Source organism: Microcaecilia unicolor, chromosome 8 (genome assembly GCF_901765095.1).
Source record: "Microcaecilia unicolor chromosome 8, aMicUni1.1, whole genome shotgun sequence".
Classification (NCBI taxonomy): domain Eukaryota; kingdom Metazoa; phylum Chordata; class Amphibia; order Gymnophiona; family Siphonopidae; genus Microcaecilia; species Microcaecilia unicolor.
In genome coordinates this window covers 187,178,998-188,262,666 of record NC_044038.1, presented here as the reverse complement: position 1 = coordinate 188,262,666, position 1,083,669 = coordinate 187,178,998, and the positions used below count along the sequence as shown (strand labels likewise).

The following is a 1,083,669-nucleotide window of genomic DNA, read 5'->3' as shown; positions in this document are numbered from 1 at the left end:
CAACCGCGGCCTTCTGTTCCCCCATATGAATTTCATTATAGACCTCTGCAATTTCTTAATAAGTGGTCCCAGAACCGCTATAGGCAATGATTGAAATAAAAATAACAAACGGGGCAACACATTCATCTTGATCACTGCCATCCACCCCCACCACGACAACCACAAGCCTTTCCATCTTATCATATCATTCCTAATCTGCTCAGAAATGTGTCCGTAGTTAAGCTTGAATAGCCTATTTAAGATCCTGGGTATCTGTATCCCTAGTTAACAGATTTGGTGTGGTACCCATTTAAACTCATACCTTTCTCTCACCTCTCGCACCTCCTCCTCACTCAAGGATATATCCAACAATTCACTTTTGTCCATATTTACCTGCAAGCCCGCATATTTCCCAAATTCTCCCAAATTCCCCTGAATCACTACGAGGGTCCTCTCCGGGTCTTCCACATATATCAACATATCATCTGCAAATAAAGCAATACGATGCTCCCTTCTCCCAATCCTAATCCCCCGCACCCCTGGATGATCGTGGATCAATTCCGCCAATTTTCTCTATAAGCAAAGCAAAAAGGAGCAGCAAAAGTGGACATCCCTGTCTGGTCCCTCTACCTATAGTGAAGAAGGGAGAATAACTCCCATGAATGTTTATACAAGCTCTTGACCTCTTGTACAAAGCTTCCAGCCAAATACTAAAATTTCCCCCTAGCCCCATTCTTTCCAACACTGCCCTCATGAACCCCCAATTTACCCTATCAAAGGCCTTTTCCACGTCCATGGCCAGTAGGGCTATTCCCGGTCTAGAGCTTTGAGCCTCCCACACTAGGTGAAGCATTCTTCTAATATTATCTCCCACTTGTCTCCCTGGAATAAATCCCAATTGATCTGTGTGTATCAACTTGGGCAACAGCCTACCCAGTCTATTCGCCAATATCTTAGCTAAGATTTTTACATCCACATTCAGCAGGGAAATGGGTCTGTAAGACCCACGCATAGTTGGGTCTTTACCCGGCTTAGGCAAGACCGTCACCCCCGCCTCTAACATTGATCTCGGGAGTTCCCGCCCCTCCAGTACTCCATTTCCCACCCTAAGCAATAAGGGGCTAAGTAAACTCTCAAAATATTTGTAGAACCGGGCTGGAAAACCATCCAACCCAGGGGCTTTACCATTAGGCAACTTTTTAATAACCCCTTGCAGCTCTCCTAATCTGATTGGTTCCCCCATCCTTTGACTGCTGGCCTCACTCAATTTATGAAATGGAATCTGATCCAGATATCTTGCCAAACTCTCCTTCGACTCCCCCTCTGTAGCTGCATATAATTCTTGGTAATATTTTAAGAAGCACCCTTCAATGTCTGAATCTGAATATACCCACCCTCCCCTCTCCTTTATTTTCTGTATCAAGGATCTCCCCCTCCTAGCTCTCAGGCAACGGGCCAATATAGCACTTGATTTATTCGCAAACTCAAAATACTGCTGTTTGAGTCTCATTCTCATATATTCAACCTCTGCCATCTGGGCCTGATCTAACTCCCCCCTGACTCTCTTAAGCTCAGCCCATATCCAGGGGGAGGGATTTCTTTGGTGTGCCTTCTCCAAACTGTTCAGGCTTGTATGCAGATTCAGCAACCACTGACCCCTCTCTCTTTTCTTCTGGGCTCCCCACTTAATCAAGACCCCCCCACACCACCGCCTTCAATGCATCCCACAACACCCCATCACCTACCTCTCCTGTATCATTAATTCTGCAGAATTCTTGCACCGTCCACTGTATCTCCTCCCTCACCCTCTCATCTCCCAATAAAGATTCATTAAGTTTTCAAAAACTATTCCTCTTCTTGTGTCCCAATCCCTTTACTTGTATCCAAACTGGAGCATGGTCTGCAATTTGAATGGGCTCTATCTCCGCCACCTCTACCATCTGCGCACTATTGTGGTGAACCCACAACCCATCTATCCTGGTGTAAGAACATGCCACATGGGAGTAAAAAGTGTAGCCCCGTTGCACTCCATGTAGCATCCTCCTGCAGTCCACCAATTCCATCTGTCTCAAGAATTTGTGTAGTGCCCTTCTCCCAGGACCCGTCTGATGCCCCCCTCCCCCAGAATGATCTAATTGGCCATCTGGGGCAATATTAAAATCTCTGCCTACGATCACCTGCCCTAAAATTCCTTGAATCTCCTGCCATAAAGTACAGTAAAATCCCCGTTGCCCTACATTAGGGGCATAAATATTTACCAATGTAATCTCCTTTCCCTGTAACAATCCCCTAATGGCTACACATCTCCCTGTTGTGTCCTTAAATTCATTAGTAATGACCAACCCACATTTCTGCCCTATAAGAATGGCCACGCCTCCCATCCTCTTCCCCCCTCGCTCTGATGCACCACCACCTCCCTATAAGATTTGCCTCTTAACAAATGTGTATCCCTCAGTCTCAAGGGTGTCTCTTGCAAGAAGGTCACATCACATCCCACTTCTGCCTATACAATTCCTTCATCACTCTACTTCTTTTCCCTTGATTATTAAGTCCATTCACATTCCAAGATCCCACCCCCAGGGTCTCCTCTTCCCCCTCCCCCTCCCATAAATCCTCCCCTCATTCTCTTGCCTATTCCCCCCTTCCCCTTATCCCCATCCCTCCCCTCCCCCCTCCCGCTGATCCTGTTGGAACCGATCAGCCCAATAAAAGGAACTTCCTTTTCCCCCCAAGGCCCCCATGCACCCCCAAGCCCCCAGACATCCCACGTGCACACCCCCATCCACATATAGCCATTACTCCACCCATCCTTACCTCCCCCCCTTTTACCACACAATCAGACACCAGCTCCCTTATACCACCAATCCCACCCTCTCCTCCCTATACCTAATGACCCATTGGAATCCCCCTCCCCCACCTACCCTAATCCTCCCCCCACTCCGTATAATTCCCACATAGGATCTTCTCGTCCCAAAACATCGCAAATATTCATTATCTTTGCAGTTTCAATATTCACATCTCTGCTCCCGCGCCCTCTGATTATCAGGGAGCACTCTTGTCTACCTTCTTCCCACGTCCTGCCACCACCTGCGAAGCTGAATCCATTCTTGGTTGCACCACTGACTGTGCCAGCTGCTCCTGGGCTGGAACTCCCGCACAGCCCAGTGCTCTTAAAGCTTCCCACGCTTCCTCAGGCGTCTTTACCTTCCTCGATTTTCCCTCCACCATGAGCCACATTGCAAAGGGGAAAAGCCATCTGTACCGAATCCCCTTAGCTTGCATGAATCCTGTAACTTCCCTCAAAGATCTGCGTTTTTGCAGCGTAACTCCAGCCAAGTCTTGGTACACTCCAATGTTATAGTTTTTCCATTGAATCACCTTCTGTTATCTTGCTTTTGACAAGATCTTTTCTTTAGTAGGGAAATCCAGAAAACAAGCAATTATGTCTCTCAGGGCAGAGTTCCGCTGCGGCCCCGCACTGCGATGTCCTCCTGCACACTCCCCTCTTCCACACTCAAAATATATTGGCACAGTTCTTTAATCACTGCCTCACAGTTATTAAAAATGGCCAGCTCCAGAACTCCTTTAAACCGCAGATTGTTGTGGCGCGATCTATTTTCCAGATCCGCCACTTGTTCCTTTAACTGCTGAATCTCTATTGCTTCCACCTACTTCTTTGCCTGTTTGTTTTTCTTTTCTGCTTGGACCATTCCATCTTCTCCTCCACTTCTTCCACATGAGACCCCAGATCTCTGATGTCCGCCCGGATCTCTCTGAGGGAGATTTTAATATCTCTTCGGACGCCCTCTATTTCTGACTTCAATTCCTTGAACCATCCTACTACCTCCGCTTTCATGATGTCTTCAGTACTCTCCGGGACCTCCTTCTGGGGTTCCCCCTCTGAATCAGAGGGGGTAGCCTCCATTCTGTCAGTTCTTTGACTTGGTCTCGCCGCCTCCAGCTGCACTTTTCCCGTCTGTTCCGTCGTATACCGGAATCTTTCCAAATTCTTTTTTGGTGGCATCCTGCAGAGCTCTTATCCTCCTCCTTGCTTACTCAACAGTCCAATTTGTCTTTGGAGTTCAACCCTCTTATTATTCACCCCCACAGATCTGCATCACAAAACTTCCCTCTCAGATAATGACTTCCTATCCTCGTTTTTATATCTTCCTTCTTCCAGCACTACCCTGAGGCAACACCAAATGGTGCCATCTCAGTAGCCCAGCTACTCGTAGCAGACATCCATCCCAGCCAAAGACTCCTTGCTGCTATGCTCACTGCCCGGCCTCGCGACTGCACTTATTTTCTGTGAAGCTCTTCACTGGCTGTACTCCTGCTTCCTCTTCCCTTCAATTCTGTCTCTCCCTCCAGTACCACTAAATACTACTTCCAGAAATCTCCAGGCTGTTGACCCCCTCACCTTATCCTCTAGTATCTCTGATCTCCTCCCTTCCATCATGTCCTCCGAATCTGTTGACAAAGCTGTCTCCACTTACAATGCCACTCTCTCCTCTGCTCTAGACACCCTTGCACCATCCATCTCCCGTCCCACAAGGCGTACCAATCCCCAGCCCTGGCTGACCCCTTGCACCTGATACCTTCACTCCTGCGCCCGTTCAGCTGAACGCCTCTGGAGGAAATCTCGCACCCATACTGATTTCATTCACTTCAAATTCATGCTATCCTCCTTCCAATCCTCCCTATTCCTCGCCAAACAGGACTATTACACCCAATTGACTAATTCCCTCAGCTCTAATCCTCGTCATCTCTTCGCCACCCTCAACTCCCTCCTCAAAGTGCCCTCTGCTCCCACCCCCCTCACTCTCTCCTCAATCTCTGTCCGACTACTTCCGTGACAAGGTCCAGAAGATCAACCTCAAATTCACCACCAAACTTTCTCCTCCTCTTCATCCTATAACCCACTCTCTCAACCAACCAACCCAGGCCTTCTCCTCTTTTCCTGGTATCACCGAAGAGGAAACCGCCCATCTCCTCTCCTCCTCGAAATCCACCACCTGTTCCTCAGACCCCATCCCCACCAACCTACTTAGCACCATCGCTCCTACTATCACCCCCACCATCTGTCATATCCTCAACCTCTCTCTCTCCACTGCAACTGTCCCGGACACCTTCAAGCATGCTGTGGTCACACCACTCCTCAAAAAACCATCTCTTGACCCTACCTGTCCCTCCAACTACTGCCCCATTTCCCTCCTACCCTTCCTCTCCAAGATACTTGAACGTGCTGTTCACAGCCGCTGCATTGATTTTCTCTCCTCTCATGCCATCCTCGATCCGCTTCAATCCGGCTTTCGCCCCCTACACTCGACAGAAATGGCACTATCTAAAGTCTGCAATGACTGTTCCTCGCCAAATCCAAAGGTCACTACTCCATCCTCATCCTCCTCGACCTATCCGCCGCTTTTGACACTGTCAATCACAACCTACTTCTTGACACACTGTCCTCCTTTGGGTTCCAGGGCTCTGTCCTCTCCTGGTTCTCCTCTTATCTCTCCCATCGTACCTTCAGAGTACACTCTCATGGTTCGTCCTCCTCCCCTATCCCGCTCTCTGTTGGAGTTCCTCAGGGATCTGTCCTTGGGCCCCTCCTCTTTTCAATCTACACCTCTTCCTTAGGCTCCCTGATCTCATCTCATGGTTTCCACTATCATCTTTATGCTGATGACACCCAGCTGTATCTCTCCACACCAGACATCACTGTGGAAACCCAGGCCAAAATATCGGCCTGCTTATCCGACATTGCTGCCTGGATGTCCAATCGCCACCTGAAACTGAACATGGCCAAGACTGAACTTATTGTTTTCCCACCCAAACCCACTTCTCCTCTCCCTTCACTCTCTATCTCAGTTGATAACACCCTCATCATCCCCGTCTCATCTGCCCGCAACCTCAGTGTCATCTTCGACTCCTCCCTCTCCTTCTCTGCGCATATCCAGCAGATAGCCAAGACCTGTCGCTTCTTCCTCTACAACATTAGCAAAATTTGCCCCTTCCTCTCTGAGCACACCACCCGAACTCTCATCCACTCTCTCATTACCTCTCGCCTTGACTACTGCAACCTACTTCTCACCGGCCTCCCACTTAGCCACCTATCCCCCCTTCAGTCCATTCAGAACTCTGCCGCATGTCTTATCTTCCGCCTTGACCAATATACTCATATCACCCCTCTCCTCAAGTCACTTCACTGGCTTCCGATCAGATACCGCATACAGTTCAAGCTTCTCCTACTAACCTACAAATGCACTCGATCTGCAGCCCCTCCTTACCTCTCTACCCTCATCTCCCCTTACGTCCCTACCCGTAACCTCCGCTCTCAAGACAAATCCCTCCTTTCAGTACCCTTCGCAACCACCGCCAACTCTAGGCTCCGCCCTTTCTGCCTCACCTCACCCCATGCTTGGAACAAACTCCCTGAGCCCATACGCCAGGCCCCCTCCATACTCATCTTCAAATCATTGCTCAAAGCCCACCTCTTCAATGTCGCTTTCGGCACCTAATCACAACACCTCTACTCAGGAAACCTAGACTACCCCAACTTGACATTTCGTCCTTTAGATTGTAAGCTCTTCTGAGCAGGGACCATCCTTAGTTATTAATTTGTACAGCGCTGCGTAACCCTAGTAGCGCTCTAGAAATGTTAAGTAGTAGTACCTCTGCGGCCACTTCACTGCCGGTATGACAATCCACTACCCTCCACCACGCTCCGTCAAACTACCTCGCTGCCGTCCGCTTCCTGCATCTGCACTCTCTATCTCATGCACAGCTTACTTGTGGTCCCCAGTGTGGGGGAGGGAAAATCCACTGCGGCCACCCTCAGCGGCTCACACCGACCTGTCCAGTCCTCATCCGCCTCTCAGCACCCGCCCTAGCTGCTGGTGTGATTTTCACTCCGCGTGATGCAGGGGCGTATCTGGAATCCGGCGGTAGGTAGGGGCCAGAGCCAAAGAGGGGGGGCACATTTTTGCCTCCCTCCCCCCGCCGCCGCCTCTCTCCACCCCCCCCCCCCCCGCAGTCAACCCTCCCCCGCTGCTTACCTTTGCTGGCGGGGGGCCCCAACCCCCGCCAGCCGAGGTCCGACCCGCAGTCTTCATATTTCGTCTTCCTTCGACTCCTCCGTGGCCATGCTGTAAGTAACACTGCTGATTCATTGAATCCAGTTCGGAGTCTGACGTCGCTCGGGGCTCTGCGGAGCTCACTCCATCGCGGCCATCTTAACCCGCGGCTCCACAGCAAGTCTTCCATTACCGTTTTCATCTCCACCACCTCCCGCAGGAGGGCATTCCACATATCCACCACCCTCTCCGTGGAAAAATACTTCTTGACATTAGTCCTGAGTCTGTCCCCCTTCAACCTCAATTCATATCCTCTAGTTCTACCGCCTTCCCGTCTCTGAAAAAGGTTCATATGCATATTAATACCTTTTAAATATTTGAACGTCTGTATCATGTCACCCCTCTTTCTCCTTTCCTCCAAGGTATACATGTTCAGGTCATCAAGTCTCTCCTTGTACGGTTTGCAACGCAAATCCCATACCATTTTTGTAGCTTTTCTTTGCACCGCTTCCAGTCTTTTTACATCTTTAGCAAGATATGGCCTCCAAAACTGAACACAATACTCCAAGTGGGGCCTCACCAATGACTTGCAGAGGGGCATCAACACCTCCTTTCTTCTGCTGGTTATATCCCTTTCTATGCAACCTAGCATCCTTCTGGCCATGGCCGCCACCTTGTCACATTGTTTCTTAACCTTCAGATCCTTGGACACCAACACCCCAAGGTCTCGCTCCTGAGTCGAGCTTACTAATCTCGCCCCTCTTATCCGGTTTCTCTCTTTTGGGTTTCTGCACTTCTTGGCATTAAATTTTAACTTACCAATTATCAGTCCAGGGAACTACCTATCTCATATACCTGTGTTGTATTATCAATATAAAATACACAGAATCTCAATATATACTGCTTCTCCTTAATCCCTTATTATCATTATATTGAGTGGAAAAATTGAATCCCATGAAACTTCATTGTGCTTAAAAACTGTGGTTTATTTATCTTAGCAAGAAACTGTCTTAATGGTACAATAATACATGTTAGTTTATACAATACTAGTTGAACTCAATCCTACCAACAATCAACTCTGAAGTGCAATGGGCCCTTCACGTGATATTCATTAAATAACATAATAAAGGAATCAATCATGCATAAGACTCACACAGCACTTAGTAATTCATATACAATTAAAGCCACTTAGTCCTCTTATAAAGTTTAGGCTCAGGTGCTCCATAGCAAAGCCATGCTACTTCTGAAATAGCTTAATCTACCAAAAGGGGACCGATGTGTCCGGGATAGACCCTCTCGGGTGAATGTTCAACTCACTCTTGACCATCAAGCATAAATGCAGATCGAAAAGACGAACATCACTAATTCAATATATAAACTGCTCCCCTGTCTTTCTTCATGATTTCTCGTGAAAAATCAAAGTAGAAATCCATTCAAGTCAATCCAGGACTTCCAAAGATTGGACTGATTAGCCCGTGAAGTATTCATCCATGACACACAACAGAGTACATAAGTATTGCCATACTGGGAAAGACCAAAGGTCCATCAAGCCCAGCATTCTGTTTCCCACAGCCAATCCAGGTCACAAATACCTGGCAAGATCCCAAAAAAGAACAAAACATTTTATACTGCTTACCCCAGAAATAGTGGATTTTCCCCAGGTCTATTTAATAATGGTCTATGAACTTTTTCTTTAGGAAGCCGTCCGAACCTTTTTTAAACTCCGCTAAGCTAACCGCCTAGTATGCGTCCTTGACTGTGGCCGAGTTTTGCTATAAAGCTTTCTCAAAAGGCACGCAGTGTCATTCCCTACAAACATACACAAATGAGATCACATTGCATTATAATAAGCACCATTTCATGGGTCAATTCATGAGGAGATTAGAGAGTAGATGGGAACAAGCTGTATGTGTGAGAAAGTTGGTGAGTGAAGTGTGAAGTAAATATCACAGAGTAGGGTAAAGTGAAAGAAAAGACCCCCCCCCCCCCCCCCCCCCCCCCCCCCCACACACACACACAAAAATAGACCTGAGCATGAGATCAGCAAAAGGGGCACTGGGAAGAAAATGGAGAGTGTAAATGAAGGACTAAGATAGGGAGTGGGTGAAATATAGAGGAGGGGACATAGGAAGTTTTGTTGAAGGGGTGAGAGTGAGAGATGGAAAGGGAATGGGGACTTGATATACTGATGGTCTGTGGTTTTTGCAACTACATTCAAAGTGGTTTACCTAGTATATATAGGTACTTATTTGTACCTGAGGAAATGGAGGGTTAAGTGATTTGCCCAGTGTCATAAGGAGTTGCAGTGGGAATTAAACCCAGTTTTCCAGGACCAAAGTCTGCTGCACTAACCAGTAGGCTACTCCTCCACTCTGGTAGGTGAGTGAAAAGAAAAAAGGAAACAAGGCTGAAAACCAGGAAAATGCGTGGTAAAATACATATCTGAATAGAGAGGCAGAGAAGAGACATGGAGAAAAAGATCAATCAATCAATTAATACAATTCCTATGCACCACATAAATCCCCAAACAGGGTCTGGAGCACTTTACAACGCATAAGATATACAGACAACTCACAATAGCCCATTATCGTAGTACAATAATTTAAACAATTTCCTGATACAAAGCTGAGAATCCTGGAGTGAAAAGTTTTAAGCTTCTTACGAAAGCAGAAATAGTTGATTTCTGTTCTAATAATAGTTGAAAGTGCATTCCAAAAGGAAACATCAATAGCAGAGACATGTAGAGGAGGAATGGAAAATGACATAAGAAATGGAAAAGAACCTAGAAGACTGCCAAGACAAATGGAAAACAGAGACTTGGACTAATCCAGTTACAGAAATAAGATGACTAGACAACAAAGGTAGAAAATAAAAGCATCATTTTTGATTTTTTAGGGAGTGAAAGCCAGGGCATATGGAGTATGATCTCAGTCTCTCACATTTACTGCTAACGTTTGTTGCAAAACTTGCATTGTGCCAAAGAAAGCTTCCCTCTGGCATTCCTAAGATGTAGCATGTATAGGCAGCCTATCCAGGAGGTGTGTTGGATGTTCTAGGGCCTGGTGTAATATTTGTAGTGTTGCCATTTCACACTTAGGGTTGTTTCCATTTTAATTGTGGGAGTTAGTGCTATTTTGGGCATGGTAGGTTCCAAGTGTCTTTTTTTGCAGGGTTTTGTGTTACTTTGCAAAGTGTTTCAAGTGGAAGATGAGTGTGTTCCCAAGATCACACTACAGTTTTTATATATATTTCTGTATGCTGAATTATAAAGACATCCTATATAATAATTCTCACCTCCAACGTTCTGACTTGCTGCCTGGGACCGTGGCTGATTCCGAGTTGGTCTGCTAGGCTCCGTATATCAGGCTGACATCACCATAGCCATTATGATGTCAACTTCAGAACCCGGGGGAAAAAACATGCCTCACAGCTGATCCATGTCCAGAGGAGGGTCACTGGACATGGGTGACTGGAGGAGGGGCAGGGGAGAGAGGAGGGTCACTGGACATGGGTGGCTGCAGTGGGCGCAGGGGGAGAGGAGGGTCACTGGACATGGGTGGCTGCAGTGGGCACAGGGGGAGAGGAGGGTCGCTGGACATGGGTGGCTGCAGGGGGAGAGGAGGGTCGCTGGACATGGGTGGCTGCAGGGGAGCCGAGGAAAACCTTGCTAGCGCCCGTTTCATTTTTGTCAGAAACGGGCCTTTTCTACTAGTTACAAATAAAGAAGAGATCCCCACATACATTTAAAAAAATATATTTTTATGGATTATCAGAAGGTGGGCTACTCCAATTTTCTCCTATGTATGCAAACAAATGCACACATAGATCACCGCACCAGTTATCCTCATCGGTCCCTTTTTTCAACCATACTCTATATAAAAAATGTTTCTCTTACAAATACATTTTAAGTAACAGTGTCCATCATTTGTGCAAAATCTTCAATAAGTACTTGTCTTAAGCAGATGAAATCTTCAACTTCAGCTACATATAGATTCAATAACTTTTATTCATTGGGGAGCCGTGTTGCACAGAAACTATTCCACTATTCTGCATAGCACCACCATTTCTTAATACGTTTCGCCATCCTGGCTGCATCCGGGAATAATTAATTTTTCTTTAATCAGTTGATCGGCACACTGGGAGTGGCACCAAAAGGCACCCCCTTCCACCCCTTCCTTTCTTCCTGTGAGAGGCAATGACTCGGAGCACTGTCTACCACACCTGTGATCTGAGAGGTCATATGTGAGGCAAGGGAATGCAAGCATTTGTCCATCAGCTAAGGTAAAATTATGTATCATACCTGATAATTTTCTTTCCATTAATCATAGCAGATCAATCCATAGACTGGTGGGTTGTGTCCATCTACCAGCAGGTGGAGATAGAGAGCAATCTTTTGCCTCTCTATATGTGGTCATGTGCTACCAGGAAATACTCAGTATAGTCAATATCAAAGCTCCGTCCGCAGGAATCACCAAACATAGAGAATTACACCCACAAAGGGACACTCTGCCACCCAACCACCGCCGCAGCGGGGGGGGGGCACCCACACCCGCCGACGCAGTGGGAACTGGCATGTCCTGCTACCGCAACCGCAGGAGGAGCTGGCTTAACCCATCACCGTCAAAGCGAGAGGGAAACAAAGCTACCCTACTACCGCACGAAGTGGGAGGGAGCATTGGCATAATTTAGTTATGAATCCAACCACTGTCGAAACAGGGGGAAAGAAGCAGCAGCTCACTGTAACACAAAGTCGTCCCAACTCCAGGGAAATCCAAGTGGAAGAACTTGAACTCGAAGTCCTCCTGAACAGGAACTGAAGTCTAAACTTGAACCTGAAATATAACTGAACTAGAACAAACAGTACAGATATCTGGGAGGGACTATGGATTGATTTGCTATGATTAATGGAAAGAAAATGATCAGGTATGATACATAATTTTACGTTCCATATCATCAAGCAGATCAATCCATAGACTGGTGGGATGTACCCAAGCAGTACTCACCCAGGGCGGGACATGGAAATCCCAGAACGAAACATTGAAGCTCCAAACTGGGCCTCGGCCCGTGCTGCCATGTCCAAGCAATAATGCTGTGAGAAGGTATGAGCTGACGCCCAAGTCGCCGATCTGCAAATCTCCTCCAAGGAAACGGACCTGGACTCTGCCATCGAAGCCGCCTGTGCTCTAGTAGAATGAGCCTTCAGCTGGATAGGCGGCACCTTCCCTGCGGCCACATAAGCCACCGCAATCGTTTCCTTGACCCAACGTGCCACGGTAGGTTTAGATGCCTGCAGACCCCTACGGGGGCCCGCGAACACGAACAGGTGATCCGACTTCTGGAAATCGTTGGTCACTTCCAAGTATCTGCTGATAACTCATCTAACATCCAGGCATCTGAGAGCACTATACTTCTCTGGATAATCCTCCCTACGGAAGGAGGGTAGACATAGCTGCTGATTCACATGGAAGCGAGAAACAATCTTGGGCAGTGTTTTTAGTTACCCCTCTCTAGACTCCCGCAGGACCCTTGCCCACGGAGGTGGAGAGAGGGTTTCAGAAGGCTCATAATAAGTCTCTTAAATATGACCTCTGTTTTCTGGCTCCTAATTTCCAAGGACATCCTAGGGCATCTATTCTCCCACATGATGTACTAGAGTTTAAAAGATAGTCTATTTAGGTGATATAAGGTGTGAAATGAAACAGAGAAATTAACACAGAGACTAGAGAATAGTGAGATAGAATTTTACTTGTGTGTCTATGAAACAGTTTAAAGAGAAGAGATTGAAACAGAGACTGGAGCAGGTTAGTGAAAGAAATAGTCTTTTATTCTCACCCAAATCAGGACTTCAAGTTGGTACAGACATCAGACAGATTCTGGGTTCAACCGGCCAGAGCTTCGCCGTTGTCCAAGGCAAGTTGGGGAGGGACTCCAACGATAGCTCTGATGCACAGTTCTTATATAGTATTTGGTCCCCATACAAGTCTATGGAGAGGGATTTTTTTATCTTAACCACAGGTCAGGTGTCCACCTGTTTCTTAATCTTTTTCCTGTCTTGTAAATAACTCCTAATATGGTCAACTCCTAATATGGACTGTTCCTAATCTTGTGCAACCATCTCTTCTAAGATGAAGAGATCAGTTCCATATCTTGTGACTCTGGCTGCCATTTTACCTGTATCAGCCTCCATGTTCTGAACCAAACTTTTTAGGATTTTAGCCATTAATTCTTTGTTTTTGGCTTTTGTACTGCTTTTGAATGTCACACTAAATTCTAATAAGGCTTATCAAGCAGCCCTGCTTCTGCAGGTGCTCAGCAACAAGGCCATCATCAGATTTTTAGGCCTAGTCAGTGCTTTTCAGCAGTTTAAGCTATATAACTCGGCCCACCACTATTCCAGTGGATGGGTCTCAAGCTGGGACACATATTAACTTGCTGGAAAAGCAAGTCCTTGCTCAGCCAGTCATAGATTTTTAAACCTAGCTGGTATTTTTACAGCCTGAGTCCTAAAATCTGGCCTTCCACCCTTCCGGTGGGCATCCAGTGAGGGCCTCTTGCTGTACTATAATTATACAGCAGGAAGGAAGGCACTGGGCGAATAGACACTCCTGCCTCTGTGAACCGCAGGAACGGCTCTCTACACGAGAGCGCCTGGAGCTCGGAAACCCTCCTGGCTGAAGTGATTGCCACCAAAAAGACCGCTTTCAACATCAGGTCCTTCAGAGACAGCCACGATAATGGCTCAAAGGGCGGCTTCTGCAAGGCCCGCAGCACCAGATTGAGATTCCACGTAGGCACTATCGAGTGAAGAGGAGGGCGTAGGTGATTAACCCCTTTGAGAAAACGCACCACATCTGGCTGAGAAGCCAGGGAAGCACCCTTCAGGCGACTCCTGAAACAAGCTAGAGCCACTACCTGGACCTTAAGAGAGCTGAGCGGCAGGCCTTTCTCCAGACCTTCTTGCAGGAACGCCAACACTGAAGCAATTGGCGCCGTGAAGGGCGACAGGGATCCTGCCTCGCACCATGATACAAAGGTACGCCATACCCTGGCGTACATAGTAGAAGTAGAGCGCTTCCGTGCTCTCAGCATAGTGGCAATGACCTTGTCCGAGAAGCCCTTCTTCTTCAGCCGCTTCCGCTCAAGAGCCAGGCTGTAAGACCAAAGGGGGAGGGATCCTCCATCACCATGGGACCCTGATGTAAGAGGCCCCGCTCTGCTGGAAGCCGCAGAGGACTGTCTACGGAAAGCCGGATCAGGTCCGCATACCAAGGGCGTTGGGCCAGTCTGGACCCACCAGGACCACCCAGCCTGGGTGTTTCGCCACCCAGCCGAGAATTCTGCCCAGCATAGGCCAAGGTGGGAACACGTAGAGAAGCTCCTGTACCGGCCACTGCTGGAGAAGAGCATCGACACCCAGAGATCGAGGGTCCCGTCCTCTGCTGAAGAACCGCGGCACTTGGCAATTGGCCGAGGTCGCCATCAGATCCAAGGTTGGCATGCCCCAGCGCTTCGTGATCTCCAAGAACACCCGAGCAGACAGTTGCCACTCTCCAGGATCCAAAGTATGGCGACTGAGAAAGTCCGCCTCGACATTCAGGACTCCCACAATGTGAGCCGCCGACAGCTGGTCCAGATTCGCCTCTGCCCATGCATAACTTCGGGGGCGCTCCTGGTACCTCTCTGGCGATTGACATAGGCCACGGCCGTGGCATTGTCTGACAGGATTCGAACTGGCCTCAGTATCAGTACCTGAAGAAATGCTTGAAGCGCCAACTGAATGGCCCGAAGTTCCAAGAGGTTGATGTACCACTTCGCCTCTGCCGGCGACCATATCCCCTGTTCTTCCCAGGCAGTGGGCTCCCCAGCCCGTCAAGCAGGCGTCCGTAGTAACAACAATCCACTCCGGGGACGTGAGAGGCATACCAGTTGACAACTTGTCTGACATCAGCCACCAACTTAGCACCCTTCTCACCGCCGGGTCCAGGGGAAGGCGAACTGCGTAATCCTCCGAAACCGGAGTCCAGCACCGCAGAAGAGAGTGTTGTAGTGGCCTCATATGGGCCCTGGCCCAGGGCACTACTTCCATCGTGGCCGTCATGGAGCCCAACAGTTGCACATAATCCCAAGCCCGAGGAGCTGAGGAGGCTAGAAACCGGCCCACCTGGGCCTGAAGCTTGAGGCTCCGGTTGTCCGGCAGGAACACTGCCCACTTGGGTGTCGAACCGAACACCCAGATACTCCAGGGACTGAGTCGGGCGCAGCTGACTTTTCTCCCGGTTGATAATCCATCCCAGGGAGCTCAGAAGAGCAATGACCCTGTCTGTCGCTCTCCCACACTCCGCAAAGGAGGGAGCTCGAATCAGCCAGTCGTCCAGGTAGGGATGGACTTGCACTCCTTCCTTGCGGAGATAAGCCGCAATGACCACCATCACTTTGGAGAAGATCAGCGGAGCCGTAGCCAACCTGAACGGGAGGGCTCTGAACTGGAAGTGCCGGCCCAGCACTGCAAAGCGCAGGAAGCGCTGATGAGGCGGCCAGATGGGAATGTGCAGATAAGCTTCCTTGATGTCCAAGGATGCCAGGCATTCTCCCTCTTGTACCGCAGCAATCACGGAGTGGAGAGTCTCCATACGGAAATGCCGTATTCGCAAGGCCCGATTGACTCCCTTGAGGTCGAGAATAGGCCGAGAAGAGCCTCCTTTCTTTGGCACCACAAAGGAAATGGAGTAACATCCTGTGCCACGCTGCTCTACAGGCACTGGGACCACCGCCCCAAGGCGGAGCAAGTTGTCCAGAGTCTGCTGAACTGCTGCCACTTTGAGGGGAGACTTGCAGGGAGAGTTCACGAACCCGTCTCTCAGGGGCCGGCAGAACTCCAACTTGTAGCCGTCTCTGATGACTTCTAGAACCCAAGCGTCTGAAGTTACCCTGGTCCACTCGCCCAGAAAAGAGGACAGCCTTCCTCCTATCTGCTCTGGGCCATGGACCAGGGCCCCATCATTGGGTACGAGACCCTGGGGGAGGACCGGAGGAAGAACTTCCTGAGCGGCGGTCTCTGCAAAAGGAATGCTGCTTCGGGGAGAACCTCTGCTTGAAGGAGGAGGAGGAGCCTGACTTGCCCGGGCGATACCGACGGGCTTCTTGAAAACGGCCCTTAGAGGAACCAGGGCGAGCACTGCTGGCCCTTGCCTTGACCTCCGGCAACCTCTTGCCTTTAGAACTGCCAAGATCGGAGGAAGTGACGTCATCATCAATGGTGGTCGCTTAGAAAACGAGCTCCGGTTCCCTCTATCTTTTAAGAGGCTTTTTCTCCCATCAAAGAGCACGGAGACCAGTGAAATAGCAGCATTAGTGTCGGGGAACTACCTACCGAGTTCGCGATTGTGAAATTGAAAGATGAATTGCCAATCTAATATCTCGCAGTTCGGTTTTTCAGCGTCGGCCGCGGACCGCATGATGCAACCTATGTCAGAGGCCCCGCAGCTCACTCAGCGGTCGGAGAGTTCATCTCTGAAAGATTTGTTTGGCATGAACGATGGACCTATGCCGATGGAGATAATGCTGCTCAATGAGCTTAAAGAAGGACTCCAGGAGATTAAAGTAGACTTAAAAGCGGTCCGGGCTGACTTGACCTCTCTAGGCGCCGACCTGCGTGGCGAGATTCGGGAGTTGGGAGGACGTATTGAGGAGGTCGAAAATCGGATGGAAGAACAAGTAGAAGGAATTTCTGCACTAGACACACACTTCACAGCAACGCAAACCGAACTCCAGCAGCTCACCGAAAAGCTTGAGGATCTTGAAAATCGCAGTCGGCGACGAAACTTGAGATTTCGGGGACTGCCTGAAGTGCCAAATTATCAGGACTGTGAGGCCACCATTCAGCAACTGGTCACAGCGCTGCTTGATGAGGCGGGAACACAGATTGCCACGGATGAAATAAAGTTGGAACGGGCCTATAGAACACTGGGCCCCACAAGAAATAATCTCCCAAAGGATATAATCGCCTGTTTCCAGGACTTTAAGATCAAAGAACAAGTGATTCAAGCGGCACGAAAAATTTCCAACTTCAAATGGGATTCCTATCCCATTGAGATCTATCAAGATCTAGCCTCTGCTACTCTGAAACGTAGAGCAGCATTGAAACCTGTCACCTTAAAGCTGCGAGAACTGGGGATCAAGTATTGCTGGAGATATCCATTTGCCCTAGTGTTTTACTATGAAGGCCGAATGCACCAAGTGAAAACAATAGAAGAAGTAAGGAAGATTTTGCCAGATGGACTAGAGCGGGCATCGGCATCAACTACACTCACCCCCAGAAAATCCATCTCAGCAGAGTGCCCTAGATGGCAACACGTGGAGAAGGGCCATAAGCGGCTCCAGAGACAGCAATCTGACGGCCGCTTAACATGACTTAATTTCTGTGCTCATTCTATCAGGTTTCTATATTAATACTTTGATTATTTCAAATTTATTATGCTTAAACAGCTTAAATTAGAACTGTTTATTGTTAAATTCATAGTTTTGTTATGATGGGAACATTTATCATACGATCATGGAGGGAGCATGGAGAAAGTTTCACTTCCTCTTTTTTGTAACCTCTCTATAATAGCTATAGTGAGAATTTTGATATTACAGGAGGGTAGGGGGGAATGACGGTTAGAAACTCTATAGGTCATAATGTCTGTTGTCAAATTATTGTCTCGCAGTTGAGAGGGTTGGAGGAGCACCCTGGAATCTTGCTTCTCACAAAGAGAGGGTTTCTGGGGCCCTCGGATAAAAGATATTGCCATAACTCTATAGTATGTCTAGTGTAAATTTGGTAAGCTTTAATGTAAGAGGTCTCAATACACCCATGAAGCGTCAATTGCTCTTTAAAGAGCTGGAGCGTCTTAATATAGATATAGCTTTTACCCAAGAGACACACTTGAAGCCAGCATATGAACATCTTTGTAAACATCGTAAATATCCTTATCAATATTTTGCCTCTAAGAGAGATGGCACTAAAGCTAGAGGGGTTCTAATTGCCCTGAATGATTCCCAACCGTGGAAGATAGATAAAGTTATTAGAGATGTGGAGGGGCGTTATTTACTATTATGCGTCTCTCTGGGGAAAGCGCAATACACGCTACTTAACATTTACGGCCCCAACGCAGACCATGGAGCTTTCTTCCGCCAACTGGACCAGGTGATATTGAGACATAAAGTAGGCTCATTGCTATTAGGTGGGGACTTCAACTTAACCCTTAATCCAATCTTAGATAACTCCACCAAAAAAGTGATATATGCAAAGCAGGATCGTGCACAGTTCAATGCGTTCCTGGTGAGATGGCAGCTAGTGGATTTTTGGCGACAGGCAAACCCACGTGGAAGGAAATATTATTATTATTTATTGCATTTGTATCCCACATTATCCCACCTATTTGCAGGCTCAATGTGGCTTACAAAGTTTTGTTATGACATTGTCATTACAGAATATCAGATACAGTTAGTAGTGTGTAGAGATTAAGTAGGGAAGAAAGAGGAAGTGATTAGGCGGGTGATAGTAGAAGTGGATTTTCCTAACTGGTTGGGTTGGGAAAGTGAATTAGTGAAGCTGTTGGCTCTCGTTGTAGGCCTTGTTGAAGAAGTATGTCTTCAGAGATTTGCGAAAGTTATTTGTTTCGACAATTGATTTCAGGTCTGTGGGTAGAGCATTCCATATCTGCATGCTCGTGTAGGAGAAGGTAGTGGCATGCATCAGCTTGTATTTTAGTCCTTTACAGCTGGGGAAGTTCAAATTGAGAAATTTACGAAATATACTTATTTCTCCCAAGTTCATCAATCTTTCTCGCGAATTGACTATTGGGTGGGAGAGATAGACCTTGGACACGAAATCCTGGAGCATCATATTGCTAGCCGCACGTGGTCTGATCATAGTCCTGTGATCCTAAAAATAAACCTTTCGGTCTGGCAGAGAGACTGACCTGAATGGAGACTCGATGACTCTCTTTTGTCTGAGTTACCATACATCTTTCAATTTGAAACTCATATTAAAGAATATATTCAATTTAATGACACTAATGAAGTATCCCTGAGCGTTCTATGGGAAGGGTTGAAAGCAGTATTACGAGGCCATTTTATAGCCTTGAAAGCACATATCCAGAGGGAGCATAAAAAACAAGAAGATGCCCTAAGGAAAAAATTGTTAGAAACGGAGCGTAAGCTCTACGGTAAAGCCCCACCACACCCTCCCATGTTGTTACATGGGAGGGTGTGGTGGGGCTTAGCGAGAAGGCCATAGCGAGAAGGTTGCTAGGCTGTATAGAGAGAGGTGTGATCAGCAGAAGAAAGGAAGTGTTGATGCCCCTATACAAAGTCGTTGGTGAGGCCCCACCTGGAGTATTGTGTTCAGTTTTGGAGGCCGTACCTTGCGAAGGATGTTAAAAAAATGGAAGCGGTGCAAAGAAAAGCTATGAGAATGGTATGGGAATTGCGTTCCAAGACGTATGAAGAGAGACTTGCTGACCTGAACATGTATACCCTGGAGGAAAGGAGGAACAGGGGTGATATGATACAGACGTTCAAATATTTGAAAGGTATTAATCCGCAAACAAATCTTTTCCGGAGATGGGAAGGCGGTAGAACGAGAGGACATGAAATGAGATTGAAGGGGGGCAGACTCAGGAAAGATGTCAGGAAGTATTTTTTCACAGAGAGGGTGGTGGATGCTTGGAATGCCCTCCCGCGGGAGGTGGTGGAGATGAAAACGGTAATGGAATTCAAACATGCGTGGGATATACATAAAGGAATCCTGTGCAGAAGGAATGGATCCTCAGAAGCTTAGCCGAAATTGGGTGGCGGAGCAGGTGGGGGGAAGAGGGGTTGGTGGTTGGGAGGCGAGGATAGTGGAGGGCAGACTTATACGGTCTGTGCCAGAGCCGGTGATGGGAGGCGGGACTGGTGGTTGGGAGGCGGGGAATCCTGCTGGGCAAACTTATATGGTCTGTGCCCTGAAAAGACAGGTACAAATCAAGGTAAGGTATACACATATGAATTTATCTTGTTGGGCAGACTGGATGGACCATGCAGGTCTTTTTCTGCCGTCATCTACTATGTTACTATGTTACAATTGCACACCTTACAACAGGAGCTATATGAGTTACAGCTGGCAGATCTCGTCGAACAGTTACAACGAGTTAGGCAATGCCACTTTGAATTTGGTAATAAGTCCAGTAAGCTCTTAGCACATAAATTCAAAAAACAGGCCTTACGTAACCATATTTTGAATCTACAAAAGGAAGATGGGGAAATAACTTCAAGCCCCTCACAAATTCAGCGCAGGTTCCAGCAATACTATGAAAAACTTTATACACCTGATGTTGATCCTTCGGAGGCGGATCTTCTTGAATATTTAAATAACATTGAGCTGCCAGCACTGACTGCTGGGGCTCAAACCCAGCTATCGCGTCCTATAGACCTGGAAGAAGTAACCCAGGCGATCCATTCTTTTTTTTTTAATTTTTGGAAGAATTTATTGAGCATTGATAAATGTACAAACATCAGCAAGAGCCACAGGACAAAATCAGTACATAAAACTATCAACATTTCTCCACAGCCCAAAGAAAATGGTTGGTGACAAATGTCAACAAAAACTGTATAACAATCCGTATCTTCCACTTTTTCAACAGTTTTAGGAATATCCCCTCTACCCTTGCCCACTAAACCCTCCCTTCCCTCCTCATACCCCCCACTCCCCCTAAGCAATCGTAACCCCACTAACCTAATCATCCCCCCAAGCCCCTACCCCACCGAGTCCTCCCCACCTTGCCTTTTAACAAGAACAATTCTTCAGGAAGGGCTCCCACAAGATCTCCCACTTCGCCACAGTATGACTTTGCTCAGAACGAAGTCTCTCCTGCTCACAGATGTACCACAGCTTGTTCAACCAACACGCTTTTGAGGGAACTTCTGGGGACTTCCAATATGCTGCTAATACCACTCACGCCGCCAACATGGCCTGCCTGGTCAATAACCCCTGTAATTTGGTAAGACCCAGTGGTTTTTTGGAAAAAAGAAAATATTCCGGAGACCATTTAACAGGCCTCCGAAACCAATATTGTAGTCTATATTGAATAGATTTCCAATATGCCCTAGCCTTTGGGCAGGACCACCAAATGTGACCCATAGTTCCTTTCTGGCCACATCCACGCCAACACAAAGGAGATACATTTGAAAACATGTGGCACAACCTCGCAGGTGTCAAGTACCATCTATAAAGCATTTTCAGCACATTTTCCTGGAAGGGAACAGCTATCGATACCCTCGCCCAACCATTCTCCCAGACCGACCAATCGGCTTTGTCAAAGGTAACCCCTAGTTCTTGATGCCAACGCTCTCTATGAAGTAGGCTAGGGCGAAGTTGCTGACTCAAGTAAGAATAAAGGCAGGTAATGAGACCCAGGCGATCCATTCTTTGCCCGTGGGTAAGGCTCCAGGACCCGACGGGTTTACTAACAAATTCTATAAGGTCTTTGCGAGGATCTTGAGCCCCCTCCTAGTTCGTTTATTCAACTCTTTTAGCACAGATTGGATGATCCTGCACACATGGAATTTGGCCTCTATCACGGTATTGCTGAAACCAGGCAAAAAAAAACCTGCATTGCGGATCCTATCGTCCTATCTCACTGTTGGGTGGTGATTACAAAATTTTTACTAGGATTCTAGCCACTCGCCTGCAAAGATATTTACCTACACTGATCCATGAAGACCAAGCCGGGTTTATCAGCGGCCGGCAGCCTACGGATAATATCAGACAAGCGTTACATCTCATCTATCATGCTACATTGGCTAATATCCCTTTGAGCTTGCTTTCTCTAGACGTGGAGAAAGCGTTTGATCACGTCCACTGGCCATTTATGTTTGCAGTGATAGAGAAATGTGGTATTGTAGGACAGTTTCTTTCTTGGCTGCATCTTATCTATACACAGCCCAGGGCCGTAGTAAAGGTCAACGGTAATAGCTCCCCCTCGTTTCCTCTATACAGGGGCACGAGACAGGGCTGTGCCTTGTCACCACACCTTTTTGCGTTAACGGTGGAGCCTTTAGCTTGCGCAATACGATCACATCCGAATATTAGAGGTCTTGAGGTTCAGGGTATGCAATCCCGGGCTCTGCTATATGCAGATGATATCTTATTAACACTAGTCCAGAAATCTCTTTTCAGGCCCTGTTTTCTATATTGCAACAATATGAGCAGGTCTCGGGCTTTCGCATCAATACAGAAAAATCCGAGGCCCTAAACGTTGGCTTCCCCGCAGAACAGATGCTACAACTCAAGTCCACATATCCCTTTAAGTGGGTGGAAGGCTCTATCCGCTATTTGGGCATTAACCTCACATCAGATTTCAATAGATTATATGATGCTAACTTTCCAGGGAAAATGAGAGAGCTTTTTGTAGAGTTGGAGCGTTGGGAAGGCTTGACTGTTTCCTGGTTGGGACGCATGAGCGCGGTCAAGATGATAATCTTACCTAAACTCTTGTATCTTTTTATGAATCTTCCCATCTCCATACCAGATCTGTTCTTTCGGACTCTGAGACGAAAGGTTTTCTCCTATATCTGGAAAAATAAACCACCTCGAGTGCGGGCGCAGGTGATGCTCCAGAGATGTGAACATGGCGGGATGGGGGTTCCCTCTTTTATAGATTATTACCACGCAGCTCACCTTCATTTCCTAGCGGAGTGGTGTAGTGGCATGACCAAGACTTGGAAAACAATGGAGGGCTTAGAGCTCGCCCCATACCCATTAAGGGCTATTCCCTGGCTGCCAGATCAATTGTTAAGGGGCTTAATTCGCAGGGCCCCTCCTCTTCTCCGCTGGCCCCTGTCGATATGGAGGACTATTCAGAAGAGGCTTTTCCCAAAACGGAACTATTATCTGCAAACGTACCTTCGCTTTGCCCCACATTTTGCCCCGGGAAGGGTGGATCCTTGTTTTCGTCATTGGGAAACCTTGGGATTATGCACCTTAGGTCAGGTTTGGGAGGAGGGTGAACATATCTCATTCCAGGACAATAGGGAGGAATATGGTCTTCCGCCTGGTCATGTTTTTCAATTCCATCAGGTGACAAATCTGATCACAAGGCAGGCTAAAAGTGACTTATCTCTGGCTGAGACGCCCATGGAGAGGGCACTAGTGGGTGGTGCAGGCAGAGGAAATATCTCCAGAATATATCAAGCCCTTTTAGCTTCTCGGAAACCTGTTACCTACTACTTGGCTAAATGGGAATCTGCCATAGATATTTCCCTTACCTATGAGCAATGGGAAATCATGTTTAAATCTCTACTTAAGGTCTCAATATCTAGTAGTATGATGGAGAATGGCCATAAAATTCTATACCAATGGTATTACACGCCTAAAAGATTGTCTAAGATGTTCCCTGGACAGTCCGCTCTATGTTGGCAAGGCTGTGGCCTGGAGGGAGATATGAGTCATATATGGTGGTTTTGCCCGCAGGCCCAGTCTTTTTAGAAATCTGTTATACAGTTAATGTTTCTTCTGTCTGAAACTCGCTATCCACTCCGGATGGAATATTGCTTGTTACATGCTAAACCTCGAGGGGTGAAAGCTGCAGCACACTAGCTTTCTGCTTCAGTTTTTGTGGCGGGTAAGCTGGTGTTGGCCGGTGCCTGGAAACAGCCAACCGCCCCGGGATTGAGACAAGTCTTACAGAAACTGGACTATATCCACTTAATGTCTAAGCTGACAGCACTTCGCACTGGCAATATCATATCATATCATCGTATATGGGAACCTTTTGCTTCAATAAACGAGACATTTTAACATCTATTCTCTTTAGGGGGATATGGTTGGGGGGGGGAAGGAGGGGATAAAGGGATATATGGCTCTATGCCTTGAGTTTGGGCCTTGTTTATTGTTCAGGTGTCAGGGTTGACGGATAGGATTTGGATCAGCATTCTAGGGACGGGGGTTGGAGGAAGGGAGGGAGGGAAAGTGGAGGGGATAAAAAAATAAAAATGAATTGACGGCAATGAGCCGGCTTGATGATTCTTGCGTAAGTCTAGTAGCGCTATAGAAATGTTTAATAGTAGTAGTAGTAGTATGTAATCTAAATTGTGCTTATTTGTGAAATGTTTACAACTGTTGTATTAATCATGTTGTCAATAATAATAAAAAGATTTCTAAAAAAAAAAAAAAAGAACTGCCGAGATCCGTCACAATCTTGTCCAGCTCATCCCCGAAGAGCAGCTTGCCCTTAAAAGGTAACTTGGCTAAGCGGGATTTGGAGGCATGGTCAGCTGACCAATGCTTAAGCCATAGCCAACGACAGGCAGAGACTGTCTGAGACATACCTTTAGCCGAGGCTCTCAAAACATCATACAGCAAGTCTGCCAAGTAAGCCAAGCCCGACTCCAGGACCGGCCAATCCGCCCTCAAGGAAGGATCCGAGGGGGAGGCCCGCTGCACCACCGTCAGGCATGCCCTGGCCACATAGGAGCCGCAAACCGAGGCCTGCAAACTCAAGGCGGCCGCTTCAAAGGCTAACTTTAAGGCCGCTTCCAATTTCCTGTCCTGTGAATCCTTAAGGGCAGAGCCACCTTCCACCGGCAAAGCCGTCTTTTTGTCACAGCAGTGATTAGAGAGTCCACTGCCGGCCAGCGCAAGGCCTCCTGTTCACCCTCTGGCAGAGGGTACAGACGAGTCATGGCCCTGGCTACCTTGAGGCTCGCCTCAGGAGAATCCCATTGAGCCGAAATTAGAGTTTTCATGGTTTCATGGATGTGGAAGGTCCTGGAAGGGCGCTTGGTTCCTAACATAATAGCGGAACCCACCGAGGCTGAAGGAGGGCCTTCCTCCGGAGAGGAAATACTCAAAATGGTCATAGCCTGAACTAACAGGTTAGGCAATTCCTCTGAGCAAAAAAGCCGCGCTGCAGAGGGGTCATCTCCCCCATCAGGGCGAGGATCAGCCTCCTCCAAAGAATCCCCAAGAAACCTTTGGGAGAACTCAGGAACGCTGCCCTCATCTACATCAGAGGAGACAGAGTCCCCCAAGACCTGAAGATCCACCCAGGGGCGCTTGATCAGGGAAGCCTCTTCCCCCGTATCTGAAAGGGGAGCAGGAGCAGCGTTTTGCAGTTGAAAGGCCTGATGCAGCAACAAAATAAACTCGGGAGAGAAACCCCCCCTGTTTGTGCACCTCTGCAACCTGGGCCACAGCCCTAGAGGAACTCTCAACCTCCACTCCATAGAGCGGGGGAGAGGCACGCTGCGCATGTAAGATGGCATCTGGCGCGTCACTCCGCAAAGGAGCCACACGGGAAGCATGGCGCTTAAACTTCGCCATCTTCTTACCGCCGCCCAACTCAGAGGCGGCCATACCAGAGGCCGTCCAAGCTGCATGGGCGGCCGACGTCAGAAGGGCGGACATCGGGGGATGGGCGCCTAAGGTGGGAAAGGCCGCGGACGCCCCAGCGGAGGAAAAACCGGCTAAATCAGCAAAGTCCAGAAGGGCACCCAAAAAGGGCTTCTCTGCCTCCGATCCCCGTGCCTCCCCACTAGCCGCACGATCGCAGTCCGGGGAGCGCTTTTTCGCGCCCTTACCATCCGACGCCATGATCCACGAGGGAAACGTTCGGGGAACCCCCTGCCTGCTAGGAAAAGGTAAAATTACCTGCTTCTTGCTCCGAGCTGCAACGAATTGGTGTCCCAGTGAGCAGCTGCAAGTAAAATCTTTTCTGCTTCAAGATTGTTAAGCCTTTTTTTTTTTAACGGAGCCAGCGGGAGGGGGGAGAAAAGGAGGAACCTGGCACCACCAGGTTTGCACTTGCTCACGAAGAGTCCTCAACCCCAGGTACTCAACAAAGCCTAAGTAAATAGGCATGGAGACCAAGCCACAGCTGCTGCGTGTGACCACACACCTGCTAGATAGAGAGAATACTGAGGATTTCCTGGTAGCACATGACCACATATAGAGAGACAAAAGATTGCTCTCTATCTCCACCTGCTGGTACATGGTCACAATCCACCAGTCTATGGATTGATCTGCTGGATGATATGGAAGTGCTAATTAGCTTTTAAAGGAGATGAGAGGAGTTTGAGGCAGAGATGAGTAAATGTGAGAGCAGCCTGAAGAATTGGAGAAAGAAACATCAGTTATTACCTGTGAGACTGTTTCAATCATTTTTATTGATAAGCAGCAAGTCAGACACCATTTCAATCTGGTCACTTCACAAAAACATCATGTCAAACTTGTTCAAATAATACAGTCAGCAAGTCATTGTAATTTTCTTTTAGTCCCATTTTCCAGCCCACCAACTTGTCCCATTGCAGCTTATTCCTATTACAGTAAAGTATACTATTCCTATGTCAAACTCCCTATCCCACCCGCCCCCTCCCGATCTACCCCATCCCCTAGTTCCTTTTTCCTTTTCCTTTAAAAAAAAAAAAATACAGTCACTCCACCAGTGGTTAGTTTAACAGTTATCTATTCAGAAGGCGACTCCGCGCTGCTGGCGTTAAAATGTCCAAAAACAAACTCCAGCAGTTAATCCAACTCTCTCCCCTTTCTGAAGAAAAATGTTTTGTTTTATGTTCATCCTCTCCATCCGAATTAAGTGAATCATTCGCAGTCTCCACCCCTGCAGAGTAGGGTATCTGTTTGTAATCCATTCAGCCAGGATGCATTGTTTTGCTGTTATAATAGATTTTTCCACAAAGGCCTTCATACCTTTTGGGCTATGCTGTGGTATTGAATAACGGCCCAGCAACAGCCGGGCATCATTTTGCCAGCTCACCTGCCACAAAGCTGACACTTGGGCCATTAGGCTTTTCCAGAAATTTCCAGTTCCTTTGCACAACCACAACATATGGCCCAGTGTTGCTCCCTCTGCCCCGCATTTCGGGCACTCACCCCAAGGGGACACTCCCATATGGAATGCCCTCCTTGGCACTACATATATCCTCAAGGCAATTTTATATTGTATATCCCATTGCGCTGTGTAGACTGAGCACCGCCGGATAGATAAAATGTGTTCTCTGAGTTGATCTGGTGATACCGCTAATAATAAATCGTTCTCCCAGCTTTCTGCCAGTCGTTTATAGTCCATTTCGGAGGCCATGTCCTTTATGTGACGGTGATGGTGAGCTAGTGGCACTTTCGTTTGTGCTTCCAGGGAATAGGCTGATGATGATTCTTCTTGCACATCTTCAGTTAAGTCTGTCCACGGTAAAGTTTGAAGATAATGTTTCAGTTGCATAAAGTGGAATTCATCTTTTGAGGGAATTGCGTACTCTGCTACCAGTTCTTGAAACGTTTTAAGTTTCCCTTCCACAGTCAATACTTGTAATAGGTATGTTATCCCTTTTTGTTTTCATCTAGCAAAAGCTGGATAAATGCATCCCGGCTGGAATTCTGAATTGTTGACTATGGACAAAAATGGCGTCACTTTGGGGGAGAAATGGTGTAATCGACATATCCATCTCCACGTCGCTTTTGCTGAACTCATTATCCCTCTGATTTTCAAAGTTTTCAGGATCTCCCCTCCTCCAGTGTGCAAGCAATTACTGAAATGTGTCTGCGGTAGGAGCTGCAATTCTAAGTCCGTGTTGGAGTAATGAGATGTCTGACAGAACCAGTCACGTATGTGGCGCATGCTACTTGCCACTGTTATACTCTTTACACTGATCAACCCCATTCCACCCTATTCGGTTGGGGTATACATAGCTTGTAATGCTATACGCGCTGTTCTCCCACTCCAAAGGAAGCGCCTCAACATTTTATTCAGTCTTCGTTCATCCTTATTCTTCATAAACAAAGGTAGTAATTGGAATACATATAACCATTTTGGTACTATGAACATATTATACATTGCTATGTTTCCCCATAGATTGAATGGAAGAGACTCCCACCCCTGCAATTTCTGTTTAGTGTCTTTCAGTAGTTGGCGGATGTTAATTGTATATAATTGATTCAATGCTGCAGGTATTAACACTCCCAGGTACTTCAACACCCCATCTGCAGTTCTGCAGTTGGAAATGGGAGCCCAGAGACTTCACGCGGAGTGAGGTCGGACGTGATCAAAAGGGCCTGGGATTTATCCAAATTTAAGGTAAACCCCACCACTTGCCCATACACATCTAACATTTCTAATAGCGGATTGAGGGAACTCCTAATGTCTGAAACTATTACCAGCAGGTCATCTGCAAAGGCCAATGTTTTAAGGTGATGTCCTGCTACTATGTCCTCCTTCACTGCCTCTGCTTGATTTATGTGGTGCAACAGTGGTTCTAATGAAAGGACAAACAGCAGGGGGGGACAGTGGACAACCTTGTCGTGTGCCACGCTCTATATTAAATTCCACACTTATAATCCCATTGGCTATTATGGCTGCTCTAGGGTGATTATACAACGCCTTCACTGCTTTCTGAAACCATTCACCAAATCCCATATGTTCTAAAGTTTGAAAGAGGAAATCCCAGTTAACTCTGTCGAATGCTTTATCAGCATCCAAACTTAATAACACAGCTGGGCCTCCTTCTTCTTGACAGCTGGCCATAGCCACTAGCGCTTTCCTAACATTCCAGGAGGAGGACCTATTCCGAACAAAACCCACTTGATCTGGCCCTAGTAGCCGAGGTAGAACTGCCAAGATCTGCGTTCTGCAAAGATCTTTGTTATCAAGTTCGTATCCATGTTTAATAATGAAATAGGTCTATAAGACTCGGCCTTCTCTTTTGGTTTATTGGGTTTCGGAATAAGTGTGATTGTGGATGTATTAGCATATTGGGGAAAGGCTCCTCTCTCTATAACCTCCTCGAAGTATTCCAACAAAGCGCCTTTGGCCTTCAATGGTAACAACTTAAAGTATTCTCCTGAGTAACCATCCGGTCCTGGCGCTGAGTGAAGTTTTAATTTATTCACAGCCACCTGCAACTCTTTTATTGTCAGCAGGTCATTCAGGGCCTGCATCTCGTTCTCAGTTAATTTAGGAAGCTTAGCCTGTGTCAGGTATTGCTCTATGACTTGTGGGTTTCCTAAATGCTCTCTGGTGTACAAGTGGGCAAAATGCGTGGCTAGTATTTGTGCAATTTTAGCGGGCTTATTTGTAATCATCCCTTGGCCATCCTTTAACACGTCTATTGCCCTTGGGCCATCCCCAGTCTTTATTATTCGGGCCAATAACCGCCCTGGCCGGTTGCCATATCGTTCCAATTTATATTTTCTATACCACTGGGTATGCGTTTCCTTTTCATGCAATAAAGTACTAAGGGACACCTGCGTGGCTTTTAGAGTCTCGAGTGTCATTGCAGATGGATGCTGAGCGTGAGCCCGCCTTGCTTTTTGCAATTGTGCTTCTAACGTTAATACACTGGCAGCTGCTCACTTTTTCTTAAGGGTAACATATGCAATAATATCTCCCCGCAGTACTGCTTTGGAGGCTGACCATTATAAAGACGCTTGTTCCTCATGCTGTATATTATATATGGCGTATTCCTCCCACTTCTCGGAGAGGTACTTCCGGAAGTGGAGGTCCTTATATAAGTAAGCTGGGAACCGCCATCTCTTCCCTCCTTTCCCTTCAACATTTATTTCCAAGTCTAACCACACTGGAGTGTGGTCCGATATCTCCTCTGGTCCTATCATTACCCTGTGCACTCTATAGAACAAGTTTCGTGCTATTAAAGTATAATCTAATCTAGCCTGGGTCCCATGGGCTCTGGACCGATGTGTGAAGTCTTTCTCTGATGGGTGAAGCGCCCTCCAGGCATCTACCAAATCTAAGGTCTGTATCAGGTTCAGCAAAGTGTCCTCCCTATAACCTCGGTAATGTTGTGAAGTGGGGCTAGTGCAATCCAATACTGGGTCCATGATTAAATTTAGATCCCCCACCAGTAGCAGCGGGAGGTCTCCGTGCTGATGACATAATTGGAGTAATTTTTTATAAAACTCTGGGTCCCGCTTATTCGGCCCATATACCACTAACAGGTTCATTTCTAACCCTTAAAGCCACAGTTTTACCATCAAATAATGCCCTCCCTGGTCTCTGGCTAGTAATGTAGCTTTATAAAATAGGCCTTTTTTAAATAAGATTACCACTCCTCCCTTCCGGCCTTGAGAAGGACTAGCAAGGACCTCACCTACCCATGCTCTTTTAAGTTTGTTGTGCTCTACATCGGATAGGCGGGTTTCTTGTAAGCAGGCAATATCGGCACCATGCCTGCGGAGCGCTGTCAAAATCTTTGCTCGCTTGATCGGGGAGGTTATCCCACCCACATTCCACGTAATTATTCACATGGACATATCTGAGATTCTGGGTGTTTAAATGTCATGCCTAATTTCCTGTACTGCGTATAAGTAAGTTCAGATACAGTTTTTCCCTGTAGCAGCCACCTATTAATATAGTTCTTTATACAGTGCCAACCAATGCCTTCCCAAACAGTCCAGTTACCGTACACTAGTGGAATTACACATGTTTTGCTACTAACCCCTCTCCCCCTCCCCTCCCTCTCCTTCCACATCCCTCCTTCCCCTTTGCCTCCATTGTACCCTGTAGCATCTTCCCAGGCCACACGGCCTACGAAAAAGCGAGAACCACGATCTCCCGCTATGAGACCCCCACCCCCAAACAGCCTCACATTATACATTCCCTCAGCAAGAAATCACTTAAAGCTCTATCTCATTCACTTACAGTCCCCTTCAAACTATGTATTCAGGAACCTTCTAATGCTTTTCGGGCTTCTTCTACTGAGGTGTAGGTGTGCCATCTGGCTTGCAGAAATAAACGCAGTTTGGCAGGATACTGTAGCGCGAATTTGATCTTTTTCTCTATCAGAGTAGTACATAAAGGGTGAAACCTCTTGCGTTGTTCTTGCACAGCCATTGTATAATCCTGAAAAATCAATATATTTCGGCCACCATACTTCAGCGAATCTCTTCGCAACTTGAAACCTTGTAAAATCTCGATCTTATGCTTATAGTTAAGAATTTTCGCCAAGACTTCCCGTGGCCTGGCATTCGCTTCTGGTCATCTCCCCACGCGGTGACCGCGCTCTATAACCAGGGATCCAGCAGAATCTGTGAGGGCCAATTCCTTGGCTAGCCAATTCTCCAGCCAAGATTCTAAATTACGTTCTGGTAACTGTTCCGGCAACCCTACTATACGTACATTATTCCTTCTGGAACGGCTTTCCAGATCTTCCAGCTTTTCCCCTTGCTCTTTCAATTGGCTCTTTAAGCTTTGGATATCTGGGCCATACTCCCGGGCTTCATCTTCAAGCGCCGACATTCTGGTCTCCAAATCGCCTGTTCTAATCCCCATTCCGTCTAGCGCCGTCTGAAAATTATCCAGCTTCTCATGCAGTGCGGACCACTTCGGATCCCAGGCTTGCTCAATCGCGGTAGTCAGCTGAATCAGTTGCTGGTCCGAAAAGCTGGCAGGCATCACCGCGGCAGCTTGGTCGTCCACCATTTTCCCGTCCTGATTTTTAATTTTTCCTTTTTTGTTATTCTTTGCGCCATTTCCACTGGCGATTTAATATATTTGTCCATAGGCACTTTACCCGCTATACTAGTGAGATTAAAGCCTCCGACGATGGTGAAAATAGCTGTTTAAGGGGTGAGGATCCCAGAGCCAGAGCACCATGCGTCTTGCTCAGCTCATAGTGCCACGTGGTCCCCCTACCTGTTAGACTATAACCAGACCCTAAACTTCTTTCATGGTGTGAAGTGAGATAAGAAGGGAACAAGAATGTGTGTAATTAGGAAAACAGAAAAAAGAGAAACTTTATGTACCTTTTTTTTAATGCTAGACAATGACAGATTGCAGAGCCAGTTAGAACTGGTGTTCTTGTATCCATTCTGTGTCCAAGTATCTTTATTAACTTTGAAAAGTACAAAGTACAAAAAAAATGTGTACAACAGAATACTCAAATAAAGAACTCAATGAGACCAAGCAGTACAAAGAAAAACAATTTGTTAGGTGAATTGCTGGATGTGAAAATAAAGAAAGTCATCACCTTTCAAGTACAGTATCTAGAAAATATCAGAAACATATATCAAAGCTGTTAAGTACGTACTAGACCATACTTTAAGTGCCAATGGAGAAAGATCTTTCTTATCTATTACTGAGACTTCAAATTGATGAAGTTGCAATACAGATTGCCACCAGAAATTAATATTTAAAAGAGAGTTATCTTTCCAATTGGATAGTACAAATTTTACAGCAACTGCTAATAAAATGTTGAGCAATTTAGAGTCATGTTTATCCAGAGAGGTGTCCAATGCCAGAGAACCAAAAATAATAATTTTCCAGGGGATTGGTTGTTGAATATGTCAAATTTTGAAAATAATGTTCCATGTCTTTTTCCAAAAGGCATGAGTGAGACTGCATTCAAAAAGAAGATGTTTCAGAGTTCCAGGATATGTCTTACATGACCAACAGAGATTTGGAGGTAGTAGACCTGCACCTGCTATTTTTTGTGGAGTTCAGATGGTTTTGTGATGCAAAAAGAAAAGCGACTGGATCATGTTAGCTGAGGTTACAGGTCGTCCAAGAAGTTTCCAGAAGTCTTTCCATTGTTCTGATGTTAGTTTGTGTTCCAGGTCTAGTTCCCATGAGTGCATGAGACCAGATTTTGAAGATGATTCTTTTGATCTCAAAAATTTGTATATATTAGAGGTCATATGACCAGTACTAAATAGTTTCTCATCAAAGGAAATTATAGTTGGTTGTAGTGAAGAAAGTGTCTTAGTATTTTAATTTCTGGTAAGGCAATGCTGCAATTGCAACCATCGAAAAAACTGATTAAAGGGTAATAGATATTTACTCTGCAATAAAGAAAACGAATGCAGTGTTCTGTTGGATAATAATTGATATATATAATATATGCCTTTTGTATATCATAAAGGCCATGAAAAGGTGCAAACTATACATATTTCTAGTTTTTATTATAAGCTATTTTGCTTTTCTTGAGCTGGGAGCAGAACTGGAATTGCAAGACAGCATTTTTTCTGGTAACTACTTTCTAAGGCTGTAGAAATTTGTAGTTCGACATTTTGGCCTGTGCTAACTTGTGATAAGTTGCTGGTCAACAGCTAAAAGCCAGAGACTCCTATGACTAAGGACGCCTGCTGTATCCAGATAAACAACAGAAGGAGAAGTGGGTGTGGGTAAAACTATAGCCTTAGCAAGAGGGTGGAGGGGGCTAGTATGATGACTGTGCATACCAAGGACATAGGTCAACCTATATCAAATGAAAACGTATGCTTATGTGCATGGGAGGCCCTAACTGTCACATCCGTCGCTCCCTCCGGCTGCTCCTCTGCGGGAGGCGGGAGCCGGTGTCCATTGCGGCGAGGGCCGGCCTTCTTGAGGCCACGGCGGAGAGCCGGGGCTCGCCGTGGTGATGGCCGCCCAGTCCGGGGCCGAGGCCGTAGGCCGGCGATTGCGGCTAACGGGACCTCGATCGCTGGCTATGAGGTCCGTGCTTGCGCCAGCAGGGAGAATGGCGCCGAGACGCGATGGCCGGCATCTCCTCCACTTTCGGGCGCGGGAACCCAAAGCTCCGCCTCAGAGGAGATAGATTGGGAGGCCGATGCTGTAGTCCCGCCTGGGAGGTCGGACAGAACCAATCAGAAGGATTTCATCAGTAACCGGGTTCCGATTGGCCGGCCATGTCGGCTGGAGCTGGGCGGTTTGAATGCTGACAGTATTTAAGGAGCGGGCCTGAGACAGGACATTGCTTCAGGTTCTGTTTCCCGAGGCCAGTCTCCATGTGTTCTAGTTTCCAGTTTGTTTTCCTTGCTCTCCTGGTTTTGACCTTTGCATAGTTCCTGGACTTCTCTGCTAGCCGCCTGCCTTGACCTATTGCCTGTTTCGATTACGCTGTGAGCTGCCTGCCCTCTTGACTCCTGGTTCCAGTATTGGGTCAGTTCGTCAACCCCGCGGTTCCGAAAGTCCCGTTGGCCGCCCGCAGCTGGGGGCTCAACCCTCGGTGAACGGCGGTCGCCGCAGGTGAAGACTTGGGGTTGCACGGCTGTCCTCTGAGGTCCTTTGGGGCCTTGCGGGACCTAAGGACTCACCTTCCTTTCAGACAAGACACTAACTGCCAATATAATAAGGGAATAAATTATAGCATTTGATGGAACATGTTGGAACATGATTCGTCATAACAGGAAACAAAATATTCTGGAAAGATGCATATTCATTAGGTAGGAAGGGTAATTATAATTAAGATAATGAAGAAAGGAAGAAAAAGTATTTAAGAGGAAACAGAACTACTACTATTACTACTACTTAACATTTCTAGAGCGCTACCAGGGTTACGCAGCGCTGTACAATTTAACAAAGAGAGACAGTCCCTGCTCAAGAGCTTACAATCTAATAGACAAGTGAACGGTCGGTCCGATAGGGGCAGTCAAATTGGGGCAGTCTGGATTCACTGAACGGTAAGGGTTAGGTGCCGAACGCAGCATTGAAGAGGTGGGCTTTAAGCAAAGACTTGAAGACGGGCAGGGAGGGGGCTTGGCGTAAGGGTTCAGGAAGGTTGTTCCAAGCATAGGGTGAGGAACTGAGGATGGCGAGCCTCAATGTGCCTACACTAGCAGCTGGACATATTGACAGCACCTAGGGAAAACTCTGTTTAAATTTGCTACATATTATAGGGAGTTTGTTACTATTTCAATAATTACTGATTGGCTTCTTTGACAATTTGAATAAATATTTATGTCTAATACTTATTTAGTAGCCAGAGTTTTTTCTTGCCTGGAGTTCTGCCTGGGAGAGTAAAGATTTACTCGAGGGTCCAAACCCCCCAGACCTCCAGAAGACAACTCCTGTCTCTGAGGAACAGAAAAGGAATGCACTTTGTTATACCAAGTTAACTAGAATATATATGATTTATTGATTTTAATAATGGGATTACCCCAATTTATGGAGTGTAATGAGTTCTCACTAGGGGTTTCCATATATTTATCTAGTTCAATCAAGCGTTTATGAGATGAATCAATAACAGAATGATCTTGTAAGTGTTTCGGTATACAGAGAGGAATATGTTGTGGATGTAAGAATTGAGACCACAGTTCTTTTTCAATTATCAACCATATAGGTTCATAATTGGAATGCATAGCAATCCAATAACATGCTTGTTGTGTTATGAACGCTTTGAGATATGTCTAGAAATCTGGAAAAGCAACACCAGCATGTTGTTTAGGATTTTTTAATATTTTCAAACCAATTTTTGGGAATTTGGAAGACCACAAAAATTGTGATAGAAGTTTATCTATTTGTTGATAAACAGTTCGGGGGAAAAAACTGGAATCATACTTAAAATAAAAGTTGATTTTTGAAATTACTACCATTTTTATAGACTCCAATCTTCCCCACCAGGAATGGTGCAATGGACTCCATGAAAGAAGTAATTCTTTGACTATTGCAAGAATTTTCTTTGAATTAGATGTCATAGTAGATTCAAGATCTGGTAAGAAAGCCACTAGATGACCAAACAAAATCAAAATGTGAGCTTCAGAAGGGTGCACGTTAGACCTGTTTGGCATCATCTTTTCAGGAGATTGTATATCACATTTCTTCCTTTTTTTCTCCCGAGGAAGAAGACGTTAGTTTCCTGTTTGTGAGACTTGCTTGCAGACATGTTTAGCAGTAAATCTTTGAGCAGTAGTGTAAACAATTGTGCCAAAGACACCAGTAAATACTTGATTTTAACGAGGCCTAGGAGGGAGCTCCAAGTCTACACATCCATCTAGTCCAAGGTACTCTAGCGCCCCCCTTGTATCCATTCTGAGCTGAGAGAAAAATGTATATAAGATCTGGGAAGACTTGGTTGGGGAGCACTGACTCTCATCGCTGTTGGGGAATCAGCAGCTTTGATAAGTGTCTTTCTCAACTGGATTTACTCTTTTGTTGTGTAACCCTATTACCCTGCTTTACCTTTGCTCCACAAATAGTTATTTTTGGTTTTTCTAATTTTGTAAGAGTAAAACAAAGTGAGATCTTTTCTTTTGTGACCCAGACTAACCAGGTTATTGGTTGGGGTAAGTGTGCTGGGGAGAACTGCAGAGGTTCTGACCCAATTCTAATCCTGACTTGGTACAGCCCCCTTGCTCTATAGCTCTTATATGCTCCCTTGTAGAATAGTGCTTATAGTGCACTTCTGTACATAAGTGCCAGTTAAGGTAATGTAGAGTGACTTATCCAAGTGGCAGTGGGTTTTGAACCATGGCTTTTCCCTGGTTCTCAGCCTGTTGCTCTAACCTTTAGGTACTGCTAACACAGATAAATAGCAAACATGTTTTGTAGTTTAAAAATCTAATCTAAAATAACACTTTTAACCTGCTTAATCCCAATCAGATCCAAAGCAGTTTACAAAAAGAGTCTATAGCTTACATACAAGTCAAAAATAGCAAGAGAGATCAACACAGATCATTAAATATCCAAAAAGTTGTGGTCCTCAAAAAGAAAAGTTTTCAGATCCCTTCAAAATTGTTTAACGGGACAGAGTCAGCATGGTTTCAGTAAAGGGAAGTCTTGTCTCACCAATCTGCTTCATGTGGATAAAGGTGAGCTGGTTGATGTGGTGTATCTAGATTTTCAGAATGATTTAGACAAAGTTCCTCATGAGAGGCTCCTGAGAAAATTAAGGAGTCATGGGATAGGAGGCTATTAGGCATATTTTCAAAGCACTTAGCCTTCCAAAGTTCCATAGAAACCTATGGAACTTTGGAAGGCTAAGTGCTTTGAAAATATGCCTAAATGTCTTTCTGTGGATTAGGAATTGGTTCTTGGAGAGAAAACAGAAGGTAGGGTTAAATGGCCATTTCTCTCAATGGAGGAGGGTGAATAGTGGAGTGCCTCAGGGATCTGTACTGGTGTCGGTGATATTTAACATATTTATAAATGGTCTGGAACTTGGAACGAAGAGTGAAGTGATTAAATTAGCAGATGACACAAAACTATTCAAGGTTGTTAAAACACATGCGGACTATGAAAAATTGCAGGAAGACCTTAGGAAACTGGAAGACTGGGCATCTAAATGTCAGATGAAATTTAATTTGGACAAATGCACAGTGATGCACATTGGGAAGAATAGTCCGAATCATGGTTACCTGATGCTAGGATCCAACTTGGGGGTCAGCACCCAAGAAAAAGATCTAGGTGTTGTTGTAGAGAATACGCCGAAATCTTCTGCCCAGTGTGCGGCAGTGGCCAAAAATCAAACAGGATGCTAGGAATGATTATGAAAGGGAAGATAAATAAGACTGAGAATACTATAATGCCTCTGTACCATTTCATGGTGTGGCCTCATCTTGAGTATTGCATTCAGCTCTGGTCACCATATTTAAAAAAAGATATAGGGCAAGTAGAAAAGAGCGACCTAAATGATAAAGGGGATGGAACTCCTCTCATATGAGGAAAGGCTAAATAGGTTTGGGCTCTTCAGCTTGGAAAAGAGACGGCTGAGGGGAGATATGATTGAGGTCTACAAGATCCTGAGTGTTGTAGAACGAGTATAAATGAATCAATTTTTTTACTCTTTTAAAAAGTACAAAGACTAGGAGACACTCAATGAAGTTACATGGAAACACAGCAATAGGATCAGCAATGGCTCCGGATGTAGTAAATTTATATGTAGCAGACTTTGAAGAACATTCTTGAAAGACCATCAGTATGAAAAGGAAGTAGCTTTCTATAGAAGGTACATTGATGATGTGTTCCTCCTATGGAGAGGCATCGAAGAGAGACTTTTTGAATTTTACAATTGACTCAATACTTGTGACCCAAATTTACATTTTAAAATACAGTTTGATCATTTCCAAATATCTTTTTTGGACAAACTCATTATAAGAACAGATTACCATTTTATCCCCAAGATACACAGAAAACCCAGGGACAAAAATATTTATTTACATTTCAATAGTTTTCATAACCGTAGTTTGAAGAACAATTTACCATACTCTCAATTCATCGGTTTATATCATTTACTTACTTTGAAGATTTTGAGCTACAGGCCCAGTCCCTAATACAACACTTCAGAAATAGAGGCTATCCCGAAGATTGCATCAAAAAAGGACTGAAGAAGGCAGAAGCTCAAGATGGACAAGTACTGTTAGCAAGACAGGATGTCCGGTGTAAACCAGATATTGCATGTACACTGCGCTTTTCATAGTATTCCAAAGAATTTCACCAAGTCATCTTGAGGAATTGGCACATATTGGAAACCCATTCTTGTTTTAAGGACATTAAACCAGTTATAGCTTATTCGAGAAGCAAAATCTCACACAGAATCTAGTACACGCCGATGCCAGCCACAGCTTGGTAAAATGGGCCTTTAACCATCCATTGCCCCAGGTACAAATACAGATTGTGAGCCCACTAGGGACAGAAAAAGTACCTGCATATAATATATGTAAACCACTTTGATTGTACCCACAGAAAGGCAGTATATCAAATCCATGACCCTTAAATTTGAGACTATCATACACCACATACCCTGTCTTAGGAGTTCATTACTGTCATGGTATGCACAGAAATAATCCATTTGGAGAAATTGCCCCAAGACCAACAGGAAATGCTGGATTGGGGGGGGGAGGGGGCTACTGCTATCTGGAAGCCTGATAGGAAACTATTATAAAGAATAAAATTACTGTAATGGAAGTGAATTTTAAAGATTGTTTTTCATCTCTGTCTTGACCGACCAGTGCACTTGGGGTCTGTATTGTTGATTAGAAGTAATTCTGTTTAAAAATGATTGTTTATTGTTTAACTTTGATTATGTGAAAATAAGTTGGAATGCAGAAGATAAGACACAGCTCTAATTAATTTGGTATGTGAAGGGGAGGATGGCACTTGTTTTCCAGGCCCAGCTTGGCCACCTGGACTTGGAGAGCATGTGACCACATTCCTACAGTATGGCTTGTTTACCTAAACAGAGAAGCATTCTGTAGTTTCCCTAGCTCTGAACATGAGTTCTGAGCCTAATAAAAAGGGGAGTTTCTTTCAGTGAAATCAGGAGCTCATCTGTGAGTTACTGCGCAGAGGACTTGTTCCTGGTCTAAAAAGCTCCTAGCTTTTGCTGTAACGGCCCCCCCCAGCTGATGTTAAGCGCCTGGATGATGTAAGGACCAGTGATGATTGTTTGTTTGTATATTGTATATATTGCTTCCTTTCCTGGTCTAAGAACTCTTATCATTATTACTTAGATGTAGAGACCAGTGATGTAATGATTGTTTATATATAGCTAATCATTGTGTTTATATAGCTAATCATTGTATATACCTTAATCATTGTAGAATTTAGCACCTCTAATAAAGGTTTCATTTATCTAATACGAATCCAAAAGAATCCATGGTTAATTATTGAGTAGTCTGTGTCAGTGAGACAGGCTGTAAATCCATAGTAGTACAATTACGAAACACATAGATAAACATGGTTTAATGGGACAGAGTCAGCATGGATTCAGTCAAGGGAAGTCTTGCCTCACTAATTTGCTTCATTTCTTTGAAGGCAAGACATGTTGATAAAGATGAGCCAGTTGATGTAGTGTATCTAAATTTTCAGAAAGCTTTTGACAAAGTTCTTCGTGAGAAAATTAAAAAGTCATGGGATAGGAGGCAATGTTCTGTTGTGAACAGAAAACAGAGGGTAGGGTTAAATAGCCATTTTTCTCAGTGGAGGATGGTGAATAGTGGAGTGCTGCTGGGATCTGAACTAGGACCTGTGCTGTTTAACATATTTGTAAATGATTTGGAAGTCAGAATGACAATCGAGTTGATTAAATTTGCAGATGACATAAAACTATTCAAAATTGTTAAAACACATAGGGAACTTGGGGGGGGGGGGGGCTCTGGACTCCCAATGTTTGTATATTCAGAGCACCCCTCTGGATAATGAAACAAGAGTTATCTGTAAGATTTATTTAATCCCCCCCTAATTATTTTATGTGCTGTTTTCAATTCTTGCTAACTAGATCAGGCTGCAGGGTGGCTTTTTGAAATTGTGCAAGGACAGCTATGTGACCCCTACACTCCTACTGACTAGACTGGATCCAAAAACATACACATTTAGTGTGATTTGTTGGGCTAGCAATGGGAAAATGGGAAGTGACCTTTTTACTGAGACAGATGTGTGTGGGTCAGAGATGGTTATACAAGATCTTGGGGAGGGAGATGTGTCACAAGAATGGAACAAAAACCTGTTTTTTTCTGTATTTTTGCTGACCAATGTTAAGGTCATGTCTAGGGCAAGATACTGTACAAGACAGCTTAAGAATTTATTGATTATGAACTTTGTTACAAGCTTTTAGAAGATAAGTACATGCATATAGAATGGTCCAATGTAATTAAGATAAATTTAATGGATATTTAGATTTATATTAATCTTTGGGTCAAGAGTTCCTGTGTTTCATACAGTTTGAAACCACATTATATCTAGATAAGTGAAAAGGGGAAGTTGGGAACAATCTGCTAGCTCAACCACAAGGTCAGCTAGTACATATATTTTGGATATGTGATACAAACAAATAGCATGGGGAAATAGGCATGGAATTTGTGACAGAACGTATAGTGGGAGAGAAGATTCTAGTAGGTGAATGAAGATAGCATGGCTTTGTGACTCAGACTCAGGTGGAGTGGCGTAACTGCTATTCTAAGAAATAGGGTATAAACTGATAATTGATAGGATAAAAGTCAGATGTGTTGGATTAGGAAAGTACATGATAGGTTAGTGGGATGTGCTAAGATGATAATTAGTTTCCTGCTTATTGTATAACATGTACTAAACCAAACTGTATAAAAATTAAAGAAATCTATGTTTGGGGGGGCTTCTTTGTTCCCAAGGCAGTGAACTGGCTTGGAGACAAGTTGGTCTCTCTAATCATTTCTTTTCTGTATCTCAGACTTGCTATAAGCCTTTGCTTGAGCTACTATTTACTTGCTTCCAGAATAAACTTTTCTTTTTATTTCATTTCTGAGTAAGTATTATTTGTTTTATTAGTGTAAGAAACAAACCCAAGAACATGGGTGTTCTAGCAGTAATCAGTTGGGGGTTGGCTAAAGGGGGACCATTATCTAATGTGTGATAATTGTAAGCAGACCCCAACACGGACTGTGAAAAATTTAAGGACGACCTTAGGAAATTGGAAGACTGGGCATCCAAATAGCAGATGAAATGTAATGTGGACAAATGCAAAGTGATGCACATTGGGAATAATCCGAATCATAGTTGCCTGATGCTAAGGTACACCTTGGGGTCAGCACCCAAGAAAAAGATTTAGATGTCATTGTAGACAATAAGCTGAAATCTTCTACCCACAGTGTGGCAGTGGTCAAAAAAGCAAACAGGATGCTAGGAATTATTAGGCAACACCCCCTACAAACTGCACTATCAACCTCAGTTACCATTCACAGACACAACACATGCAATACACACAGAGAGCACACAACAGAGATATAAACCTCTACAGACATGGAGAGGGTTTGGAAAGAATATCATGTGCCATGCTCTACATTCTTTCCCCACTTATTAGATACTAATATAAAAGGTGTATGCCTGTGACTACATGTCTATATCATGATTCAAAGGAAACTTTCAAAGTGTATTGCAAATAAGTATACATAAGTTATTATTACCAATGATAGGAGCCATTCATTGCTGATTATGATACATGAATCTTAACTCATTCACAAATAGTTATCTTCTTCCTCCTCATGAGCTAGTGCCTCAATGTCATGTGTGATGTCATTAATTATCTTGTTGAAGGATTCTGATTCAGAGTGGAGAGACCAATTGTCATAGCTGCGCACAGCAGAGGCGGATGTACTGCTCATACTTCTCTTTATCCTTCCAAAACTATCTGTCAGGATTCCACCTTCCTGGATACCAATGCTCTCCAGAAAGCTCTCAAAGTAGCCAATGTCCTGATCAGGAATGAAAGGTCTCATACCTAAAGGAACATAAATTACAGCTATAAAATAATCAAACTAACAGAACAATGTAACAATTACTTATAACAATTTATAGTACTTATTAAAAGGGCTGCCAATTACATGACTCAGAGATATACCAAAATAGGACTTAGGAACATGACAGCAGGGTGCTTAGGGCCATGATAGGGGGTTCACCATACAGAAACCTCGCTTGCACTACGACAGCTATGTAACCTGAATGAAAGGTGGTATATAAAATATATCAGTAAATTAAACTAAACAATAGTTAATGATAGCACTTCACAACATACTGCAAACCATTAGCTTCTGTGATATAGGCGGAATATCAAATAATTTGACAGAATTTTTGCCCATATGAATGTCATCTATAGACCTTCAACACAGAGGTAGAAGCTGGAAAAGATCTGGTTCTAGATATCCATAGGTTGGGAATGAAAGGGAAGGTGCTATTGCCAAGAGATTTCAACCTGCCAGATTGAAATGTCTTATCTGTAGAATCAAAAAGAAGCAGAGAATTTTTGGATGCCTTTCAAAAATATCCATTAAATTTATCTTAATTACATTGGACCATTCTATATGCATGTACTTATCTTCTAAAAGCTTGTAACAAAGTTCACAATCAATAAATTCTTAAGCTGTCTTGTACAGTATCTTGCCCTAGACATGACCTTAACATTGGTCAGCAAAAATACAGAAAAAAACAGGTTTTTGTTCCATTCTTGTGACACATCTCCCTCCCCAAGATCTTGTATAACCATCTCTGACCCACACACATCTGCTCAGAAAAATGATGATGGGGTCTTCTCAAGAGAGAAGGGGTGATGCTGGATCTAATGTTCACAAATGGAGAAAATATGTCTAACATCCGGGTAAGTGATCATCTCACTCTATGGTTTGCTATGAGATATGAGAAGAGAAAACCTGAACATGTTTACCATAGAAGAAGGAAGAATATGGGAGATACAGGGGCTCATATTTGAAACAGAAAAAAGTCTAAAAAGCAGTACAAAATGGCAGATTTTTTAAAACCAAAACATCCATTTTAAAAACCCATTTTAAAGACATTTTTCTATGCAGCTTGTCTGCAGTGCGTCCAAATCACAAGGGGGCATGTTGAGGGCAGGTGTTGGCTTGCCATAATGGAACACAGCAAATATGTCCAGGGCTAATGTCCTGTCACAAAAAGGTGCCCTAAATGATCAGATGACCACTGGAGAGATTAAGGCATGACCCCCCCCCCCTTATTCCTTCATGGTCACTGACCCTTCCCCTCCCCTCAAATATGTGAAAGAAACAGTACATACCAGCCTCCATGACAGTTTCAGATATTATGACCAGTCCTATTAGAGTAGGAAGCAGGTCCCTGGAGTAGGTCAGTGTATTGCTCTATAGAGAAGGGGGCCCAGGGTCATATCATATTCTAATTGTTATACTGGTGGTGGAAAGTGTGAGCCCTCCAAAAGTCACAAAATCCTACTGTATCCACATATAGGTGATACCTGCAGACAAAAGGGATATTTTGTGGTGTACAGTTGGATGCAGTAGGCTTTTGGTGGATTTTGGAGGGCTCCCCATACAATATAAGGGGGTAATAGTGAGATGTGCACCTGGGATCTTTTATGTGAAGTCCACTGCAGCGCCCCCTAGGGTGCTCCACTGCTCTGCTGGGATGTCTGTGTAGCCAGTCTACTAAGAATGTTGCCCCCCCCCCCCCCCCCAGATGACTTGTTTTTGTGCATTTTCCATTGGCTGCTTTTTGTTTTTTCAAAAAATGTTCACAAAGGAAAATTGCACTGAGCACAAAATGTCTAGGCAATGGCCATTTTCGAAACAACATTTTTCTGGTTTGAAAATCACTATGTTTACCACTTGATTTTGGATGTTTTCAGCAAAACATCCAAAATCGGATATAGACATCATATCAAAAATGCCCCTCATAAGTACATAAGCATTGCCATACTGGGATAGGCCAAAGGTCCACCAGGTCCAGTATCCTGTTCCACAAGTGGCCAATCTACATTGAAAATACCTAGCATAGGGTTGGGAACCTCAGTCCTTGAGGACCACAGCCCAGTTGAGGTTTTAGCATTTTCCCCAATGAATATGCTCGAGATCTATTTGCATGCAATGGAGGCAGTGCATGTAAATAGATCTCATATATATTCATTGAGAAAATCCTCGAGGGCCGAGGTTGCCCACCCCTGACCTAGCAGGATCCCAAAAGAGTACAGATTTCATGCTGCTTATCCCTGGAATAAGCAGTGGATTTTCCCAAATCCACTTTAATAACGGTTTATAGATTTTTCTTTTAGAAACTTGCGCAAACCTTTTTTTAAACCCCGCTACACTAACCACTTTTTCCACATTCTCTGTCAATGAGCAAGCGATTCACGTCTACCCATTCCATTCCACTCATGATTTTATAGATCTCTATCATATCTCCGCTCACCCATATGTTCTCTAAGCTGAGCAGCCCTAGTCTTTTTAGCCTTTCTTCATAAGGAAGTCATCCCATCACCTTTATTATTTTTGTTACCCTTCTCTGTACTTCTTCTAATTCTGCTATATCTTTTTTGAGATGCAGAGATCAGAATTGCACCCAATATTCAAGGTGCAGATGCATCATGGAATAATACAAATCCATTTTAATATTTTCTGTTTGTTCTCCACTTTTCCTTTAAAAAAATATTTTTTTATTTTAAGCAATTTAACAATTTTACAAGAAAACTCTTGATCTGAAAGATGAATATTAATTAGAGAGAAACCTTAATTACATTAAAGGAAATAAAACAGGAATAAAAGAAAAACATAATCCTCTTCATATTTTTAACACAATAAAGATAAGGAAATCAATAAAGTGATAATTCTATCTCAAGTCCACAAAAGCAAGGCACAATATAAAAGAAATAAGCCAATACAAGGAGAAACAAGCAGAAAGACAATACCAAGCTAAGATAAATACTTCTACGGAGTAGAAGTTGTTGGCGTTGGCACTGGTGGAGGAGGAGTAGACACCAGCTTAGAGTCCAAGAAAGTCACTGAGGGGTCCTTTTACTAAGCTATAGGAAAAAGGGCCCTGTGGTAGTGGCAGGGGCCCTTTTTACCACAGCGGTAAAAAGCCCTTAAAAAATAATGGCCATGTGGTATGATTATTCTTATCGCGTGGCCATGTGGGGTGGAGCACTTACCACCACACATATGGATGCAGCTTTAGGAAAGATTGACGCATCCATTGGGTTTGTCTGGAAATATCAGGAAACACTCTAACCTTATGATTCAAAAATACTTCTAGTCTATGATGAAAAAACAACCTCAAAATCCAATCTCGGTCTGGTTGTAAAACAAAGTCCCCAATCAAAGTAGCTGTCTGCATTTCAATAGTTTTATCTTCTATCATCTGTTCAGACCCCTCCACTATTGGTTGTTCAGAAAATTTCTTAGCATAAGGTAACAAATAATATATTCTGGACACCGGGGGTAAGATTGTTCTGGTATTTTCAAAATCTCAGCAAGATACCTTTTAAAAATAATAAGAGGGGGGGCATTAGCTTGCAATTTAGTCAAATTAATAAAACACAGCATTTTCAATCTCTGCTGATTTTCCGAGTTTTCAATTTTCCTCTGCAACTACAAATTTTCTTTAATTAAAGTGGACTGCCCCTCTTTAAGTTTCCCAGTCTCAGACTTAGATGAACATTCAAATAATTCCAAAAACATTGTGCTTTAAGTTCAATATCAGCACCTTTGCCAGGTAGGGATTAGGTTTGAGTGACTAAGGTTGAGATCTTCTTAGAAAATTAACTCTATAAACTCACCAGAGCATCCTGTGTCAAATCCAAAGTTATCACAGCAGGCTTTGCAGGTAGTAGGGACTTACTGAACAATCCTTTCTGGACACACTCACTGCTCTGCTCCTATACCTCTGCTGTGGCATTTGAAACACCGACAGAAACTTGAGCCGCACTCTTTTGTGCTGCTGGGCTCGGCGATTGTTTGCTGTGGTCTGCCCCTGCACCTAGAACTAATAGACCCTCCTCAGAGCTCACAGATCCGGGAATAACCCAGAGCAAAATTGCTGGCATCATTGAAGGATTCCACGTTTCAGGGCTGAAGGAGATGTCTACTTCAAGCGGGGAGGAGTGAGTGGTTTACCCCCCCACTTCCCCCCCCCCCCCCCCCCCCAACACAGCAAAGATGTCAGTCCTAAAGTCATGCTTGGGACCGTAAACTCTGTGTTTCCCCCTTCGCTTAGGCACAAGATAGCAAGAAATCCAAAGAAAAACAGCAAAAAAAAAAAAAAAGGTTAAGGTGGGAGAGGATCAACAAGAGATGCTTCCTACTCCGACATTATCTTGCATCTTCCATTCCTTTGCTAATACGTTCTAACATTCTATAATAATTTCTAACATTCTATTTGCTTTCTTAGTCATTGCTGCACACTGAGCAGAGGATTTCAACATGTCATCAGTGGATATCAGTGACAACGACTCCTGATGTGGAATCTTGTATCATGTAGCTATAGTTTGGGTTCCTCTTCTCTACCTGCATCACTTTGCACTTGCCTACATTAAATTTCTTCTGTTATTTTGATACCCAGTCACCCAGTCTTATAAGCTCCTCTTACAATTTCTCACAGTTCTCTTTTAATTGAATAATATTGTGTCATCAGCAATTTGATCACCTCACTTGTTATTCTTGTTTGCAGGCCATTTATAAGTATGTTGCAAAACAAAGGACCCAGGACAGAACCCCACTACTTACTCTTCTCCATTGAGAATATTGACCATTTTACCCTACTCTCTGTTTCCTATCTGTGGCCTCCAGGGTTCTTGGGTAATCTGCATCTTTTACTCTAGCTCTGAGTTGATGTAAATATTGAGTGCTAGGAGAAGAGTACAAAATCCTGCTATATTTTAGCGCTTTTATTTACACTGCGAACAATTTTTTATTTAACATTTTGCATGCCTACTGTGCTACCCTTTAGTGCAGTGGTTTTTCTGCTAATTTTTCTATGCTAACATTTCTTGCTGCATTGACAGCAATATTAGTGTAGGAAAATCAGATGTAAACCATCTTGCCCAAGGATAGCACAGTTTACTGCCTAGGGGCCATAGTGATAAAGCTGAAACCTTTGCCATATTGTTCCTTTATTAACTACTCAAAACGTGTTCTGTGATGGTATTAAAAGAAGAAAACATGGGGAGGAGAAAAAACAAACCTCATGGACATTTGACAACAACATAACAAGAGTGAGGCAAAAGAAGGAACGAGGATTCCAGAAAGTCAATATAGAATCTTTAATCTAGTTAGCAAATCTACCGGATTCTCCCGCAGGCACTACACTCAGCATTTCTTTATCATTCACAGCTATGAGTGGCAGTTGAGAGCATACTAATATATACAGGACTATATTGCACCAACATACAATCCAGGGTTTTGACCCTGAAGCAGGCACACACTCCGAAACATGGTCATGTCGGGTCCTTGATGTGTTGGATCTGCTGACTAGATTAAAGGTCCTATATTGACGTTTTGAAATCCTCGGTCATTCTTTTTCCTTACTCTTCTTGTGTTGCTGTGATGGTATTAGCACATAGCTCCAAAGTATCAAATGAAGCTCAGCATAAACACAGATAAAGAATGAAGGCAAGAATAGAAATCAAAGTAAAATTTAGTGTCTCAATACAAAAATAGATAATTTACCTAAAAAAAGGAATTTTCTCTTGTCCCCATAGAGCCGCAATAGATCCCTGCAATATTCTTGAACTGATACTCCCAACCGGTACTCTCGAAGCAACAGGGCAAACTGCTGGATCTCCTGAGCGTTGAGCTTGTTCCTTAGCTGTTGATTGCAGGCAAAGAAAGATCAAGTATTGGAAATTACAGCAGCCACACACCAGGGATATATTTAACAACTCATAGCCACACAACTGTAGATCATACAATCAAATTTCATCCAAACATACCCAAGATCCCTCTGTTGAACATATCCTGAAACATTTCCAGGCCAGATATGGACTCCGTCTACAAACTCTATCCAGATTCACAATGACTTCTGTTATATATTTCTCTAACTGCTTCCTGTTTTTCCAGGAAACTCTAGTATGATACAATAGATTCAGAATACAAATTAAACACTCTAATGCACTCATTTTCAAAGCAGATAGACGTCTCAAAATGCCCCCAAAAATGTCCATCTGTCAAAAATGTCCGAATAGCTATTGAGGAACACCCAAACAGAAAACATCCAAGTGTGCTAGGCATCTTAAATAGGACATCTTCTGAAAATGAGTGTTCCGGGAGGGCATGTCGGAGGTGTGCTGAGGGCAGCCTTATGATTTGGACATCTTCACATGATAATGGATAGCTGGACAATGTCTAGGGCAGGAAATGAAAATGTCCAGCCCTAGACCTGATATACAAGTGACTAAATCAAGCTATGACTTGTCTTATTTGACCCATTTGTGCTGATGCTGGAGAGTGGAGAGGTGGATCTAGTTGCTGTGTGATGGAGAATGGAGAGTTGAATAGTGGTTGGTTTGCTATTTTTGTATGTCCTAGTGTGAAACATTTGTATCCCACATCTCCTGCCCTGCCTGTTCTGTTTGTTTCTCCCTGAACTTGTTGCCCACACCTGCCTGCCCCTTACCACACCCATCCCTTGCTGTACCACCCCTTCTTCCTTTTGTGTGTCTTTCCCCTACCAGCCCCTCACTGCCCCCAACCTAGTACACCTCCCATTGTAGCTCCTTACCTGCCTCTGCTGTGTTTCTCATTTTCCCTTTGTGCAATCCCAGTTTGTCAGTGTGCTGATTGAGTGTGTCACTACATGATGTTGATTCCTACAGTTGTTGGTGGCATTCACAGTAGTGTTACTGGGCTACATCTGTGGTGGTGGGAAACCTGCACAAGAAGCATGGATGTGCTGAATGATTGTGTTATAAGTGCATTGCTGGATGAGGCTGAGCGTCTGGAAGGGAGGGCTAGGAAGAGATATCCCTACCAAAGAATATTCAAGCCAAGGATCTAGTTCATGGAGCTTAGTGATCAGGAGTGCATTAACAGGTTCCATTTTGATAGGGCTGCCATTCAGCACCTGTGTCAGCAGCTAGAACCCCCTCTTCAGGCCAGGACACGCAGAAACAATACTGTGTCAGTGCACCTTAAGATCACAGCCTCCCTTGCCTTTCTTGGTACTGGAAGCTTTCAGTCTGTCCTGGCAGTCACTGCAGGCATCATCCAGTCTCCTATCTTACTGTGTCTATCCCAGTTTCTAGATGCCTTCCTCTGATTACATGGCCCTTCCCAGTATAATTCAGTAGATCCAGGACACCATGAGCTGGTTCTACAACATAGGCTCTTTTCCGCGGTCAAACAGATAATAGACTGCACCCATGTGGCCTTAGACCCCCCCAAGAGGCCACCTATAGGAACAGGAAAGCATTTTACTCAATTAAAATGCATGTGGTGTGTAATGCACAAGGGGAGATAGTAGATGTCTGTGCATGTTAACTAGGGTCCTGCAATGATTCCTACATTCTGCGCCACTCAGAAATCTACCAGCAGTTTGACTGAGGGGAAATCACTGGTGACTGGTTACTAGGCAAGCAGGACTGTGATTCCCTCCCCTTCTATTCCCTTCCCCAAAGGTATCCACAGTTGCTCCCACCACCCAGCAGCCCTCTGCCCCAGACCCTATCCCTTACTCCAAGCTGATGAAACACACCCATGTACTGGGACTGGGAGACTGGGTGTCTAAATGGCAGATGACGTTTAATGTGAGCAAGTGCAAAGTGATGCATGTGGGAAAGAGGAACCCGAATTATAGCTACGTCATGCAAGGTTCCACATTAGGCGTCACGGACCAAGAAAGGGATCTAGGTGTCGTCGTTGATGATACGTTGAAACCTTCTGCTAAGTGTGCTGCTGCGGCTAAGAAAGCAAATAGAATGTTAGGTATTATTAGGAAAGGAATGGAAAACAAAAATGCCTTTGTATCGCTCCATGGTGTGACCGCACCTCGAATATTGTGTTCAATTCTGGTCGCCGCAACTCAAAAAAGATATAGTGGAATTAGAAAAGGTGCAGAGAAGGGCGACAAAAATGATAAAGGGGATAGGACAACTTCCCTATGAGTAAAGGCTGAAGTGGCTAGGGCTCTTTAGCTTGGAGAAGAGACGGTTGAGGGGAGATATGATAGAGGTCTATAAAATAATGAGTGGAGTGGAAAGGGTAGAGTTGAATCTTTTGTTTACTTTTTCCAAAAATACTAGGACTAGGGGGCATGCGATGAAGCTACAAAGTAGTAAATTTAATACATATTGGAGAAAATGTTTCTTCACTCAACGTGTAATTAAACTCTGGAATTTGTTGCCAGAGAATGTGGTAAAGTCGGTTAGCTTAGTGGGGTTTCAGAAGGGTCTGGACGGCTTCCTAAAGGAAAAGTCCATAGACCATTATTAAATTGACTTGGGGAAAATCCACTGCTTATTTCTGGGATAAGCAGCATAAAAGGTATTGAGTTTTCTGGGATCTTGCCAGGTATTTGTTACCTGGATTGGCCACTGTTAGAAACAGGATGCTGGACTTTGGTCTGTCCCAGTGTGGCAATACTTATGTACTTATGTAATTCAATCTGGCCTTTTGAACTGTTGCTCACTGCATTCAAAAATAGCCCTCCTATGTGATTTGATTTCCCTTCATCAATTTGATATTTATTGCCTTTTGGAGACGTGGCTCTGAGATGGGGAGGAATCATACTTATATCAATGTTTACCTTTCTTCACTACTCTTCAACATTTTCATTAGTCCTTTGACAACATTACTACAAGATCATAATATCTGCTTTTACATCTACGCTGATGACATTTTGTTGATCTATCCAGTATCTCCCCTGGTTAAGAATCTATCTCCACTTCATGATGCTGTACAATTGTTCTCAGTTTGGTTATCAGTGTATCGACTTGTCCTTAATCCTGCCAAGTCCACTGCTGGATTTCAGGATTTGTATTTAAACCCAGAGATCCACTCTCACTCTTTAATCTATCTATCACCCCGGTAGATTCTTTTTGCTACCTGGGCATTACTCTGGATTCCAGATTGGCCTTTGATATTCAGATTTTTCAAATTGTAAAAAAAGTTTTTTTCTGGCTCCGTAGGCTACGCTCTATCCACATCTTCTGGATTTTGCTTCATTATATACTCTAATTCATGCCTTCATTATTTCCTGCCTTGATTACTGTAATACAGTTTATGCTGGTCTGCCATAATCTCAACTTCACCGCTTACAAACTTTACAAAACTCAGCTGTTTGTTTAATACTTAATGGTAAGTGATTTGACTTTGTCACTCCCCTCATGGTTCAGGTTCATTGGCTTCCTGTGACATTTTGCATACAATTTAAAATTCTTATTCTTACTCACAAGACACTATATCTTGGTACTCTGTACTATCTAGCGTCTTCCATTGTTCCTTATACCCCTTCCCGGACTCTGCGATCTCTGGATGCCAAATGATTAGTACTTCCCTCCCCTAGGCAAGCCCATTATGAGTTAACTCGAACCTCCAGATTCTTTTTCTTGGCCCCTTCCCTTTGAAATAGCTTACCTGCTAATCTGAGAACTGAGTTTTCCTTACCTAAATTTAAGGCAAAACTTGCCTTTTTCTTTTCAACAGCTTTCGGATTAGGTTCCAGCCTGTGAGTTTGAGACATAGCCCTCCCCCTCTGCTCTTTCCTAACTCCCCTCCTTCCCCTTCCTCCTTTGTTTCTTGTCTTGGTTTACGTGTTATTGTAGATTGTATGATTGGTTCTTTCCTATTTTAAATGGAATTTTTTTCTTAAATTTGTGTTGACTCAATTTTAATTTTTATTGTAAACTGCTTTGACTTTCTTTTAACTAAAGCTGTATATCAAGCCTCTAAATAAACATAAACATACTCATTCATTGCTCCAGAAGATGGTTGTTATGGAGCTGCTATGTTGTTGTTACTCACTTTGGCCTCTCAGGTGCTCCCTCATGCAGTGTATCATTGCCCTGTCCTCTCTCCTGATCTACCTGTAATGGTGCCTGAGCATCTCGAGGTCGTGGTGTATGCTGAAATGTCTGCAAAACACAAGTTTGAGGAGATAGGGTTCAGGTGGTGGCTGTTTTTAGCTTGGCAGACCTGGTTTCCATATGACATGTTTTGCTATGCTCCTCAGAAGGCCTGGGATAGTTAAGGCAGCTGGTTTGGGGCTTGCTGGTGGGGGTGGGGGGGGGGGGTGCAGTCACTGCATGCCCAGAAGTCCTGCTTGCCATTAGGTGGGCATGGGATTGTAGTTGACTTGGAGCAGTTTCTGAGTGACATCTGTACATTGGAAGGGAGGTGGTGATGCACACCTGGTCAAGGCATATGGGACTTGAGGTTTCAGGGTCTGCATTTGTGGGCTGCTGTGTAGGCATGGAGCAGCAGGCCTGAGATTATGTAGTGGGGTCTCTGAGATGTGGAGCCCCTCATTGTCAACCTTGCATGCTGGAATGGGGGACAGGTTCTGGCCTTTCCTGCAAATGTGGCCCATGGGGACAGAGAAGGGGGGCTGATGGCCTTCCCAGTAACTCACAATCTGCATGTGACCTTGCTAGTGTATGTGCTTGAACATGGCTGATATTGGGCTCATAGCAGCCCTGCATGTCACTCATCTTTCAAGGTCCTCCTGATCGTGCTCCAGACCCTCATGGAAACATTATGTGGAGACAGCCTGTGGTGTTGCTGAAATAGATCCCTACGGTGCCTGAAGTACAGCAGGTCTAGCATTCTGCTCTCCTCTGCAGAGAAATTGGGCTCTTGCCTCGTAGACATTTTGCAGTATGAGGGGATGCCCTTTCACATGCACAGGAACATAGATGTTTTACATATGGAAATGTTCACCCCTCCTGTGATGTCCTGCTAGTGCAGGACCATTTCTGCATTTTTGTCATTTTCGCTAGGTCATTTTCCAACAGGAAAAAGAACTATCTATAAATGTCTATGTCAGTGCATCCTAAATTTGGACGTTTTGGGGGACAATTTTGGAACACATGAAAACACTCTTTGTCTATATCCATTATCAGGCCATTTTATAAGGACATTTTGAGATGGATGGATGTTTTCTTTTTCACTTAGGCGTCCTTTCAAAAATGCCCCTCCATGTCTAGCATTAAGTACATTTCACTGTGATAAAGGAGTGGGAGTAGAAGCTTGACTAATGAAGATTTTTTTATTTGAGATGAGATAATCCATACCATCACCATGTAGTCCTGCAATTGTTCCAGCCCCACACTGCTTTGGTCACTTTCACTATAAGTGGTCACCACACTACGGCACGACTCTTGGAATGAGGGCGAAGACTTTCCACTATAATAAGCTTCAAATGTATCATGGGAATCCAAACTAAACAAAACAAAACAAGGAAGCACATTAGATGTTATACTTATTTGGCATCCTTAACCAAAGTGCCTGATAAAGAGAGAGAGATAGTGATGGCAGCAGAGCATAATAGAAAAAGAGAAACATAAGATGAAAGTCAGAGCAGACATTTCTGAAGAGATGGGTGGTGGTCGAGTATGCAAAACTGAAAGAATTTCAGAGCATCTTAAATGAAACAAACTAACCTAATCTAAAGTGTAGCACTGAGGAGCACAAGGCACTAATAAGACCAGAGAGAAACCAAATCATGAATATATTTGCATCCTAATGTGAGGTGTTTATAAACTTACTGTTTTTTAACTGCGAGACAATGGCAAGTAAGATCACATTCATTCATTTATTTCGATTAGTTAATCATCACTAAAAACATCTCAAAGTGATTTCCAAATTTCAATAAAACTACAAAATCACCAATCAGGTTCCTGCACTAACCTTGAACTCTAACCCCTCTAAAACTCTATATACAGCCCCCTACAAATTATCTCCCATGTATAAATCAACAACTGAGTCTTCTCATGTAATAATCTGAAACCAGATCTTCCCCTAAACTGCCTAGAATATGAGATAGTGCGGTCTACAGACTGTGTGCTAAATAAATAAATAATCTTTCCCAGAAATGCTAATCTCCACAACCAAGATTTTACCAACTTGTGAAAACTGAAGTAATTGCTCTCCAGCCCAATCTCATCTAGCAGCTTTTTCCACCGTCAGACCCTGTACCAAAAGTATTCTTTTCCTAGTCTTCTGTAGCTAGATCATTTTTGGTGAAGATCACAACCTATGTGATAAACTAGGGAGCCAAAGAATAGAAAGTCTTTAAAATGTATAAATCCCCCTCTATAACCCAGATACCCAATGCAGCTCTCATAATATTGGGGTAGCATAATCTCTCATCTACAACCCTCCCAACAACTGTGCTGTGGTATTTTGTAACAATTGCAAATGTGCCACATATTTCTTAGAAACCTCTATCAACAAAGTATTATCATAGTCTAGCCTTGGTGAAATCACATGTTGAACCAGTAACTGTAATTTCTTCCTGCTCAAAAAATTCTGCACTTGACAAATAATGCGAAGATGAAAAAACACTAGTTGAACCACTTTTGAAAAATATATACCTTAGCTTTTAATATGGTTCCTCACAGGAGGCTCATGAATAAACTGTGCAGGCTGAAGTTAGGACCCAAAGTAATGAACTGGATTGAAAACTAGTTGACTGACAGACAACAAAACCTGCTTGGAGGAAAGGAAGGTGAGTAGTGGAGTGCCTCAGGGATCACTAGTACTGGGGCTGATTCTATTTAATATATTTGTGAGTGATATTGCTGAAGGGTTAAAAGGAAAATTTTGCCTTTTTGTGGATGACACAAAGATTACCAACAGAGTGGACACCATAGAGGGAATAGAAAACATGAGAAGGGATCTACAAAAATTAGCAGCATGGTCTAAGGTCTGGCAGTCAAAATTTAGCATGAAGAAGTACAGAATGATGTACTTGGGATACAGAAATCCAAAGATATATGAGATAGGTATAATTCAGAAATACTTTAGGGTGATATTGATTGAAGATCTCAAGATTGTGAAACATTGTGACAAGGTGTTGGCTGTAGCCAGAAGGATGCTAGTCCACATAGAGAGAGGTTTAACAAGTAGAAGAAAGGGAGATGTTAATGCCCCTGTAAAAGTTATTGGTGAGGCCCCACTTGAAGCATTATGTTCAGTTTTGGAGGCTGTATCTCACTAAGGACATAAAGACTTGAAGTGGTTCAGAGAAAAGGAACAAAAATGGTATGTGATTTGCACCAAAAGACGTATGAGAACAGACTTGAGGACCTGAATTTGTATACCCCAGAAGAAAGGAGGGATACAGACATATAAATATTTGAAAGGTATTAATATACAAATAAATCTTTTTCAGAGATGGGGAAGCGGTAGAACTAGAGGGCATGAATTAAGGTTGCAAGGGGTGGGGGTCAACTTAGGAATAATGTCAGGAAGTACTTTTTCACCGAGAGGGTGATGGATGCCTGGAATGCCCTCCCATAGGAAGTGGTGAAGACAAAAACAGTAGCAGAATTCAAGAATGCATGAGATAAACACAAAGGATTCCTATATGGAATATAGTAGTTGGGAAGTAAGGATACTACCAGGCAGACTTCTAAAGTCTGTGTCCTAATTACAGCTAGACGGATTTGGTTGGGCTGGGGTGGACTTTGACGGCAATTATAGTAGTTGAAAATTAAAAGCAAGAGCCGGGCAGACTTCTACCACCTGTGCCCTGAAAATGGCAAGGACAGATCAAGATCAAGCATGCATATGTTATATCACATCATATCATATGCTATGAGTTTATCTTGTTGTACAGACCAGATGAACTATGCAGATCTTTATCTGCTGTCATCTATTATGTTACTATCCAATCAGATACCCAAATTACAGACAACAGGTTTCAAAGGAATCTGAATATCTCTTAAAGAATTTGTAAACTTAGCTGCAGCCTCCCTCTCAACTCGGGCATTCGGCACACACTCAGACGTATCAACCCCCGCCCCCTTCAATACCACACTACAAGCCGTATCTTCGATAGAATTGGATTTATTTTGGCCGCAGCCAGGAACATCAAAATTGTTACAACTTAAACAAATTACATTACATCTTTTAATAATCATTATGCCAGCATGCATTTCTACCCGGGTACACAGCTTCTACACGTAGTTGCATATTCTGGGCCACAGGCCAAGCTGTACCAAGCCCCTGTGGCCCCCTGTGTTGTTTTCCAAGCACCCGACGTCACTTGGTGTCTCCCGTTGAAGGAGGCACCTACCACATTTACAAAATGATGTTCTAGGCCTCCCTGCTGCTGAAGCCAGGAGACAAGCTGTATACATGTTGTTGCCCGTTGAAGGAGGCACCTACCACATTTACAAAATGACGTTCTAGGCCTCCCGGCCGCCAAAGCCAGGAGACAAGCTGTATACACGTTGTTTCCTTATAACAAGGCTGCTCACATGCAAGCCTACCATTTGCATCAACTTGATAACTTTCCATACAACTCTTTCTGCAGCAGTAGTTACCCCAAACTTGTAACTGTTATGTGTCAAGCTGCTGTGTACTCATTGCTGGCTGTGCGTAAACATTGTAGTCTAACGCCTCGCTGCGACAAATCTTGCCTCTCAAGTGGGTGGGCGTTGCTCTTCTCCTGCCTCTAAATTCAAAAGGACTTCCTGTGCAGTTCGAATTCCTCTCTCCTCCTCCCTTGCTCCTCCCCTTCTTTCCTGCCCCCTCCCCTTGCTACCCCTTGTTTCCCTCCCACTACTACTTCTGCTCTCTAGCTGGCCCTCCCTGTACCCTCCCCCACACTTCTGTCTTCGCTGGCCTTCAGCCCGGTTGTGGTTGGCCCCCCTTTAATGGGTGTGCCTGGTTCTTTCCCAATCAGAGCACTTAAGATTTCTCTACAATCATCTGCAGCCATCAAGCTATCATATTTCAGATCTTCCATTCAGTGAGTCCTAGCTGGTAGCATTATCTGATTATCATCTGCAAACAGATGATATTGAAACCCTGGGCTATATAGTTCTCTAAAAAAGAGTGCTAAAAAATATTTGAAAACACGGCAGGATACAGGCCTGAGCCCTGTGGAATCCTATGTGACATGACCCACTCATCTGAAACCTGTACCCAGACTAATTGCTTCCTCTCATCCAGAAGAGAGAAATCACCCACCAAAAAAACCCCAACAACCCAAAAAAAACCCCAAACCCCAACCTATCAATGATGGACCACATCAAATGCTGCAGAGAGATCTAGAAATATAATCACCACATTCAACTCATCACCAGTCCAACAATATACATATCCATAGAGACAAGAAACAAGGGTTCCATGCTACAGTGTTTTCTAAAACCTATGCATTATGATTTGTTCATTAAGAATATCCTCCAACTGCTGTTCAACAATTTTCTCTGTTTCCCTATAAAAGCAACATATTTTGATTCCTGCTCATCTGTGAACAAAATCCTTTAATATTTTCCTTCAAAAACTGTTGCTTTAGGACTTTTAAATTGGTGAGTTATCTTTTATTATTTTCTGTCTCTACTTATGTGGAAATCAAGGATCAACAAGCTGTAGCTGATGCTTTTCTATTGGACTAATTTAGGACCCTGTTTACAAAATTGTGCTAAGGGCGTGCTAGTGTTTTTAGCATGCGCTAAACATTAGTTCAAGTTAAATGCTAAAGACACCCATATATTCCTATGGGTGTCTCTAGCATTTAGCGCGTGCTAATTTTAGTGCACACTGAAAACGCTAGTGCACCTTAATAAACAGCGCCCTTACTGTATCTCATCAAAGCGTGAGCCCTTATTTCCACATATCCAAGTGGACTAATATGGCAATCACAATTTTCTGTTTGTACTTAGAGACTGAAGAGGAGATTTTACCAAGTTGTGATTCAGTGCTTCTTTTGTTTGTATTAAGTGAATGCTCCTGCCTTCTTATATCCCACATACCAATCCTATCTCTTCTTTTTCTTATTTTTCATCAACAAGTAGAAGTGAGTCAGACATACAAGTGGGTGATGTTTTTGCATTTCACTGGGCTAGATCAATCCTCCTAGAGCACAGACCTGGAAATAAAGTGCAGAGCATGTACAACCCTTCCCACAAGCAGGTCTCCTCAGCACTTCAGTTTTGTGTTTTTTCTCTCTCTCTCTCTCTCTGAAGAATGGACATCAAAACAAAGCTATTCCATTTTTGATAAGGTTTTACCTCTGTGCATTTTTCTGACACAATTTTTTGCTGTTCCATAAAGAAAATTAACTTTTCCAAATATTTTGTTATTTTTAATTTGGGGATGTGCTCATTCGACATGTCCCAGATGAAGTCAAAGTCTACATATTGCTCACAGTGTGGGAGAAAGATCCAGAAATTCATCAGCTACTCCAAATATTTGATTTGTCTAAACTCCAATCACAACCAAGCTAACTGGAAGTATTATGGTTATCTGTCTCTATGAGCCCCATAAAACTGGCTGGACCATCTTGATAACTGTTAGAAAGGAATACAGAGAAGAGGTCACATGGTGCCATGCAGCAGACAGAAGGCTGATTGCTCTGCTCTCAGCCTAACCAATAATAACTAGTGATTTTATCAGCAATTTTGCACTTGCCCTCCTCGCTCAAACAACTTGTAAAGGGACGAGAAAAGAGAAAGACAAAGAGTTGGCTAGGAGCTCCCATGATGGTAGGAAGATCTGCGCCTCCATATCTAATAGCGGGATCTGAGTGGGCAATGCCAATACATGAATGGGCTGTACCGCACCGGCAGCCACAAGCATGGCTTTGTAAACGGAGGTTTGCTAGATACCACTTTAAAGAAGCGTATATTTCACAAGTAGATTTTATTTTGCACCATAGTTTTTTTAGTCCTTTTTTCTATTGCTATTTTCCTGTTAAGTTATAAAGGCTAAGGGCCCCTTTTACAAAGCGTCTACACAGTTAGTGCATGCTAATTTTTAGCACACACTAAAAACGCTAGTGTACCTTTGTAAAAGACCCCCTAAATGAGCAGTGTCTATATATTTTGGGCATCGCTGCTTGCTGTTCCTAACGTGGATGTTAATAATTGCTCCACTTACATTTTTATAAAATATCACGTCATTTTGGTGGGAAGATCAGATGTTTGTCACACTACTATATTGGTATGTGCCTCTTAAGTATTTTTTCCTCACTGTCTCTGTTAAAAAAAAATTGTTAAGTTGCTTCTTGCTTGCCAATGTTGTATGACCAAGGCATGTTGCTCTGAATGGACTACAGTAATTACTATGTAAGTTTTCTTGCACATTTGCAGTTTTGATCTATAGTTCTTTGATAGGACTAAGTCTTTTTTTCATTCACACATCTATTCTAATGTGTCTGTTGCTACATGGTGATAACTTACATAGCAACAGTAAATAACGGCAGATAAAGACCTGTACGGTCCATCCAGTCTGCCCAACAAGATAAACTCATTTTACATGGTATGTGATACTTTATATGTATACCCGAGTTTGATTTGTCCTTGCCATTCTCAGGGCGCAGACCGTAGAAGTCTGCCCAGCACTCTTCTTCTACTAAAAGTTCTGAAGCTAATGTCAAAGCCCCTTAAAATTTACACTCAAGCTCATCCATATCTATTCAGCCATGATCAGGGCGTGGACCACAGATGTCTGCCCAGCACCGGTTTTGCTTCCCAATTACCGATGTTGCCACCCAATCTCCGCTAAGATTCCATGGATCCATTCCTTCTAAACAGGATTCCTTTGTGTTTATCCCACGCATGTTTGAATTCCATTACTGTTTTCATCTCCACCACCTCCCGCGAGAGGACTTTCCAGGTATCCAAAATACTTCCTGACATTACTCCTGAGTCTGCCCCCCTTCAACCTCACTTCATGTCCTTTAGTTCTATCGCCTTCTCGTCTCTGGAAAAGGTTTGTTTGAGGATTAATACCTTTCAAATATTTGAACATCTGTATCATGTCACCCATTTCTCATTTCCTCCAAGGTATACATGTTCACATAGGCGCCGACTCCGTGGGTGCTGTGGGTGCTCGAGCACCCCCAATATTTCATCCACCGGAAGTTCTTTCACCCACTGGAAGTTCGTTCCCTCCCTCCCTCCTCCCTTCGAGTTCCAGGCCCCCTCCCTCCGAATTTTAAAAGTCATCTATTTTACCTCATTGGGGTTAGGGCGGCAGCAGCGGTAAAAAGCATGCAGGCTCTGCTCGGTGTTTAGTTCAGTTTTCCCTTCTCTCTCTCTCAGCTCTGGTCCCGCCCTCATTTCCTGTTTCCGCAAGGGCGGGGCCAGAGCTGAGAGAGAGAGAAGGGAAAACTGAACTAAGCACCGGGCCGAGCCTGCATGCTTTTTACCGCTGCTGCTGCTGCTGCCGCCCTAACCCCGACGAGGTAAGACAGATGACTTTTAAAATTTGGAGGAAGGGGGCCTGGAACTCAAAGGGAGGGAGGGAGGGGGGACCCTGGAACTCAGAGGGACCCTGGAACTTAGAGGGAGGGACCCTGGAACTGGGAGGGACTGGAACTGGGAGGGAGGGAGGGGGTCCTGGAACTCAGAGGGAGGTGGAGGGGGGGCAAGGGAGGGGGAGGAGGACGAGATGGAGGGGGAGGGGGAATGCACCATCTGTAAAAAAATAATTCAGCACCCCCAATCATTTTGAAAAGTTGGCTCCTATGCATGTTCAGGTTTGCAACACAAATCCCATACCATTTTTGTAGCTTTTCTTTGCACTGCTTCCAGTCTTTTTACATCTTTAGCAAGATTCAGCCTCCAAAACTGAACACAACACTCCAAATGGGGCCTCACCAACGACTTGTAGAAGGGCATCAACACCTCCTTTCTTCTGCTGGTTATTCCCCTCTCTATGTAGCCTAGCATCCTTCTGACCATGGCCGTTGCCTTGTCACATTGTTTCTTCACCTTCAGATCCTCAGACACCAACACCTAAAGGTCTCTCTCCTGAGTCGAGCTTACTAATCTCTCCCCTCCTATTCGGTATCTCTTGTTTGGGTTTCTGCACCCCAAATGCATCACTACTACTACTACTACTACTATTATTTAGCACTTATACAGTGGTGGAAATAAGTATTTGATCCCTTGCTGATTTTGTAAGTTTGCCCACTGACAAAGACATGAGCAGCCCATAATTGAAGGGTAGGTTATTGGTAACAGTGAGAGATAGCACATCACAAATTAAATCCAGAAAATCACATTGTGGAAAGTATATGAATTTATTTGCATTCTGCAGAGGGAAATAAGTATTTAATCCCTCTGGCAAACAAGACCTAATACTTGGTGGCAAAACCCTTGTTGGCAAGCACAGCGGTCAGACGTCTTCTGTAGTTGATGATGAGGTTTGCACACATGTCAGGAGGAATTTTGGTCCACTCCTCTTTGCAGATCATCTCTAAATCATTAAGAGTTCTGGGCTGTCGCTTGGCAACTCGCAGCTTCAGCTCCCTCCATAAGTTTTCAATGGGATTAAGGTCTGGTGACTGGCTAGGCCACTCCATGACCCTAATGTGCTTCTTCCTGAGCCACTCCTTTGTTGCCTTGGCTGTATGTTTTGGGTCATTGTCGTGCTGGAAGACCCAGCCACGACCCATTTTTAAGGCCCTGGCGGAGGGAAGGAGGTTGTCACTCAGAATTGTACGGTACATGGCCCCATCCATTCTCCCATTGATGCGGTGAAGTAGTCCTGTGCCCTTAGCAGAGAAACACCCCCAAAACATAACATTTCCACCTCCATGCTTGACAGTGGGGACGGTGTTCTTTGGGTCATAGGCAGCATTTCTCTTCCTCCAAACACGGCGAGTTGAGTTCATGCCAAAGAGCTCAATTTTTGTCTCATCTGACCACAGCACCTTCTCCCAATCACTCTCGGCATCATCCAGGTGTTCACTGGCAAACTTCAGACGGGCCGTCACATGTGCCTTCCGGAGCAGGGGGACCTTGCGGGCACTGCAGGATTGCAATCCGTTATGTCGTAATGTGTTACCAATGGTTTTCGTGGTGACAGTGGTCCCAGCTGCCTTGAGATCATTGACAAGTTCCCCCCTTGTAGTTGTAGGCTGATTTCTAACCTTCCTCATGATCAAGGATACCCCACGAGGTGAGATTTTGCATGGAGCCCCAGATCTTTGTCGATTGACAGTCATTTTGTACTTCTTCCATTTTCTTACTATGGCACCAACAGTTGTCTCCTTCTCGCCCAGCGTCTTACTGATGGTTTTGTAGCCCATTCCAGCCTTGTGCAGGTGTATGATCTTGTCCCTGACATCCTTAGACAGCTCCTTGCTCTTGGCCATTTTGTAGAGGTTAGAGTCTGACTGATTCACTGAGTCTGTGGACAGGTGTCTTTCATACAGGTGACCATTGCCGACAGCTGTCTGTCATGCAGGTAACGAGTTGATTTGGAGCATCTACCTGGTCTGTAGGGGCCAGATCTCTTACTGGTTGGTGGGGGATCAAATACTTATTTCCCTCTGCAGAATGCAAATAAATTCATATACTTTCCACAATGTGATTTTCCGGATTTAATTTGTGATGTGCTATCTCTCACTGTTACCAATAACCTACCCTTCAATTATGGGCTGCTCATGTCTTTGTCAGTGGGCAAACTTACAAAATCAGCAAGGGATCAAATACTTATTTCCACCACTGTATAGTGCTACAAAGCGTACGCAGCACTGCATAAACATAGAAGAAAGACAGTCCCTGCTCAAAGAGCTTACACTCTGCTCTTCTTGGCATTAAATTTTAACTATACATACAAATAAAGGTACTCCCTTTTACTATATCAATGATTCTTTAATCCTACATATGTGATTAACATCAATACATTACAAACATTTCCTAACTTACTACTACTACTACTACTACTATTTAGCATTTCTATAGCGCTACAAGGCATACGCAGCGCTGCACAAACATAGAAGAAAGACAGTCCCTGCTCAAAGAGCTTACAATCTAATAGACAAAAAATAAATAAAGTAAGCAAATCAAATCAATTAATGTGAATGGGAAGGAAGAGAGGAGGGTAGGTGTAGGCGAGTGGTTACGAGTCAAAATCAATGTTAAAGAGGTGGGCTTTCAGTCTAGATTTAAAGGTGGCCAAGGATGGGGCAAGACGTAGGGGCTCAGGAAGTTTATTCCAGGCGTAGGGTGCAGCGAGACAGAAGGTGTGAAGTCTGGAGTTGGCAGTAGTGGAGAAGGGAACAGATAAGAAGGATTTATCCATGGAGCGGAGTGCACGGGAAGGGGTGTAGGGATGGACGAGTGTGGAGAGATACTGGGGAGCAGCAGAGTGAGTACATTTATAGGTTAGTAGAAGAAGTTTGAACAGGATGCGAAAACAGATAGGGAGCCAGTGAAGGGTCTTGAGGAGAGGGGTAGTATGAGTAAAGCGACCCTGGCAGAAGATGAGACGGGCAGCAGAGTTTTGAACTGACTGGAGAGGGGAGAGGTGACTAAGTGGGAGGCCAGCAAGAAGCAGATTGCAGTAGTCTAAACGAGAGGTGACAAGGGTGTGGATGAGGGTTTTGGTAGAGTGCTCGGAAAGAAAGGGGCGGATTTTAAGGATATTGTAAAGAAAGAAACGACAGGTCTTGGCAATCTGCTGGATATGAGCAGAGAAGGAGAGAGAAGAGTCAAAGATGACCCCAAGGTTTCGAGCTGAGGAGACAGGGAGAATGAGAGAGCCATCAACAGAAATAGAAAACGGGGGGAGCGGGGAGGTGGGTTTGGGGGGGAAAATGAGAAGCTCGGTTTTGGTCATATTTAATTTCAGGTGGCGTTGAGACATCCAGACAGCAATGTCAGACAAGCACGCTGAAACTTTGGTTTGGATGCAAGGTGAGATATCAGGGGTAGAAAGGTAGATTTGGGAGTCATCAGCATAGAGATGGTAGGAAAAGCCATGGGATGAGATTAATGAACCAAGGGAAGAAGTGTAGATAGAAAAGAGGAGGGGACCAAGAACAGAACCCTGAGGTACGCCGACAGGCAGAGGGATAGAAGTAGAAGAGGATCCACCAGAGTGAACACTAAAGGTGCGGAGGGAGAGGTAGGAAGAGAACCAGGAAAGGACAGAGCCCTGGAATCCAAGTGAGGACAGGATATCCAGAAGTATGCTGTGATCGACAGTGTCAAAAGCAGCGGAAAGATCAAGAAGAATGAGGATGGAATATTGACCTCTGGATTTAGCCAGTAATAGGTCATTGGAGACTTTAGTAAGCGCAGTTTCGGTTGAGTGGAGAGGGCGAGAACCAGATTGTAGTGGGTCAAGAATAGCATGTGAGGAAAGAAAATCAAGGCAGCGGCGGTGAACAGCACGCTCAAGTACGCTCAAGTACTTCAAAGGAACTCACTCATTCATGCCTTTCACTTCGCCATTCATCCAATAGCCTTTATACATCATATGGTATACATATATATGAATGTCTTTTATATTAAATGTATACTGAACACATTCCCTGTGTGCCAGGTATTTCTCACAGTCCAATTTGTTGACCAAAAGATTAGTTTCCTTCTGTTGACATCTTAACATTTAGTCAATTTTGGCAATTTTGGCAACATGATCGTGTGTTGAAAATAAATCAATTGTTTGTAAGATCCCAAGATAGGCCAATTTAAATGGCTCCACGCAGCTTGAAGAGTGCTTCCATTTGAACCATTTGGAAATGCACCCTCTAATTTCACTTTAGCTCAACTGGCTCCTCAATGCAAGACCACATTTCGTGTTGTCCTTCTTCAGGAGGAGCAACTCCCGTGGCCTATAACAACAAAATATACAAATACTACTCCAGCTAAAGGCACCATTATAGCTACTCATTTTCACCAATTAATAATCAACTTTTTCATATCGTATATGGCTGCTTACCTTTGGGAATAAACATCCAAAGAGGGAGCCACTGTCAACCGTCCCTGAGAGAGGGAAGACTATAAACCATCCCCCCACTTCTGAAGTATAAATAATCTAGTCAATTGAGCTCATCTGACTGCACCTTATTGAATTATACCCATTCCACCTCAAGATTCAAACCCCTAGGGACTACCGTATTCCACTTAAACATAAAGCGTTGTTCCATGGAGAACAACCGCGCAGTGACGTCACCACCCCGTCCAGACGATGCAATATACAACCCCTTCACTAATGCATGTTGCTTTATTGTGTAAGAAATATTTCTTGGTAGTCCCTGGTATCAAGACATAATCAGTAAATACAGAGAACTTACAATAAACACATTTCCCGCATGGAGAGTGATACCCATTTTCTTCATAGGTCTTGGATCTCTTTAAACGCTCACCTAAATTAGCCTTGCAGGAATATGCTACTTTGTGGTGCTAACAATTGCCCTTGTTTGTTGCCATGTAAGTAAAGTTTGTATTTGTAATACTGAATTGATTCAACTGTTCGAGCATGAAGCCGACTATTAAGGGTGGCCTGTACAGCCAACAAGTGCGCCTTTTGTTGAAGATTGGGCCAACGCCCAAATCTTCTACGCGCTTCCTGAACCTGCTGGTCTAAGCGAAGAATTTCTTTATCTCTAGCCTTCTTTTTGAAGCTCGTGTATGCTATTATAGTTCCTCTAAGAACCGCCTTAGCGGCTTCCTAGTATGGCACCGGGTCCCCCCGGTGAACTGCATTAGTGACCTGATAATCTGTCCACTGGCACATTAAATATTCCCAAAATTCATTATCCCCATATTGCCACCTGGGTGCCTGGCCTTCACCTGAACCCACTGTATGTAAACACCAAATTAACGCATGGTCCGAAACACTGTAAGGGCCTATACCTGTGTCATGAACTGTGGTAAACAGAGCCCTAGATATTAACCAATAATCAATTCTGGACTGAGATGCGTGAGCCCTGGAGAGATGAGTGTAATGTCTATCCTGTGGTGTGAAGTCCGCCATATATCTACCAACTCTACTACTACTACTAACTAACATTTCTAAAGCGCTACTAGGGTTACACAGCGCTGTACAATTTAAACATAGAAGGACAGTCCCTGCTCAAAGAGCTTACAATCTAAAAGACAAGAGAACAATCTAAAGACAAGTGTACAATCTAGAGGACGAGTGAACAGTTAATCTGATAGGGTGGATAGATTGGGGCATTCTATATTTCTCAAGCGGTTAGGCGCCGAAGGCAGCATTGAAGAGGTGAGTTTTAAGCAGAGATTTGAAGATGGGTAGGGAGGGGGCATGGCGTATGGGTAAAGGAAGATTGTTCCAGGCATAGGGTGAGGCAAGGCAGAATGAGCGGAGCCTGGAGTTGGCAGTGGTGGAGAAGGGTACTGAGAGAAGGGCTTTGTCCTGTGAGCGGAGGTTACGGGCGGGAACATAGGGGGAGATGAGGGTGGAGAGGTAGTGAGGAGCCGCAGACTGAGTGCATTTTTGTAGGTAAGGAGGAGGAGCTTGAATTGTATGCGATATCTGATCGGAAGCCAATGAAGTGATTTGAGGAGAGGGGTGATATGAGTATATTGGTTCTGGTGGAATATAAGACGTGCGGCAGCATTCTGAACGGATTGAAGGGGGGATAGATGGCTGAGTGGGAGGCTGGTGAAGAGTAAATTGCAGTAATCAAGGCGAGAGGTAATGAGAGCGTGGACGAGAGTTCTGGTGGTGTGCTCAGAGAGGAAAGGGTGAATTTTGCTGATGTTGAAGAAGCGACAGGTCTTGGCAGTCTGTTGGATATGCGCAGAGAAGGAGAGGGAGGAGTCGAAGATGACTCCGAGGTTGCGGGCAGATGGGACGGGGAGGATGAGGGTGTTATCAACTGAGATAGAGAGTGGAGGAAGAGGAGGTTTAGGAGGAAAGAAGAGGAGCTCGGTCTTGGACATGTTCAGCTTCAGGTGGCGGTTAGACATCCATGCCGCAATGTCGGATAAACAGGCTGATACCTTGGCCTGGGTCTCCGCGGTGATGTCAGGTGTGGAGAGGTATAGCTGGATGTCATCAGCATAAAGATGATACTGAAAACCATGAGACGAGATCAGCGAGCCCAGGGAAGAGGTGTAGATTGAGAAAAGAAGGGGTCCAAGGACAGATCCCTGGGGAACTCCAACAGATAGTGGGATGGGAGTGGAGGAAGATCCATGGGAGTGTACCCTGAAGGTGCAGTGGGAGAGATAAGAGGAGAACCAAGAGAGGACAGGGCCTTGGAACCCAAAAGAGGACAGCGTGGCAAGAAGTAAATCATGATTGACAGTGTAAAATGCGGCGGAAAGATCGAGGAGGATGAGGATGGAGTAGTGACCTCTGGATTTGGCCAGGAGCAGGTCATTGCAAACTTTAGAGAGTGCCGTTTCTGTCGAGTGCAGAGGGCGAAAACCGGATTGAAGTGGATCGAGGATGGCATGAGAGGAGAGAAAATCAAGGCAGCGGCTGTGAACGGCGCGCTCAAGTATTTTGGAGATGAAGGGTAAAAGAGAGATGGGGCGGTAGTTGGAGGGGCAGGTAGGGTCAAGTGAAGGTTTTTTGAGGAGAGGTGTGACAACGGCGTGCTTGAAGGTGTCAGGGACAGTTGCAGTGGAGAGAGAGAGGTTGAGGATGCGACAGATGGAGGGGGTGACAGTATGGGAGATGGTGTTGAGTAGGTTGGTGGGGATGGGATCAGAGGAACAGGTGGTGCATTTCGAGGAAGAAAGAAGGCGGGAAGTTTCATCCTCGGTGATCTCAGGAAAAGAGGAGAAAGAGGCCTGGGTAGGTTGGTTGAGGGAGAGGGTTAAAGGGTGAAGAGGAGGTGGTGGCTTGGTCGTGAACTCAAGGTTGATCTTTTGCACTTTGTCGCGGAAATAGTCGGCCAGTGATTGAGGAGAGAGAGAAGGGGGAGTAGGAGCGGGGGGCACTTTTAGGAGGGAGTTAAGGGTGGTGAAGAGACGACGAGGGTTGGAGCTGAGAGAATTGGTCAATTGGGTGTAATAGTCCTGTTTTGCACGGAATAGGGAGGAGTGGAGGGAGGATAGCATGAATTTGTAGTGGAGGAAGTCTGAAAGGGTACGAGATTTCCTCCAGAGGCGCTCAGCGGATCGGGTGCAAGAGCGAAGGTAACGGATGCAAGGACGTGATGGAGAGGAGGCGATTAGAGATAGTAGATGATAAGGTGGAGGGGTCAATAGCCTGGAGGTTCCTGGAGGTGGTGGTTAAAGTTGGACGGGGTGGGGGGGGGGTGAAGAAGTGTGAATGTGATCAGGTGATGATCGGAGAGAAGAAGAGCTGAGACGTGGAAATTGGAGGGTGAGCCGGAGGAGGAGAGGACGAGGTCAAGACAATGGCCGTCACGGTGAGTAGGGGTGGTGGAGCACAGCTGGAGGTTGAAGGAGGATGTTAGGGTGAGGAACTTAGAAGCATGGGGGTCGGATAGGTCATCAGCATGTACGTTAAAGTCTCCGAGAATGAGGGACGGAGATGAAGGGTCAAGAAAGACGGAGAGCCAAGCATCAAAGTCGGTGAGGAAGGAAGGGAAGGATTTATCAGGGGGACGGTAAATGACTGCCACTCTGAGTGGTAGCGGGTAGAATAGCCGGATGGAATGGGCTTCAAAGGATGAGAAGCAGTGAGACTGCGGTAGGTGGAGGGGTTGGAAACTACAGGAGAGTGAGAGTAGTAGCCCAATGCCTCCGCCGCGAGATGAAGACCCCCTCTTGGCCCTGTGTCCCACAGATGTATCCAAGACCAAATTGTGAACCACATTAAAGTCCCCATCCATGACCACGGGAATATCGTGATGTTTGGTTATGGTGTGGCTCAGCGCCCTAAAAAATACCTTGTCATATACGTTAGGAGCGTAAACATTAGCCAAAAGCAATACTTGCTTATTAATTGTTACCTTGGCTATAATATATCTGCCATCCTTCGCTTTCCTGGTACTTGCACATCTAATGTTTTCCTGAAAAGCATCGTCACACCTGCTTTGTGTTCTATTGCTGGAGCTTCTAATAATTGACCTACCCACCATTTTTTAAATTTACTATGTTCCACAGAGGATAAATGTTTCTTGCAGAAACACCACATCTGCTTTCTGACGGTTCAGGATTTGTAACACTTTTTGCCTTTTAATGGGAGAGGTCACTCCATTTACATTCCAAGTGATAAACTTAAGGGGTCTCAAACTGAATTCTATAAATATTATAAAGAATCCCCTGCTTATCTTGAATAGGGGAGGATCGCCCCAGCCTATGATCCCCCCCACACAATTTGGCAAAGAAAACAGATGGGGATCAGAAGCCCCCGGAAGCGCACTCCAAAAAACATTCCCCCAGATCTCACCCCAATGGGAACACAAAGTCGGAAAAATTCCCCCCATCCCCACTACCAATATTCTCCCCATAACAACCAACAACCTATCATCATATATTCCTGTAAGTACTCCCTCCCCCCCTTCTCCCATTTCCCGGTAGCCTACCTAAAGGCCTAACCATATCCATACCTCTTGCATTAGGTATGGATTATCTATCAAGGTCACTCAACAGCGCTCCTGCCCCCCGAGCCCCCCAAAACCATCCAACATTAGAAACTTTCAATTTTTCCCCAGCCATCCACATCCCCCCTCCCCTCAATAATAACCGAGAAAGAGGGGGGGAAGCCCTATTTCTATACCAGTAAATAATACTGCTCAAAGTTACCCCTTATAGGTAGCATTATATGTGTCCATTTTGTTATCTCTCTCCAAATGTATCCATTCCTGACACAACAGCTAATTACATGTTCTATCTGTAACAAGGTCAACATTGGTATAAAAATGTGATCAATAGGGAAACACCTTAGGAGAGAGGGGGGATGAGGAAAAAAAAGGTGTTTCCTATACCATCAGATATGTTAATCAAAGTTACCCCTTATAGACAAACATCAGAAATGTCCATCCTGTTATCCATTTCCAAATATATCCCTTCTTAACACATCAGATGAATAACTGTTCTACTTATAACACGGTCAACATTTGTATAAAAATACAATCAGCAAAGAAACATATTAGGGGAAAGGGAGAGAGAGAAAGAAAAGAAAAAGAGAAAGAAGGGGGGGGGGGGAGGGAAGTCAGCGTATCTCCTGCAACATTAAGTCTGTAAATCAGGTTACCCCACCTAAAGAGTTGTGTAAAGATCTATCATATTATCCCTCTTTAAATTTACCCAGATTTAACTAACCAGGTACGTAAATAACTAATATGCATCACAGTCAACCAGCCTCACAGAGACACATCCTAATACCAGTCAGTGATGAATTTCAAGTCTGTAAGCAATATTCCCGTTGTCAAAAAGTCAGTTTCCATTGAGAGATTTCTTTGTACATCCATGCATTGCAGAACACTTTTGGCAAATCAAAAATATTTCCATGTGCACTTATGATGTCTGTTCAAGCCTGTTACCTCCTGGCTAGAAGTCCTGAAATTTAGGCAGAAGGAGAGCTCTAGCTCCTCTGAAAAGTTGCCAACAACTGCAACAGCGCACCTGTTCAACTTTTTAATTTGTGAACAAGGAATAAGTATATTCTGTTAATTATATACCTCTACTCTTTCCTTTCTCCATTACCCTGATGGGTTCTGCACTGGGAGCGGCAGTTGTTTTAAAAAGGCCTGTGCTTTTTCTGGTGTGTCAAAGAGATTCACCTTGCCTTCAATGAATACTTTTAACCGCGCTGGGTACAATAGGGCAAACTGAATCTGTCGCTGGTGTAATTCTTTACAAATGGGCACATAAGCCTTCCTCAACAACGACACCCTCGAGGAAAAATCCTGGAAATAGCACAGTTTTATTTTCATATGTGAGCGGGCCCCTGGTTCTTATGGCACACGGTATATCAGTCTTATATAAAACACACACATATATATGTATTTTTTTGTATCTATCCTCAGATTGCATTTGGGGAGGGATGGGTGGGGGTGGGAGGATTTGAGGAGTTTTTTTTTGTTTGAAAATTTAAATAAAAAGACAATTCTTGGTTGTAACGATAATAATAAAGACACAAGAACTACATCATCAGGAAAGAAGTAGGGGGAAACTGAGAGGTATTAGATTAGGGTAGCAAGAGTACTAAGAAAAATATTAGAGAGGAAGGAGGCCAAGATAGAACCCTGAGAAATGCCACAGGATAAGGGATGTAGAACAGAGTTTGAAGAAGGCAATGCCAAGGGATGGTACAAGCATAGCCAGAAAGAAAAGAGGAGAACCGATGAAGAATACATCTAAAGATGTTGTAACACATTGACACGGCTAAGTTATTTTTCACAATTTTTGAAACTGTTTGCTTTATTTGTTTTGATTGAACATTTTGGCACCATTTGTGTGCACTGATGATTATATTTTAGAGCCTGGTTTTCTAAGCTGTGCTAAAAGTGCGCTAGCATTTTTAGCCTGCACTAACGCTAAAGACACCCATAGGAATATATGAGTGTCTCTAGTGCTTTGCGCATGCTAAAAACACTAGCACACTTTAGTAAACAGGGCCCTTAGAGTCTTCTCCTGAAATGATAAGGGGAAGTATATTGTAGTCCAAAATTATTTTGTGAAAGTTTATTTATATTATGTTTGATTTTTGGGTGCTTTTTTTGGTTGTCAAGATTTATACCTGAAGTTTGATCAAGTTTGTTTTGTGCCTTTATAAAATAGGCATATAACAGGAGCCTTTCTCAGTATTTCATCCAGGTGCCCTACTATGAAATTAACCCCTTAGTCAGATCTTTTCATGTGCTGTGCTAGTCTCAAATCCCAAATGTATTGCTTCTGCAATGTTCCACTATCTTGTCATCCCAATGAACTGGAGACCTGAATTCAGTTCAGTGCTATGGTTATGTCACAAAGCCAGCCATATCCTTAACTATCTTCTAGTCATTTTCTGAAATAAGCTGGAAGTTTAGAGGAACTCAGAAAGATTGTTTGAAATGAAAGGAAGCATGCTTACAATGAACTACAACAGCTGAAATCTGCATCATAGCCAAATGTCAAGACAGTATGATTGCTATCACCTGAAAAAAAAATATTAATGAGGTCAACTTTCAAAGCAATTGATGTAAATAAAAAGCATTTTAACTGCATGACTTGGCTATCTAAACATTGCCCTCTTTAAATGTAGCTAAAATTGTCTATCTTTGTTCTTCAATATGTGCATTTTGAGATGTATTGAGAGCAGATATTTAGGGAGGAAAAGTGGATGAGTAGATGGGATATTCTAATCTTTGCAGGTACTTTTCCAGCAAGCTTTTACCTGCATAAAAATCAGGTGCAGATAGTCATGGCAAGTCTCAAAAGAAATATGTGTGCTTACTTTTACTCTCAGAATTGATTGAAAGCCAGTGGGTATTGCTGTCCTTGTCCCAATGCAGGCCATTTGACAATTAACACATATAAATTAATTCACTCTCCATTTTCAGTTATATTATTTATTCAAATAACTCAAATTATGCTCTACCATTCATTTTGTGACTTGGTAATGCTACTTATCCTTGGCCCCAGATCCACCTATCTATTTGACAACCAAAATATGTAATGGTAATAAAACTCACTCCTGCAGAGCCAGGGGCGTTCTGGAGTGGAAGTGTAATGATAACCTGCTCGATCCACGCACTCAATGGTTTGGTCACCATAGATGATCTGAAAAACTTGACATATGAAAGCACACGTTTCCTCGGCTGCATCCTACATTTGAAAAACGAAAATTAGCCATGGAAGCACTATATAAAAGAAAAAAGGGAGAGCACTGGCAATCAGAAAACATGAGGGAGAAATGCCAGTAACTCCACAGTGCAAGGCAGTTAAAGCATCGTGGACCAGGAGAGATAAAATCTCAGGGCTTAAGCTGAAGTGAACAAATGGGAGAGGGAAATGGGCCTTTCTGAGGTTTTTGCAACTACATTCAAAGCGGTTTACATATATTCAGGTACTGGGAAATAAAGGACATGAGTGCAGCTGGAGGAAGTCTGTGTTTCTTTGAATGCTGGTTGCTAAATTAGATGCGAGATCAATTACTCAAAACTTCCACAAACTGAAAATGCACTCAATATGAATAATGTTATCAAAGGAAAAATGACCTCACAGAGTTCCTAGATCAACATGATCTAATACAGCTAAAACGGACTTCAATTTGGTCCTCTGTTCATCATTGGCCACAAAAACCTTTGATCTAAAGACTGGTAGCTAATTGTTAGGAAGGCATGTAGAAGTCAGCAAGAGCTTGTTTCATAAATAACCCCGCCACTTAGACCCTGAAGCAGTGGCACGAAACGCTGGCCATCGTTGGCTAGTGGTGAGGGGGAGAAGAAACCTGCTCCAGTACTAGAGATTACAACGTGCCGGTAGTGTCCTACGATTGAAAGTTAAGTTTTCTTTCAGGAAACAGACAACTAATAAAAATAAACACATCAAACCCCCCCACAGAACCATACCGCTCAATCCAACTAGGATACATCAATGCAAGATCAGCAGTAAGCAACTCAGTAGATATACTAGACTGGATTACAACAGATAATTTAGACCTTCTACTCATCACAGAAACCTGGTTCCACAGCCCTACTGACCCCGCCATCCTAGAGACTTGCCCACCAGAATACAAAATCACCCACTGGACAAGAAATGGAAAAAGAGGGGGCGAAATAGCCATAATTTACAAACCCGAGTTCACTATCACAACCACAGGTGAATCCACCTCACCACAACTTGAAATTGCCTCGACTAGAATCAATCATCCAAACCTACAAGGACACCTCAACGCAATCCTATTCTACAGGCCACCAGGAAAATGGCAAGACTCCCAAACGCAACTCATGGACTTCATCTCAAACACATGTGTCTCTGCCTCAAACATCCTTATAATAGGAGACATCAACCTACACCTTGAAGACGACACCTCAACAGGCACACGAGAATGCAAAGAATTCTTAAAACTCTGGGATCTACATGCACCTAACACTCAACCAACACACACAAAAGGACACACCCTAGACATCATTACACACAAATTCGACCCAGACTCAACCATCCTACTTACCGACACAAGATGGACACCTACACTATGGTCAGACCACCACAAAGCACATGTCTCCCTCTACTGGCGAAAAACACACATAAATGCAATCAACAAACTTGAGTGAACAACATACACCACGAGAGGAAAAATAGACCTCACAATATTCTGGTAACAGGTCTACCAGAACGAATGGTCAACAAATGCTGACACCATCCAATTCCTCCTAGAATGAGACGATATATGCACAACAACAATAGACAAAATTGCCCCAATCCAAACCAGAACATCACATAGGAAAAAATCAAATCCATGGTTCACTGAAGAGCTGAAAAAAACTTAAAACACAAGTCAGGAAACTAGAACGCGCATGGAACAAAAAGAAAGATGAACAAACACTAAATGCCTGGAAACTACTTCGGAGGAAATACAAATATACCATAAAACAGACTAAAAGACTACATTACAAAACAATGATAGGACCAAACTACAAAGACACTCACAAACTCTTCTACCTCGTGAATAAACTGTTAGACACCACACCAGTTACAAACAACAGCAAAGACATACCAGATGTCGACAACCTTGCGAAATACTTCAAGGAGAAAATTATACAATTACGACTTAAAATACCCGCCAGCCCTATTGAATACACCACACTTCTAGACTGTCTAGACCCAGAAGACGGAATATACCCAGCAGACAGAACCTGGACCGAATTCGAATTACTATCAGAAGACCTCATCTCTGAAACACTTAAAAGATTTGCCAAATCCCACTGCAAACTAGATATATGCCCAAACAACCTCATGAAATCAGCTCCCCAACAATTCATAATAGACCTAACGAACCACGTAAACTTCATGTTACAAAACGGACTTTTCCCAAAGGAAAAATTCTACTCACCCCAATACCTAAAGATACAAAGAAAAGCGCAAGCGAAATAACCAATTACAGACCAGTAGCATCTATACCACTAATAACCAAAATAACTGAAGGGATGGTAACAAAACAACTCACAAACTGTCTAAACAAGTTCTCAATACTGCATGACGCCCAATCAGGATTCCGGTCGAACCACAGCACAGAAACAGTATTAATTACCCTAATGACTAAATTTAAACAAATGATTGCAACCGGCAACAATACTCCTCCTACAATTTGACATGTCAAGTGCCTTTGATATGGTTGACCACGGAATCCTATTACACATACTTGAATATTTTGGCATCGGAGGAAATGTCCTAAACTGGTTCAAGGGGTTCCTAACCCTGCGCTCATATCAAGTCACATCAAATTCAACTACGTCTGCTACATGGACACCTGAATGTGGCGTACCGCAAGGATCACCCCTCTCACCAACTATTTTCAACCTAATGATGATCCCCTTGGCAAAACTCCTATCAAACCATAATCTTAACACATACATATACGCTGATGATGTAACAATATACATCCCTTTCAAACAAGACATTAAGGAAATCTTCAGTGAAATCAACCAAAGTCTACACATCGATTGAAACTAAACGCAGAAAAAACTCAATGCCTGATACTCACCTCCCAATACAACACGAATGAATTTACCGCTATAAACACACCAAAAATAAACCTTCCAATCTCAGAAACTTTAAAAATCCTTGGAGTCACTATTGACCGCCACCTAACACTCGAAACTCATGCAAACAACACAACCAAAAAGATGTTCTACTGCATGTGGAAACTGAAAAGAATAAGACCATTCTTCCCAAGATCCGTCTTCCGCAGCCTAGTGCAATCCCTTGTACTCAGCCATCTGGATTACTGTAACTCACTATACGCAGGTTGTAAAGAGCAAATACTGAGGAAACTTCAAACAGCCCAGAACACAGCAGCCAGACTCATCTTCGGAAAACCAAAATACGAAAGTGCAAAACCCTTACGAGAGAAGCTACACTGGCTCCCACTCAAGGAATGCATTACTTTTAAAGTATGCACACTAGTCCACAAAATCATTCACGGTGAAGCCCCAGCCTACATGTGTGACTTAATAGACCTACCACCCAGAAACGCTAAAAGATCATCCCGAACTTTCCTCAACCTCCACTTCCCTAATTGCAAAGGCATAAAATACAAAGCGCTGCACGCATCAACCTTCTCTTATATGAGCACGCAATTCTGGAATACACTACCACGCAACCTGAAAACAATCTACAAACTGACCAACTTCCGCAAATTATTGAAGACTCATCTCTTTGATAAAATTTATTGAAAGGATCAAAACACACAAAGTCCACACACACTGTCAGTAATGCATCAATACACTCTCTTGGAATTTTCATCCCCCTTTAATATTACCACATTTATAGCTTTACTTACAGAAAAATGTTATACCGAATGATCTCCTACTATTGTTTTGTTGCCCTATCAGTTTCCAGTTGTCCCTTTCCATTGTTCCATTGTTCTTTTCCCTCAACGATACTCTGATTTTGTCTTCGCATAACTCCTCACAATGTAATCCATAACCGAGTTGTAACAAATTGTATTTCCATCATTTACAATGTATTGTAAGCCACACTGAACCCGCAAATAGGTGGGAAAATGTGGGATACAAATGCAATAAATAAATAAATAAATAAATAAATAAGTTTGTAGTATTGAGTGTAGCCTGTGTCATTTAAAATCTAGATGGATGCAATGAGAATATTAACACCATTGCAATAAGAGCGATTTCGACAATTAGCTACCCGTCTTTAGATCAAAGGTTTTTGTGGCCAATGATGAACAGAGGACCAAATTGAAGTCTGTTTTAGCTCTATTAGATCATGTTGATCTAGGAGCTCTGTGAGGCCATTTTTCCTTTGATAACATTATTCATATTGAGTGCATTTTCAGTTTGTGGAAGTTTTGAGTAATTGATCTTGCGATTGAGCACTTCAACACCCTATATTTTGTGCTAAATTAGACGCACATATTCAGTGCCAGCCACTATCCAGGTACTATTCGTGTACTTGGCAGCCTGCTGGGAATCACCCAGATACCATCAATATTCAGCAGCAGTACCTGGAGAGCTACCTGGTTAACCTTTTGCTGTCCTAAGTTAACCAGTTAGTTATCTTGGTACCACCAATGAATATTTAATGCCTGGCTTGCCCTAGTACAAACCAGATAGTGCCTTGGCACTCTGCCCAAATATTCAGCAGCACTATCTGGGTATGTGCTTCTAAAAATCCAGGTTTGGTTCAATCATCACAATTTAATCAGGCAGCTCCTGCCTGGTTAAATTGCTTTGAATATCGATACCCAAGTATTTACAGTCCAAAATAGAATATAAGCTATAAGGAAAATCAAAAGGGTAAAGTTGCTTGAAGTCCCAAAATACAACTCTCCATACTTTAAGGAGATATTATAATTTCTCTTGTTCTGGTTATTTATATCACTATCCAAAACTCCTTCAGAATATACTTGCTAGATGGACATATAAAAAACTGGTAATTTGTTCTCCTTTCCAAAAGAGTGAAGTGGGGAAAGGTTTCAGTACTACAAAACAACCCCTTGACTGTGAAATTAGGATGCACCAAAGTACCCAGTTTCTTTCACCTCAGTTCTGGGACTCTCAGGTATGGAGTTTTGTTGGTCCAACTCACCTCACTGAGGAAAACTACTGTCTGCTCCTTAAGCCTCCAGATTCCTCTGAGTCTCATCCACTTCCCCTCTCTCTAACTGCTTTACTTTAGCAGTATCGTTGGGTTCAAGCCAAGCCAGCTTAGGAACAGCAATAGTTCCTGCAGTTCTCTGACCTAGCTAGCCATTAGGATGGCGTTGGGGTTCTGCCTCTTTTGTTTTCCCAGACTCCACAAGAAGATGCCTAGTCCCTAGATACAGGGCCATTTATCCTTCTCTCCAAAAGTAAGGAAGGAGACACCCTTTGCTCAGTAACTTGCAGGCTGGTCCAACCTCCATGACTTTGCATTACAGGCATGTCAGAATGTTTCTGCATTTAGTCGTAGAAAGCACATAGTGGTGTTCCTCCTATGTTACTGGGGCAAGTAGCAATTTCTTTCATTACATTGACATGAGGCATTAACCGCCAGGATTGAGACTATTGATCATGAAACACCAGTTACTCACCAAAGGACAGTTTACACCATAGCGAGGCCACTTGCATGAGGACAAAGGTGCTAAGAACATACTCTGTATAGTATGGGAAAGCACTGTAGAGATATGGATGTATATAACAGAATGAGTGTTTTCTAAGTTTACTCACTCTGTTCTCCACAGCCAGAATGATCAAGTTGCAGTAAGCTTCTGGACTTGGCTCTTGGGGATCCAGTGGGTTGCTGCCTGTGTGCCTTCTTTCCCAGCTCCCATATGTCTTGCCTCTCTCCCAGCTTCCACTGAAAGCCTGTCTCCTTTCCCAGCTTCCTCCAGTTTTTACTGTCTGCCTTCTTTCCCAGCTACCGCTGTATGTCTGCCTGCGCTCCCAACTGCCAAAAGCCTTCCCTCCTCGTCTCTTTTCCCAGCTGCCACCATTCTGCTTCCTTTCTAGGCTTCCTCCTCCCTTCTGCCTGGTATCCAGTCCAGCCCGGGCCATTTTCCAATCTAAGCTGCAAATTGTGTGACGACGCTCCATGGTGCCCCCTTGCTGCTTTGGTTCCATGTTGTTACCCATCTGAGCCTTCTCAGCTATCACTTCTGTAGACTTCTGTTCTAGAATTCCCTTCAGATTAATATCTAAATTGCCACCTGCAGGAACTGGGTCTACTCCAAGACCTGAAATGAAAAATCTCAATCAGCACGACAGCAACATAGGAAAGATACAACAATAAAAATTATTGCAGTTCCTGAGGGAAAGTGTTCTTATCACTGTAATAAATGTTCTGTGTTTCATTCAGATTTATATATTCATTTTTGAGTATTGTATTATAGGACCCTATATTCAAAGCTGCTTATGTGATCAGCAGCAATGTTGGCCACAGACATGGCATTATACAAAATCAATCTGCAGTGACTATATGAATACTGTATGCACTGGCATTTATCCATAGAAAAAAGAGGAAGGGTTGGGATGGGTCAGGGCCAGCACAAAAATTATCTGGGGAGTGACAACATTCAGCCACTTTCTGGACACCATGTATAAATTAAGTTAGGCCAGCAAAATAACTTATATGTTGAAGTGGCGCCTGGTAACTACTTACATGTATATTCAGCAGAGCTACTTAAAAGTATATCACTGCTGTAAATCAAGTGCCACCACTGGCTTTTACTTCATCCAATGTCTGCTGCCACTGAATAAAGGGCCCATAGTTCTTAAATCACATTGTACTTTTTGTAAAAACCCAAAGTCTAAATAAAAGTTATTGCTGAGAGTTATTTTATTTAATCTTTGTTAATTGTTTTAGTTATGTATGCTGACTTAGAACCCACCTAGATTTGAAGATAGGGGGAATGACAAGGATATTAGTGTACCCTGCTCTTCCTCTATCTCAAACATATGCGTGGACTTTTTCCCATTCCAGGGCCTTCAGCTGTATTGCCTACTCACTCTGGAATGCTATACCTACTGAACTCCATCTTAAACCATCAGTGAAGGTATTCAAGTCTGCCCTTAAAACCTGTTTTTTCCTCAGAGGTGTTTTCCTGATGGTTGCCATAGCTCTTCAACTTCTCTTCCCTTGCCCAAGCAGCATTGAGCTCTCTTATGTTTTCAGTTATGCATGATGGTTCTTCACGGTTTACTTTGACATCCTATTTTGTTTTTGTTACTGGCTTATATCTTTATGGATTGTACACTGCCATTATATTATGGCAGTATATCAAGTATCATATGAAGAAAGAAAGAGGTAGCAAAACAGTACCAAAAAGGAGAAACTGACAAAGAAAGAAATAGATGAAAAGGCAAACAGAGTATTTCTCCTAGGACAAGCAGGATGCATTGGCCACATAAAGATGGTGTTATCCGACAGCTCACATTGGATACATATGCTCTCCAATAGCCCAGAGATTTTTTTTGTTAGATCCCTTTGAGCATATGCAGTAGGTATCCCTGCTGGGCGAGTTGGGGCAACCCCATTTCTTGCCTCAGTCTTTTCTATTTGCCCTCCCAGGTAGATGGATCTTCCTGCTTTCCTACATTTTTTATTTTAATTTGCTTTCTTGTGTTATTTTATATTCTTTATTTTCTCTGTATTCCCACAAGCAGCAGCCCTATGGGGAATTTTGCCCTCTGAATGGTCAGCAGAGACCTAGCTCACCAGCCACATAGATCTGAAGAGTCTCTCTTCAGGCACTGAGCCCTCAGACCAGCCCTTCCCTACTTGGGAAGGTAGGGATATAACTTCATACCTTCTGAGGTCTTTCCCCCACTAAAGCCCATGACAGGCAGCTGGCTATGCTGACCTCCTGTGTGGCGTTGCAAGCAATGCTCCACTCTGAGACATCCCTCACTGGGCTCTCACTGAGCATCTATAGCCTACAACGTGGAGCTCCACAGTGCACTGAGAAGCAGAGTGCCTTGCTGTGCCTCCAGACACCTGAAGTCACAGATTACTGGGTTTTTTCCCGCAAAAGTCCTCAGAGGGACTGCAGGGTGCAGACAGTGCTGACCGACAGCTTCTCTCAGCACCGAGGACATACCTTATAAAGTACTTGCAGATCTCTAAAATATGACATGAAAGGTCTCAAGGACCTGGGAACAGGAGTGATGCTAATCAGGCTGATGTCATCTGAGCCAAGTATAGCACCAACATTGAACACTGTCATTATATGAAGAAAGAAAGAAAGAAAGAGCAAAACATCAAATAGGAGAAACTGAGAAAGAAAGAAAGATAAAAAGACAGAGCGTGGTGGAGGAGTGGCCTAGTGGTTAGGGTGGTGGACTCTGGTCCTGAGGAACTGAGTTAGATTCCCACTTCAGGCACAGGCAGCTCCTTGTGACTCTGGGCAAGTCACTTAACTCTCCATTGCCCCAGGTACAAATAAGTACCTTTAAGCCGCATTGAGCCTGCCATGAGTGGGAAAGCGCGGGGTACAAATGTGAAAAAAAAAAAAAAAAGAAGATGGCGACATGAATGGACGCGAGGTTCAGCGCTCCGGCGGACCTGGACAGCTGAACGCCAGTCTTCCTACGAACAGCATGGGAAAGCGAAAGGGGAAAGCTAAAACTCTTACCTCCCCGAGTTTGGCAGGGAATCCCGCTGTACGCCAGGCAGTCTTGGAGTCTTACGGTGTGAGGATCCTCGGAGAGAGACGGCTCGACTCTACAGGGTCCGCTATTGCTGACGCGGACCGCAGCATTGAGAGAGCTTCGCTCAGCCCTCCTCCGAATACATAGTAACATAGTTAAACATAGTAGATGACGGCAGAAAAAGACCTGCATGGTCCATCCAGTCTGCCCAACAAGATAACTCATATTTGCTGCTTTTTGTGTATACCCTACTTTGATTTGTACCTATGCTCTTCAGGGCACAGACCGTATAAGTCTGCCCCGCACTATCCTTGCCTCCCAACCACCAGCAGCCCCTCTGCGTCCAGGAGCAAGCTTGAATATGACGGAGGCACAGGAGACAGGAGCGATTGGTGGTGTTCCACCCCTGCTAGCTGTGCTGGGAGAGCCTGTCATATCCTCAACTCCAACCAACTCTACAACGGAGGAAGTACCTTCCTCATCTTTGGTTTGTGTAGCTACTCCTGAAGGTACCCGTGGATTTGTTCGACCGGCTGCTGTAACGCTTGAAGCGCTCTGGGACGCAATTCAAGGTATTCACAGTTCTTTACAATCTATTTCCAAGTCCCTTGGTGGTGAAATAACTGATTTAAAAGAAAAGCATAAAAATATGGCTGAAAAAGTCCAGGGAACTATTGAAAAGGTTTCGACTTTAGAAGGAGAGGTTTCTAAATCTTTGAATACTACAGCCACTTTAATCAAGGAGAGAGAAATTTTTGCTCGTAAGAGAATCAAAGCCGAAGGAATAACCTGAGGTTTATAAACTTTCCAAGATCCCCTTTGATTGCTCCTTTGGATATGCTGAGGAAGTATTTCTTAGAAGTATTGGAGATCCCAGCGGCAGGTCTCCCACCGGTCGCTAGGGCCCAGTATATACAGTGGTGGAAATAAGTATTTGATCCCTTGCTGATTTTGTAAGTTTGCCCACTGACAAAGACATGAGCAGCCCATAATTGAAGGGTAGGTTATTGGTAACAGTGAGAGATAGCACATCACAAATTAAATCCGGAAAATCACATTGTGGAAAGTATATGAATTTATTTGCATTCTGCAGAGGGAAATAAGTATTTAATCCCTCTGGCAAACAAGACCTAATACTTGGTGGCAAAACCCTTGTTGGCAAGCACAGCGGTCAGACGTCTTCTGTAGTTGATGATGAGGTTTGCACACATGTCAGGAGGAATTTTGGTCCACTCCTCTTTGCAGATCATCTCTAAATCATTAAGAGTTCTGGGCTGTCGCTTGGCAACTCGCAGCTTCAGCTCCCTCCATAAGTTTTCAATGGGATTAAGGTATGGTGACTGGCTAGGCCACTCCATGACCCTAATGTGCTTCTTCCTGAGCCACTCCTTTGTTGCCTTGGCTGTATGTTTTGGGTCATTGTCATGCTGGAAGACCCAGCCACGACCCATTTTTAAGGCCCTGGCGGAGGGAAGGAGGTTGTCACTCAGAATTGTACGGTACATGGCCCCATCCATTCTCCCATTGATGCGGTGAAGTAGTCCTGTGCCCTTAGCAGAGAAACACCCCCAAAACATAACATTTCCACCTCCATGCTTGACAGTGGGGACGGTGTTCTTTGGGTCATAGGCAGCATTTCTCTTCCTCCAAACACGGCGAGTTGAGTTCATGCCAAAGAGCTCAATTTTTGTCTCATCTGACCACAGCACCTTCTCCCAATCACTCTCGGCATCATCCAGGTGTTCACTGGCAAACTTCAGACGGGCCGTCACATGTGCCTTCTGGAGCAGGGGGACCTTGCGGGCACTGCAGGATTGCAATCCGTTATGTCGTAATGTGTTACCAATGGTTTTCGTGGTGACAGTGGTCCCAGCTGCCTTGAGATCATTGACAAGTTCCCCCCTTGTAGTTGTAGGCTGATTTCTAACCTTCCTCATGATCAAGGATACCCCACGAGGTGAGATTTTGCGTGGAGCCCCAGATCTTTGTCGATTGACAGTCATTTTGTACTTCTTCCATTTTCTTACTATGGCACCAACAGTTGTCTCCTTCTCGCCCAGCGTCTTACTGATGGTTTTGTAGCCCATTCCAGCCTTGTGCAGGTGTATGATCTTGTCCCTGACATCCTTAGACAGCTCCTTGCTCTTGGCCATTTTGTAGAGGTTAGAGTCTGACTGATTCACTGAGTCTGTGGACAGGTGTCTTTCATACAGGTGACCATTGCCGACAGCTGTCTGTCATGTAGGTAACGAGTTGATTTGGAGCATCTACCTGGTCTGTAGGGGCCAGATCTCTTACTGGTTGGTGGGGGATCAAATACTTATTTCCCTCTGCAGAATGCAAATAAATTCATATACTTTCCACAATGTGATTTTCCGGATTTAATTTGTGATGTGCTATCTCTCACTGTTACCAATAACCTACCCTTCAATTATGGGCTGCTCATGTCTTTGTCAGTGGGCAAACTTACAAAATCAGCAAGGGATCAAATACTTATTTCCACCACTGTAACTGGAATTAATTATCAATCTGGACAACCTCGGGTTGCACCGGGCCTTGATTTGACCCATTTTCTTGAGAGCTCCCTGGAGATAGTGACTGAAAGGACAACACTACTAGTAACTTTCGCTTTAGAAATGGATAGAAACAATATTTTTCGGACCTATTACCGCCATATTAATATAGAATTTATGGGATCAAGAGTTCAGATTTTCCCAGATTTGGCTAGAGACACCCAGAAGAAAAGAAGAGAGTTCTTGTCTTACAAGACTAGAGCTCTCAAACTTGGCGCTGTTTTTCAACTAAAATATCCATGCAGATGCTTGGTATCTCTAAATGAAAATAATTATGTTCTTTTTGAACCCTTAAAATTGTTACAGTTTATTGAGGCACAAGAAAGTGTGGAAAAACCAGTAATTGCTTCCCAGTGAATAAATGCTGTTATGTAGGCTCTTGAGACTATGTTCCCTCTCAAACTTTCATTTGTAATAATTTACCTTCTCATTTTTACCTAGTACTTAGGTCTTTGGTAGATTGTGGACAAAATGTTAGGAGAAGTATTTCCTTTAAAATTATAAGTTGATTTATTATGTTTCTTGTAATTTCCACTACATTTATGTTGATATGTAAATGTAAAAATGATATAAATAAACTATTAAAAAAAAAGAAAAGACAGAGTGTTTTAATATTAATAGTTAATGAGTAAAGGTATGTACCTGTTTTTAGAACAAGAAGATGGAGAGCATCATCTCGCATATAGGAAGCAGCAGCAATTTCATGAGTTGGAATTCGAAGGATAAGCTCCTCATTGTCTCTCCAAGTAAGGAGGAGGCAGCGAGCTGAGAGGCTCAAAATGCTTTCCTGCTCCAGTGTAGTCTTCAATGGCAGCTCCTTCAGCTGCTGCAGAGAAACATTAAAACAAAGTGATAGCTGGTAGGCATCTGGGCTACACTGAAGAAGATATGGAGCTTTATTTATTGTGAAAAAGTGTTAACGTGAGAAAGCAAGAATCGCACTGCTTTCCTTCATACTTAGGAATACAACAACAAGCCTCCTCGTCTGTTTCTGTTGGAAATGTTGACTATTAAAGTGTAATAATGAGTCAGGTGCTACGTCAGATATTATGGTGGTGGTGGTCAGTAACCTTGTCCAAATTTGTCAGGGTTGTAAGATTTCCATTCTTACCCTGGCAGTATCCAGCAGCTGTAACATCTCATCCCGACTGGAGGGGTTCAGTGAAGATATCACCCAGGTCAAATGCCCTAGAAACTAAACAGAAAATAACTTTTCCAGTAACTTTTAAAAAACTTGGGCCACTGCCTCATAGGATAGTCAAAGTTTAACATTTGTGAATTCAGGAAGATATTGGGTAGAAGTGAGCAGAGGACAGGTTGACATTATAGCACACTTCTCTTCTCTCCTTTGAATGATCGTATACAATAGCATTAGTGAATGTTGGTGATAACAAGAATAAGCAAGTGCCACTTGCTAAATATATAATACATGTGGGGTCATTCATATCATGATGCCAATTATAAATTTGAAAAATGCACCTATTTTATAGAAGTAATACCTACATATTCAGTGGCGTACCAAGTGAGGGGCTTGGGGCCATGGCCCTAGGCTACAGTTTTGGGGTGTGTATGTGTGTGGGGGGGGGGGGGGGGGGGGGGGGGGGGGGGGGGGGGGGAAAGCTCAGCTGCCATGAAGCTGTATAGAATTTCATTCTGTTTGAAAGCATTGTTTTTTTCTAGCTCTTGCTGCTTACCTCTGCAATCCAGAGGCACCTCAGGGGTGGCTCTCTAATGCTGATGTCATGGGTAGGAGGAAGGGGGGAGGGGGGAGAAGAAGCCTTGCTGGAGTTAGAGCCATTTAATAAAAGCATTCATGGTGTAAGGCTGGATGGAGAGTGACTGCTGTGGACTCAATGCCAGATGCTCCTCTCCCACATTTGCATTTAGGTAGCTGCATGTTTTGTAAAGCAGATTTTCCTCATTATCAAATAGAAGCAGGCAACAGGGTAGGCACAAACATGGCTGAGAAAAGGAGGTATTTGCTGTGGTGCAAGTGGAAGGAAAAGAAGAAGACAGGAGGTGCACACTGGTGCAGGAAGAAGTGGACTAGTGCAGAAAGTTTGGGTGGAAGACTGCACTGCTGATAACCTGTCTGCAAGTAAATTGGATTCAGAATGGGAGAGAAGGGGATTTGAGGAGTGGAGAGGGGGCAGGGAACTGTTCATGAATACCGGGGAAAGGGAATGCCATAGTTCACAGCCCTCAGTAGAGGGGGAGGGGGAAATAGTCCTGCAGCCTGCTAAGGGCAGAAGGTCCCTGGAAGAGGAGTTTGGGTACTGGTGCTGAGAAGAGGTAGAGAGAGAGGGGTGTTTAGTAGAGAAATGGTATTGGTCACTGGGGGGGGGGGAGGGGAAGGGAGAGAGTGGTTTAAGGGGAGAACTAGTGCTGGGTTGTGAGAGGGAAATGGGTTCAGGGGAGAACTGATGCTGGATGTCAAGAGAGTGAGAGAGGGGGTTTAGGAGAGTGTTTCTCAACCCAGTCCTCAGGGCACACCCAGCCAGTCAGGTTTTCATGATATCCACAGCAAGTATGCTTGAGATGGATTTACAAACCAAACAAATCTAAATCTATCTCAAGCATAACGATTGTGGATATCTTGAAAATCTGACTGTTTGGGTGTGCCCAATGACTGGATTGAAAACCACTTGTTTATGGGAAGAAATGTGCTCGGTAGGATGGGGAGGTAGGGGTTCTGGTGTACGTTGGGGGAAAGGGAAAGTGGGAGGGAGCATTGGCACTGAGAAAAACATGGGCGAAAATGGCTGAAATTGGAAAGAGAGAGAGCATGAGAGCACTGACACTCAGAAAAAAATGGAGGGGGAGAGGAAATGGCGGAAGGTAAGAGAGAGAGCGAGTGCATTGGAACTCATAAAAATATGGGGGGAAATGGCAGAAGATGGGAAAAAAGAGTATGAGCGAGTGCTGGCACTAAGAAAAAAATAGGAAAAATGGCAGAAGGCAGAAAGAGAGAGGCATTCAGAAAAATGTATGGGGAGGGAAGGAATGGCATAAGGTGGTGGAGAGATAGAGAGAAAGCACTGGCGCTCAAAAATCACAGGGGAAAATTGGAGAAGGTGGAAAGAGAGAGATGGGGCAAAGTTGTGCATGTGGGTAGTTATATTGTAACCCAGTGGCGTAGCCAGACTTGACATTTTGGGTGGGCCCAGAGTTAATATGGGTGGGCACTATGTATATAGGTATGAGTAGTGTTTCTTGGGATACTACAAAATAAGGCCTTAGAATGCACTTGATGATGGATTTCTAAGTAGTCTCCCCCTAACAGCTGCATCAGCGTAAACCACATACTGTACATAACAGAAAAAACAATTTTTTAAAATATAATTACATTTTCCCATATCTTAAAATTGACCAGACATAAGTCTACTACAGTGGCAAACCTCTCAACACACAACAGGATCTTGCAATATAAATACACAGGAAAGATGTATTCAAATTCTGGTAGCACCTCAATAATAGCAATACAAAATCCCTTAACTGTCAGGTACTTTGTGAAGTAACACTAAATCCTGCAAAGAAACTTCTTAGAGCCTATGTTGCAAATCTCAACACCAATTCTGAACACGAATACCAATAACAGTACTTTTATAAATGCAGCAGTGCATATACATAACAGCAATACACTTCCCATTGGAAAAGTCAGACTCATACAACCCGACTCAACCTACATGCCAGCAGAATCTCTCACCTTGGTCACATGCAGAGCACATACCAACTCTCATCAATTACAGAATAGAGGACCAAACATTAGCAATTGTCCTGTAGACTGGCTGTCCCGTTCCGGGCCCTTACCTGGCGCCCCGCGAATCGGAGCGGGGGGCTGGGGCGTCCGGGGAGCACGGACCGACGGGGGAAGGTTGCCCCGAGGATCGCCGCGACGGCTGGTTGCCCCGAGGCCGGCGACCCAGGGGAACTAGCGCCGGCCTCGGGGAGAAGGATCCGCCGGACACGATGGCGGCGCCGGCGTCAGCGTCCTCCTCGCTGTGGCAGGACCAGCGAGGAGGCTCCGCCCACTTGCGCCGGATTGGCGCATCGTCAGAGGAACTCCGCCCACTGGACAGAGGGACCAATCCGGTCCCCGTTACCGGCTGGGGCAGAGAGGATTGGCCCAGCGGTCCCCCAGCCAAAACAAGCGGGGGATTTAAACGGAAGCACGGAGGGGAACCGATGCTTCCGTTTCCTTGTTCGAAGCCCTCGAGCTAGCGGTTTCCAAGACGGTGTTCGTGCCTCGTGTCTGCCAGCCGTCCTGCTAGCTCCTTCCAAGACTGTGTTTTGTCCTCAAGGCTGCTAGCCGTCCTGCTAGCCATTTCCAAGACTGTGTTTTGTCCTCAAGGCTGCTAGCCGTCCTGCTAGCCATTTCCAAGACTGTGTTTTGTCCTCAAGGCTGCTAGCCGTCCTGCTAGCCATTTCCAAGACTGTGTTTTGTCCTCAAGGCTGCTAGCCGTCCTGCTAGCCATTTCCACGACTGTGTTTTGTTCTCACGTCTGCTAGCCGTCCTGCTAGCTATTTCCAAGACTGTGTTTGGTCTCAAGTCTGCTAGCCGTCCTGCTAGCTATTTCCAGGACTGCGTTTGTTCCTGTTGTCTGCGAACCGTCCGGTAAGCCACGTTGCCAAAGACTCAGTACCCACAGCCAGCCAGGCCAGCCGTCACCCCGTGGTTCCAGCAGTCCTGCTGGCCGCCCGCAGCTGAGGGCTCAACCCTCGGTGAACGGCGGTCACCGCAGGTGAAGATTCGGGGTGCGCGGTTAATTCCTGGGCCTCATAGAGCTCGGGAGAACTCGAGAGCTCACCTCCACCCGAGTGACCTCAGGGCCGCGACAGAAAACGGAAGCCATGAGCTCACCGACGCACCCTGATCTACGGGACCTGGCTAAGATTCTCCAGCAGCAACAGGAACAGCTGAATGCCCTGTCGGGGGCTCTCCAGAATGTATGTTCGCAACTATCCACGCTTCAGGTACAGAACCAGGCCGCTGCGGCCCAAGAGGCCGCAGCCGCTCCCCGTATGGGAGGGTTCCGCGTGGGACCTCGGTTCCCTGAGCCGGCACGATACGATGGGAACCCGGGAGGTTGTCGAGGGTTTCTCCATCAGTGTAATCTGGCCTTCCGGATGCAACCGGAGGCTTTTGCTTCGGATCAAAGCAAGGTATGTTATATTATGGGCCTTTGTGAAGATAAGGCACGGGATTGGGTGGTCCCTCTGGACGAACAACATGATCCCATTTTGGAGGATTATAACGAATTTCAGCGCCGGTTCCGGATGGTGTTTGACATTCCGGGAAGACCCTCCTCTGTGGCATCGGAGCTGCTCCGAATTCATCAGGCAGAGGGCACTGTTGCCGACTATGCCATCCGGTTCCGGACCTTAGCCGCAGAGCTGCGTTGGGGTCCGGAGTCCTTGACAGCCATCTTTATGGAGGGATTACACGAACGGATCAAAGATGAATTAGCCGGACGGGAGATTCCCGGATCCTTGGATGCCCTCATTTCACTCTGTATCCGGGTGGACACTCGGTTCCAGGAGCGAGCCAGGGACCGGGCGGAGCGTCAGAAGTGGGTACGAGGGTCCTCCAAGACGAGCAAAGGACCGGCTCCTCGTCAGGTGAACCGGGAAGCTACGGAGCCCGGAGAGGAGCCCATGGTAATGGGCCGGCAACGGCTGACTCCCGCCGAAAGACAGCAACGACAGTCTAAGGGACTGTGCTTCTATTGTGGGCAGGCGGGGCACTTCCTCCGGACGTGTTCCATCCGGCCGGGAAATGCGTTCCCCAAGGCACCCTGAGGGGAGGGCTCTTGGGGCACTCCGCTCCCCTACCAGACTCCTTGCTCATCTTACCAGTGACCTTACAGTGGCAGGAGGCCACGGTCCAGACCCGAGCCCTGGTGGACTCGGGGTCGGGGGGAAATTTTATTGGACTCGAACTGCTACAGCAAATGGGCTGGCCCACGCTCCCCCGGAAACCTATGCTCCGGATAACTTCTATCCAGGGAACTACCCTTCCTCAGCCGGTCACTGAAGTTACTCCTATGTTGGGTCTGCAAGTGGGGGAGGGTCATCGGGAGGAGGCTGAATTCTTGGTATTATCTCGGACCATCCACCCGGTGGTTCTGGGATTGCCATGGTTACGATACCACAACCCGGTTATTGACTGGACCGGGAGAAAGATTCAAGCGTGGGGCAATTCCTGTCAAGAGACTTGTTGTAAGGGTCGGGCTGGCAGCTGTCCGGCCTTAAATATGTTGCCCGAGGAAGGACCAAGTGAACTGGGCTCCCTGCCTAGGGACTATAGAGATTTTTCTGATGTGTTTAGTCCCAAGGAGGCGGAGGTATTACCCCCGCACAGGTCTTTTGACTGTGCTATTAATCTAAAGACAGATACGGTTCCTCCACGGGGCCGCCCGTACAAACTGTCTCGAGGAGAGGTCAAGGCTATGCGAGAGTATATCCAGGAGAATCTACGGAAAGGGTTCATTCAGCCGTCTACTTCCCCAGCCGGGGCGGGGTTCTTTTTTGTTACCAAGAAGGATGGAAGCCTGAGACCCTGTATTGACTATCGGGGATTAAATGCCATCACCGTGAAGGATCGGTTCCCATTACCACTCATTCCCGAGCTCCTGGACAGACTGCAAGGAGCCCAGATCTTCACGAAGTTAGATTTGCGAGGAGCCTACAATCTAGTACGAATCCGGGCAGGGGATGAATGGAAGACGGCCTTCAATACCCATGAGGGGCATTTTGAATATCGGGTAATGCCATTCGGTCTATGTAATGCCCCTGCGGTGTTTCAACGGCTTATCAATTGTGTATTAGAAGACTTACTCAATTCCACAGTGATTGTATATCTGGACGACATCTTAATTTACTCTAAGGACCCCAAGGAGCACCCGGGCCATGTACGCGCAGTGCTGGACCGCCTACGGCAAGCCCATCTATTTGCAAAGCTGAGTAAGTGCGCCTTCCATCAGCAGTCTTTACCCTTTTTGGGTCATATCTTGCTTCCAGGGGGGTTACGGATGGAACCAGACAAGCTCCAAGCCATTCGAGAGTGGCCTCAGCCGAAGAGCCTGAAGGCCTTACAACGATTCCTGGGCTTCGCCAATTATTATCGTCAATTTATTCCCCAGTATTCTCGCTTGACAACCCCGCTGACGGCGCTCACCCGGAAGGACGCCAGGGTCCGGGATTGGCCGCCAGAAGCGCAAACGGCTTTTCGTCAGATCAAGGAGGCCTTTGAGTCCGCGTCTATTCTGCTGATTCCCGACCCAGAGAAGCCTTTCATGGTAGAGGTGGACGCATCCGCTCTAGGGGCCGGCGCGGTCATTTCTCAGATCAACCCCGAAGGTCGGCGCCAACCATGCTCCTTCTTTTCACGTAAATTCTCGCCTGCCGAGCGAAATTATACGGTTGGGGATAGGGAACTCTTGGCCCTGAAATTAGCACTGCAAGAATGGAGACATTTACTGGAAGGAGCGGAACACCGGTTCACGGTCATCACTGATCATAAGAACCTCCTATACCTCCAAGAGGCCCAGCGACTGAATCCCCGACAGGCCCGGTGGTCATTATTCTTTGCTAGGTTCCATTTTCAACTAGTGTTCCGGGCGGCCTCCCACAATACCCCGGCAGATGCACTCTCCCGGGCCTTTGAAGTACCAGAAGAGACGAAGGAGACTCATCCTATGTTAGATCCTGCGTGTCTCAGTGCAGCCACCGGGGAGGTTGCCCAAGTCCCGAGATTCGTGGCGGCCACGGATCGGAAAAGGGTTATGCAATGGGGACACTCGTCTAAGTGGTCCGGGCACTTTGGGTATCATAAGACACTCCGGTTCATCGCGAGACAGTATCGATGGCCACAGATGAGACAGGATATTCTCCAATTTGTTACCTCGTGCCCGGTATGTGCCCGAACCAAGCCAGTAGGAGGAACCCCCGTGGGAGACCTACAACCTATGCCCATACCGACCAGCCCCTGGTCGGAGATATCCATGGACTTTATCACTGATTTACCTCGTTCCCAGGGCCATACTGTGATCTGGGTAGTGATAGATCGGTTCTCGAAAATGGCTCATTTTGTTCCCTTCACTACCATTCCGACGGCCGCCTCGTTAGCTCAAGCATTCATTCATCACATCTTTCGACTACATGGACTGCCCACTCGGATCATCAGTGACCGGGGGCCCCAATTTACCTCCCGCTTTTGGAGAGCTTTATGTAAGGCCTTGGGGGTGGAGAATCATTTTTCATCCGCTTACCATCCTCAAACCAATGGCATGGTTGAGAGGATAAACCAAACTCTGAAAGGGTTTTTAAGAGCCTTTGTCAACCAACGACAGGATAACTGGGCTTCCCTACTTGCATGGGCAGAATTTGCTTATAACCAGAGTGACCACTCATCCTCAGGACAGTCCCCGTTCTTCTTGGTATATGGCCGACATCCACGGCTTCCAGGGCCGTTCCCGACTACCGCCATAATCCCGGCTGGGGACCAAGTTATAGCCGACCTACAAGAGGTCTGGAGGATGACTAGGGAGCAATTACAGGAGACCGCGACCAAGGTCAAGCGATTTGCTGACCGCCATTGGCGGCCCGCCCCCGTGCTCCAACCAGGACAGAAAGTATGGCTAAGCACGAAACATCTGAGACTCCGAGGATCTTCTCGAAGACTGGGACAGCGATACGTGGGACCCTATGCCATCCAGGAGCGAATTGGGGCAGTAACATATCGACTGCGGTTACCTGCCACTCTACGAGTACATAATGCCTTTCATATCTCGCTACTGAAGAGGTTTCGAGAATCCAGGTGGCACCCGCCGCCAGCCCTGGAGAAGGATCTCCAGGTGGCGCCGGACCCGGAGTTTGAGGTAGAAGAGATCCTCGATTCCAAGTGGCGGCAGGGAAGACTGTATTATTTACTATCCTGGAAATCGTTTGGTCCCGAAGATAATTCCTGGGAGCTCGTGTCTAATGTTCATGCTCCAGAACTGGTCAAAGCCTTCCACGCCCAATATCCGTCCAAACCCGGTCCCCGGAGGAGGGGGTCTTCCGGGGAGGGTACTGTCCCGTTCCGGGCCCTTACCTGGCGCCCCGCGAATCGGAGCGGGGGGCTGGGGCGTCCGGGGAGCACGGACCGACGGGGGAAGGTTGCCCCGAGGATCGCCGCGACGGCTGGTTGCCCCGAGGCCGGCGACCCAGGGGAACTAGCGCCGGCCTCGGGGAGAAGGATCCGCCGGACACGATGGCGGCGCCGGCGTCAGCGTCCTCCTCGCTGTGGCAGGACCAGCGAGGAGGCTCCGCCCACTTGCGCCGGATTGGCGCATCGTCAGAGGAACTCCGCCCACTGGACAGAGGGACCAATCCGGTCCCCGTTACCGGCTGGGGCAGAGAGGATTGGCCCAGCGGTCCCCCAGCCAAAACAAGCGGGGGATTTAAACGGAAGCACGGAGGGGAACCGATGCTTCCGTTTCCTTGTTCGAAGCCCTCGAGCTAGCGGTTTCCAAGACGGTGTTCGTGCCTCGTGTCTGCCAGCCGTCCTGCTAGCTCCTTCCAAGACTGTGTTTTGTCCTCAAGGCTGCTAGCCGTCCTGCTAGCCATTTCCAAGACTGTGTTTTGTCCTCAAGGCTGCTAGCCGTCCTGCTAGCCATTTCCAAGACTGTGTTTTGTCCTCAAGGCTGCTAGCCGTCCTGCTAGCCATTTCCAAGACTGTGTTTTGTCCTCAAGGCTGCTAGCCGTCCTGCTAGCCATTTCCACGACTGTGTTTTGTTCTCACGTCTGCTAGCCGTCCTGCTAGCTATTTCCAAGACTGTGTTTGGTCTCAAGTCTGCTAGCCGTCCTGCTAGCTATTTCCAGGACTGCGTTTGTTCCTGTTGTCTGCGAACCGTCCGGTAAGCCACGTTGCCAAAGACTCAGTACCCACAGCCAGCCAGGCCAGCCGTCACCCCGTGGTTCCAGCAGTCCTGCTGGCCGCCCGCAGCTGAGGGCTCAACCCTCGGTGAACGGCGGTCGCCGCAGGTGAAGATTCGGGGTGCGCGGTTAATTCCTGGGCCTCATAGAGCTCGGGAGAACTCGAGAGCTCACCTCCACCCGAGTGACCTCAGGGCCGCGACACTGGCATCAGTCCATCCCTGCCCTTCAGCCTGGCATTGGCTTTTCCCTTCCCTTCCCTACCCCACCCCACCATCCATCTCCATAGCCCAGCATCAGCCCTTCCTACCTTACCCTCTTCCCCATTTTTCCCCGTAGCACTGTATCAGCCTTTCCCAATCATTCATCCCATAGATAAGCCCTACCATAACCCCCCACCCCGCCCTTTAGCCTAGCATCAGCCTTGTCCTACCCACTACCCATCCTCCCACGGTCTGGGATCTCTTCCCCCAACCATGAAGGACACCAGCATTAAATATAAGACTTTTTTTTAATGTCCTGGGCACTGCAGAGCCCACCTCCACCCAGAAACCTGCCTATATTAAATTTAAAACATTTTTTTTTTAAATTTGTAACCTGGGCCCTGCAGAGAACAACCCCCCAAACTCATCAACATGAAAAATATACAACCTTTTTTAGATTGCAACCTGAGCATTATAACAAATTTATTGTTGGTGGGCTTCTGGGTGGGGGTGGGCTCTTCTCTGCCTAGTGAAAAAGGTATATGAAAATTATTAAATATGCCTTTTTTTTTTTACCTAGGCAGTGAAGAGCACACCCCCACCCACCATTACATTGTACAGGATGTTAAAATTAAAAAAAATATATTTGTTTTACCTGGCCTGGGCAGCTGGGCTTTGGTGGTGGTGGAAGATAGTGGAGCAGACTCAGAGCGCAATAATTGTGCTGTTGCTCCATGTGTTTTGTTGTGGGGCCACGGGGGAGTGCTGCTGAGGCAGGGCAGACCGGCAGAGTGGAGGAACAGGAACCGCAACCAGGACCGCGACGCGACGATAGCCGGCACAGACTCCCCTCCCATGCAGCACTGCGGTGCCGTTGCGCATGAGGGAGGGGAGGAGCAGAGCTCAGGGAGTGAGGTGAGCGACAGAGTAGCGGCGCCAGCGTCTAACAATACAATGGCTGCAGCCGCTGCACTAAAAACAAAATTAGGCAGAGGAGGACCGGACAGCTGCCGGCTGCCTGGGTGGGCCTGAGCTGAGATTGGGCGGGCCTGGGCCCACCCAGGCCCACCCGTAGCTACGCCCCTGTTGTAACCACTGAGACTCCATGATTGTGCAGAAGTGTTGTATTAGGGACCACTGATGTCCATGGTGGTGTTCTGGGAGCAGGAGTGTTGCGCTGGGAGTCACTAAGTTCCCTAGTGTGGTTATTGATTGTGGAAGTGTTGTGTTACGTGGAGGGGCATAATCGAACGCGAACGCCCATCTCCATGGGCGTCTATGTTCGAAAACGGGTATGTGAAGAGGCGGGACAGACCGTATTATCGAAAAAGATGGGCGTCCATCTTTCGTTTCAAAAATACGGTTTGGACGGACCAAATGCCATGGATTTGGTTCCTTCTGAGATGGGCGTTTTATTTTTTTTTTGCGATAATGGAAACTAAAAACGCCCAACTCAGAAACGTCCCAATCCAAGCCATTTGGTCGTGGGAGGGACAAATGTACAACACTACCATCGCTCTTAGGGGTGAAGGGGGCAACTACATGTGGGTACAGTGGGTTTTAGAGGCCTCCCATTTACCACCACAAGTGTTACGGGTGGGGGGGATGGGCCTGGGTCTGCCTGCCTGAAGTGCACTGCAGTACCCAATAAAAGTGCTCCAGGGACAGGACTTGTTGCTGCTGTATAACCTTGGCACAGCAGTTGACACCTGAAGATTAATCTCGCTGAAAACGTCCTTTATTTGGCGTAGCTAGGGTAGTTGACACCCGGGGCCGGTCATTTTTTAACACCCCCCCCCCAAATCCAGTACTAGGCATACCGAGAATACAAAACACTCAGGACCTATATATAGAGCAATCATACCATACCATAAGCAGTAATTTGTACGAGTCACACAAGGAAAAGGAAAGCATCTTAAACACTACAGTGAACACTAGAACATCAATTCACCTATTGTAAAACGAAAACAGACAGATTAGTACAGATCGTCGATCCTGCACAGTCAATGCCAACTGAAAGCCATGTCTTTTCACAAACACAGATACACCCTAATCCACTATAGAATAAGTAGTAATAAACTTTCTAGTTAGACAAAAATTAAACTGAACCCCCGATGCCAGACTCTGCATACAATGCAACACCACAGAAACAGAAAATGTCCCCTAGTACTGTGCAAAATATAAAGACAGCAGATGTAAATTTGAAAAAACTAACAAATACCAATCACCACTTTACAAATTAACAAATAGAAATAAAACAAATACAGAAAATAAAATACCATTTTATTGGACTAATACATTTAGCTTCCGGAGGCCAAAATCTCCTTCCTCAGGTCAATACAGTATAGTGCTGTTACAGTATCCTATCCTGACCTGAGGAAGGGGGTTTTGTTCTCCGAAAGTTAAGTCAAAATGTATTAAAATTAGTCCAATAAAAAGATTACCTTATTTACATGTTAAAGCAAATAAAAATATGTATTTTATTTACAGTTTGTTGTCTCTGGTTTCTGCTTTCCTCATCTTCTTTTCACAGTCTTCCTTCCATCCAGCATCTGTCTTCGCTCTCTCTCTGCCCCTGCCATCCAGTGTCTGCCCTCTCTCTCCCTTCCATCCACATCTGCCCTCTATTTCTGCCCCTTCCATCCACCATCTGCCCCAGTCTGCCATCTCTCTCTCCCCCTTCCATCCACATCTGCCCTCTATCTCTCCCCCTTCCACCCACCATCTGCCCTTTCTCTCTGCCCCTTCAATCCTTCTGCCCTCCCTCACACTCCCCCCTTCCATCCAGGGTCTGTCCCCTCTCTCTCTGCCCCCCAGTTCCAGCCCCCTTATTCCACCTGCCCCTAGTTCCAGCCCCCAGCCCTTTTCTTCCATTAGTCCCGAGCTTCAGCCCCCAGCCACTTCTCTCTGTCCCCTTTTCAGCCCCCAGTTCCAGCCCCCTTCATCCACTACATGCCTTGCGTCCCCCCTTTTCAGCCCCAGACCCATTCTCCCACCTGCCCCAGGCATGGACCCATTTTCCCTCCTGTCCCTTGTCAGACCCCAGTTCCAGCTTCAGACCCCTTCTCCCATCTGAACACTCCCCTCTGAGCACCTCCACCCCTCCCCAATCCCCTTCTTCCCTCTGAGCTCCCCTACCCTCCCTCCCCAATCCCCTTCTCCTCTCTGAACACCCCTCTGGGCTCCCCCACCCCTTCCCAATCCCCTTCTCCCCTTTGAACACCCCTCTGGGCTCCCCCACCCCTTCCCGCTCCCCCTCTCCCATCTGACCCCCCCCGACCCGGTCCCGTCCCCGTCCCCCCTCTTGGAGAGCCGACAGAGCCCTCGTCTCCTGCCATCACCCTTCGTTTTTGTTTTTGATCCATTGCAGCGACGCGGGCAGCGCTTTGCGTCTGCCCTGCGTGTGCTGTGGAGGGAGAGGGTCGCTTTGCTGGCGTCGGGCCTTCCCTCATTGTGTCCCGTCCTCTTCTGAGGTAACTTCCCATTTCCTCGAGGGCGGGACACAGCGAGGGAGGGCCCAGCGCTAGCAAGGTGGTTTTCTCTCTTCGCAGCGTGCATGCGGGGCGGACGCGGGGTGCTGCCTGCGTCGCTGCAATGGATTGAAAAAAAAGGCGAGGGGTGAAGGCAGGAGATGAGGGCTGTCCGGAGCACCCCCCCACCCACTGACACCCGGGGCGGACCGCCCCCACCACCCCGCCCTTCCTACGCCACTGGCGTTCTTAGAGGATCTGACCAAGTAGTATACAGATCCCATGTCCTCTGGTGTTGGGCCAAACGCCCCTTGCTCAGTGCAGTGAGTTTGGACATCAGTTGAATATAGTTCAATTTTTCCAGGCCTGCTGAGATGTCTGGCAGGTGGGGTTTTTTCCATGATGCCGCTAATACCAGCTTACCCGCTACAAACATCTGTGTAGCAAACTGATGTATATATCGTTGAACCTCCTGTGGTCTAAAGTGTAGGAGACAATATTCCAATTTCATCTGATATTTCACAGCAGTCACTGAGCATACAAAATCCACAATGCGTCCCCAGTACCGGCGTGCATGTTCGCACGACCACCATATGTGATACATGTCACCTTCATTTCCACATGCCCGCCAGCACTGCGCAGAGCTTGTTCTAAACATCTTAGCCAATCGGGTAGGGGTGTGGTACCAGCTGTATAACATCTTATGTCCATTTTCTACCAGTGCGCTGGATATCGACACTCTAAGCAAGGATTTAAAAGCTCTTGCCCATTGTCCAGGATCATATGTAGTCCCCATTGCTAGTTCCCATTTATGCGTGTAATATTCTGCTGGGTATTGCCGGGATAGAAGGGCCTTATATATCCTACAGATACCCCCTCTGCCTCCACCACTTGTCATTCCCTTCTCCAATTGTGTCTCAGTAAGTTTAAGTTCCTCCCCTGCTGTGTGCTTAATGAAATCCTGTACTTGGTAGTATTAGAATGCCTGTAACGGGGACAGCCCATGCTCCCCACAAAGTTTTGAAAATGAAGGGAGTGCACCTTCTTCGCTCATTTGCCCTTGTTCGCACAATCCCATTTCTTCCCATTCTTTGTACACGGTATCTGGGCTTCCTGTGCCGAACTGGGAGGCGAATCTAAGATATGTATGCTTAAAATAGGTGCGCTCCGGGAAAAATTGGTCCCTAATCTTATACCAGCTCGCCAGTGGCCATTGAATAAGGTGTGGACTTCTTTTTATTAATTCTCTCAGTGTGTTTTGGCAGCCACGGTATGGCCCTAAGTGGATATGGTTCCAGCCAGCTCTGTTCTATATCCACCCATATTTTCTCCGATTTCTGGAGCCAGATTGCTAATATCCGCAAGTGGGCCACACAATAGTATCCTTGAAATGAGGGGACCCCCATCCCTCCCCTGTCTCGGAATTGATACATTGTCTCCCGGTTTACCCTTAGTGGCCTTTTCTTCCAAATAAATGAGAATACTCTGCCTTGCAGACCTCGGAAGAAGGTATCTGGTATTTCAATTGGCAAAGCCATGAATAAGTATAACAGCTTCGGGAGAACTATCATCTTAATAGCATTAATTCTGCCCATCCAGGATAATGTTAAGCCTTCCCACCGTTCTAGCTCTTTAAAGAGTTCTCGTGTTTTAGGAGGGAAGTTATATTCAAATATATCTGCCACCCATCGAGTTATGTTAACTCCCAGATACCTGATATACCTTTTAGCCCATCTATAAGGGAATTGTTTTCTCAGGGTTTCTAATGTAGTATGAGATAGATTTATATCTAATGCCTCGGACTTGTTAAAGTTAACCTTAAAGCCCGATAGTGACCCATATGTTTGAATTTCTTCTCCCAGGACCAGGAAAGCTGACAAAGGATCTTTTAAGGTGAGCAGGATGCCATCTGCAAAGAGGAGTATCTTGGTCTCAATGCCTCCCCCTCTAAGGCCCTTAATTCTCGGGTTTGCTCTGATTCTGGCTGCCAAAGGTTCCATCACCAGAGCAAACAGCAGAGGCGACAATGCGCAACCCTGCCGTGTTCCTCTGTGTAAAAAGAAGGGCTGAGTCAGTGTCCCATTAACTCTCACTGCTGCAGTCGGGGTCTTATAAATAAGACGTAGCCATTCCACGTATCGCCCCCGATACCCGCCTTTTCCAACACTGCAAGGAGGAATGGCCAATGGACCCGATCAAATGCCTTCTCTGCGTCCAGAGACAATATGCAGAGTGGCGATTAGAGTATCTGAGCCCCTTGAATTACTTGTAATGTTCTCCGTATGTTGTCAAATGTCTGGCGTTCATGGACAAAGCCTGCTTGGTCTTCATGTATTAACTGTGGGAGGAAGGTTTGTAGCCTAGTAGCCATAATTTTTGAAAAGGTCTTATAGTCTACTCCCAGCAATGAGAAAGGTCTATAAGAGCCACACTGCTGGGGGTCCTTGCCCGGCTTGAGCAGAACCGTGATTGTGGCCAGGTTCCAAGTAGGTGGCAGTCCCGTAGTCTCATTCAATGAGTTAAAAACCCTTAGCAACAAAGGAGCTAGCAACCCTCCAAAGATTTTATAAAATTTATTTGTAAACCCATCGGGCCCTGGGGCTTTATTCAAGGCCATACCCTTGATCGTCTGCTCTACCTCTTCCAGTGTGATTGGTTCCCCTAATTTCTGGTCAGCCACTTCAGGGAGTCTCGGGAGGTCTATATCCCTTAAATAGGTCGCTATCTCCTCATCACTGCAGCCTCCTTCAATATTATATAAGGTTTTATAGTATTCTCTAAAAGTTGATTCGAGGAAGTCTGAATCTGAGTGCACTACTCCCCCTTCATCTTTAAGTCCACCTATCATATTCCTACTATTATACTGCGCTAATTTATGAGCTAAGAGTCTACTAGGCTTGTTGCCAAACTCAAAGTGTACCTGACGCGCACTCTGTAGTTTTTCTGCTATGTCTGCTAACTCTAGCTCATGAAGCTGAGTGCAAAGTTCATGAACCTGCCCTCTTGAGTGCCAAGGGATTCTGAGCCTTCTCCTCTTGGAGTAGCTTCTCAGAGTGTGCTAATTTTTGGCGCAGTTCCTTTAGCGCTTCTCTCCTTCCACCTCCTAGACCTCAAAGCTATCAATTGGCCTCAGATTTGAAGCCCTCCCATAGCACTGTTGGAGAGTCCTCCTCATTGTCATTAATTTGAATGCATTCCTTAATATACTGTAAGTTACATTAGCTGGATCCATTAACAAGGCGTCATCTAGACGCCACTGCCGCCGAATTCTATTGGAGCTTAATCCTTTGAGTTGAACCAGCATCGGGGCATGATCTGACCAGGTGCGGGGGAGGATGGCATGTTCCCCCACTGCCCCCAGCATGGAGGTGTTCCCTAGCCACATATTGATTCTGAAGGAAGACTGGTGCACCGTAGAAAAATATATATATGCCCGCTGAGTGGGGTTGGCCCTACACCAATAGTCTATAAGTTGCCAGCATGTCACAAACTCATGGAATTGTTTCCTATCATGTTTAGCATGGAGTGGAGGAGTGGCCTAGTGGTTAGGGTGGTGGACTTTGGTCCTGGGGAACTGAGGAACTGAGTTCGATTCCCACTTCAGGCACAGGCAGCTCCTTGTGACTCTGGGCAAGTCACTTAACCCTCCATTGCCCCATGTAAGCCGCATTGAGCCTGCCATGAGTGGGAAAGCGCGGGGTACAAATGTGACAAAAATAAATAAGCACCTTTACTCACAGTTAATTGCAGATCAGAAGTTGTGCCCCACTGGCAACGAGTCTCACTGGTACTGCGATTAGCAGTAGGTCCGAGCTGGCAGAATGGTGTACAATGCCCTATTTCAGCAACATTCAAGGTAAGAACTAAGTGCTGTAACATGGCTAACACATGAACGGGATCTAAAAGTGTCTTACACAATGGCCACTACCTCATGGACTACCGGAAACAAAACAGGGCACACTCTGACAAGCAGAGGGAAAAGCACCATGGGAGTAGAGCCTACCAACTACCAACATCGTGAGCATTTAACACAAGCTAGTGGAATCACGGAGCCCAATACCCTACACCCACCACAATGCATTGCTGATGTGACTCTGCAGTGCCCTTAACAGAAAAGGTGTCACACTCACCCGAAACCCACATCAGAACCAGGGAAAGGCTGTCAGAGGATAGAACACATTCTGCTGTCATGGAGGTGGGTACGGCATTTGAGGCTGGCATACAGGCTGGGAAAAAAGTTTGTAAAGTGGGTTTTTTTTGGTGGGAGGGGGTTAGTGACCACTGGAGGAGTCAGAGGAGGTGATCCCCGATTCCCTCCGGTGGTCATCTGGTCAGTTGGGACACTTTTTTGGGACTTGGACCTGAAAAAAAAAGGGTCCAAATAAAGCGGACCAAATTCTCGTCAAAAACGCCCTTCTTGTTTTGATTATCAGCTAAAGACGCCCATCTCTCCTCGGCCGATAACCATGCCCCAGTCCCGCCTTCACCACGCCTCCGACATGCCCCCGTGATCTTTGTTCATCTCTGTGACGGACTGCAGTTGAGGATGCCAAAAATCGGGTTTCAATTATACCGATTTGGGCGCCCATGGGAAACGGACGCTCATCTCCTGATTTGGGTCGAAATATGGGCGTCTTTCTCTTTCGAAAATAAGCTGGATAGTATTTTCAAAGCACTTAGACTTACAAAATTGCATAGAGCCTAAGGAACTTTTTATGTCTAAATCTTTTTAAATGAGCCCTATAATAACTTAATAAATGACAGCAGATGGTCCATCCAGTCTGTCCAACAAGACAGACAGAACTATACCTGTCACAGTGCTGGGCAGACTTCTACGGTCTGCGCCCTGAGAATGGCAAGGACAAATCAAACTCGGGTATATATAAAGTATCGCATACCATGCATAATGAGTTTATCTTGTTGAGTAGACTGGATGGACTGTACAGGTCCTTATTTGTTGTCATTTACTATGTTACTATATCAACAGCCATGAGGTCATTTAAGTTATGTTTTGTTTCCATCCTTTTTCTATATCCTCTTTGTTTATCCCAACTATTTTGAAATCCATCTCTGCAACCTCAATTTATGTCCTCTAGTTCTGCCAGTTTGCCATCTCTGAAAAATGATTAGTTTGTATAATAATTCCTTATAAGCATTTAAACATCTGTATCATAAGTATCTCCCCTATCCCTCCAGGGCAGGGGTTCTCAACCCAGTCCTTGGGACACACCTAGCCCACTCATGTTTTCAAGATACCCACAATGAATATGCATGAGAGGGAGATCTTGAAAACATGACTAGCTAGGATATAGAAAGAGGATGGAAACAAATGGTGTTTTATATTGAATAAATGTGCCCTTGATTTGATTATTTTAATTGCAGAAACTTCTAAAAACAAGAGTAGAGTTCTTAAAGAAGAATGTGATAGTAAATTGCAAAAACTGAAAATGATTTACATTTTGATTTGGTTCTAAATGATGTAAATTGCAAATTAGATATCTTTAAAAAAAGATATCCAATATTATAAAAAATAGTAAGATTTTTTAAGAGATGAAGCTGACTATAGGAAGGGATCCATCTACCCATACAATAAAGCAAGACCATACCGTATACCCAAAGTAGAAAAGGTTTCTGTACCACAAACAAAGCAAACACTCAGAACATTGAATTAGCACCCTGCAAACAGAGCAGAAAGCGACTCTGATAAATATACCTCACTGCTCAATAGCCCGGCCCCACCAGCCCTCTCTCCACCAGTCAATACACAGTAGGCTTTTTTAGACCTTATGTGGGAGAGACAAACATGGCAGTTGTCATGACTATCTTATCATCAAGGACAATGTTGGACACAAGAACCACCTCACACCAGAGGGAGAAGCAGAGGCCAAAGGAGAGGCAAATTCTTTCAGAGGCCGAAACTACAAACTTACAGGGGACAGAGAATGGAGAGTTGGAAATAGACATTCCCATTTTCAACCTTTCTGACCATGTTCTTGCAGATACAGAAAATTCTGTCTTGCAAAAGGGTCTTTCTTTTGTACTAACGGCTGGCAACAATCCGTTCCAAACTCAAGTTGATCTGTTCAAATTCATTAGGAAGCTCCAGATTACAGAATGTTTTTCCAAATCAGCCCTTCATATTGATACCTCTGTTAAACATCCATCTACCCAGATTCCATCAGGACCACCTAATCCTTTGATCCAAGCTTTTAATGCATGTATTCTCAAGGATTTGGGAACCAATGAGAAATGCAAAAAAATGTGTTTTTTTCAATCTAAGCAAGAATGAATCTACTGCAGTTACATCATTGGCACATAACTTCAACATTGTAATTAAACCAGCAGACAAAGGCGGGTGTATTGTTATACTCAACAGAGAGGACTACATTCAAGAAATACAGTCTCAGCTCAATGATCGTAGATATTATATTCCTTTACCATCAGATCCAGGACCAGCATCATAGATTTCTCCTTTCAGACAGGATATTTAACATACAAAGACAATTTTTGCAGGTTCTCCATCCTACAATATTTTCAGTTTTATATATATATATATAAAACTGAAAATTCATCAATCACTCACGAAGCCACCTGGGAGACCAATTATTTCTGCCAATGGATCAGTTTTGGAACCTCTGTCCATTTTTGTTGATTTGTTTTTGAGACCATACATACCACTCATTCTGTCTTATATCAGAGACTCTTCCCATATGATTCAACTACTTCAAGAACTCAGGTGTGACCTAAACAATACCCTCTTGGTCACTTGACTTAGAAACTCTTTATACTATACCAATGTTCCTCAATTAGACGCTCTCACTATAGTTGAAGAAACACTCAGAGGAAGAGAAACCTATAGAGTATACCTAATCATCTTATTCTTACTCTAGCCAGTATTGCTGTTACCAACAATTATTTTAGTTTTCAGGGAATTTTTTTTTCAGCAAGTCAAGGGAACCACAATGGGGGTTTCCATGGCCTCTGACTTGGCAAATCTTTATGTGGCACATTTTGAAAAACTTTACCTAATTTACCATTCATTTAAAGACTACATTCTATTGTTTAGACATTATATTGATGATATGTTTATCATATGGAAACGGGATGTATCCACAATAGAAGAATTCTTTGAATGGTTAAATCAGAGAGACATCAATTTAAAATTTAAAATGAATTATGGTCATAAACTGATTCCTTTTGGATTTAATGATCATTAAAGACACTAATGCTTTTAAGATCACATTATACAGAAAAACTACAGACTGTTGTAATGCTCTCTTACATTATAAAAGTTACCATCAGAGATCCCTCAAATCCAACCTTTCCTTAAGTCAATTTTTAAGAATAAGAAGAATATGCACAGAAGATGAATTTAATTGACAAGCCAGAATTATGAGAACAAGATTTGAAAGGAGAGGCTTCCCAGCTAAACAGATTACATCAAGGTAAAATATAGCTAGCTCCAAAGATCGAACGGACCTCCTCAAACCAAAAGAAGACAAACCAGGACCAGATTTCATTTGTACTCTGAAATTTTCACATCTATCGGGCCAAATTCAGAGGACCATCAGACGATATTGGCACATTCTTGAAAATCATGAATGTTTCAAAGAAGAAAAACTAATTGTGGCGTATTCTGGAGACAGAAATCTATGAGAAAAATTAGTTCTTTACACTCTTCCCACACTTCCAGACCCTAAGGGCCCCGTTTACTAAGCCGCGCTAGAGGTGCATTAGTGCTTTTAGCACATGCTAACCATTAGCACACGCTGTGTAGGAGCCCACAATATTCCTATGAGCGCCTACACAGTTAGCGCACGCTAATTTTGTGCATGTGCTAAAAATACTAGCACACCTTAGTAAATAGGGCCCTAACATTGATATGCATCCTTTTGGTCATTATAAATGTGGCAAGAGCAGCGTGTGCAAACATGCAAAGGAAATCACCTCTTTTGTCCATCCACGAACCAATAGAGAATATACCTTCTCACATAACTGCAATAGCACCTACATCATTTATATTATTATTTGTCCATGTAATTTATTATACATTGGAAAGACTCAAATAATGATTAAAATAAGGATTAGAGAACATTGCAGCAATGTTAACTGCAATCATGAATCAGCCCCACTTGTATCACATTGGCTGGAAGCTAAACACACAGTTGAAGACCTCAAGTTTTTTGTATTTAAGACCTTCAAGACAAATTGGAGAACAGACTTGGACAGAATTTTACTTCAAGAAGAAGAACGACTCATCTTTACTTTCCAAACAGTATCTCCTCTGGGTTTAAATCTTGAAATTGACTACACACCCTTTCTATAAATCATAGATACAGACTCCCATACACGATACATACACAGTCTTCTGCAATAAATTAACATTATCATTTTTTAAAGAAGTCTTTCAGGAACAGAATATTATTTTGACTGATCTCCAGTTTTGTTCAATGATTTTTTAGTCCTTTCATTGAACAGCTCTGGCATTGAAATTTATGTTATATCCCTGCTTATTTCACATTTCCAGAATTAATGTATACAACTACATATAGATAACCTTTAAGTTATAAATTCTTACATACTTCATATGGATTGTGATATGATAGCATAACCTTGTAAATTTCCTTTTCTTTTCATTTATTGGTCTTCCCTTATGTTATTTATTTTTTACTTTTTTATTACTTTATTTCCTTATTATATTTTCTATTTTTCATTATGCAAATATACATACCTTTGTATTGTTGGATCATTGGTATATGTTTTTTATGTAGAGCTGTTTTTTCCCACACTTCTGATGACTTCTTTTTATACTGCTTTCTCTTTTCCTCCCCCTTTTTACTTTTGTTTTCATGTATCTATATCCTTTTTGATTGTTTCCTCTTTTATTTTTTGATATATAGACTTTTTAGTCTTTCACTACCCTTTGGTTGGTTTCTCCTTTCTATTTTTACGTTGCCCTTATCCTCATGCACTATGCATGCACATGCAGCGTCCTGGCTAATTTTTTGGTGCCTTTTCTCTCTTTTAAACTCCGGTTCCTTAGTGCTGCAGATTTTATAATTTATATTTTATTTTTTGCATTGCTGTGTTCGTGAATCTTACGTAGACTCCTAGTTCTTTTGGAATTGCGTCTTTTTCAAGGTAAGAAGATTTTTTGTACTGTTTTGGTGTACTATTTTCCTTTTTACCAACCTTTTTATTTTCTGCCTGTTCGTTACCCTCTCGGTCCTCCTGCACTGCATTTTCTCATGTTCCTCCATATTGCTATGCTATATACTTGTTCACTACGGTTTATTTGGTAATCCATTTCACTAGCTTATTGGCTCATAATGAGCCCAATATACCCATAACAATTTATGATTATTATAAGTATGTTGCACCTCTCAATGAACTTTCATCTTCATATTACACTTTTGATATTCCACCAATGTTTTGTGGTTATTCCCTCATATTTACACCTAACTAAATTAAAACAGATTCATAAAGGCATCTCCTCTGGATGAACATTGTGCCCTACTTTCAGAGATGTAATCTTGTATCTCTTTTGTTATCTCTTATATATTTTCATCAACATATGCTGACATATGCACAAGCACTTTGACCATCACAGTTTAATTTTATGCCTTTGTGCATCTCTTCATAGAGACAGTATTTCCAGTGATTATATTTGACTATACTCTTTTAAGACAGATATGTTTTTTTCTGCAACTGTATGGTTTTCTCTGTCAGGCTTTCAAGCCAGAAACTAGGCTCGTGAGCCCTTGGGCCACTGCCGTGGAGCAGCAATGGCAGGCAAAACCACCCCACACCAGAGACAAGGCAGAACTCTGACAGCTAGGACTCACAGACAGACAGTACTACACAAAGCAGGAAATGGACAAGCTAAAGGACAGGAACTGAAAGCTGCCACGCAGCCACTGAAACGGGGTACAAATACTGACAGACAAGAGACAGGACTGAAAGCTGCAGAGCAGCCACTAAAACAGGGTACAAATACTGACAGAGAAGAGACAGGACTGAAAGCTGCAGAGCAGCCACTAAGCAAGAGACACAGACAAACAGAAATTAGACAAGGAATACAGACCAGAAACAAGACTAGGGAAATAAGCAAATAAACCTAAGCTAAACAACACACAGATAACTAGAAACAGACAAGGAACTAAACAAGAAACCAGACTAGGCAGAAATGCAACAAAGCACCAACAAACCAGGGACCTTAGATGATGCAAAGCCAACATAGAAGTTTCCAGGTGGTTAATAAACCCATCAGCAGCTGAAACTCAGCTGCAGAAATCATGAGGCAGCTATGGGTGAGGCTAGCTGCCAAACTTCAAACCAAGTCTGGAGGGCTGGAATATCTGGACCGGACCGGAAAGAAAGTCTGGAAAGTCTATGGCAGCCACCAGTACTGGCCACCAGAGGGCGAGAGGAACACAAACCAAGACACAGGCAGAAAGCATAGTGAAGCACAGAGAGGCTTAACACACACAGGTGCAATATAGTGGAGTAATCAGAGCCATGCTGGAAGCAGCCAGCACACAGAGACAGAGACAGAGCTAACTCAGGAAGAACAGACAGAAGCCAGCTCAGAAGCTGACCGCTGGAAATAAGGTGAGTCTGAGAGGGGTCATGACCACAATCATGACATTCTCACACTTTTCCTGGTCTTTTAAATATTTCAAATATTTCAACTATTTTATTTGGTATTTTCAATATGTTTTGTCCTTTATTGTCTGGTATTTTCAATATATTTTTAACATTTTGTCCTTTATTCTATATTTCAACATGGAGTTTATCATGTTTTATTCACTTTCTATAATATTTTATGAGATTATATTATTTAATTGCATTATCACTATGTATTTATACATTTTTATATATGTCTTTTTATACATTTTTATATATGTTAGATGTTCAGTCTTTTAGCTTTAAATGTATGCTCATTATTGTTTTTAGATCCCTGATGTAGGCTCCTTTGCCAAAACACAGTGCTGTGTTGGGTCTCTTGAAGAATAAAAGTTAAATCAATCGTCCTATTGTTTTTCCTACTGAAGAGCCCTGCTGGTTATACTACTCCTGTCTCTCAATAATCTAACCAAGAAATTAATAATGTCTGCAAAAGAGAATCGAATATTTCATCAAAATATTTATTGATCTACTAGATTTATTTATATACTGCCTTGCTGTGGTACAATCAAAGCAGTTTACATATTGCATTCAGGCGCTTTTTCTGTTCCTAGTTGGTGCACAATCTAAGTTTTCAGTTAAGCTGTCATAAAATAAAAAAAAATTTTCATTCATGATGACAATTATTTGTAACAGAAAGTTGAAAATCTATCCCTACTCTAAAATAGCAGAATGAGTCAACCGGCATAATCCGTGTATCAAACAAAATCAAATCTACTGTAGTTTGGCATGTATGCCCTGTTAATCAGCATGCAGTAGTTTGTTTTCTTTCTTTCTTTCTTTCTTTCTTTCTTTCTTTCTTTCTTTCTTTCTTTCTTTCTTTCTTTCTTTCTTCCTCAATATAAAAGAAAAATAACCAATAGGACAAAGCAATCCCTAACCATCCATATATGCTTTTACAAAATAAATGATCTTCAGTAATTTTTTTAATTTGTGAAAATCTGTGCAAAGTCTTAAATAGCCTAGCAAACAATTCCACAGACAAGCCCCAGCTATAGAAAAATGCATGGTTTTATGTATAGACAAATGACAAACAGAGGTTTGTTGTTGTTTCATTACCACAGAATGTAATTCTCGTTGTGGTTCATACATGCGTAAAGAATCCACAAAATATTATAGAACCTTGGCATATATACATTGATGTATTGAAGCCAACATCTTGTATTGCATACAAAATCTGACTGTTAACTAATGCAAACATTTCAAAGTGGAAGAAACATGCTCAATCCTCTTCTCCCCCCCCCCCCCCAATCAAATGTGCTGCTGCATTCTGAACAATCTGTAATGCTTGAATTTTAGTCTTGTTCTGACCTAAATAGAGTGAATTACAAAAAAATCCAATCACAAAAGTACCAGATGTTGAAATACTACGTATATGAAAATCATATGCTGGTATCATTCCCTTTAACCTACTCAATATTCATAATTGAAAAAAGTAGTAGAAATGACATAACCTATATGTGCTTGCATATTCAATTCACAATCCAACATCACAACCAAATTTAAAATGACAGACCTCATGTGTACATCCATACCTTGATGTGTAAAACTGTAGGTAATTAAGAGTCAAGATTTTTTTCCAACATACATAAATTCAGTCTTCAAAAAATTCACTGACAAATCATGAGATTGCATCCAAGTTGAAATAGCATCCATATAAACACTAAACATTTCTTTCAATCTCTCAGAATTCTCCGGTATTGGAAAGAAAAACTGAATATCATCGGCATACATCCGAAATGACAAATTCAGCTGTTGGGAAAACTTTTCCCAAGGATGACATATACGTTAAAAATCAATGCAGAGAGGTTGAGCCCTGGGGAATGCAATGATTGATCATATAACCCTGAGACAATGAATTATCAGATTTCACCAAACAAGTTATTTTCTGAAAATACGATGCAAACCATTGCAGCACCCGGCTTCCAATTCCAAATTAGCCAGGAAGCTGCTGAGTTTAGGTATGTCTGCAGTGGGGGGAGCTCCAAGATCATCTAGGTCCACAAAATAGAAATGTAATATGCCATCCACTTTTATATGGGCCATCACATCATGGTCTTGAATGACTGTAGCTAAAGGACTTAGAAAGATATTAAATACAGTGGTGGAAATAAGTATTTGATCCCTTGCTGATTTTGTAAGTTTGCCCACTGACAAAGACATGAGCAGCCCATAATTGAAGGGTAGGTTATTGGTAACAGTGAGAGATAGCACATCACAAATTAAATCCGGAAAATCACATTGTGGAAAGTATATGAATTTATTTGCATTCTGCAGAGGGAAATAAGTATTTAATCCCTCTGGCAAACAAGACCTAATACTTGGTGGCAAAACCCTTGTTGGCAAGCACAGCGGTCAGACGTCTTCTGTAGTTGATGATGAGGTTTGCACACATGTCAGGAGGAATTTTGGTCCACTCCTCTTTGCAGATCATCTCTAAATCATTAAGAGTTCTGGGCTGTCGCTTGGCAACTCGCAGCTTCAGCTCCCTCCATAAGTTTTCAATGGGATTAAGGTCTGGTGACTGGCTAGGCCACTCCATGACCCTAATGTGCTTCTTCCTGAGCCACTCCTTTGTTGCCTTGGCTGTATGTTTTGGGTCATTGTCGTGCTGGAAGACCCAGCCACGACCCATTTTTAAGGCCCTGGCGGAGGGAAGGAGGTTGTCACTCAGAATTGTACGGTACATGGCCCCATCCATTCTCCCATTGATGCGGTGAAGTAGTCCTGTGCCCTTAGCAGAGAAACACCCCCAAAACATAACATTTCCACCTCCATGCTTGACAGTGGGGACGGTGTTCTTTGGGTCATAGGCAGCATTTCTCTTCCTCCAAACACGGCGAGTTGAGTTCATGCCAAAGAGCTCAATTTTTGTCTCATCTGACCACAGCACCTTCTCCCAATCACTCTCGGCATCATCCAGGTGTTCACTGGCAAACTTCAGACGGGCCGTCACATGTGCCTTCCGGAGCAGGGGGACCTTGCGGGCACTGCAGGATTGCAATCCGTTATGTCGTAATGTGTTACCAATGGTTTTCGTGGTGACAGTGGTCCCAGCTGCCTTGAGATCATTGACAAGTTCCCCCCTTGTAGTTGTAGGCTGATTTCTAACCTTCCTCATGATCAAGGATACCCCACGAGGTGAGATTTTGCGTGGAGCCCCAGATCTTTGTCGATTGACAGTCATTTTGTACTTCTTCCATTTTCTTACTATGGCACCAACAGTTGTCTCCTTCTCGCCCAGCGTCTTACTGATGGTTTTGTAGCCCATTCCAGCCTTGTGCAGGTGTATGATCTTGTCCCTGACATCCTTAGACAGCTCCTTGCTCTTGGCCATTTTGTAGAGGTTAGAGTCCGACTGATTCACTGAGTCTGTGGACAGGTGTCTTTCATACAGGTGACCATTGCCGACAGCTGTCTGTCATGCAGGTAACGAGTTGATTTGGAGCATCTACCTGGTCTGTAGGGGCCAGATCTCTTACTGGTTGGTGGGGGATCAAATACTTATTTCCCTCTGCAGAATGCAAATAAATTCATATACTTTCCACAATGTGATTTTCCGGATTTAATTTGTGATGTGCTATCTCTCACTGTTACCAATAACCTACCCTTCAATTATGGGCTGCTCATGTCTTTGTCAGTGGGCAAACTTACAAAATCAGCAAGGGATCAAATACTTATTTCCACCACTGTAACAGGAGAGACAAAATGGATTATTATTATTATTAGCATTTGTATGGCGCTACCAGACGCACGTAGCGCTGAACACCTGATACAAAGAGACAGTCCCTGCTCAAAAGAGCTTACAATCTAAATAATACAGACAGACAAGACTGTTACGGGTGAGGGAAGTAATGGGTGAGAAGGGAGGAAGGGACAAGGGGAGGGCAATTGTGGCTAGGAGCTAAAAGCAGCAGTGAAAAGGTGGGTTTTCAGCATAGATTTGAAAACAGGTAGAGATGGAGCTAGACGTATAGGTCCAGGAAGTCTATCCAAGGCATAAGGTGCCGCGAGAGAAAAGGAGCGAAGCCTGGAGTTAGCAGTGGAGGAGAAGGAGGACGACAAGAGAGACTTGTCCAGTGAGCGGAGTTCCCTGGGGAACCCTACAGTTCAGCGACTGAAGGTTTGAAGTTTCACCTGCTATTGAAATTTTAAAGAAATGATTTACAAGGAACGAATGAAACCAGGTAAGTACTGTCCCTGCTAGCCAATGCCAATGTTACTCTTATTAATCGCTATTTCCCCTAAAATAAGGGTTCAATACAATGTACAGATAAGAATAATCCTAATAGAATATTTATATAATGAACATAATAATAACTAATAACATCTTCCAAATAAGTACTGTATGCTTTCAATTGCTTTCAAAAACTTAAATAATTTGCTTCCACTCTAATAAGTCTCTTTTAGTCTTTATATTAAAAGCTCTTGATCAATAAGATCAAATGCTGATAATAAATGTGAAGAAACAGCCAGGGTAACTAATCCTTTGTCTAATTTGCATGGACTTTACTCAGTAAAGATACCAGCACAGATTCCGTGCTATGATTCAAAGGAAACCCTGACTGCCATGCATGAAGAACCAGGACTTGTTCTATATATGCAGATAGTTTATGTTCAATTATCTTTTCTGGCAATTTTGACAAAAAACACAAGTTAGATACTGGCAGTAATGAGCTGGAATAGTAGGGTCAAGAGAAAGCTTCTTAATATTAGCTGTACAACAGTAGTTTTCCAGATCTGAGGAACCTCCCCTTTTGTTAGGCTATTTTTTTTTATAGGAATGAGGGCAAGAGGAAGTAAACCATGAACTGGAAACTTTAGCCATGCAGAAGGTATCAAATCAAATAAACAAGTGGTTAGATTAAAAAAAACCCAGTGTCTTTGGGAGTGAACATAAAGTAGGAATTTGAAAAGTTGACCAGGACTTCTGCCATAGTTGGACAGTGTATACCCCCACATCGCTCTCTAGATCTATCCTAATGGAAGAAAGCAATGACTGGACCTTAGAACTAAAATATTGAACTAGGGTATCAGCAGCTAGCACCTGGCTGTCACACTGTTTTGCCACCTTGTGATTCTCAGACACAATCACCCTGAGGTGCACATGAGGCATATTTTCAAAGCACTTTGGAAGGCTAAGTTCCATAGGTTTCTATGGAACTTTGGGAGGCTAAGTGCTTTGAAAATGAGCCTGATACAGACATACAGCTCTTGTGAATTTCTTTCTTTCTTTTTTTTTTTAATACATATTTTTTATGTATTAAATCCACAATACAATTATACTTAACATGTACCTTATATTTATAATAGTATAATTTGTACTCCGTGTGTGTATATATATATATACACACACACACACACACACACACATGTAAGTAAAAAGAAGATAAGAGGACTTCCAGAGCAGGACAAATCTTCTCTGGTAAGTTATTTGCTGGGAAATTGTAAATAGGTTATCTCAGTGTCTTTATTTTTAAGATACTCTACTTATTTAGCAAAGGCAGTTTAGAGCTTTAGCTGTAGTTTTGCAGCACAGCTTAGTTTCCATTGTATAAAACCATTTTCCATGTAGTTTTAAAACTTTAAAACTTGAACTTTCTGCCACAGCCTACAACATTAAGATAGTAAAAGGTATTTCGGTTGTGATTAACTATTATTCATTTATGATTCGTTAACAGCAAACACACAAGCTTTCAGTTTGCAGCCTGACATTTCACCCTAATCGCATCACTATTTGTGTTATGAAAACTATATTGTTATTGATATGTTTACTGTACTAAACGTATTTATCAGCATGACACTAGGAGTACATTATTTCTCCATGCTGATTAAATGACACTACAACTATCTTTCGCATACTTGTCAATGAGTGTGATGGAGATATAAGTGTTAGTGCTATTGGTTGCATTGAAGAAGTATCATAATTCCAGTATCTTAATGAACAGTTTACCACTTTTCTCTACATGAAACTCCTTTTGTGATTCAGTGTAGTGATCATGTCGATATCAATCTCTATTGATTCTAAACTGTCTACACTGGGATCACGTTAGAAGGTTGTAATATGTGAGCTAACTACATTACTACTCTAACACGATATGCTATTGCTAATGCAGTCTACTAATTGTACTTATAATATTATTTGTCTATTGTGCACATAAAGATAGCCTTTGGAAGGCACATCAGGGTCTAGTTTAGTCTTAATTCCCACCCACCCCTAGCACAACTTGTCATTTATAGCCAGTTATTCTAATTAGAATAACATGAGAGGAGTCCTCTTACAGGGTTTTAATTACATTTAATTACTTTCTACGAAGAAAATGCTAAATAAATCACACAATATACCATATAAGCTAAAGGCTTTATTATATTAGACTAATATCCTTAGTACCTGTCACCTGGATAGGATCTTAGATAGTGCTGGGGAGGAGATGGCTGTCTTAGTACATGTGGGTAGCAATGACACAGGAAAATGTGGGAGGGAGGTTCTGGAAGCCAAATTTAGGCTCTTATGTAGAAAGCTGAAATCCAGATCCTCCAGGGTAGCATTTTCAGAAATGGTTCCCATTCCATGTGCAGGACCCAAGAGGCAGGCAGAGCTCTGAAGTCTCAATGTGTGGTTGAGATGATGGTCCAGGGATGAGGGATTTAGATTTGTTAGGAACTGGTCAACATTCTGGGAAGGGGGAGACTGTTTTGAAGGGATTTACTCTACTTTAACTGGGATGGAACGGAGCAGGCGGACTGGAGAATATGGGATAGTAAAAGGTGAAAGATAATGTGGTAGACCAATGCGGTGGGATCTGAAGGTAAGAACCAATAGCTTGAACAGTATACGTTGAGGAATCAGAAGCCAATGATATGTTGTAGTACCAGTATAACGTGATCAAAACGACACACATGATATATGAATGGTCATCTGGTCATTTAGGGCACCTTTTTATGCCTTATTCGTTATAAAAACAGCCTAGCTATCTTAGTTTTAGTTTTTTTTTCCATTATGGCTGAAAAACGTCTGTCTTAGGAACTCCCCAATCCCGCCCTTAACGCGTCCCTGACATACCCCCTTGAGATTTGGATGCACTGCAGTCAAACTGCATAGAAAAATGTCTGCAAAATAGGATATGAAAACACTGATATGGACATTTTTGTGAGAAAAAAATGTCCAAATGCTGCTTTATGTCACTTTTTAGATGTTTTTCTCTTTCGAAAATGAACCCCATTGTAACTTTGTAAATCTAAGTGCTTTGAAAATACACCTGCATGTCAGCTTGTGCATATCCTACTGCTTTAGCCCAGTTATCAAGTGCTGTATTCAGCATGAGATTATAGTCACCTTCCATTAAGAGATCTCCTGTCACCTGTTTGATTAGTAAATCAGAAATGTTGTCAAAGAAGGGGCCTTGTTTGTCACTAGGAGCGTATGGAGGGGCATAATCGAATGGGGCACCCAAAGTTTCATGAGGGCGTCCTCGCAGGATGGCCCCGCGAAGGGGCAGGGAAACCCGTATTATCGAAACAAGATGGGCATCCATCTTTAATTTTGATAATACGGTCGGGGACGCCCAAATCTCAACATTTAGGTTGACCTTAGAGATGGTTGTCCCCGGTTTTCGGCCATAATAGAAACGGAGAACGCCCATCTCAAAAATGACCAAATCCAAGCCCTTTGGTCATGGGAGGAGCCAGAATTCATAATGCACTACTGGTCCCCCTCACATGCCAGGACACCAACCAGGCACCCTAGGGGGCACTGCAGTGGACTTCACAAATTGCTCCCAGGTGCATAGCTCCCTTACCTTGGGTGCTGAGCTCCCCCAAAATCCACTCCCCACAACTGTACACCACTACCATAGCCCTAAGGGGTGAAGGGGGTCACTTAGATGTGGGTACAGTGGGTTTCAGGTGGGTTTTGGAGGGCTCACATTTATCACCACAAGTGTAACAGGTAGGGGGGATGGGCCTGGGTCCGCCTGGCTGAAGTGCACTGCACCCACTAAAACTGCTCCAGGGACCTGCATACTGTTGTCATGGAGCTGGGTATGACATTTGAGGCTGGCAAAAAAAAAAATGTAAGTTTTTTTTTTAGGGTGGGAGGCAGTTGGTGACCACTGGGGGAGTAAGGGGAGGTCATCCCCGATTCCCCCTGGTGGTAATCTGGTCAGTTCGGGCACCTTTTCACGGCTTGGTTGCTAGAAAAAATGGAACAAGTAAAGTCGGCCAAGTGCTCATCAGGGACGCCCTTCTTTTTTCCATTATCGGCTGAGGACGCCCATCTCTTAATCATGCCCCAGTCCTGCTTTCGCTAAGGTGCTGAGACACCCCCATGAACTTTGGTTGTCCCCGTGACGGGAAGCAGTTGAGGACGCCCAAAATCGGCTTTCGATTATGCCGATTTGGGTGACCCTGAGAGAAGGACTCCCATCTCTCTATTTATGTCGGAAGATGAGCGCCCTTCTCTTTCGAAAATAAGCCTGATATTGTAAGAAAAGTATAATGATTATTGAAAGATAGGGTTATCAGCAAGTATCACCCGCCTCCATCCCAAACTATTTTATGAATCTGTTGTGGTAAAGAGTTAGATAACCATATGCCCACTCCTTCTGTCTTGGAGCAAGTCTTATTAGAGCTTAAAATGATGTTATAGCTTTTGTGACTTAAAAGATGCTCAGGTTTAGCTATGAAGTGGGTCTCTTGTATAAATACCACTTCTACCTTAAGTAGCAAAGTTTTTCTAAATAATAAATTTCATTTGGAGGGCAAATTCAGGCCTTTCACATTGTGGGACATTAACTTAATAGTTTGTGATAGAATATTATCACTGAAGATACAAAAAAAAAAACCCCAAAACAAATTAATATAATGTTGCACTGGTTGCTTAAATGGTGCATACATAATTTTCCCATATTGATAATTCCCTCTCAAGTTACCTTTTTCCTGTATATCCTCCCTCCCCTCCCCCCAGATTCTATATGCTGGTATGGTGCCATAACCAGATACTGTCTGGGGAAGTAAGCCCCACATCTCTCAAACTCATTCTGATAAAAGACCAATGCAAAAGGATATTGCCACTTATAGCGAATGCCTCTTTCCCAAAGTTGCTGGGTAAAACCACATTCACTCCAACGTTTAAGTGTTGTATCTGCTAGGTCTTGGTAGAGCTCCAAAAATGTGTCCATTTTATCTGTTGTTGCACTTGTGCCTTTAGAAGAACTGCTTCCTTGATTTTATAGTTTGAGAAACAGGCAACAATGTCTTTTAGTCTATTAAGCCTGCCCTGTCCCAAAGTGCGGTGGGCTTGTACAATTTGTATATCCTTCTCTGTGTGCTGAGTATCTGAAAGTAAAGCACATGATATGTTTTTTGGCCCATCACCTCACAGTCTAGACACTCAGCTGTCTCTGGGATTCCATGAATCCTGAAGTTGCAGCATCTACTAAGGTAGAGAATGACAGGGGGACAAAGCTTGTCCCTGTCCCCGTGGGCTCTGTCCCCATCCCCATCCCCATCCCCACAGGCTCTATCCTCATCTGCAGAAGCCTTGAACACTTATGATTTTATATTTAAATCTTTTTATTAAAGTATAAAAAGGAACAATATTCTGTGCAACTGTTGTCTCTAAATCACAAATAGAAAGCAAAAATAACAATGAGCAGCTAGAATAGACCCCCTCCAACAACCTCTACTCTTATATCCATCCCAAAGTCCCTCCTCTCCCATCCACACCCCATCTCTCAGTTTCCTTCCTTAATGTTTTACTTACCTGGGGGCTTTGTTTACTCATCCTCAATGATCCTAGTTTAAAGCTGTCTTCAGGCCTCTTGCCATCAGGTCCTACCTTACCATCAACCTTGACTCCCAACATCCTTAGACACTCTGACCCCTCTTACGTTCTCCCCCCCATCCCTACTTTTACCTTCACTTCCTTTTCCACATAGTCATGTAGCAGGACTTGAGGGTCAAGGAGATAATCTGGGGGATATACAGGAACCGAGTGTAAGGGTCTCCGGTAGGTATCACTTCTTGATGCTTGCTTCTGGCTAGATTTAGGAAAAACCAGTCGCCGAATTGGAGAAGCAAAGCCCTAGAAATAAAAATAAGACAGCAACAGACCTAGCTGAAAAAACAATGTCTTTTTTTTGGGGGGGGGGGGGGGGGGAGAGCTGAAATTCCACTCCTTTTGGATCCCAGCTCAGGCTGGAATCTGGCACTGTAATCATAACTACTTATGGAATTTATTCCCCTCTTTTATTTCTCCTTTCAACTTACAGCAACAGTCCTCTGCCAGGGGCTGTGCACCACGGCTCCTTCCACAGCACACCAATCATGAGAACTATATCATTCAGTTGTTCTGGAAGTGCAAACTGATGCACAGATTTTGGAATCTATTGCTTCTTTACTTTAGGAAGAGGCAGAGTCAGGCAGTCGCTCAGAGCATCAGAATTTGGAGGTGGCAAAGGACAGGGCCGCCTGGGTGGAGCAGCAGGCTAGCGAGAATCCCCCAACCCTCATCAACTGAAGAGAGAACTGAGAGCCAGGTGGTGTGGTGGAAATCTATACTGCACGTCCTCACTGCTTCTCTTCCTCCTCCTCCTTAAGAGTGGCACTGAGAGCACATTCAAAATGTGTGGTCATAGGATGTCCATCTCATGGATTGTGAGAGTCACTTCAGGAGGTGCTGGCCATGCAGCCATGTGTTTTAAAAATGATCACTGAGCCGGTCTTAATGAAGTAGGGGGAGAATAGCGAGGACCTGCAAGGAAGGCAAATGCAAGTGAGGTTTTGTGGTGTGGGGTGAAGCAGTGCAGGCAATGGGTTAGAGAGGATCACCAGGTTGATATGCCTAGGGTGTCCAGTGTCCTTGTTCCAGCTTTGGGAAGAGGGTAATGTTATTTTGTTTTATCCAAAGTAGAACTGTATGAATCTTTTAAAATAAAAATTTGGTAGAAGTTCAGTGCAATGCTTTCCATACATTAAAAAATTTGATAATTTTCCAAATTTGTATCTGGTCGAACAATCTGTTGGATTTCCAAATGCTGTGTGTTCTATCATTATATAGCATTCTTTTTTATTTATTTATTTATTTTTTATTGTAAACCACAGAGATCCTTATTTGCTAGGTGATGTGGAGGGGCATAATCGAACGGCGCTGGCCATCTATATGGGCGGCCATCTATATGGTCGGCGCTGCAAAGAGCAGTCCCGAATTGTATTATCAAAAAAGATGGCCGACCATCTTTCGTTTCGATAATACGGTTGGGGCCGGCCAAATGTCAGAGATGGCTGGGTTTGAGATGGCTGGCATCGGTTTTCGCCGATAATGGAAACCGATGCCAGCCATCTCAAACCCAGCCAAATCCAAGGCATTTGGTCATGGGAGGGACCAGCATTTGTAGTGCACTGGTCCCCCTGACATGCCAGGACACCAACCGGGCACCCTAGGGGGCACTGCAGTGGACTTCAAAAATTGCTCCCAGGTGCATACCTTCCTTACCGTGTGTGCTGAGCCCCCCAAATCCCCCCAAAACCCACTCCCCACAACTCTACACCATTACCCTTATGGGTGAAGGGGGGCACCTACATGTGGGTACAGTGGGTTTGGGGGGGGGAGTTGGAGGGCTCCCATTTACCACCACAAGTGTAACAGGTAGGGGGGGATGGGCCTGGGTCCACCTGCCTGAAGTGCACTGCACCCACAAAAAACTGCTCCAGGGACCTGCATACTGCTGTCAGGAGCTGGGTATGACATTTGAGGCTGGCAAAAAAGGTTTTTTTTTTTTGGGTGGGAGGGGGTTGGTGACCACTGGGGGAGTAAGGGGAGGTGATCCCAATTCCCTCTGGTGGTCATCTGGTCAATTGGGGCACTTTTTTGAGGCTTGGTCCTAAAAATAAATGGACCAAGTGAAGCCAGCCAAATGCTCGTCCGAGCCGGCCTTTTTTCCATTATCGGCTGAAGCCAGCCATGCATTAACAACGCCCCCGTCCCGCCTTCCATACCCTGCGGAAACGCCCCCTTTAACTTTGGCTGGCTCTGCGACGGAAAGCAGTTGGAGCCGGCCAAAACTGGCTTTCGATTATACTGATTTCGCCAACTTCAAGAGATGGCTGGCCATCTTCCGATTTGTGTCGGAAGATGGCCGGCGATCTCCTTCGAAAATAAGCAGGATAGCAAATTTTAATAAACAATGTTTGGTTTTTAAGGTATGGCATGATCTGTTATCAGTTACCTCTTGCCTAGGGGTACAGGAGGCAGCTTAGTTTCTAGTTTGTGGATAATGAAGGGGGGAGGGAGGGACTTTTTAAAATCACATGAAAAAGTTGATGATGCTTTGCTGAAATGTCTTCGTATATGATTTTGTTACAACTATGTTGGATTTGTAACTCAGCACCAGTGTTGTTTGAACTGTCATCAATAAAAATTGTGGAAACTAAACAATAAACAATGTTTCAAACTCATTTCTGAAGGAAAATTGACTGTTTCTCAGTACTGCTAAAAGTATGTGCAGGGCTTCACAAAGCAAAGTTTTAAACGTTCCTGGGAGTGTGCTTGGACAGAATCAGAAAATAACATGTGTAGAATGTATTTTCAAATCTATACAGTTTATTTTCCTTTAAAATTCTACCTGTGTAAAAAAGCATGGAGATATGAATATGGAAAAGGGTAATAAATCATGCAAATTGATAAGCCTAGAAGGGATTTTGGGACTCATCCCTTAGGAGTAGTTTAACAATTACCTTTTGATGAATTTATTAAGATATGGGGTGGGGGATGGTGGGAGAGATGTGGAGTGGAGACATCTTGTAGGGGCTGGGAGCACCTGTGCAACTTATATCTGGAGAGATGAACTGAGTGAAAAAGGGGAAAGAGAGATTGGGTGGTTTATCCTATTGTGTGTTCAAAACAGGGACATAGCCAGACTTGACATTTGGGGGGGGGGGGCAGAGTTAACAAGGGGGGAGCATTGGGCATATAGGTGTGAGTATTTTTTAGTATACTCCTATATAATGCCTTAGCATGAATTTTATGATGGATTTCTAAGTTAACAGTCTGCTCTGCATCAACACAAACCACATTCACACTTATGGAAACTTTGGAAACAAACATTTTTAAATATCTTACTTCAGTCAATAACAGAACACAGGCAAACCCTCATTAATTACAGAATAAAGGACCAAAAATTAGAAAAGGAAAGAAAAATCACATTCTCTATAAGTAGTACAGCACAGGAGAAATAAAAATAAAAATGCATTCTCTACTGTAGGAAGCAAAATGCAAGCTTACTTTTCCCCCCAAAATAAAACCCACAAATAAATTATCTGGATACCCATGAAATGTTAAAAATTTGTGGGACCAGTGTCTCAAGCCACAGTGTTTAAATATATTCTGCAAAGATGCGCCATGTTCATTAGGTGGGTATTTACCGAATAGCAATGTCAACATAGTAGTGTAAATGGACACATACTCATCATCTATACGTTCATATTCCAAACATTTACACCTGTTACAAAAATAAAGCACCTCTTGTACAACCAGGCCCATCAATCTGAATGCAAGTAAATCAGGGGAAGGGTGGGGGAACACAACTCAGCCAATCAACATTACCCCACACCCCTTAGCACTAACACTAAAACATGCATATAGGGAAATAGATAAAATCCGGATACCCCAGATCCAGTCTATATCACCTTAAATCAGGCTTCAATAAAGAATCAGGCTTTTAACCAGTCAGCCACATCCTCGGATCTCTATAGTAGTAATTAGTTCTAAATCATAATCATTGTGTTATTTGGAGGGGCTAGTTATAGGTACTCCCTGTATTCATGCAGAGATGTTTTCATATAGTAAGGAGCCACCAAAGCAGACATCATGTTATTAGAATCAGGTGCTCAATAATCAGATTTACTATTTATAGGTACAATTTATTTTAAAAACATTAATTAGGTTGAAAGCTGGGAGCATTTGACGTTTTTTTTTCTCTGCACGTACATCCAAAGAAAAAGATGATAATGGGAATTTACTCCTTTTGTTTTGTGGAATGCAGTGGTATATTATAAAAATGCATTTTTTTATTACTACTATTTCATAGAGAGGTATTAAATAAGGAGGAAGGGCTTCCTACATGCAGAAGTGCTGCCCAGAGGCAGTCTAAATGTGCCAACATTGCCCAGTTCAGCACACTGTTAGCTGTCAAGTTCATACAAAGTTAATTATGTTCAATGGAAAATAAATCTGTTGGATCAGGCTACTTGCTATGTGAATATTCCATCACTGTTTCATTATTTCTGCAAAGTATTACATATTATGGGCATTTGCTTTAAACATTTGATTGTTTTAATTCATTTATCCAGATCTTACATTGCTTTTTAAACCTAAAGACAAATCCAAGGGTGGTTGAACAATTAGGTATAAACTGTGTTGTTCTGACTTTACTTGTTATGGACTGCTTTGAGTCCTACTGATCTGTACATCTGCTGTCTAGAATTTTGGAAGATGGAAATGAGAAAATAAAAATTAAGTTTTGGATGTACTCTATAGAAGTTGTTGTTTACTTTTGCAACGTGTGTGTATGGATGACCTGGTGTGTGTATGTGATAAATAACTGTCTATACATATGGCTATGATTTCTGAACATATAGAATCATTAAAGGACAGACTTTCAAATGCCCAGTTGAGTATGTTTCAACAATTTTTATTGATGATGCGACAAAACAAACAGCCAACAAGCTCCAGATACAACATCGTCTGAATGAGAGCAGGATAATAATCACATCAACAGCATTTTAACACTTTCCTTCCCACCCTGCCCAATCCCATAACCCATCTCTCCCTCGGGTATTTAAACGTCTAAATCTATTTATTAAAGTAGCAATACATGACACATATAAAATCACCTTTCAAAACGATCATATGATCTGACAACAAAAAACTCACATTTCAGTGTAGCTATGCATATCATGCAATATTTGTAGATTTTTCAACAGTTCAGTTAAGGGCCTTGTTTCTTATAGCCTCCCATCTCCCAACCAAACCGGTTTTGTTAATGATAAGAGTTAAACAACATCATTGCCGTATAACATATACAGATTCAAGTCTCAAAGACACTCAGCAACCTAATACCAATATAAGATTATTTGTTATCATATCTTGCAGAATTTCTTCTTCAGGGAGACGCTCCCACCAATCTACATTCCAGCAGTAAGAGCTCATGAAGCTTATTTCGCCAATGCCAGAAATCTAGCGGGTGATCACTAGTCCAAGCACTCAAAATGAGTCATTTGCCTAAGAGACCAGCCTTGCAAACTAGAAGCTGAGCTTCTTTACTCTGCAGAGCAAAACGTTTGTATTTAACAAGAAGAACCCCAAGAGGGATGCACAGGATTGGCATACCCAAAAGCCCTTCCAAAAAATGAAATAAAGCTAGCCAAAACTTACAAACTGTTGGACATTCCCAGAGAGAGTGAAAGAAAGTGCTCACCTGCCCTCTACATTTGGAGCACAAAGGCTCCTCCACACTCCCCATCTTGAAAATTTGGGCCTTCATGATATACGCTCTGGGTAGAATACGATATTGGCAGTTTGCCATTATCTTTATGGGGAAGGATAAATTTAATACAAACGGTAGTGTTCCCTAGATGGTTATACGTGCTACAGATGTTGCCCCTCCGCTTACGTCAGAAGGATTTGAAGAGGATTGCTAAGGCCTTTAGCCGTTTCTGTTGGGCAGGGAGAAAACCTAGATTGAGGGCTGCCTATATTGTGGGGGGATGGCGACAAGGAGGATTAGGAATACCAAACATATCCCTGTACAATCAAGCCTGATTAGTCAGACATATAGGAGATTGGATATGCCAAACGAGCGAATATACGCCGATTGAACTGGAACAGGAATACTTCTCCCCATATGATCCCATTACACTGCTGCACCAGAGGCAGGGCCAGCTCCCATCATATCTTAAGAAATGCACATTATTACAACCTTTAAGGGAAGCGTGGAGGATGCTAGTAAAAAACAAAGGAGGGGAACCTTCGGTATCAGGTTTACTAGCTATTAGAGGGAAATTGGGCTTTGGCCCGGGTCAGGACAACTTAGTGTTCCTTAGGTGGGAAGGACTCGGAATCACAAGGATAGAGCACCTGTTGGGTAGGGAAGGGTATCTTATAAAATTTGAGGAGTTACAAACTAAGCTTGGGACAGCTTGGGGGGACCGATTCGCATATACCCAACTTAAACATTACATCTTCTTGTCTTTAAATCAAGCAGCACTGAAGGTGAAACTAGAACACAAAATACGTGCATTCTTCCAAGACTTGGAGGTTACAGGAAGTTCAGTGTCGATCCTTTATAAAACCCTAGTGAAAAAGTCTACCCCCCAAAACTTCCAAGTTATCATACAGAACTGGGAAAAAGAATCTGGGGGGCGATTAACGGATTGGGACATCATGGCAACATTAAGGAATATCCCATCTCTCACTGTCGATGAAAGGCTGTGAGAATGTGGATATAGGGTGGTAACAAGGGCATACATGTCAGGACAACAGCTAGCTCATATAGGTCCCAGATGGGAGAAAGGCTGTGTTAAATGCAATCAAACACCCCATACTTTGTATCATGCTTTCTGGGGATGCCCAGGTGTGCATGCCTTTTGGGGGAGAATTCGGGGTTACATGAATACAACCCTGGGGAACACAGTAGTTGGGACCTGGGATCATTTTATACTAGATACGCAGACAGCATTTAACACACAGGCTATAGGAGCTAGGCTTTGGTGCCGTAAATTATGTCTAGTAGCTCGAAAAACTATACTACAGAGCTGGGTGTCTCCAGACCCACCTGCATATTGGCAGTGGAGAAACCAGATTCATTTATTAGCCACGTGGGAAGCTAGAGAGGTGAAAGGGTCCCCGAAAAGGAAAAAGGATTTCTTGCAAATCTGGAATCCGTATATAGACAGTTTAAGCCCTCGTGGGCGCAGCTTACGCCTTAACCTGCTGTAATACCAATGAGCTCGATGGAGGAGTCCCTGAGCCCGGTCTCGAGCGGCAGAGGATAGAGGCTCCTTGGGGGGGGGGGACCCACCTGGATATAAGAACCAAAGTCCAGGGGGGGGGAGTGGAGAACGCGGGGGGAAAGTGGGGGGAAGGGGAAGGGAGGAGGGAAGGGGATAAAATGCTAAAAATTTGATGGCATATGTTATGATATTTATTTGATTGCATTATGATGTGAAAAGTTTGAATATGTTGTTATTTGTCTCCAATAAAAATATTGAAACATAGAATACAATACTGGCAAGCACATAGATCCGCATTAACAGACAACGAAGGAATAGCAGCTGACAGCTGATTGGAGTCAACCGCCAACTCTGAGCAACCTAAGTCCAAGGGCCCAATGGTTTCTAATATCATCTTTATTCTTACGGGGAGCCAAGAGTGTAAGTGCTTTATATAGTCCAGAAACCGAAAGACGGTCCCCCGGGATGAAATGAAAGAAGGCTCTGAGACGTCGACTATGTTAGGCTCAGAAAAGAGACAACAAGCAAACTGGAGGCAGGTTGGGCTTTATGATGAAAATTTCTTTAGTGGGTGTTCCATTAATGAGTATGTACAAAAGAAGAATAATTAAAATAAGGTAGATTGTCCACAAGAAAAGTGTAAAATGGTTACAAAAATAAACAGTTTAATTAGGTTAACAAAGCTGAGTCTCCTTCGAACAGCCTTTCCACTTCAAATTCCAATGTGATGCTCTCTCATTCTCTAATCTGCAAAAAATGAGCCGTACTCCTGTCCAGATGATGGTGCCTCTCTTGCTGTTCTCTCTTCTTTTTGCTGTTCTGTAGCCCTTTTCTCTTCAATAAGATGGTGTATAAATTGGGGCAAAGGTTAAGACCTGCAGTTCTCCTAAGCTCTCAGTAGGTGGCAACAGAGTTTCTAGAAGGGTGAAGTAACAAGCAATATAGTGGAAAACAGATATAAAATGGTATTACACTGGTACTACATTATTATTTAGAATGTTTGGAAAGGGTAATGAAATGTTGGCAGGAATGTGGGCAGCCAGAACCTTTCCTCTGTATATAGTGGGATTGTTATCAAATTCAAAGATTTTGGGAAGGAGTATTTAAAATTCTCAGTTTAATGTTATGGAAAGAGATCTTGATGTGTAAAGTGGCTGCCTTACTTAACAGTAGCCAGCAAATGCCAGTGAGGAGGAAGTGAAATTGTTAACTATGGGGGTTATGTATTTATTTAAAATCTTTATAAACCTTTTTTGGGGTGTACCCAGTCAAGATGGTGTACATATAAAACAAGCAATGACAATCAGAATAAAGATTTCATACAGTCAGACAGCAATATCAAAGACTGAAAGGAAGCAATTAAATAGGTGGAAACAAAAACTGATTTAGTTCTTTTCTATAAGTCAATAAAGGAAGTTTTAAAACATCAGGTAACTTATTCTACCATTCAGCTGCCACCACCCTAAACACTTTCCTCACCAGGCTTCCTTTTTATAACAAATTACACTAACAAATTACTTTGTAATGAGTGCAAAAGGTGATTTGGAGTGTACTTACATACTCAATCATACAGTAGAGTAGAAGTTTGTTTTTTAACACTTCAAAAGTCAGTATGTACTAATAATTTTAAAGCACATTGTTCTCTGATTGGCAACTAGTGCAGACCCTATAATAAAGGTAACACACTATCATTCCTTCCATTACCTACTAAATATCTAGATAACATGTTCTGCAAAAGCTGAAGTTTGTTGAATAATTTATCAGACATACTAATATACAATCCATTACAGGAGTTAACAATTATACATTGATCTACTATTCTAAATAAATCCAGTTCTAGAAACAGACACAATTTTTTTATTGCACTCAATTTAGAATATACATGATGGGTTACTTTAGCAATTTGTTGCTCAACCAACATCATCTTCCTTCAGAATTATTCCTACTTTAAGGGAAGATATGTGTTTTATCTCCTACCTTCATCTACCAGATTAGTTATGGCAGAAGTTGGAAACAACCAGCACCTCCTTTACTAGAGGAATTTCAAATGAAATAGAAGCATGTGTATGTGATGTCTAAACTTACAGTCTTGAGACACCATAAGATGGAAACATTTCAAAAGGTGTGGCATTTATTCACTGGACTGGAAAGCGAGGAGTAATGGTTCCGTTGTAAATTATGTTAAATCTAATTGATATAAGGAGCCCTTTGACAAATTTCAAGCCCAAGACAGCTCTTTTGATATACTGTCCTATATAATAATTCTCACCTCCAACAGGATGTGCTTGGGACCGTGCCTGCCGGAAGTGGTCTGCTAGGCAGGCACACACTGACCTCAGTGACATCAGTGACAGACAATTTGGCAAAGCAAAACAATCTAAGTGCTGGCCATTAGGACACAGGGTTGATAGGAGAGTTTTAAAAGACTGAAGGAACCGAAAGTGTTAAATGGGGGGAGGGGGGGAGTTCTGAACAACTGAAAGACATGAACATTTGGGAAAGGAAAACAATCTGAATGCTGGCCATTAGGACACAGGGTAGATAGGAGAGTTTTAAAAGACTGAAGGAAACGAAAGTGTTAAACTGGAGAAGGGGGGGGGGGGGGAGTTGTGAATGACTGAAAGACATGCAAATTTGGGACAGGAAAACAATCTCAATGCTGGCCATTACCACACAGGGTACATAGGAGAGTTTTAAAAGACTGAAGGAACCAAACGTGTTCGGGGGGGGGGGGGGGCAAGTTCTGAATGAATGAAAGAAATGAAAATTTACGAGAGGAACACAATCTGAATGCCGGGCATTTGTACACAGGGTAGATAGGACACTTTTTAAAAAAAATGAAGGACGTGAAAGTATTACATCTTGGGGGAGGGGTGAGGAGGAAAGCGGTGGGGTATCCGGATACTGGGCGTTAGGGCCATGGGGGTACATAGACTTTTGAAAGCCTTAAGGAACCCAAAGTGTGGGAAGGAGGAGGAAAAGGAGGGGAGGGAACTGGGTGAGGGGCATTAGGAACAGGGGAGGGGGCCCTGTCACACTCTCTCATTCTCACACACACACTGTCACACAGACAGTCTCACTCTGTCACACACCCGCACATTCACTCTGGCTCTCTCTCAAACATACACACTCCCAGGAAAACCTTGCTAGCGCCCGTTTCATTCGTTCCAGAAACGGGCCTTTTTTACTAGTTATAGCATATTGTTAGGCTAAATTGGGGAGGGGATAGTTTTAATTGGCATAATTATTTTTAATTGATATATTTTAATTGGCCTTTTTAAATTGTATAGGCAGAAAGGTGCTATGATTTATTTTTAAGTCTCTTTCTGATGGAAATTACCAGTCATGGTTGATTGTTTAAGCTCTGGAGCAGAGAAGCACATATTTTTTCTGGGAATATGCGGAGAACATGTCAGGTTGACCCAGATAAAATGCTTGTGCAGAAGTCAATGCACCTGCATGAAAGGCCACAGGCAGGACATCCCACCATAAGAAGAATCGTCAGTGCCTTTCCTTAAAATTAAAAAACAAAAGTTGTTTTTCTATACTGCACTGGCCAGCATGACGTGTATGTTCTAGTATATAAACAAGAACCATATATAAGGAAGTGGGGTACGACTGGTGGAGTGAGTGGGGAGGGGTAGCCAGGTTAAAGAACCAGCTTGTCTCGATGTCCCAACTCACCATACAATTTGGGATATTTGTACCCTGGTTTGGTCCCTGACCCAGTTTTGGTTTCTTTTATAGGATGGGAGGAGGGGTATACTTGTATGTTACACATGGAAAGCATTTATGATATGTATTTGATCTTGTGTTCTTGTTTATCTGGAAGTGTATTGCTTTACCTTTGAATAAATAAACATGGGAGGGGAAAAAAAGAACCAGCTTCGGAAGCTGAAAGCCGGAATGAAGGGCAGCCCATGATATCTGATCCCTTGCTTTGTATTTGGCTCCCTCCCCCCCCCCCCCAAATCCTCTGTCCATAAACCTCCACACCTCCCATTCTACATCCCTACCTGCTTGTCTACTGTCTCTTGTTGTTGCTCTGTTTGATCAGTTCCAGTTTGTCACTGTGCTGTGTGCTATTGCTGGTAGAGTGAATGTTTTGTGCTGCTGCTGTGTATGTGAGTACTGTTTGCTGATGCAGGAAAAGTGAGTGCTGTGTGCTGCAGCTGTGCATGTAAGGACTGTTTTCTGGTTCTGGGAGAGTGTGTGCTGGTGCTGGGTCTCAATAGGTGCAGTAGGTGGAGGTGTGCACAATGGTGTTACTAGGGCTAATGGATTGCACCTGTGGTAGTGGGACACCTGCACGTCAATCATGGATGCACTAAATGCTATTGTGGCTGATGCTTTGCTGGATGTAGATGAGAATTTTGAGGGGAGGCCCAGGAGGAGATATCCCTATCTGAGAGTATTTAGGCCCAGGACCTGCTTCCTGGACTTCACTGATCAGCAATGCTTTACTAGGTATCTCTTTGATAGGGCTGCCATTCAGCACCTCGGTGACCAGCTACAACCCCTCCTCCAGGCAAAATTGCCAGAATAATCCAGTGCCAGTGCACCTTAAGGTCACAGCCTCCCTGGCCTTTCTTGCCACCAGCACTTTTCAGTCAGTACTAGCAGTCAATACAGGCCTCACTCAGCCCGCCATCTCCCTAGTTCCTTAATGCCTCTGTCATCCACACCTCACGGTATATTACCTCCCCTACTACCGCCCAGGCCCTCTAGAACAACATGGCTCAGTTCTACGCCATAGATCACATCCCCTGTCATAGGCCTCATTGGCTACATACACATCGCATTCAGACCGCTCCCCCCTCCCCCTATAGAAATAGAAAATCATATCGCTCCATGTACATGTAGATCAAGTGTGATGCCCAGGGGGAGACTGTGGATGTGTGTGCTCAGTACTTGGGGTCTACATACTCCAGCACTCAGGAATCTACTGCAGGTTTCACCGAGGGGAGATCGCCAGTGACTGGCTCCTAGATAAGCAGTACAGGGATTCCTAACCCTCATACCCACTCCCTCTGCTAATGTCACAACATTCATCCCTCAAGATGCCTCCAGAATCCACACCCCTACCCCAAACTCCACATGGTTCCCATACCAGCCAATACACACCCATGTCTGTGATTCTAGTTTCCCTCTCAGGCTACCCCCTGCAAACCTGGCTCATGACTCCCATTGTCCACCTCCAAAATGAGGCAGAGGAGCAATACAACAAGATCCATAAGAATCATCGAATGGGCCTTTGCCCTTTGGCCAGCTGAAAAATAGATTTAGATGTCTAGACTGTTCTAGAGGGGTAGCTTTTCTATAACCTAGAAAAAGTTGCCAAGATCTTCATGGCTTGCTGCATGCTGTACAACTTGGCACAGCAAAGAAGATAGCCCATGCCAGAGGACACACAGCAGTAGCCAGACCAAGAGGATGATGACTCCCACCTCCTCCCGCCTACAGAGCTGACCAGGGATCATACCTGCTGGGGATCCGTGCCAGGCAAGCACTCATAAAGAGAAATATTTAGTACAGTCAAGTGCAGTATTTATTTGGGCTCACCATATGTTTTATATCTACCACCCCATCCCCTCCCTTCCCCAACACATACACCCCCTTCCCCACACATACACCCTCCTCCCTCCCCCGCAAACACCACTATAGCATGGAAATTAGGTGCCTCACAGCACTCCCCCTCCCCATCCCTTCTGGGGGCCACCTCTCCCATCCCTCCCTCTAGCTACTGGGGATGGTCCTGGCCTTGCAGGTGTGAACAGAGTGTCAGGGTCCTCCCCTGTGGGGCTCCCACTGCCTTCAGAGTTGTCAGTATATGCTACCTTTGCTGCTCCTTGGAAATCTAGCTATCTGGTTGGCATTGTGGCTGATCTGCTGCTGGGCCCAGCACCCAGCAATATCCTTTTGTGGATTAGGAATTGGTTATTGGACAGAAAATGGCCATTTTTCTCAATGAAGGAGGGTGAATAGTGGAATGTCGCAGGGACCAGTGCTATAATAAATGATCTGGAAATTGAAATGACAAGTGAGGTGATTAAATTTGCAGATGACACAAAACTATTCAAAGTTGTTAAAACACATGCATAGTAACATATAGTAACATAGTAAATGATGGCAGATAAAGACCAGTACGGTCCATCCAGTCTGGCCAACAAGATAAACTCATTTTACATAGTATGTGATACTTTATATGTATACCCGAGTTTGATTTGTCCCTGCCTTTCTCAGGGCACAGACCGTAAAAGTCTGCCCAGCACTATTCCTGTACTAAAGGTTCTGAAGCTAACGTTGAAGCCCCTTAAAATTTACACTCCAACCCATCCATATCTATTCAGCCATGATCAAGGCGCAGACCGTAGAAGTCCGCCCAGCACTGGTTTTACTCTCCAATTACCGGCGTCACCACACAATCTCCGCTAAGATTCTATAGTTCCATTCCTTCTAAACAGGATTCCTTTGTGTTTATCCCATTCATGTTTGAATTCCATTACCGTTTTCATCTTCACCACCTCCCACGGGAGGGCATTCCACGTATCTACCACCCTTTCTGTGAAAAAATAATTCCTGACATTACTCCTGAGTCTACCCCCCTTCAACCTCAATTCATGTCCTCTAGTTCTACCACATTTCCGTCTCCGGAAAAGGTTCGTTTGCAGATTAATACCTTTCAAATATTTGAACATCTGTATCATGTCGCCCCTGTTTCTCCTTTCCTCCAAGGTACACATGTTCAGGTTAGCAAGTGTCTCCTCATACAGTTTGCAATGCAAATCCCATACCATTTTTGTAGCTTTTCTTTGCACTGCTTCCAGTCTTTTTACATCTTTATCAAGATATGGCCTCCAAAACTGAACACAATACTCCAAGTGGGACCTCACCAATGACTTGTAGAAGGGCATCAACACCTCCGTTCTTCTGCTGGTTATACCCCTCTCTATGCAGCCTAGCATCCTTCTGGCCACGGCTGTTGCCTTGTCACAATGTTTCTTCACCTTCAGATCCTCGGACACTAACACCCCAAGGTCTCTCTCTTGAGTCGAGCTTACTAATCTCTCCCTTCCTATTCGGCATCTCTCTTTTGGGTTTCTGCACCTTAAATGCATCACTCTGCACTTCTTGGCATTAAATTTTAACTCTAGCTATTTGGGTGCTAAATCACTATAAACTGGTATACAATACGTACTAGTATGTTTCACTATTACTACCAGTATTCCTAATGTATCACATCAAGAAGCTTTTAGTATTCTATTTTTTTGTTATTTTTATATTGCAGTGCTCAGTATGTGTGGCTGTGCCTTATACCATTGATTACGGTAACTGCTGACAGCGCACCAACTTCAAACATTACCGCACTGGGCCTGCCTATCCTCCTTAGTTCATAGTCAAATCACTTCAGTTCTTAATGTAATAATACACTGATACAAACATTAAGGAAATAAATCTGCTTCAGGATATCTGTTAGCAAAGTCCACCACTGTCAATATATATCTTTTCCCAGCCCGGCTAGGGGCAGCTTGAGGCCCCACTATCCACAGCTATTCTCTCAAAGGGCTCACTGATAATGGGTAATGGTTTCAGAGGTGCCCGGGAGTGATCTTGGGTCTTACCCACTCTTTGGCACGTATCACAGGTTCGACAATAGTCAGCTACGGCTCGAGATACTCCTGGCCAATAGAAGTTCTGGGTCAATCTAGTGCATGTGCCTGTTACCCCCTGATGTTCTGCTTGTGGAATCATAAACATAACTTGGATACAGTATGTAGTATACTTACATCACTGAGGATTGAGGCTTGGCTGTTGTAGGTTATGACGAGTCTCTCCCATGCCCTTCTCTGGCCTGGTAGGCCAAAGTAGCATTTCTTCTTGCGTTGAAACACCTGGCAAGCAGTTTGGAGTCTTGGAAGAAGAAATTGGGCATACTCCTCTTAGAAGCCATTGCTGGAAATGTCCCCACAGATATAACATTGTGATATCATGATGTTTTTACATGCCAACGTCAAATCAGCGCTGATCAGTTTCTATATAGTGCAAGGAAATGTAGGTGTATTCTGTATACAGTATGGAAATTTAAGCGTGGAACGCTTATTGCGTGGAACAGGCAGGCATAGAATTTTAGGCACATAGGTGGAGAAACCATAGACTGCGTGTAGATTTAGTCAAAGGCACGGCACTAGGTGTCAGGTTTTCAAGGCAGAAACTAGGTTCGTGAGCCCTTGGGCCACTGCCGTGGAGCAGCAGTGGCAGGCAAAACCACCCCACACCAGAGACAAGGCAGCACTCTGACAGGAACAGCTAGACTTCACCTGCACTTGACCGCCGTTCCTCAGGAGTTGAACCCCTGAGTGCAGGCGGCCGGCAGGACTTACCGGACCGGGCAGGAACTGAATACCAACTAGGCTGAACAGAGACTGAGGGTCAGAGGGGAAAGGAATATAAAGGACAGGAACTGAAAGCTGACAAGCAGCCACTGAAACAGGGTACAAACACTGACAGAAAAGAGACAGGACTGAAAGCTACAGAGCAGCCACTAAGCCAGAACACAGACAGAAAAGAGTCAGGACTGAAAGCTGCCATGCAGCCACTAAGAAAGAAACACAGACAAACAGAAACTAGACCAGGGATACAGACCAGAAACAAGACTAGGAAATAAGCAATAAACCTAAGCTAAACTACACACAGACTAACCAGAACCGGACAAGAAACTCAAACAGGAAACCAGACTAGGCAGAAGTGCAACAAAGCACCAACAAACCAGGGACCTTAGACGATGCAAAGGCAAACACAGAAGTTTCCAGGTGATTAATAAAGCCCATCAGCTGCTGAAGTTCAGCTGCAGGAATCACAAGGCAGCTACGGGTGCTGTTCAGGCACAAACAAGAGAAGCAAGTCTGGAAGCCCGGAAGATCCGGACCGGACTGGGCTGGTCTGGAATGTGTGACAGTTCATAGCAGCCACCGGTTCTGGCCACCAGGGGGTGAGGTGAGCACAGACAAGGAAATGATTACGAACGTGACACTAGGCATATTCTAACTTTAGGCGCTGTTTATAGAATTTGATTAGGAGATATTATTTTACTGTGTGGATTTTTCCGGCATCATGTATAGAATCTAGCCCAAAATGTACTGAATTAGTCTAATAAAAAGGCATCAACATATATATTTTTTAAATGTATTAACCTTTAAACTGGACTAACAGTGCTATAATACTACTTCACCCTAAATTAAAAATAAAATTATTTTCTTTACTTTTGTTGTCTGGCCATTTTGTTTTTTTCTGATTATGTAGGTCCCAATCTCTAGTTACTGCTTTCATGTCCTCAATCTCTGGTTACTGCTTTCTTGTCTTCTCCTAGCTTTCTTTCTAGGGTCTTCTGTTCATTTATTATTCTTCTCTCTCCTCCTGTCTTCTTCCCTTCCTCTACTACATCCATCTCTGACACTGATCCTTTTCTTTCAGCTTCTATTTTTCAGCCTCTGTCCATTCAGGTTTCATTCATTCTTACTATCCAGTCTTCAACCTCACTTTTTCACTGTATCTACCTACAACTTTCCATATCTTTTCTTTACCGCCCTCCCATTCCCCTTCCTCTTATTCCCAAGTCTTTCATTTACTCTTCCATTCTCTCCCCCTGCCAATCAGCATTGCCCCATCTCTCTCTTCTCCTCCCCAGCATTACTCCGTCTCTTTCTCTTCTCCCTCATCCAACATTACCCTATCTATCTCTATCTCTCTCTCTGCCTCTTCTCCTCCATCTAGCATTACCCCGTCTCTCTCTGTCTTTTCTCCTCCATCCAGCATTACCCTCTCTCTCTCTCTTTCTCTCACTCACTCTCTCTGTCTCTTGTCCTCCATCCAGCATTACCCCATCTCTCTCTTCTCCTTCCTCCAGCAATATCCCATCTCTCTTTCTCTTCTCCTCCATCCAGCATTACCTTGTCTTTCTCTGCATCTCTTCTCACCCATCTAGCATTGCCATGTCTCTCTCTCTTGTACCTATCTAGCATTAACCCATCTCTCCCATCCAGCACTACCCTCTAAAGCATGGCTGTAAGGGGGTGTGAGAGGTTTAAGAGCCAGGCAAATGAGTTTTACTATTTACATTTTATGGGTTTGGTAACTATGGGGAGATGTGCAGTGAGGAGATCTGTTATAAGGTTCCTGGTTGGCTATTTGAGGCCCTAGGGGAAGCTGGGAGCTTGAGAGGTATGTGAGGCAAGCCAGAGGGGCAGTGTGGAAGGCAGCCTATAGGAGCCAGGGCCTGGTAAAGGGCACAAATTTTAACCAATCAGGAGGCAGGAGGTGGGGCAGCCCAGGGAAGAACTGGGAGAGAGAAGCAAGAAGCAAGGGAGAACAACCCCAAGCTTGTGGGAGGCTGTCGGCTGGGGCAGAGTGCGCTAGCCCTGACTGCATGCTGGCAGAGAGAGCAAACCCGGGCAGGAGAGGTGACTGGTAGACTGAAGGCAGGGAGAAGACCTGAGGAGTAAGGAGGCTGCAGGTCAAAAAAAGGCAAGCCAGCACAGAGGAGCTGCATGCTGTTGAGAGCACAAGCCTGAACAGAGGAGACAATAGCTGGAGGCTGAGAGAGGTGAGCCTGAACAGGAGAAAGAAAGCTGAACTGTGAGTAACCTGAGAGAATGAGAGCTTCAAGCAAATCTGGGGAAGTTTAGGGCACTGCAGGCAAGCAGAGGGAAGGAGGGATTCTGGAGCAAACTGGGACAAGCTGAGCTGCAGCAAGGCAGACAAGCTGGGAAAAGTTGCAATAGAATCCACAACAAAGACTAGCCCAGATGGCGAGCAAGGCAAAGGAGCCAGTGGGACTGTGCTGAGAAGCAGTGTCATGTTGGGCAGATCTACCATGGGAGAAGTGCAGGGCTTAGCTAGGTGTAATATTGCCCATGAGGTCTGTGCAGTGCTGAGGAGAGCAGGGCCAGCAAGAAGCTGGAAGAGAGTGGCATGGCTGGGGGCCCCACATCCCTGAAGAGTTCAGTCTACTACGTGTGAGTCCAGCCATGTATGCCCTGGTCCAGAGAGTGTGAAGCTGGTGTTGTGAGAGTTTGCTCGGTAAAGGGGAGTCCTGCCCTGAAGAGGAAACCGCCCCACCCAAGCCGTATGTCCAGACCCCTAGAAAGCCTGCATTAAAGTGTGTCCCAGTTGAAGCACCTACTCTAGTTCTAAAACCTGCCACTGCGCATGCCTCCTACCAGGTGCCCACCTCTGGGAGATCCTGCCTACCTCCCTGACAGTAGGTAGTAGGGGGTATAGTACATGTGGGAAAGAGAACCTGGAAGAGAATCTAAGGAAAATGGGGTGGGGAAATAAATAGGAAACTCCCCTGCTTATCTTTTTCTTTAAGTAGTTAGCTTTCACGGCCCTTGGCCAAAGAAATCACTGATTGAGGTTACAGTGCACTCATCAGAGACAGGGAGTGAGGGTTTTCTCTTTTTGTGTTTTTTTAAGTCAGGTTAGTAGGTACTCTGGAGTTCCTGAACTGGGGATCTGATGCCGATGCTTGAGGACTTCAAAGGTTCCCACTGCAAGATAGTGACGATGCTAGCGAAGATTTGCTATCGGTAATATCTTTGTATGCACACTAAGTCTAATAATAGAAGTCTCAGGCCTGAGCACACTGACTATCTCTATATACACACCTTAGGGTACTCACTCAACTAGGTTTGAATCACGTTAAGGTGAAAGAGTTTCTTTTTTCTTTTTTTGAAATACTATGTAAGGGTGTATTTGGGTATTTGATCTTGTTGCTGAGGTTTGTAGTCCTTGAGGTGGAGGGGCTGAGCTATAAGATATTTTGAGTTAAGTTTGAAATTGTTGAAATGCTAATTGCTGCCAAGTTGGACATCTTATTGCCATTATAATTTTTATTGCAAAGTACCATTCTGCTGCATTATCATCCTACCTCAACGAATGGTACTCAGTTACTGAAACATACTTGAACGCTACCATTTTTTTTCAATTACTATTAAAAGTTAAAAGATACGAAACAGAGAATAGGGTTAAATGGGCAGTATTCTTAATTGAGAAGAGTAGATAGTGGGGTTCCTCAGGGATCTGTGCTGGGACCACTGCTTTTTAACATATTTATAAATGATCTAGAGATGGGAGTAACTAGTGAGGTAATTAAATTTGCTGACGACATAAAGTTATTCAAAGTTGTTGGGCATCTAAATGGCACATGATGTTTAATATGAGCAAGTGCAAAGTGATGCATGTGGGAAAGAGGAACCTGAATTATAGTTATGTAATGCAAGGTTCCACATTAGGAGTCGCCAACCAGGAAAGGGATTTAGGCATCATCGTTGATGATACATTGAAAACCTCTGCTCAGTGTGCGACGGCTGCTAAGAAAGCAAATAGAATGTTAGGTATTATTAGGAAAGGAATGGAAAACAAAAATGAGGATGTTATAATGCCTTTGTATGACTCCATGGTGCAACTGCAACTCAAATATTGTGTTCAATTCTGGTTATCGCATCTCAAAAAAGATATAGTGGAATAAGATAAGGTACAGAGAAGGGTGACAAAAATGATAAAAATGATGGGACAAATTCCCTATGAGGAAAGGCTAAAGTGACCAGGGCTCTTCAGCTTGGAGAAAAGACGGCTGAGGGGAGATATGATAGAGGTCTATAAAATAATGAGTGGAGTGGAATGGGTAGACGTGAAGTGTTTGTTTCCAAAAATACTAGGACTAGGGGACACACAATGAAGCTACAAAGTAGTAAATTTAAAACAAATCAGATAAAATATTTCTTCGCACAATGTGTAATTAAACTCTGGAATTCGTTGCCAGAGAATGTAGTAAAAGTGGTTAGCTTAGCGGGGTTTAAAAAAAGCTTTGGATATCTTCCTAAAAGAAAAGTCCACAAGCCATGGACTTGGGGAAAATCCACTGCTTATTTCTAGAATAAGCAGCATAAAATGTATTGTACTGTTTTGGGATCTTGCCAGATACTTGTGACCTGGATTGGCCACTCTTGGAAACAGGATGCTGGGCTTGATGGACCTTCGATTTGTTCCAGTATGGCAATAATTATGTATTTATGCACTTATTATTATTATTATTCTTTAATAAAATATTTACTCATTTTTCTTGTCAAATCTCCTTTGTGGAAACCCCATAACCCGTGACCTTTTTCTGCTGAATTATTTACAAGTGTAATTCCACACTCCACCATTAGGAGGTTTATTAAACCTGTACTCTCTCTCTCTCTCTCTCTCTCTCTCTCTCTCTCTGACTTCTCCCACATGCAATATTACCCTGTTTTTTTTCTCTCTCTCTCTCTCTCTCTCACCCCATGCAGCATTACCCTGTTCTTTTCTCTCTCTCTCTCTTTATCTCTGTCACTTCTCCACCATGCAGGATTAGCCCATTCTTTCTCTATCTTTTCTCATCCCATGCAACATTACCCTGTTTTCTCTTTCTCTCACTTCTCCCCCATTCAGCATTAGCCTATTCTCTCTCTCTTTCTCTCTCTCTCTCTCCTCACCCCATGCAACATTACTCTGTTCTCTATCTCTTCTCACTCCATACAGCATTAGCCTGTTCTCTCTCTCTCTCTCCTCGCCCTGTGCATTAGCCTGTTCTCTGTCTCTCTCCTCACCCCATGCAGCATTAGCCTATTCTCTCTCTCTCCCTCCCTCCCTCTTCTCACCCCATGCAGCATTAACCTGTTCTCTCTCTATCTCTTCTCACCCCATGCAACATTACCCTATTCTCTCTCTAGCTCTTTTTACCTCATGCAACATTACCCTGTTTTCTCTCTCTCTTCTCACTCCATACAGCATTAGCCTGTTCTCTCTCTCTTCTCACCCCATGCAACATTACTCTGTTCTCTCTTTCTCTCTCTTCTAACTTCATGCAGCATTACTCTGTTCTCTCTCTCTCTCTCTTTCTCTCCTCACCCCGTGCATTAGCCTGTTCTCTGTCTCTCTCCTCACCCCATGCAGCATTAGCCTGTTCTCTCTCTTCCTCTTCTCACTCCATACAGCATTAGCCTATTCTCTCTCTCTCCCTCCCTCCCTCCCTCCCTCCCTCTCTCTTCTCACCCCATGCAGCATTAGCCTGTTCTCTCTCTACCTCTTCTCACCCCATGCAACATTACCCTATTCTCTCTCTATCTCTTTTTACCTCATGCAACATTACCCTGTTCTCTCTCTGTCTCTTTTCACTCCATACAGCATTAGCCTGTTCTCTCTCTCTTCTCACCCCATGCAACATTACTCTGTTCTCTCTTTCTCTCTCTTCTAACTCCATGCAACATTACTCTGTTCTCTCTCTCTCTCTCCTCACCCCGTGCAGCATTAGCTTGTTCTCTGTCTCTCTCCTCACCCCATGCAGCATTAGCCTATTCTTTCTCTCTCCCTCCCTCCCTCCCTCTCTCTTCTCACCCCATGCAGCATTAGCCTGTTCTCTCTCTACCTCTTCTCACCCCATGCAGCATTAGTCTGTTCTCTCTCTATCTCTCTTTCTCTCCTCACCCCGTGCATTAGCCTGTTCTCTGTCTCTCTCCTCACCCCATGCAGCATTAGCCTGTTCTCTCTCTTCCTCTTCTCACTCCATACAGCATTAGCCTATTCTCTCTCTCTCCCTCCCTCCCTCCCTCCCTCTCTCTTCTCACCCCATGCAGCATTAGCCTGTTCTCTCTCTACCTCTTCTCACCCCATGCAACATTACCCTATTCTCTCTCTATCTCTTTTTACCTCATGCAACATTACCCTGTTCTCTCTCTGTCTCTTTTCACTCCATACAGCATTAGCCTGTTCTCTCTCTCTTCTCACCCCATGCAACATTACTCTGTTCTCTCTCTCTCTCTCCTCACCCCGTGCAGCATTAGCTTGTTCTCTGTCTCTCTCCTCACCCCATGCAGCATTAGCCTATTCTTTCTCTCTCCCTCCCTCCCTCCCTCTCTCTTCTCACCCCATGCAGCATTAGCCTGTTCTCTCTCTACCTCTTCTCACCCCATGCAGCATTAGTCTGTTCTCTCTCTATCTCTCTTTCTCTCCTCACCCCGTGCATTAGCCTGTTCTCTGTCTCTCTCCTCACCCCATGCAGCATTAGCCTGTTCTCTCTCTTCCTCTTCTCACTCCATACAGCATTAGCCTATTCTCTCTCTCTCCCTCCCTCCCTCCCTCCCTCTCTCTTCTCACCCCATGCAGCATTAGCCTGTTCTCTCTCTACCTCTTCTCACCCCATGCAACATTACCCTGTTCTCTCTCTGTCTCTTTTCACTCCATACAGCATTAGCCTGTTCTCTCTCTCTTCTCACCCCATGCAACATTACTCTGTTCTCTCTCTCTCTCTCCTCACCCCGTGCAGCATTAGCTTGTTCTCTGTCTCTCTCCTCACCCCATGCAGCATTAGCCTATTCTTTCTCTTTTTTCTCACCCTTCTTACCCCATACAGCATTACCTTGATCTCTCTCTCTCTCTTTTCCTACCCCATGCAGCAGTACCCTGTTTTCTCTCTCGCTTCTCCCCATGTGGCATTATCCCATTCTCTCTCTGTCTCTTCTCACCCCATGCAACATTACCTTGTTCTCTCTCTCTCTCTGTCACTTCTCTCCCATGCAACATTATCTGTTCTCTGTCACTTCTCCTCACACAGTACTACCCCATTCTGTCTCTTTTCCCCCATTCAGCATTAGCCCGCTTTCTCTCTCTTCTCATCCCATGTAGCATTTACCTCCATTCTCTCTCTCTTTCTCTCCCATCCAGTACTACCCTGTTCTCTGCCTGTTCTCCTTTCTCTCTCTCTCCCTCTGCTCCTTCTCTCCCCTATCCAGCATCTTTTGCTTTCTCTCGCTCCATGCTTTCTACTCCCCCTTGATCCCCCTCTTACCACCTTCCCTAGATGGGACAAGCTAGAAGTCAGTGATAAAATCAATGTAAAGACAAGTGGGACCAGTTTCCTGTGCACACTGTTGCTAGTTCTGCTGGTCATTCCCCTTCAATGCAGGAAGTTTACATCAGAGAGGATGTGACCATAGAGCTAGCGGTGGCGCACCCAGGAAACTGGTTCCGTGTGCCATCACATTGATTTTGCTGCTGCTGATGACTCGGGAGGACAGTGGAATCTGCATCAGTGGCAGTAAGAGGGAAGGAAACTAAGGAAGGTCACAGTTGGGCTAGGAAGGCTTAGCCTCCTCACACCTCTTATACCAGCTGCCTATGACTTCCTCCCAGGCCCTCTCAGCAGCAGGCTGCTCCGCGGCAGGTTGGACGGCAGCTGGTGGATGACCTTTGTGTTTAAAAGGTTCATAATTGAGATCAACACATCTTACATGACTTGCATAGTGGTGCAGCTGGCTATTGGTAGACAGGGACAGGGACAGGGACAGCTGGGGGCTATTGGTTGTTATCTGGGGTACATCTATGATCAGTGGCACCAATGAAATGAGATAGCAGGGAACCCCAGAGCCATTGATATGATAGCTGTTGTCCTCTAAGAGGGTTGTCTCTCTACCAGCACGCAAAATCGGTCCTGGCCCTGCTGGAGGGTCCTGAATGAACAAACACTGGCTGAAAGATAGTATACTACTGCACTGTTGCAGGGAGGAGGATATTGTTACAGCTCTTGTCAGGGATGTGGGTGTGTGTGTGTTGCCATGCCTATGCGGCCTACAGCTGACTGGGAGATGGCAAGAGACCCTGTCATCCTTCTGGCCATGCTGGGACCCCCATGAGAAAGACAGTTTACATACTGCAAGATAGGAAACCTAGCTTTGGGGGCATCTATCTGTGGTGTAATGATGCTAGCTGGTTTGGGTCCCTCACTGATGCCAGTGGCTGCACATCACCGCATGACTCATGGACATGCTCTTGGGAGGACTGGGGTGGGTGGGGGGGAAAGAGTATGCATAGATGGTATTTCCTAAGGAAGGGTTTGTGTCCCACAAGGGCCCCCTGCTTTGGCTCTGAGGGATGTTTCACGGGGCAGCATACCTAACTTCGGACCTCACTGTGGTATATATTATGGTGTGGGCTCTAGGGCATGAAAGGCCATCCATTCGGGTGGCAACTTGTGCTCCTACAGCCCTCTGTGATCAGTGTATTCTCCTGTTTGAACACTCCTTTGTTAGGTATGTGTGTGGCATAGGGGTTAGGGCTTTGGGCTATCAATCCAGGGGGTGTGGGTTTGGTTCCCACTGTGGTAGTTTTTGTGTACTTTTTTAATTACCCTGCCATAGCTGCTGCAATGTGCTAGGTAGCTGTGTGTGACATGGTGGCCACTATTCTATTGGTCACAGTTGGGAGTTTCCTTCCTTCCCCCTCCCCCTTCCTTTTCATGTCATGTCATAGGTTTGGGGTTGGCTACAACACATTCTAGTGGATATGGTGGTTGTGGGCACATTGTAATGAGGGTAGCTGCATACTCAGGCTTTGATCCAGGACAGAACTGTTATAGGGGTGCAATGTCAGGGATACTTATGTTGGGCCCTGAGGCACTTCCTCATGCACTGGATGAGGCCTGGGTCTTCCTGCTGTATGCACCTGTACTGGTGCTTGAGCACCTCAAGGTCACGGTGGAAGCCAAATCCTCTGCAAAACACAAGTTGGTGAAGCAGGGTTCAGGTGAGGGGGCTTCTTGGCTTCACATACATATTTTTTTAAATGATGTGCAATGCTCCTCACATAGTTTGTGTCAGATGGCAATAGCCAGATTTGGGGGGAGGGGGGCTGGGGGTATGCAGTATACAGGCACAAGTGCTGTGTGAGCTGCAGTGGCAATAGGGACAGAGGATGGCATGGTGCCCTTTCTGTGGAACATGTGCATTGTTGCTGGGAGGTGGGGATGAACACGGGGTAAAACAGGTATGCATTTGGGTGGCTGCATGTACTTTTGTGAGCTGCTGCCAACATTGCCATCAGTATATAGGTGTTAGGCAGCATGCTGGGGCTGGGGGAAATGTTATGGAGTCAAGAAATGTGCAGCCCCCTCATTTCTGCATTTAATGGTTTGTAGAGGGGACCCCATGGGTACTGGGGAACATGTTCTGGGTTGTTCTGCAGATGTGGGCCATAGGGAAAGGAGATGGGACGTGATATACCGTCTTTCTGTGGTTACAATGAAAGCAGTTTACATATTATATACAAGTACTTATTTTGTACCTGAGAAAATGGAGGGTTAGGTGACTCGCCCAAAGTTTCAAGGGACTGCAGTGGGAATTGAACCCAGTTCCCCAGGTTCTTAGGCTGCTGTGCTAACCACTAGGCTACTCCTCCACTCAGAGGGGAGGTGGGGGGGGGGGGGGGGCTGATGGTCTTCTTTCAGAACTTACTGTATCTGACCCTGCCTGTTTATGGTGCTTGCACATGCCTGGTGATGTGATCCTTGGGGGTACTGCTTCACACTCACCTTTCCAGGCTGCTCCTGATAGATTTCCATACCCTCATTGAGATATTGTGTGGTGGCAGGTGGTAGTGGTGGCACTTAAATATTTCTCGGGCACAGGAGGAGCAGGAGCTCAGACTCCTCCATAGAGAAATTGGTCTCTCTGTGCACTGACATTGCTGTTCACAATGAGGAACATCTTTCCATGTGCAGAGGTGTATATGCACATTTTGCACATGGACGGAACGTCCTGCCATTGCCATGGATGTTTTCTCTGTGCAGGAATTACTACCGCCATTCCATGATTTCCATAGTGTATTTCCGATTTGCAGAGACATTTATCTTAAAATGCCTCTAATGCTTGCAGTGCGTCTTTTTATTAAACATTTTTAAAATGTAATTTTAAATATCAAAAAAGTTTATTTACCCTTTCCATTATGGACTTAGGTTTTTTGCGTGTTTTCAGATAAAAGTTTTTTTTTCCCATTTGAAAGTCATATAAAAAATGCCCCTCTTAATGATTAAAAGCATTTTTTTCTCATTCAAAATTAATTATTCACCACATATCCATTCAGAATATACGTACTCCGTAAAAACACTGAACAAGAATGCAGATATTTTCAATCATGAGGCCACACATAAAATCAGCAGACCAGGCTAGGCTGAATTCTGCTTGCTGAGTGTCCAGGCTCACACACAGCTAGTTTCAGGTGATATGGATACAGTTGAAAGGCTGTTGCAATAGAAACAGCAATTTATAGCCATTATTGATATTTTCATTCTTTGAAAATCACCAAACCTCTAGGCTCTTAAAAATAATGGAAGGCTCAAAAGTAGCTAGCATTGAACCTTTTAACATGGCTGAGCCTGCTGGCACTAAGGGGGTTAAATCAGGGTGGATGATTAAAAGAACTGGGGAGGTAGGATTAGTTGTAAGAAAGAGCAGTCAGCAGGGAGAATGTAGATTGGTGGTGGGGGAGTAGTAGGTGGATTGATTGGGGGGGGGGGGTCTTGAGCACAAGAGATTTTCTGGAGTGCTTTTGCTTTTTGTGAGGGTAGGTGAGGAGGGAAAGGTGTTGTTGGTTCTTCTGAGAATTTTTTTGTCCCTCTCAGCCCTTCCCTTTTATGGGTTCTGGTGGTGGGATGGTGGTGGGAAGTTTGCTTTAGGGAGAATTTAGGTTTTGAGTGGTTGGTCGCAGCTGGGCAGGAAAAAAGGGATGATATCTGAGACTGTGGATTATGTGTCTAGCAAAAGAGGGACTTTAACAAGTTCAAGTGAGTCTCTGCCTTGAGTGGATTGCAAGTTTGTGCACTGAAGTATCACAGGCCCCTTGTTACATAAGATGTGATGGGGTTGACATTCAAAAGATTTTAAAATTAAAAAATTTGGTAATTCAAAAGATTTTGTCAGGGTAACTTTTGCTTTTTCCTGAATAAATCTTAAAATCTGAATTTCATTTGCTGCCTTGCCCACTAGTTAACTTTAGTCTGTCCAAATTATTTTGCCAGCCAAAAGTGAAATATGAGGCATGCCAGGGGTTCATTAAAACTTTAACTGGATAGCAATGATATTCAGTGCTCTGTAGTTAAACCTAACCAGTTAAGTCTAGTCAAGAAAATAGCTATCTTAAAGGGAATTTCTTGCTATCTTGCAGTGATTTCTTTTTTGGTGGGCATCCGATAAACATATCTGAAATAATTTTTATTTTCAGACACACGCCAAGTGGCATTTGACGCATGTAGGTCATTACTGCATGGTAACTGTGTGAGACTTTACTGCTAGATCAATAGCTGGCAGCAAGGTCTCAGACCCAAAATGGACATGTGGCAATTTTCATTTTGCCGCACGTACATTTTCAGCAAAAATGTTAAAAAAACATTTTTTACAGGTGCGCTGAAAAATGATTCTGCGCATGCCCAAAACACATATCTACACTCCCACAGGCCATTTTTCAGCATGCCTTTGTAAAAGGGCCCCTAAGTTAACTGGGTAAAGATATTACACCAACTTATTTTTTTTATTTATTTTTTTATATTTTCACAGATTAATCAAGAATACTCTTGATAAAGAAAAGATATAAAATAAGAATATTAACATCATATTGTTCAATTATACAAGAAGTAAATAATCTTCTTTCCGATCTCTAGCCCACAAACAAGAGGGATACCAAGGTACAATTTCAGGAAACTAATTTCACTTAGATAAGTAAAGGAAATAGAAGAGAGACCATTCATATAATACTACGGAGTAGATGACGATATTGTTACTGGTTGTGTAGCCCTTGAATCTAAAAAGAGGTTAAATGTGTTGGATCATAAAATACATATTTAACCGAATTTACTTTCAATACACACAAGGAAAGGTCAGCCAAAACAGACCACCCATTTGCAAAACCCTAGGGCGAAGCTTAAGAAAAAGTTGATGCCGCTTTTGGGTTGTTCTAGCAACATCAGGAAACATTCTGATCTTATAGTTCATGAAAAGTTCTTCCCTGTGTCGGAAAAATTGCTTTAATATCCAATCTCGATCAGGTTGTAAAACAAATGTTAGAGTTGCTGGTTTAATACTTAGCTCATCTTCTTCAATCAATTGTGTGAGATTTAGAGTATCAAAGGAAACGTGAGCTCCTTCCACAATAGGTTGATTTGTATCTTTCTTTTTATATGGTAGCAAATAATATATCTTCGAAGTTAGTGGATATGCTTGTTCAGGAATCTACAGTATCTCATGCAAATATTTTTTAAAGGTGATAAGAGGAGCTATTGATGGTATTTTAGGAAAATTTATCAAATGTAGAATATTAGCTCTCTGTTTGTTTTCCACATTTTCAATTTTATATTGCAACACTTTTTCTTTTATAAGGCTCATATGAACTTGTTGAAGATTATCTATTTTGCCCATATTAGATTCAATATTTTTTTCAACAGTTACAACTTTTCTTTCCAACATAGCTATTTTTTCTAAAGGAGCCTTAGCACATTGGCTCACAGTAATCAGTGTTTGTAAAAAAAAGAAGTTTCCAAGCCCAATAAGCTTCCCATATGGTATCAAGGGTGATTTTTTTGAGGCATCTCAGGCAAATAAAACTTACTAAGAGATGCAATTTCTGTCTCCTTTCCTTCCGAGGGCTGTCCTTCTCCTGCTGCCTTGGAGTTAAACAAAACGCTGGCTCCTGCCAGTACCTCCACCTCCTGGATGGAAAAAGCTGGCGCTCCTAACCCACGGCCTGCCCCCGCAGAAGGAAGCGTACCCGGAGCGTCATCGCATGGGGCCTCCAGTGCACATCGCGGATCTAGCGCCGGCATAGGCGGTGGACTCCGAAGGTCGGGGCTAAGCGAGATGTCAGTCTCAGGCTGGAGGAGCGGGTCACCTACTACCGCGCCTCCCAGCAGAGAGAAATCTTGCCCCAAAGAGCGTCCAGTTGCAGTGAAGCGGTCCATCGGTCCAACCTTATTTATTTTTTATTTTAAAAAAATTATAGGCCACACAGCCTAAGGGAATTGTTTACTAAAGCTTAACTAGAGTTATCTGCAGCACGGCCCATTTTATTCCTATGGGTCCTGCTGCAGATAACTCAAGCTAAGCTTTAGTAAACAACCCCCTAAGATTCTTGGCAGTGTACACAATAACAAATGTAAAATAAAAATATATAAATTATATAAAACTAAGCTAAATACATAATCAATAAAGCTAAAATAAATAATCAATAAACAACCATACATGAAACAAACTGGGCCTCATATCATACTATAAAATTCTGTGCATGGTACTTTATCTCAAACATAACATTAAGCTAAACCTCCATAGGCCTGTCTAAACAAAAAGGTCTTTAAGGACTTTTTAAAGCATTCATGACGTTTTTGACAGCATTCCACAGCTTTGGTCCTGCAATATAAAAACTGAGGACCTATATTCATCAAGTTTCACAGTATGAAAAGAAGTACATCTAGAAGAGTTTTAGCAACTGATGTCAAAGGCCTACTGTAGATGACAACTCCTATGGGCTTTATCTCATTTGCTGCACGGGAATCACTAATGCATCTTTGTAAAAGAAGCCCTAAGTTAGTCATTATTGATTGCTGGAATATTATTATTTAAAACTTTAAATATTAAAGATATAATTTTACATTTGATCCTTCATTCCACAGGAATCGGGGGAAATGTGATCACATTTAGAACAACCAACAATTAAATGGGCACATGCATTTTGTGCATTTTTTAAGGCCTTTAAAATTTGTACTGGAAACCCAAGAAACAATCTATTACAATAAAGTGTAAAATTCTGAACCACAGTTCTACAATTAAATGGTAACAGATCATCATGCAATCTAACAAATCTTAATTTATTAAAATTTATCTGTACAACTTTGCAAAGATGAGGTCTTATAAACAGAGAGAAATCCAACAATACATCTAAGTTCTGAATTTTTAATGTCATTAATTACACATAAGAATAAGAACAGCTATACTGGATCATACCAATGGTCCATCTAGCCCAATATCCTGCTGTTGAATGAAAATCAGATAACACTAATGTCTGAGTTTTAGCTATATTTAAATGTAAACAATTTGCTTTCATCCATGAATTGATCTCAAGCAAAACATTTTAAATTTGATAGCTTCTATAACTTTTTTGATCAAGAAAAAGAATTGAATATTGTCTGCATAAATTTTAAATTGAAGAAGCAATTTGCAGAGAGTACACAAAAATACTAAAGAGTATAGCAGAAAGAGATGATCCTTGTGGTACCCTATAAGGGGCATTAAACCAAGAACTCTGCAAACCATTTACCACTGAAAGTTTATATGAATCCAAAAAAGAACTAACATAGTAGAACATGATGGTCGATCTAGTCTGCTCAGTGCAAGTTACGTTCTTGTCATGACCAATATTGGCACCACAAATAGTTCAGTCACACAATCATGGAAGAGTGGTTTTATAATTTTGGTTGCAGCTTAGCCATGTTTATTGCCAATTAAACCAGCAATCCAACAATGTTGCAAACTGACATTTTACTCACTGTCAACTTTAAAGCGCAAGTACTTACATGTAGCAGGTGTTTTCCGAGGACAGTTTTCTTTTGCAAAAGGAAGTACCTAAAATAGAATCCCCACCCTTCCTCCCCTGGTGGAATAGGCTCGACCTCATGGTCCTTCAGAAGGGCTGAGAGTTCCTCTGCAAGTACCTGCCTGTGCTGAGAGCTGAACAAATGAGCTCTCGGTGGGCAATTTGGAGGTTTGAGATACCAATTGAGGCCGTATCTGATATGGACTATTTGAAGAATTCACCAGACGGAGGTTATAAGAGGCCACCTTTCATGAAAAAATGTTAACTTTCCTCCGACCGGCAAGTTGTCTGGGATGGACACTTTTACTGCAGCTATACTCTGCTGGAGCCAGCCAAAAGCTTGACTCTTGCTTTGCCTGGTGAACAGCAGGGGCCTTAGGCACACATTGTTGACGTGAACAAGCACGCTGGGGTTGAGCCTGAGTAGGCTGGCGATCCAAAGGGTTGTACCTATCTAGGACAGTAATAGGCTTGCCAAAAGTCCTCCTAACTGAGGAGACTGATACAGAAGGTGCCTGGCAGGAGAGAGAAGAGGTGGTATCAGTGTGTTTTTTAATTTGGTCTGCGACCTCCTCAACCTTCTCTCCAAAAAGATTATCTCCCTTGCATGAGGCATCCACCAACCTCTGTTGAACAGAATGTTCCAACTCAGAAACACGCAGCCAAGAGAGTCTGCGCTTTGCTACACTTTGAGCAAGAATCCTGGATGCCACATCAAAAAGTGTCGTAAGTGCCCTTGGCCAAGAACTTTCAATACAATACTTTCAATTTCTGCTGCTTGACCAGCTAACAAACTGACTCGGCCTGCTCTAGAGGGAGCGTCTCAGCCAGGTCAGAAAACTTGCACACCTAATTTCACGAGTGGATTCGGGAAATGAGCATCGAAGCCTGGTACATCTTCCTCCCAAAAGAATCCAGGGTTCTAGCTTCTCTGCCTGAGGGTGCTGAGGCATAGTCCCTGGAACTCCTGGCTCTTTTGAGAGCGGATTCCACCACCATGCAATTGTGAGGCAACTGAGGCCTATCAAAACCAGGTGCACTGTGGATCTGATACTTGGTGTCAATCTTCTTGGGCATGATAGGGACTGACAGTGGGGACTCCCAGTTCCTGATGAGGACTTCTTGAGTACCTCATGGAGAGGGGCAGTCACAGCCTCCTTAAGAGGAGATGTGTAGTCCAGGACCACGAGAATCTTGGCCTTGGTCTCATCCTCCACCTCCAAAGGAAATGGAATGGAAAAGTATCTTGGATCCTCCTAAGAATCCCATGAGTGCTCCTCTTCAGTGTCAGACAATACTTCGAGTGTCAGGACCGAACCTGCTTCAACATGGAGGAACCACATCCTCAAGAGTGGTGTCAAAGTCGGCTCCCACCTCGACTCCAGCGAAGCTTCCTCCACTGACATTGAGGGAGTGCCGGCTTGGGTGGCAGTAGACACCGGGACCATACCACAGGCTGAGGGCCAAGCAGGGCTGCAACGGGAGGCAGGGTAGGCACAAGCACCCCCGATGCACGCCATTGCATGAGGCCATCCAGCAGCTCGGGGAGCAAGGCCCGGATGTGCTCATCGAGGGCCGACTGCAGGCGCAGGTTGCAGAACTGCCAGGGTCAATACAGGAGCAGGGTCTTGGCTGCTGGGAGACTGATGCTTTGGCACCTCCTGTCTGGAGGGGAGTGGTCCTCCCAGTGCTGATGCTTCTCGGGTGCCGAATTTTTCGACATCCCGGAGCTCCTGGCACCATGCATGGAGGACGACTGATGACTATACTTCTTGGCCTTCTACTGAAGTGTGTCACTGAGGCTGGTCCGTGCCGACGAGGATGACGTTGAATCCACACGTCACCTCGGGATCAGGTCCAACGATGGATGGTCCCAGGTGCCCTGTACAGCAGGAGGCCTCAGGGCAGGTGGAGACCCACTCAATGCTTCACTGCTCCCAGTGTCTAAGGGTCTAGCAGCAGCCATGCTTACCGACACTGCCGATGCCGGTTCAAAAAATCCTCTCTCGAGCCTCTTCGGAAACCTGGATCCTCTTCTTCATGCGAAGACAGAGAACACAGTTACTGAGGCTATGCTCGGGCCCAAGATACTGTAGACACCAAGAATGTGCGTCTTTCCCAAAGATTGTCTGATTGCACCGGGTACAGCGCTTGAAGCCACTGGGAACCTTAGTGGACATGGAAGAAAAAACTTTCTCGGCTAAATTAAATGAAGTGATGGTGCCTAAAAAAAGAGGCAAGGCATGGCAAAAAGGAAAATTCCCGGCCGAAATCAATACCTAAAAGCGGCCTGATGATGACGGAAAATAAAAGGAAACTTAAACCCAGGCAAAAATCAATAAAACTTAAAGGAAAAATAAAAGGACGGAGGTTCCACAACATGAATACAATAAAGGAAGAAAAAATAAATGAAAAATAGCTGAAAGGCACAAAAATGCTCTCTAGGACCGAGCAATGTGAGGAGATGGTAAAACAAAACACGCTCTCACCTCACCATGGTAGAAAAAGAACTGAGACCGCGTTCTTGTGACGGGTGGGAAGACACTTGCGCATGCGTGGTGGAGCATGTCTTGTGCTCCTTTGCTTTCTTTCACAAGTCTGCCCTTCCCCTGTCCCTCCCTCCACCACTTTTCCCCATAGAAGGGGATCTTCAGCAAAGGGGAAGAAAATGCTATGCTGAAAGAGAGCAATTAATAAACCCTAATAAATATAAATTGCCTGACTGTCTATGGGAAAAAAAAGATAAGTGAATCAGGCCCTCAGGTCTCCCTTCATCTGGCATACCACTAATCATTAAAGAGGATAGATTTCAATAAACATTAAAAAAGATGATCATCCATGACAGTAAACGTTCTTCATGACACAGTTCACACTTGCATCACACTAAAGGTCAGATTTACAAAAGGAGTCTTTGCTGATAAGAAAAATTAGAATGCTTTTATGATTCACTTATATCCTGATATTGACATCTTTTGCTCATGTTGTTCTGATCTGAGGACGAAGGATCTGGGCTTTAAAAGGTAATCATAGATAGCATTTTATTTTCCTTTTTTCTTTTATTTAATTTTTATTTATTACCTCTAAAGCGGATTAAGATGGTACCACACTATAGAGAACCATAAAAATAAAGGCTAGTCCTATGTAGCTCCACAAAACAGTTTTTCTTTCTTAAAAAAGGACACATTTAATATATTTCCTTACTTACTTTCTTTCTTTTTTTAGATTCATACTCCATGTCCTGCTTCCTCCTGCTCTGTTCCTGTTCTGCTACTCTCCCTCCTGATGCCCTTCCTATTCACCACAGCCTTTGTTTTTTTTTTTTGCTGTATAGGAAACTCCACCAAAGGCCAGCCCAGGACTGATGTAAAATAACTGTTTGTGTCCCTCTGGAGAATAACTAGCTGAATGGTTGAAAAAGCAGACTGCGTTCCCAGTCAAGTTATAAGAATTAAAGCTGACTGAACCATCCTATAGAGTTCAAAAAGGGATGAGTGCTTAAGCTAGGAGTTTATATTCAATGGGTAAGTGTATACAAACACTTAACTTTAAGTGATTTAAGCAAAAGCTCCTAAGGCTAAGTTACAGCGCTTAAGTTAGGAGCCCAGCTCTGAGAAATAGTTTTGAGCTTCCGACTTCATTCCTTTGCATTGGTTTCCCTTTTTTAAAGCACTTACATTTATAAATTTTGTAATTCAAGACACTTAAACTTAGGCACTCAAATTCAGCAAAATTTTTAAAAGGCTTAGCACTTTACACTTAAAGTTAGTACATAAACCTTTGGAAACTGGCCTAATAGTATATAGGTCAAAGTACTGACATTGTATTCCCAGCCATAAAATAGCTATAGCCATCTTAGACTGATGAGGGTGAGTGTTGGGGTAGTGAGACTAGTACAATGGGTAGAACATAAGATGGGAAAACACTGGGTTAGACCTTACTGAGGCAGGACTTTAAACATCCAATTGGCAGAGCACTATCAGTACTTTCCCTTCCTAACTCTTTCATACCCTATTTTTGCCATGGGTACTATTACCTGCAATGAAGCGGGGAGTGGAGGTGTAATACATCAGTGGGCTGGAAAACAGGGATCAAATCCCACTGACCCTCTTTGTGATCTTGGACAAATCATTTAACCTTCCAATGCCTCAAGTAAAAAATCAGGGTCCAGTGCAACTATCTTGTGTTAGAGCTGTGTGCTAAAAGCTCAGTGCAATGCAATAATTTTACTCCCCAATGCTCTAAGGGGCCCTTTAACTAAGCAGTGGTAAATCCACCATGGACTTACCATGTGCCAAACAGCAACTATCGCAGAAGCCTGGTGGTAGTTCCCACCTCCAATGCGCCCCATTTCCAGCACTATAAAAATATTTTCTATTTTTGTTGTGCTGATGTTTGCCCAGCGGTAATTGGGCAGTTAGTGCAGGAGCTCTTACCGCCAATTCAAAGGGAAGTAAGTTCTCTGCCCTGAGATGGCGTAAGTGCTTCTCCCTGAAATGGCTGTGCTGTAAGTGGTTCACTGCACGGCCATTTCTTTAAAAAAAAAATGGAGACAGTTTTTTAACCTGCTGCGGTAAAAGGGGCCTCAGCGTGCATCAAAAATACACACTGATGCTAGAGCAGGACCCTTTTTACCGCAGCTTAGTAAAAGGATCCCTAAGCAAATAGCATGCAAATAGGCTGAGTGCAAAAAATGTGAGCTAACATGGAAGAATGTATCGGATGCATGCACTGGTGGCACCTATAACTTGCACACAAAAAGGTTGTATTGGCAGTTGACGTATTGCAAGTTATAATAATCGAGGAGGCTGTATTCCCAGATTCAAAACCTTTCCTTAAGACACTTGGGCCTAGTCTTCCCTAGAATAGGTACAGAACCGTGAACAAACTTCTAGATACCACCTTGGTTACCACAACTAATACAGACATCCCAACTGCAGACAATCTTGCTAAATACTTCAATGAAAAAATTGTAAACCTATGTAACACACTACCTCAGGACAACACCGATATCGAAAACTTCATAAATGGCCTGGACCCAATCCCCGGTGAATACCCAGTGGACCGAACCTGGTCAAACTTCGCTCCCCTCACCACCGAAACAGTTACCCAGGCGATTAATAGGTTCTCCAATACTCATTGTAAATTGGATACCTGCCCCAACTACCTGATAAAATCTGCCCCCCATCGCTTCATAGTAGACCTCACATCCCACTAGAACACACCAAGTGAAATCACCGACCCTCTTCAACCTAATGATGACCCCACTAGCCAGGTCCTTATCCAACCATGGCCTCAACCCTTTCATCTACGCAGATGATGTCACAATATACATTCCTTATAAACATGATCTGACCGAAATCTCCAATGAAATTAAGCTCAGTTTAAACATCATGGACTCATAGGCAAATACATTTCAACTAAAACTGAACACAGAAAAAACACACTGTCTCATCCTCTCATCCCAATACAATACAAACAAACTCACAAGCATAAACACCCCAGATTACACCCTTCCTATCTCAGACAGCCTGAAAATTCTCAGCGTTACAATCGACCGTAACCCCACTCTAGACAACCAAGCGAAAAAAGAAGATGTTCCACTCAATGTGGAAACTCAAACGCGTGAAATCTTTCTTCCCAAGGGATACATTTCGCAACTTGATACAATCAATGGTACTAAGCCATGCAGACTACTGCAACAGAATCTATGCGGGATGTAAAGAACAAATCATAAAGAAACTTCAGACCGCCCAAAACACGGCAGCCAGGCTTATATTTGGAAAAACGCGATTCGAAAGTGCCAAACCCCTCCGAGAAAAAATTGCATTGGCTCCCAATCAAAGAATGAATTGCTTTCAAAATCTGCACCCTGATTCATAAAATTATCTACGGCGAAGCCCCGGGGTACATGACAATCCTCATAGAGCTACCAACCAGAAACACAAGTTCAGCATGAACATACCTAAATCTCCACTACCCAAACTGCAAAGGACTTAAATACAAATCAACTTATGCATCCAGCTTTTCCTACATAAGAACACAACTATGGAACGCATTACTAAAAGCCGTGAAAACAATGTATGACCATCTAAACTTCTGGAAATCACTAAAAACCAACCTGTTCAAAAAGGCATACCCCACCAACCCAACTTAAATGCCTGAACCCTGCAACACAATCGTAACAAAGAAAGTAATGGACCTAACACAACTCTTCCTCCCTACAATCCCCTACTGTGTCTGTTATACATGAACCTTATTCTACCACTACATCACTTTGTAATTGTTCATACCAGAATTGGCGAACGCCATAGGGTACTATGTAAGCCACATTGAGCCTGCAAATAGGTGGGAAAATGTTGGATACAAATGTAATAAATAAATAAACCCACTGTAAGTGGAAAAATCTGGCATGTCTCTGGGAAAGGAGTGTACCACCACCTTTAGTACCTGCCTGGAAGGGAAGGTATCAGTCCTCAAGGGAGGGGGAGTTTGGATCAAGCCCAGTTCCCCTGATTAAATGTACCATGGAGCCAAAGAGAGGCCGGGAGGGGAGGGGCTGCTTAGTGCCTCTGGGGAAAGCTGAGGAGAGAAAGGGGAAGGGGCAGTCTGAACTTAGGAGAGCTAGGTGCACACCAGCTTGAACAAATGGAGCTTGTGGAGGTAGGAGAAGAGTTCCCAGAGTAGTATGGAAAAAGTTTTACCTTAGAAATATATTTTAATAGTAGGTTAGAATTTAGTAAGTATGACCACTTTCTGAATGTGTATTACCTCACTGTTTAAAGAACAGAGTGACCAAAGTGTTGGGTGACCTAGAGGGGCATAATCGAACGTCGCTGGCAATCTATTTTGGCGGTGGCGCAACAGCTGGCCGGAACCGTATTATCGGCCATCTTTTTTTCCGATAATATGGTTTAGCCCAGCCAAATGCCAGAGTTCGCCGGGTTTGAGATCGCCGGTTTTGTTTTTCAGCGATAATGGAAAAAAATGCCTGCAATCTCAAACCCGGTGAAATCCAAGGCATTTGGTCGTGGGAGGAGCCAGCATTTGTAGTGCACTGGTCCCCCTGACATGCCAGGACACCAACCGGGCACCCTAGGAGGCACTTCTAAAAATTTGTAAAAAATACCAAAAAAGCTCCCAGGTGCATAGCTCCCTTACCTTGGGTGCTGAGCCCCCCAAATCCCCCCCAAACCTACTCCCCACAACTCTACACCATTACCATAGCCCTTATGGGTGAAGGGGGGCGCCTACATGTGGGTACAGTGGGTTTTGGGGGGGTTTGGAGGGGTTAACATTTACCACCATAAGTGTAACAGGTGGGGGGGGGGGGGATGGACCTGGGTCTGCCTGCCTGAAGTGCACTGTACCCATTAAAAACTGCTCCAGGGACTTGCATACTGCTGTCAGGGAGCTGGGTATGACATTTGAGGCTGGCATACAGGCTGGTAAAAAAAGGTTTTGATTTGTATTTTTTTTTAGTGTGGGAGGGGGCTGGTGACCACTGAGGGACTATGGGGAGGTCATCTGGTGAGTTGGGGCTCCTTTTTGAGGCTTGGTCGTGAAAATAAAAGGACCAAGTAAACCCGGCGAAATACTGATGAACGCCGCTATTTTTTCCCATTATCCGCGAAAGCCGGCCATCTGGTAGCCACGCCCATGCCCGCCCACATCCCGCCTTCGCTACGCCGCCGACACGCCCCCTTGAACGTTCGTCGGCGAGGTGACAGGAAAGCGGCTATGCTGTCAAAAAAGCCGTTTTCGATTATACCGCTTTTGAGAGATCGCCGGCCATCTCCCGATTTATGTCGGGAAATGGCCGGCGATCACTTTCGAAAATAAGCCTGCTAGGCACCTTTACGAATGGAAAAACATTGTATGTCATTTGTATCTTTACTTAGGGAGCAATTTATGATTCCAGTATATAATGTGTAATCCGATAGTCAAGGGGTGAAAGAGTATCACAAAGGCTATAAATTATGTGGTATATAGTCATTACTAAACTAACCTATGCTCCTGTAATGATGAATCTTTCTTTTATGTATCCCTTTCATCCCTTTGTGTTCAAGATGCCAAATTCCCTATATAGGGAGCTGGCCTTTTTCCAGAATTTAGAACATATCTTGTCTGCCATTAAGACTTTTTTTATGTTCTCATATATCGATATATCAATAAACAACTGTTAAATTGCGCACAGGCTAGTGTTTTTTATTTACAGATCTACAGTAGAAGAAATTAAAATTTTAACAGAGTAAACTATAGCTCTAGGTCAGCAACTGGGATTCACAGAGACTGTTCCTGGACTTTATAGCCCGGCTGATGGTGTCAGATTAGTCAAAATACCTGAAAAGTGAGAGGTGGGCTACCAGTACAGATTTCTCAGCTGTGCCTTAGAAACAGTGTTTTATAATAATACAGAAGTAAATGAACTGCTATAACTAGGAACTGAAATTTTGCCATTAGAGGGAAATTTAAACCCCTCCTGCATTTTTTTTTTTTGCATGAAACATTTTTCTGGACAATTATGATGGTAGCAGTGACTGTGCTTAGAGTAGAACTTCCTGATAGGAACTCTCGTTTCTTTTTGGGTTTCCCTCTTTTGAGCCTCGGGATGATGGGGTATGAAAGTTGTGCTGTGTTTTTTCCCCCAAAGGCTTATCAAATCAAATCAATTCTTGTATACCGCTTATATCCCCCTTTCCCAGGTTCAGTGCAGTTTACATTCCAGGTGAGACAAAAGCCGATAATGTTAGTGTGAGGTATGAGAACAATTAGAGACCAGTGATGTAATGCATGCGACCAAAAACATTATAGGAAAGAATAATGGATGATTCTAGGAGGTAGGAGTCAATGGATTGTTATGAAGCAGTCTTTGGGAAGAGAAAGGTTTTTAACCTCTTTCTAAAGCTAAGGTAGCTGTTTTCTGTTCTGATGGCAATAGGTAGAGAAGTCCATATTTTAACTCCAAGTACAAGAAATAGCGAGCTGAAAATCTTCTGATTTTGAATTGTCTTTTGAAATGGTGATGCTAGCATCAGTTGTTCTTTCAGTCTGTTAGACTGGACCAAATGTAGTGAAGTGGTCTTAGCCAGCAGTTCAGAGGTGAAACCCTGTAAAATTTGAAAAGCTAAACAAGCAGCTTTGAACCTGTCTCTTTCTGCTATGGGAAGCCAGTGCAGTTTGTTAATATGAGTTGAAACACTACTATATCTATTCAATCTGTATATTAGTCTAGCAGCTGTATTCTGTATGATTTATGTTTTTTCTGATATTGACATTTAATACCAAGAAATAGAACGTTACAGCAATCCAAGTGAGATAGGACTAACATTTGGACTAGTAGTGCAAAGGATTTTTGGTCGAAGAATGATCTGACTAGACATAGCTGTCTCATTTTGAATAGTGTTTTCTTCCATAGCTGGTTAATATGGGAAGAGAAGGTGAGTGAAGAATCAAACAAGACCCCTAGTACTCTGGTTTTAGACTTGCCTGTAAAGCTTTGACCACTGGACAAAGATATTGATGATGGGACCTCAACTCCCTGATTTTGGAACCACAGGACCTTGGGTTTTTTATGCATTCAATTTCAGTTTATTGTTCAGAGCCCAGATGCTAACAGCAGTCATGCCATTCACTATAGACTGAATTGTGTCTTTGTTTGATACTGTCACTGGTAAGAGAAGCAGGATGCCATCCACGTAGGATAATAGTAGTTCATTAAGATCCAGTTGTATTGAGAACAGGATAGGTAAGAAGGGAGATCCCTGCGGGACCCCGCAGTTAGGAGATCAGTAGTTAGAAAGTTGGTTGTTTTGCTTGACAGAATATTTTCAAATTCACTGAACCATTTGATCACAGTTCCTGTTATTCCTATCTGATTCAGGTGTTCGAGTAACAATGTGTGGTCAACTGCATCGAATGCCGCCGATATATTGAATTGGAAAATAATTACTTGGTCACCTTTGCATAGGTGTTGTTTGACATATGTAGTTAGATTGGGGCGTGCTGGTAAAATTTTAACAACGGGCTCTCTCTCCGGACATAGCCGGCCCTGAAATTTGGGGGGAGGGGGGGGAATACATGCCTCTCTCTCCCCTCCCTTGTGCGGGCACACTAGGCATAACTTTGCCAAGCCCCACCAGCCAATAAATGGACTGCCACCATTCTCTGCTGCTTGTTTCTGGCTCTGAGCAGCATGATGGAACCTTCTTGCGCTTGCATGAAAAGTCCCAGCCTGATGCTCAGAGTCAGAAACAAGGAGCAGGGAGCAGCAGCAGTCTATTTACTTGGCTGGTGGGGCCAGCATCACTGCCAGCAAAGTAAAAGAGAATTCAGGAGGGGGCCCAAAGCCTACATTTTGGGAGTCAGTTGTTAGAACAGCCATGGGTAGGCCTACTTTAACAACCGGCTCCCAAAATTCTTAAAAACTTAACAAACGGCTCTCGCGAGCCTGTGAGAGCCCGCTCCAGCACACCACTGAGTTAGAACTAACAGCAATGATTCCATACTATATGACGATCTGAAGCCAAATTGTGACCAGTGTAATATAGAAAATGCTTCCAGATATAAAGAAAGTTGTTTACTAATGTAGGTTTCTAATATTTTAGTAAAAACAGGTATGCTTGCCACTGGCCAGTATTTTGCAGGCGACGTTACATCTAGCCCAGATCCCTTCAGTAGTGGAGAAAAGTTTTGCCCATATCAGGAGGAAGAGAGACAGTTTTTAACAGCTCATTGAGATCATCGAGTAACCAGTTTATTGCTTCCATAGGGATGGATTTGAGTAGGTATTTTGGGCATTGATTCAGGGAGCAGTTGGCTCAGGAGCATTCCAACAGCAGTGATCTTACATCCTCTACTGTTAATGGTTGAAAAGATTCCCAGTTTTGGTCCATTTTGAGTCCTTGGATTGTAGGATCTCCGGTGATTGAGGCTGAACTATGGGTTGGACTATTTTCCTCTGTTGGAGTAGCTTTAGATAGTTCAGATCTAATCTTGTTTACATTTCTCAAAAAGAAAAGAAAGGTTGAACTGTAAGACAAAAACTCATTTATATTAGCATTGTTGTACAACTCTTGCGCTTTATATCAAAGTGTACATCTCAACATTTTGCACTTTATATCGTTTTCAGTGCAGCTGCATAGTTTTACACCAAATTTTAAAGTTAAAACATATTTATATTTTTAACTGTTTTAACATTTTAAAGTACAAAAACATTTATTTATTACATCTTGTGCAATAAAAATATTGTTAAACATTATTCTATCGTCTTTTTCTTCTGAATTCCCTATGTGGTGTTATCTTATAGGGAAACCCATAGTCCATGACATATTTCTACACAAAAGTTGTAATACCACCTTGCACCACTAGGGCATCCACAATATGCAAAGTACATGGTTATGTTTTGTGAATTTTTTATTATTTGTAGACTCCCGAAACACAGCTGTGTCAAGCCATACTGAACAATTAATAAGATCTCCAGCCATTTTCATCGCCTCCATTGTGGTTTCTTCTTCCCCAGCTCCATCTCTGGAACGCCCTTCTTCTTACCACTCTTAAAATAGCTGGTTAGTGCTGAAGGGCTGCTGAATATTTGTAGCCAGCCACTGAGCTCTATTTATGTGGGTAGGAGCCTCTCCTGCCCACTTAAATTGCTTTGAGTATTGGCTCCTACGTGTGTGCATGTAAGTGCTCATCTTGACTCTGCTCTGCCTATTCTCTGTGGTTGGGAATGCCTATGCATGTATTATTTTAAAGTAACTGTTATGACTTCTCTGCACCTATTTTTACATGTATATACCTCAGGTCATTTATATAAAAGCATGTAAAATTATCTATACGCTCAAGTTCCACATGAAATGAATCCTCTTCTATTACAGGAGATAAGACCATTTCCTCTCCTTGGCCTCACTGGACAAAAGATGGGATTTCCTTTCCTGACTCTCTTGAAGCTCCCTTTACTCCTTCACTCAGCACTCAACTCTCTAGAAATACTAGCAGTCAATATATCCCCTGACTGGCATGTTCTATTTTGCTACACACAGAAAGGGTGCACTTACAAATAGAACATACTATATACTCCTTACCCCAACTCAGATCTTTGCACACACAATAGACTTATTAGTAGGGAATCTAAAGGATCCCTACAAATGTACTAAAATGTTTTTATTTTAATCAACTCTTACTTCCTCTCACCTAAATTTCTTCAGTGATATCATAATACTTTCACAAAGGTTTCCATGGTAATGACTTATGATGTCACCTAATATAGCATTACTTGCAGCACTATTTATATGCATCTTGGATACATTGGGGCAGAGAAAACTCTGTTGCCTGTAGCCAACAAGACAGATACATGCACACACCCACATGAATTGAAGACACTTTGTATTAAAAACAATTTTATTTTCCAACAAAATTAAAAATATACAAATGTTTGTGGTATACCAAAATTATTATATAGAATCTCTTCCCTCACTTTTTGTCATAGGAGCCAACTTTTCAAAATTATAGGAGGTGCTATACCCAACAGAAATTACCTTTCCCTGGACAGTCAAGGAGTTTGTGATGCTGAATGTATCTATATTGCTCATGGTAATACTTATTTGCAGGCCTGGATTTAGGAACTGGCAACAAAGTCAACTGCCTAAGGTGCCATATGTAAAAAGCCCCAAGTACTGAGTCTAAAAGGGAACCTTCTCCCACTTTAGGGCTATCCAGCAGTGACATTTCAAAGAGGCATCACTATGAGATTCTGGCCTAACACCCCCATCCCCGTTTTCCAGTACTCCAGGGGTCCTTAGCTTGACTCTTCAAGGTTCAATGAAGGATCCCAGCCCTCATCCTCTCATTCCGCCTAGTGCCGCCCAAGTTTTAAATCAGGCTCTGCTTATCCACCTATGATACAGAATAGAACAAAATGGAAGAGTAAAGACAATCTCTCAAAAACTGTTCCAGAAGAGCCTCATATGAGAGACAGCATCAATTTGATGCCCAGCTGGAGCCTCGGATAAAGGAGCAAATCAGAGAGCAATTTTCAAAGCTTGTTCCATGGGTAAACAGCTGTTTAGCCTCTGCTGAAAACTTCCCTTCCCCTCTGTAGGTAAAAGGGGCAGAGGGAGGCTGGATCAAGTTAACCATATGCATGAATTTCATTTTTTAATCTGCAGGTAGATTCAGCTGCAAACATTGTTCCTGCTGAAAATCAATTACAAAGTTTTTATAGGGACTACATATAGGGAAGAAGTGGGAAATTACAGATCAGAAAGAGGCATATTTTCAAAGCACTTAGCCTTCCAAAGTTCCATAGGTTTCTATGGAACTTTGGAGGCTAAGTGCTTTGAAAATAAGCCTCTAAGTCTCACGTTGATGGTAGGAAAAATAATGGAGTCACTGCTGAAAGAAAGGATAGTTAACTTTCAAAATGCTAATGAGTTACAGGACCCAAGGCAACATGGCTTTTCCAAAGGAAAATCCTGTCAAACGAATCTTATTGACTTCTTTGACTGGGTGACCAAAGAACTGGATGAAGGACGTGCGCTAAATGTAATCTACTTGGATTTTAGCAAAGCCTTTGATAAGGTCCTCCACAGAAGACTCTTGAATAAGCTGAAAGGGTTGAACGTAGGATCGAAAGTGGTGAACTAGATAAGAAACTGGTTGACCGATAGGTGGCAGAGGGTGGTAGTAAATGGAATCCGCTCGCAGGAAAGGAAGGTGTCCGTGCTGGGGCCTATTTTATTTAATATATTTGTGGGAGATATTGCTGAAGGGTTGGAAGGAAAGGTTTGCCTTTTTGCAGATGACACGAAAATAGCCAATAGACCGCATACCCTGGAGGGAGTAGAAATGATGAGAAGGGATCTCCGAACTTTAGAAGAATGGTTGAGGGTCTGGCAGTTAAAATTTAATAAGAAACTCTAACTCAGCAGCACAAATGCTGCTTACAAAAATCAATTAATACTCCCGCTGCCACCCAAACAGCCAAGCAAGCCACGCATCAAAAAGTAGAGAAAAAAAGCCTCAGTAACACCACCCAGCCAGCCCAAGAATTCAGACTATAAGACATGGGCCTGGCGCACCATCATATGGCTCAAGAAAAACTCCACTCCGTAATGCTCCTTAATGTATCAAGGTATATGCTGAAAACAGATCCCAAAAACACCGATAAGGTGTCAAACGTGTATGTGTTTATAGAACACAGAATATAGTTCCAATCAATTCCTTTCAGTTCAATTACATACAGTATGCATCAATTCAATGCTAATCAACAGTCGCGGTGAGACAGCCACAGAGCGCTTAGCTTCAATTTCTTCTATTTCATCCAATTGCTGTAATGTTCCGCTGTCCTTAACATCACCAGCCAGTCAACTCAACACGGAGTCCCCATTTTGCATCAGCTGCATCAGGGGTTTCGATCCTGTGTCCGGTCCGCTGTATCGCAAAACCAAGCAGGTAACTGACAAAAAGACGCCAACACAACTACTTAAATAGATTAAGCACCTCCCACTCGAATTGAAACAGCCAATCTGCGATGATCACTGGCTATACCGTCACTCAATCAATGTCAAAAGAATGCCGACCATTCCACCCGAACATTCAATCCATCCAGTTCTACTGAATTGAAATAAAATATCCACTTCTGTTCTAGTTGACGTAACACACGACCCATGTCTCCTCTCCTCTGTGAAGATCGTAATTGTTCCAATACAGTGCAAAGTAAATTGTGAAACTGATGATTCTTGGTCTCACAGTGAATCACTAAGGGGGCCTCCCGCTTCTGGTGCTTGAGGCAGGAACGATGCTCCATCAATCTTGCTTTTAAACTTCTCGTGGTCTGACCAATATAAAGTAAATCACAGGGGCATTTAATTAAATACACTACCCCTGCCAATTCACAGGTCGTGTTGGATTTCAGAATGCATTTCTTTCCTGTTGTGGGGTGAATTAAATCACTGCCTTCCTTCATGATGTGACACACCGAACAGTGGCCACATTTCTTGTGGCTACCCACATCTGTACGCACTCTCCTCGGGGACCAAACATCACCCAAATTAAAACCTCTCTGATAGGAAAAAAGAATTGTCGCTCTCTCACGCCTTATAGTCTGAATTCTTGGGCTGGATGGGTGGCGTTACCGAGGCTTTTTTTCTCCACTTTTTGATGCGTGGCTTGCTGGCTGGTTGGGTGGCACCAGGAGTATTAATTGATTTTTGTATTCAGCTTTTGTGCTGCTGGGTTAGAGTTTCTTATCTAATTTAAAAGCTTGAGTCGATTATTAGTTACAATTTAATGCCAAGAAGTGTAGAGTGATGCACTTGGGGTGCAGAAACCCAAAAGAGAGATACTGGATAGGAAGGGAGATATTAGTAAGCTCAACTCAGGAGAGAGACCTTGGGGTGTTGGTGTCCAAGGATCTGAAGGTGAAGAAACAATGTGACAAGGCAACGGCTGTGGCCAGAAGGATGCTAGGCTGCATAGAGAGGGGTATAACCAGCAGAAGAAAGCAGGTGTTGATGCCCCTCTACAGTTACTGGTGAGCCCCACTTGGAGTATTGTGTTCAGTTTTGGAGGCCGTATCTTGCTAAAGATGTAAAATGACTGGAAACAGTGTAAAGAAGAGCTACAAAAATGGTATGGGATTTGCATTGCAGACCGTACGAGGATAGATTTGCCGACCTGAACATGTGTACCTTGGAGGAAAGGAGAAACAGGGGTGACGTGATACAGATGTTCAAATATTTGAAAGGTATTAATCCGCAAACAAACCTTTTCCAGAGATGGTAAGGTGGTAGAACTAGAGGACATGAATTGAGGTTGAAGGGGGGCAGACTCAGGAGTAATGTCAGGAAGTATTTTTTCACAGAGTGGGTGGTGGATACATGGAATGGTCTCCCGCGGGAGGTGGTGGAGATGAAAACGGTAATGGAATTCAAAATTGTGTGGGATAAACACAAAGGGAATCCTGTTTAGAAGGAATGGATCCACAGAATCTTAGCGTAGATTGTGTGGCGACGCAGGTAATTGGGAAGCAAAACTGGTTCTAGGAAGACTTCTATGGTCTACGCCCTGATCGTGACTGAATAGATGTAGATGGGCTTGAGTGTAAATTTTAAGGGGCTTTGACGTTAGCTTCAGAACTTTTAGTACAAGAAGAATGCTGGGCAGACTTCTATGGCCTGTGCCCTGAGAATGGCAAGGACAAATCAAACTTAGGTATACTTATAAAGTATCGCATACCATGTAAAATGAGTTTATCTTGTAAGGCAGACTGGATGGACCATACAGGTCTTTATCTGCCGTCATCTACTATGTTACTATGACTAATGTAACCAAGATGCAGCCAGACTCTTCATTACAAATGGAAATCATGTGCAGGGATTCCATTGAAAATGAGTTTATAGTTATGCAGGTACACTGGACTGCAAGCTGCTTGTGAAATTTCAAAATTGCCTCAATAATACGTGGCACTGCGTATGAGGGAGCATATCATTCATCAGTTAGACCCTATATGAGGGATTTGCACCAGGTTATAAGTGCCCTTGTGGAGCAAAAGCAGCTCCAGGGTCCCATGTGAGAGGATTAGTCACAGCTGGTTTCTTGTTCTGTACCATTCCTGTCTCTGACTGTGGTGGGCAGCTGATGCTTAGAGGAACTGTGCAAGAGATAAGGCATGTATAAAGATGTTTATATGCTGTCTTACCCTTGCAATTATTTATTTATTCGTGTTTATTAATCGTCTTTATGAATAGATTCATGCAAGGTGGTGTACGGCAGGTACAGTTTAACATAGAAATTACAATTTTGTTAACAGCATAATAATAGTAAAAATGACCAACTATAAACATAAATACAAATATGTGAGGTAAACTTCAAAACAGCAAATTGAACCCTAATAATAGGAACTACTACTAATGATTTAGAGATGCATTGAGGCCTTGAGTGACTGAATCAAAGGGAGAGCACTACAAGAAAAAAAACAAAACAGAAGGTAGAGACACACCATCTTCTACCTCCAGAAATATTTTTGAGCAGGGCACAATATCACTTGTGAGAAAACAAAGCACAGATGTTTTATTCACATTTCCCTTCTTGCTCACTCCTCGGTGTATCTTCATATTCATCTCACCCATCCCAACCTAAATTTTCCTACAAGTAAAGCCCAGAGACATCCACATTATGATGTTCAAAATAGGCACTGTATTTTACAAAAGGATAGTAATGGGGCAGAGTGTGGGGGAAGTTTGGATGTTCCACCTAACTATATGTAGCTATTCAGTTAAATTTAGCACAGCAATCTAAACAGCTGCTGGCAAACAGTAGTCTATGCATATATTCAGCACTGAATGTGTGTGTGTTTAAAACCCCCCCACAAACCTCTTTGCTCCAGCTGAATTGCCTAAGAGGAGCTAAATGAAGAGACAAGTGATATGACTTTTTAAAAATGTTTAAAGGAGGTTTTAAACATCCAGAGAGCACTGCTGGCTCAAGGGGTTGTGACACCCTAAGCCAACTGTTGCTTTGGTGCCTCCTGCATCAGTGCCTGCCCATTGTTGGCATCATCCCAGGTTTAAATGCAAGAACGGAAGTACCTATTCTCATGTCTAAACTTGCCGTGATGCTGGTGGCTGTGCAGGGAAGAGAGAACGGCAGTGAGAATAACACATGCTCAGGAAGACAGTGTTCATGGAAAACCATGACTGCAATGCAGTTATACCAGGCTATAATCTTTTCAAAAAGGATAGGGTAGGAAGAGAGAGAGGAGGAGTGGCATGTTATAACATAAGCCAAAATTCCCAGTTCCGTAATGTCTATATCGAATAGGGGGAAAAGTCTCAAGTACTGCGGCAACAACTCATGAACATTAGTTGCACGCAGAAAAAAGTCATCATAGACTGAACCCCCCCCCCCCCCGTAAATTGTATCTTCTTAAATTTTAATTCTTTTTTAATTCTATTCATGCATCACCTCCTCGTCTATCACAGTCTTTCATAGAGTCCAAAAATTCAGATAAACGAACAAACGTATCTTTTTATTGTGAACTCCAGCTTGCGTGTTGATTCCAACGGTTCCGTTTCGGTGTTCTTCCTCAGGGAACCATACCACAAGGCATCTGTTAATAGCTAATACTTCACGCTGGAGACCTACTGGAGTAAAAAGAGTTTTTTCTGAGGTTGGAATCAACACGCAAGCTGGAGTTCACAATAGAATGATACGTTTGTTCGTTTATCTGAATTTTTGGACTCTATGAAAGACTGTGATAGACGAGGAGGTGATGCATGAATAGAATTGTGCTAATGAGCAGAAAAGTGGTTGTATGATGGATGTCTGTTACTCTAATCAATAAAAACATTAAAAAAAAAAAGAAGATACAATTTATGGGGGGTTTTCAGTTTATGATGACTTTTTTCTGCGTGCAACTAATGTTCATGAGTTGTTGCCACAGTAGTTGAGACTTTTCCCCCTATTCGATATAGACATTACGGAACTGCGAGTTTTGGTTTTTGAGGATATCAATATCAGTGAGCAGTATCTTTTGATCTGTATGTGGTATTTGTATGTTATAACATAAGAGCATAAGGTAATATTAAAGTGACAGAATTGCAGGACTTACGGGGTAAGGAAGAGGCACTATAAATTAATCTGGAAAGAGGGAATGGAACATCTATTTACATTGTTATAATAGACAGGCCTCCTTCACAAGCAGAAGAACATAAGAACAGGATTCAGCAGGCAGGTGTAGTTAATAAGTAAATATCATCAGCGTAATAGTATCGCTCAGTCCCTGGGTTTGAATAAGAAGTGTTAAAGGATGGGTAGATGTTGAAAAGAAGAGGTGAAAGAATAGAACACTGAGAAACTCCCAAAGAGAAAGGCAAGAAAGGAGATGATGATCCAGAGAACAAAACAGAGAGAGTATGATTATGAAGAAACGAGGTAAACCTCTGCAGAACAATATCAAATATTCCTATGGTGGAAAATCTAGAAAGAAGCAAAGAGTGGTCCACGAGATCAAATGAAGAAGATAAATTTAAAGATATGGATCATCAAATATTATATGTAATTTACTCAAAAGAAGAAGTAGAAATAGTTTTGGTACTATGATCTTGGTAAAAGCCAGATTGACATGGATGTAAAACATTGGAGCTTTCTATATGCTGAGTAAGTTGGTAAAAAAACTGCTTTCTCAGTAAACTGAGATGAAAGGAAGATTAGAGACCAGATGTAAAGAAGGTTTCTTGAGGTGAGGACAAACTAAGATGCCAAATAATACTGCTCTTCCTTCCTTTTACAAAAGCTCCCTAGGGTTGTCCCTTATTTCCCAACCCATTGGAATCCCTATTTCTTACTGAATTTAAAGGGGCAGGAGCAAATCCTTAGTCACTTCTGCCCCATGAGCTCCAGTACCTGTGCTGGTACCGTTTTGGATTATATAGCCTCAGGTTAGCTGACACAATTTTGAAGTGAGTGAGGCAGGTGCGACTGAGGGATTGTCCTGGCCTTTTAGATTGAGTAAGCAAGAGGGGGATGTCAGGATAGTGTGGTTGGGAGGTAGAGGGCAACCCTGCGGATGCTTTTGTGAAGTTAAAGGATCAGTATTCACTGGCAAGGGAGGAATTTGCTTTTTCTTTTTAATGTAAGCTAACTGTAAATAATAATTTTATAAAGGTCACCTAGGCTGGGAGGGCAAATGGGCACCTATTTTATAAAAATAGAGGACCCTCTGTGTCTTTATAAAAATTCCCCTGAAAAGCTGCAGAAATAATGGCTAAAATGAAGCAGTAGATATTTATGCTTACCTGGAAGCATATTTTTATGAGTATATTGCCTATCTTATATGATTACAATGTCAAAGCTGAGACAAACCTTAGTTTCTAAACATGTAAATTTATGTAAATAAGTATGAGATCAAAAAAGCTTCTTTGACTCCTTTGATCCATTTTGCTTCATCATGTAAAAAAAACTCCGTACAGTAGTAATTCCAAATATATGGAATTCTCTGCCTTTTCAAGTCCAGTGTAAAACTATGCTTTTTTTGTAAATTGATAAAATCTTTGTTTTGAAAGTTCTTTCATAATGTTTGGCTGATGAGTTTGTTGTCAAAGATGTGTATTGTATTATGCCTTAACCAAAGTCAATTGACTGCTTAAATCTGTGAACCATCTAGAGCTTTGGGTAGAGATGGTATACAAAAGTCTATATTATATTATATAAATCACAACTCCATTCACACTCTACCCCTGAACATGTCTACTCCAGTGTCATCCAAAAGTATGTACATTCTTGTCACTGAGGAAAACAAAAAAGAAGCAGACCTTGTGAAGAAAAGCACAGTCTTTATTCATTCATAAAAGCTCCCAGGATTCAAATACAGTTGCCCTACAGTTAGGCAACCGTATTTGAATGCTGGGAGCTTTTATGAATGAATAAAGACTGTGCTTTTCTTCACAAGGTCTGCTTCTTTTTTGTTTTCTATGTTGGATCTAGTGGACTGTTTGCCTTGCTGTTTTCTTACTTATTCTAGTCACTGTACATACTTTAACACAGGGGATGTTTTTATAAAATTACCCCCAATGTGTATAACAAAACAAACTTGTCTGTTTTTGTGTCATTTTGTTTTAGATAGATCAGTGATATTTCTTATGTTGTTTGAGATGACTGGGCATCCCTAATAAATGATCTGCTGTATCCTAGAAAATCTACAGAATTCCACAGAATCCAACTTTAAACTACCAATTCAGTTATGTAACTTCTTGTCTCCAGTGTCAAAAAGTGCACTTTACCATGACCTTGTGCTATTTCCTGTACCAAGTTCTGCTTTACTGCCCCTTCTGCCTCCAGACATATGTATAACTCCTCTCATACTTCTTTGATCTGTTTGGATTGAGGTTTGAATTAAATTAACAGCATTTAACTGATCATATCTGTAACACTAGTATATTTTCTGGTTTTTTAAAAGGATCTTGTCAATTCTGTACAAGAGAAAAATCTCTAGATTAAAGGCAGGCTATAAGATTGTAATCCATAAACTGATTGGGCCCAGCACTGTTGCATTCCTTGCCCCCTATTTCCCAAGTATGTGTAATCTGTCTGGACATGCTTAATATTCTAGTCTTTGTATGAATGTTGCTGCTCTTTGAATTTCCTTTCTTTGTCAATATCTTTCCTATACAGAGGAAAACAGATCAGTACATTATATTCCATATGAGATTCTAGTCACAATGTTACCCCCTCCACTCCATAGTGCTAATCACTATTTTTGAGGCATTCTAGGACACTTTTCCAGTCATGGGTTGACTTTCAGACTGTAATGTTTCTAGACTTGCTGACAAGGTATCCTGTTTCAGATTATGACAATAGGGATAGGGGGATCTCCCATGGTTTGCATTCTGTCAATTAAAGTCACTTTACTGATTATAAGATCTCCACAAAGATCACAGAGATTTTTTTGTATGACATTACTAATGTCATTCACTGCTAATGTCTTGAACTTTATGATTGGAAAGGAAAGTTCCACCTGTAATAAATCAGAAATAAAATAAGTTTCTAAAATGAGATGCATGCCAAATGGGATGCTGTTGCTCATGTGACTAAAAAGGTTTAATTGATTTTCTCTCATTACCATGCAGCCACTGAACTCTTAGCTTATGTAATGGTTCTAGACCCTTATACCAAGAGGGACAAGGTTAATGAGTATGCACAGGTAGTGATGACATGGTAGTGAGGAGGAGGTAGTGGTGAGGTACTGAAAATATTTTGCCAAGCAGGGAGGAGAAAGAACTGACCAGCTTAGGAGTGTCTGTGTCAGTTACCTTAAAGCAAACCTTCACTTAAGGAGAAGAAATTTCTATTCCTCTTCTGTATCACTTCCAGAAGTGCTCAAATTTCTTCTTGATGTCTCCCTGTAACCTGTTGACTTCCCTTCCTCCACTGTTCTCCTCACATGTTGGTTGTTTTCTATTTGAATATAATAAAATGCAAACTGCAGATAATATAATGTGGGTATCACTCTGATAAGAGTTTTGAACCCAGGTCTTCTTCCCACATTGACAAATGGAAGCAGCCAGGACCTGGGTTTGTATGCAGGTTTTCTCAAGGCTGTCCCTTTGACATAACTATTGTTCCAACCTTGCATTTAGGCATTATTGATACTATTGCATTCCCAGTGGCCTACACTGTGGTCTCGTATTCCATCAGCTCTTGAACAACTCCCATGCTACGATACTGCAGACGTGGGGTTGCTGGGGAGGAATTCTCCAGTGCTAGGATTGTTTTACGAAGTCGTCTATCTATAAAGTGAGCATCCCAAGCTGGATACTTCTTTCTGGGCAAATCTATTCGGATTACAGGTCCTTCTGTCCATTGTGAATGGGCTAATGATGTTGAAGGGGTACTAGGCCGTACCTGAAAAACAGGTGTACAACTTTCATGATCCCCAGGGACCCACTCCCTTTCTCTTCTTGTTGTCCGTGGTAGAGAGCATGGGGCACTTGTGATAACATCTCTTGGGTGTCCCAGAAAATGTTCTGGAACTGCACTGAAAATGCAGCCTCTTGTCTGGGGCCCAAACATAGGGCCATTAGGATGGAGGAGACAATAGTAGATGAACATAAAGAAAACACCCAATGCAAAACTGCAGACCACCACACAAACAATAATTAAGGCGCAAAAATCTGTGATATGGGATTTATGGTATATGTACCAGAGTACTGTCATGGCAGCATTTTCAGACAACGTGATGATGTAATAGATGCACATGCGGCACCGAGTCCGTCCCTCCTTTACATTGAACCAGCAGAAGATATAGATAATTCCAACAACCATGTTATAAATGATTTCCTCCCACTTGGACATGCAGAAATCAGTTTCACCCTGGATGATCCAAAAGGTCATGATGCACCAATGAGTAACAATGAAGATACCAAAGTAAAGTTGAAACACAGAGGCAAAGAGTGAGAAAGCAATGGCTCGGGCAGCAATAGTGAAAAGATGCCAGAAGATTTGTATCACCACTCCTTTATAGGACATTGGCATCTTATCATCACGAGAATCTCGTAGCACCTTCTGATATGAAGCAATCATCCATGCCAGTGACACAAGGGAGGCCAAAGCAGACAGACCTGCAGAAAAAGAGAGGTATAGGATGTGATGAATGCCAAGTAGCAGAGCTGAACAAGCATACAAAAGGTAAAGGATACACTAAATGCCAAAGCAGACACCTGCAGAGATAGGAAGAACAATAGCACAAAAAAAAGATACAATGAATGTCAAGATAAACAGATCAGCAGGATGAGAGACAGATAAATGGTACAATGAATGTCAAGGTGAACAGACCTGCAGAAAGAGAAAGGGAGAATACAGATATAATTTTCTGACCTCTTGTACCAGCTCAACCTTCCTTTCATCAGCAAAGAACCTTTTTGAACTTGCTTTCTTTTCCCATTGAAGCAGATGTGGAAGGTGGAGCCCCTATCCCCTCCCTCCAGCCCCAACGGGTAGAGAATGACACGGGGATGGGGACCTGGAGTAACCACAGGGATAGGGATAGGGACAGAGCCTGCCGGGACAGATTCCATGGGACGGAGATGGGGACAGAGCCTGTGGAGATAGGACAAACTTTGTCTCCATGTCATTTTCTACTTTGAAGCCTGTTAATGAACTGGACTGTTAATTATGTTTAAGTGATGCAGATGACAATATTTTGATTTTTTTGGAAAAACAAGCAAACACACTGGCCAAAACTAGCAAAATTTGCATGGGGGATCCTGTGCATTCTTGCTACAAGTACATCTTCTATTGCAGGAAGGACTGTGAAAGACAGGAGAGCTAGACAAAATCCTGAGACTGTTGATCACTTATTCATCCACTAGGGCATACAGAATGGGTTGTTATTTTGTACCTCTGGATATTTTAACAAGGTGGATTAGGATTCCTTGGGGTAGTAGAAGTCAGCTATTGGGGTTGTAGTGGTGGGGTTATTTGCTATTATTGTTTTCTATTTGTGATTTATACACAACAGTGCACAGCATATTGTTCCTTTTTATACTCTTAATAAAAATATTTAAAAATCATACAATGTTCGAAGCTTCTGCAGATAGGACAGAGCCCACGGGGATGGGGCAGTGATGGAGACAGAGCCTGTAGGAATGGAGAAAAGGCCCACAGGGAAGAGACGGGGATGGAGACAGAACCTGCGGGGAAGGGGTGGGGACGGGGCCAAACTTTGTCCTCCGTGTCATTTTCTACCAATGGGTACTATGTTGTTTTGTTTTCTTAAAGAAAATACTACTAAGGTTGATGGTACAGGAAATAAAAGGTACAATGAATGCCAAAGTAATCAGACCCACAGAAAACAGAGGATGATAACACAGTAAGGGTTCCTTTTACTAAGATGTGCATTAGCACACATTAATGATTAGCATGCACTAAATGATAAGAAGCCCATTATATTCCTAGGGGCATCATCATTTAGAACGCATTAATCATTAGCACGCACTAAATCTGTTAGCACATCTTAGTAAAAGGTCCACTAAGTTAGGTCTAAGCTGTGCTTCAATCCATTAACTAAAATGAAACAAAAGAAAAATGAAGGAATTTTTTTTGTGTACAAAAAAGTAAGATTGTCACAACTACCAACTTCCCCCACACTCCCAAACCCCCTCAGATTTTCCTCCCACCCCCCAGGCCTTTTTACATACATATATTTTTTCATATAGCAAGAACAATGCTTGGTTACTCCTTGCTTTCTGCTGCTACAATTAAGCCACTGCCATTGAGCCCAAACCTCGAAGCTGCCTCTGTGGCTAATGCCACATAAGGTGCCTATTTTATACCTATTTACTAAATGAAATGTATCTTCCTATGTAAGGAAGAATCAGCCCATGTACATTGCAACTCTGCCTCCACGTTCCTGTGATTGTCTGTGCAGTTTGCACGAAAGCATGCATAATCTTTCAGTGTGCATACTTTTTACATGCCAATATAGCTATATAATTTTATATCATTTGTACCCCGATAAGTGTCCCATTGATTGTCCTCCTTCCATCAGATCTCTGAGATGCCTATTATATCTATCTCTTTTTAGCACTATACACTCTAATTCTCCCAGCTTATTTTTTAGGCTTCTAACACATCTAGGTTTCTAGCACTTCAGATTTGTATTTTTTTTCTTGCATCTACAAGCTGCTTGGATGTTGACAGGATAATTTTCATCCTTTACTCTGTTCTCCTTTTAAACACTCCTGGCTTTCTTTCACTATTATTGAAACCTCTCTATTGGGATTCCCTAAAGATCCTGTTTCAATAGTATCCTTCAAGCCTGTGCTGGTGGAAGACAGTGAGAACTCTGGGCAAGTCACTTACCCTCCATTACTCCTGGTACAAAATAAGTACCTGAATATATGTAAACCCAGTGCTGTAGCGAGGGCAGCTGACACCCGGGGCGGGTCGCCGCTGCGCACCCCCCCCCCCCCCGGGTGCAGCACGACTCACCCTCCCCCCTCCGGAGCGCACCCCCCCGGAATGCGTACTTACGAAGGAAAGTGGCGAGAGATGGGCGGGAGGGCCGAACCACCCCGAGTGCATGTCGCTGGGAGCTGCGTCGGCTCCGCTGGTTTCCTGCTCTCTCTGCCCCGGAACAGGAAGTAACCTGTTCTGGGGCAGAGGGAGCAGGGAACCAGCGGAGCCGACACCCCCCCCCCCAGCGGCATGCACCCGGGGCGGACCGCCCCACTGCCCCCCTTTCCTACGCCACTGTGTAAACCGCTTTGAATGTAGTTGCAAAAACCTCAGAAAGGCGGTATATCAAATCCCATTTCCCTTTCCCTTCCCTAAAAGGATCGACTGCAATGGTTAGGACTTTAAATCAGGCATGGATGTTGTTTAAACATACCATCGTGGAAGCCCAGACCAGATGTATTCCGCTTATTAACAAAGGTGGAAAGAAGAGCAAACGACAGCCATCAAGTTTAAAAGGTGAAGTGAAAGAGGCTATTAGAACCAAAAGAATATCCTTCAAAGAATGGAAAAAGGATCCGAATGAAGAAAATAAGAAAGGGAAGGGAAGAGAGATGATGACAATGATATGTTCCTTGCATACCGCCAACTCCCACCAGATGGTGGTTCAAAGCAGTTAACAAAATTAAAATATTACAGAAAATTAAGCACACAATTTCTTAAGAACATTTTTAGTTTTTTTTTAAAAGAACTATAAGAAGAGGTTGCCCGTAACACTACAGGTAATGAGAGCCAAAATTGTACAGTCTGAAAGCTAAAAGAATTCTCTAAAATTTTCTTAAATCTAATCCCCAAACTGATGGAAATAAAAAGAGAAAAGGCTCTCTAGATTTAGAAGATGGGCCTTGATAAAGCAACATAACCACTGGCAAGCTAGATGCAAAGCATTGATAAAGAAGGATTTAAAAGAATATGAAGAAAAACTTGCCACAGAGACAAAAATTCATAGTAACAACTTTTTCGGGTACATCTGAAGCAGAAAGCCTGTGAGGGAATCTGTGGGACTGTTAGATCATGAAGGAACAAAAGGGGCACTCGGCGAGGACAAGGCCATAGCGGAGAGATTGAATGAATTCTTTGTTTCAGTCTTTACAGAAGAAGATGTAAGATCTACCTGTACCAGAAATGGTTTTCAGTGGTGACAAAGCGGAGGAACTGAAAGAAATCTTGGTGAACCTGGAAGGGGAGCACCATCCCTGAGTGATCCTATGGTGGCTCATGGACCTCAATGGCTAAAATCATAGGAGAATAGGAAGATCCTATAGCCTATCCTGGGTTCGATGCAGAAGTTACCCCTGAGGGGGCTAAAACTGCAATTCAAGCTCTGAATCTAGGGAAACGGGAGGCAGAACGTGAAGTGGTTGGAAAATTAGGATGGGTTTCCCTGACTGCTCTCTGTCACATAGATGGGAAGTTGAAACTGTCTGAGAAAAATTAAACAGTCTAAAACCATAATCTCAGAATTGGTAAGCGAGATTTGCACTCTAAAAGATACACATATACTCTCTAGAGAAGAATCAGCAATCACAACTGAAGAGCTTGAGCAACCAGATGAGCAGATTGTAAATTTAAAAGCAAGGGTCTGCATTCTAAAGGAAATAAATATGCTTAAGCAGGTCACTTCTGAGTTATTTAGTCATCTGGATACGTGTTCTAGTCAAAGAGAACAAAGTGCTGAGTCAGAGGGTGATCACAATTCAGGGTAATAAAGCAAGAGTGGAGTGGAGGAGTGGCCTAGTGGTTAGAGCACTGGGCTTGCAACCCAGAGGTGGCTGGTTCAAATCCCACAACTGCCAGCAGCATACCAAGGGCAGGGCAGTGGGGGGCGGTCCACCCCAGCTGCACGCTGCGCTGCTGGAGGGGTGCAGAGAGCAGCTGCATGGCTGTCGGCTCCGCTGGTTCCCTGCACCCTCTGCCCCAGAACAGGTTACTTCCTGTGTCTTTGGTATGTGCATTGCAAGATAGTATGTCACCAATTTCATTAGAATTGAAGGCTGTACAAACAGAGGAAGGCAAATCCTCTGCTCCCAAACAATTTTATAGGGGGACAGCTTCCCACACCAGCTAGAAAACAAAGTCCTCTGCCCCACCAGCAAATGGAAGTGCACAGAAAGTTTCAGCACCAGAGGAGCAGGGAGTAGAAATAAAACTGAATAGATCTCCTGTGTGACAGGCTAGCTTTCAGATCTAGTGGCATATTTCTTTGCTGAGTTTCCCTTTTTGTAGTGTTTACTGCTGCATGGAATTGGACTAGCTGTGCTAGTGTAGGAAGCTTTCCCCAATTAAATTGTATGGGGAGCAGAGGATTTGCCTTACCCTGTTTCTACTACAGCCTTCAATTCTAGGTATCCAAGGCTTTCATTTAATTCTTTTACCTTTGGCCTCATGTATTTGATCTGTTTTTATTATCTGACATGCCCTTGTTTACCACAGATTTCTAAAGGGCTTTACTAAGGAGCCTTCACCTCCCTTATCAGTTAATAACTGGGAGTAAGAAGCATTCCTTTTCTGTGTAAGTGCACATGCCCTGATTGGTCACCAGGCAGTGCATGGGCCGGGCAAAGCAAGAGTATAACTGCAACTATGCACTGGTACATTTGTTAGGGGTTTTTTTTCTTTTTGTTTTTGCTCCATTATTCTATCTCTGTGCACTGTGGGGATTTAGGGCTAGATGCACTAAAAAATCGTTAGAGCCCTTCCCTTACCGATTCCCTTAGCGAATCAGTAAGGAACGGGCATGTATTAAGGAAAGGGAATGCAAATGAGCTGCTCATTGTAGCTCACTTGCATTCTCTATTCCATCGGTAAACAGTCGGCCGGTCGAGCATGCACAGAGCAGCCAAGCGTTATGCTGGCTGCTCTGCGCATGCCAATGCTTCACTCAAAAAAAAAAAAATAACAGCAGCACGTCCGATCCCCGCTGCACAAGGGCTTAGCTGCCCCCAGCACCGTCTATGGGTTCCTGCCGCTCCCTCCCCGTCTATGGTGGTGTCTTTCTCTTGCGATCCCTCCCTTCCTCCTGCCCCCAATGTCCTGGCTCGCTCCCTCCCTCCGTGTGTAATCGGGATCCAAGAAGAAGGCACAGCTCTCTCCTCCAGGTGTATCTCAGCCAATCACAGCGCGTTTAGCTGTCACTGGTGTCAGCTAAACACGCTGTGATTGGCTGAGAGGCTGTGCGCTGTTCTACCTCCCGGTTGCTGATCACCTTTGTGCCGGATGCTGCGCTTACTTTGGCTGCCTTGTTCACTCCGCACTCCACTCGATGCAGGGCAGTTGAGGCCGCCCATCCATAAAGACGGCCATTTTGGCCGTCATTCCCCCCCCCCGCAATAATAAAAACGTCCTTTTTGGAAGTGCTTCACCCAGCTGAGAGACCTGGAAGTCTCTGAGCCAATTGCAACGCGTTTAGCTGAAAAGCACTGGAAAGCAACTCTAGTCAGATAGACTGTAGGATGGATCAAGCCAAATGGGAAGGCAGTAGGGATGAAGCACTAGAAGGTGGCACTAGACACCTTCTTTTCACTGGTTTCCCAGATTTTCAGAGAGTTATTTTGCTTTCAGACAGACACTCTTTCAAAAAGTGCAAAGACCTGGGGACACTCAATGAAATTACATGGAAATACTTTTAAAACAAATAGGAGGAAATATTTTTTCACTCAAAGAATAGTTAAGCTCTGGAACTTGCTACCAGAGGATGTGGTAACAGCAGATGTTGTAACAGCCATTCTGTTTTGTGAATGCAATTTGAAACGGTATAGTAAATAAATAAATGATAAAGATAATTAGTGTATTTGGGTTTTAAAAAGGTTTGGACAAGTCCATGGAGGAAAAGTCCATAGTCTATTATTGAGATGGACATGGGGGAAGCCACTGCTTGCCCCGGGATTGGTAGCATGGAATGTTGCTACTAATTAGGTTTGTGACCTGGATTGGCCACTGTTAGAAGCAGGATACTAGGCTAGATGGACCATTGGTCTGACTGAGTATGGTTATTCTTATATTCTTATTTTCCATTGGGTTAGAAAGAGTAAAAAATTTAAACAATGAAAAAAAACACCAAAATTAAAAAAAAAAATGCCTGTGCACATTCCTATTAGATATGCTGGATAGATAGCTAGAAACAGGAGTCAGCAAAGAGTTTAGGCTGCATTGGGGCCCTAGTTCTACTAAAGGGCATTAAACCCTTAATATGCTGTTAACATGCAGTTAATAGAAGACAGTAAGTGGTCCTGCGTTAACCTCCTGCAGATACTGTACATTTATGCTTACATTAGCATATGACCTACAATAAAAAAAATAGAGGGAACTTCAAGAAATGGTGCTGCTTTAAATCTGGACTTAGCATGTGATAAAACCCTGAGTTACAAGTTATTAAGCCTAGATTTTAGCACACTTTGGGGCCCTTTTATGAAAGCGCTGCAAGTCTACCGCAGGCTTGCATCTTGCTAATTTGGCTGTACCGCACGCCATTCTCGGTGCTACCGTGAGAGCACTTACTGCCTCCTAAATAGGAGGCATTAAGGGATCCTGTAGAAAATAGCTGCATGGCAAGTGTTTAAATTACCACACGGCCATTTCCTTTTTTTTAAAGCCTTTACTGGTGGCAGTAGAAGGGGGTCTCAGTATGCGGCAAACTCATGCGCCAGCACCACCGTAGAGACTCTTTTACCGCCACTGGGTAAAAGGTGCCCTTTAGTAGAAGGGCTCTTTTGAAGTTAGGCTCCCAATAGGCCTCTTTTAAAATTTACTAGTACCTAAACTTATGCTCCTTGTTTATAAAACACCTAAATTTAGGATCCTAAAAAGTGGGTGGCAACAAGGGCAGATTTAAGGTAGGGAAAAAAATGTTTGGAGCATAACACTAATTTTCAGTACTGGACACCTAAATTAGGCATCTAAATCTAATCAAGGGGTCCTTTTACTAAGCTGCGGTACATGGAGGGGCATTTTCGATATGACGTCTTAAGTCCGACTTTGGACGTTTTGCAAAAAACGTCCAAAATCTGAATAGGAAAGAAGGTCATTTTCAAAAAAGAAAAATGTCCATCTTTTTTTTTTTTACCAAAATAGTGTTTTGAACAAGGTATAGTGACGTTTTGTTTTTTGGTCCATTTTCGATAAAAAAAACGTCCAAGTGCAAAACGCACAAAATCAAACCATTGGGAAGTAGGAGGAGCCAGAATTTTTAGTAGACTGGTCCCCCAGACATCCCAGAAAAGCAATATGGCACCCTAGGGGGCAATGCAGTGGACTTCATAAAATGCTCCCAGGTACACATCTCACCATTGCTCCCTTGTTTGCTGAGCCACCCCAAAACCCACTACCTCCAACTGTACACCAATACTATAGCCCTTACAGGTGAAGGGGCACCTATATATGGGTACATTGGGTTTCTGGTGAGTTTTGGAGGGCTCACAGTTTCCTCCACAAGTGTAACAGGTAGGGGGAGGTATGGGTCTGGGTCTACCTGTCTACAGTACACTGCAGTCACCCCTAGACTACTCCAGTGACCTGCATGCTGCTCTAATGGACTTGGGTATAACATCTGAGGCTAGCAAGTAATGTTTGAAATCACATTATTGGGGGGTAGGAGGGGGTTAGTGACCACTGGGGGAGTAAGGAGAGGCCATTCTTCATTTCCTCCAGTGGTCATCTGGTCATTTAGGGCACCTTTTTGTGCCTTATTTGTTATAAAAACAGGTCTAGCTCAAATTGTCTTAGTTTTAGTCCTGGACGGTTTTGTTTTGTTCCATTATGGCTAAAAAGCATCCAAATGTTAGGAACGTTCAGATCCCACCCTTAACACGCCCCTGATATGCCCCCTTGTGATTTGAATGCACTTCCAATGGACTTCATAGAAAAATATCTAAAAATCGGTTTTGAAAATACCAATTTGGACGTTTTTGTGAGAAAAATGTTCAAATGCAGGTTTATGCCACTTTTTGGATGTTTTTCTCTTTTGAAAATGAGCTCCAAAGTGGCCTGCAGTAGTGTGGACGTGTGATATTGGTGCATGCTGGGCCATTTTTTTACCTTGGCTGGGAAAATGGGCTTTTTATTCAATGGGGGCAGTAATTGGTCATGTGGTAAAATCAAAAGCTATTTACTGCCTGAGCCCTTAATGCCACCCATTGACCTAGCGGTAAGGGCTCACGTGCTACTTATACAGTAATCAGGCAGCGTGCACCAATGTGGCCATGCTGCCGATTACCGCTGGGAACGCCCCCCATTGGAAGAAAATAGAAAATTATTTTCTACTGCGGGAAATAGTATGCGCCAACTTTGAAACTACTGCAGGGCGCCTGCGCTACCCCGCGGTAGTGCCAATTTGGTGCATGCTACCCGCGCGTTAACCCTACCGCTGCTTAGTAAAAGGGCCCCTGAGTGAATGTCAGGCCTAAATTTAGGGCACAACTTTTAAGCCCCCATATGTAGGTGAATTTTTAGTTGAACACTTAGATGCTTGTCTGGCTGAAAATAAAAGAGCTCGGCATTTTTGAACATTAATCTCAGTACTTTTGCTCCTGCAGTCTGCTTTTGTTGGGGAATCCAACCTTTTCAGGACTTGAAAGTGTGCACCTGAATGCAAGTGTTTTTCCAGGGAGACAAATTATTATATAAAACTTGCAATGACATAGCATATTAGACAGTGAAAATTTTTTGTGTGTGCTCATATATTTTCAAAGGACACTCACAGACCAGAACAGGTCTAAACTGTTGTCCAAATACTTTTAATCACTGCACACCATTTTTCAAAAGTGCTTTACTAAACATCCACCATTTGTAATCAAACTCGTATTAAGAGGCAAAAGCACTTAGCTTTGAGGTTCTCTCGGGTCCTGACACGGTTACCATGTTTCACAATGGAGCTGTTTCAATGAACCTAATTAACAAGGGCTCTAGCTATGTTGTTTTTCTTACAGCTTCAATTCACACACTTACACAGAATGCCAGGCCACTCATATGCTTGAAATACAACCTTAAAACAGTATTTCAATCTCGCTCATGTGCAAGGTGGCCGAGAGGATAGTTATGCCTGTTATTGGTTCCATGGATGTCTTCAAGAACCCAGTCAAATTCAAGGTATCTCCTCATGGCCACCCACTGCTCCTCTAGTCCCACTCCCAGTAACTGTTAGTCAAATAGACAATTCAAACAATAGGGGATAAATTATCTGCAGATAAACCCAAAATTTCTCTCAAATATCTCCGCCATGGAAATTTTGAGAAATTAAAAAATCTCAAATTATTCTTCCTGCTTTGATTTTCTAATATTCCATCCTCTTTTGCAAAGAATCTCACACCTTAAACTGTACTTCTTTCAATCCAACCTAGCAGCTTGCTGACTTTGAACTTGAGCTTGACCCAAATGTGCAGAAAGAGAAACCTGTAAGGAATATACCTGAAGAGTCATCCAGCTTGTGCAGTATTTCCCATAAGGATTCAAGTGTTACTACTGCAGACTTCTCCAAATTCTGCAGCATTCCTGTAGACAAAGTTGTTTCTGAAGGATTCCCCAGAGCAGTAACCACTCTACCAAAGGCTAAACTCTCTAAAACAGGACCTTACTCTACAAGATTGTCTGTTTCAACTGGGGAGGTTCAGCAGATCCCAATTGGAATATCCTCTTCTTAAGCTTTCTCTTCTCCATACTGGCATCACAAACTCACCAGCACCACGGAGCTTAGCAAACACAACTCCTTTCTTTTGTTTTGTTTTTTTAACTATTATTTGTATTTATATTTTCAAACAGTACAACCTGGTGCAATAACAAAATCTTCATATAAATAGCCATCAAGAATAAAGATGTCAAGTTACACTATTCAAACCACACAGCAACTTTCTGTATTTTCTGTTATGTCTAGCATGACCCAGTCCAGATATAGGGACTCTGTTTTTTTTTTAATTGAGAGTCCTTGCCCTGGGAGCTTCATTCTTGTTAAAATTTCCTTGTAGATGTGTTTAAAATCCAAAACAACTAGTAGAACGTTTTAGAACATAAGAATAACCATACTAGGGCAGACCAATGGTCCATCTAGCCCAGTACTCTGTTTCTGACAGTGACCAAGCCAAGTACCTAGAAGAAACTCAACTAGTATCAACATTCCATGCTACCAATCCCAGGGTAAGCAGTGGCATCCCCATGTCTGTCTCAATAGCAGACTATGGACTTTGCCTCCAGGAACCTGTTCAAACCTTTTTAAAACCCAGATTTGCTAACCGCTGTTACAACATCCTCTGGCAATGAGTTCTAGAGCTTTACTATTTGTTGAGTGAAAAATATTTCCTCCTATTTGTTTTAAAATTATTTCCATGTAACTTCATTGATTGTCCCTTCATCTTTGTACTTTTTGAAAGAATAAAAAATCGATTCACTTCTATTTGTTCTACACCACTCAGGATTTTGTAAACTTCAATCATATTCCCCCTCATCCAACTCTTTTCCAAGCTGAAGACCCCTAACCTCGTTAGCCTTTCCTCATATGAGAGGAGTTCCATCCCCTTTATCATTTTGACTGCTCTTCTCCAAGCCTTTTCTAATTCCGCAATATCTTTTTTGAGATACGGCAACCAGAATTGAATGCAATACTCAAGGTAAGGTCGCACCATGGAGTGATACAGAGGCATTATAGTATTCCTAATAATTCCTAGCATCCTGTTTGCTTTTTTTTGGCTGCTGCCTCACACTGGGCAATTTTTGGTTATTGCTTACCTGAATAATCTTTAACTAGCAGTCACCAGAACTCTACTACTACTACTACTTAACATTTCTAAAGCGCTACTAGGGTTATGCAGCGCTGTGAGGCTCACTCTTTTTGGTTATTGTAAAACTTTTCTTTATTATTTTCCTCCTTGTTCCCCATATATTATGGGCTAAAGCTTATTGTATTTTCTTGATTTATTTTCTTTATGTCCTGTATTATTCCTATATTCTTATCATTCATTTGTGTACTGGATATTAATTTTGAAAATGCAATAATAAAATAAAAAAAACAATTTTTAAGTGGTGTATATAGCAAAATATTAGAGCTTAATATATATATAAAGAGGCCAAAAATCAGCATGTGGCAGTCAATGTTTGTGAAAACACCAGCCGCCTTGGTTACAAATATACTAGATATTTAGCGCCAGTATCTGGATATCAGCTAGCACTGAATATCTGATAATCAGCACTTTAATCAACCTAACAAACCAAATATGGTCATGTTTTAGCATTCTACTTACATTTAGGGTATGCACATGTTATTTTTAATATTACATTGTTTCTTCTTTTGTCACATTCCTCTTGTTGGCATTTCCCCCTCAACTCAGTCCTACCCATGCTCTCCCTACTTAGCCACCTGATTTTGCATTCTCCTACCCCGCCCCCCCCCCCCCCCACCCGGACTCTATATTGCCTCCCACTCTAAATACATGCTTTTCCCTCCCTAGGTATCATTCTCCCCCATATTTATTCCCCTTTTCTAATCTCCTTCTCCTCTTCCTCCTCCTACTCTCCATGTTTCTGCTCTTCCACTCAGTCCCTGTGCACTCCTTCTCTCATAACAAGGCCTCTTTCTCCCACCAGTCCCCATTCTCCTTGAGTTCCCTCACACAGACCCTTACCCAGTATGGAATAAGCAACCACAAACTAAAAATAGAAATATGTAGACAAAAATTAAATTGACCCCCCCCACCAAGAAGCCAGTCTCTGTATATAGTGTAGCACCATAGAAAGAGAAACAGTGATGTAGGTCCCCCTATACTGTGCAAAAAATAAAGCCAGCAGACAAATTTCAAATACTGATCACTATATTACAAATTAAATACATGTGAAATTAAAAAAATGTAAAATAAGATGCCATTTCATTGGACTAAATACATTTTTCAATTCACTTTCAGAGGCCAAAACCTCCTTCAGGTCAGGATGTATACTGTACTTATGGTTTGGGAAGGAGGTTTTGGTCTCTGAGAGTTAGCAAAAAATGTATTCAATTCAATCCAATAAAATATATCACCTTATTTCTATTTTCAATTTAGCTACTATATTACACTATTATACCCTAAACTAAAAATAAAATTATTTTGTCTACCTTTGTCTGGCCATTTACTTATTCTAATTGTATTTGCCCCAATCTCTGGTTTCTGCTTTCTTTATTTCTTAACTCTCTTGCCAAGATTTCCTGTCCATTTGCTATTTCTCATTCCTCCTTTTCCTTTTAGTCTCTCTTTCCAGATTGAATTCTTTCTAAATTATCCAGTGTTCACTTTCCCTCGTTTTACTGTGTCTACCTACAGTCTTCTCAACTCTTTCCCTCACACCAACTCTCATTACATTACACTCTGTTCTTGTATTCCGCTAGTATCCAATGAGTTCAAAGTGGATTACAAACAATACAAATTAGATAACACACCTAGGACCATATAAAAAATAAAAGCTTCTGCAAATAAAATCTAGATGACATCAGTTTAGAAATGACCTTCACGAAACAGTAGATTTTATCATTTTCCTAAATAGCATAAAATTATGCTCTGTTCTTAAATTCTCTGTTAGTACATTCCAAGCTTTTGTTGCCTGATAAGAAAAGAGGGAATTAAAAAGTCTTTGATCTTATCCCTTTAGGATATGGAAAACATTGTTGGTTCAAAGATTGTAAAGAATGTTTGTGGAAGACATGAAAAATCAAGTAAATGAATCACACAGACAGGAGCTATTTCTTGTTGAATCTTGAAAACCATGCAGTATAATTTAAACAATACTCTGGTCTCTATAGACAACCAATGAAGCTGAACATACAAAGGGGTCACTCTATCAGATTTCTTGCCTGAGTAAATCAGTCTTACTGCAGCATTCTGCATTGTCTGCAATTTTCTTTTTAACAGAGCATGTACATCCTGTTTATATAATGATGCAGAAGCTAATTTGGATAAAATCAAAGCCTGCACAATCTAAAGTGTTCTTGTGTCAAAATTTCCTAATTCATATGCATTTTCTCATTGTCCAGAAATAATTTCTTATTAGTTGATGTGCATGTGAATCCAATGATAGATTATGGTCCAAAATTATCCTATGTATTTTCAAGGGGGATTCTGATTTATAACTAACTTTCTCAATAACAACGGAATTAATCTTTTGATCCTATCAGAAGAAATTTAGTCTTATCCTTGTTTAGTTTTAGTAAACTGACATCCATTTACCAAATAATGAAATACAGTGTTGAACCCTAAGAACCACATTTGCTAAGCTTGAAGGGACTGGAATTATGACAGTAATGTCAGCAGCATCTATAAAAATTTTAAAACCTTCAGATTCAAGTAACCTTCCTAGAGAGGCCAACAGGACATTAAATAAAATAGGCAACAATGGAAATCCCTGCAGCACACCACATCTTGCATACCAACTACCAGAGAAGGAAAACTCCATTTTAACTCTAGAAGATTACATTGTCAGAAAACCCCCAAACCAGGACAATACACTGTTGGTCAGACCAATATCACTCAGTAATGCAGCAGTAAAGCATGATGCACCAAGTCAAAAGCAGTTGATAAATCGAATTGTAAAACAAGTGCCTGTTGACCAGCAAAAGTCTACTTTCAGATAGCAGTGCTCCAATTATTGTCTCAGTGCTAAAATGACTTTGAAATCCCGATTGCAAACTATATAGAATATAAAATTTGTCCAGATGACCCCTTAATTGTACAGCAACCAAACCTTCCATCAACTTTGCCAAAAAAGGAATAGAAGCAACAGGTCTGTAATTGGACACCAAAGAGACTTAAACCTTTGACAACAGGGATGAGAATATCTCCCATAGACCCAGGAGGTACCCAGTGCAAGCGAAGCTCTTAGCTATTCAATTAACCTTTGTTTAAAATTAAGAGGGGCAGTTTGCATGAAATATGTAAGTCAGTGATCTAGGTGACAGTGAGATCTTGCAAATATATTAATTTGTATTTCCATGTCATACCAATCAACCTCATGGAAATCTGACCAGCAATTATCCATTATAAGTTCAGAGTACTGCAATACTTTATGTAAGAATCAGGATCATACTGTTCTCATGCAAAATTACTTCTGATCTGATCTATTATTTTTCCTGAAAATAAGTTTCTAATTGTTCAGCAGTAGGTGACATTTCTTTCTTTGATATTAATATCTAACAAATAATGGGCTACCACAAAAAGCATTTCAATTCTAATTTACCCTTAATGACCAAATTATTAGTCCCTAGTCTCTCACTAACTCTATACTCTTTATTTCTCCCTTCCATCCAGCATCTGCCCCTCTCTCACTCTAGCTCCCACTATCCAGTGTCTGACACCCCCTCTCTGCCCCCTTCCATCTAGCGTATAACACCTCTCTCTCTCTGCCCCTTCCATCCAGCATCTTCCCTCTATCTACTCTCTTTCTCTCTGTCCCCTTTCATCCAGTGTCTGCCCTCTACATCTCTCTTCTCCACCTTCCATCCAGCATTCGCCCCTTTCATCCAGCATATGACCTCACTCTGCCTGCTTTCATCTGCCCCCACTCTCTTTGCCCCATTCCAATGTGTACCCTTCTCTCTCTCTCTGGCCCATTCCAGCCAGCATCTGACTCCTCGCCCTCTCTGCCCATTTATTCCAGTGTCTGCTCTCTCTTTCATCTAGCATGTGCCTCTCTCTGACCTCTTTCATCCATCATTTGCCTCTCTCTCTCTCTGACCCCTTCCATCCAGTGTCTGTCCTCTTTCTCTGACCCCATTCATCTAGCATCTGCCCTCTCTCTGAGCCCTCCATCCAGCATATGCCCCCTCTCTCTGAGCCCTCCATACAGCATATGCCCTCTGCCCCTTTCAGCCTGTGTCTGCCTTCTCTCTCTGTCTTCTTCCATCCTACATCTGCCTTCTTTCTCTTCCCCCTTCCATCCTGCATCAGCCCGCCTCTGCCCCTTCTATCCAGCATCTGCCCCCTCTCTCTCTGCCCCCTTCCATCCATTGTGTGCCCTTCTCTTTCTCTCTTTTTTTTTACCCATTCCATCCAGCATCTGCCCCTCTCCCTTTCAACCCATTTCATCCAGTGACTGCCCCAGTGGAGGAGTGGCCTAACAGATTTGAATCAGGTTCAATTCCCACTGCTGCCTAATGGTGAACAGTGGGTTAAAATCCTGGGGAACCAGGTTCAATTCCCTCTGCAGCTCCATGTGACCCTGGGCAAGTCACTTAGCCCTCCATTGCCCCAGGTACAATATACTTAAGATTGTGAGCCCACCAGGGACAGTGCAAGTACCTGAATAGTCATATGTAAACCACCTCAATTTGTGCTTCCAAAGAGGCAGTATATCAAAAATTGAGAAACTTAATCTTTATCTCTCTTACCCTTTTCATCCAGGACCTTCCTCTCTATTACTCCTTTCATCCAGATGCCTTTTTTTTTTTTTCTTTCTTTCTTTCTTTCTCTTTTTCTGGCCCCTTCCATCCATTGTGTGCACTCTCTTCCTCTGACACCTTTCACACAGCATATGCCCCTTCTCTCTCCCCCCTCCCCCTTCCATCCAGCATCTGTCTCTTTTATCCAGCATATGACTTCACTCTACCCCCTTTCATGTGGCATCTGCCCCCACTCTCTTTGCCCCTTTATATCCAGCATCTGCCCCGTCTCTCTCTGCCCCCTTTATCCAGCATCGGACCTCTGATCCTCTCTCTCTCTCGCTCCCTCTGCCCCTTCCATCCAGCATCTTCCCCTTATCTCACTCTACCCTCTTTCTCTCTGTCCCCTTTCATCCAGCATCTGCTCTCTCCATCTCTCTCCTCCCCCTTCCATCCAGAATCCACTACTTTCATCCAGCATTTGACCTCACTTTGTCCCTTTCATCTGGAACCTGTCCCCATTCTCTTTGCCCCCTTCCAGCCAATGTCCAATGTGTGCCCTTCTCTCTCTCTTTATCTCTGGCCCATTCCATCCAGCATCTGACTCTTCACCCTCTCAGCCCATTTCTTCCAGTGTTTGCTCTCTCTTTCTCTCTCTGAACCCTTGCATTTAGCATGTGCCTCTCTCTGACCCCTTTCATTCAACATTTGCCTCTCTCTCTCTGACCGCTTTCATCCAGTATCTGCCTCTCTCACTTTCTCTCTCTCTCTCTGATCCCTTCCATCCAGTGTCTGCCTTCTCTTTCTCTGACCCCATTCATCCAGCATCTGCCCTCTCTCTGAGCCCTCCATCCAGCATATGCCCTCTCTCTGAGCCCTCCATCCAGCACATGTCCTCTCTCTCTCTGCCCTCTTCCATCCTGTGTCTGCCTTCTTTCTCTGTTTTCTTCCATCCTAAGTCTGCCCTTTCTCTTCCCCCTTCCATCCTGCATCAGCCCTCTCTCTGCCCCCTTCCATTGTGTGCCCTTCTCTCTCTATTTCTCTCTACCCCATTCCATCCAGTATCTGCTCCTGTCCCTTTCAACCCATTTCATCCAGCACCTTCCTCTCTCTGACTCATTTCATCCAGATGCCTCTCTTTTCTTTCTCTCTCTGCTCCCTTCCATCCAGTGTCTGCACTCTCTTCCTCTGACACCTTTCACCCAGCATCTGCCCCTTCTCTCTCTCCCCTCCCCCTTCTATCCAGCCTCTGTCCCTTCCATCCAGTGTCTGTTGCTTTTACCCAGCATCTGACCTCTCTCTGCCCCCATCCATCCATTGTGTGCCCTTCTCTCTCTCTCCCTCTCTGACCCCTTTCATCTAGCATCTCCTTTCTCTCTCTCTGAACCCCTTCATCTAGTGTCTTCTCTCTCTCTCTCTCTCTGAACCCCTTCATCCAGTATCTACTCTCTCTCTGTGAAACCCTTCATCCAGTGTCTGTTCTCTCTCTCCTCACTCTTTCATCCAGCATCTGACCTATCTGACCCCTTTCATCCAGCATCTGCCCCCCCTCTCTCTGTGCCTCATTCCATCCAGTGTCTGACTTCACTCTCTCTTTCTGATCCCTTCCATCCAGCATCTGCCCTCTCTCTCTCTGACACCCTTCTGGGACCAGGCTGCTGGCGTTGGCATTTATAAAGGAGAAAGTGTAGTTTTTAAACTAGAACCTGGGAGAAGGCTGACAGTCATTCAAAAGCGCATGATTCAGAACAAGGTATCTTTCAAAGATATCACCAAAACAGTGAAGATAGGGTATCCCGATAGCAAGGTTACAAAATAGACCATAGCAGATCAGGTGTTCTTAAATAAAATTTTCCAACAATTACACCAGACTGAAGACATAAACCAATCTAACTGAAATATTTTTTAAATTTTTTAAAATTGCAGTGCTCAGTAGTGCTGTTATGTTCTTTAAACCAATTGTATCTGGATTGGAACTACAGCCGCCACACATCATAGCACTCACCCTCCTTGCCTTCCAAATCTCACAGCATGAGATACTCACTACTGGGAAACCAAGATATAACACTGATGGCACTTATCTTAGCTGTTTCCAGGTGAGTGCACGGTCTGCAATGCCTCCAGAACACCCGTGATCAGTGCATAGTGATTAACACAACCGGCTCTCTGTCGTTATCCCCAACGTGGAGCCACGTTTCACATTTTCAAGCTTTTTCAAGGGGATGTATGTAGAATCTATCAAAACTACAAGCACAGTAGTAAATCAACTTAAACTCTTGGTGGATGGGTAGCATTGTATGTTAATGAGGGACTTGAATCAAATAGATTTAAAATTCTGCTAGAAACAAAACACATCTTGAAATTCCTATGGATTGAAATTCCATGCATAAAGGGGAAAAAGATAGTGATAGGAGTGTACTATTGCCCACCTGGCTAGGATGTAGAAATGTTATCAGAAATTAGGGAGTCTAACAACTGGGCAACACAATAATAATGGGTGATTTCAATTACCCAGATATTGACTGGGTAAATGTAACATCAGAGCATGCTAGGTAAAATTCCTTGACAAAATCAAGGACTGCTGTATAGAGCAGCTGGTACAGGAGCCAACAAGAGGAGGAAAAGTTCTAGACCTAGTCCTTAGTGGAGCACTTGATCTGGTGCTATTGATAACAGATATGGAGAAACAACTGCACGCCCTGGGATTGGTATCATGTAATGTTGCCACAATTTGGGTTTCTGCCAGGTACTTGTGACCTAGCTTGGCCACTGTTGAAAACAGGGTACTGGGCTAGATGAACCATTGGTCTGACCCAGTATGACTACTCTTATGTTCTTATGTATGAGGTAATGATGCTGGGGCCGCTTGATACTAGTGATCATAATATGATCAAATTTGACATCGACTTTGGAGTAGGTACACACAGGAAATCTAATACATTAGCATTTAATTTTCAAAAAGGAGACTATGATAAAATGAGAAGAACGGTGAAAAAAAACTTTGAGGAGTAGCTGCGACGTTCAAAAATTTGAAGCAGGTGTGGATGCTATTTAGAAAAATACCATACTGGAAGCCTAAACCAAATATATTTTGTGTATTAAAAAAAGGAGGAAGAAAGACCAAATGACAGCCAGCATGGTTAAAAAGTGAGATGACGGAAGCTATTACAACTAAAAGAAAATTCTTCAGAAAATGGACGAAGGAACCGACTAAAAATAATAAGAAACAACATAAGGAATATCAAGTCAAATGCAAAGTGCTGATAAGGGAGGCAAAGAGGGACTTTGAAAAAAAGATTGCCTTGGAGGCAAAAACACATAAAAAGAAGCCGGCAAAAGAATTGGTTGAACCGCTAGATTACCGAGGGGTAAAAGGAGCAATCAGAGAAGACAAAGCCATAGTGGAGAGATTAAATGAATTCTTTGCTTCAGTCTTCACCGAGGAAGATTTGGGAGAGATACTGGTGACAGAAATGGTATTCAAAACTGACCTGGAGGATGCAATGGCTCAATTTGACAAATTGAAGAGTAGCAAATCTCCTGGATCAGATGGTATTCATCCCAGAGTACAGATAGAATTTAAAAATGAACTTGTGGAACTATTGTTAGTAATATGTAATTTATCTTTAAAACCGAGCATGGTACCGGAAAATTGGAGGGTGGTCAACGTAACGTCGATTTTTAAAAAAACGTTCCAGAGGAAATCCAGGAAATTATAGACCAGTGAGCCTGACATCGGTGCTGGGTAAAATTGTAGAGACTATTATAAAGAACAAAATTACAGAGCATATTCAAAGCATGGATTGATGAGACAAAGCTAACATGGATTTAGTGAAGGAAAATCTTGCCTCACCAATCTACTACTACTACTACTTATTTCTATAGCGCTACTAGACGTACGCAGCGCTGTACACTTGAACATGAAGAGACAGTCCCTGCTCGACAGAGCTTACAATCTAATTACATTTCTTTGAAGGGGTGAACAAACATGCAGATAAAGGTGAGCCAGTTGATATTGTGTATCTGGATTTTCAAAAGGCATTTGAGAAAGTACCTCATGAAAGACTCCACAGGAAATCGGAGAACCATGGGATAGGAGGTAGTGTCCTTTTGTGGATTAAAAACTGGTTTAAAGATAGTAAACAGAGAGTAGGGTTAAATGGTCAGTATTCTCAAAGGAGAAGGATAGATAGTGGGGTTCCTCAGGGGTCTGTGCTGGGACTGCTACTTTTTAACATATTGATCTACTTTTTAACATAAATGATCTAGAGATGGGAGTAACTAGTGAGGTAATTAAATTTGCTGATGACACAAAGTTATTCAAAGTTGTTAAATTGCAAGAGGATTGTGAAAAATTACAAGAGGTCCTTACGAGACTGGGCATCTAAATGACAGATGATGTTTAATGTGAGCAAGTGCAAAGTGATATATGTGGGAAGGAGGAAGCCAAATTATAGCTGTGTAATGCAAGGTTCCACGTTATGAGTCACCAACCAGGAAAGGGATCTAGGCATCATCATTGATACGTTGAAACCCTCCGCTGAGTGTGCGGCGGCAGTTAAGAAACAAATAGAATGTTAGATATGATAAGGAAAGGAATGTAAAACAAAAATGACATTATAATGCCTTTGTGTCTTTCCAGGGTGTGACCGCACCTCGAATATTGTGTTCAATTCTGGTCACTGCATCTCAAAAAAGACATAGTGGAATTGTAAAACGTACAGAGAAGGGCAATGAAAATGATAAAGGTGATGGGACAACTTCTCCATGAGAAAAGGCTAAAGCAGGTAGGGTTCTTCAGCTTGGAGAAAAGATGGCTGAGGGGAGATAAGATAGAGGTGTATAAAATAATGAGTGGAGTGGAACGGGTAAACGTGAATCGAGGCTAGAGTACAAGACTTGGTAGAGATGAGGGAGACAGAACAATACGTAGATGAGACCTACAGGGATGTTGTAGAGAGGTCTCACCTCCAGCCAGGTAGCCCCTGTGCTACTTCGGAGGTGAGAAGTCTCCTAGAAGGATAGCATTGCCATGCTGAAGTAGGAAGTACTCCTGTACTGTATATAAATTTGCGTGTTCCCACCACCTATTCTGATCTCATACTCCCCCAGACTGCTTTTACACAGTCCAGGAATTAATGAACTCCATAATCAGAAGGACTCGCTGGGATATAAGAAGATAGTTTATTTCAATCTTACCAATAGCAATACAGGCAAATCAGGTATTCGTATGGTTTGAACAGCAGTTCACGGCACGTCTGTCACCCTCCTTCTCTTGTAGCCTTCCTTCTGTTCTAATACCCTTCTGACTCCCATTTTTATACTATTTTCACCCTATTCATTTCAATGGACCCCAGATTTGTCACCAGGGTTCTTGGACCTTATCAGTTGGTCAAAATGACTTCACATCAGGGGCGTAGCTACGCCCACCCAATTTCAGCTCTGGCCCGCCCACTCCCATTGCTCCCATTGCCGGCCACTGCTGCTTTTCCTGTTGAGCAGCAGGGCCGGCGCTACAAAAAGAAGAAGCGTTCAGCTGACTGAGCTGAGCGCCGCCGCCAACGTTAACAACGAGAAAAAATGTAAAAAAAAAAAAAAGCATGGCACCATAGGCAGCCTCAAAGCATTGGCTGCTGGCTCTGCAGGCTCCTCCCGTCGCTTACATCACTGCCCCTGGAGCAGCCAGATGGGAGACAGGAGGAGCCTGCAGAGCCAGCAGCCAATGCTTCGAGGCTGCCTGCGGTGCCGCGCTTTTTTTTAAAACATTTTTTCTCGTCTTTAGCATTGGTAGCGGCACTCAGCTCAATCAGCTGAGCGCTTCTTCTTTTTGTAGTTGGGGCGGGTGGGCCTGAATCGGGAGAGGGAAAACGGAAGGATGGGGAGAGAAAGAGGGAAAACGGATGGCAGGATGGGGACTGGGGAGAAAGCGAATGCTACATACCTGTAGAAGGTATTCTCCGAGGACAGCAGGCTGATTGTTCTCACTGATGGGTGACGTCCACGGCAGCCCCTCCAATCGGAAACTTCACTAGCAAAGTCCTTTGCTAGCCCTCGCGCGCCCGCGCGCACCGCGCATGCGCGGCCGTCTTCCCGCCCGAAACCGGCTCGAGCCGGCCAGTCCAGTATGTAGCAAGACAATACACTTCAAGGGAAGACACAACTCCAAAGGGGAGGCGGGCGGGTTTGTGAGAACAATCAGCCTGCTGTCCTCGGAGAATACCTTCTACAGGTATGTAGCATTCGCTTTCTCCGAGGACAAGCAGGCTGCTTGTTCTCACTGATGGGGTATCCCTAGCCCCCAGGCTCACTCAAAACAACAACATTGGTCAATTGGGCCTCGCAACGGCGAGGACATAACTGAGATTGACCTAAAAAATTTACCAACTAACTGAGAGTGTAGCCTGGAACAGAACAAACAGGGCCCTCGGGGGGTGGAGTTGGATCCTAAAGCCCAAACAGGTTCTGAAGAACTGACTGCCCGAACCGACTGTCACGTCGGGTATCCTGCTGCAGGCAGTAATGAGATGTGAATGTGTGGACGGATGACCACGTCGCAGCTTTGCAAATTTCCTCCATGGTGGCTGACTTCAAGTGGGCTACCGACGCAGCCATGGCTCTAACATTATGAGCCGTGACATGACCCTCAAGAGCCAGCCCAGCCTGGGCGTAAGTGAAGGAAATGCAATCTGCTAGCCAATTGGATATGGTGCGTTTCCCTACAGCCACTCCCCTCCTATTGGGATCAAAAGAAACAAACAATTGGGCGGACTGTCTGTGGGGCTGTGTCCGCTCCAGGTAGAAGGCCAATGCTCTCTTGCAGTCCAATGTGTGCAGCTGACGTTCAGCAGGGCAGGAATGAGGACGGGGAAAGAATGTTGGCAAGACAATTGACTGGTTCAGATGGAACTCCGACACAACCTTTGGCAAGAACTTAGGGTGAGTGCGGAGGACTACTCTGTTGTGATGAAATTTGGTGTAAGGGGCCTGGGCTACCAGGGCCTGAAGCTCACTGACTCTACGAGCCGAGGTAACTGCCACCAAGAAAATGACCTTCCAGGTCAAGTACTTCGGATGGCAGGAATTCAGTGGCTCGAAAGGAGGTTTCATCAGCTGGGTGAGAACGACATTGAGATCCCATGACACTGTAGGAGGCTTGACAGGGGGCTTTGACAAAAGCAAACCTCTCATGAAGCGAACAACTAAAGGCTGTCCTGAGATCGGCTTACCTTCCACTTGGTAATGGTATGCACTGATTGCACTAAGGTGAACCCTTACGGAGTTGGTCTTCAGACCAGACTCAGACAAGTGGAGAAGGTATTCAAGCAGGGTCTGTGTAGGACAAGAGCGAGGATCTAGGGCCTTGCTGTCACACCAGACGGCAAACCTCCTCCAATGAAAGAAGTAACTTCTCTTAGTGGAGTCTTTCCTGGAAGCAAGCAAGATGCGGGAGACACCCTCTGGCAGACCCAAAGAGGCAAAGTCTACGCCCTCAACATCCAGGCCGTGAGAGCCAGGGACTGGAGGTTGGGATGCAGAAGAGCCCCTTCGTCCTGCGTGATGAGGGTCGGAAAACACTCCAATCTCCACGGTTCTTCGGAGGATAACTCCAGAAGAAGAGGGAACCAGATCTGACGCGGCCAAAAGGGAGCAATCAGAATCATGGTGCCTCGGTCTTGCTTGAGTTTCAACAAAGTCTTCCCCACCAGAGGAATGGGAGGATAAGCATACAGCAGACCTTCCCCCCAATCCAGGAGGAAGGCATCCGACGCCAGTCTGCCGTGGGCCTGAAGCCTGGAACAGAACTGAGGGACCTTGTGGTTCACTTGAGATGCGAAGAGATCCACCAGGGGGGTGCCCCACGCCTGGAAGATCTGTCGCACCACACGGGAATTGAGCGACCACTCGTGAGGTTGCATAATCCTGCTCAACCTGTCGGCCAGACTGTTGTTTACGCCTGCCAGATATGTGGCTTGGAGCACCATGCCTTGACGGCGAGCCCAGAGCCACATGCTGACGGCTTCCTGACACAGGGGGCGAGATCCGGTGCCCCCCTGCTTGTTGACATAGTACATGGCAACCTGATTGTCTGTCTGAATTTGGATAATTTGGTGGGACAGCCGATCTCTGAAAGCCTTCAGAGCGTTCCAGATCGCTCACAACTCCAGAAGATTGATCTGTAGATCGCTTTCTTGGAGGGACCACCTTCCTTGGGTGTGAAGCCCATCGACATGAGCTCCCCATCCCAGGAGAGACGCATCCGTGGTCAGCACTTTTTGAGGCTGAGGAATTTGGAAGGGACGTCCCAGAGTCAAATTGGAGCAAATCGTCCACCAATACAGGGATTCGAGAAAACTCGTGGACAGGTGGATCACGTCCTCTAGACCCCCGGCGGCCTGATACCACTGGGAGGCTAGGGTCCATTGAGCAGATCTCATGTGAAGGCGGGCCATGGGAGTCACATGAACTGTGGAAGCCATGTGGCCCAGCAATCTCAACATCTGCCGAGCTGTGATCTGCTGGGACGCTCGCACCCGCGAGACGAGGGACAACAAGTTGTTGGCCCTCGCCTCTGGGAGATAGGCGCGAGCCGTCCGAGAATCCAGCAGGGCTCCGATGAATTCGAGTTTCTGCACTGGGAGAAGATGGGACTTTGGGTAATTTATCACAAACCCCAGTAGCTCCAGGAGGCGAATAGTCATCTGCATGGACTGCAGGGCTCCTGCCTCGGATGTGTTCTTCACCAGCCAATCGTCGAGATATGGGAACACGTGCACCCCCAGCCTGCGAAGCGCCGCTGCTACCACAGCTAGGCACTTTGTGAACACCCTGGGCGCAGAGGCGAGCCCAAAGGGTAGCACACAGTACTGGAAGTGGCGTGCGCCCAGCTGAAATCGCAGATACTGTCTGTGAGCTGGCAGTATCGGGATGTGTGTGTAGGCATCCTTCAAGTCCAGAGAGCATAGCCAATCGTTTTGCTGAATCATGGGGAGAAGGGTGCCCAGGGAAAGCATCCTGAACTTTTCTTTTACGAGATATTTGTTCAGGGCCCTTAGGTCTAGGATGGGACGCATCCCCCCTGTTTTCTTTTCCACAAGGAAGTACCTGGAATAGAACCCCAGCCCTTCTTGCCCGGATGGCACGGGCTCGACCGCATTGGCGCTGAGAAGGGCGGAGAGTTCCTCTGCAAGTACCTGCTTGTGCTGGAAGCTGTAGGACTGAGCTCCCGGTGGACAATTTGGAGGTTGTGAGGCCAAATTGAGGGTGTATCCTTGCCGGACTATTTGGAGAACCCACTGATCGGAGGTTATGAGAGGCCACCTTTGGTGAAAAGCTTTCAACCTCCCTCCGACAGGCAGGTCGCCCGGCACTGACACTTGGATGTCGGCTATGCTCTGCTGGAGCCAGTCAAAAGCTCGCCCCTTGCTTTTGCTGGGGAGCCGCGGGGCCTTGCTGATTCGCACGCTGCTGACGAGAGCGAGCGCGCTGGGGCTTAGCCTGGGCCGCAGGCTGTCGGGAAGGAGGATTGTACCTACGCTTGCCAGAAGTATAGGGAACAGTCTTCCTTCCCCCGAAAAATCGTCTACCTGTAGAGGTAGAAGCTGAAGGCTGCCGGCGGGCGAACTTGTCGAATGCGGTGTCCCGCTGGTGGAGAGACTCTACCACCTGCTCGACTTTTTCGCCAAAAAATGTTATCCGCACGGCAAGGCGAGTCCGCAATCCGCTGCTGGATTCTATTCTCCAGGTCGGCGGCACGCAGCCATGAGAGCCTGCGCATCACCACACCTTGAGCAGCGGCCCTGGACGCAACATCAAAAGTGTCATAAACTCCTCTGGCCAGGAATTTTCTGCACGCCTTCAGCTGCCTGACCACCTCCTGAAAAGGCTTGGCTTGCTCAGGGGGAAGAGCATCAACCAAGCCCGCCAACTGCCGCACATTATTCCGCATGTGTATGCTCGTGTAGAGCTGGTAAGACTGGATCTTGGACACGAGCATAGAGGAATGGTAGGCCTTCCTCCCAAAGGAGTCTAAGGTTCTAGCGTCCTTGCCCGGGGGCGCCGAAGCATGTTCCCTAGAACTCTTAGCCTTCTTTAGGGCCAAATCCACAACTCCAGAGTCATGAGGCAACTGAGTGCGCATCAGCTCTGGGTCCCCATGGATCCGGTACTGGGACTCGATCTTCTTGGGAATGTGGGGATTAGTTAATGGCTTGGTCCAGTTCGCAAGCAATGTCTTCTTCAGGACATGGTGCAAGGGAACAGTGGACGCTTCCTTAGGTGGAGAAGGATAGTCCAGGAGCTCAAACATTTCAGCCCTGGGCTCGTCCTCCACAACCACCGGGAAGGGGATGGCCGTAGACATCTCCCGGACAAAGGAGGCAAAAGACAGACTCTCGGGAGGAGAAAGCTGTCTCTCAGGAGAGGGAGTGGGATCAGACGGAAGACCCTCAGACTCCTCGTCAGAGAAATATCTGGGATCTTCCTCTTCCTCCCACGAGGCCTCACCCTCGGTGTCAGACACAAGTTCACGGACCTGTGTCTGCAACCTCGCCCTGCTCGACTCCGTGGAACCCCGTCCACGATGGGGGCGTCGAGAGGTAGACTCCCTCGCCCGCATCGGCGAAGCTCCCTCCGCCGACGTAGTCGGGGAGCCTTCCTGGGAGGTGGCCGCGGTCGGTACCGCACGCGGTACCGACGTCGGGGACCTCAACCTGGGCGATGGGCCAGCCGGCGCCACGCTCGACGGTACCGGTGGCGCAAGCACCGCCGGTACCGGAGGGGTAGGGCGCAACAGCTCTCCCAGAATCTCTGGGAGAACGGCCCGGAGGCTCTCGTTTAGAGCGGCTGCAGAGAAAGGCTGAGAGGTCGATGCAGGCGTCGACGTCAGTACCTGTTCCGGGCGTGGAGGCTGTTCCGGGCTGTCCAGAGCGGAGCGCATCGACACCTCCTGAACAGAGGGTGAGCGGTCCTCTCGGTGCCGATGCCTGCTGGGTGCCGAATCCCTCGGCGACCCAGAGCTCTCGGTGCCGACACGGGGAGGAGACCGGTGTCGATGCTTCTTCGATTTCTTCCGAAGCATGTCACCGGAGCTCCCCGGCACCGACGAGGAGGACGTCGAATCCATCCGTCGCTTCCTCGGGGCCGAGACTGAAGAAGGTCGATCTCGGGGGGGCTGTACCGCAGGAGCCCTCAGGGTAGGCGGAGACCCACCCGAGGGCTCACCGCCACCAGCAGGGGAATGGACAGCCCTCACCTGCACTCCACCCGATGCACCACCGTCCGACGACATCAGCAGACGAGGTCCTGGTACCACCGACGTCGATGCAGCTATCCGATGTCTCGGCGCCGATGCAGAGGCCCGATGCCTCGATGCACTCGATGCAGGGGCGGCCGAGGAAGGAGGTCTGGACGCTGACGACGTCGATGCACTCGAAGATCCCGGTGCCGATGCCGACGAAGAGCCCGAGAACAACACGTTCCACTGGGCTAGTCTCGCTACCTGAGTCCGCCTTTGAAGCAGGGAACACAGACTGCAGTTCTGAGGGCGGTGCTCGGCCCCCAGACACTGAAGACACGACGAGTGTCGATCAGTGAGCGAGATAACCCGGGCGCACTGGGTGCACTTCTTGAAGCCGCTGGAAGGCTTCGATGTCATGGGCGGAAAAATCACGCCGGCGAAATCAAAAGCCGAAATGGCGAAATTTGAAGCACCAAATTTAGAGGGAGAAAAAATCTCGACCGAGGCCGAAAAGAGGCCTACCCCGACGACGAAAGAAAACTTACCGGGGCAAAAAAGCTGGAAGTACGGGGAGGATTTACACGAAACCCGGCGGGGGGTTTCCGGAGCACTTCCCGACTAGGACAAGCTTTCCCGAAGGAAAAAAACACGTTCAAAACAAATTGGACGCGCGAGGTCGACTTTCCGGGGCTCGACACGGCGAAAACACGACCGTACCGAGTGCGGACAAAAGAAGACTGGCCGGCTCGAGCCGGTTTCGGGCGGGAAGACGGCCGCGCATGCGCGGTGCGCGCGGGCGCGCGAGGGCTAGCAAAGGACTTTGCTAGTGAAGTTTCCGATTGGAGGGGCTGCCGTGGACGTCACCCATCAGTGAGAACAAGCAGCCTGCTTGTCCTCGGAGAAAGAGGGAAAACGGAAGGATGGGGAGAGAAAGAGGGAAAACGGATGGCAGGATGGGGACTGGGGAGAAAGAGGGAAAATGGAAGGATGGGGAGAGAAAGAGGGAACACAGATAGGAGGATGGCAGAGAAAGAGGGAATACAGATGGAAGGATGGCAGAGAAAGAGGGAAAACAGATAGGAGGATGGCAGAGAAAGAGGGAAAACAGATAGGAGGATGGCAGAGAAAAAGGGAAAACGGAAGGATGGGGAGAGAAAGAGGGAATACAGATGGAAGGATGGCAGAGAAAGAGGGAATACAGATGGAAGGATGGCAGAGAAAGAGGGAAAACGGAAGGATGGCAGAGAAAGAGGGAAAACGGAAGGATCGGGAGAGAAAGAGGGAAAACAGACGGCAGGATGGCAGAGAAAGAGGGAAAACAGACGGAAGGATGGGGAGAGAAAGAGGGAAAACAGACGGAAGGATGGCAAAGAGGGAAAACAGACAGGGATGGCAGAGAAAGAGGGGAGATGGATGAAAGGATGCAGAGAGAAAGGGGAGAGACTGGAAGGATGTGGAGAGAGAAGGGACACTGAACAGAAAAGGGTAGAGAGATAGACACTGGTTAGAAGGAGGGAGAGAGAGACATTAGATGGAAGGATCAGGAGAGAGGGTAGATGGGTGGAGGGGAGAGAAAGAGGGAAGACGCTGGATGGAAGGATAGGGATAAAGAGGTGACACTGGATGGAAGGATGCAGAAAGAAAGAGGGGAGACTACTGGAAGGATGGGGAGAGAGAGGGGAGACACTGGAAGGATGGGGAGAGAAAGAAGAGAGCTGCTGGATGGAAAAGGAGAGTAGTGAAATACTGGAGAATAAGAGGAAGGGGCATGGGGAGAACAAGGGTGAGAAAAAGATAAAAAGCCATAAGTAGATGAAGGAAATTAAAGAATGGATAGTAAGAATGAATTAAATCAGGACAGAGAGAGAGGCAGAAAAATATTGAAGAAAGCAAAGAAAAAGGAGAGAAAAATGAGAAATGGCCAGGAAACCGTGGCAGAAGAGTTAAGCGAAAACGAAGGAAAGCAGAATCTAGAGACTGGGAGCAACACAATGAGAAAAAGTAAATGGCCATACAACAAAGGTAAAGAAAATAATTGTATTTTTAATTTAGGATAAAGTAATATGGTGTTAATAAAGTTTGAGACTAATACTTCCTTCCTTAGGTCAGGAGAGGATACCGTAACAGCATTATACTGACCTGAGGCAGGAGGTTTTGGCCTCTGAAAGCTCACTGAAAAGGATGTTAGGCTATTAAATAAATTGTCTGAAATCTGATGCACTGAAAAGCAGCACTTTACCCTGTGTGACAAATGTATCTGAGTGTGCCCACCCACTTTGGGTTCAGGCCCACCCAAAATTGGCAGTCTGGCTACGCCACTGCTTCACATACTATCAAGCTCTAAGTATAAACAAGATATGCTCAGAGCGCATCTTATTAGATGACTTTGCATTTTCCCCAAACTCTCCCTTAGCCCCCTCCTTTGGATGTTCTCACCCAGGGTGCAGCTGACCCAGTACTATCTCTACATAACCATAGCAACTCTTGCTCATGACGTCTTGTAGGTGCCAGTCTTAGGATTGCAGACAAGAGCAAATGCCCCCTCCCTTGCCAGCTCTCAATTACCTCATTTCAGCACTTGCTGCAGTGAAATGTAACTGTGTCAAAGGTGATCTCTGATTTTTGCAAGCTAGCTCTCTTTTGTATCAGAGATGATTTTGATTTTAAGAAGCCTAGCTCTTATTATGAGCCATTGGCCTGTATTTTACTGAGAGCAAGGGCTAGCATAACTCTTCAGTACCCAGGAACTGCCCACCAGAGGATGTATTATCCTCTCGAACTGAGTATATGTCTCTGATTAGAGCCCACAGGGAAAAAGATAGAACCGCTGTTGTAGTTGGAGACTCAATTATTAGGCATGTAGATAGCTGGGTGGCTGGTGGACGTGAGGATCGCATGGTGACTTGCCTGCCTGGTGGCAAAGGTGGCGGACCTCACACGGCACCTAGACAAGATTTTAGATAGTGCTGGGGAAGAGCCGGCCGTCTTGGTACACGTGGGTACCAATGACGTAGGAAAATGTGGGAGAGAGGTTCTGGAAGCCAAATTTAGGCTTTTAGGAAGGAAGCTCAAATCCAGATCCTCTAGGGTAGCATTTTCTGAAATACTACCTGTCCCACGCGCAGGGCCCAATCGACAGGCAGAGATCCGGAGTCTCAATGCGTGGATGAGACGATGGTGCGGGGATGAGGGTTTTGGATTTGTCAAGAACTGGGCAGCATTCTGGGGAAGGGAGAGTCTATTCCGATCTGATGGGCTTCACCTTAACCAGGGTGGGACCAGGCTGCTGGCGTCAACATTTAAAAAAGAACTAGAACAGCTTTTAAACTAGAAATGGGGGGGGGGGGGGGGGGAGGAGGCCAAACGTTGCTCAAAAGCACATGGTTCAGGATAAGGTATCTTTTGAGGATATTACCCAAAGAGGGAAGAAAAAGTTCCTTATAGGTAAGGATGTCAAAGGGACCATAGTGGATCAGATGGCCTTAAGTAAAAATAATAACAACCAGGCAGAAGATAACATATTAATAATGCCATGTATTAAACGTGATATAAAACTGAGCAACAAAAATGCATTGAAATGTCTATACGCAAATACAAGGAGCCTGAGACATAAAATGGGAGAGCTGGAATACATTGCACACAATGAAAAATTGGATATTATAGGCATCTCTGAGACCTGGTGGAAGGAAGATAGCCAGTGGGACACAGTGATATCGGGCTACAAATTATATCGTAGTGATAGGGTAGATAGGATTGGAGGAGGGATAGCACTGTATATTAATGAGAACCTTGACTCAGATAGGCTGCAAATATTGCAGGATACAAAACCACTATTGGAATCTTTGTGGATCAAAATACCACGTGAAAAGGGAAACAAAATGGTGATAGGAGTGTACTACCGTCCGCCTGGCCAGGACGAGCGGATGGACGCAGCAATGTCAAAGGAAATTAGGGAAGCAAATAAAATGGGCAATGTAATAATAATGGGTGATTTCAATTATCTACATATAGACTGGGTTAATGTAACATCGGTACACGCCAGGGAGATAAAATTTCTTGATGAAATCAAGGACAGCTTCATGGAACAGCTGGTTCAGGAGCCCACAAGAGAAGGAAAAATACTAGACTTAGTCCTTAGTGGAGCTCATGATCTAGTGCAGGGGGTAACAGTGCAAGGGCCACTTGATAACAGTGATCATAATATGATCAGTTTTGATATTGGCATTTAAGCAAGTGAACTTAGGAAATCAAATACACTAGCGTTTAACTTTAGAAAAGGTGATTATGATAAAATGAGAAAAACGGTGAAAAAAAAGACTGAAAGGTGCAGCTCACAGGGTAAAAAACTTGCATCAGGTGTGGATGCTGTTCAAAAACACCATCCTAGAGGTACAGGAGAAATATATTCCGCGTATTAGAAAAAGAGGAAAAAAGACCAAGCGTCAGCCGGCGTGGCTAAACAGTAAGGTAAAGGAAGCCATTAGAGCCAAAAAAACAATCCTTCAGAAAGAAGGGAAGAGAACCAACTGAAAATAACAAGATAAAACATAAGGAATGCCAAGCCAAATGTAAAGCGGAGATAAGGAGGGCAAAAAAAGGACTTTGAAAAAAAGTTAGTGTTAGAAGCGAAAATACATAGTAAAAATTTTAACTTGTAGAGCTACTGTTAGTAATATGCAATCTATCACTAAACTCAGGTGTGGTACTGGAAGACTGGAGGGTAGCCAATGTTATGCCGATTTTTAAAAAAGGTTCCAGAGGTGATCCGGGAAATTATAGACCGGTGAGTCTGACGTCAGTACCGGGCAAAATGGTAGAGACTATTATTAATATTAAAATTACAGAGCACATACAAAAACATGGGCTGATGAGACCAAGTCGGAGGGAACAAAGAAAGGGTGGGGAAGATAAGCTCTATCAAAACAATGGGGGAGACATATAATTTAATTAAACAATGATATTTATTGCAAATGGTTGACTCAACACAGCCGTGTTTCGGCGCCGTATTCAGGAGTCTATAAAAACAAATATAATAACAGATATAAAACAAATATTGCAAACAAAAGAAATATATCTATGTGTATATATATTAAATCTCAAATACACATCTTGAAAGCATATATGAATAAAAACAGGTAAACATACATAAAATGTCATAAGTACAAAAACATAGCGTATTCAAATCAATAAAAAATAAATATAAATAATGCCAAATAATATCAATTGGTGTCTAAAAGTATCAAATGTCATTAAAATGGTGTTGCAAGGTAAATGAATACATGAATAATACAAAGACAATTGCATATAAAAGAAGCCATAAAAGATATATATAAAAAAATCATGTAAATTGTGGTATATTTTCCATGTATGATTTTCATATACATAATAGACAGCAAAAACCAATAATGTATGATGGTTTATGTATATAAATGTCCAGAGGTCTTTTGCCAGAAGAACATATGAGAAGTATGCAAAATGTGACAGATGTACCACATTACATATAGGCTGTAGATCAATATATGGTCTATGGGCAGGGTAATTACATATGAACTGTATCTGAAAGGTAATGTATATAGAGCATAAAAAATGAGATTTGCTTACGTATGAACTGTGTCTGAAAGGTAATGTATAAAGAGCATAAAAAATGAGTTTTGCTTACAACATTTGGCCAATGGTAAGTATCCAAGAAAAAAATGGATCAATATTTGTGAATATAAAGAAGGAAGATGATGAAACAATATATATACTAAAGTATATGAAGGGGGCTCAAAAAAAAAGGAGGAAGGAGGGAGGGGAGAGGGGAGGAGGGAGAAGGGCAAAATTAGCTGGAGAATGGAGCCAGGATGTCGTGGATTGTGTTTCAGAGGCTCAGCTGGGGGCTGCATTTGACAGTGTTGGCAAGGTGACACCTAATGCGGCATTGCAAGATATTCAGTTCAGGGTTTTACATAGAGTACACATCACCAAACAGAAGGGGAAGGTCATGGGGCTGTGGGAGAGTGATTTGTGTGTTAAATGTAAGGCGAGTGTTGGCACCTTCTTGCATTCCTTTATGGAGTGACCGGTGCTGTCTTCATTTTGGGTGGGAGCATTGAAAGTCATTGAAGACACTTTGTGTTGTACATTTGATTGGTCTTACTCAGTAGTGCTGATGGGTAATGCGGCTCCCTTGTTACAGAAGGGCCGTGGAGAGGCGCAGTGCAAATTTTTTTTTTGTTATATTTGTACCCCGCGCTTTCCCACTCATGGCAGGCTCAGTGCGGCGGGCAATGGAGGGTTAAGTGACTTGCCCAGAGTCACAAGGCGCTGCCTGTGCCGGGAATCGAACTCAGTTCCTCTGTTCCCCAGGACCAAAGTCCACCACCCTAACCACTAGGCCACTCTTCTTATTGGCGACCTTCCTTATCAAAAAATGCATTTTACAGTCCTAGGCTGATACGGCTCCTCCTTGAATAGCTGCCTGGCATGGTTTTATGAGGGAAATGGCAAGTTGGCTGCTTACTTCTCTTAAGTTTTCGACCTTAGTGGGGCACCGTCAGTACCAAGGTATATGGAGCAGATATGTTTCTTTATATGTATCAGAGACTGCTGTGGTGGATACACTTCCTTGAGTGTTCGTGTGGAAGGAGGGGAGGGTAGGGAGAGGGGGGAGTGGTAGAGGAGGTGGGGGGATAAAATCAAATATTGTGAATCAGAGGGGGGAGTTGATGTTCGTCTTGGCACCTCAGAAGATTGGGATGAGTCTGTTCAGTTTGAATTTTGCCTTTGTGTATTCTGCTATGATATGCAATGTGTTTTGTTGTAGTGCTCTTGATACACTTCGTTGTAAGCATTTTTATGATTCTCTGATTCAATAAAGATATTTTAAAAATATATCTATGTTTGTGCAGCGCTGCGTATGCCTTGCAGCACTATAGAAATGCTAAATAGTAGTAGTAGTAATCATCAAACTTCTTAAACAAGTCAGGGCCGATCAAAGCAATCATTTAGCTGATTGCAAAAGTTAAAGCAATAGGTGGTCGCCTTCAAGTATGCCCCTGAAACATCTGTAGCTTGCTGCTATGTGCAACAAAGCCCTGATGGTAAAGAAAAATAAGAACCAGTGTAGAACACAAAATGTAGTCATTAATCTAGGATAGATGGCGGTTACCATTCCCACTGTGCAATATTTGTAACCACCAAGGGCAGGAGCTGCCCTAGTAGAATCTTATAGTGAATGAAAGCTGCCGACAGTCTCAGCATAGCGAAGGAGAATGAAGATCAATCCCCTGAGTATTCCACCAGAACGTGATCTTCAGGTTGCCTGTTTAGAAGGCCTGATGTTCAAAGAATTTAAGAAATCTTTTGCCAACCCTGCATCCTCAAAATATCTATCAGTCCCCTTATGTTATACTCTCAATTTTGCCAGGTATAGCGGTGACTAATTTTATTTTTTTGTCAAATAGAGCCACACACATATGGGCATGAATGCCTTCCTAGCAATTACAATTCAGGACAAATAGTCTTGGAAGCGCAAAATGTGTTGTTCCTCATAATTCTGAGAGAGTCTTGATCTAATAGTGTAGAGGATACCTTATTCTTGGCCATAATTCAATATTTGTAAGATTACTGCAAAGGGATTGGCGCCATTTTAGTGCCCTCTCCAACCACAGCGAGCCTAACTGCTTTCTGAGCTGTAATGACTACACAAACCACAGCTCCAGGAAGCCAACTAACTCACTGTCTTTAAGTGTAGCCTGATCAGTCTCAAGCTGTTTCTCCTGGAGTAGTTCTCCATACAGTGGGGGAAATAAGTATTTGATCCCTTGCTGATTTTGTAAGTTTGCCCACTGACAAAGACATGAGCAGCCCATAATTGAAGGGTAGGTTATTGGTAACAGTGAGAGATAGCACATCACAAATTAAATCCGGAAAATCACATTGTGGAAAGTATATGAATTTATTTGCATTCTGCAGAGGGAAATAAGTATTTGATCCCCCACCAACCAGTAAGAGATCTGGCCCCTACAGACCAGGTAGATGCTCCAAATCAACTCGTTACCTGCATGACAGACAGCTGTCGGCAATGGACACCTGTATGAAAGACACCTGTCCACAGACTCAGTGAATCAGTCAGACTCTAACCTCTACAAAATGGCCAAGAGCAAGGAGCTGTCTAAGGATGTCAGGGACAAGATCATACACCTGCACAAGGCTGGAATGGGCTACAAAACCATCAGTAAGACGCTGGGCGAGAAGGAGACAACTGTTGGTGCCATAGTAAGAAAATGGAAGAAGTACAAAATGACTGTCAATCGACAAAGATCTGGGGCTCCACGCAAAATCTCACCTCGTGGGGTATCCTTGATCATGAGGAAGGTTAGAAATCAGCCTACAACTACAAGGGGGGAACTTGTCAATGATCTCAAGGCAGCTGGGACCACTGTCACCACGAAAACCATTGGTAACACATTACGACATAACGGATTGCAATCCTGCAGTGCCCGCAAGGTCCCCCTGCTCCGGAAGGCACATGTGACGGCCCCTCTGAAGTTTGCCAGTGAACACCTGGATGATGCCGAGAGTGATTGGGAGAAGGTGCTGTGGTCAGATGAGACAAAAATTGAGCTCTTTGGCATGAACTCAACTCGCCGTGTTTGGAGGAAGAGAAATGCTGCCTATGACCCAAAGAACACCGTCCCCACTGTCAAGCATGGAGGTGGAAATGTTATGTTTTGGGGGTGTTTCTCTGCTAAGGGCACAGGACTACTTCACCGCATCAATGGGAGAATGGATGGGGCCATGTACCGTACAATTCTGAGTGACAACCTCCTTCCCTCCGCCAGGGCCTTAAAAATGGGTCGTGGCTGGGTCTTCCAGCACGACAATGACCCAAAACATACAGCCAAGGCAACAAAGGAGTGGCTCAGGAAGAAGCACATTAGGGTCATGGAGTGGCCTAGCCAGTCACTAGACCTTAATCCCATTGAAAACTTATGGAGGGAGCTGAAGCTGCGAGTTGCCAAGTGACAGCCCAGAACTCTTAATGATTTAGAGATGATCTGCAAAGAGGAGTGGACCAAAATTCCTCCTGACATGTGTGCAAACCTCATCATCAACTACAGAAGACGTCTGACCGCTGTGCTTGCCAACAAGGGTTTTGCCACCAAGTATTAGGTCTTGTTTGCCAGAGGGATCAAATACTTATTTCCCTCTGCAGAATGCAAATAAATTCATATACTTTCCACAATGTGATTTTCCGGATTTAATTTGTGATGTGCTATCTCTCACTGTTACCAATAACCTACCCTTCAATTATGGGCTGCTCATGTCTTTGTCAGTGGGCAAACTTACAAAATCAGCAAGGGATCAAATACTTATTTCCCCCACTGTATCATCAAGCTTATTTTCCAGGTCAATGAGTCTTTTATTTATGGTGGCAGTTTGACTCTCCTCCATCTCTTTGTCCTCCAGGTCACTGAACCATTGTTGTAGATGGTCAAATTCGAGTCCATAACTGTCTAGCCTTCCATGAGCCGCCTCAGCCTGGTCATATATAACCTGTAGCTTCTTATTCAAGGTGGCTTCCACCGCTGCCATAACCTCAGTAGTGATCTCCGCCATCCAAGCCAAGCACACTGAAGGGCTTGGCAGGCCTTGCCATCTTGTACCTGGAGCCTTGCTCTTCTTCGTCTCTCTCTTTCACTGTCAGACGAATTTCTTGACCCCCCCCCCCAAAAAAAAATATAGCTATCTGAGGACTAATCACTTGTTAGGCAAAAACGTTTTATTCAAAAGCTGCTTTTGTAGCAGATGTGGAGGGGCATAATCGAACGTGAACGCCCATCTCCATGGGCATCTATGTCCGCGAACGGGTACGTGAAGGGGCGGGACAGACTATATTTTCGAAAAAAATGGGTGCCCATCTTTTTTTTCAATAATACGGTTTGTGCCCGGCAAATGCATCGGATTTGTGCGGATTTGAGCTGGGCGGTTTCGTTTTTCAGCGATAATGGAAACCAAACAAATCCAAGGCATTGGGTCGTGGGAGGGGCCAGGATTCGTAGTGCACTGTTCCTCCTCACATGCCAGGACACCAACCGGGCACCCTAGGGGGCACTTGTAACAATTAGAAAAAAAAAAATTAAATACCTCCCAAGTCCATAGCTCCCATCCCTTGGGTGCTGAGCCCCTCAAATCCCCCCCCCCCCAAACCCACTGCCCACAACTCTACACCATTACCATAGCACTTATGGCTGAAGGAGGGCACCTACATGTGGGTACAGTGGGTTTTGGGGGCTCCCATTTACCACCACAAGTGTAACAGGTAGGGGGGGATGGGCCTGGGTCCACCTGGGTGAAGTCCACTGCACCCACTAACAACTGCTCCAGGGACCTGCATACTGCTGTGATGGAGCTGGGTATGGCATTTGAGGCTGGCATACAGGCTGGAAAAAAAAAGTTGTTAAAGTTGTTTTTTTTATGCTGGGAGGGGTTAGTGACCATTGAGGGAGTCAGGGGTGATCATCCCTGATTCCCTTCGGTGGTCATGTGGTCATTTAGGGCACTTTTTTGGGACTTGTTCATGGAAAAAAAGGGTCCAATAAAAATGACTCAAATTCGCGCTAAAAACGCCTTTCTTTTTTCCATTATCGGCCGAAGGCGCCCATCTCTCCTCAGCTGATAAACACGCCCCAGTCCCGCCTTCACCACGCCTCCGACATGCCCCCATCAACTTTGCCCGTTTCCACGACAGATTGCAGTTGAAGACGCTCAAAATCGGCTTTCAATTATACCGATTTGGGCGCCTTTGCGAGATGGGCACCTATCTCCCGATTTGGGTCGAAACCTGGGCGCCCATCACTTTCGAAAATAAGGCTGATAGGGGTTAAAAACAGGGGAGTCACAGGAGCTCTATGAGTCAGCATCTGCTCTCTTGCATGGTACCATGTGACCCCCTCCCCCAGTCAATCAGGTTTTCAGAATATCCATAATGAATATGTATGAAATAGATTTGCATACATTACCTCCATTGTATGCAAATCTATCTCATGCATATTCATTGTGAGTATCCTAAACACCTGACTAGTTTGGTGTGTCCCAAGGACTGGGTTGAGAACCCTACTATAAAAAAAAGTAGGCACCTATATTTCTTTATAAAATAGGCTTAAAGAGGTACATTCTTGGTGTCTAAAAACAGGACCCCTCTTACAGAATTACCCTCAGTGAGTCTATTTCACACAGAGAGGGAGTGTGGCCAAATGCCCTTTTGCCCATCAGTTTTGCCTGGCCCTATCAGCTAGCAGTACTGATGTCAAAAGACATAGAAGCTTACCCTGAGGAGCCTCAATATAGGTTTGTTGAAGCATGATGCTCAACTGAAGAACGAGCTGAGGGGCACTCTTCAAGAATGTCTCCAAAAGTCGTAACATGCTGATATCAGCACTTTCAAACATCATGCGCCAGTAGAAGTGGTGTTGATGGCGCTCTGAGTACCAACGGCTCTGGAGGCCAAGATACAGTGCACGAAGGTATCTGTGGAGAAAAGAGAAAATGATCTATTTCAACAATAAAAATCAAAATGATTCGCAAAAGGGTTAATTTTGAAAGGCTTACGTGAGATCTAGTTGCATAAAAGATGGACTTATTTGCATACAAGGAGGGTTAGGTGCAGCAAATAACTTTGTAAAGGGGATAATGTGCACATACAAGAGCAGTCTCATGTAACTCTATGCACATTAAAAAGAGGTTTGTTACAGGCATGTTTAGGGTGTGCTGCCAAAGCAAAGCATTGCACATATCTTATAACACCAGTATCTTATTTATTTATTAGGATTTATTAACCGCCTTTTTGAATGAATTAACTCAAGGCAGTGTACAGTAAGAATAGATCAAACATGAGCAATAGGCAATTACAGCAGTAAAAATATTCAAATAACAATACAAAGTATAGCATAGTATACTATTTGCAATGTCAACACAATATATAATAAAACATTTTAATAGACAGCATAGGGCATAAGCAAAGATGAAACAGATAGATAGGTAAGAGAGTAAGAGGAGTTAGAAAATAAAGTAACTAATTTAAAGAAAGTTGCACATGAGGTCAGAGAGATGGTTAAATATTATTTCTGCTAGGGTAGGAGTGGATAAACCTACAGACATATCAAACATGGAGCACATTTGTTCACCTGCTATAAAAGATGTTCTTGATTAGTGATTGTTAACCTATCCACCTTGTCCTCTCATTCATCTTATTCTGCTTTTTTTCCATAACTACTGGTTTTATTCTGTTCTAGTCAGTGTCTGTCTCTGGCTTTTGTCTATCTACATGCTTGTTCATTGCCTGTGTCTCTGAAGCTGTTTGTTCTTTGTCTCTGTCTACTTATCCTTGCTGTGTGTGTGGCCTCTCTCTCTCTCTGTGCCTGTGGTAGTATATCTGGACCTCTTGGTGTGTTTCTGGGTGTGACTGTAAGGTATTTCTCAAAGTAATGTCTCCAAATGGGTTGGTTTGGAGAGAGAAATTTAAACAAATTTTTGGTGGCCTATTCCCCCACATGGTTAATGTGTTCTGAAAATAAGCATTGGAATTACTAATAACTCATCATTTTCAGAACCCAGCAACCATTTAGGGGAACAGATCATCTAGGATTTATTTAAATGTTTCTCCGTCATATCCTCAAATAACCTTATATACTACTGTCAACAGTTTTAAAATGTATCCTCACTTGCACTGGCATCTAATGTAATGCTACTAAAAGTCCACACATTCATAATTATTTTTGGAGATATATTTTATATCGTTATAACCTGACATTCTGCCTGCAAGAGGGAGTGTTCCTTGAGAATGGAATAAATACTGTCATGTGAATTAAGACTGAAGAGAAACCATAATATTTTACAGAAAATGCTAAACACCTGGTTGTTCTCCAAATTTGGAAGAATAATGATAAATATACAGTTAGATAGTTTTGTGGATTGATATATATTTGAGATGGTTTTAGAGGTTTACTTGGCTGGGGTCATTTTCAGGAGGGAATATTAATTATGTTAGGTGTTGATAATTGCCTGGATATAACTTTGACAATTATTTTGATACATAAGAACTGCCACACTGGAGGTCACGTGATGACGTGAAGCAAAGTGGACGTCTCTGAGACCTGCTCCGACCTAACTCCCCAAAAACCGGCAAAATCAACGGCAAAAATCCCTGGAAGATTATCAGCTTTGCGAAGCAGAGTAGTTAAAGGCGAGAACTCTGTGAATCGGGGCTTGGAAAGGCGCATTGCAGTGTGGAAAAGCGGGTATGCCCGCCAAGACTCCGCGGGGGAAGAAGAGTGCCTGCATTTCACAAACCAAAATGGCGGCGGCGCCTGGCGCTGAAAAAGTGGAGGAGATGCCATCGGAACTAGTACGTGACCTCGCGCAGCAAATTACAGTACTGTTGGAAGAAAAACTCTCCAAATTGCAAACTTCGGTTGACCAGATCCGGGAGTCCATTGAGAGGCAGAGTGCGCGAATACAGCAAGTGGAAGATAGAGTTGCGCAATGCGAGGACACGGCGGAAGGCGCGAATGGAAGAATTGCAGCGCTTGAGAGAAAGTGTGAGCAGCTGGCACAAAAGGCAGACGACCTCGAGAATCGAAGCAGGCGCAACAACATCAGAATACTGGGCATACCTGAATCGATCAAAGAGAAGGAGCTCCGCAGGTTCGTGGAACAGTGGCTACCCACACAGCTGGGCTTGGACCTGGAAGGGGACAAACTGCGAGTGGAGAGGGCCCACAGGGTGGGAGCAGAACGCGCTAACGATAGCAGGCCACGACAGGTGATGATCAAGATCTTGAATTACATGGATAAAGAGAAAATCCTGCAAGCGTACAGAGGGAAGCGTGGCCTGGAGTACGAAGGAAAAAAAATACTGCTGTTTCAAGATTATTCTGCTATAGTGTCAGACCAGCGGAGGAAAATGGGAACCCATTGCAAACGCCTATATGATAAAGGAGTCCGATTCGCTTTATTGTATCCAGCAAAAGTCCGAGTCTTGCATGACAATAAAACTTTGTTTTTCACTGAGCCTACAGAATTGGAGATGTTTGTGAACCAACTGTGATAACAGTGACGAGTGAGACCCACAATGTTTGTAGTCAGCAGGCTTGAACGCTGAGGAGAGTGGAGGTGCTCCGCAGGGCCTAAGACACCTGGCAGTACAGCTTTTACAATAACTTTAATGAAACCTGCGGAGGGCTGACTGATGCAAGATGGAAGCAAGGGACACTATTACTCTGTAGTCAGTTGGTATCTTCAGAGCGAAGGAAGAGGACAGATAAGTTTGCATGCAAGACGGGATAAGCTGGGGATGGACCTTTCTAGAAGTTTTCCTTTCCGGTTACTGTTTGAATGTTTAAATGGTTGAATATTTAAGTTACAATAATCAGTTTAACTGCAAAAGCTGTTGATAATAGAAATGTTTCTTTCTCTTCCTTTTTCTCTCATTATATCTTTCAGGGATTCATATGGGGGGGGGGGGAGGGGGGAGGAGGGAGAGAAGTCTCGGGAGAGTTGGTGATGTGTTGGGGGCATGAGTGTTGTGATTCGTTGAGGCTGGGGAGTACATGTGAATCACAAGGGAATTTAGTGTGGGGGAAGGGGGGAGAGGGTGGTGGGGGGGAAGGGATAGGGGGGAGGGAGCTGTCTTGTATCCTCATTGCAAACAGCGAGGAAAACTTCAAAGGGTCAATCGCAACAGAGACAAGTGGTAAGAAGGACGCATGCTTTTCAAGGGACCATACATATGTACGTGGTCTGGGAGCTCAGCTGGGGGGCTCCTGGAGAGAAACGTTATTTGACAGTAAAGAGCATTGCAAATGCGAAGTATATAGTATGAATGGCACATCTTAAAATTGTATCTTTGAATGTTGATGGGGTACATTCCCCGGTAAAGCGCACAAAAATCTTGCAGGCTTTAAAGAGACAAAAAGCGGACATAGCACTCATACAGGAAACACACTTGAGCAAATTAGAACACCTCAAATTGAAGAAAGATTGGGTAGGTGACATATATTTTGCAGCATACAATGGCAGGCAAAGGGGGGTGGCTATATTAATAAAGAAAACGGTAGCGTTTCATATGCACCAGGTATATCAAGACCCAGAGGGCCGTTTCATAATAGTGGCAGGAATGCTGCAGGGTGTTGCAGTAGGATTCTGCAGTATATATGCACCTAATGTCTACTCTCACAAGTTTTATTCCACACTGTTAGCAAAAATAGCCACCTTTAGTGATTATAAGCTGATAATAGGGGGAGATTTCAACATCACAAGCGATCCCTCCATAGACTGCAAACCACCTAAGAGAGCGGGGAAAGATCATGATGAGAAGGGGGTAAATTTACTTATGAGGGAATTAGAGTTAGTAGACATTTGGCGTCACCAGCATGTAGATGAGTGTGACTACACTTTCTTTTCCCACCCACATGTAGTCCATTCGCGCCTTGACTATCTGCTAGTATCCCACTCGATGAGTTCCATTGTGGTTAGTACAGGAATTGGAATACCAGATGTATCTGATCATGCTCCAGTGTGGGCGGAACTAAATTGGGAAGGGAAACATTCGATGCGATGGCGAATGAATCCAGCTCTGTATCAAAATAGGGAGTTCAGAACATATTTGAGGAAGAGCTGGATGGATTACATAACAGACAATGACACGCAATCAGTAAGTGCAAGAATATATTGGGAAGCTGCAAAGGCAGTATTGCGTGGAAAAGTTATGTCCTATGTCGCGTCTCAGAATAAAAAACGTGCCTCCCGCTTAACAGCTCTTACATTGGCTTTAAGAGATGCCCGAAGAGCTTTTATCATTTCTCCTTCTGAGAGTAACAGGAAAGCCTATGTGACATGTCGGAAAGAAATGAGGGAGGTATTGGATGCAGGAGCGCTGTACAATATCCAACTATATAAGTACAGGTTACACCGCTGGGGCAATAAAACAGGTAAACTGTTAGCGTCATTGGTGAAGCAGAAATCACCGAAAAAATACATTAGTAAGATGAGAGATGAGGGGGGGCGGGTTTTCAAGACCCAACCAGAAATACAGAAGGAATTTGTACGCTTTTATTCAGAATTGTATAGAGAAGGCTCTTTCTCTGAAGGCAAGTGTCAGGAGTTTTTTGCTAAAGTGGGGCTCCCCAAGTTACAAGAGGACCAAATAAAGCTTCTTAACGCTCCACTCCAGGGGAAGGAGATACAGAAAGTAATTAAACGCCTGCAGCTAGCTAAAGCCCCCGGGCCAGACGGGTTAGGGCCGGAATTTTACAAGATACTACAGGATGTAATTGTTCCACCGTTCGTGTCAATGTGCGAAGAAGTGAAGGAAACAGGCATTATGGGACCAGTATTAAACCATGTACATATAACAATCCTTCCTAAGCCAGGAAAGGATACTGAGGTGGTTAGCTCTTATAGGCCTATCTCATTACTCAATCAGGACATAAAAATATTGGCAGCAGTACTAGCAGACCGTTTGGGTCAGGTTGTTCCCTGTCTGGTTCACTCGGACCAGGTGGGATTTGTTAAAGGAAGATTCGCCTCAGCGAATATTTTGAAAGTAAGTCGAGTTTTATTTGAGGGCAGAGGACGGGCTGGGGACGCAATTGTAGCGAGTCTGGATGCTGAAAAAGCGTTTGACAAAGTAGTCTGGGAGTACCTATTCTGGGTGCTAGGGCACTTTGGAGTGCGAGGGGAATTTTTAGATTGGATACGAGCGCTTTACAGCAAACCAACAGCGCAAATTATAGTCAATAATTCCCTTACGGAATGTTTTTCATTGAAGGGAGGAACCCGGCAAGGGTGCCCACTGTTGCCATTGCTATTCATTTTGACATTGGAGCCGCTAGCAGCCAGGATAAGGCAAGAACCTGCAGTGAGGGGACTCAGAGTGGGGGGAGAAGAGTATAAAATTAATTTATTCGCGGATGATATGCTTTTGTTATTAGACAAGGCGACTACCACGCTGCCGTGTGTAATGGCCCTCATTAAAGAGTTTGGGGATTTTTCTGGGCTCACTATTAATTTTGGGAAATCTGAGGCATTGCCAGTCAGTAACCCTTGTGATAGCAGGGCTCTGCAAAACTTTCCTCTGGCTTGGGCTAAGGAAGGCATTAAGTATTTGGGAGTTTTTTTAAGTGCAGATCCCTCATGGGTATACAAGAAGAATGTAGTAGCACGACTAGAGGAGGTCAAGAAGCTCTGCGGAAGGTGGAGGGATCTGCCATTGAGTTTTTTGGGCAGAATAGCCTTGGTAAAAATGGTGATGCTGCCTAAGCTAATTTACCCGTTGCAGATGATACCACTGTGGGTGAATAAATCGGAAGACTGTATGTATCGAAGTGTGGTAGGTACTTTCATATGGCATGCGAGACGTCCGCGGATATCTTTTGTGAAGTTAACCTATAGACGTGATCAGGGGGGCCTTCGATTGCCGGACCTGAGAACTTACAATGTGGCAGCGCTGATGCGCTGGAATCATGAATTAATGTCAGGAGAGGGATTTTATGCAGTAAAGGGTTTTTGGGAGAGTTGGTGTGGTCCGAATGATCCATTCACTGTTCTGGAATCGTGGGTAATCAAAGGTGCCAAGAAGATAGTAGAGAATCCATATGTAGCAGCATTGCAGAAGGCTTGGAGGTGGTGGAGAGGGCACGGCGGGGCAAAACAGGGAATGAGTCCTTTCATGCCGTTAACAGGGAATATGGCCTTTCCAGCAGGACTTGGAGCATCGGTATTTGGCAATTGGCGTGCGAAGGGCTGCCGTTTTATAGGCCAGTTCAGAAAGGAGGGGGATGAGGCATTTCCATCATTTGATCAGGTTAAAAATGAGCTCCAGATCCCGGGATCCCAGTTCTTTGCATACCTGCAGGCGAGGGACTACATACTGAGTGTGGAACGCAGTGGTCAGACGAAGGTGCGGTTCACGCAATTGGACTATGAATTTTTGCGACTGGCTCCAAATTTCAACAAATTGACACAGTGGTGTAAATTGATTAGGCAATTTCAAAGGGCAACTCACATAGCCAATTTAGCAAATACATGGAGCAAAGACCTAGTTGAGAATATTTCTGAGGACCGGATGAAGGCGGTGTTCAGAGACCTGCATAAGGTGACGCCAAATGCAGCCCTGCAGGACATCCAGTATAGAGTATTATATCGGGTGCATATCACTAAGGAAAAAGGGAAAGTATTGGGGATGTGGGAGGATAACTGCTGCAATAAATGTGGGATAGGTGTGGGCACTTTCTTGCACTCATTTGTGGAGTGCCCCTCATTGCATGATATATGGGTAGGAGCGCTGGGTGCAATTGAGGAACTCCTGCAGCGCGCGGTGGAATGGAAATACTCAATCATTTTGATGGGTTGTGTGGAGTCCTTAAGGGAGCAGGGGCTGAGAGCTGACCAAAGTAAATTTGTTTTACTAGCGACTTTACTGATCAAGAAATGTATTTTGCAGACGTGGGTGGACAAATTGCCCCCATCCCTGGAGCTATGGAAGAACTATATGAAGGAGATGGCTCATTGGGTACTTACAGCGCTTAAGCATTCAGTTTCATTGAGCAGCCGCCAATATAGAGATATATGGGGGAGAGTGCTGGCTCGATTTATGCTACAGGACCCAGTCTCTGAGGAAGGAAAAGAAAAGGAAGTGGTGAACGGACAGCAAGGGGGAGGGAGGGAGGGAGTTTTGAGGGAAGGGATAATTGGCTGGGGAGGGGGGGAGCAAAAAAGGCAGAGGGATGGGAGGGGGTAAAAAAGGGGGGGGAAATAAAAACAAAATTCATGGAAATAAGGGCATCAATATCTGTTTTCCCTTTATAGAGGGGGCAATGGTTTCAAATGTTTCTCTTTTTTTCTTTTTTCTTTCATTTTGTATTATAGTTTGCCGATTCAATTGTTTTCATGTATCAATAAAGATATTTCAAAAAAAAAAAAGAACTGCCACACTGGATCAGACTGAAGGTTCATCCATCCCAGTATCCTGTTAAACAACATTAGGAACTTTACCTCTCTAGCTTTTTCTGAGGTGATATTTATCCAGTGAACTGAGGTACTGAAATCATTCTTTATTACAGTGTTGAAATGTAACAGAAATTAGGGACGCTAACAAATTTGTCATCATCTATCTGACAGGTGGATGGTAGTATAGCCCTACTAGTATTCTCTTTCCCTTCACACATGGAATTTATATCTATTAGTGGCAACTCTAGGCATAAAAATGTGGGTGGTTACAGGGGGAGTAAGCTAGGTATGGGGGGGGGGGGGCAAGCCAAAGTGACACTTCTGCACAGCCTACCCCTGTCCCCCCTCCTTTTAAATTAGCCATATAAGACACCACAGCCTTCTATGCATAAATAATCTTCTCCAGCCAGTTTTAGCTACCCGGTAAAACCACCATTATCCAGCATCTCATTCAACAAATTCTTCTATTTGGGAGTAGAGTTTGAATTCTCTAAGGACTGGACAGATTCTCAATACAAACCCAGTTCCTATCACAAACTCTATTCCCTAATCTATCTATCTTAAAATCAATTCAGAACCATCTAAATTTCAGGAAATCACTGAAGACCATCCTGTTCAAGAAGGCATACCTTCCAGACCCAACTTAATTTACTACTTTTTTGGTACAGCAAAATCCATGGACCCTATTGATCATTTATTATCTTTTATTATCTTTGTTGCTTTATACAATACCTATACGATTACTATTATTACATTGTTTAACTGTATTTTACTGAACAGTAGTCTGCCCTATGGTACTATGTAAGCCAAATTGAGCCTGCAATTAAATGGGAAAATGTGGGGTATAAATGTGTTAAATAAACAAATAAATCCCCCTTACAACATGCCATACAAAAAACATTCAAATTGTGATTATTGCCTCAGGAACAACATACACTCCTTCCACTCCCAGATACTTTGTTTAAAGCAGACAGGTTGTTGTTTATGTGGCGACTCTACAGAATGAACACTGGTCCTCAGCATTTTAATTTTGGGTGACAAGAACCGCCTTTGGGAGCCCTTGCCTCAGATCTTGCTTTGGTTATCCTTCTTCCACCAGATCTCTGAGATACTTATATCAACATTTTAATTTAGTGCTGTATACTGTAACCCTCCCATTTTATTTTTTAGACTTCTAGCATTTGTATACAGGCATTTCAAAGTGTGCTATTTATATCTGCAAAAAGCTTTACAGTTGACAGGGATAATTTACAATCTTTACTCTCTATATGCTCTTCCCTTAAAGGTACCTAACTTACTTTTGCCTTTGTTGTAATTTCTCTTATCAGGGCACATTAATTTCTTTTTTTGGATAGTATCCTTCAAAGATACCTCATTCCAAATTATGCACTTCTGAGTGACTGTCAGCTTTCCCCCAGGTTCTAGTTTAAAACCTGTTCTCCTTTTTAAATCCTAGTGTCAGGAGCCTGGTTCCACCTTGGTCAAGGCAGAGCCCATATTTTCGTAATAGGGTTCCCTTTCCCAAGAATGTTGCCCAGTTCCTAACAAATCTAGGGCCCCTTTTACTAAGCTGCGACAAAAGGGGACCAGTGCTGGTGTCGGCATATGCTTTACACGTGCGCTGAGGCCCCCTTTTACAACAGCTGGTAAAAGGGAAGTCTCGCCTTCCTGCAGGAAATGGCTGTGTGGCAAGTAAAGCACTTGCCACACAGCCATTTCAGGGGGGGAGGAGCCCTTACCGCCACCCATTGAGGTGGCAGTAAGGGCTCCCAGGTTAACCCAGCGGTAACCAGGCAGCGCACGTCATTGCCTGATTACCACTAGGTACAGTGCTACAAAACTGAATAATTTTTTGTAGCGCCGGAAATGACTACTTGCTAGGGTTGGGTAGTACCACCGGGCTGCTGCGATAACCCGGTGGTACATAGTAACATAGTAGATGACGGCAGAAAAAGACCTGCACGGTCCATCCAGTCTGCCCAACAAGATAAACTCATATGTGCTAGTTTTTTGTGTATACCTTACCTTAATTTGTACCTGTCTTTTTCAGGGCACAGACCGTATAAGTCCGCCCAGTACTATCCCCGCCTCCCAACCACCAGCCCCGCCTCCCACCACCGGCTCTGGCACAGACCGTATAAGTCTACCCAGCACTATCCCCGCCTCCCAACCACCAGCCCTGGCACAGACCGTATAAGTCTACCCAGCACTAGCCCCGCCTCCCAACCGTCTCTGCCACCCATTCAAGGCTAAGCTCCTGAGGTACTTCCTGTATAGTGAGCGGTAAGCCCAAGTTGGTAAAAGGAGCCCCTAAATTCCTCTTCCTTGTACATAACAAGATAAGAGTAGCCATACTGGGTCAGACCAATGGTCCCCAGTATTCTGTTTTCCAAACAGTGGCCAAGCCAGATCACAAGTACCTGGCAGAAACCCAATTCGTGGCAACACTCCTTACTACAAATCCCAGGGCAAGCAGTTGCTTCCCTTGTCTGTCTCAATAGCAACTATGGGCTTTTCCTCCAGGAATTTGTCCAAACCTTTTTTAAACCCAGATACGTTAACTGCTGTTACCTCGTCCTCCAGCAAAGAGTTCCAGTGCCAAACTATTTGTTGAGTGAAAAAATATTACCTCCTATTTGTTTTAAAAGTATATCCATGTAACTTTCTTGAGTATCCCCTAGTCTTTGTACTTTTGGAACGAGTAAAAAATCAATTTACTTCTACTCTTTCTACACCACTCAGAATTTAGACCTCAATAGTATCTCCCCTCATCCGTCTCTTTTCCAAGTTGAAGAGCCCTAACCACTTTAGCCTTTCCTCATACAAGAGGAGTTCCATCCTCTTTATCATTTTGGTTGCTCTTCTTTGAACCTTTTCTAATTCTGCTGTATCTTTTTAAGATACGGCAACCAGAATTGAACGCAATACTCAGGGTGTGGATGCACCATGGAGCAATACAAAGGCATTATAGTATTTTCGGTCTTATTTACCATTCTTTTCCTAATAATTCCTAGCATCCTGTTTGCTTTTTTGGCTGCCGCTGCACACCGAGCAGAAGATTTCAGCGTATTATCTACGACGACACCCAGATCTTTTTCTTGAGCGATGACCCCCAAGGTGGACCCTAGTATTAAGGTAACTGTGAATCAGATTATTCTTTCCACATTAAATTTCATCTGCCATTTGGATGCCCATTCTTCCAACGTCCTAAGGTTTTCCTGCAATATTTCACAGTCCGCATGAGTTTTAACAAACGAGAATAGTTTTGCATCATCTACTACTACTACTACTACTATTTAGCATTTCTATAGCGCTACAAGGCGTATGCAGCGCTGCACAAACATAGAAGAAAGACAGTCCCTGCTCAAAGAGCTTACAATCTAATAGACAAAAAATAAATAAAGTAAGCAAATCAAATCAATTAATGTGAACGGGAAGGAAGAGAGGAGGGTAGGTGGAGGCGAGTGGTTACAAGTGGTTACGAGTCAAAAGCAATGTTAAAGAGGTGGGCTTTCAGTCTAGATTTAAAGGTGGCCAAGGATGGGGCAAGACGTAGGGGCTCAGGAAGTTTATTCCAGGCGTAGGGTGCAGCAAGACAGAAGGCGCGAAGTCTGGAGTTGGCAGTAGTGGAGAAGGGAACAGATAAGAAGGATTTATCCATGGAGCGGAGTGCACGGGAAGGGGTGTAGGGAAGGACGAGTGTGGAGAGATACTGGGGAGCAGCAGAGTGAGTACATTTATAGGTTAGTAGAAGAAGTTTGAACAGGATGCGAAAACGGATAGGGAGCCAGTGAAGGGTCTTGAGGAGAGGGGTAGTATGAGTAAAGCGACCCTGGCGGAAGATGAGATGGGCAGCAGAGTTTTGAACCGACTGGAGAGGGGAGAGGTGACTAAGTGGGAGGCCAGCAAGAAGCAGATTGCAGTAGTCTAAACGAGAGGTGACAAGGGTGTGGATGAGGGTTTTGGTAGAGTGCTCGGAAAGAAAGGGGCGGATTTCATCACCTCACTCATTGTTCCGATTTCCATATCTTTTATAAATATGCTAAATAGTACTGGTCCTAGTACAGATCCCTGTGGAACTCCACTGTTCACTCTCCTCCATTCAGAGAAATGACCATTTAACCTTACCCTCTGTTTTCTGTCCAATAACCAATTCCTAATCCACACCAGAACCTTGCCTCCTATCCCATGACTCTAATTTTCTCAGGAGTCTCATGAGGAACTTTACCAAAAGCTTTCTGAAAATCTAGATACACTACATCAACTATCTCACCTTTATCCACATGTTTATTCATGCCTTCAAAGAAATGAAGCAAATTAGTGAGGCAAGACTTCTCTAAGCTGAACCCATGCTGACTCTGTCCCATTAAACCATGTTTGTCTAAGTGTTCTATAATTTTATTCTTTATAATGGTTTCCACTATTTTGCTCGGCACCTAAGTCAGGCTTACCGGTCTATAATTTCCCAGATCACCCCTATAACCCTTTTTAAAAATCAGTGTCACATTAGCCACCCTCCAATCTTCAGGTACTACAGACAATTTTAACAACAGGTTACATATTACTAGCAGCAGATCAGCAATTTCATGCTTGAGTTCTTTGACTATCCTTGGATGTATGCCATCTGGTCCAGGTCATTTACTACTCTTTAATTTGTCAATTTCACTCAGCACATCTTCCAGGTTCACTGAGATTTCTTTCAATTCCTCCGCATCATCACCCTTGAAAACCATTTCCGGTACAGGCAGATCTCTTACATCTTCTTCCGTAAAGACAAAAACAAAGAATTCATTCAGTTTCTCCGCTATGGCCTTGTCCTCCCTGAGTGCCTCTTTTGCTTCTTCATGATCTAATGGTCCCATGGATTCCCTCACAGGCTTTCTGTTTCTGATGTACCTGAAAAAGTTGTTACTGTGAGTTTCAGCCTCTGTGGCAAGTTTCTCTTCATATTCTCTTTTAGCCTTCTTTATTAATGCTTTGCATCTGACTTGCCAGTGCTTATGTTGCTTCTTATTTTCTTCGTTTGGGTCCTTGTACCATCATCTCTTCTACTCACAGAGACTCTGAAGCTCTGCCTACCTCTTGGGTCATACATATGGAACTGGGAGCATTTCTGAAAATGCTATTCTTGAGGTTCTGGAATTCAGCTTTTTATCAAAGAACCTAAAATGGTTCTGAATCCTCTCTCTCACATCTTCCTATGTCATTGCTACCCACATGTATCAAGACTGTGGGCAAATCTATAAATTAGGCACTAATTATGCCTATGCGCATAGATATTTAGAATACTAGTATGTATGCATACATATGTGCACATATACTCACGTATATGCCAGTATTCCACCAAGTGCTATTCTGTAAATACATGCCTATCTTGCATAGGGGGCCCACATATGGGTGGCGCATGGATGGGACATAGGCAGGGCTCCCACTTACACAGATAATTTAAAAATACTATAAGCTGTGTATATCTCTGCCACATTTAGGAACCCTATGGCTGGTGTAAGTGCAGGTGCCTAACTGTTAAGCGCATCAATGTCAGATTACACTAGTGTTCTATCAGAACCTACGCATCTATGTTCTGTTAGAGAATAGGCTTCTACCACGTGCCCTTGGGGCACCTACATGGAGGTGCCCAGTTATACAAAAACGTGCCTGATCTATTATGGGTATATATATAAACACACACACACTTTATGTATGTATACATATATGTCAATACACACACACACACACAAATGGTAGGGGAATAAAATACCTAGATCAGCTGAAGTACTCCTTACACTTCTGCATATGAAAACAGAATTACCCCCTGTGTGTCTACAGGAATGCATATACCTTGCAATGTCACCCATTTGCCACCTCTGGAAGGGCCTACATATAGACCATATAAAAAATAAGCATGCTCAGTTGTAGCTTAAGGCGATTTACATTCAAGATACTGTGGGTATTTCTCTGTCCCTAGAGAGCTTACAATCTAATTTTGTACCAGAGGCAAAGGAGGGTTAAGTCATTTGCCATGATCACAAGCATCAGCAGCAACAGGATTTGAACCCTGGCTTCCTTGGTTGTCAGCCTGCAGCTATAACCATTAGGCTGCTCCTCCATTCCTCCACACATGTACTTTTATGTGGATATGTACCCGTACAATTGTATAATACTCATTTTCAATCTGTAGAATATGCTTTTTTACAGGTGGAAAATGCATTATAGAAACAAAGATAGATATGTCTTACCTGATTGCTGTGTTTGCATGTATTACTTCAGTTTGTATTGTACTGACAACCTATAACTTATATTAGATACTTCCTGCTTGGTGCTGTAACCTTTACACTCATAACCTAAATGTTGCATGTGACCCCCCTCTCTCAAGTCTGGTTGAGACCCACTTTGCTCATATCTCACAACACAAAAACCCTAAAAATGGGGAAGCACATCCTAAAATGACCAAACAAAAAGCTTGCACACTGTAGAACAGTGAAATCATCAACTTGTGCTGAATACCAGGTAAGTTTGAGTGCCCATACATATGGTTTTGTAGTCTTATATAATCTTAGTAAGGTTTTGGAAAATACAGTATATTTTTAATCACATATGCTTTCAGGAGTGGGTCTCATTTTTTTCATTATACATTGAACTCATTCATATTATTAAACACCATAGTTTACACATATAGCTGAGAGGCCGATGATGGTGAGTGTGTGAATGAACAGCCAAATATGCGGAGCTTTTATTATTTTGTGCCACTGAATGGGAAATACTGGTTCAGATTCTGAGGTTCTCCCAGGCTCATCACAATTTTTATAACTAAACTAAAATTGTGATGTGTTTTTACATTAACTTCACAGTTAATTGGAAATCCAGCCACGTGTAACCTCTGGCCCTATTGGTAATTTATAAGAAAGTTCTTGTAGTTGAAGTAATTGATAGCATTTTGAAATTTGGACTGGAGGCTGTTGGCCTTGTGGTGATTTATAGACTCACAGGGAAATGGAAAGGTATTGCAGAAGATCTATTTACTTTCTTAGGCCGACCTCAAATGTCAGTTCTGTTATTATAGTTGGGGCTTCAAATTACATTTGGAAAATGAGGATCAGGATTTTTTTTTAGACAGGGACAGTTAGGAATTTTAAAAAATATTAGAACTACAGCTAATAAACTGAGGCAATATCATGAAGCAGGATGAAGGTGGGAGGGTTGCCTTTAGTGGTTAATTGGAGCTCTACACGTGTACTTTGATCATATCACTCACTACAGGAATTTACTATGTATATGATTTCTGATAATAAGCTGAAGAATTATGATAGGGACTGTTTAGTATACAGCTGTCTGGTTTTGCAGATCAAGTCAGCTTTGTATATATAACTTATTCCCTTATTTATGATCTAGTAGGGCAATTAACTAGTTTGTGTCTTCTTGGTCTTCTCACAGACCATAGACAGGCTTGCTTAGACCTAGTAATGGGCCATAAACTTTAATAAGTGTCTGTTTGTTTGCTTCAAACAGGCTCTAAAACATAACACAGAGACATTTTCAGTGAAGGACAAGTATGAGTGATAAGTATTCGAGGGAAGGCGGTTACAAAGGGCAAATTATGAATATTTGAGGAAAAATACCAAAGAAACAGAATTATGTGAAGGTGATCTTAGAGGTCAGAGTTGAAGAATACCAGATAAGTAAGAGAGAAAATATAAGGCATTAAGTGATTGGACAAAATTAAGCTTCAATATTCTGCCTAAGCACATCTTGTACTAAGTCAGAATCTGAGAGCTTCCAAAGAAAACAGAGAGAGAGAGAGAGAGAGAGAAATTTTATTTTCCTTATACTGAAATTTATACTGAAATTTGGACTGATAAGAATTCAATTTTCTGTAATACTGGGATAAAAGAAATTTTATTGTAACCATTTGTTTACTCTAATAAATTTTAGCATTATTATAAAAAAGAAAAACTGAACTCTAAAGTGTTTTTCCTTTGCCAGAATGGCTTGCTTTTTTTCAGTCTCTTCTGTTTAGCTCCCCCCTTAGAGGCAAGAAGGGAGTGCCCTATACATTTTTGTGCCCCGATTGAGGAGCAACTGGGATATGGCATATTGCCTCAGGTGGCAGACCTTTGATTCTGTGATGGACATGGAATAGAACGTCCCGACCGATCCTTAACTGGGTGGTGACTGCAGCACTGAAGAAAGGTGTGCAGACGACCATGAATGCAAACGGTCCAGTCTGAGGAGATGGAGACACTGAGGGGTGCCGGCCGATGATCCACATCTAAGGTGATTGAGTGGTTTTGTAAGTATATGCCTTCGGAAACATCCGGTGGTAAGTTATATATGTATATATGTTTTCTGGTGTATTGTAGGTGTAGAAAATTTAGTTGTGTGTGTGTGTGTAACTTGATAGTACTGTTTAGGTGCTAATATGTCTTCCCCGTTAGAACAAGTTTGTTTGCAGTATCCCCTATATAAAGATGACTTAGTCAAATATTCAGAGAAATGGGTTGACTAAGAAAGATTCACAGTTCCAGTGGCCTAAAGAAGGTACTCTGGAGACATATTCATTGTTTACTCTTTTGAACATTTTTGAGCAGGAAAAAAAAAAGGGAATTCTTTAACTGATCATTTAAAATTATGAGACCTTTGGAATAAGGCAGTTGATAGGGGTAGTTCCCCATCGGCGCCACTGCCTCCTCCATATAATCAAAATGAGACAGTGTAGAAAGTTCAAACAAATCAATCCCATTAACGGAATCCCCTGAAGTAGCAGCAGGATATAAGGCCCCTCCATTAGATGAGGATTTGATGTCTGAAACCTCCTCATCAGTGCAGGACTCTACAGTGTCCATGCCACAGTTAACACCTCAGAAAAAATTAGTTCCTAAGGAGTCAGGGGCTTTGCTATCTTCTACTTTTATACGTTCTCCACTAGATAATAATACAACAGCTGATATGCAGTAGAGTTATATTTCATGGCCAGTACAAACAATGCCTTTAATGGATCCTGTAGGGTTTGTGGAAACTTTAGCTGGAATGGGTGAGCAGGAGGAAATAGGGCAGGTAGATGAATGAATTAGGCGTTTTGAAGAGGAAATCAGCACCATCACTAATTTACCTGTCCAGACTAAAACCCCTAAGGAAATAGAAGCTCGTGCTGAAAAATCTGACTATTTTGTGGAACCTTGGGTTGCTAACTTAGCAGGATGGATGGAAAATTTAAGCTCTCAAAGAACACCATATCCCAGGGAGGGCTCCTTTAGCCCTACACATATGAATACTGCTCGGTTATGCATTAGGGGAGCATTAGAAGACCCTTCATGGGATTTTAAGTATATGCGGGCTGGATTACAGGTATGGGAAGTTCAGGATAAAATAAAACAGGGTCAGTACCCTATGCTATATGGAAAAAGGACTGGGAACCAACCTGTGCCTAAAAAATATGTTCCCTGGACTTTTACAGATTTAAATACTTTAATTGCATATTTTCCACCCCTAGAGCAGGGTGCCAATGCTTGGATTGCAGCATTTGAGAGAACTACTGCAGGGACTTGTTTGTGTTTAGGAAATATTAAGGCTTTACTGGCTAAGCTTTCAGGTGTTGACCCAGATGCAGTGTTTAAGCGAGCACAGATTACTGCTTTCACTATGAACAGCACTGCCTATGATGATACTACTTTTAATCCATACAGAAAGAGTATGGACTGCATTAAGAGAACTTTTCCATACGGTTAGGGATTTTACTAAATTGATGAATAGAGTATGGGACCCACAAACAGAATCTATTCATACCCTTTTACATGAATTTCAGGAAGATTGGAGGCGACAAACTGAACAGAGTTTTGATGCCTCTGGCATGCTGTCTCTTTTCATACAGTCCCTCTGCTATGCTGTTTGCCAGTGAGGAAGAAATTAGAAAAAAAACATAGTGGGGTTGGAGAGTAAAACTTGGACAGAAGTGCTTCTTTAATACACTTTTGCCAGCAATATAAACAGGAACTAGATAAACCACAGGATTTAATGACTTTACAGAGTAAAGTGTGTTCAATGCATTTACAAGAGGGATTTAAACAGGATGTAGATAAGGGAAAAGAGACAGTTGATTAGGAAAAGCCTAGTAAAAAGGTGCAGTTAAGGAAAGGGAAAAAGAATAGGGATAAGATGAGGCCAGAGAAAGGAAAGAATTCCTCTGATTATTATGGGGATAGTGATGAGGATGATCATAGTTCTGAAGACGAATGTATGATAAGAAAGTTAATGATGAGAGGTTTGTTTCAGGGGGCACAGATTACTTGGAATGCTCCAGGAGGAAAGGATAGGAGGATGCAGCAAGGTCCAACTAGATTCTCTTCTAGGGAGGATAGTATAGCTGGACCTAATCGAAGGGCTAATAGTAAGTGCTGAAATTGTGGAAATAGGGGACATTATTCTTTTGAGTAGACAGAATACGGGAGACCCCCTCCCCAGAATACCAGAAGGAACACACCACTTAGGTGGGATCCAGAGGAACAGTTGGGGCGGTATTATGGGAACCCACAGCAATGACTCCTTGTGGCAATGCGTGTTAAGGGAGGGTTAGAACCTTTCCTTACCTTGGTTATAGCAGGTACCCCTTTACCATTTCTAGTTGATTCAGGGGCTACACACTCTGAGGGGCATAATCGAACGGGGCGCCCAAGTTGTCATGAGGGCGTCCTCGCAGGACGGTCCCGTAAAGGGGCGGGCCAACCCGTATTATCAAAACAATATGGGCGTCCATCTTTCGTTTTGATAATACGGTCGGGGACACCCAAATCATGAAATTTAGGTTGACCTTAGAGATGGTCGTCCCCGGTTTTCGGCGATAATGGAAACCGAGGATGCCCATCTCAAAAACAACCAAATCGAAGCTATTTGGTTCTGGGAGGAGCCAGCATTCGTAGTGCACTGGTCCCCCTGACATGCCAGGACACCAACCGGGCACCCTAGGGGGCACTGCAGTGGACTTCACAAATTGCTCCTAGCTGCATAGTTCCCTTACCTTCAGTGCTGAGCCCTCCAATCCCCCCCCCCCCCAAACCCACTCCCCACAACTGTACACCATTACCATAGCTCTAAGGGGTGAAGGGGGGCACCTACATGTGGGTACAGTGGGTTTTGGAGGGCTCAACATTTACCACCACAAGTGTAAGAGGTAGGGGGGGAAGGGCCTGGGTCCGCCTGCCTGAAGTGCACTGCACCCATTAAAAACTGCTCCAGGGACCTGCATACTGCTGTGATGGAGCTGGGTATGACATTTAAGGCTAGCATACAGGCTGGAAAAATGTTTTTAAATTTTTTTTTGGGTGGGAGGGGGTTAGTGAGCACTGGGGGAGTACGGAGAGGGCATCCCCGATTCTCTCCGGTGGTCATTTGGTCAGTTCAGGCACCTTTTTGAGGCTCAAAAAAAATGGACCAAGTAAAGTAGGCCAAATGCTCATCAGGGATGCCCTTCTTTTTTCCATTATCGGCCAAGGATGCCCATCTCTAAATCACGCCCCAGTCCTGCCTTCGGTATCGGTATGGTGCCGACACGGCCCCGTGAATTTTGGTCGTCCCTGCGACGGAAAGCAGTTGAGGACGCCCAAAATCGGCTTTCGATTATGCCAATTTGGGCGACCTTGAGAGAAGGACGCCCATCTCCCAATTTGTGTTGGAAGATGGACGTCCTTCTCTTTCAAAAATTCACCTGTCTGTGATAACTTGTGTCCCTGCCTCTGTTGCTTTATCTGACTCTACAGTAGTAACCACTGGATTTGCTAGAATGGATCAGGAGACCCGAATAACTAAACAGGACTTATGTGTATATTAAATGTGGGCAGTTTTTGGAATGAAGTAATAGTTAATATAGGCAAGGGGGAATATAGGCAAGGTGTAGCGGAAAGTCCAGGTGATTGTTATTGGCTTTCTTTCTCGTTAGCAGCAAGACAATCAGTGGGTGAAATGCAGAAATTTCCTAAAGGTAACTACTATTTGGATCCTTGTCAGCCAAGCCTGATGAAAAATTTGCCACCTCATTGGTAGAGATTACAGTTTTGATAAATTAATTCTTAAAGAGGGAACATTCCTAGAAATTATGGGTAACATTCTGGCCCCACTGTTAAAAGGAGATAATTTGGGGGAGGAAGTGACGTCACGGGGCTGAATGGCCACTTGATCCTCCAGCTCCGTACACCCTCACCCAAAAAAGATACCCACTGCGGTTAAGTGCTCCTTCCTTCAAGAAACAAAGCAGCGTACAGGCGGAGAGGCGATCCCCGGCGTGATGAGCAAAAAAAATCCCGCGCCGCTTCGGGATAGCGAGCGAATTTCCACGCGGCAGTCAGCGAAAGGCCCTCAACCAGCCCACGTCCCCTAAATCGCTGAGCACGAGCGAGCCGGAACCGCTTGCCCCTCGTGAAGAACGGGAGGACCCTGCCCTGCCAACGGCCCTCTCGACGGAGATGAAAAAATGCTTTGAAGCACTTCAAGCGGAAATTCGTGCATCCAAAGAGGAGATCCTGGAGCACGTTGATTCTCTCAGTGCGGACCTGGGGGGCAGGGTGGAGGCGCTCGAAGAGAGAATGGACACACAAGAAGAGAAAAACGAGGAGGCCGACAAGAGATTGACTAAAATAGAAGAAAAGGCTGAAGAGCTGCAATACCACCTAGACGACATTGAAAACAGAGGGCGCAGGCAGAATCTCCGCTTTCGCGGGGTACTGGAGGCAGGAGGCCTAGAAGACGTCCTAGAGGTAGTGCGCACCATTTGCACAATGTTGATGGGGGACAGTTTTGATATGGCGGTAATAGGCATTGACAGAGCCCACAGGGCGTTGGGGAAACCCAGAGACAACATGCCGAGGGACATCGTGGTCAGATTCACTGAGTATAAGAGCAAGGAGCAGATTTGGCAAAAAGCTCGTCAGAACCCTATGCTGGATTACAATGGTTCAAAGATATCAATTTACCAAGACTTGTCACTGTTCACTCTGAACCTGAGAAGGGAGATGAAACCTGTCATTGAAATTTTGACCAAAGAAAAGATTCCATACCGGTGGGCTTTTCCATTCGCTATTTGTTTCAAGCTTAAGGGAGAGCGGATTCGATGTCGCAAAGTGGAGAAGGCATGGCAACATCTATTCGCAGCAGGTATGGCGGTGACGGAGACCCTGCCGGCCGGGATGGCACCTACCACCAAGGCAAGGCTGCAGCGGTGGAAGAGAGTGGAGAAAGCAGCGAAGAAGAATACACCCCACACCTGAGCGGGACAGTGCAGATTCATTTATTTGAAATGGGTGTTGCCGCCTTGGAGGCAGAATACTGCCAGATAAGGCTGTTGTGTTCTTGGAAGGGAACTGTATATTGGTTTGAAAGGTGAAGAGTGAGTGAGAAATGTGAGGGTGGGAAATAGGGTGCGGGGAGAGGGGACTGAGAGGTAACTCAAGTGTAAGTATACTGTTAGTCTGTTATAACATTTGCTTTGTTTTGTTTGGCCACGTGGGGTCTTGTTCTTCACAGTCCCAAGTAGTGAGGTTTACACTGCTTGGTGGGTGGACCCTAGAGGACGGGGGAGGAGGGAAGGGGAGGGGTGGGAGGGTTTAGGAGGGGATAGTAGGGAAGTGGGGCATACTAGGCGGGGGGAAGGGTGGGTATGTTTTAGGCCAGAGGGGGGAGGGGAGGTTAGGGATTAGGCTAATCATTCTTCCACTAGCTTGTTCTGAAAGGATGTTAGATGGCGAACTTAAAACTTTTGACTTATAACATAAAGGGGCTGAATTCTCCCTATAAGAGACATGCCTTGGGGCGAGAACTCCGTCTGATGCACCCCCAGGTGGTCTTTTTGCAGGAAACTCATCTTCGTAGGAAGAATGAGGGGCTGCTCCCTTCCAAGTTGTATCCCTTGGTGTGTTGTGCATCAGATGTGAAAGGGGCTCAGAAAAGAGGGATGGCCATCATGTTTCATAAAGATCTCCAGGTCCAAATCCTGCACGAGAAGCGTGAGGTGGAGGGACGTTATCTTTTTGTACACGTTATGTTGGAGCAGGAGGAATGTACGCTGGCCTGTGTGTATGCCCCCAACGAGAGGCAGGAACGTTTCTTCCTGTGTCTCCAGAAGGACCTGCAGTCATTTGCCAGGGGTAGGGTGCTGGTGGCAGGAGATTTTAATGCGACCATGTAGCCTGGCCTTGACAGGTCAGCGCCTCCGACTCCAAGTGATTAGTCTCTCAGGCCCTGAAGAACTTGGTGGATGGACTGGGACTTTGTGATGGGTGGAGACAGGGGAACCCGAGAGGGAGAGATTACACTTTCTATTCCCGGGTGCACTTGTCCTATTCCAGACTGGACTATATATTTGTTGAAAAGACTATGCTAAGCGGGGGAGGGGATTATTCTATTGGGCATATTTCAATTTCAGATCATGCACCTGTCTGGGTGGTTATCCCCTCCCTTCGGGAGGAGGTACGAGATAGAAGATGGTCTCTCAATAATTGCATGTTACAAGATCCAGACACTGTGGAAGGCTTTGTCCCAATTATGAAGGAATATTTTGATATCAACATAGACTCGGGCCCCTCTTTGGGTGTGGTGTGGGACGCCTTCAAAGCAGTGGCCAGGGGATATTTTATCAAGTGTGCAAGTGGCAGAACCAAGGCACGCAAGGTGCGTCTGGTTCAATGTATGGAGAGACTGGGGGTACTGGAGAGTAAATACAGGGTTACAGGCTCTGTCTCGGACTACCGTAGGCTTCAGGAGGTAAGATTGGAACTGACTGAGTTGCATGAAGAGAGTTTGCAGTTTGTACATGCCCATTTAAAACAGATTTATTATGAAAGTACAAACAAGCCAGGCAGGTTATTGGCTAACAAACTGCGAAAGATGAGGGCTGACCGGCAAATTTTGAAAGTGAAAGATGACAAAGGGTTCCCATTGCACTCCTCGGCCCAGATCAGGGACAGATTTGCCCAGTATTATGAATCGCTATACAGGGAGGATGCTGCTGTACAGACCGGGGACAGAGATAAATATCTGATTGACCGAGGCATGCCGGTGCTCTCAGAGCAGCAAAAGAGGGAGTTGGAAGCCCCGGTGCAAGTAGATGAAGTACTTCAAGTAATCAAGTCACTGCTGAATGGCAAGGCTCCGGGTTTAGATGTGTACACGAACAAATTTTTTAAGACCTTTGGGGGGGTACTGGCACCCTACTTAGCAATGGTTATCAACTCAGTGTGGGAAGGTGACAGGTTGCCCCAATCGATGATGGAGGCTTGGGTGGCGGTAATCCCAAAACCAGGCAAGGATAAGACAGAATGTGGTTCCTATAGACCCATTTCGATACTTAACGCCGATGTTAAGATATTGGCAAAGGTACTCGCCAACCGTCTGGGGGAGGTGCTTCCCACTCTAATACACCCGGACCAAGTTGGATTTGTAGCTAAGAGGCAGGCGATGGATAATATACGTAGAACGTTGAATTTAATATACCGTGCAAAAGTAAAGGCCATTCCGATAGTGCTACTAGGATTAGATGTAGAGAAGGCATTCGACAGGGTCCACTGGGGGTATCTAGACAAAGTGTTACAGCGAGTGGGGATTGGGAATTTCTATAGGCCTTTAGGCTGGGAAGAGGAACTAGATAGGGGTGTCCTCTGTCTCCCTTGTTGTTTGCTCTGGCAATGGAGCCATTGGCGGCAGCAATACGCGAGAACGAGGATATCTCTGGAGTACGGGTAGGGGCCCAGGAACACAAGATTGCATTATTTGCTGATGATGTTCTCCTGTACATGACAAAGCCAGTGGTATCACTTCCCAATCTGATGAGGGAAATCGAGGGGTATTCTAGGATTTCAGGTTACAAGCTCAATGCTAGCAAATCGATTGGTATGACTGTTGGCCTTCAGCCGAGGGTGTCGGATGCTTTGAAGACATCCTTTGCTTTTAAGTGGGCAGAAAGGGAAATAAGGTATCTAGGGGTGCAAATTCCAAAACATTTGCCTGAACTGTTTGAAGTTAACTACCCGGGACTTAAAAAAGAAATATTAAGAGACTTGGACCGCTGGATGTCTACGGGACTGTCCTGGTTAGGGCGTATCGCCACAATAAAAATGAACGTGTTGCCACGTTTACTGTACCTATTCCAAGTAATTCCTATGCGTATGTCCAGGGCTTTTTTGTCCGGTCTTCAAGATAGCATAAATAGGTTCATTTGGAACCAGAAAAGACCGAGGCTCCCCAGAGCACTTCTCTATTAGAAAGAAGGGGGGCCTGGGAGTCCCTAACCTCTTTTGGTATTATTGTGCTACGCAGGCACAGGCGGCGGTGGAGTGGTTTAGAGCAGATAAGCATAAACTCTGGGTCCATTTGGAGCAATCTCTGGTTGGTTCCCGTAAGTTAGGGCATCTAATGTGGATGCCGGCTCGGCATAGAGGTCAGGTAGACAAATTCCCATCTACAGTACAGGCTACATTCTATTACTGGGACCATATGTTTGGCGAGCACCAGCCCTGTACCTCTGGCCTGGCGCCGATAGCGGACAACCCTGGGTTCCCCCCGGGGGTGGGGGACACGATTTTTCATAGATGGGCTAAAAATGGACTAGACATGTGGGGACAGCTGCATCTAGGAAGCAAAGTGACATCCTTTGAGAACCTGGTTGAAGACTATAGACTTAGGTCGGAGGACCATTATGCATATTTACAGGCCCTACACTACTTACAGGGACCCACTTACGTAGGATGTACGAAGAGGGAAGCACATCCCCTGGAGGTTATATGTGTGGACTTTAAGACCACACGTGGATTGATATCTTCTCTTTATACCCACTTGTCAGATTGCCACAAACCCTCCCTTATACATAGGAGGAGGTGGGAACAGGAGTTGAATTTCACTTTGCCAGACGAGGCCTGGGTGCAGCTGGAGGGTAGCTTAATGAAATCTGCAAGATCGGTGGCTTTACAGGAGAACACATTAAAGGTTTTCTACAGGTGGTATCTCACGCCTGTAAGGCTGCACCACATGTACCCTCAGTGACGAAATCATGTTGGAGGCAGTGTGGGGAAGTGGGAAATATGGGTCATATATGGTGGTCCTGCCGTAAGGCACAAGCGTACTGGAGGGGGGTTCAGTCTAGGCTCCAAAAATGGATAGGAAGGCCTGTGCAGTGGCATCCCCTGGTCTTTGTGCTAGGAAAGCAGCCTGTGGGACTAAGGTTGAGTCAATGGTTGCTGGTGCGGGGAGCTCTGCAGGCCGCCCGGACTAACCTGGCAAGGCATTGGAAGGTCCTGAAGGTTCCCTCGCTGACAGATTGGATCACGAAAGTCAGATATATATGTGAGATGGAGAGATTGACAGCTGTGAAAAGAAGAATGTTGCCCAAATGGGAGAAAGTGTGGCTGCCTTTTCTGAATGCAAAGTTCGGGATAGTAGATGTTTGGTCTGAGACGGTAGGGAGGGGAGGTAGGGTTTTGTTGGGGGGAGTTTAGGAGGGAAGGGAGGGGAGGGCAATAAAAAAAAATAGTATAAAAACATGAAGTACATATTGTGGTTATGGTGGGACCAATGACACTATAGATACCCTTTGAAATTATTCACACTGGTGTTTGGCTCACTTGGATTATGATGTTATGAGCTGTGTTAACAATGTTCTGTATTAATTTCTTAATGCTCAATAAAGACTTCTATAAATTTAAAAAAAAAAAGGAGATAATTTGGATTATTTAAATTGCACTCATTACTGTCTGGTGGCTAATTTGTCTACATTAACTAAAATTGCAGAGCCAGTTGTAGCAATTCAGCTGCAGGAATATTTGGAACAACTGGAGATATTGGACCCAGTGCAATCTGGGTTTGGAGCTTAATTTGGAATGGAAACAATTCTAGATGTCACTTAGGATCCAGCTGGACAAAAGAAAGCAGGTCTTCTTGATGCAGCTGAATTTTTCAGCTATATTTGACCTGGTTAACCATGAAATCTTGACTAGTAGACTCAGTGAGATAGGTATAGAGGGGTAGGTACTGCAATACTTCCAAGGAATTTTATGTAGAGAGGTGTGGTAGCTGTGTAGGTCCACCTTTAAAGGTAATCAATAGAAATAAAATAAAACATAGAAAAGAAAATAAGATGATACCTTTTTTATTGGACTAACAATACATTTTTTGATTAGCTTTCGAAGGTAACCCTTCTTCATCAGATCAGAAATAAGCAATCATTGAAAATGATGGTGGGTTAGGTGAGACAGGGAGAGCCGGGTGGATGAGGGACAGGGAGATATGCATGGTGATAAGAGGGTGACAAAGCAGTAACATTTTATGGTTTATAATGGGCTAGAAAACCCAGATCTTTGTTAAGTCCTGTCTGGTGGGTGTCAAAATATTTAATCATTCTGACTTCAAAGGTCATACGTTCCTGGATTGTCTTAAAGTTTCCTTTTAGTATTCTCACCATAAAATCATTGATACAGTGTTCTGGTTTTGTAAAGTGCTGCCCCACAGAGGTGACATCCTGGTTGGCACTGGCATTTTTCATATGATGTCTATGTAAATTAAATCTCTTCTTTAGCATCTGGCTTGCTTCTCCAGTATAGCACCCTATCAGGCTTATTTTCAAAAGAGAAGGACTCCCATCTTTCAACACAAATCGGGAGATGGAGGTCCTTCTCCCAGGGTCGCCCAAACCAGCATAATTGAAAGCCGATTTTGGCGTCCCCAACTGCTTTCCGTCGCGGGGACGACCAAACCTCCCGAGGGCGTGTCGGAGGCGTAGCGAAGGCGGGTCTTAGGTGTGCCTAACACATGGGCGTCCTCGACCCATAATCGAAAAAAAAGGGTATCCCTGACAAGCACTTGGACGACTTTATTTGGTCCTTTTTTCTTATGACCAAGACACGAACAGGTGCCCGAACTGACCAGATGACCACCAGAGGGAATCAGGGATCACCTCCCCTTATTCCCCCAGTGGTCACTAACCCCCTCCCACCCTCAAAAAAATGTTTAAATATTTTTTGCCAGCCTCAAATATCATTCCCAGCTCCATGACAGCAGTATGCAGGTCCCTGGAGCAGTTTTAGTGGGTGCAGTGCTCTTCAGGCAGGTGGACCCAGGCCCATCCCCCCCTACCTGTTACACTTGTGGTGGTAAATGTTAGCCCTTCAAAACCCACCACAAACCCACTGTACCCACATCTAGGTGCCCCCTTCATCTGTAAGGGCTATGGTAGTGGTGTACAGTGGTGGGTAGTGGGTTTTGGGGGGGCTCAGCACACAAGGTAAGGGAGCTTATGTACCTGGGAGCAATTTGTGAAGTCCACTGCAGTGCCCCCTAGGGTGCCCGGTTGGTGTCCTGGCATGTCAGGGGGACCAGTGCACTACGAATGCTGGCTCCTCCCATGACCAAAGGGCTTGCATTTGGCCATTTCTGAGATGGGCGTCCTTAGTTTCCATTATCGCCGACAATCAGAAACAACCAAGTCTAAGGACGACCATCTCTAGGGATGACCTAAATGTCAAGATTTGAGCGTCCCCGACCGTGTTATCGAAACGAAAGATGGATGCCCATCTTCTTTTGATAATATGGGTTTCTTCACCGGGATGTCCTGCGAGGACGTCCTCAGGAAGACTTGGGCACCCCTTTCGATTATGCCCCTCCACGTCACACTTTTTACATTGATTGATATATACCACATTGGATTAGAGAATGACACAGAGATGGGTACCCGCAGTAACTGTGGGGATAGGGATAGAGCTTGCGGGGACGGGGTGGGGACAGATCCCATGGGGATGAGGCAGAGATGGGGCAAAGCCTACAGGGACGGGGACAAACTTTGTCCCTGTGTCATTTTCTACTTTGAAGCCTGTTAATGAACTGTACTGTTATTTATGTTTGAGTGAAGCAGACAACGATATTTTGATTTTTTTTGGAAAAACAAGCAAACATTCTGGCCACAACTAGCAAACTTTGCATGCGGGGTTCTGTACATCCTGCAAACAGCTCATCTTCTAAGAAGACATCTTCTAATGCAGGAAGGACTGTGGAAGACTGAATCCTGAGATTGTTGATGACTTCTTATTCATCCCGAGATTAAAAAATCATAACAGTGCTTCATAGGGCATATTTCTCTCCTCTAGGGCATACAGAACGAGTTGTATTTTGTACCCCTGGACATTTTAACAAGGTGGATTAGGATTCTTTGGGGCAGTAGAAATCAGATGTTGTTGGGGTTGGAAGGGTAGAGAGTGGTGAGGAGGAGGGTTATTATAGCTGCTTGCTGTTATTATTGTTTTCTATTTGTAATTTATACACAATAGCTGCACAGCATATTGTTCCCTTTTATACTTTAATAAACAGATTTAAATATAAAATCATAATTGTTTTAGGCTTCTGCAGATTAGGGCAGAGCCCATGGGGATGGGGACAAAACCTGCGGGACAGGGTGGAGATGGAAACAGTGCCTGCGAAGACGGGGCGGGGATGGAGACAGAACCTGTGGGGATGTGGTGGGGGCGAAGACAGAACCCACGGGGATGGGGCGGGGACAAACTTTGTCCCCGTGTCATTCTCTACATTGGAAGATGAGCATGTGAGGGAATTTTATGAAAGATCTTCCCAAGTTTTTGGGAAGTTCTTTGGCAAAATGAGCTTTCAGAAATTTCAAGTAATTTCAAATCACAAAGTCATATATAATTTATCAAAGAGAGGAAGAGATGGAACTACATTCTTAGATAGGATAGGAAAAGAACAGTGCTGCTGTAAGACAGATCAGCTGACTAATGTCCTTGAGACCCTCAATCTGGCCTCAAAACATAAAAGAGGGCATCTCGGAGGCAAATATGCATCTAAAAAGAGAAATGTTTTTAGACCAGCTTTGAATTTCTCAAAGGATCATTCAAATCAAAGGTGGGTAGGGTATTTCATAATGGGGGGTCTACAGCACTAACAATTTTGGTTCTGACAAAATAATAGCCAATCTATCTGAAGGACAAAACCACAAAACAACTTAGTAGAAATGATCCAAGCATTCTAGATGGAGAGTAGGGAACTAATAGATGAGAGAGGTATAGAAGAGTACCAGAGTGGTGGACCTTCAGGCTAATTTTCGAAAGAGATGGATGCCCAAAAACTGACATAAGTCGGCATTTGGATGTCCATCTCACAGAAACGTCCAAATCGGTATAATCGAAACCTCATTTTGGACGTCTTTCTCCGAAATCCATCAGAAGGTTGTCCAAATCTCATGGGGGTATATTGGGGGCGTGTTCAAGGCGGGACTTGGGCGTTCCTAAGACTTGGACGTCTTTCAGCCATATTCTGACTTAGACGTTTCTTTCGAAAATGCCCCTCCTTATGTACAAGTGACAAGATTTTAAAGGAAATTCTGTGGGTCACTAGCAACCAATGTTCTTTGTGCAAGAGGTATGTATTGTGTCTGAAGAAAACTCAGAATTATTTAATTTATACCTATTTGGGGCATTTTTTCTTTTTTTTACTAAGCTGCGTTAAGCAGCTAGCGTGGGTTTTACTATATGTTAGACATTAGCCCATGACCTGGGCTAACATCTACTGCACATTAAAACCAGTAGTATGAGACAAAACCTGTGATAGTTACTTAACATGGGTAGGAGGTGAGAATTGAGTGTGACTTAGCCCATGGATCTAAAAAAATATTTTCTCCTCTCCCCACAGTGGTGCTGTGTCTAATGTAGAACTCTCCTTGTGCTATTCATCATCTTCTCACCCTCAGATGGTTCAAATAGTAACTCTGCTGATTCAACTACCTGAGAGGCAGCCAGTGGGTAGGGCAGAGTCCCACCTTGGTAGTATCAGCCATAGCTCTGGGAGGCAGATAGGGGGATAATATCTGCAGGGAGGCAACAGTTCTGGCTAGATGGTGGGCCTCCTGGGCCTGGTAATTTTTTGGCCCTCACATCTGCCACCAGCTGGCAGGCGAGAAAGCCATCTCCTCTTAATCCCTTCTCACTAAGTCCTCTGTTTTCTCTTCAGTGAGAAAATGTTGTGTCAGAGATTGCAGGGTCTCAGGTTGCAGCTTCTGTTCAGACTTGTGTTGTCTGGACTGAGATACCTCCTGCTGCTGTTCTTGTGGTTACTCCTGTTGCAACTGTGTTGATGTCTCCTGCTGGCTCACAGTGGTGTCTTCTCCTGTTGCTGGATTTGCCAACCCATGCATCATCTGTAGAAAAGGGAAATGAGAGTATGATATACAGCACACTTTTCACACTTCATAGATGATATGACTATTGTGTCCTTTTTACCGTTTCAGAGAACAAGTAGGCCTGGAGTGGCTACTTTATAGCTGTCTCAGGCTTGACCATGATTGTTGTAGTTGCTAGTCAGCCTCCAGGAGGCTGAGACAGTGCATCATTGCACAGTCATATTGTACATAATGTTAAATAGTACCCTGAGCCTAGATGGTTGCTACCTCATTATTCAATATTGTGGGTTTTTTTGCTAACTCAGTAATACATGGCATTAAATGCATGGGAAATGCACAACAGCACACCAATAAGTTTTATCTGGTATATATGACTTACTTCACAATGAAGCCTTTCATCTACAATGATACAACTGTGGCAAGGTTTCAAAAGTAACACCTAGAAGTACACAATAGCCACTTTCCCCCAGCATTCCCAAATGCCTAGTCACACAGCACATGTCACACCAGGACCTATGAAACAAACCAACAGATATATGTATAAAGGAGAAAGAGAGAGAATTCATATATGTGCCATAGAGGACTAAGTGGTCATTGAAGGCCTTAGGAACAACCACCCGAACAACAGTACTAACCATGATGTTTTTATGGGCATGAGCTATCATGCCCTGAGATGGCCATCTCATCAATGGTGCCCAGCACCCACAACTCCAGGGCATGCAGGGCCTGCCCCTGAGACAGGGGGCCCAACAATTGGCTGTTTTTCCTTATTGACCTTCCTCATCGCTCACTACTATTTGGAGAATCTCTATTAAACAGTATTGACTTGCCTTCCATGTCCAGTCAGGCATGCTATTTAATGCTGTGATCATTAGATCCAAAAAGAGTGGTGTGATGCCCTCAGGACCAGGTCAATAGCCATCTCTGTCTTCCCCTCCACCCCCAAAATGTTGCTTTGTGGGAGCCAGGCATTTAGGGATTCTGCTGCTGCTGTAGAAAAAACAATTTGGGCAGACAGGCTTTTAAAGTATACATGGATAGCTGTTTGCTAATGAGGCACTGGATGACCAAACTAGCATTTATTATCCATTTAATAAGTAAGTGCTGGTATTTTAAATATCAGCAAAGTATAGAACTGAGTAGCTGGTGGGTGCATGAATATTCAAAGACTTATCCACAGATGGCGACTGAATAATTGCAGAGATCAACAGATATGAAAATGGCTGTATATGCCAACTAAAAGAATGTGATTAATGTGACTAATATATAGTCACATTACTAATCACATTATTTTAGCTGCTGGTTTAAGCGGCTTGTTGTCTCCACATAGGGTATCTCATAATGAAGTCACTTTGCAGCATAAGTTTCTGGTGTGATTATAGTCTGATTTGGCTTCTTCGGGTATGGATCTTTTGCAGACAACCCATGATAGATCAGAGGCTGCATTGCCTTAGCCAGGTTGATGAAGCAAGTGTGATAACAAGTGACACAAGGTTACAATCAGGTAATGAGACCAAGCCAGAGATGTGAAAGGTAACCTGTAGGAAACGATGAAGCTACCCCAGGCCTTAACCTGAGGTGGGTTTCCAAGAACCCACAATACTGTAGGCCCTGGAAACACTGGAAAAGCCAAGGTATGCTGTAGAGGAGAGACAGCTCTCATTGTGAAGGTACCTAGTTCTGTCTGAAGGTAGAACGTATTTATTATTTGGATTAATTCACACCTTTTCAATAGTAGCTCAAGGTGAGCTACATTCATGTGATCTCTTTACTGTCTTGTATCTTTCATATATTTCTTCCTAGGGAAACAAGATGAATGGCACTGCAGCTTCAAAGGTTGCTGAGTAAAAGACTGTGTTCACAACTGTGGTGCTTAATGGAGAATACACTTTCATTCATCATGTCTTATTTGACCAACATGCAAGGGTCTCTGTGCAGCTTCTCAATGCAGTACGTTCGTTGAACACAGTGACTTGGTAACCCACATATTTTCAGCTGCCTCTGGGACTCTTTATATAGATGCATGCTTCTGGCCATTTGGCACTTTCTGCAATGCAAGTGTGCGTGTCTGAGAACATTCTCTGGTGGTCAGTGTTAAGTTTCAGAGTTTCTGTAATGGCCTGTTGCTAAAGCCATATGAACTATGCTCTCCTTTAGTAATTTGAATTTTCACCTATGTTCCTCTAGTGGTATCTTGGCTGTCTACCAGAGACAGGATGGGAGCAGTAGGATCATCATGGAGGCAGCTTAACTACTGCCTAGCTGCTGTTCTATAGATTGAAGGATTAGCACTGGACCTTGTATCAGTCTGTAATGGATCCACTGCAGATGTCAGCCCATAAATGCCTCTTCTGGCCTGCAGCTCCAGGATGATCTATTGCAGTAGATTAGGCACCTGGGAGGAGGGGGAGCTGTTGCTGGAGGTGGTGGTGAGGCAGGAGCCAAGGGCCTGTAGTAGGATATAATAATGTTGGTGGCTGCTGTCCCCTTCCTCTTCTCATCTCCTCTTCTGCTGAGGCTTCCTCCTCTCGGTCCTCTTCTGAAAAGGTTCATCCTCTTCAGAAGAGGCTTTCCTCCTTAGCTTTCTCTTCACTGACTGGGAAGCTTTAACAGCTGATGCTACGCCTATTAAAAATAAAATGAAATATAAGGTCACAAGCAACAGAAGCCTTATAAAGAAACAAACACAGGTCACATGGAACATGGGCAATGATCTAGTACACTGTGCATCATCCAGGTTTTACCTACACTCCAAAGTGCAGTTATATTTGGAAGTTAGTGGATACATTCGTGCAAACAGACCCAGTACATGTAGAGGTGGCTGTTATTGGACTGTTAAAGGATGCTAATGATTGGTATCAAAAGCAATAGGTGCATACACAGCATATTCTAGTTTTAGCTATGTAACACCTCATAAAAAGTAACAGGAGCATGGACAGGTGCATGCAGTTTACAATAAGTAACATATACGGATAGCTGGGTAGATGTAGGAAAGAATCCCCCCAGTTAACAGCTGTCACTAAAAGTGTTCCCATGCTCTATGTCACATGTAAACCCAACTATTTAATACTAACAGTAGATCTGCTGCACAAATTCTATAAACTAGTTCCTGGAGGTACACACCACTTACATGTGTCAAAGGAATCATTAGGTGCCTATGTGTCTATAAGGTAGAGCCTAAGTGCCATAGTGCCCAACTGAAAGGGGGGGCTTACACGTGGGCAGAGTATGGGCTGACCATAGACATATCTCCCAATTATGAGTGTAGTTTATAGAATACTAAAAATTATGTGCATCACTTGAAATGGCTTAAGAGGGCACACCAATGCCGACATTACCCTACTATTTTATAATGGAATCTTGGTGCCAAGATGCTATTAAAGAATTGGTGTGAGGTGCACAGCATTGGGGCACCTAAACTGAGACACTAATTTGTAGAATTGCCCAATATTGACTTTCTAATAGTTGTGTTGACAGACAGAAGCACAACTGTACAAATATGCTTGAAACATGTTGAGCCCCAGACATATCAGCTCAGGTAGTAATAAGTGACCAGTAGAAGGTCAACACCATAAATGTATGTGGAGGCCCCTTCCAGCAACATACATTTCTCAATAATGAACACTGTAGTGTATGAGTGTATATATGGCTTCTGCACTGTTGCTACAGAAATGTCTCAGATATAGTTATATAGAAGACAGGACCATCTTTAAGCTATGACCTTACCTCTATCTGCGTGCAGGTCCTACCATAGCCATTGGAGGAAGGCTGCCTTCTCCCTCCTGGAGGGCCCTGAATTTGGTCTTCAGGGTCTCAATATCTTGCTGCAGAAATATGTAGGAACCATTCAGCACAATCATTGCCAATACTGTACAGAGAACCTGGCAACCCTGCTAATAAGTTGAAATTCCTGCTTCAACCCCGGGCTGTTTTTTTCAGTGATGTCACAGGTACTGCCCAAGTTTCTATTTAACTACCCATCTCCAATTTAGTATCAGCATTATCCTTCACCACAATACAAGTTTTCTTCTAGGTGTCTAGCAGTTGTGATTCTACCAGTTATTTCCTGCCATATAAATCAGAGCTGGTTCTTCCCCAATCCCCCATATCCCATATTTTGCACTTCACATCTCTAAGGTCAAGTGCTCAGACCATTTATTATTCTTGACACCTTAGTTACATCTGTAAACATCCACAGCACCTGCTCACTGGTGATGCTAGGGTACAGGTCACTTATGTCATAATTCTGTATAGATCATATGCATAGAAGGGGATAGTTGAATTATAGAAAAGTACACGTGACAAACCCAACTAGAGGTGTTATAGAAATCAGTGCTTCATCTTCCAGAGGTCCCAGTATCACCCACAACAAAAGACACGTAAGGACAGTTTGTTATAGAGCTATAGCGATGAAAGCCTGCACAGTGTACATATCTGTCCAAAGAACCCCGCATGGAACATATAGGAAATGTGAAGATAGGCTCCAGGATCACAGCATCTTAACTCTGCAGCATTTTCTGGATCCTGAGCCTGATGGGCCCTCCTTCTCACCTCTGTATAAAGCACTCCTTCCTGTTCTATTATAAGCCTAACCAGGAGGCTGGCCTCCTTCTTGAAGAAGGTAACATTAATTCTGTGAATTGGAGAGGCCATCTTAGAAGGATATCTACCCTAGTAGAGGGTGCTAGTCCAAAAGGGAAACTAATCAAGAGATGTTTTCACTCTACATTGATTATAGCACCATCATGCATTTATTCCAACTACACAATATAGGCTTGCTCTTTGAGCCACTGATCAGCATTATCGGAACTTTTATCAACATATGTAGCCATTATATGCAGCAATAATCAGCAAGCTATACTTATACTTGTCAACATTTATAATTATACATGTTGCAAATATAGGGGATTTGTTTACTAAGCTGCACTAGCGGGTTCCGTGTGGCATTGCTAACATAGCCCATTCAAACTGAATGGGCTGTGAAGGCACTAGCCACAGCTAACCGCAGTAGCGGCTTAGTAAACCTCAGCAATAGTGAGCACAATTTTTGGCTGCACTGTTTAAGGGTCTTTATACATCAACTTCTATTTATAGGTATCCATGCATATTTAGACAGTATAGAGGCAATTCTATAAGTGAATGCCTCCTTTTAGGTGCCCCAAGGCTACACAATGGGAGTCTACTCTGTAATGGAACCTGGACACTTGAGTTTTATTATCGAAAACTAGCTCAGGGGGTCTTTTACTAAAGCTCAGCTTGAATTATCTGCAGCAGGGCCCATTTTATTCCTATGGGCCCTGCTGCAGATAAGTTGAGCTAAGCTTTAGTAAAAGACCTACTTAATGCGGTATTGGCATGCGTAATATTTAGGCACCTGCAGTTACACCAGCCTTAGAGGTGATGCAAATGTGGGGGCCTAAATGCAGAAGGGACAGGGGTCACTTACAATATTTTGAGAGTTATGCACATAGGTGAGACCCCTACTCATGCCCCACCCATATGTATGCCCCCTTGAAAATACATGCTATATAAATTGTGCGGGTATTTGCAGAATAGCACTTAGGCACTCTGCTAGTACTGCTATGGTGTGAACACATACCCATATAAGTGCTAGCATTCTGGAAATTTATGCTTGCAAATTGCACACAAATGAGGGCACCTACATTATAGACTAGTTCTTTATATGTATAAGTTTTCTTTATTTGAAAATCAAGCTCTTTTATGGCCAGTTGCTCTTATGTGTGCTAAGTCACTGCTCTGTGGTTTATTGAATATTGAACTGATTATGTATATTTTCCATTTTACAATGCATATATATTTTTTAAATTTCCCCATCAGCATTTCTATCTAATCCAAGGCATGCATAAGTATCCATCACCTGCTTATCTGGACCTGGGGTCTCTGCCAGTGATTGAGGGGGCAACTGTGCTTACCCCAGTGGTGTCTTAACATGTGTAGGTTGCTAGATTGGCAATTGCACGTGTACTACTACTACTTATCATTTCTATAGCGCTACTAGATATACGCAGGGCTGTACACTTGAACATGAAGAGACAGTCCCTGCTCGACAGAGCTTACAATTTAATTAGGACAAACAGGACAAACAAGAGATAAGGGAATATTAAAGTGAGGATGATAAAATAAGGGTTCTGAACAAGTGAATAAGGGTTAGGAGTTAAAAGCAGCATCAAAAAGGTGGGCATTTAGCTTAGATTTGAAGACGGCCAGACGTACCAGCTCAGGAAGTCTATTCCAAGCATATGATGCAGCAGGATAAAAGGAACGGAGGCTGGAGTTAGCGGTGGAGGAGAAGGGTGCAGATAAGAGAGATTTACCCAATGAACGAGTTCCCGGGGAGGAATGTAGGGAGAGATGAGAGTGGAGAGGTACTGAGGAGCTGCAGAGTGAATGCACTTATAAGTCAATAAGAGGAGTTTGAACTGTATGCGGAAACAGATAGGAAGCCAGTGAAGTGACTTGAGGAGAGGGCTAATATGAGCATAACGACACTGGTGGAATATTAGTCATGCAGCAGAATTTTGAACAGACTGAAGAGGAGCGAGATGGCTAAGTGGGAGACCTGTGACAAGCAAGTTGCAATAGTCTAAGCGAGAGGTGATAAGAGTGTGGATGAGGGTTCTGGTAGTGTGCTCAGAAAGGAAAGGGCAAATTTTGGTGATATTATAGAAAAAGAAATGACAGGTTTTAGCAGTCTGCTGAATATGTGCAGAGAAGGAGAGGGCAGAGTTGAAGATGACCCCAAGGTTACAAGCTGATGAGATAGGAAGGATGAGAGTGTTATCCACAGAATAGAGAAGCCCTGACTGATGCTGCTCTTTTTTAGAATGTTATTTTGTGAAACTTATGGTTGTCACGAGGTAGGGAGTAGAAGTGAGCCCTTGTGCTGATCCAAGGACCAGCAGTCAGAAACCCAACGCTTCACCTGCGGTGACCACCGTTCCCCAGCGGTTGAGCCCCTGGGTTCAGGTGGCCAACAGGACTTAGGAGACAGGTGAGGAGGAGGACTCAGCTTAGACAGAAGAAGGTGAAGACAGAGCAGAGCAAAAGTCAGTACCAGGCAGTGGTCAAGGCAGGCGGCGATCCAGCAGTGGTCAGGTCCAGGCAGAGGTCAGGCCAGGCAGCGATCTAGCAGAGGTCAGGTCTAGGCAGTAGTCAAAGTCAGGCAGTGATCCAGTAAGGTCAGGTCCAGGAAGTAGTCAAAGTCAGGCAGCAATCCAGCAATGGTCAGGTCTAGGCAGCAGTGGCGTAGCCAAGGGTGGGCCCAGGCCCACCCACTTTGGGCTCAGGCCCACCCAGCAGCAGCACACATATGATGTGGCTCGCAGGGATCACCTAGTCCCACCAGCCGAAAACTCCCAACAACTTCCTGCATACCTTGTAAACAGCAGATCTTCACCAATAGCAAGCAGCGACTGATACATACTGTTCGCACCAACCCCACAGCCTTCCCTCTGAAATATTCCTGCCTATGCAGAAACAGGAATTTAAATCAGAGAGAAAGCTGTGGGGTCAATATGAGCAGTGTGTATTAGTTGCTGCTAGCTGCCGGTGAAAATCTGCTATTTAAAAAATATGCGGGGGAGGGGAGATGTTTGAGAGACTATATGGCATGCAGGCGAGAGAGGGAGAGACCAAATCACTTGTGGGAAAGGGCGGAGTTCTGCCCACCCATCTTGGGCCCAGGCTACGCCCCTGCTAGGCAGTAGTCAGATCAGGCAGAACAGCAACAAGAAAAATGCACCCGACACCAAACAGGTTGTAGCTGAGGCAATGAGGTAGTGAGCAGTTCCTGGTTATAAGGTGAAGGCGTCTGATGTCAGAGGAGGCGCGCCCAAAGTGTAGAAGCATCCAGTCAGTGACCTGTGGGGTCACTGTAGAGTGGTGGAGGCCAAGCTGGTGATATCATCAGCACTGAGCACTTCTTAAGCTGGCTTCTGAGAGTGCTCAGGGTTCTGGCAATTACCCTTGACTGCTAGTTCCTTCTATTCCTTTGTGAGGCTGTGGCCTGAAGCTTTGCTACAGCTTTTCCTTATGCTGTGTTCCTGTGGAAATCTGTTTCCAAGCCAGGGAGTCATGAGGAGTAAAGCTTGGCCTACAGCTTTCACCTTATGCTATGTTCCAGTGGAAGTCTGCCTCCAAGCCAGGGAGTCCTGTAGGCTTTGCCTACAGCTTTTACCTATTGCTGTGTTCCTATGAAGCTTGCTTTCAAGCTTGATAGGCCTGGCAGCAGGCTTCACTGGACCCAGGCAAAGGTGAAAACTGTAGGTAGAGCTATTACTCCTCAGAACTGTGCGTCCAGAGCCTCCCATACCTCAGTTGAGATTCCAGTCGCCCACCATGAGTCCTTATTCACTGTATGCAGCGAGTGGCTTTATGCTGTGATGGGGAATGCTGCAGGTACAGCAGCTGAGGCCACGTCGCAAGGTATCTCTGGACGAGGGAGCGGTGCTTGGAGCGTGGAGGGGTCCACGTGGGCTGATCCTGGCCCTGGGTGCTGTGCAGGGTCGTTGAGTTTTCTGCCTTGGGAGCATCGGCTCAGGTTTGGCTTCTTTACTTTGCTTGCCTTGGGCGTGTCGACTCGGGCTTTGTTGTTTTATCTTGCTTGCCTTGGGAGCATCTGGCTCAGGCACCTCAGTGACTGTTTGCTTGTCTTAGGTGACATCCTTTGTGAGCGGAGTGATCCGCGCTTGCCTCCACATGTGGTGCAGGTCCTCAAGAGACTTTCTTTTGTCTTTGTTTTGCTTCTGCTCCACTCTGGTTTTGAGGGAGCTTGCCGCGGTTGTTCCGTGGCTCTTCTTAGTGTACTGACAGAATGAATCCTTTCCTGAACCACTAGTGGTGTTTTCTCTGTTAGCCAAGTATTACCTGTTTGTCTTTGTCCCTCTAGGGCAGGCCCTTTGTCTACTCTATTGTGTTCTACTGTATGCCATATGTTTGTATTGCTCTGTTAGTATTGAGATGCGCAGCTAAGCTGCTTATGTTTGATTTTCCTATACAGCTAGGCTGTTCTACTTTACCTTATTCTATGTTTTATGTTTGCCTTGCTTCAGCTAGGTTAGACTGTATAGCTAGGCTGCCTGTTTTCCTTTCTGTGCCGTTTGGCTACCCTTTTAGCCCTGTGTTTTTTGCTGCTAATAAAGCTGCCTCAGTTCATCTCCACTTGTGGTCTGGTCCAGTTCTTGGGAGCACTCTTAGTTCTGAGGGGACTCGGTCTACCCAGAGGTGGTTGGGTGATTCTCACGCGGCCACCTCTGGGCCAAGGGCTTACAAACGTCACACCGGGAAATTATAGACCGGTGAGCCTGACGTCGGTGCCAGGACAAAATGGTACAGACTATTATAAAGAACAAAATTACAGACCATATTCAAAAGCATGGATTAATGAGACAAAGCCAACATGGATTTAGTAAAGGGAAATCTTGCCTCACCAATCTATTACATTTCTTTGAAGGGGTGAAAAAACATGTCGATAAAGGTAAGCCAATCAATATTGTGTATCTGGATTTTCAAAAGGTGTTTGACAAAACTGCGGGAGAGGAACTGGAGTTAACAGAAACACAGCTGGAAAAGGGGATGACGGGCGGGGGTGGTCGAGGGAGTATCACTAGAATCTATGGAGCTCTGTTGGCAAGGGAGTGTCCAGTGGAACATTATACACGAAAATGGGAGCTAGAAATAGGAACAACATATGACCCCCCACAATGGGCACAGATGTTTAAGTCCCTGCTCCGGGTATCGGTGTCCAGCAAGATGGTGGAAAATGGACATAAAATATTATATAGCTGGTACTATACACCCGCCCGCTTGGCTAAAATGTTCAGATTAAGCTTGGCAAGTTGTTGGCGAGAATGTGGGGAAGATGGGGATATGTTTCATGTTTGATGGTCATGTCTATATGCACAAAGATATTGGGCAAGTATCATAGACTTTATCAGATCAGTGACTGCTATACAATATCAACAGAAAATGGAATACTGTTTGCTACATCTTCGGCCGCCCAAGGTACCACGGCATATACATCAATTTGCCACCCAAACATTTGTGGCGGGCAAATTAGTATTAGCAGAAGCATGGAGGAAGCTGAGATTGCCAGATATATCTACTGTGTTAGAAAAATTGGAGTACATTCAATTAATGTCTAAACTCACAGCTATGAGGACTGGACGTATGGCTAAGTACCTAAAGACTTGGGAATCTTACACAGCCTGGAGGGAAACCTCTATGGAATCCTAATGCCACATACTCAGCAAGGGGGGGAGGGGGGAGGGTGGGGAGGGGGGGGGGATGTTGGGAGAAATGCCAGAAGACATTCGATGGGTAATAAATCAGAAAAGGAGACTATGTATGCGTGTTAGAATGTTATATTTTGGAGAAAAGTGATGTTTTAAACAGGTTTTGTACAATTTTGCAAAATGTATAAATAAATGATTAAAAAAAAAAAAAAAAAAAAAAAAAAAAGGTGTTTGACAAAGTACCTCATGAAAGACTCCAGAGGAAATTGGAGAGTCATGGGATAGGAGGTAGTGTCCTATTGTGGATTAAAAACTGGTTAAAAGATAGAAAACAGAGTAGGATTAAATGGTCAGTATTCTCAATGGTGAAGGGTAGTTAGTGGGGTTCCCCAGGGGTCTGTGCTGGGACCGCTGCTTTTTAACATATTTATAAATGACCTGGAGATGGGAGTAACTAGTGAGGTAATTAAATTTGCTGACGACACAGTTATTCAAAGTTGTCAAATCGCAAGAGGATTGTGAAAAATTACAAGAGGACCTTACGAGACTGGGAGACTGGGCGTCTAAATGGCAGATGACGTTTAATTTTAGCAAGTGCAAAGTGATGCATGTGGGAAAGAGGAACCCGAATTATAGTTATGTAATGCAAGGTTCCACGTTAGGAATCACCGACCAAGAAAGGGATATAGGTGTCGTCGTTGATGATATGTTGAAACCTTCTTCTCAGTGTGCTGCAGCAGCTAAGAAAGCAAATAGAATGTTAGATATTATCAGGAAAGGAATTGAAAACAAAAATGAGGACGTTATAATGCCTTTGTATCGTTCCATGAATGACCGCACCTTGAATATTGTGTTCAATTCTGTTCACCGCATCTCAAAAAGATATACTGGAATTAGAAAAGGTGTAGAGAAGGGCGACGAAAATGATAAAGGGATGGGACAACTTCCCTATGACGAAAGGCTAAAGCGGCTAGGGCTCTTCAGCTTGGAGAAAGACAGCTGAGGGGAGATATGATAGAGGTCTATAAAATAATGAGTGGAGTGGAACCGGTTGATGTGAAGCATATGTTCACTCTTTCCAAAAATAATAGGACTAGTGGGCATGAGATGAAGCTGCAAAGTAGTAAATTTAAAACAAATCGGAGAAAATTTTCTTCACTCAATGTGTAATTAAACTCTGGAATTCGTTGCCAGAGAATGTGGTAATGGCAGTTAGCTTAGCGAGGTTTAAAAAAGGTTTGGACGGCTTCCTAAAGGAAAAGTCCATAGACCATTATTGAAATGGACTTGGGGAAAAACCACTGCTTATTTCTGTGATAAGCAGCATACAATGTGTTGTACTTTTTTGGGATCTTGCCAGGTATTTGTGATCTGGATTGGCCACTGTTGGAAACAGGATGCTGGGCTTGATAGACTTTTGGTCTGTCCCAGTATGGCAACACTTATGTAATTATCTGTGCAGAACACTGCTATTAAAAGTTCTTCTGTTCTGCCACTAAATATGATGATGTTACTTCCCTTCTAGCCCAACAACACTGGCTGCCAATACATTTCCAAGTTCCATTTAAATTATTAATACTCACCCATAAAGCATTACACAGTGTTACACCTTCCTGTCTTTCATCCCTGCTCATTCCTCAGACACCTGCTAGGACACTGCGTTCACTACATGATGGTCGCCTATTCATTCCTGCTGCATAATTTGCTCAATTTGAATTCACAAAACATTTTGCTTTTTTTCATTCTAGGACCCTCTCTTTCAAACTCACTCCTTAGGAACATGTGTATAGAACTATCCTTCCCCAAGTTTAACGATGCATGTCTTCAGTTTGGCCTTTCTGGGTTACTCGCAGCCTCTGGCAGCACTTTGAGGTTCTGACCACATTCCTGCTTCCTCTCTCCCTTTTCTATCCTCGTCTTTGTTCTTTGTCTCTGTCCTATTAAACACTGGTGTTCTCATTCTGTTCTTTTTTGGGGGGGGGGGGGGAGATTTTTTTTAATGTTCAAAAATGTTTATTGAGTTTTACATAGTACAAAACATGAAGTATCATATAACATATGTATGTATATGTATGATCTTATGAAATTTGCATTTAAGTAGAAAAATTACATAATACATAGTAAAACAATTTGTGTTAACAACCCATGAGTGTCTATCGTCTTCACCTAAGATTGTAAAGAGTATCTATTTACTTTAATTTATAGAACATATTATGTGGTAGCAAATTCTACTACAGGTGTACAAATTTTTTCATATGACTTTATACTTCTATTTTTCCCACAGCAAGTCATTCAAATTTGGCTATTAAACAAAGAGTTCCACCAATTTATCTTCTCAATGCTGAAAAATCCATTTTAGTGCAATATGTAACAGTATTAACAACAATTTAGCTTTGTACTCATCAAGTGTGCTAGCTAGAGCTTTACCACCTAACACTATATAATGCTATAAGTCAGAGGCTCATCTATATTTGTATCATTTTACATATTGTTTTCCATATGGAAAACCAATATTGTTTTAAGTGTATACAATCAAAAATTGTATGCCTTAATGTATCAATGTCTACATGACAAGACCCAAGAATCAAAACACAAAGCAGGGGATCCCTCTACGACGGAAAATCACAGCAGACAAAAGTAAAGGCTGAACAAGGATGAATCCAGCGCTTTTGTCCAGAGTTTATTATTTGACCCCTGATGTAGGCGCTTGTACGTGCCGAAACACGGACCGTGCCGAGTCCCGTTTTCATTTGAATCAATAAAAGACAGTTGGATAATATCTCCAGTGGTGGATTTGTCCTTGTTCAGCCTCTACTTTTGTCTGCTGTATACATGACAAGACCAACATTTGTCATCACCATCTTTACTAAATTTTGCAATTTTTGGAAGGCGTTAAATGAGCTCTAAGTATGAAAAAGTATATGAATTGCATCACTGAAGCTGAACATGAGGATTTGATTAGCAAGGCCATAAGATTTTCCAATTAACAATATCAATGTTTACATTCAAATCCTTGTTCCAGGCATCTTCAGAGTTAGTAGATGTAGAATACTTTCATAGTTGAAACATTTTATACCAATCAGAAGTAGATTTGCGGCCTGCAGAAATAGTTTGACATAATTTCCGAGAGCTAGGTTGTTCATATAATAATGTATTGATAGTTAACTTAGATGTTATACAGTGTTTAAGTTGTTTCCACTGGAAATATTGGTTATTAGGCAATTTAAACTTCGTAGTTAATGTGTCAAATGTAGACCATGTGGAACTGTTTATAAATTGGTCAACTGTCACGTTGATATATTATATAAACAGCGGTATATCAAACTTAATAAACCATAAGACACTGAGGGTCCTTATATGCCCCCTACAAAAAAGGGGGAGATAGATGATGATGATGTTGGAGGCTTGCTAGCTGTCAATTAAGATAGGTTTTGGCATTATTGACCAAAATTGATGTCCCTCCCATGCTATATATTTTTTCATACAAGCTTTACACTTACTTACATTTACAGTTACAGCTAATTTCTTATAGTCCACTAATCCATTTGCATAGTTCAAAATGGTTTACAGTAAGACTCTAGACTACAGTACGTCTAGGATGTAACAAATATAGAATAACTCAGAGCTAACACCCATTATTTCTTAGTCACATATTCAGAGAATAGTATCTTTAGACCCTTCTTAAACATATTAAGAGAAAATAAAAACCGTAAGTTATTGGATAAAGATTTCTAGAACTTGGCTGCCTCGTATACAAACAGACGCATAAAATATCTTTTCAAAATAATACCCTTAGGGCTCAGAAAATCAAAAAGGAGAGAATTTTGAGTGTTATGCAATTTTTCACCTGATGCATAGTGAACAAGAGAGATCAAATAAGGCGGTACTAATCTATGCATAATTTTCCATAGAAAACATCCTAATTTAAAAGGTTTTCTAGCCTCAACTCGGAGCCAATGGAGTTTAATAAACTGTTATTTTGTCTGATTTTCTAAGAGAATAGATCAGGCAAATTGCCACATTCTGGATTATCTGTAATTTTCTCAGTAGGTATTTTGGCAATCCTAAGTAAACAATCTTATAATAATCTAACCTACTAAGAATCAATGATTGGACTATAAGTCTAAACTGGTCAATCGATAGAAATTTACGAATAACCCTTAATCTTCTCATGATATAGGAGGAGCTCTTAACAGGAGAATTTATCTAAGGTTCCAAAGTCAATCTGTTTTCCAAAATAATACCTACTATCTTTATAGATTGATCTAGTCTAAAACGTTTACCATCAGTAACCAGTTTAGATTTCACTTCCTGAGCTGATTTTGTCTCTATTAATAAAAATTAGGTTTTTTTCTTTATTTAATTTTAAATAGTGGAAAGACATCCAATTGGAAATAAGTGAAAATCAGCAGGAAACTGAACTATTCACGTAAATCAATAGAAATAGGGAATATAATAATAATGTCTGCATATATATAGTTCTTATAGCCTTCTTTCTCCAGGAGTCTATCTAGTGACAACATTAGGACATTAAACAAGATCGGTGACAAAGGTGAACCCTGAGGTACATCTGAAGGTAGTGACCATCTTTCTGACAAATTATCCTGGAATTTAACATAATAGTGTCAAGTGGTCAAAATGCCCCGAAACCAAGCCAAAACATTTCCTGTTATACCAAACTTACCTAAGATTTCTAGCAAAACTGCATGGTCATAGATCCAATTGCGTTAAAAGGGCACCTTGTTTCCTACTTAAAAGATTTCTAACATAATCCAATAGTACAGCTAGCAAAGTTTCTGTACTGTGGTTTGTACAAAAGCCTGATTGTGAACCATGCAGTAGATCAAACTGATCCAAGTAAGACTCCAATTGCTTAGTTACCAATGCCTCCATTATTTTGGTAAAATAGGGGATGGACGCAACTGGTCTATTATTTGCCACATCCCCTTTAGTTTGTTATGTTTAAACATTTATAAATGAAAAATGTCTTGATGTACATGATTTTTGTTTACATTTAATAGAAGCAACATATGTTTCCTGAACTATCCCCAGTAACACACACGTGCTCTTGCACAAAGTGTATCATTTTTGATATGACGTTTAAGTCTAACTTTGGACGTTTTGCTCAAAACATCCAAAATTCAAGTGTGGAATATAGCCAATTTCAAAACAGAAAAAATTCTTTTTTTTTTTTTCAAAAATGGCTATTTGCTAGATGTTTTTGTGCTCTGTGCATTTATCTTTTTAACCTATTTTTGAAAAAAAAAAAGTCCAAGTGAAAAATGCACAACATCAAGCCACTGGGATATAGGAAGAGCCAGCATTCTTAGTAGCCTGGCCACACAGACATCCTAGGAGAGCACTGAGGTACCCTAGGGGGCACTGCAGTGGACTTCAAATAAATGCTCCCAGGAATGTATCTCCCTTGTCTTCTGAGCCCTGCAAAACCCACTACCCTCAATTGTTCACCACTACAATAGCCCTTATGGGTAAAGGGGGCACCTAAATGTCAGTACAGTGGGTTTTTGGTGAGTTTTGGAGGGCTCACAGTTTCCACTACAAATGTAACAGGTAGGGGGAGGTATGGGCATGGGTCCACCTGTCTGCAGTACACTGCATCCACCACTAGACTACTCCAGGGCTCTGCATGCTGCTCTAATGGACCTGAGTATAACATCTGAGGCTGGCAAGTAATGTTTTTAATCACATTTTGGGGGTATGGGAGGGGGTTAGTGACTACTGGCAGAGTAAGGGGAGGTCATCTCTGATTCCCTCCAGTGGTCATCTGGTCATTTAGAGCACTTTTTGTGTCTTATTTGTTAATAAAACAGGTCTATACCAAAACATCCAACTAATAGCCCTGGATGTTTTTGTTTTGTTCCATAATGGCAGAAAAATGTCCAAGTGTTAAGAATGCCGAGATCTCACCCATAACATGCCCCCTTTGTGACTTGAACACACTAAAAGAAATTGGTTTCAAAAATACCAATTTGGACGTTTTTGTGAGAAAAATGTCCAAATGCAGATTTATGCCACTTTTTGAACATTTTTCTCTTTTGAAAATGAGCCCCAAAGTTATATAGAGGGGCATTTTCAATATGACGTCTAAGTTTGACTTTGGACGTTTTGCAAAAAAACGTCCAAAATCTAAATAGGGAGGGTCATTTTCAAAAGGTCTTTTTCAAAAAAGAAAAACGTATATTTTTTTAAATACTGTTTTAAACAAGGTTTTGTGATTTGGACGTTTTGTTTTTTTTAGTTCATTAAAAAAAAAACAAACGCTCAAGTGCAAAACGCACAAAATCAAGCCAATGGGATATAGAAGGAGCCAGCATTTTTAGTAGACTGGTCCCCCCTGACATCCCAGGAAAGCAATAGGGCACCCTAGGGGGCACTGCAATGGACTTTATAAAATGCTTCCAGGTACACATCTCACTATTGCTCCCTTACCTTGTCTGCTGAGCCCCCCCAAACCCACCCAAAGCCCACTACCCCCAACTGTACACTACCATAGCCCTTACAGGTGAAGGGGTACAGTGGGTTTCTGTTAAATTTTGGAGGGCTCATAATTTCCTCCACAAGTGTATCAGTCATCCCTGATTCCCTCCGGTGGTCATCTGGTTATTTAGGGCACCTTTTTGTGACTTACTTGTTATAAAAACGGGTCTAGCTCAAAATGTCTTAGTTTTAGTCCTGGACGGTTTTGTTTTGTTCTATTATGGCTGAAAAACATCTAAGTCTTAGGAACGCCAAGTGCATAGATCACGCCCCCTTGAGATTTGAAAGCACTTCTGATGGACTTCATAGAAAAATGTCTAAAAATAGGTTTTGAAAATACTGATTTGGATGTTTTTGTGAGAAAAATGTCCAAATGCTGCGTTATGACACTTTTTAGACATTTTTTCTGTTTTGAAAATGAGCCCAATAGTAACATAGTAGATGATGGCAGATAAAAACATGTACGGTCCATCCAGAATGCCCAACAAGATAAACTCATAGTATAAGGTATGATACGTACACTTGATCTTGATTTGTCCTTGCCAGTTTCTGGGCACAGACCATAGAAGTCTGCCTGGCACTAGCCTTGTTCTCCAGTTATAGAAGCTGAATCTGTCTAGCCACGATCAGGGCACAAACCGTAGAAGTCTGCCCAACACTTGCTTCACTTCCTAATTACTGGTGTTGCCATCTAATCACCGCTAAACTTGTTTGGTTCCATGCCTTCTATACAGGATTTGTTTGTGTTTATCTCATGCATTTTTTAATTCCGTTACCGTTTTCATCTCCATCACTTCCTGTAGGAGGGCATTCCAGGTATCTATCACCCTCTCCATGTAAAAGTACTTCCTGATATCATCCCTGAGTCAGCCCCCCCCCCCCCCCCCCCCAAACAACTTCAGTTCATTTCCTCTAGTTCTATCACTTTCCCATCTCTGGAGGTTTGTTTGTAAATTAATAGCTTTAAAATATTTGAACATCTGTATCAAATCACCCCGTCTCTCCTTTCCTCCAGAGTATATATGTTCACGTCCTCAAGTCTCTCCTCATACAACTTGTGATGCAAACCCCATACCATTTTGGTTGCTTTCTCTGAACTGCCTCAAGGCTTTTTACATCCTTAGCAAGATACGGCCTCCAAAAGTGAACACAGTACTCCAAGGGGGGCCTCACCAATGACTTGTACAGGGACATCAACACCTCCTTTCTTCTGCTGGTTCTACCCCTCTCTATGCAGCCTAGCATCCTTCTGGCCATAGCCACTACCTTGTCGCATTGTTTCATCACCTTGAGATCCTCTGACACTATCACCCCAAGTGCATCAATCTGCACTTCTTAGCATTAAATTTTAACTCTACGTTTTATACTGGGTTACTACCTTATTGGGTTTCTTTTTTATATTTCTGACTAAATACAGAAACCTCTATAATCTTTTTCTCAAAATAAACATCTATGAAAACTTTAAATACATAGCTTAATATAATGATGAGGGCTCAGTTTTTGTTGCATTACACAGACCAAAGTCTTATCTTTTATAATGTCACCATCCACCATCATAGCACCATTGTCTGTCCCTACCTCCCAAAACTGCTGTGATTTTCTCTCATTATTCACAAGCTGAAATTTGCATTTATTGTAGGGCTTATATATTATGAACAATTCCACTTATCTTTGGTTTTTGTGCTGTTCTTGGTATGGTGATATGTTGCTCCTGGTCCAAGATTAATACAGTGTAACGCTTTTCATTGCCAAAATTCCCTCATTCCATTATGACTCCCCATTGTGACTCATTCTCTGTAACTCTGTAATTCCTTTATTATGATGTCTTACAATCCACTAGTGTCAATCCTTACGTTCCCAACATGGTCCATGTTTCTCCATTAATTGGCATACTCAGGAGAACTTATCTATAGAAAATTTCAGCTAGCCAATGAAGGAACTCTATTTACCTCGAGTTTTGGGGAGCAGCCTGGCCTAAGAGACCAATATGACTGCCAAAAACACCAGTTGCAAGCCAGTCACTGACCAGAGGGTAAGTGGGGGGGGGGGGGGGGAGGCAACATCCGTGAGACTCCAGACCACACCAAAGGGCAAGGTGGAGCCGGAATGGAGACCTTCCTGTCCTGAGCTGAAACTGCCTGGAAGCTCAACTCTCCAGTACAGTGCATACTCACCTAAGCTACAGGTAAGGGTACCTGGGCACAAGTGGGGGGAGTAGTCAGTGCATATGAGCACTTGGTGTTTTCTTCTGTTTACTTGTTTTGCAACAGTCCACCCGGAGGTGCTGATGGTGCCAGGAGTGGCTATAGTGGAACTGAGACATTGTGTAGAAGAAGTATAGCCAAGTTACTTCAGAAGACATAGGAGCAGTAGCCTGATTAATCAGAAACATTTGGGGAAAAGAGTAAAGAAGATTGATTGGACTGGCAGTAGGATCCACACTTGTGGAGTCCTTTTTTAAACATTTTTTAATCTGGTCATGTCTGGAAGGAAATGGATGTAGAGACCAGAGAACATAAGAACTTAAGAGTAGCCATACTGGGTCAGACCAACGGTCCATCTAGCCCAGTACCCTGTTTTCCAAACAGTGGCCAAGCCAGGTCACAAGTACCTGGCAGAAACCCAAATATTTCCTCCTATTTGTTTTAAAAGTATTTCCATGTAACTTCCTCGAGTGTCCCCTAGTCTCTGTACTTTTGGAACAAGTAAAAAATTAATTTACTTCTACTTGTTCTACACCACTCAGGATTTTGTAGACATCAATCATATCTCCCCTCATTCGTTTCTTTTCCAAGCTGAAGAGCCCTAACCTCTTTAGCCTTTCCTCATATAAGAGGAGTTGCATCCCCTTTATCATTTTAGTCGCTCTTCTTTGAACCTTTTCTAATTCCGCTATATCTTTTTTGAGATACGTCAACCAGAACTGAATGCAGTACTCCAGGTGCAAAAATACATAGTAAAAACTTTTTTAGATACATTAAAAGCAGGAAACCGGCCAAAGAGTCGGTTGGGCCGCTGGACGAAAATGGTGTTAAAGGGGCGATCAAGGAGGACAAAGCCGTAGCGGAGAAATTAAACGAATTCTTTGCTTCGGTCTTCACCGAGGAGGATTTGGGGGGGACACCGGTGCCGGAAAGAATATTTGAAGCGGGGGAATCGGAGAAACTAAACAAATTCTCTGTAACCTTGGAGGATGTAATGGGTCAGTTCAGCAAGCTGAAGAGTAGTAAATCACCGGGACCTGATGGTATTCATCCCAGAGTATTAATAGAACTAAAAAATGAACTTGCGGAGCTACTGTTAGAAATATGCAATCTGTCCCTAAAATCGAGTGTAATACCGGAAGACTGGAGGGTAGCCAATGTTACTCCGATTTTTAAGAAGGGTTCCAGAGGAGATCCGGGAAATTATAGACCGGTGAGTCTGACGTCGGTGCCGGGCAAGATGGTGGAGGCTATTATTAAGAATAAAATTGCAGAGCATATACAAAAACATGGACTGATGAGACAAAGTCAGCACGGATTTAGTGAAGGGAAGTCTTGCCTCACCAATCTAATGCATTTTTTTGAGGGGGTAAGCAAACATGTGGACAATGGGGAGCCGGTTGATATTGTATATCTGGATTTTCAGAAGGCGTTTGACAAAGTGCCGCACGAAAGACTCCTGAAGAAATTGCAGAGTCATGGAATCGGAGGTAGGGTATTATTATGGATTAAGAACTGGTTGAAAGATAGGAAGCAGAGAGTAGGATTGCGTGGCCAGTATTCTCAGTGGAGGAGGGTAGTTAGTGGGGTCCCGCAGGGGTCTGTGCTGGGTCCGTTGCTTTTTAATGTATTTATAAATGACCTAGAGATGGGAATAACTAGTGAGGTAATTAAATTCGCCGATGACACAAAATTATTCAGGGTCGTCAAGTCGCAGGAGGAATGTGAACGATTACAGGAGGACCTTGCGAGACTGGGAGAATGGGCGTGCAAGTGGCAGATGAAGTTCAATGTTGACAAGTGCAAAGTGATGCATGTGGGTAAGAGGAACCCGAATTATAGCTACGTCTTGCAAGGTTCCGCGTTAGGAGTTACGGATCAAGAAAGGGATCTGGGTGTCGTCGTCGATGATACGCTGAAACCTTCTGCTCAGTGTGCTGCTGCGGCTAGGAAAGCGAATAGAATGTTGGGTGTTATTAAGAAGGGTATGGAGTCCAGGTGTGCGGATGTTATAATGCCGTTGTATCGCTCCATGGTGCGACCGCACCTGGAGTATTGTGTTCAGTACTGGTCTCCGTATCTCAAAAAAGATATAGTAGAATTGGAAAAGGTACAGCGAAGGGCGACGAAAATGATAGTGGGGATGGGACGACTTTCCTATGAAGAGAGGCTGAGAAGGCTAGGGCTTTTCAGCTTGGAGAAGAGACGGCTGAGGGGAGATATGATAGAAGTGTATAAAATAATGAGTGGAATGGATCGGGTGGATGTGAAGCGACTGTTCACGCTATCCAAAAATACTAGGACTAGAGGGCATGAGTTGAAGCTACAGTGTGGTAAATTTAAAACGAATCGGAGAAAATTTTTCTTCACCCAACGTGTAATTAGACTCTGGAATTCATTGCCGGAGAACGTGGTACGGGCGGTTAGCTTGACGGAGTTTAAAAAGGGGTTAGATAGATTCCTAAAGGACAAGTCCATAGACCGCTATTAAATGGACTGGAAAAATTCCTCATTTTTAGGTACAACTTGTCTGGAATGTTTTTACGTTTGGGGAGCGTGCCAGGTGCCCTTGACCTGGATTGGCCACTGTCGGTGACAGGATGCTGGGCTAGATGGACCTTTGGTCTTTCCCAGTATGGCACTACTTATGTACTTATGTACCATGGGACAATACAAAGACATTATAGTATTTTCAGTCTTATTCACCATCCCTTTCCTAATAATTCCTAGCATCCTGGTTGCTTTTTTGGCCACCGCCACATACTGAGCAGAAGATTTCAGCGTATTATCTACGAAGACACCCAGATCTTTTTCTTCAGTGCTGACCCCCAAGGTGGACCTAAGCATCAGGTAACTTAAGATTCGGATTGTTCTTTCCAATGTGCATCACCTTGCATTTGTCCACATACAATTTCATCTGCCATTTGGATGCCCAGACTTCCAATTTCTTAAGGTCTTCCTGCAATATTTCACAGTCTGCACGTTTTTAACAACCTTGAATAGTTTTGTATCATCTGCAAATTTAATCACCTCACTCGTCATTCCGATTTCCATATCATTTACAAATATGTTAAATAGCAGCAGTCCCAGTACAGATCCCTGCGGCACTCCACTATTCACCCTCCTCCATGGAGAGAAATGATCATTTAACCCTACTCTCTGTTTTCTGTCCAATAACCAATTCCTAATCCACACCAGATCCTTGTCTCTTATCCCATTAGTCCTTATTTTTTTCAGGAGTTTCTCATGAGGAGCTTTATCAAAAGCTTTCTGAAAATCTAGATACACTACATCAACCGGCTCACCTTTATCCACATGTTTATTCACATCTTCAACGAAATGAAACAAATTGGTGAGGCAAGACTTCCCTTGGCTGAACCCATTCTGACTCTGTCCCATTAAACCATGTTTGTCTATGTGTTCTGTAATTTTATTCTTTATAATAGTTTCCACTATTTTGCCTGGCATCGACGTCAGGCTTACCGGTCTATAATTTCCTGGATCACCCCTGGAACCCTTTTTAAAAATCAGTGACACATTGGCCACTCTCCAGTCTTCAGGTACTATGGATAATTCTGACGACAGGTACATATTACTAGCAGCGGATCAGCAATTTCATGCTATTTTCTTCATTTGGGTCCTTTTTCCATTCTTTGAAGGACAAGTTTTTGGCTGTAATGGTCTCTTTTACGTCACCTTTTACCCATGCAGGCTGACATTTTCTCTTCTTTCCACCTTTGCAAATACATGGAATGCATCTGGACTGGGCTTCCAAGACGGTAGTTTTGATTTAGTGTCCTAACCTTTGCAGCTGATCCTTTTAGTTTCTTTTTAACCATTTTCCTCATTTTATTATAGTAGCCCTTTCAAAAATTAAATGCAGCTACAATAGATTTCCTTTGTGGGTTCATCCCAGATAGTAGCTCAAACGATGAGGCAGAGGTAAAGAGCCTGAAGAGGGAGAATAGAGCCCTAACTTAGCAGCTAGAACAAATCAGGAGGCAGTTAAAACAAAGAGAAGCCTGCAGGAACAAGATAACTCTAAAGGGGTAGGTCCCCAAGAAGACACTAAGCCTGGATGGTGTAGAGTGAAAAGATAATTTAGGAACAGACTCCAGGGAATTAAACCCCAAAGCGAAGGTCCTGGAAGGCAGGGATCAGGAGGGATCCACACCTAAAACTAAGATGAGGTTACCAAGAGCTCAGATAGTGAAGAAAATAACCATGAGGTTATCTAAGAAAGGGAGAAACCTCAAGAATAGGCCAAGTACACAAAGGGAAACCAACCTACTACTATTTATCATTTCTATAGTGCTACTAGACATATGCAATGCTATACACTTGAACATGAAGAGATAGTCCCTTCTTGAAAGAACTTACAATCTAATCAAAGCAGACAAACAGTACAAATAAGGGATAATTGAATAACTAAGGTGGAAATGATAAAACAGACATGGGTACTGTACAAGTGAATAGGGGTTAGGAGTTTAAAGCAGCATCAAAAAGGAGGGGTTTTAGCCTAGATTTGAACACGGCCAGAGTTGGAGTTTGATGTACAGAGGAAGTCTATTCCAGGCATATAATGTAGCAAGATAAAAGGAAAGGAGTCTGGAGTTGGCAGTGGAGGAGGAGGGTACAGATAAGACAGATTTACCCAATGAATGAAGTTCCCGGGGAGGAGTGTAGGAAGAGATAAGAGTGGAGAGGTACTGAGGAGCTGCAGAGTGAATGCACTTGTAATTCAATAAAAAGTTTGAACTGTATGCAGAAACAGATGGGGGGGGGGGGGGGGGGGGGGAGCAAGTTTGCAGTTGGAAATATCCAACAGATATTTTTTCCTGTGCTTTGCTTGAGCCATCAGATAAGTTGTTTTCATTTTCTCTCGAGCACTGATATTATGCACAGACTGTAATCTTTCTTGAATTTCAAATGAAGTCTTATAATCTGTGGGAAGGTTTTTGCCGATGATGAAGTAGAGATCTACTCAGATCGATATAGCTCTGTAAATCTATAAATCTTTTTTTAGGATTTGAGATACTTTGAAGTTTTTCCTTCCCTTTTTCATTATAAGCTTCTTCTATTAGAGTTCCATACTGTGAAACTGTGTGGATTATTGCTTATTCACATTTGTAATCCCACACCCCTTTTTGTGTTATTATAGTTGACATTTTTAATTGTGCATTTGATTCTTCTGTCAAGTTGTTCAGAAGAGATACCGGTGCCAGAAATGGAATTCAAAGCTGACGAGTTGGAAAAACTGAATGAAATCTCTATAAACCTAGAGGATGTAATGGGGCAATTTGACAAATTGAAGAGTAGCAAATCTCCTGGACCAGATGGTATCCATCCCAGAGTACTGATAGAATTGAAAAATGAACTGGCGGAACTATTGTTAGTAATATGTAATTTATCATTAAAATTGAGCGTTGCACCAGCAGATTGGAGGGTGGCCAATGTAATGCCGATTTTTAAAAAAAGGTTCCAGAGGAGATCTGGGAAATTATAGACCAGTAAGCCTGACGTTGCTGCCGGGCAAAATGGTAGAGATTATTATAAAGAACAAAATTACAGAGCATATTCAAAAGCATGGATTAATGAGACGTGGAGGGGCATTTTCGAAAGAGACCTCCAAGTTTTGATTTGGACGTCCTTGCAAAATGTCCAAATTCAGGGGCGGGGAAACCCGTATTTTCAATACAAGATGGACGTCCATCCTTCATTTCGAAAATCCTGTCAGGGACGTCCAAATCCTTAAATTTCGCCGGCCCTAGATTTGGACGTCCCTAGACATGGACGTTTCTGATTTTTGGCGATTTTCGAAACCAAAGACATCCATGTCAAAAATGACCACATGCACACCATTTGGTCATGGGAGAAGCCATCATTTGTAGTGCACTGGTCCCCCTGACATGCCAGGACACCAACCGGGCACCCTAGGGGGCACTGCAGTGGACTTCAGAAATTGATCCCAGGAACTGAGCCCCCCCAAAACCCACTACCCCCAACTGTACACCACTACCATAGCCCTTATGGGTGAAGGGGGCACCTAGATGTGGGTACAGTGGGTTTCGGGTGGGTTGTGGAGGGCTCGCTGTTTCCTCCACAAATGTAATAGGTGGGGGGGGGGGGGATGGGGCTGGGTCCGCCTTTTTGAAGTGCACTGCACCCAGTAAAACTGTTCCAGGGACCTGCATACTGCTGTCATGGACCTGAGTATGACATCTGAGGCTGGCAAAAAGGTTGGCACAAAAGATTTTTAAAGATGGTTTTTGAGGGTGGGAGGGGGTTAGTGACTACTGGGGGAGTAAGGGGAGGTCATCCCCGATTCCCTCTGGTGGTCATCTGGTCATTTCGGGCACCTTTTTGTGCCTTAGTCGTAAGAAAAACAGGTCCAGGTGAAAACGTCCAAATGCTCATCAGGGACGTCCATGTTTTTTTTAAATATGGGTCAAAGACGTCCAGTGTTAGGCACACCCAAGTCCCACCTTTGCTACGCCTCCGACAAGCCCCATTGAACTTTGGCTGTCCTTGCAACGGAGTGCAGTTGAAGATGTCCTAAATCAAGCTTCGATTATACTGATTTGGACGTCCCTGGGAGAAGGACGTCCATCTTCCGATTTATGTTGAAAGGTGGACATCCTTCTCTTTTGAAAATGAGCCCAAAAGCCAACATGGATTTAGTGAAGGAAAATCTTGCCTCACCAATCTATTACATTTCATTGAATGGGTGAACAAACATGTGGATAAAGGCGAGCTGATCGATATTGTATATCTGGATTTTCAAACAGCGTTTGACAAAGTACCTCATGAAACACTCCAGAGGAAATTGGAGAGTCATGGGATAGAAGGTAGTGTTCTATTGTGGATTAAAAACTGGTTAAAAGACAGAAAACAGAGAGTAGGGTTAAATGGTCAGTATTCTCAATGGAGAAGGGTAGTTAGTGGGGTTCCCCAGGGGTCTGTGCTGGGACTGCTGCTTTTTAACATATTTATAAATGACCTAGAGATGGGAGTAACTAGTTAGGTAATTAAATTTGATGATGACACAAAGTTATTCAAAGTTGTTAAATCGCAAGAGGATTGTGAAAAATTACAAGAGGACCTTACGAGACTGGGCATCTAAATGGCAGATGACATTTAATGTGAGCAAGTGCAAAGTGATGCATGTGGGAAAGAGGAACCCGAATTATAGCTAAATCATGCAATGTTCCTCATTAGGAGTCACCGCCAAGAAAGGGATCTAGGTGTCGTCGTTGATGATACGTTGAAACCTTATGCTCAGTGTGCTGTGGCAGCTAAGAAAGCAAATAGAACGTTAGGTATTATTAGGAAAGAAATGGAAAACAAAAACGAGGACGTTATAATGCCTTTGTATCGCTTCATGGTGCGACCGCACCTCGAATATTGTGTTCAATTCATCTCAAAAAAGATATAGTGGAATTAGAAATGGTGCAGAGAAGGGTGACAAAAATGATAAAGGGGATGGGATGTAAATTGATTTGCACTTTTCTGACCACTGACAGGTCAGTTATGACCCATGAACTGCATAGCTAAAGGCTCAAAATGCCTGAGAGCTGCATCTTTCTGTACTTTCTGCTGAAAGCTGTGAATTTGAGGTCATGCTGATCTACAGCAAAGTGCGCTCTTCCCTTCCCTGACAGAGCTGGTGCCACTGACTCTACATCACAAGGACACTAAGAATGTATACACAGTTTGAAAGTGAAGATGTGTTAAGGCTACTAGACAAAACAATGATAAGACCTGAGTCTTGGAGAAAAGCCTGTAACAAAATGATGGCTACAATCTCCTGTAAAAGAAACCGTGGACTTGTTATAAGATGCTGTGTTCCGTAACATTTAGATAGTGTGTTCCATTCTATGTAAACAATGCAGTAAGACAGAAATTAGCTGAAGTTGCAAGGCTGTATGGTTTGGGAGGGAATTGATGCCCAATCCATTGTTCAGAAAGGTATATAAGTCACTGTTGTATTGTGTTTAGACAGAGTCTGAAATGATCAACAGTAAGTAAATCTTTACAGAAGTGGTCTCTCTCTCTCTCTCTCATAACAAATTGCTATTTGTTATTGCCTGATTGCTTTGTTATTATCTGGACTGGTAAGGAATAAAGACTTTCTCCTTGAAAGAAACATAGCTTCTGTCTTCTCTGCCACCCCATATTTTGGGGGTGGCTGGTCCACTATATCTTGTGGTGGGTGTAAGGCAGAAACCCTATTACCCCACTTATCCAAATGGTATATTTCTTATGGTAAGTAGAAGGGTCAGAGAAAGAATTCCCACATATTATAGCCTCCTCTGAGACTAAGTGGTTACCAGAGGGGACCATATAACCACCGACTCCACTATAAACATATGATAGCAGGTTGGATGGTTTGTTTAATGTAAGTGGAGTCAGAGTTTATTATGCTTTACTAATTCCTCTGTAACTGAATTTTGAAGTGTGTTTTCGGCAAATTTAAATAGATCTGAAATAGGGTTATATCTTTAAATGTGGGTAAATTCTGAGCTGCAAGATATATATATATATCTTGCAGCTCAGATTATACTGCCAATCTCGGGATCCTAAAATTTTCTTTTTCCAGTTTCTGTTTCAGTGACAGGATTGCAGAAACTGTTCAGTGCTCAAATACTTTTTTTGGAATCAGCTGTCAGATTTCTGAAACTGATATTTATCCACTATTGGAATTTTAAAAAAAAATGTAGGTGTGAAAGATTTTTGTTTCGAAGGATTGATCTTTTTACTGTGCCTTGCCAAGAACTAAGTGCAGGATTCTTGGTAATACAATATTTAGGTTCATCTGCAGACTCCCTGAATATCAGACTTACGGAAGTTGTGATTGACTCTATAAGTACCTACAGACATCCATTTGTAAGTATACCTTTTATTATTTGACTATATCGTTTAGAAAGTCTGTTAGGTTGTTGTTTACATTATGGCCACACCTGTTGAAATTGTAGTAAGCTATTTACCTACTCAGCGAAAGGAATTAGAAAACATTTGTATCCAATGGCATGATTGGAACAAAAGACAAACTGATTTTTTTTGGCCAGATAAGGGATTCCTTGATAGACAGCTTTTGCACTCACTTATGAATTATTTTGAAAAAACTAAAAAGGGTACCTCCTGCCTGAAACACCTTCAAGCTTTAAACCAGTAGGTTTTTGTTTCCCAACATGAGAATGAAATTAACTCCTTACCTCAAAATGAGAAATTTCCTCCCCCACCACCTGCAATGGAAACCAAGGCTACAGCTCCCTCCTCACCTTATTATTCCCAAATTGAAGATAAATCTACAGATCTCAAGTCGGTTTTACCTTGTACTGCAGTTGGATATAAACCTATTTATCCTCCCCTATCTGACTGTGATCCTTTGTCTTTTTCTTCTCTCCATGATTCTCCTGATAAATCTGTAAATAGGAGCGATTCGGAAGTTACAGGACGTGCTTCTGCATGTTTTGAAGGCCATATTGAAGGCCCGATTTCCCTTTCTGATTTTATAGTTACAAAACTTAACTCCAGTCCAGATGATTGCGCTGCAGATAGTGCCACCTCAACTGTTGTCATCCCCCAACACCCTAGTAATACTGCTGCTAAGCAGGTTAAAATAAACCACAACTCTAATTCCACTTCCACAAATCTGTGTACTCCTTCACAGGTAGATATTGATCATGCCCGTAACCTTGCAACAGATATTTTATCCTCTCTTCCCGAACTTGACAGTGACTCCAATACTTCCTCTTTTGCGAGTATTTGGGCACACCAACAGGCAATAACAAGGCAGATGGATAATATCGCCCAGAGTTTAGATAATGCTACCACTATGCTAGGATTCGCGAGGAGACAGTCCATAATAAACATGCAGTGGGAGTCTACATCAGATACACCACCTCTTCATCAAATGCTTCCTTATTTTGAACTCAACCCATGACCTAACACTGCTCCCGCCTCTGAAACCACTAAGTCATCACTCCTTGAGGACGTTTACGTTCTTGCCACAACAGACCCTGAGCTTTTGATCGGCGCTACCGCTCTTCCTAAGAAAACTGACCAGATTATATTGAAATATGACACCCCAAGTTTACCTAACCGTTTACGCTCACACACTGGCCCTATTCCTTCTCCTTGGAAATTGAGATCGACTTCTACTGCACGGAAAGGTGAGATCCCAGAAATGTCTCTATTTTCTTCTCAGGAATTCCAAACTCTTACAGGTTATATGGAAACACAACCCATTTCTGCTAATGAGTATGTAGCACAACAAGAAGATTCTTGGTATTTTGTATTACCTTGGTCTAATGACCTAGCGAAATGGTTAGAATCTTTATATCCACACTCTTCTATATGGCCACACACAGGTTCCTTAACTGCAGAAGGGCTCATGTTAGCCCATAATCTGATATACTCCCAGCCAGATCCCCAATGGGGCTCTAATGTTAAAACTTACCTGCAGGAAGGTCTTAAAGTTTGGTTAAAATATGCAAGAAAGTTTCCTCCATCTCGACTAACAGATGCACTGTTTCCCTTATTTGATAAACAGTCCGGCCTCAAACCCCATACAGAATATGTCCCATATTCAAATGTAGAATTAACTAGCATTAGTCAGCAGCTTCCAGATCTTACTAATGGTGGTGGGTAAGTGGATAAGATGTTTTGAAAAACTGACTATGGGCAACAAATTGGCTGTTGGGGATATTAAAGCTTTACTTGGCCGTATCCCTCAAGCCAATGTGGTGGACTTCTTTACTTCCGCTGGTTATGTTACCATGGTCACATCATCTGATTATGATGGCAATAGTTTTGATCAAATCCAATCTGCACTTTGGGCTGTTATTCAGAATCATTTCCCCACTAGAAAGGATTTCTCTGTCCTTACTTCCCAAAGATGGGACTCCGTAGAACCTATTGAAAAATACATATTAAAATTACAGGAATTACATAGAGATGAAACTGAGGAGAGATTCGATTCACCTAATACTTTGCCTGTATTTTATCATCTTTTTAAGGAAACTCTCTCTATTAAAATAAAAGAAGCCCTTGGTAATACTGTAGGGATTTCTCAGAAATCATGGCCCGAAATGAAGGAACATATTTTACATCATTGCCGTTCTTTCATTGCACTGAGTCAGAAACAAACCAAAGGACTCTAAAAGTACAACAATTAAGGACTGAATCTAACTCTAATGCTACTTATGAGGAAAGGCTAAAGTGGCCAGGGGTCTTCAGCTTGGAGAAAAGACAGCTGAGGGGAGATATGATAGAGGTCTATGAGTGGAGTGGAAAGGGTAGGCATGAAGCGTAGAACATTTTTCTTTACTCAACGTGTAATTCAACTCTGGAATTCGTTGCCAGAGAATGTGGTAATGGTGGTTAGCTTAGCGGGGTTTAAAAAAAGGTTTGGATGGCTTCCTAAAGGAAAAGTCCACAGACCATTATTAAAATGGACTTGGGGAAACTCCACTGCTTATTTCTGGGATATATATCAACCCAACAATTGGTAGATTGTGAAACAATACCAGATGGTCTCAACAACGGTTGTAGTGGGGAAGTCTCATATATATTCACTGAGGCTACTTTGTTAACACCAATCAGGTATGCCGTCTTACGTGATAGTTTTAATCATAGACAGCCCCGAACTGTCCAAACTTAATATCGTGCAAAAAAACTTTTTTATATGAATTATTTTTTGTTTTTTCTTTATGGCAGAGTTATATGACTATACTGCGTTTCTAGAAATATTTTTCTCACAGAGACAACTTAATGTAACTATCGGTGACTTATCTGTATAAGCTCCTGGAAGTATCTGACTCTCTGGAATGCTTCCGGATGACAACTAATCAACATTGCATGAAACAACCCCATTGGATGTATGTATTTAATCCATTGGGTTCAGTGGTATCAAGGTGATAGATCCAAAATGTTTCTCGTTGTAATAGTCTTGTATTCCGGTCACCCCCCCTGGGGATGGGAGTGACATGGTCTATCACCATGCAGCGTAACGATTCAATTGTATGTTTATTTTTCAAACAATGTTGAACAAGTAGAGCTCCTAAGTTCTGTGCTGTTATCCGTGATCTATGTTCGGTCATCATACTGTAGCTGCACAGGCCGGTCATTTTAAATGCAATAAACCGAGTTGTAGGACATGTGAACTCACTATTGAGACTGACAGCTTGAGTCACAATGGACAAACCTATCAATTAAGACATCATACTACTTGCCGCACGACATATATTATTTATTATATTATCTGTCCCTGCAACAAGGTTTACATCGGAAACTCCAATAGGTCTCTTAATGCCAGGATGACCGAACATAGATCACCAATAACAGCACAGAACTTAGGAGCTCCACTTGTTGAACATTGTCTGAAAAATAAACATACAATTGAATCATTACGCTGCATGGTGATAGACCACCTCACTCCCATCCCCAGGAGGGGTGGCCGGAATAGAAGACTATTACAATGAGAAACATTTTGGATCTATCACCTTGATACCACTGAACCCAATGGATTAAATATGTACATCCGATGGGGTTGTTTCATGTAATGTTGATTAGTTGTCATCCGGAAGCATTCCAGAGAGTCAGAAACTTCCGGTACCAGACATATAAAAAGAACATTGCCGCCATGTTAGGGTTCCTGGGTAGGAGCCATATGCAGAAGGAGACAGACCGTAAGCCATGAACTACCTTAAATTAGTAGGAGGACAACGTACATACAGCATTTGGCTAATTTTGTTCTGTTTTGCTGTCGTAGGACTCTCCCTTGATAAAGCGATTGATGCGAAACAGGCACCTGTCCCATACCCGGGAGCTTATACAGATAAGTCACCAATAGTTACATTACATTGTCTCCGTGAGAAAAATATTTCTAGAAACGCAGTATGGTCATATAATTCTGGCATATTCGTGCAATATATCATAAAGAAAAAACAAAAAATAATTCATATAAAAAAGTTTTTTTTGCATGATATTAAGTTTGGACGGTTGGGGGCTGTCTATGAATAAAACTATCACGTAAGAAGGCACACCTGATTGGTGTTAACAAAGTAGCCTCAGTGAATATATATGAGACTTCCCGTTGTTGAGACCATCTGGTATTGTTTCACAATCTACCACTTGTTGGGTTGATATATATTTAAAGTTTTTTGGTAGATTACCGCCATCAAAATTTGACAAGTATTTCTGGGATAAGCAGCATAAAATGTTTTGTACTTTTGGGGATCTTGCCAGGTATTTGTGACCTGGATTGGCCATTGTTGGAAACAGGATGCTGGGATTGATGGACATTTGGTCTGTCCCAGTATGGCAATACTTATGTAGAAGGCAGCAGTGGGTAGGCCAGTGCCAGTTCAAACACTGCAAGGAAGGATGCTACCCCTGCTCTTATGGCTAGTTTGTAAAAAGCTAGGGCTGTGAGTGTTTTTATTTTGTTTGGACCTCTGATAAGTCATTGTAAGACTAAGGAATGGTACAAATTTGCTCAAATGAAACTGAGAAAAAGAAAAGAAGAGGAGGGGGAGGGGGAGTGAAGGCCCAAACCCTAGTGGGGTCAGGCCGAGTGGCCCCAGAGTTTGCCTGAGAGGAAGAAAGCCCAAAGGAAAAACTGCTTGGACAAAATATTGCAAAACTTAGCTGGGATTCTGCAGAGGTAATGTGGCTGCTGAAGTTAAGTGTTTGGATATTAGTAGCCTAATAAAGCACTGGTTGTTATTAATGACAAGCAATGGCTCACTTAAACTGTTCTGGGAAAAATTGCTATCAGTGGGGAGCTAATCAGTGCCAGAAGCTGCTTGCGACTGTATGCACTCTGTACAGATATGTCTGTATTTATAAAATGCGTACATAGTAACATGGTAAATGATGGCAGATAAAGACCTGTATGGTCCATCCAATCTGTCCAACAAGGCAGCCAGAATTGTACCTGCCTTTTTGTGCAAGTTTTTCTTTTCTATGCCATGTTTAAACTGTGGATGTCATTTAAGTTTTGCTTTGATACCATCCTCTTTGCATATAGGGATCTTTTGTATTTATCCTCACACATTATTGTCCTCACCACCTTTGCCTTGAAGGTATAGACTTTGCAACTCCATTGACTCTCCACTCAAGTGCTGCCCCGGGAAGGCCTAAGCATGGACCACATTAAAATACCTTGTGTTCTTGTTGGCATGCTTAGTGGTACATGTGTATACACCTGTGTAATTTTATACTTGCCATATTTGTGAGCTTCAGGCACAGAAACTGTTTTATAAAAATTACCTCTTAAGGTGCCAGTTCTATAAAGGAGCACCTAGATGTGGGCACCCTAATGCAGCATAGGGAGTGCCTTTTTTATAATGGTATCTGGGTGCCCAGATTTTGTTACAGAATAGTAGTGTAAACCTGCATCAAAGAATGTCTAAAGGAAGGTGCACCCATTTATGCCAGATCAATAGCAGGTGTAAATGGGTGCAGCAAAGTGGAGCACATAACATGTGTAATATACAGCATTTTATAAGGTGCATATGTTATTGTAAGACAAGCCCATGCTCCAACCATGTTTATGTCCCTTTGCAATTGCACAGTATAGCACTTATGCACACGCACATAGAATAGTGCTTAGGGTATTTGCATGTGTAAGCGCTAATTTCCTCTGCACTTATGTGCACTAGGCATGTGCAAGTGCAGGCATGCAGTTATAGAATTGACCTTTGTTTGTCTTAAAAGTATTTGCATACTTTGCACCTCGTATTTGTGTGCATTGGGAGGGGGCACAAAATATCATGAGCACATAAGAAAACATATTGTTTTCCTCTGCAGTCCTAAATATGGCCACAATTATGTCCTTCTTTCTGCAGCTAAAAGTATGTAGACCATTGAACCTGAGTATACTTTCAGAAGCATTTATGGAAGGAAATTTTCAAACAGGCAATGTAAGCTATCATCCTGCTCTCTCCCATTGACTCGGTAACCCACAGGGATTTATTCTGCTTGTATATCATTTCTTAAGTATGCCTTGGTGCACACCACTATATAAATGCTAAAATAATATATCAAAACAACCAACACAAAGTACCGTTCTGCCTCCTTGACATACGAAGCTGGCAATGAAGGCAAAACTCGGAAACTGCCTGCCCTGGATCTAGACCGGGTATGACCGCTGCAGTCGAGGCCACTTTCTCTTCCTGTCCAGGACCCCTACCTCCAGACCTGACCCAGCTGCAAGATGTGGATGAGCGAGTGAAGAATCCAGACACAGAGACGGCAGCAGCTGCGAGTGCTAGACTCTGCCTTGCCAGATCCCGGGCCTGAAGCGCTCCGTTCTTCGCTGCCCTTGGTGCTGAAAGCTGCGCGAAAGCCGCCTCCATCCTGCTTGCGGGTGAAGAAGCCGGCTCGCACGGCGTTGTCCCTGCTTTTCGGATACGAGTAATCATAGACGAACCAGCGGAAGCTGAGCAGCTGCACAACGAGCGAAGGCAGCAAAACGAAGAACAAAGTGAGTGCAAAGTACCAGTACTGGCGCCGCAGGTAATAATGGATAACCAGCCACAGGTCGCTCGCCCCATCCGAGAAGAAGACCAGCAGGGCAGCCAGCACCCAGCAGCAGTCCAAGAGACTGTACTGCCGGACTTGGCCGCGTTCAAGCCACCCAGGAGCAGGCTGGGAGAGCAGCAGAGGGTTCGGGGCGCCGCCGCTGACATTCTCAACGGACACAGCAGCTCCATCAGACTTTGCGGCCATATTGTAGAGAAGCGTGAGACTTCCGGATGGGGTGGGGAAGGCCTCGCTCCCTGAGAAATCTTTTCCGCTGTGCTTAGAGAGCTGTGGCCATGATTTCTGATGCACACTTTTGAGTTTGAAACTTTGCTCTTCCATCGAGGAGGGAGATCAAGGAAAGCTGCTTCATTTCTTTATTACTTTGCTTTTCCTCGCACTTTTTAATATATTAATTTTACCATTAGCTAGTTGACCAAAAGCAGCAGGCATACCTTAGACTGCTATAGCCGCACCACCCTCTAGGAAATACTGGAAAGCCCAGACCGAACTGCTATAGCCTTCTAGGGAGGGTTGATGGCGTCAGGTCTGTGTCCGAGGTGGGATCTATGTGATATTTTTAGGATCTGCTCCCATTTTCATGCTCACCCTCTTTGCACGGGTTCAAGCTCTCGGCTACTTTTAAATGAACTAGAGGAGGCCTAGAGCTTCAGGAAGAAAGCTGCAGTTGATGTAGAGTAAAATATATGGGTATCTGCCAAGCTATCTCCTCTTTCTAAGATTGATTGCTGATTTCATCTATCCATTTTGTTTACTGCAACAGGAACGCAAAACGTTCTGGTCACCGCATCTCAAAAAAGATATAGCGGAATTAGAAAAGGTTCAAAGAAGAATGACCAAAATGATAAAGGGGATGGAACTCCTCTTGTATGAGGAAAGGCTAAAGAGGTTAGGGCTCTTTAGCATGGAAAAAAGGCAGATGAGGGAAGATATGACTGAGGTCTACAAAATGCTGAGCAGTGTAGAACTAGTAGAAGTAAATCAATTTTTTACTCGTTCCAAAAGTACAAAAACTAGGGGACACTCAAAGAAGTTACATGAATACTTTTAAAACAAATAGGAAATATTTTTTTTCACCCAATGAATAGTTAAGCTCTGGAACTCTTTGCCAGAGGATATACTACTACTACTTATCTTTTCTATAGCGCTACAAGGCATAAGCAGCGCTGTACACCATACACAAAAGACAGTCCTTGCTCAAAGAGCTTACAATCTAGATAAGACAGGTAAACAGACAGAACAATTAAGGGTAAGGGAATGAAGAGGTGAGGATAAAGTATATGGTAACAGCAGTTAGCCTATCTGGGTTTAAAAAAATGTTTGGACAAGTTCCTGGAGGAAAAGACTACAGTCTTTTATTGAGACAGATGTGGGGAATCAACTTCTCGCCCTGGGACTTGTAACATGTAATATTGTCATGATTTGGGTTTCTGCCAGGTACTTGTGACCTGACTTGGCCACTGTTGGAAACAGGATACTGGGCTAAATGGACTATTGGTCTGATCCAGTATGGCTACTCTTATGTTCTTATGTATGTATGAGGTAGAAACATTCCTATAATCCTCTCTTTTCTAAAAATCAAAGTACACTGCATGCAGTGCTGTGACATGTATATTTCTGATACTGTTTCATGATAGTTCTATTATTAGGTTTCAGTTTGCCTTTCCAAGTTTACCTCATTTATTGCATTTGCTTATATTTGGTCCTTTTGCTATTATACTGTTAACTGCACACTACATTGGGTGAATCTCTTCATAAAGGTGGTTAATAAATCCCAATAAATAAAATAAACAATTGCCCGATGAATGGCTTTTTCGAATTTTTTTCAGAACAAAGACAAATTATTCTTGGGCTTTAAAATACTTTTGTTCCCAGATGTCTCGAGAGATAGGCAATTTTTATTATTGAAACCTGCCGTTTTGCAGCTAGGAGGCACATTCTATCTTAGATTTCCTTGCAAATGTATAGTACAATACAATATGGTAAAATATGTGTTTATGGAACCTTCCCATTTAACATCTTTCGTGGCCTCTAAGAGAGTTGAAGGAGTTTAATTGTTTAAGTTCTCTGTTCTTTATTAGGTGATACTTTATCTTTAAATTGTTTTCCTTTAAATTCCTCCTAATTTAGCAATCTTGGATTCCAATATAAAGGGGACTTGAGTGTTATTATACATGCTTTAAAATATTATTATCTTTTATTAATTTGATTTTTATAACACTTTTCCTGATCAAGTGTGTATACTCTTGAATTATGATTTAAATCTATAAATAAATAAACAAGTTCACCACTATGGGCTTGTTTTACACCTAAAAAAAATTCCAATAAATTGGTAAGGTAAAGACTAAATCCATACTGAGTCATTGTCATGAAGCCTTTTCATAGTACAGCTTCAATCATTTTACTTGGTACCACTGCAGGCTCACACTGTCTAATTTCTCAGAGCTTTTTAAAAATTGGTATTTCATTAGCCACCCCCGCCTCCAGTCTTTATGTATTCACTGCCATTTTTAATGTTTGCTAATCTTTTACTAGCAATCTGTAATCTATTTCATGTTTGAGCTCTTTCAGGATGGTGGAGTGAATGCCACCCAGTGCTAGCTGTTTGTTGCTCTTCGGTTTGTGAAGTTGATCTAATACACCTTCTAGACTTATCATTACCACCAAAGAAGGTGTCTGGTCTAGATACGACTCCAATATCCTCCTTGGTAAAGACAAAGGCAAAAGAAACATTTAGAAGCTCTTTTACAAAGCTGCAGTAAGCACTAATGCATGCTTACTGGAGCAAAAAATGGCATACCATGGGGTGCATTGAGGTGTCCCACAGTAATTTGGGGATGTGCATGTACTACCCACATGCTAAAAAAATCAAATTAATTTTTTTGTGGCAGGGGCATGTCTGGGGCATGTTCTGTGCTAATCGGTTAGTGGAGCTACATTGCCGTGCACTAACCAATTACCATGTGATTAGCGTGTAAGCCCTTACTGCCTACAAAATGGGTGGCAGTAAGGGCTCACACGTTAATCTGTTTTAATGGCCAGCACTAGTGGCATAATTAGCACATGCAGCTCAATTCCTAGCACACTATATAATTCTTTATACTGGATATTATCATATCAACACTATTTCTTGGTATCCAGTTTAAATTCTCTCAGTCTCCCTTTTTCCTTTAATACATCTCAGTCACTGTCAGTTCAGTTGTACACTCAATCTATCACCAATTACGTCCAATTGATCAACAATTTCAGCAGCTTTTTACTCAAGTGACCTCAGTGATGTTCACCGCCCACCACCCTTACAGGATTTATGTGGCGATTATTGAAACATCTACCTCTTCACCGGTCAGCTTTTTAAGAGCAATAGCTTCATATAGCTTTTTTACTAGTATATATATATATATATATATATATATATATATATACACTAGTAAAAAAGGCCCGTTTCTGACACAAATGAAACGGGCGCTAGCAAGGTTTTCCTCGGAGTGTGTATGTTTCAGAGACTGTGTGTGTGAGAGATGGAGTGTGTGTGTCATAGAGAGAATGAGAGAGAGACAGAGACAGCGTGTGTGTGTGTGTTTGTGTGAGAGAGAGAGTGTGTGAGAGACAGTGTCTGTGTGACAGAGAGATAGAGTGTGATAGACAGGGAGTGTGTGTCAGAGAGAGTATATGTGAGAGACAGTGAGTGAGTGAGTCAAAGCAATGAAACGGGCGCTAGCAAGCTTTTCCTCGGAGTGTGTGTGTTTTACAGAGTGTGTGTGAGAGTGAGTGTGTGATAGTGAATGTGTGAGTGTGTGTGACAGAGAGAGTGAGACTGGGGGCGAGAGTGTGCCACCCCCTCCCTCCTTCCCAGTTCTAGGGTTGTCAACCCCCCTCCCTCCCTCGCATTGCCATGGTTTTTGTACCCCCCTTCCCTCCCAGTTCTAGTTTTCCCACCCCCTCCCTGCCTCCCTCCCAGTTCCAGGGTCCTGAACCCCCCTCCCTTCCAGTTCCATGGTCCTCCCTCCCTCCCTCCCTCCCTCCCAGTTACACGGTTTTTTGTCCCAGTACCTGTGTTTTCCTTCCCCCCCCCCCCTCACTCCCAGTTACAGGGTTTTGCGTCCCAGTTGCAGTGTTTTCCCTCCCCCCTCGCAGTTCCATGGTTTTCCCACCCCCCTCCCAGTTCCAGGGTCGTCACCCACCCTTCCTTCCTCCCCCTCTGTCCGTCCCAGTTTGTGCCTGTTCCTGCAGCACCATCGCCAGGTGTCAGCATTAAAATAGGTGCCTTTTATATAGAGAGAAGATTTTAGTTTCTGAGACACACCTTGAAGAATGTCTCTGTTTGTTCTGGAAAGGCTACTTTGTTTCTGGCAGCATTTAGTGAAAATCCATTCCCTGACTGCGATAGATGGCTTATTAGTAGCAGTGCTGTGAAAAGGGATACATTAAAATGAGACATTTTCGGGTGCTTCCTGCTTTGTGTGTGATCTCTTACTGAATACCTTTTTCCCAACACAGTCAGTTTGTACGGTGGGGAGAAGGGGAGTGATTTTTGCATTGCATAAGACCCTTTAATATAAGCCTGAAAGCAGGTGTTTCCCGTATGGCTTCTGTACTCCGAATGCCCCCTTCTTTTAGAAATATCTTGTTTTCTGTAGAAGTGAAAGTATCTAGCGAGCACATAGAAGACTTTCTTTTGTTATTCGCCAGAGAGAGGGACGGGATTTCTGCTTCTGAGGAGAGATGATTAAATCCTACATACGTAATCTGTCCTCCTAATGGCAGGGAACACAGCAGAAACACCGGAGGGCAGGCGAGGGAATTCAGTGCAGAGCAAATGATGAACATCAACAGCGCAGCCGCCCTCATGTACCTCGGTGTGCCCTTCGTCCCCTGCAGACCCCGCCTCCTCCTGCCCCAGACTTGGTGAGTGTCATTGCTCCACCCTTGACGTCATCACGTTTGACGCGTGGGCGGGGCAGACACTCATGGAGGAAAATTGGTCTCAGCCACCTCACTTTTGGAACGTTGGGAAAGTGAGGCTTCATTAGAATGTTGGAGGTGTGTTTTATATAGAGAGATATATAAACATTTTTTCAAATATTTTAGTTTACTTATCTTTCCAAAACTTTTATTTAGTCGGACCCAGGGGTGTTGTTGTCAGACATGTTTCGCTCACCAACGAGCTGCCTCAAGGACATACCCCTATAACAATAGAGACAGGTAGTATATTATCCAATTCACAATAATACCTTCCCCAGCACATTAAAAAATAACAAATAGCTAAAATAACAAATAGCTAGGGCCGATGTACTCCTTCTATTCATCTGCTCACTTTACCAGCATCAGCTCTGCATATTTTCTAATCAGCAAAGATGGCGGCGGCGTTTCTCAATCTCACTAAATATGCTACGTTGTTTGACGTGATTTTCGTAATAGATCCTACCCCCAGGGCTCCCGCTCTTCAAATTAAAGATGGCCAGTCTAATTCTGCATTAAGCCCAGAAGGGGCCACTGTTTGCAACCAGTAAATATACCATTGTTCTCTAAAATTCAGAAATTTAGCATCCGAATCCCTTTCTCTCTTTTTTTCAACCTGTTCCACAATTCTCCAGCATACATCTTCCACTGAATGCTGCTTTTGCAGCCAATGGTCTACCAGAGGTGCTTGCATAGTTTGAGTAGTTATTCAGGACTTATGTTCATTTAACCGTACTTTTATAGGGGGCACACTTCTACCAATGTAGATAAGATCACAAGGACACTTAATTGCATAAATGACATTACGACTATTACAATCTGTCATTGAGCTACTTTTTATGATTTTATTTCTCATTGGGGGGGTCCATACAAAACCTGTAATTGCTCATGGGCACCATTCACATTGCCCACAAATCTTTTGATATCCGTCCCCCTTCACATTACTCTCATAACTCATAACTTTATTCTTACTCAGATATTCACCTAATGTTTTCCCTCTAGTATATGATATTAGGGGTAACGCCGCCGCCATCTTTGCTGATTAGAAAATATGCAGAGCTGACGCTGGTAAAGACTACAGGGTGAGTGAGCAGATGAATAGAAGGAGTACATTGGCCCTAGCTGTTTGTTATTTTTGAATGTGCTGGGGAAGGTATTATTGTGAATTGGATAATATACTAACGGTCTCTATTGTTATAGGGGTATGTCCTTGAGGCAGCTCGTTGGTGAGCGAAACATGTCTGACAACACCACCCCTGGGTCCGACTAAATAAAAGTTTTGGAAAGATAAGTAAACTAAAATATTTGAAAAAAAGTTTATATATATATATATATATATATATATATATATATGAAGCTACTGCTCTTAAAAAGCTGACCGGTGAAGAGGTAGATGTTTCAATAATCGCCACATAAATCCTCTAAGGGTGGTGGGTGGTGAACATCACTGAGGTCACTTGAGTAAAAAGCTGCTGAAATTGTTGATCAATTGGACGTAATTGGTGATATATTGAGTGTACAACTGAACTGACAGTGACTGAGGTATATTAAAGGAAAAAGGGAGACTGAGAGAATTTAAACTGGATACCAAGAAATAGTGTTGATATTATAATATCCAGTGTAACGAATTATATAGTGTGCTAGGAATTGAGCTGTATGCTGAAAAATCATGGCATGTGAGTTTGATGGATATACAGAAGAACAGATACAACAATTATTACAGCACCCTATGCTGTTTGAAAATGAAGATGATCTCGATCCCCAGAGCTCCTGGATACAACTGTAAAATCTTCAAAAACGGCTAATGAGGGCTGAGCTTCATGCAAGTACGCTGGCACAATACCTGAAAAAATCATGGATCCCTAGAGGTCTACGTATTATAAAAGAACCAAAGATATTCATCTCAGATAAAATTTTTACAGATAAATGGTCGGCAATTTTGAATAAATGTAGCCGTGATTTAATGGCTCCGATTGTAGAAACTACAATGCAAGTGGAAACAGATCTTAAAATCCAGATCAATAACATGAAAGAAGAATTAAAGAGTACCCTGATTCCAGATGAATTTGATAAAAAGATGGAAGAACTTAAAAAGACTGTTCAAACACTGAGGGAATCTATAAAACAAGTAAAAATAAAGAAACTGAAAAGAGATGAACGAGATTATCAGTATGGAAGAGTTTATACCTGGCACAGAAAAGATCAAAATATCAATGGAAAGAAGAAAGTAGCGTTTGAAGGTTCATCGGAGGAAAGTGGGGAAATAAGTACAGGGAGTGATCAAGATCAAGAGAATCGTGGGGAAGAAGGAAGAGATCAAAGGAGCATGATAACAAGAGCAAAATCGGGGCACCAAAGACAACAATATCCACCGAGAGAACAAGATCGCTTGGGGGACTTCAGGAGTCAGAAATCTCAAAAACAATAGTAATATCTCGACGTATACACTATCTGAAGATCAAATAAGTGTATTAGAATTAGGGTTAGGTTTTGTGCCAATGTCCAGTCATGATCCTTTTCGCCTGAGAATAGCACTGCAAAAGTTTTTTCGGAAATTACAATGCAAGATATTTTTTCTGGATCACCCTGCCTCTATTGATGTGTCCATGGTGAAGCCATCATCGAAATGGTATCCACCGGGACCAGTTAACCCGCTGGTTCTTACCTTTAGAGAACTAGTCCTTCGAGATCTGGAAAGAGCAGAAAAAGTCAACCTAGGAAAAGAGATAAAAATTTAACAAAGAGACAATGGGAGGCACTTGACAGTTTGATTAAAGAATCATCGGTGATTGTTACTAGAGCAGACAAAGGAGGAGCTACTGTGCTGTGGAGTAAACAACAATATTTGGAAGAAGCGAGACGACAATTAAGTGATCGGATGGCATATAGACTATTGAATACGGATCTGATGGAGGGATTACAAGTTAGAATTAAACTGGTTACTGAAGCGATTAAAATCAATATGCTGACAGCTAAGGAAGGAAGATTTCTAATTGAGGAAAACCCACAGACTCCCAACATCTATTTTCTTCCGAAAATACATAAACAGTTGGTTTCTCCTCCTGGGTGCCCGATCGTGTCAACTAAATCATCTATCACCAGATAGCCGATTAAGTACTATTTAACTGACCAGGTGCTGTTTCTGAATATCTGGGGGTAAGTATTTAAGTGGTCCCTCAGCCCAAGTGAGAGGAAAGACCGTTCCCCAGTGTGTATGTAACATGGATACGGTGGCCAGAGCCTGAGATTTCTGTAGATTGAGCTGAAAACCCACCAGGTTCCTGTAACCCGAGATAAGGCATAGCATCGCAGGCAATGATACCCAGGGATCCCGCAAAACCAGTAACAAGTCATCGACATAGGCTTTAGGTCCACCCCCTGACCTCCAAATTGCACAGAATACACAACAAAGACTCAAGGGACAAAGAGCAGCAGGGCGAGGGGACATCTTTGATGAGTTTCGCAGTGCATAGAAACTGTATCTGTTCAGAAACCATTAACCAGCATATTTTATTTATTGCATTTGTATCCCACATTTTCCCACCTTTTTGCAGGCTCAAAGTCACTACAGCCTGATGAAACTAACCCACAATACCCACATGTGCTAAGGTTTAGAAAAGAAACCTGATCAAAAGCCCGCTCTGTGTCTAAGCTAGTGAACAACGGCTCCCCCTCTTGATACCAGAACAATAATGCTAACAAGCTTCTGCACATTGACCCCTAACTGCCAGCCCTTAATGAAACCAACCTGGTCGTCCCCAATCAACCCCGGCAGGCACAGTACAAGCCTATCTGCTAAAATGTGGGAAAGGATTTTAATATTCATATTAATAAGTGATATTAGGAGTTTTGCTGTGGGCAGACTGGCCTGCCTGCCCGGCTTATGTAGAAGACTGATAAACACTACAATAGTGTAGTGCTTATCACAGTGTTGCAATAATCCAAAAGGGGGCCTATCAGTGGCACTTCCAGCAATTTGTAAAATTCTCCTGTGAATCCATCCGGGCTAGGAGCAGAGTTCAGTTTCAGACCTTTAGTAGCAGTCTGAAGCTCCTTGGCCTGTAATGGTTGATTCAAAGCCTCTACTGCCGCCTCATCAAGGCGAGACATTCCAGACTGTACCAAATAGTCTGCAATTTGTGCTGCCCTCCCAGTGTCATCATCATCATCAGCAGCAGCATATTGGTGAGAAAAATGAGACAAAAACATTTCCACGATCTCTTCCATCTTAGCGGTTAAGCCACCTCCAAGACATTGGAGGGTAGGAATGTAGTGAGAGCCATGCCCAGCTTTCACAACCCGAGCTAACAGCTTGTCAGCTCTGTTGCCAAAAATTTGTACTTGCAGTAGAAGAGCATGCGCAAAGCACACTCATGAAGCATAGAATTTAAAGCAACGCAGGTAGCAGTTAATGTTTCATACGGGGCAGGAGTAGGCCAAGCCACATTCTGATGCTTCAGCCCTTGCAACTTCCTTTCTAGTGCTTTAATGCCCTAAGCAATTCTCTTGTTGCATGCAATAACTTATGCAATAATGTCCCCATGTAAAACAGCCTTAGCTGTGGGCCTAAACAGACATAGGACATCCATATGCTGCTGATTATGAGACACAAACTCCTCCTACCGAGTCTGCAGATATTTATCAAAGTCAGAGGAAGCAAAGAGATAGGCAGGAATAAGGTTCTGCATCCAGGTCCACCCAAATCAAAGCATGATCCGAAATTTCCTCCAGACCAATTATAGCAGAGTACACAGATGGAAAAAGCTATACTGACAAATATATAGTCAAGACAAGATAGCGTGCAATGTACCTGAGAAATGTGGATGCTGTAAGCACCAAGGATCAACACGATCCAAATCTGTGCAAAACTGCAAAAAGGCACACTCCGCTCCCCCTCTGCTAGGCAACCCGGGGGAGGAGAAGTCCGTCCAAGTACCAAATTCATATCTCCCGTGACTAATAGTAGGTGGTTGGCAAAAGAGTGGCATACCTGTAGTAATTTGGATAGAAAGGATATGTTAGAATTAACCGTATTATACACCCCCACTAGAATGAGCTCTAATCCCTGTAAATTGATCCTCTTCCTCCTGGTCTTTAAACAAAAATTCAGATTTATGCACTAAGATCAGCAGCCCCTACAATGCTTTTAAGCAGGGGAGCAATGAACCATTTCCACCCAATGTTGGCGCAATTTCAAGTGCTCCTCAGGGTACAGCCTGGTCTCCAGGAGACAGACTATATCCGCCTTATGGCAATTCAAAACTCCAAAACTTTTTGTGCGTTTTATGGAGGAAGAAATCCATACACATTCCAGGAAACCAAGTGGATAGGTTTACCCTGTAAGGAACTCATACAAACATGATAGCTTGCATTCCAGGCAAATAACATACAAGGTCATAGAACGCCCCGAGGTGCCCAGCTGTTGCCCTGATGCAAACTACAGAGCTAGATTCCTCCCCAGCCCACCTTTCACATCTCAGACACCAAATTCACAAGAATGCTGACACATTCCAGCCAAACAAATGAAAGACCCCCTGGCCTGAAGTACCCCAAACATTCCCATCCCACATCCCAAACCCCTCAAAACATCCTCACCTCCCCCCAACAAGATATCTAGAGACCACTCCCATACACAATATGTTTTAGGGTGCAGATCACTCTAGAGCCAGGAGACCTCCCTGCCAAAACTAATACATACATTGGAGACAGGGAAACAAACATGTGATCCCAAAGAAAAATAGACCACCTGAGACCCATCTTAATCAAGGAATAAATCCACACATATGCAGTCCAAATCAATGCAATCTTCTGTAGCTAGCAGCAATAGCCCAGATGCCAGTGCATCTTGTCCAAAACAGACATTATGGTGTATCAGGGGCAAGACTGTTAAAGTCTTGTGCCTCTTGTAAAATCTCAAATGTCTTCCAGGTGCCATCCACATAAACATTATGGACTACAGGATAGAGAAAATGAAAGTGCACTCTCCATTCATACAGGGAATTGCAAACTAGTGTGAAACATTGGTGCTGCTCCTGCAGTGCTGATGAGTAATCTTGAAATAACAGTACCATGTTCTCCATAATACTGAAGCTGCTCTTTCTGGTGTTTATAAGCCTGGAACAACTCCATTTTGTGAGCATAGTTAAGAATGTTTGCCACCACCACTCTTGGGCGAACCGCTCCCTCATGCCTGTGAGCAATCCAATAGGCCTGCTCCAAACGCAATGGACTGTTGCTGACAGACAAGGCAAGCCGCTCCACCAGCCATTGCTCCAGGTATTGCCTCAGCATCTGTTCTGGGATGGACTCAGGCAGTCCAATTAAGCAAATGTTGTTTAGGTGTGATCTGTACTCTAGATCATCCAGCTTGAGCGCTTGATCTTCAAAATGTTCCTTAAGCCGTTCCAACTGCGTTCAAGTGTCAGTTGTAGTATCTTCCACCCCAGAAAGTCTCTGTTCGAGTTCGCTGGTGCTGCAGGATGACTCTGCTAAAAGGAGCTTGACTTGCTGGAGCTGGCCCAATAACTTGGACATTTGAAGCTGCAGTGCTGCGAGTCCCGGCATTGCTGCCATCTTATCATTGCTACCTTGTGATTTGTCTTTCTTTTTATTAGATTTGCAGGACATGCCAGAGCGTGGAGACTTAAGGAATTTGTCCATCCAGGGATATCAACCTATTTGTTACCAGAAGTCCCTATCTTCGATTTCAAAAAGATATCAAGAAAGTGGCGGAAGCGGTTTGCCCTGCTCAATGCATCACATGATCTCTCACCATTAAGTTTTAAATGATTGTTAACCATCCAAGTAGAAATCATCAACATACATTTCTCTATCTTGGATTTCACGTCAACAATTCACTTCAACAAAGGTACAGGAATTAGGACTGTAATATCATCAGCATACATGAATACCTTAAAACCAGCTAATTCTAGATCAAATCCCAGTGAAGCCATAAACATATTAAATAAGACTGGAGGTAATGGTGAACCCTGGGGGACTCCGCAAATCGCAGGCCATTTCTCTGAATAGGATGTCCTAAATTTGGGCCTTCCCTAGTCCCATCCTAAATACTCCCACAACACGCCCCCTTACTACTTGGACAAGCCGCCGTGTAAGACACCCAAATTCTGTCTCAAAAATCGAGGTTTGCCCTAAAAAGTCCATCTGTCAAAAATGTCCATTTTGAGACATCCATCAGTTTTGAAAATGAGCACCAAAGCGTGTAAATCAGGCGATGTCCCACTCAATATTATTAAATTATACAATAACAATGCAAAATAATCTTGCAGTCTGCATATAACGCAAGGTTCAATGCAGAAAACAATATACAAAAAGCCGATCAATCATAAGTTAGTACGTAAATACGTAAGTGTTGCCATACTGGGACAGACTGTAGGCCCATCAAGTCCAGTATCCTGTTTCCAACAGTGGCCAATCCAGGTCACAAGTACCTGGCAAGATCCCAGAAATAAGCAGTGGATTTTCCCAAGTCCATTTGAATAATGGCTTATGGACTTTTCTTTTAGGAAGCTAGCCAAATCTTTTTTAAACCCAGCTAACTGCTTTTACCACATTTTCTGGCAACGAATTCCAGAGTTTAATTTCACGTTGAGTGAAGAAATATTTTCTCTGATTCATTTTAAATTCAATACTTTGTAGCTTCATTGTGTGCCCCCTAGTCCTAGTATTTTTGGGAAGAGTAAACAAGCGATTCATGTCTACCCGTTCCACTCTACTCAGTATTTTATAGACCTCTATCTTATCTCCCCTCAGCCATATTTTCTCCAAGCTGAAGAGCCCATGCAATTCCAGCCTTTCCTTATAGTGCATAGTACATAACATACTTGTAACAAATCAGAATTATACATAATTTAGATATCTTGACTTAAGTATTTCCTAAAAAGATAGGCCTTTAAAAATTTTCTAAACAGAGAGTAGAAGCCAATTTTCCTTATATTGGTTGGTATAGAATTCGAAATATGCAATACATAGCTCAAACATGGAATCTTGTACTTCAAAAAGCACCTTGAAAATATCCCCTCAGGGGCTTCTATTTTGCAAAAACTGCTGCTTTTCTTCAGTCAGCTAACACTGTGTTCAAGAAGGCCAGTAAGGAGTGGCTTTCCCCAGGTCTACATTAATAATGATTTATGGACTTTTCCTGTGGAAATTTGTCCAAACCTTTTAAAAACCAGCTACATTAACTGCTTTTACCACTTACATAAGAATATGGTATAATACAGTTATCAGGTAAAGATGCTGCATAAGAACATGGTATAAAGGAAAATACAGGAACACACTGTCTAGGGATTACTCCAAAAACAGCTTGAGAAACACTGGCTTAGAGTTTCAGACTGCAGTGGATAGTAGAATTATGCAGTTTTCAGATAAATATGGTAAGTAAGAACATGTTATAAAGGAAAATATAGGGCCAGTTTGGCTAGGGGGTTATTCAAGGAAGGGCTTGAGAGGCACTGCTATAAACTACTTCAATTACATGTTCTCTTCTGGCACATACTGATAAACTGGATGATGTCCCATCATTGCAAAGTCCCAGAATGCTTCTACCTTTGGCCTTTGCACCAGTTCTCAATGCAAAGTAGGTGCAGACTTCACAGCAATGTGCACCTGCTTTTTCTAAAGTTATTGACAGCTAAAACTACACAACGTAGAAGTACATGTTAAAGGGTGAATATTTGTAAAAAAAAAAAAACAACAACCAGTGGCGTAGCTAGGGTAGTTGACACCCAGGGCCGGTCATTTTTGAACACCCCCCCCCCCCCAAATCCAATACTAGGCATACCGAGAATACAAAACACTCAGGACCTATATATAGAGCAATTATACCATACCATAAGCAGTAATTTGTACGAGTCACACAAGGAAAAGGAGTTCACTACAGTGAACACTAGAACATCAATTCACCTATTGTAAAACGAAAACAGACAGATTAGTACAGATCATCGATCCTGCACAGTCAATGCCAACCGAAAGCCATGTCTTTTTCACAAACACAGATACACCCTAATCCACTATAGAATAAGTAATAATAAACTTTCTATGTAGACAAAAATTAAACTGAACCCCCGATGCCAGACTCTGCATACAATGCAACACCACAGAAACAGAAAATGTCCCCTAGTACTGTGCAAAATATAAAGACAGATGTAAATTTGAAAAAACTAACAAATACCAATCACCACTTTACAAATTAACAAATAGAAATAAAACAAATACAGAAAATAAAATACCATTTTATTGGACTAATACATTTAAGCTTCCAGAGGCCAAAATCTCCTTCCTCAGGTCAATACAGTATAGTGCTGTTACAGTATCCTATCCTGACCTGAGGAAGGGAGTTTTGTTCTCTGAAAGTTAAGTCAAAATGTATTAAAATTAGTCCAATAAAAAGATTACCTTATTTACATGTTAAAGCAAAAAAACAAAAATATGTATTTTATTTACAGTTTGTTGTCTCTGGATTCTGCTTTCACAGTCTTCCTTCCATCCAGCATCTGTCTTTGCTCTCTCTCTGCCATCCAGTGTCTGCCCTCTCTAATGTCCCTTCCATCCAATGTCTGCCCTCTCTCTCTGCCCCTTCCATCCACTGTCTGCCCTCTCTCTCCCTTCCATCCACATCTGCCCTCTATCTCTGCCCCTTCCATCCACAATTTGCCCCAGTCTGCCCTCTTTCTCTCTCCCCCTTCCACCCACCATCTGCCCTTTCTCTCTGCCCCTTCAATCCGTCTGCCCTCCCTCTCCCATCCATCCAGGGTCTCCCATCCATCCATCCATCCAGGGTCTGCCCTCCCTCACACTCCCCCCTTCCATCCAGGGTCTGTCCCCTCTCTCTGTGCCCCCTCTTTTCAGCCCCCAGTTCCAGCCCCCTTATTCCACCTGCCCCTAGTTCCAGCCCCAGCCCACATCTCCCACCTGCCCCCCTTTTCAGCCCCACTATCCCACCAGTCCCCAGCCCTTTTCTTCCATTAGTCCCGAGCTTCAGCCCCCAGCCACTTCTCCCTGTCCCCTTTTCAGCCCCCAGTTCCAGCCCCCTTCATCCACCACATGCCTTGCATCCCCCCTTTTCAGCCCCAGACCCATTCTCCCACCTGCCCCAGGCATGGCCCCATTTTCCCTCTTGCCCCTTGTCAGACCCCAGTTCCAGCTTCAGACCCCTTTCTCCCCTCTGAGCACCCCACCCCTCTCCAATCCCCTTCTTCCCTCTGAGCACCCCTCTGAGCTCCCCCACCCCTTCCCAATTCCCTTCTCCCCTCCGAGCACCCATCTGGGCTCCCCCACCCTCCCCAATCCCCTTCTCCCCTCTGAGCACCCATCTGGGCTCCCCCCTCCCTCCCCAATCCCCTTCTCCCCTCTGAGCTCCCCCACCCTCCCCAATCCCCTTCTCCCCTCTGGGTTCCCCCACCCCTTCCCAATCCCCTTCTCCCCTCTGAACACCCCCACCCCTTCTCCCATCTGAGCACTCCCCTTCTCCCCTCTGAGCTCCCCCTCTCCCATCTGACCTCCCTGACCCGGTCCCGTCCCCCCTCATGGAGAGCCGACAGAGCCCTAGTCTCCTGCCATCATCCTTCGTTTCTTTTAATCCATTGCAGTGACGCAGGCAGCGCTTCGCGTCTGCCCTGTGTGTGCTGTGAAGAGAGAAAATCACCTCGCTGGTGTCGGGCCTTCCCTCGTTGTGTCCCGCCCTCGAGGAAATAGGATGTTACCTCAGAAGAGGGCGGGACACAACGAGGAAAGGCCCGACGCCAGCGAGGTGATTTTCTCTCTTGACAGCACACACAGGGCAGACGCGAAGTGCTGCCTGCGTCGCTGCAATGGATTTTTAAAAAAATGAAGGGTGAAGGCAGGAGATGAGGGCTGTCCGGAGCACCCCCCCACCCGCTGACACCCGGGGCAGACCGCCCCCACTGCCCCGCCCTTCCTACGTCACTGACAACAACCCTATTTTTATCTGGGTAAATAGCTTTTAAATATTCTCTCTGTATCTTATTTCCCACCAGACACCAAAGTAATATTGTGTAACAGTGAATGTCCTTTTTTTGTTTTTCATCACTGGCTAGCGTGCTCACTGCGCCACTTCACTCATGCCTGTTTTTTCTTTCTTAATCTTAGTGATACAAAAATATAAATAAAAGCTTTAAATATATTAGAACTTGCCTGAGGCAGCCTTACCAAGTATTTTACCTTTAAAAAAACAAGCATAAAACTCCCCACAGAAATTCTCTTAGGACCCGATGATCAAAGGTAAATGTGGGCGCAAGAGGCAACTAGCGCCCGCATTTACCATCGCTCAGATGATCAGAGGAGTCTACAGCGCCCGTGCCAGGGAATGCCGCAGAGCTCATATAAATTATATTTAAATTAGCTGTATGGTATTCCACCCTTATGATCAGAGAACAGTGCTCTGATCATACAGGCAGAATAGTGCCTTAATCCTATGCCAGATCAGATCTGGTGTTAGGATTAAGCTCTGTCCCCCCCCCCCCCTTCAAGCCAGGCAACCCGGGCTGTCACTGTTAGCCTGGGCTGCCACCTTCAGTCCTGGACCCCCCAATGGCTGAGGCCCTGGTGGCCTACTGCCTCCCACCCCGGAAAATGACATGGGGGTGGGAGGTCCAGCAGACTTCCAGCCCACCTGACACCTCTCCGACATGACAGCACAGGGGCCTGGAGGTCCGGTGGACCTTTAAGCACCCTAATCCCCCGACACAAAAAATAACTCCTTGGTGGCCCAGTGGGCAACATACTCCCACTCCCTACCTGCCCTGGTCTAGTGGACCCCTCACCCCGTGGACCTTGTAGTGATGGAAGGAGTAGCACTCCCTCCTCCTTCTAGCGCCACCTCCAAAATGGCAGTGCCCTGCCCTGTTCAGTGCATCCTGGGATGTGCTGGGTAGGTCTTCCCCACCATAAAAGGGAGTGTGTCCTTTACATGGTAGGTAGGCCCCGCCCAGTGCATCCCAGGATACACTGGACAGGGCAGGGCGCTGCCCTTTTGGAGGCAGCGCTGAAAGGAGGGATTGCCATTCCCTCCTCTGTCACTACAAGGTACAGAGGGGTGAGGGGGCTGCTACACCACCAGAACATGTGGAGGGGTGGGGGTATGTTGTCCCATGGACCACCAGGGAGTTATTTTTTGTGTCAGGGGGTTAGGGGGCTAATGGTGAATTGGGCCTCAGCACCCTTGTGCCCTCGTGTCAGGGACCTCCAGTCCTGTGTTCAGGGGGGGGGGGGGGGGGTGGGGGAGGGAGGCCACTGGGCCTACCTGGGAGGGGGATTGGCGGTCCCAACCCCTTGCATGCTGGGGAAGACTCCTGTTTGACAGGTCTGGGCTTTTTTTTTTTGACAGCCTGGACCTGTCAAACAACTTTAGGTTCATGCCCAAGCACAGTCCTCTTACAGAAGTATCCCCATGATCAAAACTAATAGCATGCATGAATTTCCATGCTATTAGTTTTGATCATGAGGGCTTTAATCCCCCATGCTGTTCCACGCTAATTTTCTAGCACTGTTTGGAATAGGGCAGGGGGATTAAAGCCCTCATGACCAATGATCAATCATGATCATTGGGGCCTCAATTCTTAAAGCAAACAAACCAAAAGTACTTACACCCCCAATCCTGATTCAAGCCAATAAACCAATCTACAGGCAAGCAGCAGGAAATATATAAGGAACAGGTGGCGTGTGCTCAGTAGCCCCATGAGAGAGTGAGGCATGCTGGGTGTTTCTATGGTATAAAAACGCTTTAACTCTGCATTAGAGAATGACATGGGGAAGGGCCCAGAGCCCGTTGGGCCGGGGTAGGGATGGAGCCTGAGGGGACAGGGATGGGGACAGATCCCGTGGGGATGGGCCAGGGATAGGTACAGAGCCCATGGAGATGGGGACAAACTTTGTCCCCTTGTCATTCTCTACTTTGAAGCCTGTTAATGAACTGGACTGTTATTTATGTTTGAGTGATAGGGATGACAATGTTTTGATTTTTTGGAAAAACAAGCAAATATGCTGGCAACAATTGACAAAACTTGCATGGAAGATCCTGTACATTCCTGCTACCAGCACATCTTCTTAGAAGATATCTTCTATTGCAGGATGGACTGTGGAAGACAGGAGAACTAGACTGAATCCTGAGATTGTTGATGACTTAGAGGCATATTTTCAAAGCAGTTTGGGAGGCTAAGTTTCATAGGTTTCTATGGAACTTTGGGAGACTAAGTGCTTTGAAAATGAGCCTCTTATTCATCCAAGATTAAAAAACCATAACAGTGCTTCATAGGGTTGCATTTTGTACCCCTGGGCATTTTAATTGGGTGGATTAGGATCCCTTGGGTTAGTAGAAGTTAGCTATTGTTGGGGTTGGAAGGGTAGAGGATGGTGGTGGTGGGCTATTATAGTTGCTAGTTGTTATTGTTTTCTATTTGTGATTTATAAACAACAGTTGCACAGCATATTGTTCCTTTTTATACTTTAATAAAAAGATTAAGTATAAAATCATAAGTGTTTGAGGCTTCTGCAGATGAGGACAAAGCCCACAGAGATGGGGCAGGGACGAGGACAGAACATGCGGGGATGGAGACAGAACTCATGGGGACGGGACAGGGATGGAGACAGAGCCTGCTGGGATGGGGTGGGGATGGTGACAGCACCCTCGGGGATGGGAATGGGGACAGACTTTGTCCCTATGTCATTCTCTACTCTGTATCCAGAGAGGAGGAGGTGGAAGAGGTCACTTGTGGATAAGTGATCTGCCTGTTCAGCAGAATGAATGGTCACTGCTAGAATCCAAGGGATGAAGTTGTAGGTAAGGTGTGTTTTTTAAATACCTTTATTACTCTGGTATGGTTTTCTGTGACATTCCTGTGTATATATTATAATGTGTGTAATTTATAGATAATGTACCTTGTATATCCATGTTATTATAATGAAATGATTTTTCTACACCATCTGGATGGTAGATGCATCTAAAATGCAAATATATTGGATACAATATAGATACATTGTTTTACTAGTCTAATGCTGTTCCATGTGTGATCATGATAAAAAAGTTGAAAACTGGACACTTATAGCATCACAGAAAACATTTCCCTTTCCATTGATTGCAAACTCACGCATAAATAGAAGACATTTCCCTTTCCATTGATTGCAAACTCATGCATAAATGGGAAGAGACATGGTGAAGTGTGTCTTGGTGGGGTGGTATGGAATATGTGAGGTGGCCATATGTTGCAGCCTGAGTGAGTGACTGAGGTGTTCACAGGGCAGGTAGATGGGCTGGGAGACAGGCAGGTGAGGGTGAGCAGTTGGGCAGGGAGTGATAAGCTGGTAGGCAGGCAGGTTTCAGGGTGGGCAGTCAGTCAGTCAGGTGACTGGCTAGTAGGCAATTTTCAGAGTGGGCAGTCAGTCAGTCAGGTGACTGGCTAGTAGGCAGGTTGAGTGGCTGGCAGGCAGGCAGGAGCAGGTGGATTGGGCAGCAGGCAGGCAGGAGCAGGTGAGTGCGGTGGAGAGCACAGCAGCAGTACTGGAACAAGCTGGAATGGTTTGAAGCAAGAGCTGGCGGACTAGAACAAGCTGAAGCAGATGGACTGGAACAAGCTGGATCAGGTGGGCTGGAACAGGCTGGATCAGGCAGTCTGGAGCAAGCTGGAGCAGAGGCCTGGAGCAAGCAGGCTGGAGCAGAAGGCCTGGAGTAAGCAGGGAGAAGCTGGATCAGGCGGGCTGGAACAAACTGGAGCAGATGGACTGGAACAAGCAGGAAGAAGCCGGATCAGGCGGACTGGAACAAGCAGGGAGAAGCCAGATCAGGCGGACTGGAACACGCAGGGAGAAGCCAGATCAGGCGGACTGGAACAAGCAGGGAGAAGCCGGATCAGGTGGACTGGAACACGCAGGAAGAAGCTGGATCAGGCGGACTGAAACAAGCAGGGAGAAGCCGGATCAGGCGGACTGGAACAAGGAGGGAGAAGCCGGATCAGGTGGACTGGAACAAGCAGGGAGAAGCCAGATCAGGCGGACTGGGACAAGCTGGAGCAGATGGACTGGATCAAGCAGGGAGAAGCAGGATCAGGCAACTGGAGCAAGGGAGAAACTGGGTCGGGTGGCTGGAAGAGATGGACTGGACAGGCAGGGAAAAAGCCGGGTCGGCAGACTTGAACAGGCCAGTGTCGGTGGAACTCTGCCTCCCCTCGGCCTCTGTCCCTGCCCCCGTCGGCCCGGTCACACAGGTCACTGGATGGGCAGGCTGGAACAAGCTGGGGTCGATGGACTCTGCCTCCTCTCGGCTCCTGTCCCGCTCCTGTCGGTCCGGCCGCACAGGTAGCACCCTGACACCACCGCAGGATGGATCCCAGTCCCATGGTCCGCGATCCGTGCCCAGGCCGTTCCGGCCAGGGAGCACGGCTGCAGCACACAGGACCTCGGGCACGACCAGCGTGGCAGACGCGGCCCGCCGGATGGACGACAGCGAAGGGGACAGGCCGCAGCCACGCGACAGCAGACAGCCGCAATCAGCCCCGGGCCGCCCGCCCGCTCACCCGCGCCAGATTGGCAGGCATGGGGAAGGGTTAGCGAGGAGGATCGGTGGGGAGCCTTGCCCGAGCATCCGGTGTTCCCGCACGGCGTAGCCAAATCTGCACTGCGCCTCCAGGTGCTCAGGACTCCCGCCGCGACCTGGCTGGTCGACCGACCCATGACACTGCCACGAGGCACTCAGTCTGTCCACCAGCACCGCCGAGAGTCAGCTGAGCTCGGCCGCAGACCACCGCTGGTCCTCCGAATCCTCCAGGGGTCGGGTCGGGTTGCGCGATTTCGTAACAGCCAATTCCTGACTGTTGAGGCCGTCGGTGTCTAAGGAGCTAGTAGCTCCGTGACCTAACAGGTAACAGCCATCTTATCAAAAGAATACCTGCTACAGGTATCTTTGCTTTCTCCGAGGACAAGCAGGCCCAATTGACCACTGTTTATTGTTTTGGGTGAGCCTGGATGCTAGGGATACCCCACTTATGAGTATATTACAATATACTCATAAGTGGGGTATCCCTAGCATCCAGGCTCACCCAAAACAATAAACAGTGGTCAATTGGGCCTCGCAACAGCGAGGACATAACGTAGGTTTACCTGAAACTATATACAGCTAGCTGAGAGTGCAGCCTGGAAAAGAATAAAAACGGGCCTAGGTGGGTGGAGTTGGATTCTAAACCCCAAACAGATTCTGCAGCACTGACTGCCCAAACCGACTGTCACGTTGGGTATCCTGTTCCAGACAGTAGTGTGAAGAGAATGTGTGGACTGAAGACCACGTTGCAGCTTCAATGGAGGCTGACTTTAATTGAGCCACCGATGCAGCCATGGCACTGACATTATGAGCCGTGACATGGCCCTCTAGAGTCAGCCCAGCTTTGGCATAAGTGAAGGAAATGCAATCTGCTAGCCAATTGGAGACTGTGCGTTTTCGATGGCAACTCCCCTCCAGTTGGGATCAAAAGCAACAAATAACTGGGCGGACTGTCTGAAGGGCTTTCTCCGCTCCACGTAAATAGGCCAATGCTCTCTTGAAGTCCAAGGTGTGCAAGCTGCTTTCGTCAGGGTGGGCATGAGAATGGGGAAAAAATGTTGGCAAGACAATCAACTGTGTCCTATAATTTTAGCTATAAGCTATAAAGTTTTACTTCAGGTATACTGCATTACTTCCCATCCCCCATCTCTCTTTTCCTATCAGCCACATGAAGGAATTTCTGGCTGGTCACATGCTCTGATGGTGAAAATGTTGCTAAGGCAACTCAGATACTTGGTATATCCCAAAAGTCTCAACATCTGCCGAGCTGTGACCTGCTGAGACGCTCGAACTGTGGACACCAGGGACAGAAGGTTGTCTGCCCATGTCTTGGGGAGATAAGCCTGAGCTGTCTTCGTGTCCAGCAGTGCTCCAATGAACTCCAATTTTTGAACAGGAGTGAGATGGGACTTGGAGTAATTTATTACAAACCCCAACAGCTGCAGCACCTGAATAGTCATCCGCATGGATTCCCGAGCACCGTCCTCCGAGGTGCTCTTCACCAGCCAATTGTCGAGATAAGGAAACACATGCACTCCCAGTCTGCTAGGCACTTTGTAAACACTCTGGGTGTAGATGCCAGACCAAAGGGCAGTACATGGTACTGAAAGTGCTTTGTTTCCAGCCAAACTCGAAGGTATTTCCTGTGAGCTGGAAGTATCGAGATGTGCATGTAAGCATCCTTTAAATCCAGAGAGCATAGCCAATCATTTTCCTGAATCATGGGAAGAAGGGTGCCCAGGGAAACCATACTAAACTTTTCTCGGATTAGGAATTTGTTCAGGGTCCTTAGGTCTACGATGGGACGCATCCCCCATTTTCTTTTGCACAAAGAAGTACCTAGAATAGAATCCCATCCTTTCTTCCCCTGGTGGAATGGGTTCGACTGAATGGGCCTTTAGAAGGGTGGAGAGTTCCTCTGCAAGTACCTGCTTGTGCTGGGAGCTGTATGAATGAGCTCCTGGTGGGCAATTTGGAGGTTTGGATTCCAGATTGAGAGTGTACCCTAACTGCACTATATGAAGAACCCACCGATTGGAGGTTACGAGAGGCTGGTGAAAAAACATTAAACTCCCTCCAACCGGCAAGTCGTCCGGTACGGACACTTTTACAGTGGCTATGTTTGCTGGAGCCAGTCAAAAGCCCATCCCTTGCTTTTGCTGAGGAGCAGCAGGGGCCTTAGGTGCACACTGTTGACGAGAACGAGAGTGCTGGGGCTGAGCCTGAATAGGCTGTTGGGACGCCGGAGTGTACCTACGCCTAGCATAGGGAATAGGAAGCAGTCCGCGCCTCCCCCCCCCAAAAAAAACCTTCTGGATAAGGAGGTTGTAGCAGAAGGCGTCCGGCGGGAGAGAGAAGCCATAGCATCATTGTACTTTTTGATCTGGTCGACCAGATCTTCCACCTTCTCTCCGAAAAGATTATCCCCCCAGCAAAGTACATCCACTGCTGGACCGAGTGATCCAGGTCAGAGACACGCAGCCATGAGAGTCTGCGCATCGCTATACCCTGAGCAGAGATTCTGGATGCTACATCAAAAGTGTTGTAAGTGCTCCTGGTAAGGAATTTACGACACACATTCAAGATGCCTGACCACCTGGCAAAAAGGCTCGGCTTCCTCTGAAGGGAGGGCATCGACCATGGTAGACAGCTTACTCACCAAGTTCCGCAAGTGAACGTTCATGAAGAGCTGGTAAGATTGGATACGGGCAGCGAGCATAGCGGCCTGATACGTCTTCCTCCCAAAAGAGTCCAAGGCCCTAGCTTCTCTGCCCGGGGGCACTGAGGCATAGTCCATAGAACTCTTGGCTCTTTTGAGGGCGGAGTCCACCACCATGGAACTGTGGGGTAACTGAGACCTCATCAACCCTGGTTCACCGTGGACCCGATACTGGGAATCAGTCTTCTTCGGGATCACGGGACCTGACAGAGGGAACAACCAGTTTCGCATAAGGACTTCCTTGAGTACCTTATGCAAAGTAGTTGTCACAGCCTCCTTAGGTGGAGAGGGATAATCCAGGACCTTGAGCATCTCAGCCTCATCCTCCACCTCCATAGGGAATGGAATGGCAGCAGCCATTTCCTGTACAAAAGATGAAAAAAAAAGAGGCTCTCAGGAGGAGGCAGTCTCCTTTCAGGTGGAGGGGAAGGTTCAGAGGGAATCCCAAAAGACTCATCGGAGGAAAAGTATATGGGATCGTCCTCTGACTCCCATGAACGCTCCCCTTCAGTATTGGAGAGAACTTCCCTAAGGGAACTCTGAGACAGAGCCTGCCTCGATGCGGAGGATTGACGTCCTTGATGGCGATGTCGAGAGGCCGACGCCCGCATGGACTGCGGTGGAGCTTCCTCCACCAACGTCGAAGGGGAATCGACCTGGGTGGCAGTCGACACCGGCACCGCAAGCAGCACCGAAGACGGGGTCCTCACTGCAGGTGAAGGGCCAGACGCTGCTGCATCAGATGGCATGGAAGGTGCAAGCACCCCTGATGCCAAAAGCAGACTGGCGCAGCAGTCTTTCCAGAAGTTCTGGAAGCAGGGCCCGCATACGCTCGAGAGCTGCCATCGGAGAAGGCTGAGGGGCCGGTGGAGCAGAAGGTGACAGAATCTGCTGAGGCTCAGGAGCAGGTACTGGGCTGCCAAGAGGTCGATGCATCGGCACCTCCTGTATGGAGGGGGAGGATCCTCTCGGCGCCGATGCTTCTTGGTTGCCAAGTATTCAGCACCCCGGAGCTCCCAGCATTGTGTGTCGAAGGAGAATGGTGACGGTGGTTCTTCGCCTTCGCTCGATGCCCATCACCGAGGCTCCTTGGTGCCGAATACGTGGAATTCTCACGTCTCCTCAGGATCAGGTCTGATGATGGTCGGTCCCGGGGGGCCTGCACAGCAGGAGGTCTCGAGGCAGGTGGAGATCCACTCGATGCCTCACTGCTCCCAACGTGTCTTGGCCTTTCAGCAGCCATTACCTCTACTCCTGACGTCGATGCTTCCCTCGATGTCGACATCGCCGACCTCGGTACCAATGCTGAAGGACTGGACCGAGCCCCAAAATGTTTCTCATGTTGGGCTTCTTGAACTACTTGGGTCAGCTTCTTCATACGAAGACACACAGCACAAGTTGGTGGGCTGTGATTGGGCCCAAGGCACTGGATACACCAATGGGTATCAGTACCTGAGATGGTCCGGTTGCACCGAGTACAATGTTTGAAGCCACTGGGTGGCTTCGATGACATGGAAGGAAAAATGGCTCAGGCGAAATCAAAGGACCCCATTGTGTCAGTAAAAATAGGGCATGAGAAACCTGACCATGTAGAATAAAACCGGCTGCGTCGAAAAATAAAGAAAACTTAAAACTGGGGAAAAAAAACCTGAGGATTTTTAAAAAGGAATCCTATGCCTTTTTTAAAAACTAAATAAACAAGGACAGACATGAAAGATCGCTAAAAAAATAAGACTCTTTTCCCAGGCCAAAACAAGGAGCACAGGAGGAACCTGCTGCACCTCGTCGTGGAAAAAAAGAAACTGAGGTACTCGCTCGCATGGTGGGTGGGAAGTCAGCAAGCGCGCCCGAAGACTGTAGCAAACTTTATTCCTTTTTTGCAATGGCAAAATGCTGGTTCCCGGGCCGACGCGGACGTCGATCCACTTGTGAGTATATTACAGCCTGCTTGTCCTCGGAGAAATATTTTGATTGTTGTCTCACCTCTAGACATTTGTTCTGAAATCCTTTGGAAGGCCATTTGTCTGTCCCTACTCTGTGCATTTGTCTCCGTGTTTCTAAATGTGGGGTTGTTTCTTGTTACTTTGTAAGGAATCCCTTGGACCAGGCTCACTCAACACAGACTATTCCCAAAACCTAAACACTAAAGGGTCCTTTTACTACGCTGTGGGGAAAAAGGGCACTGCGTTAGCGACAAGGGCCGTTTTATCCACATGCCAGGGCCCTTTTTACCGCAGCAGGTAAAAAGCCCCCAGACTGAATTGATTTCCACTTTTCTGACCACTGACAAGTCAGTTATGACCCATGAATTGTATAGCTAAAAAGCTCAAACTTAAAAATGCCTAAGAACTGCATTTTCTGTATTTTTGCTGAGAGCTGTGGAAACTGTGAATACAAGGTCATGTTGATCTAGCAAGGAGCGCTCTTCCCCTCCCCTGACAGAGTTGGTGCCGCTGACTCTACATTTACAAGGACACTAAGAATGCATTTACAGTTTGAAAGTGAAGATGTTTTGAGGTGGCTAGTCAAAATAGAGATAAGACCCAGGTCTTGGAAAGATTTCTGTAGCAAAGTGGCAACTGCAATCTTCTGTGAAAGAAACCTTGGACTTCTGTTTTTCATAAACATTTAGATATTGTGTTCTGTATTCCATAACATTCAGATAGTGTTTTCCATTTTGTGTAAACAATAAAGTAGGACAGAAATTAGCTGAAGACAGAAAATAGCTGAAATTGCAAAACTGTATGATTTGTGAGGGAATTTCCATTGTACAAAAAGGTATATAAGTGGCTGTTGTATTATGTTTAGTCAGAGGCTGAGATGACCAACTGAGTGACTATTTACCACAGTGGTCTCTCTCCATCTCATAACAAATTGTTATTTGTTACTGACTGATTGCTTTGTTGTTACCTAATTTGGTAAGTAATAAAGACTTTCCCCTTTGACGGAACATAGTCTCTCTCTTCTCTGTTTCCGTTGTCCACTGTATCTTGGGGTGGGTGTAAGGAGGCAGAAACCCTATTTGCCTCACAGGTTCAAATGGTGTATTTCCTATGGTAAGTGGAAATATATCACAGAAGGAATTCCCATATATTATAGCCCTTCCCTGAGACTAGGTAGTTATCAGAGGGGACCATGGACTCCACTATAAACATTTGGTAGCAGAGGAACGCGGGCTTGATTGCTGTACAGTGGAGTCAGAGTTATGCTTTACTAATTCCTCTGGGACTAAATTTTGAAGTATGTTTTTGGTAGATTTAAATAGATCTGAGATGGGGTTATATCTTTAAATTTGGGTAAATTTGAGCTGCAGATTATACTGCCAATTTCAGGATCCTAATTTTTCTTTCAGTTGCTACTCCTTCATCACTGTGTGTGGGCATGCGGGTAGCTATTTTCTTTCAGGGAACTTTATTATACAGAGACCTTTCCTTTTAAATAACCTGTTTTTCTTGCCTTTTTGCTACTTTATTTTAGCTGTGCAGATTAGTTTCTGTCCTGTCTGATTTTTTAATTTTATTCAAGTCTTCCGACTGTCCCTATTACGGCTAATTTAATTGCATTTTACCTTTCAACTACTTGGTGTTTCAAGGGCCCTGATTCACAGAGCGGAGGAATATTTAAAAATGCAATACAATCTTTATCTATATTGTGTACTTTGTTTGCTTCCTTACAGCTACATTTTTTTACATTGGGTTCATAGCTTGCCATTACTTGTTCTGACTTCTCTGTAGTATGTTTCATTGCTAGATCGTTTTTACATGTCTATTAGTTTCCTGCCAGGCTCATGCTTTATCCCTTTAAAGTTAATTACCAGAAAATTCTTACGTCTCATGAGACAGCCATGCATCTATACCCTATGTAACTGAGATTTCACAGACCTCCCTCCCAGGAACTTAAAAAAAAATGTTTTTATGTGCTTTGCCTGACCCTGTTTTGTGCTGCTCTATTTTGCCTTAATCTGTTTAAATTGCCTTCTTTTTCACTGCAGAATAGCAACCTTGTTACAAACCTTCCCACTTTGTTCTATATTCTCTGAATTTGAAAACTGTTTTTCCTTATTTTAGCCACCAGCGGGAGCTACCATGATACAGATTTATATTTATGTTTTGAATTATTGTGATTCTAATTGTGAAAAAGAGAGATGAAAAATTCCCATTCATTTTTGGGTAATCTATATGAAAGGTTACAGAGAGGTTCAACTAAATGAGACATTGTAGAAGTTGTTTGCTGTTCATGTGCCAGTTGGATTAAAAGTCACATGGCAGAATATCTAGAAAGTACACTGTACGTTGCGATGGTCGGAGCATGTTGATGTATGTGTAGAGGTATGTTTAAGTGTTTATCCAGGGAAATGTATATGAATTATGGTATGCTCTGTTACAATAGGCTAGAATAGTAATTGATTTATTATTCCAAATTAACTTAAACTAGATTGGCTTAAAGTATCAAATCTGAAAATAGTATTGTGCTAATGCCTTTTTCTGCTAATGCCAGGCATTAAATAAACTGTTTCACTTGTTAGGAACTGTGACTTTTAGGACCTCATGCCTACCCTTATTAACTCTTAGTTGGCATCCTTCTGAAGCATGCTGCGAAACAGTGCCACTTACAGCTGCATTGCTGGAAGGAGAATTTCATGAGTGATTTAAGCCCTGCTCCTTTTACTGCATGAACTGTTGAACTCTATACCTGTGATTACAATTGTAACAATAATATTTACAGCATACGGGTTATCACAATACTCTAGCCTTTTCTGTTCATAATGTCTGCTCTGTGCTGAGTACAATTTCCAGGGAAAACAGGATTGACTCCTTTTGAATTTCTGTTTGTCAGGCTGTATGTAATCCTTTAGTTTGCCTTGCTGGAGAAGGGTTATGAGGAAGCTGTGAAAATTACTGGCTACATATCTGAAGAAAACGTTACCTAACAAAGAAGTTTCTCTGTCTAATGGCATTCCAGATCAGTTTAAAGATCCTACACACACAACTTTCAGCTGCTGCTGTGAAACTGCAAAACCATACTTCCTGTTTCAGATATCTGATGTCTGCTACCTGTATGTCATTTAACAAAACTTGACTCAGCCATACTTCATACTGTTCTAGATTTTTCATTTATTTCATTTTTGCCATTATTCTCACTGCCTTGCTAGCAACAGTCTTGTTGATTTATATTTTGTATTACTCCAACATTTGTGAAAAAACTGCTATAACCTTTTAATTCTCTCATGTCTGTTTTGAGTTGAGATCCTGGTCCTGATGATAACACTGCCTGGAGTCCTTACCTCAGGTTTTCCATTCTGTTTTTCATTTTCTGCTATTGATCAGTAGTGTCCACAGATTCTGAACCTATTGAGCTCAGAAAGGTCCATGCAGGAGACTGGGTCCTAATCAAGGTCATCAAGAGGGACCATTAACCAGGAGCTGAGATTAAACAACCAGAGTAGACCAACTTCTTGCAAGGGTAAGCCTGGCTGCAAAGGGGAGGTGCTTCAATAGGAATCCTCGTCTCAAACCCGGTGAAGAAACCAACAACTCAAGCGAGAATTTAGGGTCAGAGGCCTTAACATCTGATCCAGTTGACAGTGCTCCTGTCTAATCTGGACACTTTTGCATTTGGACTCTTACCCCAACGTCATCTTTCCTTGAAGGAGATTCTTCCTGGAACCATCTATCTGATCTTCGCCCTTCACCTACTGTTTTGTCTGGAACTGGAGAAGGATTTGTTTATTTTGGACTTTGCATTTTAGACTTTACATTCTGCACTTTTGCCATAATGATGAATTTGTTTTTTTATTCTTACGACTGTTTGTTGTTCTCCTAGTCGTCTTGCTCACTCTCCACCCTCTGTTTCTCTTCTTACCATTAATACTACTCATACTATGTCTATAGCTTCTGTTGCCTAGTCTTCTAATGCTTCGTATATTATGCATTTCCTTTTCTGGTACATGTCAACACTTAGGTCAAGTATTATCTTATGTGATCACTATTCCTTTTAATTCTATTACCTTCATGCCATTTTTTTCCCTACTAGCTTGCAGGCCGCTACTTATGCTAAGTGGCTTTAGAAATGATGATATTACTTGTTGCAATTTATTAATTTAGTGTACATCTGCTCTTCCTGTTGTTTTTTTCTGTTGATGCTTGGTTTTCAGGTTTGTTAAGAAATATGCCATCATAATTTTCATTGTTCATGGACTCACTTTTAATCATGATACCATACCATTGCTTTATGTTTCCCCTTAGACATATCATTCTCTCCTGCACCCCATTTTTGTCCTTTAAATTAGCCAATGGCCACCAAGTGTGCATGTGCACACAACGTAGGAGAGACTGATATACCCATATATGGCATACGCTATCCTGGTGGGATACAATCTTTGGTAACTGGAAAACCTTTTTTATGTCTATTTTTACCTCCATTTTGGTTGTCATTTTAGTTTTTACTTTAATTGTCTGTTGCATTATTCCCTGTGCTTGTGGGCTTGTCCTCAAACTTCTTGCTAATAATACAAGACAAAATATACTTCCGTCATGAATGTTGTATAGGTCTCCTGCTATTGACTTTATTCATTTTATTGCTGTTAGAACATTTATTGCCTGTAACGCAAGTATACCTCCTTAAGGGAGACATTTATTCTGCTCATACTGCTTTTAGTTGAAATACTATATATTCTTCTTTTATACATATATTTTGCCTTTTTTGTTGTTTTTTGTTTTTGTACATGTTTCACCCATTTTGAATCTTGTCTTTATGATATTGAATGTTTAAATTTATCTTCAGCATTTTCTTGGTTTAGCCACTTATTTGTTACATGAGTTTATCCTTCTAGAGCTTATTTCAGCTCCCCAGGCATAGATAGGTTTAGTTTGGGTTCCTTTCTTTTCAAACTGTTGTACCCGTAATCGATGGACATCCTGAGGATTATTATCTGTACAGCAGTGGCGTAGCCACAGGTGAGCATGGGTGGGCCAAGGCCCACCCACTTAGGGCTCAGGCCCATCCAACAGTAGCACATGGTAATAAAAATGCTGCTCTCCACAATACTGGCACCTTCGTATGCTCAGTTTTCAGCGCATTTTCCCACCAGTTGAGATATTTTTTTGATGTGGGGTGGGGGAAAGAACATTTGGTGCCCACCCACTTCTTGCCTAGGCCCACCCAAAATCTGCTGTCTGGCTACGCCCCTGCTGTACAGGTGATGATTTCACAATCATCAAGAGGGGAATGAATTGATTTGCACTTTTCTGACCACTGACAAGTCAGTTATGACCCATGAATTGTATAGCTAAAAGCTCAAACTTAAAAATGCCTAAGAACTGCATTTTCTGTATTTTTGCTGAAAGCTGTGGAAACTGTGAATACAAGGTCATGTTGATCTAGTAAGGAGCGCTCTTCCCCTCCCCTGACAAAGTTGGTGCCACTGACTCTACATTTACAAGGACACTAAGAATGCATTTACAGTTTGAAAGTGACGATGTTTTGTGGTGGCTAGACAAAATAGAGATAAGACCTGGGTCTTGGAAAGATTCCCGTAGCAAAGTGGCAACTGCAATCTCTTCTGTGAAAGAAACCTTGGACTTCTGTTTTTCATAAACATTTAGATATTGTGTTCTGTATTCCATAACATTCAGATAGTGTTTTCCATTTTATGTAAACAATAAAGTAAGACAGAAATTAGCTGAAGACAGAAAATAGCTGAAATTGCAAAATTGTATGATTTGTGAGGGAATTTCCATTGTACAAAAGGGTATATAAGTGGCTGTTGTATTATGTTTAGTAAGAGGCTGAGATGACCAACTGAGTGACTCTTTACCACAGTGGTCTCTCTCCCTCTCATAACAAATTGTTATTTGTTACTGACTGATTGCTTTGTTGTTACCTAATTTGGTAAGTAATAAAGACTTTCCCCTTCGAAGGAACATAGTCTCTGTCTTCTCTGTTTCCTCTGTCCACTGTATCTTGGGGTGGGTGTAAAGAGGCAGAAACCCTATTTGCCCCACAGGTCCAAATGGTATATTTCCTATGGTAAGTAGAAATATATCAGAGAAGGAATTCCCATATATTATAGCCCTTCCCTGAGACTAGGTAGTTATCAGAGGGGACCATGGACTCCACTATAAACAAGACACATGTGGCCATGCGGTAACTCTTATCACGTGGCCATGTGATGGAGAGCCCTTACCGCTACCCATTTTTGTGAAAATAAGGGTTCCTGCACTAACCCAGCGGTAACTGGGAAGCGTGTGGTGATACACGGTTACCAACGAGTTACCGCTGCGCTAGCTATTTCCAGGGGTTTCCTTCTTGCATGTGCTCAGGGCAGGACTACCGTCAGTGGCTGCGTTGGGCCGGTGGTAGTCCCGCGCTGGGCTTACCGCCTTCTCTGTAGAAGGTAAGGGAACATGGAACCCTAAGGAAAAATAAAGAGAAGAATAAGAAGTAGTGATCTTGACCTGACAAGATAGAAGGCTTCACAAAACTTCAAGATAGTTAAAATGCTATTTCAATCCATCTCTCTTAGATGGTCAATAATGTATGTACTTTAGATCTCTCTACTAGTCGAACTTTAGTGCTCCTTCTTGTTTTAATTTTTATAAATTTTAAAAAACTTGACAATTTCAGCAATGTTTTAAATTAACATTTTTATAACACTTTTTGGATTTTCCATTTCTGGAAATCATATGTCTGATTATATTATACTGTATTTATAACTAGACTGCTTTTTTTGCAAACCACTTTAACACTTTAGTACAAAGTGGTATATAAAATCAATAAATCCAATCTAATTCAACTATCAGGAATTGATCTGGAGGTGTCACTTGCCAGCTGTCATAGTGTATAATTGCTGGCAAGCAAAGAAGATTGCTACCAGAGGAAGAATTCTGATGCACCTAGCAAAAATAAAACACTACAAGAATTCTTGCTGAAAAATGCTGAGAGGCAGAAGGCTTGACTCGCTATAGATGCAACAAACCCTTAACTCAAGAGTAACATATGTGGACTGGGAAAACACAGGTTCATGGGAGAACTGCCAGAGATCAGATAAAACCCAACAACTTGTTGAGCTTCTAGACAGAGTTGAAATGCTGCAGAAATCTATGGCACTCTACATTCAGAGAAGGAACTGAAATATGCAAATGTAGAGATGCAGAGAGATGATAAATTTAAGGTGACATTTAAATCAGACAACCAACTTAAACTGGAGTCTTTGAACTTAAGGCTTGTAGGGCTGAGAATACAGGATTGTGTAGGGAGAGGAGGAAATAGCGGATGCTGTGGATGGGCAGACTGCATGGGCAATTTGGCTTTTATCTGCTGTCATGTTTCTATGTAAGGCCCCTTTATTTCCCAAAGGCTCTATCAGGAATATCCTGCCACTCTTCAAGCCTGTGTCATGGCCAAGTATGACCCACTAAAAATTTCCAGCATGCAGTTTGATTAGGCGCTTGCCCAATGATTCGCCAAGCTGAAAGTGCAAAGAACAAACAAGATTAGACTTTCTCACTACCCAGCTGTTTATCCTGCCAAAGGCCAATAAGGTAAATGAGAAATTAAGAAAAACCTAACTGAGGAGAGAAAACCCTGCTTTCAGGGATACTCTCAAGGTACATGAAGGCCAAGCAACTCTCAAGTGAAGATTCTGAGAGAACATGATACAATTTCTCAGTCGAGGAAACTTGAGTAAAGGTGTACAAAATAACTGTTTCCACTCTGAATGAGAAGGGAGCTTGTGGCTGACCTGTCATGGAAGAAGGATGGCTCACTAAGTCAGTTTTGCATATAGGAGCTAGACAAATTTCCAGAGCCAAACTAATGTGACCCTGATAACTGAAGGAGTGCCTCTGGAATAAAGTCTGGAAATTGACACATGGCCCAATAAACATATGCCAGTTCTCTCAGAAGAACACATATACAACACTTCCTTCATGGGCTAAGCCAGGGGTTCCCAAACCTGGTCCTGGAGGCAGCAGTGCATGCAAATCTCTCTCATGAATATTCATTGTGGATACCCTAAAAACCTGACTGGCTGGGGTGCCTCTAGCACCAGGTTTGGGAACCACTGGGCTAAGCAACAGAACTCCCTCAGAAAGTCACACAGACAATAGAATACTGTCAAAGTGCTATCGAGATAAGCTCCTTCAGGAACAGCACATGGGAAACACCTCACAGAAGGATAAGTTGCCTATGATGTTACATCTTATGAACTCCAGAAACCTTTGGCACAATGCCAAGTACTATGGAGAGCATTACCAGTACATTTGAGAGACTTTAATTGCCCCCAAGAACGCAATCTATTTATAAGGTGATGCTGAACTGAGCTCCCACTGATCAGCACACTGGACAAACATTCTCAAAGTGCCATTGTGCAGAACATATGTAGCACAGAGGGAAAACATTCTGACCAAATGCTGAGATGAACTGCTTCAGAGAACCACCCAGAGGAAAAATATCACTGTCATTGAGACTGAGATGTCTTTGAGTAACCTCCAGGTAAAGCATTCTCACATTGCTGTCAATTTAAGTCACCTAAAACCTGCACACAGATGAAACATTGTTAAATACCAACAATCTAAAGTCCCTCAGACTGCATACAAAGAAAAAACATTCTCATCAGGCTTATAAATAGAGCTGCTTTAGCAGTATACAGGAAAACATTTTCATAGTGTTCTTGCTCAGACTAGCACCCCAGGGAAATAATCGCCCTCCTGTTATTAAGATAAGCTGCCTCAAAGGCATACCAGTCAAATTCTCCAAATGCTCAGCAGCACAAAGAACAAACATATTCAAAATACTACACCAGGAACACATTTTTAAAAACTGTGCCATTAAACTGTACTGCCTCAGCAACATACAGGCTAAACATTCTCACAGAGCATGAGATCTGAGCTCAGATTAAATTATCAGAAAAATTGTCCTCACCTACTTCAGAGCAGTGCTCATAGTGCCATCAATTTAATTCCCACCTACCACATATAGACAAACCAATCTCACAACGCTGATGATCTGAGTTCTCCCGAGGCAGCACACAAGGAAAGCCTGTAGAAAATACCATCAATCTGAGCTCTCTCAGAGGCGCACACAACAAAAACATTCACAAATATCTGACCATTACTTCAGACCAATAGAAAACGCCCTCCATCAGGATTATCAGACCAGCTCTCCCCCAGGTAAAAACAAAGTATGTTTACATTACCCTTGCAGGTGAGAAGGAGCCAGTGACAGAGGCAGGAAGGAGGTGGGGCTGAGAGGTATCTAAAATTCTTGAAAACAAAAGTTTTTCAGTCTCCTGAGGGGGACCTTCTGCTCTACTGGGTGCTAGTTCTTTAACTGTTCCTGGAGTGTACACGGTCAATCTAATACCATCCGCTTGAGACAGAATACTGAATGTTCTGTGCTTGCATGGTGTACTTTTGAGGTGAATCACACAGGTTACTTTGTTTCTCTGACTCCATCCACTGTACGACAGCTATGGCCTGGTCTGGTATAGAAGCTAATGAAAGATCTTTTAAAAATATACAAAATGCTTTTAACTTTTTCGTCAGTGATTGTAGTGGATAATACTTAAAGAAAGGACTTCTATTTATTTCTTCAACGGATGAAAGTCACCCCCGAACACAAGTTGCGAAGAAGTAGGCTTAGCTGTCTGCTTTACAAAATAAGAAAAAAATTAGAACTAAACACTTCTATATATATATAGATGCAATGCACAAAAAGTAGTAAACTTCAGCGTGAAGACATCTGAAAACAACAGACACCAAATTTCTGATGCATTATTCTGTTACAAAAATGTTTAAATTAAATTGGTTCTTATAGCTCAAAACTAAAGTTAAAAACAATTTTAGTTTTGTGGTATTTTTAATTATAACTTACTATTTATCAGGTAAAAGCAAATAATTACAGAGTTTTAGCAGCAATTCCAGTTATAGGAGTGGAGTTAAGCAGTTAATAGGTGAGTGGGATAAGCAAGCAGATCATTCAGCTTTGGTTTGTGGTATATTTCTTGCTTTTCAGAGGGCAACATGGAGGCACACCCTTGTAAACAACTTCTCCTGTCTCTCCTCTGGTGTAAACACTGGTGAAGGGTGATGAAGTAATGGAAAAATTGGAAGTGTCATGAGTCATTCAATTAGTTGTTTATTAACCTGTTATAAACCTCAAATCTTCTTTTCTATTTAAATAAAATACAAACTCCTTTTCTTCCACTTCTTCAAAGACAAAGCATTGCCAGAAAAGTTGCTGAATGCTACCTTGCAATACATACCTTGTTAGTGGATTTTTTAAATAAATAAAGAATGATTTATATTAACAGTTAAACTGACATCTTTAATGCTTTAATAAGCCAGACTTTTCTTTCTTCATTACATTTCCCACCTAGTCAACCCCTTAAAATGTGATTTCTAACATTGGTATGGCTTTTTCAAACTTAAGAAACATCAAGAGCTGGCTGCTGTGCTCTGAGGGACACAGATGCCTAGAATTGTTTTTTCCTCTATTTCTGTCCTGTTTTGAAGGTGGGGGGTGTTTACTATGCTTGATGGGTTGCTGGGATAGGGGTAACTAAGTGGCAGCCCTCTATCACCACCATACCAACTTACTGTTCTAGTCCGAAAAGCTGAGCCACCCAAGTGTAAATCAGAGGAGCCAAACTGAGTGCAGTCCAAACTCGGTTGGTGTGTACGTAAGGAAAAGGAAGACTGGGGGAGTCTGTGTCCAAGGTTCAGCTCCATGGATTCCTGGATCTGTGGAGAGGAAGGAGGCAGCAGTTGCCGGTGGTAGTGCGCGCGAGTTGTATGTTGTATGCTATGAAAATGAACTGGTTGATTAGGCGTGGGTTTGTGAGGTAAGATTTGTGGGCAGCTGTCATTGGTGGGAGCCGGAATGTCCCCTCCAGTCCACAGTCTACTTTGTTGCCGAGAATGAGCCTGCAAAAGAAGGCAAAATTAATAACCAAGTTAATAACTGAACACAAGAACTTCCTCCAAGCCTGGCTGCTTAAGGGCTAGATTTACTAAATGACGTGTTACTAAACAAGAATACTAGCACTCATTAACATGTGTTATTTGCTTCGGATTCCATTTTAGACAAGGTGGCCAAACTTACTAATAAATAATGCATGTTAAAGATATAGTGCAGTGATTCTCAACCTAGCCAGTCATATTATTAAGATATCCACAATTAACATGCATGAGATAGATTTGCATATTAAGGAGGAAACGCATCCAAATTTATTTCATATATATTCATTGTAGATATCTGAAACCCTGACCAGCTGCGTGTGTCTCAAGGACTGGGTTGAGAAGCATTGGTACAGTGCATTTTAGTAAATCTAGGCCATACAAGGATATTTTTATAATAGGACACCTGGTTTAAGAGAGCAAGTAGGTGTCTACTTTAGGTGTATATGTGTCTTTATAGCACACTAGTGTAAATGGTAAACTGCACAACGAATGCAGCTTGTAAGCTGATACAAATGCCCATGCATAGAATACGCAAGTATGCATGTAGATCAACATTTAACATATTTTATATTCCATGTGCATACCTGCAAACTTTGCCCATGCTCTCCCCAAACTGCAGCTGTACACGACTACCGCTAAAATATGAGCCATCACGTATGTTAGCACAGTCATTGTAGGAGGAACATTTGCGCTCTAATATGGAGCTGACAAGAGTTAATTATGCTGTTATAAATCTCTGGGGAATTATTTTGCATTACATGCTGAAAACTTATACAGGAATAGAAGGGAGTGAACAAGGCAAAACTATACTACTACTGTTGGCACTTAAAGAGGCAGTTTCATTCTGGACTGTTTTTGCACTGATTTTGCATTGTAGGTATTGTTCACAACATTTACACCATTCACAATCAATCTCTGGTAAGAATTTCGGTCACAAAATAGTTATGAAATTATTATTATTGACTATAAAACACTTTTATTGTAAGCCAGAGATAATCATGATCACATATAAATTTGTCATTAAAATCTGTTGTATCACTAATTGATATAAACACATTAAATAATGATTTATGAATATACTAGTGAAAAAGGCCCGTTTCTGACAGAAATGAAACGGGCGCTAGCCAGGTTTTCCTCGGAGTATGTATGTTTGAGAGAGTGTGTGTGAGATTGACTGTGTGAGAGAGAGTGAATGTGCGAGTGTGTGTGTGTGACAGAGAGAGAGTGAGACTGGGTGTGATTGTGTCTGTGAGAGAGAGAGAGTGTGTGTGTGTGAGAATCAGAGTGTGTGCCAGGTGCCCCTCCCTGCTCCGTCCCAGTTCCAGGGTCCCCCCTCCATTCCTCCCTCCGAGTTCCTGGGTCATCCTCCCCCTTCCAGTTTCAGGGTCCCCCCTACCCTCCCTCAGAGTTTCAGGGTCCCCACCCTCCCAGTTCCAGGGTCACCTTCCCTCCCTCCCTCCCAGTTCCATAGTCCCCCTCCCAGTTCCAGGGTCCCCCTCCCACTTCAAGGGTAGCTCCCCCTCCCTCCAAGTTCCACGGTCCTGTCCCCTACCTTCCTCCCTCCGAGATGCTTGGTGGGGGGTTGCTATTTGCTGTCAACCTAAGGAGACACTGCTTCTGGCGTCCAGCAGCTAAGTCCTGTCGTGACCCACAGGCAGCTGGAGGTCCCTCATACTGTTTCAGTGACACACATTGACAGGCGATGGCGGGGCTGACGCAGCCCCGGGCACCCTGGATAAACTTTGTATTGTTGACAAATGATGTGAAAATACAGAGTTTAAAATTGCTGTTTCTACCAGGTAGAATAATTTTTAAAGTTGTTTTACTCATATTTAATTTAGATTTCATGATATTCATATGTACAGATGGGTAGCTTTCAAATAAATTAAAAAGGTGTGCAGTAAGAAACCAAAAACAAAAACCTTTTGTCCTTTACCTGTTAAGGCGCAGTTTATCCAGTAGAAACAGCTTTAGACATGTTTCAGATGTAAGAAGAAAAAAAAACCGACAATGTGGATCAGCAGCTCCTAGGTGTGCTTGGTTTTGCGTGTATGGGAATGACGACTGTGTTGGGGAGTGGAAACAGAGATTAGCCAATGGGCTTCTTTGCTTACAGTGTAGTTGATTGGGTCACTTCTACTCGTGTGTAGTAATCGTCCTGCTGCATGGCCAGAGTCGGAGAGGAGAGGAGTTGCGGTGAAACGGTGAGCGAGCGGCTGTGGGAGGGTGGGTGAGGGGGACTGTGGGTGGGGGGACGGGGTGCAGCGGCAATTTTGTTTGGTTTTGAGTGTATGGGAATGACGGCTGCGTTGGGGAGTGGAAACAGAGATTAACCAGTGGGCTTCCTTGATTCGTTGAGTGTCTGTGCTCCGCCCTAACGTCATCACGTTTGACGTGAGGGCGGGGCAGACCCTCATGGGATCTACACAACTACAAATTTAGAACGTTGAAATGTTGGAGGCTTCATTAGAATGTTGGGGTTGTGAATTATGTCTGGATGGGGCGTGGCTGAGGGCGGGTCTATGAGTGAGAGTGAGTGGTGCTGACAGCCTAGCCTACCAACAGTACAGGGCTTCAGTGTTTCCCTGCCACAGAGTGAGCTTCAGAATGTTGGAGGTGAGAATTATTTATATAGATAGGTCTCACATATACTTTTATTTATTTAAGGTAGATATGAAGAAGGGTATACACAAATTCCATTGATAGGATTGACTGTCTCAAAAATAGATGTAAATATAACTATATATATAAAACTCACCCTCAACGTTCTATTGTCTGCTGACATCACTGAAGCCAAGGTTCGTATGTTCGAAGCTCTGAAGCCACGAAAATCACAGTCTCTGGGCCCCGCCCTCGCGTCAAACGTTATGACGTTGAGGGCGGAGCAGATTCTCACCTCCAACGATCTACTCAGGCCACAAACTCCAGATTTCCACACTGTAGCTCTGCTCCGCCCTCGCGTCAAAACGCGATGTCGAGGGCGGGGCACGAAAACCACCACCCACACAGAGCTACAACGGAAAAAGCAGCGGTGCACGCCACGAACCAGGTAAAACAGCGACGAGCCATGCAGCCATGAAACCCTTGCTAGCGCCCGTTTCATTGCGCTCAGAAACAGGCCTTTGTTTACTAGTTTAACAATAAATTCCATCATATCTTTGTGAATGTATTTGTTTTTCTATTATTTGTATACTGCATATTAAACATATGCTTTAAGTGTAAAATTGACACATACATAAACTAAAATAACACATCTATATGTAATTGGATGCTTATTGATTTTTCTGGATACGTTTTACAAGTAAAATTAATATCAGTATTATCTTTAGATTTACATACATGTTTTGATATATATACATTTGTTTTCTTTTGGTTTCATATAATTCCTATTTTCATATATAAATATGTTTTTTTAATTGTTGATTGTTGAGATTTAATCATTATGATACTTTTTGTATATATTAATTTAAAGTGATACTCTCTATTATATATATTTTTAATATGTTATTGTTTTATTAAATATGTTTTTTCATTTACATTTTTAAAGAGATTTATATGTTTTTATATGTTTTGTTATTAGACCCCTGAGGCAGGCGTTTTGTAACGCCGAAACATGGCCCGTGTTGGGTCATTCATCAATAAAATACTCCTGTTGTCTCATTCTTGAAGGCCCAGTGTTGCTTTTTTTTGTTTGTATACTTTCTATGTATGCTGTTTACCCTCTCGTTTTGGTTTGTCACTGGTAAAAAGAAAATTTAGTTCCATTTATCCTTTTTTTCTAGCATACTGTTTTGCTTCATTTCACACATTCATTTTCATAAAGGTTTTATAATGTGCATTAATTTACAACACATGCTAAACTGATTTAGCACATTCTAAATTATTTAAGGTGCACTATTGAACTAAATGCACTGGTAATGAACGCATATCTGCTATAATTGTTTAAGATTTCTTGATTTTATGATTTATGTTTATTATTTTACACTGAGATATTGGGGGGGGGGGGTGATGTTGTAAATCAAAAAAATGTGGGTGAAGGAAAGCTCTGATCATCTGTTAAATCATTTATTATACAAAACAGACAACAATGGGAAATAAAGTAATCCAATAAATACATATCATAGAAGTAGAACTCTTAACTAGTTCAATCTATTGTCCAATATAAATATGATTTAGCACCTGAAGCAGAAGAAACTATGCGGAAACACCATGCAGCTTCTGGGATGATGTTGAGGTGTTTAAAGAAATTGGTGCCCTGGATTTACAGCTGCTATAATTGCTGATACAAATAAGAATAGCTGTGGGGGGGGGGGGGGGGGGGGGGGGTGGTCATGTGATGCCGGTGGGCAGATAAGACACTCGAAAACTCAGCTCCTCCACGCCCACATAATAATCGGCAGTTATAGACCCTCTGGGAGCCCCCCGAGCTGCGATCTGTGTACTGACCTATAGAACGGGCCAACAAGATACTGAGCAAGTTTTGCGTCGGTGGCTCGACTCCGTCGACTGGGGCATGCTGGCGAAAACCCCGAGGCCTGGTAAAGACCACATCCCTGCCAGAAGCCCGAAAATGGCGGCGCAGCAGACCACCACCCCTGTGGTCACGCTTCAAGAGGAGGCTATAAGAGAATTAGCAAAACAATTGACGGCGGTTTTGGATGATCGGCTATCGAAATTGCAGGCCTCGGTGGATGAGATACGAGAGAACTTTGAACGCCAAGTAGTGCGATTGCAAATGGCCGAAGAAAAAATAAGCAGGCAAGAAGACCGAGTGGAGATGGTAGAAAATCGGTTAGGAGCAGCAGGGGCACAGACTAAGCAACTCTTGCAACTGGCAGATGACCTCGAAAATCGAAGCAAGCATAATAATATTTGGATAATAGGCCTGCCAGAGACAGTACAAGATAAAGACCTATGTGAATTTCTGACAAGCTGGCTCCCTGGTCATTTGGACATTCAGATAGCGGGCGGACCGCTAATTGTGGAGCGTATACATCGGGTGGGAGTCGTCCGGGAGGGAGCCCAGAGACCAGACCGGTTCTAGCCAAAGTATTAAATTACGCTGAGAAAGAGTGTGTGATGCAGGCGTACAGAGCCAAGCGAACAGTGGATTACAAAGGACATAAAATCCTACTATTTCAAGATTACTCAGCAAGGGTATCTGAGAAGCGGAGAAGAATGGGAATGCTCTGCAAGCCCTTGTTCGACAAAGGTATCCGTTTTGCAGTGCTCTATCCGGCGAAGATCCGAGTGGTACATAATAATATTACTTTCTTTTTTAATGACCCATCGGATCTGAAGTCATTCGTGGACAAGCTGTGAACAAGCGAATGGGAACGGCAAAATTCCTGGAGAACGGCCTGAATGCCTAAATGGAAAATATATACACCATGGACACCTTCACACAACGTGAGAAATTACCTAAGATCGATGTAGAAACGCTGTGAGTTGAGGGGACAGAGATTGGTGAATCCAGATAGGCACCTGGGTCACGAGACATTTGGTTAGAGATGTTTTTGGTTGTTATGTACCTTTATTTTTTTTGGAGGTTCAACAAAATGTATGTTTCAGGGTGAAAAGTTAGTGGAAGCAGCGAAGGGGAAGGAGGAAAATATTGGGGCGGGGAGGAGGGAGGCATGGATGATGAGGAGGGAAGAGCTGTGGGGGGTGGTTATGTGTGATATGGGGATATGTGTGGGTTGTAAGGGAGGGGGTGTTCATCATAAGGGGAGGGGTCTGTGGGGGAAATTAGAGAGGGGAGAGTTGGAGGGGCGGGAGGAGGGAGGGGATAGGGGACAGGGCGGGAGGGATAGATGTCGATTTCCAGGTATGAGTAGCTATATCAAAAGGAGTAGATGGCAAAAGATGGGGTTGGAGATGTGATTGGCGGAAGGGCTTGGCTGGGATCCTGCCAGTCTATCAAAGAGTTGGTTTATTTGAAAGTTCAGATTTATACAACAAGCTGACATCAGTGAAATTATGAGTTGTAACTCTCAATGTTGATGGGATTCAGTCTCCTATTAAGAGGAAGAGACTCCTGCAATATTTGAAAAGGCTGAAAACAGATGTAGCGTTATTGCAGGAGACCCATTTGGATAGGATAGAACATGCGAAATTGCAGAGGGACTGGGTTGGGGAGGTCTACTTTGCATCATATAGTGACCGTTAGAGGGGAGTGGCAGTACTGATAAACAAAGCTTTGGCATTCAGATTACATGAGGTAGTGCAGGACCCAGAGGGCAGGTGGGTGATAGTCATGGGTAATCTACAAGGGGTTAGAACAGCATTTTGCAGCTTGTATACCCCGAACATATACTCACATCAAATTTTCACTAACATTCATTCTAAAGTATCAATATTAGATGATTATCCCCTAATTGTGGGATCATCATACAAAGGGAGTTAACTATTTGAGTTCGGAATTAGCATTGGTAGATATTTGGTGTTTGCTACATGAAGAGGAAATAGACTTTTTTCCCCCACCTGCATAAGACCCATGCACGCCTAGATTATGTATTGGTGTCAAGCGTCATGCTAAGTAGGATACACGAGGCGGCAATCGTGGAAGCGGAAATATCGGATCATGCACCAACATGGGTAGACACTGATTGGCTAGGTAAGACTCGCCCAGCACGGTGGCGTATGAATCCAGCTTTATACCAGAGCACAGAGTTTAAAACATATTTGAAGGCGGCAAAGGCAGTTCTTAGAGAGAAGATAATTGCGTACACAACAGTCTCGTGGAAAAAGAGGAACCAGGACGTAATAATTGCAGGGCGCCGGTTAGGAGAGGCCCATCGCAGGTATATATCACATCAAATAGAAGAGAATATCTGGAAAGTCGGAAAGAGATGCAGAAATTGCTTAATGAACGCGCGCCATGTACAGTATTAAATTGTATAAGTATGGTCTCCATAGATGGGGAAATAAGACGGGGAAACTGTTGGCTTCCCTGGTATGGCAAAGACCCGGGAAAAATTATATAGCAAAATTGACAGGAGTACGGGGAGAAAACATTACCTCACAAGTGGACATACAGGGAAAGTTTTCGCGCTTTTATGCATCGTTATACGACTCCGGCACATTTTCCAATCAGAGCTGTGAAGATTTTTTTCGGCATGTACAGCTACCACGCTTAACAATAGAACATGTAGCTCAGATAAGTGGTCCAATAACAGGAAAAGAAGTACAGGCAATGATAAAAAAAACTAAAACCAGCTAAAGCCCCCGGGCCGGATGGGCTGGGGACAGAATTTTATAAAATATTACAAGACCAGTGCATACCTGCCTTTATAGACATGTGTGATGATATATGCGAATCCCAGACAATGGGACCTACATTGAACCATGTTTATATTTATTTATTTATTGCATTTGTATCCCACATTTTCCCACCTCTTTGCAGGCTCAATGTGGCTTACAAGACATCATGAGTGATGGAAATATATTAGAAAATAGACATTTAGTGTTACAGAAAGATCTTGGGCAACATGATAATGATAAAACATAATATATGAATAAACAAGCAGATATTGTTAGATAGTTCTGAATATATGTGGCGGGGGGGGGGGGGGTTGTGTATATTCACATTGGTTGGTCTTTGTAGTATGCCTTGTTAAAGAGATGGGTCTTCAGTAGTTTGCGAAAGTTCGTTAGTTCGTAGATCATTTTTAAGTTTCGCGGCAGTGTGTTCCATAACTGTGTGCTCAAGTAGGTAAAGTTTGACGCGTACATTAATTTGTATTTTAGACCTTTGCAGTTAGGGAAGTGCAGATCAAGGAATTTGCGGGATGATCTTTTGGCATTCCTGGGTGGTAAGTCTATCACCGTACTGCCTAAGCCAGGGATAGATAAGGAACTGGTAGGTTCTGGGTTCTGCTGCGTTTCAGTATCAAAGGGGCTTTCTTGGATTGGGTAAGAGTACTATACAGTAATCCCACGGCCCAGTTGTTTGTAAATGAGACCCTTACGCCAAGCATAACACTGGGGCGGGGGACGAGGCAGGGGTGCCTGCTTTCACATTTGCTGTTTGTGTTATCACTGGAACCGCTGGCCGCGAGGATACGCCAAGAAAGAAGGGTACAGGGTATAACCATGGGAGGCATGGAATACAAGGTGAACATGTTTGCAGATGATATGTTATTATTACTAGATAATGCCAAAAAAACATTACCGGCAGTAATGGAGATAATTATAGAGTTTGAAGTGTTTGCGTATCAACTATGGGAAGTCGGTGGCACTGGCAGTGACATCTCAGTGTCTTAGCACTACCTCAGAAGACTTCCCGTTGTCATGGGCCAGTACGGAGATTAAATACTTAGGGGTGTATTTGAATTCTGATCACGAATGGATGTATAGGAAGAATGTCATAGAAAAAATAGAAATGGTGTGGAGAACATGTAAGATGTGGAGCGATCTTCCAGTTAGTTTCAGAGGCCACATAGCACCATACTGGGAAAAGACAAAAGGTCCATCGAGCCCAGCATCCTGTCCATGACAGCGGCCAATCCAGGCCAGGGGCACCTGGCAAGCTTCCCAAACGTACAAACATTCTATACATGTTATTCCTGGAATTGTGGATTTTTCCCAAGTCCATTTAGTAGCGGTTTATGGACTTGTCCTTTAGGAAACCGTCCAACCCCTTTTTAAACTCTGCTAAGCTAACCGCCTTCACCACTTTCTCCGGCAACGAATTCCAGAGTTTAACTACACGTTGGGTGAAGAAAAATTTTCTCTGATTTGTTTTAAATTTACTACACTGTAGTTTCATCGCATGCCCCCTAGTCCTAGTATTTTTGGAAAGCGTGAACAGATGCTTCACATCCACCTGTTCCACTCCACTCATTATTTTATATACCTCTATCATGTCTCCCCTCAGCCGTCTCTTCTCCAAGCTGAATAGCCCTAGCCTCCTTAATCTTTCTTCATAGGGAAGTTGTCCCATCCCCGCTATCATTTTAGTCGCCCTTCTCTGCACCTTTTCCAATTCTACTATATCTTTCTTGAGATGCGGCGACCAGAATTGAACACAATACTCAAGGTGCGGTCGCATCATGCAGCGATACAACGGCATTATAACATCCTCACACCTGTTTTCCATACCTTTCCTAATAATACCCAACATTCTATTCGCTTTCCTAGCCGCCGCAGCAGCACACTGAGCAGAAGGTTTCAGTGTATTATCGATGACGACACCCAGATCCCTTTCTTGGTCCGTAACTCCTAACGTGGAACCTTGCATGACGTAGCTATAATTCGGGTTCTTTTTCCCACATGCATCACCTTGCACTTGCTCACATTAAACGTCATCTGCCATTTAGCCGCCCAGTCTCCCAGTCTCGTAAGGTCCTCTTGTAATTTTTCACAATCCTGTCGCAATTTAACAACTTTGAATAACTTAAGATGGTGCTCCTCCCCAAGATTCTATACCCAATGCAGATGATACCTATGTGGGTGGTTCGTAGGGAGGAAAATCTATATCTAAAAAATAGGCACATTTATTTGGCATAGCAAGTGCCCTTGAATCTCAAATTAGTTCGGATTCGAGGAGAGGGAGGGCTGAGACTCCCGGACCTTCGGATGTACAACGTGGCAACTTTAATGCGTTGGCTTCACGAATGTCATAAGGGGTGTGATAAATATGTGCCTCCAAAGTTTTGGCAAAGCTGGAGTACCCCTATAGATGTGTTTTCTGCGCTAGGGGGATGAGGAGGGACCACAGGGGCGCGTATCCGAAGGAACCCATTCCTAGGAGCTCTGGGGAGGGCTTGGAAATGGTGGAGAGGAGTGATAGGAGTGATAGGAGGGGCAAAGAAAGGCTACCCGCTCTTTTCATTAGTAGACAATCTGGCGTTCGCTGCGGGGATGGGACGGAGTAATTTTGAGTCATGGATGGAAGGAGGGTGTAAATACATAGGACAGCTGATGGAACTGGGTGATCAGACCTTCCCTTCATTTCAACAGGTCAGGAACACATGGAATCTAACCAATAAACAAATTTTCCAATTCCTACAAGTAAGAGATTACTATCAAAAGCTAGCTAGGACAGCAGGATCCCCAATTCAGTTCACAGCTTTAGATAAGGTGTTTCTGGCAATGCTGCCGAACTCAAGTAGACTCTCCCAGTGGTACCGGAGCATAGTGGAATTTTACAAGGGAAAATCTTTAACTGGATTAGTGACAGGGTGGAGTGAAATATTAGGAGAAAGGATAACACAAGAACGGTGGGGAAGGCATTTGAAAATATCTATAGGATTACACCTAATACAGTATTACAAGATATACAATTTCGTATACTTCATAGGGTATATATTACCCGACAGCGGGGTAAAGAGATGGGACTATGGGAGGATGATGGGTGTATAAGATGCCCCGGAGAGATAGGTACATTTCTTCACTCTTTTATGGAATGCTCGGCACTAGCAGAGTTATGGACTCACTCTCTGGAAATTATGGAAACAATCATAGAGAGACAGTTTGAGTGGTCCGCTCTAGCACTGTTGTTGGGAGAGACACATCAATTAAAGAAAACAGGATTATCAGAGGCACAATGTAGGTTCGTTCTATTGACATCCCTTTTGGTAAGAAAGTGCATTCTACAATCCTGGGCAGAACCATCATCACCATCAAACCAGAAGTGGCACCAACTGATGAAGGAGATGGCAGCAAGGGTAGAACTACAATATAAGCTGACAACTGCAGCTAGACACAAAGCATATAGAGATATTTGGAATTCATATACACTATTACATGAAAGAGGTAGCGAGAACCCTATTGACCATCTTTAGAGCCAATAATTTAACGGGAAGTAACTGGAGAGAGGAAGGGGGTAGGGGAGGGGGAAGGAGTGGGGGGGGGGGGGGGGAGAAATGTAATTAGATAAAAAAATTAATCTGCTTAGAGCAATAGAGATAAGAAACTATACAGCAACTTGCTCTAATAGGTTATAAATTATCCTTGCTGTATTTCAAGAAACTAAATAAATTTAGACAAAGGGCCTCATTAGCCAAGGGTACCAGCTCAGTGGACACATGTTTGACCAATTACGCTGTAATGTTACTGAGCAAATAAAAGACAATGGTAGACGAGGTGATATTTCCAGAGCTCTACACCAAAAGGAACAGAGATGGATATACCATCTAGATACGATAACACCTCATGGCCTTAATGGCGCGATGGAATGGGAAGCTATTAACAATCATGATGTTCGCTTCCCATAGTTCTGGTCAGCTTTCAACAATTAGCAATCAAATATGTTCTGACGACGTCTTCAGGATATGACATCATATCGTACGGGATTTACTTCCCTTTGACTGCCTTTAAAACAGTGGCCATTTTTGTTGTACAAATGTATGCATTACAGAAGATGTTCGCTACTCATGCATATCCTCTCCTGAAGAAGTAACGAAACAGTGAGCATTTTACAACTGTCAAGAGAAATTGGAAGAAAAATTCTCAGGGATTTGAAGAGATTTTACATACGTATTACCATTTTGCCATCTCATAGATGAAGGTGCTTCTCAGATGTGGACTTTTTTCCTTCCCGGGTTTTAAGCTAAGTAATCTTTTTGCCATATGGTATTTTACGTTTTTGCCTTTTGTTTTTTTCCCTGTTGAATTATATATATATTTTTTCATTCTTCTGCTATAAGATACCATAATTATTAGGTATATTGGATATTACCTGTGTCTGTATTTCATTGAATTATAGATACTTAGCCCTACTCTGCATTTTACTACATAGTGGTTCAGTTATTCCATTCTGTAGGTTTTTCGGAGGTGGTGGCTGGCCCATGATTGTAGCCTCTTTAGGTGTGTCCACTGAGCTAGTACCCTTGGCTAATGAGGCCCTTTGTCTAAATTAATTAATTTAGTTTCTTGAAATACAGCACAGATAATTTATAACCTATTAGAGCAAGTTGCATTATATTATATAAAAAAGCCAGGAGGAAGAGAGTTCTACTATTTGTAATATGAGATAGCTATAACCTATGTATAGAATTTAAGAAAGAATATGATCAGAACAAGGTTATATATGTTGTATAAAAATCCTGTCAATGTGAGGAGATAAATTGTACTGGATACTTCCTCTCTGGTATTAATAAAGATATTTTCCAAAAAAAACCCAAATAAGAATAGCCATACTGGGTCAGACCAATGGTCCATCTAGGCCAGTATCCTGCTTCCAACAGTGGCCAATCCAGGTCACAAATACCTGACAGAATTAGCAGCAACATTCCATGCAGAACCCCAAAGAATAGGAAGATTCTGGAATCCTAAAGAGTAACAAGATTCCATGCAGAATCTCAAAAAGTAGAAACATTCCATGCTACCAATCCAAGGGCAAGCAATAGCTTTCCCACTGTCCATCTCAATAACAGACTATAGATCTTTCCTCCAGGGAACTTGTCTAAACCTTTTTTAAACTCAGATACACTAACCGCATTTTCTGGCTTTCACACAAGAGTTATTGATGCCAGCAGTGTATGCTGTCAGTTTTGATGGAAATATTCCTGTGAATGTAATGTTGTGGATAGGAAATATGGTGACAACAAATATGCGACAAAAAACATGGCTAAGGATGATTTTGGATTAACATCTTGTTATTAAATGACACGGACGCTTTTGGATGGTATCAGCTTTTGAAGAAAACCTATGTGAATGACATTATGAGGGTTATTTTCAAAGCACAGACTTACACAGTTGAAAATGAGCACCTGTATATCCATGCACATAACAAAATCCTTCAAAACTCTGTGGAAACTAAAAAGAATAAGGCCTTTCTTCTGTATTGAAATCTTCCGGCTCTTAGTACAGACCCTTTTCCTAACACAAATTGACTACTGTAATGCAGTCTACACAGGATGTAAGGAACTTGTACTAAAAAAAAAAATCAATCTACAAACTGCCCCAAATACTGCTGCACGACTATTACTTTTAAACTTAGTATAATTGTCTTTCAAATACTTTATGGCATAGCCCCTGATTATATGTAGCCTCTTGTAGAACTCATCTTACGCAATGCTATCTTATAGGGCTAGGAACTATTTAATCCTCCACGTCCCAAGTTGCAAGAAAATTGTCTACAAATCAGTTCTTGCGGCAGGGTTCACTTATTAGGGTACTAAGTAGTGGAATTCCTTACCAAAATCAATCAGATGTAAGTACAATTATATGAAGTTCTGTAAAATACTAAAAACGTTTCTCTTCAAGAAATTCTTATTAGAGGAAAATGAATTTCCAGTTCAGTGAATTGACAGATAATTTGTACATTGCTGATTTTCTGTTCCATAGGTCTTGATTCTTATTTCTAACTCTGTACAGTTTTCCTTTTCTACCACAGTCTGTAATATCTATTGTAATGTATTCATATTGTAGAACATTCATAATCTGTGATATGACAGTTTATTGATGTTAGCCACATTGAACTCAAGTTTTCTTGGGATAATGTGGGATATAAATGCCATAAAATAAAATAAATAAATTGAGAATGAGATGGTAGTTTGCCATCCTCGAGTCCTTTGACATGGTGCCTGTTAAAATAATGTTTGATGATACCCCTACTCACATACACACAAAGATATGTGTTGCTGAACACTTAAGGAAATATTCGAGATGGTGATAAAATATTATTATACTTTTATATATATTTATATTTAATAGAGCTGAGGCAGCTCATGAATGTCTGGATGGATTTCATTTAGATTTGGATCACATGCAGCAGCGAATTAGTGATATTAAGGACCGCATGGCGGAAACTGCAGGACCTGAATTGGAACAGAAACTGGACAACCTGGAAAACCGCTCGAGACGCAATAATCTGAGACTCATAGGATTACCAGAACATCTGAAAGACTCAGATTTGGCGGACTTTCTGGAGCGATGGCTTCCCCAGGTATTGCAGCTAAATAACTTGCAGGGGCCCCTGAGAGTTGGCAGGGCGCATTGGATAGGCCCGAGAAGGTCTGCAACTGAAAGACCGAGAGCAGTGATTATGAAAATTCTGCATTATGGACATAAACAAGCGATTCTGAGGGCGCTTAGGTTGGGACAATTACTTCAACATGACGGTAAGAAAATTCTATGCTTTCAAGATTACTCAGCAAGAGTGGCGGTGGCGAGAAGGGCTTTTGCGCCAGTTTGTGCTGAACTATATGATTGGAAACTCAAATTTGCATTGGCCTACCCAGCTAAATTGAGAGTATTTCAAGACAGAATGGAGAAGAACTTTGAGTCAGTGGATCTTGCAAAAGACTTTGTAAAAACTTTGCCACCTAAAGCAGCGGCATGAGGAGCTTAATGGATGGCTTGGGTTTTTGCCCTGGTCCCTCATGGGAGTAAGTGGCAGAGAGGTAATTCGGTGAATGCAGTTTGCATATCAGGACAGTGAACCAGTGGTAAAGTACTGCTGGGCTTGTGATGACTCTTAAATTTGGTTGGTGGGCCATCGGGACTAACAAAATATTTTCAGGGTCTGGTGGAAGAGGTTGGATAATGTTTATATACCCTTGTCTTTTTGCCAGAAGGTAGATTGGTACAGTATAATTTTCTAAATGCAATAAAAATAATGACGTTATCTAAGTTCTAATGTTTTCGATATTCTTGTTTCAGGTCAGAGACGGCAGTTATAATGCAGAGGATTTACGTAGTTTTCTGGTTTGTTTTAATGATAGTATCGACGACTAGGCAATTTTGTTGTCGTCTGTTTTTGTCACAACCTTCTCCCTTCCTTATGAATGAGATGTATTGATTGTAAGGCTATATTCATGCGTTCCACTAATAAAAATGGGTTCTTATTCCGGAGGAAGTGGGGTGCCTATACGTGCAGAGTTCTTTAGAACTCATTGGGGATGTTGGGGAGAGAGGGAGGGGTGGTAGCAAGGGGGAGAGGGGGTAGGAGAGGTAAGGGTACTCTATGCTATATGGAGGGTTAGTAAAAACAAGGGTGGGGAAAGGGTTGGAGTATTTTATCTAGGGGGCAAGGAGAGGAGTGAGCTGGGACACTTCTTCTCTAGTGAGGGAGAGTTTAACTGGATAATATACCAAGACAGCGAAATGAGGGTGCACTATGTTTAAAATATTGTCTTGGAATGTGGGTGGCATAGCCTCGCCAATTAAGCGCTCTAAAATTTTACAAGTGTTGAATAGACAAAAGGCTTATATAGCTATGTTACAGGAAACCTACTTGAATATAAGAAGTTGTGTCGCTGATGGGTTGGGAACCTTGTAAATAAGCTAACAAATAAGTAACAGTATGAGCTGTTGATCAAAGATAGGTAAACTAATACAAAACAACTGAACAACAGCCAAATTCAATCCCAAAAGGTCATAAAAAGGCATACAATACTTGAAAGCATGAAGATTACCCTCAGAAACCAAGGTATTGACCAAGGTCTGACCAACAAGACCCGTTATCTATATAAGATTTTGGTGTCCGTGGTCTGATCTCTTTCATTGGGTAAGGAAATTAATCTCACATGCTTACAATCAAAACTTTCTCATAGTGCAAACATTATCACTGAGAATCAAATATTTCCAAAAGCACAGCTATAGCATAAAATAACTTAGCTTTTCTCAGCTAGGTTAGCTATGGTTTTACCTGAATTGATAGCGACTCCACAGGTGGGCTTTGTTAGAGAGCGGTTGGTAACATGGAACTTCAGAAAGATCTTGATATTGTTGGAACACATACAACATAACCGTACCCCTTTCCTTGCTTGTTAGTTTTGATGCTGAAAAAGTATTTAATCGCGTTCACTGGAATTTTTTGTTTGCGACATTGAAGGCGTATGGCATACAAGGGCTCTTTGAGGAGGCTATAAAAGCTCTTTATAAGGACTCAGTAGTGGAGGTATCGGTGAACAGAATGTTATCAGCTCCGTTTAAGATAGCGAGAGGTACAAGACAGGGCTGCCCCTTTTCCCCTCTTCTTTTTGCTCTGGTGTTGGATCCGTTGATACGAGATGTCATGGGGGCTGAAGATGTGAAAGGCGTTATGATTGGGTCAGAACATTTTAAGATATCAGCTTTTGCCGATGATCTGCTGGTGATTTTGCGGGAGCCACAAACTTCCTTGCCCACACTTTTGGAGATCTTTGTTGAATTTGGAGATTTTTCTGAGTTTCGTATAAACTTGGACAAATCGGAAGTCCAGACTATCCATATGTCAGAGGCAGAGTGGAAACAACTAAATTGTCTGCTTAAAAGAACTAGGAATTCTTTTAAATATTTAGGTATACGCTACCGGGGAGTCCGGGGCAGATGTACCAGCTGAATGTTGCCACGCTGTTTTCCTTCACTAAACAGCTTATCGAGAGATGGGGAAGCTTACCGATATTGTTGTTGGGCCGCATATCCTTGTTCAACATGATTATTTTCCCCAAATTGCTATATTGTTTTCAAATACTGCCATTATGCCTCACTAAGAGAGACTGGAGAAGACTGATGGGAATTTTTTTATTTCGCTTTCCCACTCATGGTAGGTTCAATGTGGCTTACATGGGACAATGGAGGGTTAAGTGACTTGCCCAGAGTCACAAGGAGCTGCCTGTGCCTGAAGTGGGAATTGAACTCCTCAGTTCCCCAGGACCAAAGTCCACCACCCTAATCCCTAGGCCACTCATCCACTTCTAGATTTTTTTGGAATAAGGAAAGACCATAGATTCGTTTACAAAATATGATGGATAGCTGGAGTAAAGGAGGATTGGGAATTTTGAATATATTGAGGTATAATAGGGCCTGTTTGTTGAGGCACTTGGGGGATTGGCTGCTGGGAACATCATATTATACTCCGTTACAGATGGAGGTGGATTGGGCCTTCCCTCTGCATTTACATTACGTTTTGCAAGCCAAATCTTCAGTTTTGCTGTTGTACCTCCGTGTTAGTACTTTAAGTAAGACCTTTACGGGTGGTATGGGGAGAGTTAGCGTGAATTTGGTCTTTCGATCCGAGTTGTAGTAGTTTGTTACACGGACGCTTTTGGATGGTATCAGCTTTTGAAGAAAACCTATGTGAATGACATTATGAGGGTTATTTTCAAAGCACAGACTTACACAGTTGAAAATGAGCACCTGTATATCCATGCACATAACAAAATCCTTCAAAACTCTGTGGAAACTAAAAAGAATAAGGCCTTTCTTCTGTATTGAAATCTTCCGGCTCTTAGTACAGACCCTTTTCCTAACACAAATTGACTACTGTAATGCAGTCTACACAGGATGTAAGGAACTTGTACTAAAAAAAAAAATCAATCTACAAACTGCCCCAAATACTGCTGCACGACTATTACTTTTAAACTTAGTATAATTGTCTTTCAAATACTTTATGGCATAGCCCCTGATTATATGTAGCCTCTTGTAGAACTCATCTTACGCAATGCTATCTTATAGGGCTAGGAACTATTTAATCCTCCACGTCCCAAGTTGCAAGAAAATTGTCTACAAATCAGTTCTTGCGGCAGGGTTCACTTATTAGGGTACTAAGTAGTGGAATTCCTTACCAAAATCAATCAGATGTAAGTACAATTATATGAAGTTCTGTAAAATACTAAAAACGTTTCTCTTCAAGAAATTCTTATTAGAGGAAAATGAATTTCCAGTTCAGTGAATTGACAGATAATTTGTACATTGCTGATTTTCTGTTCCATAGGTCTTGATTCTTATTTCTAACTCTGTACAGTTTTCCTTTTCTACCACAGTCTGTAATATCTATTGTAATGTATTCATATTGTAGAACATTCATAATCTGTGATATGACAGTTTATTGATGTTAGCCACATTGAACTCAAGTTTTCTTGGGATAATGTGGGATATAAATGCCATAAAATAAAATAAATAAATTGAGAATGAGATGGTAGTTTGCCATCCTCGAGTCCTTTGACATGGTGCCTGTTAAAATAATGTTTGATGATACCCCTACTCACATACACACAAAGATATGTGTTGCTGAACACTTAAGGAAATATTCGAGATGGTGATAAAATATTATTATACTTTTATATATATTTATATTTAATAGAGCTGAGGCAGCTCATGAATGTCTGGATGGATTTCATTTAGATTTGGATCACATGCAGCAGCGAATTAGTGATATTAAGGACCGCATGGCGGAATCTGCAGGACCTGAATTGGAACAGAAACTGGACAACCTGGAAAACCGCTCGAGACGCAATAATCTGAGACTCATAGGATTACCAGAACATCTGAAAGACTCAGATTTGGCGGACTTTCTGGAGCGATGGCTTCCCCAGGTATTGCAGCTAAATAACTTGCAGGGGCCCCTGAGAGTTGGCAGGGCGCATTGGATAGGCCCGAGAAGGTCTGCAACTGAAAGACCGAGAGCAGTGATTATGAAAATTCTGCATTATGGACATAAACAAGCGATTCTGAGGGCGCTTAGGTTGGGACAATTACTTCAACATGACGGTAAGAAAATTCTATGCTTTCAAGATTACTCAGCAAGAGTGGCGGTGGCGAGAAGGGCTTTTGCGCCAGTTTGTGCTGAACTATATGATTGGAAACTCAAATTTGCATTGGCCTACCCAGCTAAATTGAGAGTATTTCAAGACAGAATGGAGAAGAACTTTGAGTCAGTGGATCTTGCAAAAGACTTTGTAAAAACTTTGCCACCTAAAGCAGCGGCATGAGGAGCTTAATGGATGGCTTGGGTTTTTGCCCTGGTCCCTCATGGGAGTAAGTGGCAGAGAGGTAATTCGGTGAATGCAGTTTGCATATCAGGACAGTGAACCAGTGGTAAAGTACTGCTGGGCTTGTGATGACTCTTAAATTTGGTTGGTGGGCCATCGGGACTAACAAAATATTTTCAGGGTCTGGTGGAAGAGGTTGGATAATGTTTATATACCCTTGTCTTTTTGCCAGAAGGTAGATTGGTACAGTATAATTTTCTAAATGCAATAAAAATAATGACGTTATCTAAGTTCTAATGTTTTCGATATTCTTGTTTCAGGTCAGAGACGGCAGTTATAATGCAGAGGATTTACGTAGTTTTCTGGTTTGTTTTAATGATAGTATCGACGACTAGGCAATTTTGTTGTCGTCTGTTTTTGTCACAACCTTCTCCCTTCCTTATGAATGAGATGTATTGATTGTAAGGCTATATTCATGCGTTCCACTAATAAAAATGGGTTCTTATTCCGGAGGAAGTGGGGTGCCTATACGTGCAGAGTTCTTTAGAACTCATTGGGGATGTTGGGGAGAGAGGGAGGGGTGGTAGCAAGGGGGAGAGGGGGTAGGAGAGGTAAGGGTACTCTATGCTATATGGAGGGTTAGTAAAAACAAGGGTGGGGAAAGGGTTGGAGTATTTTATCTAGGGGGCAAGGAGAGGAGTGAGCTGGGACACTTCTTCTCTAGTGAGGGAGAGTTTAACTGGATAATATACCAAGACAGCGAAATGAGGGTGCACTATGTTTAAAATATTGTCTTGGAATGTGGGTGGCATAGCCTCGCCAATTAAGCGCTCTAAAATTTTACAAGTGTTGAATAGACAAAAGGCTTATATAGCTATGTTACAGGAAACCTACTTGAATATAAGAAGTTGTGTCGCTGATGGGTTGGGAACCTTGTAAATAAGCTAACAAATAAGTAACAGTATGAGCTGTTGATCAAAGATAGGTAAACTAATACAAAACAACTGAACAACAGCCAAATTCAATCCCAAAAGGTCATAAAAAGGCATACAATACTTGAAAGCATGAAGATTACCCTCAGAAACCAAGGTATTGACCAAGGTCTGACCAACAAGACCCGTTATCTATATAAGATTTTGGTGTCCGTGGTCTGATCTCTTTCATTGGGTAAGGAAATTAATCTCACATGCTTACAATCAAAACTTTCTCATAGTGCAAACATTATCACTGAGAATCAAATATTTCCAAAAGCACAGCTATAGCATAAAATAACTTAGCTTTTCTCAGCTAGGTTAGCTATGGTTTTACCTGAATTGATAGCGACTCCACAGGTGGGCTTTGTTAGAGAGCGGTTGGTAACATGGAACTTCAGAAAGATCTTGATATTGTTGGAACACATACAACATAACCGTACCCCTTTCCTTGCTTGTTAGTTTTGATGCTGAAAAAGTATTTAATCGCGTTCACTGGAATTTTTTGTTTGCGACATTGAAGGCGTATGGCATACAAGGGCTCTTTGAGGAGGCTATAAAAGCTCTTTATAAGGACTCAGTAGTGGAGGTATCGGTGAACAGAATGTTATCAGCTCCGTTTAAGATAGCGAGAGGTACAAGACAGGGCTGCCCCTTTTCCCCTCTTCTTTTTGCTCTGGTGTTGGATCCGTTGATACGAGATGTCATGGGGGCTGAAGATGTGAAAGGCGTTATGATTGGGTCAGAACATTTTAAGATATCAGCTTTTGCCGATGATCTGCTGGTGATTTTGCGGGAGCCACAAACTTCCTTGCCCACACTTTTGGAGATCTTTGTTGAATTTGGAGATTTTTCTGAGTTTCGTATAAACTTGGACAAATCGGAAGTCCAGACTATCCATATGTCAGAGGCAGAGTGGAAACAACTAAATTGTCTGCTTAAAAGAACTAGGAATTCTTTTAAATATTTAGGTATACGCTACCGGGGAGTCCGGGGCAGATGTACCAGCTGAATGTTGCCACGCTGTTTTCCTTCACTAAACAGCTTATCGAGAGATGGGGAAGCTTACCGATATTGTTGTTGGGCCGCATATCCTTGTTCAACATGATTATTTTCCCCAAATTGCTATATTGTTTTCAAATACTGCCATTATGCCTCACTAAGAGAGACTGGAGAAGACTGATGGGAATTTTTTTATTTCGCTTTCCCACTCATGGTAGGTTCAATGTGGCTTACATGGGACAATGGAGGGTTAAGTGACTTGCCCAGAGTCACAAGGAGCTGCCTGTGCCTGAAGTGGGAATTGAACTCCTCAGTTCCCCAGGACCAAAGTCCACCACCCTAATCCCTAGGCCACTCATCCACTTCTAGATTTTTTTGGAATAAGGAAAGACCATAGATTCGTTTACAAAATATGATGGATAGCTGGAGTAAAGGAGGATTGGGAATTTTGAATATATTGAGGTATAATAGGGCCTGTTTGTTGAGGCACTTGGGGGATTGGCTGCTGGGAACATCATATTATACTCCGTTACAGATGGAGGTGGATTGGGCCTTCCCTCTGCATTTACATTACGTTTTGCAAGCCAAATCTTCAGTTTTGCTGTTGTACCTCCGTGTTAGTACTTTAAGTAAGACCTTTACGGGTGGTATGGGGAGAGTTAGCGTGAATTTGGTCTTTCGATCCGAGTTGTAGTAGTTTGTTACACGGACGCTTTTGGATGGTATCAGCTTTTGAAGAAAACCTATGTGAATGACATTATGAGGGTTATTTTCAAAGCACAGACTTACACAGTTGAAAATGAGCACCTGTATATCCATGCACATAACAAAATCCTTCAAAACTCTGTGGAAACTAAAAAGAATAAGGCCTTTCTTCTGTATTGAAATCTTCCGGCTCTTAGTACAGACCCTTTTCCTAACACAAATTGACTACTGTAATGCAGTCTACACAGGATGTAAGGAACTTGTACTAAAAAAAAAATCAATCTACAAACTGCCCCAAATACTGCTGCACGACTATTACTTTTAAACTTAGTATAATTGTCTTTCAAATACTTTATGGCATAGCCCCTGATTATATGTAGCCTCTTGTAGAACTCATCTTACGCAATGCTATCTTATAGGGCTAGGAACTATTTAATCCTCCACGTCCCAAGTTGCAAGAAAATTGTCTACAAATCAGTTCTTGCGGCAGGGTTCACTTATTAGGGTACTAAGTAGTGGAATTCCTTACCAAAATCAATCAGATGTAAGTACAATTATATGAAGTTCTGTAAAATACTAAAAACGTTTCTCTTCAAGAAATTCTTATTAGAGGAAAATGAATTTCCAGTTCAGTGAATTGACAGATAATTTGTACATTGCTGATTTTCTGTTCCATAGGTCTTGATTCTTATTTCTAACTCTGTACAGTTTTCCTTTTCTACCACAGTCTGTAATATCTATTGTAATGTATTCATATTGTAGAACATTCATAATCTGTGATATGACAGTTTATTGATGTTAGCCACATTGAACTCAAGTTTTCTTGGGATAATGTGGGATATAAATGCCATAAAATAAAATAAATAAATTGAGAATGAGATGGTAGTTTGCCATCCTCGAGTCCTTTGACATGGTGCCTGTTAAAATAATGTTTGATGATACCCCTACTCACATACACACAAAGATATGTGTTGCTGAACACTTAAGGAAATATTCGAGATGGTGATAAAATATTATTATACTTTTATATATATTTATATTTAATAGAGCTGAGGCAGCTCATGAATGTCTGGATGGATTTCATTTAGATTTGGATCACATGCAGCAGCGAATTAGTGATATTAAGGACCGCATGGCGGAATCTGCAGGACCTGAATTGGAACAGAAACTGGACAACCTGGAAAACCGCTCGAGACGCAATAATCTGAGACTCATAGGATTACCAGAACATCTGAAAGACTCAGATTTGGCGGACTTTCTGGAGCGATGGCTTCCCCAGGTATTGCAGCTAAATAACTTGCAGGGGCCCCTGAGAGTTGGCAGGGCGCATTGGATAGGCCCGAGAAGGTCTGCAACTGAAAGACCGAGAGCAGTGATTATGAAAATTCTGCATTATGGACATAAACAAGCGATTCTGAGGGCGCTTAGGTTGGGACAATTACTTCAACATGACGGTAAGAAAATTCTATGCTTTCAAGATTACTCAGCAAGAGTGGCGGTGGCGAGAAGGGCTTTTGCGCCAGTTTGTGCTGAACTATATGATTGGAAACTCAAATTTGCATTGGCCTACCCAGCTAAATTGAGAGTATTTCAAGACAGAATGGAGAAGAACTTTGAGTCAGTGGATCTTGCAAAAGACTTTGTAAAAACTTTGCCACCTAAAGCAGCGGCATGAGGAGCTTAATGGATGGCTTGGGTTTTTGCCCTGGTCCCTCATGGGAGTAAGTGGCAGAGAGGTAATTCGGTGAATGCAGTTTGCATATCAGGACAGTGAACCAGTGGTAAAGTACTGCTGGGCTTGTGATGACTCTTAAATTTGGTTGGTGGGCCATCGGGACTAACAAAATATTTTCAGGGTCTGGTGGAAGAGGTTGGATAATGTTTATATACCCTTGTCTTTTTGCCAGAAGGTAGATTGGTACAGTATAATTTTCTAAATGCAATAAAAATAATGACGTTATCTAAGTTCTAATGTTTTCGATATTCTTGTTTCAGGTCAGAGACGGCAGTTATAATGCAGAGGATTTACGTAGTTTTCTGGTTTGTTTTAATGATAGTATCGACGACTAGGCAATTTTGTTGTCGTCTGTTTTTGTCACAACCTTCTCCCTTCCTTATGAATGAGATGTATTGATTGTAAGGCTATATTCATGCGTTCCACTAATAAAAATGGGTTCTTATTCCGGAGGAAGTGGGGTGCCTATACGTGCAGAGTTCTTTAGAACTCATTGGGGATGTTGGGGAGAGAGGGAGGGGTGGTAGCAAGGGGGAGAGGGGGTAGGAGAGGTAAGGGTACTCTATGCTATATGGAGGGTTAGTAAAAACAAGGGTGGGGAAAGGGTTGGAGTATTTTATCTAGGGGGCAAGGAGAGGAGTGAGCTGGGACACTTCTTCTCTAGTGAGGGAGAGTTTAACTGGATAATATACCAAGACAGCGAAATGAGGGTGCACTATGTTTAAAATATTGTCTTGGAATGTGGGTGGCATAGCCTCGCCAATTAAGCGCTCTAAAATTTTACAAGTGTTGAATAGACAAAAGGCTTATATAGCTATGTTACAGGAAACCTACTTGAATATAAGAAGTTGTGTCGCTGATGGGTTGGGAACCTTGTAAATAAGCTAACAAATAAGTAACAGTATGAGCTGTTGATCAAAGATAGGTAAACTAATACAAAACAACTGAACAACAGCCAAATTCAATCCCAAAAGGTCATAAAAAGGCATACAATACTTGAAAGCATGAAGATTACCCTCAGAAACCAAGGTATTGACCAAGGTCTGACCAACAAGACCCGTTATCTATATAAGATTTTGGTGTCCGTGGTCTGATCTCTTTCATTGGGTAAGGAAATTAATCTCACATGCTTACAATCAAAACTTTCTCATAGTGCAAACATTATCACTGAGAATCAAATATTTCCAAAAGCACAGCTATAGCATAAAATAACTTAGCTTTTCTCAGCTAGGTTAGCTATGGTTTTACCTGAATTGATAGCGACTCCACAGGTGGGCTTTGTTAGAGAGCGGTTGGTAACATGGAACTTCAGAAAGATCTTGATATTGTTGGAACACATACAACATAACCGTACCCCTTTCCTTGCTTGTTAGTTTTGATGCTGAAAAAGTATTTAATCGCGTTCACTGGAATTTTTTGTTTGCGACATTGAAGGCGTATGGCATACAAGGGCTCTTTGAGGAGGCTATAAAAGCTCTTTATAAGGACTCAGTAGTGGAGGTATCGGTGAACAGAATGTTATCAGCTCCGTTTAAGATAGCGAGAGGTACAAGACAGGGCTGCCCCTTTTCCCCTCTTCTTTTTGCTCTGGTGTTGGATCCGTTGATACGAGATGTCATGGGGGCTGAAGATGTGAAAGGCGTTATGATTGGGTCAGAACATTTTAAGATATCAGCTTTTGCCGATGATCTGCTGGTGATTTTGCGGGAGCCACAAACTTCCTTGCCCACACTTTTGGAGATCTTTGTTGAATTTGGAGATTTTTCTGAGTTTCGTATAAACTTGGACAAATCGGAAGTCCAGACTATCCATATGTCAGAGGCAGAGTGGAAACAACTAAATTGTCTGCTTAAAAGAACTAGGAATTCTTTTAAATATTTAGGTATACGCTACCGGGGAGTCCGGGGCAGATGTACCAGCTGAATGTTGCCACGCTGTTTTCCTTCACTAAACAGCTTATCGAGAGATGGGGAAGCTTACCGATATTGTTGTTGGGCCGCATATCCTTGTTCAACATGATTATTTTCCCCAAATTGCTATATTGTTTTCAAATACTGCCATTATGCCTCACTAAGAGAGACTGGAGAAGACTGATGGGAATTTTTTTATTTCGCTTTCCCACTCATGGTAGGTTCAATGTGGCTTACATGGGACAATGGAGGGTTAAGTGACTTGCCCAGAGTCACAAGGAGCTGCCTGTGCCTGAAGTGGGAATTGAACTCCTCAGTTCCCCAGGACCAAAGTCCACCACCCTAATCCCTAGGCCACTCATCCACTTCTAGATTTTTTTGGAATAAGGAAAGACCATAGATTCGTTTACAAAATATGATGGATAGCTGGAGTAAAGGAGGATTGGGAATTTTGAATATATTGAGGTATAATAGGGCCTGTTTGTTGAGGCACTTGGGGGATTGGCTGCTGGGAACATCATATTATACTCCGTTACAGATGGAGGTGGATTGGGCCTTCCCTCTGCATTTACATTACGTTTTGCAAGCCAAATCTTCAGTTTTGCTGTTGTACCTCCGTGTTAGTACTTTAAGTAAGACCTTTACGGGTGGTATGGGGAGAGTTAGCGTGAATTTGGTCTTTCGATCCGAGTTGTAGTAGTTTGTTACCTGTTACGGGGAATGGAGATTTTTTTTGCCGGGGATGGAAAACTCACGTATCAGGGATCTGAGAGATAGAGGGCTTCAAAAGAAGCTGAAGACTCTGGGACTTGACACAATAGAATGGACAGATAGGTTTGCCTATAAGCAAGTGACCCATTATATTGCATTTTTGCCTAAAGCCTCATTGGTCATTGACATAGCCGCTAAGATTCGGGACCTTTATGAAACGCCCACGAGGGAGCCTATTTCGATATCATTGTTACACAAAAGACTCTTGCAGAGTGACCAACAGGGAGAGTTGCATCATCTGGCTTTGAAGTGGTCGGAGGATTTGCCAAAAGTGATTACATCGGGAACCTTAGTTCGCAGCCTGAGCCAAATACCGGGATGGGCCTGCAGTGCTGAACTTAGTGAGTGTCAGGGTAGAGGGATTTTGCAGGCATATACTTCTATGTCAAGGTTGCATTGTATGGGAGGCGTAGATTTGCCCCAATGTAGTAGGTGTGGAGATCCTAGATGTACCCTCTATCATGCGATGTGGGCTTGCCCAGGAATCCAAAGTTTTTGGTTATGAGTGTATCGCTTCATGGAGAGACTTTTGGGACGGAAGATACCAATGTTACCTGAATCTGTTCTGTTGGGGGTTGACACTCCATTGGGAGCTGGTGCTGTCTATAATAATTTATTACTGTATAAGGCGTTTCTGATAGGGAAAAAATGTATCTTGGTAAATTGGACAAAGTCTGAGGTCCCTTCATATTGGCAATGGCGCAACAGACTACATGAATTACTCTTATTAGAACTTCGAGATTCATACTTAAAGCCTAAAACACAACATAAGTTCTATTTAACATGGGAAAAATATATTCATAATTTGGCTCCCTGGGCTCGCAGTTCTATTCTTAGTCAACTGGGGATGGTTTTGAGGTCTGGGTTAGAGAGGGATTACTGCAAGGTAGTGTTTCCTTTATACTTCTTCAATTGGCAGCGACAGCATGGAGGCTGGGGTGGGGGGAAGGGGATGAGGGGGGTAGGGAAGGAAGGGGAGATACAGTGGGGATTTGGGGGGGGATTAGGGATTTTTGGGAGGGGAGCTAGACCATTATTTACAATAATAATCTTGAAGTTCTCATGATTTTCAAAGAGTTACTGGACGAATGTTATATAACTTGATGTGGTTTGAAAATGTACTGGTATTGGCGGCAAGTTGGAGAGAGGAGTTGGCAGCGCCCATGTCAAGGTCAACTCTTCAAGACTTTATTCTGCGCATCAAAAGCTCCTCTAGGCTGGTGTCATATCAAGAGATGGACTATAAGTTTGCAATGCGGATGCACATGCCGCCTCGACGGGCATTCTATGTGGGAGTGTCCCCGGATGGCGCATGTCCTAAATGTTTGGCCCCGGGTGTCTCCTTGGGTCATATGTTTTGGTCCTGTCCAAAGATAATAGCCTTTTGAACTGCTCTTTTACATTACATATACGAACTGTGGCACTCTACATGGAGGCGTACCCCCCTCCTATTGTTTGGACACCCGTCTTTGATAGGCCCTCTAACAGCAGGGTTTAAGGGATTCGTGCACCGATCCACAATAATAACTAAATCAGTCATTTTGAAAGAATGGATTTCACCCAAAAAGCCTACAGTCCAACAATGGCACAGCAAAGTGATTGAATTTATGAAGTTTGAGTGGAGAGTGACTGGGTCTGATCCAAAATTCCCAGAATCTGCTTTTTTCCGGGTTTGGACTCCATTTTGGCAAACCCTTACCCCGGCGGGGAAAGGACATCTCATGAACATGTGAAATCCCGTGTTGGACCTAGAGTATTTAGTGGTAACCGTGTATCTTCTTTCTCCGGGGGGGGGGGGGGGGGGGAGTTTGGGGAAAAAGGGAATTGTAAGTATATCTGTACATTTGGGTGAGTCTGTAGATATATGAAAGTTACAGGAATTTACAGGTCATGTTGTATTAGCTGATGTGTGCTCTTAATCCTGTACCCTGTTTTTGCTGTACCATGTTTACTTTGTTGCTATTGCTTGCACGACTTACAATAAACAGAAATTGAAATAAATTAGAAGATGGGGGAGACAAAAGGAAACAAATTTGAAAGTCACCTCCAGAAAAAACCTGATGGCAGAGGGAAAGGTCATGTAAATAAAGGAAACCATCCTAACTCAATTAGCACATGGAAAGCAATAAGCACAAATGCTCATGGTCTAAGTAGAAAGGTTCAAGATCTGCAAGCAAGTATGTCTGAGGAAAACTTGGATATTGTTGCTATCACAGAGGCATGGTTCAATAATTCCTGGTAGTCCTGAGAGGTAAAGTTTTGCTACAGCTTTCTCCTTTCTTATACTGTGTTCCTGTGAAGCCTGCTTTCAAGTCTGGAAGTCCTGAGGAATAAAAGCTTTGCCTTCAGCTTTCACCTTTGTTTTGGTCCAGTGAAACCTGCCTGCCAAGCCTGTGAGTCCAGAGCCTTCTGTGCCTCTGCTGATTTTCCTGTCGCCCACAGTGAGTCCTTGGTCGTTGTATGCAACGAGTGGCTTTGTGCTGTGTTTGGGACTGTGTGGGCTGGATGACCGGGAGTACTGCTGGTGCCGCGGCTCAGGCCACGTCTCGAGGCATCTCTGGATGAGGGAGCGGTGCTTGGAGTGTGTAGGAGTCTGCATGGGCTGTTCCTGGCCCTTGGTTGCTGTGCTGGGCCGTTTAGTCTTCTGTCTTGGGAGCATTGGCTTAGGTTTGGCTTCTTCACCTTGTTTGCCTTGGGAGCGTCGGCTTGGGCTTTGTTTTATCTTGCCTGCCTTGGGAGCATTCGGCTTGGACGCCTCAGTGAGTGTTTGCCTACCTTAGGTGACATCCCTTCGCTTCAGTGAGCAGTGTGGCCCGCTCTTGCCTCTACCTGAAGTGCAGTTGCTTACTTTTCCCTTTGTTTTGCTTCTACTCCACTCTGGTTTTGAGGGAGCTTGCCACGGTTGTTCTGTGGCTCATCTGAGTGTACTGACAGAATGAACCCTTTACTTAACCACTAGCAGTGTTACCGCTGTCAGCCAAGTATTGCCTGTTTGTCTTTGTCCCGCTAGGGCGGGCCCTTTGCCTACTCTATTGTGTTCTATTGTATGCCATATGTTTGCATTGCTCTGTTAGTATTGAGATGCGCAGCTAGGCTGCTTTTGTTTCATTTCCCTTTACAGCTAGGCTGTTCTACTTTACCTTTACCGTATACTTTATGCTTTGCATTGTTTCTGCTAGTAGTGGGATGCGCAGCTAGGCTGCTTATGTTTGATTTCCCTATACAGCTATACCATATTCTATGTTTTATGTTTGCCTTGCTTCAGCTAGGTTAGACTGTATAGCTAGGCTGCCTGTTTTCCTTTCTGTGCTGTTTGGCTACCCTTTTACCTTTGTGTTTTTTGCTACTAATAAAGCTGCCTCAGTTCATCTCCACTTGTGGCCCAGTCCAGTTCTTGGGAGTACTCTTAGTTCTGAAGGGACTCGGTCTACACAGAGGTGGTTGGGTGATTCTCTGGGCCAAGGGCTCACAAACAACACAATACTATGAGTGAGGATGATTCAGACTGCACCACTCTCCTATACACACTGGTTGTGATGTGCTATCTCTCACTGTTACCAATAACCTACCCTTCAATTATGGGCTGCTCATGTCTTTGTCAGTGGGCAAACTTACAAAATCAGCAAGGGATCAAATACTTATTTCCACCACTGTAGGTTACTGTAATATACTCAAGAGATTACAGACAATACAAAACACAGAAATATGCCTTCTGTCTCATGCAAATCGGTTTTAACTGGGTTACTCCTCTTTTCTATCGGCATCATTGGATTTCCACTGAATTCATCACAAATAACTAACTTTACCACATTGTGCTCTTTATACCAGGGTGCCTGCTTATTTGACCTCCATAATCTCACCTTGTTTCTCCTCAAGACTTTTATGGTCATTGGACAGCCAATTGTCTATCCGTTTAATCTGTTTTTCACACACAATTCATTTCTAGCAGACGCAGAGCCTTTTTTTTTTAACCTTGCCCCTACATTGTGGAATTATTTACTATTCTCAGTTTGCAGCGAACCAGCATTTCCTTAATTTTATTCAGCCTTGAAATCTCTTGCTTTCCCAGGTGACACAGGGACAAGGTAGTGGTGCATTAGCACTAGAGACAGATTTAATGGGGTTTTCCTCTTTCCTTTTTGCTGTACTCTATTTCTTCTATCCTATTGTTGAATTGTAGTTCCTTTCCTTTTCTAATTAATATGTATACCACTCTATTAATATGTATTGAATGGTAGTATAATGTCACAGTCCTGAGCCCCGACTCACCTGCAGGACTTGGCAGAGGAGCAGAGTCGGGACCATGGCCTCGCAGGGGGCTTCCAGGTTTAGTCGGACCGCACACCAGTGTGTCTTTTGAGTGCTCCCTCTGTGCCCATTTAAGGCGACAGGGCCCTACCTCTCACTGCCTTCGCAACCAGTCTCTTTTTAAAGATATAGCAACCAGAATTGTACACATTACTCAAAGTGAATTCATACCAAGGAGCAATAGAGGCATAATATATTTTGTCTTATTTTCTGTCCCTTTCCTAATAATTCCTAACATTCTATTTGCTTTTTTGGATGACAAAGCCACCACCACACACTGAGCAATATATTTCAATGCATTGTCGATGACGACACCTAGATATTTTTCTTGGGTGGTGACTCCTAAAGTGGAACCTAACCTCAAGTAAGTATGGTTTGGATTATTCTTCCCAATGTGCATCACTTTGCACTTGTCCACATTAAATTTCATCTGTTATTTGGATGCCCAGTCTTCCAATTTCCAAAGGTGTTCTTGTAATTTCTCACAGTCTGCATGTGTTTAACGACTTTGAATAGTTTTGTGTCATCTGCAAATTTAATTACCTCATTGATCATTCTCCTTTCCAAATAATTTATAAATATGTGAAATATCACTGGTCCCAGAACAGATCCCGAGGCGTTCCACTATTCATCTTCTTCCACTGAAAGAAATGGCCATTTAACCCTGTTTTTCAAAAATGAACATTGCCTTCTATCCCATGGCTTTTTAATTTTCTCATGAGGGACTTTGTCAAAAGCTTTCCGAAAATCCAGGTACACTACATTAACCGGTCCACCTTTACCGACACATTTATTCAAGCCTTCAACGAAATAAAGCAAATTGGTGAGGCAAAATTTCCCTTGGCTGAATCCATGTTGACTCTATCCCATTGGACTAGAGAAGTGGAGGAGTGACCTAGTAGTTAGAGCACCTGTCTCGACATCCAGAGGTGGCAGGTTCAAATCCCACTGCTGCTCCTTGTGATCTTGCGCAAGTCACTTAATCCTCCAATGCCTCAGGTACAAACTTAGATTGTGAGCCCTCCAGGGACAGAGTAATACTCAGTGTACCTGAATGTAACTCACCTTGAGCTACTTCTGAAAAGGTGTGAGCAAAATCTAAATAAATAAAATTAAACCATCCGACTGACATTCAAAGTGATTTCAATGGGTATGAGGGGCTCCAGCCCACTTAAATTGCTTTGAGCTGCCCAATCACTGATATTCAGCAGCACTAAACCAGGTAGTGCTGCTGAATATTGCCTCTGACTGCCCTTGTTGAAAGTGAGCAGGTCAGAGACAGTACAGGGGGTGGCACTGGGGAACAGCTGGAAGTTATCTGCTAAATGAGGTACATTGGCTCAAAATGGAGAGCCAAATGTTTTCAAACTTCCTTGTCTGGTTTACAAAAGCTTTTATGGATTATGCTCTGAGACAATAACTCAAACATTATCTGGAAATGGATTTAATTCAAGGAGCAAGGAAAGGTTGTTTTTTAATTTTCCTTCCATGAAGAATATAAACTGTAAGTTGGTCTGGGAACATTCATTTATTTTTCAATGCATTAAAACTTAGAATAGAATTCCGATTCAGTTATGTCAGAGTCCATCCTATATTTTATTCAGAAAAGGTCTTAAAACGTTATCTGTTTTCAAGGCAAAGGTTGGATTGAATTTTAATGCACAATGTAATTGCATTTTTAGTTTGTTAGATATTTTTACTCTTTGGATTTGTAAATCCTTCTTTTATGTGAAGCTCTTACTGACTTCAATCCACCTAGAAGCTTTGTGTTAAAGAGCGGACTATAAATCTGCTAATATAATACAAGTGGCCTTAGCACACCCTGAAGTGCATTTTTCCTGCGTGCTAAGGTTATTTTTACCACAGAAATGCAACTTAGTAAAAGGGCCCCTCTGTGAACTTTCTTCACACCCTAAGTCAACAACTATCAAGAATAACTTCCAACTTACCAACACATATATCATTCACATATCTTTGGTACAAACCATAGAAAAAATGATATAGGGAAGAAAGTTTGTAACAAACTGGTATGTCAACTTTATATGCACTGCAAAAAGATCATTACAGATACTATCAATCTACACTAGGATGAACTTAAGCCAGGCAGTATCAGATATCTAGTAATAGAATGTATTGTACCTGAGGACTTTGCATCTCAAAGTCGGTATGAGTGATAGCACTGTTGTAATATCTATTGCTGTACCTATAATAATGGTTATCATTGGAAGAACCACTGGATCCACCTGTGAAGGGAGAAAACAATATTTCAGTATTTGAGAATGTGAGATCTGACGTTCTGAAGATTTAGATAACACTGTATACAAAGCTGTTACAGAAAGCTATAAAATGTAAGACATCAAAATTTAAATGACTCCTTAAGTGGCAGAACCTTTAGGTATATAACCATGTCCCTGAAGCAGAAGATGAAACTACAAATTAAGCAGTTGATACAAAAAGCCACAGCTTCTATTTCATATTAATATTCTACCTGTCAAAGAGACTCAAAGCAAATTACATCAGTAGAAAATTACAAAAAGAAATATACAATTAAACACAAATAAAATACAATATAAAAATACTATTACAACTCCTATACAATTCCTATCCTCACCTCTCTCAAAAAAGGAGAAAGACAAAACTAAACCTTTATCTCCCAACAACTAAAATAACACCATAAACCCAAAGAAGCTTCGAACAGAGTGATGCCTTTTGGTTCATCTCCTCAGAAGAGATACACTGGCATTAACCTGCTGTTTTCAGGCCAGATGAAAAGTGCTTGGAAGATGACATCACTGCCACAGGGCCTAATAAGCTTGTGCTGCCTAACACAGTGTCAAAGGCAGGAGAGGGTAACACATGGGTTGCAACAGGATGAACAGTCTACATTCTCCCAATCTACAGGTGGTTATATGATGACACATGCTTGGAAGATGTTACCAGATACAATCCATTCAGCCTATCTAGTCTGTCCATCCATACCAACTACTAAGCTCTACAATCATTTCCCTCTCCCTCAGATGTCCTCTGTGCTTGTTCCACACTTGCTTGAATTTAAATATAGCCTTCACCTTCAGTACACCCACTACCCTTTCTGTAAAGAAATATTTCTCTAGATAACTCCTATCCCCTTTCACCTTCAACTTCTCATTCCAGAACATCCTTTTAACAGAAAGAGGCCCACATCCCATGCATTCAAGCCATGGAAGCATTTATATGTTGCTATCATAACGTGCCTTATTAAGGGTTCAAAAAGCTGTAATCCAGTTCTTCCCAGTCTGTAAATGCTACACTGTCTCCCAGTGGAAGCAAGAATTCAATTTAAAATTGCCTGCTTGATGCACAGCTGTATCTATAAAGCAACCTAGAAATACATAGCAGATTGTTCAAAGATGTATGAGCCAAAATGGACTTTGCATTCCACACAAAAAGGATATAGTGCCTTACCACCTCTGTCTATGATTTATTTATCATCTACTTGAGCAATGATGTTTTCCTATGCAGGACTCTACATTTCGAATATGAACAAATGAATTACCATAATGGGTCAAACCGAAGTTATCTAGCCCATTATCCTGTTTCTAACAGTGGCAAATCCAGGTCTTAAATATTTTATTTATTTATTTGTAGCATTTATATCCCACATTTTCCCACCAATTTGCAGGCTCAATGTGGCTTACATTGTGCCGTAATGGCGATCGCCATTTCCGGGTACAGAATTACAAATGGTATTACATTAAGGCGCATACATGGTAAAGTATAATACAATATGGTATTGCGTAGAGGTTCCTGAGTGATAAAAGAACTTATAACATAAATTAGTTATCTATAAAAAGTTCAATTCAGAATTGAGAAATAAAGTGGTAGTGTGTATTGCGTAACTTTCATTAGTAGCAGCAAGGTTGTCAGTCAAGTGTAGGGAATTCGGTTTTGTCTAGTTCATGTAAAGTCTAGTTGTCTAGTATTTAAGATGAATTGTTGTGGTATGCCTTCTTGAATAGGTCAGTTTTCAGTAGTTTTCGGAAGATTGTTAGGTCGTGCATTGTTTTTATGGCCTTCGGTAGTGTGTTCCATAGTTGCGTGCATATGTAGAAGCTGGATGCGTACGTGGATTTATATTTCAGTCCTTTACAGCTGGGGTAGTGGAAATTCAGGAAAGTGCGCGCTGTTCTTTTTGTATTCCTGGCTGGCAGGTCTATATCTGGTGTGAACCCATGGATTGCAGAACTCATATCTGACTCAAGGGGTTAAATGTAAAAAGAAATGTAAGCATACCTGCCAACTCTCACGTTTTCAGCGGGTCATCTCCCACACTCCTGCCAAAGCGGGAAAGTCTCCCACTGAGATCCACTGCCGCTGCCAACACCGCTGCTGCTTCTCTCTTGAGCTGCTGCAGCCACAGCAAAAGAAGAAAAACAAGCGCGGGGCCACAGCAGCCTTCAGGCATGCGCTGTTGGCTCTGCCCCAGAATGGGAAATTGACGTCAGCAGGTGCAGAGGACGGCAGAGCCAACAGTGTATGCCTGAAGGCTGCTGCGGCCCAATGCTTGTTTTTCTTCTTATGCCAACATAGCTGCTGCAACATAGGGAGGGAGAGAGGAAACACAGGGTACTGGGGTAGAAAGGGTAGGGAAAGGGGAAAAGGGTGTCGAGAGGGAGGCAGGAGGTGATAAATGGAGAAAGCAGAGGAGAGAAAAAGAAAGAAGAGTGAGGTCACTGGAGGGTACAGAGAGAGAGAGAGAGAGAAAGAGAGAGAGAGAGAGAGAGAGAGAGGGGACATGGAAAAGGGCAGGGAAGAGACAAGCTGTGGGAGAAGGGGGAGACCCTGGCTGGTCAGATGGAGACAGAAAGAGGAGAGATGCTGGATGAAAGGAGGGAGAGAAAGAGGAAAAATGTTAGAAGAAGGGGGCAGAAGGAAGATGCTGGATGGAAGACGAGTACAGACAGGGAGAGAGAGAGATGAGTGGACAGATGAGGAGAGAAAGAGGGGACATGGAAAAGGGCAGGAGAGAAAGAAGCTGGTGGGGAGAAGCATGGGGAGAAACTGGGGGAGCTTGGCTGGTCAGAAGGAGAAATGCTGGATGAAAGGAGGGAGAGAGAGGGAAAATGCTGGAAGGAGGGGACAAAAGGGAAAATGCTAGATGGAAGGGTATGGCGAGAAAGAGGAAAGCCACTGGAAGGATGGGGAGAGAGAGGGGACATGCTGAATGGAAAAGGGTAGAGAGAGAGAACTGGCTAGAAGGAAGGGGAGAGAGAGGGAGACAATGGATAGAAAGACTGGGAGAGGGTAACGGGTGGAAGGATGGGGAGAGAAAGAGGGATGACACTAGATGGAAGGGTAGGAGAGAAAGAGGGAAGGTGCTGGATGGAAGGATAGGGAGAGAAAGAGGAGAAGCTGGATGGAAGGATGCAGAGATAAAGAGGGGGAGACAATGGAAGGATGGGGAGACAAAAAGAGGGGAGATGTTGGATGGAAAGGGGGAGAGGATAGAGTTAGTAAAAGGCTGTACAATAAGAGGAAGGGGCATGGGGAGAACAAAAGTGAGGAAAAGATGAAAAGTAAAAAGATGAAATAAAAAGAGTGAAATTAAAGAATAGATAGTAAAAATGAATTAAATCTGGACAGAGAGGCAGAACAATAAATAGAAGAAAACAGAGAAATATGACAAATGGACAGGAAACCCTGGCAAGAGAGTTAAGAGAAGACAAAGGAAAGCAGAATCAAGAGATTGGGACCAACACAATTAGAAAAAGAAAATGACCAGACAACAAAGGTACAGAAAATAAAGCGAATGCTACATACCTGTAGAAGGTATTCTCCGAGGACAGCAGGCTGATTGTTCTCACTGATGGGTGACGTCCACGGCAGCCCCTCCAATCGGAACACTTTCTAGCAAAGTCCTTTGCTAGCCCTCGCGCGCCGATGCGCACCGCGCATGCGCGGCCGTCTTCCCGCCCGAACCGGCTCGTGCTGGCCAGTCTCATATGTAGCAAGACAAAGAGAAGGGAAGACACAACTCCAAAGGGGAGGCGGGCGGGTTTGTGAGAACAATCAGCCTGCTGTCCTCGGAGAATACCTTCTACAGGTATGTAGCATTCGCTTTCTCCGAGGACAAGCAGGCTGCTTGTTCTCACTGATGGGGTATCCCTAGCCCCCAGGCTCACTCAAAACAGCAACCATGGTCAATTGGGCCTCGCAACGGCGAGGACATAACTGAGATTGACCTAAAAAATTTACCAACTAACTGAGAGTGCAGCCTGGAACAGAACAAACATGGGCCTAGGGGGGTGGAGTTGGATCCTAAATCCCGAACAGATTCTGAAGCACTGACTGCCCGAACCGACTGTCGCGTCGGGTATCCTGCTGCAGGCAGTAATGAGATGTGAATGTGTGGACAGATGACCACGTCGCAGCTTTGCAAATCTCTTCAATAGTGGCTGACTTCAAGTGGGCTACTGACGCTGCCATGGCTCTAACATTATGAGCCGTGACATGACCCTCAAGAGCCAGCCCAGCCTGGGCGTAAGTGAAGGAAATGCAATCTGCTAGCCAATTGGATATGGTGCGTTTTCCCACAGCCACTCCCCTCCTGTTGGGATCAAAAGAAACAAACAATTGGGCGGACTGTCTGTTGGGCTGTGTCTGCTCCAGATAGAAGGCCAATGCTCTCTTGCAGTCCAAAGTGTGCAGCTGACGTTCAGCAGGGCAGGAATGAGGACGGGGAAAGAATGTTGGCAAGACAATTGACTGGTTCAGATGGAACTCCGACACAACCTTTGGCAAGAACTTAGGGTGAGTGCGGAGGACTACTCTGTTATGATGAAATTTGGTGTAAGGGGCCTGGGCTACCAGGGCCTGAAGCTCACTGACTCTACGAGCTGAAGTAACTGCCACCAAGAAAATGACCTTCCAGGTCAAGTACTTCAGATGGCAGGAATTCAGTGGCTCAAAGGGAGGTTTCAGCTGGGTGAGAACGACATTGAGATCCCATGACACTGTAGGAGGCTTGACAGGGGGCTTTGACAAAAGCAAACCTCTCATGAAACGAACAACTAAAGGCTGTCCTGAGATCGGCTTACCTTCCACACGGTAATGGTATGCACTGATTGCACTAAGGTGAACCCTTACAGAGTTGGTCTTGAGACCAGACTCAGACAAGTGCAGAAGGTATTCAAGCAGGGTCTGTGTAGGACAAGAGCGAGGATCTAGGGCCTTGCTGTCACACCAGACGGCAAACCTCCTCCATAGAAAGAAGTAATTCCTCTTAGTGGAATCTTTCCTGGAAGCAAGCAAGATGCGGGAGACACCCTCTGACAGACCCAAAGAGGCAAAGTACGCTCTCAACATCCAGGCCGTGAGAGCCAGGGACCGGAGGTTGGGATGCAGAAGCGCCCCTTCGTCCTGTGTGATGAGGGTTGGAAAACACTCCAATCTCCACGGTTCTTCGGAGGACAACTCCAGAAGAAGAGGGAACCAGATCTGACGCGGCCAAAAAGGAGCAATCAGAATCATGGTGCCTCGGTCTTGCTTGAGTTTCAACAAAGTCTTCCCCACCAGAGGAATGGGAGGATAAGCATTCAGCAGACCCTCCCCCCAGTCCAGGAAGAAAGCATCAGATGCCAGTCTGCCGTGGGCCTGAAGCATGGAACAGAACTGAGGGACTTTGTGGTTGGCTCGAGACGCAAAGAGATCTACCAAGGGGGTGCCCCACACCTGGAAGATCTGTCGTGCTACACGGGAACTGAGCGACCACTCGTGAGGTTGCATAATCCTGCTCAACCTGTCGGCCAGACTGTTGTTTACGCCTGCCAGATATGTGGCTTGGAGCACCATGCCATGCCGGTGAGCCCAGAGCCACATGCTGACAGCTTCCTGACACAGGGGGCGAGATCCGGTGCCCCCCTGCTTGTTGATGTAATACATGGCAACCTGGTTGTCTGTCTGAATTTGGATAATTTGGTGGGACAGCCGATCTCTGAAAGCCTTCAGAGCGTTCCAGACCGCTCGTAACTCCAGAAGATTGATCTGCAGATCGCATTCCTGGAGGGACCAGCTTCCTTGGGTGTTAAGCCCATCGACATGAGCTCCCCACCCCAGGAGAGACACATCCGTTGTCAGCACTTTTTGTGGCTGAGGAATTTGGAAAGGACGTCCCAGAGTCAAATTGGACCAAATCGTCCACCAATACAGGGATTTGAGAAAACTCGTGGACAGGTGGATCACGTCTTCTAGATCCCCAGCAGCCTGAAACCACTGGGAAGCTAGGGTCCATTGAGCAGATCTCATGTGAAGGCAGGCCATGGGAGTCACATGAACTGTGAAGGCCATGTGGCCCAGCAATCTCAACATCTGCCGAGCTGTGATCTGCTGGGACGCTCGCACCCGCGAGACGAGGGACAACAAGTTGTTGGCTCTCGCCTCTGGAAGATAGGCGCGAGTCGTCTGAGAATCCAGCAGAGCTCCTATGAATTCGAGTTTCTGTACTGGGAGAAGGTGGGACTTTGGATAATTTATCACAAACCCCAGTAGCTCCAGGAGGCGAATAGTCATCTGCATGGACTGTAGAGCTCCTGCCTCGGATGTGTTCTTTACCAGCCAATCGTCGAGATATGGGAACACGTGTACCCCCAAGTCTGCGAAGTGCTGCTGCTACTACAGCCAAGCACTTCGTGAACACTCTGGGCGTGGAGGCGAGCCCAAAGGGTAGCACACAGTACTGGAAGTGACGTGTGCCCAGCTGAAATCGCAGATAATGTCTGTGAGCTGGCAGTATCGGGATGTGCGTGTAGGCGTCCTTCAAGTCCAGAGAGCATAGCCAATCGTTTTCCTGAATCATGGGGAGAAGGGTACCCAGGGAAAGCATCTTGAACTTTTCTTTGACCAGATATTTGTTCAGGGCCCTTAGGTCTAGGATGGGACGCATCCCCCCTGTTTTCTTTTCCACAAGGAAGTACCTGGAATAGAATCCCAGCCCTTCTTGCCCGGATGGCACGGGCTCGACCTCATTGGCGCTGAGAAGGGCGGAGAGTTCCTCTGCAAGTACCTGCTTGTGTTGGAAGCTGTAAGACTGAGCTCCCGGTGGACAATTTGGAGGTTTTGAGGCCAAATTGAGGGTGTATCCTTGCCGGACTATTTGGAGAACCCACTGATCGGAGGTTATGAGAGGCCACCTTTGGTGAAAAGCTTTCAACCTCCCTCCGACTGGCAGATCACCCGGCACTGACACTTGGATGTCGGCTATGCTCTGCTGGAGCCAGTCAAAAGCTCGTCCCTTGCTTTTGCTGGGGAGCCGAGGGGCCTTGCTGAGTCGCATGCTGCTGACGAGAGCGAGCGCGCTGGGGCTTAGCCTGGGCCGCAGGCTGTCGAGAAGGAGGATTGTACCTATGCTTGCCAGAAGAGTAGGGAACAGTCTTCCTTCCCCCAAAAAATCTTCTACCTGTAGAGGTAGAGGCTGAAGGCTGCCGGCGGGAGAACTTGTCGAAATCGGTGTCCCGCTGGTGGAGCTGCTCTACCACCTGCTCGACTTTCTCTCCAAAAATATTATCCGCACGGCAAGGCGAGTCCGCAATCTGCTGCTGGATTCTATTCTCCAGGTCGGAGGCACGCAGCCATGAGAGTCAGCGCATCACCACACCTTGAGCAGCGGCCCTGGACGCAACATCAAAGGTGTCATACACCCCTCTGGCCAGGAATTTTCTGCACGCCTTCAGCTGCCTGACCACCTCCTGAAATGGCTTGGCTTGCTCAGGGGGGGAGCGCATCCACCAAGCCCGCCAACTGCCGCACATTGTTCCGCATGTGTATGCTCGTGTAGAGCTGGTAGGACTGAATTTTGGCCACGAGCATAAAAGAATGGTAGGCCTTCCTCCCAAAGGAGTCCAAGGTTCTAGAGTCCTTGCCCGGGGGCGCTGAAGCATGCTCCCTAGAACTCTTGGCCTTCTTTAGGGCCAAATCCACAACTCCAGAGTCGTGAGGCAACTGAGTGCGCATCAGCTCTGGGTCCCCATGGATCCGGTACTGGGACTCGATCTTCTTGGGAATGTGGGGATTACTTAATGGCTTGGTCCAGTTCGCCAGCAATGTCTTTTTTAGGACATGATGCATGGGTACTGTGGACGCTTCCTTAGGTGGAGAAGGATAGTCCAGGAGCTCAAACATTTCAGCCCTGGGCTCGTCCTCCACAACCACCGGGAAGGGGATGGCCGTAGACATCTCCCGGACAAAGGAAGCGAAAGACACTCTCGGGAGGAGAAAGCTGCCTTTCAGGAGAGGGAGTGGGATCAGAAGGAAGACCCTCAGACTCCTCGTCAGAGAAATATCTGATGTCCTCTTCCTCTTCCCCCGAGGCCTCACCATCAGTGTCAGACACAAGTTCATGGACCTGTGTCTGCAGCCGTGCCCGGCTCGACTCCGTGGAACCACGGCCACGGTGGGAGCGTCGAGAGGTAGACTCCCTCGCCCGCACCGGCGAAGCTCCCTACGCCGACGTAGTCGGGGAGCCTTCCTGGGAGGCTACCGCAGTCTGTCGGAGACCTCACCCCGGGCAAGGGGCCAGCCGGCGCCTCGCTCGACGGTACCGGAGGCGCAAGCACCCCCGGTACCGGAGGGGTAGGGCGCAACAGCTCTCCCAGGATCTCTGGGAGAACGGCCCGGAGACTCTCGTGCAGAGCGGCTGTGGAAAAAGACATGGAAGCCGATGCAGGTGTCAATGTCAGAATCTGTTCCGGGCGTGGAGACTGTTCCGGGCTGTCCAAAGGGGAGCGCACCGACACCTCTTGAACAGAGGGCGAGCGGTCCTCTCGGTGCCGATGCCTACTGGGTGCCGACTCCCTCGGCGACCCAGAGCTCTCGGTGCCGACACGGGAAGGGGACCGGTGACGATGCTTCTTCGATTTTTTGGAACGAAGCATGTCACCGGAGCTTCCCGGCACCGACGAGGAGGACGTAGAATCCAACCGTCGCTTCCTCGGGGCCGAGGCCGAAGGAGGTCGGTCTCGGGGGGGCTGTACCGCAGGAGCCCTCAGGGTAGGGGGAGACCCACCCGAAGGCTCACCGCCACCAGCAGGGGAATGGACAGCCCTCACCTGCACTCCAGACGAAGCACCACCGTCCGACGACATCAGCAGACGAGGAGGTCTCGGTACCACCGACGCCGACGCAGCCCTCCGATGTCTCGGCCCCGATGCAGAGGGCCGATGCCTCGATGCACTCGATACAATTGGGGGCGAGGATGAAGGTCCGGGCGCCGACGACGTCGAAGCAGTCGATACTCCCGGTGCCGATGCCGACGAAGAGCCCGAGAACAAAATGTTCCACTGGGCCAATCTCGCTACCTGAGTCCGCTTTTGCAAAAGAGAACACAGACTACAGGCCTGCGGGCGGTGCCCAGCCCCCAGACACTGAAGACACGACGCGTGCCTGTCAGTGAGCGAGATTACCCGGGCGCACTGGGTGCACTTCTTGAAGCCGCTGGAAGACTTCGATGTCATGGGCGGAAAAATTGCGCCGGCGAGATCAAAACTCGAAATTGCGAAAATGGCACCACAAAAAGAGGGAGAAGAAAAACTTTGAACCGAGGCCTAAATAAAGCCTACCCCGACGACGAAAGAAAACTTACCGGGGCAAAACTAGAAATACAGGAAAGGGAACAGACCGAAAAGGTCTCCTTCCGACACCTTTTTTTTTTTTTTTTTGAAAGCGAAGTCCAAAAACGACCCGCGAGGTCAACTTTCGGGGTGCGAACGGCGAAACACGACCGTACCGAGCGCGGACAAAAGAAGACTGGCTGGCACGAGCCGGTTCGGGCAGGAAGACGGCCGCGCATGCGCGGTGTGCATCGGCGCGCGAGGGCTAGCAAAGGAGTTTGCTAGAAAGTGTTCCGATTGGAGGGGCTGCCGTGGACGTCACCCATTAGTGAGAACAAGCAGCCTGCTTGTCCTCGGAGAATTTTGTTTTTAATTTAGGATAAAGAAATGTGGTAGCTGTGTTAATAAAGGTTAATAAACAAGGCGGTGGCCATAGCTAGAAGGTTGTTAGGCTGTATAGAGAGAGGTGTGACCAGCAGAAGAAAGGGGATGTTGATGCCCCTGTATAAGTCATTGGTGAGGCCCCACCTGGAGTATTGTGTTCAGTTCTGGAGGCCGTATCTTGTTAAGGATGTAAAAAGAATTGAAGCAGTGCAAAGAAAAGCTACGAGAATGGTAAGGGATTTGCGTTACAAGACGTATGAGGAGAGACTTGCGGACCTGAACATTTATACTCTGAAGGAAAGGAGAAACAGGGGTGATATGATACAGACGTTCAAATATTTGAAAGGTATTAATCTGCAAACTAACCTTTTCCGGAGATGCGAAGGCAGTAGAACGAGAGGACATGAAATGAGATTGAAGGGGGGCAGACTCAAGAAAAATGTCAGGAAGTATTTTTTCACGGAGAGAGTAGTGGATGCTTGGAATGCCCTCCCGCGGGAGGTGGTGGAAACGAAAACGGTAACGGAATTCAAACATGCGTGGGATAAACATAAAGGAATCCTGCTCAGAAGGAATGGATCCTCAGGAGCTTAGCCGAGATTGGGTGGCGGGAGACGGAGATGGTGCTGGGCAGACTTATACGGTCTGTGCCAGAACCGGTGGTGGGAGGCAGGACTGGTGGTTGGAAGGCGGGGATAGTGCTAGGCAGACTTATACGGTCTGTGCCCGGAAAAGGACAGGTACAAATCAAGGTAAGGTATACACAAAAAGTAGCACATGTGAGTTTAACTTGTTGGGCAGACTGGATGGACCGTGCAGGTCTTTTTCTGCCGTCATCTACTATGTTACTATGTAAATGCAAACAAAACACAAAATAGAAAATAAGGTGATCCTTCACTGATTTTAAAACATATTTGTTTAGTCTTCAGAGACCAGCACTTCCTTCCTCAGATCAGGAGAGGATACCATAACAGCATTATACTGTCCTGACCTGAGGCAGGAGGTTTTGGCCTCTGAAAGCTAATTAAAAAGGGTATTAGGCTGCGGGTCTAGCACCTTGGTCCCTTCCCTTCTTCCCACTTCTGCCATGATGCCTCTACCTTACTGAGCAGCTGCAGTGATTCTTACAGGTTTGCTCTGGAGCTTTTCTTCTGTTTGGCCCCACCATCTGATGTAACTTCCTGATCTGCAAGAAACAGGAAGTTGCATGAGAAGGTGGGACCTGGCAAAGGGAAGGCCTCAGAAAAAGACGCAGGAATTGCTGCTCAATAAGGTAGGAGACACAGGTGGGGGGAGGGAGCCACAGGGAAGGCAGAGAGGCACTGAACCTGTAGAGGGGGGCAAGAGGGAAGGGGGAGAGGTGCTGGACCCAAGGGGGGAGGGGGAGCTGGAGGAAAGGCATAGATATGCTGGACCCATGGGGGGGCCGGAGAGAAAGGATAGAGGTGCTGGATCAACAGGAAGGGGGCTGGAGGGAAGGGAGAGGAGCTGGACCCACAGGAGGCGAAGGGAAGGGAATGAAGTGCTGGAACCACAGGAGGTGGACTGGAGGAAAGGAAGAGAAGTGCTGGACCCACAGGAGGGAGGGGCTAGAGGGAAGACCGGTGCTGGACCCATGAGGGGGGCTGAAGACAAAGTGGCGCTGGACCCACAGGTGGGGGACTGGAGGGAAGACAGAGTGGTGCTGGACCCAAGGGGACTGGAGGGCTGAAGGGAAGGCAGAGAGGTGCTGGACCAGCATGGGGGCTAGAGGGAAAGCAGAGAGGCACTGGACTTGCGGGGGCTAGAGGGAAGGTAGAGAGGTGCAGCGCTGCGTACGCTTTGTAGCGCTATAAAAATGCTAAAAAAGTAGTAGTAGTAGAGGTGCTGGACTCGTAGGAGGAGGGGAGGGATGGACCTATTGGGGACTAAAGGGAAGAGAGAGGTGCTGAAACCATGGTGGAAGGGGGCTGGACAGAAGAGAGAGAAGTGCTGGACCCAAAGGAGGGGGGCTGGAGGGAAGGGTGCTGGACCTACAGAAGGGAGGCTGGAGGGAAGGGAGAGAGGTGCAGGACCTACAGAAGGGGCCTTGCAAATTTCTTTAATGGTGACTCGCTCCGACATTATGAGCCGTGACATGACCCTCCAAGGTCAGCCCAGCCCGTGCATAAGTGAAGGAAATGCAATCTGCCAGTCAATTAGAGATGGTGCATTTCCTGATGGTGACACCATCCTGTTGGGATCAAAAGAAACAAAAAGTTGGGTGGACTGCCTGTAGTAGGCCAATGCTCACTTGCAGTCCAAAGTGTTTTCGCCAGGATGGGCATGAGGTCAGGGAAAGAATGTTGGCAAGCAATCGACTGGTTCAGATGGAACTCTGACACCACCTTCGGCAGGAACTTAAGGGTGTATGCGGAGGACTACTCTGTTGTGATGAAACTTAGTATAAGGTGCATCTACTACTAGAGCCTGACGCTCACTGACTCTACGAGCTGAAGTAACAGCCACCAAGAAAATGACCTTCCAAGTCAAGTATTTCAGATGGCAGGAATTCAGTGGATCAAAAGGAGCTTTCATCAGCTGGATGAGAATGACGTTGAGGTCCCATAACACAGGCAGAGGTTTGACTGGGGGTTTGACAAAAGCAAACAACTAGAGGCTGTCCAGAGATGGGCTCTACCCTCTACACGCTGATAAGCACTAATTGCACTGATGTGAACCCTTACGGAGTTGGTCTTAAGAACAGACTTGGAAAGATATAGAAGGTTTTCAAGCAGGGTCTGGGTAAAGCAAGAAAGAGGATCTAGTGTCTTGACCTCACACCAGACGACAAACCTCCTCCATTTGAAAGAATAACACCTCTTGGTGGAATCTTTCCTGGAAGCCAGCAAGACCCGGGAGACACCCTCCAACAGATCCAAGGAAGCAAATTCTAGGCTCTCAACTGCAGGCTGTGAGGGCCAGAGACTGAAGATTGGGATGCAGAAGAGATCCCTCATTCAGCGTGATGAGGTTCGGAAAACACTTCAATTTCCATGGTTTTTTAGACAATCTGCAGAGGCTAGTAAGGCGCAATCAAGATCATGGTCCAGTGGTCTTGCTTGACTTTCAGCAAAGTCTTCCCCACAGAAGGAATGGGAGGATGCGCGTAAAGAAGACCTGTCCCCCAATGAAGGAGGAAGGCATTCAATGCTAGTTTGTCATGGGCCTGAAGCCTGGAACAGAACTGAGGGACTTTGTGATTCATTTGAGTGACAAAGAGATCCACCGAGGGGGTGCACCACGCTCGGAAGATCTCGCGGGCAACGCTCATGTTGAGAGACCACTCGTGCAGTTCCATATCTCTGTATAGTCTGTTGGCCAAATTGTTGTTTTTGCCAGCCAGATATGTGGCTTGAAGGAATATAGCATGCTGGCAAGCCCAGTTCCTCATCCGGATGGATTCCTGACACAGAGGGTGTGATCTGGTGCCCCTCTGCTTGTTGGTGTAATACATAGCACCCTGATTGTCTGTTTGAATGAGTACAATTTAGAGCATTCCAGATAGATAGTCCAGAGCTCCAGAAGACTGATCTGAAAACCTGTTTCCTGGGTGGACCAAGCTCCTTCAGTGTGAAGCCCATCCATATGAGCCCCTCAACCCAGAAGAGATGCATCCGTTGTTAGCACCTTTTGCGGTTGAGGAATTTTGAATGGAAGTCCCAGATTCAAATTGGTTCTAAAGTTGCACCACAGAAGAGAGCGAACAAGCTCTGGGAACACTCAGATGACCTTTTCCAGACTTCCTGTGGCTTGACACCACTGAGAAGCCATGTGGCCCACCAACTTCAGTATCTGCCGAGCCGTGACCTGCTGCGAGGCTCAAACTTGAGAAGCCAGTGCGACTAGAGTGTCTGCTCTCAGCTCTGGGAGAAAGGCTTGAATCTTCTGTGCATCGCGAAAGGTGCCAATGAATTTCAGTCGCTGAGTAGGGCGAAGATGGGACTTGGGGTACTATTCACCAGCCAATTGTTGAGATAAGGGAACACATGGACTCCCAGTCTGCAAAGCGATGCTGCAACTACTGCTAGACATTTGGTGACTATCCTGGGAGCTGTCTTGAGGCCAAAAGGCAATACTCTTTACTGGTTGTGATGTGATCCCACCCAAAATTGTAGATACTTCCGGTCAACTGGAAGTATCGGGCTGTGAGTATATGCACCCCTTAAGTCCACAGAGCATAGCCAAAAGAGTGCCCAGGTAAACCATCCTGAGGCATCCAGGAATTTATTCAGGGCCTTTAGATCTAGGATGGGACGTATTCACCCCGTCTTCTTTTGCATGAGGAAGTACCTGGAATAGAATACCTGCCCTTCCTCCCCTGGTGGAATGGGATCGACCACATGGACCTTCAAGAAGGGATGACAGTTCCTCTGCAAGTACCTGCTCGTGCTTAGAGATGAAGTAATAAGCTCTCGGTAGGCAAGTTAGAGGTTTTGACACCAATTTAGGATATATCCGAACCGGACTATTTGGAGAACACACCAGTCGGAGATTATAAATGACCAACTTTTGTGGAAAAACTTCAGCCTGCCCCCAACTGGCAGGTCGCCTGGGATGGATACTTTGACAGTGGCTATGCTCTGCTGGAGCCAGTCAAAAACTTATCTTGCACTGACTGGGAAGCAGTAGGGGCCTTAGGCACACGCTGCTGATGAGAACGAGCTCATAGGGGTTGAGCCTGAGCAGGCTGCCGAGAGGTGACATACCTTTGTCTCTGGGAGTAGTAGACACTCCTCTTAGACTCGCCAAAAGAAGACCTCTTTCATACCATCACTTCTCTCTCCCGCTAGGCACCTTCTGCATCTGCCTCCTCATCTGTGTGTTTCTTGATTTGATCATCAACCTCTTCAACCTTCTCTCCAAAAAGGTTATCTCCCCGATATGGGGCATCTGCCAACCTCTGCTGAATCAAAGGTTCCAAGTTAGAAACACGCAGCCTTCAGAGTCTGCGCATTGCTATACTCCAGGCAGAGATCCTGGATGCCACATCAAAAGTGTTGTAGACGCCCCTGGCCAAGAACTTATGACACACTTTCTGCTGCTTGGCCAACTGGCACACCAACTCTGCCTGCACCAGTGGGAGAGAGTCAGCTAGGTCTAGCAACTTGCACATCGAGTGCCGCAAGTACATGCTTGTAAAGAGCTGGTAAAATTGTATACAGGACATGAGCATTGAGGCCTGAAACATCTTCCTCCCAAAAGAGTCCAAGGTCCTAGCTTCTCTGCCTGGGGTCGCTGAGGCATATTCTCTAGAACTCCTGGCTCTCTAGGGTGGAATCCACCACCATGGAATAATGAGACAACTAGGGGCAGGACAGGACCCAACAGAGGGGACTTCCAATTCCAAATTAGGACTTCCTTGAGTACCTCATGGAGACGGACAGTCTTAGCCTCCCTAGGAGGAGCCCTGTAGCCCAGGACCTAGGACACCTCCAAAAGAAATAGAATGGTCTCAGTCATTTCCTTCATAAAAGAGAGAAATGAAAGGCTCTCCAGAGGAGATTTTCTCCTTTCAAGTGGAGAAAGTACCTCTGAAAAGTACCTTGTATCCTCCTCTGATTCCCATGAACTTTCCTCATCGGTGTCAGACAGCAACTCCCCGTAGGAGGGCTGAGACCGAGCCTGCCTCAACTTAGAGGAGCCATGTCCTCAAAATGGACATCAAGGAGTTGGCTCCCACCTTGACTCCGGTGAAGCTTCCTCCACTGATGTCGAGGGGGTACTGGCTTGGGTGGCAGTTGACACCAGAGCCGCATGTGACACTGGCATCGGAGGTTGCACTGTAGGCTGAGGGCCAAGCGGGACTGCAATGGGTGGCAGGATAGGCTTAAGCACCCCTGATGCTGATGCACACCATTGTAAATGGCCATCCAGCAGCTCCGAACCCTACTACTTAAACTTGCAGGTTTCAAATAGAGCTGCCCCAGGAGCTATGTATGACCACTGCTTTAAGCAATTCTCTCACAGAACAGAGCAGCACTGCTTAATAAGAAGAAACCCAAAAGAATTAGCCAACAGAGAAAATTCTAAACTAATTTTTCCTACTGGCAAAAGCCTAATTTGACTCAAGGCCAGACGCTCTTTCAACCACTGCCAACAGCAACCTCCCCATCCCAAAGCTAACACTCAACTGCTGACCAACCACTCAAGTCGGTGCTGTGACAACAGGACCTCATTGGCATCATTCCGTTCCTCAACAGCCAATCAGCACCCGGCTTATAAAATTTACAGTTTTTCCCGGAATCACGGAACTCAAAGTTTGTAATTCTCAATGCCATTTTGAAACCCTGAGTCACCATAGACTTGAATTGGAAAAATGTAGTTTCCAATAGTTTTAATGTGAAATTAATGTAAGACACCAACAAATTCGCTACCTTATGTCACACTTCTATCAACACCCCTATGGTTTTCAATCTTCAAAATAAACGATTTCCCCCCTCCGAAGGGACACCACCTTGTAAGTGGTGGAGGGGCTTCTGTGTTTCAATGACTTAGAGGGCTATGCTGAAGGGTTACCCATATCAGACAGGCCTCTGAGGAGAAACCAGACAAACTGTGTCCCAAACTGGAGGATCCAAGATGGTGTCGAGGGAGGACGTACGTTAGTTGAGTTCCCGTTTTACACCAGAATACCTGAAGAAGTAGGCGCGCTCCCCAGAGAATGGGGAAGAAAAAAGGCAAAGCCGTGGTGTTGTCCTCCTCGAACACAGCTGGGGTTCCCACCACTTCTCAGTCTACTTTGGAGAGATTTGGGGTCAAAACGTCGGGGATATTGGTTCCTGCTTCGGGGAACAACAAGGTTTTATCGCCGAATCTCAGTGGAGAGGGAGTGACTTTGAGTCCCCCTGTTGGCATGACCTCTCCAAGACCTAGAAACAGTAACACTTCGCTATGGAGGTCGACAGTGGAAATGCCCAAAGTGGGTTAGGATTCTCACACGATCCGAGGTCCTGGCCCAGCATTGACTCTGGATAATAAACCAACTGGGGGATTGGAGAGTGAGCTCTTCCCCCCGAAGATATCTGGAGTGGTTTCTGTGGAGAAATTGGACCTGGTGAAGCCAAAAAATGTCATAATGGACGCACTATGGGAAGTGCTGCAGAGTGTGAATAATTCTCTTCTTCAGATGTAAAAGAATTTTCAGGAATAAATATGTGATTATATCAATACTTATCTAACAAAGTGGAAGTCCAAGATATAAAAATAGAGACTTTGATTACGGAAATGGTTTCTCTACGAAAATCAGTTAATCTGGTAATGAAGGACAGTCATGTTTCTTGTAAAAAAGTGGAACTTCTGGAGAACCAATTAAGGAAAAATAACTTGAGAATGATAAATCTTCCTAAAATACCCTATATATAGAGTTATATTACTAGTGACTTTTGCCTTTGATTTAGATAGGAACAATATTTTGAAATTGTATTTCCGATACATGGCTGTTAGTTTTTTGGGTTCAAAGATAAATATATTTCCTGATATTTCAAGGGAATCGCAGACTAGGAGGTGTGAACTCTTGGCTTTTAAGCCAAGAGTCATTGCCCTAGGTGGGACCTTCCTAGAGCGATTCCCTTGTGTTTTATTTCCTTATTACTTATTTGTTGAACCCAAGAAATTACAAGAGTTTGTGGAGTTAAAAGAACAGATGAAGAACCCTCTGCAGCAATTTCCTTTAGTTACCACTGTACCGGCTGCAATTACCGATTTACCTTCCTCCCTCAGAAAATATGAATTGTAAGATTAACCATTCCGGGTTTTTCTTATTTTCTTTGAGATAGTTTTCCTGATCTTGGATCCCCCAATTGTGGACAATTATATATATTGTTGAGAGAAAATGTTTTTTCTTTTTCCTTATATTAATTTCTGTTTTTCCTTACATTTACGTGATAAATGTGAATGTAATTAAGTAAAATGATAAAAAAATTAAAAAAAACAAACATTTCCTGGATGTCATGCAATTTCCATGCACAAATACTTGAAAATTTCAATAAAATTCCTTGATATCCACATGAACATTTGCAAAAACTTCCCCTCCAAGGATTATAACCATAGGAACCCCTAAACATATGTTCTCTATTCTACCAGCCCTGCGCACCTACAATTCACACCTCAAAGGCACAAATAAGATTTTCCTAAAATGAATCCCCCAACCATCAAGAATTAAATTCTAAAATTGTTCCCCAGAGCCCTGACCAATACAATCCGAAAACTAAATTTTAAAATCAAAATAAAGAGCCCAGAGACCCAAGGGACCTCTTACCTGGCTCCCAAAGGGCTGGAAAGGTCTTCTTTCCCCTTCAATCTAGTCTGGTTAAACCCCTCTCGGCACAGGGAACCAGCTGTGATTAAAAGAGGCAGCTCCCAGGCCTCAAAACTAAGCAAGGCCCTGGCTTTGTTTTGGGCTTACTACTGGCTCTGGAGCGCCAACACACATGCCCCGGATCCTCTGCATATGCTGGATCTAACGCGCAGTCCTCAAGCAGGCAATTTTATGAGCTCCCTCCATCTGTGGCAGAAGCATCTTCGCAGCAGGCCACGTCTGTTACAGCCTGTGGCCCAGAAACTCACTGACCCACTCCAGACCCCAAATGGGTTACAACAAAATGTCCCCCACCCTAGGCCAGCTCTGGACAGGCCCAGGACCTGACAGCAATGCCCAAAAGCAGCAGCAGCAGACACCCAGACCCATAAATCCAGGGCAGGTAAAAAAATGTTTTAAAAAGTTTTTAAACACTCAAGGGAGCAGCTCGTTCCTAGTCTCGTACCCCCAATTCTAAAAACATGGGATTCGGGTAGGCTGCAGGGTGTATTTTGAAAACAGAAAGTACCTCCAAACAGAGAAACATACACCCAGGGAAACAAAGGAGTCCTTGTTCAGGATTCCAACTGAAAAACTCAATGGACAGGCATTGAAACTAGAGGAAAGAGGTGGCAGAAGAAACAAAAGGAAGGAGATGACCAAAACAAACATTTTACAAAACACAAGCAAACCACTGGAGGAGGGCTATAAGAACAAACGTTCATAGCCTAGCCAATAAAAATCCTGATCCCTAATAATGGAAATGAACTTGGACATTGTGACCATTATGGAGACAAAGTTCAATGAGTCTCATGAGTGGGATATGCTATTCAGGAGGAGGGTACAGTTGTCTATGTAAACGACAATATAAATTCAGCTGAAATGGGGGGAGGTGGGGGGAGGGGGAGATGAAGCCTTGTAGATTGTGCTGAAAAGAGAAGAGGGTACATCACACTGGAGCAGCCTACAGATTTCCGACGCAAACGGAACAACAAGCCAGACATGATCAATGATAATGCAAAGTTGGGAAGGAAAGGGAAGTTGTTGATATCAATACTTATAAGCCCACATATACCTTGATAAGTTCAATGCAGATAACAACTGTACGAAAACCTAGAAACACCTAGGGAAAATACAAAACAAATGATCAAATACAATTCAAAGATCTTACCATAATATGTGTTTTTGGAACAACCAAGTTTTAAGACATTTTCAGAACTGTAGATAATTAATTAGAGGACTGTCTTAACCAAAAAGGGTAGACAAATATCCGTTTAAACTTAACCCCTTTTCCAATCAGAAAATGTGATATCATTTGATTCCTCAACTAATACTAATTCAATGCTTATATTCCACGTGTATCTTGTAAGTTCAACACGGATTACATAAAAGAATCTAGGTATACTCAGAGAATTACAAAAACCTCATTTCAATTGACAATTTAAATAAAATTAACCTTACTTAAACTCTAAAATCACTTCTAGTAAATAGCTCTCAGGAGCTTTCAAATGATAAAGTCACTCATACTAAATATTTCTTAAATAACCATGTCTTAAGAAACTTCTAAAATAATAGAAAGTAGTTAACTTATCTATGTTTGGTAAGTCATTCCATGTTTTTACCGCTATAAATGAGAAAGAAACTTGATGAACCGTCATATATCTAACCTCTTTAACTGATGCAACATGTAAAACCATATCATATTTTTAAAAGATGGAAAAGACACGAGCGTGTACATATATTCTGGAGCTTGACCATACTGGGTGACTTCAACCTACCAAATGTGGATTGGAATATTCCATTTGCAAAGAAGTAGAATGAAAGTGGATGCTCTGCCAATGGGGCTTTGTTTAGATAAATGATAAGGGAACCCGCCAGGGAAGGTCTGTTGCTGAATTTAACATTCAGGAATGGAGAGAGTGTGTCTAATAACCAGATGGGTGCCCACTTGGGTGGTAGTGATCATTGCACAGTATGGTCTCATATAACTGCTAAAGTGGAGTCCAGTCACACCATCCTCAAAGTCCTGGATTTCAAACATGCAGACTTCAGAAAAATGGACGCGTACTTAAAAAAAGGAGTTGACAAGAATGACAATGGGCTGAATTAAAAGGAGTTATAAAAGGACAAAAGTTTTTCATGTAAGTAAATTAAGTCAAAGCATGAAGAAAAGAAAACCAATATGGTTCTTTATAAAGAAGGTTACAAAAATAAAGGAAGAAAAGTTAGCGATCAGAAAAAGAGGAACATAAAAATACTGCATAAACCTGTGAGATAAAGCAAGCAATCAGGAGAGCAAAAACATAGGCAGAAGAAAAAATGGCAAAAGATGTACAGGGCGAGGCAATATATAAACAAATTAATAAAAGTAACCCCCGACAGTATTTTGCCTTTTTCTCAGCAACTGCTTTGAATTTCAACAAAAAAAATGTTAAGCACTTATTTAGTCATCATACTTACATGTTACTATTAAACAACATTTAGTTATCTTAAGCTATGTTGATGTTACTGACATTTTAGCATTACTACCTTGTGATGTTTGCGCGTTAAAAATGTTTGAGCTAAACACAGTAAAATAACATCACTCAAACGATACAATTAACAATGTAACAAAACTTTGCAACACTGTGAATGCTCAAAGTGTCCATCCCCAGCTTTAATTGAAAGAGGGAGAGGCTCAGTATGATGGAAAGGATTGACAAGAGGAGGCAAAGGAGGAGGAAAGAGATGTGTGTGAGGTCGATTGGTCCCTGTGGCAGGCTGACCCAGATCATCTGCAGCGTTTCCTTGAATTTGGCAATTGTTTGGGGGCTTTGACAGGCCTCCAACATTGCTCCCCTCACAAGTCTACACCATTGTGATGTCATTAACAGTAAGCAGTTACTCGCTTTTTTCCCCAAACAATGGTAGTTTTACAGTGCAAACATTTTTGAATGCACAAAAGTCTGTAACTTCGCTATGTTTAAAGATAAACTCATTCCACTCAGCACATAAAAGTAGCAAAAAATCAATTAATGTAAAATTTTACATTAAAATTCCAAGCAGTTGCTAAGAAAATAGCAAAAAACTCTAGGGATTTACTTTTTTTTCCTCACCCTGTAAAGTGAGGAATATTGGCAAAAGGAAGAAGGCCAGAGGTGGAGTTAAAAGACTCAAAAAGATATCATGGTCAATCTGTAGACAGTGATGTGGGAAAAGTGGAATTATGCAACTACTAGCAAAAAAGGCCCGTTTCTGACACAAATGAAACAGGCGCTAGCAAGGTTTTCCTCGGAGTGTGTATGTTTGAGAGAGTGTGTGTGAGAGTGATTCTGTGTGAGAGAGAGAGAGTGAATGTGCGAGTGTGTGTGTGTGACAGAGAGAGAGTGAGACTGGGTGCGAGTGTGTCTGAGAGAGAGAGTGCGTGTGTGAGCATGAGAGTGTGTGCCAGGGCCCCCCCTCCCTCTCAGTTCCAGGGTCCCCCCTCCCTCCCGCCCTCTGAGTTCCAGGGTCGTCCCCCTCTCCCTCCCTCCCTCCGAGTTCCAGGGTTGTTGTCCCCCTCCCTGCCTCCGAGTTCCAGGGTTATCCCCTCCCTCCCTGCCTCTGAGTTCCAGAGTCGTTGCCTCCCTGCCTCTGAGTTCCAGGGTCGTCCACTCCCTGCCTCCCTCCGAGATTCAGGGTCCCCTCCCTCCCCTGCATTCATCCATATGCAGGCAACGTCCTCTGTGCCCTGCCCCCTCCATCCATGTTCAGCATCTCTCCCCTGCCCCCTCCACCTCCCTCTGAGTTCCAGTGTCCCCCTCCCTCCCTCTGAGTTCCAGTGTCCCCTCCCTCCCATTTCCAGGGTCCCCCCTCCCTCCCCTCCCATTTCCAGGGTCCCCCCTCCCTCTGTCCCTCCCTCCCAGTTCCCAGGGTCCCATGGAACTGGGAGGGAGGGGGGACGGAGATCGTTGGAGGAGTGACGTCAGCAGGTGACACACATTGGAACGTTGGAGGAGTGATGTCAGCAGGTGGTTACGATCCCAGTGAGACACACTGGAATGTTGGAGGAGCAAATTATTATATTAGATTACTTCTGTTTGGTATCCATAGAAGAAAAACCAGGCGAAGGTCCACAGACATTTGACAAAGGGATGGTGTAGTTACTGCACTCGTCATGGAAGAAAGTATTCATTAACTTGCACAAATGAATGTGGACAAAGTCATGGGGCTGGATAAAATACATCTTAGGATATTGAAGAAGATTAGAGAGGTTTTTGGGTTCTCTAAATGCTGTGTTTAATAGATCTTTGAAGATTGGGGAAGTACCACAAGATTAGAGAAAGGCTGATGTTGTTCCTCTTCACAAAGATGTTGACAGAGAAGTAGGGTTTGTTGGATGGAAAAGTAATGGAGGTGCTGCTGAAGGAAAAGATAGTGAACTAATAATGGGCTGCATGATCCGAAGCAACATGTTTACTAAGGGGATTAATTGTTTTTCAGTTGGGTGAACAGGACTGAGTACAAGCACTAGATATAATTCCCTTGAATTTCAGCAAAGCATTTGATACAGTTCCTCACAGGAGACTCATGAATAAACTGAGTAGCTACAGTTAGAACCCAAAGTGGTGAACTAGATTAGAAACTGGTTAACTGACAGAGAACAGAGAGTAGCGGTAAATGGAATTTATTCGGAAAAAGAAAGATGAGCCCTGGAGAGACTTAAGTATCAGTACTGGGGCTAATTCTCTTCAAGATATTTGTGAGTGACATTGCTAAAGGGTTAAAAGAAAAATTTGACTTTTTGTGGATGACATGAAAATTTGTAGAGTGGACACCGTTGAGGGAGTAGACAAAATGAGAAGTGAGCTACAAAATGTTGAAGACTGAGCACTTAAAAATTAATGCAAACAAGTGTAGAGTGATGCACTTGGGGTATAGAAATTTCAAATATGTTGTATGTGGTAGGGGGCAAGAGGTTGATATGCATGGACTAGAAAAGGGGCCTTGTTTGAGGATCTCACGGAGGTGAACCAAGGATGTTAAGCTGCATAGAGGGAGAAGCATAACCAGAAGAAAGGAGGTGTTAATGGTTCTGTATAGATCATTGGTATTGCCCCACTTGGAGTACTATGTTCAGTTTTGGAGACCATATCTCGCTAAGGATGTAAAAATGCCTTGAACAGTCCAGAGGTAGGCACAATGATATGGGGTTTGCGCCAAAAGATGTAAGAGAAGAGACCTGAAGACCTCCATATGTCTACAGAGGAGACCATCGGTATTTTTCAAATGGGGCAATTTGTCAAAAAAACTTCAATGAGAGCCAAGGTCATCAAGGGACAAGCGACAGACACCCTGCAACATGACTTCACCCCAGGGCTACCCCCTCAGTTTTTAATCTCCCTCTATATTTTCTCTAGAGACTTGTTTGTGGTGCCACCTTTTGAAAAACTATTCTGTTTTGTTCCATTATCTCTCTCAGTCTTATAAGAAGAGAGTGGAATTTCGGGAAGCACAAGGTAAGTGCAAGACTTCATTGTACATTAATTTGATCTTTCAATTAAAAAAAAAAAAAAAATATATATATACACACACAGAGAGAGAGAGAGAGATACAGAGAGAGAGAGAGAGTTCTTTTAAATGAGGTGAAGGAGACTATCAGCGCAAAACAAGCATAATTCAAAAAATGGCAAAAAGCCTAAATGAGAAAAAAAAGGAAGTAACGTAAGTACTTGTAAGATAGATGCGAGGCATTGATAAAGGCTAAAAGAAAATTTGAAAAGAAGCTTGCTGCAGAAGCAAAATTTTTTCAGGTACATCATAAGCAGAAAGGAAATACATGAGAGGCAAGTGGCACTGAAGGTGAACATAATGGAAGCACACAAGTCCAAGGAGATGAAATAAAGAAGAAACAGTATGGTACAAGACTCCTTATTGATGAAAACACCTGCATTAGGGATTGAACTTCTCACAGAACTGGTAAACACAAATATACATCCAGAAAAGTGACGATCTGGAGGAACTGAAAGAAATCACAATGAACCTGGAAGACGTACAGTAGGAAGCCAAAACGACATGTTAAAGACTGCAAACACTTGGTCCAAATAGTATACACCTCAAGAAAGAACTCAAAAATGAAATTGCAGATCTACTATTGGTAAAGGGTAACCAGTCATTAAAATCCTCCACGGTAGCTGAAGATTGGAAGGGGTCTAATATAATATTGATTGATTGATTAGGACTTATTTCCCACCTTTTTGAAGGAATTCACTCAAGGCGGTGTACAGTAAGAATAAATCAAACATGAGCAATAGGCAATTACAACAGTGAAAGTATTCAAATAACAATACAAAGTATGGCATAGTATACTCCTTACAATGTAGAAAGGCTAGACAAACCTTAGGATCAATAAAGTTAAATATTTATTGCTCTGGTGTATATATAAATAGAATAAACATAAAATCACTACATAAATTTCAATGTATGTAAAACGATACAAAATAAAATATCAGTGCTTAAAAATCGGCATGTCACAATTAATGTAAAGTCAGTTGAGATTACATTTATTGTGAAATGCCGAATTTTAAGCACTGATACATACATTCATTGTTACGTAGTTATTTTATGTTTATTATATTTATGTATACACCAGAGCAATAAATATTTAACTTTATTAATCATGAGGTTTGTCTAGCCTTCCTACATTCCTACTTCCTTTGTGTATTATAAGCAAAGATGGAACATATAGATAGGTAAGAGAGTAAGAAAGTAAGGTGACTAATTTAAAGAAAGGTGAAAATGAGGTCAGAGCTAGACGATCAAGATGGCGACCGTGTGAGGGTGTGAGTCACACAAGCTCCCGAACGACAGTCTCTGCTTCAGTAGCGCTTACCTTTTTTTCACCTGCGATAATGGTGAAAAGAAAGGGGAAAGTCGGGGCAAAAGCCGCTGCGAGCCCCGGCGGTAATCCAGCGCTCCGACAGCCGACTCTAGAGTCATTCGGTCTTTGTGCTCCGGGCGCCCAAGTTCCTGCCTTGGTTGGATCCTCAGGACAACAGGGGGATCTTAGCATTGAGGCGACTTCTTTGAGTCCGCCCCTGCAAGCTGTGCCGCCGAGACCGAGCGGGAAGCTAGGAACAATGGGAGAACTTCAGACAACCCTTGCTGAGGTTAGCGGCGGCCCCATCGGTTTTTCGACCCCTGGAGGAGTGTCAACAGAAGAGGGGGCGGGAGGTTTTGATTCCTCGCCCTCTCTCACCCAGGAGACCCCGCTCAAGGAGCTCGGCGTGAGGAGTAAACCCGCAACGGTAACTTTGGAGGCCCTCTGGGAGGTGATCCAGACCGTTAATTTGTCACTGCTACAATTAACAAATTCCTTCAATACTGAAGTTAAAGATCTAAAGGATTTTCATCGAACGATGGAATCAAAGGCTCAGGAACAAGAAGTAAAAAGTGAGTCAAATTTGCAAGAAATAAAGAATTTACAGACAGCTGTTGCTAATATGGTTGTTGAAAAAGATTTGACTCGAAGGAAAATTGAATTTTTTGATAATCAACTCAGGCGTAACAACCTGAGATTTTTGAATTTTCCCAAGACTCCTTTAATATCACCTACAGAAATGCTGAAAAAATATTTTCTTGAAGTACTTGGTATTCCAAAAGAAGCTATGCCTCCTATTGTGAAGGCTTTCTATGTTACAGGAGCCAATGTAGCCCAAATAGAGACTCCGGAAATGAATGTGACACAATTCTTAGAAACATCATCTTTAGAAGTTGTAACTGAGCGTACGACTCTTCTTGCTACCTTTGCCTTTGAGACTGATAGAAACCATGTTTTCAGACTTTACTTCAGACATATTACTGCCCAGTTTTTTTGGATCAAAAATACAAATATTTCCCGATCTCAGTAAAAACACTCAGAGAAGGAGAAGAGAACTTTTGGGACTTAGGCCCCGGGTTCTCGCTCTAGGTGGTACATTTAAATTGAAATTTGCCTGTAGATGTATAATTTCCTTAAATACAGTATACTATGTATTTTTTGAACCAGATAAGCTGCGACAGTTTATAATTGCTAAAGAGAGTGGTGGCGAAAGAGACCTGGTCACCCCAGTAGGGAGCTGAAACCGCAGGCAGGAACTGGGCTCTACCCTTATAATTAGTTTAATTTTTTGTCTATTTCCTTATATCCTGATCTCACATTGTGGACTAAGTAACAATGTAATTTCTGTTATTACTCCTTGATTTAAAGGGGTGGGGGAAAATATGCCTTTGAATATTTACCCGATTTTCCTATATTTACTTAATGTAAATTTTATTTTGAAAATGATAAATAAAAAATTTAAAAAAAAAGAAAATGAGGTCAGAGAGATGGTTAAATATTAACTCAGCTAGGGAACGGGTGGATAAAAATGTCCTGCTGCAGTATGTGCAGCCCGTGTCACTCCTTGTGCATAAGTGAGACTAACAAGTGAATTACTTCTTCCATTAAACGCCTGGTTGAAGAGCCAAGCTTTCGCCTGCTTCCTGAAGAAGAGATAGTCTTGTGTTAAGCAGAGCCTTTCAGGGAGTGCATTTCAGAGTGTGGGGACTACTCCAGAGAAAGCTCGCTTGCGGGTATCACACCGTACAATGTTTTTTGGAGAGGGTGTGGTTAGTGATAGCCCTTGAGAGGACCATATTGTCCTTGGCGGTGTGTAGAGGGTCATCCTGTTCTTCAAGTACTCAGGGCCATAATACCAGTTGATCCAGGAAACTACAGACTGGTAAGTGCCAGGCAAAATGTTAGAAACTACTATAAAGAACAAAATTACTGAACACATAGACAAACATGACTTAATGGGCAGACTCAAATGGATTTAGCCAAGGGAAGTCTTGACCAACCAATCTGTTACATTCATTTTGAAAGCATGAATAAATATATGGATAAAAGTGATCCAGCTGATGTAGTGTATCTAGTTGTCAGAATGCTTTTTACAAAGTCCTTCATGAGAGACTCCTGAAAAAATTAAAATGTCACGGGATAGGAGGCAATGTTCTGTTGTGACTTAGGAACTGGCTGAAATACAGAAAACAGAGATTAGAGTTAAGGTAAAATTATGTATCATACCTGATAATTTTCTTTCCATTAATCATAGCTGATCAATCCATAGACTGGTGGGTTGTGTCCATCTACCAGCAGGTGGAGATAGAGAGCAATCCTTTTGCCTCCCTATATGTGGTCATGTGCTGCCGGAAACTCCTCAGTATGTCGATATCAAAGCTCCATCCGCAGGACTCAGCACTTAGAGAATTACACCCACAAAGGGACACTCTGCCCAGCTCACCACCGCCGAAACGGGGGAGGGGAATCAACCCAGCTCATCCCCACACAAGCGAGGGAGGGACACCACACCCGCCGATGCGGGGGGATCTGGCTTATCCTGCGACCACAACCGCGGGAGGAGCTGGCTGACCCTAACACCACCGAAGCGGGAGGGATATAATGCTACCCTACTGCCGCATGAAGCGGTAGGGAGCACCGGCAGAATTTAGGTCTCAATCCAGCCCCGTAAAATGGAGGGGAGAGGAATGCAGCAGCTCACTGTAACACAAAATCGTCTCAACTCCAGAAGAATTCAATCGAAAAAACTTGAACACGAAGATCCTCCTGAACAGGAACTGAAGACTAAACTTGAACCTGAAATGCAACCAGAATATAAACAGTACAGATATCTGGGAGGGGCTATGGATTGATCAGCTATGATTAATGGAAAGAAAATTATCAGGTATGATACATAATTTTACCTTCCATATCATCATGCTGATCAATCCATAGACTGGTGGGATGTACCGAAGCAGTACTCACCCAGGGTGGGACATAGAAATCCCTGACCGCAACACTGAAGCTCCAAACCGGGCCTCCGCCCGAGCAGCCACAGTCAAGCGGTAATGCCTGGAGAAGGTATGAGCCGATGCCCAAGTTGCCGCCTTACAAATCTCTTCCAAGGAGACGGACCCGGCCTCTGCCATCGAGGCCGCCTGTGCCCTAGTGGAGTGAGCCTTCAGGTGGATAGGCGGCATCTTCCCCGCGGCCACATAAGCCGCTGCAATGGCTTCCTTGACCCATCGTGCCACTGTAGGCTTGGATGCCTGCAGACCCTTACGAGGACCTGTGAACAGCACAAACAGATGATCCGACTTCCAGAAATCATTGGTCACTTCCAAGTATCTGATTATGACTCGTCTCACATCTAGATATTTAAGAGCAGAGTACTCCTCTGGGTAGTCCTCCCTACGAAAAGGAGGGTAGGCAGAACTGCTGATTCACATGGAAACGAGAAACAATCTTGGGCAGGAAGGAAGGCACCGTGCGAATAGACACTCCTGCCTCAGTGAACTGCAGGAAGGGTTCCCGACATGATAGCGCCTGGAGCTCGGAAACTCATCTGGCTGAAGTGATAGCCACCAAAAAGACTGCTTTCAACGTCAGGTCTTTCAGAGATGCCCTCGACAAGGGTTCAAAAGGCGGCTTCTGCAAGGCTCTTAGCACTAGATTGAGATTCCACGCAGGCACCACCGAGTGCAGAGGAGGGCGTAGGTGATTAACTCCCTTGAGAAAGCGCACCTCATCTGGCTGCGAGGCCAGGGAAGCACCCTTCAGGCGACCCCTGAAACAAGCCAGAGCCGCTACCTGGACTTTAAGGGAACTGAGCGACAGGCCTTTCTCCAGACCTTCTTGCAGGAACGCCAACACTGAAGAAATTGGAGCAGTGAAGGGAGAAAGAGAGCCTGCCTCACACCACGATGCAAAGGTACGCCAAACCCTGGCGTAAGCAGTAGAAGTAGAGCGCTTCCTCGTTCTCAGCATAGTGGCGATGACCTTGTCTGAGAAGCCCTTCTTCCTCAGACGCTGCCGTTCAACAGCCAGGCCGTAAGACCAAAGGGGGTGGGATCCTCCATCACCACGGGACCCTGGTGCAACAGGCCCCGCACCACTGGCAGCCGCAGAGGGCCGTCCACCGAGAGCCTGATCAAGTCCGCATACCAGGGACGTCTGGGCCAGTCCGGACACACCAGGATTATCCGACCAGGATGCTTTGCCACCCGGTCTAGCACCCTGCCCAACATGGGCCAGGGCGGGAACACATAGAGAAGCTCCTGTGTCGGCCACCGTTGGAGAAGAGCATCTACTCCCAGAGAGCGAGGGTCCCGTCCTCTGCTGAAAAAGCGCGGCACTTGGCAATTGGCCGATGACGCCATCAGATCTGTGCTCGGCTGGCCCCAGCGCTTCGTGATGTCCAAGAACGCCTGAGCTGATAGCTGCCACTCTCTGGGATCCAAGGTATGGCAACTGAGAAAGTCCGCCTTGACATTCATGACTCCCGCAATATGGGCCGCCGACAGCTGTTCCAGGTTCGCTTCCGCCCAATGGCATAGCTTCGTGGCCTCCTTGGCTAGAGGTGCGCTCTTGGTACCTCCCTGGCGATTGACATAGGCCACAGCCGTGGCATTGTCCGACAGGACCCGTACTGGCTTCACCGCCAGTACTGGGAGAAACTCCAAAAGCACCAACCGAATGGCTCTGAGTTCCAGGAGGTTGATAGACCACTTTGCCTCTGCAGGAGACCAGAGCCCCTGCACTGTCCTTCCCAAGCAGTGGGCTCCCCAGCTCGTCAAAGAGGCATCCGTCGTGACGACAACCCATTCCGGGGTCAAAAGAGGCATTCCTGCGGACAGCTTGTCTGTCCTCAGCCACCAGCTCAGCGCCTTGTGCACCGCTGGATCCAAGGGAAGGCGCACAGCGTAATCCTCCGACACTGGAGTCCATCGCTGCAGCAAAGAGAGCTGTAGAGGTCTCATATGGGCTCTGGCCCAGGGCACTACTTCCATCGTGGCCATCACAGAGCCCAACAGCTGCACATAGTCCCAAGCCCGAAGAGGAGAGGCTACTAGGAACTAGTCCACTTGAGCCTGAAGCTTGACAATCCGATTGTCTGGCAGGAACACTCTGCCCACTTGGGTGTCGAAACGAACTCCCAGATACTCCAAGGACTGAGTCGGGCGCAGCTGGCTTTTCTCCCAGTTAATGATCCACCCCAGGGAGCTCAACAGAGCAATCACCCAGTCTACAGCTCTGCCGCACTCTGCATAAGAGGGGGCTCGGATCAACCAGTCGTCCAGAAAAAGATGGACTTGTACTCCTTCCTTTCGTAGGAAAGCCGCGATGACCACCATTACTTTGGAAAAGGTCGGCGGAGCAGTAGCCAACCCGAACGGGAGGGCTCTGAACTGGAAGTGTCGGCCCAGGACTGCAAAACGCAGAAAGCGTTGATGAGGACGCCAGATGGGAATATGCAAGTAAGCTTCCTCGATGTCCAGGGATGCCAGGAATTCCCATGCCTTCACTGCCGCTATAACAGAGCGGAGAGTCTCCATTCGGAAGTGTCGAACTTTCAAGGCCCGATTGACCCCTTTGAGGTCGAGGATAGGCCGCACAGAACCTCCTTTCTTTGGTACCACAAAGTAAATGGAGTAACGTCCCTTGCCAAGCTGATCTTCTGGCACCGGAACGACCACACCCAGGCGGATCAGATTGTCCAAAGTCTGCTGCACTGCCACAGCTTTGACCGGAGACTTGCAGGGAGAGTGCACAAACCCGTCGTCGGCAGAACTCTAGCTTGTAGCCATCTCTGATGACTTCCAGCACCCAAGCGTCTGAAGTTACCCTGGTCCACTCGCCCAGAAACGAGGATAGGCATCCTCCAATCTGCTCTGGGCCATGGACCAGGGCCCCGTCATTGGGTACGAGACCCTGGGGGAGGACCGAAGGACGCACCTCTGGGATGGCGGTCTCTGCGAAAGGAATGCTGCTTGGGGGAGAAGTTCCTCTTGAAGGAAGAGGGGGCAGAGGAGCCCGACTTGCCCGGGCGATATCGAGGGGCTTCCTGAAACCGTCCTTTGGAGGAACCGGGTCGGGCACCACTGGCCCGAGCCCTGACCTCCAGTAACCTCTTGCCCTTGGACGTGCCGAGATCGGTCACAATCTTGTCCAGCTTGCCTTTAAAAGGCAACTTAGCCAGGCAAGACTTAGAGGCGTGGTCAGCCGACCAATGCTTCAGCCAAAGCCAGTGCCGAGCAGAGACTGTCTGAGCCATACCTTTAGCCGAGGCTCTCAAGACATCATACAGCAAGTCTGCCAAGTAGGCCAAGCCCGAATCCAGGGCTGGCAAATCAGCCCTCAAGGAAGGATCCGAGGGGGAAGCCCGCTGCACAATCGTCAGGCACGCCCTGGCCACATAGGAGCCGCAAACTGAGGCCTGCAAACTTAAAGCAGCCGCCTCTCGAAGGACGACTTTAAAGCTGCCTCCAATCTTCTGTCTTGGGTGTCCTATAGGGCCGTGCCACCTTCCACCGGCAACACCGTTTTCTTAGTCACCGCAGTGATTAAGGAATCCACGGTAGGCCAAAGAAAGGCCTCCAATTCGCCTTCCAGCAGAGGATAGAGGCGGGACATAGCCCTAGCCACTTTAAGGCTCACTTCTGGGAAATCCCATTGAGCCAAAATCAAGGTGTGCATGGCTTCATGCACGTGGAAGGTTCTAGGCGGGCGCTTCGTCCCCAGCATAATGGCAGAGCCAGCAGAGGCTGAGGGAGAGACATCCTCCGGAGAGGAAATCTTCAAAATGTTCATTGCCTGCACTAACAGGTTGGGCAAATCCTCTGAGCGAAAGATCCGCGCTACAGAGGGGTCATTCGCTCCATCCGAGAGGGAATCCGTCTCCTCCAAGGAATCCCCAAAGGACCGTTGGGAGAACTCAGATACGCTGCCCTCATCTACAGCAGAGGAGACAGAGTCCTCTAGGGCCTGGAAATCCACCCGAGGGCGTTCGCTTCCGGAGGCCTCAACCCCTTTATCAGACAGGGGAGCAGGAGCAGCGTTTTGCATAAGAAAAGCCCGATGCAGCAGCAAAATGAACTCAGGGGAGAAACCCCCCAGAATGTGCACTTCTGCAGCCTGGGCCACGGCCCTAGATGCACCCTCAACCGGCGCTCGCAAGAGCGGGGGAGAAACATGCTGCGCATCCAAAATGGCGTCCGGAGCGAAACTCCGAGAAGGAGCTGCGCAGGAAGAACGGCGCTTAACTTTGGCTGCTTTCTTGCCGTCGCCCGAATCAAGGGCGACCATAGCATTAACGTCTCCCACCTCGAGGGCGGCCCAAGAAGAAGCCGTCCGAGCAGAGTGGGTGGCCAAAATGGAGGGGGCGAGCATCGGGGGATGGGCGCTTATGGTGGGAAAAACCGCCGCACCGGAGGAAGAACCGGGACATTGACCAGACTCCAAACTGACGCCCAAAAAGGGCGATTCAGGCTTTGAAACCCCCGCATCCCCGCTAGACGCGCACACGCGGTCCAGGGAGTGATTCTTCGCGCCCTCGCCCTCCGACGCCATAAGCCACGTGGAGACCAATCGGGGAATCCCCTGCCCGCTACAAAAGGTAAAAATTACCTGCTCCTCGCTCCAAGCTGTAACTAACTGGTGTCCCAGTGAGCAGCTGCAATAAACGCTGATATAAACGTTGAAATAAACGCCCTTAAAGGACGTCCCAAAATTTTTTTTTTTTAACGGAGCCAGCGGGAGGGGGGAGAAAAGGAGGGACCTGGCACCACCAGGTTTGCACTTGCTCAAGAAGAGCCCTCAACCCCAGGTACTTAACAAAACCTAAGAATTAGGCCTGGAGATCTAGCCAGAGCTGCTGCTGTGTGTGACCACCACCTGTTGAGATACAGAACATATTGAGCAGTGGCGTAGCCAGACTGCCAATTTTGGATGGGCCTGAACCCAAAGTGGGTGGGCACAAAATTTTCTCTCTACCCCCCTCCCCCAGCAAAATTTAGTCACGCTAATCAGATGCATTTGTCACACAGGGTAAAGTGCTGCTTTTCAGTGCATCAGATTTCAGAAAATTTATTTAATAGCCTAACACCCTTTTCAGTGAGCTTTCAGAGGCCAAAACCTCCTGCCTCAGGTCAGTATAATGCTGTTACGGTATCCTCGCCTGACCTAAGGAAGGAAGTATTGGTCTCTGAAACTTCATTAACACAGGTACCATATTACTTTATCCTAAATTAAAAATAAAATTATTTTCTTTACCTTTCTTGCATGGCCATTTACTTTTTCTCATTGTGTCGCTCCCAGTCTCTAGATTCTGCTTTCCTTCGTTTTCGCTTAACTCTTCTGCCACGGTTTCCTGGCCATTTCTCATTTTTCTCTCCTTTTTCTTTGCTTTCTTCAATATTTTTCTGCCTCTCTCTCTCTCTGTCCTGATTTAATTCATTCTTACTATCCATTCTTTAATTTCCTTCATCTACTTATGGCTTTTCATCTTTTTCTCACCCTTGTTCTCCCCATGCCCCCTCCTCTTATTCTCCAGTCTTTCACTACTCTCCTTTTCCATCCAGCAGCTCTCTTCTTTCTCTCCCCATCCTTCCAGTCTCCCCTCTCTCTCCCCATCCTTCCAGTAGTCTCCCCTCTTTCTTTCTGCATCCTTCCATCCAGCGTCTTCCCTCTTTCTCTCTCCATCCTTCCATCCATCTACCCTCTCTCCTGATCCTTCCATCTAATGTCTCTCTCTCCCTCTTTCTAACCAGTGTCTCTGTATCACTCTACCCTTTTCTGTTCAGTGTCCCTTCTCTCTCCACATCCTTCCAGTCTCTCCCCTTTCTCTTTGCATCCTTCCAGTCTCTCCCCTTTCTCTCCCCATCCTTCCATCCAGAGTCTCTCTCCCCATCCATCCGTTTTCCCTCTTTCTCTCCCCATCCTTCCATCTGTTTTCCCTCTTTCTCTGCCATCCTTCCATTTGTTTTCTATCTTTTCTCCCCATCCTTCCATCTATTTTCCTTCTTTCTCCCCATCCTTCCATGTTTTCCCTCTTTCTCTGTCATCCTTCCATGTTTTCCCTCTTTTCTCCCCATCCTTCCATGTTTTCCCTCATTCTCTGCCATCCTTCCATCTGTTTTCCCTGTTTTCTCCCCATCCTTCCGTTTTCCCTCTTTCTCCCCATCCTTCCATGTTTTCCCTCATTCTCTGCCATCCTTCCATCTGTTTCCCCTCATTCTCTGCCATCCTTCCATGTTTTCCCTCTTTCTCCCCATCCTTCCATGTTTTCCCTCATTCTCTGCCATCATTTCATCTGTTTTCCCTTTCTCTGCCATCCTTCCATCTTTTTCTCCCCATCCTTCCATGTTTTCCCTCTTTTCTTCAACGAGGCCCGCCCTGCATGCCAGCGCCAGCCCCCATTGCCGGCCACTGCTGCTTTTCCTGTTGAGCAGCAGGGCAGGCGCTACAAAAAGAAGAAGCGCTAACGGCGCAGGGGCAGTGACGTAGGAGACGGGAGGAGCCTGCGAGCCAGCAGCCAATGCCTCAAGGCTGCCTAGACAGTGCCTGCCGGTGCCGCGCTTTTTTTGTTTAACATTTTTTTCGTCCTTAGCGCCGTTAGCGCTTCTTCTTTTTGTAGCGCCGGCCCTGCTGCTCAACAGGAAAAGCAGCAGTGGCCGGCAATGGGTGCTGGGGCTGGCACTGGGCGGGCCTGGGTTGAAATTGGGTGGGCCTGGGCCCAGCCAGGCCCACCTGTAGCTACGCCCCTGATACTGAGGAGTTTCCGGCAGCACATGACCACATATAGGGAGGCAAAAGGATTGCTCTCTATCTCCACCTGCTGGTAGATGGACACAACCCACCAGTCTATGGATTGATCAGCATGATGATATGGAAATGGACAATTCTTTCAATGGAGGAAGATGAATAGTGGAGTGCCAAAAGGATCTATACTAGGATCAGTGATTTTTTTTTTTTTTTTTACATTTTATATATGATCTGGAAATGGAAACAATAAGTGAGATGAACAAATCTGCAGATAAAACAAAGCTATTCAAAGTTGTTAAATCGTATTCGGACTGCAAGAAATTACAGGATGATCTTGGGAGACTAGAAGAATTGGCATCCAAATGGCAAATTAAATTTAATGTGGACAAATGCAAAGAGATCTACATTAGGAAGAATAAAGTAGTAGCTACATGATGCTAACGTTCTACTGAGGAAAAGGATTTAGGTGTCATTGTGGACAATGCATTGAAATTTTCTACATGGTGTGCAGCAGCATCAAAAACAAGCAAACAAAATGTTAGGAGTTATTAGGAAAGGAATAGAGAATAAAACAAAGAATATTATAATACTTCTCCATCACTCCATGGTTTGACCGCACCTTGAGTATCGAGTACAATTCTGTTCACCAAATCTAAAAAAAGATATAGTGGAACTGGAAACGGTAAAGAGAAGGGTTACCAAAATGTTTAACGGGAATAACTCTCATATGAGGAAAGGCTAAAGAGGTTAGCATTTAATTTTCAAACTCATTACCCTTATACCTTAGGTTGGAATGCTCTTTGCAGAGATTTAAGGTCTGAAAACATTTCTACTTAGAGATGCCGAACTATAATCTTGGTTGGTGCCAGTAGTTCTGCATTGTTTGTTTTTTTTTTTTGCATGCACCCCCCCCCCCCCCCTTGGGAGTGGATACGAAGCATGATGCTTTTGCTCTATCTGCACCACTCTCTTTTCTCCTCTTTATGATGTACTTCCTTTCCTTTTCCTTGGAATACAGTCAAACTCACTCGAGGGCTGATTCTGGATGGCAGCGTAGAGAAAAGGCTCTGCAAGCACAAGTCTAAAACCATCATTTTCCGTGAACTGGGTGTGTACAATTACCAAGAACTATCAGAATTTGCACAATGAAGATGTTGTCTCAACGACAAAGTAAAACAGAAGCAGCTTTCAGCATGAGCTCTGGTGCAAAGAGGCAAAAACAAGAGCCAGCTTCTCTAAACAACAGCACGTTGGATAAAGATGGTGTTGACACTACCCCTGACATCTCAAAACTGCTAAATAAAATCATCTTGCTGCTCAAAGAAAATAATGCAGCCATAAAGGATATTAAGTTTAATCATTTTTTTATTGAACATATAAAAATACCTTCAGTCACAGAAACACTGGCGTTGTTCAATATTTAACAATAACATTCCCTATCCAAAGTCTCATCCCCCTTTTATCATTGTGATAAAACTTGCTATGGATTTCTACAAAGAAAATGATAGCAGCGATGTAAATGTGTACAGTTCATTCTTGGCTTCCTAACTGCCATACACCAATAAAAGGCTAAACTAAGTGGAGTGCTTTGGTTCTTACAGCATCCCACAATAGGCATAGAACAGCCATTGAGCTATCAGATTTTATCCCACCCTTCCTCACCCTTATGTCCCCTATTGTATTCGTTGATGTATAATGTTAAAACAGGCCGGGAGACACACAGTCCAATAACAATTTGTTTACAATACTATGTTAAATCCCTCCCCCCCCCCCCCCAACTCATACCACTCCTTCTGGACTCCAGAACATAACCAATGATTCATCCCATTCCAATGGGCAACAGAAAAACAAAAAAAATGGCCTATTTACATACAATAGAGGTCCTAAAAAAGACAATGTTAAGTTGCCAATATAGTATGTAAATATATAGGCAAGCTCCTAATCTCTAGAGGCTAAATTTACAAAATTAATGTGTATGAGATCAATAACAAGATATCATAGTAGTACACAGCGAAAAGTGAGTATAACAGCAAACTTGCTTCCTAATCTCACCCCTAATCCCGACTTTGTATCACTAAAAAAACCCCCCAAAACAGCAAGCACTCTAGAGGGAACTGCATGGGGGTGAACTACCTTATCGCTCAGAGCACGCCGAGACCCACCCTTCATCACATCACGAGAGGGTGAGATGAAAAGAAAAAACCCCTTAGAACAACAGACTGGGAGTCATGGAAAAAAATCTAAAAAGTATTTAGGATGAGGCAAAGACTGGAGATAACTGTCCCAAGTGACTCGAAATAATTGTTTTCTTTTATAGGAAGAGCAAGCATATTTCTGTTCTAATAACATCAGGGCATGAAACCGGTTCCTCCATTGCCAGAAGGATGGGACTTTGTCAATGATCCACACTCCTAAAATGATTTGTTTGCCCAACATTCCCGTCTTGCAGATCAAGAGACGAAAAAAGTGACTATAAGTGCCGAGATCTTCATACTTGTGCAAAAGGAAACCCAACAGCGATACCGGAATTGACTGTCCACATAATGTCTTCAAATATCTTATCACCTGCATCAAAAAAAATTTGTCGCACAATTCCAAAATTCATGAAAAAACGAGTTAACATTTATTTATTTATTTATTGCATTTGTATCCCACATTTTCTCACCTCTTTGCAGGCTCAATGTGGCTTACAAGACATCATGAGTGATGGAAATATATTAGAAAATAGACATTTAGTGTTACAGAAAGATCTTGGGCAACATGATAATGATAAAACATAATATATGAATAAACAAGCAGATATTGTTAGATAGTTCTGAATATATGTGTGGGGGGGGGGGGGGTTGTGTATATTCACATTGGTTGGTCTTTGTAGTATGCCTTGTTAAAGAGATGAGTCTTCAGTAGTTTGCGAAAGTTCGTTAGTTCGTACATCATTTTTAAGTTTCGCGGCAGTGTGTTCCATAACTGTGTGCTCAAGTAGGTAAAGTTTGACGCGTACATTAATTTGTATTTTAGACCTTTGCAGTTAGGGAAGTGCAGATCAAGGAATTTGCGGGATGATCTTTTGGCATTCCTGGGTGGTAAGTCTATCAGGTCTGACATGTAGGCTGGTGTTTCTCCGTGAATGATTTTGTGAACTAGGGAGCAGATTTTGAACGTGATGCGTTCTTTAAGTGGGAGCCAGTGTAATTTTTCTCGTAGGGGCTTAGCACTTTCATATTTTGTTTTGCCGAATATGAGTCTTGCTGCGGTGTTCTGGGCTGTCTGAAGTTTCTTGATTATTTGCTCTTTGCAGGCAGCGTAGAGTGCGTTACAGTAATCTAGATGACTGAGCACCATTGATTGTACCAAATTGCGGAAAACAGTCCTTGGGAATTTATTTATTTTATTGCATTTGTATCCCACATTTTCCCACCTTTTTGCGGGCTCAGTGTGGCTTACAATACATTATGAATGATGGAAATACATTTTGTTACAATTCGGTTATGGATTACATTGTGAAGAGTTATACGAGACAAAATCAAAGTATCGTTAAGGAATATATCAATAGAAAAGAACGTTGAAACATTGGAAGGAAACAACGAGAAGCTAAAGGGCAATATATCATAACAAAAAACATATGGTATACATTTTTTTTTTCTGTGAGTAGAGGTATGAGTGTGGTGAGATTTCAGGATTGAGAATTCATAAGTGGATGTGTTGATGTATTACTGAAACAGTGAGTGTGGATTTTATGTGTTTTGGTTCTTTCCGTAAATTTTCTCAAAAAGATGTGTTTTCAATAATTTGCGGAAGTTGGTTTGTTCGCAGATCATTTTCAGGCCGCGCGGCAGCGCATTCCAGAACTGCGTGCTCATGTAAGAAAAGGTTGACGCGTGCAGCGCCTTGTATTTCAGGCCCTTGCAGTTAGAAAGGTCTTACTCTTTTTAGTTTCCACATTGAGTGGAACATCTTCTTGGTTGTGTTTTTCGCGTGGTTCTCGAGTGTTATGTGTCGATCGATGGTAACTTCAAGAATTTTTAGGGTGTCTGAAATTGGAAGGTTCAGGTTTGGTGTGTTAATGGCTGTAAATTTTTTCTTGTTATGTTGAGAGGTGAGTATTAGGCATTGGGTTTTTTCTGCATTGAGTTTCAGCCGAAATGCATCCGCCCAGGAATGCATGATATGGAGACTTTGGTTGATTTCATTGGAAATTTCCTGTAGTTCTTGTTTAAATGGGATGTAGATCGTTACGTCGTCTGCATATTTGTATGGGTTGAGGTTTTGGTTTGATAATAGTTTGGCCAAGGGTATCATCATTAAGCTGAATAGAGTCGGCGAGAGGGGGGATTCCCTGTGGGACTCATGTGGCTGAGGTGGACGAGTTAGATGTCACTTGGTAAGATCGTGTGGTTAGGAATCCCTTGAACCATCTGAGAACGTTGCCTTCAATTCCGAAGTACTCAAGGATGTGTAGTAGTATTCCATGATCAACCATGTCGAAAGCGCTTGACATGTTGAATTGTAGAAGTAGTATGTTCTTTCCAGTTGCAATCATTTGTTTGAATTTACTCATGAGAGTGACTAGTACTGTTTCAGTACTATGGTTGGACCGAAATCCTGACTGGGAGTCGTGGAGTATTGAAAATGTATTTAAGTTGTTTGTGAGTTGTTTGGTCACCAACCCTTCCATTAGTTTGGTTATTAAGGGAATGGATGCTACTGGTCTGTAGTTGGTTAGTTCGTTGGCACTTTTCTTTGCATCTTTGGGTATGGGGGTGAGTAGAATGTTTCCTTTCTCCTTCGGGAAGATTCCGTTTTGTAGCATATAGTTCAGGTGTTTCGTTATGTCTGTTATAAATTGTTGAGGAGCAGATGTCATAAGGTTGTTTGGACATATATCTAGTTTGCAGTGAGATTTGGCAAATCTTTTGAGCGTTTGGGAGATAATATCCTCTGATAGTGTCTCAAAATCGGTCCAGGTTCTGTCTGCTGGGTAAACGTCAGGGTCTGGGTCTAGACAGTCAAGGAGTTCAGCATAGTCGATGGTACTGACAGGTATCTTACTTCGTAATTGTATGATTTTCTCATTGAAGTATCTCGCGAGATTGTCTGCTCCTGGTGCGTCTTTGCTGTCGGTGGTAACTGGTGTAGTATCTAGTAGTTTATTCACGAGTTGGAAGAGTTTATGTGTGTCCTTGTAGTTTGGTCCGATTACAGTTTTGTAATATAATTTTTTGGTTTGTCTTATGGTATATTTGTATTTTCTCTGGAGTTGTTTCCAGGCATTAAGTGTGGGGTTGTCTTTCTTTTTATTCCATGCTTGTTCTAACCTTCTAACTTATGTTTTAATTTTTTTCAGCTCTTTGTTGAACCATGGTATTGAATTCTTTCTATGTGAGGTTCTGGTTTGGATTGGAGCAATATTGTCTAATATGGATCTGCATCTGTCATCCCATTCTGAGAGGAATTGGATTGTATCTGCTTTAATTGTCCATTCGTTGTAGTAGATCTGTTGCCAGAATATTACCGGGTCTATTTTTCCTCTCGTTGTGTAGGTTTTCCGTTCTTGTTCATTCGCTGAGCCTTTCATTCGCCATTGGAGGGAGATGTTTGCTTTATAGTGGTCGGACCATGGTGCGGGTGTCCATTTTGTGTCTGTTAGTATAAGGTTTGAGTTGGGGTCAAATTTGTGTGTGACAATGTCTAGTGTGTGTCCTTTGATATGAGTTGGCTGCGTGTTTGTCCTGTGAAGATCCCATAGTTGTAGGAACTCTTCGCACTCTTGGGTGCTTGTTGAATTGAGATCTTCAAGGTGCAGGTTGATATCTCCTATTATGATGAGGTTTGAGGTAGAGACACAAGTATTCGAGATAAAGTCCATGAAGTGTGTTTGGGAGTCTTGCCAGTTGCTTGGCGGTCTGTAGAGCAGGACTGCGATAAGGTGTTCCTGTAAGTTAGGGTGATTAATTCTTACCGAGGTAATTTCAAGTTGTGGCAGGATGGATTCGGCTGTGGCTGTGATGGTAAACTCCACTTGTATATTATGGCTATTCCTCCTCCTCTTTTTCTGTTTCTTGTCCAGTGGGTGATTTTATATCCTGGTGGACATAAATCTATGATTATGGGGTCTTTAAGGTCGTGGATCCAGGTTTCAGTGATGAATAGGAGGTCAAGGTTGTCTGTGGTGATTCAATCTGTTATGATCTCTGTTTTATTTACTACTGATCTGGCGTTTACGTATCCCATTTGGATTGGTCAGTAAGGTTCAGTTTGGGACGTGGTTGTGTTTTTATTATTTGCCTGCTTTCTTGGTATTTGGTTCTGTTGTGTCCTTTCTGCCCTTTATGTTGGTTGTTTCCGAATGTATTTGTTTTTCCTTTTTATTGGTTGTTATTCTTTTGGACCGGTGAGCTGTAATTGGGTTGTCTGTAGGGTTTATGTGTTGTGGGTAGATTGTTGTTTATATTGGGAGTGGTCCATGCGTAGTAGATTAGAGGAAGGAAGTAGATGAGCAGTTTGTTGGTATTCATGTTGGCTGTATTTAGTAATGGTTGGTGTTGCCTGGTGGTGTTAGTAAACAAAATTTTGTGTGAACATCAAGCAGTATCAGCATTAAGCATATCTAGCATACATAAGCAAATATTAAGCAATTTGTGAGAACATCAAGCAGTATCAACATTAGGCATCAGGCCGTGTCAACATTGAGCATATATAAGCATCTATAACCATATATTAAGCAATTTTGTGCGTAGATCAAGCAGTATTAGCATTAAGCATGTATTAAGCAATTTTGTGTGAACTTTGAGCAGTGTCAGTGTTAGGCAGTGTCTCTGAGAGCTGCAGACGCAGTTCCGGTCCGTGTATCAGTGTTCCGCCGCTCTTTCCCACAGTCGTACGGGTGCTCTACGGTTGTTGGTTGGCTTTTTGCTTACGGTGGGTTGGATAGGCTCACTTCCATTTCTATCTATTAAACCTCCTTGCCACAGCTCATAGTTTTATTTGCTGTGAAATGAGCGTATTGGATGATGGCTACTTAGGGTAGTAGAAACATCTTGATGGCACTTCCGACAAATGGGGGATCCAACCCCTCCCACCTTATAAAGTCGCTCCTGAGTAAAATATGCTCAATGTAATACACTGAATTGAATTGCCACTCATGCAATTCTGAATTAATCGATAGGGTACGTATACGGCAAATCAGAGTGGAGTTTTCAGACCAATGATAAGAATGGAATCAAGTTAATGCTGGCATTGAATATAAGTATTGTACTGTTGTCATACTTTGATTACTGAGGTTTCTTTCTCCATTTTAAATAAGAGAAAAAAAGTGCAGTTTATTTTTTTCATATCGCATTTGAACAAGACTGCGATAGTTAAGCATTTTTTCAGCTTATTACTAGTATTTTACTTACTAAATTGCTGAAAATTGGATCTAGTACTTTCTGTATATATATAATCTCCTGTGTGGCCCAACGGTGGAAACTTGCATTCTCCACCCCATACAAGAACTGAAAATTACCTAACAAAGGTAAGTAATCTGAAGCCTGGGGGCTGCCCCCCAATAGTGGAACCATGGTTGTCCATGTAACGCAAAGTGATAAGAATATTACTTTGCAAACATTGGGGAATAAGACGTGAATGGCAGTGTAACAAGGAATAAAAATCCCATGGATAGTAAAAAGCCATCTCATAATACCTAGGAGTATAAGTTTGTTCTTCTAATATCCAGTCTCCTAGGTGTCTCTTCTCATATGTCTTGTAACGCAAATCCCATACCATTCTCATAGCTTTTCTTTGCACCGCTTCAATTCTTTTTACATCCTTAACAAGATACGGCCTCCAAAACTGAACACAATACTCCAGGTGGGGCCTCACCAATGACTTATACAGGGGCATCATCACCCCCTTTCTTCTGCTGGTCACACCTCTCTCTATACAGCCTAACAACCTTCTAGCTACGGCCACCGCCTTGTCACACTGTTTCGTCGCCTTCAAATCCTCAGATACTATCACCAATGTAGTAAATTTAAAACAAATCGGAGAAAATACCTCTTCACTCAACACGCAACCAAACTCCGGAACTCACCGCCAGAGACCGCGGCAAAGGCGGTCAGCCCAGCGGAGTCCAAAAAAGGCTTGGCCGGCTTCCCAAAGAAAAAGTCCACAGACCATCACTAAATGGAATTGGGGAGAATCCACCATTTCCGGGACCAGCAGCATAGAATGTCCTGTACCTCTCTGGGATCCCGCCAGGCACCCGCGACCCGGACCGGCCAATGCCGGCAACGGGATGCTGGGCATGATGGACCCCCGGTCCCTCCCAGTATGGCAACACTTATGTACTGTCTCCTGTTCTTTCGACATTTCCTCTCTATGTCCACTATCCATTTTTCTTCTGTGTCCCTATCTATTCCATCCAGCGTTTCCCCTCTGCATCCATGCCCCTATCCTCTCTCCATGTTCAGCAACTGTCCTCTATATATCCTGCCTCTATATTCAGACCTCTGTGTCCTCTTCTCTCCATGGTCTGCTTTTCCTCTCTGTGCCCTATTCCCGTCCCAAGTCCAGTTGCTCCCCTCTCTTTTCGCTTACGTGGTGTATATCCGGACTACTCAAAATCTCACGGAGAAGTGGATCAACGGATAGAATGAAGAGAATCGGAGATAGTGGACATCCGTGACGGGCACCTGTTTGAATCGGAAAGTGCTCCGAGGATATCCCATTCACCCAGAGGATTGCCACAGGTGACATGTACAGCATCCGGATGGCATCCAAGAAAAACCCATCAAATCCATACACATGCATGGTGGCAAACAAAAAGTTCCAACACACACAGTCAAATACCTTCTCTGCATCGAAACTTACTAGCAGAGAAGGCGTCGTGAAGCGCTCCACCCACTCCATAGAAGCTGAAAATTTACGAATATTCCTGGTAATCATATACCCTTTCACAAAGCATACTTGGCAATCATCCACCAAAGAAGGCAATATTTGTGCTAATCTATTGGCCAAAATTTTTGCAAATAATTTATCCTCTACGTTCAATAAGGAAATGGGCCAGTACGAAGCTGCCTGTTCTGGATTCTTTCCTGGCTTCAACAGTACCACCATCCTCACAGAGCACAATAAGTCAGACAGTTCTCCAGTAATTGGTGCATTAAGTTTAGCTCAGGAGTTCACAGTTAGGGTTGGTAACGTCTGACCCTCCAAATAGGCCTCACTTTCCAGATTATCCTGGGATGGGTGAGCATAAAGTTGCGCACAGCATGTTCGAAAGACCTCTGCAATCTCTGGGTCTGTATGCACCAAATTCCCTCCTACCCTATCCATCTGCGTGACCACCCTCGGACCCATGTTTTGCCAAATGAGATTAGCTAATAGTTTTCTTTGCTGATTTCCATGCAGGAAGAGTTGATATTTGTAATATTGCAGTGATTTGACCGCAGGGGCATGGAGGAGCTCATTAAGAGCGCCTGTGTAGCCAACAAATAGGTCTTCTATTGTGAAGCAGGCCAAGTGCCATACATCCTACGTGCCTCCCGTACCCAATGCTCTAGATGTAGTCTCCCTATCCCTAGCCTTCTTTTTAAAACTAGCATAGGCTATTATGGTACCTCTTAATACTGCCTTAGCAGCCTCCCAATAAAGCACCGGATCATCTCAATGAAAGGCATTAGTAATCTGATATTCTGATCACTGGTGTGATAAATACTCTCAAAATTCCATGTCCCAATATAAATGAATAGGGAATTGTCAATGATAAGACTGGTCTGTTCAGGGGACCAATGCCACAGAACACCAATCTAGGAATGGTCAGAGACAATGTAAGGGCCTATCCCAGAGTTCTGAAACTGAGTAAAAAGTGTCTTAGATAGCAGCCAATAGTCAATTCTTGATTGGGATGCATGAGCCCTAGATAGATGGGTGTAATCTCTCTCCCCTGGATGTAATGTTATCCAAATATCTAAAAGATCTAGGGCCAAGAAAAGTAGAGGAATTCCTCGAGATGAATTCCAGCCTTTGTTCACATGTCCTGAAGTTCTATCAAGAACTGGATCATGAACTACACTGAAATCTCCCCATAATAGGGATATCCTGAAGTTGTGCTAGAGTGTGGATCAATGTCATAAAATTTTTTTGGTCATTTTCATTAGGGGCATAAACATTGCAAAGAAGCATTTGCTGTTTATTTAAAGTGACCTTGGCAATGATATATCGTCCAGAAGCAGCCCTCCAGTACCCATGAACCTGAACATCTAGTGTCTTCTGAAAAAGTATTAAAACACCAGCTTTATGATCAACCGCTGGGGCCTCCAATAAATGTCCCACCCACTATTTTTTAAATTTATCATGTTCTGGAGTGGATAGATGAGTTTCTTGCATAAAAACCACATCTGCCTTATGACAATTCAAGGTTTGCAAGATTTTTTGCCTCTTAATGGGTGAAGTGACTCCATTAACATTACAAGAAATAAATGTAACTGGCATCGAGAGTTATATGAAAAATAGTAAATATACAAGTCTATGACTTAACCAAGGAGAGAGAGGATTGTCCCAGCCTGCAATCCGCCCTCAATGACTGAAAAAAACCAAAGAGGAGGGGCAAGAGAACCCCAGCGCCAAACACCCCGCACAGTCCATCAGGTCAAAGAAACAAAAAATTCTAAATCAGAAGTCCCCCCCCCCCACAAAAAAAAAAAAATCATACCAAAAACATGGTTGTATAAAAAAAAGGAAAACAGACACCCCTTCTAATCTCTCCAATTCCCTTAAAACTCCCATACAGCCCCATCAAGGGGGCTGTCCTCATCTATATCCAATCGGACGAGGTCCTAACAAAAGAAAAAGAGGTCACAACCAGCCTTAGATGTAAGGACGACAGTATTCTCAAAGAGGTCATATGTAAAAGGATTCTTAAATACTTCTGCCTACCCCCCCCCCCCCCCCAAAAAAAAAAAAAAAAAAACCCCAGCATGGAATAGTCTCTGCTCCTGTGAGCCTCTAAAAAAGGTATAGAATAGTATGGAATCTAATGTGGTGTGATATAACTATTTATATAAGACTTCAAAACTTCTGATTCCCTTTTGTATTCTGCAGTTCTCAGGAACATCTGAGAAGTCTCAAAGCTCCACAAAACAGTTCACCAATAAGGGGGGGGGGGGGGTCTGCAGGTCATTGTGACTCCATGTTCTAATCCATTATCTATAGTGTAGAGCCTTTCGTTTGAAAAAAAAAAAAATACACTGTCTCTTCTTGGTAGTTTCTAAAGAAATCCCAAAGTCCCTCTAATGTGGCAGCCCTAGGAGAAGTGCGTGATCTTAGGCAATATAATAGCTCCCTTTACACGTGTTCTGTAATGTTCTCAGACACTACTACTACTTATCACTTCTAAAGCGCTTACTAGACGTACGCAGTGCTGTACACTTGAACATGAAGAGACAGTCCCTGCTCGACAAAGCTTACAATCTAATTAGGACAGACAAACAGGACAAACAAGAGATAAGGGAATATTAAAGTGAGGATGATAAAATAAGGGTTCTGAACAAGTGAATAAGGGTTAGGAGTTAAAAGCTGCATTAAAAAGGTGGGCTTTTAGCTTAGATTTGAAGATGGCCAGAGATGGAGCTTGACGTACCGGCTCAGGAAGTCTATTCCAGGCATATGGTGCAGCAAGATAAAAGGAACGGAGCCTGGAGTTAGCAGTGGAGGAGAAGGGTGCAGATAAGAGAGATTTACCCAGTGAACGGAGTTCCCGGGGAGGAATGTAGGGAGAGATGAGAGTGGAGAGGTACTGAGGAGCTGATAGACCATATTCAAAAGCTTGGTATGAAACGGGAGGTGCTATTGTTAGGAGATTTTAACTTGCCTGATGTGGATTGGAATGTCCTGTTGGCAGAATCAGAAAGAAGTAGAGAGATCGTGCAGGCCTGTCAAAGTGCCTCGCTCAGACATATGATGATGGAACCTACGAGAGAAGGGTCGAAATTGGATCTAGTGCTCACAAATGGAGGAAATGTTTCCAATGTCTGTGAGGGTGCCCACCTATGTAGTGATCACCCCACTATTGATATAAGAGCAAAAGCAGAGTGAAGACATACAAAACTCAAAGTACTGGACTTCATATGTACTGATTTTGGTAAAATGTGGGAATACCTGAAGAAGGAACTGATGACATGGGTAGGTGGAAGTGCAGTGGTCCAAGCTGAAAGCTGCTATAAATATGGCAACTGATCTTTACGCAAGGAAAGTGAATAAAAACTTGAGAAAAAGGAAGACTATATGGTTCTTTAAACAAGTGGCTGAAAAAAAAAAGGACAAAAGAGGCTTCATTCAAGAAATTACCTTCAAAACCTGCACCCTGGTCCACAAGATGAAGTCCCAGGTTACATGATTGACCTGATTGATCTCCCAACCAGAAATAGAACCAGTTCATCACGGACTTACCTGAATCTCCACTACCCAAATTGCAAAGGACTTAAATACAAAACAACCTATGCATCCAACTTCTCCTACATAAGCACACAACTGTGGAATGCACTGCCACAAGCTATGAAAACAATCTACGACCATCTAAAATTCAGAAAATCACTAAAGACCCACCTGTTCCGAAAGGCATACCCTACCAACCCAACATAAATGCCTCAACTCTGCAACACATCAATACCAAAGATCGTATTGGACGTTATCTAACCCTTCCTATCTTCAACTCCTAAAGTGCCTGAATCTTATCTGCCCTATTCCACCCTTACATCTAATTGTATTTGTTCCTATACCGGACTTGGCGAATGCCTTTACGGGACTATGTAAGCCACATTGAGCCTGCAAATAGGTGGGAAAATGTGGGATACAAATGTAACAAATAAATAAATACAGAAAAACGCAACAACAGGATCACAGAAAGATTATCGGATTAAACTCAAAGAAGTGAAGAGGGAAATACAGCTACTGAAAGTGCAGGCAGCAGAAAAAATGGCTAAAGATGTAAAGAGAGGTAACAAGACCTTTTTTCAGATAAATTGGGGAAAGGAAAAAAAGATAGGAATGGAATTGGTAGCCTGAAAGATGATGAGAATGGATATGTGGAGAGTGATGAAAATAAAGGAAACATGCTAAACAAATACTTAGGTTCTGTGTTCACGGAAGAAAATCCTGGGGGACTGTGGTCGGCTGCCGAAGGGGTATCTGGAAATGGAGTGGATATTGTGCTGTTCATGGCTGAAAACGTTTATGGGGCCAGATGGGATACATCCCAGAATACTGAGGGAGCTCAAAGAAGTTCTGGTGGGACCCTCTTAAGGATTTATTTAATAGATTTTTAAAGATGGGAGAAGTTCCTCAGGACTGGAGACAAACTGATATGGTCCCTCTACACAAAAGCAGAGGCACAGAAAAAGTGGGAAACTACAGGCTGGTAAGCCTCATGTCGGTGGTACGAAAAATAATGGACTTGCTGCTAAAGGAAAGGATAGTTAACTTTCTAGAAGCCAATGGGTTTACAGGATCTGAGGCAACATGGCTTTAACAAAGGAAAATCCTGTCAAACAAATCTGATTGACTTCGACTGGGTGACCAAAGAACTGGATGAAGGACATGCGCTAGATATAATCTACTTGGATTTCAGCAAAGCCTTTGATATGGTCCCTCATGGAAAACTCATGAATATGCTGAGAGGACTGAACCTAGGACCCAAAGTGGTGAACTGGATAGGAAACTGGTTGACTGACAGGTGGCAGTTAATGGAATCCACTCGGAGGAAAGGAAGTTGAGTAGTGGAGTGCCTCAGGGGTCGATGCTGGGGTGGATTCTGTTTAATACATTTGTGAGAGACATTACTGATTAGAAGGAAAATTTGCCTTTTTGCAGATGACACGAAGCTAGCCAATAGACTGGATACCCTGGAGGGAGTAGAAACCATGAGAAGGGATCTCTAAACATTAGAAGAATGGTCAAGGATCTGGCAGTTAAAATTTAATCAGTATAACCCTTCTAGGTACAAACAAATGTCCAGGTATCAAGCTGAATTCGCCCAATACATACATAAAAAGGTGAAATTAGGCCTTACCTGCTAATTTTCTTTCCTCTAGACCCTCCAGACCGGTCAAGACGCTTGGGTTATGCTCGCCTACCAGCAGAGGGAGACTGAGAACACTAACTTGAAACTATGTACATATATCTTGTGCCTAGCCATCTATTGCCAGTATACGCTTAGCAAAGCAGAGAAAAAACAACCTCTGAAACTAGAAACCCCTGTACCTGGAAAACCAATAGACAAAACACCAACAGTGTGCTGAAACAGACGGAACGTCAAAGCGCCCCGCTCTGTACTGTCTTAGAATTAAAGATATTCTCTTCGACTGCATTAAACCTTAAAGGAATAGTCATAGCAGAACACGGCTCAAAATTACTTCAGATAATAAACATGGCTGAAAAATACTTCTGATAATAGACAGGACAGGCTCTTGACCGGTCTGGAGGATCTAGAGAAAAGAAAATTAGCAGGTAAGGCCTAATTTCACCTTCCTCATCAATCCTCCAGACCGGTCAAGACGCTTGGGAAGTACCAAAGCAGTAGCAAAATTAAGGGCGGGACCCTCGAAAAGCAGAAGACAACACAGCCGCTCCAAACCGAGCATCCTCTTTTGCCTGAACATCAAGTCTGTAATGCCTCACAAAGGAATGGATGGACGACCACGCCGCTGCCTTACAAATATCCTACGGAGGAATAAAACTGCTTTCTGCCCAAGAAGCCGCTACTCCCCAAGTAGAGTGTGCCTTAAGTAAAGAAGGCACTGCCCGACGCTTCAACAAATAAGCCGAAGCAATAGTCTCCTTCAACCATCTAGCCAGCGTTGCCTTGGAAGCAGCTTCACCTTTCTTGGGACCTCCAAACAAAACGAACAACCTATCTGATGCTCGAAAATCTTAAGTTCTGCTCAAATATGACCGCAAAATGCGCCGCAGATCCAACTTAGCCAAACGACGTTGCGAGAGATCCCCGGCCCGATCACCCAACACTGGTAACAAAATCATCTGGTTGACATGAAATGAAGACACCATCTTGGGAACAAAGGAAGGCACCGTCCGTAAAGTCACTTCTTTAACCAAGGACAGAAAAGGCTCCCTGCAAGACAAGGCCTGAAGCTCTGAAATTCTACGCGCCGAAGAAATGGCCACCAGAAAAACCGTCTTCAAAGTAAGATCTTTACATGTGATGGATGTCGAGGGTTCAAACGGAGGTGCCACCAGAGCCTCCAAGACCAAATTTAAATCCCAAGGCGGAACCACCGGACGACGAGGCGGCAGCAGCAACTTTAATGCCTTCAAGAACAGCCCCACGTCCGGAGAAGCCGCCAAGGATACTCCCCGAATCTTACCTCTAAAACAAGACAAAGCTGAAACCTGCACCTTCAGGGAAGAGAGCAAAAGCCCCCTGTCCAACCCATCCTGCAGAAAATTCAACACTTCCACCACCGAAGCACGCAGAGGGACATAGGCCCGCTCATGACATCAATTCTTGAAAATGCGCCAAACTCGCGCATACGCCAGGGAAGTAGACTTCTTTCGAGACCGCAACATCGTATCAATCACCCTGGCCGAAAAACCTTTCTTTCTTAATCTGTGCCTTTCAAGAGGCAAGCCGTAAGCAAGAATGGAGAGGGGTCGGCCATCTCGATCGGCCTCTGAACCAGTCTCACCCGAGGCCCCAAGGGAATCGGATCCTGCACCAGCAACCGCATCAGATCTCCGTACCATGGCCGACGAGGCCAATTGGGCGCTATCAGAACCACTAATCCCGAATGACGACCGATCTGCTGTACCACGCGGCTCACCAGCGGCCACGGCGGGAACACATAGAGCAACTGCTGAGTCGGCCACGGAAGGACCAACGCGTCGATGCCCTCGGCTCGAGCATCTCAACGACGACTGAAGAACCGAGCGACTTGTGCATTGTCGGCCGACGCCATGAGATCCAACACCAGCCGACCCCATTGCAACACTATCCATTCGAACACGGAGGGATGGAGAGCCCACTCTCCGGGATCCAACATGTGCCTGCTCAGAAAATCCGCGCTCACGTTGTCCACCCCTGCCACGTGCCCCACCGAGAGACTCTGCAGATGAGTTTCTGCCCACACCAGCAACTCTGCTGCCTCTAGAGCTAATCCTGGGCTCTTCGTTCCCCCCTGTCGACTGACATAAGCGACGGCCGTGGCATTGTCGGAAAGAACCCTGACTGCCTTGCCATCTAGCAGACTCTGGAAGGACCGAAGAGCCAACCGAATTGCTCACGTCTCCAGGCGATTGATGAACCAACAAGCCTCCTCCGACGTTCAACGTCCTTGGGCCACCTGCCCCAGACAATGCGCCCCCCCCCCCCCCCCCCAGCCTGTTAGGCTCGCATCCGTGGTCAGCACCACCCAATGTTGAGTGTCCAGCAGCATGCCCTTCTCTAGATTCGGAGAATGAAGCCACCTGCGGAGGCTGCGACGAGCAACCTCCGGCAGAGAGAGCCTCTCCTCCAAACTCTGGAACTGAGGGGACCAACGAGTCAACAAAGCTCCCTGCAATTGTCTCATATGTGCCCTGGCCCAGGGAACTACCTCTTTTGATGCGGCCATCAGACCCAGCACCTGCAGATACTCCCGCGCCAACGGCACCTTCTGAGCTTGGAGCTGACGGATCTATGTTTGCAGCTTGGAAATGCAAGAAGCTGTCAGAAACACCCGGCCTCTCTTCGTGTCGAAACGGACTCCCAGATACTCTAGGGACTGCAACGGTACCAGGTGACTCTTGGCCAGATTGACAACCCAGCCCAGTGACTGTAAAAAAGTTACCACCCAGCCGATGACTTCCTCGCTCTCCGACCTTGATTTGGTCTGAATCAACCAGTCGTCTAGGTACGGGTGGACCAAAATGCCCTGCAACCCCAGAGCCGCTGCTGCCACCACCACCATCACCTTGGAAAAGGTGCAAGGAGCCGTTGCCAGGCTGAACGGAAGCGCACAAAAGTGAAAGTGTCTCCCTAACACCACAAAGCAAAGAAAGCGCTGGTGCGCCTCTAGAATGGGGATGTGCAAGTAAGCCTCCGTCAGATCTAGAGAAGTCAGAAACTCCCCTTCCTGAACCGCTACAATGACTGAACGTAATGTCTCCATCCAAAAGGAAGGAACCTTTAGAGCTGCATTGACCTTCTTGAGATCCAAAATGGGACGGCAAGAACCCTCTTTTTTGGGAACCACGAAGTAAATGGAACAACAACCCTTTCCTCGCTCTCCTGGAGGAACAGGTACTACAGCTCCTAAACCGATCAGACGCGACAGAGTATCTCGCACTGCTCTCGCCTTGCGTCTTGAATGAAACGGAGACACGATGAAGAAGTCGGACAGAGGACCGTCGAACTCTAGTGTGTACCTGTCTCGCACAACCTGCAGCACCCACTGGTCTGACGTGATCTGGACCCACCTCTGGTAAAACAAGCATAAGCGAGCCCCCACGCAAACCAGAGGCTGGGTCCCCAAACCATCATTGCACAACACGGGACGTACCGGACGTTCCCGAAGAGGAATCTCACCCTCCATGGCGGGCACCTCGAAAGGACTGGGTTCTCTGGAAGAAACGACCCCTAGACCCACCAGAGGACCTACCAGGCCGATACCGCCTAGCTTTCCGAAACCGTCTGTGCATCGCGGACCCCCTAGAAGCCTTAGGGCGAAGCTCCGGAAGCCGAGGAGCCTTAGCATCACCAAGACCCCTCACCAACTTATCCAACTCTTCACCAAAAAGCAAAGAACCCTTAAACGGAAGCGAACACAGCTTTGCCTTGGAAGCAGCATCTGCCACCCAGCCTCAGGGCCCGACGAGCTGCCACCGCTAGGGTCATGTTCTTAGTCGAAGCCCACAACAAATCGTACAGCGCATCTGCCAAGAAGGACAACCCCAGCTCTAACCGCCAAATCTTGAATTAAGGAAGCCCTATCAGCCTGGGGGCTATCTAGGAGCCACTCAGCCCAGCGGAAACATGCCCGAGCCACCAGACCTCCACAAACCGATGCTTGCAACGCCAAAGCAGACAAATCAAAACTGCGCTTCAGAAATGTTTCCAATTTCCTGTCCTGAGGGTCCCGTAACGCGGCCCCCCCATCCACAGGAATTGCCGTAGCCTTGGTCACTGCCGTCACCACAGCATCCACTGTCGGAGACTTTAAAGAATCTCTATCCTCCTGCAGAAGGGTAGAGCTTAGTCATGGCCCGAGCCACTCTGCACTGAGCTTCCGGCGAATGCCACTCCTGAGTAATCATTTCTCTCAGATCCGCGTTCATAGGAAAAGTACGAGATACCCGCCTGATCCCTTTAACCAGCGGATCCTGCTTCCTGTCCGCTACCGGAGCTGCCTCCGAATCAAACTTGAGAGTCGCAGACACCTGCTCAATAAGGTCCGCCAATTCATCCCTGTGAAAAATGCAGAACACCGAAGGGTCCTCCCCGGGCAGTACAAGCTCCTTATCTTGTCCAGTCACCGACCCCTCATCTTCCTCCAGGGCACTAAAGTCGCCCTCTGAATCCGGAGGAGAAAAAACCTCTAAATCCTCAGACCAATCTACACGTGGTCTCTTAGCACTTGCCCCCCCCCCCCCCGTCCCAAGACTAACGGGTTCCGCTCGCGTCTGCCCCGCCTTCCAGGCCTGGAATAAGCTCCAAATAAAGTCCGGAGGGAATCCCATCCTGCCAGAGGCGTCCCCCCCAGAAACACCAGAAAACGGACTGCCCTGAGGTCCTCCGACCATTTCCGGGCCTTGCGGGGCCGAATCCAAAATGGCGGCGGTTTCCGCCAAAATCGGGACCACCGCTGAACTGCTAGACTGAGGCGCTGCAACTTCTTGAGAGCCAGACGCGGGCACCTCCGCCGCTAATACCGGCGGCGCGGAAGCTAGAGACTTCGGTTCCCCACAAAAACGGCATGATCCGCCAACCGTGTCGACCCCCCGACGCGCACAAGACCGGCACCGAAGCGGCTTCCCCAACATCTGCGCCCACCGGAACGAACAGCTGACTGAGCGAAAAAACAAAGAGAACTCAACTGCGTTAAGCAAAATTCAGCTCTCCAGAACAGCTGAACAGCTCTGGCTCCCCAGAGTGCAGCTCCAATGACTCACCACACCGTCTGGGCCTTCGTTTTTTTTTTTTTAAACTTTACTGCAGCCTTTATATGAACCCTGCTGCTGCTAAAACTACTCGGCACTCAAGGCTGCAGAGTAAAACTGCAGCCGAGGCACAAAGCTGCCCAGACGGGAGAGTCAGCAGGGGGAGGGACCCGGCCACCCGGGTGTGACACCCCAGGGGGGAAAATGGAAGGCCCCACCAGACCCACCAATCCCCAGCACACCAAAGTATTCCAGGCACAGGGATCTGCCCTAGAAGAGAGCAATATACCACACTAAGCCCTAAATTGATCTCCGAGTCCTACCAGACCGGACAAGCTGCACAGGCTGCCTGTCTACCCTCTGCTGAGAAAATACTGGCAATAGATGGATAGGCACAGGATATATGTACATAGTTTCAAAGTAGTGTTCTCAGTCTCTCTCTGCTGGTAGGCGAGCATAACCCAAGCATCTTGACTGGTCTGGAGGGTGATGAGGAAGATACCCTATTAGTAATAGTATATTGTTATTTCAAATTTTTTAATACATTTACTTTAATACTATAGTATAATATAATGTGAGATGCTCACAGTGAATAAGTGCCTCGTGTCAAAGGTAATGAAACCTAATCAATGCAGTTAATATATGACCATCATTGCACCTGGTGCCCTACCTCCATCCACTTGTGGAACAAACTAGATGTCAATTAGTTTGTCAATTAGACTAGTAAACAATGAACTGAACTTCAATCAAGACTTGAATCCAAAAATAGTCTCAGAAAGAGTCATCAGTGAAAAAATGTGTAAATTTGCTAATGTTTTTCAATATCCCAAATGTAGCATGAAAAATAACAACTGGAACCACTTATCTGGGGGTACTGCAGCAGATGCTTGGTAGAAAATTCCTCAAGATTCTTCTCAAACTTTGGCACAAGGTGAATAAAATACATACAGAAGTTAGTACAAACTCCCCTTCTGTTTCCGACACAGAACTGCGTTTTGCCAAACTAGGCATCATCAGGAGAACAGACTCTGCAAACCAAGCAAAAAATCTTAATTACTCCCCCTCCCCCCCATGCTATGCTTAAAACAGATTATAAAATAATATTACCTTAAATTCGAGAACCTTTCTATGAAACTTATTCTATGGTTATCTTCAGGGAAGGGCAATCCATGTCTGCTCTCCTCCCTGCCTTACCAAGATGCTGACACATGCGCAGTAGCAAATGCATCCTTTATTCATTATTACTTCCTGCAGGGCAGTTGGGCTAACTTCTATACATATTTTATTCACCTCATGCCAAAGTTTGAGAAGAATCTTGAAGAATTCTCTATCCAGCATCTGCTGCAGTACCTCCAGATAACTGGTTCCAGTTGTTATTTTTCATGCTGCATTTGGGATATTGAAAAACATTAGCAGATTTACAGACTTTTTCAGAGATTACTCTTTCTGAGACTATTTTGGGTCGCAAGTCTTGATTAAAGTTCAGTTCATAGACTGGTAAACCACTAATTGACATCTAGTTTGTTCCACAAGTGGATAGAAGTAGGGCACTAGGTGCAATGATGGTGAATTGATTTGCACTTTTCTGACCACTGACAAGTCCATTATGACCCATGAATTGTATAGCTAAAAGCTCAAAATGCCTAAGAACTGCATTTTCTGTATTTTTGCCAAGAGCTGTGAAAGCTGTGAATACAAGGTCATGCTGATCTAGCAAGGAGCGCTCTTCCCCTCCTCTGACAGAGTTGGCGCCGCTGACTCTACATTTACAAGGACACTAAGAATGCATTTACAGTTTGAAAGCGAAGATGTTTTGAGGTGGCTAGACAAAATAGCGTTAAGACCTGAGTTCTGGAAAGATTCATGTAGCAAAGTGGCGACTGCAATCTTCTGTGAAAGAAACCTTGGACTTCTGTTTTTCATAAACATTTAGATATTGTGTTCTGTGTTCCATAACATTCAGATAGTGTTTTCCATTTTATGTAAACAATAAAGTAAGACAGAAATTAGCTGAAATTGCAAACTGCATGATTTTTGGGAGGGAATTGATGACCAATGAATTGTACAAAAGAGTATATAAGTGGCTGTTGTATTATGCTTAGTCAGAGGCTGAGATGACAAACTGAGTGACTCTTTACCACAGTGGTCTCTCTCCCTCTCATAACAAATTGTTATTTGTTACTGATTGATTGCTTTGTTGTTACCTAATTTGGTAAGTAATAAAGACTTTCCCCTTCGAAGGAACATAGTCTCTGTCCTCTCTGTTTCCTCTGTTCACTGTATCTTTGGGTGGGTGTAAGAAGGCAGAAGCCCTATTTGCCCCACAAGTCCAAATGGTATATTTCCTATGGTAAGTAGAAATATATCACAGAAGGAATTCCCATATATTATAGCCCTTCCCTGAGACTAGGTAGTTATCAGAGGGGACCATGGACTCCACTATAAACATTTGGTAGCAGAGGATGGATCCAGGAAGCAAGGAAAAGAAGATACAGCTGTCTTTAATCCACTATAAACAATAGTCATATATTAAGAGCACTGAATAGGTTTCAGTACCTTTGACACAAGACACTTATTCACTCTGAGCACCTCACATTATATTATTCAAGTAAATATACTAAAAATTTTAAAATAATAGTATATTATTACTAATAGGGTATCTTTATATTTGTATTGAGTTAATCTTTAATGCCAATAAGTACAGAGTGATGCACTGGGGTGCAGAAATGCAAAAGAGATATGCCAGATAGGAGGAGACAGATTGGTAAGCTCAGGTCAGGAGAGGGACCTTGGGAGATGGTGTCAGAGGATCTGAAGGTGACGAAACAATGCGACAAGGTGATTGCCATGGCCAGAAGGATGCTAGGCTGCAGAGAGAGGGGTGTAACCCATAGAAGAAAAGCAACAAAAATGGTATGGGATTTGCGTTGCAAGACATACGAGGAGAGACTTACTGACCTAAACATGTATACCCTGGAGGAAAGGAGAAATAGGGCTAATATGATACAGATGTTTAAATATTTTAAAGGTATTAATCCGCAAACCTTTTCCAAAGGTGGGAAGGCGTTGGACATGAATTGAGGTTGAAAGGGGGCAGACTCAGGAATGATATCGGAAGTATTTTTTCACGGAGTGGGTGGTAGTACCTGGAATGCCCTCCAGCGGGAGTTGGTGGAGATGAAATTGGTAACACAATTCAAAAATGCATGGGATAAACACAAAGGAATCCTGTTTAGAAGGAATGGATCCAAGAAGCTTAGCGGAGATTAGGAAGCAACACCAGTAATAGGGAAGCAAAGCCAGTACTGGGCAAACTTATATGGTCTGTGCTCCTATCGTGGCTAGACAGATTCAGCTTCAGAAGTTGGAGAACAAGGCCAGTGCTGGGTAGGCTTCTACTGTCTGTGTCCTGATCGTGGCTGAATAGATTTGGATGGGCTGGAGTGGAGCTTTTCAGGGGCTTCAACGTTAACATCCTGTAACTACTACTAAATGTATACTTTCTTATACAACTCTTATATATTTCTTAAATACTTCTTAATATGTTTGTTAATATACTATCATGTTTTATCATTATAATGCTACCCAAAATCCTTCAGTTATCACTAAATGTATACTTTTTCATGTATTTCTGTTACTCATGATGTATTGTAAGCCACATTGAGCCTGCAAAGAGGTGGGAAAACGTGGGATACAAATGCAACAAATAAATAAATAAACATCAGAAATTTTAGAGCAAGGACAGTGCTAGGCAGACTTCTACGGTCTATGTCCTAAAAATGGCAAGGACAAATCAAGACCAGGTATACATATGAAGTATCACATACCATATGTAATGAGTTTCCCGTTGGGCAGACTGAACGGACCCGTACAGGTCTTTATCTGCCGCTATCTACTATGTTCTATACAGTGATCTGTAACACCCATGCATAACCACTGAATATGTGGTGTGAGGCTAAAATGACCCACTCTTCCCACTGAAACGGTCTCGACCATGGCAGGAAAAAGACCATCGCAGGACAACTCCATGTGGAATAGAAGCTGTGGCTCTGGAATATGTCCCTGTTGCATATTGGGCAAAATAAGTCTGCAGCAGTATTCGTGCAGCCAGCTGGCATCACACAGTGCTCAACCCACTGCACTGCAAGCAGATCCCAAGAGGGCACTCACTCAGACATTAGACATATTTTCTCCATTTGTGAGTACTAGATCCAGTGTCAATCATTCCCTGTTGGATTCCACCACTATTTGTTTGAATGAAGTCCCTTGTAAGGCATCCACAATCATCATTCTACTTTCCAGACTTGCAGAAGAGAAACTTCAATCCACAACTGGTATTCAGAAGTCAGACACTATTTTCACATCTCTCTTCATTTCACCTTTACAATACCATAGGTCAGATCTCTGTCCAGTTCTCCATTTGTGCTGGATATCTGTAGATTACATCTGTGTGGATGGAGGTGTCATAGACTCTCTCATGATCTTCCTCTTGTCCCCATGCCCCCCCCCTGCATTTCAGATTATTTAAAATTATATTAGACATACAGAGCTACTTTTTCCACTTTTTTTGCCTTCTCTATCCCTCCTAACCGATAAATCGTGCAAGCCAGGTACCAGGCAGAATCAATAACCAGATGTAGAATATGAATCACTGGTACAGCGGAAACCAACTATGGTGCAGGAATTAGGTGTGAGACAGAAATCAAGTATGAAGCAAGTAGGGAAGAATTAGCATGGAAGAAGTGCAAGTAGCTGGGATAGCCTGAATCAGCAAGGGTGTGTCTGGCTGGGTTATATAATATCATTGATAAGACATACCACTTGCTGGTTCAGTGAGCTCCTCAGGGGATAGGCTTCTCCTTCTGCCAATCATGGTCACATATCTGGGAGCTCAAGTTGCAGCTAAGCAGGCTCCATGCTCAGCTGTCAGTCCCTAGTTCCCAAGAAACCCAGAGAGGGTTTCTAGTAAATAAACAAATCATATGTTGAGGAAAAATCTACAAGACTGAACATTCATTTTCAATAAATATGGTTAAAATGAAGCCAGTGAAGATTAGTGAGAAGGTACAGAATCCAAGTCTAATTGTTAATAAAAGTCACTGGGTATGAAGAAGGTTCAGGAGGTTAAATAAGAACTATCAAACTATAGTCAGTATCTTACCAGAACTTGACACAGAGCTGGTTGTACTAACAGAATGACTGTGGTCTATGGCAGGACTAGTAGAGTTACTGTTACTGGTGTTAGTCCCTTCATCACTTGTTTTCTTGAAGAAGTTATGCTGAAGTGCATAAAATGAAGTGATTCTTATTTTGGGGTCGTAGTCCAACATCCTCAAGATTAAATCCTTGAACTTCAGATAGTCTGAAGGTGAGTGGCCCTGCTCTGCTGTTCTGCGCCCCCCAGGTCCTCCTGTCTCCACACCCAGCACGTCATGAAGCCTCCGTGTTCCTGGTAGCTTGTACTCCTATAGAGAATATATAAGTACAGAAAAGATTAACAAAATTAGTGTTCCATAAAACCAAATGCAATGGGAACTTGGGTCAAGTTAGCATAATCTTACAAATATGAGTGAATATTTCTTAAGCTGTGGTAACTTTGCAGGATTTAATAAGCTGCAGTCTCTCTCTATTGCAGGTTCCTGCAAAGTTTTAGTGTTATTGGGGTTGTGAACTTCATGTATTCCTAGCCTCAACAAAAAGCATGGCAGTCCCAACTCAGGGTCATCAACTTTTAAAGGACCACAAGGTCCTGTAAATGCTCCCTTGTAAAACCTTCTTGGTAGTTTGTGAGCTACCCTCTCCAAACAGGCCTACCTGTGCATAAATTAGAAGAACTATAGTCACACAGCCCTACCCCTTCACAACAACAAGTAATCTCTCCCTTCAGGAAGCCTCCTGTTCTCCAATTTAGTCTCTGGCTTACCTCGTAAAACATGAGGTGTATTAAGGGGGCAGAATTGATCCCCACTCATTCCTGCCCCTCCAGTGCCAAAAGAATGTAATTGCCATACTAGGTCACACCAAAAGCCTACCAAGCCCAGCATCCTGTTTCCAACAGTGGCCAAACCAAATCACAAGGACTTGACATGATATAGAAAGTAGACAGATTCCATGCTGTTTACTCCAGAGATAAGCAGCGACTTTCCCCAAAGCTACCTTAATAAGTCTTTCTGGATTTTTTCCTCCAGGAACTTGTTTAAGCCATTTTTTTAACCCACCTACAACAATTACACAGTAACATAGCATATGATGGCAGAAAGACCCAAATGGTCCATCTAGTTTGCCTAATAAGGTGCCAGAGCCACATCTGTCACTCTATGCAGATTACACTCCATCATGATCAAATAACTGGCACCACAAATAGGGCAGTCACACAATGAAGGAAGAGTTGTTTTATAATTTTGGTTGCAGCATAGTCATATTCTTTGCCAATACCTGATTAAACCTGCAATCCAACAACGTTGCAAACTGACATGTTACTCAATATCAACTTTAAGGTGTCTACCTTCCCCCTCTGAGATCTGTCATATGAATGCAACACAAAAAATGCACATTTGTTCTTAATCTGTTGTTGAACTTGCTTCTTTGGGATCTACGCAGTATGAAGAATAATTTACAATTCCGGAAGTTTCTTAAGGCCTTACTTGTTTCAGCAAGCTTTTTAATGAAAGTACAAGACCTAAAATGATGCTAAAACTGAAGAGTTATTGCTATTATGGAAGTTAGCTATGACATTAATGCATTTGGTGTTTTAATATTTTAAAGCTGTTTTTTTTTTGTTTTTGTAGGGCTCTGTTTACTAAGGTACACTAGCGTTTATAGCACTAAAAACGCTAGCACGCCTATAGCGCAGCTTAGTAAACAGGGCCCGTAATGTTTTATGTTATACCTATGTATTGGATTTTAATTATGAATGTTAAGTTGTAAACCGCCTAGTACTGAGGATAATGTGGTCTAGAAATTGTGGAAATAAAGAAATCTGTCCCTGCTATTCTCGGATCACAAACCACAGAAGCCTACCTGACTCTGGTCCTACTTCCCAATTGCAGGATCTGCCACAAAGCCTACTCCAGTCTATTCAGATCCACCTTTCCATAATCAGGACAGACTTGCTTTTGTTATGTGATAAGTGAAAAAATATTTTCTATTTTGTTTTAGAAGTGTACTACTTAGTAACTCCATGGCATATCCTCTAATCTCTGAACTACTTCAAAGTGTATTTATCTACTCTAACCATGATTTTAAAGACCTCTTCAACCTGAAGAATCCTAACCTCTTTAGCCTTATAAGAGAGCTGTTGCATTCCTTTTATCATTTTGATCACCCTTCTTTATACATTTCTAATTCTGCTATGTCTTTTTTTGAGATGACAATTACAGTACACAAAACTCAAGGTATAGTTGTACCATAGAAAGATTCAGAAGCATTATATTCTGTTTTATTCTCCATTTCTCTTCTAATATTTAGTAACATTCTATTTGCTTATTTTGAATGCCACACAGAGTAAAAAATTTAAATTACTGCCCTTGATGATACCTAAATCTGGTAAGATACCATTATTCTACAAGTCTCGTGAGTCATCCAGATGCATTTTGGTGAAATTTAGGCAAGCAGCAGTGTTTTTCAAATAGAGAACAGTGTTTGCTTTATAGATTGGCATTCAAGATTCCCCATTTTATTCTGCTCTGCTGGGACCATCTATCAAAATGACACTGGTTGACACCATGCTCCCCTATATCCTACATGCTCAGGAAGGTGTGCTGAGAAGGCCTATTAAGGTAAGTGAACTCTATTTTGCTGGGAGATTTGGGGGCTCATTTTCAAAGCATGTAGATTTACAAAGTTTCATAGATTACTATGTAAGTCCAAGTGCTTTGAAAATATGCCTCCAAGTTGGTCACTTAAAACTAAAGAAAGAAGAATATTTGAAGATTAATTTATACAAATTATTTCATTTAATTAAAAACACAAACATTAGTTATTAGCTTGTTTTGCCCCAGATTAAAATTAGTTTTTAAAGCCCTAGAACCAACATTTTTTAAAATTTATAGGCAATTTTTCCAGTTAAGAGAACAAGAGGGAGGTTTATCATTACAGAGTATTTTCATCTGCAAGTGGCTGCACTATACAATTTAATTTCAGCTCAGTGAGAAGCAAACACAAGCTAACAGGGACTATGTCAGCAAAGATGTGTGGAAGTCACTAGCATGGCTTAGTAAACAGAACCCTAATAGCATAAAATATACCAAATAATTTTAAGGCCCTTTATGTTAGTTTAGGCATCCCTACTCCCTTATCAACTTTTAAAAAACTAAGCAATACTAAGAAGCAGACTACAGTCCAGCAGCAAGATGAGTGTGGTCAAGTCTTCTGCACTGAGCTGCCACATGTACAATTATCTCCCAGTTGATGAGAGTTCATCTGCATGCACTCACTGCAAAGACTTCTGGGATCTCAGAGAATGAGTCTGATCTCTTGAGGCTAAAAAAGGTATGTATAAATGGTCTCAGAGGTTATGCAACCACGTGTCCCCTAGGCAATGGAAATATAATGGAATATCGGCCAGAAAGAAGTCCGGATGTAGCCTGCACTTGCCAATTTCAAATATATGCAATGTTCACACTAGGGCTGCACCGAATATTTGTATCGATTGGCCTTGAATAGTGCCCTGAATATATTATTCATATTCGGCCGAATAGCGATTTAAATTCAAATACATAAAATCTGGAGCTATACTGTGATAAAGATCTCTGATTTCACATTGCTATGTTACAGCTCAATGCTCATTATTCATATTCAGTATTCGTATTCAGCCGAACAATTTTTTTCACTATTTGTATTTGACAGAATAGTAAAATATGCAATTCGGTACAACTCTAGATTTCACACATAGGAAGTCCAAAATCCACCAACCTTAGAGCATATCCAAAACATATGATTCGAAGAAGCACAGACGATCACATTTCAAACATTTATTGTGTGAATGAAGAGTTGTTTTAAAGACTCTAAAGCAGTGATCTCCAACCTTTTCCATGTAAAGGCTGCACACGGCCATATTATACATATGGTGCCTAGATTTGTGCGCCAAAATCCAGGTGCAGTCTAAAACCATGCATGTAACTTAATTGGCTCAACAAGCAAATCAGTGTTTTTAACAGCACTTAGCAAGCAATAATGAGCACTAATTGACAATAATTGCAAGTTAGTGCACAACTCAGTAAGCGTATTCTATAATGAACTGCACCTAAATGGTGATGTGCGCAGTTCAAAAGGGGAGTGTTTATGGTTGTTCCAAAATTTACATGTGTAGTTATAGAATACGGCGCAGTCCACCTAAATCTACATGCCAGGATTTACGCCAGATTTTCTTTGGTGTAAATGGGCGTGCGCAGATTTAGGCGAAATGATATTGACTAAGTGTATTCTGCGCAGATTTTTTAGGCGCCATATATAGAATCTGGCCCAAAGTGGACACAAGAAAGCTCTGGAGGCTACTAAAAGATTTTAGGCTTACACGTGTAATTTTAAATATTAATTTTGATTCTACAAGGATACATTTTTTTTAAAAACTCACTTTATTTTGGCTTATTAACAGTTGCAAAACCCATAAATGTGACTCCTGGGTATTTTTGCCACAATAGGATATACTCTTTTCCATCTGTGTATACACATATATTTTTCACATATGTATATTTTTATATGCACTCTCTAGAAATACACAGCTGTGTCCGTGTGTGTGTGTATATAGATGGGCTGCAATTGATTAAAATTTTTAATCGCATGATAAATCGTATGGTCTGAGTGTAAAATAAATGTAGCACGTACACATAGTTGTCTACATTTTTTATTGATCCTAAATATTCAACCAATAACTTTGATTCCAGTTTCCTTAAAAGAACACAATTTCTTCACAATTCTATAAGCTTGTGCATAGAGAGACGTGCATCAATTAAGCACCAAACGTGGCTGCCTTGAATATGTTTTTTCTGGATTTAGATGAAATCTTTTTCAGTAGTACCTGTAGGTGAGCTACATTCTGGTACACTAGCTAGCTTATTTTCGAAACAGAAGGACGCCCATCTTCCGACACAAATCGGGAGATGGGCGTCCTTCTCTCAGGGTCGCCCAAATCGGCATAATCGAAAGCCGATTTTGGGCATCCTCAACTGCTTTCCGTCGCAGGGACGACCAAAGTTCACGGGGGAGTGTCGGCAGTGTACAGAAGGCGGGATGGGGGCGTGGTTAAGAGATGGGTGTCCTCGGCAGATAATGGAAAAAAGAAGGGCGTCCCTCACGAGCATTTTGCCAATACTTGCTCCCTTTTTTTTCACGACCAAGCCTCAAAAAAGTGCCCGACCTGACCAGATGACCACCGGAGGGAATCGGGGATGACCTCCCCTTACTCCCCCAGTGGTCACTAACCCCCTCCCAACCAAAAAAAATATTAAAAAACATTTTTTCCAGCCTCTATGCGAGCCTCAAATGTCAAAACCAGCTCCATCACAGCAGTATGCAGGTCCCTGGAGCTTTTTTATTGGGTGCAGTGCACTTCAGGCAGGCGGACCCAGGTCCATCCCCCCCCCCCCCCCTACCTGTTACACTTCTGGTGGTAAATGTGAGCCCTTCAAAACCCACCTGAAACCCACTGTACCCACATGTAGGTGCTCCCCTTAACCCCTTAGGGCTATGGTAGTGGTGTACAGTTGTGGGGAGTGGGTTTGGGGGGGGGGGTTGGGGGGCTCAGCACCCAAGGTAAGGGAGCTATGCACCTGGGAGCTTATTCTGAAGTCCACTGCAGTGCCCCCTAGCGTGCCCGGTTGGTGTCCTGGCATGTGAGGGGGACCAGTGCACTACGAATGCTGGCTCCTCCCATACTACTACTACTACTACTATTTAACATTTCTAGAGCGCTACAAAGTGTACGCAGCGCTGTACAAACACAGAAGAAAGACAGTCCCTGCTCAAAGAGCTTACAATCTAATAGACAAAAAGTAAAGCATTTAAATTTAAAATATTTAAGCAGTCAAGCACAAGAGAACAGTCACAGAAGGACAGAAGATGTTGAAGGGTGGTCAGTGTGATTAGGTGTAACTCTGGTTGGAGTAGTGGGAGAAGGTGATAGAAGAATAGAAATGGGTGAGGTAAAGTAATGAGTGGGTTGATAGGGAGGTTATATAAGACATTTCACTCTAGGGGTGGGTGGGTAGAGGGGTAGGGTGGGTAGGATTAAGTCTAAAGCAGGAGAAGGTATTCTCTGCAGCCTATCTGTGAGATGGAAAATGCTCTCTGAAGCTGCTGCTATAAGTTGTTAGTTTTCTCTCCCTGAAAGAGATCCAAGCCACACCCACGAAGTTCAAACTGTCAGTGGGGAGGGTGAGGGGAGGAAATGGCAGTGCTTGATGAAAAAGAGAGCTCAGTTTGATAGGAGATATACTATAGGATGTCATTCTGAGGCCAGGCTAAGTCTAAAGCAGGAGAAGGTATTCTCTGCAGCCTATCTGTGAGATGGAAAATGCTCTCTGAAGCTGCTGCTATAAGTTGTTAGTTTTCTCTCCCTGAAAGAGATCCAAGCCACACCCACGAAGTTCAAACTGTCAGTGGGGAGGGTGAGGGGAGGAAATGGCAGTGCTTGATGAAAAAGAGAGCTCAGTTTGATAGGAGATATACTATAGGATGTCATTCTGAGGCCAGGCTAAGTCTAAAGCAGGAGAAGGTATTCTCTGCAGCCTATCTGTGAGATGGAAAATGCTCTCTGAAGCTGCTGCTATAAGTTGTTAGTTTTCTCTCCCTGAAAGAGATCCAAGCCACACCCACGAAGTTCAAACTGTCAGTGGGGAGGGTGAGGGGAGGAAATGGCAGTGCTTGATGAAAAAGAGAGCTCAGTTTGATAGGAGATATACTATAGGATGTCATTCTGAGGCCAGGCTAAGTCTAAAGCAGGAGAAGGTATTCTCTGCAGCCTATCTGTGCAGGGTTGCCAGGTAGAAATTTTTTTTCCAGCCCAATCCGGGCCAGAAACCAGCCCAAAACCCGCCCAAACACAAACCCCGCCCCTGACACCCCCACCCCCGCGTCACCGGCCCCGCCCCCGCCGTCACCGGCCCCGCCTCCCACGTCATCGGGCCCGCCTCCCCGTCATCAGCCCCGCCTCCCACGTCATCGGGCCCGCCTCCCCGTCATCAGCCCCGCCTCCCCGTCATCGGCCCCGCCTCCCACGTCATCGGCCCCGCCTCTCACGTCATCGGCCCCGCCCAAAACGTCACTAACCCCGCCCAAAAACGTCACTAACCCCGCCCCCCGCGGCCGAAAAAAATCAAAAAGCCGCCCAAAAAGCCGCCCGGAAGCCTTAAAAACCGCCCAAAAAACCGCAACCCGCCGCGGGCAAAAATTTCCCGCGGCGGGGCGCGGAAAACCGCCCAATTGGGCGGTAAAACCGCCCACCTGGCAACACTGTATCTGTGAGATGGAAAATGCTCTCTGAAGCTGCTGCTATAAGTTGTTAGTTTTCTCTCCCTGAAAGAGATCCAAGCCACACCCACGAAGTTCAAACTGTCAGTGGGGAGGGTGAGGGGAGGAAATGGCAGTGCTTGATGAAAAAGAGAGCTCAGTTTGATAGGAGATATACTATAGGATGTCATTCTGAGGCCAGGCTAAGTCTAAAGCAGGAGAAGGTATTCTCTGCAGCCTATCTGTGAGATGGAAAATGCTCTCTGAAGCTGCTGCTATAAGTTGTTAGTTTTCTCTCCCTGAAAGAGATCCAAGCCACACCCACGAAGTTCAAACTGTCAGTGGGGAGGGTGAGGGGAGGAAATGGCAGTGCTTGATGAAAAAGAGAGCTCAGTTTGATAGGAGATATACTATAGGATGTCATTCTGAGGCCAGGCTAAGTCTAAAGCAGGAGAAGGTATTCTCTGCAGCCTATCTGTGAGATGGAAAATGCTCTCTGAAGCTGCTGCTATAAGTTGTTAGTTTCCATAACCAAATGCCTTGGATTTGGTCGTTTTTGAGATGGGCTTTCTCGGTTTCTATTATCGCTGAAAACCGGGGACGACCATCTCTAAGGTTGACGATCTCAACATTTAGGTTGACCATCTCTTAGGTCGACCTAAATGTTGAGATTTGGGCGTCCCCGACCATATTATCGAAATGAAAGATGGACGTCCATCTTGTTTCGAAAATACGGGTTGCCCCGCCCCTTCGTCGGAATGTCCTTAGAGATGGACGCCCTTAGAGATGGTCGTCCCCATTTGATTATGCCCCTCTAGCTATTTCGCTGTCCCCAGGTGAATTAAAATCAAATTTTGTTTTTGTCTCCAATAATTTTTAGCATTGGGAACAATGAATACCATAACCAATGAAACATAAGACATAAGAGCCATACTGGGTCAGACCAATGATCCATCTAGCCCGGTATCCTGTTTCCAACAGTGGTCAAGCCAGGTCACAAGTACTTGACAGAAACCCAAATCGTGGCAACATTCCATGCTACCAATCCCAGGGCAAGCAGTTGCTTCCCCATGTCTGTCTCAATAGCAGACTATGGACTTTTCCACGAGCATATGTGCCAGCATACCACACACAATACACTTTACACATTCAGAATCTAATTTTGTACTTGTGGCAATGGAAGATTAAGTGACTTGCCCAAGATTACAGGGACCAGCAGCAAGATTTGAACCTGTCTTTGCTGGTTGTCAGCCTGGTCCTGTAACCACTAGTCTACTCCTCCACAAAGCTGAAGAACTTCCTAATAGAGAGAGAGGTTTGTGACCAAGTGAGACACAGAATGCTATCACTACAGTGGTCAAGGCTGAGGGCCAAGAGGAGCAGGGAGAAGGAGCACAAAGAGAAGAGGGGGCTGTCAGAGTAGGGCACCTAATTTGAGGCACCAAGTTATAGAACTGCCACCATAGACTACACAAATGAATTAGTCATTAAGCCAGTTATTTAGACAAAGCAGCTGATTGGCACAAGAGCCCGATAATTTTGTTTGAAATTGGCTATTATGCCCTGATCCATAGGTTGGATCAGAGAGGTAGTGTTTGGTGGCAGGAAGACCACCTTGACGTTAGACAGCCTGACATCATCCCTGTGTGCAGCACAATTATCACAAAACAACAAAATCTGACGTTTTTGTGCCTGCATTCTAGTGTCTAACTTCTTTAGCCACTGCTTCCAAATTTTCACAGTCATCCATGAATTTGCATTAGCCTCGTATGACAGGAAGTCGCTTAACTTTCTTGAAGCAACGGAGCTGTTTGCTCTTTCCAATGACAAGAGGTTCCAACTTCTCACTCCCATCCATATTATAGCAAAGGAGGATCTTCAGTCAGTCCTTTGACGTTTTACCGCCAGTAGTTTCTGCATGTTTGAATGCAAGTGTTCCATCAGGAATCGCTCACCAGTAGAGACCATTTTTGTCAGCACTGAAAATGTCACGAGGTGCAAACTCGTTCAAGATGGTAGGAAGAACTGAAACAACCCAATTTTCAGCACCAAAGTCATCAGCATTTTGTTTTTCACCATGCTGTTTCTTGAATTTTATGTTGTTCCTCTCCTTCCATCTTTCCAACCATCCAAAAGTGGCTTTGAATTCAGTTAGTCCAAGACTTTCAGCTAGCTGGTTAGCTTTCTCCATAAGCAGTGGACTACTGACAGGAAACTATCTGCTCCTGACTCGAGAAAACCACCGAAGAAGAGCATCTTCTACCTCCTCAGCTTTTCCCGGCCATTTTCGTTTCCGTTGTGGATTTGTATTGTTTTGCCAGTCTTCCAGAAGCTGGTCTTTCTGCTTCAAGACACGTGAAATTTGATTGGGATTGACACCATATTCTTTAGCAATAGATGCTTGACTTTGTTTGCTTTCTAATTTTTTAAGAACTTCTATTCGTTCAGCCAGTGTTAAAGTCTTACACTTCCGCCGCGATGACGACTACAGTGTACACTCTAACAACATTCTTTTGCTTATTCTGCCTGTGGCAGGTAAAGGGGTGGTAAATTTGAAACCTTGTTGGTTGTCATGCATCAATTGGCTTCCATATTCCGTGCACGCACTTATGCGGAGTCTTCCCTGCAGAGGAGTGGTCTTAAACCATGCACATAAGCAAATCTTACACTTATCAGTGGTGCGCTAAACTGAAGTTTGTCCCCATAGAAATTGACGACACCAAAAATGGGACTGAAGTAAGGCATGCAGTTAAACAGAGCATGCGCTTATCCGACGTGCACTTAAATGGAGTGCACTGTATTTTGATATATAACTGCTACCATTTAAAATACATAAGCATCAAAATTCCCATTTTTACTGAACTGATATATTCCTTCAAACACTTGCATGTTTTCTCCCACTTTACATTAATATCTACTTGTCATAAGGGAATAATTTTTTTCAACTATCAACACAGCTACCAGAAGCCCAAACAAACAGGTAAAAGGAAGAAAAATCTTTGTGGGACAGTACCTTCTTCATGTCTTTGTTTCTCTTGACGCCCCAAACCCCATCAGGAAGCTTATCAAAATATTTCCGGGCCTTTGGTGCTTGGTCCAGCATATGGTTGGGAGGAACTCCCAAAACTTCCACAATTTTATTCATCTGATCCACCTGCAAAGAAGAATGTTAACAAAATGTGAGGCATGAAAAAAGTAATGCACAGTAGTGAAAACACACTTGTGCCAATTCTGGGTATCTGGCAGATACCACACTTAACCTTTCAGCTTCTCTTCTCACACATACAAGAAAACTATGTACAGTTTTTGCTTACAGGATTCAATAAATTAAATTTCCCTAAGAATAAATTGATCGAGAGGACCGTATTCAAAGGTACAGTATTTACCAAGGTAAGTTGGCTTGATTAATAAAACTGCCCTTCTTAAATGTAGTGATAAGTACATATGGGTTTCACAGCCCATGTACTTTCAACTTTACATAAAGGAAGGAAAATAGTATATGTTGTCAAAGCTAGTCAAAACTGAATACTACCAGAAGTCAATGTGGAACCACAACAATCAAAGCAATGCAAACAGAGTTGTAGGAAATATTTTACAAATACACTAATTAAAAAGTTTGAGAAAAATGTTTAATGACACTCGTATGTCAAATCTTTGGGTTTATACATACAGACACGATTTTTATTAGAGTGTTTCAAATAAAGTCCAATAACAGTTCATCAGGATTTATAAATGTAAAAACTAAGAAAAACACCTCTACATTCTCAAGTTCCTTCTCAACATACAGCTAATTTATTTATTGCATTTGTATCCTGCGTTTACCCACCTATTGGTAGGTTCAGTGTGGCTTTCATGGAACAATGGGGGAGGTTGCAAGGTAACGAGTGGGGTTAACAATTGTCGAATGGGGTTAACAATTTAGTAGGTACAGCGAGAGTTTATAGAGATCTCTCACAGAAGAACTGGGTTAGGCAATGGTCTTAGAAGATCATAGCCCAAAAGAAAAGCATTTTCATATTCTTACAGGTCAATATACAAAGCGGCATATTTTCAAAGCACTTAGCCTTCCAAAGTTCCATAGAAACCTATGGAACTTTGGAAGGCTAAGTGCTTTGAAAATATGACTCAAAGTGATTTAAATGGGCTGCTATATTTCCACAAGAGGCTACTTCAGCCATTTTGGGGCCAGAGCCAGCAGGGGCAGAAATGACTGGGGATTGCTCCTGCCCAGACCACTAGACCTGTCACAGTCTATCACACTGGTCAGGAAAAGTGAGCCCTTGGGCCACTACCGATAACCGGCAGCGGCAGAACCACCCAAACAGGCAGCAAAGCGGACCCCATACAGACGGGCACAGGCTGGACTGGAGCAGCTGGACTGGAACAGAAGCAATTAGCAGTAAGCAGGAGAATAGTCCACGAATCAAGCAGAGTCTTACTGGCAGGCAGCAAAGCAGAAGGGAAACCAGGAACCAAACAGAGTCTATAGGCTGGCGGCAATCAGTAGTAAACCAGGAATCAAGCAGGGACTTGGGCTGGCAGCAAACAGTAGAATAAACCAGGAAACAAGCAGAGTCTTGGGTAGGCAGCAAACAGTAGAATAAACCAGGAAACAAGCAGGGTCTTGAGCAGGCAGCAAACAGTAGAATAAACCAGGAAACAAGCAGGGTCTTGGGCAGGCAGGAAACAGTAGAATAAACCAGGAAACAAGCAGGGTTTAGCTGAAACTGAAAGCAGCAAGGTTAGCACTACAACAAAATCTCACAGATGAAAACTCTTCTGAGGACCTCTGTTGCAAAGGCAAACTAGAAAGTTTCCAGGTGATTAATAAAGGCAAAATACCAGGGAGGTCACCAGGTAAGGGTGCTGCTTAATTCCAAAAATCCCAAGACAGTCTGGAAGATCCGGACTGGACCGTAATGATTTCTGGAACATGGGAACAGCAAACAGACAGTCCATCACAGCCACCAGGTCTGACCACCAGGTGGCAAAATGAATGAGAGCATGAAACATGGGCACAATCGTGACAAGACCACCAAGAAATACAATGGTAGGCTTGGGGGGGGGGGGGGGCGGAGGAGAGAGAGGTATTTCAGGAATGGTCTCTGGTGTTTGGGGGGGGGGGCAAGGAGGGTGAGTCTCAGAGCAGACACTTTGCTTGGGGGAGGGGATGGGGTGGAAATTGATCATCCTCTTATGTAAGTCTCAACTGAATATCAGCCAGGACTCACATAATTCCCAGTGACCAACAGGTGTCTGATGAGAATCAGATATTCAATGTTGATGCCTGGCTGAATATCGGGCAGTTTAATATAGTCTATTGCAAAATGTAACATCCTTTGTGCTTTTTTTTAAACATAAAAAAGGGGGCGTGAGGGCTTATGATTATAAAACCAAAGAATAATCTCTCCCTTCAGATACTGTCTCCCAAAAGCAAAGTTATTCACCTGTAACAGATCATTTATTTTATTTATTTATTGCATTTGTATCCCACTTTTTCCCACCTCCTTGCAGGCTCAATGTGGCTTACAATACATCATGAATAGTGGACATATATTAGAAGATAGACAATTAGTGATACAGAAGGATCTTGGGAACATGATAATGATAAAACATGATAGTAGTATAACAAGCAACTATTATAAGACAGTTCTGAATATATGTGGAGGAGTAGTGTATATTCATATTGGTTGATCTTTGTGGTATGCCTTGTTAAAGAGATGGGTCTTCAATAGTTTGCAGAAGTTCATTAGTTCGTAAATCGTTTTAATGTTGCGCGGCAATGCATTCCATAACTGTGTGCTCAAGTAAGTAAAGTTAGACGCGTGCATTAGTTTGTATTTTAGACCTTTGCAGTTAGGGAAATGTAGATTCAGGAATGTGCGGGATGATCTTTTGACATTCCTGGGTGGTAGGTTTATCAGATTTGACATGTAGGCTGGTGCATCTCCGTGTATGATTTTGTGAACTAGGGAGCACGTGATGCGTTCTTTAAGTGGGAGCCAGTGTAGTTTCTCTCATAGGGGCTTAGCACTTTCATATTTTGTCTTACCGAATATGAGTCTGGCTGCGGTATTCTGGGCTATTTGAAGTTTCTTGATTATTTGCTCTTTACAGCCGGCGTAGAGTGCGTTGCAGTAGTCTAGATGACTGAGCACCACTGATTGTACCAGGTTACGGAAAACAGTCCTTGGGAAGAAAGGTCTTACTCTTTTTAATTTCCACATTGAGTGGAACATCTACTTGGCTGTGTTTTTCGCGTGGTTCCCGAGTGTTAGGTGTCGATCGATGGTAACTCCAAGAATTTTTAGGGTATCCGAAATTGGAAGGTTCAGATTTGGTGAATTAATGGCGGTAAATTTGTTCTTATTATGTTGAGAGGTATTAGGCATTGGGTTTTTTCAGCATTAAGTTTCAGCTGAAATGCATCCGCCCATGAATGCATGATATGAAGACTTTGGTTGATGTCATTGGAAATCTCCTTTAGGTCTTGTTTAAATGGAATGTAAATCGTTACGTCGTCTGCGTATATATATGGGTTGAGGTTGAGGTTGTGGTTTGGCCAAGGGTATCATCATTAAGTTGAATAGAGACAGTGAAAGGGGGGGATCCCTGTGGGACTCCGCATTCAGGTGTCCATGTGGCTGAGGTGGTTGAATTAGATGTCACTTGGTATGATCGTGTGGTTAGGAATCCCTTGAACTAATTGAGAACGTCGCCTCCAATTCCGAAGTACTCAAGGATATGTAGTAGTATTCCATGATCAACCATATCGAAAGCGCTTGACATGTCAAATTGTAGAAGTAGTATGTTCTTTCCAGTTGCAATCATTTGTTTGAATTTGGCCATGAGAGTGACTAGTACTGTTTTAGTTCTGTGGTTAGACCGAAATCCTGACTGGGAGTCGTGGCGTATTGAGAATTTATTTAAATAGTTTGTGAGTTGTTTGGTCACCAACCCTTCCGTTAGGCTTGGTTATCAGAGGTATGGATGCTACTGGACTGTAGTTGGTTAGTTCACTGGCACTTTTCTTTGTGTCTTTGGGTATGGGGGTGAGTAGAATGTTTCCTTTCTCCTTTGGGAAGAGTCCATTTTGTAACATATAATTCAAGTGTTTCGTTAAGTCTGTTATGAATTGTTGAGGAGCAGTTGTCATAAGGTTATTTGGACATATGTCAAGTTTGCAATGAGATTTGGCAAATCTTTTGAGCGTTTGGGAGATGGTGTCCTCTGATAGTGTCTCGAAGTTGGGGACAGCAGGACGTTTATTCTGACCGATGGGTGATGTCATTGATGGAACCTTGGCGGAGAGATGTTCTTGAGCATTCTAATTTTACAGAAGTCTTAGGAAATAGTTTGCCATGCATGCACACATCTTCTCACCCATCAGTGTTGCATGGGAGCAGGTCAGTTCAATATAATAACTGACAGAATACAACTCCAAGGGGAGGTAGGCAGGGCCGTCAGAATAAGCATTCTGCTGTCCTCAGAGAACACCTGATACAGGTGAGTAACCGCTTTCTCTGAGGATAAGAAGGATGTGGTAGTCTGACTGATGGGATTCCCAAAAGAGTATAGGGGAAAAATGACCTTTAACAGACAAGGTCTAAAGAACAATACAGGAACCATAACTAATTTTTATAAAACAATTTCTTGAAACAGCCTGGAACTTAAAATAAATGGGCCTAGGGAGGTAGAGTTGGACTGTAAACACCAAATAAATTCTGAAGAACTATCTGACCAAATCGGCATTTTCATCAGGAATTCTATTCAACAACAATGAGATGTGAATATGTGGACAGAAACCCATGTAGTAGCTTTACACATCTTCTCTATGGTGCCTGATCTCAGGTGAGCCACTGAAACAACCATGGCTCTCCAGAGTCAGCCCAGCCTAGGCATAAGTAAAGGAGATGCAGTCTGTGAGCCAGTTCAAGAGAATACATTTACCAACAGCAGCTCCCATTCTGTTGTGGTCAAAAGAAACAAAAAACTGTGTGGACTATCTATGGGCTTTAGTCTGTTCCAGATAGAAGAACAAGGCTCTCTTGCATTCTAAACTAGAGAGCTGCACGGGAACGGGGTTCACGAGAATCCTGCGGATCCCGTGGGATTCCCGCAGGGACGGAAGCAGTTGTGCGGGGTTCCCACAGGGACAGAAGTTCTGTGGAGTTCCCGTAGGGACAGAAGCAGTTCCTGCAGGGTTCCCACGGGGATTGAAGCAGTTCTGTGGGGTTCCCGTGGAAGTGTAAGCTGCACCTGCACCAGCCGAGTACTAAGTTCTTTGAGTGCTGTCTCCTCCTCCTCTTCTTCCTTGATTTAACAGCACAAATGTGGAAAGTCTTCCATTAAGGAGGTGGTAGAGACACAAATGATGACGGAATTCAAAAAGGCATGGGATGAACACAGAGGATCTTTAATTAGAAAATGGAAGTTATAAAAAACCTAACCTTAAATGGCTGCATGTGTATGGATGTGTCAAGTGACGCTTTGATGACGACTCTGGCTGTGATGAACTAGGGCTGATACCGGGCAGACTTGTATTGTCTGTCTCATATATGGCAATCTGGTTTAGGATGGGCTGAAAAGGCTTAGACAGTAACTTCAGTGGCTGGAACATGAGGACAGTGCTGGACAGACTTTTACAGTCTGTGTCCCACAAATGAGAAGACAAATAGACTGGAATGGGCTTCAACGGCAACTCCAGCAGTTGGAACATAAGGATAGGGACAGATAGATTTCTATGGTCTATGTTCCAGAAATACGAAAGAAAGACCATAGTCAAGTATATAATATCACACTCTATCTCCCTTGCCTGCTGATTCCAGCCTGCCTTGGATTGTGTTGTCGTTAAAGCTCCTCCTCCGGCTGTGACGTCAGCCTGATCTATGGAGCCTAGCAGACCAAGGAGCCACGGTCTGAGTCAGCAAGACGATTAGAACGTTGGAGGTGAGAATTATTATATAGGATTATTGTTTATAGGTCAAACCTCAAGCCCTTTGAAAGTGAGATTAATTGAATATCACCATTGTTTGAATACCAGAAAGATGATGGCACCACTGGTCCTTCACTGCGATGAGATGCATCATATTTGTGTATCTTACAATGTGTAGTTTTTGCAGCAACTGTAGCCATCCAAACGCCATGGAAACATCTAGTTCAAGTTTATTAAAGACTTTCTAATCACCTATCAAACTTGTGTCTAGGTGGCTTACAATCTAGAGGGGACAGAAAAACAAACTAAAAACACACTAAGACATCGAGAGGACTGACACAATAGAGTCAAGGGAGGATCAACAATAGCTGAGAGGAAAAGACAATGGGAGAGAAAAACACTATTAGTGCCATATGTGTTCCATGCAAATTCAGTTAACGCCCATAAGCTTCCAGAAAAAAATAAGTTCTTTAATCTGTTTTAAATTGAGATAGGGAGGGTGAGGTCTTCAAGCCCTCAGGTAAATGGTTCCACTTGCAAACAAAAAAGAAAATGGCGTGCAGTAGCTGAGGGTATATCATGTAGCAATGCTATAAGCAGAAGGTCCTGTTGTGAAGAATTCTGCACCAAATTAAACAGAAATGGATATTTCATCTTGATAAAATGCAACCCTGGGATATAAACACAGTGATAGAATGGGCAGTCTTCTTTTAAAAATACTAAGGTAGTGCAAAAATGCCTGATCACTTATGCACGTTGAAGATTTTTGAACGGTCAGCAACCCCCCCCCCCCCCCCCCCCCGCAGCATGAAAGTAGTCAGTTTACTGCAAAGTGCTTGTGAATTCCCTGATGCAAAATGAAGTGTGGCCATTAAACTGAAACAGCAAAGCTGCTGTTCTAGACAAGTGAAACAGATTTCTCTTCTCTAGAACAGCAGCTCTGCATTGTTGGTTTGAACTACACTGTTTAAATTATTGTAAAATAGTGGAGTTTTTTTTTTCCCTGTGATGTTTTGCTGTACTTTAAGTTCATTTAAGATGGCATAGCTATATAATGGCTGTTTGAATTAAGCAAATACTGAGTGTATATGGACAATCAAAAGGCAGTTCTTACCTCATTGGCTACTGTATCAGAAACAATTTGGATTATTGACGTTCTGACATTATAAGCCAAACATGACTCTCCAGAGTTAGCCCAGCCTGGGCAAAAGTGAAGGAGATGAAGTCTGCTAGCCAACTGGATAACATGTATTTACTAATGATTGTCACAATCCTGCTAGGGTTAAAAGAAACAAAAAAATGGGTGGACTGTTTGAGCTTTAGTTCACTCCAGATAGAAGGGTCAAGGCTGTCTTGCAGTCCCAAAGTGTGCAGTGTGCTTTCACTGGGATAGGCATGAGTTTTTGGGAAGAATGCTGGCAGAACTGATTGCTGAATATGGACTTCCAACACGATCTTAGGAAGGAACGTAGGATGCGTGTGAAGAACTACTTTGTTGTGATGAAATCTTGTCTAAGGTGGATCAGCTACTAGAGCCTAGGATTCACTAACTCTGTGGGTTGAAGTGACCGCTACCAAGAATAAAACCTTCCAGGTAAAAATTTCAGGTAGCAGGCATCAAAAGTAGCTCAAATGGAGCTTTCATCAGTTTGATGACAATGACACTGGGATCCCATGACACTGTGGGAGGTTTGAGTGGGGGCTTAGATAACAGCAAACCTCTAGACCAACAACAAGAGGCTGTACAGAGATGGGCTTACCTTCCATATGCTGATGGTAAGTGTCAATTGCACGGAACTGAACACTAACAATTCTTGAGACCAGAATAACAAATGCAGTATTTTGTGTAAGACAGGAAAAGGAAACTAGAGCCCTGCCCTCATACCAGATGGCGAAACTCTTCTATCTAAAATTATAAGACCTCTTACTGGAATCTTTTCTGGAAGAAACAAGACACAGGGAGACACCATCATGCAAGTGGAGAGAGTCAACTGCTAGCCTCTCAACATCTAAGCAGAGGGCCAGGGTTTAGAAAATGGAATGCAGAAGTGATCCTTTATTTTAGGTGATGAGGGCTGGAAAACAGTCCAGCCTCCACAAATTTCTGTAGGCCAACTCTAGAAGTAGAGCAAAACAGATCTGCCTTGGCCAATAGGGTGTGATGAGGATCATAGTCCTCCTGTCCTGCTTGAGTTTTATTATTATTATTTGTTACACTTGTATCCCACATTTTCCCACCTTTTGCAGGCTCAATGTGGCTTACATATAACCGTTAACGGCGTTAGCCGATTACGGTCTGAACACATACATAGTATGGATGAGTACAAAGTGATATTGTTGTATAATGAGGTATATGTATGGTAGGGAACAGTTGGGGGAACTTAGAGGGAAAGGGGGAAGAGTTAGAGAGATAGACAGATACACATACAGAAGACCTGTCCCCCAGTGAAGGAGGAAGGCATCCTAGACTACTTTGCTGTGTGATCTCAGTCTGGAGCAGTACTGAGAAACTTTGCTGTTTCAATGAATAGCAAGTGGATGTTACACCCATGTTGAGTGATCACTAGTGTGGTTGCATTGCCCTACTCAGCCTGTCAGACTCTTGTTCTTCTCGGTCAGATATGCAGCTCTGAGCTCCATACTGTGCTCAGATGCCCAAGAGGTACAATTCAGTGCCTCATTGCTTGTTCATATAGTACATAGCAACCTGGTTGTCCATGTGGATGAGAACAATTCTGTGCATGAGCTGATCTCCGAAAGCTTATAGTGTGTTCGCTTATAGTGTGTTCCATACTGCACGTAGTTCCAGGAGATTGCTATGCAATTGCATCTCCTGGGAGGACCAAGGACCTTGAGTGTGGAGCCCATGTACATGAGCTCCTCACCCCAGAATGGTTGTATCTGTCGTCAACGTCTTTTGGGGAGAAGGAACTGGGAATGGAAGCCCCTGCATCAAATTAGGTTGAATTGCCCACCATGAGACAGGCTCCTGCATTGCAGGAGTGACAACAATAACATCTATTAGGTTCCCGGTGACCATTCAGAAGATGGGAGTCCACAGGGATGGTCTCAGGTGGAGACATTCCATAGGTGAAACAGACGGTGGAGGCCATGTAGCCCAACAATCTCAACACCTGAACTATGACCTCCTGGCTCGGGTAGACCTGAAGTGAAAAAATAGATTAGAGCATCTGCGCTCTGCTATGGAAGAAAGGCGCAGGCCTAAAAATGTCTAGCAGGCTACTGTGAATTCCAATCTTTGGACAGGAAATAGATGGGCCTTTGGGTAGTTAACAAGAAGCCATAGTAGCTCAGGCACCCAAATAGTTCTTGACTTGGCTTCTTAAGCTCCTGCCTTTGATGTGATCTTTACAGTCAATTGTCCAGGTATGGAAACACATGGACTCCCATTCTGCATAACGACACTGACTACTACTAGACATTTTGTGAAAATAAGGGGAGCCTATGCAAGGCCAAAAGTCGATACTGGTAGTGGTGTTTCCCTAATGTGAATCTTAGATACTTCCTATGGCTGGAATGTATCAGAATGTAGGTACAAACATCCTTTAAGTCCAGAAAGCAAAGACAATCTTTCTCCTGGATCATGGGTATTAAGGTGCCTAGGGAAACCATCCTGAACTTTTCTATGCACGGATCCTTCTTCAGGGAAATAAGGTCTAGGATAGGACGGAATCCTCCCATCTTCTTAGGGACCAGGAAGTATTTGGAGTAAAATCCCTTCCCTTTCTGTTCCTGGTGGAACAGGCTCAACTGCATTAGCCTGTAAAAAGGAAGAGAGCTCATGTAGAAGAAATTCCTTGTGCTGAGAGCTTAGCCTTGACATAATTGGGGGACAATTTCGAGAAAATCTTTTGCCAATGAAGGGTGTAACCCATACAGATTATTTTGAGAACCTGCTGGTCTGAGGTTAAAAGGGACCACCTTTCCTGGAAAAAATCCAGCCTCTCTACAGGTACGTCATCTGGCACAGTTAATTGTACTGTGGATATGTTCTCCAGCAGCCAAACAAATGCTTGTCCCCTGCTTTGAGTGAGGAGCTGACGGACTTCTGAGCTCTCTGCTGCCTTGGGCAGGAGAGCTCTACGCTGAACAGGAAGAGTGGGTAGGAGGAGGGCCCCTACACCATAAAGAGTTGTACGGTATCCTTGGACCTGCATCTGAGTACCTCCTGGAAGAAGAGGTTGCATCAGGAATGGTATGGTGAGTGACTTGATGGAGGCAAGATGGAGGAGGTTGCCAACCTTATCAAGAAGAGAATTGATGCCATCAAGTCACTCTCCAAACTCATTCCTGCTGCAACCTCTTCTTCCAGAAGGCATTCAGGCACAGGACCAGACATCCTACTACTCACTAAGGTGTAAGGGCCCCTCCTCCTACTTACCCTTCCAAGTCATCACCTTTAGCCATTCCTCACATGAGAGGAGTTCCATCCTCTATGCTGCAACTTCACCTTGGGTATTGTGTTTAGTTCTGGTCATCGTATCTCAAAAAGATACAGCAGAATTAGAAAAGGTTCAAAGAAGAGCAACCAGAATGTTCTGGTCGCTTCTTTTTACCTTTTCTAATTCTGCTATATCTTTTTTGAGATACAATGACCAGAACTGAACACAATACCCAAGGTGAAGTTGCACCATAGAGCAATAAAGAGGCATTATAGTATTTTCGTCTTATTTACCATCCCTTTTCTAATAATTCCTAGCATCCTGTTTAATTGTTTTGGCCACCACTGCACATTGGGCAGAAGATTTCAGTGTATTATCTACAACACCACCTAGATCTTTTTCTTGGGTGCTGACCCCCAAGGTGCACTCTAGCATCAGGTAACTATGATTCAGATTATTCTTCCCAATAGTGTGATAAAGTCACATCCAGGATAGTTTGGGTTAAGGCAGTTTCAGTCTGAAATACAAGTCCCAGAAGGCATTGCAGGCAAGGAGCCAGAGGGTGAGATGAAGAACCCGGACTGGACTCCTAGCTGCAATCAGGGAAGACATGGGTGTAAGCTGGCAGGTTGTGTACAGTGGCTGCCACTAGGCGGAAAGAGAGTTGGGAAACCCTGTGTGCAGGAGCTCATCATTGGTCTCATTAGTCTAATGCTTAACTCAGCTGGTTTGGGTGTGAGGAAGCTAATGGAAGGAGAATGATTGGTTGTGGTAGCTGAAGCCAGGGATTGATTAGGCAGGTGGGAAGGAGTCCCAGGAGTTCAGTTCAGGAGAGAGAAGCAGAAGCAGTTGCAGGCTGAAAACCCTTGGGCAGGGAGGTCCCTAAAGTATTTGCAGGCTGAAAACCCTTGGGCAGGGAGGTCCCTAAAGTACTGAAGCAGGCTGAAATTCCTTGGGTGAGAGGAAGTCCCAAAAGTATCAAATTCACTGTGAAGCTGATGCAGGGGAAAACCCTTGGGTAGAAGGAGTCCCTAAAATATTGAACTCTCCTGAAGGTAAAGAGGATAGAAGGTAGAAAATGCTGCTTGGTGACTGAATTGTGATGATGAACTGAAAGAACTGTTTGTCTTGGGAATTGAATTACTGTTTATTGTGCACTGGATAAAGAGCCCAGACTGGAGCCTGTAAGCCTGGTATGTGCTATGCTGCTGTTGGAACTGTGTACTAGAAACCTGCATGGAATAAAAGTCCTTAAGATTGAAGTTACTGGTGGACATCTATTTCTTCATTGTACCGGAAGCCTGTGGCTGGAGGAGATTGTTCTATCTTTGGTTGCACAAGAGAGGTACCTGGTTACAAATGACTTTCCCAGATGGGACTGAACATGGATCCATGCAAGCCGGAGAGTCTGGTCATGGTGGCCTAAATGCTTAAATCCTGGATGCCTCAGGTAAGAGGTACCTAGGGGGGCCAAGGCTGGATAACGAGAAGTGGGGAAGATGAGGAGTGGACCGGGCTGGCTTGAAAGGGGGACCAGTGTAAAGATATCGCACTTGGGTCTCTTTCTTTTTTTGGCTTTACAGGGTGAATGCGGTGGAGCTGGAGGGAAAAGCTGGAGTTGGAGTGGAGATCTGGAGCAGGATGCTGAGAGCTGGACACTGGGAGCCGAATGCTGGGAACAGAGGCTGGGAGCTAGATGCTGGGAGCAGAAGCTGGTAGCTTGGGCCAGAATCTCCATGAGGTCTGAAGATAGTGAGGCCCTCTCGAGAATTGCGAATCCCTGGGAAGGTCCCAAAGGGACTCGCAATTTCTTAAGTGGGGAGGTATGTGATAAAGTCACTTCAAGGATAGTTGGGTTAAGGCAGTTTCAGTCTGAAATACAAGTCCCAGAAGGCATTGCAGGCAAGGAGCTAGAGGGTGAGATGAAGAACCCGGACTGGACTCCTAGCTGCAATCAGGGAAGACATGGGTGTAAGCTGGCAGGTTGTGTAGAGTGGCTGCCACTAGGCGGAAAGAGAGTTGGGAAACCCTGTGTGCAGGAGCTCATCATTGGTCTCATTAGTCTAATGCTTAACTCAGCTGGTTTGGGTGTGAGGAAGCTAATGGAAGGAGAAAGATTGGTTGTGGTAGCTGAAGCCAGGGATTGATTAGGCAGGTGGGAAGGAATCCCAGGAGTTCAGTTCAGGAGAGAGAAGCAGAAGGAGAGAGGCAGTTGCAGGCTGAAAACCCTTGGGCAGGGAGGTCCCTAAAGTATTTGCAGGCTGAAAACCCTTGGGCAGGGAGATCCCTAAAGTACTGAAGCAGGCTGAAATTCCTTGGGTGAGAGGAAGTCCCAAAAGTATTGAATTCACTGTGAAGCTGATGCAGGGGAAAACCCTTGGGTAGAAGGAGTCCCTAAAATATTGAACTCTCCTGAAGGTAAAGAGGATAGAAGGTAGAAAATGCTGCTTGGTGACTGAATTGTGATGATGAACTGAAAGAACTGTTTGTCTTGGGAATTGAATTACTGTTTATTGTGCACTGGATAAAGAGCCCAGACTGGAGCCTGTAAGCCTGTATTGAATCCTGGTATGTGCTATGCTGCTGTTGGAACTGTGTACTAGAAACCTGCATGGAATAAAAGTCCTTAAGATTGAAGTTACTGATGGACATCTATTTCTTCATTGTACCAGGAGCCTGTGGCTGGAGGAGATTGTTCTATCCTTGGCTGCACAAGAGAGGTACCTGGTTACAATATGCATCACTTTGCATTTGTCTACATTAAATTTTACCTGGCATTTGGATGCCCAGTCTTCCAATTTCCTAAGGTCTTCCTGCAATTTTTCACAGTCTGCATGTGTTTTAACAACCTTGAATAGTTTTGTCTCATCAGCAAATTTAATCACATTACTTGTCGTTCCGATTTCCAGATCAATTATAATATGATAAACAGCACCGGAAACAGTACTGATCCCTGCGGCACTCCATAGTTCACCCTCCCCCATTGAGAAAAAGGAGCACTTGACCCTACCCACTGTTTCTGTCCAATAACCAATTCCTAATCCATACCAGAACATTGTCTAATGACTCTAATTTTCTCAGGAGTCTCTCATGAAAAACTTTGTCAAAAGCTTTCTGAAAATCTAGATACACTACATCAACCGGCTCACCTTTATCCACATGTTTATTCATACCTTCAAAGAAATGAAGCAAATTGGTGAAGCAAGACTTCCCTTGGCTGACTGTTCCATTAAACCATGTTTATTTATGTGTACCATAATTTTATTCCTAGATCACACTTGGAGCTCTTTTTAAAAATCGGCATTACATTGGCCACCCCTCCAATCCTTCAAGTACTATGGATGATTTTAACAACAGGTTACATATTACTAATAACAACAGATCAGCAATTTCATGCTTGATTTTTTTCAGTACCCTTGTGTGTATGCAATCCGGTCCAGGTGATTTACTGATCTTTAATTGGTCAATTTGGCTCAGTACATCTTTCAGGTTCATGGTGATTTCTTGCACTTCCTCTGTATCATCACACTTTGAAACTATTTCTGGTACAAGTAGATCTCTTACATCTTCTTCCGTAAAGACAAAAGCAAAGAATTCATTCAGTTTCTCCACTATGTCGTTGTCCTCTCTCAGTGGCCCCTTTTGCTCCTTCATGATCCAACAGTCCCACGGATTCCCTCACAGGCTTTATGCTTCTGATGTAGCTGAAAAAGTTGTTACTGTGAGTTTTAGCCTCTGCAGCAAGTTTGTCTTCATATTCTCTTTTAGCTTTCTCTAATCAATGCTTTGCATTTGACTTGCCAATGCTTATATTGCTTTTTTTTTTCTTAATTTGGGTCATTTTTCCATTTTATGAAAGACGTGCTTTTGGCTGTAATAGCCTCTTTCACTTCACTTGTTACCCATAGAAAACAGAAATATGATGGCAGATAAGGGCCGAATGGTCCATCCAGTCTGCCCATTCTCAGCATCCACTATCTCCGTCTTTCCCTAAGAGATCTCACATGCCTGCCCATGCTTTCTTGAATTCAGACACAGTCTGTCTCCACCAGGAGGCTATTCCATGTGTCCACCACCCTTGCCATGAAAAAATATTTCATTTGATTACTCCTCAGCCTATAACATCTTTACAAACCTTTTCCAGAGACAGGAAGGTGGTAGAACTACAGAGCAAGAATTGAAAGTGAAAGGGGGCAGACTCCGGAACAATGTCAGGACGTATTTTTTCACTGAGAGGGTGGTGGTGATGAAAAGGTGGTGGTGATGAAAATGGTAACAGAATTCAAAATGCATGGGACAAACACAAAGGAATTCTGTTTAGAAGGCTCAGATCCAAAGAACCTCAGGGGAGATTAGGTAGGAAAACTAGTACTGGGCTGACTTCTTCAGTCCGTGCCCTGATGGAGGCTGAGTAGATTTGGATGGGCCGCAGTAGAGCTTTTTGGGGGCTTTGACAACAACTTCAGAAATTTTAGAACAAGGCCAGTTCTGGGCAGACTTCTACGGTCTATGCCCTAAAAATGGCATTTCATACCATATATAATGAGTTTATATTGTTGGGCACAGTGGATGGACCGTTAAAAATTTTTATCTGCCGCCATCTACTATGTTACTTCATCCTATGCCTTCTCATTCCAGAGTTTTCATTCATTTGAAAAAGGCTCACCTCCATTACATTAATACCATGGAGATTTTTCTCTTGCCTTTATTCCAAAGTGTGTGTGTGTGTGTGTGTGTATATATATATATATACATACATATATACATACATACTAGTATAAAAAGCCCGTTTCGGTAGGCAATGAAACGGGCGCTAGCAAGGTAATCCCCCCCCCATGCAGCGTCCTTCCTGTCTCCCCTGCCCCCCCTGCAGTCACCCATCTGGTCTCAGGACCCCCTCCCCACCAACCCTCCTCTGCCCCTGCAGCCACGCATGTGCAGCGGCCCTCCTCTCTCTCCTGCTCCCCCTGCAGCCACCCATGCCCAGCGACTCTCCTCTCCCCTGCCCCCCCCTGCAGCCACCCATGTCCAACGACCCTCCTCTCCTTTTTTCCCTTGCCCCCCCTGTAGCCACCCATGTCCAGTGACCCACCTCTCTCCCCTGCCTCCCCTGCAGCTACCCATGTCCAGTGACCCTCCTCTCCCCCTGCCCCCCCTGCAGCATCCCTTCTGTCTCCCCTGCCCTCCCCTGCAGCCACCCATCTGGTCTCAGGACCCCCTCCCCACCTCTCTCTTCCCTGCCCCCCCCCGAAGCCATCCATGTCCAGCGACCCTCCTCTCCCCCTGCAGCCACCCATGTCCGGCGACCCTCCCCTCCCCCCTTGGCGCATCACCCAAACCCCTACCCCCCCAGTGCATCACCCAAGCCCCTACCCCCCCCCCTCGGGCACATCAACCCCCTCGCCACCCGCAGCCGCCAATACTAACACTGTCCGGCTGCTGCTGCGTCTCCTGTTGAGCAGCAGCGGCCGGTACAAAAAGAAAAAAAGCCAAAAAAAGATTTTAAACCTGAAACACGGCTCCATAGACAGCCATCTGAGACAGCTGCTCCTCCTCTCCCCTTTGACGTTGCTGCTCTCCTCCGGGGTCTTCCTGCAGGGGCAGCGACGTGGAGGGGAGAGGAGGAGCGGCTGCAGTGACGACAGCCAATGCCAGATGGCTGTCTACGGAGCCGCATTTCAGGTTAAAAATCTTTTTTTGGCTTTTTTCTTTTTCTACCGGCCGCTGCTGCTCTACAGGAGAAGCAGCAGCGGCCGGACAGCGTTAGTATTGGCGGCTGCGAGTGGCGAGGGAGTTGATGTGTCCGAGAGGGGGGGTAGGGGCTTTGGTGATGCGCAGGGGGGAGGGGCTTGGGTGATGTGTCGAGGGGGGGTAGGGGCTTGGGTGCTGCGCCGGGGCGGAGGGGCTTGGGTGTTGCGCCGAGGGGGGGCACTAAGAGCTGATTTTGCAGGGCAGGGCAGGGGCTTGGGTGTTGTGCCGAGGGGGGGCACTGACAGCTGTTTCCCAGGCAGGGGGAGGAGTAGGGAAACACGCGGAGCCTTGCCTTGGAATCAGCTGTCAGTGACATCACTGACGTCAGTGCATTCTAAATTGTCTAGCAGACCACCTCCGAGGGAGCCACGGTACCAGGCACATTAGAACGTTGGAGGTGAGAATTATTATATAGGATATATATATATATATGAGAGAGAGAGAGAGATCTATAAAAGTCTGTCCACATACGCTTTATGACAGACACCACTGACCAATTTTGTAGCTGCCCTCTAGACTGACTCCATCCTGTTTTATATATTTTTTGAAGGTATGGTCTTAAGAATTGCACACAGTATTCTAAATGGGGCCTCACCAGAGACTTATCCAAGGGCACTATCACCTCTTTTTTTCTTGTTTGCCATTCCTCTCTCTATGCTCCTGAGCATCCTTCTGGGTTTGACCATCGCCTTTTCTACCTGTTTTGCCACCTTAAGATCATCAAATATGATCACTCCCCAGTCCCGCTCTTCTTTCATACACAGAAGTACTTCACCCCATATACTATACCATTCTCTTGGATTTTTGTAACCCAAGTGCATGACCATGCAATGCTTTTAGCATTAAACCTTAGTTTCCAATTTCTGAACCATTCTTCAAGCTTCGCAAGATCCCTCCTCATGCTATCATCTGCAAACAGGAGGAGTGGCCTAGTGGTTAGGGTGGTGGACTTTGGTCCTGGGGAACTGAGGAACTGAGTTTGATTCCCACTTCAGGCACAGGCAGCTCCTTGTGACTCTGGGCAAGTCACTTAACCCTCCATTGCCTGCCGCATTGAGCCTGCCATGAGTGGGAAAGCGCGGGGTACAAACGTAACAAAAAAAAAAAAAAAAAAAAAAAACCTTACCAAACAGTCCTTCCTCAATATCACACACAAAGATGTTAAAAAGAGACAGCCCAAGAACCGATTCTGAATCATCCTTTACCTCGGATACAAACTCCATTTACCACTACCCTCTGTCTCTTTCCACTTAACCAGTTTTTAACCCAGTCAGTCACTTTTGAGCCCATACCGAGAATATTTAGATTATTTATCAAAGGCTTTGTTAAAATTCAAGTACACCACATCTAGCACCCCTAAATATCCAACTGTTTGATCACTCAGTCGAAGAAATCAATCAGATTTGTCTGACAAGACCTATCTCTAGTGAAACCATGCTGCCTTGATTCTAGAAACCTCACAGTCCTCTGCTTTAGAAGCGTTTCCATTATTTAACTCACCACTGACGTCAAACACACAGGCCTCTAATTCCCAACCTCTTCTACTCTTGTGCAAAGGGACCATATCTGCACTTCTCCAGTCCTCTGGAAGCAAGGAAAATGTCACACAACAGAGGTGCAAGAATCTGAGTTCCTTGAGAATCTTCGGATGTACACCTTCAGCCCCATCACTTTGTCTATTTTTAGTTTAGCAAGCTCCTCACAAACACAGTCTTTTTAAAATCAGTCCTGGTGTACCATACATCCATTCCCATTAGCATTTGTTTTCTGCGGTCCCACCCCGGCCTTTCATCTGTGAACACAGAACAGAAATAATTGTTAAGCAATTTGGCATTATCCTTATCAGCAATGTTCCCTCTAAGCGATTGCTCATACATTTTAGGAGTGTTGCTCATAGATTTTACATGTTTGCTCACAAAAATGTTTTTTTTTTTTTGTGCTACATACAGAAATGCAGTGCTAATACTGAAACTCAAAAATTGTTCGTTTTTAAAACTTGTTGCTGGGAGACCACGTGATCTGTTGAGGGGAACGGATGTGTGCTTATTCCTCTCTGGGGTTCCGTGCCTCCAATCATTCCTTTTGTCCCAACTTGCCGAATTTTTCTACCAGGAACTACTCCTCTGAGTATTGAGTGGTTGATGGACAGATTTCTAACTGCGACAACTACCTCCATGTCTGGGGAAAAACCAGTGGATCGATCATGAGAAGCCCCGCAGGAGCACAGACAAGATGGCGCTGGTTGAAGTGGCTGGGGCCCTATCTTTTTCTCCGATGCAACTGCACAGTGGCGGTGGGACAAGCTCTAGAGTCTCGCTTGGGTAAATTCTCAGACCTCGCTATTAGCAGACACTAACAAACTTGCTATTAGCAGACACTAACAAACATATCACTTGAAGAGCAGGTCTCGGCAGTGGAAGACACGGGGACTGCGTCGACCAACAAGCTGGAACAACTGAAAAGACCTGGAGACTCAAATCGATGTCTTAGAAAACAGGTCTCGTAGAGATCATCTCCAGCTGATAGGCTTACCTGAATCCCTGACGGACCGCATGTTATCGGTGTTGTTGGAGCATTGGTTGAGTTCGGAATTTGCTCTGTCAGACAGTGTGGGCCCCCTTTGCCTGGAAAGAGCGCACTGCGTGGTGGAGGAAACAGACTGCGGGTGGTTCTGGTGAAGGTACACAACTATGTTCATAAACTGGAAATTCTAAGAGGCTTTTGCCAAAAATGAGACTCATTCAATTATGAAGGAACTCCAGTGCAGATTTATCAGGATTACTCAGCTGGGTTGCAGAAGCGAAGATGTCATTTTTCAGCACTCTGCACTGAATTACGTGAGCTTAAAGTGCAATTTATGTTCCTTTATTCTTCCTTGCTCAAAATATTTCACCAAGGTCAGTGGAGAACTTTTGCTTCGCTGAATGCGGTTCAAGAATGCTTATGTGAGATCAGGGAAGCCGCGAAACTTCCAGCTTGAACACTTTACCATGATCAATGTCTGTCTAGTAACAATTTCTGTAACCTATCATGTTTGTTGATTTTTGAGATACCATATTGGGGGTACGGGACTCCAAACATCAATAGTGTTCTCTCTAATTTTCACTACACGGGAATGTGGTGGGAATTGTGTGGGGTGTGGAATGGGTAGGAAGTAACGGGGGGGGGGGGGGGGCTGGGGGATGTGGGGGAGTTATACAGTTTTCAGGGGAGTTTTCTGCTGCGTGGAAGGGAGGAGATTTCTCCTGCTGTGCTGGGGGTGTGCCTGGCGGTGCTCCAGTGTGGTTTATCCTGTACCGGTAGGGTGCATTGCTGCCCATGGGTGAGGCTGGCCGCCTGGCGGTGTGGTACCAGAATTTGCCTTATGGGCTTCTCATGAGAACTGTTCCCAAGGGATGACTACTCAGTCCCAAGGGAACGTGCGCTTTGTGTCTTGGAATGTATGTGGTATTAATTCCCCCGTGAAACGTACCAAAATCCTGGGGGCCCTGAAACGTCATAAGGCTGATGTCTGTTTGCAGGAAACTAGATTATCCATAGCAGAGCATCAAAAGTTAAAGCATCAGTGGGTAGGACAAGTGTTTTGCTCACCTTCTGTGGGTCGCAAGGGGGGAGGTAGCTATATTACTTCATAAATCCTTACAATGCACAGCAAAACAGCTTTTCCACGATGATAAGGGTCACTATGTAGGGGTCATGTTAAATCTACAAGGTAAAGAGATTGTGCTTGTAGGCGTGTATGGTCCAGTCCCTAGAGATCCTTCTTTCTGAAGTTTATTATTAAAGGAATGCCTTAAATACACTACTTTCCCCCTGGTGGTAGCGGGCGACATGAATATGGTTCTTGATCCACTGTTCGATCTTTCTACAGCTGTGACTGAACGGGTCAGGAGTGGAGAGAGTGAGCTTCAGTCATTGTGCAGGGCCTTAGATTTATTAGACCCGTGGCACCTTCTCCACCCCGAGAAATAGGATTAAACGCATACCTCTCGAGTCCATCAGTCTCTATCTCGCCTAGACTACCTTTTTGTGGGCACTGGCCTGTTTTCTAAAGTCGTATCAGCGGCTATTGGCCCGGAAAAGATTTCCGACCATGCTCTTATTTGGGTGGATATTGAATCCCAATCACATTGCCAGCAGAGATCGGGGTGGTGTTTTCCCTCTTATCTGTATAACTCCAAAGACTTCTTTGTGTACTTACAGAAACAATGGCAGGACTTTGCACAAAACAATGCACAGCATGTCCATGACTCTAAGCTTTTCTGGTCTACAGGAAAGGTGGTATTGAGGGGACACATCCTCGCTTATGTCAGTGCTGGTAAAAAGTGCTTAGCACAAGAGATCATAACGCTAGAGCAGCAAAATTATCTTATGTAGCCTGTCCCTCCCCGAGTGCCTTTGATACTCTGCAGGCCACTAGAGCGGCTCTGAACGCTTATATTCATGAATGCACTTCCCATCTGCTTTCTCGCACAAAACATAAATGTTTTCAATTTGGCAATAAGATTGGTGCATTACTTGCACGGGTGACAAGGGAATGGGAGGGATCCCACTACATACCGGCCATAAAGACAACATCGGGGCATATGACTTCAAAGACAGATGAAATTGCTGAGGTCTTTGTGGCTCATTTGCGAGAACTCTACTTGCATCCCGATGCGGCTCTAGAAACCCCAACTACCATTCACAATTACTTGGAGAGGTTGGGTGTGAGTAGGTTTTCGGAAAGCTTTTGCATGGCCCTCAACGCACCTGTTACAGCCAAAAAAGTGCAGGTGGTGATTAAGAACTGTAAGCTACACTCAGCCCCAGGTCCCAACGGTTTTATGGAGGAGTTTTACAAATTAATGCAAACCCAAATTTTAGGCCCACTAATAGAGTACTTTGGAGAGGTGGTAGAGACCCAACGGTTTCCATCTCACGAAAACACTGCATTGATTTGCTTATTGCCTAAACCAGATCGGCCTCAGGATCAGCCAGAAAACTACTGCCCTATATCACTTATTAATGTTGATATTAAAATACTATCTAAAATATTGGCTACATGGTTGGCAGATGGCATTCCTGAATTCATTCACTCGGATCAGGTTGGCTTTCTTAAGGGGCATCAATCTGTCCTCAATGTACGAAAGTTACTTATAGTGGAGGAGTGGCCTAGTGGTTAGGGTGGTGGACTTTGGTCCTGGGGAACTGAGGAACTGAGTTCGATTCCCACTTCAGGCACAGGCAGCTCCTTGTGACTCTGGGCAAGTCACTTAACCCTCCATTGCCCCATGTAAGCTGCATTGAGCCTGCCATGAGTGGGAAAGCGCGGGGTACAAATGTAACAAAAAAAATAGCCTTAGCTTACTGTCAATGGAAAGAGATTCCCCTTGTGGTTAATCTAGACAAGGAGCGTGCATTTGACAGGATACACTGGCGATTTTTATTTGAGACTCACACTTATCTAGGAGTTTCGGGCTGGTTTTTTGGGGTAGTGACTGTGTTTTATGTGAAACCTAGGGCTGCCTTCCTGGTTATGAGCTCCGTACTGAAACCTTCCCTATTTTACGTGGCACAAGACAGGGGTGCCCTGTCTCCTTTATTGTTCAACCTCATGCTTGAACCACTACTCTGCACATTACGTAATACTGAGGAACTGGCAGGAGTAACGATACAAAATCAAGTGTTTAAAATTATGGCCTTTGCAGATGACTTACTATTAACACTCATGAATCCTCAGGTTTCTGTTTCCAAGTTATTGCAGTTGATTTCAGTATATGGTGCCCTTTCGGGCTTTAAACTGAACCTGACTAAATCAGTGGTACTCTCGTCCTCTGTTATAATTCCCAATACATGGTGAGGGGCCTTTCCTTTTTGTTGGGCGGGGGGGGGGGGGGGGGGGGGGGGGGGGGGGGTGGATTAAATATCTGGGAGTTATTATACCAGCCAACCTGTCTGACTTATAAGCCTTTAACAGCTGACCCTTGATGTCTTCCCTGAAGCAGACTCTCACCTTGTGGCGTGCCTATCCTGTTTCTCTTCTGGGACGCATAGCACTTTTTAATATGATCTGTGTCCCGAAGTGGTTATATATTTTTCAGATGCTCCCTTTGTATCTACTTTCAAGAGATGAACGTGCCTTACATAGGCTGTTGCAGGCATATCTGTGGCATGGGAAAAAAAGCCCGCTTACCTATTTCGGTTCTCCAAAAACCTAAGTTTCACGAGAGGCTGGGCTTGCTGAATATACAGTATCTTACAGTGGCATGTATAATGAGCCATATTAATGATTGCTTTAGGGGAGTGAATGACTTCTCTTTGTCAGGACTGGAAACTAACCTTTTTTGCAGATTTCACTTTAGCTGGCAAGTACATACCATACCAAAGTGCACCCCACCGCACCTGCGAATAAATCCATTTCTACGATTGGCCAGAACCACCTGGAGATGGTTATGCAGACAACATCAATTCTCGGCAGCAGTAACATCCTTTTTAGCAATCCAACACAATCGAGACTTTCCGCCAGGCACAGACTCTCTGGTTTTCGCTCAATGGACAGTTCTTCGGATTCATTACTTGGCACAGTTGCTCAAGGAGGATGGACGATTGCAGCCATTTGAGAAACTTTGAACTCCCTATCACTTGCACTCCCACAGATCATTTGCAGGTTCCGGGGACTGCCACAGGTGTCATGTTGCCCCTGCCACACTGGGACACATGTTCCAGTTGTGCCATAAGGTGCGGACATTTTGGAGAATGGTGTTATGTAAGACTGAGACTCAATGGGCCTGCACATTGCACAAGGGGCCACAGATTTTGTTTGAGGATTTTCAACTGCCCTCCTTGGTACATCCAAGCCTTCTAGATTTTTTTTTTTTTTGCATCACCTGGTTCTAATAGCGAAGAAAACCATTTTACAACAACAGTGAGAGCAATCTTCTCCTAAACTGTCTTCCTCGAGGTCCCAAATGATAAATGTTATCTATGGAACATATGAGCATTCCGGAGATCTACACCGCACCTGCGTGGCGATCTTGTCACTGCTGGGAGCGCTTCTGGTCTACCCTGCAGCCAGGAGCCGTCTTCTAAATTGACTCAATCTGATTTTTCTCTCTCCAAATGCAGCATGTTTGCTGTATCATGAAGTACTCTGTGTCATTCAGCCTGGGGTCCATCATGTGCTTTGTGTGTATTACTTCCTGCTGTCATGTTCATCAATAAAAAGGATTTCAAATAAAACTTGTTGCTCACAAGAAAAAAAATGTCCACACACCAGGCCACTCCTTAGAGGAAACATGGCTTATCAACTTCTACATATTCCTCCCCTGAGCCTCGCAATGCCACTTTGGCACTTCTTATCACTTACATATCTTAAAAAATGTCTTGTCCCCCAATTTTAACGTACTGGCTATCTTTTCTTCCATTTGCATCTTAGCTTTACTGACAGCTTTTTCAGATTTTCCAGGTATTTTTGCTTATCTTCCTCTTTCTGCAAGGTCTAATTTATGTAGGCTAACCTTTTTTTCCTTAGCTACTACTTTTGAGAACCAAAGCAGCCTTCTTTCCCTATTACTTTTAAGTACTTTTCTAACAAAGATTTCTCAACTTTAAAATAGCTCCTTTAAGTTTTGCCTTTGCTGTTCTACTTCCCTCAGCGTTTTCCATTCAACTAACTCTTAACATAAGCATATAAGAATAGCCATACTAGGTCAGACCAATGGTCCATCTAGCCCAGTATCCTGCTTCCAGCAGTGACCAATCCAGGTTACAAGTACCTGGCAAAAACCGAAATAGCACCATTCCATGCTGCCAATCACAGGGCAAGCAGTGGCATCCCCCATGTCCATCTCAATAACAAACTATGGATTTGTCCTCCAGGAACTTGTCCAAACCTTTTTTAAACCCAGATATGCTAACCGATGTTACCACATCCTCTGGCAATGAATTCCAGAGCTTAACTATTCTTTGCGTGAAAAAAATATTTCCTCCTATTTGTTTAGAAAGTATTATCCAGACAATTAATGGTCTTTGTACATTTTGAATGAAACATCGATACACTTCCACCCACTCCACACCACTCAGGATTTCATAATCCCCCCCCCCCCCCCCAGCCATCTATTTTCCAAGCTGAAGAATTCAAACCTTTTTAGCCTTTCCTCATATGGGAGCAGTTCCATCCCTTTTATCATTTTGGTTGCTCTTCTTTGAACCTTTTCTAACTCAGCTGTATCTTTTTTTGAGATATGGCGAGCAGAACTGAACGCAATACTCAAGGCGAGATCACACCATGGAGCGACACAGAAGTATTATAACATTTTTGGTCTTATTTTGCATCCCACTCCTAATTATTCCTAGCATTTGCTTTTTTGGCTGTAGCCGCTCAGTGGGCAGAAGATTTCAGTGTATTGTCTACGATGACACCTAGGTCTTTTTCTTGAGTGCTGACTCTAAAGTGAACCCTAGCATCAGATAACCATGATTCGGATTATTCTTTGCTGAATCCAAGAGGACTCTGTCCCATTAAACTATGTTTGTCTACATGTTATTTAATTTTATCCTTTTAACATAGTTTCCACCATTTTGTCCATCACTGAAGTCAGGCTTACTGGTATGTAATTTCCCAGATCAACCCAGGAACCCTTTTTAAAAATCAGCGTCACATTGGCCACCCTCCAGTCTTCAGGTATTATGGATGATTTTAACAAAAGGTTACAAATCACTAGCGGCAGATCAGAAATTTCATATTTGAGTTCTTTCAATACACTGGGGTGTACACCATCCGGTCCAGGTGATTTATCACTCTTTAACTTGTCAATTTTGCTCAGTACATCTTCCAAGTTCACTGAGATTTATTTCACTTCTTTCACATCCTATTTTTAAGGCTTCTAGCATTTGTATAGACACTTAAAATTGTCTTTTTTCCTCCCATCTACAGGCTGCTTTGAAGTTAATGGGGATAATTTCCATCCTTCACTCTATTCTCCCATTTCACACTCCTGGCTTTCTTTCACCATTATTTAAACCTCTCTTTTCAGGATTCCATAAAGATCCTGTTTCAATAGTATCCTCTAGATCTAGAAATTTGTCTCCTATACTATACGCATTGGTATACAAATCTCTCCAGATATTATCTCTTTTTTACATTTCTATGAATACAAATCTCTCCAGATATTACCTCTTTTTTACATTTCTATGAAACTATTTTATGTCTTACATTTCTGAGGGTTAATGACTTTGGGACTTTTCTCACCCAGTATCAGCAAATTAAAGAGTGTCTGCAAATTACACCACATTGTTCAGTAAGGACTTCAAGCGCATGCTCATGCAAAGCTAGTAAGAATGTATGTGAGAGAGTAACATCCACTCCCTGGGGCACTGATGAGCTAGTCTTGGAGCATTGGGCTCTTTTGAGAGTGGATTCAATAACCATAGAGTGGTATGGAAACTGGAGGTTCTCAAATCCTGGAGCCTTCTGGACTAGACACAGAGTCTACACATAGAGTTGATCTTCTTATGAATAGGCGGTACAGAGAGATGGGCCTTAAGTGCTTCATTTGTACCCTCTTCAGGATGTTGTGAATGGGCACAGTTATAGCTTCCTCAGGAGTGGTATAAAAGTCAAAGATGTCCAACATTTCTGCCATGGCCTCATCCTCAACCTCTAACTTAAATGGGATCATCTGAGACATCTCCCTAACTACAGTGGTAAAGGAGAGTTTCTCAGAGGGAGAGGAGGGATCTGAAGGGCAAACTAAAAAGATCTCTCCTCCTGTGGCTCTTCCCCAGAATCCCTGGATGACTAAAATCTTGTTCAGGCTCCGGATGAGAGTGCTGAGGAATGGCACGGGATCTGAACCTCAAGGAAGCTTCCTATTCCCCTCCCCCCCATATCAAGGGGCCAGAGACTGACACTATCTCAGCTGGTGCTGACCCTAATGCCCCTTTAGGCAACAGTGTCAATGCTCAACCAACAGGGAGAGCATGGGTCTTCAGAAAAGGCTAGACCAACATCGATGCCCTCAATGCTCTGGCACTGCATCAGGTGAGAAGATGCTCCAGCTCCTCTTGGAGAATGACACACATCCACTACTTGAATACAGGCACTGGTAAAGGCAGGAGCAGAACTGGGGTGGTTAGGTTCACAGAAGTTATAGGGGCTGAATTGGAAGGTTGGTCCCGGCCCAAAGGAGGCTGGCGTGTCTGTGTCGAATCCAAGAAGGGGGAGCTACCGTCATGGAAAGGATGCTTATCGGGTACTGGCAATGCTGATGTCTTGGTGCTCCTGGTGTCATGCTTCGACGGGAACCAATACAAATGAGTCTTGGCCCCTGCCCAATGCACGGCATCGGAATCCCTTGTCGCTGACAGGGACGATGTCAAATCCTTATGGGTCCTCAATGCAGGGTCCAAGGATGCTTGATTTTGAGACAGGTGGAGACCGCTTCAATGCTGATGCAGCTCCAGGGGCCATGGGGACAAAGTCAATGGACCAAACTTCTCAGCACCAAAAATATATTTGCACTGTTCCTCATGACTCCTAGTGGCTTTTTTCTAATTTGACGACAGAAGTTACAAAAAAGATACAACATGATTGGGCCTCAGACACGAGAGGCACCAATTATGAGTGTTAGTAAGTAACAGAGTTCTGCCACACTGATGGTACTTTTTAAAACCTCTGGGAATTTTTGGGACCTCTCTGGAAAGATAGGCAAACAAAAACAAACAGCTTAATTGTGAAAAAGAAAGAAAAAGTTCCCTGACCAGATAGCTCAGGGCTAAGGGGGCTGATGAGCAATGGAAAAATAAAAGAAACTTGAAAGTGCTGAAAATGTTAAGGACTATAAAAAGGGGCATAAAGAAGGCAAAGAGGTTGACATATTGGAACACAAGGCTAGTGGCATATAGATAACACCCCTATCATGGACTGATCATTTCCTAATCAAATTTTCTATTAAGGACTATATAACAAAGGCCCAAACAAAGTTTGGAAGGAAATACAAGACATGAGAAATCTGACTGCTGAAAACTTCCTGGAGGCTTTGTCTTACCCCAATGTGGATAAAAAGATGATGATAGTGAAAGAACAGTTTGATAACGGGAAAACATGCATAACAATGGCATCAGAAAAAAAATGGCCCCGCTAAAGAAGGTCTTATGCTCCACAAACCAATGTTACCCATGAACTGCAGAACCTTAAGTGTCAAGGACATCAACTTGAAAGAAAATGGAGAAAATCTCATCTAGATGAAGACAGGCTTAACTATAAGTACAATGTACCACCAGGCTGTAACAGCCGCCAAAAAACAATATTTTTCTCAACACACAGAACAAGCTGCAAATTCAGCCAAGCAGCTATTTAAAATAGTAAACGGCCTACTGCAAACCCCACAACAGAACCAGCCTTCCCAATCACAACTAACAAGAAATGATTTTGCCGCTTATTTTTCCAACAAAATTAAAGGTCTACATCAGGACCTACAGACAGTCCCAACAAAGCTCCTACAAGCTAATGAAGAGAACACTGCCATCTGGGACTCATTCAACCAGGTCACAGAGGAAGCTCTTGAAAATATCTTGAAAGGTCTACGATCTACAACCTGCCCAACAAAGATTGTACAACAAGCGAGCATAAGCCTCAGTGAAGGGGCCACTAAAATTGTTAACTCCTCTCTTATAGAAGGACAGCTGCCAACAACACTAAAAAGAACAGTGGTGCACCCCCTACTGAAAAAGAGTTCACTAGACCAGGACAAGCTTGAAAACTACCGACCAGTCTCTAACATTTCTTTCCTGGCAAAGTTACAGAACAGACAGTCTACAGTCAACTCAATGACTAGCTGATTTAAAGTAATTGGCTAGACCCATGTCAATCTGTCTTCAGACCTGGGTACGGAACAGAGACAGTTCTTATGTCCCTTTGTTGATGATCTGCACAGAAACCGTGACATGGGCTGCCTCGATATTAGTGTTGCTCAATTTCTTGGCAGCCTTCAACATCGTAGACGTGGATCACAGTATCATGCTTACAAAATTGGCAGAAAAAGGTATCAGTGGCACAGTATTTACTTGATTGAAATCCTACCTGTCAAATAGACCACAATCAGTTCTATTCAGCAATGGCACATCATTATCTTGGGGATCCATACTGTCTATACTGTCTCCCATTTTATTTAATATCGTCCTCAAGCCTCTGGCTGAGCTGCTTCGGTCAATGGACGCAAAATTCTGTATGTATGCTGATGTGCCACTACTCATGCCCACTGAACCAGATCTACCCACAGCTCTGATTAAACTGACTGACTGCCTGCCTAACCACAACTCACAAATGGGTAAACAAAAACAAACTTTGCCTGTACCCAAATAAAACAGAGATTCTTTGGGTACCAAACACAAGCGAACAAATTCCCAACTTCAAAATACCTTTTGGGAAGAATGAACTCCCCCTAAATCACAGGTCAGGAAACTTGGCATACTGCTATACTCATCACTCACTCTGATCCCACAAATTCAAACAACCGTCAAAAATTGTCTCTATCACCTACGGCAGCTACAAAATCTCTCTCCATATGTTGAAAAGACAAGTCTGACCACAGTGGTCCATGCGATAACATCACAACTAGACTACTGTAATGCTCTGTATACTGGCCAAATCAAAAAGAGTTTATCAGCTTTAACTAATTCAGAATGCTGCAGCACGACTGATAGAAGGCTGCAAGTGATGTGACCATATCACACCCTTCCTGAGATTAGCTTTCAAATCTCTATTGTGGCAACTACAATAATCACGTATTTGGTTAAAATCTGTAGGTTACCTATAAATATCAGTTAAAAACATACAGTCATAAAAAAGAGATCTGAATGTAAAGAATGGGATATTTTGGGGGGTCAAAAAGCTTTTGAAATCTTAATATTATGATCTAACTGATTAAGCCAAACATAAAATATATTAAATTCTGATGATGTCCCTTGCCATATTATAAAAATGTCATCAATATATCTCCTCCACAGTAAAATATTTGCTTTATTTTAGTGTTCTGTGAGAAACTTTTTTTTCAAGATTAGTCATATACAAATTAGCTACTGGGGGGGGGGGGGGGGATTGTGGCACCCATTGCTCTCCCTTTGATTTGTTGGTAAAAATCATCCTTAAAGGCAAAAAAACCCCATCTTTGTTAGAGCTATGGTTGCAATCTCTACAACAATAATATTAACTGTAAGCTGTTTCTCCAACTACTAAGTCCCCAATATTTTTTTTATCAAAGATATTATACGGAGGAAAAAGATTTCAGAAGCTCAAATAAATGTCCTCATCGTTGGTATACAGGCCTTGCAAATTAGCAATTTCCTCACCAGTCTAAAAAAATCTCCTGTTTTAAGTATCTTGATGTTACGTTTTTACGTTTTTATAAATATTCATACTAAATTTTAATATCCACTTTAAATTTTATCTTTATGCTGCAACAGGTCACTTAACTGAAATTCAAAATCAGTTTGCTCAACAGAGCGCTTTCTGTTTCACTAAAGCTTCTTCGGAAGCGTCACTAATTCCTATAAATGAACGTGTCCTGTAGAAATGTATAAATTCAGACTTAATAACATCTTTCACTTAGTTCAATATTTTGACTTTAAATGATCTTACAAGCTCAACAAAGCACAGAAAAATTACCTGCCATCCTTCACCCATTCATTTTCAAGCTGTAACCAGTTTTCAAGTCTTGAAAAAGATGACAGCCCGGACAGCCAATGATATACTTTCAATATGAAAACCCCCATTTAATTGGGTAAAATGCCATCCATCACACTAAATATATTAATACCAGTGCAAAATTACAAAATGACCTTTTCAGACGATCTTAATATCTGTATAAAAAATGCCTGCCACTCGATGTTTGTATTTAAACTTTTAGGTTTTAACTTATTCCAATGTATGGACTGCAATGTGTGGACATTGATTTGAGCTTCTGAAATCATTTTTCTCCATTTAATATCTTTGACAAAAAAATCAGGACTTAATAGTTGAAAAAATAGCTTGCAGTTAATATATCATTGAAGACTTTCATATAGCAAGTCTAAAGCCAGAAGAGTTTGATTAATCTGCAATCTCTACAATAAACTCTGTCGGTATTCTAATCAAATAAATATCCCTCTCTGATAGTATCCCTAATGATCTGCATATCAGAGTAACTAGCAAAATATCCGTAAACATGAAAGTTAGAACCTTCATCCATCCATCCAATGGAGAATTTGAAATCAGGCATTTCTCCAATTATAATTATTATGCATAACCCGACCCTTAACCCGTTATGGCGCAAGTAGAGAACGGCAAGCGAGAAACGACGAAGAGAGAACCAGACTCCACTGAAGACCGACGCCTAAGGCAGGACGTGACCGCCTACTAGGCGTAGTGGACACGCGCCCTCACCCGACACCGTTGGTGATCCCTCACCGCTACCACCCACCCAGCATCTGGTCCACGTGGAGGCAAAGCGCCGCACCCGACACCATTAGTGATCCCTCGCTGCTACCGCCCAGCATCTGGACCGCGTGGAGGTGAAGCGCCGCTTTGAATCATACTACTAAAAGCTCATTACAAGAATAAGCAATTGTCAACGCTACAACCTGCATCATCATCAACCTGCCCTGCTCTCCTGTTCCTGCCTGTGCCCAATTGTCAACGCTGCAACCTGCTTCATCTGCATCATCATCAACCTGCCCTGCTCTTCTGTTCCTTCCTGCGTCCTCTGCTCCAGCCTGCCCACGAGGTGCCTAATTGCCAACGCTACATCATCTGCATCATCATCAACCTGCCCTGCTCTTCTGTTCCTGCCCTGCTCTTCTGTTACTGACTGCGTCCTCCGTTCCTGCCTGTATCATTTGTTCCTGCCTGTCTCCTCTCCCCCTACCTGCCTCTGCTCTTCTACTCCTACCTGCATCCCCTGTTCCTGCCTGCATCCTCTGCTCCTGCCCGCCCACAACCCTGCATCACCTGTTCCTGCCTGCATCCTCTGCTCCAGCCTGCATCCTCTGCTCCTGCCTGCCCACAACCCTGCATCACCTGTTCCAGCCTGCATCATCTGCCCCAGCCTGCATCTGCTCCTGCCTGCCCACAAGCCTGCATCATCTGTTCCTGCCTGCATCGTCTGCCCCAGCCTGCATCTGCTCCTGCTTGCCCACAACCCTGCATCTCCTGTTCCAGCCTGCATCGTCTGCCCCAGCCTGCATCATCTGCCCCAGCCTGCATGCTCTGCCCCAGCCTACATCATCTGCCCATCATCTGTTCCTGCCTGCACACTCTGATCCAGCCTGCATCATCTGAGCCAGCTTGCGTCACTTGTTCCAGCCTGCGTCACTTGTTCCAGCCTGCATCCTCTGCCCCAGCCTTCATCGTCTGCCCCATCATCTGTCCCTGCCTGCACCCTCTGATCCAGCCTACATCATCTGTTCCTGCCTGCACCCTCTGATCCAGCCTACATCATGTGCTCCTGCCTGCATCCTCTGATCCAGCCCACACCATCTGCTCCTGCCTGCATCCTCTGATCCAGCCTGCACCATCTGTTCCTGCCTACATCCTCTACCCCAGCCTACATCACCTGTTCCTGCCTGCATCCTCTACTCCAGCCTGCTCAGTCCTACCTCTGCTTCTGCTGCATCATCTGCTCCAGCCTGCAGTTTGAACTCCAGTCCTGCAACCTTAACTCCATTGTTCCAGCCTTCACCCTCAACTGCCTCACCTTGTTTGTGACTGTTAGCTGACGCCTAGGACTGCTTGAGTCTATTCACGTGGCTCCTTTTCACATTCTCCTCCTAGTACTGTCCCTTCCTAATCTACTCCTCCACCCGAAACCTCTATGCACTACAATTATACATTGCCCTTTCGTTCACTATACTACCTCACCATCTCTCTTGTCCTCTTCCTCCCTCCTTGCTTTCTGCCTTCAACACTTCATCCCCTCCATTTTACCTTCCCCATTCTCTTTGAACTCATCTCGCCTTCATCACCTTCATTGCCACTCTTCTCCTACCCTCCTCCGTACTCTCTTATTCCTTCTTCTCTCTGCTGGAGACATCAATCCTAATCCTGGTCCCCCCACCAACCCTCATCTTATCTGTACAAGTCGCACCATGACCTCTCCAATCTCATCTCTATTCCTCTCCTCCCCCCCCCCCCCCCCCCCCTCTTCTCTGCCCTTCTCATGTGCCCTATGGAATGCCCGCTCCATCTGCAACAAACTTCCTTATATCCATGACTTTTTTATCGCTCATAGCCTCCATCTGCTCATGATAACTGAAACTTGGCTCTCCCCTGATGACTCTGCTTCAGTCGCAGCCCTCTGCCATGGTGGTTATCTCTTCTTCCATACTCCTCGCCCTATTGGCCATGGTGGTGGTGTTGATCTATTACTATCGCCCTCTTCCAAATTTCAATCTCTTCTGCCACTTCAGTCTCTCTTTTTCTTCCTTTGAGGTCCACTCCATCCGCCTATTTACCCCTTTGCCTCTTCGAATAGCAGTTATTTATCGTCCACCTGATAAATCCCTTTCATCCTTCCTCAGCGATTGATGCTTGGCTTTCCTTCTTTCATGATCCTTCCTCCCCCTCCCTCATCCTTGGCGACTTTAACATTCATGTTAATGATCCCTCCAACTCTTACGTCTCTCAGTTCCTCACCTTAACATCTTCCTTCAGTCTTCATCTATGCTCCACTTCCCCTACCCACCAAAATGGTCACTGTCTTGATCTTATATTTTCCTATAACTGTTCTCCCTCCAATTCCTCTACCTCAAATCTTCCCCTCTCTGACCATCATCTAATAACCTTCACACTCAAACTTCCTCCCACCCAATCCCATCCAATCTCAACCAATTTATCTAGGAATCTCCAGGCCACTGACCCTACTACCCTATCCTCCAATGTCTCGAACCTCCTCTCTACCACTACACCATCCAAATCTGTCAGTGATGTCGTCTCTTCCTACAATACCATTCTATCCTCTGCCTTAGACACTCTTGCACCTCTCATCCCCCGTCCTATAAGACGTACCAAACCCCAGCCCTGGTTAACCCCTAAAATCCGCTACCTACGTTCCTGTACCCATTCCGCTGAATGCCTCTGGCTTAAATCTCGTGCCCTTGCTGACTTCTCTCATTTCAAATTCATGTTGACCTCCTTTCAATCTGCTCTCTTGCTTGCCAAACAAGACTACTACATCCAGCTGACTAATTCTCTTGGCTCAAACCCTCGACTTCTCTTTGCCACACTAAACTCTCTCCTCAAGGTACCTCCACCTCCAACTCTCCCCTCACTATCCCCCAAACCCTAGCTGAGTTCTTCCATGACAAGGTTCAGAAGATAAACCTCGAATTCTCTACCAAACCCCCCCTCCACCTCGCCCTCCCCTTGTCCGTTCCCCTATTTCCTCAACCGCTCTGTCCTTTTCCTCCTTTCCTGAGGTCACTAATGAAGAAACATTACATCTTCTCTCCTCCTCAAAACGAACTACCTGTTCCTCTAATCCCATTCCTACCCACCTTCTTAACACCATCTCTCCTATTCTCACCCCCTTTATTTCTCATATCCTCAATCCATATCCTTAATCCACATCTCATAAGTACATAAGTACATAAGTAGTGCCATACTGGGAAAGACCAAAGGTCCATCTAGCCCAGCATCCTGTCACCGACAGTGGCCAATCCAGGTCAAGGGCTCCTCTCTTCCCATTGCGACTGTTCCTGATGCCTTTAAACACACTGTGGTCACACCGCTCCTGAAAAAGCCTTCACTTGACCCTACCTGTCCTTCCAACTATCGACCCGTCTCCCTCCTCCCCTTTCTTTCCAAGTTACTTGAACGCGCTGTTCACCACCGCTGTTTTGACTTTCTCTCATCTCATGCTGTTCTTGACCCACTTCAATCTGGCTTTCGCTCTCTTCACTCAACTGAAACTGCACTTACTAAAGTTTCCAATGACCTGTTCCTGAATTGCGGTCTGCGATAGCCAGCCATGTGGGCTGTCGGCGGCAGTCTACTGGGGTCCGATTCCGATGGCCGGCTATGTCGCTCCAGCCGTGGGCAGGGGTCCAGCTGATTGATTGGATGGCCATCATGCGGTGGCTTGCCAGGACGGCCATGCGGTCTGGCGGGGTTCCGGAGGCCACACCGGTTTCCGGTGCGGGCAGCTCGCACGGCTTGGTCGCACGGGATTGGGCGCCTTTTCCCGAGGTTCCACCTTTTTTCTTACAGGCGCCAATCTGGAGCGTTCTCTGCAGCTGCTCATGGTTACTGCTGCTGCGGGGACTATTTAAGGCCGGCAGTTCCCTGCACACCTTGCTTCGGCTTCTATGCTTATAAGGTTTGGTGCTCATCTCGTGCGCTCTATTGCTTAATGTCAGGTCCTTGAGGCAGGACCTAGATTGGTGAGCTCTTGGACCACTGCCGAGGAGCGGCAGAGGCAGGCAAAACCACCCCCAAACCGGAGACAAGGCAGAACAGGACTGGAACCCCGGACTGGAGTTGCAGCGGAGGCAAGCAAGCGGGATCAGGAAGAACAGGAACAGCTTCACCTGCGCTTGACCACCGTTCCTCAGGAGTTGAGCCCCTAGGTGCAGGTGGCTGGCAGGACTTGTAGGACAGGGCAGGAACTGAAGACCCAGAGGACTCACCCTGGGTCTAGGATACGCGAGGGAGGCTTGGCAAAGTACTAGACTAGGACTGAAAGCTGCTGCGCAGCCACTAGGCAAGAAACACAAGAAAGACTAAGCAGATAGAGCATGCACAAAGGCTTAGCGGAAGCAGGGGCTAGGAAATACATACAAGCTTGGCAGAAGCAGAGGTCAGGAGGTACATACAAGCTTGGCAGAAGCAGAGGTCAGGAGGTACATACAAGCTTGGCAGAAGCAGGGGTCAGGAAATACAAACAAGCTTGGCAGAAGCGGGGTTCAGGATATGCAGACACGCTTGGCAGAAGCGGGGTTCAGGATATACATGCAAGCTGGGCAGAAGTGGGGTTCAGGATATATATGCAAGCTGGGCAGAAGCGGGGTTCAGGATATACACACAAGCTGAACAGAAGCAGGGTTCAGGATAAACACATAAGCTAGGCAGAAGCAGGATTTAGGATATACACATAAGCTAGGCAGAAGCAGACAGTAGAATAAACCAGAAACTAGCAGAGTCTTTGGGCAGGCAGTAGAATAAACCAGGAACTAGCAGAAGTCAGAGCAATGGCTGAAGCTCCAGTAGCTAATAAACACAGACTGAGAGCACAGCAATGGTTGAAGCTTCAGTAGCTAACAAACACAGGCAGAGAGAACAGCTATGGCTGAAGCTTCAGAAGTTAACAAACACAGATAGACTGAAAGCAGAGCAATGGCTGAAGCTTCAGTAGTTAAACACATATAGACTGAAAGCAAAGCAATGGCTGAAGCTTCAGTAGTAAACACAGAACAAGGCTACAGAAGGACTAGCAGTGCACAGACACAATAAGCAGAAGGGCAAGAGCCCAAAACAAGGCTATGTAGCAGCGCAACAGTACACTGACTAACCTGATGACCTTTTGGCAATGCAAAGGCCCTGATTGCAAGTACAGCACTTCCTTATAAAGGCTCTCACTGATGATGACACCTACTGCAGGACAGAAGCAGGGAACACACTGACACCAAAGAGAGGCTTGGAACACATAGGAAGTAAGCACACAGGAAGGACCGGTAGGAACCATCTTGGAAGCTGGCCCGGCAGGAGCCATCTTGGAAGCTGGCCAGGCAAGAGCCATCTTGGAAGCTGGCCAGGCAGGAGCCATCTTGGAAGCTGAACATCGGGCAATTAGGTGAGCAAAAGAGGAGTCACGGCGACGGACGTGACACTTGACTTGCTTATCGTTACCTGACCCTTGGACTGGACCTGATACTTCTTGCGTCGCTGCCTGCCCTGACCCTTGGACTGAACCTGGTATTTGCTGCTTCGTTGCCTGCCCTGACCCTTGGACTGAACCTGGTACTTGTTGCTTACTGCTTGCCCTGATCCCTGGACTGTACCGGCTCACCCTTTGAGTTTTCGCCCGCCTTGCTTCTAGCCTGGTCTGGGCGGCCCAACCCCATCCGGTTCCCGAAGTCCTGGTGGCCACCTGCACCTGGGGGCTCAACCCCTGGGGAACGGTGGTTGCTTCCCAGGTGAAGCTAGGGGTTGTCCGGCTGCCTGACCGAGCGCGGCGCTACTCTACACACCGTGCTCATTCGGGGTACAAGAGCTCACTGCCCAAGTCACAAGAGGATCATAACACTGGCCAAATCCAAAGGTCTCTATTCCATCCTCATCCTTCTTGATCTAGCCGCTGCTTTTGACACTGTCGATCATCACCTACTCCTTGACACGCTATCTTCACTTGGATTCCAGGGCTCTGTTCTTTCCTGGTTCTCCTCCTACCTCTCGCTTTGCACCTTTAGTGTACACTCTGGTGGATCCTCTTCCACTTCTATCCCTCTACCAATCGGTGTACCTCAGGGTTCTGTCCTCGGTCCTCTCTTGTTCTCCATCTATACTTTTTCCCTTGGCTCTCTGATATCATCCCATGGCTTTCAGTACCATCTCTATGCTGATGACTCCCATATCTAACTCTCCACTCCCGAAATCTCAACCAGCATCCAGACCAATGTCTAAGCCTGTCTATCTGACATTGCTGCCTGGATGTTTCAACGACATCTAAAACTTAACATGGCCAAAACCGAGCTCCTCATCTTTCCCCCTAAAACCTACCTCTTCTCTCCCCCCTTTCTCTATTTCGGTGGATGGCACTCTCATTCTGCCTGTCTCATCTGCCCGCAACCTTGGGGTCATCTTTGACTCCTCTCTCTCCTTCTCTGCTCACATTCAGCAGATTGCTAAAACCTGTCGTTTCTTTCTCTACATTAGCAAAATCCGTCCCTTCATCTCTGAGCACTCTACCAGAACCCTTATCCACACTCTTATCACCTCTCGACTACTGTAACCTACTACTCACTGGCCTCCCTCTTAGCCTCTCTCTCCTCTTCAATCAATCCAAAACTCTGCTGCACGACTCATTTTCCGCCAAAGTCACTATGCCCACATTTGCCCTCTCCTTAAGTCACTTCACTGGCTCCCTATCCATTTCCGTATTCAGTTCAAACTACTCCTACTGACCTATAAGTGCATTCACTCTGCCGCTCCCCAGTACCTCTCAACTCGTCTCCCCCTACGTTCCCCGAGTACTCCGTTCTGTAGACAAATCTCTCTTATCTGTCCCTTTCTTCTCTACCGCTAATTCAAGACTCCGTTTCTTTTATCTTGCTGCACCTCACGCCTGGAATAGACTTCCCGACTCTGTACGTCTAGCCCCGTCTTTAGCCATTTTCAAGTCCACCTCTTTACCACTGCTTTTGACTCCTAACTCACTTACCTTGTCCTTTATCCTCACCTCTTTATTCCCTTACCCTTAATTGTTCTGTCTATTTACCTGTCTTATCTAGACTGTAAGCTCTTTGAGCAGGGACTGTCTTCTGTGTATGGTGTACAGCGCTGCGTATGCCTTGTAGCGCTTTAGAAATGATAAGTAGATAGATCGATATAAGACCATGGGGGAGTTGTGTAGTATTATGCCCCTGCAACTTGGTCTACACTGGGAAGACCAAAAGAAGATTCAGTCTGAGGATTATTGAACTATTAACCAACAGATTAAAGAAAATTCATTGGTAGAACACACCATCCAAACTAGACATAAGTTTGAGAATTACAATGGAGGAGTGGCCTAATGGTTAGTGCAGCAGGTTGTGGACCTGGGGAACCAGGTTCAATTCCCTCTGCAGCTCCTTGTGACCTTGGGTAAGTCATTTAGCCCTCCATTGTCCCAGGTACAATATACTTGAGATTGTGAGCCCACCAGGGACAGTGCAAGTACCCAAATAGTGATATGTAAAACCACCTCGATTTGTGCTTCAAAGAGGCAGTATATCAAAAATTGAGAAACTTATCTTAAATTTTGTCTTGGCCACACCACTTATCACACAGAGAGGAGGTAATCTAGATAAACTTTTACTCAGGACAGAGCAAAGGCTCATATTTAAATTTAAGACAGTAGCCCCTTGGGTATGAAAATGGACTTGTCTGTATTACTTTGAGTCTTATCATGTATTTACTCTGGTATTTAATGATGGTTTTTGCTGTTTTATTAAATTATTTAAGTTGCAATAAGGGCTTTTAAATCAATTTTAGTCATTATTTAACAAATATTTATGCATTTTATGAAGAAATGGTGCAATTTTACTAACTTGTGTATGCTCTTTCTGAATCTGCAATTGTATTTTTTTTTTTATTTCGTTAAGGTTTGAGTGTTTTTGCTATTTTGAATCATAAATATTGAGGGCCTCTTTTACAAAGCTGTGCTGCCGATTCTCAGTGCGGCAAATGAGAGGAAGCCCATTCAATTCCAAAAGACCTGAGAAAGTGAATAGATCTGTTTTCATGATTTTATACAAGCTGCATGATTTTAGTGAAGCATTATGTCATTTGGTAGCTTCTTTACCTAATACTGCAGCTTTTCTTACTTATATATATATTTTTTTTATTTAAAGTTATGACCTCTCACCTCTGCACATAAAGCTAATAAAGTACACACTCATGCAGCTTAGGCAGATTCACCATAAGCTGCTAGCACATTGGAGAAAGGTATGTGAATGCAACACCCTGGCTTTGGTACAGGTTTATTTCATTTGTGACTAAGTAGCTGTCTTTTAGATTGTTTTATTGTATCATTTTTTGGAAGGGGATTGCTTTATGAGATACTATTTGACTGTTAATCCCTTATTTGTTTTTTAGCTTTTTACCAACAGGTGATACAACTGGATTACTCCTCTTGGGTATGCAGGTGTTGTATTCTACCTTTTCTTACATTCATGTGGACAATTAGCTTTTTATTTCACAGTATCATTTTGAAAATTTCTGTTTCTGTCTGTTGTTATAGTTTATGGTTTTATGATTTGATTATTTATCTATTTATTTGATACACATTTACGGTTTATATTAATTTTTATGTATTTATTAACAATTTTAAGAAGTCTGATGCAGCCCTTGAGAGAATTAAACATGGCCATGTGGGAAAATTAGGTTCTTACCTTGGTAATTTTCTTTCCTTTAGTCATAGCAGATGAAGCCATTACGTATGGGTTATGTCCATCAACCAGCAGGGGAGATAGAGAGCACTCAAACTTTCACAGTGCCCTCTTGGCCAGCTAGCTCCACTGCCTCTTCAGTATTTGAAGCTTCCAAAGCAGTATGGCAAACCGCAATGGGAATCACAAGAGCTTTCCTCACAGCGAACGATGGCCCATCACAAGGGCATGAACTCATAAAGGAGGGAATGCACATCCTCCTGGAGGGAATAAACTCATCCTCCTTATTGTATAAGTGGAGGGGAACACACGCGCCTCCTGGAGAGAATCAACACATCCTCCAAAAAAAAACATGCTGGAGGGAATGAACACATCCTCCTAAATTTAAACTGAACATGAATCCAGAAGATTGTTTTCCAACTTTCTCCCAAGGAAGGAACTTCAGGAAATTAGAACAGAACCTGAAAAACAGATTCACAGCATACAGACAATCATACAGGGAGGGCTCATGGCTTCATCTGCTATGACTAAAGGAAAGAAAATTACCAAGGTAAGAACCTAATTTTCCCTTCCTTGTCATCAAGCAGATGAAGCCATTACGTATGGGATGTAACAAAGCAATCCCTAGATAGGGTGGGAACAAGCCACACCACGCGCTAGCACTTGTGCACCAAAACGCGCATCCCTCCTGGCAGCCACATCCAGCCTGTAATGTCGGGCAAAGGAGAGCTTAGAAGCCCATGTTGCTGCACTGCATATCTCTTGAAGAGAGAGTGCTCCAGTTTCAGCCCAAGAGGAAGAAATCGCTCTAGTAGAATGTGCCTTAAAGGCTACAGGCGAACCCTGCCGGCCAGCAGATAAGCTGAAAAGATAGTTTCTTTGAGCCAGCGGGCAATAGTGGCTTTAGACGCTGGAGACCCTCTGCGAGAACCGGATAGCAAAACAAACAGATGATCAGAAGTCCTGAAAGAGTTAGTAACTCGCAGATACTGCAGCAGAGTCCTGTGCACATCCAAAAGGTGCAGCTGCCCAAAAGATTCTGGAAACTCTTCCTCTGAAAAAGAGGGCAAGAAAATAGGCTGGTTTAGGTGAAAGGCTGAAACCACCTTAGGCATAAAGGAAGGCACGGTCCGAACCGTGACTCCGGACTCTGAAAATTGCAGAAATGGGTCTCTACAGGACAGCGCCTGGAGCTCTGACACCCGTCTCGCCGAGGTAATGGCCACCAGAAAAACGGCCTTCAGTGTCAAATCTTTCTCCGATGCTCGCCGAAGCGGCTCAAAAGGAGATGCCTGCAGGGTCTTTAAAACTAGCCCCAGGTTCCAAGCTGGACAGGGTGCTCGCACTGGAGGTCGGAGCCGAAGCACCCCTCTAAGAAACCGTGCCACATCTGGGTGAGCAGCCAAAGACACGCCTTCCACCTTACTACGAAGGGAGGCCAACGCTGCCACCTGCACCCGCAGGGAATTATAGGCCAAGCCTTTTTGTACACCTTCCTGCAAAAAGTCCAGAATCGGCGAGACAAGAGTCCGCATTGGAGCAATGGCTCTGGAAGCACACCAAGACTCAAACAGGCACCAAATCCTGGCATAAGCCAAGGAAGTGGACCGCTTGCGGGCTTGCAGGAGAGTGGAAATAACTTTATTGGAATAACCTATATCCCTCAATTGCGCCCTCTCAATAGCCATGCCGTAAGACCAAAGCGGCCGGCGTCCTCCATGGCTATCGGTCCCTGAGTCAACAGGTTCGGTACCAGAGGTAATGGCAGAGGAGCCTCCAGGAGCATCTGTCGGAGGTCTGCATACCAAGGTCTCCTTGGCCAATCCGGGGCGATGAGGACCACTTCTCCTGGGTGCAGCCGAATCCGCAAGAGCAGGCGCCCTATCAAGGGCCATGGGGGAAACACATAAAGTAGACCCGGAGGCCAGGGTTGAGCCAAGGCATCCAACCCCGCCGAGCAAGGATCTCTCCGTCTGCTGAAGAAGCACGGGACTTTGGTATTGGCACTTGTCGCCATTAGATCCATCACGGGCTTGCCCCATTTGGCACAGATCTGCAGGAATACTTCGGCTGCCAGATTCCATTCTGCTGGATCGATCTGATGCCTGCTCAGATAATCGGCCTGCACACTGCTCTGACCTGCAATATGAGCTGCCGACAGACACACTGAAGATGCAGCTCGGCCCAGTGGCAAATCAGTTCGGCCTGCGCAGCTAGTGCTCTGCACCTTGTTCCGCCTTGTCGATTTATATAGGCCACTGTTGTCGTGTTATCCGACATCACTCTGACAGCCAATCCGTCCAGGGTCACTTGAAAGGCCAGAAGCGCCTGAAACACCGCTTTCAACTCTAGGCGGTTGATGGACCACTCCGACTCCTTGGGTGTCCATAGACCCTGGGCATGCTTCCCCTTGCAGTGTGCGCCCCAGCCCTTCAGGCTGGCATCTGTTACCACTAGGCACCAAACGGGGAGCGTCAGCGGCATTCCTCGCCGCAGCATGCTGTCCGAGAGCCACCACTCCATGCTGAGACGGGCCGCAGGGAGCCAAGTAAGTCTGCATTGGTAATCCTGAGAAATAGGAGACCATCTCCGGAGTAGGGAAAACTGTAGAGGTCTCAGGTGCGCTCTCGCCCAGGGTACCACTTCCATCGTGGCAGTCATTGATCCCAGCAGCTGGGCAATGTCCCAAGCTCGTGGGCGGGGCATCCTCAGGAGCAGACGGACCTGATTCTGAAGCTTGCACCGCCTTAGCTCGGGTAGGAACACATAGCCCGAGACTGTGTCGAACCTGGCCCCCAAAAACTCTAGAGATTGTGAAGGGGACAGGTGACTTTTGGCCATATTGACGACCCAGCCTAGAGATTGCAGTACTGAGACCACTCTAGCTGTAGCTTGTAAGCTCTCTGTTGCAGAGTCTGCTCTGATGAGCCAGTCGTCTAGGTACGGGTGAACCCTGATACCTTCTCGCCTGAGAAAAGCAGCTACTACCACCATTACCTTCGAAAAGGTTCGGGGAGCTGTGGCGAGGCCAAAAGGCAAGGCCCTGAACTGGAAATGTTTTCCCAACACCGCAAACCTCAGAAACTTCTGGTGCGGGGGCCAAATCGGTATGTGCAAGTAAGCTTCTTTCAGGTCTAGAGACGTGAGAAACTCTCCTGGCTGAACCGCCGCAATGACGGAGCGCAGGGATTCCATATGGAAATGCCGCACTCTCAGGGACTTGTTCACTTCTTTTAAGTCCAGAATAGGGCGAAAGGACCCACCTTTTCGCGGCACCACAAAGTAGATGGAGTATCGGCTGCAGCCTTGCTCGGCGGGAGGCACCGGGGTCACTGCCCCTAACTGAATCAGACCTTGTAAAGTCTCCTCCACCGCCGCCCGTTTGACGGCAGAACCGCATCGGGACTCCACAAACACGTCTCTTACTGGGGCGTTGAATTCTATTCTGTATCCATCTCTGATCAGGTCCAGAACCCACTGATCTGAGGAAATATTGGCCCACTCCTCGACAAAGAGGGAAAACCGTCCTCCGATGACAGGCATCGAGGAGAGGGCCGGCGCACCATCATTGAGAGGGTCGCCCCTGAACTCCTGGTCTTGAGCCACCGGCTGCGGAACGCTTGTCCGAGCAAAAGGAGTTCCTCTGCTGACCACGGGCACGTGAAGTGAACCCAGCAGAACGCCCCGGGCGGTACCTTCTAGCTTCACAGAAGCGAGGTCTGTATGAGGAGTGGACCGCCTGGCCCTTAGAGGAAGGCCTCTGCCTATCTTCGGCCAAGCGCTGGGGTTTTGGATCACCCAGGCCTTTCACAATTTTCTCCAACTCCTCACCAAATAGGAGAAGTCCTTGAAAAGGCAACTTCACCAACCTTTGCTTAGAGGCCATGTCTGCTGCCCAGTGTCTTAGCCACAGACGATGGCGAGCCGCCAGTGCTACTGCCATTTGTTTAGCCGAAGCTCTGACAAGGTCATAAAGGGCATCAGCCAGAAAGGACAAGGCCACCTCCATCCGCGGAGCCACATCCAAGAAGGGCTCCGCTCCATCTCCGGGCTGAGCCACTGCCTGTTGCAGCCAAGCTAGGCAGGCTCTAACAGCATAACAGCTGCATGAAGACGCCCGAACAGTGAGACCTGCAATTTCAAAGGACCGTTTCAACGCTGTTTCCAGCCTACGGTCTTGAACATCCTTCAGGGCAATACCTCCTTCAACAGGGAGGGTAGTTCTCTTTGTCACCGCAGTGGCTAGGGCATCCACTGTAGGCATTTGAAAACGAGCCATATGTCCCTCACGCAGAGGGTATAACTGCCCCATAGCCCTGGAAACTCTCAAAGGTCCCTCGGGGTCAGCCCACTGAGCCGAAACAAGCTCTAGGATGGAATCATGCAAAGGGAAGGCCCGAGCAGCTTTCTTGGTACTAGCCATCCTGGGATTACCCGAGGAGGCCATGCCACTGTCAGGATCTTCAATCGAGAGGGCCTGCAGGGTATCTGAAATAAGCGCTGGCAGCTCATCACGGTGGAAAATCCTCACCGTGGAGGGATCATCCAGATCCTGTGGTAAATCCGCACCTGACTCTGGTTCCTCAGACCAAGAACGTCTGTCAGAGTTCTCCGAATCCTCACACCCCGACCACGGGGGGGGGGGGGGGGGGGGGAAGGTGCACCACAATCTGAAGGGGAATTAACCGTTCTGCGCTTATCTTTAGGCCAAGCATCCGGGAAAAAAGCCTCACTGGGCAGTCCCAGGCCAGAATCCATCGGGGGGGGGGGGGGGGGCAATCAGAGGAGCCTCAGGCGACCCTTGAGGAAGTGCTCTTTTCATCATGTATGCTTTATGCAGCAAAAGCACAAAATCCGGGGAGAAAATCTCACCCTGGGCACCCAAATCCTGTCCGGTGCTAGCCACTCCTGAAATAACCTCATCTCGAGGTGCCCCACCCGGCTCAGGTCTCTCCGTGTCCATGGAGGCCGCGCCATGCGGTGTAAGCAAAATGGCGCCCGCTGCCAGCTCAGAGCGGGAAGAAACATCGCTCGCCATGCTCGGGCCGGCTCCTACGCCAGTACAGCGCGATTTACAGAGCCCTGCTGCTGATTTGCGCTTGCCACAAGTGGAACAGCGCTTTACATTGTCCGCAGCCATTGCCGAAAAACGGCGGTAAAATCCAAAATGGCGGTTTCGCGCCAAAATCGCCCCGATCGCGGGCCCACCCCGGAGGAGTTGGAAAACACTCTTACCTCAAAGGATCTAGTGTACAACTACGATCCTGCTGAAAATCAGGTCAAAAACCTCTGTTCCAGCGTCTCTGCGTTTAAAAACGCGACGCGACTTTTTTTTTTTTTTTTTTTTTAAGCTGTGAGGAAAGCAAAGGTATTGAAGACTCCGGAGGCTCAGATGAGTGGGAAAGGCAGGGAAAGGGCGAACCTATATGCCTGCATCCACTGTTGGTGGGTAAGGACAGGGAAAGCAAGGCAATATGTCCACATCCACAGAGGTATGGGTAAGGCAGGGAAAGGGCTAACCTATGTGCCTTTAAAGTGAAGCTGCTATAGCCTCCAACACCCCGGTTAACAACTGGCAAGCCAGGAACCACCTCCCGGCAGATTTTTCTGGAGCTCGAACAAGCTGCAGCCACCCTGCTAAGGGAGATAGAGAATACTGAAGAGGCAGTGGAGCTAGCTGGCCAAGAGGGCACTGTGAAAGTTTGAGTGCTCTCTATCTCCCCTGCTGGTTGATGGACATAACCCATACGTAATGGCTTCATCTGCTTGTTGACAAGGAACAGGCGTTTGAGTTTTTATATGTGTCAACATTTATGTGGTGAATAAAACTGGATCTTTTTTTACTACCAATCTGCTGGTTTGCTGACTGTTTTGGATCTTGCAGATCGTTTGCCCATTTGTTCTCTTGAAAATTTTGTTCCTACAGTCTTAACAGGGAAAAAGCTCGATCAATAAAAGAATGTGCCTGGAATAAGTGGGAAAGCTGGGCATGGAGAGTGGGAATTAACACCATTGATCACTACTTTTCTCTCACCTTCTCACAATAAATATACATTTTTGCAAAGTTTTTTTATTTTACCCAACCAACATTTTCAGTTCACACAGTATTAAACGTGTAATCTTTATCCTTCCTATATGCTTTAAGACAATTTCCCATTTTACCAGGACTCTGAAGTCCTGCAAACCCATCACCAGAGGCAGTTTATGCTATTAACACTCTGTCAAGGATGGACTAACATGGCACCTACAACTTTGATCAAGTTCAAACAGGAAAGACAATAAAAACTGTGTTAATTGTGATTTTATATGTGTACCATTATATATACTCTGCTAAAATTGTGAAACCATTTTATGTTTTAATTAAATTGACTATAATGCTGTTACTATGTCACATCTGAATGCCCTTTTAATTGTTATAAGAAAAATGGGATGCATTTTAAATAAATAAAAGCAATGAGTTCCTAACAAATGGTCAGCAGCTGGGAAATAATTTTGGCAGAATGGAGAGAAATAACTGGGCATACCCTAAAGGCAGCTGATCATTTTCTGCTGTCATCATGAAAGAGAAGGAGAACAAAATATGAGACCTAGGTTTTAATTTAGGCATTTCATCAAGATAATAAATACTACTGGTGAAATCAACCAGCATGAATTAATGGCATCATTTTGTATTTTTGTTCCCAGAAATGACTGGGGAGATGACAATCCGCAAAGCTTGCACAGAATGGCTGTGCTATACTTCCCAGAAAAGATGATGGTAGGAATAAGAATGGGTTACAATCCCAGCTACAGGAAGCATGCTAAGTAAACCAAAGGATCATCTGCCATCATCCACTGCAGTAGGTTATAATATGTAGGGTTTTGAGAGCATAAAGGTGGGAGGCGGGAATAGTGCTGGGCAGACTTGTACGGTCTGTGCCCTGAAAAAGACAGGTACAAATCAAGGTAAGGTATACACAAAAAAGTGGCACATTTCTTAGGCAGGCTGGATGGACCGTGCAGGTCTTTTTCTGCCGTCATCTAACTTCTGGTGGAAGAACCATAATTCACAGTATGACTTGCACCTCAGCCTGATAAAGCCAACCTCATTTATAATGATTCTGACTACAAACTGGTCAATATTCAGCTAGCGGTGGCTAGCATTTTTTTTTTAAATGCTAGCCATCGCTGCCTAAATTAGACCCAGATATTCAGTGCCAGTCTCTCTCTGGGAACCAGGACTGAATATCTGAGTATTTGGTGGAAGTTATCCAGGTATAGCCAATATTCAGTGGATAACTAACCAGCATAATTAGGATTCTAATTTGTGGTCCAAAATTCCCGGATAAGGATAACTTCCAGGTCAGCCCTGATTCTATCTTCGGCACTAACGGGATAACACCTTGGTGGTCTGCTCGAATAACCAGCAACAGTATCTGGGTAGGTGCTGCTGAAAATCCAGGTATGGCCCAGTCAGTGTGTCTTATCCAGACAGGAGCCTCTCCTACTCGGTAAGTCTTGCTGAATAACAACCCCAAAGATTCTAGTTTTCTCTGGGATCAATTCAGCCCAACAGTAGTATCTTGAGATTAAAAAAAAAAAAAAAAACACTGGAAAAAGCAATGAGTGAGAGCCGCACAATTATATATCAGACCACTGGCAAAGGGTATGAGATGCTCCTATGAATCTACAGAGCCAAGGTAGGGCAAACTGGAACTTACCTGAGCTTCCTTGCATCTGACCCACTGTCTGTTTTCTAATCACAGACTGAAAGTCAACAAGTGGCATGAGAAATGTGCTCCAAAGATTTTCTTCCCAATTATGATTCTACAAAACCACTTGTAATTGAGCTAGTGGATTAAGTGTTCATCTAAAATGATATAGCCAAAGACACAATTGACTAGATCTGGACTATGGAAAATAAAACTTTTCGCACTGCTTACCTCATTGGAGCCACTAAACAGAGGCTCTCCTGTGTGCATTTCCACTAGAATACACCCTAAAGACCACATGTCTATTGCGAGGTCATATGACATTCCTAGCAATACTTCCGGGGAACGATAGAAGCGACTTTGAATGTATTGATAGATCTAAGGAAAGATTCAGAAAGAGTTTGGAATGAAACAGATGATTTCTCCATAAATGAACAATGGAAAAATACTGAAAGCAAGTGGTTTATCAGTATTACATACAGATGGAATCTGAGTACTCTCACTGTTCAAAAGGTAAGTGTACCCCCAACCTACCCAAAATAACCAGTGCAAAGAAGTGCATGCACATACATTTTCTATGCAACTATGTAGTATACAAAAATCATAGCTATATTCCATCCTGGGGAATCATGCTACCCCCAAAAAAATCGCTATTCAAAACTAAGGGTTCCTTTTACAAAGCAGCGCTACCGATTAGTGTCATTCAGCGTGCTGCTAATCAGCAGCGTCACTTTGTAAAAGAAACCCTAAATTTTTTTTATATAAACGTATTGGATAGAAAAGTGTTTGAACATTCTTGAAAAAGCATGCCGGTTCTTCGGGAAATAACAACAATGAACATATACTTCAGTTGTTCTTGCAGTATAGAAAAAATGTGTGGCAAATTTTAAGTAGGAAGAAACAGAGGTTAAACAAAAATATCTAACTGGTGTTTTTCAGTTTTTAAATTTTTTTGCAGCTACCCTTCTTCCTCCTGTATGGTTTTCTCCCTCCCACTGTTATCCAACCAAAGAACCTTATCTGATACTCTCCTTTCCTGCCACTGGACAATTCAAGGCGTTGCACTCATTCCAAAAATGTACATGCCTCCTTCCTAGTTCCAGTCATGTACCACCTTATTTCTCTCATGTTCCACTGACTACACTATCAACATGCTGCAAGTTGTCCATTAATTGCTCGTGTCTTCTGCAAATCACTGTGCAGCTACTGTGATGCTTACCATTGTGTTAACTAACACATCTCAGAATATGGTGCTTAATCCCCAAGTTTGGCCCCTGCTTAATCGCCAGGGATATAATACAGCATTCTATATAATAAATTTCATGATTACATGAGTCCTGTCTACAAATAAAATGTCATTCCTTACCTATAATTGTTTTATTATGGATCACATGATGTTTGCATGTCTGTTCAGATGCACTCTCTAAAGCTTTCCTATATAGTTTCTGAAGATGCTGATGAACCTCCTGCTCTTCAGTTTATTGTAAAACTAGACAAAACAATTAGCTTGCATAACTGAAAAAGAACAATTCCTAAATGGGGACATGAGCAGGTACTGACTCACAGCCTGTCATCAACAAAGTGGTTTTTGATACAAAGAAGAATGGGGCAATAAGGATTAGATTCTATATATCATGCCTATAAAATCAGCGCTGAAATTAAATGTGCCTAAGCATATTCTATAAAGTATGACTTAATTTAGGTGCACTTTATAGAATAAGCCTAAATTTCTGCACAGTATATAGAATACGCTGTGCTGCTCCACACAACTATATTTAGTTGCGGGCAGTTAAGTAAAACTTGGTGTAAATCCTGATGCCTAAATTATGCATGGATTGTGTGTATTCTATAACTACGCGCATAGATTTTAGAAAAGTCCATGACCCGCCCACTCCACGCCCATGGCCACACCCACTTTTCAACTATGCGGCTTTGAATTTACGTGCATCACATACACTTCGTTCTGCGCATAAATTCTAATCAATGCCAATTAGCGCTGATAAACATGGTACGCTGTTACGGAATATGCTTCAATTTCCAAACAGAAGTCTCAGTGGGATACGTAGAATCCTAGGGTAAATGGAAAACCAAAGGCTATACCGTAAAGATGGGATACATCTTGCTGTGGCAGAAAAGAGGATCCTTAGTGAGAAATTCAGACAATATTTTTTTAGACATTTAAATTACAGGACTGGGGATACCTGGGGAAAAGAGGAAGTAATAGCTTCTCCATCTAATCTACAAATGCACTCGATCTGCTGCCCCTCCTTACTTCTCTACCCTCATCTAACCTTACGTTCCTACCCGTAACCTCCGCTCTCAAGACAAATCCCTCCTTTCAGTACCATTCTCCACCACCGCCAACTCCAGGCTCCGTCCTTTCTGCCTCGCCTCACCCCATGCCTGGAATAAACTCCTTGAGCCCATACGCCAGGCCCCCTCCCTGCCCACCTTCAAATGCTTGCTCAAAGCCCATCTCTTCAATGTCGCCTTTGGCACCTAACCACTATTCAAGAAATCTAGACTGCCCCAACTTGTCATTTCGTCCTTTAGATTGTAAGCTCCTTTGAGCAGGGACTGTCCTTTTTGTTAAACTGTACAGCACTGCGTAAACCTAGTAGCGCTATAGAAATGTCAAGTAGTAGTAGTATGGATTGTACTGGAAAGAGAAATGGAACCTTTATTCACTTGGGTATTGTCTACAAACCTCAATGACAAATGGAGAAGCTGGATAAAGAATTGATCATAAATATCTAATAGCTGGAGATGAAATGGGAAGTGCAGTTGCTGAGAGATTTCAACTTGCCAGATTTCTTTAAAATATCTATAACCCGCACAATCTGCAGAGCTCTTGGCGGTTTACAATAAGTACATTTATAGTGAAGAAATGACAAATCATAACAAAAACATAACCATCACATACAAACTACACCAAAGACTCCACACACAGTAAGCAAACTAACATCAACTACACATTACTCAGTTTACCAAAGCAGATATACCTAAATAGAGGCTTGCTGGTCACAAATGCTTCTAAGAATAACTTTTTAAGCTCCCACCTAAATTGATCTAAGGTCTTCAAAGACCTTATGTACATAAGCAACTCGATCTACAATTTTGCACCCCTTGAACTTTAAAAGAAGACCTATGATCAAAGTTCCCTCTAAGAAGTGACAGCACGCAAGAGTGGAAGATGCCAAACCACAAAGGTCGCTAGATCAAGTGAAAAATTTATTTTCTAAAAATACTACTATCCAGACCCAACACAAGCCATGTTTCGGCAATCCAGCTTTCGTTGGGGGTCCTTATCAGTCAACTTACATAAACTTACACAGTGAAGCCCGTTTCATACAGTGTGATCCATTTCATAGAGTAAGATCAAGTATGAAACTCATTTAAATTGGGTCAGAAGGGGGGATCACGTGACGCCATGCTGGAGAGAGGTCGTAAGTGAAGAGCTCTCCGGCTCCTGACTTCTCCCCCCCCCTCGCATCGAGCCGTTTACAGTCACCCCAAAGCTAAAATCTGACAGCGGAAAGAGTGTGGAGTACCTGGCAGTGGGCTTGGAAGACCGGGAGCGAAGAAATGGCATAAAAAACAGCACAAAAAGAGAAGCTGAGAAATAAACCGGCAGAATCCAAGATGGTGTCTGTGACGCACAGCGCCAGCACATCGGTTTCCTCCGCGTGGGTGGCAGAGATCACTTCGGAGATGACCACGGTATTAGAGGACCTGCTGGAGAGGTGCTTAACACCGATAGATACAAAGTTAGAGAAATTGCAATCTCGTATGGATGACTTGACCCGCGAATGTGTAGCATTTCAGACCAGAACCAGTGAGGTGGAGGATAGTTTCAGAAGTAGAAGGTGAACAAAAATGCCTCAGGAAGCAGCTATCGGATCTGGAGCAGAAAGTAGAAGACTTGGAAAATCGATCAAGGAGAAAACTTGCGTTTGGTGGGGATCCCTGGGACTCTGGGGGGTAAGGACCTGGCAAGTGCCATGGAAAGATGGCTGGCTGATAAAATCAACTTCCCTACCAGTATGGGGCCCTTAAGGGTAGAAAGAGCGCACCGCATAGGACCCCGCCAAATGAACGGATCCAGACCGAGAGTGATAATAATGAGGGTGCTGAACTTTGCCCATAAACAATACATCCTCCAGGCTTCGAGATCGGAGAGCATTCTAACTTATGAGAATAAAAGAATTCTGTGCTTTCAGGATTACTTAGCGGGCGTATCTGGGAAGCGGCAAGTATTTTCACTGATCTGCGCAAAGCTGTATGCCATGAAGGTGCGGTTTACTTTGATGTTCCCGGCTACATTGAAGGTAACTCACAAAAGGACAACAAGATCTTTTGAGTCAGCAGAAGAGGCGAAGGGATTTGTAACTCAATAGGAAGTGGAACTTGCGGATAAGGCAGACATGGACGCACCGACTTGAAGCAGTGGTGGATACCTTACTGATAGAAGCCAAGCCTTGTTCGTGGAGAAGGAGAGAGAGCCGGGTACCCAAGTGTATGCTGTTCAAGCAACGAAATGTGGGGACATTATAATTTAAGAAAGAGACGGGCTGTTTAAATGTTGAGAATGTTAAAGAAGTATTAGCCCTTAGCAACAAGATGGTGGATGGGGATTGGGAGGGGGATTGGAGCCAGGCGAGGTTGTATAACAGATTGGAGGTGTGGGAAAAGAGGGCTGGGGGGAGTCGGAAAGGGCCTGTGAATAGATTCTATTGCTGGGTAACAGAACAGTGTAATATTATATAAAAAAGGGCGGAAGGGTCAGTTAGAATCTAAAGTCTAAAGTCTGTGGGGCTTGGGGGGGGGTGAGGTGGGAGGGTGTCTACACATGATGGTTCCCTTGAATGGAGCAAAGGTCGAGGGGGTAGGGAAGGGGAAAAGAGGGGGAGGGATGGGGGGAATAGGGGGGAGGAGGAAAATGGGTGGAGTAGTCAGATTAATGGTTCTTACATAAGTAATATCGGGAGTAGAACAAATGGAAGCATAGGAGAGCGGGAGGCCACGAGGATAAAGAAGAGGAGGAATGTGCGGAGACCATGGGATTGCCTGGAGAAGTGGAGGCTGGGACGTCACTCTGGGGAGTATAAAAGAATTTTTGTTGAAGATAAATATAAACAATATGCGAGGGGCTGAAGGTAAAACTAGTCACATGGAACGTAGGGGGCATTAGCTCCCCTATAAAGAGGACTAAGATACTGCAACACCTTCAGCGGCATAAAATAGACATAGCACTACTCCAAGAAACACATTTGAATCAAGTAGAGCATGCTAAGCTGAAAACGTGGTGGGTGGGGGAATGTATCGTGGTGGAAGCCAAGGGCAGGAAGGGAGGGGTAGCAGTGTTAATACGTAAAGGGGTGGCAACGGCAGTTAAAAACATTTATTCGGACTTGGGAGGAAGATATGTCCTGGTCGAAATGGACTTTCAAGGCCAAAGAGTGCTAGTATGTAATGTTTACACCCCCAATCAATATGACAAGCAGTTTTATAACTCACTGATAGGATAGCTATTGAGATACCCTAATGAGTGTATAGTGGTGGGCGGAGACTTCAATACAGTATGAGACCCACAGATGGATAGCTCACAGGGACGGAGGAGTGATGTGGGAGAATCTAATAGAGGCCTGCTGAGACTAAGCAGCTTAGCAGACCTGGTAGATACTTGGAGAGTGTTGCATCCAACGAAGCGGGACTACACACATTTGTCGCAGGCACACTCGACACAGGCAAGGATAAACTATCTGCTGACGGCAAAGAAAATGTTTGGGAAGGTCACATCTGTACAGATTAGACCCTAAGCAATTTCGGATCATGCGTGGGTGTGTATGGAATGGGAGACGGGCCAGCTGAAATCTCAATATAGCTACTGGAAATTCCGAGTAGAACTTTATGGGAATGAGGCTTTCAAAGAAAGGATAAAAGAACGGTGGCATGAATGGGAAAATTAGGTTCTTACCTTGGTGATTTTCTTTCCTTTAGTCATAGCAGATGAAGCCATTACGTATGGGTTATGTCCATCAACCAGCAGGGGAGATAGAGAGCACTCAAACTTTCACAGTGCCCTCTTGGCCAGCTAGCTCCACTGCCTCTTCAGTATTTGAAGCTTCCAAAGCAGTATGGCAAACCGCAATGGGAATCACAAGAGCTTTCCTCACAGCGAACGATGGCCCATCACAAGGGCATGAACTCATAAAGGAGGGAATGCACATCCTCCTGGAGGGAATAAACTCATCCTCCTTATTGTATAAGTGGAGGGGAACACACGCGCCTCCTGGAGGGAATCACACATCCTCCCAACACACTGGAGGGAATGAACTCATCCTCCTATTTATAGAACTGGAGGGGAACACACGCGCCTCCTGGAGAGAATCAACACATCCTCCAAAAAAAAACATGCTGGAGGGAATGAACACATCCTCCTAAATTTAAACTGAACATGAATCCAGAAGATTGTTTTCCAACTTTCTCCCAAGGAAGGAACTTCAGGAAATTAGAACAGAACCTGAAAAACAGATTCACAGCATACAGACAATCATACAGGGAGGACTCATGGCTTCATCTGCTATGACTAAAGGAAAGAAAATTACCAAGGTAAGAACCTAATTTTCCCTTCCTTGTCATCAAGCAGATGAAGCCATTACGTATGGGATGTAACAAAGCAATCCCTAGATAGGGTGGGAACAAGCCACACCACACGCTAGCACTTGTGCACCAAAACGCGCATCCCTCCTGGCAGCCACATCCAGCCTGTAATGTTGGGCAAAGGAGAGCTTAGAAGCCCATGTTGCTGCACTGCATATCTCTTGAAGAGAGAGTGCTCCAGTTTCAGCCCAAGAGGAAGAAATCGCTCTAGTAGAATGTGCCTTAAAGGCTACAGGCGGAACCCTGCCGGCCAGCAGATAAGCTGAAAAGATAGTTTCTTTGAGCCAGCGGGCAATAGTGGCTTTAGACGCTGGAGACCCTCTGCGAGAACCAGATAGCAAAACAAACAGATGATCAGAAGTCCTGAAAGAGTTAGTAACTCGCAGATACTGCAGCAGAGTCCTGTGCACATCCAAAAGGTGCAGCTGCCCAAAAGATTCTGGAAACTCTTCCTCTGAAAAAGAGGGCAAGAAAATAGGCTGGTTTAGGTGAAAGGCTGAAACCACCTTAGGCATAAAGGAAGGCACGGTCCAAACCATGACTCCGGACTCTGAAAATTGCAGAAATGGGTCTCCACAGGACAGCGCCTGGAGTTCTGACACCCGTCTCGCCGAGGTAATGGCCACCAGAAAAACGGCCTTCAGTGTCAAATCTTTCTCCGATGCTCGCCGAAGCGGCTCAAAAGGAGATGCCTGCAGGGTCTTTAAAACTAGCCCCAGGTTCCAAGCTGGACAGGGTGCTCGCACTGGAGGTCGGAGCCGAAGCACCCCTCTAAGAAACCGTGCCACATCTGGGTGAGCAGCCAAAGACATGCCTTCCACCTTACCACGAAGGGAGGCCAACGCTGCCACCTGCACCCGCAGGGAATTATAGGCCAAGCCTTTTTGTACACCTTCCTGCAAAAAGTCCAGAATCGGCGAGACAAGAGTCCGCATTGGAGCAATGGCTCTGGAAGCACACCAAGACTCAAACAGGCACCAAATCCTGGCATAAGCCACGGAAGTGGACCGCTTGCGGGCTTGCAGGAGAGTGGAAATAACTTTATTGGAATAACCTTTATCCCTCAATTGCGCCCTCTCAATAGCCATGCCGTAAGACCAAAGCGGCCGGCGTCCTCCATGGCTACCGGTCCCTGAGTCAACAGGTTCGGTACCAGAGGTAACGGCAGAGGAGCCTTCAGGAGCATCTGTCGGAGGTCTGCATACCAAGGTCTCCTTGACCAATCCGGGGCGATGAGGACCACTTCTCCTGGGTGCAGCCGAATCCGCAAGAGCAGGCGCCCTATCAAGGGCCATGGGGGAAACACATAAAGTAGACCCGGAGGCCAGGGTTGAGCCAAGGCATCCAACCCCGCCGAGCGAGGATCTCTCTGTCTGCTGAAGAAGCACGGGACTTTGGTATTGGCACTTGTCGCCATTAGATCCATCACGGGCTTGCCCCATTTGGCACAGATCTGCAGGAAAACTTCGTCTGCCAAATTCCATTCTGCTGGATCGATCTGATGCCTGCTCAGATAATCGGCCTGCATATTGCTCTGACCTGCAATATGAGCTGCCGACAGACACTGAAGATGCAGCTCGGCCCAGTGGCAAATCAGTTCGGCCTGCGCAGCTAGTGCTCTGCACCTTGTTCCGCCTTGTCGATTTATATAGGCCACCGTTGTCGTGTTGTCCAACATCACTCTGACAGCCAATCCTTCCAGGGTCACTTGAAAGGCCAGAAGCGCCTGAAACACCGCTTTCAACTCTAGGCGGTTGATGGACCACTCCGACTCCTTGGGTGTCCATAGACCCTGGGCATGCTTCCCCTTGCAGTGTGCGCCCCAGCCCTTCAGGCTGGCATCTGTTACCACCAGGCACCAAACGGGGAGCGTCAGCGGCATTCCTCGCCGCAGCATGCTGTCCGATAGCCACCACTCCATGCTGAGTCGGGCCGCAGGGAGCCAAGTAAGTCTGCATTGGTAATCCTGAGAAATAGGAGACCATCTCCGGAGTAGGGAATACTGTAGAGGTCTCAGGTGCGCTCTCGCCCAGGGTACCACTTCCATCGTGGCAGTCATTGATCCCAGCAGCTGGGCAATGTCCCAAGCTCGCGGGCGGGGCATCCTCAGGAGCAGACGGACCTGATTCTGAAGCTTGCACTGCCTTAGCTCGGGTAGGAACACATAGCCCGAGACTGTGTCGAACCTGGCCCCCAAAAACTCTAGAGATTGTGAAGGGGACAGGTGACTTTTGGCCATATTGACGACCCAGCCTAGAGATTGCAGTACTGAGACCACTCTGGCTGTAGCTTGTAAGCTCTCTGTTGCAGAGTCTGCTCTGATGAGCCAGTCGTCTAGGTACGGGTGAACCCTGATACCTTCTCGCCTGAGAAAAGCAGCTACTACCACCATTACCTTCGAAAAGGTTCGGGGAGCTGTGGCGAGGCCAAAAGGCAAGGCCCTGAACTGGAAATGTTTTCCCAACACCGCAAACCTCAGAAACTTCTGGTGCGGGGGCCAAATCGGTATGTGCAAGTAAGCTTCTTTCAGGTCTAGAGACGTGAGAAACTCTCCTGGCTGTACCGCCGCAATGACGGAGCGCAGGGATTCCATGTGCAAATGCCGCACTCTCAGGGACTTGTGCACTTCTTTTAAGTCCAGAATAGGGCGAAAGGACCCACCTTTTCGCGGCACCACAAAGTAGATGGAGTATCAGCCGCAGCCTTGCTCGGCGGGAGGCACCGGGGTTACTGCCCCTAACTGAATCAGACCTTGTAAAGTCTCCTCCACCGCCGCCCGTTTGACGGCAGAACCGCATCGGGACTCCACAAACACGTCTCTTACTGGGGCGTTGAATTCTATTCTGTATCCATCTCTGATCAGGTCCAGAACCCACTGATCTGAGGAAATCTTGGCCCACTCCTTGACAAAGAGGGAAAGCCGTCCTCTGATGATAGGCATCGAGGAGAGGGCCGGCGCACCATCATTGAGAGGGTCGCCCCTGAACTCCTGGTCTTGAGCCACCGGCTGCGGAACGCTTGTCCGAGCAAAAGGAGTTCCTCTGCTGACCACGGGCACGTGAAGTGAACCCAGCAGAACGCCCCGGGCGGTACCTTCTAGCTTCACGGAAGCGAGGTCTGTACGAGTGGACCGCCTGGCCCTTAGAGGAAGGCCTCTGCCTATCTTCGGGCAAGCGCTGGGGTTTTGGATCACCCAGGCCTTTCACAATTTTCTCCAACTCCTCACCAAATAGGAGAAGTCCTTGAAAAGGCAACTTCACCAACCTTTGCTTAGAGGCCATGTCCGCTGCCCAATGTCGTAGCCACAGACGACGGCGAGCCGCCACTGCTACTGCCATTTGTTTAGCCGAAGCTCTGACAAGGTCATAAAGGGCATCAGCCAGAAAGGACAAGGCCACCTCCATCCGCGGAGCCACATCCAAGAAGGGCTCCGCTCCATCTCCGGGCTGAGCCACTGCCTGTTGCAGCCAAGCTAGGCAGGCTCTCACAGCATAACAGCTGCATGCAGACGCCCGAACAGTGAGACCTGCAATTTCAAAGGACCGTTTCAATGCTGTTTCCAGCCTACGGTCTTGAACATCCTTCAGGGCAACACCTCCTTCAACAGGGAGGGTAGTTCTCTTTGTCACCGCAGTGACTAGGGCATCCACTGTAGGCATTTGAAAACGAGCCATATATCCCTCACGCAGAGGGTATAACTGCCCCATAGCCCTGGAAACTCTCAAAGGTCCCTCGGGGTCAGCCCACTGAGCCGAAACAAGCTCTAGGATGGAGGCATGCAAAGGGAAGGCCCGAGCAGCTTTCTTGGTACTAGCTATCCTGGGATTACCCGAGGAGGCCATGCCACTGTCAGGATCTTCAATCGAGAGGGCCTGCAGGGTATCTGAAATAAGCTCTGGCAGCTCATCACGGTGGAAAATCCTCACCGCGGAGGGATCATCCAGATCCTGTGGTAAATCCGCACCTGACTCTGGTTCCTCAGACCAAGAACGTCTGTCAGAGTTCTCCGAATCCTCACACCCCGACCACGGGGGGGAAAAGGTGCACCACAATCTGAAGGGGAATTAACCGTTCTGCGCTTATCTTTAGGCCAAGCATCCGGGAAAAAAGCCTCACTGGGCAGTCCCAGGCCAGAATCCATCGGGGGGGGGGGGGGGGGGGGCAATCAGAGGAGCCTCAGGCGACCCTTGAGGAAGGGCTCTTTTCATCATGTATGCTTTATGCAGCAAAAGCACAAAATCCGGGGAGAAAATCTCACCCTGGGCACCCAAATCCTGTCCGGTGCTAGCCACTCCTGAAATAACCTCATCTCGAGGTGCCCCACCCGGCTCAGGTCTCTCCGTGTCCACGGAGGCCGCGCCATGCGGTGTAAGCAAAATGGCGCCCGCTGCCAGCTCAGAGCGGGAAGAAACATCGCTCGCCATGCTCGGGCCGGCTCCTACGCCAGTACAGCACGATTTACAGAGCCCTGCTGCTGATTTGCGCTTGCCACAAGTGGAACAGCGCTTTACATTGTCCGCAGCCATTGCCGAAAAAACGGCGGTAAAATCCAAGATGGCGGTTTCGCGCCAAAATCGCCCCGATCGCGGGCCCACCCCGGAGGAGTTGGAAAACACTCTTACCTCAAAGGATCTAGTGTACAACTATGATCCTGCTGAAAATCAGGTCAAAAACCTCTGTTCCAGCGTCTCTGCGTTTAAAAACGCGACGCGACTTTTTTTTTTTTTTTTAAGCTGTGAGGAAAGCAGAGCTATTGAAGACTCCGGAGGCTCAGATGAGTGGGAAAGGCAGGGAAAGGGCAAACTTATATGCCTGCATCCACTGTTGGTGGGTAAGGACAGGGAAAGCAAGGCAATATGTCCACATCCACAGAGGTATGGGTAAGGCAGGGAAAGGGCTAACCTATGTGCCTTTAAAGTGAAGCTGCTATAGCCTCCAACACCCCGGTTAACAACTGGCAAGCCAGGAACCACCTCCCGGCAGATTTTTCTGGAGCTCGAACAAGCTGCAGCCACCCTGCTAGGGGAGATAGAGAATACTGAAGAGGCAGTGGAGCTAGCTGGCCAAGAGGGCACTGTGAAAGTTTGAGTGCTCTCTATCTCCCCTGCTGGTTGATGGACATAACCCATACGTAATGGCTTCATCTGCTTGATGACAAGGAAATGAGAGTTTGAATGCAGAACATGAGGCGGATCCACTTTTGTATTGGGATGCAGCTAAAGCAGTACTATGAGGGGAAATCATCAGTTATTCACACCATGTTAGAGTAGAGCGTAACCGGGAGATCCTAAGATTAAGCTCTTTGGTATGTAAAGCCCGTAAGTTATATGGACAGACTCAATCGGGGGCTCATAGAAGCAGACTGCTGGAACTTCAGGTGATGTTGAATGAATTGTTACATCAGCGTGCAGCCATATCCCAAATGTATTATAAATATAAGTTGTACAAACATGGTAACAAAACTGGGCGCCTTTTGGCGCGTTTAGCTCAGCCTAAAGGCAGTCAAGGGAGAGTCCTCCAGATGAGAGATAGTCAAGGAGTGGTGGTGTGCAGAGATGTTGAAATCTGTGAGGTCTTTGCTAAATTTTATAGCCATCTATATGATAGCGCCCCCCCCCCCCCCCCCCCCCCCAGAACAGGAGTTACCGGGCACTCTGTACCTGGATAATCTCAATTTGCCCAAGCTAACACAGAAAGATTTAGACATGTTGAATCAACCAATACAAGCGAATGAGGTAACACTAGGAATAGCGAGGGGTCATTTGTTGAAGGCGCCAGGTCCAGATGGCTTTAGAATGGAATTCTACAAAATATTGGGAGATGCTATAACACCAGCGTTAACCAGGTATTTCAATAGAATGGTTGAAGCAGAACAGCTGGCACTGGGCTTATCATGGGCGCAGATTGTAGTGCTACCAAAACCAGGGAAGGATCCTTTGAAGGCAGAGTCGTATTGTCCTATCTCACTCTTAAATGTGGAGGCAAAGTTGTTGGCTAAGATAGTGGCGAATCGTATGGCGCGAGTCTTACCAAAATTAATACATGAGCCACAAGTGGGATTTGTGGGAGGGTAGTAGCCAAAAATCTGAGGATATTGAGGGCGATAGCGACGCTAAGGCAGAGAGGCTCCCCATCGATGCTAATAAGCTTTGATGCGGAGACGGCATTCGACAAGGTAAGATGGGATTTTTTGTTCAGTACTATGGAGGCCTATGGATTCATAGGTTGGTTTATTATCAGCAGTTAAAGCACTTTACACTCTTCACAAGCTAAGATTCTGGTAAACGGAGTGGAGTCGGCCTTGTTCCCCATATGTCGAGGTACGAGACAGGGATGCCCTTTGTCCCTGTTGCTATTTGTGCTAACGCTGGATTCTTTGATACGAGACATCCTGGATAATCTGATAGTGAAAGGAGTACAGTGGGGACAGAACAAATTCAAGATAGCCGCATTCGCAGATGACTTATTGGTGTTACTGACAGACCCACGGGAATCGTTCTTAGCACTAATGGACACCCTGAGGGAGTATGGGGATTACGCGGGGCTGAGCTTAAATTTAAGCAAATCAGAAGCACTGGCATCCTCGACGGAGGTGAGACGGATGTTGGGTCCGGACTTTCCACTGAGTTGCGCTGAGGGCTCTTTCAAATATCTAGGAATCACGTTGACCCTAGATTTGAAGCAGTTACATGACCTCAATGTTGCCACTATTTTAGAGGATACAAAGATCCAATTGGGAAAGTGGGAAGGTCTCCCCTTGTCCTTGCGAGGGAGGGTGAGCCTGATACAGATGGTGATATTCCCCCGTTGGCTGTATGTCTTACAGATGCTCCCGCTTCGTTTGCTTCAAAAAGACCTGAAGAATATATACAGAACCTTTAGTATCTTTTGTTGGGCAAAGAAGAAATCTAAATTAAAGTTCTCCAGGTTGGTAGGGGGGGTGGAGACAGGGAGGGTTTGGGATACCAGATTTGTATCTGTATAATCAAGCATGCCTGCTGAGACATTTAGGAGATTGGATAGGACAAACTAGTGAGTATACCCCGATAGAATTAGAGAGGGGTATTTTGCCCCCTATGATTCAATTACATTGCTACACCATAAAAGGGCCCTGCTCCCGCCTCACCTAAAAAGTTGCATGTTAGTGCAGCCATTGAGAGAGGCGTGGAGATTCCTGGTTCAGAGATTCGGGGAGACCCTTTGATATCAGATCAACTAGCCCTGAGAGGCAACTTGGACTTCAGGCCCGGCCAAGATAACTCAGCATTCCTCCAGTGGGAGAGAGCAAGAATCACGAGAGTGGAACACTTAATGGGAGAAACAGGAGATAGTGAGTTATGGAATGTTGCGAGCCAAGATTGGAGACAATTGGGAAAATCGTTTTGCCTATTCCCAAGTTAGCCATTACGTGCTAGCACTCAACCAGAATTCGCTGAATATAAGATTAGGACACAAGGAACAGGCATTTTTTGAAGAGACGGAGGTAAAGGGGCAGTCAGTGTCGTCATTACATCAAGCACTAGTAAAAAGACTCAAGGCCAAAAACTTTTCAGAGATCAAAAATAAATGGGAACAAGAATCGGGGCAGCCACTAGTAGGCTGGGATGTGGGTGTTACATTAAGGGAGGTCTCAACCTTGGCTTTTGATGAGAGATTACGAGTGTGTGGCTATAGGGTGGTAATGCAGGCATACATGGTTAGACAACAATTAACCCATATGGGGAATCCGCAGGAGGCCAAATGCGTTAAGTGTGGACAGTCCCCTCATACACTATTTCATGCCTTTTGGGAGTGCCCAGGGGTGTGGGCTTTCTGGGAACGGATTCGAAGATATATGTATCACACTCTGGGGACCCTAGTGACTGGGATGTAGGACAATTATGTGTTGGACACGCAACATGCATTTGGGGCACAAACTAAGGGCGCCCGGTTATGGTGTCACAAGCTCTGCCTTGTAGCCCATAAGTGTATTTTGCAATATTGGATATCCCCAGAATCACCACCCTACTGGCACTGGAGGAAAATGAGCCCAAGGGGGCGCACTCTGCTTCTTAACTTGACACAATAATAGGACACATGACTCTCCATTAGATTTAAGATCAATCCCTATATTACTCTTTGTTAAAGCAGGAGGTTAAAGGGGGGAGGTTCACTTGGACTATCAGAGCACAAGTCCAGGGGGGAAGGGGAATCAAGGAAGGGGGGGGGGAGGTTTGGGAGGCGAGAGGGGGGAGGAATGTTTATATTGTGAAGTGCTGCGCATGACTGGTAGCGCTATAGAAATGATTTATAGTAGTAGTAGTAAAAACCGATGACAACATATAATGAGTCCAATGCTATGTTTTCTAGTTAGCAACCTGATGTGGGGTTGCTGTTTGTTTTGTTCTGTCATCAATAAAAAGTTGAAATATAAATTGGGTCAGAAATTGATTTAGTTTTATAGTTTTATTTTGCTTGAAAGTCAGGTTGGTATTTTTGTGAGCAATCATGTAAAATCTGTGAGAAATGCTCCTAGAATGTATGAGCAATCGCTCATGTGCTCAGCTTAGTGGGAACACTGCCTGCCATATTCATCTGGTTTAATAACCTGAAAAGATGGCACTTTCAAAAGGTTAGAAAATCTCAAAGCTCTTTAAGGCTGGTACGCTTATAAGGAAGAGGGCAGAACAGGAGAAAGCAGATTATTTCACATTTTGAAAACTATTAATAAAGTTTTAAAAGCAATCCTCTATTTAATAGGGAGCCGATGTAACGTTTTTAAAATAGGAGTACTATATGTATACTGGGAATAGCCATAAAGTACTCTGGCTATGGTGTTTTGAGCAACCTGCAAGGCTTTTAAAATATTCCCACAGAAGCCCAGAAATAGACCATTAAAGCAACTGAAGTACAGAATAACAATACTCTGAATAAACGGAAGTTCGAAAAGGTAATAAGATCTCACATATGCCTAGTCAACCTTAGCCTGTAAAATACTTGCTTAAATACTTTCTGAACATGCATCTTCATTGTTAGCTTAGACTCTAACATGACACTTAGATTTCTAATAGAGTTAACAACTGTGATGTAGACTGGAACTTTGTGGATGCTTGTCAAAGTGCTCTGCTCAGACAAATGATGACTGAACCCACAAGGCAAAGGTGACACTGATCTAGTGTTCACAAATGGAGAAAATACGTTGAGAATCCAGGAGAGTGCCAACCTAGGCAATAGCAATTATCACATGATATGGTTCAATATAAGAGCTAAACTGAAAGTACTAGATTTCAACCTGGCAGGATGGGTAGATATAGGAGAAGTGGAAGTACAGTGGTCCAAGCTGAGCTCTAAAACTGGTCACAGATCTTTATGTAAGGAATATAAACAAATGCTTGAGAAAAAGGAAACTGATATGATTCTCCAAATAAGTGGCTAGAAAAATAAAAGCAAAAGCACTCGGCATTAGAACTCAAGAAGATGAACAATGAAAAGATTACCAGATAAAACTCAAAGCAGTAAAGAGATAAATTCAACTAGCAATGTACAGGTAAGACATTTTTCAGATATATTGGGGAAACAAAAAAGGCTAGAAATGGAATTGTAAGACTGAAAGTTTCTAACACTCACTATGTGCAAAGTGATGAGGAAAAAGCAGACCTGCTAAACAAATACTGTGTTCACAGAAAAAAATCCTAGAGAATAACTGTGGTTGCCTTACAAGATTACATATGAGATTGCTATTGTTACTGTACCATTCACAGAAAAAACTGTTTATGAACTACTTGAAAAACTGAAAGTGCACAAAGCTATAGAGCCAAGTGGGATACATCCAAGGATATCGAGGGAGCTCAGAGAGAGAGATTTAATAGATCCCTGGAGATGCGAGAGGTTCCCCCTCTTCACAGAAATGGGAATAAAGAAAAAGTGTGAAACTTACAGGCCAGTAAGCCTCACTTCAGTGATGGGAAAACTAACAAAGAAGCTGCTGAAGGAAAGGACAATGAACCTCCTGGAATCTAATGTGTTACAAGAACCAAGACAACATGGATTTACCAAAGGTAAATCATGCCAAACTAATCTGAATGATTTCACTGACAGGGCGAATTTGATTGAGGACACGTGATAAGACATAGTCTACTTGGATTTTAGAAGTCTTTCCTCACAGAAGGCTTATGAATAAGCTGAGTGTGTTGAATTAGAACCCAAGGTGTTGAAATGGTTTGGAAACTGTTTGACTGATAGATAACAAAGGGAAGTACTGAATGGAATCTGCATTGAGGAAAGAAAAATGAGTAATGCCTCAGGAATCTGTACTGGGGCCAATTCTATTTAATATATTTGTAAGTGACATGGAGGGGCATAATCGAACAGCGCGCCCATCTCTAAGGGCGCTTCTCTCTAAGGACCTGCCGGCGAAGGGGCGGGGTATCCCGTATTATTGAAACAAGATGGGAGTCCATCTTTCGCTTCTCCTCTACTGCTAAATTCGTTCCTTTTATCTCGCTGCACCTCACGCCTGGAATAGACTTCCCGAGCCTGTACGTCTAGCCCCGTCTTTGGCCATTTTCAAATCCAGGCTAAAAGCCCACCTCTTTAACACTGCTTTTGACTCCTAACCACTACTCACTTGCCCTGTACCCTTTTATCCCCACCTCTCTTTAATTCCCTTACCTCTTAGTTGTTCTATCTGTGTGTTTGTCCTGTTTAGATTGTGAGCTCTTTGAGCAGGGACTGTCTTTTTGTGTATGATGTACAGCGCTGTGTATGCCTTGTAGCGTTATAGAAGTGAAAAGTAGTAGTAGTAATAAGGTTGGGGACGCCCAAATCTCAACATTTAGGTCGACCTTAGAGATGGGTGGCCTCTGTTTTCACCGATAATGGAAACCGAGGACGCCCATCTCAAAAACAACCAAATCCAAGGCTTATGGTCATGGGAGGAGCCAGCATTCGTAGTGCACTGGTACCCCTCACATGCCAGGATACCAACCAGGCACCCTAGGGGTACTGCAGTGGACATCACAAATTGCTCCCAGCTGCATAGCTCCCTTACCTTGTGTGCTGAGCCCCTCAACCCCCCAAACCCCCCCCCCCCCCCACAACTCTACACCACTACCATAGCCCTTAGGGATGAAGGGGGCACCTACATGTAGGTACAGTGGGTTTCGGGTGGGTTTTGAAGGGCTCCCATTTACCACCACAAGAGTAACAGGTAGGGGGGATGGGCCTGGGTCCGCCTGTCTGAAGTGCACTGCACCCACTAAAAACTGCTCCAGGGACCTGCATACTGCTGTCATGGAGCTGAGTATGACATTTGAGGTTGTCATAGAGGCTGGAAAAAAATATGTTTAAAATTTTTTTTTTGGGTGGGGGGGGGGGGGGGGGGGGGTTGGTTACCACTGGGGGAGTAAGGGGAGGTGATCCCTGATTCCCTCCGGTGGTCATCTAGTCAGTTTGGGCACCTTTTCGAGGCTTGGTCGTGAAAAAAAAGGGACCAAGTAAAGTCGGCCAAATGCTAGTCAGGGACGCCCTTCTTTTTTCCATTATCGGCCGAGGACACCCATCTCTTAACCACGCCCTGTCCCGCCTTCGGTACACTGCTGACACGCCCCCTTGAACTTTGGTCGTCCCCACGACGGAAAGCAGTTGAGGACACCCAAAATCGGCTTTCGATTATGCCGATTTGGATGACCCTGAGAGGACGCCCATCTCTCAATTTGTGTCGGAAGATGGGCGCCCTTCTCTTTCAAAAATGAGCTGGACAGTCAAAGGGTTAAAAGGAAAAGTTTCCCTTTTTATAGGATGACATGAAAATTTGCAACAGACTGGACACCCCAGAGAGAGTAGAAAACGTGAGAAGTGATTTTTTTTAGAGCAGTCTAAGATCTAGCAATTAAAATTTAATAGAAAAGGTAGAGTGAGGTGTAGAAATCCAAAGATGATGTACAAGATATGGGGCAAAAGGCTAGTAAGCACAGTTCAGGTGAGAGAGAGATCTTCGGGTGATGGTGTCTGATATCAAGGCGTCAAAACAATGTGACAAGGTAGTGGCCAAAGCAGGAAGTGTGCTGAGCTTCATAACAAGAAAGGGAAAATTAGGTTCTTACCTTGGTAATTTTCTTTCCTTTAGTCATAGCAGATGAAGCCATTACATATGGGTTGTGTCCATCAACCAGCAGGGGGAGATAGAAAGCACTCAACTTTTCACAGTGCCTCATGGCCAGCCAGCTCCACTGCCTCTTCAGTATTTGAAGCTTCCAAAGCAGTATGGCAAACCGCAATGGGAATAACATGAACTTTCCTCACAGCGAACGATGGCCCCTTAACAAGGGCATGAACTCAAAAGAAGGGAATGAGCACATCCTCCTGGAGGGAATAAACTTGTCCTCCTTATTGTATAACTGGAGGGGATACACGCAACCTCCTGGAGGGAATAAACTCATCCTCCAAAACATAAACTGGAGGGAATGGACTCATCCTTCTATAAGTGAACATGAATCCTGAAGACTGTTTTCCAACTTTCTCCCAAGGAAGGAACTTTGGTAAACAAGAACAGAACCTGAAACAGATTCACAGCACACAGACAATCATACAGGGAGGGCTCATGGCTTCATCTGCTGTGACTAAAGGAAAGAAAATTACCAAGGTAAGAACCTAATTTTCCCTTCCTTGTCATCAAGCAGATCAAGCCATTACGTATGGGATGTAACAAAGCAATCCCTAGATAGGGTGGGAACAGGTCACACCACGCGCTAGCACTTGTGTTCCAAAACGCGCAACCCTCCTAGCAGCCACATCCAGCCTGTAATGTCGGACAAAAGAGAGCTTAGAAGCCCATGTTGCTGCACTGCATATCTCTTGATGAGAGAGTGCTCCAGTTTCAGCCCAAGAGGAAGAAATCGCTCTGGTAGAATGCGCCTTAAAGGCTACAGGTGGAGACCGGCCGGCAAGCAGATATGCTGAAAAGATAGTTTCTTTGAGCCAGCGGGCAATAGTGGCTTTAGACGCTGGAGACCCTCTGCGAGGACCTGATAGCAAAACAAACAGATGATCATAGATCCTGAAAGAGTAACTCGCAGATACTGCAGCAGAGTCCTGCGCACATCCAACAGGTGCAACTGCCCAAAAGATTCTGGAAACTCCTCCTTATCAAAGGAGGGCAAGAAAATATGCTGGTTTAGGTGAAACGCTGAAACCACCTTAGGCATGAAGGAAGGCACGTTTCGAACCGTGATCCAGGACTCTGAGAATTGCAGAAATGGGTCTCTACAGGACAGCGCCTGGAGCTCTGACACCCGTCTCGCCGAAGTAATGGGCCTTTAGTGTCAAATCTTTCTCCAATGCTTGCCGAAGCGGCTCAAAAGGAGAAGCCTGCAGGGCCTTCAAAACTAGCCCCAGGTTCCAAGCTGGACAGGGTGCTCGCACGGAAGGCTGGAGCCGAAGCACCCCACTAAGAAACAGTGCCACATCTGGATGAGCAGCTAAAGACAAGCCTTCAACCTTACCACGAAGGGAGGCCAACGCTGCCACTTGCACCCGCAGGGAATTATAGGCCAAGCCTATTTGTACACCATCCTGCAAAAAGTCCAGAATCGGCGAGACAGGAGCCCGCATGGGTGTGATCGCTTTGAAGCACACCAAGACTCAAACTGGCACCAAATCCTGGCATAAGCCACGGAAGTGGAACGCTTGCGGGCCTGCAGGAGAGTGGAAATGACTGTGTTTGAATAGCCTTTGTCCCTCAATTGCGCCCTCTCAATCGCCATGCCATAAGACCAAAGCAGCAGGTGTCCTCCATGGCTACCGGGCCCTGTGACAACAGGTTTGGTACCAGAGATAAAGGAAGGGGAGCCTCCACTAGCATCTGTCGGAGGTCCGCATACCAAGGCCTCCTGGGCCAATCCGGGGCGATGAGGACCACTTCTCCTGGGTGCAGCCGAATCCGCAGGAGCACGCGCCCTATCAAGGGCCATGGGGGAAACACATAAAGTAGACCCGGAGGCCAGGGTTGAGCCAAGGCATCCAACCCCGCCGAGCGAGGATCTCTCCGTCTGCTGAAGACGCACGGGACTTTGGCATTTGAACTTGTCGCCATAAGATCCATCACAATATTGCCCCATTTGGCACATACCAGCAGGAATACTTCGTCTGCTAGTTCCCATTCTGCTGGATCGATCTGATGCCTGCTTAGATAATCGGCTTGCACGTTACTCTGACCTGCAATGTGAGCTGCCGACAGAAACTGAAGATGCAGCTCGGCCCAGTGGCAAATCTGTTCGGCCTGCGCGGCCAGTGCTCTGCACTGAGTGCCACCTTGTCGATTTATGTAGGCCACTGCTGTCGTGTTGTCCGACATCACTCTGACAGCCAATCCTTCCAGGGTCACTTGAAAGGCCAGAAGCGCCTGAAACACCGCTTTCAACTCCAGGCGGTTGATGGACCACTCCGACTCCTCGGGTGTCCATAGACCCTGGGCATGCTTCCCCTTGCAATGTGCATCCCAGCCCTTCAGGCTGGCATCTGTCACTACTAGACACCAATCGGGGAGCGCCAGCAGCATTCCTTGCCGCAGCATGCTGTCTGAGAGCCACCACTCCATGCTGAGTCGGGCCGCAAGGAGCCAAGAAAGTCTGCATTGATAATCCTGAGAAACTGGAGACCATCTTTGAAGTAGGGAATATTGTAGAGGTCTCAGGTGCGCTCTCGCCCAGGGCACCACTTCCAATGTGGCTGTCATTGATTCCAGCAGCTGGACAATGTCCCATGCTCGCGGGCTGGGCATCCTCAGGAGCAGACGGACCTGATTCTGAAGCTTGCACCGCTTTAGCTCGGGTAGAGATTGCGAGGGGGTCAGGTGACTTTTGGCCATATTGACGACCCAGCCTAGAGATTGAAGTACTGAGACCACTCTGGCTGTAGCCTGATAGCTCTCTGTTACAGAGTCTGCTCTGATGAGCCAGTAGTCTAGGTACAGGTGAACCCTGATACCTTCTCGCCTGAGCAAAGCAACTATTACCTTCGAAAAGGTTCGGGGAGCTGTGGCGAGGCCAAAAGGCAAGGCCCAGAACTGGAAATGTTTTCCCAACGCCGCAAACCTCAGAAACTTCTGGTGCAGGGGCCAAATTGGTATTTGCAAGTAAGCTTCTTTCAGGTCTAGAGATGTGAGAAACTCTCCTGGCTGTACCGCAGCAATGACGGAGCGCAGGGTTTCCATGTGGAAATGCCACACTCTCAGGGACTTGTTTAATTCTTTTAAGTCCAGAATAGGGCGAAAAGACCCACCTTTTTGCGGCACCTCAAAGTAGATGGAGTATCGGCTGTAGCCGTTTTTGGCGGGAGGTACCGGGGACACGGCCCCTAACTGAATCAGACCTTGCAAAGTCTCCTCTACCACCGCCCGTTTGGCGGCAGAACTGCATCGGGACTCCACAAACATGTCTCTTAGTGGGGGCGTTGAATTCTATTCTGTAGCCATCTCTGATCAGGTCCAGAACCCACTGATCTGAGGAAATATTGGCCCACTCCTCGGCAAAGAGGGAAAGACGTCCTCCGATGACAGGAAGCGAGGAGGGGGCCGGCGCACCATCATTGAGAGGGTCACCCCTGAACCCCAGACCTAGAGCCGGTGGCTGCGGAACGCTTGTCCGAGCGAAAGGAGTTCCTCTCCTGAAAAACGGGCACGAGAAGTGAACCCAGCAGAACGCCCCGGGCGGTACCTTCTAGCTTCACGGAAGCGAGGTCTATAAGAGGAGTGGACCGCCTGGCCCTTGGAGGAAGGCCTCTGCCTATCTTCGGACAAGCGCTGGGGTTTAGGATCTCCCAGGCCTTTAACAATTTTTTTTGCCAACTCCTCACCAAATAGAAGGGCTTGAAAGGGCAACTTCACCAACCTTTGCTTAGAGGCCATGTTTGCTGACCAATGTCGTAGCCAAATAAGACGGTGAGCCGCCAGTGCTACTGCCATTTGTTTAGCCGAAGCTCTGACAATATCATAAAGGGCATCAGCCAAAAAGGACAAGGCCGACTCCAGCCGCGGAGCCACATCCGAGAAGGGCTCCACTCCATTTCCGGGCTGTTCCACTGCCTGTTGCAACCATGCCAGGCAGGCTCTAGCAGCATAACAACTGAATGCAGACGCCCGAACAGTGAGACCTGCAATTTCAAAGGACCGTTTAAGTGCTGCTTCCAGCCTACGGTCTTGTATATCCTTCAGGGCAACTCCTCCTTCCACAGGGAGGGTAGTTTTCTTTGTCACCGCAGTGACTAGGGCATCTACTTTAGGCATTGCAAAGCGAGCCAAATGCTCCTCACGCAGAGGGTATAATTGCCCCATAGCCCTGGAAACTTTCAAAGGTCCCTCGGGGTCAGCCCACTGAGCGGAAATAAGCTCTTGGATGGAGTCATGCAAAGGAAAGGCTCGAGCAGGCTTTCTGGTACTAGCCATCCTAGGATTCACAGAGGAGGCCGTGCCATTGTCAGGCTCTTCAATAGAAAGGACCTGTAGGCAATCTGAAATAAGCTCTGGCAGCTCATCACGGTGGCAAATCCTCACCGCGGAGGGATCATCCAGATCCTGTGGTAATTCTGCACCTGACTCTGGCTCCTCAGACCACGAAGGCCTGCCAGAACTCTCCGAATCCTCACAGCCCGACCACGGGGGGGGGGGGGGGGGGGGGGGGGGGGGGAGAGGAGGTGCACCACAATCTGAAGGGGAATTAGCCCTTCTACGCTTTTCTTTATGCCAATTATCAGGGAAAAAAGCCTCAGCGGGCAGTCCCAGGCCAGAATCCACCGGGGGGGGGGACAATAGAAGGGGCCTCAGACGACCCTTGAGGGAGAGCTCTTTTCAGCATGTATGCTTTATACAATAACAACACAAAATCAGGGGAGAAAAACTCGCCCTGGGCACCCAAATGCCGTACGGGGCTAGCCGCTCCCTGAATAGCCTCAATTCGAGGTCCCCCCCCCCCCCGGGCTCAGAGCTCTCCCATCTCTATGGAGGCTGCGCCATGCAGAGAATTCAAAATGGCGTCCGCTGCCAGCTCTGAGTGGGAAGAATCATCGCTCGCCATGCTCGGGCCGGTTCTTACACCTGCACAGCACGATTTACAGAGCTCCGCTGCTGATTTGCACTTCCCACACCAGGAATAGCACTTTACATTCTCTGCAGCCATCGCCAAAAACGGCAGGAAAATTCAAAATGGCGGTTTCGCGCCAAAAACGCCCCGATCGCGGGCCCACCCCGGAGGAGTTAGAAAACACTCTTACTTCACTGGACCGAGTATCACAGCTCCGGTCCCATAGAAGAATCAAAGGAAAACCTCTGTTCCATTTTTTTTTTTTTAAACGCTGTGAGGAAAGCAGAGGTAATAAGAACTCAGGAGGCGGGAGGAAGTGACGTCACCGATGTAGTCGGTAGCCAGAGTGTAGAGCTCCGCGGGTTATAGCAATAAAAGAGTGTCTACCCTAGGATAAAAGCTAGATAATTAATCCCGAGATCGCTGGAAACGGATTATAATAGCGTATGGCGGCTAGAAAAAAGTTGGCGAAATACAAGTATTCGGCGGATTTGCCGCGGGCTGTTAAAAAAGTGAGCGTGGCCCTACTTCAGAGCGGAGCTAAAATGGCGCCGACCGAGGAAGAAGATCCCGATAACGATATGGAGGAACAAAGTGCGGGAGATACCGAGGTGGAAAGGAGCGAAATCATCCGATGGTTTCAAGAGCTTAAATCTGAGATGATCAATACCAGGAAAAGTATACAGTCGGCGGTTGCAGAGCTTCGAGAAGAGGTAAAAGAGATGGGTCAGCGCGTAGTTGAGACTGAGGAGCGAACAGAGGCAATGGCGGGAGAATTAAAAACGCTAAAAAAGAAAGTAAATATGGAACAACAAGAGAGATTGAACATAGAGCAGCAAATAGAGGACTTAGAAAACCGCTCCAGACGGAGTAATTTACGTTTTAAAGGCTTGCCGGAAGAATCTCAATACAAGGATGTAGAGAAGACTGTAAAAGAGATCTGTGCCTATATTTTGAATCAGGGAAAAGATCCCCAGGAAATGCTGGAAGGGCCCACAATAAAAATTGATAGAGCCCACAGAAGTTTGGGTCCGCAGAGGAGTGAACTCCCCAGAGACATAATTGTGTGCTTCCATGACTTTCAAGTTAAGGAGGCAATATGGCGGAAAGCACGCGCTATGGGGGAAGTGGAATGGAATAATGTAAAGGTACAGATTTTTCAAGATCTGGCGAAAGCAACTCTACAAAAAAGGCGGGACTTTAAAGATATAACTAAATATCTGCAAAAGGCAGGCCTGCGATATAGATGGCTGTATCCCAGCGGCATATTGGTATCAGTGGGTGGTCAAACAAAGAGAATAATGCAAACAGAGGAAGCATGGAAAATATTGACAACACTAGGGTGTAAGGACTTGCCAGAAGTAACAGCGACACCTCAAAGCTCCCAAAAAGGCAAATCTGCCAAGGGAGCGGGGGGATGGAACCAGCAAAGCAGAGGCAACACTAGAAGGAGCCCAACATATGAGGATCAAGGGCATGAGAGAGACGCAGAGACTTGAAAGAGCTACTGGTTCCAGGGCAATAGCCCGGATCTAAATCTGGTATTATGTACACTGTATTATATGAGAAGTTATGTTAAGAAACATTGAATGTCTTTCTATATCTGTTGGCTATGATTAAAAAGGGGATTAGACGAGATGGATGAGGGTGGGTAAGGGGGGACATGAAAGATAAATTGAGGATGGAAAACCCATCGGAACGACACTTCCTTGGGGAACTAACTGGCATCTAAGCTTGGAGGCCAGTTGAGGGGACTTAATGGGGGAGGGGAGGGGCAGGGGGGGGTAGGGAGGGGGGTGGGATAACAGTGGGATCATGGAATGTGAATGGCTTGAATACCCCTGAGAAAAGAAGCATTATATATAGGGAAATTTATAAAATGCATTGGGACATTGTAATGTTGCAAGAAACTCATATTCAAAAGAAAGATGAAAGACTACTACAATATAAAAATATGGGCACTGGATTTTTCCAGGCTGATCCCAGAGGGGGGAAAAAAGGAGGGCTGGCAATTTATATAAAAGATACAGTCGCCTTTGTTCATGAACAAACATATGTGGAAAGCCAGGGTAGATGTATAGCGATTAAAGGTAAAGTAAATAACCAACCAATTACATTAATTAATGTTTATGCTCCTAATGAGGGGCAAGGTGCATTTTTTGAGGCTTTAAGGCAGGAACTGCTCCAATTTGTATCAGGGGATATAATACTAGGGGGTGATTTCAACTGGGCCTTGTCAGACTTGGACCGCTCTAAAGGTGCGAGGGGGAGGGGTCAGGCAAATACGACCAAGCTTCTGAGAATGGTCAAGGATCTGGACCTGATTGATGTTTGGAGGATGCAACATCCGGGGCAACGGACTTATTCGTTCTATTCCCATGCACAGCGTACTTATAATAGATTAGATACCCTTTGGAGTTCACGTAATTTATGGGGTAAGGTGAGGGATTCGGGTATAGGAACCATCCATGCATCAGATCATGCACCTATTTGGATCTCTTGGAAGGGATTAGGGAGAGAACGGGGTCATACTTTTTGGAGATTAAATGAATCCTTGCTAGACACTGTAGATGCTTGTGAAGAAATTGGAATAGTGATACAAGAATATTTGAAACATAATGATAATGGGGAAATCTCTGATGGGATCCTTTGGGATGCTCTAAAGGTGGTAGTAAGAGGGCATTTGATTAGGAAAGGGAGTCAGCGTAAGAGAGAGAGACAGCAACAAGAGTTGAGGGTGCGACAAAGGCTAGTCACTCTAGAAGCTCAGCATCAAGGGGGACGAAATCAGGGAATTTGGGGGGAACTGCATGAATGCAGGGCAGAGTTACAACGGATTCAATTACGCCAAATGGAATATTATCGCAAACTTACAAAACAGAAGTATTTTGAGTATAGCAATAAGGCGGGTAAAATGCTGGCACGAAGTTTAAGACAACAGCAGATATATCACACAATCACCAAGATAAAGGGGGTAGGAGACCAGTTAGCTCACCAGGATAAGGAGATTCGGAAAAGATTTGCTCAGTATTATTCAGCCCTGTATGCCAAAGAAACGAGAGCCAGCACGGTAGAAATTCAACAATATCTGGAGGGGTTAGGTCTACAAAGGTTAACGGAAAATCAGAGAGAATATTTAGATAAACCTATTACGGTGGAGGAGATAGAAGGAGTAATTAAGGGCTTGAAGGGGGGGAAAGCACCGGGTTTAGATGGATACACGGCCAAATTTTATAAATTGTTGGGTAAGGAAATAGGTCCATTGTTAGTGAGGGTGGGAAATGCATGTTTCAAAACAGGGAAGTTACCGAAAAGTATGTATGAAGCGGGGATTACGGTCCTCCCTAAGCCAGGTCGAGATCCAACACAATGTGGCTCGTATAGACCGATTTCTTTAATAAATATTGATATCAAGATATTGGCTAAGGTAATGGCCGAAAGAATTAATACATTTCTGCCTCAGTTAATTCATCCGGATCAATCTGGCTTTATCCCCAAAAGGCAAGTAGCTGACAATATCCGGAGAACATTAAATATAATATGGGAGGCACAACAAAGGGAGGATGATATGGTGTTGCTAACAACTGATGCAGAAAAGGCCTTTGACCGTGTAGAGTGGAACTATCTTTGGGAGGTATTAAAGGTCATGGGATTTGGTAAGGGGATTGTAACTTGGCTCCAGGGACTATATACAGCACCAATGGCAAGGATAAAAGTCAATGGGGGATATTCAGATCCGGTACAGATACAGAGAGGGTGCCCACTTTCACCTTTGCTTTTTGCTATAGCAATTGAGCCGTTTGCACAGAAGATTAGGGAGACAACACAGATACGAGGATTTCAAGCGGGAGCAGGGGAACATAAGATAGCTTTGTTTGCTGATGATATTCTCTTTTATGTAAGTCATCCGGAAGAGTCTTTAACTCGCATTTGTAATGAGATTCGAAATTTCGGAGAGTTGTCTGGATTTAAAGTAAACTATGATAAATCGGAAATTTTGAGTATCAATACATCTCAAATTGTGTTGGAAGCTCTGTTGCAAAAACTTCCCTTCAGGCATGCACGAGATAATTTTAAATATTTAGGAATTTGGATATCAAGGGATATCACAAAGCTATACGGATTGAATTACGCTCCGTTATTCCGGGAACTGCGTACAGATATGAGCAGGTGAAAAATGGACTGTTATCATGGTGGGGCAGGATAGCGGTGATAAAGATGAACTTGGTTCCCCGGATGTTGTTTCTATTCCAAACATTGCCGCTGGAGGTTCCCACAGCAGCTCTAAATAAATTACAAGCTGATTTGTCTCGGTTTGCGTGGGGGGGCAAGCGGGCTAGAATATCCAAAAGAATTATGTGGGGGAAGGTGGAGGAGGGAGGACGGGGGCTACCCAATGTTTTGTGGTACTATCAAGCAGCGCAGTTGAAACAGGTGGCGGAATGGAGCAAAGGGCATAGATCACCTGTGGCGACTCTGGAACAAGATTTAATACCTGGGAGTAATCTGGAAAGAGGAGTGTGGGGATCTGTAAAGATGTCTAACTATCGCCAGGGAAATCATAATCCATTTATATCTCACTTGCAACATATCTGGGATGTACTAAAGTACAAATTTAAGAAGGGGGTAAAAACCTCTACCTTAGCATATATTAGGCAAGAAGCTGAGTTTCCCGCAGGGCGAGAGGGAGGGGTATTTCGGGAGTGGAATCGAAAGGGACTGAAAAGATTTAGGGACCTTATGTCTGAAGGGGTGTTAAGAGAGTTTGTAACCCTTCAAAGGAAATTCGTACTGCCAGATTCCGATCATTATGCTTATTTACAAGTTAGGCATTTTATGAAGGGACAAGGGTGGTTGCAGTCTGATCCACGTGAACGAGAGATATTGGAAAACATATGGGAAACCTTGGAGGGAGGAAAGAAGGGTATATCCAGATTATATAGATATATAAGGGGAGACAAAATGAAGAAATTACCCTATATGACAGTGTGGGAGCGAGATCTAAATATTGAAATGAGTGTGAAGGAATGGGAAAGGGTGTGTATGGAGGTGAAAAAAGCATCTATCTGTGTATTAATAAAAGAAAATGCGTACAAAGTTCTAAGTAGATGGTACTACACGCCGGACAGGTTAAAACGAATATATCCCAATGTATCTGATGAATGTTGGCGATGTAAGGACGGGGTAGGTAGCTTTATACATGTATGGTGGGAATGTCTGTATATACAATCATTTTGGGTGGATGTTACCACACATATGACACACATTCTGGACACACAATTTCCAACAGAGCCAAAATGGTGTTTACTAGGGTGGGGAAATAAAAGGGGTCAGAAATGGCAAAGGAGGCTTAAAAGATTAGGGTTGGCAGCCGCAAAATTGGAAGTTGCGGCCCACTGGAAACAGAGACTTGGCCCCACTATTGCATCATGGAAGATGAGAGTCAAGAATATTGTAGGCTTGGAACAGTTGACTGATAAGAGAATGGGTAAATACAAACCTGATGCTAAAGAGTGGATTCATTTGGAGAAATTATGGACTAATACATTGTAAAAAAACAGGGGATACAACCAAGAAGTGGACAGTAATGAATAGGGGAGGGTGGGAGAGGGAGGGGGGAGGGGGGTGGGGGAAAAATATTAAAACTGATGATATACCGAGATGTAACTCAATTGTTTGATGTATTTCAGAATTTTGAAGGCAGCATAGCATTGCATTGTGTTCCTTAAGTTGTGTCTAATAAAAATTTTCAAATTTAAAAAAAAAAAAAGAACTCAGGAGGCTCAGATGAGTGGGAAAGGCAGGGAAAGGCGAACCAATGTGCCTGCATCCACTGAGTGGGAAAGGACAGGGAAAAGCAAGCTAATATGTCCACATCCAAGGGGGCATGGGTAAGGCAGGGAAAGGGCTAACCTATGTGCCTTCAAAGTGAAGCTGCTATAGCCTCTAACACCACGGCTAACAACTGGCAAGCCAGGAGCCAACCCCAGGCAGATTTTTGATGGAGCTCGAAGAAGCTGCAGCCACCCTGCTTGGGGAGATAGAGAATACTGAAGAGGCACTGGAGCTGGCTGGCCATGAGGCACTGTGAAAAGTTGAGTGCTCTCTATCTCCCCCTGCTGGTTGATGGACACAACCCATACGTAATGGCTTCATCTGCTTGATGACAAGGAAGAAGATATTTAAACCTCTGTAACAATTGTTGGTGAGGCCCCACTTGGAGTGTTGTATTCAGTTTTGGAGGCTAAGGATATAAAAAGACTTGAAGTGGTTCAGAGGAAGGTGAAAAAATAGTATGGGGATTGCATCAAAAGATGTATGAGAAAAGAGGACCTGAAAATGTACACCTTAGAGAAAAGAAGGAATATGGAGAATATGATATAGATATGTATACACTTAAAAGGTATTACATAGAAATCTTTTGCAAAGACAGGAAAGCAGCAGAACTAGGAGGACACGAATTGAAGCTGAAGACTGGCAGACTTAGGAGTAACAAACATCAGGACGTACATTTTATTTATTTATTTATTGGTATTTATATCTCACATTTTCAAAAACAAACAAAAAACAGTATCAGTTCAATGAGACTTACAATTTGTTAATAAAAATTAAGAGTACAAAATACAAGATTAAGAGATTGTTGGGTTGTAATCGAAGTGAGAAAGAAAGAAGAAAAGGTGGTGGATGCCTGGAATGCCCTCTCATAGGAGGTAGCAAGCAGAGGCAAAAACAGTGACAGAATTAAAAAATGCATGGGATAAAGACAGAGGATCCCTATATTAAAAGAGTTGGAAACAAAATAAAACTTAGTGGTGCTTATATGGCAATTGCAGTAGTTAAAAAGGCCAATGCCTGACAGATTTTTTACTGTGTCACAAATATGACAAGACAGAACTGGATGGTCTGGAGTGGACTTCAATGGCAATTCTGGTAGTTAGGAGGTAAGGCCAGTGCTATTATATGCTATGAGTGTGAGTGATGTGTATCTCAGTTGGAGAGGGGATGACACAAGTTAAAATTAGCAAATAAAATGTTAATAGTTACCAAAACTGTTGGGTTGCTTTTAATTTTGACAATTAATGTGACTACACTGCAGACAAAATACAAAATCACTCTTCCAAGACTGCAACATATTTAACTGTATTTCTGTGGTTGGCACTGTGACGAATTGGCAACATCCTTGTTTGTGATCGCAGTACGTAACCAGCACAGAGTAGCAAGTGCGGCTCTTGCCACCTTGATGGGTAGACTGGATGGACTGTGCAGGTCTTTATCTGCTGTCATTTACTTTACTTATGTTATGTTACTATACTTATGTTTATTATTTGCTATATGATCTTTCAAAACCAAAATCAAAGCAGTTTATACAAAAACCAGAAAAAAAAACTCCATCATGTAATAGGACATGTAATAGGACAGGGGAAAAGAAAAGCTCACAGTCAACAGCCTGGAAAACCCAATGAAAATAAATAGGTCTTCAACTGGACCCTACGGGGGTCTTTTTAATAAGCTGTAGTAAAAATAGTCCTTAGCGTGTCCTTATGTCAAAAACGTCAATTTTCTATTTTTTTTTTCCATTAATGGCAATGCACTGTTGCCATTAGCATGTGGTCATTTTTTAAAATGACCACATGAGCAGTTACAGACACCTAGGGCCCTGTTTACTAAGCCGCATTATAGGCGCGTTAACATTTTTAACGTGCGTTAACCATGTACGCGCCTACAATATCTCTATAGGTGCCTACATGGTTAGCGCACATGCTAATTGTAGGCGTGTTAAAAATGCTAACGTGCCTTAGTCAACAGGGCCCCTATTTTGTAGGCAGAAAAGGCTCCTGCGAAATCCTTGTGCTAACCAGCTAGTGTGTGGTAATGTAGATGCACTAACTGGTTAGGAATACCCATTCTCTGCCTCTGACCTGCCCCATCAAAAAAATACAAAAAAGTTATTTTGTGCGCAGAAGTTGTTTGATAGGCTTTCAAAAAAATAAAAAGCCTGAACCTGTCAAAAAAGAGGTCCCCCCCCCCACTCCCTGCATGCAAGGGGCTGGAGGCCCAGCAGGCCTCAAGTACCTCTAACCCCTCCCAAAACATGATGGGGGAGGCTAGAGGGCCGATGAACCACTAGCCCCCACTTACCCCTCCCCCCCCGGACATCAACAAAAAAAAACAAACAACTCTCTAGTGGCCCAGTGGGCAACCCCAACCCACCCTGGTGGTCTAGTGCCCCTCAACCCCTTCCCGCCCAATACCTTGTTATGGAGGCTTGAATAGCCCTACCTGCTCCTTCCAGCACTGCCTCCAAAATGGTGGCGCCCTGCCTAGTGCCAACAGTTGGCTCCTCCCCAGCACTATCTAAAATCCTATCTAGGTGAAGCATGAGGTCCGCCACCATCGCACCAGGCAAGCAAGTGACCAGGTGGTCTTCATGTCCACCAGCCACCCAGCTATCTACAAGCTTTATAATCAAATCACCAACTACAACAGCAGTCCTAATCCTACCCTCCTGGCCAGAAGCTCCTGGAGACACCTGAGAGAGGATATTGCATTCCCTGTTGTGCTGGTCCTAGCTACAGGATTACTTCCAAGTTCACCAGGGTGATGCACTCCTTTTAGGAGACCTCCCTTCTCCAAGGCAACACAAGGGCTGCCATACTGGAGGTAGGACTTCTCTGCAACGTCCTTGTAGGCCTTCTCTATGTACCACTCTGTCTCCCTCAGCTCCTCCAAGTCTAATACTCTAGCCTCAAGAGAACAGACTTGTTCTCTGAGAGCTAGGGGCTCTTTGCATCGAGCACATAACCTCTCACCAAGTGGGAGATAATCATACATGTGACACTCAATGCAAAAGACTGCATAGCACTCCTCTCGCTTCTGGATTGCTGTCTGCATCTTAGTATTATAGAGTTGTTTAGTTAAAACTTCCTAAGGTATTAGGGATATCAGATGAATATAAAGAGCCTTAAGATTAATAATGTGTAATTTATTTAGTGTTTGCTTCTCAGAAACTAATTAAAACTCTAATGAAACACTCCTATTGTTATCCTAATTAGAATAATGACTATAAATGAAGAGTTGTGCTAGAGGTGGGTGGGAGCTGGGGAGAGTGGGTTGGAATGAAGACTGAACTAGACCCTACTGTGCCTTTTACAGGCTATTAATGCTGAATCAGAAAGTTCCCGTTTTTAAAATGGGGAAAGGTTTGGAGACTAGTTAGTGAAGGGTGACTTTTGTAAATTCTGTCTATCAATAACCTACAATTCCTGTTTTAAACCCCAATCTTTAAGTTACCAAAACAAAGAGGAAAATAATGTTCACTCACTCAGAAAAATGTCCTCCCAGAACTTCTCAGAAAGAAAGTTAAGTGGAACGATTCCTCTCTATATAGATTATGGACAACTTCAAACAGTAGCTTTGAAGATAATCCAGTAATAGGATTCCCCTTAGTAACCTTTGCAACTATTTTACTTCCTCACACCTTAATTAACAGCTACTTCAGATCATTAGCAGTGCCACCTCTCCAGCAGCCGAAGAACAGAAAATAACTTTCTTTTAGGACAAAGTTGAGCCTTGCTACTATCCGTTTTAGTGCTCTTGGGCTGACAAATTTCTACCTCTAGGGAAAGTTTCAGTTTAAAAACTATGGGGAAAAGGGTTGTACACCATGGAAACTAGGGCCTCTTTTACAAAGCCACTCTACTGATTCCCAGTAAGGCAAATGAGAGGAAGGCCATTCAATTCCTATAAGATTCCTCTCATTTGCCATGCAGGAATTGGTAGTGTGGCTTTGCAAAAGAAACCTCTAGTTAATAATGCTTGCTTCTTTTTATTATTTTTTTTCTCTAAGCATTTTCGTAAGGAACATTTAATCACTCTTAACTGACCGACCTTAAAAACAATCTCTTAAAGCGCTGACCTGCTTCTCAAATGAAAGGGTACAATCAAAAATGACTCAATACTCTAGAGAAAGCCTCAATTTTCAAAATTTCACCTGAAGCCAAAACAACAGAAGTACTTGGAATATCCTCACCAAACCAAAGTAACTTAGTCCTTTATTCACATATAAAAAAATGACTACTTGCCCAGTTGTCAGTATAAGAAATATAATGTTTAATAGTAGTCAAGGTACTGAGGGAACTTAGGGAAGTTCTAGCATCTCCATAGGCTGACCTTTTCAATGATTCTCTAGAGTCAGGAGTGGTCCCAGATGATTGGAGAAGGGCAAAAAGCAAGGAAGAAGTTGGGAACTACAGGCTGCTGACTTGTGTGGTAAGTAAATTAATGGAAACGCCTTTAAAACAGAGAATAGTAAAGTTTTTAGAATCCAATAAACTACAGGACCCAAGGCAATATGGTTTCAGTAGAGGCAGGTCTTGTCAGACAAATCTGATTAATTTCTTTGACTAGGTGACTAGAGAGTTGGATCAAGGGAGAGCGCTAAATGTGGTGTATTTAGATTTTAACAAAGCCTTTGACACCGTTCCACACAGATGACTACTAAACTGAGTGCTCTCAGTATGGGCCCTTAAGTGACTGGGTTAGGAACTGGTTGACTGGCAGGTGACAAAGGGTAATAGTAAATGGAGCTCATTCTGAGGAAAAGGATGTTACCAGTGGTAGGCCGGTTCTTTTTAACAATTTTTAAGTGATATTGCTGAAGGGCTGTCTGGTAAGGTTTGCCTCTTTTCAGAAGAAACCCAAATCTGCAGTAGGGTAGAAACCCAAATCTGCAATAGGGTACAAACCCCCTGATGTTGTGAATAATATGAAGATGGACTTAGCAAAGCTAGAGGAATGGTCTGGAATTTGGCAAGTTACATTTAATGCTAAAAAATGCAGGGTCATACATTTGGGCTGCAAAAACCCAAGGGAACGGTACAGTTTAGGGGGTAAACAACTTTTCTGCACAAAAGAGGAGCAGGACTTCGGTGTGATTGTATGTGATGATCTTAAGGTGGCCAAACAAAAGAGTCAACAGTGAAAGCTAGAAGGATGCTTGGGTGCATAGGGAGAGGAATGGCCAGGAAAAAAGTGGTGATGATACCCGCAAAAAACTCTGGTGAGACCTTATCTAATAATTCGCACCTCCAGCGTTCTGAAGCTGACTCCATGGCAACGTGGCAGTGAAGCCGTGTAGTGTTCGTAGGGTTCGTAATCGCCCCACCCTCGATAGAACTGTGTATAGTTGTCAGCCCCGTGCCTCCCTCCCTCTATCTGCCCTCCAAGCACAACCTGTCCTCTGGCAGCCCCTCGCCTTCTTAAGTGCTGGCTGTATTTTAAAAATTCTTACCTTGGGGTGCAGCGTCCACAGTGAAGGCGAGCAGCGCTTCAGACTGCCTTCGCATGTGTCTTAGCTCTGCCTCTGGTCCCACCCTTCCGGAATCAGGAAATGAAGGCGGGACCAGAGGCAGAGCTGAGACACATGCGAAGACAGTCTGAAGCGCCGCTTGCGTTCACTGTGGACGCCGCACCCCAAGGTAAGAATTTTTAAAATACAGCCAGTACTTAGGAAGGCAAGGGGCTGCCGAAGGACAGGTCATGCTTGGATGGCAGAGAGAGAGAGAGAGGGAGGGAGGCACGGGGGCGAGGAAGTCGGAGGAAAGGGGGGCATGGACCTCGGAGGAAGGGAGGGGGGTCCTGGAACTCGAAGGGGAGGCAAGGAGGGAGGCGCGGGGGTGTGGAATTCGAACGAGAATGGGGGGCATGGAACTGAGGGGAGGGAGGGGGTCCTGGAACTCGAAGGGGAGGGGGGAGGGGGTCCTGGAGCTCGAAGGGGAGGGGGTTCTGGAACTCGAAGGGGAGGGGGCGAGGGGGTCCTGGAACTCAAAGGGGAGGGGGGCCTGGAACTCAAAGGGGAGGGGGCCTGGAACTCGGAGAGCAGAGAGCGAGAGAGAGAGGTAGGGAGGGGGCCTGGAACTCAGAGGGGAGAGAGATGGAGGGAGGGGGACCCTGGATATGGGTGGATGGAAGAGAGGCCAGGGGAGAATGCAGAGTTAATGCACATGTAGGGGGGGGAGAGCAAGGGACAGAGGAGAATTGCTGAACCACGATGGATGGAAGGGGCAGGGGAGAGATGCTGCACATGGATGGATGAAGGGGGCAGGGCACAGAGGACGTTTGCTGCATATGGATGAATGCAGGGGAGACAGCATAATTGATGCACACGGAACACACACTACACTCTCTCACTTACACAGACAATCACACACATTCTGTCTCTCTCTCTCTGACACACACTTTTTCTCTCTCACACACACTCTCTCCTAACAGTTCCCTTAAAAACATAATTGCCATTAGAGGACAACCTTGCTAGCGCCCATTTCATTTCTTTCTGAAATGGGCCTTTTTTTACTAGTTTAGAATATTGTGTACAATTCTGGAGACCAGAATGTTCAAAAAGATATAAACAGGATGGAGTTTGTCCAGAGGTCGGCTACTAAAATGGTCTGTGGTCTTCATCATAAAGCATATGTAGACAGATTAAAGGTCTCAATATGTATTCTTTGGAAGAAAGGCAGAAGAGGGGAGATATGATAGAGACATTTAAATACCTATGCAGCATAAATATATATGAGGCAAGTCTCTCTTAATTGAAAGGAAGCTCTGGAACCAGGGGGCATAGGATGAAGGTGACAGGGGATAGACTCAGAAGTAACCTAAGGAAATACTTGTTCACGGAAAGGGTGGAGAATTCATGGAACAGCCTCCTGGTGGAACTGGAGATGAAAACTGTATCTGAATTTAAGAGAGCTTGGGACAAGTACATATGATCTCTAAGAGAGTGAGAGGAAGAGTAGATGGCATGGACGGGCAGTCTGGAAAGGCCATATAGTCCTTATCTGCCTACATTTTTTCCATGTTGTTACCTTATCTACCTGATTGGCCACCTTAAGTTCATCAGATACAATCACTTCAATTCTCACTGTTCTTCACTCTCTATTATATTGTTCCCTTCGGATTTTGCAGCAAAGACCCTACATTTTTTTTTAAACATTAAATGTTACCTGCCAAATTCTAGATCATTCTTCAAGCTCCACTAGATCCATCCTCATGCTACCCACTCCATCCTTGGTGTTTATCCTATTGTAGAGTTTGGTATCATCCACAAAGAGTCAAACTTCACCAGACAACCCTTTCGCAAAATCACTTACATGAGCCAAGAACCAATCCTTGTGGCTTACCACTGCCAATGCCCCTTAGCTCCAGGAAGTTGATGTGAAGATCTGCCTCCTGAGCAGACTATGTGTCTTGGGTGTGAAGGAAAAGAAAGAGTGGGAACAGAATCGGCCTCTTCAAAACAGAGCAAAGACGCTCAGTATGGGTAAGCCCATCTACATGAGCTCCCCATCCAAGTTTGGATGCATCCATTGTCAACATCTTTTGAGAAGGAAGAATTTGGAATGGGAGTCCCGTAGTCAAATTTGGCTGAATTGTCCACCAGAGTAGAGAGTGAACTAGCTCCGGAGGGACTCAGATGACATCTGTTAGGTTTCCTGTAGCTGGAGACCAGTGGGAAGCCATTGGGCCCCTCTCGTATACAGGTGAGCCATGGAAGTAACATATACTGTGAAGGCCAAGAGGCCTAGCAATCTCAACATCTGCTGAGCTATGACCTGCTTGCTGCTGCAGACTTGCGAGGAGAGCGTCACCAATGCATCCACTCTTGTTTGTAGGAGAAAGGCCTGAGCTTGCACTGCATACAGTAGGACTCCTATGAATTCCAATTTCTGTACAGGCTGCAGGTGGGACAACAAAGCCTAATAGCTCTAGCATCCAAATAGTTCTTTGAACAGACTCTTGCGCACCTTCTTGTGAAGTGCTCTTGACCAGCCAATTGTCTAGGTAGAGAAACAGATTCCAGTCTGCGTAGCGATGCTGCGAAGCACTTGGTAAAAAAACTCTGGCAGCTGACGCAAGGCCAAAAGGCAGAATGTAGTACTGATAGTGATGTTTCCCTACAGAAAATATGAGATACTTCCTGTGACTGGGAAGCATCAAAATGTGAGAATAGGCATCCTTTAAGACTAAAGAGAATAGTCAATCTTGTTCCTGAATCATGGGGAGAAGAATGTCCATAAAAAAATATCCTGAACTTTTCTTTGATCACAAATGGAGTGGAGGAGTGGCCTAGTGGTTAGGGTGGTGGACTTTGGTCCTGGGGAACTGAGGAACTGAGTTCGATTCCCACTTCAGGCACAGGCAGCGCCTTGTGACTCTGGGCAAGTCACTTAACCCTCCATTGCCCCATGTAAGCCGCATTGAGCCTGTCATGAGTGGGAAAGCGCGGGGTACAAATGTAACAAAAAAAAAAATGTGTTCATAAGAACATAAGAGTAGCCGTACTGAGTCAGACCAATAGTCCATCTAGCCCAGTACCCCGTTTCCAAACAGTGGCCAAGCCAGGTCACAAGTACCTGGCAGAAACCCAATTATTAGCAAACATTCCATGCTACAAATCCCAGGACAAGCGGCTGCCTCCCCATGTCTGTCTCAATAGCAAACTATGGGCCCATAGGATGATACCCCCCTACCTTTTTGTGCACATGGAAGTACCTGGAATAGAATCCTTTCCCTTCTTCCTTGGGTGGCATGGAATCAACCGATTTGGCCTGTAGAAGGACGTAGATTTTCTCTACATGCATCTGGTTGTGCTGACAGCTGATGAATTCTTGGTGGGCATTTGTTGGTCTCCGACGTCAATGCAAAGCATAACCAAGACGGATTGTTTGAAGAACCCACTGGTCAGTGGTTACAATGGGCCACCTTTGATGGAAAAAACTGAGACTCCTTCCCACTGGGGGGATGGTTACTTGAACTGCTGCTATGCTCTCTTGGAGCCAGTCAAAGTTCATCCCCTGCTTTGACTGGGGAGCTAGCTAGGACTTTTGGGTCCTAGGGCGACATGGATGAGACCACTGAGGCTGACTGCTGGAATGAGCAAGGCGGCGACGGATATCTATACCTTTGAGAGTCAAAGGATCTGCATCTTGACCCGCTCAGGAACCTCCCAGTAGAGAAGGTTGTAGCTGAAGACTGCCAAGAAAGACTGAATGCTGTCAGCATCCTTCTTAATGAGGTCAGTGACCTCCTCCACCTTGTCCCAAAAAGATTGCCTCCTTGGCAGGGAATGTCTGCTAACCTTTTTTGAACCGCTGGTTCTAGGTCAGAAACACAATCATTGTGTCCAGAGAGTCTGGACACAATGCCAAAGGTATCATAGGTGCCCCTGGCCAGATACGTCCTGCATTCCAGCTGCTTTTTGGTCAACTGACGAAGCTCTGTGGCCTGCTCCTGAGGGAGAAAGTTCACGACACTAAGCACACTGCAAGCCAGGAACTTCAAGTAAATGCTGGTGTAGAGTTGGTAGGTCTGAATGTGAGCAATAAGCATCAAGATCTGATAAAATTATTTCTCTCAAACAAGTTCACAGTCCGAGCCTCAGGGGGTGCCGAGGAATGAGTGTTGGAGCTTCTGGCTTGCTTGAGAGCAGATTCAACCATCAGAGAATGGTGAGGCACTTGCACCTTCCTGAATCTGAGAGCCTTTTGCATATGATGCTGCATATCCAACTTCTTTGGTACCACCTGCACTGAGAGGGGAGACTCCCAGTTCTTCATCAGTGCATCTTTCAGGATAGGGTGTAACAGAATCATGACTCCCTTCTTGGGAGAAGATTCTACGTCCAAGACTGATAATATCTCAGCCCTGGGCTCCTCAACCATTTCCAACTTAAATGGGATGGCTGAAGCCATCTCCTTTACAAAGCAAGTGAACAAGAGACTCTCAGGGGGAGGATTTACACTTCTCCTGTGGTGGGGAGGGGTCAGAAGAGATACCATAAGACTTCTCCTCTGAGAAGTAATGTGGATCCTCATCCGGCTCTCATGAACAGTCCAGATCAGACTCCTCTAGGTACTCAAAATGGTCTGAGTGAGTCTGGAGCTGCCTCAGCTTAGTGGTACCATGTCTACACTCTGGAGGGCACTGAGGTACAGCCCTACCCTCCAATTCTGGAAAAGCTTCCTTTCCCGATGTTGAGGATGGTGCTGCATGGATTGGCATCAACAACTGTCAAGGTGTCGTCATCAAAGACCACTCCACAAGCAAAAAGAGGCTGAGAAGCAGCTGGCGCAAACACCTTCAAAGGCTGAGCGGTGCAGCTGGACCATCTGCACCAGCTCCTCCCTGAGCACGACCTGGTACTGTTCATCAAAAGGAGACATCAGCAAAAGCTGGGTCAGAGACCGCCTGGAGAAAAGTCAGTGTCATACCAGAAACACAAGTCTAACTGCCTGTAGACTGGCACTCTGGAACGTCCATTAATGAAGGGGGGTGATCCCCCAGTACTCTTGGCACTACGCCTCGATGAAAACCAATGCAGAGGCTTCTTAGGCTTCCCTCGACACACAGCATCGGGATCCTTCAGCGTCAAAGAGGATGTCGTATGTATCCTTGGCAACGAGTCCGATGCTGATTGGTCCAGGGTCTGCTATCTGAGCTCGATATCGAGGGAGGTGGAGAACTCATCGATGCCAGTGCATTCCCTGTGGTAGAGATATTCTAGGCAGCCATCAAGGTTGATGCTCGCAATGCTAATGCCAATGGATCAGCCCTCGGGAAGCCAAAGAGTGTCTCCTGTTGGAGATGATGCACCCCTCTGTCCTCAGCTGTATTTCTAAACAGAGAGAACAAGAATCAGGCTGGTGGTCAGGCCTGAGGCACCAACTGTGCGGGTCCGTGGCAGAAATTACCCGATTACATTGGGTGCACCTTTTGAAGCCACTAGGGGTAAGAATAGCAGCCAAATTAAATTCTTCAATTTTGAAGGTCAGAAAAAAGGGCACAAAACTTAAGTGGGCCTAAAGAGCTGTAAAATAATAAAGAAAATGTGAAGGGTCGAGAAAAACGTAGATAATTAGAGAAGTAAAACAAGGGAAATACTGAGGAAAATAACTGAAAATAAGTGCTAAACACACAAGGGAAGGCATTTGAAAGACGATAGAATGACACACTGAAGAGAGACGGCAAAAATGTGTCCTCCTAGCTCCACGGAGAAGAAGAGGCTGAGGTACTCACGCTCTTGTGTCAGGTGGGAAGCAACTTGTGCATACACAGTGGGACATTACAGAATGTTCTTAAAGCTATGAACGTTAGGTAACGTCTGCACTGGGCTCCATCGGATGACATTACCCACATGTGAGAATACTTTAGGCCTGCTTGTCCTCGGAGAATGCCCCTTTCTTCAGAGTGAACTCCATTTACAATTACCCTTGGTCACCTCTCTGGGAGTTTTTAATCCTGCCACTTTAAGGCCTATGCCAAGGATGCTCAATTTATAAGTCACCTATGCAGAATCTTGTTGCAGGCTTTGTTGGCATTTAATTTTTATTTTTATGTAATTTCAATTTACAGTATCCAACTGGACACAACAAACCACAGAATGGCGGTATGGCATGTATAGAACTTTACTGAGGACAAAATACCCTACGTGGCTGCATTTTGGCCTAGGCCCACATTCGGATTTGAAGATAAGGCCAATTCTTTGCCATGCTGGAGAAGAAACTCACAAAATACCATTGGCAAGGCATTGCTTCTAAATGGAGTCACAAGGCAAAATGTTTGATGTTCCAGAAGACCTGTAATACCAGTAGTGAAAAATGTGTGTGTCATCAAGGTCACTTAATCAGCAATAAAATGCTGATGCAGGCAGAGGTCAAAATGTGGCTTTGAGGGTATTTTGTTTGCAATAAAGTTTTATGCATGCCATACTGCCATCCTGTGGTTTACTGCGTCCAGATGTTGTCCTTTCTACACTTCTTATTCAAGTACATGCTCTCCCTCGATCCAACTCTCTCATTCATTCAAAGAAAGGAATGAGATTTGTCTAACAAGACCTAGACCTACCGCTACCAGAATCATGCTGTCTCAGAAAACCATACTATCCTCTGTTTTAGTAGTGTTTCCATGAGTTTACCACCACAACCACAGAAGTCAGACTAATTGGACTGTAATTCTCAACCTCCTCCTCACTTCCGCTTTTGAGAAGAGGGACCACATGCACCTTTCTCCAGTCCTCTGGGACCACACCCGACTCGAAAAAAGCATTAAAAAGGTCAGATAGCACAGCCACCAGAACTTCCCTATGTTCTTTCAGAGCCTTCGGATGTATACCATCCAGACCAATCACTTTGCCTACCTTTAGTTTAGCTGGCTCCTCAATGAACACAGTCTTCCGAAAACAAATGAAAGGAAAATAAGGCAATACCATTTTTTATTGGACTAATAATACATTTTTTAGAAGCTCTTGAAGGGAGAACCACCTTCTTCAAAAATATGTTAAGCACTTCTGATTTATCATTATCAGCTTCTACAGAACCCTAAACTTCACCATGATAATGCCACTTTTGCACCTCCTCCTTTTAGTAACCTTTCATAAAAAATCTCCCCCCCCCCCCCCCAACAACCAATTTACTATATTAGCTGTTTTTTCTTCCATTTGTATCTTTGCTTTCCTGACTTCATTAACAGGTTCACTTAGCTTTTCAGATATTCTTGCCTTTCTATTTCTGCGATCTCTTGTAGCTTACGAAGGCTAACCTTTTTTTTCCTTACCTTCTCAGCTACTTATTTTGCAAACCAAAGCAGCCTCCTTTTCCTCTTATTTTTATACTAGTAAAAAAAGGCTCGTTTCTTAACACAATGAAACGGGCGCTAGCAATGTAATGAGTTCCTGCCATTAACGTTTCCATGGTTGTATTCTGAATATAATTGTTGTTTACATATGTAAGATTTCTTTATATACAATATTTTTTGTGTAAACTGTGTTACAATGTGGTAAAAGTTTTCCTTGTTCAGGCCCTTCAATCAGTTTAAGAATCACATCAGAAGAGCTCCTTACTCCTGAGAATGCAACATACAGTTGCCCATGTAAGAGACTGAGAGTGACAGTGTGTTTTACAGACACTGTAAGAGAGAGATACACAGAGTGAGTGAGTGTGTGTGTGTATGTGTGTGAGTGACAAAGTGATTAAATGTTTGTCTTCCCTTCTGTTCTGTGCACTTGCCTCCTCTGATGTTCATACCTCCCTGTATATGGTTGTTTGTTAGAGATTCAATCCACTCCACTTCCCTCCTCCAAGTTCCGTTCTGTCTGATTGGTTCTTCGTTCCTGTGACATCGCGTTTGTTTGCTTGGCAACTATGCAGTGTTCCATTTTCTCGACGTGAGGGCGGGGACAGTGAGAGCCAATGAAATGCTGAACTACAGACTTACGAACCCTACACTGCCACAGTGTCAGCTTCAGAATGTTGGAGGTGCTTTTTATTATATAGGATACTTTTCTAACAAAAATGTTTGTTGCCCTTAAAGTAGCTCCTTTCAGTTTTGCCCACTGCTTTTCTACTTCCCCTAGATGTTCCTATTGAACTAACAACTTCTTGAGGTATTCTCCATAATTTGATAAAAGTTAGTTTTTGATCAGGGTCTAGAACCTTCACTTTTGGATAAACCCTCTTCACGTGTATATTAATACTGAAACACACCAAGTATGATACCCCATTAAATACTGGTATACTTCATCTCCATCTCTCCCTGCCAATTTTGGGGCACAGACCATAGACGTCTGCCCAGCACCGGTCCTACTTCCCAGCTACTGGAGTTTCCATCGAAGCCCACTCCAGCCTCGATCCTGATCTGTTTTTGCCATTTACGGGACCCAAACCATAGAAGTCTGCCCAGCATAGGTCTTACTTCCCGACATCATCTTCCATAATGACAGAGGCAAGGGGGTTTTGGGGGTCATTTATTAATGTAGGAAGGAATATCAACAACTTTCCAATATGCTGATGATACTACACTGACAGCTGAAAGTGAATATTTATGGCTCCTTACTGATAAAGACACAAAGTGGAGTAAAACTGAATCAAAAGAAAAGAGGTGACAAAAGGATCAAAAACAAGCTTCAGAATTGATGAACACATCAAAGGTGTAGAAAGTTTCTGCCTTTTGGGATCAACTAACAATAAAGGCTGCAGTAGTCAAGAGGCACACTGCAGGATAGCACTTCATAGAGCTGCGATGAAGGGTTTGGAGAATATTTTCAAAGTCATGTAATTCGAATTACATAGACAACTATTTTTTCTATTACAAAAAGCAAGACAGAAAGACCACTGAGACATTTGAGTTGTGGTGCTGGAGATGACTATTACGAATACCATGGACAGCCAAGAAATCGAACAGTTGGGTCCTTGACCAAATAAAGCCCAAATTCTTATTAGAAGCTCACATGACTAACCAAATCTATCATATGTTGGCTATAGCATGTGATGGCAAGAGTCCCTAGCAGAAGCAATTATGCTAGACAAGGTCAAAGGAAAAAGAGGGCATAGAAGACCAGCCATACAATGGATTGATAAAATCGTAACAACAATGAATGGTTTATTAAAAAGCCTACACACACAAATAGAAGACAGGACATTCTGGAGAAAGTCAATCTATATGGTTACTAGGAGTTGGCTTCAACTTGATAGCAATTAATGGTTCTGATAAGATATCTTCACTGCTGAAGAGAACATATGCTAATGCTGTTAATGTGCACTATACGTTTACTATAAAGGATGTCCTTTTCTATACCTTTTGCTTGAGCTTGAAGACTAGAAAAATTAAATTTAAAAAATGTCATTAATTTTTCTGCTATTACCCCGTCCACCCAGAGTACCCTGTTTGCCCTTTATCATCTAAATGGCTCCTGCACCGAATTTTTGCTTTAAACGTATTTGAAACAGTATTAGTTTTTGACTGTACAGGAAGCTTGAGTTGAATTCTAGACCCCAAACAAATTCTGAAGAACTGTCTGACTGAACTAGCTGTTGCATCCTACTGTAGGCAGTACCGAGATGTGAATGTATGGACTGAAGACTACATTGCAGCTTTGCAAATCTCATCAAGGGAAGCTGACCTCAAGTAAGCCACTAAGAACTGTGACATAGCCCTCCAGAGTCAGCGGAGCCTGGACATAAGTGTAAAAGATGTAATCTGCTAGCCAAATGACAAAGTGCATTTACCGATCATCGGGCTGCCCCTCTTTGGGTCAAAAGAAACAAAATGTTGGGCGGACTGTCTATGGGCTTTAGTCCACTCCAGACAGAAGGCCAAGGCTTGTTTTCAGTCCAAGGGTGTGCATATGCTTTTGCCAGGATGAGCAATAGGTTTTTGGAAGAATGTTGGTAGGACAACTGTCTGATTAAGATGGAATTCTGTCACTACTTAAAGAAAGAACTTAGTAGTTCTCTGCACATATCCTCTGTTATGATGACAATTTTTGTAAGGTGGATCAGCAACTAGGGCCTGAAGCAACCTATCACGACTGTGGTCATGGTCCCACTTTCAGACTCACCTTTGTCTTCTGGTGGTCAGCTTCAGAGGTGGTTCCAGTTTGTTTTTTCCTTGCATTGTTGCCTCTGCTACCACTTCGATGTTTCGAGACTCACTCTGGTGTTCAGTGTGTTTCAAGCCTCTTTCCTGTAGTGATGACATCATCAGTGAAGGCCTTCATAAGGAAGGTGAGGACATTCATTCAGGGCCTTTGCAAAGCCAAAGGTCTCCAGATTTGTCGGTGTGCTTGTGTAGCACGTCTACCTTGTTTCTTAGTGCTTGTGTAGCACTTCTGCCTTATTTCCTAGCCTGTGTGGACACTTCTGCCTTTGTTCTTTTATTTGCTAATGTGCTTGTGTGGCACTTCTGCCTTGGTTCTTATTTGCCTGTGTGCTAGGGTTAGCACTTCTGTCTTGGTTACTATTTATGTCTGTGTGCTAGGGTTAGCACTTCTATCTTGAGTTTTGCTTGTTGTCTGTGTGCCTGGTTGGCACTTCTGTTGTGTCCCCTGTGGCCCAGCCTTGAGTTGCAACTCTGTGTGGCCTCTTTTTTTCCTTTGAGTGGCCGTGTAGCTCAGCCTTGTGTTCTGCCTAGTCTGCTTCTGTCGGTGTACATGCCTTCTCTTTTACCTTCTGCTGTTGTGCTTGGGTTCCAGTTCGGCCTTGCGGATGTACCCCATTCCTGCCTGTGTGCTTATTGCACTTCTAGTCTGTTCCTGCCTGTGTGCTTATTGCACATCTAGTCTGTTCCAGTCTCGCATGTTTAGTCCAGTCCTGGTTGGAGGGTTCGCTTGCTGCTGCCATTCATCAGCAGTGGCCAAAGAGCTCACATTTCCCTGAATCTGTGACAGTTTGCAAAGGCCTCCGAGACCGTGACAGTTTGCAAAGGCCCCCAAGGTCATGTCCGTGCCAGTTTGCAAAGGCCCTGAGACTGCGACAGTTTGCAAAGGCCTCCAATACCCTGGCAGTTTGCAAATGCCCCGAGGCCCTGACACAACCATCATCAAAGATAAAACCTTTCAGGTCAGGTACTTCAGATGGCAAGTGTCAATAAGCTCAAAAGAAGCTCCTATCAGTTGGGTGAGGCGACACTGAGATCCCATGACACCACTGGAGGTTTGACTGGGGGCCTCAGCAAACCTCTCATGAATTGAACAACTAAAGGCTGTACAAAGATGGGTTTGCCGTCCACAAATTGATAAGTGCCAATTGCACTGAGTAAACCCTTACAGAGCTGGATTTCAGCCCAGACTCAGAAAGCTGTAGAAGGTATTCAAGAAGTTTTTGTGTAGGGCATGAAAAAAGATCTAGGGACTTGCCGTCACACCAGATGGCAAAACTCTTCTGCTTAAAATTATATGACCTGTTAGGAAAATGTTTCCTGGAAGCAAGCATGACCCAGGGAACACCCTGATGCAAGTTGAAGAGATGCAAATTCTAAGCTCAGAACATCCAACCTGCGACAGAAGCAACAGATGAGTGATGAGTTTCAACAAAGTCTTCCTCACTAGAGGTATGGGAGAAAGCACATACATGAGGCCTTTCCACCAAAGCGAGAAGAAAGATATCCGACACTAGTCTGCCATGTGATCTCAGTCTGGAACAGAAGTGAGAGACTTTGTTGTTGAAATGAGTGGCAAAGAAGTCTACTGAGGAGGTGTCCCCCCTTGGAAGATTTCCCAGGCAATGCTAATGTTAAGAGATCACTTGTACAGCTGCATCACCCTGCTCAGTCTGTCCACCTGACTTTTGTCTTTGCTTGCCAGGTATGTGGCTGAGTACTGTGCCATGGATGGAAGCCCACTGCCACATCCCGACTACCTGACGCATCTCTGAGACCTGGTGGAAGGAAGATAACCAATGGGAGACAGTCATACCGGGCTACAAATTATATCTTAGCGATAGGGTGGATAGGATAGGAGGAGGGGTAGCACTGTATGTAAATGAGAACCTTGACTCAGATAGGCTACAAATATTGCAGGAGACAAAACCCCTATTGGAATCTTTGTGGATTGAAATTCCACGTGAAAAGGGGAAAAGGATGGTGATAGGAGTACCGTCTGCCTGGCCAGGACGAGCAGACGGACGCAGCAATGTCATAAGATTAGAAGAGTCCTATGCTCGGTTTCGTAAACTTCTGAAAACATATCTGTTTCAGAATACATTTGAAAATAATCTGAGTTAAAAGTGGGAAAATATGCAGAATGAATATACAGTAACATAATATGTTTGCTTATGTAGTTTGTTATGAATGGTTGTCTTGGCTCAATGATGATATTTTTAGAATGTTCTTTTAGTTTTGCTGTGCTTTTCTATTAATTGATGGATTTCTTATATGTTTTTTAATATGAGATTTTATAGCATGATGTAAACTGTTCTGTTTTGTGAATGCAATGTGAAACGTATAGTAAATAAACGATAAACGATAAAGGAAATTAGGGAAGCAAATAAATTGGGCAATGTAATATTAATGGGTGATTTCAATTATCCACATATAGACTGTGTTGAATAAAAGCATGAAAGAAGGGGAGTGGAAAGCTCCATGATTACAACAAGCTGTTTCAACACTAAATCTCCTGAGGCATGAGAAAAGGGCATTAAAACATCGGCCAAAGGCACGGCTCCAGAAAGTCTGTGGGATAAGGGAAAGCAGATGCGGCATGTTCTATGATTAACAGCTTGTGGTATTCAGAGACTTGCACAGGGATGTTGTATAGTCAGATGCCAAAGAAAAATGCTATATAAGACCAATGAGAGATCTGTGTAGTAAGCATTCTACTTTGTCTAGATATGCTTCCTGCATACCTCATTAAAAGGTATCCAGTACAATTGTAAATAAACTTTTTATATTGAATATGAAATTCGTCTAACCTTTTCTTCAAAGTGGCGACCGCGGCAGGACTGAAGATTTATGCCGCACACGGAAAAGAGAAGGCGAGACGAATGACAAATTAAGTGTTTGTTGTTAATGAAAGTTTTTACAGGATTGTGAGAGCAAGCGTTGTTTTAAGCCTGATTTCTGTGTACCACTAATTTGGGAGTGATCAACCTACTGACGTGGACATACAGGTGACGACTCCTGGGCTTGCTAAAGAGAAATAAGAAGACGCGTGAGTAAGCTTACATTGTGGACTTATTAGTAGTACTAGTAAAAAAGGCCCGTTTCTGACACAAATGAAACGGGCGCTAGCAAGGTTTTCCTTGGAGTGTGTATGTTTGGGAGAGTATGTGAGAGTGACTGTTTGAGAGTCAGAGTGAAAGTGTGAGTGTGTGAGAGAGAGAGTGAGTCTGGGTGTGAGTGTGTTTGTGAGAGAGTGTGTGTGAGAATGAGAGTGTGTGTATGAGAGAGAGTGTGTGTGTCTGGGCAACAGAGAGAGTGTGTGTGTGAGACACAGATTCTCTGTGAGAGTGAGTGTATGACACCAAGCGAGTGTGTGAGTGACTGTGTGGCACATAGAGAGTGAATGTGATACTGTGTGAGACAGTGTGTGAGAGTGAGAGTCAGAAAGACATTGTATATGAGAGAGAGAGTGTGAGCCGTGCCCTTCCAATCCATGGCCATCTGTCCCCTGCCCCCTCCATTCATCCTTTTCCAGCAATTCCCCTCTGTCCCTGAGCCCTGCCCTCCCAATCCATGGCCATCCATGTTTGTCTGTCACCTGCCCCCTCCATTCATCCCTATCCAGCATTTCCCCTCTCTGCCTGAGGCCTGCCCTGCAATCCATATCCATCCATGGCCATCTGTCCCCTCCATTCATCCCTATGCAGCAATTCCCCTCTCCCTGAGTCCTGCCCTTCCAATCCATGGCCAGCCATGCTCCTCTGTCACCTGGCCCCTCCATTTTTCCCTATCCAGCATTTCCCCTCTCTGCCTGAGGCCTGCTCTGCAATCCATATCCATCCATGCCCATCTGTCCCCTCCATTCATCCCTATCCAGCAATTCCCCTCTCCCTGAGTCCTGCCCTTCCAATCCATGCCCATCCATGCTCATCTGTCACCTGGCCCCTCCATTTTTCCCTATCCAGCATTTCCCCTCTCTGCCTGAGGCCTGCTCTGCAATCCATATCCATCCATGCCCATCTGTCCCCTCCATTCATCCCTATCCAGCAATTCCCCTCTCCCTGAGTCCTGCCCTTCCAATCCATGCCCATCCATGCTCCTCTGTCACCTGGCCCATCCATTTTTCCCTATCCAGCATTTGCCTTCTCTGCCTGAGGCCTGCTCTGCAATCCATATCCATCCATGCCCATCTGTCCCCTCCATTCATCCCTATCCAGCAATTCCCCTCTCCCTGAGTCCTGCCCTTCCAATCCATGCCCATCCATGCTCATCTGTCACCTGGCCCCTCCATTTTTCCCTATCCAGCAATTTCCCTCTCTCCCTGAGTCCTGCCCTCCCAATCCATGCCCATCCATACTCCTCTGTCCCCTGCCCCCTCCATTCATCCATTTCCAGTAATTCCCCTCTCTCCCTGTGCCCTGCCCTCCTAATCCATACCCATCCATACTCCTCTGTCCCCTGCAGCCTCCATTCATCCTTTTCCAGCAAGTCCCCTCTCGCCCTTCCATGACCCCCCCCCCCTCGCATCCATGCTACTCTCTCTGCCATGTCCCAGCCTGGGCCGCCCTCTTCTCCCCCCCCCCCCCCCCTTCGCATCCATGCATCCCTTTTTTTTATTCTTTTTAACTTTACCTCCGTGGCGGTTCGTGCAGCGAAGCGTCAGGGAAGGAGGCGGCGCTCCCGACGTCTAGCTTTCCCTTCAGCGCCGCCTCCTTCCCTGACGCTTCGCTTCCGGATTTGTTTGTTTAGACGCGAGGGCGGGGCAGAGACGGCTTGCTGGCTTCACAACACGAACGCCACGAACCCACGAACCCCACGAACCCTTTCAGAACGTTGTCCTCATTAGAACGTTCACGGTGCGTTTTATTATATTAGATATTTGTTTAGTTTTGTAGTTTTCTTTTTTGTATATTTTCTTTGTTTAGGTGCATTAGTATATTTTGTAGGTTGTGGCTCTATAGGAGAAATTGTAATAGTCAGAATAAAATGGAAGGGAAAGGGGCAGATAAGAAAGAAAAGCCTCCTGTATATGCTTTGTATTTAGATTTAGATAGTTCAAAAAAATGCACCCCTTTGCAGCATGTCATAGAATTATTCCCGTTAGAAAAAAAACAGATTGAAAAAATACATGAGAAATGGGTCAAATATGATGCAAACTGGTCTCAGTATGGATCGTTTGATCGTCCAAAATTATTATCTCTCCTGAAATATATACAAGAGAATAAGAAAAAGAAGAAAAGCTTAGAGAAGCATCTTACAATTTGGAATTTATTTTCTGTAGCAGCAGATCTTTTTCATGCTGATGTAGATAGGATACAACAAGAGGCAGAAATGTATAAAAGAAATAATCCCCCGTCGTATGAATCTAGCAGGGACACGTTGTGCCCCCTAAGGGCGACTGATAAAATGAAGGAATCAAAGCCAAAGCGCTCTGTGCCATGCGCTGGGTATTCGGCTCTTGATGACCCCCCCAGTGATTCAGAAAGTGGAAAGGGAGGGGATAATGAGGACAGTGATGTGGGGACTAGGGAACAGAAAAAGGAGAAAAAACGGGTGAGACAGAAAGAAAAAGGAAAATCTAGTGCAGAATCAGGCATGTACCCTGATTTGAAAACCCTAATTACATCAGAACAATATGACCTGGCAACACAATTTGAAATTGAGGGACGACTGCGGATGTACTCCGAGCCTCCCATGACCATGTCAACCCCAACTCATAAGCGAACAAAAACTATGCCAACATCTTTAACCCCAGGGCCCCCCAGGCCAATTTTTCGAGGCGCGCATGTGGCTGCAGAGCTTATGAGACTGAATAATACTAAATATGGTGAGGAATGGTGGGGGGCTACTAGACACTTGTTAGATGTAAAACGGCTCCCCTTGCCGTGCGATGAAAATGGTCCTAGTACACATGAGGACATTCATGAATTATTAAAGGCTGTCCACAAAAATTGCCCGGGTATAGGGACTGGAACATTTGTAAAAGAGGGATTGGAATTCTGGGATAATTGGTTCCACCAAATAAAACGTGATTTGGAAGAAGAACAAAAGCAGGAAGTCTGTGGGGCACTGGCCTCCAGCTTCAGTGAACAGGTCATGCCAGTTATGACGCGCTTAGACGCAGCTGGCAATCGAGTACGCCATTACAAACCATACACTCCCGTAGATGTTACAACTTTAGTTGCAAAAATTCCCAGTATAGTGAAAGGAGCTCGTATGTGGTTAGATGGGATAGAACAGGCAACTGCAGGGACTCAATTGACTACTGGAGATTTTAAAGCCCTGTGTGCAGCGTCAGATATTAGTATATCTCAACTGGCAGTGCAGTGTGGATATCAGCGCCTGCCATCACATACTGTGGATGGGGATGTATACGCAGGGAATAGTAAGGCTGCTCTTTCTGCAGCTCTGCATGTGATGTATCCAACACCGATTGATTTTTCAGCCATAACAGCAAATAAATGGGACCCTAAAACTGATTTTTCGGCACATTTGACAAAATGTATAAATTTGTATAAGGCTCAAACAGGGCAAGATGCAGATGTGGATCATAATGTAGCAGTATTTTTACACCTATTCATGTCCACACTGCCTGATAATATGCGTAAGAATTTAGATGCTGTCATTGCCCTGTCCTCAAAGCCATGGCCAGAAATAAGAGAGACATTGATGCATTTTAGTAATGTGCATCGTAAACTGATAGAGACCCCACAGAAAGAACAGGCTAAATTAACTTCTAAGTTAATGACTATGCAGTTAAAGGATTTGGAAAGCAAGGAACAGGATAGAAACAAAAAACAGGAAACAATGGTAATGCCCTCTGCCTCACCTCCACAGGTCATTTACTATGTACAACCGGGATATAGCCGGCCATACCAACCAAGGGGAAGAGGCATGGTTAGAGGAAGGGGTAGAGGTCGAGGGATGCAAGGATCATGACCATCACCTAATAGAAGGACGCATGTACAATGTTGGGGCTGTAATCAATTTGGTCACTATGCTTCAGAATGTTATCAGAATGCAGGAATGCCCCAAGTACAAATGCAGACGCAGCAAGGATTAATGCCACAAGTAGTAGGGATACCTGCGAGTGCACCGCAGACTGCAATACAGCAGCCGGCGACGCAATCACAGGGACCAGGGGCAGCAGTACAGAGACAGGGTACTGTGAATGCCTTTCCAACTTGGCAGAATATTCCAGACCAATGCTATTGACTGGAAACAGACCCGTGTCAGGAAGAGGGAATGATTTTCAGGTTAGACACAAGGGAGCCCTTTATTACATTGACAATTGGAAAATATGGAACTCCTGTGAGATTTTTGATAGATACAGGGGCGAGTACCTCTGTGTTATGTGCAAAACCACAGGGAGTTAAGCTTTCAAATCAGTATAGAACAACAGTGGGATTTACGGGGATAGAACAAAGAAAAAGGCTAACAGAACCGACTCTGGTGCGCTTGGAATGCCAACCGCACGGTTCAAGGGAGGCTGTGGTACCCTTCTTAGTGGCACCTGATTGCCCAGTAAATTTGTGTGGTAGAGACTTGTTGTCTCAATTAGGATTGTGTTTAGATTTTGGAGATAAAGGAATACCAAGTTTGCTCACTATGGTCCAGCAGTTGAATAATGAAAATAAAGTAAGGGTTATGGAAGAATTACCACAACATATTTGGAGTACAAGTGAGTCACCATATGGACTAGCCGTAAATGCAAAACCCCATAAGATAGAATTAATAGAAGGGGCACAGGGGCCGAAGCAAGACCCTTACCCCATACGACCTAAATTAGTATCCAAAACCCTGGAACACATTGGTAAATTATTGAAATGTGGTATTATTGAACCTTCAGTATCCCCGTACAATACCCCATTGTTTCCGGTTCCAAAAGGGGAAAACAATGTAAGGATAGTACATGATTTAAGAGAGCTAAATGAGGTTACAAGAAATCAATTTCCGATTTGTGCGAATCCTGCTACACTTTTGCATACCCAGAATATATATGCGTACAATACTGTCATTGACTTGTCTAATGCATTCTTTTCAATACCTCTTCATCCAGAGTCTAGGGATTTGACGTCATTTATAGTACAGAATGAGGCATACAGGTGGACTAGGATGCCGCAAGGCTTTACTGATAGTCCATCGGTATTCTCAAAACAACTAATGATGGATTTAAAGGATTTCAGGAGTCAATTGCCTGACACGGTGTCATTGTTTGTCTATGTAGATGATATTCTATTGTCTGCTGAGACTGAAGCAGAATGCCTAGAATGGACTAGAAAATTATTTTTGTTATTAGGAGAGTTAGGATATAAATGTAACAAGGAAAAATGTGTTATAGCTCAGTCTACTGTCACCTTTTTAGGACAAAATGTGTCAGCAGCACATAAGGTCATTATACCGGAAGTTATATCTATTTTAAATGAGACTCCGGTACCGCAAACAGTTACCCAGTTACGTGCTGTTTTGGGAATGTTAAATTACTGCAGACAATGGATACCAAATTATACACAAAAAGTAATGAGACTTTATAAACATTTGAAACTGCCCGCAGCCACACAAAAGAATACACTAATTGTGTTGGAAGAGCAGGATAAAATAGTGCTAGCTAAGATTGTGAGGGATCTGTTATCCCCAGGACCTTTAGCAGTAATAGATATACAATCACCTGTGCATTTGTGGGTAAAAGACATGGGAAACAGTTGGGCAGCTATGGTTAATCAAAATAATGAAGTAAATACACCAGTAGCTTTTATATCAGGCTCTTTTAATCATGTGGAAAAGGGAATGAAAGAGATACCAAAGTTATTGACAGCTATTGTGGCAGCAGTAGGCAAATGGAGAGCACAAATGCCTTTTGTTCCTATTGTAATACATACCAACCACACGATTAAAACGCTGTTGAGCCCTAGCCAGACGGCATTGACAGCCACTAGATTTGGAAAATATCAAGCAGTACTTTTAGGACAAGATATAAGAATAATACCATTAACTAAAGAACAGAGAAATAAGATAGATCTGCTTTTTCCTGTCGATCAAGAGGGTGAGATCGATACTATAGAAATCCCTACATTTCACTGTCTTACTTTTGAACCCTTATCTGATGGGTTGATATGGTTTACAGATGGAGCTTGTGAAAGGACTGTTGCAGGCTTTGCCTGCGTGCAAGTGGATGAGAATCTAAGAAAGATAATGCAAGTACAATATAAAACCCCTCCTGACCATACTGCACAGCATGCTGAACTTTTGGCCGTTATTACGGCCTTACAACACACTGATATGACTCAAAATGTCACTATATATACTGATAGTGGTTACGTTGCAAGTTCACTACAGTATCATATATTAAAATGGCAGCGTAGGGGGATGATAACCAGTGCAGGTAAAAATCTACAACATTACACATATTGGAAATTGCTGTTTGAAATTTTGGCAAGAAGGGAACGTGAAGGTAGAAAAACTGCAGTTGTGTGGACCCCGGCCCACACTGAAAGGCCAACCTTTGAGGCACAAGGTAATGCAATGGCTGATGCAGCAGCAACGGAGGTGGTTAAGCAAAGTGAAAAGATTTTGTTTAATACTAGACAGACACAGGAAGGGCCACTTACGAATGTAGATAAGATTGAAATGTGGCAGCCAGAGGGACAGGAAAGTGAAAAATGATTGAAGAGAGGATGTATGAAATTGGGAAGTGAATGGTTTAATGCAGAAGAAGGATTACCTTGTATGCCAATGAGTCAGGTGATTAAGGTATTAACTGAGTGGCATGCAACCATGCATTGGAATAAGGAAACAATGAAACAACAATTTGAGCAAAGATTTTGGACTTTAAAAATTGATAACCTGATTCAACAGGTTGTGCAGAATTGCATGGTATGTAATATTAACATACCTAAAAGAGGTCCTAAAATATCACCTGGGACACTTCCAATACCAGAAGGCCCAGCAAAAGAATGGTATATTGATTTCACTGATATGATTGTTCCAGTGCAGGGAAAAAGATATTTGTTAGTTTGGGTGGATGCTTTTTCAAGGTGGATAGAAGCATTTCCATGTAAAAGGGAGACAGCACATGAGGTGGTACAATGCCTGGTAACTCATATTATGCCAAGACATGGGTGTCCGTCTAGAATAATTTCTGATAACGGGACACATTTTAATAACAGTGTTTTGAAAGAAATGGAAACGATTATGGGTTTAACACACAGGAAAGTATCAGTGTATCGCCCCACCTCCAATGGTTTGGTGGAGCGCTACAATGGCATTTTAAAAACAAAATTGAGAGTCTTATTAAAATCTCTCAATAAAGAAATTGTGGGAAAATTATATACATGGCTTGATGTATTGCCATTAGCATTAATGACAATAAGGGCCCAACCTAATGGGTGTACAAAATTGTCCCCATTCCAAATTCAGACAGGACGTCATTTCTTCCCGATGCAGACAGCAAGTACTGATAGCACAGCTCAGTACTGGCAAAAGCTACAACCGATGTTGAACCTGACAAGTGATATGATCCGAACAAATGTAGCATCACAGGCAGGGATTACTAATGATGTTTGTGCTTTTAAAGTAGGTGATTTAGTACTACGAAAGAACTTTACACATAAAACGTGGAAGGATCCTGTGTATGTAGGGCCTTTTGCTATCACGGCCCTTACTCAGACCGCTGCCCGTCTGGAAGGTCATACTTCTTGGATACATTTATCAGATATTCGACGAACTAATAATATTGAAATGGACAAAGAATAAACAAACATCATGTCCCTAAACATGATGGTATTGGGATGTTGTTGTTTGTTAATGGACAATGAACACATATAGACTTGTTACAGCGGCCAAGATGTTGAATTTGACTGATTGTATCATATGTGCCCACATCCTTGTCCTTGCCAGCTATGATGTATGGGACTACAATGATAAAATTGGGTGGGCACCGTTATCCCAATGATACCTGTGTAAGGGATGGTGGAAACCTTCATTGGACAAATGAGACTATTTATAAGCAAGCCTTGCTTACGGACAACATCATTTTGGTGTCTGATTAATAGTATGACAACTGGAAACATTCCCCCGATAAAGTGCAATTACACACACAATGTTGTAACAGGTAATTGGTCTATAGGAAGAAGTACAGTGATTGTAAAGGTCACAGCCACCAAAGAAAAGTGTGGCAATAAAACAAGCTGCAATAAGACTTTAACTCAATGGTATGTAACAACTGATTCAATGAATGTTAATAACCTTGGAATATGCTTTTAATTTGTGTAATTTTTAATGCCACATCAGCTAATGAAAAGTAAGAATGAATGACAGTGTATTCCCCTTTGATGAAGCTCACTGTCCTATAAATTATATACCTCAAGAGATATAAATTTTGTACCCTAGTACAATTGAATCTGTTTAATGCTGTGTAACATGTGTATTAGCATGTTTGCAAAGATGTGCCAGGATGCTGCTTTTAAAATGATAATGGTAACTGAAATCAAGAATGAATAGAACTTGAATCTGTCAGCCAAAAATATTGAAAAAGCGTGCAGAAACTGAATGCCACAAACAGGGGGGAGGAGATTTAGAAGGGAGGTAAGGAAACAGACTGGAGCTGAAACAGATGTTTGAGTCCTGGAATACCAGGCCTCAAAGGGAGGATGTTGAATAAAAGCATGAAAGAAGGGGAGTGGAAAGTTCCATGATTACAACAAGCTGTTTCAACACTAAATCTCCTGAGGCATGAGAAAAGGGCATTAAAACATCGGCCAAAGGCACGGCTCCAGAAAGTCTGTGGGATAAGGGAAAGCAGATGCGGCATGTTCTATGATTAACAGCTTGTGGTATTCAGAGACTTGCACAGGGATGTTGTATAGTCAGATGCCAAAGAAAAATGCTATATAAGACCAATGAGAGATCTGTGTAGTAAGCATTCTACTTTGTCTAGATATGCTTCCTGCATACCTCATTAAAAGGTATCCAGTACAATTGTAAATAAACTTTTTATATTGAATATGAAATTCGTCTAACCTTTTCTTCAACTGGGTTAATGTAACATCGGTACATGCTAGGGAAGTGAAATTTCTTGATGAAATCAAGGACAGCTTCATGGAACAGCTGGTTCAGGAGCCCATAAGAGAAGGAAAAATACTAGACTTAGTCATTATTGGAGCTCATGATCTGGTGCAGGGGGTAACGGTGCGAGAGCCGCTTGATAACAGTGATCATAATATGATCAGTTTTGATATTGGCATTCAAGTAAGTGAACTTAGGAAATCAAATACACTAACGTTTAACTTTAGAAAAGGTGATTACGACAAAATGAGAAAAATGGTGAAAAAACTGAACGGTGCAGCTCGCAGGGTAAAAACCTTGCATCAGGCGTGGATGCTGTTTAAAAACACCATCCTGGATGTACAGGACAAATATATTCCACTTATTAGAAAAAGGGGAAAAAAGACCAAACGTCAGCCGGCGTGGCTAAACAGTAAGGTAAAGGAAGTCATTAGAACCAAAAAACAATCATTCAGAAAGTGGAGAAGAGAACCGACTGAAGGTAACAAGATAAAACATAAGGAATGCCAAGCCAAATGCACAGCAGAGATAAGGAGGGCAAAAAAGGCCTTTGAGAAAAAGTTAGCGTTAGAAGCGAAAATACATAGTAAAATTTTTTTTTTTATACATTAAAAGCAGGAAGCCGGCTAAAAAAAATCAGTTGGGTCGCTGGATGAAAATGCATGTTAAAGGGGCGATGAGGGAAGACAAAGCCGTAGTGGAGAAATTAAATGAATTCTTTGCCTCGGTCTTCACCGAAGAGGATTTGGGAGGGACACCGGTACTGGAAAGCATATTTGAAGCAGGCGAGTCGGAGAAACTAAACAAATTCTCTGTGAACTTGGAGGATATAATGGGTCAGTTCTGCAAACTGAAGAGTAGTAAATCACCAGGACCTGATGGTATTCATCCCAGAACTCTGCCGCACATCTTATCTTCCGCCTTAACCGATATACTCATATCACCCCTCTCCTCAAGTCACTTCATTGGCTTCCAATCAGATACCGCATACAGTTCAAGCTTTGCCTACTCACCTACAAATGCACTCGATCTGCAGCCCCTCCTTACCTCTCTACCCTTATCTCCCCTTACGTCCCTACCCGTAACCTCCGCTCTCAAGACAAATCCCTCCTTTCAGTACCCTTCTACACCACCGCCAACTCTAGGCTTCGCCCTTTCTGCCTCGCCTCACCCCATGCTTGGAACAAACTCCCTGAGCCCATACGCCGGGCCCCCTCCCTACCCATCTTCAAATCATTGCTCAAAGCCCACCTCTTCAATGACGCCTTCGGCACCTAATCACTACACCTCTTCTCAGGAAATCTCAACTACCCCAACTTGACATTTCGTCCTTTAGATTGTAAGCTCTTCTGAGCAGGGACCATCCTTATTCATTAATTTGTACAGCGCTGCGTAACCCTAGTAGCGCTCTAGAAATGTTAAGTAGTAGTAGTAGTAGTAACTGAAAAATGAACTTGTAGAGCTACTGTTAGTAATATGCAATCTATCCCTAAAATCGAGTGTGGTACCGGAAGACTGGAGGGTAGCCAATGTTACGACGATTTTTTAAAAAAGTTTCCAGAAGAAATCCAGGAAATTATAGACTGATGAGTCTGACGTCGGTACCGGGCAAAATGGTAGAGGCTATTATCAAGAATAAAATTACAGAGCACATACAAAAACATGGGCTGATGAGACAAAGTCAGCACGGATTTAGTGAAGGAAAGTCTTGCCTCACCAATCTACTGCATTTTTTTGAGGGGGTGAACAAACATGTGGACAATGGGGAGCCGGTAGATATTGTGTATCTGGATTTTCAAAAGGCATTTGACAAAGTACCTCATGAAAGACTCCTGAGGAAACTGGAGAGTCATGGGATCGGAGGTAGGGTATTACTATGGATTAAGAGCCGGTTGTAAGATAGGAAGCAAAGATTAGGGTTGAATGGTCAGTATTCTCAGTAGAGAAGGGTAGTTAGTGGGGTCCCGCAGGGGTCTGTGTTGGGACCGCTGCTTTTTAAAATATTTATAAATGACCTAGAGATGGGAGTAACTAGAGAGGTAATTAAATTCACAGATGACACAAAATTATTCAGGGTCGTCAAGTCGCAGGAGGAGTGTGAAAGATTACAGGAGGACCTCGTGAGTCTGGGGGATTGGGCGTGCAAGTGGCAGATGAAGTTCAATGTTGACAAGTGCAAAGTGATGCATAAGGGTAAGAGGAACCCAAATTACAGCTATGTAATGCAAGGTCCCGCGTTAGGAGTTACGGACCTAAAAAGGGATCTGGGAGTCAACGTGGATAAAACGTTAAAAACTTCTGCTCAGTGTGCTGCGGCAGCTAAGAAAGCACACAGAATGCTGAGTATTATTAGGAAAGGGATAGAAAACAAACACGAGGATGTTATAATGTCATTGTATCGCTCCATGGTGCGACCGCACCTCGAGTATTGTGTCCAATTCTGGTCGCCGTATCTCAAAAAAGATATAAAGGAATTAGAAAAGGTGCAGAGAAGGGCGACAAAAATGATAAAGGGAATGGAACAACTTCCCTATGAGGAAAGGCTGAGAAGGTTAGGGCTCTTCAGCTTCGAGAAAAGGCGGCTGAGGGGTGATATGATAGAAGTCTACAAGATAATGAGCGGATTAGAGCGGCTGAGGGGTGATATGATAGAAGTCTACAAGATAATGAGTGGATTAGAGCGGACAGATGTGAAGCGTTTGTTTACACTTTCAAACAATAATAGAACCAGGGGACACAAGATGACGCTAGAATATGGTAGATTTAAAACAAATAGGAGAAAGTTTTTCTTTACTCAGCGTGTAGTTAAGACTCTGCAACTCGTTGCCAGAGAATGTAGTGACAGCAGCTGGCTTTATGGAATTTAAAAGGGGTTCTTGAAGCCTGGATTGGCCGCTGTCGGAGACAGGATGCTGGGCTTGATGGACCCTTGGTCTTTTCCCAGTATGGCGGTACTTATGTACTTCCTGCTTGTAGAAATACTACAGCACAACCTGATTGTCCATTTGGATGAGGATAATTTGGTGCATTATCCAATCTCTGAAAGCTTTTAGAGCATTCCAAATAGCCCTTATCTGCAAAAGACTGATGTGAAGCTGAGTCTCCTGGGCATACCAGACACCCTGGGTGTGAAGACCTCCCAGCCCTGGTTGGACACATCTGTTTTCAGCATCTTGTGAGGAGGTGGAATTTTGAATGGAAGTCCCAGTATCAAATTGTGCCGAATTTCCCACCACAAGAGCAACTCCACGAGATGTAAAGTAACAGTAATGATGTTCACGAGATTCCCCATATCCTGACACCACTGGAAAGCTAGGGTTCCACTGGGCATCTCTCAAATGGGAGCATGCCACAGGTGTGACATGCACAATAGAGGACATGTGGCTTAACAACCACAACATCTGCTGAGCTGTGACCTGATGAACATGATGAGTGATGCTAATCATGGCAACTGCCCTGGAAGCTGGTAGGTGGGTTTGAGCCTCAACCGTGTCTAGCAGGGTTCCAATAAATTCCAATTGCTGAATGGGGAGGAGATGGGACTTTGGGTAGTTGATTACGAGCTCTATTAACTCCATATTAACTCCAACACCTAAATAGTTATCCGCATTGCTTGAGCATCTTCTTTTGATCTGCTCTTCACCAGTCAATTGTCAAAGTAAGGAAACTCATGCACTCCCAGTCTCTGCAGCAATGCTGCAACTACTGCGAGGCATTTTGCAAAGACTCTGGAACGGAGGAAAAACCAAAAGGCAAGACACAATATTGACAATGGTGTTTTCCTACTTGAAATCTAAGATACATTCTGTGACTGGGGTGAATATGTACATGAGTGTAAGCATTCTTTAAATTCAGAGTGTATAGCCTATATTTTGCCTGAATCATGAGAAGTAGGATGCCTAGGGAAATCATCCTGAACTTTTCTTTCACCAGGTTCAGGGTCTTAGGTCTAGGATGAGAAGTAATCCACCCGTTTTCCTGGCCATGAGGAAGTACTTGGAATAGAATCCACATGGGAGACCTTCTGGGTGATTTACAATGCTAAAATATAAAAGAAAGAAAGGAATGCCTTTGCATAGAGAAAAGGAAGGGCAGAGGAAAACAAATCCCTTCCCTGGGGGCATGGGCTTGACCGCATGGGCCTGCAGAAGAGCTTATCTGCAAGCATAACTTGGTGCAGGGAACTGAACCTTGACACTCTTGGTGGGAGTTCTCAACAATGTAGGGCGTAACCCCCTAGACTATTTTGAGAACCCATTGGTCTGAGGTTACAAGGGAACCAAAAAGGAAGGAAAACAAAATCCCCATGAAATAGTCATTGAAAACACAGTAAGGGTAACAAAAAAAAAATACAAAAAACAGACAAAAAAGTATAGGAAGTACATAAAAATAAAAATGTTTATTAATTGTTTATATCAAAATGATTACGATACATTCAAAAATCAGAGCCAAGGATACAAATGGAGAACAAAATCTAATTTTTTTTCAAATCTTGTTTATTAACATACTAGTAAAAAAGGCCCGTTTCTGATGCAAATGAAACGGGCGCTAGCAAGGTTTTTATCAGAGTGTGCACGTTTGAGAGAGAGAGAGAGAGGGTGTGTGTGACAGAGAGAGAGTGAGAGTCTCCCCCCTCCCCTCCCCTCTGCCCTCTCTCCCCTTCCTCCCCCCTCCCAGTTTCGGAGAGCAGTGTTTGGTAATTACACAGGATTCCTGCTGTGTTTTTCACTGTTTGTATTTGTCAGGATTCGTGCTGTGTTACAGAGAGAGCTAGGCTCCAAGTTTTGGAGAGCAGTGTTTGGTAATTATACAGGATTCCTGCTGTGTTTTCCTTCACTGTTTATATTTGTCAGGACTCAGGAGCTGTGTTACAGAGAGAGCGAGGGTGGGGCAGACACTCATGGGGAAACCGGATATCTACACCACTTCGCACTTCCGGCTGGAGGCTTCATTTAGAACGTTGGTGGTGCCTTTTATATAGAGAGATTTTGTCAAATAAAGAACATCTTGTAACAAATGGCTTTATCAAATGATACAATGAAACAGTTCTCTTAACTAACACATGATATCTATCCTCTTCAGCCCACTCCTTCCACAGCCTCGCCCCCAACCCACCTACTTCAGGAATTTAGTACTCGGCTACATGCCAATGGGGTGAGCGAGTCCCAAAATGGGGCCTATGTCTTGCAGTACAAGTCCCCTTTTTTTAGAAGATAGGTCCAGAGTGCTCCTGCGTTCCAAGGAACACATGTGGATCACCAGCAAGCACCATTGGGCCACCGTTGGGGCTTCCGGACAAAGCCATAGCTGTAGGATTGCTTTTTTTGCCATAAGGATTGATCGCTGCAAAAAGGCCTTCAAGCCTGCTAGTGCCCCTCCTTGTAGTGTGAACCAGTTAAATAGTTATTTCGGGGAGTGATGCCAGGTTACCTTCCATAACATTGACACGTGTAAAGCCAAGTCTTTCCAAAACGCATTCACTGGGGGGCATGTTCAGAACATGTGACCCAAATGAGCACCCCCACCATCACCATCACCCTTATCCCTTACTTGTCCTGTCTGTCTGTCTGTCATAATTAGATTGTAAGCTCTATCGAGCAGGGACTGTCTCTCCATGTTCAAGTGTGAAGCGCTGCGTACGTCCGGTAGCACTATAGAAATAAGTAGTAGTAATTGTCGGAGCCTCGTAGAGTGGCATTGAAGGCTCTACGAGGAGAAATGTAAAGTCTGAAGATAAATTTAAATTGTAACTCCAACCAGCTGGCATTCTCTGTCAGCTGGTATATCCTCAGAAGACTGGTTCCTGCTTGTTCCTGGGTAAGGTGAATGCCCAAGTCCATATTCCATTGCTGGGTCACCATTTTGTAGTCATACTGCTTTGCACAGTCTCTGAGGTGTGAGTGGAAAAATTTCAAAGGGATGCATGATTGTGCATCAAGCCCAAACAGAGTTATAACAGTCCCAAGTTTCTGTTGCCAGTGAACCTCTTGGCAGAGCTTGAACATAATGTCTTATCTGTAAATAGGCAAAAATGTCTTGCTTTTCCAATTTATGCTCCCCACAAAGGTCTGAAAAAGATTTTATTGTTCCCTGTTCTGATACCACATGATACAGATATTGAATCCCCTGAGATGCCCATCGCTGAAAAACCTTCGAGGTGCTGCCCACTGGGAAGGTGGGATTCCCTCTTATAGGTAGTGACTGTATTTCTCAAAGAAAAAAATTTACACAACCAGCGCCACGTCTGGCGCAGAGGTCAGAAAATGGGAGAGACTGGACCCAAGTTTGCCACTTGGCCCGCCGAAGCTTGGAACCAATAGGAAAATTGTAGGGGTTCGAACCAGCGGGTCTCTGATGGAGTGTTAGAAAAATATTGAGAGTTGCGAAACCAGTCCGAGAGATGGCACATACAGCTAGCCACTGAGAAGAGACATAAGTCTAATAGTCCCAGACCCCCTTTGTCGTGTGGCAGCGATGCCCTCGAAATAGACATGCTCTCTTCCCCTGCCAAAGAAATTTGTTTAACTGTCTGTGCAGCCATCTCTTGTCTTTATATTGTAAATACAGGGGTAATGTTTGAAATGCATATATCCAGGTCGGAAACAGAACCATATTATAAAGTGCTACCCGCCCGAATAGGGAAATAGGTAAGAACTGCCAACCCTGCAAGGCCGTCGCCACTTGGTTTTTAAAAAATTCCATATTTATTGAGTAAAGTGTTGACAAGTCCGCTGGGATTCTAACACCCAGATAGGTTAACACTTGCGAGGTCCATTGTAATGGAAATGTTCCCTAACAATTTTTCTTTATCTCAGAATGGGATGGCAAACCCATGGACTTCTGCAAGTTAAGTGCGAAGCCTGAGAAAAACCCGAACTCATCAATGACTGACAATAATCGAGGCAATGAACTCTGAGGGTGAGTTAGAGTTAGAAACAAATCAAATGCAAAAGCCAGCACTTTCACCGACTGGGCAGGAAGCGGCACTCCGGAAATATCAGCATCTGCCACAATAGTGCACAGTAATGGTTCCAAATACAACAAGAATAACAAGGGGGAAAGAGGGCATTCCTGTCTCGTACCCATTTGAACCTCCAAGGGGGGAGATTTAATTGCATTGACCAACAAGCGCGCAGCCTGTCCTTTGTATAAAGTTTCTATAGCTTGAAGGAACCAGCCCCCCAGGCCCACATAGGGCAAAACCTGGAACAAATTTATTTATTTATTTATTTATTGCATTTGTATCCCACATTATCCCACCTCTTTGCAGGCTCAATGTGGCTTACAATATATAGTGGAAAGTGGAAATGAGAGGCGAGTTAATATTAGTGTAACAGAAGTATATTGGGTAATGGAAAGTATAGTTAATTAGCAAACATAACCAAGTACAACATAACATGACAGCATATACATATTCAAACTGTATTAGATGCATTGATTATATGACCATCGTCTACTAAGCTTCACAATATAATTCCTGTTTGTCTGCCTTTTCTTATTTCTCCCACCCTTATCCACTAACCCCCCCCCCCCTTGCCCCATCTTCCCTGACCCTCCCACCCTCCCTTCTAAGTCTGTTAAACGCAGGACTTTGCTGCACCCCTTTCATCGACTTCTCTATATATTTAATAAATGGCCCCTTGCTGTTGGCGTTAAAGTCTGCCAAAAGGGGGCCCATCTCTGTTCAAATTGCTGTCCTCATTTATTGTCGAACTGCACTATGTCAAATCTCTCCATCCGCATTAAGGATATCATCTGAGTCCTTCATTGTTGTAAAGTTGGAGCCTTCGGTGTCATCCACTCGAGCAGAATCACCTTCTTAGCTGCGATGACTGACCTGTTTGAGAATTCTTTGAATCCTTTAGGCTGTGGAGCCACAATTTTGACGTGGCCAAATAATAATTTGCAGTCTAGGATCCAACGAGTGCCCCACATTTGTGATATTATTTGTAAAAGTTGCCTCCAAAATTGGACAATATAAGAGCAAGTCCAGAACATGTGTCCCAATGTGGCGCCTACATAATTACATTTGGGACATTCTCCTGCTGGGGACAAACCCATGTGGAAGGCTCATCTGGGAGCTATATGCATCCGTACTGCAAACTTGTACTGTAGTTCCCAGCACCAGACAAAGCCTGTCATTTTCTTCAAATTCAAAACATAGGCCTTGAAAATAGTTGTTGGCAGGGTGACCCCCAATTCAGCTGCCCATGCCTTAGCTAACCTCTCATAGGGCAGTTCTGCTGCAGTGTCCCGGATGTGCCTATGATGGTGGTAAGGGGACCTTTTGCTGAGCTGATAAAGAGAATGCGGCATTCAGTTCCTCCTGTACATCCTCAATCAGGTTCTGCCACATCATGCTATCCGTGTAGTGTTTCAATTGGCTGTAGTGGAAGAAATCAGAGTTTAAAAGAGAATATTTTTTTTGTAATTCTGTAAATGGTACCAAGTGTCCCTCTTCATCCAAGATCTGGTACACATATTGGATTCCTCGCTGTTGCCATCTCTTAAACACCGGGTACATGTCCCCAGGTAGGAAGGCTGGATTGTTGCATATTGACAGAAATGGGGTTGCCTTCGCTGCAAAGTTATGTAGCTTGCAGATCCAAAGCCAAACTTTCTTGGCTGTGGGTAATATCATTGATCTTCCAAGTTCGTATGGTGTAGGTCCCCCTGTTGCATGGAGGAAACAACTAAAATGTACGTTATCAAAGCTAACTCTAGTGAGGTGGCTGAAAAGTCCTGCGCTTTCTTAAACCAGTCTGCAATATGTCTCTTCCCACTAGCAATTGTCATTTGCCTAATGCTCAACAAACCCAGGCCTCCATACTCAACAGGCATCTGCAATGTTGTCAATGGTGTTCAGGGTTTCTTCCCATTCCATAGGAATTTTTGCAATTGCCTGTTGAGCTGGTTTTCATCCCCATGCTTCAGATACAAAGGCAGAACCTGAAAGACATACAGCCAGCGTGGTATTATGGCCATATTATACAAAGCTATTCTACCCATTAATGACAGTGGGTATCCCTGCCATGCTATTAATCTATCTTTTGTATCTCTTAACAGCTTTTTGACATTTCTCTTGTAGAGATGGTTTAAATTTTGTGTAATGTATACCCCTAAGTACTTTAGAGGTTTCTCTTTTGGCAGCATTGGTATCTTCCCTCCTCCCCGGTCCGATATTGTACCATATACGGGGAGTGCTTGTGACTTCTGTTGGTTTAACTTAAACCCAGAGTGTTTCCCATATGTTTCTAACACCTGTATCAACTTTGGTAAGGAAGTTCGGGAATTCCGGAGAAGCACTAATAAGTCATCTGCAAATGCTAAGGTTTTTACCATGTGTCCTCCCACCTCCACCCCCTGGATTTCCTCACTTGAGTGCAACTCCCTCAACAACGGTTCTAAAGACAGTATAAACAGAAGTGGGGACAGCGGACACCCCTGGTGGGTCCCTCTACCTATGTGGATTAATGGTGTCTTTACCCCGTTGATTAGCAGGGCGGCTGTTGGATCTTTATATAGTACTTGGAGCGCTGCAACAAACCAGCCCCGAAATCCCATCCTCTTGAGGACAGCGAATAAATAATCCCAGTGTAGCTTATCAAAAGCTTTCTCTGTGTCTAGGCTGATTGCTAGGGATTGATATTCATATCTCTGACATGTTGCCATACCCAACAGAAGTCTTCTAACGTTTCCAACCGCTTGTCTTCCCTTGACAAAGCCCACCTGCTCTGCGCTAATTATGCAGGGTAGTATTTTTGAGAGGCGATTTGCCATTGTTTTGGATAACAATTTTAAATCTACATTTATCAAGGATATCGGCCTATACGAATCCAATAATTCCTCTGCTCTACCCGGTTTCTTCAACAGGACAATCAGGGCTTCATTGGCATGAGCCGCTACCTGTCCCTTCAACACTGCCTGGTCATAATATAGTATCAGTGGCTTTAGGATTTTGAAATTTAGAAACTTATAAAACTCGCCTGATAGTCCATCTGAGCCAGGGGCGGAATTCAGTTTCAACGACTTTATGCATTACTGGAGTTCCTTTCCTGTAACTGGACTATTCAAGGATGCTATCTCTTGTGCGGTTAAAGCGGGTAACTGAGCCCTCCGCAAATGCTGGTTAATTGCTCCCCTATCGCCCTTGTCCGGGGTTGCATATATCTCTGCGAAATGTTGCCTAAGGAGTTCTGCCATCTTTTCACTTGTATGGTGCAACTTCCCTTGGCTGTCCTTCAGTGCTGTAATTACCCAGTGGTTCCCCCATGTCTTCACCATCCCTGCTAACAGTGGACCTGTCCTATTTCCAAATCTCTGGAATCTCTACTTATTATATAGGAGCCCCCTGGTGGCTCGCTCGTGTAGGAGAGAATTAAGTGCCACCTGCACTGCCTGTAGATTGTCTCTATTTATCCCGGTCGGTGATCGTATGACTTTCCGTTTTGCTATCCGTAGTTTTGTTTCTAAATCCACAATTGCTCCAGAAAGTTTCTTATTTCTGGCGTTGACATAGGCGATCACCTCCCCTCTCATCACCGCCTTTGCAGTGGCCCAAAACAGAGTGGGGTTATCCCTATGCTGTCCATTGAATTGCTCATATTCCTCCCACTTTGCCTGAATGTAACTTCTAAAATCTGGATTTTTATATAAATAAGCTGGGAACCTCCATCCCCTTCCCCGCTGTTGATAGTGTTTTGGCGCCTCTAGGTCTATCCATACCATGGCGTGGTCTGAAATATCAGCTGTCCCTATCTCGGCGGAAAGCACATTCGGGAACAGGAAGCGTGCCACCAGGACATAATCTATCCTGGAGTACGTTCCGTGGGCCCTTGATAAGTGTGTATAATCCTTCTGCCCTGGATGCAGAGTTCTCCAAGTGTCGACCAAGTTCAGAGCTCGCATAAAGGATTGTAATGTTCTAGCCCTTGGGCCTCCTCTATGGGCCCGACCTGGGTCTGAGCAATCTTCCATAGCTGTGCCACTAGATTAAAGTCTCCCATAACCATGAGCTCCAAAGATCTATATGGCCTGCACAACTGCACCAGATCATAATAGAAGCTTTTTTCATAGCTATTTGGCCCATAGAGGGCTAACAGCAATAACTCTCTGCCCTGCAACCATAAGTGCAGTAATACATATCTGCCTTTTGAATCTGTCATTAATAGTTCTGATTTTGATACCAGCCCTTTTCGAATTAGAACCGTCACCCCTCCTTTGCGCCCCTCCGCCGGGGAAGCATGTACCTCGCCCACCCAGTTTTTCTTTAATTTTTGATTCTTTGTTTGAAACAGGCAAGTTTCTTGTATACATGATATGTCTGTTTGTTTCCTTCGTAGTGCTGCCAGCACTTTAGCATGTTTGACAGGGGAGGTGATGCCTCCTACATTCCAGGTATTAAACCTGACTGATTTAGCTGCTATTTAGACTCTGGTGTGGCCTAAACGCAATATTCTCGAAAAGGAGGATCGGACGCCCAGCCTCGTCCTGATCCCTGCTATCATTGTGTAATTCATTATCTTGGACCCTCTGATTACATCGTGTATCAAGTGTGGTATCTGGAGTACATATCAAATCCTGCGTACCTGAATTCAGCCCCTGCCTATTTCGTGTCCCCAACCCCTCTACCCTAAATCCCCCCTCCCTCTTCCTCCCTGCAGTTTGAGCCCTTAATCCCCCCGTATCCCCTGTTGTACCCTTCTCATCCCCCCACTGAATCTGGGAGAACATGAGTCACAATGATGGCCCCCCCGGTCCTCCCCCCAACCCGCAGGCCCATCATGCGTTCACACTTATGTATATATTTCTTATGTGATTCTCTAGTTTAACAGAGTAAATAGTCAAACAATAACATTGAACTCTAACAATCATAATACCCATTACTCTTTCTTGCAATATATTCAGACTTCGTGCTCAGATGACTTATTTCTCTCATAGATCGATATCAATATATAGCTTATGTCTTTTGAAACCTCTGACCACTCACGTGGCTTCCTCTTCTTGAATCCATGGGATGCATCTGTGGTTCAACTGTTTGTAATCCATTAAAGATACTTTTTTACTGTTGAATTCTCATGCCCCTTTCTAGTCTCCATTAGATTCCGCTTTAACGTGCATTGCCTTTTGAAAAACTTCTGCCTCCTTGGGCGTTGTGAAGGCATGCCATTTTCCGTTATGGAGAATTTTAAGTGTTGCCGGGTATATCAACATAAACTTTTCATGTTTGGTGAATAGTGCGTTGCAGATTGGATTAAACGCCCGGCGACGCTGCTGTAATGCCCATGAATAGTCCTGAAATATCTTCATTTTGTGGCCCTCATAACTGAGATGGTCCTTCTTTTGTCTTGCGCCTCTGAGGATTTCCACTTTGTGTAAGAAATTATGGATCTTTGCAATGACCACTCTGGGGCGCGTCGCTCCTTCGTGTTTGCGGCCCAGTCTATGGGCTCGCTCCAGACATAGTTTCCCCATGCTGTCTGTCAGCGCCAGTTCCGTATTAAGCCAGCGTTCCAGTATCGTTGGTAGGTTTTGGTCTGAAACTGATTCCAGAATGCCCACAAGCCTAATGTTAGATCTTCTAGAGCAATTTTCCAGCTCGTCTATCATCTGTCCTTGTTCCTTTACTAGCTGCTGGAGAGCTTGTACGGACGACACCATTGTTGTTTCTCAGTCCTCTGACTCAGCTACTCGACTCTCGAGTTCCCCCGTTCGTCGTACAGTGTCCTCCAAAGTTTTTTCGACCACCGACATTTGCTGAGACAGATGTGCAAACTGTGGGTCTGTCGCACTCTTCACTGCAGCTATTATCTGTTGTAGCTGGGGTTCGCTAAACAGTGGTAGTTCGGGCCCGGGGCTTCGCGCCATCTTTGTGTCGGGTAGCCCGCGTGGTTTTGTTGGTTCCTTTTTCCCAGCCTTGCTCGGCATACCTGCCTCTGTACGAACTATGAAAGACTCCATATACTGTTAGATTCCCATGCACGATGTTTCTTTTCGTTCCGTTCGTGCTCCGCGTTGTATGGGTTGGAGAACCGGGGAGAGGCCCAGGAGGAAGAACAACGTGCTGCTGCTCCCTCTACGACATCACGTGACCGGGTAATGGAAAGTATGATGAAGATATAATATGGGGCACTGTTAACAATGCTTACTAGATATATGTGGGGTTTTCATATGTTTTAGTCATTGTGGTATGTCTTGTCGAAAAGATGGGTCTTCAGCAGTTTTCGGAAGTTGGTCAGTTCATAGGTCGCTTTTAGGTTACATGGCAATGCGTTCCAGAATTGCGTACTCATATAGGAAAAGGTTGATGCGTGCATTAGTTTATATTTTAGGCCTTTGCAATTTGGGAAGTGAAGATTAAGGAATGTGCGAGATGATCTTTTGGCATTCCTGGGTGGTAGGTCAATCAGGTCAGACATGTAAGCTGGGGCTTCGCCGTGGATGATTTTATGTACTAGGGTACATACTTTAAACGTGATGCATTCTTTGAGTGGTAACCAGTGTAGTTTTTCTCGTAGGGGTTTTGCACTTTCGTATTTTGGTTTTCCAAATATGAGTCTGGCTGCTGTGTTCTGGGCTGTTTGGAGTTTTTTTGAGTATGTGCTCTTTGCAGCCAGTGTATAGTGAGTTGCAGTAGTCTAGGTGACTGAGTACTAATGATTGTAACAGATTCCGGTAAATGGTTCTTGGGAAGAATGGTTTTACTCTTTTTAACTTCCACATTGAATGGAACATCTTTTTGGTCGTGATTTTCGCGTGATTCTCAAGTGTTAGGTGCCGGTCAATGATGACTCCAAGAATTTTCAGGGTTTCCGAAATTGGTTTCTGAAATAATCCCAGTGCCCCATGTCGAATGCCTTTTCCGCATCTAAACAGTAATAACTGTGTTTTTGAAGAGTGGCACTGGGCTACCAAGAGGAGGACCTTGCGAACACTGATTACCGAGTGTCGGCCCTGCACAAACCCCACCTGGTGGTCCCCCACCAGGGAGGGAATGTGGGACACCAAACGGTCTGCCAACACTCGAGCCAAAATCTTAAGATCCACATTGATCAAGGAGATGGGTCTATAGGACTCTACACGATCTCATGGTTTGTCTGGTTTGGGGATCAATGTAATTAAGAACTCATTTTCCTGGAAAGAAAAGGCCCCCTTTTGCACTACCGAGTCACAGTATTCAATAAGTGGGCCACAAAATTGGGCGGGTAATATTTTATAATATTCGGCCGAAAAGCCGCCCGGTCCCGGGGCCAAGCCCAGAGGAAGGGATTTAAGAACCTGCTGTATTTCCTGGGCCCGGTGGTAAAGAAAGCTGGTTCTGGGTGCCCTAGTATAGACAGGGGAGACCCGCATCCTCCAAGTAGTCCCAAGCCGGCATGCCATCTACGACACCCTCTTTAGAAAACATTTTGGAAAAATATGGATGGAATGCCTGCATTATCCCCTCTGGTCTGTATACCCTAGTCCCTTCTGGTGATATGATCGATGGGATCAACTTATGCTGAATCCAAGTGCGGGCCACATGTGTCCAGCAATTTCCCCAGCTTATTCCCAAACCGGTGGAATTGTAAACGTCTCATAGAAAGGTGTTTCTCTGTTTGCTTGTGTATTAATGAGTTTAATGCTGTTAAGGCCGCTAACATAGTGTCTCAGTTACGTTTTCTTTGCTAACCGGAGTTCCCGTTCTAGACAAATTATACCCATTGAGAGTCGTTGAGATCTGGTGCTCATGTAGACTATTATCCCCCCTCTCAGAACAGCCTTAGAGGTTTCCGAAAATACAATTGGAGAGTCGCAACATTCTGCATTAGTGGCTACATATCGCTCCCGCTGTTCTTTGATATAAGTGGAGAAGGCTGCATCCCAAAACAAAAAGGAGGGAAATCGCCAAAAATAACTCGACTCTCCCAGTATATCAAAGGTTAAATCTAGCCAAATTAGTGAGTGGTCTGAGACTTCTAGTGGTCCTATTTCTGCTTCTGAAACTCAAACCAGTCCGCTACTATAGTCTATTCAAGACCAAGATTGATGGACTTTGGATTGATGAGTATAGTCTCTCATACTTGAGTGTAAAAGGCACCATGGTCCACTAAAAGGCAAGTCTCTATCTCCCCCGTCCCCATGTTAGACTTGTCTCTTGAGCAGTCCAACTCAGGATCTATAACCTGGTTAAAATCGCCTGCCCACACCCAAGGTGCATCCAAGTGCTGAAGTCCCAAGAAATTAAAGACTGGAAGAACTGAGGTGAGTAAGCGTTTGGGCCATATACTGCGCACAGGTAGAAGCTTTGCCCAAATATATTGATCTGAAGCTGAACCACCCTCCCTTCTGAGCCTTTATAAATAAGTCTAGAGTGACATGGGAGGCCCTTTTTTATTAGAATCGCCACTAAACTTCTTCTGTTACCGGAAGACGAATAAAAACATTCCCCCACCCACTGCTGCCGTAGTTTCTCATGTTCTGAGTCTGATAATTTAGTTTCCTGGATGCAAGCAATAGCCGCTTTGTGGTGTTTAAGCTGTGTTAAGATCTTGGATCGCTTTACTGGAGATGATATTCTGGAAACGTTCCAAGAAATAAGGCGGATGGTGGAGTTATTCACCAAGTCCACATGTCTGAGAAAAATCAAAGGATCCCTGAACTATCAAGCAGTTCTCCCCAGGGGCCCAGCCCCTCCCCCGGAAAGACATACACACCTTTGAAGGGTCATATCTTTTTTCTCCCTATGATGGCCCAAATAGTTGTATCCTAAAGAGGTTTCGTGAGAGCTGTTAGGATGGAGTTGAATGGGTAGATGTGAAGTGTCTGTTTACGCTTTCCAAAAATAATAGGACTAGGGGGCATGCGATGAAGCTACAATGTAGCAAATTTAAAACGAATCAGAGAAAATTTTTATTAACTCAACGTGTAATTACACTCTGGAATTCGTTGCCTGAGAATGTGGTAAAGGCGGTTAGCTTAGCGGAGTTTTAAAAAGGTTTGGACGGCTTCCTAAAGGAAAAGTCCATAGACCATTATTAAATGGGGAAAATCCACTATTTCTAGGATAAGCAGTATAGAATGTTTTGTACTTTTTTGGGATCTTGCTAGGTATTTGGGACCTGGATTAGCCACTGTTGGAAACAGGATACTGGGCTTGATGGACCTTTGGTCTTTCCCAGTATGGCAATACTTATGTACTTATGACTCTAGCAGAAGAGGGAACAAATTTGATGTGGCCAGTAGGGAGCAATTAGGATCATGGTCCCCTGATCTTGATGTAGTTTGAGAAGAATTCTCCCTATAAGAGGCAGTGGGGGAAAGGCGTATAGAAGATCCGTTCCCCAATGGCTCCTTGAACCTCTTTCACAATTTGTTGACTACTTTTTACATCCATACATACCCCTTATGCCTTCTTATGGAAGAGATTCCTCACATATTACATTGTTAGAAGATTTTGATGGGGATATGGATAACATCATATTAGTCACGCTCGATATAGATGCACTTTATACCAATGTACCACAACTTGAGAGTCTCTCTATAATAGAAAATACATTGACAAACAGGATAATTCTACGCCATATTCTCAATTTTATTATTGCTTTTGCAACCTTCGCTCTCACCCAGAACTATTTTGATTTTCAGAAAGTCTTTTACCAACAAATATATGGTACAGCTATGGGATCATCCATGGCTCCAGGCGTGGCCAATTTGTATGTCACCCATTTTGAGGAGAATTTCTTAGAAAATCATCCATACAAATCAGAGATAGTATTTTATAAAAGGTATATTGATGATGTTTTTATTTTATGGAACGGAGAAGAAAGCAGATTATTGGACGTTTTTGACTGGCTCAACAGGCAAGACCCAAGCCTACATTTCAAAATACATTACGATAAATATCAGATTCTGTATTTAGACACTCTTATTACTAAAACTCAATACTGGTTTGTCACCAATGTATATAAGAAATCTACCGACAAGAACACATAACTTCATTTTCTAATCCTCCACAACCATAGTTTGAAGACAAATCTTCATAGTTTCTAAGACGTCGTCTTTGTACAAATTTTGAAGATTTTGAACTTCAGGCAAGATTGATGTCAGAACAATTTAAGAAAAGAGGCTATCCCAAAGAATGTATTGTGAAAAGTTTGAATAAAACAAGAACACAAGACAGAAGTCAGTTGTTGACTCAAAAAAAACCAACAAACAGAGAATCGCAAGATCTGATTTGCACTTTGAAATTCTTCTCTAGGTTTTCGAACCAGTTCTGTAAAGTGATATTGAAAAACCGGCATACTCTGGAAACTCATCCATGCTTTTGTGATAAGCGACCTGTGACATACTCTCGAAACAGAAATCTCAGAGTGTCTTGTCCCCTTAATGTTACAAGAAGAAAAATTCATATTCTCTGGACACACAACATGCGGCAAATGTACAGTATGTAGACATGGTTTAACCCTCAAAGAGTTTGTGCATCCAAGCACACAAAATATTTTTCACCTGAAACACTCTACAGATTGCAATTTTACTCATGTGATTTATGTAATCATCTTTCCTTGTCAACTTTTATACGTTGGTAAAACAAACAGAAAGGTTAAAACCAGACTTATAGAACACAGGTCTTGCATTAGCAGAAACGTTCAATCTGCACCGCAAATTTATTTCCCTTGAAGAATGTACACAGCAAATTTATTTCCCTTGAAGAATCCACACTTACACAAGCCCTACTACAACTGCACCACATTTCTTTAAAAAACATTTTCTCACCATATACTATTTAGATAACTCAATTATCCCATATGGGGTGAAAAACTAGACATGTCCCTTATAACACTTGATATATACCATCCTGCAAGGTTTTGTAGGACACTAGAAATGAACCTAGAGTCACATAACCACACAATTGCTATTTCTTTAATTCATAATACACATTCATTTTAATTCTATACACAATTAGTACATATATGTGTTAGACATCACCCCTTCACAGAGAGTTTTTTTCTCATGCTCCCTTTAAAGCTTTTCAGTTCAGAATAGTTTGTTTCCGAATTTAAGTTATTGCAATCCGTAACTTATTTTTGTAAACATTAATTTAAAACTTTTTTTTACACCATTTGGAATTTCATGCAACATTCTTACTAAGTGCCATTATATTGCTTATCACACTCCTTTCCATTATTCAATTCACTACACTTTATATATATATATATTTTTTTTTACTTTTATGTCAGCTATGTTATTGAACGCTAGTCATTTATTACGTCATGACTGGCACTTCTTAAGATTACAGTACTTTTTGTCCCTAAATATGTGCTGTGCCAACTAAAGAAAGAAATGGGGTTTCCCCCTTTTTTTCCCAATACATTTTGATATTCTAGGTTATTCATAACACTTTGTTTTAACTACACTTTCAATACAGATGTCACGTCCATTCAAGAATATTTCATATTTTCAAGATAGGCATTTTTTCAATTCAGTGGCTGTGCACCTTCTTTCATTAAGATCATACGATTTACCTACTCCTTTTGGACTCACTATTTACTGCCGCAACAAAATCCAGCTTCAGTTTTTATATATACATTTCTTATTTATTATATACTTTCAACAGCAACTATGTTTCCACTTGAACATTTTTCACACAGTCAGCGAATACAGAAACCCTACACATTTCTTCACAGAGATAGACTGGCTTTCTCACTTTTATTGTATTATCATTTGCAGCACTGTTTCACTAACATTAACTTATATATATTCATAACGACATCACTTTTGACACTCAAAATATTGAAACAGTTTGTTTTTTAAATTTTAAGTTTTCACTCTTATGTGTATTATTTTTTTCTTCACTTTTTTGTCTTCTTTTCTCTTTTGATTATATTTAACATACTTTTATATTCACATTAGCCGCGACATTGAACTTACGTCACTCTGGACGTCACAGTTGGCGCTTTTAAAAGACAAGATAATATACGCCTGCTCCATTTACTACTTGTATACTGCAAGCTCACCCAGAGTTTTTTTTTGCTAACTATAGGTAAGTTTTATCATTTTCACTCCATATCCTGAACTAGGTTTCCATAGAACGCTGTCCATAGAACTGTTTTTAACAGCGGTGTCCTCTCCTTTTTGTCTATGAGCATTGCACTTTTTGATTTTGCATGGTCCACCCTTCAAGTTAATATTTAACTATGCCGATGGACATAGTAACATAGTAAATGACGGCAGAAAAAGACCTGCACGGTCCACCCAGTCTGCCCAACAAGATAAACTCACATGTGCCATTTTTTGTGTATACCTTACCTTGATTTGTACCTATCTTTTCAGGGCACAGACCGTATAAGTCTGCCCAGCACTATCCCCGCCTCCCAACCACCAGCCCCGCCTCCCACCACCAGCTCTGGCACAGACCGTATAAGTCTGCACAGCACTATCCCCACCTCCCAACCACCAGCCCTGCCTCCCACCACCGGCTAAGCTTCTGGGGATCCCTTCCTTCTGAGCAGGATTCCTTTATGTTTATCCCAAGCATGTTTGAATTCTGTTACCGTTTTCTTCTCCACCACCTCCCGCGGGAGGGCATTCCAAGCATAGTATGTAATACTTTATATGTATATCCGAGTTTGATTTGTCCCTGCCTTTCTCAGGGCACAGACCGTACAAGTCCGTCCTGCACCGGATTTATTCTCCAAATACCGGCGTCACCACTCAATGTCCACTAAGATTCCATAGATCCATTCCTTCTAAACAGGATTCCTTTGTGTTTATCCCACGCATGTTTGAATTCCATTACCGTTTTCATCTCCACCACCTCCTGCGGGAGGGCATTCCACGTATCCACCACCCTCTCCATGAAAAAATACTTCCTGACATTACTCCTGAGTCTGCCCCCCCTGCAACCTCAATTCATGTCCTCTAGTTCTACCACCTACCCATCTCTGGAAAAGGTTCGTATGCGGATTAATATCTTTCAAATATTTGAACGTCTGTATCATATCACCCCTGATTCTCCTTTCCTCCAAGGTATACATGTTCAGGTCAGCAAGTCTCTCCTCGTACAGTTTGCAACGCAAATCCCATACCATTTTCAAAGCTTTTCTTTGCACCGCTTCCAATCTTTTTACATCTTTAGCTAGATACGGCCTCCAAAACGGAACACAATACTCCAAGTGGGGCCTCACCAACGACTTGTAGAGGGGCATCAACACTTTCTTTATTCTGCTGGTTATACCCCTCTCTATGCAGCCTAGCATCCTTCTAGCCACGGCCGTCGCCTTGTCACATTGTTTCTTCACCTTCATATCCTCCGACACCAACACCCCAAGGTCTCTCTCCTGAGTCGAGCTTGCTAATCTCTCCCCTCCTATTCGGTATCTCTCTTTTGGATTTCCACACCCCAAATGCATCACTCTGCACTTGTTGGCATTAAATTTTAACTGCCAAACGTTCGACCATTCTTCTAACTTTCGGAGATCCCTTCTCATCGTTTCTACTCCCTCCAGGGTATCCACTTTATTGGCTATCTTCGTGTCATCCGCAAAAAGGCAAACCTTTCCTTCCAACCCTTCAGCAATATCTCTCACAAATATATTAAACAAAATAGGCCCCAGCACTGACCCTGAGGAACCCCACTGCTCACCATACTTTCCTCCAAGCAGATTCCATTTACCACCACCCTCTGCTGTTGGTCAACCAGTTTTCTATCCAGTTCACCACTTTCGGTCCTAAGTTCAGCCCCTTCAGCTTATTCACGAGTTTTCTGTGGGGGACCATATCAAAGGCTTTGCTGAAATCCAAGTAGATTACATCTAGCGCATGACCTTCATCCATTTCTTTTGTCACCCAGTCAAAGAAGTCAATGAGATTCGTTTGGCAGGATTTTCCTTTGGTAAAGCCATGTTGCCTCAGGTCCTGTAACCAGTTGTCTTCTAGAAAGTTAACTATCCTTTCTTTCAGCATCATGAGACTTACCGGTCTGTAGTTTCCCACTTCTTTCCTGTCTCCACTTTTATGAAGAGGGATCACATCCGCTCGTCTCCAATCTCACGGAACCTCTCCCAACTCTAAAGATCTATTAAATAAATCTTTAAGAGGTCCCGCCAGGACCTCTTTGAGCTCCCTCAGTATCCTGGGATGTATCCCATCTGGCCCCATAGCTTTGTCCACCTTCAGATTCTCCAGCTATTTATTCTTTCTTCCGTAAACGACACTCATTGCACCATCACTACTTTCTTTGGAGTTTAATACATAATCACATAGTTGGTCCATTTTAACATATGTGTTACTCACTGTCTATACGATATTTTGACACATGTGGTTTGGCGCCATTTTATCAAATCTCACACTTACTGCAATTTCTTATGTACAGCTTTGTTTTATCCTGGCGGACAGGGCGCATCAGCTTCCATTTAGACACACTTTTGATGACGAGTAAGTTAACCGTCATATTTATTATTCTCTTCCACTTTCAGTCTAGGTAAGATCTCCTGTTTGATATTATACATTCTTAGCACCAAAAAACTTTAGGATGAGCTTCTCATCTATTTTTTTAGTACATTTCATTCCCTCCACAATACGGTTTACAATATAACACTGACAGACCTTTATAATACTGCCTCTGCTGTTTAACCTAGATGGTTCAATAAATTATTTTTACCAGTTTGGATATATATCTAGGCATTTTAATTCTACATATATATTCTTTACTAGATGCTACAAGTGGACATAACTATTGAACACAAGAGGTATTTTTTATATTCCTTAAAAGATTTTATTTAATTTAAGTGATACAATTGCACTATGGTAAAATTATACAGAGATTTGATTGTTGTACATTAATAATTCTTTTGAAAGATAACACCGGTTTAATGTTATCTATGTATATCCTTCATTTTATTCATGTTAATATACTTATTGATTTTTAATGTTGTTTTGCAATAGACTCCTGATGCAGGCCTCAAAGGCTGAAACACAGCTGAGTCAAGTCTTGTTCACCAATGAACATCTATCTTTATCTGGAGCGTCGTCCACTTTTTGAGTCATCTTCGCTGTCTTGTCACACGCTACACAATTGATAGCATACTGTCTGGAACAAAAGTGGGGAAACTTGTTCTGAAGAGAAGAGAAGGGGCCTATAGTTGGGGTTCCCCACTGCTGGAATATTCAATGAGCTAGGTAAACGGTTCTTATAGAGATATTTCAAGAACCTGTCCAAGTCCATATCTGGATTGCGTGTCGACAGAGGTGGTAAGAACCTGTTCCTCCTTGTTTGTTCAGGTAATACATTGCAACCTGCTTGTCTGTGCAAATGAGTATTATCTGGTTGACAGTACAGTCCTGGAAAGTTCTGAGGATGTTCCAAACTGCTCGAATTTGAGGAGATTGATATGATGTTGCTTCTCTTGTGAGGTCCAAGAACCCTGTATGTAGGGACTATTGAGGTGAGAACTCCAACCTAGCATGGAAGCATCCATGGTGAGGACTTTGTGATGTGGAAGGGGTTGAAACGGAAGTCCTCTGGTGAGATTCTCAGACACAATCCACCACTGTAAAGACTGGCGTAGCTGTGGAGTAATTTGAATACGGGCCGAGAGCAATCCTGTGGCCTGGGACCACTGAGAGGAAAGTATCCACGGAGGAATTTAGAAGTGAAGTCGAGCCAATGGTGTTACATGGAATGTTGAAATGACAAAACAAGTGGAGCATCTGACGAATAGATACCTCGGTGGATCTGGAAATCTGTGTGGAGAGATGCATTATCCTGTTTGCTCTCGGTTGAAGGAGAAAGTAGTGTCCAGGAAAGTCCCAATAAACTCTAAGGTCTGAACAGGCTGAAGATGTGATTTGAGTTAATTTATCACAAAACCAAGAAGTTCTAGAAGTCTTATGGCTGACACAATTGAAGTATGTGCCACCTTTAAGAAGGTGGAAGCAGGGGAAGACATTTATACCCCACTTGCAGAGCATACCAGCTAACATTATCAGGTATCTTCTGAAGACTTGAGGAGCCAAAGCCAAGCTGAATGGTTAGACCTTGTACTGATAATGCTGAGTTCCACAGCGGAAGCGCAGCAACTTTCTGTGGGCAAGGAGGATGGGTATGTGAGTGTATGCCTCCTTCAGATCTAGAAAGCAAAGCCAGTCATTGAATTGGATAATGCGAAGAAGTGATCCCAGGGAAATCATGCACAATTTTTCTTTTGAGTAGATTTGTTTAAATTTCGCAGGTTGAGAATTGGTCCTACTCCCTAAGGTCTTTTTTGGTATGAGAAAGTACCTAGAGTAAAACCCTCGATCCCTCTCCGGTGGAGGAACAGTTTCTATTGCATTCTGCCAGAGAAGAACAGAGAGTTCCTCCTGAAGTACTATCATTTGGAGGGAGCTGAAACGAGTGGATAGTCGGAAGGTGTTTTTCCCCCATGCAGAGCGTAACCGTGCTATATGATATGTAGTATCCAATGGTCAGAGTTTATGAGAAACACCTCTGCTGGAAGAGGTTAAGTCTGCCTCCTACCAGTAGGTTGTTTGGCACTGAAAACTGGAGAGTGGCAATGCTGTCTAGGAAGGGTCAAAAACTGGGCTGTTTAGTCTGAGTTTATGATTTCTGTCCCCACTGGTGTTGCGGACGTCAACGTTGGGAAGTAGGCCTATGAGGTAGAAGAGGAGTGGAGGTGTAACGATGTTTAGGTGTATAGTAATTGGAGCATCGGAAACCTCCTGGAAATCTTCTGCAAGAACAGGAGGCAGTAGATGTCTGTGGCCTGGATAGAGTTTTAATAGTATCTGTATGCTTTTTAATTAGGTCAGCCACTTCCTTGACTTTTGTCACCAAACAAGTTATCTCCATGACAAGGGACATCTGCTAGACGCTCTTGGACAGCAAATTTGAGGTCAGAGACCCTGAGCCAGGAAAGTCACTGCATTGCTACTCCAAAGACGGAAATGCATGAAGAAACATCAAAGGCCTGTCTTGCCAGATATTTACGACAATCTAGAAGTTTCCTGTGAAGTTTGAAAAACTCATCAGCTTTTTCAGGATGAAAGAAATCTGCAAAGGACAGAGTACTCCTCATTAGCAACTTAAGTAAACTGTGGAACAAAGTTGCTAATCTAATATATGATTGGTTAGCATTGAGGTCTGAAATGTTTTTCTGTCAAAAGAGTCTAATGTTCTAGCTTCTCTGCCTGGAGAGGCAGAAGAATGAGATTTCATACTGTGTGTACGTTTTAAAACAGATTCCAGAACTAAGCAATGATGGGGTAACTGAGTTTTTTCAAACCCAGTGCATTTTTGTATCCTGTACAATTATATTTATTTTCTTTAGAGCACCTTGAACTGTTAATGGAGTCTCCCATAACATGATCAAGTTTGAGCTACTATCTGGGATGAACCCGCAAAGAAAATCTACTGTAGCTTAATTTAATTTTCAAAAGGGTGACTATAATAAAATGAGGAAAATGGTTAAAAATAAGCTAAAAGGATCGGCTGCTAAGGTTAGGACACTTGTTCCTAAGAACCAAAGATCTATGCTGTTGAAAAAACATGAAACAGGCTAACAGCAGTAAAAAGCAGAAAACTTTTTAATACTTATATGACACTCATATTATAGATTTATAACTCACTTAATATTTTTTAAGAGTACCCTCAGAAATATCCACTTATTTTAAGGCAATATCACAAGTTTTGCCAGGTGGCATAGCACATCTTTCATAGGGCTAACTCTTATTCATAAGTGTAGGTGCTATTGCCTGAATCAAAAAGTGCTAACAAATATAGTGCACAGTATTGAAAAAAAACGTGAACTTATCTTTAAATGTTTAATGTGAGCAAGGGCAAAGTGATGCAAGTGGGAAAGACAAACCCGAATTATAGCTACGTCATGCAAGGTTCCACGTTAGGAGTCACGGACCAAGAAAGGGATCTAGGTGTCATAGTAACATAGTAACATAGTAGATGACGGCAGAAAAAGACCTGCGCGGTCCATCCAGTCTGCTCGGTGTGCTGCTGCGGCTAAGAAAGCAAATAGAATGTTAGGTATTATTAGGAAAGGAATGGAAAACAAAAATGAGGATGTTATAATGCCTTTGTATTGCTCCTTGGTGCGACCGCACCTCGAATATTGTGTTCAATTCTGGTCGCCGCATCTCAAAAAAGATATAGTGGAATTAGAAAAGGTGCAGAGAAGGGCAACGAAAATGATAAAGGGGATGGGACGACTTCCCTATGAGGAAAGGCTAAAGCGGCTAGGGCTCTTCAGCTTGGTGAAAAGGCGGCTGAGGGGAGATATGATAGAGGTCTATAAAATAATGAGTGAAGTTGAACGGGTAGATGTGAAGCTTCTATTCACGCTTTCCAAAAAATACTAGGACTAGGGAGCATGCTATGTACCTGGGAGCAATTTGTGAAGTCCACTGCAGTGCCCCCTAGGGTGCCCGGTTGGTGTCCTGGCATGTCAGGGGGACCAGTGCACTACGAATGCTGGCTCCTCCCACGACCAAATGCCTTGGATTTGGTCGTTTTTGAGATGGGCGTCCCCGACCATATTATTGAAATGAAAGATGGACGCCCATCTTGTTTTGATAATACGAGTTTCCACGCCCCTTCGCCGGGACGTCCTTAGAGATAGACGCCCTTAGAGATGGGCGTCCCCGTTCGAAAATGCCCCTCCACATCAGGTGTGGACGTTACTCAAAAATGTCATCTTTGAAGCCTAGACCAGATGCATTCCACGTATTTGCAAAGGTGGAAGAAGAGAAAATGACAGCCAGAATGGTTAAAAAGTGCAGTAAAAGAGGCCATTACAGCCAAAAGAGTGTCCTTCAAAGAATGGAAAAAGGACTCAAATGAAGAACATAAGAAGCAACATAAGCACTGGCAAGTCAGATGCAAAGCATTAATAAAGAAGGCTAAAAGAAAATATGAAGAGAAACTTGCCGCAGAGGCTAAAACTCACAGTAACAACTTTTTCAGGTACATCAGAAGCAGAAGGGCTGTGAGGGAATCCGTGGGACCGTTACATCATGAAGGAGCAAAAGGGAGGACAAAGCCATAGCGGAGAAACTGAATGAATTCTTTGCTTTTGTCTTTATGGAAGAAGATGTAAGAGATCTGCCTGTATCAGAAATGGTTTTCAAGGGTGATGATGTGAAGTAACTGAAAGTAATCTCAGTGAACCTGGAAGATGTACTGAGCCAAACTGGCAAATTAAAAAGTAGTAAAACATCCGAACCAGATGACATATATCCAAGTGTACTCAAAGAACACAAGCATGAAACTGCTGATCTGCTGTTAGTAATATGTAACCTGTCATTGAAATCATCCATAGTGCCTGAAGATTGGAGGATGGCCAATGTGACGTCAATTTTTCAAAAGGGTTCCAGAGGTGATACAGGAAATTACAGACTGGTAAGCTTGACGTCGGTGCCAGGCAAAATAGTGGAAACTATTATATAGTATGTCCTTGTCCTGGAAAGAAAGCAGGATTATTACAAATTGACAGAAAGGGGGTGACAGGTGCAGAAAACTTAAATCTTCTACAAATCCATCTCCAAGTCTTCCTAGATGCCTGCAAAACCTGATAAATCTGTAGTGCTCCAGGTGGTAAAGACATGGAGGTGTGCAAAACATGACTAAAGTGTATAGCAGGGATCAAGGTCATTTCCAATGAGGTGACTGAGAAATCCTCTCACCTTCGGAACCAGTCATTTATGTGATGCATGCCATTGGCCACTGCCAAAATAGCGCAGATTTAACATACCCCCATACCTCCATAGGCCTTAGGAGTCTGAACCATGGCCAGTGGCAAACGAGGCCTCTTCCCCTGCCTCAAATAATTCTGAAAAAGGGTAGACAACCTCCTCATCCCTACCATGAAAAAACACCAGGAGCATCTGAAAAGAGTACATCCACTTTGGTGCTAAGATCATATTAAATAAATTAATACGCCCCCATAGCGTGAGAGCATACGCCTTCCATATACCTAATTTTAACTTAGTATCCTCCAAAACCTGCTCTATATTAGTTTTATATAGATCTGAAAGTTTGGAAGGAATCCAAATTCCAAGATATTTAAGCTCATTCTCAGTCCATTGAAAGGGAAAGGATCCCTACCAAGTACTCCACACTGCAAGCGGGAGAGGTAGTGCAGTTGATTTGTCACAGTTAATAGTAAATCCCGACATGATGTCATACTCTCAAATGATATCTGGAAGCAATGGTACAGCTTCTCGAGGGTTAGTCATCATTACTATAAGATCTTCTGCAAATGCCAAGGTTTTAATAACATGGTCTATTATAATCACTCTGGGTATCCCTCATTCTGCATTCAAAACCCGCAAAAGTGGCTCCAGAGGGATAGGAGAGGGGATGAGGCAAACCTGTCTAGTTCCTCTCTCAATAGAAAAGATTTCTGATCGAGTCCCATTCACCAAGAGCTATGCTGACAGGAACTTACATAAAGTTTCCACTGCCCACAGATACCGCCCCCCTCCCCACTCCAACATGGAGTAATGTTTGAAAGAGGTACCGCCAATGGACCTGATCAAAGGCTTTCTTTCATCTAGGCTAATAAGCAAAGCTGCTTGATCAGTGACCCGACAATGTAACATTGCCATGAGGATCTTTTGAACATTATGGACTGATTGTCGATGTCTGACAATCCCTACTTGTTCTGGCGCTATGACAGATGGCAGGTGGGCCGCCAGCCACGTGGCTAGTACACTAGCAAGTAATTTGACATCAATGTTCAAGAGGGAGATTGGACAGTAAGATTCAGCCTCCTCCCTCGCCTTTCCCAGTTTAGGAATAAGAGTAATAAGTGCTACATACTGGAGCAAAGGAACGCCACCTGTGTCTACCAACTCCTGATAATAGTCTAACAATAGCCCCAGAATCTGCAGTAGCAATATTTTATAAAATTCCCCTGCATAGCCATCTGCTCTAGGTGCTGTGTAAGGTTTTAGCCTCTAAATAGTGTGTTGTAACTCTAGAGATTTTATGTGCGAACTCAGACCTTGCCTAACGTTCTATGACAGCTGAGATAATTTTGCTTTTTGTAAGAACTGAGTAATTGAAGAAGGGTCCATCTATGGGCACCCTTCGTACAGCGCTTGAAAATGGTCTCTAAATTTTTAAAACTTGAAGCTGGGTATTTACTAGTTCCCTCTCCGGTGCTTTTAAAGAGGAAATCACCCATCCTCCACCTCAAAATGTAACTATTTTAGGCAATATCTTACTCGGTTTGCTTCCAAATTTTGAGTATCTGTAATTGTGATAAATAATACTTCTGCAAGTTTATTAAAGTGTTCAGAGCTATTTGTGCTGCTAAATACAGTGGGGGAAATAAGTATTTGATCCCTTGCTGATTTTGTAAGTGTGCCCACTGACAAAGACATGAGCAGCCCATAATTGAAGGGTAGGTTATTGGTAACAGTGAGAGATAGCACATCACAAATTAAATCCGGAAAATCACATTGTGGAAAGTATATGAATTTATTTGCATTCTGCAGAGGGAAATAAGTATTTGATCCCTCTGGCAAACAAGACCTAATACTTGGTGGCAAAACCCTTGTTGGCAAGCACAGCGGTCAGACGTCTTCTGTAGTTGATGATGAGGTTTGCACACATGTCAGGAGGAATTTTGGTCCACTCCTCTTTGCAGATCATCTCTAAATCATTAAGAGTTCTGGGCTGTCGCTTGGCAACTCGCAGCTTCAGCTCCCTCCATAAGTTTTCAATGGGATTAAGGTCTGGTGACTGGCTAGGCTACTCCATGACCCTAATGTGCTTCTTCCTGAGCCACTCCTTTGTTGCCTTGGCTGTATGTTTTGGGTCATTGTCGTGCTGGAAGACCCAGCCACGACCCATTTTTAAGACCCTGGCGGAGGGAAGGAGGTTGTCACTCAGAATTGTACGGTACATGGCCCCATCCATTCTCCCATTGATGCGGTGAAGTAGTCCTGTGCCCTTAGCAGAGAAACACCCCCAAAACATAACATTTCCACCTCCATGCTTGACAGTGGGGACGGTGTTCTTTGGGTCATAGGCAGCATTTCTCTTCCTCCAAACACGGCGAGTTGAGTTCATGCCAAAGAGCTCAATTTTTGTCTCATCTGACCACAGCACCTTCTCCCAATCACTCTCGGCATCATCCAGGTGTTCACTGGCAAACTTCAGACGGGCCGTCACATGTGCCTTCCGGAGCAGGGGGACCTTGCGGGCACTGCAGGATTGCAATCCGTTATGTCGTAATGTGTTACCAATGGTTTTCGTGGTGACAGTGGTCCCAGCTGCCTTGAGATCATTGACAAGTTCCCCCCTTGTAGTTGTAGGCTGATTTCTAACCTTCCTCATGATCAAGGATACCCCACGAGGTGAGATTTTGCGTGGAGCCCCAGATCTTTGTCGATTGACAGTCATTTTGTACTTCTTCCATTTTCTTACTATGGCACCAACAGTTGTCTCCTTCTCGCCCAGCGTCTTACTGATGGTTTTGTAGCCCATTCCAGCCTTGTGCAGGTGTATGATCTTGTCCCTGACATCCTTAGACAGCTCCTTGCTCTTGGCCATTTTGTAGAGGTTAGAGTCTGACTGATTCACTGAGTCTGTGGACAGGTGTCTTTCATACAGGTGACCATTGCCGACAGCTGTCTGTCATGCAGGTAACGAGTTGATTTGGAGCATCTACCTGGTCTGTAGGGGCCAGATCTCTTACTGGTTGGTGGGGGATCAAATACTTATTTCCCTCTGCAGAATGCAAATACATTCATATACTTTCCACAATGTGATTTTCCGGATTTAATTTGTGATGTGCTATCTCTCACTGTTACCAATAACCTACACTTCAATTATGGGCTGCTCATGTCTTTGTCAGTGGGCAAACTTACAAAATCAGCAAGGGATCAAATACTTATTTCCCCCACTGTAGTTGTCTTTTAATGTGCTAACAGGATGTTGCATATATGCCTTTTCAGCCACTCAAAGCCTTTTCTCTGGATTCCTATTGCCAATTTCTTATGGTATGCCGTTACGTACCTATAATTTCTCCTCTAAGTACTGCTTTTCTAGTTTCCCAGAAGAGTTCTGGCGTGTCTAAGTGATCTGCATTAGTTGATAGGTAATAGTTCCATTAATCTATTTAATACATACAAAATTCCTCTTTATGAGCCAAATAAGGGGAGAACCTCCAACCAGCAGAGCAAGAAAAGGAAGTTGGGGCCTCTAAATCTATCCAAAGAAGGGAGTGATCTGACACCACTTTGGGTCCTATCACTGCCTCGGTCACTGCCGGATGTAAAGATGAGGATACTAATATATAATCTAGTTTGGTCAGCCATGAATACATCCTCAAAAAAACTCCAGACAGCTCAAAACACTGCCGCAAGGCTAATATTGGGCAAATCACGCTTTGACCATGCTTACCCTCTACGTTTTATTCTACACTGGCTTCCCATCAAAGACCGTATTACTTACAGAATCTGCACGTTGACTCACAAGATAATTTATGGGGAAGCCTCTGCCTATATGCTAAATTTGATACATCTTCCTTCTAGAAACGCATCGGTGACTGCTCGATCCTTCCTCCACTTACACTTTCCAAGTTGCAAGAATGTTAAGTACAAATTACTTTTAGCTTCCACCTTCTCATATGTCAGCACGAAATCTTGGAATGTTCTACCGCGGCAGCTGAAGGAGATAGACGACCACCAGCTCTTCAAGTCATCCTTAAAGACGTATTTATTCAAGATTGCTTATCCAACTGATAATACTTCATCCTAGCCATCCTCACTTCAGCCGTACCCACCTGACCCTCCAATGCACCTACCTCAACTTGCTCCCCTGTTTTATCCACATGTTGTTAACCCTTCCACAGGCTCCATTATACCTGTACCATTCCTGAAATGTAACCATTTGTAATTGTGTAAGCCGCATTGAGCCCGCCCTTGTGGGATAATGTGGGATATAAATGTACTAAAAATAAATGAATAAATAAATACCAAGGACCTGTGATCTATGACTAAAATCTGCCTCCATGATGTGGAGTAAACGCAAAGAGTCAAGAAAGGTCTAAAGAAGTGGGACAAAATACCTCTCCCAGGATTGTGAACCATCGGCCCCACCGAAATAGGCAAGGCGTCCCTGTCCTGATCCATTAATACATTCATATCACCTAACACTATTATTGGCTGACCTATATAAGGAGACAGTATTTTTACCAATGCAGGGTAGAATGCCTTATCATAGGGAGTGGGGGTGTATACCACTAAAAGGTGCAGGGTCCTACCTTGTAACAAGAGCCTCCAAAAAAGATATCGACCATTTGGATTTGTGACCAGCAGTTCCACTGTACAAGCCAAGGTTTTATTCAGTAGCATAGTTGCTTCCCCCCTTACTAGTAGCAGAAGGCGCACAATATACTTTCCCAACCCAACCTTTTTTCAACTTCAAATGCTCTTGTAAAGTTAAGTAAGTTTCTTGCAGGCAAGCTATGTCTGCATGCTGCCTCCGTAGGGTTGCTAAGATTTTTGATCGCTTTATGGGGGAGAAGATCCCTCCCACATTCCACAATATCAAATGGCAGTCAGTGGCCAACGTCAGCAAAGCCCCAGAAGATTAGTAACAAAACTAGTATCTGCATATAGATTGTCAGGGTGCTCAGCCTCCACTCCAACCATAACCGCATGTTTAACATATGTACAGTGTCCAGATCACAGCAACAAAAGAAAACACATATACTAGTATCAAACTCCCCCATATAAACATCTCCCGGCCTTTTAACAAAATCTACCCTATACTCATGAAAGTAACATAAAGGCCAGATCCCTTGCAATTGTTCTTTATTGTCTCTCCCCCCTCCAGCCAAACTATCCCTATTTAGGTACATAAGTACATAAGTAGTGCCATACTGGGAAAGACCAAAGGTCCATCTAGCCCAGCATCCTGTCACCGACAGTGGCCAATCCAGGTCAAGGGCACCTGGCACGCTCCCCAAACGTAAAAACATTCCAGACAAGTTATACCTAAAAATGCGGAATTTTTCCAAGTCCATTTAATAGCGGTCTATGGACTTGTCCTTTAGGAATCTATCTAACCCCTTTTTAAACTCCGTCAAGCTAACCGCCCGTACCACGTTCTCCGGCAACGAATTCCAGAGTCTAATTACACGTTGGGTGAAGAAAAATTTTCTCCGATTCGTTTTAAATTTACCACACTGTAGCTTCAACTCATGCCCTCTAGTCCTAGTATTTTTGGATAGCGTGAACAGTCGCTTCACATCCACCCGATCCATTCCACTCATCATTTTATACACTTCTATCATATCTCCCCTCAGCCGTCTCTTCTCCAAACTGAAAAGCCCTAGCCTTCTCAGCCTCTCTTCATAGGAAAGTCGTCCCATCCCCACTATCATTTTCGTCGCCCTTTGCTGTACCTTTTCCAATTCTACTATATCTTTTTTGAGATACGGAGACCAGTACTGAACACAATACTCCAGGTGCGGTCGCACCATGGAGCGATACAACGGCATTATAACATCCGCACACCTGGACTCCATACCCTTCCTAATAACACCCAACATTCTATTCGCTTTCCTAGCCGCAGCAGCACACTGAGCAGAAGGTTTCAGCGTATCATCGACGACGACACCCAGATCCCTTTCTTGATCCGTAACTCCTAACGCGGAACCTTGCAAGACGTAGCTATAATTCGGGTTCCTCTTACCCACATGCATCACTTTGCACTTGTCAACATTGAACTTCATCTGCCACTTGCACGCCCATTCTCCCAGTCTCGCAAGGTCCTCCTGTAATCGTTCACATTCCTCCTGCGACTTGACGACCCTGAATAATTTCGTGTCATCGGCGAATTTAATTACCTCACTAGTTATTCCCATCTCTAGGTCATTTATAAATACATTAAAAAGCAACGGACCCAGCACAGACCCCTGAGGGACCCCACTAACTACCCTCCTCCACTGAGAATACTGGCCACGCAATCCTACTCTCTGCTTCCTATCTTTCAACCAGTTCTTAATCCATAATAATACCCTACCTCCGATTCCATGACTCTGCAATTTCTTCAGGAGTCTTTCGTGCGGCACTTTGTCAAACGCCTTCTGAAAATCCAGATATACAATATCAACCGGCTCCCCATTGTCCACATGTTTGCTTACCCCCTCAAAAAAATGCATTAGATTGGTGAGGCAAGACTTCCCTTCACTAAATCCGTGCTGACTTTGTCTCATCAGTCCATGTTTTTGTATATGCTCTGCAATTTTATTCTTAATAATAGCCTCCACCATCTTGCCCGGCACCGACGTCAGACTCACCGGTCTATAATTTCTCGGATCTCCTCTGGAACCCTTCTTAAAAATCGGAGTAACATTGGCTACCCTCCAGGTACATTTTTAGAGAGCCCGATAAAGCAATAAAACACAAATTTGCTTTCCATGTAGGGAGGTACAAGCGGGAGTGAACCTCCTTCAATGCTCCTAAGTGAAGCAGAGTACTCTTGAAAATTTCTAATAGTTTCCCCCTCATACTTTAATGTGTCATGCTTCTGTCGGTAACCTCGCAAAATCTCCACCTTATGTATGTAATTATGTATTTTAATGATAACAACTCTTGCTGATCTTTTGCTTTCTTGTCTGCAGCCTAAACAATGGGCCTGCTGAAGACAGAGGGGTCCTGCACTATTGGACAGGGCAAACTCAGAAGAAAGCCAATTTTCCAAGACCTACTATGCGCAAATTGCTTATATAAGAGCTTTTTTTCAAGGTCGTACAGTCTGCTCTCATAAGTTTCAATCTGCTTGGTCAGATGTGTTATAGCTGGCTCCATGTGGGTGGACCTATCATTCAGGGAGGGCACCCGCTACTCCAGCTTGCCACATTGTTTCTGCAAGTAAAGCTTTGATGTTTGTAATCTGACCCGAGAGTTGCTTGAATCAGGGTTCAAATGACTTCCCTACTGCTGCAGTAAGTTGATCTAACTGCTGCACTATGAAGACTGAGCATGAACAAACAGCTTCCTCTGCCATCTTAGTTTCAGCTCTACGTATCAAGTGCATCTTTTTTCTGCCCTTTACAGGACATATCTTCACGTATAGGTATTATATATTCTTCCGTGTATGTTTGCGATTGCTTGCAATTGCAAAATTGGGTCCAATGGTCAGGAACAAGGCTAACTTCAGGCCATGGAAGGGTGGTTTAGACAGGAGTAACCCAGAGAGACAAAGACATGCGTCCTTCTTTTCGCATTACATCACGTGACCTCCAGTGGAAACTATTATTAAGAATAAAATTACGGAACACAGACAAACATGGTTTAATGGGACAGAATTAGTATGGGTTCAGCCAAGAGACGTCTTGCCTCGTCAATTTGCTTCGTTTCTTTGAAGCGTGAATAAACATGTGAATAAAGGTGAGCTGGTTGATGCAGTATATTTAGATTTCCAGAAAACTTTTCATAAAGTTCCTAATGAAAGACTCCTGAGAAAATTAAAGAGTCATGGGATAGGATGCAGGGTTCTGGTGTGGATTAGAAAATGGTTATTGTGTATAGTGTACAATCCTTTTTCCCTAAAGTTTTAAACTGAAAATTTCTCTAGAGGTAGAAAAGGATAGTAACTAGGCTTGAACTGTTCTAAAAGAAAGTTATTCTCTGTTCTTGCCTGCTGGAGAGGTAGCACTGCAGTTGACCTGAAATAGGTGTGAATTAAGGTGTGAGGAAGTAGAACAGTTGGTAAGGTTACTATGGTCAATTTGATTACTGGGCTAGCTTCAAAGGGTTTGTTTGAAATAGTCTCCTTAGAATCCAAACTACATAGAGAGGAAAGGTCCCACTCAACTTTCTTTCTGAGAAGTTTTGAGAGAAGAGGACATCTCTGTGGGTAAGTGACATTATTTTATTCTGAGCTTGGTAATATAAAGATTAGGGTTTAAAAGAGGAATTGTAGGATATTGATAAACATAGTTAGAATTTTAAAATAAGAAAGCAAGCAAGCAAACTTTATTAGCTAGTCTATATATCCTTTCCCCCATAGTTTTAAAACTTGAAGTTTCTGCCACAGCATTAACAGATAGTCTCTAGAAGGCATAGAAGGGCCAGTTAAGTCCTCATTGGACTTTCGTTCAACAGTTGGGCACTTTTGCTCATAGTCTGTTTTGTGCTCAAATCTGTTAATACCAACACCACATAGGAAGGATTCAATAGGGGGTCACTACCCCTGCTTACAATGCACTGTTTGTTCAGTAAATTTGAAAACCAAGTTTTTTGAACATCCAGGCACAGGAGAACGATTTCAGTGGAAACAATACTCAAACTGTAAGACCGCACAAGTGGTGTATGCAGCATTATGCCCATGTGGGCTGATTTACATCGGCAAGACAATAAGAGCATTCAATAAACGGATCACAGAACACAAAAGTGCCATCAAGAGAGGGATATTAGAAAAACCATTAGTGGCACAAATGCTTGAACTGAAACATGATTTCAAACTACTTAAATTTGTAGTTCTTCTAAGAATTGATTCACATTGGAGAGGTGGAGATGTGAATAAATAACTATTGCAGGCAGAACAGAGGTTTATTTCCAAGTTTAAAACTGTTAAGCCATATGGTTTAAATCAGGAAAGTGATCTCTCTGTGTTTCTGTAAAGTCTTTTTATATGTGAAATCATGAGGGGTATAATCGAACGGGGTGCCCAAATTTTCTTGAGGGCGTCATCACAGGACGTCCCCGCAAAGGGGTGGGGAAACCCATATTATCGAAACAAGATGGGCGTCCATCTTTCGTTTCAATAATAAGGTCAGGGACACCCAAATCTCAACATTTAGGTCGACCTTAGAGATGGTCGACCTAAATGTTGAGATGGTCGACCTAAATGTTGAGATGGTCATCCCGGTTTTCGGCCATAATGGAAACTGAAGACGCCCATCTCAAAAATAACCAAATCCAACTTATTTGGTCGTGGGAGGAGCCATCATTCGTAGTGCACTGGTCCCCCTAACATGCCAGGACACCAACCGGGCACCCTAGGGGGCACTGCAGTGGACTAACTGATGCACTAACTGAACGGAAAAAGCCCTTCCCTTACCGATTTGGAAAGGAACGGGCATGCAAATGAGCTGCTCACTGTTAGCTCATTTGCACACGATTTCCTTCCTAAGGAGGGGAAGCCAATGCAGAGCAGCCAAGTGTTATGCGTGGCTGCTCTGCACATGCCAAAGACGTCTTCATACATGCAGACAAGCTGCGTGTATAATAACCATCTACAACCTTAAAAAAACACAAGTCCAGGTGAAAACGTCCAAGTGCTCATCAGGGATGTCTTTTTTTTTTTTTTTAGAATGGATGAAGGACGTCCAAGTGTTAGGCGCCTTCGCTATGCCTCCGTCCCTGCGACAGACAGATGAGGATGTCCAAAATGGGGATGTTTCTGTGAGAAGGATGTCCATGCCTTTGCTATGCCTCTGACACCCCCTTTATTTATTTGGATTTTGGATCACAAGTAGCAGCAGTGGGATTTGAAATGGCCACCTCGGGATTGCAAGACCAGTGCTTTTACCACTAGGCCACTCTTCCACTCCACTCCCTTGAAATTTGGCTGTGCCTGTGGGGAGGGGGGCAGTTCAGGACGTCCAAAATGTTTGAAAGAAGGATGTCCACGCCTTCGCTATGCCTCCGCTGACACACACACCTCCCCCCCACCACCACCACCCAGGGACCTGCATACTGCTGCGATGGACCTGAGTATGATATTTGAGGCTGGCAAAAAAAGTTTTCACAGTTGTTTTTTTCAGGGTGGGAGGGGGTTAGTCATCACTGGGGGAGTAAGGGGAGGTCATCCCCGATTCCCTCTGGTGGCCATCTGGTCAGTTCGGGCACCTTTTTGAGGCTTGGTCGTAACAAAAAATGGACCAAGTCGGCCAAATGCTCGTGAGGGATGCCCTTCTTTTTTCCGTTGTCGCTCGAGGATGCCGCTCAGGAACTTTGGTCATCCCCGCGACAGGAAGCAGTTAGAGACGCCCAAAATCGGCTTTCGATTATGCCGATTTGGGCGACCCTGAGAGAAGGACGCCCATCTCCCGATTTGTGTTGAAAGATGGGCGCCCTTCTCTTTCGAAAATAAGCCTACACATCATTTATAGAATATATTTGACATTTTCTCAATCTTGGATAGGTTTGATAAGTCTTATATCTATTTTTTATGAGACATGCACTTTGCTTTGGGAGCTACACATTTTTGCACAAATGTAATTTCTGTATTGAATTCTAGTCATTACAATGTATCTGGATCAAATGACTTTTGAACCTAGGATCAATCACAGAACATGTATTTAAGGGACCAATCACAGAGCATATTACTATGCTGTCAGTTCAATGAACCGAGTGGGTCTGAGTGTGGTGAGAAGTGGAAAAAGTAAGTAAAGAAATGTTGCTTTTGTACTTTGATTCTGAAGGAACTAGATGGTTATTTTGTAAGAATACATTTTAAGATGCTGCCACTTACTAGCTCATGTGGAGGTGTTTAAATATTGCTATTTAGACAATTTAGTATAACAAATGAAGATGGTTATGGCATGAAGTAGATTAAGGAAGTTAAGACCTGTTACTTGAGTTGCTCAAAATGCTACTGGTTTTTTTTTTTTTTTTTTTTAAAGAAAACTGCTATGGACACAAAAAAACACTATGGAGACATTAAGCACATAAGCACTGCCACGCTGGGAAAAGACCAAAGGTCCATCAAGCCCAGCACCCTGTCTCCGACAGCGGCCAATCCAGGCCCCAAGAACCTGGCAAAAAAACCAAAATTTAATAACGATCAATGGACTTTTCCTTCAGAAACCTGTCCAAACCCCCTTTAAACTCAGCAAGGCCAGCTGCCGTCACTACCTTCTCCGGCAATAAGTTCCAGAGTCTAACTACGCGTTGAGTAAAGAAAAACTTTTTCCGATTTGTTTTAAACCTACCACATTCTAATTTCATCTTGTGTCCCCTGGTTCTATTATTGTTAGAAAGCGTAAACAAATGCTTCACATCTGTCCGCTCTATCCCGCTCATTATTTTGTAAACCTCTATCATATCACCTCTCAGCCGCCTTCTCTCCAGGCTAAAGAGTCCTAGCCGTCTTAACCTCTCCTCATAGGGTAGTCGTCCATCCCTTTTATCATTTTTGTCGCCCTTCTCTGCACCTTCTCCAATTCCTTTATATCTTTTTTGAGATGAGGCGACCAGAACTGAACACAATACTCCAGGTGCGGTCGCACCATGGAGCGATATAACGACATTATAACATCCTCATGCTTGGTTTCCATCCCTTTTCTAATAATACTCAACATTCTGTTCGCCTTCTTAGCCACCGCAGCACACTGAGCTGAAGATTTCAACGTCCTATCCACAATGACTCCCAGATCCCTTTCTTGGTCCGTAACTCCTAACGCAGAACCTTGCATAACATAGCTGTAATTCGGGCTCCTCCTTCCCACATGCATCACTTTGCACTTGTTAACGTTGAACTTCATCTGCCATTTGGACGCCCAATCCCCCAGTCTCACGAGGTCTTCTTGTAATTTTTAACACTCCTCCCGCGACGAGATGACCCTGGATAATTTTGTGTCATCTGCAAATTTAATTACCTCACTAGTTACTCCCATCTCAAGGAAATTTATAATATGTTAAAAAGCAGCGGTCCCAGCACAGACCCCTGAGGGACCCCACTAACCACCCTTCTCCATCGAGAATAATGGCCATTTAACCCTACTCTCTGCTTCCTATCCTTTAACCAGCTCTTAATCCATAATAATACACTGCCTCCGATCCCAAGACATTTTGATATAATGCATAAATATGGATGTGGCATGAAATAGACTAAGTTAAGACTTGATACCTGTATATCTTGATTTTTAAGAAATACTGCCTAATCGTCATAAATGCATTTATGTCACTATCTACTATGATGCCAACGCCATATTTGGACATTATAGTTAACTTTATATAGTGTTTGCATCATGTGGATGTTTGTAAATAGTGCCATTTGAATGAATGAATGAATGAATATGGTTCTGCCATGAGGCACATTAGGTAAATGAATACTGGATAAACTGACACCTTGGTTGTGAAAAAAATGTCTGTCAGAAATGAAAATATAGGTACACAAGAATACATAAGAGCATTATGTTACTGATAAGTTCCTATACTACACATTTGAGCGTGGTTGTTTAGAAGTTTTTTTATTTCATAAAATATAAGTATATATATATATTATATATATAAATGTGCTTTTTGATCCTTCACTATTGATTTCATGTCCATTTGTATTTTTTTATACATACATCTGTCTAAGGTTGCTAAGACCTATATGATATTATTAGATTTACCCACTATTTAATCAACACCAAACATTGAGATTCTGTCATATGTTCCGCATTTCAGGTGGTTTGATTTTTTACTATTAGGGGTAGACCCTATTACCCACACCTTTTAGGTATGTAGAGAAGTACTTTCTGTAAATCTTCAATATGAGCACTTGAACACCTAAGTCACATGAAATTATATGTTTCATTGAATAGTATGTCACTATGGATAACACATTGACTTATTTGTTCTGCCTTCACATACACTATTACACTATGGTCTCCTGTTGTCTGTTTATGAGTATATATTCTTTTAAAACTTTGATTACTGTTATATTTAATGTTCTTTTAAATTAAAGTTCTCTGTTTTTATTGTTTTACTGTTTTATAGTTTTAATATGATTTTAATTATTTCATATTTTGAGTTGTTTGTAAGTTTTGATTTAAAATTATGCTTTAGATTCAATTTGTATTTTTTTCTATCTTGTAGTTTTTTTTTACCCCTGACGCAGCCTGAGGGCGAAACGTTGCCACGTCGGGTAACTGTTTTAATAAACCATTTCTCCTTTTTTATTCACTCGTTTCTGTGGTTTTTATGTAATCTGCTTTTATCTTGTTGATTTCTCAGTGGGCAGATTAGTGCCCTCTTGTTTTTGTTATATTTATATATATATATATATATATATATATATATATATAAACATATATCACATTATACACATTAGTTTTAAATCTCCATGCATATAAATATGTATGTTAATAAAAACAAATGCATGTATAATTTTTAAATTACAAGTATGAAATTAAGTGTATGCAACTATTTGAAGTATATGAAAATTATGTAATATCACAAATCCATAAAGCATGAGTTACTGTCATAGGTTTATAGAATCAAAATGGAATAACTGAATATCTTTGTACTAGAAGCAAAAATGATCATGACTTATTTTGGTAAATCTAAATTTAAATTGCTTCCTACACAAACAGCTATGTTTACATATTATTTCTATTAAGATCACAAGTGTGCTCGACAGTTGGAGTTCTGCGAGGTAGTTATGGATAAACTTGGGAGTAAAATACTCCCTCAGGCAGCTACAGACAATTGTTCAGTTTTCAGAATGAGATGTGTACTAGTAGGAAATTAAATAACAATGGATAAAGCAATGCCATAGAAACTATCTTAATGAGATATGCACAAAATTAATGAAATGTTTGCAAAAGATTCAAGTTCTTACTTATGGGGAATGACTAGATTATTAATATGTATGAATTTGAAAAGGGTAGGCTTTATCTCAATTATTTAAATAAATTGTCAGATGCTTTAATTAAAAATCTGTGTGTGCATCTAATTTCCATGCATGCAATGACTCATTATTCTAAGACAGCGTCCAATGGAGAACAGCACTATAAATTATTAAGGTCAATATTCAAAGCAATTTAACTGACCAGAAATGGATCCTGGCCAGTTAAATCACTTGTTCGGAGTTATCTGCTGATATTCACCTGGTTTGTGCCACTAAATATCACCATAGACTGCTAAACTCAAAGCCGGCTATTTTGTGAGTGGTATGTGGGTGAAGTTGGCACTTATGCAGTTGTGCCAATATTCAGCACTTAGCTACTTAAGTTTAGTGATCAAATCGTACTGCATGAAAGCCAGTTCTATCTTTATGTGGTGTGGTTTATCTGATTAAGTGCTGAATATTGAACTTAACTGCATAAGATATAGCTGGTCTCAAACTCGGATATTCAATGCCAGTGTCCAGACATGGCCCTGCACTAAATATTTTTACTGCTGTTAATTGTCTATTGCTTATGTTTTGATTTATTCTTACTGTACACCACCTTGAGTGAATTCTTTTAAAATGGTGGCAAATAAATCCTAAAAAATAAATAAACTGAATATCTGGGAATAACAGCAGCAGCAGTTTAAAAAAGTTCACCACTTCTTTTGTTTTCCATTTCTCTGAACTCCTCCACTAAGCTGCAAGATTGGAGTCGGGTTAAAAAGGCGCAGGCTATCAGGACAGACAATGTGGAAAAGTCTTTTACAGAAGTAAAGGGGGTTTCTTAACAACATACTCGATAGGAACATCTAATATAATAAAACGCACCGTGAACGTTCTAATGAGGACAACGTTCTATGAAGCCATCTGACGTCACTCCCAGGCTGAGGCTGAAGGGTTCGTGGATTCGTGGTGTGAAGCCTCCCTTCAAGCCAGCCAGCCAGCCGTCTCTGCCCCGCCCTCGCGACAAAACAAACAAATCCGGAAGCGAAACGTCAGGGAAGGAGGCGGCGCTCCCGACGTCTAGCCTTCCCTTCGCTGTGTTCCGCCTTCAAAATAAGGCGGAACACAGCGAAGGGAAAGCTACACGTCGGGAGCGCCGCCTCCTTCCCTGACGCTTCGCTGCCGGAAACGCCATGGAGGTAAATTGAAAAAGAAGAAAAAAAAAACCAAAACGATGCATGGATGCGAAGGGGGGGAGGAGAAGAGGGCGGGCCAGGCTGGGACATGGGATAGAGAGGAGCATGGATGCGAGGGGGGGGGTCATGGAAGGGAGAGAGGGGACTTGCTGGAAAAGGATGAATGGAGGCGGCAGGGGACAGAGGAGCATGGATGGGCATGGATTGCGAGGGCAGGGCTCAGGGAGAGAGGGGAATTGCTGGAAATGGATGAATGGAGGGGGCAGGGGACAGAGGAGCATGGATGGGCATGGATTGGGAGGGCAGGACTCAGGGAGAGAGGGAAATTGCTGGCTAGGGATGAATAGAGGAGACAGATGGGCATGGATGGATATGGATTGCAGGGCAGGCCTCAGGGAGAGAGGGCAATTGCTGGATAGGGATGAATGGAGGGGCCAGGTGACAAAGGAGCATGGATGGGCATGGATTGGAAGGGCAGGACTCAGGGAGAGGGGAAATGCTGGATAGGGATGAATGGAGGGAACAGATGGGCATGGATGGATATGGATTGCAGGGCAGGCCTCAGGCAGAGAGGGAAAATGCTGGATAGGGATGAATGGAGGGGGCAGGTGACAGAGAAACATGGATGGCCATGGATTGGGAGGGCAGGGCTCAGGGAGAGAGGGGAATTGCTGGAAAGGGATGAATGGAGGGGGCAGGGGACAGAGGAGCATGGATGGGCATTGATTGGGAGGGCAGGGCTCAGGGAGAGAGGGGAATTGCTGGAAAAGGATGAATGGAGGGGCCAGGGGACAGATGGCCATGGATTGGGAGGGCACGGCTCACACTCTCTCTCTGATATACAATGTCTTTCTGACTCTCACTCTCACACACTCTGTCTCACACTGTATCACATTCACTCTCTATGTGCCACACAGTCACTCACACACTCGCTTGGTCTCATACACTCACTCAAACAGAGAATCTGTGTCTCACACACACTCTCTCTCTCGCCCACACACACACACACTCTCTCACACTGTGTCTCACATACACACTTGCACACACTCTCATTCTCACACACACACTCTCTCACAAACACACTCACACCCAGACTCACTCTCTCTCACACACACTCACACTTTCACTCTGACTCTCAAACAGTCACTCTCACATACACTCTCCCAAACATACACACTCCGAGGAAAACCTTGCTAGCGCCCGTTTCATTTGTGTCAGAAACGGGCCTTTTTTACTAGTGATTGTAAGAAAAATAGAGAACTTGGAGCATTGCAACAGAAATTTAAATCTAAGACTTCTAATATTTCCAATAGCGAGACTTGCAACTCCTAGCAGATTTGTTTCAATGGTTTCTGACTTCAGTTTTGAAATATACTAATAAACCTATATCACCATTACAAAAGATCTACTATTTTAAAATGTTAAATTCTGTGGATGCAGATCCTGAAGAACAACAAAGAACGAAGGAGGACACACTCAGGAAAATACCGTGTGTTGCTGTGTGTTGTTTGTTTTGTTTGATCTAGAAGAATAACCAGGTTTAGATGTTTTAGCTATTATGGAATCATCAGCTTTAAGTTTAGAGAAGGGCACCTTGTCTCTTGTATTTCTGAAAGATAAAGAAGTGATCTTGAGACCGTATTATCAAATGGTCAACACTGTCTTCCCTTGGGGGTGGAGGGAGAGCAGATTAATGGGATGTAGCAAAGCAGTTAACCAATAGGGCGGGACTAAATGAGAAAATTAGGGGGAAGAAAACAAGTCAGATAGTTCATCCACAGCCTCTAGGGCGACTCTGAATGAACAGAACCTAACGAACCCTCGATGTAGAACACCAAGAGGCATATTTTCAAAGCACTTTGGGAGGCTAAGTTCCATAGGTTTCTATGGAACTTTGGGAGGCTAAGTGCTTTGAAAATGAGCCTGTATATGGTGTACAACAGAGTGAACCAACCAACTGTCCAAAGTTTGAAGAGAAGGTAAGAAAGACCCGTCTGCAGGCAAAAGTCTGACCTCTCATTAAGTGAGAACATAGCATATATAAACAAGAAGGCTGCTGAAACAGAGTCAATCTGCAATCTATAGATATAACTCAATATGCAGCTGAAAGTGTATCAGCCAGTACTGAAGCATAATCTTCACACGGAGCAGCAAAGTTAGCACCAGACAACAACTGCATCTGTAATAAAACAAGCCAGGCTAGAAAGTGGCATCCCAAATGGCAACCTAGGGATCACTGTAGACCATAACCCAGTGTGTATCAGCTGCTGAAGAGGAGCGGCACAAGGAAGTGGGGACACTAGTGTAAAATAACAGCCCCCACAAAGAACCCATAACTGCAAGTGGGGAAAACAAGGCACGTCCAAAAACAGCTCCCCTGCTGCCCTTCCAAAGTCACATACAACGATGAATATGCAGCATGTCACATACCAGTTTTAAAATGGGATGACACTACACTGGTGAAGAATTCTTGTAGACACTCAAGGAGAGTGAAGACAATTAACGCCTATAGAGCTAGTCCTATAGACAAGAACATATGCCTGACGAGGAGAAGCCTTCATAGAGACAGAAGGAAAAACAAAACAGCTTGGAATATCAGCACTCTCAGGGAAGACCATAGCTATGAAGAAATAGCATGATATGCTGATAAGAAACAGTCACCAAGAAAAAACCCCACGGAATACTGCTGAAAGCATAGGACAACCAAAAAAGGTTGGTTGCCACAGATTAGAATAGCGTCCAAAGCTGCATGCCATAGGCCAGCTAAAATAACTGCCTGCTACAGGACAACCCAAAAAAGAACACTGCTTGCCACAGAACAGTCCCAGAAGACTGCCCACCACAGGGAAATCCATAAGGCTGCTTGCCAAATTGCAGCTCAAAAGGCTACTCACCAACCGCAATCCAAAAAGCTGCTTGCCACAGCACAGTCCAAAAAGCTAACTGCCTCAATGCAGCCCAAAGGCCGCCTGCCATAGAGCAGCTCATGCCATGGTGCAACCTAACAGGAGCATGCTGCTGTGCAGTTCTGAAAGGAAGCTTACGAGACTGCTCAACCAAAAGCCGCTGCAGAACCCAATGGTTTTTTACAGAGCTGCACTAGGGTCACATATTACAGCCTGGCTCAAAAGTTGTTTGCTCCAGCAAAGCCCAAGACTGCTCGGCCCAGTGAAAAATTATGCCGCTACAGAGTTGTCCTTAATGTTTCCACCACAAAGCAATCTGAGAGGCTGTTGTGATAGTGCAGCCGAGAGGACTGTGGTACATGGACCAAAAAGAAAAATTGTACCCTTTTCGCCCAAAGGGTTGCAGCCCCACTGTAATCCAACAAGGCCAGTGCCCCAGAACAGCCCACAGAGCCTGTCCTGGTATGATCCAAAATGTTGCTGACCAAGCAAAGCTAAAGGCAGATGCCTAATAGGGTATGAGAATGCCAAAATGATGCACCCTGAGAGGCAGCAAGCCAGCCAGTCAGTGTGTCCAAAGTAAATGGTTTGGCAGAGCAGATTCAGGAGTCGTACCAGCTACTTCCAACACTCCGCCGACTCAGGGGCGCCTTCCATAATGAAAACCCAGAGGCAGCAACTACAGGAAGTCAACCGGTTGCCCAGATAGAAAAAAAAAACAAAACAGAAAAGCTACTGCTTAAGAGGCTAACTGCCGCCACTGCAGAGAACTCAAGAGGATGGCAGCACCCAACAGGTGAGCATGAAACACCATTACAGCAGAAGTGCCTAGTGGAGGCGGTGAGAAGCAGGGCACCACAGGTTGGCAATTACTGTATTAGTCCGAACAAGAGCTGGGAAGCATAAAACACAGCATATGACCACCCTTACAGTGACCGATCCACTGTAGTGAACAGGGGCTAGATGAAAAGTGCTCCAGAAAGGTCTTCAACAAGGCAGCCCAGCCAGAGAAAATGGCAGGAAAAAGAGCTCAATGCCAGCCCCTCCTGAGATCACTACCAACATCAATGCCAGCAACAGGGCACAACAGTACTATTTTTTATTTATTTATTTTTTGTTACATTTGTATCCCGCGCTTTCCCACTCATGGCAGGCTCAATGTGGCTTACATGGGGCAATGGAGAGTTAAGTGACTTGCCCAGAGTCACAAGGAGCTGCCTGTGCCTGAAGTGGGAATTGAACTCAGTTCCTCAGTTCCCCAGGACCAAAGTCCACCACCCTAACCACTAGGCCACTCCTCCACTTCCACTATGGAAGATAAGGTTAATATAACAGCTAGCAAAAATAGCGAAAAAACCAATACAGCGCCAAGGCTGTTGAATCCCCAAGGAGACACGGGAGCATAACAGCGCTGAAGAGAGACTGAGTCATTAAACTTCTCTTATCCGCCAAACACAGCAGAAGTGCCAGCAGGAAGGGGAGCCACCACCAGGTGTCACCCTAGCTGGTGGATGAGGGACTCTAAGAAAGTTGTTCCTCTTCCCAAGAAAATGAGTCACTAACCAGTATTAGGAGCAGAGCAGAGGAGTGGCCTAGTGGTTAGGGTGGTGGACTTTGGTCCTGGGGAACTGAGGAACTGAGTTCGATTCCCGGCACAGGCAGCTCCTTGTGACTCTGGGCAAGTCACTTAACCCTCCATTGCCTGCTGCATAGAGCCTGCCATGAGTAGGAAAGTGTGGGGTACAAATGTAACAAAAAAAAAAAAAAATAAAATAAAATATTAACCCATTGCTCAACTGATCCACAGAACTAGCCAGGCCAGGAGCCAGAGAGGAGCATCACGAAGGAACTGGATGAACCATCTACTGTCTTCTTGGAGACAGAGAAAAGTACACAACATGAATTATTTTGGAACTATTTTTCCTTGTCTCTTTTCGCTGATAAATGAACATATTCCATTAATCTGGATTAGTTTGGTCGAGATGACAAGCAAGCTAAGGATAGATAAAGAGCAGCAGTTTGCAGGCAGGAAAGAGCACAGGGAGCTGGAAAATCTCAGGTGAACCATGCTAGAGCTGTGCATAACCAACAAATGCAAACTGTACTTCTTCCTCCAGTACCAAAGGATCCATGGACCCAGACGACTGACTGACAAGGAGATTGATGAAGACTTGCTTCTCTAGCTCTTTTCTGGTCATGTAAGTACATCTTTTCCGTCTCTGCACTGCCTACTCTGTGCCACACATTATTATTTTTTTTAACATAGGTGTTTCTAGGCCTTGAAGAGGCTGGGAAACACTGGTATAGACAAGAAAATACATACAGTACAGAAAGTAAATGGACTGGATAAAGAAGTGTACATAAACAAAAATATATATCCAAACATACCCTTTGTCCCAGCTGACAGGAGCTACCAAAGTCTATTATTTTGATGGCACTACGCTTCGGGTTACAAAGTAAGATATTCTCTGGTTTCAGGTCACAGTGAATAATGTTCAGCTCAGGTGTTGCCAGAAAAAGAAGCGCTGTACATAACTGTTGTGCAAACTTGCGGGTCAGGTTGAGAGACACGCCACGGAAGTTGGTGTTTCGTAGCAGATCATAGAGATTATATGAAAGCAGTTCAAATACCAGGCAGAGGTGATTCCGAAACATGAAGTGGCGTTTTAAGTGCACTGCAAAGCAAATGGACAGTTGGTAAACAGGAAATCAGCAACAGCAATCCCACTTCTAAATGATCATTTAATATACACATTACCAATTTCAGTACCATAAGTCCTACATTTCAGTCTCTAAACATGCCAAAGTTCAGTAACAGCACCAGCTTATACATTTTTTAATAGATTCTTTGAAGTTCATTTGAACAGCTAAAGTAGCTATGTTACAGAAAAAGAATCATAGATTTTATCAGGGGTAGGCAAGTCTGGTCCTCGAGAGACCCAGGCAGGTCAGGTTTTCAGGGTATCCAATTAATATGTAGTACATAGATTTGCATACCATGTACACAGTATGTGTAAACTGAATGGGCTGGGGTGTATTTGCAGCACCAGGAATCGCTAGCGCGGTTTAGTAAAAGAGCAAATAATCAAGAGCAAGCCAACTTCCGAAGTACTACTACTACTACTTAACATTTCTAAAGCGCTACTAGGGTTACGCAGCGCTGTACAATTTAACATAAAAGGACAGGCCCTGCTCAAAGAGCTTACAATCTAAAGGACAAGTGAGTAGACGATACGATGGGGGCAGTCAATTTGGGGAAGTCTACTGAAGACCAATCTCTTCAACAAGGCATACAACAAGGATCAACAAATATGAACTCCTGTACACGTACCCAGAACTGCCCTTACAATATCTGACTGCCAAACCACTATCATGTTTTTTCACCATTACTAAATGCACATTTTCCATATAATTCTTATACAATTCTTAAATATTTCTTACTATGATTGCTTGCTAATGTACTATCATGTTCTACCATTCATGTTACCCAAAATCCTTCTGTTATACTAAATGTATACTTTCTCATGTATTCTCACTATTCATGATGTATTGTAAACCACATTGAGCCTGCAAAAAAGGTGGGATAATGTGGGATACAAATGCAATAAATAAATAAACAAACAAACAAACCTGAAATATAACTGAACTAGAACAAACAGTACGGATATCTGGGAGGGACTATGGATTGATCTGCTATGATTAATGGAAAGAAAATTATCAGGTATGATACATAATTTTACCTCCCATATCATCAAGCAGATCAATCCATAGACTGGTGGGATGTACCCAAGCAGTACTCACCCAGGGCGGGACATGGAAATCCCAGAACGCAACACTGAAGCTCCAAACTGGGCCTCGGCCCGTGCTGCCACATCCAAGCGATAATGCTGTGAGAAGGTAAGAGCCGACGCCCAAGTCGCCAATCTGCAAATCTCCTCCAAGGAAATGGACCTGGACTCTGCCATCGAAGCCGCCTGTGCTCTAGTAGAATGAGCCTTCAGCTGGATAGGCGGCACCTTCCCTGCGGCCACATAAGCCGCCGCAATCGTTTCCTTGACCCAACGTACCACGGTAAGTTTAGATGCCTGCAGACCCCTATGGGGGCCCGCGAACAGCATGAACAGTTGATCCGACTTCCGGAAATCGTTGGTCACTTCCAAGTATCTGATGATAACTCGTCTAACATCCAGGCATCTGAGAGCACGATACTCCTCTGGATAATCCTCCCTAAGGAAGGAGGGTAGACAAAGCTGCTGATTCACATGGAAGCGAGAAACAATCTTGGGCAGGAAGGAAGGCACTGGGCAAATAGACACTCCTGCCTCCGTGAACCGCAGGAACGGCTCTCTACACAAGAGCGCCTGGAGCTCGGAAACCCTCCTGGCTGAAGCGATTGCCACCAAAAAGACCGCTTTCAACGTCAGGTCCTTCAGAGACAGCCGCGATAATGGCTCAAAGGGCGGCTTCTGCAAGGCCCGAAGCACCAGATTGAGATTCCACGTAGGCACTATTGAGTGCAGAGGAGGGTGTAGGTGATTAACCCCTTTGAGAAAACGCACCACATCTGGCTGAGAAGCCATGGAAGCACCCTTCAGGCGACTCCTGAAGCAAGCTAGAGCAGCTACCTGGACCTTAAGAGAGCTGAGCGACAGGCCTTTCTCCAGACCTTCTTGCAGGAATGCCAACTCTGAAGCAATTGGCGCTGTGAAGGGCGACAGGGATCCTGCCTCGCACCATGATACAAAGGTACGCCATACCCTGGCGTACGTAGTAGAAGTAGAGCGCTTCCGTACTCTCAGCATAGTGGCGATGATCTTGTCCGAGAAGCCCTTCTTCTTCAGCCGCTTCCGCTCAAGAGCCAGGCCATAAGACCAAAGGGGGAGGGATCCTCCATCACCACGGGACCCTGATGTAAGAGGCCCCGCTCCGCTGGAAGCCGCAGAGGACTGTCTACGGAAAGCCGGATCAGGTCCGCATATCAAGGGCGTCTGGGCCAGTCTGGACCCACCAGGACCACCCAGCCTGGATGTTTCGCTACCCGGCCGAGAATTCTGCCCAGCATAGGCCAAGGCGGGAACATGTAGAGAAGCTCCTGTACCGGCCACTGCTGGAGAAGAGCATCGACCCCCAGAGATCGAGGGTCCCGTCCTCTGCTGAAGAACTGCGGCACTCGGCAATTGGCCGAGGTCGCCATCAGATCCAAGGTCGGCATGCCCCAGCGCTTCGTGATCTCCAAGAATACCCGAACAGACAGTTGCCACTCTCTGGGATCCAAGGTATGGCGACTGAGAAAGTCCGCCTCGGCATTCAGGACTCCCGCAATGTAAGCCGCCGACAGCTGGTCCAGATTCGCCTCTGCCCACTGGCATAACTTCATGGCCTCCCTGGCTAGGGGGGGGGGGGGGGCGCTCCTGGTACCTCCCTGGCGATTGACATAGGCCACGGCCGTGGCATTGTCTAACAGGATTCGAACTGGCCTCAGTATCAGTACCTGAAGAAACGCTTAAAGCGCCAACCGAATGGCCCGAAGTTCCAAGAGGTTGATGGAACACTTCGCCTCCGCCGGCGATCATATCCCCTGCGCTGTCCTTCCCCGGCAGTGGGCTCCCCAGCCCGTCAAGCAGGCGTCCGTCATAACGACAATCCACTCCGGGGACGTGCGAGGCATACCGGCTGACAACTTGTCTGACATCAGCCATCAACTTAGCGCCCTTCTCACCGCCGGGTCCAGGGGAAGGCGAACTGCGTAATCCTCCGAAACCGGAGTCCAGCGCCGCAGAAGAGAGTGCTGTAGTGGCCTCATATGGGCCCTGGCCCAGGGCACTACCTCCATCGTGGCTGTCATGGAGCCCAACAGTTGCACATAATCCCAAGCCCGAGGAGGCTAGGAACCAGCCCACCTGGGCCTCCGGTTATCCGGCAGGAACACTCTGCCCACTTGGGTGTCGAACCGAACACCCAGATACTCCAGGGACTGAGTTGGGCGCAGCTGACTTTTCTCCCGGTTGATGATCCATCCCAGGGAGCTCAGATGATCAATGACCCTGTCCGTCACTCTCCCTCACTCCGCAAAGAAGGAGCTCGAATCAGCCAGTCGTCCAGGTAGGGATGAACTTGCACTCCTTCCTTGCGGAGATAAGCCGCAATGACCACCATCACTTTGGAGAAGGTCCGCGGAGCCAACCCGAACGGGAGGGCTCTGAAGTGCCAGACCAGCACTGCAAAGCGCAGGAAGCGCTGATAAGGCAGCCAGATGGGAATGTGCAGATAAGCTTCCTTGATGTCCAAGGATGCCAGGAATTCTCATTCTTGTACCACAGCAATCACGGAGCGGAGAGTCTCCATACGGAAATGCCATATTCGCAAGGCCCGATTGACTCCCTTGAGGTCGAGAATAGGCCGAGAAGAGCCTCCTTTGACACCACAAAGTAAATGGAGTAACGTCCTGTGCCACACTGCTCTACGGGCACTGGGACCACCGCCCCAAGGCGGAGCAAGTTGTCCAGAGTCTGCTGAACTGCTGCCACTTTGAGGGGAGACTTGCAGGGACAGTTCACGAACCCGACTCTCAGGGACCAGCAGAACTCCAATTTGTAGCCGCCTCTAATGACTTCTAGAACCCAAGCGTCTGAAGTTACCCTGGTCCACTCGCCCAGAAAAGAGGACAGCCTTCCTCATATCTGCTCTGGGCCATGGACCAGGGCCCCGTCATTGGGTACGAGACCGTGGGAGAGGACCGGAGGAAGAACCTCCTGAGCAGCGGTCTCTGTGAAAGGAATGCTACTTCGGGGAGAACCTCTGCTTGAAGGAGGAGGAACCCGACTTGCCCGGGTGATACCGACGGGCTTCTTGAAAATGGCTCTTACAGGAACCAGGGCGAGCACTGCTGGCCCTTGCCTTGACCTGCGGCAACCTCTTGCCTTTAGAACTGCCGAGATCCGTCACGATCTTGTCCAGCTCATCCCCGAAGAGCAGCTTGCCCTTAAAAGGCAACTTGGCTAAGTGGGATTTGGAGGCATGGTCAGCTGACCAATGCTTAAGCCATAACCATCGACGGGAAGAGACTGTCTGAGACATACCTTTAGCTGAGGCTCTCAAAACATCATACAGCAAGTCTGCCAAGTAAGCCAAGCCCGACTCCAGGACCGGCCAATCCGCCCTCAAGGAAGGATCCGAGGGGGAGGCCCGCTGCACCACAGGCATACCCTGGCCACATAGGAGCCGCAAACCGAGGCCTGCAAACTCAAGGCGGCCGCTTCCAATTTCCTGTCCTGAGAATCCTTAAGGGCAGAGCCACCTTCCACCGGCAAAGCCGTCTTTTTTGTCACAGCAGTGATTAGAGAGTCCACTGCCGGCCAGCACAAGGCCTCCTGTTCACCCTCTGGCAGAGGGTACAGATGAGTCATGGCCCTGGCTACCTTGAGGCTCGCCTCTGGAGAATCCCATTGAGCCAAAATTAGAGTTTTCATGGCTTCATGGATGTGGAAGGTCCTGGAAGGGTGCTTGGGTCCCAACATAATAGCGGAACCCGCCGAGGCTGAAGGAGGGCCTTCCTCCGGAGAGGAAATACTCAAGATGTTCATAGCCTGAACTAACAGGTTAGGCAATTCCTCTGAGCGAAAAAGCCGCGCTGCAGAGGGGTCATCTCCCCCATCAGGGCGAGGATCAGCCTCCTCCAAAGAAGGGACCTTTGGGAGAACTCAGAAACGCTGCCCTCATTTACATCAGAGGAGACAGAGTCCCCCAAGACCGAGGGGCCTGATCAGGGAAGCCTCTTCCCCCATATCTGACAGGAGAGCAGGAGCAGCGTTTTGCAGTTGAAAGGCCTGATGCAGCAACAAAATAAACTCGGGAGAGAAACCCCCGTTTGTGCACCTCTGCAACCTGGGCCACAGCCCTACAGGAACTCTCAACCTCCACTCCATAGAGCGGGGGAGAGGTGCGCTGCGCATCCAAAATGGCGTCCGGCGCATCACTCCACGAAGGAGCCGCGCGGGAAGCATGGCGCTTAAACTTCGCCATCTTCTTACCGCCGCCCAACTCAAAGGCGGCCATACCAGAGGCCGTTCGAGCTGCATGGGCGGCCGACGTCGGAAGAGCAGACATTGAGGGATGGGTGTCTAAGGCGGGAAAGGCTGCCGACGCCCCAGCGGAGGAAAAACCGGCTAAATCAGCAAAGTCCGGAAGGGCGCCCAAAAAGGGCTTCTCTGCCTCTGATCCCCGCGCCTCCCCACTAGCCGCACGATCGCGGTCCGGGGAGCGCTTTTTCGCACCCTTACCATCCGACGCCATGATCCACGAGGGAAACGTTTGGGGAACCCCCTGCCCGCTAGGAAAAGGTAAAATTACCTGCTTCTTGCTCCGAGCTGCAACGAATTGGTGTCCCAGTGAGCAGCTGCAAGTAAAATCTTTTCTGCTTCAAGATTGTTATGTTTTTTGTTGTTTTTTTTAACGGAGCCAGCGGGAGGGGGGAGAAAAGGAGGGACCTGGCACCACCAGGTCTGCACTTGCTCACGAAGAGCCCTCAACCCCAGGTACTCAACAAAGTCTTATAACACTCCAGTGCAATTCCGATGGTTTACTTTGAGCTTTTAGTGAAATCTGTTTTGGAGGAGTACCCTTTTTGATTTTGGCTCCACGACCAGACTTCTATAATTCAGTGAAGATTTTTGCTGTTGGACTGCTTACTGGGTACACTATTTAACTACTTGCTAACTGGGGTTGTTCCCCTTTCTCACGCCCCCTCCCTTGCTAATTCCCCCTTTCACTATGTCCAGGATAACTGTTTGCTCTTGAATCATTGCAATCATAAGTTGTTTATACTTGAACGCAAATGGAAATTGGGGGGTGGGGGGTGGAAGGGGGGTGGGGGGTGGAAGTGGGGTGGCTTGGGAGTTTGGGTAGGGTTGCAAATCCTATATAATAAAACCCATCTCCAACATTATGAAGCTGACTGCATGGACACAAGCCTTGAAGCATTCGTGCTTCTGTTGATGCCTCCCACTTCCGGGTGCGTCAGCAGCGAATGTGCCCAATCAAAACACAGCAGCGTTCGGAACGTTGGAGGAGCAGTTTCAGCCCTTCGCCACGCCCCCCCCCCGAGGTCTCCGCCTCTCACCCCTCCACCCCCCCCCCAAGTTGCCAGCGCTCCCCCCTCCACCCACCCTCCGAGGTCGACGCAGCCACTGCTCCACCCTCCACCCCCCCCCCCAGGTCGCTGCCACTCCCCCCCTCCGTCCGACATCAGCTCAGCTGCCATTTCCGGCCACTGCTGCTTCTCCTGTCGAGCAGCAGTGGCCGGTACAAAAACAAAAAAAACAACTTTAAACCTGCAAAAATGCTTTCAAAAAGGAAGCAGGGCACCACAGGCAGCCATCGGCTGCCAGCTCTGCATCCGCTCCTCCGGGGTTCTACTCCAGGGGCAGTGATGTGAGAGGAGGAGCGGATGCAAAGCTGACAGCCGATGGCTGCCTGCGGTGCCCCGCTTCCTTTTTAAAAGCATTTTTGCAGGTTCAATTTGTTTTTTTTTGTTTTTGTACCGGCCACTGCTGCTCGACAGGAGAAGCAGCAGTGGCCGGAAATGGCAGCTGAGCTGACGTCGGACGGAGGGGGGGAGCGGTGGCAACCTCGGGGGGGGGGGGGGGGAGCGGTGGCACCCTGAGGGGGGGATGAAGGGGTGAGCGGCTGCAACCTCGGGGAGAGGGCGTGGCGGCGAGGGTGGCAGGGATGGGGCCTGAGACAACGGAGGGGGAAGGGGTCCTGAGGCCAGAGGGGAGGGGGTCCAGAGACCTGGGGGGGGAGTCCTGAGACCTGAAAGCAGGGGGGGGAGGGAGACCTGAGAGGAGCGGGGGGGGGGGGGAGGGAACAAGATAAGGAGGGGGAGGGATCCTGCGACCACACAGAGGGAGGCGGGGAGGTATCTCTGGCACACACACAGTGTCTCTCTCACTCTCATACACTGTCTACCACACACTCTCTATGTCTCACACTGTATCACATTCACTATGTGTCACACAGTCACTCTCAAACACTCTCTCGATCTCATACACTCTCGCTCTCACAGAGAGTATGTGTGTGAAACACACTCTCACACTCACTGTGGCTCACATACGCACTCGCACACACTCTCATTCTCACAGACACACTCGCACCCACACTCATTCTCTCTCTGTCACACACACACATTCACTCTCTCTCACACAGTCACTCTCACAAACATACACACTCCGAGGAAAACCTTGCTAGCGCCCGTTTCATTTGTGTCAGAAACAGGCCTTTTTTTTACTAGTATTTATAGAAACAGAGAAAATGAAGACAGATAGCCATATAGCTTATCCAGTCTGCCCATCCATGCCATCTACTATCCCTTCCTCTCCCCTAGAGATCCTATGTACCTGTCCCAGTTTTCTTCTCCACCACCTTCACCAGGAGGCTGTTCCATGAATTCACCACCTTTCTATGAAGAAGTATTTTCTCAGGTTACTTCTGAGTCTGTCCCCTTTCACCTTCATCCTATGCCCCATCATTGTGAGGGAGATGGGATGGTAAGAAAGGGAAAAGTTAGCATATTAGCATGACTGACCTACCTTTGCAGGCGGGAATGGATAGAAGAGTCAGGGACAGAATATTGTGGGGATGGGGCCGGGCTCTGGGTTGGTAAAGATCACAAGACCGCGACATGAACTGAGTTTTGATGAATTTTTTTTGAGAGCCAGGTGGGGTCTGAGCACCTGGTATCCATGTCTATTACTATCACAAAGGTTCAGATTTGAAGTCTGGAAATACAGTTATAAGTGACTTATCTAAAGCTAGCGTCTTGGAATGCTGCATGAATAGGTTCCCTAGTTGAGATATAAGATTTTCATAGTCTTCACATTTAGAGGGATTACAAGAAACGTGACCTGATAACACAGAACCTGAAATTCTCAGTGAGGCCCTAAACTATCAATTAGTGCAGAAAATTATAGATCCTATGGGCAGATATATTTTGCTGGTCTTGAACTGGCAGCACCAGACGGTTCCTTATAGTTAATGTCCACTATTCCAAAGTAGAGGGTCATAGTTTATTTATTTATTGCATTTGTATCCCACATTATCCCACCTATTTGCAGGCTCAATGTGGCTTACATGGTTTTGTTATGACATTGTCATTACAGAATATCAGATACAGTTAGTAGTGTGTAGAGATAAGTAGGGAAGAAAGAGGAAGTGATTAGGCAGGTGATAGTAGAGTGGATTTTCCTAACTGGTTCGGTTGGGAAAGTGAATTAGTGAAGCTGTTTCTTGTTAGATATCCTTAATCGGTGTTTGCAGTATGGAAATCTTCCAATTATATTAATGGGGGGGGACTGTAATATTGTCATGGATTCTTTGCTATATAGAACACCAGTTTCTGGGAGGGGGAGAGGGAACCAATGCTACTTGGGGTTCGACATATTTCAGTTTGAATTTAAATGCAGTTCATGTTCGGAGAGCATTATACTCTATAGAGAAGGGATAGTCATATAAACCCTCTGCCTCCTATATAGATTATATTTTTATCTCTAGCTGCTGGTTTAGTAGGGTAATTAATGCCAAAACTGGACAAATAATCTTTGAACATGCACCCATTTGGACAAAAATTGAAGGGACTCCTTAGAATGCTCGCTGTTTGTTGGGCCTTTCCTAATTATCTCTATTGTGATCCCCAATTTCTACCTTATTTGATAGAGAAATGGGAAGCTTATTGTACTCATAATTCACAGCATCTGGAAGATCCCATACTATTCTCGCATGCCTCTAAAATGGTACTGCGTGGGGATATAATAGCTTATGTTGCTAGGAAGAAAAATGATATGGCCAAGAATATTCTTTTCCTAGAACATGTCCTACAAAAAGAACAACAAAAGTTTAATCATAATCTCACCTGTCAAAAAAAAAGAATGTTTATTGGCTGTTTAGACAACCTTAAATATGCTGCTGTATGAGCAGGCAAAGAAAGCCAATACATATTAAAAATATAAATTTAGTGCTTTGGGCAAGAAGGTGGGGAAGCTACTGAGCAGGCAATTACTTGGTTAGGGCCTAGTATATTGATTCTATTATCAATGTCCAGGGAGTGGTGCATACAAAACATACTGATATTGCTAATCACTTGCTCAATATTTTACTAGTCTTTATGTCTTCTACATTCAACATCTCACAGGTAGAGCCTTTATTTGACCAGCTTGATCTGCTTCAGCTGACCTCTGAGGAGGTCGCACAATTGAATGTCCCAGTGAAGAAATGTCATCCATACACTTAAACTGGAAAAAAAAAACCCAGAAGGATCTGATGAGTTCTCGGGGGAATGTTACAGACTCATAGAAAATCAGTTGAGCACTACTTCTTGGTTGCAATGGAGCAATGTGCCTCCCTCAAGAAGTGAACAGAGCACTGGCCTCTCTGATACTGAGACCTGTGAAAGATCTGCAATTAGCAACTTCTTATCAACCCATTTTGTTGCTCAATGTGGATCCCCGATTGGGGATGATCAAGTGAGATTTGTGCAGGGCAGGCAGGCTGTGTATAATGTATGTCATGCATTAGGGACTTGGGAGCACTGCCAAACTAATGGGGTACAGGCCTTAGCCATTAACTGCGATGATGAAAAAGCTTAGTGTCCTGTTTGTTTTTATTTTATAGCAAACACCAGCAAAGGTGTCGCCAAAAAGGATAAGGCTAGATGATGCACAAAAATATATACATTTTTATTTTATACATCCAAAGACTCAACACGAATAGTGTGTCGGCCACAAAGGCCTGCTTCAAGAGTCTAAAAACAATAAAAAAAGAATAAATACAACAAACCTTTTTCGGTTTAACAGGAAACTTCAAATTACACATTTTTTCTCTGAAAATGATTCGACACCAGATACTTCAATTTTGAAGAAAAGTTCAAAGTAGATTCCACCAGGGCAACCTGATCCTACAATATCTACCTTTTACAAATATGTTTTAAAGGATATAGAAGCAAAAGAACTGCTGAAATCAAACAAGAGCTTCCATAATCTAACCAAGCTAGAATATGAAGAAATGAAGACCCTTTCAAACAATACAGCTACAGTGAATAAACCAGCAGACAAAGGAGGAGGCACTAAGGTACATGAAAGAACTGCTTAAATAAATGAAGTCCTGAGACAACTATTGGATACTGAATACTACATATCAAGCTTACAAGAAGAAATTAGTGAAGTAGTACTTTTGGCACATGGAGCTGGCTATTTAACGGCAAAAGTAAAAGATTTCCTCCTCATTGAACACCCAGTGATTCCTACTTTTTATACTCTATCCAAAGTACACAAGTCAATGGGTAATCCACCTGGACGTCCTACTGTTTACAGAAACAGCTCTGTTCTAGAACCTTTGTCACAATTTGTGGATTACTTTCTGCACTTGTATGTTCCTCATATTCATTCATATGTCACAGATTACACTTTTGGATAATTTTAAATGAGAGCTAAGTGATATCATTCTAGTTACTTTGGATATTGATGCTTTATACACAAATATTCTTCAACAGGAAGTGCTCTTCATTATTGAAAAGACATTCAAGCATAGACAAGAAAATTTGGTATCTGGCAAAGTATCTATTATTACTTTTGCCACATTTGCACTCAAATGCATTTTTCATTTCAAAGGACTTTCTATCAACAGATTTGTGGAACAGAAATGGGATCAGCAATGGCTCCAGATGTAGCAAATCTGTATGTAGCCGACTTTGAAAAAATTTTTTGAAAGACCATGCCTTTAAAAATGAAATAGACTTTCACAAAAGATATACCAATGACGTGTTCCTACTTGGGAAGGGAAATAAAGAAAAACATTTTGAGTTCTACAATTGGTTAAACACTTGTGACCCAAATTTACATTTTAAAATACAGTTTGACTGCTGCTAGATATCTTTTTTGAATATACTTATTACAAAAACAGATGACCAGTTCATCACTAAGGAATATAGAAAATCCACAGATAAAAATACATATCTGTATTTAGAACATTTCCATAACCGTAGTTTGAAGGACAATTTGCCATACTCCCAATTTCTTCGCTTACGTGCTAACTTTGAAGATTTTGGAGCAGAGGCTATCCAGAGAAGAAAAGGATTGAGTAAAGCAAGAGCTCAAAACAGACAAGCATTATTAGCACAAGATGACCGCCGTAAACCAGACATTGTCTGTATTCTACCTTTTTCCCAACATCCCAAGGAATTTCATAAGGTTATTTTAAAGAATTGATATATATTGGAAACCCACTCCTGCTTTCAAAACACTAAACCGGTTATAGCATATTCAAGAAGTCAACATCTCAAAGATAAGCATGTACCATCAACTTTACCGGAAATAGGCATAGGTCATTTTTGCCCAACTGGACACCATCTGTGGTAAGTGTTCAGTATGCAAACACACTTTAGTTACAGACAAGTTTGTTCATCCTACAACCAAGAGGAGCTATCTTTTGAGAAATAGCACTAACTGCAACTCTAGTGTTATGGTATACATTATTATTTGTCCTTGCAATTTGCTGTACATAGGCAAAACAGATGGTCAGAACGCGAGTCATCGAACACAGAAGCTACATAAGCAGAAATATACCGCCAGCTCCATTGGTATCTGATTGGAGTGATTTTAATCACACTGTAATTAAATTTCTAGTTTTCAAACAGATTCAACTCAGGTGGAAAGGAGGAAACCAAGATACCTTTTTGTTACAGGAGCAACAACTCCTGATTTTTGAACTTAATACTGTGGTTCCCAATGGTCTTAATGCAGAATTGGACTTAGCTGTATTCCTTTAATATATCCGGTTATCTCATGGTCAATAACAAAAATGTTTATCTCAATTAGGATTTTCTTAGATGCTTACATATTGCTTCTTCAGATTCTTCTTTGAATACTAATATGCTCTGACATACAAAACTTCTTTGACTGTAGGTTGTTTGCCTCAGTATTTGTTTTTGTGGTTAGGCCAGTACAAATATAGCCAATAAATTGGTACTATCACTTTTCTTAGGGCCCTGTTTACTAAGCAATGCTAAGGGCGTGTTTGCGTTTTTAGTGTGTGTTAATGATTAGAACACACTAAACGCTGTCACCCATAGGAACATATGGGTGACTCTAGCTTTTTGTGTGCGCTAATTTTAGCGTATGCTAAAAATGGTAGTGCGGCTTAGTAAACAGGACCCTTTCAGATTTTTACATTATGAGTTTAGACTGTTTCAGTATCAATCTTGGGCAATGTTATATCCTACTCATTAGTTTACTACGTTTTCTACTATATTTGGATCACTTTTTAGCTTATTATACAGAACAATATTTCATATTTTCTACTTTTTTTATTACTATTATTTTTATATTTTATTCACGATACTGAAGACTCCTTTTCAGATACGTTATAGTGTCGTTAGCAATGTGTGTCAGCATGACATCAGCTATGCCAATAAGCATAAGCCTTTTTTGCTGGCAAAAAGCAATCTTTTTTTTTAAACGCTAAAGTGAACGGGCAGTGACCTCTGTCTATGCAACAAGGAGTGGATTTTAGAAGGTAAGATTTTCCATGTATCACTTGAGATGGCTTATCCAAGTTTTATTTATGATTAGATGGCTTGTTTCTGTTTTAAATGATCAGTTCTGCAAGTTTATGTCTTATTATCTACTTCTTAACTGCAGAGCGCCTTTTTCCTGCAACAGTTCTGCATCACAGTATATATGTTGTACTCTTTTTCACAGACCAACTATGAGGTAATATCATTCACATACTCAGCAAGGTACATCGTATTTATATACATTTTTAACACTCTAGAGATGTTACTATATTGTTTACTATTCTTTTAATTTATTTATTGCATTTGTATCCCACATTTTCCCACCATATGGTAGGTTCACTGTGGCTTACATATTGCTAAAAAGCGCTTACAAAAGAAATTTAGATGTTTGGCATATAATACAGATATACAATGATCACTTAGGTTAGATTAGAATAGTAAGATTGGCATTTTGCAAGAGAGGGTTAGTGTCATTTTTTTCTATTTCTTGGCATTTCGTGATGTTTGGAGGTGTATGATTTGGCAGATTCTGGGGGAAGGACTTCTTGAAAAGATATGTTTTTATATTTTTCCTGAATTGTAAGTAGTTTTCAGTGAGTTTTGTCTTTCGGTAGTGAGTTCCAAAGTTGTATGCCTATAAATGAGAAGCTGGCGGCGTAAGATGATTTGTATTTTATACCCTTGCAGTTGGGATAGTGAAAGGTTAGATAAGGTCTTGCTGTTCTTATCACGTTTCTTAATGGAAGATTGATTAAATCAGTCATGTAAGCCGGAGCAAGTCCGTAGATGATTTTGTGCATATTTTGAAGGTTATACAAGCATTAATTGGAAGCCAATGTAGATTTCTTAGAAGGGGTCTTGCGCTTTCGAAGCGTGTTTTTCCAAAGATCTGGCTGCCGTATTTTGTGTTGTCTGTAATTTTCTTATGATTTGGTCTTTGCAGCCCGTGTAAATACTGTTGCAATAGTCTACATGGGCTAGCACCATGGTTTGGATCAGGTTGCGGAAAGTATCTCTGGGGAAGTAAGGTTTTATACGTTTCAGCTTCCACATTGTGTGGAACATTTTCTTAGTTGTGATCTTAGCTTGGTTTTCTAGAGTTAGGTTGCGGTCTATTGTTATGACTAAGATTTTCAGTTGGTGAGAAATTGGGCTGGATGAACCCTATATGTTAATTGAGAGGGGACAACATTATTGTATTGGGACAAGAGGATGAGACATTGGGTTTTATCTCTGTTGAGAAAGGAAAAAAAGATAGGAATGGAATTGCAAAACTGAAAGATAATGAGAATGGCTATGTGGAGAGTGAGGAGGATAAAGCGGACGTGCTAAACAATTACTTCTCTTCGGTGTTCACGGAAGAAAATCCTGGTGGCTGCCAAGGGAATATCTGTAAATGGAGTGGATATTGCACCATTTATGGAAGACAGAGTTTATAAACAGCTGGAAAATCTGAATGTGGACAAAGCTATGGGGCCGGATGGGATACACAACAAGATACTGAGGGAGCTCAGAGAGATCTTGGCGGGACCTCTTAAAGATTTATTTAACAGATCTTTAGAGACAGGACAGGTTCCGCGAGATTGGAGATGAGAAGATGTGGTCCCTCTTCACAAAAGTGGAGACAGGGAAAAAGTTGGAAACTACAGACCGGTAAGTCTCAAGTTTGTGGTAGGAAAAATAATGGAGTCGCTGCTGAAAGAAAGGATAATTAACTTTCTAGAAGGAAACAGGTTAAAGGACCTGAGGCAACATGGCTTTACCAAAGGAAAATCCTGCCAAAGGAATCTTATTGACTTCTTTGACTAAGTGACCAAAGAACTGGATGAAGGTCGTGAGCTAGATGTAATCTACTTGGATTTCACCAAAGCCTTTGACATGGTCCCCCACAGAAGACTCGTGAATAAACTGAAAGGGCTGAACTTAGGACCAAAAGTGGCAAACTGGATAGACAGGTGGCAGATGGTGATGGTAAATGGAATCCACTCGGAAGAAAGGAAGGTGAGAAGTGGAGTTCCTCAGGGGTCAATGCCGGGAGCCTATTTTGTTTAATATATTTGTAAGAGATATTGCTGAAGGGTTGGAAGGAAAGGTTTGCCTTTTTGCGGATGACACAAAGATAGCCAATAGGGTGGATACTTTGGAGGGAGTAGAAACAATGAGAAGGGATCTCCAAAAGTTAGAATAATGGTTGAGGGTTTGGCAGTTAAAATTTAATAACCAATATCTACATACCTGGGAACTCAAAAAAGATCCTGTGTGCTTAAATTAAATAACATCTACTAGAGCACACCATTCATCAACGAGTCAGCACATATGATAGAATCAAATACACGCAACTACCTGGTCCGAATATGTATTATGTAATTTATCTTTAAAATCAAACATGGTATTGGAAGATTGGAGGGTGGCCAATGTAATGCGATTTTCTAAAAAGGTTCCAGAGGGGATCTGGGAAATTATAGACCGGTGAGCCTGACGTTGGTGCCAGGCAAAATCGTAGACTATTATAAATAACAAAATTACACAGCATATTCAAAAGATTGGATTAATGAGACAAAGTCAACATGGATTTAGTGAAAGGAAATCTTGCCTCACCAATCTATTACATTGCTTCGAGGGGGTGAACAAATGTGGATAAAGGTGAGACAATTTATATTGTGTATCTGGATTTTCAAAAGGCATTTGACAAAAAGACTCCAGAGGAAATTGGAGAGTCATGGGATAGGAGGTAGTGCCCTATTGTGGATATAAAACTGGTTAAAGGATAGAAACAAAGAGTAGGAGGAGGAGTGGCCTAGTGGTTAGAGTGGTGGTCTTTGGGCCTGGGGAACTGGGTTCGATTCCCACTGCAGGCACAGGCAGCTCCTTGTGACTCTGGGCAAGTCACTTAACCCTCCATTGCCCCAGGTACAAATAAGCACCTGTATATAATATGTGGAGGAGTGGCCTAGTGGTTAGGATGGTGGACTTTAGTCCTGGGGAACTGAGGAACTGAGTTCGATTCCCAGCACAGGCAGCTCCTTGTGACTCTGGGCAAGTCACTTAACCCTCCATTGCCTGCCGCATTGAGCCTGCCATGAATGGGAAAGCGCGGGGTACAAATGTAACAAAAATAAAATGTAAGCCGCATTGAACCTGCTATGAGTGGGAAAGCGCGGGGTACAAATGTAAGAAAAAATAAATAAAATAAATAGATGGTCAGTATTCTCAATGGAGAAGGGTAGATAGTGGGGTTCCCCAGGGGTCTGTGCTGAGACCGCTGCTTTTTAACATATTTATAAATTATCTAGAGATGGGAGTAACTAGTGAAGTAATTACATTTGCTGGCAATACAAAGTTATTCAAACTTGTTAAATCATAAGAGGATTGTGAAAAACAACAAGAGGACCTTACGAGACTGGGCATCCAAATGGCAGATGACGTTTAATGTAAGCAAGTGCAAAGTGATGCATGTGGGGAAAAAAAGGACCCGAACTACAGTTACGTAATATAAAGTTCCACATTAGGAGTCACTAACCAGAAAAGGTGTCATAGTTGATGATACGTTGAAATTCTCTGCTCAGTGTGCGACAGCGTCTAAGAAAGCAAATAGAATGTTAGATATTATTACGGAAGGAATGAAAAACAAAAATGAGGACATTATATTTGTATCGCTCTATGGTGCGACCACACCTTGAATATTGTGTGCAATTCTTGTCACCGCATCTCAAAAAAGATATAGTGGAATTAGAAAAGGTACTGAGAAGGGTGATGAAAATGATAAAGGGGATGAGAAGACTTCCCTATGAGGAAAGGCTAAAGCGGCTAGGGCTCTTCAGATTGGAGAAGACACGGCTGAGGGGAGATATGATAGAAGTCTATAAAATAATGAGTGGAGTGGAGCGGGTAGACATGAATCACTTGTTTACTCTTTCCAAAAATATTATGACTAGGAGGCATGCAATGAAGCAACAAAGTAGTACATCCAAAATGAATCGGAGAAAATATTTCTTCACTCAACATGTAATAAAACTCTGGAGTTCATTGCCAGTGAATGTAGTAAATGCAGTTAGCTTAGTGGGGTTTAAAAAAGATTTGGATAGTTTCCTAAAAGAAAACTCCATAAGCCATTATTAATATGACGGGGAAAATCCACTGCTTATTTTTAGGATAAACAGCATAAAATATATTCTACTGTTTTAGAACGTTGCCAGGTATTTGTGATCTGGATTATGTTGGAAACTGGATGCTGGGGTTGATGGACCTTCAGTCTGTCCCAGTATGGCAATACTTATGTACTTATGTCTACTGTTAACTCTGCATTAGAAAGTTAACACATGTAAACATGCGTGTTAACTGCCAAATGCCTTCCATGCTCACTCTCTGCCCATGCCATGCCCCAAAAATATATAACAGGCAGTTTACTGGGCATTAACTGCACTATGCAATTAAAATGAAATTCTATAACAAGGTGACTGGTTGGAGGCTATTCTATAAAGAAAGTAGGTGCCAACTTTTTTTTATAAGAATGTTAACCTAACTTGGTATATATATTTTAGGTGTGAGGACTTACGCCAGCCTATAGCAGGTGTAACTGTAGGCGCCTAAATGCTTAAGCTATGCAAGTACTTTACAGTATTCTATGAGGTACACGTGTAAGTGTGTGTCCTGCCCATGCATCACCCATGTGTACACTCTACTTACAAATAGATGATATGCAAGATAGGTGTGTATTTACACACTAATCCATAGGCACCATGTTGGCACAAGGGATGGGCAGCCAGAAAATTTTCATTTTGTATCATTTATTTGTTACATTTGTATCCCACATTTTCCCACACATTTGCAGGCTCAATGTGGCTTACATAATACGGTGAAGGCATTCGCCAAGTCCGGTATGGGAATAGTACAAAATGTTATAGTGGGATAGAGAAGATAAGATTCAATCAAGTTGGGTTTGAGGTAAAAGGGTTTGTCAATGTTCAATACGATCTTTGATAGTGAAGTGTTGCAGGGTTGAGTCACCGAAGTTGGGTCATTTGGATATGCCTTTCCGAATAGGTGAGTCCTTAATAATTTTCTGAATTTTAGGTGATCATAAGTTGTTTTCACCACTTGTGGCAGTGCGTTCCACAGGCGAGTGCTTATGTAAGAGAAGTTGGACGCATGGGTTGTCTTGTATTTTAGTCCTTTGCAATTAGGGTAGTAGAGATTCAGATAAGACCGTGATGAACTGGTACTATTTCTGATTGGGAGATTGATTAGGTCAATCATGTAACCTGGGGCTGCACCGTAGATAATCTTATGGACTAAGGTGCAGATTTTGAAAGAGATTCGTTCCTTCATAGGAAGCCAGTGCAGTTTCTCACGGAGTGGTGTGGCACTTTGGAATTGTGTCTTACCAAATATCAATCTGGCTGCTGTGTTTTGTGCCGTCTGGAGTTTCCTTGTGAGTTGTTCCTTACATCCCGCATAGATTCCATTGCAATAATCGACATGGCATAAAACCATTGATTGAATTAAATTACGGAAAACATCTCTTGGGAAGAAAGGTTTTAAACGCTTGAGTTTCCACATTGAATAGAACATTTTCTTTACGGTGGAGATGACTTGGGACTCAAGTGTAAGATTTCAATCGATAGTAACACCTAATATTTTGAGACTATCAGAGATGGGAAGGGAATGATCTGGCGTAAATAAGGTTGTTGGTTTATAATTGTTGTACATAAGTACATAAGTAGTGCCATACTGGGAAAGACCAAAGGTCCATCTAGCCCAGCATCCTGTCACCGACAGTGGCCAATCCAGGTCAAGGGCACCTGGCACGCTCCCCAAACGTAAAAACATTCCAGACAAGTTATACCTAAAAATGCGGAATTTTTCCAAGTCCATTTAATAGCGGTCTATGGACTTGTCCTTTAGGAATCTATCTAACCCCTTTTTAAACTCAGTCAAGCTAACCGCCCGTACCACGTTCTCCGGCAACGAATTCCAGAGTCTAATTACACGTTGGGTGAAGAAAAATTTTCTCCGATTCGTTTTAAATTTACCACACTGTAGCTTCAACTCATGCCCTCTAGTCCTAGTATTTTTGGATAGCGTGAACAGTCGCTTCACATCCACCCGATCCATTCCACTCATTATTTTATACACTTCTATCATATCTCCCCTCAGCCGTCTCTTCTCCAAGCTGAAAAGCCCTAGCCTTCTCAGCCTCTCTTCATAGGAAAGTCGTCCCATCCCCACTATCATTTTCGTCGCCCTTCGCTGTACCTTTTCCAATTCTACTATATCTTTTTTGAGATACGGAGACCAGTACTGAACACAATCATCGACGACGACACCCAGATCCCTTTCTTGATCCGTAACTCCTAACGTGGAACCTTGCAAGACGTAGCTATAATTCGGGTTCCTCTTACCCACATGCATCACTTTGCACTTGTCAACATTGAACTTCATCTGCCACTTGCACGCCCATTCTCCCAGTCTCGCAAGGTCCTCCTGTAATCGTTCACATTCCTCCTGCGACTTGACGACCCTGAATAATTTTTTGTCATCGGCGAATTTAATTACCTCACTAGTTATTCCCATCTCTAGGTCATTTATAAATACATTAAAAAGCAACGGACCCAGCACAGACCCCTGCGGGACTCCACTAACTACCCTCCTCCACTGAGAATACTGGCCACGCAATCCTACTCTCTGCTTCCTATCTTTCAACCAGTTCTTAATCCATAATAATACCCTACCTCCCTACCTGTACTGAGATGAGAGGATAAAGCAATGCGTTTTATCGATGTTCAGCTTCAATTGAAACGAGTTTGCCCATGAGTACATGATGTTCAATCCACTCTTGATATCGTTGGAGATTTCTGATAAATTATCTTTAAAAGGTATGTAGATTGTAACGTCATCAGCATAAATGAACGGGTGGAGACCTTGATTTGATAGGGACTTGGCCAATGGGATCATTAATATGTTGAAGAGTATTGGTGATAGAGGTGAACCTTGAGGAACTCCGTAGTCTGATTTCCATGCTGATGATATATTTGTATTAGATTTAACTTGGTATGACCTGGTAGTCAGAAAGCCTTTGAACCAATCAAGTACATTTCCACCAATTCCAAAGTGATCTAGAAGTCGAAGAAGTATACTATGGTTAACCATATTGAATGCACTCGACATGTCGAATTGGAGAAGGCGTATGTTATTACCTAAGGCTATTTCATTCTTGAATTTGGCCAATAGGGTGACCAGCACAGTTTCGGTACTGTGAGAAGGGCGGAAACCAGATTGAGATTCATGTAATAAAGAGAATTTGTCCAAATAGTTAGTGAGCTGTTTGGTCACTAAACTCTCCATCAGTTTAACTATAAGTGGGATAGATGCAACTGGACGATAATTGGTGATGTCATTTGTTTTTTTCTTTGCATCCTTCGGTATAGGGTAGTAAGATGTTGCCATATTCTTCAGGGAAATGACCTTGTTGGAGCATGTAGTTTAAGTACGATGAGAGGTCTTCTAAGAAGCAATTGGGAGCAGATATGAGAAGGTAGCTGGGGCACCATTTACTGTATCTAGTCCCTAATGCAAAACGTGCTCACACTAGTACTTAGCTTTCTGTCTATATTCAGCAGAACCAGCTATTTAGAGGGTGCTGTTGAATAAACATGATTGCATTGCTGCTCATATGCATAAATTAGGTCTGCTTTTTAGATGGACTAACTTATATGTATAAGTTCTAATACCGCACGATGGAACCCAGACTTAGGGAACAAACATGAACACCGCTAAACAAATCACCTTAAGACCCCCAAACTTCACCCTATATAGCGAGGTTACTAACCTTTAGCGGGTATTCTCCGAGGACAGCAGGCTGATTGTTCCCACGACTGGGCGACGTCCACGGCAGCCCCCAGGATCGGAAGACCTCCCCAGCAACAAAAGCCTGCCAGCTCCCGCGTGATCCGGGAATATTACTTTTACTTGATTTCGTTTGGCCGTTTTTTGTCACAGGAGCATAGTGCAAAGAAGGCACAATATGGATGCACGTACAGTTGTTTACACATGCATGACAGTTTGCATATGTGCAATGGGTGCCCTCTTTGCAAACATGAATATAAATATTAGACCATATCTTATAGAACTGGTATTTGTGAAAACCTATGATAATGGCTACCACAACACTAACACCAGTCAGCATGGTAAAACTTCCATGTTGTTTAGTCTGGTTACAGCAAGATTGTAGTGAATTATGGACAGAGATAGGCCTACCTTGAAAAGAAGAATGCAGGATTTTGTATACTGCAAAAAAAGGTCAATCTGACAAATAAGCACAATCACTCCTTATTTAGCAGACTGACCCCTAATAGTAGTACTCCGCGATTACTGGTTCCATTTTGAACCCAGTGCCAGCAGTAGCAGGAGCAACTTGAGATCGTGTGTATCCTGAGCCAGACACTGGCCAGCCAATATCCAACCAGCTAAATTAATCCTAGAGATTCAGTGCTGAGAGACATGTCCAGGCACTGGCACTCAATAAGCAGGGCCAACTATGGATGTCCAGGCCGCTGAAGCATACGATATTCAGCCAGGACCTGCATAAATTGGCGGGGGGGGGGGGACCAAGTAGGTGGACTCTTATCTCGGATCTCCACTCCCACCCTCCAAGGAAATAGAGTGCTGCCCGCAATCCCCATCCACCTTCTCAGGACCCCTGAGCCTACCTGAGAAGTCCCTCGTGGTCTAGGGGTAAACCAGGCAACAGCGATGCCATTCACACCTACCCAGCGGTGGCCTGCAGTCCAAAATCGCTGCTGCAACCTCTAGTGGCAGCCTTACAGTACTTCAAATACCTGAAGTACTAGCTAGAGAATGACACAGTTACTGTTACTGCAGATATACCGCGGTAAAACCATGGAAACGGCAACACTGAAAAAAATTTCCTGCGGATTAATAACAAATCTTTTTACCACCCCACGGGAACAGTAAAAAGCCTTCTTCCCGCAGAAAAAAAAAAAAAAATCCTATCCTCCTCGCGGGTGTCACCACTTACACTTTCCTGAAGTCAGCCCGCAGCATCAGCCCTCTCTAATGCAACTTCCTGCTTAGAGTCAAACAGGAAGTTGCAATACAGAGGGCAGGACTTCACAGGAGAAAGGCCCTGGAGCTGGCATTGGTGAATCGCTGCTGGCTGGAGGAAAGACGGTGTTCTTTCTTACCTGTACTGACGCTGCCAGCGGCCCAAAAACTGAATGACAGCAGTGCAGCAAGCCAGAAGGGAGCAAGTAGGAATGAGCTGACTGAGGAGGTTAAATTGAGAACAAGAGACAGCATGACAGCTGAAGCCCATGAAGTTAGTAGTTTCCCTTCCCTCTCCTCCATGCAGCAGTCATCCCTGTTCACTCAAACAAAGCAAGCAAACTTATGAGCTGCTCTGTCCATGTTGTTGTTCTTTATTGTTGGTAGCATTTTTATTTCATTTCATATTTTCAAGAATACCAGCTTCTGCAGCATATGGATGTACAAAGAGAAAGCATTGGTTTTCATCCGTTAGAGTAGTAATTAGTTCTAAATTGTAAATCATTGTGTCTTTGGAAGGGGCTGATTATATGTTTTCACCTAGTAAAGGGCCACCAAACAGATATCATATTATGAGAATCAAGTACTTAACAATCAAACTTGCTATTTTTAAGTACAATTTTTAAAAAAATCATTTAATTAGGTTACATAAGTACATAAGTATTGACACACTGGGACAGACCAAAGGTCCATAAAGCCCAGCAACCTGTTTCTAACAGTGGCCAATCCAGGTCACAAATACCTGATAAGATCCCGAAAAAGTTCAATACATTTTATGCTACTTATCCCACAAATAAGCAGTGGATTCTCCACAAGTCAATTTAATAATGGTCTATGGACTTTTCCTTTAGGAAGCCGTTAGGACCTTTTTAAAACCCCGCTAAGCTAAATACATTTACCACATTCTCTAGCAACAAATTCCAGAGTTGAATTACACATTGAGTGAAGAAAGATGTTCTCCAGTCCGTATTAAATGTACTACTTTGTAGCTTCTTCGCATGCCCCCCAGTCCTAGTAATTTTGGAAAGAGTAAACAAATGATTCACTTCTACCCACTCCACTCATTATTTTATAGACCTCTATCATATCTCCCCTTAGTCGTCTCTTCTCCAAGCTGAACAGCCCTAGACACGTCAGCCTTTCCTCATAGGGAAGTTGTCCCATCCCCTTTATCAATTCCATCACCCTTTTCTGTACCTTTTCTAATTCCACTATATCTTTTTTGAGATGCGGTGACCAGAATTGAACACAATATTCGAGATGCGGTCGATACAAAGGCATTATAACATCCTCACTTTTGTTTTCCATTCCTTTTCTAATAATACCTAACATTCTATTTGCTTTCTTAGCCGCCGCAGCACACTGAGCAGAGGGTTGCAACGTACCATCGACACCATTCAGCCACTGAGGATGCGGTTCCTGGCAACCAAAGTGAAGGTTCCCATATAGACAAACAGTTCTCCAGCCTAAAAAGAAAGATTGTGAATTCGGTGGCGACCCAGGGAAAGGATACCAATCATTTGCATACAGCACTGCTGAAAGGAAGCGGCCACTGAAGACAGCCAATGTTGCAAGAACACAGAAGAGGGTCAAAACAGTCCAACAATGGAAGCGTTGAAAACCCTTGCAAGCTGGTCATGGAACACCAAAGAACAGATGAGGTGATGAGACTGTCCTGCACCAGAATGCAGTGGCAAATTGGAAGACTCGCTGCCAAAGGGTCGCAATAACCAGACATGTGTCCCACAGGTGCCACCACTAACCCATATTTCGGACAGTCTGCAGTAGCGCGGAGGTTCAGCAGTTGTACCTTTTTAGAAGAAACAAAGACACATAGCAATTTTATATTGCATCTTCCAAAAAGACATGTTGTCTGTATGTGTCCTAAGACTCTTCAATCCAACCACCAACCACTCTTCCTCCATGGCCTCACCAAGATCAACAGACCAAGCTTGTCACAAAGAAACATAGCTCCATTGTGGCACAGTGTCCTGCAGATGATGATGATGAAAACGGAGGGGTAACCTTACATTGTGAATTGAGAATGTAACCAGTGGACAATGTCTCGTACACCTCTTCAGTGAGACATGCGGGCAGTAATGAAATCACATAATGGCGTAGCTGCAAGAACGCACAAAAGTCTTTTGATGCAATCCTGAAATCTTCTAATAAGTTGGCAAATAATTTAATTCGTCCCTCGTCTGTCAGCACTTGAAAAAGTTACTGGAGGCCCCGGCCTGTCCAACGAGCAAAGGAAAGAGAGGCTGTACCAGGTAGAAAGGCTCTGTTGCTCTGCAAGAGTAAAAAGGTATGCACCTAGCATCCAAACAATGATACTTGCAGACCCACCTCCAAACTCGCCGCAAATGGGTGTACAGCCAAAGTCTACAGACATAAGAGGGACTCCACGGTGTCTCCGCATGAAGATAGGCACTAAAACGCTCACATTCCAAAAGCGATAATTCCAAAGTGATACAAGAGAACATGGAAGTGGAGCAGAACCAAATCATTAATATGCAGCATACCACAGCCAACTGTCAGAAGGTGAAGGTTCAGCAGGTTCAGCCCCCCCCACCCCCCATGCTCTCCAGGCAAGGCAATACAAACCATAGATAACTAGGCTCAATTGCCTTCCCACAAGTAACGTTGAAGTCGTCTAACCAGCCATTTTTCATCAGCAATTTGGAGATAGAGGCAGCATTTGGAAGACATACAACCATTAAAGACAGTGGGTATGCCCCCACATGTGAAGGCGTAGCTCAGTAAATTGATGCAAAAGAGTGATATTCAACCTATACAAATAAATTGAGTGGAGGAGTGGCCTAGTGGTTAGGGTGGTGGACTTTGGTCCTGGGGAACTGAGGAACTGAGTTCGATTCCCACTTCAGGCACAGGCAGCTCCTTGTGACTCTGGGCAAGTCACTTAACCCTCCATTGCCCCTTGTAAGCCGCATTGAGCCTGCCATGAGTGGGAAAGCGCGGGGTACAAATGTAACAAAAAAACAAAATTAGCAATATTTGGGAAAAAAAAAAACATCTGACCACTGCAAAGGAAAGGGACTCAAGCAGGATCAGCGGACCAGCGGATTAGAGGGCAAAGCAAAGACTTAGTTACAGTAAACCCCAACAGGAACCCATATTTCTCAAACTCCAGAACCCGTGGGAGAGAACTCTGAGGGTAAGATCACACCAGCAGCAAATCATCTGCAAAGGCAAGAGCTTTAACAACATATTTCAATTCTAAACCCCTAATCTCTTCCTGTCTTCGCAAGGTACATAACAATGGTTCCAAAGTAAGAATAAACAGGAGGGAGGAAAGAGGCACCCCTGGCGCATACCATGATCTATAGGAAATGATTCAGTACGAATACCATTTAACAAAAGCGAAGTACAACAGTAAGCATACAAGGTATGCACTGCATCAGAAAACCACCCCTCTATACCTACGTGGGATAAAGAATGATACATAAAAGTTCAATTCACCTGATCAACAGCTTTGGCTGCATTTAAACTAGCCAATAAGAGAGGGATATTGCCTGTCTCTCACAAAGCCAGCATGATCCTCAGACACCACAGTAGAGATGTGTAGAGAGAGAGAGTCAGAATTCAAGAAAATAATTTAAAGTCAACGTTGATTAGGGAGATAGGGTGGTAGGATTCGTGATAATCACTCGCCTTGCCAGGTTTCAACAGCATAATCACAACGGTCTCACTGGCATATCAAGGTAACGCAGCCCCAGTAACAGTTGCATTGAAATACACCAAATCTTATAAAATTCACCTGAGAAACCATCAGGACGATCCAAGATTGCACTGTGAGGAGTGTCGTACCTGTCAGTGCTCTGTCTCTCTGGGTGTTTCTGCTCATTCAGGCTCACTAGAACAGAATGGGAAAGAGAAGATGAAAGATCCAACAGCCTCCTCCAGCTCCCTCCTCTATACCTCCGATGAAGCAGGCAACACTGGAGCACTTTCAAGTGCAACCAGGCTTCTCTGAAATTGAACAATGTTGAAAAAGCGGTTCCCCCACAACCAGGAAGCAGATCCACAGTTGCAGTCGAAACAGCATTGGAGACCCAGCTTGGGGAGAATCCTGCTTTTTTAAAGGGGGACTTTGACTGAGTACAGTTCCAACTTTGAGTATGGAATATCAGCATGTTAACAAGATCCTTGGTGAAGGTATTGTTAACTCTTTAACCCAAGTTGTTACTCGAAATGCTCCTGATTCAAGGCGAGCACTGGTGAAACCAGCCATAGTAACACTGGAGTCACTGTGGGACGCCATTGGTGATATGTAAACTTCTCTTCTGGATATTAAAAGACAAAATACTAAGGATTTAATATCTGTTTCTGATGCAGTCTTGGTGCAGGCTCAAGCTATGGGCCAATTAGCCCTTGAAGTTGACTCCCTTAAGTCTGAAATACAGACTATGGAAAGTATGGAGGTAGCATTAATTAAGGAAAAAATTGTTGTTGCAAGACGTGTGGAATATTTGTAGAATCAATCTAAAAGAGTTAATTTGAGACTCTTAAACTTCCCAAAGTCTCCATTATTACCTGCACTGGAAAAGTTTAAAAAATATATGATGGAAATCTTTAAAATGCCCTCTGGTGTTTAACCACCTATCACCAAAGCTCAGTATATTCCAAACCCAGGAACTCCCAATGGTTTGGTTGCTCAACCCAGAGGTTAAGGTGATTTGAACTTAACAGCTTTTTTAGAATCTTCTTTGGAGGTTATTACTTAAAGGCCTATATTGGTGGTGACTTTTGCCTTTGAACCTGACTGTAATTCTGTATTAAAGCTATCCTTTCGACATATGGAATCGTTCTTTATGGGTTCAAAAATAAGGGTGTTTTCTGATTTGTCAAGAAGAGCACAGGCAAGGCGTAAGGCCTTTTTGGTCCTGCGACCCAGGGTACAGGCTCTTGGCACTAGTTAGGTGTTACGTTTTCCTTGTAATTGTATAATATTTACAGAGGGTAAACAATTTCAATTTTTTGAGCCCAAACAACAAGAAGAATTTTTGAATGCCAGAGAAGAAGTGCATGTTAAAATGTAGTTCCTAATGTTCACTGTTAGAAGGTGGCTGAAGTAGTCAGTTGTGAGGAACGTATCTCTTAAAAGTACTTTATTTTTTCTTTTATTTCCTTTTGTCCTGGATCCGTTTACTTCTTATTGTGGACGAAAATCTGAACTTATTCTTAAATTTTTAAGTGCCTGTATTTTTCTGAGTCTCTGTTGTATCCTGGCATTGTGATACTACTTGGATATTGTTTATTATTTTGAAAATTACAAAAATAAAAAAGAAACCATCAGGACCTGGGGATTTGAAAGCCTGGCTCTTCTTAATTGCTAAAGCTCCTTAGCTTGCAGAAGAATGTCAACTAAGCCAGCCTCGACTCCACATCTGGCAAGTGAGGAGGTGGTCGACTGTCTGCCTTATGTAAGGGATCCGAAATCTGTTGCTGCCAGCTATGGCACACCCTAGCAGCCTACAAGCTACAGACAGCCACCTCCATAGAGAGAACTTCTGTAATGTCAGCAGAAGGCTGTGTTGAAATCACCCATTGAGACTAAGTTGGTGTGAAGGGAACCAAAGAGATGGGGACCCAGGAAGTGGTCTGATACAGAATAAGGCCCATGGGGGAATGTCTAAGAAAGAGCCCCTTGGCCCATAACTTGAACCTATTCCCATATCCTGGACCTGGTAGGGAAAGTAGAACCTGACTTGAGTTGGCTCCTCTTGCTGAGGGGCAAAAGGAAGAAAGGACTTCCCAAGCCTATATGGAACACCACTCCCCGATAAGCCAAGATCTGTGCTGTAAACAACTGACTCTTGGTGACATCCTAAGGACTGAAGGATAGAGAGAGCCGCAAATCAGCCAGTCACAAGGTATGAATAAACCTACAATCCATCCTCACAAAGGAAAGCTGCCACTACCACAATGACCTTGAAAAATGTCTTTGGTAATGTGGAAAGGCTAAATGACATGGTCATAAATCGCTAAGGTCCCTCTGTGGGTAGGAGCACTGGGAATATGAAAGTGCGTTTCCTAGAGGTCCAGGAAGGCTAGAAACTCTCCCCATCAGACTGAACTACTACACACTGCAAGGTTCCCATTGTGAAAATTGAATCGTAAACACTCTAGACTCTTATGACGTCCAAACTCAACTGGAAGAAGCTCCCTGATTGGAACTACAAAGCAAAGGGAACTTCCCACTCCCCCAATTGCAACTGGGAACAGATTTGACCGCGCCTAAAGGGAGAAACGTTGGCAAGGTGGCAAGAGCTGCCCGATATTAGCGTTTGAGCTTGCACATAGACTCCAAGAAAAATCTGTAGTGAAGTCCAGGTTGTAACCGTGCGATAGAAAAACTAAGACACATTCAACTGAGGCAAACTTGGTTACTCCTCCTGAAACCCATAAAGTCCTGCTTGAGGAGTGAACTCCATCATTGGAAGATGCAACAGGCATAGGTAGACCTGGAGTTGAAACCAAGCATATTGCACTAGCAGCCAGGTGGCTTGTCCTAGTGGAAGCAGAAACCATGAAAGTGGTTTTCCTGGCCCCACAAATCCTATGACAAAACTGAGAGGACTAAAAATCATCCTTAGACTCATCCCCTGGCAATCTCAAGACCTGGGAGTCCCTCATGTCTTTACCCAACTGCCCTAGATCTTCTCCACTCTACTACTACTATTTAACATTTCTATAGCGCTACAAGGCATATGTAGCGCTGTACACCATACACAGAAAAGACAGTCCCTGCTCAAGGAGCTTACAGTCTAGATAAGACAGGTAAACAGATAGAACAATTAAGGGTAAGGGAATAAATAGGTGAGGATACTCCCAAGATTACTTCCAAAAGGCAGGTTGCCAAATGTGACTTGGAAGCCACATCAGTGATCTGATGCCTAAGCCAGCGCTAACTTCTTGCAGAGAGGGTCAAGAATTGGCTGGTGTGATTCTGCACTAGAACTGCTGCGCATTGGAGCTAACAAGTGCAGCTGCGAATAGCCAGATGGTGTAGCAGAATATGGTTGTTTCACCATTGCGTACTACAGATGGCAAGCTGCAGTGGGTCGTGAAGCAGCACCTCTACAGCTCTGTGCTCACGCTCAGCTGGTTGCAACAGCTATTAAGCTAACTCTACACTGAAGTAGTTCCTGGCCCACTCCTCATGAAATCTAGGTGTCCCATACCATGAAAAGATGCCAAAAATGCCATAGAAGCAATTAGAGGTACCGGGTACGCTGCACATACTGGGATAGTTGGGGCTAGTATTTTTTTTTGTTACATTTGTACCCTGCGCTTTCCCACTCATGGCAGGCTCAATGCGGCTTACATGGGGCAATGGAGAGTTAAGTGACTTGCCCAGAGTCACAAGGAGCTGCCTGTGCCTGAAGTGGGAATTGAACTCAGTTCTTCAGTTTCCCAGGACCAAAGTCCACCACCCTAACCACTAGGCCACTCCTCCAATATCAGTATGCAAAAAGCGAGAGGAGGGCAATCTTTAGTACAGTAGTGTAGTGATAACTGTTCCAGTCATGCAAGAACTGCTTGGCCAAGCAAGCAGTAAGAGAGAATGAAATAAAATATGTCCCACTGGAAACACAGCTGAGTCCACAGTTTCTAATAGGGTGGATAAACCAGCCTTGAACCTCTACCCTTCAGGCAGAAAGGCCGGCCACCTTACTGAATAAAACTAATTTGATGTAAATAGTGCACACAAAGCAAATGCCACCAGGGCAGCACAGAGTGTGCAGGATTACCATGGAGACCGAGAGAAACCTGAGAGTCGTGCACACAGAAACATGGAGTCAACAGCCCTAAGCCTGACTAACTAAATAATCTGTACTGCCATGCCGAGAAAGGGAAAGAGGGAAAGAATGAAAACCCTAGAGTAGGATCCCTAATCCAGATCCCTTTCTCGCTTCCATTAATGATGTACACAAACCCTGAACCTCCTCGAGGAGGGTTCAGAAATATTCTTAGTGCAACTATAAAAGGGTACACCCAAATCATACATCACCTAGCAAGGCACAGGTATGTCCCCCAGATAAGTGAGTACTTTCCAAGCTGCAGCTTAAGGCTCTCACTGCCACAGAACAGCCACACGGGTCTACTGGGTCTCCGACCTCGCCCTAAGGAAGCTGCAGGAGACTCAAAGCTGTGGAGACCCGAGGGCACCAACAGCACCTGCAAACTGCACCAGGCCTCCTTCTCAGAAGCCCTTAAACATAAAGAAACTGGGAGCGATCCACCCCAGTTACACCTTCTGAAAAGCCTGCACATAAAACTGCCAGAATCGCAGGCAAAACGGGCCCCAAGGCAGCACCGGTACTTCAGCCTTGCCATGTGGCACGGCAGGAAAGATGGCACGTGCCGAACAAAACAGCTGTCATGTGTCCACTAAAACGAGCCGGGAAGACACACTGTACAGTGGAGCTCCGGCACAGAAAAACAGCATCAGCCCAGTGGCTCCCACACCGGGAGCCGCTTTTGCTCTCTCCCACTGGCGCAGGTAGGGTAATGACTACTCGCCCCCTTGGGAATCACTGTCACATGCCAAGTCAGTCCTCACTCCCTTCAGCCAGTACTGCAAACCACCATCAGCTGGCTGCGCTGGAGAATCAGTCTGAGGAGTCAGCAGTACTCAAACAGCATTTTTTTTTTTTTTAAGGCAGGAGAGGACACCGGAACAAAAGAAACCTCAGACTCTTTTTTTAAGTCAGGAGAGTGAAAAGCACAAACCCCGGTCAGGCACAGAGAAGGGGGCGATGGGTGAGGAAGGGAGGGACCTGGTACCACCAGGTGTGCACCCCAAGTCCCAGGACCAGGACACCTCAGACCCCAGAAGCTTGCCTAGACCCAGGAGACCAGGACAGGAGCCAATCAATCCAGAGCTGCACAGTTATGACCATATACCTGCTAGATAGAGAGAATAATGAAGTTAAGGTGGCTGCACGTGACCACATATAGTAAACCTCTGAAGTTCTCTCTATCTCCACCTGCTGGTAAAGGGACATAACCCACAAGTCTCTGGATTGATCTATGGGACACTATGGGATGCACAGTTAATGCAAAAATTACTGTGAAGTAAGTGCAAAGGATGTGCTCTAAATGCAGGAGGCGTGGCTGAATCTGCCTACATTTACCACACAAGGCAGAAGGTTATCGTGGTGTCTAATAGTGAGGGAGCACCAGTGCTATTGGGCACCACATGTAACATGATGCTGGCCCAAACAAGAAAAAAATAAAAATCTGTGCAGCACAGCATATCCCATTCCCTCTAACACATGCCCCCCCACCTCCCGATCCCCTCCCAGCACAATTCACATAAAGAGTCTGGTCTAGGCTGGCAGAGTAAGAAGACATGGACTGATGTGCAGCAATTCACTTCCTCCTCCTCTTGCTGCTCTATGCAGACAAGCCAAGACACGTGCCTAAGTGCCGCAGTCCCATGCGTTGGTTCACTGCTCCCACCAGCAATCTACCATCTTCAGCTTTCTTCCCCAACTCTAGGGGTCCAGCATCAATCACTTCCTTTGCCCCCAACCCCCTCCACCCTCGAGGGCCTCCAACCTTGTTTGTGGCAGTAGCGCTGCAGAGATGCAGCCTAAAGCTGGTGAGGGGCCTTTCTTCTATGAATCCCATCTTCTTTGATGCTACTTCTGGTTTCTGAGGGTGGAGCAAGGAAGAGGGAAGACGCTGGGTCAGCCGGAAGCAATGTCTCTTCAGTGCAACCAGCTACTGATAACGGTAGAGGACCATAGGGGCGGGGGAGGAGAAAGTGACATATGCTGGGGTGTGAAAGTAGGGAAAGGAAAGGGAGATGAGAGAGAGAGAGAGAGAGATATATGCTGGAGTGTTGGAGGAAAGAACACTGGAGTGCTGGGGAAAAGGAAGAAGCCAGGGGTGGTGGTGGAGAGAGGAAGAGATGCCAACATAGAGGGAGGGAAAGGGGAGGAAGATACAAAGAAGGAGAGGTGCTGGACCTGCAAAGGGAGATGGAACAGGAGCAAGAGTAGAGAGAATAACAGTTGGACCCCTGGGAAAGTGGGGTTCAGAGGGAAAAAAGGAAGAGGAAAAGATACTGGCAGGGGACACAGGAGGAATGGGAGAGATGCTGGAATGTGGGGGGGGGGGGGGAGCATAGAGACAATGAAAAGTTATGTTGAACAAGACAAGAATAGGGACATGGAAAGGGGATATGCTCAACATGGTGAGAAGACAAGGGAAAGAACACAGGGGTGATGCTGGGTAGGGTGGGATAGGGACACAGAGAGATGATGGATGGATTTTCAGAAGGCAAATTCCAGAGTTTAACTATATGTTGCGTGAATATTTTCTCTGGTTTATTTTAAAATTGACTACTTAGTAGTTTCATTGCGTGCCCCCTAGTCCTAGTAATTTTGGAAAGAGAAAAGAAGCAATTCATGTCTACTCGTTCCACTCCACTCAGTATTTTATAGACCTCTATCATATCTCCCCTCAGACATCTCTTCTCCAAGAGCCCTAGACTCTTTAACCTTTCCTCACAGAACAGTAATCCCATCCCCTTCATCATTTTTGTCGTCCTTCTCTGTACCTTTTCTAATTCCACTACATCTTTTTTGAGATGCGGTGATCAGAATTGCACACACTATTCAAGGTGCAATTGAACCATGGAGCTTGCCAGGTACTTGTGACCTGGATTGGCCACTGTTAGAACCAGGATACTGGGTTTGATGGACCTTCAGTGTGTCCCAGTATGGCAATGCTTATGATCTTATGAAACAAAGGTATTATAATACTCTTATTTTTGTTTTCCTAATAATTCTTAACATTCTACTTGCTTCCTTAGCAACCGCTGCACACTGAGCAGAGGGTTTCTGCCCTGTGTTTAGTGTGCAGAGATATCCACTCAGGAAAAGGACCTAAACGTCATCACTGACGATACATTGAAACCCGCTACTCAGTATGCAGCAGCAGTTAAGAAAACAGGTAGAATGTTACAGTACAGAGAAGGGTGACAAAAAAGATTAACAGGATCGGATAACTTCCGTATAAGGAAAGACTAAAAAGGTTAGTGCTCTTCAGCTTAGAGAAGAGATGGCCAAGGGAGGATATGAGAGAGGTCTATAAAATACTGAGTGGAATGAAAGTTCAACTAAGAAGTTTCATATTAGAAGGAATTTACAACACATATCACAAAGTCTATACATTAACAATCTTTAAAACAGAAAAAAAAACAGGATTTTTTAGTCAAATGAATATAAATCACATTCTTTATCTAAAAAGCAAATGAGTTTTAAGAGATTTTCTAAATAAATATATGGAATGATCTAATGAAGTTGAACAAGGATACTATTCTAGAACCTAATACTTCGTAAATCAAAAAAGCACTCCCTAATAAGTTTACAATTAATATTCTTCATAGATGGGAAGTCTAACAACCTCTTCCCACTTCTCAAGTGAGTATTATTTGAAAAAATTACAAGTTGACTCACAGATTCTGAGTTTAACCCATAGAAATTTTTGTAAATCAAGTACGCAAGCTTAAAATAAATTTGACTATCAATCCTAAGCAAGAGCAGTTAATTTATCAATGGAGAAGCTTCAGAGTATCTCGCTAAACCAATCTTGCAGAGGTATTCTAAAGCCTCTTTTTAAGCTGAAGATTTAGAGAGCAGTAGATTGAGTAACAATAATCTAAACGTCCTCCTGGACAACAAAGAAAAAGCCTACGGTAATCTGCATCAATTGGACCATCAACTGTTCCATCCAAGGATATCAGAACCAGAAATTCTAAAATTCATACCTGCAATCCGTGAGTCAAAACTTTATTTTAACTGTATAATATATTTCTAAAACTCTGAACCTGATAGATTCCTTAAAACTAAAGGCAAATATCATCAATCCCCTCTACAAAGCAATTCACATAGAAGTGCGAAGTACAGCCATTTGTTTTCCTCTGTTGCTAGAAGCCTTTGATCTCACAGGCCTGGTCTGAATTTACTTTAAAAAGATCTGTTTCTTTCAGAATATTTAAAGCCTTAACCCTGCATTTGTCAACTAGTAAGAATGTGAACTCCACAGAGTAGACAGTAGTGCCATCCAGTGAAATTTTGCCTAACTAGTTTCTGACACAAAAAATGTGCATAGGGCCCAAACATCATGCAAGTATCCCAGTGGTGTGTGGGAGAGGAAACCATAACCCCCATACACCAAAGAGAAGGGAAAGGGAAATGGGACTTGATATACTGCCTTTCTGTGGTATTTTGCAACTACATTCAAAGCGGTTTACATATATACAAGTACTTATTTTGTACCTGGGGCAATGGAGGGTTAAGTGACTTGCCCACAGTCACAAGGAGCTGCAGTGGGAATCGAACCCAGTTCCCCAGGATCAAAGTCCGATGCACTAACCACTAGGCTATAAGGCAAAAGCGCAAGAGGTCAAACACCTTCATAACAGTACTTCAAAGATCACCTCATTGCCACACCAAAGCTACCCCCAGACTACCCTTGGGAACTTATAGGACTGGTGAATGCCAGCTCAGCTGCAAAGAAATCCTCGGTTATCCATGATGCCATAAATGAACAGCATCTTGACATCCTAAGAATAAGTGAAACCTGGATAGATGAAAGTGGGGGTTTATCACTGGCTGAACTATGCCCAACACGTTTCAACATCCAACATCAATCAAGACCAGGAAAACGGGGTGGAGGGGTAGCAGTCTTGATTCGGGATACAATCAAACTGCACAGAATATCCATCCCCCAGCTACATGAATCTGAATCTCTTTTAATACAACTTGAAGAGGAGAAACCAATCTGGCTGAGGGGTGATATGATAGAAGTCTACAAGATAATGAGCGGAATAGAGCGGACAGATGTGAAGCGTTTGTTTACACTTTCAATCAAACAACAACAAAACCAGGGGACACAAGATGAAGCTAGAATATGGTAGATTTAAAACAAATAGGAGAAAGTTTTTCTTTACTCAGCGTGTAGTTAGACTCTGGAACTCGTTGCCAGAAAATGTAGTGACAGCAGCTGGCCTTACAGAATTTAAAGGGGGTTTGGACAGATTCCTGAGGGAAAAGTCCACTGAACATTATTAAGAATTAAGTTTTGGTTTTTCTGGGGGGGGTTTGACAGGTTCTTGAAGTTTGGCTTGGCCACTGTCGGAGACAGGATGCTGGGCTTGATGGACCCTTGGTCTTTTCCCAGTATGGCGGTGCTTATGTACATGGTTTACAGAGCACCTCACAACAACACATTATCTGTGCAAGAACGCCTAGACCTGATTCCTTAAGTGACCCTGAATTACCCTAGGCTAGTGATCATGGGAGACTTCAATCTACACATCGAAACCCCAGATACCACCACAGCTGCCTTCTTGAACACGATGACAGCACTAGGATTTACACAGGTAATCAACCCACGAAAAGGGTCACATACTAAACCTGGTATTCTACAAAGGGGTGGATATCCCAGAATTCTGGGATAACAGTATTGAAATAACAATCCTATCATGGTCAGACCATTTTCTAATTAAATTCTCCCCAAGTGACCACCTAAAACAAATGGCACCTCCCAAAGTTTGGGAGGAGATCAGAGACCAAAAAAAGCTGACTGCTGAGAATTTCCTAGAGGCCTTGGACTATCCACATGTGGATGAAAAGACAACAACAGTGTCAGAACAAGTTGACATCTGGAATACACACTTAGCCAAGATCTTAGAGAAAACAGCACCACTAAAAAAGGTCTTATGCCCCACTCACAAACGCTCACCTTGGTTTTCTCCAGAACTTCGGATCCTTAAACGCGAAGGACGAAAACTGGAAAGGAGATGGCGCAAATCTCACCTGGATGAAGACAGACTAAACTGTAGGAAGCACATGGCAAAGTACCGCCAATCCTTAACAGCAACCAAAAAACAGTACTTCTCTCAATGCATTGCACAGGCTGCCAATTCAGCCAAGCAGTTCTTCAGTATAGTAACCAGCCTGCCCAGTCTAAACTGAACTGCAATGATTTTGCTGCACACTTTGCCAACAAAATTAAAAGTCTCCACCAGGATTCACACGCAATCCCACCCAGTCCCCAACCAGTCGTGCACAAACTCACCCCCTCCTGACAGAGACAGATGGGACACTTTTAACCCAATGACAGAGGAGAGCCTTGACAAAATCCTAAGAGACCTTTGACCAACTACCTGCTCCCTCGATCCCTGCCCATCAAAGATAGTGCAGCAGGCATGTATGAGCATCATAGAAGGCGCCATAAAAATTGTGAACACCTGTCTTTCTAATGGGCAGCTACCAACAGCATTAAAAAGGGCAGTGGTCTGTCCTCTGCTGAAGAAAAACAACCTTGACCAGGACAAACTTGAAAGTTACAGGCCAGTATCCAATATCCCGTTTCTAGGGAAACTCACGAACAAACAGTCTGTGTTCAACTTAATGACTGGTTAGAAAAGAGAATCTGGATAGATCCATGTCAATCTGGATTCAGACCTGGTTATGGTACAGAAATGGCCCTTGTATTCCTACTAGATGATCTTCACAGAAACCAAGACAAGGGATTCGCCTCGATATTAGTACTGCTTGACTTCTCAGCAGTGTTCGACACTATGATCATATCATGCTAGCACGACTGACAGAAACAGGTATCAATGGAACAGTACTTGCTTGGTTCAGATCCTATCTATCAGACAGGCAACAATCCATAATGTTTGGCAGCAGCTCATTACTACCATGGACACTGATCTGCGGGGTACCACAAGGATCGATACTGTCACCTATTCTGTTCAATATTTACCTCAAGCCACTAGCTGAGCTGATTCAGTCAATGGACACTCAGTTCTACATCTATGCGGATGATGTGCAGCTACTCATACCCACTGAACCTGACTTACTGATTACCTGTCTAACATCAATTCAAGAATGGGCTAAACACAACAAACTTTGCCAGAACCCAAGTAAAACTGAGCTTCTCTGGGTCCCTAACACAAATGGATACATACCTGACATCAAAATCCTTTTTGGTAAGTATGAACTCCCCCTCAAATCACAAGTCAGGAACCTTGGAATACAGTTAGATTCAACACTTACTCTGATTCCCCAAATCCAAGAAACCTTCAAGAGTTGCTTCTACTATTTGCAACAGCTATGCGGCCTCTCTCCTTACATCAAGAAGGTAAATCTTATCCCAGTTGTACATGGCATGAGAACATCAAGACTCAATTACTGCAATGCACTATACAATGGCCTGACTACAAAGGGCCTGCACCAGCTCCAGTTGATTCAGAATGCAGCAGCAAGACTCATAGAAAGTTGCAAGCGACGTGACCATATTTATTGCATTTGTATCCCACATTTTCCCACCTATTTGCAGGCTCAAAGTGGCTTACATAGTTTTATGACATTGTCATTACAGGGTATCAGATACAATTAGTGATGTGCAGAGATTAAGTAAGGGAAGAAAGAAGGAAGTGATAGGGTTAAGTATAGAAGGTGGACTTTCATAGCTGGGTGGGTTGGTGAAGTGGATACTAGTGAGGTTATAGGTTCTCTTTGTAGGCCTTGTTGAAGAAGTATGTCTTCAGAGATTTACAAAAGTTGGTTATTTCGTCGATTGATTTCAGGTCTGTAGGTAGTGCGTTCCATAACCACACCATTTTTGCAAACATTGGCTACCAGTACAATACAGGGATTTAAAATTCTATGTCTGATCTTCAAGACCCTGAAAGGAAATGGCCCTGAGTACCTGAAAAATAGGATGATCCTCCACACACCACCAAGGACTTTCACTAACCACACCCACTCCAAAAGACATTACACGATGTGATACCTGCAAGAGAGCCTTCTCCGGATTAGCCCCCACATTCTGGAATACCCACAAGCGAGCCTTCTCTGGAGTAGCCCCCACACTCTGGAATGCACTGCCTGAAAGGCAGCGCTTAACACAACACTATCTCAACTTCAGGAAGCAGGTAAAAGCTTGGCTCTTCAACCAGGTCTTTAATGGAAGAACTAACTAACTTGTTAGTCTCACTCACACACACAAGAAGTGACTCAGGCTGCATATACTGCAGCAGGACATGTTTATCTACTCCTACCCTAGCTGAGATAATATTTAACCATTTCTCTGACCTGATGTGCAACTTTCTTTAAATCAATCACCTAACTTTCTAATTTTTTGTACTTTCTTACCTATCTATGTGTTACATCTTTGCTTTACCCTTCACTATCAATTATAATGTTCTATTATGTATTGTGTTGACATTGTAAATAGTATACCATGCCATACTTTGTATAGGTTTTGAATATTTTTACTGTTGTAATTGTCTATTGCTCATGTTTGATCTATTCTTACTGTACACCACCTTGAGTGAATTCCTTCAAAAAGACAGAAAATAAATCCTAATAAATAAATAAATGTGATAAAACAGCCTGAGCTATAATTCTGAAATTTATAGCACTCAGAGAAGATCTAATGGACCTCAAAAGGTGCAATACAAAAAAAGAACTTTTTAACTGGTTGGTTGATTTATCCGATATTGAAATGTTAACTTAGCATCTAAAATTATTCCTAATACCCTTCAATTCTCTTAAAATTTAAGAATAGCTCCTAAAGATAAAACTATCAACTGTTGAAGGCCATCACTGATAACCAAACCAGATAGTGTAGACTTGGGGCACACTACAAAGTAGTACATTTAAAACTGATTAGAGAAAATATTCCTTCACTCAACTTGTAATTAAATTCTGGAATTCATTTACAGAGAATGTGGTAAAAGTAGTTAGGTTAGCAGGGTTAAAAAAAAAAAAAAAGGTTTAGACACATTTCTAAACTTCCATAAGCCGTTACTAAGATGGACTTGGGGAAAGCAGCTAAAAAACCTGTTTTACTCTTTTGGGATCTTGCCAGGTACTTGTGACCTGGATTGTCCACAGCTGGAAACAGGATACTGAGCTTGATGTACCGTCTGTCCCAGTATGGCAATGCTTTTAAGTTCTTTACATTTTGTGCCAAGTACACTTAACATGTACTGGAATAGTTACCTATATAATACTTCATCTCCATGTCATTTTTATTCATCAGTTCAAGCAGGCGCAGCTCTATCTGGGCCTGGTTCAGAAATGCTTTCTTGTTCTTGATGATTTTTATAGCCACCCACTCTTGATCATAGTGATCATAGGCCTTCGCTACCTGAAAAACCAAAACAACAACACATAAGTGGAGGTGTAGGGTCCTCTCAGACCCTACCCGACGCAAAGATAGGTCATAGTAAAATTTCACATAAAAGCTCTATTATGTGACAGCAACTATAAAGCAAAGTTATGTGTACCAGGTGTTCTTCAAGGACAGCAGGCATATATTCTCCCATGTGGATGAAGTCATGAACGGAGCTCGGTGCAAACACTGGCATACTGTACAGTCACTTTAAAACTTTGAGGCAGTTCCCCCACCGTGCATGGGCAGGTGCCCTTCCACCCAACGTTCGAGTGTGGGTCACGCAGTACAATACTAAAGCTAAGAAGACAACTTGGGGGGCGGGGTCAGAAGAGATGTGAGAATGTATGCCTGCTGTCCTCGGAAAACACTGCTACAAATTTGTTCTCCGAGGACAAGCAATAATATTCTCACATGTGGGACTCACCAGCTACAAGGATGAGGACAGAATAGAGACCTTTGGATCTGGCCAGGAACAGGTCATTGGAGACTTTAGCAAGCGCTGTTTCAGTTGAATGGGCAAAAGCCAGATTGTAGTGGATCAAGAATAGCTTGAGATGAAAGAAAATCAAAACAATGGTGGTGAACAGCACATTCAAGTATCTTGGATAGGAAAGGGAGGAGGGAAATAGGGTGATAGTTGGAATGACAGGTAGGGTCCAATGAAGGTTTTTTGGAGGAGTGGTGTGACTATGGCATGTTTGAAGGCATCAGGAACAGACGCAGTGGAAAGTGAAAGATTGAGGATATGACAGATAAAGGGGATGGCAGTAGGAGAAATAGTACTAAGTAGATGGGTGGGAATAGGATCAGAGGAACAGGTAGTTCCTTTCAAGAAGAAAAGAAAATGTGCAGTTTCCTCTTCAGTGATTTCAGAAAAGGAAGAAAAGGAGGCAGGACCCAAGCACTGAGCACACCAGTTATGAAGTTCTATGCCTGAGATGGCCCTATTGCATTGAGTACACATATTAAAGCCACTCGGTACCCTCATTGACATGGAGGGAAAAACGGCCGATGCAAGGACAAAAGGCTCAATAGCCCAGGGACCTCTAGTAGTTGTGCACCCAAAAATAGTCAATGTATCCCGGACAAAAGGCTCAGAAACCCCAAAGGCGGAAAATGAAAAATATTTTTAAAAATGAATAAATTGAACAAAATTAGTAAAAAAAAAAAAAAAAGAAGAAGAATATGAAGAAAAAAATATTCCGAAAAGGGAAGGCACCAAAAGGCATTGCGGAGAGATCAAAAAACCAATCTCTCTGCTCTGTAGAAAACACTAGACTGCTGATCCTGAACTTCAGCTTCAGGAGGAAAGCCAGCTGCATATGTGCAGTGAGGGTACTGTGTCAAAGTTTTAAAGTGACAGTGCACTATGGCAGTGTCCACACCAAGCTCCGTGGATGACGTCACCCACATGTAAAAATATTATGCCTGCTTTTCCTTTGAGAAAAACCTAATCATATTCTTGTATATGAAGTGCTATACAACAAGTTAGAAATACGGAAGCATGCACATTTCATCCACATTATAAAAAACAATTCTGAGAGACACAAACGTTTGAGTGCCAGGATCCAATTTCTAGGTGCCATGGAAATCTGGCACCTAAGACTTACTGAGCCTGCTTTTGATAAATTTGGTTAATATAGTGAAGATACTTACCTATAAGCAGGAATTCTCCAAGGACAGCAGGCTTATCATTCTCACAAGTGGGTCGACGATCCGTGTCAGCCCAGGAACCGGCATATTGCATAATAAAAAAGAAAACGTTTTGCTAGGGCCTTCTGCCGTGCCACGCATGCTTGGAGTGCCTTCCCGCCCATTGTGTTCCTCAGTTCAATCCAAAAGCATAAACAAAAGAAACAACTCCAAGGGGAGGCGGGCGGGATTGTGAGAATGATCAGCCTGCTGTCCTCGGAGAATACCTGCTACAGGTAAGTATCTTCGCTTTCTCTGAGGACAAGCAGGCTGAATGATTCTCACAAGTGGGGTATCCCAAGCATTCAGGCTCACACAAAACAACAAACAGTGGTCAACTGGGCCTCGCAAAGGCAAGGACGTAACAAAGATTAACCTAAAACTACATACAAACTAGCTGACAGTGCAGACTGAAACAGAACAAAATGGTCCTAGGAGGGTGGAGTTGGATTCTAAACCCCTAACAGATTCTGCAACACTGACTGCCCAAACCAACTGTCACGTTGGGTATACTACTCAAGGCAGTAATGAGATGTCAATGTGTGGACTGAAGACCACGTCGCAGCTTTCCAAATCTCTTCAATGGAGGTTGACCAAGTGGGTTACCAACGCACCCATGGCTCTGACATTATGACTTGTGACGTGGCTCTCTAGTCAGCCCAGCTTGGACATAAGAGAAGGAAATGCAATCCGCTAGCCAACTGGAAATGGTGCGTTTACTGATGGTGACTCCCCTCCAGTTGGGATCAAAAGAGACAAACAACTGGGCGGTCTGTCTGAAGGGCTTCGTCCGCTCGATGTAAAAGGCCAACGTTCTCTTGCAGTCCAAGGTGTGCAAGCTGCTTTCGCCAGGATGGGCATGAGGTCGGGGAAAAATGTTGGCAAGACAATCGACTGGTTCAGATGGAACTCAGACACCACCTTCAGAAGGAACTTAGGGTGTGTGAAGAGGACTACTCTGTTGTGATTAAACTTAGTATAAGGTGCATCCACTACTAAGGCCTGAAGCTCACTGACCCTATGAGCTGAAGTAATAGCCACCAAGAAAATGACCTCCCAGGTCAAGTACTTCAGATGGCAGGAATTCAGTGGCTCAAAAGGAGCTTTCATCAGCTAGGTGAGAACGTCTTTGAGATCCCATGACACTGGTGGAGGTTTGATTGGGGCTTTGACAAAAGCAAACCTCTCATGAAGTGAACAACTAAAGGCTGATGATATGCACTAATTGCACTAAGGTGAACCCTGTTAAGTGTAGAAGGTATTCAAGCAGGGTCTGTGTAGGACAAGAGCGAGGATCTATGGCCTTGCTGTCACGCCAGATGGCAAACCTCCTCCATTTAAAAAAGTAACACCTCTTAGTGGAATCTTTCCTGGAAGCCAGCAAGATCCGGGACACACCTTCCAAAAGACCAAGGAAGCGAATTCTAGGCTCTCAACATCCAGGCCGTGACAGCCAGAGATCAGAGGTTGGGATGTAGAAGAGACCCCTCGTTCAGAGTGATGAAGGTCGGAAAACACTCCAATCTCCACAGTTCTTCGGAGCACAATTCCAGAAGAAGAGGGAATCATATCTGATGCAGCCAGCAGGGTGCAATCAGAACAATGGTTCTGAGCTCTTGCTCAAGTTTCAACAAAGTCTTTCCCACTAGAGGTATGGGAGGATACGCATACAGAAGGCCTGTCCCCCAATATAGGAGAAAGGCATCTGACGCTAGTCTGTCGTGGGCCTGAAGCCTGGAACAGAACTGAGGGACCTTGTGACTGAGTTTACTGGCGAAAAGATCCACCGAGGGGGTGCCCCACACTCGGAAGATCTTGCGGGCTACGCCCATATTCTGGGACAACTCGTGAGGCTGCATTATCCTGCTCAGTCTGTCGGCCAGGCTGTTGTTTAAGCCTGCCAGATAAGTGGCTTGGAGAAATATGCCATGACAGCATGCCCAGCGCCACATCTGGACAGTTTCCTGACACAGAGGGCGAGATCCGGTACCCCCCTGCTTGTTGGTGTAATACATCACAACCTGATTGTTTGAATTATGATAATTTGGTTGGACAGCTGATCTCTGAAAGCCTTTAGAGTGTTCCAGATCATTCAGAGCTCCAGGAGGTTGATCTGAAGATCTGTTTCCAGGGGGTGGGGGGGGGGACAGGCTCCCTGAGTGTGAAGCCCATCTACATGAGCCCCCCACCCCAGGAGAGATGCATCCGTCATCAGCACTTTTTGTGGCTGAGGAATTTGAAATGGAAGTTCCAAAAGTCAGATTGGATCAAATGGTCCATCAGTGAAGAGAGTGTATCAGCTCAGGAAGGGGGGGGGGGGGGTGCACTCGGATGACATCTTCTAGGCTCCCCGTGGCTTGATAACACTGAGAAACCAGGGTCCATTAAGTAGATCTCATGTGAAGACATGCCATGGGTGTAACATACACTGTGGAAGCCATGTGGCCCAACAACCTCTGCCGAGCTGTGACTGGCTGCAATGTCCAAACCTCAGACGCAAGGGACAGAAGGTTATCCACACGTGTCTCTGGGAGATAGGCTTGAACAGTCCGCATATCGAGCAGGGCTCCCATGAATTCCAATTGCTGGACAGGGGAGACATGGGACTTGAGGTAGTCTATTACAAACCCTAGCAGCTCGAGCACCTGAATAATCTTCTGCATGGAGTCCCGGGCACCGTCCTCCGAGGTGCTCTTCACCAGCCAATCGTCGAGATAAGGGAACACATGCACTCCCAGTCTGCGTAGCAATGCTGCAACTATTGCTAGACATTTGGTAAATATCCTGGAAATGACGTGAGGCCAAAAGGCAACACGTGGTACTGAAAATGATATGTTCCCAGCTGAAACCAAAGATACTGCCTGTGAAGTATCAGGATATGTGTATATGCATCCTTCAAATCCAGAGAGCATAGTCAATCGTTTTTCTGAATCATGGGAAGAAGGGTGCCCAGGGAAACCATCCTGAACTTCTCTCAGACTAGAAATTTGTTCAGGGCTCTCAGGTCTAGGATGGGACGCATTCCCAGTCTTTTTCTGTACAAAGAAGTACCAGGAATAGAATCCCTACCCTTCTTCCCCTGGTGGAATGGGTTCAACTGCATGGGCCTTTGGAAGGGCGGAGAGTTCCTCTAAAAGTACCTGCTTGTGTTGAGAGCTGAACATATGAGCCCACAGTGGACAATTTGAAGGTTTGTTTATCAGATTGAGGGTGTATCCTAACCGGACTATTTGAAGAACCCACCAGTCGGAGGTTATGAGAGGCCACCTTTGGTAAAAAAAAAAAATTGTAACCTCCCCTCAACCAGTAAGTCATCCGGCATGGACACTTTTATGGTGGCTATGCTCTGCTGGAGCCAGTCAAAAGCTCGTCCCTTGCTTTTCCTGGGAAGCAGCAGGGGCCTTAAGCGCACGCTGTTGACAAGAAAGAGCGAGCTGGGGTATAGCCTGAGCAGGCTGGCGAGCCGCTGGGGCATACCTATACCTAGAATAGGCGTAAGAAGTACTGCAGGACCCACCAAAATACCTCCTAGAAGAAGAGGTAGTAGCAGAAGGCGCCCGGAGGGAGAGAGAAGACATAGCATCGGTATGCTTCTTGATCTGCTCAACCAGTTCTTCTACCTTCTCTCCGAAAAGATTATCCCCCAGGCATGGGGCATCCGCTGTCCTCTGCTGAACAGAATGATCCAGGTCAGAGATGCGCAGCCATGAGAATCTGCAAATCGCTATACCTTGGGCAGAGATTCTGGATGCCATGTCAAAAGTGTGTTAAGTGCCCCTGGCCAAGGACTTGCGACACAACTGCTGCTTCTTCCAGCTGATGAAAAGGCTCAGCGTGCTCCCAAGGGAGTGCATCAACCAAGCCAGACAGCTGTCTCACTGAGTTCCGCAAGCAGACGCTCGTGAAGAGCTTGTATGATTGAAAACGGGCAATGAGCATCGCGGTTTGATACATTTTCCTCCCAAAAGCTGAAGCATAGTCCGTAGTACTCTTGGCTCTCTTGAGAGCCGCATCCACCACCATGGAGTTGTGGGGTAACTGAGACCTCACTAACCTAGGTTTCCCGTGGATCCGATACTGGGTGTCAATTTTCTTGGAGACCACAGGGACAGAGGAGACACTCAGTTCTGCATGAGGACTACCTTGAGTACCTTATGTAGGGGGGGCTGTCACTGCCTCCTTAGGTGGAGAGGTGTAATCCAGGACCTCGAGCATAGCCCTGGGCTCATCCTCCACTTTTACTAGGATGGGTATGGCCTCAGCCCTTTCCCGCACAAAGAAGGTGAAAGAGCGGCTCTCAGGTGGTGATGGCCTTCTCTCAAGTGGAGTGGAAGTTTCTGAAGGAATCCCAAAGGACTCATCGGAGGAAAAGTATCTGGGATCCTTTTCAGACTCCCATGAACACTCCTCCTCGGTGTCAGATAGCACTTCCCTCAGGGATGGAATTGAGGAGTAGCCTAATGGTTAGTGTAGTGGGCTTTGATCCTGACGCCCAGGTTCAATTCCCACTGCAGCTCCTTGTGACCTTGGGCAAGTCACTTAACTCTCTACTGCCCCAGGTACAAAAACTAGGGACACAGAAAGTACCTGTTTTGCGCTGCATATATCTAGTAGCACTATAGAAATGATTAGTAGTAGCAGGATGCCCGAGACCGGGCCCGCCTCGACTTCAGACCCATGGCCTCGAGAACAGTGTTTAGAGGCTGATTCATGCCTGGACTCCGGAGAACCTTCCTCCACCAACGTCAAAGGAGAACCAGCCTGGATGGCAGTCGATCTCAGAACAGCAAGCAGCACCAGTGTTGGAGGCCGCACCGCAGGCTGGGGGCCAGGCAGGGCCGCAGCGTAAGGTATAGTAGGCGCAGGCACCCCTGAATCCGATGCACATCGCTCCATAAAGGCCTCCACAAGCTCTGGGAGCAAGGCCTGGAGTCACTCATCGACAGCCGCCATTGGTACAGGCTGTGGGGCTGGTGCGGGCTCAGGTTGCCTAACCACCAGGGATGCGGGAGCAGGATCTTGGCTGCTGGGAGACGTGTGCGCCAGCACTTCTTGAATGGAGGGAGAGCGCTCCTCCTGGCACTGACGCTTCTTGGGAGCGGGATCTCTCGATGTCCCGGAGCTCCCTCCACAGTGTGTTGAAGGAGATCGGTGTCAGTGCTTCTTGGCCTTCGCCTGATGCACCTCACCGAGACTCCTCGGTGCCAACGAGGACGACGTGGAATCCTCTTAATGCCTCAGAGAATCTGAGAAAATTTTTCTTCACTCAATGTGTAATTAAACTCTGGAATTCGTTGCCAGAGAATGTGGTAAAGGCAGTTAGCTTAGCAGAGTTTAAAAAAGGTTTACATGGCTTCCTAAAGGAAAAGTCCATAGAACATAATTGGACCTGGGGAAAGTTTTGTACTTTTTTTGGATTTTGCCAGGTAGTTGTGACCTGGATTGGACACTGTTGGAAACAGGATACTGAGCTTGATGGACCTTTGGTCTGTCCCAGTATGGTATGTACTTATGTCCGACGATGATCGGTTCCAGGATGCATGAACAGCAGGAGGTCTCAAGACAGGTGGAGACCCACTCGGGGTCTGTATTTGTGATCATAAGTAATTCTGTTTAAAAATGATTGTTTAACTTTGATTGTGTGAACATAAGTTGGAATGTAGAAGATAAGATACAGCTCTAAATAATTTGTTATGGGAAGGGAAAGATGGAGCCTGTTTTCGAGTTCAGACTGGCCATCTGGACTTGGAAACATGTGACCACATTCCCACAGTATGGCTTCTTTACCTAAACAGAGAAACTCTCAAGCATTCTGTAAACCTAATAAAAAGAGGGGCCTCTGGCAGTGAAGTGGGAGGCTCATCTATGGGTGGATGCAACGCATAGAACCAGATTCCTGGTCAAAGAAACTCCTGGCTTTTGCTGTGAACAGGGCCCCCCAGCAGATAAGAGTCTGGATGATGTAAGGACCAGTGATGATTGTTTTATTGCTTCTTTTCCTGGTCTAGGAACTCTTAGCATTGCTTAGATGTAGGGACCAGTGATGTAATGATTGTTTATAGATAGGTTTTGTTTAATTATAGATAGAATGATTATAGATACTGTTTCTTTTCAGTTATATAGCTAATCATTGTATATATTTTAATCATTGTAGATTTTAGAACCTCTAATAAAGGTCTCATTTACCAAATATGAATCCAAAAGAATCCACGGTAATTACTGAGTACTCTGTGTCAGTGAAGCAGGCTGTAAATCCATAGCAGTACAACACGGTACTGAAAGTGCTGTGTTCCCAGCCAAAATTGAAGAAACTTCCTGTGAGTTGGGAGTATCGAGATGTGTGTGTAACCATCCTTTACGTCCACAGAGCATAGCCAATCATTCTCTTGAATCAAGGGAAGAAGGGTGCCCAGGGAAACCATCCTGAACTTTTCTTGGACTAGGAATTTGTTCAGGGCCCTTAGGTCTAGGATGAAACGCATCCCCCCTGTTTTCTTTTGCACAAGGAAGTACCTGAAATAGATTCCCAGCCCTTCTTCCCCTGGTGGAATGGGTTCGACCGCATGGGCCTTTAGAAGGGTGGAGAGTTCCTCTGCAAGTACCTACCTGTGCTGGGAGCTGTAAGAATGAGCTCCCAGTGGGCAATTTGGAGGTTTAAATTCCAGATTGAGGATGTATCCTAACCGGACTATTTGAAGAACCCACTGGCTGGAAGATACGAGAGGCCACCTTTGGTATCTGGTACGGACACTTTTAATGTGGCTATGCTTTGCTGGAGCCAGTCAAAAGCCTGTCTCTTGCTTTTGCTGGGGAGCAGCTGGGGCCTTAGGCGAACGCTGTTGATAAGAACGAGCGCACTGGGGCTGAGCCTGACCAGGCTGTCAGGATGCCGGAGTGTCAGGATTCCTAGCATAGGAATAGGGAGCACTCCTCACCCCCCCCCCCCCCCGCCCAAAAAAAAAAACCTCCTAGTTGAGAAGGATGCAGCAGCAAGCCCCCAGCGGGAGAGAGATGCCATAGCATCATTGTGCTTCTTGATCTGGTCCACCAGATCTTCCACCTTCTCTCCAAAAGTGTTATCCCCCTGGCAAGGTACATCCACCACCATGGAATTGTGTGGTAACAGACGTCATCAACCCAGGTTCACCGTGGATCCGATACTGGATATCAGTCTTCTTCGGGATCATGGGAGCAGAGGGAACAACCAGTTTCGCATAAGGACTTCCTTGAGTACCTTATGCAAAGGAGCCATCACAGCCTCCTTAGGTGGAAAGGGATAATCCGGAACCTCGAGCATCTCAGCCCTGGGCTCATCCTCCACCTCCATAGGGAATGGAATGGCCGTAGCCATTTCCCTGACAAAAGATGTAAAAGAGAGACTCTTAGGATCGACGTCCTCGATGGCGATGTCGAGAAGCAGGTGCCCGCATGGACTGCGGTGAAGCTTCCTCCACCGACGTCAAAGGGGAGTCGACCTGGGTGGCAGCCGACACCGGTGCCAAGGACAGGGACTGCACCACAGGCGAAGGGCCAGAAGCCGCTGCAGCAGGCGGCGTGGAAGGCGCAAGCACCCCCAACACCGAAGCAGATTGATGCAGCAGTCCTTCCAGAAGTTCTGGAAGCAGGGCCCGAATGTACTCATCGAGAACTGCCATCGGAGAAGACTGCAGGGCCGGTGGAGCAACCGGAAACAGAATCTGTTGAGGCTCAGAAGCAGGTACCAGGATGCTAAGAGGGAATCCTTCGACGCCCCAGATCTACCAGCACCATGTGTCGAAGCAGATCGGTGACGGTGCTTCTTCGCCATCGCTCGATGCCCGTCACCGAGGCTCCTCGGTGCCGACGAGGACGACGTGGAATCCTCACATCTCCTCGGGGTTGGGGGAGCCTGCATAGCAGGAGGCCTCGAGACAGGTGGTGACCCACTTGACACCTCACTACTCTCAGCATGAGTTGGTCTCTCAGCAGCCATTACCTCTGCTCCTGACGTTGATGCTTCCCTCGATGTCGGCACCGCCGACCTCAGTACAGATGTCGATGCCGACATCGAAGGACCGGATCAAGCACCAAAATGTTTCTCGCATTGGGCTTCTTGAGCTACTTGGGTCCGCTTCTTCATATGAAGACACAGAGTACAAGCAGCTGCTGGGCTGTAGTCAGGTCCAAGGCACTGGATACACCAGGAATGGGTATCGGTACCTGAGATGGTCTGGTTGCACCAAGTACAACGTTTTATGCCGCTGGATGTCTTCGATGACTTGGAAGGAAAAACGGCTCCGGCGAAATCAAAAGACTCGACTGTGCCAATAAAAAGGGGCACAAAAATAAGGAGAAAACCGGCCGCGTCAAAAAAGAAAGGAAACTTAAAAATGGACAAAAAAAGTCTGAGGATTTAAGGAAAGTGTTCCAAAGCTTTTTTTTTTATTTTTAAAGAAAATAAAGAAAAAACATGCGAAAAATCACACTTTCAGAAAACTCTTTCCCAGGCCAGAACGAGGAGCACAGGAGGAACCTGCCACACCTCGTCGCAGAAAGAAAGTAACTGAGGTTTGCGCTCGTGCGGCGGGTGGGAAGTCAGTCCACGCACGCGCACCAGAAGACTAACAAAGTTATTTGTTCTTTGCTATGGCAAAATACCGATTCCCGGGCCAACGCGAAAGTCGACCCACGTGTGAGAATAATGCAGCCTTCTTGTCCTTGGAGAAAAATATATACAGGCCGCTTAAATAACAGGCCTATCTTTGCTAAAAAGTTAACCGGTTAGTGCTGAATACCAGCATAGCTGGTTAACTTTTTAGTGGCTAAAATAAACCTGGATATTCAGTGCTGTCGCCGGAAATGGCCTGGCACTGAATATCCAGGTTTAACGGTGGCGGCGGCCAGCAAATGTGCTGCCAGCCACCGGCTGAATATCGGGACCTTAAAAACTTTAAAACTCTAAATTTAGAAATCAAAATAGTTAAAAACTCAATTTAAAACCACAAAGCAGGCTTATAATATAAGCATATTATAAGGGGAAGAATACTTTAAACATAAAAATTATGCTTAGAGAATGCAGATTATAATCACTAGGGACCATTTCTAAAAAACAAAATCTCTAAAAATTGAAACAAAGATCATATTCAATGAAGAAGCATGTGTCCACCCAAAACACTAAATCAGGGCCGGCTGAAAACTGCTGAAATACTAATAAAATCTCATAATTCACATAATGCCCTTCTAAAAACACTAAGGATACAATAAGAATGCCGCTATAAAACCAGTACTAATGAATAAACAAGCTACGTACGAATCACATTTAAATTAAGTGAAGTGTTACAGAATACTAAAGCTCATAATGTTACTCTCTTCTAAAGTCATAAATAGTAGCCGACCAAATTTCGGTTCCGGTGATGGTGCTGAAACTGGCCTAAAATCCTCTTTCTGCCTGGTTTCAGTTTTGGCTGAAAGGCTACAGCCATGGTTTCAGTTTGACAGTGTGTTTTTGGTGGAAACCGAAAATACCATATTTTTCAGACTATAAGACGCATCGGACCATAAGACGCACCTAGGTATTAGAGGAAGAAAATAGGAAAAAAAGTTTTGAAACAAAAAGTGTGGCGGAGATCTGCTGGAGGACCACAGGTTGTGCAACAGTCTTGTATGGGGACAGCAGTTTTGCACAACCTGTGTGGCTCTGCAATGGAATTTGTCCTCCCCTGCCATCCATGTCCAATGATTCTCCTCTCTCCCCTGCCCTCCCCCTCCATGTCCAGCAATTCTTCTCCCCTCCCCATGTCCAGCGATTCATTCAATCCCCCGCCCACCTGCCTGTCCGCCCTCAGCTCCCCGACTTTCTGTTCGTGCAACCGTGCTCCCTGCCTTGAAGTCTTTAATTTACATACCCGAAGTTGCGGCAAACCAGCAGCAAGTAAAAGCAGCAGGCAGGCAGGCAGGCTCGCCTCCTCGTCGCTTCCCTTCCCTCTCAGTGTGTCCCGCCCTTTCGAAAAAGAAGTTACATCAGAGGAAGGCGGGACGCGCTGAGAGGGAAGGGAAGTGACGAGAAGGCGAGCCTGCCTGCTGCTTTGCTGCGACTTCGGGTAAATTAAAGATTTCAAAACAGGGAGCACGGGTGCACGAACGGAAGGGAGCAGGCAGGTGAGCTGACCTCACAAAAAAAGCACTGGGCGGAGTTGAGGCGCACCGCGCGGGGCCCCTTTGAGCGCTAGGCCCTATGCGGTCACAACGCTCGCCTTGGCCTAAGACTGGCCCTGGCCGCCGCCACCCCCCCTCCCCCCCAGCGAGCAGGTACGCTAAATTCGGACTGTAAGACGCACCCACATTTTCCTCCCAAATTTGGGGGGGAAAAAGTGCGTCTTATAGTCCAAAAAATACAGTATGTGCTTTGTCCTATTTGTGCTTTGTCCTGTTTGTCTCCCTCTCTCCCTCCCCTCCTAACAGGAGTTGCCTCTCCCCCCGTCCACCTGGAGGTGTCCTCTCAAGCCTATCTTACAATCCCTGGTGGTCCAGGGGGTGTCCCTGCCAATGTTGGCTCTATTCTCAAAATGGATGCTATGACCTCTGGTGGCAATCTTGTGAGACAACCACAAGAGATTACAGCAGCCATTTTGAGAGTGGAGCTGACATGGGCAAGAGTGACTAGGGATCACTCCTGCCCTGAATAGACCACTAGACTACTAGGGATTGTAAGGTAGTCGGGGGGGGGGGCTACTGTTTGCATTCTGTTTGTGGGTCGGGAAAGAGGAGCACAAACTATAGCTAAGTGATGCAAGGTTCCACATTAGGAATCAGTGCCCAAGAAAAGGATCTAGGTGGCATCATTAAAGCTACGTTGAAACCCTATGCTGAGTGTGCAGTGGCACTTAAAAAGCAAATAGAAAGTTTTACATTATTAGGAAAGGAATGGAAAACAAAAATGAGAATGTTATAATGCCTTTGTATTGCTCCATGGGGCGACTGCACCTCAAATACTGTGTACAATTCTGGTCACCGCATCTCAAAATAGATATAGCAGAATTAGAATAAGTACAGAGAAAGGTGAAGAAAATGATAAAGGGGATGAGCTGACTTCCCTATGATGAAAGACTAAATCGTCTAAGGATCTTCATCTTGGAGAAGAGATGGCTGAGGTCTATAAAATACTGAGTGGAGTGGAACGAGTAGATGTGAATTACTTGTTTACTCATACCAAAAATACTACGACTAAGGCGTAAGCAATGAAGCAACTAAGTACTTAAAGCAAACTGGAGAAAAAGCGAAGATACTTACCTATAGCAAGTATTCTCCGAGGACAGCAGGCTGATTGTTCTCACATGTGGGTCGGCGTCCACGGCGGCCCCAGGAACGGAAGATTTTCCCAGTAAAATCCAGAAGCTTTGCGACAGTCCATAGGATGCGGGGCGGACGCACCGCGCATGCGCGGCCATCTTCCCGCCCACATGCGTCCGTTCCCACCTCAGTTATGTGAAAAGCAAACAAAGAATAACAACTCCAAAGGGGAGGTGGGCGGGTTGCTGAGAACAATCAGCCTGCTGTCCTCGGAGAATACCTGCTACAGTTAAGTATCTTCGCTTTCTCCAAGGACAAGCAGGCTGCTTGTTCTCACATGTGGGGTATCCCTAGCCACCAGGCTCACTCAAACCAACAAAGAAAGATCAATTGGGCCTCGCAACGGCGAGGACATAACTGAGATTGACCTACGAAGCAACAGCTGAGAGTGCAGCCTGGAACAGAACAAAAAATGGGCCTAGGGGGGTGGAGTTGGATTCTAGACCCCAAACAGATTCTGCAGCACCAACTGCCCAAACTGACTGTCACGCAGGGTATCCTGTTGAAGGTAGTAATGAGATGTGAATGTGTGGACTGAGGACCACATCGCAGCTTTGCAAATCTCTTCGATAGTGGCGGACTTCAAGTAAGCCACCGACGCTGCCATGGCTCTAACACTATGAGCCGTGACATGACCCTCTAGAGTCAGCCCAGCCTGGGCATAAGTGAAGGATATGCAAACTGCTAGCCAATTTGAAATGGTGCGTTTCCCGACAGCGACTCCCTTCCTGTTGGGATCAAAAGAAACAAACATTTGGGCGGACAGTCTGAAGGGGCTTGTCCGCTCCACATAGAAGGTCAATGCTCTCTTGCAGTCCAATGTATGCAACTGATGTTCAGCAGGGCGGGTATGAGGACGGGGAAAGAATGTTAGCAAGACAATTGACTGGTTCAGATGGAACTCCGACACCACCTTCAGCAAGAACTTAGGGTGAGTGCGGAGGACTACTCTGTTATGATGAAATTTAGTATAAGGAGCATGGGCTACCAAGGTTTGAAGCTCACTGACCCTATGAGCTGAAGCAACCGCCACCAAAAAAATGACCTTACAGGTCAAATACTTCAGATGGCAGGAATTCAGTGGCTCAAAAGGAGGCTTCATCAGCTGGGTGAGAACGACATTGAGATCCCATGACACTGGTGGAGGTTTGACAGGGGGCTTTGACAAAAGCAAACCTCTCATGAAGCGAACAACTAAAGGCTGTCCAGAGATAGGCTTACCCTCTACACGATAACGAAAAGCACTAATTGCACTAAGATGAACTCTTACAGAGCTGGTCTTGAGACCAGACTCTAACAAATGTAGAAGATATTCAAGCAGGGTCTGTGTAGGACAAGAGCGAGGATCTAGGGCCTTCCTGTCACACCAGACGGCAAACCTTCTCCATTTAAAAGAATAACACTTCTTTGTGGAATCTTTCCTGGAAGGAAGCAAGCAAGACTCGGGAGACACCCTCAGAAAGACCCAAGGAAGCGAAGTCTACACTCTCAACATCCAGGCCGTGAGAGCCAGGGACTGGAGGTCAGGGTGCAGAAGCGCCCCCTCGTTCTGAGTGATGAGGGTTGGAAAACAGTCCAATCTCCACGGTTCTTCAGAGGACAATTCCAGAAGAAGAGGGAACCAAATCTGACGGTGTTATGATTGGGGTCTGAACCCCTCTCAAACTTACCTCTTTCCTGGGAGTCAGCTTCTTAGCTGGCTTCTGTTTCTTTCTCTGTCCTTTCTAAGCTGGCTCTGTCTCTCTGTGCTGGCAGCTTCCAGCAGCAGGGCTCTAATTGTTTCACTATACTGCACCTGTGTGGGTAGTCTGAGTTGCTCTAACTCTCTTTGGGTGTACTGGCTTCAAGTGTTTCACGGTTTTGCATTGGTGTGGGTTGGGCCTCTCTGGGTCAGTGTGCTTTTGCCTAGGTCTAGGGAGTGTGACATCATCAGGGAGGGCCTTGATAAGGAAGTGGTGTTGTTTCCTTCAGAGCCTTTGCAACGGTTGTGTTTGCTTTAGGTAGGGTGGTGCAGTGTGCACTTCTGACTTTGAGTCTAGTTTCCCTGCTTGCTTTTGCTAAGGGCCAGGTTAGTGTTAGTGCAGTGTGCACTGGTGACTGTGTGTGTTTAGCTTTCCTGCTTTTCCCTCTTGGTTTTGGAAGCATTGCTGTGTGTAGGGCTTTGGAAGCTCTGTTGCTGATAGAAGTACTTCAGGGTTTGGTGTTGTTAGGAACACTGCAGAGTTTGCTGTTAGAAGTACTTCTGGTGTTTGTGCTATTGGGAGCATTGCAGTCTTTGCTGTTGGTGTTTGGTGCTTTAGAAGCACTTTTGGCTTATGTGTTAGCTTTCCTGGTTTTTCCTTGTGGCTCCCCTGTCTTCCCTTTTAGTGCTAGGAGCTCTTCTGGTTGCTTACCAGAGTAGTGCTTAGGAAGCACCTTGTTAGTTGTATCTAGCTTGCTAGAGCAGTGCTTAGGTAGCTTGGTAGTTTTGTGTTTAGCTTATTAGTGTAGAGCTCTGCTTGTAGCTTGGTGCTTAGTAGCACCTGTGTTAGCTTTGTGTTTAGTTCCCTGCTCTGTTAGTTTAGGGCTTAGGAAGTCCCTTTCTTGAGCAGGGATTAGGAGCTCCTGTTTAGTATAGGGCTTAGGAAGTCCTTTTTGTCAGTTTACTGTTAGGAACACTCCTGCTGGTTTAGGGCTTGGGGGGCACGTAGATCAGTTTAGGTTTAGGAGTACTTCTGTTTCCAGTCCTGGTCCCTGTGTCATCCGGTATCCAGTAAGTCCTGCCGGCTACTCGAACCCAGGAGCTCAACTTCTGGGGGGCTTAGTAGCTAAGTGCAGGTGAAGCTGTACGGACCAGTCCAGTGTGCTCCGGTCCAGTGTGTTCCAGTCTGGTGCGCTCCAGTCCAGTGTGTTCCGGTCCGGTGTGTGTTCCAGTCCTGTGTCCTCCAGTCCGGGGGATTCCAGTCCATGTGTTCCGGTTCGCTGGGCAGTGCCTGCAGTCCCTGCCGGTGTGCTTGCCCAGTGTTGGTTGGTGGGTTTTGCCTGCTGCTGTCGCTCCTCGGCAGCAGCCCAAGGGCTCATGTTTGCTCCAGAGCCCAGCCCCGCGGGCTCTGAACCTGAGAACCTGACAGACGGTGCCAAAAAGGCGCAATCAGAATCATGGTTCCGCGGTCTTGCTTGAGTTTCAGCAAAGTCTTCCCCACCAGAGGTATGGGAGGATATGCGTACAGAAGGCCCGTCCCCCAATGAAGGAGAAAGGCATCTGGCGCTAGCCTGTCGTGGGCCTGAAGTCTGAAACAGAACTGAGGAAGCTTGTGATTGAGCTGAGTGGAAAAAAGATCCACCGAGGGGGTGCCCCACTCTTGGAAGATCTTGCGTACAACGCTCGAGTCGAGCGACCAATCGTGAGGTTGCATTATCCTGCTCAATCTGTCGGCCAGACTATTGTTTACACCGGCCAGCTATGTGGCTTGGAGAAGCATGCCATGCTGGCTTACACAAAGCCACATCTGGACGGCCTCCCGACAAAGGGGGTGAGATCCGGTGCCCCCCTGCTTGTTGACGTAGTACATGGCAACCTGATTGTCCGTCTGAATTTGAATAATTTGATTGGACAGCCGATCTCTGAAAGCCTTCAGAGCGTTTCAGATCACTCAGAGCTCCAGGAGATTGATCTGAAGACCTGATTCCTGGAGGGACCAAGCTCCCTGAGTGCGCAGCCCATCTACATGCGCTCCCCACCCCAGGAGAGATGCATCCGTCATCAGCACCTTTTGAGGCTGAGGAATCTGGAAGGGACGTCCCAGGGTCAAATTGGATCAAATTGTCCACCACTGAAGAGAATTGTGAAAATCGGTGGACAGCTGGGTCACATCCTCTAGACTCCCCGCAGCTTGATACCACTGGAAAGCTAGGGTCCATTGAGCAGATCTCATGTGCAGGCGTGCCATGGATCTCACATGAACTGTGGAGGCCATATGGCCGAGGTCTCAACATCTGCCGAGCCGTGATCTGCTGAGATGCCCTGGCCATGGAAGACAGGTTGTCTGCTCTCGTCTCGGGAAGATAGGCCCGAGCTGTCTGAGAGTCCAGCAGAGCTCCTATGAATTCTAGTCGTTGAACTGGAAGAAGGTGGGACTTTGGGTAATTGATGACAAACCCTAGTAGCTCCAAGAGTCAAATAGTCATTTGCATGGACTGTAGAGCTCCTGCCTCTGAGATTTTCTTCACCAGCCAATCGTCGAGATAAGGGAACACATGCACCCCCAGTCTGCGTAGCGACCCTGCAACTACCACCAGGCGTTTTATAAACACCCTGGGCGCGGAGGCAAGCCCAAAGGGCAGCACACAATACTGAAAATGCTGTGTTCCCAGACAAAATCACAGAAACTTCCTGTGAGCTGGAAGTATTGGAATGTGAGTGTAAGAATCCTTTAAGTCCAAAGAGCATAGCCAATCATTTTTCTGAATCATGGGAAGAAGGGTGCCCAGGGAAACCATCCTGAACTTTTCTCGGACCAGATATTTGTTCAGGGCCCTTAGGTCTAGGATGGGATGCATCCCCCCTGTTTTCTTTTGCACAAGGAAGTACCTGGAATAGAATCCCAGCCCTTCTTGCCCTGGTGGAATGGGCTCGACCGCCCTGGCGCTGAGAAGGGAGGAGAGTTCCTCTGCAAGACTGAGCTCCCGGTGGACAATTTGGAGGTCTGGAGATCAAATTGAGGGAGTACCCCAACCGGACTATTTAAAGAACCCACCAGTCGGAGGTTATGAGAGGCCACCTTTGGTGAAAAAATTGTAACCTCCCTCCGACTGGTAGATCATCCGGCACAGGTACATTTATGGCGGCTATGCTCAGCTGGAGCCAGTCAAAAGCCCGTCCTCTGCTTTTGCTGGGGAGCTGCAGGGGCCTGTCTGGGCGCACGCTGTTGATGTGAACGAACGCGCTGGGGCTGAGCCTGAGAAGGCTGTCGAGAAGGTGGATTGTACCTATGCTTATTATAAGCATAGGGAGCATTCCTTCTTCCCCTGAAAAATAGTCTACCTGTTGAGGTAGATGCTGAAAGCGCCCGATGGGAGAGTTTGTCGAGGGCAGTTTCCCGCTGGTGGAGCTGGCTCTTCCACCTGCTCGACCTTCTCACCAAAAATATTATCCCCCCGGCAAGGAACATCCGCAAGCCACTGCTGGGTCTGATTGTCCAGGTCAGAGGCACGCAGCCATGAGAGTCTGTGCATCACTATACCTTGAGCAGCGGACCTGGATACATCAAAAGTGTCGTAAGCACCCCTGGAAAGGAATTTGTGACATGCCTTCAGCTGTCTGACCACCTCCTGAAAAGGCCTGGCGTGCTCCGGAGGGAGCTTATCCACCAAGTCCGCCAGTTGCTTAACATTGTTCCGCATGTGGCTGGTCGTGTAGAGCTGGTAGGACACGAGCATAAAGGACTGGTAGGCCTTCCTCCCAAAAGAGTCCAAAGTCCTAGCTTCTCTCCCTGGGGGCACTGAGGTGAAATCCCTAGTACTCCAGGCTCTCTTGAGAGCGGAATCCACAACCGCAGAGTCGTGAGGTAACTGCGACCTCATCAACTCAGGTTCCCCATGGATCCGATATTGGGACCCTGCTTTTTTGGGGATGGTGGGATTAGATAAAGGTTTCATCCAGTTCCTCAACAATGTCTCCTTAAGGACATTATGCATAGGGGCAGTGGATGACTCTTTAGGTAGCGAAGGATAGTCCAGGACCTCGAGCATCTCTGTCCTGGGCTCATCCACAGTTTCCACAGGGAAGAGATTGCCCACAGACATTTCCCGGACAAAGGAGGAGAAGGACAGACTCTCCGGTGGAGAAAGCTTCCTCTCAGGTGAAGGAGTGAGATCAGAAAGAAGACCACAAGACTCCTCAGAAGAGAAATATCTGGGGTCTTCCCCTTCATCCCAGGAGGCATCCTCCTCGGTATCAGACAAGAGTTCACGAACTGCAGTCCGAAACCGATGTCCTTGATGGCGATGTCGAGAGGTCGACTCCCATGCTGTCCATCGATGTCGAGTCGACCTGGGTGGCAGCCGAAGCCGATGCCGCAAGCGGTACCGGCGTCTGAGACCTCACCACAGGCCCTGAGCCAGCCGCCACTTCAGTCGTCGGTACCAGAGGCGCAACCACCCCCGGTATCACTAAGGTGAACCCTTACGGAGTTGGTCTTGAGACCAGACTCTGATAAGTATAGAAGGTATTCAAGCAGGATCTGTGTAGGACAAGAAAGAGGATCTACGGCCTTGCTGTCACACCAGACGGCAAACCTCCTCCATTTGAAAGAGTAACACCTCTTAGTGGAATCTTTCCTGGAAGCAAGACTCGAGAGACACCCTCTGAAATTCCCAAGGAGGCGAATTCTAAGCTCTCAACATCCAGGCCATGAGAGCCAGAGACTGGAGGTTGGGATGTAGAAGTGACCCCTCGTTCTGGGTAATGAGGGTTGGAAAACACTCCAATCTCCACAGTTCATAAGAGGACAACTCCAGAAGAAGAGGGAACCAAATCTGACGCAGCCAGAAGGGTGCAATCAGGATCATGGTTCCGCGGTCTTGCTTGAGTTTCAGCAAAATCTTCCCCACCAGAGGTATGGGAGGATATGCATACAGCAGGCCTGTTCCCCAATGCAGGGGAAGGCATCTGACGCTAGTCTGTCGTGGGCCTGAAGCCTGGAACAGAACTGAGGGACCTTGTGATTGATCTGAGTGGCAAAAAGATCTACCGAGGGGGTGTCCCACGCTCGAAAGATCTTGCAGACTACGGCCATGTTCAGTGACCACTCGTGAGGTTGCATTACTCTGCTCAGCCTGTCGGCCAGACTGATGTTTACACATGCCAGATAAGTGGCTTGGAGAAACATGCAGTGATGACGTGCCCAAAGCCACATCTGGATGGCTTAGTGACACAGAGGGCGAGATCCGGTGCCCCCCTGCTTGTTGCTGTAATACATGGTAACCTGATTGTCTGACTGAATCAAAATGGTTTGGTTGGACAGCCGGTCTCTGAAAGCCTTTAGAGCATTCCAGATCGCACGCAATTCCAGAAGATTGATCTGAAGACCTGTTTCCTGAAAGGACCAGGCTCCTCGACTGTGAAGCCCATCAACATGAGCTCCCCATCCCAGGAGGGATGCATCCATCATCAGCACTTTTTGTGGCTGAGTAATTTGGAATGGACGTCCCAAGGTCAAATTGGATCAAATCATCCACCACTGCAGAGAATTCCAAAAGTCGGTGGATAGTTGGATCACATCCTCTAGATCTCCCGTAGCTTGACACCACTGGGAGGCTAGGGTCCACTGAGCTGATCTCATGTGAAGGCGTGCCATGGGAACTACATGAACTGTGGAGGCCATGTGCCCCAGGAGTCTCAACATCTGCCGAGCCGTGATCTGCTGAGACGCTCACACTAAAGACACTAGGGACAGGAAGTTGACTGTCTGTGCCTCGGAAAGATAAGCTTGAGCTGTCTTTGTGTTCAACAGAGCTCCAATGAATTCCAACTTTTGAACTGGGGTGAGATGGGACTTGGAGTAATTGATCACGAATCCCAATAGCTCTAGCACCTGAATGGTCATTCGCATGGACTGTAGAGCACCTGCTTCCGAGGTGCACTTGACCAGCAAATCGTCGAGATAAGGGAACACATGCACTCTCAGTCTGCGAAGCGACTACCACCAGGCACTTTGTGAACACTCTGGGTGCAGACGGCAGACCAAAGGGTAGAACACAGTATTGAAAGTGCTGAGTTTCCAGCTGAAATCGAAGATACTTCCTGTGAGCTGAGAGTATCGAGATGTGTGTGTAAGCATCCTTTACGTCCAGAGAGCATAGCCAGTTGCCTTCTTGAATCATGGGAAGAAGGGTGCCCAGGGAAACCATCCTGAACTTTTCCCGGACTAGAAATTTGTTCAAGGCCCTTAGGCCTAGGATGGGACGCATTCCCCCTGTTTTCTTTTGCACAAGGAAGTACCTGGAATAGAATCCCAGCCCTCCTTCCTCTGGTGGAACGGGTTCGACCGCATTGGCCTTTAGAAGGGCGGAGAGTTCCTCTGCAAGTACCTGCTTGTGCTGGGAGCTGTAAGATTGAGCTCCCGGTGGGCAATTTGGAGATTTGGTTTCCAGATTGAGGGTGTATCCTAACCGGACTATTTGAAGAACCCACCAGTCGGAGGTTACGAGAGGCCACCTTAGGTGAAAAAAGATCAGCCTCCCCCCAACCAGCAAGTCGTCCGGCATGGATACATTTTATTCAGCCTATGCTTAACTGGAGCCAGTCAAAAGCCTGTCCCTTGCTTTTGCTGGGGAGCTGAATGGGCCTTAGTCGCACGCTGCTGACGAGAACGAGCGCACTGGGAATGAGTCTGGGCAAGCTGCCGAAAAGCAGGAGTGTACCTATGCCTAGAATAGGAGTAGGGAGCACGCCTCTTCCCGCCAAAAAACCTCCTAGATGAGGAGGCAGTACCAGAAGGCGCCTGGTGGGAGAGAGAATCCATAGCATCATTGTGCTTCTTGATCTGGTCAACTAGGGGATCCTCTACTTTTTCACCAAAAAGATTGTCCTCCCCAGCAAGGAACATCCGCCATTCGCTGCTGGACAGAATGATCCAGGTCAGAGATACGCAGCCATGAGAGTCTGCGCATCACTATACCTTGAGCAGCGATCCTGGATGCCACATCAAAAGTGTCAAAAGTACCCCTGGACAGGAACTTGCGACACTCCTTCTGCTGCCTGACCACCTGACAAAAAGGCTCAGCCAGCTCCGAAGGGAGTGCCTCAACCAAACCCGACAGTTGACATATCGAGTCTCACAAGTGTACGCTCGTGAACTACTACTACTACTTATTTCTAAAGCGCTACTAGACGTACGCAGCACTGTACACTTGAACATGAATAGACAGTCCCTGCTCGACAGAGCTTACAATCTAATTAGGAAGGACAAACAGGATAAACAAGAGATAAGGGAATATTAAAGTGAGGATGATAAAATAAGGGTTCTGAACAAGTGAATAAGGGTTAGGAATTAAAAGCTGCATCAAAAAGGTGGGCTTTTAGCTTAGATTTGAAGACTGCCAGAGATGGAGCTTGACGTACCAGCTCAGGAAGTTTATTCTGACTGTGGGTTTAGCAGAGGGCTGCAAACTGCAAGCTCTGATAATCCCCAATGGACCTTACTAGTTCACAATCACACAACCAATCTTTAGTTTTCGGTTTCAGCTTCAGCCAAAACCAGGTGGCAGGTTTCAGCTGCAGTTTTGGTTTCGGCTGAAAGTGTTTAGACAGTTTCAGTAGCCACTTCTATTTTACAACAAATTAGTGTCCATTCCCATTTCAAAACAGAAAGGGTCTTATACAATGGTGTCTATAATATTTGACTGCTAAAGTAATTAAAGAGTAAAACATGTGACAATTTTATAACAAGAAAACAGACAATAGGCAGACAGCTTTATAAAAACAACATGCTCCTTTAAATACTGCCTTACCCTTCCAGACCCAGGGAGCCTACCTGTCCCAGCGTGTTGCAGGGTTGTTCCTTCCTCCCTCCCTCTGGGATCTTCTATTCTTCCCTCATCCCCCAGTGCCAGCAGCGATTTAGATAGACTGCTATAACCAGCGTCGAGGCCTTCCCTCAGCCTGATCTGGGAGAGTGGGAGACATACCGTGGGATTCAGCAGAACACACAGAAAGAGAATGGATAAGATAGTCGGGGGCAGACAGACAGACTTCGGCTTAAAGAAGCAGCGGCACTCAGATAGTCAGGAGCAGATGAGGTAAAATACTCAAGGGAGGGCCTTTTTGTCAGGGGGCTCAAGGAGAAGAGCAGGTAAAATACTCGGGGGTGGACCCTTTTGTTGGGGGTGGGGGCTTACTTGATGGGTGTCAAGATGTGAGCAGGCCCTTTTGTCAGGGGCTGATTAATCAGGGGCTTTTTTCTGTCTATTTTTTAAAATTATTATTATTGTTGTTGGGACTATTTTTTGTCAAGACCTTATCATCAGGGTTATTTTGACCCAGTACCTCATATGACATATGGTCATAAAACAATGTGCACACCAGCATATTGTCATTTTTCTTACAGACAAACTTTCTATTTTTCTTGTTCTTCGCATCCCTTCATTTATGTGCATCATCACTCGTGACTAGTAAGTATAATCTTTTTTAGAGAAGATATGTTTCACTCTAAGAAACTGACTAAACGGTAAATTCTTTTTAAGTCACTGGCTGTGACAACTACTGTAAAGTAACATCTTATTAGCAATGGTGATGAACTTTTCCAGGATTTAATATTGCCACGGGTGTCCAAAGAGCAATTAAACAAGCTGAATGTCCCTATTGCAGTAAAGGAAATTCAACAAGCTATTGGAATACTCAAATTGGCTAAAGCCCTGGAGCCTGATAGTATGGTGCTGGAGTTTTATAAGATCTTCAGAAATTATGTAGGCCCTGCAGCTATGTGTAGTGCCTTCCAAAATGGGGGCTTATTGCTTCCAGTCATGCTCATGTGGTTGTCCTGCCTAAACCAGGCAGAGACCCAGAGTTAGTGGGGTTCCTAGATCAGTGTTTCCCCAACTTCTTCAAGCCAAGTATCCCCTAAGTTAAACAAGTTTCAACTGAGTACCCCCGAGCTCTGAGCAGCAGAGATTTTGAAATGAACAATCATGTGGACAAAGGGGAGCCAGTCGATATTGTATATCTAGATTTTCAGAAGGCATTTGACAAAGTGCCTCATGAAAGACTCCAAAGGAAACTGGAGGGTCATGGGTTCGGAGGCGGTGTATTATTATGGATTAAGAGCTGGTTAAAAGATAGGAAGCAGAGTAGGGTTGAATGGTCATTATTCTCTATGGAGAAGGGTAGTTAGTGGGGTCCCTCAGGGGTCTGTGCTGGGACCAGTGCTTTTTAACATATTTATAAATGACCTTGAGATGGGAGTAACTAGTGAGGTAATTAAATTCGCAGATGACACAAAGTTATCCAGGGTCGTCTCGTCGCGGGAGGAGTGTGAAAGATTACAAGAGGACCTCGTGAGACTGGGGGATTGGGCATCCAAATGGCAAATGAAGTTCAACGTTGACAAGTGCAAAGTGTTGCACGTGGGAAGGAGGAACCCGAATTACAGCTATGTCATGCAAGATTCCGCTTTAGGAGTTACGGACCGAGAAAGGGATCTGGGAGTCATTGTGGATAGGACGTTGAAATCTTCCGCTCAATGTGCTGCGGCGGCTAAGAAGGCAAACAGAATGTTGAGTATTATTAGAAAAGGGATGGAAAACAAGCATGAGGATGTTATAATGCCGTTATATCGCTCCATGGTGCGACCGCACCTGGAGTATTGTGTTCAGTTCTGGTTGCCTCATCTCAAAAAAGATATATTGGAGAAGGTGCAGAGAAGGGCGACAAAAATGATAAAAGGGATGGGACGACTACCTTATGAGGAGAGGTTACAAAGGCTAGGACTCTTTAGCCTGGAGAAAAGGCGGCTGAGGGGTGATATGATAGAGGTGTACAAAATAATGAGTGGAGTAGAGCGGACAGATGTGAAGCGTTTGTTTATGCTTTCTAACAATAATAGAACCAGGGGACACAAGATGAAATTAGAATGTGGTAGGTTTAAAACAAATTGGAGAAAGTTTTTCTTTACTCAGTGCGTGGTTAGACTCTGGAACTCATTGCCGGAGAAGGTAGTGACGGCAGCTGGCCTTGCTGAGTTTAAAGGGGGTCTGGACAGATTCCTGAAGGAAAAGTCCATTGATCGTTATTAAATTTTGGGGTTTTGCCAGGTTCTTGGGGCCTGGATTGGCCGCTGTTGGAGACAGAGTGCTGGGCTTTTCCCAGCGTGGCAGTACTTATGTACTTGTTAAATGGTTAATTAGGCAACATACATAACAAATACAGGTCACTGCAACTGGCATAGAGACCAGAATACAGTTGACAAGATCTGTTATATTTCATTCTCATAAGAACTGTTTGGACCCCTGACAGGTGGTGTGTTATTCCTATCAACTTGAGTAAAAATGAACAATGGGGCCTATTATAATAACAGGAGAAAATAAAGTTCTCCACATAAGTTGCCAATAGTGACCAATCCAGTTTCATCTTTTCTCTGGGAAAATTAAACATTAAGGGCCCTGTTTACCAAGCCGCTAGTGTTTTTAGCACGCACTAATGCCAGAGACACCCATAGGAATACATGGGTATCTCCAGCATTAATGCGAACTAAAAATGCAAGCGCATCTTAGTAAACATTGCTCTAAACCTAATTGATCACTACGGGCAAGTTCTCCACTTTTGTGAAGTACTACTGTTTTTTTATAAATAGGCACCAATGAACCAAGGCATTTTTCTATGCACACACCAAATGAAAATTAAAAGTAAATAGCAAAGTAATGCCACAGAAGAAACTGTCTTCAGAACATATGAGGAATGCAACCTCAGTCACTTAAACTGAAAGTGTGGACCGTCTTAAAGCGTAGTAAAATGTAGGCACAAGTGTTTGCTTTTACAGTTTTAATGGGAGATCTGGGATTTTGGGATGAAATAAATGTTCTGAATCTTGGTTTTGGAGTACCGATTTCCACAATCAGGTCATTTTCCAGACACAAGAACTATTAGATGAAAGAAGTTGGTTTCACATAAGTACGTGGAAGCAAGAGGAAGAAGTTCTATAAGAGCCATTTTTGTTTGCTACCAACACAATATTTCCAAGGCCTTCATTTTGCAGTGCTTCAGTGTGGCAGAAGAAGGTTCCAGAATGGCCACAGGCAGCAACTGATTACAAACAAATTGAAAAGAGTGTTCCAAGATGATGTCAACACCTTCATACAGGTGGCCTACAGCTAGTCTGCCCCCCTCTCTATCACATCCCATCTACCCTCAGCCAGACTGCCAGTATCTCTCACATACACACACCCGTCTGCCCTTCTCTCACACACACACATCCCGTCTGCCCTTCCCTCGCACACACACACATCCCGTCTGCCCTTCCCTCGCACACACACATCCCGTCTGCCCTTCTCACACATACAATCCCACTTGGCCTCAGCAACTCTTCCCTTAGCTCTCACACACATCCCATCTGCCCTTCCTTCTCTCTCACACACACATCCCACTTGCCCTCAGCCAGTCTGCCCCTCTCTCTCACACATCCCACCTGCCTCAGCCAGTCTGCCCCTCTCTCTCACACATCCCACCTGCCTCTGACCCTCTCTCTCACACATCCCACCTGCCTCAGCCAGAATTCCACTCTCTCATATCCCATCTGTCCTTCCTTCTCTCTCATACACACATCCCCCACTTGCCCTCAGCCACTCTGCCCCTCTCACATCCCATCTGCCCTCAGCCAGTCTGCCCTCTCTCTCACACATCCCATCTGCACTCAGATAGACTTCCACTCTCTCATATCCCATGTATTCCGTTACCGTTTTCATCTCCATGCCCTCCCGCGGGAGGTGGTGGAGATGAAAACAGTAACGGAATTCAAACATGCGTGGGATAAACATAAAGGAATCCTGTTCAGAAGAAATGGATCCTCAGGAGCTTAGCCGAGATTGGATAACAGAGCCGGTAGTGGGAGGCGGGGCTGGTGGTTGGGAGGCGGGGATAGTGCTGGGCAGACTTATACGGTCTGTGCCAGAGCCGATGGTGGGAGGCGGGGATAGTGCTAGGCAGACGTACAGTCTGTGCCCTGAAAAAGACAGGTACAAATCAAGGTAAGGTATACACAAAAAAGTGGCACATTTCTTGGGCAGACTGGATGAACCGTGTAGGTCTTTTTCTGCCGTCATCTACTATGTTACTATGTGCCCTCAGCCAGTCTGCCCTCTCTCTCTCTCTCTCTCACACACACACACACACACACACACACACATCCCTCTCACTCTCAGAGTGCTTGTTGATTTTGCTGTCTCATGAGACTAGGAGTTACAAGATCAACAGGCCCTTGTTGCATCTCAACACATTATCAGTTACTGCAAAATTCTAAAGCCTTGTCTGATGTTCTGACAAACTAAAACTATATATAAATTTTGATATCACCTCAGTAAGACTAACACACAATCTCTCCACTAAGTACAAACTTGGGCAAAAAAAAATGTTGGGACCTTACCATATCATTACAGTTCTACCTCCCAGAACTCAAAAAGCAATAACCTTATGCATGAAAAGCGAAAGCTACATACCTGTAGGAGGTATTCTCCGAGGACAGCAGGTTGATTGTTCTCACATGTGGGTGACGTCCAACGGCAGCCCCAGATCGGAGATCTTCCTAGCAACAAACATTTGCTAGCCCTCGCGTGCGCATGCGCAACCGCCTTCCCGCCCGCAGAGAGCGTGTTCCTCAGTCCAGCAGAATAGCAAGACAAGGGAAGAGACAAATCCAAAGGGGAGGTGGGCAGGTTGGTGAGAACAATCAGCCTGCTGTCCTCGGAGAATACCTTCTACAGGTATGTAGCTTTCGCTTTCTCCGAGGACAAGCAGGCTGCTTGTTCTCACATGTGGGGTATCCCTAGCCCCCAGGCTCACTCAAAACAACAAACGTGGTCAATTGGGCCTCGCAACGGCGAGGACATAACTGAGATTGACCTACAACTTAACCAACTAACAGAGTGCAGCCTGGAACAGAATAGAAATGGGCCTAGGGGGGTGGAGTTGGATTCTAAACCCCAAACAGATTCTGCAGCACCGACTGCCCAAACCAACTGTCGCGTCGGGTATCCTGCTGGAGGCAGTAATGAGATGTGAATGTGTGGACGGATAACCACGTCGCAACCTTGCAAATCTTTTCAATAGTGGCAGACTTCAAGTGGGCCACTGACGCTGCCATGGCTCTAACACTATGAGCCGTGACATGACCCTCTAGAGTCAGCCCAGCCTGGGCATAAGTGAACAACCTGCTAGCCAATTGGATATGGTGCATTTCCCGACAGCCACTCCCCTTCTGTTGGGATCAAAAGAAATAAACAATTGGGCGGACTGTCTATGGGGCTTTGTCCGCTCCAGGTAGAAGGCCAATGCTCACTTGCAGTCCAATGTGTGCAGCTGACGTTCAGCAGGGCGGGTATGAGGATGGGGAAAGAATGTTGGCAAGACAATTGACTGGTTCAGATGGAACTCTGACACCACCTTCGGCAAGAACTTAGGGTGAATGCGGAGGACTACTCTGTTATGATGAAATTTAGTATAAGGAGCATGAGCTACCAAGGCTTGAAGCTCACTGACTCTGCGAGCTGAAGTGACTGCCACCAAGAAAATGACCTTCCAGGTCAAGTACTTCAGATGGCAAGAATCCAGTGGCTCAAAAGGAGGTTTCATCAGCTGGGTGAGAACAACATTGAGATCCCATGACACTGTAGGAGGTCTGATGGGGGGCTTTGACAAAAGCAAACCTCTCATGAAGCGAACAACTAAAGGCTCTCCAGAGATCGGCTTACCTTCCACACGGTAATGGTATGCACTAATCGCACTAAGATGAACTCTTCAGAGTTGGTCTTAAGACCAGACTCGGACAAGTGCAGAAGGTATTCAAGCGGGGTCTGTGTAGGACACGAGCGAGGATCTAGGGCCTTGCTGTCACACCAGACGGCAAACCTCCGCCACAGAAAAGAGTAACTCTTCTTAGTGGAATCTTTCCTGGAAGCAAGCAAGACACGGGAGACACCCTCGGAGAGACCCAAGGAGGCAAAATCTATGCCCTCAACATCCAGGCCGTGAGAGCCAGGGACTGGAGGTTGGGATGCAGAAGCGCCCCCTCGTTCTGAGTAATGAGGGTCGGAAAACACTCCAATCTCCACAGTTCTTCGGAGGACAACTCCAGAAGAAGAGGGAACCATACCTGACGTGGCCAAAAGGGAGCGATCAGAATCATGGTGCCTCAATCTTGAATGAGTTTCAGCAAAGTCTTCCCCACCAAAGGTATGGGAGGATAAGCATACAGGAGGCCTTCCCCCCAATCCAGGAGAAAGGCAAACGATAGCCTGCCGTGGGCCTGAAGTCTGGAACAGAACTGAGGGACCTTGTGGTTGACTCAAGTAGCAAAGAGATCCACCAAAGGGGTACCCCACACTTGAAAGATCTCGCGTACCACTCTCGAATTGAGCAACCACTCGTGAGGTTGCATTATCCTGCTCAACCTGTCGGCCAGACTGTTGTTTACACCTGCCAGATAAGTGGCCTGAAGAAACATGCCGTACCGGCGAGCCCAAAGCCACATTCTGACGGCCTCCAGACACAGAGGGCGAGATCCGGTGCCCCCCTGCTTGTTGATGTAATACACGGCAACCTGATTGTTTATCTGAATTTGAATAATTTGCTGGGACAGCCGATCCCTGAAAGCCCAGCGTTCCAGACCGCTCGCAACTCCAGGAGGTTGATCTGTAAACCTTGTTCCTGGAGGGACCGACTCCCTTGGGTGTGAAGACCATCGACATGAGCTCCCCACCCCAGGAGAGACGCATCCGTAGTCAGCACTTTTTGGGGCTGAGGAATTTGGAAGGGATGTCCCAGAGTCAAATTGGATCGAATTGTCCACCAATGCAGGGATTGGAGAAAACTCGTGGACAGGAGGACTACGTCCTCTAGGTCCCCAGCAGCTTGGTACCACTGAGAAGCTAGGGTTCATTGAGCTGATCTCATGTGGAGGCGGGCCATGGGAGTCACATGAACTGTGGAGGCCATGTGGCCAAGCAATCTCGATCTGCCGAGCTGTGATCTGCTGCGACGCCTGCACCCAGGAAACGAGAGACAAGAGATTGTTGGCCCTCGTTTCGGGGAGATAGGCACGAGCCATCTGAGAGTCCAGCAGAGCTCCTATGAATTCTAGTTTCTGTACTGGAAGAAGATGGGACTTTGGATAATTGATCCGAAACCCAAGTAGCTCCAGGAGTCGAATCGTCCTCTGCATGGACTGTAGAGCTCCTGCCTTGGAGGTGTTCTTCACCAGCCAATCATTGAGATAAGGGAACACGTGCACTCCCAGTCTGCGTAGAGACACCGCTATGGCGGCCAGGCATTTTGTAAACATCCTGGGCGCAGAGGTGAGACCAAAGGGTAGCACACAATACTGAAAATGCCGTGTTCCCAGACGGAATCAAAGATACTGTCTGTGAGCTGGCAGTATCGGGATGTGAGTGTAAGCGCCCTTTAAGTCCAGAGGGCATAGCCAATCGTTTGCCTGAATCAAGGGAAGAAGGGTGCCCATGGAAAGCATCCTGAACTTTTCTCAGAAAAGATATTTGTTCAGGGCCCTTAGGTCTAGGATGGGACGCATCCCCCCTGTTTTCTTTTCCACAAGGAAGTACCTGGAATAGAATCCGAACCCTTCCTGCCCCAGTGGCACGGGCTCGACCGCATTGGTGCTGAGAAGGGCGGAGAGTTCCTCTGCAAGTACCTGCTTATGGCAGAAGCTGAAGGACTGAGCTCCCGGCGGACAATTTGGAGGTTTTGAGATCAAATTGAGGGAGTTTCCTAGCCGGACTATTTGGGGAACCCACTGGTCGGAGGTTACGAGAGGCCACCTTTGGTGAAAAAAATTTAACCTCCCCCCGACCTGCAGATCGTCCGGCACGGACACTTTGATCTCGGCTATGCTCTCCTGGAGCCAGTCAAAAGCCCGTCCCTTGCTTTTGCTGGGGAGCTGCTGGGGCCTATTGAGGCGCACGCTGTTGACGGGAACGAGCGCGCTGGGGTTTAGCCTGAGCAACAGGCTGGCGAGAGGGAGGATTGTGCCTACGCTTATTAGAAGAATAGGGAACAGTCCTCCTTCCCCCATAAAAACGTCTACCAGTTGAGGTAGATGCTGAAGGTGTCCGGTGGGAGAATTTGTCGAATGCGGTGTCCTGCTGGTGAAGTTGCTCTACCACGTGTTCGACCTTTTCTCCAAAAATATTATCCCCCTGGCAATGAGCATCCACAATCCGCTGCTGGACTTTATTCTCCAGGTCGGAGGCACGCAGCCATGAGAGTCTGCGCATCACCACACCTTGAGCAGCAGCCCTGGACGCGACATCAAAAGAATCTTAAACACCCCTGACCAGGAATTTATGACACGCCTTCAGCTGCCTGACCACCTGCTGAAAAGGCTTGGCCTGCTCAGAAGGGAGCTTGTTCGCCAAGTCCGCCAACTGCCGCACGTTGTTCTGCATATGAATGCTCGTATAGAGCTGATATGACTGGATTTTGGAAATGAGCATTGCAGAATGGTAGGCCTTCCGCCCAAAAGAATCCAAGGTTCTAGAGTCTCGGCCCAGGGGCACCAAAGCGTACTTCCCTAGAACTCTTGACCTTCTTAAGGGCCAGATCCACCACACCAGAGTCTTGAAGCAACTGAGTCCGCATTAACTCTGGATTCCCATGGATCCGATACTGGGATTCTATTTTCTTGGGAATGTGGAGATTAGATAAAGGGTATGATACATACCTGTAGCAGTTGTTCTCCGAGGACAGCAGGCTGATTGTTCTCACGACTGGGTGACGTCCGCGGCAGCCCCCACCAACCGGAAAGAAGCTTCGCGGGACGGTCGACACGCAGGGCACGCCCACCGCGCATGCGCGGCCGTCTTCCCGCCCGTGCGCGACCGCTCCCGCCAGTTGAATGACTAGCAAAAAGATGAAACACACAACTCCAAAGGGGAGGAGGGAGGGTAGGTGAGAACAATCAGCCTGCTGTCCTCGGAGAACAACTGCTACAGGTATGTATCATACCCTTTCTCCGAGGACAAGCAGGCTGCTTGTTCTCACGACTGGGGTATCCCTAGCTCTCAGGCTCACTCAAAACAATAACCCAGGTCAATTGAACCTCGCAACGGCGAGGGTACAACAGAAATTGACCTACGAAGAACAACTAACTGAGAGTGCAGCCTGACCAGAACAAATTCGGGTCCTGGAGGGTGGAGTTGGATTTACACCCCAAACAGATTCTGCAGCACCGACTGCCCGAACCGACTGTCGCGTCGGGTATCCTGCTGGAGGCAGTAATGAGATGTGAATGTGTGGACAGATGACCACGTCGCAGCCTTGCAGATCTCTTCAATAGTGGCTGACTTCAAGTGGGCCACCGACGCTGCCATGGCTCTGACACTATGAGCCGTGACATGACCCTCAAGAGTCAGCCCAGCCTGGGCGTAAGTGAAGGAAATGCAATCTGCTAGCCAATTAGAGATGGTGCGTTTCCCGACAGCGACCCCTAGCCTGTTAGGGTCGAAGGAAATAAACAATTGGGCGGACTGTCTGTTGGGCTGTGTCCGCTCCAAGTAGAAGGCCAATGCTCTCTTGCAGTCCAATGTGTGCAACTGACGTTCAGCAGGGCGGGTATGCGGCCTGGGGAAGAATGTTGGCAAGACAATTGACTGGTTAAGATGGAACGCCGACACCACCTTCGGCAGGAACTTTGGGTGGGTGCGGAGCACTACTCTGTTGTGATGAAATTTGGTATATGGAGCATGAGCTACCAGGGCTTGAAGCTCACTGACCCTACGAGCTGAAGTAACTGCCACCAAGAAAATGACCTTCCAGGTCAAGTACTTCAGATGGCAGGTATTCAGTGGCTCAAAAGGAGGTTTCATCAGCTGGGTGAGGACGACGTTGAGATCCCATGACACAGTAGGAGGCTTGATAGGGGGCTTTGACAAAAGCAAACCTCTCATGAATCGAACGACTAAAGGCTCTCCAGAGATGGCTTTACCTTCCACACGATAATGGTAAGCACTAATCGCACTAAGGTGATTCCTTACTGAGTTGGTCTTGAGGCCAGACTCCGATAAGTGCAGAAGGTATTCAAGCAGGTTCTGTGCAGGGCAAGAACGAGGTTCTAGGGCCTTGCTCTCACACCAGACGACAAACCTCCTCCACTTGAAAAAGTAACTCTTTTTAGTGGAATCCTTCCTAGAGGCAAGCAAGACCCGGGAGACACCCTCAGACAGACCCAACGCAGCGAAGTCTACGCCCTCAACATCCAGGCCGTGAGAGCCAGGGATTGAAGGTTGGGATGCAGCAACGCTCCGTCGTTCTGCGAAATGAGAGTCGGAAAACACTCCAATCTCCACGGTTCTTCGGAGGACAACTCCAGAAGAAGAGGGAACCAGATCTGACGGGGCCAAAAGGGCGCTATCAGAATCATGGTGCCTCGGTCTTGCTTGAGCTTCAGTAAGGTCTTCCCCACCAAAGGTATGGGAGGATAAGCATACAGGAGGCCGGTCCCCCAATGAAGGAGAAAGGCATCTGACGCTAGCCTGCCGTGTGTCTGAAGTCTGGAACAGAACAGAGGCAGCTTGTGGTTGGTCTGAGAAGCGAAAAGATCCACCGAGGGGGTGCCCCACTCTCGGAAGATCTTGCGTACCACTCTGGAATGGAGCGACCACTCGTGCGGTTGCATGACTCTGCTCAGTCTGTCGGCCAGACTGTTGTTTACGCCTGCCAGGTACGTGGCTTGGAGAAGCATGCTGTGCCGGCATGCCCAGCGCCACATCCCGACGGCTTCCTGACACAGGGGGCGAGATCCGGTGCCCCCCTGCTTGTTGACGTAATACATTGCAACCTGATTGTCTGTCCGAATTTGGATAATTTGGCAGGACAGCCGATCTCTGAAAGCCTTCAGTGCGTTCCAGATCGCTCGGAGCTCCAGGAGGTTGATCTGCAGATCCTTTTCCTGGAGGGACCACATACCCTGGGTGTGAAGCCCATCGACATGGGCTCCCCACCCCAGGCGAGATGCATCCGTTGTCAGCACTTTCGTGGGCTGCGGAATTTGGAATGGACGTCCCAGGGTCAAATTGGTCCGTATGGTCCACCAGAGCAGTGAAGTGCGGCAACTGGTGGAGAGGCGGATGACATCCTCTAGATTCCCGGTGGCTTGAAACCACTGGGAAGCTAGGGTCCATTGAGCAGATCTCATGTGAAGACGAGCCATGGGAGTCACATGAACTGTGGAGGCCATATGACCCAGAAGTCTCAACATCTGCCGAGCCGTGATCTGCTGAGACGCTCTGGTCTGCGAAGCCAGGGCCAAGAGATTGGTGGCCCTCGATTCGGGAAGGTAGGCCTGAGCCGTCTGGGAAGTCAGCAGCGCTCCTATGAATTCCAGAGACTGAGTAGGCTGGAGATGGGACTTTGGGTAATTTATCACAAACCCCAGCAGCTCCAGAAGTTGAATAGTGCACTGCATGGACCGGAGGGCTCCTGCCTCCGAGGTGTTCTTGACCAGCCAATCGTCGAGATATGGGAACACGTGCACTCCCAGCTTGCGCAGGTAGGCCGCTACCACCACGAGGCACTTTGTAAACACTCGTGGGGCAGAGGCGAGCCCAAAGGGCAGCACACAATACTGAAAGTGCCGTGCGCCCAGGCGGAATCTGAGATACTGTCTGTGAGCTGGCAGTATCGGGATGTGAGTGTATGCGTCCTTTAAATCCAGGGAACATAGCCAATCGTTTTTCTGAATCATTGGCAGAAGGGTGCCCAAGGAAAGCATCCTGAACTTTTCTTTGACCAGGAATTTGTTCAGGCCTCTCAGGTCTAGGATGGGACGCATCCCCCCTGTTTTCTTTTCCACAAGGAAGTACCTGGAATAGAATCCCTGCCCTTCCTGCCCGGGTGGTACGGGCTCGACCGCATTGGCGCTGAGAAGGGCGGAGAGTTCCTCTGCAAGTACCTGCTTGTGATGGGAGCTGAAAGACTGAGCTCCCGGAGGACAATTTGGAGGCAGGGAGGCCAAATTCAGGGCGTATCCGCACCGCACTATTTGGAGAACCCACTGGTCGGAGGTTATGAGAGGCCACCTTTGGTGAAAGAATTTTAACCTCCCTCCGACCGGCAGGTCGTCCGGTACGGACACTTGTAGGGCGACTATGTTCCCGTGGATCCAGTCAAAAGCCCGTCCCCGGCTTTTGCTGTGGAGGCGCAGGGGGCTGCTTAGGCGCACGCTGTTGACGGGAACGAGCGCGCTGGGGCTGTCCCTGTGCCTGACGAGGCCTTCGGGCCGGCTGGTTGTACCTACGCTTCGCAAAAGAATAGGGTGCAGCCTGCCGGACCCGGGAAAAACGCCCGCCCGTGGGGGCGGGTGCTGAAGGCGCCCGGTGGGAGAGCTTGTCGAGAGCGGTTTCCCGCTGATGCAGTTGGTCAACCATCTGCTCGACCTTCTCACCAAAAATGTTATCCCCCCGGCAAGGGACGTCGGCCAGTCTCTGCTGGGTGCGGTTGTCCAGGTCAGAGGCACGCAGCCATGAGAGCCTGCGCATCACTATACCTTGGGCCACAGCACGAGATGCCACGTCACAGGTGTCAAAAATCCCCCTGGACAGGAACTTTCTGCACGCCTTCAGCTGCCTGACCACCTCCTGATATGGCCTGGACTGCTCCGGCGGGAGCTTATCGACCAGGTCCGCCAGCTGTTGCACATTGGTCCGCATGTGGATGCTCATATAGAGCAGGTAGGATTGGATGCGGGTCACGAGCATGGAGGATTGGTAGGCCTTCCTCCCAAACGAGTCCAGAGTGCGAGACTCCCGCCCCGGGGGCGCCGAGGCGGTATCCCTCGAACTCCGTGCCCTCTTGAGAGCAGAATCCACGACCGCTGAGTCATGGGGCAACTGGGGCCGCATGAGCTCTGGGTCAGAGTGGATCCTGTACTGGGACTCTGCTTTCTTGGGAATGGTGGGGTTAGTTAATGGTCGCACCCAGTTCCGAAGCAGCGTCTCCTTCAGGACATTGTGCAGCGGTACCGTGGAGGACTCTCTAGGTGGTGATGGATAGTCGAGGACCTCGAGCATCTCGGCCCTCGGCTCTTCCACAGAGACCACGGGGAAGGGAATGCTGATAGACATATCCCGCACAAAGGAGGCAAAGGAGAGACTCTCAGGAGGGGAGAGTTTCCTCTCCGGTGACGGCGTGGGGTCCGAGGGAAGGCCCGTAGACTCCTCTGAGGAGAAATATCTCGGGTCCTCCTCTTCCCCCCACGAGTCCTCATCCTCGGTATCGGACATTAGCTCATGTAGCTGAGTCCGGTACCGGGCCCGGCTCGACGTCGAGGCACCGAGGTCTCGGTGTCGTCGAGCGGTGGACTCCCGCGCCGGCGGGGACGGAGCTCCCTCCATCGACGTCGACGGGGACTCCACCTGCGTGGCGGTCGAGACCGGCACCGCAAGCGGCGGCGGTGTCGACAGCCCCGGCGCCGGGCTAGAGCTCGCCGGCGCCACAGTCATCGGCGTCGGGGGTGCTTGCCTGGCGCATCAGCCCTTCCAGGATCCCCGGAAGGATGGCTCTGAGGCACTCGTCCAGGCCCGCTGCCGGGAAAGGCGGTGGGGCCGGTAAGGGTGTCGGTGCCAGAAGCTGCTGGGGGCCAGGAGACGGCACCGAGGTGCCGGAACCCCGACGCGTCGGTACCTCCACCACCGACGGAGATCTCTCCTCTCTGCGATGACGCTTCGGCGTCGACTCCTCTTCAGGGTGCACCGAGGGCTCCCGGTGACGGCGCTTTTTGTCCTTTTTCCGGTGCACGTCACCGGCGCCGGAGGGCATGGAGGAGGAGGAGGTCGATCCCCCTCGGTCTCGAGGTACCGGGTCCGACAGGGTTCGGTCCCGTGGCTCACGAGCTGAGGGAGTGACCGGGGCCGACTGCCCACGCGGCCTCTCAACCCCACTCTCACCGGCGGACCGGCGGGCCGACGGGACCTGTTCTCCTGGGGTCGCTGCCATCAGTGCCGATGTCTCGGGCATCGATACCGGTACCGAAGAACCGGCCTTCGATACCGATGCCGTCGAGGTCGACGTCGAGGGGCCGGCGCAAGTTCCAAAAAGACGGTCCCGTAGAACTTGCCTCGCAACCTGAGTCCGTTTCCGGAGACCGAGACACAAAGCACACGACTTGAGATTGTGCTCCGGCCCGAGGCACTGGAGGCACCAAGCGTGGGTGTCGGTCTGCGAGATCGGCCGGCCGCAGCGACCACACTTTTTAAATCCACTCGGGACCTTCGAGGACATCGACGGAAAAATCGCGTCGGCGAAGTCAAAGTCGGCAATGGTGGCTAAAATCACACCACGAAAAAACAAACCGACCGAGCGGAGACCTCACCACGGGCGAGGAGCCAGCCACCGCCGCCTCTCTCAACGGCACCGGCAGCACAAGCACTCCCGGTACCGGAGTGGACGGGCGTAGCAGCTCTTCCAGGATCCCTGGAAGGATGGCACGGAGGCTCTCGTTCAGAGCGGCTGTCGAGGAAGGCAGTGGGGCTGGTACTGGCGACAAGCTCAGAATCTACCTGAGGCGTGGAGGCGGTACCGAGCTGTCCGGAGCAGAGCCGACACCTCTTGTATGGCGGGCGAGCGATCCTCCCGGCGTCGACGCTTAGCGGGTGCCGAATCCTTCGGCGTCCCGGAGTTCTCGGTACCGTGACGGGAACGTGACCGATGACGATGCTTCTTTGCCTTCGCACGAAGCACATCACCGGAACCTCCCGGTACTGAAGAGGAGGACGTTGAATCCAAACGCCTCCTCGGGGTCGGGTCTGAAACAGGTCGATCCCGGGGGGGTCTGTACCGCAGGAGTCCTCGAGGCAGACAGAGACCTACTTGAGGGCTCACCGCTATCAGCAGGGGAATGGACAGCCCTCACCTGCGCTCCTGATGATGATGATACCTCCGATGACAGCGGACGTCGAAGTACCGGACGAGGCTCCGAACAAAAGGTTCCACTGAGCCAATCTCTGGGTCCTCTTCTTCAACAGAAGACAGAGAGTGCAGGCTTGGGGACGATGACCAGCCCCCAGACACTGAAGACACGAAACGTGCCTATCAGTGAGCGAAATCGTCTGGCTGCACCGCGTGCACTTCTTGAAGCCGCTGGCAGGCTTCGATGACATGGGCGGAAAAATTACGCCGGCAAAATCAAAATTCGCGATGATGCCAAAAAGAGAGCACCAAAAACAGGGGAAAACCCATACGGGCGGCCGAAAAGGCCGCTTCCGACGACAAAAGAAAATTTAATGGGAGAAAACTACAGAATAGAGGAAAAGTTTTTTTTTTTTCCCTAACAAGAACACAACGGACTAAATTCTGACACTTTCTGAAAGGAAAAAAGCGGCGAAAAACACACGAGGGGTCTCCTTGAGGCACAGAACGACCGTAAACAGCCGTCTTGAGCCACGGAAAAAAGAAGACTGAGGAACACGCTCTCGTGCGGGCGGGAAGGCAGTCATGCATGCGCACGTGAGGGCTAGCAAACGTTTGTTGCTAGAAAGATCTCCGATCTGGGGCTGCCGTTGGACGTCACCCACATGTGAGAACAAACAGCCTGCTTGTCCTCGGAGAATAGGAATTTTTTTTGATAAACACCTGTCTCTTAAAAATCAGGTTTCAGCATTCACATCAAAGAGTTTCAAATCTCTATGGAAACTGAGGAGAATCATAGACTTATTTTCCCAGAAAATCATTTCATCTCATAGTACAATCTTTGATATTAACCAAACTAGATTAAAATTGCAATGCAGCATATGTAGGATGAAAAGAAAACATGATCACTGCAGACTGTTCAAAACATGGCAGCAAGACTAATATACAAAAAAATTGAAACACGAAAGAGTAACGCCACTGCTTGTAATGCTGCACTGGCTCCCAAATAAGACTAGATTATTTTTTTTTAACTAGCACCCTAATATTCAAAATACTGTTTGGAATGTCTCCAGATTACATGTTAGACTTGATTGACCTATCGCCAAGAAATGCAAGTCTAGGAACTAGAGGTTATCTACTACTCCACCTACCCAACTGCAGAAACACAATCTACAAATCCATCTATACAGCTGGATTTAGTTACCTTTGCTTGAAATAGTGGAATTCAGTAACTAAGGCCATACGAAGTATTACAAACTATCTTCAGTTCAGAAAAGACTTTAAAACATATCTGTTCAAGAAATACTATGACTAACTACCTATACTACAAATTTGTAATTTCCTAATGTTTATAATTTCCTAATACTGTAATTTCCGAATGTTTCCTATGCTCCATATCGCCTGTAACTGTAACATAATGTAACTCCTCCAAAACTACTAACTGTAAGCCACATTGAACCAAAACCTTGTTTTTGGATAATTGTGGAATATAAGAACGAACAAATAACATAAATAGGTTACACAAAGAGCTCCATCATATGCCTTCAGGAATACAAAACAGCATCAACACATCCAAATGCTCAAAAGCACCTGCATATAACAAGTGTAAACAGCTTTGGCTGTACCATAGAAAGGCAGTATATCAAATCCATGACCCTTTGACCCACAGAAACAACCTGACTCAGTTTTTATCTTTAAACTTGTACAAACCTGATGAACAGAAGGAATGAGTAAGAATCCTCTAGTACAAGGGGGGGGGGGGGTAGTAGTAATATAAGAAAAAAACTATTAAAAAAAATCAGACCAGCAAACAAGGAAAGCCAACTGGCTAAAGTACAAATACAGTAGGATATACAAAGAGTTGTTTTCAAAAACAACTATCAGATAAAATCTGGCACACAAATGGAGAGGTGAATTTTAGCCTAAAAAGATGAGAAATTGATAACTGCAGTGTAGGATGATAGATTACAAGCAAGATGGCTCATAGCCAGAACTAAAAAAATAAAATGGTAAAACAGACAAATCCAGATTGTGCATCAGTGAACTAGATCAGTCAAACATATCAGCACTGGATGGGAAGTTCTGATGTCAGAACCCCAGTTTACACCCCCCCCCTCCCAAAAAAAAAAACAACAAAAAAGTAAAGCATCTCATCCACTGAACTCTATGTAAACACTAAGGGCCCTGTTTACTAAGATGCACTAGCGTTTTTAGTGCGTGCTAAAAATGTGCGCATGCTAAACGTGTAGACGTCCATAGGAATATTATGGGCATCTACACGGTTAGCTCATGCTGAAAACACTAACGCGTCTCTAGCACAGCTTAGTAAAAAGGGCCCTAAAACTGCTGTGCCAGAAAAACCCTGGTATCATAGATTGGACTGAATTGTGGAGAATAAAGAAGTTAAAATCATCAGGGACACTCCTATTCCAAGAGATAAAATGCTTCATGCAAGAAGACTGATTACTGTTGTAAAAGAAAAAAATCAAAAAACAATTACAGCACTTTTAATAGAAAGGCGAGTGCCAAGTGACTATTCTGTACTGTGTATGGAGAAAGCAAAGATCCTCAAGTATCAAAAAAAATGTAATCCAAGACAAGAACACGTAGTGAAAAGATACAAAAATTGTCTCAATTACAATGGGCACCACTGGCTCATCAAAAACTATTTCCAAATACATTATGGGGCCTGTTTACTAACTGCACTGTAGGCGCACTAACATTTTAGTGCATGTTAACAATAAAGACATCCCTTATATTCCTATGGGTGTCTCTAGTGTTAGCGCACTAATTTTTAGCACATAATAAAAAGTTTACGCACTTGCAGCGCAGCACAGCGCAGCTTAGTAAACAGGGTCCTATATGTTTCCTGTATATATTACACCTTATGAATTCCATGAGGCAGATCTTGGCCCAGTGGAAGCATTGAGACTAATACAAGCAGTTAATCTGAGAGAATGAGGTCATCTATAACATATCCTGGGCACAGGGGTAAGGTTCATTCCTGTATATGCAAAATTAACCTATTCGGAGACATTGTCCTGAAGAGGAGCCTAGGAAGAATGTAGATTTCTGTTTTATTGCTGCTGGTCTATTACACTCATCTGGTATTGAAACCTATTGGTCTTGAGTGCAATAATAAATATTTTTCTTTTGCATTCTGCAATAATAAATATTTTTTGTTTGTATTCTATGGCTGAAAACATTCAAATATGCTAGTTTTTGGAATCTGCAAAATTCTTTTAAAAATAGGTTTACTACATATAATAGCGAAATTAATATGGAAAGTCAAGTCTGTTCCACCTATTCTTTAACTAAATGGAACTAAGTAGACACTTCATTTTATTTATTTATTGCATTTGTTTCCCACATTTTCCCACCTATTTGCAGGCTCAATGTGGCTTACAGAGACCTGTTATGGCATCACCATACCAGTGTAGAGAATACAATTGATGTTATACAGAGGTCAGGGAAAACAAAAGGATCTGGGCAAGCAGTTATAGGAAGATACTTTCTGAGTGAAGGAAGGTAGGAGTTGTGTAATAGTTAGTTATGGGTTCTCCTGGTAAGCCTTGTTAAAGAGGTAGGTTTTCAGAGATTTGCGGAAGTTACTTAATTCGTTGATCGATTTCAAGTGAGTTGGGAGTGCATTCCACAACTGCGTACTTATGTAGGAAAAGATGGTTGTGTGTGTTAGTTTGTATTTTACTCCTTTACAGCTGGGGAAGTGTAGATTAAGAAACATTCGGGCAGATCTTTTAGCATTTCTGGGTGGAAGGTCAACTACTTTACAGTCGGTATAGAGTGCGTTGCAATAGTCCAGGTGGCTTAATACCACTGATTGTACTCGGCGGCGAAAAATGGCCCTTGGGAAGAATGGTTTAACTCTTTTTAGTTTCCACATGGAATGAAACATCTTCTTAGTTATGTTTTTCATGTGGTTTTCGAGTGTGAGATTTCGGTCAATGGTGACTCCAAGAATTTTCAGAGTATTTGAAATGGGGAGGGAAAAGTTTGGTGTAGTAATGATAGTGAATTCACTTGTGTTATGTTGGGAGGTGAGCATAAGGCATTGTGTTTTTTCTGCATTAAGTTTTAGCTGAAATGCGTCTGCCCAGGAGTGCATGATTTGGAAGCTTTGGTTGATCTCGTTGGTGATTTCCTTTAGATCATTCTTGAACGGGATGTAGATTGTGACATCGTCTGCATATATGTATGGATTGAGGTTTTGATTAGCTAGTAACTTGGAAAGGGGTGTCATCATTAAGTTGAAGAGGGTCGGCGAGAGGGGGGATCCTTGGGAACGCCACATTCAGGTGTCCATGGGGGTGAAATGGTCGCATTAGCAGTTACTTGATATGATCTTGTGGTCAGGAATCCTTTAAACCAATTGAGAACATTGCCTCCTACTCCAAAGTATTCTAAGATATGTAAAAGTATTTCATGGTTGACCATGTCAAAGGCACTGGACATGTCAAATTGTAAGAGAAGTATGTTATTGCCAGTGCGATTGTTTGTTTGAATTTGTTCATTAGAGTCACTAATACTGTTCCAGTACTGTGTTCCGCTCAAAATCCTGATTGAGAATCGTGAAGTATTGAGTGTTTATTTAGGTAGTTAGTGAGCTGTTTCATCACTACGCCTTCCATGAGTTTAGTTATCAATGGGATGGATGCCACTGGGCGGTAATTGGTTAAGTCATTTGTACTTTTCTTTGTGTCGTTAGGTATAGGGGTGAGTAGAATGTTTCCTTTATCCTTTGGGAAGAGACCGTTTTGTAGCATGTGGTTCAGATGGTTCGTGAGGTCTATTTTGAGTTGTTGTGGGGCGACTTTTATAAGGTTGTTAGGGCAGATGTCTAATTTGCATTGTGACTTGGCATATCTTCCAAGTGACTGGGAGACGTTGTCGATCGAGAGCTTATCAAATTTGGTCCATAATCGGTCTGCTGGGTGTTCTCCGGGTAGTGGGTCTAGGCATTCAAGGAGGTTTGGGTAGTCAGTTGTGTTGCTGGGTAACATGAGTCGAAGTTTTATAATCTTCTCCTTGAAGTAGTTCGCAAGTTCGTTTGCAGATGGGGTATCTGCATTGTTAGAGGTTATTGGTGTGGTGTTCAGTAATTTGTTTACGAGTTGGTAGAGTTTGTGTGTGTCCTTGTAGTCTGGTCCAACTTTCGTTTTATAATATGCTCTTTTAGTTTGTCTGATTGTGTATTTGTATTTTCTATGAAGTTGCTTCCAGTCATTGAGTGTGGAGTTGTCTTTTTTCATATTCCATGCTCGTTCTAATCTTCTGACTTGAGTCTTTAATTATTTCAGTTCTTTGTTGAACCATGGTATTGAGTTTTTTCTATGTGAGGTTCTGGTTTAAAGCAGTGCTATGTTGTCTAAAATGATTCTACATCTGTTGTCCCATTCATGAAGAAATTGTGGTGAGTCTGTTGGTGCTGACCATTCGTTGCTATAGAATTGTTTCCAGAATGTTGGTGGATCTATTTTGCCTCTTGTGGTGTAGGTTAGCTGTTTTTGTTTCTGTTGTGAGACTTTTGTTCGCCATTGAAGGGTTAGGTTAGCTTTGTAGTGGTCGGACCATGGTATAGCTGACCATTTAGTATCTGTTAGTGTGAAATTTTGTTCTGGTGAAAATTTGTATGTAATGATGTCTAGTGTGTGTCCTTTAGTGTGGGTGGGTTGAATAATTGGCCAGCCAAGCTCCCATAGTTGGAGGAAGTCTTTGCATTCATGTACGTTTGTTAGGTTGGTATCCTCAAGGTGAAGGTTAATGTCTCCTGCTATAAGAAGGTTTTGGGTGGAAACACAAGTGTTCGAAATGAAGTCCATGAAGTGTTTTTGGGAGTCTTGCCAGTTACCTGGTGGTCTGTAGAACAGGATAAGGTTTAGGTGGTCCTGTAAGGTTGGATGGTTGATTCTAACTGAGGCAATTTCGAGTTGGGGAAGTATGGATTCGGCTGTTGTTGTGACGGTGAATTGGGATCTATAGATCATAGCTATGCCACCTCCTCTCTTTCCATTCCTAGTCCAGTGGGTGATTTTGTACCCTGGAGGGCATAGTTCTAGAATTATGGGGTCCTTGAGGTCGTGGATCCAGGTTTCACTAATGAATAAAAAAATCGAGATTGTCTGTTGTGATCCAGTCGGATATTGTTGCAGTTTTGTTAACTATGGATCTGGCATTTGTATAGCCTAATTGTATTAGTTGGTAAGGTTTGGTTGGGTTAGAGGATGTGATGATTTTTATTAGTTGTCTTTCTTCTTGGTATTTGAGTTTGTGTCCCTTTTTTCCTGTTGGTTTTGTTCGTATGTAGTGGATTTTCCATTCCATTTTTTGATTTTTTTGGGTTAGTGGGATGTTCTCAGGTTGTGTGCTTGATTTATGAACTGCGGGTAAGGCATTTTCTGTGAGGGAAGTTGTCAGTACATGGTGGATGAGGGAGAGACAGTAGATGGTTAGGAGTAGTTTGTTAGTGTTCATGTTGGCGATTAGTTTGAGTAGTGCAATTGAAGCGGGAGTGATTGTAGAGCAATTGGAACGGTGTGAGTTAGTGTTCAGGAGTGAATGTTGTGTAGTTGGGGCAGGGATGGGTTAGTCATCGGCCGTGCAAGACCGAAGAGGTTAGTAACTGTTGCAGTCGGTCGTGTGGTTCAGTGTGCGTGATAATGGTCCGTGGTGTGGTTCAGTGTGGTGTGTAATGGGTCAGTGTGGTGTATAGTGGGTCAAAGGAAGTGTTAAGAGATAGCTATAATAGGTAACAGATCTGCGATTCAGTATACTGCTATGAGATGCATCAAAAGCATAAAAAAGGCATTTAGAATTTAAAATTATCAACAGTACAGTAATATAAAAGGCATTTAGAATTTAAAGTCATCAACAATACAGTAATACAGTGGTATAGGTTTAGGACTAAAGGTATTAGAGTTTGGAATCATCAAGTAGTTCAATAATAAAGTGGTAGAGGTTTAAGACTACCTTTAAGCTAGTTGTCCTATTATATTGTTGCTTGATCCGAGGAGAGCAGACAAAGTTGCTAGTGGTAGTACTAGTTGGTAGAACCCTTAAGTGTTGGTGGGTAACAGTACCTGCTTGGTGACCGGTGGAGATGGTCGGCTGGATCTCCGGTGGTTGTTCTATCTTGCAGGGAGAAGATGGGTGAAGTGAGAGTCCGTGAGGGATTTTTCGTCGGGTTGATTGTTGTACGGCCGCATGGTTGGGGCAGCTAGAGATCGCTGTGTGGAGTGCTTTGCAGTGCTGGACGATTTCCCAATGTGCCGTTACGTGCGCCTTCAGGTTTGTTGCTCGTTTACCTCAATGAGTTAGTTCACCTGCAGCATGAGTATGCAGCTGGTCAGTGGTGTCGTTTATGCAGCAATTTTGTCGAGCAGCAGCAGTTCGGGGGCAGCGGCGTCTCGTATAGTCCCCATTCTGCAGCTCTTTGTTTCCGTCTCGCGTTGTGTGTGGGCTTCTCCAAGGTCCGAGCAGGGGCTTCTCCGATTCGCGTCTTACCGACGCGTATAACACTGGTGTCGTTAGTTGGATGCTGAGTCTATGATTATCGGATCCTTTGTTGGGTGAACCGTGCTCTGGCGTTGCAGCCCGTCTCCACCAAGGTCTAGACGGGCGCTGCTCGATTCTGGCCTATGGCCGCCTTCTAGCATGCTTTGGTCAGGTCGGTGTGTAGCGATTCGGCCCTTTCCGACTGACCTCTACCCGGGTGGTGTGGCGGTTTCAGGCGATATGTTATCGGACGTGCTCATTTTTATTCGGATGGTGCAACCTTGTCGGTCTCTGGTTCACCGGTAGATCTTCAGGACGCTCGGACCCAGGTATGTGTCCTGGTCAATGCATCCACCAGCTGGGTTCCCCGGGGCTTTGCTACTCCGAATTCAAGCACGTCTGTGGTTTCGTCTCGGTCCTTTCTGGTTCATTGTCCTTTCACCGTTTCTTACAACGGTCAGGTCGGATGGCTATCGATTGTAATTTCTGAGGAGGGTTCTCCGATACCGTTTGGAGGAGCTCCTCACTTCACGTCCTATCAGTCGGCCATCTTAACAGCTCATCCTCTCATTCTTTCTTTAAATATCCTATATAATAATTTGCACCTCCAATGTTCCTTGTCTGGCTACCTGGGTTCGCAATTGCAGACATCCCTTCGGAGAGGAGTTTTACAAGCTTGTTTCGCTTTTTAATATATATTTCATATATATTCTTTAGAAGAGAGGAGACACACAGATTTTAGAGAGTTTTGTTTCGTTATTTCCCTTGGAGTACACGTTTTGAGCTACATTCTCTGAGGTTATAAAGACCCCTGAGGCAGGCCCTAGGGCCGAAACATGGCCGTGTCGGGTCATTCTTATGTACATCAGGTTTTTAAATTTTTAATTTTCATGTGAATAATAAAAATTTTTTGGTATCCTCATCCACTCTCCTCACTTTTTGTTTTATATAATACCTGGGTTCGTAACATCTCCTGACGTCAGCCAGCCTCCAGCGTTCCATTCCCCCTCACTGTCCCGCCCTCGCGTCAAGACGTAATGACGTCAGAGGGCGGAACAGTGAGGGGGAATGGAACGCTGGAGGCGAGCTGATGTCAGGAGGGATGTTACGAACTGAATGAAAGCCAGCGCCAGCCAGCCAGAGAACGTTCAGGTACAAATCGAGGGGAGGAGAGAATTGCGGGACATCGAGGGGAGGGAGGGAGGAAGGGAAGGGAAGGGGAGGGCAGGGCAGTGCAGAGGAGAATGGATGGGATGGGAGGACAGTAGAGGAGAGAATCGCGGGACACGGATGGGAGGGCAGGGAAGAGGAGAATCGCTGGAGGGAAGGAAAGAATTGCTGGACATGGAGGGGAAGGCAGGGGAGAGAGAAAAAAAAAAAGCTTACATTACAGCCTTCCAAGGGCCCGTTTCATTGTTGAGGAAAGAAGCGGGTATGGTTCTACTAGTATATATATATTTGGTAATATAACAAACATGACCTCTCCTACAACAAGACCCACTTTTCAAGAGAGACTGGAAAACTATAACAAAATAACAAATTGAGGGGCCCTTTAACTAAGCCACTGCAAAAAGTGGCCTGCGGCAGTGTGAGTGCGTCTTCTGGGCGCGCGCCAGGCCAGTTTTTGCCACGTCCTGGAAAAAGGGCCTTTTTTTCAAGGGGCCGGAAAAAGGACGTGCAGCAAAATAAAAACCAACGTGTATCCATTTTCGGCCTGAGACCTTACCGCCATCCACTGACTTAGTGGTAAGGTCTCACATGCTACCCAAGCAGTAGGCATGCAGCGTCTGTCTTTACCACCAGGTAAGCGCACACAGTAGAAAATATATTATACTACGTGTTTTTGGCATGTGCCAAATTCAAAATTACCACCAGGAGCACGCGGCAATGCTGATTTGTCGAACAGGCTCTTACTTGACTTTCTATAAGGACCCCTGAAATTTTATCATTTTCCTACCTGCCCAAATGAACCCTTTCCAATTAGAGAATCTATTTCATATCTATCCATCCACTTTTCACCATTCTTCACAATGTAATCATAGTTATCATCATCATAGCCATCGTTGAATACTTTTCTCTCTTTCTTTGTGCTGGAGTCTTCAGGTGGCAACTGCTGGGCCCTGCGCTTCTTCTTTGCATAATACACCTGAGGAACACAAGTGAACAGAGTGAAGTGCTTGGGACAGCAAGAGCTGGTAAGATCAGATCTTACTGGTTAAGTGCTCAGATATATATCTTCAAAGAGTTTGCAAATAAAATAATGTTTAAGCTGAATAGGTAAATTAAAGCTTCCAGAGAAAGCAAAGTGAAAATTAGTACTTTTTGTGGTTTTTATTTTTTTCTCCTCGGTCCAAACTCCAATTCACCCTAGACTCAAGGATTTCACTACTGCCTGTCGCAAAGTGCAAAGTTAATTTAGCCAGAAATAGTAGATCAAAATATAGGTCATTGGCAAACCATGAACAAAAATAAACCAAATAAATTTAAATGTCAAACAAAATTAAAATGATGCAGTCCAGCATCAAGAAGCACGCTATCCAATTTTTGGCCACTAGTGTAATATGTTTAATTAACCACTTCTTTTGGGGGAGGTCACATTTGTGAACCCAGTACAAAGAGATCCTAGTCTTCAGAAAATCAGAACAATCTCAGGAGGATACACCAACAGATCTGGAGGAGCAAACGCAAATAGTGTGACAAGGCGTACCTAAACTTTTGCCCACATCTGTACCTCTATGCTTCAATGAATCCCTAAACAAACAGAACCTGGTAAAACCTCTACATGGTACAAAGTTAAATAACAAAAACTTCTTATTGCAGAAGGCCAACACACCCTGACTCAATACTTGGTGGAAGCCTTTTCTGCAGCAAAAACATGAGCCATGAACTGTTTAGGATAACTATCTACCAATTTTGCACAGTGGGGTGGTGCAGTTTTTGTCCATTCTTCTTAGCAGAATAGATCATGTTCTTTTAGGGCCTCTTTTATCAAGTCACGATAGCGGTTTCCATGTGGCAAAATGCCAGCATAGCCCATTCAAAGTAAATAGGCTTTGTCAGCATTATGTTTTATATATTGCTAGTCTTTTTACCACCTCCCCAAATTAGTACTCACCAACCACCTACAATTTAGAGAGATAAAAGACTAGGAAGATCACGCGTATGAGAAAAGCAATTCTTTAATTACTTACCAAGAGAAAGTTACAATTACAAATGCTAGCTTCTCATGTGGAGAGCAGGGGACACAAACATGTGGCCTGCCACTGCCTCTCCAACATAATGCTCTGGTTCAATTGATTATATAACTTTTGTGTTAAGCAATGCTTCACATTATTTCAGCACTTATCTTCCTCAGAGATCATTCTGTTCTCACCATCTATTTTCCCTTAAGTTGCTAAATCACATTCTTCTGTCCATCCATAATTGCACCTTTCCCACGCCAGCTTGTCCGTAAGGGTATCATAATAGATCATAAATTCCTGAGTTTACACAGGCTCATGTTCTTTAATAAATTACAGGCTTCTCAATCTCTGATAGATTCCAGAGTCGCACCAGCTTGTCAGCCTCTGCCCTTTTTGACCTGTGCTGGGGTGCTGACCTGTGCTCATGATTCTATATCTACCCCCTTGAAGGACATGAAAAGGGCCTCACTTATTTTGAACCTTCGTATCAGGCACCCTCAAGGTTCTGTTAGTGCCACAGGCTGTCTTAGGTTGCAGGCTGTCCTATCTTACCCGTCTTTGCCATATGACCTCATGAGCACTAATGGATGATCTCTCATTTTTCCATTTAAGGGATAGCCCCTCATAGGTTCCCGTCAATTCAGGTAGGGAGACTGTAGGTGTGAGTCACAATGTCAAACCCTTTTTACAGGTATTGGGCTTTAGGTGACAAAAGAAAGTGGTTATAGTGGGATGTAAGTTACCCCTCTTTAACCTTCCCCGGGCCTTATGTTACTTACAATACCTTACCATCTAAATGATCCTAGAGGAAGATAATAATGCAAAACTAAGAGTATCACAAAGAAATTAAACATCATCTTTAACATTTTCAATTTCTGCGCTAATGCGTAGTCTTTCATTCAGTACATATACATGTTCTATAGGTTCTCTTTTACTTAAAGCAGTTTCAATTAACCGTTGCACTAAGCTTCTAATACAGGGGGTTATACAGCAGCCAAGAAGTACAAATACAGCGATGATTATCAATGTGATGAAACCAGATAATATGAAGGTTTTCCATAGCATGGTGAACATTCTATAAGCAATTAACATTAGCCGTGCATAAAACAGCTTGTGATGTAAGGAGATAATTCAGTAAGAAAAATAGAATCTTTTGGAAAAGTCCATAATGTGTGGTTTTAAAAAATGTAAGCAGTTAGAAATCAGGTAATTCAAAGTCATTTACAATTTTGTTGATCTGATAAGTAGACAATCTACTTAACTACTAAACGAAAAAATTGGTTATAATAGGCATTACTGAGACCTGGTGGAAGGAGGATAACCAGTGGGACACTGTCATACCGGGGTACAAAATATATCGTAGTGATAGGGTGGACCGAACTGGTGGAGGGGTAGCATTGTATATTAACGAGAGCCTTGACTCAGATAGATTACAAATTCAGCAGGACACAAATCACACCTTTGAATCATTGTGGGTTGAAATTCCATGTATAAAAGGGAAAAAAACGGTGATAGGAGTGTACTACCGTCCGCCTCGCCAGGATGAGCAGGTAGACACAGAAATGATAAAAGAAATCAGAGACGCGAACAAAATGGGCAATGTGATAATAATGGGTGACTTCAATTATCCAAATATAGACTGGGTAAATGTAACATCGGGACACGCTACAGAGATACAATTCCTTGATGAAATCAAGGACAGCTTTATGGAGCAACTGGTGCAGGAGCCGACGAGAGAAGGAAAAATTCTAGACTTGGTCCTCAGTGGAGCGCATGATCTGGTGAGGGGCGTTATGGTACTGGGGCCGCTTGATAATAGTGACCATAATATAATCAGTTTTGATATCGACCTTGAAGTAACTGTACACAGAAAGTCAAATACGTTAGCGTTTAACTTTAAAAAAGGAGACTATGATAAAATGAGAAGAACGGTTAAAAAAAAACTTAGGGGGGCAACTAAGAGAGTAAAAACTGTACAACAGGCATGGACGCTGTTCAAAAATACCATCCTGGAGGCCCAGGCCATACATATTCCGCGAATTAGAAAAAAAAGACGGAACTCCAAAAGACAGCCGGCCTGGTTGAAAAGTGAGGTGAAGGAAGCTATTAGAGCTAAAAGAAACGCCTTCAGAAAATGGAAGAAGGAACCGTCTGAAAATAACAAGCAGCAGCATAAGGAGTGTCAAAGCAAATGCAAGGCGCAGATAAAGAAGGCCAAGATGGATTACGAAAAAAAGATAGCATTAGAGGCAAAAAAACATAGTAAAAATTTCGGTATATTAAAAACAGGAAGCCGGCAAAAGAATCGGTTGGGCCGCTGGATGACCGAGGGGTAAAAGGGGCGATCAAGGAAGACAAAGACGTAGCGGAGAGACTGAATGAATTCTTTGCTTCGGTCTTCACCGAGGAAGATTTGGGTGGGATACCGGTGTCGGAAATGGTATTTCAAGCGGATGAGTCGGAGAAACTTACTGACTTCACGGTAAACCTGGAGGACGTAATGGGGCAGTTCGGCAAACTGAAGAGTAGCAAATCTCCTGGACTGGATGGTATTATCCTAGAGTACTGATAGAACTGAAAAATGAGCTTGCGGAGCTACTGCTAGTGATATGCAACTTATCCTTAAAATCGAGCGTGGTACCAGAAGATTGGAGGGTGGCCAATGTAACGCCCATTTTTTAAAAAGGCTCCAGGGGAGATCCGGGAAATTATAGACCGGTGAGTCTGACGTTGGTGCCGGGGAAAATGGTAGAGGCTATTATTAAAAACAAAATTACAGAGCACATCCGAAGACATGGATTACTGAGACCGAGTCAGCACGGCTTTTGTGTGGGGAAATCTTGCCTGACCAATTTACTTCAATTCTTTGAAGGAGTAAACAAACATGTGGACAAAGGGGAGCCGGTTGATATCGTGTATCTGGATTTTCAAAAGGCGTTTGACAAGGTACCTCATGAAAGGCTACAGAGGAAATTGGAGGGTCATGGGATAGGAGGAAATGTCCTATTGTGGATTAAAAACTGGTTGAAGGATAGGAAACAGAGAGTGGGGTTAAATGGGCAGTATTCACAATGGAGAAGGGTAGTTAGTGGGGTTCCTCAGGGGTCTGTGCTAGGACCGCTGCTCTTTAATATATTTATAAATGATTTAGAGATGGGAGTAACTAGCGAGGTAATTAAATTTGCTGATGACACAAAGTTATTCAAAGTCGTTAACTCGCGACAGGATTGTGAAAAATTACAAGAGGACCTTACGAGACTGGGCGGCTAAATGGCAGATGACGTTTAATGTGAGCAAGTGCAAGGTGATGCATGTGGGAAAAAAGAACCCAAATTATAGCTACGTCATGCAAGGTTCCACGTTAGGAGTTACGGACCAAGAAAGGGATCTGGGTGTCATCGTCGATAACACGCTGAAACCTTCTGCTCAGTGTGCTGCTGCGGCTAGGAAAGCGAATAGAATGTTGGGTATTATTAGGAAAGGTATGGAAAACAGGTGTGAGGATGTTATAATGCCGTTGTATCGCTCCATGGTGCGACTGCACCTTGAGTATTGTGTTCAATTCTGGTCGCCGCATCTCAAGAAAGATATAGTAGAATTGGAAAAGGTGCAGCGAAGGGCGACTAAAATGATAGCGGGGACTTCCCTATGAAGAAAGACTAAGGAGGCTAGGGCTATTCAGCTTGGAGAAGAGACGGCTGAGGGGAGACATGATAGAGGTATATAAAATAATGAGTGGAGTGGAACAGGTGGATGTGAAGCGTCTGTTCACGCTTTCCAAAAATACTAGGACTAGGGGGCATGCGATTAAACTACAGTGTAGTAAATTTAAAACAAATCGGAGAAAATTTTTCTTCACCCAACGTGTAATTAAACTCTGGAATTCATTGCCGGAAAATGTGGTGAAGACGGTTAGCTTAGCAGAGTTTAAAAAGGGGTTGGACGGTTTCCTAAAGGACAAGTCCATAAACCGCTACTAAACGGACTTGGAAAAATCCAAAATCCCAGGAATAACATGTATAGAATGTTTGTACGTTTGGGAAGCTTGCCAGGTGCCCTTGGCCTGGATTGGCCGCTGTTGTGGACAAGATGCTGGGCTCGATGGACCCTTGGTCTTTTCCCAGTATGGCGTACTTATGTACTTAATCTTGGCATCAGAGAAATTTATAAGTCAGTGTAGGTTCTGGTATTGTGAAACAGCAATCTGTATACTGTTGGGAGGCTCACACGGACAGGCATATGTAGAATATAATAAAAATCTTATTATGTAAACAGAAGCATTATCAAACATGAAACAATCAGTTGCTTTAGTGATATTAAAACTGATTGTGTTGACGGAATAAAGGAATTAACATATGAGTTTACATCTAGTAAGCAGAAAGGACATAGGGTCAGAAGAAGAGAACCAAAGAAAGAAATCATCATAACTCAAAATGTAACTTAATTAATTAAAGATTATACCAAAAAGAGTAATATTCCGTCAAGTCAAACCAACAGTTTAAATGCTGGAATTTAACAATTCACCCAATAAATGGAGTAGATCTTTAAATCACACAAATGAGTCCAACTAAAAGTCTCCTTCCAGCAATGCAGCTGTAGGTTTCACTGTTTGGATACTATACAGTCCCGTATAGATTGGGTCTTGCCACGTTTTATGGGTGAAATTCGTCTTTTATACCAGCTGGTCAGGCTAATATTTGTAAACAAGATAACATAATGCTTCTGAAAAGTGTCAATTTTAGAGTAAATAGGGGGCTTTGAATGAAAACACTTAAACAGAGCACAGCAATGAGAACTTCATAGTTGAAGCAATGTATTTAATGTCTGCCCAGTGCCTCAACAAAATGCCATTAGCTCAATGCTGTTTTCAGGTGTTATACTTTATGCAATTCTGGTTATAGTTAATTTAGAATAAAATCAATTGTTATTCTGGTCATAACTAAAAGAATATATCATAATTCATATACATATCCCTGTTCAAAAACTTCCACATATATTTACATTTCTCATGCTTTCTAGCTAACTTACAACATCTTTTCTATACATGCTGTTATACTATCATGCCCTCCTTCAATGTGACTATTCACAGTATGTAAACAGTTCACACAACTTGCCTAATTTTAGCTCATGACAAATAGACCTTCTCATTTGTGTAAAACATTTCAGTAACTTTCTACATAAAATTTTCCAAAACTGATTGGGGAAATTGCTTCCAACTTCTTCACAAGGTTTCTCCAATTCAAAACATAATTTTAAATCTTTACCATTGCGGTTTTCTGGGTCATCAGGTCTGCTACAAAATCATTAGACAGGCACATGTCATTAATAGAAAAACAAATTAGGGAAAATAAAGTTCTATAATTGTAGGAAGAAAACTAATTCATAGCTGGCAGAACAAAGAAGATTAGGGCATCAAGTAGTTATGAGCACAATTTCTCCATTTATACTAAACAAAGGGCATAAAGAATATAAAAGAGGGAAAAATAATTTAACATGACAGCTGTTTACTATGACCATCAAAAATAGATATGTTATTTTAAAACATCCCACTTGTTTCTGAAATAATATGGTGAAAGAGAAAGTAATTTAAACCAATTAGGGACTAGCCAATCACCTAGAAAGACCCTGTCTTTGTTCTGAGGCAGTATAAAACATTTTCTTTCAACGCACATAAAATATCTTAACTTCTTAATCTAAACATTCATCTATATTTACTTTTCCTATGAGGCAGTTTCTCTAGAATCTCAGCTACCTGAGTTAGAGTTACACAGATATTAATGAACTAAACACATTAAGTAAAACAGGATACAAATGTTACCTTGCATTATTAGCAAAACAAAAAGTTTCAGCAGGACTGTTGTAAATCCTGTGTTGATGAATCTCACTTGCAAAGTACAGCTGATTGTAGAGAGGAATAGCAACCATATGGGAACAATAAAATCTGCAACTGTATCACAAAGTAAACTGTAAAAGTACGTAGCATGTACAAATAACAGAAATATAAAGGCAGGAACCTTACAGTAAATCTCACAGTTAACGTAAAATTTATCCTTGTAAATCAAAAACCAAAAGTGAATGTTAAGTTTTGAAACCAATCAAAGAAAAATCAGCTTTAAGAAAAGTCTTGATGAGGCAGACAAAAAGCTGTATCCTTAACTGACCTTTACAAAGATTCACATAATCAAGATGGGGCAAAAAATATCTTCAAAATAGAAGTTATCTTTAAGGAAAAGTGTATTCTTAAAGAAAAAGAGACCGTAATTCTGTACAGAATGTGAAAACATTACACTTTAGCTGTAACTAATATTGTAGGTCTCCTATTTACAATGCTTTGCTACCATCCCCCCTTCTGTCTGGCGTTTTCCTGGGAAAAGGCAATACAGAGACGATAAAAGGTTGTAAATTAGATCATGTTATTGGAATTCAGTACGGGGCATAACCGTTAAATAAACATAATATTATTCACAATTATGTATGATAAATTACCAAAACAGTGTCCTAGGGTTAGAAGTATACATAAGTACATAACTAATGCCATACTGGGAAAAGACCAAGGGTCCATCGAGCCCAGCATCTTGTCCACAACAGAGGCCAATCCAGGCCAAGGGCACCTGGCAAGCTTCCCAAACGTACAAACATTCTATACATGTTATTCCTGGGATTTTGGATTTTTCCAAGTCCGTTTAGTAGCGGTTTATGGACTTGTCCTTTAGGAAATCGTCCAACCCCTTTTTAAACTCTGCTAAGCTAACCGCCTTCACCACATTTTCCGGCAATGAATTCCAGAGTTTAATTACACGTTGGGTGAAGAAAATTTTTCTCCGATTTGTTTTAAATTTACTACACTGTAGTTTAATCGCATGCCCCCTAGTCCTAGTATTTTTGGAAAGCGTGAACAGACGCTTCACATCCACCTGTTCCACTCCACTCATTATTTTATATACCTCTATCATGTCTCCCCTCAGCCGTCTCTTCTCCAAGCTGAATAGCCCTAGTCTCCTTAGTCTTTCTTCATAGGGAAGTCATCCCATCCCCGCTATCATTTTAGTCGCCCTTCGCTGACCCTTTTCCAATTCTACTATATCTTTCTTGAGATGCAGCGACCAGAATTGAACACAATACTCAAGGTGCGGTCGCACCATGGAGCAATACAACGGCATTATAACATCCTCACACCTGTTTTCCATACCTTTCCTAATAATACCCAACATTCTATTCGCTTTCCTAGCCGCAGCAGCACACTGAGCAGAAGGCTTCAGCGTGTTATCGACGACGACACCCAGATCCCTTTCTTGGTCCGTAACTCCTAACGTGGAACCTTGCATGACGTAGCTATAATTTGGGTTCTTTTTTCCCACATGCATCACCTTGCACTTGATCACATTAAACGTCATCTGCCATTTAGCCGCCCAGTCTCCCAGTCTCGTAAGGTCCTCTTGTAATTTTTCACAATCCTGTCGCAAGTTAACGACTTTGAATAACTTTGTGTCATCAGCAAATTTAATTACCTCGCTAGTTACTCCCATCTCTAAATGAGATAGCTACTCCAGAAGGAAGGGAAAAAAATGTACAACAGAGTGGAGGAGTGGCCTAGTGGTAAGAGCACTGGTCTTGCAATCCAGAGGTGGCTGGGTTCAAATCCCACTGCTGCTCCTTGTGATCTTGGGCAAGTCACTTAACCCTCCATTGCCTCAGGTGCAAACTTACATTGTGAGCCCTCCTGGGACAGAGAAACATCCAGTGTACCTGAATGTAACTCACCTTGAGCTACTACTGAAAAAGGTGTAAGGAAAATCTAAATAAATAAATGCTCCTTTGAGATTCTGTATCTCTGCAGCTGATCAGAAATCTCGGTGGAGTGCATTGAAATAATTAAAAAAAAGAAAGAAAATATTTCTGCATATTCCAATGGTCTAGCTATGTCATTTTTAGGGGACACATGTACATGTTTCATTCATAGTTTCTTAAAACAAGCAGGGAAAAAAATACCATAAAATTTTATAATGAAATATAGACCAAATAGTTCTAATAGGTTAAATATCCTGAAAATAAAATTGTAAAATTCGTAACAGAAAAACAAAATTGTTATCTAGAATACACAAAATAAAACAGTGAAATAGAATTGTATACAAAAGAAAACATTGATGAGATTTAAGCCGAAAGAAATAAAACTAAGACAAACCTAAGAAACTGGTCTTTCACGGGTGTTTGTTTTTTGTTTTCTTTGATGAGGCAAAAATAGTGCCAGGCCAGCAGTTAACTGCTTCGGGCTAAGAACAAAAGGTTAATCCTTATCAGTAGTGCTGGATTTCAAAGCTCACACAAAGAGACAGCCAGATTGAGAAAACCAGTTTATCATTTAACTGAAGACAAAGTTATTTACAAAGAAATGTTGCTACAGTGGTGGAAATAAGTATTTGATCCCTTGCTGATTTTGTAAGTTTGCCCACTGACAAAGACATGAGCAGCCCATAATTGAAGGGTAGGTTATTGGTAACAGTGAGAGATAGCACATCACAAATTAAATCCGGAAAATCACATTGTGGAAAGTATATGAATTTATTTGCATTCTGCAGAGGGAAATAAGTATTTGATCCCCCACCAACCAGTAAGAGATCTGGCCCCTACAGACCAGGTAGATGCTCCAAATCAACTCGTTACCTGCATGACAGGCAGCTGTCGGCAATGGTCACCTGTATGAAAGACACCTGTCCACAGACTCAGTGAATCAGTCAGACTCTAACCTCTACAAAATGGCCAAGAGCAAGGAGCTGTCTAAGGATGTCAGGGACAAGATCATACACCTGCACAAGGCTGGAATGGGCTACAAAACCATCAGTAAGACGCTGGGCGAGAAGGAGACAACTGTTGGTGCCATAGTAAGAAAATGGAAGAAGTACAAAATGACTGTCAATCGACAAAGATCTGGGGCTCCACGCAAAATCTCACCTCGTGGGGTATCCTTGATCATGAGGAAGGTTAGAAATCAGCCTACAACTACAAGGGGGGAACTTGTCAATGATCTCAAGGCAGCTGGGACCACTGTCACCACGAAAACCATTGGTAACACATTACGACATAACGGATTGCAATCCTGCAGTGCCCGCAAGGTCCCCCTGCTCCGGAAGGCACATGTGACGGCCCGTCTGAAGTTTGCCAGTGAACACCTGGATGATGCCGAGAGTGATTGGGAGAAGGTGCTGTGGTCAGATGAGACAAAAATTGAGCTCTTTGGCATGAACTCAACTCGCCGTGTTTGGAGGAAGAGAAATGCTGCCTATGACCCAAAGAACACCGTCCCCACTGTCAAGCATGGAGGTGGAAATGTTATGTTTTGGGGGTGTTTCTCTGCTAAGGGCACAGGACTACTTCACCGCATCAATGGGAGAATGGATGGGGCCATGTACCGTACAATTCTGAGTGACAACCTCCTTCCCTCCGCCAGGGCCTTAAAAATGGGTCGTGGCTGGGTCTTCCAGCACGACAATGACCCAAAACATACAGCCAAGGCAACAAAGGAGTGGCTCAGGAAGAAGCACATTAGGGTCATGGAGTGGCCTAGCCAGTCACCAGACCTTAATCCCATTGAAAACTTATGGAGGGAGCTGAAGCTGCGAGTTGCCAAGCGACAGCCCAGAACTCTTAATGATTTAGAGATGATCTGCAAAGAGGAGTGGACCAAAATTCCTCCTGACATGTGTGCAAACCTCATCATCAACTACAGAAGACGTCTGACCGCTGTGCTTGCCAACAAGGGTTTTGCCACCAAGTATTAGGTCTTGTTTGCCAGAGGGATTAAATACTTATTTCCCTCTGCAGAATGCAAATAAATTCATATACTTTCCACAATGTGATTTTCCGGATTTAATTTGTGATGTGCTATCTCTCACTGTTACCAATAACCTACCCTTCAATTATGGGCTGCTCATGTCTTTGTCAGTGGGCAAACTTACAAAATCAGCAAGGGATCAAATACTTATTTCCACCACTGTAAGTAACCATGATAGAGACACCGATAATTAAGTTTCTAGCACTAAATTAAAAACAAAGGAAACAACTTAGCTATGCTCTCAGAAAAAAAAGAAAAAAGACATTCAAAAAGAAAAAACTCTGCCTACAACCAAAATGAAATACAATCCTAGTTACAGTACTTTAGAGCCATGAAACGAACAGGAAAAAACAAGAATATAGAAAAGCTTCCTGTGGCCACAGAGAAAGAGAAAGAATGATTAGGAATAAAGAAAATTTTAAAAAATTAGATTGGAACAGAAGTCAAGCTACATATTTAGCAAGAGTAATTACAGCAAATATCAGAGTTATTCTGTGTTGGCTCTCGGATGTCAAAATGAATTTAAAAGTTAAATTGTGTCAATAAGTCTCTGCCTAGTAAATTTACGGGAATCAGTAGGGCAGACAATAAAAGAACTAAGACTTCTTATCCACAGAAATGAATTTTAACAAACCCATTTTAGTAACATCGTCATGGGGTAACTAATTCTTTTTAGTAATTTCATAGAGGCATTGGCCAAAACTAAACTGTATGGGGCTGAAAATAATTATTATGGGAACTCCCTCGTGTCTGGGGGCCACTCCTACATAATGACCAATATTATTGCATTGCCAACATTGAATATTAGGTCGGCGAGATGAACTAGGTTGTCCAGCTCTGCTGTGGCCAGAGAAACCAAAGCCTTTCTGTCTACCACGAAAATTACCTTTAGGTGGGCTATCATATGGTGGAGGCGCTGGCGAAGCTGTAGCTTCAGGTGGAGGAGGTGGGAATTTACCAACCAAAACCCATGTATCTCTGCATTCAGAGGCAAAATGTCCAAAGCTTTTTTTTTGTTTTGTTACATTTGTACCCCGCGCTTTCCCACTCATGGCAGGCTCAATGCGGCTTACATGGGGCAATGGAGGGTTAAGTGACTTGCCCAGAGTCACAAGGAGCTGCCTGTACCTGAAGTGGGAATTGAACTCAGTTCCTCAGTTCCCCAGGACCAAAGTCCACCACCCTAACTACTAGGCCACTCCTCCATTGCCAGCACTGAATATTATGAATATTATGGTGGCAGGACGGACTAGGTCCACCTCTGCCATTCATATAAAAAACAAAATTGTGGTCTTTTTCGCCTTCGTCAAGATGAGAACAATTTTGATCTTGGTGGTGTTTGACACGAGATTTGCCCTTCTTATGTTTTTCATTATAATCAATTAATGCTTTTAAAGTGGGCCTCTCAAAGAAAGGCTTTCTCCTTGAAGTGTTTATCTAATTTAATTTAACATAATCTAATCTAGCATTTATATTTCGCTGAAGCCACAGGTGCAAAACAGATTACATAGTAGTATCATACTACACAGAAAAAAACAAATTAACTGGGAAAACACTTTAAAAAATTTCTGAAATAAAGTTTTAAGGGAGCATCAAAAAAAGAGGGTAAGAATTCAAATTTCTAAGATATCTGTTTTCCAAAAGCATTCGTTTTGCGCTTATCTATCCAGCCAAGCTGCACATATGCCAAAATGGCTCCACATGTTTGTTCGACACTCCTAAAGCTGCCCAGGGTTTTCTGGCAACACTGGCTGAATAAACCCAATTATATTGGGGGCTGAAGGGTCCTCCTCCTGGTGGGAGTCCAGAAGCGGTCAAGATATCAGCCTACCTGGGAAGGAGAAATTAGGTCTCACCAGATAATTTTCTTTCCATTAGTTGTTCCCACTATTCCAGAACCTGTGGGATAGTTGTGTCCATCAACCAGCAGGTGGAGACAGAGAACTGAAAACTAAGCCAAGACATGTCTCTCTTCACATCCAGTCCAGATCCTCAGTATTTACAAGCACTTGCAGAAAGGATAATTCTCAGAATGAACACAACTTTAAACAACTCACTAACCTAACACTAACCAGACGAGCAAACACATGTACCTCTCTCATCTCTGGACAACTTGTAGAGAAAGAGATATGTAGAAAGCACTATGCAAGGTGACAGTTGTTACATGACCCATTACTTCGCACTAACTAAACATCTCAGAAACCTCAGGTGGGCCTCTGGAATAATGGGAAGGACTAATAAAAACAAAATTATCCAGGAAGACCTAATTTCTCCATTACATAGCTTCCCACTATGCCAGAATCTGTGGGATGTATAAAAGCGATCCCTAAAGTGGGTAGGATCCTGGCGCCACCACCCTGAGAACCAAAGCCCCAAAATGGCTTCCAAGCGCGCCACAACATCCACCCTGTAGTGCTCGGCAAAGGTATGCAATAACGACCACATTGCAGCCTCACAAATGTCTGCTGGAGACAGTTAGGTAGTGTCTGCCCAGGATGTCATTGTATGCCTCGTAGAATGAGCCTGCAAGGCCTGAGGAGCCTGCTTCCATGCAAGCAAATAAGCTGATAAAATAGTTTCCTTCAGCTATCTAGCAATTATGGGCACAGAAGCCATAAGGACAAGGCTCTGTTTACAAAAAGCACAGTCTGTTCGATTTGCGAAACTCATTTGTGGCTTCCAGATAACTAATGAGAATACTATGCACATCAACAAGCTTCAAGGAAGAATACTGAACCTCTTAGTCCTCTCTGCGAAAGGATGGAAGCTCCACAGATTGGTTGAGATGAAATGCTGATATCACTTTTACAAGATCATCTGAATATAAGCGCTGTCATACTGGGAGAGATCGGAGATCCATCAAGCCCAGTATCCTGTTACCAACTATGGCCAATCCAGGTCACAATTATATGGCGAGATCCCAGAACAGATTTTATGCTGCTTAGCCTAGAAATATGAAGTGGATTTTCCCAAGTCCATCCTAATAATGGATTATGGACTTTTCTTTTAGGAAATTAGCCAAACCTTTTTTAAACCCTAAGCTATGTGCTTTTACCACATTCTCTGGCAATGAATTGCAGACTTTAACAACACACTGAGTAAAGAAATAGTTTCTCTGGTTTGTTTTAAATTTACTACTTATTTATTTATTTATGGTTCATTTATACCCCACAGTTTCCCACAATTGCAGGCACAATGTGGCTTACATGAATTACAAAAGTAGAGAAGTACAACACATGAATTTTACAGCAGAATAAGGAGAGAACACTAACAACAATTAGGGTGACTAATAAGCAGAATTACTAATGGAGTAAGTTTTTTCAAAAAGGAACGTTTTCAACATCTTCTTGAAAAGGTGATAATCAGATTGAGATTTTAGGTTCAGAGGTAAAGCATTCCAAGTATGGCATTAGAAGCTTCACTGTTTATCCCCTAGACCTAGTATTTTTAGAAAGAGTAAACAAGCAATTCATGTCCACCTGTTACATTCCACTCAGTATTTTACAGACCCCTCATTCATGTCTTCTCCACACTGAAGAGCCCTAGATGCTTTAGCCTTTCCTCATAGGGAAGTCACCCCATTCCCTTTATCATTTTCATTGCCCTTCTCTGTACCACCTTTTCTAATTCCGCTATATCTTTTTTGAAATGAAGTGACTAGAATTGCACATAGTACTCAAGGTGCAATCACACAATGGAGCAATACAAAGGCATTATAACAATCTCATTTTTGTTTTCCATTCCTTTCTTAAAAATTCCTAACTTTCTATTTGCTTTATCAGATGTCGCTGCACATTGAGCAACATATCAACGATGACACCTAGATCCTTTTCCTGGGTGGTGATACCTAATGTGAAACCTTGAATCACGTAGCTATAGTTTGGGTTCCTCTTTCCCACATGCATCACTTTGCACTTGCTCATATTAACCACCGAAATCTATATAGCACACCTAGAGAAACTGGTGCAGATTCTATAACTTAATAAGCTTAATAAGCTCATGAGCACTGATAACAGCACTTAACAAGCAATAATGAGCACTAATTGGCACTGATTAGAATTTAAGTGTACAATTTGCTAAACATATTCTGTGAAAAACTGTGCCAAACTTCTAACTTGCACAGGCAAAAAGAGGTGTGGCTATAGGCATGGATATGGGCATTTCATGGACGTTCTGAAATTTATGCAATGTTATAGAATATGGCCCAGTGCACGTACATTAATGTGCCGGGATTTACACCAAATAGATACAAGTAGTTTTAGGAGCTAAGATATAAACTAAGCATATTCTATAATCGGCGCCTAAATCTAGATGTCTATTATAAAATATGCCTAGTCTGCACTGATTTCTGCTCCAATTTCTTAGGCGCCATATGAAATGCTGATATTTCCGCCTAAATATCATCTGCCATTTGCATGCCCAGTCTCGTAATTTTTCACAATCCTCTGATGGTTAGGAGGCGGGGATAGTGCTGGGCAGACTTATACGGTCTGTGCCCTGAAGAACACAGGTACAAATCAAAGTAGGGTATACACAAAAATTAGCACATATGAGTTATCTTGTTGGGCAGACTGGATGGACCGTGCAGGTCTTTTTCTGCCGTCATCTACTATGTTACTATGATTTAACAACTTTGAATAACTTTGTGTCATCAGCAAATTTAATTACGTCACTAGTTATTTGTATCATTTATAAATATGTTTAAAAGCAGCGGTCCCAGCATAGACCCCTGCAGAATCCCACTATCTACCCTTCTCCATTGAGAAAACTAACCATTTAACCAGACAGTAGGGTTAAATGGTCAGTATTCTCAATGGAGAAGGGTAGATAGTGGGATTCCGCAGGGGTCTGTCTTGGGACCACTGCCTTTTAATATATTTATAAATAATCTAGATTGGAATAATTAGTGAAGTAATTAAATTTCCTGATGACACAAAGTTATTCAAAGTTGTTAAATCGAAAGAGGATTGTGAAAATTTACAAGAGGACCATAAGAGATTGGGAAACTGGGCATCCAAATGACAGATGACATTTAACGTAAGAAAGTGCTGTTAGATTAAATCGTGAGCCCTTGTGCCTAGACCGAAGCCTAGGAAGGACCTTGGCCAAGGCCTAGGGTAGACCAAACGGACGCTATGCAGTAACAAGGGCCACGAAGCCCAACACACTCAGGGAAATCAGCAAGCACCACCAGAAAAGGGAAACAGACCACTGATGCTGGCCTCAAGGCCAATCGGAAACCCACTTGTACAGAGTCCAAGTGCACGGGCCACAGGGCCGAACTGGAACCCAATCATACACTAGGGAAGGGAAAAGAACAACGAGAGATTCCAGAAGGGACTGGAGCTCAGGTGGTGCACACAGCACCGGGCACTGACACAAAAGGAAGGATGTAAAATCAAACTGGCAGATAATAACAACCAGAGGGCAAGAATACAAAGGCTACACGGAACCCAGGCAGCGGTAGGCAGTACCCACAGGGGTAAAAGGGGAAGGAAGGGTCAGAGCAGGACACTACTAGACTCGCAGAACCTAAAGGAGCAAAGCTCCACAGAAATGGCCGCAAAGGAAAAGACTGGCAGAAGAAAAGGCAGCTTCTAATTAAATAAACCAGGAAAGGGAAGCAGGCTCCCTGAGCCAAATAAACACAGAACACCAAGAGTAAAAGCAGACCACAGAGAAGGACTGCCTTCAAATACAAAGGCAGGGAAAAAGCAAAGCTCACAAGAATACAGAAAGGGTTAAAGCAGACTACAGAGAAAGGCTGCATAAAGAGGCAGGACTCACAAGAGCCAAATACCAAACACTGCACACAAAGGGTTTGTTTTTTTTATTTACATTTGTACCCCACGCTTTCCCACTCATGGCAGGCTCAATGCGGCGGGCAATGGAGGGTTAAGTGACTTGCCCAGAGTCACAAGGAGCTGCCTGTGCCGGGAATCAAACTCAGTTCCTCAGTTCCCCAGGACCAAAGTCCACCACCCTAACCACTAGGCCACTCCTCCACTGATAGGTACGGACTGGATCTTGGGGTGATAGTATCTGAGGATTTGAAGGCGAAGAAACAGTGTGACAAGGCGGTGGCCGTAGCTAGAAGGTTGTTGGGCTGTATAGAGAGAGGTGTGACCAGCAGAAGAAAGGGGGTGTTGATGCCCCTGTATAAGTCGTTGGTGAGGCTCCACCTAGAGTATTGTGTTCAGTTTTGGAGGCCGTATCTTGCTAAGGATGTAAAAAGAATTGAAGCGGTGTAAAGAAAAGCTTCGAGAATGGTATGGGATTTGCGTTACAAGACGTATGAGAAGAGACTTGCTGACCTGAACATGTATACTCTGGAGGAAAGGAGAAACAGGGGTGATATGATACAGACGTTCAAATATTTGAAAGGTATTAATCCGCAAACTAACCTTTTCCGGAGAGGCGAAGGCGGTAGAACGAGAGGACATGAAATGAGATTGAAGGGGGGCAGACTCAAGACAAATGTCAGGAAGTATTTTTTCACGGAGAGAGTGGTGGATGCTTGGAATGCCCTCCCGCAGGAGGTGGTGGAGATGAAAACGGTAACGGAATTCAAACATGCGTGGGATAAACAAAGGAATTCTGTTCAGAAGGAATGGATCCTCAGGAGCTTAGCCGAGATTGGGTGGCAGAGCCGGTGGTGGGAGGCGGGGATAGTGCTGGGCAGATTTATACGGTCTATGCCCTGAAAAAGACAGGTACAAATCAAAGTAAGGTATACACAAAAAGTGGCACATATGAGTTTATCTTGTTGGGCAGACTGGATGGACCGTGCAGGTCTTTTTTCTGCCGTCATCTACTATGTTACTATGTAAACAAACAAAGAGGAACAAGCTTACCACGGACAAGTCAACACCACAGCTGGGAAGAGAGAGGCCAGGCAGAGGAGAGACAACAGACACAGCTACACTGCAGTGAAGTAATCAGGGAAAAAGCTAGCTACAACCAGCACACACAGAAACTACAGGCAAGGGGAAGAGCAAGCAATCTACAGAGAATACACTCTGTGCCACGAGCACAGACTAAGCAGAACAATGAGAGCTCACAGCTGCAAGAGATAACGCTACAGCATCCACTGTAGGGAAAAGTAAGTTTAAATAAGGTCTGACGTCTGCTGCCTCAGAAATCAGGCCAATCAGGAGCAAATCCCAGTCATTCCCCTGCCTGTCCCAGTAGAATTATAACAAGTGCAAAGAGATGTGTGTCTTTAACCAGTTTTTAATCCACAATAGGACATTAACTCCTATCCCATGGCTTTCTAATTTCCTTAGGAGTCTTTCAAGAGGTACTTTGTAAAAATTCTTTTTGAAAATCCTGATACACAATATCAACTGGCTCACCTTTATCCACATGTTTATTCACCCCTTCAAAGAAATGTAGTAGATTGGCTATGTCTCATTAATCCATGCTTATGTATATGTTCTGTAATTTTCTTCTTTATAATAATCTCTACCATTTTGCCTGGCATCGACGTAAGGCTCACTGGTCTATAATTTCCCGGATCACATCTGGAACTTTTTATTTTAAAAATGGTGTTACATTGGCTACCCTCCAATCTTCCGGTACAATGCTTGATTTTAAAGCTAAATTACATTTATTTATTTATTTTAGGTCATTTATACCCCGCCTTTTGCCACAGTGTTGCAGCCCCAAAGCGGCTTACAATGAACTAATAAAATAAAATTAAATCAAAGACAATGAGAAATGGAAGGGTAGAAGGAACAGAGAGGAAGGGAATATAAATACAATCTAAAAGCAAATTAATAAGTATGCAGGGAAAGGAAAGCAAAAAGAGAAGAAAGGAAGGAAAAAGTCTAAAATCAGGTCTTGACTCGCAAAGTCTCGGTTAAGCTGGTGGACAGGGCATCACAGGGAAGCAGAGCCGGCGGTTTCAGCAGAAACCAACTGTGAGGAAATGAATGTCAACAGGTAGCAGGTTGAAGACAGGAAAATGCGGACCTGACGACCAGCACATCAATGCCCAGGTGATACAATGATCCTCCGGAAGGCTGCCGACAAGAAGCACCGCCGAACAGCTGATCCAAATCTCCGCACTAGCTCCCCAGGCGATGTCTGCAGCATCCAGGCGTCGCCGATCTAAAAGGCCCAGTAGTTCTGCAAGTTCATTTTTCAATTCTATCAATACTCTGGGATGTATAACATCCTGTCCAGGCAATTTGCTTCTCTTCAATTTGTCAAATTGCCCCATTACCTCTTCCAAGTTTACAGAGATTTGTTTCAGTTTCTCTGACTCGTCAGCATTGAATGCCATTTCTGGCACTAGTATCTCTCCCATCTTCCTTGGTGAAAGTCAAAGCAAAGGATTCATTTAATCTCTTCTCTATGGCCTTGTCTTCCCTGAGTGCCCCTTTTACTCCTCGTTCATCTAGTGGTCCAACTGATTCATTTACCAGCTTCTTGCTTCTAATATACATTTAAAAAAAGTTTTTACTATGTGTTTTTGCCTCCAACGCAATCTTCTTTTCAAAGTCTCACTTTGCCTTCCTTGTCAGCGCTTTGCATTTGACTTGCCATTCCTTATGATGTTTCCTATTATTTTCAGTAAAATCCTTCTTCCATTTTCTGAAGGATTTTCTTTTAGCTCTAATAGCTTACTTCACTTTTTTAACCATGCCGGCTGTTTGGCCTTTCTTCCTCCTTTCTTACTACATGGAATATATCTGATCTGGGCTTCCAGGATGGTATTTTTGAATAGCACCCACACCTGATGTAAATTTTTGACCTTTGCAGTTGCTCCAAGTTGCTTTTTTTTTTTTTTGACCATTCTCCTCATTTTATCATAGACACACACGATCCTCCCTTCATGGGTTAAGCGAGTAAATCGCAGTAGAATGATTTACAATGGCCAGTTGCGCCTCAGGCCTATTTGGCGCTAGCCCTCTACCCATCTGCAGTAGGCCAGCGGAGACATATTCAGGCTACCATACGATTCCCGATAGGTTGGATTCACAAGATCGACCTGTGCAGCCCGTCCAATGCCTCACCCTTGCTGGAAGCCATCGGAGCTGCTCAGGAGGCCGACGGCGTCTCCTCGCTACACATCCTCTGTACACCTGTAGGAGGCCAGCGGAGCCACAATCGGGCTACTGCCCGACCCTCGATAGTTCGGGATGGCCTGCTCGACCCGCCCGACCTGACTAGCCAATTCAACACCTTACCCTGCCGGAAGCCGATGGAGGTTCTGAGGAGGCCAACAGAGTCTCCTCGCTGCTTGGGACCTGCCAGGCAGGGATCACATGATTCACCTCATTGCTCCCACTTGGTCCCTCACCCGCCAGCCCTGACAGGAGGGGAACACGACCGACTATACCATCCAAGAGGCACGGGAGCCTGAGGTCTGACCCACCTCAGAAGCTCGGGACCAGAACACATGCGAGTGGGCCACTGCGGGAACAAATGAGGAGTGAGTGTGGGGGTCAAGAGGCGTCCTCGGCGACGGATCACTCCGGGAGCAAACAAGGCAACGTAAGCGGCAAGAGTTGCTTACCGTAGGCGTCCAGAGAACGGCCCCAAGAGAGCCATGATGGATTTATAAAAACCAACCTGCAACGGCATAAAATAACTCGCACAGGAAACAAACCCCTTTCAGGCGACCATAAGGTACGAAGACATGGGACTGCTGGAGCCTAGCCGGCAGCACACTGTGGACATCCTAGCGAGAGGCTCCTATGTCCTAGCACAAATCAGCGGAATGAACAGGGCAGCCCTCCCTGGGATCTTCTCCTGAACATCTAACTATTCTCCCAGAACCTACCTCCAACCAACCAACTACACAATGCCCTCGCTAATGGAACCCCTATGCCTCCAACCACTACACAGCGCCCGGAGCAACAGTGCTCTGCGCCCAGGACACCACTCCAAGCATCTAACTGTGAGTAACCTACCCAAACTGACCCCAAAATGAATACAATCAAAATACTCCTAAAAATCTACTCCCTCTCACTGATCAACCTAACACTTTCCATCCCACTTACAGAAAATAATATCATATCCATCCTACAACATCACCAAAGACTGGTCAAACACTCCACACTTCACCAAACCGACACCCATCAAATTAGCCTATCTAAATACGGTCAACACCAACAAAATGGAAGGAAAGACCACAACAAACAAACACCACCCAACGAACGACAACTAATAATAATCCAAACATCACCAAACCTATCAGCCCCATACCAAAATATCCAAGTGGGCTACATTAATGCTAGGTCTGTAGTTAACAAAACAACAATATCAGACTGGATCAGCTCAGAAAACCTCGATCTTATCTTCATCAACAAAACATGGATCCACGATCAAAAGGACCCCATAATCCTTGAACTATGCCCTCCAGGCTACAAAATCACTCACTGGACCAGAACGGGAAAGAGAGGAGGAGGCATAGCAATAATCTATTGAACCCAATTCACCACCGAAACCATCAATGAATCCATAACACCACAACTAGAAATTGCATCATTCAGAATCCATAACAAATACCTGATCGATCATCTGAAATGCGTCCTATTTTATAGACCGCCCGGTAACTGGAACGAAAGCCAACCTACTTTCACAGACTTCATCTCAAACACTTGTGTAAACAGCACCGATACATTAATTCTAGGCGACATAAACCTGCATCTAGAAGACCCCAACTCCACCAACGCACGTGAATGCAAAGACTTCCTACAGTCCTGGGACTTCAAATGGCCTCACATGCAAGCTACCCACATCAAGGAACACACATTAGATCTCCTATCACACAAACTGTCCACAGATATTAACCTATTAACAAGAAACATCAAGTGGACAGAAATACCCTGGACTGACCACTACAAACTGAACCTATCCCTAAATTGGCAGAAGAAGGGACTAAACCACACACCAGCACACACAACCTACACCACGAGAGGGCAAACAGACCCACAATTATTCTGGCAATTGATATATGACAATGAATGGGAAAAATGCACGGACTCCATACACTACCTCATCCACTGGGAAGACAGATGCAGAAGCGTACTAAACGAAATAGCACCTTTAAAGACAAGAATAGCAAGAAGACAAAACTCGATACCATGGTTCAATGACGAATTTAAAAAACTCAAAACACAATCCAGGAAACTTGAACAAGCATGGAAAAAAACAAGAGATGAATACACACTCAATGCTTGGAAACAAGGACACAGAATATACAAATACGCAATAAGACAAACCAAAAGGTCCAATTATAAAACTAAAATAGGTCCGCAGTACAAAGATATGAAGAAATTATTCCAACTCGTAAATAAATGACTAGACACCACCCACATCACCACAACCAACACAGACATCCCCACCTGCAGACAAACTTGCTAACTACTTCAACGAAAAAATATTAAAACTACGCAGCACACTTCCTCAGCACAACACGGACATAGAAAACTTCCTCAACGATCTGGACCAAATCCCTGGTGGATGCCCAGCTGACCGTTTCTGGTCAACATTTACTCTCCTCATCACTGACTCAGTTACAAAAACGACACATAGGTTTGCCAATACTCACTGTAAACTGGACATTTGTCCCAGCCACCTACTCAAATCCGCCCCTGACCGTTTCATTATAGACCTTACATCCCACCTAAACTTCATGTTACAACAAGGTCTCTTCCCCGAGGAATATGACAACATCCTACTCACCCCAATATCAAAAGATGCCAAGAAAAACACAAACGATCTAACCAATTATCGCCCAGTTGTGTCTATACCACTAGTAGTCAAATTGATGGAGAGCTTGGTGACCAAACAGCTCACAGAATACATGGACAAGTTCTCAATACTACACGACTCACAATCAGGGTTCCGCCCTCACCACAGTACTGAAACTGCTCTAGTCACGCTCCTGGCCAAATTCAAGCAAGAAATAGCAACAAGAAAAAATATACTTCTCCTCCAATTTGACATGTCGAGCGCATTTGACATGGTAAACCACAATATACTACTAAGACTCCTTGGCCACTTTGGAATTGATGGAAACGTACTTAACTGGATAAAGGGTTTTCTAACCACCAGAACATATCGAGTAAAATCAAACCTAAACATATCACCACCGTGGAAAGCCACCTGTGGAGTACCTCAGGGATCACCATTATCACCAATACTCTTTAACATGATGATGATCCCACTGGCAAAGTCCCTATCCAACTGAGGCTTCAACCTATTCATCTATGCAGATGATGTCACAATCTATATTCCCTTCAGTCAGGAGTTGATACTGAAAAAACACACTGCCTCATCCTCTCATCTCAACATAACAAGTACAAACCCACCACCATAAACACCCTAGAACACACACTCCCTATCTCAGACAGCCTAAAATTACTTAGCGTCACAATCAACCGCAACCTTACTCTGGAGAGCCAAGTAAACTCCGTAATAAAGAAAATGTTCTACTCAATGTGGAAACTTAAATGAATAAAACCTTTCTTCCCGAGGGAAATCTTTCGAAACCTTTAAGTTGATCAGCAAGAATCCAGAGACCTTTTGACATTTGTGACCAAGTTTAACGCTCACAGCAATTCCATGACAAGAATTATTAAGAAACATCTTCCGTTATTGAAAGTTCATCCTTGCTTTCAAAATATGGAAGTGATTTTTTTCTTTCAGCGCAACAGCAATTTGAATGATATTTTATTCAGCATTGCTGAAACGTGGAATCGTGAAGGTGCCACACAGAGAAATGGAGGGACTTGTGGTAATTGCTCTGTTTGCATGAATATGATTGTTTCTAAAGAATTTATAGATCAGAATACTGGAAAAAGTTATCCTTACCGACATCATACGGATTGTACATCTCGTAATGTCATATATATTATAATTTGCCCTTGCAAATTGTATTATGTAGGTCAGACATCACGTTCTTTAAAGACACGCCTGATAGAACATCGGCATTGCATATTGACAGAGAAGATACATGAGCCCATGGTATCACATTGCATGCTTAAACAACATAAGTTTGCAGATTTGAAGTGCACAGTGATTGAACAGTTTCAGATTTCGGAGAGAAAGGGAGACATTAGAAGGCTGCTCAGACAAAAGGAGCAACGATGGATCTTCACTCTACAGACTGTAATACCTAAAGGCCTGAACAGTGCTACAGAATGGAAGGCTTTCCTTTAAGGTGATTGGTAGGCGTATTGATGACATCACACGTTGAATATAAACGTTAACGGCTGTAGGAAGTGCCAGTCGCCATTATGAAGTTGCCTTGCCTCTGGTAGTACATGGGGCGAATTTGTTTCTTGGATGTAATTATTGAAAAAAACTTTTTCCCCTGACACAGCCAATTTTCGGCGAAACAGGGTTCCCCTGTTGGGATATGTGAAGATAGCAGAATGCAAGTTTGAAAATTTAAGCGGCAGAATTATCTGCTAGGACTGTCACTTGTTAAACTTTGGACATCCAAGATAAGTAACATTTAGTTACAATATTTGATTTTCGTGGCTCCATTTATGAAGTATTTTAGAGGATGGATGGACAATATTTATGAAAACATTTATAGGGAGTTTTTTTGACCCATGATTAAAGAGGCACGCTTTCTTAATATAAGGTGTTTCCTTTGGAGGGAGGCGGTGCCGGTATTACTGAGGTCTTTTTTCTCCATTTATTTGCATGTAAAGATTTCATGTAATGCATCCATGCCTTCCTCTTAATACTTTATCGTAGTGTAGAAAAATATATGTTGTTGTATTGAGTTGATTCTACACTTCCTGAATTGTGGGAAACTGAAATCACCCATTATTATTATTATTGTTCCCCAGTGTGTTAGCGTCCCTAATTTCTGATAACATTTCTACATCTGTCTCTTCATCCTGGCCAGGTGGACAGTAGTACACTATCTTTTTCCCCTTTACATATGGAATTTCTATCCATAGAGATTCCAAGATGTATTTTGTGTCCTGCAAAAATGTTTTCTATTCCATTCAAGGCCCTCCTTAACGTACAGAACTAGATTCTTTCTTTTTATTTATTTCTGCATTTGTACCCCATATTTTCCAACCTAATGGTAAATTCAATGTTCTATATATCACAACTACAAAAAAAAACCAGCACCAAAACAAAATTAGCCTATGGGGCTCATTTTCAAAGCACTTAGCCTTCCAAAGTTCCATAGGTTTCTATGGAACTTTAGAAGGCTAAGTGCTTTGAAAATATGCCTCGTGTACTTTATAGAATAAGCCTAAATGTCCAAGCAGTTTATAAAATATGCCAAGCGCCCATCCGCAAAACTAAATTTAGTCACGAGCAGTAACACCAAGTAAAACGGTATAAATGCTGACGCCTAAATTACATACAGACCAGCTGTATTCTATAACCACGCTCATAGACTTTAGAAACGCCCATGACCTGCCCATGGCCATGCCCCCTTTTCATCTATATAACTTATTTTACATGCATCACATTATAGAATATGCTCAGATAGTTCTAAGCATAAATTCTAATTAATGCCAATTAATACCCATAATTAATTTTGAATTAGCAATTATCGGCGCTAATTGGCTTAACTAGTTAAGTTGCGCATGCAAGTCCACTGGATTTGTGCGCACAATTGAAGTTGCACTGAACAGAATCTGGAGGGACAATGCTACCCCACCACCAATTCGATCCACCCTATCACTGTGATATAATTTGTACCGTAATATGTCAGTGTACCATTGGTTATCTTCCTTCCAGTTGCGTACCTCAAGCCCCCCACCTCCCCCCCAACACTGATGGCCGGTCAAGTGCCTGTGTTTTGGGCACTACTGGCTGCCCTCCCACTCCCTACACCGCTGTACTTCAATTTTCCAGGCTGTCAGCAGCATCAGTGAGGTAAGCACACTGCCTTCGGCGACCCGGAAGTTTTCCCTCTAGGTGGGACGCTGCAACAGAGGGAAAGCTACTGGGTCACCGAAGGCAGTGTACTCATCTCACTGACACTGCCAGTGGCCTGGAAAATGAAGGGTAGTGGTGCAAGGTGCCAGAAGGGAGCGAGAAGAACTGACCAAGGAGGTTATATTGAGAACAGGAGATGGCATGAAGCCAATGAGGGTAATCTCCCTTTCCATCTCCTCCACGCAGCCATCATCCCCATTCACCCAAAATAAAGCACGCAAACCTATGAGCTGCTCTATCCACGTTATCATTCTTTATTACTGGTAGCGTTTTTATTTGATCTCACTTATTTTCAAGCACGCCGGCTTGTGCAGCATACGGATGTACGAAGAGGAAGCATTGGTTTCATTTGTTAGAATATTAATTAGTTCTAAAATTTAAATCACTGTCAATTGGAGGGGCTGGTTATAGGGACTACCTGTATTTTTGCAGAGATGTCTGTTTTGGTGGCCCTTTAACTAGGTGAAAACATCATGTTATGAGAATCAGAAGTTTAAAAATCAAACTTATTTATAAGTACAATTTTTTAAAAAATCATTAATTAGGTTGAGACCTGGGAGCATTTAACATCTTTTTCCTGTGCCTACATCAAAAGAAAAGGATGGCATGTGAGAACTTGCTCCTTTTGTTTTGTGGAATGAAGTATTATTATAAAAACACACTTGCCTTTTCTTATTACTACTACTAGCCATTAAGCCCGTAAAAACGGGTGAGATTTCCAGCTACCCTCCTCGCCGCCGCTCCCTCCCCCCTCCGTGCCGAGCCCCCTGCACTGACCTGACAGTGCCTCTCACCTCTATGTGAAAGCGCTGCAGGCAGCAGCAAATCACTCTGCTGCTGCCTGCAGCACTTCCACACGGAGGTGAGAGGCGCTGTCAGGTCAGTGCAGGGGGCCCGATGCGGTGGAGGGCGGGAGCGGCGGCGGGGATGGGGGGGGAGGGTGGAGGTTGATGCGTGCAATGTTCGTTTCCAGGCGGCAGCGTCCGACAGTGACTCCGACTCCATTTCCCTCTCTGTTCCGCCCTCTGATGTCATCACGTCTTGATGCGAGGGCGGGACAGAGAGGGAAGACTCTACTGCGCATTTGCAGGTGAGTCGGTCACTTGCCGTTTATATGTTTGATTTCACAGAGAGGTATTGAATAATGAGGCAAGGGCTTCCTTCATGCAGGAGATCTGTCCACTCTAAATATGGCAACACTGTCCAGTTCAGCACACTATTAGCCATCAACTTCATACAACGTTAATTATGATCCATGGAAAATAATTCTGTTGGCTCAGGCTCCTTGCTATGTGAATATTCTATCACTGTTTCATTATTGCTACCAAGTATTACATATTAAGGGCATTTCCTTTAAACTTTGTTTTAATTTGTTTATCCAGTCTTTACATGCACATGGTTTTGCTTTTTAAACCCAAAGGTGAATCTTAAGGGTGGTTGAACAATTAGGTATAAACCGTGTTGTTTCTGACTTTACTTGTTTTAGAGGACTTTGCGTCCTGCTGATCTTTACATCTGCTGTCTAGAATTTTGGAAGATGGAAATGAGAAAATAAAAATTAATCTTTAGATATATTCTGTAGAAGTTGTTGTTTACTTTTGCAATATGTGTATGAATGCCTATTCTGGTGTGTGCATGTCTATATGTATGGCTCTGATTCCTGAACATGTGGCATCATTAAAGGACAGACTTTTAAATGCCCATATGCTAATCTCAACTTTAAATGTTTCAAACATATCCACCTACTTGCTTCCATGATATAATTGAATTATATTATTCTGTCTCACTGTATTTTCAAATGTAAGCCACATTGAACCTGAGATTGCTTAGGATAATGTGGGATATGTAAAAAAAAAAAAAAATCCTTTATCCTCCACCTTTTAAGACATTGCCTAGACGGTGATGGCACAAGGAAAGCAAGTTTTCAAGTGAAGACTAACTCAAAATAACCCGTTCCTTAGCTGGGCTCTTGTACTACCATATTAAAAATGTGTGGGTCCATAAGAGTTTGACTTGCCTGGCTTTTCCAATAGGAAGCATACTGAGGTTCTGTATATTCACTGCTGCCTTTTTAAAAGGTAAAGTAACTGATATTTGTGTGTTCAGAATTGGTGCTGTTAAGCTTGCTACATAGGCTCTGAGAAGCTTTTTTGCAGGAATTAATATTACTTCACGTGGAGGGGCATTTTCGAAAGGGACATCCAAGTTGTGATTTGGACGTCCTTGCAAAACGGCGAAATCCAGGGGGGGCGGGGAAACCTGTATTTTCGAAACAAGATGGACGTCCATCTTTCATTTTGAAAATACCATCAGGGATGTCCAAATCCTTAAATTTGGACATCCCTAGATTTGGTCGTCCCTAGACATGGACGTTTCTGATTTTCGGCAATTTTCGAAACCAAAGACGTCCATGTCAGAAACGGCCAAATGCAAGCCATTCGGTAGTGGGAGGAGCCAGCATTTCTAGTGCACTGATCCCCCTGACATGCCAGGACAACAACCGGGCACCCTAGGGGGCACTGCAGTGGACTTCACAAATTGCTCCCTGGTACATAGCTCCCTTACCTTGTGTGCTGAGCCCCCCCAAAACCCACTACCCCAGCCCTTATGGGTGGAGGCCACCTAGATGTGGGTACAGTGGGTTTGTGGTGGGTTTTGGAGGGCTCGCTGTTTCCTCCACAAATGTAACAGGTAGGGGGGATGGGCCTGGGTCCGCCTGTCTGAAGTGCACTGCAGTACCCACTAAAAATGCTCCAGGGACCTGCATGCGCTGTCATGGACCTCAGTATGACATCTGAGGCTGGCACGACATATTTTTAAAGATGTTTTTTGAGGGTGGGAGGGGGTTAGTGACCACTGGGAGAGTAACAGGTCATCCCCGATTCTCTCCGGTGGTCATCTGGTCATTTCGGGCACCTTTTTGTGCCTTAGTCGTAAGAAAAACAGGTCCGGGTGAAAACGTTCAAGTGTTCGTCAAGGACGTCCTTGTTTTTCGATTATGGGTCAAGGACGTCCAAGTGTTAGGCACTCCCAAGTCGCACCTTCGCTACGCCTCTGACATGCCCCCTTGAACTTTGGCCGTCCTTGTGACGGACTGCAGTTGGAGACGTCCCTGGGAAAAGGACGTCCATCTTCCGATTTATGTCGAAAGATGGACGTCCTTCTCTTTCGAAAATGAGCCCCAAAGTAATTTAGCAGACAATCCTTTATTTGTCTGCTCCTTTGTAAGGAGAAGGGGATGGAAGGAACACAGTCAGGAACCCCAGGGACTTGAACTGGTTAATGTCAGCTTCAGAAAGAAGAGAAAGCAGAAGAACCAGAGGACGTGTCAAGAAGACTTATTTTATTAATACAGCTTAATAAGGTATTTTATACTTGTTATAAAGCAAAGATGTCACTGCAGTAATTATTTTCCAGGATACTGTGATGTGTGTAGAGAGGCTGAGCAGACTCAAGTCTACTATAATGGCAAAGTTTAAGTTATGGATAATACAACTTCATTTAAAAACGTCAGCATTTCCAAGGTTTCCATAAGTATGCATGTGGTTTATGTTGATCCAGGACAGACTGTTTACTTAGAAATCCATTATCAAGTGCACTTCTAAGGCATTATTTAGGAGTATACCAAGCACTACTCACACATTTATGCCTAATGCCCCCTCCCCCAAATGTCAGGTCTGGCTACGCCCCTGCTTCCTTCCACCAGGTCTCAGAGATGCCTATTATATCTTTTCATTTGGTGCAATATATTCTAACTCTCCCATCTTATTTCTTAGTCTTCTAGCATTTTCATACAGACATTTCAAACAATGTTTTTTTTGTTCCTATTTACAATTTATTCAGCAGTTAACAGTGATAATTTGCAATTTTTAAAATCTGTCTACTCTTTATTTAAAAACGCCTTGTCCACTATGGTCCCTATTGCAACCTCACTATCAGGATTCCCTGTTTTGGTGATATCTTTTAAAGATACCTTGTTCCGAACTATGTGCTTTAGAGTGACTATCTGCCTTCCCCAGTCTCTAGATTGGAAAGTTCCGTCTGCGGAATCAGAAAAAAGTAGAGAGATCGTGGATGCTTTTCAAAGTGCTCTGCTCAGACAAATGGTGACGGAACCCACGAGGGAGGGAGCGACGCTGGATCTGGTGCTCACAAATGGGGCTAGTGTGTCAAATGTCCGAGTGGGTGCCCACCTGGGCAGCAGTGACCATCAAACGGTTTGGTTTGATATGACAACTAAAGGGGAGGGCGGCCACTTTAGTAAAATGGGGGAATACCTAAGGAAGGAGCTGATGGGATGGGAGGATGAACGAGAAGTGGAAGGACAGTGGTCCATGCTGAAAGAAGCTATAAATAGGGCCACAAACCTTTATGTAAGGAGAGTAAATAAAAGCAAGAGAAAAAGGAAACCGATATGGTTCTCCAAACAAGTGGCTGAGAAAATAAAGGCTAAAGAGTTGGCGTTCCTGAAGTACAGAAAAACTCAAGAAGAGAAATACGGGGAGGAATACCGGATGAAACTGAAAGAAGCCAAGAGAGAGATACGTCTGGCGAAAGCGCGATTAGAAGAACAAATGGCTAGAAATGTAAGGAGGGGTGACAAAAATTTCTTCAGGTATATTAATGAAAGGAGGAAGACAAAAAAAAAAGGGAATTGTGAGACTGAAAGATGCTGCGAACCGCTATGTAGATAATGATGAAGAAAAGGCAAATTTGCTAAATAGATACTTTTGTTCTGTTTTCACAGAAGAAAATCCTGGAGCAGGACCGCGTTTGACTGGCAAAAGTACATGTGAGAATGGAGTGGATATAGCACCGTTCACGGAAGAGAATGTGTATGAACAACTTGAAAATCTAAAGGTGGACAAAGCAGTGCGACCAGACGGGATCCACCCCAGGATATTGAGGGAGCTCAGAGAGGTTCTGGCGGGTCCTCTTAAAGATTTGTTTAATAAATCCTTGGAGACGGGAGAGGTTCCGAGGGATTGGAGAACGGCGGAGGTGGTCCCTCTTCACAAAAGTGGTGATAGGGAAGAAGCTGGAAACTACAGGCCGGTATGCCTCACTTCAATTATTGAAAAGTAATGGAAGCGATGCTGAAGGAAAGGATAGTGAATTTCCTGGAAGCCAATAAGTTGCAAGATCCGAGACAACATGGCTTTACCACAGGGAAATCGTGCCAAACGAATCTCATTGAATTCTTTGATTGGGTGACAGGAGAATTGAATCAGGGACGAGCTATAGACATACTCTACTTAGATTTCAGCAAAGCTTTTGACACGGTTCCCCACAGGAGGCTCTTAAATAAACTGTATGGGCTGAAGATAGGACCCGAAGCGGTGAACTGGATTAGGAACTCGTTGACGGACAGACGCCAGAAGGTGGTAATTAATGGAATTCGCTCGGAGGAGGGAAAGGTGAGTAGTGGAGTGCCTCAAGGATCGGTGCTGGGGCCGATTCTGTTCAATATATTTGTGAGTGACATTGCCGAAGGGTTAGAAGGTAAAGTTTGCCTATTTGTGGATGATACTAAGATCTGTAACAGAGTGGACACCCGGGAGGGAGTGGAAAACATGAAAAAGGTAGAAGAATGGTCTAAGGTTTGGCAATTAAAATTCAATGCAAAGAAATGCAAAGTGATGCACTTAGGGAATAGAAATCCACGGGAGACGTATGTGTTAGGCGGTGAGAGTCTGATAGGTACAGACGGGGAGAGGGATCTTGGGGTGATAGTATCTGAGGATTTGAAGGCGACGAAACAGTGTGACAAGTCGGTGGCTGTAGCTAGAAGGTTGTTAGGCTGTATAGAGAGAGGTGTGACCAGCAGAAGAAAGGGGGTGTTGATGCCCCTGTATAAGTCGTTGGTGAGGCCCCACCTGGAGTATTGTGTTCAGTTTTGGAGGCCGTATCTTGCTAAGGATGTAAAAAGAATTGAAGCGGTGCAAAGAAAAGCTACGAGAATGGTATGGGATTTGCGTTACAAGACATATGAGAAGAGACTTGCTGACCTGAACATGTATACTCTGGAGGAAAGGAGAAACAGGGGTGATATGATACAGACATTCAAATATTTGAAAGGTATTAATCCGCAAACGAACCTTTTCCGGAGATGCGAAGGCGGTAGAACGAGAGGACATGAAATGAGATTGAAGGGGGGGCAGACTCAAGACAAATGTCAGGAAGTATTTTTTCACGGAGAGAGTAGTGGATGCTTGGAATGCCCTCCCGCGGGAGGTGGTGGAAAAGAAAACGGTAATGGAATTCAAACATGCGTGGGATAAACATAAAGGAATCCTGTTCAGAAGGAATGGATCCTCAGGAGCTTAGCCAAGATTGGGTGGCAGAGCCGGTGGGGGGAGGCGGGGCTGGTGGTTGGGAGGCGGGGATAGTGCTGGGCAGACTTATACGGTCTGTGCCAGAGCCAGTGGTGGGAGGCGGGGCTGGTGGTTGGGAGGCGGGGATAGTGCTGGGCAGACTTATACGGTCTGTGCCAGAGCCGGTGGTGGGAGGCAGAACTGGTGGTTGGGAGGCGGCGATAGTGATGGGCAGACTTATACGGTCTGTGCCAGAGCTGGTGGTGGGAGGCGGGGCTGGTGGTTGGGAGACGGGGATAGTGCTGGGCAGACTTATCCGGTCTGTGCCCTGAAGAGGACAGGTACAAATCAAGGTAGGGTATACACAAAAAGTAGCACATATGAGTTTATCTTGTTGGGCAGACTGGATGGACCATGCAGGTCTTTTTCTGCTGTCATCTACTATGTTAGTTTATGTTTCAACAATTTTTTATTGATGAGGTACTATGTTAGTTTAAAAGCTGCTCTATCTCCTTTTAAAATGTTGGTACCAGCAGCCTGGTTCCATCCTGATTAAGGAAGAAACAGGGAGACCCCCACCTCCAAAAAGAGAAGAAAGGGAACCCAACAAGAGAGGGCCAGAAGCTCCAAAACCCTAGCTGCTAACGCAACAGCCACCAAAGAATGCTGTCTTTAGCTTAAGATCTTTCCTCTTTCAAGGAGGTCTTCCAGAGTGGCTCAAAAAGAGGCTTCTGCAGAGTTCAAAAAGACTAAATTAAGATTTCACTCTGGATAATGTGCACAAAAGGAATGCCCTAACATGATTTTGGCCCACTAATCTCAAACCTCCTGCAGACATCCTTCTATTGGAGGAAGAGAAGAGTGAACCAACCTTGCATCACTGCAAAGCTCAGGAGGAATTGAGAATTCTAGCTAAAAGGAGGACTTCCTGTCCGCACAAGAGGAAGATTGGAGTGCAGGACTTCTGACCATTTTGCTAACGACCAGGCCAGTACCGTCTTTTGTCTCAAAATTGAGATTGCGAGCCTCGTGAAAATGGATGACCAGAGGCTTTTGGCTTACCCTACAGCAACTGCTGTGGTTTAGTTTCGCCCCCACCCACCACCAATTCTTTCACAAAGGTATTGAGATCGTCTTCAAATAATCACTTAGCCCAAAAGGGCAGTTTAACTAGATGCGGCTTTGACGCTGCATCCATTGCCTAATGCCCACTCAGAGCTGCCATGTCATGACAGCCAAAGACATACTACGCGCCATAATAACCAAGCAGGCCAACCCCGCTTCAGCTGGGTGTTATGATGCCTGTCTCTTGCCACAAACAAGCTGCACACTGTCACTTAAAGGTCTAAAGAGACAACTTCAAAGGTTTATTTCAGCGAGCCTTCTAGCTTCCTTTCCTGTAGGTATTTTAGGGCAATAACCCCTTCCACTGGCAAGGTGGTTTTCTTAGTCACTGCCCTAAAAAGGGAGTCCACCCTGGAAAGCTGTAATTTCACTTACTCCTCTGGAACAGCTAGAGGCAAACCATGGTTCTTCCCACTCTGATGCCCTCAATCCGATGAGACCCATTCTGCTGTAATCAGGTCCTGAATGTCAGAATGCATCGGGAAGATCTTAGAAGGGGCTCTAAACCCCCACCACCACCTCTTTATGATTGATGAAGATGGAACTCCAAACACCAAAGCAGAAGGCTCCTCAATGGAAAGCACTGCCAGTGCCTCAGAAATAAAAATACTACCTCTCTTCAGGAGAGAGCTTGCCCTCCTCTAATGACTCCTTCAATGATAGCTCCCCTAAATAGACCAAGGCCACATCAGATAAGGAGGGAGAAGCAGAGAGCATCATCTGCCCACTCCTGGAGGTCTAAACAAGATCTCTTAGGAGCCAGAGCGGTAGTGAGGCGAGAAACTGAAACACCTTGCAGCAACTCCATCTGGAGGCCATACGGGATCTTTGTGATCGGTGGAAATATTTTCCTATTTCGTTTTTAGGACAGGTGGCGTTAGTTAAAATGGTTCCAATGCCTAAGATTCTGTACCCCCTCCAGATGATGCCACTATGGGTTATCAGTAAGGATTAAAAAACTATACAGGGGGTTAATTTCTTCATTTATAGGGGGGAGCGACGTGCGCGAATTGGTCAAAACAAAATGACTCTGGATGGGGGGGGAAGGGGGAGTTAATTTACACAATCTCAGACTCTATAATGTTGCAGCGATCCTACGCTGGATCCATGGACTACACACTGGGCACTTTGCATTTGCCCCATCGGACATCTGGGAGACAGCTGCCTGCCCTTTTTCAGTTTTTAATGCAATCCATTCTAAGGGGGCACGAATTAAACTGTCCCCACTCCTGCATCCTCTTAAGATGGCTTGGGAGTGGTGGAGGGCCCGCTTCGGGGGCACAGTGGATCAATCCCCTTTTTTGGAAATTCGAGACAATCCAAGCTTTCCTGCAGGGCAGGGTAGATCACATTTTATATCATGGTCACACCAGGGGTGCCGGTACGTGGGGAAGATATCAGAGGTGGGGGATACTCAATATTCAACCTTTGCACAATGCCGGGATTTTTGGCACCTTCCTCGGAACTCCTTTTCCTATATGCAACTTAGACATTATATTCACACATTGAAGAGACCTGATCAGAAGCCCCCCTCTTTCACAACGTTGGATAGGGCCTTCACCCAGATGACCAGCGAACACAATAAGCTTTCCAAATGTTACCATATGGGAAAGGCCTGGCGTTCCTCCCTTTTTTTTTTATTTGAGCAGCTCGCGAGACAATGGTGTGCAATGTTGGGGGTGGAGGTAACGGTGCAAGAACTTGTGCGTTTTTTTTTTTTTATTAGCGTTTAAAATCACTCCAAATGTGGGTCTTCATGAAATCCAACTTAAATCCTACATAATGCATATCTCACTAGGCTATGGGTTTATGGGACTCTAAAGATTGTGACAAATGTAAACGTGGGAGGGGTACACTGGTACACCACTTTTTAGAATGCCCTCTATTGCAGGAATTTTGGCGGAGAGTCCTGGCTCTTTTGGAGGAGGTTCTCAGTACCTCATTGGAATGGTCCTACAGGATCCTGCTTATGGGTCGGATTTAGACCTTGCGGCACAGGACCTCTCCGAAATGCAGTTTAGGTCATCCTGTAGCATTGGGTGGACGGGAATCCTCCTCCTATTGCTAAGTGGCATGTGAGTATGGTACAAATGGGAATGTGGGAGAGGAAGACGTCCCTGGATCCTTCTCGAAAACGTGTCCAAGCTCATATCAGGAATGCATGTCGCAGCTAGCTAATAAATAAGGTGAGGCTTCATTGACCAGAGAAGTGGTTCAGCCTCAGGGGAAGGGAGGGGGGGGGGGAAGAAGGGTGAAAGGGGTTTTAAGTCGCCATTTTAAAAAAAGGGGAAAAGTGGGGGAGAGTTTGACATGACTATAATATTTTGTTGGAGTTCCGTCTGCAAGGATAGCGTGGTATTTGTACAAGATGGTCTTCATCTCATCTAATATAATAATTTGTACCGTCAACGTTCCATGGCTGGCTGGCTGAGTTCGTAACATCCTGACGTTAGCAAGCCTCCAGCGTTCCATTCCCTCTCACTGTCCAGCCTTCACGTAAAGACGAAATGACGTCAGAGGGCGGAACAGTGAGAGGGAAGGGAACGCTGGAGACGCGCTGACGTGAGGATGTTACGAACTCAAGCAAGACAGTGAAGGCAACGGAAAGCTGGACACGGAGAGGAGGACAGAACTGAGGGACATCGAGGGGTGGGGAGGGCAGGGCAGAGGAGAATCGACATGGATGGGATAAGAGGAGAGAAGAGAAACATGGGACATGGATGGGAGGGCAGGGCAGAGGAGAATCGCTGGACATCGACGGGAGGCCAGGGCTGAGAATCGATGGACATGGATGGGATGAGAGGAGAGGAGAGAAACGTGGGACATGGCTGGGAGGGCAGGGCAGAGGAGAATCGCTGGACATCGAGAGGAGGCCAGGGCTGAGAATCGATGGACATGGATGAGATGAGAAGAGAGGAGAGAATCGCAGGACATGGATGGAAGGGTAGGGTAGAGGACAATCGTGGACATGGAGGGGACGGCAGGGCACAGGAGAATCGCTGCACATGGAGGGGAGGTCAGAATCGCAGGATACAGAGGGGAGGGGAGGGAAGAATCGCTGCACATGGAGGGGAGGGCAGGGCAGAGAGGAGAAATCGCTTCGACAAGAGCCTTCAAAACAATCACCAATACAAGATAGCCTTGATAGCGCCCATTTCTTTTTCTTTTTTGAAAAACGGGCCTTTTTTTTACTAGTTGTTTCATGTTTTATCACTGTATCTGTATGGTCTGGATAAGAGATGTGGTTCCCTTGTTGACTGTTTTCTGTTATTCATGCATCTCTCCTATCAATAAAAACAGTAAAAAAAAAAAAAGTAATGGAGATGCTGTGTGGTTGCTTTGTTGTCTATGCAGAAAGATGTGCTTACCCCACAGTTGTCTTATTGGTAGGTGGCATAAAATGAAGTTCACTAGATCTGTGAAAACATAGCACATTTTTTGCATGCAGCCTGTTCAACTATTACTGTTTTCTACAAGCACACAACCTGAACAATGAAAAATGTCATCTCATACTGCTATTATACAGCATATCACCTGTGCAAGTACACACATACTGGTTCTGAAGGGATTCTATTTTTTCACTGTTATATGTCCCTCTAATGTTGGATGTTATCTTGATTGTTAACCGCTATGAATCCTAATTGGAAAAATGGTACATAAATCCATAAGTATTGCCATACTGGGAAAGACCAAAGGTCCATCGAGCCCAGCATCCTGTTTCCAACAGTGGCCAATCCAGGTCACAAATAACCAGCAAGATCCCAAAAATGTACAAAACATTTTATACTGCTTATCCCAGAAACAGCGGATTTTCCCCAAGTCCATTTAATAACGGTCTATGAACTTTTCCTTTAAGAAGCCGTCCAAACCTTTTTTAAACTCCGCTAAGCTAACCGCCTTTACCACATTCTCTGGCAACGAATTCCAGAGTTTAATTACACGCTGAGTGAAGAAATATTTTCTCCGATTCGTTTTAAATGTACTACATTGTAGCTTCATCGCATGCCCCCTAGTCCTAGTATTTTTGGAAAGCGTGAACAGACGCTTCACATCTACCCGTTCAACTCCACTCATTATTTTATAGACCTCTATCATATCTCCCCCTCAGCCGCCTTTTCTCCAAGCTGAAGAGCCCTAGCCGCTTTAGTCTTTCCTCATAGGGAAGTCGTCCCATCCCCTTTATCATTTTCGTCGCCCTTCTCTGCACCTTTTCTAATTCCACTATATCTTGAGATGCGGAGACCAGGGGCGTATCTGCGTGGGGCCACAGGGGCCTGGGCCCCCGCAGATTTCGCCCTGGACCCCCCTACTGCCACCGTGGGTACCTTTACTGGCGGGGGACCCCAACCCCCACCAGCCGAGGTCCGCTTCCTCCTGCCGCTGCGAGGTTTTTTAAGTTCATCGGGATTCGTCCTCCGTCACTCTGTGCTGAGGTTCAAAGAAGCTGCTAGCTGAATGCAGTTTCGGACTGACTCTGACGTCGCTGCTGCACGTTGTACATGAGTCTGACGTCCTGCACGTACAACGTGCAGCAGCGACGTCAGACTCAGTCCGAAACTGCATTCAGCTAGCAGCTTCTTTGAACAGCAGCACAGAGTGACGGAGGACGAATCCCGATGAAGAACTTAAAAAACCTCGCAGCGGCAGGAGGAAGCGGACCTCGGCTGGTGGGGGTTGGGGTCCCCCACCAGCAAAGGTACCCACGGCGGCAGGGGGGGGGTCGGAAATGGCGGCGGCGGCTGGGGGGGGGCTATAATGTGCCCCCTCACTCTGGCTTCGGCCCCCGCTACCGCAGACTTTCAGATACGCCCCTGGCGGAGACTGGAATTGAACACAATATTCGAGGTGCGGTCGCACCATGGAGCGATACAAAGGCATTATAACATCCTCATTTTTGTTTTCCATTCCTTTCCTAATAATACCTAACATTCTATTTGCTTTCTTAGCCGAAGCAGCACACTGAGCAGAAGGTTTCAACATATCATCGACGACACCTAGATCCCTTTCTTGGTCCATGACTCCTAACATGGAACCTTGCATGACATATCTATAATTTGGGTTCCTCTACTCCACATGCATCACTTTGCACTTGCTCACATTAAACATCATCTGCCATTTAGACGCCCAGTCGCCCAGTCTCGTAAGGTCCGCTTGTAATTTTTCACAATCCTCCCGTGATTTAACGACTTTGAATAACTCTGTGTCATCAGCAAATTTAATTACCTCACTAGTTACTCCCATCTCTAGGTCATTTATAAATATGTTAAAAAGCAGCGGTCCCAGCGCAGAGCCCTGGGGAACCCCACTAACTACCCTTCTCCATTGAGAATACTGACCATTTAACCCTACTCTCTGTTTTCTATCTCTTAACCAGTTTTTAATCCACAATAGAACACTACCTCCTATCCCATGACTCTCCAATTTCCTCTGGAGTCTTTCATGAGGTACTTTGTCAAACGGCTTCTGAAAATCCAGATACATAATATCAAGCGGCTCCCCTTTATCCACATGTATGTTCACCCCTTCAAAGAAATGTAGATTGGTGAGGCAATATTTCCCTTCACTAAATCCATGTTGACTTTGTCTCATTAATCCATGCTTCTGCAAATACTCTGTAATTTTGTTCTTAATAATAGTCTCTACCATTTTGCCCGGCACCGACATCAGACTCACCCGGATTTCCCCTGGAACCTTTTTTTAAAAATCGGCGTTACATTGGCCACCCTCCAATCTTCCAGTACCACGCTCGATTTTAAGGATAAATTACATATTTCTAACAATAGCTCCACAAGCTCATTTTTCAGTTCTATCAGTACTCCGGGATGAATACCATCCGGTCCAGGAGATTTGCTATTCTTCAGTTTGTAGAACTGCCCCATTACATTCTCCAGGTTTACAGAGAATTCATTAAGTTTCTCTGACTCGTCAGCTTCGAATACCATTTCCGGCACCGGTATCCCACCCAAATCTTCCTCGGTGAAGACCAAAGCAAAGAATTCATTTAATCTCTCCGCTACGGCTTTGTCTTCCCTGATTGCCCCTTGTACTCCTCAGTCATCTAGCGGTCCAACTGATTCTTTTGCCGCTTCCTGCTTTTAATATACCTAAAAAAAAGTTTTACTATGTGTTTTTGCCTCCAATGCAATCTTTTTTTTGAAGTCCCTCTTAGCTTTCCTTATCAGCGCTTTGCATTTGACTTGACATTCCTTATGCCATTTCTTATTATTTTCACTGGTTCCTTCTTCCATTTTCTGAAGGATTTTCTTTTAGCTCTAACAGCTTCCTTCACCTCACTATTTAACCACGCCGGCTGTCGTTTGGTCTTCCGTCCTTCTTTTTTTAATACGCAGAATATATTTGGCCTGGGCTTCCAGGATGGTGTTTTTGAACAGCATCCACGCCTGATGTAAATTTTTGACCCTCGCAGTCGCTCCTGTAAGTTTTCTTTTCACTGTTCTTCTCATTTTATCATACACCTTTTTTAAAAATAAACGCTAATGTATTTGATTTCCTATGTATACTTACTTCAAAGCTAATATCAAATCCGATCATATGATCACTGTTATCAAGCGGCCCCAGCACCATTACCCTCCTGCACCAGATCATGTGCTCCACTAAGGACTAGGTCTAGAATTTTTCCTTCTCTCGTCGGTTCCTGTACCAGCTGCTCCATAAAGCTGTCCTTGATTTCATCAAGGAATTTTACCTCCCTAGCGTGTCCCGATGTTACATTTACCCAGTCAATATCGGGGTAATTGAAATCACCCATTATTATTGTGTTGCCCAGTTTGTTTGCATCCCTAATTTCCTTTAACATTTCTGCATCCGTCTGTTCATCCTGGCCAGGCGGAGGGTAGTACACTTCTATCATTATCCTTTTCCCCTTTACATATGGAATTTCAATCCACAGGGATTCCAAGATGTGTTTTGTTTCCTGCCTAATTTTCAATCTATTTGATTCAAGGCTCTCGTTAATATACAATGCTACCCCTCCACCAATTCAATCCACCCTATCACTACGATACAATTTGTACCCCGGTATGACAGTGTCCCACTGGTTAGCCTCCTTCCACCAGGTCTCAGAGATGCCTATTATATCTAATTTTTCATTTAGTGCAATATATTCTAATTCTCCCATCTTATTTCTTAGGCTCCTGGCATTTGCATATAGACATTTCAAACCGTGTTTGTTGCTCCTATTTACATCATACTTAGTACTTGACAGTACTAATTTGCAATCTTTTGTCTGATTTTTATTATTATTTAGGGACACCTGATCTACCACTGTCTCTTTTGCAACCTCACTATCAGGATACCCTATATCTTCCCTGTTTTGGTGATATCTTTGAAAGATACCTTATCCCGAACAATGCGCTTTTGAGAGATTGTCGGCTTTCCCCCCATTTCTAGTTTAAAAGCTGCTCTATCTCCTTTTTTAAATGCCGATGCCAGCAGCCTGGTCCCACCCTGGTTAAGGTGGAGCCCATCCTTTCGGAATAGGCTCCCCCTTCCCAGAATGTTGCCCAGTTCCTAACAAATCTAAAACCTTCCTCCCTGCACTATCGTCTCATCCACGCATTGAGACTCCGGAGCTCTGCCTGTCTCTTGGGCCCTGCGCGTGGAACAGGTAGCATTTCAGAAAATGCTATCCTAGAGGATCTGGATTTGAGCTTTCTACCTAAGAGGCTAAATTTGGCTTCCAGAACCTCTCTCCCACATTGGTACCCACATGTACCAAGACAGCCGACTCCTCCCCAGCACTATCTAAAATCCTATCTAGGTGATGCGCGAGGTCCACCACCTTCGCACCAGGCAGGCAAGTCACCAGGCGATCCTCACGTCCACCAGCCACCCAGCTATCTATATGCCTAATGATTGAATCACCAACTACAACAGCTGTCCTTACCTTTCCCTCCCGGGCAGCACTTGGAGACATATCCTCGGTTGGCAGGTCCTGACTACAGGAGTACTTCCTACTTCACCAGGGTGATGCTCTCCTTCTAGGAGACCTCCTTCCTCCAAGGTAGCACAAAGGCTACCAGACTGGAGGTGGGACTTCTCTACAACATCCCTGTAGGTCTCCTCTATGTACCTCTCTGTCTCCCTCAGCTCCACCAAGTCTGCTACTCTAGCCTCAAGAGAACGGACACGTTTCCTGAGAGCTAGGAGCTCTTTGCATCAGGCACACACATATGACATCTCACCAACTGGGAGATAATCATACATGTGACACTCAATGCAAAAGACTGGATAGCACCCCTCTCACTGCTGGACTGCTGACTCCATCTTAGTGTTTTTGAGTTTTTCAATAATTTAAAACTTGCTACAGTGTTAAGGATATTAGCCTAATATAAAAGTGTCTTTTAGTTTATATAGTATGTTGTATGATTTAGTTAGTGTTTCCTTCTTAGATGGTAATGAAATGTATTTAAAACTCTGTAAGAGCACTCCTTGCTTATTACCCTAATTACAATAACTGACTATAAATGAAGAGTTGTCCTAGGGGTGGGCGGGAAGACTAAACTGGATCCTGCAGTGCCTGGTAGATTCTGTTAATGTGTTGGTACAAAGTTTTTAAAACTAAGTGGAAATGACTATGGAGATTAGTTGATAAAATTTGCTTTTTATATTTTTATTTTGCCTAACACTAACCTACAATTCCTCCTTTAAACGCCAATCTTTAAGTTCCCAAAGCACAAAGCAAAATAGCATTCACTTACCAGAGAAATGTTCTCTTCTCTCGGAACTTCTCAGAAAAACATCAACAGAATAGAATATTCAACTCTTGTTGTGCTGTCACCTAATGGGTTAGTTTTGCACATACGATGGAGAGTAATGAATTAGCCGGTCAATATTCAGCCAGCAGCAGTCAGTGGAAATTCTGACAACCACAGATATTAGGCTCCAATATCAATACCAGGCTATGTCCGGGTATCAGCATTGAATATCCAGGTCTGAACAGACTTGGTCAGGTCGCCAGCTCTTATGCAGTTCCCTTATCAGGGTAACTGAGTAGTTCACCTCCCCTCCAATTCCGTTCCCCCCTCCCTCTCTTATTAAGCTCCCTGAAGGCCCAAGAAAACCCCCACCTCCCCCGATTCTGAACCCCTCCTCCTTCTCTAAACCCCTGAAGAAAAGAAATAGGCCCACTGGATCTTCCTTTACTATTCCTGCTGGTCTAGAGGTCTTAAGATCAGGAGTGATGTGCACTCACTGCTGCACATCATGGCTCCAGCCTAAAAATGGCCACTATGACCTCTAAAAGTAGTCTCGTAGTTTTAGCTATTAGTAGCCTGTCCTGCCCAGTTAAACCCTTTTGAATATCGGGTCCATCACTCCAATCAGTAACCGTGCTGCCAGGGTATGTGGGAGAATAGCATTTTGTGCACTAGTACTTCTATCACATTTAACTATATAACCTTAAACACTAGAGAACACAGATATATTTAGAGGATAAGTTGTTAGTTGCTTCTCCACTCAGGAGATTAGCATTTGCCTCATCTTCTCTGCTTTTTGCTTTGTTGCCCCCACTTTGTAGAACATGCTCCCAGTTGATATTCGGTCCAAACCTTCATTATCAAAATGTAAAGCCCTTTTTAAACTTTGTTGTTTAGTCAGACTTCTGCAGATTTTTCCCCGAGAGAGCTTTCAGTTTCTAAATATCTTTTTCCTTCTCTTCTTTTACTTGTTTTTAAGGTTAATCTTACTTTATATGTTCCATTCCCTGTTTGTAATATGGTTTAATATTGTTGTGCTACCATAGTTCTCCTCCCTTTTTGGGTCTCATTATTGAAAATGTTGCTGTTTTGTTTATATTTTACTATCTTTTTAATGGCTCTGATTATATTCTTACTTTTCAATGTCATGATGTGTTTTCAAATGGCAGTATATTAAGCCTGCACAAACAAATAAATACATTTTATCCAAAAGGAAAAGCCTACTTATGTACCGCCTTATTGACAAAATGTACTCAATGTGTATACATCACTGGACAATTACAGCAATAAAAATATTCAAACAGTACATACTATGGCGCAATATGATATTTACATTATCAATACAATACGTAATAAAACATCATAGGCTGTAAAAATGTGGAACACAGTTAAGACAGAGTAATAGGAGCTAGAAAATAAGGGGACTAATTTAAAGAAAGTTGCACATGAAGCCCGAAAAGGTGTGTGAGTAAAAATATTTAAACACTTGCCTCATTGATATGTTTGTAGGTTTTAATAAGATCTACAGAGAGCTTCCTTAATGGTGCTGATACAGATTTTCGGAACGTCAGGGGGATTCTCCTTTGCAGAATGGTCACATCCGGTAGAATCTAATTTTAAAGAAAGCAGAGGATAAAAGCATAAGCAAAGTAAAGGTAGATTTTATATCTTAGAAAATAATGCAAAAAAGTTCAAGAATTTTGGCATTAAATTTGAATTAATTTGCATATTAAATAGTATAAATCTTTTCAGCAAGTTCTGAGAGAAGGACATCTCTGTGAGTAAGTGACATTTTATCCTGAACTTGGCAACTTAAAGATTAGAGTTTAAAAGAGGAATTGTAGGATATTGATAAACAGAATATTAAAATAAAAAAAAGCAAGCAAACTATATTAGCTAGTCTCTATACCCTTTACCCCATAATTATAAAACTAAAAGTTTCTGTCACAGCTTAAAGATTAGGGTTTAAAAGAGGAATTGTAGAAAAGGGGCGTGGCCAGAACTTGGCAGGAGGGGGTCCAGAGACCGAGGTAGGGGGTACAGTTTAGTCCATCGTCGAACCCCCCCCCCCCCCCCCGCCGCATGGCAGGGGTCCTCAAACACCATCAGTCGAAGTCTTCTTCAGCACTGGTCAGGACTCACAGAAACAGATCAGTAAACGCACCGGAGACCGGCGCTGAAGACGACTTCGGCTGGTGGGGGGTTGGGGACCACAGCCAGCAAAAATACCTGGCGGCGGGGGAGGAGTCGAAAGTAGAGGGGGCCAGTGCTAAATCTGTGGGGGACCATGCCCCTGTGGCCCCACCTAGCTATGCCCCTGTTGTAAGATATTGATAAACGCAGTTAGAATTTTAAAATAAAAAAAAAGCAAGCAAACTTTATTTCCTAGTCATACATAATTACATAAGTACAAAAGTATTGCCATACTGGGACAGACCAAAGGTCCTTCAACCCCAGCATCCTGTTTCCAACACTGACCAATCCAGGTCACAAATACCTGGCAAGATCCCCAAAAAAGTACAAAACATTTTATGATGCTTACTGCAGAAACATTTTCCCCAAGTCCAATTTAATAACTGTCTACGGACTGTTCTTTTAGGAAGCAGTCCATACCTTTTTTAAAACTCTGCTAACCACCTTTACAACATTTTTTGGCAACGAATTCCAGAGTTGAATTGCACGTTAATTGAAGAAATTTTTCTCTGCTTCGTTTTAAATTTACTATTTTGTAGCTTCATTGCATGCACCCTAGTCCTAGTATTTTTGGAAAGAGTAAACAGACGCTTCACGTCTACCCGTTCCACTCCAATCATTATTTTATAGACCTCTATCATATCTCCCCTCAGCCGTCCTTTCTCCACGCTGAAGAGCCCCAGCCATTTTAGCCTTTCCTCATAGGGAAATCCTTTCATCCCCTTTATCATTTTTGTTGCCATGCTCTGTACCTTTTCTAATTCCACTATATCTTTTTTGAGATGCGGTGACTAGAATTGAACACAATATTCAAGATGCAGTTGCAATACAAAGGCATTATAACGTTCTCATTTTTGTTTTCCCTTTCCTAATAATACCTAACATTCTATTTGCTTTATTAGCCGTAGCAGCACACTGAAAAGAAGGTTTCAATGTATGATAAATGACGACACCTAGATCCCTTTCCTGGTCGGTGACTCCTAACGTGGAACCTTGCATTACGTAGCTTTAATTCGGGTTTCTCTTTCCCACATGCATCACTTTGCAGTTGCTCACATTAAATGTCATCTGCCATTTAGACGCCCAGTCTCCCAGTCTCGTAAGGTCCGCTTGTAATTTTTCACAATCCTCCCGCGATTTAACGACTTTGAATAACTTTGTGTCATCAGCAAATTTAATTACCTCGCTAGTTACTCCCATCTCTAGGTCATTTATAAATATGCTAAAAAGCAGAGGTCCCAGCGCAGACCCCTTGCGGAACCCACTAACTATCCTTCTCCATTGAGAATACTGACCATTTAACCCTACTCTGTTTTCTTTTAACCAGTTTTTAATCCACAATAGGACACTACCTCCTATCCCATGACTCTCCAATTTCCTCTGGAGTCTTTCATAAGGTACTTTGTCAAACATCTTCTGAAAATTCAGATACACAATACCAACCTGAAGAACTGAAAAAACTAAAAACACAAGTTAGGAGACTCAAATGAGCATGGAAAAAATGAAAGATGAATACACACTTAACTAATGGAAACAAATGCAAAGAAAATACAAATATACAATAAGACAAATCAAAAGAGCATACTACAAAAACAAAATAGGGCCAGACTACAAAGACGCGCATAAACTTTACCAACTCGTGAACAAACTACTAGACCACACCGGTTACCACAACCAGCACAGACACCCCCATCAGCAGACAACCTTGCTAAATACTTCAATGAGAAAATTATAAAACTACGATCTACGCTACCACTTATTACCACCGATCACGAAAAATTCATTGACTGCCTGGACCCTATTCCCAATGAATACCCAGCAGACCGAATCTGGACAAACTTCTATCTTCTGACCGACGAAACAGTCACCCAAGCAAACAGATTCGCCAAATCCCACTGCAAACTGGATATTTGTCCCAACAACCTAATAAAATTTGCCCCCCAACGCTTCATGACGGACCTCACGTCACACCTGCTACATGTTACAACATGGACTCTTCCCCAAGGATAAAGGAAATATACTACTTAACCCTATACCCAAAGACTTAATGACATAACCAACTACCGCCCGGTAGCATCCATCCCTCTGGCAGTCAAACTAATGGAAAGCATGGTAACCAAACAACTTACCGACTACTTAAACAAATTCTCAATACTACATGAATCACAGTCAGGATTTCGATCCAACCACAGCACCGAAACAGAACTAATCACTCTCCTAGCCAAATTCAAACAAATAATTGCAACCAGCAATAGTGTACTTCTCCTACAATTTGACATGTCCAGCGCATTCAACATGGTTAACCACCAAATACTATTGAACATCCTGGGACATCCTAGAGTACTTCGGGATTGGAGGAAAAGTTCTTAGATGGATCAATGGCTTCCTAACCGCAAGAACATATAGGGTATGATACATACCTGTAGCAGTTGTTCTCCGAGGACAGCAGGCTGATTGTTCTCACGACTGGGTTGACGTCCGCGGCAGCCCCCACCAACCGGAAGAAGCTTCGCGGGACGGTCGGCACGCAGGGCACGCCCACCGCGCATGCGCGGCCGTCTTCCCGCCCGTGCGCGACCGCTCCCGCCAGTTGAATGACTAGCAAAAGATGAAACACACAACTCCAAAGGGGAGGAGGGAGGGTAGGTGAGAACAATCAGCCTGCTGTCCTCGGAGAACAACTGCTACAGGTATGTATCATACCCTTTCTCCGAGGACAAGCAGGCTGCTTGTTCTCACGACTGGGGTATCCCTAGCTCTCAGGCTCACTCAAAACAAGAACCCAGGTCAATTGAACCTCGCAACGGCGAGGGAACAACAGAAATTGACCTACGAAGAACAACTAACTGAGAGTGCAGCCTGACCAGAATAAATTCGGGTCCTGGAGGGTGGAGTTGGATTTACACCCCAAACAGATTCTGCAGCACCGACTGCCCGAACCGACTGTCGCGTCGGGTATCCTGCTGGAGGCAGTAATGAGATGTGAATGTGTGGACAGATGACCACGTCGCAGCCTTGCAGATCTCTTCAATAGTGGCTGACTTCAAGTGGGCCACCGACGCTGCCATGGCTCTGACACTATGAGCCGTGACATGACCCTCAAGAGTCAGCCCAGCCTGGGCGTAAGTGAAGGAAATGCAGTCTGCTAGCCAATTGGAGATGGTGCGTTTCCCGACAGCGACCCCTAGCCTGTTAGGGTCGAAAGAAATAAACAATTGGGCGGACTGTCTGTTGGGCTGTGTCCGCTCCAAGTAGAAGGCCAATGCTCTCTTGCAGTCCAATGTGTGCAACTGACGTTCAGCAGGGCGGGTATGCGGCCTGGGGAAGAATGTTGGCAAGACAATTGACTGGTTAAGATGGAACTCCGACACCACCTTCGGCAGGAACTTTGGGTGGGTGCGGAGCACTACTCTGCTGTGATGAAATTTGGTATATGGAGCATGAGCTACCAGGGCTTGAAGCTCACTGACCCTACGAGCTGAAGTAACTGCCACCAAGAAAATGACCTTCCAGGTCAAGTACTTCAGATGGCAGGTATTCAGTGGCTCAAAAGGAGGTTTCATCAGCTGGGTGAGGACGACGTTGAGATCCCATGACACAGTAGGAGGCTTGATAGGGGGCTTTGACAAAAGCAAACCTCTCATGAATCGAACGACTAAAGGCTCTCCAGAGATGGCTTTACCTTCCACACGATAATGGTAAGCACTAATCGCACTAAGGTGATTCCTTACTGAGTTGGTCTTGAGGCCAGACTCTGATAAGTGCAGAAGGTATTCAAGCAGGTTCTGTGCAGGGCAAGAACGAGGTTCTAGGGCCTTGCTCTCACACCAAACGACAAACCTCCTCCACTTGAAAAAGTAACTCTTTTTAGTGGAATCCTTCCTAGAGGCAAGCAAGACCCGGGAGACACCCTCAGACAGACCCAACGCAGCGAAGTCTACGCCCTCAACATCCAGGCCGTGAGAGCCAGGGATTGAAGGTTGGGGTGCAGCAACGCTCCGTCGTTCTGCGAAATGAGAGTCGGAAAACACTCCAATCTCCACGGTTCTTCGGAGGACAACTCCAGAAGAAGAGGGAACCAGATCTGACGGGGCCAAAAGGGCGCTATCAGAATCATGGTGCCGCGGTCTTGCTTGAGCTTCAGTAAGGTCTTCCCCACCAAAGGTATGGGAGGATAAGCATACAGGAGGCCGGTCCCCCAATGAAGGAGAAAGGCATCTGACGCTAGCCTGCCGTGTGTCTGAAGCCTGGAACAGAACAGAGGCAGCTTGTGGTTGGTCTGAGAGGCGAAAAGATCCACCGAGGGGGTGCCCCACTCTCGGAAGATCTTGCGTACCACTCTGGAATGGAGCGACCACTCATGCGGTTGCATGACTCTGCTCAGTCTGTCGGCCAGACTGTTGTTTACGCCTGCCAGGTACGTGGCTTGGAGAAGCATGCCGAACCGACACGCCCAACGCCACATACCGACGGCTTCCTGACACAGGGGGCGAGATCCGGTGCCCCCCTGCTTGTTGACGTAATACATTGCAACCTGATTGTCTGTCCGAATTTGGATAATTTGGCAGGACAGCCGATCTCTGAAAGCCTTCAGTGCGTTCCAGATCGCTCGGAGCTCCAGGAGGTTGATCTGCAGATCCTTTTCCTGGAGGGACCACAGACCCTGGGTGTGAAGCCCATCGACATGGGCTCCCCACCCCAGGCGGGATGCATCCGTCGTCAGCACTTTCGTGGGCTGCGGAATTTGGAATGGACGTCCCAGGGTCAAATTGGTCCGTATGGTCCACCAGAGCAGTGAAGTGCGGCAACTGGTGGAGAGGCGGATGACATCCTCTAGATTCCCGGTGGCTTGGAACCACTGGGAAGCTAGGGTCCATTGAGCAGATCTCATGTGAAGACGAGCCATGGGAGTCACATGAACTGTGGAGGCCATATGACCCAGAAGTCTCAACATCTGCCGAGCTGTGATCTGCTGAGACGCTCTGGTCTGCGAAGCCAGGGCCAAGAGATTGGTGGCCCTCGCTTCGGGAAGGTAGGCCTGAACCGTCTGGGAATTCAGCAGCGCTCCTATGAATTCCAGAGACTGAGTTGGCTGGAGATGGGACTTTGGGTAATTTATCACAAACCCCAGCAGCTCCAGAAGTTGAATAGTGCACCGCATGGACCGGAGGGCTCCTGCCTCCGAGGTGTTCTTGACCAGCCAATCGTCGAGATATGGGAACACGTGCACTCCCAGCTTGCGTAGGTAGGCCGCTACCACCACGAGGCACTTTGTAAACACTCGTGGGGCAGAGGCGAGCCCAAAGGGCAGCACACAATACTGAAAGTGCCGTGCGCCCAGGCGGAATCTGAGATACTGTCTGTGAGCTGGCAGTATCGGGATGTGAGTGTATGCGTCCTTTAAATCCAGGGAACATAGCCAATCGTTTTTCTGAATCATTGGCAGAAGGGTGCCCAAGGAAAGCATCCTGAACTTTTCTTTGACCAGGAATTTGTTCAGGCCTCTCAGGTCTAGGATGGGACGCATCCCCCCTGTTTTCTTTTCCACAAGGAAGTACCTGGAATAGAATCCCTGCCCTTCCTGCCCGGGTGGTACGGGCTCGACCGCATTGGCGCTGAGAAGGGCGGAGAGTTCCTCTGCAAGTACCTGCTTGTGATGGGAGCTGAAAGACTGAGCTCCCGGAGGACAATTTGGAGGCAGGGAGGTCAAATTCAGGGCGTATCCGCACCGCACTATTTGGAGAACCCACTGGTCGGAGGTTATGAGAGGCCACCTTTGGTGAAAGAATTTCAACCTCCCTCCGACCGGCAGGTCGTCCGGTACGGACACTTGTAGGGCGGCTATGTTCCCGTGGATCCAGTCAAAAGCCCGTCCCCGGCTTTTGCTGTGGAGGCGCAGGGGGCTGCTTAGGCGCACGCTGTTGACGGGAACGAGCGCGCTGGGGCTGTCCCTGTGCCTGACGAGGCCTTCGGGCCGGCTGGTTGTACCTACGCTTCGCAAAAGAATAGGGTGCAGCCTGCCGAGCCCGGGAAAAACGCCCGCCCGCGGGGGCGGGTGCTGAAGGCGCCCGGTGGGAGAGCTTGTCGAGAGCGGTTTCCCGCTGATGCAGTTGGTCAACCATCTGCTCGACCTTCTCGCCAAAAATATTATCCCCCCGGCAAGGGACGTCAGCCAGTCTCTGCTGGGTGCGGTTGTCCAGGTCAGAGGCACGCAGCCATGAGAGCCTGCGCATCACTATACCTTGGGCCGCAGCACGAGATGCCACGTCACAGGTGTCAAAAATCCCCCTGGACAGGAACTTTCTGCACGCCTTCAGCTGCCTGACCACCTCCTGATATGGCCTGGACTGCTCCGGCGGGAGCTTATCGACCAGGTCCGCCAGCTGTTGCACATTGGTCCGCATGTGGATGCTCATATAGAGCAGGTAAGATTGGATGCGGGTCACGAGCATGGAGGATTGGTAGGCCTTCCTCCCAAATGAGTCCAGAGTGCGAGACTCCCGCCCCGGGGGCGCCGAGGCGGTATCCCTCGAACTCCGTGCCCTCTTGAGAGCAGAATCCACGACCGCTGAGTCATGGGGCAACTGGGGCCGCATGAGCTCTGGGTCAGAGTGGATCCTGTACTGGGACTCTGCTTTCTTGGGAATGGTGGGGTTAGTTAGTGGTCGCACCCAGTTCCGAAGCAGCGTCTCCTTCAGGACATTGTGCAGCGGTACCGTGGAGGACTCTCTAGGTGGTGATGGATAGTCGAGGACCTCGAGCATCTCGGCCCTCGGCTCTTCCACAGAGACCACGGGAAAGGGAATGCTTATAGACATATCCCGCACAAAGGAGGCAAAGGAGAGACTCTCAGGAGGTGAGAGCTTCCTCTCCGGTGACGGCGTGGGGTCCGAGGGAAGGCCCGTAGACTCCTCTGAGGAGAAATATCTCGGGTCTTCCTCTTCCCCCCACGAGTCCTCATCCTCGGTATCGGACATTAGCTCATGTAGCTGAGTCCGGTACCGGGCCCGGCTCGACGTCGAGGCACCGAGGCCTCGGTGTCGTCGAGCGGTGGACTCCCGCGCCGGCGGGGACGGAGCTCCCTCCATCGACGTCGACGGGGACTCCACCTGCGTGGCGGTCGAGACCGGCACCGCAAGCGGCGGCAGTGTCGACAGCCCCGGCGCCAGGCTAGAGCTCGCCGGCGCCACAGTCATCGGCGCCGGGGGCGCAAGCACCCCCGACGCCGGCACAGCCTGGCGCATCAGCCCTTCCAGGATCCCCGGAAGGATGGCTCTGAGGCCCTCGTCCAGGCCCGCTGCCGGGAAAGGCGGTGGGGCCGGTAAGGGTGTCGGTGCCAGAAGCTGCTGGGGGCCAGGAGACGGCACCGAGGTGCCGGAACCCCGACGCGTCGGTACCTCCACCACCGACGGAGATCTCTCCTCTCTGCGATGACGCTTCGGCGTCGACTCCCCTTCAGGGTGCACCGAGGGCTCCCGGTGACGGCGCTTCTTGTCTTTTTTCCGGTGCACGTCACCGGCGCCGGAGGGCATGGAGGAGGAGGAGGTCGATCCCCCTCGGTCTCGAGGTACCGGGTCCGACAGGGTTCGGTCCCGTGGCTCACGAGCTGAGGGAGTGACCGGGGCCGACAGCCCACGCGGCCTCTCAACCCCACTCTCACCGGCGGACCGGCGGGCCGACGGGACCTGTTCTCCTGGGGTCGCTGCCATCGGTGCCGATGTCTCGGGCATCGATACCGGTACCGAAGATCCGGCCTTCGATACCGATGCCGTCGAGGTCGACGTCGAGGGGCCGGCGCAAGTTCCAAAAAGACGGTCCCGCAGAACTTGCCTCGCAACCTGAGTCCGTTTCCGGAGACCGAGACACAGCGCGCACGACTTGAGATTGTGCTCCGGCCCGAGGCACTGGAGGCACCAAGCGTGGGTGTCGGTCTGCGAGATCGGCCGGCCGCAGCGACCACACTTTTTAAATCCACTCGGGACCTTCGAGGACATCGACGGAAAAATCGCGTCGGCGAAGTCAAAGTCGGCAATGGTGGCTAAAATCACACCACGAAAAAACCAGCCGACCGAGCGGCCACTAGGCCGCAACGAGGCGTCCCCGCTGGAAGCGAGGGAAAAAGGGGAGCGCGTGCTCCACACGCGCAGTCTTTTTTTTTTTTTTTTTTTTAAAGAAAAGATAATAAAAGGAAATTAAATTAAATTAACGAAGCGCGATCCGCGTATACGCGATCGCAAGAATCCGGCGGCTGAAGTAGAGAGAGCGGCAAAGCACGACTCTCTCCAGGCGCGGAAAAAAAGGAACTGGCGGGAGCGGTCGCGCACGGGCGGGAAGACGGCCGCGCATGCGCGGTGGGCGTGCCCTGCGTGCCGACCGTCCCGCGAAGCTTCTTCCTGTTGGTGGGGGCTGCCGCGGACGTCAACCCAGTCGTGAGAACAAGCAGCCTGCTTGTCCTCGGAGAACAAGTGATATCCCTCTGCCTGTCGACGTACCTCAGGGTTCTGTTCTTGGTCCCCTCCTCTTTTCTATCTATACTTCTTCCCTTGGTTCATTAATCTCATCCCATGGCTTTTCCTACCATCTCTATGCTGATGACTCCCAAATCTACCTTTCTACCCCTGATATCTCACCTTGCATCCAAACCAAAGTTTCAGCGTGCTTGTTGACATTGCTGTCTGGATGTCTCAACGCCACCTGAAATTAAATATGACCAAAACCGAACTTCTCATTTCCACCCCCCCCAAACCCACCTCCCCGCTCCCCCCGTTTTCTATTTCTGTTGATGGCTCTCTCATTCTCCCTGTCTCCTCAGCTCGAAACCTTGGAGTTATCTTTGACTCTTCTCTCTCCTTCTCTGCTCATATCCAGCAGATCGCCAAGACCTGTTGTTTATTTCTTTACAACATCCGTAAAATCCGCCCCTTTCTTTCTGAGCACTCTACCAAAACCCTCATCCACACCTTTGTCACCTCTCGTTTAGACTAGTGCAATCTGCTTCTTGCTGGCCTCCCACCTCTCCCCTCTCCAGTCGGTTCAAAACTCTGCTGCCCATCTCGTCTTCCGCCAGGGTCGCTTTACTCATACTACCCCTCTCCTCAAGTCGCTTCACTGGCTCCCTATCCATTTTCGCATCCTGTTCAAACTTCTTCTACTAACCTATAAATGTACTCACTCTGCTGCTCCCCAGTATCTCTCCACACTCGTCCTTCCCTACACCCCTTCCCGTGCACTCCGCTCCATGGATAAATCCTTCATATCTGTTCCCTTCTCCGCTACTGCCAACTCCAGACTTCGCTCCTTCTGTCTTGCTGCGCCCTATGCCTGGAATAGACTTCCTGAGACCCTACATCTTGCCCCATCCTTGACCATCTTTAAATCTAGATTGAAAGCCCACCTCTTTAACATTGCTTTTGACTCGTAACCACTCGCCTCCACCTACCCTCCTCTCCTCTTTCCTCTACACATTAATTGATTTGTTTGCTTTATTTTTTTGTCTACTGGATTGTAAGCTCTTTGAGCAGGGACTGTCTTTCTTCTATGTTTGTGCAGCGCTGCATACGCTTTGTAGCGCTATAGAAATGCTAAATAGTAGTAGTAATATGAAATTCAATTACATCATCACCATGGAAACCTGAATGCGGAGTACCCCAAGGATCACCGCTCTCACCAACCCTTTTTAACTTAATGATGACACCTTTAGCCAAATCGCTATCCAACCAAGGTCTTAATCCTTACATCTACGCAGACGATGTCACGATCTACATCCCGTTAAAACACGATCTAACTGAAATCACAAATGAAATCAAACACAGCCTCCAAATAATGAATTCATGGGCGGCTGCATTCCAACTAAAGCTCAACGCAGAAAAAACACAATGTCTCATTCTCTCCTCACAATATAACACGAACAAACCCACCACCATAAACACCCCAGACTACACCCTTCCTGATTCAGACAGTCTGAAAATTCTCAGAGTTACAATTGACCGAAATCTCACACTTGAAAGCCATGCGAAAAATACAGCAAAGAAAATGTTCCACTCAATGTGGAAACTCAAAAGAATAAAACCATTCTTCCCAAGGGAAATATTCCACAGCCTGGTACAATCAATGGTGCTAAGCCACCTAGACTACTGCAATGCCATCTATGCCGGATGCAAAGATCATTAAGAAACTCCAAATTGCCCAAAACACAGCAGCTAGACTCATATTTGAAAAAACGAAATACGAAAGCGCCAAACCCCTAAGAGAAAAACTACACTGGTTCCCACTAAAAGAACGAATTGCATTCAAAGTTTGCACCCTGGTCCACAAAATCATTTACTGTGAAGCCCCGGTCTAAATGTCAGACCTCAGACTTGCCAACTAGGAACACAAAAAGATCAGAAAGCACATTCTTGAATCTCCACTACCCCAGCTGCAAAGGACTTAAAAATAAATCCACAAATGCATCCAGCTTCTCCTACATAAGTGCGCAACTATGGAACGCACTACCAAAGGCCATAAAAACAATGCACGAACTAGCAATCTTCCCAAAACTACTGAAAACCAACCTGTTCAAAAAGGCATACCATAATGATCCATCCTAAATACTAGACAACTAGACTCTAAATGTACTAGACAAAACCGAAATCTCCACACTAGACTGATAAACCTACGTGCTACTAATGAAAGTTACGCAATACACACTACCACTTTATTTCACATACCAGAAATGAACTTTCTATAGTTGATTGTCTAACTTATTCTATAATTCACTTTATCATTTAGGAACTTCAATGCAATACCACTGTGTATTCTACTTTACCATTTATGCACCTTAATGCAATACCACTTGTAGTTCTCTATCCGGAAATGGCGATCGCATTACGGCATAATGTAAGCCACATTGAGCCTGCAAATTGGTGGGAAAATGTGGGATACAAAGAGGCATATTTTCAAAGCACTTTGGGAGGCTAAGTTCCATAGGTTTCTATGGAACTTTGGGAGGCTAAGTGCTTTGAAAATTAGCTTGAAATGCAACAAATAATAATAAATAACCGGTTCACCTTTATCCACATGTTTGTTCAAACCATACCCTTTTCCCCATAGTTTTAAAACTTGAAGTTTCTGCCACAGCATTAACGGATAGTCACTAGAAGACACAGAAGGACCCAGTTCAGTCCTCACTCCCACCCACCCCTAGCTCAACTCTTTATGTATAGTCAATTATTCTAATTACGACACCAAGAGGGGAATTTTCAATTTTCATTATAGTTTTAATTACATTTAATTAGTTTCTAAGAAGTAAACCCTAAACAAATTACACCAGTCATAAAGATCATTATATTCATCTGAAATCCCTAATACCTTAAGAAGTTTTAATTAAACAACTCTATAATACTAAGATGCAGACAGAAGTCCAGCAGCGAGAGGAGTGCTATCCAATCTTTCGCATTGAGTGTCACACGTATGATTATCTCCTATTTGGTGAGATGTCATATGTGTGTGCTTGATGCAAAGAGCTCCTAGCTCTCAGAGAACAAGTCCATTCTCTTGAGGCTAGAGTAGCAAATTTAGAGGAGCTGACGGAGACAGAGAGGTACATAGAGGAGGCCTACAGGAATGTTGTAGAAAAGTCTCACCTGCAATCTGGCAGCCCCTGTGCTGCCTTGGAGGAAGGAGGCCTTCTAACAGGAGAGCATCACCCTGGTGCAGCTGGAAGTAATCCTATAGACAGGACCAGCACACCAGGGAATGCAATATCCTCTCGCACAGAGAATGTGTCTCCAGGAGGTACTTTAGCAACTGGGAAGAAGATTAGATGTAAAGAGGCACCTAGAGCGGAGGCCCTGAGTGGATTGGAGTGGACCTGGGTGTCACCCCGGAGAAGGCTGTAAGGATATGCAGATGAGCTGCAAGTCCTCCACAGCACCTGAAAGGCAGCCGATGGTAGAGCTGGGCACCTCTCAGCTGAGGAAAGGCTTACCAGGGGTTAGGCCAAAGCCAGCATTCCTCCCCCTGAGGGTTGCCTGATCCTAGCCAAAAAGCACCTGGAAACTCTGTGTACTTGGAGCAAGGGCCCTGGGAAGATCGGGGTGGACCTGGAGTCACCCCGGATACAGCTGTGAGGAAATGCAGAAGGGCTGCAAGTCCTCCACAGCACCTGGTGGGAGCGCTGGGCACCTAGAGTGGAGGCCCTGAGTTGATCGGAGTGGACCTGGGTGTCACCCCGGTGAAGGCTGCAAGGATATGCAGATGAGCTGCAAGTCCTCCACAGCACCTGAAAGGCAGCCGGTGGTAGAGCTTGGCACCTCTCAGCTGAGGAAAGGCTTACCAGGGGTTAGGCCAAAGCCAGCATTCCTCCCCCTGAGGGTCGCTACATATGGGGTCCAGTAAGGCTAAGGCTACCACCTCAAAGGAACATTTAAGGGTAGCCTCTAGATGCTTATCCTGCATATCCTTAAGCGCAACTCACCCATCCACTGGAAGAGTGGTCTTCTTAGTGACCACAGTCACTAGAACATCTACATTAGGTAAGGAGAAGGTGTCAAGCGTAGCCGCAGCCACAGGCTAGAGACAGGCCATAGCCCTAGCCACTTTTAACACACTCCCAGGGTCAGACCCCTGCGCGGAGATGAGTTCTTGAATAGATTCATGCATAGGGAAGGCCTTAGATGGTTTCCACGTGCTTGCCATTTTAATGTTGATCGACACCAACGCTTGTTCTTCCGGGTCCAAAATATTCACAGCTTCCAAAGCTTGTGAAATGATAGAAGGCAGCTCATCACGATGAAAACTCCAGACTACGGTCAGATCACCTTGCTCAGCAGGGAAAGACTCACTGTCCTCCAGTTCCTCAAGCCTAGAAGGATGGCCTAAGTCCCCAGAACCCGCCAAAACAAAAGGCAGGGGAGAATGAGGACCCACAGACCGTCCCTCATGTGAGGATGCTAATCTCTTACACTTCACAGCAGGATCTTCATACTACAGTTGTGATCCAAAATCACCCTGGCAAGAAATAGCCTCCCTGCATTCCAATAAGGCTGAATGTGAAGGGGGGGGGGGGGGGACAGGAGCAGATCACTTCTTCACCAAATAAGCTTGAAGCAGAAGAAGGATAAACTCTGGGGAAAAATCCATGCCTGACATAGTAGAAACATCAGATACAGCACTTGAAGCCGCCCCTGCATTGAAGCTACCCGCAGCACCAGATGCATAAAGGCAGGAAGAATCAGAGGACGAAAATGGCGCTGCCTCCACAGCCGCAGCTAATGAGACGCGCGCAGCACTGTCTGACGTGCGAGAAAAATCTCTGATCGACTCTAAAGGCCCTTCAACGCCAGCGATCAAGTCAGAGCACTTCGCAATACAAACCCCACTGTGGAACAGCGAGAGCCGCAGTGGGAACATCTTTTTACAACTTCCGCCGCCACAGCACGGTCTGCCCCTCTGGAGCCGAACACTAACACCGCACAACTAAAAAGTACTCACCGGGGCTTAGAACGAGCTCCCGACGGCAGCAGCAGCTCTCTGCAGTCGAAAAGGCACTCCCTACAGCTCGGCAGACATTAACCAGAGAGAGTACAACTTTAAAAGGGCTCCCCTTTTTTTTTTGTGCCGGCTGTAATCTGCAGTGCTGTGACAACTCTGTGGGGTGTTCGGGTTTTTTTTGCAGCTTGTCAAAGAACCGGGAGTAGAGAAGAGGGGAAGACTGGGTAGGACAGGGACCTGCCAAACAAGTATGTCCTCAAGGTTGGCACCCTCAGCCACATGCCCCCAAGCTCAACTGGCATCAAAGCCCAGGAGCCCCCCCCCCCCCCCCAAGCAGAAATCAGGAGCTAGAAGGAATCCGTCCACCACCTGCTGGAGATAGAGATATACTGAAGTGGTAAGGAGCTGGCCCGTCCAGGGTCACTGCTTTGTCTTCAGTGTTCTCTATCTCAACCTGCTGGTAGGCAGATACAACCCACCAGTTCCTGGATTCATCTGCTGCTGAAGCTAAGGAAGGAGGTGTCGTATCTCCTTGGTTTTCGATGGTGCTTCACTTCTAGATATCCTTCCTAAGCTTATACATTGGGAACAAATGGAATTTGATCAGGGTAGACAACTGGGAGATAATATTCTAAGGGCTGTAAATCTGACTGATATAATTACCAAGAGAAAGAAAAAGGCCTTGTGTGCTCTATCGACACAGAGAAGGCTTTTGACAGGGTAAAATGGTCCTATGGTCCTACCTGGGGCTGGAAGATAACTTCTGTAGGTGGGTTAAATCTCAGTACGTGGCACCTAGAAGTGCAACCATGGTGAATGGAATCCAATCGCAGGAATTTCTTTTTTTACGGGAACTAGGAAGGGATGACCAATGTCCCCCCTCCTCTTTGTTACAGCAATAGAAACCCCTAGCGATACCAATCAGAACTTCAGCTCACATCGTCCCTATAGATGAATGTGGGCTAAACCATAAAATTCTGCTTTATACAGATGATACACTAGTATTTGTCTGACCCTTTGCACTCCTTGCCACATCTGCTGCCTAAATATGTAAACGTAAATTTTAATTGATGCCAATTAGTACTGATTATTAACATCCAATTATCGGTGCTAATTGGCTTGCTATTCAATTAAACTACACACAGAAATTGGACATGCATGCAATTTTGAGCATCATATACAGAATTAGGCCAATAACATGTACATTATGAGGGTTTTTTTCTTTTTTTTTTTATACATAGGCATATTATACTTATGTACTTATATATGCATTAAAATACAGTAATCTTCATTTGCCTAGAGTTAGGATGGGAAAATTAGGTTCTTACCTTGATAATTTTCTTTCCTTTCGTCACAGCAGATGAATCCATTAACTGATGGGTTGTATCTGCCTACCAGCAGGTGGAGATAGAGAACACTGAAAGCACATGGTGTTCCTGGACGCCCAGCCCCCTCTGCCTTCAGTATATGAAATTTCCAAAGCAGAGTGAATAAGAAAGGCAAAATAACAAACTTTCCTCACAGAGAACAAACGCCCCGGAACCGGAGCAATAACCAAACAAAGAAGGGGCGTTATCAACATCCTGCAATAAAAACAGCATGTAGTAACTCTGATAGCTTGTCTTCAAGTACTCCTGATGAGACACAATGTCTGTATGCAACACCTGTACAAAAACTAAGGTCAGACAGGGAGGGATCATGGATTCATCTCCTGTGACTAAAGGAAAGAAAATTATCAAGGTAAGATCCTAATTTTCCCTTCCTTGTCATCAACAGCAGATGAATCCATTAACTGATGGGATGTACCAAAGCACTCCCTAAATAGGGTGGGAATAGGAAACTCCGCGAGCAAGCACTAACTTGCGCTCCAAAATGCGCATCCTGCCACGCTGCCACATTCAGCCTGTAATGCCATACAAAAGAGAGCTGAGAAGCCCATGCAGCCACACGACAGATCTCTTGAAGACACCCATTTCAGCCCACGAAGAGGACCTTGCCCTCATACAGTGCGCTTTAAACGCTTCAGGCGACGACCACCCTGAAACCAGGTAAGCAGAAAAAATGAGTTCCTTAAGCCACCGGGCTATAGTGGCCTTAAACGCCGGAAACCCCCCCGTCGGGGACCTGCCAACAGAACAAATAAATGATCAGAATTCCTAAACTCATTTGACATCTGCAGATACTACCACAGAGCCCTGCGGACATCCAAAAGGCACAACTGCCCAAAGGAGTCCGGAAACTCCTCCTTACAAAAGTAAGGAAGAACAATGGGCTGGTTCAGGTGAAAAGCTGAAACCACCTTAGGCAGAAAGGAAGGCACCGTACGAACAGTTACCCTGGATTCTGAGAACTGTAGAAAAGGATCCCGACAGGAAAGAGCCTGAAGCTCAGACACTCTTCTTGCCAACGTCATTGCCACTAAAAAAAAACTGTCTTGAGAGTCACATCCTTCTCAGAAGCCCGTTTAAGAGGCTCAAACGGAGATCGCTGGAGCGCCTTCAACACAAGCCCCAGATTCCAAGCCAGACAGGGAGACCGCAAAGGAGGACAGATACGAAGCGCCCCTCTGAGAACTCGGACAATATCCCGATGAGCAGCAAAGGACAAGCCGGAGACTTTCCCCCGGAAGCAGGCCAACGCTGCCACTTGAACTCAAAGGGAATTGTAGGCCAGGCACTTTTGTAGCCCGTCCTGCAAAAAGTCCAGCAAAGCGAGACTGATGCCAAAGTCGGCGAGATAGCCTTTGGAGTACAGCACGCCTCAAAAGTGCGCCAGATCCAAGCATAAGTCACAGAGGTAGACCGCGTGCGAGCCTGCAAGAGCGTGGCAATAACCTTATTAGAATAGCCCTTGTCCCTCAATTGCGCCCTCTCAAGAGCCAGGCTGTAAGACCAAAGCGGCAAGGATCTTCCATAGTCACCGGACCCTGAACTAACAAGTTCAGGACTAGAGGCAAAGGAAACGGAGCCTCCACCAGCATTCGCCTGAGGTCCGCGTACCACGGATGCCTCTGCCAATCCGGGGCAATGAGAATCATCAATCCTTGGTGCAGGCGAATGCAAAGCAGAACCCCCCTATCAAGGGCCACGGAGGGAACACGTGCAAGAGGCCCGAAGACCAAGGTTGAGCCAGTGCATCCAACCCTGCAGCGCGAGGGTCTCTTCTTCTGCTGAAGAAGCGAGGGGACTTTGGTGTTTGCACTTGACGCCATGAGATCCAATCCTGGAATCCCCCATTTGGCACAAAACTGAAGAAAAACTTCCTCGGCAAGTTCCCATTCCGCCGGGTCGAGTTGATGCCTGCTGAGGAAATTGGCTTGCACGTTGCTTGACCGGCAGTGTGAGCCGCTGACAGCAGCTCCAGGTGGCGCTCAGCCCAGTCGAACATCACAGACACCTCTGTGGCTAGGGCTCTGCACAGAGTGCCGCCCTGATGATTGATTTAGGCCACCGCTGTCGTGTTTGTCTGAAAGAACTCGGACTGGGAGACCCTCCAGAGTCCTGTGGAAGGCCAGAAGAGCTTGGAATATCGCTTTCAGCTCCAAGTGATTGATGAACCACCCCGCTTCCATGGTTGTCCACTGACCCTGAGCATAGTGTCCCAGGCAATGTGCTCCCCGGCCTGATAGGCTGGCATCCTTTATCACCAGGCGCCAAGAGGGGCGAGCCAGCGGCATCCCTCATCGTAGCATGATGTCGAAGAGCCAGCAATTCATGCTGCGCTGGGCCGCCGGGAGCCACCGAAGCCTGTGTTAGTATTCCTGGGAAATTGGAGACCATTGCTTCAGCAGGGAAAGTTGTAGGGGTCTCATGTGTGCTCTCCATCCGCAGGAGCAGTCGGACCTGATTCTGAAGCTTGAGTCACCTGTTATCGGGGAGAAAGACGAACCCCGAGGCCGTGTCGAACTGGACCCTGAAATGCTCGAGAGACTGAGAGGGGGTCAGGTGACTTTTGGGCATATTGACCACCCAGCCCAGAGTCTGAAGAAATGTTATAACTCTGGTTGTGGCAAGTCGGCTTTCGTTCGTCAAATCAGCCCTGATGAGCCAGTCGTCGAGATAAGGGTGAACTTTGATACCCTCTCGCCTGAGAAAGGTGGCCACCACTACAATCACCTTGGAAAAAGTGCGAGGTACTGTTGCCAGGCCAAAGGCAAGGCGCGAAACTGGAAATGTCGGCTCAACACCGCAAACCGCAGGAACCGCTGATGCGGGGGCCAGCTAGGAATATGCAAATACGCTTCCTTGAGGTCCAGAGACGTGAGAAACTCTCCTGGCTGAACCGCCGCAATGACAGAGCGCAGGGTTTCCATGCAGAAGAGTCACACTCTTAAGGCCTCGTTGACTCTGTGTAAGTCGAGGATCGGTCTGAAAGACCTGCCTTTTCGAGGCACCACAAAAAAAATGGAGTAGCGGCTGCAGCCGCGTTCGGCGGGAGGAACCGGAACCACCGCTCCGAGCTTCAGTAGTGACTACAAGGTCTCCTCGACCGCTGCCCGTTCGACGGCAGTGCCGCATCGGGACTCTAAAAAGGTGTCTCCAACCGGAGTAGCAAATTCCAACTGGTAACCTTCTCTGATCAGGTCCAGGACCCATTGATCAGAAGTAATCTTGGTCCACTCCTCGAGAAAGAGGGAGAGGCGACCCCCAACTGCGGGCATCGAAGAGTGGACCGGTGTCCCATCATTGTGGAGGACACCCCTGAATTTCTGGGCATTGACCAGATGTTGCAGACCGCCTGTCCATACGAAAGGAGTTCCTCTGCTGAAAGCGGGAACGTTGTGAAAACCCCGCCGAACGCCCAGGGCGGTATCTTCGAGTCTCTTGAAAACGTGGTCTGGAAGAGGGAGGAAAGGAAGGGCTCTTGGAAGAAGGCCTCGGCCTATCCTCAGGCAACCGTTGGGATTTAGAGTCCTCTACGTCCTTGACAATCTTCTCCAATTCCTCCCCAAATAAAAGGAGGTCCTAAAAGGGTAACCTCATCAGCCTTTGTTTAGCCATATCAGCCGCCCAATGACGAAGCCAAAGAAGGCGGCAAGCAGAAACAGCTAAAGACATCTGTTTAGCAGATGCTCTGACCAGATCATAAAGGGCATCAGCCAAAAAGGCCAGGGCAGACTCCACAAGCAGGGCGAACTCAGAGAGTGCACCCGCTCCATCCGCGAGCTGTTCGACCGCCTGCTATAGCCAGGAAAGGCAAGCCCGTGCTGCATAGGAACTGCAAATAGCTGCCCTTAAGGAGAGGGCCGAGATTTCAAAGGACCGCTTCAAGACGGATTCCAGTCACCAGTCCTGCATATCCTTCAATGCGACTCCTCCCTCCACAGGGAGAGTCATCCGCGAGCTGTTCGACCGCCTGCTATAGCCAGGAAAGGCAAGCCCGTGCTGCATAGGAACTGCAAATAGCTGCCCTTAAGGAGAGGGCCGAGATTTCAAAGGACCGCTTCAAGACGGATTCCAGTCACCAGTTCTGCATATCCTTCAATGCGACTCCTCCCTCCACAGGGAGAGTAGTTCTCTTAGTCATCGCAGTGACCAATGCGTCCACCTTACGCATTCCCGAAGAGGGACAAGTGGGATTCACCCACAGGGTAAAGGTGACACATAGCCCTAGACAGGCAAAACAAACAGTGGATCCAATAAAAGTCCTCTCACAATGAGTGTCTTCCTGAATAAGGTCTTTATTGAACTCTACACGATTGACCTGACACGTGACGCGTTTCGGACGTAAAGGCCTGCGTCAGGGGTCTAGTGTATCTGAAGAAAAACATGCCTTGTGAATCAGATGAATAACAGCATATAAACTGCTAAAAGAGGTATCTTTTATTTCTATACATCCAAGAGGACTACCGCAGCAACCACAGTACTTCATCCTTTGACATATACATTTGTAAGAGAGCAAAATCTTCCTCAAAACAGCAGTTTATGTGCTGTTATTCATCTGATCCACAAGGCATGTTTTTCTTCAGATACTACTAGACCCCTGACGCAGGCCTTTACGGCCGAAACACATCACGTGTCGGGTCAATCGTGTAGATTTCAATAAAGACCTTGTTCAGGAAGACACTCATTATGAGAGGACTTTTATTGGATCCACTGTTTGTTTTGCCTGTCTTTGGTTCCCCTGTGGAGAGATCACCTTCTGTGGGTGTTTGACACATAGCCCTAGCCACTTTCAAGGGGCCATCAGGTTCAGACCATTGAGCTGTAATAAGCTCTTGGATGGAATCATGCACCGGAAAAGCCCGAGAAGGCTTTCTAGTACAGGCCATCTTAGGGTTAATAAAAGAGGCTGTGGTCACGTCAGGATCATCAATACTGAGGGCCTGTAAGGCATCAGAAATGAGAGCTGGCAGCTCGTTGCGGTGGAAAATCCATACCGCTTTAGGGTTATCCAACTCCTGTGACAAGCAGCTACCCTCCTCTGGATCATCAGTCCGTGAGGGCCTGCCAGACCCATCAGAATCCCCGAAACCAGACAACGGGGGAGAAAGGGGTGACAGAGAAGCACCCTCAGACGGTGTGGTCACTCATCTGTGTTTAGCCTCAGCCAAGAGCTCAGGGGAAGAGATAAAGTCTCCAGCAGACGCTGGGCTTTCAAAACCTGGAGGCAATCCAGTCCGCAGAAAATTTTCAGAAAGCTCAGGCAGGGCTCTTTTTACCATAAAGGACCTATGCATCAGCAGCACAAATTCAGGGGCAAAAAACGGACCCTGACCATCTGCTCCTATATTAGGGGAAGCGGAGTTATGAGCCTCTCTAGAAACCTCGAGGAGAGGCGTCCCCCTGCACTCAGACTCCTCAGCCACAGTGAGGGTCAAGTCACACTGCGCAACCAAAATGGCGCCCGCTGTAAACTCCGTCAGGCGGGATGAGTCACCGCCAACCATGCTCGTGCCAGCATTAGTGTCTAAGCAGCACGTGCTGCAAAGCCCCGCTGCTGTCCTGCGTTTTCCACATCAGGAGCAGTGCTTAACTGCTTCAGCAGCCATCGCCCTTCTTCGGCGGAAAATAGAAACAAAATCGCGGCATCGCACCAAAACTTACCCCACACAGGAACACTGTCAGCGGGAACCTCCCCAGAGGAGCTGGGCACCACTCTCCACACCTCTGGAGACCGAGTCAAACGAGCTCCAGTCAGGCTGCAAGGTTCCAGGAGCGCCGGAGAAAGCATCAGAAGTTGCTGCGCAGTTAAAAGCGAGCCTCTTTTTTTTTTTTTAATACTGTGAGGAAAGTTGGAAGCAGGCAGCCACAGAGGGAATCTGGGAAGAAGGGGAATGGGGTAAGGCAGGGACAGGGAAAACCAAGTATAGCCTTAAAGTGGGCACCACCAGCCACAACACCCCCCTGTTCTACTGGCAAAGCACAGGAGCCACCCCAGGCAGAAATCTAGGAGCTGAGAAAGCTACGTCCACACCTGCTGGAAGATAGAGATATACTGATCACATACTGAAGGCAGAGGGGGCTGGGCGTCCAGGAACACCATGTGCTTTCAGTGTTCTCTATCTCCACCTGCTGGTAGGCGGATACAACCCATCAGTTAATGGATTCATCTGCTGTTGATGACAAGGAACCTAGATTAGGTGTCTACACTGGCGTTCCTAGGGGCGCTGACACCCGGGGCGGATCGCTGATGCGCCCCGCCCCCCAGGTGCAGAGCCCCCCCCCCCCCCCCGGAACAGCACGACACCCTCCCGGCAAAATAAAGCAACCCCCCTGGCGAAAGACCCCCCCCCCCCCGGTGCACGCCGCTGGGGGGGGGGGGGGGGGGGGGGTGCCGCGCGCCTGTCGGCTCTTCGTTTCCATGCTCCCTCTGCCCCTGAACAGGAAGTAACATGTTCCGGGGCAGAGGGAGCATGAAAACGAAGAGCTGACAGGCGCGCGGCACACCCCCCAGCGGCGTGCACCCGGGGCGGACTGCCCCCCCCCCCCCTTGGTACGCCACTGGGTGTCTAGTGTTAATCACCCAACATTTTCCCCATCCCAACTCCACCCATGTCACAACTGGGTTTTTTTTTCAGCTGTTGTGTTTAGGATACTAGAGAAACTAGGACCTCAGTTGTAAGACCTCAGTCCTAGTAAATTTTCAAAAGGGGCAACATAGGAGCCTAAATCCAAAATCAGCCTCCCTATGTGTCCTTCTGTCTGTCTTACCCTTATCGGTCCTGTCTGTCCTGATTTAGATTGCAAGCTCTTTTGAGCAGGGACTGTCTTTTCTTCATGTTCAATTGTGAAGCGCTGCGTACGACTGGTAGCGCTATAGAAATGATTTATAGTAGTAGTAGAATCTTGTATGCATGCAGCCCTACTTATCTATAGAACATGTCCTCCTAATCAACTTCTGAATGATAATTAAGCTTGTAGCAGTATTCTCTACTCTTTTATTTATGAAAGTTTGTCTTTGGTTTGACTACTGAAGAAGAGGGGTGATGGCTCTGTAGGACTGACTCTATGTGTTGATGCTTGCAATTATTTAATAACTACCTGGGAATGCTCAGCCACAGACTGCAGAGTGGAGAAGGGTGCATGGTTGTGCTCAGTGGGGGAGAATTCCAAAGGGGCATCCATGCAGAGGGAAGAGGGCTGCTTGCATCCTATGCTGCAGCCACCTGCAGAAAATACAAAGGTAAAGGGTCATGGATTTGATATACTGCCACATTCAAAATAAGAATCTCGAGTCAGCTTAAATCCAGAAACTATAAATTCTGTTATTATTCCTTTCATTTATTATTTAATTTTCAATTCTATATTTATTTATTTATTTGTTTCATGTATATCCCACATTATCCCAAAAGATCACATTTAAATTGATTAAAAAAAAAAAAAAAACCTCACCACCAGGAAAAATTATTATATATATCATGAGTAATTCTGCATTAATCCGTTTCAGAAACAAAAGAAAACTATCAAAGCTACATAAGTCAAACTAACAAGGAGCAGCCAATGGGTAGAGCAGCAGGCTGATAACCAGGGGAGCCTGGTTCAAATCCCCCCAGGGATCCCCTTCTGATCCTTCGGAAGTTTTTTATCCCTCCAATGCCTTAGGTACAAACAAAAGATTATGAGCCCTCTATGGATAGAAAATACCTTCCATACATGAAAATACACTGCTTCAATAGTTTTGGGTTTGCAGGCAATATATAAGAAATTAAATATTATCCACAAGCAATACCATCAAATTTCATATCTACCTATTTATTTATTGCATTTGTATCCCACATTTTCCCACCTATTTGCAGGCTCAATGTGGCTTATATTGTTCCGTAGTGGCAATCGCCATTACCGGAATTAAAACACAAAGTGGTATTGCATTAAAATTCATAGGTGACAGAGTAAATTAAGTATAGAGAGATCATTTACAGAATAAAAGATGAAGTGGTATTGCGTTAAAGTTCATTAGTTCATTAGTGATAATTAGGCGCAGAGGTGGAGCTGAAGCTTAAAGTACTGGAAGGTCTTATGAGGTCTGATAAGACCTCCTAAGGGGTGGAAAGTTTGGCTCCAAACTATTTTTGGAAAAGCCAAATTTTTACTGATCTCCGGAGTGTCATGTATTCTAGGATCTGTCTGATTTTTTTTGCAGAAGAGTTGTGTTGAATGTTTTCCGTCACCGGTATTCCCATGGGTTCAGTAATGATAGTCTGATGTCCTGCATGGATCTGAGAGATCTTCTAGGTTGGCAGACGTGAGTTAGTTGGGGTTTTTTGTTTTGTTTTTTTTAAATACAATGGCATTAGTCCGTGAAGGTTTTTGAAAATGGTGGTATTTTTTTCCAAGTATGTTTATTGAAATTTTTTAAACAATAGTTACCTAAATAGCCTCTGTGCATCAAGCTTAAAGTGCACATTGAATGAGTAAACAACTTTAAACAGTACACAAAAGGTCCCCGTCCCCCCGTCCCCCCTCCCCTGATATCTAAACCCATAGTACTATTGAAGGCCGATGATAAGGTGGTGAGTATTTTAAAGTCTGCTCTTGTCTTAAAGGGAAGCCAGTGCCGTTTTATTAAAACAGGGGTGGTGTGATCAGTCCAACATCCATTGTCTATTAGTTTTGTGGCAGCGTTTATGACTATCTGCAATTTTTTTTTTGTTTCTTTTTCTGAAAGGCCTAGGTACATTGTGCTGCAGTAATCAAGGCCCGAGAGAACTGTGGCTTGGAACACGACCTGAAAGTGAATGGGATTCAGGAGATATTTCATGTGCCTGAGAGGCTTCAGTGTGTAGAACCTTTTTTAGATAACGTTGTTTATCTGCATGGATAGGGTGAGATGCCAGTAGCCAGATTCCTAGGATTTTGATTTTTTTTTTTTTTAATAGTATGGTCGAGCCTACTAGGACTGGAAGAGTGCTTGGAGGTTCGAGAGGTTGTTTTACCCGCGTTCATTTTGAGGTTGACACATGTGTATAGGACTTCAAAGATCTCTTTCATCAATGGGTATGCTGTTGGAGGGTCTTGAACAGGGAAGAGCAGAACAATATCATTTGCATAGGAATAGTATTTAATTTTAAAAGGTTTCAGAATGTTTCCTAAGTTACAGAAGTAGAAATTAAAGAGTAGGGGATAGTGATGAGTCTTGAGGAACTCCTTGCCTCGTGGACAACAGCTGGAATAGGGATTACTGCCATGTTATCTGGACAGTTCTGTGTTTCAGGAAGCCTGTGAACCAGTTGATAACTTCAATTCCTATGCCCACCTCCACAAGCATTGTTAGGAGCGTTTTGTGATTAACCAAATTGAAGGCAGCAGATAAATCTAACTGCGTGTGGAAGATTTGTTGGTGTTTGTCTAGGAGTAGGCCGAGTTCAGATAGCATGCTTGCCATTAATGTTTCTGTGAAGAGAAGTTGGAATCCAGATTGCAATGGGTCCAGTAGTTGGAATTTGTTTATGTATTTTTGTAATTGGTATGTAACTACTGCCTCCATGATTTTTGTGATGGCGGGGATGTTAGCTACAAGGCAGTAGTTATTTGGTGTGTTTCTGTTGAGCACTTCCCCTATGAGCTGTGGGGTTTGGACGATCCTGCCTAGCTCCTCGGGGAAGATTCCCTTCCTCAGCATGGAATGTATCATGTTGATTATGTAGGCCACTGATTGAGGTAGCTGTTCTGAGGTCAGCTCTGCATGGGTCTAGAGCACAGGATTCTTTTGAGAATCTGGCAATTGTCATCTTGAGTTGGTCTAGGTAGTTTCTGTGAAGGTGGACCAGACGTGGTCTGCCGGGCAAATGTCTTCAGAGAAGTCTGTTGCAGTTGATTGTTGGATTGGGGTTTTAAGGACAGAGTTTATTAGTTTTTCTGATTTGGTTTGAAAGAATTTAGCCAGTTCTTCTGCAGTTAGATTTGTTTGTTTGTGATTGTGTTGGTTTTGTGAGTGATTTGACAAACTAAAAAAAAAGAGTGCGTTTGGAGTTGCTGCAGATTTCACACGGGAGTAGTATTTGTTTTTCTAGTCTTATCTTTTCCTTGTATTGACTGATAAGTACCTTCCATGTGGACCTATCTTGGGAGCTTAGTGTCTTTAGCCATGTTTGCTCGAGTTGTCTGCATGATTAAACTGTGAAATTCATTGCCGGAGAATGTGGTAAAAGCAGTTAGCTTAGAAAGGTTTTAAAAATGTTTGGATAATTTCCTAAACGAAAAGTCAATAAGCAATTATTAAGAAGAACTTGGAAAATCCACTGCTTTATTCTAGGATGAGCAGCATAAATCTGTTTTGCTGTTCTGGGATCTTGCCAGGTACTTGTGACCTAGATTGCCCACTGTTGGAAACAGGATACTGGGCTTGATGGACCTTCAGTTTGTCCCAGGATGGCAGTGCTTATGTTCTTAGATCCACAAACCACGTGTTTTTCTGGTCCAATCCAGGGCAATGAGGATCACATGACCCAGAAGGTGAAAAATTTTGCGAAGCACCCATCCTATTATCAGTCAGGGAGTGAATATATACTGCAACGCCTGCATGGGCCAATCTTGCAGGACAGAATCCAGCCTTTGTGAACTGAACTCTCTTCATCTGCTGAAGAACCTGGTGACTTTGGCATTGCATTTGGTCACCATGAGATCAAAGGCTGGATCCCACCTGTGAGTGGGGTCATTTCCCAAATTCAAGGCAGCCTTAAAGACCTACTTTTTTAGATCTGCTTTCGATGATACTCACTGAGCATTGTTATGGGCACTGGGCAACTGTGGGCCTTATTCTGTTCTGGATGTATATGTGATTGTGATGTTACTTTTTGTTTTTGTAAGTATTTTCTTGGATGACTAATGTTGGTTATTTTCTCTATCCTGTCAGAATTTTGGAGTTCTTTTCTGCTTCACTGAATTAATTTTTACCTACTGTGAACCACCATGCTGTATTTTTTTTTATGAATGGTACATAAGTATTGCCATACTGGGACAGACCAAAGGTCCATCAAGCCCAGCATCCTGTTTACAAGAGTGCCAATCCAGGTCACAAATACCTGGCAAGATCCCAAAAAAGTACAAAACATTTTATGCTGCTTATCCCAGAAATAAGCAGTGGATTTTCCCCAAGTCCATTTTAATAATGGTCTATGGACTTTCCTTTAGGAACCCGTCCAAACCTTTTTTAAACCTGATAAGCTAGCTGCCTTTACCACATTCTCTGGCAACGAATTCCAGAGTTTAACTACACGTTGAGTGAAGAAAAAATTTATCCAATTCGTTTTACATTTACTACTTTGTAGATTCATTGAATGCCCCCTAGTCCTAGTATTTTTGGAAAGAGTAAACAGATGCTTCGTCTACCCTTTCCACTCCACTCATTATTTTATAGACCTCTATCAAATCTCTTCTCAGCCATCTTTTCTCCAAGCTGAAGAGCCCTACCCATTTTAGCCTTTCCTCATAGGGAAGTCGTCCCATCCCCTTTATCATTTTTGTCGCCCTTCTCTGCACCTTTTCTAATTCCACTATATCTTTTTTCAGATGCGATGACTTTGTGATACATTAAATACATTTTAAACTCATAACTATGAGAAATACCTTCTGCGATAACAGTTCATGCTAACAATTCACTTAAAACATTCAGGCTTCCTGCAATATGGGCTGCCAAAAACATGGGAACATATCTCCCTGCCCAGAGAATGGAAAGGCAAGCCTCCAATGCCAGAGCCACACTACAAGCCCTTCGTTATCTGTTTATGTATGCCACTGTCATCATATTGTCCAATAACACCCACACTGGAATGCCCCGAGAGCACATTGTGAAAGGCTTTCAGAGCTAACTGAACAGCTCTTAGTTCTTTTTTTTAAATTTTAAGAAGTCTTTATTAACAGGTAATACAAAACATCTGAGACTTAATGCACTATGCAAATCATGTTACATGTCACTTATGTAAGCCAACAATCTCTTAGGATATCAAGAATATAACAGTTCTTACAGTATTGAAATGTCAAATAAAGTATTCAGATTTACAATACCAAAACTTCACTTTTTCAGAGTTTTTATATGTATTTACTGATCCCCGCTTCATATTCTCTCTGGTCACATATATCCCCATCCCACCCTCCCTCCCCCTCCCACCCACCCTTCCGGCACCACCTTAACAGAAAACTTTAATCGATTTATACATGAAGGAGAAAAGAAACCCAGATCTGATGCCATCTACATATTTGATTACGCCTTTCCGCTAGAAGTTTTTCCATCTCACAGACCTGCCTCAGTCTTTGGACCCATCTGGTAATGGGCGGAGTCATGGGCTGTTTCCAATGGGCAGCAATTATAACTCTTGCAGCGGTTATAGCCTGTCCCACAAATATGTGCTGAGTTCTAGAAAGACCTGCAGCTCCCCCAAAGAATAAGAAGAAGGTTGGGCTCCATGGTATTGGGCTTCCCGTCCACCTCTGTAGTCTGCTGTGGATTGATCTCCAATAAGCCCTGACCCTCTTACAAGTCCACCATATGTGTCCAGCTGTGCCCCGCACCCCACAACCCCTCCAGCACAGCCCCGTCAGTGTAGGGTATATGCGCTGGAGACGCTCAGGTGTCAAGTACCAACGATACAGCACCTTCACCGCATTTTCCTTGAAGGGCACATGAGACGACACTCTCACCACAGCCCGCTCCATCCTCTCCCATATTGCCTCCTCCAAGTCTATGCCCAGCTCCCTCTGCCAACTCTTCCTATGAAGTGTATAATTCGGGGATTGCCTGTTAATAATGTGATAAAGGCGAGAGACCAGCCCAGTAGTCTTAGGTGGACCCTCACAGATAGTCTCTAGTGCTGTTTGCTCCCTGGCCATAACCTCCCGAACCGCCCGTGTCTTAAGAAAGGAAGCCAATTGGAGATAGGCGTACCGGTCAGACCCCACTATCGGGAACTTCTCAAGGGCTGCAGGATAAGACAACAAATTCTCACCCTCAAATAGTTGACCCCACATTCGTAAACCCCCAGTGTACCATCTTGTGAATACTCCTTTTGTCGTTCCGGGGTAAAACAATGGGTTATAAGCTATGGGGGACAGACGAGACAATGTTGTACGTCGGTGTAAGAACATGCTATCCCAGTTTGAAAGGGTGACATATACTGAAGGACAGAGTCCTGCCTCCAGGGATCTAAAAGAGCCCGGGATCCACATGAGAGCCCCTAATGACCTTTCACCAAAGTGTATTGTTCAAGCTGCACCCACTGCCTATCCGGATAGTCCTGAAACCATTCCACTGCTGCGCGTGCCTGGACTGCTCTATAATACCAAGCCAAGTTAGGTACTCCTAGCCCTCCTCTCGCCCTATCCTGATACAGGACCGTGCGTGCCAAGCGCGGATGCTTTCCCGCCCAGATAAAGCGCATGATACGGTCCTGTAGCATTGATAAAAATTTACGTGGCATTTTGATTGGGAGAGCCTGAAATAGATAAAGCAGGCGCGGCAGGACATTCATCTTTACTGCTGCTATTCGGCCAAACCATGAGAGAGCAATATCCCCCCATTTACCCAAGTCCTCAATAAGTGCCTCTGCCAACCCTTTATAATTAACCGAAAAAAGATCCGAGAGATCTGCTGTCAGATTAACCCCCAGATAGCGAATGCTCTTGTCCGCCCATCTGAAGGCATAGGAAGTCCGCAATGACTCCATGAGCTCCATCGGAAGGGTTACGTTCAAAACTTCAGATTTGGACATATTAACTTTAAATCCCGACACAGTCGAGTATTCCTCTATCTCCCGCAGAAGCCCAGGGAAAGTGGACAGGGGGTGAGTGACAAATAGCAAGACATCGTCTGCGAAGAGGGCTAGTTTATGTGTTCTCCCACCCATGGAGAGTCCTGATATATTTGGATTAGCTCTAAGCCTGGTTGCAAATGGCTCCATTACCATCGCAAATAATAGAGGGGACAAAGGGCAGCCCTGTCTAGTGCCTCTATGTAAAGGTATCATCCCTGAGTTACCCCCGTTTACACGAATACAGGCTTTAGGGGAGCTATAGAATGCTTGGATCCATCCACGGAACTGCGGTCCTATCCCAAAGGTCTCCATCACCTTGTACATGAATGGCCAATACACTCGATCGAAGGCCTTTTCAGCATCCAAGCTAAGAAGGCAAAGAGGCCTCCTCATTCTCCTAGCCAGGTACATTAAATCGACCACTCGCCTAGTATTATCAGTAGCTTTTCTATAGGGGACAAATCCCACCTGATCAGGGTGGATAATACCTGGGAGCAAGGGTGCCAATCGATTGGCCAGGACTTTAGCAAGAATTTTGACATCGGCGTTTAAGACGGATATAGGGCGAAAGGACCCGCATTCCTTGTGATCTTTATTTGGCTTGGGCAGTACCGCAATCCACGCTTCCAACATGGAGGTGGGCAAAGACTCCCCTTTCCCAATTAAGTTAAATAAGTCGGCTAAGAGTGGGGCTAATTCGGTGGTATATTTCTTATAGAATTCGTTAGGGAAACCGTCTAACCCTGGTGATTTACATGAGGGTAGGTGTTGGATGGCTTTTTGTACCTCAACCGGAGTGACCGGCGCATCTAGGGCTGCCCTTTGCTGACTGGTTATGGAGGCCAATTCACTCTCCGCCAGGTAATCCAAGATAGTTTCTTCAGGTGGGTTCGTCTCCTGCTCGTATAGTTCCTGATAAAATTCGCTAAAGCGCCTCCGTATGGCCTCAGATGTATTCAGCAAGTCACCTTTCGAGTCCCTAATGTGGGTGACCGTTCGGTCCACTCTTTGCCTGCGCAGCTTTATAGCCAGGAGGCGGCCTGCCTTGTTAGTAAACTCGTATGATCGTACTTTATTTCTGGATTGTAGCCAACTTAGCTGTTCGGAGTAGATAGAGTCCAGCTGGAGCCTCTGTCCACGCAGCTCCTCCAAAACAGCAGGGGAGCCACTTAGTTTGTGCTGTGCCTCCAGGATCCTGATCCTTTCCAGGCACTGCGCCAGCTGGGCCCTACGAACCCTCGCTCGCCTACTAGCTATCTGTATAAAGTAGCCTCTTGAGACTGCCTTCATAGCATCCCACACCACACTGAGGGGAGGACCAGATTCCATATTTAGCTCCAAGTACTCTTTCAGGACCTTCCTACAACCCTCCACCACCTCCCCCTCCAGTAATAGATCTGTGTTAAGTGTCCATCTTTGGTCTTTGACCTCTGCTTTGATGGTCGGCAAGGTTACCCAAACTGGGGCATGGTCTGAGATTGTTATACTGCCAATTTCTGCTTTCGGGCCCCTCTCTGCTAATGTGACGTCAAGGAAGAGGTAATCGATCCGGGAGTATGACTTATGTACTGGAGAGAAAAAAGTGTAGTCCCTAGTTGTCATATGATTTAGTCTCCAAACATCCAGGGTCCCCAATGAGTGAACCATAGAGCCCAGCGCCAATGAGTCCCTAGATATCGGGTGCTGAGGTCTCCCGGATCTGTCCAACACAGAATCCATAACTTCGTTAAAGTCACCCCCCATAATCAAAGAGCCCCGGGTGAATGTAGCTAGTATGTTTTTCACTTTAGTGTAGAAGGTCCCCTGATGCTCATTTGGGGCGTATATCGATGCAAGCGTGAGGTCTACCTGATCCAGAACAATTTGCAAGAGCAAAAAACGACCTCCCGGGTCTCGCCTAATTCTCATTATTTGGGCCGATATTGATTTATGGAACAAAACTGCCACCCCACGTTTTCTAGAGTCGTCGGCAGAGGAAGCGAAGAAGGCGCTTGGGTATTCTGGGTGGGTTAACAGTCGCTCATGTGCCCTGCGGAAATGAGTCTCCTGCAATAATACAATGTGCGGCTTCAGCAGCTGCAGCTCTTTGAAAAATTTCTGCCTTTTCTGAGCCATGTTCAGCCCCTTAACATTATATGATAAAATTTTTAAGTCTGTACTCATTCCTGGGATGTTACATCAGCTGTGTTTCCCACTAGGTGGGATCCATCCACTTCATGTCTTTGTGCTATCCAGTGCCAGTTGTGCCCCCAACCCTCCCCAAACCTCCCTCCCCCCAGCGATAACCCTCCCCCCTTCCCTTACCCACCTCATCCCCCCCTGTCTGACACCAACTAGAGGGCTCAAGTCCCAATAGTGGGAGATGAGGAAGTGACACACCAGCATCCAGGCGACCCAGCCCCCCCGCCCCCCCCCCCCCCCCCCCCCGAAGTTCCCTATGTCATCACCAGGGTCAAGAACCCAGATTGGGCAACCATAGCCACCCATCCACATGTTTGGTCCCTGCCCGCCATCCATCACCTTAAACTTTCCCTCTTCTCAATCTCTTATAGCTATATAGCATCATGCACAGAGTGTCCCACAGCCTTAATTGCCATTTCATCTATTAATTAAAGAATTAAAGTTCACTTATGCAAGAGATGGCAATAATAAACAAAGAACAAAACATTTTCAAACTTGAGACAGAGGGTAACGTTAGTTACTCTCTACATCATTACCAACCAGGAGATCAGTATCAGCCAGTGTTCCTCTGGCCAATTTTTGGCTAAGTCCTTTGATAGAGTGATTCCACCAGGTTACCGCTTCAGTTCAGGTTTCTTCCACAGCCACTTTTCTTTTTGGAATATTCCTTTTAGGTGTGGCAGGGATCCTTTGCCACTTTTGGAGCTTGGTTTTCGTGGCTGGCGCTAGGGCGCCTGGTGGTTTGTTCGTCTGCACCAGGCCTGCCCCATGCAATGATTTCCAAGCTTCTGTCATCGATGTAACTCTCAATTTGACACCCTGTAGCGTGTAAATCAGAGAGAAAGGAAAGCCCCATCTGTATGTTATCTGCTCTTTGGCTAGAATGTCCAGAACTGGTTTCATAAGACGTCTTTGTTGCAGGGTGAACTGTGATAAGTCTTGATACACAGATATTTTAGACCCACCATATTCCAGGTTGGGCATTTTCCTGGCACAGTTGAGCAGTTGTTCCTTTATTTCATACCGGTGGAACCGTGTGATAATATCCCGTGCTCTGTTTTCCTGCCGCTGACCCAAGGATCTATGTGCTCTATCGATCTCAATCTTGACCCCTGCAGCCTCGGCCCCCAGCAAGCTGGCGCACATTGTCTGTACAATCTGTATAACATCCTCTGTCTCTCCGCCCTCAGGAACTCCGCGGAATCTGAGGTTGTTTCTCCTTCCCCTGTTTTCAAGATCATCAAGCTTATAGGTTAGATCTATGTGCTTTTGATCTAAGGCTTGGAGATGGGCCTCGTGTGAATGTATGGACTCAGAATGCTCTTCCAGCTTGGTCTCTACCTCCTCAACTCTGTTCCCCAGCTCGCGGAGATCAGAGCTCAGCGTCTCCATTCTGTCCAGAATCTCATCCCTCGACTTGTTTATATCTGCTTGTATACCAGACAGTATCTGGCGAAGTTCGCCTGAGATTCCTTTTTTAGTATGCGGTTTCCGCGATTCCGCTAACGACAGCGCTGAGTCAGAGTCAGAGGGAGAGACCGGCGCCATTACCTCGTGGCGCTTCGCGGTTTTAGACGATCCGCCGCCAGCTGACTTCTCCTGCTCTTTAGCTCGCGCCGAAGACGCTTTACTCATCCTGCTTTCAATGGGGAGCAACTAGGAACACTGCAGGCAGTACCAAAAAGGTTGGTGATAGCTTTTTATAGCTTTTGTAGTTATCGAGGAGCGGGAGCTAGAACGCTAGGCAGCCATCAGCATCATGACGTCACTTCCTCGAACAGCTCTTAGTTCTAAACAATTCATTGGTCAAACAGCTTCCGCTTTGGTCCAAGTGCCTTGAGCAGTGTGAACAAAGTGAGCCTCCCCCCCCCCCCCCCCCCCATAACCAGAGAAACTGGCATCTGTCGTCACCACCATCCATTGAGGAGTTACCAGTGATACTCTTTAAAGAAGACTGTGGTCCTGAAGCAACAAGTGCATGCTGCATCTCACCTCTGGTGGCCACTGAAGGGTAAAATTATGTATCATACCTGATCATTTTTCTTTCCCTTAATCATAGCCGATCAATCCATAGACTGGTGGGTTGTGTCCATCTACCAGCAGGTGGAATAAGAGAGCAATCTTTTGCCTCCCTATATGTGGTCATGTGCTGCCGGAAATTCCCCAGTATGTCGATATCAAAGCTCCATCCGCAGGACTCTAATTACACCCACAAAGGGACACTCTGCCCAGCTCACCACCGCCGAAGCGGGGGAGGGGAAATATTCCAGCGCACCACCGCCAGGGCGGTGGGCGGGAAACCACACCTGCCGACGCGGGGGGAATTGGCTTATCCTGCTACCGCAACCGCGGGAGGAGCTGGCTTACCCTAACACCGCCGAAGCGGGAGGGATACAAAGCTACCCTACAGCCGCACGAAGAGGGAGGGAGCGCCGGCATAATTTAGTTATCAATCCAGCCACCACCGAAACAGGGGGAGAGGAAGCAGCAGCTCACTGTAACACAAAATCGTGAACTCGAAGAAACTTCAATTGGAAGAACTTGAAAACGAAGTCCTCGTGAATAGGAACTGAAGACTGAACTTGAACCTGAAATATAACCAGAACACAAACAATACAGATATCTGGGAGGGGCTATGGATTGATCGGCTATGATTAAGGGAAAGAAAATTATCAGGTATGATACATAATTTTACCTTCCCTATCATCAAGCCGATCAATCCATAGACTAGTGGGATGTACCGAAGCAGTACTCACCCAGGGCGGGACATGGAAATCCCTGAACGCAACACTGAAACCCCAAACTGGGCCTCGGCCTGAGCAGTCACATCCAAGCGGTAATGTCGTGAGAAGGTATGAGCCGACGACCAAGTAGCCGCTCTGCAAATCTCTTCCAAGGAGACAGATCTGGATTCCGCCATCGAGGCTGCTTGTGCTCTAGTAGAGTGTGCCTTCAGCTGAATAGGCGGAATCTTCCCTGCCGCCACATAAGCATACGCGATCGTCTCCTTGACCCAACTTGCCACCGTAGGCTTAGATGCCTGCAGACCCTTACGAGGGCCTGCGAACAGCACGAACAGGTGATCCGACTTCCGGAAATCATTGGTCACTTCCAAGTATCTGATGATGACCCGTCTAACATCCAGGTATTTGAGCGCAGGGTACTCCTCTGGGTAATCCTCCCTATGAAAGGAGGGTAGGTAAAGCTGCTGATTCACATGGAATCGAGAAACAATTTTGGGCAGGAAGGAAGGCACTGGGCGAATTAACACTCCTGCCTCAGTGAATCGCAGGAACGGCTCTCTACACGAGAGCACCTGGAGCTCGGAAACTCTTCTGGCTGAGGTGATAGCCACCAGGAAGACCGCTTTCAGCGTCAGGTCCTTCAGCGATGCCCTTGGCAAGGGCTCGAACGGCGGTTTCTGCAAAGTCCGTAGCACCAGATTGAGATTCCACATAGGCACTATCGAGTGCAGAGGGGGGCACAGGTGATTAACTCCTTTGAGAACGCGCACCACATCTGGCTGTGAAGCCAGGGAAGCCCCCTTCAGACGACTCCTGAAGCAAGCTAGAGCCACCACCTGGACTTTCAGCAAACTGAGCGACAGGCCTTTCTCCAGCCCCTCTTGCAGGAACGCCAATACTGAAGATATTGGAGCAGTGAAGGGTGATACAGAGCCTGCCTCGCACCATGAAGCAAAGGTACGCCAAACCCTGGCGTAAGTGGTAGAAGTAGAGCGCTTCCTCGCTCTCAGCATAGTGGCGATGACCTTGTCTGAGAAGCCCTTCTTCCTCAGCCGCTTCCGCTCAAGAGCCAGGCCGTAAGACCAAAGGGGGAGGGATCCTCCAACACCACGGGGCCCTGATGCAAGAGGCCCCGCTCCGCTGACAGCCGCAGAGGGTTGTCCACCGAGAGTCTGATTAAGTCCGCATACCAGGGACGTCTGGGCCAATCTGGACCCACCAGGATCACCCGGTCCGGATGCTTTGCCACCCGGCCTAGCACCCTGCCTATTATGGGCCAGGGCGGGAACATGTAGAGAAGCTCCTGTGTCGGCCACTACTGGAGAAGAGCATCGACTCCCAGAGATCGAGGGTCCCGTCCTCTGCTGAAAAAACGCGGCACTTGGCAATTGGCCGAGGACGTCATCAGGTCCAGGCTCGGCCGGCCCCAGCGCTTCATGATGTCCAAGAACGTCCGAGCAGACAGTTGCCACTCTCCGGGATCCAAGGTATGGCGACTGAGAAAGTCCGCCTTGATATTCATGACTCCCACAATGTGGGCCGCCGACAGCTGTTCCAGATTCGCTTCCGCCCACAGGCATAGCTTCATGGCCTCCTTGGCTAGAGGGGCGCTCCTGGTACCTCCCTGGCAATTGACATAGGCCACAGCCGTGGCATTGTCCGACAGGACCCGCACAGGCCTCAGCACCAGTACCGGGAGAAACTCTAGAAGCGCCAACCGAACGGCTCGGAGTTCCAGGAGGGTGATGGACCATTTCGTCTCTGCAGGAGACCAGAGCCCCTGCGCTATCCGTCCCAGGCAGTGGGCTCCCTAGCCTGTCAAGCAGGCGTCCGTCTTGACGACAACCCACTCCGGGGTCATAAGAGGCATTCCTGCGGCCAGCTTGCCTGGCCTCAGCCACCAACTCAGTGCCTTTCGCACTGCTGGATCCAAAGGAAGGCGTACAGCGTAATCCTCCGAGACTGGAGTCCACCGCCGCAGAAGAGAGTGCTGTAGTGGTCTCAAATGAGCCCTGGCCCAGGGCACTACCTCCATTGTGGCCGTCATGGAGCCCAACAGCTGCACATAGCCCGAAGAGTAGAGGCGGCTAGGAACTGGTCCACCTGGGTCTGAAGCTTGACGCTCCGGTTGTCCGGCAGGAACACTCTGCCCACTTGGGTGTCGAATCGAACTCCCAGATACTCCAGGGACTGAGTCAGATGCAGCTGGCTTTTCTCCCAGTTGATGATCCATCCCAGGGAGCTCAGAAGAGCAATGACCCTGTCTGTAGCTCTCCCGCACTCATCATAGGAAGGGGATCGGATCAGCCAGTCGTCCAGATAGGGATGGGCTTGCACTCCCTCCTTGTGGAGGTAGGCCGCGATGACCACCATTACTACTTTGGAGAAGGTCCGCGGAGCTGTAGCCAACCCGAACGGTAGGGCTCTGAACTGGAAGTGTCGGCCCAGTACTGCAAAGCGCAGAAAGCGCTGATGAGGCGGCCAGATGGGAATATGTAGGTAAGCTTCCTTGATGTCCAGGGATGCCAGGAATTCTCCCTTTTTCACCGCAGCTATTACGGAGCGGAGAGTCTCCATCCAGAAGTGTCGTATCTTTAAGGCCCGATTGACCCCTTTGAGGTCGAGGATAGGCCGCACAGCACCTCCCTTCTTTGGCACCACAAAGTAAATGGAGTAACGTCCCTTGCCAAGTTGATCTACTGGCACTGGGACCACCGCGCCCAGGCGGAGCAGGTTGTCCAAAGTCTGCTGTACTGCCGCCGCTTTGACTGGAGACTTGCAGGGAAAGTTTACGAACCCATCTCTTAGGGGCCAGCAGAACTCTAGCTTGTAGCCGTCTCTGATGACTTCCAAAACCCAAGCCTCTGAAGTTACCCTGGTCCACTCGCCCAGAAACGAGGATAGCCGTCCTCCGATCTGCTCTGGGGCATGGACAAGGGCACCGTCATTGGGTACGAGACCCTGGGGGAGGGCCGGAGGAAGAATCTCCAGGACGGCGGTCCCTGCGAAAGGAATGCTGCTTGGGGGAGAAGTTCCGCTTGAAAGAAGAGGAGGAAGAGGAGGCCGACTTGCCTGGGCGATACCAACAGGCTTCCTGAAATTGGCCCTTGGAGGGACCAGGGCGAGCACCGCCGGCCCGAGATCTGACCTCCAGCAACCTCTTGCCCTTAGATGTGCTGAGCTCGGTCACGATCTTGTCCAGCTCGTCCCCAAAGAGCAGCTTGCCTTTAAAAGGCAACTTGGCTAGGCGCGATTTTGAGGCATGGTCAGCCGACCAGTGCTTAAGCCACAGTCACCGCCGGGCAGAAACTGTCTGAACCATACCTTTAGCCGAGGCTCTCAAGACATCATACAGCAAGTCCGCCAAGTAGGCCAGGCCCGACACCAGGGCCGGCCAGTCCGCCCTGAAGGAAGAATCCGAGGGGGAAGCCCGCTGCAAAACAGTCAGGCATGCCCTGGCCACATAGGAGTCGCAAACCGAGGCTTGCAAACTCAGGGCGGCCGCCTCAAAGGCCGACCACAAGGACACCTCCAAGCTCCTGTCCTGAGCGTCCTTCAGGGCAGTGCCACCTTCCACTGGCAGAGCCGTCTTCTTAGTCACCGCAGTGATTAAAGAGTCTACTGTAGGCCAGAGAAAGGCCTCCCATTCACCCTCAGGCAGCGGGTACAGACGGGACATGGCTCTGGCTACCTTAAGGCTCGCTTCAGGGGCATCCCATTGAGCCGAAATTAAAGTCTGCATGGCTTCATGAACGTGGAAGGTTCTGGGCGAGCGCTTATTCCCAGCATAATGGCAGAGCCAGCTGAGGCTGAGAGAGGGCCTTCCTCTGGAGAGGAAATTTTCAGAATGCTCATGGCCTGCACTAACAGGTTGGGCAAATCCTCTGAGCGAAAAAGCCGTGCTGCAGAGGGGACATCCGCTCCATCCGAGCGGGGATCAGTCTCCTCCACAGAGTCCCCTAAGGACCTTTGGGAGAACTCAGATACGCTGCCCTCATCCACATCAGAGGAGACCGAGTCCCCTAGGGCCTGGAGATCCACCCGAGGGCGCTTGATCATGGAAGCCTCATCACCCTTATCAGACAGGGGAGCAGGGGCAGCGTTTTGCATAAGGAAAGCCTGATGCAGCAGCAAAATAAACTCAGGGGAGAAACCCCCCAGTCTGTGCACTTCTGCAGCCTGGGCGACGGCACTAGAGGCACTCTCAACCTGCGCTCCCAAGAGCGGGGAAGAGACGCGCTGTGCATCTAAAATGGCGTCCGCCGCGACACTCCGCGAAGGAGCCACGCAGGAAGAATGGCGCTTTAATTTCACCGACTTTATACCGTCGCCCGAGTCAAGGGCGACCATACCATTAACGTCTCCCACCTCAAGGGCGGCCCAAGAAGGAGCCGACCAAGCAGCGTGGCCGGCCACAACCGGGAAGGCGGCCAGCGGGGGATGGGCGCCTAAGGCGGGAAAAACCACCGCACTGGAGGAAAACCCGGAGAACTCTCCCGATTCCGAAAAGGCGCCCAAGAAAGGCGTCTCTGCCTTTGAACCCCCCCCCCCCCCCCGCTTCCCCGCTAGACGCGCACACTCGGTCCAGGGAGCGTCTTTTCACGCCCTTGCCCTCCGATGCCATAGCCACATGGAGACCGTTCGGGGAACCCCCTGCCCGCTAGGAAAAGGTAAAATTACCTGCTTCTCGCTCCGAGCTGCAATGATTTGGAGTCCCAGTGAATAGCTGCAACCAAGGACGTCTTTCTCTCAAGGATGTTTATTTTTCTGTTTTTTTTTGTTTGTTTGTTTTTTTTAACGAAGCCAGCGGGAGGGGGGAGAAAAGGAGGGACCTGGTACCACCAGGTTTGCACTTGCTCACGAAGAGCCCTCAACCCCAGGTACTCAACAAAACCTAAACAATTAGGCTTGGAGACCTAGCCAGAGCTGCTGCTGTGCGACCACACACCTGCTAGATAGAGAACATACTGGGGAATTTCCGGCACCACATGACCACATATAGGGAGGCAAAAGATGCTATCTCCACCTGCTGGTAGATGGACACAACACACCAGTCTATGGATTGATCGGCTTGATGATAGGGAAACATAGATTGTAGTCCTGAGTAATCACGGAGTAATGAAACAAGATAGACTGCTGAAGAGGTCTCCCACTTAGCCACCTATCCCCCCTTCAGTCCATCCAGAACTCTGCCGCACGTCTTACCTTCCGCCTTAACCGATATACTCATATCACCCCTCTCCTCAAGTCACTTCACTGGCTTCCGATCAGATACCGCATACAGTTCAAGCTTCTCCTACTAACCTACAAATGCACTCGATCTGCAGCCCCTCCTTACCTCTCTACCCTCATCTCCCCTTACGTCCCTGCCCGTAACCTCCGCTCTCAAGACGGATCCCTCCTTTCAGCACCCTTCTCCACCACCGTCAACTCTAGGCTCCGCACTTTCTGCCTCGCCTCACCCCATGCTTGGAACAAACTCCCTGAGCCCATACGCCAGGCCCCCTCCCTACCCATCTTCAAATCATTGCTCAAAGCCCACCTCTTCAATGTCGCTTTCGGCACCTAATCACAACACCTCTACTCAGGAAATCTGGACTACCCCAACTTGACATTTCATCCTTTAGATTGTAAGCTCTTCTGAGCAGGGACCATCCTTAGTTATTAATTTGTACAGCGCTGCGTAACCCTAGTAGCGCTCTAGAAATGTTAAGTAATAGTAGTAGTATGTGAGCTTTGGCCCACAGAACCACCTCGAGAGTCATTCATCACCATGGAACCAAGGACCTGGACAAAATCCCAGACTCAAGGACTCAGAAGCCACAGGAAGGACTAAATCTGGACCTGAAGTTCGAGTCTTCTGGCTCAGGAAGAAATACCTTGCTCTGCAGGGTGTCAAAATGAACCCCTAAATACTCCAGTGTCTGTGAGGAGCGCAACTGGCTCTTGGAAAAATAGATGACTTAAGAATCGGAGAACACTGATCCCCAAGGAAGTGGCTGTTAAGACTGTTTTGACTGGAAGCAACTCTGATGTGCCTGTCGTCCAGAAAAGGATGAACACAAATTCCTTCTTTCCAGAGAAAGGCTTCCACGACTACCATGACTTTGGAGAAGGGGTTGTACAGAGACCAAAGGGCATTGACTTGAATTAGAAATATCGTCCTAGGATCACAAACCTTAAGAGGCATTGATGAGAAGGCCAGACTGGAATATGAAAACACACTTCCTTGAGATCCAGAAAAGTAAGAAATTAGACCGCAGCACTAATGGAATGCAAAGTTACTATTCAGAAATGTTTCACTCATAGGCACTTGTTCACTTTCTTGAGATCAAAAATAGGGCAAAAGGAACCTCCCTTCTTTGGAGCCACAAAATAAATGGAATACCGACCTGTTCCCTGTTCCTAAGGGGGTACTGGGACAATTGCCCCTATGGTGCAAAGATTGTGCAGAGTGGCTACTAGAACTGTCCTTTGCTTGTGCAAGGCTTTGCACAGGGATTCTAAGAAAAATCTTCAAGTTGACAGTAGAAGTCTAACTTGTAACCGTCTCTAATAATGTCTAAGACCCACTGATTCGATGTGACTTTGGCCCACTCTTTGTGAAAGTTGGACAGACAACCCCCCCTATCACTTGTGGTGAACAGTGGGCCAGAATCCCACCATTGTGGATTCCGGAGGGGGGGGGGAGGAGATGACCTGAAGGATTGTTGAGAAGATCTTTTGTCACCACAAAAGGCCTATGTAACTGGAACTTGGACCTCTGGAAAGACTGAGAACATCCAGTTCTGCATCTCTTGCATCTTTAAGGCAAGGCTGAGCTTGAGAGCTCCAGAAAGATGATTTAGGCTTATCCTCAGGTAGATACGTTTTCAAGTCCCCTAAGTCCTTAAACAATTTCTCCAAATCTTCCTTGAAAAGGAGCTTACCCCAGTGCTGCTGGGAAGCAATATCCATCTGGCCATAACAGACACAAATATGTGCTTAGCAGATGCTCTGATAAGATCATACAAGGAACCTACCAAATAGGATAACACCATCACCATACTAGAAATTTCAAGTAAAGCCAAAGAATCTGAATCCCAAGATAAACACACCCTCACAGCATAAGAACTACAAATAGAGGCCTGCAGAGATAATGCAGCAACTTAAAGGGTCGGTTTCAATGAAGATTCCAATTTCCTATGATAAGAGATCTTTCAGAGCTATACTGCCCAGGAAGGGTTATTTTCTTAGTCACCTCAGCTTCAGCTTGTCTAGTTCATCATGGGAAACAGAATAAAGATATGCCATAGACCTAACCACCGTGAGGCTAGCATCTGCCATCTCCCACTGAGCTGTGAACAGCTCCTGCATTGCCTTGTGAACTGGAAACGGCCTACGTGGACACTTAGTACTTACCATCATAGGATAAGATGAAGGAGCTTCAGAAGCAGGAGAAATAATATTCAAGACTTCCAGACCCTTTATTATAAAAGAACAGCAGAAGGGTCATTCAGCATATCTGGGAAGCTAGAGGACACAGAGGCTATAGATAGTCCCCCTTCTGAAATGGGAGAAGGAAGAGAAAAAACAGGGTCCAAACTCAGAACAAAATGCACCTTTCTTCTCTTGGGAGTCTAAGCTGGAGAGGCCAGCATGCCTAGGCTGCTGTCCCACAGAGATAGGAAGAGGCCGCTTCATTAGAAAATGCTTGGTACATAAGTAGGACAACTCTGGGGAAAAAGGTACCTGAGAAGTAGTATCAGCGGAAAGAGTTCCAGCAGAAGCAGACTGAGGCTGAAAAGATGAAAAATATGCTGAAGGCAGCAAGGAATCCATGGCAGGAGGGGAAATCGCAGAACTCTAAAAATGGCCGCCAAAGACTGCTCAAGGGCTGGGAACCCAATATGCTTGTCATTATTTCCAGTGGATAAAGCTGTCTGAGGTACTAACCACAAGTCTGACGAAGAAAAAAAAAAGTTTGCCCACTGAAACAATCGCAAAGAAATCGGTTCACAAAAAGAAAGCAGGGAGAAGAAAAACCACAGCAAGCCAGGAACCAACAGTAATTAAGAATTTAAAGCTGTACTCACTGCCACCAGCTCTGAGGAAGCAATCAGTTTCTCTGAAAGTGAAGTGCTGGATTCTGTATTCACACTCAACCCCCTTCAAATAACAGTCAGTCATTCTCAACTAAATTACTGTGAAACCAAGACATAAAATTTCTCTTACGTCTGGGTTTGTTTTTTTATGAGTCCTGTGAGGAAAGAAAAGACAGAAGAAGCAGTGGCAGAAAAAGGGTGGGAGGAACCTGGCACCACCAAGTGTACCCCACAAGGTACCAGCAGCAGCCTTACACCCCCGGGCTCAAAGGAAGCAATCAGTTTCTCTGCCACTGAAGTGCTGGATTCTGTATCCACACTAAACCCCCTTCAAATAACAGCCATTCTCAATTAAATTACTGTGAAACTGAGATGGGGCTCATTTTCAAAGCACTTAGACTTACAAAGTTCCACAGGTTACAATGAGGCATATTTTCAAAGCACTTAGCCTTCCAAAGTTCCATAGAAATCTATGGAACTTTGGAAGTCTAAGTGCTCTGAAAATGAGCCCCTATGTAACTTTGTAAATCTAAGTGCTTTAAAAATTCACTTTACAATCTTATGCCTGGATTTTTTTGTTTCTTTTTTGGATGAGTCCTGTGTGGAAAGAAATGGCAGAAGAAGCCGTGGCAGAAGGGGGGTGGAAGGAACCTGGCACCACAAAGTGTACCCCACAAGGTACCAGCAGCAGCCTTACACCCCTGGGCTCCACTGAATTAGGATCTTAAAACAGGAGCCAAACACTGAAGAAGCCTGCTGGAGATAGAGAGATACTAACTGACCATCCTACATGACAGAGTTCAGTTGTGCTCTCTATCTCCACATGCTGGTAGATGGACATAACCCATCAAATTCTGGATTCATATACTGCTGCTGACAATGAAACATATACATACCAAGTGTAGACATTCCTGAAGGCATAGTTTGTGTGGCACGGGGTAGACCGTGATGTATACATGTGGTATAAACTACACGAGTACATGCACAGCAGGTGTAAAGTACATGAATCAGAATTTGCACACTATAGGGGCTGGTTCTGGGTGCCCTTTCATAAAGATGCATAAGCATTTATGTTGCCTTTATAAAATAGATACTTTTTTGGACTTCACATTTAGGTATTCTACTACAAAGTAAGGACCCATATGGCCAGCAGGATCACAATTACATTGCTGTGCTATGTTTTTTTACAGGATTGTTCTTGGAAAGGGGCTGATTTTGGTGAACTCTAATCTACTATGTAAAATCAATATAATGTTCTCCTTAATCCATGTAAAATAAATCTGTACTTGGTAAATGCTTAAATTTTTTTCATATTAATACACAAGAAGGGTGTTATACTGGAAAAACAAACTGAAGATGTGGCTCAATTTACATAGACACAATATTAAACACTAGTAAACAAAGGCCCGTTTCTGAGAGCAATGAAACGGGCGCTAGCAAGGATTTCATGGCTGCATGGCTCGTTGCGGTTTTACCTGGTTCGTGGCGTGCACCGCTGTTGTTTCCATTGTAGCTCTGTGTGGGTGGCGGTTTTCGTGCCCCGCCCTCGACGTCATCGCGTTTTGACGCGAGGGCGGAGCAGAGCTACAGTGTGGATATCCAGAGTTTGTGGCCTGAGTAGATCGTTGGAGGTGAGAATGTGCTCCGCCCTCAACGTCATAACGTTTGATGCGAGGGCGGGCCCCAGAGACTGTGATTTTCGTGGCTTCAGAGCTTCGAACATACGAACCTTGGCTTCAGTGACGTCAGCAGACAATAGAACGTTGAGGGTGAGTTTTATATATATAGATTCCAGTGCCAACCAGGATACCACCTCTGTGGGACAGCACTTTACAAAACCTTAAGGAGTAGCCTAGTGGTTAGCGCAGTGCACTTTGATCCTGGGGAACTGAGTTCGATTCCCACTGTAGCTCCTTGTGACTCTGGGCAAGTCATTTAACCCTCCATTGCCCCTGGTACAAAATAAGTACCTGAATATATGTAAACCGCTTTGAATGTAGTTGCAAAAACCTCAGAAAGGCGGTATATCAAGTCCCATTTCCCCCCTTCCCTTAACACTGCATCAAGGATCTTATGGTAAGAATTAAAAGGAAATTTTAAGACAATCCAGGAACATAAGACCTTTGAAGTCAAAATGATGAAATATTGACACCCACCACAGGACAAAGATCTGGGCTTTCTATCCCACTATAAACCATAAAATTATACTGCTTTGTCACTCGTATCAGCCATTCATCTCTCCCTGTCTCTCACCCACCTAGCTCTCCCTGCTTCTCACCTAACCCACCCCACCCTCTTCCTGTGAGACTGTCATTGGTGTTTCACTTATATATTCTGATATTTGTCAACATTTGCTTATTTCCGATCTGAAAACGAAAGGTTACCTTCGAAAGCTAAAGAAAAACTGTACATAGTCCAATAAAAAAGGAATCATCTTATTCTCTTTTCTATATTTTAATGTATTTCTATTTATTATAAGTGGACTAACACTGCTACCAAATCACTTTACTCAACACACAACATGAACTTTCAACAACTGGAGCTGGGAGGGGGCAGCAGTCAGTGGGCTTATCGCCTTTCACTTCCATTAGCCCCAGCACTGTGATTTTGGGATCTTCAACTGGCTGAAACTGGTAACTGTTAAAAGGATCCTTGTATATGTAGGTTTCTAGGAAGCACTAATTCTCCAATCAGCATTGCCTGCCCATTCTCAGCAGAGGCCATGAAATTTCAGCTCTTGACCATTTTCTCCTTTAATGGAATGAAAGTTCCAGCTAACCTCGCAGCTGCATTTTTCAGCAGCCAGTCTGCTGCTAGGTAGGGCAAGCTGGTTCCCTTATCAAGTAGGGTATGCTTTTGGCACCCTGTTAAGTCAGCTGTACAGCAAGAAGGAATACAGCCAACACAAGCAGGAAGGAACAAGGCAAACACAGATGAGACAGCACAGCTGATTTATTTTTAGCTCTCTACAGAAATAGATTCTCTCACAGCCCTTAGATACTAACTACTGATTGGCTGCCTGCTCAGCCATTGAAAGCTAAGGACCTCAACATCCCATCTATCAGACATGAGGGACAGTGAAATTCTGTTTGGCAAGCAAGGAGCTGAGGGGTGCCCAGCAAACCAAAATAACACAGCTTTTTTTATCTTAAGAGTATGCACAAAAATAAAGTATATGGAGAACTGAAAGCTATCCTTAGAAATCCTTCTATTTCACTTTGTTTTTTACCTCTGTGCAGCAGAATTCCTCATCTCCCCCTATTCCTAGTAACTAATATAGAATAATCATTCTATGGGCAATACAAAAATTATTCACAGGTTATAATTTAAAATTGCTGTACACCAACTTGGGTAAATTTCTTCATAAAGATGGTTAATAAATCCTAATAAACAAGTAAACTGATACCACCTGCTCTTCGATGGAATGGCACAGTGCTTATCAAACTTTGGCCCAGATGCACTAAACTCACAGAGGTGAGAGTCGTTGCATGGCCCGGTAAGATGGAGGGGGGCACGGTGGTGACGACCTCTGGGGGGGGGGGGGGCGGGAAGGAGAAGGGAGGAAGGGAGGGGGCCGGCCGGGGCAACTTAAAGTTTTGATTTTTGGGAAGTGGGGGGAAGCGGGGAGCAGCGGCGACCTCGGGCGGGGGGGCGCAAGGGGACCTTGGGGCGGAGGACGGCAGGAGCTGTTTTTTGTAAAAAAGCAGGAAGGGAGGGAGAGGGGGAGTCAGGGCTGCCTACAAAAGGCACAATTTTAAGCATGGGGGAGCAAGGACGCTCATAAAGGACGCTCCTGACGAGCGCCTTTGCCCCCTCCCGAAACACACGTGTTTTTGGTTTGTTTGTTTTTTTGCTGTTGTTTTGACGTTTGGGACATGCGCAGAGCATCCAGCATAACGCTTGGCTGCTCTGCGCATGCTTTAGGGGCCGATTACCGACAGGGATTACACCAGTTTGATGCATTGTTCTTTACAATACCACATCGAGCATGTGCGACTTCTATTTTGGTGCATTCTTCGTTTTTTTTTAATTCGTTAGGGACTTTTACGTTTTAGATTTTTTAACGTTTGGTTGATGCATCTGGCCCTTTGTGGCCACAACCCCATTATTGAGGCTGCAGAAACCATATGAGCCCCAGAGATCTACCGTGGCTGCTGCTCTCAGCCCTCCTACAGCACTGCAGCCAATGCTAGCATCATCCCCTACCTTCTGTGGAGGCCACACAAGCCTAATTGCATCATCAGGAGGTGCAAAACCAATGAGGTTCTTGTTTTTCGGCCCATCCAGGTCGTAACCGCAAAAGCCGATTTTGCGACCCTATTTAGGATTGCAACCCAAAATTTGTGAAGAACTAGTCTACTCTAAACACCTGCCATGCTAAATAGCAAATTTCTTCCACTTAAATATATGACTACCTAGTTCAACACTTCCCATACTGTGAGTTATGACCCCAAATGAGCAGTCAGTTATCATCTACTTTTCAAAAACACATTTTGTATGCACACCTGGTTTCTAACGGCACGTTGTTGCCGAGTGTTGCTGCAGTTTTTTTTTTATTAGATGATAAACACTAATCTATGGTTTTGAAAAGTAGATGATAATTGACTAGTAAGACCCCTGACACAGGTGGTTTTTCCGAAACACGGACCATGTTGTGTCTCTAAAAGCCATTTCCGACGCTAACCTGCTCTTTAAGGCCTTGTGTGCTGTTTTTTCCTACCTAGAGAAAAAATACACAGCATAAGCCCATGCAGGGTCACTACAATTAGTCCTGCATGCAAACAATGGGAGGAAGGGGATTATGGCAATGTTGAAGCTACACAAGGGCTGGGAGCAATAGCATGAGCAGCATGGGCATGCTTGTCTTTCCTCATTAAAATAGGATTACAAAGCCCTAGATATGAAAATCGCAGACCACAACAGGGGGAGATTCAAGAAAAGAAAAGAACACATATTTCAAAAAGTAAACATTATAAATATACCAATTAGACACTGACAAACCCCCAATCCATCATATTTCTAATACTCCATAGCTCACACATTTACAGTGCTTGCTTCTACACCTGATTTCTTGCTTTGAATGAAAGTTTGTAACTGTATTGGGTCATAAAATACATATGATGCCTCACACAGATGAATCTTACATTTACATGGAAACCTTAAGAAAAATTTAAACCCGAGAGTCAGGATTTCCTGTCTCATAGCAAGGAATTGTTTCCTACGTTCCTGGGGGGGGGGGGGGGGGGGGTTGTTGTTTTTTTCATACATCCGGAAAAATTCTAATCTTATATCCAAGAAATTCGGTTTTGAAAACAAAAATTTAAGCGCATCAGAGTCTTTATCCTGAGTGAATATGAAGCAAAGTAGCAGTTCCAGTCACAAAATCTCCAGAAGCTCCCAACAGGCCTGCAACATCCAAGTCAGAAGCTTCAACTTGTATAATCCCTCCTTGATCTTTCCCAGCTGGTAAAATATAGTATATATTATTTAAAGGGGGCAAAGTTTTTTTTTTCCAGAGATTTCAAAATATCTTTTAAGTACTTATAGAAAACCCCTCTAGGTGCCCCCGAGGATATTCGAGGGCAATTCAAAATATGTAAATTTAGAGACCTAGCTCCGTTCTCCATAAGTTCCAACCTTCAATGAATAACAATGTCTACCACTAGAGAGGACTGAGACTTTTAATAGCTTTCACCTCTTGATCCAGATTATCAACCTTTCCTTTCAAGCTATTAGTTTCAGACTCAGTCATCCACAATTAAGCCAATAATTGAGAAGCAGTCTGTGCAAAAATTCCAAAAAGCTTGTGCATAGATTCCACTGCCCTTCCAATGGCCTTCTATTGTAACTACAGTAGGCTTAAGAAAAGGAGAAACAACAAAAGATGGTAAATAAGTCTCACCAATACTTTGAAACTCTCTGCTCAGTGTGCTGCGGTGGCTAAGAAAGCAAATAGAAAATGTTAGGTATTATTAGGAAAGGAATGGAAAACAAAAATGAGGACATTATATTGCCTTTGTATCGGTTCATGGTGCAACAGCACCTCGAATATTGTGTACAATTCTGGTCGCCGCATCTCAAAAATGATATAGTGGAATTAGAAAAGGTACAGAGAAGGGCGGTGAAAATGATAAAGGGGATGGGACGACTTCCCTATGAGGAAAGGCTGAAGAATCTAGGTCTCTTCAGCTTGGAGAAAAGACGGCTGAAGGGAGATATGACAGAGGTCTATAAAATAATGAGTGGAGTGGGAACGGGTAGACGTGAATCATTTACTCTTTCCAAAAATACTAGGACTAGGGGAAATGCTATGAAGATACAAAGTAGTAAATCTAATACGAATCTGAGAAAATATTTCTTCACTGAATGTGTAATTAAACTCTGGAATTCGTTGCCAGATAATGTGGTAAAGGCAGTTACCTAAGCGGGTTTAAAAAAAGGTCTGACGGCTTCCTAAAGGAAAAGTCCATAGGCCACTATTAAATTGACATGGGGAAAATCCACTGCTTATTTCTGGGATACTGTCAAAGGTGTAAGGCACTCTTCTACTAATGATGTCTATACATACAAAATCAAAGGAAGTAGAGCACTAACTCAGAGTAATAATCAACCACCTCTGCGACAAGAAGGCAATAAGAAAGTCCGATGCTATGACTCCCCCTTGACAAAGCTTGAATAGAGAACCAGGCACCTGTCAAGGAATGAGAGCACACCGGCAGATACAGATAAGTGTTATTTAGCTGTCAGCATTAATAGTATTACCTCAGAATGAGATGATTACCAATGCAAAGTCTAAAGCGAATTAAGTTCTATGAATTAAGGAACGGTGGGGGGTGAGTCTATGATTAAAAATACACACACGAGCATAGGTTCACCGCATGGGTGAAGTGAAATCAGCCATGGTGAACATACGAGACTCCTCCCTGATTATCAAAAAGAAAGTAAAGAAAAAAAGAAAAATTATCACATAGGTGGTTGATTATTACTCCAAGTGAGTGCTCTACTTCCTTTGATTTTGTATTTCTGGGATAAGCAGCATAAAATGTATTGAACTTTTTCGGGACCTAGATTGGCCACTGTTGGAAACAGGATGCTGGGCTTGATGGACCTTTGGTCTGTCCCAGTGTGGCAATACTTATGTACTTAATACCTCCACAACTCCCAATGCAGGAGCATCACCAATTCAGAGCTTCAGTGTCCACCTAGTTTTACTTTATTACCTTTTGGAATTATTTGATATGAAAAATTTGTATTCAAGGTCGTTTTCTTGATGTAAATGTTTTAAATTAATAAATTTTAAAAAATAGGATTACAGACACAAAGTTTGGGCAGCACTGATTTGAAGTGACCTTTAATCAGAGATGCTGCCTCTTTGGCCTTTTCACAGCAAGGAATATCCACAAGCCTTTACTCACATTCACAGCCCTTCCAAAACACAGTGGTCTACTCAGATAGTTCCATAGTTTAAAGGACGACTACAACTCTCAGACAGGTGAGAGCAGTTGTGTCCTTGCTGAATCCTACTATCTATGGACAACATATGTTACAGGTAAGCTATTTTGTACTTAGAAGGATGTCAGCAAACACACAAGTGGATGACCCCCCAAGCTCAGTGTCAGTTTGCTGTATGCTGTATAAATTCTATGTTGCAAGAGTTGCAGAGTTCACAAAACAGGTTACTCGGTACTGTTATACCGAAAACACTGAATTATTGACTAAGCTTAAGAGTTGTCTACTGGATCAAACTAAGGGTCTATCTAGCTGAGTAGTCTGTTTCCAAAAGTGGCTAATTCAGGTTACAAGTATCTGGCAGAGACTCAAAAAGTAGCACGATTACATGCTACTTAGTCCCAAGCATAAGCAGTGGCTTTCTTCAGGTCTAGCTTAATAACTATTTATTTTATTTTTATTTATTTGTAGCATTTGTATCCCACATTTTCCCACCTATTTGCAGGCTCAATGTGGCTTACATTATGCCGTGATGGCGATTGCCATTTCCGGGTACAGAGTTTTTTAAAACCCAGCTACATTAACTGTTTTTACCACTTGCTCCAACAAGGAGCTCCAGACCTTAACTATACATTGACTGAAAACATGGTCTCTAATTTGTTTTAAATTTGTCATTGTGTAATTTCACTGAGTGTACCCCAGTCTTTATACCCTTTTAAAGTATAAACAAATCGATTCACTTTTAACCGACTAGTCCAGCAGCAATGCAAAGTAGAGTACGAAGCAAGGTTCAAGTAGCTTCTTTGCTGATATGTTGTGAAACAGATTTCAAAAGACTGATTTAAAGAGGCCTGACTGAGCCGATAAGAAAAAGCCCCCCCCCCCCCCCCCCGCCTGCTTGAAATTAGAAACTGATAGAGGTAATTGGTTGAGATCAAAGGAGAAAAACTGCTTTGAAGACTATGATAGACTGTTCTTTTCAGAAATTAAGCAGAAGCTCATTTTACAGTGCAGCAAGTAAACAGACTTCTCTCATAGACGTTTGTGCAATGTAGGATAAAAACATAGGTAGCAAAGACTTCTGGGTGATGTCAGCAATGGATGAAGTAATCCTGGTAAGTTATTTAGAACCAAGCGACATCTCCTTATAAATCTTTTTTTGAGGGGGCTGGTTTGCATCCTAGAACATTTATAATAGCTCCTCGCTCAAGTGGATGATGCCGGGTACGAGAATAAGTGATACTAAAACATTTTTTCCTACCTCAATTCGGGATTCTGCATTAGGACCACATGTTGCTAATATGGCAGACCCCACAGAGGCTATAGAGTTGGAGGAGGCAGAGCTGCTGGAGCCTAATGAAGCAGACCTTAAGAATAACCATACTGGGTTAAACCGATGGTCCATCTAGCCGAGTATCTTGCTCCCAGAAGTGGCCAATCCAGGTCACAAGTAGCTAGCAGAAAACCAATTAGTACCAACATTCCATGCTACCAATCCTGGGGCAAGCAGTGGCTTCCTCCATGTCCACCTCAATAACAAACTATGAACTTTTCCTCCAGGAACTTGTCAAAACCTTTTTTAAAGCCAGATATGTTAACTGTCATTACCACATCCTCCGGCAACGAGTTCCACAGCTTGACTATTCTTTGAGTGAAAAAATATTTCCTCCTGTTTGTTTTAAAAGTATTTCCATGAAATTTCATCGAGTGTCCCCTCGTCTTTGAACTTTTTGAATGAGTGAAAAATCGATTCACCTCCACATGCTCCACACTACTCAGGATTCTGTAGGGCTCCCTGGCAAACACTTTAACTAAGAGGTGGATCTGTACGATGTGTTTGGGAACAAAAGTGGAAATTAAACATGAACACATGTCCAGTGTCCAGCAACTTAAGCGGGCCCTAGGCTCACCAATTTGGGTCAGCATGTGGAGCGCCAAACTGATGAGCAGGAACCCATAATAGATTATATTAAACTCAGAATGGGGACACTGCAGCGCCACTGTAACATTATTTCCAAGCGTTCTGCCTCTCAACCTTGGTTTCATCATGGACTCCATATTCTCCAGAGCATTTATGGAGGACATCTTTGTGCCCTCGCACCTTGGTTAGATTTAGGGATCTTTCCCATTATTATTTATTTATTTTACGCATTTTATATACCGTTGAGGCCTTTATATAGGCATACAGCAGTACAATTTTCTATACAGGTAGTAGTATGCTCCCTAATGGACCCACAATCTAAGTAGTATTTGGGGAATTGGAGGGCTAAGTGACTTGTCCAGGGTCACATGAACCTGTAGAGGGAACTGAACCCATTCCCCAGGTCTGCAACCCACTGCACTAACCATTAAGCCACTCCTCCACTCTACTAATATATAAAAAAAGTAAAATATACATATTTAACAGAATTGCTTACCCATGACCAAAATACTTCCCCCATCTTTAATGCTTATTAAATCGCTTAACTAATTCACCAAATTCAACACCCCCTTCTGTATAGATGACACACCCTTCTGCTGATGACTTTGCTACAGGTTTTTCTGACAAAATCTCTCTCCTCCGGCAGCCTTCACCTGACCCAGCTATTCCTCCTCCCTCAGCCACCATTCCTGCCATTTCTTTTTTGTCCTTTAATCTCCCCTCTCTGGCTGATCTATAAAAAACAAACAAACAATCTTATCTCTCCAACCATCATCTCCCTATAATGACAATACCGGTATCACTTCTGGTGACATTTCTCCAGCCTTAACTATCTCTCCTCTAACAATGGACAAAACCAGTCTCCTAAGATGGAATTTCCCTTTATCATGGAAACAGGTAGTTGTACTCAAAGACCCTAAAATGAATACTTCCTCTGAGAAAAACTAGAGACCAATTTCCAACCTACCTTTTGTATCTAATATCGTGGAGAAAATTGTTTAAATTCAATTATGTGATTTCCTTTAATATACCAATGCACTTCACCCTCGCCAAACTGGCTTTCTTCCTAATCACTCAACCAAACACTCCTTCCTGAGCTTGTTGGACAATGTCAAAGTGACTATGGATGGTGGGAGGGATGTTATGCTAATCTCCTTGGATATGTCAGCTGCTTTTGATCTTGTGGACCACTCTATTCTTTTGAGCAGTCTGATGTCTACAATTTACAGACACAGCTTATCAGTGGTTCCACTCTTACCTGCCTAAGTTCTCAGACATGTCCACTATTCTGATTCCTTCTCCTTTCTTCAACCATTGATATTCGGGGTACTGCAGGGATTTTTCTTGTCCCACCTAACTCTTTTGCTTCAATCATTAGACTTTAGTTTTTTTATATATATGCTGATGATATTCAGTTACTTCTCCCTTCTGACTCTCATTCTTCTTCTATTTATCCACTGATTTCTAACAAGTGATAACATTATGAGGCTTATGTCACGCTTCTCACAGAAGCACTAGGTTGTGAGCCCTTGGATCACGTGGAGCGGCAGTGGCAGGCAAAATCACCTCCAAACCAGAGACAAGGCAACACAGGACTGGAACCCCGGACTGGAGTTCCAGCAGAGGCAAACAAGCTGGAACAGGCAGAGCAGAAACAGCTAGACTTCACCTGCGCTTGACCGCCGTTCCCTGGGAGTTGAGCCCCCAGGTGCTGGCGGCCGGCAGGACTTTCAGGACAGGGCAGGAACTGGATACCAACAGGAAACCCACGGGATCTAGAATACCCAAGGGAGGCTAGACAGAATACTAGACTAGGACCCTCAAACAGATACCACACTAGGTAGAAGCAGACAGGGTTGGAATCAAGACATGGGTGCAGGGCTATGGCTGGAGCTCCAGTAGTGGAGAAGTACAGGCAGAGACCAGGACTATGGCTGAAGCTCCAGCAGCTAGAAATACAGGCAGGGAGCAGGGCTATGGCTGGAGCTCCAGTAGCTGGGAAATACAGGCAGAGGACAGGACTATGGCTGAAGCTCCAGCAGCTAGAAATACAGGCAGGGAGCAGGGCTATGGCTGAAGTTCCAGTAGCTAGAAATACAGGCAAGGAGCAGAGTAATACTGAAAGCTGTCAAGCAGCCACTAAGAAAGAAACCCAAGCCAGGAATACAGACCAGAGGCAAGACTAGGAAATAAGCAATAGAACCAAAACTAGCTACACACAGACTAACTAGAATTAAGCTACACACAAGCTAACTAGAATAAGCTACACACAAGCTAACTAGAATTCAAGCAAGAAACTCAGACTAGAACTGGACTAGGCAGAAGTGCACAGAGCACACCCACATACCAGGGACCTTAGACGATGCAAAGGCAAACACAGAAGTCTCTAGGTGATTAATAAAGCCCATCAACACCTGAGGCTAAAGCTGCAGCAATCTGTAGGCAGCTAAGGGTGCTGTCCAGGCACAAACAAGAAAGACAAGTCTGGCAGCCTGGAAGAACCGGACCGGGATGGGCTAAAGTCTGGAACAGGTAGAGACAGCAAGACAGTCTATGGCAGCCACCGGTTCTGGCCACCACAGAGCGAGAGGAGCACAAACCAAGAAGCCGGCAGAAAGCATACTGAAGCATAGAGAGACTCTGCATACACAGGTGCAGCACAGAGGAGCAATCAGAGCCATGCTGGAAGCAGCCAGCACACAGAGACAGAGAGAGACTCAGCATACACAGGTGCAGCACAGAGGAGCAATCAGAGCCATGCTGGAAGCACCCAGCACACAGAGACAGGGCTAACTTAGAAAGACCAGACGGAAGCCAGCTTAGAAGCTGACCGCTAGAAGTAAGGTACTTGACAGCTTAATCCATCTAAAACTACTGTTATGATTTTTAACTCTCAACCATCTGACTGCACTCTTCCACAGTTTACTATCAAAGCTCTTCTCTACTCTACATCTATGAAAATCCTGGGTGTCACTTTTGATGATAATCTCTCCTTCTGGCCCCATATTTCTACATTGCTTAGGCTAACCAGTGTTTTTGTCTCTGCAGACTCTCCGTTGTTTTCTACTGCTCTTGCCACCGTCCGTCGCAAATGCAGCAATAAGGCCATGCCCTCTACTACCAATATCACCGGAAGTGAGCTATTCTTCTCTTCCTTTAAATTTAGTACTTTGATTTTCATGTCATGCTCAAAAGGAGCATGTTGTGCTCCTATGTGCACTCCTTCATACGTCTTCTTCAGGCACCTTATTATCTCTATAATTATTTGTTTTAATCTTTCTTAGTAGTTCTTTAATAAGCACACTGGATTCTCCACTAACCATCCGTGTCCTTTGGGATCAACATTTTGTTCCATCATACTCTAACCAACATCAGGTAAGTTTTTGTTTCCTTATGCCTAAACCCTGGCAGGAAACTTCACCTTCCTTTTCCCCGGTAACACAAGCTGTTTTGTTACACACTGACTTGCTTAACACTCGCTCAGTCCATCAGAAAAGTCATTTTATCTATAGTTTACACTTGGAACACAAATTGGATCTTTTTTTGTTTAACAGAGACCGAGCTTTCTGACTCCAATTTGTTCTTTCTTGAACAGGCCTGTCCCCCTGGATATCAATATATTTTTTTCTAATAGGGAACATAAACATGGTGGGGTTCTAGAAGTTTTTCCTCTGTTCCAGGGATTACTCCATTCATCTTCACTTCTTGAGGGCTTGGCATTTAAATGTAATTCCTCTTATTCACCTATCTTTTTCTTAATCTAACTCCCATCTCCTGTCAAATCAGTCTTCTCTTCAAGCATTTATATTATCTCTCCTTTTCTTATAAATCTTTCTCCTCTTATACTTCTTGGTGAAGTAAACAGTGACTTTAATATTCATTTTTCTGATCTGGATAATCCTTACACATATTTTCAAACTTCTCTAAGATTAATGTGTAACTCAACATACTACCTCAACAACTCATTCTGCAGGTAATATTTTAGATCATATTCTTACTACTTCCTTATCCACTAATCTATTTCTAATTTTCCAATACCTTGGTCTGACCATCATCATCTTTCATTTTCTTATCCAATTTCTAGACTTATCCTTCAGCCTAGTGGATTTCAATCACACAGAATTAGGAAATTAAAAGATCTCATTCCTGATGTCTTTTTCTCAAATTGTACTCCATCTCCTGCTCGTAGTTCCCTTACCCTCGATGAGCAGGTTGTTTAATGGAATACTACCATGTCTCAAAAACATTTTGAAAAAGCTGCCACTTCATAAACAATACAACTGCACCATCACCAGTGTCACCCATGGTACTATCATGGCCTTAAACATCAAACAACAGCTTTGTCACCTTGAACGCCAGTAGCGGAACGCCAGACTCCAAAATCATCTATCTGCAAACTGTTGGAATGTATTGTATTTTGCATGCATTGACTGTCACCTATTATTTCTCTGTGATTACTCTGTGACCTCTGATGTGAATTACTTAGAGAGGTCACACAGCTATGCAACTTCCTGTGGGGGTTAGATGCAGCAGATGCAGCACATGCAGCACACACAGCACATGGAGCTCATGATCTCTCCTAACCTGAGAGGATCTATGGTGGTGTGAGCATCCATTACCATCTAAGCACATGGAAGGAGCTGATAATACAAATGTATAGTAATATGTATATATAAGCCTGTCTGATTATAATCTAACTACAAACTGTGAGTAAACAGATGTTTTGTTACTTCAACTTTAAAGTGACTCAGCAGTGAATTATTCAGGGGTGAATGAGAGAGAGATGAAGAAAGAAATTAACATTTCTAAAGCTGAAGCTGTGTGTACTAAAATCTGCTAATTATTTACTACAAATAATCCAACAAAAGGGTTATGGGCCCAGGGCTCAGGAATTGAAAAAGAAGAGAAATATTACCAGGCAGAAAAAAAGGCCACATTTTTTCTCTTAAGTTTTAAAGGAAAGATTCAGTCTGTCTCTCTCTCCCCCCACACAGCAGACAGAAGGCTAAGAAAATGGCTGAGGGAGGAAATTCACCATTTTTCTATTCTCTCAAGGTGCCTAAATTAACTGAGTTTAATTATCAGCAGTGGGAACTAAGATTCATATGTCTCCTTCGAGCAAAAGGATTACATATATGCTTAGACCAAGACAGAACAGCTGAAAATATGGCTGAATGGGACAATGCAAACTATTATGTGAAGTGCATGCTTTTGGAAGCTCTCTCAGAGAAACAAGCCATATTAGTGGAGGGAAAAGATACACCAAAGGACATTTTATATAAACTGAGAACTATGTATGCAACTACATATGCAAAGCAGCAACCAATTTGGCTGGCAGAGTTGAATGAAACCAAATTAAGGGATAAAAGTAAATGTAATGATCACATTATGCATCTTATGTCTTCATTTCAAAAGCTAGAACTTTCTGGAATTCCCATGTGTGATGCATTGAAAAGAGCATTTCTTTTTACCTCACTATCAAAGAAGTTTGATGTTTTTAGGTCTGTAAATGAGGCCATTGAAGGGCAATCTTTTGAACAGACAACATCAAAACTAAGGCAGGAATGCATAATAAATGATTCTGAGGAGATGTGTTCTCAAAGCAAGTCAGAGAGAAATGAAACAAATTTCTTGGCAAAGAACAGAGGAAGGCGGAGCTATGGGAAAACTCCACCCAAGGGCAAGCTGATTTGCTACTCATGTGGAAAGGAGGGACATGTATCTAAATGGTGTAAGGAAACACAAAACACTCCCTCTAGCTCACCTAAGCCAATGGAACTAAAGAATTTTCAAACCAGGAAATGTATGAAGGACAAAGATAAACACAAGGGCTTTCTAATGGCAGAAAAATCTTTGACTATGGTAAATAAAAATTCAAATGAAAGTACTTGGATTTTGGATTCAGGGAGCACATGCCATTTAACCAATTGTAAGAATTTCTTTCAGGAAATGTGTCCAGAGGAAGGTATTCTTAAAACTGCAAACGCAGGGACTGCTAAGATCCAAGCAAAAGGTATTGGATTCTTAAAATGCAAAGTGTCTAATGAAGTTAAAGAAATTCCTGTAAGTGATGTCTTGTATATTCCCCAAGCAGTTTGCAATATGCTTAGTGTATCTACATTAGATAAGAAGGGATTTGTGATTCATTTTGAAAACAGTAAGTGCACAATCTCTAAAAATGATGAAGTGTATGCTGAAGCTTTTATGCATAATGATGTTTATAAGCTGAACATTTCAGGTGAAGCCTCACATATGGCGCAAGTAAGGAAGAATGATGGTAAATGTAGTCCGGAAATCTGGCACCGCCGCCTGGGACATCGTGATTCTAAGGTGATCCAGGATCTTTACAGTAAGCAACTAGCCACTGACATTCAGATAAGTGCAGATGCTGGTAAAATGGAGAAATGCATAGACTGTGTTACTCAAAAAGGTGTGAGACCCTCATTTCCTGCATACACAGGAAATAGGAGTAATAAAGTGCTGGACTTAATACACAGTGACTTATGTGGACCGTTTAATATCCCATCATTGGGAAATAACAGATTTGTGCTAATATTCTTGGATGATTTCTCTAGATACTGTGTGGCCTATTTGCTGAAAGAGAAAAGTCAAGTCACAGACATGCTGAAGAAATACGTAGCCATGGTGAGCAATAAATTTGAAAGAAAACCAAAGGTTCTTCAGACCGACAATGGTGGTGAGTTCACTTCACAAAGCATGCGCACATTTCTAGAACAAGAAGGCATTCAACATATCACAACAGTAGCTTATACACCAGAGCAAAATTCTGTTGCAGAGAGAAAATTTAGGTCACTTGTGGAAATGACCAGATGTATGCTGTCAGATAGCAATCTCCCTAAAAGACTATGGGGGGAAGCAATTCTCACAGCAGTGTACCTACAAAACAGAATGCCAACTAAAGGCGCTGAGCGCACACCACATGAGACATGGCATGGTAGGAAGCCAAACCTGTCACACATAAGAACATTTGGAAGTACAGCATATGCTCATGTACCAAAGCAAAGAAGGCATAAGCTGGATTCCACAACAGAAAGGGGCATTTTAGTTGGCTATGCTCCAGGACACAAAGGATATAGAATTTTGAATCTGAAAACTGGCATTGTTGGCATAAGACATGTTACATATTTTGATGAAAACAAAAGGGTTGATAAAGGCTGGATTATCCCAGATGAGCCTTATCATCCAGAATATGAAACTAGAACAATAATAGACATGCCAGTGTATATAAATGCCATACCAAGGCAGATGTCTGAAAGCAACTCACCTGTATCTAACGAGGAACAGGCAGAGGAAGCAGACACAGAAAGGATCATTGAAGAAGACAGTACAGTTGGAGAAGGGGAATCAATTGGAGAAGGACTCTCAGATTTAGAGGATGCGGAAAGGTCAGACCAACCTGTTGTCAGACGCTCATCCAGGGAAAACAAAGGTGTTCCACCCCTAAGACTGTCTTACCTAACAAAGTCAGCAGAAGCTCAAGAGCCCTTAACATGGGATGAGATTGAGAAAATGCCAGCAGAAGAAGCTGCTGAATGGCATAAAGCTGCACAAGAAGAAATTGATGCATTGGATAAAAATAATACTTGGATTCTTACAAAATTACCTCCTGGCAAGAAAGCTATAGGATGCAAATGGGTATTCAAGTTAAAAAGGAATGCACAAGGAAAAGTGGAAAGGTATAAAGCCAGACTAGTGGCAAAGGGATATCTTCAAAAATATGGAGAAGATTTTGATGAAGTGTTTGCACCTGTAGTGAAACACACGACAATCAGAACACTTCTGAGCATTGCAGTCTCAAAAGGCATGCAAGTCAACCACATTGATGTGAAAACAGCGTTCCTTCATGGAGATATAACTGAAGACTTGTACATGGAACAGCCAACAGGTTTCATAAATACAAAACAAAGACAGCTAGTATGTAAATTAAACAAAGGTCTTTATGGATTAAAGCAAAGTGCAAAATGTTGGAATGAAAAATTGCATGAAATATTGACAAATTTAGGATTTAAGCAAGGTGAAGCAGATAAATGCTTGTACACTAGGTGCACAAATGGACAATATGCATACATTTTGGCTTTTGTTGATGATCTGCTCATTGCAAGCAAAAGTGAGCAAGAGTACAAGGACATTGTAAAATGTTTAAACCACAATGTTGAGATAAAAGAACTTGGTAATGTGTCATACTATCTTGGTATAGAAATTGAGAAACAAAATGATGGTTCTTATCTTCTAAGCCAGAAGCAGAAAATAAATGAGCTTATTGAAAGTTTAGGTATGCAAGATGCCCAAGTTGTAAGCACTCCCATGATCACTGATTTTCTGAAGGATGAAACAGTAAGAGAACCTTTACCAGATAACATCCAATATAGATCAGCCATAGGTAAGCTTTTATATCTAGCTACCACATACAGGGCTGATATAGCAAATGCAGTAGGAATTTTGAGCAGAAGGGTCAGCTCACCTACCAAATCAGATTGGACTGCAGTTAAAAGGATGGTAAGGTATTTAAAGGGTACCATTGATTGTAAATTAAAGATTTCAGCCAATAGTAATCCAAAACTAATATGTTACTGTGATTCAGATTGGGCAGGGGATCATTCTGATTATAAATCCACAAGTGGATATGTGTTTATGTATGGAAATGTACAAATTTCATGGGCCAGTCATAAACAAAGTATTGTGAGTTTGTCTTCTACAGAAGCTGAATATGTGGCTGTATCGGAAGCGTGCAGAGAACTGATGTGGATTGAAAAACTTATGCTGGATTTCGGAATAGCTGAAAAGAGACCAATCCAGATAATGGAAGATAATCAGAGCTGCATCCGACTGTCACAGAATGACAAGGTTCAGTCACGCACCAAGCACATCGCAACGAAATACCACAACGTGCGAGAGTTGGCGAAAGAAGGGGTCATCAGTCTACACTATTGTCACACCAGTGAGATGACAGCTGACATCATGACCAAACCGTTACCCAGAGAACATTTTGTGAATCTGCGTATAAAGCTTGGACTTTGTATGAATAAATAATTGCATGACAGTTATGCATGAGAAGGGGTTTGTTGGAATGTATTGTATTTTGCATGCATTGACTGTCACCTATTATTTCTCTGTGATTACTCTGTGACCTCTGATGTGAATTACTTAGAGAGGTCACACAGCTATGCAACTTCCTGTGGGGGTTAGATGCAGCAGATGCAGCACATGCAGCACACACAGCACATGGAGCTCATGATCTCTCCTAACCTGAGAGGATCTATGGTGGTGTGAGCATCCATTACCATCTAAGCACATGGAAGGAGCTGATAATACAAATGTATAGTAATATGTATATATAAGCCTGTCTGATTATAATCTAACTACAAACTGTGAGTAAACAGATGTTTTGTTACTTCAACTTTAAAGTGACTCAGCAGTGAATTATTCAGGGGTGAATGAGAGAGAGATGAAGAAAGAAATTAACATTTCTAAAGCTGAAGCTGTGTGTACTAAAATCTGCTAATTATTTACTACAAATAATCCAACACAAACACTGCAAAAAAAAGAATATTTTTCTTCTTTACTCCATAGAGATGCTAACCCATCACGTCTTTACAAAACTGTTCAACAATTAAATAGTTCATCAAGAAATGTATCTTCTTCATCCTCATTATCTGCAGATGTACTTGTAATAGACCTCTCAGAAGAGCATTGATTTAAGGCTTCTATTAGTCCTCTGAAATTCCAATCTTCTATTGGCAAAGATATTAATTCTTGTAGTTCTTTTACTCCATTTCAGACTCCATCTCATTCAGAGATTACAAAGATAATTTCTACTTCTAACTCTCCATCACCACCAACTGATTCACTCCCAACATATTTCCTAAAAAAAATTTGTGATTCCTATATCTATCTTCATTCCATGGTTGCTTCAAGTCTCTCTACTGGTTCTTTTCCTTCACACTGCAAATTGGCTACCATTTATCCACATCTAAAGGATTCAAAGTCTAACCCTCCGAACCACTAAATTATTGGCCTGTCTCTCAGTTACCATTTGTGACCAAAAGTTACAGAGAAAGTAGTTGCCGTACAACTGATGAAATAGAGTAGGTAGTACAATAAGCTTTCCAAGTGAAATCCAAAAAAACTTAAAGGATGAAACCAGAGGTCAATCTTTATTGAAGAATCAAACTAAAGGCCTCAACCTGGAGCCGTGTTTCAGAACTGAATGCCTGCTTCAGGAGTCACAGCAACTGTAAAGGGGGGGGAGGATTAGGAGCACCACATGCAGGCTTGGCAAGCATGAAGCTGGCTCCCACTGAACAGCCTCTTCTTCCTCTTGTTTTGTGTGCCTTGCAACTGATGTCATTTTTGGACAAAACTAATGCTTTACATCCCTGTCAAACTGGTTTTCTAGTGCATTTTTTTTTCAAGCACACTCTCCTGGCAATCACCGATTTCATTCATGATTTTAATCACTGATTTTATTCATTTATTTTTATTTATTTTGTTACATTTGTACCCCGCGCTTTCCCACTCATGGCAGGCTCAATGCGGTTTACATATACAGGTACTTATTTGTACCTGGGGCAATGAAGGGTTAAGTGATTTGCCCAGAGTCACAAGGAGCTGCCTGTGCCTGAAGTGGGAATCGAACTCAGTTCCCCAGGACCAGAGTCCATCACCCTAACTACTAGGCCACTCATGAAACCCTTGACTCAGGTAAGGAGACTCTCACTAGATCTAAGTGCAGTCTTTGATCTTTTCAATCATTGCATTCTTCTTAATCATAGTAACATAGTAACATAGTAGATGACGGCAGAAAAAGACCTGCATGGTCCATCCAGCCTGCCCAACAAGATAAACTCATATGTGTATACCTTACCTTGATTTGTACCTGCCTCTTGGAATATCAGGCTGTGTCCTTGAATGGTTTCATTCTTATCTGCGTGATAGAACTATTTCAACAACCCTGACATGATCTTTTCCTTTAATCCATGAGATTACCTGTGGAGTTCCTAAGGGTTCAGTCCTTGGACCAATAATCTTTAATATTCTTTCCCTGCTAACACTTTTACTTCATAGACCCTTGGGATCAATTTTAGTTTTGCTGATTATATACAACTGCTCTTTCCTCTTGAGACTATATCACCTTCTTTACTTAATTCCATTATGGATACACTTCTTCAAATACCTGATTGGATTGCTTCAAATGGTCTTATATTGAATCCAACTAAAACAACTGCTTTACTAATTCCTTTTTAAGCCAATTAAAACAAAATGCACAAAATTCAAGCCATTGGGATGTAGGAGGGGGCCAGCATTTTCTAACAGACTGCTCTCCTGGGTTGTCTAGGGGACCAATGGGGCACTCTGATGGGCACTACTCTCTTATCTTTTCTGCTAAGCCCTCCAAAACCCACTACCCCCAACTGTACACCTTACGGGTGAAGGAGACACCTATATGTCGGTACAGTGGGTTTCTGGTGAGTTTGGGAGAACTCACAGTTTTCACCACAAATGTAACAGGTAGGAAGAGGTATGGGCTTGGGTCCATCTGTCTACAGTGCACTGCGCCCACCATTACATTACTCCAGGGACCTGCGTGCTGCTCTAATAGACCTGGCTATAACATCTGAGGATATCATATAAGTTGGCGAGTACTATTTTTATTCACATTTTTGGGGGGGGGGGGGGGGAGAGAGGGTCATCTCTGAATCTTTCCAGTGGTCACCTGGTCATTTAGAGCATCCTTTTGTATCTTATTCATTAGAATTATAAATATAGACCAAAACACTGACGTGTTTGCCCTAGACTTTTTCATTTTGTTCCATAGCTGTAAAATGTCCAAGTGTTAGGCACATCCTAACCTCACCTCCAAAATGCCCCCAACACGCCCTCTTGTGAAATGGACACACTGGAGACGAAATGCATAGAGAGACATCTGCAAAACAGGATTTGAAAACACCTATTTGGGCGTTTTGAGAAGAAATCCATCCAAATGGTGCTTTTATGCCACTTTCTGGATGTTTTTCTCTATCAAAAATTAGCCCAATGGTGTGCCTATCCCATTTAAAAGATTCCACCAGGATTTCAGGAGTGCAGACGGATAATAACCATACTTTTACAAATAACATTTCATCTATGTTTTTTTGCTTTACTACAAATTTGTCTAGTTCATTCCTTTTTTGGATTTACAATCTCTTTGTTTAAAGACCAATTTATCTAGTTAATTCCTTTTTAGATTTACAATCCCTTTGTTTACTTATTCATTCTCTGGTTATTTCACATTTATATTATAGTAATTCCCATTTTATATTGCATTCCCCAGTATCAATTAAGGTATTTACAATTAACTCAAAATACTGCTGTTAAATTAATTCACAGACCCAAAAAATATGCTAGTGTAACTCCCTTATTATTTATTTATATTTATTTGTAACACTTATACCCCGCGCTTTCCCATTCATTAGCAGGTTCAATGCGGCTTACATAGTACTACAGGTTAAACAAAGTAGCACAGAATGGAAGTAGATGTAATATAGTAAGTAAAGAGGAGTCATTTAAATAGTAATACAGATTAAACAAAGTAATATAAAATGCATGTAGATGTAATATAGTAAATAAAGAAGTGATCGTATGGAAAGGTGAGATGGGCAAGGAAGGAGAATGGTAGAGGTAAGGAATGGGAGATGGGTGTGTAATGGGGTTAGCGTGTGGTTTATAATGGGAGAATGAAAGGGAAGGAGGGAAGAGGGATGTACTAGAATGTATAGGGAGGTGTAGGAAGAGGAGTGTACTAGAAGAATTATACAGGGTACATATTCCAGATTTAATCTTCGGAGTCTAATCTAGGTAGTGTAGATGGACTCGCAGTTTAAGTCAGTTCTTTATTGTAGGCTTGCTTGAAGAGGTAAGTTTTTAGCAGCTTCCGAAAAGGTAGATGGTCATTGACTAATCGGATGGATCTTGGTAAGGCATTCCAGAGTTGGCTGCCCAAGACGGAGAAGTTGGATGAATAATATGTTTTGTATTTAATTTCTTTGCAATTGGGGAGATAAAGATTGAGATAAGTTCGAGAAGATTTTGAACCATTTCTTGCTGGAAGGTCAATCAAATTATACATGTAACCAGGGGCTTCTCCATAGATAATCTTGTGAATCAACGTGTGGACCTTGAAATACATTCATTCAGTAATAGGGAGCCAATGGAGCTTTTCACGGAGAGGTGCTGCGCTCTCAAATCGTGACTTACCAAAAATAAGTCTGGCTGCAGTGTTTTGGGCAGTTTGAAGTTTTTTCAGGATCTGGGCCTTGGATCTCATAAAAATACTGTTGCAATAATCAGCATGCGTAAGTACAGTGGATTGAACCAAATTACAGAAGTTATTTAGGGGGAAGAAATAATTTCACTCATTTCAGCATCCACATCATATTGAACATTTTCCTTATTGTAGCTTTTGCATGATTTTCCAGAGTTAGATGATTGTCTAAAACTACTCCTCAAATTTTTAGGTTGTCAGATATGGGAATATTGACATCTGGGGTGTTGAGTGTAGTTGGGAAGAGTGTAGAATACTGGGATGATAGGATTAGACATTGAGTTTTCTTCTTATTCAATTTCATCTTGAAAGCGTTGGCCCAGGAGTTTAGAATGTTCATTCCTTTGATTATTTTATCGGAGATTTCTGCTAAGTTGGATTTGAAGGGGATGAATATAGTGACATCATCTGCATAAATGAAGGGATTGAGGCCTGATTTGGATAGGGACTTGGCCAGAGGGATCATCATAAGGTTAAAGAGGATCGGGGGGGGGGGGGGGGGGAAGTGACGTCAGCTCCTGCAGATGGCTGCTTAGCTTGAAAGCTCTGTAAACTCCGGAGCGAATTGAGGCGCTACCCCCGTGGAAACGCAGTGAAATACTCCCAAACAAAAAGACTATAAACGCCATGGCAGCGAAGAAAAAACTGGCCAAATTTAAATGCACATCCGAAGCCCCGAGCGTGGGTAAAGGCACGGGAGCCAGAGCGGCGACACGAGGTACCAAAATGGCGGCTGAGGAAAGTGAGTCAGACCCAGACCTCGAGGAGAACATGACCAGTGATTCGGAGATTTGTAAACAGGACTTCGTGAAGTGGTTTAAGGAAATTAAAACGGAGTTAATCGCCACAAGACGAAGCATACATACTGCGGTAGAGGAACTCCGAGATGAAATGCTTGAGTTCAGCAATAGATTGGCAGAGACAGAGGAAAGGACGGAAACAATATCGGAGGAAGTTCGGGAGCTGCAGAAATCTATCAGAACAGAGCAGCAGTCAAAACTGGAGATGGAAACGCTGCTGGAGGACTTAGAAAATCGCACACGGCGATGCAATCTAAGATTCAAAGGGGTCCCAGAGGAAGACCAATTTAAGGATGCCATACAAACGGTTAAAGACATTTGCGCTTTTCTGCTTAAGAATGATAATAATGTTGGAGACATGGCAGGAGAAGTACAAGTGGAAATTGAGAGGGCACACAGAAGCCTGGGTCCTCAAAAAGATGGAATACCTAGAGATATAGTAGCCTGTTTCCACAAATTTACAACTAAGGAAGCAGTATGGCGAAAAGCGAGAACCATGGGTGAAATAGAGTGGAAATCTGGGAAAATCCAAGTGTTTCAGGACTTAGCAAGGAAAACACTACAGAGGCGGAGGGACTTTAAAGAAGTCACGACATATCTTCAGAAGACTGGGCTGTGATACCGGTGGCTGCACCCATTTGGAATACAAATCACAGTGGGCAGTGCTACACGCAGGCTGCAATCACATCTGGGAGCATGGAAAATACTGAGAGAAATGGGATGTACAGATCTCCCGAGAGAAGCGGAAAGCTCACAACAACAACATAAAGAACGAAGCCCAGTGAGAAAGAAGCAGCCTGGTTGGCAGAAGGTGATAGGACAGAAAGAGCATACGCCAAGGAAGAGGGAAGGACCGGAGGCTGGGAATGGAGATGGGACCTGACCAGATTGGAACATTAGAAGGACAAAATTTGATCAGAAAGACTGCCTGTAGAGAAACAGCAAGTGGCGGTTTATAGGTTGATGTTGGGGGGGAGTTTGAATTGAGATGTTACAAGAGGGGGAGGGCATATTATTGAGTTTAAAAGTTTATAAGCGGGTATCTGGGGAGAGCTCACTTCCTGCAGGGCACAACTGGCAGGAGAAGGAGGCGGCCAGTTGTCGGTGGGGCCCACGAAAGGGAAGGTGGGGGGAGGAGTACAGGGGAGGGGGAGGGGTGGGAGGTGGGCTAAGGGTAGGGTCATGGAATGTAAATGGTTTGAACAGCCCGAAAAAGAGAAGTGTTATATTTAGAGAGCTACGGAGAATGCAATGGGATATTGTTATGTTGCAGGAGACTCACATCAGGGCACAGGACACACATTTAATCATGCATAAGGGTCTTGGAGAGGGCTATGCACTGGCAGATCCAAAGGGCAGCAAAACGGGTGAGCTGGTGATTTATGTGAAAGACCATCTACAATTTGTTAAAGAGGCAATATATAAGGATGGGGAAGGGAGATGTATTGCCATTAAGGGAAAGATAAATAATAAATCTCTCACAATAATAAATGTTTATGCGCCCAATGTAGGACAAGGGAAGTTTTATGATTCCATTAGACAAGAGATGATAAATTTTGGGGCGGGCAGAATCCTTTTGGGGGGAGATTTCAATTTTCCGATGGCTGAAATCGATCATTCTAAGGGAAGAGTGGGAGTAGGAAGAATTAATAGAAATTCATTATTAAGGCTAATTAGAGAACTGGACCTGATTGATGTGTGGCGACTTCAACACCCAGGACAAAAATCATTTACACATTACTCACATACTCAAAACACATATGCAAGGATAGATATGATCTTGTGTAGCAGAGAGTTATGGGGCGAAATAAGCAATGCAGAGATTGAAAGTTTACACGCATCTGATCATGCTCCAATATGGATATCATTGAAGGGTATGGGACGACAGGGTGCTGGGAAAATGTGGCGACTGAATGAAACTCTATTGGATCTTGAGGTGGATTGCCAGGACATACGGGCTGCCATTAAATAATATCTGGACATCAATGATAATGGGGAGGTAGGAGATGGGACTGTATGGGATGCATTGAAGATGGTGATCAGGGGCCATCTTATCCGAAAAGGGGTATTCCGGAAAAAAGAACGGGAACGCCATGAAATGCGGGTTAGGAAAGAATTGGTGAAACTGGAAGCTAGACATCAAAGAGAAGGAGGTACTTATAATCTGCAAGAGCTCCTTAGATGTAGATCAGAGCTGCAAGAGATACAGATGAAAAGGATGGAGTTCCATAGAAGTTTAATGCAGCAGAAATTTTATGAGTTTAGCAATAAGGCAGGAAACATGTTGGCTAGGAGGTTACGGGAAAGAAGGATTAAAAACACAATAATAAAAATAAAGGGACCAAAAGACACAATGTATTATCAGGATGAAGATATCAGAGAACAATTTGTGAGATAATACACCAAATTGTACTCTAGAGGAGTGGAGACTCAGAAGGAAGGGATGCGAGAGTACTTGCAGGACTTAGATTTACCAAAGACATCAGTAACGCAGAGAGCTGAGCTGGAGGCCCCCTTCACTTTGAGGGAGGTACTCTCAGTTATAAAAGGTTTGAAAGGAGGCAAGTCACCGGGATTAGATGGCTTTACCGCAAAATTTTATAAAGTATTCCAGGATGAACTAGGACCCCTATTGGTGAGGATAGAGAACATTTGTTTTGTAGACAGCAACCCACCATTGAGCATGCGGGAAGCAGGGATTTCGGTATTATTAAAACCGGGACGTGATCCCACAGCTTGTGGATCATATAGGCCGATCTCACTGCTAAACATCGATGTTAAGATATTGGCAAAAGTTATAGCAGATAAACTGAAACAGATCCTCCCAGACCTTATACATGAGGACCAGTCAGGATTCATAGCCCATAGACAGGTGAGTGACAACATCAGACACACATTAAACATCATTTGGGGAGCACAGAGAAGGGGGGATTCCTTAACGCTACTCACGGTTGATGCGGAGAAAGCGTTCGATACGGTGGAGTGGGAGTATCTATGGGATGTCATGCATGAGATGGGTTTTGGCAGTCTATTTATAGGATGGGTGAAGGGTCTCTACACAACACCAGTGGCTCGGATCAAGGTGAATGGTGATTGGTCTGGCCAGTTTAATATTCAGAGGGGAACACGTCAGGGATGTCCCTTGTCACCCTTACTGTTCGCGATTTCTATAGAGCCACTAGAACAACGAATAAGACTGCTTGGGGATGTTAAAGGGGTCCGGATGGGTGGGAGGGACCACAAAATGGCATTATTTGCCGATGATATTCTATTCTATGTAGGACATCCGTTGTTGACATTGCCCATAATAATGAGGGAACTAAAATCATTTGGAATATTGTCAGGATTCAAAGTAAACTTAGACAAATCGGAAATAATGAGGATTACGACATCTGACCAAGAGTTAGAACAGCTGGGGAGGAAATTTGTATTTCGGGTGGTGGATGAGAGTTTTCAGTATCTGGGCATATGCATTCCACGAGACCTTAATAACCTATATACGCTGAATTACACCCCACTTCTCTGATCCATACAGAAAGACCTAAGTAGGTGGAAGTTGGGCTGGCTCTCTTGGTGGGGGAGGATAGCGGCGCTAAAGATGAATATATTGCCCAGGCTATTGTTTCTATTTCAGACCCTACCCATTCCGGTCCCGAAGGGTGAATTAGGGAAGATACAAGCAGAATTAGGAAGATTTGTTTGGGGAGGGAACCAGGCAAGACTGTCCCGAAAGATTTTATGGAGAGCGGTAGATCAAGGGGGAAGGGGCATGCCAAATATACTTTGGTATTACTGGGCGGCTCAACTGAAACAGATAGGGATATGGAGTAAGGTGGATCTATCACCGATAACTCGACTTGAACAGATATTTGTCCGGGGGGGGGGGGGGGGGGAAGTTGGATGCTTTTCTACGGAGCTCTATTCCTGGAGCAAACTATAGGAAGCTATCTTTGAATCCGTTTGTGTCTCACCTGTTGCAGCTCTGGGGATCCTTTAAGAAACGGCTACGGGGAGATCAACATAGATCCACATATGCATGGATAACTCAAGACCTGGATTTCCAGGAGGGGGAGAAAGTCGGGTGTTCCTTACATGGTTTCATAAGGGACTGATTCGATTTAGGGAGCTCTTGGAGAATGGTGCAATCAGAAGTTTTGTGGAAATCAGCAAAACATATGATTTACCAGAATCAGACATATATGCATACTCACAGGTGAAGGATTATATTATGAAAGAGAAAGGCTTGAGGGAGGGCCCAACCACCACTGAAAAATTTGAAAATCTGTGGGGGGATATCGATTTGAAAGGTAAAGGGATTTCAAAGCTTTACGAATTTATTAAGGGAAGGGATTTTGTAAAATTACCTTTTATGAAGGCCTGGGAACGAGATCTCGGCACTGAGATCACTGAAGCCGAATGGAGGGGAATCTGCCTGGAGGTTAAAAAAGCCTCCATTTGCGTTCTCATTAAAGAAAATGCATATAAGGTACTAAGCAGATGGTACTATACGCCAGATAAAATAAAAGCAATGTACCCGACTGCGACGGATGTTTGTTGGAGATGCGAGAAGGGGAAGGGAACATATTTTCACATATGGTGGGATTGCCCAGTAATACAGGGGTTTTGGGAAGAAGTAACGAGCCTTCTAACAAAGGCAGTAGGCGCCTTGGTACCTTGCGATCCCAAGTGGTGTTTGCTGGGCTGGGGAAATAGAAGGGGAAAGAAATGGCAATGTAGAATTAAGCGTATGGGCCTGGCGGCAGCAAAAACAACTGTGGCTTTGAAGTGGAAGCAAACAAGGGGCCCCATGGGGCTGGATTGGGTTGAGAAGCTTAAAATGGTGGTTGCCATGGAAAAGTTGACAGATAAACGTAGATGGCTATTTAATTCCTCTGCTGATGAATGGAAGCATATAGAGGTTATTCTAGCTGAAATCTAAGGGAAATAGACGGGTTAAATCAAACCAAATTGGAGGAAGGAGGGGGGGGTAAGGGGGGAAGAAAAATGAAAAAAAGGATTTTGGAAACATGTTTATTTAAATGTATTTTTGAATGTTATGGGAGCTTATTGCTCTAGAATGCTGTTACCATGGTTGTTAAATAAAATTTATAAATTAAAAAAAAAAATAAAGAGGATCGGGGATAGAGGCGATCCTTGGGGTACCCCGCTTTCTTATGATCAAGGAGACGAGACTGATGAGGAAGATTTGACAAGATAGGATCTAGTGGTGATGAAACCCTTTATCCATTTAATGATGTTACTGCCAATCCCTAGTTTATCCAGTAATTTTGTAAGAATATCATGATTTACCATGTCAAATGCGCTAGACAGGTCGAACTGCAGAAGGAGGATGCTGTTTCCAAATGAAATTTCAAGTTTGAATTTAGACATTAAGGTGAGTAATACCGTTTCTGTGCTGTGGGCAGGTCGAAATCCCGATTGCGACTCATGTAGGATGGAGAATTTTTGAATGAATTCATTAAGTTGGGAAGTTACTCTGTTTTCCATCCGTTTAGTCAGTAGAGGGATGGAGGCCACAGGGCAGTAATTGGTGATGTCATCTGCTGGTTTCTTAATGTTTTTAGGTATTGGTGTAAGTAGTATGTCACCATGTTCGGTTGGGAAGGATCCCTGTTGAAGGAGGAAGTTTAAGTGAGTGGTAAGGTCTGTAATGAAACGTGATGGAAGATTTTCCATTAGGTAGTTAGGGCAAGGGCAATGGGACTTAGAGAGTTTGGATATTGTTGTAGAAATGTCCTCAGTGGTAAGAAGGGTGAAGTTTGTCCAGGATCGATCAGCCGGAATCCCGTCCATGTCTGGGTCTAGTTCGTCAAGAAAGCTATCAATATTGGCGTTGTCTTGGGGGATTGCATTGCAAAGGTTGATGATTTTATTTTTAAATAATTGGCTAATTGGTCGGCAGATGGACAGTTTGAGGATGATGTTGTAACTGGATCGGTGTTAAGAAGATTTTTTATAAGTTGAAATTGTTTTCTTATGTCTGTTCCAGTGGCTGTAATCTTCTTTGTGTAATAGGATCTTTTGGCTTTCTTAATGGCTTTCTTGTAGTTTTTTTGTGATTGCTTCCATGCATTGAAGGTAAGGTTGTTTTTTGATTTACTCCAAATTTTTTCGAGTTTCCTGGTTTGCGACTTGAGGATTTTTTTAAATGTCGTTAAACCAAGGAGAAGGATTGCTTCTATGTAGAGTTTTGGAGTGTAAAGGTGCTATTTCATCCAGAATGAGTTTGCACCTGTTATCCCATTCTGTGAGGAAATGACTTCAATTGGGATGTGTTAACCAGTTGTTATTATAGATTTGGTTTCTTTGTCTATCCGTCCTCTGGTGTTGATTGTTAAGGGTTCGCATGTTAAAATTTGGATTGCTCTGTAACGATCAGACCAAGATGAAGCAGACCAATGTATGTCTGAGATGAAGTTTTGGTCTGAAGAGTGTTTAAAGGAGATGATGTCAAGTGAGTGGTCTTTGATATGGGTAGGTTGCATAGGGGGGTAGGCTAAAGTCACATAATTGAAGGAAGTCAATACACTCTCGAGTATGGACAAAGTTGGAGTCTTCTAGATGAAGGTTCAAGTCTCCAATTAATAATATATTGGAACTGCTAATGCATGTGTTTGAAATAAAGTCCATGAATGTAGTTTGGCTAATGTTCCAGTTGTTGGGAGGCCTGTAAACCAGTATGCAGGTTAGGTGGTCACATAATATGGAGTTAAAGAGTTTAATGATTTATCATTTTTATTCAAAACCAGTATCCTGTACATATATCACTATACAACTTTATCACTTGCATTCACAATAACAATTCTTCAGTATTACAGGTAATGTGAGTTTGCTGAAATTTACAGAAACAAATTGTTTTCGTTTTTTATTATAATCCCTCCCTTCCCAACAACCCCCCCCAACCTTCCCCCCAATAATCCCCTCCCTCTCCCTCCCTTCCCTCTCTCCTATGTGAACAAAACTTAATACTAGAAGTTCAACAGTCTACTTCTCGCAACCGGGGTCATTGTATTTAATAGCGGGCTCCATATATTCTGGAACCGCAACCCTGTCCTGGAGCTAAAGTCAACCACTCCCGTCCTCTCCATCCGCATCATCAAAATCATTCGTGTCCGCCACTGAGAGTATGACGGGTATTGACTGGTCACCCATTCAGACAAAATCACCTGCATGGCAGTCACAGTAGCCCTGTATACAAAGGCTGTGAATCCTTTTGGTATTGGGTGAATAAACACTGGGTGTCCCAGCAACAATCCCGAATTGCATGTCCATCTGGTTCGCCAGATAGTAGAGACATATTGTGTAAGCTGTTTCCAAAATTTAGCTATGCCTCTACATGTCCAAAGCATATGCCCCAAGGTAGCTCCAGCCTCCTTGCATTTAGGACACTCCCCCCACGGGGAGACCCCCATATGGAAAGCCCTCCTGGGGGGGATATAAAGTCTGAGTGCCACTTTATATTGAGTCTCCCAATGCGACATCATGATGGTACGTCTCTTCATAGTCAAAATGTAAGCTTTAAATTGCGCTACTGTAAGGTCCAACTGAATATCCTCTTTCCACTGAGTTAACAGCTTTACAAAATCAGGTTCCGGAACAGTATCTCTGATATGTCTATGATGAAATTTTAGTGGAACCCGTTGCTGCGCTGCTAGAGAAAATGCCGAAGCCAGCTCTTCTTGAACATCTTCAGCTAAATCCTCCCAGGGCAAAGACTGTATGTAGTGTTTTAGCTGTCCATAATGAAACTCATCTGAGGGGAGCAGATCAAATTCTTCCCGGAGCTCTTGGAACGGCTTTATCCTTCCTTCAAGGGTAACTGCATGTAATAGGTATACCATCCCTTTACGCTTCCATCTGTGAAAAGCTGGGTATAAAGTTCCAGGTGGAAAGGCGGGATTCCCGCAAATCGGCAGAAATGGGGTAGTTTTTGATGAAAATTTGTGCAATTTACAAACCCATTGCCACACCGCTTTCGCCGACCTCACTATTCCTGTCCGCTGTAGTATATACGGCAGGGAAGGCCCTGCCGTATGTAAGAAGGCACTGAAGTGCGTCTCTGGATATAGTTGTAACTCTATATGAGTATCCGAGTAATCCTGGGTTCCACGAAACCAGTCATTTACATGACGCATTCCACTTGCCACCGTCATATACTTAATGTTCAGCAAGCCCAGGCCTCCATACTCCACCGGGACAGTTAATGTTGTGTAAGACAGTCGTGGCTTTTTCTTTCTCCAAAGGAAAGTTTGCACCAGTTTTATCAACTTCTGTTCATCCACCTTTTTTAGGAATAGTGGGAGTGATTGGAATGTGTATAACCACCTGGGGACTATCACCATGTTAAATAGTGCAATTCTTCCCATGAGTGAGAGTGGTAGGTTCCCCCAGACCTCCAACTGTTTGGTAGTGTCCTGCAACAATCTCTGCACATTCTGCCCATAAAGTTTTGTTAGATCCCTGGTAATTGTGACTCCCAAATATTTCAAAGAGTTCTGTGTCCACTGTAATGGGAAAGTCCCTAGCCAATTTATCTGCTCTTCTGGCAACACCGGCAAGGCCATAGATTTATGTAGATTTAAACAAAAACCTGAGTGATTCCCATACTGTTCAATTTGCTGCAACAATCTTGGTAAGGTCCGTGGGGGCTCTCGTAGAATTACTAACAAATCATCTGCATAAGCTAATATTCTGATATCCTGCCCTGCTAACTTAACCCCTTGAAGATCTGGAGCCAAAGAGACCATACGCAGTAAGGGTTCCAGGGTCATGATAAACAACAAAGGGGATAGGGGACAACCTTGTCTAGTACCACGCTGTATTGTAAACTCTGGTTCCCGGACACCATTAATGAACACTCCCGCTTTGGGTTGACAATAGAGCGTTTGGACTGCGTACATGAACCAGCCTTCTATACCCATGGCCGCCAGTGTCTGGAACATGAACGTCCACCCCACCTGGTCAAACGCCTTTTCAGCGTCTAAACTTAATACCAGGGTGGGCGCCCCCTGTTGTTGACTGATCGCCATGGCCATCAAAGTTTTCCTAATATTATGTACGGACTGACGGCCTTTCACAAACCCCACCTGCTCGGGGCCTATCAATGATGGTAGATATTCCGCCAACCTCACAGCCATCAGTTTTGCCAAAATTTTTGTATCAACGTTTAACAGCGAAATTGGTCGATAGGATTCGACATTGTCTAATGGCTTCCCTGGCTTGGGTATCAAAGTTATGAGCGCTGAATTTGCATACTGTGGAAATTCCCTTTTTTCTATTACCTCCCGATAGTATTCCAGTAGAGATGCTAGGGCCTTCCCTGATAGTATTTTATAGTACTCTCCTGAAAATCCATCTGGCCCTGGAGCTGACCAGAGCTTCAATGTTTTAATCACAGCTTGTACTTCTATCAATGTCAAAGGTTTATTCAAGTTCCCCAGCTGTTCCCCTGTTATTTTTGGGAGCTTTGCCTGTGCTATATATTGTTGTATCTCTCGTTCCGAGGGAGCTTGTCTTAATTTATATAGGGCTGAGAAATAATCTGTGAATGCTTGCCCAATCTTTCGACGGTCCGTAATTAAGTTCCCTTTTTTATCTTTCAATGCTGCCACTGTCCTCGGGGCTCCTGAATTTTTTATTAAGCGCCCTAACATTCTGCCTGCCCGATTGCCATGTTTTTGTAATTTGTATTTGTAAAAAAGGGCCGATCTCAATTCCCCTTCATGTAATAGACTATTAAGGGCCACCTGTGTAGCCTTCAAATTTTCCAAATTAGCTATTGTGGGGTGGTGAAGGTGAATTCTCTTAGCCCTCTGCAACTGGCGCTCTAAGTTCAATATGCCCACAGCCCTCTTCTTGTTCTTAGCACTGCAATAAGCTATAATGGTTCCCCGGATGACCGCCTTAGAGGCCATCCAGAACAACTCGGGCTGATGGGTGGCATGCCATTTATTATGTTCTATATATTGGTCCCAGTTCCGCTGCACATGTGACCGCAACCGTGTATCATGATATAAGCCCGCCGGATATCTCCACCCTCTCTGTCCAGTTGTATCTGTGGTAACTTTAATATCTATCCATATCATAGCATGATCTGCCACTTCTTCTGGGCCTATATGTGCTGTGTCTACTAGGTGAAATATGTTGCGGGCTAGTAATATATAGTCTATCCTGGCAAACGTGCCATGCGCCCTTGACCTGTGCGTGTAATCTTTCTCTCCTGGGTGATAAATCCTCCACGGATCTACCAGATCAAGGGTCTTGGAGAATGTCTGAAATTCTCTAGCCCGCACTCCTCTATACTGAGAATCCTTTGTGCTAGAACAATCCTGCCGGGGATCCAGGACTGCATTGAAATCCCCAACCACTATCAACTCTCCACCATGACTTTGCAGGCACTTCCCTGCTAGGTTGGTGAGGAAGGATGCATCATGATTATTAGGCCCATATAAAACCAAAAGCAACAAAATTCTCCCCGCTAACCAAACCTTCAACATTATATGGTCCCCCCGAGCCCCCCTTTCCAATACTGTCGCTTTATATGGGAGCCCCTTTCTAAATAGCACCGCCACCCCCCCCCTACGACTCTGTGTTGACGCTGCAAATACTTCTCCGACCCAATGCTTTTGTAGTTTAGAATGTTCCAGATCAGTTAACCGCGTCTCTTGTAAGCACGCAATATCCGCTCTGTGTCTCTTAAGTGCAGAGAGTATCTTAGATCTTTTAATTGGGGAACTAATCCCACCCACGTTCCATGATATTAGTCTAGTGGTCATCTTTTAAACCACCCCATTTCCAGTGTCCTGCTACGCCCCAGGTTTTACAGGTCTCCTCAGCTCCAAGACCCCACTCTCTAGAACAAACTCTAAAAGTACCTCCCAATTCCATTATACACTTCTCCCGGTTCCCATGTAATAAGTTTCGCTTCTCTTTAACGTCTAGTACTTGTCTTTGTAATATTAACCTTTCTCCCTGAGTCCCCTCATTCCCCCCCAACCGTTCTAACCCTATAGCCAGATTCCCAGGCCTAGCCCCGGAATTAGCAAGAAAGCACCTAGCGTGTCGAGAGCCCCCAACTCCTATATATGACACATGTTTATAACTATAATTACTGCAACATTTAGTATCTGGTCTCCTTTATATTACCAACATCTTTAGACTCCGTCCAGCATGCCTTGATCTCGGAGGCTTGTTTTTGCTTCTTCCAATGATTTAAAAGTCTGCCATTGTCCTTGGACTTGCACTTTCAGGGAGGCTGGGTACTGCAGAACAAATCGAACTTGTTTTTGGGCCAGCGATGAGCATATAGGGTGGAATTTACGCCGTCTCTCCTGCACTCCAGTTGAGTAATCCTGAAAAATCAGGATTTGCCGTCCTTCATGTTTTAGTTCACCTCTACGTATCTTAAATCCTTGTAGGACTTCCATTTTATGACGATAATTGAGCAACCGCGCAACCACCACTCTTGGTCGCTCTTGATTTTCTCTGATTCGGCCAATTCGATGTGCCCTTTCAATAACCAACTGCCCAAATGAGTCTGTCAAGGCCAATTCCTTAGATAACCATCCCGTGAGCCAGTCCACCAGGTTCTTGTCAGGTATTTTCTCGGAAAGGCCCACTATCCGCACATTGTTCCTGCGGGAGCGATTTTCTAGATCTTCCAGCTTATCCATGTGCTCTTGAAGCTGCCGTTTTACCTCCCGCAAATCTGTGCTGTAGCCTTGCGAATCGTCCTCCAAGGCGGACACCCTGGTCTCTGCATCCTCCATTCGGGTTTCCAAACCTTCCATTTTCGTATTGAAAGCGTCCAATTTTAAATCTAAAGCGTCCCATTTTGGCTGCCAAGTATTTGCAACTGCAAGCGTTAACTGTTCAAGTTGCGACGCTGTAAAATTTTGTTGCGCCGGAAGCGGGTCCTCCGCCATTTTCGGGTCTGGCGCTGACATTTTACTTTTCTCCTTATCTTTTTTCCCCGTTCGTAGCGCCATTCCGGGTGGAGACTGTTTAAGATATTTGTCCATTAAGGTACGCCAGCTTTAAATTTCCCTGTTTAATCTCTCGTGTTGCAATATTCAAGCGGTTTCTGGAGCGAGGGCCCAAGAGCTAAAGCAGCACACGTCCACTCAGCTCATCACGTCACGTGCTCAGTCGGAGTTAAAGAGTTTAATTGAAGCAATTTCTATTTGTGGTGAGATGGACTCTAAGATGGGTTCTGTGGAGAAGTTAGTTCTATGGATGAGTGCAATGCCTCCCCCTCTTTTGTCCATTCTAGGCCAATGAGATATTTTATAACCAGTGGGGCATAAGTCAAGTATGATGGGATCTTTAGAATCACGGACCCAGGTTTCTTATAAAGTGTAGATCCATACTCTGAACACTGTAAATAATACAACAATAAAGTGTAAGCCAAAGTATTCAATCTTATTTTTTTCGATTTCACACTTTAGTTTACCTTCTTTACTCAACAGGGCTCTCAATCCCTATTTGCCTACCTGCTCTTTGTGTTCTGCATGTCAGAATATTCTTGTAATTCCTTCTCATCTTCATGTTTGAGCTCATATAACTCATACTTCCTCTTCTTCAGTCTTTGCTCCTACTTTAAAATTTGACTCTTTTCAACATTTATCTATAGAAGCACAAGTCAAAACTTGGAATACTTCACTTCGTACGTCTCTAGATTCCCTAACCCCAGTTAAAAACAGTACATAAATAACACAACATGATATAGCAAACCATGGTTCAAAAGAACCTAATGCCTCATGAGACGTCAAGTAAGGCAGGCCAAAAGACATTGGAGAAGTTTGCCATCCCCGACCACCCTAGCGAACTATAAAGATGCAGCACGATCCTACAAGACTACACTGGGTACTACTAAGAAAACATTCTACACAGAAAAATTAGTTAGGGCTCCTAATTCAGCTATATTGTACCAAACCATTAAGTCATTAACCACCCCCCATTTAGCTATATCTTCAGTTGTTCGGCTTCCTACCAGTCAGTAATTGGCAGATCATTTCCTTAGCAAAGTCTCCTCCTTAAAAGCTACCTTGCCTCCAGCGACAAATGTGCTGAGATCACCAACCACCGTACACTCTTTGCTACCCGAAAATTGCACAAACACCATACCCTTGAGAATGAAAACTTACCACAGCTACTACAGATCCTCTCCCTTCTTGTTTCCTAAAAATGTTTTTCAATGAATTCAGCCCATATTTATACCATATGATCTCTTTTTATTTCCATTGTTTTTTCATTTGTTTTTTCACTGGCTTTTTCACTGATCATTATAGTGTTTTCCCACTTTTCTTACAATCTTTGAAGGGAATTGTGGCATTTTGTTAACCGCCATGTCTTGTTTAAATGAAACCATGGTTGGTTATTGGCACAGTTTGATTTCACACCGTCTGTCCTTTGTGTGCATGTGTCGGCGTTCTTTAATAAGTGGCCGCCATTTTGTTCTTTTCACAGCCAGTTTCAACTGCCGCCAGCACTGAGGTACTTGTTGTAATAAGCTCCTTTTAGTAGCATCTAATTAATCTCTGGTTTCTATTTGTTTTTATTCTTTTCATTGCGACATTTTTGTTTGCTTTGTTTTTTCTGTTGTTGAACGGACAGTAATATAAAAGAAGGCACAGAAGTATTCAATACCCTGAGGAAGCTGTATGGTGAAATGGGTCCCCGTTGAGATCATGATTTTACTGCCACAGACTGCCACAAAAACTAAGTTCACCTTCCAATTTTATTTTGTTATATGAATGAAAATTAAATATGTCACTATATATTTTTCTTGATAGAAATTATTTGCACCAACAATAATTTTTTCATAAAAGTGCTCACTGGTGAGGTTGGAGGTTAAGATGACTGATGATAAAAGCTGTGAACTGTGGTTTTGATGCTGTGATATTATATTACTACAGCATTTCAAGGATACCACAGTCATCTGAGGTCTTTTCCCCCACCATTCCTTTATGGTGTTAGATCACAGAGAGGTTATTCCTCACTGTATATTTTGAATTGAGTTTTGACATTTATTGAGTTCCCGTTTGTATTTTGTTACCTTACCATATGATCTCTACAACTTTGTCCTAAGGAATAGTTCCCAAAGACTGGAAACTTGCAACCATTACACCAAAATTAAAAGACATGTCTAAGCCAACAGATAACAATAATTAATTGACCAATTGCTAATCTCCAGTTTCCTATAAAACTTTACACCCCAAACAAACAGGCTTCTGTACACATCATAGTACGGAAACTGCTCTTTTAGGGATCACCACCTTTATTCAGCGTCGAGTAAACTAACAATCCAGTTGTAATGCTGTCTCTCTATTTAACTGCAGCCTTCGATTTAGCAGACAATGACATACTTTTAAAACACACGACACAGGCGTCTGTGATACTGGGTTCGACTTGTTTCAGTCATACCTTTCTAACAGATCTTATGTAGTCCAGGTCCAGAATGAAACCTCTCTACCTTTTTACTACACAAATCAGCATACCACAAGGCTCCATCCTTTCCCCAATGTTATTCAATATCTTCATGGCACCCTTTCTGAACTTGGCCCAATCTTTAGGTTTCACAGCTTTCGTCTACACTGATGATATTCAACTCCTGCACCCACTAGATTCTTCTTGTTCTAACTGGATCCCTGATATCAATGTCAAGTTGATTCAACTTGCTGCACAATAGGCTTATTTTCAATCCTGAGAAGTCCAAGTATATTCTATTTTCCAATTCCACACACTCCATTTTGTGACACAGTCTTAAGTCCTTTCCTCAGTACCGGTTCCCCAGCATTCAAACGTAAAAATATTGGGGGTGACCTTGGATAAAATCCTATCCTTTGCACCACAGATTAATACTGTAATCCATAGATTTATTTTTCGCCTGCGACAAATAAGATCAATCCGATCTTTGATTCACCCTCATGCATTAAACATTCTGATTCACTCCTTTATCATACCTCAGCTTGTTTATTGTAACGCTCTATAAAATGGTCTCAATTGTAAAGCTACCCATCACCTTCATCTTGTCCAAAATACTGCTTTAAAGCTAATTACTGATCAAGGAAATTTGATCACATCACCCCACTTCTTCAGGAAGCATACTGGCTTCCCATCAAAACTATGCTTTTGGCTTATAAAAACAAAATGTCAGGTGAACCTCAATATCTTTCTCGTTATTCGATTCCATATGTTCCAACCTATACACTACGATCAGCAACAAAATCTCTAGTCATGGTACCATCTTTCCGGGAACTTTTTTGTGAACATACATAGTCAGTTATTTCATCAATACATTGGAATCTGCTTCCGCAACCAGAGAGATATCAAGTGAATCTCCAGGCGTTTAAAACAGAACTTAAAACATCTCTTTTATGATGCTTATGCTTACAGCATTTATCTACACGCCAACTTTTTATTTTTATTGCGAGTCTGAAACGCAGCGTACCCTATCTTTGTACCCCCCCCCCCCCCGCCAGTCCTATCGATATTGTTGTCCTGCCCTTATTTCCTTATGTGTCTGTCTTCATGTTTCCCCTGTCTTATCTTATTTTTAGTATGTTAGCCATGTATTTGCCAATGGGTGGGGTAGGAAATCTATAATAAAACTTAATAAACTTGATGGAGGGCAGCACTTTTGTTCACTGGGAGAGAGCAGGGTTTTCTCTTGTTAAGTATTTTTTACAGTCTGATGGGTCCCTAAGTTCTTTCAGGGACCAACCCATCCAGATGCAGAACTGTAGGAGTGTCCAATTTGCTTATTACCAATTAAAACATTACATATGATCTCTTGGTTTACCTAACTTACAAATCCTGATAGGTGACTATACATGAGAATTTTTTTCAGAACCCCCCGATAGAGGAGTATGTATCTCTGGATTGCACAAATCTCTTCAGTGTCTGGGTAATTTGAAGAATGACAGGTTCTTACAGCAAGCGTAGGCTAAAGAGGTTGACCATCCTTGTGATTACTCAAAACTTCCTGATCCTGGTAAAAGAAAATTTCCTTACTGGCCCATAGTGCTGATTGTCGAGTGTCAATTTCAGATAATTCACATGGTTGCATTTAAAGCTAAAAATAGTGAACTCTCCAGTTTGTGTAAAATGCGGAGAGGCTGACGGAACACTGCTTCATGCTTTCTGGGCTTGTACCACAACATCATCTTTTTGTGGGGAGGTGGTCAACCATCTGAATCATTTGCTGGATTCCAGGATCCGACATTCTTTTGAAGTTTTGATTTTGAACTCTGCAGGTGATTTTGGGATACGAGGCATGTCACAAACTATTCATTTGTAAGGCCGCCTTAGTGGGGAGAAAATGCATACTTCAACAATGGGTACAACCTGAGAGTCCCTCCCTCTGGCAATGATGGAATCAGTTATGTACATTTATATAACCAATTCTGCAAACAGACAAACTTACCTATTTCGAACATTTGTGCTAAATAAAGTTAAATAGAATATGTAGCTTAGGGATATTCTGTTTTTGCTAGGTTATGTTTTGTTATTCCTGGAAATGTTCAGTGTTCTTTAATGTGTGATCTACACTGAACCAAAAAGTGTACAGCAGAATATAAATTTATTATTAATGTTAATGTGGGAAGTTAAGGAGGCACACAACTTGCAATTGTGCAGAGTGCTTTCTGGATATCTGGAGTCCTTCTATACAATCCCTTAATTCCAAGATTTGGAGCATTATTTTGAATACGTTACAGTTTTAATGTAGTATTTTTTCAAATTGTTGTCCAGGCTCTATTTTAGTCTCTGCCACACATTCCTATAGTACTATTGGGTTGCTTGGGTGGGAAGAGGGTGGATCGGGAGAGGGGCTAGGGGGGAAAATGGTGTATATAGGTTTGAAGGGATTGGTTTCAGAGGTGGGAGGTTATAAATTCACGGCTCCTGCCTATTTGTGAGGAGTGGTTATTAACAGAAAATCTAATATTACCATTTTTTTTTTTAATATATCTTTATTATCTCAGAACAGAGTGAACAAAAATACAGAACATCTGATTCATAACCCTCAATACAGCAATAAGATTCTAGATGTGTTTACAATCGCATATAAACTTTCTTGACACCCCAATCATTTTACTCTACTCCACCCTGATCTGAAGAGATTTTTTTTTTTGTTCTTCCCCAAAATATTAAAGTGTAAAAGGAAAAAAAAAAAGACCCCTATGTCTCAATAAGTTTGGGTGAATCTCCACTTCCCTCCAAGTCCCCCCCCCCCCCCCCCCCCCTGAATAGGAAGGGCAACATATCGCTGACATAAGTCCTGGTACTTGTGCAAAGATGTCACCTCTTTAAGCTGGCGAGAGACCCACTCTGCCATGTCTTTCACGGCCAAGTGCCACACCTTAATAGAAGGTTCTTTCACTTCCGCCCAGGATTGTAATATACACTTTTTAACCAGTAAGGTGGATAATAAGACAAATATACACTGTGCCTCGTTGAAACCTCCCTGAATCAGCAGCAACACCCGGTACGTCCAAGTAAAAGAGCATTGCTAGGTCTGTTCAACAACCTTCAAAGCATGCGTCCACAGTGGAGAAACAGACATGCACTCCATAAAAGAATGTATATATGTGCCCTGGGAGGTGCCAAACTTATTGCATATATATACCCTGTGCACTATTTTATACTGAATATCTTGAAAGGCAGCATTTGGGGTAACCCAGGGAAGTTCCTGGAATATCAACTGCAACTGTGGGCTTGAGAAATCTTCAACCAAATCCCTCTGCCATTGCTTTGCTAGGGTATCCAAATAAGGCATCTTCCTACTATCTCTGGCCAACTGATACCACGGTGACAACTTATTCAATCTGTGCGAGAGAGACATAAAAATTTGGTCATTAGAGGTAAAACTGTAGTGGCTGTAATGGCTGTTGCTCAAAGGATTGGAAATAGTGTCTAACTTGCTTGAAATAAAACAGATGATTATTTGGGAGGTTCCATGCACGCTTGCACTGCTCGAACGAAGGGAATGCCTCACCACCCAGTTCCTTTAGCTGTCCCAAATATCTACAGCCTCCTACTTTCCACCTACAAAATGCCATTGAGTCCTTACCTGGCAAAAATCAGGATTCCCCGTCAGTGACAGGAAAGGGCTATACCCCCTGGCCCCTCCAACAGTCCCACGCCACCACAACCATGCCTTCCCCAGGGCACGAACGTACGGGTTCAAGCCTATCATGCCCATCTTCTCACTCTGCTGTGGGTCCACAGCTGAAAAAACATCAAACGGCCTATTCCAATTCTGACAAAACTCCACGGGAGCAAACATGTTTGCACTCGAATGCAATTCATGAAGCCACCGTAATAAAGAAGCAACATTATATACTCTCAGGTCCGGCAGCATTACCCCTCCTCAGTCTCTGTCAGCTGTTAATTTGGAAAAAGCTATTCTAGGTCTTCTTGAATTCCCTATAAATGAGCCAATTATTTTACGATACAGGGCCTCTTCCTTTCTCTGTATCCACAGTGGAACCATCTGCAGCGGGTATAGTAAGTTTTAGGCAAAAGGACCATCTTGCAGAGAGCAACTCTCCCCATAAAATTAACAGGGAGATCCTGCCAAGCCACACTTAATTTCCACACCTGCTCTAGTTTGTCACTCGCATTCCTTTGATAAATCCATTTGTAATCTGCGCTCAGAAAGACCCCCAAGTAATTAATACCCACAGTCGCCCAAGAGAGTGGGAACTCTGTGTTAGATGAACTAATACACGGATGCGAGATGGGCAGGGCTTCAGAATTACTGAAACTGATTCGTAGCCCAGCAAACGACCCAAATTCCCGAATGATACTCATAATAACTGGGAGCAATGAGGCAGCCCCATCAACCAGCAGCAACGTCATCCGCAAATAGGTTAATGCGGTATTCCCGTACCCCCATCTCTATCCCCTTGATATTAGGACCTTGACGTATTTTTTCAGCTAAAGGTTCCAAAGCAAGAACAAATAAGAGCGGAGATAGAGGGCACCCCTGCCGAATACCGACCCAAATGAAAGGTATTCCCAGACAACTTTGTCAAATGCTTTCTCAGCATCCAAGCTGGCTAGTATCACGTCTCCAGGAGCCCCTCTACCCTCATAGAGAATACAACTCATTTTTAAGATGTTTGCCGACGCAAATCGCCTTGGCACGAATCCTACCTGATCTGGATGTATTAAATGCGGCAAAAAACAGCCCAAACGGGACTCCAGGACTGAGGCAATAATTTTGAGGTCCTGGTTAAGTCAAGAAATAGGCCTGTAAGATCCCACTAATTCAGTATCTTTCCCGGGTTTGGGCAAGACTGTTATAAAGACATGATTTAGTGTTAACCCCATATCCTGTGGCAGGGCCCTGTATTGAAAGGATTTCTGTATCCTTCCGTGCATCTGCTTCTCTAGTTTCAAGTTCTTTAGTTCCAAGATCATACCTAGAACCCTTTTTAAAAATCGGCATCACATTGGCCACCCTCCAATCTTCAGGTACAATGGATGATTTTGACAACAGGTTACATATTACTAACAGCAGATCAGCAATTTCATGCTTGAGTTCTTTGATTACCCTTGGATGTATACCATCCAGTCCAGGTGATTTACTACTCTTTAATTTGTCAATTTGGTTCAGTACACCTTCCAGGTTCACCGAGATTTCTTTCAGTTCCTTCGCATCATCACCCTTGAAACCCATTTCCGGTACAGGCAGATCTCTTACAGCTTCTTCCGTAATGACAGAAGCAAAGTAATCATTCAGTTTCTCCGCTATGGCCTTGTCCTCCTTCATGATTTAACAGTCCCACAGATCCCCTCACAGCCTTTCTGATGTATCTGCAAAAGTTGTTACTGCGAGTTTTAGCCTCTGCGGCAAGTTTCTCTTCAATTAGCCTTCTTTATTAATGCTTTGCATCTGACTTGTCAGTGCTTATGTTGTTTCTTATTTTCTTCATTTGGGTCCTTTTTCCATTCTTTGAAAGAATCTTTTGGCTGTAATGGCCTCTTTCACTTCACCTTTTAACCATGCTGGCTGATGTTTTCTCTTCTTTCCACCTTTGCAAATACATGGAATGCATCTGGACTGGATTTCCAAGATGGTATTTTTGAATAATGTCCATGCCTGATTTAGTGCCCTAACCTTTGTAGCCGATCCTTTTAGTTTCTTTTTAACCATTTTCCTCATTTTATTATAGGTCACCCTTTCAAAAATTAAATGCAGCTACAGTAGATTTCCTTTGCAGGTTCAGCCCAGATAGTAGCTCAAACTTGATCACGTTATGATCACTATTTCCCAGAGGACCCAACACTGCCAACTTTTGCATTATGCCCTGCACGCCACCAAAGACCAGATCCAAAATGGTTACCCCTCTTGTCAGTTCCTGGACCAGCTGCTCCAAGAAGCAGTTGTTTATTACATTTAGAAATTTTATCTCCATGGCACTCCCTGATGTAACATTTATCCAGTCAATATCGGGGTAATTGAAATCACCCATTATTATAGAGTTGCCCAATTTGCCAGCTTTCCTAAACATTTCTTCATCCGTCTGTTCGTTCTGCCCGGCGGATGGTAGTACAGCCCTAAAAGAATGCTCCTTCCTTTCACACATGGAATTTCTATCCATAATGATTCCACGCTACTATCAGTGTCATGTGGAATGTTTATTTTATTTGACTCAATTCCCTCTTTAATATATAGCGCAACCCCCCCCCCCCTCCAATTTGAACTTAGCACTGTGATACAATTTGTACCCTGTTAACACAGTGTCCCATTGATTGTCCTCTTTCCACCATGTCTCTGAGATGCTATATATTCTAACCCTCCCATCTTATTTTTTTAGGCTTCTAGCATTTGTATACATGCACTTCAAATTGTGGGTTTTTTTTTCCTTGGATCTACAAGTTGCTTATAAGTTGAAAGGGATAATGTTTATCTTTTATCCTGCTCTCTCATTAAGCACACCTTACTGTAGCATTGTTGAAACCTCTCTACTGGGATGCCCGAAATGTCTTGTTTCAATATTATCTTTGAAGGATAGTCCATACCGAACCATTCACAACTGGGCAACTCAACTCCCTCCCCTCTAATTCTAGTTTAGGGATTCCCTAAATGTCCTGTTTCAATAGTATCAAGGAACTACAAAGAACCACACCGAACCATGCGCTCCTGGGCAACTGTCAGCTTCCCACCCCCACCCCCAATTCTAGTTTAAAAGCTGCTCCATCTCCTTTTTAAAAGTTAGCGCCAGCAGCCTGGTTCCAATCCAGTTAAGGTTACTTGCATGGAAGTGTAGAAAAGGGGGCGATCCCTGGACAGAAGCAAAGGATCCCATCCCTATGCAAAGTATGAAGCTGATACTATTTGGTACAAGGGATGATGTCCATTAAGGAGCTTAAATGGTGTGGTCAGTATGGAGCCACCAAGCATGCTTCCCAAAATACCGGACACTACTAGAATGCAGTATATATAAGGATTCTGCCAACATGCAGTATCGAAAGGTGCCGATATCACACATCATGAAGGATACTATAACTAAGCCACAGCCCAAGAGTGTTCTACTATGGAGCCTCAAATGATGGTACCAACACACAGCATATAAGGACATTGCTAGCATGCTGCATATAAGACACTGCCAGCCAGCATGCAGCATATGAGACAGCCGCCACCATGCTGCCACTACACAGCCTAAAAGATAGCTCCCACTATGCAGCAAATAAGGCTGCTGTCAGAAGAAGCATATAACAATGTCACAACAATGAGTAAGATAAGGTTACTGCCACAATATAGCATACTACCGCAGAGTAGAAAAAGGAAGCTGCCACATGCGGCATACAAGGTAGCCAACACTAAGCAACCTATACGAACGCTGTTACTATGTAGCATCTAAAGATACTGACTCTGCGTTACTAACAGTATGCTGTCACTATTCAGCATAAAGACCAGCCGCCACTGCGTAAATATACTGTGTAGGCCACAGCACATGAAACAGACGCCACTGTACTGCCTGTATGTATACCCACAGAGCTAAAACCTATGAAATAAATACCCACTGCGACTAGAGCCTGTTTAGAACTTACGAGGCAAATGACAATGAGAGACCAGGAATCTAGAACTAAGTAGCAGCTGAGGTAGCCCACGGTGTGCAACAGAAGTATTGCAGGGAGATCCCACTCACAACATCTAAACCGCTGTCCAGGATCTCAGCCAGAAGCTGTACTAGCAGGCCATGACTCAACATCAAAACAAAACACTGGCTGAGGGAAGGTTGTACCTAACAGCCCAAAAAGGCTGAACCTTACCGGGAACTGGCAGACTTTGCCGAGCTCTGCTGAATAAGAATAAAGATAAAACACTCTGCTGAATAAGAATAAAGATAAAACAAATAAAGCCAAAATACACAAATTCAGTGGGAACAGAGCAGCTGAGCCACTATGTTTAACTGCTACCAGCAAAACTGGCAGAACTTATCTTGTAGTGCTTTGTTTTGGGTTGTTTTTTTTTTTTTTGGGGGGGGGGGGGAGGGTTAAACACAGTCTAGCTAAATGCTGGGCTTAGCACACAAAGAAAACTACTCTCAAATAATCCAATCAGAGAAAAATAGCAATACAGTGCTATATTCACCCTCACCACAGAATAGGAGAGAGACAGCCCTACCAGCTGAATAGGAAAATGCTTATATTAACTTAGCAGGAAAAAGAACCATATCCGTAAAAAATAAACAATACCCCACCCACCCAGAAAGCTGAATTTAAGATAAGCTATCCATTAGGCTACCCCTGCACATAAATAGCAGAAAACAAAAGAACTAGTACTGTTTAACCAAATACAAGCTCACTTTCTGAAAGCTGCAGAAACCTCACTCAAATAATACTTACCTCATCAACAACAGAACTAAAAGCAGAAATACTGAAAATTGTCAGAAGTCCACATAAGATGAAACTTTGTCTCAATTCACTCGTGAAAGCTACCACACCGGGCAGGAGTGGAGCTGGAGTGAAGGGGTGGTGGGGGAGGGACCCAGCACCCCCAGGTGTCACCCATGCTAGGGGATGAGAGACCCAGAACCATCAGGTGTCATCGAAGCTCAGTAAGCAATAAAATATAAAAAAGACAATCAGCATAACCCCCTGCTCAATTGACACCTGGAAACAACCGGGGCAGAAGCTGCCAGCCAAGCACCAAGGAGCTGCACAAGCCAGCTACTATCTGCTTAGAGACAGAGAAAATGCTGAGCATTCCAGGCTGTGTGATAGCTTTAAAGGGGCGAAGTACTTGGAACTACTTTTCTTTATATCCATCTGCTGGTAGATGGACAACCATTTATCCTGGCCTGGTCTGGACTATGAGGAAGCTTGGCCTTTAGAATCTGCTGACTGGTTGTTGTTTAGAGGAGTAGCCTAGTGATTTGTGTAGCAGGCTTTGATCCTGGTGAACTGGGTTTGATTCTCACTGCAGCTCCATGTGACTTTGGGCAAGTCACTTAATCCTCCATTGCCCCAGGTACAAAATTAATACTGGTATATAATGTGTAAACTGCTTTGATTGTAGTACTTGCAAATAAGCAAAGGAAATTCTTTTTCCTATTATACAAGGCTTAAATCACATTCCTTTTATTTATTAAATATTTTAAACATTTCTAACCCACTTTTACTCTATGCCACTGGTTCCCAAACGTGGTCCTACAGGCACCCCAGTCAGTCAGGTTTTCAGGATATCCACAATTAATATTTATATTTGCATGCACCGCCTCCACTGCATGCAAATATCTCTCATAAATATTCATTGTGGATATCCTGAAAACCTGACTGGCAGGGGTGCCTCCAGGACCAGGTTTGGGAATCACTGCTCTAAACGGCTCCCATAAAAACATACATATTAAAAATAACACAAATTCTTTATCTTCCATCAACATACATAAACATCAAAGTGCTGCTATTGTAAACTCTTCATCAGTACATTGCCCGTCAAAAAAAGGCTTGCAAAAGAGATGTTTTTTAACATCTTCTTAAATTGCTGAAAACAAGCACTTGTAAGCAGATAGGATTAGATAGGAGAAAGGAGTCCAAGATGGCACAGAAGCACCGAAGTAAGCTCTGGGAAACCAAGACAAACCTGGTCACCCTAGCAGCGATCAGTTGCCCCAATCGGGAGAAATTGAGGAAAAAAAAAAACAGCGGGTGAGAGAACAAAAAAACAAAAAGGGAGGAACTGGCCTCCTCTCAGAGGAGAAACAAAAGCTGAGGTATCCTACCAAAGAAGAGCATAAGAACTTGCGACCACCAACACACACGGTGTCAGCAGTAGTAATTAAGAACAGGGACCAACAAGGCGCCACACCTGACTGCAGCCTGGCAGTACATAGGATCGCAGGTCCGAGGAGCAAGCCTGAGGAGCAGAGTCGGAATAGACTCACATCACTGGCAAATGCCAACACACGCAGCATCGGAAGCAGCAAGTGAGAGTAGGGACTGACACGGTGCCACAGCGAACGGCAGCCTGGCAGTAAATAAGATCACAAGTCCGAAGAGTGAACAGAGCCGGAATCGACTCGCATCACCCCCGGCCCAAATCCCTTACTGACCAGCTGGTGCTGGCGCATGCGCTGCCAACACACATGGCAACCATCAACTGCACCTCCACACTGGACCGGAAGTGCGAGCACAGATGGAGACTGAAAAGACCTGAGACCACAGGTCCCGCGAGAGAACCAAGGACCCAGGACACCCCCTAGACTTTGTCCAGATGGAGGAGGCGCGAACACAGACATCGGAATCCAGCATGAACACACCCTGGACACTGCAGTGAACTACAGAACTCGCCCGAAGATGTCTGCCTGCACGGGACATCAGGACGGAGCAGCCAAGAAGCCTCACCAACCACATCAACAACCAAGATAGATAACAGTTCATCACCTAGTCCATACACACACACACACCAATACAAACACCCCAGAATCCCAAACACACACACTCAAAAAATAAAATAAACCACCACAATCTGACTTGGAGATACACTGGAACAAAGAACAAATATAGAGAGACACCCCTTGTGCTTAACCACCTTGCAAAATGGCCAACCTAAAGATATGGATTTTCTACTAAATAATAACAATACAGATAGAGAGAGATTCAAGATGGCTGCCGCGCAGGTTGATTGTTGAAACACTCTCATGTCCATGAGCAAACAATTCTTGTTATCTAAATAGAAAATGCCCCATTCTAAAAGAAAAGGAATTGTGAGATTTGTACCTCCACCCACCGCAACTTCTTCACCAGCTCAGACGTCCCTTGAGGGTTTCTTTCCCGGCGCTACCAGACTACAGCGAGGAGCGGATCCCATAGCGGGGAAAGCCGGAGGAGCGGAATCCCCGTCGGGAGAGGAAGTCTCCTTATCACCACCGTCCACCTCGCTTATTCCTCCTAGCCCGGCGTCGAGAGCAACCCTGGCGGGAAACCCCATCGACTCCAATGATGCATCGATAGGGGCGACAGTGGAGGACCCAGGCATGCAAACGGCATTCCGGGGCTCTGTGGGTAGTTTGATTACCACGGAGCAGACCTCGGAGGTAACCCTACAGACCTTGAAGGTGATGTTGGACCAGATTTCCACCACGCTACAGAAAACGTCAGGTGATGTGGTCAATTTAAACACTAAATTTGAAGAATTACAAAGTACTGTAGATTCTGTTAAGAATGATTTATCGACGCAAGTCCAAGCCATAAAGAAAGAAGTTGAAACCCTAACCTCCTTTAAAAATGTGGTAATAAAAGACTCTTTGGACACTAGAAATAAAATCGAACAACTTGAAAACTTTAACAGGCGCCTAAACCTCCGTTTACTTAATTTTCCAATAATAGCAGGGGAAACTCTAATTAACAAATTTCGGAAATACTTGATGGAAGTTCTGAATATTCCTTTAGAGGCTATACCTCCGCTAAACAAGATTTATTATATTCCTGTTAGAAATGAGGGTCAAGGTCCTGCTAAAGACAATCTTGATTTGCAAAATATTTCTGATATCTTAGAACAATCCTCGGAAATAATAGTGAACAGAGCTACAGTCATTGTGTCATTTGTTTTTGAGCAAGATTATAACACTATCTTAAGACTTTATTTTAAAAACCTTAAGTCACAATTTTATGGTGCTAAGGTTTGGGTATACCCTGACGTTACTAAGTCAACTCAGCAAAAAAGGAAGCAATTTCTTTCTTTAAAACAAAACACAATTGATATTGGAGCTTCCTTTTTTCTTGCATATCCGTGCAAATGCGTGGTCAAGCTGGCTCAAACAAAATATACATTCTTTTCACCGGAACAGCTAAAAGTGTTTATAGAGATGAAGAAAGTGAAGTGAAAAGTAAAGAAGCACTGGTTAATAACAGCCTATACCTATGAGATTATTCTTTTTTCTTTTTGATCTTCTCTAACTCTTTTCTCTCTCACATTACTATTGAGGTCTAAGAAAGGCTGTAAAATATTATTTTGTATAAATGTACCAATAGATATTTTTCTTTAGAGCGTTAAATACCTTGTTACTATGAATGGAACATTATTCTTTTATATTAATTTTTGCCTGTATTTCTCTTACAAGGTTTATCCTTGTTAAAAATGTATTAAAATTATAAATAAACAATACAGATAATGAGGATACCAGCTCTGCGTTATCTAAAGAATGTGAATCACCGCCAGACGACACTCACACCAGCATCTTAAAGAGCCTAATCACAATCCTCATAACAATACAGAGGCCAAACCAACAACACAAAACTAAACCAGAACAATAATCAACATGACCACAATATCAAAACAGACAGACCACACAGACAATTATAAATGATTAAACACACCAACATCAAATACGAAAAATATGTCCCGATATCCATAGGATATATAAATGTGAGATCGGCAGTAAATAAGGCAACACTGCTCAGAGACTGGATAGAAATGGAACAACTAGGATTATTGCTCATAACAGAAACATTGCTATACCTTGAAGATGCCCCATTACTGAACAATCTATGCCCACCGGGATACAAAACAATGCACATCAACAGAACTAAAAAGAAGGGAGACTGAGTTGCAATAATAATATGTAAAACTTCCTTTAAAGCAAAATGTTGTCACTAAACATATATCCTCAGCAACTGAAATGTTGGCATGCAAAATCACAGACACAACACTAGCTGATCAAATATGCATCATACTGTTTTACCACCCACCAGGACACTGGTCAAACGCTTAAGACGATTTCATGGATTTTATATCGAACATCTGCACAAACCAACCAAATGTTATACTACTAGGAGATATCAACCTACACCTAGAAAAAAAACGACACAAACACCAGATTTCTAATGAACTTCATAAACCAATGGAACTTCAAAACAACACAAGGCAAAAGCCACTTATTAAACATATACTAGCGCACAGATTCTCAGAAAACAAAAACCACATACTAGAAAACCACTATCATGGTCAGACTACAGCAAGCTCACGTTTACACTACAATGGAAAGAAAACAGCAAGAACAGGGAACCAAATAAACTACTCACATTCACTATCAGAGGAAAGGTGGAAACTCAGAGCTTCTGGACAACAATGATGAATGAACACAGAAACATATCACCCAAGGACATCCATTTCATGAAAAACTGGGATGAAATAAGTGAACACACACTAAACAAAACAGCACTACTCAAAACTAAAACAAGGAATAAAAAACAACCACGTCCCTGTTTTAACGATGAACTAACACACATGAAACAACTGTGTAGGAAACTAGAAAGAAAATGGGCCAAAAACAAAACAAACAAAACCATATGGAGAAAATCCATAAGAACCTATACGTAACATTAAAAAGCTAAAGCAGAATATTACAGCACATATGCCAACCCAGAACACAGCAACACGAAAAAAATATTTAAACTCATGAATAACCTACTGAAAACCCAAGATGTATTGGCATCAACCAAAACATCACCTATTGCAGATAAGCTCACACAATATTTTGAACACAAAATAGGAAAGACAAGATCAAACCTAATAAAACCAGACTTCCATCACAGACTGTGAAACAAATGACGCCAAAACCATTATACACAGAATATGGTCCTCTAACACCCAAACTAAATACAATAAAGTCATTACTGACAAAATACGTATGCTAGATAATTGCCCTAACTATATGATTAAAGACCTACTGGACTGGTTCATTGAATGCATCACCAATCACATCACATACATGTTCACAAAAGGACAATTCCCAACAGACAAAGGAAACATTGTACTTACCCCAGTACTCAAAACACGATAAGCAAAATCAGCGACATCACAAACTACAGACCAGTGGAATCAATACATTATTGACCAAAAAGTCAGAGGGTCTAGTAGCACAGCAACTAATAGAATACCTGACACAATGCTCAATCCTTCACAACTCCCAATCAGGGTTCAGACCACTACACAGCACCAAGACAGTCATAACTACCTTGATAACGAAGTTCAGAAGCTTAAAATGTCAAAGACAGAGAATATTATTAATACAATTTGACTTGTCAAGTGTTCAATCTAGTATACCACACAACACTAATGGCCCTACTTGACAACATGGGAATATGCAGTGAAGTGGCGGCATGGTTCAATGGATTCTGTTTAAATGTCCCTTTCTTAAAGACCTCTTTCTGCCCCTTTCACACTGGGGGACTAAAGGTACTTATTTCATATAACAGGTTCTGTATAGTTTCTCTAACCTCCATTGTCACCCAATCACAAGGGGGTCTGTTCTGGGGTGGCATTAGGAGCCGTAATTGAAAACTAATTCCCATAACTACTGCTTTCTGTCCAAAACTGAGTGTCACTTGTATGGGATCTACCTTGTAGGCTAAATGTAAGGTAAAGAGAAGATAGAATCAATAAAAATAGAGACAGAGATAGGTTTAAATAGATAGGTACATTTTATTCCTTACCCTAAGACAAGTCTTCAAGTTGATACAAATACAGACATCAGACAGATTCTGGGTTCATCTGCACAGCGCCCTGCCGTCTGAGAGAAGCGTTGGGGAGGACTCCGAAACTAAGGCAAAATCTCCCCTCTTTTATACACAAACCTCTCCATAGAAGTACATGGTGAGATACCTTGCTCTCAATTTCTTACATGATACTTTCCCATGCGGTCTTATCAGCATGTTTTGGGAACAAGTTGTTTTTCTTATCTTGCGGTTGAGATACCAGTGTCACATCTCCCTGTTGCAATACTTTTCATACCATCTTATGAACTCTGTATGACCTCTGTATCATTTTATACAAAAATAATAAGCCCCATTTTATTCATCTGATCCATCATTCTTTCATTACAGGTGCTGTATTTGATTTAAAAATTGTACCATTTTGTGGCAGGACTCATTGTTCAGACCTGCTTTTTGCAGATTCTCAAATATTAAATCATTTACTTGTTGTTTGGCCTAGTCAGTACTTTTTCAGTTGTTTTAGGCTGCATAGCTTTGGCCATCACTATTCCAGTGGTAGCCTTAAAGCCAGGCCATATATTAACAATTCCTAAGAACCAGATCCCATATTGTAAAGATGTCCAACCAGATGTCAGCTTCTTGGATCCCTGAATGTGGGGTACCACAGGGACCCCCAGTATCACCAAAATTGTTCAACGTAATGATGGTACCACTCGGCAAAAAACTGAAAGCACTGGGCTTCAACCCATTCATATATGCAGATGACGCCACCATCTACATACCTTTTCATAACAGCATCACTGAAATACTGGACATAGTCAAAACAGGTCTGGACCTTATGGAAAACTGGGCAACAACATTCAAACTCAAATTAAACAGAGACAAAACTAAATTCCTGGTCCTAACCAGCACAAACAACCACATAACTCACCAAAATTGGGAATCTTCCTACACAAACATCTATCACTGGACAATCAAATATCAGCAGTAACATCAAAATGTTTCAGAACACTATGGAAACGGAGACTACTTTCCCAGACAATCATTCAGGATAATGGTACAATCGACGATACTATCACACTTAGACTACTGCAATGCAGCATACGTCAGATACAAGGAAAGCACACTAAAATCACTACAAACCATCCAAAACACAGCAATGAGACTAATATTCAAAAAGTCAAAATACAAAACAGCCACTCCATTACTCAAAAAAACTACACTGGCTGCCAATAAAGGCATGACTACTCTTCAAAGCCTGCCCTCATTTTCAAGATACTATTTATTTGTGACATTTATATCCCACATTATCCCAAACAAGTTTGAGTTCAATGTGGCTTACAACAAACAGAATAGGATACTTAAAGAATAATGCATAAGAAAGTAATCCAATTTTACAATACAGTATCATAAACATACTGGGATAGCTATGGATGTTTAACATTTAGAAAATGTATTATGAATGAGAAATCGTACATGAAGCAAATAGAAAGTTAATGGTAAGTAGAGTAAAAACAAATTCAGGTAATAGTTAATTGTTTGAGATATGGTTGTTCTTTGTGAGGGTTTGTTTGAATAGGAACAATTTGAGGATTCTGCGGAATCTAGTATATTCCTATATATTTCTTATTTTGGGTGGTAAGGAGATCCACCATTTGGTTCCTAGGTAAATGAAGTCTGCAGAATGGACAGTTCTGTAGATAAGTTTTGGAACAGCACCTGAATACTCAATTGAATTATCTCTAAGAAATACAAGCCCAGAAACTACAAGTTAACTACTTCTCCACCTATCCAACTGCAGAAACACAGCATATAAAAACATCCACAGAGCAGGATTTAGCTACCTGGATTCCAAATGGTGGAACTCAATTCCAAAAGCCATGAGAAGAATCACTGTCTACAGTTCAGAAAAGAACTGAAAACCTACCTCTTCAAAAAATTCTACAGCTAACCACACAAGCTAATCAAAGACCTCCCTACACAATGTAAATACTAATGTAATTTCACATAAATGTAAACTGTAAGCCACTTTGAACCGAAACCTGTTTTCGGTTAATCGTGGGACACAAGAATACTTACATACATAAATAAAGCAAGCAACTTAACTGTTCCTGCCATTGAAAATGCTTATGCTATTGTAGCAGAATAATGCACAGAGGACACTAATTGTAAATCTAAACATTTAATAAAATCAGTTCTTAACAATCTCCCAGAAGAGGACAATCAATCCAAACAGCTATAGGGACCAGGCTGCTGGCATCAACTTTTAAAAAGGAAATAGAGCAGCTTTTAAACTAGAAACAGGGGGAAGGCCGACAGTCGCTCAAAAGCGCATGGTTCGGGATAAGGTATTTTTTGAGGATATCACCCAGAAAGGAAAGAAAAGGTTACTTGTAAGTAAGGATGTCAAAGAAATTGTAGTAGATCAGATGGCCTTAAATAAAATTAATAATGACCAAACAGAAGATAACACACTAATAATGCAATGTATTAAACGTAATATAAAACGGAACAAGCATGCATTGAAATGTCTATACACAAATGCCAGGAGCCTGAGACATAAGATGGGAGAGCTGGAGTACATTGTAGACAATGAAAAATTGGATATTATTGGCATCTCTGAGATCTGGTGGAAGGAAGATAACCAATGGGACACAGTCATACCGGGCTACAAATTATATTGTAGCGATAGGGTGGATAGGATAGGAGGAGGGGTAGCACTGTATGTAAGTGAGAACCTTGACTCGGATAGGCTGCAAATATTGCAGGAGACAAAACCCCTATTGGAATCTTTGTGGATTGAAATTCCATGTGAAAAGGGGAAAAGGACAGTGAGAGGAGTGTATTACCGTCCGCCTGCCCAGGACAAGTGGACGGACGCAGCAATGTCAAAAGAAATAAGGGAAGCTAATAAACTGGGCAATGTAATATTAATGGGTGATTTCAATTATCCACATATAGACTGGGTTAATGTAACATCGGTACACACTAGGGAGGTGAAATTTCTTGATGAAATCAAGGACGGCTTCATGGAACACTTGGTTCAGGAGCCCACAAAAGAAGGAAAAATACTAGACTTAGTCATTACTGGAGCTCATGATCTGGTGCGGGGGGTAACGGTGCGAGGGCCGCTTGATAACAGTGATCATAATATGATCAGTTTTGATATTGGCATTGAAGTAAGTGAACTTAGGAAATCAAATGCACTAGCGTTTAACTTTAGAAAAGGTGATTATGACAAAATGAGAAAAACGGTGTAAAAAAGACTGAAAGGTGCAGCTCGCAGGGTAAAAAACTTGCATCAGGCGTGGATGCCGTTTAAAAACACCATCCTGACGGGAGGTCACGTGACGGATTGAGAGACGAAGACACGTTTTTGGGTCTCTCTGGGTCAATCTCCCCCCAACGCTTAAAATTCGCGCTGAAAATTAGCGAAATTACCCACAGCAGGAATCGCTACCTCCCTAGGGGCTATGGACTTATTTGTGACTAGAGAAACCAGGGCAATGTCGGGCAAAACGATAAAAAAAGAAGGCGAGAAAGCCAGAGCACAGACTACTCCTAAGATGGCAGCGAGTCCGAAACAGGAAATCGGCTCTACCTTCACTGCAGAGCAACTTTCACAGTTGACAGAGGCGGTAAAACAGGCGCTGGAGCCAGAACTACACAAATTAACAAATCAGCTGGCAGGAATGGAATCCCTTTTGAATGACACGACTCGCCGAACGTGAGAACTAGAGGCTCGCGTATCAGAGATCGAAGATACGGAAACCCACAGAGAAGCGGCCTTCAAAGAAACGCAGCAAGAGCTCCAGGCCCTGCGTCATCAAGTTGACGACCTCGAGAACAGGTCCAGAAGATCGAACCTCCGATTAATAGGAGTGCCGGAAACGATACCCGATCGGACCTTGCCAACACAGCTCGAATGCTGGTTGAAATCAGAATTTGCGCTGATAGCGCGGGGCCGTTATGTTTGGAGAGGGCCCATCGAGTGGGAAGGAAGAATCCAGCGACTACCAGACCAAGAGCAGTGCTCATAAAAATTCACAACTTTATACACAAGGAAGAGATTCTGAGGGGGGCCCGCTCCAAATGGGACACTTTAACGCTGGAAGGAGAGCATATCAGGATATTTCAAGACTACTCCCTGGTGGTGCAGGAAAAAAGGAAGGCCTTTAGCCCTATATGCCAGAGATTGGTGGCCAGGAAACAGCGTTTCAAATTACTGTATCCAGCACAGTTAAAAATCCAAATAAACGGGACATGGAAGACCCTTACAACACCATCAGAGGCGCAAGTTGCTCTGAACCAGGAGACCACGCTAGCCACAGAGAACACCTGATGGAATTACAAATTTCAGATACCGGATAGAGCAAAATGAGGAACAGACTTCTTGAAATTGGAGGAATGAGTAGCTGGCATACTAAACAGCTTCCTGGACAGTAAAAGACAAATGTAAAGTAGTGGTTACAGTTCATATTTGAGCATGTTGTGAGTTATTGTTATGTTATGTTATAATCTTAAGCGCAAATGTTATAGTAACAAATATAGCCAAGGTGAGAGGGGGGAGGGGGGAGTACCACCATCATTAGACCTTTACTCTTCTACCCGGCGTTCGGATAGAGAGTGTGGGCTAAGAGTAAGGAATGGGGAACAAGAGGGAAGAGGGGGGGAGGGATGAGGGAGGGGTGGAAAAAAGAGCAAAGAGAATACTAACAGGAACATACAAGGGAGTAGGCTACGCCAGAGGAATAGCAGGGGAGGTAACCAACCAAGATGGGGACCCATATACATGTCACAGACCAATTGGAACAGGCAGCTCTATGGGGAAAGAGGACAGGAGCGAAATCAAGAAGTCCGGGTGAGCTGGGCACCACGGGCGTCAAGGGAGGAAAGCCAATGTATAAACTATATTAGGACCTCCATTGACCATGAAAGCTAATTCTATAAGGTTCCTGACCTGGAACGTGGGAGGGGTCTCCAGCCCAATAAAAAGGGCAAAAATATTAGCTGCACTAAATAGACACAAAGCGGACGTGATATGTCTACAGGAAACTAGATTAACACCAGACGAACATCAAAGTTAAAACGAACTTGGGTGGGAGAGGTACATGCGTCATCGGCTGAGGGGAGGAAAAGAGGAGTAGCCATATTAACCCGTAAAGGAATAGTGGCCAAAACCCAACTCATAGAAAGTGACCCCCAGGGAAGGTATGTGATGGTGCATTTATGGTTCCATCACAAAGAGTACCTGGTAATAGGGATGTATGGCCCGAACTTATATGAGAGATCGTTCTATGACAAAGTAGTGCAATCTTGCCTCCTCTATAGATCCCTACCGTTAATTATCTTAGGTGACTTCAATTTGGTGGCACACCCTAGGTTAGACTGTTCAATACCTAGACGAGCAACACGAGGAGGGCAAAGCAAAAGAGCTTTAAATCAATTCATGCAATCCCTGTTAGTCGTAGATGCATGGAGGACACTAAATCCTGAAAGGAGGGAGTTTACTCACATGTCTAGAGCACACGGAACCTTTTCCAGGATAGACTATGTATTAGTGGATAAGAAGATTTTTTCCCAGGTGTGCTCAGCGGAGATAGGCCCTGAAGAAATATCAGACCATGCGATGGTCTGGGTAGATATGCGGGTCCCAGGGCCGAACAGGGAACCAGGGGATGGCGATTCCCATCTTATTTATCAGCCAACACAGAATTCAAGAGATATATCCAAAGTAGATGGGTAGACTATTCAGAAAACAATGCAGCCTTCAAAGATCGCCCATTTGTGTTTTGGCCAGCCGCGAAAGCGGTGATAAGGGGAGATATAATTGCCTTCACGGCCAAGAGAGAAAGAAGGCTGTCCTGGGCCATTATCAACTTGGAGCAGAAATTTCAAAAAGCAAAAAGAAGATTCTTACACTCCCCCAATAAGTACCTCAAAGAGCAAATGCAAACAGCACAAATAGCATTAAACACTACATGAGAGAGCGACTAGAGCATTAATAGTTAGGAAATATAAGCTCCAACGATTTGGCAATAAATCGGGAACGCTAATGGCCAGATTAGTCAAACACCAGGGGGGTAGTAGGGTGATAACAGCAATAAAAGACCAGAAAGGGAAGATCCAACATGAAAAAGAGAAAGTAGCCCGGGTTTTGGAGGAATTCTTTGGCTCTCTATATGAGGCAAGACAGACGCCGAGCCAGGTAGGAATACAAGAATATCTGAGACAGGCTGGCATGACCCAATTCCCTAGTGAGGTCGTAGAGTCCATAAACAACCCCATATCAGGAAGAGAGTTACAAGAAATTATTAACTCATTGCCTAACCACTCTGCACCAGGCCCAGATGGCTTTTCGAGCGAATTTTATAAAATCTTGGGGCCCATGGCAATAGCAGCCCTCCTAGACTACTTTGAGGAAGTAGTGGATAAACGAAGCTTCCCCCCATACACAAACGAAGCTCTGATTTCATTGATCTTAAAACCTGGAAAAGTAGAAATGCAAGCAGAATCATATCGGCCGATATCATTGATCAATGTTGAAGTAAAAATTCTGGCCAAACTGATCTCAAATAGGTTGCACCAACATCTCCCAAGTTTGATAGGCCCGGAGCAGGTTGGGTTTGTTAGGAACCGCAAATCGGTAGTGAATGTGCGGCAAGTATTACTAGCAATGGGACATTGCCAACAAGAAAAGATAAAATCAGCGCTGATCAGCCTAGACGCAGAGAAAGCGTTTGATAGCATTGACTGGGGATACTTATTTGAAGTGGTACGTTACACGGGCTTGGAGGGATGGGCTCTCCAGGCAATCATGGTGCTCTACTCTAATCCCAGAGCTGCGGTGCTAGTGAATGGAGACCGAACTAGGCAATTTCCCATAAAGAGAGGGACCAGACAAGGGTGCCCCCTCTCCCCAGCATTGTTCCTTCTGGCCATAGAACCCCTCTTAAGGACATTAGCTAAGACAGAATCAATAGTGGGAGTGGAGGTAGGAGGAGAAAAGCTTAAAGCAGTGGCATTTGCAGACGATCTACTGATAGTGACAGAGCAACCCAATACATCAGTTAAAACACTAATTCAGGAAATTTCTCAATTTGGAGTGTTATCGGGATTTAAGATAAACATTCAAAAATCCAGCATTATGCAACTATACCCCTCGGGGCAGGTAGAAGGGGGGGGAAAGGGAATTTAACTTACAGGGAGTGGAGGAGGTTAAGTACATAGGAGTGCAAATCCCACAAGACTTAACGAAACTTTATGAGCGTAACATTAACCCCTTGTTAAGGGAGACCACAGCAAAATTGAAACAATGGCAGGGGCTACCACTTTCACTGTTGGGGCGTATAGCAATGTGTAACATGATGATAGCACCTTGTTGGCGCTATAGATTTCAGATGTTACCCCTATACCTTAACAGAGCAGATGAACAAAAGTTGAACGCTGCACTTCAAAAATTCATATGGAAAGGAAAGAGGTCGAGACTAGTGTTGGACATGGTGTGCACGCCAACAGAATATGGTGGCTTGGGTCTAATGAACATAAGAACACTATCAATAGCATGTGCCATGAGACATCTAAATGACTGGTTCCAAGGCATGGCGGATTTCTCCGCAACACAAATTGAGTTGAACCTCTTTAAAAACTACCACTTCAGTAGCTACTTACACGGGTTGAAATGCACGCCAATACCAAAGCTGATGACGTCACACATTTTACCCACCCTACAGAAAGCGTGGTCATGGATCTGCAAATTGCATCACTGCTCTCCTAGAGTCACTCCCTTCTTACCGGTGCGTGGAAACCCGGCGTTCCCTCCGGGCGATCTACACGAAATCTTTGGAAAATGGAATGCTAAAGGAGTAATATACTTGTTGAATATTATCAACAAAGAAGGGAGATTGAAAACTTTTACTGACTTAAACGAAGCGCAACTCTTTGGACCCAGAGATCACTTTCACTATTGGCAGTTAAAGCATTAAGTGAGGAGCTTATCATGGGAGGCATTGACAGAAGATGCCCAGGAGGAACTCGCTTCAGCTCTGTCTTTGAATTCACAACAGAAGGTACCGCAATCATTCCACCACAGACACATCAAGGACACTAAGCTGGAAATGGACTATGCTAAACAAGCCAAGGTTTGGAGTGGAGACCTATCAACTCCAATACCAGCAAGTGTGTTTAAGTCTCATGTGTTGACGATCCGAAGCACGACCCCTTGGACAGCATATTGGGAACTCCAATATAAATTTGCGGCACGACTCCACATTCCCCCTCGCAGAGCGTTCCACATGGGCTTGTCCCCGGATGGAGCGTGCCCAAAATGTGGAGGGGAAGGAGCAACACTGGGACACATGTTTTGGAGTTGCCCAAAAGTTCAAAAGTTCTGGTTGACTATTGTGGAACATACTTGGAGAACATGGGACGCAACATGGATAAGCACCCCCTTGATGTTGTTTGGAAAGCTAGAGCTGGGCACATCAAAACCCAGAGGATATACGGACTTTGTGAAACGGGCAGTGATGGTGGCAAAAAAGGCCATTCTTGTGGACTGGTTAGAAGCGAGGGGGCCTCGGATCCAAACGTGGCGGGCCCAGATGATGTTCCTTCTAAGAATAGAGAGATTAAACTGTAAAGACCGACCAAGCCAAGAACTTGATCAATTCTTGACAAGATGGACCCCATTCCTGAAGACTCTATCCCCTGCTGCACGAAGCCAACTGTTGAATATGTAGCCAAATTAATAGCTAATAATTAACCTTGTATGTATAAGATAGTTTGGAATAAAGAAGAGGAAAAGGGGAAGGGTGGGGGGAGGAGAGGGTGGGAAGGGAATAATAATGGAACTGATGATGGAAATCAGTACAAGGAAACAGAAATGTATATGCTCTGACTGCCATCAATAAAAATGATTTAAGCATAAAAACACCATCCTGGAGGTACAGGACAAATATGTTCCGCGTATTAGAAAAACGGGAAAAAAGACCAAACATCAGCCAGCGTGGCTAAACGGTAAGGTAAAGGAAGTCATTAGAACCAAAAAACAATCATTCAGAAAGTGGAGAAGAGAACCGACTGAAAGTAACAAGATAAAACATAAGGAATGCCAAGCCAAATGCAAAGCGGAGATAAGGAGGGCAAAAAAGGACTTTGAAAAAAAGTTAGCGTTAAAAGCAAAAACACATAGTAAAAAATTTTTTAGATACATTAAAAGCAGGAAGCCGGCTAAAGAATCGGTTGGGCCGCTGGACGAAAATGGTGTTAAAGGGGCGATCAGGGAAGACCGAGCCATAGCGGAGAAATTAAATGAATTCTTTGCTTCAGTCTTCACCGAGGAGGATTTGGGAAGGACACCGGTGCCGGAAAACATATTTGAAGTGGGCGAGTCGGAGAAACTAAACAAATTCTCTGTAAACTTGGAGGATGTAATGGGTCAGTTCTGCAAACTGAAGAGTAGTAAATTGCCAGGACCTGATGGTATTCATCCCAGAGTATTAATAGAACTGAAAAATGAACTTGTACAGCTACTGTTAGTAATATGCAATCTATCCCTAAAATTGAGTGTGGTACCGGAAGACTGGAGGGTAGCCAATGTTATGCCGATTTTTTAAAAAGGCTCCAGAGGAGATCCGGGAAATTATAGACCGGTGAGTCTGACGTCGGTCCCGGGCAAAATGGTAGAGGCTATTATCAAGAATAAAATTACAGAGCACGTACAAAAACATGGGTTGATGAGACAAAGTCAGCACAGATTTAGTGACGGAAGTCTTGCCTCACCAATCTACTGCATTTTTTTGAGGGGGTGAACAAACATGTGGACAATGCGGAGCCGATGGATATTGTGTATCTGGATTTCCAAAAGGCGTTTGACAAAGTGCCTCATGAAAGACTCCTGAGGAAACTGGAGAGTCATGGGATCGGAGGTAGGGTATTACTATGGATTAAGAGCTGGTTGAAAGATAGGAAGCAAAGAGTAAGGTTGAATGGTCAGTATTCTCAGTGGAGAAGGGTAGTTAGTGGGGTCCCGCAGGGGTCTGTGCTGGGACCACTGCTTTTTAACATATTTATAAATGTCCGAGAAATGGGAGTAACTAGTGAGGTAATTAAATTCACAAATGACACAAAATTATTCAGGGTCGTCAAGTCGCAGGAGGAGTGTGAAAGATTACAGGAGGACCTCGTGAGACTGGGGGATTGGGCGTCCAAGTGGCAGATGAAGTTCAATGTTGACAAGTGCAAAGTGATGCATGTGGGTAAGAGAAACCCGAATTACAGCTATGTCATGCAAGGTTCCGCGTTAGGAGTTACGGACCTAGAAAGGGATCTGGGAGTCATCGTTGATACGATGTTAAAAACGTCTGCCCAGTGTGCTGCCACGGCTAAGAAAGCGCACAGAATGTTGAGTATTATTAGGAAAGGGATGGAAAACAAACACGAGGATGTTATAATGCCGTTGTATCACTCCATGGTGCAACCGCACCTCGAGTATTGTGTCCAATTCTGGTCGTCGCATCTCAAAAAAGATATAAAGGAATTAGAAAAGGTGCAGAGGGCGCCGAAAATGATAAAGGGAATGGAACGACTTCCCTATGAGGAAAGGCTGAGAAGGTTAGGGCTCTTCAGCTTGGAGAAAAGGTGGCTGAGGGGTGATATGATAGAAGTCTACAAGATAATGAGCGGAGTAGAGCGGACAGATGTGAAGTGTTTGTTTACACTTTCAAATAACAAGAAAACCAGGGGACACAAGATGAAGCTAGAATAAGGTAGATTTAAAACAAATAGGAGAAAGTTTTTCTTTACTCAGCATGTAGTTAGACTCTGGAACTCAGTGCCAGAGAATGTAGTGACAGCAGCTGGCCTTACGGAATTTAAAGGGAGTTTGGACAGATTCCTGAGGGAAAAGTCCATTGAAAATTTTTTTTTTTTTTTTTTTTGGGGGGGGGGGGGGGGGGGGGTTGCCGGGTTCTTGAGGCCTGGATTGGCCGCTGTCGGGGACAGGATGCTGGGCTTGATGAACCCTTGGTCTTTTCCCAGTATGGCGGTGCTTATGTACTTATGTATTTCTTGTTAACAGATTCTACCCCACTGAGCTATCTTATAAACAAGGGTTTAAACACCATTTTTAACTACAGGTTTTTACTTCTCCACAAGACCTCCCCCACTGTGCTACCATATAACCAGCACAAACGTCACGCTTTTAGCGTTTTAGAGGGAGTTCTGCTTTTCCAGTAGCTCTCCCCCCACTGTGCTATCCTAGCCAAGGTATTCTCTGTGCCCTTGTTCCCACAGCACATAGAACGTAAGATCCCTCTCCCTTTTACCACACCATTCAGGAGAGCAGACACAATGAACTGTCTGGGGACTTACCCTACTTCATGGAACTCCTGTGGATTAGGTGGGACTCCTCCTCCCAGTTAAAGCTTGAACCCAAAACACTGGACTGTTCCTTAACCTCAGGGAATCCTGCTCCCTTGTCCCAGGAACTGAACATTCCATTGAAAACCTACTGGAACACCTCCCCCTTCATTTGCTTATCTACATGCTGGTGCCCCTTGCTACAGAGAACTGTTAACCCCAGTTTCCACCCCTTACTAGGGAGAACGTTTCTCTCTCCCCCCCCCCCCCCCCCCCACTCCAGGCATGGCTGTGAGCTGACAAGGTTAAGCCTTGCTCTGCCCTCTCTGTAACCCTGGAGTGCTGCTCTTTGAGTATGTCTCTTTAAATATTCAGCACAAAACATCCACCAGCTTCTCCTAAACTGCTAGCTCAAAATCTGAGTCATGCAGCCAGGTGACTCTGCATCCTAATCACAATGGCGGAGGCTCTGGATACCTTAACAAAATCATACTAGATTGTCCAGACCATGTACTTTCCTCATTCCCAGTCTCTGGAGTTTCTCAGCCATCTCAGTAAGAATGTGTGTGAACTACGCCACACTGCGCATGATGTGATGAAAGGTCATGTTTATTGTATTTATTTATGACATTTTTACCCCACATTAGCCCGAGAGTGACTCAGGTTCAATGTGGCTTAAATAACAATCAAATGAATGCTACATATTAAAAATTATATAAACAGACTATAAAGTACAATAAATAATGCTATATATAACACTGGCTTTGTAAAACAAATATAACATATGTGGTGAATTAACCTGGATGCAACTGTTCTTAGGGGTAGATGGATAGAGAAAAGATTAAATCATAAATAAGTTTGTAAACAAAGAAGTGAAGATAAATAAATATGGGTACAATTAGGGCTAGATAGGATTAGGGAGGAAAGATGAAGTGAAATTAATTGTATGAATGGATAATGTTCAAATAGAATTCTTTGTTTTCTGAAAGGCTAAACTGAAAAAAATGAGTGGTCAGTTTCTGAGGGACAGGTAATCATCTACATTTAATTGTTTTGGGTAGAGAATTCCAAGTTTTAGTACCTTGATATGAGAAACTGGTATTGTGAATTGTTTTATAGATTATATTCCTACAAATAGATACAAATGTTCATTAACAATGGTAAGAAACTATGTGGGTAGTGAGCATAGAATTTTGAAACACTTCCTTCCCAAACGATTCCAAGGTTCTAGCCTTTCTCCATGGGGGCACCAAGCAATGAGTCTTTGAACTTTTGGCTCTTTTGAAAACACATTCAACCATCATGGAATGTGAGGAAGCTGGAGCTTCTTGAATTCCAGGGTCTTCTGGACTCTATACATACAGTTGGCCTTCTTACTGACCTGCTGGACAGAGAGCGAGGGCTACCACTCCTTCATATGCACCAGATTGAGGATTCTGTAAACAGGCCCTGTCACAGCTTCCTTTGGGGGTTGTCAAACTAAAGGATGTTAAATGTCTTGGCCCTGGGCTTATCCTCAGTATCCAAATCAAATGGGACGGACTTAGCCATGTTTCTTGGCATCCCCCTGACATGTGGCACCAGGGCCAATTAAGACAGTGACAAATCCTTCCTCACCTAGTGGCCACTACCAACGATCAATTTCTAAGAAGGTGAAGGCCCTCTTGATGTCAATGCATCCCCAGTGTTTGATGAAGTTACTGAAACCAGAGTCTGATGCCTCAAATGCCAAAATCAATAGACTGGACTTTTCAGGACTTTTCTGTGCTTTTTCTCACAACCTCAGAGTGTACAAGAGGAATCGTTATCAGGTCCTAGGCACTGCAAGCAGCAGTTATGTGTGTCCATCATGGACATGATCCTGTTGCATTAGGTGCACTTTTTGAAACCATTGGGAGGTATGTGGGACCTATCAGAAAAAACTGCATCATCTCAATGGCAGATAAGACAAAGGAGCCAAGATGGTAACAGAGTAAGATGCGGATTCCAGCTGCTCTCGCATTTTGAGAGTCCTATTTGAAATTCTTTATACTATATTACCTTGGAAATGCCTAAACATAGGGGGAAGATCAAGGGAGTTCTTCCATCTCCTCCTGCTGCTGTAAATCTTTGCCAGGCCGTAATTAACATCTTATATGGTATCCTCTCCTGGCGAGTCCACCTAGGACTAGGAAGAGCCCTAGCTTGGACAGTGAGGTGTCTCTGAGCCCTGGTGGACCTGCTGCTCCCCCAAAGCTCTGAACCACCAATCAACTTCAGCAATCGTGAGATTTGGAGAATGCCAAAGATTGTCGGCATCACAGGACAGGCTGGTCAATCTAGCACAGAGAAAAGGATGTCAGTTGCTCGGGTCTGGGAGCAACTACACTGCCATCACAGGCAAGCCCAACTCGGTTACTTGCGAATGGAGAAGGGAATGTTTCTGGTGAATTATCACCACAAGCAGGTGTTTTCTTCTGCTTCTACAGTGGCTCTGACTCCATTGAAACCGCTGGTTAAACCTAAGGTGGTAACACCAGATTTGCTCCTCCTTTGTTAATACTTTTCTTGTTTCAATCTCCAAGTTGCAAGATTTGTAGACAAAAGTAATTTCTCAAGCCTCCAAGATCGAATCAGTGTATCTCAACTGAAATCTTCTCAATCTGTCTTGATTCAAGATTAAGGAAAGTTGAAAATCTGGAGAATTATGCACAGAAGTTTGAATTTAAGAGAATTCTTAATTTTCTACAGCCTAGACTGACTTCTGTTAGGATCTTTCTAATACATTACTACAGTTAGTATTAAAATATTCTGAGTAAGCCTATAAAATATTAAACAAGTCAAGTTGAGAGCTAACGAAGGGTATAAATCGACACAACCCACATAATTGTTTACATTGCATTCCTAATGCAATTCAAACTGTTATAGGATGGGGTGATCAGAGTAAAACTAAAGTAAAAGCATGAATGACAAAATCTTCTTTAAAATGAAGGAATTTATTTAGAATATAGTGCTCACAAAATATTACTCCAAATACTGTACATACTCACATATAAACCCATGTGCATATAAACAGAGAACAATTTTCCCCTAAAAAAAAAAAGGGGGGGAGAGGAATGTTAACTCGGAATTTAAATCAATAGTTTATATTCAAAAACTGATAATCCTCTCTCTCCTTCCTTCCCTCCCTCCCTCCCCCATGGCATCTGACATTCCTGCAGTGGTGTCCTGCCGCAGCCAGTGCTGCCCCCAGCCCCTCCCCAACTGGAAACACTCCCTCCCTCCTTGTAAAGAGAACACCACCCCTCCCAAATCCACTGCAGGCCCCCTTCCCTGAGCCTACCTTATAGCCCTAGTGGTCCAGTGGTGAGCTGGGGCAAGAGCAATCCTCCTACGCTCCTGTCCGTGCAGTCTCTTTAGCAAAAATGGCTTTTCCGCAAGTTCCCGCAGCAATCTCAAGGCAAGTATTTCCCTGACGTTTTAAGAGAAATTGTTTTAACTCCTATTCTAAAAATAAGAAGATAGTTAGTGAATCCCTAAATATAGGCCAGTATCTTCCATTCCCCTCTTTGCCAAAATTATGGAAGGGTTGGTGGCAAGGCAAATCAATGGGAACAATATTTGGAGAAGTTTCAACAAATTACGTGCAACCCAACCAGGTTTCTGGATAGAATGAGTATGGAAACTGTCTTCTGTTCTTTGGTTGCTTTAGTAAGTCTGTGGTGAGCAGAGGTCAGTAGATAGTGCTACAATTTGACTTATCAAACACATTTGATATGGTCGATCATACACTTTGAATACAAATTTTGAGTGAATTGGGTCTAACTGATAATGTTTTATTATGGTTTTGGTTTTTTTGTCTAAAAGATTGTATCAAGATGAAACAGGTCCAATTAGGAAATGGCCAACTTTGTTTAATGCTTTGCTACACCCTTTAGGTAAAGCAAAGATACTTACCTGTAGCAAGTATTCTCCGAGGACAGCAGGCTTCACAATCTCACAAGTGGGTAGACAAGCCACGTCGCCTGGGATTTGGCACATTAGCCAGCAAGGAAAAGTTTTGAGAGCCTTCTAGGGAGCAAATCGCATCCCATCGCGCATGAGTGGAGCACCTTCCCACCTGCAGAAAGTCTGCTGCTCTTCAGTTTAATACAATAGTATAAAAATAAAACAAGGTATGGAGAAACAAGGGGAGGTGGACGGGATTGTGAGAGTGTGAAGCCTGCTGTCCTCGGAGAATACCTGCTACAGGTAAGTATCTTCACTTTCTCCAAGGACAAGCTGGCTTACTGTTCTCACAAGTGGGGAATCCCTAGCATCCAAGCTCACCCAAAAAAATAAACAATGGTCAATTGGGCCTCGCAACAGCAAGGACATAACGCAGATCAACATGAAACTATACATATCTAGATGAGGGTGCAGCCTGGAAAAGAACAAAACAGGTCTAGGAGGGTGGAGTTGGATTCTAAACCCCGAACAAATTCTGCAATACTGACTGCCCAAACCGACTGTCGCGTCAGGTATCCTGCTAAAGGCAGTAATGAGATGTGAATGTGTGGACTGAAGACCACGTCGCAGCCTTGCAAATCTCTTTAAATGGAGGCTGACCTGAAGTGGGCTAGCGACGGAGCCATGGCTCTAACATTATGAGCCATGATATGACCCTCTAAAGTCAGCCCAGCTTAGGCATAAGCGAAAGGTATGCAATCTTCTAGCCAATTGGAAACGGTGCGTTTACCGACGGCGACTCCCCCCCCTGTTGGGATCAAAAGAAAAACAACTGGGCGGACTGCCTGAAGGGCTTCGTCTGCTCCATATAAAAGGCCAACACTCTCTTGCAGTCCAAGGTGTGCAGGCTTTTTCGCCAGGGTGGGCAAGAGGACAGGGGAAAAAATGTTGGCAAGACAATCGACTGGTTCTGATACAACTCCAACACCACCTTCGGAAGGAACTTAGGGTGCATGTGAAGGCTACTCTGTTGTGATTAAACTTAGTATAAGGTGCATCCACTACTAAGGCTTGAAGTTCACTGACCCTATGAGCTGAAATAACACAGTCACCAAGAAAACGACCTTCCAGGTCAAGTACTTCAGATGGCAGGAATTCAGTGGCTCAAAAGGAGTTTTCATCAGCTGGATGAGAACGATGTTGAGATCCCATGATACTGGTGTAGGTTTGACAGGAGCTATGACAAAAGCAAACTTCTCATGAAGCGAACAACTGAAAGCTGTCCAGAGATAGGCTTACCTTCTACACGCTGATAAGCACTAATCGCAATAAGGTGAACTCTTACAGAGTTGGTCTTAAGACCAGACTCTGGTTAAGTGTAGAAGGTATTCAAGCAGGGTCTGTGTAGGACAGGAAAGGGGATCCATGGCCTTGCTGTCACACCAGACGGCAAACCTCCTCCATTTAAAAGAGTAACGCCTCTTAGTGGAATCTTTCCTGAAAGACAGCAAGACCCGGGAAACCCCCTCCAAAGACCAAAAGAAGCAAATCCTAGGCTCTCAACATCCAGGCCGTGACAGCCAGAGACTGGAGGTTGGGATGTAGAAGCGACCCCGCGTTCTGTGTGATGAGGATCGGAAAACACTCCAATCTCAGCGGTTCTTCATATGACAATTCCAGAAGAAGAGGGAACTAAATCTGACGCGGCCAGTAGGGCGCAATCAGATCCATGGTTCTGCTGTCTTGCTCGAGTTTCAACAAAGTCTTTCCCACTAGAGGTATGGGAGGATACACAGAGAAGACCTGTCCCCCAATGAAGGAGGAATCTGTCGTGGGCCTGAAGCCTGGAACAGAACTGAGGGACCTTCTGGTTGAGTTGAGTGGCAAATGATCCACCAAGGGGATCGGAAGATCTTGCGAGCTATGCCCAGACCACTTATGAGGTTGCATTATCATGCTCAGTCTGTCGGCCAACCATTGTTTACACCTGCCAGATAAGTGACTTGGAGTAACATGCCTTGACAACGTGCCCAATGCCACATCTGGATGGCTTCCTGACATAGAGGCCGAGGTCTGGTGCCCCCCTGCTTGTTGGTGTAATACATCGCAACCTGATTGTCTGTTTGAATTAGGCCAATTTGACTGGACAACCGATTTCTAAAAGCCTTTAGAGCATTCCAGATTGCTTGAAGCTCCAGGAAGATTCATTTCCTGGAGGGACCAAACTCCTTGGGTATGAATCCCATCTACATGAGCTCCCCACCCCAGAAGAGATGCGTCCGTCATCAGAGCTTTTTGTGGCTGAGGAATTTGGAATGGTAGTCCCATGATCAGATTGGATCGGTCCACCATTGAAGAGACAGCATAAGCTCCAGGGACACTCAGATGACATCTTCCAGAATACCCGTGGCTTGTTACCGCTGAGAAGCTAGGGTCCATTGAGCAGATCGCATGTGAAGATGTGACATGGGTGTAACATATACTGTGGAAGCCAAGTGACTCAACAATCTTAACATCTGCCAAGCTGTAACCTGCTGTGATGTTCAAACCCTGGACCAAGGGAGAGAAAGGTTGTCCACACGCGCCTCCGGGAGGAAGGTTTGGACATTCTTCGTATCGAGCAGGGCTCCTATAAACTCCAATTGTTGAACTGGATGGTGATGGGACTTGAGGTAGTTTATTACGAACCCTAGTAGTTCCAGCACCTGAATAGTCATTCGCATAGACTCCTGAGCACCTTCCTTCGAGGTGCTCTTCATGAGCCAATCATCGAGAAAAGGGAACACATGCAATCCCAGCCTGCATAGCAAAGCTGCGACTACCGCTAGGCATTTTGTAAAAACCCTGGGAGCCGATACAAGGCCAAAAGGCAACATGCAGTACTGAAAGTGATGTGCTCCCAGCCAAAATTGAAGATACTATCTGTGAGCTGGAAGTATCGGAATGTGTGTATATGCATCCTTCAAGTCCAGAGAACATAGCCAATCATTTTCCTGAACCATGGGATGAAGCGTGCCCAAAGAAACCATCTTGAACTTTTCTCACACTAGAAATTTGTTCAGGGCCCTTAGGGACGCATCCCCCCTGTCTTTTTCTGCACAAGGAAGTACCTGGAATAGAATCCCTGCCCTTCTTCCCCTGGTGGAACGAGTTCTACCGCATAGGCCTTCAGAAGGGAGGAGAGTTCCTCTGCTCGTGTTGAGAGCTGAATGAATGCGCTCTCGGTGGGCAATTTGGGGGTTTGGATAACAAACTGAGGGTTTATCCTAACTGGACTATTTGAAGAACCCACTGGTCGGAGGTTATAAGAAGCCACCTTTGGTGAAAACATTTCAACCTCCCTCCAACCTGCAAGTCGTCTGGAACGGACACTGACTGCGGCTACGCTCTGCTGGAGCCAGTCAAAATCTCATCCCTTGCTTTTGCAAGGGAGCAGCAGGGGCCATGGGCACACGCTGTTGAGAACCAGCACACTGGGGCTCAGCCTGAACAAGCTGGTGAGCCATAGGAGCATACCTACCTCCTGGATGAGGAGGTAGTCGAAGAAGACGTCCAGCAGCCTCTGTGTGCTTTTGATTTGGTCAGCGACCTCTTCAACCTTCTCTCCGAAAAGATTATCCCCCCCAGCAAGGGGCATGCGCCATTCTCTGCTGGACTGAATGGTCTAGGTCAGAAATACGCAGCCATGAGAGTCTGCACATTGCTATAACCTGGGCAGAGATTCTGGATGCCACGTCAAAAGTGTTGTAAGTGTCCCTTGCCAAGAAGTTAATGACACACCTTCTGCTGCTTGACCAACTGGCGAAAAGGCTCAGCCTGCTCCGGAGGGAGCGTGTCGACCAAGTCTGGCAGCTGCCTCACCGAGTTCTGCAAGTAAATGCTCGTGAAGAGCTGGTATGATTGAATACGGGCGATGAGCACAGCGGCCTGATACATTTTCCTCCCAAGAGTCCAGGGTCCTAGCTTCTCTGCCTGGGGGAGCCGAGGCATAGTCCCTAGTACTCCTGCTTTTTTGAGCGCGGCATCCACCACCATAGAGTTGTGGGGTAATAGACCTTACCAAACCAGGTTCCCCGTGTATCCGATACTGGGTATCAATCTTCTTGGGGATCACAAGGGCAGACAGAGGGAAAACCCAGTTCCGTACTTCCTTGAGTACCTCATGGAGAGGAGCCATCACTGCCTCATTAGGTGGAGAGGTGTAGTCCAGGAACTCGAGCATCTTGGCCCTAGGCTCGTCCTCCTCTTCTACGGGGAATGGAATGGCCTGCGCCATTTCCTGTACAAGAGAGGTGAAAGAGACTCTAAGGTGGAGGGGAAGGCTCAGAAAGAATCCCATAGGACACATCGGAGAAGTACCTGGGATCCTCTTCTGTTTTTTATGAGCACTCTTATTCAGTATCAGACAGCACTTCTCTCAGGGATGTCTGAGACCTGGTCTGCCTCAACGTGGAGGATCCATGTCCTTGAGAACGGTGTCGAGGAGTTTGCACCTGCCTCGACTGTGGTGAAGCTTCCTCCACCAACGTCAAAGGAGAACCGGCCTGGGTGGCAATCGACACTGGGGCCACAAGCAGCGCCGGTGCCGGAGGCCACACCATGGGCTGAGGGTCAGGCAGGGCCGCAGTGGAAGGCACCCCCAATGCACATCGCTGCATCAAGCCCTCCAAGAGCTCTGGAAGCAAGGCCCAGATATGTTCATTGAGGGCCACCATTAGTAAAGGCTGAGAGGCCGGTGTGGGGGTCAGGTTGTTGAAGTGTCTCGGATGCGGAAGCAGGATCTCAGCTGCTGGGAGACGCACGCATCAGCATCTCGAATAGTGAGCGGTCCTCCTGGTGCCAATGTTTCTCAGGCGCCGAGTCTCTCGGCGCCCCAGAACTCCCAGCATAGTGCAAAGGAGATCAGTGTTGGTGCTTCTTGGTCTTCGCCTGATGCACTTCATCCAAACTCCTCGGTGCCAATGAGGACGACATCAAATCTTCATGTCGCCTCGGCATCAGGTCAGACGATGCTCGGTCCCAGGGGGACTGCATAGCAGGAGGCCTCAAGGCAGGTGGGGAGGGGACCCACTTGACGCCTCACTGCTACCAGTGTCTTGGGGTCTCGCAGCAACCATCCCTACCTTGACTCCAAACGTTGATGCTTTCTTCAATGTCGACGTCGAAGAACCGGACCAAGCTCAAAAGGTTTTTCCTCGAGCCTCTTGGGAAATTTGCGTCCTTTTCTTCCTACAAAAGCAAAGGACACAATTTGGCAGGCTATGGTCGGGCCCGAGGCACTGAATACACCAAGAATGTGTATCAGTACCCGAGATGGTCCGGTTGCACCAGGAGCAATGCTTTAAGCCACTGTGAGTCTTCAATGCCATAGAAGAGAAAATGGCTCCGACAAACATTTTTTAAAAAACTCGCGACTGTGCCTGAAAAGTGGAAAAGAGGCACAAAAAAAGAAGAGACCCATCCGAGCAGGCCTAAATGGGGTCCCGCGACGAAAGAATAAATAAAACAAATGTGGGCCAGAAAGAAACTGGGGAAAATAAGAGATTTCTTTTTTTTTTTTTACATAACAAAAGAAAGAAGAAGAAAAACTGAGGAGAAAAAAGGCGCTGAAACGCAGTTAAGGCTCTTCCCAAGCATGTGAGGAGCAACAAAAAGTGCAGCTGCTTCCTCCAGCAGAAAGAAACTGAAGAGCAGCGGATGTGCGTAGGGCGAGAAGTCACTCCGTGCATGTCCGGTGAGATGCAACTCGCACCCCAGAAAGCTCTCAAAACTTTCTTGCTGGCTAATGTGCCGAATGCCGGCCAACACGGATTGTCTACCCACGTGTGAGAACCTGCTTGTCCTCGGAGAATGAGTTGGACAATACATGCATCAAAACATTTCTCTATGCTGTTGACATTACAGCACTGCTTCCAATACATCACGACTGGGTTGATACTACTGAACAGTTAAAAGGTTGCATGGATGTTACTGAAAGAGGGGTAACAACACAAATTAAGACTGAATAGAGAAAAAAACTATATTAAGTTTTAATAAACATTAAATTTTTATAAATAAGCAAATTAAATTACCCACTGAACTTTACAATAGGGAATGATTCATACAATTTTGAAAATGTCACCCGGATACTGAGGATTCAAGTTGATAATCAACTTTTAATAGATTAACAAAAAATGCTTTGACAAAAAGATTGGGGGGGGGGGGTTTCAGCAAGAAAAAGGAAGAAAATTAGGCAATATCTTGATCTTCCCAAATTTACTTTGGTTTTTCAAGCTTTATTGTTATCACAATTGGAATATATTAATAGTGTATATGGTGGTTGTTCTACGAAATTAATTAAGAAACACTCGTATTTTACCATAACAACTGAAAGGGTGACACCACTACTTCTTCATTTACACTGGCTTCCAGTGGAAGCGAGGATTAAATTCAAATTGTGTATGTTGGCTTTCAAAATCATATATGGAGTTGCTCCTCCATAAATGATTTTACAACTTTCCTCACTGAATAAAAGTTACTATCTTAGATTAAATTAAATTTTCCTGCTGTTAGTAAGATCAAATCTTTTAAAGCAGTTACCTCTTCTTTTACCTATCAGGTTTCTAGGATTTACAATTCTCTTCCCCTTTCTACAAGACAGCAAACTAATTATTTCCTTTTTAACAAAGAGGTTAAAACAGTATTGCTTTGTGAATCTCTGTTGTTCACATTTTGAAACTTATCTATTGCAGCTTAATGTATACTTTCATACTTTTGTTAATCACAATTTAATTTATGCTATTTACATTTTGAAGTTTGACTGTGGTTTAATGTGTATTCCTAGATTGTCCCATTCTTAATTTATCTGCTATAAGATTTGAGATGTAATGTAATCCTCCTATCCAAAAAAAAAAAAAAAACTGATTATATTGCATCTACTGAAAAGAAAAATGCAAAAGCTTCCTTAAACTTAAATATATCTGCTATTTTTTAATTTTCAGAAACTGAAGTATCAACACAGTGTCTAGCAAGGCTCCTATGAATTACAGCTGCTGTACTGGTTGGAGGTGGGACTTGGGATAGCTGATCACGAACCATAGTAGCTCAAAACCCCAAATAGTGCTCTTGATCATGTGTTTCCCTACCTGGGCAGCTGGCTGAACTCCCAACCTGCATAGTGATACTGCAACTACCACTAGACACTTGGTAAAGTCCCTGAGAGCTGACTCAAGGCCAAATGGCAGGATGTAGTACTGGGCATGATGTTTCCCCAATCAAACTCGAGATACTTCCCAGCCACAAGAAGTATCTAAATGAGAATATAGATATCCTGTAAGTCCAGAGAGCATAATAGTTTGCCTGAATCATGGCAAGAAGAATGCTCTGGGGAAATTTCTCTTTGACTAGATACTTGTTCAGGCCCCTGAGGTCTAGAATAGGACACCCCTCCCCTTTTCTTTGGCACAAGAAAGTATCTACAAAATAATTCCTTCCCTTCTTCCCCTGGTGGAATAGTTTGATCACCATTTGCCTGTAGAAAGGCAGAGACTTCCTCTGCAAGTACCTCCTTGGGCAAAGTACTGAGGTAAGACACTCTTGGTGGGCAATTTGGAGGACCAATGGAATGCATATCTGTGATGGACAGTTTGGAGAACCAACCGGTCAGAGGTTAAAAGGGGCCATATTGTTTGGAAAAAATTCAGACTCCCCCTACTAGCAGGCCATCCAAAATGGCTACTGGTATCATGGCTATGCTCTCCTGGAGCCAGTCAAAAATCTTATTCCTGGGGAATGAGCTTTTGACTGGCTTGACTGAGGAGTCAGCTGGGTCTTCTGGGTGCACTGCTGGTGAGGGCAAGAGCGCTGGGGCTGGGCCGGATGGGAAGGAGTAAACATAGGCCTTTGAGAGCAGTGGGCACCTTTTCTAAGCCCAGTCGAAAACCTCTGAGGTGGATGAAGAAGGTGGATGCCGAGGGACTTAAAGAATGATTCTTAATGAGGTTCATGGCCTCCTCCACCTTGTCTCCAAAAAGATTATCCCCTTGGCACAGCATGCCCATCAATCTCTCCAGAAGCACAGGTTCAAAGTCAGAGATACGCAGCAGAGAGCCTGGATACAACATCAGAAAGTGTCAAAAGTGCCCCTGGCAAGGAAGGGAAATTTAGGTTCTTACCTTGGTAATTTTCTTTCCTTTAGTCACAGCACATGAATCCATTACGAATGGGTTGTGTCCACCTACCAGCAGGGGGAGATAGAGAACACTGAAAACCATAGTGCCTCTAGGACAGCTAGCTTCATCTGACTCTCAGTATTTTGAAGCTTCCAAAGAAGTGTTAAACCGCAAAGTAGCATAACATGAACTTTCCTCACAGCGAACAAACGCCCCAGAACAGGAGCAACAACACAAAGGAGGGACAAACTCAACCTGCTGTAGTAGAACAGAAATCCTGAAGATTGTTTTCCAACTTCTCCCAATGAGGGAACATGTCTGCAGGAAAAACTGAACACAAAACAGAGTCAATCAGGGAGGGATCATGGATTCATCTGCTGTGACTAAAGGAAAGAAAATTACCAAGGTAAGAACCTAATTTTCCCTTTCTTGTCATCAGCAGCAGATGAATCCATTACGAATGGGATGTATCAAATCGACCCTGCGGAGTGGGAACTGGCAGACGAAGTGTTCCTTCAACTCTGTGCCAAATGGGGAACACCCTTAGCGGGTCTTATGGCGTCAAGCACAAATGCCAAAGTCCCGTCCTTTTTCAGCAGACGGAGAGATCCTCACTCGGCGGGGTTGGATGCCTTGGCTCAACCCTGGCCCCCGGGCCTCCTGTACGTGTTCCCTCCTTGGCCCTTAATAGGGACACTCCTCCTGCGAATTCGGCTGCATCAAGGAGTGGTGATCCTCATTGCCCCGGATTGGCCCAGGCGGCCATGGTATGCGGACCTCCGGCGGATGCTGGTGGAGGCTCCCCTTACTTTGCCTCTGGTACCAAACCTGTTCCACTGCCTGTTGTAACCAGGAGAGGCAGGCTCGAGCAGCATAAGAACTGCAAACAGGGGAGGAAGTGACGTCACCAGTGGAGATGGCAGCCTAAGCCAAGAGCTCCGTCGTACCCTGAGCAAAAATAGCATACCTACCCCGCTAAAACGGCGATATTTGAGGCAGTAGGGAACGTTGAGCGAGAGAAAATAGCATCTGGGAGCGAAATAATGGCATCACAAGCTTCCATAGTGAATCTATCACGGTTCACATATGAGAACGTATCGGCGAACAAACATGGCAACACTCCATCAGATCAACGTCCCGGCCCATCAAGGGAACAGCACTCGCACAATTCCCCACCTTTGTTTGAGTCAGGGGATGGTCCGGTACTGGAAGAGACAACTTTGCAGGATATCGGCTCCTGGGTGAAAGAAATACAAGCCAATCTTAAGGCCATGCGGTCGGATCTCGCGATGCTGGGGGCGGACCTCAGAGGTGAAATCGGGGCGCTGGGCAACTGCGTGGCAGAAAATGAGGAAAGATTAAACAAACGTAGCAAAAGGGGACTCAAGAGTCTAGCAAAGGTTTTATAAAATTTGCTGGTAAACCCATCAGAGCCTGGAGCCTTTCCCAGGGGCAGAGAGCGTATTGCCTGTGTCACCTCATCTAGAGCAATAGCGAAAGAGTTGGGAACTAGCACCCTCGGAAAGCTTTGGAAGAATAATGCCATCTAAATATGTTAAAATCTTGTCTCTGGAGGACCGAGCCTCCAAGGCATAAAGCTGTTCATAATAGCATTGAAATTGCTGTTGTATCTGCAGCTGGTCTGATGTAATGGTCCCGTCTCCCAAGCAGAGGTTGGATATATGGGTACACATCGCTTGTTTTTTTAATTTATGGGCTAATAGCCTGCTTGATTTGTTGCCAAATTCAAACTGGCTTTGGTTGACTCGCTGCAGTTGCTCTGAGATATCAGCAAGTTGTAGCTCTCGCAATTCTTGCTGCGTGGCATATAATTGCTGTAGCAACCGAGGGGGGTGTGGCTGGGCCGTATCTATACGCAACAATCGCCTCCTCAGTGTGCTCTCCACCATTCTACGCTCTCTCTGTAGGAAAACCTTCATGGCTATAAAATGACCGCGCAGTACTGCTTTCATCCCAAAGAACACCCAATGAGACTTCATTATTGTCATTGTGTTGGATATATTCTTTGATACGAGACTCAATTTGAGAGATATTGGATAATTCTGACAAAATAGAATCATCAACTCTCCAGTCAGGTCGGATTTTCCTCCACACCGGGAGGCCTAGCTTTAAAACCACCGACTATGATCTAACCATGTTCGGCTGTCTATGTGATGTTCCAAAATCTCGGGTCCTAGTTCAATATCTCCTACCCAGAGATCAATGCGTGAGAAGGATTGATGCACTTGCAAAAAGTATGTATATTCCCGCCCACTGGGATTAGCCTGCCTCCAATAATCAGACAGCTGCCACCTCTTCAGGAACGCACCAAACAATTCTCGATCTCGCTTAGCATAGATCACATTTCTAACAGAATTATCTAAATAAAGACTTAGGGTTAAAGTCCCCTCCCATTAATAAAAAGCCTACTTTATACTGCAGCAACACCTGCTCCAAATGTTGAAAAAAGGGGCCATGATTGGCGTTAGGCCCATATACATTGAGCAGAGTGTACCGTTGGGCCCCCACAGAAATGCCTAACATCAGGTACCTGCCCTCCTTATCGCTCACCACTTTATCTACACTCCAAGGTTGAGATGTATTAAGTAAAATCAGTACCCCTCTAGTTTTTGTCCCATCTGTATTGGAGGCAAAATACTGGTGAGGATATTTGGGATGTTTACAGTATTTCTCATGGGCAGTTTTCAAGTGGGTTTCTTGGATAAAGGCTATATCAGCCTGTAAGCGGTCTAATTCTCGGAATAGCAGTTGGCGTTTCATGGATGCGTTAAGGCCTCTAACATTTAAACTTACAAAATTTATACTAGCCATCTATATCTATAGGAAAACATATACCAATGCATACTATGGAGTTCCCATCCTGCAAATAAGTCAGAGACCCATATCCCACTGCGAATTCGTTTTTGGTAGAGACACGAGGATAACCTAAAACCTTATAGCATTCATATTGTTCAGCATTCTGTTCCCCAGAACCCTCCCTCCCTCCCCATCCCTCCTGCAATAACATTATCCTCCCCATATATATTATAGAGAGGCAAACAAATGAGGAAGCGAAACATTCCCCCGATCCCTCATTTTTCACTCACAGATAACTCCCAGCATTAGAAAGGTATTGCTCTCAGTAATCCAGAATCATTAGTAATCAACTATTACATGCACATTATGAACCACGGTTGTGAAAGGAAATATAGCATAGCATTTAATGAGTCCAACTACGCAGGTGGATCATCCGACTTCTGTCGCTGCAAGCGTTTAGGACCTTTTCCCACTCGCTGCCATTGTGGACGTCCTGCTGAAGAAGATACTCTAGAGGCATGTGAAGTGGAAGAAGAAGATGTCTTCTCTGTGCCATCTGGAATTATCTCTCGGGCCTCTTCTATAGACTTTACCTGATGCAGGCGTCCAGCGTGATAGAAAGCTAATGCAAATGGGTATCTCCAGCGATACTTGATCCCCATTTCTCGAAGCTTCATAGTGACCGGCTTCAGGGCCACCCTACGTTTTAAGGTAGCCGACGCTAGATCCTGGAAAATCGCAATTTCATAGGTGTCCCATTTAAAATTCTGTGCGCGCCGCTTTTAACACTTGCTCCTTGAGCTTAAAGTCCTGGAAACAAGCAATTATGTCTTTAGGAAGGTTTCCTCTGAGGGGCCCCAAGGTTCTATGCGTGCGCTCCAATTTAATCTCATCCTCAGGGACCTCTGCCCCGGTCTCCGCTAGTAGCGCAACCACCAGCTTTTTAATTGTGGCCTCACAGTCTTGATAGAGCGGCATCTCAGGTAGGCCTCTGAATCTTAAGTTACGCCGGCGGCTACGATTTTCAAGGTCCTCAAGCTTTTCTGTGAGTTGTTGGATCTCTATTTGCGCAGTCGAAAATCGCCAGTCTAGCTTATTAATTTCTTCCGCCTGTTATTCAATATGATTTTCAGCGTCTTCCATGTGGCCACCCAGTTCGCGAATTTCCCCGCGTAGATCAGCCCCCAGTGTCGCTAAATCCGAACGGACCACTTTTAAATCCCTTCTTATCTCTTGTAAGTATTCTTTCAGTTCATTAAGAGATGTTACCTCGTTTGGATTCGGCTCGCCAGTCACTTCAAAAAGATCCTTCTGTGAGAGATCTGCAGAACACTGAGTAAGCTGCGGGGCCTCTGATGCCGTTGCCACCATGCGGTCCGCCGCAGAATTTGAAAATCCGAATTTAGAGAGGTCAGGCTGTCTATTCATCGCGAAGGGTTGGATATTTCGGCGCTGCTAGAGGTTTCCTCACTGCTTCGTCAAAAACGCTGTGTGATTTCGCAATTTTAAGGGAGAAAATTGCTTATTAAGCTCAGAGGGATCCGGAGCGCGCTTTTCATGCAACCATCATGGACGATGACGTCACTTCCTCGAAAATGAGGAAAGATTAGAAGAGCAGGCTGAAGCTATACAAGGACTGAATCGGCAAGCTGTCGAGTACAAACAAGAGTTTCAAAAGGTATGGGACAAGCTGGAGGACCTTGAGAATCACAGTAGAAGGAGTAATTTGAGATTTAGAAGGCTCCCAGAAGTGCCGTTGTATGCTGATTGCGAATCGGTGGTGCAGAAGATCACGAGTGCACTGTTGGAAACAATAAAAGTGAGTACAGATCCCTCAGAGATCCAGATAGTGCGGGCCCATCGGGCACTGGGAGCGCCAAAAGCTAACAAGCCGCGGGATCTTATTGCTTGTTTTGGTGACTTTAAGCTAAAAGAAAAAATTATGCAGGCGGTGGATGTCACCAGACTTTCAGTGGGACTCCTACGTTATCGGATGCTACCAGGATTTAGTAGCCTGCACTTTGAAGATGAGGCGGAGTTAAAGCCCTTCACCCAATTTTTGCATGCTGAGGGTATTCGTTACCGGTGGAGCTATCCTTTTGCCTTGCGCTTTTATAAAGATGGGAAGCGCCATCAAATACGAAGCTTGGAAGACGCAAAAGAGATGTTGCCAGAGGGGTTTGGCCATAAAGCAGGGAATTCATCACTACAATCCGCCACGACTAACCCGCCTAAACCGCGTTGGCAGAGAGTGACCAAAGGCAAGGGACGCCTCCTTCGACAGAATTCTGATTCCCAACTCAGGCCTGAGGCGGATACAAATGTAAATTGAGCATATACATGTTGAGACAGTACAAGACTCAAATGAGGAATTGTAGCTGACATGAGCAGATTGAATCCAGAGCGAGACTCTCAGATATGATATCCCCAGACGAGTTAATATGTCATAAGGAAAAAAAAAAAAGAGAAATGTATAATTTCATTGTGTGTATGGGGAATTGTTTGGTTGGTTTAAGAATTTGTCTGTTTGATATAGATTAGCGGGGGAGGTATATTAACTGATTGCATGTATAAGAAGGGGGGTTAGGTTTCTTCCCCAAAGGCACACCTGTACAAGAACAGCAGATGTGCCAAATAGACAGGAGGAAGGGGAGAGGGATGGGAGGGGGGAAGGGAGGTAAATGGGATAATCAGGCAGTATTGATGACCAGATCTGGGAAAATACCTGGACTAATCAGGAGCTGTCGGTTCATGGGCATAGGACATAGATCTATTAAATTTGACAGATGAATAGAATAACTTGCATGACCCTCAATGTTAAAGGGTCTGAATTCTCTCCTATGAAGCGACAGCTACTCTTTAAGGAGATACAACGCCAAAAGGCGGATGTGTCCTTTGTACAAGAAACGCATTTGCTTCCATCTAAGGAGCATCTCTGCCAGGGGGGTAAGGGTCACTCTATATATTTTGCATCTAATCATAAAGAGAAAAAGAAGAAGGGGGTCCTTATAACACTGACTAACAGGTATCCGTGGCAAGTGCAGAAAGTAATAAGGGACAAAGAGGGTCGTTACCTATTGTTGATAGTGCAATTAGGTGTTGAGGTGCTTTCTCTGCTAAACATATATGCCCCCAACGACCATCAAGGCGCCTTTTACAAGGAAGTCTCCAAGACCCTGAGCAAGAATATTACGGGCACTCTAGTAGTAGGAGGAGACTTCAACTTAATGCTATACCCCTTGTTGGATAATTCGAAAGGAGGGGTGCGCTACGCCCAGTCTGATACAGCACAATTGCACAAATTCCTAGGTACTTGGCAATTAATGGACATTTGGCGACAAACACATCCACAATCCCGGGGATATACATACTATTCGGTGGTCCACGATTCCCACTCGCAAATAGATATGGTCCTGGGGAACTGAGGAACTGAGTTCAATTCCCACTTCAGGCACAGGCAGCTCCTTGTGACTCTGGGCAAGTCACTTAACCCTCCATTGCCCCATGTAAGCCGCATTGAGCCTGCCATGAGTGGGAAAGTGCGGGGTACAAATGTAACAAAAATAAAATAAATAAATATATATATATATATATTTTCTAAAGTAGTGGATATACAAATACTCCCTAGAACATGGTCAGATCATGCGCCAGTCATATTAGAACTGGAGTGGGTGGTGAGAACCCCTGAGATTCCATCTTGGCGTTTCCCCGATGAAATGATAGCTAATCCCACGGTGCTTTTATGATTGGAGGGGGAGATAAAGGAATATTTAACTATCAATGATAATGGGGAGGTAAACTCGCAGGTACTCTGGGAAGGCCTAAAAGCAGTTATCAGAGGGAAAATAATAGCATTGCAGGCATACATGAAGAAGCAAACGAATGCACACGCATAAGCACTGCACGCGGAACTGTTGGGCTTGACTTTAGAAGCCCAGCAACATCCTCTGCCAAAAAGCTCCCAAGACCGGATACATGCTATTTAGCTGGCCCTTAGGGAATTACAGATAGCAAAAGTAGCGGAACAATTACAGCAGGTCCGACAAACATATTTTGAGTTCGGAAACAGAACATCGAGACTGTTAGCTTATAAGCTCAAGAAGATGGATTTGCAAGCTCCACAGGTTCTCGGCTAGAGTCACCCCGTACCTGTCGATATGTGGAAACCCTGCTTTTAAACCTGGGCTCCTCTACCCAGCATTTCACCGCTGGAAGCGGAACAGGATGGTGTATTTATCGCAAGTAATCACACAAGAGGGGAGGATAAAACCTTTTCAAGAGTTACAGACTGAGTTTGCAATGCTTCCTTCGGACAAGTTTCATTACCTCCAGTTACGACACTATATACAATCCTTGCCATGGGAAGACCAGGCTGCAGATGTTCAAGAGGAGCTGGCCTCAGCTTACTCATTGGCAGCGCAACAGAGGGTGCCACTCAAGTTTCACCATAGGCACATTCGAGATACCGCTGAGGAATTGGACTATGCGAAACTACTAAACATGTGGCAGCAAGACATACCAATGAACCTTACTCTATCCCAGTTTAAAACACATGTTATTACAATGCGTAAGCAGACAGCCATGATCTCGCACTGGGAGACACAATATAAAGTGGCACTCCGGCTGTATATTTCTCCCAGAAGGGCCTTCCATATGGGGCTCTCTCCTTGGGGGGAATGCCCCAAGTGTGGGGAGCCTGGGGCCACCCTGGGACATATGTTTTGGACATGCAGGGGCATAGTTCACTACTGGAAGGACATAACACAGTATGTTTCAAAAATTTGGAAGTCAGGGTGGAAATATGACTAGGGTCTGTTACTGGGACATCCGATATTAGTCCACCCCATCCCGACGGGACTAACAGCTAAACAGGTGATCCTCTCTTGAGTGGCTCTCCCAACACTACCCCACATGCTCCCGATGGAGAGCCCGCATGATTACACTTTGCGAGTCGAAAGGATGGGAGTTGCATATTTCAAATCTAGAATGGGATCACAATTTCAGAACACCTGGAGTCCTTTTCTTAATACGCTGTCCCCGACTGCTAGGAGCAGACTGTTGAACTTTTAATAGTACCTATATGGCTAGACTAAGAAGGACTGGGAGGGAGGAGAAAGGTTGGGGGGGATATTAATAGAAATAAGTTTTGGTTACCATGTTTCTGTATTTACAATATTTTCTTTATTCAATAAAAAAGATTGAACATAAGCTCAAGAAGCGTGCTTTAAACTCCTATATACATACCATTCACACAGAGGAGGAAATTAAGGTCGTTTTTTATAAATTCTACCAAAGGTTATACCAGTCCGAAGAAATAGCAACACCACAAGAAGTCCAAGACTATCTAACACAGGCAGTACTCCCAAGACTAACAGCTGAGGAGGAAGAGGCACTATCAAGCTCCATCACATTAGAGGAGGTACAATGGGCCATCCCAGGACCTACCGAACGGGAAAGCCCCGGGACCCGATGGGTACACTAATAAATTCTACAAAAAATATTGCAAATTATTGGCCCCGGTATTAGTCCGAGTATTTAATGAGATGGACTCTCATTTGGAGTTACCATATTCGTGGAGGTTGGCAAATATAACACTTATACTGAAGCCAGGAAAGGATCCTCAAAATTGTGTGTCCTACCGTCCGATATCTCTTCTAGGGTCGGACTATAAAATCTTCACTAAAATCTTAGCCCATCGATTACAACGAGTGCTGCCAAAGTTGGTCCATGTTGACCAAACAGGTTTCATAATAGGGAGACAGACTTTTGACAATATTTGTAGAGCAATCCATCTAATCCATAAAGTGGGGGACACAAAGCAGTCAGCCTTATTATTATCTTTAGACGCCGAAAAGGCGTTTGATCGGGTCCAGTGGCAGTTTATGTTCTCATTCTCAGTGTTGGAGCAAATGGGAATTTCCAGACGGTTCATCTCCTGGCTTTCCTTACTATACATGAACCCAATAGCCTCTCTGCAAATTAATGGATCAGGTTCCGAACTAATACAACTTGGGAGGGGAACTCTCCAAGGCTGTGCATTGTCTCCGCTATTGTTTGCGCTCACGATGGAACCACTTGCGCAACATATTAGGCAACGCATGGACATACATGGCTTGACCCTAGGCGAAGGGGTATATAAGATTATGACATTCTGCTCACATTGACTTGTCCCCAGGAATCACTACCAGGGGTGATGCAGAGCCTACAACAGTATGGGAGGCTGGCGGGGTTTCGGGGAAACATGGACAAGTCAGAGATCATGGGGGTGGGTCTGCCTGGGGAGCTGGAAACATTGCTGCGCCAGAACTATCCCTTTCGCTGGGTCACTCTGTCTCTACGATATTTGGGGATTAACCTTACAGCTAAAGTGTCAGATATATACGAGGTCAACTTTCCACACAAAGTCCGGGAACTGTTTCAAGAGCTAGAGAGATGGGAAGGGCTGGCATTATCATGGTTGGGAAGGGTATCAGGTGTAAAAATGTTATTGCCAAAGATTTTGTATCTCTTCATGACACTACCCCTGCCGATCCCAAAACACTTCTTTCGCCATTTACATCACAAAGTATTTGCGCATATATGGCAACACAAACCACCTAGGGTGAGGGCAGATATGTTTCAACCAAAAGAAAAGGGGGGCATGGGGGTACCCAATTTTACACAATACCATCAGGCAGCACAGCTACGGGTTTGACGGCATGGGGTTCCAATGTAGTAATGCCCTGGCTACAAATCGAGAAACACTGGCTGAAAATGGGGAGGCCAGATGCTATATTATGGGTCCCGCAGAGCCAATTAATAGCAGGTATACGACAGGCGCCTCCCGCAGTACGTTTTCCCCTACAAACTTGGAGTACCTTGCGGCAGAGGTTGTCGCCCGGCCGGAAACATTTTAGTCGTATGAAGATACAGACAGCCATGGGCTGCCCTATAGGGGCAGCAGACAATCGGGCTCATTTTCAAAGCACTTAGCCTCCCAAAGTTCCATAGAAACCAATGGAACTTAGCCTCCCAAAGTGCTTTGAAAATATGCCTCAATGTGTTCCGAATTTGGAGGCAGAAGGGGTTGGTAACACTACACCAGATATGGGCAGATGGGAGCATGGTTTCTTTCACAGACCTCCAAGAGGAATTTGAGCTTCCAATGTCCCACTTACACCATTATAATAGAATCCGGGATTATATAAATCGAAAAGCTAAAGTGGAGTTAACACTAGAGGATACGACAATAGAAAAGGCTATGGGAGGAGGATGCCAAAGGGGGTCCATCTCCCAATTATATAGAGCATTAGGATCATACTTCAACCCACTAGAGCGTTACACCCAGAGATGGGAAAAAGTCTTGCAGTGTAAATATGATAGTAAAAGCTGGGAAAAGGCATTGATGTATATGCTAAAAGTGTCTCTCTCTAGTTCTCTAGTAGAAAATGGTTATAAAATCTTGTATCAATGGTACCTGACACCCCAAAAAATAGCAAAAATGTATAAAAAGGAAAGTGGTAGGTGCTGGAGAGGGTGCAATGACATTGGAGATATGGCTCATGTCTGGTGGACGTGCCCTAAGGCACAGGCGTACTGGTTGGAAATAACCTGGACACTGGGAAAATTCATAGGGAGTCAATATGCCCTGAAGGCAAAGATGTGCCTACTACATTTTCAGCCAACGGGAATGCCGTCAGCAACACACCGCCTGGCCTCAATGTGGCTCGTCGCAGGGAAAATTGCTTTGGCTTCAGCATGGAAGCAGCCCCTTATGCCGCCAGTGATAAAGATGGTGCATAAGATGGACTACTTTTACCAGATGTCTAAAATGACTTCAATAAAGGCAGGGCGGATTACACAATTTTATAAGCAATGGGACAAATATACAACATGGAGACTGACTGACGGTGTGGACTTGGATGCGCCCAGAATAACAACAGCTCCTTGAACTGGCTACAGAATGTAGCTATACTCTGCAGAAATAAAGGTCACTAGTGATCATTAACATAGTAGATGACGGCAGAAAAAGACCTGCACAGTCCATCCAGTCTGCCCAACAAGATAACTCATGTGTGCTACTTTTTGTGTATACCCTACTTTGATTTGTACCTGTGTTCTTCAGGGCACAGACCGTGTAAGTCTGCCCAGCACTATCCCCGCCTCCCACCACCGGCTCTGGCACAGACCGTATAAGTCTGCCCAGCATTATCCCTGCCTCGTTATTAGGGGTTGAGTAGGAGAGGAGGGGAGGGGGTGAGGGACACACTAATTGAAGCATGGTCTACTGTTGATATTAGCATATTTTTCTGTATGTAAAAACTTTAATAAAAATACTTTAAAAAAAAAAAAGAACTGCAAACAGACGCCCTTAAGGCTAGGCCCAAAATCTCAAAGGACCATTTTAGCGCTGATTCCAGCCCCCGGTCCTGAATGTCTTTCAGGGTGACCCCTCCCTCTACTGGGAGGGTGGTCTTTTTTGTCACCACCTTGACTAAGGCATCCACTTGAGGCATCCCAAAACGGGCCAAGTGCTCCTCACTCAGAGGGTAAAGATGCCCCATCGCCCTGGTCACTTTCAAGGGCCCCTCGGGGTTAGCCCATTGAGCAGAAATAAGCTCTTAGATGGAGTCATGCAAAGGAAAGGCACGAGCAGGCTTCTTAGTACTCGCCATCCTCGGATTGCCCGAGGAGGCCTCGCCTTGAACAGGGTCATCAATACAGAAGGCCTGTAAGGCATCAGAGATAAGTGCTGGCAGCTCATCGCGGTGGAAAATCCGAACCTCAGTGGGATCATTCAGATCCAGTGGCAAACCAGCTCCTTCCTCTGGCTCTTCAGACCACGAAGGCCTGCCAGATCCCTCAGAGTCCTCACAGCTCGACCACAGGGGGGGAGGGGCGCCACTCTCCGACGGGGAATTTACCTGTCTATGCTTAGCGTGCATCCAACACTCAGGGGCATCCACGTCTGGCATCAGCCCCAGGCCATCATCAGTCGGAGGGGAACCAGGTAGCAACACAGTGTCAGACATCTGCGGCAGAGCTCTTTTCAACATTAAGCTTTATGTAAAATAAGCACAAACTCGGGGGAGAAAAGCTCACCCTGACCTCGCATCTCCGAATTAGTAGCCACGGGGAACGGAGCTCCTCTGGTAGCCTCGGCCCGAGGCGCCCCTCTGCTCTCAGACTCCTCCGCAACCGTGGGGGTCGAGCCATGCGGCGCTTCCAAGATGGCGCCCGCTGCCAGCTCCATCGAACGGGAAGAATCATCGTTCACCATGCTCGTATTGGCTCTACCGTCTAAACAGCACGTTTTACAGAGCCCCGCTGCTGATCTGCGCTTGCCACAACGGGAACAGCGCTTAACTCCCTCAGCAGCCATCGCCGAAAAACGGCAGAATTAAATTCAAAATGGCGGCTTCACGCCAAATTCATCCCGATCGGAACACCGTCCGCGGGCCCTCCCCGAAGGAGCTGAGTACCGCTCTTACCTCAAAGGACCGAGTCCACGAGCTCCGGTCACGCTGCACAGTCAGGAAAAGCCTCAGAAATAGCAGCGCTGAAAAGCGTGTTTTGGTTTGGTTTTTTTTACGCTGTGAGGAAAGTTGGAGGCAAACAGCTACAGAGGCACTCCGGAGGCAGAAGAGGGTGGGAAAGGCAGGGAAAGGGCGAACCTATATGCCTGCAGTGGGCTCCACTTAGCCACAACACCCCTGTTACAACTGGCAAAAGCACAGGAGTCACCCCAGGCAGAATCTTCAAGGAGCTGAACAAGCTGCGTCCAACCCTGCTGGGAGATAGAGAAATACTGAGAGGCAGATGGAGCTAGCCGTCCTAGCGGCACTATGGTTTTCAGTGTTCTCTATCTCCCCCTGCTGGTAGGTGGACACAACCCATTCGTAATGGATTCATCTGCTGCTGATGACAAGGAATGTCCTGCATTCCTGCTTTTTAACTAGCTGTCAAAGCTCTGCAGCCTGCGCCGGTGGGAGAGTGTCCGCAAAATCTTGCGCATCATTCACTATGAGCTTCAAAAGGCTCAAGTAGAGTCAGGATGAGCGAAATAACAGATGCAGATCATTACTAGTGGCAAATGTTTCAGGCCTTGATGATTGTTGGGGGTTTTCATGGATATAGCCAGTGCTTTTTTTTGTGCCGGTACGGCGTACTGGCACCTTTTTTGTGAGGCCCGGCTCACCTGCCCGCTCCCTTCCGTTCGTACACCCGTGCTCCCCCCCCCCCCAGCCCTCCCTCAGCCCCCCGACTTTCCTTGAAATCTAGTTTACCTGAAGTCACGGCGAACCGGCAGTAAAAACAGCTGGCAGGCAGGCAGGCAGGCTTGCCTCCTCGTCGCTTCCCTTCCCTCTCAGCGCAGGAAATTACATCAGAGGAAGGCGGGACGCGCTGAGAGGGAAGGGAAGCGACGAGGAGGCAAGCCTGCCTGCCAGCCACGACTTTGGGGAAATTAAAGATTTCAAGGAAAGTCGGGGAGCTGAGGGAGGGCGGGGGGGGGGGGGGCTGGAGTTTGAATGACTCGCTGGACATGGATGGCAGAGGAGGGCAGGGGCGAAAGAGGAGAATCGCTGGACATGGATGGCAGGGGAGGACAGGAGGCGAGAGGAGAATCGCTGGACATGGATGGCAGGGGAGGACAGGAGGCGAGAGGAGAATCGCTGGACATGGATGGCAGGGGAAGGAAGGGGAGAGAGGAGAATCTCTGGATATGGATGGCCGGGGAGGATCGTTGGACATGGATGAGAGGGGAGGGCAGGGGAGAGAGGAGACATATTGGACATGGATGGGAGGGGAGGTCAGCGAAGAGAGATTCGCTGGACATGGATGGCAGGGGAGGGGAGAATCGCTGGACAAGGATGGAGGAGTTGGCGGAGAGAGACGAGAAATGCTGAATGGAGGAGAGGGGAGAGAGAATTATTGCTTTATATGGATACAGGGGAGGGAAGAGAGAGGAGAAATGCTGGACATGGATGGAGGGGAGAAAAGAAAAAAAGAAGAAGATGCACATGGATGGAGATGAGGGAAAGGGAAGAGAGGAGAAAAACTGCACATGGATGGAGAAAACAGGCAAAAGCTGGATCCACGTTATACCTCCTCCAGTCAATTCCACAGAGGACCCAGCTTTTACTTATGGATGTAGGGCAAGAAATTAAGAAGAAAAGAAGAAAGTAAAGAAATATATGGAAAGGAAACCCTGAAAACGAAGTTAAGAGAACAGATAGAGAGCAGCAGAATCAGAGACTGGGACCAATATGGATAGAAAAACAAAGTCACCAGGCAACAAAGGTATAAAAAATAATTTTATTTTCATTTTAGTGTTTGGAATATGTCCAATTTGAGAATTTACATCTGCTGTCTTATTTTGCACTGGGTATATTGGAGCTATAACAGCTTACAGAAATTATTTATAATGAAAAAAAAATCATTTTTTTCTCCTATACTAGTATAATATTTTCAATGATGTTTGTTTATATGCACCATGGCTGGTATAAGGGGTGTGGCTAATGTGGGTGTGGCTATAATAGGGGTGGTCATATGTGGTGACCCCACCCATAATGAGTACCGGCGCCTTTTCTACAAAAAAAAGCACTGGATATAGCACATATTTACATTTAATTCATAAGAACTACCATACTATATCAAATAAAAAGTCCAAGAAGGTCATATATGAAGTCTGTCATGTATGCAAGTATTGTCTGTCAGGTGTGTCCTAACTAAAAAAAGATTGAGAATCACTGCTCTAACCTATACTTCACATCCTTCCTAAAACTATGACCTTGGAGACTGCTTCTGTATTATTAAGTTGATAATACTCCTGTATGTCTTAAGATTTCCAGTCCCACTTTTTTATCTTCCAATAAGGAATCATTAAGACACCAGATCTTTTGCACATCCTTCTCTCCAGCTGCCAGATATCTCTACCCATATGGTTATGTGATCAGACCATAACCTCCCCCTTTCCCATCCTGTGTGCTCCAGAACACCCTACTAAAATAAGGCCTATTCATGAATATGAGTTGTGTACAATATGTGTACTCATGAATGGATCCACTTTTATGCTGCCAAGTATCTACTAAACACAGCTCCTACTTTTATGCTGCCAAGTATCTACTAAACACAGCTCCTATAAGAATGTTTTCAATGTTCTACACTGCTTCACTTGGCTATACCCTACCACCCCTCTGTTATCCAGGTATGAGTTGATAATCAAATAAAATATCCCCCTATGATTAGCAAACTCCCTACCCTATCTCCAAAAGTCTCTCCAGCCATATAATAAAATTTCCCTCTTTATCAGTGAATTTATACCTTCCGCATTCCATGTTGCTGCCTTCAGCATTTTACCCCTTGTCCCCATGTCTCCCTTCCAGCACCCTATCTATTTTCCTGAGTTAATATGCCCCCAAAAGAAAACCCCCAAACAATTCCCACTCCCATCTCCCCCTCTCAAAGAATTCTATGGCATTCATCCCACACCATGGCAACCAGAGAGGAAACAAAACACTACCAGCCCCACTGCCCCATGTACCTCCTATTCTCATCTAATTACAATACACACACTCTCCTCCCCTCATTCACTCACATCTCATACATAACTCACCAGCTGCATCTCTCAAGCTGCCTCTCCCAAGCAGTTATATTATCAGTAAAAGAGGAAAGTCTTTGTCCATGTGCAAGATTTCCATACTCCTATGACTCATCACCAGAGGCCAGCACCCTCGCTATCTTCTGATGGCATCTGCTGCCTGTGCTCCCTCTGGACACCTGCCATCTCCCTCCACCACCAACTGTACTTCACTCACCTCTGAACCTTCAAATTCCATCTCCACCAGCAGCTCGAAGCCTCAACTGAACGGTTTTACGGATCCTTCGCAAAAGGGAAAGCCCAGCGGTACCAGATCCCTTCTTTTTGGAGCCAGGCAGTGATATTGCAGAACTACTTTTGTTTCTGTAATGTACTCCCACCACTAGGTCCAGCAAAATAATCACTTACAGCGTTTCCTAGCTTTATGTATACACTTTCCTCATGGCAAACAGGATTTTTTTCCTCAAGCACACACAAATGTTAAAGTCCCTGGGCTTATCTTTCTGAAACCACAGAGTGCTGCCACACACACCTTCTGGGCAACCAGTTTGCAGTCCTTGTAGGTGTCCAATTCTGGAACCACCCTGATGCACAAGTTGTTGCAGTGCATTCTGTTTTCAACTCTTTTTCCAAATCCTCAAGCTTTTCTAGCATCTGCCACGCTAATGCATTCATTCTGTGCAACTGTGCCTGCACATCAACCAGCTCCTCGCTTTGCTCCTCCACTCTTACATCCTCTTCACACTTACCCAACTCACTCGGCTCCTCTTTGATGTGTCCGATCATCACTGTCTTATCTGCCCACATTGCCAACAGCTCTCCTTTCATCTACCTGAACCAGCAAACAAAGTAAGTCCTCCTTCTGCACTGGAGCACGCTGTCCATCACATGTCAGCATAATCTTCCTACTAGTACTCTGCTGCTGTTCCAGTGCCATCTTGGTAATTTCGGTTGGTGCTCCCTCACTGCTTTTATAAGCAAACTCATATAGATCAACTACTCTCTAGGTTGTCACCACTATCAAGGGCAGCTCCATGTAGCTTAAATTTTCAACAGCCACACCAGAAACATATCTGTGGTAGTCCTCTGCACAGGTCGGAGCTCTCTCAACCAGCAACCATTCAAGTTAGTCACATCAGTTCCAATGATCAGGTAGTTTTAAAACAAATTGGAGGCAGTAGTTTTTCACTCAAACTATCTGTGGAATTTTTGCCGGAAAAATGTGACCAATCCATCTTACATATGGGCTTAAAAGGGATCTGGATAAATTTCTAGAGTAGTCCATAAAAAAATGATCAGCCAAGTAGATCTCATTTTCCAGTTCCTAACATTCCCTGGAAGGGAACATCAAGAACTGGAAACTGTCAAAGTAGAAATCAGGGCTCTGAACAATGTATTTATTAACATTTGCTATACTTCCTGGTGACTCAGGGCTTGATAGATCTTAGATCTGACCCATCTTAACAGTTCTTCTGTTCTAACCTCTGGCACCACCTCATAGCGCCCCCAGTGTCCTTCCTAACTACGGAACAGCTGTCTTCTTCCAGTCCAGCATCCTGTTGTTGCTCTCATAGTCTGAACAGCAGAGTGACCAAACTCTCATGCTAGTCTTCAGACTGAAAAAACAGTTCATGAGGCACCACTCAGCTTAACCTTAAGAGAAAGCTAAATAATAGCTCAATGATATTTTTCTGTTAACCTGGGTTATTCATAACTCAGTCTTACTGTATCAAAAATGGGACCTGTACTAAAACAGCATGAGTAAGTGGTAAAATAGTATGTCCAAACAGTAACTTACATTAACTTCCTCCCTTCTCCACGCTAAATTTATTAAGTTCCACCCCCTTCCCCACCCCACAAAACTTAACAGTCTAGGAAACCATTAAATCACAACCAGAAGCCTAAAACAGCTTAACAAACCTCAATGAGGGAAATCAATGCTGGGGGGGGGGGGGGGGGGGGGGGGGACCATTCCACTTTTGTGGCGAAAAGAAGGGGGAGGAGTTGAAAGAATTGTCACCTACTAGCGTCTAACTTTTGGGGCTACCTCCTAGCGCTAATAAAAAAGTTACCAAGGCCTGCTTAAGTCAAAATTCTACACACAAATAGTACTAAAGCACAGCCATTACTAAATGTAAACCCATAAGCACAGCAATGCCTGATGGAGCAAACACAAGACATTACCACTTAGAAGTCAACAGTTTTACTAGGGCTAAAACCACAACTACAACAAAAAAAAAAAAACTTTATATTCAAACTCACTTTATAAACTAGGATACAATGGTAATATTTCACTGTATAGAATGTATTTGTAAGCCAACATCATTACAATACAGAACCTGGCAGCATCATGGTAAAACATTTCTAAGAATTATATATATTAGATATAAAAAGATTACTAACTTCGGGACAGTTTCTTATTGGAGTGGGTGGGCAGGTAGCAACTAGGATCTTCACTTGTCCATTCAGTCTGCAATGCTGCCAGCATTCTGTGGGAAGGAGCCTCTGCAAGGCTGGATGTGATCACCATTTCAAAGTTGTCTCAAAAACTGGTTGGTAAAGAAAACAGGACACTGTCACTATGAAAACTTGTAACTTCACACAGTAACTTGAGTCAATATATCCTACTTGATCCAAAAGTAAAATATTGCACTACACATCTCATGAAAGATGCTTTAAGGTGAAAATAGTAAAATATTGCACTACACATCTCATGAACGATTCATGTGAAAATACTACCACAACGTTTCCAAACACACAGCAGGACATAAGAACTTCACCCTACATGTTGTGTCTTAGAACTCCAACAACTCCGTTGTACAAGTTCAAGATAGCCAGATCAAGTTTTCTTCTCAAATACCATTAAGCAAATCTTTACTGCCGCCAGCACTGCTAACCATTAAGAAACTCCACACTGCCCAGAACACTGCAGCCAGACTCATATTCAGAAAGACGAAATACGAAAGCGCCAAACCTCTTAGAGAAAAATTACATTGGCTCCCATTAAAAGATCGAATTGCATTCAAAATCTGTAAATTAACTCATAAAATCATTCATGGAGAGGCCCCATCATATATGTCAGACCTAATTGACTTACCAACACGAAATACCAAAAGTTGATCACGTATTTTCCCAAACCTCCATTACCCCAATTGCAGAGGTCTTAAATACAAGTCAATACATGCATCTAGCTTCGCCTACCTCTGCACACAATTATGGAATAAACTACCGAATACTATAAAAACTACGCACGACTTGACAACCTTCCGGAAGTTACTGAAGACGTACCTGTTTAAAGAGACTTACAAAAAGAATCCTCCTTAATTACTTGTTTCCTAATCTATACCAGAACCAACCAATATTGATCCCTTCTAATTTGATTATTTTATCATATTATCATTATTGAACCGTACATCTTTTCCTACTCTCACTTGTATATTGAGCCTGCAAATAGGTGGGAAAATGTGGGATACAAATGCTACAAATAAATAAAAAAAATATTATGTATTATCATTTTATTTACCCTACTTACCTGTTATTCTTGTACATTAATTGTAACAATATGCTGAACCTCTTACTCTGTTAATGGTGATGCCATTGCAATATAATGTAAGCCACACTGAGCCTGCAAATAGGTGGGAAAATGTGGGATATAAATGCAGCAAAATAAATAAATAAATAACTTTGTGTGGTGCCAAAAAATATCAGAAAGTTGCAAGCAGCACAATTAATAAAAAAAGAGCTCTTGGCTACCACTGTAAGTGTTATAATATAAGGATACTTCAGTCACAGCTTCCACTATCCCACAGAGAAATGCTTTCAAAAGAAATCGCTAAAGTTGGCTCGAAACAACAAGAAGGTCATGTGAGGGCAGAGAAGCCTCGGGGCCAACTGGGCGAGACTGTAACAGCTGCTCCAATTTTTTACATGAGGGAAAAAATGAAGTAAAGATCCAAGCTATATGCTTTTGCTAAAAATGTACAGAGAAAAAAAACGTTAAAAAGCATTAAAATAAGCTCGAAGATTGCTAATATTTTTCTACATTTTACTATCACTAAATCTTCAAAATATTTAATATTTGACCTACTGGTTAGATTATGCCAATTATTTCTCAGAAGTAGCTTAATTCACATAAAAGCTAATCTTGCTGAATATAGGATTAAAAAAACAACTCTCACACAGAGATTGTGATCGTCCTGGGGTGATCCCTCCGGCGTTTGGAAGCTGGTGGACTGGGGTGACTCGAGGCCTGACAAAATTCAGGCTGTGAACCGGAAGGTGCCGGTCTTAGAAAGAAACAGCACTGACCGATGCTGTCTGTGAGAACGGACAGAATCGCACAGCCGCGAACCCGGAAGTGCCAGCGACTGTAGGAACGGCACGGGTCTGATCCAACCAAGGGGAAAGCTTTAGGGAACTACTAGTCTAGGCTAGGAAAACACAGCAGCGGCAAGGTTATGCTATAACCAGAGCATGCGCGCTAAGCCGCGCATGCGCGATGGAGCGGAAGCGGGCTGGTAGGTCGGCCAAAGGAGGTTTAATAGACAGGAATGGAAGCGAGCCTATCTAGTCCTCTGTAAATAAGGAACCAGTTAGGTTGATCTCTGTTTCCACTCCCCCGCGCAGCCGTCATCTCTACTACACTCAAAACAAAGCATGCAATTTATGAGCTGCTGCATCCACGTTGTTGTTCTTTATTGTTGGTCCATCTGTAACAAGTGTAAAGCTGTTTCAATTGGCTAGGCAGTGACTTAAAAGCAGAGGGCAAAATATATATTTTAAAGGTATTTGACAGCATTTTAATTTATTTCAAAGCTTCTCATATGTAGATATAAATATCATGAAATAATTGAATATCATGAAAACAGCTTAAAAGTTTATTATAGCTGGTAGAAACAGCAATTTTAAAATCTGTATTTTTTGCTCATTTTTCTACATTACAAAAATAAATAAATATATACACTGTGCCGCTGGAGTGTAAATTTTAAGGGGCTTCGACGTTAGCTTCAGAACTTAGTACAAGAACAGTACTGGGCAGACTTTTACGGTCTGTGCCCTGAGAAAGGCAAGGACAAATCAAACTCGGGTATACATATAAAGTATCACATACCATGTAAAATGAATTTATCTTGTTGGGCAGACTGGATGGACTGTACAGGTCTTTATCTGCCATCATTACTATGTATGTTACTGTGTCTACCTACCTGCCTGTGTGGCTCTCTTGCACATCAGTCTCTGAAGTACACGGTGCTCCTCGTCTCCATCTCTGTACCATGTACAATGACATCTGTGGGTTGCCTGCCAATTCCATTCCTCATCATCTGTTTGCTGGATCTTCACATGTGGGGCTATGTATATGAATGCTGCAAAACAAAGGTGGGTTGTTTTTACAAAGACACTTCCTCCACTTTTGCTATGCAGGTGATGACAGCGATTCCGACGCAGAAGCTGGCCCTAGTGGCCACCAGCCCCAGCACACTGAAGGGCAGATTGAGCAGCAAACCAGTGGGCCTGGAATGAGGTGTGAATTAGAGAGTTGCACGGGGACAGAAATCCTACCCATCCCCGCCCGTCCCTGCTGGAATCTTACCCGTCCCCACCCATCCCCGCTGGAATCTTACCCGTCCCCACCCATCCCCGCAAAAATTTAAACCATCCCAACCCGTCCCCACCCGTCCCCGCAAGAATTTAACCCATCCCCACCCATCCCCGTAAGAATTTAATAGTACATAAAAGAAAGTTCCAGTCAGCTGCCTTTCTGGATTTGAGCCACAGCACTGTAGGCAAGGACGGACCGGAAGTTGGAACTTGGAACACTCTGGTGCGCACATGTAAGATTTGTCTCTGATTCACTGGGATTGTGTGCTGAGAGGCCACCACATGCACGCGCCAGTAGGTCAGGTGACATCTGATTCTCGTGCCTGTGTCAGAGCTGAGGTCTGTGCACCAGCCTGGGAGCAAAGAGGATTAATAGTAACATAGTAAGTGACAGCAAATAGACCTGAACGGTCCATCCACTCTGCCCAATAGTCACACTCATGATCAATTCATCATTAAATCAACGAGTGTGATATTAAATACTTGATTATGGTCTTTCTTTCGTGTTTCTAGAACAAAGACCACAGAAGTCTATCTGGCCCCATCCTTATGTTCCAACTGCTGGAGTTGCCATCGAAGCCCACTCCAGCCTATTCATGTTCTCATTTGTGGGACACAGACCGTAAAAGTCTGTCCAGCACTGTCCTCATGTTCCAGCCACTGAAGTTGCTGTCTAAGCCCTTTCCAGCCCATCCTACACCAGATTGCTATGTATGAGACACAGAACATACAAGTCTGCCAGGTATCAGCTCTAGTTCATCACAGCCAGAGTCGCCATCTAAGCGTCACTTGACACATCCACACACATGCAGCCATTTAAGGTTAGCTTTTATATAACTTCCATTTTCTAATTAGAGATCCTCTGTGTTCATCCCACGCCTTTTTGAATTCCGTCATCATTTGTGACTCTACCACCTCCTTAATGGAAGACTTTCCACATTTATGCTGTTAAATCAAGGAAGAAGAGGAGGAGGAGACAGCACTCAAATAAATTGGTATTCGGTAGATGAGAGGCTGGTGCAGGTGCAGCTTACACTTCCACGGGAAGCCCACAAAACTGCTTCCATCCCCACGGGAACCCCGCAGGAACTGCCTCCGTCCCCGCGGGAATCCCGCGGGGACGGAAGCCGTGCAGCTCTCTAGTGTGAATGCACTGGAAACCATGCAGGCCAGTCACATGAGGTGGAACCAGTAGTGTGCTGGTAAATGTTTAACAACAGGCTCTCTCCCCGGTCCCCCTTTACGTCCCCCCCCCCCAAATTGCAGAGATGGCTATAGCCGGGGAGAGAGCCTGGGGGGGGCAATGTATATCTTCAGGAAAACAAATTAAATGATCCCAGGTTTCAATCTAATTCATGTTTAATGTGCGATAAAATGCCATAAATAAGTAAATAAATATAAACTTTTAATGTTGAGCACCTGATTCTCAAAGTGAACATATTCCAAACACTATAATGAAAATAAAATTATTTTTTCTACCTTTTTTTTGTCTGGTGACTTTGTTTTTCTGATCATGCTGGCCCAGTATCCGATTCTGCTGCTATCAGTCCTCCTAACTCCGTTTCCAGGGCTTCCTTTCCATTTATTTCTTTCCTTTCCTCCTTTCTTCTTCATTTCTGGTCCTCCGCAGACTTGACTTCCAGTGGATCCAGCTTCTGCCTATTTTCTTCATCCATGTGCAGTTTTTCTCCTCTCTTCCTTTTCCCTCATCTCATCTCCTTTCTCACCCTTCCCTCCCCTCCATCCATGTCCAGCATTTCTTCTCTCTCCCCTGCCCTCCCCTCCATCCACCCATGTCCAGCGACCCTCCTCTTCCCTCCCCTCCCCTCCATCCACCCATGTCCAGCAACCCTCCTCTCCCCCTGCCCTGCCCTCCATCCACCCTTACCCAGCGACCCTTCTCACCCCCTGCCCTGCCCTCCATCCACCCATACCCAGCAACCCTTCTCTCCCCTGCACTCCCCTCCCCTCCATCCACCCACCCATGTCCAGCAACCCTCCTTTCTCCCCTGCCCCCCTCCCGCCCCCCATGCCCAGCAACTCTCCTCTCTCCCCTGCCCCCCTCCCGCCACCCTTGCCCAGCGACTCTCCTCTCTCCCCTGCCCTCCCTCCAGCCACCCGTCTAGTGACTCCCTTCTCTCCCCTGCCCCCCTCCAGCCACCCATGCCCAGTGACTCTCCTCTCTCCCCTGCCCCCCCTCCAGCCACCCATGCCCAGCGACTCCCTTCTCTCCCCTGCCCTCCCCTCCCCTCCCCTCCATCCACCCACCCATGTCCAGCAACCCTCCTTTCTCCCCTGCCCCCCTCCCGCCCCCCATGCCCAGCGACTCTCCTCTCTCCCCTGCCCCCCTCCCGCCACCCTTGCCAAGCGACTCTCCTCTGTCCCCTGCCCTCCCTCCAGCCACCCATTTCTAGCGACTCCCTTCTCTCCCCTGCCCCCCCCTCCAGCCACCCATGCCCAGCGACTCTCCTCTCTCCCCTGCCCCCTCTCCAGCCACCCATGCCCAGCGACTCCCTTCTCTCCCCTGCCCCCCTCCTCCAGCCACCCATGCCCAGACTCCCTTCTCTCCCCTATCCCCCTCCTCCAGCCACCCATGTCCAGCGACTCCCTTCTCTCCCCTGCCCCCCTCCTCCAGCCACCCATGTCCAGCGACTCCCTTCTCTCCCCTGCCCCCCCTCCAGCCACCCATGTCCAGCGACTCCCTTCTCTCCCCTGCCCCCTCCTCCAGCCACCCATGCCCAGCGACTCCCTTCTCTCCCCTGCCCCCCTCCTCCAGCCACCCATGCCCAGCGACTCTCTTCTCTCCCCTGCCCCCCTCCTCCAGCCACCTATGCCCAGCAACTCCATTCTCTCCCCTGCCCCCTCCTCCAGCCACCCGTCCAGTGACTCCCTTCTCTCCCCTGCCCCCCCTCCAGCCACCCATGCCCAACGACTCCCTTCTCTCCCCTGCCCCCCTCCTCCAGCCACCCATGCCCAGCGACACCCTTCTCTGCCCTGCGCCCCTCCTCCAGCCACCCATGCCCAACGACTCCCTTCTCTCCCCTGCCCCCCTCCTCCAGCCACCCATGCCCAGCGACACCCTTCTCTCCCCTGCCCCCTCCTCCAGCCACCCATGCCCAGCGACTCCATTCTCTCCCCTGCCCCCCTCCTCCAGCCACCCATGTCCAGTGACTCCCTTCTCTCCTGTGCCACCCCCTCCAGCCACTGAGGTTGTCCAGTGGATGCTTCGGGGCAGGCAGGAAAGATCCCCAGTCTTTTCTGCCCGCTGCTGGCGCTGACTCCCCCACTGCCGGATCGCTCTTCAAAATGGCCGCTGAGACTTACAAGGGTGGCCTCCAAGACTTCAGCAGAAGTCTCACGAGGCCGCCGCTGGAAGTCTCGGAGGCCATTTTTAAAGAGCGATCCGGCAGCTGGGGAGGGTCAGTGCCAGCAGCGGGCAGCCAAGACTACCTGCCCCGAAGAATTCGCTGGACAAGGGAGGGGAGGGACTGGACCGTCTAGGAGGGAGGGAGGGAGGAAAGAGCCAGCTTGCCCTCAGGAACAACCGGCTTGCAAGTCGGTAAAAAATGAAACAACCGGCTCTTGCGAGCCAGTGCGAGCCGGCTCCAGCACACCACTGGCCGTGGAACCACAGGACACAGCAGCAGTAGAGGATCTTCCTCCCCCACCCACAGCCTTTGTTGATGTTGCCACAGAGGAAGAAGAGGCAGAAGGGGAGGTACATCATGCGCAGAGACCATCCAGCCAAAGGCAGCTGCTACGCCTTGCAACCCAATTGCTGGGCCACAATGTGCAGTTTGAGGATTACCAGCACCAGAAATAGAAGCTGCAAAGGAAAGGGGTACAGGCCCAATGGGAAGCAATCCAGCAGCTCCAACGGCTGGAGCAGAGCATCGAGGGCCTACATCATGACCTACAAGCGCACACTAGAGCCCTGATGCAACAAGAAGTGCCATCTCCTTCGACATGTGCACAGCAACCACCTGCAAAGCAGAGAAGGTTGAGATCCTCAGCCCCCACAGCCACTGGTCCATCAGCACACAAGAGACCAGCAACCACCACAGCAGCTCCCATTCTGGGTTCTGTGCCCAGTTTACAGGGCAAAACACAGACCACAAGATGGCCGAACTTCCAGAGGGCAGCCGAGGCAGCAGGCTGCCTTGTTGACACTGAGGACAATGGGAGCTCATCAGGGGAGGACTCTCAATGGAGTTCCCCAGCAGCACCAACAGCTGGACTGCCACCAGCTGCTCAGGGACAAGGTGGGAGGGGTAGGAGGCAACAGGAACGTGGACGGGGCCAGGGGAGGGGGAGGGGAAAGTAGGCAAGAGTGTATTTGATGGGACATGCTGGGGATGGGGGAGTGTGGACTTGGTAGTGGTGGAGGGCGGGGAATATGCACAGAGAAGGTGATGGTGGTGGGAGGGTGTGGTGGTGGTGTGTAACTGGATGGGGAAGTGTGGACTTGGTAGGGGTGGGGGGTGTGCTGGGAGGTGGGAGGAAGGAGTGCCAGGGTTGGAGGGTGGGGAATATGCACAGAGCGGGTGATGCTGGAGGGAGGGTGTAGTGGTGGTAGTGGTGTGTAACTGGTATGTGATTGCAATAAATGTTCACTTACTATCACAAAAAAATTTATCTTGATGGGTCTTTGCTTGGCTCGGACCCCCAGCTGGTGGACACTCTGCTCTGTGACCGGGAGGTAGAGGGAGTTCCTCATCATCTTGATCTGGGGCCTGCTGCTCTGGTTGCTGTGGATCCTCTGGGAGGGCCTGTCCTCTGTGCAGGGCCAAATTATGTAGCATGCAGCAGGCCATAAAGATCTTAGCGACCTTTTGGGGCTGTACAGGAGCTCCCCTCCAGAACGATCTAGACATTGGAACCTGTTTTTCAGTTGTCCAAAGGTGCGCTGTGTGATGCCACGTGTGATCCGATGTCTGCTGTTGTAGTTCTCCTCCAGCCCTGTTTGTGGGTGCACTATGGGGGTCATGAGCCAACTCCGCTGTGGGTAGCCTCTGTCACCTTTGCAGAGAAGCAGGATGAGAAATATGAGTGTGTATTGTTTGGAGTGGGTACCTTGTGGAGGTGGAGTGAGAATAGTGGGTTGTGGAGTGACCTGGAGATAGACAGTGCTGAGAGTTGCCCGGTGGAGGAGGTATAGTTTTGGCTGATACATGTTGCACTTACCTAGGAGCCATCTGCGGAAGATTCCTGAGTGCTCTAATATGTAGGCATCATGGGTTGAACCTGGGTATCCGGCACACACGTCTACAATCTCCCCCTGGGCATCACACACAACTTGCATATTCATAGAGTGGAATGCTTTTCTGTTCCTATAGGTGGCCTCTTGTGCCCGGGGGGGGGGGGGGGGGGGGGGGTTCTGAGTGCGACATGTGTGCAGTCAATGACACCTCTGACTGAGGGGAAGTGAGCTACAGCATAGAAGTGAGCCATGTTGTTCTGCAGGGCCTGGGGGGTGGGGTGGGGAAGGTGATATACTCTGAGGTGTGGGTAAGAAATGCATCAAGGAACTGGGTGAGGCAGTTCGAAATGGCAGGCTGGGTGAGGCCTGTGTTGACAGGTAGCACAGACTGGAAGCTGCCAGTGGCCAAAAGAGAGAAAGAAGCGGTGATCTTGAGGTGCACAGGGATGGGATTGTTCCTATGGGTCCTGGCCTGCAGGAGGGGTTGGAGCTGCTCACAAAGGTGCTGAATGGCAGCTCTGTCAAAGCGGTACCTATTGAGACACTGCGGGTCAGTAAGGTCTAGGAAACTGCTATGGGGCCTGAAAACTCTTGGATGTGAGTATCTCTTGCGGCTCCTCCAACATGTGAGACACATGTGCATTTAGTGCATCCATTTCGCCACACTACAGGTGCAACGCAATGACATCAGTGCTCACCTCTCCCTACCAACCTGGTGAAACCCATCACCAACAAACACAAGCTGACACACACTCTCCCACCACCGGCAAACAATGCAGTCACACACAGCACAGCCAAACAGAAAATCACTCTCTCACCCACTGCACACAATTTCTCTTGGCTCAAACCTTCGATGTCTCTTTGCCACACTGAACTCTCTCCTCAAAGTGCCTTCACCTCCAACTCCCCCTTCACTTTCTCCCCAGACTCTGGCTGAGTACTTTCATGATATGGTTCACAAGATTAAACTTGAATTCTCAACCAGGTCACCTCCACTTCTCCTTCCCTTAGTCCATTCTCTCAACCATCCAACCCCTGCCTCCTTGTCTTCCTTTTCTGAAATCACTGAAGAGGAAACTACACATCTTCTTTCCTCCTCAAAACTAACTACCTGTTCTTCTGATCCTAATCCCACCCATCTACTTAACACTATCTCTCCTACTGTCATCCCTTTTATCTGTCATATCCTCAATCTTTCACTGTCCACTGCAACTGTTCCTGATGCCTTCAAGCATGCCGTAGTCACACCACTCCTTAAAAAACCTTCATTGGACCCTACCTGTCCTTCCAACTATCGCCCCACCTCCCTCCTCCCTTTCCTATCCTTGAACGTGCTGTTCACCGCTGTTGCCTTGACTTTCTTTCATCTCAAGCTATTCTTGATCCACTTCAATCTGGCTTTCGCCCCCTTAGTCTCCAATGACCTGTTCCTGGCCAGATCCAAAGGTCTCTATTCTATCCTCATCCTTCTCGATCTATCGGCTGCTTTTGACACTGTTGATCACAGCCTACTCCTTGATACACTGTCCTCACTTGGATTTCAGGGCTCCGTTCTTTCCTGGTTTTCTTCTTATCTCTCCCAGCGTACCTTTAGTGTATACTCTAGTGGATCCTCCTCTACTTCTATCCCACTGTCAGTTGGTGTACCTCAGGGATCTGTCCTGGGTGTACCTCAGGGATCTGTCCTGGGACCTCTTCTTTTCTCCATCTATACTTCTTCTCTTGGTACTCTGATCTCATCCCATGGTTTTCAGTATCATCTTTACGCTGATGACTCCCAGATCTACCTCTCCACACCAGAAAGCCGAAATCCAGGCCAAAGTATCAGCCTGCCTGTCTGACATTGCTGCCTGGATGTCTCGGCGCCATCTGAAACTAAATATGACCAAGGCTGAGCTTCTTATCTTTCCCCCTAAACCAGCCTCTCCTCCTCCCCCATTCTCTATTTCTGTGGATAACACTCTCATCCTTCCTGTCTCATCAGCTCGTAACCTTGGGGTCATCTTCGACTCCTCCCTCTCCTTCTCTGCACATATTCAGCAGACTACTAAAACCTGTTGTTTCTTTCTCTATAATATCACCAAAATTCACCCTTTCCTTTCTGAGCATACTACCAGAACCCTCATCACCTCTCGCTTAGACTATTGCAACTTGCTTCTCACAGGTCTCCCACTTAGCCATCTCTCTCCTCTTCAATCTGTTCAAAATTCTGCTGCACGACTAATATTCCGCCAGTGTCGTTATGCTCATATTAGCCCTCTCCTCAAGTCACTTCACTGGCTTCCTATCCGATTCTGCATACAGTTCAAACTCCTCTTATTGACTTATAAGTGCATTCACTCTGCAGCTCCTCAGTACCTCTCCACTCTCATCTCTCCCTATATTCCTCCCCGGGAACTCTGTTCACTGGGTAAATCTCTTATCTGCACCCTTCTCCTCCACCGCTAACTCCAGACTCCGTTCCTTTTATCTTGCTGCACCATATGCCTGGAATAGACTTCCTGAGCTGGTATGTCAAGCTCCATCTCTGGCCGTCTTCAAATCTAAGCTAAAAGCCCACCTTTTTGATGCTGCTTTTAACTCCTAACCCTTATTCACTTGTTCAGAACCCTTACTTTATCATTCTCACTTTAATATTCCCTTATCTCTTATCTTATTCTTGTTTATCTGTCCTAATTAGATTGTAAGCTCTGTCGAGCAGGGACTGTCTCTTCGTGTTCAAGTGTACAGCGCTGCGTACGTCTAGTAGTGCTATAGAAATGATGAGGAGTAGTAGTAGTAGTTGCACACTCCTGCCACACCCTCTAGCCACTCACTATTCAATCAACAACTGACAGACTTCACAACACACACACACACACACACACACACACACACACACACAGCAGTAGCACACAGGACAAAGAGAGAAACACAGACAACAAACAGGTAAGTGGATGTAATGAATGAAATGTGAACTTGGGGACAATGAATGGAAAAGGATGGGGAGGGGAGGGGGAAGAAATAGTAGTGGCTGGGGTTGGGGGCTAGAAGGGGTAGGGAACGCTGAAAAGGTCAAACACAAAACAGGCAAGTGAGGGTGAAAATGTTCAGACTAGGGCACACAGACAAACGGTAACAGGGCACTGAACAGCTCTCAACTTTTTCTCAAACCAACTATTCCTCCACTCTCCAACTCCACAAAATCACTAATGGGTCTAAAGATAACTTGCCTCTTACCCTAGACGCTTTTATATCAGGTCTAACTGTGTACGTCCATGTTCCCGCCAAGGTGAAAGCATTTTGCTATCCGTTATACGCTGCAGATGTTTATTTCATAAGGCCGTCCAAAGCACACCTCTAACACGCCCATTATGGAGACGTCTATACTTGGACATCCTAGTGGTTAGAACGTCTTTTCATCTCTTTTTTTTATTATTGTCTTTGGACGTTTCTCTTTCAGGAAGATGTCTATGTGTCTTTTATGTCACTTTTTGTACATTCTTCTCTTTTGAAAATGAGCCCAAAAGTGTCTAGCCCTATTTGAAAGTAGGTTCTGGGGCAAGGGCTGCCTTTGGTGGCCCCTGTCACCCAAAATAAAAATGCTAAAAGCTAGTGTATTTCACATCCTGTAGAGTCACAAACAAAAGCCCATCTGATTTAAACAAGGTGTCTAGCAGTGGAATGAATGTGTGTGCTATTCCTGAGGAGATGGTCACAATTTTAATATTTTTACTTTGTAGTTAAGAAGACAGGTTGCCTGCTCTGGCCAGTTTAAGGACCTCTTCTGCATCCTGCCTCCTGATGTAATTTACTGTTTCCTTGTAGGCAACAGCCCCTGAGCAACAGCACAGACACTGCTGTCTAGCTGACACCAACTGGCACCTATTTTATAAAAGACCCCCCCCCCAAACATTCCTGCCAATAAACTAGAAAACAGAGGTGTGGCTAGGTTTTGATCGCAGGGGGAGCAGAGATCAAAACCTGGCTACGCCTCTGCTTTCTACTTTCTTGGCAGAAATGTTTAGGGGGGGTGTCATTTTGTACTTTATTGAAGCGAGTGTGGCAGTTTTATAGTTGCTGTATTGATTGTATCTATACATGATTGCCACTGCTATGAGTACCTGGAATGTCTGTGGTGTTAACTACCCCCCAAAAACACACAAAAACGTTTAAAACTGCCCTTCACTGTAATTAAGCTGGAATAGTGTTTCTTCAGGAAACACATCTTAACAATTCAGAACATGAGAAATTAGTCTGTGAATGGGTGAGGCATTGTTTTTTTACTCCTCAGTTCCAGTACATAGACAAGCAAGTACTGCAATTTTAATGAATAAAAACATCCCGTTTGAAGAGTATAATGTCTGTAGTGATGACTCTGGTTGCTGGTTTGTCATGCATTGCTCCCTATATGGCAAAGCCATATGTTTTGGTTTCTTTATATGTACCTACTACCTAATATTCCAGATTGTTTTTTTTCTGCAATTACTAGATCTTTTTTTAAGCTTCTCGGGCATAGGCGCCCGGTATAAGAGGCTTGGGGAGGCTAAGCCTCCCCAGCCGGCAGCCACAAGTTCTCAGCAAACAGATGCAGGATGGATCAGCAGTTTCTCCGACTTTATTCTTCTCCGTTTTCCAACCAGTCCCGACTCCTCTCTCTTATTTGCAGTGCTGCCTGCGCCCTGTTTCTCCTTTCACTCTCCTGCACGCCTCAGTCACTTCAGCCTTCAGGTCTGGGCTGCTGCCGGCACGATCGAGTCCTCGTTAGTGTTCCCGGGCTGAGTCTCGCCTTAATCGCTACAGTAGCGAATAGCGATCGTCGATTCGTGCTGATCATCTGCTTCCTTCAGCACTTCAGCCAGTCAGCCTTCCCTACGAGGGCTCCTGTCATGATGCAATTTCCTGTTCTGCAAAGTCGGGAATGCACGGGCGGGCCGTTACTAAGTAGGAAAGGCAAGGCTGGTGAAGAGTTCCCACTTCCTTTGATGATAGAGACCATAATAAATTCAAAAGAAATTGTGGCATGCAGCGTTCAGAAGAGGTAGGTGTACTGCTGACTCTGAGGCAGGTTTTAAGTCAAAATAAAAAATGAATATTTTGTTTCATGCAGAACTGCTGACTCTGAGGCAGGTTTTAAGTCAAAATAAAAAATGAATATTTTGTTTCATGCAGATCTCAGCCCATTTAGTTATGTTTAGACAAAAGAGTCTCTTTTGTTTAAACCTAACTAAATGGGCTATAAGCCCCTAATGCAGTCCATTGGTTTTCTTTTGTTTGTGATAATAACTTACAGTATACTGTGCCAAAATTGAAACTTGGAAACTTATCAATATCAATCTATCTCTTATCTGGTTGTTAATAAAAGGAGCTCATTGTTGTGAATACTATCCACCCAGTGTGGCTGTCTGAGCTTGAATACTAGTGTACCCAGACCTAAATTGTGGCACGCCGCACTTGGATTTTAGGAGAGGTGCTGACTCTGAGGCAGGTTTTATATTATAAGTCAAAATAAAAAAATAAATATTTTGTTTCATGCAGATCTCTTTTGTTTAAACATAACTAAATGGGCTATAAGCCCCCAATGCAGTCCATTGGTTTTCTTACATTTTGTTTGTGATGACTTATTCTGTGCCAAAATTGAAATTTGAAAACTCTTACCTCTATCTGGTCGTTAATAAAAGGAACTCAATGTGAATACTATCCACCCTAAAAGGATGTTTTGTGGCTGTGCATGAGAATTGTGATATGATCCCTTGTTTCATAGTGTTGACGGTCTGTGATGTTGTCCATATGGGTGGTATATTGGTGTATTAGGGTCTGCCCAGTGTAATATTTATGGTACAGTAAGGTTCTGAGTGTGTTTTGCAGCTGAGCAATTGTGGTTAGTATATGCTTTGAGCAACCACTTTTTTGACATATGATACATATCTAATATCTACATTTAATAAAAGGTGTTAATTGTGACTTTTATTTTTACTTATTTTTTCTGTGTGTTGTCAGACAATTATGGATGTAAGCCCCACCCCTAACCCCACCCAAACCCCACCCCCTTTAGCCTCCCCAAACAGTTGGGCCACCGACCGCCTATGACAGCAGGGACTTTTTTAATTTGTATGGTCTTTATTGAACATTTCTCAAAACAGTATCACAAAATACAGCACTCCAGAACAAGTAAGTCATAACATAACTGATCAGCAAGATCTAAATATCCAGAAGTACCAGTGCACTACGAATGCTGGCCCCTCCCACGGCCAAATGAAAAACAAAGTCGGCCATCTCAAACCCGGCGATCTATGTTATTTGGCCGGCCTTAACCGTATTATCGAAACAAAAGATGGCCAGCCATTTCTTTCGATAATACGGTTCCGGACAGCTCTTTGCGGTGCTGCAAAAATAGATGGCCGGCCATCTATTTGGCTGGCGCCGTTTGATTATGCCCCTCCACGTCAGCTACAGCATTAAAGTTACTGCCCACCAGAATTGGGATGCCTGAGAACATAGGCGGTCGGTGGCCCAACTGTTTGGGGAGGCTAAAGGGGGTGGGGTTGGGGGCGGAGCTAAAACCCATAATTGTCTGATAACACACAGAAAAAATAAATTAAAATAAGTCACAATTAATACCTTTTATTACATTTAGATATTAGATATGTATCACATATGTCAAAGAATAAAGTGGTTGCTCAAAGCATATACTAACTGCAATCGCTCAACTGCAAAACACTATGCACAACTTTGTGCAAAAGCACACTCAGAACCTTACTGTGCCATATGAAACAAGGGATCAAAATATCATGATACATGTAGAGCCACAAAACACCCTAATTCATGTTTAATATGGGATAAAATGCCATAAATAAGTAAATAAATATAAACTTTTAATGTTGAGCACCTAATTCTCAAAGTGGACATATTTCAAACACTATAATGAAAATAAAATGATCTTTTCTACCTTTGTTGTCTGGTGACTTTGTTTTTCTGAAATATAGAACAGGAAAAGTTCTCTACAATGACGAATCACAGAAGGCAAAAGTAGAGACTAATAGACGATTCACCACTGGAGACGTGAGTCCAACAGTCTTTATTATATCAGAGATAACGACCCGACACAGGCCGTGTTTCGATGCTAAAAAGCATCTGCATTAGGGGTCAATAAATACACCAAACAGAATATGCTGGATACAAACTATCAGAGCAAAATGTTTTTCTGATCATGCTGGGCCAGTATCCGATTCTGCTGCTATCTGTCCTCTTAACTCCGTTTCCAGGGCTTCCTTTCCATTTATTTCTTTACTTTCCTCTTTTCTTCTTCATTTCTTGCCCTCCATCCATAAGTAAAAGCTGGGTCCTCCTCTGTGGAATTGACTGGAGGAGGTATAATGTGGATCCAGCTTTTGCCTATTTTCTCCATCCAGCACCAGGCATCAGGCATCCCACCTAGCACCAGGCATCAGGCCGGCCTCCCTCCCTCCCTCCCTCCCTCCCTCCCTCCCACCCAGCACCAGGCCTCCCTCCCTCCCTCCCAGCATCAAGCACTAGGCACCCCTCTCTCCCTCCCACCCAGCATCAAGCACTAGGCACCCCTCTCTCCCTCCCACCCAGCACCAAGCATCCCTCCCTCCCTCCCACCCAGTACCAGGCAGGCAGACAGGCCTCCCTCCCACCCAGCACCAGGCATCCCACCCATCACCAAGCACCAGGCACCCCTCCCTCCCTCCCTCCCAACCAGCACCAGGCATCCCTCCCTCCCACCGACCCATCATCAAGCACCAGGCATCCCTCCCACCCACCCAGCACCAGGCATCCCACCTAGCACCCCTCCCACCCAGCATCAGGCAGGCAGGCAGGCGCTGGTCCCGCCCTTGCGGAAACAGGAAATGAGGGTGGGACCAGCGCTTGAGAGACAGAACAAAGGGAAGCTGAAGGCGCGCTGAGCGAGCACGCTTTTCACTGGTGCTGACATGCTGTGTCACTGCTGACGCTGCCTTCCCTTAACCCCGAGCAGGTATGAAGTTTTAAATTTTGGAGGAGGGGCGGGAGGCAGGCGGGGAAGGTCACAACTGGGCTGGGGAGGCTTAGCCTCCCCAAGCCTCTTATATGGGGTGCCTATACCTGAACGTCTTCAGCGCATCAACCCTACACTGTTGGGGCTGTGCTGGAGGGGTTGCAGTGTGAAGGGCACAATGGGGCATATATGGTGGGCATGTAGGAAGGTTAGCGCTTACTGGAAATCGATATGTAGTAGGCTACAGCTGTGGCTGGGAAGTCAGATTCCTTGGAACCCGATCTTTTTCTTATTCTCATCGAAACTAGTGGGCTTCTCCCCTACTCAGTTAATCTTGTTGAGACATGCATTGTGCGCCGCCCGAGTTGTAATTGCAGCTTGTTGGAAACAGCCCTCAACCCTACCGATAACTAGGTGGCTCCATAAATTAAGACATGTTTGTGAGATGGAAAGGTTGCTGGCGGAAAGGCGCAATCAACTGGGTAGATGGCGCATGATCTGGGAACCTTTTCTCCTTCATGTATAATTTAGATGATGTTGTAGTTTACGATGGTGCAAGACCCGGCGGGGGGGGGGGGGGGGCATGGGTGGTTGGGAGGGTTTGTGTTACAGGTAGATAGGGGGTTGGGTAGTTGGAGAACTGTTTAAAATACATAAAGATTGAAGTTTTGGACTGTTTATTCTGTATAGCCACATAGGCACACCCTTGAGTTACGGTGTGCTCCTTCGGACTGTACTGAGAGGACTATTATGCTATGTAGCATCTGTTCAGTACCGGAGCAGTCCTTGAGGGTATGCTTCGATAGATTGTAACGTGTAATGTATATTGCTCTATGTCACTGATTGGCTGTATTTTTTTGACAATAAAGACTTCATGCAAAAAAAAAAAAAATATATATATATATATATATATATAAGAACATAAGGATAGCCATACTGGCAGAGGCCTAGCCAGGTTTTGATCTCAGGGGGAGCAAACTTTGATAAAATAGGCGCCGGTTGGTATCAGCTAGACAACAGTGTCTGTGTTGTTGCTCAGGGGCTGTAGCAGGCACTGATTAATACAGGCTGTCTCTGTTGCATCCTGCCTACAAGGAAACAGTAAGTTGCATCAGGAGGCAGGATGCAGAAGAGGTCTCTGGACTGGCCAGAGCAGGCAACCTGTCTTCTTAACTACAAAGTACAAATATTAAAATCATGACCATCACCTCAGGGATAGCACACACATTCCTTCCACTGCTAGACACCTTGTTTAAATCAAATGGGATTTTGTTTGTGAGGTGACTCTACAGGATGTGAAGAACACTAGTCTTGAGCATTTTTATTTTGGGTGACTTTCAGGCTTATTTTCAAAAGAGAAGGGTGCCCATCTTTCAACACTAATTGGAAGATGGGCGTCCTTCTCCCAGGGTCGCCCAAATCGGCATAACAGAAAGCCGATTTTGGGCGACTTCAACTGCTTTCCATCGCGGAGATGACCAAAGTTCACGGGGGCGTGTCGGAAGTGTAGCAAAGGCGGGACTGGGGCGTGCCTAACACATGGGTGTCCTCGACCGATAATGAAAAAAAGAAGGGTGTCCCTGACGAGCACTTGGGCGACTTTACTTGGTCCATTTTTTTTACAACCAAGCCTGAACTGACCAGATGACCACCGGAGGGAATCGGGGATGACCTCCCCTTACTCCCCCAGTGGTCACCAACCCCCTCCCACCCAAAAAAAAGCATTTCAAATATTTTTTGCCAGCCTCAAATGTCATACCCAGCTCCATCACAGCAGTGTGCAGGTCCCTGGAGCAGTTTTAGTGGGTGCAGTGCACTTCAGGCAGGTGGACCCAGGACCATCCCCTGCCTTCCTGTTATACTTGTGGTGGTAAATGTGAGCTCAAAACCCACCAGAAACCCACTGTACCCACGTCTAGGTGCCCCTTCACCCCTCAGGGCTATGGTAGTGGTGTACAGTTGTGGGGAGTGGGTTTTCGGGGGGGTTGGGGGGCTCAGTAGAGTGGACAGATGTGAAGCGTTTGTTTACACTTTCAAACAACAACAAAACCAGGGGACACAAGATGAAGCTAGAATATGGTAGAATTAAAACAAATAGGAGAAAGTTTTTCTTTACTCAGCATGTAGTTGGACTCTGGAACTCATTGCTGGAGAACATAGTGACAGCAGCTGGCCTTACGGAGTTTAAGGGGGGGTTTGGATAGATTCCTGAAGGAAAAGTCCATTGAACATTATTACAAAAAAAAGGGGAGAGGGAAAAAAAATTATTATTTTTTTTGTTGGGGGGGGGGGAGGGGGTTTGCCGGGTTCTTGAAGCCTGGATTGGCTACTGTCGGAGACAGGATGCTGGGGTTGATGGACCCTTGGTCTTTTCCCAGTATGGCGGTGCTTATGTGCTAAGGTAAGAAAGCTATGCACCTGGGAGCAATTTCTGAAATCCACTGCAGTGCCCCGTAGGGTGTCCGTTTGGTGTCCTGGCATGTCAGGGAGACCAGTGCACTACGAATGCTGGCTCCTCCCACGACCAAATGGCTTGCATTTGGTCCTTTCTGAGATGGGCGTCCTCGGTTTCCATTATCGCCGAAAATTGAGGATGACCATCTCTAAGGACGAACTAAATTTTGCGATTTGGGCGCCCTCGACTGTATTATCGAAACAAAAGATGGACACCCATCTTGTTTCGATAATACAGGTTTCCCTGCCCCTTCGCCAGGACATCCTGTGAGGACGTCCTCAGGAAAACCTGGGCACCCCTTTCGATTATGCCCCTCAAAGGCCACCAAAGGTGGCCCTTGCCCTACAGCCTACATTCAAATAGGGCTAGACACTTTGCGAAATAACAGAAACCCGTGCAAAAAGACACCCAAAACCTATACTTAAAAACTTACCACACCATAAGAGCCCTAACCTACGTATGAAAAGACGGTGCTATAAATACTACAGTGGGACCAAGAAAAGTGTTTCCCTAGGTGGTCCTGGAGCACGCTCTTGCCATTCAGGTTTTCAGGCTATTGACAATGAAGCTGCACTGTTACACATTCCTACACAGACACTACATGCTAGCAGAATCCTTCACCTCAGTCACACATGCAGAACATTGACAGACCCTCATCTATATAACATAAGAGTAGCCATACTGGGTCAGACCAATGGTCCATCTAGCCCAGTATCCTGTTTCCAACAGTGGCCAACCCAGGTCACAAGCACCTGGCAGAAACCCAAATTGTGACAACATTCCATGTTACCAATCTAATACAGAATAGAGAGCAACAACAACAACAATAAAACAACAAAAACTGAAATAGAGACCCCCCCCCCCCCCTCCTCTCTGCCCAAGGAAGTCAGACTCTATAAACAGTGCAATACTGGTAAAAAAAAAAAAAAAAAAAAGAAACAGACGTGCATTTTGTCCTGTACTTTGCAAAATAAAAATAGAAAAAATGAACCTTTTACAAAGCAGGTACATCTTAGTCCTTACAAAGTATTAAATAAAAATAATTCTCTTCTACCATTGTTGTCTGGGAATTTGGCTGGTCCCAGTCTTTTTTTCCATGTTCCACGAGTCAGCCATACAAATTCTTTTCCAGGTTGGCCTTTCCATTTCTTCTCTCGCCTCTTGTCTTTTTCCTTTTCTTCTCTACATCTGTTGGCACTGATCTTTCGTTTTATGTCCCCACTATGAAATAGCTGTGCATAGAGCTACCAAGTGATCGAGTTCCAGAAGGGAGATTTTTCAACCAGTCCTAGTGTGAACTGACATCCCAAATTCATGTGGGATTTGCAGTCCCTGATTCTACACCATTAAAATTTGTGCTGCAGTACATTCAAAATTACTTAAGAAAATGCACTTGGACCCCTGCAGGGTTGTTAATTTGAAGACATCGGAGATGTGCATTTTTAAATACTGTCATATTCCAAAAATCAAATTCAAAATAAAATACCTTTTTCTACTGTTTGAACAATTTATTTTCTCATTTGCTTTGGTGCCACTGTCTCTTCTCTGTTTTTCTCTGTTTCTTCTGCCTTTACAGGGTCTCTTGCCCATCTGACATTTCTTCTGTCTACAAGTGCACAATTCTTCTTTCCTCTGCACCACTATTTGTCCTGTCTAGTATCTCCCTTCTGTGTCCCTTGTCCCTATCTTACCCCCAAGTTCAGCATCTGCCCTTTCTGTGTCCCCATCTCCCCCCTTTTTCAGCACAAGCCTACCTGGTCTCCTCATTTCCCCCTTTTCTTATATCTGGCCTCCTGGTGTCTCCATCTCTCCCTTTTTCTAACATTGCCCTGTGTCCACATCTTTCCCCCTTTTCCAGCATTACCTCTTTCTCCCCATCTTACCCTTTTTTCACCATTCTCCCCATATTCCCATTCCCCCCTTCCAGTAGTGCCTCTTTGTGTCCCTATCTCCTCTTCTCCATTCCAGTAGTGCCTTCTCTGTGTCCCTATCTCCTTACCCCCCCTTTCTAGTAGTGCCCCTGTGTCCCTATAGAGTTTATATTAATTGCGGTTTCTAACGGCTATAATAATTTTTAAGCTGTTTTAGTGATATTCGATTGTTATTTCTTTTCTCCTCCAGCTTTTAAGGCACTGCCTATCCAACTGAAACAGCTTTAGACTTGTTACAGATGGACCAACAATAAAAAATTACAAGGTGGATGCAGCAGCTCATAAGTTTGCTTGCTTTGTTTTGATTGAACGGCAATGACAACTGCGCAGGGGAGTAGAAACAGATTAACCAAACTGGCTTCCTTGCTTACAACGGACTAGATAGGCTCAGTTCCACTCCTGTCTATTAAACCTTCTTCGGCAGTTTTCTCCATTCTCCAGTCCCCCCCCCCCCCCCCCGAGTCTAACATGTTTCGCCCGCTCTACCTTCCGTGTGGTGATTTTCACTGCCCTCCTGCATGTCTTGCATATACCCCTGTCTCTTCTGCCCACTCTCTCCCATCCACGTGGTCGCTCATTTTTAAAGCCCTGAGGCGTTCTCCCTCCAACACCGGCAATTCACATAGCCAGCCTTCTGCCAGCATTGGAGCCTTTCCTCAGGCGCGTCCCGCCTCCTCTAATGCAACTTCCTGTCTTCTGCAGAGGTGGGACATACCTGAGGGAGAGGCCCTGACGCTGGCAGGAGGCTGGCAATGTCAATCACCAGTGTCAGAGGAAGAAGTCTTCAGGGCTTTAAAAATGACCACGCTGATGGGAGAGGGCAGGCGGAAGAGACAGGAGCAGGAGCAAGACTCGAACAGGAGGGGGGAGGAGGCAGAGAAAGCTATTGTCAGGCATTTGGCGCTTAGGCACCATCTCTTCTAAAAATCTGTTTGGGGGAGCGACTGCTCTCCCTGCGTCCCACCTAGCTAAGCCACTGCATACTGGGTCAGACCAATGGTCCATATAGCCCAGTATCTTTTTCCAACAATGGCCAATCCAGGTCACAAGTACCTGGCAGAAATCCAAATAGTAGCAACATTCCATACTACCAATACCAGGACAAGATGTCTCAATAGCAAACTATGGACATTTCCTCCAGGAACTTGTCCAAACCTTTTTTTTTTTTACCCAAATATGCCAACTGCTTTTACTACACCTTCTGGCAAAGAGTTCCAGAGCTTAACTATTTGTTGAGTGAAAACATATTTCCTTCTATTTGTTTTAAAAGTATTTCCATGTAACTTCCTTGAGTGTCCCCTAGTCTTTGTACGTTTTGAAAGAGCAAAAAATAGATTCACTTCTACTTGTTCTACACCACTCAGGATTTTGTAGACGTCAATCATATCTCCCCTCAGCCGTCTCTTTTCCAAGCTGAAGAGCCCTAACCTCTTTAGCCTTTCCTCATGTGAGAGGAGTTCCATCCCCTTTATCATTTTGTTCACTCTTCTTTGAATCTTTTTAAATTCCGCTATATCTTTTTAAAAACACGGCAACCAGAACTGAATGCAATACTCTAGGTGAGGTTGCACCATAGAGCAATACAGAGGCATTGCATTATAGTATTCTCAGTCTTATTTACTATCCCTTTCCTAATAATTCCTAGCATCCTGTTTGCTTTTTTGGTGACCACACCTACATTCATGTGTCTAGAGTCCACCTCACAGAGATTACCTTTTGGTTCCAGATGGTCATTTTGATTATGTAGGATCTACTGATATCATATGCTCAGGCATTTTGGATCATACTCTGGTTAGAACAGATTTCCGCCTTGCCAGGCATGACTGACAACCCTTGTGGCAAATGCCTCACGGACTCTTGGAAGATGAGGATTTCCATACATTTTTGACTGAAAAAATGGAAGTCTTTTGGTGTGACAAATCAACAACATAGAGCTTTTCTAGGAAACCGGCAAGGCAGTGTTCATGGGTGAAGTCATCTCTTATATGAACTCCAAGTACAAATGCGTGAACTGCCAAATTCTGCTTTTACAAACTCAAATACACAGAGCCCCGCTGGAATTGACTCACAATGGGCTAGATTCTATATATCACACCTAAAGAAATCATTGCTGAAACAAAATATGCCTAGGCATATTCTATAAAGTACGCCTAAATTTGGACGTACTTTATAGAATACACCTAATTTTCCACATGGTTTATAGAATACGCCAAACCTCTGTCTGTGTGACTAAATGTAGTCATGGACAGTTACGGCAAGTAAAATTTGGTATAAATGCTGAAACCTAAATTTTAGGCATGCAGAGCCAGTCTTAGGGGCGACAGGGGCGGTTGCACAGAGCCTCGCGCTCCCAGGGCCCCACGGCAGCCTTAGCATCTCCCTCCCACTCCCTGCTTCAGCCGTCATTGCCGTCTCCTGTTCTCAATCTAACCGCTTTTGTCAGCTCTCTCCTACTCCCTTTTGGCTCCCTGCAGTGCTGCCTTCTTCAATCCGGGCTTCCGGCAGGGTCAATGAGGTAAACACATTGCCTTCAGCAGCCCGGAAACTTTCTCTCTGCTGCAATTTCCTGTACCGCTGTCTTGTCCACAAAGAGGGTGAGCCCTTAGGTCCCGTAAGGCCCAAAAGGAACTCAAAGGACAGCCGCGCAACCCCAAGTCTTCACCCGCGGCGACCGCCGTTCACCAAGGGTTGAGCCCCCAGCTGCAGGCGGTCAACGGGACTTCAGGAACCGCGGGGTTACCGGACTGACCTGGGCTGGAACCGGGAGAGAAGCGGGCAGGAGGAAAGAAAAGTCCAAACACTGGCAGCAGATCAGGACCGGCAGCTAACGGCGTAGTCGGGGTCAGGCAAGAGATCAAGGCAGGCGGCTAGTAGAGAAGTCAAAGTCAGGCTGGAGGTCGAGGCAGGGAGCTAGGCAGAGAAACCAGGAAACAGTCCAAATTCCAGAATCAGCAAAACCAGGAAAACGACAGAACACAGGAACCACGGAGACTGGCTTCGGGAACAGAACCTGAAGCAAAGTGCTAGCTCAGTTCCCCTCCTTAAATACAGCACAACATCAGCCGCCCTGCCCCCGCAGGGACAGCCGACCAATCCGGCCCTGGGCATCGGCAGGGCCCCTCCGATTGGCTCTGTCCGATCTCCCAGGCGGGATCACCAACTTGGCCTCCCAATCCGGCGCCTCAGAGGCGGAGCTCCGGGCCCTCCTGCCCAGGAGGGAAGAAGACGCCAACCATCGCGCCTCGGCGCCGCCTCCTTTGGCGGCGCGAACATAGCCCCCACAGCCGGCGACTGAGAGACCGGCGGCCACAGTCGCCGGCCTCGGTCCCGGCCGGAACGGCCATCACTGCGGCGGCCCCTGACTCCCCACGAGGCCTCCGGGCTGCTACCCCTCGCCGCGGAGGATGCTGGCTCCCGCCCCCCGCGGCGGAGGAGCAGGTGGGAGCGCGGGACACGACAACCGCATAGGCAGGACACTGCAACAGAGGGAGAGCTTCTGAGGCCACCGAAGGCAGTGTGCTTACCTCACTGATGCTGATGGCAGCCCGGAAAATTGAAGAAGGTGGCGGTGCTGCAGTGGCATTCCTAGGGGGGCTGACACCCGGGGCGGATTGCTGATGTGCCCCGCCCCCCGGGTGCAGCGCAACCCTCCCCCCGGCGAAAGGACACCCCCCTGGCGAAGGAACCCCCCCCGGGTGCACGCCACTGGGGGGGGTGCCGCGCGCCTCCCCGCTTCGTTCGTTTCCATGCTCCCTCTGCCCCGGAGCAGGAAGTAACCTGTTCCGGGGCAGAGGGAGCACAGAACGAACATAGCGGACAGGTGCGCGGCACCCCCCAGCGACGTGCACCCGGAGCGGACCGCACCCACCGCCCCCCCCTAGGAACGCCACTGCGGTGCTGTGAGCCAGAACTAAAGGAACAGGTAGGAGAGACCTGAAGGCAGTTAGATTGACTTGAGACGACCGCTGAAGCCCATTACGTTGGTCTCCCTTTCCATCTCCTCCATGCACCCCTCATCCCCTTATCCAAACAAAGCAAGCAAATCTATGAGCTGCTCTATCCATGCTGTCATTCTTTATTGTTGGTAGCATTTTTAATGGGCGCCCAGTATAAGAGGCTTGGGGAGGCATACAGCAGGATGGATCAGCTGTTTCTATAGAAATGCTAAATAGTAGTAGTAGTAGTTCTCCTGCGAGTCCCGCTGCTCTGGCGAGTTTAAATAGCAGCAGCTGCAGTGAAAGCCGTCTCTAGCCTTGTGTATAACCAGTTGTAATTTGATTACCTTACTGCTGGGAGAGCAGAGCAGGGGGGTTGGCTGGAGGTGTCCTGGGTTGCCAGGGAGATATTTAACTAGGATGAATTCCGGCACATGAGCACTTCATACCAAAGAGACTTGCACTGACCCCTGAAATTTTAAAAGTGCTAAAAATAAGTTTTAAAAGTATTTGCATTAAATCTAATTGCAGAATTTAGGTGCTAGGAAGTGGGATTGGTATGCTATGTACTCAAATTTGCTCAAGCCATATGCAAATTAGTCCATTTTTGGGAGGTTCTCATTTGCATATTTATGGGTACATTTGGTGGAAATGTTTACAGCCTTAATGTTAGGGCATGGCTCTGATCAAAAATTTGAAGTTTGACCCAAAAACGAAGGGTTTAGCTAGTGTTTTTAACTAAAAATTCCCATTAGAGTGTCTATATGTTAATCTGCATTCAAATAGAGGTCTCTGATTGGATGAGCAGCTCCTGTTAGAAAATCTGCCCAGGAACAGAGAGGAGAGGAGAGAATCAATGGGTGGGTGGGTGGGTATGGATGGCTGGAGGGGGGGCAGGGGAGAGGAGAGAATCAATGGGTGGGTATGGATGGCTGGAGGGGGGGCAGGGGAGTGAAGAGAATTGCTGGGTGGGTGTGGATGGCTGGAGAGGGGGCAGAGGAGAGGAGAGTTGCTGGACATGGATGGAGGAGAGGGAAGGGAGAGAGAGAGAAGAAATGCTGGACATGGATGGAGGGAAGGGAAGAGTGAGGAAGGAGATGAGATGAGGGAAAAGGAAGAGAGAAAAACTGCACATGGATGAAGAAAATAGGCAGAAGTTGGATCCACTGGACAGTCAAGTCTGCGGAGGACCCAGCTTTTACTTACGGATGTAGGACAAGAAATGAAGAAGAAAGGCAGAAAGTAAAGAAATAAATGGAAAGGAAGCCCTGGAAACGGAGTTAAGAGGACAGATAGCAGCAGAATTGGATACTGGGCCAGCATGATCAGAAAAACAAAGTCACCAAACAAAGGTAGAAAAGATCATTTTATTTTCATTATAGTGTTTGGAATATGTCCACTTTGAGAATCAGGTGCTCAACATTAAATGTTTATATGTATTTACTTATGCATGGCATTTTATTCCACATTAAACATGAATTAGGATGTTTTGTGGCTCTACGTGAGAATTTTGATATTATGATCCTTGTTTCATATTGTTGACGGTCTGCATTTTCCGTATGGGTGGTACATTGGTGTATTAGGTTCTGCCCAGTGTAATATTTATGGTACAGTAAGGTTCTGGGCGTGTTTTGCAGTTGAGCGATTGTGGTTAGTATATGCTTTGAGCAACCACTTTATTCTTTGACATATGATACATATCTAATATCTAAATTGAATAAATTGTTACTTTTTTATTTATTTATGTGTGTTATCAGACAATTATGGATTTAAGCTCCACCCCTGGCCACACCCCTAACCCTGCCCCCTTTAGCCTCCCCAAACAGTTGGGCCACCGACCGCCTATGGACCTCATTTATATTTTCAAAGATGCCTGCTTGTGTAGCATACGGATGTACACAGAGGAAGTATTGGTTTCATCTAAGAACATAAGAATGACCTTACTGGGTCAGACCAAAGGTCCATCTAACCCAGTAGCCTGTGTCCTACAGTGGCCAGTGTAGGTCACAAGTACGTGATGGAATCCCATAAAATACAAATAAATAAATAAATAAATTTTCCAACCCAGGGATAAGCAGTGTCTTTCTCTGTGTGTACCTTTTTTTTTTTTTTTAACTCCTATTGAAATACTGCACAGAGAAGAAGCACAGCATAACATTGGCAGGCACACAGTGGTTTCTTCAGCACACCCGCCTATTACAGGAACAATATTCTAACCCCCCACAACCTATGATCTCCAACTTAACAGCAGCTGTACCCCATCCAAAGATCTTAGTGAGTAGGCTTTCTGGTATTGTGCCAAATCTTGTCGCCTCCCATCAGGTTGGTTTTGTGAAGGGATGTAATGCAGTAGCTAATGTTTGCTGACTGGCATCAGCTACAGAGGCTATCCATGCTAGAAAGCTGAGGCTTTATTTGTAGGCTTTGACATTGAAAAGGCCTTTGATATAGTGTCTTGGCCTTATTTGTGTGAGGTGCTGCAACGTTTTGGCTTTTCAGGACCCATATTGCAATGGATCCAGCTAACTGTTATATTGCTTTTCAGTGGCACAGATCTTGATAATGGAGTATTGCCCTCCCAGTTTCCTATTGTGAGGGGACTCATCAGGGTTGCCTTCTCTCCCCCACTTTACTTGTTCTATGTATAGAGCCCTTGGCACAACAATTTTTGCATACTACAACAATTCAGGGAATTCGTATTTAGTGCACATTAAGTTATTTGCTGACGACTTCTTGGTTATGTTTACGGACCCTTGGCATTCTCTATCACAGGTCCTGGATATTCTGAATACTTTTGGTTATTATTCAGACCTGTAGATCAATGTTGATAAATCTGTTGCCTTGTGTTTCCCCTGAGGGTCTAGTGAAATGCTGGAAAGGACGGCTTCCCTTGAAGTAGGCGGGGACATATTTTCACTATCTTGGGCTTCATATCCCTTTTAATTTATTGCAACTCTATTCACTGAATATAACTCCTTTGCTTCGAGCGGCCCAAGACCTGTGCCACAAATGGGCCATTCTCCCACTCTCTTTGTGGGGGAAAATACAATTCATAAAGATAGTTCTTTTGCCAAAATGTATGTATCCTTTGCAGCATCTCCCAATTATCTTAAGACCTGGAAAATGTAGTGTTTGGAATAATAAGTCTATACATGTATTTTTGTGGGGTGCCAAGAAGTCTAGACTGCAGTTAAAAAATTTGCAACTGTTGAAGGGGGATGTAAGAACCTACAATATTTCTTGCCAATTGCGCTGTGTCTGCGATTGGATTTTTAGTTCTTCTGAATTTTGTGATGTGATTTTAGAAAGTTCCCTGGGAGGAGGCTTGGGTTTATCCTATTTGTTGCATGTCAGAGCAAACAAATTACCAAGAGCACTGTGATATCATGTCCTCCTTAAGCCTATGCATTGGGCCTGGTGTGTCATAAGGAAGAGATTTCGGTTGCATCCCCATCGTCACGACAGTGACTCCACTTTCAGTCTCACCTTGTCTTCTGGTGGTCAGCTTCAGAGGTGGCTCCAGTCTGTTCTAGTCCTTGTATTGTTGCCTCTGCTACCACTTCCTGTGTGTTCCAAGCTTCACTCTGGTGTTCAGTGTGTTTCTAGCCTATTTCCTGTAGTCACACTTCCTGTGTGTTCCAAGCCTCACTTTGGTGTTCAATATGTTTCAAGTCTATTTCCTGTAGTCGTGACATCATCAGAGAAGGCACTCATAAGGAAGGTGAGGACATTCATTCGGGGCCTTTGCAAAGCCAGAGGTCTCCAGGTTTGTTGGTGTGCTTGTGTGCACTTCTGCCCTGTTTCCTAGTCAGTGTGCTTGTTTAGCACTTCTGTTCTGTTTCCTAGTTTGTGTGTCTGTGTGGCACTTCTGCTTTTGTTCTTCTGTTTGTCTGTGTGCTAGGGTTAGGCTAGTACTTCTGCCTTAGTTCAACTGTTTGTCTCTGTGCAAAAGTTAACACTTCTGCCTTAGTTCTTCAGCTTGTCAGTGTGCTAGCATTAGCACTTCTGTCTTGGCTTGCCTGTTTGTTCTGTTACTACTACTACTACTACTATTTAGCATTTCTATAGCGCTACAAGGCATACGCAGCGCTGCACAAACATAGAAGAAAGACAGTCCCTGCTCAAAGAGCTTACAATCTAATAGACAAAAAATAAATAAAGTAAGCAAATCAAATCAATTAATGTGAACGGGAAGGAAGAGAGGAGGGTAGGTGGAGGCGAGTGGTTACAAGTGGTTACTAGTCAAAAGCAATGTTAAAGAGGTGGGCTTTCAGTCTAGATTTAAAGGTGGCCAAGGATGGGGCAAGACGTAGGGGCTCAGGAAGTTTATTCCAGGCGTAGGGTGCAGCGAGACAGAAGGCGCGAAGTCTGGAGTTGGCAGTAGTGGAGAAGGGAACAGATAAGAAGGATTTATCCATGGAGCGGAGTGCACGGGAAGGGGTGTAGGGAAGGACGAGTGTGGAGAGATACTGGGGAGCAGCAGAGTGAATACATTTATAGGTTAGTAGAAGAAGTTTGAACAGGATGCGAAAACGGATAGGGAGCCAGTGAAGGGTCTTGAGGAGAGGGGTAGTATGAGTAAAGCGACCCTGGCGGAAGATGAGACGGGCAGCAGAGTTTTGAACCGACTGGAGAGGGGAGAGGTGACTAAGTGGGAGGCCAGCAAGAAGCAGATTGCAGTAGTCTAAACGAGAGGTGACAAGGGTGTGGATGAGGGTTTTGGTAGAGTGCTCGGAAAGAAAGGGGCGGATTTTACGGATGTTGTAAAGAAAGAAACGACAGGTCTTGGCGGTCTGCTGGATATGAGCAGAGAAGGAGAGAGAAGAGTCAAAGATGACCCCACGGTTTCGAGCTGAGGAGACAGGGAGAATGAGAGAGCCATCAACAGAAATAGAAAACGGGGGGAGCGGGGAGGTGGGTTTGGGGGGGAAAATGAGAAGCTCGGTTTTGGTCATATTTAATTTCAGGTGGCGTTGAGACATCCAGACAGCAATGTCAGACAAGCACGCTGAAACTTTGGTTTGGATGCAAGGTGAGATATCAGGGGTAGAAAGGTAGATTTGGGAGTCATCAGCATAGAGATGGTAGGAAAAGCCATGGGATGAGATTAATGAACCAAGGGAAGAAGTGTAGATAGAAAAGAGGAGGGGACCAAGAACAGAACCCTGAGGTACGCCGACAGGCAGAGGGATAGAAGTAGAAGAGGATCCACCAGAGTGAACACTAAAGGTGCGGAGGGAGAGGTAGGAAGAGAACCAGGAAAGGACAGAGCCCTGGAATCCAAGTGAGGACAGGGTATCGAGAAGTATGCTGTGATCGACAGTGTCAAAAGCAGCGGAAAGATCAAGAAGAATGAGGATGGAATATTGACCTCTGGATTTAGCCAGTAATAGGTCATTGGAGACTTTAGTAAGCGCAGTTTCGGTTGAGTGGAGAGGGCGAAAACCAGATTGTAATGGGTCAAGAATAGCATGTGAGGAGAGAAAATCAAGGCAGCGGCGGTGAACAGCACGCTCAAGTAATTTGGAGAGAAAAGGAAGGAGGGAGATGGGTCGGTAATTAGAGGGACAAGTAGGGTCAAGTGAAGGCTTCTTAAGGAGAGGTGTGACCACAGCATGTTTAAAGGCAGCAGGGACAGTTGCAGTGGAAAGTGAGAGGTTGAGAATGTGACAGATAAAAGGAATAAGAGTAGGAGAGATGGCATTAAGAAGGTGAGTAGGAATGGGATCAGAGGAACAGGTGGTACATTTTGAGGAAGAAAGGAGAAGTGTAGTTTCCTCAATAGTAACTTCAGGAAAGGAGGAAAGGGAATGAGGGGAAGGAGAGAGAGGGGGACGGACTAGTGGAGGGAGAGGTGGTGAGGTAGAGAAAGCAAGGTTTATCTTTTGAACCTTGTTGTGAAAGAATTCAGCAAGGGTCTGAGGAGATAATGAAGGGGGAGTTGGGGGAGGGGGCACCTTGAGGAGAGAGTTCAATGTGGTGAAGAGAAGTCGAGGATTAGAGCCAAGAGAGTTGGTCAGTTGGATATAATAATCCTGTTTGGCACGTAAAAGAGCAGATTGGAAGGAGGTCAGCATGAACTTAAAGTGTAAGAAATCAGCAAGGGCCCGAGATTTCCGCCAGAGGCGTTCGGCGGAGCGGGTACAGGAACGTAGGTAGCGGATATTAGAAGTCAGCCAAGGTTGGGGTTTTGTACGCCTTACAGGGCGGGTCATCAAAGGTGCAAGAGTGTCTAAGGCAGAGGATAGAGTATTGTTGTAAGAAGAAACAGCCTCGTTGACAGACGTGGATGGTGCCACAGTAGAGAGGAGGTTAGAAACATGGGAGGATAGAGATGAAGGGTCAATATCATGAAGATTCCTAGATAAATTAGATAGGATAGGACGGAACTGGGAGGGGGGAGATTTAAGTGTGAAAGTTATAAGATGGTGATCAGAGGAGGGATGATCAGAGGCAAGGAAACTAGAAGGTGAACAGTTGGAGGAGAAGATGAGATCAAGACAGTGACCATTTTGATGAGTGGGGGAGGTGGAGCATAGTTGGAGATTAAAGGACGACGTTAAAGCGAGTAACTTGGAAATAGAAGAGTTGGAAGGATCATTAGCAGGAATATTAAAGTCACCAAGGATGAGAGAGGGGGAGGAAGGATCATGGAAGAAGGCAAGCCAGGCGTCAAAGTCACTGAGAAAGGATGAAAGGGACTTACAAGGGGGACGATAAATGACCGCTATTCGAAGAGGCAGAGGAGAGAAAAGGCGGATAGAGTGGACTTCAAAGGAGGAAAAACAGTGAGATTGAGGTGGAAGAAGGGGTTGAAATCTGGAGGAGGGAGAGAGAAGTAGTCCAACACCGCCCCCACGGCCAGCAGGGCGAGGAGTATGTGAAAATAGATAACCGCCATGGCACAGGGCTGCGACTGAAGCAGAGTCATCAGGGCAGAGCCAGGTTTCTGTTATGGCGAGCAGATGGAGGTGACGCGAGATAAAGAGGTCCTGGATATAGGGGAGTTTGTTACAGATAGAGCGGGCATTCCATAGGGTGCAAGAGAAGGGCAGAGAAGAGGAGGGGAGTAGAGGAATAGAGATGAGGTTAGAGAGGTCACGGTGAGATCTGTAGAGTTTGGATAATAGTTGGTGCGGAGGTCCACTTGTGTGGCCCACTTCTTCAATGTTGCTTTCGGCACCTAACCTTTATACCTTTCAGGAAATCTAGACTGCCCCAATTTGACTGCCCCTATTTGACTGACTGTATATTTGTCCTTTAGATTGTAAGCTCCTTGAGCAGGGACTATCCTTCTATGTTAAATTGTACAGCGCTGCGTAACCCTAGTAGCACTTTAGAAATGTCAAGTAGTAGTAGTAGTCTGCCTCATTTAGAGTTCTGCTTAGTTTCTTCTTCCTTCTGCTATTGTGTTTGGGTTCCCGTTCGGCCTTGCAGTCCGCATGAGAGGGCTCTGTGTGCATTGGTTCCAGGTCGGCCTTGTGGCCCATTTGAGTGTTTTCTGTTCTGGCTTTACTTAGTTCTGTCCCTGTGTTCCCTGCCTAGTTCAGTCCTGGTTTGTGTCTTAGTACAGCCTGTGTGCTCTGTGCACTTCTGGTCTGTCCTTGCCTGTGTGCTCATTGCACTTCTAGTCTGCTTCAGTCCTGCTTGTTCAGTTCAGTCCTGGTTGGAGGGTTTTGCCTGTTGCTGCTGTTCGTCGACAGCAGCCCAAGAGTTCATGTTGTTCCTTAGTCCGTGATAGTTAGCTAAGAGCCTGGGACCGTGACATCCATTTATTTACCTATTGTGGGCAATGGAGAGTTTATAAACACTGGATAACAAAAAGTATGGTAATGTTATCAGCTCTGGTGGAGGAGGATGAACCTAAGCTTTTATCTTATGAGAAAATTTGAGCCATTTAAAATTTGTATGCTCAACAACCAAGCCAGCGAAGCCAAGCCAAGCCAGCTCAACCCAGTCTGCAAATGCCAGAAGTGTAAGAAATAAGATGGGAGAGTTAGAATATATTGCACTAAATGAAAAATTAGATATAATAGGCATTTCTGAGACCTGATGGAAGGAGGATAACCAATGGGACTGACATACCGGGGTATAAATTATAAGTCAGTGATAGGGTGGATCGAATTGGTGGAGGGGTAGCATTGTATGTTAAGGAGGTCCTTGAATCAAATAGTCTGAAAATTCTTCAGGAAACAAAACACATCTTGGAATCCCTATGAATTGAAATTCCATGTGTAAAGGGGAAAAGGATGGTAATAGGAGTGTACTACCGTCCGCCTGGCCAGGATGAACAGACAGATGTAGAAATGTTATTGGAAATTAGGGACGCTAACAAACTGGGCAACACAATAATAATGGGTGATTTCAATTACCCTGATATTGACTGGGTAAATGTAACATCAGGGCGTGCTAGGGAGGTAAAATTCCATGACGAAATCAAGGACTGCTTTATGGAGCAGCTGGTACAGGAGCCAAAGAGAGAAGAAAAAATTCTAGACCTAGTCCTTAGTGGAGCACATGAACTGGTGCGGGAGGTAATGGTGATAGGGCTGATTGATAACAGTGATCATAATAGATTTGATATTAGCTTTGGAGTAAGTATACACAGAAAATCCAATACGTTAGTGTTTAACTTTCAAAAAGGAGACTATGATAAAATGAGAAGAACGGTGAAAAAAGAAACTTAAAGGAGCAGCTGCGAGGGTCAAAAATTCACATCAGGCGTGGATGTGGTTCAAAAATATCATCCTGTGAGCCCAGGCCAAATATATTCCGTGTATTAGAAAAGGAGGGAAGAAGACCAAACGACAGCAGGCATGGTTAAAACGTGAGGTGAAGGAAGCTAGTAGAGCTAACAGAAAATCCTTCAGAAAATGGAAGAAGGAACCGACTGAAAATAATAAGAAACAGCATAAGGAATGTCAAGTCAAATGCAAAGCGCTGATAAGGAAGGCAAAGAGAGACTTTGAAAAAAAGATTGTGTTGGAGGCAAAAACATATAGTAAAATCTTTTTGTTAGGTATATATTAAAAGGAAGAAGCTGGCAAAATAATTGGTTGGACCGCTAGATGACTGAGGGGTAAAAGGGGCAATCAGGGAAGACAAAGCCATAGCGGAGAGATTAAATGAATTCTTTGCTTCGGTCTTCATCAAGGAAGATTTAGGAGAGATACCAGTGCCAGAAATGGTATTCAAAGCTGACAAGTCAGAGAAACTGAATTAAATCTCTATAAACCTAGAGGATGTAATGGGGCAATTTGACAAATTGAAGAGTAGCAGATCTCCTGGACCAGATGGTATTCATCCCAGAATATTGATAGAATTGAAAAATGAACTAGCAGAATTATTGTTAGTAATATGTAATTTATCTTTAAAATAGAGCGTGGTACTGGAAGATTGGAGGGTAGCCATTGTAACACCAATCTTTAAAAAAGGTTCACAGTGGTGTACCAAGGTTGGGCGGTGTGGGCGGCCCGCCCCGGGTGCAGCTCATAAAGGGGTGCTGTAGCTGCCATGAGCATCTCCCCCCCACCCCCGATTCATGTGGTGCTTGTGCTACTGGGATTTGCGGTGCTGGTGCTGCTGCCTGCTGCAATAAAGGTTCCGTATTGGCACCCCCCCCCTCCAACTAGTGCGATGTATCGCTCGCCCTTCTCTATCTACCCCTGCCCCGTTCTGTGGGTCTTTAAACTTCCAGACCTCCGGCAGCGTGTGTCAGCGATATAAGTGCTGCCTTTGGTCATCCCCAGAAGCTTTCTCTGTACAACGTCCCGCCTACACGGGAAGCTGTACAGAGAAGGCTTCTGGGGCAGGCTAAAGGCAGCTCTTACATCGCTGTTGCTGCCGGTGGGCCTGGAAAGCTTGGAGGCCTTCAGAGCTGGGTAGGGGTGGAGAGAGCCAAGGTGGAAGAGCGATGTCAGCCAGACTGCAGGGAAAGGGGGATGGGGAGAGGAGGAAGATCACATGGCGATGCCAGTCCAAAGGAGAAGGGGAAGAAGGGGTGTAGAGAAGAGGGAGAAGAATGCCAGACCTCAGGGGAAGGGAAAAGGAGGATGGAGAGAGGAGGAAAAACAACGCCAGACCGAAGGGGAAGAGGGGGTGGAGAGGCAGAGAGCGATGCCAGACCTCAGGAGTAGGGGAAAGAAGGGTGGAAAGAGGAGGGAAAGTGATACCAGACCACAGGGGAAGGAGAAAAGTAAAATATACAGGAGATACTGGAAAGCAGAAGATGGATGGGGAGAGGAGAGATAAAGATCGAGAGAGGGGGAGATGCTGGAATGCATCATCTAAAAAGGAGAGAGGGGTCACAGGCTGGGTGGAAGGGAAAGAAAGAGCAGGCAGTGGATGAAATCAGCAGAGAAAGCGGGCTGACACCATGTGGAAAGGGGGAGAGGGCAGACACAGGATGGAAGAGAAGGCAACAGTGGATGAAAGGCAGGGCTGTGCCTAGGGTCTATGGTGCCCCCCTGCAGACTATCAGTTGGCGCCCCCCCCCCCCCCCCCCGTCTAGCATAAAATACCATAAATAAGTAAATAAATATAAACTTTTAACATTGAGCACCTGATTATCAAAGTGGACATATTCCAAACACTATAATGAAAATGAAATGATTTTTTCTACTTTCTAGTACTAGGTATGCCGAGAATACAAAACACTCAGGACATATAGAGCAATTCTACCATACCATAAGCAATAATTTCTACGGGTCACACAAGGAAAAGGAAAGCATCTTAAACACTACAATGAGCACTAGAACATTAATTCATCTACTGTAAAACGAAACCAGACAGAATAGTACAGATCGATCCTGCACAGTCAATGCCAACTGAAAGCCATGTCTTTTTCACAAACACAGATACACCCTAATCCATTACCAAATAAGTAATCATAAACTTTCTATTTAGACAGACATTAAACTGAACCCCCAAGATGCCAGACTCTGCATACAATGCAACACCACAGAAACAGAAAATGTCCCCTAGTACTGTGCAAAATATAAAGACAGCAGATGTAAATTTGAAAATAACAAACATCAATCACCACTTTACAAATTAACAAATAGAAATAAAACAAATATAGAAAATAAAATAATACCATTTTATTGGACTAATACATTTAGCTTTCAGAGGCCAAAACCTCTGTCCTCAGGTCAATAAAGTATAGTGCTGTTACAGTATCCTATCCAGACCTGAGGAAGGGGGTTTTGTTCTCCGAAAGTTAGTCAAAATGTATTAAAATTTGTCCAATAAAAAGATTACCTTATTTATATGTTTTATTTATAAACATTTATTAACACATCTATAATACTATTTTATCCTAAAGCAAAAAAATAAAAATATATATTTTATTTACAGTTGTCTCTGGTTTCTGCGTTCCTTATCTTCTTTTCACCGTCTTCCTTCCATCCAGCATCTGTCTTCGCTCTCTCTCTCTGCCATCCAGTGTCTGCCCTCTCTGCCATCCCTTCCATCCACTGCCTTTTTCTCTGCCCCTTCAATCCATTTGCCCTCCCTCTCCCATCCATCCAGGGTCTGCCCTCCCTCTCGCTGCCCCTTCTTTTCGGCCCCCAGTTCCAGCCAAATTATCCCACCTGCCTCTAGTTCCAGCCCAAGCCCACATCTTCCATTAAAATGGTCAGTGGTCTTCATCATTAGGGCACAGACCTAATATGTCTACCTTGGAAGAAAGGCAGGAAATGAGAATATGATAGATGTTTGTTTAACATTTAAATGCTTCTGTGGCATAAATGCACAGGAGGCAAGTCTTTCAATTGAAAGGAAGCTCTGGAATGAGGGGGCATTGGATGAATGTGAAAGGGTTCAGACTCTGGAGTAACCCAAGGAAATACTTGTTTATAGAAATGGTGGCGGATGCTTGGAACAGCCTTCCAATGGAGGTGGTGAAGAAAGCATGGGCAAGCACATAGGAGAGTATAGTAGATGGCATAAATGGAAAGACTGGATAGGCCATAGAGTCTGTCAGCCTTCAATTTTCTCTGTTTCTGTGTTTAAAGAACTTAAAGTCAGCTTGTTCTGTTAAATAGTAAATAGTAGTAATACTAGATCTGAAATGAAGCAAAGAAACATTTCCATCTCTGGGTTCCTCTGGATTTTGACATCACCAGAATCCTTTTGAACGTTTGCATGGACAGAAAATAATGAATCTGTCTTACTAGATGTAACTGAGCTAATGCTTGCTTTGCCAATAAACACCCCCCCCCAAAAAAAAAAAAAATAAAACCCCTACACTTCACTTCTGATTTTACCAACGGAGTATCAATATGGTCTTGGAAGAGCAGAGCTGAACCAAATTCCACAAATGTTTACTTTAATACCTGATGTACTGCCCTTCAAACTCTTCTGTATAAGCTGAAAACACATCTTGAAACTGGTTGTGCAACGCAAAGTGATATTCCAGGCTGTGAAATACACAGGAATAAGACCCATTGTACTTCTAGCCCTCGCCCATCTTCCGGCAAGATGAAGCCTGAAGGCTAAGCACTGGTCACAGCTTTCATATGTTTTGTAAATGGAGGAGTATTCATTAATGTTACTGGTGGAGCTCAGCTGTCTCACCATTTCCCTTCATCGCTATCCACAAGCTGCTTCAGTCACTCTTGACCGCAAAAAAAAAAAACAACAACTGAAAAAAGGGGTATGTTGCCATAAGATTCTCCCTCAGGTCGCGTCTGCAGCTCTCTCTGCCCTGCTCTGCACTGCCTCAGCTGTAAAGCGATTTGCTCGTCGGGCCTTCCTTCTGTGTCCCGCCCTGGCGGAAATAGGAAGTTGCATCAGAGGGCGAGACACAGTGAAGGAAGCGCTGACGCGCAAATCGCTTTACAGCTGCAGCACCGCAGAGCAGGGCAGAGAGAGCTGCAGACGCGACTCGAGGCGCTTCACCCGTTCACCGATTCTTTTTTTTTAAGGCTGGTCGCGAGGATGTTGGCTGAGCGGTATGGCGGGGCAGCACTGCAGCGGCGCCCTTGAAGGCAGGCGCCCCCCTGTGGTGCTTACCCCACTTACCGTGTTGGCACGGCCCTGATGAAAGGGGCAGAGAAAGCAGCAAACGCTGGATGGAAGGGAGAGAGAAAGCAGGCAAATGCTGGATGGAAGGGAGAGAGTGAAGAAAAGATGAGGAAAGCAGAAACCAGAGATGACAAAGGTAGAAAAAATAATAATTATTATTATTGTATTTTTTGCTTTAGGATAAAGTAGTATTGCAGTAGTGGTGATAAATAGAAAATGAAAATAAGGTGATCTTTCTATTGGACTAATTTTAATACATTTTTTACTAACTTTCAGAGACCAAAACCCCATCCTCAGGTCAGGACAGGATACCATAGCAGCAGTATACTGTACTGACCTGAGGAAGGAGGTTTTGGCCCCTGAAAACTAATTGAAAAATGTATTAGTCCAATAAAATGGTATCATATTCTTTTACATTTTTTTGTTTTATTTGTTTGTTCATTTGTAAAGTGGTGATTGATATGTCAGTTTTTCAAATTTACATCTGCTATCTTTATATTGCACAATACTAGGGGACATGCATCACTGTTTCTGTGGTGTTGCATTGTATGCAGAATCTGACTTATTGGGGGATCAGTTTAATTTTTGTCTACATATTTCTATGTTTAGTTTGTGGTTACTTATTCTACAATTGGTGAGGATGTATCTGTGTTCTGTGTGAAAAAAACATGGTTTTGTGTTGGCAGGATCGTTTTTACTAATGTCTTGTTTAGTTTTACAATGGGTGTATTGATGTTCTAGTGATCACTGCAATGTTTAAGATGCTGCCTTTTCCTTGTTGTGTGACTCGTGGATTATTAATAAAAATAAATTTTTCATATAGAGGAGGGGGTGTTAAAAAATGATTGGCCCCGGGTGTCAAATACGCTAAGTATGTCACTGAAGGCTCCAGAGGGGATCTGGGAAACTATAGACCGGTGACCTTCCTGCTTATAATCGAACGAGAATAACGCCCAAGTTCCGACCTAAATCGGGAGATGGGCGTTCTTCTCACAAAAACAAATAAAGCGGCATAATCGAAAGCCGAACTTTGGACGCTTTCAACTGCACTCCGTCGCGGATGCGGACAAAGTTGACGGGGGAGTGTCGGAGGCGTGGTGAAGGCGGAACTGGGGCATGGTTATCACCCGAACAGAGATGGGCGCCCTTCGCCGATAATGGATGTGTTTGTAGCTAGAATTTAGGGCACTTTTCCTGGACCCTGTTTTTTGACGAATAAGGCCCCAAAACGTGCCCTAAATGACCAGATGACCCCCAGAGGGAGTCGGGGATGACCTCCCCTGACTCCCCCAGTGGTCACTAACCCCCTCCCACCACAACAAATGATGTTTCACAACTTTTTACTTTCACCCTCAAATGTCATACCCTCCTCCCAAGCAGCAGTATGCAGGTCCCTGGAACAGTTGTTAGGGGGTGCAGTGGACGTCAGGCAGGTGGACCCAGGCCCATCCCCCCCCCTACCTGTTACAATTGTGCTGCTTAATGCTACTAGTCGTCCAACCCCCCCCAAACCCCCTGTACCCACATGTAGGTGCCCCCCTTCACCGCTTAGGGCTATAGTACTGGTGTAGACTTGTGGGCAGTGGGTTTTGAGGGGGATTTGGGGGGCTCAACACCCAAGGGAAGGGTGCTATGCACCTGGGAGCTCTTTTACCTTTTTTTTTGTTTTTGTAAAAGTGCCCCCTAGGGTGCCCGGTTGGTGTCCTGGCATGTGAGGGGGACCAGTGCACTATGAATCCTGGCCCCTCCCACGAACAAATGCCTTGCATTTATTCGTTTTTGAGCTGGGCGATTTCATTTTCCATTATCGGTGAAAAGCAAAAACGCCCAGCTCACACCTTGGCGAATAAAGCATGGGCGTCTATTTTTTTTTTAAAAATATGGTTCACTCCGCCCCTTCACGGACCCGTTCTCGGAGATTAACGCCCATGGAGATAGGCGTTTCTGGTCGATTATGCCCCTCCTTATGTCAGTGCCAGGCAAAATGATGGAGACTATTATAAAGAACAAAAGTACAGAGCATATTCAAAAGCATGGATTAATGAGACAATGCCAACATGGCATTAGTAAAGGGAAATCTTGTCTTATCAATCTATGACATTTCTTTGATGGGGGGGAACAAACATGTGGATAAAGGCAAGCCGGTTGATATTGTGTATTTGGATTTTCAAAAGGTGTTTGGCAAAGTACCTCATGAAAGACTCCAGAAGAAACTGGAGAGTCATGGGATAGAAGGTAATGTCCTATAGTGGATTAAAAACTGGTTATGGTTAAATCATTTTTATTGACATATAATGCTTGATAAAATACAATCAAGGTTGGAAATCGTTAAAACACTAATACAACAAGCAACTAGCAGTAACTTTGTCAACGCCAAATATTTTCGTTTATCACCCTCCCCCCTCCCCCCCTTCCCTTCCCCAGACACAAGCTGTCCTATCAGTTATCCGGGTGGAATCTCTCATTCCGGCCCTTCTAATTTAGAATCTTGCTTCTTGCCAGGGGCTGTAATGTGTCCCAAAAGTTCTCCCACGTTCTCTGAAACCGCTTGCCCTCCTCCGTAGACAAATCCAGATAACCACGTCTCTCTAGTTTCAAAAGTTCAATCATTTGTATTCTCCAGGATCCAATGGTGGGAGCTCTAATGTTGCGCCAATGTTGCAAAACTACTTTCTTTCCCATCAGCATCGCTCTCTGTAGGAAGGAGAGGAAGCCCGATGGAGCCGGTTTGACGTATTTATATTCTCCAAAAAGCATCAGAGGGTGTCTCTGTACTGTGCGTCCCCAGTATCTCTTAATCTCTCTCAAGATTTGCGTCCACAGTTGCAAGATATGTGGGCAGTACCAAAACATATGAGCGAGTTTGGCCAGAGATTGCTCACACCATGGGCAAGTACCAGTTCCACCAAAGCCGGCCCTCTTCGCTCTATCCGGGGAGATGTATAGCCTTAGAGCAAATTTATACTGCATTTCCCAATGTCGGGTAAAGATGGAAGACTTCTGAATGGAAGTAATAAAATTGCTCAATGTCTCCTCTGTTACTTCTGTTAACAGGTCTCTAGCCCAGCGTTGGGCACTGGCTCTAAAATCTATGTTCTCAGTCGAGTCTTGTAGGGATCTGTGATGATATTTTAGGGGCACCACTGTTTGTGCCCCCAAAGTCAGATCAGAACTCAGTGTATCCTGAACATCTTCACTTAGGTTCGACCAGCCTAGGGATCTGATGTAGTGTCGAACCTGAAGGTAGGCAAAGCGGTCCGACTCCTGGAGCTTAAACTCTGTTTGTAATTCCATGAATGGTTTGGTCTCACCCTCCTCGGAGACCAGCTGATAAACATAGTGGATCCCCAGTTTTCTCCAGCGACCAAAGGTCTTCGAGGAAGTGCCCTCTGGAAAATCAGGGTTGTGAAACAAAGGCAGGAAAGGTGTTGCCATCCAATCAAAGTGATATCTTTTACAGAGCCATTTCCATACTGCTCTCGCTGTGGCCACTAGTGGATTTTTCCCCAGCCCCCCAGAGAGCGCTCTACTTGGCGCATGTAGCACCCATCCCAAGTGTGCAGCTGGGGACATCCTCATCTCTAATTTGGTAGCTGAAAAATGATGGTGACCTGTCAGCCAGTCCCTAATATGTCTCATGGAACAAGCAGTTACTAAATAGCGGATGTTTAATAATCCCATCCCCCCCTGTAGCTTCGGCTTCTGGATGATATGTAGTGGGAGCCTAGGCCTTTTCTGATTCCACAGGAATTTTTGTATGAGTCTATGTAACTCTTTTTCCTCTCTCCTTCTCAAGTAGATTGGCAACACTTGAAACTTATATAACCACTTAGGGATTATTATCATGTTTACCAACCCCACTCTGCCCATTAATGAAAGCGGGCAAGAACTCCAAAGTTGTAACAATCTCTTTGTGGTATTTAATAAGGGTCGCACGTTCCTATCATATAACGCCTCCATTTCTATTGGGATAGTAACTCCTAAGTAACAAAAGTGTTGGTTCGCCCAGGGAATCGGGGGCCGTCCCCTCCAGGAGCCCCTAACTCCCTCATCCAATGGCAGGGCCAGCGACTTTGTCTTATTCAGTGTGTATCCGGATAATTTGCCGTATATGTCAATAACTTGTAAAAGATTGTCTAGGGAGGCCTGAGGGTCGCTCAGCAACAACAGGACATCATCTGCATACGCAAGGACTTTAAGTTCTGTCCCATGAACTTGAATACCTCTAATGTCTCTATTCGCCCGTATCGCCATTAGCATGGGTTCCAGGGTTAGCAAGAAAAGAAGTGGGGAAAGGGGGCATCCCTGCCGCGTACCCTTGTTTATCTCAAAGGCTTCTGTTAGGACCCCATTTACTCGGACCATAGCCCGTGGCTGAGTATATAGCGCCTGGATAGCTTGCAGAGTCCACCCCTCCAAACCCACTTGTCTCAGTGTTTCAAACATAAATGCCCAGTCCACTTGGTCAAAAGCACGCTCTGCATCTAAGCTCACAATCATCCTGCCGGTATTAGTTTCAGCCCCTGAGAGCATGGCCACGATGAGTTTTCGAACATTTTGTACCGACTGGCGTCCCCGCACAAACCCCACCTGATCCTCCCCAGCAAGATTTGGTATCAAGGGCGCCAGTCTTTCCGCCAATATTCGAGACAGTAGCTTAACTTCTACGTTTATGAGGGAGATAGGTCTATAGGAGCTAGGTTGCAGTGGGTCTCTACCCTGTTTGGGTATTAAACTTATTGTGGCCAAATTGGTGTGCTGTGGAAAGTGACCAACCTCCACCACAGTATTTAGATGTTCGGTCAGAGGACCCACTATCTGCATTTTCAGTGATTTATAGAACTCTCCCGACAGACCATCGGGCCCCGGTGCCGAGTGCAGCTTCAGCGCACTTATAGCTTTTTGCAATTCTTTTGCTGTCACTGGACTATCCAGTCACTGGATCTTTCCCAGTCCCCGTGCCTGCAGATACTGTCTTATGTCACCCCCAGTTTGCCCTGCTTTACTGTTCGCCCCGTATAATGCAGCAAAGTGGTCCCGGAACGTCTGTGCTATTTCAGCCATATTAGTTGTTGCTGTTCCTGTGGGCTTTTTTATAGCAGGGATAAAGTGGGACTTCCGGGAACCTTTCACCACTCTGGCTAACATCCCGCCTACTTTGTCTCCGAATCTGCATAGATTAAATTTCCTATATAGCAGGGAACTTGTGATTCTCTCATGTAATAGACTATTTAACGCTGCCCGGGTGGATACCAATAGCTCATACGTCGCCTGGGTCGGAGCTCTAGTATACTTCCCCTTAGCTGTCCTAAGCTTCTTTTCTAAATCCACTATCCCTTGTGAGAGACGTTTATTCCGGGCACTAACATAGGCGATTATGTCTCCCCTTAAGACAGCTTTAGCTGCTGACCAAAATAACGTTGGGTCTTCTTTGTGGGCCTGGTTATTAGTTGAATATTCCTCCCATTTTTTTTGAAGGAAACCCTCAAATTCTTTTGAGCGGTACAGGTAGGCTGGAAACCTCCACCCTGGGGATTGTCTAAAGTATTGCGGATTTTCCACATCCAACCAGACCATAGCATGGTCCGATATCTCTTCTGGTCCAATTTGCGCATCCCTGACCCTGGGGAAGAGGTCCTGTGTTGTGAGGATATAATCAATTCTGGACTGCGTATGGTGCGCTCTAGAGGTGTGTGTATAGTCCCTCTCTTCCCCGTGCAAGATCCTCCAGGGGTCTAACAGGCCCATTTCCCTACAAAAGACCTGCAGCAATGAGGTAATGGGGTTTTGTTTCGGCTGTTGTTGCCTGGATCTATCCAGCTCTATGTCCATCGTTTGGTTTAAATCACCCGCCAGAATTAGCGGTAATGTTGGTGAGGTCTTATATTTTGCTAAAAGTTGGGCATAAAAGGAATGTGCTGGAGTGTTAGGACCATATACAGAAGCCAAATGTAAATCTGTCCCTTGCAGATTAATTTTAATCCCCACTAATCTCCCCTCTCCATCTTTAAATACCATTTGTGCTTGGCACATGAGAGATTTGTGGATTAGAATGGCAACCCCTCCTCTTCTATCAGCTGCTGGGGAACAAAATACCTCTCCCACCCACTGACGCCTCAACTTCTCGTGTTCTTCCTGAGAGAGCCTAGTCTCCTGGAGGCACGCTATTCCCACCCCATGTCTCTTCAATGCCGCCAGAATTTTCGCTCGCTTAATGGGGGAGGTGATGCCACCCACGTTCCATGAGATTATGCGGATTCTATTTGGGGGCATGTTTGGTTACTTGAATCTGCTACAATGACAATAACATCTGCCACCTCAGAGTGCCCAGCCACCACTCCAAGGGTCCCCATCTGCACACCACTTTGATTCAGCCCCCTCTTCAAGTTATTATTGTTGTACCACTCAGCCCATGTTATCAGAAAAACCATTATTACTTTGAGAACTGCTTGTGTGTCTGCCTCCCTCCCTCCCCACTCCCCTTCCTCCCCAACCGCCCACTTTCTTCCCCAACTCCCCCCTTCTCCCCAATCCCTAAGTCCCTCACAACAAACGCCCATATTCAATGGGTCTCAGGGGTTTCTGCCTCTCCCGGTCCCCCACTCATATAGACATTAATCAAATTGTGTGAACCCTGCAGCTCTAACTACTACAAACATAGATACTTTCCTGCTCCCGTGAATTCCTCATTTTGAAGCTTATAATCAGTCATTATTGTTTGAGTCCCGTTCTTGAGTCTCCAAATTTTCCACATATGCCTGAGCTTCTTCGGGGGTTCCTAAAGCTCTCCATTGTCCTTTGTCTCTCACCCTCAACACCGCTGGGTAAGCCAACATAAATTGGACTTTCCGCTCATGCAGCCTCTTACAGTATTGGGTGTATTTTTTCCTCTTTTCCTGGAGCCCTGCTGAATAGTCTTGAAATATTAATATTTGATGTCCATCAAATTTAACCTCGTTTCGCTTCTGCCGAAACCCCCTCAGGATTTCATCCTTATGAATGTAATTATGCACCTTCAGAATCACTGTTCTGGGGTTTCGTCGGCCATCTTGTTGCTTACCCACGCGGTGTGCTCTTTCCAAGCCCAAGGGCCCCGCGTGATCCGATAGCGCAAATTCAGTCGATAGCCATTTCTCCAACACTGACATTAGTACTGAGGCTCCCACAGACTCCGGAAACCCCACGATTCGGAGGTTCATCCGGCGGGAGCGATTTTCAAGTTCGTCAAGTTTCTCCTGAAAAGTCTCTAGTTTGGCGTCCATCTTTGTCAGCCTTTGTTGCGCGGGGGTCAGCGTGTCTTCTAGTGCTGTCATTCGCTGTTCCAGCTCCCCTGTCTGTTTCGTTGTTTCTGCGGTGAGTGACTCTAGTGCATTCAATTGTACTGCAATTTTCTCCCACTTCGGATCTATCGCGGCACTCACCACTTCTGTCAGCTGTTGTAATTGCTCAGCCGTGAACGCCCCCGAGGTGTGTGGTGGTGTTCCAACCTCTAGGCCTCCTGCCACCTTCGCCGGTTCTTTTTCTTTTTTTGCGCTTTTGGGGGGCATTGTCTTTGAAATGACGCTCATATATTTGTCCATGCAGTTCTCGGATTGAATCAACGGCGAAGTTTTGGTCTCACTTCGCGTTTGCAGGGTCTTTTATATCAAAAGATCGAGTCGAGGACCGGGAGAGCCCAGTTTCACGTCCGCCTCGTTCTAAAGCATCACGTGACCCCCTCTTAAAAACTGGTTAAAGGATAGAAAGCAGAGAGTACGGTTAAATGGAGAAGAGTAGATGACATTTAATGTGAACAAGGGCAAAGTGATGCATGTGAGAAAGAGGAACCCAAACTATAGCTAATGCAAGGTTCCACGTTAGGAGTCACTGACCAGGCGTCTTTGTTGATGATATATTCAAACCCTCTGCTCAGTGTGCTGCGACGGCTAAGAAAGCAATTAGAATGCTAGGTATTATTAGGAAAGGAATGGAAAACAAAAATGAGGATGTTATAATGCATTAGTATTGGTCCATGGTACGACCACACCTCAAATATTGTGTTCAGTTCTGGTCACCGCATCTCAAAAAAGATATAGTGGAAATAGAAAACAGAGAAGGGCAACGAAAATGATAAAGGGGATGGGAAGACTTTCCTATGAGGAAAGGCTGAAGCGTCTAGAGCTCTTCAGCTTGGAGAAAAGATGGCTGAAGGGAGATATGACAGAGGTCTATAAAATAATGAGTGGAGTGGAATGGGTAGATGTGAATTGTTTGTTTACTCTTTTCAAAAATACTAGGATTAGGAGGCATGCGATGAAGCCACAAAGTAGTAAATTTAATACGAATCAGAGAAAATATTTCTTCACTCAACGTGTAATTAAACTTTGGAATTCATTGCCAGAGAATGTGGTAAAGGCGGTTAGCTTAGTGGGGTTTATAAAAGGTCTGGACGGCTTCCTAAAGGAAAATTCCATAGACCATTATTAAATTGATTTGGGGAAAATCTACTGCTATTTCTGAGATAAGCAGCATAAAATGTATTGAACTTTTTCGGGATCTTGTCAGGTATTTCTGACCTGGATTGGCCACTGTTGGAGACAGGATGCTGGGCTTGATGGACCTTTGGTTTGTCCCAGTGTTGCACTAATTATGTACTTATGGCTTTACTGAGACTCAAGCAAGACTGCAGGACCATGATTCTGATAGCTCTTTATTGGCTGTGTCAGATCTGGTTCCCTCTTCTGGATGTAACTTCCCAGGAATTGTGGAGGTTTAATTTTTTTCTGACCCTCATCATGTAGAGCGAGGGATCTCTTCTGCATTCTAACCTTCAGTCTCTGGCTTTCACAGCCTGGATGTTGAGAGCCTAGAATTTGCTTCCTTGGGTCTGATAGAGGGTGTCTCCCGGGTCTTGATGTCTTCTGACTTGGGGAAAATCCACTGCTTATTTCTGGGATAAGCAGCATAACATGTATTGAACTTTTTCAGGATCTTGCCAGGTATTTGTGACCTGGATTGGCTACTGTTGGAAACAGAATGCTTGGCTGTACTGCTATGGATTTACAGCCTGTCTCACTGACACAGACTACTCAATAATTACTGTGGATTCTTTTGGATTAGTATTAGATAAATTCAACCTTTATTAGAGGTGCTAAAATCTACAATGATTAAGATATATACAATGGTTAGCTATATACACACAATGATTAGCTATATAAACAATCATTACATCACTGGTCTCTACATCTAAGCAACGCTAAGAGTAATTAGACCAGGAAAGGAAGCAATAATACATTATACATACAACATCACTGGTCCTTACATCATCCAGGCTCTTAACATCAGCGTGAGCCAGGAGCTTCTTTGACCAGGAACAGATCCTCTGCGTAGCGCGTCCACTCACATATGAGCCCCCACTCTGCTGTAATAAGCCCCCCTTTTTATTAGGCTTAGAGCTTATATTCACAGCTAAGGAAAATTACAGAATGCTTCTCTCTTTAGGTAAACAAGCCATACTGTGGGAACGTGGTCACATGCTTTCCAAGTCCAGGTGGCCAGGCTGAACTTCTGAAAACAAAAACCATCCTCTCCTTTGCATACCAAATTAATTATTATCTTCCAACTTGTTTTTGTATTTACAAGGAAAGTTACTTTCGGTCAAAGACAGAAGATCTCAGTGTTCATTATCGATCAAAGCAGGGTTGAAAAGCAATCCTTTACATCTTCCATTACATAGGCTTGATGGACCTTTGATCTGTCCCAGTGTGGCAATACTTATGAATGTATGTAGTGTTAAAAACATCAACACATTTATTTTTTAAGAACTTTTAAAGATTTTCTAAGAGGATCCGGGAGGATCTCAGGGATCCTGCTGTATCTGTCTTGTAACATTTGTCAATGGAGTTGTGCATGGGAGGGGGCATGGGTGACAGGGAGCGAGGGGGCTGTAAAAAGGGAGGGAGGGAGCTGGAATAAATTTTGTAAGGGGGACATACATGGAGAGGGAGGAAGGGAAAAAGGGAAATAGAGCACATGCAATAGAAGGGGATGGAGAGGAGAGGGGGACATGCTACTCATGGATGGGAGGGAAAGGAAAGGGGGATATGTTGCTCATGGATTTATTTTTTATGTGAATGTTTTAAATTTTGTATTTATCAGGGTATGGATGAAAACACATTTACATTACTTTTACCATTATTTATAGAATCTGGCTTTCTTGGAGGGGGAGTTAAGGTGACTGTGTAGTGAGGTGTGATGCAGTGCAGCGGTGTGACAAGGTAGGGGCTAGGTGGGCCAGGGGTGGGAATGGAGAAGATTACTTGTGGTGGGGATGGTGGGGATGGGTTAGATTCTTGTGGGGACAGGTTAGATATCTGTTCCTGTGCAACTCTCTAGACACAACACTAAAATTGCCGGTCATCCTGGGATCCAGGGCACCCTCGAACTGATATCTAGGTCCTCCTAGTGGCCAACCCTGTGAAAGGATGTGAAGGAATTCATGGCAGTCTGTCCTATATGTGCTCGGCAGAAACTGTCTAGGGCTTGGCACTGGGGTTTCCACTCACTTTCGATCCCCAAGAGACACTGGATGCATTTGGCCATGGACTTCATCTCTGCTTTACCACCCTCTAATGGGTTCATTGACTGTTTAAAAAAAATGGCCCATTTCGTACCTCTCCCTGGCTTAACCACAGCTCCTGCATTAGCCCAGCACTTTGTAAGAAAAATCCTATGATTCCATGGAATACCCGAGTCCATCGTCTCAGACTGAGATGCCCAGTTTGTCTCCAGGCTATGGTGGGGCCTCACCAGAGCTCTTCAGTTCAAGCTAGACTTCTTGTTGGGGTACAGCCCACAGTCCAACGGCCAAACTGTGGACCAACCAGACCTTGAAAGGTTACCTTAGAGCCTATGTCTGTGCGTTACATGACAATTGATCCCAGTTGTTATCGTGGGCTGAGTTTTCCTACAACAATCATGTAAGCAGCCCCACTGGGGTCACCCCCTTTTGGATAGTTTTTAGACAACATCCATGGGTACCCATCCCAGTACAGCTAGCACCTGATGTTTCTGCAGTCACTGCAACCCTTAAATCCCTTTGTCAGATATGGAAGACAACACAAGAACTCCTAGTTTCTGTAACATAGCGCTATTAGCATCAGGCAGACAAGAAGAGATGCCTGGTTCTTTCCTTCAAAGTGGGGGATCTTGTTTGACTTTCAACATGGAATCTATGCCTCAAGACACTGAGGCTCATTTTCAAAGCACTTAGCCTCCCAAAGTTCCATAGAAACATATGGAACTTAGCCTCCCAAAGTGCTTTGAAAATATGCCTCACTGTCTCCAACTTGCACCATGATTCATCGAACCATATCCTATTATTCGACGAGCACCCAGTCACCTATCAGCTACAGCTTCCTCATACATTATGCATCCATAACACCTTCCACATTGCCCTACTGAAACCCCCTGGTCCTGAGGAAGTGAGCCCAGACTCCCTCCACACCTCTTCCAATGGCTGTGGAGACTGAGGGGGAGTACAAGGTCAGACCATCTTAGATTCCCGAAGGATACATGGATATCTAGAGTATCTCATTGGCTGGAAGGCTATGGCCCAGAGGAGGATTCCTGGGAGCCAGCCACCCAGGTTCACGCCCCGATCCTTCTTCATTGGTTCCACTGTAGGTTCCCTTGGAAGCCTGGATTCCCTTCGGAGAGGAGGAGACCGTTGAGGAGGAGGTACTATCAGGCACCCTGCCAGTCCCATTCAGCTTACCTTTCAACTCATGTCATCACTGGTGGGGCCACGGAGCCGACGGCATCCTCTGGAGCAGGAATCAGGCACTGCCGGCATGTGCTCACAACTGTCATGCCAGCGTGTGCTGTTGTAAAGGATTTTAAAGATTGCTTTTCAACTCTGAGTGACCAACAGTGCACTCTCTCATTAAAATTATTGTTTATAATTCTGTTTGTGTGAAAATGATTTGGAATGTGGAAGAAGATAAGACACGGTTCTATGTGAAGGGGGAAGTGGAGCATGTTTCGAGTTCAGGCTGGCCACCTGAACAGAGAAACATGTGACCACATTCAAGCATATTTTGTATGGCTTGTTTACCAAAACAGAGGCATTCTCAAGCATTCTGTAATTTTCCTTAGCTCTGAACATGAGTTCTAAGCCTAATAGAAAGGGGAATTTTTTCCAGTGAAATTGGGAGCTCGTCTGTAAGTAAATGTATGTACTGCGCAGAGAACTGTAATTCCTGGTCAAGAGACTCCTGGCTTTCGCTGTGAATGGGCCCCCCCCCCCCCAGCTGATAAGAGCCTGGATGTAGAGTTTAATGATCAGTGATGTATGTATAGTTTATTATGGGTTCTTTTCCTGGTCTAGATACTCCTGGCTTTGCTTGGATGTAGTGGCCAGTGATGTAATGATTGTTTCTTTTTAACTATATTGTTTCTTTTCAGTTATATAGCTTAATCATTGTGTATATATCTTAATCATTGTGTATCTTAGACTCTCCATTTTAAAGTGAACCTCTAATAAAAGTCTCATTTACCTAATACGAATCCAAAAGAATCCACAGCAATTATTGAGTAGTCTGTATCAGTGAGGCAGACTGAAAAACTAGGTCAGAACAGCCGTCAAGTGCAGGGGGAGGAACGAATGTGGGCACTTCAAAACTGGGACCCTGGAGGCTGTTGGCGCCTTCACGTCTGCATTCCTCATCTGAGAGGAGTTCCTGCCAAGCTGCTCACCAGCTCAGCTAAGCCAAGCCAGCTCAGTCAAGTCAAGCCAGCTTAACCCGGCCAAGCCTGCCCTGCTCCATGCCTGCTGACCAACCCAGCCCTTGTAGACCTCTCCAGTCCACCCCATAGCTCTGTCACTCATCTGTTGTCATTCAGGCCTCGACCTCTGGTCAGACCTCTGGACGGTACAAGACTTAGCCTGGATGTAGAGATTAAGGATCAGTGATAGTGATAGTCTGATTGTAAAGCGGTGTATTCTATTGCAATAGATTGCACCAGATCCACCTACTTTAGCCCAATAGTGCAATTGAATGCATGAACTGCTGCTGATGGAAAAAAATGACTGCTCTGAGATGTCAGAGAGCTAAGATGTGTTAAAAAAATTGGGATGCTTATTTGACTACTTTGATTATGAGGATTTGATCTACTGTGCTGAATGATTTGGAGATTTAATTTAGCACTTGCTTCTGGGGACGGGACCTTGCATTCCTTGCTGCTTGGTAGTGATAGACACCCTTTGTCTAGATGTTTTGTATTTATTGAGAGAGGGCTGATTATTTGGGGGGATTTATTAAAATAATGTAATCTGTAGATATGCATGAACTTGGCTCCATTATATGCAAATCTCTTTCATGCATATTCATTGTGGGTATCCTGAACTGGACTTGGGAAACATTTATTTACTTATTTGTTACATTTGTATCCCACATTTTCCCACCTATTTGCAGGCTCAATGTGGCTTAAATAGTACTGTAAAGGCGTTCGCCCATTCTGGCATGAACAAATACAAATTGAGGCATATTTTCAAAACACTTTGGGAGGCTAAGTTCCATAGGTTTCTATGGAACTTTGGGAGGCTAAGTGCTTTGAAAATATGCCAAAGTGATATTGTGGTAGAAAAAAGGTTCACGTGTAACAGACACATTAGGGAATCGTGGAGAGGAAGAGTTATTTTATGTCCATTACAAGCTTTGGTTTCGTTGAGTTGCAGGGTTCAGACATTTAAGTTGGGTCAGTAGGGTATGCCTTTTTGAACAGGTTAGTTTTTAGTGATTTCCGGAAGTTTAGGTGGTCATACGTTGTTTCATACATCATACGTAATTTCATTGTTTTAGAAGTCTCTCTACTATTTCAGAGCTGTATGAAGGGACTGGAATTGCCCAACTGATTAATGACTTGCATGTTATTCTGTGATGTTAATTCTTTAATATTCCTTGCTGGTGGTCTTTTCTCTTAGAAATTTGTTCTGAACTGTTTTTTTTTCCCACAGAAATTCACTGGGCCAATGGGGGGGGGGGGAGAGCTTATTTTTTTCACCCCGTCTGTCTGATCTGGCATATTCATAAAAATGTGTCTTTTCACTGCATTTTCCCCTATGCCAAGTTCCAGCCCAATCCGTTTAAATGTTGTAGTTATTTTGCACCGCCACCGCACCAGACACTTTTCCACTTCTTTTGTATATTTCTTTCCAACGTCAGTTGGGTTAGCAGCAACACTAACATATAACCAAGCCCTAGTCAGTCCCCCCCTCCCAAACAAAAAGCGAGGAATCAGGAGGGAGGAAAAAGACAAGGAGGGGTGGGGTTCCTCTCGGATCTCTGCTCACTCTCCCTCAAGTAATTCAGAAGTAAAAGAAAACGGATCAAAAATAGCAAAGAAAATTTTGTAAGAAAAGAACCTAGAAGGAAAAAAACAATAACAACCCAACAACTACAACAAAACCTCCCTTTTGCACCTAGAGTAGACAAGTAGAAATGCGATTACAGGATACCAGAAGCATATTCCTAATTCAGAGAACTCAACTGCAGGGATCAAAGAAAAAGGAACAATAAAGGGATAGAGGAAACAGAGGTGAAAAAAATAATGGGTCCTATTTCCTACAGAAAAGAGAAGAGAAACCAAAGAAAAGTGTGGAAAGCAGGCAGCAGCTCCTAGCTCCTTACTTCTTATCTCAGATTTAAGAAACTTTTGAAACCCTATATTTTTGGAAAATATATTAAATGTCTGGCTTGAAATGGGTAAATTTGGTTTTATTATTCAGTAATCAGAGGTGGTATGTTCTTTATTTCTAGAATTTCCTATAATTAGTATTACATTTAAATTGTAACCTGGGTTATATTCCCTACTTCAAAAACTCTTTGTAATCCGCCCTAAAACCGGAAGTAGCCGAATGACATTCCTATTGCATTGTAATTTACTCCTCCTACCCTGTAAACTTTACTGTATGGTGGGAAATGGGAATGACGTTAGCAGGCGGGATACAATCCCCGGATGGGGAGGGAAGTTGAGAATGATCTCACAGTCACCGACCTTTACCGAGTCCGAGACCGGAAGAGAGGCTGCTGGCGACTGGAGATCTTACTTTGGATTGAGGAGGACGTATGCTGAGTTATAACGTTTTTTTTAGTAGTCTTAGACTTGAGCAATGCTTCTAGTATTGGAGAGGTTCATTGGCGTCTTGCTGGTTCTCGTTGCTGTTTGTATGGGTGAGTATTCCTGCTATCTCTCTCCCCCCCCCCCCCCCCATCTCTATTTCATTTCGCTGTGCTGTTTCTTTATCTTTCCCTTTATCTCCCAGCTCTGATCGTGTTACGGTTCAGCTCGTATTCTGGGCGACAGTGGGCTTTTTCTGGCTCAAGTGAGATGACTCGTTTTTAGGTGCGTAAAAGGCTAATATGTCTATTGACTGATGAGCTACTGGGAGATTCAGAATATGACGGCGTTTAAGGATCTTTTCGCTCAACTGAAAGTGGGGATATTTTTCTATTTCATGACTTCTTTTTGTATCCACCACTCTTAGAAAAAAAATAATTTCTGTCCCGTTAGTATCAGCGACGGTGGACTGCGGGGGTAATGAAGATTTTGTTAGTAGTACCTGGCATTCGTAATGGTGATGGGGAAAAAGGGGTGGGGTTAGAGGATTACGGTCCTGATGGTAGTGTCGCAGGTTGCCTGCTTCCTTTGGCACAAATTTCACCCCCCCCCCCCCCCCCCAGCAGACAAGTATGACTCTACCGCAGCGCCTTGTGACTCTGGGCAAGTTACTTAACCCTCCATTGTCCCAGGTACAAATAAGTACCTACATATATATGTAAACCGCTTTGAATGTAGTTGGAAAAACCACAGAAAGGCGGTATATAAGTCCCATGCCCTGTTTAGAATTGCTAACTTCATCCTTCTCTCTCGTTATTAGGAACACAGGTTCATTCCGTTTTCAGAAATATGATGAAGTTAACATCCATTTAGTAACGAATAGAATGAAATGTTTATGTAAAAAGCTGGGAGTAGGTAGTAGATAGTAGATTACTGCAGGCATGGTGACTTATGGGCCTTTAGATGAGAAGAAGGTTGGGGTTTAGTTGGAAATTAATTAGAATTATCCTCTCTAAGGGGAAATCCCCCCCCCCCCCTCAGTATTTTATGTGTATGTTCATGAGCGTATGTGTGTTAGGTGATCAGGATTAACCATTTGCATTTCACCTGGTGTGCCAAGAAAGTAAAGAGGCCCAGTGTGCAATGCTGAATATGGGGGGGGGGGGGGGTACACTTAATAACCTTGATGAGTTAAAACTGCTTAGCTGCGTGCGTCTGGTAGCGCTATACAAATGTTAATAATAATAGTTTGCTGCACCTAGGTTTCATCAACTGCTTTTTAATCACCACTGAGTTTAATGATACTTAAACTGATAGTGGTAGAACAGGTTGATGCTATTTAATGCCTGCAGTGTTTGGCCTATCTGTAATGGTGTGTATGAGGAAACATACTATTTACGGTGGATGGGCCTTGAGACTAGGCTGTTTAACTAAGAGTTAGTGGAGGCAGGGAGCTTGGTTTCCTTGTTTATGTGTGTGTTAATCATTCACAGTAGTACTGTATTGATTTCTATGTTTGCTTCATACCAGGTGTGCTGTTCCCCTCCCCCTACCTCCACTTTCCACATTCCTGAGCACTTACTGTAATGGAAGCATACATAAGATAAAGACAACAATTTAATTCCTGTGGTGTTTCTTTAGGCCCTAGCATTGTGTACAGAGGCATTATTGTCTCTTATGTTCACCTTAGTATTCCTCTGGCTGCCTGGTTTATCTGCCTTCTCTTTTCTGAGACTGAACCATAGGGAACATACATAGAAACAGAGAAAATGAAAGCATATAAAGACCCTACGGCTTATTTAGTCTGTCCATCCATATCATCTACAATCCCCTCCTTTTCCCACTTACTTGTCCCAAGCTTGAATTCAGATGCTCTTATACTCCACTACCATTGTGAGGCCGTTCCACAAATTTTCCACCCTTACTGTGAAGAAGTAGTTCTTTAGGTTACTCCTGAATCTTCCCCCTTTCACTTTCATCCTATGCCCCCTAATTCCAGAACTTCTTTTCAGTTGAAAGAGACTTGCCTCTTGTGCATTTATGCAACAGAGGTGTTTAAATATATCTGGGAAAGAGGGTGGGGGTCGAATCACAGCATTAATATGTGAGTCCCTGGCTAATTTTTGAGCCTTTGTTATATTGCCTAATTGGTTAGCAATTCCCAAACTGGGTTCTGCAGAACCCTAGTTCTTTTCAGGAGTTCCACAGGCGAGGAGCTTGGTGACATGCTTCATGCGCCAACTTTGGCGCTACTACACAGCATGAACTGTGTACATTCGGGAGTGCTGGCATTGGTAGCTGAAGCATGTAGCTGCTGCTTAGGCAGCGTGTGCACAGTCCTTTTCTGCTAAACTTAAATCAAAGATAGACCTCTCCAAAGCAGCATGAGGTAGTTGGGGGAGGGGGGGAGTGGTTTGAGAGAGAAGGTGAGATGCCAAATCGAGGGTGGAGTGGTGGGAGGGAGGGAAGGAAGAGACATTGGACCCACCTTTTGAAGGGAAGGAGAGAGAAAGGCCCCAGATGCTGGACTATGGGGGAGGACTGGCGAGAAGAGAGATGGGACTAAGAGGGGGCTTCCTCGGTGTATGAAACATAGTTGAGGGGTTCTACCACTGTAAAAAGTTTGGGAATTGCTATAATAGGTAGAGCAGCTAGCTGAGACCAGGGGAGCCTGTTTCAAATTCCACTGCTGCTCCTTGTGATTTTGGGCAAGTCAATTAACCTTCCTTTGTCTCAGGTACAGAAACTTGGATTGTGAGCCATCCAGGGACAGAAAAATACTTATTGTATCTGAATGTATACTGCTTCAATAACTTTCAGGCTTGCAGGCAGTATATAAAAAAAAATAAAATAATTATGCCACAAGCTTGCAGAATAATTCCCTTCTTTTTTTTCCCATGCATCCCCTCACTTTGTCTCTCTCTTATTTAATTCACTCCCTCAGTATTTGTAGGCTTTATCTCTTCCTGGTATCAGTTTATCTGGTTTAACAGGTCTGGTGAGTGAGTGGGAGTCTTTTTTTTTTTTGGCTACTAGAGCATTGCCTTTCTGCCACCCTTCTGCCCCCCCCCCCCCCTCCATCTGTAATCTGATTGCAGCTAAGACATTTTTGGAAATAGGGCTTTTCTCAGGGCTCGCCTCTTTGACTTGGATTTTAGCATATATCTGCAACACTTGGGGAGTTCAGCTGGGAGACATAATATTGAGATTTACATCTATGCTGATGCCTTTGGTAGCTGAATGAAATTAAGCTGTGGAGAGGTGAAATGCTTGTCTGGCAGAAGAAGAGTTGGTTAAGGTAGAGTGGTTTGGTGGCTAATTTATCTAAAATTTACATTTTTAGGACTTGGTACGATTAAGCGGATCAAGTTGTCCATTTCTTAAATTGGGCAGTGATGTTCCCTGGGCAGCCTGAGATCTTAGATTCAGATGGAGTAGGAAGGGAACAGGTGGCTTTAATGACTAGAAATGCCGCCTTAGAACTAAGGCTGATTGGGCAATTTAACACTTTTTCATCAGAGAGAGGTTTCAAGAAGTTCGGTCCTTATTGCTGAATACATTATATTACTGTAACCTTTTGTACATGGGTTTGCAGTCTGAATACAAGAAGAAAATATTCAAAATTTAGTGGGTAACTTTGGGAGAGTGCCACCATTTATTTGTTGCATGGGCTCCCCATTAATGAAGAGGTCTATTTAAGTTGCTGGTCTTGATGTTTTAAAGTGTTTTTTTACTCAGAAATTAGTATATTTGAAAAATAAGATCAAATGATGTAAGTTCTTCCCAGCAAGAATAAGATTTCAGAAAGTCATTTGGAGATATAACGTTCTTTATGCAGTGGGACCTGAATGCTGGAATAAGTTGTCGCTTAAAAATCTGCCAACTTCTTTCCCCTATTTAAGAGTTGATCATAGTTTGAAGATTGACTATAGCATTTTATTATTTTTTATATCTTTATTTTCTCTTATTCACTCTTTTATTATTTGAATTAATGTTTTTACTAAAATGGTATATACATTTTGATAAATTGTTTACTGGCCTTTAGGTAAATTACAGAATTATGTACGGTGTGGATGGGGAACAGGGAAAGAGAATGCAGACTATGAATCCAAAGCTTTGCAGTTGCTGTCCTGTGTGTTGGAGATAGAGCTGGAGAAGAAATTAAAGGGGACTGAGGTGCCGATGTAGCAAAAGTGTACAGACATTAGCCTGGGGTTAGAGTGCTATCTGCACAAAACCCTTTTCTGCATTGGTACGCAGAAGCCAACCCTGCACAAAGCCTGGCCTGGCGTGAGTGCTGGAAGTGTAGGAGAAGACTTACATAGTGACTACTGTAATGTTATCCCAGCAAGACAGACTGTTTGCAGTCTGGGTCCTTGAGCTCCCGGCCCTTTAAGTACTATCAACCACTGTGGTGTGTGGTCAAAGCGCATGCCTAAAGGGGCATCCCAGGCCACTTTGAAGTGTTGCTTGAAACAGTTTGGAGGATCATGCTGGAGTTTGTCGTTCAGATTATTCTGACTAGATCTATTTGTTCATGAACAAGTGCAAGCTTAAGGCCAGAGTTCTCCCCCTAACAATGGCCGTTAAGTGGACAAACATGTCATTGGCTTTTTCTGCTGCATCTTCCTTTCCCTTACAGGATGGAGCATCTGTGAGTTCAGCATGAACTTCACTTCTGTTGCCTTCATTATCAGTGGGTTTTCCAAGTTGTGTTCTGTGGAATTTTCAGCATCTAAGATTGTGGAGCTATCATTTGGGGCCTTTGCCTGCATTGGTGTTTGCTCCTAGCTTGAAATGGAGCCTTCAGGCACAGATTCTGGTGATGACGCAGAACCCTCCCCCCGCTCCCCCCCCCCCCCCCCCCCGGTCAGGATGATTCCTGGCTATTAATTTCATTTCAAATATCTCATGATGTCATGTAGTTTTTCCTCTGAGACTGTGACTAAATTGAGTAATGTAGATGCAAACGTAGTTCATGTGGATAATTTAGGAATAACACAAAGTAAGTGGCACAACCGCTCTGCAAAAGTGACCAGCACACAGTAATGTCTAGGGTGTTTTATCTCTTCTTCCTCTGGATTCGGGATGAAATGACTGAACTATGCAAGCACAGGTAATAAACCTGTTTTATTTTAGACTAGTATAAAAGGCCCGTTTCCGAAACAAATGAAACGGATGCTAGCCAGGTTTTCCTCGTAGTGTGTATGTGTGAGATTGACTGTGCGATTGTGTGTCACAGAGAGATTGAGACTGGGTGCTTGTGTATCTGTGAGTGAGTGTGTGTGTTTCAGAATGACTGTGTGCGAGTGTGTATGTTGAACACAGTGAGTGTGAGAGAGAGAGAGAGAGAGTGTTCACACAGATACAGTGTGTTGGACAGAGAGAGAGTGTGGTTTCCCCCCTTCTCCCTTCCACCCCTGTCTGAGTTCCAGAAACCCCTCCCACTTCTTCCCATCTGAGTTCCTGCCCCCCCACCACCTCTTCCCATCTGTCCTCTCCCCTTGCCAGTCCACCTCTCCCCCCGTTTGTGTGGAAGGCTGCGTTTTGATTTTGTGTGTGTGTGTGGGGGGGGGTGGTGTTTGAAGTGGTAGGCTACTTGTTTGAGGTGCCGGAGACGTTGGGACTGTGGGTAGTTTTTTCTTGTAGGGCGTTTTGTAAGGATGCTGCTCATACCGGGAGCTGGAGCATGGGCCTGACAATTGTAATCTCCTTCCAGCAATGTTCTTCGTCTTCCTGCTGTTCAGAAAGTGACCGCTTGTGCTGCTCATTCTCCTCCCTTGTCCCCATGCAGTGGGACTTTTGGAGGCTTCATTAGAACGTTGGAGGTGCGTTTTATATAGAGAGATAATAAGGATCAGTACAAAAATAAAGTTAGTGTGAAAAATATTTCTCTGGCAACAAATCACTAAATAGATCTGATCTGGTAAAATGCGCTAATAATTCCTGAGAGTTAGGGATTGTTTTTCCTAAGAGAAAATTATACACTTCATGTCAGCACAAGTGAGCATACAGCTCTCTCACATACCAGTTAGCTCTAACTTTTTTTTTTCCTTTCAAAGAGATCTCTAGATAACCCAAACAATAGAAGTGTTCTAAACTCACTCTGTGGGTTACTGAGTCTCAGGTAAAACGAAATTCACTCTTTGCTTTAGCTGATTTTCATCAGTGAGCCAAGTCTGCCCAAGCAAGGTGGCCTAGAATTCAAGGAAAGCAGCTCCTCTCTGCCAGGTCAGAGTTAATTGGTATGTGGGATCCTGGGTACCTTATTTTGAGCCTGTAGTATGTTGCTGGAAAAGCAGTCTCTTCAGAGATGCTCAGAATGTAGTTATCTTGATGGGGTACAGAGTCGAGGGGTCAAGTTAGGTGTAAATCCACTAATTCCTTCTTGCAACTTTTTAGAGTACCTGTCTGATGACAAACGTAACATAATATTCCTTGTCATCAACAGCAGATGAATCCATTAACTGATGGGTTGTATCCGCCTACCAGCAGGTGGAGATAGAGAACATTGAAAGCACATGGTGTTCCAGGACGCCTAACCCCCTCTGCCTTCAGTATAACTCTATCTCCCAGCAGGTGTGGATGTCGCTTCTCAGCTGCTGGATTTCTGCCTGGGGTGGCTCCTGTGCTTTGCCAGTAGAGTAGGGGGTGTTGTGGCTGGTGGTGCCCACTTTAATGGCATACTTGGTTTTCCCTGTCCCTGCCTTACCCGTTCCCCCTCCTCCCAGAGTTCCTCTGTGGCTGCCTGCCTCTAACTTCCCTCACAGTAAAAAAAAAAAAAAAAAAAGAGGCTTTCTCCTGAGCTCCTGGTTTGGTGCAGCTTGACCACAGCGCGTTTGACTCGGTCTCCTGAGGTGAGAGTGGTGCCCAGCTCCTCCGGGGAGGTTCCTGCTGACAGCGCTCTGTGCGGGGTAAGTTTTGGTGCAAAGGCGCCATTTTGTTTTCTGTATTTGATGGCTGCTCTCACTTTGGACAATGCAGATCAGCAGCGGGGCTTTGCAGCACATGCTGCCTAGATGCTAATGCTGGCACGAGCATGGCGGGTGGTGATTCTTCCCGCCTGCCGGAGTTGGCAGCGGCCGCCATCTTGGAGGCGCCTCGTGACTCAACCCTCGTGGTTGCAGGGGGGTCTGAGTGCAGGGGGACGCCTCGTTTCAAGGTTTCTAGAGGAGCTTTTGCCTCCGCTTCCCCCAATGTGGGGGTGGATGTACAGGGTTCTTTATAGCCCAGCGTCTGCTGGAGACCTTTATTTCTTCCCCTGAGCTTTTGGCTGATGCTAAGCGTAGACGAGTGAATACCCCATCTGAGGGGGACTCTTCACTCTGTTCTCCTCCGTGGTCTAGGTTCGGGGAGTCTGAGGGGTCTGGCAGGCCCTCACGGACTGATGATCCACATGAGGGTGGCTGCTTGCCACAGGAGTTGGATGACCCTAAAGTGGTTCGGATTTTCCACTGTGACGAGCTACCAGCTCTCATTTCTGATGCCTTACGGGCCCTTTGTACTGAAGATCCTGACGAGGGCGCTGCCTCTTCTATTAGTCCTAGGATGGCTAGCACTAAGAAGCCTTCTCGGGCTTTTCCCGGCATGCTTCCATCCAAGAGCTTATTTCAGCTCAATGGTCTGACCCTGAGGGTCCCTTGAAGGTGGCCAGGGCTGTATCACCTTTACCCCCTGAGGGAAAGTCAGTTGACCCTCTTTGGGATGCCTAAAGTGGATGCTTTAGTTAATGGCTGTGACTAAAAAGACTACTCTCCCGGTGGAGGGAGGGGTTGCTTTGAAAGATATGCAGGACCGGCGGCTGGAATCTGCGCTGAAGTGGTCCTTTCATATCTCGGGCCTTTCCTTACGGGCGGCTGTTTGCAGTTCCTATGCAGCCCGGGCCTGCCTTTCCTGGTTGCAGCAGGCGGTTGAGGAGCCCGCCGATGTAGCGGGTTCCCTCGCTGAGGTCGGCCTGCGTATGGAGTCTGCTCTGTCTTTTTTGGCTGATACCTTTTATGATCTGGTCCGAGCTTCGGCTAAGCAGATGTCTGTGGCGGTTGCTGCCCGCCGCCTTCTTTGGCTCCGGCATTGGGCGGCTGACATGGCCTCTAAATAAAGGCTGGTGAGGTTACCCTTTCGGGTCCTCCTTTTATTTTGGGAGGATTTGGAGAAGATTGTTAAGGACCTTAGGGGTAAGTCCCAACGGTTGCCTGATGATAGGCCGAGGCCTTCTTCCAAAAGTCCTTCTTTTCCCTCCTCTTCCAGGCCATGTTTTTGCGAAGCTTGCAGGTATCGCCCGGGGCACTCTGCGGGGGTTTGGTCAACGTACTCGTTTCCAGCAGAGGAACTCCTTTAGTTCGGAAAAACATGTGGCGGCGTCCGGGCAACGTCCAGGAGTTCAGGGGCGTCCTCCACAATGATGGGGCGCTGGTCCACTCGCCGGTTCCCGCAGTAGGGGGTCATCTCCCTCTTTTTCGAGGAGTGGACCAAGATTACTTCGGATCAGTGGGTCCTAGACCTGATCAGAGAAGGTTACCGGCTAGAATTTGTTGTCCTAGTAGGAGACGCGTTTTTGGAATCCCGATGCGGCACTGCCGTCAAGCGGGCGGCAGTATACGAGACCTTGCAGGTGTTGTTGAAGCTCGGAGCAGTGGTTCCGGTTCCTCCCGTCGAACGCGGCTGCGGTCGCTACTCCATCTATTTTGTTCAGACCTATCCTCGACTTACACAGAGTCTGCGAGGCCTTAGGAGTGCGACACTTCTGCTTGGAAACCTTGCGCTCTGTCATTGCGGTGGTACAGCCAGGAGAGTTTCTCATGTCTCTGGACCAGTGTTGCCAGGTGGGCGGTTTTACCGCCCAATTGGGCGGTTTTCCGCGACCCGCCGCGGGAAATTTTTGCCCGCGGCGGGTTGCGGTTTTTTGGGCTTTTTTTTCTTTTGGGCGGTTTTCAGGCGTGTTTTTCGGCCGCGGGGGGCGGGGTTAGTGATGTTTTGGGCGGGGTTAGTGATGTTTTGGGCGGGGCCAATGACTGCGGGGGCGGGGTTGATGACGGCAGGGGTGGGGTTGATGACGCGGGGGTGGGGTGTCAGGGGCGGGGTTTGAGTTTGGGCGGGTTTTGGGCTGGATTTGGGCTGGTTTGGGTGGGAAAAAATTTTTCCACCTGGCAACCCTGCTCTGGACCTCAAGGAAGCGTACTTGCATATTCCCATCTGGCTGCCGCATCAGCGGTTTCTCCAGTTTGCGGTATTGAGCCAACATTTCCAGTTTCGCACCTTGCCTTTTGGCCTGGCGACTGCCCCTCGGACCTTTTCCAAGGTCATGGTGATAGTGGCTGCCTTTCTCAGGCGAGAGGGTATCAGAGTTCACCCTTATCTCGACGACTGGCTCATCAGAGCGGATTCGGCAGATGAGAGTTGACTTGCCACAGCCAGAGTTGTTACAGTTCTTCAGACTCTGGGCTGGGTAGTCAATATGCCCAAAAGTCACCTGACCCCCTCTGTCTGGTGTTGAATTGTCTCTTAGTTTTGCCTATATAGGCTAAACCACACGGGCAAATTACCGCATAGATAACATTTCTAGTTTTACAATTAGAGAATTCAATACCAGAATAATTGAGCATAAAAGTGCCATAAAAAGGAATGCATTTGAGAAACCACTGGTGGAACACTCAAAGACTTTAGGACATCGTTTTGAAGATTTACGGTTTTGCGTTGTATTTGTTTACAAGAAGAATTGGAGAGGTGGACCAGTTGACACTTTCCTCCTAAGAAAGGAGCAACAATTTATTTTTGAGTTACAAACACTACATCCTAAAGGTCTGAACATGGAGACAGATCTATCAGTCTTTCTTTGAATAAATTATTCTTTTTATGTATATTCATTCATTATTCATTTTTGTCATCCCATTATTTTCAATTTTTATCAATCATGGATACATATATATATATATGTTTTTTTTTTTTATATTTTTAATTTTGTTGATGCATTCTATATATTGCCTTAACTATGAGCACTTTTTCACGTAGGGTGACTATTATTGCATTTTATTTCTTTGTTTTTGGTCGTTTGCATTTCATTAACAATCATTACGTATTTTTTTGCAAGTGTAGTGCTTTTTAATTATCCTAATACATATTTATAATCTTCCAATGTCAATACTACATAGTATCATTCAATATCCTCATTTACATTTTTTTTCTAATTCAGCATTGGTGTTTTTAAGATTTGTTTTTTGTCACGTATGAATATTTTTTTATATTTGTAGTCATTCTTTGCCAATAGCATACAGTCCTTTGGCTTTCACTCATTTTTTTAATTCATTTTCATTTTTTTGCACTTTGACCTGGAAATCAAGGATAAAAAAACATCACATGACACTCCTCAAAGTTTTTCCAGGTTTGACAGCAGTGCATCTGCTTGCGTTGTGTTAAGAGTCACATCATTTTAGGCTTCTGCTGTATGTGCTGGTTTTTTCCAATCTATTATACACCACAAGTTTTCTGTTTTTAGAGTTGCTCCTTTCAGAAGGTTTCAAATTAGCCCCTGACGCAGCCCTTGGTGGGCGAAACAAGGCCTGTGTCAGGCAGTTTGTTTACATGCGGTATCTTCAATAAAATCTTTCTGATGTTATATTGATCTGCTGGCTTCTTTTTCCTTTTTGGTGTCTGGTGATAATGGATGCCAGCCTTTCGGGCTGGAGAGCTCATTGCCGGGGACACTATGCTCAGGGTCGGTGGTCCACCGCAGAAGCGGGATGGTCCATCGATCGCTTGGAACAGAGCGATATTTCAGGCTCTTCTGGCCTTCCACAGGACGCTGAAGGGTCTTTCTGTCCGAGTTCTGTCGGACTACACGACAGCAGTGGCCTACATCAATCGCCAGGGCGGCACTCACTGCAGGGCCCTGGCTGCTAAGGCGTCTCAGATCTGCCACTGGGCTGAGCGCCACCTAGAGTTGCTGTCCGCGGATCACATAGCCGGTCAGAGCAACTTGCAAGCCGATTTCCTCAGCAGACATCAAATCGACCCGGCGGAATGGGAACTGGCAGAAGTTTTTCTTCAGATTTGTGCCAAATGGGGGACTCCAGGCTTGGATCTCATGGCGTCAAGCGTGAACGCCAAAGTCCCTCGCTTTTTCAGCAGAAGGAGAGATCCTTGCTCGGCGGGGTTGGGTGCTCTGGCTCAACCTTGGCCCTCGGGCCTCCTGTATGTGTTCCCTCCTTGGCCCTTGATAGGGCGAGTTCTACTTCAGATTCGTCTGCACCGAGGATTGGTGATTCTCATCGCCGTGGATTGGCCAAGGCATCCGTGGTACGGCGATCTCTGGCGGATGCTGGTGGACGTCCCTCTTCCTTTGCCTCGGGTTCCGAACCTGTTCAGGGTCAGGTGACTATGGAAGATCCTTGCTGCTTTGGTCTTATGGCCTGGCTCTTGAGAGGGCGCAATTGAGGGACAAGGGCTATTCTAATAAGGTTATTGCCACACTCTTGCAGGCTCGCACGCGGTCTACCTCTGCGACTTATGCTTGGATCTGGCGCACCTTTGCGTGGTGTACGCCAAAGTCTATCTCGCTCACTCTGGCGACAGTCTCACTCTTGCTGGACTTTTTGCAGGACGGGCTACAAAAGGGCCTGGCCTACAATTCCCTTCGAGTTCAAGTGGCAGCGTTGGCCTGCTTCCGGGGGAAAGTCTCCGGATTGTCCCTTGCTGCTCATCTAGATATTCTCCGTTTTCTCAGAGGGGCGCTTTGTCTCCGTCCTCCTTTGCGGTCGCCTTGTCCGGCTTGGAACCTGGGACTCGTGTTGAAGGCGCTCCAACGATCTCCGTTTAAGCCTCTTAAACGGGCTTCTGAGAAGGATGCGACTCTCGACAGTTTTTTTTAGTGGCAATGACGTCGGCTAGAAGAGTGTCTGAGCTTCAGGCTCTCCTGTCGGGATCCTTTTCTACAGTTCTCGGAATCTGGGGTAACTGTACGGTGCCTTCTTTTCTGCCTAAGCTGGTTTCAGCTTTTCACCTCAACCAGCCCATTTTTCTTTCTTCCTTCTCTAAGGAGGAGTTTCCGGACTCCTTTGGGGAATTGCGCCTTTTGGATGTCCGCAGGGCTCTGTGGCAGTAACTGCAGATGTCAAATGAGTTTAGGAATTCTGATCATTTATTTGTTCTGTTGGCAGGTCCTCGACGGGGGTTTCCGGCGTCTAAGGCCACTATAGCCCGGTGGCTTAAGGAACTCATTTTTTGGCTTATCTGCTTTTAGGGCGGTCGCCGCCTGAAGTGTTTAAAGTGCACTCTACGAGGGCAATGTCCTCTTCGTGGGCTGACACGGGTGTTTTTTCTCTTCAGGAGGTCTGTCGTGCGGCTACCTGGGCTTGCCAGCTCTCTTTCGTGTGGCATTACAGGCTGGATGTGGCAGCGCGGCAGAATGCGCATTTTGGAAGTGCTTGCTCGCGGAGTTGCCTATTTCCACCCTACTTAGGGAGTGCTTTGGTACAACCCATCAGTTAATGGATTCATCTGCTGTTGATGACAAGGAAGGGAAAATTAGGTTCTTACCTTGATAATTTTCTTTCCTTTAGTCACAGCTGATAAATCCATGATCCCTCCCTGACTGACTTTAGTTTTTGTACCGAATTCCAGAGTTTAATTACATGTTGAGTGAAGAAATATTTTCTCCTATTTGTTTTAAATTTACTACTTTGTAGCTTCTTTGTTTGCCCTCTAGTCCTAATATTTTTTTAAGAGTAAACAAGCGATTCACGTTCAGGAATCCTGTTCAGAAGGAATGGATCCTAAGGAGCTTAGCCGAGATTGGGTGGCAGAGCCGGAGGCGGGATAGTGCTGGGCAGACTTATACGGTCTGTGCCAGAGCCGGTGGTGGGAGGCGGGGCTGGTGGTTGGGAGGCGGGGATAGTGCTGGGCAGACTTACACGGTCTGTGCCCTGAAAAGGACAGGTACAAATCAAGGTAAGGTATACACAAAAAGTAGCACATATGAGTTTATCTTGTAGGGCAGACTGGATGGACCATGCAGGTTTTTTTCTGCCGTTATTTACTATGTTACTACCCTGTTTCCCTGAAAGTAAGATATCCCCCGAAAATAAGACCTAGTAGAGGTTTTCCTGAATTGCTAGATATAAGGCCTCCCCCAAAAGTAAGACCTAGCAAATTTTTGTTTGAAAGCAGGGCCGTCGAGAGCCGGACAAGGCCGCCCCCAGGCCGCCCCCCCCCCCCACCCTCCATCGCTCCCGGAACTAACCTTAAACACCTCCTTTCATCTTCGCAGCAGCAGGGCAGACCTCTCCTTCCTTCCGTGCCCCGCCCTCGCGGACGTTACGTCAGGCGAGGGCGGGACACCGAAGGAAGGAGTGGCCTGCCTTGCTGCTGCTTGCTGCAAAGGTGAAAGGAGGTGTTTAAGGTTAGTTCCAGGAGCGACGGAGAGCGGGTGGGCCAACCCTGATCCAACCCCGATCTTTCCCCGAAAAATAAGACAGCCCCTGAAAATAAGACCTAGCGCATTTTGGGGGGCAAAAATTAATATAAGACAGTGTCTTATTTTTGGGGAAACACGGTATGTTACTATGTTACCTGTTCCACTCAGTATTTTAATAAGCATTTATCATATCTCTTCTCAGCCATCTTTTCTCGAAGCTGAAGAGCCCTAGCCAATGTAGCCTTTCCTCATAGGGAAGTCGTCCCATCCCTTTTACCATTTTCATTGCCCTTCTCTGTACTTTTTCTAATTCCACTATATCTTTTTTACGAGATGCAGTAGCTAGAATTGCATACAGTATTTGAGTAAAAAAAATATTTTCTTCTATTTGTTCTAAAAGTATTTCCATTCAATTTTGTTGTATGTTCTAGTGTTTGAGTGAAAAATCGATTCACTTCCCCACCATTCGGGATTTTGTAGACCTCAATCATATCCCTTCTCATCCGTCTCTTTTCCAAGCTGAAGAGGCACAGTATCGCTGACTAGCTGTGACTCTGGGTCTTCATTGCCTTGATACTTAGTCCAAATCCTTCCGTCCATTCAGTCTGCTTGGTGGTCCAGCTGCTTTCTTCCTTCCAGGGTAGAACTGGTTTTAACTGGTACAGATAACAATGTTACCTCCCAAGGCTGTTCAACATATCCACAGCTGGAAGCTTTACTTGCCCCTGTTCTACACAGTGAACAGTAGACAATGGTATTCAAACAAGCAGTGCCCTTGGTAGCACAGCACATCTTCCACAAAACTGAAAAGTAGAGAATTTGCAGAAACCATGACAATATGGCTCAGAGCATAAGCCCACAAAGGTGACCCAGGAAACACCCTTTTCCTTGTCATCAAGCAGTTGCAGCCATTACAGATGGGTTGTGTCCATCAACCAGCAGAGGGAGATAGAGAGCACACTTTTTTCAGTGCCTCATACCAGCTTGCTCCACTGCCTCTCTTCAGTATTCTCTATCTCCCCTAGGAGAGTGGCTGCAGCTTCTTCGAGCTCCATCTAAAATCTGCCTGGAGGTTGCTCCTGTGCTTTTGCCAGTTGTTAGCAGGGGTGTTGGAGGCTATAGCAGCTTCACTTTAAAGGCACATAGGTTCGCCGTTTCCCTGCCTTACTCATACCTCCGTGGATGTGGACACATTGCTTAGCTTTCCCTGTCCTTCCCCACCAACAGTGGATGCAGGCACATAGGTTCGCCCTTTCCCTGCCTTTCCCACTCACCTGAGCCTCCGGAGTTCTTTTTTTTTTAATCTTTTTTTTATTGAGAACAAGCAGAGCTTTCCAATACAAACATATAACAATTGTAAACAGTAATACTAACATGAAAGTAACTATAGGATACAGTACACATATTATTCACTCCATAAGTATTATGTCGAGCCATCCCCAATTATCCCATCAAGGTACATTGTTATGTTCTGGGCTCGTGCTTGTAATTTTTCAGTTTTATTCCCCCCCCCCCCCCATTCCCAGCCATCCCACTATACCCGTTTCCTTTATACCTCCCTCCCCCCTCCCGTCCAGAGTTGCTCATTCAAAAAGACCTTTTAGCACCCATCGCAGAAATTCCAACAAAGGCACTAGTTATAGGACGAGTTGGAACACATTCCAAGCAGCGCTTCCATATACCATTATACTCCTTAGTTGCCCTATTTCCCAGGTTAGCTGTTCTTTGGATCTCCCAGTCAGCCATCTGCTGTAGATGTCTATACCATTGTTCAATGGGCGGCGATAAATGGCTTATCCATTGCTGCAAAATGACCTTCCTAGCCAACAATAGCGCCAGTAATATAAAATGACACTTGCTACTGTTCAACCCTTGCTCCTGCAGTTCCACATCCGATCCCATCAGCATAATTCCATATGTCCACTCATAAGAGCTTTGCAGCACCTTTTCCAACAATGCCACCACTCTAGGCCAGTACCCTTCAAGTTTGACACACTCCAGGAAATGATGCACTAAGGACCCCCTGCTTATATTACATTTGTTACACACATCTGTATCCCACAAACCCATTGCCTTCCCTTTGCATCTAGTGATATACGCATTATGCAATATTCTATACTGAATCTCATGTAAACCCACGTTTGGTGTGACCCGGAAGGCCTGTTCATAGCATCTAGACAATTCTTGTTCAGCTACTGCCCTCCCCAAACGTGTACTCCATTCCTCCTGCTGCGTATCAAAATATCGGGAAGGCCTGCGCTTTCTCCCCTCTTTGTACCAAAGGGACAGCGAGTTCTGTGCACTAAGTGTTTGCATAAACCATTGATCTAAAGCTGTAAAAGAGGCATAAGCGCCACTTTTTCTCCTCTGGGTGTCCAAATAGTGTCGCAGTTGCAAGTATGAATAAAAATATTTTGGGGGGAGATTCCATGCTTTTTGACATTCAGAGAAGGTGGGACATCCACCGTTCCCCAATTCAACCACTTGCCCAATATATCTGCAGCCCCCCCTGAACCAACCCTCAAAAGGAGACCCTGGCTGACTCGCTGTAAACTCAGGATTACGCAAAATTTCCACAAAAGGGGATGTGCCCTGTGCCCCTCCTATTCTATTCCTCCACCAATCCCAAGCCTTTTTTAATGGCCGGACTAATGCAGAAATTGTAGCTTTTCTACCCCTGCAATGAAAAGTGTTAAAGATCGAGATCCCCTCCCGTCCGCTATCCCAGGTCCCTACAGGTGCAAATTTGGCTTGTCCAGTGTGAATCTCATGTACCCATCTCATAAGTGCTGCTACATTGTACAGGCGCAAGTCTGGCAGACCCACTCCCCCTTTGTTACGATCTCGCGTCAGCTTATTGTAACCTATTCTTGCTCTACGGGCTCCCCATATAAAGGAAGTTATAACACTTCTATATGTCGCTTCATCCTTCTGTAAAACCCACAACGGCATCATTTGTAGCGAGTATAAAATTTTTGGCAAAAGTACCATTTTTGTCAATGCCACTCGTCCTAAGAACGATATGGGTAAGTCCCGCCACCTAGCGCACAAAACCTTAATATTATCCAGCTTCTCAAGTACATTTTTAGTATACATCATATGGGCATCTAAGTGTAAGTGAATCCCCAAGTATTTCAGGGCTCCCCGTGCCCATGCAAAAGGAAAATCAGGCTGCTGCCTGCACCTACAATTAGCTGACAATGCCATGGCTTCAGATTTGTCAAAATTAATTCGGAGCCCCGAGAAACTACCAAAATTTTGTATCAACTGCACTAACACAGGTGTCCCCTTAGTCGCTTGTTCCAGAAAGATCATCATATCATCAGCGAATAGGTTTATTTTATATTCTTGTGCTCCCACTGTAATGCCCTGCAATTCCTTTGATTGCCTGATTTTACATGCTAATGGCTCCAGTGCCAAGACGAAAAGCATAGGGGATAGTGGGCACCCCTGCCTCGTACCCCGCTCCAACTTGAATTTTTCAGTAAGGCTTCCATTAATTAAAATTTGTGCTGTTGGTGATTTGTACAAAGCCCTAGTGCCCCTCAAAAACTCCCCATAAATGCCAAATTGGGGCAGGACCCAAAACAGATAGTCCCACAATACTTTGTCAAACGCTTTTTCAGCATCTAGACAAGTGATTATGGCATCCCCCTCTTTCCCCTTTGTCTCCTGCATAGCCTTCAGTACCCGTAAGATATTTGTGGAGGCATACCTCCCTGGGACAAAACCTGTCTGGTCCCCCTGCACCAAAAGTGGTAGCAACTTTCCCAGCCTCGTTGCCATAATACTAGCAAAAATTTTCACATCTTGATTGAGCAGTGATATAGGTCGGTATGAACCCAGCTGTTCTTCATTTCTCCCAGGTTTCGGTAAAACTACTATGGTAGCATGTGTCAGCTGGCCCATATGCTGCCCCAGCCCACAAAGGGCCTGACAAAGTTCAACAAAGGGACCCACCATCTGAACTCCCAGTATTTTATAGAATTCAGCTCCCAATCCATCCGGCCCCGGAGCTTTTGCTAGTTTTAGCTTCTTAATAGCTTGCTGTGTTTCAGAGCCCTCGAATGGAGCATTTAAAGATTCTAACTGCTGAGACGACAATTTTGGCAGATTTAAATCTTGAAAAAATCTTTCACGCTCTCCCATGTCACTTTGTCCCGCATCATACAGGGACTTATAAAAATCCACAAATGCCTTTTGAATATCTTCCCCTTTATTAAGTGTATTACCTGACTTGTCTTTAATACTAGTAATTATCTTTTTTGCAGATCTACTCTTTACCATTGCGGCTAATAATTTCCCCGTTTTGTTGCCCCATCTATGTAAATTATATTTGTAAAGCTGCACATCCAGGCTTGCCCTCTGATTAAGCACCTCATTGATTTGCTTTTTGAGCTGCCAAAAGTTTTCTCTGCTGCTGGGCGTACCAGCCCTGACCAATTCCGCTCTCGCCACCTGAATCTTCCCTAGCAAATTGATGAGCTCTCCGTCCCTTTCTTTCCTGGTGCGGCTAGAGTACGCTATTATCCTACCTCGCATTACTGCTTTACCGGCCTCCCAAAAGATCACAGGGTCTACCTCAGATGCCTTATTGGTCTGCAAGAACTCCTGCCATTCCCTTATGAGATATTCCCGAAATTTCGGGTCCTGGTATAATGCAGGATTCATTCTCCAACTAGCTGCCTGACTCTGCCTTTGGCAACCACCCCAATCAACCCATACCATGCTATGGTCTGATACTACCCCGGCCTCTATTCCTGCCGCCCAACATTGTGATAGCGATGTGGCCGGTAGCAGCACATAGTCCAGACGTGCCTGCACTTTGTGTACCTTAGAATAAAAAGTATACTCATGTTCATCGGGGTGTAGAACCCTCCAAGCATCTAAAACACCCAGCTCCTTCATCAAAAAGTTAATTCCCCTGCCACTCGCTTCTTTATGCCTAGGTTTTGGGGGACTGCAGTCTATAAGCGGATCAGCGGTAATGTTAAAATCACCCCCCACTACCAATTTATATTCGTTCAGTGGTACAAGTGCAGCCAATACTTCAGAAAAGAATTTGTGGGAGTACACGTTTGGGGCATAAATTGAACACAAGGCCATTTTAACACCCTGAATCGTCCCCGCCCAAATCACATATCTCCCCTCCGAGTCTTGAATAACCTTATGCTTAGTACATGCCAAAGATCTGCTAACCAGAATAGCCACTCCCCGTTGTCTACTATTATAAGAGGCAGTGGCCAATTCCCCAACCCAACCTTTCTTTAATTTCATATGTTCTGGTTGAGAAAGGTGCGTCTCCTGCAGGAGCAATATATCCACTTTCAAGCGTCTGCTATAACTCAATATTTTTGTGCGCTTAACAGGCGAGTGTATCCCATCTACATTTAGAGTAGCTATCCGAATATTACTCATCCTCTATCCTACAGTTGAGATATACTTTCCAAACAATTTCCTGGTAAACCCTTCTGGAGGTGACCTCCCAGCTCAGCCCCCCCCATACTTTATATGCTGTTCTTGCTGTAACGGTCTTTTCATCTATAACCAAATCCCGGACACACTGGACCTCCCTACCCACCCCTCTTCTATGTCTCCCCTGCTCCCTCCCCCCCTCCTTTTCCCCCCTCTTCCCCCCTCCCTCGCCCCCAATAATGAGAGAAACCCCCGATTCAGGTAGCTCCCGCAGCCACACCACCATTCTCCTCCTTACTTCCTCTGTCCAGTCCCCCTCCCTTCCCTATTCACTTCGTATTCCCCCTCCCCTTGTAGTCTGTTTTACTCCCCCAATCTCCTCATACCGCATGCAAACTGCATTCAGTCCACACATTCTAAAGGTTCTCAACCTCTTTTTTTGGTCACTTACATCCGCTGCCCCTTACAATGCAAATTTTCCTGCATCAGATACAAAAAGGAGAAGGGGTAAAAAAACAGAGACAAAGAAAACTAAAAAGCAGAACATTATAACATGTTAACCGTAAACAGGAGCTAGTCACCACTCAGGCTGTCAGATGGCAATCACTAAAGTAGTGCTGTACTGTTTCCTCATCTCTCGCCCCCTGTCGTAGGCCAGCACCACTGATCTCGAAGCCTCCTGGACTTTTCAAACTCACAATCCTTTCGTCTCCGCCCAGACTGCCAGATCGTCTCTCAGCTATTTTGGTCTATGTGTATTCTGAGCCTTCTTATCTTTGTTTAACAAAAGCCCTGGTTCCATTGGGGATCTGAGACTGAGGCCCCGCTCTCCAGTTTTCATCACAAACAGCTAGCAGCCTGGGCAAAGAAGCCGGGCCATTTTAACCTGGCCAACCAGCCCCCCTTGAGAAAAACAAACTTCACCATTTAACAGACCCAGATTCCTGATTGCTTATTAGACATGCTCATTGTTAGATCTTGCTCGCAAATGTTTTAAGATCCTGGGAATCAGTGAAGTACAAGGTCTTATTGTCGTGTACTACCCGTACTTTCGCCGGGTACATCATTGTAAATCTAATCCCCTTATCAAACAGGATCTTGCAGAACTGTCCCATGCGGCGCCTCTGTTCAGATACTCTAGCCGAGTAATCTTGAAAAAGGAGAATCTGCGTGCCATGGTACTCCAAGTTTCTGTTAGCTCTGTAAGCCTGCATTATTTGCTCTTTATGTCCATAGTCTAAGATTCTTATTAGCACTGGTCTAGATCGCTGAGCTGTTTCTCGGTGGGCTCCCACTCTATGGATGCGTTCCACCCGAATGGTGTCTTGTATTTGCTCCAGCTTCAGCTGTGCGAGGAGCCATTTTAAAACGATGTCTCTCAGCTCCTTCTCCGGCACCGACTCTGGTAATCCGATCATTCTGATGTTGTTACGCCGACTCCTGTTCTCCAGATCATCCGTAAGTAGTTCCAACTGCTTTGTGTGTGTTTCTAGCAATCCAACCCGATTCTCCAGCGATTCAGCCTTGTCCTCTTGCCTGCTGATTCTCTCTTCTGCTCCCTGTATGCGAGCTGCCTGCCTCTCTAGTTTCTCATTAATTGAGTCCACCGACGCCTGCAATTTCGCCATGCGGTCGTCTAACACTGCCGTAAGCTGTTTTGTCAGCTCCTGCACAGCCTCCGCTTGCAGGGTGATCACCGCATTGCTGGGCGCCGCCGCTGCCGCCATTTTGGGGCTCCCGGGTTGAATGCGTTCTCGAGTCGGCCGCGGAGTCTTGGCTGGCATACCCCGCAACACTATGTTAAAGCTGCTTCTATTGCCTCCGTCAGAGCCTCACTGCTTACGGTACACAAACCCGTAAATTTTAGCACTCAGGGGTGTGGGGAAGTCGAAGATTTTGCTGATAATAGTGCAATAGGAACGGAGCTGGACTATGAGCGTCCTTTCAGCCCGCTGGCATCACGTGACCCCCTCCGGAGTTCTATTTACCTCTGCTTTACTCACAGCGTAAAAAAAAAAAAAAAGTTGCTTTGGCGCTTAGACGCTGGAACAGAGGTTTTTCCTTGCCTTTTTCTATAGGACCGGAGCGGTGATACTCGGTCCAGTGAGGTAAGAGTGTTTTCTGACTCCTCTGGGGTGGGCCCGCGATCGGGGCGATTTTGGCGCGAACCGCCATTTTGAATTTTACCGCTGTTTTCGGCGATGGCTGCGGAGACAGTAAAGCGCCGTTCCAAGTGTGGCAAGCGCAGATCAGCAGTGGGGCTCTGTAAATCGTGCTGTACAGACGTTAGAGCCGGCCCGAGCATGGCGAACGACGATTCTTCGCGCTCTGAGCTGGCAGCGGATGCCATTTTGAATTTACCACATGGCGCGACCTCCACTGAGTCGGAGAGTCCTGAGCCCGGGGGGAGGCCTCGGAGTGAGGCTGATATGGGAGCTACTAGCCCCGGCAGAGATCCGGGTGCCCAGGGTGAGTTTTTCTCCCCTGATTTTGTCTTATTAATGCATAAAGCATACGTGCTTAAAAGAGCTCTCCCACAAAGCCCAGCATGGGCCTCTTCTAATGCCCCCCCGGTGGATTCTAGCCTGGGTATGCCCTCTGAGGCGTTATTCCCTGATAATTGGCAGAATATGAAGCGCAGAAGGGCTCATTCCCCTTCAGAGAGTGCTGCACCTCCATTCTCCCCCCCCCCCCCGCCCCCGTGGTCGGGCTGCGAGGATTCGGAGGACTCTGGCAGGCCTTCATGGTCTGAGGAGCCAGTCTGGTGCAGAAGTGACTCAGGATCTGGACGATCCCTCCGCGGTGAGAATTTCCCACCGTGATGAGCTGCCAGCGCTTATTTCTGATGCCCTGCAGGCTCTCTCTATTGAGGACCCTGCCAGTGGCACAGCCTCCTCTGTGAATCCTAGGATGGCTAGTACCAAAAAGCCTGCTCGAGCCTTTCCTTTGCATGACTCCATCCAAGAGCTTATTTCGGCTCAATGGGCTGACCCCGAGGGACCTTTGAAAGTTTCCAGGGCTATGGGGCAATTATACCCTCTGAGTGAGGAGCATATGGCTCGCTTCGCTATGCCTAAAGTGGATGCCCTAGTCACAGCTGTGACAAAGAGAACTACCCTCCCTGTTGAAGGAGGTGTTGCCCTGAAGGATATTCAAGACCGTAGACTGGAGTGAGCACTTAAACGGTCATTTGAAATTGCAGGTCTCACTATTCGGGCGTCTGCATGCAGTTGTTATGCTGCTAGAGCCTGCCTGGCTTGGTTGCAACAGGCAGTGGAACAGCCCGGTGATGGAGCGGAGCCCTTTTCAGATGTGGCTCCGCGGATGGAGTCGGCCTTGTCCTTTCTTGCTGACGCCCTTTATGATATTGTCAGAGCTTCGGCTAAACACATGGCAGTAGCAGTGGCAGCTCGCCGTCTTCTTTGGCTACGGCATTGGGCGGCGGACATGGCCTCTAAGCAAAGGTTGGTGAAGTTGCCCTTTCAAGGCCTTCTCCTGTTTGGTGAGGAGTTGGAGAAAATTGTGAAGGGCCTGGGTGAGGCTAAACCCCAGCGCTTGCCTGAAGATAGGCCTCGGCCTTCCTCTAAGGGTGCGGCGGTCCACTCCTCTTACAGACCTCGCTTCCGTGAAGCTAGATGGTACCGGCGGGGGCGTTCTGCTGGGTTCACTTCTCGTGCCCGTTTTCAGCAGAGGAACTCCTTTCGCTCGGACAAACGTTCCACAGCCACTGGCTCAAGGCCTGGAGTTCAGGGGCGACCCTCTCAATGATGGTGCGCTGGCCCTCTCCTCAAGTCCTGTCATCAGAGGACGTCTTTCCCTCTTTGCCAAGGAGTGGGCCAACATTTCCTCAGATTAGTGGGTCTTAGACCTGATTTAGAGACTGTTACAGATTAGAATTTGACGCCCCTGTAAGAGATGTGTTTGTGGAGTCCCGATGCGGTTTTGCTGCCAAACGGGCGGCGGTAGAGGAGACTTTACAAGGTCTGATTCAGATAGGGGCCGTGTCCCCGGTACCTCCCGCTGAACACGGCTGCGGCCGCTACTCCATCTACTTTGTGGTGCCGCGAAAAGGAGGGTCTTTTCGCCCTATTCTGGACTTAAAAGAATTAAACAAGTCCCTGAGAGTGCAGCATTTTCACATGGAAACCCTGCGCTCCGTCATTGCGGCGGTACAGCCAGGAGAGTTTCTCACGTCTCTGGACCTGAAAGAAGCTTACTTGCACATTCCAATTTGGCCCCCGCACCAGGGGTTTGCGGTGATGGGAAAGCATTTCCAGTTCCGGGCCTTGCCTTTTGGCCTCGCCACAGCTCCCCGCACCTTTTTGAAGGTTATGGTGGTAGTAGCTGCCTTTCTAAGGCGAGAAGGTATCAGGGTTCACCCGTACCTAGACGACTGGCTCATCAGAGCAGACTCTGTAACAGAGAGCTATCAAGCTACAACCAGAGTGGTCTCAGTACTTCAATCTCTGGGCTGGGTCATCAATTTGGCCAAAAGTCACCTGACCCCCTCGCAGTCTCTAGAATATTTGGGGGCCAGGTTCGACACAGCCTCGGGGTATGTGTACCTACCCGAGCAAAGGTGGTGCAAGCTTCAGAATCAGGTCCGTCTGCTCCTGAGGATGCCCCGCCCGCGAGCTTGGGACATTGTCCTGCTGCTTGGATCGATGACGGCCACCATGGAACTGGTGCCCTGGGCGAGAGCGCACCTGAGACCTCTACAGTATGCTCTACTCCAAAGATGGTCTCCAGTATCTCAGGGTTATCAATGCAGACTCTCTTGGCTCCCTGCGGCCCGACTCAGCATTGAGTGGTGGCTCTCAGACAGCATGCTGCAGCGAGGAATGCCGCTGGCGCTCCCCGATTGGTGCCTAGTGGTGACAGATGCCAGTCTGAAAGGCTGGGGCGCACATTGCAAGGGGAAGCATGCCAGGGTCTATGGACACCCAAGGAGTCGGAGTGGTCCATCAACCGCCTAGAGTTGAAAGCGGTGTTTCAGGCGCTTCTGGCCTTTCAAGTGACCCTGGAAGGATTGGCTGTCAGAGTGATGTCGGACAACACGACAGCAGTGGCCTACATAAATAGACAAAGCGGCACTCAGTGCAGAGCTCTAGCCGCGCAGGCCGAACAGATTTGTCACTGGGCCGAGCTGCATCTACAGTTTCTGTCGGCAGCTCACGTTGCAGGTCAGAGCAACGTGCAAGCCGATTATCTAAGCAGGCATCAGATCGATCCAGCGGAGTGGGAACTTGCAGACGAAGTGTTCCTGCAGATATGTGCCAAGTGGGGCATGCCTGTGATGGAGCTAATGGCGACAAGCACCAATGCCAAAGTCCCGTGCTTCTTCAGCAGACGGAGAGATCCTCGCGCGGCGGGGTTGGATGCCTTGGCTCAACCCTGGCCTCTGGTCCTACTATGTGTTCCCTCCGTGGCCCTTGATAGGGCGAGTGCTCCTGCGGATTCGGCTGCATCCAGGAGAAGTGGTTCTTGTTGCCCCGGATTGGTCCAGGAGGCCTTGGTATGCGGACCTCTGACAGATGCTCGTAGAGGATCCCCTTCAGTTACCTCTGGTTCCCAACCTGTTGTCACAGGGTCCGGTGACCATGGAGGACGCCGGCCGATTTGGTCTTATGGCCTGGCGATTGAGAGGCAGAGGCTATTCCGATAAAGTAATTACCACTCTCCTGCAAGCCCGCAAGCGTTCCACTTCCGTGGCTTATGCCAGGATTTGGCGCCAGTTTGAAGTCTGGTGTGCTTCCAAAGAGATCACACCCCTGTGGGCTCCTGTCTTGCCGATTCTGGACTTTTTGCAGGATGGTGTACAAAAAGGCTTGGCCTATAATTCCCTGCGGGTGCAAGTGGCAGCGTTGGCCTCCCTGTGTGGCAAGGTTGAAGGCGTGTCTTTAGCTGCTCATCCGGATGTGGCACGGTTTCTTAGAGGGGTGCTTCGGCTCCGTCCTCCCTTGTGTGCACCTTGTCCAGCTTGGAAACTGGGGCTAGTGCTGAAGGCCCTTCAGGGTGCTCCCTTTGAACCGCTTCGGCGTGCTTCAGAGAAAGATTTGACACTGAAGGCCGTCTTTTTAGTGGCCATTACTTCGGCGAGACGGGTGTCAGGGCTCCAGGCGCTGTCCTGTAGAGACCCTTTTCTGCAGTTTTCAGAGTCCGGGGTCACGGTTCGGACCGTGCCTTCCTTCTTGCCTAAGGTGGTTTCAGCATTTCACCTAAACCAACCTACTTTTTTGCCCTCCTTTGTCGAGGAGGAGTTTCCAGAATCTTTTGGACAATTGCACCTGTTGGACGTGCGCAGGACTCTGCTGCAGTATCTGCGAGTTACTAACTCTTTCAGGACCTCTGATCATCTGTTTGTTTTGCTATCAGGTCCTCGCAGAGGGTCTCCAGCGTCTAAAGCCACTATTGCCCGCTGGCTTAAAGAATCAATCTTTTCAGCTTGTTTGCTTGCCGGCCGGCCTCCGCCTGATGCCTTTAAGGCGCATTCCACTAGAGGAATTTCCTCTTCTTGGGCTGAAACTGGAGCACTCTCTCTTCAAGAGATTTGTAGTGCAGCAACATGGGCTTCTAAGCTCTCTTTTGCTCGACATTACAGGCTGGATGTGGCTGCCAGGAGGGACGCACATTTTGGAGCGCAAGTGCTGGCGCGTGGTGTGGCTTGTTCCCACCCTATCTAGGGATTGCTTTGATACATCCCATCTGTAATGGCTGCATCTGCTTGATGACAAGGAAGGGAAAATCAGGTTTTTACCGTGATAATTTTATTTCCTCTAGTCATAGCAGATGCAGCCATGATCCCTCCCTGTCTGAATGCTATCTGCTGTAAATCTATTTCAGGTTCTGCTCATGTTTCCTGGAGATTCCGTCCTTGGGAAAAAATCGGAAAACAGTCTTCAGGATTCTTGTTCAATTAAAGGAGGATGACTTAATTCCCTCCAGTTTCATGTTTTGGAGGATGAGTTTATTCCCTCCAGTTATGTCTCAGTGGAGGATGAGTTTATGCCCTCCGGGAGGATGTTTCATTCCCTCCATTCTGAGTTAATGCCCTTTCTTGTAGGGCCATCGTTCGCTGTGAGGAAAGCTCGTGTTATTCCCATTGCGGTTTGCCATACTGCTTTGGAAGCTTCAAATACTGAAGAGAGGCAGCGGAGCAAGCTGGTATGAGGCACTGAAAAAAGTGTGCTCTCTATCTCCCTCTGCTGGTTGATGGACACAACCCATCTGTAATGGCTGCATCTGCTATGACTAAAGGAAAGAAAATTATCACGGTAAGAACCTAATTTTCCCACAGTAATGTCAGTGCAAGCTGTGTCTTGCATATTCTGTTAAGAATTATCTAGTTAATATAACTAAAACATTGGAGAATAGATTGAGAGCTAGAAATCTTCAGATTCTGATTTTTATTTCTCATACCAACTTCCGAAGCAACAGATGATGCCAAATAAAAAAAGCACAATGGGCCTCCCACAGTGGGTTTGCAGCCAACCTTTAATAAGAGACCTAACTCAGGCTGTGTTTCAGCGGAACACCTGCATCAGGAGTCTATTAAAAACAATGTAAATGTGTACATAAGTACATAAGCACCGCCATACTGGGAAAAGACCAAGGGTCCATCAAGCCCAGCATCCTGTCTCCAACAGCGGCCAAACCAAGCTTCAAGAACCCGGCAACCCCCCCCCCCCCCCCCCACAAAAAAAACCCAACTTAATAGTGTTGACTTTTCCCTCAGGAATCTGTCCAAACCCCCTTTAAATTCCGTAAGGCCAGCTGCTGTCACTACATTCTCCGGCAACGAGTTCCAGAGTCTAACTACACACTGAGTAAAGAAAAACTTTCTCCTATTTGTTTTAAACCTACCATATTCTAGCTTCATCTTGTGTCCCCTGGTTTTGTTATTGTTTGAAAGTGTAAACAAACGCTTCACATCTGTCTGCTTTAATCCGCTCATTATCTTGTAGACTTCCATAATATCACCCCTCAGCCACCTTTTCTCCAAGCTGAAGAGCCCTAACCTTCTCAGCCTTTCCTCATAGGGAAGTCGTTCCATTCCCTTTATCATTTTCGTTGCCCTTCTCTGCACCTTCTATAATTCCTTTATATCTTTCTTGAGATGCGGCGACCAGAATTGGACACAATACTCGAGGTGCGGTTGCACCATGGAGAGATACAACGGCATTACAACATCCTTGTGTTTGTTTCCCATCCCTTTCCTAATAATATTCAACATTGTGTGCTTTCTTAGCCGCCGCAGCACACTGAGTAGACGTTTTTAACGTCTTATCAACGATGACTCCCAGATCCGTTTCTAGGTCCGTGACTCCTAACTCGGAACCTTGCATGACATAGCTGTAATTCGGGTTCCTCTTATCCACATGCATCACTTTGCACTTGTCAACATTGAACTTCGTCTGCCACTTGGACGCCCAAGCTCCCAGTCTCGCGAGGTCCTCCTGTAATCTTTCACACTCCTCCTGCGACTTGACAACCCTTAATAACTTTGTGTCATCTGCGAATTTAATTACCTCACTAGTTACTCCCATCTGTTATAAATATGTTAAAAAGCAGCGGTCCCAGCCCAGACCCCTGCGGGACCCCAATAACTACCCTTCTCCACAGAGAATACTGACCATTCAACCCTACTCTTTGCTTCCTATCTTTCAACCAGTTTTTAATCCATAGTAATACCCTACCTCCGATCCCATGACTCTCCAGTTTCCTCAGGAGTCTTTCATGAGGCACTTTATCAAACGCCTTTTGAAAATCCAGATACACAATATCCACTGGCTCCCCATTGTCCATGTTTGTTCACCCCCTCAAAAAAAATGCAGTAGATTGGTGAGGCAAGACTTCCCTTCACTAAATCCATGCTGACTATGTCTCATCAGCTCATGTTTTTGTATGTGCTCTGTAATTTTATTCTTAATAATAGCCTCTACCAATTTGCCCGGTACTGACGTCAGACTCACCGGTCTATAATTTCCCGGATCTTCTAAGGGACCTTTTTTAAAAATGGGCGTAACATTGGCTACCCTCCAGTCTTCCGGTACCACACTCGATTTTAGGGATAGATTGCATATTACTAACAGTAGCTGTACAAGTTCATTTTTCAGTTCTATTAATACTCTGGGATGAATACCATCAGGTCCTGGTGATTTACTACTCTTCAGTTTGCAGAACTGACCCATTACATCCTCCAAGTTTACAGAGAATTCCTTTAGTTTCTCCGACTCGCTCGCTTCAAATATGCTTTCTGGCACCGGTGTCCCTCCCAAATCCTCCTCGGTGAAGACCGAACCAAAGAATTCATTTAATTTCTCCGCTACAGCTAGGTCTTCCCTGATCGCCCCTTTAACACCATTTTCGTCCAGCGGCCCAACCGATTCTTTAGCCGGCTTCGTGCTTTTAATGTAACTAAAAAATTTTTTACAATTTTTTTTTCGCTTCTAACGCTAACTTTTTTTTCAAAGTCCTTTTTTGCCCTCCTTATCTCTGCTTTGCATTTGGCTTGGCATTCCTTGTGGTTCATCTTGTTACTTTGTCAGTTCTCTTCTCCACTTTCTGAAGGATTGTTTTTTTGTTCTAATGAATTCCTTTACCTTACTGTTCAGCCACGCCTGCTGACGTTTGGTCTTTTTTCCCCTTTTTCTAATACGCGGAATATATTTGGGTCATTCCATGCCAAGTGGTCTAAACCTTCCTGCCATCATGTCTCCAATTTTGTTCAAATTTTATCTGTTGCGCGAGTCAGGTGTTAAACGAAGTTTCCCAAAATTTGAGGTCTCTAACTGCAATTGTTGCAGATCTAGACCCCCTTTTCTGAAAGGTCAGTCCATGAGCGCATGACATTTACCAAAATGCCATTTTTGGGGTCTAATCAAATCCAAACACATTTATAAGAATGACTAAAAAATTCAAATCCTGTACAGTTTTTGATGCTAATTCCGATGAAATACAGTTTAACATTTATGGATGCAAAATCCAGTCAAACAAGTCGACTCAAATTGTGCATCAAAATTGGTCGCGACTCATTGGAACATATTTGGATCAATATTCAGACAGCAACAACTTCCATGCAAACAAAGATACGGACTTGAAATTTTGAATAAGCATTATGCTTGTACTGGACATAATACTGCCAGATTTGCAACTAACCAGCATCTATAACCGCCCTGCAGGATCTCTTCAAAGTTGGCACTGTCAGTGCAAAAGGTAAAATGTACCAAAGTTCAAAGCTAATTATTAAAAAGATTCTGCCTGAATCAGCTTGCGAACAGTATCATCTGAAAGAGAAAATTGTGCTCTACAACACTGATATGTTTTTGTTTTGGCTTTGGGCACGTCATCACGGCATGTTTCTCCAAGCCACTTATCTGGCAGGCGTAAGCAACCGATAGCAGGATAAAGCAACCTCACAAGTGGTCACTGAACATGGGAGTAGTCCGCAAGATCTTCTGAGCGTGGGGCACCCCCTCGGTGGATCTTTTTGCCACTCAGATCAATCACAAAGTCCCTCAGTTCTGTTCCAGGCTTCAGGCCCATGACAGACTAGCGTCAGATGCCTTTCTCCTACATTGGGGGACAGGCCTTCTGTATGTGTATCCTCCCATACCTCTAGTAGGGAAGACTTTGCTGAAACTCAAGTCAGACTGTGGAACCATGATCCTGATTGCACCCTTCTGGCCGCGTCAGATCTGGTTTCCTCTTCTTCTGGAGTTGTCCGAAGAACCGTGGAGATTGGACTGTTTTCCCAACCCTCATCACTCAGAACGAGGGGTCACTTCTAAATCCCAACCTCCAGTCTCTGGCTCTCACGGCCTGGATGTTGAGAGCTTAGAATTCGCCTCCTTGGGTCTTTCAGAGGGTGTCTCCTGAGTCTTGCTTGCTTCCAGGAAATATTCCACGAAGAGGTGTTACTCTTTCAAATGGAGGAGGTTTGCCGTCTGGTGTGACAGCAAGGCCCTAGATCCTCTTTCTTGTCCTACATAGACCCTGCTTGAATACCTTCTACACTTGTCAGAGTCTGGTCTCAAGACGAACTCTGTAAGAGTTCACCTTAGTACGATTAGTGCTTATCGCCATGTAGATGGTAGGCCTATCTCTGAACAGCCTTTGTTCACCCAGCTGATGAAAGCTCCTTTTGAGCCACTGAATTCCTGCCATCTGAAGTACTTGACCTGGAAGGTCGTTTTCTTGGTGGCTGTTACTTCAGTTCGTAGAGTCGGGGAGGAGTCGCCGTCGGTAAACGCACCGTTTCCAATTGGCTAGAAGATTGCATACCTTTCGCTTATGCCTAAGCTGGGCTGACTTTAGAGGGTCATATCCATGGCTCATAATGTTAGAGCCATGGCTCCGTCGCTAGCCCACTTCAGGTCAGCCTCCATTTGAAGAGATTTGCAAGGCTGCGACGTGGTCTTCAGTCCACACATTCACATCTCATTACTGCCTTTAGCAGGATACCTGACGCGACAGTCGGTTTGGGCAGTCAGTATTGCAGAATTTGTTCGGGGTCTAGAATCCAACTCCACCCACCTTCTTGGTGGCTGTTACTTCAGCTCGTAGAGTCGGTGAGCTTCAGGCCTTGGTAATGCATGCACCTTATATCAAGTTCCATCACAACAGAGTAGTCCTCCGCACTCACCCTAAGTTCCTGCCGAAGGTGGTGTCTGAGTTCCATCTGAACCAGTCAATTGTCTTGCCAACATTCTTTCCCCGTCCTCATACCCGCCCTGGCGAAAGCAGTTTGCACACCTTGGACTGCAAGAGAGCATTGGCCTTTTACGTGGAGCGGACAAAGCCCATTAGACAGTCCGCCCAGTTGTTTGTTTCTTTTTGATCCCAACAGGAGGGGAGTCACCATCGGAAAACGTATAATCTCCAATTGGCTAGCAGATTGGATATCCTTCACTTTTGCCCAAGCTGGGCTGTCTTTGGACGGCCATGTCATGGCTCATAATGTTAGAGCCATGGCTGCGTCAGTGGCTCACAAAGTCAGCCTCCATTGAGGAGATTTGCAAGGATACAACGTGGTCATCAGTCCACACATTCACATCTCACTACTGCTTTCAGAAGGATACCCGACACGACAGTCGGGTTGGGCAGTCGGTGCTGCAGAATCTGTTCGGGGTTTAGAATCCAACTCCACCCTCCTAGACTCAATTTTGTTCTGTTCCAGGCTGCATTCTCACTTAGTTGTTTATGATTTCAGGTCAATCTATGTTATGTCTTCACCATTATGAGGCACAATTGACCAATGTTCATTATTAGATTGTAAGCTCTTTGAGCAGGGACTGTCTTCTATGTTTGTGCAGTGCTGCGTACGCCTTGTAGCGCTATAGAAATGCTAAATAGTAGTAGTAGTAGTGTTTTGAGTGAGCCTGGTTGCTAGGGATACCCCACATGTGAGAACAAGCAGCCTGCTTGTCCTTTGAGAAAGCGAAGTTACTTACCTGTAGCAGGTATTCTCCGAGGACAGCAGGCTGATTGTTCTCACAAACCCGCCCACCTCCCCTTTGGAGTAGTTGTTTATTTGCTTTTTGATTAAACTGAGCGGGAACGCTCGTGACGGGTGAGAAGATGATCTGCACATGCGCGCCAGATAACTCTGGCAAGATTTGTTAATATTTTGCTTGCAAAATGCCGGTTTCTGGGACATCGAACCACATGTGAGAACAGTCAGCTTGCTGTCCTTGGAGGATACCTGCTACAGGTATGTATCTTCGCTTTACTGACTTTATTTATTTTATTTGTTCATGTATTTAACCCACTCTACTGATAACACCCAGAATGGGTTACAAATGTACATACATAATCCATATTGACAAATATTTACATAAAACATCAAAGATGTAAATTACAAAATACTGTCTTTAATGAGAGTTCAATATTTCTGAATCTCTTGTAATTGAACAGAGTTGTCCCAATCGTAGCAACCTGTTGGTCAGAAACCTGAGCTTAAGTAACCACTGCTTCAGAAATATTTCATATGCCACCAATAAGTTTTTCAGATAGTTCATGATAGTTTCAGATAGCTCAAACACCCCCTCGGCGCGTCACCCAAGCCCCCCCCCCCCCCAGCACATCAACCACCTCGCCACCCGTAGCTGCCACTGGTAACGCTGTCCGGCCGCTGCTGCTTCTCCTGTTGAGCAGCAGCGGCCGCTACAAAAAGAAAAAAAGCCATAAATGTTTCACCCCCTCGGCACATCACCAAGGCCCCCCTGGCACATCAAACACCCCCCCCCCCCTACAAGCACATCAACCCTCTCGCCACCCGTAGCTGCCACTGGTAACACTGTCCGGCCGCTTCTGCTTCTGTTGAGCAGCAGCGGCCGCTACAAAAAGAAGAAAAGCAATAAATGTTTTTAAACATCAAGCGCAGCACCGCACACAGCCATCAGGCATTGGCTGTCAGCTCTGCAGCCGCTCCTCCTCTCGCCTCCACATCTCTGCCCCTGGAGTAAGACCCCGGAGGAGCGCAGCGACGTGAGAGGCGAGAGGAGGAGGGCTGCAGAGCCGACAGCCAATGCCTGATGGCTGTCTGCGGTGCTGCGCTTGATATTTAAAAACATTTATTGCTTTTTTTCTTTTTGTAGCGGCCGCTGCTGCTCAACAGGAGAAGCAGCAGCGGCCGGACAGCGTTACCAGTGACAGCTGCGGGTGGCGAGGGGGTTTGATGCGCGGGGTGGGAGGGTCGCTGGACATGGGTGGCTGGAGGGGGTCCTGAGACCAGAGAGGTGGGGGTGGGGGCCCTGCGAGGGGGGGGCACACACTCACTGTCTCTCACATACACTCTCTGACACACTCTCTGTCTATCACACTCTATCTCTCTGTCACACACACACAGTCTCACACGCACAGATACTCTGTCTCTCACACACTCTCTCTCACACAAACACACTCTGTCTCTCTCTCATTCTCTCTCTGACACACACACACTCCATCTCTCACACACACTCTCTCTCAAACATACACACTCCGAGGAAAACCTTGCTAGCGCTCGTTTCATTTCTGTCAGAAACGGGCCTTTTTTACTAGTATGATATATTCTTGTCTGGTCTCTATTGCAGTTCTGCATGATGAGTGTGTCTGGGGCCTGTGACATGAGCCAGTGTCAGTGGGGTGTATTCTATCTCTGGCACTGGAGAATGAGATAGGGTGAGAGAAAACAGAATGTTGCTGGCTTTTATTATTGAGAACTAGTAAAAAAAAGGCCTGTTTCTGTCAGAAATGAAACGGGTGCTAGCAAGGTTTCCTTTTTTCCTTGGAGTGTATGTTTGAGAGAGTGTGTGTGTGAGAGATGGAGAGTGTGATAGAGAGTGTGTCAGAGAGAGTGTATGTGAGAGACAGAGTGAGTGAGTGTGTGCCCCTTCCCCCCTCCCTTTATGGTCTCAGGACACCCCTTACCCCCTCCCTCCAGCCACCCATGTCCAACGACCCTGCTGTCTCACCTGCCCCTCCTTCATCCACCCAGGTTGTGTAACCAATTTTTAGGGGTAGGCAGGAAAGGTCCCCGGTCCTGCCTGCCCAGTGCTGGCGCTGAGACGCTCCCCCGCTGCCGGTTTGCTGTTGAAAATGGCCGCTGAGACTTCAAATGGCGGACTCGCGAGACAGCGATCCGTCAGCGGGGGAGTGTCTCAGCGCCAGCAGCGGGCAGGCAGGACCAGGGATCTTTCCTGCCTGCCCCTAAGAATTGGTTACACAACCTGGGTGGATGAAGGAGGGGCAGGTGAGAGAGCAGGGTCGTTGGACATGGGTGGCTGGAGGGGGGGCAGGGGGAGAGGAGGGTCGCAGGACATGAGTGGCTGGAGGGGGGGCAAGGGAGAGGAGGGTCGTCGTTTGATGTGCCGCTCCCTGCCACGTGCTCCGCTTGTTTCCCTACTCCTCCCCCTGCCTGGGAATCGGCTGTGAGTGACGTCTGCTTGGCTACGGAGCCTAGCTCAGCAACTCCGAAGGCGCCACAGACACAGGCAGGCACATTAGAACGTTGGTGGTGAGAATTATTATATAGGAAGTGGCCACTTTCATTCTGTAACTTTGGGGTGCAGTTTAGCAAATAATAAATAAACTTGGAGTTTGGAAACTAGGTTAGCAGTGATGCCACTCACTGTGTTGCCAGCTCCCACTGTTAAGTTTTCTTGAGAGTAGGATCGTAGTTTTCTATATGCTTTATGCCCAGAAAGGAGGGTACTGTTGAGGTGAAACAAGTAGAAGAAAGAGGGGGATATCCATAGAAACTGCTGGCTTGGGGATTAAGAATATTGGCTTGCTCTGCTGCTGGAGTTAGGGGAAGGAACAGGTGATTGAACATTGCATGGTGATAGTTTTTACAAGGGCTTATCTTTACTATACATATATCTTTAGGGATACTGTTTTTTTTTTTTTTCCCTACTTTCTTTTAAGCTTGACAAGTTTGCTGTTCTTGCTGCAGCTGTTCATGGGCAGAGAGTTAAAGTCAGAGATGAGGTGACTGGCTACTTGGGCCAAGAAGTGATCCTGCAGTGTATCTTTAACCCGGGCGCAGACTCTTCTATCAAGGTCAGCCAAGTCACCTGGGTGAAGAGTGTAAATGGGAAGAAGGTCAGCATAGCGGTTTATCACCCTACCCATGGTCCAAGCTATCCACAGGAGGGCACCACGGGGCGGTTCAGCTTTCAGGCCCCAACATTGAAGGATGCTTCACTCGTTATCAGGCCCCTGAAAATGGGCGATGAGGGAACCTACACCTGTGAGTTTGCAACATATCCAAATGGCAACGAAGAAGCAGAAACCAAGCTGGTCCTACTAGGTAAGAACATTACAGCTAGCCGATGGGATTGGATGATTTAAGTTGGCGTTCAGAAACAAATGTGAAGAGAGCGTGAATTCTGTCAATGTAGTGGGAGGGCTAGTGGTTAAGAGCCCCTGGGCTAATGAGTTTCAATCGTGGCTAAGTCACTGAGTGGTCACTTCCTTTCTGCATCAGACTCCTATGTATTTATTAGCAGTAGCAATGTTTTTGTGGACACTTCCGCCCCCCCCCCCCCCCAAAAAAAAAAAAAAAAAAGCTGCTTGTCTAGTGTCAGAGATTGGTTTCCTTTATTGACAGAAACTTTGTGAAATTTCAAGCCAGTATTGTGGAGATCCTGAAACAGATGGTGGTCATTTTGAGATGGACGACATTGGTAAATTTATCTAAGTGCCATCTGTGTATGGCCTAAAGTTTGACTCGCTAGAGTGAAAGAGTGGTTAGAGCAGCAGGTTGAGAGCAGGGAAGTCAGTGTTCAAATCCTGCAGGTGCTTTGATACTGAGCAAGTCTCTTCACCATCCATTGCAATGGGTACAAACCTGGGCACAGGGAAATACCTAACCTACCTGAATACGACATGCCTTTTAGCTACAAATTAAAAGGCATGAGCTAAATCCAAATAAATAAGACCAGCTTTTGAAGAGGTCAGAGAGGCTTTGTATTGCATCAAGAGGCTCTTTAATATAGTTGAGGCTTGCTTAAATTTGTTTGTTTATTAGGAGATTTGCTAAAACTGCCCTAGTTGCATAGCAAATCAAGGTGGTGAACAATACATAATAGCCATATAATGAAGGACAGAGATTCACATCCACACTAACCAAACCATTCACAACCTTAGAAGGAGAGTCTGCCTGTCAGCCACATTGGCCAGACTGTCAACTAAATCAGTCAAAGCTGTTGAAAAAGATGAGACTTCAGCAATTTAAAATTAGTAAACAATGGCTCTGATATCAGTGCAAGTGGAAGATTATTTCATAAAAAAGGGGCCAGATTGTTCCAGCTGTTAGACAAAAATACTAAGAACATTTTCACACTAACAAATTCTAATAATGCTATTTCTATTGCTTTTGTAGCTGTACCTAAAAACAGTGCCCAGGCCGTTCCTGTTACAACCAATTATACAGAGACTACAGTAGCCACTTGCATCTCAGCTGATGGAAGACCTCCATCTCAAATCACATGGCAGTCAAGCCTCACTGGGAATGTTTCCACTTCACAGATCAACAACACTGATGGCACAGTCACTGTTGTCAGCCAGTACAATATTGTTCCAAGCAGCCAAGCAGATGGCCAAAGTGTCACTTGTGTTATCAATCACAAGACAAGCAAGGAGCCCTTCAGGATTCCAGTAACATTGTCTGTGCAGTGTAAGTACATCCCTTGTTCAGTGATATAACATATATGGAGGCTGAGCATGATACCTTCTAAAAAGACTTAAATTAGGGCTTGACAAATCCAGATCGCCATGACACCTAGAAATTGGATCCTGGTGCCCAGGATTTTCATGTCCTCAAGTCCTGGCCAACTCCCCCACAGAACAGGCTTTCCTGAGAACTGCATTGCACTGCTGCTCTTCTCTGAATTTGAACTGTGCTGTGTAGAAAGAGTTTGATGTCCATGATTTCAAATCTTGCATTGAGATCGGTGAGCATTTTTGTTCAGCATTTGATATACCATCATTTGGTAAAACCCGGTTTACAGTATACAATAAGGTGACCAAAACAAAGACGCAAAAACAGCTTTGGTGGAAAATAACGGTAGGGAGGAGGGAGTATTGAGAGGTCTCACCTACTGGCTCTTAATTTCAAAGAAAGTATGTCAAGCCCTGTTTTAAATACTGATGCATCTTTACTTTTATGTGCCATTCTATATATAGATCCTCCAGAGGTAACTATTGAGGGATATGACGATAATTGGTACATCAGCCGGTCTCAGGCAGATCTCAAGTGCATAGCTAAGGGGAACCCACCTCCAACAAACTTCCACTGGTCAAGGTGAGTGCAGCTGTCAAGGCTCTGCATCAGACAATATTAGTAGCTGTAGTTTTATGATGGATGTGACTCAGTGTGTGCTGCGTCATGTGCACAGACATATTTTGTTTTTTTTATTTTGCTTTTTTTTATGTCTTTGGCAGAAACTGGCCACGATATTGCCTTAGCAGGCAATAATTTACAATACTTTCTCTGAGTCTTATTCTTGCATCTTATTCAATGCAGCACCGATGGGCCCCTGCCCAGTACAGTGGAAGTCATCAACAACCTCTTAGTTGTGAAGATGGTGGACAGTCTGGTGAATACATCTTTTATCTGCCAAGTAACAAATGCGGTGGGGACCAGCTCCAGTCAGTTGAAGGTCCTGGTCAGAGGTTAGATGCCCTTTTTATTTGTTTCACTTCCCAGTACTCTCCTTTCTGGGCATAAGCCATCTGTATACATAGGGAGAGTTCTGTACCCATTCCACGTCCCAGCTCCTTCATGTCACTCTCCCCTCCCCCCACCACTGGCTGCTGTTATATAGGATCATTCTCTGGAGCTTGTGATAAAGGTTGTCCTTATAACTCTGCTAGTCCTATGTTTGGGTGTAGGGTCAGCTCCAGGCAGGCTGTGTTAATTGCTGCTGCAGTCAGCAAAGCCAGGTTTGAAGGATAACAGTTGGAAGGGGTGGTGAGGAAGAAGAAAAAGGGGAGAAATGTTGGACCTTTGAGGAGGAGAAAGGAGAGATGCCTCACCACAAGGGGCGTACCAGGGAGAGAGAGATTCCAGAAAATGAGGTAGAGTAAAAGAGAGATGCTGGACTTCAGGGGATGAAGGGAAGAGAGGGGAGAGAGATTGGACCTACAGAGGGGAGGGAAAGATGCTCGATGTAGGTGGGGATGGAGAGGCGAGAGACAAAAATGCTGGGCCATGTTGGGGGGTGGGGAGAAACTGGACATGGGAAAAGATAGGGACACAGGAGAGATGCTGAGCACGTAGGGAGCATAGGGAAGGGGAAACAATGGGGCAGTGCTCAAAGGACACAGAGGAATAGGCTGAACAAGGCAATAGGGACACAGAATGGAGATAGTGGACATGGGGGGGGGGGGTAAGCTAGGGACAGGACCATAGGGATGATGTTGGACATAGGGGTGTGGGGAATACAGAGCGGAGGAGTGGCCTAGTGGTTAGGGTGGTGGACTTTGGTCCTGGGGAACTGAGTTCGATTCCCACTTCAGGCACAGGCAGCTCCTTGTGACTCTGGGCAAGTCACTTAACCCTCCGTTGCCCCAGGTACAAAAAAAATACAAGGTAGTGATCAATATGGCATGGGGGATATGGATGATGGACATGGTAAGAAGAAATGTCAAATGAATAGGAGATCCTGGCACAAACGTTAAGAGGATGGAAGAAAGCAATAATCAGAGATTGGGACCAACATTATTAGAAAAATAAAATAAGACAAAGATTAGAGTGTGTCAATTTTTTGGAGCATATGTCTACTAGTGCTGGTTTTATATGGCTGGATCCCAGCACAGAAATTTAGGAAGGACCTTTAAAGCCTACTACCAGGCTGTGCCTTAAGTTTCAGGCAGGTATGAGGCCCTCTGGCCATGTGATCAAGGCCAATTTCCCTGGTTGCACACACTTTCCCTCCCCCCCCCCCCCCCCCCAAATCCCTGATATCTGCTGTTGTCATATTTATCACAATATAAAGGGAAAAGCTTCTTGGGGTTTTGGTTTAATTTGTCTATGTATTTCTATTTCTAGTTTGTGGCCACTTATTCCCTTTTTGGTATCTGTATTTTGTGTGTGTGACCAAGGCCAGGTACCCCTTGATTTCTTATACCGTCTGCAAGCCTGAAGGCTATCAGTGGTGTACATTCAGGTACAGTAGGCATTTTTCTGTTCTTGGAGGGCTCACAACCTGAGTTTTGTTTCTGAGGCAATAGAGGGCCTAAGGTCACAAGGAGCAGCATCAGGATTTGAACTATGCTTTGCTTATTGTCAGCCTGGTGCACTAACCACTAAGCTATCCCTTCATTCCTTATTTAGCAATATGTGGTAATTTGGCTTCTTCAGTTTTCTCAATAGATGTACTTATGTTTTTGGACTTGCTGTAATATTTATGGCAGTTCCTTATTTGTAGGTAGGGGCCTTGTTGTAAAAGCTAGTGCTGGAAAAGTAGCTTTGTTGTAAGTAACTTTTTTCGTAGCCTTTTCTATTAATTTTTGGCCTGGTCAGTTGGGAGGCGCAGAGAGGGGGAAGGGGGAAGAGAGAAGGTATGGGGCAGTGGGGTGCGAAGAGATGAGTGTGGGGTGGGGTTGAGTTTTTGAATGATAAAGGAGAAGGAAGTGGAAGCAAAATGTGAGTTTTTGAATGATAAAGGAGAAGGAAGTGGAAGCAAAATGTGGTACAGAGTGGTGGGGTTGGATAGTATATAGGGTGGCCAAAAGGCAAGAGAGATGTTATCAAGGTCAGAATGGAAAGAGAGGGGAGTATGGTATAATAGAGGGAAAGGAGTGGTGGGCAGAGTGAGGGAAGTTCAAAGCACAAGAAAGGAAGAGTGAAGGGGTGGATGGGGTGGGGTCAGGAAGAGATGATATGACAATAGGAGGAAAAAAAGAAGATAGTGGAAATGGGAGGGTGGCGTGAGGAGAGGAGGTAGGTGAACAGCAGGGTAAGGAACAGGGGGTTTGTGGGTAAAGGGATAGGAGATGAGTGAGAAGTGCAAGAGGTAAGAAAGGTTGAGGAAGAAGCTGCTGAGTACAGTTTACAGGGTGAGAGAGGACTGGGAAAGGATATGAAGGTTTTTTTTTGTTTTGTTTGGGTCAAGTCCCACTGTCTCCACTGGGGATGGAAGCTGTTATGTTGGGTCACCAAATCCCTCTTGTTTTTTTGTTAAAGTGGCAAGTGTTAGATTGGGCCCACCAAAACCCTCTTGGTGTTCTTGCTAAAGTGGGAGGTATGGTGGAGGGCTGTTCCCTTCTTATTTTACTGGAGGTTGAAGGTGGTGTGTGCAGGGCCGGTCTTAGGCAGGGGTGACAGGAGCGGTCGCTCAGGGCCTTGTACCTCCAGGGGCCCCGCGGTGCTTCCTCTCGCTCCCTGCCATTCGATCCTCAGCTTTCATTCCAGCCACCCTGTGTTTAAAAAGTCGCAGCGGCATCCGCGAAAAAGCAGGCTTGCCTCTAGCGTTTAAGCCTTCCCTTCTCTCTCAGCGTGCATTGTGCTGCCTTCGTGGAAACCGGAACCAGGAAATTGCATCAGAGAAAGGCGGCACAGTGCACGCTGAGAGAGAAGGGAAGGCTTAAAAGGCGAGCCTGCTTTTTCGCTGACTCTGCTGTTGCTGCGGCTGGAAGGAAAAGAGGGCTGTGGAAAACTGAGGGCACAGGTGGGGCTGGGGTTGGGAACTGAAATGGGCTGAAAAGACGGGTAGGTTGGGGGCTGGGGCGAGTCACTGGACATGGAGGGGAGGGCAGAGGAGAACTGCTGAACATGGATGGGATGGGAGGGCAGGGGACAGAGGAGAATCACTGGATGTAGATGAGAGGGGAGGACGGGGCAAAGGAGAATCACTGGACATCGATGGGAGGAAAAGGCATTGGAGAATTGCTGGACATGGATGGGTGGGGAGGGCAGGGGAGAGGAGAGTTGCTGGACATGGATGGAGGGGAGGGCAGGAGACATGCTGGACATGGAGGGAAGGGGAGAGAGGAGAAATGCTGGACATGGATGGGAGGGGAGGGCAGGGAACAGAGGAAAATTACTGGATGTGGATGAGAAGTGAGGACGAGGCAAAGGAGAATTGCTGGACATAGATGGGAGAGGTGGGCAGAGGAGAATTGCTGGACATGGATGGGTGGGGAGGGCAGGGGAGAGAGGAGAGTTACTATGGATAGATGGCGGGGAAGGCAGGAGAAATGCTGGACATGGATGGAGGGGAGAGATGAGAAAGCTGGACATGGATGGAGTGGAGGGCAGGGAAAAGAGGAGAAATGTTGGAGGGAAGGAAAGACAGAGGAAGGAGATGCACACCAGTGGAGGGGAAAGGAGAGAGGAGAAATGCTGGACATGGATGGAGGGGAGGAAAGACAGAGGATGTAGATGCACATGGATAGAGGGGAGAGGGAGAGGAAAAATGCTGGACATGGATGGGAGGGAAGACTGAGGAAGTAGATGCATATATGGATAGCGGGGAGGGGTAGAGGAGAAATGCTGGACATGAATGGAGGGGAGGGAAGACAGAGGAGGAGATGTACATGGATTTAGGGGAGAGGAGAAATTCTGGACACGGATGGGGGAGAGTTGAAATGCTGGATATGGATGGAGGGGAGGGAAGACAGAGGACGTGAGATGAAGTGAGATGAACATGGATGGAGAGGAGGAGAGAGAGGAGAAATGCTGGACATGGATGGAGGGGAGGTGAGCGAGGAGAAATGCTGGAGGAGAGGGAAGAGAGAGGAAGGAGATGCATATGGATGGAGGGGAGGGAAGAAAGAGGAAGGAGATGAGGGAAATGGAAAAAAGGAGAAAAACTGCACATGGCTGGAGAAAATAGGCAAAAGCTGGGTCCACTCTTGACCTCCTCCAGTCAAGTCCGTGGAGGACCCAGCTTTTATCTATGGATGTAGGGCAAGAAATTAAGAAGAAAGGAGGAAAGTAAAGAAATAAATGGAAAGGAAGCCCTGGAAGTGGAGTTAAGGGAGCAGATAGAGAGCAGCAAAATCAGAGACTGGGACAAATATGATCAGAAAAACAATCACAAGACAAAGGTAGAAAAAATCATTTTATTTTCATTTTAGTGTTTGGAATATGTCCAATTTGAGAATTTACATCTGCTGTCTTATTTTGCAATGTATAGCAATGTTCTGTTTTTCTGGTATTGTGTTGAATGCAGAGTCTGTTTGCTAATTTGGTTTGTGTAATTTTGGGTATACTGGAGCTGTAGCAGCTTACAGAAATTATTTATAATGAAAAAAACCCCCCAAGTTATTTTTCCTTCTGTACTGGTGTAATATTTTCAATGATTACTGTTTATATGCGCCATGGCTGGTTAAAGGGTGTGGCTAAATGTGCCAACATTGTCCAGTTCACACTATTAGCAGCCAAGTTCATACAAAGTTAATTATGTTCAGTGGAAAATAAATCTGTTGGCTCAGGCTGCTGCTATCTGAATATTCAATCACTGTTTCATTATTGCTGCCAAGTATTACATATTAAGGAGATTTGTTTTAATTTATTTATCTATTCCTTATGTGCACATGGCTTTGCTTTTTAAACCCAAAGGTTTCCTAGTATAGCATTTTTCGTATTTGAATTAGTTTTTGTGTACAAGTTTTGCTTGATTTGTCTTTATTTGAAATAAAAGAAAATGTTTAAAACACATCTTGTCAACAAGGGGTGGGGCTGGGTGGGGCAGGGCTGGGGGGACCCCAGCGAACTGGTCTGTACAGGGCCCTGCAACTGCTAAGACTGGCCCTGGTTGTGTGGGTGCCATGAGTATGCAGGAAATTCTCACCTTCCACTGTTGCCTTCTGAGCCCTATGCCACAGATTTTCAATTGGAAGGTAATTAGATGGCCTTGAGATTAATATCACTAAATGTGGGCTTCATGTGTTGTCTACAGAATATGGGAGTGGCTTGGAGTATTCCAGATTACATTAAGAGCGCACATGTTACTATTGGGCTCTTGCACTGAAGCTGGCCTGTGTATTTGGAGAGCTGTCTAGAGAAGTTGTAGAGGTTGCATGGTATTCACTGGGATCCTCTGTATGATGATCTGTTAGCAAAGGATCTGTCTTGACCCTTGCAATACAGTGATCTAGGTAAACTGGGTGTGTGTTGGGGGGGGGGGGAGGCTGGGCGAAGGGGAACACTAAAAGGTATATGAAAATGTGAGAATTCCTTTGGGGTTTCTGACAGGTTGAATCTGGGATGCCAAAGGTTCCTGTAAAAGGGCATTTTGAGCATGCTTTGCCTTTGTTTCATCACTGAGCAGAATGTTTCTGATATAGAACCTTCCAAACCAAAACCATAGTAGTAACATGCTCACTCTTGGGGTCTGGGGAGGGTTGGCCAAGGAACAGCCAACCCGTTGCTGCTCCTGCTTCATGGCTTTGCGTTTGTGAGGACGTGTATGTGATTCTTACATCTGTCCACACGTGTATTTCTTTTATCTAGAGCGAGCCCTGATGCAGCAGCAGAGCAATGCTGGAGTCATCGCTGGTGGTGTAATCGGGGGGATCCTGCTTCTGCTTCTGCTGGTTGCCCTTGTCTTCATCATACTGAAGAGGAGAGAGAGCAATGCCAAGAGCTCCTATACCCCCAAGACCCAGATCTTTGGTAATAGTGCCACACCTAAGGACTTTGCTTACCATGAGGACCTCGAGCTGGATAAATCCCTCAAAGCATCTGACAAAGGTCTGTTGCAGCAGGAACCAGCCCATGCACACCAAGAGGAGGAGAAGTACAGGGCCTTCCTGGAGGAGGAGGAGCGATACAATGAAGTGGGGCCCATGCTGCATTTGAGATCCCCAAATCCTCGGCATGGTCCTTACATTGATGATGACATGGAGTCTCAGAATGATGGCTCCATGATCTCTAAGACAGCTGTCTATGTTTGAGTTTGGCAGGCCCTGGATTTCAGAAGGATGGATGGGTTGGAAGGGAATATTTGTGAACATCACTTATTTATGATGGTAATATGTATTCCATGACCCTGGGGATGGGGTAGAATTGAAACTCTTGACCTAGCTTTGGGGATTAAACAAGATTACACACACAATGTCCATATCCAACTTTTATCATGGCTAGTACAGAGCTTTCTGAAGTGGTCCTGTTTCTGAGGAAATGTCTCAACTTTAGGCTGGTGGGGGAGAGGAAAAAAGGTTCTGGAGAAAAAGGGGCTGGTGTATGACCTGATCAGAACTACAATATCCTTTGTTTTATTTTGTGTGTAGGTGTATGATCCTTGTTGATTATGCTTTATGGGAGAGTTAGTCTTTGCTGTTCAGGAACTGTAGCATAGAGGACTCCCTTTTATATATTTTTTAGAAACTTATGTGAGGGATATTTCATTTTTTTGTGGGATATAGGGGTTCAGGGAAATCCTTAGTCCAGTTTAGTTAAGGGAGATGACAGAACTCCTTTCCATTGGCTGTTTTGTTCATGAGCACTGATGTAGAAGAAAAGTTTTGTCTTCAGTCAATAGCCTTGTAGTCATCCTGCCAGAACACCCTCCCTCAGCACAGTGGAATAAACTTGTGGGAGTGAAAATAATTTAATATCATTGTAGCATGACTTGGGATGCTTGTTCAGCATCTGAATCCAGCCAGATGAGCCTGGCATGAGCTGCTCAGAGTGCTGGTACTTGGCTGAACTGCATGCTGTGCCTCCCTATTGCTAAAAATCACTGTAGAAATTCATGCAGCTCCTAATTCTGTCTTCTATGCTTACTTAAGGGAGTGACAAAAAGGAAGGAGAAAGTCCACAGATGTGTAGACAACAACAGTGAGGCAAAACAAAAAAAAAAAGTGAGGACATCCAAAAACTCAGTGCATAGGACCTTTAATACAGTCCTTGATGTGTTGAATTTGTGACAATATTAAAGGTTCTATACACCAAGTTTTTGGATATCCTCGCCTTTATTTTTTTACCTCACTCTGTTAGGGGAGTTATCATTTTTTTCCTGTTCTGGTACAGAAAATGCCATGAAAAGCAGGGAAAACAGAGCCAGTGCTGCTCAAGCTATTAAGTTTGCTGTAACGTGAAGCCAGTTTATTTATGCCACTGACGTGCAACAAATTTAGTCTGCCTTAAGAGTGCTAAAAGATTTTTTTAAAGAATGTAGTAACAGAGAACAATTCACCTATTCAGTTGCCTAGTTCTAGTTCACAGAACTAAGGATATAACCCAGCCACAGATGCTTGACAGTTTGTAAGATAGCATCTTTCATTAAAATGACCACAATATGCATGGGAAAAGACTTTTTGCTCTGTTATCCTAGCAGTGAAAGATTGACTACACAAAGCTTATCATACATTCCAGGCAATGCACAGGACTGCTCCTTGGAAGAGGAAAGTCAGAAGTTCTTGAAAAGACATACTTTTATTTTATATGACCTGTAACATGATTGAACAATACTGCTTCAGTCCCTGGATGGCAGAAGGAGGCTACAGCAGATCTGTTTGTATAACTGTACTGGAAGAGTGATACAGAAAGCTAGGCCCAGTATGGGTACTGAGTTTACTGACACTTCTTTAGTAGTCTCATTTGCTGCTCAAATGTAGAGTGTTTGTGCTAGTTTTGAGCCTTGTAAAGCCATCGCTGCTCCTTTCCTATGTTACACATGAGAGAAACCAGAGCTAAAATGTTAACTGCTGTTCTGCGTAAGGCCTCACAATTAACTCTGCAGAGATGCCTGCTTTCATTGTGCAGGGCAGGCTGCCTTGGAGAAAAGCAAAACTCTTTATGCTATGGAGCCTGTATACTGATGAAAGATAAGGAAGATGGTTTCAAAGTAAGTAAAATATTGGTTGAGAACTGAGAAGGCCTTAGATCTGTGTTTAGGTAACATAGGGCTTCTCTCTCTGCTCTTTCCTGCTGGCCTGGTCCTCTGCTTGTAATAAACCACATGTTCCCCCTCTTTCATAAAAGGTCAGATGGCCAAATATTTTGTCTGTGGCAACCCTCCCTAGCGATGTGATCAGGTTCTGGCATATTAGGGTCCGATCTTCCTGCTGTCTGTGTTCACTTCTGTCAATTCCTTGCAATGTAGGTTTTACCATACTACAAGTTTTATTTAAAAGGAAGAGTTTAATATTGGGTTTATGCTCTTACTAGTAAAAGAGGCCCGTTTCGTGGAGAAATGAAACAGGCGCTAGCAAGGTTCCACGCCCCCTCCCTACCCTCCCTCTCTCTCCTCCGAGTTCCATGCCCCCCTTCATCCCTCCCTCCGTCTCCTCCAAGTTCCAGGCACCCCTCCCCTTTGAGTTGCAGGACCCCCTGCCTCCCTCCACCTCGAGTTCCAGGACACCCCCCTCCCTTCCCTGGTCCCGGGCCAGAGGCAGAGCTCAGACAGATGGGAAGGCAAACTGAAGCGCCGCTCGCCTTCACTGCGGACGCCGGACCCAGAGGTAACAATTTTTAAATTACAGCCGGCATGCTGGAAAGTGAGGGGATGCCGGAGGACAGATCGTGCATGCACTTGGAGGGGAGAGAGAGGGAGGAAGGCGCGGGGGCGTGGATCTCGGAGCAGGGGGTGTGTGGAACTGGGACGGAGGGGGCCTGTAACTCGGAGGGGAGGAGAGGGAGGGAGGTAGGGGGGCATGGAACTCAGAGGGGGCCTTGAACTCAGAGGGAGGACGGGGGGGCGATTGTGTACTCACTTCGAAGGTTGTGTGGCTGGCTGGTGCTGGCTTCCCTTCCCTCACACTTCCCATTGGTCCGCCCTCTGACGTCTTCACCAGGGCGGACCAATGGGAAGTGTGTTACAAACCCAAGCATCCAGACGGAGGTGCAAATTATTATATAGGATAGGATATTATATGGGATATGACTACTGTTGACGGAAGAATTTGCATCTGGATTTTCTTCCCAGTTGCACTGTTCTTGTTAATGTTTTGCATTGCAATTGGTAGATTTGATTTTGGGAGGGGGGGTCCTTCCTGAAATGTCCTGTTGTGCCCAATGAGTCTAAGAGACACAGTTGGTATTCTTCTTATCGTGTAATAAACATATTTTTGAATGAACGGTTTTGCTTCTAGAGTGACTTCATGGGAACAGTATTATGTTTCTGACATTTTATTTCCTTGTTTGCTTTGTGTGCCTTTCCAGTGATAATCTGGCCACCTGGTTTATAATTTAATAAAAAAAACCAAAAAAGAATACACTTCATTTGGCCTTTTACTCACCTCCAAGAATGAGAGACACTCTCTCTGAGGACAAATCAGGTGCCATATTCTGACTTATGGGCGAGGTCATTGACACAGAGCCGTGATGCAGAGATGCTCCCCAATGTTTTAGCTCTAGAAACTTTTGGGTCCACTGTGCTGCTCTCCTCCGAGTTCCTTGCCACCCTTCATCCCTCCCTCCGTCTCCTCCAAGTTCCAGGCACCCCTCCCCGCCCACTGTCCTTGCAATCATGTCTTTTCTGCAGAGCATAGAGGTCACATCTAGTTGATTTTCCCTCAGCTCTCATGTCTGTTTTCATTGTGGTAATTGCAGGCTTCCTCCTTAAACCGTCTAGTCATGTAAGTGTTTGAGTGGGGCCAATATCTTTTCTCCACCTTATTGTCCCAATTAGGTTTTTGGCACTTTTAAGTTCCCCCTGCAACTCAATTGGCTAACTTAGTGTATCCCAGTCAAGGTTAAATTTTTGGCAAGATCAAGTCATTTGATTTCTGTTTGACTTTTTCCAGCCATGTCCCAGAAAACTCCCAATGCTCCAGGACCATGTCCTTCATGGGCACCCATAGCTGGTGCCTGTAGTGTCTGGGGCCTGACCATAATCCTCCTTGTAACTGCTTTTAAAGATGTCAAGGAGAAGTATTAGAGTGAGAATCAACGCAAACTTATTTTTTGTGCCGAGAAGTCTGGTCCATCAACTTCGGCGTTGACGGCATTGGCTCTTATGGTTCCTGGAGCTGCAACGGACACTGGTGACGCATAGACATCAAGCATAGGTAGCGGACATTGGGATCAAAACAATATCATCTAATCTCACCCTGAGGACAAAGAAGGATTCAACTTTATCCTTGTCAATGCTAAGAGACCCAGAGGTCAAGAAGCATTAACTTTGGTCCCATGAAGCACAGCTCTGGGAGCACCTGGGTATTGATATCCTTGGTACACAAGAAGCACCCAAGCTGTGAGGGCAGCTCCACCTTGAAGGACTCAGAGCATGCTAGGACCAGACTATCGATTCAACCCTGATGGCTTTGATGGACCTGATTACACTGGCAGAGCCTCCGCCTTTACCAATGGCTCCACTTGAGGAGCAGATCGAGTCCATTCTCCAGGAGGCAATAGGACACCTGCTGGCTTGACGCAATGTACAGGCATTGAGGGCTTCAACTTTTGGACCCACAAGAGCTTCAGCTCATTCTGGAGACCCATGTGTTTACCTGTTGAAAGTGCCCTGATTCTGGTGCCTTGCAGGGTATCAGTCAATGCACATTAAGACAGTGTTAGTCTCCAGTCCTTTATGGGAGGAAGGTTTCTCAGGATACCAGAGGGCACCCATCTCTCGGTGCAAACATCCAAGACCTGATCAACCTCTCAGACCGAGGCTTGTGCAGACTCGGACTACCAATGAGGAGTACTTTCATGAGTCTCGAGGTGGGGTCACTTGGTCTCCCGTCAGACCCCTCCTCTCCTCATGAAAGTTCATTTCCTTCTGAGGACGACATCTTGAGTTATTTTTGTCAACAAGATAACCAAGTTCATCCCACTTGAGAGTGGAAACTGAGGATGATCCCAGGGTTGAGTTATTGGACATTCTTGAGTTTGACTTCCTGCCAAAGGATGCTGAGATGATGCCTGTCCTTAGGATCCTTTGAAATATACAGATAAAGCAGTGAGGAACCCCCCTTCCCTCTGTACAACCTATGCATAAGTAGGCTGGCTCTTATGTGTAGAGTCCAGAAGGCTCGTGGAATTGAAGCTTAAGCTTCCTCACCAGGGGCGTAGCCATGGGTGCTTCTGGGCCCACCCATTTTGAGCTCAGGCCCACCCAGCAGCAGTGCACCCTAGACAACACTAGGATTGGTGAGTTGCTGTTTAGAATTTCCCTCTGTGATGTGTCCATCTTCAAAGAGTGACCGGCAGCACGTTAAAATTGCTACTGCTGTTGCCAGCTGACTTGGAAGCCTTCCCTCTACTGCAGCTTCCTGTTTACAGCCTGGGAGGAATACAGTATCAGCGACTGGAGGCACTCCACTGACTTCTTCACTGCTCAGGTAGCAGAAGGAAGAAGGGGGACACTTTGGCAATGGTTTTCTTCAACTGGCTTCGGCATCTCCACCAGCAAAGGTATCTAGTGGGGGAGAGGAAATGTGCCCGCTGCCCATCTCTGTGCCCCTCCCCCCCATGAACAGCTGGCTATGCCCCCTCCCCCATTAACAGCTGGCTGTGGCCCAGCATTAATCGCGAGATCAAAATTATTAATCACGATTAGACCTTTTAATCAGCTTGCAGCCTTTATAGATATAGATAGATATTTTGAGAGTGGATTTGGCCACCATGGAATGTCGAGGAACAGTGATGTATCCAGACAGCCAATTTTGGGTGGGCCTGAGCCCAAAGTGGGTGGGCACAAAATTTTCCACCCCTCCCCCCGGCATCTCCCAACTAACTCTTATCTATATCTGTCTGTCTATATCTCTCGCTCTATTTCTCTATCTTTAAGAGTTTCAAAATTCACTCCTTGGTGCAGTCTTTTTGGGAGAAAAGTATTTCAGAACGCTGTGCTTGCTTCCTGCATATCTTCTTACCAGCTCTTTATGAGTATGTACATATGGAACCTATTGGGGAGTGTGGTGGAGTTTGCAGGCACTCTACCCCCAGAGAAGGCTGAAGAAGTTTGCCAGCCAGTAGCAGGAGTGTATCAACACTTGGCTTGGGCAACCTATGATGCTTTTGATTTAGCATCCAGGGCCTTCACTATATATATTGCAATGCAGAGACTCGTCTGTCTGCATGCCAGTGGTTCCGGAAAAGCTGGTGGATATACCATGCTGGGGAGATGACCTTTTGGTGACCAGGTGGAGCAGGTTGCTGACCTTATAAAGAAATATACTTGTACCGTCGGATCAGTGGCTCGGCCTCCTCTTCCAGGAGATATTCTGGTGGAGTCCCACCCATGCCAGCAGAGAGCTTAGACGGACCATTAGGCTCCTCAGTCAAAGCAGGGGACAAGCTTTTGACTGGACCCAAGAGTGTAGACAAGGTAAGGAGGCTGATTTTTTTTTTTCCAAGAAAGGTTGCCCTTTAAAACCTGAAACCAGTGGGTTCTCAATATAATCTGCACAGGCTAGACAAACCGCCAAACTGTCCATAGAGAGCTTCAAAATTAAGCTCTCAGGAATTGCTTACACAGGAACTCTCCCCATTTTATAGACCAAAGTGGTCAAACTTTGTACTACTAGGGGAAAAAGGAAAGGGATTTTATTCCAAGTACTTCCTGGTCACAAAAAAAAAACTGGGGAGGAGGGAGTTTGCCATCCTGGACCTAAGGGCACTGAAGAAATATTTGTTGAAACAAGTTCAGGATGGTTTCCCTTGGCAACCTAATTCCCATGATTCGGGAACAAGATTAGCTGTGTTCTCTGGACATAAAAGATGTTTACACCCACATACAGATACACCCCAATCACAGGAAATATCTTAACATTTTGGTAGGGAAGTACCACTACTAGTATCATCATTTGGCCTTATGTCTGCTCCTAGGGCTTTCACAAAGTACTTAGCAGTTATTGCAAAATCACTGTGCAGATATGCGTTTCCCTGGCTAGATTGGTTGAGCACATCCAAGGGAGTGGCGCAAGAATCCACACACAAGACTGTTTGAGTGCTGAGGTAATTGGTGATAAATCCTACTAGCTTCAAGTCCCATCTCAACCCTCTTCATAAATTGAAGTTCTTGGAGCCCTGCTAGACATGGTTCAGGACAGAGCTTTTCTTCCAGTCCAGCACATAGAATGATTTCTGTGGTGCTACACGTTTGGCAGAGCTAGCAGTTATCAATTCAGTACATGTTGATATTGCTAGGCCACATGGCCTTCACTGTCCATGTTACACACATGGCATACCTCCTGAGGATGACCCAGTGGACTCTAGCAGCCCAGTGGTCCCAAGCCACAGGGAACTTATCAAATGTCTTACTCCTTCTCCGAGTCTGTTTTGGTGGCTCATTCACAGCAATTTGGCCAAGAGACTACCATTTCAGGTTCCTCTGTCGCACAAGACAGGCACATCCAGCCTACACTGGGAAGCTCATGTAGATGGGCTCCACACTCGGGGTCAGTTGTCTGCTTGGGATGGGCACCACTAGATCAGTCTTGAGGTGAGGGCTATATGGAATGCTCTAAATGTTTTCAGAGATAGGCTTTTACATCAAATTGTTCTCATAGTAACATAACATAGTAACATAGTAGATGACGGCAGAAAAAGACCTGCACGGTCCATCCAGTCTGCCCAACAAGATAACTCATATGTGCCACATTTTGTGTATACCTTACCTTGATTTGTACTTCAAGCTTACAGGTTGCAAGGTATGTCAACAAACAGGGAGGCATAGGCTCATACCTCCTGTGTCATGAAGCAGTCAGAAATGTGGCAATGGACCACCTCCCACAGGATGACAGACTGAGTCAGGTCATGCAACCTCAGAAGTGGTCTCAAAACATTGGTGTAGGCACCATCTTGGTAGAGCTGTTTGGCATTCACCTGAGCCACAAAATCTGCTTCAGATTAGGATCACATACGGGCTCATTTTCAAAGCACTTAGCCTCCCAAAGTTCCATAGAAACCTATGGAACTTAGCCTCCCAAAGTGCTTTGAAAATATGCCTCATAGCAGACTAACCTTGGATGCCTTTCTTCTTAATTGAGAGAAGTGTCTTCTCCAACACCTCTCATAGTGAAAACTTTCCTGAAACTCAAGCAAGACAGGTGAATCCTGATCCTCATTGAACCATACTGACTGAGGCAAATCGATGATACCTAGATCCTTTTTCTGGTCGGTGACTCCTAATGTGGAACCTTGCAACACTTAGCTATAGTTCGGATTCCTCTTTCCCACATACATCACTTTGCACTTGGTCACATTAAACATCATCTACCATTTAGATGCCTAGTCTCCCAGTCTCGTAAGGTTATCTTGCATTTTTTCACAATCCTCTTGCGATTTATCAACTTTGAATAACTTTGTGTCATCAGTAAATTATCTTGCTAGTTATTTCCATCTGTAGATCGTTTATAAATGTTAAAAATCAGCGGTCCCAGCACAAACCCCTGGGAAGCCCCACTATCTACAGTTCTCCATTGAGAATACTGACCATTTAATCCTACTCTGTTTTCTATCTTTTTTTTATGTTTCAACAGTTTTTATTTTATTTTTTTTTGTTTAACTCTTTTTATTTATTTCCATATTACAAAACCATATAGAAACATTACAGAAATCGTAGAAATATTCCAATCAAATAGAATCACAAAGTAACATAAAGAAATTATACTCTCATTCTCCACCCACAATATCGGATTCAAGATCAAGGAACTATAAAGTCTAATATCATAACATACATTATATAATTAAATCAAGAGCAGAAGTTCCTTCAGCGGTAACAATCAGGCAGCAGTTCTAGATTGGGAAGCTACACCAACAGGGCCTTTCATCTGTTCCCTACTAACCACAAATTCTTGCAATTTCTTAAGGTCAGAGAAAATGTAATTATTAGATTCAAAGGAAATACAACATCTGCTAGGAAACTTTATGAAGAAGGTAGCCCCTAGGGCTAATACCCTTGACCGGAATGTCAAGAGCTCCTTCCTTCTCAATTGAGTCTCCTTAGCCAAGTCTGGAAAGATACTAATTTTCTCCCCCATGAAAAAGTCATTTATATGATGAAAATATAACCGCAACACATTTATCTTGTCTAATTCAAGAGCAAAAGAAACCAGTAAAGTTGCACGTTCTTTCTCAGATGTTTCCAAAAATTCTGTGAGATTCACATCCTCTTGAGGTGGCTGATCAGTATTTCTTACTTTTCTTTTTATATAATAAGTTTTTGTCACTGGTGGGTGATTTTCTACTGCCAACCCTAAAATATCCTGAAAATATTTCTTTAATAGTTCTGATGGAGAGATAAAAGGTGAAACGGGAAAGTTCAAAAATCTCAAATTTTTCCTTCTGAGCTGGTTTTCAAAATATTCCAGTTTCCTGGTTTTAGCAGCATTATCCTTAATTACTGACTCCATCACCACTTTAACGTTTTTAACCTCCTCTTCTATAGTCTCAATCCCTTTTGTATGTTCTTCCATCTTATTAGACAATAGTATAATATTCCTTAGCATCCCTCCGGACCGGCCCAGGATTGGACTGATGGGTTGTGCACGCCTACCAGCAGGTTGGAGACTGAGAAAAAAACTCTGACTCTAGCGAGCCAATAGGAGCCCTGGTCATGTGACCCTTGCCCTAGTATTTTCTCAGTCTCCCAGCAGGTAGGAGTGAGCCCATTAGTCTCTCTTTATTGTCTTTCAGCTTGTTCTTTATTGTTGGCTTTATTCTGCTTTTATTCTGTGCCACAGGAATTCTTTGAGGCTTGTTAGGTGTTCTTTTCAGCTTGGTTGACTTTCAGCCTCAGGGGTGAAAACTCGGGTGTCCCGGGTCCCTCCCCACCTCCCTTATTATTTAATTCAATTTCTAAGGGAAGGGTTGCCCTTTGATTAGCAAGGGGATTTTACCTTTGGGAGAGGCAGCCAGATGTGAAAAGAAGCTAAATTTGTTTTACTGCCACGGACCTCTTAAGTCCCCATTGATTGAACGAGCAGGCAGCTCTGTTACTGTCAAGTGTGTGTGGTGTGGCTGGTTAGCGTTTCCACAGCAGGGAAACATAAAAAGATTTCTTTACCTGGTCTAGCTCCCATCACTGTTTGTTTTCGGGGGATTTGTGTGTTTAATTTGAGCGCTATTTAAAAAAAAAAAAAAGTACAGTTTCGGCGCGAATTGGGTACGCGCGCGTCAGCGATGTCTGAAAAACTTAAGCGCTGCTCTGTTTGTCAGCGTCGGGGTGTTTCATCTTCAGGCGCTTGTAAGTATTGTACAGCGCTAGCGGGAGCTTCGGGTCCGGTTTTGCCTGCAGCGGTTGTCAGCTGGTTCGGTCTCTTCACCGGCGCGCTCTGATCCCGTGGTTGTTGAAGGGTCAGGCGCGCCCCCGGACTCCGGAACGGCGGTTTTGGCGCAAACGGCGGCCATTTTGAATTCGTCCTCCCAATCTCCCTCGCAGCCTGCAGGTCTTTCGGTACCTACTTCGGATGTTTTTTCTTCAGGAGCACTGATGCAGGCTGGGCCTACTCAGGCAGGGGGTTTTCCTCCTGAGTTTGTGCTCCAGATGTATCAGGCTTTTTTGCTGCAGAAGGGGGATTCTTCAGCTGAGCCAGGTCCTTTGAGTATGTCTGCTCCCCCTCCCCCTAAGAGATCTAGGGAGGGAGATTGGCGGGAGCATTTGGAGTCAGTCCATGATCAGGAAATGCCCTTCTTAGAAGAAGAGGAAGATCTGGCGGAACATATCTGGGCGGAATCTTCTTCTCCAGATCCTGAGGCTAGTTCTTTTGCTCAAGGAGAAGATCCTTCTGTAGCCAGAGTTTTCCATAAGGATGATTTGCAGGAGCTAATTTCTATGGTGTCTTCTACTTTGAACTTTGAAGATTTACAGCCAGCTTCGGAAATCCGTAAGGTCGATTTCTTGATTAAAGGCTCTAGGTCTGCTTCCAAGACTTTTCCTATGCACCAGGATATTTGGGATGTTATTAAAGTGCAATGGGAGTCCCCAGATGCGTTTTTCCGGCAGTCCAGATCTATGTCTCGTCTCTATCCGGTTCCTGAAGCGGATAAGTCTTTGCTTAAGGTGCCGGTCGTGGATGCCGTGGTGTCGGCGGTGACTAAGCGTAATATGGTCCCCGTAGATGGCGGAACAGCTCTTCGGGATGTTCAGGACAGACGGCTGGATTCTCTGCTCAAGAATAGTTTTGATGTTTCTTTCTTGGCAGTACAGGCTGCCATTTGTGGTTCCTTAGTGGCTAGGGCCTGTTGTAGGTGGGCAGAGAGAGTTCTGGACAGGACTTCGGATGATCTTCAAGCTATTGATCTAGAGGTGGCTAGGATTGAAAAGGGAGCGGCGTTTCTGGCTGATGCCTTGTATGATTTGTTGCAAGCATCTTCTAAGTCTTTGGCTTTGGGAGTCGCTGCTCGCCGATCGCTGTGGTTGAAAGGTTGGTCGGCGGATGCGGCCTCCAAATCCAAATTGAGCAAGTTTCCATTTAAAGGTTCCTTTTTGTTTGGGGAAGAATTGGATAAGTTGGTTAATTCCTTAGGAGATGCTAAAGTTCCTCGATTGCCGCAAGATAGACCCCGCCTGTCCGGTCGAGGTTCCTTCTCTGGTAGAGGTTCAGGTAGAGGTTTAAGTAGGTTTCAGACTGGCCGGGGTTTTCAACCTCACAAATCTCGGTTCTACAATAGGACTCAGTCCTTTCGGGGTACTCGCAGAGGAGCGAGTTTCTCCTCTCCAGGTTTTAGATCCCAGACCCGTCCTTCCCAATGAAGGGGCGAGGGCCTCTCCTCTGGTGCCTGTCGGAGCTCGTCTTTCTCAGTTCTATCAGAGGTGTGCCCACATAACTTCAGATCAGTGGGTCTTGGATGTTATACGAGACGGTTATGCCTTAGAGTTCGCAAGGCCTATTGCAGACGCCTTTCTGGAGTCTCCCTGTCGTTCTCCTCTCAAGGTGAGGGCGGTTCGGGATACTCTACAGAGGCTGTTAGATCTTCACGCTATCTGTCCAGTCCCTCCTTCCGAGTACAGGCAAGGCCGGTATTCCATTTATTTTGTAGTTCCCAAGAAGGAAGACTCTTTTCGCCCTATATTGGACCTCAAGCCTGTCAATCGCGCTCTGAGTCACAAGTTTTCGTATGGAGACCCTGCGATCAGTCATAGTCGTAGTGCGCCAGGGAGAGTATTTGACAGCCTTGGATCTCACAGAGGCTTATTTGCATATTCCCATTCGTCCGGCTCACCACAAATTCTTGCGCTTTGCAATTCTAGGGCAGCATTACCAGTTTCGCGCTCTGCCCTTCGGTCTGGCGACGGCTCCCCGCACTTTCACCAAAGTTATGGTCGTGGTGGCTGCGGCCCTCAGGAAAGAAGGGATTCTTGTTCATCCATATCTAGACGACTGGTTAATCAGAGCAAAGTCTTATCAAGAGAGTTGTCGTGTCACAGAATGAGTGATGCAGTTCTTGCAGTCTCTAGGTTGGGTAGTAAATGTGCCAAAGAGTCGGTTGGTGTCTTCTCAATCTCTGGAGTATTTGGGCGTCACGTTCGACACGACACAAGGCCGAGTCTTTCTACCGCAGGCCAGGATTCTAAAACTCCAGTCTCAAATTTGGGCCTTTCTTCAACAGCAGCGTCCGTGTGCTCGAGATTATCTTCAGATTCTCGGATCCATGGCAGCCACCATAGAAGTAGGACCCTGGGACAGACTCCATATGAGGCCTCTTCAGTGGTCTCTTCTATCTCGTTGGTCCGCTCAGAGGGAGTCACTATGGAGGCGTCTGCCTCTCCGCAACAGCGAGCGCAGCTCGCTGTTTTGGTGGCTGCGGATGAAGTTCTCACAGTAGGCATGCCTTTGGAATCTCCTCGCTGGATACCGTTAACAACAGATGCCAGTCTCCGAGGCTGGGGAGCGCATTGCCTGGGGCAGTGGGCCCAGGGTCTTTGGTCTCAAATGGAAGCAGTTCAATCAATCAATTTGTTGGAGACCAGAGCGATCCGGTTGGCTCTGCAGCACTTCAGGGCTCTACTAATAGGCAAAGCGGTCAGAGTTCTTTCGGACAATGCCTCGGCAGTGGCCTATGTCAACCGTCAGGGGGGAACGAAATGTCGTCTCTTGTGTCGGGAGGCGGAGAGTCTCCTCGCCTGGGCGGAGATTCACCTCTCGGCCATTTCAGCATCGCATGTGGCCGGAGTGGAAAACGTTCAAGCCGACTTTCTCAGTCGCCACACTCTCGATCCCGGGGAGTGGTCTCTCAGCGATCAGGCGTTTCGGTTGATAGTGGAGCACTGGGGCACTCCAGTTCTAGATCTGTTTGCATCCAGTCTCAACATGAAAGTCCCTTGTTTCTTCAGTCGTCGAAAGGATGTAAGAGCGGCAGGGGTAGACGCTCTCTTGCAACAGTGGCCCTCCGACCTTCTTTACGCGTTCCCTCCATGGCCGCTAATAGGCCGTCTCCTACAGATGATCGAGGATCACGGAAGACCGGTAATTTTGGTAGCTCCGGATTGGCCGCGGCGTCCTTGGTACGCGGATCTACAGCGTCTATTGGTGGCGCCTCCTCTTCGGCTACCAGTTCACAGGACTTTGCTGTTCAAGGGCCAGTTCCACATCCAGATCCGGGTCGATTTTGTCTTGCGGCTTGGCTCTTGAACGAGCCCGTTTAGCTAAACGGGGTTTTTCAGGACCGGTGATTTCCACCATGCTTAGGTCTTGTCGGCGTTCCACTTCGCTAAACTATATTCGTACTTGGAGAATTTTTGAGGCCTGGTGTGCAGAGGCTGACATCCTTCCATTTCGAGCATCTGTGCCTCAGATGTTGGATTTTCTACAGCGAGGGTTGGATAAAGGGCTGTCTCTTTCTTCTCTTAAGGTGCAAGCGGCAGCTCTTTCCTGCTTTAGAGGTCGGATTCGGGGTAAATCTTTCTCCAGTCTTCCTGAGGTGGCCCGTTTCTTAAAGGGAGTCAGCCTTCTTCGTCCTCTGGTAAGATCAGTCTTTCCATCTTGGGATCTTAATCTGGTTCTTTCGACTCTCACGAAACCACCTTTTGAGCCTTTGCAAGCATGTTCTTTGAAGGATCTGACGCTTAAGACAGTGTTTTGTGGCTATTGCGTCGGCTCGGAGAGTCTCAGAGTTGCAAGCTTTTTCATGCAGATCTCCTTTTCTGCAATTTTCCAAGGAGCGAGTGGTTATTCGTCCGGTTCCCTCCTTTTTGCCTAAAGTGGTATCTCGTTTTCATCTGTCCCAGTCAGTGTTTCTTCCTGTTCTGGGATCGGCCTCAGGGACGCAGGAACAGCGACAGTTACATACTCTGGATGTTAAAAGAGTGCTTAAGCGGTATCTCGCAGTTACTGAAGATTTTCGGCGCACGTACCGTCTTTTTCTACTGTTGGCCAGTCACCGTAAGGGGTTGGCGGCTTCTAAGCCCACATTGTCTAGGTGGATCAAGGAGATGATAGGGTCAGCCTACCTTTTGGCAGGTAAAGCTGTCCTGGACTCTGTTAAAGCTCATTCAACTAGAGGGCAAGCTGCGTCCTGGGCCGAGTGTTCATTAGTTCCACCAGCGGAGATTTGTAAGGCAGCGACTTGGTCCTCTCTCCATTCGTTTTCTAAGCATTACAGGCTTGATGTGCAGTGTCGGCAGGAGGCGATTTTTGCGTCGCGAGTGATTTCAGCGGGTCTGCTGGGGTCCCTCCCGTAGGACTACTGCTTTGTTACGTCCCATCAGTCCAATCCTGGGCCGGTCCGGAGGGATGCTAAGGAAGGAGAAATTAGACCTTACCTGCTAATTTGCTTTCCTTTAATCCCTCCGGACTGGCCCAGGTCCCTCCCGTGTTCTATCTTTCTGTCTAAGTTTCTATGTTCAATTGTTGGTTGCAGAGCTGTTTTGTTTGCAAGTTTAAAAAAAAAAAATAAAGATGGATTTTCTATGCAGGCCATACCGCTGCTCTGGTTAGAGTACGTAGTGAGCCACAATGATTGGGCCATACCGATGCTCTGGTTAGGGTATTCGGTGAGCCACTGTGATAAGGCCATACCGATTCTCTGGTTAGGGTTTTCGGTGAGCCATTGTGATAAGGCCATACCGCTGCTCTGGTTAGAGTACGTGGTGAGCCAGGATAGTCTGGCCATACCGATGCTCTGGTTAGGGTACTCGGTGAGCCATTATAATAAGGCCATACCGTTTCTCTGGGAAGAGTTGTCGGTGAGCCTTTGTTAGAGCACGTCCTTACTAGTGCTCTCTGGCTGCTTGAATTCCTTGAGGCACAGACTGTTTGTTCTTTCTGCTTTGTTATTAAAATACAGAGGCTAGGGTCACATGACCAGGGCTCCTATTGGCTCGCTAGAGTCAGAGTTTTTTTTCTCAGTCTCCAACCTGCTGGTAGGCGTGCACAACCCATCAGTCCAATCCTGGGCCGGTCCGGAGGGATTAAAGGAAAGCAAATTAGCAGGTAGGTCTAATTTCTCCTATTTTTCATTTCCACTGTCTCCCCTCGAAGAGAGACTGTTATTTGAAGAAGGGAAGAGTTGAGCCCTTGGATAGCGTCTCAAAGATTGTCAAGCGTGACTTTATGAGGTCTTACCAAACCGCCTTGTTCACCGGGAGCGTTCCCTCTGGTCAGCGTGGGAGTAGATGTCACCATCCCAACTCCAGTTGGTATACCTCCAGGGGGACTGTCCATGAGCTGACCTCCTCCAGGGAACGAGGAAACAAAGCCCACTTCGGACGTCTCCGGGGCCCTGCACAACAGCTCCGTCGAGCTTCCGGGTCGCGGCGGGGTTACACCTACAGGAGGGCTGAGAGACACTCCCTCTGAACTGCTGTTTGCCGTTGGAATTGCAGTTACTTCCGAGGTTACCGCTGGATTCGCTGGCGTTCGGATACCAAATGCCTCTAAGGTAGGTTGGCGTGTGGTGGGGTTTACCGCCGGGCCCGAGGAGGTTGGGGCTCCAGTTTTACCCTTTCTTTTCCACCATATTGCTATGGGGAGCGTGCCAGATTTCCAATCCTATTCTTGGGCAGAAGAGCACACCGAACGCACATCTGCTCTAAGCCGCCATCTTGAATCTCAACAGTTTTTTTATTAATGAAGCACAAAAATTATGTTTGCATGTTATAAGTACCATTACAATCAACCAACGAACATTAACTTCAATAAATGTCAAATATTATACACCTTCATTAATCTTTTAACTTTTGTCCCCCTCCCTTCCCTATTTAACATTCTTTTCAACAAGATTTATTTATTAATAACAATTTGACAAAAACTCCTTTCCCCTTCCAACTGGGTCATGACTCCGACATGCAGAGGCCTCCTAAAACATTCAAATTCTGTTATCCCCATCTAAGCTTAAACATATATCTCCCTTCTCTCATGTTTTTGTACAGTTTCAACAATCAACATTGTGGGGGATTTCAACAAAGTGACCATACTTGGAGTCTCTGCATATGGATATAACTCCCCGATCACCGACTCCAAAATCAGCTTGCCTTTCCATCCCCAAAGACTCCTACATTCAAACCCCCCCCCCCCTTTTTAACCCCCCCCCCAACTCTAGTTATACAACCAACCAACACACTTCTTCGGCTAAAATGACTCTTCCACCCAGGGAATAGCCATACTCCCCACAACAAAAGGGCAAGAAGGGCCTGAACTCTGATGACCCTCCCCCACAACATGCTGCTCCTCATCCCTTCCCTTTGTTATAAAGACACCCCAGCCCTAACTAATACCCCTCCCAAACCCCTACCGCCTCCTCACTAGTTCCACCAATCCTCTAATGGGAGATCTGATATGCCCCTCTATCTACCACTGCCTGCATCAGGAGACTCTGTCAAACCTCCAAGCTTATTAAGAATATGGCTCCGGATTTTAGGTGCCAATGAATTAATGTATCCTTTCCAAATGAGATAAAAGCTACGCTGGGCCCTGGGGCTACGCAAAGAGTCCTGGAGCTCCATTAGCAGCAACCCATGAAAGCGATTGCGCCAGAGGGAGGGGGGGGGGGGCTGTCTCGTGTCCAGTAAACTAATTACATTTTTTCCCCATAAGGAAAGCCTTATGGGCCAGTGCATTCTGATGTGCCGATCCTCCCTCTACAGGCGCAGCCCACTAATATACACTCCGGTTGTTGTCGTATTGAATGCCCCACCAACCCCTCTTTATACCTACACACTCTAATCCAAAAGGCGGTTATAGCAGAGCATTTCCAAAAGGCATGATAAAAATTATTAGATTCTGCCCCACATCTCTTACACTGAGCAGATTCCAGGAAGCCCATATTGTACAACCACTGTTGAGATGTGTACGCCCGGTATATCACTCTTACCTGGCACTCCCGGAGTTCTGCACTCTACCCATTTCTGAACCCCCCTCAGGCCCTTCAGCAAATCCTGTGTAGTGAATTATATCCTTGTATCTGTCGACCACCGATTCACTACTTGTTCTAAGTCTCGTTGCGGGCACATCTTTAATTGCCTTTTATGCAAGAGTGATAGCGAAATGGGCTCCCCGGTCACTGTTTCAAACAGCTCTTCCAGCTTTAAATCCACCCTTAGAGGAGCTGTAGGCAGTGATGCTATGTAATGTCTTACTTGTTCATAAGCAAATCTCGCCCCCCAATCAGAGGCCTCAATCTGTAGCTCCCCCAATGATTTAATATCACCACTGGGTTCCAATATGTCTTGCAGAAACATTATACCCCGCTCCTCCCATACTCTCATACCCGAATTTCCCATTCCTGGAGAAAACCAGCCATTCCCCTTTAATGGCAACAGCCTGCTATAACAATAATCAAAGGCCCATGTCCGTGCTAAGTCCTTCCACACCTCCTTCATGGGTCGTATCAGGACATTACTTCTCAAATGTATCTGTAGATCTTTCCATGTAGCATGCAATATGTAATGCAAATGCAAAGGACTGCAAAGTGCCGCCTCCATTTGCAGCGGGGTGTATGCCTCCGTCTGTTGGATCCAGTCTCCCAAGTGGCGCAGCAAACACGCCCTATTATAGAGTTTGATATCTGGAACACCCAGTCCCCCAGTTACCCACCAGGCTTTTGTAACTTAACTGAGGCTGTTTTTTCCCCCAAAAATTTGGAAAGTAAGCTTTGCAGAACACTTAGATCTCGCCGTTTGAGGTACAAGGGTAAGGTTTGTAAAAAGTAAAGCCATTTAGGGAACACCATATTAAATAAGGAAATACGGCCCATCAACGATAATGGCAATCCCTCCCACCTCCCCAGAATTTCCTTAGTGATCTCCATTAAGTGCCTTATGTTGGTACTGTAGAGCCGCGCAGGGTCTCCAGTAAGCTGAATCCCCAGGTATGTGAATACTCCTCGAGCTCTCTTAAATTTGCAATTCAGTCTATTCCATTGCCTCTCCTCTAAGTTAATTGTCATGACCTCAGACTTGTTGAGGTTGAGGCGAAATCCTGAAAAGTCCCCAAACTCTGCGAACAGGCTTAGTAGTGTTGGGAGGGATGCCTGAGGGTCCTGAACCACTACTAATAAATCGTTGGCGAAGGCAGATATCTTGAACTGCTCCCTACCGATCTGGACTCCCTTCACTTCTCCCATCTGCTGAATTTCTCGTATAAGAGGGTCCAGTAACAACACGAAAAGAAGTGGTGAGAGAGGGCATCCCTGCCTTGTTCCTCGTGCTATCTTAAATGTCCCTGATGTCATCCCATTCACCCATATCTCTGCTATTGGATCCTGATATAGGGCCTTAAGCGCCCCCAGAAAAAATCCCTCTATTCCGTAGGCCCGCAAAGTAGCAAACATAAAATCCCAATGAACGCGATCAAATGCCTTTTCGGCGTCGAAGCTGATTATTAAGTCTGGAGTCGATTGATAGTATAAACTCTCCAATGCCGCTAAAATTCGCCGCATGTTACGGGCCACTGACCTATCTCTGACGAAACCCACCTGGGCCTCATCTATCAGCTTTGGCAGTACACTTGCCAACCTATTTGCTAGAAGTTTTGCTAACAGCTTTGTTTCGTAGGGGAGCAAGGAGATAGGCCTGTACGAACTAGCCTGAAGGGGGTCTCGGCCCGGCTTTAACAACACTACTATTTGAGCCTTCCTCAGCGTATCTGGTAATGCCCCACACTTAACATGTTGATTAAACACCACCGTTAGACAAGGTACGATTTCTGCTGCAAGAAGCTTATAAAATTCCGATGTTAGCCCATCCACACCTGGAGATTTATGTAAGGGGCTGGCTCGTATACACCAACCCACCTTGTCTTCTTTTTTTTATTTATTTATTTTATTTATTCGTTTTAAATGTCATACAGATATAATGCGCTTTAGACAACATAATACATATCCAATTCCCCTCCCTTCCCCTCCCCCCTCATCCTCCCTCCCCATTTCCCTAACCCCATACTAAGCCTAATACTAGAGTCCCACGAGCTACTTGTGTTATATACATTCATTCGTAAACATTCCTGGTTCTATTCATATTTGTGGTATCACCAATTGGGGAGCATTTAATTCAATTCCTGCTTGCGACCTTCAGTCTCTGTAATTGTCCCATATTTTATGGAATTGTATTATTTGTCCATTCTTGATTGCTGTCATCTTCGACATTTGGTAAAAGTAGTCCATTTTATGAATCACCTTCACTGCTGGGGGTGCCAGTTGTTGTTTCCATGCTGATGCTATTGCAATCTTACTCGCCGCCAGAAACATGGATGTGTCACGTCTGTGGCCGTGACCACCCTCGTACTTACCCTGTTTCTGGGAGTCAGTGGCTGTGCTGGCTTCTGCTTGTCTCTGTGTCTGTCTCTGTCTTAGTTTCTCTCTGGCTCTGTGTGCCGATTGCCTTACTGGACCTCACTTGTGTGGGCTATGCCTCTTCCAAGATGGCTGCCGCCTCCTCTATGCCAGTATCCAAGATGGCTCCTGCTTGTCCTTCCTGTGGGCTCACTTCCTCTGGGTGTCAAGCCTCTGTTTGGAGGCAAGGAACTTCCTGCTTCTGTCCTGCTGGTGGTGACTCATTAGTGAGTTCCTTTATAAGGAAGGCCTGTGCTTGCAGTCAGTCCCTTCGCATGGTGTCATTGTCTGGTGTCATGCCCAGAGGCCTACAGGTTAGTCAGTATGTTGCTGCACTGCTTCTAAGCCTGTCTTCTGTGTGGGCTTCTTGCTCTTCTCTTTAGTACCTGTGGGCTGCTTGCTCTTCTGTGTGGGCTGGTGCCCTTCTGTTCCCAGTACCTGTGGGCTGGTTGCCCTTCTGCGTGGGCTGCTATCCCTTCTGCCTTTAGTCTGTGTTTGGAGCCTGCTGTTCAGCCCTGGTTTCCCCGTCTGTGTTTGCAGCCTGCCCTACTCCCTGCTTGTATATTTTGTGTGCACATCCTGAACCTTGTATATCCTGTGTGCACATCCTGGCTGCTAGTCCTTCTGCCTTCGCTGTGGAGGTAGCCTCTGCAGCTCAGGCCGGGTTTCCCTGTCTGTGTTTGCAGCCTGTCCTACTCCCTGCTTATATATTCTGTGTGCACATCCTGAACCTTGTATATCCTGTGTGCACATCCTGGTCCCTGCTTGGTCGTCCTGAGTCCTGGTTTTGGCTAGCGAGGGTTATCCGGCTTTCCGCTCTGCCTAGCTGCCATCCTCCCTGTGTGCACATCCTGAACCTTGTATATCCTGTGTGCACATCCTGGTCCCTGCTTGGTCGTCCTGAGTCCTGGTTTTGGCTAGCGAGGGTTATCCGGCTTTCCGCTCTGCCTAGCTGCCATCCTCCCTGTGTGCACATCCTGAACCTTGTATATCCTGTGTGCACATCCTGGTCCCTGCTTGGTCGTCCTGAGTCCTGGTTTTGGCTAGCGAGGGTTATCCGGCTTTCCGCTCTGCCTAGCTGCCATCCTCCCTGTGTGCACATCCTGAACCTTGTATATTTTGTGTGCACATCCTGGTCCCTGCTTGGTCGTCCTGAGTCCTGGTTTTGGCTAGCGAGGGTTATCCGGCTTTCCGCTCTGCCTAGCTGCCATCCTCCCTGTGTGCACATCCTGAACCTTGTATATCCTGTGTGCACATCCTGGTCCCTGCTTGGTCGTCCTGAGTCCTGGTTTTGGCTAGCGAGGGTTATCCGGCTTTCCGCTCTGCCTAGCTGCCATCCTCCCTGTGTGCACATCCTGAACCTTGTATATTTTGTGTGCACATCCTGGTCCTTGCTTGTTCGTCCTGAGTCCTGGTTTTGGCTAGCTAGTGTTACTCGGCTTTCCGCTCTGCTTAGCTACCTTCTGTCCCGTGTGTCTACCTTGTACCTTGCCGGTAGATCCTGTGTTCTTATCCGGATCCCGGCTTATGTATCCTGATTCCTGTATCTGTCTAGCTAGCGTGTTTCTTCTGTGGGATTTATCCTGTTACCTGCCTCGACCTAGCTAGTGGGTTTGCCCTGTGGGTATTCCCTGTCTCCCCTTTTTCCCTGCTTGCATGTCCGCCCTAGTCCCTGCTCCTGATAAGCTTCTGTCTGTCTAGTCTGTCCGGTGTGTCTGGCTTAGCGGCTGCATGCAGCGCTTAGTGCAGTCTAGTATAGTTTGTTCCCTCGTGTTTCCTAGACCTGGGGTCAGGTCCTCTGGATTCCAGTTCCACCTTGTCCTGCAAGCCCTGCCGGCCGCCTGCACGCTGGAGCTCAACTCCAGCGGAACGGTGGCTAAGTGCAGGTGAAGAGGTTCCTGTTCTGCTAGTTCCAGTTGCCTGCTCCCAATCCAGAGGTCCAGTCCGGCCCTTCCGTGTGTTCCGCTCCAGGGTGGTCTTGCCTGCCTCTGCCGCTCCTCAGCAGGGGTCCAAGGACTCGCTATTCCCAGTTCCGCCTCGAGGACCTGACAGCATGCCAAGGTCCTCGAGAACGTGACAGGATGCCAGTCAGTGCAAAAATACCGGTAAGCCAGTGGGTCAAAAGTGCAGAAGGCAATGTTCCACTGTCATTGGATATTCTCTTCCTATTATTTTTTTGAGCGAGTCGAGCTGTTCTTTCCAGTAGCTTTGTATTTTTGGGCATGTCCACCATATATGTAGCATGTCTCCCTTTGTTGGGCAACCTCTCTAGCAGTGATTCGATGTGCCTGGGAACATTTTGGCCAATCTGTCAGGGGTATAGTACCATCGGTATAGTATCTTATATCCATTTTCTATAATTACACTACTCACAGATGCTCTTAACAGATAACCCGACGCTCGATCCCAATTACGTATATCATATCTGTTGCCTCTATCCTGTTCCCATTTTTGTGTGTACTGCAAAATTGGAGTTTTATGCGCTAGAAGGAGAGCATATATTCTCGTGATACAACCCCTAGTGCTACTTCCTCCCATCGCTCGTTCCAGCTCTGATTCCTCACTCTGCAACTCTATTTTTGCTTTCCGGATTATATAATCCCTCAGCCTCGTATAGTATATTAAGTGTTGTGGCTGGAGGTCGTATTCCTCTTGTAGTTCATTATATGGGCGTAGGGTCCCCTCTTCTCAAAATTGCCCCAATTGTTTCAATCCTCTCTGATCCCATTGTTTATATACCTTATCTTCTTCCCAGGTGAATCCCGGTGCCCCTCTTATGTGCATCTTGCGAAAGTATGTTTTATTGGGGTAGAGTTGCTGGCGCACTGTATTCCATGTCATAAGTGGCATTCGTACCGCTATTGGGAGGATTTGCGCCATCGCTCTAATCCGCGCTTTGGGTTGCCATAGTAACATGGCAGGTTGGTGCATTCCTATCCATTGTTTTTCTATCTGCAGCCATGGCTTGGTATCATCATCAACCCATGCTACTAGTATCCTCAATTGTGCTGCCTGATAGTATCGGTAAAAATCTGGAACTCCCATTCCCCCTTTCTGTTTTGATTGATAGAGCATTTCAGTTCTGACTCGTGGCGGTTTGTGTTTCCATATAAATGCAAAGCCTTTGCGTTTTAATTGCCGAAAAAACTTATTGGGGATCGGTAACGGGAGTGCCATGAAAAGGTATAATATCTTGGGCAGCAGCATCATTTTTATGGCTTGTATCCGGCCTATCCATGAGAGCTCCAGCCCCTCCCATTTATCTAGATCTTGGAATAGCTCTCGTACTTTGGAGGGAAAGTTTGCTTTGTATATATCCTGTAAATTTGGTGTTAAATTGACTCCTAAGTACCGTAATGTGTGGGATGTCCATCTAAATGGGTGCTGTTGTTTTATAGCAGTAATTACTTCATTAGGTATATTCAGTCCCATTATTTCTGATTTAGTCATGTTTATTTTAAATCCTGCTATATTCCCAAGTTGTTGGAGAATACACGTGACCCCCTCTAAGGATCTTTGAGGATCCGTCATCGTTAGTAGGATATCATCCGCAAATAGCATTATTTTGTGTATTTTTTGGCAAACGTGGATACCTTGTATGTTACTGCTGGATCTTATTACTTGAGCTAACGGTGCCAAGGTCAGGGCAAATAGTAATGGGGAGAGGGCACATTCCTGCCAAGTCCCCCTACCCAAGACGAAAGTCTCGGTATGTTCCCCATTTATAAGCAGTGCTGCCAATGGCTGACTATATAGGCGTCGTAACCAAGTTATAAAACTTCCCGTGATGCCCATTTTTTCCAGCACTGCAAACATATAGGGCCAGTGGACCCTATCAAACGCTTTCTCCGCGTCTAATGACAGGACCACTGTTGGTTGTTGTTTAGTATTTACTTCCTGTATGAGGTGCAGAGCTCTTCTGATATTATCGAATGTTTGCCTGCCCTCTATGAACCCTGTTTGATCATCTTTTACTAGTTGTGGCATAAGATGCTGCAAGCGCTTAGCTAGGATTTTTGTAAATATCTTATAATCTGTATCTAGCAATGATATTGGGCGATATGAACCACATTGTGTTGGAGTTTTGCCCGGCTTTAATATTAGTGTAATATGTGCTAGCCTCCATGAGTGCGGTAACTTGTCTTGTTGTTCTAGTGCATTTAAAACTCATGTTAATAGTGGGGCTAAAATCTGCCGAAAGCGTTTGTAGAATCTATTTGTGAACCCATCGGGCCCTGGCGCTTTTCCATTCGGTAGATTAGCGATGGCCCATTGTACCTCCTCCATCTCTATTGGTGCCGACAGTTTGGCATTTTGAGTTAGGGCAATTTGGGGCAGTGCCATATTTTCTAAATACTCCTATATTGTCTGAGTGTCTGGTTTAACCTCATCTCTATATAATTGCTTATAAAATCCCAAGAAGGCTTTGCTAATACCTTTCGTTGTGGTTGTTTTTTGCCCGACACCCTCATCTATTGCATGTATATAGTTTTTCAGTCTGTTTTTTTTTTAATTTGTGTGCTAATAAGCGAGACGCTTTATTGCCAAATTCAAAATGTTGTGTTTTTTGAAGGGCTTCTGCTATTTCTGCCAATTGGAGTTCCCTCAATTCCATATGTATTTGGTGACTTCGTGTCGCGGCAGTAGGTGGTGGTGTGCTTCTAGCTACCTCTGTTTGTATTGCTTCTAATTCTGCATGTAATTGTTGTGTTTTTGCTCCTTGTTGTCGTTTCCGATATGCTTGGAGTGATATGATTTGTCCTCTTATAACTGCCTTCAATCCTTCCCAAACTATCTCTTCCCTTACCTCCCCCGTTTCGTTTTCCTTTATGTAATTGTTGTCATTTTCCAATTGCTTTACCACGTTTGGATCTGCTAACATGCGCCATATTGACAGAGACGCCCTTGCTGCTGTACATGATATTCGCAGCGTAAGTGGTGCATGATCCAACCAGGTCCTGTTCTGTATTTGGATCTTTTGCACCTTCTGTATTAGAGCTTGCCCTCCCAGCCAAAGATCTATTCTGGAATATGAATCATGCACAGTTGAGTAGTAAGTATAGCTACGGGATGTCGGATTATTGTACCTTCATATATCTATCATCAGCCATTGTGAAATAAATTTGTGTAATCTAGCTTGATCTGCTCACGCATAACGGATTCCCTTTTTTGAATTATCCATCAATGGGTGTGGTGTTAAGTTAAAGTCCCCTCCTATCAATAGTTCCCCTTCAACATACGACGCTATGATTTTAGCTATTTCTGTGTAAAAAGAACCTTGCTGCGCATTGGGAGCATAGATGTTCATTAAGGTATAGACCTCTGTCCCCAGATGTAATACTATCAGAATATATCGGCCTCCCTTATCTCTCACCACTCGCCGCACCTGCCATGGGTGTTTCTGTGTTAAGGCAATCAATACTCCCTTTTTCTTGTTCTCTATGTGGTTGGAGGCATAATATATGTCTTTATAACGCCCATGTCTGCATAGTTTTTCATGCTTAGGCAATAAGTGCGTTTCTTGGGCGAATATTATATCTGCTCCCAGGTGCATCGCCTCATTAAACATAAGTTGGCGTTTTACTGGGGAATTTAATCCTTTTACATTGATAGTAAGTAAGTCAATGGTGCCCATATTTCTTCCTTTTCGTGTTCTCTGCATGCTCCCATCCCCGGTTGTCGCCCAATGCCCTCTCCTTAGTGTATCACTTTCTTTTTTGACTGGCTAGTATCAGTGTATAGGTCCCCCTCAATCCCCCCTTTACCCCTCTCCCATTATGCTCTTCACCTGCCATATCAGGATCAGGTGTTTCTGGGTTAGTTGTGACTGTCTCGTGTCCCACTGCTCAATCACTAAAGATAATATAGTCTAATACTCTAATGTAATTTCTTAAACGTTATATCATTATAACCTTATTTCTACTACAGCATTAACATTTTAACCATCATAAACCTGTGACATCATATGAGTATCAATTTTGTCCAGCTACTACCTCTCAGTCCTTGAACTTGACTGTTCTGTATAGTTTACTTCTTGTTCACTGCTTATTCGTCAGCAGCCCCATTTAGACCTGTGGTTCTTAGTTAGTTTAATAGTACTCATGTTGTACTCCTCGCAAGGTAGTATCCGACCGTTGACGTTGTAGGTGTCTTTTTCTGGCTGTCACTCGCTGCCATCTTGGTTTTTCTCTGTGTAGGGATCCCATCCCTCGCACTGGCGCCACCATGCTGCTGAGATCCTTTTCTGGGAATATCAGTGCTGCCTCCGCCACTTCTCTGATCTGGTGAAGCTTACCCTCTTTGTAGAAGCGCAATGCAAAGGGATGGCTCCATCTGTATTGAATATTCTGCGTGTGAAGATATTGGGTTATTGGGCGTAGCTCGGCTTGTCGACGTAATGTGGATGCTGCTAAATCTTGATATAATTGTATCTGGTGCGTATCCCATTTAAACTCTGGGTGTTCTCGTGCTGCTTGCATTATTTTCTCTGTCAGCTTGTAATCCACAAAGCAGGCTATTACATCTTTTGGCTGGTTATTTCTGGGTGCCCCCAGTGCTCGATGCGCCTTCTCTATGGCTATCTCTGAGGGATCTTTATTTATTTGTAATTCCTTCAGGAGTGCACTGGCCACCTGTTGCACTGTGTTCTCACAGTTCGCATATAAAGGGGTCTCAGGTATGCTGCGGATTCTGATATTGTGACGTCTACTCCTGTTCTCGATATCCTCCATTTTGTCCCAGAGTTGTTGACTATTTTTCCTCTCCTCTGTGCTCTGGTCGTTTAAAGCATGGATTATCTCACTCTGATCTTCTAGGCGCTCTTCTGTATCTGCAACTCGGGATCCCAGCGCTGCAATTTCTCCTCGCAGGTCCGCCCTGAGGGTGTTTAGATCAGTGCGGAGTGCCTTTAGTTCTCCCATTATTTCTTTCAGCCAGTCTCTGATTTCCAAGATCGGCTCAGTTTCTCCACTTATGGCCTCTTCCTGCGTGAAGAGAGGTTGCGATCCTTGTAATTGTTGCTGCGCTGGCCGCTCGCATGCGATATCTGCCGCCATGCTACATTTCTTTTGTGCTGCGGCCTGCTGCGTCGAGCCGCTGGAACTCACATAGGCAAAGTTCGCCAGGGATTCTTTTGGGGCCCGAGTTGCCATGCCTATTAGCGTCACCCGCTATTCCGCTGTACTCTGCAACCATTTTATTTGTAATTTCGTCTCGTTATTCGCTTTTTTCCTGCTTTTCGTTATGGGACAGCCAGAGCTCTTCGCTCAAGCAGCCATTGCGGCTCAGTGACGTCACTTCCCCCTTGGTGATGTCACTTCCCCCAACTCACCTCGTCTTCAGTTATTTCCCTATTAAGCTCCTCTCGCTGCTTATCCGTAATTTTGGGGAGTTGTTGTCCAGACAAGTACCACTTTGCCTCGAGTCCCTGGTCTTCTGGTGGAGAGTACAATTCTTCATAAAACTGCTTAAATACCCCATTCACCCCTTCTGGTGTATGATAAAATCTCATCCTTTACTTGCGATACATAACGTGACCCTCCCACCTGTTTCACCAGCCGTGCCAGCAGTTTCCCTTGCTTATTGGCATGTTTATATAACTGAAATCGATAATACTGATTTGATTTTTGATACTTAGCGTGTATTAACTGGTTCAACGAGCTCTGTGCCTCCAACAATTTTGATTTGTTCAAGGCCGTTGGTTTATACCCAAACCTCTGGCATGTCTTCTCTACTAACTTCCCTAACCGAAGCAACTCCACTTCCTGTGCCTTTTTCTTATGTGAGTAATAGGATATGATGGAACCTCTCAATACCGCCTTTGCCTCTTCCCAAAACAGCACCGGATCTTCTTGGTAACTTGCTTCATTGAACTCTGTGCAATCCTTCCATTGAGTATGTATGTAATGAGCAAATTGTGCATCATAATACAATTCCCTGGGGAATCTCCACCATGTTTTCTGGCCCCCATCCCTCCCCCAGGATAAAGTCACCCATATAAACGCATGGTCCGACACCTGAGTTGGGCCAATCTCTGCCTATGAGAGTGTGGCCACACTATTTGCCGATGCAAGTATGTAGTCAATGCGGGATAAAGTGTCATGGGCCCTAGAGAGGTGAGTGTAGTCTCTCCCCTGGGTGAAACAGCTGCCATGTATCCACCAGATCCAACAGCGCACATATTCGCGGTACACCCCGCTGCAAATTCAGTGGGCCCACTCTAGAGGTGCCCGTACTGTCCCATAACGGGTCGTAAACTGCATTAAAATCCCCCCCCCCCCCATAATTGTTGGGATCTTTTCAAAAGAATGCACCAGCCTCACTATGGTTTGGAAGAACCGCTTGTCATATCGGTTCGGCGCATAAACATTAACTAGTAATAAAGGGTGATTATCCACATGTACTTCCAGGAGGACATATCTACCCAGTGGGTCTATGATCATCTGTTTGTTAACCATATGTAGCCCCTTATGAAATAAAATAATGACCCCCGCCTTTTTATTAGGTGCAGGACTCTCCACATAATCCCCCACCCACCATCTTCATAGCTTCTTATGCTCTGCTGCCGTAAGATGTGTCTCCTGCAGCATAGCAATGTGTGCTTTTTGCCTATTTAAGGTTTGCAAGATCTTATTCCGTTTAATTGGGGAGGAAATCCCTCCCACATTCCAAGACACTAATTTAACCATATCCTGTAGGCAGTGGTTTAAATGATCGATCAGTTTTGAGGTATCGGGAGCAGTGTCCCAGCCTACACCCCTCCCGTCTATCTTCCACAAAATCAGAGCTGCTCTCCCTTCTCCCTCTCCTTCCTACATGTTGCATATGGAGGCGTCCCCCCCCCCTTCCCCCCCCCAATCTCCCCCCCTCTATCCCCCTCTATGCCTACCTCTCTTCCTACGAGTTCTCTAGAAGAACTCATCACGTATTGGTGTCCCCAGTCCCCACCAAAAGACTTTTCCCTCAACCCAATTGTAGAGATTAGTCAATTACAAACATAGGTGTCTCCCCCCTCCCTCCAAGATGTATTCACCCGTTACTCACACATTGTGTATCAGACTGCCCTTCCCTACATTCATTCTACCTCAACATCCACTCCTCATACTCACAATTATACTCCCCATTCAGCCTCCGAGATTGACCTTACAGTTTTAGTCCTACAGATCGTTTCTTTTCCAGTCCTTCACCCAAGGTCCGTCATACCCTGCATTTGCTAGCTCTGCAGGAGGGCGAGTCAGGTGTTCGATTCTGGAGTCAATCCTTGCACAAAATCCTTAGCTGCCTCCACTGTATCAAAGTACTTTTCTGCTCTGTCATGGTAGATCCGCAGCTTTGCAGGGTACATCAAGGTGAACCGGAGCTTTTTCTGATGCAGCGTCGCGCACACTGGCGCGAATGCCTTCCGTGCAGCAGCCACATGTGCCGAGTAGTCTTGAAAACAGAGCACTCTTTGCTCTTCATAACGAAGCTCACCTCCGGCTCTTATTGCTTGTAGAATCGCTTGTTTATGACCGTAATGTAATAATTTTATGATCACTGCACGTGGCCTCGTGGCTCCGGATCTTTTCGGCCCCAGCCTGTGGGCCCTTTCAATTCTCAGCGGCCCTGGCAAATTGTTAAGTTTCAGTGTCTTCGGGAGCCAGTTCTCCAAGAGACCTCCCAGCTCTGCTTCTTTCAGATGTTCTGGCAGACCTATCAGTGCAGGTTATTGCGCCTGGATCTGTTCTCCAGGTCGTCTAATTTATTTTCTAATTCCACCACACGTTTCTGCAGGGCCTCCGCCGGTCGGTCAGATTCTACCACTTGGTCTTCTAAGTCACTGAGCCTCTGCTGCAGATTGTCAAGATCGAGATGAAAACCATCCAGGCGGTTATTTCTGCTGTCCACGCCGAGCATATGCTCGAACTTGGAGATTGTTGCCTGGCCGCCATCTTGGGCTCTGCTGCTTTAGGCTTTTCCCTCATCTTCTGTGGCGCTTTTGCAGTCATTTCGACCTCTCGCTCCTCGGATGTTCCGTCAGCTGCAAGCTCGATCTCTGCACTGCTTTCCGCTTGCACAGAGAGCACCCTCGTTTCCCTTTTTGGGTCGATTAAAGCGTTTGATGAGGGGGACTGGCAGGAGCTCCGCTCGGACCCGTCTTCGCTCCTGCATCACACCACGTGACCTCTTCTATCTTTTTTTTAACCAGTTTTTAATCCACAATAGGACATTACCTCCTATCCCATGACTTTCTCATTTCCTCAGTCTTTCATGAGGTACTTTGTCAAATGCCTTTTGAAAATCCATATACATGATATCGACTGGGTCACCTTCCTGTACATGTCTATTCACCCCTTCAAAAAAATGTGCTAGATTGGTGAGGCAAGATTTCCCTTCACTAAATCCATGTTGGCTTTGTCTCATTAATGCATGCTTATGTGTATGCTCTATAATTTTGCATCCTTAGCAATGTACGAACTCCAAAACTGAATATGCTACTCCAAGTGGGGCCTCACCAACGACTTGTACAAGGGCATCAACACCTCCTTTCTTCTGCTGGTTATACCTCTCTATGTATGTAGCCTAACATCTTTCTGGCCGCAGCCACCGCCTTGTCACATTGTTTCCTCACTTTGAGATCCTCAGACACCATCACACCAAGGTCCTTTTCCTGAGCTGAGCCTTCCAGTCTTTCCCCTCTTATCTGGTACATCTCTTTTGGATTTCTGCACCCCAGGTGCATCAGTCTGCACTTGGTATTAGATTTTAACTCTCCAGAAGAATTATGCTAATCCAAATTAAATCTCACACTAACACACTCATACCACATATAATATGAAGTGAATGTGAAAAGTGTTCATTTCACTCATGCAGTTACTATTAAAATGAGATTGACTGAAAGAGAACCATCATCGCACTAATCAAGTTCTCCATGTATATGCAGTTAGCACAGAGCAATAACAATAACCACCCTAATAAAACATATATCGGCTAATAACTCTCAGCCCTAATGCATCTATTAACCTTATACAAATGCATGAAATAACCATGGAATTCTAGAACCGTCTTTACTTACTTCAATATCCAGAATAGTTCAAATGATAGATAGATGGCTATGAAGATCTTGAACCAACGATGAGTCCAACTTCAGACCTGTAAAGAACCCCTCAGTTAAGTCCCAAAGATCCAAATACACCCATGTGTAATACAGATCAAAAAAATGCCAAATTGTTCTTCTCCTTCATTTCTTCAACTCTGTCCTGAGTTTCATATACACTGCTTCATGAGGAAATATATATCCATTGGGTACTTCAATTGTGCGTCACCAGTGGCTCCAGTGGAATGTAAGGTACTTGTGTTAGCCCATAGGACTTTTTTTGAACTTATACCTCCTTACTCGCCTTCTTTGGCAGTTCCATATGTTCCAAATAGGTCCTTTATATCACTGAACGATAACAGGATGGTTATCCTCATACATCTTGAGCACGTTTAACATTGTGGCGACCAGGGATAATGCATTTTCTTGGTTGGCTCCAATACTTTGGAATAGACTACCGATAGCTCTATGGAAAGAGGTATCTTTGAAGAATTTTAAGAGTCAACTTAAAACATTAAATTTGGCATTTAATCTAGTAGACTAATGAGAACTGATATTTGCTGGATATGTCTGGTTAGAGTGATAGTATGTAGTGATTTCTTGGTCTTAGTTCAGACTTTTGAGTGGTATGCTTTACTATCTTACATTGAGTTCTTTTCTAATTTTCTGTGTTTTTAAGGTTATTGTAAACAGCGTTGATCTTTTGATTAGCTAAGCGTTATATTAAATTTTAATAAAAACATTAGACTGCCTGGTGGACTGCTTCTCAATGCTTCTGCAAATAGAACGCTGGATAGGGTCTCCGTGTCAGGGCTTCATTGGTGACATAAGCATCCTGCTGTCCTCAGAACACCTGCTATAGGTGAGTAACTCTGCTTTAATGCTACATTGGTCCCAGCAGAGAGTATAGTGACTAATGTACATTTGTCATTTTTAGCATTAACAAACAGAATTACTCGGTGTCCATAGTAACCAGCTATAGTGATGCAAAATTTTGGGATTATGAGAGAGGCCTGAGTGTTTCAGATGACTATATTTGCCCAGCAGATTGCAGTAGTTCAAGGTTTACCCCAATGTATGCAGGATCTTTCATAGAAAAATAGAAAATGGCAGCAGATAATTTATTTATGCATCTTTACCAATTACTGACCTCTGCAATCCTTTTTCAATTTCTGTATGCTTGTCCCATACTTTCTTGGTTTAGATACCATCCTCATCTCCACTACCTCTACAGAGTCTGATCACACATCCACCACCCTTTTCATGAAGGAATATATTTGGTTTTACTAGCGTTAGGTATTTTCAGACATACTTGGATCCTGTAATCCCATTTTTTAAAGAATTTTATTTATGAAATTTCATATATTATACATTCAGTAATCCAAATTGAATGACAGAAGTAGAATTAAAACAGGAAATATAGATATAAAGAGGAGATAACAATAAAATATTAGAAGGACCAAGAATAAGGTAAATCAATATAGGAAAAGAAGAAAAAAAGGTAGTATCTTAGATGCAATGGAGTGAATACAGCAGGATTAACTATGGGAACCGCCAAAACACATGGAGGGGCATTTTTGATATGACATCCAAGTCCAAAAATAAATGTGCATCTCAAAATGACCAGAAAAGCACTGGCATAATGGATTGTCAAGACATACATTTATTTTATTTATTTATTACATTTGTATCCCACGTTTTCCCGCATAGCTGTAGTCTCAATGTGGCTTACAGGTTCCGGAGAGGAGAGTACCAACTCCGGGAATATATACAAAGTGGAAAATAGAGTAACAGTAGGTGCAAGGAAGTTGATAAGGTTCAGGAAAAGAGAATACAACTCTGGGACGAATATATAGTAGCATATAGAGAAAAGTAATCCCAGTGAGGCTGATAAGTCTCCGGAGATGGGACTACAGCTTCTAGTAAGCAATACAGAGTAGGATAAGGGTAGAAGTACACTTAATTATAACTGGAGTGGTAAAATTTGTACAGTTTGAAGTAATAGGATTATGTGGAAGGGGTATTGTTCATAGATTGAAAGATGTGATGCATTGTTCATGAATTAGTTCGGGTCTCCTGGGTAGGCTTTCCGGAAGAGGTGAGTCTTGAGGTCTTTTCGAAATTTTAGATGGGTGTTCACAGTTTTGAACATTGAAATTTTCGAACATTGAAATACATATTTCAATGTTTGAAAATACCTCAAAAAAACCGTCCACAATAAAGACGCACCACAGAATGACGTAGACATAATCAGTTCTGTTTGCAAATGTAAAATAACCCTGGGAAAAAGTCTATATGTGGAAATGGTCCCGTGGTGACATAATGTCGTCTGCCGACATCAGGACGTCCCCTTCGTATATAACACATCTATATATGGTCCTGCACATGGAAGTGCATTTTCTATTCAGCCCAACATGTCTCTGAGAAGAGAGCCAAACTTGTTGGCAGAGGAGTCCCAGTTCCTTGTTACCCACCAGCAGCAGGAGGGAGGAGCAGGCGGTCCTGGCCCTAGCTGTCAGACTCCCCCTCCCCACTATTCAGCTACTCCTCAGCCTGCAGTTGACCATCCATCCACCCCCAGCCACCCATAGAGGAGGAGATATAGCTTGAGCAGATGGTGGTCTGTGGGAGGTTCTACATATATCACCCTAGGGGCCTAGGCTGGAGGTGGACATTTACACGGACATGCCCCTGCTGGAGGGAGAAGGATGAGGGGACAGAGAAAGCACCGGCTCAGGCAGCATCCTTTGCTGCCCTTAGAAGCTGCCCCCCTCCGTTGATACTGTAGCCACATCTGCAGATGACTACACCCTGGCGGTTGTGCTGGGCCAGATCCTGCTACAGGACACTGCCCAGCGTGGAGACATAAAGGCTGCAGGACTCAGAGGATCTGACACCTCTCTGTTTTATAGACAAAAGTTTTTGTTCTTTCATACACAGCTGTACAGTTCTATTCTGAAATATGTGTTATGCAATGGCATGCTGACAACTGCAGCTGTGGTCAGTAATAGCACCTAATGAGGAAGTTGGCCCAATCTCCGTTTGAAGGCCCTTCTGAATATCAGAAGGAGCCAGGAAAAGCCTAGTGCATACATAAAGACTTGGAGACTGGACTTCCCCACATCCAGAGTCCCTGTTTTAGTACCTGTATCTGGCACTGGGAGAAGTGGATCCAGCAGTCCCTATGGAATAGTTAGGAGTCCAGACACAAGGGGTTTCTTCAGTACGGCTGCAGGGTAGCTGAATAGTGCTGAGTTTGTCAACTGCCCTCCTCAAGTGGCTACCAAGGAATAAGGGGGTTCGATGGATGCAAGTTTCCCTTCCAGGTGAGTATCTTAAATGATTCCTGTATTGAGTCAGGACGGCTGGAGATGAAAAACCTAGGGCAGACTGCTACCTCAGACGTCCCATGTGGGACTTTATTATTATTATTTTAACATGATATTTATATTTATATCACACACAGTTCAATGTGGCTCACAATTCAAGAAAACTGGGCATTCACAGGAATAAAATAAAATAAAATCAGTCCCAGAAAGGAAGAAAAAATGGGTAGACCATATATTTCCTAAATAAAGAGGTCTTCACTAATTTTCAAAATTTTCTATAATTGATGATACGTTGAAACTTTCTGCTCAGTGTGTTGCTGCGGCTAAGAAAGCATAGAATGTTAGGTATTATTAGAAAAGGAATGGAAAATAAAAATGAGGGTGTTATAATGCGTTTGTATCGCTCCATGGTGCAACTGCACCTCGAATATTGTGTTCAATTCTTGTCGCCGCATCTCAAAAAAGATATAGTGGAATTAGAAAAGGTGCAGAGAAGGGCGACGAAAATGATAAAGGGGATGGGACGACTTTCCTATGAGGAAAGGCTATTGCGGCTAGGGCTCTTCCGCTTGGAGAAAAGGTGGCTGAGGGGAGATATGATAGAGGTCTATAAAATAATGAGTGGAGTTGAACGGGTAGATGTGAAGCGTCTGTTCACGCTTTCCAAAAATACTAGAACTAGGGGGCATGCGATAAAGCTACAATGTAGTAAATTTAAAATGAATCGCAGAAAAATTTTCTTCACTCAATGTGTAATTAAACTGTGGAATTCATTGTCAGAGAGTGTGGGTAAAGGCGGTTAGCTTAGCAGATTTTAAAAAAGGTTTGGATGGCTTCCTAAAGGAAAAGTCCATAGACTATTATTAAATGGACTTGGGGAAAATCTACTATTTCTGGGATAAGCAGTATAAAATGTTTTGTACTTTTTTGGGACCTTACCAGGGATTTGTGACCTGGATTGGCCACTGTTGGAAACAGGATGCTGGGCTTGATGGACCTTTGGTCTTTCCCAGTATGGCAATAATTATGTACTTATTATTCTGACCTCATATTGCACATGGCAACTCATTCTGTTATCTAGCAGCTTGGTATGCAAATATACTTGTAAAAAATTTCTTATACATAATTTTTTTTGAGAGTAGGGTAACCGAATATTAAAAACCCCTTTGTTTCAGGATCAGAATTTCTGGCTGACAAGTGAATAAGTGATGTCATATTACTAGGAGCAGAGCCATGCACAATTAAGAAAACCATAGAGTACAATTTAAACATAGTTCGCGTATGAGCTAGTAACCAGTGTAGTTGAAACAACAATGGTGAAACCTTCTCAAACTCTGACACTTTAAAAATCAACTGTGCTGTTGTATCTAATAATGTTTGAGTTTTCGTTACTATTATCTCTTTACAGCCCATATAGATGACGTTACAGTAGTCAATAAGCTAACATCAGTGTTTGTGCAATCAACCTGAATGCTTCTGGAGTGAAATTAGATCTAATCCTTTTCAATATCCATAGTACTCTAAGTACTTTAACAGCTATTGCTTGTGTTTTTGTATCTCAAATGTAAAGCATTTAGTAACATAGTAAGTGATGACAGATAAAAACCTGAAAGGTCCATCCAGTTTGCCCAACAGTCTCATTATCAATTCAAGATTAAAATCAACAATGAATGTGAGATTATATACTTGATCATGGTCTTTCTTTGGTGTTTCTGGGACATAGACCGTAGAAGTCTACCCACTCTGTCCTTATGTTCCAACTACTGGAGTTGCCGTCAAAGCCCACTCTGCATATCCAAATCTCTCGTGCCATTCGCAGGGCACAGACCAGCACTGTCCTCGCATTCCAAATTACAGGAGTCTCCGACGAAGCCCTCTCCAGTCAGAGTTGCCATCTAAGCACCACTTGACATACCATTAATTTTCTAATTAGAGATCCTCTGTGTTCATCCTATGCCTTTTTGAATTCTGCCACTGTTTTTCCGCCACTGTTTTTTTTTTCTCCACTAACCTGCTCGGAAGAGTATTCTGGCATCATCCACTCTCTATGTGAAAAAGAATTTTCTAACATTAGTCCTGAATCTACCACCCTGCAACTTTAATTCATGTCCTGTAGTTTTACCATTTGCTCTTGTCTGGAAAATATTTGTTTCTATATTAATATCTTTCAAGTATTTAAATGTCTGTATCATATCTCTCCTGTCCCTCTTCTCCTCTAGAGTATATATATTCAGGCCTTCCATTCTCTTCTCATACGTCTTTTGGCGCAAGCCCCGTACCATTTTTGTTGCCTTCCTCTGGACCATTTCAAGTCGTCTTAAGATACAGCCTCCAAAACTGAACACAATACTCCGTGGGACCTCACCAGCGACTTGTACAGGGGCATCAACACCTTCCTTCCTTCTGCTGGTTACACCTCTCTCTATATAGCCTACCATCCTTCTGGCTACAGCCAGCTTGTCACACTGTTTCGTTGCCTTCAGATCCTCAGATACTATCACCCCACGATCCCTCTCCCTGTGCATATCAGCCTCTCACCGCCTAACACCTCTTCCTTGGATTTCTACTCCGTAAGTGCATCACTTTGCACTTCTTTGCACTGAATTTTAATTGCCAAACATTAGACCATTTTTCAGATTTTGCAGATCCTTTTTCATGTTTTCCACTCCCTCCAGGTGTCCACTCTGTTACAAATCTTGGTATCTGCAAAAAAGCAAACCTTATTGTCTAACCCTTCAGCAATGTCGCTCACAAATATATTGAACAGAATCTGCACCAGCACCGATCCTTGAGGCAGTCCACTACTCACCTTTCCATCCACTGAGTGAATTCCATTAAGCACCACCCTCTTGTGTAGGTTTGTCAACCAGTTCCTAATCCTGTTCACTATCATTGAATATTACACCCAAAATTTTTAGAGAAGACTCTAAAGGAAGCTTAATTCCATCATTGGTTAATTCCTTCTCCTGTGTCACATTGAAAGGACTGTTAAACGACAAAACCTTTTTCTCAAGTTCAATTTTATGTAGAGGCCCACTCTTGCATATTCAGCCCTAACTTTATATTTAAAATTATATTTGAGAGTTCTCCCATGTAAGGATTGAACATTATATCACTGGTGGAAATTAATAGCCAAAAACCATGGTTGGACAACTTTCTTCCCAGAGATACTATCATAAGATTGAACAATATTGGTGAAATAGGTGATCTCTGAGGAACCCCACAGCCTGGATTCCAAGCTGTGGACAGTGTATCCTTCATTTCCACCTTATAACATCTGTTCATCATTAAACCATTCCAAGATAGTGCCAACAATACCATAATAATCCAAAATTGATGCTAAAACCTCTTGGTTCACCTAGTCAGATGCACTCGACATATCAAATTGCATAGAGTACCTTTTTTCCCATACTAATTTCCTGTCTAACATCTGCCAATAATGTCACCACTACTGTCACTGTGCTGTACCCACTCTGAAAACCCAATTGAGAATCTTGTAGCAAATAATAAGCTAATTGTTCTGTGACCAGACTAATACAGGTATATGGAGGCCACTGGCCTATAGTTAGACATAATACTCAATTGCAAAAAACAGCAGAAATTCTGGAGTTGCCTTTAATAACTTTTATTTATTTGTTACATTTGTACCCCACATTTTCCCACCTATTTGCAGGCTCAATGTGGCTTACATGGTACCATATCGGTGTTTGCCAATTCCGGTATGAACAAATACAAGGTGATGTTGTGGTAGAATAAGGTTCATGTGTGACAGACACATTAGGGGATCTTAGAGAGGGAGAGTTAAGTTATGTCCATTACGAGCTTTGGTTTTATTGTGTTGCAGATATTCAGGCTTTTATGTTGGGTCGGTGGGGTATACCTTTTTGAACAGGTTTGTTTTTAGTGATTTCCGGAAATTTAGGTGGTCATATGTTGTTTTTACGACTTTTGGCAGTGCGTTCCATAGTTGTGCGCTTAGATAGGAAAAGCTGGATGCATATGTTGATTTGTGTTTGATTCCTTTGCAGCTTGGGTAGTGGAGATTTAGGTATGTTAGAGCTGATCCTATTGTGCTTCTGGTGGGTAGGTCTATGAGGTCTGTCATATATCCCGGGGCTTCGCCGTAAATGATTTTATGAACCAGGGTGCAGATTGATTGGGAGCCAGTGCAATTTTTCTCAGAGGGGTTTGGTGCTTTCAAACCGCGTTTTTCCAAATATGAGCCTGGCTGCAGGACAGGTATCTAATAAACAATGAGATCTAGCATACTTCATTAGATTTAACCAAAGAAATTAGGGGGGGGGGGAACCTTACCCAATTTCTATCTGCAACAATGGCTTCCCTAGCGTAATCTAAATCCAGTGTGTAATCTTATGGTTCTAATGTTTGCATAGGTAATTCCTTCTGGCATGTACAATATTAGCCCTAAAAAATCTTGCCAGCGCCTCTGCTGATGGCATCTCTTCATTGGAAGCAATTAATTCTCTTGGGTTAGTCAAATTATTTACCAGTAAGTAAAGCTTCTTGATGTCCGTAAAATCATTACCCACATAGCTTGAATAATAATTCAATTTTACTTGTCTGATCTTTAGTTTATAAACATCTAATGCCTTCCACCAAACTGTCCTATAATTCTAAAGGCTTCCTACGCCAAGACCTTCTAGCTTTCTAAAATCTCTCTTAAGTTCCAGGTGATGAGTGTGTAGAAGCCCAGACGGAAGCCTGAATCCAGGAAGAGATCTTTAATCAGATGTATCCAGATCCAACGGAGAGCATGTTCACCAGAAAATCCTAGTTAACATGGACTTGTGCAGCAGCAGTGGATGGACTGGCAAATAGGTCATTCCATCAGGAAGCACTTTGTAGACATAGTGGATAGATACCACACTCGTTAGTGTCACTCGTACCCTACTGGGTGGAGGCCGCAGTGAAAGCCTGACCCAAAATGATGAGGAAGTGGCTTATATAATTAAAAAAAAAAAAAAATACTCTTTGCATGAATAGAAATGCAGAGACTTGCTTCCCAAATAAATAGTGGAGAATGTTTGTGAATTGTTATACTCAGGAGAGAGAGAAATTATGTATTAAAAAAAGAGAAATAGAAGAAATATTTCATGTTGTGTTGATTATGATCATGAAGATAACTGGTGTGAAAAATAACGAACATTCTCACGAGGAGGAGAATTTGTAAATCCCCTCTGAGGACAGAGGGAAAAATGATTTCCTTTAGAGAAAAGGAGAAAGGGAAATAATTTTTTCTTTAACTGGAGGGAGAGTGTGACCCCCCCCCCCCAAAAAAAAGTGACACTTCTTTAGGGCAGTGGGAGGGAGAATTTTTAAGGAGGCACTTCACTAAGGTAAAAAAACAGCCTGGTCTTGCCAGCCTGGGATTGCCAGCCTGGTGGGTGGACTTGGGAGGGGCCAGCCCTATTGGGCAGGGCCAGGTGCTAATAAAAGAAGTGGGTTTTGAGGAGGTGGTTGTCTTTGGCTGCCCACCTCCACCAAGTACCAAGGGGGAAGTCCTGGACGTAAGAAGGTGGACTTCTGTGACATCTAGTGGATGAAACCCCTGCCCACAGTGCAGAAGTCTGCCTGCGGGGGAGTTCCCAACTTGGGGACGAGAAGGAGTGCCGGGGGTTAAAGACACCCTGGGTAGGAGGACTGGGGGAGCCTTACTGGCAGGACATTTATTTGGTGCTTGGAGGAATCCTGATCTGTGACGAGACAGAACTGAAAGCTAAAACCATGCTGAAGATCAATGACTGTATTTCTTTTGGCAGTTTTGGAGGAGATTGTCTGAAGCTGCCCTGGTTATTTTTGAATGAGAGTGGACTTGAGTGCCCAGAGAAAAATTACCCTTCGGCTTACTGAGAATTGGCCCAGGCTTGGCCTTTGCTCAGCTCATCTGAAGTTCAATTATTTTGTGAGCCCGGGTACCTGACCCAGGGACCTTAGCCGGTGGCCTTGATTGAGGGGCAAGCCAGGGGGTTACACAAGCTTTGGTTTCTCCTCTCCCAGGGATGCTCTTACTTCCACTTCAAGGGCTGCATATCAGGTCTTCAGTTTGAGGGCAGGTGCAATCATGGTATCAGTCCTGTAGGGTCTTGTGATCTGAGTCCAGTTGTCCTTTCAGTACAGCTTCTTTTTTCCTACTGCTAGAAATCTTTGCATCATGAAGCATTTCATTGATGTATTTCTCATTTTGTGGGTGCTTCTCAACCTTGGCACCTCCTCTCTGTTCCTTCACTTCTTTCATGAGAGATTCAAGCTCCACACATCTCGCACATGTACATAAGTATTGCTGTACTGGGACAGACCAAAGGTCTATCAAGCCCAGCATCCTGTTTCCAACAGTAGCCAATCCAGGTCACAAATACCTGGCAAGATCCCCAAAAAAGAACAAAACATTTTATGCTGCTTATCTCAGAAATATTTTCCCCAAGTCCAATTTAATAATGGTCTATGGACTTTTCTTTTAGGAAGCCATCCAAACCTTTTTTTTTTTTTTTATGTTTCAATGGTTTTTTATTCAAGTTGTAACACATTAACCAATTAACATTCAATGTTCATAAACTTTTTATAACATGTCTTTCCTGGTTAAGCAATAATAACACTTCGTCGACTTCCCCCCCCTCCTCCCCCCCCACTCTCAACCAGTTAAATAACATCGGATTACCCGCCTAGATTATGTAACTTTAGCAGTAGTTAGATTCTAACATCATTGTACAATATACTTTTTCAGAAGATGGTTCAATTCTCTAACTCCCTTTTTCCTTTACTTCTTAACAGTTCAACTGCCCATCCCTCCCCCTTCCCTTCTCTCTGCATTATAAGTTCTCTTCCTGTGGTAATCACGGTCAACATTTCGGTCAGATATTCAATAAGTAACTTCTGGCCGCTGGGGTCATTGTGTCCCAAAAAGGGCTCCACCTTTGTTGAAATTTTTTCCCTTGTTCAGAGTCAAGCGGTGTTGCACCTAGTCTCTCCATGCGCACCAAGGCCAGCATGCGTGTGCGCCATTGTTGTTTCGTTGGGTATCTGTTTGTTAACCATTCCGCCAAAATGACTTGTTTTCCAGTTATTATCGATCTCTTCACAAATGCTTTATAGCCTTTTTTTAATGGTAGTCCAAGGTCCAGGCTTCCAAACAACATGGCCGGGTCATTCCTCCAAGTCTGCCCCCACATGCTGGAAACAGTTGTTGTTATCAGTGTCCAAAACTTCTGGATACCTGCGCATATCCAGAACATGTGGCCCAATGTTGCTCCACTCTGTCCACATTTTGGGCACTCCCCCCAAGGGGAGAGTCCCATATGGAACGCCTGTCTTGGTGGTATATATATGCGCAAGGCCATTTTATACTGCATTTCCCAATGTGAAGACCAATTTGTAGTTTTTCTAATCTCCAGTAAATGCTTTTTTAACAGTGTCTCTTGTACCGGTATCTGTAAATCCGTGGACCACCGTTGTGCCAATTTGTGGAATTCCAATTCCGGTGTTGTCTCTCGTATCTGCCGGTGATGGAACGACATGGGCACTCTCTGTTGCGATCCTAATGAAAACACTGATGATAATTCTTCCTGAACATCCTCCGTAAGAGAAGTCCATGGTAGAGTGGATACGTAATGGCTCAGCTGCATATAATAAAATTTGTCTTTATTTGGGATGTGGAATTCCTGTTGCAAGTCTGCAAATGACCTCATACGTCCTTCCCGGGTCACCACCTGCAGCAAATATATAATTCCTCTCTTTCGCCAGTTTTTAAAGACGGCGTACATCTGGCCAGGTGGAAAAGCTGAGTTGTCACATATTGACAGAAATGGTGTAACTTTTGCTGAGAAACTATATAAATTACATATCCATTTCCATGTTGTCTTTGCATTCCCCATAATTCCAGATAGTTGCAAAGCATATGGTATCCGCATTTCGGTCCCATGTAGAAAATTGCTGAAATGGGTCTTTGGTGTTAGTCCCAGCTCTAAACTTGTATTTGTATAGTCCTCGGTATTCCGATACCAGTCATTAATAGTTCTCATGCCTGCAGCTATGTTGAGATATTTCACATTTAGTAACCCCAGGCCTCCGTATTCTACTGGGATACTCAATATTGAGATGGGAAGCCGAGCCTTCTTGTTTTTCCAAAGAAACTTTTGTAACGTTGTATTATGAATACGTTCATCTTTTTTTTTAAAGATACTGGAATTGTTTGAAAGATATATGTCCATTTTGGTACTATTATCATATTATATAGGGCTATGCGTCCCAGCAGCGATATGGGAAGTTCAGTCCAGGCTTGTAGTTTTGTTTTACTTTCCGACATCAATCGTTGTATATTTAATCCATATAAATCTTCTAATCTAGCTGGGACACACACTCCCAAGTATTTAATGTGCGTGGTAGCCCATGTAAACGGCAGCGTTTGTTTCCAGTTATTACTACTAGACTCCACCACCTCCAGGGCTGATGACTTTGTTAAGTTCAGTTTAAAACCTGACAATTTGCCAAATATTTCTAGCTCTTCCAGCAATTTTCCTATAGATCTTAATGGTTCTTTCACCGTCAGCAATAAGTCATCCGCAAATGCCAATACTTTTACTTCTTTTTCTGCTACCTGGACTCCCATGATATCTTTCTGTGTCCTAAGTGCACATAGCAATGGTTCTATGGACAGTACAAACAATGCGGGTGAGAGGGGACATCCCTGTCTTGTGCCCCTCATTATATCAAACTCAGGCTCCTTTATGCCATTTACTAATACATTTGCCCCAGGGTTGCTATATAAGGTGCGTACAGCTTGTTGAAACCATCCTGTTATTCCCATTGCTGTTAGTGTATGAAATAGGTAGTCCCATCCCACCCGGTCAAAAGCCTTGTCAGCATCAAGGCTGACTACCACTGCCGGTGTTCCATTTTCCTGGCATGTTGCCATTGCCAGTAGCAAACGTCTAACGTTGTGTGTTGCCTGCCTTCCCCTAATGAACCCCACCTGATCTTTACCCACCAGCTTAGGTAAATATTGGGCCAATCTGGCAGCTAACATGCTTGCTAGTATTTTGATATCCACGTTCAATAACGAGATTGGCCTGTAATCTTCTGGTTTGTCTAAAGTTTTTCCGGGTTTCGGTATTAGAGTAATGAGGGCCCTGTTAGCGTACTGCGGAAATTGTCCTTTGTCTATAACCGTTTCGTAATAGGCCAGAAGTGCCATATAGGCCTCCGCCGGGAGGACTTTATAATACTCTCCCGTGTACCCATCAGGGCCAGGGGCAGAACGTAATTTCAGCCTCTTAATTGCTTGTTGTAGTTCTTTTAATGTTAGGGGTGCATTAAGGGTGTTAATTCCTTCCTGCGTCAGGGTCTTAAGTCCTACTTTCTGCAAATAGGTTTGTATTCCCTGTTCTGGTGTTGGAGTTGTAGCGCTATATAGGGAGGTAAAATATTCCGTGAAAAGTTGCCCAATTTCTTTTTGACTTGTGGTAAGTTTACCTGTGTTGTCTTTTAATGAGGCCACCGTTCGTGTCCCCCCCCCAATTTTTTATCACTTTCGCTAATAATCTGCCTGATTTATTACCATAACGGTGTAGTCTATATTTGTAGAACATGAGTGCTCTAGATTCAGTTTCATGAATTAGTGAGTTTAACGTGTTCTGTATTGTTTTCCATGTCTCTAGTGTTCCTGGTGAGGGGTGGTTTATGTGTGTGCTTTTAGCTTTACGTAGCTGCTTTTCTAGTTGCAATATACTAGCCGCCCGGCGTTTTTTCTTTGCGCTGCAGAATGCAATAATATCTCCTCTGAGAACTGCCTTAGAGGCCGACCAATACAATGTGGGATCTACTAGGGCATGCTCTCCATTATGTGTTCTATATTCTTCCCATCTGTCTACTAAGTACTTCCCTAGTTGCGGGTCTGTATGTAGATATGCAGGATATCTCCATCCTATTCCTCCCAACTTATCCACCGGGGCTTCCAGGTCTACCCAAACTGGGGCGTGGTCTGAAATTTCCTCTGGGCCTATCGATGTTGCTTTCACCATTGGGAATACGGAGTGTTCCATTAATATGTAGTCTAGCCTCGCTAACGTACTGTGGGCACGTGATCTGTGGGTGTAATCTCTTTCTCCCGGATGATATGTTCTCCAAACATCCACCAAATTCAATGTCTTAGCAAATCTCTGAAGTTCTCCAGCCCTCTGTCCTGAGTAATGAGCTGAATTTGGGTTGGAGGAATCCTCTTTAGGATCCCGAACTAAATTGAAGTCTCCCAGAACTATCAAATTTGAATTTTGTAAACATTTGTTCTCTAGAGAACCAAAAAATTTTGGATCGTGTTCGTTAGGACCATAAACCACCACCAACGAGATTTCTACTCCATGTAGCCATACTCTCAATGTTATGGTTCTCCCCCTCTCCCCTTTTTCTATCTTAGTTACTTTATATGTGAGCCCTTTCCTAAATAATATTGCTATTCCACCTTTCCTTCCCTTAGAGGCCACCGCGTAACACTCGCCCACCCAGTTCCTTTGTAACTTTGCGTGTTCTAGATCACTTAATCTCGTTTCTTGTAGGCAGGCTATGTCTGCTTTATGTCTTTTTAAGAATTGCAATATTTTATTTCTTTTTATGGGAGACGTTATGCCCCCCACGTTCCAGGTTATTATCCTCACTGGCGTGGCGATAGTCTGTGGGTGTTGTTTCTATCTTTCGAATTTCCTGTTATCTCGTTAGCTACGTGAAATTGACTTTTTTCTAAGTATTTTCTGTTTCTTTTTCTTTTAAGATCTTTCAAGTGTCTGGAGTTCATTCGTGTTGTGTCCCCTTGACTGTGCAGAGAGAACCCCCCCTTTCCCTCCCTTGTCCAACCCCCCTGTTCCAAATTCTCCCCTACCCCTCTAGTACCCTGCCTCATCTCCCTAGTTCCCTTAGTGAGATGAGTGTGACCCCGGATTCAGCCAGAGACCCCAGCCCCACATTTACTATAACTGTATGTATTCTTACTTCCATTCCCGTACTGTAGCATTGCTTTTTTATCCCAAAGACCATTTTGTTATTGTGCACTTAGGATCATTTCAATCTTCTTCTATTACCTTGTTTTCCTTCAGTTGCTTTCTGGCTTCTTGCACAGTTGTAAAAGTTTGCCATTTATCCTGATAGAAAACTTTTAGCTGGGCCGGGTACTGCAGAGCAAACTTTACTTTCTGATTTGCTAAGCTTGCACATAGTGGGTGAAACAGCTTCCGTTTTTCTTGTACCAGGGCTGAAAAGTCCTGGAATATTAAAACATTCTTGTCTTTGTATTTGAGGGTGTTTCTTTTAATTCTGAAGCCTTGGATGACTTCTATCTTATGCTTATAATTCAAAAGTTTTGCAATAATAACCCTCGGCCTGTTACGATCTGGCATCCTCCTGCCTACTCGGTGTGCCCTTTCAATCACAAAGGGGCCTATGGTATCCGTTATTGCAAGTTCGCTAGAAAGCCAGTTTTCTAGCCATGTGTCCAGATTCCGTTCCGGAAGACTTTCATCAAGTCCTACAATCCTAATGTTATTCCTGCGCGCTCTGTTTTCATAGTCGTCAAGTAAATCTTTTTGTTCTTTCAGTTGCTTGCGCAAGTTAGCAATGTCGGGTCCATACCCCCTCGTTTCATCTTCCGTTGCCGACACTCTGGCCTCTAGATCCCCCACGCGAATTGCTATGCCATCTAGCCTAGCTTGGTATGCTTCTAACTTGGCCGTTAATTCAGACCATTTTGGGGTCCATGCCTTTTCGATCGCCTGTGTCAGCTGAGCGAGTTGCGCCTCCGTGAACGCGGTTCCCGGCGGGACCTGATCGTCCGCCATCTTGGCGTCTCCGCTGTTCGCTTTAATTTTCTCTTTTTTTTGGCTTTTTTGCGCCATTCCTGTAGGTAAGGTGGTAAGGAACTTTTCCATATACCGATTTAGGTCTTTGGGGTTTTTTCTCTCTTTCGTTCAGCGGTATTGCAGAGCTGGGTGTCTCGGAGCTTCAGTAGCACTGCTCCTTATCTCATGACGTCACCGGAAGTCCCATCCAAACCTTTTTAAAACTCTAACTGCCTTTACCACATTTTCTGGCAACGCATTCCAGAGTTACAAAAGTACATAAGTATTGCCATACTGGGAAAGACAAAAGATCCATCAAGCCCAGCATCCTGTTTCCAACAGTGGCCAATCCAGGTCACAAATCCCTGGCAAGATCCTAAAAAAGTACAAAACATTCTATACTGCTTATCTCAGAAATAGTGGATTTTCCCCAAGTCTATTTAATAATGGTCTACGGACTTTTTCTTTAGGAAGACGTCTAAACCTTTTTAAAACTCCGCTAAGCTAATCGTCTTTACCACATTCTCTGGCAATGAATTCCAGAGTTTAATTACACGTTGAGTGAAGAAACATTTTCTGATTCGTTTTAAATTTACTACACTGTAGCTTCATGACATGCCTCCCTTGTCTTAGTATTTTTGGAAAGCATAAACAGACGCTTCACATCTATTTATTTAGATTTAGATTTTGCTCACACCTTTTTCAGTAGTAGCTCAAGGTGAGTTACATTCAGGTACTCTGGATATTTCTCTGTCCCAGGAGGGCTCACAATCTGTTTGTACTTTTTGTTCACTCATTATTTTATAGACCTCTATCATATCTCCCCTCAGCCACCTTTTCTCCAAGCTGAAGAGTCCTAGCCGCTTTAGCCTTTCCTCACAGGGAAGTCGTCCCATCCCCTTTATCATTTTCGTCGCCCTTCTCTGCACCTTTTCTAATTCCACTATCAGGCTTATTTTCGAAAGAGAAGGACGCCCATCTTTTGACACAAATTGGAAGATGGGTGTCCTTCTTACAGGGTCGCTCAAATCGGCATAATCAAAAGCCGATTTTGGACGTCCCCAACTGCTTTCCGTCATGGGGACGACCAAGGTTCACGGGGGCGTGTCGGAGGTATAGCGAAGACAGAACGTGGGTGTGCCTAACACATGGGCATCCTCATAATGTTGAAAATAAAAAGGGCATCCCTGTTGAGGACTTGGATGACTTTACCTGGTCCTGTTTTTCTTATGACCAAGGCACAAAAAGGTTCCCGAACTGACCATATGACCACCGGAGAGAATCGGGAATCACCTCCCCTTACTCACCCAGTGGTCACTAACCCCCTCCCACCCTAAAAAAAAATCTATAAAAATCTTTTCTGCCAGCCTCAAATGTCATACTCAGGTCCATCACAGCAGTATGCAGGTCCCCGGAGCAGTTTTAGTGAGTGCAGTGCACTTCAGGCAGGTGGACCCAGGCCCATCCCCCCCCCCTACGTGTTACACTTGTGGTGGTAAATGTGAGCCCTCCAAAACTCACCACAAACCCTACTGTACCCACATCTAGGTGCCCCCCTTCACCCATAAGGGCTATGGTAGTGGTGGGTAGTGGGTTTGGGGGGGGGGGGGCTCAGCACACAAGGTAAGGGAACTATGTTTCTGGGAGCAATTTCTGAAGTTCACTGCAGTGCCCCCTAGGGTGCCTGGTTGGTGTCCTGGCATGACAGGGGGACCAGTGCACTACGAATGTTGGCTCCTCCCACGACCAAAGGGCTTGCATTTGGTCGTTTCTGAGATGGGCGTCCTTAGTTTCCATTATCACTGAAAATCAGAAACAACCAAGTCTAGGGACGACCATCTCTAAGGACGACCTAAATGTCGAGATTTGGGCGTCTCCGACCATATTATCGAAACGAGAGATGGACTTCCATCTTGTTTCGATAATATGGGTTTCCCGCCCCTCCACTGGGACGTTTTGCGAGGACGTCCTCAGCAAAACTTGGGTGCCCCCTTCAATTATGCCCCTCCACATCTTTGTTGAGATACAGCGCCCAGAATTGAACACATTATTCGAGGTGCAGTCACACCATTGTGCGATGCAAAGGCATTATGTTTCAACAATTTTTATTGATGACATTAAAACGAAACAGTGCAAACATTAAAGATATACAGAATGCTCAGATTTAAAACACTCATTTGTGAATGTTACACCATGGGGTCTGTCATCAAGCATTTCCCCCACTTATCCCTTCCACCCCTTCTCATCTCACACTCTTCCTTGCCCTCTTGGTACACGTTCGACACTTTTATGTGCAATCACCTCATTTTTGTTTTCCACCGTGCAAGTCTTTTTCTGCCATCATCTACTATGTTACTATGTATTCCTTTCCTAATAATACCTAACATTCTATTTTCTTTCTTAGCCGCAGCAGCACACTGAGCAGAAGGTTTCAACGTATCATCAACGACGACACCTAGATCCCTTTCTTGGTCGGTAACTCCTAATGTGGAACCTTGCATGATGTAGCTATAATTCGGGTTCCTCTTTCCCACGTGCATTACTTTGCACTTGCTCACATTAAACGTCATCTGCTATTTAGATGCCCAGTCTCATAAGGTCCTCTTGTAATTTTTCACAATCCTCCCGCGATTTAACGACTTTGAATAACTTTGTGTCATCAGCAAATTTAATTACCTCACTAGTTACTCCCATCTCTAGGTCATTTATAAATATGTTAAAAAGCAGCGCTCCCAGCACAGACCCCTGGGGAACCCCACTAACTACCCTTCTCCATTGAGAATACTGACCATTTAACCCTACTCTCTGTTTTCTATCTTTTAGCCGGTTTTGAATCCACAATAGAACACTACCTCCTATCCCATGACTCTCCAATTTCCTCTGGAGTCTTTCATGAGGTACTTTGTCAAACGCCTTCTGAGTTGAATTATCATCAAGGAGTTGAATTACACGTTGAGTGAAGAAAAGGTTTCTCCGATTCGTTTAAAATTTACTACTTTGTAGCTTCATCGCATGCCCCCTAGTCCTAGTATTTTTGGAAAGTGTAAACAGATGCTTCACGTCTACCTGTTTCACTCCACTCATTATTTTATAGACCTCTATAATATCTCCCCTCAGCGGTCTTTTCTCCCAGCTGAAGAGCCCCAGCCGCTTTAGCGTTTCCTCATAGGGAAGTAGTCCCATCCCCTTTATCATTTTCGTTGCCCTTCTCTACACCTTTTCTAATTCCACGATATCTTTTTTGAGATGCGGTGACTAGAATTGAACACAATATTCGAGGTGCAGTTGCACCATGGAGCAATTATAATGTCCTCATTTTTGTTTTCCATTCGTTTCATAATAATACCTAACATTCTATTTGCTTTCTTAGCCGCTGCAGCACACTGAGCAGAAAGTTTCAACATATCAACAGTGACACCTAGATCCCTTTCTAGTTGGGTGACTCCTAACGTGGAACCTTGCATGACATAGCTATAATTTGGGTTCCTCTTTCCCACATGCATCACTTTGCACTTGCTTACATTAAATGTCATCTGCTATTTTAGACGCCCAGTCTCGTAAGGTCCTCTTGTAATTTTTCACAGTCCTCCTGCGATTTAACTACTTGGAATAACTTTGTGTCTTCAGCAAATTTAATTACCTTACTAGTTACCCCCATTTCTAGGTCATTTATAAATATGTTAAAAAGCAGCGGTCCTAGCACAGACCCCTGGGGAACTCCACTAACTACCCTTCTCCATTGAGAATACTGACCATTTAACCCTACTGTCTGGTTTCTATCTTTTAGCCAGTTTTTAATCCACAATAGAACACTACCTCCTATCCCATGACTCTCCAATTTCCTCTGAAAATCCAGATACACAATATCAACTGATTCGCCTTTATCCACATGTTTGATCACCCCTTCAAAGAAATACAATACATTGGTGAGTCAAGATTTCCCTTCACTAAATCCATGTTGGCTTTGTCTCATTAATCCATGCTTTTGAATATGCTTTGTAACTTTATTCTTTACAATAGTCTCTACCATTTTGCCCGGCACCGACGTAAGTACGTACTGGTCTATATTTTCCTGGATCTCCCCTGGACCCTTAAAAAAAAAAAAATCGGTGTTACATTGGCTACCCTCCAATCTTTCGGTACCACTCTTGATTTTAAGGATAAATTACATATTACTAACAACAGTTCTGCAAGTTCATTTTCTATCAGTACTCTGGGATGAATACTATCCGGTCCAGGAGATTTGCTACTCTTCAATTCGTCAAATTGCCCCATTACATCCTCTAGGTCTATAGAGATTTCATTCAGTTTCTCCGACTCGTCAGCTTTGAACACCATTTTTGGCACCGGTATCTCTCCCAAATCTTCCTCAGTGAAGATCAAAGCAAAGAATTCATTTATCTCTCTGCTATGGCTTTGTCTTCCCTGATCGCCCCTTTTACCCCTTGGTCATCTAGTGTTCTAACCGATTCTTTTGCTGGCTTCCTGCTTTTAATATACCTAAATTTTTTTTTACTATCCAGCTTATTTTCTTTTTTTATTTATTTATTTATTTATTTATCATTTCTTACACGATTAACATGCAATTGAAACACATTGTATGACTTGGATAGAAAAAAACCAAAAAAACGAAAACATTTGTTAAGTTCTGAAATTTTGGGTGCATATACTGAACCCATTAGGAAAAACAAGTTATACAATTCTTTAGACCACAATTAAAATTAAGGGGGGGGGGAGTGATTTAGATAATAGATCATAAGGAAAAAAAAACAAACCAAAGTATATGGCCTTAATATATTCCCTTATATCTTTAATAATCAGGTGACATCATTACTTACTCTTTAGGTCTAATGGCTACTTTTTTCATTTCCTAAAATGCTTTAAGATGTTCTGGCTCAAAAAAAAGTATATTTTATACCCATATATTTAATCAGACATTTACATGGGTATGCAAGCAAATATGTTGCTCCCAAAGCTCAGGTCTCCTCTCTATACAACAAGAGTTTTTTCCTTCTATCTTGAGTTGTTTTACAGACATCGGGATATACCCATACTCTTTGACCACAAAAAGTTTTCAAGGAATTCTTAAAATATAGTTTCAGCACTGAATTCAAATCCTGTTCGAAAACAAATGAAACCAAAAGAGTTCTACGTTGTTCTATTTCAGATAGAGATGTTTCTAATATTAACGATATAGCCAACAGATCCCGTGGGTTTTGTTGATCAGAAGGTAAATTCCTTGAATTAACAATTTTATTACCGCTATCACCAGGCTCAGCTTGCTGTGGAATTGGTAAATAATAAGTTTTGTTTAAAGGAGGAATAGCTGAATCCGGATACAGCAGAATTTCTTGTAGGTATTTTTTGAATAGTTCAGTAGAACTCAGTTCTTTAATCCATGGAAAATTTAGGAGGTCACGTGACGCCATGTACCGGAGCGGTCGATGTTAGACTAGCTCCAGGTACCTCCTTGCAATTCCCGCCGAATCAACTTCTAAAAACGACGTGAACCTATACATTTGTCAGCGGAAGGCTGCCACATTAAGATACCGCTGTCGAAAGAGAGATTGTAGACAACTATGGCGACGAAATCGCTAAAAAAAGACAGAGACAAGAGCAAAGCGCTGGAGGACAAAATGGCGGCCCCAGCAAGCCCGCCAATCTCTGCAGTCGGGTTGGCGTGGGCGGCGGAGATCGTGGGAGAGGTAACGACCGCGATGGAGGCGATCCTAGCTAAAAAATTAGAAGGCTTAAATTCAAAGTTGGAGGGATTAGAACACCATATGGCGCAACTGAGTCAAGACCTTGTAGCACACCAACAACGCACAGGGGCCCTGGAAGACCGAACAGGAGTCGTGGAAGAAAAATGTGCCAAACTTCAAAAGCTGGTAGAAGAACAAGCTGAGAAACTCGAGGATCTAGAAAATAGATCCTGATGTAATAACTTACGCTTCGTTGGGCTCCCAGAAGAAATCAGCAACAAAGATCTACGTGCTTTTCTTGAAACATGGCTGATGAAAGAACTGAAATTGAACACAGAGATGGGCCCTTTGCAAATTGAGAGAGCGCACCGAATGGGGATACAAAGATCGGGTGATGCCAGACCCAGAATAGTTATCTGCCGTCTCCTTAACTTTGCCCAAAAAACAGCGATACTGCAAGCTATGAGAGGAGGTATGGCTCTTAGACATAGGAGCCAACTTTTTAAAATTATTGGGGGTGCTAAGCCCAATGGAAATAACCCCTCCCTGGACACATACAAGGAATTTTCTCAATATTGGGGGTGCTCAAGCACCCACAGCACCCACATAGTCGGCTCCAGTGCTCTTAGATATAACAATCAAAAAATTCTTTGCTTCCAGGACTATTCGGCGGCAGTTGCAGCGAAGAGAAGGAGCTTTTCACCAATTTGCTCCCAACTGGTCCAACATAAGGTTAAATTTGCCTTGCTTCATCCAGCGAAATTACGGGTAACCCATCAGTCCACTACGAAAACCTATGAAACAGCACAAGCAGCGCAAGACTTTGTTAAACAGCTGCTGCAGACGGGAGATGAATAAGGAAGCTGAAGGAATAAGCTACAATTGAAAATCACCCACTGAAATGTAAAAAGTTACTTTGGCATGGCGGTAAGCGGAGGACAATTGTAATACACAAAACAACTCAAACAAGCCTAAAAATGCGGGCTGCTGATGACTCCAGGGCAAAAGACTCGAGGAGCACTACCAGGCAGATCATCTAATAGGAGCTAATTTGGTGTTACAGATCAATAGGCAATGGAGAAGCCATCTAAAACTTTGTAGACTTGATGTCTTCAGCTATACTGTCCCAGCGGGAGGGTTTTGCTGTATGTAAGAGCAAGTTTGGACATATATGAAGAGACAGCATACTAATATGGAGGCAACGGGGAGCTGCAAGAGGGAAAGAGCTTGTTATAAGAGGATTACGGATTACAAGAAACAAATGCGTCTGGCTTGAAGAATATCCACAGTACAAATGGCTTAATTGACAGAACTAAGACGACAGAGTAAATGATGATTGCCCCAGCAGTTGTGATGAGCACAAGGGAGGAGAAACACACTGTTAAAGTTGGGAGACAACCTTACGTAAGAAGATATGACAACAAGCGGAAGAGAGCTGAGATAAATGTTTTTCTTGCTCCCATATTTCATTGTGGTTTTACAGAACTGGTAGAATAACTTAAAAATGTTTGAAATAGTAGATCTGTTTGACAGTTATAGAAATTTTAAGAAGGTTCACATGATTTGTTAAAATTTACGGGATAACATATGAGAAAATCTTAAACTTTAAAATTGGGGAATAGGGAGATAATGGGATTATATAAAAAACCTTTACATACAAATATGAGAACACAAATTAATGTTTAAGAGATGGGAAATAGCAAGGGGGGGGTCACACGTGACTGGTTCCTCGGAGGGGAAGTAGGAGGGAAGACAAAGGGGGAGGGGGATATGGGAGGAGAAGGGGGGGTTTCAAGGGAATGGGATGCAGACGCTAGCAGGAAGGAAAACTCAAGGGAAAAATTGGAGCATTACAGAGGTAAAGAGTAATAAGAAAACATCAACCCAAGGGAGGAATTGGTACAAACAGCACATTGAAGTAGCTGAGGGAGGCCATGGGCTGGGGTGGCCTCTGTCAGAAGATAAAAGGTTTCAATGGCAAATAGGATGTTTCTATGTCCCTTAAATGATTAAAATAGTAACATGGAATGTGGGTGGTATTAACTCACCCATTAAAAGATCAAAAATCTTGAAATATCTGCAAAGAATTCACGTAGACATAGCCCTTTTACAAGAAACACATCTCTCAGATAAGGAACATGAAAAACTGGCCAGATGGTGGGTAGGAAATTGTGTAGCCTCACCAACTAAGGGGAAAAAGGGAGGAGTAGCCATCTTAATCAGGAAAGGGCTGGTGACAGAATTGAGTGATGTAACTAAAGATCAAGAGGGGCGATATATTTTTGGTAAGGCAATAATAGCAAGACAGCAGGTACTATTAGGCAGTATATATGCCCCGAATCAGTTTGAGGCTCCATTTTATAAAAGCCTGGTGGATACACTTACTAAGGTAGATCCCATCCCAATGGTGCTAGGAGGGGACTTTAATATGGTGTGTGACCCAGAAATGGACAAGTCTCAGCCCCCTCCCAAGTTACGGCATTGGCCCTCGAAAGTGCTGCCCAATCTCTGCACTGTATTGGATCTGCTAGATGTATGGAGAGTATCACATCCGCAGGATAGGGACTATACTCACATGTCAAGGGCGCACAATACTCAATCGAGGATAGATTACATATTGATGTCCCGATCACTGATGGGAGGGGTTAGAGAGGCGAGAATAGGACCTTACGCCATTTCAGATCACGCAGAAGTTTGGGTGAACTGGCAGCCATTGGGGATGGAGGAAAAAATGCGCTAGTGGTCTTTTCCGAGCTATCTAGTTAAAGATATGGGTTTCAAAGAGAGACTGCTAGCTGTTTGGACTGAATATAAAGCCAGCAACGAATATTCAGTTGAGAGTGCCTCCTCTTACTGGGAAGCAGCCAAGGCTGTTATGAGAGGAGAAATGATCAGTTATATCAGTCACTACAAAAAAGCTAGGGATAAAGAGATTTTGAGATTAGAGGCCCATATACATAGCTTACGGAGAAGACTCGGAGAAAACCCAAACGTTCATACTAGGAAGGAGCTTCTAGGGGCACAGGTGACTTTAAACACATTAATTCATGAACGTGAGGTGAAATCACAAACCTACTATAAATTCCAATTATATAAATTTGGGGGCAAAGGCGGGAAGATGGCGCGACTGATAGCTCGGAAACAGGCCAATCGCATAGTAGCAGCCTTGAAAGATCAGACAGGTAAACTTTGCCATTCAGACTCTGAGGTTCGAGATATTTTTCAAAACTTTTATCAGCAATTATATGCAGAGAGGGATGATTCTGGCCTGGAGAGTACTTTATATTTGGACAATCTGGATTCTCCGAGACTGACTGATAGGGAGAGAGAACAGCTTAATGCCCCTATATCTATTGATGAGGTGGGATGGGCCATTGGAAGCAGTCAATCAGGGAAAACACCTGGGCCGGATGGTTTAAAGATAGAGTTTTATAAATTGATGGGAGAGGCTATTTTACCACCGATGGTTGAAGCCTATAATGAATGGGTAGAGAAAGGGTCACTACCAGACCAACTGAATATAGCACATATAATATTAATTCCGAAGCCTAAAAGAGATGTCACTTTGCCTGAGTCTTATAGACCCATATCACTTTTGAACTGTGAAGTTAAAATTTTCGCAAAGATACTGGCAAACAGAATGAGTCGGGTGTTACCAAGAATTGTGCACGAAGCCCAGGTGGGCTTTGTTAAAGGCCGAGCGGTATCTAAGAATCTTAGACGAATTTTACTCTCTTTGGAACAGATTGGTAGGGCAAATAAATCAGCACTCACAGTAAGCTTTGATGCAGAAAAAGCTTTCGACCGTGTAAGATGGGATTTTCTGTTTACAGTGTTGGAAAAATATGGATTCGACGGATGGTTTTTGGGATCGGTTAAATCACTGTATTCTTCACCAAAAGCGAGAGTGATGGTGAATGGTAACTGCTCAGAAAAAGTGGGGATAGAGAGGGGCACTCGTCAAGGTTGCCCCTTGTCGTCGTTATTGTTCGCACTATATTTGGATCCATTGATAAGAGAGGTATATTCCAATGCAGACATTCATGGTGTAACTTTGGGTACGGTAATGTTCAAATTGGCAGCCTTCGCTGATGATTTATTAGTTGTGATCACGAGGCCAGAGACATCATTGCCAACTTTTAGAGGTATTTCAAGAATTCGGGGATTTCTCTGGTCTCAAATTAAATCTAGAGAAATCAGAGGCATTGGCTAATGATGAAGCGATTAATAGAAATTGGCCTGGGACCTTCCCATTGCGGTGGGCAGGTGGACACTTCCGTTATTTAGGTATTTTGTTATCCATGAAGACTAGGGACCTTTATAAACTTAATATACAACAACTACTGGCGCAAACCAAACAGCAGCTGGAAAAATGGGAAGCATTGCCGCTCTCCCTGATAGGTCGGTTGGGGCTCATACGTATGGTCATTCTCCCTCGCTGGTTATACGTCATGCAAACCCTCCCCCTTCGGCTGTTGAATAAAGACCTGGCGAATTTCTACCGACTGGTAATGAGATTCTGCTGGGCGAATAAAAAGGCGAAACTTAAATTCCAGCTGTTGTGGGGGGGCTGGTCACAGGGGGGACTAGGCTTGCCTAATGTGAAACTATATAATATGGCATGTTTACTGCGACCTATTAGAGACTGGCTTTTTGAATCGAATAAATATACCCCCCTAGAAATGGAAGAGGCATTTTATGCTCCCTATCACTTGGTGACATTGTTGCAGGTGGAGCGATCTTTGATCCCTAGATATCTAATCCAAAGTCTGTTGTTGATGCCGCTACGTGACGCGTGGCAGTTCTTGGGGAACTGTTTGAAAGTGGATACTGGAATCACGGAATTAATGACTATTAGGGGGAATCCTAAGTTTGTGTCAGGCTTGGAGAATCCAGTTTTTAAAAGATGGGAGGAAAGAGGAATAACTTGTTTGGACGATGTAATTGGAGGCGAGGGACAGATAAAACTGCAAGAGCAAATATTGGGTAATGAGTCGCTGCAATGGGGGGACACTTTTGCTTATTGCCAATTGAAGCATTATATAAATTCTTTAGATGGGGAGAAACTGAGACAAAAATCGGGGTCTAGGTTGAAAGAATTCTTTGAGGAAATTTCGGACACCGAACCATCCATCTCTGATGTTTATAAGGCATTAGGGTCAGTGGGGATGACTAAAGATTTGACAACAGTTAAAGAGCGGTGGGAGAAAGATTTGGGAATAGGCCTCTCCAACTGGGATATAAACAGACAAGTGAAAGGTATTGCAAACTTAGTTAGTGGAGCCTATTATCGGGAATGTGCTTTTCGAGTACTTCATAGGGCTTACTTCACACAAGTACAATTGGCAAAATTTGGGGGAGCACAAAATTCAATATGCGTACGATGTAAAAATGCAGAAAACAAATTTTACCATGCATTTTGGAGTTGTGAAACCATACAGGTCTTCTTGTCCAGAGTAGCCACTTATCTGTCCAATTTGCTGTCTTGTGAAGTAGTAGGAACCCCCTCACAGATGTTATTGGATATATATGGGTCGTTCAGAGGAAATACCTCAGAGGAAACATTACTTTTTCGTAAAGGGTGTCTGCTAGCAAAGAAATGTATATTGCAAAACTGGACTTCAGAGGCAGTACCAGAATTTTGGCACTGGCGGAACATGGTGCACCAGCTGCTGATGTGGGAGGCAAGAGAAGCCAGAGGATCCCCAAAACGAAAAACTCAGTTCTTGAAGATCTGGGGAAAATATATAGATACCTTATCAGCTAAGGATAAGAGCTTTGTGCTTAATGTGCTGTAAACACTATATTGACACTGAATGCAGGGCAATCTCTTTTTCAAGATGATTATGAGTTTTCCATGGGGGAGGGAGGGAATAGGAGGGTTAGCGGAGGGGAAAGTTTTTTTTGGGGGGGGGGGGGGATGGGAGAAAGGGAATAAATACGAGAAAACAGTAGACCCGTACTGTTGGATGTATGAATAGAATGGAGTTTCATGACTGGTTGTATATGTTGAATATCTGTTGTTGATAAAAGTGTACACTGTTTTCAATAAAAACCGTTGAAACATAATCCATGGAAAATTTAATATTCTTAAATTCAGTCTTCTGTTGAAATTTTCAATTTGTTCTATTTTTCTATGTATAGTCATTTTATCTGTTATCAAAGATTCAGTCACTGTTTTTAATGATTTTACTTCTTGCTGAAACTGTTCAATTTGAAGGGCTGTCTCCTGCTTAGTCTTTTCTAAAGAAGAAGTCAATGAATCAATTTTACTCACTAGCTGAGAGGTATCCCGAGCAGATTTTAATACAGTCTGATTCAAGCCCTGAAGTGCCTTCTATATCGCCTGTAGGGTAATCTCCGCGGGAGGAGATTCCTCCAAAGTTGTTTCCTCAGTGCTCCAGGCAGGGTTAATGCCATCCGAGGTTTGGCCTTTGATGACTTCCGTACTGGCCTGAACCTCCTCACTCTGCCCCATGAGCGCGGGACACGGAGGTCGATTATCTGGCGGCGAAAGAGATGTTTCTAACTCTGAAAGGGCCATAGCTCCTCCTACGGCCCTCAAATCGGATTCGCTCGTCTTTGCAATGGGAATAGGTGTTGCAAATCGATCTAGTGTTTGTTGGGACGGGGAGGAAGTTCGTGCCTTTGGCGTCTGGCATTTCACTATCCCCTTCCTTTTAGTATGAGGCATATTCCCAGCAGAAAAGGTAAGTGTAGAAAAAAGGTTTCCAACAACTTCACCACGATCGATCAGCACAAACGCTCAGGCCGCCATCTTGACACGCCCCCCTGATCATTCCCAGCTTATTTTCTAAAGAGAAAGACGCCCATATTTCGACCCAAATCCGGGAGATGGGCATCCGTTTCCTGTGGGCGCCCAAATCGGTATAATCAAAACCCAATTTTTGGCGTCCTCAACTGCAGTCTGTCACGGAGACGAACAAAGATCACGGGGGCGTGTCGGAGGCGTGGTGAAGGCGGGACTGGGGCGTGGTTATCGGCCGAGGAGAGATGGGCGTCTTTAGCTGATAATCGAAACAAGAAGGGCGTTTTTGACGAGAATTTGGTCCGCTTTATTTGGACCCTTTTTTTCAGGTCCAAGTCCCCAAAAAGTGCCCCAACTGACCAGATGACCACCGGAAGGAATTGGGGATGACCTCCCCTGACTCCCCCAGTGGTTACTAACCCCCTCCCACCAAAAAAAAACACTTTACAAACTTTTTTTCCCAGCTTGTATGCCAGCCTCAAATGCCGTACCCACCTCCATGACAGCAGAATGTGTTCTATCTTCTGACAGCTTTCCCTGGTTCTGATGTGGGTCTCGGGGTGAGTGTGACACCTTTTCTGTTAAGGGCACTGCAGAGTCACATCAGCAATGCATTGTGGTGGGTGTAGGGTATTGGACTCCGTGATTCTACTAGCTTGTGTTAAATGCTCACGATGTTGGTAGTTGGTAGGCTCTACTCCCATGGTGCTTTTCCCTCTGCTTACTGGGTCAGAGTGTGCCCTGTTTTGTTTCCGGTAGTCCATGAGGTAGTGGCCCTTTGTGTAAGACACTTTTAGATCCCTTTCATGTGTTAGCCACGTTACAGCACTTAGTTCTTACCTTGAATGTTGCTGAAAGAGGGCATTGTACACCATTCTGCCAGCTCGGACCTACTGCTAATCTCAGTACCAGCGAGACTCATTGCCAGTGGGGCACAACCTCTGATCTGCAGTTAACTATGAGTAAAGGACTTTTTCAGCAAGATTAGTCTTCAGGTGTGAACTGCTGTGCCAAGGTTATGCATCAGCAACAAGTCCTGTCCCTGGAGCACTTTTAGTGGGTACTGCAGTGCAATTCAGGCAGGCAGACCCAGGCCCATCCCCCCCCACCCGTAACACTTGTGGTGGTAAATGGGAGGCCTCTAAAACCCACTGTACCCACATGTAGTTGCCCCCTTCACCCCTAAGAGCTATGGTAGTGTTGTACATTTGTCCCTCCCATGACCAAATGGCTTGGATTGGGACGTTTCTGAGCTGGGCGTTTTGAGTTTCCATTATCGCAAAAAAAAACCAAAAAAAAACGCCCATCTCAGAAGGGACCAAATCCATGGCATTTGGTCTGTCCAAACCGTATTTTCAAAACGAAAGATGGACGCCCATCTTTTTCAATAATACGGTCTGTCGCGCCTCCTCACATACCTGTTTTCGGACATAGACGCCCATGGAGATGGATGTTCGATTATGCCCCTCTATGTATTTTTGCCTCCAATGCAATCTTTTTTTCAAAGTCCCTCTTTGCCTTCCTTATCAGTGCTTTGCATTTGACTTGACATTCCTTATGCTGTTCCTTATTATTTTTCAGTCGGTTCCTTCTTCCATTTTCGGAAGGATTTTCTTTTAGCTCTAATACCTTCCTTCACCTCACATTTTAACATGCTGGCTGTCGTTTGGTCTTCCGACCTCCTTTTTTAATACACAGAATATATTTGGCCTGGTCTTCCAGGATGGTGTTTTTGAACAGAGTCCACGCCTGATGTAAATTTTTGACCCTTGAAGCAGCTCCGCTAAGTTATTTTTCACCATTCTTCTCATTTTATCATAGTCTCCTTTTTGAAAGTTAAACGCTAATGTATTAGATTTACTTCAAAGCTAATATCAAATTTGATCATATTATGATCACTGTTATCAAGCGACTCCAGCACCATTACCTTCCACACCAGATCATGCACTCCACTAAGGACTAGGTCTAGAATTTTTTCTTCTCTCTTTGGCTCTTGTACCAGCTGCTCCATAAAGCAGTCCTTCATTTCGTCAAGGAATTTTACCTCCCTAGCATGCCCCGATGTTACATTTACCCAGTCAATATTGGGGTTATTGAAATCACCCATTATTATTGTGTTGCCCAGTTTGTTTGCTTTCTTAATTTCCTTTAACATTTCTACATTTGTTTGTTCATCCTGGCCAGGCGGACGGTAGTACACTCCTATCACTATCCTTTTCCCCTTTACACATGGAATTTCAATCCATAGGGATTCCAAGATGTGTTTTATTTCCTGCAGAATTTTCAATCTATTTGATTCAAGGCCTTCCTTAACATACAATGCTACCCCACCAATTCGATCCACCCTATCACTGTGATATAATTTGTACCCCGGTGTGACAGTGTCCCACTGGTTATCCTCCTTGCACCAGGTCTCAGAGATTCCTGTTATATCTAATTTTTCATTTAGTGCAATATATTCTAACTCTCCCATCTTATTTCTTCGGCTCCTGGCATTCGCATATAGACATTTCAAACTGTTTGTTGTGCCTATTTACATCATGCTCATTACTTGACAGTATTAAATTGCAATCTTTTGTCTGATTTTTATTTAAGGACACCTGATCCACTACGGTCTCTTTTGCAACCTTACGATCGGGATACCCTATCTTCCCTGTTTTGGTGATATCTTTGAAAGATTCCTTATCCCGAACCATGCGCTTTTGAGCGACTGTCGGCCTTCCCCCAGTTTCTAGTTTAAAAGCTGCTCTATCTCCTTTTTTTTTTTTTTTTTTTAATTTTTTATTTATTTATAACTAACAGGTGTGCAAAAGCATACAGTGGCAAAAACAAGGTTTACTATAACTGAAGCTAAAACGCTTAGAAATACCACCCCATTAAAAAAAAAAACAACAAACAACCTCTAAAGTGCAAGAACAGAGAACGCCGTTTTAAAGAGGCACCAATAGAGGGAATGCAAACTTCCAAATGGGAAGAGCAGCTGCGGATGTTTATCATTATACCTCTTAATTGAAATGAGGATGCACAAAACACAGAGCAGCTGGGGATGCCCATAGTTCCCTACCTATAATCGAAATTAGGACGCCCAAATCGTAGAAGCAGCTGGGGATGTTTAGGGATTTTGTCGATAATCAAAATTAGGATGCCCATCTCGGGGACGCCCACCTCATTCTCACATGGGGCGTCCCTGAGAGTGTATTTAAGTGCCCTTCTCTGTATTTTCGATTCTTTGCATCGCATTGGTACAATGGCACCAAAGCAAGCACCCACCCGCAAGGGTAATTTCACCGATGCAGAAGTTGAACTGCTGGTTCAAGAAATACAGAGGAGGCACATGCATCTCTTTGCTCCCATGGGCCGGAGGCTAGCTGCTACATCGAAGCAAAGAGAATGGGAGGCAGTAAGGGACCGACTCAACGCGGTCTTCCACTGTGGCAGGGATGTGGAAGACTGCAATCGAAAGTGGTGCCGGCTGAGGCGTGATGTCAGGACGAAGGCTGGTGCCAACCCCTCAGCAGATGACACCACTAACTTGACACCCATCGAGCGCATCATTCATGGGCTCTTGCCCCAGGAGGAGATCCATGGCATTGGGTCCCTTGACACATCAGCACAGCCTGAGGTCTCAGGTAGGTTGACCATTAGGAAGCTGGGGTATCTGTTGTGCTGTACTACACTCTGTTTTACACAAGTGGGGGACAGTGTGGTGGTCCTCAGTAGGGAAAGGGGGGAGAACACCACATGCAATGCAAATCATTATTCATTACAGACCATGACACGGGGAGGGTTTCCAGCAATGTAAATAATATATTTAAAATATAAATAAAATTAATAAAATGTGTGTGTAGGTTAGCACTGTTTTACAGCTTGGGGGGCCTTCCTCATCACCAAACTCTGCATATCTCCTTCCCACATCTCTGTGCTGTAGCCACTGTGTTCTCTGCACTCCTTCCACAGTTCTATGTCTGCCCACCTGCCTGTGTGGCTCTCTTGCACATCAGTCCCTGTAGTACACTGCGCTCCTTGTCTCCAGCTCTGTACCATGTACAGTGCCATCTATGGCTTGCCTGCTAATCCCATTCCTTACCATCTCTTTGCTGGGTCTTTGCCTGTGGGGCTATGTATTTGAATGCTGAAAAACAAAAGTGGGTTATTTTGATTCTCCGAGGACAAGCAGGCTGCTTGTTCTCACTGATGGGTGACGTCCACGGCAGCCCCTCCAATCGGAATCTTCACTAGCTTGCTAGCCCTCGCGTGCCGATGCGCACCGCGCATGCGCGGCCGTCTTCCCGCCCGAAACCGGCTCGTGCCGGCCAGTCTTCTTTTCTCCGCGCTCGGTACGGTTGTGTTTTGCCGTTCGTGCCCCGAAAAGTCGACCTCGCGCGTCGTTTTCGACTCGTTTCCGTGAGAAACCTTGAAAATTGTTTCGGAAAGACCTCTTTTGGTCTTTCCCTTCCTGTACTTTGAGTTTTTTTTCGCCCCGGTAAGTTTTCTTTCGTCGTCGGGGTAGGCCTTAATTAGGCCCCGGTCGAAATTTCCTTCTCGCTATTTTTCTGGTGCCAAATTTCGCCATTTCGACTTTTGATCTCGCCGGCGTGATTTTTCCACCCATGACATCGAAGCCTTCCAGCGGCTTCAAGAAGTGCACCCGGGTAATCTCGCTCACTGACAGGCATGCGTCGTGTCTTCAGTGTCTGGGGGCTGGGCACCGCCCTCAGGCCTGTAGTCTGTGTTCCCTTTTACAAAAGCGGACTCAGGTAGCGAGGTTAGCCCAGTGGAACATTTTGTTCTCGGGCTCTGCATCGGCATCGGGGGTATCGAGTGCATCGACGTCTTCAGCGTCCAGACCTTCATCCTCGGCTGCCAGTGCATCGAGTGCATCGGCCCTCTGCATCGGCGCTGAGACATCGGACGACTGTATCGACGTCGGTGGTACCGGGACCTCGTCTGCTGATGTCGTCGGACGGTGGTGCTTCGTCTGGAGTGCAGGTGAGGGCTGTCCATTCCCCTGCTGGTGGCGGTGAGCCTTCGGGTGGGTCTCCCCCTACCCTGAGGGCTCCTGCGGTACAGCCCCCCCGAGACCGACCTTCTTCAGTCTCGGCCCCGAGGAAGCGACGGCTGGATTCTACGTCCTCCTCGTCGGTGCCGGGAAGCTCCGGTGACATGCTTCGTTCCAAGAAGTCGAAGAAGCATCGTCATCGGTCCCCTTCCCGTGTCGGCACCGAGAGCTCTGGGTCGCCGAGGGAGTCGGCACCCAGCAGGCATCGGCACCGAGAGGACCGCTCACCCTCTTTTCAGGAGGTGTCGATGCGCTCCACTCTGGACAGCCCGGAACAGCCTCCACGCCCGGAACAGGTTCTGACGTCGACGCCTGCATCGACCTCTATGCCTTTCTCTGCAGCCGCTCTGAACGAGAGCCTCCGGACCGTTCTCCCAGAGATTCTGGGAGAGCTGTTGCGCCCTAACCCTCCGGTACCGGCGGTGCTTGCGCCACCGGTACCGTCGAGCGTGGCGCCGGCTGGCCCATCGCCCGAGGTGAGGTCTCCGGCGTCGGTGCCGCGTGCGGTACCGGCTGCCGCCGCCTCCCAGGAAGGCTCCCCGACTACGTCGGCGGAGGGAGCTTCGCCGATGCGGGCGAGGGAGTCTACCTCTCGACGCCCCCATCGTGGACGTGGCTCCACAGAGTCGAGTCGGGCGAGGTTGCAGACACAAGTCCGTGAACTTGTGTCTGACACCGAGGGTGAGGCCTCGTGGGAAGAGGAAGAAGACCCCAGATATTTCTCTGACGAGGAGTCTGAAGGTCTTCCTTCCGATCCCACTCCCTCTCCTGAGAGACAGCTTTCTCCTCCCGAGAGTCTGTCTTTTGCTTCCTTTGTCCGGGAGATGTCTACGGCCATCCCCTTCCCGGTGGTTGTGGAGGACGAGCCCAGGGCTGAAATGTTTGAGCTCCTGGATTATCCTTCTCCACCTAAGGAAGCGTCCACTGTACCCATGCACCATGTCCTAAAAAAGACATTGCTGGCGTACTGGACCAAGCCTTTAACTAACCCCCACATTCCCAAGAAGATCGAGTCCCAGTACCGGATCCATGGGGACCCAGAGCTGATGCGCACTCAGTTGCCTCACGACTCTGGAGTTGTGGATTTGGCCCTAAAGAAGGCCAAGAGTTCTAGGGAGCATGCTTCGGCGCCCCCGGGCAAGGACTCTAGAACCTTGGACTCCTTTGGGAGGAAGGCCTACCATTCTTCTATGCTCGTGGCCAAAATTCAGTCTTACCAGCTCTACACGAGCATACACATGCGGAACAATGTGCGGCAGTTGGCGGGCTTGGTGGATGCGCTCCCCCCTGAGCAAGCCAAGCCATTTCAGGAGGTGGTCAGGCAGCTGAAGGCGTGCAGAAAATTCCTGGCCAGAGGGGTGTATGACACCTTTGATGTTGCGTCCAGGGCCGCTGCTCAAGGTGTGGTGATGCGCAGGCTCTCATGGCTGCGTGCCTCCGACCTGGAGAATAGAATCCAGCAGCGGATTGCGGACTCGCCTTGCCGTGCGGATAATATTTTTGGAGAGAAAGTCGAACAGGTGGTAGAGCAGCTCCACCAGCGGGACACCGCATTCGACAAGTTCTCCCGCCGGCAGCCTTCAGCCTCTACCTCTACAGGTAGAAGATTTTTTTGGGGAAGGAAGACTGTTCCCTACTCTTCTGGCAAGCGTAGGTACAATCCTCCTTCTCGACAGCCTGCGGCCCAGGCTAAGCCCCAGCGCGCTCGCTCTTGTCAGCAGCGTGCGCCTCAGCAAGGCCCCTCGGCTCCCCAGCAAAAGCAAGGGACAAGCTTTTGACTGGCTCCAGCAGAGCATAGCCGACATCCAAGTGTCAGTGCCGGGCGACCTGCCAGTCGGAGGGAGGTTGAAAGCTTTTCACCAAAGGTGGCCTCTCATAACCTCCGATCAGTGGGTTCTCCAAATAGTCCGGCAAGGATACACCCTCAATTTGGCCTCAAAACCTCCAAATTGCCCACCGGGAGCTCAGTCTTACAGCTTCCAGCACAAGCAGGTACTTGCAGAGGAACTCTCCGCCCTTCTCAACGCCAATGCGGTCGAGCCCGTGCCACCCGGGCAAGAAGGGCTGGGATTCTATTCCAGGTACTTCCTTGTGGAAAAGAAAACAGGGGGGATGCGTCCCATCCTAGACCTAAGGGCCCTGAACATATATCTCGTAAAAGAAAAGTTCAGGATGCTTTCCCTGGGCACCCTCCTTCCCATGATTCAGGAAAACGATTGGCTATGCTCTCTGGACTTGAAGGATGCCTACATGCACATCCCGATACTGCCAGCTCACAGACAGTATCTGCGATTTCAGCTGGGCACACGTCACTTCCAGTACTGTGTGCTACCCTTTGGGCTCGCCTCTGCGCCCAGGGTGTTCACAAAGTGCTTGGCTGTAGTAGCAGCGGCACTTCGCAGACTGGGGGTACACGTGTTCCCATATCTCGACGATTGGCTGGTGAAGAACACATCCGAGGCAGGAGCCCTGCAGTCCATGCAGATGACTATTCGCCTCCTGGAGCTACTGGGGTTTGTGATAAATTACCCAAAGTCCCATCTTCTCCCAGTACAGAATCTCACATTCATAGGAGCTCTGCTGGATTCTCGGACAGCTCGCGCCTATCTCCCAGAGGCGAGAGCCAACAACTTGTTGTCCCTCGTCTCGCGGGTGCGAGCGTCACAGCAGATCACAGCTCGGCAGATGTTGAGATTGCTGGGCCACATGGCCTCCTCAGTTCATGTGACTCCCATGGCCCGCCTTCACATGAGATCTGCTCAATGGACCCTAGCTGCCCAGTGGTTTCAGGCTGCTGGGGATCTAGAAGACGTGATCCACCTGTCCACGAGTTTTCTCAAATCCCTGTATTGGTGGACGATTTGGTCCAATTTGACTCTGGGACGTCCTTTCCAAATTTCTCAGACACAAAAAGTGCTGACAACGGATGCGTCTCTCCTGGGATGGGGAGCTCATGTCGATGGGCTTCACACCCAAGGAAGCTGGTCCCTCCAGGAACGCGATCTGCAGATCAATCTTCTGGAGTTGCGAGCGATCTGGAACGCTCTGAAGGCTTTCAGAGATCGGCTGTCCCACCAAATTATCCAAATTCAGACAGACAACCAGGTTGCCATGTATTACATCAACAAGCAGGGGGGCACCGGATCTCGCCCCCTGTGTCAGGAAGCCGTCAGCATGTGGCTCTGGGCTCGCCGTCACGGCATGGTGCTCCAAGCCACATATCTGGCAGGCGTAAACAACAGTCTGGCCGACAGGTTGAGCAGGATTATGCAACCTCACGAGTGGTCGCTCAATTCTCGTGTAGTGCGACAGATCTTCCAGGTGTGGGGCACCCCCTTGGTGGATCTCTTCGCATCTTGAGCCAACCACAAAGTCCCTCAGTTCTGTTCCAGGCTTCAGGCCCCCGGCAGACTGGCATCGGATGCCTTCCTCCTGGACTGGGGGGAGGGTCTGCTGTATGCTTATCCTCCCATACCTCTGGTGAGGAAGACTTTGTTGAAACTCAAGCAAGACCGAGGCACCATGATTCTGATTGCTCCTTTTTGGCCGCGTCAGATCTGGTTCCCTCTTCTTCTGGAGTTGTCCTCCGAAGAACCGTGGAGATTGGAGTGTTTTCCGACCCTCATCACACAGGACGAAGGGGCGCTTCTGCATCCCAACCTCCGGTCCCTGGCTCTCACGGCCTGGATGTTGAGAGCGTAGACTTTGCCTCTTTGGGTCTGTCAGAGGGTGTCTCCCGCATCTTGCTTGCTTCCAGGAAAGATTCCACTAAAAGGAGTTACTTTTTTCTGTGGAGGAGGTTTGCCGTCTGGTGTGACAGCAAGGCCCTAGATCCTCGCTCTTGTCCTACACAGACCCTGCTTGAATACCTTCTGCACTTGTCTGAGTCTGGTCTCAAGACCAACTCTGTAAGGGTTCACCTTAGTGCATACCATTACCGTGTGGAAGGTAAGCCGATCTCAGGACAGCCTTTAGTTGTTCGCTTCATGAGAGGTTTGCTTTTGTCAAAGCCCCCTGTCAAGCCTCCTACTGTGTCATGGGATCTCAATGTCGTTCTCACCCAGCTGATGAAACCTCCTTTTGAGCCACTGAACTCCTGCCATCTGAAGTACTTGACCTGGAAGGTCATTTTCTTGGTGGCAGTTACTTCAGCTCGTAGAGTCAGTGAGCTTCAGGCCCTGGTAGCCCAGGCCCCTTACACCAAATTTCATCATAACAGAGTAGTCCTCCGCACTCACCCTAAGTTCTTGCCAAAGGTTGTGTCGGAGTTCCATCTTAACCAGTCAATTGTCTTGCCAACATTCTTTCCCCGTCCTCATTCCTGCCCTGCTGAACGTCAGCTGCACACATTGGACTGCAAGAGAGCATTGGCCTTCTACCTGGAGCGGACACAGCCCAACAGACAGTCCGCCCAATTGTTTGTTTCTTTTGATCCCAATAGGAGGGGAGTGGCTGTGGGGAAACGCACCATATCCAATTGGCTAGCAGATTGCATTTCCTTCACTTACGCCCAGGCTGGGCTGGCTCTTGAGGGTCATGTCACGGCTCATAATGTTAGAGCCATGGCAGCGTCGGTAGCCCACTTGAAGTCAGCTACCATTGAAGAGATTTGCAAAGCTGCGACGTGGTCATCTGTCCACACATTCACATCTCATTACTGCCTGCAGCAGGATACCCGACGCGACAGTCGGTTCGGGCAGTCAGTTCTTCAGAACCTGTTCGGGCTTTAGGATCCAACTCCACCCCCCGAGGGCCCTGTTTGTTCTGTTCCAGGCTGCACTCTCAGTTAGTTGGTAAATTTTTTAGGTCAATCTCAGTTATGTCCTCGCCGTTGCGAGGCCCAATTGACCATGGTTGTTGTTTTGAGTGAGCCTGGGGGCTAGGGATACCCCATCAGTGAGAACAAGCAGCCTGCTTGTCCTCGGAGAAAGCGAATGCTACATACCTGTAGAAGGTATTCTCCGAGGACAGCAGGCTGATTGTTCTCACAAACCCGCCCGCCTCCCCTTTGGAGTTGTGTCTTCCCTTCTCTTTGTCTTGCTACATATGAGACTGGCCGGCACGAGCCGGTTTCGGGCAGGAAGACGGCCGCGCATGCGCGGTGCGCATTGGCGTGCGAGGGCTAGCAAAAGGCTTTTGCTAGTGAAGATTCCGATTGGAGGGGCTGCCGTGGACGTCACCCATCAGTGAGAACAATCAGCCTGCTGTCCTCGGAGAATACCTTCTACAGGTATGTAGCATTTGCTCCAACACACTTCCTCCCCTTTTGCTATGCAGGTGATGACAGCCAGTTGGAGGAAGAAGCTGGCCCTAGTGGCCACCAGCCCCAGCACACAGAGCAGCAAACCAATGGGCCTGCACAAGAAACCACACAGGACCATGGGGTGGAACCACAGGACCCAGCAGCAGCTGTGCCGGCTCTCCCGCCACCACCTGTAGCAGAGGCTCTCTCTCCACCACCCTCAGCCCTTGCTGATGGTGACACTGAAGCAGAAGCTAAATATGCAGAGCAGAGGCCATCCAGCCAGAGGAGGCAGCTACTGCGCCTTGCCACACAATTACTGGGCCAGACTGTGCAGATGGAAGACTACCGGCGTCAGAAATTGGAGCTGCAACGGGAAGCGCTCCAGGTGCAACTGGAAGCGGTACAGGCCCAACATGAAGTGATACAGCAGCTCCAATGGCTGGAGCACAGCATCGAGGGCCTACACAAAAGACCTGAGAGCACCTAATACAGCCCTGATACAGCAACAACAACTGGCGTTGACTTCCACCACTGCACAGCAACCACCTGCTAAGAAGTGGAGCTTGAAATCCTCAGCCTCCCCAGCCACTGGTCCAGCAGCCACCACACCAGCTCCCCTTCTGGGTCCTGTGCCCAGGTTGCAGGGCAAGCCACAGAGCGCAAGGTGGCTGTCTTCCACAGGGCAGCCAAGGCAGCAGGCTGCCTTGTGGACACAGAGGAGGAGAGTGAGAGCTCATCAGAGACTTTCAACAGAGTCCCCCTGTAGCACCAGCTGCAAAGGAACACGGTGGGAGGGGTAGGAGGGGACGGGGCCAGGGGAGGGGCGGGGAAAGTGATGGGACATGCTGGGGGGGGTGGGGGGTGAGGGTTGGAGGGAGGGGAATATGCACAGAGTGGGTGATGGTGGTGGGAGGGGGGTGGTGTTGGTGTGTAAATACACAGTGATAGAAAAAAATGTCAAGTTACTCTCACACAAAACTTGTCTCGATCAGTCTTTGCCTGGCTCTGACCCCCAGCTGGTGTGCGCTCTGCTCTGCTCTGTGGGCGGGAGGTGGAGGGGGCTCCTCATCCTGTTCATCTGGGGCCTGCTGCTGTGGTGGCTGTGGCTCTTCTGGCAGGGCCTGTCCTCTGCGCATTGCCAAATTATGTAGCATGCAGCAGGCCAGTAATATCTTTGCTACCTTTTGGGGGCTGTACAGGAGCTCCCCTCCAGAACGGTCCAGACATCGGAATCTGTTCTTAAGTTGTCCGAAGGTGCGCTCCATGATGCCACGGGTGGTCTGATGCCTACTGTTGTAGTTCTTCTCTAACCCTGTTTGTGGATGCACTATGGGAGTCATGAGCCAACTCCGCTGTGGGTAGCCTCTGTCACCTTTGGGGAGAAGCAAGATGAGTGTGTATTGTTTGAAGTGGGTACCTTGTGGATGTGGGGGGGGGGGGGGGGGGGTAGTGGGTTGTGGAGGGTTGCCCGGTGGAGGAGGTATAGTTTGAGCAGATCCATGCTGCACTTACCTAGGAGCCATCTGCCAGTGATCTCCCCTCGCTCAAACCTGCAGAAGATTCCTGAGTGCTGCAATATATAGGCGTCATGGGTGGAACCTGGGTATCGGGCACACACATCTAAAATCTCCCCCTGGGCGTCACACACAACTTGCATATTGAATGAGTGGAATGCTTTCCTGTTCCTATAAGTGGCCTCTCGTGCCTGGGGGGATCTGAGTGTGACGTGTGCAGTCAATGGCGCCTATGACCAAGGGGAAGCGAGCTACGGTGTAGAAGTGAGCCATGTTGTTCTGCAGGGCCTAGGGGGTGGTGGGGAAGGTGATGTATTCAGAGGTGTGGGTAAGGAAGGCATCAAGGAACTGGGTGAGGCAGTTAGAAATGGAAGCCTGGGTGAGACCCGTGTTCACAGATAGGACAGACTGGAAACTCCCAGTGGCCAGAAAAGATAGAGAAGCAGTGATCTTTAGGTGCACAGGGATGGGGTTGTTCCTATGGGTCCTGGGCTGCAGGAGGGGTTTGTGCTGGTCACAAAGGTGCTGAATGGCAGCCCTATCAAAGCAGTACCTAGTGAGACACTGCAGGTCAGTGAGGTCTAGGAAACTGCTACGGGGCCTGAAAACTCTGGGGCTTGAGTACCTCCTGCGATGCCTCCCCTCCTCCTCCAACATGTAAGGCACCTATGCATTTAGTGCCTCCATTTCCCCACACTACAGGTGCAATGCAGTGCCACCAGTGCTCACCTCTCCCTACCTACTTGGTGAAACACAACAGCAACAAACAGAAGCTGCCACTCACTTGCCCACCACCGACAAACACCCACTACAAACTCTCCTGCCACATCCTCTAGCCACTCACTCTCCAAACAGCAAACTACAGTCTTCACAAACACGCTGCAGCAGTACACAAGACAAAGACAGACTACAAACAGGTAAGGGAATGAATTATGAGCTTGGGGACAGTAAATGGAGAGGGATAGGGATAGGGGGTGGGGGAGATAGAGGAAGGAGTAGTGGTGTCTGGGTTTGGAGGCTAGAAGGGAAAGCTGAAAAGGTAAAACACAAATGAGTCAGCTGAGGGGGAAAACGCTCCGACTACGGCACATAGACATAGGTAACAGGTACTCAATAAACTCTCAGCGTTCTCTCCTAACAACGCTCTCGCCACTCTCCAACTGCACAAAATCGCTAATGGGTCTAAAGACGACTTCCCCCTTACTCTGGTCACTTTTATTTCAGGTCTAACTAAGGACGCCCATGTTCCGGCCCATCGAAACCATTTCGCAAGCCATTATATGCTGGGGGTGCCCATCACGTAACGCCGCCCATAACACACCCCTAACACGCCCCCTGCGGGGACGACCATAGATGGGCGTCCTTGCGCTGAGGACGCCCTTACGGCCCTGTTTTGATTATTGGATTTGGGCGACCTTCTTTCACGGGGACGCCCATGTGCCTTTTGTGTCGCTTTTTGGGCGCCCTTTTCTTTCGAAAATGCCCCTGAAGGTCTGATAACAACTACCTCAGGTTTAGGAAGCAACTAAAAATCTTCCTAGTCCCAAAGAAAATACATAATGTTCCTTCTCTATCCTGTTCATGCTTATTCCCATAGTCCCACTGCCTTTCCCTTGATAACCTTCCCCTTAACCACCCAAGAAGTCACATAATCTAACGCTGTATATCTTCATGTAAGCTAATTGATGTGAACCGCACTGAATCCTAGGATGGGGATATTAGCGGTATATAGGACCTGATTTGATTTGATTACAGAAGAAATATTACAGAAATGTAGAAAATCATGAGTATGGCAGAATGGTTAAATAGAGAATGGCTGTTTAAACTTTCAAACACTAAAAATAAGACACATGAAAATAATCATCAGATTGAAACCAATCATAGAATATATTTTTCATGCATTGCATAATTAAACTATATAATATATTTCCAGAGGATTTGGTCAATTCAGCTAACAGTGGGATTCAAAAGAGATATAGACAAGTTCCTGGAGGAAAAGTGCAGAAAACATTATTATCTTGGTAGACTTAGGGAAAGCTATTGCTTACATCTGGAACAGAGTTATAAGAAATGTATCTACCTTTTGGGATTGCTGGGTTCTTGTGACCCACCCTGGCAACCATTGGAGAACAGAGGTTGAGCTTGATGGATCTTGGTCTGACTAAGCGTGGCTTATATATCCGCTATATTTCCTTATGCACCAGTGCTTTTATTCTGTCTATATCTTTCTGGAGATGTAGCTTATAATTTTGGACACTCCAGCTGAGGTCTCATCAGTTATTTTATCCAAAAACGAGAGGCGATAAGGATCCGTAAATTAATATGAATCAAAGAAGAGAATGGATCTACTAGTCCTTCTGGCCCGTACTCCAACAGGCAACAGCGCTAGTTTCTGCCCTTCATTTATTCTTGAGAAAGAATAGGGTAACTGCCAATTCTGCCCCCTCTTCCTAGGGATCCGATATCGGGATCTGCCCTGATTTCCTTCAGCTAAGCTGCAAATGGAGAACCAGTCAAACCCAATCTCTGCTCCCAGGAATCAGGTCCTGCCATTATTGCCTTAACTCACAGCTTTACAAGCTGGATCTTCCACCTAGCTATCCTTCCCCGCTGTCCTTTACCAGTGGTTCCCTACTCCCTTATATACTGTGCTTGTTTATATGTTAGAACATGCAAATCACGCTGACCAGTGCAGTATAGAAAAACAGATTTGTTGTTGTTTTTCACTTTTGTGGAAAAACACAGATGGTTCTTTAGGTTGTCCTGCCTCCATATAGGGTGTTGACTTCTGCATTAGAGCCTTATGTGGGTCAGCCTGACATGAGCTCATATTTTTCTGGGAATTTGCAGAGACCATCTGTTCTACAGCTAGTGAAAAGCAGGTCTGACTGGTAATTTTCATCAGAAAGAGACTTAAATATAAATTCTAGTACCTTTCTACCTAGACATGATAGGGGAGACATGATAGAGGTATATAAAATAATGAGTGGAGTGGAACAGGTGGATGTGAAGCGTCTGTTCATGCTTTCCAAAAATACTAGGGGGCATGCGATTAAACTACAGTGTAGTAAATTTAAAATAAATCGGAGAAAATTTTTCTTCACCCAACGTGTAATTAAACTCTGGAATTCATTGCCGGAAAATGTGGTGAAGGCGGTTAGCTTAGCAGAGTTTAAAAAGGGGTTGGACGGTTTCCTAAAGGACAAGTCCATAAACCGCTACTAAATGGACTTGGAAAAATCCAAAATTCCAGGAATAACATGTATAGAATGTTTGTACGTTTGGGAAGCTTGCCAGGTGCCCTTGGCCTGGATTGGCCGCTGTCGTGGACAGGATGCTGGGCTCGATGGACCCTTGGTCTTTTCCCAGTATGGCATTACTTATGTACTTATGTAATACACCAATTAAAAATGTTGATTAAAAATTCCTTCTTCCCCCCCCCGAATTTAGCCTAACAGCACCTGTCTTCAGTATTCAAGAACACTGGGTACTTCCCTAGCATATGAAAGAATTTTAAATTTTCCTTAAGTTAAATTGTTAGATAAGATAGGTGGGAATTGAAATGGGATAACTTAAATTCCCCCTGTGCATTTGGAAGGGCAGTGTTAGACATGATTGCTCTCCTATTTCTGTAATATGCAGCATAAAGTATTAATGTGTTTTTAGTAGAGAATGTAGAAATTGTTAAAATCCACAAACCTTTCTGTTCGACATTAAACATCTAGGATTTGGTTTCTATGCTTAATTTGAGTGCAGCTGTAATAAAATCTCAAGCAGAGGAAGTGGAAGACTGTTGTCTCTCACTTTCAAGGTTAAAGATAGAAACTTGTAAAGCCTGAATGTGGCGGCTGTTAACTATGCTGCCAGTTTTGGTGCACATCTTGCTGATACTAGGAGGGAGAGTGGGGAGTGATTCATCATAGTGAGAGTCTATTGTGGCCACTAGGATACAAGCACTTTCTGTATTCCATAGTTCTCCGCCTCAAGAAGGAAGTTAAATTTATGGATGTTGCATTTTCTGTACAAGATTATCATTGGGGATACCAAAATATAAAGAGTTAGATGGTTTCCTAAAGGACAAGTCCATAAACCGCTACTAAATGGACTTGGGAAAAATCCACAATTCCGTGAATAACATGTATAGAATGTTTGTATGTTTGGGAAGCTTGCCAGGTGCCCTTGGCCTGGATTGGCTGCTGTTGTGGACAGGATGCTGGGCTCGATGGACCCTTGGTTCTTTTCCCAGTGTGGCATTACTTATGTACTTATGAAGTAATTGGCAAAGGGTAAAATATTTACCTGTATGTGGAAATCATCACCATTTAACAAAATCTTTAATCACCTTAACAACTGTAATCTAAAAACTTTTTTTTACATGCCATGGAAAAGAGACACAAATGAAATGGCCATTTCTGATTGAGCACTGTATAAAGCTACCTGACTTCTGAACATCCCTATCTGTTCAGAAGTCAGGTAGCTTTATACAGTGCTCAATCAGAAATGGCCATTTCATTTGTGTCTCTTTTCCATGGCATGTAAAAAAAATTTTTTAGATTACAGTTGTTAAGGTGATTAAAGATTTTGTTAAATGGTGATGATTTCCACATTCAGGTAAATATTTTACCCTTTGACAATTACTTCATAAGTTCATAAGTACTCTAAAACGCAACTGTTCAGGACAAATAAAATTTTGCAAACAGACTGTTCTTGGAGAATAACTGCAATTTACAAAGATTTAGATTATGTGAGGATGCTCCTTGCACAGTCCATCAATTAAAAAAAATATATAGTGAACACCAGTGATATAGGTACCCAAAGGACACTTGATTGGTGCATATTCTATAATGGAGCGTAGATGCCTACTTTCCTTTTTAGAATGCTAGCGTAGACAGTAGGTATATGCTATTAGAGATATGTGCATAGTTACAGAGTAGCACTAAGGTGGCATACTAGGCATACAGAATAATCTATGGATTAGCAACAAACTACATTATAACCCTAATCAACCTTCCAACATGGAACTCAAAACAAGATACCCATAACTACCTGACTCTCCACCATTATTTTTGACTACAACCCCCTGTTATAGCCTGTGAAGGGTCTAGTTCACACATCTTAGAAGAATGTCACAACAGATGAGTATAGTCAAAACAGGCTATTAGCTCAAGTTTGTCGTTCAGATCAGCCCCTTATACTGGACCCAGCTGAGTTTGTCTGATTCTAAACTCTGGGAATATAAGCAGCTTGTTTGGATAAAGGGTAGCTATACCTACACCAGTCTCCTCAAGTTCAATGCCATAGAGCCAGTGCCACCATAGGAAAGGAATCAGGGCTTCTACTCCAGATATTTCCTTCTCATTCTAAAGGCTTACGCTGCAGCTTGGATCTCAGAGATCCAAACCTTTCCTCTTCAGAAGGAGAAATTCAAGATCAATATTTTCCTCCTTGCTACCATTCCGAAAGAAGGTGATAGCTGTGTACACTGGCCTCCTAACTCTATAAACCTGGATGCATAATTTTGAAATTAGCATGTAAAATTGTGTGGGCATGTTATAGAATGGTGCCTAACTTAAACAATTAAGTGGATGCTAATTGGAGTTAACTGCCAATAATGATCCTTAAGATGCTGTAATTGGCACTAATTTGCGGTTACACACATAACTGCACTTGGGTATTATAATATAAACTATAACTTAATGCCTCCTTTGCACTTAACTGCAAAAGGGGCATTAATATGGGAGGGCATGGGTATGTCAGGACGTGTCAGGCATTTATGCACTAAATTTATAGAACTCTGTCAGTTACACGCACACTTGATAATACCTAATCATATTTAAGCATGAGCATTTACAGCAACCTTTGATATGGCATAAATGCTCCCACCTAAAGTTTGGTGCTTAAATATCAACTTATATTAGTATTCTATAACAGCTTCAGCACCCAACTTTGACATTATAGAATACTTGCTTTAGTGCTGAATTTTTGGCACCAACTTTTGGTGCCCTTTCTTGAATCTACCCCTGAATCTCAAGGAGGCTCTCACATTCCAATTCATGTTCCTTAAGGAAAATACTTTGACTTATTCCTTCAGATGGACCATTGTAGGTACAAGGCCCTTTCTTTCAGCCTGTTGTTGGCTCCTAGAATATTCTTAAAAACTATTGAAGTAACTGTCCACATCCACTGTTCTTAACTTAATGACTGGCTTCTAGCTGCTGCTTCAGAAGACCTTATTCTAGGCTTCAGTAACAAAGACAGCACACCTACTGCAGACTGAAAATTTTCAGAAATTCATCTTGTACCCCACAGATAACATTTCCTTTATCAGCACTATTCTGGGAAAGATTTTCTGTTAATGTTTAGGTGGTTGTTACCATGTCTACAACTTTATAAACCTCTCTGACAGTAACAGCCAAGGCTTTTGAATGTTGGTACACATGGCTGCAGTTGACCATGTAGTCCTGTTTGCTTTACTAAAAATGAAATGACCATAAACCCCAGTGGGATCAGCATATGCAATCTGTTTCATTCATAATTTTCCTTTGTTGAACTTTGAACTATGTTTCAGAGGCGGTCATCCAAGGCCAATCTTGTAGCAGGTGATCCTTTTGCTCCATTGGAAATTTGACCTGTCCTAACCAAAGATACTTCAGGCGCTGGATGGGAAACTCATATGCCTTACCAAACACCTCAGTGGAAGAGGTCACAGCAGCCTTTTTGAGAGTAGAGCTGATATGGGCAAGATTGACTGGGCATTTCTCTGCCCTGACTATACCACTACATTGCTAGGGATTGTAAGATATGTCTTGGAGGGGGGCATCCACAGGGAGGCTGGAGAGAAAGGCAACTCCTGTTCGGAAGGGGAGGGAGACAAATGGGACAAAGCACAAATTTTCGACTTCCACCGAAAACACATTGGCAATTTCAGCCAAAACCATGGGTGTAGCCTTTTGGTCAAAACCAAAACTGGGCAGAAAAAGGATTTTGGGCCAGTTTTGGCATTGCAACCAAAACTGAAATTCGGTCGACCTCTAATTCAGTGTCATCTCTGGTGTCCCTCAGGGCTTGGGGAGGGGGAGATTGCAGAGCCAGATTAAGGCCAACTGATGCCCTAAGTTGAGCCCAACAATGGTACCCTTCAAGCCTTCCATTGCTTAACTAACAAGACACTGAGACTCAAGTGCTAAGAAATATCATTATTGAATGAAACAGCATCATATGTATTCATAATAATTAGAAAAACATTTTAATTCATGCAGAAAAACATTGGTAAGACAGTGAAACATATTGAACTCTATGTATATGTTGAGGCAGATTGTCAGAAAGTTATCTAGGACCTAGGTCCATCAGATGATCAGCACATAAATATAAACAAGGCCAACAGTCATTCAAAAGTGCATGGTTTGGAACAAGGTATCCTTCAAAGATATCACCAAAACAGGGAAGATAGGGTTTCCCAATAGCAAAGTTGCAATGGAGACCATAGTAGACCAGGTGTCTTTAAATAAAAAGCAGACAAAAGATTGCAAATTATCACCATCAACTGCTGAAAAAGATGTAAATAGGAACAACAAACAGTTTGTAATGTCTGTATGTGACTGCCAGAAGCCTAAGAAATAAGATAGGAGAATTAGAATATAGCGCACTAAATGAAAAATTAGATATAGTAGGCATCTTTGAGACCTGGTGGAAGGAGGATAACCAATGGGACACTGTCATACCAGGGTACAAATTATATTGTAGTGATAAGGTGGATCAAATTGGTGGAGGGGTAGCATTGTATGTTAAGGAGGGCCTTGAATCAAATAGATTGAAAATTCTGCAGAAAACAAAACACATCTTGGAATCTCTGTGGATTGACATTCCATGTGTAAAGGGGAAAAGGATAGTGATACTACTGTGCACCTGGCCAGGATGAACAGATGGATATAGAAATGTTATCAGAAATTAAGGAGGCTAACAAACTTGGGGAACACAATAATAATGGGTGATTTCAATTACCCCGATATTGACTGGGTAAGTGTAAGATCAGGGCATGCTAGGGAGGTAAAATTCCTTGATGAAGTGAAGGGCTGCTTTATGGAGCAGCTGGTACAGGAGCCAACAAGAGGAGGAAGAATTCTAGACGTAGTCCGTAGTGGAGCACTGGGGCAGCTTGATGACAGTGATCATAATATCAGATTTGATATAAGCTCTGGAGTAAGTACGCACAGGAAATCCAATATGTTAGCATTTAACTTTCAAAAAGGAGACTATGATAAAAAGATTAACTGGGAAAAAAACCTTAGAGGAGCAGCTGTGAAGGTCAAAAATTTACATCAGGCGTGGATGCTGTTCAAAAATACCATCCTTGAAGCCCAGGCCAGTTATATTCCATGTAATAAAAAAGGAGGAAGGAAGGCCAAACGACAGCTGACATGTTTAAAAAGTGAGATGAAGGAAGCTATTAGGGTTAAAAGAAAATCCTTCAGAAAATGGAAGAAGGATCCGACTGAAAATAATAGAAACAGTATAAGGAATGTCAAGTCAAATGCAAAGCGCTGATAAGGAAGGCAGAAAGAGTCTTTGAAAAAAAGACTGCGTTGGAGGCAAAAACATTTAGGGAGTCTTTTACTAAAGATTAGCTTGAGTTACCTGCAGCAGGGCCCATTGGAATAAAATGGGACGTGCTGCAGATAACTCGAGCAAACCTTCAGTAAAAGACCCTCATAGTAAAAACTTTTTATTAAAAGCAAGAAGATGGCAAAAGAATCAGTTGGACCGCTAGATGACCGAGGGCTAAAAGGGGCATTCAGGGAAGACAAAGCCATTGCGGAGAGATTAAATGAATTCTTTGCTTTGGTCTTAACTGAGGAAGATTTGGGAGAGATACCAGTTCCAGAAATGATATTCAAGTCTGAGAAACTAAATGAAATCTCTCTGAACCTGGAAGATGTAATGGTGCAATTTGACAAACTGAAGAGCAGCAAATCGCCTGGACCAAATGGTATTCATCCCAGAGTACTGATAGAATTGAAAAATAAACTTTCAAAACTAATGTTAGTAATATGTAATTTATCTTTAAAATCAGGCATGGTACCAGAAGATTGGAGGGTGGCCAATGTAACGCCAATTTTTAAAAAAGGTTCCAGAGGTGATCCTGGAAATTCTAAACTGGTGAGCCTAACGTTGGTGCCTGGCAAAATGGTAGAGTCTATTATAAAGAACAAAATTACTGAGTATATTCAAAAGCATGGATTAATGAGGCGAAGCCGGCATGGATTTAATGAAGGGAAAGGGAACTTGATGTGTACTGTCTTTCTGTGGTTTTTGCAACTACATTCAAAGCGTGTTACATAGTTTATACATGAATGTTTTTGTACATTTTTGGGATCTTGCCGGGTATTTGTGACCTGGATTGGCCACTGTTGGAAACAGGATGCTGGGCTCGATGGACCTTTGGTCTTTCCCAGTATGGCAATACTTATGTACTTATGAACTTATTTGTACCTGGGGCAATGGAGGTTTAAGTGACTTGCCCAGAGTCACAAGGAACTGCAGTGGGAATTGAACCCAGTTCCCCAGGATCAAAGTACGCTGCACTAACCACTAGGCTACTCCAAATCTTGCCTCACCAATCTATTACATTTCTTTGAAGGGGTGAACAAACATGTGGATGACGGTGAGCCGGGCACCCTAGGGGGCACTTGTAACAAAACAAAAAAAAAATTAACATACCTCCCAAGTCCATAGCTTCCTTCCCTTGGGTGCTGAGCCCGCCCAAATCCCCCCCAAAACCCACTTCCCACAACTCTACACCATTACCATAGCACTTATGGCTGAAGAGGGGCACCTAGATGTGGGTACAGTGGGTTTTGGGGGCGGTTTGGAGTGCTCCCATTTAGCAGCACAATTGTAACAGGTGGGGGGGAATGGGCCTAGGCCCACCTGCCTGAAGCCCACTGCACCCACTAACAACTTCTCCAGGGACCTGCATACTGCTGTGATGGAGCTGGGTATGACATTTGAGGCTGGCATACAGGCTGGGAAAAAAAGTTTTTAAAGTTTTTTTTTTTTTGGGTGGGAGGGTGTTAGTGACCACTGGGGGAGTCAGGGGAGGTCATCCCCAATTCCCTCCGGTGGTCATCTGGGCAGTTGGGGCACTTTTTGGGGACTTGTTCGTGAGAAAAAAAGGGTCCAGAAAAAGTGACCCAAATTCTTGCTTCTGGCGCCCTTCTTTTTTTGATTATCGGCCGAGGGTGCCCATCTCTCCTTGGCCGATAAACACGCCCCAGTCCCGCCTTCACCACGCCTCCGACACGCCCCCGTCAACTTTGTCCATTCCCGCGACAGATTGCAGCTGGAGACGCCCAAAATCAGCTTTCGATTATACCGATTTGGGGGGGGGGGCAACTGCAGGGGGGCGCCGGAAACCCTAGGCACGGCCCTGCTCAAAGCCTCTCCATCTCACAAATATACCAGATCTTGTTTAACCACCGTACCAAAGAAGGAACCTGGAGAGACTTCAGACGGCAGCATTTTTAAGAATTTAACTTTTTTTTTTTTTTACTTATCCTCCCCACCCCACCCCACCCACCTACCTATTACAGACTTCCTCCCCGCTCCCCAGAGCTGAAGGGTCCCACTCCCAGCGCATACCTGAAGGTAGCATCCCTGGTGGTCTAGTGGATTCTTCGGGGCAGAAAAGATCCCCAGTTTTTCCTGCCGGCGCCGACCCTCCTCCTTCCGCATCTTCTTTAAAATAGCTGCCGAGACTTACAAGGGTGGCCTTGCAAGACTTCAACGAAAGTCTCGCGAGGCCACCCCTGGAAGTCTTGACAGCCATTTGGAGCAATGCAGCTGTAGGTCAGCGCCAAAAGCGCGCAGGAATGCTGCCTTCAGCTATGTGCTGGGAGTCTGTGACCCTGTAGCTCAGGGGGGAGGAGAGGCAAGCCGGCTCGCACTCCCAGAACAACTGGATCGCATGATGCTAAAAAATTTAACAACCGGCTCTTGCGAGCCGATGTAGTAAATTTAATATGAATTGCAGAAAATTTTTCTTCACTCAATGTGTAATTAAACTCTGGAATTCGTTGCCAGAGAATGTAGTAAAAGCAGTTAGCTAAGCAAGGTTTAAAAAAAGGTTTGGATTGGTTCCTGAAAAAGTAGTCCATAAGCAATTATTAAGATGGACTTGGGGAAAATCTACTGCTTATTTCTAGATTAAGCTGCATAAAATGTATTATATTGTTTTGGGATCTTGCCAGGTACTCATAACCTGAATTGGCCACTGTTGGAAGCAGGATGCAGGGCTTGATAGACCTTACTAAGAGCATAAGTGTTCCAGTATGGCAACACTTATGTTCTTAGCAGTGTTGTTTTTTTTAGAAAAAAAGGTGCTGGTACTCATTGTGGGCGGAGTCACCACATAAGACTCCACCCCTATTATAGCTACATCCACATTAGCCACACCCCTTATACCAGCCATAGCGCATATAAACAGACATCATTGAAAATATACTAGTATAGGAGAAAAAAATAACGTGATTTGTTTTCATTATAAATAATTTCTGTAAGCTGTTACAGCTCCAGTATACCCAGTGCAAAATAAGACAGCAGATGTAAATTCTCAAATTGGACATATTCCATGCAATAAAATGAAAATAAAATGATTTTTTGTACCTTTGTTGGCTGGTGACTTTGTTTTTCTGATCATGATGGCTCAGTATCTGATTCTGCTGCTTTCTGTTCTCTTAACTCCGTTTCCAGGGCTTCCTTTCCATTTATTTCTTTACTTTCCGCCTTTCTTCTTCATTTCTTGCCCTACATCCGTAAGTAAAAGCTGGGTCCTCCGCAGACTTGACTGTCCAGTGGATCCAGCTTCTGCCTATTTTCTACATCCATGTGCAGTTTTTCTCCTCTTTTCCTTTTCCCTCATCTCATCTCCTTCCCCACTCTTCCCTCGCCTCCATCCATGTCCAGCATTTCTTCTCTCTCCCTTCCCTCTCCTCCATCCACCCATGTCTAGCAGCCCTCCTCTTCCCTGCCCTCCCCTCCATCCATCCATGTCCAGCGACCCTCCTGTCCCCATGCCATCCACCTATGTCCAGTGACCCTCCTGTCCCCCCTGCCATCCGCCCATGTCCAGCGACCCCCCCCCCCGTCCCCACTGCCATCCACCCATGTCCAGCAATTCTCCTCCTTCCCCTGCCCTCCCCTCTCCCATGTCCAGCGACCCCCATCCCCCCTGCCATCCACCCATGTCCAGCAATTCTCCTCCCTCCCCTGCCCTCCCCTCTCCCATGTCCAGTGATTCTCCTCCCTCCCCTCTCCCATGGCCAGCGATTCTCCTCCCTCCCCTGCCCTCCCCGCTCCCATGTCAAACTTCCATTCACTCTAAAAACGAAGTCGCAGGCAGCGGTGAACTGGTGGGCGGCCTAGTAAAAGCAGCAAGCTTGACTCCATCGTCCTTCGCTTTCCTGCTGCCCTCTCAGCATCCCGCCCGCCCTCAAAGAAGGCGGGACGCACCCCAACACAAATAAAAATGTTGGTATACAGATTCAGCCACACAAATCCTGATACCATCCTCAACCACTCAACCTCTTGCATCCCTGCCCAATACAGACACCCCAATTCTGTCACCCCAAAATGGAACAGCTCCTGGTACACCAACTGAGATGTTCCTTTTTGGGGTGAGAGAAACCATAACACGCCTACACCGGCTTGCAAAATTTTGGAAAAGATAACAACCGGCTCTTGGGAGCCGGTGCGAGCTGGCTCCAGCACACCACTGGATAATACCATTGAACTATGGAACAAAATGTTTCAGCCGGGAAATATTGTCTTATGAGTTTAAGTTTCCACATTGTGTGGAACATTTTCTTTGTAGTGATTGCGGCTTGAGTCTCTAGTGTTAGGTTGCTATCTATGGTAATGCTGAGGATTTTCAGCTTATTTGAAATTGGGAGAGTATAGTTCCGGGTGATGATGGTTGAGGGGTGATTTGTGCTTTGTTGGGAAGATAGTATGAGGCAGTGTGTTTTTTCTTTGTTGACTTTTAATTTAAATGCCGTCGCCCAGGAATCCATGGTGTTCATGCTGTTTGTGATTTAGTTAGCAATTTCCGATGGATTCGATCTGTAAGGTATTAAGATAGTGACGTCGTCTGCGTATAGAAAGGGGTTTAGGCCTTGATTGGATAGGGACTTAGCAAGTGGGGTCATCATTAAATTAAATAGGATGGGTGAGAGAGGTGATCCTTGTGGTATTCCGCAATCAGCTTTCCAAGGTGGTGAGATATTATCGTTAGACTTTACTTGGTATGATCTTGTTGTTAAGAATACCTTGATCCATTTGAGTGTGTTCCCTCCGATTCCTACCTTGTCTAGTATTCTTATGAGTATATTGTGATCTACCATATCGAAAGCGCTCGACATGTTGAATTGGAGCAGGAGGATGTTTTTACCTATCGCTATTTCCCCGCTTGCATTTGGCAAGGAGTGTAACTAGTACAGTTTCTGTGCTGTGGAGGGATCTGAACCCAGATTGTGATTCATGTAATATTGAGAATTTATTGATGTATTTTGTGAGATGTTTTGCTACAATGCATGTGTTTTCCCAATCCCTTTGCCCTTCCCCAGGGAGGGGAAACACTTCAGCCTAGTAGGCTGAAAAATAAAAGGTACAATCAGACTTAGCTGTAGGCGCACCAGTAAAAAAGTTTTATTGGTATAATCACTAAGCCAAAAATATACAAGGTAATTGTTCCCTCTGGAGCACACAGCAAAGCAAGACACAAATCCTGAATAACAAGAAGTGCTCAGCTAATACTGTCCCAGCTATTACATATATACTGTTTTGTTTTACGGTGTATTTATCCCTCCCTATATGGCAGTTCTCCTACCAATACATAGGAATGGAACAAATCACCCAAGGCTGCGATTGAGAAAGCAATTAGATACTTTTATTTCTTAACCACTAAGTATGATTACAATTAGCCACTGCTCAGTAAGTGCAGTTTACAGATCACCATTTGTGATGAGAAGTACAACTCAATTTTATTTACCAGGTACAAGTCAAATCAGTTCTCATCGGGAGGACAGCAAGCAATACAACCATTGGTATTATCAGAATCTGACTCTCCAACGTTATGATCTATTTCAATCACTTATATAGACTTCACTTAACATACAAGTCTATGGACTTCCTGAGCTTAGACCTGCCTTTTTTTAATCTTCCTCAAAACACTTTCTGTGGCACCTGGCCATCTTCCTGTGGAATTATCCAGTTCTGTCTTTCTGAACATCAGTTACCACCATATTGCCACAGTCATGCAACTCTGCAAGTTAGACCCCCGCCCTTGCGGGTTTCTGCTTGCTTTGCAGTGTCCCAATAGCTCATGAGCCTTTGAGCAACACTGGAGTTCAAGTCAGAGTCACAGTCCTGTAAGTTTTTCTTTCATTTTGGATCCTGAACCAAAGTCAGGCCTGGGACCAAATAATGATAATATTCAGCACTGTTGCAAGTTTCGTTTTTCCCAAATCATGTGATTTCCCATAAACTAGAATCATTAGGTAGCCTATGCCATATATGGATTGGTCATGTATTCTATCAGTCTCTCCTGATGGGGGTTCACGTGCAAAGTCGGTAGCTATTGGCTAGTCAGTTATCAGTATAGCATGCAGTTAGTCACAGAGCAAAACATTACATAGAACAATACCTTTGTGTCCCCTCACCCCAAAACTGAAACATTCTGGACATCCTAGGCTCACTTTGTCCTCAGTCTTTCACCACGTCCCAAGGTTATATCCACCTTATATGAAAGGCATACTCAACTGCAGCCAATTGTGCATCTGTGAAGTGTCTGTTCTCAGCTCCTGAGAAAGCACTGATTGTTACAAAAGATGTTGAGTTAGTAGGCTAACATGTGAGAACCAAACAGAGCAATGTTAGGCTTAGGCCTTAGCAACAGGCCTAACTTATGAAGGAATATACAGATGTTTTGCTACGGTGCCTTCCATTAGTTTGGTCGTCAGTGGGATGGATGCTACTGGATGATAATTGGTGATTACCTCTTTTTTTTATCTTGGGGTCTTTTGGTAGCGGTGTAAGTACGATGTTGCTTTTAGCCTTGGGGAATAGACCTTGCTGGAGCATGAAGTTTATGTGGGATGTAAAATCTGTAATAAATCGTTGAGGGGGCATGTTCATTAAGTAGTTGGGGCATGCGTCCAGTGAGCAGAAAGTAGAGGACAACTTTCTGGTCGCTTGTGCAACTGATTCAGCTGTGATCTGGGAGAAGTTTAATCAAGTGCGATCTGTTGGGTATTCTCCTAAGTATGGGTCTAATTCATCGTTGAAAGTTATGAGGTTAGTGTCATCCTGGGGAATGGTGCTGCGTAAGTTGACAATTTTTTCTTTGAAGTATTTGCCGATTTCGTCTGCAAATAAAGTTGCATGTTTAGTGTTTAAATGTTTTCATGGATTGAATTCAGAATCGGTTGGTGGGTTAATTAAGTTTGAAAGTAATAGAAATTATCTGAGAAATAGGTTGAATCTAACTCTGCATATCCCTTCAAGTTAAAAGAATGGCTCCTAAGATGTGCTGGGAATGTTTATTCGGCTTTCAACCCACTAGAATTTGGAATAGTATCCCAACTGAAATACAAACTATTATTTCTTAAAGTCTTTATCGTAAGGTGTTTAAGACATATTTTTTTTCAGACAAACATCTTGATTAATACTGTAATTTTTTGCATTTTTATTGTTATGTTTGATAGGAGTGTGGTAGCCGTGTTAGTCCACTCTTAAGGTTATCAATAGAAATCAAACAAAATAAAACATGGAAAAGAAAATAAGATGATACCTTTTTTATTGGACATAACTTAATACATTTCTTGATTAGCTTTCGAAGGTTGCCCTTCTTCGTCAGATCGGAAATAACCTTTGAAAGTGTGAAAATGATCCTCCCCTCCGCCTGAGGGTCCTCGGGATCTCCCCTTCACCCTTGCTGCCCAACCTCCTGGTTCACTGCAGTCCACAGGGCAGGGCTCAAAGAAATCAACTTCAAAGCAAACTTAACAAGTTCTTTATTTTGCTTGGGATCCAACAGTCCAGCAGTGCAAAAAGACACAATACTTGAATCAACAAAAAACCTCACAATTCCCCCTGTTGCTCCTCTCAGGGGTACAAACACAGCAGAAAAAAAAAACAACTTTTAACTCCCAGGCTTCCAACACCCAGCTGGGCTCCTTTTAGACAGTTTTATAGCCCTGGGTCTTCTTTCTCCCCCCCTCTCCCTTGGGAGGGGGCAAAACACTGCAAGCAGTTCCAAAAAAACAAACAAACACAGCTCAAACCCCTTCAGCTTCTTTTAGGCTTTTTAGCCACAGTTCACACTCCACCTTCTTCCTGCTGGGCTCAGCCCACTCCGAGAAAATCTATCATCCCTCTTCAACCAGAACGCTTTAAACTCAAAGTTCATTCACAGCCTGAGCTCTGGAAAATGAAAAGGCCCCACCCATCTGGGTCACTCTCTCTAAGCACTGACCCATCCTCCCACATGACCTTTCCTCTTTCCTCTCTTAGCCCAGTTACCATACCATGAAGTTACCTGGTCCCTTATTTTGTTACCTAAGGAGTGAGCCCAGGCTGAGAGGTCCATAGGCTCTTCCTCACTCTCCTCTCTTTCTCTCTGCCCAGCTTCTTGATACTCCATGGGCTCCCCGTCCCACCCACTTTGCAGCTGTTCCTCTTTCCCTTGATTACCCTGCAGGGGCACCACCCTTTCCTTGTTAGAGTTCTCCCCCTGCTCCTGCTGGGGAAGGTAATCTCTGTACCAGGCTTTGCCCTGAGGTTGCTGGGAAATGTAGTCTCTTCCTCTCCTCCATTTTACAGGGGTCATGAACCTTTCTCTGCTCTCTCTCGGGGGATGCTGGGTAATGTAGTCTTTTCCCCTCCACCCTTTTCTAGGGGGCATTACTACTTCTCTCGCTCTCTGGGGATGGAATGGAGGCAAGGCTCTGTTCTGCCTAAGTCTGCTCGTGAGCCGCCTCCCTTCTTCCTCTTCCACTTCCATCTTATCTACCCCCAGGTCATCTCCTTCACAAAAGCTAATCAAGAAATGTATTAAGTTATGTCCAATAAAAAAGGTATCATCTTATTTTCTTTTCCATGTTTTATTTTGTTTGATTTCTATTGATATTGTTATGTTATGTTATATAAATTCCTTCCAGTTGGGAAGTTTCTTCTATTTTCCGCTTTGCACCTTAGAGTTTTTAAAAGTGGATTATAAATCTCAATATAGAATATATATAAAGTGATGCCTAATATCTTAACTGCATTAATAGGCAAAATAGATATGGAGTAGGGTTGCCAACTAGCTCCAGATTTGTCCGACAGGGTTGATCCAATCTTGGATCAATGCATTCAGGGACTTGTAGGCTGGCTTTTCTTAGGAAATCCAATGGGGAAATCAGAACCACAAGTCCTGTCGGGCGAATCTGGATCTAGTTGGCAACCCTAATATAGAGGCTCATTTTCAATGCACATAGATTTACAAAGTTATATAGGTTACTATGGGGCTTATTTTCAAAGCTACATGGAACTTTGTAAGTCTAAGTGCTTTGAAAATATGCCTCTATGTAACTTTGTAAGTCTATGTGCTTTGAAAATGATCACCTTAACCTTCAAAATTACTTGTGAGGAGGGCAAAGTTCTAGCTGTCCATAAACGTTGTTTTGCAACTACTTGATTCTAATCAGTCAGCCAGTCTTTAAACACAAATTAAGCATAATAATCTATTCTATTCAGTTGTCCCTGAGTTCACAAAAAATTTGAATGTTACAGTTAATCATTTATTTGTTTTATTTATGTGTTACATTTGTATCCCACATTTTCCCACCTATTTGCAGGCTCAATGTGGCTTACATAGTACCGTAAAGGCGTTCGCCGACTCCGGTAAAGAACAAATACAAAGTGATGTTGTGGTAGAATAAGGTTCATGTGTTACAGACACATTAGGGGATCGTAGAGAAGAAGAGTTATGTTGTGTCCATTGCAAGCTTTGATTTAGTTGTGTTGCAGGGTTCAGGCATTTAAGTTGGGTTGGTAGGGTATGCCTTTTTGAACAGGTTGGTTTTTAGTGATTTCCGGAAGTTTAGGTGGTCATAAGTTGTTTTCACGGCTTTTGGTAGTGTGTTCCACAGTTGTGTGCTTATGTAGGAAAAGCTGGATGCATAAGTTGATTTGTATTTGAGTCCTTTGCAGCTTGGGTAGTGGAGATTTAAGTATGTTCGTGTTGATCCGATTGTGTTTCTGGTTGGTAGGTCTATGAGGTCTGTCATGTATCCTGGGGCTTCGCCGTAGATAATTTTATGAACCAGGGTGCAGATTTTGAAAGCAATGCGTTTTTTGATTGGGAGCCAGTGCAGTTTTTCTCTGAGGGGTTTGGCGCTTTCGAATCGCGTTTTTCCAAATATAAGCCTGGCTGCCATGTTTTGAGCGGTCTGAAGTTTCTGTATGATTTGTTCTTTGCATCCCACATAAATTCCATTGCAGTAGTCTACATGGCTTAGTACCATTGATTGTATCAAGTTGCGAAATGTTTCCCTCGGGAAGAATGGTTTCACGTGTTTTGAGTTTCCACATTGAGTGGAACATTTTCTTTGTTGTAGATTTCACTTGGCTCTCTAGTGTAAGGTTTCGGTCGATTGTAACGCCAAGGATTTTCAGGCTGTCTGAGATAGGGAGGGTGTACTCTGGGGTGTTTATATTTGTAGGTTTGTTCGCATTGTATTGGGATGAGAGGAAGAGACAGTGTGTTTTTTCTGTGTTGTTTTAGTTGAAATGCATTTGCCCATGAGTCCATGATGTTCAAGCTGAGCTTGATTTCGTTAGTGATTTCTGTTAGATCATGTTTGTAAGGAATGTATATTGTGACATTGTCTGCATAGATGAAAGGGTTAAGGCCTTGGTTGGATAAGGACTTGGATAGTGGGGTCATCATTAGGTTGAAAAGGATTGGTGATAGTGGTGATCCTTGAGGTACTCCGCAGTCTGCTTTCCACGGTGATGAGATGTTTGTATTTGATGTCACATGATATGTTCTAGTGGTTAGGAAACCCTTGATCCAACTAAGTATTTTTCCACCAATCCCGAAGTAATCTAGGAGTCTTAGTAGTATATTATGGTTTACCATGTCGAATGCACTAGACATGTCGAATTGGAGGAGAAGTATGCTTTTACCTGTTGCTATTTCCTGCTTGAATTTGGCTAGGAGAGTTATTTGTACTGTTTCAGTGCTATGGAGGGGGCGAAATCCTGATTGTGAATCATGTAATATTGCGAATTTGTTTATATAATCAGTAAGTTGTTTGGTTACCATGCTTTCCATCAGTTTGACTACCAGTGGGATAGATGCTACTGGGCGGTAGTTAGTGATTTTTTTTTTCTTGGTATCTTTTGGTATTGGGGTGAGTAGGATGTTGCCATTTTCCTTAGGGAAGAGACCTTGTTGAAGCATGTAGTTTGGGTGGCATGTGAGGTCTGCTATGAAGTGGTCGGGGCGGATTTTATTAGGTAGCTGGGGCAGGTATCCATTTTACAGTGAGTGTCGGAGAACCTATTAATCGCCTGGGGAACTGTTTCGGCGTTGAGGAGAGCGGTTTGACAAGGTTCGGTCTGCTGGGTATTCTCCAAGGGTTGGGTCCAAACCATTGATGAAGTTTTCGATGTCGGTATTATCCTGAGGTAATGTGTTGCGTAGGTTTGCAATTTTTTCATTGAAGTATTTAGCAAGTTTGTCTGCAGATGGGATGTCTGTATTGGTTGTGGTGACCAAGGTGATGTCTAGTAGTTCACGAGTTGGTATAGTTTCTTTGTGTCTTTGTAATCTGGCCCTATTGTAACATAGTAACATAGTAGATGACGGCAGAAAAAGACCTGCACGGTCCATCCAGTCTGCCCAACAAGATAACTCATATTTGCTGCTTTTTGTGTATACCCTATTTTGATTTGTACCTATGCTCTTCAGGGCACAGACCGTATAAGTCTGCCCTGCACTATCCCCGCCTCCCAACCACTAGCCCCACCTCCCAACCACCGGCTCTGGCACAGACCGTATAAGTCTGCCCAGCACTATCCTCACCACTCCAGCCCTGCCTCCCAACCCCGGCTCTGGCACAGACCGTACAAGTCTGTCCAGCACTATCCCCGCCTCCCAACCACCAGTCCCGCTTCCCACCACCGGCTCTGGCACAGACCGTATAAGTCTGCCCAGCCCTATCCCCGCCTCCCAACCACCAGCCCCGCCTCCCGATCTTGACTAAGCTCCTGAGGATCCATTCCTTCGGCACAGGATTCCTTTATGCTTATCCCACGCATGTTTGAATTCCGTTACCGTTTTCATTTCCACCACCTCCCGTGGGAGGGCATTCCAAGCATCCACTACTCTCTCCATGAAAAAATACTTCCTGACATTTTTCTTGAGTCTGCCCCCCTTCAATCTCATTTCATGTCCTCTCGTTCTACCACCTTCCCATCTCCGGAAAAGATTCGTTTGCGGATTAATACCTTTCAAATATTTTAACGTCTGTATCATATCACCCCTGTTTCTCCTTTCCTCCAGAGTATACATGTTTAGTTCAGCAAGTCTCTCCTCATACGTCTTGTAACGCAAGACGTTTTATAGTGTGACCTTTATGGTCTGTCTTATTGCATATTTGTATTTTGTTTGTATTTGTTTCCATGCATTGAGTGTGTGGTTCTTTTATTTTTTTCCATGCGAGTTTCCTGGATTGTGTTTTTAGTTTTTTCAGTTCATCGTTGAACCATGGTATTGAGTTATGCCTTCGTGAGGTTCTTGTTTGTAAGGGTGCTATTTCGTCTGGTATGCTTCTGCATCTTTTATCCCATTCTGAGAGGTAGTATATGGAGTCCGTTTGTGCTGTCCATTCGTTATTGTATATCTGTTGCCAGAATGTTTTCGAGTCTATTTGGCTTCTTGTGCTGTAGGTTGTGTGTTCTTGTATACGGTATGAACCTTTCTTCTGCCATTTTAGAGATAGGTTTAGTTTATAGTGATCGGTCCATGGTGTTTCTGTCCAAATAATATCTGCTATTATTAGGTTCTGGTCTGTGGACAATTTATGTGAGATGAGGTCAAGTGTGTGTTCTTTGATGTGGGTTGCTTGCGTGTGTGGCCATTTGAGATTCCATAAGTGGAGGAATTGCTTGCATTCACGTGTGTTGGTAGAGTTTGGGTCTTCTAGGTGAAGGTTAATGTCTCCTAATTCTAGTATATTGGAGTTGGTTACACAAGTGTTTGAAATGAAGGAAATGAAATCTGTATTAGTTGTCCTAAAGACTGCATATAAATATTAAATATTTATTTATTAGGATTTATTTACTGCCTTTTTGAAGGAATTCACTCAAGGCGGTATACAACAAGATTAAATCAAACATAGGCAATAGACCATTTACATCAGTAAAAATATTCAAACAATACAAAGTATAGCATACTATGCTACATTACAATGTCAACACAGTATGCTATAAAACATTTTAATAGACAGCATATTGTGTAAGCAAAGATGGAACATTTAGACAGTGTAACAGGAGTAAGAAAATAAGGGGATCAATTTAAAGAAAGTTGCAAATGAAGTCAGAAAGGTGCTTGAATATTATAGGGTAGGAGTGGATAAACATATCCGGTTGTGGAGCCGGTGCCACTTCATGTGTGTGTGATTAGTTACTTCTTCCATTAAAGGCTTGGGTGAAGAGCTAAGCTTTCAACTCCTTCCTGAAGTAGAGATGGTCATGTGTTAAGAGAAGCCTTTCAGGGAGTGCATTCTAGAGTGTGTAGGCTACTCTGGAGAAGGCTTACTAGCGGGTATCGTGAGATGTCCTTTGGAGAGGTTGTGGTTAGGGATACTCCTTGGGAGGACCTTAGAGACCTTGGAGGTGTGTAGAGGGAGATCCTGTTCTCTAGGCCATTTCATTTAAGGGCCTTGAAGATCAAATATAGAGTTTTAAATTTAGCCTTATATTGTACTGGTAGCCAGTAAAGTGTTTTGCAAAAATGATGTGATGTGGTCTCATCTCCTACAACCTTCTCTTAGTCTTGCTGCAGCATTCTGAATCAGTTGGAGCTGGTGCAGACCCTTTGTAGTCAGATCAGTGTAGAGTCATTACAATAATCCAGTCTTGATGTTATTGCATGCACTTCTGAGACAAGGTTTGCTTTCTGACTGTAAGGAGCGAAGCAGCGTAGTAGTCGCAAATGATAGAAGCAGCTCTTGAAGTTTGCTTGGATTTAGGAGATCAGAGTAAGTGTTGAATCTAGCTGTATTGCAGGGTTCCTGACTTGTGATTTGAGAGGAAGTTCATGTTTCCCAGAAGAGATTTTGATGTCAGGTATGTGCCCACTTGTGTTAGAGACCCATAGAAGCTCAGTGTTACTTTGGGCTAAAAACAAACAACTTTGCCTGTGCCATTCTTGAATTTTTTTTTTTGTTACATTTGTACCCCGCGCTTTCCCACTCATGGCAGGCTCAATGCGGTAGGCAATGGAGGGTTAAGTGACTTGCCCAGAGTCACAAGGAGCTGCCTGTGCCAGGAATCGAACTCAGTTCCTCAGTTCCCCAGGACCAAAGTCCACCACCCTAACCACTAGGCCACTCCTCCACTGACGTTAGGTAATCAATTTTTTCAGAGCTATGGGTAAGTCAGGTTCAATGGATTTGAGTAGCTGCACGTCATCTGTATAGATGTACAACTGAGTGTCCATCGACTGAATCAGCTTGGCTAGTGGCTTGAGGTAAGTATTGAACAGAATAGGTGAAAGTGTTGATCCTTGTGGTACCCCACAAGTCAGTGCCGATGGTGACAAAAAGATGCTGCTGAACAATATGAACTTTTGCCTGTCTGGTAGGATCTGAACCGAGCAAGTACTGTTCCATTGATGCCTGTTTCTGCCAGTTGTGCTAGCATGATATGATCCATAGTGTCAAAAGCTGCTGAGAAATCTAGCAGTACTAACACCAAGGCAAATCCCCTGTTTGTTTTTGTGAATATCATCTAGTTTCTGCTCCTTAACATGTTCTAAATCCAGATTACATAAATCCATCAAGCCCAGCATCCTGTTTCCAACAGTGGCCAATCCAGGTCATAGATACCTGGCAAGATCCCGAAAAAGTTCAATACATTTTATGCTGCTTATCCCACAAATAAGCAGTGGATTTTCCCCAAGTCAATTTAATAGTAGTCTATGGACTTTTTCTTTAGGAAGCCATCCAGACCCTTTTTAAACCCTGCTAAGCTAACTGCTTTTACCACATTCTCTAGCAACAAATTCCAGACTTTAAATACACATTGTGTGAAGAAGCATTTTCTGCAATTCGTATTAAATTTACTACTTTGTAGCTTCATCGCATGCCCCCTAGTCCTAGTCTTTTTGGAAAGAGTAAACAAACGATTCACATCTACCTATTCCACTCCACTCATTATTTTATAGACCTCTATCATATCTCCCCTCAGCCGTCTGCTCTCCAAGCTGAAGAGCCCTAGACGCTTCAGCCTTTGACATGGATCTAGCTGGTTTCTCTCTTCTAACCAATTATTTAGTTGATCACAGATTGTGCGGAAAGCACAGATCCTTGGGGCACTCTATTGGAGCTTCCAAATCATTGACTAATTTGTGCTTATCTGAATTCTTTGCAACCTGTCTCTCAAAGGAATAAACCAATTCAGCATTCCAATACCATAGGGCTTCAACTGCAAAATCAGCACATTATAATCTATGATATGGAAGGTAGTTGATGAATCTAAAAGATAAACAGAATCCAGTCCCTAATCCAGATTCATTGATAAAATATTGATAAGGGCCAGTAGTCAGAATTCATACGTTCTTCAGAGCTCAAGCCTCATTGCCTTTGAATCAGCAGCTTGTTTTCCTTTGATGTTTGCATAAGTTGAATCACTAAAGCCCTTTCTATCAATTTTCCCAGAAAAAATAGGTTGGAAATAGGCTTATATTGCTAACAACGAGTCTAGATTGACTAAAAAATTTAGCTCATACCTTTTTCAGTTGCGGCTCCAGTCTAGTTTCATTCAGGAAATATAGATGAGTTCCTGTCCCTAGAAGACTTACAATCTAAGTTTGTACCAGAGGGCAGTGGAGACTTAAGTGACTTGCCTGCTGCTCTAGCCGTTAGGCAAATCTTCCATTCCAAAAGAGCGCCAAATTGATGGCAAGAGAAACTAGAGAGCTAGAAAGAATTCCCAGAGGAGATACTAATTTAGATGGGACTTGAATTCACATTCATTGGCTCAGAAGGCCTTATCCATTAAGCCACTGGGGCTGGGTCTTTTCAGCCTTAACAGAAGAATATAAGAGTTACCCCACTCTAGCCCAATATCCTGTTTCTGACAGTCGCCAGTCTAGGTCAAAAGTACCTGGTAGAGTCCCAAAAGATTCCATGTTACTTAACCTTGGGCATAAACTCTGGCTTTCTCCAGGGCTGTTTTACTAGTGGTTTATGGACTTTTCCTCCAGGAATTTGCCCAAACCTTTTTTTTAAACCCAGCTAAAGTAACTGCTTTTACCACTTTATTGCTCCTTGAAGAGCTAAAGTAATGTAATGGAAATAGTAAACTTTCAGCACAATCCTTAATTAGCCAAAGTGGGCCAGGATCTAATTGAGATCCAATAGAAGAAGTCCTTGCTAGGAGACCCTTATTTTCTTTTCAGGGATTCAACATTTTACCTTTGAAAGAATAAAATTTTACAATTTCCTCCATAAACCTTGTATGGAGCAGCATTTTCAACTCTAAAACCAGTGGATCTGAGGTTGCAATCCTAAAAGACATTGGTACTGTTTTATTAGTTAGATGAAGGACACATGATGGGTGTTGGGTCTGCATCCACCTTAGCTAAACCCCAACTGATTACTGCCAGAACACCCATGCTGTTGGATTCTTGTTTCTTACATTAATAAAAACAAATAATACTTACATACTCAGAAGTGAAATAAAAAGATAAGTTTATTCTGGAAACAAGTACATATAATAGGCTTAAGCAAGTCTGAAATACAGAAAAAGAAATATTAGAGACTTCACTAATTTCATGCCAGTTTCCTGCCATGAAAATCAGGAAGCCGATCCTACATAAATTTCTCTCATTTTTATACATTGTCTTAATACTTGTTATACAGTAATCTGGCATCTTAGCACCTCCCACCAACCAATCATCTACTTTCCTAATCCTACACATTTAACTTCTATCCTGTCAATTATCAGTTCGTACCCCAAATTCCTAGAATAGCAATTACACTTCCTGAGTCATAAGTCATGCCATCTTCATCTCCTATCTGACCTCTATGACTAACAAACTGTCTGACAAAGAAAGATATATCCAGCCTATATAAAGATTATATTCTTTTTCATAGGGAATCAATATTATAAAATAATATTATGTAAAGTATAGGCCTAAGCAGAATAATCTTATATACAACACACCTCCAACGTTCTAATGAAGCCTCAAGTCTCCAAATGTTCTAAATTTGTAGTTGTGTAGATCGCTGTTCCTCCATGAGTGTCTGCCCCGCCCTCGTGTCACAACGTGATGACATCGAGGGCGGAGCACTGACACTCAACGAATCGCAGCGCTCACCCGTTGCTACGCGACGAAACGTGACGTCGGACGCATCGCGAACCTATGCGAACGACCTGCAAGAAAGAAGGGAGGACTACCATCGCCCCGAGTCTGCCTGAACATGCGTGGGAGGGAGGGAGACAGGCAGGCAGCCTGAACGTCGGAGGGTGGGAGGGAGGGAGGGAGCCAGCCTGAACGTGGGAGTGGGGCCACGACCCTGAAAGGCAGAGGGAGGGGGGACCACGACCCTGAAGTTGGGAGGGGGGAGGGGAGGAAAAACGGGAGGGGGAGGGGAGGGAGACGGAGGGGGGGCCCCTGCCGCACACTCTCATTCTTTCTCACACACACACACTCAATCTCACACACACACTCTCACACAGACAGCCTCACTGTCACACACACACACTCGCACATTCACTCTGTCTCTCTCTCTCTCACGCAGTCACTCTCACACACACTCTCTCAAACATACACACTCCAAGGAAAACCTTGCTAGCGCCCGTTTCATTTGTTATGGAAACGGGCCTTTTTTACTAGTGTTATCATAAAAAGAACTTCACCTACATGAATATACTCCTTTTTCTAATTTCTTCACAACATATAATAGAGCCAGTAAATTGCTTGTATAATGTCATGTCTTAGGTCACGACCCCATACTTAAGCCATATCAGCAGAAATACATGAATGCACAGCTTCCTTTCACATCCTATTTTCCCTCTCCTCTCTTAACCCTTTATTTAGTGTCCATCTGTTCCCATATGGCTTATTACGGGAACATTGGACACTAAAGGGTTAAACAAATTTCTATAATAGCCCTCCCTGTTGTAAAGTCCCATTTCCCAATTTCCCCTCCCATGACTGTCCAAGTTGTCACACTTTGATGTGTAATCATGACTGGACCCAGTCTGGTAAGGGAAGTGTGGGACCCTGTAGATATGTTAGGTTATTTCACAAGTGCAGCCTGCAAGCCAGGGCTGAAAACAGCAAACAGAATAATTATAGAGGAGAATTATTATGGAGGGAAGGAAAATCTTACAGGTCTCTTGTTTCTCAGGGCCTGAGCTCCCCCCCCCCCCCCCCCAAGCTCCCCACAAGGGAGTACGAGTACTAGAGTTCCATATGGAATTTTATATGGATAAATCACTGATAGGCAGTTAAGATAGACCATTTTGGTCTTTATGTGCTTTCATTTGCTAAGTTTCATTATGCTTTCCTGTTAATGTTCTGGGTGTGCATGCAACATACATTTTACATCTGTCCTCTTTTTTGATTTCCAGGGTCCCCAAACAATTCAGGAGCTGGAGCCACAGGTGGTATCATCGGTGGAATCATTGCCACAGTTGTTGTTATTGCAGTTGTTGTCACCGTGGTGCTGATCTGCAAACAGCAGCGGAAAAATCAGACAGCACGTGATAAGTATGTAACTCCGGGATGATGTGCTATTCCCTGATCTTTATTAGAACAAACCTGATTATATTAGAAATTTCTAGTGGGGTTTCTTGTAGCTGAGACAGTGTAAACTTAAATTCCAGGCTGAACGTAATGCAAAAATTCATTCTCTGAAGGAATTTCTGCTTTCACCAACTCCAGCAAAAAACAATCCAGAGAGTCCTTCTTGACTGTAAAGGTAAAGACCTTCTCTTCTTTTTCTGTGCCTCAATATTTTACCTATTAATATTCTTGTTTGTTTTCTACTTTTTAGTTTGGATGGTCCCCCAGCTTACAAACCTCCACCACCAAAGTTGAAGCTGCAGTCCACAGAGGTTTTTACTCTTTCTTTCTCTATTGTGTTTGCCTTTAAACATTTGAAAAGTACAGTATCTGCTATGCATCTGTGTCTGGACATCTCGCTCTGTTTGCTGCTACATTTTTTCTTTCCGTGTCTCTCTTTGAGTAACTCTCCCTAGATTTTGTGGTGTATTTGTCTTTGTTAATGCAATCTGAAGTTTATATAAAGCCTTTTTTGGTCCATCAAAAGGCTACCCAAATTTGTCTGCAACAATACAAAAATACATAATTAGTAGGGATGTGCATTCAATTGAAACAACATGGGAAATGTAAACAATATTTCCCATGTTGTTTCTATCCCAAAATGACAGGAAAAATCCAAAATTTTTGTTCTTCCTCTTATTTCTAGAATAAACAGCATAAAATGTATGTACTGTTTTGCAATCTTGCCAGGTACTTGTGACCTGGATTGGCCACTGTTGCAAACAGGATGCTGGGCTTGATGGACCTTCGGTATGTCCCAGTATGGCAATACTTATGTATATATTTACAGAACGCTTTCCTTAGCTTCTTTACCAGACCAGTCCAAACTCTGTGGGTCCAGAGAAGTAAAATAGTTCAGTGTGATTTGTCCCTTAAGGGCACACTGCAGCCTCAACAATTCTGTATTTCTCTGTCTCTAGCTGATGGTGATGATACATCATGCAGGTCCTGGACTAGATAAGCCTGTGGAGCTCCTGAACTGGTTGTCACTGATTGTTGAGCTCTCGGCATAACAAATAAGGTTGGAAGAGATGGAAATATTTAGGAACAATTTGGTCAGGTCCAAGTCTTTCCTCTCACTCCCCCTTTCCCCAGGAGAGGTGTCCAGATGCTTTTCAGAGTGGGCAAGAGGTTTCTGGATGCTGGCTCCTGGACCATTTGAATAACTGGATCCCATGAGCCTAGGGAGCTCTTTCTTGGATATTATCAGAGTTAGAGGAATACTCAGAAGTCTTGGGCCTTTCCCTTCCTTCTCCATCACCCTCTTGTTCTTCAAGAAACTGTAAGTATACATTTTCCTATGTTGTCGTGCTATACAGTATCTCATAGGACTGAGAAGAGATCTCTCTTCTATGGGTATTCCTTGTCAGAGTTCAAGTGACACTCGAATTGCTGAGCGCTGGAACCGTCTCCGTAGTCTTTATTTTTTATGTTTAAATCATTTTTATTATTTCCAAACAAACTTATGCGTTCACAAACCAACACATGTACAACCAATAATTACCATTCCCTTTTGCCTCCCTACCCCTCTCAAGAATCCATCCTCTACCCCCCTCCACCCAGTAAACCCCCTCCTGTAATTAAGATAATCCGTATGAAACCTTACACCTTGCGAGGGTATTGCACAACGTTAACAGTTTAATAGTCTGCTGCGTGCTGCTGGCTGCAGTGTCTTCCAAAACCTCTCCCAAATTCTCTGGAATTGTTGTCCTTCCACAGAAGAGAAATTTTTAATCACACATCTTTCCAGTTTCAAGAGATCAATCATATGAATCCGCCATTTTTCCGGTGTAGGAGCATATGGTTCTTTCCAGTGTAACAATATGACTTTTTTCCCCAGTTAAAATGGCTTTTTGCAGAAAACTCCGAAACTCTGAGCAGGTGGGGCCATTGTATTTATAAACCCCAAACAGAATCTGAGGATTTACTGTCACTTTACGTTTCCAGTAACGATGCACTGCACGAAACACTGCTGTCCAGAAATTTTTGATACGTGGGCGAAGCCAGAACATGTGACTTAACGTAGCTTGATCTTGTTTGCACTTGGGGCAAGCTCCAGATGACCCGAACACTGCTCGATATGCTCTCACTGTGGATATATATAGATGTACTGCAAACTTATATTGAAGTTCCCAGTGACGTGCAAAGCAGGAGCTATGTTGCAAACTCAATACATGTTGTTTGATTTGGTCTTCAGGAACAGCCACTTGCAGGTCAGTAGACCAAGCATTAGCGAACTTCTTGTAATCCAAATCCTCTGTTGTGTCTAATAAATGTCTATGATGATAACATAGGGGGATTGAATTTTGTGACCCCAGTGTTAGGGCTGAGTTCAAAGTGTCTTGTACATCTTCGCAAAGGTTCATCCATCCTAGGGCTGTCACATAATGATGCAGTTGGAGGTAGGCAAAGTGATCTTGAGGTGGGAGCGTGAACTCCCTTCGCAGATCAGCAAAAGATTTCAGTTTTCCTTCCTCATTGAGTACTTGACTAAGATAGATGATTCCCACTTTTCTCCAGCGAGCAAATACCGGAGAAGATGTGCCCGCTGGAAAGTCTGGATTATGCCAAAGGGCAAGATAGGGCGTGGCCGCTGCTGAAAAACTTTGGCACCGGCAGAGCCACCTCCAAGCTGCTCTCTCTGAAAGAAAAAGTGGGTTATGATGCCAAACATTGCTTGCTTTACCTGGAATAGTATGTAACAACCAACTGAGGTGCACCACCGGGGAGAGCGCCGTCTCAAGAGACGTGGCTGAAAAGGACTGCATTCTCAATAGCCAATCCCGCATATGTCTCATGGAGCATGATACAGTTAAATATCTAACATTCAGCAATCCCAAACCCTCCCATGTGGTATAGGTTTTTATAATATTGCTATGGGGAGTCTGGGGCATTTACCCCTCCACAAGAAAATCTGAAATGCCTTATTTAACAGCCGCTCTTCCTTTTTCCTTAAGATCAGGGGCAACATCTGGAACACATAAAGCCAGCGAGGAACCAGCATCATGTTTACCAACGCTATGCATCCCATCAATGAGAGGGGGTATTCATTCCAGAGTTGCAACTGTTGTCTAGTATATGTCAACAGAGGGAGCATGTTCTTATCATATAATTTAGATATATCTGCTGAGATAATGACTCCTAAGTATTTAACCTGGTCAAGGACCCACTGCAGTGAGAAGAGATTCTGCCATGAGCCTTGACTGCCTGATCCAAGCGGCATTCCAATTGATTTATTTAAATTTAGCTGAAACCCAGACAGTGCACTGAATTCTGTTATGGTCTTCAAAAGGTGCGTGAGAGAGTTCTCTGGGTCATCCAAAGTCAATAGCAAATCGTCTGCATAAGCTAGCACTTTTACCATCTGACCTGGAAATTGAACCCCCTGAATCCTTCTATTTGACCGAATCATGCACAAAAGTGGTTCCATAGACAAGAGGAATAATAACGGGGACAAAGGGCACCCCTTTCGGGTTCCTTTTTGTATGGGGAATTCTGCTGTCCTTACTCCATTAACTAGAAGTGCTGCTTGCGGTGCTGCATACAAAGACATCACTGCTTGTAAATACCAACCCTGCATACCCACTCAGTTCAGGGTAGCAAATAGAAAAGGCCATAGTACTCGGTCAAAAGCACGTTCTGCATCGAGACTCACTACTCAGTATGAAGCCCCCGTTTTCTGGCCCCATAATAAAGTAGAAATAAGTTTCCTAACGTTGACTACCAACTGTCGCCCCCTCACAAAACCCACCTGATCATCAGCAATTACTTGGGGCAATAGCGGCGCCAGGCGGTCAGCCAAGATTCTCGCCAGCAACTTGACATCAGCATTAATTAAAGAAATTGGGCGATAGGAGCTTGGTTGCTGCAAATCTCGTCCTGGCTTCTGTAACAAGCTAATCAAGGCAGCATTTGCATGTGGTGGGAATTTACCTTCCTCGACTACCGTATTATAATAATCGCATAGGGGACCTATCAAATGTGATTGTAAAGTTTCATAGAACTCACTAGTATATCCATCTGAGCCCGGGGCAGAAAATAGTTTTAATGCCTTAATGGCGTGCTGCAATTCTTTCCCTGATGTGGGTTGATTAAGTGCTGCTGCCACCCCCGCAGGAAACCTGGGCATTCCTGCTTCTTTAAGGTACTGATGAATCTTTGTTTCTAGGTCAGCGTCTGCCGCCTCTGTCTTTTATAGAGCAACAAAATGCAGGTGGAAAACTTTTGCTATCTCCTCTATTTTGGTGGAGACTCCTCCCGTGTGGTTGCAGATTGCTGGGATGAAATGAGATCTCTTACCCCTTTTCACCATATGTGCCAATAGCCCCCCACCCTTTCCCCATATTTATAGAAATTATATTCACAGTAAACAAGAGACTTCATGGCCCGCTCGTGGAAAAGGCTGTTTAACGCTGCTCTAGAGTGGGGGTAGGGTTTTGTGTGTATTGACGTTTAATTGCCCTCCATTTCTGTTCTAAGTCTGCGATCCCCTGCGTGATCTTGCAATTCCTTGCACTAGTATAGGCATTTATATCTCCACGAAGCACAGCTTTAGCCGTAGGCCAAAAAAGCAATGGCTCATCAATATGTTGTTGGTTTGTGGCGACAATGCTCTGCCATCTTTCTGATAAGTAGTTAGTAAAATCCTGGGACGCGAACAGATACGCTGGGAACCTCCACCCTGAAGCCTGCTGGAAGTATGGTGCAGCTTCAATGTCCAACCATATCCTAGCATGATCAGACATCTCTTTGGGCCCTATTGTGGCTGAGAGAACTCTACTCATCAACCTTTGTGATAGAAAAATGTAATCGAGATGGGCGAGAGACTGATGTGCATGGGATGTATGTGTGTAGTCTCTCTCACCTGGGTGCAACAACCGCCATGCGTCAACTAGGCCCAGCGTGGTGCAAAAAGACTCCAGTACTGAGCGTCTCCCCTGCACCTCATCACGTACCAAACTAGATTTATACAAAGATGCATCGAATACTAGGTTCATATCTCCAGCAATGATCAACGGTAGAGAAGGGTATTTCTGGCAGCATGAGAGAAGCCTAGGCCAGGGGTAGGCAACTCCGGTCCTCGAGAGCCGCAGGCAGGTCAGGTTTTCAGGATATCCACAATGAATACGCATGAGATAGATTTGCATACCATGGAGGCAGTGCTTGCAAATCTATCTCCTGCATATTCATTGTGGATATCCTGAAAACCTGACCTGCCTGTGGCTCTCGAGGACCGGAGTTGCCTACCCCTGGCCTAGGGTAAAAAGATTTATCGAAGCCCGCTGGCGCGTACACCGACACCAGCAGTATCTCTCTGCCCTGCAAGTTTATTTGTAAGCCTACAAATCTGCCCTCCTCATCTTTGAACAATAACTTAGCCTGACAAGCAAGTGATTTATGCAGCAGGACCGCTACCCCTCCTCTTCATCCCGTGGCCGACGATGCAAAAACTTCTCCCACCCATTTACGCTGTAACTTATGCTCTTCATCAGAAAGCCTCATCTCCTGCAAGCAAGCTATATCCACTCTGCCTCTTCAACGCTGCCAAAATCTTGGTTCTTTTAATAGGTGAGGTGATTCCGCAGACATTCCACGATACCACTCTCACCGAGCGTCGAACAGGGTTATCTGGAATTTCCGTGGAACAACCTACATTGTATACGGTCCTCCATCTCCATCCCGGGGTGCCCAGCCTTCCCCCGAGGGAACATCCTACCTACGATGCACCAAAGCTTGTACATAACCACACAAATAATATCTGAGTAGCTGTCCACAGTACACACAGCATTCATATTGTTATTACCCTCACAAATTGGTCTATATCGTCCCCTTTCCTTCTCCCTCCTCCTTGCCCACCCCCTCCCCCCTCTCCCAACCCTTCTCCCCTTCCCCAATAAACCCTTGTAGATATCCATCTCCCAAGTGAGACAGATATTAAGATCATGCAAAAATGCCTGGGACCTCTGCACCCCGACCTATCAATATACCTTATGCTGTCTAACCCTTATATTAACGGATATTATCTAAGGTACACACGATATTTCCCTCCCAAAGAGGGCCAGGTCTATCCATTTGGTGCGTTATTAGAAAGTTCTTGCAATATTTTGTCCACACAAGTCCTTGCTGCGGCGGCGCTATCATAAGTTTGCCAGTGTCCATGTTGCAGAATTTTCAGTGTGGCCGGGTACAACAGCAGGAATCTAACATTGTTTTCATAAGCTGGTGACATAACGGTGTAAACTGCCTCCTCCGCTCTTGTAAGGAGGACGAGTAATCCTGAAAGATTCGTATTTTGTTCCATCAAATTGCAGAGAGTCCCATTTCATTCTGTAGCCACATAATATTTCAACCTTGTGGATATAGTTATGGAGCTTAATAAGTACTGCTCTTGGCGTCTGTTGGCCCACGCGGTGTGCTCTTTTGAGACATAAAGGCCCCGCACTGTCCGAAAGGTCAAACGTTTTTCAGCCATTGCTCTACTACGGTTGACAGGACTGCATCGCCAACATTTTCCGGCATCCAGATGATTCTTAAGTTGGACCGTTGAGAGCGATTTTCCAGGTCATCAACCTTCTCAGACAGCGCCCGAACCGTACTGGCAAGGTTCACCATGTGCTCTGTGGCTGGAGGGGAAGCATCTTCTAACATCGAGACTCTCTGTTCCAGTTCGCCTGCCCGTTTATTCATATCAGCCAAAAGGGTCTCAAACGAGGAGAGTTGACCCGATAATCATCCCAATTTCGGCTCCAGGGCTGCCACTACCGCTAGTGTCAGTTGCTGCAACTGCTCTGTGGAGAAGAGCTGGTTTTCTTGTTGCGGCTTCCCCTCCATTTTGCCGGGCGCCTTCGGTGTCTCTTTTACTCGTTTGATTCCTTTACCCACCATACTGCTTGGCGACATTTCTATGTACTTATCCATTTAGTAGATGAGTGCAGCAGCATTAAAGCTTAGTGGGTAATAAAACGGGTTATTTATAGGTGGTAAAGTGTACAGAGGTCCCGGGGAGCGAGGTGGACACGTCTTGCTCTCTCAAAGCATCATGTGATCTCCTGTAGTCTTTATTTTTTTAAACTTTATTTTCATACTGAGCAACATAATAAACAGGAAAAGAATACATACATAAGAATAGCCATAGTGGGTCCATCTAGTCCAGTATCCTCCTTCCAGCAGTGGCCAATCCAGGTCACAAGTATCTGGCAGAAACCCAATTAATGGCAACATTCCATGCTACCAATCCTAGGTCAAGCAGTTGCTGCTCTCAAGTCCATCTCCGTAACAGACTATGGACTTTTTCTCCAGGAACTTGTCCAAACCTTTTTAAAACCCAGATACGCTAACAGCTGTTACCACATCCTACGGCAGCGAGTTCCACAGCTTAACTATTCTTTGAGTGAAAAAATATTTCCTCCTGTTTGTTTTAAAAGTATTTACATGTAATTTCATTGAGTGCCCCCTGGTCTTTTCACTTTTTGAAAGAGTGAAAAATTGGTTCACTTTTATCCTGTTATACACCGCTCAGAATTTTGAGACCTCAATCATATCCTCCCCCCTCAGCTGTCTCTTTTCCAAGCTGAATAACCCTAACCTCTAGCCTTTCCTCATATGGGAAGAGTTTATCATTTTGGTTGTTGTTCTTTGAACTTTTTCTAATTCCGCTATAGTATAGTACGGACGGGGAGAGGGATCTTGGGGTGATAGTATCTGAGGACCTGAAGGCGATGAAACAGTGCGACAAGGCGGTAGCCATAGCGAGAAGGTTGCTAGGCTGTATAGAGAGAGGTGTGACCAGCAGAAAAAAGGAGGTTTTAATGCCCCTGTATAAGACGTTGGTGAGGCCCCACCTGGAGTATTGTGTTCAGTTTTGGAGGCCGTACCTTGCGAAGGATGTTAAAAAAAATGGAAGCTGTGCAAAGAAAAGCTACGAGGATGGTATGGGAGTTGCGTTCCAAGACGTATGAAGAGAGACTTGCTGACCTGAACATGTATACTCTGGAGGAAAGGAGGAACAGGGGTGATATGATACAGACGTTCAAATATTTGAAAGGTATTAATCCGCAAACGAATCTTTTCCGGAGATGGGAAGGCGGTAGAACGAGAGGACATGAAATGAGATTGAAGGGGGGCAGACTCAGGAAAGATGTCAGGAAGTATTTCTTCACGGAGAGGGTGGTGAACGCTTGGAATGCCCTCCCACGGGAGGTGGTGGAGATGAAAACGGTAACGGAATTCAAACATGCGTGGGACAGGCATAAAGGAATCCTGTGCGGAAGGAATGGATCCACAGAAGCTTAGCTGAAATTGGGTGGCGGGGGGAAGAGGGGTTGGTGGTTGAGAGGCTAGGATGGGAGAGGGCAGACTTATACGGGGTCTGTGCCGGAGCCGGTGGTTGGGAGGCGGGAAATACTGCTGCACAGACTTATACGGTCTGTGCCCTGAAAAAGACAGGTACAAATCAAGGTAAGGTATACACATATGAGTTTATCGTGGGCAGACTAGATGGACCGTGCAGGTCTTTTTCTGCCATCATCTACTATGTTACTATGTCTTTTCTGAGATACGGCACCCAGAATTGAACGCAGTACTTAAGTTGAGGTCTCACCATGGAACGATGCAGAGGCATTGTAATACCCTTGGTCTCATTTTGCATCCCTTTCCTAATAATTCCTAGCATCCTGTTTGCTGTTTTGGCCCCTCCCCCATCTCTCTCTCACCTTTTAGATCAAGGAAGACATATAAAAATATAACAGTATCAAAATAAAGAAAACTAGAAAAGTACAACAGTAAATCAAACAAGTAACCCCACATGCCAAATTCCATAAGTGGCACCTTAAATATTTATTTATTTATTTATTTTTATTTGTTGCTTATATCCCACATTTTCCCACTCATGCAGGCGCCAAAAAGCCATGCGCTTTGTGCAATTCTATAAACTACACCTAAAGTTGGTGTAGTTCATAGAATATGCTCACGTGTCATTCTTGCAACTAAAATTTAGGCGCACCCATTTAGGCCACCTAAAACCAGTCCTAAATACCTGCGCCTAATTTAGACATAGATCAGGTGTATTCCATAATAGTACGCATAGTTTTTTGAAATGCCCACAACCTGTCCATTCCATAGCCATACTCCCTTTTCGACTGGGCACATTAGAATTTATGCACACCACGTTGTAAAATATGCCTAGAACGTTGTGCACGTAAATTCTAATTAAAGCCACTTAGTGCTGCTAATTGGTTAAGTGTCCAAATTAGCGCACACAACTTAAGGCACCCTTTATAGAATTTGGGCGATTGTGCATAGATCCATTTAGTATAAATAGAGTAAAATAGAGTAAGATAAAGAAGTAAGTGGGGGGGGGGGGGGGGGGGGTTTGTATCAAATGAATCCTACTCTGAAGTTCAGCATGTCAATACCAAAGTAGAAATGCAGTGAAGATTTTATCAAATTTCTCCAGTCTATTATGCTTCATAGTTGTCAGTTTACACAAATAATACACTTCCTAAAAGGCTGTGTGGAATAATGGCATAGTAGGAAGCAGGGTTGTTCTCTATAATTTAGCTACCTCTCGATGATTGGTTGCTGTGCAAGGCAGCACTACATTTAAAATCTCCATCAGTATTGTTTGGTAGCAGTTGTAAAAGTAAAAAAGCTGGTTCCGTTGGAATCCTTTTTTCAAACGTTGCTGTAAATTAAGTATACATGCTCCTCCCAGAGTTGCCCTCCTGTCCATACCCTCTCCAACAAAGTTTTCCAAAAGAGGAATGCAATTGTACAACTTTAGAAGAAGAAATATACCACTTTTTTCAGTATCTTTACTCCATTTTTCACTAAGTTGGCTGATATAGAGGGCTGAAACGTATTTGATGAATGGTGGACTACTCTTTACCGTCCCAGATCTTGTTCCTAATTGATATTTAAGTGCAGGGACCTTCTGCTGCTCAAGCACATCAATTTAATTCTTTGATCCACTATATATCAACTCTTCAAAGGGTATAGGGTCGTACTCCAGCCACTCATTAAGGGGATTGCTTTGTAGGAGGTGACTTAATTGTAGCTGGGGGGAAAAAAGTTCTGTTTGAGGAATGCCATAGCTGTTCCTCAAATCTTGAAAGGTTCAAAGGTCATCTTATATATAACATATAGATGATGGCAGATGAACACCTGTATGGTCAATCCAGTCTGCTTAACAAGATAAACTCATAGCATGATACGATATGCATACTTGAGCTTGATCTGTCTTTGCCATTCTCAGAGCACAGACCATAAAAATCTGTCTATCCCTGGCTCTGTTCCCCAACTTCTGGAGTTGCCATTGAAGCCTACTCCAGCCTATCCAGATCTGTCCAGCCATGATTGGGGCACAGACCATAGTAGTCTGGCACTGGCCTTATTACTCAATTAATGGAGTTGCCATCTAAGCACTGCTGTTTGGTTTTGATTCCATTCTATTTTCATACAGGATTCCCTTGTGTATATCCCATGCGTTTTTGAATTCCATTACCGGTTTTGTCTCTACCACTTTCCATGGGAGGGCATTCTAGGCATCTGCCACCCTCTCTGTGAAAAAGAGCTTTATGATGATACTCCTAAGCGACCCCCCCCCCCCCCTGCAACCTCAATTCATGTCTTCTAGTTCTACTCATTCCCATCGTTGGAAAAGATTGGCTTAAATACCAGATTCCACTTTGTGCCCACCTAAACAACACTCTGAAATCCCAATCATTTGCATAATAATGCAGAATAGACAGGGCTAGGTAGGAAACTTTCTTTGCACCACAGTGATAGAGAATCCTTTATAATGGGGTTATCAAAATTTTCTCTTCCCAGCACCCTTCTCAATGTGTACAGGAGAGAATGTCGTGATATGAACCCAACAATGCTTGTTATATTTTCACCAAAGCCTTAGGGATATCCTATCCCCATGTCATGAGACGTCTTATCTGTATAGCCCAAAAACAGTGGAGCAGATCTGGCACCCCCATTCCCCCTCCCCCCAAGCCTTCTAACTGAACTTTCTAGCAACTCCAAATGTATGAAAAAAACATATGTTGTAATCGTGCTAAGGTATCCTTTGGTACAGATAGGGGAAGAGTGTGATGCATATAAAGAAACCTAAGCAGGACCATCATCTTACTAACTGCCATTTTTCCCATCCACGTATGGGTCATCCCATGCCATCTATCTAAGTCATGGGAGAGATCTTGGAATAATTTACTGTAATTGAGCTTATACAGGTTTTAAGCCTCAGGACTGATCTTGACACCCAAATCCTTAATACATCCCTGTGCTTAGCAGAAAGGGAAAGTAGTCTGCAGTTGTTGGGCCCTGGTCTGGTCCAGAGTCATGTTTAAAAGCTCAGATTTTGGTGTATTCATTTTAAATACAGAAAGGACAACATATTCAGTATGCTAACAATATATTGAATTTGAATTTATTAGATTTGTCTGAGTTGAATACTCAGTCCTATGTGGCTTACATAAAATAAAGCAGATATAAAAGTATAGGTGAAGGAGGCATGATAAGGCAGAGATCAATAGAATTGTGGTTACAAGAATAGGGAATGAAATCTAGAGGAGGATAGACTGCTCCAAGGTCATAGGCATGATGCCCATGTGAAGTGAATGAGCCAGGGTGGGTGAAGGTGGAATACACAATCAGGATTTGATTATTGGGACTGCCTTGCAGCTCTGATCTAAGACATGTCTATCAACAAAAATGTCTTGTATAAAAATGTTTTCAGTTTTTTTGCAAAAGCTTTCATAGGTAAAATATCATCCGCAAAGAACATTTTAAATTCTTCCCTGCCTACCTTTTGTTATGATTCTGCCGATTTGGCTGAGGGGGAGGGGGGACGTCTCTTCTGATTGGCTGCCAGGGGTTGTGCTGACGTCAGGGGATAGTACTTTAGCCTGCAGCTGAAGAGTTTCTCTGCTTTTGCGTTACTTATCTGGTGGTAACAGGAAAGCCTGATAGGTTTCTCTCAGAACGTGCTCTAGGTTCTGACAGGGATCTGTGTTGATTTAGAGTATTCTTTTCCTTCCCTCTGGGCAGGGTTGCCAGGTAGAAATTTTTTTTCCAGCCCAATCCAGGCCAGAAACCAGCCCAAAACCCGCCCAAACACAAACCCCGCCCCTGACACCCCACCCCCGTGTCACCGGCCCCGCCCCCGCCGTCACCGGGCCCGCCTCCCACGTCATCGGGCCCGCCTCCCCGTCATCAGCCCCGCCTCCCCGTCATCGGCCCCGCCTCCCACGTCATCGGGCCCGCCTCCCCGTCATCAGCCCCGCCTCCCCGTCATCGGCCCCGCCTCCCACGTCATCGGCCCCGCCCAAAACGTCACTAACCCCGCCCAAAACGTCACTAACCCCGCCCAAAAACGTCACTAACCCCGCCCCCCGCGGCCGAAAAAAATCAAAAAGCCGCCCAAAAAGCCGCCCGGAAGCCCAAAAAACCGCCCAAAAAACCGCAACCCGCCGCGGGCAAAAATTTCCCGTGGCGGGTCGCGTAAAACCGCCCACCTGGCAACACTGCCTCTGGGTTAGCTGCTGCTGTGTGTGTGTGTGTGTGTGTGCGTAGCTCTGTAATCAGGGTCAGCTGCTCGTTTGTTTAGTGGGGGCTGGGCATTGCTCAGCCTCCGGGGCTCTGGGCTGAGTGAGAGCCTTCTCCTTTGTTTGTTTGTTTTAAGGATTTCTCTTCCCAGTGTCCTGGCCTGCTGGCTCAGTGAGTTTAACCCTTTGTGTACTGTGTGTATTGTATTCCTGCCTCTGCCAGTGTGTTTGTTTGGATGGGCCCCACTCCCTCTCCGGAGGGGAAGCGTTCTCTCTGATTGTTTGTTGATTTATGGCACTCTCTCTCTGCTGGCTCTACAAGCTTAACCCTTTATGTTCTGTGTGCCTCTGTCTACAGTGGGTTTGAGGCAAAGGCTTTCTGCCTTCCTTTGTGTTTGGTTCCTCTGGCTTCTGCCTGGGGCTCCTACCCTGGTGGGGAGGGGGTTGCTGTGTTAGTTCCCCTGTCCTGCGCTAGTCCCCTGCGTGGGCGTGGCCCGCTCTGGTCCTTTGTTTCCCCCTCTGCCCTATTGCTGGTGTTCAGCGCGTGTCTGGCATCTTGGGGCCCTCTGGGTTCTTTCACCCCTCCCTGTGTGTGATTGGGTTCCAGTTCAGCCGTGAGGCTCGCACGAGTGGCTCTGTCTGCGTGGGTTCCGGTTCGGCCGCGAGGCCCGCCTGTATGCCTATTTCCCTTCTTCCTGAGGGACTGGGGGGAGGGGTAGCTTAGGGGGTATTGTGTAGCTGGGGTGTGCGGTGGTGGGTCGGTCTCCCCTTGGCCTGGGTCGGCGCCCTGCTGGCCTCGGCCAGGGCCCAAGGGCTCACGACCAACCCAACGGATTACACCTTTACGCCTGTAATATTTGGGTCTGCATATGTAAGGGGCCCCAGAGGCTCCAATGACAGCGTAAAAAAAAGTGGTCATAATGGACACCCCAGGCACGTACCCTGCAATGTAATAACGACCATTAACCTGTACTCTCCCTCTGGGTGCGGAATATAAACCAGAGATCCTTAGCAAGTTTTAAATTATTGAAAAACTCAAAAATACTAAGATTGAGTCAGAATTCCAGCAGCAAGAGGGGTGCCATCCAGTCTTTTGCATTGAGTGTCACATGTATGATTATCTCCCAGTTGGTGAGCGGTTATATGTGTGTGCCCCATGAAAATAGCTCCTAGCTCTCAGAGAACGTGTCCGTTCTCTTGAGGATAGAGTAGCAGACTTGGTGGAGTTGAGGGAGACACAGAGGTACATAGAGGAGGCCTACAGAGATGTTGTAGAGAAGTCCCACCTCCAGTCTGGTAGCCCCTGTGCCACCTTGGAGGAGGGAGGTTTCCTGGAAGGAGAGCATCACCCTGGTGAAGTAGGAAGTACTCCTGTAGCCAGGACCTGCCCACCAGGGGATGTACTATCCTCTCACACCGAGGATATGTCTCCAAGTGCTGCCCAGGAGGGAAGGGTTAGGACAGCTGTTTTAGTTGGTTATTTAATCATTAGGCTTATAGATAGCTGGGTGGCTGGTGGATGTGAGGATCGCCTGGTGACTTGCCTGCCTGGTGCGAAGGTGGCGGACCTCACGCGTTACCTAGATAGGATTTTAAATAATGCTGGGGAGGAGCCGGCTGTCTTGGTACATGTGGGTTCCAGTGACATAGGAACATGTAGCAGAGAGGTTATGGAAGCCAAATTTAGGTTCTTAGGTAGAAAGCACAAATCCAGAACCTCTAGGGTAGCATTTTCTGAAGTGCTTACCCATTCCACACGCAGGGCCCAAGAGACAGGCAGAGCTCCGGAATCTCAATGCGTGGATGAGACGATGGTGCAGGGAGGAGGGTTTCAGATTTGTTAGGAACTGGGCAACATTCTGAGGAAGGGGGAGCAATTCCAAAAGTCCACCTTAACCAGGGTGGGACCAGGCTTCTGGCATCGGCATTTAAGAAGGAGATAGAGCAACTTTTAAACTAGAAATGGGGGGAAGGACTCCATCCAAGATGGCGTTTTAGGAAGGACGCATGAACAGCAGCTCCTGCCCCTCAACTCCGAAGTCGTGTGTGGGAATCTCCCCTAGTTGTCTATGGGGAAGAGAAAGGGTAAACCCAGCTTACCTCGCTCCACGGGACGGGTGAATTCCCTTACCACCCGACAGACGACGTTAGAAGAAGCGGGAATGCTGTTTCAGAGAACTCAAGCCAGTGCTTTGAGGGGTCCGAGGGATTCCTCGGACCTTAGCGTAGAGGGAGTGACGTTAAGCCCCCCTCCGACGATAACGCCCCAGAGACCCGGAGGGGAGTTGTTGGCTATGGAGAGGCAACCGACGGGGGCTTCCGGAAGTGGAGTCCCTGCGGATAGCGGTGGAGACCCCATAGCGACCTCGTCTCCGTTGGAAACAACTCCGCAATCGGGCCTGTTGCTGCAAGCTTCTTTGCCCGAGCGGCAACTGAGCGAGCCCTCCGCTAGTCTCCGGGAACTTGTGAGACCATCCGTTATCTCAATGGATTCCATTTGGGAAGCGATCCAAGGATTAAACAGTACGTTACTCCAAGTGGCAGGAACTTTGCGAGGAGATGTGGGGAAGTTGTCTCAGGCTCATTTAGAGCTTTCGGGTAAGGTTACTGAACAGACGAATAGGATGGATCTTTTTGAAACCGAGGTAAATTCCTTTAAAAACTCTATTTCGGCAGTTATTAAGGATAATACTGTTCAAAGGAAGAAAATAGACTATATGGAGAATCAGTTAAGGAGGAACAATCTCAGGTTTCTGAATTTTCCTAAATCCCCTTTGATTCCAGCCAAAGAAATGCTTAAAAAATACTTTATTGAAATTCTGGGGCTTCCCCCGGAAGCTTTTCCTCCTTTAACTAGAGTGCTATACATCTCTGGGGCTGGAATTGGAAATTTACAACCTCCTCAATCTGATCTGAACTTGACACAGTTTTTGGAAAGCTCTATGGAAGTTATTACGGAGAGGACAACACTGTTGGTGTCATTTGCTTTAGAACTGGACCGCAATAACATATTTAGATTATTTTTTCGCCACATCTCCACACCTTTTCTTGGTTCAAAAATTCAAGTATTTCCTGATCTCTCTCGAGAGACGCAAAGAAGAAGAAAATCTTTTCTATTATTGAAAGTAAGGGTCTTACAATTAGGTGGGACCTTTATACTTAAATTTCCCTGTAAATGCTATATTTCGTTGGAATCCACTAATTATATTTTCTTTGACCCAGATAAACTTTTAGAATTTATTGTCAGTAAAGAGTAATTTACTGTTTGTTTGGATTGTACGCTTTATCGGCTGGCCTGACTTGATTTCTTGCCCTTCCTGTTTGCAAAATGTTTTCTGTAGATTGAAGCTATACTATTTTTGTTTGAGTTCCTAGTTCTTGGATCATTTAAATGTGGACTAACAAAATTTATATTTTGCCTGATTGTTTAGTTCAATTTTGTATATTTCTTTAATTCTATATTACGTTTGAGATATAAATGTAATAATAATTGAATAAATAAAATTATAAAAAAAAAAAAAAAAAGAAATGGGGGGAAGGCCGACAGTCTCTCAAAAGCGCATGATTCGGGATAAGGTATCTTTCAAAGATATCACCAAAACAGAGAAGATAGGGTATCCCAATAGTAAGGTTGCAAAAGAGACCGTAGTAGATCAAGTGTCCTTTAATAAAAATCAGACAAAAGATTGCAAATTAATACTGTCAAGTACTGAGCGTAATGTAAATAGGAACAACAAACATAGTTTGAAATGTCTATATGCGAATGCCAGAAGCCTAAGAAATAAGATAGGAGAGTTAGAATATATTGCACTAAATGAAAAATTAGATATAATAGGCATCTCTGAAACCTGGTGGAAGGAGGATAACCAGTGGGACACTGTCATAGCGGGGTACAAATTATATCGTAGTGATAGGGTGGATCAAATTGGTGGAGGGGGTAGCATTGTATGTTAAAGAGAGCCTTGAATCAAATTGAAAATTCTACAGGAAACAAAACACATCTTGGAATCTCTATGGATTGAAATTCCATGTGTAAAGGGGAAAAGGATAGTGATATGAGTGTACTACAGTCTGCCTGGCCAGGATGAACAGACAGATATATAAATGTTAAAGGAAATTAGAGAAGCAAACAAACTGGGCAACACAATAATAAAGGGTGATTTCAATTACCCTGATATTAACTGGGTAAGTGTAACTTCGGAGCATGCTAGAGAGGTAAAATTCCTTGACGAAATCAAGGACCGCTTTATGGAGCAGCTGGTACAGGAGCCGACGAGAGAAGGAAATATTCTAGACCTAGTCCTTAGTGGAGTGCATGATCTGGTGCGGGAGGTAATGGTGCTGGAGTCACTTGATAACAGTGATCATAATATGGTCAAATTTGATATTAGCTTTGAAGTAAATCTAATACATTAGCGTTTAACTTTCAAAAAGGAGACTATGATAAAATGAGAAGAATGGTGAAAAAGAACTTAGAGGAGCGGCTTCGAGGGTCAAAAATTTACATCAGGCATGGGTGCTGTTCAAAAACACCATCCTGAAAGCCCAGGCCAAATATATTCCATGTATTAAAAAAGGAGGACGGAAGACCAAATGACACCCAGCATGGTTTAAAGTGAGGTAAAGGAAGCTATTAGAGCCAAAAGAAAATCCTTCCGAAAATGGAAGAAGGAACCGACTGAAAATAATAAGAAACAGCATAAGGAATGTCAAGTCAAATGCAAAGCGCTGATAAGGAAGGCAAAGAGGGACTTTGAAAAAAAGATTGCGTTGGAGGCAAAAACACATAGTAAAAATTTTTTTTTAGGTATATTAAAAGCAGGAAGCTGGCAAATGAATCGGATCACTAGATGACCGAAGGATAAAAGGGGCGATCAGAGAAGACAAAGCCGTAGCGGAGAGATTAAATTAATTTTATGCTTCGGTCTTCACTGAGGAAGATTTGGGAGAGATACCAGTGCCAGAAATGGTATTCAAAGCTGACAAGTCGGAGAAACTGAATGAAATCTCTATAAACCTAGAGGATGTAATGGGGCAATTTGACAAATTGAAGAGTAGCAAATCTCCTGGACCGGATGGTACTCATACTAGAGTACTGATAGAACTGAAAAATGAACTTGCGGAACTATTGTTAATAATATGTAATTTATTCTTAAAATCAAGCATGGTACCGTACCGTAAGATTGGAGGGTGGCCAATGTAACACCGATTTTTAAAAAAGGTTCCAGTGGAGATCCGGGAAATTATAGACTGGTGAGTCTTATGTTGGTGCCGAGCAAAATGGTAGAGAATATTATAAAGAACAAAATTACAGAGCATATTCAAAAGCATGGGTTAATGAGACAAAACCAACATGAATTTAGTGAAGGAAAATCTTGCCTCACCAATCTACTACATTTCTTTGAAGGGGTGAACAAACATGTGGATAAAGGTGAGCCAGTAGATATTGTGTATCTGGATTTTCAGAAGGCGTTTGACAAAGTACCTCATGAAAGACTCCAGAGGAAACTGGAGAGTCATGGGATAGGAAGTAGTGTCCTGTTGTGGATTAAAAACTGGTTAAAAGATAGAAAACAGAGAGAAGGATTAAATGGTCAGTATTCTCAATGGAAAAGGGTAGATAGTGGGGTTCCCCAGGGGTCTGTGCTGGGACTGCTGCTTTTTAACCTATTTATAAATGAGCTAGAGATGAGGGTAACTAGTGAAGTAATTAAATTTGCTGACGACACAAAGTTATTCAGAGTAATTAAATCACGGGAGGATTGTGAAAAATAACAAGAGGACCCTACGAGACTTGGAGACTGGGCATCTAAATGGCAGATAACGTTTAATATGAGCAAGTGCAAAGTGATGCATGTGGGAAAGAGGAACCTGAATTATAGCTACATCATGCAAGGTTCCACGTTAGGAGTCACGGACCAAGAAAGGGATCTAGGTGTCGTCGTTGATGATACGTTGATACCTTCTGCTCAGTGTGCTGCGGCGGCGGCTAAGAGAGCAAATAGAATGTTAGGTATTATTAAGAAACGAATGGAAAACAAAAATGAGGACGTTGTAATACCTTTGTATCCCTCCATGGTGTGTAATGCCTTTGTATCGCTCCATGTTGCGACCGCACCTCGAATATTGTGTTCAGTTCTGGTTGCCGTATCTCAAAAAAGCTATAGTGGAATTAGAAAAGGTGCAGAGAAGGGCGACGAAAATGATAAAGGGGATGGGACGACTTCCCTATGAGAAAAGGCTAAAGCGGCTGGGGCTCTTCAGCTTGGAGAAAATATGGCTGAGGGGAGATATGATAGAGGTCTATAAAATAATGAGTGGGGTGGAACGGGTAGACATGAAGCATCTGTTTATGCTTTCCAAAAATACTAGGACTAGGGGGCATGCGATGAAGCTACAAAAGTAGTACATTTAAAACGAATCGGTGAGGGGGTCACGTGATGCTCTGAAAGGAGGCAGACGTGGTTTCGTGAGCTCCGAGGCCCTGACCCCTGAAATCTGAAATTAAAACGATTATATTAAAAGGCAAGAGCCCTTAAACATTAGAACATAGTGGAGAACCTTTATGGAAAAGTTTCTGAGCACTCCAGCAAGAGCGATGACCAGCAGAAGCACGAAAAAAGAAAAAGACAAACACAAGGTAGCGGGTGGTGCGGAGGAAGGCCCGACGCTGAGCGGGAACGCCGCGTTCACGGAGGAGCAGTTAAAACAGCTCAGAGATGTGATGGAGGAGGTGATGGCGCAAAAACTAGACCAACTATGCGTGCGCACCGCGAACTTAGAGTCGCTCCTCACGGACACTGTGCAGAGAACGGGTGAGCTTGAAAAGCGAGTCTCGGACGTCGAAGATGCGTCGGGCCCCACCGCGCGCCAAGTAACAGACCTTACAGCAAACGTGGAGCGGCTGAAGGTTCAACTCGATGACCTAGAGAACAGATCGCGACGGGGAAATTTGCGGCTGGTGGGCCTCCCAGAAGCGGTCCCAGACCAAGCGCTAGCGTCTGTGTTGGAAAAGTGGCTAGCAGAAGAATTCGCGCTATCTGACCACGCGGGCAAGATTTGTTTGGAGCGGGCCCACCGGGTGGGAAGATATCAAGAAGGAAAGAAAAACCCGAGAACAGTTATAGTCAAAGTGCACAACTACGTGCACAAAGTAGAAATCTTGCAAGGCTATAGACAAAAACGCCAGGATCTTAAATACAATGGACACCAAGTCTGAATTTACCAGGACTATTCGGCAGCACTGCAGGAGCAGAGGAAAAAATTTACTCCATGGTGTCAGCGACTCCATGAAATGCAAGTGCCATTCATGCTAATATACCCTGCGGTACTTAAAATCAAGAGTGAAGGCAAATGGAAGTTTTGCAGCACAGTCTCTGCAGCACAACACCACGTGGAGGACTTGGAAGACAAGAAAAACAGGCCTGACAGAGGAGAGAAAGAGAAATAACTTACCTAATGTAATGTATCATATGTTTATTGCTATGTTGGAGTGTTAGTAACATTATAGTAAAGAACCCACACAGAGATTCAGGGGTTGATGCCCAAGATTGGTTATGAAGGGGCTGCCATAACTCTGCTAGAGTTGGGGCCCGGAGGCACGGAAACCCCGATTACCCATCCAGAGAGAGATGGGTTGGGACACAGAGATGGGAGGGACAATAAAGGGAAGGATAAGGAACGGGGGAGGGGTGGGACGACAGAGGGGAGCCGGGGGGGGGGAGGTAGGGGTCAGAAGAAGAAGAGGGAGGGCATGGGAAAGGGTAGTTGGGGGGGTAGCAGAACTAGTTTTGTGTGCAATTGGGGCATCGAAAGGTGGGGCACTTGTAGTAACGAACACATGATAAAGAAAGGGCGGGGGCATGAGAAAATAAGTAAGGACAGAGACATTAAGAACTTAACGGGAAGATTCCCTGGGAGGGAGGCTGGGCTCTCCTGGGAACGCAGAGAGGATACTATGACTGCAACACCAGGCAAGAGTTTTGAGCAAGCCACGGGGGAGTGAGGTTCGTGTGATCTCCTGGAACGTGTGTGGGATCACGACCCCAATAAAAAGAACAAAGATATTGGAGGCTTTGAAGCGTCATGGGGCCCAGATAGCCTGCGTCCAAGAGACGAGACTCTCCCAAGAGGAGCATGAAAAGCTAAAAAAACAGTGGGTGGGGGAGATGTACTGTTCCCCAGCGGTAGGCAGAAAGGGAGGGGTAGCAATTTTAATACATAAAGCTTTGGCCTGTCAAGTAACGCCCTTATTCAAAGATAGTGAAGGGAGATATGTTGGAGTTAAGATACACCTGCAGGGCAGAGATAGACTTTTGGTGGCTGTCTATGCACCAACTGGGATGAACAAACAGTTTTACTCACAGTTATTAAGCAAGTGCCAACAGTACCCAGATCTGCCCAAAATAATAGCAGGGGACATGAACCAGGTATTTGACTGGGGACTGGATCGCACGGGACCAAGGAGAAGAGGGGAGCTTGATGGGCCCACACTACTAGAATCCTTTTGTCAAGCTGCAGGGTTAGTTGATCCATGGCGGCTGCTGAACATGGATGAGAACGATTATACTCATACATCAAGAGTCCACCGTACACAATCCAGACTAGACTACATACTACTCTCCCAAGAATTGTTCTCGCAGGTCCAGGCAGCAAAGATAGGGCCCGAGGAGCTGTCAGATCACGCTATGGTCTGGATAGACCTGGAAGCACAGCCATTTTATCAATCAGCGAGACACTGGCGCTTCCCGGCCTATCTATATTCCTCCCCGGAATTTCAGAAATATCTCCTTAAAAAATGGGAGGAATATAGCACCTTTAATGCCCAGCATGCGGAAGACCCAGTTCTTTTTTGGGCAGCTGCCAAAGCTGTGCTAAGAGGAGACATAATAGCCTATGTGAGCCAGAGAAATCGTCAGATCGCAAAGGGGATCCTAGCTCGAGAACGCCAGTTCAGACAGGCAAAGAGGCAGTACATTAAAGACCCAGTAGCAGAAAATTATGATTCATTGAGGGCAGCGCGGGTTGCATTAAATGAACTCTTGCACGAGAGAACGACCCGTTCCCTTATCTACAGAAAGTACAAACTTTACAAGCATGGAGACAAAGTGGGAGGGCAGTTAGCTCGCCTGGTGAAAGGAGCGCGTAGGTCACACTATATACCGGTCCTGAGAAACAGTGTAGGACAGAGAGTGTCTAGAGCGGAGGAGGTGGCGGAGACCTTCTGGAGGCACTTCTCAGGGTTATACCAAGGAGAACCTGGGGAGCGAAAAGGAATAAGGGACTACTTGGCTCGGTCGGGTATGCCGCAGCTCCCGGCTGAAGCAGTGGAGGGGCTTAATGCGCCATTAACGGCTAAAGAAGTTCAGAGAGCCATCAAGGCCCTAAAGTTACATTCGGCGCCGGGGCCTGACGGCTTTTCGGGCGAGTTTTACAAAATGCTAGGCCCCCAACTACTGGGACCACTATGGGAATACTATACAGAAATCATAGAGCACGAGGCGTTTCCTCCTCAGGCAAATATGGCGCTAGTCAGCCTTCTGCCAAAAAGTGGGAGGGATTTATTGGACCCTGGCTCATACCGGCCGATTTCATTAATAAACGTGGATGTGAAGATTCTTTCACGAGTCCTGGCATACCGACTGGCCCCTTTGTTGCCCAAGTTAATTCAGGAGAATCAGGTAGGCTTTGTGAGAGGTCGCCAGTCAGTCCTAAATGTTCGCAAATTACTAGCAGCAGTCATACATAATACAGTGGGAGGCACATCGGGGTTGATAGTTAGCCTAGATGCGGAACGCGCCTTCGACAGAGTGTTTTGGCCCTTTATGTTCGAAGTGTTACAATGGGTGGGGATTACGGGATGGCACTTGCAGGCTATAAGAGCACTTTACACATCCCCAAAAGCTATGCTGATAGTAAATGGGATTAGAACAGAAGAAATGGAGATTAGATGTGGGACACGACAGGGATGCCCCCTGTCTCCTCTGTTATTTGTGCTCTCCTTAGAGCCTCTTTTATGTGAGATTCGGGCGGCGGAGCGGATACGGGGCATACAAGTGCAGGGGGCAGCTCCCAAAATACTTGCGTATGCCGATGATCTCTTACTAATTCTAGACCCGGCCCACTCGACACTCCATTGCCTGTTAGAAGTTCTGAAGGGGTACGGGGCAATGTCAGGCTTTAAGCTAAACCTACTAAAGTCACAGGGCCTGCCCCTAGGAGAGGAGGTGAAAATTGGCTGGGGAGACCGGTTCCCTTTAGGATGGGCGATCGAGAAAATTAAATATCTGGGGGTTATGGTCCCGACCGATCTAGCTAAGCTATATAGAGTAAATGTGTTCCCACTGCTGGCAGAAACCCGTCGATTGCTACAACTCTGGGGCGCCTATCCCATTTCGCTTGCTGGCCGTATAGCACTTTTTAACATGATGATAGCGCCTAAGTGGCTCTACCTGTTCCAAATGCTGCCGCTATATTTGCGGCGCAGAGAAGAGCGGATGTTACATCGCATGGTGCAAGGCTTTTTGTGGAGGGATCGGCGCCCTAGATTGCCGATGGCAGTAATACAAAAGCCAAAGTCTCATGGGGGAATGGGATTGCTGAATATTAGGTACTTGGTAGTTTCCTGTGTTTTGAGACATGTTCGAGACTGGCTGGCGGGGACCCAGGACTTCACACCGACTGCAATAGAAACGTCGTTGGCCCCTGAGGAGCATCTGGGATGGCTGATACACACAACAGGCAGGAAACCACAGCTGGAGATTCGGAAAAACCCGTTTATTAGTTCTGTAAGAGCAGCCTGGAGGTGGCTGTGCAGGCGCCACAACTTTTCGCCCGCAGCAACACCATTTTTGCCGCTGAGAAACAACCCAGACTTCCCAGCGGGCACATCTTCAAAGACTCTTCTTGCGTGGCAAAAGCGTGGGATCCACTATATTTATCAGCTGCTGAATGAGGAGGGGAAGATTAAAGACTTTACAGAACTGCAGCAGGAGTTTAAATTACCAGCTCAGGACTTTTATGCTTATTACCAGGTGCGGCATTATGCAGCATCCCTCGGCTGGGAGAACCTATGCGAGGATGTTCAGGATATTTTAAGCTCGGCTCTTACCTTGGGCTCCCAAAATGCAGTACCATTAAGATTTTTCCATCGGAATTTGTTGGACACAACAGAAGATCTGGACTATGCGAGCTATGCGGCGAAGTGGGCAGCGGACTTAGCGGTGGATGTCTCGGAGAGTTTGTTCACAGAATTTCTCAGAAGCATCCTGAGACAGGCCACCTTTTCCCGAGACTGGGAGCTGCAATACAGGTTTGCGCTAAGACTATATATTGCGCCTAACAGAGCATTCAAGGCGCGTTTTGGATCCACAGGGGCGTGTCCAAAATGTGGCAGGAACCCAGCTACTTTGGGCCATATGTTTTGGACTTGCCCATTAGTGGCAAACTTCTGGACAGAGATACTAGCAGCTATCCGGAAATATTGGAACAACTCAGTGCCCATGCAGCCTCTGCTTTTATTTGAGGACTTTAAACTAGGAAATCTTCGTGTATCGGGTTTAAAAGACTTCCTGAGGAGATCTGTGCTGCAGGGAAAGAGAGTGTTACTACTGAACTGGAGGGAGTCGACCGCCCCAGCTGTGGCGCATTGGAGGGTGCAAATGATTGAGAGACTAAAACTGGAGAGACGGGGAATCAAGAATTTTGAGTCACCGGAGGGCAAACGTTTGTGGTTGGTGTGGAGTCGTTTCTGGGACACACTACACCCCGCAGCCAGGAGCAGTCTCCTTAATAGTTAATGCCTCTGTAAAATAGTGTTGAATGTGCCACACCTTTCTGATGCACTGTCTGAATGCCTTGGGGGGGGGGGGGGGGAACAGGGAGGGAAGGGAGGGGGGAGGGGAGTTTGAAACGTGTTTTTCCACATAATATGTTTATTGGAGTAGGATTGCAGACATGATGAGTTGTCAACTTTATTTGTGACTTGTAACTGCAATTGTCACTTTTGTTTTGAATAAAAAAGATTTAAACATAAAACGAATCGGTGAAAATGTTTCTTCACTCAACGTGTAATTAAACTCTGGAATTTGTTGCCAGAGAATGTGGTAAAGGTGGTTAACTTAGCGGAGTTTAAAAAATATTTGGATGCTTCCTAAAGGAAAAGTCCATAGACCATTATTAAATGGACTTGGCGAAAATCCACTATTTCTAGGATAAGTAGTATAGAATGTTTTGTACTTTGATGGGATCTTGCCAGGTATTTGTGACCTGGCTTGACTACTGTTGGAAACAGGATGCTGGGCTTGATGGATCTTTGGTCTGGTGGCTCTTCCTAATCCAGTCGTCATGTCTGCCAGAATGTCTTTTTCATTGGCAGCTTAGTAGCTAGAGAAGTGGGTTGTGAACTGAGAAGCCAGGGGTCAAACCCTGCTTTTCCCTCCGACATTTTCTGTGACTTGGGCAAGTCATTTTACCCTCCTTTGCACCAGGTACAACTTAAACTGTGAGCCCATTTGGGAAAGGACATAGCTGAATATAACCTGCCTTGAGCTCAGATTCGGAAAACTCTAAAATCCAAATCCTACAGTCAAGCGAAGAGACCCACAACTCCAATCTCAGCTCTCACAGTTAGAATATAGTCACTTCACTGGCTCCCTGTCCGTTTCCGCATTCAATTCAAACTTCACTCTGCATTCACTCTGCCCCTCACCAGTACCTCTCCACTCGTCTCTCCCTACGCCCCCCCTCGGGTACTCCGTTCTGTTGATAAATCTCTCTTATCTGTCCCCTTCTCCTCTATTGCTAATTCCAGACTCCGTTCCTTTTATCTCACTGCACCTCACGCCTGGAATAGACTTCCTGAGCCTGTACATCTAGCCCCGTCTTTGGCCGTTTTCAAGTCCAAACTCAAAACCCACCTCTTTACCACTGCTTTTGACTCCTAACTTTTTTTGCCCTGTCCTTTATCCTCACCTCTTTATTCCCTTACTCTTAATTGTTCTGTCTGTGTACTGTCTTATCTAGATTGTAAGCTCTTTGAGCAGGGATTGTCTTTGTGTATAGTGTTCAGCGCTGCATATACCTTGTAGCGCTTATAGAAGTGATAAATAGTAGTAGTATTAGTAAACGAGGGGTCCCCCACGGGGACCGGGGCACCAGCAACACCCTCGGTGCTGCTAATCAAGGAGAAAGGGAAGCATACAGAGAAACACGTCAAGCCGTAGCCCACCACACACAAAGAAGGTGAGGGACTGTAATATAAGATACTGTAGGCAGAGACCCTCAGCAGACAGGGAAGGGAAAAGTCCGCAAAACGGAGTGCGGAGCCTAACACACACACCCAGCACAGAAAGAAGGGACAGTGCTCTATAATACAGGAGGTAGTACAGCAAAGAAAGGACTGAAACAGTCACAAAGGGAAAACTGCAGTAAACAATCAACTGCCAGAAGCAGAGAAGCTCTGCAGACTAAGGGTTAAACCAAGCTCAGCACACACACATAGCAACCAGAGGCAGGGAACACTGCAGACAACGGGTTAATCGGGAGTACAATGAAAACACCCCCCCCCCCCCACGGAGAGAAACAAAAGGGTCCCGAGTCTGTTACAAGGGCAGGACCTTTTCTCACAAGTTATCCAGATATGTGACAGCTATGTCTTTAATCTTGGTTTTGTATGGTTCTGAAAATTGTATAAATAAAAAACTTTAAAAAAACAAGGGCAGGACCTGCCAAGCAGAAAACAAACACTGCACAAAGGGAACTCCGAAGGAAGGGGAAGCAAAACAAACAAACTGGAACAGAACGAGGTAGGAACTCACCACCCGGCTCCACAGCCAAACAGAAACCCAGGTGCGGTGAGAGGTAATTAGACACACGCAGGCAGCAGCAGCCAGCAGACAGAGCAACAGAAACTGCAAGCAAGGAAAGGAGTAATAACTCCACGCAAGCACAGAGCTAATAGCTCAGACAGAGCAAAGGTAAGGCTTCAGCAGAATTGAAGTAACGCCAAAGCAGGGTTGTAGGGAAAGGTGAGCTTAAGTAGATCAGATTGACATCAGCTCAGCCCCTGACGGACCAATCAGGAGTGGTTCCAAGCATTCCCTTGTCTGAATAGCAGAATTCTAACAGAATCATAACATTAGGTCTCCCCCCAAGACAAGTTGATAATGCAAGTGAGGAATTAACTTGGCCACTATGTCAGAAAAAAATCAATAACTATAGGAATTAGGGCCATAGACATTACAAAAATGTAGTTTCCGGCCTGAGAGCTCTGCCAGCAAAATAACATATCTTCCTTTGTTTATGTAGTAATATAGCCACACCACATTGTCGGTTGTTATATGAAGACAACACGACTTCTCCCACCCATCCCCATTTCAGCTTATGATGCTGAGTAATGGACAAATGAGTTTCTTGTAGGTTAGCTATGTCAGCATTTTTAGATTTCAACCATGATGAAATTTTTGTACGTTTAACAGGTAAGTGTGTGCCATCCACCTTAATGGGCACCAATTTAAATTTAACCATAGCAGTCAAACAAGGAGATATCAATCATTCAAAGACTGGTCCCTTGTCCTGGAGGCTTCCCAGCTAAACCTACCGGACTCTCCTAGACTAACTCCAGCACTTTGAACTGACCCAAAACAACCATAACTCCACAATGTTTGTTGGTTTCCCTTTCCCACCCATACAGATTCTCTCACGCTGCCCCATGTTTCCTCCAGTTACTCTTATCTCTAACACTCTCCGGCACATGCATCTCATTCATACCTCCCTTATCCCCCTTCCCCCTCCCTCCTTTCCTCCCAAATCCTCACGTATTTAGAAAACCGACTCATCCTTCTCCCTCCCCAAAAAGCCCAACAGAACACATGCCCCGTATCAAATCTGCAAACAAATTATACATTATATTCCACTTAACTCTGTATAAATTAACTATAATCAGTCTTCATACAGACATACAATTCCACAAATTACAATTTTTTTTAACTTTTCTGGATGAACTTTCTCAACATAGGTCCTTCCAGTAACAAAATACCAACTCAACTGACAAAAGCTACCATTTAGAACTCTGTGTCACTCTTGGTGTCGAGCTGAGAGCCACGAGCCCCTGAACCCAAAGCAGTCTCAAATACAAAAATATAGTTTTACGTTATAAGAAACATTTTCCAATCTTACATTTCTTATACAATATTTGTATGTATTTGTTTCATCTGCCGCAGTTGGCGAACGCCTCTACGGTACTATGAAAGCCACATTGAGCCTGCAAATAGGTGGGAAAATGTGGGATACAAATGTAAAAAATAAAAATAAATAATACAGTGCATGTAGGTGGGCCATAGCTTTACGTAGTTGTGCCACCTTAGCAGAATAGTCATTGAAAAGTAATAAACGATGCCCCTCATACTTCAAGGCTGCCTTGATACAGAAAGCCCTCAAGAGTTGTTCTTTCTCCGACCAGTTCATATAGTGTGCAGTGGCGGCATGGGGCTTAGTGTCACGCTCTCCATGTGCCCCAATTCGATGTGCACGGTCATTGAAAGCTCTTTTCGCTCCCCTCCAGGCCCAAGTTCTCTGGCAACCATGAACTTGAGAATTGGTAAACGTCTTTGTCTGACCGCATCAGGTAGTCCCACAACTCTGAGATTATTGTGCCGGTTGCGACTTTCCTATCCTTCCAAACTATCCCGGAGAGCCGCTGTTTCTTTCTGCAACTCGATGGACATGGATGGAAAGGAGAGAATCGCGGGATGGGCAGGGGAGAGAGAAAAAAAACACTTACATGAGAGCCTTGCTAGGGCCTGTTTCATTGTTGACGAAATGGGCTTGGTTCCACTAGTATGTACATAATTAGTAACCATAAGGCAAAATTTTGAATCAAAACCTGTTTATCATACATGACCTTTTAAGTACCCGAGATTCAATGAGCCACTGTCTTGTTTCTGACAATCACTTTTTGCTGGATAGTTTGTTCATTCAGTGACACCCTGGGGTTGTAATCCATAACTAGCTCCTTTTAGACTGCAAAAATTATTTTCTCACTGTTTTCGCTGTTGTGTGAAGCCTTTTACCTTCAGACATGTCTCACCGCTGGATAACCTGTACCCTTATATTGTAAGCCCGTTGAGACAAACTCTGTGATACTCACCCTTAGGGATCTCACTCGTTAATTCACCTAAATAGTCACCCAAAGGAAGATCCCATTCACCCTCCTTTCTCGCAAAAATCACAAGTCTGTGTCATGATAAAGACAGTGTTCTTGTAAAGCATCAAGAGCACTGTACAGCTGTATTCGTGCATGCGCTGTTGTGAAAGAGGCTAGGAAGGATGTTAGTGTTACCTGGAGGTGCACAAAGTTCCTTTGTGCACTTCCAAGTGACATAAGCCGTGTTATTGTCTATGAGATCACTAGACAAGGTATATTCAGGGGGAAATGGGTACATTTACAGCTTATTGAAGTCTTTCACTATGCTAGTGGTAGGTAGATTTCTTATTTGACCAAACTTTCCCCCAAAAAGTTTGACGAGTTTTGCAGTGTGTTGTTTTGCAGGGTTCACAGTTATCTATCAGTGCGTAAAGGCACACCTTCTTTTTGATAGAAATTTTATATATACCTGTTTTATTGTTTAGTATCAGTACACCACTGAAGAAACCCTGATGCTTCCTGCGTTTGACGTAGATGCATGTTTATGTATTCTGCAAAGAGTTGTGTAGATGTCTGTTCAAAGTGCCAGACTTCGCAGATTTCCCCCACTCTGTACCCTTTAGAGAGATCCATTTCTAGTTCTGCGGTACACCACATCCCCATCAGGGCACTCTCATCGTCATCATGGGTGCATTTCTCCTACTGACCTGTTACGGCACTGGTGCAACACAATGGAAATATGAGTTTATGGTGCACTCTAACAGGCTATATGGGGAAAAAGAGTCCATATGGGGGAAACACCTTGACTTTCACGAGCCCAAAATCAGAGAGCGAGAGACAAAGTTTTCATAAATGATTTGGGGTTCACTGTCAGGCAAGCAATATCTTCAAAACCTTACGATCCCACAGATAAACGAGCATGACCGCAATCTATTGAATGCGGAGATTAGTGAGGATGAGATCACATGGGCTATAGGACACAGTAAGACGGGCAAAGCGCCAGGTCCCGATGGATACAAAGCAGAATTCTATAAATTATTGGGAGAGTCGATTGTACCTACATTAACTAAAGTGTTCAATGAATGGATATCAAATGGTACACTACCTGAGCATTTAAATCTAGCACGCATAATCGTGTTTCCAAAGCCTAATCGAGATGCACAACTAGTAACATCATATCGACCTATATCGCTTATTAACCATGAAGCAAAACTATTAGCAAAAATTTTAGCAAATAGACTAGGCCGTGTTCTACCAAAAATAATCCATGAAGCTCAGGTTGGCTTTGTGCAGGGCAGGTCGGTTGCCAAGAACATCAGACGAATCTTGACATCATTGGAATATTTAGGGCACACTAATGAACAAGCTTTAATGATTAGTTTCGACGCTGAAAAGGCGTTTGACAGTGTGGAATGGTCTTTCTTATATGAGGTGATGGAGGGGTATGGTATACAAGCCGAGTTTGTACAGGCGATTAGAGCTCTGTACGCAGCCCCTCGAGCGCAAGTAATGGTTAATGGGAACCTATCTGAGGAAATTCATATAGGCAGGGGAACGAGACAAGGTTGCCCGCTATCTCCCTTACTTTTTGCATTATATTTGGACCCTCTAATTAGGGATATTCAGGATTGCCCAGCGGTGCCTGGAGTGGACATACAACATCAGATGTTCAAATTGGCTGCATTTGCTGACGACTTGCTAATCATTTTAAAGAACCCAAAAGAAGCGCTGGGTAATGTATTAGAAATTTTTAGTGAATTCGGAGATTACTCGGGATTCACACTTAATCTTGACAAATCGGAGGCCCTAGCTATAAATGCAGATGCCCATAGTTTATGGCCCATAGATTTCCCGTTAAAGTGGGCAACTAAATGTTTTAAATATTTAGGCATCTTGCTTCCGGTAAATACAAGAGACCTATATGATTTAAATGTTAGCAAACTCAAAGAGCAGACCATGCACCAGCTAGACTCCTGGCACAACCTTACGATATCTTTGGCAGGGAGGATATATTTAGCGAGGATGGTGATAATGCCGAGGTGGCTGTATGTTTTACAGGTTTTACCACTAAGACTCAAGCAAACAGACATAAAATCCTGATGAAATTCTGTTGAGCGGGGAAAAGGGCCAAACTTCAACAGAAATTCCTACTAGGAGGGTGGAGACAAGGGGGAATGGGGATTCCAAATATTAAATACTACAATATGGCTTGCTTGTTACGACAGGTTAGAGATTGGTTATTGAATACATCAGCTCATACACCACTTGAGTATGAGACAGTGTACTTTGCCCCATATAATTATATAGCGTTATTATACACTCAGAAGAAAATAATCCCCCATAGATTTAAACATAGTGTTTTGCTACAGCCCATCAGGGAAGCGTGGCGATATATAGGGAAACTCCTAGGGGGAGACCCATGTATCACCGAGCTACTAACTATTTGGGGCAACCCGATGTTTATGCCGGGGATAGAGAATCAAACCTTTGTCACATGGGAAAGAAATGGCATAGTAACCATGCAAGATATACTGGGGGCTGACGGGCATATCAAAGCGGTAACACAAATGCAAATTACTGCACAATGGAGGGACCATTTTGCGCATTGCCAACTCACACATTATGTGCACACACTAAATACAGAAGAGATTAGGAAGCAATTAGGCGAGAAAGTTAGAACATTCTTTGAAGAAATAGCTGAAGAGGTCCCGTCAATCTCCAGCATACATTTGAAACTGTGGGGACTGATGACTGGGAGAGAGTTTAGCCAACTTCGTCAGAAATGGGAAACAGATATAGGCAGGGCATTGACAGAATGGAATATTGTAAAACAAATACAGGATATACCCAGAATAGTAGGAGGGGCAGGCCTTTGGGAATGTGCGTTTTGTATACTGCATAGGGCTTATTTTACCATTCAAGTCAGGGGGCATTCATACCGCTACCTGCCTGAAATGTCAGAGGGCAGATAACACGCTATATCACGCGATATGGATGTGCCCTTTAATAAAACGATACTGGAGACAAATAGCTGTATTTCTGTCTACAATTGTGAATTGTAATATAGCATTGAATCCCTTATGTTTAGTATTAGATAAACATGACACCTATTTCAGATTAAACAAAGACAAAATAATGCTGTGTCGCAAAGTATGTCTCATTGCCAAAAAATGCATAATGCAGCACTGGACCTCTGCACACCCTCCGACCTTCTGGCATTGGCGGAACCAGGTACACCAATTGCTTACTTGGGAAGCGAGAGAGGCAAAAGGAACATACAAGCGAAAAATGCGCTTTCTAAAAATTTGGGGGTGTTATTTGGACGGGATGACTCATAGAGGGAGAAGTTGAATTCTTAATACTCTGTAATATTTTTTGGATATCAATTGTGGTAACAGAAGACTCATCTATAGGTTAATGGGGGGGAGGGGGGTCTATTGACCAAGTTGTAATATGGGGTATATCATACAGCTGAGATCAAAGGGTAACAAATGAAAAACATAAGGCAGTGGAGGATGATATTATTTTACTTTATTATGTAAATGATGTTTTTTTTTCTTTTGTCAACAATCTTACAATAGTATGTTAGCTTATCGGAAGGGAGGGATGGGGAAGGGAAAAAGGAAAGGGGGGGGGAAATTATTACAAAATATTGTTGATGTTATACTTAATAGACTGAGATGTATATGTACTAATTTTGGTATATGTATAACGGTCTGCCATTATGATGATATAATAAAAAAGTTGAAACATAAAAAAGAGCTTACAATCTAAAGGACAACATAGTAAATGATGGCAGATAAAGACCTGTACGGTCCATCCACTCTGCCCAACAAGATACACGAGTTTGATTTGTCCTTGCCTTTCTCAGGGCACAGACTGTAGAAACCTGCCCAGCCATAGGCGGTCGGTGGCCCAACTGTTTGGGGAGGCTAAAGGGGGCGGGGTTAGGGGTGGTGCCGGGGGTGGAGCTTAAATCCATAATTGTCTGATAACACACAGAAAAAATAAATAAAAATAAAAGTCACAATTAATACCTTTTATTAAATTTAGATATTAGCTATGTATCATATGTCAAAGAATAAAGTGGTTGCTCAAAGCATATACTAACCACAATCGCTCAACTGCAAAACACTATGCACAACTTTGTGCAAAAACACACTCAGAACCTTACTGTACCATAAATATTACACTGGACAGAACCTAATACACCAATATACCACCCACACGGAAAATGCAGACCGTCAACAATATGAAACAAGGGATCATAATATCACAATTCTCATGTAGAGCCACAAAACACCCTAATTCATGTTTAATGTGGGATAAAATGCCATAAATAAGTAAATAAATATAAACTTTTAATGTTGAGCACCTGATTCTCAAAGTGGACATATTCCAAACACTATAATGAAAATAAAATAATCTTTTCTACCTTTGTTGTCTGGTGACTTTGTTTTTCTGATCATGCTGTCCAAGTATCCGATTCTGCTGCTATCTGTCCTCTTAACTCCGGTTCCAGGGCTTCCTTTCCATTTATTTCTTTACTTTCTGCCTTTCTTCTTCATTTCTTGCCTTACATCCGTAAGTAAAAGCTGGGTCCTCTGCAGACTTGACTGTCCAGTGGATCCAGCTTCTGCCTATTTTCTCCATCGATGTGCAGGTTTCCCCCCTTTTCCCTCATCTCATCTCCTTCCTCTGTCTTCCCTCCCCTCCATGCATGTCCAGAATTTCTCCCCTTCATTCATGTGCATCTCCTTCCTGTCTTCCCGTCTCGCCATCCATGTCCAGCAACCCTCTTCTCCCCTCCATCCACCCATGTCCAGCAACCCTCCTCTCCCCTCTAGCCACCCACCCATGTCCAGCAAATCTCCTCTCCCCTCCACCCATGTCCAGCAACCCTCCTCTCTCCCCTGCCATCCCCTCTATCCACCCATTCCAGCAATCCTCCTCTTTCCCCTGCCATCCCCTCTATCCACCCATTCCAGCAACCCTCCTCTTTCCCCTGCCATCCCCTCTATCCACCCATTCCAGCAACCCTCCTCTCCCCTGCCCTCCATGCATACCCAGCGCGATTCTCCTCTCCCCTTCCCCTCCCCTCGTTTACTATCTGCCCCGCGCCATCTTTAATTTACCTGCTTCCCAGCGTCGGCTCGCCGCGTCATTTCAAAGCCCGCCCTGCTGCCTGTCTCTATTCTTACCTCCGTTCGCGATGTGATTTGTTCAGCAGAGTCCCGCCTTCTGACATCATTTCCTCGAGGGCGGGACTCTGCCGAACGAACATGTCGCGAAGGGAGGGAAGAATAGAGACAGGCAGCAGGGCGGGCTTTGAAATGACGTGGCGGGCCGACGCTGGGACGCAGGTAAATTAAAGATGGCGCGGGGCAGTTAGTAAACAAGGGGAGGGAACAGGGAGACTCACGGTGCCGCCTAACTCTTTTCTGCTGTGGCTGAGGAGGCTTAGCCTCCCCAAGCCTCTTATACCAGGCGCCTATGTGCCCAGCACTGTTCTTGTACTAAGTTCTGAAGCTAACATTGAAGCCCCTTAACATTTACACTCCAGCCCATCCCTATCCAGTCATGATCAGGGCATAGACAGTAGAAGTTGCCCAGCTCCCGATTTGTTTCCCAATTACCGACGTCACCACCCTATCTCCACTAAGATTCCGTGGAACCATTCCTTCTAAACAGGATTCCTTTGTGTTTATTCCACGCATGCTTGAATTCTATTACCGTTTTCATCACCACCTCCCGCGGGAGGGCATTCCACATATCTACCACCCTCTCCGTGAAAAAATACTTCCTGACATTAGTCCTGATTCTGCCCCCCTTCAACCTCAATTCATGTCCTCTAGTTCTACCATCTTCCCGTCTCCGAAAAAGGTTCGTTTGCGGATTAATACCTTTCAAATATTTGAACGTCTGTATCACGTCACCCCTGTTTCTCGTTTCCTCCAAGGTATGCATGTTCAGGTCAGCAAATCCCATATCATTTTGTAGCTTTTCTTTGCACCGCTTCCAGTCTGTTTACATCTTTAGCAAAATACAGCCTCCAAAACTGAACACAATACTCCAAGTGGGGCCTCACCAACGACTTATAGAGGGGCATCAACACCTCCTTTCTTCTGCTGGTTATGCCCCTCTCTCTACGCAGCCTAGCATCCTTCTGGCCACAGCCATCACCTTGTCGCATTTTCTTCACCATCAGATCCTCAGACACCAACACCCCAAGGTCTCTCTCCTGAGTCGAGCTTACTAATTTCTCCCCTCCTATTCGGTATCTCTCTTTTGGGTTTCTGCACCCCAAGTGCATCACTCTACACTTCTTGGCATTAAATTTTAACTCTTCTGGAAACCGTTGCTTCAAATACCTTATTCCTTTTTTTTATTTGTTTTTTTATATGCTATTAATTTAGTGAAAGTAAACCTCTTTGTGTTTAATTTTTAAGTGCTCAGTAAAACTCATATCGCTCCGGCTGGTCTACTGATTAGCAATATGCAGTACCCAACATCATAGCACTTCAGCCCTCCCTTTTGATACTGTCGATCACAGCATACTTCTCGATACCCTGTCCTCACTTGGATTCCAGGGCTCTGTCCTTTCCTGGTTCTCTTCCTACCTCTCCCTCCGCACCTTTAGTGTTCACTCTGGTGGATCCTCTTCTACTTCTATCCCTCTGCCTGTCGGCGTACCTCAGGGTTCTGTTCTTGGTCCCCTCCTCTTTTCTATCTACACTTCTTCCCTTGGTTCATTAATCTTATCCCATGGCTTTTCCTACCATCTCTATGCTGATGACTCCCAAATCTACCTTTCTACCCCTGATATCTCACCTTGCATCCAAACCAAAGTTTCAGCGTGCTTGTCTGACATTGCTGCCTGGATGTCTCAACGCCACCTGAAATTAAATATGACCAAAACCGAGCTTCTCATTTCCCCCCCCCCCAAACCCACCTCCCCGCTCCCCCCGTTTTCTATTTCTGTTGATGGCTCTCTCATTCTCCCTGTCTCCTCAGCTCGAAACCTTGGGGTCATCTTTGACTCTTCTCTCTCCTTCTCTGCTCATATCCAGCAGACCGCCAAGACCTGTCGTTTCTTTCTTTACAACATCCGTAAAATCCGCCCCTTTCTTTCCGAGCACTCTACCAAAACCCTCATCCACACCCTTGTCACCTCTCATTTAGACTACTGCAATCTGCTTCTTGCTGGCCTCCCACTTAGTCACCTCTCCCCTCTCCAGTCGGTTCAAAACTCTGCTGCCCGTCTCATCTTCCGCCAGGGTCACTTTACTCATACTACCCCTCTCCTCAAGACCATTCACTGGCTCCCTATCCGTTTTCGCATCCTGTTCAAACTTCTTCTACTAACCTATAAATGTATTCACTCTGCTACTCCCCAGTATCTCTCCACACTCGTCCTTCCCTACACCCCTTCCCGTGCACTCCGCTCCATGAATAAATCCTTCTTATCTGTTCCCTTCTCCACTACTGCCAACTCCAGACTTCGCGCCTTCTGTCTCGCTGCACCCTACGCCTGGAATAAACTTCCTGAGCTCCTACATCTTGCCCCATCCTTGGCCACCTTTAAATCTAGACTGAAAGCCCACCTCTTTAACATTGCTTTTGACTCGTAACCACTTGCAACCACTCGCCTCCACCTACCCTCCTCTCTTCCTTCCCGTTCACATTAATTGATTTGATTTGCTTACTTTATTTATTTTTTGTCTATTAGATTGTAAGCTCTTTGAGCAGGGACTGTCTTTCTTCTATGTTTGTGCAGCGCTGCGTATGCCTTGTAGCGCTATAGAAATGCTAAATAGTAGTAGTAGTAGTAGTAGTAGTCTCTCCTTGTATAGGTATCTCTATGAATATACAAGATTGATCATTTAACACATTAATATGTTAAAAATAGTCACTTAGCTTGGGGCTGGAGTTGTTATTTCTGGCCTCTGTTGAGTGCACCTCGGTAGACCTCCGGGGCTCTGTAGATAGATGACCGTGCCCGTGATGAAAGTGAAATCTTTGCTGACTCGATTATCTACTCTTTTCAGCTTATCATTCTCGTTTCTTGTTCTCATTATTATTTTTATGTATTCAATCAAACTGAGGATATTTACTTATGCAAACTCTAATTGTCTCATTCACTGTTATAAATCATTATTTATCTGCAATCAATATTATATCTCAGAGGTTTACCTGAAAAGTGGAACGCCAATCTCTCCCGAGGCTAACCGTTTACTTTCACTAGATTAATAGCATATAAAAAAAACAAATAAAAAAAAGGAATAAGGTATTTGAAGCAACGGTTTCCAGAAGAATTATATGATAGCATAATATTGAAACCAGGACAATAGGTTACCCCAGAGTTAGCATAGTGCTGATTAAATTTTAACTGCCAGACCCTCGACCTTTCTTCTAAGGTTCAGAGATCCCTTCTCGTCGTTTCTACTCCCTCCAGGGTATCCACTCTATTGGCTATTTTTGTGTCATTCGCAAAAAGGCACACCTTTCCTTCCAACTCTTCAGTAATATTTCCCACAAATATATTAAACAGAATAGGCCCCAGCACCAACCCCCGAGGAACTCCACTGCTCACCTTTCTTTCCTCCGAGCGGATTCCATTTACCACCACCCTCTGCCACCTGTCGGTCAACCAATTTTTTATCCAGTTCACCACTTTCGGTCCTAAGTTCAGCCCTTTCAGCTTATTCATGAGTCTTCTGTGGGGGACCGTATCAAAGGCTTTGCTGAAGTCCAAGTAGATTACATCTAGTGCACATCCTTCATCCAGTTCTTTAGTCACCCAGTCAAAGAAGACAATAAGATTTGTTTGGCAGGATTTTCCTTTGGTAAAGCCATGTTGCCTTGGGTCCTGTAACCCGTCGGCTTCTAGAAAGTTAACTATCCTTTCTTTCAGCAGTGACTCCATTATTTTTCCTACCACCAACGTGAGACTTACCGGTCTGTAGTTTCCCACTTTTTCTCTGTTTTTACTTTTGTGAAGAGGGACTACATCCGCTCATCTCCAATCCCACGGAACCTCTCCCGTCTCTAAAGATTATTATTATTATTAGCATTTGTATAGCGCTACCAGATGCACGCAACGCTGAACACCTGATACAAAGAGACAGTCCCTGCTCAAAAGAACTTACAATCTAAATAATGCAGACAGACAAGACAGTTACGGGTGAGGGAAGTAATGGGTGAGAAGGGAGGAAGGGACAAGGGGAGGGCAATTGTGGCTAGGAGCTAAAAGCAGCAGTGAAAAGGTAGCATAGATTTGAAAACAGGTAGAGATGGAGCTAGACGTATAGATCCAGGAAGTCTATTCCAGGCATAAGGTGCCTCGAGAGAAAAGGAGCAAAGCCTGGAGTTAGCAGTGGAGGAGAAGGAGGACGACGACAAGAGAGACTTGTCCAGAGAGCAGAGTTCATGGGGAGGAATGTAGGGAGAGATGAGAGTGGAGAGGTAATGGGGGGCTGCAGAGTGGATGCATTAAATAAATCTTTAAGAGGTCCCGCCAGGACCTCTCTGAGCTCCCTCAGTATCCTGGCATGTATCCCATCCAGCCCCATTGCTTTGTCCACCTTAAGATTCTCAAGCTGTTTATAAACTTTCTTCCGTAAATGGCACAGTATCCACTCCATTCCCAGACGTTCCCTCGGCAGCCGACCGCGGTCTTTCTCCAGGATTTTCCTCCGTGAACACCGAAGAGAAATAATTGTTTAGCACGTTCACTTTATCTTCATCACTCTCCACATAGTCATTCTCATTATCTTTCAGTCTCGCAATTCCATTCCTATCTCTTCTCTTTTCTCCAATATATCTGAAAAAGGTCTTGTCACCTCTCTCTACATCTTTAGCCATTTTTTCTTCCACTTGCGCTTTTGCTAGCCGTATTTCCCTCTTCGCTTCTTTGAGTTTAATCTGATAATCTTTTCCTTGATCCTTTCGTTGTGTTCTTTTGTATTTCTTGAACAAAGCCTCTTTTGCTCTTATTTTTTCAGCTACTTGTTTAGAGAACCATATAGGTTTCCTGCTTCTCTTGTTTTTGTTTACTTTCCTCACAAAAAGATCAGTCACCATATTTGGAGCAGCCTTTAGAGCAGCCTTGGACCACTGTTTTTCCACATCTCCTGCACCTTCCCATGCCAACAGCTCCTTCTTCAGGTACTCCCCCATTTTATCAAAATCAGTACATCTGAAATCCAGTACTTTGAGTTTTGTGCGTCTGCACTCCGCCTTCGCCCTTATATCAAACCATACGGTGTGATGATCACTATTACATAGGTGGGCACCTACCCGGATATTGGAAACACTGCCCACATTTGTGAGCACTAGATCCAGCATCGACTGTTCCCTCGTGGGTTCTGTCACCATTTCCCTGAGCAAGGCACTTTGACAGGCATCCACAATCTCCCTACTTTTTTCCGATTCCATTTTACTAGTCTTTTTATATTTTGAAGCGGCTTTTGTTTTTGTGGTTTTTTAAATAATTGACCACTCAACAGTCTGTTCCCTTTGGTACGCGTTTGAGTTATTTTATAATCGAAGGTCTTTTTAAAGACACTTGGGTACATCTACATTTAAAATATCTCCAGCAAGTGTTTGTACAGTTTTCAGTGACCGAGGTATTAGTCATATTGTCCCTTCGTTCAGCTGCAGTACTCAGGTTTTAGCCCTGCACATGTTTTTCCTAATTTGTTCCGTTTGTCGATTATCTGGAAGGTAGCTTCTTGTTTTCATATGTATTCACATAAGCACTTGTCCCCCTTTCGGTACATTTATTATTTTGCCATGGTATATAGCATTTTACTGTATTACACACATACATCCCACACTGCTTTTTGTCACATTAATTACCCTTTTATTACATATAATTTTACCTGTTTATTTTTTATTCATTATTATTCACACATACTTCGCAAGTTACTTTTTCAGAAACAAACCCATTCCTATGCCTGTAGTACTCTCTCACGGACCATTGTTTTTGTTGATGTTCCTCATATAACACACTTTTTATCCTTGCAATGAATTCACCAGTAGTTACATTTGGCACGTTTTCCTTTATTTATCTTTTTCATTAGGGCATTCGTGTATCTTTTCTCTTCTTTCTCCCTATATATCATCTACTGCATCTAATCACACATCCCATATAACTTTACAGACCACTTTGTACTCCACCACATCAGGATAATTGATGTTCATCCACCCAGTTATCCATACAGGTTAGTTTCTTTAGTTGCTCATGCATAGTCAGCTCATTCTTCTTCAATTTAACTTTTATGTGTAATTTCATCACAAGACTTTGTTTTAAGTTTTTATTTATTTATCTTTTTTACGCTTTATGATTGGCATATATTTTATTTCATTTTTACGTGGTTCTTATTTTCTTTAAATGTTACTAATAAAGGTTAATTTGTATGATATATTTTTTATACATTTTCATATCTTTGTATTGTATATTTGTTTTTAGACTCCTAGGTCTGCTTCTGAAGCAAACCTAGCAGCTGAAACACAACATTGTGTCAAGTGTTCTAGGCTGCGCGTTTGGTCATGCTATTCTTACAAAAAACTCAGGCTAAGTTAGAAGAAGAAAAGGAATCTTTATTACTCACCAGCAACAGCACAAGAAATATTATTGGCTCTTGGCATTAGTAGTTTTACAGAACAGAGTCTAACAATAGGAAGGAAAGTTTTATTCCTCATACAAAGGTTACAGAACAGAGAGAAAGAAAGGAAGAAAGAAATAATCTTAGCTATACAGAATTAGTTTCTATCAAGGAGGGGAGAGTACCCCCCCCCCCCCCGGAAATAGACTGTGACATGAAACTCTCCTGCCATCCTGACTATTTTTCAGAGTCTCTTTAGATGAGCAGTTACTTATATACCCTTTCCATCACAAAGGACCACCTCATATATCACCCAATCAACAATCCTGCAAGTACATAGGAGACCTGTGATAGGGCATTAGTGTCCTTGCCACACCTCTGCTCAGTAACAAACAGTTGGGATGTCATGACAATGGGGGGTCTGGTCAGTTTGTTTGTAACAAGACGGTTGGGATGTCATGGCAATGGTCTTGTCAATTTCTGGTCAGCCAGAAATTCCTGTCTTGTAACTATCAGTGAAAACTCACAGAAACACACAGAAATAAGCAGACCCAAAAGAAAAGGTCAGAAAATTCCAGAACATGAGTCTTTTATTCATAAACGGCTTTCATTCAAGTCGTGTCCATCCAATCTCTGGTTGCAGTGGTCAATCTCCCACTTCTTCTTTTCGTTTTGGATTGCTCCGTGGGACCTTTGAGTTCTCCGCGACTGCTTATTAATGCAAACATTTCCATCCAGACATAATTGAGTAGCTGATAAAGTATCTCCTTTGACCATCTAAGTTTCAGTTACACATAAGAGATCCAGTTTATGCTATACTATTCAGTCAGCCAAAACAAATTTCTTTTAGTAACTGCTCTAGTGTTAATATGTCTACTCCTTAAACACCAGGATTTAGTAGGTCTGTTAAGAGTAATAGGAACTAAGACATGTGGCTTAGGTTCAAAAGACCCCTTAACTACATCCTTTCTGGCACAACCAGTAACAGGAATAGAGTAATTCTCAACCGTTCCAGAGAAACACATGATTACAACTAATAATAATTAAAATGGAATAAAGATAAATATTTTAAAAATTTAAGAAAGCAGTCTTAAGATTAATCGCCACTCAATTTGCCAAACTAAGGAGCACTCCTTTGGCTTGTGCCTTTGGTAATGTACCATTAATATCAATAAGGCATCAGATGTCACAGTCTAGACCGGTGATGGCGAACCTATGGCACGCGTGCCGTCGCTGGTCCGCCCACTCTCTTTCCCTCCGAGCACCAGTTCAGCCTCCCTCCCGCCCTCCCTCCAACCAAACAAGCATCAGGCCACCTGCCTGCCTGTCCTCCCTCCCTCCCTCCCAGCACCAGGAACCCCCCTCCTCCTCTGAAATTTAAAAAGCATACAGTCCTACTCCTCGGGGTTAAGGCGGCGTGCGTTGGCAGTGGCAGCAAAACACGTGTTCTTCGTGCGGCGCGCCTTTGGCCTTCCTTTCTGTCTCTCAAGCTCTGGTCCCGCCTATGGGGCGGGACCAGAGCTTGAGAGACAGAAGGGAAGGCTGAAGGCGCACCGCACGAAGAACACACGCTTCACTGCCGACGCACGCTGCCTTAACCCCGAGGACGTTACGCTTTTTAAATTTCAGAGGAGTAGGGGGGTTCCTGGTGCTGGGAGGGAGGGAGGATGGGCGGGCGGGTGGCCTGATGCTTGTTTGGTTGGAGGGAGGGAGGGAGGCAGGCAGGCCTGGTGCTGGGTGGGTGGGAGGCTTGGTGCTGGGTGGGTGGGTGGGTGGGAGGGAGGCCTGATGCTGGGTGCTGCTGCTGCTGCTGCGTTCTGGGTGGGACGGAGGCCTGCTACTGGGTGCTGCTGCTGGGTGCTGGGAGGGAGGGAGGCCTGATGTTGGGTGCTGGGTGGGAGGGTGGCAGGCTGATGTTGGGTGCTGGGTGGGAGGCCTGATGTTGGGTGCTGGGTGGGAGGGAGGTCGGCCTGATGCTGGGTGCTGCTGGGTGGAAGGGAGGCCTGATGTTGGGTGCTGGGAAGGCCTGGTGCTGGGAGGGAAGCCTGCCTGGTGCTGGGAGGGAGGACAGGGGCAGAGGAGGGTGGCTGGACATGGGTGGCTGGAGGGGAGGGCAGGGGGAGAGGAGGGTGGCTGGACATGGGTGGCTGGAGGGGAGAGGAGGGTGGCTGGACATTTGTGGCTGGAGGGGAGCGGAGGGTTGCTGGACATGGATGGAGGGCAAGAAATGAAGATGAAAGGAGGAAAGTAAAGAAATAAATGGAAAGGAAGCCCTGGAAACAGAGTTAAGAGGACAGATAGCAGCAGAATCGGATACTGGGCCAGCATGATCAGAAAAACAAAGTCACCAGACAACAAAGGTAGAAAAAATCATTTTATTTTCATTTTAGTGTTTGGAATATGTCCAATTTGAGAATTTACATCTGCTGTCTTATTTTGCACTGGGTATACTGGAGCTGTAACAACTTACAGAAATGATTTATAATGAAAGAAAATCATGTTATTTTTTTTCTCCTATACTAGTATAATATTTTCAATGATGTCTGTTTATATACGCCATGGCTGGTGTAAGGGGTGTGGCTATCATAGGGGTGGAGTCATATGTGGTGACCCCGCCTCTAATGAGTACCGGCACTTTGCGATAAATAATTTTGGGTTGCTGTTTGGGCATTCGGTCTCTGAAAGGTTCGCCATCACTGGTCTAGACGGAGCAAGCTCCCACTCCCAGAACTGTGGGAAGAGATTCAGAATTAGCATGATGACACTCTGAGCTCAGTTTTTAACAGTTCCAAAGCTCACAGACTGCCAGGCAAGATGGAAAAGTGCAGAGGAGCGCTCATGTTCAACATGATGTGGGTATTGAAAAGAGTAAAACCATTCCTGCCCCAAAAAACATTCCGCAACCTGGTACAATCCACCACCCACGCTGACTACTGCAACAGTATCTACATTGGATGCAAAGCCCAAATCCTAAGAAAGCTTCAAACCGCCCAAAACACAGCAGTGAGACTCATCTTTGGCAAATCACGATTCAAAAGTGCAACACCACTACGGAAAAAACTTCATTGGCTAGCTATCAAGGAACGCATAAACTTCAAAGCCCACACAATGATCCACAAGATCCTCAATGGCGAATCTCCAAGCTACATGTCCGACCTGATCGATCTTCCAGCCAGGAACTGGTCCAGATCTTCCCGAACATAACTCAATCTTCATCTTCCTAGCTGCAAAGGCCTCAAATACAAAACTTACTATGCATCCAACTTCTCTGTCATAGGCAGCCAACTCTGGAATGCCATACCTCGACACATCCGAAAAACCACTGAACACCTACCCTTCCGAAAACTGCTGAAGACTTACCTCTTCAAACAAGCCTATCCAAATGACCCATCCTAACTCTCAAACCTAATTCCATACCACTAGTATTACCCATACTCCAATCCTTTCCCCATATCTCTTACTAATGTCCTACTCTATGCAATTATGTCATCTCTGTTATACTTTGTTCCATACTTTGTATTATCTCAGTGATACTTTGTTTCACACTTTGTAAGCCGCACTGAACCTGCTATCGAGCGGGAAAGAGCGGGGTATAACTGCCACAAATAAAATAAATAAATAAATAAGGTGACAACTGAGCTAGGAATTTGTTTCATGCTTTTATTATGTTGCTAGAATCATATTTTATATTGCTGGCATATAGAGAGCATAAGGGTCAGGGATAGGTGTGTCCCATAAATCCTTATTGCATAGATCAGTGGTTCCCAGACCTGGCACTGGAGGCACCCCAGCCAGTCAGATTTTCAGGATACTCACAATGAATATTTTATTTTATTTATTTATTTGTTAAATTTATATCCCACATTTTCCCATCTATTTGTAGTCTCAATGTAGCTTACATAGTACCGGAGAGGTGTTACAGACTCCAGTGTAAACAAATATAAAGTGATGATGTGGTAAGATAAAGTTCATGTGGCACAGCCACACTAAGGAATCGTGCAGCGGAAGAGTTGTGTTATGTCCAATACGTTCTTTAGTTTTGTTGTGTTGCAAAGATCAGGCATTTATTTTGGATTGGTAGGGTATGCCTTTTTAAACAGGTTACTTTTTAGTGTTTTCTGGAAGTTTAGGTGGTCGTTCGAAGTTTTCAAGGCTTTTGGTAATGCGTTCCACAGTTGTGTGCTTATGTAGGAAAAACTGGACACGTAAGTTGATTTGTATTTGAGTCCTTTGCAGCTTGGGTAGAGCAGATTTAGGTACGTTTGTGTTGATTCGGATGTGTTTCTAGTTGGTAGGTCGATCAAGTCTGTTATGTATCCCGGAGCTTCACCGTAAATAATTTTGTGAACCAGAGTATTCATGAGAGAGATTTGCATGCAGTGGAGGCAGTACATACAAATGTTTCTCATGAATATTCGTGGTGGGTATCGCAAACACCTGACTGGGGTGCCACCAGGACCAGGTTTGGGAACCACTGGCATAATTAGCACTTAGAATATTAACTTATAGTGTCTTTTATTTATTTATTTGTTACATTTGTACCCCACATTTTCCCACCTCTTTGTAGGTTCAATGTGTCTTACATAGTGCCGGAGACTCCGGTGTATACAAATACAAGATGGAGTTGTGATAGGGTAATGTTCATGTGGTAGGACCACATAGAGGAAACGTTCAGCGGAAGAGTTCGGTGAAGGCCATTACAAACTTTAGTGTAGTTGTGTCGCATTTACGTTGGGTCTGTAGGGTATGCCTTTTTAAACAGGTGGGTCTTGAGTGTCTTTCTGAAGTGTAAGTGGTCATTTGTGGTTTTCAGGTCTTTTGGTAATGCATTCCACAGTTGTGTGCTGATGTAGAAAAAACTAGATGCGTAAGTTGATTTGTATTTGAGTCCTTTGCAGCTTGGGTAGTGTAGATTTAGGTACATTCGTGATGATACAAATGAGTTTCTGGCTGGTAGGTCAATAAGGTCTGTCATGTAGTCTGGTGCTTCACCTTATATAATTTTGTGAACCATAGTACAGATTTTGAAGGCAATGTGCTCTTGGATAGGGAGCCAGTGTAGTTTTTTGCGAAGGGGTTTTGCGCTTTCAAATAGTGTTTTTCCGTAGCATCCTTAAACTCTGATATTCTAAGTTTCAAACCAAAATATACATAGTCTAGGGAAAATGTAAATTTGTTAAACAAGAAGCTTCGTTTTGTAGGCTCTCAACTGGATTTGCTGCAGTGGGGTTTTCCCAGTGAGAACGAGTTGAACTTCTGTTACTGAGCAGGGATAAGAACATAAGAGTAGCCATACTGGGTCAGACCAATGGTCCATCTGTCCCAGTATCCTGCTTCTGACAGTGGCCAATACAGGTCACAAGTACCTGGAAGAAACACAATTAGTAGCAACATTCCATGCTACCAATCCCGGGGCAAGCAGTGGCTCCCCACCCCCCCATGTCCATCTCAATAACAGACTATGAACTTTTTCTCCAGGAACTTGTCCAAACCTTTTTTTTAAGCCCAGATACGCTAACTGCTGTTACCACATCCTCTGGCAAGAAATTCCAGAGCTTAACTATTCTTTGAGTGAAAAAATATTTACTCCTATTTGTTTTAAAAGTATTTCCATGTAATTTCATTGAGTGTCTCCTGGCCTTTATACTTTTTGAAACAGTGAAAAATCGATTCACTTCTACCCATTCTACACCACTCAGGATTTTATAGACTTCAATCATATCCCCCCTCAGCCATCTCTTTTCCAAGCTGAAGAGCCCTAACCTCTTTAGCCTTTCCTCATGTGGGAGTAGTTCCATCCCCTTTATCACTTTGGTTGCTTTTCTTTGAACCTTTTCTAATTCTGCTATATCTTTTTGAGATACGATGACCAGAATTGAACACAGTTCTCAAAGTGAGGTCGCACCATGGAGCGATGCAGAGGCATTATTATTATTGGTTTTATTTTGCATCCTTTTCCTAATAATTCCTAGCAACCTGTATGCTTTTTTGGCCACCGCCACACACTAGGCAGAACATTTCAGTGTATTGTCTTCAGATCTTTTTTATTGAGTGCCGACTTCTAAGGTTGGACCCTAGCATCAGGGTAACAATGTTTCGGATTATTCTTCCCAATGTGCATCACTTTGCATTTCTCCACATTAAATTTCATCTGCCATTTGGATGCCCAGTCTTCCTCCAATTTTTCACAATCTGCATGCGTTTTGACAAGTTTGAATAGTTTTTTGTCATCTGCAAATTAAATCGTCTCACTCGTTCTGTTTTCCAGATCATTTATAAATATGTTAAATAGCACCGATCCTTGTACAGATTGCAGCACTCTACTATTCACCCTCCTCCATTGAAAAAAATGGCTTTTTAACCCTACCCTCTGTTTTCTGTACAATAACTCAATTCCTAATCCACAGAAGGACATTGCCTCCTATCCCATGACTTCTCAGTTTTCTCTGGAGTCTCTCATGAGGAACTTGGTTGAAAGCTTTCTGAAAATCCAGATACAGTACATCAACAGACTCACCTTTATCCACATGTTTATTTATGCCTTCAAAGAAATGAAGCAAGACTGCCCTTGGCTGAGCTGATGCTAACTCTGTCCCATTAAACCATGTTTGTTTATGTGTTCCGTAATTTTATTCTTTATAATAGTTTCCACTATTTTCCCTGGCACTGAAGACAGGCTTACCGGTCTGTAATTTCCCAGATCACCCCGGAACTCTTTTTTTAAATTGGCGTTATATTGGCCACCTTCCAATCCTTGGGTACTACAGACAATTTTAATAATAGTTTACAGATCACTTACCACAGATCAGCAATTTCATGTTTGAGATCTTTCAGTACCCTGGGGTGTACACCATTTAGTCCAGGTGATTTATTACTCTTTAACTTGTCAATTTGGCTCAATACATCTTTCAGGTTCAGCAAGATTTCTTTTAGTTCCTCTGCATTTTCACCCTTGAAAACCATTTCCGGTACAGGTAGGTTTCTTGCATTTTCTTCCATAAAGACCGAAGCAAAGAATTCATTCAGTCTCTCTGGTATGGCCTTGTCCTTCCTGAGTGCCCCATTTGCTGCTTCATGATCTAACGTCTCACAGATTCTTTCACAGGCTTTCTTCTTCTGAAAAAGGTGTTACTATGAGTTTTTGTCTCCACGGCAAGTTTTTCTTCATATTCTCTTTTAGCCTTCTTTGTCATGATTATGTTCATATTGGGTTTTTTTTTTTTTTTGATAAATTAATGTACATTACTTGGATGTTTTTGTGTTTGATTAATGTTGCTCTATTATAAACTGCATTTTCATAACGTCCAGCTCCAGAGACTTGTGGGTTGTGCCCCTCTATCAGCAGGTGGAGATAGAGAGAACTACAGAGGCTTGGTATATGTGGTCACATGCAGCTGCCAGAACCTCAGTATTTTCCCTATCTAGCAGGTGGAAGGTCACAGCAGTGTAGCTCTGAATTGACTGGGTCCTTTCCCGTTCCTCAGGAGTAGTTGCAGCCTGGTTGGCGTTGAGGCGTTGATTTGGGTACACCTGGTGGTGCCGTGTCCATCCCTTTCGTCCCCCCGTCGGTTCCACTCTTGCCTGGAGGCTTCTGAGGAGTGCTTGCCTTTCATTTCTATTGCTAATTCCTCTCCTGTCTTAAAAAAAAAAAAAAAAGAGACAAGGCAGAAAGACACCAAAGGTAAGAGGCAGCATTTTGTCTAAAAAAAAAAAAAGGCCTGTGAGTAGTTTTTATTTTTCGGCTCTCTGAAGTGCTATTTTTTTCTTTTGCTCTGTTTACCTTCCCCCTTCTTTGAGCAGCTCACATTGTGGGGTCCTTGAATGTGCAGGCAGACTTCCTCAGTCATCAGTTGGATCCAGGGGAGTGGGAACTCTCCCAAACAGCGTTCAATCAGATCATAAGCCATTGGGGGATTCCAATCCTCGACTTAATGGCCAACAAAACCAACACCAAAGTTCCCCGCTTCTTCAGCAGAAGGAAAGTGTATGGTTCCAAGGGCATTGATACCCTGCTTCAACAGTGGCCCACAGCTCTCCTTTACGTGTTCCCTCCATGGCCAATGGTAGGACGGGTAGTAGGGCGCATTGTTTGTCATCCGGGCCGGGTGATTCTAGTAGCACCGGATTGGCCCAGGCATCCATGGTATGAGGACCTTGTTTGGCTTCTCATCGATCGGCCTCTACTACTTACGGAGCATCCAGGGCTCCTACGTCATGGTCCCATCCTCGTGGAGGATCCCTCCCCCTTTGGTCTTATGGCTTGGCTCTTGAGAGGGCACAGTTGTGGCGAAAATGGTTCCTGGACAGAGTGACTACTACAGTGTTCCAAGCTAGGAAGCAGTCCACATCCACAGCCTTTGCCTGAGTTTGGCGCACATTTGAGTCTTGGAGCACGGCGGCAGGACGGCTTCCATGGCCAAAGTTCCTTCCATCTTGGCCTTCTTACAGGATGATCTAGACAGATCTTTATCCTTAGCTTCATTGAAAGTAAAGGTAGCTGCTTTGGCTTGTTTCCAAGGCCGTTTGCAAGGAACTTCTTTGAATTCCCATCCAGATCCAGTCCGTTTTCTTTGGGTACTCCTCATCTTCGTCCTCCTCTCGCTCCTGTTCTTCCGAATTGGAACCTAAATCTTGTTCTGCAAGCTATGCAGCTTCCTCCTTTTGAACCGTTAAGTTTCTTTATCTTTGAAAAATCTCACTTTAAAAGCAGTGTTTTTGGTGGCTATGGCTTCAGCTAGATGGGTGTCGGAGCTGCAAGCCCTTTCCTGCAGGGTTCTCTTTCTTCGTTTTACTGAAGCCAGGATTTCCATTCGGACAGTTCCATCCTTTCTTCCCAAAGTGGTCTTGCGGTTCCACTTGAATCAGCCTCTCTTTCTTCCAGCTTTTCGACGGGTGGATTACCCCCACAGACTTTCAGGTTTACAATGCCTCGATGTTAGACGAATGTTAATCAAGTATCTCGAAGACACTAATGAATTCTGTCATTCTGATCATCTTTTTGTTCATTCAGGCCGGAAGAAAGGTGAGAGAGCTTCCAAAGCCACTGTAGCCAGGTGGCTTAGAGAGGCCATTACTATGGTGTAAATTTCTGCGGGTAAGTCCCCTCCGTCTCACTTAAAGCTCATTCTACCAGAGCTATGGCTACGTCTTTCGTGGAGTATCGTTCTATGCCTTTGGAAGAGATTTGTAGGTCGGCCACTTGGTCTTCGGTGCATACGTTCGCTAAGCATTACAGAATTGATGTGTCAGCATGTCAGGAGGCGACTTTTGGGGTTTCCGTTTTGGCCGCAGGGGTGATTCTCCCACCCCACTTGAGGACTGCTTTGCTGACGCTATGGAAGGTAAAATTAGTCCTTAACTTGATCATTTTCTTTCCATTAGTCCCAGCAGAGCAATCCAGATGCCCGCCCTGTTCTTTATCTGCGTGTTATCGTTCTTCTTTTGACGGTTTTCAGTTTGTGTTGCTTCCAGCATTTCGTTCTTTGTTTTTACAAAAAAAAACCAAAACCTAATAAAAGTTATATTGATGCCAGTACTTCCTAGCGCCTTTGATGCTCCATCCTGCCGCATGAACGGTTGGAACGCCTGTTTGGCATTTTTTACAGACAGGAAAGGAGTTCTACAGGGCCTATTTGTTTCTTCTCCTGCTTTGGTATCGACAATACTGAGGTTCTGGCTGCTGCATGTGACCGCATATACCAAGCCTCTGTAGTTCTATCTCCAACTGCTGGTAGAGGGGCACAGCCCACAAGTCTCTGGATTGATCTGCTGGGACTAACGGAAAGAAAATTATCAGGTAAGGACTAATTTTGCCTTAGTGGACCATTTAGAAGGCCCTTAATTTACAATAGTAGGTTTTATTTAACTTGAAAAACTGGTGTCAGGAAATGGTCTCTGAAGTATTTATTTTTAGTCATGAGGCTGATTGTCTCTCCAGTAGTGCAGGGATATTATTGAAGCCTTCTGCATATTTCCTTACTTTACAGTGATTTAACACATAAACATGGTGCACGTAAACCAATTAATCACGAAAAACATTTGAAAATATATTAATCATTTAATTGTTTTACTGACTTTTCCCACTTCCTAATTTTATAACTATCTGTCTCTTTGTATGTAAATCTTGCCCATACTGAAATGCATATATTAGTGTTTTAAATTTAATGCTGCTGTGATCTGAAGTACATGCGTACATAAGGAATTCTCACAGAGATTCTCCTTCCCAATTCACATTGATGATCCGTTACATCCTTCCCAAAGCACATTCATGATTTCTTCTCCCAATCGTTGTTCACCTTTCCACTTCCTCTATGCACTGTCCCAATCCTACAAGCCTCCTGGGTCTTCAGTGAGCTACTTTCCCTATCGCCCCACACACCTGCAGGGGGTTGGTGACCACTGGAGGAGTAAGGGGAGGTGATCCCCAATTCCCTCCGGTGGTCAATTGGGGCACTTTTTTGAGGCTTGGTCCTAAAAATAAATGGACCAAGTGAAGCCGGCCAAATGCTCGTCCGAGCCGACCTTCTTTTTTCCATTATCGGCCCAAGCCGGCCATGTCTTAACCATGCCCCCGTCCCGCCTTCGCTACCCTGCCGACACGCCCCTTTGAACTTTGGCTGGCTCTGCGACGGAAAGCAGTTGGAGCCGGCCAAAATCGGCTTTCGATTATACCAATTTGGCCGGGTTTAGGAGTTGGTCAGCCATCTCTCAATTTGTGTAAGAAGATGGCCGGCGATCTCCTTCGAAAATAAGCAGGCTAGTTACTTCTAATAGTATCCAATGGTTGCCCAGCGCCTAAAACTCTCCTAATCACAATATTTAATCAGGACATATTTTCTTGTTTTCTATTTTTATATATACTATCTGATGCATATTTAAACATCATTTTATATAAATTTATCATATATCTATCATCCATCTATCATGGTATGCATGTTTCGCAAGGTTACTTACTATAACTAAGGGTTCTGGATGAACACTGTTAAGGAAGCAGTGGATACCTAACCACCATTAAGCTAAGTGTTTTAAGCTTTCAAGCTTTTATAGAGCTACATATGGGTGGATGGTAGAGCGAACCGATGAGGAGCCAATGGCACTTTAAGAAGGGGGAGTAATCGGGTCTCCCGATTAATGAAATGTTGTCATCATTATATTGAGCTACTGAGGTCCTTTGATAGATATATGATAAATTTATATAAAATGATGTTTAAATATGCATCAGATAGTATATATAAAAAATAGAAAACAAGAAAATATGTCCTGATTAAATATTGTGATTAGGAGAGTTTTAGGCGCTGGGCAACCATTGGATGTTGTTGAATGGTGCCCTTGTAGTGTGGCGTACACACTAGTAAAAGTATAAAACTTTGAGAACCATCATTTGCTGAGATAGCATGATAGATGAAGGATGAAGGCAGGTGATTTCAGGCAGGCTTGGGTCCCCTTTAGCATAGGGACCCAGGCAGTTGTCCTGTTTGCACCTCCCTAAGTTTAAGGTTGAGGTAGGAATGCCAAATAAAATTATTTCCTTGTTGAAGTGAATAAAACATGCAGATATTTTCCTTGAGATATGTACATTTTCCATATTTTTGAATACCCTATAGTATTTAGGAAAGATGAAACATCCTCCCTTGTGGGTTCTTAGAATATTAATGACCTAGGCATGTGAAATGATTACAGACTTTCTGCTTTCTTTGAACTGCTTGTGTGAAGGGCAGCTCTATAAAGTGCACCTAAATCAAGGAACCAATTGCGTGCATTAATTTATAGACTAGGCGCATTTATGCACATGATTGACATCACAAATTGGTATTTACACTTGTATGTACTAGGTGCTATTCTATAAAATTGGTATACTAGTCACATGGTGCATAACAGCAAATGGGCTGTATCAATGGGTGGAGCATGGACGTGTCATTAGTGTGCCAGATGCATTGCAAGGTATACAAGCTTGTGCCTGCCATAGACCTTGCATAAGCTGTCACACCTAAGTTTCGGTACACCAAAGCAGCTTTGCACTTCTATTTTATAATGGATTAGGTGCACCTTAAGACCATTATAGAACTGGTGTGAAGCACACTTTTGTCATGCCTACATTTAGGTGATACTTCATAGAATTGTTCCCATAGGGGTGAATTCTATATATGGCTCTGACCAAAGCTCTATTCTATAAGCCTCACTTAAAATTAGGCTTGATTTATAGAAGAGCACTTACACCTGGGAATCGTGCCTAACTTTAGGCACGGCCATTTGCACCAACTGAAACATGGTGCAAATGTATGTGCCTACATTAGGCACATATTCTCTCTCATTCTAGAACAAAGCATGTAAATCTTAAGAATGTCCCCGTTCTGCCCACGACCCTCCCATTTCCACGCCCCCTTTTTGAACTTGTTCATATATATATATATATATATATATATATATATATATATATATATATATTTTTTTTGTTACATTTGTACCCCGCGCTTTCCCACTCATGGCAGGCTCAATGCGGCTTACATATTGTATACAGGTACTTATTTGTACCTGGGGCAATGGAGGGTTAAGTGACTTGCCCAGAGTCACAAGGAGCTGCCTGTGCCTGAAGTGGGAATCCAACTCAGTTCCTCAATTCCCCAGGACCAAAGTCCACCACCCTAACCACTATATATCCCAATTAAATTGAATTAATGCCAATTAGTGCCAATAATTGTTTATTGTTGCAGGACGATAAACCTCTAGACACTGGAACAGAGGTCCTTCTGAAGCCAGTTCTTTTGGAGCCCAGCAGCATGGTAGAGAATAGCAATGGGGTAAGTGAGGAGATGGTGGCAGCAGGTGATCATAGGTCTTCAGTGTGGAATTTGGCTCCTTATTAGAACAGCAATGGAAAACCATCTGTTGCATGCTGTATTTAAAATGTAGGATGGAGAGGGAAAATGAAAAGGGGAGGAGGTAACAGTCTTAAAGCAGGCAAGTGACACTAACTCACTGCCATAAAGGTAAAAGCAATACTTACCAGCAGAAGGAGGCTGTTTAACGACTGCTTGATCTATATTTGAGTAAAATTATGGCCCTATGTTACTAAAATGGCTAATGCAGGAATTATTCCATAGGTTAATAGTTAACTGACAGCTATCAGTGCACTACAGTTTATGCAGAGCTGACAAGTTCTGAATGAATAAAGCATGGGGAAAGCCATGAAGTACATGTACATAAATTTATGCCAGCTTCCAGGCAGGTCAAATTGTGCAAGGATGTATTTACTTGCGATTTATATGATAAGCACCTGAAAACCATCACTTTCTCTAGTACTGCTTGACCCTTGGCTGCTTACTGCCCATGTTTTTGTTTTGTTTGTTTATTTTTGATTTTTCTGCATTCATGACTCCTCAACTGGACATGTGTTGACCAATGGCATCTTTACCTTCAAAGGATCAACCCCCCACCCTCATTTACCTTACAGCTGAGCTCCGGATTTTTCTCCTTCCTTGCTGCTTCAGTGCCTTAGTTTTCACCTGCATGGCCAGGCCCAGCAGATACTTGAGCCTCGCCATGCAGGGTTGGGGAATCTTGCGATTTCAAGTCCCACGAGATTTTCCCAACTTCCTGCATGGTGCTGATCCCGGCCATACATTTATTTATTTATTTGTTACATTTGTATCCCACATTTTCCCACCTATTTGCAGGCTCAATGTGGCTTACATGGGAAGATAAAGACTTTGAGGCAGTGAGGAAGGAGAAAAATCCAGAGCTCAGCTGTAAAGGTAAATGTGGGGGGAGGGGGGTGATGCGTTAAAAAAGATGTTGTGATGTTAAAATGAACTTTGTGCATTAAAAAAATTAACACGTTAATCGCATTATTAATGCGTTAATTGCCCACCCCTAGTTACAGATGTTGCTGTTGGAACATTTCATAATAAATGATGGCAGGTGAAGACCTGTATAGTACATTCAGTCTGCCCAACAATTTGGCCACAGCTTAACTTAATCATATGTGAAAACTGTATACAAAACATTCTATTATATCCATCCCTATGCTATGCCTAATTACAAAGTGGACTAGCCCCAGCGCACACAATTAAAATAACTTTTCCAGCATTAAATAAATGCGCATGTACAGACCTACAGACCGTAGAAGTCTGTATGACACCATCTTTTTCTTAACCAAGACTGAGTCTGCTTTTAAAGCACTAGTCTCACAACAGAGGCATTTACCCAACTGTTCACATCCCCTGTTTCATCCAAGTCTGGGGGATTTCACATTTGAAGCTTTTATTTAATATACAACAAATAATTAAAAATATCTGAACAGTTTACAATAAAGTAAAATGAAGAATAATAAGAGTACCACCATATAGGGAGCCTAGGTTATAATTCCGTTTCAATAAAGGTAGGTAATCAAGGAAGGATAATTACTTCTAATATACAGGAGAAGGAGAGGAAGTGAAAAGAGACATAGAATGTTGGTGAAGGCTGTACAAAGGTGATGCAGAACTCAGCACTAAAATTTAGATTTATGTAATTGGGCAAGGTGAATGCCTGAGTAAATTAGTAAGTAAATTACTTAAGTAAAGCTTTAGATTTTTTAATAGAAGGTTCAGATTGAAGTTCTAAAGGGAGAAAGTTTCAGTGTCAGAACCACAACACTAAAACAAGAGCACCTAGCAAGGCAAGAGTGGACCTGTAAAAAGGTAAGGACCATCAGTAAATAAGTACATAAGCATTGCTGTACTAGGACAGACTTAAGCTCCACCTTGTTTCCAACAGTGGCCAACTGGGCTGGGCCCGGGACAAGGCCCCCCCTTCCCCCCCACCCCAAGGTCACCGCTGCTCCCCTCTGTCCGCTACCGGCCTGGGCCCCTGCACTATATGTAGCTCCTTCAAGAGGTAGTGTGTCATGATTTAGGCTCTACACCTTTTCTGATGTTTTGGTGCCACCTCAGTAAGGCCAAAACACAATCTCTCCACTGCAAATCACTATACACAAACTTGTGCAAAAACCCACTCATAACCTAACCAAACCATAACAGCACTAATTCAAAGGATAGGATGAGCTACAACCTTATGCGTGGAAAGGCAGCACTGTAATTATACCGGGCTCTAAAACACCAGTACACTACCTAATGAAAAAACAAAAAGGGCTGCAAATACTACACACTAGCAGAATACTGCACCTTGATCACACATGAAAAACATATGACAACAGATATGACACAAGGAACTAGAAATAAAAAAAAATATGAAGGCAAAATACCGAACTGGAAAGTTACCTCAAGAAGTCAGACTCAGCATGCAGCAATACTAGAAAAATTGAAACTTACATGAAAAATATTGCAGATACACATTTCCAAAAGCTGACATATTCCAATTAATAAATTCTGAATAAAATACTTTTTTCTACCTTTGTTGACTGATCATTTAGTTTTTCTATTCGCTTCCCAGTGTCTTATGTTTTATGCAGTGCCTTCTTTCCATTTGATATTTTTTCTCTCACCATGTCCACCATCCTCCTGTGTCCTTATGCGTCTTGTCTACCATCTGTAGCCCTGTTGCTATCCTTCCTCCAGTTTCAGCATCTGCCCTGAAAGTGTTCCGATCCAGCCCTTAAATTCAGCAATTTCCCCTCCATCCATATCCAGCATTGCTCCTCTCTCCCTTCCCCTCCATCCATGTGCATCTCCTTCCTTTGTCTTTCCTTCCCTTCATCCTTGTCCAACATTTCTCCTCTCCACCCTGCCCTCTACTCCATCCATCCATGTCCAGCATTTCTCCTCTCTTCCCTCCCCTCCATCCATGTGCATCTCCTTCCTGACTTTCCTCCCCTCTATCCATCCATGTCCAGCAACTCTCCATTCTCCCCTGCCCTCTCCTCCATCCACCCATATCCAGTAAATTTCCTCTCTCCCCTGCCTCCTCCATTCATCCATCCATGTTCAGCAATTCTCCTCTCTCTCCTGCCCTCCCCGCCTCTCCTGTCCTGCAATTCTCTCCCCCCTGCCATGCCCTCCTGTCCAGCGATCTCTTCTCTCTCCCCCTCCCCTCCTCTCTTGTCTAGCGATCTCTTCTCCCCCCTGCCCTGCCCTCCCCTCCTGTCCAGCGATCGCTTCTCTCTCTCCCCTCCTTTCCTCTCCATGTCCAGCGATCTCTTCTCTCCCCCCTGCCCTGCCCTCCCCTCCTGTCCAGTAATCTCTCTCCCCCCTGCCCTCCCCTCCTCTCTTGTCTAGCAATCTCTTCTCTCCCCCTGCCCTCCCCTCCTGTCCAGCTATCTCTTCTCTCACCCTCCCCTCCTGTCCAGCGACCTCTTCTCTCTCCCCTGCCCTGCCCTCCTCTCAATGTCCAGCGATCTCTTCTCTCTCCCCCTGCCCTCCTCGTCCAACGATTTCCTCACCCCCCTGCCCTCCCATCCATTGTCCAGCCATTCTCCCTGCTCTCCCTCAGCTCCCTGACAGCCCTCCACCTTTCATGACACTGTGACTGCCTATCCTGCTGGATAGTGATGGCACAAGGAAAGCAAGTTTGGTCCAGTGAAGCCTAACTCATTTATGCAGCAGATCATGTTTGGTTGCTTTGAACTGAACGGCAACAACAGCTGGGTGGGTGGGGAGGTGGAGACAGATTATCCAAATTGGTTCCCTTGTTAAAGTGGACTAGATAGGCTTCCACTCTGGTCAATTAAACCTCCCCTCCCCCGGGCAGCTTTCTTCCTTCTCCAGCCCCCCCCTCCCCCCCCCCACCCGAGCGATGCACCTTTCACCTGCCCGTCTCTCCCGTCCGCGTGTTAACTTTTCACGTCCCTGAAGCCTTCTCCATCTCCCTCCTGCGCAGTACTGAACCAGCGATTCAGAGTCAGCCTTCTGCCAGCGTCGGGGCCTCTCCTCAGCTCAGGCGCGTCCCACCTCTGCGGTTACAGGAAGTTGCAATAGAGTAGGCAGGAAGCACCTGAGGAGAGGCCCCGACGCCTGCAGAAGGCTGACTCTGAATCGCTGGTGCACTGCTGCGCAGGAGGGAGACCGAGAAGGCTTCAGGGAAGTGAAAAGCGACCACACGGACGGGAGGGAGGGAGCAGAAAAAAAAATTATTGGCACCTTTTCCTTAACAGCTGTTTCTGCGCCCCACCTAGCTACACTTCTGAAGGGACATGCGGCGCCGGTCTCCCCTGGAGGCCCGGGCCCGGGGAATTTTGTCCCTCCTGTCCCCCCCTCTTGGCGGCCCTGGTGGCCAATCCAGGTCACAAGTACCTGGCAGGATCCCAAAAGTATAAATCTAAATCAGTGGCTCTGCTGATATACATGGGCCTTGAGTTGCTAGAGGGTGCTTATGGACAAATTTCCATATAAATTGGAGCATGGGTCATTTTAATACTCTAATCTCAGTGCCAGCAGATTAGGATTTATACCAGTTAAATTAATTACCTTTGTTAAGGACTTCAATGATGATTTGGATAAATGGCAGAGGATATTTTCCTTGTTAATAACTAGGATTGATATTGTTATAATGAACATTGTCCACATAGGAACATAACCATCATCATACTGAGACAGACGTAGCTACCATTGAGTGAGGCCGGCAAAATGCACATGGCCACCCAATGGTAGGAGCTGCCTGCCATCGCTCTCCCCTTACCCCCCCCCCCCCCTGCAGGTCCTGGTATTTCGCCCCATTTCTTTACCCCTGCGACCCTCAAAACCTGTGGCAGACAGCCAGCAGAGAGGTACAGACTGCTTCCGGCCAGCACCACTAGGGCCTTTCCACTTATACTGTGGGCAGGATGCAGCAGAGGAAAGACCCTGGTGGCACTGGCTGGAGGCAGTCTGTCTACCTCGCTGCCTGCTGTCTGCCATGGGTTTCAAGGGCCGTGAGGGGAGAAGGGGTAGAGAGTTGCAGGAACCCACAGGAGGGTGGGTGTGATATTGTACCTGCGGTGGAGGGGGAGAGAGGAGAAATGCTGGTACCTGCTGGGGAGGGGGGAGTAGAAGGGAAGAGATGCTGGGACCTGCTGGAGAGGGGACAGAGAGAGAAGAGATTAGATGCTAGACCACGGGGGAGGAGGGTTGCAAGAAAAGAGAGATACCGGGACCTGCATGGGGGTAGGTGGGTAGGTGAGAGAGGCAGATAGATACCAAGACCTGCTGGGGGAAAGGGGGAATCAAGGCAGAGGGAAGAGAGACTTGGGAAGAAAAGGTGAGAGATGATTCTGGACCCAAGGGGCTTAGAAGAGGGAGGGGGGATGCTAGACCTTGAGGGAAAAGGGAGAGATGCTGGCTCCTGAAGGGGAGATGTGCTAGACCTGTGGAGGGAGAGACTGATGTCAGACTGTTCAGGGGGGAGGAGAGAGAGAGCAGGAGAGATGCTAGGCCTGAGGTAGGGGATGTGGAAGGAGGGGAAGAGAGGTGACAAGTTAGATAAGTGGAGAGAAAGGGACATAGAAGATATATTGGGTATGGAGGAATCATAGAGATAGGGACACTGGACACAGGGAGAGATAAGGGATACAGAGGATAGATGCTGGAATTGGGACTAAAGAGAAAAGAAATGTCTAAAGGACAGAAGAAAAGAAATTTAAGAAAAAAAACAGAAAAGCAGAAAAGATGGCAAAGTTAGGAAAATGTATTGTTTTCTGAATTTATTAATTGTAATATGTCAGCTTTAGGAAATGTTCATCTCTGATATCTTGCATTTCAATTTCTGTTTCTATTAGTATGACAGGTTTTCTTTGTAAGGCTCGGTGATGATTTTTACAGGGACATTACCACCTCCTCTTTTCTGCTGATTATGTCTTTCTCTATGCAGGCTAGCATCCTTCTGGCTTTGGCCACTGCTTTGTCAAATAGTTTCTCCACCTTGAGATCCTCAGCCACCAAAACCCTAAGGTCCCTCTCCTGCACATCAGCTTCTCTTCTCCTATTGTGTAGTGTACCTTTGGATTTCTACACCCAAAAGGCATCATTCTGCATTTCTTTGCATTAAAGCTGAACTGCCAAGTTTTAGCCCGCACGTCTAATTTTTGTAAATCACGTCTCATGTTGTCAACTCCATCCAGAGTGTTGCAAATTTTTGTGTCATCTGCAAAAAGGCCAACTTTTCCTCCTATCCCTTCAGCCATATTGCTCACAAACACATTGAATGGACTCAGTCTCAGGAGTTATCCCTGAGGCACTCTACTGCTCATCTGTCCAGTATTAACACTGAAAGATGATAATTCCCATCACCAGGGGCTGTAAAGTGGCAGGTGCAGCTCTTTTTTGGGTGTGGAGAGGAAGTCTTGGCATGCTGTGAGAGTGTGGTTTGAAGAGGCATTTCCTTGTTGTGTTCTTATTTTATGCTACCTGCCTGCAGGGACATCTCAAATACCAGGAGGTGCCAATGACTGAGGATTGCATGGATTTCCAGCGCACATCCAACCCCAGCATGGATGATGACTATCTGGAGCAGATCAACCCCATTTACAATGAGTTGTCATACCCAGCCACTGTTTCCTACCAGGATGACAAAGAGTTTGTCATGTCTAGAGCCATGTATGTCTAGCAAGCTTCAGTCTGCATCTGCACTCTGGTACATTGGTTCCCAAACCTGGTCCTGGCAGCACACCAGCCAGTCAGTTTTGTTAGGATATCCACAATGAATATTCATGAGAGAGGTTTGCATTCACTGCCTCCACATCTCCCTCATGAATATTCATTGTGGATATCCTGAAAACCTGACTGGCTGGGGTGCCTCCAGGATCAGGTTTGGAAACCACTGCTCTGGTCTCTTTAGTTTTCTCAGCTGCCCACATCAATAAGTGGCTGCCATGTTTTTGCAAGTAACACAAAGCTGTCATTGAAACATCTAGCATCCTGGGACTCATTGAGATTACATGATGGAGAAGAGCCTTAAAACTTACATTTCAACTGGTTTTGTAGCTGGTGAGGATAGATAGGAGAGAAACCAAGCATTATGTTTGGTCTTGTGGTTTCTGTACAGTAAAAGGAAGTACGTCTTTCTGACAGAGCAGCATTACACAGGCAAATGTCCACCCTTGAGTGATTTTATTAAACGTGATGGAAGTTTTTTATATCCAAGTCACGAGTGAGGAAGTTTTTTATTAAACATGTTGGAAGTTGCTGCACATATTTCCAATGGACTTCTTTCCTACAGTCCCTTCTTTTTTCTTCTGGAAGAACCAGTGAGATGCAGAGATGCTTCCGTTTGTGAAAGGAATCATTCATCTTGCCTTTCTTAGTTTAATTTCCACATAATACTGATTTTGCTTACAGCTGCCAATAGGCATCTCTAACGTAGTAAATCATTGAAGGCTGCACTCTGTGGAGTATAATGTCTTAGGATTAGGAATTAGATTTACTGAGTCAGGCCTCCAGATGTATTTATGAACTTTTCCATACACATCACTAACCTCTACAGTGTTTTCAAAGGATTATCACTTTGGGAAGTTGGTACGTTTATTTGAAAATCTAGTGAATTATAAATGGTTTACCTTTATGGAAGAGGAGCATCCCAACAATGAAATCCCCTTCAGGAGTATTAGTCCCACCTGCAAGAGGATGAAAAAGGACAGAGACAGGATCTTCAAGACTGGTTGACTGTTGCTAGCTTTGTGTGTTCCTTGTCCATGATGCTCTCCTGCCACTGCAAGGCTGTTTTTGCACTACCAGCTTAAATTCTTATTTATGAAACTGCACAACATGTCATGCTTTCAACTCATATATTGTGAAATTGATTCTGATCATCACTATAC

At 44.7% G+C, this 1,083,669-nt stretch overlaps 4 protein-coding genes and 1 long non-coding RNA gene across 13 annotated transcripts; 2 read left to right on the top strand and 3 right to left on the bottom strand.

Moving 5' to 3' along the window:
- Positions 1–41,378: 41,378 nt before the first annotated feature.
- On the bottom strand, positions 41,379–151,694 carry CCM2L (CCM2 like scaffold protein). The gene is made up of 10 exons (XM_030212090.1): positions 151,632–151,694; positions 117,903–118,070; positions 84,821–84,904; positions 84,352–84,535; positions 78,218–78,723; positions 72,518–72,650; positions 71,917–71,980; positions 53,274–53,421; positions 47,716–47,854; positions 41,379–42,008 (listed from the first exon to the last, which is right to left on the bottom strand). Exons 1-10 carry the CDS (start codon positions 151,659–151,661, stop codon positions 41,746–41,748), a joined length of 1,719 nt encoding a protein of 572 aa, XP_030067950.1. The 5' UTR covers positions 151,662–151,694; the 3' UTR covers positions 41,379–41,745.
- An 18,899-nt stretch (positions 151,695–170,593) lies between these two features.
- XKR7 (XK related 7) lies at positions 170,594–274,334 on the bottom strand. The gene is made up of 3 exons (XM_030213333.1): positions 273,796–274,334; positions 209,813–210,012; positions 170,594–171,543 (listed from the first exon to the last, which is right to left on the bottom strand). Exons 1-3 carry the CDS (start codon positions 274,332–274,334, stop codon positions 170,594–170,596), a joined length of 1,689 nt encoding a protein of 562 aa, XP_030069193.1.
- Positions 274,335–309,507: 35,173 nt separating this feature from the next.
- Positions 309,508–831,289, bottom strand: LOC115475628 (dual specificity tyrosine-phosphorylation-regulated kinase 1A-like). Of its 6 annotated transcripts, none has more exons than XM_030211502.1 (12): positions 831,032–831,289; positions 829,257–829,402; positions 715,844–715,968; positions 693,185–693,304; positions 649,554–649,742; positions 602,286–602,433; positions 562,986–563,272; positions 458,951–459,097; positions 411,853–411,993; positions 401,554–401,857; positions 342,542–342,645; positions 309,508–310,320 (listed from the first exon to the last, which is right to left on the bottom strand). In XM_030211502.1, exons 2-12 carry the CDS (start codon positions 829,381–829,383, stop codon positions 309,832–309,834), a joined length of 2,181 nt encoding a protein of 726 aa, XP_030067362.1. In that variant the 5' UTR covers positions 829,384–829,402; positions 831,032–831,289; the 3' UTR covers positions 309,508–309,831. The 6 variants fall into 6 exon arrangements, with proteins under 6 accessions (XP_030067362.1, XP_030067364.1, XP_030067365.1 ...); XM_030211504.1 differs by lacking the exon at positions 831,032–831,289 and adding an exon at positions 830,941–830,992; XM_030211508.1 differs by lacking the exon at positions 309,508–310,320 and adding an exon at positions 361,761–361,808 and having other exon boundaries at positions 342,570–342,645.
- Positions 450,280–473,688, top strand: LOC115475629. The gene is made up of 3 exons (XR_003943075.1): positions 450,280–450,299; positions 470,650–470,655; positions 473,617–473,688. It is a non-coding gene; the product is annotated as an uncharacterized LOC115475629 (long non-coding RNA).
- Positions 831,290–881,978: 50,689 nt separating the features above from the next.
- NECTIN2 (nectin cell adhesion molecule 2) lies at positions 881,979–1,082,565 on the top strand. 4 transcript variants are annotated; one of them, XM_030212835.1, is made up of 9 exons: positions 881,980–882,191; positions 916,335–916,691; positions 917,766–918,059; positions 918,569–918,686; positions 918,909–919,057; positions 1,022,433–1,022,571; positions 1,022,858–1,022,918; positions 1,075,658–1,075,744; positions 1,076,621–1,076,699. In XM_030212835.1, exons 1-9 carry the CDS (start codon positions 882,131–882,133, stop codon positions 1,076,663–1,076,665), a joined length of 1,311 nt encoding a protein of 436 aa, XP_030068695.1. In that variant the 5' UTR covers positions 881,980–882,130; the 3' UTR covers positions 1,076,666–1,076,699. The 4 variants fall into 4 exon arrangements, with proteins under 4 accessions (XP_030068694.1, XP_030068695.1, XP_030068696.1 ...); XM_030212833.1 differs by lacking the exon at positions 1,076,621–1,076,699 and adding an exon at positions 1,082,271–1,082,565 and having other exon boundaries at positions 881,981–882,191; XM_030212836.1 differs by lacking the exons at positions 1,075,658–1,075,744; positions 1,076,621–1,076,699 and adding an exon at positions 1,023,742–1,023,840.
- Positions 1,082,566–1,083,669: the final 1,104 nt, after the last annotated feature.

What these genes read in the sequence shown, in the direction of transcription:
- CCM2L (XM_030212090.1), bottom strand. Translation starts at nt 151,661, where the DNA reads ATGGAGTATGAATCTAAAAAAAGAAAGAAA. An exon ending in TTCAGCTGTTGTAGTTCATT is followed by an intron (nt 53,422 to 71,916) that starts GTAAGCATGCTT and finishes TGTTTTGTTTAG; the next exon opens with TTTGGATTCCCATGATACAT. An exon ending in TGCAGGACTACATGGTGATG is followed by an intron (nt 47,855 to 53,273) that starts GTATGGATTATC and finishes TGCAATCAACAG; the next exon opens with CTAAGGAACAAGCTCAACGC.
- XKR7 (XM_030213333.1), bottom strand. Translation starts at nt 274,334, where the DNA reads ATGGCCGCAAAGTCTGATGGAGCTGCTGTGTCCGTTGAGAATGTCAGC. An exon ending in CAGCTGGGTCAGGTCTGGAG is followed by an intron (nt 210,013 to 273,795) that starts GTAGGGGTCCTG and finishes TTTTCTCCACAG; the next exon opens with ATACCTTCGTGCACTGTATC. An exon ending in CTATATTGAGGCTCCTCAGG is followed by an intron (nt 171,544 to 209,812) that starts GTAAGCTTCTAT and finishes CTTTTTCTGCAG; the next exon opens with GTCTGTCTGCTTTGGCCTCC.
- LOC115475628 (XM_030211502.1), bottom strand. Translation starts at nt 829,383, where the DNA reads ATGGTGATCACATCCAGCCTTGCAGAGGCTCCTTCCCACAGAATGCTG. An exon ending in CAATAAGAAACTGTCCCGAA is followed by an intron (nt 715,969 to 829,256) that starts GTTAGTAATCTT and finishes TATTTTCTGCAG; the next exon opens with GTGGCTGCAGCATAGGATGC. An exon ending in GAAACAAAGACATGAAGAAG is followed by an intron (nt 401,858 to 411,852) that starts GTACTGTCCCAC and finishes TATTCTCTATAG; the next exon opens with GAGTACAAGCTACCAGGAAC.
- NECTIN2 (XM_030212833.1), top strand. Translation starts at nt 882,131, where the DNA reads ATGCTTCTAGTATTGGAGAGGTTCATTGGCGTCTTGCTGGTTCTCGTT. An exon ending in ACAAACTTCCACTGGTCAAG is followed by an intron (nt 918,687 to 918,908) that starts GTGAGTGCAGCT and finishes TATTCAATGCAG; the next exon opens with CACCGATGGGCCCCTGCCCA. An exon ending in TGGTAGAGAATAGCAATGGG is followed by an intron (nt 1,075,745 to 1,082,270) that starts GTAAGTGAGGAG and finishes ACCTGCCTGCAG; the next exon opens with GGACATCTCAAATACCAGGA.